Raw genomic sequence first — 1,134,300 nt, forward strand, 5'->3', positions numbered from 1 at the left:
AAACCAAAACCAGGAGTCAAAGGAAAAGTATAATAGAAACTCATATAGTATACTAGAACAACTGCATTTTTTACCCACTCCTGGATTAGACTTACAAATACTGAGGTAAAAAACTCACTAAATACTCAATGTGTGCACATGGCCTAAATCACCGGACATATGGAAACCGGGAATAAGGGTTAATTAGGCCACGTGCAGACATTGAGTATTTGGTGTGTTTTTTACCTCAGTAAGCTAAACCAGGAGTGGAACAATCAGAGGAAAAGTATAATAGAAACATGTCACCATTTATTTATTTATCACCCACTCCTGGTTTTGGCTTACAAATACTGATGTAAAACACTGACTAAATACTGAATGTGTGAATGTGGCCTAAAACCAAATAACTGACAAGGTGGAACAGGGTTCCCAACTTGACTTTTTATTTTTTCTGGACAGCTTAACTAGAAATCATGGACAGACAATAATTTTTACGGACACGTTGGTAAAAACAATAAATCATTATGATTATAAGTCACACATATCTACAGCCCATTATTTTGATATAAAGACATCAGCTGCAGTCACTGTAAACTGTAAAGTAATGATAATTGCAGTGAAAATAATCTGTGTAACTTTCTTCAGCTTCAAAAAAATCATGGACACCTTACATTTTTATGGACAGGGCAAAAAAGTGCTCTATTTTTACGGACTGTCGTCTAATTTCTGGATGGTTGGCAACGTTGAGGTGGAGTGAAATTTAACCTGTCATGTTTATATGAATGCATGTGAGGAATTATATGCATTAAAGTGTATTGGGACTTCATGAAAAAGTGTTATATATTTGTGTGTATTTCTAAAACAAAACTTCATTGCATATAATTTATAGCAAAATTATAATAAAGAAGCTATAGTGACAATTCATTCCAGTCTCAGTGTAGAGTCTTTATTGATCATCTAGGTGAACCCAGGATATCCTGTGTTCACCTAGATGATCAATAAAGACTCCACACTGAGACTGGGATGAATTGCCACTATAGCTTCTTTATTACACTTTATAAAGTATTTATCTCCAATTAATAGATTTGTGAGGCGTTCTTGCAAATAAACCATTTTCTACCTAGATTATAGGTAAAAAAAAACTGGCACATTGTCATTCAGAACTATATGAGACAACTAGGAGTATAAAGTAAGTGACACTTGCTTTAACCTTATTGGCACTAGATTGTCAGGTCGGATCACTTATGTATATTCTGATAGCTTGTCTTGTTAGGTTATCAAATATGAATGCCTGTAAAGCAAAGTTCTCTTAAGGCCACGTTCACACATTCAGTATTTGGTCAGTATTTTACATCAGTATTTGTAAGCCAAAATCAGGAGTGGAACAATCAGAGGAAAAGTATATAATAGAAACTCGTCACCAGGAGTGGGTGATAAATGTGTTTCTATTATACCTTTTCTCTGATTGTTCCTCACCTGGCTTTGGCTCCCACTCCTGAGAAAAAATACTGACTGAACACTGACCAAATACTGACACGAGGAATAAAGCCATCTTATCACTTATACCGCAGTAAAAACAGTGTAAAAATCAAAACTATTCTTGTGCTGCTATTTATTTGCTCATTATGCCTCCCAAAAATTGGAATAAGGCTCAGTTTATATTTATTCTGTGCTCTCCACTGAGCACTTGCATTGGGGTTTCTGTGTAAATCGCCAAAAAACGCAATTCAGATGAAGCCCCTGAAAGAACCACTCACTATAATGAGGCAGATGGAGTCACTTTGGACACCGTCTGGTCTCTGTTCCGGCAGTGTCCCATCATTTTAGGTGTCTTTTTAGCACACAAACGTTGTCAAATGTGGTCCACCATAGATAAGTGCACGCCCAAAAAGATATATATCACCAGAATAGAAGCCAAATGAAGTCCAAAGTGACTCCATCTGTCTCATTATATTGTTTGGTTCCATCAGGTGTTATGTCTGAATTGCATTTTTGTGGCATTTACAAGGTGAGTGCTCATGGTAGAATACAAGAATGTGATCCCGACCTTATACTATGAAAGCAATCAAAAAAATGTTATGTACACCAAAATGTTACCAATAAAAACCTTAACTTATCCCACACAAAACAAGACCCCAGCCAGGTCTGTCATCTGTCATTGGAAGTATAAGGGGTGCTCACTGATAGAACCAAAACTTTGGAAAAGCAACATGGCTCACACTATCTCAGATAAAATCCAGTGAAATCTGCACTCCTAAAGCCAAATTCCCCATCCTTCTGAACTCCACGGTGTGTCTAAACAACAGTAAGCGACCACATATTTGACATTACTGTAACGAGGAGAGCTCAATTAACAATTTATGGTGTGTGTGTCTGTAGAAGTACAAGCTGGGCACAATGTATGGGCACTAAACTGGCACATTTGCAATTCTCCAGAAAAAAGCATGGCATGGATTTTACAACGTGAAAACACCTGTGCGGCCAAAATAGTCACTGCAGCCATAGATTAATTCATTAAGTGCATTTTCTAAAATGGAGCCTTAGGACTCCTGTATGATAACCCTAACCGAGTAGCTTCGCTGAAAGTAAATTAACTGCACTTCGTCAGGGGCGACGTACTGCTGAGGATTATTGTACAGAGATAAGGCATTGAGCCACAGACTCACAGTGGAATGACCAGATCCTTCGCTATCGGTTTCTTTCCAGACTCTCTGACGAAGTTAAATTCATGTTGGTTCTGTCCCTTTCTCCTGACTCTCTTCATACTGCCATGTCCTTGGCTATGCATCTTGATAGGCGTTTGCGTGAACGCAGACAGGAATACAATGCTGACTCTGCACCTTCTCCTAAGACTTGTGCACCTATAACTTACACTGAGAAACCCATGCAGAGTGGGGTGACTCATTCCCATCAATTTCAAGGGCTCAAGCAACACAAGCCATGTTTTGGTAACCACTTTGGAGAGTCTGGATGTCTTCCTGCCCAAGACAACCGCCACCAGAAAAACATCAGCGTCTGGTGGGCCTAAGGATGCCCACCTAGGCACACAGGTATTTCCTTATGATTCTGAACAATTATTGTTTCATGTTTGTTTATCTTCCTAGAAAAAATTGTGCAGATTCAGGCCTTTATTGTTTGCGGTTCTGCAGCAAATTTGACAAAGGATCTTGGTTTACCTTTTCTAAAATGATGTGTTCCTATGAAAATCACTGCTATTGATGATACACCTCTTACCCAGGACATGGTGAGGTACGTCACTAAGGGGATGTCCCTGCTTGTTGGTACATTACATTTTGAATCTGTGTCATTTTTTGTCCTTGAGAACTTGTGCACGACTGTGGTCTTGGGCATGCCTTGGTTACGTAAACATAACCAGGTCATTGAGACCAGACATTTTGTATTCAGACATTTTGCTGATGTATTTTTTTGTGTGTGAATCTGAAAAAATACGACCACAAAGAGATTATGATTGTGCCATAGACCTGTTACTAACTCCCGTCTCCCCAAAGGTAAAATATATAATCCTTCTGGTCCAGACCATCAGGCCATGAAAGATTATATCACGGATTGTCTGTAAAAAGGGTTCATCAGGCCATCTACAGTTGGCTCTGGTTTCTTTTTTGTTGATAAAAAAGATGGTGGTCTCATGGTCTCAGACCTTGTATTGACTATCACAAATTTAACTCAATTACTATAAAGAATCAGTATCCTCACTCATCCCTGATCTCTACAACCAGCTGCTGAGAGCCCGTAGGTTCACCAAGCTTGATCTCATGAGTGAGTATATCCTGATCCATATCAGAGAAGGACATGAGTTGAAGACTGCATTTAACACACCATAGGGTCACTATGAATATCTTGTGATACCTTTTGGGCTATGCGGTTGTGACGCCTCTACTCAGAAAGCCCGTGTTTTACCCTGGGTGTTGGGGGACTCGGTGTCGGGCCCTGCGTTGAAGAGATGGGATGCAGCCATTGCCCGGGCCCGACCCGTGCTCAGGGCCGTCACATTAGAAAGAGATGGTGTGGGCTATTCCGGGTTGAGTGGCTGATTAACGACTACGCCACCTGTGGTGTCTGGTGAAGGGCCACCAGCGCCGCTACAGTCCGCTGAGGCCCGGTGTCGTGGCGGCTAAAGTTCTCACTGCTCCCCACAGGCGGAGCAAGGCCTCAGGGCAGGTAAGACAGGATGAAGGGGGGTAGTATTAGCGCGGGGAGTACGGGCACCGCGTTGCGTGGTATGGCGCGTATTGAACAGTCCGGAGGCCTGAGGTGAACTTCCAAGGCTTTACTCACTCAGAGATGTTAGCAGGAAGGTGACTCCCTGCTCCTCGCGGAGTCCTGCGGCCACCAGGGACGGGGGTCCGACGGGGGTCCGACTACCTCCGAGGAAGTCCAGTGTTCGGTAGCGACCCTACACCAGAGTGTTCCTGCACTACAGACTTCCCCCTTTCCAGTCTGTGCGTGTGTAGATAGGCCGGGTCTCCCTCTGAGCTCCACTCAGGTGTAGGGCTCGGGTGGCAATTCCTCTCCATCCGACGCCCGGCGGGATCCTCAGGGCCTAACCGGGCTTTCCCGTCCTGGACGTAGAGTACGAGGTCGGGTGTCGGGGGCCGGTACCCCTCTTGCAGCCAGAATCCCTCTGAATAGATCAGGTAGGCGAGGACAGGTGGCGTGCTCCGCTCCGTCTGCATCCTCCCCGGGACCCATTTGCTAGGGAGCCACACTCTAAAGCTCCCGGGCCTTCTTGATCCTAGTCCTCGGCTGGGTTGAGACATTCCTTGTCTGCAACCTACCTCTCGTCCCATGGCCAGGGTACGAGGGCTGTGTCCCTTGCCGATGCAGGCCCACACAGGATCTGCGCTCCCGGAGGGAAGTCACATTACACACAGTATTTTGACAGCACAGTGACAGCCGACAGACTAGCAAAGGACCAGCGAAGAACCGACTAACAAGGACAGAAGGACCAAGATCAAATATGGCATTCTATTAAATATGAAATTAGAAGTGTAACTAACTAACTGTTCCTCCACCCACACCCACTAACTGGTTCCTACCACTTTGTGTTCCCCAGTCTCCCTGTAACCAGGGGAGCAGCACCTAGTGCATATTAGCTCCCTCTGGTGGAAATGTGGTGTTGGATGCCAAAGGCTAGATCACTACCATCACACCGGCCTTACCTCAGAGGAGGAACACCACACTCCATTGAAGAAGTGCAGCATTCCTGTGGCGATCGAACCCTCAGGGGCGCCACACAATGCGCCGGTTGTTTTTCAAAATTTTGTTAATTACATATTCAAAAATATCAGTGTTCAATATGTGGTTGTATTTTTCATGGCATCTTGATATATTCACCTGATATTAATTCACATATCAGACATTTACGTACTGTACTCAAAAGAATCAGAGAAAATTTTTTATTTGCTAAACTTGAAAAATGTGTTTGTTTTTGTTGAAGAAATAAATTTTGTGGGGTATGCTTTATCTGCTGAAAGCTTCCGCATGGACCCCTCATAGATCCAAACCCTTTAAGGATTGGGTGTAACGCAAGTCTCTGAAAGCCTTGTTGCATTTTCTTGGGTTTGCAAACTATTATCATAAATGTATTAAAATTTTTTCCAAGATTACCGAACCACTCACTGACTTGAAAAAGAAGGGGGCAGATTTGGGTAATTGGAAGCCTGTGGAAATCCGTGCCTTCTCCAAGTTGAAGAAATGTTTTTTTTTGTCTGATCCTATATTGGTTCAGTTCAATCTTGAGCGTCCTTTTATTGTGGAGGTCAATACCCCAATTCTCTCACTCAACATCATCTCACTCAACAAGTGGCTTCTTTTCATGAAAATTTTAATCTGCTGAGAGGAATTATGACATTGATAATTGTGAATTGTTGGCAATTAAGTGGACCTTCGAGGAATGGCGCCACTTCCTCAAAGGTGTCAAACATAAAGTCACTGTTACCACAGACCACAAAAATCTGATGGGCTTTGTTCTTTTCTAGATTTGATTTTGTTGTGGCGTTCAGACCTGGTACTAAGTACATAAAAGCTAATGCACTCTCCCAGAGTTTCTGTCCTTCTCAGTCTGAGGATTCTGAACTAGTTATGAGCGAGCACTAAAATACTCGGGTGCATGATGCTTTGGTCGAGCACATTGGAATACTCGGGAGCTCGACCTGAGCAACGAGCCCAATGTAAGTCTATGGGAAACTCGAGCATTTTTCAGGCAGCTCCCCCCGGCGGTCTGCAGAGGGCCTAAAAATTTCCCAAATCGATGGGAACAGTGCTCAAATGACATGGAGACAGCATGGGGAAGACCCCTGGAAACATTTCTGACTCTCAAGTCACTTCTGTCAACAACGTTGTCAAAGGTATTACGCCACTTTTACGGACTCACAATAAAACATACCAAAACTAAACCATAATGGATTTTCCTGGGAAATATGTTAAGGAACATCCTTTCCAGGGTAATGACTTGTATATAAAGCAAAATAAATAACCAAAAACAAAAATGCTCCTCCACACCTTGGGCTATGTTAACACGTAGCATTTTTGATGCGTTTTTTCACTTTTGCATTGCTTTCATCCGTGACAATTGAATTCACCAGGAAATGTCATTTTAATATTTTACAACCTTATCTGGCCTTGCGGTGTGTGAGATTAGAGATGAGCGGTGTTCGACTCGAACTGTTCGCCAATCTCAAATTCGAGCTGTTTTGGGTGGTGTTCGAGCCGTTCGGCGAACACGAACGATTTGAAAAAATTCGGCTGTTCGAGGTTATGTTCGATAACTGTTCATGCACCAAAATCATAACTGGATTTTTTCTCAGTAATGCTGAAAATTAATGTTAATACGCAGTTTGAGTGTACAGCGGGGCGGGGGGAGGGGCAGGGGATGGATCTCTGCAGAAATAATGAAGATCTCCATTTTTTTTTCTCTTCCCCGCTTTTACAGTGGGGCGGTGCAGTCTGTCAGCCTATCAGCAGCGCACACACGGAGCGAACTGCTTTTTTTCACACAAGCAAGGGCATGTGTCATTGGCAGTGTATGTCACATGTCCTTGCCCTATAAGACCCAGCCATTTTCCCCGTCGCCACTATTTTCTCACTGATGCAGCTACGTGTTAGACGGCACCGCTGTTGCTGTGTGCGCTATACTTTGTTAATTTCAAGCCAATTTTCGCACAAATCTACAGATAGCTTGGGAGTAGGGAAGAGTTGTGATTGCAGTCCTTTTAAGGACTAGGTTACATCATTTCCTACGACTTTTATCAGGCAGGTCTGTGCTCTTAAATAGATAGGTTGGGAGTAAAGACTAATTGTAATTGCAGTCCTTTTCAGGGCTAGGTTACATCAGTTCCTATCACTTTTTGCCAGGCAGGTCTGTGCCAGTGCTGTGCAAGTTTTTTTCACAGCGTTTGGCTAAATCTAGCAAAGCAAATCCTTTTTGGCCTATTGCAGAGTGTGTTACTTAGTGGAGTAGCCTATCTGTGTTGCAAGTACACCACCTGTGTATAGAATACAATTTTTTTTACTGCACCTAGTGAAGTAAAACCTTTTGGGCATAGCATCATTCTATTGGTCCATCTATACTAACCTCTACCAGGTTGCAAATTCAATATAATTTTTTTCTGCATCGAGCTCTGAAAAAATATTTAGGCTTCTAGCAGTGTGTGGGACTTGTTCTATTAGTCCATCTATACTAACCTCCATCAGGGTGCAATTTCAATATAATTTTTTTCTGCATCTAGCTCTGAAAAAATATTTAGGCTTCTAGCAGTGTGTGGGACTTGTTCTATTAGTCCAGCTATACTGACGTCCATCAGGTTGCAAATTCAATATAATTTTTTTCTGCATCTAGCTCTGAAAAAATATTTCAGCTTGTAGCAGTGTGTGGGACTTGTTCTATTAGTCCATCTATACTAACCTCCACCAGGTTGCAAATTCAATGTAATTTTTTTCTGCATCGAGCTCTGAAAAAATATTTCGGCTTCTAGCAGTGTGTGGGACTTGTTCTATTAGTCTATCTATACTAACCTCCATCAGGTTGCAAATTCAATATAATTTTTTTCTGCATCGAGCTCTGAAAAAATATTTAGGCTTCAAGCAGTGTGTGGGACTTGTTCTATTAGTCCATCTATACTAACCTCCATCAGGTTGCAAATTCAATATAATTTTTTTCTGCATCTAGCTCTGAAAAAATATTTCGGCTTCTAGCAGTGTGTGGGACTTGTTCTATTAGTCCATCTATACTGACCTCCATCATGTTGCAAATTCAATAAAAAAAATTTCTGCATCTACCTCTGAAAAAATATTTCAGCTTATAGCAGTGTGTGGGACTTGTTCTATTAGTTCATCTATACTAACCTCCACCAGGTTGCAAATTCAATATAATTTTTTTCTGCATCGAGCTCTGAAAAAATATTTAGGCTTCTAGCAGTGTGTGGGACTTGTTCTATTAGTCCATCTATACTAACCTCCACCAGGTTGCAAATTCAATATAATTTTTTTCTGCATCGAGCTCTGAAAAAATATTTCGGCTTCTAGCAGTGTGTGGGACTTGTTCTATTAGTCCATCTATACTGACCTCCATCAGGTTGCAAATTCAATATAATTTTTTTCTGCATCTAGCTTTGAAAAAATATTTTGGCTTCTAGCAGTGTGTGGGACTTGTTCTATTAGTCCATCTATACTGACCTCCATCAGGTTGCAAATTCAATATAATTTTTTTCTGCATCTAGCTCTGAAAAAATATTTCAGCTTGTAGCAGTGTGTGGGACTTGTTCTACTAGTCCATCTATACTAACCTCCACCAGGTTGCAAATTCAATATAATTTTTTTCTGCATCGAGCTCTGAAAAAATATTTCGGCTTCTAGCAGTGTGTGGGACTTGTTCTATTAGTCCATCTATACTGACCTCCATCAGGTTGCAAATTCAATATAATTTTTTTCTGCATCTAGCTCTGAAAAAATATTTCGGCTTCTAGCAGTGTGTGGGACTAGTTCTATTATTCCATCTATACTGACCTCCATCAGGTTGCAAATTCAATATAATTTTTTTCTGCATCTAGCTCTGAAAAAATATTTTGGCTTCTAGCAGTGTGTGGGACTTGTTCTATTAGTCCATCTATACTGACCTCCATCAGGTTGCAAATTCAATATAATTTTTTTCTGCATCTAGCTCTGAAAAAATATTTCAGCTTGTAGCAGTGTGTGGGACTTGTTCTACTAGTCCATCTATACTAACCTCCACCAGGTTGCAAATTCAATATAATTTTTTTCTGCATCGAGCTCTGAAAAAATATTTAGGCTTCTAGCAGTGTGTGGGACTTGTTCTATTAGTCCATCTATACTAACCTCCAACAGGTTGCAAATTCAATATAATTTTTTTCTGCATCTAGCTCTGAAAAAATATTTAGGCTTATAGCAGTGTGTGGGACTTGTTCTAATAGTCCATCTATACTGACCTCCATCAGGTTGCAAATTCAATATAGATTTTTTCTGCATCTAGCTCTGAAAAAATATTTCAGCTTGTAGCAGTGTGTGGGACTTGTTCTATTAGTCCATCTATACTAACCTCCACCAGGTTGCAAATTCAATATAATTTTTTTCTGCATCGAGCTCTTAAAAAATATTTAGGCTTCTAGCAGTGTGTGGGACTTGTTCTATTAGTCCATCTATACTAACCTCCACCAGGTTGCAAATTCAATATAATTTTTTTCTGCATCTAGCTCTGAAAAAATATTTAGGCTTCAAGCAGTGTGTGGGACTTGTTCTATTAGCCCATCTATACTGACCTCCATCAGGTTGCAAATTCAATATAATTTTTTTCTGCATCTAGCTCTGAAAAAATATTTGGGCTTCTAGCAGTGTGTGGGACTTGTTCTATTAGTCCATCTATACTGACCTCCATCAGGTTGCAAATTCAATATAATTTTTTTCTGCATCGAGCTCTGAAAAAATATTTCAGCTTGTAGCAGTGTGTGGGACTTGTTCTATTAGTCCATCTATACTGACCTCCATCAGGTTGCAAATTCAATATAATTGTTTTCTGCATCTAGCTCTGAAAAAATATTTCGGCTTCTAGCAGTGTGTGGGACTTGTTCTATTAGTCCTTCTATACTGACCTCCATCAGGTTGCAAATTCAATATAATTTTTTTCTGCATCTTGCTCTGAAAAAAGATTTCGGCTTCTAGCAGTGTGTGGGACTTGTTCTATTAGTCCATCTATACTGACCTCCATCAGGTTGCAAACTCAATATAATTTTTTTCCGCATCTATCTTTAAAAAAATATTTCAGCTTGTAGCAGTGTGTGGGACTTGTTCTATTAGTCCATCTATACTGACCTCCATCAGGTTGCAAATTCAATATAATTTTTTTCTGCATCTAGCTCTGAAAAAAATATTTCAGCTTGTAGCAGTGTGTGGGACTTGTTCTATTAGTCCATCTATACTAACCTCCACCAGGTTGCAAATTCAATATAATTGTTTTCTGCATCGAGCTCGAAAAAATATTTAGGCTTCTAGCAGTGTGTGGGACTTGTTCTATTAGTCCATCTATACTGACCTCCATCAGGTTGCAAATTCAATATAATTTTTTTCTGCATCTAGCTCTGCAAAAATATTTCGGCTTCTAGCAGTGTGTGGGACTTGTTCTATTAGTCCATCTATACTGACATCCATCAGGTTCCAAATTCAATATAATTTTTTTCTGCATCTAGCTCTGAAAAAATATTTCGGCTTCTAGCAGTGTGTGGGACTTGTTCTATTAGTCCATCTATACTGACCTCCATCAGGTTGCAAATTCAATATAATTTTTTTCTGCATCTAGCTTTGAAAAAATATTTAGGTTGCTAGCAGTGTGTGGGACTTGTTCTATTAGTCCATCTATACTGACGTCCATCATGTTGCAAATTCAATATAATTTTTTTCTGCATCGAGCTCTGAAAAAATATTTCAGTTTGTAGCAGTGTGTGGGACTTGTTCTATTAGTCCATCTATACTGACCTCCATCAGGTTGCAAATTGAATATAATTTTTTTCTGCATCTAGCTCTGAAAAAAGATTTCGGCTTCTAGCAGTGTGTGGGACTTGTTCTATTAGTCCATCTATATTAACCTCCATCAGGTTGCAAATTCAATATAATTTTTTTCTGCATCTAGCTCTGAAAAAATATTTCGGCTTCTAGCAGTGTGTGGGACTTGTTCTATTAGTCCATCTATACTGACCTCCATCAGGTTGCAAATTCAATATAATTTTTTTCTGCATCTAGCTCTGAAAAAAGATTTCGGCTTCTAGCAGTGTGTGGGACTTTTTCTATTAGTCCATCTATACTGACCTCCATCAGGTTGCAAATTCAATATAATTTTTTTCTGCATCTAACCCAGCCAATACTTTTGGGCTAATACCACAGTTTTGCCACTCAGCTCTGCTCGGTTCCCATCCATTGTTTTTTGTGCAAACAACTCCAGAGTTGTGAATTAGTTAACCACCAAAATGAGTGGAAAAAGGCCTGCTGCTGGTGGAAAGGGGAATAGGCGTGTTGGGAAGGGAAAAAAAAGGCTGTGTCCGTGGGGTAGGTGTTAAAGCAACAGTAACATCTGCAGAAGAAAGACCATCTTCCAGCCAAACTAAGATGTCTACTTCTTTTAGCTGACAATGTGATAAGATCCCTTTCTTACGGCCACGCCAATCGCTACAAATTCCAGATGAGGCACAAAAACAGCAGGTGCTTCAACGGATATCAAGTGCTCCTTTAAGTGGGCTCTCCTCCACCTCAACTTCAACATCACAAATACTCCAGTCCTCAGAGGTGTCACCCCAATCGAACTTGCTTCCTCACAGCTCCCAAGTCTCCAGCTGCCCGTCTGAGTATGGGGTAGAACAGATGGTTGAGTCTGCAGAGCTGTTTACTCATACTATAGCCTGGGAATCAGAGGTCAGCTCCAGAGCTTCTGTGAATCCAGACGAGGAAATGATCTGCACTGATGCCCAGAATCTTTATGAGTCAGATCCAGGACCAGACGCAGAAGGTTCTGACCATAATGTAGACCCTCGTTCCCAAACTGTAACTCCTGTTGGTGGAGACAATGAGGAAGACGATGATGAGACTCAAATACCTGATTGGAGCGACAACTTTAGTTCTTTGTCATGGCAGGAACAGGGTGGCTGTGAGGACGACGGGTGTGATAACACACAGGGTGATGATGATCAGTTTGGAGTTCCCACACAACCCACTGTCAACCCACAGTCAGCCAAGAGATGAGTTCAGCAGAGGAGGTGGAGGAGGATGCTAGTGACGACGAGGTCAGGTTGCGCCTTCCTGGACAGAGACGTAGTACTGGAAGCACGTCAACAACTGCATCCTGAAACACAACTCTGCCTCTGACCACAAGTCGTGGTGGCTCTTCAGGTCGCATGGTTGCTAAGCCTTGCATAGCCTGGGCATTTTTCAGATCGATAAAGATGACCCAACTCGTGTTATCTGTAACATTTGTCAGCAAAAGCAAAGTAGAGGCCAAAAAATACATAGTTTGAGTACTTCATGCATGAACCGGCACATGGACATGAAGCATAAGTTGCAGTGGGAAGCTCACTGTGCTACAATGCGGCCAAGCCGGCCGGGCCAACCACCGTCTGCCACATCTTGTGCATCCGTGGCCTCTTCATCCTCTGTGACTGGGGGGACAGCAGTCACACCTGTTTTAGGACGCAGGCCTGCCACCTCTTTACCCGCAACAGCCAGCGTGATTGACAGGTCATCATTTTCATTGGAGGTGGAAACACCAGCTGGTGTTCAGCGCTGTCCGACATTGATAGCACCACCTTTGGATCAAGGCAACCTAACATGTCCGCCTGCATATTCCTCACAGTCCTGCAGTTTGCCGGGGACACCCTTCTCAACCCCGTCTAAGCACAACAGCCAGCCCTCGGTCCCTCAGATGTGGACAAGAAAAAGACCATTTCCTCCTAGCCATGAGAAAGCTAAGAGGCTGAATTTCACCATCTGCAAGCTCTTGGCTACAGAAATGCATCCTTTCCACCTGGTGGACACAGAGGATTTTCGAGACCTTATGTCCGTCGCAGTGCCCCAGTACCAGATGCCCAGTCGGCACTACTTCTCAAAGAAAGGTGTGCCTGCGCTCCACCAGCATGTCGCACACAACATCACCGCTTTTTGAGAAACTCTGTGTGTGACAGGGTGCATTTCACCACAGTCACTTGGACGAGTAGGCATGGACAGGGGCGTTGCATGTCGCTGACTGGGCACTGGGTAACTATGGTGACAGCAGGTCAAGGGGCTGATGTCAAAGTCTTGCCGTCCCCATGAGTTGTGCGTCAATCCTCTTTATCTCAAAGTTCCTCCACTGCTTCTGCCTCCTCAACCTCCTCTCGGTCCTCCACCTGCACCCAAAGCCTGTCTGGCCATGCCACAAGCTTTCTAACTGCGCAGAAGGGATCCTGCACACCTCCTTACTATGCTGGCAGCAGGGCTCAACGTCATCAGGCGGTTTTTACTTTGAAATGTCTGGGAATTGTGAGTCACACAGCTGAGGAGTTGTGGTCAGCTCTGGAGAACCAGTTTCATGAATGGTTGTCTCCACTGGACCTGAAACCAGGGAAGGCCGTGTGCGACAATGCTGCAAACCTGGGTGCGGCGCTTCGCCGGGGCAATGTCACACACGTGCCTTATATGGCTCACATGTTGAACCTGGTTGTCCAGCAATTTTTAGCCCACTATCCCGGACTAGGTGGCCTTCTGCAGAGGGCACGGTCGCTGTGTGCTCACTTCCGCCGTTCGCATCCCGCAGCTCAGCGACTTACATCTCTACAGAAGTCATTGGGCCTGCCACTTCACCGGCTAAGATGCAATGTGCCTACCCGGTGGAATTCAACTCTGCACATGTTGCAGCGACTGTGGCAGCACCGACAAGCCCTGGTGCAATACATTCTGACATATAGCCTTTTGAAATGGCGACGAAGATGTTTAGTGCTGACGATGCCATTATCAGCATGACTATTCCGGTGATTTACATGCTGGAGCACATGTTAAACAGAATTCGGAGTCAGGTGGTGGCACAAGAGGAGGTGGAGGAAGTAGAGGAGGAGGAGTTGTATGCGGAAGGGCTAATATCTGCAAGGTCCAGATGGTCGGCAGCACCAAGGCGCCAGGCATGTGAGGGTGGTGGAGATGGTTTTACCAGGGCGCATGGTAGCAGCCAAACTAGTAAGGAAGGTGCAGGAGCCCAGGAAGAAGTGGAGGATAAACTGATGGAAGACTCATCAGATGAGGGAGACCTTGATCACATTTCTGTTGTGCGAGGTTGGGGGGAGAGGACAGAGGAAGGAAGCATGATTGTTACCTCACCACCAACACAACAGGGACTTGGTGCTCCTGGATGCGCAAGACACATGAGTGCCTTCTTGCTGCACTACCTGCAACATGACCCTCAAATTGTGAGAATTAGAAATAATCCTGACTACTGGGTTGCCACACTGTTAGATCCCCGGTACAAAAGTAAATTTGCAGAAATGATTCCTGCCATAGAAAGGGATGCACGCATGCAGGAGTATCAGCAGAGACTGTTGCAGAATCTTACATGTGCTTTTCCACAAAACACCAGTGGTGCACGTAGTGAATCTCAGAGTTCCAACTTGCCAACTGTGGGACCGTCGAGTGTTCAGCACTCAAACCGTAACAGAAACACAGTATCTGCAGGTAACATCAATTTTGCGAAATCATTTCACCACTTTTTTAGCCCATCCTTTGCAAGGCCACAGGAGACAAGAAGTCTGACACATAGTCAACGCCTAGAGACGATGGTACAGGAGTATCTCCAAGTAAACATTGAAGCCATGACTGTGTCACTGGACCCTTGCTCTTTTTGGGCTTCCAATCTGGATAAATGGCTGGCGCTCGCCACTTACGCCTTGGAGATCTTGTCATGCCCTGCAGCCAGCGTTCTGTCTGAACGTGTGTTCAGCACTGCTGGTGGTGTGCTGACAGATAAGCGCACGCGGCTCTCCACTGATAATGTAGACAGACTCACGTTCATAAAGATGAACAAATCATGGATTTGAAACGACTTTTCTACCCCTGTGTCATCCCGGGGAGAGTAAAAGCTTGATGATTTGTTAAAATCACCTCACCAACCGTTTTAAGCTTTAAAATTACTAATCATGTTTATCTGTATCTTGGCTGGAAAATAATTTGGGCCTTGTAGGAGTGTGCAGTACTGATTCTATTAGGCCATCTATACTAAACTCCACCAGATTTAAAATTACTAATCATGTTTATCTGTATCTTGGCTGGAAAATAATTTGGGCTTTGTAGCAGTTTGCAGTACTGATTCTATTAGGCCATCTATACTAAGCTCCACCAGATTTAAAATTACTAATCATGTTTATCTGTATCTTGGCTGGAAAATAATTTGGGCTTTGTAGCAGTTTGCAGTACTGATTCTATTAGGCCATCTATACTAAGCTCCACCAGCTTTCAAATTAATAATAATTTTTAGCTGCATCTAGCCCGGAAAATAATTTTGGGTCTCCTAGATGCGCAAGACACATGAGTGCCTTCTTGCTGCACTACCAGCAACATGACCCTCAGATTGTCAGAATTCGAAGTAATCCTGACTACTGGGTTGCCACACTCTTAGATCCCCCACACTCTTCGATCAACCTTTTCATTTTAATAAAGAACAAAAAAATGGTAATTTTTGAAATTATAAGCATTAGCAGGTTATTAGAAACTGAAATCAAACAGTTTTCAACTCAAAACTTTATTCTAGGTGATGTTACATTTGCACATAGGACCCCTTGTTCGAAAGGAGCTTCTGAACTGTCTCGTCCATTGAGTTTGTCAGGTTTTGGGTGGTTTCTGCTTCAATTGTTTTGCATGAGGACAGAATACCCTCCCAGAGCTGTTGCTTAGATGTGAACTGCCTCCCGCCATCATAGACACTCCTTTTGATGATGCTCCAGAGGTTCTGAAAGGGGTTGAGGTCCGGGGAGCATGGGGGTCACACCATAAGTTTGTCCCCTTTTATGCCCATATCAGCCAGAGATGCAGATGTGTTATGTGCAGCATGAGAATGTGCATTATCATGCATGAAAATGATCTTGCTGTGGAATACACGGTTCTTCTTCTTGAACCATGGCAGGAAGTGCTGTTTGAGAATCTACACATACATTATGGAGTTCATCTTTATCCCTTCAGGGATCCTAAAGGGGCTGACAATCTCTCTCCCCATGATTCCAGCCCAAAACATTACTCCACCTCTTCCTTGTTGGTGCTGTAGCCATGTTTGCGTGGGGTGTCCATCAACCAGCCATCCTCCACTCCATCCATCTGGACCATCGAGCGTTGCACGGCACTCATCGGTGAACAAAACAGTTTTGAAGCCAGTCTTCATGTATTGTTTGGCCCACTGGAGCCGTTTCTGCTTGTGTGCAGTGAATAGAGGAGGTCGACAGGATGGCTTACGCACAACTGCAAACCTCTGAAGGACTCTGCATCTTGTTGTTCGGGGGAAGTTGGAGGCACCAGCAGCTTCAAAAACTTGTCTGCTGCTATGGCAAGGCTTTTTTGCCGCTGCTCTTTTAACCTGATGTGATTGCCTGGAGGAAAGAGTCCTCAATTTTCCCTTATCAGCACGCACACGTGTGTACTGTGAATCAGCTACATACTTCTTGATTGTGCGATGATCAGGATGAAGTGTCTTGGCAATGTTGATTGTAGTCATGCCTTGACCTAAACACTCCACAATTTGTTGCTTCTCAGCAGCCAACACATCCTTTTTCTTTCCCATTTTGGCAGAAAATGTAGGCTGCTTAATAATGTGGGACAGCCTTCTTAAGTAGTCTTGCCTTTCATTGGACACACCTGCCAAACTAATTAGCACAGGTGTCTGCAATTGCTTACAGTGATATAAAGAGCCCTGACACACATCACCATCAATGAGTTTAACTGACAAACAAACAAATTCTTCCCTTATCACTCCTAAACACTTTTTGCATAATAATTTGGAACACAGTGTACATGTGCTTTTTCGCAAAACACCAGTGGTTCACGTAGTGAATCTTACAGTTCTAACTTGCCAACCGTGGTCTGTATGGAGTTGTTCAATAAAGGGCCCAAAATTAAGATAGCATAGACGGGAGAGGTCTCTATGAATACGAATTCCTAAGTATTTGATACCCTGTGAGGGCCCGGCAAAGGGAAAGTTGGACTGGATGGAATCCTGTATGGATTTGGGGAGGGAGACATCGAGGGCCTCAAACTTCGCTGCATTGATTTTAAAATTTGACCATGTAACAAAGTGATCTATTTCAGCCATAACAGCATGGATGGATATATGTGATTAAGTGATATATACTAGGACATCATCAGCAAATGCAGAGCACTTGTACTCGGTGCCTCCCACCTCAATCCACCTAATATTGGGGTTATGGCGAATTGATAAGAGCAGGTGCTCCGTCACTAGGATGTATAAGAGAGGGCACAGAGGACATCCCTGCCTTGTCCCATTGGTGATTATGAAAGGTGATGAAAATGTTCCATTTATCTTCAGCCTAGGTGACGTATTGCGATACAGGGCCGTGATTTTGCCTATAAAAGGGTCCCCTAGACCACTACCCCAAACTTTTTAAGGGAATAATATATGGCGTGCCAGGAGACTCCATGGAGTGCTTTCTCAGCATCCAACGAGAGTATCTAATTACAATTTTTTAACGGCATCTAGCCCAGGAAATACTTTGTGCCTAATAGGAGTGTCTGCTAGTCAGCGGATTATCCCAGCTGTTAAGCAAGCTACACCACCTGTAGTTTGGACACTTAATTTTTTCAAAGGAAATGGTTCGGGCCCCCGGGACACTCAGTGAAGAGCATCGGGGAGACACCCCAAGGCATAGGGGCTGGGACTGGCGGTAGGACGCCTTGCGGTGGACCGCCGAGCTCGATCCTTAGAAAGGCTTTTAACTGCAGCAGCTTTAGTGGACGCTACTGGAGCTGGAATTACGCGGCTGCTGGCATGAGACTTGCCCTCCAATAGATCCTTGTAAAAGGATTTAAAGTGTATTCATTCAAATTAGAGAGACAATTTAAATTAAAAAGCTTAGATCTGCCTCCACCACAGGGGGGCTCGCTCGACCCACCAGCGGACAGGCACCAGTATTAGGAGAGGGGGGCTGGCCGTCAGGGTCCACCGCAGCTCTAGCACAAACCCGGCGACACGGAGGTCGCACGGGCAGGAACGGACTGGCCGTGTCGGCTTCGCACTTTTTTGGTTTTCGAAGGGCATGACATGCCTATATCTGTGTCTCCCCCTCCTTTTACTCCTCCACCTCTTTTCTTTTCGCATGACTATATGTACTTGTCACTTTTCCATGTGTTAGTTGTGTCTTCTGAGCAGTTTGTCAGCGTTTGGACTCCTTTGAAGGTGTTTTCTATGTATTTCTATGTGTTTTTGTTTGTCTGCCATTGGTTTTAACGGTGTTCGAAGATGTTCGACGAACAGTTCGGCGAACATACGGGTGTTCGACGAACCGAACCGAACTCGAACACTACGGGGGTGGCTCAACACTATGTGAGATATCATCAGAGACATTGTGTTTCATTTATGAAGGAGGGATTCTGAGAGTCACAAAGCCTATTTTTATAGGGCCATCAGGCGGCCTTTACTATTCTTAAAGGGCCAGCAGTCAGCCCTCACTATTCTTAGAGAGCCATCAGCCGGCTATGTTTTATTGTTCCCATTACTAAAGAGTGGGTCACCTATACTGTTATTGAGTATGCACTGAGTGCCAGGGCTGCCCAAAATTTGGACGCACCCCAATACCACTTTGAAAATTTGGATGCACCCCAATACCCCTCTGAAGAGACTTAGAGGAGGGCCTACTGAAAACAATATTCACATTATTAGGAAGTAGGTCTCCCATTGTGTTTGCCTATGCAGTGAATGCAAGGGTTGCCAAAAATTTTGAGGCACTCCAATGCCCATTGGAAGAGATGTGGAGGTAAGAGGGCCTCCTGAAAACAATGTTCCCATTATTAGGAAGTAGGTCTCCCATTGTGTTTGCATATGCAGTGAATGCAAGGTTGCCCAAAATTTGGAGGCACTCAATGCCCCTTGGAAGAGACATAGAGGGCCTCATAAAAAAATATTCCCATTATTAGGAAGTGGGTCTCCCATAGTGTTGGACTATGCGATGAATGCAAGGGCTGCCAAAAAGTGGGAGGCACTCCAATGCCCCTTGGAAGAGACCTGGAGGAGGGCCTCATAAAAAATGTTTCCATTAGAAAGGAGCGGGCCTCCTATACTTGTAATGCCCATGCACTAAGTGTATGGGCTGACAAACATTTACCCCTGGGAGGGGTATACATGAACATACTGTATAAAATTTTTATTTTACGGGCATCATAAATGACGCGCCCCCAGGGCCGTTGGGTACTCGGCGGCCGGGCCTCTTATGGATGCCGGTGGGGGATATCACAGTGGCTGGCTCAGTCCGTGACCCAGGGCGGTCAATAAAAGAAAAGGGGGATTATTTATAGGGGAATTGGAAAGTTTGTGACGCCACCTGTGGAATGCAGCTAAAGGGAGCCGCCGCTGCCAAGCAGTCCTCTGGAACTGGTGTTACGGCAGCAGGGATGGTGTGGCTCTCCACAGGTAGAGCTAGCTCCAGGGCAGTGTAGGTAGTGTAGGTTGCGCTGGGCGTTGTAGTGCCAGGAGGCAAGAGGGCGCAGATGAAAGAATGGACGGAGGCAATACGGTGCAGTCATCCGAGTTTTTACTCACAGTTCTTATGACAGTTCCACTGGTGCACTGTACGGGTGCCAGCCTCCCACGTCTCGCTGCGTTCACCAGGCAGGGGTTCAGCACTTCCTCAGGCAGATTAGGAGTACCTGACAGAACCCCACTTTCTTGCGTTCCTAGCTAGACTGCCTTCACGCTGTGTCTTTCTCCCTCCTGCCCTGCGCTTCCCACGCTCAATCCCGCTCGGGTGCTCTGAAGTCCCTCCTGTCTTGTTGGAGTTCCCAGACCTGCTTGACCCTCACGGGGATTAGAATGAGGCTTCGGCAATTGACTATATAAGCCAGAAGCCTCCGGTTTTCCCAGCTGAGACGTAGAGTAACACGGATGGACCAGGGGCCGGTCCCCTTCTTGTGGCCTACGATCCCTCTGTCTTCTGACAGATTCGGGGCATACGGATGCCGTCCTGCACTCGCCGTACCCCCTAGGATCCCTTCTTTAGATCGGAGCCTACTCCTCTGCTCCCCTCCTGGGCCTCTAGGACTGGGCCCTGCTTGTGGAGCAGAGCTCCTAAAGAGACTCTGCTCCCTGACTGACTTCTCCCACTTCTCCCAACCTTCTGTTTTGCCACCCTAAGATGGCTTCCCATTATATACCTACTACTATGGTGCTCCCCTAAACTGCTTCCTCCACCCACACCCACTTCTGGTTCCCCTTACTTCTGGGTTCCCCCACTCCAGCCAGGGACAGGGCTCAGCAGCTGCGCACATGCATGTTGCCCCTCCAGCCGGCCTGGAGCAGTGTAGTGTTGGATGCAGGTGTTGGGGTTCCGGGCAGCAATCCCTCCTTACCTGAGAGAAGGAGATACCACACCTCTGGGTGAGGTGCAGTACCTCTGTGGCGACTGAACCCTCAGGGGCACCACACTCCCCCCTGGTAAAACACAGCGCGTCCGGGGGCTGGAACAGAGTAAAACTGGGTTATTACAGACATGCAAATTTTTAAGAATGCATTCGCATATAAGATAATAAAACTTTCTTCCCTTTATGGGAGGCACATCACTTTAATGTTACAGGTTATATTTATCAAACATCATAAAACACTTTTCATAACGTTCTGGTAACAGGGTGTCCTTTTTACTAGAAAACGAGTGCAAATGTAGCAGCATGAGGGACTCGTCCGCAAACCCTCAACGTAGGCCCTGGGCGTGGCTGCAGGGCATAGGTGATCCTGGGGCTGGACCACGTCTTCCACCACGCCAAACGGGTTTTTCTTCTGAGGTCATGGCTGCAAATATAAAACCAATAGGAAGCACTTTAAGAAGTGCAGAACTATTTACACAATCAGTTTCTGTCTGTTCACAGTCCCCAGCCTGGAGTCTGTATACCCTGACGGGTAATTATTAGTGTTGAGCGAGCACTAAAATGCTCGGGTGCTCAAAGCTTGGCCCGAGCTCTCCGTGATATTCGGGTGCTCGACCCGAGCAACGAGCCCATTGTTAGTCTATGGGAGACCCGAGCATTTTTGCGGCGGCACCCCTGGCAGTCTGTAGAAAGCCTAAAAAGTGCCCAAAATGATAGTGACAGTGCTCAAATGACATGGGGACAGCATGGGGATCGCCCCAGGAAGCATTTCTGACCCCCAGGTCACTGTTGTCAACAACGTGTTCAGAGGTATTAAGCCACTTTTACAGGCTCATAATAAAACGTTCAAAGACGAAAGTGAAACTTTTTTCCTGTGAAATATGTTAAGGAATTTATTTTCCAGGGTAAAGACTTGTGTCTAAGGTAAAATAAATAACCAAAAACAAAAATACTCCTCCACACCTTGGGCTATGTTCAAAAGTATCATTTTTTATGCGTTTTTGCACTTTTGTATTGCTTTCAACTGTGACAAATGCATTTACCGGGAAATGTCATTTTAACATTTTACAACCTTATCTGGCCATGTGCTGTGTGACACATGCATAGAGTGCTGAAAAGACATGGGGACAGCATGGGGAAGACCCCTGGAAGCATCTCTGACTCCCAGGTCACTGTCTAAAAGTGTGCCCATCATAAGTGATCCTTGCCGCATCAGAAGATGCAGACTTGCAACTATCCCCGTGCAAGTCCTTGTCCCAGGGCAGTGTTCAATTATACCTCCCCCATTCCTTGCAATGCAAGCGCAAATATGCAGCCAACCACCCACCCACCCCCAGGCTGCAATACCATACTGCTAGCTTGCACTTGAAATGGGGCCTTTTAGTTTTGAGGAGGCTGAAGCTGGCCACTACCTCATGGCTGCTTCGGCACCGAGGTATCCATACTCAGTTCCCAGCCGCCCGGCGGCCGGGTGTCCACACACGGTCCCCAGCCGCCGAGGGGTGGCCGGGTGTTCATAAACGGTCCCCAGCCGCCCCGATTTCTCCGCGGAACATCCCCACAGACTTTTCGTAGACTGGCCTGCTTTAGGGCAGCATTGGACGAGCCCACCAGAGAACCAGACTCCTCCGGTGGGCCCTGGCTTCTCCATCAGGGGAGTGGAAAGTGCCAAGGTGAGGAGCATGATGATGATGATAGAAGTTAGCATCTGCTTTGTTTTGTTGGAATGCAAGCGTAAGTGTGCAACCTGCCACCCACCCACCCCCAGGCTGCAAAACCATACTGCTAGTTTGCTTGCACTTGAAATTGGGCCTTTAAGGCATGTGGAGGCAGATGCCGGCCACCATGTCATGGCTGCTTCGGCTGCCCTTTTATCCATGCTCAGTCCCCAGTCGCCCCGCGGCCGGGTGTCCACACACGGTCCCCAGCCGCCTGGGGGCGGCCGGGTGTCCATAAATGGTCCCCAGCCGCCCTGATTTCTCCGCGGAACATCCCCACACACTTTTCGTAGACTGGCCTGCTTTAGGGCAGCATTGGACGAGCCCACCAGAGAACCCGACTCCTCCCTTGGGCCCTGGCTTCTCCATCAGGAGAGTTGAGCGTGCCAAGGTGAGGAGCATGATGATGATAGAAGTTAGCATCTGCTTTGTTTTGTTGGAATGCAAGCGTAAGTGTGCAACCTGCCTCCCACCCACCCCCAGGCTGCAATACCGTACTGCTAGCTTGCTTGCACTTGAAATTGGGCTTTTTAGGTGTAGCATACTTGGCGGCGTACTTGCATAGTGCACCATCTCCCACTATGCAAGATCGAAATCTTAATCTTCAGTCCAGTCTGCCAGCCTGGCTTCTGTTCTTGCTGTCTGCTTGTCCCTGTCCTGACTGCTTAGGGCGGTGGCCCGGTTACTTCCTGTTTCTTGTAGCTGCTGTGGGCACACCCCTAATGCTTCTCCAGCCTATTGCTGTCTGTCACTGGATATTTAAACCAGCTCCACCCTGAAGCTGGTGCCTGAGCAACTCTTACCTTCAGAGGGCTCCTTGCCTCTGATGTGCCAGGTCCCGTTCTGTTCTTGCCTGTCTGCCAACCTGGGGGCTGTATTCCCAGGCCTGTCTGAACTATCTCTTAGCCTGTTTGTCCGCCTCTCTGGGGGCCGTATGCCCAGACACGCTCCTGTATCTTGTTGCAGTGTCAGTTCCTGTCTGAACACTCTCCTAGCCTGTTTTTCCGCCTCTCTGGGGGCTGTATACCCAGACTCACTCCTGTATCATGTTTCAGTGTCACTCTCCTAGCCTGTTTGTCTCTGTGTCCGTACCTTCCCTTTTCCTGCAGTCTCTGAACCTGCACCTAACTCCTACTGGATGTCTCTGTACTTCTGTTGTGAGTTTAGAGTCCACTTGCTACTTCATTGCAAGTACCTTGTGTGTATCTGGTTCTGCTTTTCCCTTCCAGTCTGTTCAGTGTGAACAGAGCCCTGTCCTCTCTGCCTTGCTCACCGCTCCGGCAGTTTCCTGCCTGCTCTGCCTTGCTCACCGCTCCGGCAGTTCCAGCCTGCTCTGCCTTGCTCACCGCTCCGGCGGTTCCTGCCCGCTATGCCTTGCTCGTCGCTCCGACGGTTCCTGCCCGCTCTGCCTTGCTCGCCGCTCCTGCGGTTCCTGCCCGCTCTGCCTTGCTCACCGCTCCGGCGGTTCCTGTCCGCTCTGCCTTGCTCACCGCTCCGGCGGTTCCTGCCTGCTCTGCCTTGCTCACCGCTCCGGTGGTTCCTTCCTGCTCTGCCTTGCCCACCGCTCCGGCGGTTCCTTCCTGCTCTGCCTTGCTCACCGGTCCGGCGGTTCCTACCTGCTCTGCCTTGCTCACCGCTCCGGCGGTTCCTGCCTGCTCTGCCTTGCTCACCTCTCCGGCGGTTCCTGCCTGCTCTGCCTTGCTCACCGCTCCAGCAGTTCCTGCCTGCTCTGCTTACTCACCACTCCGGCGGTTCCTGCCTGCTCTGCTTGCTCACCGCTCCGGCGGTACGTCTCTGCTCTGCTTGTCTACCTCATCTGCGGTTCTGTTCCTGAATCCCAGTCTGTACTGGACCCTATCCAGCCTGTGCTCCAACCTGCTAGTACCTCCGCATCTGCACGCCGGCCGTACTTGTCAGTACCCTCCTGTCTGCATACCAGCCGTCCCTGCCAGTATCCTCCTGTCTGCACTCCAGCCATGCCTGCCAGTGCCCACCTGTCTGCATGCCAGCCGTGCCTGCCAATACCCACCTGTCTGTGTGCCAGCCTAACCTGCCTGTTCCTGTATTCCCCGGTGTGGGTCAACAGCCGTGTCCGGGGTTTGACCTGGAGTAGCACCTGGTCCCTCTGCTCGCTTCCTCCCTGGTGCACGGTGTCGTTAGCTGTCGTGCGACCTTGGGTTGATACTTAGTTACGCCCCTCCAGGCACTCTCCGGTTCATGGCACAGTGGAATCACTAAATCACGCACACGCCAGTTAGCCCGGGCGTGTGCATAACATTAGGCATGTGGAGGCAGATGCCGACCACCATGTCATGGCTACGTCGGTGGCCTTTTTATCCATACTCAGTCCCCAGCCGCCTGGCGGCCAGGTGTCCACTTTCGGTCCCCAGCCGCCCCGCGGCCGGGTGTCCACACACGGTCCCCAGCCGCCCTGATTTCTCCGCGGAACATCCTCACACACTTTTCTTAGACTGGCCTGCTTTAGGGCAGCATTGGACGAGCCCACCAGAGAACCCGACTCCTCCGGTGGGCCCTGGCTTCTCCATCAGGGGAGTTGAGAGTGCCAAGGTGAGGAGCATGATGATGATAGAAGTTAGCATCTGCTTTGTTTTGTTGGAATGCAAGCGTAAGAGTGCAACCTGCCACCCACCCACCCCCAGGCTGCAATACCATACTGCTAGCTTGCTTGCACTTGAAATTGGGCCTTTTAGGCATGTGGAGGCAGACGCCGGCCACCATGTCATGGCTGCGTCGGCGGCCCTTTTATCCATACTCAGTCCCCAGCCGCCCGGCGGCCGGGTGTCCACGCACGGTCCCAAGCCACCAGGGGGCGGCCGGGTGTCCACACTCGGTCCCCAGCCGCCCCGCGGCCGGGTGTCCACACACGGTCCCCAGCCGCCTGGGGTCGGACGGGTGTCCATAAACGGTCCCCAGCCGCCCCGATTTCCCTGCGGAACATCCCCACACACTTTTCTTAGACTGGCCTGCTTTAGGGCAGCATTGGACGAGCCCACCAGAGAACCCGACTCCTCCGGTGGGCCCTGGCTTCTCCATCAGGGGAGTTGAGAGTGCCAAGGTGAGGAGCATGATGATGAAAGAAGTTAGCATCTGCTTTGTTTTGTTGGAATGCAAGTGTAAGAGTGCAACCTGCCACCCACCCACCCCCAGGCTGCAATACCATACTGCTAGCTTGCTTGCACTTGAAATTGGGCCTTTTAGGCATGTGGAGGCAGACGCCGGCCACCATGTCATGGCTGCGTCGGCGGCCCTTTTATCCATACTCAGTGGCCCAGAGAACGCGACTCATACCTTTTATCCATACTCAGTGGCCCAGAGAACGCGACTCCTCTGGTGGGCCCTGGCTTCTCCATCAGGGGAGTTGAGAGTGCCAAGGTGAGGAGCATGATGAGGATGATAGAATTTAGCATCTGCTTTGCTTTCAAGGAATGCAAGCGCATGTATGTAGTAGCGGCTAGGCCTGAGGAGGTCAGCGTTTTGGCGCATATCCTACCTCCTCCGAGGATTGCTGGATGTTTTCCTGCTACTATCCAAGTTCTATGACTCCCATTAAAACAAAGCTTCAGGTGATAAATGATGGATGAGGTAGTGGCAAAGGAGAAAGAGCAGGAGGAACAGGGACCATTCACATCAATATCAGGCCAGTCAACCACATATGTCTTGTAGGATATGTTTCTGTAACAAAAGGAGCGGTTCAGCTACACAGTTATAGTGCATACAGTGAGTGCAATGCCTACCAAAAATTTTGAGGCGCTACAATGCCTCTTGGAAATGACATGGAGGTCAGAGGGCCTTAACTAAACCTTTTTTTCCATTTATAGCAACTGGGTCTCCTGTGCACTGTTGGCCTAAGCAGTGAATGTGGAAGGCTTTCCAAAAATTATGAGGAACTGCAATGCCCCTTGAAACAGACGTGGATTACAGCGTACTAAAAACCTTCTGCCCATTATTGGGGAGTGTGTCTCCCTTAGTTTTCACCTTTGCATTGAAAAGCAAAAGCTGACTAAAATTAGGAGGAAATGCAATGCCTGTTTGAAGAGTCATGGAGATTAGAGGTAAGGTAATTAAAAACAACATTTCAATGCCCCTTGGAAGAGCTGTGGAGTTCAGAGTGGCTTAAGAAGAATCTTTTAATGCCCCTTTGAAGAGACGTGGAGGTCACAGTAGCTTAGCAAGATGGTTTTAATGCCCCTTGGAAGAGTGGTGGAGGTCGCAGTGGAATAAAAAGACAATATCAAAGACCTGTGGAAGAGACATGGATGTCACAGTAGCTTAACAAGATGGTTTTAATGCCCCTTGGAAGAGACGTGGAGGTCGCAGTAGCTTAACAAGACGGTTTTAATGCCCCTTACAAGAGCCATACAGTGCAGCATCTTAAAAACATTATTCCCATTATTGGGGAGTGGGTCTCCCATAGTATTTGCTTATGCCTTCCAAGCAAAAGCTTCCAAAAATTAGGACGGAACAACTTGCAATGCCCCTTACAAGAGCTATGCAGTACAGCATATTACAAACATAAGTCCCATTATTGGGGAGTGGGTCTCCCATAGTCTTTGCTTATGCCTTCCAAGCAAAAGCTTCCAAAAATTAGGACGGAGCAACTTGCAATGCCCCTTACAAGAGCCATGCAGTACAGCATATTACAAACATAAGTCCCATTATTGGGGAATGGGTCTCCCATAATATTTACTTATGCCTCCCAAGCAAAAGCTTCCAAAAATTAGGACGGAGCAACTTGCAATGTCCCTTACAAGAGCCATGCAGTACAGCATATTACAAACATAAGTCCCATTATTAGGGAGTGGGTCTCCCATAGTATATGCTTATGCCTTCCAAGCAAAAGCTTCCAAAAATTAGGACGGAGTAACTTGCAATGCCTCTTACAAGAGCCATGCAGTACAGCATATTACAAACATTAGTCCCATTATTGGGGAGTGGGTCTCCCATAGTATTTGCTTATGCCTTCCAAGCAAAAGCTTCCAAAAATTATGAGGAAATGCAATGCCCGTTCGAAGAGTCGTGGAGGTCCCAGTAGCTTAACAAGGTGCTTTTAATGCCCCTCAGAAGAGACGTGGAGGTCAGAGTGGTATAACAAGACGGTTTTAATGCCCCTTACAAGAGACGTGGAGGTCAGAGTGGTATAACAAGACGCTTTTAATGCCCGTCAGAAGAGACGTGGAGGTCAGAGTGGTATAACAAGACGCTTTTAATGCCACTCAGAAGAGACGTGGAGGTCAGAATGGTATAACAAGACGCTTTTAATGCCCCTCAGAAGAGACGTGGAGGTCAGAGTGGTATAACAAGACGCTTTAAATGCCTCTTACAAGAGACGTGGAGGTCAGAGTGGTATAACAAGACGCTTTTAATGCCCCTTACAAGAGACGTGGAGGTCAGAGTGGTATAACAAGACGCCTTTAATGCCCCTCAGAAGAGACGTGGAGGTCAGAGTGGTATAACAAGACTCTTTTAATGCCCCTCAGAAGAGACATGGAGGTCAGAGTGGTATAACAAGATGCTTTCAATGCCCCTTAGAAGAGACGTGGAGGTGAGAGTGGTATAACAAGATGATTTTAATGCCCCTCAGAAGAGACGTGGAGGTCAGAGTGGTATAACAAGACGTTTTTAATGCCCCTTACAAGAGACGTGGAGGTCAGAGTGGTATAACAAGACGCTTTTAATGCCCCTCAGAAGAGACGTGGAGGTCAGAATGGTATAACAAGACGCTTTTAATGCCCCTCAGAAGAGACGTGGAGGTTAGAATGGTATAACAAGATGCTTTTAATGCCCCTCAGAAGAGACGTGGAGGTCAGAGTGATATAACAAGACGGTTTTAATGCCCCTTACAAGAGACGTGGAGGTCAGAGTGGTATAACAAGACTCTTTTAATGCCCCTTACAAGAGACGTGGAGGTCAGAGTGGTATAACAAGACGTTTTAATGCCCCTCAGAAGAGACGTGGAGGTCAGAGTGGTATAACAAGACGCTTTTAATGCCCCTCACAAGAGATGTGTAGGTCAGAGTGGTATAACAAGATGCTTTTAATGCCCCTTACAAGAGACGTGGAGGTCAGAGTGGTATAACAAGACGCTTTTAATGCCCCTCAGAAGAGACGTGGAGGTCAGAGTGGTATAACAAGATGCATTTAATGCCCCTCAGAAGATACGTGGAGGTCAGAGTGGTATAACAAGATGCTTTTAATGCCCCTCAGAAGAGACGTGGAGGTCAGAGTGGTATAGCAAGACGCTTTTAATGCCCCTTACAAGAGACGTGGAGGTCAGAGTGGCATAACAAGATGCATTTAATGCCCCTCAGAAGAGACGTGGAGGTCAGAGTGGTATAACAAGACGCTTTTAATGCCCCTTACAAGAGACGTGGAGGTCAGAGTGGTGTAACAAGACGCTTTTCATGCCCTTCAGAAGAGACGTGGAGGTCAGAGTGGTATAACAAGATGCTTTTAATGCCCCTCAGAAGAGACGTGGAGGTCAGAGTGGTATAACAAGATGCTTTTAATGCCCCTCAGAAGAGACATGGAAGTCAGAGTGGTATAACAAGACGCTTTTAATGCCCCTCAGAAGAGATGTGGAGGTCAGTGGTATAAAAAGACGCTTTTAATGCCCCTCAGAAGAGACGTGGAGGTCAGAGTGGTATAACAAGACGCTTTTAATGCCCCTCAGAAGAGACGTGGAGGTCAGAGTGGTATAACAAGATGCTTTTAAGGCCCCTTACAAGAGACGTGGAGGTCAGAGTGGTATAACAAGACGGTTTTCATGCCCCTCAGAAGAGACGTGGAGGTCAGAGTGGTATAACAAGACGCTTTTAATGCCCCTTACAAGAGACGTGGAGGTCAGAGTGGTATAACAAGACGGTTTTAATGCCCCTTACAAGAGACGTGGAGGTCAGAGTGGTATAACAAGACGCTTTTAATGCCACTCAGAAGAGACGTGGAGGTCAGAGTGGTATAACAAGACGCTTTTAATGCCCCTTACAAGAGACGTGGAGGTCAGAGTGGTATAACAAGACGGTTTTAATGCCCCTTACAAGAGACGTGGAGGTCAGAGAGGTATAACAAGACGCTTTTAATGCCCCTCAGAAGAGACGTGGAAGTCAGAGTGGTATAACAAGACGCTTTTAATGCCCCTCAGAAGAGATGTGGAGGTCAGTGGTATAACAAGACGCTTTTAATGTCCCTCAGAAGAGAAGTGGAGGTCAGAGTGGTATAACAAGATGCTTTTAATGCCCCTCAGAAGAGACGTGGAGGTCAGAGTGGTATAACAAGACGCTTTTAATGCCCCTCAGAAGAGACGTGGAGGTCAGAGTGGTATAACAAGACGCTTTTAATGCCCCTCAGAAGAGACGTGGAGGTCAGAGTGGTATAACAAGACACTTTTAATGCCCCTTACAAGAGACGTGGAGGTCAGAGTGGTATAACAAGACGCTTTTAATGCCCCTTGGAAGAGCCATACAGTACAGCATCTTAAAAATATTATTCCCATTATTGGGGAGTGGGTCTCCCACAGTCTTTGCTTATGCCTTCCAAGCAAAAGCTGACAAAAATAAGGATGGAGGAACTTTCAATAATGGCAAAAAAGACCACGGTCACCCTGGTGGTATAGTGGTGGTGGAGGCTGAGGATAAGGAGAAGAACATAAAACAGCTGAAATGAGGAAGCGTATACCCATGTGTGGGTGTGAAGTTGTGCATGTGAATACACCTCCCGAAATAACACAGTGGATTTGACTTTATGTTACTCTGCTGTCATTTGGTGGTTATGAGAAGTCTGGCCCAATCCAGCCCTTGTTCATTTTGATAAGGGTCAGCTTGTCAGCATTGTCAGTTGACAGGCGAGTGCGCTTATCAGTTATAATTCCCCCAGCGGCACTAAAAACACGCTCCGATAACACGCAAGCGGCAGGGCAGACCAGGACCTCCAAGGCATACAGAGAGAGTTCATTCCAAGTGTCCAGCTTGGATACTCAATAATTAAAAGGCACAGAGGAATCACGGAGGATGCTGGTACGGTCGGCAAGGTACTCCCTCACCATCTTTTGAAACTTTCCACTCCTTGTGAGAGTACCCCGCGCCTCAGGGTCTGTCCGAAGGGAGGGTCTGAGAAAACTGTCCCAGAACGTTGACAGTGTTCCCCTGCCTCAGCTGGATTTGAGTTGCGTCTCTCTCGCATGTACGCCTTGGTTGGGCAACAACGAACTGTGACCTCTGCCGCTAGCGTGTTCAGATGGGAATTTTTTTAACAGTTCTGCAGCAAGGGCCTTCTGGTACTGCCCCATTTTTGTAGACCTCTCCACCTCAGGAATAAGAGAGTGATAGTTCTCCTTGTAGCGGGGGTCTACAAGTGTCACCAACCAGTAATGACTGTCACCCAACATTTTGACAACGCGAGGGTCACGGTTAAGGCAACGTAACATAAAGTCAGCCATGCGTGCCAGACTGGTAACGAGCAATATTTCCGTGTCCTCACCAAGATGACGACTGACTATGCCCTCCTCCTCGTCCTCCTCCCCCCTGTCCTCAGGCCTCACACGCTGAACCGACGGTATGACAGTTGTAGAGGTACTACTGTCTACAGCGCATGATACCAGCTCCTGTTCTTCTTCCTCCTCCTCATCCTCTCCCTCATTGTCCCCCAATGCACATTGGAATGAGATGAGGCTCGGCTGTGTGTAATCGCACACTATGGCTTCTTGATCCATCTCATCATACTCTGGCTGCAATGCCTCCTCTTTAATTCTCTGCAGAGAGCGTTGCAAAAGACAGACAAGTGGGATGCTGACACTAATGATGGCGTCATCGCCACTCATCATCTTGGTGGCCTCCTCAAAGTTTATCAGGATGGTACATATGTCAGACATCCAGGTCCACTCCTGAGGTCTTATGTGTGGAGTCTGACCTGAATATCGATGGCCTTGTTGCAGCTGGTACTCCACAACTGCTTTCTTCTGCTCACAAATCCTTAGCAACATGTGGAGGGTAGAGTTCCAACTTGTGGGGACATCACACAGCAGTCGGTGTGCCGGAAGCTGTAAACGCTGCTGCAACACAGCAAGGGCGGCGGAAGCTGTAGCCGACTTGCGAAAATGAGCTGACAGGCGGCGTACTTTCACAAGCAGATCTGGCAACTCGGGGTACGATTTAAGAAACCGCTGAACCACAAGGTTAAGCACATGAGCCAGGCATGGTACGTGTGTGATCTCGCCTCGCCTCAGAGCCGCCACCAGGTTACGGCCATTGTCACATACGACCATGCCTGGATGTAGGTTCAGCGGTCTCAGCCACAGATCTGCCTGCTCTTTTACAGCTGTCCACAACTCACAAGCAGTGTGAGGTTTATCACCTAAGCTTATGAGTTTCAGCACAGCCTGTTGCCGCTTGGCGGAGGCAGTACTGCAGTGCTTCCAGCTTGTAACTGATGTGGTGATATCTGAGATGGAGGCTGAGCATGAGGAGGAGCAGGAGGATGATGCACAGGAGCTGTACACTGTGGGGGCAACTCTGACTGAAATAGGTTCCGCAATCCTCGGTGTGGGGAGGATGTGTTCTGTCCCAAGGTTCGACTGGGTCCTGGCTTCCACTATGTTTACCCAGTGTGCCGTCAGGGAGATGTACCGTCCCTGGCCACAAGCACTTGTCCACGTGTCTGTTGTCAGGTGGACTCTCCCAGTAACTGCGCTGTTGAGGGCATGGCAGATGTTTTGGGACATGTGCTTGTGTAGTGCGGGGATGGCACACCGGGCAAAATAGTATCGGCTGGGGACCGAGTACCGAGGGACGGCCGCTGCCATAAGGTTGCGGAAGGATTCCGTCTCCACCAGCCTAAAAGGCAGCATTTCCAACGCAAGCAGTCGTGAAATGTGCGAATTTAGGACTGTGGCCTTTGGGGCGTTAGCTGCGAATTTCCGCTTTCATTCAAAGGTCTGGGATATGGACAATTGAACGCTGCGGTGGGACGTGAACGTGGACGTTGATGCTGTGTCTTGAGAAACTGCCATAACAAGTGAAGACTGAGAGGAGGGGGCATCTTTACATGCAGTATAGACAGGGGATTGCCTTGCACACACAACAGGGGGTTCTATTGCACGCACAACAGCGGAAGAAGCAGTGGTGACACCCGCTGACACTGGTTGTGGACCCTGGGGTTCGCCCCACAAAGTCGGGTGCTTTGCTGCTATGTGCCTGATCATGCTGGTGGTGGTCAAGCTGGTAGTTTTGTCACCCCTGCTGATGCTGGCTAGGCAGGTGGTACAAATGGCCTTTTTGGGGTTATCAGCAGAGTCTTTAAAAAAATTCCGGACTCTGGAAGACCTACCGCTTGTACTGGCAATGTCCCTCGTGTTGGTGTTACAGGGAACGGTTGCCCGCCTTCTGTCTGTGTCCACCACACTGCTTCTTCCTGCCTGTTGGGGTACTCTACCTCCCTCCCCCTGTGTGCTGCTGGCCTCACTTTGCATGTCCTCCTGCTACGTTGGGTCAGTTACTAGATCATCCACCACCTCCTTCTCTTCCACTTGCGCACCACGATCCTCCTCCTCACTTCCTGGCAATTGTGTCTCGTCATCGTCCACCTCTTGTGACAAATTGCCAGCGTCGACTTCCTGTGGCCGTGGCTGTTCAAATATTTGGGCATCGCTACATGGAATCTCCTCTTCCACCACTTCAAGCGGAGCAGGCGAGGGGCACAAATATGGAAATGGACCAGTGAACAGCTCTTCAGAGTGTCCAAGTGTGGGATCGGTTGCTGTCTGACGACACTCGGCATGATGGGAGGAAGGAGCATCAGGGTGAGGAGGAGTATGCGGTCGAGACTCACGGCTACTAACATTTGACCATGTGGAAGACAGACCAGGGTGGTGGTGCTCAGGTAACTGGAAGTATTATCTGCTATCCAATTAATAACCTGTTCACACTGATCAGTTTGCAATACTGGTGTTGCTCTGTGCTTCCTTTGCATGCACCATCACCAGAACGTCCACTTCCACGACCCTTTCCACGCGCCTTGCCCATTGGAAGTAAAATAGCTTACACTCGCACTATCAATGGAAAAAGGGTGATAAAAAGTAGATTAGAACCGTGGAAGAGGAAAACCACAGTTCTATTTCTCTGGCCTACCCCCGACTCTTTTAAACAATCAGAACAATCAGGGATAAACTATTAGGCTATGAGCCTACGATGCAGAAATGCTCAGGATTTTATCCTGAGCGTTTCTGCATCTCCCTGGCAGAAAAAAACGCATGCGGATTGTACATGCGTTTTCCTGCCAGGGACATTCGGAAATGGGGCATTATTCACTGACATTTCCGCATGCGGATTGACAAGTGCTTTCCAAGCGATTAGCATCACTTGGAAAGTGCTTGTGACAACTAGGTCACACTATATAAATCCATGCAAACTGCATGGATTTATATAGTGTGACCCGAGAGAGTGGTTAAAAATAAAAAAACAAATATATACTTACCCTCCGATGGCCCGCGCTGGCTTGCTTCGCTCGGTGCCGGCAGCGGTGGATAGAAAGACCTGCCGACGTCAGCGTCGAGTGACCCGTCACATGACTCTGACGTCAGCGCAGGTCCTTCAATCCACTGCAAAGTGCCGGGAAGCAAGGAGGAGCGCAGTGCGGGCCGCCGGAAGGTAAATATACATTTATTTTTTATTTTATTCTTTTTTTACAGATTTTTTATTGGTACCTGGGTGTGGATGAGACTCTCCTCTCCTCTACACCCGGGTACCATCCGCACATTAGAACGTGCCAATTACGCAAGAACAGATGCAGTGTTGCGGAATTGGCGCGTTCTAAAGCAAGTCAATGGCGGCGAAAACGCAGCATTTCCGCAAAATAATTGGTAGTGCTGTGTTTTTTTCCGCAATGATAATCCGCAGCGGAAATTTCCGCAGCATGTGCACAGCACATGCGGATTATCATTGGGGAACATGGCTGCCCTTCTACCATGCGTTTTTAATGCGTTTCCGCAGCGTTTCCGCAGCTGCAAAAACGCTGCAGAGACGCATTAAAAACGCATCGTGGGCACACAGCCTTACTGTTTTTCTTTACGGAAAAAATACCAAAACCTGAATAATAGAGATTTTTTACCGTGGAATGACAAAACCACAATTATTGTTTACTGGGGTATACCATAAAATTTTAAATATATACAGTACAGACCAAAAGTTTGGACACACCTTCTCATTTAAAGATTTTTCTGTATTTTCCTGACTGTGAAAATTGTACATTCACACTGAAGGCATCAAAACTATGAATTAACACATGTGGAATTTTATACTTAACAAAAAAGTGTGAAACAACTAAAAATATATCTTATATTCTAGGTTCTTCAAAGTAGCCACCTCTTGCTTTGATGACTGCTTTGCACACTCTTGGCATTCTCTTGATGAGCTTCAAGAGGTAGTCACCGGAAATGGTCTTCCAACTATCTTGAAGGAGTTCCCAGAGATGCTTATCACTTGTTGGCCCTTTTGCCTTCACTCTGTGGTCCAGCTCACCCCAAACCATCTCGATTAGGTTCAGGTCTGGTGACTGTGGAGGCCAGGTCATCTGGCGTAGCACCCCATCACTCTCCTTCTTGGTCAAATAGCCCTTACACAGCCTGGAGGTATATTTGGGGTCATTGTCCTGTTGAAAAATAAACGATGGTCCAACTAAACGCAAACTGGATGGAATAGCAAGCCGGTGCAAGATGCTGTGGTAGCCATGTTGCTTCAGTATGCCATCAATTTTGAATAAATCCCCAACAGTGTCACCAGTAAAGCACCCCCACACCATCACACCTCCTCCTCCATACTTCACGGTGGGAACCAGGCATGTAGAGTCCATCCGTTCACCTTTTCTGTGTCGCACAAAGACACAGTGGTTGGAACCAAAGATCTCAAATTTGGACTCATCAGACCAAAGCACAGATTTCCACTGGTCTAATGTCCATTCCTTGTGTTCTTTAGCCCAAACAAGTCTCTTCTGCTTGTTGCCTGTCCTTAGCAGTGGTTCCTAGCAGCTATTTTACCATGAAGGCCTGCTGCACAAAGTCTCCTCTTAACAGTTGTTGTAGAGATGTGTCTGCTGCTAGAACTCTGTGTGGCATTGACCTGGTCTCTAATCTGAGCTGCTGTTAACCTGCGATTTCTGAGGCGGGAGACTCGGATAAACTTATCCTCAGAAGCAGAGGTGACTCTTGGTCTTCCTTTCCTGGGGCGGTCCTCATGTGAGCCAGTTTCTTTGTAGCGCTTGATGGTTTTTGCAACTGCACTTGGGGACACTTTCAAAGTTTACCCAATTTTTCGGACTGACTGACCTTCATTTCTTAAAGTAATGATGGCCATTCGTTTTTCTTTCCTTAGCTGCTATTTTTCTTGCCATGATACAAATTCTAACAGTCTATTCAGTAGGACTATCAGCTGTGTATCCACCAGACTTCTGCACAACACAACTGATGGTCCCAACCCCATTTATAAGGCAAGAAATCCCACTTTCTAAACCTGACAGGGGACACCTGTGAAGTGAATAAAGGCAAAAGGGACAACAAGTGCTAAGCATCTCTGGGATCTACTTCAAGATTGTTGGAAAACCATTTCCGATGACTACCTCTTGAAGCTCATCAAGAGAATGCCAAGAGTGTGCAAAGCAGTCATCAAAGCAAAAGGTGGCTACTTTGAAGAACCTAGAATATAAGACATATTTTCAGTTGTTTCACACTTTTTTTGTTAAGTATATAATTCCACATGTGTTAATTCATAGTTTTGATGCCTTCAGTGTGAATGTACTATTTTCATAGTCATGAAAATACAGAAAAATCTTTAAATGAGAAGGTGTATCCAAACTTTTGGTCTGTACTGTAGCTATAATGGCGGTTTACAACACTTAGTTGACCTGATAGGTTCCCTTTAAGTGACTTTGACAGTCTATACAAAAACATGTCATTTACATATACAGTTAGGTCCATATATATTTGGACAGAGACAACATTTTTCTAATCTTGGTTCTAGACATTATCACAATGAATTTTAAACAAAACAATTCAGATGCAGTTGAAGTTCAGACTTTCAGCTTTCATTTGAGGGTATCCACATTAAAATTGGATGAAGGGTTTAGGAGTTTCAGCTCCTTAACATGTGCCACCCTGTTTTTAAAGGGACCAAAAGTAATTGGACAATTGACTCCAAGGCTATTTCATGGACAGGTGTGGGCAATCTCTTCATTATGTCATTCTCAATTAAGCAGATAAAAGGCCTGGAGTTGATTTGAGGTGTGGTGCTTGCATTTGGAAGGTTTTGCTGTGAAGAAAACATGCGGTCAAAGGAGCTCTCCATGCAGGTGAAACAAGCCATCCTTAAGCTGCAAAAACAGAAAAAACAAATCCGAGAAATTGCTACAATATTAGGAGTGGCAAAATCTACAGTTTGGTACATCCTGAGAAAGAAAGAAAGCACTGGTGAACTCATCAATGCAAAAAGACCTGGGCGCCCACGGAAGACAACAGTGGTGGATGATCGCAGAATAATCTCCATGGTGAAGAGAAACCCCTTCACAACAGCCAACCAAGTGAACAACACTCTCCAGGAGGTAGGCGTATCAATATCCAAATCTACCATAAAGAGAAGACTGAATGAAAGTAAATACAGAGGGTTCACTGCACGCCACTCATAAGCATCAAGAATAAAAAGGCTAGACTGGACTTTGCTAAAAAACATCTAAAAAAGCCAGCACAGTTCTGGAAGAACATTCTTTGGACAGATGAAACCAAGATCAATCTCTACCAGAATGATGGAAAGAGAAAAGTATGGCGAAGGCGTGGTACAGCTCATGATCCAAAGCATACCACATCATCTGTAAAACACGGCGGAGGCAGTGTGATGGCTTGGGCATGCATGGCTGCCAGTGGCACTGGGTCACTAGTGTTTATTGATGATGTGACACAGGACAGAAGCAGCCAAATTAATTCTGATGTATTCAGAGCCATACTGTGTGCTCAGATCCAGCCAAATGCAGCCAAACTGATTGGTCATCGTTTCATACTACAGATGGACAATGACCCAAAACATAAAGCCAAAGCAACCCAGGAGTTTATTAAACCAAAGAAGTGGAATATTCTTGAATGGCCAAGTCAGTCACTTGATCTCAACCCAATTGAGCATGCATTTCACTTGTTAAAGACTAAACTTAAGACAGAAAGGCCCACAAACAAACAGCAACTGAAAACCACTGCAGTGAAGGCCTGGCAGAGCATCAAAAAGGAGGAAACACAGCGCCTGGTGATGTCCATGAGTTCAAGACTTCAGGCAGTCATTGCCAACAAAGGGTTTTCAACCAAGAGCTAGAAATGAACATTTTATTTACAATTATTTAATTTGTACAATTACTTTTGGTCCCTTTAAAAACAGGGTGGCACATGTTAAGGAGCTGAAACTCCTAAACCCTTCATCCAATTTTAATGTGGATACCCTCAAACTGCATCTAAATTGTTTTGTTTAAAATTCACTGTGGTAATGTCTAGAAACAAAATTAGAAAAATGTTGTCTCTGTCCAAATATATATGGACCTAACTGTATGTTCTTTCTTAGGCTAAGTTCCCAATATGAGTTTTTTTTCCACATGGAGTATTTTCGTGGGCAAAAAATGTAGCGTATTATAGTTCCTACAAAGTGTAATAGTAAATATACATTTTAGTTGTGGATTAAGTAAAGAGCATCCAACATGATGGGTGTGTAGGAGCCTTACGTTGAAGTGGGTGATAATGATGTACACCTACACAACGTTAAGTAGTGTCCAAAGTGCACTTAGAGGAACATGGAGATATGCCAATACTTAGTAAGTGGATAACATTGTTCTTCAACTGTATGATTACTACTTGTCCAAAAAGCTTTAGAAAAAAAAGTTAATTACTGATCTTAATTATAGACTTTTACAGTAACTAGTCCACCAACACAATGTCATTTCCAGGCAGATTTTTCCTTTTTATGTACATCTCAACATTGCATTTTTGTAACTTTAATGCTGTAATGTTCATATTGTGAATGTTTGCATTAAAATACTTGCACTTTAGAGTTTTAGCAAATTCAGTGATGATGAGTATAATTCATTGAAGCTTATGATTTTAGTAGAGAGCAGCTGACGTCTCAGCTGTAATGTTCTCCCTGAAGCAGATTTGCATTGTAAATAAATCTCAGCTATATCTATCATGCACGGAAAATATGAGTCTGACAATCTGAACCCTGAGCTGGACCATACACAGTCAGTAATAAATACAACACTGATATATGGCATAAACCCAAAATACATTGCCATTAATGCCTCATAGTATAGACCGTATAATACAAGGGAACCTGCTGTCACGTCTGGTAACTTTTGGAAATCACCATTATTGATAAATATTAATGCCTCTAAGCATTACAATAAGGCTTTTTAAAGTTCCAGTCTCACGTATTTTATAAAGGTGTTTTATTCTGCAGCTTGTTGTATGTAAATGAAGACTAGTCCGGCAGGGTGCCACTTCCCCAGACTAGTCCAGGCTTGGATCTTGTTATCACATCCAGGGTAGAATGATTGACATCTTCCATATATTCTACTTCATGGCACAACTGTGCGTACGACTTTCCGGCAGTCATATCATGCAGTGCATTGTATAAGGGATCCCACTTCAGAGATTTTCTTTTTTTTTTAAATATGAAAACATTAGATTAGAACTTCAAAAGCTTTATTATAATGTTTTACTGTATATACAGTACAGACCAAAAGTTTGGACACACCTTCTCATTTAAAGATTTTTCTGTATTTTCATGAATATCAAAATTGTACATTCACACTGAAGGCATCAAAACTATGAATTAACACATGTGGAATTATATACTTAACAAAAAAGTGTGAAACAACTGAAAATATGTCTTATATTCTAGGTTCTTCAAAGTAGCCACCTTTTGCTTTGATGACTGCTTTGCACACTCTTGGCATTCTCTTGATGAGCTTCAAGTGGTAGTCACCGGAAATGGTCTTCCAACAATCTTGAAGGAGTTCCCAGAGATGCTTAGCACTTGTTGGCCCTTTTGCCTTCACTCTGCGGTCCAGCTCACCCCAAACCATCTCGATTGGGTTCAGGTCTTGTGACTGTGGAGGCCAGGTCATCTGGCGTAGCACCCCATCACTCTCCTTCTTGGTCAAGTAGCCCTTACACAGCCTGGAGGTGTGTTTGGGGTAATTGTCCTGTTGAAGAATAAATGATGGTCCAACTAAACGCAAACCGGATGGAATAGCATGCCTCTGCAAGATGCTGTGGTAGCCATGCTGGTTCAGTATGCCATCAATTTTGAATAAATCCCCAACAGTGTCACCAGCAAAGCACCCCCACACCATCACATCTCCTCCTCTATGCTTCACGGTGGGAACCAGGCATGTAGAGTCCATCCGTTCACCTTTTCTGCGTCGCACAAAGACACAGTGGTTGGAACCAAAGATCTCAAATCTGGACTCATCAGACCAAAGCACAGATTTCCACTGGTCTAATGTTCATTCCTTGTGTTCTTTAGCCCAAACAAGTCTCTTCTGCTTGTTGCCTGTCCTTAGCAGTGGTTTCCTAGCAGCTATTTTACCATGTAGGCCTTCTGCACAAAGTCTCCTCTTAACAGTTGTCGAAGAGATGTGTCTGCTGCTAGAACTCTGTGTGGCATTGACCTGGTCTCTAATCTGAGCTGTTGTTAACCTGCGATTTCTGAGACTGGTGACTCGGATAAATTTATCCTCTGAAGCAGAGGTGACTCTTGGTCTTCTTTTCCTGGGACGGTCCTCATGTGAGCCAGTTTCTTTGTAGCGCTTGATGGTTTTTGCAACTGCACTTGGTGACACTTTCAAAGTTTTCCCAATTTTTCGGACTGACTGATCTTCATTTCTTAAAGTAATGATGACCACTCGTTTTTCTTTCCTTAGCTGCTTTTTTTCTTGCCATAATACAAATTCTAACAGTCTATTCAGTAGGACTATCAGCTGTGTATCCACCAGACTTCTGCACAACACAACTGATGGTCCCAACCCCATTTATAAGGCAAGAAATCCCACTTTCTAAACCTGACAGGGGACACCTGTGATGTGAAAACCATTTCCGGTGACTACCTCTTGAAGCTCATCAAGAGAATGCCAAGAGTATGCAAAGCAGTCATCAAAGCAAAAGGTGGCTACTTTGAAGAACCTAGAATATAAGACATATTTTCAGTTGTCTCACACTTTTTTGTTAAGTATATAATTCCACATGTGTTAATTCATAGTTTTGATGCCTTCAGTGTGAATGTACAATTTTCATAGTTATGAAAATACAGAAAAATCTTTAAATGAGAAGGTGTATCCAAACTTTTGGTCTGTACTGTAGCTATAATGGCGGTTTACAACACTTAGTTGATCTGATAGGTTCCCTTTAAGTGACTTTGACAGTCTTTACAAAAACATGTCATTTACATATACAGTTAGGTCCATATATATTTGGACAGAGACAACATTTTTCTAATCTTGGTTCTAGACATTATCACAATGAATTTTAAACAAAACAAGTCAGATGCTATTGAAGTTCAGACTTTCAGCTTTCATTTGAGGGTATCCACATTAAAATTGGATGAAGGGTTTAGGAGTTTCAGCTCCTTAACATGTGCCACCCTGTTTTTAAAGGGACCAAAAGTAATTGGACAATTGACTCCAAGGCTATTTCATGGACATGTGTGGGCAATCTCTTCATTATGTCATTCTCAATTAAGCAGATAAAAGGCCTGGAGTTGATTTGAGGTGTGGTGCTTGCATTTGGAAGGTTTTGCTGTGAAGAAAACATGCGGTCAAAGGAGCTCTCCATGCAGGTGAAACAAGCCATCCTTAAGCTGCAAAAACAGAAAAAACAAATCCGAGAAATTGCTACAATATTAGGAGTGGCATAACCTACAGTTTGGTACATCCTGAAAAAGAAAGAAAGCACTGGTGAACTCATCAATGCAAAAAGACCTGGGCGCCCACGGAAGACAACAGTGGTGGATGATCGCAGAATAATCTCCATGGTGAAGAGAAACCCCTTCACAACAGCCAACCAAGTGAACAACACTCTCCAGGAGGTAGGCGTATCAATATCCAAATCTACCATAAAGAGAAGACTGCATGAAAGTAAATACAGAGGGCTCACTGCACGGTGCAAGCCACTCATAAGCATCAAGAATAAAAAGGCTAGACTGGACTTTGCTAAAAAGCATCTAAAAAAGCCAGCACAGTTCTGGAAGAACATTCTTTGGACAGATGAAACCAAGATCAACCTCTACCAGAATGATGGAAAGAGAAAAGTGTGGCGAAGGCATGGTACAGCTCATGATCCAAAGCATACCACATCATCTGTAAAACACGGCGGAGGCAGTGTGATGGCTTGGGCATGCATGGCTGCCAGTGGTACTGGGTCACTAGTGTTTATTGATAATGTGACACACGACAGAAGCAGCTGAATGAATTCTGATGTATTCAGAGTAGTGTTGAGCGAACATGCTCGACACTGCTCGGTACTCGCCCGAGCATCACGCTACTCGGGATGTTCGGCGAGCACCGAGCATTTCCGGGTTACTCGGGCGGGAGCTCAGGTCTCCGCCCTGCATGTTTGGCGCTCTTTACAGAGCCAATGAACATGCAGGGATTGCCAGCCAGTCACTGTAATGCCGCAGCCATGTTGTTTGTGGGAATTACAGTGATTGGCTGGCCGCACAGCGTCACCTCAAGTATTTAAAACCGGGCGCCGCCATCTTGGACACAGTCGCTCCGGATCAGACAGTGTAGGGACAGCACTGCTGATTTAGGGAGAGATATATCCTGCAAAATAGTTAGTGTAGGGTCTGTAAAGGCTGCCAGATCAAACAAACAGTCCTTCTCAGGACTAATATCCATCCCAGGTATATCAGGCAGGCAGGCGGGCTGTATAGGAGACGCAGTGGTTATACCAGCAAACGCTGCATTACAGTCCTGTGTGCTGCTCCTGTTGCTGAAATTGCTGGACTTAGCTCCAGGTCCCGGGGGCCAGGAAAAATCCTTTTTTTTTATCTAAACCCTCTTTTTTTTTTCCTCCTTCACAATGTACAAATACGCATCTTATTAACCTTTTGGTGCCCCCCCACACCCCCCCCCAAAAAAAGTGTGCCTCTGATTTTTCAGACACAAATATATCTGTTGAAAATAGTCTGGTGTAGGCCAGAGAAATAGAAGTGTGGTTTCGCAGTTCTATGGGCCATTTGTATCTAAAAAAAAACAGTTTGAGTGTGTCGCTCACTGTTCAGCCGCAAATATATATATATTTTAAAAAGCCTGGTATACACCAGTAAATTATTACTGTGGTTTTGATGTTCCACGATAAAACATCTCTATTATCCTGTTTTTGGCATTTTTTGCTGTATAAAAATAATAAGTGTCTCCCTGATTTTTCAGACACAAATATATCTGTTGAAAATAGTCTGGTGTAGGCCAGAGAGACAGAAGTGTGCTTTTGCTGTTCCACGGTAAAAAATCTCTATTATCCTGCTTTTTGCATTTTTTGCTGTAAAAAAAAAATAAAATAGTGTCTCCCTGATTTTTCAGACACAAATATATCTGTTGAAAATAGTCTGGTGTAGGCCCGAGAAATACAAGTGTGGTTTTGCAGTTCTACGGTACAAACCTCTGTATTATCCACTTTTGGGCCATTTGTATCTAAAAAATACAGTTCGAGTGTGTGGCTCACTGTTCAGCCGCAAATATATATATATTTTAAAAAGCCTGGTATACACCAGTAAATTATTACTGTGGTTTTGATGTTCCACGGTAAAACATCTCTATTATCCTGTTTTTGGCATTTTTTGCTGTATAAAAATAATAATAGTGTCTCCCTGATTTTTCAGACACAAATATATCTGTTGAAAATAGTCTGGTGTAGGCCAGAGAGACAGAAGTGTGCTTTTGCTGTTCCACGGTAAAAAATCTCTATTATCCTGCTTTTTGCATTTTTTGCTGTAAAAAAAAAATAAAATAGTGTCTCCCTGATTTTTCAGACACAAATATATCTGTTGAAAATAATCTGGTGTAGGCCCGAGAAATACAAGTGTGGTTTTGCAGTTCTACGGTACAAACCTCTGTATTATCCAGTTTTGGGCCATTTGTATCTAAAAAATACAGTTCGAGTGTGTCGCTCACTGTTCAGCCGCAAATATATATATATTTTAAAAAGCCTGGTATACACCAGTAAATTATTACTGTGGTTTTGATGTTCCACGGTAAAACATCTCTATTATCCTGTTTTTGGCATTTTTTGCTGTATAAAAATAATAATAGTGTCTCCCTGATTTTTCAGACACAAATATATCTGTTGAAAATAGTCTGGTCTAGGCCAGAGAGACAGAAGTGTGCTTTTGCTGTTCCACGGTAAAAAATCTCTATTATCCTGCTTTTTGCATTTTTTGCTGTAAAAAAAAAAAAAATAGTGTCTCCCTGATTTTTCAGACACAAATATATCTGTTGAAAATAGTCTGGTGTAGGCCCGAGAAATACAAGTGTGGTTTTGCAGTTCCACGGTACAAACCTCTGTATTATCCACTTTTGGGCCATTTGTATCTAAAAAAAACAGTTTGAGTGTGTCGCTCACTGTTCAGCCGCAAATATATATATATTTTAAAAAGCCTGGTATACACCAGTAAATTATTACTGTGGTTTTGATGTTCCACGGTAAAACATCTCTATTATCCTGTTTTTGGCATTTTTTGCTGTATAAAAATAATAATAGTGTCTCCCTGATTTTTCAGACACAAATATATCTGTTGAAACTAGTCTGGTCTAGGCCAGAGAGACAGAAGTGTGCTTTTGCTGTTCCACGGTAAAAAATCTCTATTATCCTGCTTTTTGCATTTTTTGCTGTAAAAAAAAAAAATAGTGTCTCCCTGATTTTTCAGACACAAATATATCTGTTGAAAATAGTCTGGTGTAGGCCCGAGAAATACAAGTGTGGTTTTGCAGTTCCACGGTACAAACCTCTGTATTATCCACTTTTGGGCCGTTTGTATCTAAAAAAAACAGTTTGAGTGTGTCGCTCACTGTTCAGCCGCAAATATATATATATTTTAAAAAGCCTGGTATACACCAGTAAATTATAACTGTGGTTTTGCTGTTCCACGGTAAAAAATCTCTATTATTCAGGTTTTGGTAGTTTTTTCCGTAAAGAAAAACAGTAGTGTCTCCTGACTGTTGTGACACAAAAATATATCTGTTGAAAATAGTCTTGTGTAGGCCTGACATCCCAGTGTGGTTTTGCCGTTCCACAGGTCAAATCGCTGTACTATCCAGTTTTGGGCCTTTGGTATCTAAAAAAAAAGCAGTTTGAGTGTGTCGCTCACTGTTCAGCCGCAAATATCTCTATTTAAAAAAGTGTGGTATACCCCAGTAAACAATAACTGTGGTTTTCCTCTTCCACGGTTCTAATCTACTCTTTATTACCCTTTTTCCATTGATAGTGCAAGTGTAAGCTATTTTACTTCATTTACAATGGGCAAGGCGCGTGGCAAGGGACGTGGAAGTGGACGTTCTGGTGATGGTTCGTGCAGAGGACGGGGCCGTGGCCAAGGTGAAAATGTGCCACAACCAAAAGCCACATCTTCTCGCTCCCACTTCTTGACCGAATTACTAGGGAAGCACAGAACAACACCAGTATTGAGAACTGATCAGTGTGAACAGGTTATTAATTGGATAGCAGACAATACTTCCAGTTACCTGGGCACCACCACCTCCGGTCTGTCTTCCACACGGTCAACTCTTAGTAGCCGTGAGTCTCGACCGCATACTCCTCCTCACCTTGATGCTCCTTCCTCCCACCATGCCGAGTGTCGTCAGACAGCAAGTGATCCCACACTTGGACACTCTGAAGAGCTGTTCACTGGTCTATTTCCATATTTGGGCCCCTCGCCTGATACGCTTGAAGTGGTGGAAGAGGAGATTCCATGTTGCGATGCCCAAATATTTGAACAGCCATGGCCACAGGAAGTGGACGTTGGCAATCTGTCACAAGAGGTGGACGATGACGAGACACAATTGCCAGGAAGTGAGGAGGAGGATCGTGGTGCGCAAGTGGAAGAGGAGGAGGTGGTGGATGATCTAGTAACTGACCCAACGTGGAAGGAGGACATGCAGAGTGAGGCCAGCAGCACACAGGGGGAGGGAGGCAGAGTACCCCAACAGGCTGGAAGAAGCAGTGTGGTGGCCGCAGACAGAATGCAGGCAACCGTTCCCCGTAACACCAACACGAGGGACGTTGCCAGTACAAGCGGTAGGTCTTCCAGAGTCTGGAATTTTTTTAAAGACTCTGCTGATAACCCCAAAAAGGCCATATGTTCCACCTGCCATGCCAGCATCAGCAGGGGTGACAAAACTACCAGCCTGACCACCACCAGCATGATCAGGCACATGGCAGCAAAGCACCCGACATTGTGGGGCGAAACCCCAGGGTCCACGACCAGTGTCAGCGGGTGTCACCACTGCTTCTTCCACTGTTGTGCGTGCAATAGAACCCCCTGTTGTGTGTGCAAGGCAATCCCCTGTCCATATTGCATGTAAAGATGCCCCCTCCTCTCAGCCTTCACTTATTATGGCAGTTTCTCAAGAAACAGCATCAACGTCCACGTCCACGTCCCACCGCAGCGTTCAATTGTCCATATCCCAGACCTTTGAACGAAAGCGGAAATTCGCAGCTAACGCCCCACAGGCCACAGTCCTAAATTTGCACATTTCACGACTGCTTGCATTGGAAATGCTGCCTTTTAGGCTGGTGGAGACGGAATCCTTCCGCAATCTTATGGCGGTGGCCGTCCCTCGGTACTCGGTCCCCAGCCGACACTATTTTGCCCGGTGTGCCATCCCCGCACTAAACAAGCACGTGTCCCAAAGCATCTGCCGTGCCCCCATCAACGCAGTTACTGGGAGAGTCCACCTGACAACGGACACGTGGACAAGTGCTTGTGGCCAGGGACGGTACATCTCTCTGATGGCACACTGGGTAAACATAGTGGAAGCCGGGATCCAGTCAGACCTTGGGACGGAACACATCCTCCCCACACCGAGGATTGCGGGCCCTATGTCAGTCAGAGTTGCCCCCACAGTGTACAGCTCCAGCGCATCCTCCTCCTCCTCCTCATGTTCAGCCTCCATCTCAGATATCACCACATCAGTTACAAGCTGGAAGCATTGCAGTACTGCTTCCGCCAAGCGGCAACAGGCTGTGCTGAAACTCATAAGCTTAGGTGATAAACCTCACACTGCTTGTGAGTTGTGGACAGCTGTGAAAGAGCAGGCAGATCTGTGGCTGACACCGCTGAACCTACATCCCGGCATGGTCGTGTGTGACAATGGCCATAACCTGGTGGCGGCTCTGAGGCGAGGTGAGATCACACACGTACCATGCCTGGCTCATGTGCTTAACCTCGTGGTTCAGCGGTTTCTTAAATCGTACCCCGAGTTGCCAGATCTGCTCGTGAAAGTACGCCGCCTGTCAGCTCATTTTCGCAAGTCGGCTACAGCTTCCGCCGCCCTTGCTGTGTTGCAGCAGCGTTTGCAGCTTCCGGCACACCGACTGGTGTGTGATGTCCCCACACGTTGGAACTCTACCCTCCACATGTTGCAAAGGATTTGTGAGCAGAAGAGAGCAGTTGTGGAGTACCAGCTGCAACAAGGCCGTCGATATTCATGTCAGACTCCACACATAAGACCTCAGGAGTGGACCTGGATGTCTGACATATGTACCATCCTGACAAACTTTGAGGAGGCCACCAAGATGGTGAGTGGCGATGACGCCATAATTAGTGTCAGCATCCCACTTGTCTGTCTTTTGCAACGCTCTCTGCAGAGAATTAAAGAGGAGGCATTGCAGCCAGAGTATGATGAGATGGATCAAGAAGCCGTAGCGGGCGATTACACACAGCCAAGCCTCATCTCATCCCAACGTGCATTGGGGGACAATGAGGGAGAGGAGGAGGAGGAGAAGGAGGTGGAGGAAAAACAGGAGCTGCTATCATGCGTTGTAGACGGTAGTACCTGTACAAGTGTCATACCGTCGGTTCAGCGTGGGTGGCCTGAGGACAGGGGAGGAGGAAGAGGAGGAGGAGGAGAGCATGGTCAGTCGTCATCTTGGTGAGGACACGGAAATCTTGCCCGTTACCAGTCTGGCACGCATGGCTGACTTTATGTTACGCTGCCTTAACCATGATCCTCGCGTTGTCAAAATGTTGGATGACAGTCATTACTGGTTGGTGACACTAGTAGACCCCCGCTACAAGGAGAACTTTCACTCTCTTATTCCTGAAGTGGAGAGGTCTACAAAAATGGGGCAATACCAGAAGGCCCTTGCTGCAGAACTCTTAAAAAAATTCCCATCTGAACACGCTAGCGGCAGAGGTCACAGTTCGTTGCCCAACCAAGGCGTACAGGCGAGAGAGATGCAACTCCAATCCAGCAGAGGCAGGGGAACACTGTCAACGTTCTGGGACAGTTTTCTGACACCCGCCCAGCTTACAGGCCCTGAGGCGCGGGGTACTCTCACAAGGAGTGGAAAGTTTCAAAAGATGGTGAGGGAGTACCTTGCCGATCGTACCAGCGTCCTCCGTGATTCCTCTGTGCCTTTTAATTATTGGGTATCCAAGCTGGACACTTGGAATGAACTCGCTCTGTACGCCTTGGAGGTCCTGGCCTGCCCTGCCGCTAGCGTGTTATCGGAGCGTGTTTTTAGTGCCGCTGGGGGAATTATAACTGATAAGCGCACTCGCCTGTCAACTGACAATGCTGACAAGCTGACCCTTATCAAAATGAACAAGGGCTGGATTGGGCCAGACTTCTCATCACCACCAAATGACAGCAGAGTAACATAAAGTCAAATCCACTGTGTTATTTCGGGAGGTGTATTCACATGCACCGCTTCACACCCACACATGGGTATACGCTTCCTCGTTTTGGCTGTTTAATCTTCTTCTCCTTATCCTCAGCCTCCACCACCATTATACCACCAGGGTGCCAGCATTGCAAGTTCCTCCGTCCTAATTTTTGGCAGCTTTTGCATAGCAAATACTATGGGAGACCCACTCCCCAATAATGGGACTTATGTTTGTAATATGCTGTACTGCATGGCTCTTGTAAGGGGCATTGCAAGTTGCTCCGTCCTAATTTTTGGCAGCTTTTGCTGGGAAAGCATAAGCAAATACTATGGGAGACCCACTCCCCAATAATGGGACTTATGTTTGAAATATGCTGTACTGCATGTGACGCGCCCCCTGGGCCGTGTGTACACGTGTGTGGGATACCCGGTGAAGGGTCTCTGGGGTCTGTAGTCTCCGTGGCGGTGACCCGGTCCCGTGGCTCAGGCTGGTCAAACCAGTGGCAATCTTTTTTAGGTTTTGAGGTTAATTGTCCCACTGCGCCACCCGTGGATTGCGGTCAGGGAGTACCACCGCTGCGAGGCAGACCGCTGAGGCTGGTGTTGTGTGCGCAGCATAAAAAGGGATAACTCCCCTCGGGAGGAGTATAGCCTCAGGGCAGTGAGTGTGGATGATGGGGGTGATGGTGCACGAGCGCAGCAGGAATGACTCAGAATCTTTGCAGTGCAGTTCAGGGTCTTTACTGATGATTATAAGGTAGACCCTCCCGGGAGTACTGGCTAACATAAGAGGCCTGGTCAGTCTGTGAGCAAGCAGGAGTTCCCCTGGCCAGGTGGAGTTGTAGGCCTCCCCGTCTGTCTGCACTCTTCCTGGCTACCTTGCTGTAAGCGGGTAGAAGTAGCCCACGTCCCTGAGTGTACCGTGTAGTGCTCACCCGTATGGCTGGTGACTTGGGGCCTTCTGTTAGCCTCCGCTCCACGACGGCGGTGCTGGTCCCTTGCTTGTGACTGAGCCTCCGGGCTTCTATGGCCAGAGGACCTGAAATCCCCTGCCGGCTGGTTTCTGCTGCTGGATATATAAGTCCTCACAGCTTCGGACTCCTGTGTCCGGTTCCTATTGTATTCTGCCAGGGCGAGCTCTGCTCAGCTTCCAGCCCCTGGTCTTTAGCTCCTAGCTCCTACAGAGCTCCTTGCTGTTAGTTTCCCTTGCTCTCACTCTGACTCTGACTGTTCTCTGTTCTCTGACTCACTCAACCCCACCCCAGATCCAGTTTATAAGGGCAGAATTCTCCCCTCCCAGGACTGGGGCAGGAGGATGTTGCATGTTTAAGGGATCCTGACCAGGAAACCTCCCACTTGCTCTCCGACGTAATCTCTATTACTGTGGTGACCAGACCCCTGGGGTGCCACACATGGCTCTTGTAAGGGGCATTGCAGTTCCTCATAATTTTTGGAAAGCCTTCCATTCACTGCTTAGGCCAACAGTGCACAGGAGACCCAGTTGCTATAAATGGAAAAAAAGGTTTAGTTAATGCCCTCTGACCTCCATGTCATTTCCAAGGGGCATTGGAGTGCCTCGAAATTTTTGGTAGGCATTGCACTCACTGTATGCCCTATAACTGTGTAGCCGAACCGCTCCTTTTGTTACAGATACATATCCTACAAGACATATCTGGTTGACTGGCCTGATATTGATGTGAATGGTCCCTGTTCCTCCTGCTCTTTCTCCTTTGCCACTACCTCATCCATCATTTATCACCTGAAGCTTTGTTTTAACGGGAGTCATAGAACTTGGATAGTAGCAGGAAAACATCCAGCAATCCTCGGAGGAGGTAGGATATGCGCCAAAACGCTGACCTCCTCAGGCCTAGCCGCTACTACATACATGCGCTTGCATTACAACAAAACAAAGCAGATGCTAACTTCTATCATCCTCATCATGCTCCTCACCTGGGCACTCTCAACTCCCCTGATGGAGAAGCCAGGGCCCACCGGAGGAGTCTGATAGTCCGGTGGGCTCGGCTAATGTTTCCCTAAAGCAGGCCAGGCTAAGAAAAGTGTGGGAAAGGTTACCAGAACAAATAGGGGTGGCTGGGGAACCAGTATGGACACCCGGCCACCCCCTGGAGGCTGGGGAGCAAGCGGGGACACCCGGCCACCAGGCGGCTGGGGACTGAGTATGGATACCAGGCCCCCGACACAGCCATGATTTCGCCTCCACATGCCTAAAAGGCCCAATTTAAAGTGCAAGCAAGCAAGCAGTATGGTATTGCAGCCTGGGGGTGGGTGGGTGGCAGGCTGCATACTTGCACTTGCATTGCAAGGAATGGGAGAGGTACAATTGAACACTGCCCTGGGACAAGGACTTGAATGGGGATAGTTGCAAGTCTGCAACGACAGGTGCAAGGTGGGAGGCATCTTCGCATGTACCATGAACAGGGGTTTGGCATGCAGACACTACAGCGGAATAGGCTCTCCTTCCCACTAAATGCACTGGGGAGGGCACAGGTAATGTTTTGGTATACGCGCTTAATCTTATGTATAAGGCACACCAGGACAAATAGGGGCGGCTGGGGACTGAGTATGGATACCTCGCTGCCGAAGCAGCCATGAGGTAGTGGCCAGCTTCGGCCTCCTCTAAACTAAAAGGCCCCATTTCAAGTGCAAGCTAGCAGTATGAATTGCAGTCTGGGGGTGGGTGGGTGGCAGGCTGCACACTTACACTTGCATTTAAAGAAAACATAACAGATGCTAACTTCTGTCATCATCATCATGCTCCTCACCTTGGCACTCTCAACTCCACCGATGGAGAAGTCAGGGCCCACCGGAGGAGTCTGATTCTCTGGTGGGCTCGTCCAATGCTGCCTAAAGCAGGCCGGGCTAAGAAAAGTGTGTGGGGGATGTTCCAAGGAGAAATGGGGACGGCTGGGGACCGTTTATGGACAACCGACTGCCCCCAGGCGGCTGGGGACCATGTGGACACTCGGCTGCGGGGCGGCTGGGGACTGAGTATGGACACCCGGCCGCCGGGCGGCTGGGGACTGAGTATGGATTCCAGGCCGCCAACACAGCCATGACGTGGTGGCCAGATTCAGCCTCCACATGCCTAAAAGGCCCAATTTCAAGTTCAAGCAAGCAAGCAGTATGGTATTGCAGCCTGGGGGTGGGTGGGTGGAAGGCTGCATACTTGCGCTTGTATTGCAAGGAATGGGGGAGGTACAATTGAACACTGCCCTTGGACTAGAACTTGCATGGGGATAGTTGCAAGTCTGCATCTTCTGATGCGGCAAGGATCACTTATGATGGGCACACTTTTAGGCAGTGACCTGTGAGTCAGAGATGCTTCCAGGGGTCTTCCCCATGCTGTTCCCATGTCTTTTCAGCACTTTATGCATGTGTCACAAAGCACATGGCCAGATAAGGTTGTAAAATGTTAAAATGACATTTCCCGGTGAATGCATTTGTCATAGTTGAAAGCAATATAAAAGTGCAAAAACGCATAAAAAATGCTACTTGTGAACATAGCCCAAGGTGTGGAGGAGTATTTTTGTTTTTGGTCATTTATTTTAACTTATACACAAGTCTTTTCCCTGGAAAGGATGTTCCTTAACATATTTCACAGGAAAAAAGTTTCACTTTCGTTCTATTGTGAGCCTGTAAAAGTGGCTTAATACCTCTGACCACGTTGTTGACAGCAGTGACCTGGGGGTCAGAAATGCTTCCTGGGGCAATCCCCATGCTGTCCCATGTCATTTGAGCACTGTCACTATCGATTTGAGCACTTGTTAGGCTTTTAAAAGACTGCCGGGGGTGCCACCGCAAAAATGCTCGAGTCTCCCATAGACTAACATTGGGCTCGTTGCTCGGGTCGAGCACCCGAGTATCACGGTGAGCTCGGCCTGAGCTTCGAGCACCCGAGCATTTTAGTGCTCGCTCAACACTAATTCAGAGCCATACTGTGTGCTCAGATCCAGCCAAATGCAGCCAAACTGATTGGTCGTCGTTTCATACTACAGATGGACAATGACCCAAAACATAAAGCCAAAGCAACCCAGGAGTTTATTAAAGCAAAGAAGTGGAATATTCTTGAATGGCCAAGTCAGTCACCTGATCTCAACCCAATTGAGCATGCATTTCACTTGTTAAAGACTAAACTTCAGACAGAAAGGCCCACAAACAAACAGCAACTGAAAACCACCGCAGTGAAGGCCTGGCAGAGCATCAAAAAGGAGGAAACACATCGTCTGATGATGTCCATGAGTACAAGACTTCAGGCAGTCATTGCCAACAAAGGGTTTTCAACCAAGTACTAGAAATGAACATTTTATTTACAATTATTTTATCTGTCCAATTACTTTTGGTCCCTTTAAAAACAGGGTGGCACATGTTAAGGAGCTGAAACTCCTAAACCCTTCATCCAATTTTAATGTGGATACCCTCAAATGAAAGCTGAAAGTCTGAACTTCAACAGCATCTGAATTGTTTTGTTTAAAATTCATTGTGGTAATGTCTAGAACCAAAATTAGAAAAATGTTGTCTCTGTCCAAATATATATGGACCTAACTGTAACTACTGCAAGGCCTCCTTCACACTGGAGTTTTTTAGCATTACTAACCCTGCACCCAATCAGCTCTGGCGTCACTGCCCTCGCCTTCGGATGAACCCCAAGAATGCAACTGCCAACTCCGCCTGAACAGCGCCGGCATCGGAGGTGAATATAAGTAATTTTATTTTAACGGGGCCAAAGATGAGAAATGAGTAGGGGTTGTCAAAGTAGTGGAAACCCACTTTAATATTTTTATCCATAGTGTATTTCTGTATATATGAGGCCTGAGCAATTAGAGCAGTAAATTGAGGCTACATGTCTATACCTAACGGGCCATACTCACCATGACAGGTTGCTTGCACTAGAGCCCATATTCATATCCGGAATTTTCCTTTGCACTAAATTTTGCTTATAACAGTTGTAGCGTCGGCGTCCCTGCCTCCTGCTAGGCAGGGACGCTGTTCCCCTCACTTCTCCACTCCGTGCCCGGCGTCCTCCTCCCGCTCTGCTGGCAGCGCGCGCTGCTTCCCGGCCACTGTGCTTAGGGCGCGCACGCGCGCTCCCCTCTCTTAAAGGGGCCGCGCGCGCCGTCCTAAGGAGTCCCCGGCCAATGGCCGGAGGACCTCACCATATATAAGGCACCTCCTCCAAAATGGAGGTGCCCGAGCAATGTTGTTGCAAAGCCTTCACTCTGCTTCAGCCCTCAGGTCCTGTTACCTGTTACCTGCCAGTCACCTGCCAGATTCCTGCTTGGTACCTGCCTGATATCCGTTTACCTGCTTGCAAGCCTGCGGTCCGACGGTCTGCCTTCCGACACCTGTCAGTCTGTCTATGGACCAGCCTGCCCGCTCACCTGGGAGCGCTCATCTGCTACCTGCCTGCTAGCCTACCTGGAGGCTCCGCCGTCACTTGCCGTGACCACCTGCCCGTCCAGAGACTCTTGCCCGCTCACCTGGGAGCGCTCACCTGCTACCTGCATGCTAGCCTACCTGGAGGCTCTGCCGTCACTTGCCGTGACCACCTGCCTGTCCAAAGACTCTCGCCCGCTCACCTGGGATCGCTCACCAGCCACCTGCCTGCTGTCCTTCTACCCAGAGACTCCCCTGTCACTTGCCGTGAGTACCCGTCCTTCTACTCAGAGACTGTCCCTGCCACTTGCCGTGACTACCTGCCCTTCTACCCAGAGACTGTCCCTGTCACTTGCCGTGACTACCTGCCCGTCTTCCCTGGGAGCCACCCGCTTCCTTACAAGGACCGCCCCCTTGTATAGTTGCTCAGAGGTTCCGCCTCCCAGACCCGTTACAGTTTGCTCGGGCCATGGAACCCGGTGGCCCCCAGATCTCCGATCTGCACCAGGAAGTCTTACATCAGAAATCTCAGCAGGAGATTTCTACGGTCCGTTAACTATCTACGGTTCGTTAACTCTCGTCTAGGCGCATTGTGTGACTTGTCTATGTCTACCTCTGGTCCAGCCGTGCCCATTCCTGCGGTACCGCAATCCAGTCCCTTCATGCTACCCGACTATGGACCTCGGCTTCTGGCACCTCCACGCTTTGCCGGCGAACCTACTTTAGCTCGGGGTTTCATAAACCAGTGCACCCTGCACTTTGAGCTATTGGCATACCAGTTAATCTCCGACTGGGCCAAGGTGGCCTTCATCATGTCCCATCTCACTGGGGAGGCACTGGCATGGCTAAATCCCCTGTGGGAGAGAGGGGATCCCCTGGTGTCCGACCTGCTTTCTTTCCTCGCTGCTTTCCGGAAAGTCTTCGATGAACCTGGACGGAAAACCTCTTCTGCCTCCTCTCTGCTACGTCTCCGCCAAGGGAGTCTCACCGTGGGCCAATATGCCATACGGTTCCGCACCCTCGCTTCTGAGCTTGCCTGGGAAAATGAGGCTCTGGTGTCCATCTTCTGGGAGGGTCTTTCCGGTCGGATTAAGGACGAGTTAGCTGGTCGGGACATTCCTACCACTCTGGATGATCTGGTGTCACTAGCTACCCGGATTGGCATCCGGTTCCAAGAACGTGCCAAAGAGACTACCTGGGAGAAAGACTTTTCTTGCTCTGCTCCTACTTCCCTGACACCTGCCTCTCAATCAGTCACTCCGCGGGCGCTCTCGCCTGAACCTATGCAGATCGACCAGACCAAGATGGTCAGATCTCGCCAAGAATCTCGCCGAGCCGAGGGAAGCTGTTTCTATTGTGGCAGTATGGAGCACTTCATCCGTTCCTGCCCGGAGAAGCCGGGAAACGCCAGTGTCTAGGACCGCTCGGAGAGGTCGTCCTAGACAAAAGTAAGCCCTCTCCGTCTCTGACTTTACCAGTCTCTATTGCTTGGGAAGAAAACCGACACTTTGAACTCGCCCACCTGGATTCTGGAGCTGCTGGAAACCTCATCTCCCAGTCTCTGGTAGAGAGATACCATATTCCCACCAAGTCCCTGGCTGAACCATTATCAGTCACCTCCGTGGATGGAAGACTTCTCTCGGAGACCATCCTGCTCGTCACTGAACCCATAACCCTGCAGGTGGGAATGCTGCACTCTGAGGAAATCTCATTCCATGTGTTGTCCGGACTTTCTCACTCCCTGTTGCTAGGTCTACCTTGGCTCCAGACACACGAACCCGTATTGAACTGGCGATCCGGTGAAGTACTCCGATGGGGTCCAGACTGCCATAGGACCTGTCTGGTTCCGGTCCGCCCAGCTCGCCCTCCGCCAACTCCACCTAATTTACCAGGTCTCCCGGCTCCTTACTGGCCCTATGCGGATGTCTTCGGTAAGAAGGAAGCAGAGACGTTGCCACCCCATAGGCCTTATGACTGCCCGATCGACCTGGTACCTGGCACCACTCCTCCCCGTGGGCGTATCTACCTGTTGTCTGCAGCCGAGACCCGGGCCATGTCTGAGTACATTGAAGAGAATCTGGCTAGGGGATTTATCCGGAAATCTACCTCCCCGGCTGGAGCCGGATTCTTCTTTGTCAAAAAGAAAGAAGGCTCGCTACGCCCCTGTATTGACTATAGAGGACTCAATCAGATCACGGTTAAAAATAAATACCCCCTTCCGCTCATCTCTGAGTTATTTGATCGTCTTAAAGGCGCCAGGATCTTCTCCAAGCTGGATCTACGTGGAGCGTATAACCTGGTCCGTATCCGTCAGGGAGACGAGTGGAAAACAGCATTTAATACCCGGGACGGACACTTTGAATACCTGGTAATGCCCTTCGGTCTCTGTAACGCTCCTGCCGTCTTTCAAGAGTTGGTCAATGACATCTTCCGGGACCTTCTCTACTCCTGCGTAGTGGTGTACCTGGACGACATCTTGGTCTTCTCTCCGGATCTCCCCACACACCGGAGGGATGTTCGTCAGGTTCTGCTCAAGCTCAGGCAGAACCACCTCTACGCTAAATATGAGAAGTGCCTCTTTGAGCAGACCTCACTTCCGTTTTTGGGCTACATAATTTCTCAGACCGGCCTACGAATGGATCCTGAGAAACTGTCTGCCATCGAGAAGTGGCCTCGACCAGAGGGGTTGAAGGCTATTTAGCGATTCCTGGGCTTCGCCAACTACTACCGCCTCTTCATACCGCACTTCTCTTCCCGGACTGCCCCTATCTCTGCGCTCACCCGTAAGGGCACTAATCCCAGAGAATGGCCGCCCGAAGCAGAGGAAGCTTTTCTTTCCTTAAAACAGGCTTTCTCTTCCGCCCCGGTGCTGCATCGCCCGGACGGCAACAAGCAATTCTTCCTGGAAGTTGACGCCTCCTCTTCTGGAGCCGGAGCGGTACTTACCCAAAGATCGTCTTCCGGGAGAATGGTAACTTGCGACTTCTTCTCCAAACTCTTCTCCTCTTCCGAGCGCAACTATTCTATAGGAGACCGAGAGTTATTGGCCATTAAGCTGGCATTGGAGGAGTGGCGTTACCTGCTCGAGGGGGCTCTTCACCCGGTAATAATTTACACGGACCACAAGAACTTGGCTTACCTCCAGAGTGCCCAGAGACTTAACCCGCGCCAAGCCCGGTGGTCCTTGTTTTTTGCTCGCTTTGATTTTGTTCTTCATTTTCGCCCGGCTGACAAAAACATCAAAGCTGATGCCTTGTCCCGATCCTTCCTGGTGTCTGATCTTGAGGAGGAACCTATACACATCATCGATCCCGCCAGAGTAATGCAGGTGGCCCCCGTGAGTCTAAATCGTCTCCCTCCCGGTAAGACGTTCGTAACGGTACCTGATCGGGAGAAGATCCTACACTGGGGTCACTCGTCTAAGCTTGCTGGCCACGCCGGTCAGAAAAAGACCCTCCAGCTTATCACCCGGCACTACTGGTGGCCTACCCTGCACAAGGACGTAACAGACTTTGTTTCTGCCTGTGTGTCCTGCGCCCGCAACAAGGTTCCGAGACACCTGCCAGCCAGTCGCCTCCTTCCTCTTCCAGTACCTGCTGCCCCCTGGCAGCATATAGCTATGGACTTCATAACAGATCTCCCTGTCTCTGCCGGTTGTACGGTCATTTGGGTGGTCGCTGACCGCTTTTCCAAAATGGCTCATTTCATTCCCCTGCCAGGCCTCCCGTCTGCACCCGAGCTGGCTAAAGACTTTATCCGCCACATCTTCCGTCTCCATGGCCTGCCCCTCCACATCGTGTCGGATCGTGGGGTCCAGTTCACCTCACGCTTCTGGAGAGCCACATGCAAGCTGCTAGACGTCACCCTGGACTTCTCCTCCGCATACCACCCACAGTCCAATGGTCAAGTGGAGCGGATCAATCAGATCCTGACCAGTTACCTCCGGCACTTCGTTAATGCCCACCATTCAGACTGGGTGGATCTCCTGCCATGGGCCGAATTCTCTTACAATAATCACGAGAGCGAATCATCCTCCAAGTCCCCGTTTTTTGTAGTCTTCGGTCAGCATCCTCGGATCCCATTTCCCATCTCCACCTCGGTGGACAATCCGGCTGCGGAATCTCTCTTTAGCAAATTTTCCTCCATTTGGGAGAGTACCCGATCCGCACTCCTTCTGTTGTCCGAGCGGATGAAAAAACACGCTGACAAGAAACGCCTGGATCCTCCACAATTCCGTCCTGGAGATAAAGTCTGGCTCTCGTCCAAGTATGTCCGGCTCAAGATTCCTTCCTACAAGTTAGGGCCTCGGTTCATCGGCCCACTGGAAGTTATCAAACAAATCAACCCAGTGGCCTATAAATTGAAACTCCCGGCCAACTTGCGGATCCCTAATTCCTTCCATGTATCTCTCCTCAAACCCGTGGTACTTAACTCTTTTTCCAAGTCTACAGGTACGCCTCCTGCTCCGGTTTCCGCTGAAAACGAGTTTCAGGTAGAGAACATTCTGGCCACCAAAAGGGTAAGAGGAAAAACCTTTTTTCTGGTAGATTGGAAGGGGTTTGGTCCTGAGGAGAGAACGTGGGAGCCCCGGGAGAACATCCATGCCCCTCTCATCCTTGATAAATTTCTGTCTGGTCTAAAAAAGGGGGGGCCTAAAGGGGGGGTACTGTAGCGTCGGCGTCCCTGCCTCCTGCTAGGCAGGGACGCTGTTCCCCTCACCTCTCCACTCCGTGCCCGGCGTCCTTCTTCCGCTCTGCTGGCAGCGCGCGCTGCTTCCTGGCCACTGTGCTTAGGGCGCGCGCGCGCTCCCCTCTCTTAAAGGGACCGCGCGCGACGTCCTAAGGAGTCCCCGGCCAATGGCCGGAGGACCTCACCATATATAAGGCACCTCCTCCAAAATGGAGGTGCCCGAGCAATGTTGTTGCAAAGCCTTCACTCTGCTTCAGCCCTCAGGTCCCGTTACCTGTTACCTGCCAGTCACCTGCCAGATTCCTGCTTGGTACCTGCCTGATATCCGTTTACCTGCTTGCAAGCCTGCGGTCCAACGGTCTGCCTTCCGACACCTGTCAGTCTGTCTATGGACCAGCCTGCCCGCTCACCTGGGAGCGCTCATCTGCTACCTGCCTGCTAGCCTACCTGGAGGCTCTGCCGTCACTTGCCGTGACCACCTGCCCGTCCAGAGACTCTTGCCCGCTCACCTGGGAGCGCTCACCTGCTACCTGCCTGCTAGCCTACCTGGAGGCTCTGCCGTCACTTGCCGTGACTACCTGCCTGTCAAAAGACTCTCGCCCGCTCACCTGGGAGCGCTCACCAGCCACCTGCCTGCTGTCCTTCTACCCAGAGACTCCCCTGTCACTTGCCGTGAGTACCCGTCCTTCTACTCAGAGACTGTCCCTGCCACTTGCCGTGACTACCTGCCCTTCTACCCAGAGACTGTCCCTGTCACTTGCCGTGACTACCTGCCCGTCTTCCCTGGGAGCCACCCGCTTCCTTACAAGGACCGCCCCCTTGTATAGTTGCTCAGAGGTTCCGCCTCCCAGACCCGTTACAATGGTGAATAAAGACAAGAAACAAGAACAATGCACACATAATGTAATATTTAAAAGAAAAGCAATACATATAACCATCTCTTTATTACAGACAGTAGAGTTTATTTTACATGTTCTATTATAAGATTAGTGTGAAAAAATCTAATGCAGCAAACTACTTGAACTAAAGAAATGACCCATTGAAAGAATTGAAGTGTTATGGATGGGACTGGTCATTATCATTACTGCTGGGCTGAATATCCTACACCTGGTATTTGTAATTGCGCATACCTATCATACTACACCAGCTGGCTACTTATTATTCATTTAGCATGGATTGATGATATGATATCCTGACAACCATGCAAATTATGCAATAAAGCAATCTCTTCTATTCCCTGTGCACATGAAAATATCTCAAAGTTTGGCCAGACTTAGAACAGTCGGATTAAGCCGGTCAGATGATGGGATATATATACTCCACTATTGAGTATGTTCAATAGTAGGCAATAAAAAAATAAAAGAACACTTTTTAAACAATTTTTACATCTTGCTTTAGGGGTATTCATTTCCAAGCCATATCTCGCAGGCATTTCCATTCCATCCTTCCCAGCATTCACAGTTTCCACAGTTACATATCCCGTTGCCTAAAAACAAATTGAATAGGAGTTTAATTGTCACAATCAAAATGTACTACTTCAAATGCCTTATTAAAGAGTAGCAGGTCATAATCAAAACCCTATAACTGGTCCCTTAAATATTCCTTTTTTGTGTGGAGCACTTTGCATTTGATTTGGCAGCAACTGGAAATATAGACTTTCAGACAACTAATAGCATCTTTTCAGCAGTGCTCTTAGCAAAGTGCTATACACTATAATCATGCTGTCTTTTATTTCTCTCAGGCTTTATAGTGTGTTAGATGGATACTTAACTGTACTCATCTGCACTGGCTGCACCTGAAGACCAAAAGTAACCCTTCCTGTTCCTTTGCACTATGTATCATTTATAGCCCATATTTTACACATGTATATAATGTACTCATACATAGACTTATTCTAACTGTGTGAAATCTAAGCTGTTTACATTGCCATGCATTAGGTGCTGGAGATGTTGGAATAAAATACATTTACAACATCAAAAGATTTTCTTTACCATTTCAATGACACATGAAATCATGACACTTAATAAAATATAAGTATTGTCATTCTTTATGAATGTAAATCTGGACTATAAAAAAGGATCAGTACAAGGAGTGGTGCTCCGATATGTATACACTGCTCAAAAAAATAAAGGGAACACTTAAACAGCACAATGTAACTCCAAGTCAATAACACTTCTGTGAAATCTACCTGTCCAGCCATGAAGCAACACTGATTGTGAATCAATTTCTCCTGCTGTTGTGCAAATGGAACAGACAACTGGTAGAAATGATAGGCAATTAGCAAGATACCCCCTATAAAGGAGTGGTTCTGCAGGTGGTGACCACAGACCATTTCTCTGTTCTCATCCTTTTTGGCTATTGTTTTGGTCACTTTTTCATTTTGCCATTGCTCTCATCCCTAGAGGTACAGTTGCATGAGGCGGTGTCTACAGAACAACCCACAGAAGTTGCTCAGGTAGTGCAGTTCATCCAGAATGGCACATCAGTGCGAGCTGTGGCAAGAAGGGTAGCTGTGTCTGTCAGCACAGTGTCCAGAGGCTGGAGCAGATACCAGGAGATGTGGAGGGAGCCATAGGAGGGCAACAACCCAGCAGCAGGACTGTTACCTCCTCCTTTGTGCAAGAAGGAACAGGAGAAGCACTGCCAGAGCCCTGCAAAATGACCTCCAGCTGGCCACAAATGTGAATATGTCTGCACAAACGTTTAGAAACCGACTCCATGAGGGTGGTATGAGGGCCCGACATCCACAGATGGGGGTTGTGCTCATAGCCCAACACCATGCAGGACGCTTGGCATTTGCCACAGAACACCAGGATTGGCAAAGTCGCCACTGGCTCCCTGTGCTCTTCACAGATGAAAGCAGGTTCACACTGAGCACATGTGACAGACGTGACAGAGTCTGGAGATGCAGTGGAAAGTGATCTGCTGCCTGCAACATCCTTCAGCATGACCGGTTTGGCAGTGGGTCAGTAATGGTATGGGGTGGTATTTCTTTGGAGGGCCGCACAGCCCTCCATGTGTTTGCCAGAGGTAGCCTGACTGCCATTAGGTACCGAGATGAGATCCTCAGACCCCTTGTGAGACTATATGCTGGTGCGGTTGGCCCTGGGTTCCTCCTAATGCAGGACAATGCCAGACCTCATGTGGCTGGAGTGTTTCAGCAGTTAGTGCAAGATGAAGGCATTGAAGCTATGGATTGGCCCGCCCGTTCCCCAGACCTGAATCCGATTGAGCACATATGGGACATCATGTCTCGCTCCATCCACCAACGTCATGTTGCACCAAAGACTGTCCAGGAGTTGGCAGATGCTTTAGTCCAGGTCTGGGAGGAGATCCCGCAGGAGACCATCTGCAACCTCATCAGGAGCATGCCCAGGCATTGTAGGGAGGTCATACAGGCACGTGGAGGCCACACACAATACTGAACCTCATTTTGACTTGTTTTAAGGACATTACATAAAAGTTAGATCAGCCTGTAGTGTGTTTTTCCACTTTAATTTTGGAGCTGACTCCAAATCCAGGCCTCCATTGGTTACTAAATTTGATTTTCATTGATGATTTTTGTGTGATTTTGTTGTCAGCACATTCAACTTTGTACAGAACAAAGTATTCAATGAGAATATTTAATTCATTCAGATCTAGGATGTGTTATTTGAGTGTTCCCTTTATTTTTTTGAGCAGTGTATATATACAGTACAGACCAAAAGTTTGGACACACCTCATTTAAAGATTTTTCTGTATTTTCATGACTATGAAAATTGTACATTCACACTGAAGGCATCAAAACTATGAATTAACACATGTGGAATTATATACTTAACAAAAAAGTGTGAAACATCTGAAAATATGTCTTATATTCTAGGTTCTTCAAAGTAGCCACCTTTTGCTTTGATGACTGCTTTGCACACTCTTGGCATTCTCTTGATGAGCTTCAAGAGGTAGTCACCGGAATTGGTTTTCACTTCACAGGTGTGCCCTGTCAGGTTTAATAAGTGGGATTTCTTGTCTTATAAATGGGATTGGGACCATCAGTTGTGTTGTGCAGAAGTCTGGTGGATACACAGCTGATAGTCCTACTGAATAGACTGTTAGAATTTGTATTATGGCAAGAAAAAAGCAGCTAAGTAAAGAAAAACGAGTGGCCATCATTACTTTAAGAAATGAAGGTCAGTCAGTCCGAAAAATTGGGAAAACTTTGAAAGTGTCCCCAAGTGCAGTTGCAAAAACCATCAAGCGCTACAAAGAAACTGGCTCACATGAGGACCGCCCCAGGAAAGGAAGACCAAGAGTCACCTCTGCTTCTGAGGATAAGTTTATCTGAGTCACCAGACTCAGAAATCGCAGGTTAAGAGCAGCTCAGATTAGAGACCAGGTCAATGCCACACAGAGTTCTAGCAGCAGACGCATCTTTTCAACAACTGTTAAGAGGAGACTTTGTGCAGCAGGCCTTCATGGTAAAATAGCTGCTAGGAAACCACTGCTAAGGACAGGCAACAAGCAGAAGAGACTTGTTTGGGCTAAAGAGCACAAGGAATGGACATTAGACCAGTGGAAATCTGTGCTTTGGTCTCATGAGTCCAAATTTGAGATCTTTGGTTCCAACCACCGTGTCTTTGTGCGATGCAGAAAAGGTGAACGGATGGACTCTACATGCCTGGTTCCCACCGTGAAGCATGAAGGAGGAGATGTGATGGTGTGGAGGTGCTTTGCTGGTAACACTGTTGGGAATTTATTCAAAATTGAAGGCATACTGAACCAGCATGGCAACCACAGCATCTTGCAGCAGCATGCTATTCCATCCGGTTTGCGTTTAGTTGGACCATCGTTTATTTTTCAACAGGACAATGACCCCAAACACACCTCCAGGCTGTGTAAGGGCTATTTGACTAAGAAGGAGAGTGATGGGGTGCTACGCCAGATGACCTGGCCTCCACAGTCACCAGACCTGAACCCAATCGAGATGGTTTGGGGTGAGCTGGACCGCAGAGTGAAGGCAAAAGGGCCAACAAGTGCTAAGCATCTCTGGGAACTCCTTCAAGATTGTTGGAAGACCATTTCCGGTAACTACCTCTTGAAGCTCATCAAGAGAATGCCAAGAGTGTGCAAAGCAGTCATCAAAGCAAAAGGTGGCTACTTTGAAGAACCTAGAATATAAGACATATTTTCAGTTGTTTCACACTTTTTTGTTAAGTATATAATTCCACATGTGTTAATTCATAGTTTTGATGCCTTCAGTGTGAATGTACAATTTTCAGAGTCATGAAAATACAGAAAAATCTCTAAATGAGAAGGTGTGTCCAAACTTTTGGTCTGTACTGTATATATATATATATATTTATATATATGTATATACATAATTTGGGTATACAGCAAGGTACATATCTATATATTTCGCTGTGCATAGAGCAGTATGTGTGTACAGATACAAGGGAGAGCTCTGGAGGGAGGAGTGTGCAGGGAGATGGGAGAGCAGTGTCTGTAGCCATATGCACAGCAGCGAGTGAGCTCTGCTAAATAGAGCCACGCCCACCCACACAGCATGAAAGTTACCTGACTGAGATGTCACATCATATTCCAGAACTTGATTTGACATCACAGGAAGCCAGAGAATTCTCAGCCAGAGATCATATGACCAGGAGAGGAACTCAGGTTATAGAAGGATTTCGAAAAGCAAGATATTTACAAAAGAGCTCAACTATGGCAGTTGGTTCACAAGAAAGGAAATAAAAGTAGTGGCTAACTCCTTTAGCACAATGCCAAGGAGGAAAGATAACAGCAAGGATCATCTTGGAGAAGCAGTTGTTGCTTATTAATAAATCTAGGTGGTTATAAGACCATTTTCAAACAATTTTCAAGCAAAAACATTTTTGAGTAGGGATGAGCGAACCCGAACAGTAAAATTCAGGGTTCGTACAGGACACCTAGTGCCTGGTGCTGAACTCCGAACACAAACTTCTCCAGGAAAGTCCATGTTACTGTTAAGAGTTCGGATGCGTAATAAAGGCTACACCGGGGAATCACTGGATGTCAAGGGAACACCGAGGATTACTCTGGAACAGCTGGAATTATTTTTAATAATAAATGGGTAAACTTGCAAATGTGTGGGGAGTCTATATTCAAATAAACTTTTTTTTCCTGCGTGTGTATTTTTTTTCTTTTAACTGAGTGGGTTAGTAATTGGGGTGTCTGATAGAAGCCTCTCCATTAATAAACCCTGGGCTTGATACCAGCTGATATTACACAGCTGACATCAACCCCCAAAAATATTAGCATGATTGCCACTGCACCAGGGCAATCAGGAAGAGCTAAGGCTAAGCACCAAACTGGCGCATCTAATGGACGTGCCATTTCTGGGGCTGCTGAGGGCTGGTCTTATTAGGCTGGGAAGGGGACAATATCTATGGCTCTTCCCAGCCTATTAATATCAGCCCCCGGCTGTCTGCTTTGCCTTAACTGGTTATTGAAAATAGGGGGGGCCCTCACATAATTTTTTAAGGGTCCCCCCATTTTTAATAACCAGCAGACAGCTGGGGGATTATATTAATAAGCTGGGAAGATCCATGGATATTGGCCTCTTCCCAGCATAATAAGACCAGCTCACAGCTGTCGGCTTTCCCTAGCTGGTTATTAAAAATAGGGGGGACCCCACATCATTTTTTCATTTATTTATCTATCTATTTATTTATTTATTAAGAAGTACAGTAAAGTACATATGCAAGGCATTGCTCCACTCCTCCACTTGGACCTCTACCTCCTGGTTCAAGACTATTATTATTATTTTTTATTTTTTCATTCTATGTTATTTTAATTCACTTTACTATCCACATTTGTTTTCAGGGCAATTGGCCTCTCTTACCCCCATTTTGCTTCCTTTTTCAGCCCCCCTAGCCCTTACTACGACCATTTTACAGCCATTTTACAGCACCAAAATTCAGGTCCCCATTGACTTATATGGGGTTCGGGTCTGGGGTCAAGTTCGGATCAAGTTTTGGTACCCAAACTAAACTTTGGACTAAAGTTCGGCCTAACCCATCGAATCCGAACTTCTACGTGTCCGCTCATACCTAATTTTGAGTCTATCATTCCATAGTGGGAAATATTATTTTCAAGCATAAAACATTCAAGACAGTTGACAATTCTCCTAGGTGCGAACATCCAGAAAATTCACCTCACGCTCAGACCATGCAATGCTCAGAGAAATTGCAAGAAACCGAAGAGCTACAGATAAGACTCTAAAAGCCTCAGTTCGACTAAAGTTTGCAAAGTTGCGTCTGAACAAACAAGCATTCTGGTACAAAGCCCTTTGGACAGGCAAGACCAGCGTAAAGATGTTTGGCCATAATGCCCTGTACCATGTTTGGTGAAATCCAAAACCAGCATATCAGCACAAACACCTCATACCAACTGTCAGGGATGGTGGTGGAGGGGTGATGATTTGGCCTTAATTTCTGCTACAGTACCTGAGCACTGGGCAATCATTGAGTCAACTTCCATTTGAAAGAAATGCATATCAAATGGAAATAATGAGGCATATCTAAAGAAGAATATAATGCTGTCTGCAGGGAATGCAGGGCAAGCATTAGAAGAGCTAAAGCCAGTAATGAAGTCAGGCTTGCAAAGGAGACCAAAAGCAATAAAAAAGGATTTGGGGGGTATGTCAAATGCAAAACAAAAGTCAAAAATGCTATAGGATTTTTACAGGATGAAAAGGGTGATGTGGTCAAAAATGATGTTGAGAAGGCCGAAATTTTAAATTCTCATTTTGCATCTGTGTTATTTAAGAAAGCAAATGTAACTTCAATTGATCTTCACTGTGCTATCGAAGGAATGAAAGAATCCACACTATCTATAAACAGAGAGACTGTGAGAGAGCACTTAGCTAATTTAATTAAATTTAAATATCCTTGTCAAGATGAATTACATCCTAGGGTACCAAAACAGATAGCAGTGGAAATTGCAGAGCCACTCTCCAGAATCTTTGAAAAATCCTGGAGAAGAGGAGAAGTCCCAGAAGAATGGAGAAGGGCAAATGTTGTCCCTATCTTCAAAAAAGGAAAGAAGATGGAGTCAGGAAATTACAGGCCAGTGAGCCTTACTTCTATACCAGGAAAGATCTTTGAACAAATTATTAAACAGCATGTATGTAAGTACTTTGATAAGAATACAATTATTAACCAGATCTAATATGGGTTTGTAGCAAACAAGTCATGCCAGACTAATCTAATTTCCTTCTATGATGGAATCACTGATTGGGTGGTGGATCAGGGAAATGCGGTAGATATAGTATATCTCGACGTCAGCAAAGCATTTGATAAAGTATCTCATACTATCTTTATTGAAAAAATGACCAAGTATGGGATTGACAAGACTATGGCTATATGTATTCATAACTGGCTCAGTGATCGTACTCAAAGAGTGGTAATAAATGGTTGCACATCCAATTGGAAGAGTATGTCAAGTGGGGTACCACAAGGCTCTGTCCTGGCCCCAGTGTTGTTTAACATTTTTATAAATAATATAAATAAGGGAACTGAAGATAAATTAATTAAATCTGCAGACGATGCAAAGCTAGGAGGGATAGCTGACACAGAGAAATTAATCAGAAGGATCCAGATAAGCTTGAACAATTGGCAGCGACTAATAGAATGGTATTTAACAGGGAGAAATGCAGGATTCTGCATCTGGACAAGAAAAATGAAAATTACTTCTACAGAATGGGAGGAATAGAATTAAGCAACAGCATGTGTGAAAAAGACTTGGGTATACTAATAGATCACAGACTGCACATGAGTCAACAGAGTGATGCAGCAGCAAAAATTGCATAAACAGTTCTGGGACGTATTAAGAGAAGCATAGAGTCTAGATCACGTGAAGTAATTATCATTCTCTACTCCTCCTTGCTCAGACCTTATCTGTAATACTGTGTCCAGTTCTGGGCATCACATTTTAAAAAATACATCATAAAAACTGGAGCAAGTTCAGAGAAGAGTTACCATGATGGTGAGTGGACTGCAAAGTATGTCCTATATACAAAAAACTGCAACGAATCCCTGATATAAAGTGCATTGTGAAAGTATTTGGCCCCCTTGAACTTTTCTACCTTTTGCCACATTTCTGGCTTCAAACATAAAGATATAAAATTCAAATTTTTTGGGGAAGAATCAACAACAAGTGAGACACAATCGTGAAGTGGAATGAAATTTATTGGATATTTTAAACTTTTTTAATAAATTAAAAACTGAAAAGTGGGGCGTGCAATATTATTCGGCCCCCTTGAGTTAATACTTTGTAGCGCCACCTTTTGCTGCTATTACAGCTGCAAGTCGCTTGGGGCATGTCTCTATCAGTTTTGCACATCGAGAGGCTGAAATTCTTGCCCATTCTTCCTTGCAAAACAGCTTGAGCTCATTGAGGTTGGATGGAGGGCGTTTGTGAACAGCAGTTTTCAGCTCTTTCCACAGATTTTCGATTGGATTCAGGTCTGGACTTTGACTTAGCCATTCTAACACTTGAATACTCTTATTTTTGAACCATTCCATTGTAGATTTTGCTTTATGTTTGGGATCATTGTCTTGTTGGAAGATAAATCTCTGTCCCAGTCTCAGGTCTTTTGCAGACTCCAACAGGTTTTCTTCCAGAATGGTCCTGTATTTGGCTCCGTCCATCTTCCCATCAATTTTAACCATCTTCCCTGTCCCTGCTGAAGAAAAGCAGGCCCAAACCATGATGCTGCCACCACCATGTTTGACAGTGGGATGGTGTTTTGAGGGTGATGAGCTGTGTTGCTTTTACGCCAAACATATCGTTTTGAATTGTGGCCAAAAAGTTAGATTTTGGTTTCATCTGACCAGAGCACCTTATTCCACATGTATGGTGTGTCTCCCAGGTGGCTTGTAGCAAACTTCAAACAAGACTTTTTATGGATATCTTTGAGAAATGACTTTCTTCTTGCCACTCTTCCATAAAGGACAGACTCTCCCAAATAAGCTGTAGATCTCTGCAGTTCATTCAGAGTGATCATGGGCCTTTTGGCTGCATCTCTGATCAGTCTTCTCCTTGTTCGAGATGAAAGTTTAGAGGGACGGCCGGGTCTTGGTAGATTTGCAGTGATCTGATACTCCTTCCATTTCAATATGATCGCTTGCACAGTGCTCCTTGAGATGTTTAAAATTTGGGAAATCTTTTTGTATCCAAATCCGGCTTTAAACTTCACCACAACAGTATCTCGGACCTGCCTGGTGCGTTCCTTGGTCTTCATGATGCTCTCTGCACTTGAAACAGAACCCTGAGACTATCACAGAGCAGGTGCATTAATACGGAGACTTGATTACACACAGGTGGATTCTATTTATCATTACCAGTCATTTAGGGCAACATTGGATCATTCAGAGAACCTCACTGAACTTCTGGAGTGAGTTTGCTGCACTGAAAGTAAAGGGGTCGAATAATATTATACACCCCACTTTTCAGTTTTTAATTTGTTAAAAAAGTTTAAAATATCCAATAAATTTCGTTCTACGTCACGATTGTGTCTCACTTGTTGTTAATTTTTCCCCCAAAAATTAGAATTTTATATCTTTATGTTTGAAGCCAGAAATGTGGCAAAAGGTAGAAAAGTTCAAGGGGGCCAAATACTTTCACAATGCACTTTATATAAGGTGTCCTAGAGGGCATTATTACCTATAAATACATCCAACGAAGAAAAAATGCCAGGACCAAAATGCATCCACATTGTTTAAAAAGATGTCAATTTTATTGAATAAAAGACAAAAACAAATATTATTATAAGAATCCAACAACAGGTGTAATGATGCACAGAAAGATGATTGAGCAACAGAGATAGCCCAATACTATATATACAGTACTCTAATTAATTCTGCAGGTATAAAGCGACATAGTGCTCAATAAATCTTTGATCATATAAATAATACATCAAATATATATATATATATATATATATATATATACAGTACAGACCAAAAGTTTGGACACACCTTCTGATTTAAAGATTTTTCTGTATTTTCATGACTTTGAAAATTGTACATTCACACTGAAGGCATCAAAACTATGAATTAACACATGTGGAATTATATACTTCAAAAAAGTGTGAAACAACTGAAAATATGTCTTATATTCTAGGTTCTTCAAAGTAGCCACCATTTGTTTTGATGATTGCTTTGCACACTCTTGGCATTCTCTTGATGAGCTTCAAGAGGTAGTCACCGGAAATGGTTTTCACTTCACCAGGTCAATGCCACACAGTTCTAGCAGCAGACACATCTTTTCAACAACTGTTAAGAGGAGACTTTGTGCAGCAGGCCTTCATGGTAAAATAGCTGCTAGGAAACCACTGCTAAGGACAGGCAACAAGCAGAAGAGACTTGTTTGGGCTAAAGAACACAAGGAATGGACATTAGACCAGTGGAAATCTGTGCTTTTGTCTGATGAGTCCAAATTGAGGGAACCTGGGTTCCAACCACCGTGTCTTTGTGCGACGCAAAAAAAGGTGAACGGATGGGCTCTACATGCCTGGTTCTCACCGTGAAGAATGGAGGAAAAGGTGTGATGGTGTGGGGGTGCTTTGCTGGTGACACTGTTGGGGATTTATTCAAAATTGAAGGTATACTGAACCAGCATGGCTACCACAGCATCTTGCAGCAGCATGATATTCCATCCGGTTTGCGTTTAGTTGGACCATCATTTATTTTTCAACAGGACAATAACTCCAAACACACCTCCAGACTGTGTAAGGGCTATTTGACCAAGAAAGAGAGTGATGGGGTGCTACGCCAGATGACCTGGCCTCCACAGTCACCAGACCTGAACCCAATCGAGATGGTTTGGGGAGAGCTGTACCGCAGAGTGAAGGCAAAAGGGCCAACAAGTGCTAAGCATCTCTGGGAACTCCTTCAAGATTGTTGGAAGACCATTTCCGGTGACTACCTCTTGAAGCTCATCAAGAGAATGCCAAGAGTGTGCAAAGCAGTCATCAAAGCAAAAGGTGGCTACTTTGAAGAACCTAGAATATAAGACATATTTTCAGTTGTTTCACACTTTTTTGTTAAGTAAATAATTCCACTTGTGTTAATTCATAGTTTTGATGCCTTCAGTGTGAATGTACAATTTTCAAAGTCATGAAAATACAGAAAAATCTTTAAATGAGGTGTGTCCAAACTTTTGGTCTGTACTGTATATATATACACACTGCTCAAAAAAATAAAGGGAACACTTAAACAAAAGAATATAACTCCAAGTGAAGCAAACTTCTGTGAAATCAAGCTGTCCACTTAGGAAGCAACACTGATTGTCAATCAATTTCACATGCTGTTGTGCAAATGGAATAGACAATAGATGGAAATTATTGGCAATTATCAAGACATGCTCAATAAAGGAGTGGTTCTGCAGGTGGATACCACAGACCACATCTCAGTACCAATGCTTTCTGGCTGAGGTTTTGGTCACTTTTGAATGTTGGTTGTGCTTTCACACTCGTGGTAGCATGTTACAGACTCTACAACTTACAGAAGTTGCTCAGGTAGTGCAGCTCATCCAGGATGGCACATCAATGCGAGCTGTGTCAAGAATGTTTGCTGTGTCTGTCAGCATAGTGTCCAGAGGCTGGACTAGAAGCAATGGAATGAAATTGAAAGTGAAAAGATTAGATATTAAAAAAAACTTTTTGACAGTGAGGGTGATCAATGAGTGGAACAGGCTGCCATGAGAGGTGGTGAGTTCTCCTTCAATGGAAGATGGTTTGGTGAATCCTGCATCGAGCAGGGGGTTGACCCCTGAGGTCCCTTCCAACTCTAACATTCTATGATTCTTTGATTCCTCTGTATACCAACATTTTTGAGTCAAATAACATGCCATCTATCCAAAAGCTAAAACTTGGCCAATACTGCATCATGTATAGAACAGTGTTTCAAACCACATCGGAACAGCTGAAAAAGAAAATAATCAAGGTGTTGCAATGGCCAAGTCAAAGGCCAAACCCATGGCAATCCCTGCATGTGTCACAGCTGTCTAACAGCCATGACACTTGCAGCCACGGCGACAGTAAAAGAAATGCCGAGCATGCCAAAATACTCGCTTAGCACCAGAGCGTGCTTGCCCGAAAGGGTTAACGATTCATACTCGATCATCACTAATTGGGAGCATTTACTTTGTCACCTGTATGACATTCATCTATCACAAGCAGGTATAAACAGGGGAAAAAGAACATGCCCCCACAATAGCATAGAGTGAGTCACATAATTTATTCATAACAAGTGAGTCTTATCATTTATTTTATTTATTTACTTGAGATATGTAACTTATTTTATTTATTTATATTTACTCCACACATGGTCACATGAAACAAGGCATCTACAGGGAAAGAAAAGACTAGAGCTGCAGAGGAATAAATAAAGACGCAGAAAGGATAAAAAAGGATACTGGAAAGTGGTGTTTTTTGTATTAATATGGTTAAAATAATAGTGCGCACTACTTCAAAGAGTTTTTTTTTTTGCTTTTGTTTTTCGCACAGTGGGCTGAAACCTTAAGCTGTGTCATCCCTTTGTAAAAGTCTACTGTCTATCTACAGTATATATTATAAGCCTCTTTCCATTGAAGAAAAAAAGCTCTGCACCACATACATTGATACTAGTCATATAAAATTGATATCATTAAAATGATAAAAATGTATGTGTTTCTAAAGCTATTTTTGAAAAATATTAACAGATAAGTACGATAGGTCTAATGTTTTTGGAATATTGACATCTCCCATCTTTCTTTTCTCATTTTCTAGCATGAAGCATATGGTGACATATGTCTATAATAGCAGAGAGTGTTCTAATACACCTTTCTTAGTCTTGTCATGTCTCTGAATGTCTACACTGAACAATACTAAAATTATATACTGTCAAACTCAATGTTATGTTTTCCGGTAAATCAAGAAAAGACAGTTTATCATCTGACATAAAATAAAGAATCTGAAATATCAAAAATCCTAAATAATGGAAAAGAGGAAGTTTACAGATTTAGCTATCAATCACACTGGGAGCAGATACATAGAAAATATGGAAATACTTATCCTATCATTGTGACAGCGCACACAGAATACTCAGCCAGCCATATTTGCAGTAGCCTCATCATATCACTAAAAGTGTAAGCAATTTTTTTTGCTCTATTGCATATGAAGTAAAAAGTAAAGAAACTCTGTATATAGTGACTGATGATTAAATATCTACTACTATTTTGTGCATACAGCTACTATGTGTCTCAGGCTACGGCCCTACTATCAGTGTTTGGTCACTATTCTTACTAAGGAGTAGGAGCCAAAACCAGAAGTGGGTGATAAATGCAGAATTTGTGCACTTGTTTCTATTATACCTTTTCTCTGATTGTTCCTCACCAGGTTCTGGCTTACAAATACTGAGGAAAAATACTGACCAAATACCGATAGTGGGGCTGTAGCCTTAAAGAGAATCTGTCAGTAGGATCAACCCTCCTAATCCGTCCATATGGGCACGCAGGTCCTAGAAAGCTGAATAAAATGATACCTTGATATCTGCAATCTGATGTCTTACTCCAAGGAAATACATTTTTTCTTATATGTAAATGAGATGTTAAAATATATGGGCCGGACACTGATCTGCATGAGAATCTGCATCCAGAGCTTATTTTAAGCTAAAGGGGGCATTGCCAGAGTGAACCAAGAAATGACTGAAACTTTGCTTTCATAATGACACACAGCTCTGCAGTGAGATCAGAACTAACATCATACAGCGGAAGTGAAATTTACCTCAATACAAACACATTTGCAGCAGCCCTAGTCATCTCATAGTGCTGTAACACGGGTACTTTAGATGCAGTGACACAGAAACACAGAGCAGCCAATACAGGGTTAATAAACAGGGGAGGTTTATGATAACAGGGTCAATCTCCACACAGGGAGTAACACGGAAAAATATGGGGGAAAAACAAGGGAAAAGCAGGTAAAAGTCTATCACTGACAGTTCACAGTTTAACTGGATGTAGCAGAGTCGAACCGGTTATAATCAACAGTTTTTTCACTTAGCTGACTCTTGCTCCTCACAAGGCAGTTGCCAGCTGATGCCGGTGTTGATTTTTCAGGCTTCCCCACCCAAACAATGCTCCGTCTTCTGGCGGCAGTGGGTGGTCTCCGGTTTTACCCGCTGAGCCCCTAGTCCATAACACGCCACCTCATGTGCCCGGCTCCACCGACCCTGAGTCTCTTCTCTAGTCGGCTTGACTCCTCCAGTCCACTGCACTAGGCTCTTGCTCCCAGTCCTGGAGCCAGGAGCCTGGACCCTCTCACGCTGCTCTGCTGAGCAGGACCCAGCTCCACTTTCCCATGCAAAAGTCCTCGTCTGGATCCCTTGCTCTGATAGCACTTACACCCCGGTCTTCCCCCTTACAGTGCTGCCATCTCTGCTGCAGTGCTGTGCCTGATTATAACTAACACAATACAGCAAAGTTGAACCTTGTCTCATTACAAATGCAACAAGTACATTTGCATTTGTCTTCTCACAGTGCTGTCAGATCTACTTAATGCCCTTCCCCCACACTGGCTGCCTGTGAGATGCAAGTTGAATCACTGAGAGAAGGCACCTGCAGCAGCAAATGTTTTTGTAATGAGTTAACTTCACTTCTGCTGCACTGTGTTAGCTCTGCTGTTATGTGTTAGCTTTGATTTCACAGCAGAGCTGTGTGTGATTATGAGAAAAAAATGTCAGTCATTACATATCTCACATTGGTAACTCCCCCTTTCATATAAAATAAGCTCTGGAGGCAGATTCTCACATAGATCTGTGGCTGGCCCATAGTTCTTAGAAACTCATTTACACATAAGAAAAATGTTGCTATCTCTGGAATAAAATATCATATTACAGATATCAAGGTATTATTTTATTCAGCTTTCTATGGTCTACATGTCAATATGGGTGGCTTAGAAGGATTGAGCCTACTGATAGATCCTCTTTAATGGTTATAAACCACAAACAAGCCCAGTATATAGTCGGATTCCCCTCAATATCTGCTGATTAAAAGCAATGAATTGATAATTTGTTGGCTGAAGCAGTGTACTGTCTTGACATGTTCATAATCGATATATAAACACCCTGTCATTTACCCCATTCACCCTTGAGTCTTAATAGTATATCACAGTGAGCAGGTGGTTTCCACACCAGGATGGTTGCATTAATGGCACATACTCAGAGGCTGTGTAAGTGACTTCCACAGCATATGTCAGATGTAAAATACAGCTGACACCCTGCTGCATCTAGTTGTATGCTGGTAGATTAGCTGAAGGCCAGTTGTAATATACAGCTGACACCTTGCTCAAACATAATCAAAGAGTTTCTATAACAAGAAGGGGTCTAGCAATGGCCCTCAGGTCTTACCAAGTATGACAGCCTGGTGGCCTACTAGGTCCTTCCAGAGGCAGGGGCTAATAGGCTACCTATCAGTTTTACATTGATAGACATAATATTATGCAATTTTTTGCAGTACTGATTGTAATTTTTGACAAAGCTAATTTCATAGTTTGTTGTGTCTGGTGGCATCGGTATTGCCACCAAATGTCTACATGAGGCAGAAAAAAATACTGCACAACTTTGGATGCCAGATAGGTACAAACATTTTTTTATCAGTTACATCCAGCTCAGGTGTAAAACTTGCCAGGCACAATTGTTAAATGTAAACCAGCCTTAAGAGTGGAAAATCTCTACATCTATGGCCAGCTTTATTGTAGTTAGGCAGTTTATGGAATCATATAATATACTATTATAATCTTAGATTATATCAGTAATATTATTATACATGAGTATCTATTGCTGGGATTATGGCAAAAGCAGCAAATATTTATTTACATTGAAAGTCTTGGCCTTATATTGTTTAAAACTGTTGTAAACTGATAAGAAGCAATGAAGAATATTCTATAAGTATTGTTTGGAAATGTTCCATCCAATGGGATATATGCTGATTACTGAATAATCACTATGGGTTATAATCACCCAATTGACTGCATTATCAGATTGTTATTGCCACCTTAATCTTCATACTGCGAGTTAGAAAACAAGACATAATTTTGGAGTCTTTGATAGCAACAGGTTCACTTTTGTGATGGATCTACCTAGAAGTGCTGCACACTCATATTTTATTCCATCAAAGTCGTAAAAACAAAGAAGGGAAGGGTTCGGGTCTGGAGAAAAAAAGGACCATAAGCAGAATATTTTGTATGTCCTGGTAGAGTTACAAAGCTCCACAATGTGAGGATGAGTCTTTCTTGACAAGAACAGTGATTGCATTTAGCATTCTGTTTACCTGTGCAAATAAGGCCGTCGTGTTTGTCGCAGTCCCTGTCATCACATTCACAGAATTCCCCTGAAACATACAAGTCCTGTGGTGAACAGATGCACTTTCCACAGTGGCAGGAACCTGGAAATATAAATGATCATTATTTGTAGCAACAGATATACAGGACAAAATAAGACGATACGTGTTAAGTGTAGAGTTTTCCTTTTATTGAGGGTCGCTTCAATATAATATAGAAAATTATATATTATTATTTTATTGCAAGCTTTATTGAAAATTATATACTTCTTTTAAAATAAAACATGATAGATTTTACATTGAAGCTGCTTGCCCACGATCCGTAATAGCAAAGTTTTGGACGCAGCTCACCTGCGCCGTGTCCAAACCGCTGCGTTGTACAGTAAGAGCACAGTGGATGGATTTATAGAAATCCCATGCCCACTGTGCTTCTATTTGATGCCGCGTAAACTCACCGGCGGTGCGGCTTTACGAGCCGCAGCATGACAATTTCTGTTGTGGAGACACTTGTCTCCGCAACAGAAATTTCGCCAATAAAATGTATTGGATGCAGTAACTCCACATGTGTTCAATGAACACGTGGATTTACCTACATGATCGGATGCAGCACTTTGGACGCAGCGAAAATACGCTGCATCCAAAGAGTTGCTATAGCCTGATCGTGGGCACATAGCCTAAGAAATTGAGATATAGCTTGTTTTCTTTCTGTTTCCTAATCTTACTTCTGGTGCAGCAGTGCATAGATTTATTTTTAATGCCTACTCTGGGGTTGCCATGGTAACCTTATTAAACCTACTCTACTCTGCATAGACATCTAGTCATGTGACCTTCAAATGTGTTTGTATGGCCAGGGTCACACGAGCGTGTAAATCGGACAAGTGCTATCTGATTTTTTTATCATATACCACTCAGACCAATGTTATTCAATGGTCAATGGAATCTGTATGTGAAAAAAATTGCAGAATGTTGCAATTTCACTGTGAAATTGGAAGACACTCACCCATTCAACTCTATGGGTACGTGGAAAACATCAGACTGCACTCGGATGACATCTGACTCAGACAATGGAGAAGATGGAGAAACTTTGTCCGCCATATGCTCCTCACAGTGTGCTCCGATTCTCTCATCTGAAAGAATCAGATCGCGCTATGCTGACACTTCGATCAAACTTGAATCAGAATTTGATCATAGAGTCATTAGCATAATCGGCCTGATGAGACAATCTACAGTCATGTGACCCTAGCCTATGAGTGAAGGACACATGACAAAATCTCCATGCAGAGTAAGAGGCCAATACACATCAAAGAGCAATCAGCTGAATTCATGTGCAGCCATTTGTAATCACTCCTGATATGCCCATAAACATGCAATATAGAAATCTCATTTTTAATTCTTCCCACAGTTTGAAGGATTTGAAAGTACAGAAAATACATTTTATAATTTGTACATAGATAAATTGAAAAGCTATAGAAAAATTGTGATTTTATATCAAATTGAGCCTGGAATCACACATTCAGTTTTTGTGTCAGGTTGTGACACAGGTTGTACAGTTGTTTGAGCTAAAGCCAAAAGTGGATTCAGAAGTAACGGGAAACAGAGTATACAAGAAAAAAATATACACTGTATGTGTCCTTCCTTATCTGTCCACTTGGCTCAATATATCCATAGATATAAGGCGCAAGATTACATTTGTTGAAAAACTTGATTTCATGATACTCTGGCAAGAGATGTCTATGCTGCGTGTGGCCAGCCAGCAGACATGATGTGTATTGCAGCCTGTTAAGGGTTTTACTAGCATTGCACAATATTGATTGCATTTGCATAATGAGAAATTGGACTTAACAACATTTATTTAAAGTTAAGTGTATGTTCTTTCAGGTGGATTCACTTCTACCTTTAAAGTGGATCAAAATACTGCATCAAAAACGACATGTGAATTTCCAACGCTTATGTATCAGTATAATAAAGTGTACTTTTAAGTGTACTTTAGAAACTTAAAAACAAATCTGGTATTATTTACTGCAAAATATTCAATATCTAGTATGATATACATTGCAAACAAACAAGGCGGAGAATTGGGTTCAGGAACAAGAAAACTGTGTTAAAGGGAATCTGTCAGTAGGTTTTTGCTAGCTTATTTTAGAGCAGCCTGATGTAGGCAAAGAGACTCTAAATCTAAGGATGTATCACTTAGATTACTGGGTGCAGCTGTTCTCACACAATCAGAGTTTTTAGATTTAGAAATTCAGCAGAGTCAAGAAAGTTAACCCCGCCCACACCAGGCTCTCTGTGTAAATTATCTATAGACTGTGAGCTGCTTATCAGAGGAGGGAGTCGGACTTGAAAGCGCACACCAGCTAGTCACAGCAATGATAATCACCAGGTAATAAAACCTTCAGTCTAAATAAACAACAGTACACAGCTTGACATGTGACACATTGTTGAATTCAGTGTTTTAATCCCTACCTCATGCTATCCTCAGATTACATAGCAAAAACCTGCTGACAGATTCCCTTTAAAAGGGCTTGTCCAGGTTTGGCACAAAGAGTGTGTGCTGTCAGGATTCTCTGATGCTGGTAGGGAGGCTAGAGTAAACAATATGCATACATCTGACCCCCTTCTGAGTAGATGTGCGTGGTTTGTTCAATTCACATGTATTGAGAGAGGCCACGCACGTCTACTTGGAATGTGGCCAGGAGTATGCATATCTGTGCCGGCACTAGAGAATCCTGACTTTGTGCACCCTGGCGCTGTGATGATTCACAAGTCTGCACTAATAGAGTGACTGCAGATTTTCATGCTTAATGTGGACAATTTCTTAATGGGATCAAAATCAGGCCATTCTTTCCTAGACAGGTAAAACAAAGACTATAATAGTAGGACACTTTGCCCAGATGACTACTTTAGTTTTATGCATTTATTTTACTTACTTATATAGCGCTATTAATTCCACAGTGCATTACAGACATTATGGGCACTGTCCTCATTGGGGCTCACAATCTATATTCCCTATCACATATGTCTTTGGAATGTGGGAAGAAACCGGGAAACCTGGAGGAAACCCATGCAAACACGGGGAGAACATGCAAACTCATTGCAGATGTTGTCCTTGGTGGGATTTTAACCCAGGACCTCAGCTTTGCAAGGCTGCAATGGATGGAAAAATACACTATAAAGTAGTTTTTAATTACTTTCTAATAGGAGGAAAAATCCTTTCCATCTCCAATCTACTATGTATATTTTATGATATTTTATTTTTTTTAACAAACACATCCCGACCCCGAATTAGCTTTTTTAGGAAATTATCTATGATGACATTGTCTGGTGGATAATTTAGTTTTAACAAAACACCCTTTATAGTATGCTGCTGTAGAAACCCTTTCTCTCTAGATTTAATTCATGTTGCTTACATACCTAAGATAAAAAATACCTAACAGGTTTCTTCACTTGTACAGTTACAATGACTCTACGTAATCTCTGAAATAACTACAGGTATGTATAGTTAGCTCAGTTCACCCATAATTTCACCGCAGCAGCTTGATTGGTTTAAGTGGTCCTAATTGGTCACACGCTCATCCGGACAGAAGAAAAAGTACAAAGGGTCAAATTTATTATAGTCTAGATATATCCCATATTAGGAGTAGAGCTACATCTGTCCTTAAATCCACTGCGTAGGGGACATTCATACGTTGCAATTTTTGTAAAAATCACTCGTACTTATATTTTGTCTGGGCTCACAAATGGTGCTTTAGTTTCACCTATGCATGAGCACACGTCATTAATGTGAGTGAAGTATTTGTACTTCGTCTCGATTAACCCCTTCTGTTTTTACCTTCCTGACCAGGCCAAATTTTACAATTCTGACCAGTATCACTTTATGAGGTAATAACTCTGGAACACTTCAATGGATCCCACTGATTCTGAGATTTTTTTTTGTGTTACATACTGCACTTCATGATAGTGGTAAAATTTATTTGATATGACTTGCGTTTATTTGTGAAAAAAATGGAAATTTGACAATTTTGAAAATGTCACAATTTTCAAACTTTGAATTTTTATGCCCTTAAATCAGAGAGATATGTCACACAAAATAGTTAATAAACAACATTTCCCATATGACTACTTTACATTAGCACAATTTTGGGGCCAAATTTTTTTTTTTTGTTAGGAAGTTATAACGGTTAAAAGTTGACCAGTGATTTCTCACTTTTCCAACCAAATTTACAAAATCATTTTTTTAGGGACCACATCACATTTGAAGTGACTTTGAGGGGCCTTTAAGTCAGAAAATACCCAAAAGTGACACCATTCTAAAACTGCACCCCTCAAGGTGCCCAAAACCACATTAAAGAAGTTTATTAACCCTTTAGGTGCTTCACAGGAAGTTTTGGAATGTGGAAGAAAACAATGAACATTTACATTTTTTCACAAAAATTTTACTTTAGACCCAAATATTTTTATTTTTACAAGGGTAACAGAAAAAAATGTAAACTTTGTTGCGCAATTTCTCCTCAGAACGCAGATACCCAATGTGTGGGGGAAAACCACTGTTTGGGCGCACAGCAGGGCTCAGAAGGGAAGGAGCGCCATTTGACTTTTTGAATGTAAAATTTGCTGGAATAATTAGCAGGCGCCATTCCACATTTGGAGAGCCCCTGATGTGTCTAAACAGTGGAAACCCCCAACAAGTGACACTATTTTGGAAATTAGACCCCTCAGGGAACTTATCTAAATGTGTGGTGAGCACCTTGAACTTACAGGTGCTTCACAGAAATTTATAACATTGAGCCGTGAGAATAACATTTTCACATTTTTCCCACAAAAATGTTTTTCAGCCCCACATTTTGCAATTTCATAAGAGTAACAGGAGAAATTGCACCATAAAATTTGTGGTGCAATTTCTCCTGTATAAGCCGACACCCACAAGTGACCCCATTTTGGAAACTAGACCCTCAGGGAACTTATCTAGATGTGTGGTGAGCACCTTCAACCCCAAGTACTTCACAGAAGTTTATGACGCAGAACCGTGAAAATAAAAAAATCTCATTTTTTCCACAAAAATGTTTTTAGCCTCAAATTTTTTATTTTCAAAGGAGTAACAAGAAAAATGAACCCCAAAATTTGTTGTGCAATTTTTCCTGTGTACACCGATACCTCACATTTGATCGAAAACTACTTTTGATGCACAGTGCAAAGCTCAAAAGGACAGAAGCACTATATTGGAGTTCAGATTTTGCAGGACTGGTTTGAGGGTGCCATGTCACATTGGCAGAGCCCCTGAGGTGCCAGAACAATAGACCCCCCCATTAGAGACCCCATTTTACAAACTACACCTCTCAATGAGTTCATCTAGGGGTGCAGTGATCATATTGACACCACAGGTGGGTCACAGAATTTTATACCATTGGACAATGAAGAAAAAAATAATTACATTTTTACAACCGAAAGTTTGTTTTAACCCCAAATTTTACATTTTTTACACTGGGAAATGGGTAAAAATGGCACCAAGCTTTGTCCCACAATTTCTGTTGAATGTAGAAATACCCCATATGTGGCTGTACAGTACTGTTTAGCCACTCGGCGAGACTCGGGAGGGACGGAGTGCTATTTGCCTCCTGGAGCACAGATTTTTCTATAATAGTATGTGGACTCCATGTTCAGAGATCCTAAGTTGTAGAATGGCAGAATCCCCCCTTAAGTGACCACATTTTGGAAATGATACCCCTTTGGGAACTTATCTACAAGTGTAGTGACGATTATTAACTCCATAGGTGTTTTCAAAAAACAAGCAGCAGCGGATATTGCTGAGTGAAAATTTCAAACTGCCGATGTAGTGACCAGAAAAAAACCTACAAGAAGCAAATTGAGCATAAACCCTGCTGTACATAAATAAAAAGCAAAAGTGTATTTTAATAAAACAGGGTTCTTAGTAACACTGTTTTTGATCAGAAATAGTATGAAAGCTATCCCACCATAACAAGTTGAACCCGTTCAGCATAGTCCTACTCTTTCTAATATTAAAAACCTGACGAGTAATGACCAGTACGTTGTAGTGACCAGTACGTTGTGCCCAGCTCATGCTTCTGGAGACAAACATGTGGACTGTCATCGCTACAGAAATGCCAAACATGTGGACACTAATCTTCCGCCTGGGGTTCCGTCTGAATCATGTATTTCAGAGATTTACACTGAAAACCCCGAAGTAATCGCTCAGCGTAGAGCGCAGGATAAATGTGAGCCGAGCCTTAATGCAATCTTTGGGAGGCAGAATGAACAAATCAACAGCAGGTGAAGAATTGGTTTTATTTATTTTTTACGTCGTTCCTCTTGCGGTATAAGTGATTAGACAACGTCATTATTCGGGTCGGTGCGATTACAGCGCTACCAGATTTATATCAGGTTTTTATGTTTGATTGCTGTCACACACTAAAAAACTAGTTTTTGCATTGCCATATTTTGAGAGCTATAATTTTTCCATATTTCAACCGACAGAGTCATGTGGGGGCTTAGTTTTTGCGGGACAAGTGATGTTTACATTGGTACCATTTTCGGGCACGTGACATTTTTTGATCGCTTTCTATTCTGATTTTTGGGAGGCAGAATGAACAAAAACCAGCAATTCAGGAATTGCATTTTTTTGGGGAGGGGGGGTTTTATGCTGCTCTGCATATGGTAAAATTGATAAGGCAACTTTATTCTTCTGGTCAGTATGATTACAGTGATACTACAGTTATATAGATTTTTATATTTTGGCGCTTTTAGACAATAAAGACTATTTTATAGAAAAAAATTATTATTTTTGTATCACTTTATTCTGAGAGCTATAACTTTTTTATTTTTCAGCTGATGGAGCTGTATGGCGGCTTGTTTCTTGCGTGCGCGACAAGATGGCATTTTCAGCAATATCACTTTTATTTACATTTGTCTTTTTGATCGCGTTTTATTTCACTTTTTGTTCGGCAGTATCATGTTTTTTGCCTTGTTTTTTATAAATTTTTTTACCGTGTTCACTGAAGGGGTTAACTAATGGGACAGTTTTATAGGTCAGGTCGTTATGGATGTGGCGATACCAAATATGTGTACTTTTCATAACAATATTTATTTATGGGTACAAAATCTATATATTTTTTTATTATTTTGTGATTTTTTTAATAAAATATTTTTAGAATTTTTTTTTCACTTTTTTTTTCTTTTTCACTTTGTTCCACTATGGGACTTTCACTTTTTGCAGGATGATTGCTTGTATAGCATAGGGATGCGGCACTGACAGGCAAACTTGTTAGATCATGCACTGCGCCTGATCTATCAACTTTGCTAGCTCTGGTGACCCGGATGTTGTCATGAAATCGCGAGGACTCTGATCCAAGGGCAGAGGGGCTTTCTTCCCTCTGCCAGCCCCTCTGCCTGCACGCTAGATGCTGCATTTAGCGGGTTAAAGTGTCGGGAATAGTGAGTGCACCGCTGATTGCACTGAGTCCACTGACACAGCTGACACCCGGCAGCGATTGACCGTGCACAGCCCCCTGTGCACGGGCAATCACCATGACGTATATATACTGCATCGATCGGGATGTCCTTCCCAACAATGACGTATATATACTACAAATGTCGGGAAGGGTTTAAAGTCTATAATGCAGAGCAGTGGCTATAGTGGATCCTGTAGTCCTGCTCCTGTTATTGAAACCACAGTTTGCACATTACTGTTCTGCACATAGGCAAATGCTGAAAATCTCAAGTCTTCATGACATTTGCTCATATAGATGCAACTTTATAACTATGGCACAAAACCTTTGCTACAAGGTCCACAAATAAGATTCCTTGCACGTCGTGTTTTTAGTATAAAGCTAAATATTATTTCCTTCAGGATCAATATATACCAACAGTGTCAGGCATACCTTTAGAAAGTATAGGCCAGTGTTGGTCACACACTTATCAACAAGACCATGTTCCTGTATGGTCAGACACAGCCATTACACAGTACACAGCAGGGGAACATTTATAAGATTATCTCAGCACAGGAACATTTTATTTAAACACATCCAATTGTAGAAATTATTATTATTCCAAGATATATTGATTAAAATGTACTTTTTGTTCGTGGGAAAACCCCTTTAATGTAGCAGTGGTCATACATGCACACTACCACTGCATTTACCCAGGGGACTTGAGACCCCTGTTCTAATGATTTGTGGTAGTCCCAGCAGTCAGTCACATATCCTGTTCATCCATGATAAATTTTGCAATCTATTAAATAGTTCAATAGGGCTTACAGCTTGTTGGTGAGTTTAACCACAATTCACCAGTTACATTTTTTTCTAACAGTGTGAAAAGGTAGGAAATAGAAAAATAGCCAATACTAAGGTGTTATATCCACTGCTCCGGTGTTCCAAATTGGTCTTTGTTTATTTTGATGCAGCAGTTATGTGCCGTACATCTACTTGTCCACTGTAGCCAACCATTGACCTTAATGGTGATACCTTATGTATCACATAAGACCGCAGAGGCCATTGATTGGCTGCAGTGGGGCAGTGATAATATAGATGTACAGTACAGACCAAAAGTTTGGACACACCTTCTCATTTAAAGATTTTTCTTTATTTTCATGACTTTGAAAATTGTACATTCACACTGAAGGCATCAAAATTATGAATTAACACATGTGGAATTATATACTTATCAAAAAAGTGTGAAACAACTGAAAATATGTCTTATATTCTAGGTTCTTCAAAGTAGCCACCTTTTGCTTTGCACACTCTTGGCATTCTCTTGATGAGCTTCAAGAGGTGGTTACCGGAAATGGTCTTCCAACAATCTTGAAGGAGTTCTCAGAGATGCTTAGCACTTGTTGGCCCTTTTGCCTTCACTCTGCGGTCCAGCTCACCCCAAACCATCTCGATTGGGTTCAGGTCTGGTGACTGTGGAGGCCAGGTCATCTGGCGTAGCACCCCATCACTCTCCTTCTTGGTCAAATAGCCCTTACACAGCGTGGAGGTGTGTTTGGGGTTATTGTCCTGTTGAAAAATAAATGATGGTCCAACTAAACGCAAACCGGATAGAATAGCAAGATACTGTGGTAGCCATGCTGGTTCAGTATGCCTTCAATTTTGAATAAATCCCCAACAGTGTCACCAGCAAAGCAGCCCCACACCATCACACCTCCTCCTTCATGCTTTACGGTGGGAACCAGGCATGTAGAGTCCATCCATTCACATTTTCTGCATCGCACAAAGACACGGTGGTTGGAACGAAAGATCTCAAATTTGGACTCATCAGACAAAAGCACAGATTTTCACTGGTCTAATGTCCATTCCTTGTGTTCTTTAGCCCAAACAAGTCTCTTCTGCTTGTTGCAGTCCTTAGCAGTGGTTTCTTAGCAGCTATTTTACCATGAAGGCCTGCTGCACAAAGCCTCCTCTTAACAGTTGTTGAAAAGATGTGTCTGCTGCTAGAGCTGTGTGGCATTGACCTGGTGAAGTGAAAACCATTTCCGGTGACTACCTCTTGAAGCTCATCAAGAGAATGCCAAGAGTGTGCAAAGCAGTCATCAAAGCAAAAGGTGGCTACTTTGAAGAACAGTTGTTGTAGAGATGTGTCTGCTGCTAGAACTCTGTGTGGCATTGACCTGGTCTCTAATCTGAGCTGCTGTTAACCTGCGATTTCTGAGGCTGGTGACTCAGATAAACTTATCCTCAGAAGCAGAGGTGACTCTTGGTCTTCCTTTCCTGGGGCGGTCCTCATGGGAGCCAGTTTCTTTGTAGCGCTTGATGGTTTTTGCAACTGCACTTGGGGACACTTTCAAAGTTTGCCCAATTTTTCGCACTGACTGACCTTCATTTCTTAAAGTAATGATGGCCACTCATTTTTCTTTACTTAGCTGCTTTTTTCTTGCCATAATACAAATTCTAACAGTCTATTCAGTAGGACTATCAGCTGTGTATCCACCTGACTTCTGCACAACAAAACTGATGGTCCCAACCCCATTTATAAGGCAAGAAATCCCACTTATTAAACCTGACAGGGCACACCTGTGAAGTGAAAACCATTTCCGGTGACTACCTCTTGAAGCTCATCAAGAGAATGCCAAGAGTGTGCAAAGCAGTCATCAAAGCAAAAGGTGGCTACTTTGAAGAACCTAGAATATAAGACATATTTTCAGTTGTTTCACACTTTTTTGCTAAGTATATAATTCCACACGTGTTAATTCATAGTTTTGATGCCTTGAGTGTGAATGTACAATTTTCAAAGTCATGAAAATACAGAAAAATCTTTAAATGAGAAGGTGTGTCCAAACTTTTTGTCTGTACTGTATGTGACAATCTTTTTGAACAAAGAAACACACACACTGGAGCTACACACTCTAATCCCCTGTTTTCTTCCTCCACATTAACACATTGTGTTTTTAAGGCCTAAATCCCTTAAGACAGTATGAGTAAGAGTTCAGAGGAAGTGCTGCAGAGGCTTTTGCTCTTGCAAGAAAAAAACCATAGCATGGAGCAGTCTTCAGTGTATGTTATTATCACCTGTGATCTCCACAACTATAGATGTTATCATCACACAAACAACTGACGGATTGTTCTGAGAGGGAGACCTCTGTGGTTTCTGTAATAAAAGGCAGCACCCTGGTCAGAGTAACTGACCTAAAAACAAATGCACTCCACTCAGGTATCCTCTTGGTTGACAGACAGATGTCTACTAAGACTTGGCCTCATCTTTACAGCTGCTGACAGATATTCAAACAATTATCTAGCTGTAGCACTTGGAGAAAAAAGATAAGTGATTAATTTCTCTGTAAAGTGCCACCCCTCCCTGCTACCATTTTAGCCACCGGCCCTCCTGTGTCTTGAAAGAAATATGTAAGGCTATGTGTCTACGATGCAGAAATGTTCCGGATTTTTTCCTGAGCGCTTCTGCATCTCCCTGGCAGAAAAAACGCGTACGGGTTGTACATGCGGATTGTACATGCGTTTTTCCAGACAGGGACAAGCAGATGTGAAGCATTCTTCACATGCATTTTCGCATGTGGGTTGACAAGCACTTTCCAAGCGATTTTAGCATCACTTGGAAAGTGCTTGACAACTTGGTCACACTATATAAATCCATTCATGACCGTAAAGAATGGTAAAAAATAAAAAAATAAATATATACTTACTTTCTGATGGCCCCCGGAGTCTTTATTCGATCCATCCTGGCTTGCCGGCAGCTCGCAGTACACTACACTGAAGGACCTGCCGTCACATGACTAAATGACTTCAGCGCAGGTCCTTCAGTCCACCGCGATCTGCCGGCAAGCGAAGACAAGCACACCGGGGGCCATCAGAAGGTAAATCTAATATTTATTTTGTATTTTATTATTTTTTTACAGGTTCTATGGTACCCGGGTCCGGAGGAGAGTCTCCTCTCCTCCAGACCCGGGTACCATCCGCACATTGAAATGCTTGGATTCCGCATGTACAGATGCAGTGATGCGGATCCCATGTGTTCCAATGAAAGTCAATGGCGGCGAAAACGCAGCACTTCCGCAAAATAATTGGTAGTGCTGCGTTTTTTTCCCGCAATGATAACTCACAGTGGAAATTTCCGCAGCATGTGCACAGCAACATGGAACATGGTAGGACTTCTACCAAGCGTTTTTTAGGCGTTTCTGCAGCGGAATTGCCGCTGCAGAAACGATTAAAAAGTGCATCGTGGGCACACAGCCTTAGCGAGTTTCTAAAAAAAGTTTCATAGGTATACGACCCCTTTAAGTAAATCAGAATATATTAAACAAAATTATAATATGTGCTGGAAAAATACAACAGAAAAGGAAATTAATTTAAAAGGGGTCAAATTTAGTCTAGAACAGGGGTCTCAAACACGCGGCCCGCGGGCCGCATGCGGCCCCTGAGGCTGCTTTATGTGGCCCGCAGGCACAGACCCCTTGACGATCCCGACCTGGTCCAGGAGGAGCCGCCGACAGCAGCGCTGCATTGCCACACAGAGACTGTTTCCCAGCACTGCATTTCCAATGCCAGCCGCTGGCCAATCAGAGGCCAGCAGCTGATATCTGCGTGTCGGCGCAGCGAGTATGACGTCATTGCCATATGCAGATGTCAGCTGCTGGCCTCTGATTGGCCGGCGGCTGACATTGAAAATGCTGTGCTGGGAGACAGTCTCTGTGCGGCAATGCAGCGCTGCTGTCGGCGGCTCCTCCTGGACCAGGTCGGGATCGTCAAGGGGTCGGACTCTGTGGTGCCTGCGGGCCACATCTGCAGGAAGGCCGCCGAGGGAACGGAGGACAGGTGAGAATCATCTTTTTTTTTTTTTTATGTGTGTGAAGAACAGCACAGGGGGCACATAGCCACAAGAGGGGACCTGGATGGGGCACATAGCCACAGCATGGGGACCTGGATGGGGCACATAGCCACAAGAGGGGACCTGGATGGGGCACATAGCCACAAGATGGGGACCTGGATGGGGCACATAGCCACAAGATGGGGACCTGGATGGGGCACATAGCCACAAGATGGGGATCTGGATGGGGCACATAGCCACAAGATGGGGATCTGGATGGGGCACATAGCCACAAGATGGGGACCTGGATGGGGCACATAGCCACAAGATGGGGACCTGGATGGGGCACATAGCCACAAGATGGGGACCTGGATGGGGCACATAGCCACAGGATGGGGACCTGGATGGGGCACATAGCCACAAGATGGGGACCTGGATGGGGCACATAGCCACAAGATGGGGACCTGGATGGGGCACATAGCCACAAGATGGGGACCTGGATGGGGCACATAGCCACAAGATGGGGACCTGGATGAGGCACATTAGTACAAGATGGGGACTTGGATGGGGAACATTACTACAAGATGTTTGCCATTATTACTATATGATGCTAATTGTAAGACAATATTACTGTATGTGGCCAATTGGGGGAAACAAAATTGTAAAAATCAAAAAAAATAAAAATAAAGCCTGAAAAAATATTGGGCACTAAAAATGCTGTTTTATATGTAAACTAAAGTAAACACAAAAAAGTGCACGTTTATTATCGCCACATCCATAACGACCCAAGCTATAAAAAAATAAACACGGAAAAAATGTTCAAAAGGTGTATACAAAAAAAAATGGTATCACTAAAAATGTCACATTGAACAAAGAATGCGGCCCCCCAAATTCAAATTTTTTCCATGTGCGGCCCATATACCCAGCCGAGTTTGAGACCCCTGGTCTAGAACTAAGCGGTCATCAAAGAGCTATTGAGTCTGCAATTCTGTTCTATTTTTGCTTCCCTTATTTTTTTGTAAATTATAAATCACTACCACTTTAGATTTGTAGTGTATTATAACTTTGTGTCATTATGTGGGTTATTTCTTTGGAAGCCTCTGCTGCTTTGTAAATGCTCATTGCTTTGTTTCAGATTAAATTATCCTCTTACAAGTGCCTATCCCTCCAGCCACTGTCAAATATACCAAATATAATTTTACCCCTTAGCATCACTCTTTGTTAGTTTGAACTCACAGTTCCCGCAGCTTAGTCACAGAGCAGTGTTTTTCTTCAGCTGAATAAATAGGATGGTGGATGTACAATTTAAAGTTGTATGACAAGCAGGGCTGGGACGAGGGTTAGTCATGGTAGGCCTGAGGGGGGCTGCATTTTTTGGGGAAAAATGTGACATTGCTGAATGCCTGCTGCCTCTCGGCCACAGGCATTCAGTACAGTGACAGCTGAGGTGCGGGCACATATATGATACAATTGCTATGAGCACCGCCCGGGATAGGAGCAGATGAGCTGTTATCAGGTCCCTGCTCCACCGGGAACTCCAGCGCAATGCAGGCCACTTCCGGCCTGCACCCTATTAGAAATGGCACACCTTGGGGACATCAGATGGGGTGATGCAGTGACGTCATTATGCCATACCGCACCCACTGATGTACAACAAAGAAGAGGAGAAGGTGGACGTGGTGTACAGGGAACCTGGATTAGGTGAGTATAAGCCTTTTTTATTTTTCTGATATTATTTTGTCAATGAATGGGAGATATTACATGAGCTTCTGGCTGTGGGAACATTAGAAGGTCTGGCTGTGGGAACAAAAGAGGGTCTGCCTGTGGGGCACATAACAAGGGCTGGCTGTGGGGGACATAAGAGAGGCTGGCTGTAAGGGACATATGAGGGGCTAACTGTGGGGAACATAAGAGGGTCTGGCTGTGGGGGATGTAAGAAGGGCTGGCTGTGAGAACATAAGAGGGGCTGGCTGTGGGAATATATGAGGGCTGGCTGTGTTGACATAAGACGGGCTGGCTGTGGGAACATAAGAGGGGCTAGTTGTGTGGACATACGAGGGGCTGGCTCTGTGGACATATGAGGGGCTGGATGGAAGGACATAATATGGGCTGGATGTGGGGGACATATGAGGGGCTGGCTGTGGGGGACATATGAGGGGTTGGCTGCGTTGGACATATGAGGGCCTGTCTGTGGGGGCTATCACAAGAGGGGCTATGGGGGACATAATATTATTTGGGAAACTGTTGGAAACATTATACTGGGAGCTGGAGGGGACATTATACCTTGCCTATGGGGACTCCATACTATATAGGATATGGGGGGGCATCATACTGTATATTAAGAGCTGTGGTGGACATCATAGTTTATATTGGGGGGCTGTTGTGGATATCACACTGTATGGATGGCTGTGGTGACCATCATACCGTGTAGTGGGACAGCGGGAGGAGGGTGTAGCATCGGCGTCTCTGCCCCGTACTAGGCAGAGACGCCGTCCCTCTCACCTCCCCGCTCCTGGCACGGCGTCCTCCAGCGCTTCTCTCCCCGCTGCTTCCCGCACGCGCTCCTTCCCCAGCAGTGTGCTTAGGGCGCGCGCGCGCGCGCTCCCCCTCTCTTAAAGGGACCGCGCGCGCCGTCCTAAGGAGTCCCCGGCCAATTACCGGAGGACCTCCCATATATAAGGCACCTCCTCCAAAATGGAGGTGCCCGAGCAATGTTGTTGCAAAGCCTTCACTCTGCTTCAGCCCTCAGGTCCCGTTACCAGTTAACTGCCAGTCACCTGCCAGATTCCTGCTTGTTACCTGCCAGTCACCTGCCAGATTCCTGCCTGTTACCTGCCAGTCACCTGCCAGATTCCTGCTTGGTACCTGCCTGATATCCGTTTACCTGCTTGCAAGCCTGCGGTCCGACGGTCTGCCTTCCGACACCTGTCAGTCTGTCTATGGACCAGCCTGCCCGCTCACCTGGGAGCGCTCATCTGCTACCTGCCTGCTAGCCTACCTGGAGGCTCTGCCGTCACTTGCCGTGACCACCTGCCCGTCCAGAGACTCTTGCCCGCTCACCTGGGAGCGCTCACCTGCTACCTGCATGCTAGCCTACCTGGAGGCTCTGCCGTCACTTGCCGTGACCACCTGCCTGTCCAAAGACTCTCGCCCGCTCACCTGGGAGCGCTCACCAGCCACCTGCCTGCTGTCCTTCTACCCAGAGACTCCCCTGTCACTTGCCGTGAGTACCCGTCCTTCTACTCAGAGACTGTCCCTGCCACTTGCCGTTACTACTTGCCCTTCTACCCATAGACTGTCCCTGTCACTTGCCGTGACTACCTGCCCGTCTTCCCTGGAAGCCACCCGCTTTCTTACAAGGACCGCCCCCTTGTATAGTTGCTCAGAGGTTCCGCCTCCCAGACCCGTTACAGTTTGCTCGGGCCATGGAACCGGGTGGCCACCAGATCTCCGATCTGCACCAGGAAGTCTTACGTCAGAAAACTCAGCAGGAGGTGGTACTGTCCTATCTACGGTCTGTTAACTCTCGTCTAGGCGCATTGTGTGACTGGTCTATGTCTACCTCTGGTCCAGCCGTGCCCATTCCTGCGGTACCGCAATCCAGTCCCTTCATGGTACCCGACTATGGACCTCGGCTTCTGGCACCTCCACGCTTTGCCGGCGAACCTACTTTAGCTCGGGGTTTCATAAACCAGTGCACCCTGCACTTTGAGCTATTGGCATACCAGTTCATCTCCGACCGGGCCAAGGTGGCCTTCATCATGTCCCATCTCACTGGGGAGGCACTGGCATGGCTAAATCCCCTGTGGGAGAGAGGGGATCCCTTGGTGTCCGACCTGCCGTCTTTCCTCGCTGCTTTCCGGAAAGTCTTCGATGAACCTGGACGGAAAACCTCTTCTGCCTCCTCTCTGCTACGTCTCCGCCAAGGGAGTCTCACCGTGGGCCAATATGCCATACGGTTCCGCACCCTCGCTTCTGAGCTTGCCTGGGAAAATGAGGCTCTGGTGTCCGTCTTCTGGGAGGGTCTTTCCGGTCGGATTAAGGACGAGTTAGCTGGTCGGGACATTCCTACCACTCTGGATGACCTGGTGTCACTAGCTACCCGGATTGGCATCCGGTTCCAAGAATGTGCCAAAGAGACTACCTGGGAGAAAGACTTTTCTTGCTCTGCTCCTACTTCCCTGACACCTGCCTCTCAATCAGTCAATCCGCGGGCGCTCTCGCCTGAACCTATGCAGATCGACCAGACCAAGATGGTCAGATCTCGCCAAGAATCTCGCCGAGCCGAGGGAAGCTGTTTCTATTGTGGCAGTATGGAGCACTTCATCCGTTCCTGCCCGGAGAAGCCGGGAAACGCCAGTGTCTAGGACCGCTCGGAGAGGTCGTCCTAGACAAAAGTAAGCCCTCTCCGTCTCTGACTTTACCGGTCTCTATTGCTTGGGAAGAAAACCAACACTTTGAACTCGCCCACCTGGATTCTGGAGCTGCTGGAAACCTCATCTCCCAGTCTCTGGTAGAGAGATACCATATTCCCACCAAGTCCCTGGCTGAACCATTATCAGTCGCCTCCGTGGATGCAAGACTTCTCTCGGAGACCATCCTGCTCGTCACTGAACCCATAACCCAGCAGGTGGGAACGCTGCACTCTGAGGAAATCTCATTCCATGTGTTGTCCGGACTTTCTCACTCCCTGTTGCTAGGTCTACCTTGGCTCCAGACACATGAACCCATATTGAACTGGCGATCCGGTGAAGTACTCCGATGGGGTCCAGACTGCCATAGGACCTGCCTGGTTCCGGTCCGCCCAGCTCGCCCTCCGCCAACTCCAGCTAATTTACCAGGTCTCCCGGCTCCTTACTGGCCCTATGCGGATGTCTTCGGTAAGAAGGAAGCAGAGACGTTGCCACCCCATAGACCTTATGACTGCCCGATCGACCTGGTACCTGGCACCACTCCTCCCCGTGGGCGTATCTACCCGTTGTCTGCAGCCGAGACCCGGGCCATGTCTGAGTACATTGAAGAGAATCTGGCTAGGGGATTTATCCGGAAATCTACCTCCCCGGCTGGAGCCGGATTCTTCTTTGTCAAAAAGAAAGACGGCTCGCTACACCCCTGTATTGACTATAGAGGACTCAATCAGATCACGGTTAAAAATAAATACCCCCTTCCGCTCATCTCTGAGTTATTTGATCGTCTTAAAGGCGCCAGGATCTTCTCCAAGCTGGATCTACGTGGAGCGTATAACCTGGTCCGTATCCGTCAGGGAGACGAGTGGAAAACATTATTTAATACCCGGGACGGACACTATGAGTACCGTGTGATGCCCTTCGGTCTCTGCAATGCTCCCGCCGTCTTCCAAGAACTGGTCAACGACATCTTCCGTGACCTTCTTTACTCCTGCGTGGTGGTATACCTGGACGACATCTTGGTCTTCTCTCCGGATCTTCCCACACACCAGAGGGATGTTCGTCAGGTCCTGCTTAGGCTCAGGCAGAACCACCTCTATGCTAAATACGAGAAGTGCCTTTTTGAGCAGACCTCTCTTCCTTTCCTGGGCTATGTTATCTCCCAGATAAGCTTGCGAATGGATCCCGAGAAGCTCTCTGCTGTCCTAAAGTGGCCCCGTCCGGAGGGCTTGAAGGCGATACAGCGATTCCTGGGCTTCGCTAATTACTATCGTCTCTTCATTCCTCACTTCTCGTCACGGACTGCGCCCATATCTGCGCTCACCCGTAAGGGAGCAAATCCCAAGGTATGGCTATCCGAAGCTGAGGAGGCCTTCCTTTCCCTGAAACAAGCCTTCTCCTCTGCCCCTGTGCTGCACCGTCCGGACTGCAACAAACAGTTCTACCTGGAGGTTGATGCCTCCTCCTCTGGAGCCGGAGCGGTGCTCACCCAGAAGTCTTCCTCCGGGAGAATGGTAACCTGCGGCTTTTTCTCTAAAATCTTCTCCTCCTCTGAGCACAATTACTCCATAGGAGACCGAGAACTGCTTGCCGTTAAATTGGCGCTGGAGTGGCGTTACCTGCTTGAAGGGGCTCTATACCCGGTGATCATCTATACGGATCACAAGAACCTGGCATATCTCCAAAATGCCCAGAGACTTAATCCACGTCAGGCCCGGTGGTCTTTGTTCTTTGCCCGCTTCGATTTCATCCTTCATTTCCGCCCGGCGGACAAAAATGTCAAAGCTGATGCCTTGTCCCGATCCTTCCTGTCCTCCGACCAAGAGGAGGAGCCTATGCACATTATCGACCCCTCCAAGGTGATGAATGTGTCCCCCTTGGATTTTACTCGTCTTCCACCCGACAAGACGTTCATGGCGCCTCCAGACCGTGAGAGGGTTCTTCGCTGGGGTCATTCTTCTAAACTAGCTGGCCATGCCGGCCAAAAAAAGACCTTCCTACTCATTTCCCGGCATTACTGGTGGTCTACCCTGCGTAAGGATGTGGTAGACTTCGTCTCTGCCTGTTCATCTTGTGGCCGCAACAAAATTCCCAGACACTTACCAGCTGGTCATCTCCTGCCGCTTCCCATACCTGTTGCCCCGTGGCAACACATCGCTATGGACTTCATTACCGATCTTCCTGTCTCAGCCGGGAGTACTGTCATTTGGGTGGTCGCCGACCGCTTCTCTAAAATGGCCCACTTCATTCCCCTGCCTGGTCTTCCGTCTGCACCTGAGCTGGCTAAGGACTTTATTCGCCATATCTTCCGTCTCCATGGCCTACCCCTCCACATCGTGTCGGATCGAGGGGTTCAGTTTACCTCACGCTTCTGGAGAGCCACATGTAAACTGCTGGACATCACCCTGGACTTCTCCTCCGCTTACCACCCTCAGTCCAATGGTCAAGTGGAGCGGATCAATCAGATCCTTACCAGCTATCTCCGGCACTTTGTTAATGCCCACCATTCTGATTGGGTGGACCTCCTTCCTTGGGCCAAGTTCTCTTATAATAACCACGAGAGCGAATCCTCTTCCAAGTCCCCGTTCTCTATTGTCTATGGCCAGCACCCCCGGATTCTGCTTCCTGTCTCCGTTTCTGTGGACAACCCTGCTGCGGAGTCTCTTGTCAGCGAATTTTCTACTATTTGGGAGAGTACCAGGTCCGCTCTTCTTCTGTCCTCTGAGCGGATGAAGAGATATGCTGATAAGAGACGTCTGGATCCGCCTCAATTCGGTCCGGGAGACAAGGTTTGGCTCTCGTCCAAACATGTGCGGCTCAAAGTACCCTCCTTCAAGTTGGGCCCTCGATTCATCGGTCCCTTCGAAGTCCTCAGGCAAATTAACCCTGTGGCCTACAAATTAAAACTCCCGGCCACCCTACGGATTCCCAACTCCTTCCACGTATCTCTCCTCAAACCCGTTGTCTCTTTTTCCAATAATCCAGGTGCCCCTCCTGCTCCGGTTTCCGCTGATGACGTCTTTGAGGTAGAGAGTATTCTGGCCTCCAAGAGGGTAAGAGGAAAGACCTTTTTTCTGGTAGATTGGAAGGGGTTTGGTCCTGAGGAGAGAACTTGGGAACCCAGGGAGAACATCAACGCCCCGCTTCTCCTTGAAAAATTTCTTTCTGGCCAAAAAAAGAGGGGCCTAAAGGGGGGGGGGTACTGTAGCATCGGTGTCTCTGCCCCGTACTAGGCAGAGACGCCGTCCCTCTCACCTCCCCGCTCCTGGCGCGGCGTCCTCCAGCGCTTCTCTCCCCGCTGCTTCCCGCACGCGCTCCTTCCCCGGCAGTGTGCTTAGGGCGCGCGCGCGCTCCCTCTCTCTTAAAGGGACCGCGCGCGCCGTCCTAAGGAGTCCCCGGCCAATTACCAGAGGACCTCCCATATATAAGGCACCTCCTCCAAAATGGAGGTGCCCGAGCAATGTTGTTGCAAAGCCTTCACTCTGCTTCAGCCCTCAGGTCCCGTTACCAGTTACCTGCCAGTCACCTGCCAGATTCCTGCTTGTTACCTGCCAGTCACCTGCCAGATTCCTGCCTGTTACCTGCCAGTCACCTGCCAGATTCCTGCTTGGTACCTGCCTGATATCCGTTTACCTGCTTGCAAGCCTGCGGTCCGACGGTCTGCCTTCCAACACCTGTCAGTCTGTCTATGGACCAGCCTGCCCGCTCACCTGGGAGCGCTCATCTGCTACCTGCCTGCTAGCCTACCTGGAGCCTCCGCCGTCACTTGCCGTGACCACCTGCCCATCCAGAGACTCTTGCCCGCTCACCTGGGAGCGCTCACCTGCTACCTGCCTGCTAGCCTACCTGGAGGCTCTGCCGTCACTTGCCGTGACCACCTGCCTGTCCAAAGACTCTCACCTGCTCACCTGTGAGCGCTCACCAGCCACCTGCCTGCTGTCCTTCTACCCAGAAACTCCCCTGTCACTTGCCGTGAGTACCCGTCCTTCTACTCAGAGACTGTCCCTGCCACTTGCCGTGACTACCTGCCCTTCTACCCAGAGACTGTCCCTGTCACTTGCCGTGACTACCTGCCCGTCTTCCCTGGGAGCCACCCGCTTCCTTACAAGGATCGCCCCCTTGTATAGTTGCTCAGAGGTACCACCTCCCAGACCCGTTACAGAGGGAATGCAGTTTGGAGAGGAAACGTGCTGGGCAGTATGAGTGTGAAAAGGAGGCACAGAATGGATATGGAGATCGGGCAGCATGAAATGGAGGCACAGTATGGAGAGAGGTTAGCATAGTGGGGTTACAGTGTGTTACAGAGAGTTTAAGGGAAAACAGTGGAGAGTGGACAGCCATGGTATAGACTGGGTGTCATGGCTCGGTTTCGGGATTTGATCCGGTGACCTGTTGCTTTGTGGTCGGTACATTTGTCCTTATTCTCTCTTCTTGGTTTGCTCCTTTCCAGGTGTTTTTCATTTTCCCATTTTGGTTTGCCCTATCACGTTCTGGGTGGGGATTTAAATATTATTCCTTCTCTGCACTTCCTTGCTGGCTATATTTTCTGGTGCATGTATACTTCTAGCTCTTTATCTTAGAGGTTTACCTTGCTGACTAAACTCCAGTTGTATTCTTGCTGCAAGTTGTTTTGCTTTCCTTCCCAGCACCTTTTCTTTTTACCACTGTTAGGTTCTTGGGAGACCTTTCTTGTTCCTTTCTTTGTTGTTTCCTCATTTTTGGTACTCCTTAACTTTTACCCCTGCACACAATTTGAATGTATATTAGTTTCTCACCTTGGGTTCTCATATCTCTCCTCACACTTTCTTTTCCTCCACTCTGGTTCCTCAGGAGGTACAAGAAACCCCTCGACGGCTTTTGAGGCAGTCAGGTCCAAGGAGGTGTTTTTTAGTTGTGTGTCTATGGCCTTTCTAGACTGTTCAGGGGCCTGTTGGGTGTAGGTGCAGCCTTTCCCTGCTGTGAGTGTGAACTCATTCATAACACTGTGATTCACAAGGGAAGACAGTGTAGTGGTTATAGATCATTAAAATGGACAGTGTAGAGGCCATATACAATAGGAGGCTTATTTACTCCATAATATGGCTAGATATATTTATGCACAGGGCATTCTAACAACACTCTTATTTTTAAGTACACTATGTTGGGATGTGCTGCAGAAGACCGGAGAAGAGGGAATCTGGAGAGACGGGCTGTGGATGTGAAAAGTAATCATGGCATCTGGACAAGATGGAGACGAAAAGAAAGAAAAGACTCAGAAAAGATGTCACCTATAAGGTACCTACAGTGGGGAAAATAATTATTTGATACACTGCCGATTTTGCAAGTTTGCACACCTACAAAGAATGGAGAAGTCTGTAGTTTTTATCGTAGGTACACTTCAACTGTAGAGACAGAGTCTAAAAATAAAAACCAGAAAATCATATTGTACGATTTTTAAATAATTAAATGGCATATTATTGCATGAAGCAAGTATTTGATCACCTTCCAAGCAGCAAGAATTCTGGTTCTCACAGACTTGTTAGTTTTTCTTTAAGAAGCCATCCTACTCTGCACTCATTACCTGTATTAATTGCACCTGTTTTAATGCATTACCTGTATAAAAGACACCTGTCTACATACTCAATAAATCACACTCCAACCTCTCCACCATGGCCAAGACCAAAGAGCTGTCTACGGATACCATGGACAAAATTGTAGACCTGCACAAGGCTGGGATGGGCTACAGCACAATAGTTAAACAGCTTGGTGAGAAGGCAACAACTGTTGGCACAATTATTAGAAAATGGAAGAAACCCAAGATGATTCTCAATCTTCCTCGGTCTGGAGCTCCATGCAAGATCTCGCCTCGTGGGGTATGATTCTGAGAAAGGTCAGGACTCAGCCCACAACTACACAGGAAGACCTGGTCAATGACCTGAAGAGAGATGGGACCACAGTCTCAAACATTAGCGTTAGTAACACACTACACCGTCATGGATTAAAATCCTGCAGGGCACGTAAGGTCCCCCTGCTCACGCCAGGATAGTTCCAGGATAGAGATATAGATGTACACTAATGAGCAAAAGGGCAACAATGTTTTGAACTTATGACTTTCAGGCTCTATATCTCACCATCCACTACAGCTTTGAAAGTGAGACTACCATCATTTTAAAGACCATCATCATACGTAAATTTGACTTGCAGCTATTTAGCATATGACTAGTTATGCAGATTCTTGTCATGTCAAAGCATTGTTACTGTTTTGATCCTGATGGTGGAAAAATCTTTTTGTTCCTGTATATTACAAATTACGACCTATTCTCACATTCACTAATAGCTCAGTGTGTTATTAGGTTGATTGCCAAGGGAAAGGTCACTGGTTTGAATCAAAGAGCAGCCATGAAGAAGATTTCTCAAGAAAAAACAAACAGCATCATCCAGCTCATTGATAGCGGTCTCTTGATCAAGAAAATTGTCAAACTGCATCATGGGATTGACAGTTGGAGGAATACGAAATGAAGTCCATCCATCTATTCAAAAGCCAAGAGGTGGACGTCCAGGCAAAATATCGGAGTCAACAAGTCTGCTCATCACAAGGTTTATCAGTTCTGGTGCAATAAACACTGCATTGGAGGCTTCATAATAGTTAGATCACAGAAATCCATGCAAGCACCGTGCAATGAACATTACACTAGTCTGGAATGGTGGCCCGAAAATGGGTGAAGAAGTTTCAGCTTCAATATCATTATAAGAAGCGTTGACTGGAGTTTGCAACAAAGGATGAAAAGTGGACAGTAGTAGATTGGAAACAGGTGATTTGGAGTGATGAGAAAAATGTCAATAGACTAGGCTCTGATGGGTGCAAATGTGTTTGGAAGAAACAAGGGAAAAAGGGGCTAAAGGATCTAGAAATTGAAGGAACTGTCAAGTTCTTTGGAGGAAGTCTGATGATATGAGGTGGTTTCACAGCCAAAGGTGTTTGATACTTGAGCAAGATTGATGGTGGTCTCAATGATAAGCTATATGTGAGTATCCTACAAGATGAGTGTAACGGGTCTGGGAGGCGGAACCTCTGAGCTACTATACAAGGGGGCGGTCCTTGTAAGGGAGCGGGTGGCGACCAGGGAAGACGGGCAGGCAGTCACAGCAGGTGACCGGGACAGTCTCTGAGTGAACGGGCTGGAGGTCACGGCAAGTGACCGGGGCAGTCTCTGGATGAACGGGCAGGAGGTCACGGCAAGTGACCGGGGCAGTCTCTGGGTAAAGGGTAGGTACGACCTGTGATGGCAGAGCCTCCAGGTAGGCTAGTAGGCAGATGGTAGATGTGAGCTCCCAGGTGAGCAAGTGAGAGTCTCTGGAATGGCAGGTGGTCACAGCACGTGACGGCGGAGCCTCCAGGTAGGCTAGCAGGCAGGTAACAGGTGTGCGCTCCCAGGTGAACGGGCAGGAGTCTCTGGAATGGCAGGTGGTCACAACACGTGACGGCGGAGCCTCCAGGTAGGCTAGCAGGCAGGTAGCAGATGTGCGCTCCCAGGTGAGCAGGCAAGCTGGTCCATAGACAGACTGACAGGAGTTGGAGGGCAGACCGTTGGACCTCAGGCTAGCAGGCAGGTAGCAGAGGAGCGCTCCCAGGTGAGCGGGCAAGCTGGTCCTTAGACAGACTGACAGGAATCGGTAGGCAGACCGTCGGACCTCAGGCTAGCAGGCAGGTAAGCAGAATATCAGGCAGGAATCAGACAGCAAACTGGCAGGAATCTGGCAGGTAACTGGCAACGGGACCTGAGGGCTGAAGCAGAGTAGTGAACAGTGCAACAACATTGCTCGGGCACCTCCATTTTGGAGGAGGTGCCTTATATATGGTGAAGTCCTCCGGCCATTGGCCGGGGACTCCTTAGGACGGCGCGCACGGCCCCTTTAAGAGGGAGGGAGCGCGCGCGCGCCCTAAGCACAGTGGCCGGGAAGGAGCGCGCGCTGCCAGCAGAGCGGGAGGAGGACGCCGGGCTCGGAGCAGAGGGGTGAGGGGAACAGCGTCCCTGCCTAGCAGAGGGCAGGGACACCGGCGCTACAGTACCCCCCCTTTAGGCCCCCCCTTTTTTAGGCCAGAGAGAAATTTAGCTAGGATGAGAGGGGCATGGATGTTCTCCCGGGGCTCCCACGTTCTCTCTTCAGGACCAAACCCCTTCCAATCTACTAGAAAAAAGGTCTTCCCTCTTACCCTTTTGGTGGCCAAATTCGTTTTCAGCGGAAACCGGAGCAGGAGGCGTACCTGTAGACTTGGAAAAAGAGTTAAGTACCACAGGTTTGAGGAGAGATACATGGAAGGAGTTAGGGATCCGCAAGTTGGCCGGGAGTTTCAATTTATAGGCCACCGGGTTGATCTGACTGATGACCTCCAGAGCACCGATGAACCGAGGCCCTAACTTATAGGAAGGAATCTTGAGCCGGACATACTTGGATGAGAGCCAGACCTTATCCCCTGGACGGAATTGAGGAGGATCCAGACGTTTTTTGTCAGCATGTCTTTTCATACGCTCGGATGACAGAAGGAGTGCGGATCGGGTACTCTCCCATATGGAGGAAAATTTGTTAACAAGAGATTCCGCAGCCGGATTGTCCACCGAGGTGGAGACGGGAAATGGGATCCGAGGATGCTGACCGAAGACAACAAAAAACGGGGATTTGGAGGAAGATTCGCTCTCGTGATTGTTGTAAGAAAATTCGGCCCATGGCAGGAGATCCACCCAGTCTGAATGGTGGGCATTAACGAAGTGCCGGAGGTAACTGGTCAGGTTCTGATTGATCCGCTCCACTTGACCATTAGACTGTGGGTGGTAAGCGGAGGAGAAGTCCAGGGTGACATCTAGCAGTTTACAAGTGGCTCTCCAGAAGCGTGAGGTGAACTGTACCCCACGATCCAACAAGATGTGGAGGGGCAGGCCATGAAGACGGAAGATGTGGCGGATAAAGTCTTTAGCCAGCTCGGGTGCAGACGGGAGGCCTGGCAGGGGAACGAAATGAGCCATCTTAGAAAAGCGGTCAGCGACCACCCAAATGACCGTACAACCGGCAGAGACGGGGAGATCAGTTATAAAGTCCATTGCTATATGCTGCCAGGGGGCAGCAGATACTGGGAGCGTAAGGAGGCGACCGGCTGGCAGATGTCTCGGAACCTTGTTGCGGGCGCAGGACACACAGGCAGAAACAAAGTCTATTACGTCCTTGTGCAGGGTAGGCCACCAGTAGTGCCGGGTAATAAGCTGGAGGGTCTTTTTCTGACCGGCGTGGCCAGCTAGTTTAGACGAGTGACCCCAGTGTAGGATCTTCTCCCGATCAGGTACTGATACGAACGTCTTACCGGGAGGGAGACGATTTAGACTCACGGGAGCCACCTGCATTACTCTGGCGGGATCGATGATGTGTTTCGGTTCCTCCTCGAGATCAGACACCAGAAAGGATCGGGACAAGGCGTCCGCCTTGATGTTTTTGTCAGCCGGGCGGAAATGAAGAATAAAATCAAAGCAAGCAAAAAAAAAGAACCACCGAGCTTGGCACGGGTTAAGTCTCTAGGCATGCTGGAGGTAAGCCAAGTTCTTGTGGTCAGTGTAAATTATTACCGGGTGAAGAGCCCCTTCGAGCAGGTAACGCCACTCCTCCAATGCCAGCTTGATGGCCAATAACTCTCGATCTCCTATGGAATAGTTGCGCTCAGAAGAGGAGAAGAGTTTGGAGAAGAAGCCACAAGTTACCATTCTCCCGGAAGATGATTTTTGGGTAAGTACCGCTCCGGCTCCAGAGGAGGAGGCGTCAACCTCCAGGAAGAACTGCTTGTTGCCATCTGGGCGATGCTGCACCGGGGCGGAAGAGAAGGCCTGTTTTAAGGAAAGAAAGGCCTCCTCTGCTTCGGGTGGCCACTCTCTGGGATTAGTGCCCTTACGGGTGAGCGCGGAAATTGGGGCAGTCCGGGAAGAGAAGTGCGGTATGAAGAGGCGGTAGTAGTTGGCGAAGCCCAGGAACCGCTGAATGGCCTTCAACCCCTCCGGTCGGGGCCATTTCTCGATGGCAGACAGTTTCTCTGGATCCATTCGAAGGCCGGTCTGAGAAATACTGTAGCCCAAAAACGGAAGCGAAGTCTGCTCAAAGACGCACTTCTCATATTTAGCGAAGAGGTGATTCTGCCTGAGCCTGAGCAGGACCTGACGAACGTCTCTCCGGTGAGTCTGGAGATCCGGAGAGAAGACCAAGATGTCGTCCAGGTACACCACTACGCAGGAGTAGAGAAGATCCCGGAAGATGTCATTGACCAACTCTTGAAAGACGGCAGGAGCGTTACAGAGACCAAAGGGCATTACCAGATATTCATAGTGGCCGTCCCGGATGTTGAATGCAGTCTTCCATTCATCCCCTTGACGGATACGGACCAGGTTGTACGCCCCACGGAGGTCCAGTTTGGTGAAGATTCTAGCCCCCCTCAGACGATCAAATAATTCTGGAATGAGCGGAAGGGGGTACTTATTCTTCACCGTGATCTGGTTAAGGCCTCTATAGTCTATACAGGGACGGAGAGAGCCGTCCTTCTTTTTTACGAAAAAGAAGCCTGCTCCCGCCGGGGAGGTAGATTTCCGGATGAATCCCCTGGCCAAATTTTCCTCAATATATTCGGACATCGACCGGGTCTCAGCAGCGGACAATGGGTAAATACGCCCACGGGGAGGCGTAGTACCGGGTAACAGGTCGATAGGACAGTCGTATGGTCTATGAGGGGGTAATGTCTTTGCCTCCTTTTTATTAAAGACATCAGCAAATGACCAATAGGGAATCGGAAGTCCAGGTAGATTAGTTGGGGTAGGAGAAGGACGGGCGGGATGAACAGGAACCAAACAAGTCTTATAACAGTCCTGTCCCCAGCGAAGGACTTCTCCGGTCTGCCAGTCAAGCACGGGTGCATGTCTCTGGAGTCAAGGTAGACCTAGTAAGAGGGCGTGAGAGAGTCCAGGCAGAACCTGAAAAGAGATGCTCTCAGAATGCAGCATTCCCACCTGCAGAGTTACGGATTCGGTGATGAGTTGGATGGGACGTGGTAAGAGGCCCCCATCCACAGCAGCGACAGATAATGGTATAGCCAGAGGTTTGGTGGGAATGCGGTATTTTTCTACCAGGGCCTGTGAAATAAGATTCCCGGCCGCTCCAGAGTCAAGTTGGGCTAGTTCGAAATAACGATTCTCCCCGCAGATAATTGAGACTGACAGCAGCAGAGATGGAGAGGATTTATTCTTGTCTAGGTCGACCTCTCTGAGCGAACCTAGACACAGGCGTTTCCCGACCTCTCCGGGTACGGATCCGGTGCTCCTTACTGCCACAGTAGAAGCAGCTCCCCTCGGCACGGCGTAAGTCCTGACGGGTTTTGACCATCTTGGTCTGGTCGACCTGCATAGGCTCAGGAGAGTGTACCTGGGGAGAAACGGAGGGAGTGACGGATTTCTGAAAAGTAGGAGCTAGACGTGGAAACCTCCTCTCACGGGTGACTTCTTTGGCACGCTCCTGGAACCGTAGGTCAATCCGGGTGGCAAGAGTTATTAGGTCATCGAGAGTGGTAGGAATGTCTTGACCGGCAAGTTCATCTTTGATACGGCCGGACAGACCCTCCCAGAAGACAGATACCAGAGCGTCGTTATCCCAGGCCAGCTCCGAGGCAAGGTTACGGAACCGTATGGCATATTGGCCCACGGTGAGACTTCCCTGACGGAGGCGTAGCAGAGATGATGCGGATGAGGTCTTCCGTCCAGGTTCGTCGAAGACTTTCCGGAAAGCCGTGAGAAAGGCAGGCAAGTCGGACACCAGGGGGTCTCCTCTCTCCCATAGAGGATTTAGCCAGACCAGGGCCTCCCCGGTGAGATGGGACATGATGGGCAATTTTGGCCCGGTCGGAGTTAAACTGGTGGGACAGGAGTTCAAAGTGCAGGGTGCACTGATTTATAAAGCCCGAGCCTGAGCGGAGTCGCCTCCGAAGCGAGGAGGTGCAGAAAGCCGGGGTCCGGGGTAGGATACCATAGTATTGGTGGGCAGCGGAGCTGCCGGATTGTGAGTCATGGCTCTGGCGGTGGTTGCTGGTGGAGCAGTCAGAGTGTCCAGGCGAGTATTGACATTCCGCAGGTGACCCAGGATGGACTCCTGTTGGGACCTCTGACGGGACAGTTCATGATACAGGTCCGAGAGTGAGGGAGCTTGGGTGCCACCGGGTTCCATGGCCCGAGCAAACTGTAACGGGTCTGGGAGGCGGAACCTCTGAGCTACTATACAAGGGGGCAGTCCTTGTAAGGGAGCGGGTGGCGACCAGGGAAGACGGGCAGGCAGTCACAGCAGGTGACCGGGACAGTCTCTGAGTGAACGGGCTGAAGGTCACGGCAAGTGACCGGGGCAGTCTCTGGATGAACGGGCAGGAGGTCACGGCAAGTGACCGGGGCAGTCTCTGGATGAACGGGCAGGAGATCACGGCAAGTGACCGGGGCAGTCTCTGGATGAACGGGCAGGAGGTCACGGCAAGTGACCGGGGCAGTCTCTGGGTAAAGGGTAGGTACGACCTGTGATGGCAGAGCCTCCAGGTAGGCTAGCAGGCAGATGGTAGATGTGAGCTCCCAGGTGAGCAAGCGAGAGTCTCTGGAATGGCAGGTGGTCACAGCACGTGACGGCGGAGCCTCCAGGTAGGCTAGCAGGCAGGTAACAGGTGTGCGCTCCCAGGTGAGCGGGCAGGAGTCTCTGGAATGGCAGGTGGTCACAGCACGTGACGGCGGACCCTCCAGGTAGGCTAGCAGGCAGGTAGCAGGTGTGCGCTCCCAGGTGAGCGGGCAGGAGTCTCTGGAATGGCAGGTGGTCACAGCACGTGACGGCGGAGCCTCCAGGTAGGCTAGCAGGCAGGTAGCAGATGTGCGCTCCCAGGTGAGCGGGCAAGCTGGTCCATAGACAGACTGACAGGAGTTGGAGGGCAGACCATCGGACCTCAGGCTAGCAGGCAGGTAGCAGAGGAGCGCTCCCAGGTGAGCGGGCAAGCTGGTCCTTAGACAGACTGACAGCAATCGGTAGGCAGACCGTCGGACCTCAGGCTAGCAGGCAGGTAAGCAAAATATCAGGCAGGAATCAGACAGAAAACTGGCAGGAATCTGGCAGGTAACTGGCAACGGGACCTGAGGGCTGAAGCAGAGTAGTGAACAGTGCAACAACATTGCTCGGGCACCTCCATTTTGGAGGAGGTGCCTTATATATGGTGAAGTCCTCCGGCCATTGGCCGGGGACTCCTTAGGACGGCGCGCGCGGCCCCTTTAAGAGGGAGGGAGCGCGCTCGCGCCCTAAGCACAGTGGCCGGGAAGGAGCGCGCGCTGCCAGCAGAGCGGGAGGAGGACGCCGGGCTCGGAGCAGAGGGGTGAGGGGAACAGCGTCCCTGCCTAGCAGAGGGCAGGGACGCCGGCGCTACAATGAGTTACGAAGTGGCAAGCGTTAGATGAGTTAAAATCACTTGATGATGTAGTCATCAAGCCTGCAGATAAGGGGGAGAATGTGGTTTTATGGCAGGTGGAGAAATATGAAAGAGAGGCCTTTAATCAGTTACATAACAAAAACACAAATATGTCATTACCCAGAATGGTCTACACATATTTAATAGTGTTGAGCGAGCATGCTCGACACTGCTCGGTACTCGCCCGAGCATCTCACTACTCGGGATGCTCGGCGAGCACCGAGCATTTTCGGGTTACTCGGGCGGGATTGCCAGCCAGTCACTGTAATGCCGCAGCCATGTTGGTTGTGGGCATTACAGTGATTGGCTGGCCGCACAGCGTCACCTTGAGTATTTAAAACCGGGCGCCGCCATCTTGGACACAGTCGCTCCAAATCAGACAGTGTAGGGAGAGGGCTGCTGAGCTAGGGAGAGATTTATACTGCAAAATAGGTAGTGTAGAGTCTCTAAAGCCTGCAAAATCAAACGAACAGTCCTTCTGAGGACTAATATCCATCCCAGATATCAGGCAGGCAGACAGGCTGTATAGGAGACGCAGTGGTTATACCAACAAACACTGCATTACAGTCCTGTGAGCTGCTTCTCAAATTGCAAGACTTAGCCCCAGGTCTCAGGGGCCAGGAAAAATCCTTTTTTTTTCCTCAGTCAGACTGTACAAATACCCGTCTTATTAACCTTTTGGTATTTTTTCTCCCCCAAAAAAACAATTGAGTGTGTCTTTGAGTGTTCAGACACAAATATATCTGTTTAAAAGAGTCTGGTTTCGGCCAGATAACTAGAACTGTGGTTTTGCAGTTCCACGGTTCAAATCTCTGTATTATCCACTTTTTTGCCTTTTTTACATTAAAAAAACTGTTTGAGTGTCTCGCTGACTGTTCAGACACAAATATATGTGTTTAAAAGATTCTGGTGTAGGCCAGAGAAATAGAACTGTGGTTTTCCTCTTCCACGGTTCTAATCTCCTTTTTATTACCCTTTTGCCATTGATAGTTCGAGTGTAAGCTATTTTACTTCATTTCCAATGGGCAAGGCGTGTGGCAAGGGACGTGGAACTAGCCGTTCTGGTGATGGTGCGTGTTGATGACGGGGCCATTGCCAAGGTGAAAATGTGCCACAACCAACAGCCACATATTCTCGCTCCCAGTTCATGACTGAATTACTAGGGAAGCACACAACAACACCACTATTGCGAACTGATCAGTGTGAACAGGTTATTAATTGGATAGCAGGTAATACTTCCAGTCACCTGGGCACCACCACCTCCGTTCTGTCTTCCACACGGTCAAGTCTTAGTAGCCGTGAGTCTCGACTGCATACTCCTCCTCATCCTGATGCTCCTTCCTCCCACCATGCCGAGTGTCGTCAGATAGCAACTGATCCCACAGTTGGACACTCTGAAGAGCTGTTCACTGGTCCATTTCCATATTTGTGGCCCTCGCCTGCTCCGCTTGAAGTGGTGGAAGAGGAGATCCCATGTAGCGATGGCCAAATATTTGAACAGCCACGGCCACAGGAAGTCGACGCTGGCAATTTGTTACTAGAGGTAGACGATGACAAGACACAATTGCCACGAAGTGAGGAGGAGGACCGTGGTGCGGAAGTGGAAGAGGAGGAGGTGGTGGATGATCTAGTAACTGACCCAACGTGGCAGGAGGACGTGCAGAGCGAGGCCATCAGCACACAGGGGGAGGGAGGCAGAGTACCCCAACAGGCAGGAAGAATCAGTGTGGTGGCTGCAGACAGAAGGCGGCAACCGTTCCCCGTAACACCAACACGAGAAACGTTGCCAGTACAACCGGTAGGTCTTCCAGAGTCTGGAATTTTTTTAAAGATTCTGCTGATAACCCCAAAAAGGCCATTTGTACTACCTGCCAGTCCAGCATCAGCAGGGGTGACAAAACTACCAGCCTGACCACCACCAGCATGATCAGGCACATGTCAGCAAAGCACCCGACTTTGTGGGGCAAACCCCAGGGTCCACGACCAGTGTCAGCGGGTGTCACCACTGCTTCTTCCGCTGTTGTGCGTGTAAGAGAACCCCCTTTTGTACGTGCAAGGCAATCCCCTGTCCATACTGCATGCAAAGATGCCCCCTCCTCTCAGTATTCACTTGTTATGGCAGTTTCTCAAGAAACAGCATCAACATCCACATCCACGTCCCACCGCAGCATTCAATTGTCCATATCCCAGTCCTAAATTCGCACATTTCACGACTGCTTGCGTTGGAAATGCTGCCTTTTAGGCTGGTGGAGACGGAATCCTTCCGCAACCTTAAGGCGGTGGCTGTCCCTCGGTACTCGGTCCCCAGCCGACACTATTTTGCCCGGTGTGCCATCCCCGCACTACACAAGCACGTGTCCCAAAACATCTGCCGTGCCCTCAACAACGCAGTTACTGGGAGAGTCCACCTGACAATGGACACGTGGACAAGTGCTTGTGGCCAGGGACAGTACATCTCCCTGACGGCACACTGGGTAAGCATAATGAAAGCCAGGACCCAGTCGGACCTTGGGACGGAACACATCCTCCCCACACCGAGGATTTCGGGCCCTAGGTCAGTCAGAGTTGCCCCCACAGTGTACAGCTCCTGCGCATCATCCTCCTCCTCCTCCTCATGTTCAGCCTCCATCTCAGATATCACCACATCAGTTATAAGCTGGAAGCACTGCAGTACTGCCTCAGCCAAGCGGAAACAGGCTGTGCTGAAACTCATAAGCTTAGGTGATAAACCTCACACTGCTTGTGAGTTGTGGACAGCTGTGAAAGAGCTGGCAGATCTGTGGCTGAGACCGCTGAACCTACATCCAGGCATGGTCGTGTGTGACAATGGCCGTAACCTGGTGGCGGCTCTGAGGCGAGGCGAGATCACACACGTACCATGCCTGGCTCATGTGCTTAACCTTGTGGTTCAGCGGTTTCTTAAATCGTACCCCGAGTTGCCAGATCAGATCGTCAAAGTACGCCGCCTGTCAGCTCATATTCGGAAGTTGGCTACAGCTTCCGCCGCCCTTGCTATGTTGCAGCAGCGTTTGCAGCTTCTGGCACACCGACTGGTGTGTGATGTCCCCACACGTTGGAACTCTACCCTCCACATGTTGCAAAGGATTTGTGAGCAGAAGAGAGCAGTTGTGGAGTACCAGCTGCAACAAGGCCATCGATATTCAGGTCAGACTCCACACATAAGACCTCAGGAGTGGACTTGGATGTCTGACATATGTACCATCCTTACAAACTTTGAGGAGGCCACCAAGATGGTGAGAGGCGATAACGCCATCTTTAGCGTCAGCATCCCACTTGTCTGTGTTTTGCAACGTTCTCTGCAGAGAATTAAAGAGGAGGCATTGCAGCCAGAGTATGATGAGATGGATCAAGAAGCCGTAGCAGGCGATTACACACAGCCCAGCCTCATCTCATCCCAACGTGCATTGGGGGACAATGAGGGAGAGGAGGAGGAGGAAGAACAGGAGCTGGTATCATGCGCTGTAGACTGTAGTACCTCTACAACTGTCATACTGTTGGTTCAGCGTGGGTGGCCTGAGGACAGGGGGGAGGAGAAGGAGGAGGAGGAGAGCATGGTCAGTTGTCATCTTGGTGAGGACACGGAAGTCTTGCCCGTTACCAGTCTGGCACGCATGGCTGACTTTATGTTACGATGCCTTAACCGTGACCCTCGCGTTGTCAAAATGTTGGGTGACAGTCATTACTGGTTGATGACACTTTTAGACCCCCGCTACAAGGAGAACTTTCACTCTCTTATTCCTGAGGTGGAGAGGTCTACAAAAATGGGGCAGTACCAGAAGGCCCTTGCTGCAGAACTGTTAAAAAAATTCCCATCTGAACACGCTAGCGGCAGAGGTCATGGTTCGTTGCCCAACCAAGGCGTACAGGCGAGAGAGATGCAACTCCAATCCAGCAGAGGCAGGGGAGCACTGTCAACATTCTGGGACAGTTTTCTGAGACCCACCCAGCTTACAGGCCCTGAGGCGCGGGGTACTCTCACAAGGAGTGGAAAGTTTCAAAAGATGGTGACGGAGTACCTTGCCGACCGTACCAGCGTCCTCTGTGATTCCTCTGTGCCTTTTAATTATTGGGTATCCAAGCTGGACACTTGGAATGAACTCACTCTGTACACCTTGGAGGTCCTGGCCTGCCCTGCCGCTAGCATGTTATCGGAGCGTGTTTTTAGTGCCGCTGGGGGAATTATGACTGATAAGCGCACTCGCCTGTCAACTGACAATGCTGACAAGCTGATCCTTATCAAAATGAATAAGGGCTGGATTGGGCCAGACTTCTCATCACCACCAAATGACAGCAGAGTAACATAAAGTCAAATCCACTGTGTTATTTCGGGAGGTGTATTCCCATGCACCGCTTCACACCCACACATGGGTTTACGCTTCCTCATTTCGGCTGTTTTTTGCTCTTCTCCTTATCCTCAGCCTCCACCACCACTATACCACCATGGTGACCGTGGTCCATGTTGCCAGCATTGCAAGTTCCTCCGTTCTAATTTTTGGCAGCTTTTGCTTGGAAGGCATAGGCAAAGACTATGGGAGACCCACTCCCCAATAATGGGAATAATGTTTTTAATATGCTGTACTGCATGGCTCTTGTAAGGTGCATTGCAAGTTCCTCCATCCTAATTTTTGGCAGCTTTTGCTTGGAAGGCATACGCAAAGACTATGGGAGACCCACTCCCCAATAATGGGAATAATGTTTTTAATATGCTGTACTGCATGGCTCTCGTAAGGGTCATTGATATTGTCTTTTTATTCCACTGGGACCTCCACGTTTCTTCCAAGGGGCATTAAAACCGTCTTGTTAAGCTACTGTGACCTCCTCGTCTCTTCCAAGGTGCATTAAAACCGTCTTGTTAAACCACTCTGAACTCCACGTCTCTTCCAAGGGGCATTAATATTGTCTTTTTATTCCACTGCGACCTCCACTACTCTTCCAAGGGGCATTGATATTGTCTTTTTATTCCACTGCAACCTCCACCACTCTTCCAAGGGGCATTGATATTGTCTTTTTTTTCCACTGGAACCTCCACGTCTCTTCCAAGGGGCATTAAAACCGTCTTGTTAAACCACTCTGAACTCCACAGCTCTTCCAAGGGGCATTGAAATGTTGTTTTTAATGACCTCTAACCTCCACGACTCTTCCAACGGGCATTGCCTTTCCTTCTAATTTTAGTCAGCTTTTGCTTTTCAATGCATAGGCGAACTCTAAGGGAGACCCACTCCCCAATAATGGGTAGAAGGTTTTTAGTACGCTGTAATCCACGTCTGTTTCAAGGGGCATTGCAGTTCCTCATAATTTTTGGAAAACCTTCCATTCACTGCTTAGGCCAACAGTGTACAGGAGACCCAGTTGCTATAAATGGAAAAAACGGTTTAGTTAAGGCACTCTGACCTCCATGTCATTTCCAAACGGCATTGGAGTGCCTTGAAATTTTTGGTAGGCATTGCACTCACTGTATGCTCTATAACTGTGTAGCCGAACCGCTCCTTTTGGTACAGAAACATATCCTACAAGACATGTGTGGTTGACTGGCCTGAAATTGATATAAAAGGTCCCTGTTCCTCCCGCTCTTTCTCCTTTGCCACCACCTCATCCGTCATTCATCACCTGAAGCTTTGTTTTAATGGGAGTCATTGAACTGAGATAGTAGCAGGAAAACATCCAGCAATCCTCGGAGGAGGTAGGATATGCACCAAAACGCTGACCACCTCAGGCCTAGCCGCTACTACATACATGCGCTTGCATTTCAACGAACAGAAAGCTAAGGAGATGGATGGCCTCATGATCATGAATAATTTACTCGTTATGTAGGAGGCCGACCACTGCTGCTGTCTACCTTCTGAACTTTGTGTTGAAGCCTGATTGATCCAGGACCCGCAATCCTCTATGTCTGGAGGAGGTGTTGCATCCCAGTGTCCAACTGTGTCCCGGCTTCCACAATATTAACCCAGTGTGAAGGCGTCAGTGAGATGGACCATCCCTGGCCACATTCACTTGTCCACGTGTTTGTGGTTAGGCTGTCCTTCCCACTAAATGCACTGGAGAGGGCACAGGTAATGTTTTGGTATGCGCGCTTGTGTATAAGGCGCACCGGGACAAATAGGGGCGACTGGGGACCGATTATGGACACTCGGCCACCCCCAGGCGGCTGGGGACCATGTGTGGACACCCGGCCGCCGGGCGGCTGGGGACTAAGTATGGATACCAGGCCGCCGACGCAGCCATGACGTGGTGGCCAGATTCCGCCTCCACATGCCTAAAAGGCCCAGATTCAAGTGCAAGCAAGCAAGCAGTATGGTATTGCAGCCTGGGGGTGGGCGGCTGGCAGGTTGCATACTTGCGCTTGCATTGCAAGGAATGGGGGAGGTACAATTGAACACTGCCCTGGGACAAGGACTTGCACGGGGATAGTTGCAAGTCTGCATCTTCTGATGTGGCAAGGATCACTTCTGATGGGCACACTTTTAGGCAGTGACCTGGGTGTCAGAGATGCTTCCAGCCGTCTTCCCCATGCTATTCCCATGTCTTTTCAGCACTGTATGCATGTGTCACACAGCGCATGGCCAGATAAGGTTGTAAAATGTTAAAATGACATTTCCCGGTGAATGCATTTGTCACGGTTGAAAGCAATATAAAAGTGCAAAAACGCATAAAAAATGCTACTTGTGAACATAGCCCTAGGTGTGGAGGAGTATTTTTGCTTTTGGTTATTTATTTTACCTTATACACAAGTCTTTACCCTGGAAAGGATGTTCCTTAACATATTTCACAGGAAAACAGTTTCAGTTTTGTTTTTGAATGTTTTATTGTGAGCCTCAAAAAGTGGCTTAATACCTCTGACCACGTTGTTGACAGCAGTGACCTGGGGGTCAGAAATGCTTCCTGGCACGATCCCCATGCGGTCCCCATGTCATTTGAGCACTGTCACTATCGTTTTGGGTACTTTTTAGGCTTTCTACAGACTGCCGGGGGTGCCGCCGCAAAAATGCTTGGGTCTCCCATAGACTAACATTGGGCTCGTTGCTTGGGTCGAGCACCCGAGTATCACGGTGAGCTCGGCCCGAGCTTCGAGCACCCTAGCATTTTGCTGAATCAACACTAATATTTAAGGATAAATTAATGGATATACTTGAGAAAGCTCATGAGAAGGGGATCATCAGTAATAAGAATTTTAATGAATTAACTGTTAAATATCCAGTTGTTCCCACTCTTCTCCCCAAGATCCACAAGAATTCAATTGATCCACCAGGGCATCCAATTGTTTCTGGAAAAGGAGGCTTGTGTGATCCAATTTGTAAGTTCATTGAACACTACTTGCAACTAGTGTTGAGCCACCCCCGTAGTGTTCGAGTTCGGTTCGGTTCGTCGAACACCCGTGTGTTCGCCGAACTGTTCGTCGAACTGTTCGTCGAACACCTTCGAACACCGTTAAAACCAATGGCAGGCAAACAAAAACACATAGAAACACATAGAAAACACCTTCAAAGGTGTCCAAAAGCTGACAAACTGCTCTGAAGACACAACTAACACATGGAAAAGTGACAAGTACATATAGTCATGCGAAAAGAAAAGAGGTGGAGGAGTAAAAGGAGGGGGAGACACAGATATAGGCATGTCATGCCCTTCTAAAATCCAAAAAGTGGGAAGCCGACACGTTCAGTTCGCTCCTGCCCGTGCCACCTCCGTGTCGCCGGGTTTGTGCCAGAGCCGCGGTGAACCCTGACGGCCAGCCCCCCTCTCCCAATACTGGTGCCTGTCCGCTGGTGGGTCGAGCGAGCCCCCCTGTGGTGGAGGCAGCTCTAAGCTTTTTAATTTAAATTGTCTCTCTAATTTGAATGAATACACTTTAAATCCATTTACAAGGATCTATTGGAGGGCAAGTCTCATGCCAGCAGCCGCGTAATTCCAGCTCCAGTAGCGTCCACTAAAGCTGCTGCAGTTAAAAAGCTTTTATAAGGATCGAGCTCGGCTGTCCACCGCAAGGCATCCTACTGCCAGTCCCAGCCCCTATGCCTTGGGGTGCCTCCTGATGCTCTTCACTGAGTATCCCGTGGTCCCGAAGCATTTCCTTTGAAAAAATTAAGTGTCAAAACTACAGGTGGTGTAGCTTGCTTAACAGCCGGGATAATCCGCTGACTAGCAGACACTGCTACTAGGCACAAAGTATTTCCTGGGCTAGATGCAGTTAAAAATTTGTAATTAGATACTCTCGTTGGATGCTGAGAAAGCATTCCATAGAGTCTCCTGGCACGCCATATATGATTCTCTTAAAAAGCTTGGGGTAGGGGTCGAGGGGACCCTTTTATAGCCAAAATCACGGCCCTGTATCGCAATACGTCACCTAGGCTGAAGATAAATGGAACTGTATTACCCTGAGGGCTCGGTTGCTACAGAGGTATTGCAACTCACCCAGAGGTGTGATATCTCACTCTCAGGTAAGGATGGAGTGTGGATCAGGACCCGACACCTGCATGCATTACACCACATTGCCGTGGGGCAGGGCAACCAATATGCCCCTGAGATGGGCACGACAGTCCCTGTCCCTGGCTGGAGTGGGGGGAGGGAACACTGAGGAAGGGGAACCCTGTAGTGCAGGAGCAAGGAGGAAGCAGTTCCTGGGTGCATTGAGAAGGGAGTATAAAAGGTGGGCACCATCTTAGTTCAGTGAAGAGAAGTCTGAGCAGAAGTGGCAGGGAGCAGTGGCAGGGAGCAGGGGCTCTGCATGAGCTCTGCTCCGGAGGCGGGCCTAGTAACAGAGGCCCAGGCCTGGAAGAGGGAGAAGGAAGGAAGAGGAGCGGAGAAGGCTCCAGGAACGAGGAATGAAGGGATCCCAGGGGTGCGGACGGGCGAGTCGCCACCGCACGCCCGAATCCACCTGCGTGCAGGGGTCAGGCCAAAGGGGGAGACCGGTCCCCGAAACTAGTGGAGGCAGGAAACGACCCTCAGCTAGAAACCGGAGGCTGTGACATTTTATGTGGCACAGCCCCTCGCTACACCCGCTAGGAAGGCACCACATAGGGTCAGGGAAACTGGTGCCAAGTTTACCAAGAGGAGGCCCGAGGCAGCCGGACAGAAGGGTTGGTAAGAAAGGCCAGACAAAGGACACACAAATGGGGTCCTGTGAAGCGCTCCAAAGTTATCTGGGAGTTGTCTGAGCCCCTCACCTGGTGAGCACAGTACGACGTGGGCAGCCGTTACCTGCAGACGTGGTCTGGATAATAAGAACTGTGAGTAAAGGCCCTGGACTGCATCACTGACTCCGTGTCATTACTGCTGCTGCCCTGCACCATCACCCCCATCCTCCGCATACACTGCCCTGAGGCTATACTCCTCCCGTGGGGAGTTATGCTACGCTCTGCTGCACCCACAACACCAGCCTCAGCGGTCTGCCCTGGAGCGGCGGTTCACTCTGACCGCAATCCACGGGTGGCGTAGTCGGACATTTAAACATCAAAACCACATAAATAGTTCCGCCACTGGTTTGACCGCCCTGAGCCACGGAACCGGGTTGCCGCCACGGAGACTACAACCACCAGCATCCACCAAAAAGGGTCCGGCTCCGGGTGTCCCAAGGCCCAGGGGGCGCGTCAGAACATTTTCATCACCTTTCACAATCACCAATGGGACAAGGCAGGGATGTTCTCTGTCCCCTCTCTTATACATCCTAGTGACTGAGCACCTGCTCTCATCAATTCGCCATAACCCCAATATTAGGTGGATTGAGGTGGGAGGCACCGAGTACAAGTGCTCTCTATTTGCTGATGATGTCCTAGTATATATCACTCAATCACATATATCCATCCATGCTGTTATGGCTGAAATAGATCACTTTGTTACATGGTCAAATTTTAAAATCAATGCAGCGAAGTCTGAGGCCCTCGATGTCTCCCTCCCCAAATCCATATAGGATTCCATCCAGTTCAACTTTCCCTTTGCCTGGCCCTCACAGGGTATCAAATACTTAGGAATTCCTATTCATAGAGACCTCTCCCATCTATGTTATCTTAATTTTGGGCCCTTTATTGAACAACTCCATACAGACCACGGTTGGCAAGTTAGAACTGTAAGATTCACTACGTGAACCACTGGTGTTTTGTGGAAAAGCACATGTACACTGTGTTCCAAATTATTATGCAAAAAGTGTTTAGGAGTGATAAGGGAAGAATTTGTTTGTTTGTCAGTTAAACTCATTGATGGTGATGTGTGTCAGGGCTCTTTATATCACTGTAAGCAATTGCAGACACCTGTGCTAATTGGCAGGTGTGTCCAATGAAAGGCAAGACTACTTAAGAAGGCTGTCTCACATTATTAAGCAGCCTACATTTTCTGCCAAAATGGGAAAGAAAAAGGATGTGTCGGCTGCTGAGAAGCAACAAATTGTGGAGTGTTTAGGTCAAGGCATGACTACAATCAACATTGTGCGATGATCAGGATGAAGTGTCTTGGCAATCAAGAAGTATGTAGCTGATTCACAGTACACACGTGTGCGTGCTGATAAGGGCAAATTGAGGACTCTTTCCTACAAGCAATTACGTCAGGTTAAAAGAGCAGCGGCAAAAAAGCCTTGTCATAGCAGCAGACAAGTTTTTGAAGCTGCTGGTGCCTCCAACGTCCCCCGAACAACAAGATGCAGGGTCCTTCAGAGGTTTGCAGCTGTGCATACGCCATCCTGTCGACCTCCTCTATCCACTTCACACAAGCAGAAACGGCTCCAGTGGGCCAAACATTTCATGAAGACTGATTTCAGAACTGTTTTGTTCACGGATGAGTGCCGTGCAGCGCTCGATGGTCCAGATGGATGGAGTGGAGGATGGCTGGTTGATGGACACCCCACGCAAGCACGGCTACAGCGCCAACAAGGAGGAGGTGGAGTAATGTTTTGGGCTGGAATCATGGGGAGAGAGATTGTCGGCCCCTTTAGGATCCCTGAAGGCGCTAAAGATGAACTCCATAATGTATGTGGATTTTCTCAAACAGCACTTCCTGCCATGGTTCAAGAAGAAGAACCGTGTATTTCACAGCAAGATCATTTTTTTGCATGATAATGCACCATCTCATGCTACACATAAAACATCTGCATCTCTGGCTGATATGGGCATAAAAGGGGACAAACTTATGGTGTGACCCCCATGCTCCCCTGACCTCTACCCCATTCAGAACCTCTGCAGCATCATCAAAAGGAGTGTCTATGATGGCGGGAGGCAGTTCACATCTAAGCAACAGCTCTGGGAGGGTATTCTGTCCTCATGCAAATCAATTGAAGCAGAAACCATCCAAAACCTGACAAATTCAATGAACGAGAGAGTTCAGAAGCTCCTTTCGAACAAGGGGTCCTATGTGAAAATGTAACATCACCTAGAATAAAGTTTTGAGTTGAAAACTGTTTGATTTCAGTTTCTAATAACCTGCTAATGCTTATAATTTCAAAAATGACCAATTTTTTGGTGTTTATTAAAATGAAAAGGTTGATCGAAAAGTTTGGCGGATCTAAGAGTGTGGCAACCCAGTAGTCATGATTACTTCGAATTCTGACAATATGAGGGTCATGTTGCAGGTAGTGCAGCAAGAAGGCACTTATGTGTCTTGCGCATCTCGGAGCCCCAAAATTATTTTCCGGGCTAGATGCAGCTAAAAATTATTATTAATTTTAAATCTGGTGGAGCTTAGTATAGATGGCCTAATAGGATCAGTGCTGCACACTGCTACAAAGCCCAAATTATTTTCCAGCCAAGATACAGATAAACATGATTAGTAATTTTAAATCTGGTGGAGCTTATTATAGATGGCCTAATAGAATCAGTGCTGCACACTGCTACAAAGCCCAAATTATTTTCCAGCCAAGATACAGATAAACATGATTAGTAATTTGAAAGCTTAAAACGGTTGGTAGGGTGATTTTAACCAATCATCCATCTTTTACTCTCCCCAGGATGACACAGGGGTAGAAAAGTCATTTCGGCTCCATGATTTGTTCATCTTTATGAACGTGAGTCTGTCTACATTATCAGTGGAGAGCCGCGTGCGCTTATCTGTCAGCACACCACCAGCAGCGCTGAACACACGTTCAGACAGAACGCTGGCTGCGGGGCATGACAAGATCTCCAAGGCGTAAGTGGCTAGCTCCGGCCATTTATCCAGATTGGAAGCCCAAAAAGAGCAAGGGTCCAGTGACACAGTCATGGCTTCAATGTTTACTTGGAGATACTCCTGTACCATCGTCTCTAGGCGTTGACTATATGTCAGACTTCTTGTCTCCTGTGGCCTTGCAAAGGATGGGCTAAAAAAGTGGTGAAATGATTGCGCAAAATTGATGTTACCAGCAGATACTGTGGTTCTGTTATGGTTTGAGTGCTGAACACTTGACGGTCCCACGGTTGGCAATTCCAACGAATTGTGAGATTCACTACGTGCAGCACTGGTGTTTTGTGGAAAAGCACATGTAAGATTCTGCAACAGTCTCTGCTGATACTCCTGCATGCGTGCATCCCTTTCTATGGCAGGAATAATTTCTGCAAATTTACTTTTGCACCGGGGATCTAACAGTGTGGCAACCCAGTAGTCAGGATTATTTCTAATTCTCCCAATTCGAGGGTCATGTTGCAGGTAGTGCAGCAAGAAGGCACTCATGTGTGTTGCGCATCCAGGAGCACCAAGTCCCTGTTGTGTTGGTGGCGAGGTAACAATCATGCTTCCTTCCTCTGTCCTCTCCCCCCAACCTCGCACAACAGAAATGTGATCAAGGTCTCCCTCATCTGATGAGTCTTCCATCAGTTCGTCCTCCACTTCTTCCTGGGCTCCTGCACCTTCCTCACTAGTTTGGCTGCTACCATGCGCCCTGGTAAAACCATCTCCCCCACCCTCACATGCCTGCCGCCTTGGTGCTGCCGACCGTCTGGACCTTGCAGATGTTAGCCCTTCCGCATACAACTCCTCCTCCTCTACTTCCTCCACCTCCTGTTGTGCCACCACCTGACTCCGAATTTTGTTTAACATGTGCTCCAGCATGTAAATCACCGGAATAGTCATGCTGACAATGGCATCGTCAGCACTAAACATCTTCGTCGCCATTTCAAAACTGTGCAGAAGGGTGCATAGGTCCCTGATCTGAGACCACTCCTCCAGCGTGATTTGCCCCACCTCTGGATCTCGTTGGCCCAGGCTATACGTCAGAACGTATTGCACCAGGGCTTGTCGGTGCTGCCACAGTCGCTGCAACATGTGCAGAGTTGAATTCCACCGGGTAGGCACATCGCATTTTAGCCGGTGAAGTGGCAGGCCCAACGACTTCTGTAGAGATGTAAGTCGCTGAGCTGCGGGATGCGAACGGCAGAAGTGAGCACACAGCAACCGTGCCCTCTGCAGAAGGCCATCTAGTCTGGGATAGTGGGCTAAAAATTGCTGGACAACCAGGTTCAACACGTGAGCCATACAAGGCACGTGTGTGACATTGCCCCGGCGAAGGGCCGCACCCAGGTTTGCAGCATTGTCGCACACGGCCTTCCCTGGTTTCAGGTCCAGTGGAGACAACCATTCATGAAATTGGTTCTCCAGAGCTGACCACAACTCCTCAGCTGTGTGACTCACATTTCCCAGACATTTCAAAGTAAAAACCGCCTGATGACGTTGAGCCCTACTGCCAGCATAGTAAGGAGGTGTGCAGGATCCCTTCTGCGCAGTTAGAAAGCTTGTGGCATGACCAGACAGGCTTTGAGTGCAGGTGGAAGACCGAGAGGAGGTTGAGGAGGCAGAAACAGTGGAGGAACTTTGACATAAAGAGGATTGACGCACAACTCGTGGGGACGGCAAGACTTGGACAGCAGCCCCTTGTCCTGCTGTCATCATAGTTACCCAGTGCCCAGTCAGCGACATGTAACGCCCCTGTCCATGTCTACTCGTCCAAGTGTCTGTGGTGAAATGCACCCTGTCACACACAGAGTTTCTCAAAGAAGCGGTGATGTTGTGTGCGACTTGCTGGAGGAGCGCAGGCACACCTATCTTTGAGAAGTAGTGCCGACTGGGCATCTGGTACTGGGGCACTGCGACGGACATAAGGTCTCGAAAATCCTCTGTGTCCACCAGGCGGAAAGGCAGCATTTCTGTAGCCAAGAGCTTGCAGATGGTGAAATTCAACCTCTTAGCTTTCTCATGGCTAGGAGGAAATGGTCTTTTACTTGTCCACATCTGAGGGACTGAGGGCTGGCTATTGTGCTTAGACAGGGTTGATAAGGGTGTCCCCGGCAAACTGCCGGTCTGTGAGGAAGATGCAGGTGGACATGTTAGGTTGCCTTGATCCAAAGGTGGTGCTATCGATGTCGGACAGCGCTCAACACCAGCTGGTGTTACCACCTCCAAAGAAAATGATGACCTGCCAATCACGCTGGCTGTTGCGGGTAAAGAGGTGGCAGGTCTGCGCCCCAAAACAGGTGTGACTGCTGTCCCCCCAGTCACAGAGGATGAAGAGGCCGCGGATGCACAAGATATGGCAGACGGTGGTTGGCCCGGCCGGCTAGGCCGCATTGTAGCACACTGAGCTTCCCACTGCAACTTATGCTTCATGTCCATGTGCCGGTTCATGCATGAAGTACTCAAACTATGTATTTTTTGGCCTCTACTTAGCTTTTGCTGACAAATGTTACAGATAACACGAGTTGGGTCATCTTTATCGATCTGAAAAAATGCCCAGGCTATGCAAGGCTTAGCACCCATGCGACCTGAAGAGCCACCACGACTTGTGGTGAGAGGCAGAGTTGTGTTTGAGGATGCAGTTGTTGACGTGCTTCCAGTACTACGTCTCTGTCCAGGAAGGCGCAACCTGACCTCGTCGTCACTAGCATCTTCCTCCACCTCCTCTGCTGACCTCATCTCTTGGCTGACTGTGGGTTGACAGTAAGTGGGATCTCCAACCTCATCATCATCACCCTGTGCGTTATCACACCCGTCGTCCTCAGAGCCAACCTGTTCCTGCCCTGACAAAAAACTAAAGTTGTCGCTCCAATCAGGTATTTGAGTCTCATCATCATCTTCCTCATTGTCTCCACCAACAGGAGTTACAGTTTGGGAATGAGGGTCTACATTATGGTCAGAACCTTCTGCGTCTGGTCCTGGATCCGACTCATAAAGATTCTGGGCATCAGTGCAGATCATTTCCTCGTCTGGATTCACAGAAGCGCTGGAGTCGACCTCTGATTCCCAGGCTATAGTATGAGTAAACAGCTCTGTAGACTCAACCATCTGTTCTACCTCATACTCAGACGGGCAGCTGGAGATTTGGGAGCTGTGAGGAAGCAAGTGCGATTGGGGTGACACCTTTGAGGACTGGAGTATTTGTGATGTTGAAGTTGATGTGGAGGAGAGCCCACTTAAAGGAGCACTTGATATCCGTTGAAGCACCTGCTGTTTTTGTGCCTCATCTGGAATTTGTAGCGATTGGCGTGGCCGTAAGAAAGGGATCTTATCACATTGTCCGCTAAAAGAAGTAGACATTTTAGTTTGGCTGGAAGATGGTCTTTCTTCTGCAGATGTTACTATTGCTTTAACACCTACCCCACGGAAACAACCTTTTTTCCCCTTCCCAACACGCCTATTCCCCTTTCCACCAGCAGCAGGCCTTTTTCCACTCATTTTGGTGGTTAACTAATTTACATCTCTGGAGTTGTTTGCACAAAAAAACAATGGATGGGAACCGAGCAGAGCTGAGTGGCCAAACTGTGGTATTAGGCCAAAACTATTGGCTGGGTTAGATGCAGAAAAAAATTATATTCAATTTGCAACCTGATGGAGGTCAGTATAGATGGACTAATAGAACAAGTCCCACACACAGCTAGAAGCCCAAATATTTTTTCAGAGCTAGATGCAGACAAAAAATTATTTTGAATTTGCAACCTGATGGAGGTCAGTATAGGTGGACTAATAGAACAAGTCCCACACACTGCTAGAAGGCCAAATATTTTTTCAGAGATAGATGCAGAAAATAATTATATTCAGTTTGCAACCTGATGGAGGTCTGTATAGATGGATTAATAGAACAAGTCCCACACACAGCTAGAAGCCCAATATTTTTTCAGAGGTAGATGCAGAAAAAATTATATTCAGTTTGCAACCTGATGGAGGTCAGTATAGATGGACTAATACAGCAAGTCCCACACACAGCTAGAAGCCCAATATTTTTTCAGAGCTAGATGCAGAAAAAAATTATATTCAATTTGCAACCTGATGGAGGTCAGTATAGATGGAGTAATAGAACAAGTCCCACACACAGCTAGAAGCCCAAATATTTTTTCAGAGGTAGATGCAGATAAAAATTTCTTTTTAATTTGCAACCTGATGGAGGTCAGTATAGATGGACTAATAGAGAAAGTCCCACACACTGCTAGAAGGCCAAATATTTTTTCAGAGCTAGATGCAGAAAAAAATTATATTCAGTTTGCAACCTGATGGAGGTCTGTATAGATGGATTAATAGAACAAGTCCCACACACAGCTAGAAGCCCAATATTTTTTCAGAGGTAGATGCAGAAAAAAATATATTCAGTTTGCAACCTGATGGAGGTCAGTATAGATGGACTAATACAACAAGTCCCACACACAGCTAGAAGCCCAATATTTTTTCAGAGCTAGATGCAGAAAAAAATTATATTCAATTTGCAACCTGATGGAGGTCAGTATAGATGGAGTAATAGAACAAGTCCCACACACAGCTAGAAGCCCAAATATTTTTTCAGAGGTAGATGAAGATAAAAATTATTTTTAATTTGCAACCTGATGGAGGTCAGTATAGATGGACTAATAGAGAAAGTCCCACACACTGCTAGAAGGCCAAATATTTTTTCAGAGCTAGATGCAGAAAAAAATTATATTCAGTTTGCAACCTGATGAAGGTCTGTATAGATGGATTAATAGAACAAGTCCCACACACAGCTAGAAGCCCAATATTTTTTCAGAGGTAGATGCAGAAAAAAATATATTCAGTTTGCAACCTGATGGAGGTCAGTATAGATGGACTAATACAACAAGTCCCACACACAGCTAGAAGCCCAATATTTTTTCAGAGCTAGATGTAGAAAAAAATTATATTCAATTTGCAACCTGATGGAGGTCAGTATAGATGGAGTAATAGAACAAGTCCCACACACAGCTAGAAGCCCAAATATTTTTTCAGAGCTAGATGCAGATAAAAATTATTTGTAATTTGCAACCTGACGGAGGTCAGTATAGATGGACTAATAGAGAAAGTCCCACACACTGCTGGAAGGCCAAATATTTTTTCAGAGCTGGATGCAGAAAAAAATTATATTCAGTTTGCAACCTGATGGAGGTCTGTGTAGATGGATTAATAGAACAAGTCCCACACACAGCTAGAAGCCCAATATTTTTTCAGAGGTAGATGCAGAAAAAAATATATTCAGTTTGCAACCTGATGGAGGTCAGTATAGATGGACTAATACAACAAGTCCCACACACAGCTAGAAGCCCAATATTTTTTCAGAGCTAGATGCAGAAAAAAATTATATTCAATTTGCAACCTGATGGAGGTCAGTATAGATGGAGTAATAGAACAAGTCCCACACACAGCTAGAAGCCCAAATATTTTTTCAGAGGTAGATGCAGATAAAAATTATTTTTAATTTGCAACCTGATGGAGGTCAGTATAGATGGACTAATAGAGAAAGTCCCACACACTGCTAGAAGGCCAAATATTTTTTCAGAGCTAGATGCAGAAAAAAATTATATTCAGTTTGCAACCTGATGGAGGTCTGTTTAGATGGATTAATAGAACAAGTCCCACACACAGCTAGAAGCCCAATATTTTTTCAGAGGTAGATGCAGAAAAAAATATATTCAGTTTGCAACCTGATGGAGGTCAGTATAGATGGACTAATACAACAAGTCCCACACACTGCTAGAAGCCCAATATTTTTTCAGAGCTAGATGCAGAAAAAAATTATATTCAATTTGCAACCTGATGGAGGTCAGTATAGATGGACTAATAGAGAAGTCCCACACACTGCTAGAAGGCCAAATATTTTTTCAGAGCTAGATGCAGAAAAAAATTATATTCAGTTTGCAACCTGATGGAGGTCAGTATAGATGGACTAATAGAGAAAGTCCCACACACTGCTAGAAGGCCAAATATTTTTTCAGAGCTAGATGCAGAAAAAAATTATATTCAGTTTGCAGCCTGATGGAGGTCAGTATAGATGGACTAATAGAGAAAGTCCCACACACTGCTAGAAGGCCAAATATTTTTTCAGAGCTAGATGCAGAAAAAAATTATATTCAGTTTGCAACCTGATGGAGGTCTGTATAGATGGATTAATAGAACAAGTCCCACACACAGCTAGAAGCCCAATATTTTTTCAGAGGTAGATGCAGAAAAAAATATATTCAGTTTGCAACCTGATGGAGGTCAGTATAGATGGACTAATACAACAAGTCCCACACACAGCTAGAAGCCCAATATTTTTTCAGAGCTAGATGTAGAAAAAAATTATATTCAATTTGCAACCTGATGGAGGTCAGTATAGATGGAGTAATAGAACAAGTCCCACACACAGCTAGAAGCCCAAATATTTTTTCAGAGCTAGATGCAGATAAAAATTATTTGTAATTTGCAACCTGACGGAGGTCTGTATAGATGGACTAATAGAGAAAGTCCCACACACTGCTGGAAGGCCAAATATTTTTTCAGAGCTAGATGCAGAAAAAAATTATATTCAGTTTGCAACCTGATGGAGGTCTGTGTAGATGGATTAATAGAACAAGTCCCACACACAGCTAGAAGCCCAATATTTTTTCAGAGGTAGATGCAGAAAAAAATATATTCAGTTTGCAACCTGATGGAGGTCAGTATAGATGGACTAATACAACAAGTCCCACACACAGCTAGAAGCCCAATATTTTTTCAGAGCTAGATGCAGAAAAAAATTATATTCAATTTGCAACCTGATGGAGGTCAGTATAGATGGAGTAATAGAACAAGTCCCACACACAGCTAGAAGCCCAAATATTTTTTCAGAGGTAGATGCAGATAAAAATTATTTTTAATTTGCAACCTGATGGAGGTCAGTATAGATGGACTAATAGAGAAAGTCCCACACACTGCTAGAAGGCCAAATATTTTTTCAGAGCTAGATGCAGAAAAAAATTATATTCAGTTTGCAACCTGATGGAGGTCTGTATAGATGGATTAATAGAACAAGTCCCACACACAGCTAGAAGCCCAATATTTTTTCAGAGGTAGATGCAGAAAAAAATATATTCAGTTTGCAACCTGATGGAGGTCAGTATAGATGGACTAATACAACAAGTCCCACACACTGCTAGAAGCCCAATATTTTTTCAGAGCTAGATGCAGAAAAAAATTATATTCAATTTGCAACCTGATGGAGGTCAGTATAGATGGACTAATAGAGAAGTCCCACACACTGCTAGAAGGCCAAATATTTTTTCAGAGCTAGATGCAGAAAAAAATTATATTCAGTTTGCAACCTGATGGAGGTCAGTATAGATGGACTAATAGAGAAAGTCCCACACACTGCTAGAAGGCCAAATATTTTTTCAGAGCTAGATGCAGAAAAAAATTATATTCAGTTTGCAGCCTGATGGAGGTCAGTATAGATGGACTAATAGAGAAAGTCCCACACACTGCTAGAAGGCCAAATATTTTTTCAGAGCTAGATGCAGAAAAAAATTATATTCAGTTTGCAACCTGATGGAGGTCTGTATAGATGGATTAATAGAACAAGTCCCACACACAGCTAGAAGCCCAATATTTTTTCAGAGGTAGATGCAGAAAAAAATATATTCAGTTTGCAACCTGATGGAGGTCAGTATAGATGGACTAATACAACAAGTCCCACACACAGCTAGAAGCCCAATATTTTTTCAGAGCTAGATGTAGAAAAAAATTATATTCAATTTGCAACCTGATGGAGGTCAGTATAGATGGACTAATACAACAAGTCCCACACACAGCTAGAAGCCCAATATTTTTTCAGAGCTAGATGTAGAAAAAAATTATATTCAATTTGCAACCTGATGGAGGTCAGTATAGATGGAGTAATAGAACAAGTCCCACACACAGCTAGAAGCCCAAATATTTTTTCAGAGCTAGATGCAGATAAAAATTATTTGTAATTTGCAACCTGATGGAGGTCAGTATAGATGGACTAATACAACAAGTCCCACACACAGCTAGAAGCCCAATATTTTTTCAGAGCTAGATGCAGAAAAAAATTATATTCAATTTGCAACCTGATGGAGGTCAGTATAGATGGAGTAATAGAACAAGTCCCACACACAGCTAGAAGCCCAAATATTTTTTCAGAGTTAGATGCAGAAAAAAATATATTCAGTTTTCAACCTGATGGAGGTCAGTATAGATGGACTAATAGAGAAAGTCCCACACACTGCTAGAAGGCCAAATATTTTTTCAGAGTTAGATGCAGAAAAAAATTATATTCAATTTGCAACCTGATGGAGGTCAGTATAGATGGACTATTAGAATGATGGTATGCCCAAAAGATTTTACTTCACTAGGTGCAGTAAAAAAAATGGTATTCTATACACAGGTGGTATATCTTGCAACACAGATAGGCTACTCCACTGACTAACACACTCTGCAATAGGCCAAAAAGGATTAGCTTTGCTAGATTCAGCCAAATGCTGTGAAAAAAACTTGCACAGCACTGGCACAGACCTGCCTGGCAAAAACTGATAGGAACTGATGTAACCTAGTCCTGAAAAGGACTCCAATTACAATTAGTCTTTACTCCCACAACCTATCTATTTAAGAGCACAGACCTGCCTGATAAAAGTCGTAGGAAATGCTGTAACCTAGTCCTTAAAAGGACTGCAATCACAACTATTCCCTACTCCCAAGCTATCTGTAGATTTGTGCGAAAATTGGCTTGAAATTAACAAGGTATAGCGCACACAGCAACAGCGGTGCCGTCTAACACGCAGCTGCAGCAGTGAGAAAATGGTGGCGACAGGGAAAATGGCTTGGTCTTATAGGGCAAGGACATGTGACATACACTGCCAATGACACATGCCCTTGCTTGTGTGAAAAAAAGCACTTCGCTCCGTGTGTGCGCTGCTGATAGGCTGACAGACTGCACCTCCCCACTGTAAATGCGGGAAAGAGAAAAAAAAATGGAGATCTTCATTATTCCTGCAGAGATCCATCCCCTGCCCCTCCCCCCACCCCGCTGTACACTCAAACTGCGTATTAACATTAATTTTCATCATTACTGAGAAAAAATCCAGTTATGATTTTGGTGCACGAACAGTTATCGAACATAACCTCGAACAGCCCAATTTTTCTCAAATAGTTCGTGTTCGCCGAACGGCTTGAACACCGCCCAAAACAGCTCGAATTTGAGATTGGCGAACAGTTCGAGTAGAACAACGCTCATCTCTACTTGCAACCACAGTTTAAGACTCTGCCCTCCTATGTCAGAGACTCAATGAATGTCCTGAAACAACTGGATGAACTACATTTGGAACCTGATATGCTTCTTGTTATGTCGGATGTTGAATCGCTTTACACCAGCATCCGCCATGAGGATAGTTTAAAAGCAGCCCTTTTTTTCCTTGAGTCCTGTCATTTAGATGTTGACACGAGGGGTATTGTGTTGGAGTTGTTGCGATTCATTTTGACACATAATTTTTTTACATTCAAGAACCGATTCTTTTTACAGAGATGAGATATAGCAATGGGAACAGCAGGTGCACCTTCTTATGCTAAACTCTTTCTGGGTTATTGGGAGAGTGACAAACTCCTTGATGATGCACACACCGCTCCCCAGATCCTTGGATGGTTTAGTCAAATTGACAACGTCCCTTTCATTTGGCAGGGCTCTGCCAGTGATCTTCAGCTTTTTTATGTCTACAATGAATTGCAACGACCCCAACATTAGGCTCACCTATACTTTTCACCATCTAGAGATCTCATTTTTGCATGTTAAGTTGAAAGTAAAAATTAATGCTTCAATACATACTGATGTGTACCATAAGGAGACCTTGGTAAATGCACTGTTACACGCCTGCCTCCTCTGCACATATGGGTTAAACTATTAGGGCAGTCCCAGTGGGCCAATTACTCCGCATAAGGAGAATATGCAAGTCGGAGGAACTATTTGAGAACCAGACTGTGGAGAAGTTTTTAGCCAGTGGATATATTAAGAGAAGCATTAAAAAAGGCTATCTACTGGCTAGGAATGCGACTAGAAGGGATTTACTTTACTTCTCCAAATCACCACCAATGACTGCTAGAAAATGCAAAAATCTTAGGGATATTCTAGTAAGAAGTAATTATGTGGCGAAGCCGCTGATTGTTTCAAAGTGAGTAGACATAAATGGGGCTGCTACTCGTGCGGCGACTGTTTGACATGCAGGAATCTAGTACATGCCACGTCATTCACCTCTGCTGACAGCTCTAGGGAATTCAAAATTACAGACTACATTTCCTGCAATACCACATTGTATACTTATCTATGTGGGTCTCACATCTCGCGATCGACAAGTACGTACTTGCAAGTATGTGAGGGACATTATGGCCGACCATGGCTCATCACCACTAGTGATGAGCGAACATGCTCGCCACAGCTCGGTGCTCGCCCGAGCATCACGGTGCTCGACAAGCTCGGCGCTCGGCTAGTATTTCCGGGTTGCTTGGAAGGGAACTCGGGTCCCCGTCTTGCATGTTTAGCGCTCTTTAGAGAGCCAATGAACATGCAGGGATTGCTTGCCACATACTGTAATGCCATAGCCATGTTGGTTGTGGGCATTATAGTGATTGGCTGGCCGCACAGCGTCATCAAGTCTATATAAGACCTGGCGCTGCTATGCTCGTCACAGTCTACCCCAGAATCAGGCAGAGTAGGGAGAGTTGCTGCTGAATCAGGGAGAGATTTTCTGGTTTAGAGTTAGTATAGGTATTCCACAACATATACTGTGCAGTGGGGAAAAAAGTATTTAGTCAGCCACCAATTGTGCAAGTTCTCCCACTTAAAAAGATGAGAGAGGCCTGTAATTAACATCATAGGTAGACCTCAACTATGATAGACAAAATGAGTAAACAAATCCTGAAAATCACATTGTCTGATTTGGAAAGAAATTTTTCATAGGTGAAGGTGATAGCGGGAATTAGGCAGGCAGGCGGTGTATGTGGCAGACTGCAGTGCATGATACAGCACAAGAGGATCTATTGAATGTTCTGTCTGCTGCTGCTGTTCTGACATATATTTGTAGACATAGCCCCATACATCAGGGGCCTGGGCCAATTTTTTTTATCTTAATCCTGACTATTTGCTTAAAAAGCAATCCAGAGTACACATTTTTTATGCTCCATTTGATTGTTAGCACTGCAGAATACAGCCAGATCTTTTCCATATTACAACAATAAAAATCCAGAAATTTGAACTGAACGTGGAAAATATTGGCTTACATTTTCATTTTGTTGCAGTGTGTCGGTCAAGCTATTCACACTAAGTCTCTGAGAAGAATAGTATTACTAAACTACAGGCCTGCTATTTAAAACTGTGGTTCTCTGTCAGATGTATCTCACATATAACTGTGTTCCAAAATCAGCCATTTCTGCTTTCCATTTCGTTGCAGTGTGTCAGTCAAGCTATTCACACTAAGTCTTTGTGAAGAATAGTATTAGTAAATTACAGGCCTGCTATTTAAAACCGTGGTTCTCTGTCAGATGTTTCACATATAACTGTGTTCCAAAATCAGCCATTTCTAGTAAATGTGGAAATTATTGTCCTTCATTTAAAATAGGCAACGTGCGTGGCAAGGGCATGATCAGGCACATGGCAGCAAAGCACTAAGTGGGCCAAACCCCAGGGTCCAGAAACAGTGTCTGCGGGTGACACCACTGCTTCTTCCGCTGTTGTGCGTGCAAGCCAATCCCCTGTCCATGGCGCATGCAAAGATGCCTCCAGCCCTGCATGTGTCGTTGCACACTCTCAACTAGCACCATCAGCAAGCACTTCCACGTCCTTGTCTCAGCGCAGCATTCAGTTGTCCATACCCCAGTCCTTGGAACGCAAGTGCAAATACACAGCCAACGCCCCACAGGCCACACTACTAAATTCACACATTTTGTGAATGCTTGCGCTCGAAATGTTGCCATTTAGGCTCTTGGAGATGGAAGCTTTCTGCAACCTGATGGCGGGGGCCATCCCTCTGTACTCGGTCCCCAGCTGCCACTATTTCTCCCGATGTGCCATCCCCGCATTACACGAGCACGTGTCCCACAACATTAGCCATGCTCTCAACAATGCAGTTACTGGGAAAGTCCACCTAACCACGGACATGTGGACAAGTGCTTGTGGGCAGGGATGGTACATCTCGCTGACGGCACACTGGGTTAATATAGTGGAAGCTGGGACCCAGTCGGACCTTGGGACAGAACACATCCTCCCGACACCGAGGATTGCGGGCCCTGGGTCAATCAGGGTTGCCTTCACATTCTACAGCTCCTGCACCTCCTCCTCCTCTTCAGCCTCCATCTCCGAAATGACCACATCAGTCGCAAGCTGGAAGCACTGCAGCACTGCCTCAGCCAAGCGACAACAGGCAGTGCTGAAGCTAATATGCTTAGATGACAAACCACACACCGCTGAAGAGTTGAGGACAGCTCTGAAAGAGCAGGAAGATCTGTGGCTGACACCGTTGACCCTACAGCCAGGCATGGTTGTGTGTGACAATGGCCAGAACCTGGTGGCAGCTCTGAAGTGAGGCGAGCTCACACACGTACCATGCCTTGCCAATGTGCTTAACCTCGTGTGTGCCCATTTTAGAAAGCTAGCTACAGCTTCCGTCACCCTTGCCCTGCTTCACAGTGTGCGATGTCCCCACGCAGTGGAACTCTACATTGCAGATGTTGGGAAGGATTTGTGAGCAGAAGAGGGCAATTGTTGACTACCAGCATCAACATGGCCATCAGTATTCAGGTCAGACTCCACACATAAGACCTCAGGAGTGGACATGGATGTCAGACATATGTACCATACTCCAAAACTTTGAGGAGTCCACCAAGATGGTGAGCGGCGATGACATCATAATTAGCATCACCATTCCACTTCTCTGTCTTCTGAAACGCTCTCTGCTTACAATTAAAGAGGATGAATTGCAGGCGGAGCACGATGAGATGGAGCAAGGAACTATACAGGGTGATTCCACACAGCCCAGCCTCATCTCATCCCAACGTGGATTGGGTGACAATGAGGAAGAGGAGTAGGAGGAAGAACAGGAGCTAGTTTACTGCGCTATAAAGGGTACTACCTGCACAACTGTCATACCGTCTGTTCAGCATGGATGGCCTGAGGACAGGGAGGAGGAGGAAGAGGAGAAGGAAGAGGATGAGGAGGAGAGCATGGTCAGTCGTCCTCTTGGTGAGGACACGGAAGTCTTGCCTCTTTGCAGTCTGACACACATGGCTGAGTTTATGTAACGCTGCCTTTCCTGTGACCCTCGCATTGTCCAAACTTTGGCTGACAGTCATTACTGGTTGTTGACACCTCTAGACCCACACTACAAGGAGAATTTTGACAGGGGAACACTGTCAAAGTTCTGGGACAGTTTTCTCAGAACTTCCTATCACACAGGCCCTAAGGCGCGGGGTACTCTCACAAGGAGGGAAATGTTTCAGAAGATGCTGAGGGAGTACCTTGCCAACCGCACCAACGTCCTACGTGATTCCTCTGTGCCTTATAATTATTGGGTAGCCCAAACAGGACACGTGGCATGAACTGTCTCTCTACGCCTTTAAAGTTCTGGCCTACCCTGCCGCTAGCATTTTGTCAGAGCAGGTTTTTAGTGCCGCTGGTGGAATTATAACTGATAGGCGCATCTGCCTGTCTACTGAAAATGCTGACAGGCTGACTCTTATAAAAATTAACAAGGGCTGGATTGGGCCAGACTTCTCAACACCACCGACTGATAGTAGTGTAGCATAAACTCAAATACAATGGTTTTTTTTGGGAGGACTAACTCTATTCCCATGCACCTCTGTCTTCACACCCAGACATGGGTATACGCTTCGCGATTTTGTCTATTTGCTCTTGTCCCCCTCATTCTCCTCATCCTCATCTTCCACCACATTATCACCACAATATCTACCATATCACCATATTTACGTCTCTTGCAAGGGGCATTGGAGTTCGTCCAAATTTTTGGCAGCTGTTGCATTCACTGTGTAACATCCCTGGCGGTGTGCTGGCATGGCTTACCACCTCCCACCATGCAAGACCGCCATCTTACCTATCAGTCCAGGCTGCACACTTTGCTCCAGTACCTGATGTGTGCATGTCTGATTGCTTAGGGCGGCAGCGCGGTTACTGCCTGATTCTTATAGTTACTGTGTCCGCACTCCTAATGTGTCCACAGCCTATTGTTGTGAGTCACTGGATACTTAAACCCCCTCCACCCAGTAGGAGGTGCCTGAGCAACTCTTTCTTTCAGTGTGTTCTGTGCAACTGAGTTGCCAGGTCTTGTCCTGTATTTTGTCTGTTTCCGCCACCATGGGGGCTGTATACCCAGGCCCGTTGCCTGTATCTGTGACTTCTAGTCTGTTTCCGCCACCCTGGGGTCTGAGTTCCCAGGCTCTTTCCTGTATCTTGTTCCTGGTTCAGTTCCTGTCTGAACAGTGTCCTAGCCCGTTACTTGTTTGTCTCTATGTTCGTATCTTCCCTTTTCCTGCTGTGTCTGAACCTGCACCTAACTCCAATTCGTTGTCTATGTACTTCTGTTTGTAAGTTTAGTGTCCACTCGCTACTTCATTGTAAGTACCTTGTGTATCTGCTCTGCTTGTCTACCGCACCTGCGGTTTTGCTCTACTCTGCTTGTCTACCGCACCTGCTGGTTCTGCTCTGCTCTGCTTGTCTAACGCACCTGCGGGTTTTGCTCTGCTCTGCTTGTCTACCGCACCTGCGGGTTTTGCTCTGCTCTGCTTGTCTACTGCACTTGCGGGTTTTGCACTGCTGTGCTTGTCTGCCGCACCTGCGGGTTTTGCTCTGCTCTGCTTGTCTGGTTTCTGCCAAATCTCTGTTCCTGTATCCCAGTCTGTACTGGTCCCTATCCTACCTGCGTTCCTACCTTCCAGTACCCACCTGTCTGCATACCAGCCATGCCTGCCAGTATCCACCAGTCTGCATACCAACCGTGCCTGCCAGTACCCACCTGTCTGCATACCAGCCATGCCTGCCAGCACCCACCTGTCAGTATGCCAGCCTAACCTGCCTGTTCCTGCATTCCCCGGTGTGGGTCAACAGCTGTGACCGGGGTCTGACCTGGAGTAGCACCTGGTCCCTCTGCTCGGTTCCTCCCTGGTTCACGAAGTCGATTGAGCCGCCGTGCGACCTTGGTCGGACCGAGTTGATACTTAGTCACGCCCCTCCAAGAACTCCTCTGTTCATGGTCCAGTGGGATCACTAACCACGCTCACACCAGTGAGTCTGGGCATGGGCGTAACACACTGCATAGGCAAACAGCATGAGAGACCCACTTCCTAATAATGGGAACATTGTTTTCAGGAGCTCTCCGACCCCTACGTCTCTTGCAAGGGGCATTGGAGTTCCTCCAAGTTTTTGGCAGCCGTTGGACTCACTGCACACCCTATAACTAATGGGAACATGTTGTTACAGTAGCCCAGCTTTACGTGACTTTAAATTGTTATTGGGGTATTTCCTAAATTTTGGCAGCCGTTGGACTCTCTGCATACCCTATAACTGTATATCAGACCCGCTCCTTTTTAATGGGAACATGTCATTACTGTTGCCCAGCTCTATGTGTCTTTAAATTGGTATTGGGGTTTTTGCTAAATTTTGGCAACCACTGGACTCACTGCATGTAGCATCGGTGTCTCTGCCTCCTGCCCGGCAGAGACGCCGATCCCCTTACCGCCGAGGACCAGGTCCGGCATTCTCCGCTCCTCTGTCTGTGCGTGCCCGGGGTGCGCGCTCTGTGCGCAGATCCTCGGGTACTGTGCTTAGGGCGCGCACTATCCCTGTTTCTTAAAGGGGCTGTGCGCGCCGTCCTAATACGTCCCTGGCCAATGGCCAGAGGACAGCTGATATTTAAGGCACCTCCTCCAAAATGGAGGTGACTGTGCAATGGTGTTGTTTGCTTTCATTAAACTGCCTCTCCAGTTCTCAGGTCCCTGTGCTGCCCGCCAGCCTGTCTATCAGCCGTGCCCGCCAGCCTGTCTATCAGCCGTGTCCGCCAGCCTGTCTACCAGCCGTGCCCGCCAGTCTGACTACCAGCCGTGCCCGCCTGCCGGACTACCAGCTGTTACCTCCTGTCTGTCTTCCTGCGCTGCCAGTCCATTACCGTGCCTGTTAGCTTCGGCTGTCAGCTCCGTGGGAATCGCCTGCTCTCGCACGAGGTCGGTCCCAGAGTGGCACCTGGTCCACCCTCCTTGGTTCAAGGAGTCGACTAAGCTGCCATGTACCCAGGGTCAGTCCAGGTGGGCACTTAGTTACGCCCCTCTGGCCCCTCCTTGTACCAAGGCACAGTGGTTCCACCCTCCGGACCCATAACAGTTTGCGCAGGCCATGGAATCCAGTAGCTCTCAGGCTCCCTCACTCTCTGACCTGTACCAAGAAGTCTCCTGCCAGAGATTCCAACAGGATATGATCCTGTCCTATCTGCGGACTGTTAACTTTTGCTAGGACACGCTGTCCACCCCGGCTGTGTCCACCTGTAACCAAGCGGCATCCGCTTCGGCGCCACTTCATCCCAGTGGCGCTGTGACACCCAGCTTAGGACCCCGACTATCTGCTCCACCACACTTTGGCGGTGAACCCTCTCTATGTCGGGGCTTCATCAACCAGTGCATGTTGCACTTTGAGCTCCTTGCTCATCAGTTCACTTCAGACCGGGCTAAAGTGGCGTTTATCATTTCGCATCTCACCGGAGAGGCATTGGCGTGCCTCAACCCCCTCTGGGAGAGAGGGGATTTTCTAGTGTCTGACCTCCAGGCTTTCCTTGCGGCCTTCCGGAGTGTTTTCGATGAACCCGGACGCACATCCTCGACTGCCTCCTCTCTTCTTCGTCTACGCCGAGGGAGCCTCACTGTAGGCCAGTACGCTGTGCATTTCCGTACCCTCGCAACTGAACTGGCCTGGAACAACAAAGCCCTGGTGTCTACCTTTTGGGAGGGCCTTTCTGGACAGATCAAGGATGAACTTGATGGTCATGACATACCCACCTCTCTGGACGACGTGGTTTCTTTGGCCACTTGGATCGACGTCTGGATCCAGGAGCGTTCTAAGGAAGTGATCCGTGAGAGAAAATCTCTGCGCCTTGCACCAACCTTTCTAGGGCCAGTCTCTCTACAGGCCTCCACCTCGGCTTCCACCCCTGAAGCTATGCAGGTAGACCAGGTTAATATGGGCAAGTCTCACTAGGAAACCCGCCGTGCTGAGGAAAGATGCTTTTAATGTGGAAGTCCAGAACATCTTATCTGCTCTTGTCCAGAGAGACTGGGAAACTCCAGTGCCTAGGATCGCATGGAGAGGTCATCCTGGGCAAAAATTCTTCCTCTCCATCTCTGACTTTGTCTGTATCGATCACCTGAGGTGAGACAAACTTTTTCGAGACTGCCTATCTGGATTCCGGTGCTGCTGGGAATCTCATCCAACCGGCCATTGTGGAGCAGTATCAGATGCCTTTTTCAATTTCTTGCAGATCCATTAGCGGTCTCCTCGGTGGATGGGAAGCTTCTTTCAGAATCCATCTTGTTCGTCACCAAGCCTGTAGTTCTTCAGGAGTAGGAATTCTACACTCGGAGAAAATCTCCTTCTACGTGCTGTCAGGCCTCTCTCACCCTTTACTGCTTGATCTACCCTGGCTTCAAACACATGAGCCGGTTCTGAATTGGAGTTCGGGAGAGGTGCTCCGTTGGGGTCAGGAGTGTCACAAGACCTGCTTGGTTTCTGTCCGTCCTGCTTGACCTCCGTTTACTCCTGCTAATTTTCTCGGCTTGCTGGCACCCTACTGGTCTTATGCTGACGTCTTTGAAAAGAAGGAGGCTTAGAAACTACCACCACATAGGCCGTATGACTGTCCTATTGACCTCATCCCTGGTGCTTCTCCCCGAGGTCGAATGAACCCCCGAGACCAGAGCCATGTCCGAGTACATTGAAGAGAACCTTGCTAGGGGATTTATGCACAAATCCACCTCTCTGGCTAGAGCATGATTCTTCTTTGTCAAGAAGAAGGATGGCTCTCTTAGCCCGTGTATCGACTATAGGGGCCTGAATCAAATTACTATCAAAAATAAGTATCCTCTGCCTCTCATCTCTGAGTTTTTTGACCCCCTCAAGGGCGCCAAGGTCTTTATTAAGCTTGATCTCTGCGGTGCATACAATCTTTTTCGGATTCGCCAGAGTGACGAGTAGAAGGCGACATTCAACACCCGGGATGGCCACTACGAGTACTGCGTGATGCCCTTCAGACTCTGCAATGCATCGGCAGTCTTCCAAGAACTGGTGAATGATATCTTCCGATATCTTCTGTACTCGTGTGTGGTAGTGTATCTGGATGACATCCCTGTGTTCTCTTCTGATCTGCCCTCACATCGAAGAGACGTTCGACAGGTGCTACTGAGGCTCAGGAAGAATCGTCTGTATGCCAAATTCGAGAAATGCGTCTTTGAACAGACTTCTCTTCCCTTCCTGAGGCACATAATCTCGGAGAGCGGGCTCAAGATGAATCCCGAAAAGGTGTCTGCCGTTCTGAAGTGGCCCCGATCGGAGGGGTTGAAGGCTATTCAGCGGTTTCTCGGGTTCGCTAATTATTACCGCCTGTTCATTCCTCATTTCTCCTCCCGGACAGCTCCCATGTCTGCTCTGACCCGCAAAGGGGTTAACCCCAAGGAATGGAGTCCATAGGCGGAAAACGCCTTTGTATCCTTGAAACAAGCCTTCTCCTCTGCAACGGTGCTTCATCGTTCTGACTGTAACAAGCAGTTCTTCCTGGAGGTTGACACTTCTTCCTCTGGGGCCAGAGCAGTTCTCACCCAGAAGTCCTCATCCTGCCTCATTATGGATCCCCAATTCCTTCCATGTGTCTCTCCTCAAGCCTGTTGTCCTCAATCCTTTCTCTGACGATTCGGGTACCGCTCCAGCTCCAGTCAGTGCTGAGGACGCTTTTGAGGTAGAGAATATTTTGGCTACCAAGAGGGTAAGAGGAAAAACCTTTTATCTTGTGGATTGGAAGGGGTTTGGTCCTGAGGAGAGGTCATGGGAGCCCAGGGAGAACATCAATGCTCCTCCTCTTCTGGAAAAATTTCTTGCGGGCTTGAAGAAGAGGGGGCGTAAAGGGGGGGTATTGTAGTACCGGCGTCTCTGCCTCCTGCCCGGCACAGACGCAGATCCCGATTAGGGCGCGCGCTCCCTTCTTCTTAAAGGGGCCGTGCGCGCCATCCTAATATGTCCTTGGCCAATGGCCAGAGGACAGTTGATATTTAAGGCACCTCCTCCAAAATGGAGGTGCCTGTGGAATGGTGTTGTTTGCTTTCATTAAACTGCCTCTCCAGTTCTCAGGTCCCCGTGCTGCCCGGCAGCCTGTATATCAGCCATGCCCGCTAGCCTGTCTATCAGCTGTGCCTGCCAGCCTGTCTATCAGCAGTGCCTGCCAGCCTGCCTATCAGCCATGCCCGCCAGCCTGTCTACCAGCCGTACCCACCAGTCTGACTACCAGCCGTGCCCTCCTGCTGGACTACCAGCTGTTACCGCCTGTCTGTCTTCCTACGCTGCCAGTCCACCACCATGCCTGTCAGCTTCAGCTGTCAGCTCCAAGGGAGTCGCCTGCTCTCACATGAGGTCAGTTCCAGAGTGGCACCTGGTCCACCCTCCCGGTTCTTCCTTGGTTCACGGAGTCGACTAAGCCACCGTGTAGCCAGGGTCGGTCCGGGTGGGTACTTAGTTATGCCCCTCTGGTCCCCCCTTGTACCATGGCACAGTGGTTCCAACATCCGGACCCGTAACACTTCATACCCTATAACTGTATAGCAGATCTGCTCCTTTCTAATTGGAACGTGTCGTTACTGAGGCCCAGCTCTATGTGTCTTTAAATTGGTATTGGGGTTTTTCCTAAATTTTGGCAGCCGTTGGACTCACTGCATATACCCTATAACTGTATAGCAGACCCGCTCCTTTCTAATGGGAACATGTCGTTACTGTGGCCCAGGTCTATGTGTCTTTAAATTGTTATTGAGGTTTTTCCCAAATTTTGGCGACCCTTGCAGTCACTGCATGGGAATTACAACTATAGGAGACCCACTCCTTTATAATGGGAACATTTTTTTACTGAGGCCCTCCTCTATGTCTCTTCAAAGGGGTATTGGGGTGGGTCCACATTTTTGGCAGCCCTTGCAGTCTCTGCATATCCAATAACAGTATAGGAGACCCACTCTTTAATAATGGCAACAACAAAGCATAGTTGACTGCTGGCCCTTTAAGAATAGTAAGGGCTGCCTAATGGCCCTATAAAAATAGTGTTTGTGACTTTCAGAGTCCCTCCTTCATAAATGAAACAGCACGTGTCTGATGATGTGTCACACACCACATGGCCAGATAAAGTAGTAAAATGTTAAAATGACATTTACCAGTGAATGTATTTTTCACCGTTGAAAGCAATGCAAAAGTGAAAAAACGCATCAGAAACACCACATGTGAACATAGCCCAAGGTGTGGAGGAGTAGTTTTGTTTTTGGTTATTTATTTTGCCTTATATACAAGTCATTACCCTAGAAAGAATGTTCCTTAACATTTTTCTCAGGAAAATCCATTTTGGTTTTGGTTTTGTATGTTTTATTGTGAGTCCGTAAAAGTGGCGTAATACCTCTGGCAACATTGTTGACAGCAGTGATCTGGGAGTCAGAGATGTTTCCTGGGGTCTTCCCCATGCTATTCCCACGTCATTTGAGCACCGTTCCCATCGATTTGGGCAATTTTTAGGCCCTCTGCAGACCGCCGGGGGGGGCGCCGGAAAAATGCTCAAGTTGCCCATAGACTTATATTGGGCTCGTTGCTTGGACCGAGCACTTGAGCATTCCAATTTGCTTGACCCGAGCAACGAGTACCCGAGCATTTTAATGCTCGCTCATCACTAGTGATCACCTTAAAAACTATTGCAAAGCACTTTAAGGCATGTCATAACTGCAACCCTAATGATTTAAAAAATCGACAGGGTAAGGTGTGGTATAAGAGGATTAAACATGGAACACCTGCTGGCATAGGTGGAATCAGGTTCGGACTGGGGTGTTTGGGGTCCACAGGAGGAATTGATCCTAGGGGCCCACCCTACATCTATATGCAATATATACCTGTTATCCCTTACCCCTTTTATAGTGGAGCGTTGACTGTAAATCACAGGAGGCTTCTACAAATCTATTGTGCACCGCTATAACTGGGATGTACAATTAAGGATGTTTACATTAGAGGGGTTCTTTGATGAAAACAAATTATCACCGAATCACAGGTTAGGTAGGAGATATCTTATTAATCAATGTAATCTGACCATTGAAAACTGCGCCAATCAGAAGAATTTGGAACTATTATACCTGACAGGGCACTTTTATCCCCATTTTAAAATGCAGCGGCAGATGGGACGTCTGACCGCAGCCTCATTCATTCTCTTTGGGGCTTCCAGAAAAAAACAGGAACAGCCACTGTGGGAATGAATGGATCAGTGGTCAAGTCACACATGAGCTCCAGTCTAATGGGGAGAAAAGCTCCTCATTCTGCAGATAGGTGCAGGTCCCAGCATTCAGACCCCCACTAATCAATAACTTATCCTTAGGTCACGTTCACACGTTCCGTATTTTACATCACTTATTTGTAAGCAAAAACCAGGAGTGGAACAATCAGAGGATAGTATAATAGAAACACGTCACCACTAGTGTTGAGCGAGCACTAAAATGCTCGGGTACTCGTTGCTTGGGTCGAGCAAATTGGAATACTCGGGTGCTCGACCCGAGCAACGAGCCCAATGTAAGTCTATGGGAAACTTGAGCATTTTTCAGGCGGCTCCCCCCAGCGGTCTGTAGAGGGCCTAAAAATTGCCCAAATCGATGGGAACAGTGCTCAAATGACATGGGAACAGCATGGGGAAGACCCCTGGAAGCATCTCTGACCCCAGATCACTGCTGCCAGCAACGTGGTCAGAATATTAAGCCACTTTACGGACTCACAATAAAACATACAAAAACTAAACCAAAATGGATTTTCCTGGGAAATATGTTAAGGAACATCCTTTCCAGGGTAATGACTTGTATATAAGGTAAAATAAATAACCAAAAACAAAAACACTCCTCCACAACTTGAGCTATATTCACACGTAGAGTTTTTGATGCATTTTTGAACTTTTGAATTGCTTTCAACCAAGACAAATGCATTCACCAGGAAATGTCATTTTAACATTTTACAACCTTATCTGGCCATGTGGTGTGTGACACATCATCAGACACATGCATACAGTGCTGAAAAGACATGGGAACAGCATGGGGAAGACCTCTGGAAGCATCTCTGACTCCCAGGTCACTGCCTAAAAGTGTGCCCATCATAAGTGATCCTTGGCGCATGCGAAGATGCCTCCCGCCATGCACCTGTCGTTGCAGACTTGCAACAATCACCGTCCACGTCCTTGTCCCACTGCAGCGTTCAGTTGTCCCTACCCCATTCCTTGAAATGCAAGCGCAAGTATGCAGGCAGCCACCCACCCACAGGCTGCAATACTATACTGCCAAATTTTTGACAGCTGCTTGCACTTGAAATGTGGCCTTTAAGGCTCGTGGAGGCGGAAGCTTTCCACAACCTCATGCCGGCAGCGGCCGGGTGCCCATACTCGGTCCCCAGCTGCCACTATATTTCCCGGTATCGCCTCCGCCTTCCACAAGCATGGGTCCCACAACATTACCCGTGCCCTCCCCAGTGCACTTACTGGGAAGGACCGCCTAACCACAAACACGTGGACAGGTGAATGTGGCCAGGGACGGTACGGAGCAAGTCCACAACTTTTTTTGCTAAGAGTTGTATTTAGCTCGGTGAAAGGACTGGCATAGAGGGAAACCGTATGTACCCTGCGTGTCATTTCTCCCAGGAAGTCCTGTAATTGAGCTTGTTGCCGAAGCAATGGCAGCCCGTCCAACATCAACTCGCACTTGTCGTGGTGCTTTGACACACACGCATCTTTCTTTGCACATTTAATTTCTTGAATACAGAGTTGGACAATGGCCTGATCTGTAATGCGTTTTGAGAAATAACATGCATAAGCATGGCCGATCCACATTAAAAAGCAGCCATAGAGTGTCCGGGAACCTTCCCCTAGACTTTTCTTAGCCAGGGCTGCTTTTCGGCAGGCTTGGACGGGCCCACCAGAGAACCGGAAACTCCTCCGGCGGGCCCTGGCTTCTCCTTCAGGAGAGTTCAAAGTGTCGAGGTAAGGCCATGATGATGATAGAGGCCACCATCTGCTTAGTTTTCTGTTACTTGGAATGCAAGTGCAATTATGCAGCCAGCCACCCACCCACAGGCCGCAAAACTAAACTGCCAGATTTCTGGGCAGCTCTTTGCACTTGAAATATGGGCTTTTAAGCTCATGAAGGCGGAAGCTTTTCACAACCTCATGCAAGCGGCGGCCGGGTGTCCATACTCGGTCCCCAGCCGCCACTATATTTCCCGGTATCGCCTCCGCCTTCCACAAGCACGGGTCCCACAACATTACCCGTGCCCTCCCCAGTGTACTTACTGGGAAGGACCGCCTAACCACAAACACGTGGACAGGTGAATGTGGCCAGAGACGGTACGGAGCCAGTCCACAACTTTTTTTGCTGACAGTTGTATTTAGCTCAGTGAAAGGACTGGCATAGAGGGAAACCATATGTACCCTGCATGTCATTTCTCCCAGGAAGTCCTCTAAAGCTGCTTGCACTTGAAATGTGGCCTGAATATTACTGCTGGTACTTTTCTGTGGGAATTTGCTTGCCTCCTACCAGCCTGGAATATTTCCATTAAACTATGGTATGACGCCATGGTATTAGCACTCCCCTCAGTACCAGTAGCGAAGCCATCCCCAATTTCCTTCTCAGGAATTTTATTTGGTAGACTGAGTGACTGCCCAAATACATTTTCACACAATAGGAGCTGAAGATAGAGTGGCAGTAGGTGCAAGTTTCTCCAGCCTGTTAGATACTAGAGGATGAACGGCAGCACATTGGATCAGTGGTTAGCACTGAAGCCTTGCAGCACTGGAATCCTGGGTTCAAATCCCAGCAAGGACAACATCTGCAAGGACTTTGTATGTTCTCCCCGTGTTTGCGTGTGTTTTCTCCTCAGTAAAAAAGCAGCCATAGAGTGTCCGGGAACCTTCCCACACACTTTTCTTTGCCAGGACTGCTTCTCGGCAGGGTTGGACGGTCCTACCAGAGAATCCTCTGGTGTGCCTTGGCTTCTACCTCAGGAGAGTTCATGAAAGCGCTAACTTTGCAGCTGCTATGGGACTCTTGAGTGGGTGAGAAAGGTTAGCCCTCAGAATCAAATTCTCTAGTGGGCACAATGTTTTTCAAACTGAAACAGCTTCTCAGTGGGAGTTGTATTTCACCACAGCCATATTCTTTAGCTCGATGAAAGGTCTGGCACAGAGGGAAACCGTATCTACCCTGGCTGTCATTTCTCCGTCACCAGGTTCCACCCATTGTCACACACGACCATGCCTGGCTGTATGTTCAGCGGTGTGAGCCACAGATCAGGCTGCTGTGTTACAGCTTTCAACAACTCTGCAGCGCTGGGCGGTTTGTCAATTATGCATTAAGCATGTTATCTTCAGCACAGTCTGTTGCTGCTTGGCCAAGGCAGTGCTGCAGTGCTGTCAGCTTGTGACTGATGTGATCATTTCGGAGATGGAGGAGGAGGTGCATGAGCTGAAAAATGTGATTACATTGAGGTTAAATTGGTGACGCTGTTTTTTATGCTAAAAAAATACTATTGTTTTGTTTTTTTTACGTCATTTTTTAAGACAAATGCATTCACCGGAAAATGTCATTTTAACATTTTACAACCTTATCTGGCAATGTGGTGTGTGACACATCATCAGACACATCCTTTTTTATATATGATGGAGGGACTCTGAAAGTCAAAGCCTATTTTTAAAGGGACATCAGACGGCCCTTACTATTCTTAAAAGGCCAGCAGTCGGCCCTAGCTATTGTTAGAGAGCCATCTGTCGGCTATGCTTTGTTGTTCCCATTATTAACAAGTGGGTCTCCTAAACTGTTATTGCATATCCAGTGACTGCAAGGGCTGCGAAAAATTTGGACGCAACCCAATACCCCTTTGAAGAGACATAGAGGAGGGTCTCAGTAAAAAAAATGTTCCCATTATAAAGGAGCGGGTCTCCTATAGTGGTAATGCCCATGCTGTGACTGCAAGGGCTGCCAAAATTTGGGAAAACCCCACTAAGAATTTAAAGACACATAGAGCAAGGCCACAGTAACAAGGTACGACATGTTCCCATTAGAAAGGAGAGGGTCTGCTATACAGTTATAGGCTATGCAGTGAGTCCAACAGCTGACCAATTTTAGGAAAAACCCCACTAACAATTTAAAGACACACAGAGCAGGGCCACAGTAACAAGTACGACATGTTCCCATTAGAAAGGAGAGAGTCTGCTATACAGTTATAGGGTATGCAGTGAGTCCAATGGCTGACCAATTTTAGGAAAAACCCCACTAAGAATTTAAAGACACATGGAGCAGGGCCACAGTAACAAGGTACGACATGTTCCCATAAGAAAGGAGAGGGTCTGCTATACAGTTATAGGGTATGCAGTGAGTCCAACGGCTGACCAATTTTAGGAAAAGCCCCACTAAGAATTTAAAGACACACGGAGCAGGGCCACAGTAACAAGGTACGACATGTTCCCATTAGAAAGGAGAGGGTCTGCTATACAGTTATAGGGTATGCAGTGAGTCCAACGGCGGACCAATTTTAGGAAAAACCCCACTAAGAATTTAAAGACACATAGAGCAGGGCCATAGTAACAAGGTACGACATGCTCCCATTAGAAAGGAGAGGGTCTGCTATACAGTTATAGGGTATGCAGTGACTCCAACGGCTGACCAATTTTAGGAAAAACCCCACTAAGAATTTAAAGACACACAGAGCAGGGCCACAGTAACAAGTACGACATGTTCTGATTAGAAAGGAGAGGGTCTGCTATACAGTTATAGGGTATGCAGTGAGTCCAACGGCTGACCAATTTTAGGAAAAACCCCACTAAGAATTTAAAGACAGAAAGAGCAGGGCCACAGTAACAAGTACGACATGTTCCCATTAGAAAGGAGAGAGTCTGCTATACAATTATAGGGTATGCAGTGAGTCCAATGGCTGACCAATTTTAGGAAAAACCCCACTGAGAATTTAAAGACACACGGAGCAGGGCCACAGTAACAAGGTACGAAATGTTCCCATTAGAAAGGAGAGGGTCTGCTATACAGTTATAGGGTATGCAGTGAGTCCAATGGCTGACCAATTTTAGGAAAAATCCCACTAAGAATTTAAAGACACATGGAGCAGGGCCACAGTAAAAAAGTATGACATGTTCCCATTAGAAAGGAGAGGGTCTGCTATACTGTTATAGGGTATGCAGTGAGTCCAATGGCTGACCAATTTTAGGAAAAGCCCCACTAAGAATTTAAAGCAGGGCCACAGTAACGACAAATTCCCATTAGAAAGGAGAGTGCCTCCCATAGTGTTGGCCTATGCAGTGAATGCAAGGGCTGCCAAAAATTTGGAGGCACTTCAATGCCCATTGGAAGAGACGTGGAGGAGGGCCTCATAAAAAAATGTTCCCATTAGAAAGGAGCGGTCCTCCTATAATTGTAATGCCCATGCACTTAGTGTATGGGCTGACAAACATTTACCCCTGGGTGGTATACATGAACATACTGTATAAAAAAATTTTTTACGCCATCATAAACACCCTTTAAAAAAATTATGTGGGTGTTATGTGGCATCACGGACCATGGTCACCCTGATATGGTGGTGGAGGATGAGGAGAAGGAGGAGGTCAAGAGCAAGTAGACAAAATCAGGAAGCCTATACCCATGTGTGGGTGTGAAAAGGTGCATGGGAATACACCTCCCAAGAAAAGACAGTGGATTTGAGTTTATGTTACGCTGCTATCATTCGGTGGTGTTGAGAAGTCTGGCCCAATGCAGCCCTTGTTCATTTTTATAAGAGTCAGCCTGTCAACATTTTCAGTTGACAGGCGGGTGAGCTTATCAGTTATAATTCCACCAGCGGCACTAAAAACCCGCTCTGATAAAACGCTGGCGACCAAGACCTCCAAGGCGTACAGAGTGAGTTCATTCCACGTATCCAGCTTGGATACCCAAAAATTATAAGGCACAGAGGAATCACGGAGGACGTTGGTACAGTTGGCAAGGTACTCCCTCAGCATCTTCCCAAACTTTGCACTCCTTGTGAGAGAATCCCGCGCCTCAGGGCCTGTGCGATGGGAGGGTCTGAGAAAACTCTCCCAGAACTTTGACAGTGTTCCCCTGCCTCTGCTAGATTGAAGTTGTGTCTCTCTCGTCTGTACTCCTTGGATGTCCAACGAAGTGTTCCCTCTGCCGCCAGCGTTTTCAGATGGGAATTTTTTTAATAGTTCCGCAACAAGGGCCTTCTGGTACTGCCCCATTTTTGTAGACCTGTCCGCCACTGGAATAAGAGATATAAAGTTCTTCTTGTAGCATAAGTCTAGAAGTGTCACCAACCAGTAATGACTGTCACCCAAAATTCTGAGAATGCGAGGGTCATGGAAAAGGCAGCGTAACATAAATTCAGCCATGCATGCCAGACTACTAACAGGTAAGACTTCCGTGTCCTCACCAAGAGGATGACTGACCATGCTCTCCTCCTCCTCCTCTCTGTCCTCTGGCGATCCACGCTGAACAGACAGTATGACAGCTGTGCAGGTAGTACCGTCTATAGTGCATGAAACTATCTCCTGTTCTTCCTCCTCCTCCTCCTCTTCCTCATTGTTACCCAATCCATGTTGGGATGAGATGAGGCTTGGCTGTGTGTAATCACCCTGTATGGTTCCTTGCTCCATCTTATCGTGCTCCGCCTTCAATGCTTCCTCTTTGATTGTGAGCAGAGAGCGTTTCAGAAGACAGAGAAGCAGTATGGTGACGCTAATTATGGCGTCATCGCCGCTCACCATCTTGTTGGAGTCCTCAAAGTTTTGGAGGATGGTACATATGTATGACATCCATGTCCACTCCTGAGGTCTTATGTGTGGAATCTGAACTGACTACCGACGGCCTTGTTGATGCTGGTACTCAACAACTGCCCTCTTCTGCTCACAAATCCTTATCCAACATCTGCAGTGTAGAGTTCGAACGCGTGGGGACATCACACACCAGTCTGTGAGCCGGAAGCTGCAAACTTTGCTGAAACACTGCAAGGGCGGCGGAAGCTGTAGCTGACTTTCTAAAATGGGCACACAGGAGGCGTACTTTAACAAGCAGAGCTGGCAGCTCCGGGTAGGATTTGAGAAACCGCTGAACCACGAGGTTAAGGACATGGGCCAGGCATGGTACGTGTGTGAGCTCGCCTCACCTCAGAGCCGCCACCAGGTTCCGGCCATAGTCACATACAACCATGTCTGTCTGTAGGTTCATCAGTGTGAGCCATAGATCTGCCTGCTCTTTCAGAGCTATCCACAACTCTTCAGCATTGTGCGGTTTTTCACCTAAGCATATTAGCTTCAGCACAGCCTGTTGCCGCTTGGCCGAGGCAGTGCTGCAGTGCTTCCAGCTTGTGACTGATGTGGTCATTTCGGAGATGGAGGTTGAAGAGGAGGAGGAGGCCGAGGAGGATGAGGTGCAGGAGCTATAGACCGTGGGGGCAACCCTCCTCCTGACTTTCTGGCAATTGTGTCTCATCATCGTCCACCTCTTGTGACACTTTCCCACCGTCGCCTTCGGGTGACCATGGCTGCTCAAAATATTCGGCATTGCTACACGCAATCTCCTCTTGCCCCGCTTCAAGTGGACCGGGCGAGAGGCCTGAATTTATAAATGGAAAAGTGAACAGCTCTTCAGAGTGTCCAAGTGTGGGATCAGTTGTCTCTGGGTACTCGGCATGGTGGGAGGAAGGAGGATCAGGGTGAGGAATATGCGGTCCAGACTCACGGCTACTGAGACTTGACCGTGTGGAAGACAGGGTGGTGGTGGTGGCTAAGTGTCTGGAAGCATTATCCGCTATCCATCCAACAACCTTTTGACACTGCTCTGGGTTCAATAGTGGTGTCCTGCGGTCCCCTAGTAATTGGGACAGGAAGGTCAGGCGAGAATATGTGGGTGTTTGTTGTGGCACAATTTCCGGTTGCCCACGGCCTTGTCCTCGGCCTCTGCATGCACCATTACCATCGCGTCCAGTTCCCTGTCCCTTGCCACGTGCCTTGCCCATTTTAAATGGAGGACAGTATCTTCCATGCTCACTACAAATGACTGAGTTTGGAGCGAACTTATATGTGATCCGTGTGATATAGCAAGCAGAGTTTTAAATACCTGGCCTGTAGGTAAGTAGCTTGAACAGCAAACTGGTGTGAATTGCTTCACTGACACACTAAAGGAAATATTTAATGGAGGCCAGAAATGGCAGTATTTTCTGACAACGTATATGTGATCCGTTTGACGGAGAAAACAGTGTTTTAAATACCTGGCCTGTAGGTAAGTAGCTTGAACAGCAAACTGCGGTGAATTGCTTCAATGACACACTAAAGGAAATTTTTAATGGAGGCCAGAAATGGCAGTATTTTCTGACAACGTATATGTGATCCGTTTGACGGAGAAAACACAGTTTTAAATAGCTGAATTTCTAGCGCTCTAATATGGAAAGGACCTGGCTGTATTCTGCAGTGCCAGCAAGCAAATGGCGCAGAAAAAATTGTGTTCTCTGGATTGCTTTTTAAGCAAATAATCAGGATTAAGATCCAAAGAAAAGTATTCCTGACCCCTGAGACCTGGGCCTTTGTATAGAAATATCTAACAGCAGCAGAAGGCAGAATTGGAATGGAGCCTTTTGTGCTATATGCACTGCAGTCTGCTATATACACTGCCTGCCTATACACCCTGCCTGCCTGATATCTCTGCAGATAGATATTAAGATGGATATGTGTAATGTACGTTTTTTCTCCCTAAACTACCTAATACACAATGGAATCTCTCCCTGACACAGCAGCTGCTCTCCCTACACTGTCTGATCCGGAATGACTGTGACGAGCGAAGCCGGCACCAGGTCTGATATAGACCTGTTGACGCTGCGCGGCCAGCCAATCACTGTATTGCCCACAACCAACATGGCTACGGCATTACAGTGAATGGCAGGCAATCGCTGCATGTTCATTGGCTCTCTAAAGAGCGTCAAACATGCAGGGAGGGGACCCGAGTTCCCCCCGAGCAACCCGGAAATACTCGAGCAGTGAGATGCTCGGGCGAGTAGGGAGCATGCTCGCTCATCACTAGTCCCCACTTATGCATTTATCACCCACTCCTGGTTTTGGCTTCCAAATACTGATGTAAAGTACTGACCAAATACTGAATGTGTGAACGTGGCCTTAGGATAGGTGATTACTTGTTTTCACTGGAGAACCTCTCTAAGTGCATATTTGCTACTGTGTAATTAACACAGGACAGGGAGGGTTAAATGTCAAAGCAATTAATCTCTATTGCAAATAAAGAATCTTCCTCTTATTGATATCAGAGAGAACAAATGGCCACCATACACAAAACAATCCACTATACCAACACCAATATCACCACATACAAGGGACACATACCATCACACCATGACCAGATCACAAATTACTACCACATAGTAACCGAATAATACCACAAACAAGGGACAAATACTGCCACACTGTGACCAGACCACATATTAGTATCACATAGTGACCAAATAATACAACATACAAGGATCAAATACCGCCACACCATGATCAGACTACATATTACCACCACATAATGACCAAATAATACCACATTCAAGGAACAAATACTGCCACACCATGACCAGACCAAATATTACCACCACATAGTGACCAAATAATACCACATACAAGGAATAAATACTGCCACACCATGACCAGACCACATATTACCACCTCATAGTGACCGAATAATACCACATACAAGGAACAAATACCACCATACCATGACCAGACTACATGTTACCATTACATAGTCAACGAATAATACTACAATAAGGATCATGACTAACAAACACAATACTAATAACACAAATATTACCACTGGTGATATTATACACAGGAGCTCTGTATATAGTGTCAGTGCACAGGTAATTCAGGGATCACCAATGACATTATACACAGGAGCTCTGTATACAGTGTACAGTGTACAGGTAATACAGGGATCACCAGTGACATTATACACAGGAGCTCTGTATACATTGTATAGTGTGCATTTACATGTAATACAACGACTCACCAGTGACATCTCAAGTCCTTCATCTTTGCTTTTCTTTTTCATCCTGCACAGACTGCCATCACTTCTTCCATCCAGAAAATAACACACAGTTATCAATAGCTGATCACTTCTAGAGCACATTCCACACTTATTCCTTGATTTCTACACTACACCAGATGAAGAAAACAAGTGACATAGTGCCGCCCTGCACAGTAACAGGACCCCCCTTTTGTTACTCCCCCATGGAGAACAGTATCCTCAAAAGTAAATTATATTACAGCAGTAATGTTCCCTACAGTAATTATGTCCCCACTTGCCACCATAAATTAATAATACCTCATCCTGTCCCCCATACTGTAATTGTCACCCATCTTGGCCCCCTTTATTTAATAATGTACCCCATCCAAGGCTCCCATGTATCCGCCCCCCCTCCATCCTGAACCTGTATGTATCCCCCGTCACCCATCCTGAGCCTGTACATATCACCCCCCCATCATGGGCCCCCCTGTATCATCCTCTCCCCCCCCATCATGGGCCCCTATGTGTGATCCACTCTCTTGCCCCCCTCCATCATGGGCCCCTATGTATGATCCGCTCTTCCCCCCTCCATCATGGGTCCCTATGAGTCACCCCCCTCCATCATGGGCCCCTTTGTGTCAAATCCCCCCCTCCATCATGGGCCCCTATGTGTCATTCCCTCCTCCATCATAAGCCCCTACATGTCATTCTCCCCCTCCATGATGGGCCCCTATGTGTCATATCCCCTCCTCCATCATGGGCCCCTATGTGTCATTCTCCCCATCATGGGCCCCGTGTGTCATTCCCCCCTCCATCATGGGCCCCTTTGTGTCATATCCCGCTCTCCATCATGGGCCATTGTGTGTCAAATCCCCCCTCCATCATGGGCCCCTATGAGTCAAATCCCCCCCCTCCATCATGGGCCCCTATGTGTCATATCCCCCCTCCATCATAGGCCCTTGTGTATCATATTCTCCCCCCTCCATCATGGGCACCTGTGTGCCATCCCCCTCCATCATAGGCCCCTGTGTGCCATATCCCCCCTCCATCATGGGCCCCTGTGTGCCATATCCCCCCACCTCCATCATGGGCCCCTATGAGTCACCCCTCCATCATGGGCCCCTATGTGTCATATCCCCCCTCCATCATGGGCCTCTATGTGTCATATCCCCCTTCATCATGGGCCCCTATAAGTCAATCCCTCCTCCATCATAAGCCCCTACATGTCACCCCCCCTCCATGATGGGCCCCTATGTGTCATCCTCCCCATCATGGGCCCCTGTGTTTCATTCTCCCCCTCCATCATGGGCCCATGTGTGTCATATCCCCCTCTTCATCATGGGCCATTGTTTGTAAAATCCCCCCCTCCATCATGGGCCCCTATGTGTCATATCCCCCACTCAATAATGAGCCCCTAATTGTCATATCCCCCCCTCCATCATGGGCCCCTATGTGTCATATCCCCCCTCTATCATAGGCCCTTGTGTGTCATATCCTCCGCCCTCCATCATGGGCCCTTGTGTGCCATCCCCCCTCCATCATGGGCCCCTGTGTGCAATATCCCCCCCACCTCCATCATGGGCCCCTGTGTGTCATATCCCCCCCTCCATCATGTGCCCCTGTGTGTCATATCCCCCCTCCATCATGTGCACCTGTGTGTCATTCCCCCCTCCATCATGGGCCCCTGTGTGTCATATCCCCCCTCCATCATGGACCCCTGTGTGTCATATCCCCCCTCACCCTCCATCATGGGTCCCTGTATGTCATATCGCCCCCTCCATCATGGGCCCCCCTGTGTCATATCCCACCTCCTCCATCATGGGCCTCTATGTGCCATTTGCCTCTCCATTCATATAGGAAAAAAAAATTCTTACCTTCCTGCCCTCCCCTGGCAGCGTCCTCTGCAGCTTCATAACAGTGTGGACGTGTGGTCTGCAACAGGGCTGCCGATCCATCGGAGGCTGCACTCTGTCAGTAGCCCGCCGGCCGGAGGGCATCTCCACATGGCTGCTATGTGCTGCGCACTGATGTCAGCGCCCGGCGCATAGCAGTAACGTTTAATGCCCGCCAGCCTATCAGAGGCCAAACGCTGATGCGCGCAGTTTTAACCGGCAGCCTTTGAACGTCACTGTTATGCACCGTCTGTGCGCAGCGCATAGCAGAGAGCAGATGTTCCCGGCGGCAGCAGCCATCAAGAGAAAGGTATGCTTTCTGACCACGGCCCATCAGAGGCCGGTGCGCAGTGGCCTCTGATGGGCCCGTGGTCAGAAAGATCACGAACCGGTTACCGGCGGGCGGGCCTCACTGTATCTGGCACGGGGGCCCATCAAGGACCCTGGGCCCACCGGGGAATCTCCCGGTGTCCCGATGGGCCAGTCCGATGCTGGGTGGAACGTAGATTGATTATGATTTTGGGTACTATGGTACCAGCTGGCCTTAATGAACAATTAAAGGGGTTGTCCGTGCATTCAGTATAATCTGTGTGTGCGGCTAGGCTGCAGAGTTCTGACAGTTTATAATTTACTCCCTGTCAGCATTCTCCTCTGTTGCCTAGATACAAACATGCCATGTGACCAGCCTCTCTTGATTCTGGAAGAGCTGGTGAAAACCCAGCTAGAGTTTTCCCGTCTGGCAGAGTCTAGTCGGTGATGTCACAGCAGACACCGCCCCCAGCCTCTGCAAGACCCTCCCCCTCCTCCAGCTACAGACACCACCCCCAGTCTCTTCCAGACCCTCCCCCTCCTCCTGCTCCAACCACAGACACCTCCCCCAGTCTCCAGCAGGCTTCTTCCATTCACTCCCACTATTTATGTGAACTGCTGATTGGGTTACAGCTTCCCAAACAGCTGTAAGGAGGGGCTTTCCAGAATAGTCATGGCAGCACTGTGACTATACAGAGACCAGCTGACCGAACAGCAAACACTTTTTCACACCACTGTATTTGGTAGCACTAGATATGGACACAGTATGGGGAACAATTCTGCACTGTTCACTTTAGTGATTACATTTTTATCTTTGCCAGAAAAGTATTACTATATACTCACTATATATTTGCCCTTCGCGATGCCCACTTTCAAGATGGAGCTCGGTTTGTGCCCATACCTGTGACGTACTACGCACCGGAGCATTGCCTACAGCACCTTGTGTTGACGCGAGCGGGTGAATGACGTCACAGGGGATTTCTCCTTGACCTGCCACATCATTTGTATTGCCGAAAGTGATGTAACCCCTGGTGTACATATTAACACGCACGCGCTGCTAATTGTGCCGAAGAGATGTGCACCTGCAATGATGATTATAAAAAGTAAGTCCTGACACACTACATTACAGTCCCCCGAGGAAGCCCATGTGAAACACGTATCATGGCTGCAGGCACAGTGACCCACTTGGAGAGATATGGGTAAGAGATGAATTAATCTTGTTGTTTAGGTTTAGCATAATCTTGTCTGCCAAATATGGATTGGATACTTAATGATCCTTTTTGGCTAGATTAAATTTTCTGCATGAACTCTATTCTATGACACTTTAATATAGAATAGACTTTATTCTATTCACTAATACTATATGCAATTTGATCTACTCTTCCTTTCCTATCATTTATGTTATGTGTGGACTACATGCCATAGATACCTGAGTATGCTTGTATTGACTTTTTAATATGTATACTTTTATGCCATTTATTGTTATAAATACAATAAACTTTTGAAATATATATTGGTGGACTTTTGACTCCATGTTTATGTAACACCTCTTTAGGGCTACCACGGTACACTGGGTGTTATGGGGGGTCTCACCTCTCTAGGGCACAGTGCCTCCACCCGAATCTTAATTGGAGCTCTCTCTCTGGGACTGCAGAAGGACAGTTATCTTCTGCCAGGGGCTGATTCGGGAAGCCCCTGCCACAGCTCAGTACACACACAGGGAACAGGAGTAAAACCGTTTAACAGGTTTATTGCTATGCAGCAGAATTGAGGTGGGTTTAAAGGAATAACATACAATACAAGTAACGGTGCTCTATAAAAGTCATATACACATCACAATCTACTTCTACTCTGACCCTGCAAATATAACGTAGCAGGTTTTCCTTTTTTGCATTAACTCAGTCCAAACGTTGGGGCCCAGTTGCCGCGGATGTTGGCGCACAAATTAGAACCGTTGGTGCACTTACATGAAGATTAATGTCAATAGTCTGGGTTGTAGTGTACTCACTGTAAATAGCACTGGTAGAACCACAAGTCTCAGAAGGGCACTCACTGTGTGTCTCAAACGGTCAGATGGTTCTCTGGACACCAGCTGGGGGCGGCAGGATTCAGGCCTTTATTCGGTGGGAGTGCCGGCAGAACTCTCCGAGTCCTTGATGTAACTTGCTTCAGAGGGTGACAGGACCGCGCTCTCTCCAGCAGCGCAGGTATCTCAGAGGGTGCCGCCACACTCTGCAGCGTAGAGGTATGCAGATCCACACCACTCCGTCTCTCACAGCAAGCTGCCATGCTCCTTCTCCTCTGAACTTTCACTTCATGCCCAGCTCCCTTCCCCAAGTCCCTCCTCATCCAATCCACTCTCTCTCCTTCTATCCTTCCAGGCTGTGTCATCTGACTGAAACAAGGGTCCCTGGGAATTGTAGTCCACTGAAGCTCAGGGGAAAAACGTTTAATGTCTGTAGGTCCCTGTTTAACAGCAGCTGCAAAGCTCTTCTTAGTGTCTGTAAGTTCCAGTATACCGATAGCTGCCCTGACAGTTCCATGTGCAGGTGTTACATTCTCCCCCTGGTGAGTCATTGAAAGTGTCCCATCACGACACGAGGACTCACAACCTCAAACATGAATGGGGGTTAAGGCATCCTGACTAACACCAAATTTACATGCACACAAACCACCACCTGGACACATGGGAGATACTGGGAAATAAGGCCAAACAGAATTTGAATTAGGGTGTATCAGCCTTGGGACCTCAGTGGTATGTCCCATTCTATCATAGGTCAGCATCATGGGTGGCCTAGTGTGTTTGGGACGAGTGTGTACCGAGGGGGCCCCCTCCTCAGCCCCCGACTCTTGTCTCTCAAAAACGGGTTCCTCCAGATGGATCTCTTCATTCAATAAATGTCCCTCTTCTGAACTCTCCCCCAATTGTGGGCAGAGCGCACTCGCCTCCTGACAAATGTCCTTTTTTCGTGTTTCCACTTCAGGAGTCTGGTTTACAGGGTCCCCTTGGGGGTGATATGGTGTGGTTCTGGATTTCTTGATCCGAAAAATGGCGCATAGCTCCTTGACTAGTCTACTTTCGAAATCTCTTCCTTGATACGTATGGATGCGGGCTGGCAGCCGGTAATGTACGAAGAACTTCTCCCATAGTGTTTCTGCCACAGTAATTGCCCTTTCATCTTTAGTGGGGTAGGCTTGGGCATATCGGGTGAAATGGTCAGTGACCACTAACATATTACTGACATTGATTTCATCAGGCTCGATGGAGAGGAAATCAATGCACACTAGCTCAAGTGGGCCATCACTGGTAATGTTCACAAGGGGGGCTGTACGCAAAGGCAAGGTTTTTCTCAACACACACCGGGAGCATGATTTGCAGTATTCTTCAATATCTGCTTCCATCCGAGGCCAGTAAAATCGGTCGGCCACAAGACCCGTGGTCTTCTCGAAGCCAAGATATCCATGATCATCATGCAGGGACTTCATGACCATCCTCCGAAATCGGGTGGGTAACACCAGCTGTCTACGGACTCCTCCCTTCTGGCGCTTTGCCTCCCGGTATAGTAGTCCATTTCTTACTACTAGCGACTCTAGCTGCCGAGTCAGCAGCACAGACTCCTCTGTTCTTAATGTATTCTTTTTGGGCCTCCAGCCCCTCTTAACCCACCATCGGACTACCCCCACTGACCGATCCTCCTGCTGCGCCTTTCTGACTTGATTACGAGTCAGTTGAGGGAGAGAGTCTGGGGTTACATTTGTCACTCGGCAGTACAACGGGAGCGCTTCACTGGATGCTCCTAAGAATTTAGCACAGCACTGCATAGGGAGGGCATTAGTTTGATGTCTATGGCACAGAGTCTTCACCTCAGTGGCAGGGACCTCTATCCATCCTCCTTCTTCTTCCTCATTTAAGGGTTCCCTTTGCAGGTGAGAGAGTGTGTCTGCATCAATGTTACTGATGCCTGAAATCGCACAAAGAGAGTGCGGCAAGCCATCGGTACCCCGTGGCACCCAGTTTTGCTGTGGTTCTCACGTAGGTTAATGGATTGTTGTCGGTATGAACCACGAAGTGTACCCCATAGAGGTAGTCATGCAGCGTGTCCACTATAGCCCATTTCAGACCCAGAAACTCCAGTTTGTGAGCTGGGTAGTTGCGTTCACTGGGAGTCAATCCTCAACTAATGTAGTAAAAGGGACGCAGACAGCCATCATGGTCCTGGTAGAGAATCCCTCCTAGTCCATCAAGAAAAGCATCTACATGTAACACATATGGTTTACTGGGGTCTGCATAGGCCAACAATGGAGTTTGGGTCAAACATGACTTCAGTGTCTCGAATGCCTCATCGCATACAGGTGTCCATCTTTTCCCAAAAAGTTAATTAACTCGGAAGTAGACCCTCTTTCCTGACCTTGAGGAGTGGGCTATCCTCCCGGAAGGGGGATACCCCTGGGTAAGGGCAGTTAACGGCTTCGCAATCCGAGAGTACTGGGGTACAAATCTTCGGTAATATCCACAAAATCCTAAAAAAGACCTAAGCTCCCTCAGTTTGGTGGGTTTAGGCCAGTTTACAACAGCCTCCACTTTGGCGGGGTCGGTGGAAATTCCTTCTCTGGTGACTATTTGCCCCACATATTTCACAGTCGTCTGGCAAATCCGGCACTTGTCAAGGGACAACTTCAACCCAGCCTCCTTCAACCGATCCAGCACCTTGAACAACCGCTGGTTGTGTTCTTCCAGAGTCTTCCCCAAAACAATAAGATCATCTAGATAAACCAGGACCTCACATACAGTACAGACCAAAAGTTTGGACACATCTTCTCATTTAAAGATTTTTCTGTATTTTCATGACTATGAAAATCGTACATTCACACTGAAGGCATCAAAACTATGAATTAACACATGTGGAATTATATACTTAACAAAAATGTGTGAAACAACTGAAAATATGTCTTATATTTTAGGTTCTTCAAAGTAGCCAACTTTTGCTTTGATGACTGCTTTGCACACTCTTGGCATCCTCTTGATGAGCTTCAAGAGGTAGTAACTGGAAATGGTCTTCCAACAATCTTGAAGGAGTTCCCAGAGATGCTTAGCATTTGTTGGCCCTTTTGCCTTCACTCTGCGGTCCAACTCACCCCAAACCGTCTCGATTGGGTTCAAGTCTGGTGACTGTGGAGGCCATGTCATCTGGCGTAGCACCCCATCACGCTCCTTCTTGGTCAAATAGCCCTTACACAGCCTGGAGGTGTGTTTGGGGTCATTGTCCTGTTTAAAAATAAATGATGGTCCAACTACACGCAAACCGGATGGAATAGCATGCTGCTGCAAGATGCTGTGGTAGCCATGCTGGTTCAGTATGGCTTCAATTTTGAATAAATCCCCAACAGTGTTACCAGCAAAGCACCCCACACCATCACATCTCCTCCTCCATGCTTCACGGTGGGAACCAGGCATGTAAAGTCCATCCGTTCACCTTTTCTGCGTCGCACAAAGACACGGTGGTTGGAACCAAAGATCTCAAATTTGGACTCATCAGACCAAAGCACAGATTTCCACTGGTCTAATGTCCATTCCTTGTGCTTTTTAGCCCAAACAAGTCTCTTCTGCTTGTTGCCTGTCCTTAGCAGTGGTTTCCTAGCAGCTACTTTACCATGAAGGCCTGCTGCACAAAGTCTCCTCTTAACAGTTGTTGAAGAGATGTGTCTGCTGCTAGAACTCTGTGTGGCATTGACCTGGTCTCTAATCTGAGCTGCTGTTAACCTGCAATTTCTGAGGCTGGTGACTCATATAAATTTATCCTCAGAAGCAGAGGTGACTCTTGGTCTTCCTTTCCTGGGGCGGTCCTCATGTGAGCCAGTTTCTTTGTAGCGCTTGATGGTTTTTGCAACTGCACTTGAGGACACTTTCAAAGTTTTCCCAATTTTTCGGACTGACTGGTCTTCATTTCTTAAAGTAATGATGGCCACTCGTTTTTCTTTACTTAGCTGCTTTTTTTCTTGCCATAATACAAATTCTAACAGTCTATTCAGTAGGACTATCAGCCGTGTATCCACCAGACTTCTGCACAACACAACTGATGGTCCCAACCCCATTTATAAGGCAAGAAATCCCACTTTCTAAACCTGACAGGGGACACCTGTGAAGTTAAAACCATTTCCGGTGACTACCTCTTGAAGCTCATCAAGAGAATGCCAAGAGTGTGCAAAGCAGTCATCAAAGCAAAAGGTGGCTACTTTGAAGAACCTAGAATATAAGACATATTTTCAGTTGTTTCACACTTTTTTGTTAAGTATATAATTCCACATGTTTTAATTTATAGTTTTGATGCCTTCAGTGTGAATGTACAATTTTCATAGTCATGAAAATACAGAAAAATCTTTAAATGAGAAGGTGTGTCCAAACTTTTGGTCTGTACTGTAAGTGCATGTCTCCCACTACTTTGTCCATACATCACTGAAAAGTGGCAGGAGCACCTGTCAGTCCTTGAGGCAGTCTCTGAAACTCGAAGAACCCAATGGGGCAGATAAAAGCGGTCTTCTCTTGATCTTCTTTTGACATGGATATCTGATAGTAGCCACTCCGGAGATCTAACACAGAAAACCGTTGGCTCCCTTGCAGGCAATCCAAAGCTTCATTGATTCGGGGCACAGTGTACTGGTCAGGGACCGTACGTTTGTTCAAGGTACGATAATCCACACACATCCGAATAGCTCCATTTTTTTCGAGCTATCACGATGGGGGAAGCATAGGGGCTACTAGACTCTATGATGACTCCTGTGTCTAACATACTGCGTAGATGCTGCCTGACATCTTCGATATCCACCGGGGTCAATCTCCGGGATCTCTCTCGGAAAGGCTTTTGATCCATCAACCGAATGCGATGCTCTACTCCTTGGGCGAGGCCCATGTCCCATTCGCCTAAAGAGAAAGCTGCCCCTCGCATCATCATGCTGTCAATGACCAGCCTCCTCTCTTCTCCTTTCAGCTTACTTCCGTCAAAACAAGGGTCAAAGCTTTCAGGCTGTAGTTCCCTCTTCTCCTCCTCCGTTCTCAAATAGGCTTCCAGACAGACTGGGTGGATGGATAGGGTCTGCGAGTAATTTTCTCCCCCAACTTCCCGACACCACTGAGCTAACGTATGGAGGATGTTGGCATTTGTTCCCACTCTGACAGTTGTTGGTCTCTCATCTGCCCGTGCCTCTGGGCAGATTAGCGCTATGATGGGTATCTCTTTATCCACTCCAACAACAGTCTTTGGGAATCGTAGTGTCACGGACACGTACCCTCTGTAGGGGTAGCTGTGCTCACTCAGTCCCCACACCACGAGTCCAGACAACGGTTTCAGAGGCACGTTGGATAAATATCTCTTATACCATCCTTCGAAGATGATGGACACTTGAGACCTGCTATCCAGCAATACTGTACAAGGTTGACCATTGATATATGCGGGGACATGTGGGGCTGGTCCCACTAAACCTTCAGGCAGTGTTTTCGATGAGGCACTATTGTATGGGGCGGTAGAGTAGGTCTTAGTTGCTGATGGGGGCTCAGTATGGGGTTCTACTGGCCCCCTTTCCCGTTTCCTGACTGCCTCTGAGTTTGATGGGGAAAGATCGGAAGAGTTCTTTGAGCTACGCCTCTTTGGACACTGATGAGCTATATGGCCTGGACTCCCACAGACAAATCACCATTCTGGTTTCCTACTCTCTACTCTACAGAGGTCATCATTCTCGCTTCCTGAAGCCAGGGTTTGCTTCTCGGCTACCTCCGTAGCACTTTGTAGTCGCTGTATTGTCTTTGCCTGGGCACTTAACAATTGTGTAATCTGCTTCCCCTGTTTCTCGATGACTTTCAACAGTTCCATCTCTCGGCAGTCGGCTGCTAGCTTCAGGGCAACAGTAGTCACCCGAGGGAATGTCTTCTCTCTTGCGGCCAAAATAACCTCCTCCTTGCGAACTTCCTTAAGCAACTCATGAAAAGAACCAGGAATCTTCTCTCTATCACAAGACCTCATCCGCTGGGAAATTGGATCATGCGTGAGAGCTCCTCTGTGTACTTGTTCCAGACGACACTGATCAACTTCTTTAGGGCTGACTCCACCTTTAGATACTATTCTATGAACCAGCTTATCTAGTCAGTATAGATAGTAGGACATCTTCTCATCTGGCAGTTGGTAGGTGGTACGGAGTGTATAGAGTAGATCAGTAGCATCTTCAGGGGATCCAAAAGCATCTTCTAAAGCACTCATATAATCTTGATAAGTTGCTAGTGGCTTGCTCTGCCAAGCAGCCTGCACCACTTCCATAGCAGTACCCTTCAAACTTTCTACTATTCTCTGCTTCTTTACGGCATCAGTGCAGTGGCACTCTTCTAAGCACAGTAAAGTGACATCCCTCCAAGTATCATATCCTTCTTCTCCAGCAGGGGTGGGGAGGGCACCCGAGAAAGTTCTTAGACGATGGTAGTTCCAATCTGGCTGCATCTTTGCAAACTGACTGACTAACTTTTCCATAGCTGTCATAAACACATCAGCAGGGGCCGCTGTCTCTTCAGGACGGGCTCTAAGTGTAGTAGAGGGCGGACATATACTAGTCTTTCTAGGCTGAGTGGTTGATTCCTGTTGCCGGGTCCCAACTTCGGACTCAGTAGGCCAAGTGATCTTCCATTGTCGACCATACTCTGGGGACATGGCTATCATGGATGGGAAGTATTCTTTCCACAAGATCTGCCCGGTTGAGATCAGGGCTGTGGGTAACTGTCCCCCTTTTCCTTCCTGCGGTTGACCACTTTAGGGTGGGCAAATTCAGTGAGTCGGTTAACTATTTTCAGTATCTCTTCATCAGACGCATCACAGAGCTCACCACTCACTACAAAGCTTTGTTTAGCTGTAGCATCCATCTCTTCACACCACAAATACATTTCTTGCTCTGTTAAAGTCTCCATAGTAAATACTCCTGTGTTAGTTCTGGATCTCAGCAGTGCCTCCACTGTAACACCCCTTTAGGGCTACCACGGTACACTGGGTGTTATAGGGGGTCTCACCTCTCTAGAGCGCAGTGCCTCCACCCGAATCTTGATTGGAGCTCTCTCTCTGGGACTGCAGAAGGACGGTTATCTTCTGCCAGGGGCTGATTCGGGAAGCCCCTGCCACAGCTCAGTACACACACAGGGAACAGGAGTAAAACCGTTTAACAGGTTTATTGCTATGCAGCAGAATTGAGGTGGGTTTAAAGGAATAACATACAATACAAGTAACGGTGCTCTATAAAAGTCATATACACATCACAATCTACTTCTACTCTGACCATGCAAATATAACGTAGCAGGTTTTCCTTTTTTGTATTAACTCAGTCCAAACGTTGGGGCCCAGTTGCCGCGGATGTTGGCGCACAAATTAGAACCGTTGGTGAACTTAGATGAATATTAATGTCAATAGTCTGGGTTGTAGTGTACTCACTGTAAATAGCGCTGGTAGAACCACAAGTCTCAGAAGGGCACTCACTGTGTGTCTCAAACGGTCGGATGGTTCTCTGGACACCAGCTGGGGGCGGCAGGATTCAGGCCTTTATACGGTGGGAGTGCCGGCAGAACTCTTCGAGTCCTTGATGTAACTTGCTTCAGAGGGTGACAGGACCGCGCTCTCTCCAGCAGCGCGGGTATCTCAGAGGGGGCCGCCACACTCTGCAGCATAGAGGAATGCAGATCCACACCACTCCGTCTCTCACAGCAAGCTGCCACGCTACTTCTCCTCTGAACTTTCACTTTCACTTCCTGCCCAGCTCCCTCACCCAAGTCCCTCGTCATCCTATCCACTCTCTCTCCTTCTATCCTTCCAGGCTGTGTCATCTGACTGAAACAAGGGTCCCTGGGAATTATAGTCCACTGCAGCTCAGGGGAAAAACGGTTAATGTCTGTAGGTCCCTGTTTAACAGCAGCTGCAAAGCTCTTCTTAGTGTCTGTAAGTTCCAGTATACCGGTAGCTGCCCTGACAGTTCCATGTGCAGGTGTTACATTTATATAGGAATTTCCATTTTGGGAGTGTCCATGTTGGTTATTTAAGTAAGCCTTTTTTTGCCATATGGCATTTCTAAATTGTCTGAATATAATATGTTTTTGGTTCGGATGATATTGTTTCAACTTTGGAAATGTGTAGAAGAGACCTTCGGTTGAGACATGCTTGAATCTGATTCAGAGCATGCCCAGAAGGATTCAAGCAATGTTGAAAGCCAAAGGTGGATTTACAAAATACTAACAAAATAATAACATTAAAAATTAGATTTTAAGGAGAAAATCAGTAATAATGCAGTGACGTGACAAGAATCTGCATAATTAATCATATGCAAAATAGTTGCAAGTCAAATTTATGTATGAGATAACCAAGATGATTTTCTATAAAATGATGGTAGTCTCACATTCGAAGTAGTAGTGGATGGTGAGATATGGCGCCTTAAAGTCAAAAGTTCAAAACAATGTTACCCTTTTAGATAAAAGGGTGACCACCGCGCTGGTCCACCAGGGAATAATGAGGAGAATGGTAGTATAAAAGGGTGTTTATTTGAATAAATTAAAATATATTAAATAAATAAAATTAAAAGCCAAGATTATGAAGTAGATTATTGGTATAAAATACAATTGTAGGTACACTTCGTTGATGCCTAAGGACTGTGGACGAAGAGATAGCAAAACGAATCCAGAGTCTACGAGTACCTGCAAAAAGTGTATGTAGCCTGTTAATAGTTGGTAATGGGCGACAAGACAGATTAATATATTTGAAATATTTCAAGGTGGACCGTCCGTACCTGGACCATAAACAAGAACCAGTAATCAGTGTTTAATCAAGAACACAGTTACTCAAGCTAACCAGGGAACAGCTATCTAAGGAATATACAGTAGCTGCAATACCAGCCTAACCTTCAGTGTGTATTATATGAATGGTATCTATATAATTATTTATTCCAATATTACCACATCTGTTGCCTGCAACGTACTCTCTTGTATATAGTTCTTAATCTTTAATCTCAGTCCCTACAGGACATTACTCTCCAAATTCTAATATTACATCTGGACATCCAGGACCTCTGGACCACAGATAAGAAATCCTAAACCAACTAAACAGGTAATTACACATAATAGCTCAAGCCTTATCAATATTCAGCTGATATTATCTGCTAATTTACCCCCCATACCCTCTTTTTTGATTTTAGTTGGTCATTATTACTGCCTTTTCTGGAGGACGCCCAATACCCTTTGGTATTGGACGGTCCACCTTCAAATATTTCAAATATATTAATCTGCATGGTCACCCCATTACCAACTATTAACAGGCTACATACACTTTTTGCAGGTACTCGTAGGCTCTGGATTCGTTTTGCTATCTCTTCCTCCACGGTCCTTAGGCATCAACAAAGTGTACCTACAGTTGTATTTTATACCAATAATCTACCTCATAATCTTGGCTTTTAATTTTATTTAATTAATATATTTTAATTTATTCAAATAAACACCTTTTTATACTACCATTCTCCTCATTATTCCCTGGCTTCAGTGTATATTGTTACCCTTTTGCTCGTCAATGTATATGGGCCTGACTTGACATTACAATTGTGTACTAAGTTTGGTGATGTATTCATGTACTGATGGTTGTTCTGGTAATGTATACATGTACTGATGATGGTACTGATGTTGTATTTATTTACTGATGGTGGTTCTCGTGATGTATTCATGTACTGATTGAGGTTCTGGTGATGCATTAATGTACTGATGGTGGTTATGTTAATGTATTCATGAACTAATGGTGGTTCTAGTGTCATATCCATGTACTGATGGTGGTTCTAGTGACTTATTTATTTATTGATAATGGTTCAGTTACTGTATTTATGTATCATTAATGACCTACATGAATACAGCACCAGAACAACCATCACTACATGAATACATCACTCGAACCACCATCAGAACCGGAATATGACACAAAAACCACTATCAGTACATGAATACATCACTAGAAGTACCATCAGTACAAGAATATGGCACCAGAACCACCTTCAAAACAGGAATACAGCACCAGAACCACCTTCAATTTTGTTGCAAACTATATTTTTTACATGACGGTCCCAAAAACAATTTATACGTATTTGTATCCCTTTATCTATAATGGGGTCTGTATAGGTTCCATTAGGGTATCCGCCAAATGATTGACACCTTAATTGAAACCAAATGGCCCCCATTGTAATTAAGTTATATTAGTTTCCATGATCATCCTTGGGTCTGACATTTAAAATATAGGACATCCGGGATGAATATCGCTATTTTCCCATGTCTAACTTTGAAAACGTACCATTGAGCCTCACCCCTAAAGTATATCAAATTTTTTTTTACTTTTGCTGGTATTTTTAAGGGGAAAAGGCAACAATTCTAGTGGAAGTGGTCTTCAGAACTTGTTACCTGACCGATCGAAGGGGATGGAGGGATGCGTTAGGGTTTCTTTTACTTTAGTCTCCGGCCCGTTCCTTTACTTGGAGGCTGAGGGTTCTTCGGTGTTTGGGGGCGCCATTGGCTTCATCTGCCTAGGGCACCAAGATACCTCGATACTTTGGCATGAGTATACAGTGTGTTACTTCAGGTGACATCTGTGCTAGTATGACCCTTACTAGTGATCATGTGCACAATAGCTAATCTGAACAAAAACCTTTTTAAAATTTCTATAATTTTAGATTAACTTTATTAAGTTAATTTTAGATTAATTTAAATTTAAGATTAGGTTAAAAACCTTGTGTTGTCTCATCCTAGAGGACTCCCTTCCTAAAAATAGAAATATTTAAAAATTGATGGAAAGAAATATGACAGGATCAGATCTTACCAAAGTCTCTAACTATGGAGGCACAAATGTTTGCATAGGATAGAGTATAGGAGCTATGGGCTTAAAATACAGGGTGGGCCATTTATATGGATACACGTAAATAAAATGGGAATGGCTGGTGATATCAACTTCCTGTTTGTTGCACATTAGCATATGGGAGGGGGGAACTTTTCCAGATGGGTGGTGACCATGGCGGCCATTTTGAAGTCGGCTATTTTGGATCCAACTTTATTTTTTTCAATGGGAAGAGGGTCACACATCAAACTTATTGAGAATTTCATAACAAAAACAATGGTGTGCTTGTTTTTAACATACCTATTCTTTCATGAATTATTTACAAGTTAATAACCACTTATAAAATGTGTTCAAAGTGCTGCCCATTGTGTTTGATTGTCAATGCAACCCTCTTCTCCCACTCTTGACACACTGATAGCAACACCGCAGAAGAAATGCTAGCACAAGCTTCCAGTATCCGTTGTTTCAGATGCTGCACATCTCGTATCTTCACAGCATAGACAATTGCCTTCAGATGACCCCAAAGATAAAAGTCTAAGGGGATCAGATCGGGAGACCTTGGTGGCCATGAAATTGCTACATGATGATGTGCTGCCCGCTTTACGCACTGAAGATGGCACGTTCCCTGAGTTATTCCAACAAGATGGTGCACCACCACATTATGGGTGTCAGGTTCGAGCATTCCTACATGAACAGTTTCCTGGAAAGTGGATTGGTTGTCCTGGGCCAGTTGAATGGCCACCAAGGTCTCCCGATCTGACCCCCTTAGACTTTTATCTTTGAAGTCATCTGAAGGCAATTGTCTATGCTGTGAAGATACGAGATGTGAAGCATCTGAAACAACGGATACTAGAAGCTTGTGCTAGCATTTCTTCTGCTCAAGAGTGGGAGAAGAGGTTTGCATTGACAATCCAACACAATGGGCAGCACTTTGAACACATTTTATAAGTGGTCATAAACTTGTAAATAACTCATGAAAGAATAAAGTTAAGTTAAAAAAAAGCACACTACTGTTTTTGTTATGAAATTCTCAATAAGTTTGATGTGTCACATGACCCTCTTCCCATTGAAAAAAATAAAGTTGGATCCAAAATGGCCAACTTCAAAATGGCTGCCATGGTCACCACTAGTGTTGAGCGAGAATACTCGACACTGCTTGGTACTCGCCCGAGCATCTCACTACTCGGGATGTTCGGCGAGCACCGAGCATTTCCGGTTTACTTGGGCGGAAGCTCGGGTCTCCGCCCTGCATGTTTGGCGCTCTTTACAGAGCCAATGAACATGCAGGGATTTCCAACCAGTCACTGTAATGCCGCAGCCATGTTGTTTGTGGGCATTACAGTGATTGGCTGGCCGCACAGCGTCACCTCGAGTATTTAAAACCGGGCTCCGCCTTCTTGGACACAGTCGCTCCGGATCAGCCAGTGTAGGGTCAGTGCTGCTGAGCTAGGGAGAGATTTATTTGACGAAATAGTTAGTGTAGGGTCTCTAAAGCCTGCCAAATCAAACAAACAGTCCTTCTCAGGACTAATATCCATCGCAGATATCAGGCAGGCAGGCAGGCTGTATAGGAGACGCAGTCGTTATACCAACAAACACTGCATTACAGTCCTGTGTGCTCCTGCTGGTCAAATTGCTAGACTTAATCCCTGGTCTGAGGGGCCAGGAAAAATCCTTATTTTTCCATCTAAATCCTGTATTTTTTTTTCACTCAGTCAGACTGTACAAATACGAGTCTTATTAACCATTTGGTATCCCCCCCCCAAAAAAAAAATGAGTGTGTCTGTGACTGTTCAGACACAAATATATCTGTTTAAAAGAGTCTGGTGTAGGCCAGATAACTAGAACTGTGGTTTTGCAGTTCCACGGTTCAAATCTCTGTATTATCCTGCTTTTGCCATTTTTTATATAAAAAAAAAACGGAATAGTGTCTCCCTGATTGTTCAGACACAAATATATCTGTTTAAAAGAGTCTGGCATAGGCCAGATAACTAGAACTGTGGTTCTGCAGTTCCACAGTTCAAATCTCTGTATTAACCTGCTTTTGGCATTTTTTCCGTAAAAAAAACAGTAATAGTGTCTCCATGACTGTTAAGACACAAATATATCTGTTTAAAACAGTCTGGTGTAGGCCAGAGAAATAGAACTGTGGTTTTGCAGTTCCACGGTTCAAATCTCTGTATTATCCTGCTTTTGGAATTTTTCCGTTGAAAAAACAGTAATAGTGTCTCCCTGACTGTTCAGACACAAATATATCTGTTTAAAAGAGTCTGGTATAGGCCAGAAGAATAGAACTGTGGTTTTGCAGTTCCACGGGTCAAATATCTGTATTATCCTGCTTTTGGCATTTTTTGCCGTAAAAAAAAAACAGTAATAGTGTCTCCCTGACTGTTCAGACACAAATATATCTGTTTAAAAGAGTCTGGTGTAGGCCAGAAGAATAGAACTGTGGTTTTGCAGTTCCACGGGTCAAATATCTGTATTATCCTGCTTTTGGCATTTTTTGCCGTAAAAAAAAAACTGTAATAGTGTCTCCCTGACTGGTCAGTCACCAATATATCTGTTTAAAAGAGGCCAGTGTAGGCCAGAAAAATAGAACTGTGGTTTTGCAGTTCCACAGGTCAAATCTCTGTAATATCCAAATTTGGGTCTTTTTACATAAAAAAAACAGTTTGAGTGTGTCGCTGACTGTTCAGCCGCAAATATATCTGTTTAAAAAAGCCTGGTATACGCCAGAAAAATAGAACTGTGGTTTTGCAGTTCCACGGGTCAAATCTCTGTATTATCCTGTTTTTGGCATTTTTTTGCAGTAAAAAAACCTTTAATAGTGTCTCCCTGACTGTTAAGACACAAATATATCTGTTTAAAACAGTCTGGTGTAGGCCAGAGAAAGAGAACTGTGGTTTTGCAGTTCCACAGGGCAAATCTCTGTATTATCCAAATTTGGGTCTATTTACATAAAAAAAACAGTTTGAGTGTGTCGCTGACTGTTCAGCCGCAAATATATCTGTTTAAAAAAGCCTGGTATACGCCAGAAAAATAGAACTGTGGTTTTGCAGTTCCACGGGTCAAATCTCTGTATTATCCTGTTTTTGGCATTTTTTTGCAGTAAAAAAACCTTTAATAGTGTCTCCCTGACTGTTAAGACACAAATATATCTGTTTAAAACAGTCTGGTGTAGGCCAGAGAAAGAGAACTGTGGTTTTGCAGTTCCACAGTTCAAATCTCTGTATTATCCTGCTTTTGGCATTTTTTCCGTAAAAAAAAACAGTAATAGTGTCTCCCTGACTGTTCAGACACAAATATATCTGTTTAAAAGAATCTAGCATAGGCCAGATAACTAGAACTGTGGTTTTGCAGTTCCACGGTTCAAATCTCTGTATTATCCTGCTTTTGGCATTTTTTCCGCAAAAAAAAACAGTAATAGTGTCTCCCCGACTGTTCAGACACAAATATATCTGTTTAAAAGAGTCTGGTGTAGGCCAGATAAGTAGAACTGTGGTTTTGCAGTTCCACAGTTCAAATCTCTGTATTATCCTGCTTTTGGCATTTTTTCCGTAAAAAAAAGCAGTAATATAGTCTCTCTGACTGTTCAGACACAAATATATCTGTTTAAAAGAGTCTGGTGTAAGCAAGATAACTAGAAGTGTGGTTTTGCAGTTCCACGGTTCAAATATCTGTTTTATCCTGCTTTTGGCATTTTCTCCATAAAAAACACAGTAGTAGTGTCTCCCTGACTGTTAAGACACAAATATATCTGTTTAAAACAGTCTGGAGTAGGCCAGAGAAATAGAACTGTGGTTTTGCAGTTCCACGGTTCAAATCTCTGTATTATCCTGCTTTTGGCATTTTTTCCGTAAAAAAAAAAACAGTAATAGTGTCTCGCTGACTGTTCAGACACAAATATATCTGTTTAAAAGAATCTAGCATAGGCCAGATAACTAGAACTGTGGTTTTGCAGTTCCACGGTTCAAATCTCTGTATTATCCTGCTTTTGGCATTTTTTCCGTAAAAAAAAACAGTAATAGTGTCTCCCCGACTGTTCAGACACAAATATATCTGTTTAAAAGAGTCTGGTGTAGGCCAGATAAGTAGAACTGTGGTTTTGCAGTTCCACAGTTCAAATCTCTGTATTATCCTGCTTTTGGCATTTTTTCCATAAAATAAAGCAGTAATAGTGTCTCTCTGACTGTTCAGACACAAATATATCTGTTTAAAAGAGTCTGGTGTAAGCAAGATAACTAGAAGTGTGGTTTTGCAGTTCCACGGTTCAAATATCTGTTTTATCCTGCTTTTGGCATTTTCTCCATAAAAAACACAGTAGTAGTGTCTCCCTGACTGTTAAGACACAAATATATCTGTTTAAAACAGTCTGGAGTAGGCCAGAGAAATAGAACTGTGGTTTTGCAGTTCCACGGTTCAAATCTCTGTATTATCCTGCTTTTGGCATTTTTTCCGCAAAAAAAAACAGTAATAGTGTCTCCCTGACTGTTCAGACACAAATATATCTGTTTAAAAGAGTCTGGTGTAGGCAAGATAACTAGAACTGTGGTTTTGCAGTTCCACAGTTCAAATCTCTGTATTATCCTGCGTTTGGCAATTTTTCCGTAAAAAAAAGCAGTAATAGTGTCTCCCTGACTGTTCAGACACAAATATATCTGTTTAAAAGAGTCTGGTGTAGGCAAGATAACTAGAAGCGTGGTTTTGCAGTTCCACGGTTCAAATCTCTGTTTTATCCTGCTTTTGGCATTTTCTCCATAAAAAACACAGTAGTAGTGTCTCCCTGACTGTTCAGACACAAATATATCTGTTTAAAAGAGTCTGGTGTAGGCCAGAGAAATAGAACTGTGGTTTTGCAGTTCCACGGTTCAAATCTCTGTATTATCCTGCTTTTGGCATTTTTTCCGTAAAAAAAAAAACAATAATAGTGTCTCCCTGACTGTTCAGACACAAATATATCTGTTTAAAAGAGTCTGGTGTAGGCAAGAGAAATAGAACTGTGGTTTTGCAGTTGCAAGGTTCAAATCTCTGTATTATCCTGCTTTTGGCATTTTTTCCATAAAAAAAAACAGTAATAGTGTCTCCCTGACTGTTCAGACACAAATATATCTGTTTAAAAGAGTCTGGTGTAGGCAAGATAACTAGAACTGTGGTTTTGCAGTTTCACGGATCAAATCTCTGCTTTATCCTGCTTTTGGCATTTTCTCTGTAAAAAAACAGTAGTAGTGTCTCCCTGACTGTTAAGACACAAATATATCTGTTTAAAACAGTCTGGTGTAGGCCAGATAAATAGAACTGTGACTTTGCAGTTCCACAGTTCAAATCTCTGTATTATCCGGCTTTTGGCATTTTTTCCGTAAAAAAAAACAGTAATAGTGTCTCCCTGACTGTTCAGACACAAATATATCTGTTTAAAAGAGTCTGGTGTAGGCAAGATAACTAGAACTGTGGTTTTGCAGTTCCACGGTTAAAATCTCTGTATTATCCTGCTTTTGGCATTTTTTCCGTAAAAAAAAAACAGTAATAGTATCTCCCTGACTGTTCAGACACAAATATATCTGTTTAAAAGAGTCTGGTGTAGGCCAGAGAAATAGAACTGTGGTTTTGCAGTTCCAAGGTTCAAATCTCTGTATTATCCTGCTTTTGGCATTTTTTCTGTAAAAAAAAAACAGTAATAGTGTCTCCCTGACTGTTCAGACACAAATATATCTGTTTAAAACAGTCGGGTGTAGGCAAGATAACTAGAACTGTGGTTTTGCAGTTTCACGAATCAAATCTCTGCTTTATAATGCTTTTGGCATTTTCTCCATAAAAAAAACAATAGTAGTGTCTCCCTGACTGTTAAGACACAAATATATCTGTTTAAAACAGTCTGCTGTAGACCAGATAACTAGAACTGTGGTTTTGCAGTTCCACGGTACAAATCTCTGTATTATCCTGCTTTTGGCATTTTTCTGTAAAAAAAAACAGTAATAGTGTCTTCCTGACTGTTCAGACACAAATATATCTGTTTAAAAGAGTCTAGTGTAGGCCAGATAAATAGAACTGTGGTTTTGCAGTTCCACAGTTCAAATCTCTGTATTATCCGGCTTTTGGCATTTTTTCCGTAAAAAAAAACTGTAATAGTGTCTCCCTGACTGTTCAGACACAAATATATCTATTTAAGAGAGTCTGGTGTAAGCAAGATAACTAGAACTGTGGTTTTGCACTTCCACGGTTCAAATCTCTGTTCTATCTTGCTTTTGGCATTTTCTTTGTAAAAAATAAACAGTAGTAGTGTCTCCCTGACTGTTCAGACACAAATATATCTGTTTAAAAGAGTCTGGTGTAGGCCAGATAACTAGAACTGTGGTTTTGCAGTTCCACAGTTCAAATCTCTGTATTATCCTGCTTTTGGCATTTTTTCCGTATAAAAAAACAGTAATAGTGTCTCCCTGACTGTTCAGACACAAATATATCTGTTTAAAAGAGTCTGGTGTAGGCAAGATAACTAGAACAGTGGTTTTGCAGTTCCACGGTTAAAATCTCTGTTTTACCCTGATTTTTGCATTTTCTTCATAAAAAAAAACAGTAGTATTGTCTCCCTGACTGTTAAGACACAAATATATCTGTTTAAAAGAGACTGGTGTAGGCCAGAGAAATAGAACTGTGGTTTTGCAGTTCCACGGTTTAAATCTCTGTATTATCCTGCTTTTGGCATTTTTTCCATAAAAAAAAAACTGTAATAGTGTCTCCCTGACTGTTAAGACACAAATATATCTGTTTAAAAGAGTCTGATGTAGGCAAGATAAGTAGAACTGTGGTTTTGCAGTTCCACGGTTCAAATGTCTGTATTATCCTGCTTTTGGCATTTTTCCGTAAAAAAAACAGTAATAGTGTCTCCCTGACTGTTCAGACACAAATATATCTGTTTAAAAGAGTCTGGTGTAGGCCAGATAAATAGAACTGTGGTTTTGCTGTTCCAGAGTTCAAATCTCTGTATTATCCTGCTTTTTGCATTTTTTCTGTAAAAAAAACAGTAATAGTGTCTCCCTGACTGTTCAGACACAAATATATCTGTTTAAAAGAGTCTGGTGTAAGCAAGATAACTAGAACTGTGGTTTTGCAGTTCCACGGTTCAAATCTCTGTTTTATTCTGCTTTTGGCATTTTCTCCATAAAAAAAACAGTAGTATTGTCTCCCTGACTGTTAAGACACAAATATATCTGTTTAAAAGAGACTGGTGTAGGCCAGAGAAATAGAACTGTGGTTTTGCAGTTCCACGGTTCAAATCTCTTTATTATCCTGCTTTTGGCATTTTTTCCATAAAAAAAAACTGTAATAGTGTCTGCCTGACTGTTAAGACACAAATATATCTGTTTAAAAGAGTCTGGTGTAGGCAAGATAACTAGAACTGTGATTTTGCAGTTTCACGGTTCAAATCTCTGTATTATCCTGCTTTTGGCATTTTTTCCATGAAAAAAACAGTAATAGTGTCTCCCTGACTGTTCAGACACAAATATATCTGTTTAAAAGAGTCTGGTATAGGCCAGATAACTAGAACTGTGGTTTTGCAGTTCCACGGTTCAAATCTGTATTTTATCCTGCTTTTGTCATTTTCTCCATAAAAAAAAACAGTAGTAGTGTCTCCCTGACTGTTAAGACACAAATATATGTGTTTAAAAGAGTCTGGTGTAAGCAAGATAACTAGAACTGTGGTTTTGCAGTTTCACGGTTCAAATCTCTGTTTTATCCTGCTTTTGGCCTTTTCTCCGTAAAAAAAAACAGTAGTAGTGTCTCCCTGACTGTTCAGACACAAATATATCAGTTTAAAAGAGTCTGGTGTAGGCCAGATAAATAGAACTGTGGTTTTGCAGTTCCACAGTTCAAATCCCTGTATTATCCTGCTTTTGGCATTTTTTCCGTAAAAAAAAACAGTAATAGTGTCTCCCTGACTGTTCAGACACAAATATATCTGTTTAAAAGAGTCTGGTGTAGGCAAGATAACTAGAACTGTGGTTTTGCAGTTCCACGGTTCAAATCTCTGTTTTATCCTGCTTTTGGCATTTTCTCCATAAAGAAAAACAGTAGTATTGTCTCCCTGACTGTTAAGACACAAATATATCTGTTTAAAAGAGACTGGTGTAGGCCAGAGAAATAGAACTGTGGTTTTGCAGTTCCACGGTTCAAATCTCTGTATTATCCTGCTTTTGCCACTTTTCTGTAAAAAAAAACAGTAATAGTGTCTCCCTGACTGTTCAGACACAAATATATCTGTTTAAAAGAGTCTGGTGTAGGCCAGATAATTAGAACTGTGATTTTGCAGTTCCACGGTTCAAATCTCTTTATTATCCTGCTTTTGGCATTTTTTCCATAAAAAAAAACAGTAATAGTGTCTCCCTGACTGTTAAGACACAAATATATCTGTTTAAAAGAGTCTGGTGTAGGCCAGATAACTAGAACTGTGGTTTTGCAGTTCCACGGTTCAAATCTCTGTGTTATCCTGCTTTTGGCATTTTTTTCATAAAAAAAACAGTAATAGTGTCTCCCTGACTGTTCAGACACAAATATATCTGTTTAAAAGAGTCTGGTGTAGGCCAGATAAATAGAACTGTGGTTTTGCAGTTCCACAGTTCAAATTTCTGTATTATCCTGCTTTTCGCATTTTTTTCCATAAAAAAAAACAGTAGTAGTGTCTCCCTGACGGTTCAGACACAGATATATGTGTTTAAAAGAGTCTGGTGTAAGCAAGATAACTAGAACTGTGGTTTTGCAGTTCCACGGTTCAAATCTCTGTTTTATCCTGCTTTTGGCCTTTTCTCCGTAAAAAAAAACAGTAGTAGTGTCTCCCTGACTGTTAAGACACAAATATATCTGTTTAAAAGAGACTGGTGTAGGCCAGATAACTAGAACTGTGGTTTTGCAGTTCCACGGTTCAAATCTCTGTATTATCCTGCGTTTGGCATTTTTTTCATGAAAAAAACAGTAATAGTGTCTCCCTGACTGTTCAGACACAAATATATCTGTTTAAAAGAGTCTGGTATAGGCCAGATAACTAGAACTGTGGTTTTGCAGTTCCACGGTTCAAATCTCTATTTTATCCTGCTTTTGGCATTTTCTCCATAAAAAAAAACAGTAGTAGTGTCTCCCTGACTGTTAAGACACAAATATATCTGTTTAAAAGAGTCTGGTGTAGGCCAGAGAAATAGAACTGTGGTTTTGCAGTTCCACGGTTCAAATCTCTGTATTATCCTGCTTTTGCCATTTTTCTGTAAAAAAAAACAGTAATAGTGTCTCCCTGACTGTTCAGACACAAGTATATCTGTTTAAAAGAGTCTGGTGTAGGCCAGATAACTAGAACTGTGGTTTTGCAGTTCCACGGTTCAAATCTCTTTATTATCCTGCTTTTGGCATTTTTTCCATAAAAAAAAACAGTAATAGTGTCTCCGTGACTTTTAAGAGACAAATATATCTGTTTAAAAGAGTCTGGTGTAGGCCAGATAACTAGAACTGTGGTTTTGCAGTTCCACAGTTCAAATCTCTGTATTATCCTGCTTTTGGCATTTTTTTCATAAAAAAAACAGTAATAGTGTCTCCCTGACTGTTCAGACACAAATATATCTGTTTAAAAGAGTCTGGTGTAGGCCAGATAAATAGAACTGTGGTTTTGCAGTTCCACAGTTCAAATCTCTGTATTATCCTGCTTTTCGCATTTTTTTCCGTAAAAAAAAACAGTAGTAGTGTCTCCCTGACGGTTCACACACAAATATATCTGTTTAAAAGAGTCTGGTGTAAGCAAGATAACTAGAACTGTGGTTTTGCAGTTCCACGGTTCAAATGTCTGTTTTATCCTGCTTTTGGCCTTTTCTCCGTAAAAAAAAACAGTAGTAGTGTCTCCCTGACTGTTAAGACACAAATATATCTGTTTAAAAGAGTCTGGTGTAGGCCAGAGAAATAGAACTGTGGTTTTGCAGTTCCACGGTTCAAATCTCTGTATTGTCCTGCTTTTGCCATTTTTCTGTAAAAAAAAACAGTAATAGTGTCTCCCTGACTGTTCAGACACAAATATATCTGTTTAAAAGAGTCTGGTGTAGGCCAGATAACTAGAACTGTGGTTTTGCAGTTCCACGGTTCAAATCTCTTTATTATCCTGCTTTTGGCATTTTTTCCATAAAAAAAAACAGTAATAGTGTCTCCCTGACTGTTAAGACACAAATATATCTGTTTAAAAGAGTCTGGTGTAGGCCAGATAACTAGAACTGTGGTTTTGCAGTTCCACGGTTCAAATCTCTGTATTATCCTGCTTTTCGCATTTTTTTCCGTAAAAAAAACAGTAGTAGTGTCTCCCTGACGGTTCAGACACAAATATATGTGTTTAAAAGAGTCTGGTGTAAGCAAGATAACTAGAACTGTGGTTTTGCAGTTCCACGGTTCAAATCTCTGTATTATCCTGCTTTTGGCATTTTTTTCCGTAAAAAAAAAAACAGTAATAGTGTCTCCCTGACTGTTCAGACACAAATATATCTGTTTAAAAGAGTCTGGTGTAGGCCAGAGAAAAAGAACTGTGGTTTTGCAGTTCCATGGTTCAAATCTCTGTATTATCCAGCTTTTGGCATTTTTTCCGTAAAAAAAAACAGTAATAGTGTCTCCCTGACTGTTCAGACACAAATATATCTGTTTAAAAGAGTCTGGTGAAGGCAAGATAACTAGAACTGTGGTTTTGCAGTTCCACGGTTCAAATATCTGTTTTATCCTGCTTTTCGCATTTTCTCCGTAAAAAAACAGTAGTAGTGTCTCCCTGCCTGTTAAGACACAAATATATCTGTTTAAAACAGTCTGGTGTAAGCCAGAGAAATAGAACTGTGGTTTTGCAGTTCCACTGTTCAAATCTCTGTATTATCCTGCTTTTGGCATTTTTCCGTAAAAAAAAACAGTAATGTGTCTCCCTGACTGTTCAGACACAAATATATCTGTTTAAAAGAGTCTGGTGTAGGCCAGATAAATAGAACTGTGGTTTTGCTGTTCCACAGTTCAAATCTCTGTATTATCCTGCTTTTTGCATTTTTTCCGTAAAAAAAAACAGTAATAGTGTCTCCCTGACTGTTCAGACACAAATATATCTGTTTAAAAGAGTCTGGTGTAAGCAAGATAACTAGAACTGTGGTTTTGTAGTTCCACGGTTCAAATCTCTTTATTATCCTGCTTTTGGCATTTTCTCCGTAAAAAAAAAACAGTAGTAGTGTCTCCCTGACTGTTCAGACACAAATATATCTGTTTAAAAGAGTCTGGTGTAGGCCAGAGAAATAGAACTGTGGTTTTGCAGTTCCATGGTTCAAATCTCTGTATTATACTGCTTTTGGCATTTTTCCGTAAAAAAAAACAGTAATAGTGTCTCCCTGACGGTTCAGACACAAATATATCTGTTTAAAAGAGTCTGGTGTAGGCAAGATAACTGGAACTGTGGTTTTGCAGTTCCACGGTTCAAAACTCTGTTTAATCCTGCTTTTGGCATTTTCTCCATAAAAAAAACAGTAGTACTGTCTCCCTGATTGTTAAGACACACATATATCTGTTTAAAACAGTCTTGTGTAGGCCAGAGAAATAGAACTGTGGTTTTGCAGTTCCATGGTTCAAATCTCTGTATTATCCTGCTTTTGTCATTTTTCTGTAAAAAAAAAACAGTAATAGTGTCTTCCTGACTGTTCAGACACAAATATATCTGTTTACAAGAGTCTGGTGTAGGCCAGATAAATAGAACTGTGGTTTTGCAGTTCCACAGTTCAAATCTCTTTAATATCCTGCTTTTCGCATTTTTTCCGTAAAAAAAAGCTGTAATAGTGTGTCTCTGACGGTTCAGACAAAAATATGTCTGTTTAAAAGAGACTGGTGTAGGCCAGAGAAATAGAACTGTGGTTTTGCAGTTCCATGGTTCAAATCTCTGTATTATCCTGCTTTTTGCATTTTTTCCGTAAAAAAAAACAGTAATAGTGTCTCCCTGACTGTTCATACACAAATATATCTGTTTAAAAGAGTCTGGTGTCGGACAGATAACTAGAAATGTGGTTTTGCAGTTCCACGGTTCAAATCTCTTTATTATCCTGCTTTTGGCATTTTTTCTGTAAAAAACAACAGTAATAGTGTCTCCCTGACTGTTAAGACACAAATATATCTGTTTAAAAGAGTCTGGTGTAGGCCAGATAACTAACACTGTGGTTTTGCAGTTCCACGGTTCAAATCTCTGTATTATCCTGCTTTTGGCATTTTTTCCAAAAAAAAAACAGTAATAGTGTCTCCCTGACTGTTCAGACACAAAGATATCTGTTTAAAAGAGTCTGGTGTAGGCCAGATAACTAGAACTGTGGTTTTGCAGTTCCACGGTTCAAATCTCTGTATTATCCTGCTTTTGGCATTTTTTCCGTAAAAAATAAAAACAGTAATAGTGTCTCCCTGACTGTTCAGACACAAATATATCTGTTTAAAAGAGTCTGTTGTAGGCAAGAGAAATAGAACTGTGGTTTTGCAGTTCCATGGTTCAAATCTCTGTATTATCCTGCTTTTGGCATTTTTCTCCATAAAAAAAACAGTAATAGTGTCTCCCTGACTGTTCAGACACAAACATATCTGTTTTAAAGAGTCTGGTGTAGGCAAGATAACTAGAACTGTGGTTTTGCAGTTCCACGGTTCAAATCTCTGTTTTATCCTGCTTTTGGCATTTTCTCCATAAAAAAAAAACAGTAGGAGTGTCTCCCTGACTGTTAAGACACAAATATATCTGTTTAAAACAGTCTCGTGTAGGCCAGAGAAATAGAACTGTGGTTTTGCAGTTCCACGGTTCAAATCTCTGTATTATCCTGCTTTTGCCATTTTTCTGTAAAAAAAAACAGTAATAGTGTCTCCCTGACTGTTCAGACACAAATTTATCTGTTTAAAAGAGTCTGGTGTAGGCCAGATAAATAGAACTGTGGTTTTGCAGTTCCACAGTTCAAATCTCTGTATTATCCTGCTTTTCGCATTTTTTCCGTAAAAAAAAACAGTAATAGTGTCTCCATGACGGTTCAGACACAAATATATCTGTTTAAAAGAGTCTGGTGTAAGCAAGATAACTAGAACTGTGGTTTTGCAGTTCCACGGTTCAAATCTCTGTTTTATCCTGCTTTTGGCCTTTTCTCCGTAAAAAAAAACAGTAGTAGTGTCTCCCTGACTGTTAAGACACAAATATATCTGTTTAAAAGAGAGTGGTGTAGGCCAGATAACTAGAACTGTGGTTTTGCAGTTCCACGGTTCAAATCTCTGTATTATCCTGCTTTTGGCATTTTTTCCATGAAAAAAACAGTAATAGTGTCTCCCTGACTGTTCAGACACAAATATATCTGTTTAAAAGAGTCTGGTGTAGGCCAGATAACTAGAACTGTGGTTTTGCAGTTCCATGGTTCAAATCTCTGTATTATCCTGCTTTTGGCATTTTTTTCCATAAAAAAAAAAACAGTAATAGTGTCTCCCTGACTGTTCAGACACAAATATATCTGTTTAAAAGAGTCTGGTGTAGGCCAGATAAATAGATCTGTGGTTTTGCAGTTCCACAGTTCAAATCTCTGTATTATCCGGCTTTTGGCATTTTTTCCATAAAAAGAAACTGTAATAGTGTCTCCCTGACTGTTCAGACACAAATATATCTATTTAAGAGAGTCTGGTGTAAGCAAGATAACTAGAACTGTGGTTTTGTAGTTCCACGGTTCAAATCTCTGTTCTATCCTGCTTTTGGCATTTTCTTTGTAAAAAAAAAACAGTAGTAGTGTCTCCCTGACTGTTCAGACACAAATATATCTGTTTAAAAGAGTCTGGTGTAGGCCAGATAACTAGAAATGTGGTTTTGCAGTTCCACAGTTCAAATCTCTGTATTATCCTGCTTTTGGCATTTTTTCTGTATAAAAAAACAGTAATAGTGTCTCTCTGACTGTTCAGACACAAATATATCTGTTTAAAAGAGTCTGGTGTAGGCAAGATAACTATAACAGTGGTTTTGCAGTTCCACGGTTAAAATCTCTGTTTTACCCTGCTTTTCGCATTTTCTCCATAAAAAAAAACAGTTGTAGTGTCTCCCTGACTGTTCAGACACAATTATATCTGTTTAAAACAGTCTGGTGTAGGCCAGAGAAATAGAACTGTGGTTTTGCAGTTCCACGGTTCAAATCTCTGTATTATCCTGCTTTTGGCATTTTTCCGTAAAAAAAAAACAGTAATAGTGTCTCCCTGACTGTTCAGACACAAATATATCTGTTTAAAAGAGTCTGGTGTAGGCCAGATAAATAGAACTGTGGTTTTGCAGTTCCACCGTTCAAATCTCTGTATTATCCTGCTTTTGGCATTTTTTCCGTAAAAAAAAAACAGTAATAGTGTCTCCCTGACTGTTCAGACACAAATATATCTTTTTAAAAGAGTCTGGTGTAAGCAAGATAACTAGAACTGTGGTTTTGCAGTTCCACGGTTCAAATCTCTGTTTTATCCTGCTTTTGGCATTTTCTCCATAAAAAAAACAGTAATAGTGTCTCCCTGACTGTTCAGACACAAATATATCTGTTTAAAAGAGTCTGGTGTAGGTCAGATAACTAGAACTGTGGTTTTGCAGTTCCACGGTTCAAATGTCTTTATTATCCTGCTTTTGGCATTTTTTCCGTAAAAAAAACAGTAATAGTGTCTCCCTGACTGTTAAGACACAAATATATCTGTTTAAAAGAGACTGGTGTAGGCCAGAGAAATAGAACTGTGGTTTTGCAGTTCAACGGTTTAAATCTCTGTATTATCCTGCTTTTGGCATTTTTTCCGTAAAAAAAACAGTAATAGTGTCTCCCTGACTGTTCAGACACAAATATATCTGTTTAAAAGAGTCTGGTGTAGGTCAGATAACTAGAACTGTGGTTTTGCAGTTCCATGGTTCAAATGTCTTTATTATCCTGCTTTTGGCATTTTTTCCATAAAAAAAAAACTGTAATGGTGTCTCCCTGACTGTTAAGACACAAATATATCTGTTTAAAAGAGTCTGATGTAGGCAAGATAACTAGAACTATGGTTTTGCAGTTCCACGGTTCAAATCTCTGTATTATCTTGCTTTTGGCATTTTTCCGTAAAAAAAACATTAATAGTGTCTCCCTGACTGTTCAGACACAAATATATCTGTTTAAAAGAGTCTGGTGTAGGCCAGATAAATAGAACTGTGGTTTTGCTGTTCCAGAGTTCAAATCTCTGTATTATCCTGCTTTTTGCATTTTTTCCGTAAAAAAAACAGTAATAGTGTCTCCCTGACTGTTCAGACACAAATATATCTGTTTAAAAGAGTCTGGTGTAAGCAAGATAACTAGAACTGTGGTTTTGCAGTTCCACGGTTCAAATCTCTGTTTTATTCTGCTTTTGGCATTTTCTCCATAAAAAAAAACAGTAGTATTGTCTCCCTGACTGTTAAGACACAAATATATCTGTTTAAAAGAGACTGGTGTAGGCCAGAGAAATAGAACTGTGGTTTTGCAGTTCCACGGTTCAAATCTCTTTATTATCCTGCTTTTGGCATTTTTTCCATAAAAAAAACTGTAATAGTGTCTGCCTGACTGTTAAGACACAAATATATCTGTTTAAAAGAGTCTGGTGTAGGCAAGATAACTAGAACTGTGGTTTTGCAGTTCCACGGTTCAAATTTCTATTTTATCCTGCTTTTGGCATTTTCTCCATATAAAAAACAGTAGTAGTGTCTCCCTGACTGTTAAGACACAAATATATCTGTTTAAAAGAGTCTGGTGTAGGCCAGAGAAATAGAACTGTGGTTTTGCAGTTCCACGGTTCAAATCTCTGTATTATCCTGCTTTTGCCACTTTTCTGTAAAAAAAAACAGTAATAGTGTCTCCCTGACTGTTCAGACACAAATATATCTGTTTAAAAGAGTCTGGTGTAGGCCAGATAACTAGAACTGTGGTTTTGCAGTTCCACCGTTCAAATCTCTTTATTATCCTGCTTTTGGCATTTTTTCCATAAAAAAAAACAGTAATAGTGTCTCCTTGACTGTTAAGACTCAAATATATCTGTTTAAAAGAGTCTGGTGTAGGCCAGATAACTAGAACTGTGGTTTTGCAGTTCCACGGTTCAAATCTCTGTATTATCCTGCTTTTGGCATTTTTTTCATAAAAAAACAGTAATAGTGTCTCCCTGACTGTTCAGACACAAATATATCTGTTTAAAAGAGTCTGGTGTAGGCCAAATAAATAGAACTGTGGTTTTGCAGTTCCACAGTTCAAATCTCTGTATTATCCTGCTTTTCGCATTTTTTTCCATAAAAAAAACAGTAGTAGTGTCTCCCTGACTGTTCAGACACAAATATATGTGTTTAAAAGAGTCTGGTGTAAGCAAGATAACTAGAACTGTGGTTTTGCAGTTCCACGGTTCAAATCTCTGTTTTATCCTGCTTTTGGCCTTTTCTCCGTAAAAAAAAACAGTAGTAGTGTCTCCCTGACTGTTAAGACACAAATATATTTGTTTAAAAGAGACTGGTGTAGGCCAGATAACTAGAACTGTGGTTTTGCAGTTCCACGGTTCAAATCTCTGTATTATCCTGCTTTTGGCATTTTTTCCATGAAAAAAACAGTAATAGTGTCTCCCTGACTGTTCAGACACAAATATATCTGTTTAAAAGAGTCTGGTGTAGGCAAGATAACTATAACAGTGGTTTTGCAGTTCCACGGTTAAAATCTCTGTTTTACCCTGCTTTTCGCATTTTCTCCATAAAAAAAAACAGTAGTAGTGTCTCCCTTACTGTTCAGACACAATTATATCTGTTTAAAACAGTCTGGTGTAGGCCAGAGAAATAGAACTGTGGTTTTGCAGTTCCACGGTTCAAATCTCTGTATTATCCTGCTTTTGGCATTTTTCCGTAAAAAAAAAACAGTAATAGTGTCTCCCTGACTGTTCAGACACAAATATATCTGTTTAAAAGAGTCTGGTGTAGGCCAGATAAATAGAACTGTGGTTTTGCAGTTCCACCGTTCAAATCTCTGTATTATCCTGCTTTTGGCATTTTTTCCGTAAAAAAAAAACAGTAATAGTGTCTCCCTGACTGTTCAGACACAAATATATCTTTTTAAAAGAGTCTGGTGTAAGCAAGATAACTAGAACTGTGGTTTTGCAGTTCCACGGTTCAAATCTCTGTTTTATCCTGCTTTTGGCATTTTCTCCATAAAAAAAACAGTAATAGTGTCTCCCTGACTGTTCAGACACAAATATATCTGTTTAAAAGAGTCTGGTGTAGGTCAGATAACTAGAACTGTGGTTTTGCAGTTCCACGGTTCAAATGTCTTTATTATCCTGCTTTTGGCATTTTTTCCGTAAAAAAAACAGTAATAGTGTCTCCCTGACTGTTAAGACACAAATATATCTGTTTAAAAGAGACTGGTGTAGGCCAGAGAAATAGAACTGTGGTTTTGCAGTTCAACGGTTTAAATCTCTGTATTATCCTGCTTTTGGCATTTTTTCCGTAAAAAAAACAGTAATAGTGTCTCCCTGACTGTTCAGACACAAATATATCTGTTTAAAAGAGTCTGGTGTAGGTCAGATAACTAGAACTGTGGTTTTGCAGTTCCATGGTTCAAATGTCTTTATTATCCTGCTTTTGGCATTTTTTCCATAAAAAAAAAACTGTAATGGTGTCTCCCTGACTGTTAAGACACAAATATATCTGTTTAAAAGAGTCTGGTGTAGGCCAGATAACTAGAACTGTGGTTTTGCAGTTCCATGGTTCAAATCTCTGTATTATCCTGCTTTTGGCATTTTTTCCATAAAAAAAAACAGTAATAGTGTCTCCCTGACTGTTCAGACACAAATATATCTGTTTAAAAGAGTCTGGTGTAGGCCAGATAACTAGAACTGTGGTTTTGCAGTTCCACGGTTCAAATCTCTGTACTATCCTGCTTTTGGCATTTTTTCCGTGAAAAATAAAAACAGTAATAGTGTCTCCCTGACTGTTCAGACACAAATATATCTGTTTAAAAGAGTCTGTTGTAGGCCAGAGAAATAGAACTGTGGTTTTGCAGTTCCATGGTTCAAATCTCTGTATTATCCAGCTTTTGGCATTTTTTCCGTAAAAAAAAACAGTAATAGTGTCTCCCTGACTGTTCAGACACAAATATATCTGTTTAAAAGAGTCTGGTGTAGGCAAGATAACTAGCACTGTGGTTTTGCAGTTCCACGGTTCAAATCTCTGTTTTATCCTGCTTTTCGCATTTTCTCCGTAAAAAAAACAGTTGTAGTGTCTCCCTGACTGTTAAGACACAAATATATCTGTTTAAAACAGTCTGGTGTAGGCCAGAGAAATAGAACTGTGGTTTTGCAGTTCCACTGTTCAAATCTCTGTATTATCCTGCTTTTGGCATTTTTCCGTAATAAAAAACAGTAATAGTGTCTCCCTGACTGTTCAGACACAAATATATCTGTTTAAAAGAGTCTGGTGTAGACTAGATAAATAGAACTGTGGTTTTGCTGTTCCACAGCTCAAATCTCTGTATTATCCTGCTTTTGGCATTTTTTCCATAAAAAAGAACAGTAATAGTGTCTCCCTGACTGTTAAGACACAAATATATCTGTTTAAAAGAGTCTGGTGTAGGCCAGAGAACTAGAACTGTGGTTTTGCAGTTCCACGGTTCAAATCTCTGTATTATCCTGCTTTTGGCATTTTTTCCCTAAAAAAAACAGTAATAGTGTCTCCCTGACTGTTCAGACACAAATATATCTGTTTAAAAGAGTCTGGTGTAGGCAAGATAACTAGAACTGTGGTTTTGCAGTTCCACGGTCCAAATCTCTGTTTTATCCTGGTTTTCGCATTTTCTCCGTAAAAAAAACTGTAGTAGTGTCTCCCTGACTGTTAAGGCACAAATATATCTGTTTAAAACAGTCTGGTGTAGGCCAGAGAAATAGAACTGTGGTTTTGCAGTTCCACTGTTCAAATCTCTGTATTATCCTGCTTTTGGCATTTTTCCGTAAAAAAAACAGTAATAATGTCTCCCTGACTGTTCAGACACAAATATATCTGTTTAAAAGAGTCTGGTATAGGCCAGATAAATAGAACTGTGGTTTTGCTGTTCCACAGTTCAAAACTCTGTATTATCCTGCTTTTTGCATTTTTTCTGTGAAAAAAAACAGTAATAGTGTCTCCCTGACTGTTCAGACACACATATATCTGTTTAAAAGAGTCTGGTGTAAGCAAGATAACTAGAACTGTGGTTTTGCAGTTCCACGGTTTAAATCTCTTTATTATCCTGCTTTTGGCATTTTCGCCGTAAAAAAAAAACAGTAGTAGTGTCTCCCTGACTGTTCAGGCACAAATATATCTGTTTAAAAGAGTCTGGTGTAGGCCAGAGAAATAGAACTGTGGTTTTGCAGTTCCATGGTTCAAATCTCTGTATTATCCTGCTTTTGGCATTTTTCCGTAAAAAAAAACAGTAATAGTGTCTCCCTGACTGTTAAGACACAAATATATCTGTTTAAAAGAGTCTGGTGTAGGCCAGATAACTAGAACTGTGGTTTTGCAGTTCCACGGTTCAAATCTCTGTATTATCCTGCTTTTGGCATTTTTTCCATAAAAAAAATAGTAATAGTGTCTCCCTGACTGTTCAGACACAAATATATCTGTTTAAAAGAGTCTGGTTTAGGCCAGATAACTAGAACTGTGGTTTTGCAGTTCCACGGTTCAAATCTCTTTATTATCCTGATTTTGGCCTTTTTTTCCGTAAAAAAAAAAGCAGTAATAGTGTCTTCCTGACTGTTAAGACACAAATATATCTGTTTAAAAGCGTCTGGTGTAGGCCAGATAACTAGCACTGTGGTTTTGCATTTCCACGGTTCAAATCTCTGTATTATCCTGCTTTTGGCATTTTTTCTGTAAAAAAAAAACAGTAATAGTGTCTCCCTGACTGTTCAGGCACAAATATATCTGTTTAAAAGAGTCTGGTGTAGGCCAGATAACTAGAACTATGGTTTTGCAGTTCCACGGTTCAAATCTCTGTATTATCCTGCTTTTGGCATTTTTTCCGTAAAAAAAAAAACAGTAATAGTGTCTCCCTGACTGTTCAGACACAAATATATCTGTTTAAAAGAGTCTGGTGTAGGCCAGAGAAATAGAACTGTGGTTTTCCTTTTCCACGTTTCTAATCTCCTTTTTATTACCCTTTTTCCATTGATAGTGCGAGTGTAAGCTATTTTACTTCATTTGCAATGGGCAAGGCGCGAGGTAAGGGACGTGGAACTGGACGTTCTGGTGATGGTGCGTGTAGAGGACGGGGCCGTGGCCAAGGTGAAAATGTGCCACAACCAACAGCAACATCTTCTCTCTCCCACTTCTTGACCGAATTCCTAGGGAAGCACACTACAACACCAGTATTGCGAACTGATCAGTGTGAACAGGTTATTAATTGGATAGCAAATAATACTTCCAGTCACCTGGGCACCACCACCTCCGGTCTGTCTTCCACATGGTCAAGTTTTAGTAGCCGTGAGTCTCGACCACATACTCCTCCTCACCCTGATGCTCGTTACTCCCACCATGCCGAGTGTCGTCAGGCAGCAACTAACCCTACACTTGGACCCTCTGAAGAGCTGTTCACTGGTCCATTTCCATATTTGTGCCCATCGCCTGCTCCGCTTGAAGTGGTGGAAGAGGAGATCCCATGTAGCTATGCCCAAATATTTGAACAGCCACGGCTAGAGGAAGTCGACGCTGTCAATTTTCACAAGAGGTGGACGATGACGAGACACAATTGCCACGAAGTGAGGAGGAGGATCGTGGTGCGCAAGTTTAAGAGGAGGAGGTGGTGGATGATCTAGTAACTGACCCAACGTGGCAGGAGGACACGCAGAGCGAGGACAGCAGCACACAGGGGGAGGGAAGGCAGAGTACCCCAACAGGCAGGAAGAAGCAGTGTGGTGGCTGCACACAGAAGGCGGGCAACCGTTCCCCATAATACCAACACGAGGGATGTTGCCAGTACAACCGGTAGGTCTTCCAGAGTCTGGAATTTTTTTAAAGACTCTGCTGATAACCCCAAAAAGGCCATTTGTACCACCTGCCATGCCAGCATCAGCAGGGGTGACAAAACTACTAGCCTGACCACCACCAGCATGATCAGACACATGTCAGCAAAGCACCCGACTTTGTGGGGCGAACCCCAGGGTCCCCGACCAGTGTCAGCGGGTGTCACCACTGCTTCTTCCGCTGTTGTGTGTGTAATAGAACCCCCTGTTGTGCGTGCAAGGCAATCCCCTGTCCATACTGCATGCAAAGATGCCCCCTCCTCTCAGTCTTCACTTGTTATGGCAGTTTCTCAAGAAACAGCATCAACGTCCACGGCCCACCGCAGCGTTCAATTGTCCATATCCCAGAGCTTTGAACGAAAGCGCAAATTCGCAGCCAACCCCCACAGGCCACAGTCCTAAATTCGCACATTTCACGACTGCTTGCGTTTGAAATGCTGCCTTTTAGGCTGGTGGAGACGGAATCCTTCTGCAACCTTATGGCGGTGGTCGTCCCTCGGTACTCGGTCCCCAGCCGACACTATTTTGCCCGGTGTGCCATCCCCGCACTACACAAGCACGTGTCCCAAAACATCTGCCTTGCCCTCAACAAGGAAGTTACTGGGAGAGTCCACCTGACAACGGACACGTGGACAAGTGCTTGTGGCCAGGGACGGTACATCTCCCTGAGGGCACACTGGGTAAACATAGTGGAAGCCAGGACCCTGTCGGACCTTGGGATGGAACACATCCTCCCCACACCAAGGATTGCGGGCCCTATGACAGTCAGAGTTGCCCCCACAGTGTACAGCTCCTGCGCATCATCCTCCTCCTCCTCATGTTCAGACTCCATCTTCGATATTACCACATCAGTTACAAGCTGGAAGCACTGCAGTACTGCCTCAGCCAAGCAGCAACAGGCTGTGCTGAAACTCATAAGCTTAGGTGATAAGCCTCACACTGCTTGTGAGTTGTGGACAGCTGTGAAAGAGCGGGCAGATCTGTGGATGAGACCGCTGAACCTACATCCAGGCATGGTCGTGTGTGACAATGGCCGTAACATGGTGGCGGCTGTGAGGCGAGGCGAGATCACACACGTACCATGCCTGGCTCATGTGCTTAACCTCGTGGTTCAGCGGTTTCTTAAATCGTACCCCGAGTTGCCAGATCTGCTCGTCAAAGTACACCGCCTGTGAGCTCATTTTCGGAAGTCGGCTACACATTCCGCCGCCCCTGCTGTGTTGCAGCAGCGTTTGCAGCTTCTGGCACACCGACAGGTGTGTGATGTCCCCACACGTTGGAACTCTACCCTCCACATGTTGCAAAGGATTTGTGAGCAGAAGAGAGCTGTTGTGGAGTACCAGCTGCAACAAGGCCGTCGATATTCAGGTCAGAGTCCACACATAAGACCTCAGGAGTGGACCTGGATGTCTGACATATGTACCATCTTGACAAACTTTGAGGAGTCCTCCAAGATGGTGAGTGTCGATGATGCCATCATTAGCATCAGCATCCCACTTGTCTGTCTTTTGCAACGCTCTCTGCAGAGAATTAAAGAGGAGGCATTGCAGCCAGAGTATGATGAGATGGATCAAGAAGCCGTAATGGGCGATTACACACAGCCCAGCCTCATCTCATCTCAACGTGCATTGGGGGACAATGAGGGAGAGGAGGAGGAGGAAGAACAGGAGCTGGTATCATGCGCTGTAGACGGTAGTACCTGTACAACTGTCATACCGTCGGTTCAGCGGGGGTGGCCTGAGGACAGGGAGGAGGAGGAGGAGAGCATGGTCAGTCGTCATCTTGGTGAGGACACGGAAGTCTTGCCCGTTACCAGTCTAGCACACAAGGCTGACTTTATGTTAGGCTGTCTTAACCGTGACCCTCGCGTTGTCAAAATGTTGGGTGACAGTCATTACTAGTTGGTGACACTTTTAGACCCACGCTACAAGGAGAACTTTCACTCTCTTATTCCTGAGGTGGAGAGGTCTACAAAAATGGGGCAGTACCAGAAGGCCCTTGCTGCGGAACTGTTAAAATAATTCCCATCTGAACACACTAGCGGCTGAGGTCACAGTTCGTTAACCAACCAAGGCATACAGGCGAGAGAGACGCAACTCCAATCCAGCAGAGGCAAGGGAATACTGTCAACATTCTGGGACAGTTTTCTCAGACCCTCCCTTCGGACAGACCCTGAGGCGCGGGGTACTCTCACAAGGAGTGGAAAGTTTCAAAAGATGGTAAGGGAGTACCTAGCCTACCGTCCCAGTGTCCTCCATGATTCCTCTGTGCCTTTTAATTATTGGGTATCCAAGCTGGCCACTTGGAATGAACTCGCTCTGTACGCCTTGGGGGTCCTGGCCTGCCCTGCCGCTAGCGTGTTATAGGAGCGTGTTTTTAGTGCCGCTGGGGGAATTATAACTGATAAGCGCACTCGCCTGTCAACTGACAATGCTGACAAGCTGACCCTTATCAAAATGAACAAGGGCTGGATTGGGCCAGACTTCTCATCACCACCAAATGACAGCAGAGTAACATAAAGTCAAATCCACTGTGTTATTTCGGGAGGTGTATTTCCATGCACTGCTTCACATCCACACATGAGTATATGCTTCCTCATTTCGGCTGTTTTATGTTCTTATCCTCAGCCTCCACCACCACTATACCACCAGGGTGACTGTGGTCCGTGTTGCCAGCATTGCAAGTTCCTCCATCCTAATTTTTGGCAGCTTTTGCATGGAAGGCATAGACAAAGACTATGGGAGACTCACTACCCAATAATGGGAATAATGTTTTTAATATGCTGTACTGCATGGCTCTTGAAATGGGATTAAAACCATCTTGTTAAGCTACTGTGACCTCCACGTCTCTTCCAAGGGGCATTAAAACAGTCTTGTTAAACCACTCTGACCTCCACATCTCTTCCAAGGGGCATTAAAACTGTCTTGTTAAGCTACTGTGACCTCCACCACTCTTCCAAGGGGCATTTAAACCGTCTTGTTAAACACTCTGACCTCCACGTCTCTTCCAAGGGGCATTAAAACCGTCTTGTTAAGCTACTGTTACCTCCACGTCTCTTCCAAGGGGCATTAAAACTGTCTTGTTAAGCTACTGTGACCTCCACCACTCTTTTAAGGGGCATTAAAATCGTCTTGTTAAGCTACTGTGACCTCCACCACTCTTCCAAGGGGCATTAAAACCGTCTTGTTAAGCTACTGTGACCTCCTCGTCTTTCCAAGGGGCATTAAAACCGTCTTGTTAAACTACTCTGACCTCCACGTCTCTACCAAGGGGCATTAAAACTGTCTTGTTAAACTACTGTGACCTCCATCACTCTTCCAAGGGGCATTAAAACTGTCTTGTTAAGCTACTGTGACCTCCACCACTCTTCCAAGGGGCATTAAAAGTGTCTTGTTAAGCTACTGTGACCTCCACCACTCTCCCAAGGGGCATTAAAACCGTCTTGTTAAGCTACTGTGACCTCCACGTCTCTTCCAAGGTGCATTAAAACAGTCTTGTTAAACCACTCTGACCTCCACATCTCTTCCAAGGGGCATTAAAACTGTCTTGTTAAGCTACTGTGACCTCCACCACTCTTCCAAGGGGCATTTAAACCGTCTTGTTAAACCACTCTGACCTCCACGTCTCTTCCAAGGAGCATTAAAACCGTCTTGTTAAGCTACTGTTACCTCCACGTCTCTTCCAAGGGGCATTAAAACTGTCTTGTTAAGCTACTGTGACCTCCACCACTCTTTTAAGGGGCATTAAAATCGTCTTGTTAAGCTACTGTGACCTCCACCACTCTTCCAAGGGGCATTAAAACCGTCTTGTTAAGCTACTGTAACCTCCTCGTCTTTCCAAGGGGCATTAAAACCGTCTTGTTAAACTACTCTGACCTCCAAGTCTCTACCAAGGGGCATTAAAACTGTCTTGTTAAACTACTGTGACCTCCATCACTCTTCCAAGGGGCATTAAAACTGTCTTGTTAAGCTACTGTGACCTCCACCACTCTTCCAAGGGGCATTAAAAGTGTTTTGTTAAGCTACTGTGACCTCCACCACTCTCCCAAGGGGCATTAAAACCGTCTTGTTAAGCTACTGTGACCTTCACCACTCTTCCAAGGGGCATTAAAACAGTTTTGTTAAGTTACTGTGACCTCCACCACTCTTCCAAGGGGCATTAAAACCATTTTGTTAAGCTACTGTAACCTCCACCACTTTTCCAAGGGGCATTGATACCGTCTTGCTAAGCTACTGTGACCTCCAGCACTCTTCCAACGGGCATTAAAACCGTCTTGTTAAGCTACTGTTACCTCCACCACTCTTTCAAGGGGCATTAAAACCGTCTTGTTAAGCTACTGTGACCTCCACCACTCTTCCAAGGGGCATTAAAACCATCTTGTTAAGCTACTGTGACCGCCACCACTTTTCCAAGGGGCATTAAAACAATCTTGTTGAGCTACTGTGACCTCCACGTCTCTTCCAAGGGGCATTAAAACCATCTTGTTAAGCTACTGTGACTTCCACCACTCTTCCAAGGGGCATTAAAACGTTCTTGTTAAGCTACTGTGACCTCCACCACTCTTCCAAGGGGCATTAAAACAGTCTTGTCAAGCTACTCTGACCGCCAGCATTCTTTCAAGGGGCATTAAAACCGTCTTGTTAATCCTCTCGGACCTCCAGGTATCTTCCAAGGGGCATTAAAACTATCTTGTTAAGCTACTGTGACCTCCACCACTCTTCCAAGGGGTATTAAAACTGTCTTGTTAAGCTACTGTGACCTCCACGTCTCTTCCAAGGGGCATTAAAACCGTCCTGTTAAACCACTCTGACCTCCACGTCTCTTCCAAGGGGCATTAAAATCGTCTTGTTACGCTACTGTGACCTCCACGTCTCTTCCAAGGGGCATTAAAACTGTCTTGTTAAGCTACTGTGACCTCCACCATTCTTCCAAGGGGCATTAAAACCGTCTTGTTAAGATACTGTGACCTCAACCACTCTACCAAGGGGCATTAAAACCGTCTTGTTAAGCTACTGTGACTTCCACCACTTTTCCAAGGGTCAATAAAACCATCTTGTTAAGATACTGTGACCTCCACCACTCTTCAAGGGGCATTAAAACCGTCTAATTAAGCTACTGTAACCTCCACGTCTTTTCCAAGGGGCATTAAAACCGTCTTGTTAAACCACTCTGACCTCCACGTCTCTTCCAAGGGGCATTAAAATCGTCTTGTTAAGCTACTGTGACCTCCACGTCTCTTCCAAGGGGCATTAAAACTGTCTTGTTAAGCTACTGTGACCTCCACCATTCTTCCAATGGGCATTAAAACCTTCTTGTTAAGCTACTGTGACCTCCACCACTCTACCAAGGGGAATTAAAACCGTCTTGTTAAGCTGCTGTGACCTCCACCACTTTTCCAAGGGTCAATAAAACCATCTTGCTAAGCTACTGTGACCTCCACCACTCTTCCAAGGGTCATTGAAACCATCTTGTTAAGCTACTGTGACCTCCACCACTCTTCCAAGAGGCATTAAAACCGTCTTGTTAAACCACTCTGACCTCCACGTCTCTTCCAAGGGGCATTAAAATCGTCTTGTTAAGCTACTGTGACCTCCACGTCTCTTCCAAGGGGCATTAAAACTGTCTTGTTAAGCTACAGTGACCTCCACCATTCTTCCAAGGGGCATTAAAACCGTCTTGTTAAGCTACTGTGACCTCCACCACTCTACCAAGGGGCATTAAAACCGTCTTGTTAAGCTACTGTGACCTCCACCACTTTTCCAAGGGTCAATAAAACCGTCTTGTTAAGCTACTGTGACCTCCACCACTCTTCCAAGGGGCATTAAAACCATCTTGTTAAGCTACAGTGACCTCCACCACTCTTCCAAGGGGCATTAAAACCGTCTTGTTAAGCAACTGTGACATCCACGTCTCTTCCAAGGGGCATTAAAACTGTCTTGTTAAACCACTCTGACCTCCACGTCTCTTCCAAGGGGCATTAAAACTGTCTTGTTAAGCTACTGTGACTTCCACCACTCTTCCATGGGGCATTAAAACTGACTTGTTAAGCTACTGTGACCTCCACCACTCTTCCAAGGGGCATTAAAACCATCTTGTTAAGCTACAATGACCTCCACGTCTATTCCAAGGGGCATTAAAACTGTCTTGTTAAGCTACTGTGACCTCCACCACTCTTCCAAGGGGCATTAAAACCGTCTTGTTAAGATACTGTGACCTCCACGTCTTTTCCAAGGGTCATTGAAACTGTCTTGTGAAGCTACTGTGACCTCCACCACTCTTCCAAGGGGCATTGAAACCATCTTGTTAAGCTACTGTGACCTCCACCACTCTTCCAAGGGCATTAAAACCGTTTTGTTGAGGTACTTTGACCTCCACGTCTCTTCCAAGGGGAATTAAAACAGTCTTGTTAAACCACTCTGACCTCCACGTCTTTTCCAAGGGGCATTAGAACTGTCTTGTTAAGCTACTGTGACCTTCACCACTCTTCCAATGGGCATTAAAACCGTCTTTTTAAGCTACTGTGACCTCCACCACTCTTCCAAGGGGCATTAAAACTGTCTTGTTAAGCTACTGTGACCTCCACCACTCTTCCAAGGGGCATTAAAACCGTCTTGTTAAGCTACTGTGACCTCCACCACTCTTCCAAGGGACATTAAAACTGTCTTGTTAAGCTACTGTGACCTCCACCACTCTTCCAAGGGGCATTAAAACCGTCTTGTTAAGTTACTGTGACCTCCAGCACTCTTCCAAGGGGCATTAAAACCGTCTTGTTAAGCTACTGTGACCTCCACCACTCTTCCAAGGGACATTAAAACTGTCTTGTTAAGCTACTGTGACCTCCACCACTCTTCCAAGGGGCATTAAAACCGTCTTGTTAAGTTACTGTGACCTCCACCACTCTTCCAAGGGGCACTAAAACTGTCTTGTTAAGCTACTGTGACCTCCACCTCTCTTCCAAGGGGCAGTAAAACCATCTTGTTAAGCTACTGTGACCACCACCACTCTTCCAAGGGGCATTAAAACCGTCTTGTTAAGCTACTGTGACCTCCACCACTTTTCCAAGGGGCATTAAAACCGTTTTGTTAAGCTACTGTGACCTCCACCACTCTTCCAAGGGGCATTCAAACCGTCTTGTTAAGCTACTGTGACCTCCACCACTCTTCCAAGGGGCATTAAAACCATCTTGTTGAGCAACTGTGCCCTCCACGTCTCTTCCAAGGGACATTAAAACCGTCTTGTTAAGCTACTGTGACCTCCACCACTCTTCCAAGGGGCATTAAAACTGTCTTGTTAAGCTACTGTGACCTCCACCACTCTTCCAAGTGGCATTAAAAGAGTCTTGTCAAGCTACTGTGACCTCCACCACTCTTCCAAGGGGCATTAAAACCATCTTGTTAAGCTACTGTGACCTCCATGTCTTTTCCAAGGGGCATTGAAACCATCTTGCTAAGCTACTGTGACCTCCACCACTCTTCCAAGGGGCATTGAAACCGTCTTGTTAAGCTACTGTGACCTCCACCACTCTTCCAAGGGGCATTAAAACTATCTTGTTAAGTTACTGTGATCTCCACCACTCTTCCAAGGGGCATTAAAACGGTCTTGTTAAGCTACTGTGACCTCCATGTCTTTTCCAAGGGGCATTGAAACCGTCTTGTTAAGCTACTGTGACCTCCACCACTCTTCCAAGGGGCATTGAAACCGTCTTGTTAAGCTACTGTGACCTCCACCACTCTTCCAAGGGGCTTTAAAACCGTCTTGTTAAGCTACTGTGACCTCCACCACTCTTCCAAGGGGCATTAAAACTGTCTTGTTAAGCTACGGTGAACTCCACCACTCTTCCAAGGGGCATTAAAACCATCTTGTTAAGCTACTGTTACCTCCACGTCTCTTCCATGGTGCATTAAAACCGTCTTGTTAAACCACTCTGAACTCCACAGCTCTTCCAAGGGGCATTGAAATATTGTTTTTAATTAACTCTAACCTCCACGACTCTTCCAACGGGCATTGCCTTTCCTTCTAATTTTAGTCAGCTTTTGCTTTTCAATGCATAGGCGAACACTAAGGGAGACCCACTCCCCAATAATGGGTAGAAGGTTTTCAGTACGCTGTAATCCATGTCTGTTTCAAGGGGCATTGCAGTTCCTCATAATTTTTGGAAAGCCTTCCATTCACTGCTTAGGCCAACAGTGTACAGGAGACCCAGTTGCTATAAATGGAAAAAAACAGTTTAGTTAAGGCACTCTGACCTCCATGTCACTTCCAAGGGGCATTGGAGTGCCTTGAAATTTTTGGTAGGCATTGCACTCACTGTATGCCCTATAACTGTGTAGTCGAACTGCTCCTTTTGTCACAGAAACATATCCTACAAGACATGTGTGTTTGACTGGCCTGATATTGATGTGAATGGTCCCTGTTCCTCCTGCTCTTTCTCCTTTGCCACCACCTCATCCATCATTCATCACCTGAAGCTTTGTTTTAACGGGAGTCATAGAACTGGGATAGTAGCAGGAAAACATCCAGCAATCCTCGGAGGGGGTAGGATATGCGCCAAAACGCTGACCACCTCAGGCCTAGCTGCTACTACATACATGCGCTTGCATTCCAAGGAACAGAAAGCTAAGGAGATGGATGGCCTCATGATCACGAATAATTTGCTCGTTGTGTAGGAGGCCGACCACTGCTGCTGTCTACCCTCTGAACTTTGTGTTGAAGCCTGATTGACCCAGGACCCACAATCCTCTATGTCTGGAGGACGTGTTGCTTCCAGTGTCCAACTGTGTCCCGGCTTCCACAATATAAACCGAGAGTGAAGGCATCAGTCAGATCGACCATCCCTGGCCTCATTCACTTGTCCACGTGTTTGTGGTTAGACTGTCCTTCAAATAGGGGAGGCTGGGGACCGTGTGTGGGCACCCGGCCGTGGGGCGGCTGGGGACGGAGGGGGCGGCTGGGGACCAAGCGTGGACACCCGGCCGCCGGGCGGCTGGGGACTGAGTATGGATACCAGGCCGCCGACGCAGCCATGACGTGGTGGCCATATTCCGCCTCCACATGCCTAAAAGGCCCAATTTCAAGTGCAAGGAAGCAAGCAATCTGGTATTGCAGCCTGGGCGTGGGTGGATGAAAGGCTGCATACTTAGGCTTGCATTGCAAGAAATGGGGGAGGTACAATTGAACACTGCCCTGGGACAAGGACTTGCACGGGGATAGTTGCAAGTCAGTATCTTCTGATGCGGCAAAGATCACTTCTGATGGGCACACTTTTAGGCAGTGACCTGGGTGTCAGAGATGCTTCCAGGGGTCTTCTCCATGCTGTTCCCAAGTCTTTTCCGCACTGTATGCATGTGTCACACAGCACATGGCCAGATAAGGTTGTAAAATGTTAAAATGATATTTCCCGGTGAATGCATTTGTCACGGTTGAAAGCAATACAAAAGTGCAAAAACGCATAAAAAATGCTACTTGTGAACATAGCCCAAGGTGTGGAGGGGTATTTTTGTTTTTGGTTATTTATTTTACCTTATACACAAGTCTTTACCCTGGAAAGGATGTTCCTTAACATATTTCACAGGAAAACAGTTTCAGTTTTGTTTTTGAATGTTTTATTGGGAGCCCGTAAAAGTGGCTTAATACCTCTGACCACGTTGTTGACAGCAGTGACCTGGGGGTCAGAAATGCTTCCTGGGGCGATCCTCATGCAGTCCCCATGTCATTTGAGCACTGTCACTATCGTTTTGGGCACTTTTTAGGCTTTCTACAGACTGCCGTGGGTGCCGCCGAAAAAAGGTTGGGGTTTCCCATAGACTAACATTGGGCTCGTTGCTTGGGTCGAGCACCCGAGTATCACGGTGAGCTCGGCCCGAGCTTCGAGCACCCGAGCATTTTAGTGCTCGCTCAACACTAGTCACCACCCATCTGGAAAAGTTTCCCCCTCTCCCATATACTAATGTGCCACAAACAGGAAGTTGATATCACCAACCATTCCCATTTTATGTAGGTGAATCCATATAAATGGCCCACCCTTTAGAATTGATTTTTGTACAAAACTATTTTACGAATTATATATATTTTACTTTAGATGGGATGGAATAATAAAAACAATGTTGCACGGATGTGCATATTCTTCACAGGTTATATGTCCACTTCAAGGTAGTTCACACTTGTTTTTATGCTAGGGGACAAAAATTACAATAAATCCTTAGTTTTATTACCTTTTTCACAATTTAAAGGGGTTTTCTAAAAATTTATTTTTTTTTGTTCATGCATTCTACTGGGTGAAAACAGCAGAGCTTTAAGGATCCTCCACTGCTCCAGTGCCGCCTCTTCACTGATGCTTCTGTAGACAAACTATAGAGATGCCGTCATGTCAACAGCAATGCAGCCAATCCCTGGGCTCTGCCATTTTAGATGGCAAGAGCCGTTGAGCCAGTGAGTCGACTTTTAATTAAAACTAGTATATAAAATGCCAATCTTGATAAATTCCCTCCTTTGTTTTGTGCATATGTCAGAAACTGTTCCTGTCATGTTTAAAGTGTCCATATATTACCATTAACCAAACATATGCTGAAAGAATGTTTATTTGGCATTCATTTTGACAGTATAAATTTGTGTAATGTAATTTTCTTAGTTTACTGTATGTAAATACATGGAAAGTGGGATATTTTTGGTTACTATTGAAGTCAATACCAGGTGAATGCAACTGTCAGCGGCAACATACATGAGAGAAGGACCAGTGGAAAGACAAAATGGTGCTAGTGCTGGTTTTAGTGCTGATTCATCTCACTGTACCACCTTGATAACTGTACAATCTATTGGTTGTTGATACATTTAAACTGAATCTGTCACCAAGTTTTTGCTATGTAATTTAAAAACAGAATGATGTAGAGACTGAGACCCTTATTCTAGCAATGTATTACTTACTAGACTGCTTGATGTAATTTTGTATCTGTTTTATCTGCTGTATAACTAGCAATTCTGAATGCTGAGCTCTGTATAACCCCGCCCACACCACTGATTTTCTGCTTTCTGTGTACATTGTGCATCTGTTGCTGTTAATCAGTGGTAGGGGCTGGGTTACACAGAGCAGGAGACTACATGGAATGAGACAACTAGTCCTCTAGTCATAATCTCCTGCTGTTAAAACTCTGATTTTATTGAATCTACAGCAAGCAGGCTAATAAGTGACATATCACAGGAATCAAAATCTCTGTCATTACCTCAGATTACATAGCAAAAATCTACTGACAGATTCCCTCTACCTATCATAGAACACAAAACCATGAAACTTATTTATGCTTTTTCCTTATTTAATTATTGAAGCCCTGAAACTGATTCATCCTTTCCTTATTTAAAGGGGTTGTCCGGTCTAAAATTAAAAGTCTGCAGCCACTCTGTTTGACTGCAGACTTGGGAATCCTCCGAACACACGCAATGTGTGCTGTGAGGATTCGACGATGTCTTCCCCAGGAATGCCAGGCAAGTATGCGATATGGATACTCTCGGGCAGAATATGTCTAGTGGGCGCTGCATCGCTCAGTACACTTGCATTGAATAAGGTCATGCCCACTAGACAGCAGCACCCACTAAACGGGGTGCGGCTTCACTTCATACACTTTTATTGAGAGAGTTCAAGCACACTAGAAGGCCATGCCCAGTAGACAGGTTCTACCCGGGAGTATGCCCAGTTCCCGAGCCAGACACCGGCGAACCCTCGCAGCGCACAGTGCATGTGCCGGAAGGATTCCTAAATCTGTAGTCATATAGAGTGACTGTAGACTTGTTTTTTTAGACTGCAAAACCCCTTTATTAGTGAGAAGAGTGCATACTGTACAGGAATTATCCATGGAGAAGAAAACTGGGACACTCTTATCTGGACTCCTTCCTTAATGTACTCCATAGCACATGCCTCTGAGATATGTATGCCTTTGCTTACAGTTGCATTTATCTGGTACCATTTATTAGGCAAAATAATTAAAATCGTCCCTCTAAGTGTCTAACTGGATATGAACCTAGGCTTAGCCAAAGAGCACACAATTTGAGTATGATTGTTGAGGCAGACATAGCAGAACTCAGCTTGTCATTTGATACAAATCACTTGTGGATTACCAAATAACAGCAGGTAAACTCCAGTTAGCTTAATGCCCATCTGCGCGTTGCGGGGCCTAAAATGTTTAACTTCACATTCAAAATAAGTGTCCATGTTCTTGTAATGACGGATGTTGACAAACATGTAATAGCTGTAGATTATAATTGTTTCACTTCCAAAGCAATTCCCAGAATCCTCTTATCTGTCTGGGTTGATGATACCTTATCTGGAACCTTTTGCTGAGAACTAATTACTGACTCATTAGCTAATGAGTTATACTCTGTGAAGGCAGCTATCAAACATAAAAAACTTACAAACTTGGCATGTGACCTTAATTTTGTGGTTTGCTTAAACGAATTTAAACACCAGACATTATCTGATGAAAATGCATACAAGCTTTTCATTATAGCTCCGTAACCCCTTAAAGGGCATGTTTCATCAGAAAATGTAAAGAAATCCAGCAATAAATCGCACCCCATGCATGTGAATGTGGTTTCTGCAACCTATTTCACATGTAATGGAAAATTTTTGCACAGGTCATTGAAACAGCAGCCAAAAAATAAAAAAAATCAGTAATTGAACTATGTAGCATTCTAATTTCTGTAGATTTCAGATGTAGAAGCCAAGGTTTAACCTCATTGATTGCCAATGAGGTTCATGCTTTAAAGCACCTCAAACTACCCATCCTCAGGAAACATTTAATGGGGTCCCTATTGTTGGAACCCTAGACATAGCAGGATAGCAAAACTATACACACAAAAAAGGTAGAGAGTAGAGAAAAGGCGATAAAATTCATCACAAATATACTCCAGTCTCCCTCTGGAGTAATTGTATGTATGCTTGAAAATTTAGTGCAAAAAAAGTTCCAAAACAGATTAAAGACAAAAATAAAGAACATTTTTTATTTTATGTCAAATTTATGAACCATGTGTGGCATTTTAAAGGGTTTGTCCACTACTTGGACAATCTCTTCTCAATCACTATATTTCCCCCCTGTGACAAAGTCACTGGCAAAGTGGTGGAGAGGAGGTATGTTTCACTGAGGCTATTGGCTTCTGTGATCTGAAATCCAGATGATTTGCTCCTGCACACTAAGTGGTGCAAGGGGTTAAGCAGCCATTGTAAAAGGGCTGGGTTTTCGTGAATGACCATAGAGCGGGTGGAAGGTCGTTCACCATATCTCAACCTCAGGGTGTGGTCTGGAGTTTAAATAGACTGCCTGCTGAGGCATTCACTGTTCGGTAGGGTTGGAGAAAGGAGCTCTAGCACTTTGTGTCCTGACTAGAGATGAGCGGTGTTCGACTAGAACTGTTCGCCAATCTCAAATTCGAGCTGTTTTGGGCGGTGTTCGAGTTGTTCGACGAACCCGAACGATTTGCAAAAAATTCGGCTGTTCGAGGTTATGTTCGATAACTGTTCGTGCACCAAAAGCGTGTCCTGCATGTCTGGCGCTATTTAGAGCACCAATCATGCAGGGATTGTCTGCCACTCACTGTAATGCCACAGCCATGGTGGTTGTGGCATTACAGTGATTGCCCAAATCGATGGGAACAGTGCTCACAGTGAAACATGAAAAGCCGGCAATTCATCAGCGGCATACACCGGTACCCGACAATTTAGAACAGAAAGAATAGAGCTTCACACATAGATTAGATAGATAGAAACATGTCAGTCACATATATATGAAGTACAGTGACAGTGTTTCTTACTGTACTTGTCATTTAGTGTAAAGGATTTATCAAAAAAAATAATAGTGTTTTCATGCACCGTCTCTTTAAAAAAGCCGGCCGGCAATTCAGCAGCGGTACCCGACAATTTATAACAGACAGAATAGAGCTTCACACATAGATTAGATAGATAGAAACATGTCAGTCACATATATATGAAGTACAGTGACAGTGTTGATTACTGTACTTGTCATTTAGTGTAAAGGATTTATTAAAAAAAATAATAGTGTTTTCATGCACCGTCTCTTTAAAAAAGCCGGCCGGCAATTCAGCATCTGTACCCAACAATTTAGAATAGAAGAAATAGAGAATCACACATAGATTAGGTAGATAGAAACATGTCAGTCACATATATATGAAGTACAGTGACAGTGTTGCTTACTGTACTTGTCATTTAGTGTAAAGGATTTATTAAAAAAAAATAATAGTGTTTTCATGCACCGTCTCTTTAAAAAAGCCGGCCGGCAATTCAGCATCTGTACCCGACAATTTAGAATAGAAGGAATAGAGAATCACACATAGATTAGATAGATAGAAACAGGTCAGTCACATATATATGAAGTACAGTGACAGTGTTGCTTACTGTACTTGTCATTTAGTGTAAAGGATTTATTAAAAAAAAATAATAGTGTTTTCATGCACCGTCTCTTTAAAAAAGCCGGCCGGCAATTCAGCATCTGTACCCGACAATTTAGAATAGAAGGAATAGAGAATCACACATAGATTAGATAGATAGAAACATGTCAGTCACATATATATGAAGTACAGTGACAGTGTTGATTACTGTACTTGTCATTTAGTGTTAAAATAAAGGATTTATTTAAAAAAAAATTGGCGTGGGGTTCCCCTTAATTTTAGTCTCTAGCGGAGGTTAAGCAGACTGCTGGGGCAGATGTTTGAAGCCTGGGAAGGGGGTAATACCCACGGAGCTTCCCAGGCTACTAATATCAGCCCCCAGCGGAATACCTAGCCTTTACTAGCTATTAAAATGGGGGACCCCCCAAAAAAATGACGTGGGGTCCCCCCTATTTTAATAGCTAGCAAAGGCTAGGCAGACAGCTGGGGGCTGATATTAATAGCCCAGGAAGGGTGCCATGAATATTGGCCCCCTCCCAGGCTAGAAACACCAGCCGTCAGCCGCCCCAGAAATGGCGCATCCTTAGAATGCGCCAATTCTGGCACTTAGCCTCGCTCTTCCCACTGCCCTGTAGCGGTGGCAGTGGGGTAATAGGGCTGGGGTTGATGTCAGCTTATAATGCCAGCTGACATCAAGCCCAGGTTAGTAATGGAGAGGCGTCTATAAGACACCCCCATTACTAACCCCATAGTCAAAGTTAAAAGAAAACACAAACACCCAGAATAAAGTCCTTTAATTGAAATAAAGACACAATCCTTTATTGTTCTAAATTAAACCATACTTACCGTCACGCCCATTCCAGCTGAAGCCAACGATCTCCTGCAATAAAAGAAAAATAATAAAGCAACCTCATCCTTACCTTTCCATGGTTCCCACGACAGCTTCAGCTCTGCTACATCGAGATAACAGGCTGGACCGCAGCAGAACGCCGCCATCCAGCCTGTCATCCCGCAGACACTGAGAAGCGCAGGCTTGCTTGCGCTCTGCAGTGTCTGGCTGTGACGGCATCCAGATGAGCCGAGGTCATGTCCAATGAACTCGGCGCACCTCATGCACGTCACTGACAGAGTGGGAGAATTCTCCTGCACTCAGCACTTCAGCGTGAGAATTCTCCCACGCTGTCAGTGACGTACATGAGGTCAGCTGAATTCATTGGACATGAATGAGCTCACCTCATGCACGTCACTGACAGCGTGGGAGAATTCTCACGCTGTAGCGCTGAGTGCAGGAGAATTTTCCCACGCTGTCAGTGACGTGCATGAGGTGAGCTGAGATCATTGGACATGAATGAGCTCACCTCATGCACGTCACTGACAGCGTGGGAAAATTCTCCTGCACTCAGCGCTTCAGCGTGAGAATTTTCCCACGCTGTCAGTGACGTGCATGAGGTGAGCTCATTCATGTCCAATGAACTCAGCTGACCTCATGTACGTCACTGACAGCGTGGGAGAATTCTCACGCTGAAGTGCTGAGTGCAGGAGAATTCTCCCACGCTGTCAGTGACGTGCATGAGGTGAGCCGAGTTCATTGGACATGAACTTGTCTCATCTTTATGCCGTCACAGCCAGACACTGCAGAGCGCAAGCAAGCCTGCGCTTCTCAGTGTCTGCGGGATGACAGGCTGGATGGCAGCTTTCTGCTGCGGTCCAGCCTGTCATCTCGATGTAGCAGAGCTGAAGCTGTCCTGGGAACCATGGAAAGGTAAGGATGATGTTGGTTTATTATTTTACTTTTATTGCAGAAGACATTGGCTTCAGCTGGAATGGGCGTGATGGTGCGGTGGCTCACTGGGTAATAAAGGGGTTAAGGCCAGCTTGGCATTATCAGCTGGCCCTAAGCCCGAAATTCATGGGGTCACGCCAATATTAGACATGACCACCATGAATTTCTAGTAAAGTATTTAAAAAAAACACAACACCCAGAATAAAGTCCTTTAATTGAAATAAACACACAATTCTTTATTGTTCTAAATTAAACCATACTTACCATCACGCCCATTCCAGCTGAAGCCAACGATCTCCTGCAATAAAAGAAAAATAATAAAGCAACATCATCCTTACCTTTCCATGGCTCCCACGACAGCTTCAGCTCTGCTACATCAAGATGACAGGCTGGACCGCAGCAGAACGCTGCCATCCAGCCTGTCATCCCGCAGACACTGAGAAGCGCAGGCTTGCTTGCGCTACTCAGTGTCTGGCTGTGACGGCATCCAGATGAGCCGAGGTCATGTCCAATGAACTCGGCGCACCTCATGCACGTCACTGACAGCGTGGGAAAATTCTCACGCTGAAGCGCTGAGTGCAGGAGAATTTTCCCACGCTGTCAGTGACGTACATGAGGTGAGCCGAGTTCATTGTCGGCTCATCTGGATGCCGTCACAGTCAGACACTGAGGAGCGCAAGCATGCCTGCGCTTCTCAGTGTCCGCGGGATGACAGGCTGGATGGCAGCGTTCTGCTGCGGTCCAGCCTGTCATCTCGATGTAGCAGAGCTGGAGCTGTCCTGGGAACCATGGAAAGGTAAGGATGAGGTTGCTTTATTATTTTTCTTTTATTGCAGGAGATCGTTGGCTTCAGCTGGAATGGGCGTGATGGTAAGTATGGTTTAATTTAGAACAATAAAGAATTGTGTGTTTATTTCAATTAAAGGACTTTATTCTGGGTGTTTGTGTTTTTTTAAATACTTTACTAGAAATTCATGGTGGTCATGTCTAATATTGGCGTGACCCCATCAATTTCGGGCTTAGGGCCAGCTGATAATGCCAAGCTGGCCTTAACCCCTTTATTACCCAGTGAGCCACCGCACCAGGGCCCTGGATGAGTTGGGTACAGCGCCAGAAGATGGCGCTTCTATGAACGCGCCATTTTCTGGGGCGGCTGCGGACTGCAATTTGCAGCGGGTGGGGCCCAGAAAGCTTGGGCCTCCCTGCGCTGCGGATTCCAGCTCCCAGCTGCCTAGTTGTACCTGGCTGGGCACAAAAATAGGGCGAAGCCCCACGCATTTTTTTTTTAAATTATTTCATGAAATTCATGGAATAATTAAGAAAAAAAGGGCTTCCCTATATTGTTGTGTCCAACCAGGTACAAATAGGCAGCTGGTGGTTGGGGGCAGCCCGTCCCTGCCTGCTGTACCTGGCTGGACACAAATATAGTGCGAAGCCCCACGTCAATTTTTTTTTAATTATTTCATGAAATAATTTTTTTAAAAAAGGGCTTCCCTATATTGTTGTGTCTGGCCAGGTACAAATAGGCAGCTGGTGGTTGGGGGCAGCCCGTTCCTGCCTGCTGTACCTGACTGGACACAAATATAGGGCGAAGCCCCACGTCAATTTTTTTTAAATTATTTCAGGAAATTCATGAAATAATGAAAAAAAAAATTGATGTGGGGCTTCGCCCTATATTTGTGTCCAGTCAGGTACAGCAGGCAGGAACGGGCTGCTCCCAACCACCAGCTGCCTATTTGTACCTAGCCGGACACAACAATATAGGGAAGCCCTTTTTTTCTTAATTATTCCATGAATTTCATGAATCTAAAAAAAAAATGCGTGGAGCTACGCCCTATTTTTGTGTCCAGCCAGGTACAACTAGGCAGCTGGGGGCTGGAATCTGCAGCGCAGGGAGGCCCAAGCTTTCTGGGCCCCACCCGCTGCAAATTGCAGTCCGCAGCCGCCACGGAAAATGGCGCGTTCATAGAAGCGCCATCTTCTGGCGCTGTACCCAACTCATCCAGGGCCCTGGTGCGGTGGCTCACTGGGTAATAAAGGGGTTAAGGCCAGCTTGGCATTATCAGCTGGCCCTAAGCCCGAAATTCATGGGGTCACGCCAATATTAGACATGACCACCATGAATTTCTAGTAAAGTATTTAAAAAAAACACAACACCCAGAATAAAGTCCTTTAATTGAAATAAACACACAATTCTTTATTGTTCTAAATTAAACCATACTTACCATCACGCCCATTCCAGCTGAAGCCAACGATCTCCTGCAATAAAAGAAAAATAATAAAGCAACATCATCCTTACCTTTCCATGGCTCCCACGACAGCTTCAGCTCTGCTACATCAAGATGACAGGCTGGACCGCAGCAGAACGCTGCCATCCAGCCTGTCATCCCGCAGACACTGAGAAGCGCAGGCTTGCTTGCGCTACTCAGTGTCTGGCTGTGACGGCATCCAGATGAGCCGAGGTCATGTCCAATGAACTCGGCGCACCTCATGCACGTCACTGACAGCGTGGGAAAATTCTCACGCTGAAGCGCTGAGTGCAGGAGAATTTTCCCACGCTGTCAGTGACGTACATGAGGTGAGCCGAGTTCATTGTCGGCTCATCTGGATGCCGTCACAGTCAGACACTGAGGAGCGCAAGCATGCCTGCGCTTCTCAGTGTCCGCGGGATGACAGGCTGGATGGCAGCGTTCTGCTGCGGTCCAGCCTGTCATCTCGATGTAGCAGAGCTGGAGCTGTCCTGGGAACCATGGAAAGGTAAGGATGAGGTTGCTTTATTATTTTTCTTTTATTGCAGGAGATCGTTGGCTTCAGCTGGAATGGGCGTGATGGTAAGTATGGTTTAATTTAGAACAATAAAGAATTGTGTCTTTATTTCAATTAAAGGACTTTATTCTGGGTGTTTGTGTTTTTTTTTTAACTTTGACTATGGGGTTAGTAATGGGGGTGTCTTATAGACGCCTCTCCATTACTAACCTGGGCTTGATGTCAGCTGGCATTATAAGCTGACATCAAAACCAACCCTATTACCCCCTGCCACCGCACCAGGGCAGCGTGGAAGAGCGAGGCTAAGTGCCAGAATTGGCGCATCCTATGGATGCGCCATTTCTGTGGCGGCTGACGGCTGGTGTTTCTAGCCTGGGAGGGGGCCAATATTCATGGCTCCCTTCCTGGGCTATTAATATCAGCCCCCAGCTGTCTGCCTAGCCTTTGCTAGCTATTAAATTAGGGGGGACCCCACGTCATTTTTTTTGGGGGGGTCCTCCATTTTAATAGCTAGTAAAGGCTAGGTATTCAGCTGGGGGCTGATATTAGTAGCCTGGGAAGCTCCGTGGGTATTACCCCCTTCCCAGGCTTCAAACATCTGCCCCAGCCGTCTGCTTAACCTCCGCTAGAGACTAAAATTACGGGGAATCCCACGCCAATTTTTTTTAATAATAAATCCTTTATTTTAATACTAAATGACAAGTACAGTAACCAACACTATCACTGTACTTATTATATATGTGACTGACATGTTTCTATCTATCTAATCTATGTGTGAAGCTCTATTCTGTCTGTTATAAATTGTCGGGTACAGATGCTGAATTGCCGGCCGGCTTTTTTAAAGAGACGGTGCATGAAAACACTATTATTTTTTTTAATAAATCCTTTGCAGTAAATGACAAGTACAGTAAGCAACACTGTCACTGTACTTCATATATATGTGACTGACATGTTTCTATCTATCTAATCTATGTGTGAAGCTCTATTCTGTCTGTTATAAATTGTCGGGTACCGCTGCTGAATTGCCGGCCGGCTTTTTTAAAGAGACGGTGCACGAAAACACTATTATATTTTTTAATAAATCCTTTACACTAAATGACAAGTACAGTAAGCAACACTGTCACTGTACTTCATATATATGTGACTGACATGTTTCTATCTATCTAATCTATGTGTGATGCTCTATTCCTTCATGTCTAAATTGTCGGGTACCGGTGTATGCCGCTGCTGAATTGCCGGCCGGCTTTTTTAAAGAAAGCGTCTTCTGAGCAGTTTGTCAGCTTTTGGACACCTTTGAAGGTGTTTTCTATGTGTTCCTATGTGTTTTTGTTTGCCTGCCATTGGTTTTAACGGTGTTCGACGGTGTTCTAAGGTGTTCGACGAACAGTTCGACGAACAGTTCCTCGAACATCCCGGTGTTCGACGAACCGAACCGAACCCGAACACTACGGGGGTGGCTCAACACTAGTCCTGACAAGAAAAAGCTGAACCAAGTGTGTCTAGATAACCCTGAGCGGGAGGATTCCCACAGGCCTATGGACTGTACTACCTTAATTTCTTTTGCTTACACGTTATACCAAGAAAGTCTTGTTTGTTTTGATGGACTTGATAGTGGTTTATGCTGTGTTTTTAATAAACTACTCCGAAATTTAAAGAAACAGCATTCCTGTGTCTTCCTCCGTGTGCAGCTGAGTGAGCCGGTCTACCAAAAGTGGTGGAGAATGAGGAAAAGATCCCCAGGAGGCATGTGTAGTGGCTGAGGACAAACCACCTGTCCTGGGTAACAGCGGCCACAAGCCAGGAAATGACGACAGACAGCATGGAGGACCTGATCAAGCACCTTGTGCTAGCCCAGCAGGAGACTAGCAAGCTGCTATTGCAATGGACCCATCAACAGCAGCAGCAGCAACAAGATAGGCTCTGGCAGCTGCAGCAGCAGATGGAGTTGCTCACAGAGGCGGCTTGTGGGAGGCCAGCAGCCTCTCCCCCAACTCCAGGTGATGACTCGTATGTCCGGAAAGCAGTAATATGAGCCATGCAAAAAAATGACCCTGGGCAATGATGTTGAAGCTGTTTTGGGCTGTGTTTGAAAGGGTGGCAGAGTGGGAGAAGCTACCCTCGGAGCAGTGGCCGGAGGTGCTAGCCCCCTATTTAACTGGTGAGCCCCGGAAGGCTTATTACGACCTGGCTGTTAGAACCCTCCTGTTTGTTTGTTTCCATCTTGTGTTTTGCGGTCATGTGACCATCTGCCTTTATATTCCAGCTCCGCCCTCCTGGCTGTGCTGGACTTCAGTGTTGTTTTGACTGTTTCTCTAGCCAGGTGCTTCGGTGCCTTTCTCTGTCAGTTCGCTAAGTCCTTCTGGGACCTCTAGTACCTTTTTGTCAGTTTGTCTTTTTGTGTTCTGCAACAACTTCTCTGTTTAGGAGGTGTCCCATTTTTGTTCCAGTCCTTAGTTCTTTTAGGGACCCCTCCCCTTATGCTATAGGTCTTCATTCAGATTAGTCGAGGACTAAGGCGGGTCTGTTCGTTAGGAACAGGCAGCCAGCTACATCATAGGGATTCAGCTTAGTCTTACTGTAGGGACAGCTTTCCCCTTTCTTTCCTTAGTACATGTTGCAGATCATAACAGTAAGTCCAGCCCAAAAAACTAAAAGGAAAGAAATTCGGGGATCAGTATGGTTTCCGTCCAGGATTTGGCTCAGGATTTGTCTCTGGAGGTGGCCGAGCTCCAGCAACACGTGAGTAGCTGTTCTTGAGTGCATTTTGTGGAACCCAAGGTAGGACTGCCTGATGTTTTTTTATGGTAAACAGCAAGATTTTTTTTCCTTTAAAAATGCTTGTTTGCTATATTATCATTTGAGACCAAGGTCCTCTGGGAATGAATCACAGCGCATTGGTTTTATTATGTCACTTTTGCGCAATGAACCACAGGGGTGGGCCTTTTCTCTCCAGCCTAATGATTCATGCCTAAGGTCGTTAGAAGAATTTTTTTCTGCTATGTTTTCTGTTATATGACGATCCTGATCGAATCTCATCTGCTGAGGCAAGACTCAGGCGTTTGAATCAGGGGTCCGGTGATGTTGAAAATTATTGCACAGGCTTCAGAAGATGGGCTTCAGAAGTCAAATGGAATGATCCTGCTCTGAAATGTTTATTTCTTGCTGGTCTGAGTGAAAGGGTTAAGTATTTGCTAATTGCATTCCCCGCACCTGAGACTCTGCAGGATGCCATGTAATTAGCTGTTCATGTGGACAGGAGGCTGAGGTCCAGGCTGAATGAGGTAAAGACTCCTGTAATGTCATGTCCTAGTCCCCAGAAAATCTGCTCAGACGGCGGAGAACCGATGGAGGTTGGGGCGATGTCACTCCGCTCTCAGGAAAGAGACCGGATGTTCACTGAGGGATTGTGTCTTTATTGTGGTAAAGCTGACCATTTGATTAAGTATTGTGAGCTTTGTTTAAGTAAAGAAAAAAAAAAGAGGTCAGGTATGCCCATATTGCTTGTTTACGCTCTGCAGGAGTATTTCTTTCTGGGAGTACTACTTTGCAGGAAGATTTGATTGAATTTCAGGTATTTGTGGATTGTGGTTCAACACTTAATGTGATTGATAAAGGGTTTTTGGAAAAACTTAAATTGAAATCCAAACCTTTGTCATCACCTATTTCTGTGATTGCAATTGATAACACTCCCTTGAAATGTATTACTCACAAGGTTGCAGCATTTCCCCTCACTATCAATGGAGTTCACCAAGAAATTTTGGACTTGGTTGTATTGGATAATTTACCCTCTCCGGTCGTTCTAGGTTTGCCTTGGTTAAAACTGCACAATCCTTTACTGGACTGGTCTACTAATGTGATTAAGTCTTGGAGTCCGAAGTGCTATGATGAATGTTGTAATGGTCGCATTGCGGTTGTGAAAAAAGGGGAATTACTGGTACCTATTCAAGATTTTTGGAGGGTTTTTTCGGAGGAGGAGTCGCAAATTTTACCTCCTCATAGGGATTATGATTGCGCCATTGAGTTTGTTCCGGGAGCTACTCTTTCCAAGAGTCGCTTGTTTAATCTGACTATCCCTGAAAGAAAGGCCTTGGAGGAATACATACAGACTAGCCTGGCTGCTGGTCACATTAGACCTTCTAAGTCGCCTGTGGCAGTTGGATTTTTCTTTATTAAAAAAAAGGACGGGGGTTTACGTCCATGTCTGGATTTTCGTGAAATTAATAAGATTACCATATGCAATTCCTACCCATTGCCGTTAATTCCTGACTTGTTTAACCAGTTAGTGGGGGCCAAGTGGTTCTCTAAAATTGATCTCCGGGGGGCATACAATTTGTTACGAGTGAAGGAGGGTGATGAATGGAAAACTGCTTTTAACACTCCGGTAGGTCATTTTGAGAATCTGGTGATGCCTTTTGGTCTTACCAATACATTTTTTCAGAACCTTATTAATGACATCCTGAGACCTTTGATTGGTAAGAATGTGGTTGTGTATTTGGATGACATTTTGATTTATTCACCAGATCTAGAGTCCCATTGCCAAGAGTGTATGTGAAGTTTTGCAGTTATTGAGTGATAATTCACTGCTTGCTAAGCTGGAGAAATGTGAGTTCGCTGTGCATAAAATTAGTTTTTTGGACTACATTGTCTCCAGCGAGGGCTTTGAGATGGACCCTGTGAAGGTTCAGGCTGTGCAGGAACGGCCTAGGCGTATTGGTTTGAAATCTATACAGAGATTTTTGGGTTTTGCCAATTATTACAGGAAATTCATTAAGAATTTTTCTGTAATTGTTAAGCCTCTAACCGATCTCACCAAGAAAGGTGCGAATACGGTCCAGTGGACTACTGAGGCCATTGAAGCATTTAAGTATCTCAAAGAGAGGTTCAGTTCTGCCCCTATCCTTATGCAGCCTGATGAGACCAAGCCTTTTTTGGTCGAGGTCGATGCTTCATCGGTGGGGGTCGGAGCAGTTTTGTCTCAGGAGAACAGGGATGGAGTACATCCTTGTGCCTTCTTTTCGAAAAAAATTTCGGAAACCGAACTGAATTATGATGTTGGAAATCAGGAGTTGCTGGCTATTAAACTTGTGTTTGAACATTGGCGTCATTTTTTGGAAGGCGCTAGATTTCATATTCAGGTTTTCACATATCATAAGAATTTGATCTATCTGGATGCTGCCAAGCGCTTGAATGCCCGTCAAGCTAAGTGGGCACTTTTTTTTTCTCGGTTTCATTTTTCTGTTACCTATATTCCTGGTACTAAGAATGTTAAAGCCGATGCTTTATCTCGCAGCTTCTCTCCTACGGTCAGTGCCGAGGAGGAGGAGAGCATTTTACAGAAAGGAGTTGTGGTGGCGGCATTGGACTCTGTTTTGGAGAATGGGATTCTGAAAACTCAAGATGATGCCCCATCTAACACTCCCCATGGGAGGTTGTTCGTGCCTAGAACCTTTAGGAGAGATTTGTTTGTGGAGTGTCATGAGTCTCGGTTGGCAGGTCATCCAGGAATTTCTGAGACTAAGAGACTTATCAGTCGCAGTTTTTGGTGACCTGGATGGCAGAAAGAAGTCATCAAGTAGGTGCGTCAATGTACTGTGTGTGCTAGGTCAAAGGCTTCACATACTCCTGCTGCGGGGTTGCTTTGCCCTCTGGAGGTTCCTAGTGCACCTTGGACGCATCTCACAATGGATTTTATTACTGATCTTCCTGTGTCCGAGGGTTTTACTGTCATCTGGGTGGTCGTGGACCGTTTTAGTAAGATGTGTCATTTGGTTCCATTCATTAAGTTACCCTGTGCCAAGACACTCGCTAAGGTGTTTGTTAAGGAGATTGTCAAGCTCCATGGCGTTCCCATGGATATTGTTTCTGATAGAGGACCTCAGTTTGTGGCTCGCTTTTGGCATGCTTTTTGTGACAGGTTGGGAGTCCATTTGTCATTTTCGTCTGGGTATCATCCTGAGTCTAATGGACAGACTGAAAGAAAGAACCAGGATGTAGAACAGTTTTTGCGTTGTTTTGTGGCAGACAATCAAGAGGTGTGGTCTGAGTTTCTGACTCTCGCGGAATTTGCTCTTAACAATCATATATCCTCCTCTGCTGGGTGTTCTCCTTTTTTTTGTTGTACTGGGAGACATCCGTCTTTTTGGTTCGTTCTCCAAATTGGGGTCGGCGGTGTCAGAGGAGGAGAATTTTTCCGGTGATTTGGAGAGAGTTTGGACTAATGTACATTACAACCTTCAAGAGGCTAACAAGAAGTCCAAGAAGTATTTTGACAGGAAAGGTAAGGAGGTTTTGTTTACTGTGGGTGACATGGTTTGGTTGTCCTCAAAGAACCTGCGGTTGAGGATTCCCTCTAAAAACTGGGTCCTAAGTTTGTGGGTCCATTTAAAGTGCTTCAGGTTGTTAACCCGTCTGCTGTTAGGTTGGATGTCTCTACTTCCTGGAAGATTAATCCTGTGTTTCATGTTTCCTTATTGAAAAAGGCTGATGTATCAGATAGGGATGTCACTGTCACAGTTCCTCCTGTGGTGGAAGACGGCGAATATGAAATTTCTCGTATCTTGAATTCTAGATGGCATAGAGGGAGATTACAGTATCTTGTCTCCTGGAAGGGTTTCGGTCCCGAAGATAACTCCTGGGTAAGGACGGATGATGTTTCTGCTCCTAGGCTTGTTAAAGCTTTCCACAAAAGGTTTCCAGATAGGCCTGGGCCTGGAGGATCCGGAGGATCCTCATAAAAGAGGGGGTACTGTTAGAACCCTCCTGTTTGTTTTTTCCCATCTTGTGTTTTGCGGTCATGTGACCATCTGCCTTTATATTCCAGCTCCGCCCTCCTGGCTGTGCTGGACTTCAGTGTTGTTTTGACTGTTTCTCTAGCCAGGTGCTTCGGTGCATTTCTCTGTCAGTTCGCTAAGTCCTTCTGGGACCTCTAGTACCTTTTTGTCAGTTTGTCTTTTTGTGTTCTGCAACAACTTCTCTGTTTAGGAGGTGTCCCATTTTTGTTCCAGTCCTTAGTTCTTTTAGGGACCCCTCCCCTTATGCTATAGGTCTTCGTTCAGATTAGCCGAGGACTAAGGCGGGTCTGTTCGCTAGGAACAGGCAGCCCGCTACATCATAGGGATTCAGCTTAGTTTTACTGTAGGGACAGCTTTCCCCTTTCTTTCCTTAGTACATGTTGCAGATCATAACACTGGCCTTGCAAGATGCCCAGGAATATGTTAAACTAAAAGCTGAAATACTAGCAGGCTCAAAGGTCACTATTATTGCTTAATAGCCTTGACACATGCAGCCGCGGCGACACAAACATAGATGCCGATCACATCGAAAATACTCGGCGAGCACCCGAGCGTGCTCGCCGAAAGGGTTAACAATACACACTGATGAACACTAGTCACTACAGTATGTCTGTCCGAGCTCAAAGGGTCCACCACTGGGCATATTGCGGTGATAAACCCCCTCGCTTCCAAATGTTCGATCTGCTGCATCTGGTCCAGAAGTTGTTGCACACGGAGTACTCCCCCCCAGCATAAATGGTACAGCGGATCATAATGGACAGATTTTTCCACTCCCTTTCTAGGCAAGTACAAACCTGGTTTGCCCAGGGAGACGCCCGTGATGCGTTCGGTCTCGTCGAAAGGTACTGGTGGTTGAGAGGTCTCTAAAGAAGCCGAGTGGTGATACATCCCCTTACTGGGGTACCCAGAGGGAGCCCAAGTCCAAAAAGAGGGGTATTAGAGCCCCCACTGGGGGGAGTCCAAGGTCCAAACGGGTCGCTGAGGGGTTGCCAAATGCCGCTGGGAAAGACTTTCTCTGCTGGAGATGTCACGGTCCTGGACACATAGCCGCCTGTTGTCCTATGTCCTCTGAACAAATGGACTGCACCATATGGAGGTGATGTTCATACTATGCCTATCCTGCCTGCAATGTGGACTATCAGCCCAGTGAGGGGCTGCAGTCATGTCCCGTGACAATACATGGAGTATTGGTGTCAGGACTTTCGAACTCAGGGAGTCAGGTGACCCTGTTAAGGGCCACACTCCCCCACCAGTTGATCCCAGGGAAACACGTGGGTATCTGCTGTATTCACGTGGATGCCAAGGACTACCCCGTTGCCAGAGGAACGATCAAAACGAACCGAGTCCCACGAGGTCGGGGTAGTCAAGGTCTTGCTACACCCAGTAATAATCGAGCGGGAGTTAAGCCTGTTCTGGGACTTCTAGGGAAAGGCAGGGGTGCACACTAACTCAGACAGGAGCCGCTTCACCCATGAAGAATCCCCATTGCATTCGGAAGTGGAGGAGTTCCCCTTGGGTGTCCTTGCTGGCAATGAGGATGAGACAGTGACCCATGAGGATGAGATTCCTGAATTGGGGGCTTCTGGGGGGGGGGTGTTTCGGGACTGTTCAATTGGAGGACCTTACATTAAAAGGGGCATGGGACAATGTGACTGTGATAAATGGGGTTGCCCAGCCGGGGGCTGACTCCAGGTTTCCTTATTTTTCAGTTAATGAGGATTTGTTATATCAGGTGACTAAACAGAGAGGGGAAGTATTAGAGCAGTTGTTCATGACAGGACCCTATAGGCATAGGGTACTAGACCTAGCCCATTGTCGTGACTAGATGGGGCATCTGGGTGTATAAAAAACCCAAGAGCGGGTCCTTCAAAGGTTTTACTGGCCTGGGTGTCACCGTGTGGTTGTTAATTATTGTTGGTCCTGTCCTACGTGTCAGTTAACTCCTCCCGTGTTCTACTTCCATAGTCCCCTGGTCCCGTTACCCATTATAGATGTCCCGTTTCACTGATTTGCCATAGACCTTGTAGGGCCCTTAGATAAGTCCACCAGGGGTCACCAATATATCCTGGTAGTGCTAGACTATGCAAAACGGTACCCAGAGGCGGTACCATTGGGTAACTCCTCTGCCAGGAGTATAGCCCGAGAGCGGATACATATTTTCTCCCGGACGGGCCTGCCAATGGAGATGCTGAAAGACCAAGGAACTCCTTTCATGTCTAAAGTGACGAGGGAGTTGTGTAAGGCTCTCCAGACTACACAACTCAGGTCGTCAGTGTACCATCTGCAGACGGACAGCCTGGTGGAGAGGTTCAATAAGACTCTAAAGTCTATGCTTAAAAAGGTTGTGGAGAAGGATGGCCGAAACTGGGATTGACTACTCTACTACCTGCTATTCTCAATTAGGGAAGTTCCTCAGGCCTCTACGGGGTTCTCACCGTTCTAGCTGTTATATGGTCGCCACCCTCAGCAACTTCTGGGCATTGCAAAGGAGACCTAGAAAGCTGATGTAACACCCCACCGGAGCGTCATCGAGCATGTGGCCCAGATGCAGGACCAGATCGCAAGGGTGATGCTGATTGTGAGTGACAGCCTCCTTCAAGAACAAGAGGCCCAGGTAAGGGTCTACAATCGGTCAGTGAGACTGAAACAGTTTAGTCCTGGAGACTGGGTGTTGGCAGTGATCCCCACAGTGGAAAGTAAGTTCCTGGCCAAGTGGCAAGGGCCATATGAGGTGATCGAAAAGTTGAGTGATGTCAACTACAAGGTAGACCAACCAGGAAGAAGAGAGCCATATCAGGTGTATCACATTAACCTGCTAAAACCCTGGCGAGACAGGGAACTGGTGGAAGCTATGTGCCTGGGGGCCCATCCTGAAGCAGGAGTCGAGGGTGTCACAGCGGCAGAGACACTGTCACCGGCCCAGAAGCAACAGTGCCGAGAGCTGCGTCAGTGGAACTGAGATCTGTTTTCAGAGTTTCCAGGTTGTACTCAGGTGGTGAAGCATGAAATCCTGATGGAACCGCATGTGAGGGTGAACCAAAAGCCATATAAGATTCCCAAAGCCCGCCACGAGGTGATGTCCAAGGAGGTGAGGAGAATGTTGAGCATGGAGCCAAAGAGTGGCTGGTCCAGCCCCATTGTCCTTGTGCCGAAGCCGGATGGAGAATGGCAATTCTATAATGACTACAGGAAGCTGAATGAGGTGTCAAAGTTCGACATGTCCCAGGTCGATGCGCTCATTGACAGGCTAGGGTCAGCCAGATATATCACCATCCTGGACCTCACGAAAGGGTACTGGCAAATTCTCCTGTCCCCAAGTGCCAAGGATAAGATGGCCTTCTCTACACCAGATGGGTGCTTTCAGTACACCAGGATGCCGCTCAGTCTACAGGGGGCCAAGCACTGGATCCTAGCCTCTTACAAAAAGTATGCCGCAGCTTACCTGGATGACATTGTGATATTCAGCCTGGATTGGGGAAATCATTTACAGAAGGTCCAAGCGGTACTGGATGCACTGAGGAAGGTAGGGTTTACTATAAACCCAAAGAACTGCTACAAGGGGAAAGAAGAGGCAAAATACTTGGGCTACATCATCGGAAGGGGCGAAATAAAGCCGCAAGTAAATAAGGTGGAGGCTATCCAAAATTGGCCGCAACCGAACTCCAAGAAGCAAGTTCGGGTGTTTCTGGGAATTGTGGGATACTATTGGCTACTTATCCCAAATTTTGCGATGATAGACGCCGCCCTGACAGATCTTTTTAAGGGCACAAAGACGTCGATGGTCAAATGGTCCTCTGAAGTGGAGATGGCGTTCCAGGAGTGGAAGCTTGCCCTATGTAAACAGCTGGTCTTGGTCCTACCTGACTTCACTAAGGAGTTTGTAGTTCAGACGGACGCCTCAAAGATCGGTTTGCGAGCTGGGTTGTCCCAGGAAATAGATGGGGATGAACATCCAGTCCTATTCCTGAGTAGGAAGCTTGTGAAGATGCTAAAACCCCTGGCTTTGAACAGAGGGGGGGGGGGATATGTGACAAAGTCACTGGCAAAGTGCTGGAGGGGAGGTATGTTTCACTGAGGCTATTCGCTTTAGTGTTCTGAAACCCAGATGATTTGCTCCTGCACACTAAGTGGTGCAAGGGGTTAAGCAGCCATTGTAAAAGGGCTTGGTTTTTTTGAACGACCATAGAGCGGGTGGGAGGTCGTTCGCCATATCTCCACCCCAGGGTGTGGTCTGGGGTTTAAATAGACAGCATGCTGAGGCATTCAGTGTTTGGTAGGGCTGAAGAGAGGAGCTCCAGTGCTTTGTATCCTGACAAGGAAAAGCTGAACCAAGTGTGTCTAGATAACCCTGAGCGGGGAGATTCCCGCACGCCTATGGACTGTACTACCTTATTTTCTTTTGTTTACTCTTTATGCCAAGAAAGGCCTGTTTATTTTGATAGACTTAATAGTGGTTTATGCCGTGTTTTTATTAAACCACTCAGAAATGTAAGTGGTTTCTGTGTCTACCTCCATGTGCAGCTGAGTGAGATGATCTACCACACCCTTTATAAAATAATAACACCTATACTCACCTCCGGTAAGAAGGGAGTCACCACATTTACTGCTAATATGGGTAAGCAGCGCACTTGACATTAATTTATTTTGTTCCTGTTTATTGTTTGCCACATATAACTCTCTCAGGGAGTTAGCACTTGTGGTTTATTGATGCATAATAGTCTCTGTTATAGTACTGACATCCTGAATTATCAAGGGTATATACCGCACCTAACATTAGATACTCTACTCTTGATTTAAAATGAACCTATCACCATGTCTCCCCAATAAAAGGTACATCCACTATCTTTAAGGCCTCTACAGTATTCTAGGAAAATGTATATAAGTCCCATGCGCCCTTTGCATAGCCCAAAAAATACCTTTTATATTCTCCCCATACATCGCGGTCTTGTCCATGGGCATTGCAGGTGTTGCTTCCGTGCCTCCTCTCGCCTCACAATCGCCATCCTCCTACATCATTCACACAGTGTCCCCCAGAATGGAGAAGAAGATGGAGAAAATTTGTTCTCCATCATCTCCTCACCTGTGCTACTATTCTCTCATCCGAAAGAATCAGATCACACTAAGCGGACACTCGGCTCAAACTCTGATCAGAGTTTGACCAGAGTGTCATTAACATAATCGATCCAATCCTCCCCCATGAGAGAATCTACGCTCATGTGAGCGAGCTCTAAAGGTGGAAAAAGTTCTGAAATTATATTTCCTGGTATGATTTTTTACATGACAAAGACCTGGCATTTTAACAGGGGTATGTAGACTTTTTGTATCCACTGGAAACAGATCTAGTTCACCTTCACCATGTGTTATATAGACAGCTCTCTGATCTATTTAGCAAGCACATAGTATAATTCATTGCACATTGAAGGATAATATGATGTTTATGAGAGATGACCCCAGTGTCAACAGAGTCTACTTTCTGAAGATAAGACAATGCAGACTTACTGTGACGCCATCCAGTTTTCTGTTTATACTAAGACTGAAGGACATAATTTGTTCACAACCGTGATAAGTCAGTGACATATACTGTAGAAGAACACATCTCATGTCAAGTTTTCAGTACATTGTCTACAATCATTTCAATTCATTGTGCTCCATTGCCACTGTTCACAAAGAATTCTTGTTGTAATGATAACATCTAAATGAAATATATTGAATCCTTTGGTCACTTTGTACAACTTGTGAATCAGACCAAGCTCCCTTTGTTTAGTGTCTGTACTTACATCTGCTATTGCCAGGTAAAGACACCAAATGTTGATGGAGTAAGGGTTCAGAAATAAAGTGATCATTCAGATTATACTTTGCAAAGAAACATTTGATTGACAGTCCAATTACTGATGGATTTGTGCTACACTGTAAGCACGTACCTTTCCCAGAGCACAGAATGCCATCTGATGATTCACACTGGCTCTTGCTCTCTTCCTCTGTCATATTGCATTTTCTTGCATTTTGGCACAGTTTTCCAAACCAACCAGCCTCACAAATACATCGACCACAGGAACAAGTTCCATGTTCTATAAAAATGTGAATAACACACAGTTTAGAATTAGAATTTGCTGCTTACTTTACAATAACATTGAGTATTTTAAAGGATATTCATCGATAAACACAATCCATTTATTCATATATTACATATATACTTTTTAAAGATACAACCCCTGGCAAAAATTATGGAATCACCGGGCTCGGAGGATGTTCATTCAGTTGTTTAATGTTGTTGAAATAAAGCAGATCACATACAAGGCACAAAACTAAAGTCATTTCAAATGGCAACTTTAGGGCTTTAGGAAACACTAAAAGAAATCAAGATTAAAAATGTGGTACTCAGTAAGGGTAATTTTTTTCAGACCAAGCAGAGGGAAAAAATTATGGAATCACTCAATTCTGAGGAAAAAATTATGGAACCACCCTGTAAATTTTCATTTCCAAAACTAACACCTGCATCAAATTAGATCTGCTCGTTAGTCTGCATCTAATGACTTTAGTTTTGTGCCATGTCTGTGATCTGCTTTTTTTCAACAACTTTAAACAACTGAATGAACATCCTCCGAGCCCGAGCCCGGTGATTCCATAATTTTTGCCAAGGGTTGTATTTATATGTTTAGAACGTTAAATGATATACAGTAAGGTGGTAGCCTTAGTTCTGAGACCAGCACTAAATACTGTACTTAGAAGCAGTTCTTACTTCAAGATTCAGAAGAACTCAGCTCCTTCATGAACATAGACACAGGGTATTGTATGGGTTCATAGATTTACTATACAGCTCGGTGCAGGCCGGGATTGCTAATCTGCCCTGCCGGGCACTTTCCCGGTGGGCCGTGGTGTGGCAGTGCTTGCTGGGCCGCCAGCCAGTTTTTACGGCTGCTGGCCCCTTTAAATTTTCCGGGTGCCTGCCCTGGTGGCTCGGCATCTCCGGGGGCACGCAGCATTCGTCATTTGAACCCTGTGGCGCACGCGTGGCTGGAGCCGGGAACGTGCTGACACTGCTATGTGTCAGCGCGTTCTGTGAACAGAGAGCGTGCGCTCTGCTCTCCCACCCGCGGCCCCAGCAACACAGCAGCCGCAGACCTAGCAGCGCAGCAGCCGAGGCCCTGCCGGAGCAGCAGGGAACAAGATAGGTGAGTATTTTTTTTTTTATCTCACAGTACTGTGTGGGGACATTACTATGGGGGTGTGGCCTTTGCTATGCTGTGTGGGGCCATTAGTAGTAATGGGGTGTGGGGCCATTACTATGGGGTGTGGGGCCATTAACATGCGGTGTGGGGCCATCATACTATATAGGCCATCATATGTTGGACCATCATACTAAATGCAGGACTGTATGCTGGGCCATCATACTATGTGCAGGACTGTATGCAGGGCCATCATACTATGCGCAGGACTGTATGCGGGGCCATCATATTATGAGCAGAACTGTATGCGGGGCCATCATATTATGTGCAGGACTGTATGTGGAGCCATCATACTATGTGCAGGACTATATGTGGGGCCATTATACTATGTGCAGGACTATATGTGAGGCCATTATACTATGTGCAGGACTATATGTGGGGCCATCATACTATGTGCAGGACTATATGTGAGGCCATCATATTATGTGCAGGACTATATGTGGGATATGTGGGGGCCATCATACTATGTGTAAGACTATATGTGGGGCCATCATACTATGTGCAGGACTATATGCAGGGCCATCATACTATGTGCAGGACTATATGTGAGGCCATCATACTATGTGCAGGACTATATGTGGGGCCATCATACTATGTGCAGGACTATATGTGAGGCCATCATACTATGTGCAGGACTATATGTGAGCCATCATACTACACTGCTCAAAAAATAAAAGGAACACTTAAACAACAGAATATAACTCCAAGTAAATCAAACTTCTGTGAAATCAAATTATCCACTTAGGAAGCAACACTGATTGCCAATCAGTTTCACATGCTGTTGTGCAAATGGAATAGACAATAGATGTAAATTATTGGCAATTATCAAGACACCCTCAATAAAGGAGTGGTTCTGCAGGTGGGGACCACAGACCACATCTCAGTACCAATGCTTTCTGGCTGATGTTTTGGTCACTTTTGAATGTTGGTTGTTCTTTCACACTTGTGGTAGCATGAGACAGACTCTACAACCCACAGAAGTTGCTCAGGTAGTGCAGCTCATCCAGGATGGCACATCAATGCGAGCTATGGCAAGAAGGTTTGCTGTGTCTGTCAGCGTAGTGTCCAGAAGCTGGAGACAGGTCAATACACCAGGAGACGTGGAGGGGGCCGTAGGAGGGCAACAACCCAGCAGCAGGACCGCTACCTCCGCCTTTGTGCAAGGAGGAACAGGAGGAGCACCTCTTTCACTCGTCTAGCCTGCCCTTGTATTATCTCCTTCTCTGCCTCTCAGATCTCGCTCCTGAGGACTGCAGTGAAGCGGCGCAGGCACGCATGTGCGAGATCTGAGAGGCAGAGAAGGAGGTAATACAAGGGCAGGCCAGACGAGTGAAAGAGGCGTGTTTTTCTGAGCACAGCACCGCTCTTTCTCTTTTTTCCATACCCCGGGCATCCTGGACGCCTGCAGCTTGCTTCACTTACACTTTCCCGGTGAGGCGCCCCCTCACCTCGTCACTGCAGTCCTCACGAGCGAGATCAGAGAGGCAGAGAAGGAGGTACCGGTAATAGGATACAAGGGCAGGCCAGAGGGATGTGCTACCGCTCTGATAGTCTTGGAGACAGGGAGAGCTGAGCAGGCAGGGAGAGCAGACCAATCCAAACAGGATTTGTATACAACAACCAGCCAATCGCCGGTAAGGTTCATCACTTTAAAATTACCGTATTGAAATCAAATCTTTTTTTTTAATTATTAGTACCATATGTGCGTTAGAAGAGGGGTAGTCTTATATGGCGAGTATATCCCAAACTCTATATTTTAACTGGAAAAGTTGGGGGTCATCTTATACACCCAGTCGTTTTATACTCTGGAAAATACGGTATTCAATGAGAATATTTCATTCATTCAGATCTAGGATGTGTTATTTGAGTGTTCCCTTTATTTTTTTGAGCAGTGTATGTGCAGGACTGTATGTGGGACCATCATACTATGTGCAGGGCTATTAGGACTTTTGCTGTGGGGCCCCATGATTTCTATATACGCCCCCAGACGCCGCTTAATCTGCTCCTGACCAACCGTCATCTGCAGTGTGTTGTCGTTCCTGCCCCAATCTGCAGCAGTCTGGGTCACTGGATGAGTTCGTGTTCTATCCCAGCCCAGAGACACATTTAGTAAATTTAAAGGGGTTGTCCACTCTTAACATTGATGACTCATCCTTAGGACAGGGAATCAATGTCTGATCTGTGTGGCTGTGACACCTGGCACCCCGCAGATCAGCTGTTCTCACAGCTCTGTTATGGCACAGCACAGCTTCGCCTACTGTATAGTGGCCACAGCCGGGTACTGCACATTCATCACTTATTCAAATCAATAAGGTGCGGATGTGCAGTACCCGGTTGTGGCCGCTATACAGTAGACAGAGCTGTGCGGTTCTGTAACTGAGCGGTTCCTGCCGGCACAGAACAGCTGATCTGCAGGGGTGGCAGGTGTCGTACCAACACCTATCAGACATTGATGACCTTTCCTAAGGATAGGTCATTAGTGTTAAAGTAGTGCACAGCCCCTTTAAATATTCATTTTTCCCTCCTCTGGTCCAGAACTGGCTGGTGGCTGACTTTTGGGGCTGATGATGGTTACACTTTCTCCTTACTTAAAATGGCCAGTTCTCCAGCCAGTTTCACATCAGAAGCTTATTTGTCCAAGAACATATGATTTCTATAAGTGCTGGACAATCAGTCCCTATATAAATCATATCTTCTTGGCAAAATAAGCTCCTGGTGCAAAACTGTCTGGAGAACTGGCCGTTTTAGTAGGGGGACATCCCCTTTAATTTTCTCTTTATGTGGTGATAACATTAAGGGCTCATTCACACGATCGATGATAATCTGATCGATTATGGTAATGACATTGATCACAATCTGGTCAGAGTTTGATCAGTGTCAGTTTACTGTGATCTGATTCTCTTGCACAATAGCATCGTATCACAGGTGCGGAGAAGTCGGAGAGCTGAATTTCTCCATCTCCTCCATTGTCTGTGTCCGTTTACATCAGACTGTACTTGAATGACGTCTGAGCGCAGTCCGATGTTTCAGACTTGTACAGGTCATCCGAATTCCAGAGCCACTCGCAGCTTGCAGCAAATACAGTTGTGCTCAGAAGTTTACATACCCCGGCAGAATTTTTCTTTTCTTGGCCTTGTTTCAGAGAATATGAATGATAGCAAAAAAAACTTTTTCTCCACTCATGGTTATTGGTTGGGCGAAGCCATTTATTGTCAAACTACTGTGTTTTCTCTTTTTAAATCTTAATGACAACCGAAAACATCCAAATGACCCTGATCAAAAGTTCACATACCCCAGTTCTTAATACCATGTATTGCCCCCTCTAACATCAATGACAGCTTGAAGTCTTTTGTGGTAGTTGTGGATGAGGTTCTTTAATTTCTCAGATGGTAAAGCTGCCCATTCTTTTCGGCAAAAAGCCTCCATTTCCTGTAAATTCATGGGCAGTCTAGCATGAACTGCGTGCTTGAGATCTCCCCAGAGTGGCTCAATGATATTGAGATCAGGAGATTGAGATGGCCACTCCTGAACCTTCACTTTGTTCTGCTGTAGCCAATGACAGGTCGACTTGGCCTTGTGTTTTGGATCGTTGTCATGTTGGAACGTCCAAGTACATCCCATGCTCAGCTTCCGGGCTGATGAGTGCAAATTTGCCTCCAGTATTTGCTGATAACAAGCTGCATTCATCTTTCCTTCAACTTTTACCAAGTTTCCTGTGCCTTTGAAGCTCACACATCCCCAAAACATCAGTGATCCACCTCCGTGCTTTACTGTAGGAATGGTGTTCCTTTCATCATAGGCCTTGTTGGCCTCTCTCCAAATGTAACGTTCATGGTTGTGGCCAAAAAGTTCAATTTTGGTCTCATTACTCTAAATTACCTTGTTCCAGAAGTTTTGAGGCTTGTCTCTGTGCTGTTTGGCGTTTTGTGGCATTTGCGCAGTAATGGCTTTCTTCTGGTGACTCGACCATGCAGCCCATTTTTCTTCAAGTGCCTCTTAATTGTGCATCTTAAAACAGCCACACCGCTAGTTTTCAGAGAGTCCTGAATTTCAGCTGATGTTGTGTTGATTTGTGGGCTTTTCTTTGCATCTCGAACAATTTTCCTGGCAGTTTTGGCTGAAATTTTTGTTGGTCTACCTGACCGTGGTTTGGTTTTTACAGAGCCCCTGATTTTCCATTTGTTAATCACAATTTGAACACTGCTGACTGGCATTATCAATTCCTTGGATATTTTTTTGTATCCCTTTCCTGTGTTATACAGTTCAACTACCTTTTCCCGTAGATCCGTTGACAATTCTTTTGCTTTCCCCATGACTTACAATCCAGAAACGTCAGTGGCTGGATGAAAGATGCAAGAGTCTGTCTGAATCCCATAAACTCACTCAGCTTTTATGTACACAAACTGATTACAAGCAAACAGGTCACAGGTGAGGATGTTACCTTTAGTAGCCATTCAAACCCATTTGTGTCAAATTCTGTGCATGTTATCAGGCCAAAATCACTAGAGTATGTGAACTTTTGATCAGCGTCATTTGGATGTTTTTGGTTGTCATTAAGATTTAAAAAGAGAAAACACAGTAGTTTAGCAATAAATGGCTTCACCCAAGCAATAACCATGAGTGGAGAAAACGTTTTTTTGTTATCATTCATATTCTCTGAAACAAGGCCAAGAAAGGAAAAATTCTGCTGGGGTCTGTAAACTTTTGAGCACAACTGTATCAGAATAATTTGGTCTATAGAGAACAACGCAGATCTGCACTGCCCATAGTATTACATTGGACCGAGAGCTATCTGAAAAAACATTGGCTAGCACTCAGCCGTGTCATAGGGCAGTGTGAGCGAAGCCTCACTGTGCCAAACACATTCTCATCTGCTTCCCGTAAGAGAATTGGATCAGAAGTGATGAGAATGTGTTTGACAGATCACCTACTTATGGTCACGTGACAACTGCCTGAACTGGTAAAACCAAATCCCAACATTACACTCTGTTAGTAGTCAGCAAGCTCCATTGCTGACAAAAAATGTGCACTGGGTGAAAAACCCCTATAGCTAGGAGGTAGGGTGGGCTGAGTGTATAAATTATAATTATTAGCATATGCACTGATCTTAGGTCCTCCTGCAGCTAGGGGCATACATAGAAGAAGTCCTAATTCTGGTTCCTTCTTTCAAAACTAAAAATTCTGAGCGGGGTCACGGGGCATAGGCACAGTCACAGAGTGGCGTGTCTCTCAACTTTTAACGACAAAGTAATTTTTCACCTATTGAACTCCCTTAGTGTTCTCACCCACAAACTGTACAGAAAAGGTTGCATAGAAAAGATACACTCCTATTTAAAAACAGCAATTTGCATGTGGGCTGCTTTGGTTTGTGTGCCAGGGCTGATTTGCAGTCCCAGTCGGGCCCTGGCCCGGTGTATGCACTTATGGAGGAGTTGAGTAGGGGTGTAACTATAATAGGTACAGGGGTTTCAATCGCACCCTAGAAGCTAGAGAGGACCTAACGGTCCCTTTGCCCCATAAGAAAAGACTATTACTATTAAAGACCAGTGATAACTGGTGATCCTGTTGGGGATTTTGTATTTGAGCCTTCTGTATCCTGAAGTTCTCTATGGCATTTTAGTGATCTGTATGATGTGTTAGCTTTCACAACATATATTCGAACATTGAAAGTGTAGGTATACTTTAAACACCATTTTACAGTAAGTGAATAACATTGTTATAAGGGTTGTCTGGCACTTTGTATTGATGGTCTATCTTTAAGATGGGTCATCAATACCAGTTGGTGTGTGACACCCAGCACCCCCGTCGATCAGCTGCTCTCGGTGCCAGCAGCGGCCAGAAGAGATCAGTTGCACAGCGGAACTACACAGCTCCGTCACCTGTATTGTGGCCGAAGCCAGGTACTGCACATTCACCCTTATTCAAATGAAAAGTCATAGATGTGCATTTCCCAACCGTAGGCACAGTATAGTTGATGGAGCTGTGTAGTTCCACTCCACAACCTGGCACATGTGGCCACCGCCGGCATGAAGAACAGCTGATCGGCTTTTGCGCTTGGTGTCGCAGCCCCACCAATCTGATATTAATGACCTATCCTAAGGATAGGCCCAGGGACGGTTTTAGACAAAGTGGGGCCCTGGGCAAAAGTTAAAGTGGGGCCCAAAATGCTAACATATTGCACCATCACACAGAAACATTTTGGTTGTATTTATATGCGCTGAGTTCAGGCCATTAAAAGAGCGAGATCGACAATATTGAAGTCGTTCGACGCTTGTTTTCCGGGTTCTTAACACTGCCTGAGGAAGAATGATGGGCACAAAACAATCACTAGTTGATCAATCTGTCCCCAAACATATCACGTTATCAGCAGCATATTTGCAGTTTTCACCGGGCGATATGCTGCTGAGAACAATGATTTTTGTTCAGGCATAAACAATCCAATCACTTGAGGAATAAACAGCGTTTTGCTCGTTTAGTATAATGCACCTCATAGTCCTCCACATAGTATAATGCGCCCCATAGTAATCCATATAATATAATGCACACCCAATAGTCCTCCATATTGAAAAATGCACAACCCATAGTCTTCTATACAGTATAATGTACCCCATAGTCCTCCATATAGTATAATGCACTCGCCATAGTCCTCTATATAGTATAATGCACTCCCCATAGTTCTCCATATAGTATAATGCACACCCCATAGTCCTCCATACAGTATAATGTGCCCTAAAGTCCTCCATATAGTATTATGCACTTTCCATAGTCCTCCATATAGTATAATGTGCCCTAAAGTCCTCCATATAGTATTATGCACTTTCCATAGTCCTCCATATAATATAATGCACACCCCATAGTCCTCCATATAGTATAATGCACCCTAAAGTCCTCCATATAGTATTATGCACTTTCCATAGTCCTCCATATAGTATAATGCGCCCTAAAGTCCTCCATATAGTTTAATGCACTTTCCATAGTCCTCCATATAGTACAATGTGCCCTATACTCCTCCATATAGTATAATACACTCCCCATAATCCTCCATATAGTACAATGCACTCTCCATAGTCCTCCATATATTATAATGCGCCCTATAGTCCTCCATATAGTATAATACATTCCCCATAGTCCTCCATATAGTATAATACACGACCCATAGTCCTCCATATAGTACAATGCACTCCCCACAGTATATTGCACCCATAGTCCTCCATACAGTATAATGCACTCTCCTTAGTCCTCCATACAGTATAATGCAGCCCCCATATACTACATACAGTAGAATGCACAGCCTATAGTCCTAGATAGAGTATAATGCTGCTCCCACTGAGTACAATGCAGACCCACAGAGTATAATGCCGCCTCCATAGAGAATAATGCAGCCCCCATAGAGTATAATGCAGCCCCCATATAATATAATGCAGCCTCCATAGAGTATAATGCAGCCTTCATAGAGTACAATGCAGCCTCCATAGAGTATAATATAGCCTCCGTAGAGTATAACGCAGCCCCATAAAATATAATGCAGCCCCCATAGAGTATAATGCAGCCCCCATAGAGTATAATGCAGCCCCCATAGAGTATAATGCAGCCCCCATAGAGTATAATGCAGCCCCCATAGAGTATAACTCAGCTCCCATAGAGTATAATGCAGCCCTCATATAATATATTGTAGTCCAATAGAGTATAATGCAGCCCCCATAGAGTATAATGGAGCCCCATAGAGTATAATGCAGCCCCATATAATATAACGCAGTCCCATAGAGTATAATGCAGCCCCATAAGTTATGGGGCTGCTTTATACTCTATGGGACTGCGTTATATTATATGGGGCTGCATTATACTCTATGGGGCTCCATTATACTCTATGGGGGCTGCATTATACTCTATTGGACTACAATATATTATATGGGGGCTGCATTATACTCTATGGGAGCTGCATTATACTCTATGGAGGCTGCATTATACTGTCTGGGGCTGAGTTATACTCTATGGGGGCTGCATTATACTCTATGGGGGCTGCATTATACTCTATGGGGGCTGCATTATATACTATGGGGGCTGCATTATACCCTATGGGGGCTGCCTTATACTCTATGGGGGCTGCTTTATACGTTATGGGCCATAACGTATAAAGCAGCCCCCATAGAGTATAAGGCAGCCCCCATAGAGTATAATGGAGCCCCCATAGAGTATAATGCAGCCCCATATAATATAACGCAGTCCCATAGAGTATAATGCAGCCCCATAACGTATAAAGCAGCCCCCATAGAGTATAAGGCAGCCCCCATAGAGTATAATGGAGCCCCCATAGAGTATAATGCAGCCCCATATAATATAATGTAGCTCCATATAGTATAATGTAGCCCCCATAGAGTATAATGCAGCCCCCATGTAATATAATGCAACCCCCATATAGTATAATGCAGCTCCCATAGAGTATAATGCAGAGTCCATAGAGTATAATACAGCCTCCATAGAGTATAATGTAGCCCCCATATAACGTAATGCAGCCCCATAGAGTATAATGCATCCTCCATAGAGTATAATTCAGCTCCCATAGAGTATAATGCAGCCTCCATAGAGTATAATACAGCCTCCATAGAGTATAATGCAGCCCCCATATAATATAATGCAGCCCCATAGAGTATAATGCAGCCCACATAGAGTATAATGCAGCCTCCATAGAGTATAATACAGCCTCCATAGAGTATAATACAGATCCCATAGTGTATAATGCAGTCTCCATAGAGTATAATACAGCCTCCATAGAGTATAACACAGCTTCCATAGAGTATAATGCAGCCCCCATATAATATAATGTAGCCGCATAGAATATAATGCAGCCCCCAGAGAGTATAATGCAGGCCCCAGAGAGTATAATGCAGCCCCCATAGAGTATAATGTTGCCCCACATAATATAATGTAGCCCCATCTAGTATAATGCAGCCCCATATAATATAATGTAGCACTCATATAGTATAATGTGCCCTATACTCCTCCATATAGTATAATACACTCCCTATAGTCCTCCATATAGTACAATGCACTCTCCATAGTCCTCCATATAGTATAATAAACGTTCCACTCCTCACAGTATATTGCACCCCATAGTTCGCCACACAGTATAATGCACTCCCCATAGTCCTCCATACAGTATAATGCAGCCCCCATATAGTACATACAGTAGAATACACAGCCTATAGTACTTGATAGAGTACAATGCCACCCCACAGAGTATAGTGCTGCCTCCATAGAGTATAATGCAGCCCCCATAGAGTATAATGCAGACCCCATAGAGTATAATGCAGAGCCCATATAATATAATGCAGCCTCCATAGAGTAAAATGCAGCCTCCACAGAGTATAATGCAACCTCCTCCTTAGAGTATAATGCAGCCTTCATAGAGTATAATGCAGCCCCCATAGGGTATAATGCAGCCCCCATAGTATATAATGCAGCCCCATAGAGTATAATGCAGACCCCATAGAGTATAATGCAGACCCCATATAATATAATGCAGCCTCCATAGAGTATAATGCAGCCTCCTCCCTAGAGTATAATGCAGCCTCCATAGAGTATAATGCAGCCTCCTCCCTAGAGTATAATGCAGCTCCCATAGAGTATAATGCAGCCCCCATAGAGTATAATGCAGCCCCCATAGAGTATAATGCAGTCCCATAGAGTATAATGCAGTCCCATAGAGTATAATGCAGCCCCCATAAAATATAACTAGCTATTGAGCCCGTTCTACGCCTGGGTGGTGAGCATTTTTATTGGTATATGGTCTCCCATCCTGGTATTTCTTCTGCCCTCATCCTGGTATTTGTGCTGCCCCCATCCAGGTATTTGTGCTCCCCAATCCTGTTCCCCCATCCTGTTATGTGCTACCCTCATCCCTATCCTGGTATGCATGGCACGCCTCATCCCTATCCTGGTATACATGGCACTCCTTATCCCTATCCTGGTATGCATGGCACCCCTCACCCCCAATCCTGGTACGCATGGCACCCCTCACCCTCAATCCTAGTATGCATGGCACCCCTCACCCCCAATCCTGGTACACATGGCACCCCTCACCCTCAATCCTAGTATGCATGGCACCCCTCACCCCCAATCCTGGTATGCATGGCACCTCTCACCACTAATCCTGGTATGCATGGCACCCCTCATCCCAATCCTGGTAAGCATGGCACCCCTCATCCCAATCCTGGTATGCATGGCACCCCTCACCTCCAATCCTGGTATGCATGGCACCCCTCACCCCCTATCCTGGTATGCATGGCACCCTTCACCTCCAATCCTGGTATGCATGGCACCCCTCACCCCCAATCCTCTATGCATGGCACCCCTCACCCCTAATTCTGTATGTATAGCACCCCTCATCCCTATCCTGGAATGCATGGCACCCCTCACCCCCAATCCTTGTATGCATGGCACCCCTCACCCCCAATCCTGGTATGCATGGCACCCCTCATCCCCAATCTTGGCATGCATGGCACCCCTCATCCCAATCCCTCATCCTGGTATGCATGGTATGCATGGCTTTCTCATCCCCAATCCTGGTATGTGTGGCAACCCTCATTCCCCAATCCTGGTATGTTAAGCACCCCCCATCCCCCAATCCTGGTATGCATGGCACCCCCCATCCCCCAATCCTGGTATGTAGGGTACCCAATCCCTCATCCTGATATGCATGGCTTTCTCATCCCCAATTCTGGTATGTATGGCACTCCTCATCCCCCAATCCTGATATGCATGGTACCCCTCATCTCACAATCCTGGTATGCATGGTATCCCTCATCCCCCAGTCCTGGTATGCATGGTACCTTTCATCCCCAATCCTGGCATGCATGGTACCCCTCATCCCCCAATCCTGATATGCATGGTACCCCTCATCTCCCAATCCTGGTATGCATGGTATCCCTCATCCCCCAATCCTGTTATGCATGGTACCCCTCATCCCCCAATCCTGGTATGCAAGGTACCCCTCATCCCCCAATCCTGGTATGCATGGTCCCTTCATCCCCCAATCCTGGTATGCATGGCACCCCTTATCCGCCAATCCTGGTATGCATGGCACCCCTCATCCCCCAATCCTGGTATGCATGGCACCCCTCACCCCTCAATCCTGGTATGCATGGCACCCCTCACCCACCAATCCTGGTATGCATGGCACCCCTCAATCCTGGTATGTATGGTACCCCTCATCCCCAATTCTGGTATGTGTGGCCCCTCATCCCCCAATCCTGGTATGTGTGGCCCCCTCACATCCCAATCCTGGTATGCATGGTCCCCACACCCCCAATTCTGGTATGTATGGTACCCCCTCACCCCCCCAATCCTGGTATGCATGGTACCCCTCAATCCTGGTATGTATGGCACCCCTCATCCCCCAATCCTGGTATGCATGGCACCCGTCAATCCTGGTATGTATGGTACCCCTCATCCCCCAATCCTGGTATGTGTGGCCCCCTCATCCCCCAATCCTAGTATGTGTGGCCCCCTCACATCCTAATCCTTGTATGCATGGTCCCCTCACCCCCAATCCTGGTATGTATGGTACCCTCTCACCCCCTCAATCCTGGTATGCATGGTACCCCTCAATCCTGGCATGTATGGCACCCTTCATCCCCCAATCCTGGTATGCAGGGTCCCCTCAGCCCCAATCCTAGTATGTATGATACCCCCTCACCCCCAAATACTGGAATGTATGATACCCCTCACCCCCCAATCCTGACATGCATGGTACCCCTCAATCCTGGTATGTCTGGCACCCCTCATCCCTCAATCCTGGTATGTGTGGCACTCTTCATCCCCCGATCCTGGTATGGATGGGACCCCTCATCCCCCAATCCTGGTATGTGTGGCCCCCTCACATCCCAATACTGGTATGCATGGTCCCCTCACCCCCAATCCTGGTATGTTTGGTACCCCCTTACCCCCCAATCCTGGTATGCATGGTACCCCTCAATCCTGGTATGTATGGCACCCCTCATCCCCCAATCCTGGTATGCATGGCACCCCTCACCCCTAATTCTGTATGTATAGCACCCCTCATCCCTATCCTGGAATGCATGGCACCCCTCACCCCCAATCCTTGTATGCATGGCACCCCTCACCCCCAATCCTGGTATGCATGGCACCCCTCATCCCCAATCTTGGCATGCATGGCACCCCTCATCCCAATCCCTCATCCTGGTATGCATGGTATGCATGGCTTTCTCATCCCCAATCCTGGTATGTGTGGCAACCCTCATTCCCCAATCCTGGTATGTTAAGCACCCCCCATCCCCCAATCCTGGTATGCATGGCATCCCCCATCCCCCAATCCTGGTATGTAGGGTACCCAATCCCTCATCCTGATATGCATGGCTTTCTCATCCCCAATTCTGGTATGTATGGCACTCCTCATCCCCCAATCCTGATATGCATGGTACCCCTCATCTCACAATCCTGGTATGCATGGTATCCCTCATCCCCCAGTCCTGGTATGCATGGTACCTTTCATCCCCAATCCTGGCATGCATGGTACCCCTCATCCCCCAATCCTGATATGCATGGTACCCCTCATCTCCCAATCCTGGTATGCATGGTATCCCTCATCCCCCAATCCTGGTATGCATGGTACCCCTCATCCCCCAATCCTGGTATGCAAGGTACCCCTCATCCCCCAATCCTGGTATGCATGGTCCCTTCATCCCCCAATCCTGGTATGCATGGCACCCCTTATCCGCCAATCCTGGTATGCATGGCACCCCTCATCCCCCAATCCTGGTATGCATGGCACCCCTCACCCCTCAATCCTGGTATGCATGGCACCCCTCACCCACCAATCCTGGTATGCATGGCACCCCTCAATCCTGGTATGTATGGTACCCCTCATCCCCAATTCTGGTATGTGTGGCCCCTCATCCCCCAATCCTGGTATGTGTGGCCCCCTCACATCCCAATCCTGGTATGCATGGTCCCCACACCCCCAATTCTGGTATGTATGGTACCCCCCCCAATCCTGGTATGCATGGTACCCCTCAATCCTGGTATGTATGGCACCCCTCATCCCCCAATCCTGGTATGCATGGCACCCATCAATCCTGGTATGTATGGTACCCCTCATCCCCCAATCCTGGTATGTGTGGCCCCCTCATCCCCCAATCCTAGTATGTGTGGCCCCCTCACATCCCAATCCTTGTATGCATGGTCCCCTCACCCCCAATCCTGGTATGTATGGTACCCTCTCACCCCCTCAATCCTGGTATGCATGGTACCCCTCAATCCTGGCATGTATGGCACCCCTCATCCCCCAATCCTGGTATGCAGGGTCCCCTCAGCCCGAATCCTAGTATGTATGATACCCCCTCACCCCCAAATACTGGAATGTATGATACCCCTCACCCCCCAATCCTGACATGCATGGTACCCCTCAATCCTGGTATGTCTGGCACCCCTCATCCCTCAATCCTGGTATGTGTGGCACTCTTCATCCCCCGATCCTGGTATGGATGGGACCCCTCATCCCCCAATCCTGGTATGTGTGGCCCCCTCACATCCCAATACTGGTATGCATGGTCCCCTCACCCCCAATCCTGGTATGTTTGGTACCCCCTTACCCCCCAATCCTGGTATGCATGGTACCCCTCAATCCTGGTATGTATGGCACCCCTCATCCCCCAATCCTGGTATGCATGGCACCCCTCAATCCTGGTATGTATGGTACCCCTCATCCCCCAATCCCAGTATGTGTGGCCCCCTCATCCCCAATCCTGGTATGTGTGGCCCCCTCACATCCCAATCCTGGTATGCATGGTCCCCTCACCCCCAATCCTGGTATGTATGGTACCCTCTCACCCACCCAATCCTGGTATGCATGGTACCCCTCAATCCTGGTACGTATGGCACCCCTCATCCCACAATCCTGGTATGCAGGGCCCCTCAGCACCAATCCTAGTATCTATGATATCCCCTCACCCCCAAATACTGGTATGTATGATACCCCTCACCCCCCAATCCTGGCATGCATGGTACCCCTCAATCCTGGTATGTCTGGCACCCCTCATCCCTCAATCCTGGTATGTGTTGCACTCTTCATCCCCCGATCCTGGTATGGATGGGACCCCTCATCCCCCAATCCTGGTATGTATGGTACCCATTCCCACATCCTGGTATGCATAGCTTTCTCATCCCCAATCCTGGTATGTATGGCACTCCTCATCCCCCAATCCTGGTATGCATGGAACCCATCATCCCCCAATCCTGGTATGCATGGTACCCCTCATCCCCAATCCTGGTATGCATGGCACCCCTCAATCCTGGTATGTATGGTACCACTCATCCCCCAATCATGGTATGCATGGCCCCCTCACCTCCAAATCCTGCTATGCATAGTCCCCTCACCCCCCAATCCTGGTATGTATGGTACCCCCTCACCCCCCAATCCTGGTATGTATGGTACCCCTCACTTCCCCAATCCTGGTATGCATGGTACCCCTCAATCCTGGTATGTATGGTACCCCTCATCCCCCAATCCTGGCATGTGTGGCCCCCTCATCCCCCAATCCTGGTATTTGTGGCCCCCTCACATCCCAATCCTCTATGCATGGTCCCCTCACCCCCAATCCTGGTATGTATGGTACCCTCTCACCCCCCCAATCCTGGTATGCATGGTACCCCTCAATCCTGGTATGTATGGCACCCCTCATCCCCCAATCCTGGTTTGTGTGGTCCCCTCACCTCCCAATCCTGGTATGAAGGGTCCCCTCAGCCCCAATCCTAGTATGTATGATACCCCCTCACCCCCCAATACTGGTATGTATGATACCCCTCACCCTCCAATCCTGGCATGCATGGTACCTCACAATCCTGGTATGTATGGCACCCCTCATCCCTCAATCCTGGTATGTGTGGCACTCTTCATCCCCCGATCCTGGTATGGATGGGACCCCCCATCTCCCAATCCTGATATGTATGGTACCCAATACCTCATCCTGGTATGCATGGCTTTCTCATCCCCAATCCAGGTATGTATGGCACTCCTCATCCCCCAATCCTGGTATGCATGGAACCCATCATCCCCCAATCCTGGTATGCAAGATACCCCTCATCCCCCAATCCTGGTATGCATGGAACCCCTCAATCCTGGTATGTATGGTACCCCTCATCCCCCAATCATGGTATGTGTGGCCCCCTCATCTAACAATCCTGGTATGTGTGGCCCCCTCACCTCCAAATCCTGCTATGAATAGTCCCCTCACCCCCCAATCCTGGTATGTATGGTACCCCCTCACCCCCCAATCCTGGTATGTATGGTACCCCTCACCCCCCAATACTGGTATGCATGGTATCCCTCAATCCTGGTATGTATGGCCCCCTCATCCCCCAATCCTGGTATGTGTGGCTCCCTCATCCCCCAATCCTGGTATGTGTGGCCCCCTCATCCCCCAATCCTGGTATGCATGGTACCCCTCATCCCTTTCACGCTGCACACATGCAAAAAAAATAAACACTTATACTCACCTTTCTTCCCTGTGCTCCAGCGCTGCGGTGTCCTGTTCTGCCGGAGGCCGCGGGAGGAGTGTGGTGCCGGAGTACGCGCATGCCCATACCGCGCTGTCTGGCGCCATTTTGCTGAAGACACACTGCAAATGTGTCTTCAGTAAAGTGGCGCCGGACAGCGCTATGCGCATGTGCCGACTCCGACGGATTCACTCCTGCCCCAGTCTCCGGCGAGAAGAGAAGCGCCGCTGCAACGCTGCTCCCGGTCAGGTAAGTATGGCGCCGGAGATCGCGATATGCGTTCAGTGTCTACGCACACCGCGATCTCCGGCGCCATACACTCCTATTACCTGTAAGGGCTCCATGCGTTCTTCTGTCTGGAGCTAGACTGCGCGTCACGCATGCACAGTCTATAATGGCTTCAGACAGAGGGATGCTTGCAGTGTTATATTGTAGATGCAGTCCCACAGAGTATAATGCAATTCCATAGAGTATAATGCAATTCTATAGAGTATAATGCAGCCCCCATAGTGTATAATGCAGCCCCCATAGAGTATAATGCAGCCCCCATAGAGTATAATGCAGCCTCCATAGAGTATAATGCAGACCACATAGAGTATAATGCAGCCCCATATAATATAATATAGCCCCATATAGTATAATGCAGACCCTTAGAGTATAATGCAGACCCCATGTAATACAATACAGCCACCATAGAGTATAATGCAGCTCCCATACAGTATAATGCAGAGTCCATAGAGTATAATGCAGCCTCCATAGAGTATAATGCAGCCTCCATATAATATAATGCAGCCCCATAAAGTATAAAGCAGCCCCCATAGAGTTTAATGCAGCCCCCATAGAGTTTAATGCAGCCCCCATAGAGTATAATGCATCCTCCATAGAGTATAATGCAGCTTCCATAGAGTATAATGCAGCCTCCATAGAGTACAATACAGCCTCCATAGAATATAATGCAGCCCCCATATAATATAATGCAGACCCATAGAGTATAATGCAGCCCCCAGAGAGTATAATGCAGCCTCCAAAGAGTATAATGCAGCATTCATAGAGTATAATGCAGCCCCCATAGAGTATAATGTTGCCCCACATAATATAATGTAGTCCCATCTAGTATAATGTAGCCCCCAAATAGTATAATGTGTCCTTTACTCCTCCATATAGTATAATACCCTCCCATAGTCCTCCATATAGTACAATGCACTCTTCATAGTATATTGTATAATGCTGCCCCCACTGAGTACAAGCAGCCCCCAGAGTATAATGCAGCCCCCACAGAGTTTAATGCAGCCCCCATAGCTTATAATGCATCCTCCATAGAGTATAATGCAGCTTCCATAGAGTATAATGCAGCCTCCATAGAGTACAATACAGCCTCCATAGAATATAATGCAGCCCCCATATAATATAATGCAGACCCATAGAGTATAATGCAGCCCCCCAAAGTATAATGCAGCCCCCAGAGAGTATAATGCAGCCTCCAAAGAGTATAATGCAGCATTCATAGAGTATAATGCAGCCCCCATAGAGTAAAATGTTGCCCCACATAATATAATGTAGCCCCATCTAGTATAATGTAGCCCCCATATAGTATAATGTGTCCTTTACTCCTCCATATAGTATAATACACTCCCATAGTCCTCCATATAGTACAATGCACTCTTCATAGTATATTGTATAATGCTGCCCCCACTGAGTACAAGCAGCCGCCAGAGTTTAATGCAGCCCCCATAGCGTATAATGCATCCTCCATAGAGTATAATGCAGCTCCCATATAGTATAATGCAGCTCCCATGGAGTATAATGCAGCCTCCACAGAGTATAATGCAGCCCCCATATAATATAATACAGCGCCATAGAGTATAATGCAGCCCCCATAGAGTACAATGCAGCCCACATAGAGTATAATGCAGCTTCCATAGAGTATAATGCAGCTTCCATAGAGTATAATACAGCCTCCATAGAGTATAATACAACTCCCATAGTGTATAATGCAGCCCCTAGAGAGTATAGTGAAGCCTTCATAGATTATAATGCAGCCCCCATAGAGTATACACTCTGTGCCGAATTATTAGGCAAATGAGTATTTTGATCACATGATACTTTTTATACATGTTGTCCTACTCCAAGCTGCATAGGCTTGAGAGCCAACTACCAATTAAGTAAATCTGGTGATGTGCATCTCTGTAATGAGGAGGGGTGTTGACTAATGACATCAACACCCTATATAAGGTGTGCTTAATTATTAGGCAACTTCCTTTCCTTTGGCAAAATGGGTCAGAAGAGAGATTTGATGGGCTCTGAAAAGTCCAAAATTGTGAGATGTCTTGCAGAGGGATGCAGCAGTCTTGAAATTTCAAAACTTTTGAAGCGTGATCACCCAACAATCAAGCGTTTCATGGCAAATAGCCAACAGGGTCGCAAGAAGCATGTTGGCCAAAAAAGGCGCAAAATAACTGCCCATGAATTGAGGAAAATCAAGTGTGAAGCTGCCAAGATGCCATTCACCACCAGTTTTGCCATATTTCAGAGCTGCAACATTACTGGAGTATCAAAAAGCACAAGGTGTGCGATACTCATGGCCAAGGTAAGGAAGGCTGAAAAACGACCACCTTTGAACAAGAAACATAAGATAAAACGTCAAGAATGGGCCAAGAAATATCTTAAGACTGATTTTTCAAAGGTTTTATGGACTGATGAAATGAGAGTGACTCTTGATGGGCCAGATGGATGGGCCAGAGGCTGGATCAGTAAAGGGCAGAGAGCTCCACTACGACTCAGACGCCAGCAAGGTGGAGGTGGGGTTCTGGTATGGGCTGGTATCATCAAAGATTAACTTGTGGGACCTTTTCGGGTTGAGGATGGAGTGAAGCTCAACTTCCAGACCTACTGCCAGTTTCTGGAAGACAACTTCTTCAAGCAGTGGTACAGGAAGAAGTCGGTATCGTTCAAGAAAAACATGATTTTCATGCAGGACAATGCTCCATCACATGCATCAAACTACTCCACAGCGTGGCTGGCCAGTAAAGGTCTAAAAGAAGAAAAAAATAATGACATGGCCCCCTTGTTCACCTGATCTGAACCCCATAGAGAACCTGTGGTCCATCATAAAATGTGAGATCTACAGGGAGGGAAAACAGTACACCTCTCGGAACAGTGTCTGGGAGGCTGTGGTGGCTGCTGCATGCAATGTTGTTCGAAAACAGGTCAAGCAACTGACAGAATCTATGGATGGAAGGCTGTTGAGTGTCATCATAAAGAAAGGTGGCTATATTGATCACTAATTTTCTTGGTTTTTGTTTTTGCATGTCAGAAATGTTTATTTCTAAATTTTGTGCACTGATAATGGTTTACCTGGTGAAAATAAACAAGTGAGATGGGATTATATTTGTTTTTTATTAAGTTGCCTAATAATTCAGCACAGTAATAGTTAACTGCACAAACAGATATCCTCCTAAGATAGCCAAATCGAAAAAAAAAACACTCCAACTTCCAAAAATATTAAGCTTGGATATTTATGAGTCTTTTGGGTTGATTGAGAACATAGTTGTTGATCAATAATAAAAATAATCCTCTAAAATACAACTTGCCTAATAATTGTGAACACAGTGTAATGTTGCCCCACATAATATAATGTAGCCCCATCTAGTATAATGCAGCCCCATATAAGATAATGTAGCCCCCATATAGTATAATGTGCCCTATACTCCTCCATATAGTATAATACACTCCCCATAGTCCTCCAGATAGTAAAATGCACTCTCCATAGTCTTCCATATAGTATAATACAGGTCCCACTTCTCACAGTATATTGTACCCCATAGTTCTCCACACAGTATAAAGCACTCCCCATAGTCCTCCATACAGTATAATGCAGCCCCCATATAGTACATACAGTAGAATACATAGCCTATAGTCCTTGATAGAGTATAATGCTACCCCCACTGAATACAATGCCGCCCCCACTGAGTACAATGCCGCCCCACAGAGTATAGTGCCGCCTCCATAGAGTATAATGCAGCCCCCATATAATATAATGCAGCCTCTATAGAGTATAATGCAGCTTCCATAGAGTATAATGCAGCCTCCGTATTGTATAATGCTGCACCATATAATATACTGCAGCTCCCATAGAGTATAATGCAGCCCCATAGAGTATAATGCAACCTCCATAGAGTATAATGCAGCCCCCATATAATATAATCCATCCCCATAGAGTATAAAGCAGCCCCCAGAGTATAATTCAGCTCCTATAGAGTATTATGCAGCCCCCATATAATATAATGCAGTCCCATGAAGTATAATGCAGCCCCCATAGAGCATAATGCAGCCCCCATAGAGTATAATGCAGCCCCCATAAATTATAATGCAGCCTCTATAGAGTATAATGCAGCCTTCATAGAGTATAATGCAACCCCTATAGAGTATAATGCAGCCCCCATATAATATAATGCAGTCCCATGAAGTATAATGCAGCCCCCATAGAGCATAATGCAGCCCCATAGAGCATAATGCAGCCCCCATAGAGTATAATGCAGCCCCCATAGATTATAATGCAGCCTTCATAGAGTATAATGCAGCCTTCATAGAGTATAATGCAACCCCTATAGAGTACAATGCAGCCCCATATAATATAATATAGCCCCATATAGTATAATGTAGCCCCATAGAGTATAATGCAGACCCCATGTAATATAATGCAGCTCCCATACAGTATAATGCAGAGTCCATAGAGTATATTGCAGCCTCCATATAATATAATGCAGCCCCATAGAGTATAAAGCAGCCCCCATTGTATAATGCAGCCCCCATATAATATAATGCAGCCCCAAAGAGTATAATGCAGCTTCCATACAGTACAATACAGATTCCATAGAGTATAATGCAGCCCCCTTATAGTATAATGCAGCGCCATATAGTATATTGCAGCCCCATATAATACAATGTAGCCCCAATATAGTGATGTCGATACAGTTGAATATGAGATGCGGGGAAGGGTGTGCAGCGCTGGCGCCGACCCTCTCTAACTCACAGGCCCCACAGCGGCCTCGTGGTGTGCTGCATCTGCCTAGGGCCCCTGGGAGATTGGGGGCCCTAGGCAGATGCCTAGTCTGCCTGCCCTTAACGCCGGTCCTGGATAGGCCATCAATATAAAGTACCGGACAAATCCTTTAATACACTGCATTACATGTTCTCATTTATATTATCAGTGTTGGATTCAGATTGGTGGAGTCCCCCATCTCAGTAGAAGGACTCCTATACTTCAAAAGAGCTACATGTAAGTATGGATACTTCTCCATCTATTATCATTTGATTTGAGATGCCAAACAGTTATCAAAGGATCGGCATTTTTCTAAAAGAAGTGAATTTCAAGTAGTGAGCAGAGTGTGCACTATCTATGAATAGACTGCCAGGGGTGTAAGTAGAAATTGTTTGACAGAGCATATTGGAAGAACCAATCAGTGCAGGAAAGAGTAGTGGTTAATGTTCTCTTGATACACAGGATGGGAAAGGTATAGGGAGTACATGTCCCTTGCACCCCTTTCATAATCTGCCCTGTATACTTTAGTACAACGTTGAATTCATAACTATGCAAGGCTTGAATTTTCTGCTGTCCCAATATCTCTCAGGATGTAGCATGGTGCAGTCATGGGTGAGGTACCTGTCTTCCGCACTCCGCCATGATACATAAAAACTGAGGTCCTACTGACTAGCTGTGTGTACTCTAGTTACCTGGGCAATACGCTTCTGCAGACCACATGCGTTGTACTTGGCAGGCCAGGACCAGATGTTACGGAGATAAGTTAACTTTTTACTGAACAGTAACTTGTTATGAACTATGTACATCAGATAATAGGTACAATACTTCACATATGTTTTACTTGCATTAAGCAGGCAAGGGCACTTCTCGGTTACATTTAATAGCATTTCTCTTTCCTTGCACTTCACAATTTCTCTTTCCTTGCACTGCACAATCCTGCATCTCACGAAAATCTAGCAAACTCTTATCGGAAGCTCCGTCTTCCCCATAAGGGCCACACGGGTCGAGGTGTAATGATACGGCCACTCACAGCTACTCTCAGTTCCCAACTAACTAATAAGAATGCCACTGCTCAACGTACATTGGTATGACTCCTCAATAGTATCTTGAAATTCACTGCTTTCCGTAGGAGAATTCATGTGCCAATATGGTGACCATAGCTTATTTCCAATGTAGACAATTGTTCACTAGTGTCCTTCTGATAAAGTTTCCTCTGCTTTCAATCCCCTTTAAGTGGGCCTTCTGCTCCCCCCTGGGCAAAGTTGTTGCTGTTTAAATGGCCTTCCTGGCCTAGGTTCCAATCTGTGAAATGTGTCTTCACGTTTTCTTGGTCTTTAGGACATATTATCTGATGCCCTCCCTCTTCGCACACAACACAATTTAATATGCATGTCTGCAAGCTATTAGGCCTTAGTTCATTCATTACTGAATGCTAGGCCCTATCTGTTACCAGGAAGCTGTCTCATGTATTCCCATGCAGCCCCTCCCATTCTGGGCTAGTCCTAACTATTAACTCTGTCTATACCCAAACTAAGTGCATTTAAATTACTAAACTGGCAAAATCACATTTAAAGCTATGCAATGCACTATATACCAACATCATATCTTCGGGGGGGGGGGGGGGGGCGAACCTCCACTTCCTTACATGGACTTGCATTCTCTGTTTTCTTTACACTGTACTGTAATATACTGCATTACATAGGCTCAGCTCGGTTCTTAGGAAAGTATCTGAAAACAAACTTGTAAACTGTGTACAGTCATAATAAATAACAGAATTACAGCTCTCGGTCATCAAGGCACATACCCTGTACTTTCGGGCAAGAATCACTTTTAACTCAACTGTAGTCCTTGGGACATCAATATAATTTATGAAGGCACAAAGTAAGGCATTACCGTTGTGTGGAAGTACAGAAGAGGTAATTAGAGGTACATCACAATGTGTGGCAATTAGAGAACCACAATTATTGTGTGAAGGCCAAAAGGGGACACTTCTACTGTTTAGATACTCCGGAAAAAATCACTGCTGATGCGTGGGGTACAAAAGGTGGCACTATTACCTTGTGAAACACAAAAGAAGACACTTTTACTGTTTGGTTCACAATTACAGTCTGTGGCACAATATGGGCACTATCTGTTTGACACTGTTACTTTGGGGCAGTATTAATAACCCACTATAGCTTGCCAGGTAGTTATAACATACGGTGATTATTTTTGAAGTAAAGTATTTGGGGGCAATGTAAGCAACATAGTAGTTATAGAATTTGGGGAAATAATTGCAGTAACATAAAAATGTGGGTTAGCAACAGGTTGGGAAGTTTGGGTAGGTAGGGAAATGGCAGGAAGTGTGCTGGAAAAGCAAAGAGCTGCAAAATCTGCATATACAAGTCATGACTGAAAGAAGATTTCATAGTGGTCTGGGCCAGACAGAAAAGTGAAACAATAAAATTAGAGATGACATCAGCTGTGAGTCACTGGATGGAGATTCATGCTGCCCAAATCACAGGTTATGCTCCTCTCTAAAACGATACTGCATTTCAGGGTAAACATACATTGAATAGCTGTCTGGGGACTATATGTCTCTGCTGACAAGTTTGAGGCTGGTATCTAGCTGGCGTCTCCCTGCCCTGCTCCAGGTGACTAACAGGTCTCTCCCTATGTGTGTCCATAGGAAGGTACTTTTCAGTCATGAGGAGCCTGGCGAAGTCAGCTGGATATCAGCCTCGAACTTGTCAGCCAAAGCAAATAGTGCCCAACTGGCTTTTTAAAGTATGTTTGATAATGAAATCTGCAGCATTCAGAGTAAAGAACCTGACTGTAACTGTGGTTTGAGCAGAATGAATCTAATGGTTTACTTTAATTCTACTGTAATTACTGACGCTCCCTCTCCCATCATTCCCCCTCTGCCTCTGATGCAGCGAGCGTGATGATGTCACGCTGTGCCGGCAGAGGAGCTGCTGAAACATGCTGCAGAACATGGAGCAGCGGGGGAAAGAGGAGAGGTAAGTATTGTATTTATTTGTTTTTTATACGTGGAGGACATAACAATGTATAGGGGGCTGCATTATACTCTATGGAGTGACTGCATTATACTCAGGTGGCTGCATTTTACTATATTGGGGGACTGCATTATATTTTGAGGGGTGTCTACATTAGAGAGCATGGGAGGCAGTATTATACAGTATGGGGGGCTGCATTATACTGTATGGGGGGCGTTATTATACTCTGAAGGGTGGCTGCATTATACTCTATGGGGGGCTGCATTATACTCTATGGGGGGGCTGCATTATACTCTATTGGGTTGCTGAATTATACTATTTCGGGGGCTGCATTATACTGTATGGGGGGCTACATTATACTCTGAGGGGTGGCTGCATTATACTATATGGGGGGCTTCATTATACTGTATGGGGGTTGCATTATACTCTGAGGGGTGGCTGCATTATACTCCATGGGGTGGCTGCATTATACTATATGGGGGGCGGCATTATACTGTATGGGGGGGCTGCATTATACTCTGATGGGTGGCTGCATTATACTCTATGGGGTGGCTGAATTATACTATATGGGGGGCTGCATTATACTGTATAGGGGGCTGCATTATACGCTGAGGGATGGCTGCATTATATTGTCAATCACGCTCATTTAGCAGCCCGAAATGTTTCTGTGTGATGGTGCAATATGTTAGCATTTAGGGCCCCACTTTAAACTTTTGCCCAGGGCCCCACTTTGCCTTAAACCGGCCCTGTATACAGTGCACATAGTACCTGTGTTACATACTCCATGTATGGCTGTCATATAGGTCTTTACATATAGGTTTTTATTCAGTAATGGTATCGCAATATTATGTAGTCACTATGTAGTGGTAATACACTGGTCATGGTGTAGAGGTAATATTGGTGTCTTGAAAAATGGTATAATGGCAATGCTGGTGTTTGTACTGTATAAAGTTTTGTTTTAAGCCATAGTGTGAAGATAACATTTCATTACTGTACACCGGTATTATTTGGTTCTGATATAGTGGGTTTTTGAATAACTTTATATTTGTACTGACAGTGTATAGTGGGATTATCTTTGAATATCATATAGCTCCATTGCTTTTGATGTACAGTATATGCCTGCATTACACAATGTGCATTATTTGTGTGATATTTACATAATTGGACAGAGTAAGAGATTTTGTCATAGGTGGGAAGAATGGGGCCACAAGCTAACTTATGAAAAAGGCACAAAACCCAAGAAACACAAATGCTTTCAGTGGTCACCATGAACTAGTCCTATTAATGATAGCAGTGTAAATTTGTGTAATCATGCTTCTAAACACTGCAGTGTAACATAGCTGTTGTGTATCAGTAGATGTGTATTATTGTGGATATTACATTGTACTGTTCTTTTGAAATGTTCTATATTCTTAAAAATTTACTATTAAAATTTCAGTATATAGAAATATTCATTTTCTTATGACCTTCACATATAACTGTTATGTACATGATTACAACACATTCGGACATAATTCTATGACAGCCTTCTATGTGTGAAATTGACATGCCAATGCAAGGTAATGTGTTTATTTTCACAAGCAGAGTACAAGAATTCTTACCTCCGCAGACATTGCCTTCTAGGTCTTCACACTGCCGATCGTCACATTCACAAAGTTTTCCATACACCCTGCTGTCTCCAGGCGGGAAACAAGTGCACTGACCACATTCACATTTCCCTGCGGTACAAAATATCCACATTAGTCATATCCTTTAAGCCACACAGAATAGTTACATTCTCTGATGAAAAGAAGTATCCAATCCGCACCTTACTACCATCATCTTAGGAAGTATGCCGAAGGTTAAAGCCATATAAAATACAAAAGTGAGCAAGATGTGTCACAAGGCATTGTGTACTATGTGACATAATGTAAGTCATATATGTATATGACCTATGTTATGCACGTATGGATAGATATAGATAGATATCCGAAATATGCAACCTTCACAAAAGGACCTAGTGAACAGAACCATCCTATAATCTGGTCAGAACAATATACAGGGTGGTCCAAAAGTAGGTGGACAGAAAATGTAATAAGGTTATGAAGGGGGAGATTTATCAAACATGGTGTAAAGTGAAACTGGCTCTGTTGCCGTTAGCAACCAATCAGATTCCACTTTTCATTCCTCACAGACTCTTTGGAAAATGAAAGGTGGAATCTGATTGGTTGCTAACGGCAACTGAGCCAGTTTCACAGATCTAGTTTTCACAGATAGATCTCCCCCAAATCTGTTTTCTTTTCAGATAATTCAGATAACACATAATGGCAAATAATTTAAATACAGATCAAAGAAAATGGATTTTAACAGAGTATTGGAAATCTCAAAATGCTAAAACCGTTAGAGCAAATTGGGTTGAAACATTTGGTACTCAAGCCCCAAAGAGACAAACCATTTACCGCATTTGTGACAAATTCAATGCCACTGGCTCAATCCTTAATGCTCCAAAAACTGGTCGACCCAAAACAGTCTGTACAGAAGATAATAAACAACTTGTTGCTGAAACATTTGTTCAGAGTCCAAAAAAGTCCACCAGAAAAGCCTCTTTGGAATTGGGAATTTCACGAGCTTCTATCATGCGAATCCTGAAATCTATTGGGTGGAAAGCTTATCGTCCACGTCTAATTCATGGTTTATTGGAGGATGATCCAGACAGGCGGCTGCAATTTAGTGAGATTGTGCTTAACGAAATTGAAGAAAATTCTGTAATTTTAGATAACATTATGTGGAGTGATGAAGCTTCTTTCAAATTATCCGGCGATATTAACAGACATAATTGTATTTACTGGTATAATGAGAACATGCATTTAACGTTAGAGCAACAACTAAATGAGCCTGGTGTCAATGTTTGGGGTGGTATTTCAAGTTTTGGTGTTTTAGGACCAATATTTTTTGTTGGAACAGTCACAGGAGATAAGTATCTCGAAATTCTAATAAATCAAGTTGTTCCCCAGTTACAGCAACAGCCTAATTCAAATGACCTTTATTTCCAACAAGATGGGGCCCCTCCACATTATTCAAAAGTAGTCCACGAGTATCTAGATGAAACAACTTAACCCCAATAGATTTTTTCTTTTGGGGAGTGCTCAAGGACAAAGTTTATAGTCGAAAACCAAAAAGTGTCAGTGATTTGAAAAATTACATAAGAGATGCATTTCAAGAAATTAATACCCAAAGAGACTTGTGCAAAAAAGTTTGTTGAAGCGTAAGAGGCAGACTTCAAAGCTGTGCAAATTGTAATGGAAAACAGTTGGAGCACCTGCGTTGATAAAATTTAAGGGCTTTTGTATTATTGTTCAGAATAAAATTGAATTGTCAATGTTATACGTGTGTTAGTAAATATAATTTTATATATAAATCAAAATAAATGTTATTATTTTCTGGCCACCTACTTTTGAACCACCCTGTATATAATGCGACATAGTTGCATTTACTGCTAAAACTACCATAAGTGGTGTGTGTGTAAGCTGAAGCATTACTAAAGGATTATGGGTCCTGGTGCAACAAGTCAGTGTGAGGCATCTATACACTGTGACAGAATCACTGGTGTTATATGTGAGGAGAAGTATGTTTCGCCACAGCTGCTAGCCTTAGCGAACTGAACCTACAACTTTCCTCCAGCATGTTATGTGTTGGGGGGTTAAATCACCTAAAGGGAGTGGTTTTGTGTGAATGACATGGAGATGGGAGGGAAGTCATTCACCCTACATCCACCTCAGGGTGTGGCTGAGCAAGGTTAAATGCTCAGTCACTATTTTTTTTTCCCGGGTTGTGTGTCTGGAGAGGCAAGTCTCCAGACTGTAAAGCTTCAGCTCAGGAGGAGCTGAAGGGTGTGCTATAACCTGTGCGGGCGAACCCCACACACACATATGGACTGTGCTATCGTTTATCTTTTGTTTTGCCGTTTTGCCAGAAAGGCTATGTTTATTTTGCTGAATCGGCTTTATGCTGTTACAATAAACCCGCAGAGGAAACCGTTTCCTGAGTCTACTTCTGAAAGCAGCCGAGTGAGTCATCTTACCACAACACACACACACAGCAATGGTCATGCTAAGTGAGTCAAATGAGCAATTGACATCAATGTGAATGCTACATGATATCTACCATCAATTTCTACTAAAGTATAAATGCCATGGAAAGATATGGCACATTGCAAAAGTTATAGTCAACTTCAACTTAAAAGGTCCATAGCCATCTTGACTGCCTATATAATCAGATATGACCATCATACAACCTCTGATGCCAATTGCTATGACATCAGGGCTATGCAATTGGTTAATCAACTTTCAAAGTCATTAGATTATGAGGTTCTTCATATTTAAAGGAAACCTGCCAGGTTGTACATGCAGCCCAACCTTTGGTCAGCATGGTAAAGAGAAGGAGAAGATGAGCAGAAATATATATAGGTTTGTGGGAAATGATTCAGTATAACTTCTATTTTATTCATGGAAATCCCTTGGGAGAAAGACTTCTTATTATCTATGACAGGGAGAGAAAGAATATTTTCAATATTTCCCTGACAATTGTACAACCTGTGCAGCCTCATAGAGGCCCAAGAGGTAAGAGGACCCACTTCCACCTCCAAAGCAGGTGGAGTTCTGCATTATGATGAGTTAGTAGACTGAAAAGGGCCCATATATTGTTCTTAAACAGGGGCCATCTTGTGTCTGTGTACGCTCCTGCTTCCATCAATGGTTGTTCATTTGGTCACTGAAGGGAAAATGTATGCCCAGGTGAGGTTTCCCTTACCAGTAACTGCTGATGACATTGGAGTAGGACCATCCTGAATGGGGTCACCATGCCGTGGTGGGATGGCTTTTATACTATTTTGGATCAAAAACAGTGTTACTAAGAACCCTGTGTTATTTAAATGCACTTTTGCTTTTTATTTTTTTACAGCAGGGTTTATGTTTATTTTGCTTCTTGTAGGTTTTTTCTGATTCATGGCCAGTATAAATGTGTGTTTATGTGCTGCATGTATACCAACTTAAACCAAGCTCAGTTTTTGTGTTTTTTTCCTTTGTATCTTTGCATTCTGTGGCCTCCCTTGCTTGAGCTGGAAATCAATTTCATTTAATAGCTTCCCTGGGCTGGTGTCTACTGTTCGGGACCTGGTCCGTTGTCTGCTTTTATTCACACACTGAGATCAACATAGACACATGGCAAGGTTTTAAATATTAGACAGAGTAGGACCATTCTGAATGGGGTCACCGTGCCATGGTGGGATGGCTTTTATACTATTTTTGATGCAGAAATGCTCCGGATTTTTCCTGAGCTTTTCTGCATCTCCCTGGCAGAAAAAACGCATGCGGATTGTACATGCGTTTTTCCTGCCAGGGACATGCGGATGTGAAGCGTTCTTCACATGCATTTCCGCATGCGGGTTGACAAACGCTTTCCAAGCGATTTTAGCATCACTTGGAAAGTGCTTGTCAACTTGGTCACACTATATAAATCCATGCAAACGGCATGGATTTATATACTGTGACCGAAAGAATGTCTAAAAATAAAAAATAAATCTATACTTACCTTCCGATGGCCCCCGGAGTCTTTATTCGATCCGTCCTGGCTTGCTAGCAGATCGCGGTACACTGAAGGACTTGCCAACGTCAGCGACGCGTGACCCGTCAAATGACTATTACGTCAGCGCAGGTCCTCCAGTCCATCGCGATCTGCCGGCAAGGGAGGACGAGCGCATCGCGGGCCATCAGAAGGTAAATATAACATTTATTTATTTTATTTTTTTTACAGTTTCTATGGTACCCGGGTCCGGAGAAGAGTCTCCTCTCCTCTAGACCTGGGTACCATCCACACATTGAACGCATGTATTCCGCATGTGCTTATCTAGTGAAGCAGAATTCAGGCGTTCTAATGCAAGCCAATGGCGTCGAAAACGCAGCGCTTCCGCAAAATAATTGGTAGTGCTGCGTTTTTTTCTGCAAAGATAATCCGCAGCGGAAATTTCCACAGCATGTGCACACCACATGCGGATTATCATTGGGGACCATGGCAGGCCTTCTACCATGCGTTTTTTAAGCGTTTCTGCAGCGGAATTGCCGCTGCGGAAACGCTTAATAAACGCATTGTGGGCACACAGCCTTACTAAGAGCCCAATGTTGTTTAAATGTTCTTTTGCTTTTTTATTATTTTTTTTTTTTACATCAGGGTTTATGTTTATTTTGCTTCTTATAGGTTTTTTCTGATTTATGGCCAGTGTAAACGTGCATTTATGTGCTGCATGTATACCAACTTAAACCAAGCTCAGTTTTTGTTTTGCTTCTTGTAGGTTTTTTCTGACATTGGTGTTAGAAAAGTTAAACCTATTTTTTTTTGCGAGCAAATTTCTTTAAAATTCCTTCAATCCATAATCAGTGGGATTTGATCTGTGCCAAATTATCAAATATTCTGGTCATAGAAAAGTATATAAAGAAAGCTGGGTTTTAGGTAAAGGACAAGAGGTATGGTTCCTTGCCCTTCTCTTTATTGCTTGCATAAAGAATTTTGATCAGCTTACTTATCACTAATCAGTTTGCTATCAACTTAACATATCTTTTTTAAAGATTTGCTTGGTCAATCTTTTTTTTATATTTCAGTCTGCCTCACATTTCATAATTTATAAATTCTAAATCTGTGGTAGTTACGATACTTGTTCCAGCTTGTGTGTATCATTTGTGTTTTTCATGTTGCTATAAATTATCTCAATATCATATGTCACCAAAATTTATTTTTAATATCATATAACTTTTAAGATGCTAAAACCACAGTATGTCCTGAGCTATGAGTCTAGTTCCATAGAAGATGCACCATTAGTGTTGTTATATCGTATCTTTTCTGAAAACATGTTACATTTATGTTGCTAGGGAAAGAGTCTGATCTTCCATTTTCATTGTGTTTGTGCTTTGATCACAACAAGCAGTAGTTCCTGCTTAGTACAATAATATGCTCTACAGCCCATAATTTTGCATATTATGAAAGGATATGCTATAGTCAATAAAATTATTATAGAATTCTTTGGAGAGATTTTGGAGTGTGTTTGCGAGAATTTATTCTCATTCAGTCAAAAGAGCATTTGTGGGGTCAGGCACTGATTTTGGATGAAAAGATCTGGATCCCAATTGGCTCCACTTCATCTGTAAGGTTTTCGATGGGGTTTAGGTACGTCTCAGTGGAGGCCAGACTGCCAGAAAGTGAAAACTAATTCATTACTATAAAGAACTTGTTTCCAGTGCTCTAGAGTCCAAATGACGCTTGAAATTGCACAGCTGCTCGGACATGAAAACCTCTACGCACTTGACTATGAGTTTGCTCTATTCTTCAGAAGTGTCTATTAGCCAAATGGCACAATATTATTTTATGCTGCTTGGGCTGATAATAGTGTGACAACAAATTTGCTTTATTAAAAGCAAACCACACCTCAACAACATAATTGCTAATAACTGGCTTGAGATTTCAGAACGTCTGACAGTCATTTCCACACTAGATCATTTTATATGACTTTTATGATAATTTCTTCTGTCGTTAACCAAAATGAAAGAGTCAGAATGTAACCAAAATCAGTATATATGATTTTGGTTGCATTTCTTATTAAATGGGACCTTTCATCAACTTTGTCATGTTGAGCTGAACACACAATGCAATAGTGTCTGCAGAGAAGAACAAAACATTTTTTCTTTTTTTAAATTTTGCATCTCCATTGAAGAGATATTAGCATTTAAAATACTGTCACCTAATGAATTAACTTTTGTTAAGTCCAAATACATGTTATTAGATAGTATTCACTGAAGGCATGTACTCCCCCCCCCCCCGTATGATACTGACCAATTATAAGCAAGCAGCAACACAGCGGAAAAATAACATGCTCCCACAATAGTGAAGTAGTAAAGCAGAGGTGACAGTGTTATGACGGGAGGAGAGTTGATAGAAGGGTTTGTAATGTAACAAAGCTAAACTCTTCTGTTCTGCTCCTTCCCCCACAGGTAACAATTATCTGAAAGGTCTGAGTCATCTGTGTTCTAATCTCCCAGCACTGTCTAATCATACAGGAAGTTAGACCATGAGATTAGAGCTGTATGATTACATCCACCACTTAAGCTATAATGGGGCATGTTCTTTCTCTAGTATGGTGCTATCTGCTTATGACTGGGCAGCTCATACAGGTAGAATAATCACACGCCTCCAGTGAAAACTATCTGATAACACTAACTTGGATCTACAAAAAGTTAACTCATTAGGTACCAAATAGTTTGATTGCTGAATTTCTCAACTGAGAGACAAAAAGCAGTTTTATTCTGCACTGCAGCCACTATTTCATCATGTGTCTAGTTCAATATAAAAAATTTGACGAAAGGTTCTCTTTAAGTTTATATCTGTTTGTGTCAATAAAGATTGCCTACAGAAATCTATGATATTAGGAAACTGGTTCAGTATATCATTTTACTGCTATATATTAAAAGAAGCAGATGGTGTAAATTCTCATCACATATACAGTATGAGTTCCTAAAAAATACATAGAACACGACAAATTATCATGCACTCAACACATCTCTGCATATATAAATAGATGATGAATAATCCTACTGGGAACTTAGCATTCAGTATTTATTGTGCTGGCATCAAATTATACCAAGGTTTCTTAAAGGGAATGTGTAATGAGAAAATAACTTATTGTTTAAAATGTTTTTGTTTTTTTATTACTATATTAAAAATACAAATTGTACCATTTTCACACTTGATACAAGCAACAGTAGACTGGTTAAGAAGCTATTTTTTGAGCATACTCTAACTTGGGAAAAGGCCACTATAAATGGAGGGGGAGGAGGTGACCCGGAACGTTCCGTGTTATCCATTGTATATAGAGATGTTAGCTGTCATTGTAATCCTGCCTGTGAAGAAAATGAAACTACCGAAAAGGCTTCTGTAAGTAACAGGAAGTGTGAATAAAGTATTAAACCTAGAGGCCAATGTGAAAATTGCAAGATTTCATAGTAAATATTTAAAAAACATTTACCATAAAAAACTGACTTAAACAATAGATACATTTCTGATTGTACATTTCCTGTATGTTGTGCCTTGATACGGACTTAAAAAAAAATATATCTATATATAAATATATATAGATACATGTAAATACTAGAATTCTAGAATTGCTACTGAGCCCAAAAACCCTTGAATACTATTTTCTGACCTCTGATTTTCTGTAAAACCCCTGTATCAGCGCTAAAGGGATTAGTTTGTTAGCTCTATCTGATCTCAACAGATGTATTCCCACTGCTTCACCTCACGAGCTGCTATGAAACTAAATGACATTTACAGTTGAGGCTGCTTTATGATGTTGATTTTGTAAGCAAACGTACAGTATAGTAAGTCATCTTCAGACTACTGGACATAAAAATTATGTATCTACTACTCTAGTTATACTGTGGGTAAGAGTTTCAGATGCCATATCAACAACAATGGAAGATAGTCAAAAGATATAGTAATGGAGAACCTGTCACATTTAATTTATTAAGGTCTAGTTAAGGTCTGGCTGACACAATATGGTAACCGGGGCAAGTGGTAATATGTATAAAATAATACCAATTGTGTTGGCGCTCTTGGGGGGACAATATGACAGCACATTTGTTAAAGCTACTGTAGTGTGGAATCCTCCACGCATAAGAAAGGTCAGGACAATGACACTGCCTACGTCTTCAATAGTGTGCGCACCTACCTCACAGTAATAGAACGTGGATCAAGGCAAAGCTAATATTATTATAAGTTATGCATACATGGTTTGTCAGTTTTAGAGATATGGACGCATTGAATACAGAGTAATGACAATATATATTTAATGTACAGTTAATGCAAGATTCCACTCAATCACTACCACTAAAATGCTGAAAACGATAACATATGACATTTTTGGGGTAGAACTTGCAACCATTTTCGGAATTTTGCTAAACATTGCACTTGATAAGAAGGGTGGGCATTGTTGTGGTGGTCTGCTATCTTAAGTTCCCCTTTATCATGTCCATATGTCCTTTAAAAACATTTGAATCATACATTATAGTACATTTTAAGCCCTACTTCTAGAAACACCCAATTTTCCAAAAACATTCCCTTTTACACAAGTATTAACCCCTTTAACCCCGAGGGTGGTTTGCACGTTAATGATCAAGCCAATTTTTACAATTCTGACCACTGTCACTTTATGAGGTAATAACTCTGGAACGCTTCAACGGATCCCACTGATTTTGAAACTGTTTTTTCATGACATATAGTACTTCATGATAGTGATAAAATTTCTTCCATATGACTTGCGTTTATTTGTGAAAAAATCGGAAATTTGGCAATTTTCAAACTTTGAATTTTCATGCCCTTAAATCAGAGAGATATGCCACACAAAATAGTTAATAAATAACATTTCCCACATGTCTACTTTACATCAGCACAATTTTGGAACCAAAATTTTTTTGGGTTAGGAAGTTATAAGGATTAAAAGTTGACCAACAATTTCTCATTTTTCCAACAAAATTTACAAAACCATTTTTTTAGGGACCACATCACATCTGAAGTGACTTTGAGGGGCCTTTATGACAGAAAATACCCAAAAGTGACACCATTCTAAAAACTGCAGCCCTTAATGTGATCAAAACCACATTCACGAAGTTTATTAACCCTTCAGGTGCTTCACAGGAATGTTTGGAAAGTGGAAGAAAAAAATGAACATTTAACTTTTTTCACAAAAATGCTACTTTAGACCCCAATTTTTTATTTTTGCAATGGTAACAGGAAAAAATGGACCAAAATTTGTTGTGCAATTTCTCCTGAGCACACCAATACCCCATATGTGGGGGTAAACCACTGTTTGGGCACACGGCAGGGTCTGGAAGGGAAGGAGCGCCATTTGACTTTTTGAATGTAAAATTTGCTTGAGTAATTAGCGGATACCATGTTGCGTTTGGATAGCCCCTGATGTGGCTAAACAGTGGAAACCCCCCACAAGTGACACCATTTTGAAAACTAGACCCTTTAGGGAACTTATCTATATGTGTGGTGAGCAACTTGAACCCCCAGGTGCTTCACAGAAGTTTATAACATTGAGCCGTAAAAATAAAATTTTCACATTTTTCCCACAAAAATGTTTTTCAGCCCCCAATTTTGCATTTTCATAAGGGTAACAGGAGAAATTACATCATAGCATTTGTTGTGCAATTTTTCCTGAGTACGATAATACCCCATATGTGGGGGCAAACCACTGTTTGGGCGCACGGCAGGGTTTGGAAAGGAAGGAGCGCCAATTGACTTTTTGAATGTAAAATTTGCTCAAATAATTAGCGGATACCATGTTGTGTTTGGAGAGCCCCTGATGTGACTAAACAGTGGAAACCCCCCACAAGTGACACCATTTTGGGAACTAGACCCCTCAGGGAACATATCTAGATGTATAAACATAGAACATATGCTATGGGTGTATTTCAATCTCATGGTCTCATACGGGAGACAAGGGGGTTGCTATACCTCCCTAAATTTATCAACCTATAAATAATCAGAGTAGTCAACCCCAAAGATAAATAGTATTCTCTTGGTAAGGTTAAAAAGGTATACATTTTATTGTAACTATATTAAAAATAGAACAAACAGTAAAATGATCAATTGGTATAAGGTGAAGATATGTGAAAATCACAGAAGGGCACAGTCCATAAGGTATGCCACATAAATCCTAAAGATAACAGTATGACAAAACCAGTGTTTTGATATTTCCTATAAATAAGTTTATCCTAAACAACTAGAGATATAAAGGTACCCCATTAGACATGTGTACACTAAGGGAACACATGGTGCATATAAAGGTGATTGTACCAGGCCAATAAATCTCTCATAGAAGTTGTTTTAAGAAGGATAAGGCTTACCCATAGCAACCAGGTATGTGTCCGACTGCAATTGTCACCCCTACGCGCATTTCACCGTGGTGCGCTTCCTCGGGGGGCAACTTATCTAGATGTGTGGTGAGCACCCTGAACCCCCAGATGCTTCACAGAAGTTTATAACATGGAGCCGTGAAAATAAAAACAATTAAACTTTTTCCACAAAAATGATGTTTTAGCCCCAAACTTTTTATTTTTGAAATGGTAAGAGGAGAAAATGGACCCAAAAAACATTTGTGCAATTTGTTCTGAGTATGTCGATACCCCATATGTGGGGAAAATACACTGTTTGGGGGCATGGCAGGGTCCAGAAGGGAAGGAGCACTGTGTGACTTTTTGAATGCAAAACTGGCTGGAATTGAGAGCGGATGTCATGTCGCGTTTGGAGAGCCTAAATAGTGGAAATCTCCCAATAGTGACCCCATTTTGGAAACTAGACCCCTCAAGGATTTCATCAAGGGGTATAATGAACATTTTGAACAAACAGATACGACACAGAAATTGATAACATTAGGTCATCATATTAAATAAGTTGTCATTAGTCTTGAGAGCAAGTGCTCGCTAAGAGTTTGCATCAGATACTCAGGTATGCACCATGTATCGTGGGTGCTTGAGTGATATGATTGAGTCCCCGCCCCGCATGTTTCACGGTTCTTAGACACCCAAAAAAAAACCATTGTGCATGGCAGACAATCCCCTCCAGTTTTTTGTGACCGTGAAGCATATGGGGCGGAGACTCAAACATGTCACTCGAGCACCCGCGATACTCGGTGCATACCCATGCACCCTATGTAAACTCAAGTAGCGAGCACTTGCGCTCAACACTAGCCGCCATATCTTAATTTTTTTCTTTACTTTTGAAAAAATCCCAACCCCCAACACAACCCTAACCCTAGCACAACTCTAACACAACTCTAACCCAACCCTAACCCTAGCACAACCCTAGCACAACCCTAACCCTAGCACAACCCTAACCCTAGCACAACCCTAATACAACCCTAACCCTAGCACAACCCTAACTCTAGCACAACCCTAACTTTAGTATAACCCTAACCCTAGCACAACCCTAACCCTAGAGTTTATTTTTTACGCCTTTCCTCGTGCCATATGAGTGATTAGACGACATTATTCTTCGGGTCGGTGCAATTACAGCGATACCAGATTTATAGAGGGTTTTTATTATTGACAGCTGTCACACACTAAAAGACGCTTTTTTTTTGCAAAGACTAGTTTTTGCATCGCCATATTTTGAGAGCTATAATTTTTCCATATTTTGACCGACAGAGTCAGGTGAAAGCTTGTTTTTTTTGCAGGACGAGTTGGTGTTTTTAATGGTAGCTTTTTCAGGCATGTGACATTTTTTGATCGCTTTCTATTCCGTTTTTTGGGAGGCAGAATAAACAAAAAACAACAATTCAGGAATAGTTTTTTTTTTTTTATGCCGTTCTGCATGTGGTAAAATTGATAAGGCAGCTTTATTCTTCAGGTCAGTAAGTTTACAGCGGTGCCACATTTATATAGTTTTTTTATGTTTTGGGGCTTTTACACAATAAAAACAATTTTATAGAAAAAAGAATATTTTTTGCTTCGCTTTATTCTGAGAGCTATAACTTTTTTCTTTTTCAGCTGATGGAGCTGTATGGTGGCTTGTTTTTTGTGGGACAAGATGATGCTTTCAGTGGTACCATTTTTATTTACATTCGTCTTTTTGATTGCGTTTTATTCCATTTTTTGTTTGGCGGTATGATGATAAAGCATAGTTTTTTGCTTTGTTTTTTTTTTTACCATGTTCACTAAAGGGGTTAACTAGTGGGACAGTTTTATAGGTCAGGTAATTCTGGACGTGGCGATACTAAATATGTGTACTTTTATTGTTTTTTTTTTATAATAATACTTTTGTTCGAAGCAATATATTTTTATTTTTTGGGGATTATTTTTTTCATTTTTTTTTTAATATTTTTTCTAATTTTTTTTTTTCACTTTCTGATTCTTTATTAACTTTCACTTTTTTCAGGCTGACTGTCTGTATAGCATAGGGATGCAGCACCATCCCTGTGCTATACAGGCTGTCAGCGCTGCAGAGGGAAAATATACTGTGATCGTGCACTGCTCATGATCAAAGTATCTTCCTGGTGTCAGGAAGTCTTCCTGGTGTCAGGTGTCATGACAACCACGGGACCCGGCCACAGACACTGCGGGATGCCAGAGAGGAGGTGAGTACCGGCGCTTACCTCCTCTTGCCACCGGAATGCTGCGATCGACTTCGATCCAGCATTTTGGTAGTTAATGTGCTGGGAGCGGTGCGGGACCACTCCCAGCACATAACACCGGGATTCAGCCTGTGTGGGCGGAATCGCTGATGCGTACTAATACGTATCTGGTCCATAAGGCCCAGGGCGCAGATACATATTAGTAAGTATCATGTCGGAAAGGGGTTAATACTTAACCTTTGTAACCTAATTTATATTATAGTCCTGAAAAAATAAATATCATTGGTAAATATGACAAGAAGAGGACCCCAACACCTACATATATTGTTTCTAGCCTGAATAAATGCTCCCATTCACTCAAAGCAAAAAGAGGTCTTGAAAATGGTGAGGAATTGAATCACATTGGCTTTGATTGATCAATTGCATTTTTAAAGAGATTTTGACTCAGTAGGACAAATTTCTACCAGTCAAGAAAGCAAGACAAGACAGAAGAATAACTTAAAGGGGTATTCCCTTCTCCAAGATTCTATCCTAATATGTAGTAGATGTAATAATAATAATATTAGCAAACACCTCCAATTAGAACTGTAGTATAGTTTTTCTGATTCGCTATGTCTCTTTCATTGGAGGCATTGGAGGACCTTAGGTATCCATGGTTAAGGCCGTTTTTATAGTGACAGTTTGCTACTTGCTAGTGGTCGTAACCATGGATACCTAAGGTCCTGCAATGACTGCACATGAGGAAAGAGACTTAGTGAATCAGAAAAACTATACTATATTTCTAATTGGAGTTATTTGCTAATATTATTATTATTACAACTGCTACATATCGGAATAGGATGTTGGAGATGTGAATACCCCTTTAAAGGGAATCGTCAGTCGTCTATATGGTATTATATGGGTCATAGGAAGCTAAATAAAATGATACCATTGATATCTGCAATCTGATGTCTTATTCCAGAGTATTCCACACTAGTAATGCCCACATTTATTAAAAATAAGCTCTGGAGGCAGATTTTCAGGGAGCTCTATGAGTGGACCATAGATCTTAACAGCTCATTTATTTATAAGAAAAACATTGATATCTCTGGATTAAAACATCAGATCGCAGATATCAATTTAACATTTTACTCAGCTTCCTATTAGCTACATGTAGACAGCTGAGGAGGTTTGATCCTACTGACAGATTCCCTTTAAGTTATTTTTTTGTCTTGTCTTGCTTTATTCACTGGTAGACTTTATGCCAAAATGCATCAAAATAGGGCACGAAGTTTTGTGAATTTAGTGCAATTTAAATATTTCTTTTTGTGCCTTTTTAGAGTAAAATATTCCATAATTCATTCTTTAAGCATCACAATTTGCATATTAGTCTTAAACTGCATGTGAAGACCACACTAACATTATAACACACATCTAAAAAATTGTGAGGGCTTAAAAAACTAGCCTATAAATGATACAAAAGCCAAAATAAATTTGGCCCCAAAATAAAAATGTCTAAGATCCAAATTTTTACTCCAAACAAAAAAGACTCAAAAATATGAATAAATTGGTGTAAAAGCACATTGGAATATATGACGATTAACCTTTGTTTAAATAAACCCATATTTACTACATAAATAACACATCACTTCTGTGCCATTGCCTAGAGTTAGATAATAATTTGGAATTTCGCAAGTCCAGTTTTCAATTAGGTTATGAATGGCTAATGTTCCATGTATGAAGTGTGATAGGATATGATAGGAATTAATAGAATGTGAAACTGTTGTCCTATCTGGTTGGGAAGTGTCGCCTAATATTTTATAGAATGTTTGATGACATTACACCATTTAACCAAATGTAGCGTGCACAAAATAATTTATTTATTTTAATTAAAAACATTTTTAACATGACCTTAAATTAAGTAAATTTAGTTGCATCTTGTTTGAAGTGTATTTCAGTCATTAAATGGAAAAACAGCATGATGATAACACTTAACCCATTGTGCACCATGATATTGGATACACTGCAGTTATTGACTTCTGACCAGTGTCTATTATTTCATATTCATAAGTAATCATCATAATCAAAAAAAATAGTCCAAGTTTATTTTTATCATGAGGTCCACATATCCCTAATGTCCCAGAGTGACGTCAGAACATGTTCTCACAGTTCCAGTGCCAGTGGCATTACAAGGATCCCTCTGGACGCGCTCATGCTCTGCTATCCCAGTGTGTCAAGGACATAACCTTGCTTTGAAGTTAAACCAGAAGTGTCCTTACAGTGCCAGTGGCATTGGAGTAAGGGACAGCTTGTAGTGCTAAAAACACTTCATAGCAAATGATTTGGAATGTATTGCCATGATGAAACTTTACAATTTTTGATTAGATGACATTTATTTTTCATTAAGATTTAAGCACAAATATATGACACAAAAAATAAAATCAACTAATAAATAATAGCAAATCAATTATTCTAAAATAAGATTACCAATGCCATCATATAAATGCTAATGCCCTGCAATAGTAACATAGTAACGTAGTTTACCCTTTACAGCCTGTGCCGTATTAGTACGTACAGTCTGTAATCCCCCGGTTCAGTGAGGGCTCTGGCGCTGAGCCCGCATTAAACCGGGCACATGTCAGCTGATTATTACAGCTGAAATGTGCCCGTAACAGCCGCGGGTGGAATCGCGATCCACCCACGGCTGTTAACATGTTAAATGCCGATGTCAATCTCTGACAGGGGCATTTAACAGCGCCGCGCCAGAAGCGCGTCACTTACCCCGCCCATCGGTGACCCCGTCACGTGATCGCGGGGTCACCGATGGGTGGGCATGACAACCCAGGGTCTGCAGCAGACGCCTGTGGTTGTCATGAGCTGGTCGCTATGAGCTAGTGTTCGGCGCTCATAGCGCAGGACCATTTCTGCTACATACAGGTGATCTGCTGATCATCTGTATGTAGCAGAGGCGATCGGACAGTTGCTGCTTCTCCTATGGAGACTATAGAAGCAAGCAACAAATGAAAAATAGTTTTTAAAAATATGAAAAAAATTAAAAAAATATAAAAGTTTAAATCACCCCCCTTTCGCCCCATTCAAAATAAAATAATTAAAAAAAAACCTACATACACATACTTGGTATCGCCACGTTCAGAATCGCCCGATCTATCAATATGAAAAAAGAATTAATCCAATCGGTAAACGGCGTAACGAGAAAAAATTCTAAATGTCATAATTACGTTTTTTGGTCGCCGCAAAATTGCAATAAAATGCAATAACGGGCGATCAAAACATCGATCTACCCCAAAATGTTATCAATAAAAACTTCAGCTCGGTGCGCAAAAAATAAGCCCTCACCCAGCCCCAGATCCCGAAAAATGGAGACGCTACAGGTCTTAGAAATGGAACTATTTTTTTTTTTAACCAAACTTTGGAATTTTTTTTCACCACTTAAATAAAAAAGAACCTATACATGTTTGGTGTCTCGTAATGACCTGGAGAATAATAATGGCAGGTCAGTTTTAGCATTCAGCGAATGTGGTGAAAAAAAAAAAAACTACTGTGGTATTGCACTTTTTTTGCAATTTCACCGCACTTGGAATTTTCTTCCCATTTTCCCGTACACGATATGGTAAAACTAGTAATGGTGTTGAAAAGTACAACTCGTCCCGCAAAAAATAAGCCCTCACATGGCCATATTGACCAAAAAATAAAAACACTATGGCTCTGGGAACAAGGGGAGCAAAAAACGAAATTGCAAAAACGCAAAATTCCAGGGTTGCGAAGGGGTTAAGGTTGAAGGAAGACTAAGTCCATCTAGTTCAACCCATAGCTTAACATGTTGATCCAGAGGAAGGCAAAAAAAAACATGCGGCAACACTAAGCTCCACATTGGGGAAAAAAATTCTTTCCTTACTCCATACGACAATCAGACTAGTTCCCTGGATCACCGACCTATCAAGGAATCTAGCATATATAACCTGTAATATTATACTTTTCAAGAAAGGCATCCATGCCCTTCTTAAATTTTAGTAATGATTCACTCATTACAACATCATGCGGCAGAGAGTTCCATAGTCTCACTGCTCTTACAGTAAAGAATCCACGTCTGTGATTATGATTAAACCTTCTTTCCTCTAGACGTAGAAGATGCCCCCTTGTCCCCGTCTCAGGCCTCAGAGTAAAAAGATCAGTAGAAAGGTCTTTGTACTGTCCCCTCATATATTTGTGCATGGTAATAAGATCACCCCTAAGCTTTCGTTTTTCCAAAGTAAATAACCCCAAGTGTAATAACCTGTCTTGGTATTGCAGACCCCCCAGTCCTCTAATAACCTAGGTCGCTCTTCTCTGCACCCGCTCTAGTTCAGCTATATCTTTCTTATACACCGGAGACCAAAACTGTACACAGTATCCTAAGTGTGGTCGCACTAGTGACTTGTATAGAGGTAAAATTATGTTCTCCTCATGAACATCTATGCCTCTTTTAATGCATCCCATTATTTTATTTGCCTTTGCAGCAGCTGCCTGACACTGGCCACTAAACGTGAGCTTGTCTTCCATCAATACACCCAGGTCTTTTTCAGTGACCGTTTTGCCCAGTGTTTTACAATTAAGCATATAATTATACATTTTATTTCCTCTGCCCAAGTGCATTACCTTACATTTATCCCCATTAAAGCTCATTTGCCATTTATCAGCCCAAGCTTCTAGTTTACATAGATCCTCCTGTAATCTAAAATTGTCCTCCTCTGTATTGATTACCCTGCAGTTTAGTGTCATCTGCAAATACTGAAATATTACTCCGTATGCCCCCTACAAGGTCATTAATAAATATGTTAAAAAGACGGGGGCCCAATACGGACCCCTGTGGTACCCCACTGTTAACTGTGACCCAGTCTGAGTGTGTTCCATTAATAACCACCCTTTGTTTCCTATCACTGAGCCAGTTCTTAACCCACAAACATATATTTTCCCCTATCCCCATTGTTCTCATTTTATGTATCAACCTTTGGTGTGGAACCGTATCAAAAGCTTTTGAAAAGTCCATATACACAACATCCACTGCATTTCCTTGGTCCAGTCTGGAACTTGTCTCCTAATAAAAGCTGATCAGTTTAGTTTGACAGGAACGGTCCCTCGTAAATCCATGTTGATATTGGGTCATGAGGTTATTCTTCTTCAGATACTCTAGTATGGCATCTCTTAGGAAACCCTCCAGGATTTTAAGCTTACTGGCCTATAATTTTCAAGTTTGGTTTTTGTCCTCTTTTTGAATATTGGCACCACATTTGCTATACGTCAGTCCTGTGGTACAGACCCTGTTATTATGGAATCTTTAAAGATTAAAAATAATGGTCTATCTATGACGTTACTTAATTCCTGCAGTACTCGCGGGTGTATCCCATCCGGGCCCGGGGATTTGTCAACTTTAGTGATTTTTAGACGCCACCGTACTTCCTGCTGGGTTAAGCAAGTGACATTTAATGGAGAATTTTTGTCATCACTAATCATGTTTTCTGTAATGCGATTTTCTTGTGCAAATACGGTTGAAAAAAAATCATTTAGCATATTGGCTTTTTCATCATCCTTATCCACCATTTCACCCAGACTATTCTTAAGGGGGCCAACACTATCATTTTTTAGTTTTTTACTATTTATGTAGTTAAAGAATATTTTGGGATTATGTTTACTTTCTCTGGCAATGATACTCTCTGCCTCAATCTTTGCTGCCTTGATTTGGTTTTTACAGACTTTATTTAATTTTCTGTATTTATTTAATGCCTCATCACTACCTACTTGCTTTAGTTCTCCAAATGCTTTCTTTTTATCACTTATTGCACCCCTTACAGCTCTATTTAGCCATAGTGGTTTTCTCCTATTTCTAGCATGTTTATTCCCATAGGGTATATATTGTGCACAGGTCCTATTCAGGATGTTAATAAATGTCTCCCATTTGCTTTGTGTAGTTTTATGTCTCAATATATCGTCCCAGTTTATTGCACTAAGATCATCTCTCAACCGTTGGAAATTTGCCTTCCTGAAGTTTAGTGTCCTTGTAACCCCTCTACTACACATCTTATTAAAAGATACATGAAAACTTATTATTTTGTGATTACTATTACCCAAGTGACCCCCAACTCGTATATTTGATATGCTGTCTGGCCTGTTTATTAATATTAGGTCTAGCAGTGCCCCCCTTCTTGTTGGGTCCTGAACCAGTTGTGAAAGGTAATTGTCTCTCATCGTTGTTAAAAACCTATTACCTTTGCTTGAACTACAGGTTTCTGTTCCCCAATGTATTTAAGGGTAGTTGAAGTCCCCCATAATAATGACTTCTACTTGAGTCGCTGCTTCATCTATTTGCTTTATGAGGATATTCTCCGCTGCTTCCATTAATTTCGGAGACTTAACAAACCCCTATCAGTAATTACTTATTTTTTCCCCCTCCCCTTATCTCCACCCACAGGGACTCTACATTTTCATTAGATTCACATATATTCACATATATTCTCACGCAAGATGGGTTTTAAGAATGACTTTACATATAAACATACACCCCCCCCCCCTCGCTTGTTTGTACGGTCATTTCTGAACAGACTATAGCCTTGTAAATCAACTGCCCAGTCATGGCTCTCGTCCAACCATGTCTTAGATATCCTCACCATGTCATAATTATTTTCCAACAAAATTAATTCTAATACCTCCATTTTGTTGGTGAGGCTTCTGTCACTAGTGTACATGCATTTTATGCATCTCTCTGTACCTCTATTCCTTCTTAGTATATTGACTGTTCTAACCCCACCCCCAATTTCTTTATTTGTGCCCAGGTCACTATCTGCACTATCTTCCCCACCTATAAAATGAATACCCTCCCCCCCAATCCCTAGTTTAAACACTCCTCCAACCTTCTAGCCATTTTCTCCCCCAGCACAGCTGCACCCTCCCCATTGAGGTGCAGCCCGTCCCTAGCATAGAATCTGTAGCCAACTGAGAAGTCGGCCCAGTTCTCCAGGAACCCAAACCCCTCCTTCCTACACCAGTTCCTGAGCCACTTATTTATCTCCCTAATGTCCCGTTGCCTCTCTAGCGTGGCATGTGGTACAGGTAGTATTTCAGAGAATACCACCTTGGAGGTCCTTGCTTTAAGCTTACAGCCTAAGTCTCTGAAATCATCTTTAAGGACCTTCCACCTACCTCTAACTTTGTCATTTGTGCCAATGTGCACCAGCCCCTCCCAGTAATCTGTCAACCCGATCAGCGATGTGGCGGACTCGAGCATCAGGTAGGCAACACACTGTTCGATGATCCCCGTCTTTGTGACAGATTGCCTTATCTGTTCCCCTAATAATTGAGTCCCCCACTACCAGCACCTGCCTGGCCAGCCCTGCTCTCCTATTTCCCCCTAGTACTTTAATTTCTGAAATGAACACCAGTATTAGTTAAAGAAGACCTTTCATCAATTTTTTCATGTTGAACTGGACACAGAATGTGTCTTTAACATTTTAGTGGAAAAAATATAATTTTTTAATTTTACTCATTCCTGTGAAGCACTTGAAGAATTAACTTGCTACCTGACAGCAGTTTTGAATACTTTGAGGGGCGCTGTTTGTAAAATGATATTAAATTAGGTATATTTTGGCAAATTTGGTATATTATGCAATAAAACTCAAGTTTCATTACATTTGAAAAATGTGCAAGTTTGGTTTATGTAATAACTGACTTAATGTATTTTATAATTATGTGCATTTTTTCTATATGATTTATACATGTATTGCACGTCCAAGTAACCATATTGCATGTAATTGACTGGTCAATGGTCATCATTTACTTTTGTTAATATTTTGATCATATGAATTGTGTGAGTATTGAAATATGTAAAAGGGGGAGGTTATCCTGTTAGTTTCAAATCTTTTATTAACCCCTTACCGACATTTGCCATCCATGAACGGCGCAAGTCGGTAGCAGGCATATGGAGCGGGCTTACTGGGTAGGCTCGCGACATACATGGCAGCTAATGGCTGTGTGTTACAGCCACTACCTGTCTCTAACAACCGTGGATGGCGCGAAGCACTGGCAATGATTATTAACCTGTTAAATGCCACTGTCAAACACTGACAACAGCATTAAGAGAGCGCCGACATGGGGGCGCATAATTCCATGTGCCCATGGCTCTCCTATGACGTGATCACGGGTCGCCGATAGGTTGCTGTGACAGCAGGGGATATGTTGAAGACCTGTCAGTATTCTGGGTTTTCTAGGTAACCTTGTGAATGATTTTGCCCTTTGTTAAAATGGAGTTTGCTGTTGTTGTGCCCTACTTCCTGTTCGTTTGTTTAAAACCCGGCTCAGGTGCTGGCTTCCTTGCTGGAGTATTCTGCCTCCGCTTCCCTTCAACCCAGCTGCCTTGTCCTTCTATTAGCTCCCAGATCTTTTGTGTATTTACCGGGAGGGTGCATTACCAGCTTAATCTTCAGGTGTTTCTCAGCAGCAGTGAGCTCCTACCTGTGGCTCTGGACATTCTCTGCATATGTAAGCTACACTCACTGTGTTATCATTAACCTGTTGACTTTGGAATTTAACCCTTGATTTACTCTCCCTGGTAAGAACTGTGTTTCTGAACTGTGTATTACTGTTTAACCTGTTCCTGGACTTCCGTGTCTACTGCATACCTGGATCTGACTCTTACTACACCAGCAGTGTTTGAATCGAGCCACGTCACCAGTGTGTCAGACTCACCTTTTTGATCACATTTGTGTAAGACTTTGTCGTAAGAACTTTGCCGACTTGCTATGCAGGTTTCAAGGACTTTATATCGCTGGACTTGTTTCATTGCATGTCACTACGGGTTATCTGTATATTGTTTTGGGGTGTTATTGCTGTTGCACAAATACACTATTTGCCTTAAAGAAACACGTCTCTGATTGTTCATTGCCCCACGCTACCAGAATCCTTGAGTTCCTACAATAGTATAACAAGACCTCAAAGGTTGTCATTATGTAGCTCCATTGAAATCCTTCCTGTGGCCGAGCTTCAAAGGAGACCAAGATTTTTATTATATGCAGGAATACTGTGGTATTGCTGTATATAGCAGAAGCGATCAGACGATTGCATGTTCAAGTCCCCTAAGGGGACTAACAAATACAGTGAAAATGAATAAAAAAAAACTATATATATATATATATATATATATATATATATATATATATATATATACAGTTATATGAAAAAGTTTGGGCAGCCCTATTAATCTTAAGCTTAATATTTTATAAAAATTTGTGTTTTTGCAACAGCTATTTCAGTTTGATATATGTAATAACTGTTGGACACAGTAATGTTTCTGCCTTGAAATGAGGTTTATTGTACTAACAGAAAATGTGCAATCTGCATTCAAACAAAATTTGACAGGTGCATAAGTATGGGCACCCTTATCATTTTCTTGTTGTAAATACTCCTACCTACTTTTTACTGACTTACTAAAGCACTTTTTTTGGTTTTGTAACCTCATTGAGCTTTGAACTTCATAGCCAGGTGTATGCAATCATGAGAAAAGCTACTTAAAGTGGCCACTTGCAAGTTGTTCTCCTGTTTGAATCTCCTCTGAAGAGTGGCATCATGGGCTCCTCAAAACAACTGTCAAATGATCTGAAAACAAAGATTATTCAACATAGTTGTTCAGGGGAAGGATACAAAAAGCTGTCTCAGAGATTTAACCTGTCAGTTTCCACTGTGAGGAACATAGTAAGGAAATGGAAGAACACAGGGACAGTTCTTGTTAAGGCCAGAAGTGGCAGGCCAAGAAAAACATCAGAAAGGCAGACAAGAAGAATGGTGAGATCAGTCAAGGACAATCCTCAGACCACCTCCAGAGAGCTGCAGCATCAACTTGCTGCAGATGGTGTCACTGTGCATCGGTCAACTATACAACGCACTTTGCACAAGGAGAAGCTGTATGGGAGAGTGATGCGAAAGAAGCCGTTTCTGCAAGCACGCCACAAACAGAGTCGGCTGAGGTATGCAAAAGCACATTTGGAGAAGCCAATTTCTTTTTGGAAGAAGGTCCTGTGGACTGATGAAACCAAGATTGAGTTGTTTGGTCATACAAAAAGGCGTTATGCATGGCGGCAAAAAAACACAGCATTCCAAGAAAAACACTTGCTACCCACAGTAAAATTTGGTGGAGGTTCCATCATGCTTTGGGGCTGTGTGGCCAATGCCGGCACCGGGAATCTTGTTAAAGTTGAGGGACGCATGGATTCCACTCAGTATCAGCAGATTCTTGACAATAATGTTCAAGAATCAGTGACAAAGTTGAAGTTACGCAGGGGATGGATCTTTCAGCAAGACAATGATCCAAAACACCGCTCCAAATCTACTCAGGCATTCATGCAGAGGAACAATTACAATGTTCTGGAATGGCCATCCCAGTCCCCAGACCTGAATATCATTGAACATCTGTGGGATCATTTGAAGAGGGCTGTCCATGCTCGGCGACCATCAAACTTAACTGAACTGGAATTGTTTTGTAAAGAGGAATGGTCAAAAATACGTTCATCCAGGATCCAGGAAATCATTAAAAGCTACAGGAAGCGACTAGAGGCTGTTATTTTTGCAAAAGGAGGATCTACTAAATATTAATGTCACTTTTCTGGTGAGGTGCCCATACTTATACACCTATCAAATTTTGTTTGAATGCAGATTGCACATTTTCTGTTAGTACAATAAACCTCATTTCAAGGCAGAAACATTACTGTGTCCAACAGTTATTACATATATCAAACTGAAATAGTTGTTGCAACAACACCAATTTTTATAAAACATTAAGCTTAAGATTAATAGGGGTGCCCAAACTTTTTCATATAACTGTATATATATATATATATATATATATATATATATATATATATATATATATATGAAAAATAAAATAAATAAAAAACATAAAAGCTAAAATCACCTCCCTTTTCCCCCATTAAAAATAAAGATAATAAAAAAATGCAAAAAATACACATATGTGGTATCGCCATGATCAGAAACGTTCGATCTATCAAAATATAAAAATAATCAACTCAATTGGTAAACAACGTAAGCTGATAAAATTCAAGAATGCCAAAATTACTCTTTTTTGGTCACTGCAATACCACAAAAAATACTGTAACAAGCTATTAAAATGTCATATCTATCCCAAAATGTTATAAACAAAAATGTCTTCTCGACCTGCAAAAGAAAAGCCATCACACGGCTCCATCAACTGAAAAATTAAAGCATTACAGTTCATGGAAAATTGAGACACAACTCCCCAATTTTTCCCACACAATGTACACCCTAAAACTAATTCCCAAAAAAACATATCAGGATTGTGTATTTTTCATAGTTTTACTACTCTTCGGTTTTTTTTTTCAGTACATGGTGTCATTCGAAAGTACAACTCATCCTGAAGAAAACAAGTCGTTATATGTCTATGTGAAAAATAAAAAAGTTATGGCTCTGGGGAGAAGGGGAGGAAAAACTGAAAACGCAAAAATGGAAGGGGTTAATCATGCTATTTATCAATAGTAACAAAGAATTAGATTTACTTGATTTATATCCACTGTAGAGTAGATTGTTTGCTCTATTCTTTTAGTATATACTGTATATTGATCTTTCTTTAGGGGTGCAGGAAACGAGAACAGAACCAGCTTTAACTGATCATGTAATTGGGTCATGTGACTAGAAGGTCATCACAGGTATATAAATTGCTATCTCGGCAGTGGTGTGAGACCTAGGATCACCATCTCACATAGGTAATTATGTGATAACTTTCCGGTCACATGACCTAATCAGAAGTACATGCATTGATATCTCTTTGGTGGTATGGGCCCGGTGATCAAGATCTGACATAGCTACTCATGTGATGACCTTCCAGTCAAATGACCTAATCACAAGTTTATATACTGTATAATATATAAGTACAGTAAAATTAACAATAACAGACTGGCAAAGAGGAGGAAAGGACTCCACCCTCATGATCTTACAATCTATAGGTTATTTGGGAGGGAGACAGTAGGAGAGTTGGAGCAGCTCCAGTGGTAATGAATTGGCAGCGGTTAATACAGGCTGTTAGCTTTCCTGAAGAGATGAGTTTTCAGGTTGCATCTGAAGGTTTCAGTTCTGGAAGACAATCAGACGTGCTAATGCACTGAATTCCAGAGAATGGAGGATGTCCAGGAAAAATCTTGGAGACGGTTGGGTGAGTTATGTACGAGTGCGGAGGAAGGAAGGGAATCTTATGGGGACCGGAAATTACGTTAAGGGAGGTATCCGGACATTACTTTGGAGATGTATGATGGAGATTATGGATGGCCTTGTAAGTAATTTTTAGTCATTTAAACTGGATTTGCTTGTGAATTTGAATCCAGGGAAGGGGTTGTCAGAGGGAGAGAAGTAGTGAGGGAAGAGAGAGAGCAATCAGGCAATGGAGATAAGGACAGATTAGAGGGGTGTGAGAGTATTAGAAAGAGGGATATTGCAGTAGTCGAGTTCATGGGAGCATTTATGAACAATTTTGTTTATTCCGGATTGAGGAAAGGCTGGATTCTAGAAATATTATTGAGTTTGGGAGACAGGAGTTAGTAGGGGCTTGGATGTGTGGTTTGAAGGACAGCAGAGTCAAGAGTTACTCCGAGACAGCAAATTTGTGATAAAGGGGAAAGCATGATGTCATTTATTGTGATATACAGATATATCTAGTAAGGGGGTTGAGTGAGGCTTTTAGGATGTTATTTTCAATAGATGGTGCTAGAGTTCCCGACTAGTGATGAGCGAGCATGTATTGTTAACCCTTTCAGCGAGCATGCTCGGGTGCTCTCCAAGTGTTTGCGGTGTGCTCGGCATCTATGTTGGTGTCGCCGCAGCTGCATGTGTCAAGGCTGTTAGACAGCTGTTGACATATGTAGGGATTGCCTAACAAACAGGCAATCCCTGCATGTGTCACAGCTGTCTAACAGCGTGAAACATGCAGCCGCGGCGACTCTAGCATAGATGCCGGGCACACCCCAAATACTCTGCGAGCACGCTCAGGTGCTCGCCAAAAGGGATAACAGTACATGCTCGCTCCTCACTATTCTCGACCCCTTCCTCTATTTCATAATTTAAATAATAGGCCTTAAAAGTAAAGAAGGAAGTTCATAAAAACTTCATTTTAATCTAGTTAATAAAAAATAAAGGCAACATAAACACAGAACTACAGCACTAAATATCCTTACATGGTTTGTGGAGGCAGGGATTTATCTCTGCCTCACCACATATTGTCAATCAATAGACCATAATAATATACAAGGAATAATCACATCTTCAGAGTCATTATCATTATTCTTAATTGTGGCTGACATCGTTAGTGAACCCTCCTGACGTGTGTTAAATTATTACTTCCATTATAAAGCAGAATAATGGACATCATTGTCTTAAACTAGCATAGACAATAGACCCCCAAATTTCTAGTCCAGACAGAATTTATCCTTCTCATTCACAGATTCCCTATAGGTCAGAATTTTAAGCAATAGAGAAATTGTTTTAATGAGATTTTTTTAACCCTTTAAGGATGCACCCAATTTTCTTCTTTGCATTTTTCTTTTTTTCCTATTCTTCTCTGGCCTTTTTTATTTTTCTGTCAACTGCTGTACTTGTATGAGGGCCCGCTTTTTGCAGGACCATTCTTGTTATCATATAACTTATTGAAAGATGGGAAACAAATTCCAAGTGAGAGGAAATGCTGTTTGGATTTCATTTTTACAGCGTTAATTGTGCAGCAAAAAATTTACTTGAAACATGATTCTACAGATCTGTACAATCACAGTGATATCAAATGGATAGTTTTTTTCTACACTTCTCGACATTGAAATTGCAATATCAAGCAGTAAAAGTCATAGATTTGTGAAAAATCACAGGATTGATAGACTTGTTATGAATATGCAAATGAGGAAAAAATGAAACAACATTTTCAAAACATCTTGATTTATTCAGAATGGAGTATGAGCACCACATGCAGAAACACATACAGTTAGACACCGTGGCATACTATCAATGCGGTTATATTTTGGTTGAATGGGAAATGTCCTACCATGCTGAATGTACCTGAGCTTGCAAATCAACAGGATTCAATGCTAAAAGTTCCCTTTGCAATTGGCGACCGCTGATATCTCAAATGTACGTGATGGGAGAGAAGTCAGGAAACGCTGCATACTATAGTAGCAGGTTTAGGCCATGCAGTCTGCTGCCTGCCAATGTCGTGTTGAAAAAAGGGTCCTGAGACTCTTCGGACAAATGGTTGTAACACTGGTTCCATAACAAAATCAGTGTAACGCTGAGCTGTTGGTGAACACATGCCATCATCCTCGGCACATTTGCTGAACTCAGATCATTTGCTAAGCTCAGCACATGAGCCACTGAGCTCAGTGAGTGGCTAAAGTGGTGACGAGTGCTGTTCACAGGGCATCATCACAGCAGCCCAAACACGAGGACCAGTGTAGCGCCGGGTAGCCAGCATAGGACTCAGGGAGGGTGAGTAAGTGCTGAGTTTGTTATTTTAGGTATTTTATAAAGTTTGGAACCCATTTTCCTGAAAGTACACAGCCCCTTTAAATTCCAAAGGAACATTGCATGGCCTATTAGCATCCTTATGCCAGCTTGGTACTCTCCATAGGATGCAATATTACCCCTTAGATCTCCTATTAGAAGTCTATCCCACAGCCAGATCAGACTTCCTGCTTTACACTGATGAGAGTCATACAACTCATGTCTGCAAATGGAGTGTCTGGTTTGGTTTCTTATACTAAGTTATTTGGCAAGGCACATTAAAGGGTCAATATTCAGTTTTATGATTGCTACATCCCATAAGTGACACTAGAGTTGAAGTCTTCTTTCTCTCTGAAGACACTAGAGTTCAAGTATTTTCCTCTCTGAAGAGGCTATTTGTATATTTAATTTACCAGAGAACAATTGTATGGCCTATAAGTCTCCTTACACTGGCTTGATGCTCTCCACAAGGAGAAATGTTACCTCTTAGAACATATGTGGGTTTTTTTTACTTGCCAATATATATATATTTTTTTCATATTGTGAAACAATTGTTAAAACAAAATTAGTACTAATAATTTTCAAGCTGGTCATTGGGGCTTTTTTAGACTCTTATTTCTTATTCTCTTAGGGAGCGTTTACAGAAGGTTTCTTATCAATACAGGCAGGATTACAATAACAGGTAACTCCTCTATACACAGCTGATAACACCAGATCCACCAATCACAATAGGTGATGTCACACCTGACGCTGCTCCCCTTCCCTTCACAATGACCTTTGCACATGCTCATTAGATTCTTCAATGCAAAATGTAGGCTTGGGGTCTGACTATCTTGGCTCTGTACATGGGCTGTTTCCTATAACAAAAGGATGTACAAGTCTAAAAAAAAGCCCCAATGGCCAGTGTGAAAATTGCAAGATTTCTAATTTTTTATTTTTAATACAGATTCTTATATGTGAAAAAAAATGCCTTTTATTAAATAGATTTAACACAAAATCCTGATTTAATCAATAGATGATTTTCTGATTATTGCTTCCCATTAAAAAGAAAAAAAATCCCTCACTTGGTTACCGTCTCACCTTCTGCCATTGTGAGTATTACGCTTCCACTAATACAAAAGATACGAGACCATGCAACTCAGGAGCAATGATGTGGTAGTACAGTGTACATGAAAAGATTGCTGCGAAAAATGACTGGCTGTGCCCATAATTACAGTGACATTGTGTAGTGTATCTCTTGGTAGGAGAACAAATGAAGTGTTTCAGCTTCCGCTGAAGAGCTACAGATAAAGAAGCTGCAAGGACCACTCTCATTTCTGCTAGTTCATCCTGTCAACTGTCAATAATACATTTCAGAGGGTTGATTTATGAAAACTAGAGCCAGCATATGTTCCCAGCCAAACCACCAAATCCTGATGTGGCTACTTCAGTCAATCAAGGAAAGATCCATATTCTTTTTGCCATAAAAATACAGAAATATTAGTGGAAATTATTACATATATATAATAAAGATAATTTCTCTCCTAAACCACCCACTGTGCTTTCCTGACCACCTGATGGATTTTCTCTAAAGCTGCACATCAATTGATCCCCACCTAGCAACAGTAAATGTAAGAGAAATGTATTTTTCTAAGCAGTTTGTAGTGCCCTGATTGTTCTGTGTGCCTGCAGTGCATTAGCAGTGAGTCCATCCTTTCCATTATTGACATCAATAAAAAAGAATGTATTGAGCTGTTTGGGTGAGGGTTAAATGTTCTCTACCTCAACTACTCTCCAGAAGCAGAGAATATGTTGACCGAATACGATATTAGGGCCATAGGTTACTGCCAATTTCATAAATACTTTTTTTTTTCTTCAAGAATACCTGTATGTTCTACTTTTTTCTTAACATTGTACTGTAAGACACAAAAACATTTGTAATTTGGTTCATCAGACGATTTTAGCACTTGACCGGGTACGGCCAATACGGTTTCCTTCTTGGCCAACTGCCCCTTCCCCCGAAACTAGGCACTCACCTCTTCTTCTTCCCTGAATAAAAACTCTGACACCTAGATTCTTTGGATAATTTGGCCTCAGCAGCCATTTTATTAACAAACAACATTAACAAGTTAACAATATTATAACATAAATATGAGGGGAGGGTTCTTGGAGCTCATAGATCTGGCATGAATAAGCTAAAGAGCTACAACTGCCATGTTACCCTCAGCCGTACGCCACCAGCTCAAGGGCACCATACTTCCACAGTACGTGAAAGATTAACCACCTACAAAGCTCCAAGGGTAAAACCCCGTCCAGAGCCCAAAACCAAAATGATAGATCACTTCACTCAATTTTAAACTGCCTGGAATTTACCAAATTCCATCCACTGTCAATACTATACCAACTCCAAGAACCCCACCCCCCGCCACACACGAACAGCCTGAAACCTCAGGCTCGCGAGTGCCCCAACACAACTAAAGCCCTTTCGATCCCTTCCTGTATCACAAGGGCCCACAAGTCAATCCCAATTGCATTCAAATGCACGCCATCCTCTAACCAAAAGTTACCGACCCCCATTTCTAACTCAAAGTGCCTAATGGCCACGCCACCTTTTCTAGATACAAAATTCGATATTGCCCTGTTCAATTTTACTCTTGCCCTGTTGATTCCTTTCAATGATCTAGCCGCTCTCCACTTTCTCCTAGGCACAATGTCCGACCACACAGTCAATACACCGGGAAAAGAGGTCCACAACCTCAAAACATATGTCCCGTATCAATTCTCTAACGGGCCTTGCCCCCAAATCATTCCCTCCCATATGTATGACTAAGATATCAGGCGCTCTATCCAAACATGCCGCCTTGTGAAATTTAGGCAACACCTGACTCCAGACCATCCCCCCTAAAGCCCAACCAATGTACCACAACTTGTTTCCTACAAAAACCCAATAGCCTACCGTCCGTCCTTACTAGCAAAGGAACACCATCTGCCACGAATAATCACAAGCATAAACAACAAGTGAACAACCTCCGAAATGAAAATTAATGCTGCACATACGATAAATAACGATCCGAGCTACACCTCCCAATCCTTTTAATCACCTCAGAACCCAGACCCCATTTATCAGCTTCTGACGCGGCACCAATCCTGAAAAATGCGAACCATATGCCTCAAGGGTGAGGCTCAATTCCTATATTCCCTTCCTAAATACTGCTAAAAATTGGAAACATGATAAAAATACCCCATCTGCATGACATGAAAGCAGGCCACTTCTCCTTGACCACAACTGTCAATACTCTTTTAGACACTTTTTTGGGCACATTAACACCCCGTCAACCTTTCCAAATCTGCACAACTGATCTGACTTTGACCGCCAGATCCAAAAATCAATGCCCCCAGGCCAGCAACTCACATCCTCTGCTTGCAAACATCCAGCTCTAAATTTACTGGGAGACACAAACTCGCCAATACTCATAGCCCCAAAAAACGCTAACGAATATGCTAGTCTAAACAGTGTCCTCTCAAAACTAGACCCGCATATCTTTTCCAAAACTGTTCCCAACTGTTCCAAACTAGTAAACGACACCGGTCGTCTTGAATCCAGTATACTGCCCCCCTCTTAAAGCCCTTTAATTCCAGCTTAACAAGAAAGGATTTTGTCACGTCGTACGATCCCTGCAGTTTAAAACCGAACGCCAATCCTGCAATAAATTTAGTGACTCTCGAAATGGACCACCCTATTTCTTCTGCTTTCCCCAACAAAAACTAAACTGCCATTGTTCGATCCTCATCACTCTCAACTTCACCCCATCGTGACATAAAACTTTGCCATACTCGCCAGGATGCCTCGTATGAAGACCAAGTTCTCTTTGCAACCGACTCCTGAATCAACCGTCCGGCTCCACCATAATCAGCTGCCACAAATGAGAAGGGTGTTCCCCTCCCACCTCCTGTTCCTCTTGCGCCAGGGACCGGAAACAATCCAACTGAAAGTGAGACAACGCATCCGCTATAGAATTTTGCATGCCTGGAACATGTACTGCTACAATTCAAGCATTCAATTCTAGACATCAGAGTACCACTTCCCTCAGCAATTTAATGACCGGCAGGGACGAGGCCGACAAACTGGTAGTCACCGAAACAACGCTCATATTATCACAGTGAAATCGTACTCTTCGATTCGCAAAGGCCTCTCCCCAAATTGAAACAGCAACCACAATCGTAAATAACTCCAACAGCGCAATGTTCTTCACCACACCCATCTCCTTCCACGATTCCGGCCACTCCCCAACGCTCCACCTGCCCCTACAATAGACTCCTTACCCAGCACTGCCTGCCACGTCGGTGTAAATTTTGCAATCAAAACTGTTCAAAAACTCGTGCTGAATCAACGAGCTTCAGTTGTAATTTTCCAAAAACCGCCTCCAGACTAGCAAATCCTCCCTATGGTCTCTATTCAAGTGAATGAAATGATGTACCGCTCGTACACCAGCCGTCGCATCTGACAACCAACGGCAAAAAATCCTGGCCATCGGCATGATCCTACATGCAAAAATTTAGCCTGCCTAGCAGCGACTGCAACTCCTTCAACATCACTTTATGCAACCGCCCTACACTTTCCACCTCTTGCCTGAGCAGCGTCAGCTTATCCTCTGGTAAACAAAATTCCATCTTTTCAGAATTAATCAATATACCTAAAAAACTTAAAACAGTACCAGGTCCTTCTGTTTTTTCCTTTGCCAGTGGAACACCAAAAAGCTCCGACATCTACACTATGGTTCCTAACAGGTTCCTACACACAACCGACTCCGGCGGACTTATAAACAAAAAGTCATTCAAATAATGGATGACCAATGGTACGGCTGCAACATCCGTAACCACCCATTCCAAAATGTACTGAAAGTTTCAAACAATGAACACGAAATTGCGCAACCCATGCGTAAAACATCTATCAAGGTAGTATTCTCCTCTCCAAAAATAACCCAATAATGGAATGCTCTCAGGGTGCACTGGCAGCAACATTAACGCGGATTCAGTATCCGTCGTAGCTAACAATGCCCCGGCTCCGTATTTTCGCACCCAATGTACCGCTATATCAAATGACGTATACTCAACTGAGCATAACTCCTGTGCTATTCCATGATTGATGGAAAAAATCCCTTTGGATATGACAAATGCTGGATTAACCGAAACATATTCGGCTCTTTTTTGGGTAAAACCCACAACGGAGAAATAATCACGTCACTACCTGGCAACCTCTGAAAAGGGGGCCAGCCATCCGATCTAACTCCACCTCTTTCCACAATTTCTCGCTGACCACCCCTGGATGAATTGACGCTGACCTCAAATTTTTAACTGAAAGCATAACATTATGACTAGTGTTGAGCCACCCCCGTAGTGTTCGAGTTCGGTTCGGTTCGTCGAACACCCGTGTGTTCGCCGAACTGTTCGTCGAACTGTTCGTCGAACACCTTCGAACACCGTTAAAACCAATGGCAGGCAAACAAAAACACATAGAAACACATAGAAAACACCTTCAAAGGTGTCCAAAAGCTGACAAACTGCTCAGAAGACACAACTAACACATGGAAAAGTGACAAGTACATATAGTCATGCGAAAATAAAAGAGGTGGAGGAGTAAAAGGAGGGGGAGACACAGATATAGGCATGTCATGCCCTTCTAAAATCCAAAAAGTGAGAAGCCGAGACGGCCAGTCCGCTCCTGCCCGTGCCACCTCCGTGTCGCCGGGTTTGTGCCAGAGCCGCGGTGAACCCTGACGGCCAGCCCCCCTCTCCCAATACTGGTGCCTGTCCGCTGGTGGGTCGAGAGAGCCCCCCTGTGGTGGAGGCAGCTCTAAGCTTTTTAATTTAAATTGTCCCTCTAATTTGAATGAATACACTTTAAATCCATTTACAAGGATCTATTGGAGGGCAAGTCTCATGCCAGCAGCCGCGTAATTCCAGCTCCAGTAGCGTCCACTAAAGCTGCTGCAGTTAAAAAGCTTTTATAAGGATCGAGCTCGGCTGTCCACCGCAAGGCATCCTAGTGCCAGTCCCAGCCCCTATGCCTTGGGGTGCCTCCTGATGCTCTTCACTAAGTATCCCGTGGTCCCGAAGCATTTCCTTTGAAAAAATTAAGTGTCCAAACTACAGGTGGTGTAGCTTGCTTAACAGCCGGGATAATCCGCTGACTAGCAGACACTGCTACTAGGCACAAAGTATTTCCTGGGCTAGATGCAGTTAAAAATTTGTAAGTAGATACTCTCGTTGGATGCTGAGAAAGCATTCCATAGAGTCTCCTGGCACGCCATATATGATTCTCTTAAAAAGCTTGGGGTAGGGGTCTAGGGGACCCTTTTATAGCCAAAATCACGGCCCTGTATCACAATACGTCACCTAGGCTGAAGATAAATGGAACTGTAGCACCGAGGGCTCGGTTGCTACAGACGTATTGCACCTCACCCAGAGGTGTGATATCTCACTCTCAGATAAGGATGGAGTGTGGATCAGGACCCGACACCTGCATGCATTACACCACATTGCCGTGGGGCAGGGCGACCAATATGCCCCTGAGATGGGCACGACAGTCCCTGTCCCTGGCTGGAGTGGGGGGAGGGAACACTGAGGAAGGGGAACCCTGCAGTGCAGGAGCAGGGAGGAAGCAGTTCCTGGGTGCATTGAGAAGGGAGTATAAAAGGTGGGCACCATCTTAGTTCAGTGCAGAGAAGTCTGAGCAGAAGTGGCAGGGAGCAGGGGCTCTGCATGAGCTCTGCTCCGGAGGCGGGCCTAGTAACAGAGGCCCAGGCCTGCAAGAGGGAGAAGGAAGGAAGAGGAGCGGAGAAGGCTCCAGGAACGAGGAATGAAGGGATCCCAGGGGTGCGGACGGGCGAGTCGCCACCGCACGCCCGAATCCACCTGCGTGGAGGGGTCAGGCCAAAGGGGGAGACCGGTCCCCGAACTAGTGGAGGCAGGAAACGACCCTCAGCTAGAAACCGGAGGCTCTGACATTTTATGTGGCGCAGCCCCTTGCTCCACCCGCTAGGAAGGCACCACATAGGGTCAGGGAAACTGGCGCCAAGTTTACCAAGAGGAGGCCCGAGGCAGCCGGACAGAAGTGTTGGTAAGAAAGGCCAGACAAAGGACACACAAAGGGGGTCCTGTGAAGCGCTCCAAAGTTATGTGGGAGTTGTCTGAGCCCCTCACCTGGTGAGCACAGTACGACGTGGGCAGCCGTTACCTGCAGACGTGGTCTGGATAATAAGAACTGTGAGTAAAGGCCCTGAACTGCATCACTGACTCCGTGTCGTTACTGCTGCTGCCCTGCACCATCACCCCCATCCTCCGCATACACTGCCCTGAGGCTATACTCCTCCCGTGGGGAGTTATGCTACGCTCTGCTGCACCCACAACACCAGCCTTAGCGGTCTGCCCTGTAGCGGCGGTTCACTCTGACCGCAATCCACGGGTGGCGTAGTCGGACATTTAAACATCAAAACCACATAAATAGTTCCGCCACTGGTTTGACCGCCCTGAGCCACGGAACCGGATCGCCGCCACGAAGACTACAACCACCAGCATCCACCAAAAAGGGTCCGGCTCCGGGTGTCCCAAGGCCCAGGGGGTGCGTCAGAACATTTTCATCACCTTTCACAATCACCAATGGGACAAGGCAGGGATGTCCTCTGTCCCCTCTCTTATACATCCTAGTGACGGAGCACCTGCTCTCATCAATTCGCCATAACCCCAATATTAGGTGGATTGAGGTGGGAGGCACCGAGTACAAGTGCTCTCTATTTGCTGATGATGTCCTAGTATATATCACTCAATCACATATATCCATCCCTGCTGTTATGGCTGAAATAGATCACTTTGTTACATGGTAAAATTTTAAAATCAATGCAGCGAAGTCTGAGGCCCTCGATGTCTCCCTCCCCAAATCCATATAGGATTCCATCCAGTCCAACTTTCCCTTTGCCTGGCCCTCACAGGGTATCAAATACTTAGGAATTCCTATTCATAGAGACCTCTCCCATCTATGTTATCTTAATTTTGGGCCCTTTATTGAACAATTCCATACAGACCACGGTTGGCAAGTTAGAACTGTAAGATTCACTACGTGAACCACTGGTGTTTTGTGGAAAAGCACATGTACACTGTGTTCCAAATTATTATGCAAAAAGTGTTTAGGAGTGATAAGGCAAGAATTTGTTTGTTTGTCAGTTAAACTCATTGATGGTGATGTGTGTCAGGGCTCTTTATATCACTGTAAGCAATTGCAGACACCTGTGCTAATTAGTTTGGCAGGTGTGTCCAATGAAAGGCAAGACTACTTAAGAAGGCTCTCTCACATTATTAAGCAGCCTACATTTTCTGCCAAAATGGGAAAGAAAAAGGATGTGTCGGCTGCTGAGAAGCAACAAATTGTGGAGTGTTTAGGTCAAGGCATGACTACAATCAACATTGTGCGATGATCAGGATGAAGTGTCTTGGCAATCAAGAAGTATGTAGCTGATTCACAGTACACACGTGTGCGTGCTGATAAGGGCAAATTGAGGACTCTTTCCTACAGGCAATTACGTCAGGTTGAAAGAGCAGCGGCAAAAAAGCCTTGTCATAGCAGCAGACAAGTTTTTGAAGCTGCTTGTGCCTCCAACGTCCCCCGAACAACAAGATGCAGGGTCCTTCAGAGGTTTGCAGCTGTGCATACGCCATCCTGTCGACCTCCTCTATCCACTTCACACAAGCAGAAACGGCTCCAGTGGGCCAAACATTACATGAAGACTGATTTCAAAACTGTTTTGTTCACGGATGAGTGCCGTGCAGCGCTCGATGGTCCAGATGAATGGAGTGGAGGATGGCTGGTTGATGGACACCCCACGCAAACACGGCTACAGCGCCAACAAGGAGGAGGTGGAGTAATGTTTTGGGCTGGAATCATGGGGAGAGAGATTGTCGGCCCCTTTAGGATCCCTGAAGGCGCTAAAGATGAACTCCATAATGTATGTGGATTTTCTCAAACAGCACTTCCTGCCATGGTTCAAGAAGAAGAACCGTGTATTTCACAGCAAGATCATTTTTCTGCATGATAATGCACCATCTCATGCTGCACATAAAACATCTGCATCTCTGGCTGATATGGGCATAAAAGGGGACAAACTTATGGTGTGACCCCCATGCTCCCCTGACCTCTACCCCATTCAGAACCTTTGGAGCATCATTAAAAGGAGTGTCTATGATGGCGGGAGGCAGTTCACATCTAAGCAACAGCTCTGGGAGGGTATTCTGTCCTCATGCAAAACAATTGAAGCAGAAACCATCCAAAACCTGACAAATTCAATGGACGAGAGAGTTCAGAAGCTCCTTTCGAACAAGGGGTCCTATGTGAAAATGTAACATCACCTAGAATAAAGTTTTGAGTTGAAAACTGTTTGATTTCAGTTTCTAACAACCTGCTAATGCTTATAATTTCAAAAATGACCATTTTTTTGGTCTTTATTAAAATGAAAAGGTTGATCGAAAAGTTTGGGGGATCTAAGAGTGTGGCAACCCAGTAGTCATGATTACTTCGAATTCTGACAATATGAGGGTCATGCTGCAGGTAGTGCAGCAAGAAGGCACTTATGTGTCTTGCGCATCTCGGAGCCCCAAAATTATTTTCCGGGCTAGATGCAGCTAAAAATTATTTTTAATTTTAAATCTGGTGAAGCTTATTATAGATGGCCTAAAAGGATCAGTGCTGCACACTGCTACAAAGCCCAAATTATTTTCCAGTCAAGATACAGATAAACATGATTAGTAATTTGAAAGCTTAAAACGGTTGGTAGGGTGATTTTAACCAATCATCAAGCTTTTACTCTCCCCAGGATGACACAGGGGTAGAAAAGTCGTTTCGGATCCATGATTTGTTCATCTTTATGAACGTGAGTCTGTCTACATTATCAGTGGAGAGCCGCGTGCGCTTATCTGTCAGCACACCACCAGCAGCGCTGAACACACGTTCAGACAGAACACTGGCTGCGGGGCATGACAAGATCTCCAAGGCGTAAGTGGCTAGCTCCGGCCATTTATCCAGATTGGAAGCCCAAAAAGAGCAAGGGTCCAGTGACACAGTCGTGGCTTCAATGTTTACTTGGAGATACTCCTGTACCATCGTCTCTAGGCGTTGACTATGTGTCAGACTTCTTGTCTCCTGTGGCCTTGCAAAGGATGGGCTAAAAAAGTGGTGAAATGATTCCGCAAAATTGATGTTACCAGCAGATACTGTGGTTCTGTTACGGTTTGAGTGCTGAACACTTGACGGTCCCACGGTTGGCAAGTTGGAACTGTGAGATTCACTACGTGCACCACTGGTATTTTGTGGAAAAGCACATGTAAGATTCTGCAACAGTCTCTGCTGATACTCCTGCATGCGTGCATCCCTTTCTATGGCAGGAATAATTTCTGCAAATTTACTTTTGTACCGGGGATCTAACAGTGTGGCAACCCAGTAGTCAGGATTATTTCTAATTCTCACAATTCGAGGGTCATGTTTCAGGTAGTGCAGCAAGAAGGCACTCATGTGTGTTGCGCATCCAGGAGCACCAAGTCCCTGTTGTGTTGGTGGCGAGGTAACAATCATGCTTCCTTCCTCTGTCCTCTCCCCCCAACCTCGCACAACAGAAATGTGATCAAGGTCTCCCTCATCTGATGAGTCTTCCATCAGTTCGTCCTCCACTTCTTCCTGGGCTCCTGCACCTTCCTCACTAGTTTGGCTGCTACCATGCGCCCTGGTTAAACCATCTCCCCCACCCTCACATGCCTGCCGCCTTGGTGCTGCCGACCGTCTGGACCTTGCAGATGTTAGCCCTTCCGCATACAACTCCTCCTCCTCTACTTCCTCCACCTCCTCTTGTGCCACCACCTGACTCCGAATTCTGTTTAACATGTGCTCCAGCATGTAAATCACCGGAATAGTCATGCTGATAATGGCATCGTCAGCACTAAACATCTTCGTCGCCATTTCAAAACTGTGCAGAAGGGTGCATAGGTCCCTGATCTGAGACCACTCCTCCAGCGTGATTTGCCCCACCTCTGAATCTCGTTGGCCCAGGCTATACGTCAGAACGTATTGCACCAGGGCTTGTCGGTGCTGCCACAGTCGCTGCAACATGTGCAGAGTTGAATTCCACCGGGTAGGCACATCGCATTTTAGCCGGTGAAGTGGCAGGCCCAACGACTTCTGTAGAGATGTAAGTCGCTGAGCTGCGGGATGCGAACGGCGGAAGTGAGCACACAGCGACCGTGCCCTCTGCAGAAGGCCATCTAGTCTGGGATAGTGGGCTAAAAATTGCTGGACAACCAGGTTCAACACGTGAGCCACACAAGGCACGTGTGTGACATTGCCCCGGCGAAGGGCCGCACCCAGGTTTGCAGCATTGTCGCACACGGCCTTCCCTGGTTTCAGGTCCAGTGGAGACAACCATTCATGAAATTGGTTCTCCAGAGCTGACCACAACTCCTCAGCTGTGTGACTCACATTTCCCAGACATTTCAATGTAAAAACCGCCTGATGACGTTGAGCCCTACTGCCAGCATAGTAAGGAGGTGTGCAGGATCCCTTCTGCGCAGTTAGAAAACTTGTGGCATGACCAGACAGGCTTTGGGTGCAGGTGGAAGACCGAGAGGAGGTTGAGGAGGCAGAAGCAGTGGAGGAAAAATGACATAAAGAGGATTGACGCACAACTCGTGGGGACGGCAAGACTTGGACAGCAGCCCCTTGTCCTGCTGTCACCATAGTTACCCAGTGCCCAGTCAGCGACATGTAACGCCCCTGTCCATGCCTACTCGTCCAAGTGTCTGTGGTGAAATGCACCCTGTCACACACAGAGTTTCTCAAAGAAGCGGTGATGTTGTGTGCGACATGCTGGTGGAGCGCAGGCACACCTTTCTTTGAGAAGTAGTGCCGACTGGGCATCTGGTACTGGGGCACTGCGACGGACATAAGGTCTCGAAAATCCTCTGTGTCCACCAGGCGGAAAGGCAGCATTTCTGTAGCCAAGAGCTTGCAGATGGTGAAATTCAACCTCTTAGCTTTCTCATGGCTAGGAGGAAATGGTCTTTTACTTGTCCACATCTGAGGGACCGAGGGCTGGCTATTGTGCTTAGACGGGGTTGATAAGGGTGTCCCCGGCAAACTGCCGGTCTGTGAGGAAGATGCAGGCGGACATGTTAGGTTGCCTTGATCCAAAGGTGGTGCTATCGATGTCGGACAGCGCTCAAGACCAGCTGGTGTTACCACCTCCAAAGAAAATGATGACCTGTCAATCACGCTGGCTGTTGCGGGTAAAGAGGTGGCAGGTCTGCGCCCCAAAACAGGTGTGACTGCTGTCCCCCCAGTCACAGAGGATGAAGAGGCCGCGGATGCACAAGATATGGCAGACGGTGGTTGGCCCGGCCGGCTAGACCGCATTGTAGCACACTGAGCTTCCCACTGCAACTTATGCTTCATGTCCATGTGCCGGTTCATGCATGAAGTACTCAAACTATGTATTTTTTGGCCTCTACTTAGCTTTTGCTGACAAATGTTACAGATAACACGAGTTGGGTCATCTTTATCGATCTGAAAAAATGCCCAGGCTATGCAAGGCTTAGCACCCATGCGACCTGAAGAGCCACCACGACTTGTGGTGAGAGGCAGAGTTGTGTTTGAGGATGCAGTTGTTGACGTGCTTCCAGTACTACGTCTCTGTCCAGGAAGGCGCAACCTGACCTCGTCGTCACTAGCATCTTCCTCCACCTCCTCTGCTGACCTCATCTCTTGGCTGACTGTGGGTTGACAGTAAGTGGGATCTCCGACCTCATCATCATCACCCTGTGCGTTATCACACCCGTCGTCCTCAGAGCCAACCTGTTCCTGCCCTGACAAAAAACTAAAGTTGTCGCTCCAATCAGGTATTTGAGTCTTATCATCGTCTTCCTCATTGTCTCCACCAACAGGAGTTACAGTTTGGGAATGAGGGTCTACATTATGGTCAGAACCTTCTGCGTCTGGTCCTGGATCCGACTCATAAAGATTCTGGGCATCAGTGCAGATCATTTCCTCGTCTGGATTCACAGAAGCGCTGGAGTCGACCTCTGATTCCCAGGCTATAGTATGAGTAAACAGCTCTGCAGACTCAACCATCTGTTCTACCTCATACTCAGACGGGCAGCTGGAGATTTGGGAGCTGTGAGGAAGCAAGTGCGATTTGGGTGACACCTTTGAGGACTGGAGTATTTGTGATGTTGAAGTTGATGTGGAGGAGAGCCCACTTAAAGGAGCACTTGATATCCGTTGAAGCACCTGCTGTTTTTGTGCCTCATCTGGAATTTGTAGCGATTGGCGTGGCCGTGAGAAAGGGATCTTATCACATTGTCCGCTAAAAGAAGTAGACATTTTAGTTTGGCTGGAAGATGGTCTTTCTTCTGCACCTACCCCACGGACACAACCTTTTTTCCCCTTCCCAACACGCCTATTCCCCTTTCCACAAGCAGCAGGCCTTTTTCCACTCATTTCGGTGGTTAACTAATTCACAACTCTGGAGTTGTTTGCACAAAAAAACAATGGATGGTAACCGAGCAGAGCTGAGTGGCCAAACTGTGGTATTAGGCCAAAACTATTGGCTGGGTTAGATGCAGAAAAAAATTATTTTTAATTTGCAACCTGATGGAGGTCAGTATAGATGGACTAATAGACCAAGTCCCACACACCGCTAGAAGCCCAAATATTTTTTCAGAGCTAGATGCAGAATTTTTTTTTATTCAATTTGCAACCTGATGGAGGTCAGTATAGATGGACTAATAGACCAAGTCCCACACACTGCTAGAAGCCCAAATATTTTTTCAGAGCTAGATGCAGAAAAAAATTATTTTTAATTTGCAACCTGATGGAGGTCAGTATAGATGGACTAATAGACCAAGTCCCACACACTGCTAGAAGCCCAAATATTTTTTCAGAGCTAGATGCAGAAAAAAATTATTTTTAATTTGCAACCTGATGGAGGTCAGTATAGATGGACTAATAGACCAAGTCCCACACACTGCTAGAAGCCCAAATATTTTTTCAGAGCTAGATGCAGAAAAAAAATATTTTTAATTTGCAACCTGATGGAGGTCAGTATAGATGGACTAATAGACCAAGTCCCACACACCGCTAGAAGCCCAAATATTTTTTCAGAGCTAGATGCAGAAAAAAATTATATTCAATTTGCAACCTGCTGGACGTCAGTATAGAAGGACTAATAGAACAAGTCCCACACACTGCTAGAAGCCCAAATATTTTTTCAGAGCTAAATGAAGAAAAAAATTATTTTTAGTTTGCAACCTGATGGAGGTCAGTATAGATGGACTAATAGACCAAGTCCCACACACTGCTAGAAGCCCAAATATTTTTTCAGAGCTAGATGCAGAAAAAAATTATTTTTAATTTGCAACCTGATGGAGGTCAGTATAGATGGACTAATAGACCAAGTCCCACACACCGCTAGAAGCCCAAATATTTTTTCAGAGCTAGATGCAGAAAATTTTTTTATTCAATTTGCAACCTGATGGAGGTCAGTATAGATGGACTAATAGACCAAGTCCCACACACTGCTAGAAGCCCAAATATTTTTTCAGAGCTAGATGCAGAAAAAAAATATTTTTAATTTGCAACCTGATGGAGGTCAGTATAGATGGACTAATAGACCAAGTCCCACACACCGCTAGAAGCCCAAATATTTTTTCAGAGCTAGATGCAGAAAATTTTTTTATTCAATTTGCAACCTGATGGAGGTCAGTATAGATGGACTAATAGACCAAGTCCCACACACTGCTAGAAGCCCAAATATTTTTTCAGAGCTAGATGCAGAAAAAAATTATTTTTAATTTGCAACCTGATGGAGGTCAGTATAGATGGACTAATAGACCAAGTCCCACACACTGCTAGAAGCCCAAATATTTTTTCAGAGCTAGATGCAGAAAAAAATTATTTTTAATTTGCAACCTGATGGAGGTCAGTATAGATGGACTAATAGAACAAGTCCCACACGCTGCTAGAAGCCCAAATATTTTTTCAGAGATAAATGAAGAAAAAAATTATTTTTAATTTGCAACCTGATGGAGGTCAGTATAGATGGACTAATAGACCAAGTCCCACACACTGCTAGAAGCCCAAATATTTTTTCAGAGCTAGATGCAGAAAAAAATTATTTTTAATTTGCAACCTGATGGAGGTCAGTATAGATGGACTAATAGACCAAGTCCCACACACCGCTAGAAGCCCAAATATTTTTTCAGAGCTAGATGCAGAAAAAAATTATATTCAGTTTGCAACCTCATGGAGGTCAGTATAGATGGACTAATAGAATGATGCTATGCCCAAAAGATTTTACTTCACTAGGTGCAGTAAAAAAATTGGTATTCTATACACAGGTGGTATATCTTGCAACACAGATAGGCTACTCCACTGACTAACACACTCTGCAATAGGCCAAAAAGGATTAGCTTTGCTAGATTCAGCCAAATGCTGTGAAAAAAACTTGCACAGCACTGGCACAGACCTGCCTGGCAAAAACTGATAGGAACTGATGTAACCTAGTCCTGACATACACTGCCAATCACACATGCCCTTGCTTGTGTGAAAAAAAGCACTTCGCTCCGTGTGTGCGCTGCTGATAGGCTGACAGATTGCACCTCCCCACTGCAAATGCGGGAAAGAGAAAAAAAAATGGAGATCTTCATTGTTCCTGCAGAGATCCATCCCCTGCCCCTCCCCCCGCCCCGCTGTACACTCAAACTGCGTATTAACATTAATTTTCATCATTACTGAGAAAAAATCCAGTTATGATTTTGGTGCACGAACAGTTATCGAACATAACCTCGAACAGCCGAATTTTTATCAAATTGTTCGTGTTCGCCGACCGGCTCGAACACCGCCCAAAACAGCTCGAATTTGAGATTGGCGAACAGTTCGAGTAGAACAACGCTCATCTCTAATTATGACTCGGTGGCGGAATCCTGAAACCTTCCGCAAAACCTTCAAAACACACTTTGACACCCCGTGTGAGCTACCGTTACAGTGGGAGTACACGTGTCTGAATTTACAGCTATTCCCGTATTTACACTGGCTGTCATTAAACTACCAGCATGTTCCTGTTTTCTCTTTTGCCCCCTGTGCCCCCTGACTCCTCGCTCCTTGTCTGAGGACTGACCCCCTGCTACCCCCGCTCCCATGAAAGGACTCTCCATATCTGGATGGCCCCATAACTTTTAGCCAATGACCAATATCCTTCTGGTTCCATCTCATCACCGGTCACTCCGCCTTCCTCTGTCTAAATTGTTCATCGTATGTACGTAAGTACGATGCCCTTCCCCTATGGAACCTAAGTACCAAAACAACCCCGAGCAATTCTCCAGAGACTTTTTCCCAATGACACTAGCCAGTATCGCAAACTCTTGCAGCCAATTCACGAATGTCTGGGTAATCAACCTCCACCTCCGTTTTTGTTCCTCTTCTTTTTTACTATCATCCTTCTTTCCTTTGTCCAAGTTAAACTTTTCCAAAGGGAGAAGAGAGAAAATTTCCACATATTCATCACGCAAAATTTTTTTTTTTTACTTCTTTCTTCAAGTGTGCCCCCAATGGCCCCTCAAAGCAGACATACACCTCGCCCTTTGCTCTATCATCGAGCTTCACAGCATCCGCTTTATCTTTTTCAGTCTGTACGGACACCGACACGCCCGTCGACAACCCCCCGATCCCCGCCACCGGCCTCTCGAATTCGGTCGCAACCTGCGGCAACACCGCCTGCCCATGTAGCCACGCTCCTACGGGCGATGTCCCTGACCCGCTCGGTGCCCCATTATCCAATCTGAGCAACATTTTGCGACATGCTACTCAGGATATCTCTGAGCCCCAGTACCTCTGCTCCGCTGGGCCCACCTATATTCCCCAATGCCATGCCCCAGCTGACTACCTCCATCCCCTTGTGACCCCAGCCGCCCTGATGGCAACAAACGAGACATAGATCCACACTCACCAGGCTGCGCAGGTGCTGTGTCCCCGCCAGCCGGAAAATCCTGAATTCCGAAGATCCCGTCTGTCTTCCTACTCATTGCCGGATGCCGATCCTTCTGACTCCAACCGCAGCGCAGGGCCCGCTCCCCTGGCCTCCTCTTCACCAGGGGGGACCCGAGGACTTGATGCAGTTCCCGTCACTCCGCGAGCAGAAAACCGCCTTGGCCTTGTGTTCCTGCTGGACCTCCTAGCAGATCTTGATCCCCCTCTGCTTCCAGAACCTGATGGCCTGTCTCGGTCCACACTGTTTCTTGTTGGACTGCCAGACAGCTCTCCGGTGCTGCCCACCACAGTGCTTCGCCGCTGCCTAGGAGAGCCAGGCAGCAGGTCTCCAGACTGCTGTTGCTGCTGCCTGCCGGCTGATCCCCGCTGTGTCGCCTGCCCGCCGCTCCGTCCAGCAGGCACCCCGACAGGAGCATAGCCGCGGGTACCTGACGTGCCACTTGATCTGCCCGATGTCCTGGCCGTTGCTCTCTTGTCCGCCTGATCCCCCTGCCTTGAAAACGCTCGGCATGGTGTGCAATCAGCTGGAGAGCACGTATTATGTGCGTCCCCAGCATCCAGTCCCAGCATCTATTGCGCCGCATGTCGCACTTCCTGTGCGGCCCTGACTTCCGGTGCGGCCTGCGATCCTCTCTGTACTGCGTCCGCAGGCCGGCTCGACGGATTTCTTGCGGTGCGAGCGCGGCTTTCGCGGGACTGCACCATCTCGCTCACCTGCTGCAGGGTCCCGTGAGGGGCTCCGAAGCCAGCGCCTGCAGTGCGTTGATAATTCCGGGGACAATCTCTCTGGGGGCCGTGCCCTACTTGTTCTCCTTCTCGTCTCCGGTGTCGAGTCCTGCGGGCAGGTAGTTCCCAGAAATGAGGATAGCTGAGGCTCCAGCCACCCTCCACTTCCTGACCGAGCCGCATCGCACAACTGACCGACCAGAGCTTCAATGGCATCCATTAGGTCAGTGTCTCTGTGTCTGTCCTGCTTGTCTTCCCCCTCAGGAATGATGCTTTTCCCGCACTTTTCCTTATATACTCCACCCCCGCCTCATCCTGAATTCCCTCCCTCCAATCTCCATGTCCAATCCTGTACATCGCATCCTTCAAAACTTGAACCCTCCCCGCCAATCCCTCCTTCTAGCTCTGCTCTTCTCCTGCCCCCTCCTATCTGCTTGAAATTTCTTTACAAAATTACCTTCATCTTCTAATGCTGAAGACAATGATGAATTCTCGGCGCTGTGTGTTTGAATATTTTGGCTTTGTGAAACATAATAATGAAATTATTCATTCTTAAAACTTAAATTTATTGAGTTTTTCGCATTATGTAAACAAGTGGTATAGAACGGCCAATAGAGAAACACATTTTAAAATCTTTTTCAGTAGTCCTTTGCCCTTATACAAGAAAAAAAAAATACAAAATGTGAAAAATAGATATAAATGTATTTTTTTATTTTTATTTACCACTGATGTCAGCAATAAAAAAGGTATATGAGAAAGAAGAACAGTCAATAAAGAAACATATTTTAAAATCTTTTTTAGTGGTCCTTTGCAGTCATAATAGAGAAAAATAAATAAAAAATTTGAAAAGTAGATATGTATTTAGTTTTTTCCTTTTATTTACAAATGATGTCAGCTGTAAAAAAAAAAAAGGATATAAAAATTATGAAAAAATATATAGTGAAAAAGAGAGGCAAAAATTATTTTAATATCCAAACAAGAAATTTTTTTTATAACCCTTAAATGTATTATAAAATCAGAAAATGTACCTGGTGAGGAATGGGGGAAAATGGCCTGTCATGAATTAGTTAAAGAGGGCATGTTTAGAGGTGAAAAGTAGCCAGATTTCATTATTATTTCATTACCGCTGCTCCCCTGAGTATGCCCTTATTCCTTTTTTTTAATCCACCATACAGTTTCAGAGATATGGGCCTTTTTATTTAGTGCTAATTTTTATGATCTTTACAATTTAATGTTGATTTGGAGTCATGTTTTCTGGCTGCTCTCTCTTACCCTGTGAGCAAAACACCCTTAGTAAAGATCATAAAAACAGGACTAAATATAAAGGTTCATATCTCTGGGACCTTTAGGGTATGCTCACAGAACATCTTTTTCAGGGGGGAAAACCCGCCAAATTCTTCAGGATAAGATATGGGCGGATTTTCCTGAATTGTCTTTTGTAGCAATTTTTTGGGGTTGGTTCTTGGGTGCTTTTTCAATATTTGTGACTGCTGGTGTTACTTTTAGAATTTTTCTAGCTTTTTTGTGGCATTTTCTGGTTGTTTTTGTTAATTTGAATCAACAATATGAAACCGCTATCAGATTTTTAAGCAAAAATGCTGAAAATGAAGCCCAGACGTTTTTAGAGCATTCCCATTAACTGGTATTGTAAAATAGAAACTGTCTTCAGAATGGAAAATGCCTAAAGAATGATCAGCTCACTTCTTTTGTTTTCTTGGCATCTTTTGAAACTTGAACCAGTTAAAAGAGGCTCAAAAGATGCTTTTTCAGGAGTCTTTTCGGAGCAAAATCAGCTAAAAAAAATGTTGTTTACACATAACCTCTGATGGGAAAAAAACGCATACTCTGGGGAACTGGAATAAAATAAGAGTGAACAATGGCCACATTTGGTACTTCCATAATTTTTTACCATGGGTTAGGCAACAGTTTGTAAAGTACAAAGTAGTATGTGTATGTCATGTTCTTTATATATCAATATTTCATATAACCTCGAATAGACTACAGCAAGAATCAGAGGCTTCTCCAGAATGTCACAGAGATATTTTTTACAGCCATGTAACCAAAGAAGGAAAATATTTTTATCCTTTGACAAACTGTAGCTGTTTTTTGCGGCATTCATCCCAGAGGATTTAAACATGACATTGCTTTTTCATACTACAGATAAAGAGCAGATCATACTGTCAACTCAACTGCATCTTTCTTCACCAAAAGGGAATTCTATTACTGCATGAATGAATCAATAACTATCCTCATTTCAAGAATTATTTTCAGCATCAGACTTCTATTCAGACAAGAGAAATCTGGATTTTAGGTGAGGTAGTGTATAGAATATGTCAGTAGTTATAACCAAACTTGAGTTTACAAAGATAATGTTTTGCCATTATATGTCTGTTTCTTGTTTAGTTATATGCAGTGAACTAAGATGTGCTTCACATGCATATGAATGTTCAATTTTCTCATTATTTTTAAAGGGTTCTCTTATGTTCTATGATGGGGAATATTTGGATAATGTTTGCTAAAACAAGCAACTTTGATTGGTGGATAAAGCTTTGTTGGTGTTTTACTATAAACATCTCGTTGCCAAGAGACTGGACAATGCTGTTCTCTAGGGAGTGGTGGCAGAACATGTGCAGTGCTTACAAGCGCTTTTCTAGTGAGCTTGTAAGCACTGCTTTGAGGCTAGCCAGGGTCGCTGGAGCACGACTGAAAGGGCTCACACTCATATGCGAGAAAAACAGATGAGTGCAATCCGATAAAAAATCGGATTGCACTCGGACCAATGTTAATCAATGAGTGACATCTCATCTGTGATTTTTTTTCTCAGCTGAAATCGGACTGAGAAAAAATATGCAGCATGCTGCGTAGTGCCGCGTATCTTGGACGAGACTTGCCAATGCAAGCCAATGGGTGCGTGAAAAAAATCGCACAGCACTCGGACCATGCGAGTGCCATCCGATTTTCACTCACCCATCTCCTTGAAAACTGACAATTCATCAGCTGCATAATGTAAAATTACAGTGGTACCCGACATTATAGAGAGAATAGCTATACATACATAGAATAGTTAGAAAGATGTCAGTGACATATATAATTAGTACAGTGAATGTGTTGCTTACTATACATGTAATTTATTGTTAAATTAAAGAATTTAAGAAAAAAATGGCGTGGGGTCCCCGGTAATTTTATTCACTAGCAGAGGGTAAGCGGACAGCTGTGTGCAGCAGTTTCTAGCCTGGGAAGGGGGTAATACCCATGGAGCTTCCCAGGCTATTAATATCAGCCCCCAGCTGTATACTTAGCCTTTACTGCCTATTAAAATGAGTGACCCTAAAAGAAAATGACGTGGGGCCCCCCCTATTTTAACAGCCAGAAAAGGCTAGGCTGACAGCTGGGGGCTGATATTAATAACCTAGGAAGGGGCCATGAATATTGGCCCCCTCCCAGACTACAAACATCAGCTCTCAGCCATCCCAGAAATGGCGCATCCATAGGATGTGTCAATTCTGCCACTTAGCCTCGCTCTGCCCATTGCCCTGTGGTGGTGGCAAGTGGGGTTATAGGGTTGGGGTTGATGTCAGCTTATAATGCCAGCTGACATCAAGTCCAGGTTAGTAATGGAAAGGCGTTTATAAAACGCCCCCATTACTAACCCCATAGTGGAAGTGTGATAAAAAGACACCCACATTGTGAATAAAATATTTTATTTGAAATAACCACACAAACTTCTTTAATATTCTAAATTAAACCTAACTTACCATCATGCCCATTCCACGGAATCCATTGTCACTTGCAATTTCAATAAAATAATAAACCAACCTTATCCTCACCTCTTCGACGTGAAGATCATAATTCATTTGTCCCTCGATGGGTCCAGCTCTGCTACATCTAGATGGCAGTCTGCATATTCCTTCATAAATACCATGCCTAACAAGCCCTTTATCCCAGATGACACATTAACAGATGTTTAAAAAAAAAAAAGGATATTTAAAGTCAGTTTTAAATATGCAAATAATTTTTTGACTAGTCGATGGGTTTGTTTCCCCAGACTAGTCGTCTCACTCACCATGTTATCACGCTCATGTGGGCATGATAACATGATTTTCCAGAACCAGTGTCAATGTCGGCTGTCTGAAAACCATGTACATGTGCGCAACTTTATTTCTTACACGTAAATTGTAAACCGGTTGTATGCCTCCTGGCTTCAAAGGCGAACTGCGCATGTCCAGAACCAAAGAAGGCTGATGTCCACAGAGGAGCTGAAGATCAGTTACCGGAAGACATATCTATAAGAACAGTTGTTTTTACAGCCCCACTCTACCACCACTGATTCCCACAACCCACCAACAATCACAGTTTTGTTAGTAAAATTAAGAGATTAAATAGATTAAACTGAGGGCATTTCTTTCAAAGGACCTTTTTTGCCTCCGGACATGCACAGTGCGCCTCTGAAGCTGAGAAGTTTACACCCGGTTTTAGAGGCACACTGACATGTAAAAAAAAAGCCATGCGCATGCACAATATTTGCAGAGAGCGGGCGATAACACCCACAGGGGTGTGATAACATGTTGAGTGGGACAACTAGTCTGGGAAAACAAACACTTCACCAATTACTCAAAAGGTGATTTGCATATTTAAAATGGACATTAAAAATATATTTTTTTACACATCTTTTAATGTGTGATCCAGGATAAAGGGTTTGCTAGGCAGGGTATTTATAAATGAATATACAAATGCTGGTGGTTTGGGGGGCATGGGGGACCTGTCACGTTCCCTCTAAGGCCCATGGTGAGATGATGCTGATGACGTGAACTATCACTCAAGCAGAAGCAACCACCTCCCCTTGCCTGAACAAACTTAAAGTCAAGAAAGTGGGAAACAGTACGTTACTGCTTCAGAAGATGAGACATCAAACCCTTTAATTTCTCGGCTCAAAATTCTGTGCTAATTTCAGATTATATTTATAAGCAGGTGGAATTTTTACTACAAAGAGCTCCACATCCTCCACTTTCCTGCATATAGCTATAGAATTTGGCTGCCCGAAGTCACCACAAGAGAACATTGGGAGATTTTTTACTTATCGCCTTAAAACTGAGTTCAATGGGATGAGCATAAATCTGTATGCCCTAGTGATGGCTGCAAGTAATAACAATTATGGTATTGTAATGCTGGGTGATGGTGAAATGATCCACTGCTAGCCAGAAAGAGCAGTATGTTGGTCACACTTGGTGCTAGCTGTCGCATTGCCGCACGCCCTTGAGGGACGGGTATGCTCTTCACCCGCCTCCCGCTCCTGGCAAGGGGGAACTATAATAGAGCCCTTCCCAACTGCAAAACTAAGGTGAACAATGATAAACCAAGCACAGGCACCAAAGCATGAACCAGCTCAGAAGCACAGAAACACTGACCTTAACTACCCAGCAGAACTGAAAATAATCAGCAATCAAAAGGAGGAAATGGCAGGTTTAAATCTGCCTCCCACCAGTCATCTGACCAAGCTGGGGCAACGCCAAATCTCCACCCCCAGACCACAGACACAAGAGGAGGGGAGAGAAGACTGGAGGGAACCTCCCACTGTCTGACTGCCCTAGCAGGTACAGTGTCCCACTGGCAGGAGCTAACACCAGGGGACCCGGCATCGTGGGGACACTGCGCGATACTACATCAAATGTATTTTTATTGGGATGTGTGATATCACACGTTTGCAACAAACTCAGCATTTGACTTCACTACCACAGTAGTTCAAAAATTACAATTAATATATCACATGGGTTTTTGCACTGCAGCCTCACTTTGCATCGTAATAAATTGCAAGCCTATCTCTCTTACATTAAAGAGAGATTTGTAATGTGCATGTGCTTTCTGGATGATCTCTTAGATGACCTTTGCCTGATATTTACTGGGATTATAAACTGCCTATATCAAAAAATAATCTCTAATATGATTAGCTTTTTCCTCTAATTACCTGTACATATAAGAAGTGATGTATGTTCGGCACTGTTATGCAGGGTCTACAGTGCAATGACTCATAATCCTTGGAACCACACAGATGTTTGCATATTAATTTAGTGGGAAATGTCAACTGTTTTGCACATGTTTAATCATGTTTTCTGCACTCGCATAGATTTGATTAACCCTATAAAGGTCTTAGAATGATAACAGTATTCACGGATTCAATAATGGTGAACTATAAGAACAGTGAATATAAGATATTGCATTTCTAAGGGCGGGTGTACACTGTGTCTGTGCATTTAGCCTACATTATACGTTAGTAGCTTTTCCTAACATATATTGTAAAGTTGCCATAGGCGACCATTCACCAGATGGAGGCTGGAAGTGTCTTCTTTCAGCCTTCATCTGGCCAGTATGTGACTGTGTGGCGCCCCTGCGGGTCCTGTTGCCACAGAGGTACTGCATCTCAACCAGAGGTGTGGTACCCCACTTTCAGGTAAGGAGGGAGTACTGCCCGGGACCCACCCACTCACATCCAACACCACACCACTCCAGTAGGGAGGGGCAAGATTGCTCCTGAGGGAGAGCACAGACCCGGTCCCTGTCTGGAGGATGGAACTAAGTGGAGGAGGTGGGTGGAGGAAGTGGTTTAGGGGAGCACTGAAGGAAGGACTGAAGGTAGAGGGAACCACATAGAGTGACATGGGTCACATGACAGAGAGCACAGACCTGGACCCTTTTTGTAAGGTGGAACTAGGTAGAGGAGGTGGGTGGAGGAAATAGTTTAGGGGAGCACTGAAGGAAGAGTATAAAAGGAAGGGTAGAAACATCTAGAGGTGGTCCTTGAAGCGAGAGAACAGTGGGTTAGGACCGTGGAGGAGTGGGGCCCAGTCAGGGAGGCCCAGTAGGAGAGTGAAGAGAGAACACCGGAGCAGTGAGAAAGGCTCCAGAGAGAGAGGATCTTAGGGGCACGGGAAGTGCGGAGTCCATCCGTGTGCACGAGTTCATGCCGACCGTGAAGAGATCAGGTCGCAGTAGGGGACCGGCCCCAGACTAGTGGAGGACTACAAGACTCAGCTAGCAAACCGGAGGTTGCTGTATCTTCATGTGCCATAGCCAAAAACCACACACATTCACTGAAAAAGTGGCCATATAGGACAAAGTGGACAGAAAGGATGTCGCCCAGCAAGGCCCGCGGCCACTGGCTCGGGACACTGTGTGTGAGGCGCAGAGCAGGAGGGCGACAGCCAGCGCAGAGAGACGACCTGGGAAGGTACACAAGAAGGGGGTCCCGTTCAAGTGCACCCAAGTTATCTGAGAGTTGGCAGGATCACTTCCCTGGAGGACCCAGGACTCGGTTGGCTGTCATAATCTGGGCGTTGTAACCTGGAACACCATAAGAACTGTGAGTAAAAACTTGATGACTGCACCCCGCTGTGTCCTTTACTTAATTGCCGCGTCACCTGCCTTGCATGACACCAACATCCTAAATCTCTCATTTAACTGCCCTGAGGCCTAACTCTACCCGTGGAGAGCTGAACCATCTTTGCTACGTCACCAACAGCCTCAGTGGATCTGAACAGCAGTGGCAGCCATCTATAGCCGCATACCACGCGTGGCGTCACGAATCATTAGCCCCCAATTGACTTTTCTTTATTGACCGCCCTGGGCCACGGACCGGGTCACAGCCACCGTGACTACCCCAGGAAGGATCGGCCAGGCTACCGAGTACCTCATGGCCCCAGGGGGCGCGTCAACTGCATATTGTTTGTGAGGGCTCTTTCACACGCCTGTATTTCCGGTACGTATGGTGACAGTTTCCATACGTACCAGAGACACTGACACACACAGACTTCAAATCTATGGGTCTGCACACATGTCAGTGTGTTCCCATGAACCGTGTGTTCACACTTTGCACTGAAGAGAGGCAGTACCCTGAAACACAGTGTCTGCAAATTGAGTTTCTGGTTCTGGCTTATATCCTAAGTCATGCGATAAGGCTCGTTAAAGGGTCACTATTGACTTTTAGGATTGCTACTTCCTGTAGGTGGCACTAGAGTTCTGGTCCTCTTCCTCTCTGAAGAGACAATTTGCATATTTCCCAGAGGAGCATTGGGGCTTTAAAAGTTTCCTCACCGTGACATGCTTAACATGTCACTCTCCACAAGGAGAAATGTTACCCCTTAGACACGGTCTGACGCCTCTCACCCAGCCAAACCAGAACTCACACTTTTTACTGACAAGGGGAAGTACCCCGAAACACAGTGACTGCAAATTGAGTTTTTGGTTCTGGCTTATATCCAAAGTCATGAGATAAGGTTCGTTAAAGGGTCATTATTGATTTTAAAGATTGCTACTTACTGTAGGTGGCACTAGAGTTCTGGTCCTTTTCCTCTGTGAAGAGACAATTTGCATATTTCTCAGAGGAGCATTGCGGCTTTAAAAGTCTCCTCACTGTGACATGCTTAACATGTCACTCTCCACAAGGAGAAATGTTACCCCTTAGATCTGTGTGCTCCACACGCTCACATGTCCATTTTTTTTGCAGATGCACGGTCCTCAAAAGTGTCTCACACTGAACACACACGAATGACATCCGTGTGTCATCAGTGTGACACGTACTGGCGCCTGGGAATCAGCTCTACAGTTAGCACTGTTCCCAAGCGCCGGGTGCTTAACACTGTCCTCATCATGGTTCCTGCCGCGCTGTGATCAGCATCAGCAGGGACAATGATGAGAGTAGTAATAGTCTTCTCCCGCAGTGTCCCTGTATAAAAATAAGATTAAAATAATAAAATCCATATATTCACCTGTCCTAAGTGTCCCCCGCTGTAATCCTCTGACCATTGACGCCAAGCGGCTACAGAGCTGCGCTGAGCTCAGCTCCAGATCAGCTCGCTGGAGCGGCTCATTCTCTCTGGCTCCTCAGCGTCAGCGGTCAGAGGGACCATTATAAAGGAACGTATATTGCATGGTAGCCATCTGTACAGTCTGCTGCGCATTCCTATTCAGCTAAACAAATGATATGCAGTCGCATACCGCCCAGCTGATCTAGTGAATAGTAGCCTATGGTGATGGTACAGTATAGGTCAGTAAAAATTCCGGATATGTACTGTAGGACAGGTGCACAGACGCAGTCCATAAACACAATTTATCTGTAGATGTAATGTGGGTTAATCTGCAAGTAAATAGCGTTAATATCTTGCCTGCCTACCATACTGGAGTAGTGCGTGTGCGCCCACTGTAACCGCTCCCTACACGGCCCCTATGACAGAAAGGAGGATATCAGGTCATTTTTATCCTGGAGCCACTGCTCCAGTAAGTCAGTCGGGCAGGATTTTAACACCATTTACCTTTAGATTAATCCAATATCTGCAGGTAAATAGCGCTTCTGGGCATGATGGATTTCCTTTAAAGAACTGGCCATTTTTCAACAGAGTGCTGAATCTACTTTTCTTCCATTATTGGTTCATGTGTTGTAGCACAGGCGATCAGATGATAGCAGCTTCTAGTCTCTATTGAAACATGTAGAAAGTAAAAAAAAAATGCTTTAAAAATATTAAAAAAAAATTAAAAATATAAAATCACCCCCTTTCACCCCATTCAATAAAACAAACAAAAAAATCAAATATACACATATTTGGTATCGCCACGTTCAGAATCGCCCAATCTATCAATATATAAAAAGAATTAATCCAATTGGCAAACGGCGTAATGAGAAAAAAAATCAAAACGCCAGCATTACTTTTTTTGGTCGCCACAACATTGCAATAAAATGCAATAATGGGCGATCAAAACATCGTATCTACCCCAAAATAGTACCAATAAAAATGTCAGCTCAGAGCGCAAAAAATAATCCATCACCCAGCCCCAGATCCCGAAAAAAATAGAGACGCTATGGGTCTCAGAAAACGGCGACTTCTTTTTTCACCACTTAAACAAAAAAGAACCTATACATGTTTGGTATCTACGAACTAGTAATGACCTGGATAATCATAATGGCAGATCAGTTTTAGCATTTAGTGAACATGGTAAGAAAAAAAAATAACTGTGGAATTGCACTTTTTTTTTGCAATTTCATCGCACTTGGAATTTTTTTCTCATTTTCCAGTACACAATCTGGGAAAACCAATGGTGTCATTCAAAAGTACAACTTGTCCCAAAAAAAATACGTCCTCACATGGCCATACAGGCCAGGTATTTAAAACTGTGTTTTCTCCGTCACACGGCTCATATATATACGTTGTCAGAAAATACTGCCATTTTTGGCCTCCATTAAAAATATCTTTCAGTGTGTCAGTGAAGCAATTCACAGCAGTTTGCTGGTCAAACTACTTACCTACAGGCCACGTATTTAAAACTCTGTTTTCTCCGTACACGGATCACATATAAATTCGCTCCAAACTCAGTCATTTGTAGTGAGCGTGAAAGATACTGTTCTCCATTTAAAATGGGCAAGGCACGTGGCAAGGGATGGGAAACTAGACGTGATAGTAATGGTGCATGCAGAGGCCGAGGACAAGGCCATGGGCAAGCCGAAATTGTGCCACAACAAACACCCACAGCTTCTTGCCTGACCTTCCTGTCCCAATTTCTAGGGGACCGCAGCACACCACTATTGAACCCAGAGCAGTGTCAAAAGGTTGTTGGTTGGATAGCGGATAATGCTTCCAGTCACTTAGCCACCACCACCCTGTCTTCCACACGGTCAAGTCTCAGTAGCCGTGAGTCTGGACCGCATATTCCTCACCCTGATCCTCCTTCTTCCCTCCATGCCGAGTACCCAGAGACAACTGATCCCACACTTGGACACTCTGAAGAGCTGTTCACTTTTCCATTTATAGATTCGGGCCTCTCGCCCGGTTCACTTGAAGCTGGGCAAGAGGAGATTGCGTGTAGCGATGCCCAAATATTTGAGCAGCCACGGTCACACGAAGGCGACGGTGGGAAAGTGTCACAAGAGGTGGACGATGATGAGACACAATTGCCAGAAAGTCAGGAGGAGGACCAGGGTGCGGAAGTGGATGACGAGGTGGTGGATGATATAGTAACTGACCCATCCTGGCAGGAGGACATGAAGAGCGAGGACAGCAGCACACAGGGGGAGGGAGGCAGAGCACTCCAACAGGCAGGAAGAAGCAGTGTGGTGGCCGCAGACAGAAGGCAGGCAACCGTTCCCCGTAAAACCAACACAAAGGAAGTTGCCAGTACAACTGTTAGGTCTTCCCGAGTCTGGTTGTTTTTTAATGACTCTGCCGATAATCCCAAAAAGGCCATTTGCAACACCTACCAGGCCAGCATTAGCAGGGGTGGCAAAACGACAAGCCTGACCACCACCAGCATGATCAGGCACATGGCAGCAAAGCACCCGACTTTGTGGGCCGAACCCCAGGGTCCAGGAACAGTGTCTGCGGGTGGCACCACTGCTTCTTCCGCTGTTGTGCATGTAAGCCAATCCCCTGTCCATGGTGCATGCGAAGTTGCCCTGCATACCATGAACCTGTCGTTGCACACTCTCAAGTAGCAGCATCAGGAATCACGTCCATGTCCTTGTCCCAGCGCAGCGTTCAGTTGTCAATACCCCAGTCCTTGGAACGCAAGTGCAAATATGCAGCCAACGCCCCACAGGCCACACTACTACATTCTCACATTTCACGACTGCTTGCGCTCGAAATGTTGCCTTTTAGGCTCGTGGAAGCAGAAGCATTCCGCAACTTGATGGCGACGGCCAACCCTCGGCACTCGGTCCCCAGCCGCCATTATTTCTCCCAGTGTGCCGTCCCTGCATTACACAAGCACGTGTCCCAAAACATTAGCCGTGCTCTCAACAACGCAGTTACCGGTAAAGTCCACCTAACCATGGACACGTGAACAAGTGCTTGTGGGCAGGGACGGTACATCTCGCTGATGGCACACTCGGTTAACATAGTGGAAACCGGGACCCAGTCGGACCTTGGGACGAAACACGTTCTCCCGATGCCAAGGATTGCGGGCCCTAGGTCAATCAGGGTTGCCCTCATGGTCTACAGCTCCTGCACCTCATTCTCCTCTGCCTCCTCCTCCTCTTCAGGATCCATCTCCGAAATGACCACATCAGTCACAAGCTGGAAGCACTGCAGCACTGCCTCGGCCAAGCGGCAACAGGCTGTGCTGAAGCTAATATGCTTAGGTGAAAAACCGAACAATGCTGAAGAGTTGTGGACAGCTCTGAAAGAGCAGGCAGATCTGTGGCTCACACTGCTGAACCTACAGCCAGGCATGGTCGTGTGTGACAATGGCCGGAACCTGGTGGCGGCTCTGAGGCGAGGCGAGCTCACACATGTACCATGCCTTGCCCATGTGCTTAACCTCGTGGTTCAGCGGTTTCTCTAATCATACCCGGAGCTGCCAGATCTGCTTGTTAAAGTACGCCGCCTGTGTGCCCATTTTAGAAAGTCAGCTACAGCTTCCGCCACCCTTGCAGTGTTTCAGCAGCGTTTGCAGCTTCCGGCTCACAGACTGGTGTGTGATGTCCCCACATGTTGGAATTCTACATTGCAGATGTTGGGAAGGATTTGTGAGCAGAAGAGGGCAGTTGTTGAGTACCAGCATCAACAAGGCCATCGGTATTCAGTTCAGACTCCACACATAAGACCTCAGGAGTGGACATGGATGTCAGACATATGTACCATCCTCCAAAACTTTGAGGACTCCACCAAGATGGTGAGCGGCGATGACGCCATAATTAGCGTCACCATCTCGCTTCTCTGTCTTCTGAAACGCTCTCTGCTCACAATCAAAGAGGATGCATTGCAGGTGGAGCACGATGAGATGGAGCAAGGAACCATACAGGGTGATTACACACAGCCAAGCCTCCTCTCATCCCAACGTGGATTGGGTGACAATGAGGAAGAGGAGGAGGAGGAGGAAGGACAGGAGCTAGTTTCATGCACTATAGACGGTACTACCGGCACAGCTGTCATACCGTCTGTTCAGCGTGGATGGCCGGAGGACAGAGAGGAGGAGGAGGAGGAGAGCATGGTCAGTCATCCTCTTGGTGAGGACACGGAAGTCTTGCCTGTTAGTAGTCTGGCACGCATGGCCGAGTTTATGTTATGCTGCCTTTCCCATGACCCTCGCGTTCTCAAAATTTTGGGTGACAGTCATTACTGGTTGGTGACACTTCTAGACCCACGCTACAAGGAGAGCTTTATATCTCTTATTCCTGAGGCGGACAGGTCTACAAAAATGGGGCTGTACCAGAAGGCCCTTGTTGCGGAACTATTAAAAAAATTCCCATCTGAAAACGCTGGCGACAGAGGGCACACTTTGTTGGACAACCAAGGAGTACAGGCGAGAGAGACACAACTTCAATCCAGCAGAGGCAGGGGAACACTGTCAAAGTTCTGGGAGAGTTTTCTCAGCCCCTCCCATCGCACAGGCCCTGAGGCACGGGGTACTCTCACAAGGAGTACAAAGTTTGGGAAGATGCTGAGGGAGTACCTTGCCGACCGTACCAACGTCCTCTGTGATTCCTCTGTGCCTTATAATTATTGGGTATCCAAGCTGGATACGTGGAATGAACTGGCTCTCTATGCCTTGGAGGTCCTGGCCTGCCCTGCCGCCAGCATTTGATCAGAGCGGGTTTTTAGTGCCGCTGGTGGAATTATAACTGATAAGCGCATCCGCCTGTCAACTGAAAATGCTGACAGGCTGACTCTTATAAAAATGAACAAGGGCTGGACTGGGCCAGACTTCTCAACACCACCGAATGATAGCAGCGTAACATAAACTCCAATCCAGTGTCTTTTCTTGGGAGGTATATTCCATGCACCTTTACACACCCACACATGGGTATACGCTTCCTGATTTTGGCTATTTGCTCTTGTCCTCCTCGTTCTCCTCATTCTCCACCACCATATCACCAGGGTGACCGTAGTCCGTGATGCAACACCCACCTAATTTTTTTAAAGGGTGTTTATGATGCCCGTAAAAAAAAAAATTTTATACAGTATGTTCATGTATACCCCCCAGCGGAAATGTTTGTCAGCCCATACACTTAGTGGATGGGCATTACAAGTATAGGAGGCCCGCTCCTTTCTAATGGGAACATTTTTTTATGAGGCCCTCCTCCACGTCTCTTCCAAAGGGCATTGAAGTGCCTCCAAATTTTTGACAGCCCTTGCATTCACTGCATAGGCCAACACTATGGGAGACTCTCTCCTTTCTAATGGGAATTTGTCGTTACTGTGGCCCTGCTCTGTGTGTCTTTAAATTCTTAGTGGTGTTTTTACTAAAATTGTCAGCCGTTGGACTCACTGCATACCCTATAACTGTATAGCAGACACTCTCCTCGTGGGGTTTCCTTGATCATGAGGAAGGTGAGAAATCAGCCTAAAACTACACGGGGGGAACTTGTTAATGATCTACAGGCAGCTAGGACCACAGTCACCAAAAAAAACATTGGTAACACATTACGCCTTAAAGTTTTAAAATACTGTAGTGCCTGCAAGGTCCCCCTGCTCAAGAAGGCACATGTGCAGTCCCATCTGAAGTTTGCCAATGAACACCTGGATGATTCTGTGAGTTATTGGGAGAAGGTGCTGTGGTCAAATGAGACAAAAATTAAGCTCTTTGGCATTAACTCAACTCGCCGTGTTTGGAGGAAGAAGAAGGATGAGTGCAACCCTAAGAACATCATCCCAACCGTGTAGCATGGTGGGGGAAACATTATTCTTTGGGGGTGCTTTTCTGCAAAGGGGACACGAAGACTGCACCGTACTGAAGGGAAGATGGATGGGGTCATGTATCGCGAGATTTTGGCCAACAACCTCCTTCCCTCAGTAAGAGCATTGAAGATGGGTCATGGTTGGGTCTTCCAGCAAGACAATGACCCAAAACATACAGTCAAGGCAACAAAGGAGTGGCTCAAAATGAAGCACAGTAAGTCATGGAATAGCCTATCCAGTCTCCAGACCTTAATCCCATAGAAAACTTATGGAGGGAGTTGAAGCTCCGATATGCCAAGCGTCAGCCTGAAAATCGTAATGATTTAGAGATGATCTGCAAAGAGGAGTGAACCAAAATTCCTCCCGACATGTGCGCAAACCTCATCATCAACTACTAAAAACGTCTGACTGCTGTGCTTGCCAACAAGGGGTTTTGCCACCAAGTGTTAAATGTTGTTTTCCAGAGGGATCAAATACTTATTTCTCATTGCAAAATGCAAAAAAAAATTATCTAATTTATACGATGTGATTTTCTTGATTTTTTTGGGGGATATTCTATCTCTCAATGTTAAAATTAACTTACCCTTAAAGGGGTATTCCCATCTCCAAGACCCTATCCCAATATGTAGTGGGTGTAATAATAATAAATTTAGCAAATACTTCCAATTAGAAATGTAGTGTAGTATTTCTGATTCACTATGCCACTTACCTCATGTGCAGGTATTGCAGGATCTTAGGTATCCACGGTTTAGCCCACTAGCAGCTAGCTAACTGTCACTTTTTCAGTTGACGTAACTATGGATACCTAAGGTCCTGCAATGGCTGCACATGAGGAAAGAGACATAGCGAATCAAAAATACTATACTACATTTATAATTGCAGGTATTTGCTAATATTATTATTATTATTATACCTACTACATATTGGGATAGGATCTTGGAGATGGGAATGCCCCTTTAAAATTATAGACTGTACGTGTCTTTGTCAATCGGCAAACTTACAACAACAGCAAGGGATCAAATACTTATTTCCCCCACTGTATTAAAACATTCCTCTTGCTGGTAAAAGCAAGGGACCTGCCATTTCCAGAGGATGATTCTTTCAAATCTTTTTATAATTCACATTAACTTTTATCACTTGCAGTTCTGCCACTGCCTATAGCAAAACAGTCTACAGACACAAATGCAATAGGAAATAGCACCACCAGCTGTGAGATAATTTAGAGTGAAGCTTTGATTTGGAGCTAATTTCAAAATCTATTACAGAATTTCCTAAAAGTACACAGAAATAATAGAATTTTCCTTTTCCAAGTTGTTAAAAATTATACATATATTATATATCTGTTTCTGGAGTGTGGGGTAATAACACTGCGACTTATATCTACAATATAAGTCGCAGGCAGAAGTTACTACCCACATTTGCTGCAGTAGTGGGCACACACAGTGGATATAAAAAGTCTACGCACCCCTGCTACAATGCCAGGTTTTGGAACTTTTTCCATCTTTAATGTCAAACAAATTGAAATTATTTTGAGGGGGAAAATAAAAATAGCAAAACTAACATCATTTGGTTGCATACATGTGAAAACCCTCTTATAATTAGGAATGTGGTTGTGTTCAGAAGTAGCCAATTACATTTAAACTCATGTTAAATAATAGTCAGTACACAGCTGCAATCATACATAGTAATTCTGATGAACCCTATATAATGTTTAGCTGTTCTAGTAGTTTCTTCTTGCCATTTTTTTAGTTGCATTTTATAGCAAGAGCAATGGTCTGTAAATAGCTTACAATACAGCAAAGGGATCTCATTGTTGAAATTTATCAGTCAAGAGAAGATCATGAGTGCCATCAGATGCCATCACAACCCAAATAAATTTCCAAGGCATTTGATACATCTTGTAACACTAACTAAAAAAACAGCCACCATATAATTCCATCAGCAGAGAAATAAAAAACTATAGCCCTCAACATATAGTGATGCAAAAACAATTATTTTTTCTTTAAAATAGTTTTTACTGTATAAAGTGCCAAACCATACAAAAAATTATACAAATGTGGTATCGCTATAATCGTACTGACCCGAAGAATAAAGCTGTCTTATGATGACTTTTACCACACGGTGAACGGCATAAATGAAAACCCCCAAAAAATAATTCCTGAATTGTTGGTTTTTGTTCATTCTGCCTCCCAAAAATCAAAATAGAAAGTGATCAAAAAATATTATGTGCCCGAAAATGGTACCAATAAAAATGTCAACTCGTCCCACAAAAAACAAGCCCTCACATGACTATGTTGGCAGAAATATAGAAAAATTCTAGACCTCAAAATATGACGATGCAAAAACTTTCTTTTTCTAAGAAATAAGTTTTTAAAAAAATAAATAGAATAAGTTCTTGACCTACTGTTGATTTGTTCATTCTGCCTCCTAAAGATCGCAGTAAGGCTCGGTTCACATTTATCCTGCGTTCTACGCTGAATGCTTACACCGGGGTTTCCGTGTAAATCTCTGATATACTTGATTCAGACTGAACCTCAGGCAGAAGATTCCCTATAATGAGGCACATGGAGACATTGTGGACACCGTCTGGCCTATAATCTGGCGGTGTCCGTCTTTTTAAGCGTGCATAAAAGTGCGGTCGGTCTCAGTTTTGTGCACCTCTGAAAAGAAGTAACCACTGATCAGAGGCCAGATGGAGTACAGAGTAACTCTGTAAAATGTTCGCAATAAAAGCTTCAACTCAATCCACAAAGGATGCAAGTGCCCACTCAGGTCCATCATGTGTCACTGGAAATATAGGGGGCTTCCACGTTACTAGTAGCACAAAGGCTCTGGAAAAGGGCTATGGCTCCTTGCCCCCTAAAGGAAGCCCAACGAATTCAGAGCTGCCAAATCAAAATGCCCTCTCCCTTCTGAGCACCACAGTGTATCTAAACCGCATTTAGCATCCATATTTGGCATTTTTGTAGCAACGAGAGCCTGCTTAATTTTCGGGGTCCATGTCTCCAAAAGCATGAGCTGGGCACAATGAATGGGCACTACAATGTACGGGCATTAAAATGGCATATTTGCAATTTTCATTCATCAACATCCACTGCTGCTTGTTTTTGTAAAACATCCATGGAGTCTATATTGTCTATATTGTTACTAAACCTGTAAATAAATTCCCAGAGGGGTGTAATTTACAAAATATGGTCACTTGAGGGGGAATTCTGCACTTCTGGCGCTTGGGGGTTCTGAATAGGAAGTTCGCAAAATATTTTACAATAATTTGTTCTCCAAGAGTCAAATAATACCTGTTACCTCGTGTGAATATGTAATGTCTGGGGCTGAAACTAAATTCTTGTGGCAAAAATGTAATTATTTTTTCTTCACTGCCCAATGGTATAAAATTCTGTGACACACACGTGGTGTCAATATTATTACTGCTCCTTAGATTAATTCATTGAGAGGTGTAGTTTGTAAAATGGGGTCACTTATGGGGGGATTCTACTGTTCTAACACCTCAGGGGCTCTTCCAGTGGGTCATGGCATCCGCAAACCATTCCAGCAAAATCGGAAATATGGTGCTCCTTCCCTTCTGAGCTTTACGCTGTGCCTTAGAAGTAGTTTTTGACCACATATGGGGTATTGGCGTACTCAGGAGAAATTGCATAACAAATTGCAATGTTCATTTTCTTCAGGGAAAACAAGTAATCACCTCTACACAGGATAAGCGATACATTACTGATTAGTGAGGGTCTGACTGCTGGGACCCGCACTGATTGGTAGAATGTGGAGCTTTTATCCCCATTAGACTGGAGCTCATGTGCAACTTGGCCACTGATCCATTCATTCCCTCAGTGGCTGTTCTTGTTTTTTTTCTGGAAGCCCCAAAGAGAATGAATGGAGCTGCGGTCAGACATCCCACCTGCCGCTGCATTTTAAAATGGGGATAAGTGTCCTGTCAGGGATAAAACTTCCCCATTCTTCCGATCGGTGTGGTTTCCAATGTTCAGACCCAAACAATCAGTAAGTTATCACCTATCCTGTGGAGCCCTTGGATCGATGATAACTTGTTTTAACCAAAGAACCCCTTTACTGCAAACTACCGTAATTGTACATCCCAGTTATAGCATGTGCACAGTAGATGTGCCGGAGCCGCGGGTGATTTACAGCAGACGCTCCACTGTAATGGGGATATTGGCTATCAGGTATTTGCATATAACTGTAGGGTGGGCCCTGAGGATCAATTCCTCCTGTGGGCCCCAGACACCCCAGTCCGACACTGCCTGTCTACACCCACTGCTCAGAATTCTACTACAAATTGAGGGGGCATAATGGTGCACTATCAGTTGGCCACTTGAAGGGTGCAGCAAAGCCCCACATTTGCATATGAAATATTTTTTATGCCAATTTAAACACTAAATGCTATTCTATTGGTATGGTTTTACAGGGACTGTACAGTTCACACAAACCTAGGTGGCTTAGTTAGCAATTTGGTGATGGGAGGTTCATTTACTGTACAATAGGTAACCATAATCCAGGGATTAGGACCGGTGTGACGTTCCCTCATGAAGGCTTCTTCATGTCGTTGCCTATGTGCTCACCAGACCAATTTCTGGCATTGTGTCCAAGACAAAATTAAGCAGGACTCATTGCTGAAGAGGATAGATCTCCACTCTAGCCTCAATTGCTGTATTGCTCTGCACCATAATAGCCTTTAATGGTGGTGGTGTAAGGACAATGGAACACCTGTAGCTGGACATCTGACTTGTAGCCCAATGTCTTAGAAATGCCCTCAGATAGTTTGTGTAGACACTGTTTACTTATACTTATAGTACAGAACGCATCAATCGTGAAACAAGTGTTATGGCCAATTCTCCAATGTGTCCAAGAAGCCGTTTTTCAGCACAAGAATGTCAGGCCTCCTGCTGCTCTCATTACTATGAACAGCCCGCTTGGCCCAAAGGTGCTACCATGGCCTGCAGTGTCTCCGGCCCTGTCTCTCATTGAGCACATCTGAGACATAATTGGTCAGCAATCGCAAAAGTAGATGCCAGCAGTGGATCTTGATGATTTGCATATCCAAGTGCATTCAGCTTGTTAGAATATTCCTCAGACAGCCATTAATAACCTTATTGATAGCACGTCAAGGTGTGTAAGAGTATATTTCTGCACATGGTGCTCATACTCAATTTTAAATAAATCGAGATGTCTTAAAATGTTGTTTACATTCTTTCCTTATTTGCATATCATTATCATGTCAATTGATCTTGCGATTTCCATAATTCCATGATTTTTCCATTTTTGGTGTTGCAATTTCAATGGTGAGGACTGTAGCTTTGCACTTTTAGAGCTGTGCTGGGTTTAGTTAGTCTGGAAAGCAGTAACACAGCTATTGTAAGGTGTGTAAACTGTAGAAAATCAGAGAAGACAGAAACTGTAAAAAATACTTCTGTCTTCTCAGCGGATACAGTTATTTAACTTCCCAATCACTGAGACAGCTGGCTTAAACCTGTACTATAAATATATTGTATTGTTATGTTGGCTTGAATACCAGAACCACCAGCTACAATTAAGTCCATAAACAGTCAAAAATGGTTTTAAAAAAAATTGTAGCATAATGCACTAAGATAGAGCACACAGAGTTTTATGAAAATTTCTGCAACATTTTATGGGAAAAAAGGCACAAATCAATTGATAACTTTCTTCCATTGTGTATTGAGGATTACAAATTCTCTTAATGCTATCAACTAAAATCTGTATGGGTCAAAAAAAATCCAATCTAAATCAACATGTGCACTAAGACAAGGATAAACCTGCTATGTCCTTAAAATGTCTTTTCACAATGCATTATACCATACTTACTGCATATACTGCATAATTTCATTTAAGAAATTTTAAGTTTTAAGAAGAGATGAACAAATAGGTCTAGGTGCATACTACATTCACCTGTTAGGTTCAGATGGATGGCTAAAATTAATTCTAATAAAATCATGCCCATGCATATAAAACTGTTACAGGACACTCTTTTGCCATATGTTTGGTCATTAAAGAGGACATTTCACCAAATTTTTAACTTTGAACTGGACGCACCATGTAATACTGACTGCAGAGTGGAATAAAACATGTTTGTTTTTTTAAATTTCTCCTCTCTGTTGTGGAAATATTAATAATCAAAGTATTTGTAATTTAATGAGTTAACTTTTAAGTCCAATGTTGGTGTTATCAGATAGCAATGCATACAAGAAAAAGGAGGACACGCCCCCAATGAAAACTATTTGACAACACCCACTTTGACTTTAAAAAGTTAACTCTTTAGGTGCCAAACACTTTGAATGCTAATATCTCCACAAAGGAGACACAAAAAAGAAAAGCAAAACAAATTTTATTCCGCTCTGCAGCCACTATTAAATTTTGTGTCCAGTTTAACATGATAAATTCAGTGCAAGATTAAACACCATTGACATATTTGTACATGTGATGGGCCGAGGTTAACACTGACAGCTATGCAAGACAGTGTATGGGTCCCTTGTTACTCAGCATCTCATCTTATAGCACTCCTTATGTCTCTCTGTGACAACGGTGGGTAAGGACTCACTATGCCACTGGCCGAGCTTTCCATGGAGGGGTATAACTAAGTGGCTACCTGGTCTATACTAAAGCCTCTGATGGTGAGGATAGGCTTGGGCTGTTAGGTTAGCCACCAGGTGCCACTCCAGGGCAGTCCACAGTCCTGCAGCAGCTGACAGAAGTGTCAGAGGCACAGATGCAAAGCACAGAGGGAATAAAGAGAGAGATGGTCAGGAAGTCCGAGGTCAGGGCGGGCAGCACAGGTTCAGAATACGAAGCCGAAATCAGGAACAGGGAGGTCAGACAAAACGAGTACACAAACCGGATCAGTAACAGGAGAGTCAAAACAGGAATGCACCAAGACAGGTAACTAGAAATGGTCTGGAACTAGGAACTTACATTCAGGCAAGGAGTGGAGGGAGGAGCTGCCTAATATATTCCCTGCTGGCAGGGGATAGGACAAGGAATGAAAACTCTGCAGGACACAGCGGCGTAAATTCCTGCAAATTCTGTCGCTCCTCCCTATATCCAGGTGGAGACAGCAGGAAGATGCCACCGTGCTTGGAGGGCTGCAAGAGGCAACTTAGCAAGACAGCCTGACAGTGGATGGAGCAGAGCGGTTAAAGCAGGGAGCAGGACGATGCTGAGAAGGAATGCAAGTTATCGGAGTGATACTCTCTAGCAGTTGACAAATAATTGTTAGCCATAAAATTCATGAGCCATATATCTGCAGTCTAATAGACTGCTATTTGTAAGGTGCAAGAGCCCCTTTACTATTGAGCCCCTGAGCAGCCTTACCAGTTGCATCAATGATGTGTCAACCCCAGGTGATGGGAGATTCTCCTATCCTACACCAACCTTGCATCACATAATAGAAGATTACCAGTTTGGAGATTTATTTCTGTAAATACACTAGATAATTTTTACAAATTCTAATTTAAAAGGCCGTGCGCTGTATGTTTTATCAAGATGTGAATGCTAACATTTTCCTGTTGTTTCAGTCAGTAAAACTTCTTATTAAACCTTTCACAGTCGAATATTTTCTTTGCAAGTCAATTCTAGTAATCTTAATTAACGCTGAATACAAAACGAGATCCCTGTTTACAGAATACACAGCAGAGTCATTGGGAACAAACTACCTACCACAGAGGAGCTAAGCAGTCTTGGTACAGATGAGCAGCGCGGCTCTATAATAGGTAGAATACCGGTAAGCTAATCTGCTTTTGCTTTCATGTCTTAGCAATAAATAGATTCATTTCATGCATAACTGGAGGCGATACTTAGGAGATGTGATGCATAGCAACCACACTGAGACTCTTTCAGATAAGTCCTTAGTGGGCTCCATGGGAACAGCTGATGTCATTGTGATGTCTTTACACTTACCTATTGATTTCAACCTCAGGAAGAGTGCAAATCTGGAGACGGTGGCTATTTAGCTTTTCATGTAATTTTATAATTGTCAGTGTAAATCTAAATAATACGAGTACAAAATGTTATGTCCTAAGTCGTGTGCTATATACAAAGGTTTACAAGATAACATTTTACATTATCCTCTGACACCTTGCAGTAAAGCATGATGAATCACCTGGAAAATAACAGCAGCTACATTTAACAATCGCCAATGCCCAACTAATCCTGAAAAACAACTGCTCACACGGTTCCTCTGAACCTCAACCCGATGTCGTCTGCTAATCCTTCTATCTGGTCTAGGAGGTTTCATTAAGATTCTACACCACCTCCTTTAGACAGAACACAGGATTAGTAACTTTCATATAATCCTGGTTATCCACGTAAACTCCACAAGGATCGACCTCCTGAAATACACAATCATCTTTAAATATAAATGTCCAATTGTCAAGCTCGCTTGGTGTTAACTTCAGGAAACTGAGTTACTGAATAAATATGACATGTATTGTCTACTGTGTGCAGTTTTTTTATTTGTAGTGAAGGGCACTATGGCTTATCAATGTAAATAGTTCTCTTATAACGGCTATATATTTATTTATATATACAGTATATTAAATATATATATATATATATATATACACATAAATATATATAAATAGATATAGATTTTTGGAATATAATTAGAAGTAAAATGTGTTTGCTGCAGGGATAAAATATTAAACCAATGATTAATGAATGAAGGGATTGTGGGGATATGGCTCTTTCATTGCTTTTGGATTGGTAAAGAAAATAATTCAATATAATCTATAAATTGCTAATATGTTTTATTGCAGGCCATATGCCAGTTTTGCTAAAGTCATGTATTTGTTACTTTCAGCTATGGAAACCAAAGATTATATTACAAACATCCTTGAGATATCATGGAAGACTCTGTTTTCTAGAGAGTTTTCTGATAAAATGTTCTGGCAGGTGATAGCAGGTCAGATGTCTCACTGACTTAATTCATTCTCAGTGTGCATGTTTTTTCTTCATCTCTTACCTTTTATTTATCCCTTTTTAATTGTAACTCTTATGGATCATACTCATCTGCTTTTAAAACGGATCAGTGCAATCCGATAAAAAAATCGGATAGCATCCTGACTAATGTTAGTCAATGACACTATGTTCATCTGTGTTCTGTCACTTTCTATGCAGCACACATTAACTAGGCTATTAACCTCTCTTAAGTGTGCATATTTTTTTTTATGTTTTTAATTGTATTTTAATATATATTAATACACATATTTTGGACGCTATTAAGGAGAGTATATCAGTATATTCCTGAGTAGATTTTCTTTTGTTGGGTGAAGAGAAAGGGGCATCAGACTGCGCTGCTCGCCTGTCACAATTATGTACAAGAGGAATCCAATTCCATGTAATGATAAAATAGACTTTATTTCTACGCATTTCGTGGTGATCACACCACTTCCTCAGGACAGATGGACTGTCCTGAGGAAGTGGTGTGATCACCACGAAACGCGTAGAAATAAAGTGTATTTTATCATTACATCGACTTGGATTCCTCTGGTACATGATTCTGACAGGCGAGCAGCGCAGTCTGATGCCCCATTCTATTCACCCAACAAAGGATCATTGCTTCGGGGTTTGCAGCAGCCGCCAATGCTAAGTACAGTGGTTGTGTCTTACACAACCCTAATAGGTGAGTGAATTTGATTTATCTTTTACATATATTCCTTTTATCTCGGATAAGACCCTATGTGCGCTCTATATTCCTTCTAGTTACCTGGGTAGCTTTTCTGGCATTTGTCATACTCTTGCAGCCTACCTTTCAAATCAACGCACTGTCATGCACAGACACTGGTCTACTAGCTGTGTCTGGCATGGTATTCCTCTTCACACTTAGGCTGAGTGCCCGCGATGCGTTTTTCAAGCGTTTATGCTGCGGAATTTCCGCAGCATAAACGCTTCAAAAACGCATGGTAATCCGCCCCCCATGGTCCCCAATGACAAGCCGCACTGTCAATGCCCATGCTGCGGATTTTTCCGCAGCGTTTATGCTGCGCTCAAAAATCCGCAGCATGTCCATTCATTTTGCGGAAGCGCGACGTAATCGCCGCCATTGACTTGCATTGAGACGCATATAATCCGTGTCAGTACATTTGTACTCACGGATTATATGCGTTTCAATGTGCGGATGGTACCCAAGTCTGGAGGAGAGGAGACTCTTGTCCAGACCTGGGTACTATTGTACCTGTAAAAAAAAGAATAAAATAAAAAATAAAGATAATATTCACCTTCCGACGGCCCCCGGTCTCCTTCCCTGTGCTTGCGGGCAGGACTGAAGGACCTGCGGTGACATCACAGTCATGTGACCGCAGGCCCTTCAGTGCAGCCGGGAACGAGCGCAGCAACACACGCCGGGCCATCGGAAGGTAAGTATAGGTTTATTTTTTTATTTTTAAACATTCTTACGGTCACACTATATAAATCCATGCTGTTTGCATGGATTTATATAGTGTGACCTAGTTGTCAAGCACTTTCCAAGTGATGCTAAAATCGCCTGGAAAGCGCTTGTCAATCCCCATGCAGAAACGCATGTGAATAACGATTCAAATCCACATGTATTTGGCAGGAAAAACGCATGCACAATCTGCATGCGTTTTTTCTGACAGGGAGACGCAGAAATGCTGCAGAAATTTTCTGCTTAATTTCTCCATCGTGGGCACATAGCCTTAGACACTAGTCTCCTTGATGTTTCTTGGCCTGGCACCCCTCTTCCCACTAAGAAGATTTGGCGACTCCTTGCCATTCTTGGATGATTGATCCCTAGCTTGTTTGTTTGATGCATTCTTCAGTTAGGAATAAGCCGCCACGTTTCCCCCTGTGGTAGAAATCATTGCCCACCTAATGGCAGTAATGTCCCATGCAGGTGGGCTGGTCACCTTTCTCCTTCTGACACAAACTACACAGACCACAGCTTAGGCTAAAGCTTTTTAGATGCCACATTGCGGCCCTCACTAAGGCCACGGCCCCACTGTCAGTATTTGGTCAGAATTCGGTCAATATTTTTCTCAGGAGTGGGAGCCGAAACCAGGAGTGGGTGATAAATGCAGAATTGGTGACTTGTTTCTATTATACCTTTTCTCTGATTGTTCCTCACCCGGTTTTGGCTCCCACTCCTGAGAAAAAATGCTGACCAAATACTGATAGTGGGGCCGTGGCCTAAGTCTTGGGGTAGCACACTTTATTAGTAAGTGCTACTCATCCCCATTTGCCAACTAGTTATATTGCAAGTGTGTCTCTATTGTTGCACAACTTCTCCGTTTCTGCTTGTCTGTACCATTTGCACATGTCTGACCTATACTGATGAGAAAGATTTGATGAATGCTACCGGGGATGTGACATAGCTTAGAGTATAAACATCACTTTGCCCTCATATAAACAGCCACTTTGAGAACATTAACTTAAAGGACAAAATGCAAAACAGCTGTCTTTACCTGCAGTACCTGAGACTACTGACACTGCTATACTGTGAAAATCCAAGTTTATTGAGTTGGGGGCGCATCAAATATACATTCACTAGCTTCACTACTCCATCTCTTATGTAGCATTTCACACAAATTTGTTGCATATTTGTCACAGGTCCATTGCATCACACACATAATATATTGGCTTTAACATACATTGGTATGCTGTACTGAACATACAATCATGGTCAAAAGTGTTAGCACCTGTGAAATTGTTCCAGAAAATGAAGTATTTCTCTCAGAAAATTATTGTAATTGTAATTACACATGTTTGTTATGTTTATTTCCTTTGTACGTATTTGAACAACACAAAATAATACAGAGAAAAAGGCAAATTGGACATAATTTCTCATAAGCCCCCAAAAAAGGGCCGGTCAAAATTGCTGGCACCTTTCCAAAATTGTGAGTAAACAACTTTTTTCAATCATGTGCTGCACCTTCAAACTCACCTGTGGCAAGTAACAAGTGCGGGCAATTTGAAAATCACACTTGAAACCAGATAAAAAAAGGGAGAAATTGACTCAATCTTTGCATTGTGTGTCTGTGTGTGCCACACTAAGCAATGAGAACAAAAAGAGGAGAGAACTGTCTGAGACTTGAAAAATATTAACAATCTCCAGGTTACAAGTCCATCTCCAGAGATCTTGATATTCCTTTGTTTACGATGGGCAACATAATCAAGAAGTTTACAACCCATGGCACGGAAGCTATTCTGCCTGGATGTGGACGGCAGAGAAAAATTGATGAAAAGTTGCAAAGCAGGATAATTTGGATGGTGGATAAGCAGCCCCAAACAAGTTCCAAAGAAATTCAAGCTGTCCTGCAGGCTCAAGGTACATCAGTGTCAGCGCGAACTATTTGTTGACATTTGAATGAAATGAAGCGCTATGGCAGGAGACCCAGGAGGACCCCACTGCTGACACAGAGCCATAAATCTAGACTGCAGTTTGCCAAAATGTACATGAGTAAGCCAAAATCCTTCTGGGAAGGTGTCTTGTAGGCAGATAAGACCAAGATAGAGCTTTTGGTAAAACCCATCATTCTACTGTTTATCGAAAACAGAATGAGACCTACAAAGAAAAGGACACAGTACCTACAGTCCAATATGGAGGTTCAAAGATGTTTTGGGGTTGTGTTGCTGCCTCTGGCATTGGGTGCCTCGATTATGTGCAAGGCATCATGAAGTCTGAAGATTATCAAAGGATTTTGGGACCATGTAGTGCCAAGTGTCAGAAAGCTGGGTTGTGTCCCGTGTCTTCCAGCAGGACAATGACCCTAAACATACTTCAAGAAGCACCCAGAAATGGATGGAAACAAATCACTGGAGAAATCTGAAGTGACCAGCAATGAGTCTGGATCTAAATCACATTGAACACATGTGGAGAGATCTTAAAATTTCTGTTGGGAGAAGGCACCCTTCAAATATGAGAGACCTGGATCTGTTTGCAAAAGAAAAGTTGTCCAAAATTCCAGTTGAGAGGTGTAAGAACCTTGTTGATGGTTATAGGAAGAAATTGACTGCAGTTATTTATTCCAAAGGGTGAGCAACCAAATACTAAGTTGAGGGTGCCAACAATTTTGACCATCCCATTTTTAGGGTTTTGTGTAAAATTCTATATTTTTGTGTTGTTCAAATACACACAAAGGAGATAAGCATATGTATAACAAAACATGTGTAATTGCAATAATTTTCTAGAACAATTTCAAGGGTGCCAACACTTTCGGCCATGACTGTACCTAAATATAAGACATAATATTACTTTGCAATTGTAAATTGCACCTGATACAATACAAATATCAGAACATAATATAACAAATTATGTGTCATCTAAAACAAAATGGTATTTGCATAGTAATAATTTTATTTGGCAACTAAGTGGTATCTCCACTATTATCGGGACAACAGTAACCCATAGCAGTATGCAAAGGATCTGATCCTGGACCAGTTAATTTTTTGCAGTTTAAAATCCTAATTTTTGTGAGAGGATGGCCACAACAATTTTAAAACTCACTGTAACCTGGCAACAAGTGTCCTGTAATCTTGCATGGTCAAAGCAGGGAAAATAAAGCATTATCTGGTATTCAAAGTAATCAATGAGTTATCTGTGTACTGGACAACATAACAGGTCCTGCAGAGTGCAAAAAAATTATCTTTGAGTGCACTCTCTGCTTTAGCTAACTGATGAAAGTCCCAAACTAGAAACACCCTCTATTCGACCTAATAGGGTATTTAACCCCTTTACAGCCTTGGACGTATGAGTACAAGGTCGTATCCAAGGTCATATCCCTGCACTCCATGCGGGCTCCAGCGCTAAGTCCACATGTTTTCAGGCACATGACAGCTGATCTGTACAGCTGTCATGTGCCCCTAACAGCTGCGAGTGGAATCGCGATCCACCCGTGGCTGTTAACATGTTAGATGTCGCTGTCAATTTAACATGGCCACGTTGAAAGCGGGTCACTAATCCCGCCCATCGGCACCCATGTCACATGACCGTGGGTCACAGATGGGTTGGCATGGCAACCCAGGGTCTGCAGGAGACCCCTGCGGTTGTCATTGCCAGTATACTATGAGCGCCGCCCAGCGGTCAGCGCTCACAGCAAGTGAGCATTTTAGCTACACACAGCAGAGCTGAAGCCCTGCCATGTGTAGCACAGGCGATTGGAAGTTGTAGATTCTAGTCTCCCATGGAGACTATTGAAGCCTGTGTAAAGTAAAAGAATTTTTTTTAAAAATAATAAAAAAATATAAAAGTTCAAATCACCCCCCTTTCGCCCCATTCAAAATAAAACAATAAAAAAATCAAATATACACATATTTGGTATTGCTACGTTCAGAATCGCCCGATCTATCAATATAAAAAAAGAATTAATCCAATCGGTAAACGGCATAATGAGAAAAAAATCAAAACGGCAGAATTACGTTTTTTGGTTGCCGCAACATTGCAATAAAAAGCAATAACAGGCGATCAAAAGATCATATTTACCGAAAAATGGTATAATAAAAGTCAGCTCGACATGCAAAAAATAAGCCCTCACCCAGCCATTGGATCCCGAAAAATGGAGACGCTTTGGGTCTCATAAAATGGTGCCATATTTTTTTTTTCAAATTTTTTTTTTTTTTTCACCACTTAAATAAAAGGAACCTATACACGTTTGGTATCTACGAGCTCATAATGACCTGGGGAATCATAATGGCAGGTCAGTTTAAGCATTTAGCGGAAAAAAAACTACAATTGTGGAATTGCACTTTTTTTGCCATTTTACCGCACTTTGATTTTTTTCCTGTTTTCTAGTACATGATATGGTAAAATCAATAGTGTTGTTCAAAAGTACAACTCATCCTGCAAAAATACAAGCCTTCACATGGCCATATTGACTGAAAAATAAAATAGTTATGACTCTGGGAAGAAAAAGAGCAAAAAACGAAAATGCAAAAAAAACAAGGGTGTAAAGGGGTTAAAAATTGGTATTCTAAGCTGAAAAAAACAAAAAAACATTTTAAATACCCTAGCTGCTTGGTTTATTAACAAATGCACACTAATCCAATCTGCCATAACATGAAAACCACTGAGAGGCAAAATTAATAATATATTATTGAGCAAGAAAATTTCTTGAAGGTAATGTTTTGGACGTAGATAAAATTGGCAAGTATAAGATTCCAAGTAACTTTGGCAATGGCCAAATTGTGATGGCAGGTCATGTGGTGTGATCCTCATAGGCAGTGGCTAGTAGTTAGGACTGCCATGAGAGCAGTTACAACCATTACAAGTATCTAACCTTCTAATTAAACATGGGGTTCATATAATCCCTTTCTACAGCCACTCAGTAATAATTTTCCTAGTGTGCCCCCATCTAATGCCCAATTCTTTCTGTCATCATGGATGTAAATTAGTAAGGACGCCATTAGGAATGATAACTCTACCCTAGGTTTGACTCAATTCACGTTTAGTTCTAAAAATCCAGAAAGGAGTCAGCACTCCAAATTTAAAGTGAAAAAAAAATTGACTTTTATTATCTAATGTGCAGTGACATTTCACTCTGTGTTACTCTGAACTTTTTTAAGCTATATTGTTAGAAATATATACTTTGACAAAGCATACACACTATCATAAAGAGTTGTGATATTGGCAGTTTCCAGTAAATTGTAAATCAAGCATGGAACATGAAGCACAATGAACATGATCAACTTAATGATGCCCAGAGTCAAGTTAACATCCTGTGTTTTGCAGGAGAATGTAATTATAGTGACATCTTAGACAAAATCACACCAAGAAATGAAATTTGACCAAACTCATCCTTAAAATTAAATTTCTCAATATACTGGATAAAGCAATTCGAGTCCTCAAATTCGCACAACAAGACATGATTTGAGAATATCTTATAGAGAGATATACCTGTGGCAATTTCTGAGACTTACACAATAAATACATCACCTGTTCAATGCAAAGGAAATCCTGAAAAATGGCCTGTTGGGGGAACTTGAGGACCAGAGTTGAGAAACGCTAAAATAGAGCAGCAAATCACATGTGATTTCCAATTACTGCAAAAAATCTATGACAATCACAATTGGCATACTTTCTATTCTTAGGTCTGGTTCACACTTCACAGTTTGATTTGTTTCAAGAATGGAAATTTACAAATATTCAAATGTATGAAAGAGAGGCAGAAAAATATACTTCAAATCTGTCAAGTGTGAACATACCCATGGGGCATAGTAACAGCTTTTTCTGCTGCTTTGTTGAAATAAATATTACAAAAATCATGAAACCCTCTCATGTATCTCAAATGCAGTTCTTGATTCAGTCTTTTAAGACAAAAGTGAATGCAAAAAAGGAAATAAACATTATACATGCAGGTCTATATATGGTATGTGATTGTAATCACCTGAACAATATAAGTATACATTATTTAAACTACGCAATTAATGCAGTAAAGAAAAATACAGAAACATTGAAATGCCATTTTTCTCCATCTCTCATTAAAAAAATCAATAAAATAATTTGTCTTCCAAAAATAAAAAAAAAGTTATTATTGGAGATAAAAAAAGTGTTTTTTTTATTGTAAAAAAAATATATTACTTAGTATAACAATAAACATATCAACTAATTGAGTAAAATGAACGCATACGGTAATTTTTCCATGTTGAAAATGCTACAAAATTTGAGACAAAAAAAATGCAATGGAGGAAATGCTGTATTTGTCAAAATAGTAACTTTAAAAAAGTATAACTCATCACAAAAAAAACAAGCCCATGGTCAGGGATGACGATGGACAAATAGGGTTAGTGCCCTCAAAATTTGGCAACACAAAAAATTACCAAATCAGTCCTGGTCCTGAATAGGTCAAACTCAAATAAAGTCAGAATAATATCCATTCACTGCAGCTTGTCTGTTTAATTATACCTTTGGGAGAGTAACAATATAAAAATAAAAAAGTTTATACATATAAAAGTGTGATAAATAGATTTACATGTGATGGTTTATGACTAATGTTAAAGGGTTATTCCCAACATTTCCAGTAATTACATATCCACAGAATAGGTGATAAATTTCTGTTCGGGTTGGGTTGGGTGGGTCTGACTACCTTTCAGAATGTAGAAGTGGCATTCATTGCATATGGGAAATGCAGAGTGCTTTTGTCATATAGACAAAGAATGGAGTGTGATCCATTCTTATTGGGCATTTTCAAGCAAGTTTTCAGGATTAGCGGGGGTCCCAGTTGTCGAACCCCTACTGTTCAGAAAGTTTTCACCTATCTGGGGGATAGGTGATAATTTACAATGTTCGATTAACACTATAAGATTTCATTAAAAAAAAGTTGAATGTTTAACATTTTGTATTATTTACTACTACCTGATCAACCAAATTGCACCGCCTCAATTCTCTTCTTTCCCTATCTGTGCTCCGGCTGTCTGCCCTGCTGCTCAGCAAGCAAGCATTATTGTAATTTAATATTATATTTCTGTATGTTGGATATTTGCCTAAGGGAAATCACTACTATAACATATTGCTCATCACTCATACAGTGTAGGTTATTGTAAGCAACGGTCCATTGATGTACTGTGTAGGCCAGGGGTCTCAAACTCGGCTGGGTATATGGGCCGCACACAGAAATTTTTTTTATTTGGGGGACCGCATTCTTTGCAGGACAAAGTAACATTTTTAGTGATACCATTTGTTATGATCTGCTACAGGGACTAAGGAAAGACAGGAGAACTGTCCCTACAATAGAACTAAACTAGATCCCTACGATGTAACGGGGAACCTGATCCTGCGATCAGACCCGCTAAAGTCCTCGGCTAGTCTGAACGAAGACCTATAGATGTGAGGGAGGGATCCCTACAAGAACTAGGGACTGGGATAAGTTGGACACCTCCTAGCAGAAATAGTAGCAGTCAAAGACAAACACACAACAAAAAGCATAGAGGTCAGAAGACCTAGCAAAACTAACAGAGAACGGCAACAGAGCACCAAGCTAGCTCAAGAGTAGTAAATACAATGAAGTCAAGCAAGACCAGGAGGGCGGAGCCGGATTAAATAGGCAAAAATGGTCATGTGACCAGCAAACTAAAAAAAACCTAACAGGAGAGTTCTAACAGTACCCCTCTTCTAAGAGGATCCTCCAGATCCCCTAGGCCCAGGCTTGCCAGGAAACCTCCTGTGAAACGCTCTGATAAGTCTGGAAGCAGAAACATCATCCGCCCTCACCCATGAGTTATCCTCAGGTCCGAAACCCTTCCAAGCGACGAGATACTGCAAACTCCCTCTATACCGTCTAGAATTTAGGATGCGGGAAATTTCATATTCCCCATCCTCCACCACCGGAGGAACAGTGGCAGAGGCGTCACCATCAGACACATCAGCTTTTTTCAACAGAGAAACATGAAACACCGGGTTAATCTTCCAGGACGTAGGAACCTTCAACCTAACAGCAGATTGGTTAACTATCTGAAGCACCTTAAAGGGCCCTCCATTGTCAGCACAGACCCTCTCCAGACTCGGAGCAGACATAGCAGAGGATTTGCTCTCATTAACCCTTGCACGCAGTCTCCTGTCCACCCGTATAGCTAATTGCATAGCCTCCTGCAAGTTTCCAGGTGTGGGATAAGCAATCAGTAGATCCTTAACCCTTTCACCTAGCCCTGCAAGAAACAAGCTTTTCAAAGCTGAATCGTTCCACCCCACCTGGGCAGACCACCGACGGAAGTGAGAACAATATTTTTCCACATTACCTGATCCCTGCCTCAAACTTCTCAATTCAGACTCAGCAGATGAGACACGATCAGGATCATCATACAACAAACCCAAAGCAGAAAAAAAACTATCCACTAATCTAAAGCATGGATCACTAGGTTGGAGAGAGAAGGCCCATCCCTGAGGATCTTTGCGCAAAAGTGACATTATGAACCCTATGCTCTGTGATTCATCACCAGAGGATCCGGGTCTCAAGCGAAAATACAATAAACAAGCATTTTTAAAAGAAAAAAAATCTTGTTGTTCGCCAAAAAATAAATCAGGCAGACGTACCTTTGGTTCCACAAAATGTGCTCCAGAACAGCTACTCACGTGTTGTTGGAGCTTGGCCACCTCCAGAGAGAGTCCCTGCAAGTGTTGAGCCAAATCTTGAACCGAGGCCATGATGGAAAACTGGAGGTCTTTCCTTAGAGAAAATTTTTTTTTTCTTTTAGGGCTGGACTTACTGTTATGATCTGCTACAGGGACTAAGGAAAGACAGGAGAACTGTCCCTACAATAGAACTAAACTAGATCCCTACGATGTAACGGGGAACCTGATCCTGCGATCAGACCCGCTAAAGTCCTCGGCTAGTCTGAACGAAGACCTATAGATGTGAGGGAGGGATCCCTACAAGAACTAGGGACTGGGATAAGTTGGACACCTCCTAGCAGAAATAGTAGCAGTCAAAGACAAACACACAACAAAAAGCATAGAGGTCAGAAGACCTAGCAAAACTAACAGAGAACGGCAACAGAGCACCAAGCTAGCTCAAGAGTAGTAAATACAATGAAGTCCAGCAAGACCAGGAGGGCGGAGCCGGATTAAATAGGCAAAAATGGTCATGTGACCAGCAAACTAAAAAAAACCTAACAGGAGAGTTCTAACCCCATTTTTTTTCTATACACCTTTTGAACATTTTTGCTGTTTTATTTTTTATACACTGTGTGCAGAATTAATAGGCAAGTTGTATTTTAGAGGAGTCTATTTATTATTGATCAACAACTATGTTCTCAATCAACCCAAAAGACTCATAAATATCCAAGCTTAATATTTTTGGAAGTTGGAGTGGGCTTTTTTTCAATTTGGCTATCTTAGGAGGATATCTGTTTGTGCAGGTAACTATTACTGTGCAGAATTATTAGGCAACTTAATAAAAAACAAATATAATCCCATCTCACTTGTTTATTTTCACCAGGTAAACCAATATCGGTGCCCAAAAATTAGAAATAAACATTTCTGACATGCAAAAACAAAAACTAAAAAAATTAGTGATCAATATAGCCACCTTTCTTTATGATGACACTCAACAGCCTTCCATCCATAGATTCTGTCAGTTGCTTGATCTGTTTTCGATCAACATTGAGTGCAGCAGCCACCACAGCCTCCCAGACACTGTTCTGAGAGGTGTACTGTTTTCCCTCCCTGTAGATCTCACATTTTATGATGGACCACAGGTTCTCTATGGGGTTCAGATCAGGTGAACAAGGGGGCCATGTCATTATTTTTTCTTCTTTTAGACCTTTACTGGCCAGCCATGCTGTGGAGTAGTTGGATGCATGTGATGGAGCATTGTCCTGCATGAAAATCATGTTTTTCTTGAACGATACCGACTTCTTCCTGTACCACTGCTTGAAGAAGTTGTCTTCCAGAAACTGGCAGTAGGTCTGGGAGTTGAGCTTCACTCCATCCTCAACCCCAAAAAGGTCCCACAAGTTCATCTTTGATGATATCAGCACATACTAGTACCCCACCTCCACCTTGCTGGCTTCTGAGTCGGAGTGGAGCTCTCTGCCCTTTACTGATCCAGCATCTGGCTCATCCATCTGGCCCATCAAGAGTCACTCTCATTTCATCAGTCCATAAAACCTTTGAAAAATCAGTCTTAAGATATTTCTTGTCCCATTCTTGACGTTTTATCTTATGTTTCTTGTTCAAAGGTGGTCGTTTTTCAGCCTTCCTTACCTCGGCCATGTCCCTGAGTATCGCACACCTTGTGCTTTTTGACACTCCAGTAACGTTGCAGCTCTGAAATATGGGAAAACTGGTGCCGAATGGCATCTTGGCAGCTTCACGCTTGATTTTCCTCAATTCATGGGCAGTTATTTTGCGCCATTTTTGGCCAACACGCTTCTTGCGACCCTGTTGGCTATTTGACATGAAACGCTTGATTGTTCGGTGATCACGCTTCAAAAGTTTGGAAATTTCAAGACTGATGCAGCCCTCTGCAAGACATCTCACAATTTTGGACTTTTCAGAGCCCGTCGAATCTCTCTTCTGGCCCATTTTGCCAAAGGAAAGGAAGTTGCCTAATAATTAAGCACACCTTATATAGGGTGTTGATGTCATTAGTCAACACCCCTCCTCATTACAGAGATGCACATCACCAGATTTACTTAATTGGTAGTTGGCTCTCAAGCCTATGCAGCTTGGAGTAGGACAATATGAATAAAAAGTATCAAAGTGATCAAAATACGCATTTGCCTAATAATTCTGAACACGGTGTAGCTTGGGTCGTTATGGATGTGGCAATAATAAAACATGCACTTTTTTTGTTTACTTTAGTTTAGATATAAAGCAGCATTTTTAGTGGGAAAATATTTTTCATGCTTTATTTTGAAGTTTTTCTGCCAAAATCGTGTAGTAATGTGCCCCACCCTGGTCTGCATCTTGTACTGTCCCCCATCTTTGTCCCCATCTTGTCGTAATGTCACATACCGGTCCCCATCTTTTTGGACTGTCCCCAGCCTGGTCCCCATCTTTTAGGACTGTCCCCAGCATGGTCCCCATCTTTTAGGACTGTCCCCAGCCTGGTCCCCATCTTGGAGGACTGTCCCCAGCCTGGTCCCCATCTTGGAGGACTGTCTCCAGCCTGGTCCCCATCTTGGAGGACAGTCCCCAGCCTGGTCCCCATCTTGGAGGACTGTCCCTTGTGCCGTTCTACACATACAAGAGAAAAAAAAAAAAGATTCTTCTCACCTGTCCTCCATTCCCTCGGCGTCCTTTCTGCACCTGTGGCCCGCAGGCACCATAGACCCCGATGACGGCCCGGTCCAGGAGCTGCCAGCAGCTGCGCTTCAGTTCAGTGTATTGCCGTGCAGAGACCGGCTCTCTGCACAGCAATACCAGTGGCAGCCGCCGGCCTATCAGAGGCCAGCAGCTGACATCTGCGCGTGTCAGTGACGACATATGCCGCTGCGCTGGGACGCAGATGTCAGCTGCTGGCCTCTGATAGGCCGGTGGCTGCCACTGGTATTGCTGCGCAGAGAGCCGGTCTCTGCGCGGCAATACACTGAACTGAAGCGCAGCTGCCGGCAGCTCCTGGATCGGGCCGCGATCGGGGTCTATTGTGCCTGCGGGCCGCGTGTTTGAGACCCCTGGTGTAGGCAGACAATATACTTCTTGTTATACAGAAGTCATTGTATGCTACTGATAGAGCCAATGTGAACTGTCCTGAGAAAACACTGTGTTTGTCCTGGATCCCAGAGAGATTCAATAAAGCCATCAGGGCAAACAGAAGTAAACACAAGGACATGAAAAGAAAATATTTCTTAGTCACACTTTTATGTGTTATTTGCATCAATGATGCAGAAGGAATTCCCATAAGCATCAAAGTTTAGCAAAAGAAGAGGTCACAAGAAATGCAGTCGAACCTTACAGCTGTGAATGAAGTAAGCTCAGCACTTGGATTCAGATCAAGTTATGAGATCAAACCTCTAAACAATAGTCCTGCATCATTACTTATATGTAACTTGCAGTATATGCATCAAATTTTGCCAATGAAGAAATCACCAAAGGCATATAATTGGATGGTTAAGGCAAAGCTGATCTCTTAGAAGTTGAAAATGCAGGCAAATACAGGCATCTGAGCAACTTTGACAAGTGCAAAATTACATTGGTTTATGATGAACAAACATATTATGAATTAAAGAGTCATTTCCATAATCTTTACATAAATGAATAGTATAAACAAATGTATGAAAATTTGTAATATATCTACTTCCTGAACTCATTCTCTCAGAAAACCTGCTAATATACCAATATAAAGCAGTCTAAAAAATTCACTGAGGGATCAGATTACAGCAGCCAATTGAAAAGAAGGGAGGGAAAGAGCAAGACAGGAATTGAGTGAGAGAAAAGCAAACTGACACAAACGGCTAGTGATACATGTTTCCAGTAAGTGTTTTATTAAATTCCATGGTTGAATTCACAGCTAGACTTCAGGATAATGTCTTCCATCCTGCTGCTACTGCTTATGAACATGTAATAATACATAGAGACAGGCGAGCAGAAATCCCTCAAAAGTTTCCCTCATCTATAGTGGATACTACACATACATATACGTGACACAAACACTGCATTACACACACATCAGTATATACAGGTGCATCTCACTAAATTAGAATATCATCAAAAAGTTAATTTATTTCAGTTCTTCAATACAAAAAGTGAAACTCATATATTATATAGAGTCATTACAAACAGAGTGATCTATTTCAAGTGTTTATTTCTGTTAATGTTGATGATTATGGCTTACAACCAATGAAAACAAAAAAGTCATTATCTCAGTAAATTAGAATTGATGCAAAAATGAATCAAAAACTACACCAAAAACTACTACATCTAATATTTTGTATGACCTTCATGATTTTTAATCATAATAGCTATTTAAATCATTGACTTAGTAGGCCATGAAAGACATGCGCGGTCCCTGGCAGTCATTGCTGCCCCACGTGTTGTACAATGACAATTCTAAGGAGTGGCCCAAATACAAAGCAAGGATGGCGTTCTTCAAAAAAATAATGGCAGATAGGTATCCACCATAGCACGTTCTCAGCATCGATCATTTTGCAAAAGCCAGAAGAATCCATATGATATGGCAGCAACTGTGGTGAACTTGGACATGCGGGACATGAGCACAAATGAATGATTGAGCTTTCCTGGATGCATACAGTTGTAACCAAAAGTTTACATTAGTGATGAGCGAGCACTAAAATGCTGGGGTACTCGTTGCTCGGGTCGAGCACATTGGAATACTCGAGTGCTCGACCCGAGCAACGAGCCCAATGTAAGTCTATGGGAAACTCGAGCATTTTTCAGGCGGCTCCCCCTGGCGGTCTGCAGAGGGCCTAAAAATTGCCCAAATCGATGGGAACAGTGCTCAAATGACATGGGAAGAGCATGGGGAAGACTCCAGGAAGCATCTCAGACTCCCAGATCACTGCTGTCAACAACGTTGTCAGAGTATTATGACACTTTTATGGACTCACAATAAAACATATAAAAACAAAACCAAAATGGATTTTCCTGGGAAATATGTTAAGGAACATCCTTTCCAGGGTAATGACTTGTATATAAGGCAAAATAAATAACAAAAAAGAAAAATACTCCTCCACACCTTGGGCTATGTTTACACATAGCGTTTTTTATGCGTTTTCGCACTTTTGCATTGCTTTCAACCAAGACAAATGCATTCACCAGGAAATGTCATTTTAACATTTTACAACCTTGTCTGGCCATGTGGTGTGTGACACATCATCAGACACATGCATACAGTGCTGAAAAGACATGGGAACAGCGTGGGGAAGACCTCTGGAAGCAGTTCTGACTCCCAGGTCACTGCCTAAAAGTGTGCCCATCATAAGTGATCCTTGGCGCAAGCGAAGATGCCTCCCGCCATGCAACTGTCATTGCAGACTTGCAACAATCACCGTCCACATCCTTGTTCCAGTGCAGCGTTCAATTGTCCCTACCCCAGTCCTTGGAATGCAAGCGCAAGTATGCAGCCAGCCATCCACCAACCCACAGGCTGCAATTAGTGATGAGCGAGCACTAAAATGCTCGGGTGCTCGAAGCTCGGGTCGAGCACATTGGAATACTCAGGTGCTCGACCCCAGCAACGAGCCTAATGTAAGTCTATGGGAAACTCGAGCATTTTTCTGGCGGTCCCCCCCGGTGGTCTGCAGAAGGTCAAAAATTGGCCAAATTGATGGGAACAGTGCTCAATTAAACGTCAGGCAGGCAGAATATATAGGTAGACAGGCAGGCAGGGTATATAGGAGGGTGCATGAAAAACATAGCAGGGCACTTGGAACACACTAGTACCCTCCGATTTTCATGCACCTGTTTCTTTAAAAATGCCAGCCGGCAATTCATCAGCGGCATACACCGGTACCCAACAATTTAGAACAGAAAGAATAGAGCATCACACATAGATTAGAAAGATATAAACATGTCAGTCACATATATAATAAGTACATTGACAGTGTTGGTTACTGTACTTGTTATTTCGTGTTAAAATAAAGGATTTATTAAAAAAAAATAATAGTGTTTTTGTCTCTTTAAAAAAGCCGGCCGGCAATTCATCAGCGGCATACAACGGTACCCGACAATTTAGAAAAGAAAGAATAGAGCATCACACATAGATTAGATACATAGAAATATGTCAGTCACATATATGATAAGTACAGTGACAGTGTTGGTTACTATACTTGTCATTTAGTGTTAAAATAAAGGATTTATTTAAAAAAATATTGGCGTGGGGTTCCCCGTAATTTTAGTCTCTAGCGGAGGTTAAGCAGACGGCTGGGGCAGATGTTTGAAGCCTGGGAAGGGGTTAATACCCACGGAGCTTCCCAGGCTACTAATATCAGCCCCCAGCTGAATACCTAGCCTTTACTAGCTATTAAAATGGGGGACCCAAAAAAAATGACGTGGGCCCCCCCCTATTTTAATAGCTAGCAAAGGCTAGGCAGACAGCTGGGGGCTGATATTAATAGCCCAGGAAGGGTGCCATGAATATTGGCCCGCTCCCAGGCTAGAAACACCAACCGTCAGCCACCCCAGAATTGGTGCATCCATAGGAAGCGCCAATTCTGGCACTTAGCCTCGCTCTTCCCACTGCCCTGTAGCGGTGGCAGTGGGGTAATAGGGTTGGGGTTGATGTCAGCTTATAATGCCAGCTGACATCAAGCCCAGGTTAGTAATGGAGAGGCGTCTATAAGACACCCCCATTACTAACCCCATAGTAAAAGTTAAAAAAAAACACAAACACCCAGAATAAAATCTTTTAATTGAAATTAACACACAATTCTTTAATGTTCTAAATTAAACTCTACTTACCGTCACGCCCATTCTAGCTGAAGCCAACGATCTCCTGCAATAAAAGTAAAATAATAAACCAACCTCATCCTTACCTTTCCATGGTTCCCAGGATGGCTTCAGCTCTGCTACATGACAGGCTGGATTGCAGCAGAACGCTTGCCATGCCGCAGACACTGAGAAGCTCCTCAGTGAAGCTCCTCATTGTCTGGCTGTGACGGTATCCAGATGAGCCGAGTTCATGTCCAATGAACTCAGCTCACCTCATGCACGTCACTGACAGCGTGGGAGAATTCTCCTGCTCAAGCTGTGCGGGCAAATGATGTCACCGCTTGAACAGGAAAATTCTCCCACGCTGGGACGGCATTGAAATGGCAGGCTGGATGGTAGCAGAACGCTGCCATCCAGCATGCCATCCTTCAGAAACACTGAGGAGCGCAGGCATGGCATCGTCTCCACCTTCCACAAGCACGTGTCCCACAACATTACCCGTGCCCTCCCCAGTGCACTTACTGGGAAGGACCACCTAATCACAAACACATGGACAGGTAAATGTGGCCAGGGACGGTACTGAGCCAGTCCACAGCTTTTTTTTGCTGAGTTGTATTTCACCACAGCCATATTCTTTAGCTTGGTGAAAGGACTTGGAAAACCATATCTACCCAGCTGTCATTTTTCCCAGGAAGTCCCCTAAAGCTGCATTCACTTGAAATGTGGCCTTTTAGGCTCGTGAGGCAGAAGCTTTTCATAACCTCATGCCTCATGCCTCGTGTCCATACTCGGTCCCCAGACGTCACAGCTTTTTTTGCTGAGAGTTGTATTTCACCACAGCCATATTCTTTAGCTCGGTGAAATGACTGGCATAGAGGGAAACCGTATCTACTCTGGGTGTCATTTCTCCCAGGAAGTCCTCTAAAGCAACTTTTGCAAAAGCAATGGCAGCCAGTCCAACATCAACTCGCAGTTCTCGGTGGTGCTTTGACACAAACATCTTTCTTTGCGCATTTAATTTCATGACTACAGAGTTGGGCAATGGCCTGATCTTCAATCCGGTTTGAGAAATAACATGCATAAGCATGTCCGATCCACATTAAAAAAACAGCCATAGAGTCCGGGAACCTTCTCCCACACTTTTCTTAGCCAGGGCTGCTACTCGGCAGGGTTGGAAAGACCCACCAGAAAACCGGAGACTCCTCCGGTGGGCCCTGGCTTCTCCTTCAGGAGAGTTCATAGTGCCGAGGTGAGGCCATGAATATTATGATAGAGGCCACCATCTGCTTAGTTTTCTGTTACTTGGAATGCAAGCGCAAATATGCATCCAGTCACCCACCCACAGACTGCAATACTAAACTGCCATATTTCTGGACAGCTGCTTGCACTTGAAATGTGGCCTTTTAGGCTCGTGGAGGCGGAAGCTTTTCACAACCTCATTCCTCATGCCTCGTGTCCATATTCGGTCCCCAGCCATCACTATTTCTCCCGGTGTTGTCTCCGCCTTCTACAAGCGCGGGTCCTTGAACATTACTGCTGGTACTTTTCTTTGGGAATTTGCTTGCCTCCTACCAGCCTGGAATATTTCCAGTAAACTATGGTACGATGCCATGGTATTAGCACTGCCCCCAGTAACAGTAGCGAAGTCATCCCCAATTTCCTTCTCAGGAATTTTATTTGGTAGACTGAGTGGCTGCCCAAATACATTAGTTTCTCACAAAGGAGCTGAAGATAGAGTGGCTGTTAGATATTGAACGGCAGCACATTGGATCAGTGGTTAGCACTGAAGACTTGCAGCGCTGGGATCCTGGGTTCAAATCCTAGCAAGGACAACATCTGCAAGAACTTTGTATGTTCTCCCCATGTTTGTGTGGGTTTCCACCTCAGTAAAAAAGCAGCCATAGAGTGTCCGGGAATCTTCCCACACACTTTTCTTAGCCAAGACTGCTTCTCAGCAGGGTTGGACGGTCCCAACAGAGAATACTCTGGTGTGCCCTGGCTTCTACATCAGGAGAGTTCATGATAGCGCTAAGTTTGCAGCTGCTATGGGGCTCTTTAGCGGGGGAGAAAGGTGAGCCCTCAGAATCAAATACTCTGGTGGGCACAATGTTTTTCAATCTGAAACAGCTTCTCAGTGGGAGTTGTATTTCACCATAGGCACATTCTTTAGCTCGGTGAAAGGACTGGCATAGAGGGAAACCGTATCTATTCCAGCTGTCATTTCTCCGTCACCAGGTTCTGCCCATTGTCACACATGACCATGCCTGGCTGTATGTTCAGAGGTTAGAGCCACAGATCAAGCTGCTGTGTTACAGCTTTCAACAACTCTGCAGCACTGGGAGGTTTGTCACCTAAGCTTTAAGCATGTTATCTTCAGCACAGCCTGTTGCCGCTTGGCCAAGGCAGTGCTGCAGTGCTTTCAGCTTGTGACTGATGTGGTCATTTTGGAGATGGAGGAGGAGGTGCAGGAGCTGAACAATGTGATTACATTGAGGTTACATTGGCGACTCTGTTTTTATACTAAAGAAAGATCCTACTGTTTTGTTTTCTTTACTTTATTTTTAAGGCAAATGCATTCACCGGGAAATGTCATTTCAACATTTTACAACCTTATCTGGCAATGTGGTGTGTGACACATCATCAGACACATCCTGTTTCATTGATGATGGAGAGACTCTGAAAGACACATAGAGCAGGGCCACAGTAACGAGTACGACATGTTCCCATTAGAAAGGAGAGAGTCTGCTATACAGTTATAGGGTATGCAGTGAGTCCAACGCCTGACCAATTAAGGAAAACCCCCACTAAGAATTTAAAGACACATAGAGCAGGGCCACAGTAACAAGTACGACATGTTCCCATTACAAAGGAGAGGGTCTGCTATACAGTTACAGGGTATGCAGTGAGTCCAATGGCTGACCAAATTTAGGAAAAACCCCACTAAGAATTTAAAGACACATAGAGCAGGGCCACAGTAACAAGTACGACATGTTCCCATTAGAAAGGAAAGGGTCTGCTATACAGTTATAGGGTATGCAGTGAGTCCAACAGCTGACCAAATTTACGAAAAACCCCACTAAGAAATTAAAGACACATAGAGCAGGGCCACAGTAACAAGTACGACATGTTCCCATTAGAAAGGAAAGGGTCTGCTATACAGTTATAGGGTATGCAGTGAGTCCAACGGCTGACCAAATTTAGGAAAAACCCCACTAAGAATTTAAAGAGACATAGAGCAGGGCTACAGTAACGACAAATTCCCTTTAGAAAGGAGAAAGTCTCCCATAGTGTTGGCCTATGCAGTGAATGCAAGGGCTGCCAAATATTTGGAGGCACTTCAATGCCCCTTGGAAGAGACATGGAGGTCAGAGGGCCTCCTTAAAACAATGTTCCCATTATTAGGAAGTGGGTCTCCCATAGTGTTGGCCTATGCAGTGAATGCAAAGGTTGCCAAAAATTTGGAGGCACTCCAATGCCCCTTGGAAGAGACGTGGAGGAGGGCCTCATAAAAAAATGTTCCCATTAGAAAGGAGCAGGCCTCCTATACTGGTAATGCCCATGCACTAAGTATATGGGCTGACAAACATTTACCCCTAGGGGGTAAACATGAACATACTATATAAAAAATTTTTTTTACGGGCATCATAAACACCCTTTAAAAAAATGATGTGGGTATTGCATCACGGACCACGGTCACCCTGGTGATATGGTGGTGCAGGATGAGGAGAAGGAGGAGGACAAGAGCAAATAGGCAAAACCTTTTCACACCATGTCTGGGTGTGAAAAGGTGCATGGGAATACACCTCCCAAGAAAAGACACTGGATTTGAGTTTATGTTATGCTGCTATCATTCCGTGGTGTTGAGAAGTCTGGCCCAATGCAGCCCTTGTTCATTTTTATAAGAGTCAGCCTGTCAGCATTTTCAGTTGACAAGCGGATGCGCTTATCAGTTATAATTCCACCAGCGGCACAAAAAACCCACTCTGATACAACGCTGACGGCAGGTCAGGCCACGAACTCCAAGGCATAAAGAGCCAGTTCATTCCACGTATCCAGCTTGGATACCCAATAATTATAAGGCACAGAGGAATCATGGAGGATGTTGGTACGGTCGGCAAGGTACTCCCTCAGCATCTTCCCAAACTTTGCACTCCTTGTGAGAGTACCCCGTGCCTCAGGGCCTGTGCGATGGGAGGGGCTGAGAAAACTCTCCCAGAACTTTGACAGTGTTCCCCTGCCTCTGCTGGATTGAAGTCGTGTCTCTCTCGCCTGTACTCCTTTGTTGTCCAATGAAGTATGCCCTCTGCCGCCAGAGTTCTCAGATGGGAATTTTTTTAATAGTTCCGCAACAAGGGCTTTCTGGTACAGCCCTATTTTTGTAGACCTGTCCGCCTCAGAAATAAGAGATATAAAGTTCTCCTTATAGCGTGGGTCCAGAAGTATCACCAACCAGTAATGACTGTCACCAAAATTTTGAGAACACGAGGGTCATGGGAAAGGCAGCGTAACATAAACTCAGCCATGCGTGCCAGACTACTAACAGGCAAGACTTCCGTGTCCTGACTAAGAGGATGACTGATCATGCTCTCCTCCTCCTCCTCCACTCTGTCCTCTGGCCATCCACGCTGAACAGGCGGTATGACAGCTGTGCAGGTAGTACCGTCTATAGCACATGAAACTAGCTCCTGTCCTTCCTCCTCCTCTTCCTCATTGTCACCCTATCCACGTTGGGATGAGATGAGGCTGGGCTGTGTGTAATCACCCTGTATGGTTCCTTGCTCCATCTCATCGTGCTCCGCCTGCGATGCATCCTCTTTGATTGTGAGCAGAGAGCATTTCAGAAGACAGAGAAGTGGGATGGTGATGCTAATTATGGCATCATCGCCGCTCACCATCTTGGTGGAGTCCTCAAAGTTTTGGAGGATGGTACATATGTCTGACATACATGTCCACTCCTGAGGTCTTATGTGTGGAGTCTGAACTGAATACCGACGGCCTTGTTGATGCTTGTACTCAAAAACTGCCATCTTCTGCTCACAAATCCTTCCCAACATCTACAGTGTAGAGTTCCAATGCTTGGGGACATCACACACCAGTCTGTGAGCCGGAGGCTGCAAATGCTGCTGAAATAGGGCAAGGGCGACGGAAGCTGTAGCTCACTTTCTAAAATGGGCACACACAGGCTTTCTTTAACAAGCAGATCCAGCAGCTCCGGGTAGGATTTGAGAAACCGCTGAACCACGAGGATAAACACATGGGATAGGCATGGTATGTGTGTGAGCTCGCCTTGCCTCAGAGCCGCCACCAGGTTCCGGCCATTGTCACACACGACCATACCTGGCTGTAGGTTCAGCGGTGTGAGCCACAGATCTGCCTGCTCTTTCAGAGCTGTTCACAACTCTTCAGCATTGTGCAGGTTGTCACCTAAGCATATTAGCTTCAGCACAGCCTGTTGTCACTTGGCCAAGGCAGTGCTGCAGTGCTTCCAGCTTGTGACTGATGTGGTCATTTCGGAGATGGAGGCTGAAGAGGAGGGGGAGGCTGAAGAGGATGAGATGCAGGAGCTGTAGACCGTGGGGGCAACCGTGATTGACCTAGGGCCCACAATACTTGGCGTCGGGAGGACGTGTTCCGTCCCAGGGTCCGACTGGGTTCCGGCTTCCACTATGTTAACCCAGTGTGCCGTCAGCGAGATGTACCGTCCCTGCCCACAAGCACTTGTCCATGTGTCCGTGGTTAGGTGGACTTTCCCGGTAACTGCATTGTTGAGGGCACGGTAATGTTTTGGGACACGTGCTTGTATAATGGGGGGACGGCACACTGGGAGAAATAGTGGCAGCTGGGGACAGAGTACCGAGGGACGGCCACCACCATCAGTTTGCAGTATGCTTCCGTCTCCACAAGCCTGAAAGGCAACATTTTGAGCGCAAGCAGTCGTGAAATGTGAGAATTTAGTAGTGTGGCCTGTGGGGCGTTGGCTGCATATTTGCGCTTGCGTTTCAAGGACTGGGGTATGGACTACTGAATGCTGTGCTGGGACAAGGACATGGATGTGCTTCCTGATGCTGCTACTTGAGAGTGCGCAATGACATGCGCAGGGCAGAAGGCATCTTCACATGCACCATGGACAGGGGATTGGCTTGCAAAACAGCGGAAGAAACAATGGTGCCATCTGCAGACACTGTTCCCGGACCCTGGGGTTCGGCCCACAAAGTCGGGTGCCTTGCTGGCATGTGCTTGATCATGCTGGTGGTGGTCAGGCTGGTCGTTTTGCCACCCCTGCTGATGCTGGCCTGGCAGGTGGTGCAAATGGCCTTTTTGGGGTTATCGGCAGTGTCTTTAAAAAACAACCAGACTCGAGAAGACCTAACAGTTGTACTGGCAACTTCCTTCGTGTTGGTGTTACGGGGAATGGTTGCCTGCCTTCTGTCTGTGGCCACCACACTGCTTCTTCCTGCCTGTTGGGGTGCTCTGCCTCTCTCCTCCTGTGTGCTGCTGTCCTCACTCTGCATGTCCTCCTGCCAGTTACTATATCATCCACCACCTCATCTTCCACTTCCACACCCTGGTCCTCCTCCTGACGTTCTAGTAATTGTGTCTCATCATCGTCCATCTCTTGTGACACTTTCCCACCGTCGCCTTCGTGTGACTGTGGCTGCTCAAATATTTGGGCATCGCTACACGCGATCTCCTCTTGCATATAGGCCCGAATCTATAAATGGAAAAATGAACAGCTCTTCAGAGTGTCCCAGTGTGGGATCAGTTGTCTCCGGGCACTCGGCATGGTGGGAGGAAGGAGGATCAGGGTGAGGAATATGCGGTCCAGACTCACGGCTACTGAGACTTGACCGTGTGAAAGACAGGGTGGTGGTGGTGGTGGTGGCTAAGTGACTGGAAGCTTTGTAAGCTTTCCAAACAACAACCTTTTGACACTGCTCTGGGTTCAATAGTGGTGTTCTGCGGTCCCCTAGGAATTGGGACAGGAAGGTCGGGCGAGAAGATGTGCGTGTTTGTTGTGGCACAATTTCAGCTTGCCCATGGCCTTGTCCTCGGCCTCAGCATGCACCATCACCATCACGTTCAGTTCCCCATCCCTTGCCACGTGCCTTGCCCATTTTAAATGGAGGACAATATCTTCCACGCTCACTACAAATGACTAAGTTTGGAGCGAACTTATATGTGATCTGTGTGACAGGGTAAACAGAGTTTTAAATACCTGGCCTGTAGGTAACAAGTTTGAACAGCAAACTGGTGTGAATTGCTTCATTGACACACTGAAGGAAATTTTTAATGGAGGCCAGAAATGGCAGTATTTTCTGACAACCTATATGTGATTCGTGTGACGGAGAAAACAGAGTTTTACATACCTGGCCTGTAGGTAACTAGTTTGAACAGCAACCTGGTGTGAGTTGCTTCACTGACACACTGAAGGAAATTTTTAATGGAGGCCAGAAATGGCAGTATTTTCTGACAACGTATATGTGATCCGTGTGACGGAGAAAACAGAGTTTTAAATACCTGGCCTGTAGGTAACTAGTTTGAACAGCAAACTGGCGTTGAACTGCTGCACTAATACACTGAAGGAAATTTTTAATAGAGGCCAGAAATGGCAGTATTTTCTGACAACGTATATGTGATCCGTGTGACGGAGAAAACAGAGTTTTAAATACCTGGCCTGTAGGTAACTGGTTTGAACAGCAAACTGGTGTGAATTGCTTCACTGACACACTAAAGGAAATTTTTAATGGAGGCCAGAAATGGCAGTATTTTCTGACAACGTATATGTGATCCGTGTGACGGAGAAAACAGAGTTTTAAATACCTGGCCTGTAGGTAACTAGTTTGAACAGCAAACTGGTGTGAATTGCTTCACTGACACACTGAAGGAAATTTTTAATGGAGGCCAGAAATGGCAGTATTTTCTGACAACGTATATGTGATCCGTGTGACGGAGAAAACAGAGTTTTAAATACCTGGCCTGTAGGTAACTAGTTTGAACAGCAAACCAATGTCAAAAATGTTGCTGACACAGTGAAAAAAAATTGGAATGGATGCCAAAAATGGCAGTATTTTCTGAAAACGTATATGTGATTCGTGTGACGGAGAAAACACCATTTTAAATAGCTGGATTTCTAGCGCTGTAACATGGAAAGGACCTGGCTGTATTCTGCAGTGCCAACAAGCAAATGGCGCATAAAAATGGTGTTCTCTGAATTGCTTTTTAAACAAATAATGAGGATTAAGATCCAAAAAAAAGTATTCCTGGCTCATGATACCTGGGCCTTTGTATAGAAATATCTAACAGTAGCAGAAGGCAGAATTGGAATGCAGCCTCTTGTGCTATATGCACTGCAGTCTGCTATATACACTGCCCGCCTATATACCCTGCCTGCCTGATATCTCTGCAGATGGATTAGTTAGTCCTCAGAAGGACTGCTTGTTAAGATGGATATGTGTAATGAACGTTTTTTTTCCCTACACTACCTAATACACAAGCAAATCTCTCCCTGACGCAGCAGCACCTCTTCCTACTCTGCCTGATTCCGGAGTGACTGTGACGAGCACAGCGGCGCCAGGTCTGATATAGACCTGATGACGCTGTGCAGCCATCCAATCACTGTAATGCCACAACCACCATGGCTGCGGCATTAAAATGAGTGGCAGGCAATCCCTGCATGTTGATTGGCACTCTAAAGAGCAGGGAGGAGAACCGAGCTCCTGCTGAGCAACCCCGGAAATATTCGGCGAGCGCCGAGCATCTCGAGCAGTAAGATGCTCGGGCGAGCACCGAGCAGTAGCGAGCATGCTCGCTCATCACTAGTTTACATACATACATGAAATGTATGTAAACTTTTGACTTTGCAGTAAGTAATAAAAATGCCTTAAAACATTCTCTCTCTCATTATTCTGGCCTTTGGCAAATATTAATATTATTAATTTAAAAAATTATAGTAATCCTAATTGACCTAAAATGGGAGAGGTTTATTCTGATTTCATGTCAGATATTCAGAAAAACATGCATATGTGTCTTTTTATTTAGTGTATGTAAACTTCTGGTTTCAACTGTATATTGATAACTGATGATGCAATGGGGAAAAAGGAAAAAATAAGAGTACAGAAAGAAGTAGATGATTATGGTGGTGATGACATTGACCAGTTAATACTTAATGATTTGGTCTGGCTACTAAAAAGATGATCACAAGGAGAAGGAGGAGGATAGATGAGCCTTGCTCATGTTGCTGGCCTGTTTGCTTTTCCCCACACAAGCAGATGATGCCGTTTCATGTGCTGATGGATAGCTGCAGATCCTAGACAATTTGTGTCAGTATGTCAATAGCTTCTTTTGTGGCTGCTGAACCTGCACACTGCAATAGATTGGTCCTCCGGTATCATAAAAAAATAATTTCCACATCTAAGATTTCTGCAAATAACCACGAACACCAGCACCAACACCAGAGCATTCAGGTGCTTTTCTACTCAATTAATAGCAGTTGTGGCATCACCTGCTCCCGAGCTGACTGCAATAAAAACAGGTCTGTCTCTAGAACATATTTTGGACTAATTTCAGCTCCATTTTTTATCATTAATGCCATGAATCTTCTCTAATAACATCACCTCATTATCCCAGGTACTGTCCACCACACAATCATTATAGTCATCATTCTGATTCCCACCTCTAGATTTTCCTTGAATCTTGAATCCCCCTACCACCGCGGCTGCCATTGTCAGTGTCGTTATCACCATGGTTGCCATTGTCACTACTACCAACACAAATACAGCTAGGCATTTGAGTCATGTCCTCCACTTTCTCCTCCCCCATCTCATCCAAGTCCAAATGCTGATTGTTCTCATCCAGTACATCAAATAGAAGAAGCTTTTGTGAAATATTTTCCTTAGCACCTAAAGTGATGTAGTTTAGGAGACTAGATATCAGAAAAGAGATGTCATTGACAGAATTGAAAATCTGTTGTCAGTCTAAAAGATTAACTGTTCAAACAGCATAAGAAGATGAATTTACAGGACACTGACTCAAACTGACAGTGTCACTGTCAGAGGTAACAACATCCTGCTGTGACTGAGATGGATAGTCCATAATGGCTTGCCAGAGGCAAAGAAGAACAACTGTGCTTGTAGTACTACTGATCAGATGATTAGTGCCAGTGGTGAGGGTGCTGCTGCTACTTGCGGCTCCCACATTCTTATTGCCAAATGCTGATATGTTTTTTGCTTCTTTTATATTATCTCATCCATTACTATTGCCATTTTTTTATTTTACAGTTACAATTTATGCGATCCCCTTGATGGACAGGTCTCTTTCTATGTTCACACACAGGGAGAAACCTGTCTGAGGTGGGGAGAGTGGCCCCAGACTAGTCAGTCAAGACACATAGTCTACGGCCAGCTTTTCAAAGTATGTTTACTCTAAATTTCAGAGTACATCATTCCTGGCTGCAATCGCACAGCCAGTGTCTGGTTTATAATGTCTTTGGTTTGGTCAGCATTAATCTGATTACAGGTTCACTTTAAATAACTACAATTTTTTATTTCTCGTTGGATTTTTTTAACACAATTTCCGGCTTCTCAAATGAAGTGATCAAGAAATATTAGGTAAACTGTAAAAAAACAACAATGGCAACAGGCAGCAGTATTGGTGTTGCATGTAATATTTCAACAGTGCAAACAATCAGTAGTAGTATTTGTGACGTATACTTTGTTAGGCAGTCACAGAGTTATATGTCTCTATTTTTTTAATTCTCTTTTGTTATTTTCATATACAATTCTCCACTTTCCAAAATAGAGCAACAAATAAATGCTTGGTCAGCGTGACATATATAACTGCAGGAAAAGGCAGCAGTATTTGTGTTGTGTAAAAATATGTCAAATTAGACTGATATAAATATAACAGGTTAGGCAAAAAATCAGTACTGTTTGTGACACACACTTTGTGAGACACTCATAGAGATAAATATTTTTTTCTTTCAGCAATATTGGTGGCTTGCTTCTGCAAAAAAAGTGATTGAATTGCAGGGGCAACAACAGTACAATGACACTGATCAGCAGCTCAGTTATGTTACCCTTCTTGGCCCTGCCTTACAGACTTGATCTGCTCTCCTATCTCTCTCCCTATCAATTAAATCTGTATTATTCTCTTTTCTTCACACACCAATCTTCTTCACCGCTGTGCTGTTAGACACACACTATCTGTACCATTTCTTTAGAGTTTTCTATCTTTATGGCTAAGCTTTTAATGTGCTGTCCTTTCACTATCCAGATTAATCACAAAATGGCTACTGCAACACCAGACCACATGTTTCTGGTGCTAGAGTAAGCAGCAGGCATGGCCTAAAATGTCATACAATGGCCTATCAAGCACATCTGGGATATCATTGGTCGGCAAATGCGTTGGGAGGTGCCAGTAGCGGATCTTGATGATTTGCATGTCCAAGTCTGTTCAGCATGGCAAAAATTTGTCAGACAATCATTAATAACCTCATTGATAGCATGCCAAAGTGTGTAAGTGTGTGTATTCTTGCCTATGGCACTCATAATTGATGATTAAAAAATAAGATGTTTTGAAAATTCATTTCCATATTTTCATAATTTGCATTATTATTAACTTCACACCAAGTTCCAAAACTGTAAGTTATCGTTATCAGATAGGACACTCAAATAGGTAAACATCACACCAAGTTCCAAAACTATCAAGTTAAAGAGACGAATGAGTATTTAACCAATAAATCTTTATTAAAATAAATTTAAGTAAATGAACATATAAGATCATAAAATGTGTATCTTTCCATATAAAGTGCATCCATGAAGGCAAGGGTAATTAGACATGAAAAGATTGTAATGAACAAGGAAGCCTCATACAAATTGTGTCTCTGTGCTTAAATTACTAAATCATCATAATATACCTACAGGAGGTATGGCCCCATGACTACGGCTATATGAAAATATTCAAATCACAATAACATGATTCACAGTCCTAACAGGTTTCAACCCTTTATTTAGAAATAAAGTGCTATGTGCAAAACCATGTGCCTTTTAAGTCTAATAGATGCCTGTTAGCTGTCAGTACACAGCTCCAAGTTCATAATATGCAATTCATGTCCTGAGTCTGATCAAAGATTTCAGTCACTCTGGACACATAAGTACCTGTGACTAGATGATTAGTGTCTGTATACTGTAGGCCTCGCTGCCCCAATGTGCGTTTCGCCCATATCTCCATCAGGGGGTGCATTTCGCTATATTTTCATATAACCGTAGTCACGGGGCCATACCTCCTGTAGGTATATTATGATGATTAAGTAATTTAAGCACCCAGAGACACAATTTGTATGAGGCTTCCTTGTTCATTACAATCTTTTGCATGTCTAATTAACCCTCGCCTTCATGGATGCACTTTATATGGAAAGACATACTGTACATTTTTTGATGTTATACTTTAATTTACTTTAATAAAGATTTATTGGTTAAATACTCATTGTTCTCTTTAACTTAATAGTTTTGGAACTTGGTGTGATGTTTACTTATTTGAGTGTCCTATTTGATAACGGTAACTCCATATGAGAACATAAGTGTAATTATTAACTTGTCTATTGGTCCTTTAATTTCCATAACAATGTCATTATTATATCAATAGTAATGAGAAAATAATTGGTTCATCTTACAGTGATTTAGCATTACATTCCAGACATTCAAAAATATTATCGTCATCTATGTAATACATAAATGGGCCAAGTGTGCCAGTGGCTCCCTGCCCAGTTCATATATGGATGGTTCTTAGCAGAAAATTCCCCTCCAAGACATCCTATTAAATCCCTACATTATTTAGATATTCCCTTAATATAAGATAAATATACTAAATCCCTACATTTTTTTGACAACTCCTTTAAAAAGAGTGCAGCACAATGAAATAGACTAGAGTGTTAATTTATATTTATTGAATAGAGAATTAGCACAATATTCCCTTCACAAGTACAGATACCATGGCATTTGTCCTAATTGCATGGGCCATATTTGGAACTCTTATATATTAAAGCAAATTATTCATTGTTATTTTGATACATTATAGTACTTACAATGGCTGTCACTGTTGTAACCTCAAGGGTCATTACCCAGGGGAAACTGCACTGTGGGTCATATATGTATGTTCTAACAGTCTTTCAATAATGTGTATATACCAAACTATATAGAAAGTGTATTAATAAATATCACAATGTCAATGTGGGAGAATATCATTGTTGACTTGTTAAAGTGTATCTCCAGCTTTGTAACATTTTTTAGTTCTCAGGAATTGTTTTGCAATGTAAATTAAACTCATTATTGATGGATTCAAGTTAGAATATGGTCACACAGAGCATTATTCCTCCATTATCCACACACTAAAATGTGAAACAACTTAAAGGGAACCTGTTATGTAAAATAATGCTATTTATCTGCATATATGGGGTTTATCTGCATTTTGACACCATGTGGCGTTCACACTGAGAACCCCACTGCCAGAAGGAAATGAACTTTATTCCCCCAGGAATGTTCGGCTTCCAGTCATAGAGGTGGGCATCAGCAAGTTTTCAGTCACTGCTCTGTATATAGAGAGCAACGGCTGTAACTGCACCCCCAGCACTGACTGACACCAGGCTCCAGCATTAGGGCTAGCTGTCAGTCAGTGTCGGGGGAAAGCCTCGGCACTCTATACACACAGCGGTGACTGAAACAGTGCTGGCGTCACCTATATGACTAGAAGCCGAACATGCCAGGGGGGGAATAAAGTTAATTTCCTTCATTGCAACGGGGTTCAGAGATTGGCCTCACTTATACAGCCAAGTAGTCTTTCTTTAAAATGCTGAGACGTTTCAGAGAAAACAGAGATGACCATAGGGAAAGACAAAACTAGTCCAGTGCGAACAGTGGCCGGCTTATCTCTGCTCTACTCCAGGTCTCTCCCTATGTACAATCAACTGGACCAAGGCAAAGACAAGACGGCCGTGGGCCACACTAGGCTTGTCATATCTCTCCCTATGCTGCATTGCTGACCTTTTAAACTATGTTTTCTCTGCAATATTTCAGAGAAAGACATACCTAGCAACTATTGCGCAGCAAGTATCTGATTCACACTGCCCATGGTTCTGGCTGCATGAATCTAGTGACAGATTTCCTTTAAGGTCATGTACTGTATACTGCTATATACTGAGTGGGTTAAATAATCATGAAAAATAGATCTTTATTCCGGTTGCTTCATGAGAACACTTTAGAGACTGACAAATGTCATGTCAGCTGTTAGCATTAGAGTAGCCAATACATTTTGCTCTGAATATATACAGAAATATATCTTTGTACAAGAGGATATAATCAGCTCACCACGTTTGCATGCCAGTATTGCTCCGGGTGCACAGCAGTTTGTGATCACCATTTGCGTAGAACAAAAAGAGATATAGCACATCCTGTTCAGTAAAAAGATATATAGTTTCTTTTTAATTTCGAAATGTGCAGCAACATAAAAAAGCTGAACAATCTTCTGCGTCTGCTCGCAGCAATGCATTTTGAATAGAAATTCTTTATCAAGACTACTGACCAAGTCAACGTTCTCTCTTTATATTTTCCCCCTCTAAGAACTGGGAACTACAGTATATTTTTGTATTATGTCAGGAATAGTGATGAGCGAGCACTAAAATGCTCGGGTGCTCGATGCTCAGGTCGAGAAAATTGGAATACTCGGGTGCTCGACCCGAGCAACGAGCCCAATGTAAGTCTATGGGAAACTCGAGCATTTTTCAGATGGCTCCCTCTGGCAGTCTGCAGAGGGCCTAAAAATTGCCCAAATCGATGGGAACAGTGCTCAAATGACATGGGAACAGCATAGGGAAGACCCCTGGAAGCATCTCTGACTCCCACGTCACTGCTGTCAACAACGTTGTCAGAGTATTAAGCCACTTTTACGGACTCACAATAAAACATACAAAAACAAAAACAAAATGGATTTTCCTTGGAAATATGTTAAGGAACATCCTTTCCAGGGTAATTACTTGTATATAAGGCAAAATAAATAACCAAAAACAAAAATACTCCTCCACACCTGGGGCTATGTTCACACATAGCGTTTTTGATGCGTTTTTGCACTTTTGCATTGCTTTCAACCATGACAAATGCATTCACCGGGAAATGTCATTTTAACATTTTACAACCTTATCTGGCCATGTAGTGTGTGAGATGATCAGACACATCCTGTTTTATTTATGAAGGAGGGACACTGAAAGTCACAAAGCCTATTTTTATAGGGCCATCAGGTGGCCTTTACTATTCTTAAAGGGCCAGCAGTCGGCCATCACTATTCTTAGAGAGCCATCAGCCGGCTATGTCTTTTTGTTCCCATTACTAAAAAGTGGGTCTCCTATACTGTTATTGCGTATGCAGTGAGTGGCAGGTCTGCCCAAATTTGGACGCACCCCAATACCCCTTTGAAAATTTGGATGCACCCCAATACCCCTTTGAAGAGACTTAGATGAGGGCCTCCTGAAAACAATGTTCCCATTATTAGGAAGTGGGTCTTCCATACTGTTTGCCTATGCAGTGAATACAAGGGCTGCAAAAAATTTGGACCGACTCCAATGCCCCTTGGAAAAGACGTAGAGGAGGACCTCCAGAAAAAAAATGTTCCCATTATTAGGAAGTGGGTCTCCCATTGTGTTTGCTTATGCAGTGAATGCAAGGGTTGCCAAAAATTTGGAGGCACTCCAATGCCCCTTGGAAGAGACGTAGAGTGCCTCCTGAAAATGATGTTCCCATTATTAGAAAGTGGGTCTCCCATAGTGTTGGCCTATGCAGTGAATGCAAGGGCTGCCAAAAATTGTGAGGCACTCCAATGTCCCTTGGAAGAGACGTAGAGGGCCTCATGAAAAAATGTTCCCATTATTAGGAAGTGGGTCTCCCATAGTGTTGGCCTGTGCGGTGAATGCAAGGGCTGAAAAAAAATTGGGAGGTACTCCAATGCCCCTTGGAAGAGACGTAGAGGGCCTCCTGAAAAGATGTTCCCATTATTAGGAAGTGGGTCTCCCACAATGTTTGCCTATGCAGTGAATGCAAGGGCTGCCAAAAATTTGGAGCCATTCCAATGCCCCTTGGAAGAGACGTAGAGGGCCTCATGAAAAAATGTTCCCATTATTAGGAAGTGGGTCTCACATACTGTTGGCCTATGCAGTGAAGGCAAGGGCTGAAAAAAAATTGGGAGGCACTCCAATGCCCCTTGGAAGAGACGTAGAGGGCTTCATGAAAAAAAGTTCCCAATTATTAGGAAGTGGGTCTTCCATAGTGTTGGCCTATGCAGTGAATGCAAGGTGTGGCTAAAATTGGGAGGCACTCCAATGCATCTTGGAAAAAACGTGGAAGAGGGCCTCATAAAAAAATGTTCCCATTAGAAAATAGCACGTCTCCAATACTTGTAATGCCCATGCACTAAGCGTATGGACTGACAAACATTTACCCCTGGGGGGTACACATGAACATACTGTTTGAAACATTTTTTTTACGGGGATCATAAACACCCTTTAAAAAAATTATGTTGGTGTTGCATCATGGACAATGGTCATCCTGGTGATATGATGGTGGAGGATGAGGATGAGGAGAAGGAGGTGGACAAGAGCAAATAGCCAAAATCAGGAAGCGTATACCCATGTATGGGTGTGAAAAGGTGCATGGGAATACACCTCCCAAAAAAAGACACTGGATTTGAGTTTATGTTATGCTGCTATCATTCGGTGGTGTTGAGAATTCTGGCCCAATCCAGCCCTTGTTCATTTTTATAAGAGTCAGCCAGTCAGCATTTTCAGTTATCATTCCACGAGCAGCACTAAAAACCCGCTCTGGTAAAACGCTAGCGGCAGGACAGGCCAGGACCTCCAATGCGCAAAGAGCCAGTTCATTCCACGTATCCAGCTTGGATACCCAATAATTATAAGGCACAGAGGAATCACAGAGGACGTTGGTACGGTCGTCAAGGTACACCCTCAGCATCTTCCCAAACTTTGCACTCTTTGTGAGACTACCCCGTGCCTCAGGGCCTGGGCAATGGGAGGGGCTGAGAAAACTCTCCCAGAACTTTGACAGTGTTCCCCTGCCTCTGCTGGATTGGAGTTGTGTCTCTCTCGTCTGTACTCCTTGGTTGTCCAATGAACTGTGACCTCTGCCGCCAGAGTTTTCAGATGGGAATTTTTTTAATACTTTCGCAACAAGGGCCTTCTGGTACAGCCCCATTTTTTGTAGACCTGTCCGCCTCAGGAATAAAAGATATAAAGTTCTTGTAGCGTGGGTCTAGAAGTGTCATCAACCAGTAATGACTGTCACTCAAAATTTTGAGAACGTGAGGGTCACGGGAAAAGCAGCGTAACATAAATTCAGCTATGCGTGCCAGACTGCTAACAGGCAAGACTTCCATGTCCTCACCATGAGGACAACTGACCATGCTCTCCTCCTGCTCCACCTCCTCTTCCTCCCAGGCCATCCACGCTGAACAGACGGTATGACAGTTGTGCAGGTAGTACCATCTATAGCTCAGGAAACTAGCTCCTGTTCTTCCTCCTCCTCCTCCTCTTCCTCATTGTCACCCAATCCACGTTGGGATGAGATGAGGCTGGGCTGTGTGTAATCACCCTGTATGGTTCCTTACTCCATCTCATCGTGCTCCGCCTGCAATGCATCCTCTTTGATTGTGAGCAGAGAGCATTTCAGAAGACAGAGAAGTGGGACGGTGACGCTAATTATGGCATCATCACCTCTCACCATCTTGGTGGAGTCCTCAAAGTTTGGGAGGATGGTACATATGTCTGACATCCATGTCCACTCCTGAGGTCTTATGTGTTGAGTCTGAACTGAATACCGATGGCCTTGTTGATGCTGGTAGTCAACAATTGCCCACTTCTGCTCACAAATCCTTCCCAACATCTGCAGTGTAGAGTTCCAACGCATGGGGACATCGCACACCAGTCTGTGAGCCAGAAGCTGCAAACGCTGCTGAAGCACGGCAAGCGCATTCTAAAATAGGGACACAGGCGGAGTACTTTGACAAGCAGATCCGGCAGCTCTGGGTAGGTCTTGAGAAACCGATGAACCACGAGGTTAAGCACATGGGCCAGGCATGGTACATGTGTGAGCTCGCCTCACCTCAGAGCTGCCACCAGGTACCGGCCATTGTCACACATGACCATGCCTGGCTGTAGATCCAGCGGTGTCAGCCACAGATCTGCCTGCTCTTTCAGAGCTGTCCACAACTCTTCAGTAGTGTTGAGCGAGCACTAAAATGCTCGGGTGCTCGAAGCTCGGGCCGAGCTCGCCGTGATACTCGGGTGCTCGACCCGAGCAACGAGCCCAATGTTAGTCTATGGGAGACTCGAGCATTTTTGCGGCGGCTCCCCCGGCAGTCTTTTAAAAGCCTAACAAGTGCCCAAAACGATAGTGACAGTGCTCAAATGACATGGGGACAGCATGGGGATCGCCCCAGGAAGCATTTCTGACCCCCAGGTCACTGCTGTCAGCAACGTGGTCAGAGGTATTAAGCCACTTTTACAGGCTCACAATAAAACGTTCAAAAACTAAAGTGAAAGTGCTTTCCTGTGAAATATGTTAAGGATAGTGTTGAGCGATACCTTCCGATATCAGGAAATATCGTATCGGATTGGATCGGACCGATACCCAAAAAGTATCGTATATCGCCGATTCCGATACGGGAAACCAATGCAAGTCAATGGGACACAAATATCGGAATGAAAATAAACCCTTTCTTTCCTTGTAGGTTAATTCTACATGAAGTAAAACAACTAAGAATAATGTAGAATGTATTACGCGAAAAGCCGGCAATTCATCAGCGGCATACACTGGTACCCGACAAGTTACAACAGAAAGAATAGAGCTTCACACATAGATTAGATAGATAGAAACATGTCAGTCACATATATATGAAGTACAGTGACAGTGTTGCTTACTGTACTTGTCATTTAGTGTAAAGGATTTATTTAAAAAAATAATTGTGTTTTCATGCACTGTCTCTTTAAAAAAGCCGGCCGGCAATTCAGCTGCGGTACCCGACAATTTATAACAGACAGAATAGAGCTTCACACATAGATTAGATAGATAGAAGCATGTCAGTCACATATATATGAAGTACAGTGACAGTGTTGCTTACTGTACTTGTCATTTAGTGTAAAGGATTTATTTAAAAATATAATAGTGTTTTCATGCACCGTCTCTTTAAAAAAGCCGGCCGGCAATTCAGCATCTGTACCCAACAATTTAGAATAGAAGGAATAGAGAATCATACATAGATTAGATAGATAGAAACATGTCAGTCACATATATATGAAGTACAGTGACAGTGTTGCTTACTGTACTTGTCATTTAGTGTAAAGGATTTATTTAAAAAAATAATTGTGTTTTCATGCACTGTCTCTTTAGAAAAGCCGGCCGGCAATTCAGCTGCGGTACCCGACAATTTATAACAGACAGAATAGAGCTTCACACATAGATTAGATAGATAGAAGCATGTCAGTCACATATATATGAAGTACAGTGACAGTGTTGCTTACTGTACTTGTCATTTAGTGTAAAGGATTTATTTAAAAATATAATAGTGTTTTCATGCACCGTCTCTTTAAAAAAGCCGGCCGGCAATTCAGCAGCGGTACCCGACAATTTAGAATAGAAGGAATAGAGAATCAAACATAGATTAGATAGATAGAAACATGTCAGTCACATATATATGAAGTACAGTGACAGTGTTGATTACTGTACTTGTCATTTAGTGTTAAAATAAAGGATTTATTTAAAAAAAAATTGGCGTGGGGTTCCCCTTAATTTTAGTCTCTAGCGGAGGTTAAGCAGACAGCTGGGGCAGATGTTTGAAGCCTGGGAAGGGGGTAATACCCACGGAGCTTCCCAGGCTACTAATATCAGCCCCCAGCTGAATACCTAGCCTTTACTAGCTATTAAAATGGGGGACCCCCTCAAAAAAATGACGTGGGGTCCCCCCTAATTTAATAGCTAGCAAAGGCTAGGCAGACAGCTGGGGCTGATATTAATAGCCCAGGAAGGGTGCCATGAATATTGGCCCCCTCCCAGGCTAGAAACACCAGCCGTCAGCCGCCCCAGAAATGGCGCATCCATAGGATGCACCAATTCTGGCACTTAGCCTCGCTTTTCCCACTGCCGTGTAGCGGTGGCAGTGGGGTAATAGGGCTGGGGTTGATGTCAGCTTATAATGCCAGCTGACATCAAGCCCAGGTTAGTAATGGAGAGGCGTCTATAAGACACCCCCATTACTAACCCCATAGTCAAAGTTAAAAAAAAAAACACAAACACCCAGAATAAAGTCCTTTAATTGAAATAAACACACAATTCTTTATTGTTCTAAATTAAACTCTACTTACCATCACGCCCATTCCAGCTGAAGCCAATGATCTCCTGCAATAAAAGAAAAATAATAAAGCAACCTCATCCTTACCTTTCCATGGTTCCCAGGACAGCTTCAGCTCTGCTACATCGAGATGACAGGCTGGACCGCAGCAGAACGCTGCCATCCAGCCTGTCATCCCGCAGACACTGAGAAGCGCAGGCTTGCTTGCGCTCCTCAGTGTCTCTCTGTGACGGCATAAAGATGAGCCAATGTCATGTCTAATGAACTCGGCTCACCTCATGCACGTCACTGACAGCGTGGGAGAATTCTCCTGCACTCAGCGCTTCAGCGTGAGAATTTTCCCACGCTGTCAGTGACGTGAATGAGGTGAGCTGAGTTCATTGGACATGACCTCGGCTCATCTTTATGCCGTCACAGAGAGACACTGATGAGCGCAAGCATGCCTGCGCTTGTCAGTGTCTGCGGGATGTCAGGCTGGATGGCAACGTTCTGCTGCGGTCCAGCCTGTCATCTCGATGTAGCAGAGCTGGAGCTGTCCTGGCAACCATCGAAAGGTAAGGATGATGTTGCTTTATTATTTTTCTTTTATTGCAGGAGATCGTTGGCTTCAGCTGGAATGGGCATGATGGTAAGTATAGTTTAATTTAGAACAATAAAGAATTGTGTGTTTATTTCAATTAAAGGACTTTTTTCTGGGTGTTGTGTTTTTTTTAAATACTTTACTAGAAATTCATGGTGGTCATGTCTAATATTGGCGTGACCCCATGAATTTCGGGCTTAGGGCCAGCTGATAATGCCAAGCTGGCCTTAACCCCTTTATTACCCAGTGAGCCACCGCACCAGGGCCCTGGATGAGTTGGGTACAGCGCCAGAAGATGGCGCTTCTATGAACGCACCATTTTCCGGGGTGGCTGCGGACTGCAATTTGCAGCGGGTGGGGCCTCCTTGCGCTGCGGATTCCAGCCCCCAGCTGCCTAGTTGTACCTGGCTGGACACAAAAATAGGGCGAAGCCCAGACGTATTTTTTTTTTAAATTATTTTATGAAATTCATGAAATAATTAAGAAAAAAAGGGCTTCCCTATATTGTTGTGTCCAACCAAGTACAAATAGGCAGCTGGTGGTTGGGGGCAGCCCGTTCCTGCCTGCTGTACCTGGCTGGACACAAATATAGTGCGAAGCCCCACGTCAATTTTTTTTTAATTATTTCATGAAATAATTTTTTAAAAAAAGGGCTTCCCTATATTGTTGTGTCCGGCCAGGTACAAATAGGCAGCTGGTGGTTGGGGGCAGCCCGTTCCTGCCTGCTGTACATGGCTGGACACAAATATAGGGCGAAGCCCCACATCAATTTTTTTTTAATTATTTCATGAATTTCCTGAAATAATTAATAAAAAATTGACGTGGGGCTTCGCACTATATTTGTGTCCAGCCAGGTACAGCAGGCAGGAACGGGCTGCGCCCAACCACCAGCTGCCTATTTGTACCTGGCCGGACACAACAATATAGGGAAGCCCTTTTTTTCTTTATTATTTCATGAATTTCATGAAATAATTGAAAAAAAAAATACGTGGGGCTTCTCCCTATTTGTGTGTCCAGCCAGGTACAACTAGGCAGCTGGGGGGTGGAATCTGCAGCGCCGGGAGGCCCAAGCTTTCTGCCCCCCCCCCCGGTGCAAATTGCAGTCCGCAGCCACCCCGGAAAATGGCGCGTTCATAGAAGCTGGATGCTGTACCAGGCTGGCATACAAAAATATGGCAAAGCCCACGTCAAAATTTTTGGGAAAAATTAATTAAAAAATAAATAATAATTTAGGGCCTGCATCTTTATTAACTCCTCAAATGTCATTTAGTGTTAAAATAAAGGATTTATTTAAAAAAAAATTGGCGTGGGATCCCCCATAATTTTAGGCTCTAGCGGAGGTTAAGCAGACGGCTGGGGCAGATGTTTGAAGCCTGGGAAGTGGGTAATACCCACAGAGCTTCCCAGACTACTAATATCAGCCCCCAGCTGAATACCTAGCCTTTACTAGCTATTAAAATGGGGGACCCCCCCAAAAAATGACGTCGGGTACCCCCTATTTAATAGCTAGCAAAGGCTAGGCAGACAGCTGGGGGCTGATATTAATAGCCCAGGAAGGGTGCCATGAATATTGGCCCCCTCCCAGGCTAGAAACACCAGCCGTCAGCCGCCCCAGAAATGGCGCATTCATAGGATGCGCCAACTCTGGCACTTAGCCTCGCTCTTCCACGCTGCCCTGGTGCGGTGGCAGGGGGTAATAGGGTTGGGGTTCATGTCAGCGCCAGCTGCCATGAAGCCCAGGTTAGTAATGATGGGCGTCTATAAGACACCCCCATTACTAACCTACAAAGTGTTAAAAAGAAAAAACACACTACACCCAGAAAAAAATAATTTATTTGAAATAAAACACACAATTTTATTTAATTCTTAGTTTACTAAAAAAAATAGTTACCTGTCCACGTTCCTGCGCTGATCTCCCATGCACAGCTGTCACATCTGGAGATGGTGACAGCTGTGCATGGCTGCTGTAAGCTCACACTGCCAGGAACACGTCCGCTCCCAGCAGCGGGAGCCACTGACTGAGGTCACCGGAGTGCATTCAGGCAGCGCAGCTCCGGAGACCTCCTTTACGGCACTGCTGTACCGTGGGAATTTCTCACGATACAGCAGGGCCGTAAAGGAGCTAACCGGAGCAGCGCTGCCTGAACTCCGGCGAACCCGCTTATGCAGTGACGGGGCTGCTTTACGGCCCCGTCATTCTAGCGGCGGCAGCGGTTCAGAGCGGTCACATTCTATGTGGCTGCTCTAAACTGGAGATCTTCATGGGACACTCGTGGACTACTACGGAGGGGTGAGGATAAGGTTGTGGTTTATTATTTTATATTTTATTACAGGAGATCGATGGCTTCGGGGAATTAGGTGTCTAGGTGAGTATAGGTGTAGTTTTTTATTTTTTACTTTATTTTAGGTGGCGATCGGCGGGGACAGGTAATGTATGAACTAATTTATTGTAGGCAACCACTGGCCACCAATGACATGTATTTAAAATTTATTGGGGACACAGTAGGGCAATTTAAATAGCAGGATCAGGCTGATGGGAACTACTGCTCCCATCGAGCTGATCCTGCTGGCACGAGTGGACGGGGTACAGACATAGGCCGATGGGAGTAGTAGTGTCATATCGGCCTATGTCTGCCTGCACGCACACACCCGCAGACATCGAACAGACACCGCACACACTCGCAGACATCGCACACACACCGCACACACTCGCACACACTCGCAGACATCGCACACACCCGCACACACTCGCAGACATCGCACAGACACCGCACACACCCGCAGACATCGCACACACCCGCAGACATCGCACAGACACCGCACACACCCGCAGACATCGCACAGACACCGCACACACCCGCAGACATCACACAGACACCACACACACCCGCAGACATCGCACACACTCGCAGACATCGCACAGACACACCCCGCACACACTCGCAGACACACGCACAGACACCCACACACACCAATCATGACGGGCTGATCGTCTGGGAGGTGACGCTGTGCGGCCAGCCAATCACTGTAATGCCCACAAACAACATGGCTGCGGCATTACAGTGACTGGCTGGCATTCCCTGCATGTTCATTGGCTCTGTAAAGAGCGACAAACATGCAGGGCGAAGACCCGAGCTCCCGCCCGAGTAACCCGGAAATGCTCGGTGCTCGCCGAACATCCCGAGTAGCGTGATGCTCGGGCGAGTACCGAGCAGTGTCGAGCATGTTCGCTCAACACTACTCTTCAGCATTGTGCTTTTTGTCACCTAAGCATATTAGCTTCAGCACAGCCTGTTGCCGCTTGGCCGAGGCAGTGCTGCAGTGCTTCCAGCTTGAGACTGATGTGGTCATTTCGGAGATGGAGGCTGAAGAGGAGGAGGAGGCTGAGGAGTATGAGATGCAGGAGCTGTAGACAGTGAGGACAATCCTGATTGACCTAGGGCCCGCAATCCTCGCCCTCCGGAGGATGTGTTCCATCCCAAATCCGACTGGATCTCTGCTTCCACTATGTTAACCCAGTGTGCCGTCAGCAAGATGTACCGTCCCTGCCCACAAGCACTTGTCCATGTGTCCGTGGTTAGGTGGACTTTCCTAGTAACTGCATTGATGAGGGCATGTGGTTTTGTAATGCGGGGATGGCACACTGGGAGGTGCGGCGGCTGGGGACCGAGTACCGAGGGACGCCGCCGCCATCAGGTTGCAGAAAGCTTCCGTCTCTATGAGCCTATAAAGCAACATTTGAGCGAAAGCAGTCGCGAAATGTGGGAATTTAGTAGTATGGCCTATGGGGCGTTAGGTGCGTATTTGCGCTTGCGTTCCAAGGACTGGGGTATGGACAACTGAACGCTGCACTGGGACAAGGACATGCTTACTGATGGTGCTAGTTGAGAGTGTGCAGCGACAGGTGCAGGGCAGGAGGCATCTTCGCATGCACTATGGACAGGGGATTGGCTTGCACGTACATCAGCGGAAGAAGCAGTGGTGACACCTGTAGACACTGTTCCTGGACCCTGGGGTTCGGCCCACAAAGTCGGGTGCTTTGCTGCCATGTGCCTGATCATGCTGGTGGTGGTCAGGCTGGTAGTTTTGTTACCCCTGCTGATGCTGGCCTGGCAGGTGGTGCAAATGGCCTTTTTGGGGTTATCGGCAGAGTCTTTAAAAAACAACCAGACTCAGAAAGACCTAACAGTTGTACTGGCAACTTCCTTCGTGTTGGTGTTAAGGGGAATGGTTGCCCGCCTTCTGCTGTCTGCGGCCACCCCACTGCTTCTTCCTGTCTGTTGGGGTGCTCTGCCTCTCTCCCCCTGTATGCTGCTGTCCTCACTCTGCATGTCCTCCTGCCATATTAGGTCACTTACTATATCATCCACCACCTCGTCTTCCACTTCCGCACCCTGGTCCTAATCCTGACTTTCTGGCAATTTTAATGGAGGCCAGAAATGGCAGAATTTTCAGCACAATTATATGTGATCCGTGTGATGGACAAACCACAGTTTTAAATAGCTGGCCTGTTGGTAACTATTTTTAACAGTGCCGACCTTGTGTCAATAAGTTCTCTGACATACTACGACAAAATTTCAATGGAGGCCAGAAATGGCAATATTTTCAGCACAATTATATGTGTTCCGTGTGACAGACAAACCACAGTTTTAAATAGCTGGCCTGCACGAAACTATTTTTAACAGTTCCGACCTCGTGTCAATAAGTTCATTGACACACTGAAACAATATTTCAATGGAGGCCAGAAATGGCAATATTTTCAGCGCAATTATATGTTATATGTGATCCGTGTGACGGACAAACCACAGTTTTAAATAGCTGGCCTGTAGGCAACTATTTTTAACAGCAAACTGGTGTCAATAACTTTGCTCACACACTGAAACAAAATTTTAATGGAGGCCAGAAATGGCAATATTTTCAGCGCAATTATATGTGATCCGTGTGACGGAAACACCACAGTTTTAAATAGCTGGCCTGTAGGTAACTATTTTTAACAGCGCCGACCTTGTGTCAATAAGTTCACTGACATACTGCAACAAAATTTCAATGGAGGCCAGAAATAGCAATATTTTCAGCACAATTATATGTGATCCGTGTGACGGACAAACCACAGTTTTAAATAGCTGGCCTGTAGGTAACTATTTTTAACAGCGCCGACCTCGTGTCAATAAGTTCACTGACACACTGCAACAAAATTTCAATGGAGGCCAGAAATGGCAATATTTTCAGCGCAATTATATGTGATCCATGTGACGGACAAACCACAGTTTAAATAGCTGGATTTTTAGCGCTGTAATATGGAAAGGACCTGGCTGTATTCTGCAGTGCCAACAAGCAAATGGTGCAGAAAAACTGTGTTCTCTGGATTGCTTTTTTTCTGGCCCCAGGCCCCTGATACATGGGGCTATTTCTACAAATTTCTGTAAAAGTACCAGCAGACAGAACTGGAATGGACCCTCTTGCTATGTGCACTGCAGTCTGCTATATACCCTGCCTGCCTGCCTAGCACTGATATCTCTGCAGATGGATTAGTCCTCAGAAGGACTGTTAGTTGAGATGGATATGTAGAGAATCTTGTAGAATACTTACACTAACTAATAAACAACCAAATCTCTCCCTAGCTCAGCAGCACCTCTCCCTACACTGCCTGATTGCGGAGTAGACTGTGACGAGCACGGCGGTGCCAGGTCTGATATAGACCTGATGACGCAGTGCGGCCAGCCAATCACTGTAATGCCACAACCAACATGGCTGCGGCATTACAGTGTGTGGCAGACAATCCCTGCATGTTGATTGGTGCTCTAAAGAGCGCCAAACATGCAGAGAGGGGACCCGAGCTCCTGCCGAACAACCCCGGAAATATTCGGCGAGCGCCGAGCATCTCGAACAGTGAGATGCTTGGGCGAACACCGAGCAGTAGCGAGCATGCTCGCTCATCACTAGTCAGGAGCAAGGCATTTAGAGAATCAACAAATGATGGAGCTTTAGACAAAGCAACTTAACTTTTGCAGGGAAGCAAAATATCCTTAAACCATGGACAGCAAAGTCGAGGTCCCAATAACAAACTGGATTAATTTACTTCATATTTTGATAGATTGGACTTTTACAAATGCAGCATTACCAGATATGTGTATTTTTATTTATTTTTTTATTATTAATGGAGCAAAAGGGGAGTGATTTGAACTTTTGTGTTTTTTTATATTACTTTCAGATTTTTAAAAACTGTTTTTTAACCTTTTTACTGTATTTAATATTCCCTTTAGGGGACTTGAAGCTGCGATCATCTGATCGCTTGTGCTATACATATCATCACTGCTATGTATAGCAAAAATCACGATCTCCTATGAACGCCAGCTCCAGGCTGACTTTCACCGGAGAATTATCATGACAAGCATGGAAGTCTTCAGCAGATCTCTCATTGTTATGGCAACCCATCAGCGCCCCGAGGCCACTTCATAGAAGCGCACTGTTGGCGCATGTTAAATGCTGCTGTCAGAGACTAACAGAGGCATTTAACAGGTTAACAGTAGTTATAAGTGAGCATGCTCATTACTCGAGATTTACGAGCATGCTCAGGTGTTTTCCAAGTATCTTCAGCATGCTCGGTTGTTAAGTTTTAGTCACGCCGTGCGCATGATTTGCGACTGTTTGACAGCTTTAATATATGTGAGGAATGCCTGTTTCTTAGGCATTCCTCACATATATTAAAGTTGTCAAACAGTCGCAAATCATGCGCACGGTGTGACTGAAACATAACACCCGAGCACGCTGAAGACACTCGGTGAGCACCCGAGCATGCTCGCCAAAAGGGTTAACAGAACATACTAGCTCATCACTAGTTAACAGCATTGGGCGGAGTTCCATCTTCTGGCTGGTATAGGCACATGATGGCTGATTACTGGGATTTACATCTGTTATACAGAAAAATGTACATGCATTATAAGCAACCTGTCAGGTGATTCATGCTGTCAAACTGAATGAATCGCAGTCTTGCTGCACAATTGTAGTCAGGTATTTAATTCTCTAAAACATTTCAGCATTTCAGAAATAATATACTTTGAAGATCCAGCTGACGAAAAAATCCGGAGCAAGACTAGTCTGGTTCCACCCCGGCCAGCTCTTCACAGCATTGCTGTAGGTGATTGATGGGTCTTTCCCTATGTGCTCAGTCACTGGGAGCGGTGCTGGGAAGTGCCGGCTGGGGGCCGAGCTGGACTTTTCTCGTCTCCAGCTATATCCACTGCTGGATTCATGCTGCGATTCATGTGCAGTATGAATTGCCCGACAGGTTGTCTTTAAGTTCATATGAAATTGGCCTAATGGTGTATGTAAAGATGGATTCTAGTATTTTACACATTTTATATGATTTGCATTATGTTATCTATATGCTACATTGCAAATAGTATCTAATACTATTATATAGTATAAAATACTAGACATTATATCCTAAGAAAAACAATGGTTGTCAGCAATTTATCCTAGATACCATATAGTTTTATTTTCAGGTGTATCATTTAATAATTAATGTATACTGTTACAACATGCATACCTGATTTTTGTCTCTGATGGTTTATATATAAGAGGAGAGATTATAACTGACAAGGAGTTCTTCCCATGATAGAATAATCTATCCTCAAAGCTTGATTTAAAATACAGCTGAACAGATGAAAATAGTATGTGAGTTACAGAGTCGTTACAACACATTGCAATTTATTGAACCTTCAATCAGAAATTGTGAATATAAGATGACTCATATCCTTTAATTCTGTATTTATTCTAATTTAGTATTTGGCAGTCTAATAGCTTGATGAAATGCAATTAATACACAGAAATCACATTTCAACACAATTCAGGAAGGGTGGGTAATTTCCCTTGCAAGCGTAGTGGTCTTGGAAATAAAAAAGTCACAGCTGACAGTCCCCTTATTAATATTAGTACAAAATACTCAATTTCATAGAAATTTGGGTGATAATATTTTTGTGATTTGTGGGCAGACCTGTAGGTTTTATGAAAATCCAAAATCTATGTTTAAAATCTTTTTACTCACATTCATTTGCACAGTTGGGGAGTGAGCCAGTTTCTCAAAAATAGACAGCTATCTTTGTAAAGCTTTGCCTTCACACTCTGCCAGGCATGAGCTTTTCACACAATAATCATGAAGAAAAAGTGGCATATACAGCACTATGAAAAAACTGTGATTAGGTCTCAATATTTCCTAATCAAGTTGATCTCCTTTTTTGACTTGATTAAAGACATTTTCCACCATGAGAACAGTTTGCATATGGTTAAGATATGTCATGATGATCACTGCCTAAAACCCAATTGAACCTCCAAATTTTTGGAACAATTTTTTCCAGTTTAGCTAAGCTCCTGATCACAAAGCGCCTTCACTTAAATGAAACTGTGTTGCAATTGTCTGGATAGCAGGTGGACTGGACACTGATTTGTATGAAATAGGTGGAGGAGACCTCATGAGTTTTCACTTGCAGGATTAGTAAATTGTCAAAAGGTAAGACGAGCACGGGCTATACTGTTATGAGAAATGCTATTGTTCTAATGTAACATTCCAAAATTGCAATGTTATTGGAAAATTAATTTACCAAATATTTTTTCATTTATGGGAACTGAAATTTATACCACTTATTTGCTAAACAACATTGAAACTTTGAGACTAAATTTCCTCTATATGCAAAGATTCAAATTTTATTTGGTGCAACTTTTTCTGCACATGTTCATACTTTGAAGAATGAATAGATCTATGGCATCAGCTAGAACATTGTGTTAGCCTTCTGATGATGTCACATTAGAGACTACTTTTCACCCTTCAAATAGACAGACTCACTGATTAAAAGTTTGCAGACAACTGTGATCCTTATTACAGGACACAACTTAGCTTCACATGTTCCTATGGTCAAATATTTTCTATCAGTGTCATCTTGTTTGTCCAGGCCATTTTCAATGGTTTTCTTGTTTTACATTTTTCTGTTGAACCACAAATTAAAATCAATGTCTCACTTTCCGTTAGTTGATATTCAGTAAATTTAAACTGAAAATTACTTTTGTCAGTTTCAAGTTATATCAGTCACCACTGTGGGTTTTTCTTACTTTAACAGAAGGGTACCAACGATTTTGTCCACATCTGGATATGAATATGATGTATTTAATTATACATGTATTATCGCTAATGCTAATATACATGTACTATGCTTATACTGTTACACTACCGCTCTTATTATTGGGTGTGGTCAAACATCCGTTACATCTCTAAGAATTTAAGATCAGAGTAAGCTAAAAAGAGAAATAAGCTGCATTGTAAATATTGTGTCATTGTCAGCAGGCATTTCTAATGCTACAGAAGTTTACTGCTATTATAATTAATTATAAATAAAGGGTTTATTTAGTTAAAATAAGTTATTACCTATCCCTGTATAGTTGATAACTTGTTTATTGGTGGGGGTCTGACTGCTGGGACCCGTACTGATTTCCAGAATGATATAATTTTATGCCTGTTAGAGTGGGGCATCGGTGTCAGACCTGTCGCACAATTTTGGCATGGGGATAAAAGTTCCCTAATCTGTCAATTGGTGCGGGTCCTAGAATTGAGGCACCCACCGATTAACAAGTTAACGATAACTTCTTTCAGCTGGACAACCCCGTTAACCTTGTTTTCTAAAATACCTAATGATATTTAATGAAGAACGCATCGCTCTTTTACATTGTAATAAAGAAAATCACTATTGAAATATCATAACATCACGCTGATCAAGCTAAATATCATTATGCTGACTTAGTGAGGTTTGTAAAATATGTTGTTGACTTACTGTCTTAATAATGAAATGTTCATTTCCAATACTGATAGCACAAATATAATCATTTTATTTCTATAGTGCCAACATATTCTGCAGCACTTTACAATTCAGAGGGTACTTGTGCAAACATTATCATTTAGTCTTCAGATTTATCTGATCACCACTGGTTTGGCTATGTAGTAGTATTCTTGTGTAATGAAATGGTCCTCTCATAGTTTCCTAGTTATTCTTAAGATAACAATAAATTACCATCTTTATGTTAACCAAAGGGAATTAGATATAAAAAAAGAAAATCAATGGCACTATGGTAGAGGGTTATTATTACTCATTAAAAGTAGCAGGCATTGATGCTTAGTTAAGAGCTTGGGGACTCCCAATATTTAGAAACAGTCTGTTCAGCTGAAAACATACCAAGAAACATTAAGAATTACATTGGTCAGTGCTTCTCTTCCATATATGTGCAGTAATTTATGTGATTTTAATGAAGATAAAGTGTTGTGAAACAGTTTCAAATGTATGATCAAAGTGTGTAACAAAAAACCCTGAAATCTCTATTTTTAACATTGTCATTGTTGATTATTACATTTTTGAAATGATACAAATATTATTCTGCATTTATAAATTAGAGACAAATTTATTTACACTTGCACTACAAGCCTACATATAGCTTGAGTGCTACTGGTTTCAGGGAGCTACATTTAATTTCTGGTATCCTGAGTTCACAGATGTACAGGTCTATAGTGAAGATGCTACCATCTCTCCGTGCCCTTGGTAAACGTGCACTTTTCCAAAATGACAATGATCCAGAGGCCAAGTATGCCTCCTGATATGAACCTAATTAAACAACTATGGGGAATTCTGAAGAGACAAGTTGAACATCACTTTCCACCCAGCATCCAGGCTCTAAAAGAGGTCATGCTTGAAGAATGGAAAAAGATACGGTTGAAACCAGAAGTTTACATACACTATATGAAAAGACACATATGCATGTTTTTCTTAATATCTGACATGAAATCAGAATAAACCTTTCCCGTTTTAGGTCAATTAGGATTACCATAATTTTTAACATTTGCCAAATGCCAGAATAATGAGAGAGAGAATGTTTTAAGGCATTTTTATTAGTTACTGCAAAGTCAAAAGTTTACATACTTTCATTAGTATTTGGTACCATTGCCCTTAAACTGAATGACTTGGGTCAAACGTTTGGGATATCCTTCCACAAGCTTCTCACAATAGTTGGTCAGAATTTGGGCCATTCCTCCTGACAAAACTGATGTAACTGATCCAGGTTTTTAGATCGCCTTGCTCGCACCTGCCTTTTCAGCTTTGCCCATATATTTTCAATAGGATTGAGATCAGGGCTTTGTGATGGCCACTACAAAACATTGACTTTGTTATCCTTAAACCACTTTGTTACCATTTTGGCAGTATTCTTCGGGTCATTGTCCATTTAGAAGACCCATTTCCGCCCATGCTAGCTTTAACTTCCTGGCTTATGTCTTGAGATGTTGCTTCAGTTGCCACTGAGTTTTTTATGTTTCTTTTGGAGCAATGGCTTCTTCCTGGCAGAGTGGCCTTTCAGCCCATGTTGATACACTACTTGTTTCACTGTGGTTATTGACACAATCTTTCCAGCTTTCGCCATCATCTTCACAAGGTCTCTTGCTTTTGTCCTTGGGTTGATATGCACATGTCGGACCAAAGCACTTTCATCTCTGGGACACAGAATCCGTCTCCATCCTGAGTGGTATGATGGCTGGACATTCCCATCTTGTTTGTACTTGCGTATAATTGTTTGTACAGATGAACAAGGCACCTTCAGATATCTTGAAATTGTACCCAAGGATGAGCCAGACTTGTGCAAGTCCACAATTCTCTTCCTGATATCTTGGTTGAATTCTTTAGACTTTCCCATGATGCTACAAAAAGAAGAAGTGTGTTTCAGGTGTGCATTAAAATACATCCATAGATATGTCTCTAATTAACTGAGATGTTGTCAAGAAACCAGAAGCTTCCAGACACATGACATCATCATATGGGCAGTCCAGAATTGTTTAAAGGCATAGTAATCTTAGTGTATATAAACTTTTGACTTTGCAATAAGTAATAAAAATGTCTTAAAATATTCTCTCTCTCTCATTATTCTGGCATTTGGCAAATATTAAAATTAAGGTAATCCTAATTGACCGAAAACAGGAAAGGTTTATCCTGATTTCATGACATTGAGAAAAACATACATATGTGTTTTTTTATATAGTGTATGTAAACTTCTGGTTTCAACTGTAGATGTTGCTATCAGTTGCATACTTGTTTATTCCATGCTTAGAACACTTTGTTCTGTCTTTAAAAATTATAGTGGTCATACAAACTACTAAATGAAAAAATAATACAGCCACTTCAAAAATTATTACATCAACTAATTTGAGTAAAACTGAAGATTTTGTAATTGCTTTACTATTAACCTTCCTTTCATGTTATGGGTGAAAAAAAATATCTATGAAACTCAGTCTTGTCAACATTTTTGGACACTGTTTTTGTGTTTGGTGAGATATTGATTAAAATATTACTTTTCAAAGCGTGTGTACCCTTCTCATCAAGAGAATGCCAGGAGTGTGCAAAGCACTCCTCAAAGCAAAAGGTGGCTACTTTGAAGAACCTACAATATAAGACATATTTTCAGTTGTTTCACACGTTTTTGTTAAGTATACAATTCCACATGTGTTAATTCATAGTTTTGATGCCTTCAGTGTGAATGTACAATTTTCAAAGTCATGAAAATACAGAAAAATCTTTAAATGAGAAGGTGTGTCCAAACTTTTGGTCTGTACTGTATATACAGTATATATATATATATATATACTGTATATGTATATATATATATATATATATATATATATGTATAGACAGTTATATGAAAAAGTTTGGGCACCCCTATTAATCTTAAGCTTAATGTTTTATAAAAATTGGTCTTTTTGCAACAACTGTTTCAGTTTGATATATGTAATAACTGTTGGACACAGTAATGTTTCTGCCTTGAAATGAGGTTTATTGTACTAATAAAAAATGTGCAATCTGCATTCAAACAAAATTTGACAGGTGCATAAGTATGGGCACCTCACCAGAAAAGTGACATTAATATTTAGTAGATCCTCCTTTTGCAAAAATAACAGCCTATAGTCGCTTCCTGTAGCTTTTAATGAGTTCCTGGTTCCTGGATGAAGGTATTTTTGACCATTCCTCTTTACAAAACAATTCCAGTTCAGTTAAGTTTGATGGTCGCCGAGCATGGACAGCCCTCTTCAAATGATCCCACAGATGTTCAATGATATTCAGGTCTGGGGACTGGGATGGCCATTCCAGAACATTGTAATTGTTCCTCTGCATGAATGCCTGAGTAGATTTGGAGTGGTGTTTTGGATCATTGTCTTGCTGAAAGATCCATCCCCTGCGTAACTTCAACTTTATCACTGATTCTTGAACATTATTGTCAAGAATCTGCTGATACTGAGTGGAATCCATGCGTCCCTCAACTTTAACAAGATTCCCGGTGCCGGCATTGGCCACACAGCCCCAAAGCATGATGGAACCTCCACCAAATTTTACTGTGGGTAGCAAGTGTTTTTCTTGGAATGCTGTGTTTTTTTGCTGCCATGCATAACGCCTTTTTGCATCACCAAACAACTCAATCTTGGTTTCATCAGTCCACAGGACCTTCTTCCAAAAAGAAATTGGCTTCTCCAAATGTGCTTTTGCATACCTCAGCCGACTCTGTTTGTGGCGTGCTTTCAGAAACGGCTTCTTTCGCATCACTCTCCCATACAGTTTCTCCTTTGCAAAGTGCGTTGTATAGTTGACCAATGCACAGTGACACCATCTGCAGCAAGTTGATGCTGCAGCTCTCTGGAGGTGGTCTGAGGATTGTCCTTGACTGATCTCACCATTCTTCTTCTCTGCCTTTCTTATGTTTTTCTTGGCCTGCCACTTCTGGCCTTAACAAGAACTGTCCCTGTGTTCTTCCATTTCCTTACTATGTTCCTCACAGTGGAAACTGACAGGTTAAATCTCTGAGACAGCTTTTGTATCCTTCCCCTGAACAACTATGTTGAATAATCTTTGTTTTCAGATCATTTGACAGTTGTTTTGAGGAGCCCATGATGCCACTCTACAGAGGAGATTCAAACAGGAGAACAACTTGCAAGTGGCCACTTTAACCCCTTAAGCCCCGCGGGTGGTTTGCACGTTAATGACCGGGCCAATTTTTACAATTCTGACCACTGTCACTTTATGAGGTAATTACTCTCGAACGCTTCAACGGATCCCCCTGATTCTGAGATTGTTTTTTCGTGACATATTGTACTTCATGATTGTGGAAAAATTTCTTCGATATCACTTGCGTTTATTTGTGAAAAAAACGGAAATTTGGCGAAAATTTTGAAAATTTTGCAATTTTCAAAATTTGAATTTTTAAGCCCTGAAATCAGAGCGATATGTCACACAAAAGAGTTAATAAATAACATTTCCCACATGTCTACTTTACATCAGCACAATTTTGGAACCAAAATTTTTTTTTGTTAGGGAGCTATAAGGGTTAAAAGTTGACCAGCGATTTCTCATTTTTCCAACAAAATTTACAAAACCATTTTTTTAGGGACCACATCACATTTGAAGTCACTTTGAGAGGTCTTTATGACAGAAAATACCCAAAAGTGACACCATTCTAAAAACTGCACCCTTCAAGGTGCTCAAAACCACATTCAAGAACTTTATTAACCCTTCAGGTGCTTCACAGGAATTTTTTGAATGTGGAAGAAAAAAATGAACATTTAACTTTTTTCACAAAAATGTTAATTTAGACCCAATTTTTTTTATTTTCACAGGGGTAACAAGAAAAAATGGACCCCAAAATTTGTTGTGCAATTTCCCCTGGGCACGCAGATACCCAATATTTGGGGAAAAAATACTGTTTGGGCGCACGGCAGGGCTCGGAAGGGAAGGAGCGCTATTTGACTTTTTGATTGTAAAATTTGCTTGAATAATTAGCGGACGCCATGTTGTGTTTGGAGAGCCCATGTGTGCCCAAACTTTGGAGCTCCCCCACAAGTGACCCCATTTTGGAAACTAGACCCCCCAAGGCACCTTTCTAGATGCATAGTGAGCACTTGGAACCCCCAGGTGCTTCACAAATTGATTCGTAACAATGAAAAAGTGAAAAAAAAAAACACTTTTTCATTTTTATGAATCAATTTGTGAAGCACCTGAGTGTTCCAAGTGCTCACAATGCATCTAGATAGGTGCCTTGGGGGGTCTAGTTTCCAAAATGGGGTCACTTGTGGGGGAGCTCCAATGTTTGGGCACACAGCGGCCCTCCAAACGCAACATGGTGTTGCTAACAATTTGAGCCGATTTTCCGTTAAATTTGTTAGAGGACACCATGTTGCATTTAGAGAGTCCCTGTGTGCCCAAACATTGGAGCTCCCCCACAAGTGACCCCATTTTGGAAACTAGACCCCCCAAGGCACCTATCTAGATGCATAGTGAGCACTTGGAACCCCCAGGTGCTTCACAAATTGATTCGTAACAATGAAAAAGTGAAAAAAAAAACACTTTTTCATTTGTATGAATCAATTTGTGAAGCACCTGAGGGTTCCAAGTGCTCACTATGCATCTAGATAGGTGCCTTGGGTGGTCTAGTTTCCAAAATGGGGTCACTTGTGGGGGAGCTCCAATATTTGGGCACACAGCGGCTCTCTAAATGCAACATGGTGTCCGCTAACAAATTTAACGCAAAATTGGCTCAAATTGTTAGCGACACCATGTTGCGTTTGGAGAGCTGCTGTGTGCCCAAACTTTGGAGCTCCCCCACAAGTGACCCCATTTTGGAAACTAGACCCCCCAAGGCACCTATCTAGATGCATAGTGAGCACTTGGAACCCCCAGGTGCTTCACAAATTGATTCGTAACAATGAAAAAGTGAAAAAAAAAACACTTTTTCATTTTTATGAATCAATTTGTGAAGCACCTAGGGGTTCCAAGTGCTCACTATGCATCTAGATAGGTGCCTTGGGGGGTCTAGTTTCCAAAATGGGGTCACTTGTGGGAGAGCTCCAATGTTTGGGCACACAGGGACTCTCTAAATGCAACATGGTATCCGCTAACAAATTGAATGGAAAATCGGCTCAAATTGTTAGCGGACACCACATTGCGTTTGGAGAGCTTCTCTGTGCCCAAACTTTGGAGCTCCCCCACAAGTGACCCCATTTTGGAAACTAGACCCCCCAAGGCACCTTTCTAGATGCATAGTGAGCACTTGGAACCCCCAGGTGCTTCACAAATTGATTCGTAATAATGAAAAAGTGAAAAAAAAAACACTTTTTCATTTTTACGAATCAATTTGTGAAGCACCTAGGGGTTCCAAGTGCTCACTATGCATCTAGATAGGTGCCTTGGGGGGTCTAGTTTCCAAAATGGGGTCACTTGTGGGGGAGCTCCAATGTTTGGGCACACAGGGACTCTCTAAATGCAACATGGTATCCGCTAACAAATTGAATGGAAAATCGGCTCAAATTGTTAGCGGACGCCACATTGCGTTTGGAGAGCCCCTCTGTGCCCAAACTTTGGAGCTCCCCCACAAGTGACCCCATTTTGGAAACTAGACCCCCCAAGGCACCTTTCTAGATGCATAGTGAGCACTTGGAACCCCCAGGTGCTTCACAAATTGATTCGTAATAATGAAACGTGAAAAAAAAAACACTTTTTCATTTTTACGAATTAATTTGTGAAGCACCTAGGGGTTCCAAGTGCTCACTATGCATCTAGATAGGTGCCTTGGGGGGTCTAGTTTCCAAAATGGGGTCACTTGTGGAGGAGCTCCAATGTTTGGGCACACAGGGACTCTCCAAATGCAACATGATATCCGCTAACAATTTGAGCCGACAATTTGTTAGCGGATATCATGTTGCATTTGGAGAGTCCCTGTGTGCTCAAACATTGGAGCTCCCCCACAAGTGACCCCATTTTGGAAACTAGACCCCCCAAGGCACCTATCTAGATTCATAGTGAGCACTTGGAACCCCAGGTGCTTCACAAATTGATTCATAAAAATGAAAAAGTGTTTTTTTTTTCACTTTTTCATTTTTACGAATCAATTTGTGAAGCACCTGGGGGTTCCAAGTGCTCACTATGCATCTAGAAAGGTGCCTTGGGGGATCTAGTTTCCAAAATGGGGTCACTTGTGGGGGAGCTCCAAAGTTTGGGCACAGAGGGGCTCTCCAAACGCAATGTGGTGTCCGCTAACAATTTGAGCCGATTTTCCATTCAATTTGTTAGCGGATACCATGTTGCATTTAGAGAGTCCCTGTGTGCCCAAACATTGGAGCTCCCCCACAAGTGACCCCATTTTGGAAACTAGACCCCCCATGGCACCTATCTAGATTCATAGTGAGCACTTGGAACCCCAGGTGCTTCACAAATTGATTCATAAAAATGAAAAAGTGTTTTATTTTCACTTTTTCATTTTTACGAATCAATTTGTGAAGCACCTGGGGGTTCTAAGTGCTCACTATGCATCTAGATAGGTGCCTTGGGGGGTCTAGTTTCCAAAATGGGGTCACTTGTGGGGGAGCTCCAATGTTTGGACACACAGGGGCTCTCCAAACGCAACATGGCGTCCGCTAACAATTTGAGCCGATTTTCCATTCAATTTGTTAGCGGACACCATGTCGCGTTTGGAGAGCCCGTGATGTGCCTAAACAGTGGAGCTCCCCCACAAGTGTCCCCATTTTGGAAACTATACCCCTCAAAGATTTTATTAAGGTGTATAGTGAACATTTTGAACCCAGAGGTACGGCACATTATTTGTTTACATTAGGTCATCATATTGAATAAGTTTTCATTATTCTTGAGCGCAAGTGCTCGCTACTTGAGTTTGCATCGGGTACTCAGGTATGCACCATGTACAGCGTGTGCTCGAGTGACATGCTCGAGTCCCTGCTCCGCATGTTTCACGGTTATTAGACACCCAAAAAAAAACATGCGGGGATCGCTCGTGCATGGCAGGCAATCCCCGTAAAGTTTTTTGGCCGCGAAGCATATGGGGCAGAGACTCGAGCATGTCACTCAAATACCCACGATACTAAATGCATACCAGAGCACCCGATGCAAACTCAAGTAGCGAGCACTTGCTCTCAACACTAGTCGCCATATCGTCATCTTTTTTTCTTACTTTTGAAAAAAATCCCAACCCCAGCCCTAACCCTAGCACAACCCTAGCCCCAGCACAACCCTAGCCCCAGCACAACCCTAGCCCCAGCACAACCCTAGCCCCAGCACAACCCTAGCCCCAAACCCAGCCCTAACCCTAGCCCAATCCTAACTCAAGAGTTTATTTTTGACGCCGTTCCTTGTGCGGTATAAGTGATTAGACGACTTTATTCTTCGGGTCGGTGTGATTACAGCAATGCCAGAATCATATGGGGTTTTTATGACTGACAGCTGTCACACACTAAAGACGCATTTTTTGTAAAATCTAGTTTTTGCATCGCCATATTTTGAGAGCTATAATTTTTCCAAATTTTGGCAGACAGTCATGTGACGGCTCGTTTTTTGCGGGATGACTTGACGTTGTTATTGGTGCCATTTTCAGGCACGTGACATTTTTTGATCGCTTTCTATTCCGATTTTTGGGAGGCAGAATAAACAAAAACCAACAATTCAGGAATTGTTTTTTTTTTTTTTTTTTTATTCTGTTCCGCGTGTGGTAAAATTGATGAGGCAGCTTTACTCTTCGGGTCAGTACGTTTACAGCGGTACCACATTTGTATAATTTTTCTATGTTTTGGCGCTTATACACAATAAAAGCTATTTTATAGAAAAAAATATTTTTTAGTATCGCTTTATTCTGAGAGCTATAACTTTTTTATTTTTCGGCTGATTGAGCTATATGGCGGCTTGTTTTTTGCGGGACGAGATGACGTTTTCAGCGGTATCATTTTTATTTATATGTGTCTTTTTGATCGCGTGTTATTCCACTTTTTGTTTGGCGGTATGGTGATAAAGCATTGTTTTTTGCTTGGTTTTTTTTTTTTTTTTTTTACCGTGTTCACTGAAGGGGTTAACTAGTGGGACAGTTTTATAGGTCAGGTTGTTCCGGACGCGGCGATACCAAATATGTGTACTTTTATTGTTTTTTTTTAATTTTTTTTATAATAATATTTATTGATGGGTACATTATATTTTTATTTTTGGTGTATTATTTTTTTTATTTTTTTATAATATTTTTGCACATTTTTTTTTTTTTTTTTTTTCCACTTTCACACAGTTTATACACTTTATTACTTTGTCCCACTCAGGGACTTTCACTTTTTTTTTTCTGATCGCCTGCATGGCACAGGAATGGAGCACCATCCCTATGCCATGAAGGCTGTCAGAAGTGCACAGTGTGAAGATTGCTTGGAGATGCACTGCGCATGTCCAAGCAATCTTCCTGCTCTCTGGTGACCCGGATGTTGTCATGACGACATCGGGTCGTCATGGCAACACCCGGGAAGCCTTTGCAGACTGCGCTGGAAGCCGGAAGAGGAGGTGAGTATCGGCGATCACCTCCCCTTGCCCCCGCAATGCCGCGATCGACTTCGATCGACTTCGATCGCAGCATCGCGGGGGTTAATGTGCTGGGAGCGGTGCGTGACCGCTCCCTGCACATAGTACCGGGTGTCAGCTGTGACAATCAGCTGACACCCGGCGGCGATCGCGCCCGCACAGCCTGTGTGCGCGCGCGATCGCCATGACGTACTAATACGGGTCTGGCTCTTAAGTCCCAGGGCACAGACGCGTATTAGTACGTCAGATGTTATTAAGGGGTTAAGTAGCTCATGATTGCATACACCTGGCTATGAAGTTCAAAGCTCAATGAGGTTACAAAACCAAAAAAAGTGCTTTAGTAAGTCAGTAAAAAGTAGGTAGGAGTATTTAAAACAAGAAAATGATAAGGGTGCCCATACTTATGCACCTGTCAAATTTTGTTTGAATGCAGATTGCACATTTTCTGTTAGTACAATAAACCTCATTTCAAGGCAGAAACATTACTGTGTCCAACAGTTATTACATATATCAAACTGAAACAGCTGTTGCAAAAACATCAATTGTAATAAAACATTAAGCTTAAGATTAATAGGGGTGCCAAACTTTTTCATATAACTGTATATATATTGCTGGGGTTCAAACTCTAGTCATTAGGTATTAGGCCTAAGGTAGCATTCACATAGGCAATGCAGTTTTGGTCCAAATACATGCAGTTTTTATTGCTTTCCATAGGTTGCACAGCACCAAAACAAAATCATAAGCATGAATCCCTTGCCTTGTTCAGGCGCTAATGAAACAGAACAGACCCTGGCTACTCATAAACGTCTGAACTAGCCTCAGCTCGGTCAAACAAAACAGTTATTGTCTATAGCAAGTGCCTAACAGAGCACTGGAGGATCCTCCGTTGGGTCCTCCCCTTACTTCTGTATGTTTGGAGAAGAGACACTTTGGCTGAAGTCTGAAGCATTATTTAAGGAAGTACTGGCATCTACATTGAGTTCTGCAGTACTCCCTTAATATAACTCCCTGTGCCACCTTATAGGGGTTGTCTGGTCCAAATCAATAAGTCTGCAGTCACTCTGTGTGACTGCAGATTTATGAATCTCCCTGGCATGCGCACTGTGCGCTGCAGGGATTCGCCGGTTTCTGAGCCGGGACCGGCAGATATATATGCGTTATATGTACTCCCGTCCGGAACCCGACTAGTGGGCGTGGTTTCGCTCCATAAACTTGTATTGGAGGTCTAGTGTGGGGGCCATTATACTGAGTGGAGGACTGTATGATGCGGGATCTTGTGAGTCATGACTAGTGTTGAGCGATTCCTTCCGATATCAGGAAATATCGGATCGGATTGAATCGGGCCGATACCCAAAAAGTATCGGATATCGCCGATTCCGATACCGGAAACCAATGCAAGTCAATGGGACACAAATATCGGAATGAAAATAAACCCTTTCTTTCCTTGTAGGTTAATTCTACATGAAGGAAAACAACTAACAATAATGTAGAATGTATTGGGGGAGGTGGTTGCCCAAATCGATGGGAACAGTGCTCAAAGTGAAACATGAAAAGTCGGCAATTCAGCAGCGGCATACATCGGTACCCGACAATTTAGAAAAGAAAGAATAGAGCTTCACACATAGATTAGATACATAGAAACATGTCAGTCACATATATAATAAGTACAGTGGCAGTGTTGGTTACTGTACGTGTCATTTAGTGTTAAAATAAAGGATTTATTAAAAAAAAAATTGGCGTGGGGTTCCCCGTAATTTTAGGCTCTAGCAGAGGTTAAGCAGACGGCTGGGGCAGATGTTTGAAGCCTGGGAAGAGGGTAATACCCACGGAGCTTCCCAGGCTACTAATATCAGCCCCCAGCTGAATACCTAGCCTTTACTAGCTATTAAAATGGGGGACCCCCCCAAAAACATGACGTGGGGTCCCCCCTATTTTAATAGCTAGCAAGGGCTAGGCAGACAGCTGGGGACTGATATTAATAGCCCAGGAAGGGTGCCATGAATATTGGCCCCCTCCCAGGCTAGAAACACCAGCCGTCAGCCGCCCCAGAAATGGCGCATCCATAGGATGCGCCAATTCTGGCACTTAGCCTCGCTCTTCCCACTGCCCTGTAGCAGTGGCAGTGGGGTAATAGGGCTGGGGTTAATGTCAGCTTATAATGCCAGCTGACATCAAGCCCAGGTTAGTAATGGAGAGGCGTCTATAAGACACCCCCATTACTAACCCCATAGTGAAAGTTAAAAAAACACAAACACCCAGAATAAAGTCCTTTAATTGAAATAAAGACACAATTCTTTATTGTTCTAAATTAAACCATACTTATCATCACGCCCATTCCAGCTGAAGCCAACGATCTCCTGCAATAAAAGAAAAATAATAAAGCAACATCATCCTTATCTTTCGATGGTTCCCAGGACGGCTTCAGCTCTGCTACATCGAGATGACAGGCTGGATCGCAGCAGAAAGCTGCCATCCAGCCTGTCATCCCGCAGACACTGAGAAGCGCAGGCATGCTTGCGCTCCTCAGTTTCTGGCTGTGACGGCATCCAGATGAGCCGACAATGAACTCAGCTCACCTCATGCACGTCACTGACATCGTGGGAGAATTCTCCTGCGCATGCGGTGAGCGTGAGAGACTCGGCTCATCTGGATGCCGTCACAGCCTGACACTGAGGAGCGCAAGCATGCCTGAGCTTCTCAGTGTCTGCGGGATGACAGGCTGGATGGCAGCTTTCTGCTGCGATCCAGCCTGTCATCTCGATGTAGCAGAGCTGGAGCTGTCCTGGGAACCATCGAAAGGTAAGGATGATGTTGGTTTATTATTTTTCTTTTATTGCAGGAGATCGTTGGCTTCAGCTGGAAAGGGCGTGATGGTAAGTATGGTTTAATTTAGAACAATAAAGAATTGTGTGTTTATTTCAATTAAAGGACTTTATTCTGGGTGTTGTGTGGCTCATCCATAGGAGGCGCCAATTCTGGCACTTAGCCTCGCTCTTCCACGCTGCCCTGGTGCGGTGGCAGGGGGTAATAGTGGTGGGGTTCATGTCAGCGCCAGCTGCCATGAAGCCCAGGTTAATAATGATGGGCGTCTATAAGACACCCCCATTACTAACCTACAAAGTGTTAAAAAGAAAAAACACACACTACACCCAGAAAAAAATAATTTATTTGAAATAAAACACACCATTTTATTTAATTCTTAGTTTACTAAAAAAAAAATAGTTCCTGCGCTGATCTCCCATGCACAGCTGTCACATCTGGAGATGGTGACAGCTGTGCATGGCTGCTGTAAGCTCACACTGCCAGGAACACGTCCGCTCCCGGCAGCGGGAGCCACTGACTGAGGTCACCGGAGTGCATTCAGTCAGTGCAGCTCCGGAGACCTCCTTTACGGCACTGCTGTACCGTGGGAATTTCTCACGGTACAGCAGAGCCGTAAAGGAGCTAACCGGAGCAGCGCTGCCTGAACTCCGGCGAACCCGCTTATGCAATGACGGGGCTGCTTTACGGCCCCGTCATTCTAGCGGCGGCAGCGGTTTAGAGCGGTCACATTCTATGTGGCTGCTCTAAACTGGAGTTCTTCGTGGGACACTCGTGGACTACTACGGAGGGGTAAGGATAAGGTTGTGGTTTATTATTTTATATTTTATTGCAGGAGATCGATGGCTTCGGGGAATTAGGTGTCTAGGTGAGTATAGGTGTATTTTTTTATTTTTTACTTTATTTTAGGTGGCGATTGGCGGGGACAGGTAATATATAAACTAATTTATTTTAGGTAACCACTGGCCACCAATGACAAGTATTTAAAATTTATTGGGGACCAAAAACAAAAAAAATATATATATGGGGGCCTAAAAGAATAAAACACGTATAGGGGTAAAAATAACATATGGGGCAGTTTAAATAGCAGGATCAGGCTGATGGGAACTACTGCTCCCATCGAGCTGATCCTGCTGGCACGAGTGGACGGGGGACAGACATAGGCCGATGGGAGTAGTAGTGTCACATCGGCTTATGTCTGCCTGCACGCACACACTAATCATGGTCTTGGAGGTGAGGCTGACCTGTGCGGCCGTGGGAAAGTTCATGTGAGTTCATGCAATGCAGTCAAGCATGAACTCACATGAACCCTCTGAGGGCACCGCGGCTACTTCAAATGAACAGCTGATCGGCAACACCTGATACCTCAGCTGTTCATTTGAAATAACCGGCGGGAGAGTTCAGCACAGAACGGGAAAGCCGGCGGTGAAGTCTTTTCACTGCCGGCTTCCCCGCCCGGATCCTTCGCTACCCGCTCCTTGGTGCTGCGCTCCCCGCCCGGTCCTAACTTACGATCGGGATGGGAGGTGGCGAGGGGAGCGGAGGATCGGGGTGGGAGGCTGCGGGGAAGCAGTATGGGGCTGTGTGATTGTTTAAAAGCCGGCGGCTTTTTACCGCCCGCCGGCTTTTAAACAATCGGGAGAATTCTTTCAAGCTGGGATGGCATTCTGATGACAGGCTGGATCGCAGCTAAGCACTGCCATCCAGCTTGTCATCCTTCAGAGACACTGCAGAGCGCAGGCATTATGGGAACTTCCGATTCCGGTATTCGATATTGTGAAAGTATCGGAACTCTGATACCGCGAATATCGGCCGATACCCGATATTACAGTATCAGAATGCTCAACTCTAGTCATGACACATCAAAACCATGACCCTTCCAGGGGCCTCAGTGCTGGCACTGCCGATGATATGGCCATATCGGCAGAAATTTCTTGTACAGATGAGGTCCGAGTCGGCGTTAAACTCTCTCCTGCTGCAGTAGTTGGATATCCTGTGGTGGTTCACCGAACACCAAGCCCCATGCGCAATGAACACAACCTATATGCCAGTAGCCCCATTTTGGAAGCCAAGTAAGAAGGCCAGCAGGTATGCTGCCTGGTCGACACTGGGTCGGAGTGCACCATTATGCCTCTGGGCACTTAAGAATCATGGATGAGGATGACAGAGTGTGACTGGTAATGAATTGGGGGAAAGAGCACAGGTGTTAATTAATTTATATATTTATTGGGTGAGAAAAGTGGCTATTTATAGTAAGTGGGGGCACAGTGGTGGATTAAAATTTCTATTTGGAATGGTGGGTTGCATAATAACTAATTATATATTAATGGTGGGTGCACTTCTGTATTCAGCTGTATAGTGTAGTACACAACTGTAAGTTGGGGAACGTGCTCTGGATAACTGTGCGTTATTTTATGCAGAGACGAGTCCTGGCTGGAAGAAGTGATGGCAGTCCGCTCTGGATTAAGGAGAAATGCGAAGATGAAGGAATTCAACTAGAGACATCACCGGTGAGTCAAGGTGTTATCTGTACACTGGCACTATACACTGTATACACTGTATACTATGTACAGAGCTACTGTGTATAATGTAACTGGTGATCACTGTATTACCTATACACTGTGTACAGAGCTCCTGTGTATAATGTCACTGGTGATGACTGTATTACCTGTACACTATACACAGAGCTCCTATGTACAGTCATATGAAAAAGTTTGGGCACCCCTATTAATCTTAAGCTTAATGTTTTATAAAAATTGGTGTTTTTGCAACAGCTATTTCAGTTTGATATATGTAATAACTGTTGGACACAGTAATGTTTCTGCCTTGAAATGAGGTTTATTGTACTAACAGAAAATGTGCAATCTGCATTCAAACAAAATTTGACAGGTGCATAAGTATGGGCACCCTTATCATTTTCTTGTTTTAAATACTCCTACCTACTTTTTACTGACTTACTAAAGCACTTTTTTGGTTTTGTAACCTCATTGAGGTTCTTGCAAGTTGTTCTCTTCTTTGAATCTCCTCTGAAGAGTGGCATCATGGGCTCCTCAAAACAACTGTCAAATGATCTGAAAACAAAGATTATTCAACATAGTTGTTCAGGGGAAGGATACAAAAAGCTGTCTCATAGATTTAACCTGTCAGTTTCCACTGTGAGGAGCATAGTAAGGAAATGGAAGAACACAGGGACAGTTCTTGTTAAGGCCAGAAGTGGCAGGCCAAGAAAAACATCAGAGAGGCATAGAAGAAGAATGGTGAGATCAGTCAAGGACAATCCTCAGACCACCTCCAGAGAGCTGCAGCATCAATTTGCTGCAGATGGTGTCACTGTGCATCGGTCAACTATACAACGCACTTTGCACAAGGAGAAGCTGTATGGGAGAGTGATGCGAAAGAAGCCGTTTCTGCAAGCACGCCACAAACAGAGTCGGCTGAGGTATGCAAAAGCACATTTGGAGAAGCCAATTTCTTTTTGGAAGAAGGTCCTGTGGACTGATGAAACCAAGATTGAGTTGTTTGGTCATACAAAAAGGCGTTATGCATGGCGGCAAGAAAACACAGCATTCCAAGAAAAACACTTGCTACCCACAGTAAAATTTGGTGGAGGTTCCATCATGCTTTGGGGCTGTGTGGCCAATGCCGGCACCGGGAATCTTGTTAAAGTTGAGGGACGCATGGATTCCACTCAGTATCAGCAGATTCTTGACAATAATGTTCAAGAATCAGTGATAAAGTTGAAGTTATGCAGGGGATGGATCTTTCAGCAAGACAATGATCCAAAACACCGTTCCAAATCTACTCAGGCTTTCATGCAGAGGAACAATTACAATGTTTTGGAATGGCCATCCCAGTCCCCAGACCTGAATATCATTGAACATCTGTAGGATCATTTGAAGAGGGCTGTCTATGCTCGGCGACCATCAAACTTAACTGAACTGGAATTGTTTTGTAAAGAGGAATGGTCAAAAATACCTTCATCCAGGATCCAGGAACTCATTAAAAGCTACAGGAAGCGACTAGAGGCTGTTATTTTTGAAAAAGGAGGATCTACTAAATATTAATGTCACTTTTCTGGTGAGGTGCCCATGCTTATGCACCTGTCAAATTTTGTTTGAATGCAGATTGCACATTTTCTGTTAGTACAATAAACCTCATTTCAAGGCAGAAACATTACTGTGTCCAACAGTTATTACATATATCAAACTGAAATAGCTGTTGCAAAAACACCAATTTTTATAAAACATTAAGCTTAAGATTAATAGGGGTGCCCAAACTTTTTCATATAACTGTATAATATCACTGGTGATCACTGTATTACATGTAGACTGACACTATATACAGAGTTCTTGTGCATAATGTCACTGGTGCTCACTGTATTACCTGTACACTCTGTACACTTGCACTATATACTGTATACTATGTACAGAGCGCCTGTGTATAATGGCACTTATGGAAATATTAGTAATGTGTTTTTTTATCAATGATCAGTATTGTAGTATTCGGTTACTATGTGGTGGTAATATGTGGTCTGGTCATGGTGTGATGGTATTTGTCCTTTGTATGTGATATCACTGGTCATGTATGTGACACATTCCCTTAAAGAAAAATAAATAAAAATATACCTAAAAAAAGTATTGGGTATTTTAAGAAATGTTTAATAGGTTACAGTAGGGTAGGGCCCGGCCAGACAAGTCTACCTTGTCGTGGTGGCAGCATAAAAATGTTTTGGCCTAACAAAATCTGATGGCGTTGTATGTGATCTGGTGTTCAATGGGAACTGTTAATGTGTGATTGGTGAGGACGTGGCGCAGAAGTAGAGTTTTTCCAAGAGTGGGCAGTGGGACTGTGGAAGGTTCGAGGGGTGGAGGCGAAGCTGAGGTGGAGACGAAGCTGGGGTGGAGTCTGAAAGGGGCCAGAAAATTTTGCCAGTATGGGGCCCTGAAATTCCTGGTGGCAGCCCTGATTAGATGTAACACTAGGTATGAACGTGCTGAGAGACCTAGACCATCACCTCTATGCCAAAGAAAGGCCTAAATATTAGCAACGGGCCACCACACACCGGCCGACCCAGAAAGTTCTGCAACAAATGGAGAGGAGCTGTAGTCTGCAAAAGAGCACCATGTACGGTCAGTCCATTGGATGGGTAAAGGTGCTGATGAAGACCCTTGTGAAGATCCCGCCATGACAGGAAGAGATATTGATGCTGCCGGTGGGGGCTGTGTGCCTATACGCTGTATCAATGTCCTAGATAGCGAGTCAATCGTTCTCGGAAATACTCTGCTAGCCGAAGTTTATGTTCCTGATGGAGAAGTCCTCGGATGGGAAAGCTTCACGCTACAGACAGATAAAAGATCGACCTGGACCTATGCCACAGATGTCCAGCGGAGAGAGATTTCAATGGAAGAGTGGAATGATCGAGTGATCATGGCCCAGATGGGGGTGGACAGCCGGATCCTGACTCCGGGACAACAAAAGCTTCCGGAAGATACTCTGTGGCAATTCCAGGAGGTGTTCTGAAGGAATGACAAGGATTTTGGGTGTGCTTTCGCCATTGAGCATGAAATCCCTACCGGTGATGCTGCGCCAATTCGGGAATGATATCGGCAAATCCCACCAAAGATGTACCAGGAGGTGAAAGACATGGTGGCCAGCATATTGGAGAATCGGGTGATCCAGGAGAGTCAAAGTCCTTGGGCTGCTCCAGTGGTCTTGATGTGGAAAAAAGACGGGTCCCTCCGATTATGTGTAGACTACCGGAAACTAAGTGCCCAGACCATTCAGGATGCCTACCCACTTCCGCACATCAAACAGTCGTACCGGATACACAGCGCCACCGGTTACTCACCGCATATGCTCATGTTCGGGAGGGCAAGCCGGGGAATCGAGGACCTCAATATGCCTGATCCAATGGGACCACCGCCAAGAAATACAACTGAATGGGCGCAAGAGCACCACCGCCAGCTGAGAGAAGTGCACAAGGCGAATGGTGCACCCCAACCCGAAACCCATACAGAAAGATGAGCATGCTCTGGGCAATTCAGTAAAGATTGGGCCAAGAGGCCATCTGGTAAGCTAAATGGAAGGTGGGTCCGGCCCCATATATTGTGAAGAGGAGGATGGACCCTGCCATTCCGGTTTACGAGGTGGAGCCAGTAGGGACTGGGGGACCGTAACATGTTAAGACGCTGCACTTTTGAAGAGCCCCTGGCCACGGAGGAGGTGCCTATCCCTAATTTGAGTGCAGTAGAACCTCCATAGGTGAGCCCAGACACCAATGGGGTCTATGGCTGGGGCAGGCTTGCCATCTGGGGAGGGAGTTGCGCAGCCGGCAATAAATGTGCCTGACGTTCCTTGTCCTACAACTCTGCGCAGGATGGCCAGGCCCAACGCTAGCATACCTCCACAGCATTAGGACATTGTCAAGGATACCAATCTCTAGTGGAGTGATATGTGAGGTGATGGGGAATATGCCACTGACCGTCACCTACCACTAGCCCTTTGCATGTAATTTGTAACAACTGTTCTGTTTTATTAGTAATGTACAAGGACCTTGAGAATATTTTTGCCTGCAGTACTCATCACCGACCACAGGAGGCCACTGTATCTCCTGTAACTGCTCAATGATTCTGGCTTAAACTGGTTTGTGCAGGATTTTTATTCAGAGACAGTTACCCAGTTCTGTGAGGAGACATAGAAACAGCTATTCTGTTGGCAGAGACTTGTGTTATGTTAAATGGACTCTGTTATGCTAGTTTGAACTGCAATTTGGACAGAACCAGACAAGGCTCCAGCCAAGGGGCAGTGCCAGCAGCAATTATAAACTCAGCATCCCTTGGTCAAACAGCTGTCGTCCACGCAAGCTCATCTCTGCATCGACACAGCAATCAGACAAAGGTCGGTAAGTCCTCACCTCAGGCCCACTGTGAGGATTACGGTGGGAGTGTGCACGCACACACAATTTGCAGCTCGGACTTAGACAGGCAGATACAGGCACTCAAATGCATCAGTGCACATCAGACTCCGTTTGCTGAGCTACTAGGGACTTACAGAGACTACAACAGGGGAATCTACCGAAGTATAAAGAGGTGTTTTGAAGAGCGGCCCATTGCACTCACATGGTCCTTAAAGTGAGCAATTCAATAACTGAGTTCTACCTAGTGGGTTTAGAGTCATTTTGTTAAGTTTGTAAGCTGCTGTGCTGCATCACCAATAGGCCACCCCTGCCATTCATTTGATTATTCCAGTTTTCAAGTTAAATGCTCAGTAGCCACACTAGGCGGGTGAACAACTAGGTAAATTATAGAAATGTAGTCAACATTTTGGTGCCTACTGAGTGATGCAGCACAGTAGTCCCGGTCAGTTCTGACTGTGTGTGTGTGAATTAACCTGTTACATTTTGTTGTTTGGTGGTGGCGCACTCAGTCTAAGTTTAACAGTAAAATTTCATTTGACAAGTTTAGTGTTTTAATGCTTTCCTTGTCCACGGCTTTGCTGTATCCTGGGGAGCCCACCCTGGTCTACGGCTTACAGAGGCAGCACAGAGACCAAATGTAACCATGAAGGAGCAGCAGAGTTCCCAAGAGACTGGAGTATTTGTCCATATGACCATAATAAGCAGTACACTCCATAGAGGAGGCCATTATAGAAGAGTGGGCAGAAAAAAAGCCTTTACTTACACACAAAAATTGTAAGGCTTGTATTGAGTTTGCCAAAAAGACATGTGGGAGACTCCCCAAATGTATGGAGGAAGGTGCTGTGGTCAGATGAGACCAAAATTTAAATTTTTGGCCACCAGGTAAACGCTATGTCTGGCACCAAACCAACAAAGCTCATCACCCCAAGAACACCATTCCCACAGTGAAACATAGAGGTAGTAGCATCATACTGTGGGGATATTTTTCTGCAGCAGGGACAGGAAAAATGGTCTGACTCGAGGGGAAGATGGATGGTGCGAAATACAAGTTACAAGGATATTCTTGAGCAAAACCTGTTTCAGTCTGTCAGTGATTTGAGACTAGAATGGAGGTTCACATTTCAACAAGACAATGACCCAAAACTTATTGCTAAAGCAACACTTGAGTGGTCTAAGTGGAAGTGTGTAAATGTTTTGGAGTGGCCTAGTCAAAGCCCAGACCTTAATCCATTTGAGAATCTGTGGTCAGACTTGAAGATTGATTTTCACTATAGGAAGCCATCTAATTTGAAGGAGCTGGAGCAGTTTTGCCTTGAGGAATGGGCAAAAATCCCAGTGGCAAGATGTGGAAAACTCATAGAGACTTATCCAAAGTGACTTTTCAGCCGTGATTGCTGCAAAAGGAGGCTCTACAAAGTGCTGACTTTAGGGGGTGACTAGTTACGCACACTGAAATTTTCAGTTATTTTGTCCTATGTGTTGTTTGCTTCACAATAAAAAGAAAACCAAATGTTCACAGTTGTAGATATGTTCTTTACATGAACTTAGGCAAACCCTCAAAAAAAAGTGACATTCCAGGTTGTGAGGTAGCAAAACACAAAAAATGCCAAGAGGGGTGAATACTTTCGCAAGCCACTGTAGGACTAATAAATTAAGGACATTTTGCTATTTTTTATTGTTTATTCCAAGAGTCGTAAATTTTTTATTTTTCCACAAACATAGCTGTATGAGGGCTTGATTTTTGTGTGACGAAATGTTGTTTGGAATGGTAGTATTAATTTTATGATTTAATATACTGAAAATCAGGTTGTCTACAGTACAACCCACAGAAGTTGCTCAGGTAGTGCAGTTCATCCAGGATGGCACATCAGTGCGAGCTGTGGCAAGAAGAGTAGCTGTGTCTGTCAGCACAGTGTCCAGAGCATGGAGCAGATACCAAGAGATGTGGAGGGAGCCATAGGAGGGCAACAACCCAGCAGCAGGACCGTTACCTCCTCCTTTGTGCAAGGAGGAACAGGAGGAGCACTGCCAGAGCCCTGCAAAATGACCTCCAGCAGGCCACAAATGTGCATGTGTCTGCACAAACGGTTAGAAACCGACTCCATGAGGGTGGTATGAGGGCCCGACGTCCACAGATGGGGGTTGTGCTCACAGCCCAACACCGTGCAGGACCCTTGGCATTTGCCACAGAACACCAGGAATGGCAAAGTTGCCACTGGCGCCCTGTGCTCTTCACAGATGAAAGCAGGTTCACACTGAGCACATGTGACAGACATGACAGAGTCTGAAGACGCCGTAGAGAGCGATCTGCTGCCTGAAACATCCTTCAGCATGACCAGTTTGGCAGTGGGTCAGTAATGGTGTGGGGTGGCATTTCTTTGGAGGGCCGCACAGCCTTCCATGTGCTCGCCAGAGGCAGCATGACTGCCATTAGGTACCTAGATGAGATTCTCAGACCCCTTGTGAGACCATATGCTGGTGCGGTTGGCCCTGGGTTCCTCCTAATGCAGGACAATTCCAGACCTCATGTGGCTGGAGTGTGTCAGCAGTTCCTGCAAGATGAAGGCATTGAAGCCATGGACAGACCCGCCTGTTCCCCAGACCTGAATCCAATTGAGCACATCTGGGACATCAAGTCTCGCTCCATCCACTAACGTCACGTTGCACCACAGACTGTCCAGGAGTTGGCAGATGCTTTAGTCCAGGTCTGGGAGGAGATCCCACAGGAGACCATCTGCAACCTCATCAGGAGCATGCCCAGGCATTGTAGGGAGGTCATACAGGCACGTGGAGGCCACACACAATACTGAGCCTCATTTTGATTTGTTTTAAGGACATTACATCAAAGTTGGATCAGCCTGTAGTGTGTTTTTCCACTTTAATTTTGGGGGTGACTCCAAATACAGGCCTCCATTGGTTAATAAATTTGATTTCCATTCATGATTTTTGTGTGATTTTGTTGTCAGCACATTCAACTTTGTACAGAACAAAGTATTCAATGAAAATATTTTTTTGAACAGTGTATATATGTATATGTATGTATATATATATATATATATATATATATATATATATATAGCCTACTGTGGGGCTTGTTCTACGATACAAACCATTATTTGATATGTCTCCAAATGTTGAAATTTTAAGCATTGAAACATTACCTTTCTCGAACCTGTATGATTCAACAAACTATTTTGAAATTCTAACACAATGTCATGGGCACTTCAAATTGAATTATGTAGCGTTACACTTTAATCCTTTACTCACCTGACTTTTCTATAGCAAGTAAAAAAAATTTTTATATAAAGTGTACTACAGTTAAATAGGTTTTACTGTATTGTACATTTAGCATTGTGTTGCATTATATAAAGGAGAGCTGAAAATGCAGACTGAATAAAGATTTTACCAAGTTACTAAACTAGACTACCTTATTTTTCGGACTATAAGACGAACCGGACCATAAGACGCACCTAGGTTTTAGAAACGGAAAATAGAAAAAAAATTGAAGCAAAATGCACAGTTATGGGGGGTGGTCTGCTGATGACACTGTTATAGGGATAATGTCCCACAATTCTTTACTAATAACCCCATCCTGGTATATACATGTCCCCATCCTGGTATATATGCCCCCATCCTGATATATATGTCCCCATCCAGGTTTATATGATCCCCTTCCTGGTATATATGTCCCCCAATCCAGGTATACATGGCCCCCATCCTAATTCTGGTATGCCTGGCACCCTCATTCCCATCCTGGTATACAGGTGCTTCTCAAAAAATTAGAATAATATCAAAAAGTTAATTTATGCCACGCTGCATTGTTGCAGTAATTGATGCAGAAGGAGCCCCGACTAAGAATTGAGTGCATTTACTGAACATACATTTCAGGCCAACATTTCGGATTTTAAAATCATTTTTCAAGCTGATGTTATAAAGTATTCTAATATACTGAGATAATGACTTTTGTGTTTTCATTGGCTGTAAGCCATAATCATCAACATTAACAGAAATATACACACTTGAAATAAATCACTCTGTTTGTAATGACTCTATATAATATATGAGTTTCACTTTTTGTATTGAAGCACTGAAATAAAATAACTTTTTGAAGATATTCTTATTTAGTAAGATGCACCTGTATATGACCTCCATCAAATCCCTATCCTGGGATGCATGGTCCCTTCACCCCCATCCTCGTACGCATAGCCCCCTCATCCTCATCCTGGTATGCATGCACCCTCATCCCCATCCTGGTATGCATAGCCCCCTCATCCCCATCCTGGTATGCATGGCCCCCTCATCCCCATCCTTGTACGCATGGCCCCCTCATCCCCATCCTGGTATGCATGGCTCCCATCATGCTGCATACATAAAAATATAAACGATTCTACTCACCTTCCCTCTGCTCCAACGCTGTTCTGCTGCCAGCTGCTGATCTCAGCGTGTAAGCAGCGCATGACGTCACTGCCATCCGCTCCCACACGCCGAGATCAGCTGCCCCATGGGCCTGGGGAGCAGTGAATATTCACTCTCTTTAATAGCTGGCACACTGTTAGCCACAGCTGCGGGCTTCCTGCAGCGGCTGGGCGATCACGTGTGCCGACTATTAAAGAAGATGAATAATCACTGCTCCCCACACCCATTAGAATGGAGAGCAATGAATATTCATTCTCTTTAATAATGGGCACATATGATCGCCGAGCAGCTGCTCATTTTTAGTTTTAGTTGTAGTCCTGTAAAACTAATCTGATAAGTTTCTATGAGGAGGTAGGTTCCAGACTGGACAAGGGTAAGACAACTAGATGTTGTCTATCTTGACTTTTCCAAGGTGCTTAATCCAGTACCCCATAAAAGGCTGGCGCATAAAATGAAAACACTGGGACTAGGGGAAAATATGTACAATGGGGATAATGACTGGCTAAGGGATAGGCATCAAAGAGTGGTTATAAATGGATCACACTCCCATTGGGTCACAGATAACAAAATGGTACTACAGGGGTCAGGAGTGGGTCCTCTTATTTTTAATATATTTATTTATGACCTAGTACAGGACATACAGAGTAGAATATCAATTTATGCAGGTGATGCTAAGCTCAGCAAGGTAATCAACACAGAAGATGATAATTTATTATTACAGAGTGCTTTATGTAAGCTGGTGGCTTGGATGGAGACATGGCAATTGAAGTTTAATGGATTTAAATACAAGGTCATGCACTTGTACAATTATGTACTAAATGGTAAATCACTGGGTAAAGCTGTAACTGAGAAAGACTTGCATATATGGGTAAACAGCAAACAACTATAATGGTAGCTGCTAAAGCAAATAACATCATGGGATGTATTAAAAAAGGCATAGATGCTCATGACAAGAACATAGTTTAGCCTCTATACAAGTCACTAAACATGCCACACTTAAAATACTGTGTACAACTTTGGACTAGAGCGTACACAGAAGAATGATCAATATTATTAAATTAATAGATGCACTGCAGTATCGAGACAACTTGAGGTTTTTCAGTTTGTGATACGATCGCCACTAAGTCGTAATTTTTCCAGTGCACAAATTTATGAATGGACAGTACAGAGATTTTTCAAATGATTTTTTTACATTATAAAAAATCATAGAATAAGTTTCACATGATCATAATAGAGATTTCCTGTAGTGTCCATATTTTGGAAAAAACAACTGTATTTGCATAAAAAAAGTATACCAATGTACCTGCCCAACTGAGTGTAAATGATACTTTGTGAGGTGAATAGATATACTTGATTTGCACACAAGAAACCGTTACATTGCATGCACTAAATGGCCACAAGACTATGCACCATTACATGTAATGAATTAAAGCGAACCTGACAGCTGATACATACTGTCTGATCCACGGACAGCATGTATCAGACATTGGCTGCATGATCTCAGCTAGGTATGTTTGAGTCTGAAGCACTGTGGAACGACACGCTTGGGAGACTAGTCGGACAGGTGGGTCCCCAGCGGCTTATATCCTCCCCCTGCCTTGGAGAGTCAGGTCTCTCCCTATATGCGCTTATAGGGAGAGAACTATTACTCCAGGGCAACAGATGAAGAGAAATCTTGGTCCCCAGCGGCTTTTAAAGTATGTTCTTCTCTGAAATGTTGAGTCATACCTGGCTGAGATCATACAGTCAGTGTCTGATACATGCTGCCCGTGGATCATGCACCATGTATCAGCAGTTAGGTCATCTTTAATTCAGTACATGTAAGAATGCATTCACACTGCTATTGTGTACAGAGGTTTGTATCAAAGTTCTTGCAATACATCACTTTTCGTGCCTGCGTGTGCTATAACAGCCAAAATCAAATGAATTTTTAATAACAGAATAGAAATTCTCAGTTACAGATAAGTAAAGCAAATGGTTCAATGTGATAAGGAGAAACTAAAAAGAGACTGAAAAAAATGACAGTGACGGTCTGTGAACTCTAATCCTTAGAAGGATTTAGATTACTGAGAACAGTTGTGGAAAAGTAATAACCCAATTAGTTATATGTAATAAAGTCTCAGGTGATTTGTTTTTCCAGTAATCGTAGGAGCACTATATTAAGGATTTAGAGTTTAGGTAAATCAATACTCAGGGGTTAAAGTAAGTTTACTCAATTTATATGTCCTATTTTGCAAAATTCATCTTTGTTAATCCCTATGAACATTATGTAACATGATAATATTATTTTCTTCTGTTGAATACTTATTCCAAATCTATATAATATTGTATCTGTCAGTATCCATATAAGATTATCATCTAACATTTTCTGGAGTATTTAGTGGTTTATTGTATCTTATAGAAATTTTGAAAGTTTGCACCTTGCTCTGACCTCAATATCGTTAACAACTTCCCTGGTTGGTAAAGAGTTTGCCGTTCTGAAACAGCCAATCATCATAGGTTTCTGGATGGATTTTAGCTAGCACAGTAAGGCTACTTCAGTTACGAGGGCAGACAGTTCATGCAAGAGACAAATCATTTTTAATCAGAAAAGAGCTGAGAATCCAGAAGGACACTGCTTATAAAATCTCCTCTAAGACAGAAAGTTAAGAAATATATGGTAGTAAATTTATGATTCAATGGAGTTTACTTGATTTGTACAAATAAAACTTAATCACTTCACAATAAAATGTTATTAAAATGTCTAATATACTTTATGCTTCAATTTCCCTCCATTTTCAAGAGATCTGCTTTCTTTATAGGGGTTATCCCACGAACAAAGTACATTTTAATTAATAGATCTTGAAATAAACTCTAGTTATATTACAAGCTATCAGCCCGAAGTTACATCATTCCAGTCCATACTTTTGAATTAACTCAAATCACTTCAAGGAGTTTTCCCACAAACAAAGTGTAGCATCGGCGTCTCTGCCTCCTGATAGGCAGAGACGCCGTTCCCCTCACAGCCGCGGTCCCAGTCCAGCGTCTTCCTGCTCCCCTGCTGCTGCTGTGGCACGCACTGAGCGCAGCTTCCCGGGCCCTGTGCTTTGGGCATGCTCGCTCCCTCTTAAAGGGGCCGCGTGCCGTCCTAAAGAGTCCCCGGCCAATGACCGGAGGACGTCCCCTTTATAAGGCACCTCCTCCAAAATGGAGGTGCCTATGCCTGTTGTTTGTGTGCTAACACTTTCCTCAGCCCTCAGGTCCTGCTGCCTGTCAGTCCTGCCCGCCAGTCTGTCTGTCAGTCCAGCCCGCCAGCCTGTCTAACAGTTCTGCCCGCCAGTCTGTCTAACAGCCGTGCCCGCCAGCCTGCTTACCTGGAACACCTGCCAGTTACCTGCTGAGTCCGCCAGCCTGCTTATCTGGAGCACCTGCCAGTTATCTGCCGTGCCCGCTAGCCAGCCAACCCGGAGGACTTGCCAAGTAACCTGCCATGCCTGCCAGTTTGCCTACCCGGAGCACCAGTCTGGCTATACGCAGTACCCGCCTGCTTGCCTACCCGGAGCACCTGTCTGGCTATCACCCGTACCTGCTCTCACACACGGTCGGTCCCAGAGTGGCACCTGGTTCACCTGCCCGGTCCCTCCCTGGTTCACGGAGTCGACTAAGCCGCCGTGTGACCTGGGTCAGTCCGAGTAGGCAATTAGTCACGCCCCTCTGGTCCCTCCTTGCACCGAAGCACAGAGGTTCCACCACCTGGACCCGTAACAGTTTGCTCAGGCCATGGAACCCGGTGGCCCCCAGGCTCCTTCTCTCTCAGACCTGTATCAAGAGGTCTCTCGCCAGAGATCCCAACAGGATACTATCCTGTCCTATCTGCGGACAGTCAACTCCCGCCTGGACGCACTGTCCACCCCGACTGCTTCCGTCTCTAACCGAGCGGTACCCGCTTCGGCGGCACCTCAACCCAGTGGCCCTGTCCTATGTCGGGGCTTCATAAATTAGTGCACGCTGCAGTTCGACCTCCTGGCACACCAGTTCACCTCCGACCGGGCCAAGATGGCGTTCATCATGTCTCACCTCACCGGGAAGGCATTGGCATGGCTAAACCCTCTGTGGGAAAGAGGTGACCCCTTGGTGTCTGACCTTCTGGCTTTCCTAGCTGCCTTCCGGAAGGTCTTCGATGAGTCCAGACGAAAATCTTCTACTGCCTCCTCACTTCTCCATCTCCGCCAAGGGAGTCTCACTGTGGGCCAGTATGCCATACGTTTCCGAACCCTCGCATCTGAACTTGCCTGGAGCAATGAGGTCCTGGTGTCCACCTTTTGGGAGGGTCTTTCTGGACAGATCAAGGATGAGCTAGCCGGTCGTGACATCCCTTCCACCCTGGACGACCTGGTGTCATTAGCTACCCGGATCGACTTCCGTTTTCTGGAATGTGCTAAGGAGACTACCCGGGAGAGAAGATTTCCGCCTCTCGCTCCTGCATTCCAAAGGGCAGCCTCGCAACCAGCAATTCCCCGGGCATTTTCGCCTAAGCCGATGCAAATTGACCAAACCAAGATGGTCAAGTTTCGCCTGGAGACGCACCGAGCAGAGGGGAGTTGCTTCTACTGTGGCAGTATAGAGCATCTGATCAGTTCCTACCCGGTGAGGCCGGGAAACTTCAGTGTCTAGGACCGGTCGGAGAGGTCATCCTAGGCAAGAGTAAAAACTCACCATCTTTGACTCTGTCTGTTTCCATTTCCAGTGATGAGACCCGCTTCTTCGAGATAACGCATCTGGATTCCAGAGCCGCTGGGAATCTCATTCAACAGGCCATCGTGGAGCGTTACCAGATTCCTACCGAACGTCTGGCAGAACCATTGGCGGTTGTCTCTGTGGATGGAAAGCTTCTCCCGGAGACCATCTTGCTTGTCACTGAGCCTCTAACCCTTCATGTGGGAATGATGCACTCGGAGAAGATCTCCTTTCATATGCTGTCCGGTCTCTCTCACTCCCTCTTGCTTGGTCTACCCTGGTTACAAAGACATGAGCCTGTCCTGAATTGTAGATCTGGTGAAGTGCTCCGTTGGGGTCAGGAATGCCATGAGTCCTGTCTGGTTCCGGTTCGTCCTGTTTGGCTCCCGTCTACTCTGGCTAATCTACCTGGTCTGCCGGCACCCTACTGGTCCTGTGCGGACGTCTTTGACAAAAAGGAAGCAGAGACACTACCACCTCATAGGCCATATGATTGCCCCATCCACCTGGAACCTGGTGCTTCTCCTCCCCGCTGGCAAATCTACCCCTTGTCGCTGGCTGAGACCCGGGCCATGTCTGAGTACATAGAGGAGAATCTTGCTAGGGGATTTATCCAGAAATTCACCTCTCCGGCTGGAGCAGGATTCTTCTTCGTCAAGAAGAAAGATGGCTCTCTATGTCCCTGTATCGATTACAGGGGCCTAAACCAGATTGCCATCAAAAATAAGTGTCCCCTGCCTCTCATCTCGGAGCTGTTTGACCGCCTTAAGGGTGCGAAGAACTTCACCAAACTCGATCTTCATGGGGCGTGCAATTTGGTCCGGATCTGCCAGGGAGACGAGTGGAAGACGGCATTCAACACCCGGGACGGTCACTACGAATACCGCATGATGCCCTTTGGTCTCTCTAATGCTCCTGCCGTCTTCCAGGAGATGGTTAACGACATTTTCCGTGATCTCCTGTATTCTTGCATGGTGGTGTACCTGGACGATATCTTGGTTTTCTCTCAGGATCGGCCCTCACACTGGAGGGATGTTCGTCAGGTTCTGCTGAGGCGGAAGAATCGCCTATATGCTAAATATGAGAAATGCCTCTTTGAGTAGACCTCTCTGCCATTCCTGGGCTATATTATCTCCGAGACTGGTCTGCGGATGGATCCCGAGAAGGTGTCGGCAGTCTTAAAGTGGCCCCGACCGGAGGGGTTGAAGGTGATTCAGCGATTCCTGGGCTTCGCAAACTATTACCGCCTCTTCATTCCTCATTTCTCCTCCCGGACTGCTTCCATCTCCGCGCTTACCCATAAAGGAGAAAATCCCAGGGAATGGACTTTTGAAGCGGAGAAGGCCTTCATCTCCCTTAAACAAGCCTTCTCCTCCGCTCCTGTGCTACACTGTCCAGATTGCAACAAGCAGTTCTTCCTGGAGGTTGATGCATCCTCCTCCAGAGCCGGAGCAGTGCTCACCCAGAAATCCTCGTCCAGGAGAATGGTAACCTGCGGCTTCTTCTCCAAGCTCTTCTCCTCATCCGAGCGCACTACTCCATAGGAGATCGTGAGCTTCTGGCCATCAAATTAGCGCTGGAGGAGTGGCGCTACTTGCTGGAGGGGGCTCTGCACCTGGTGGTCATCTACACTGAACACAAAACCTCGCTTATTTGCAGAACATCCAGAGACTAAATCCGCGTCAGGCCAGGTGGTTTCTATTCTTCGCCCGATTGTGCTTCACTCTGCATTACCACCCGGCGGACAACAAGATTAAAGCTGACGCTCTATCCCGCTCATTCCTGTCTTCCGACCAAGAGGAGGAGCCTCTACATATCATTGGCCACTCCAAAGTAATGACTGTTGCTCCATTTGACTTGTCTCATCTTCCACCCGGTAAGACCTTTGTAGCAGTTCCGGATTGAAAGAAGGTTCTACTCTGAGGTCATTCATCCAAACTAGCCGGTCATGCTGGCCAGAGGAAGACCTTTCTGCTTGTCGCCTGACATTACTAGTGGCCTTCCCTGTGCAAGGATGTTGCGGACTTTGTCGCGGCTTGTTCCTCTTGTGCCTGTAATAAGGTTCCCAGGCACCTTCCATCCGGCCATCTTCTTCCTCTTCCCGTGCCTTTCGCTCCATGGCAACACATTGCAATGGACTTCATCACAGATCTCCCTGTTTATGCCGGTTGTACTGTCATTTGGGTGGTCGCTGACCGCTCTTCTAAGATGGCCCACTTCATCCCTCTGCCTGGTCTTCCATCTGCATCTGTGCTGGCTAAGGACTTCGTCCATCACATCTTCCGCTTTCACGGCCTACCCCTCCACATTGTCTTGGATCGTGGAGTTCAATTCACTTCGCGCTTCTGGAGAGCCATGTGCAAGCTGCTGGATGTCTCTTTGGATTTCTCCTCTGCTCATCATCCTCAGTGGTCAAGTGGAACGTATTAACCAAATCCTCACCAGCTTTCTTCGGCACTTTGTTAACGCTCACCATAGAGATTGGGTTGAGCGCCTGTCCTGGGCCGAGTTTTCCTATAACAACCATGAGAGCGAGTTTTCCAATAAATCCCCGATTTTTGTGGTCTACGGTCGACACCCTCGGATTCCGTTTCCCATCTCATCTTCTGTGGATAATCCTGCCGCGGAGTCTCTCATCAGCGAATTTTCGGCTATTTGGGAAGACACTAGAGCTGTGCTTCTTCAGTCTTCCGAGTGGATGAAGAAACATGCTGATAAGAGAAGTCTGAATCCGCCTCAATTCTGTCCGGGAGACAAGGTCTGGCTTTCATCCAAATATGTCCTTCTCAAGATACCTTCTTGTAAGTTGGGTCCGTGGTTCATCGGTCTGTTCGAGGTTCTGAACCAAATTAATCCTGTGGCTTACAAGCTGAAACGCCCGGTCACCTTACGGATCCCCAACTCCTTTCATGTATCCCTCCTCAAACCAGTTGTCCTTAATTCTTTCTCTGACGATCCAGGTACCACCCCAGCTCCAGTCTCCGCGGAGGACGTCTTTGAGGTCGAAAACATTTTGGCCACCAAGAGGGTAAGAAGAAAGACCTTCTTTCTTGTGGATTGCAAAGGCTTTGGCCCGGAGGAGAGGTCTTGGGAACCCAGGGAGAACATTCATGCCCCTCATCTTCTTAAAAAATTTCTTGCGGGCCTAAAGAAGAGGGGGCGTAAATGGGGGGGTACTATAGCATCGGAGTCTCTGCCTCCTGCCCGGCAGAGACGTCGTTCCCCTCACCGCCATGGTCCCCGTCCGGCGTCTTCCTGCTCCCCTGTTGCTGCTGTGGCATGCACTGCACGCAGCTTCCCGGGCACTGTGCTTAGCATGCGCTCCCTCCCTCTTAAAGGGGCCGCTTGCCATCCTAAAGAGTCCCCGGCGAGTGGCCGGAGGACGTCCCCTTTATAAGGCACCTCCTCCAAAATGGAGTTGCCTGTGCAAGGTTGTTGTTTGTGTGCTAACACTTTCCTCAGCCCTCAGGTCCCGCTGCCTGTCAGTCCTGCTCACCAGTCTGTCTGTCAGTCCAGCCCGCCAGCCTGTCTAACAGTTCTGCCCGCCAGTCTGTCTAACAGCCGTGCCCGCCAGCCTGCTTACCTGGAGCACCTGCCAGTTACCTGCCGTGCCCGCCAACCTGCCTACCTGGAGCACCTGCCAGTTACCTGCCGTGCTCGCCAGCCTGCCTACCTGGAACACCTGCCAGTTACCTGCCGTGCCCGCCAGCCTGCCAACCCGGAGCACCTGCCAAGTAACCTGCCATGCCGCCAGCTTGCCTACCCAGAGCACCTGTCTGGCTATCCGCCGTACACGCCTGCTTGCCTACCCCGAGCACCTGTCTGGCTATCAGCCGTACCTGTCTGCTTATCTACCCGGACCACCCACCAGCCTTCCTGCCGTGCTTACCCGCTGTACCTTAGTCACACTCCTCAGATCCCTTCTTGCACCGAAGCACAGAGGTTCCACCACCTGGACCCGTAACACAAAGTTAATTTTAATCAACATTTTAATCAATAGATCTTTGAATAATAATAAGTCCCACAATTGGATGTGCTTAAAAAATGTTCCTGTGCTAAGATAATCTTATAAATGTGTCTCTGCTGTGTACCGTGTAATGGTTGTGTCTGACTGTGCAGGAACATGGTCTGAACGTACCACACAGTTCCTGAGCGGGGGAGGACGCAAAAGAGTATACAGACAGGACAGCGCAGGATCATAAATGATTCTTTCTTTGAGGAAAAACATTGCTTAGGCAGTAAAATGTTTTGCCTCACAGAAAGAATCATTTGCGATCCCATGTTGTAATGTCTGTATACTCTTTTCTGTCCTCCCCTGCCCAGGAGCTGTGGTAAGATCAGATTATGTTCTTGCATGGTCAGACACAGCCATTAAACAGGGTGCAGCAGGGACACATTTATGAGATTATCTCAGCACAGGGACATTTTTTAATCACATTCAATGTGGAACCTATTATTATTTAAAGATCTGTTTATTAAAATGTTGATTAAAATTAACTTTGTTTGTGGGTAAACCCCTTTAAGTCATTTGTGTTAATACAAAAGTCTGAACTGGAATGACATAACTTCAGGCTGATAGTTTGTAGTATAACTAGAGTCCTATAAACCCTAATGTTGGTCTTGGGCTATGAGTACCCTCCATTTTGACCCCATACCTTGAGATGACAAACTGAATTCAGACCTCACGCTTAGAATCCAAAGTGAATTCAGATCACAGACTCAGAGACCTCTAAATTTATTGAGACCCCAAACTGAGAACCCTGTAAACTATCTATTTAATGGTGGTACAGCTAAAAGCAGTTTAGTCGTCTCACTACAAGACAAGTCTTAGACAGTAATTTTTGGTGAAAGAATAGTCAGCGCTAATGAATATTGTGCATGCACTCCTGCTTCAGAAAGACTTTAAACAATAGAATACTACCACCCATCCCAAAAAAGGGTCACTATGTTTGTTGACAGAAACAATGGAGTTAAGAATTATACCGCATTCCTAACCATAAAACTGTATGTAAGCCTATGAAAACAAAACATGTATATTTTGCTGCCTTATGGCTTTTTTGTCTATACCTACAAAAATAAAATCTCCATAAGGAAAAATGTTAGATGTTATTCTACATCATGTATATTCCAGCAGCCAGAAATGCGAAAAAGCATTAAAAGGTCCAAAATATCTGCTAAGCCGGAGCCATAAGTGAACCCCTGTTTCCCAACTCAAACAGATGCTTCGCACATGTGGTTCTTTCTAGCCAGTGTGCAAGGGTTAGAGGAACATACCGCAGTTTGCAAGGTGGTGCTGTACAAAAAGGGGCTGAGGACCTAGGAACAGCTAATACAGATGTCTTTTCCATGTAAGACAGATCAATTATAGTTTATTTAGAAGGGACCGGAAACAGGGGAAAGGCGGAGGAGTCTGCTTATATGTAAAGTCATGTCTAAAGCCCAGACTAAGGGAAGATATAGGAGAGGGAGAAGAGGGAGTCGAGTCTATGTGGGTAGAGATAGAGGGGGCAAAAAATAATTATAAAATATTACTGGGGGTCTGCTATAAGCCACCAAATATAACAGAGGAGAATGAGAATCTGCTATTAGGACAAATAGACAAAGTAGCAAAACATAATGAAGTGATTGTAATGGGGGATTTCAACTACCCGGATATTGACTGGGAAACAGAAACCTGTAGATCTCAGAAAGGAAAAAGGTTCTTGACAAATATTAAGGATAATTATCTCTCCCAACTAGTGCAGGAACCAACGAGAGGGAAGGCCGTGTTGGACTTAATATTGACTAATAGGCCTGATAGAATAACTGAGGTACAGATAGGGGGGCACCTAGGTAATAGCGATCATAATATTATCGATTTCAAAATGCCCTTCAGTAGGGTTATCAATAAGGGAACAACAAAATCATTAAACTTTAGGAGGGCGAAGTTTGATCAGCTGATAGAAAACCTCCAACTTATTGACTGGGACAAAGTTCTTAATCAAAGGAATACGAATAGTAAATGGGAAACCTTCAAAAGAATTCTGAATACTCAGTGCGAGAGATATATACCGTATGGGAATAAAAGGGCCAGAAATAAGAGGAAACCAATATGGTTGAACAAGAACGTAAAAGGGGCGTGAAATAGCAAAAAAGAGGCATTCAAGAGGTTAAAACAGGAAAACAGTAAGGAGGCACTAAAGTGTTACAAGGAAAAATCGAGAACCTGCAAAAAACAAATAAAAATAGCGAAGGAGGAAACAGAGAGACGTATTGCTAGGGAAAGTAGATCAAATCCCAAACTGTTCTTTACGTATATAAATAGTAAAAGGATTAAATCGGATAATATTGGACCGATAAAAAGTGATGAAGGCAAAATCATAGAGAAAGATGAGGATAAAGCTAATCTATTAAATAATTTTTTTTCGACAACTTTCACAAAGGAAATAGAACTAACAGGCGAAATGAGAAGTGACAAGCTTAATCCTCCACTAAGTATGACAAATCTAACCCAAGTTGGGGTACAGAAACGCCTCAGTAACATTTGTTTATTTTAATCACCAGGACCTGATGGCATACACTCACAGGTACTAAGGGAACTAAGTAATGTGATAGACAGACCGTTATATCTTATATTTAAGGACTCTGTTGAGACTGGGTCTGTACCACTTGATTGGCGACAGGCGAATGTAGTGCCAATATTCAAAAAGGGAGCAAAAAGTGACGCCGGAAACTATCGGCCGGTGAGTCTGACGTCCGTTGTGGGCAAAATTTTTGAAAGCTTCATTAAAGAGGCGATTACGCAGCATCTTGATGCTAATAATCTTTTAACCCCGAACCAACATGGATTCATGAGGAATCGCTCCTGCCAAACAAACCTGATTGACTTCTACGAGGAGGTTAGCTCTCGAGTAGATCAGGGGGAACCAGTGGATGTCGTGTATCTCGACTTCTCAAAAGCGTTCGATAGCGTGCCACATAATAGGTTGGTATACAAAATGAGAATGATGGGGCTGGGGTAAAATGTTTGCAAGTGGGTAGCTAACTGGCTAAGGGATAGAAGGCAGAGGGTGGTTATAAATGGAATATACTCAGATTGGGTAAGCGTCACTAATGGGGTACCACAGGGGTCTGTACTAGGCCCAATGTTATTTAATATCTTTATTAATGACATAGTCAACGGGATAAATAGTAAAATATCAATATTTGCAGATGACACAAAGTTATGTAAAACAATTAATACAAAAGAGGACAGTGCAGACCTACAGAGGGATTTGGATAAGCTGGGTAGGTGGAGCATTAAATGGCAAATGAGGTTTAATGAGGAGAAATGTAAGGTCATACATATGGGAAGGAAAAATGGAAGTCACCAGTACTCACTGAATGGGAAATCATTGGGGAATTCAGAGATGGAGGACTTGGGCATCTTGATTGATAGCAAACTAAATTGGAGTGCCCAAAGTCAGGCCGCTGCTGTAAGGGCAAACAGAGTAATGGGATGTATCAGAAGAGGTATAGCTGCAAAGGATGAGAACATTGTTCTTCCACTGTACAGAGCACTGGTCAGACCACACTTGGAATACTGTGCTCAGTTATGGGCCCCAATATATAGAAAGGATATAAATGAGCTTGAAAAGGTACAAAGGAGGGCAACAAAATTAATAAAGGGAATGGAGGGACTGCAATACCCAGAGAGGTTGGCAAAACTAGGACTATTCAGCCTGGAAAAGAGAAGGTTGAGGGGGGACATAATAAATGTGTTCAAATATGTTAGGGGACAGTATAGAGATCTTGCCCGGGATTTGTTCAAAAGGAGGGATATTACGGTAATAAGAGGGCATTCACTAAGACTGGAAGAGAAAAGGTTTCAGCACCAGCATAGGAAGGGGTTCTTTACGGTAAGAGCAGTGAGAACATGGAATTCACTGAGTGAGGAGACGGTAATGTCGGATTCACTACACCAGTTCAAGCGGGGACTGGATGCATTTCTAGATACCAGGCAGATTTCAGCGTATACTTAAAAATAAAATAAAATAGTAGGTTGATACAGGGATTTATTCTAACTGCTGGTTTCAGAGTCAGGAGGGAATTTTTCCTCAGGTGAAGATTGGCTAAATCATTTGGGGTTTTTGCCCTCCTCTGGATCAACTTTAGCAATTACAGAACTAACAGGTCGAACTTGATGGACGCAAGTCTTTATTCGGCTTTACAAACTATGTTACTATGTTACTATGTAAGGGACCAACAGAGTGAGCTGATGATCAGGATAAGAGAGTGTCCAATCGGGAGAGGGGGACAACGTCAATTTAGCACTACAGGACACAGTAACAGTTGCATATAATGGTGGACGAGAGAATCTTCAGATCCCTGCTACACCTTTCTATCTGGGTATCTCCAACCTACTGTCTCTTTTCCCATTATCCAATAGACTGTAAGCCTGCAAGGGCAAGGCCCTCTCTCACTTCTGTACCAGTCTGCCATCGTTAGTTTGCTTAATTTTGCATACAGTATGACCCCTTTTCAATCGTACCACACCTTGGAATTAATTGTGCCCTAAAAATAAATAATAATAATACTGGTGTGGCAGCATAAAACTGTGGGTGGTGCATCATACTGTATGGGGTTGATATTGGAGGTATCATACTGTGTAGGGGGGCTGTGATGTATAAGGACAGTGGGGGCATGATACTGTGTGGAGGGACTGTGGAGGATCATACTGTGTGTGAGGGACAGTGGCGATATAATACTGTATGTGGGGCTCTGAGGGCATTAAACTGTGTGGAAGGGTATCATAATGTGTGTGGGGCATTATACTGTGTGTGGAGCACAATGGGGCATCATACTGTGGGTGAACATATGGCAATATACTGTATGGTCTGTGGGTATATAACACTGTGTGGGGAGCATGACACTGTGTATGGGGTAAACTAGGAGCATTATACTATGTAGGGGTCTATAGGGGCATCATACTGTGTGGGGAGAACTGTGGGAAACATCATACTGTGTGAGGGGGTATCATGCTGTGAGGGAAATCATACTGTGCTTGGCAAAATGTACTTTGGGAACATTAAACTGTGTGGGGGAATGTCCTGTCGGTAAATCATACTTTTTGTGAAGTACTGTGGGGGCATCATTTGATTTTTGGTGGAATCTAGAATGGGGGCATTATACTATAAGGGGCACTTTGGGGGTTTCCAACTCTGTGAGGAGAACTGAGGGAGCCATGAAAGGGTATCATATAGAGTGAGAAAACCAATGGGCTTAACTACGAGAAATATTTCTGTGTGAGCAGAAATAAAGTCCTGGGTGAGGGTAGGGAAGTAGCTTACCATAAAATAAAAATAGTTATGGCGTGAGCGGTATGTTTCTCTCTTTCTTAGCTTTAAAGTTGGGAGGTATGTTATTACACTAAGCATGCCTTGACAGCTGAAGACTTTCAAGACTTTGCTGAGAGTTGTAGTTTTCCCCAAAACTTGCATTTACCCAACAACTCATCTTCTAAGGGGTATTCAAATATAGTGACAACAGTATGGCTGAGATGTGGCCAAAAGAATGCTAACATGCAGTTTTACCTCAATCAACATGGTTTAAAATTAATTGTTAGTAATGGTGGAATTTTGAAGGTACGTACAAAACAGTATGACCATTATCAATCAGTTTGAAAACTGCACCATTTTATTGTAAAACGACATACGGCCACCATTTTAGACTGCTGTGGTCACTAGTCACTATGTGTGATCTGACCTTCCACAGGATTTGCCATACACGTCACCTCTGGGATTCTTACCTATCCACCACCACCCAATCACCAATTTCTGTCCACAACATTCCTAATATACATCAGTGAAGACATGACCACTATCAAATGCAGCAAACTTTGTCATAAAGGATATTAAAAATGTGGTGGCCAAAGAATTGCCAAACAAGGGTAAGGTGATATGTGCTTCAAAGTTGACCCCAAAATCAATTGAACTGGTGGGCCTTTATATTCCCATTCCAATACTGGCTATAAAATCTGTTTAACGATGAAATATCATAGCTATGAAAAAGACATTACAAGTAGGTGTTGGGGTTGGGGCTTATATGCCCCAGTATGGAAACGCAGTCCTCTTGGAAAAAAATTCTGGAAACTTTCAAAGTGCGGAAGCCAACTACTTAATTTCAGACATAAATCTTTAACTAAATGCCTTGACTATTAAGAATTACAGTAGTTGTATTGCCCTGTATTATTTAAAAGGAATCCGTCAGCAGGATTTTACTCCCACACTATTTATATAGCGGGTAAAATAAGTATTGAACACGTCACCAATTTTCTAAGTAAATATATTTCTAAAGGTGCTATGGACATGAAATTCTCACCAAATGTCGGTAACAAACCATCCAATCCACACAAGCAAGGAAATCAAACCATAGATGTCCATAAATTAAGTTATTTGTAATAATGAGAAATGACACAGGGAAAAGTATTGAACATATGAAGAAAGACAGGTGCAAAAAGCCATGGAAACTTATGACACCAGCGGAAATCTATCAGTAATTAGAAAGCAATGCTGACACTTAGTAAAGAAAAATAAAGCTGGTTCAACTGATGGCTTACAAAAAAGGTGTCTCATTACCAAGGTGCCACACAAGAAACACCTCACGATGGGTAAAACCAGTGAGCTGTCTCAAAACCTATGCAACTTTATTGTTGCAAAACATACTGATGGCATTGGTTACAGAAGAATTTCTAAACTTCTAAAGGTTCCAGTGAGCACTGTTGGGGCCATAATCCGGAAGTGTAAAGAACATAATTTCACGATAAACTGGCCACAAACAGGTGCTCCTCGCAAGATTACAGACAGAGGAGTGAAAAGAATTATCAGAAGAGTTGACCAAAAGCCTGTGGAGAGCTATAGAAAGACCTGGAATAAGCAGGTACAATTGTTAAAAAAAAAACAATAAGTAATGCACTCAACCTCCATGGCCTGTATGCACGCTCACCATGCAAGACTCCACTGCTGAACAAAAAGCATGTTCAAGAGCATTTAAAGCTCGCTCAACATTTAGACAAGCATGTGAAATACTGGGAGAATACAGTCTGGCCAGATAAGACCAAAATTGAACTCTTTGGATGCCAAAATACATGTTTGGAGACCAAAAGGCACTGCATATCACCCCAAAAACACAATACCAACAGTGAAGTTTGGCGGTGGGAACATCATGGTGGGAGGCTGTTCTTAAGCATACAGCACTGGCAAACTTCATATAATGGAAGGAACGATGAGTGGACAAATGTACCAAGACATTCTTAAGAAAAATCGGCTGTCACCTACCAGGATGATGAATATGAAACGAGGGTGGACATTTCAGCAAGACAATGATCCCAAACACACAGCCAAAGAAACTGTCAATTGGTATGAGAGAAAGAAAATAAAGCAGCTAGAAGGGCCCAGCCAATCACCTGACCTGAATCCAATAGAAAATGTATGGAAGGAACATTAATTCCGAGTTCATAGAAAGAGCTCATGGAACTTTCAGGATTTAAACAGTGTTTGTGTGGAGAATTGGCCAAAAGCACACCTGAGCAATGCATGCAACTAGTTTCTCCATACAGTAGGCGTCTTTAAGCTGTCATCACCAAAAAAGGCTTTTGTACAAAGCATTAAATAAATTTCAGTAAGCATGTTCATTAGTTTTTGACTGTGTGATTTTTCATTGTTACTAGTGTTGAGCGAGCATTCTCGACACTGCTCGGTACTCGCCCGAGCATCACGCTACTCGGGATGTTCGGCGAGCACCGAGCATTTCCGGGTTACTCGGGCGGGAGCTCGGGTCTCCGCCCTGCATGTTTGGTGCTCTTTACAGAGCCAATGAACATGCAGGGATTGCCAGCCAGTCACTGTAATGCCGCAGCCATGTTGTTTGTGGGCATTACAATGATTGACTGGCCGCACAGCGTCACCTCGAGTATTTAAAACCGGGCGCCGCCATCTTGGACACAGACGCTCCGGATCAGAGAGTGTAGGGACAGGGCTGCTGAGCTAGGGAGAGATTTTTCCTGCGAAATAGTTAGTGTAGGGTCTGTAAAGGCTGCCAGAACAAACAAACAGTCCTTCTCAGGACTAATATTCATCCCAGATATCAGGCAGGCAGGCAGGCTGTATAGGAGAAGCAGTGGTTATACCAGCAAACGCTGCATTACAGTCCTGCGAGCTCCTGTTTCTGAAATTGCTGGACTTAGCTGCAGGTCTCGGAGGCCAGTAAAAATCCTTTTTTTTCATCTAAATCCTCTTTTTTTTCCCTCCTACACACTGCATAAATACCCGTCTTATTAACCTATTGGTGTCGTGGTGTCGTGGTGTCGCCCCCCCCCCAAAAAAAAAAAAGTGTGTCTCTGATTTTTCAGACACAAATATATCTGTTGAAAAGAGTCTGGTATAAGCCAGAGAAACAGAAGTGTGGTTTTCCAGTTCCATGGGTAAAATCTCTGTAGTATCCAGTTTTGGGCCTTTGGTATCTAAAAAAAAACAGTTTGAGTGTGTCGCTCACTGTTCAGCCGCAAATCTATATTTTTAAAAAAGTCTGGTATACACACCAGTAGATTAAAACTGTGGTTTTGCTGTTCCACGGTAAAAAATCTCTATTATCCTGCTTTTCGCATTTTTTGCAGTAAAAAAAAACAGTAGTGTCTCCTGAGTGTTCTGACACAAAAATATATCTGTTGAAAATAGTCTGGTGTACGCCTGACAAATCCCAGTGTGGTTTTGCAGTTCTACGGGTAAAATCTCTGTAGTATCCAGTTTTGGGCCTTTGGTATCTAAAAATAAACCAGTTTGAGTGTGTTGCTCACTGTTCAGCCGCAAATCTATATATTTTAAAAAGTGTGGTATACACCAGTAAATTAAAACTGTGGTTTTGCCATTCCACGGTAAAAAATCTCTATTATCCTGTTTTTCGCATTTTTTGCAGTAAAAAAAAACAGTAGTGTCTCCTGAGTGTTCTGACACAAAAATATATCTGTTGAAAATAGTCTGGTGTACGCCTGACAAATCCCAGTGTGGTTTTGCAGTTCTACGGGTAAAATCTCTGTAGTATCCAGTTTTGGGCCTTTAGTATCTAAAAATATAACAGTTTGAGTGTGTCGCTCACTGTTCAGCCGCAAATCTATACTTTTAAAAAAGTCTGGTATACACACCAGTAAATTAAAACTGTGGTTTTGCTGTTCCACGGTAAAAAATCTCTATTATCCTGCTTTTCGCATTTTTTGCAGTAAAAAAAACAGTAGTGTCTCCTGAGTGTTCTGACACAAAAATATATCTGTTGAAAATAGTCTGGTGTTCGCCTGACAAATCCCAGTGTGGTTTTGCAGTTCTACGGGTAAAATCTCTGTAGTATCCAGTTTTGGGCCTTTAGTATCTAAAAAAAAATCAGTTTGAGTGTGTTGCTCACTGTTCAGCCGCAAATCTATATATTTTAAAAGTGTGGTATACACCAGTAAATTAAAACTGTGGTTTTGCTGTTCCACGGTAAAAAATCTCTATTATCCTGCTTTTCGCATTTTTTTGCAGTAAAAAAATACAGTAGTGTCTCCTGAGTGTTCTGACACAAAAATATATCTGTTGAAAATAGTCTGGTGTACGCCTGACAAATCACAGTGTGGTTTTGCAGTTCTACAGGTAAAATCTCTGTAGTATCCAGTTTTGGGCCTTTGGTATCTAAAAAAAAAACAGTTTGAGTGTGTTCTCACTGATCAGCCGCAAATCTATATATTTTAAAAAGTGTGGTATACACCAGTAAATTAAAACTGTGGTTTTGCTGTTCCACGGTAAAAAATCTCTATTATCCTGCTTTTCACATTTTTTGCAGTAAAAAAAAACAATAGTGTCTCCTGAGTGTTCTGACACAAAAATATATCTGTTGAAAATAGTCTGGTGTACGCCTGACAAATCCCAGTGTGGTTTTGCAGTTCTACGGGTAAAATCTCTGTAGTATCCAGTTTTGGGCTTTTGGTATCTAAAAATAAAACAGTTTGAGTGTGTCGCTCACTGTTCAGCCGCAAATCTATATTTTTTAAAAAAAGTCTTGTATACACACCAGTAAATTAAAACTGTGGTTTTGCTGTTCCACGGTAAAAAATCTCTATTATCCTGCTTTTCACATCTTTTGCAGTAAAAAAATACAGTAGTGTCTCCTGAGTGTTCTGACACAAAAATATATCTGTTGAAAATAGTCTGGTGTACGCCTGACAAATCCCAGTGTGGTTTTGCAGTTCTACGGGTAAAATCTCTGTAGTATCCAGTTTTGGGCCTTTGGTATCTAAAAAAAAACCAGTTTGAGTGTGTCGCTCACTGTTCAGCCGCAAATCTATATGTTTTAAAAAGTGTGGTATACACCAGTAAACAATAACTGTGGTTTTGCCATTCCACGGTAAAAAATCTCTATTACTCAGGTTTTGGTATTTTTTCCGTAAGGAAAAACAGTAATAGTTTCTCCCTGATTGTTCTGATTGTTTAAAAGAGTCGGGTGTAGGCCAGAGAAATAGAACTGTGGTTTTCCTCTTCCATGGTTCTAATCTACTCTTTATTACCCTCTTTCCATTGATAGTGCGAGTGTAAGCTATTTTACTTTCTTTACAATGGGCAAGGCGCGTGGCAAGGGACGTGGAACTGGACGTTCTGGTGATGGTGCGTGCAGAGGACGGGGCCGTGGCCAAGGTGAAAATGTACCACAACCAACTGCCACATCTTCTCGCTCCCACTTCTTGACCGAATTACTAGGGAGCCACAGAACAACACCAGTATTGCGAACTGATCAGTGTGAACTGATTATTAATTGGATAGCCGGATAGCAGATAATACTTCCAGTTACCTGGGCACCACCACCTCCGGTCTGTCTTCCACACGGTCAACTCTTAGTAGCCATGAGTCTCGACCGCATGCTCCTCCTCACCCTGATGCTCCTTCCTCCCACCATGCCGAGTGTCGTCAGACAGCAATTGATCCCACACTTGGACACTCTGAAGAGCTGTTCACTGGTCCATTTCCATATTTGTGCCCCTCGCCTGCTACGCTTGAAGTGGTGGAAGAGGAGATCCCATGTAGTGATGCCCAAATATTTGAACAGCCACGGCCAGAGGAAGTCGACGCTGGCAATTTGTCACAAGAGGTGGACGATGACGAGACACAATTGCCAGGAAGTGAGGAGGAGCATCGTGGTGCACAAGTGGAAGAGGAGGAGGTGGTGGATGATCTAGTAACTGACCCAACGTGGCAGGAGGACATGCAGAGTGAGGCCAGCAGCACACAGGGGGAGGGAGGCAGAGTACCCCAACAGGCAGGAAGAAGCAGTGTGGTGGCTGCAGACAGAAGGCGGGCAACCGTTCCCCGTAACACCAACACGAGGGACGTTGCCAGTACAAGCGGTAGGTCTTCCAGAGTCTGGAATTTTTTTAAAGACTCTGCTGATAACCCCAAAAAAGCCATTTGTACCACCTGCCATGCCAGCATCAGCAGGGGTGACAAAACTACCAGCCTGTCCACCACCAGCATGATCAGGCACATGGCAGCAAAACACCCGACATTGTGGGGCGAAACCAAGGGTCCACGACCAGTGTCAGCGGGTGTCACCACTGCTTCTTCCGCTGTTGTGCGTGCAATAGAACCCCCTGTTGTGTGTGCAAGGCAATCCCCTGTCCATACTGCATGTAAAGATGCCCCCTCCTCTCAGTCTTCACTTGTTATGGCAGTTTCTCAAGAAACAGCATCAACGTCCACGTCACACCGCAGCGTTCAATTGTCCATATCCCAGACCTTTGAACGAAAGCGGAAATTCGCAGCTAACGCCCCACAGGCCACAATCCTAAATTCACACATTTCACGACTGCTTGCGTTTGAAATGCTGCCTTTTAGGCTGGTGGAGACGGAATCCTTCCGCAACCTTATGGCGGTGGCCGTCCCTCGGTACTCGGTCCCCAGCCGACACTATTTTGCCCGGTGTGCGATCCCCGCACTACACAAGCACGTGTCCCAAAACATCTGCCGTGCCTTCAACAATGCAGTTACTGGGAGAGTCCACCTGACAACGGACACGTGGACAAGTGCTTGTAGCCAGAGACGGTACATCTCCCTGACGGCACACTGGGTAAACATAGTGGAAGCCGGGACCCAGTCGGACCTTGGGACGGAACACATCCTCCCCACACCGAGGATTGCGGGCCCTATGTCAGTCAGAGTTGCCCCCACAGTGTACAGCTCCTGCGCATCATCCTCCTCCTCCTCATGTTCAGCCTCCATCTCGGATATCACCACATCAGTTACATGCTGGAAGCACTGCAGTACTGCCTCCGCCAAGCGGCAACAGGCTGTGCTGAAACTCATAAGCTTAGGTGATAAACCTCACACTGCTTGTGAGTTGTGGACAGCTGTGAAAGAGCAGGCAGATCTGTGGCTGAGACCGCTGAACCTACATCCAGGCATGGTCGTGTGTGACAATGGCCGTAACCTGGTGGCGGCTCTGAGGCGAGGCGAGATCACACACGTACCTCGTGGTTCAGCGGTTTCTTAAATCGTACCCCGAGTTGCCAGATCTGCTCGTGAAAGTACGCCGCCTGTCAGCTCATTTGCGCAAGTCGGCTACAGCTTTCACCGCCCTTGCTGTGTTACAGCAGCGTTTGCAGCTTCCGTCACACTGAATGGTGTGTGATGTCCCCACACGTTGGAACTCTACCCTCCACATGTTGCAAAGGATTTGTGAGCAGAAGAGAGCAGTTGTGGAGTACCAGCTGCAACAAGGCCGTCGATATTCAAGTCAGACTCCACACATAAGACCTCATGGACCTGGATGTCTGACATATGTACCATCCTGACAAACTTTGAGGAGGCCACCAAGATGGTGAATGACGCCATCATTAGTGTCAGCATCCCACTTGTCTGTCTTTTGCAACGCTATCTGCAGAGAATTAAAGAGGAGGCATTGCAGCCAGAGTATGATGAGATGGGTCAAGAAGCCGTAGTGGGTGATTACACACAGCCCAGCCTCATCTGATCCCAACGTGCATTGGGGGACAATGAGGGAGAGGAGGAGGAGGAGGAGGAAGAACAGGAGCTGTTATCATGCGCTGTAGACGGTAGTACCTGTACAAGTGTCATACCGTCGGTTCAGCGTGGGTGGCCTGAGGACAGGGGGGGAGGAGGAGGAGAGCATGGTCAGTCGTCATCTTGGTGAGGACACAGAAATCTTGCCTGTTACCAGTCTGGCACGCATGGCTGACTTTATGTTACGCTGCCTTAACCATGACCCTCGCGTTGTCAAAATGTTGGGTGACAGTCATTACTGGTTGGTGACACTTGTAGACCCCCGCTACAAGGAGAACTTTCAGTCTCTTATTCCTGAGGTGGAGAGGTCTACAAAAATGGGCCAGTACCAGAAGTCCCTTGCTGCAGATCTGTTAAAAAAATTCCCATCTGAACACGTTAGCGGCAGAGGTCACAGTTCGTTGACCAACCAAAGCGTACAAGTGAGAGAGTGGCAACTCCAATCCAGCAGAGGCAGGGGAACACTGTCAATGTTCTGGGACAGTTTTCTCAGACCCTCCCTTCGGACAGACCCTGAGGCGCTGGGTACTCTCACAAGGAGTGGAAAGTTTCAAAAGATGGTGAGGGAGTACCTTGCCGACCGTACCAGCGTCCTCCGTGATTCTTCTGTGCCTTTTAATTATTGGGCATCCAAGCTGGACACTTGGAATGAACTCGCTCTGTACGCCTTGGAGGTCCTGGCCTGCCCTGCCGCTAGCGTGTTATCGGAGCGTGTTTTTAGTGCCGCTGGGGGAATTATAACTGATAAGCACACTCGCCTGTCAACTGACAATGCTGACAAGCTGACCCTTATCAAAATGAACAAGGGCTGGATTGGGCCAGACTTCTCATCACCACCAAATGACAGCAGAGTAACATAAAATCAAATACACTGTGTTATTTCGTGAGGTGTATTCACATGCACCGCTTCACACCCACACATGGGTATACACTTCCTCATTTCAGCTGTTTTATGTTCTTCTCCTTATCCTCAGCCTCCACCACCACTATACCACCAGGGTGACCGTGGTCCGTGTTACCATTATTGAAAGTTCCTCCGTCCTTATTTTTGTCAGCTTTTGCTTGGAAGGCATAAGCAAAGACTGTGGGAGACCCACTCCCCAATAATGGGAATAATGTTTTTAAGATGCTGCACTGTATGGCTCTTGTAAGGGGCATTAAAAGCGTCTTGTTATACCACTCTGACCTCCACGTCTCTTGTAAGGGGCATTAAAAGCGTCTTGTTATACCACTCTGACCTCCACGTCTCTTCTGAGGGGCATTAAAACCGTCTTGTTGTACCACTCTGACCTCCACGTCTCTTCTGAGGGGCATTAAAACCGTCTTGTTATACCACTCTGACATCCACGTCTCTTCTGAGGGTCATTAAAAGCGTCTTGTTATAGCACTCTGACCTCCACGTCTCTTCTGAGGGGCATTAAAACCGTCTTGTTATACCACTCTGACCTCCATGTCTCTTGTAAGGGGCATTAAAAGCGTCTTGTTATACCACTCTGACCTCCACGTCTCTTGTAAGGGGCATTAAAAGCGTCTTGTTATACCACTCTGACCTCCACGTCTCTTCTGAGGGGCATTAAAAGCATCTTGTTATACCACTCTGACCTCCACGTCTCTTCTGAGGGGCATTAAAAGCGTCTTATTATGCCACTCTGACCTCCACGTCTCTTGTAAGGGGCATTAAAAGCGTCTTGTTATAATACTCTGACCTCCACGTCTCTTGTAAGGGGCATTAAAAGCGTCTTGTTATACCACTGGGACCTCCACGAGTCTTCGAACGGGCATTGCATTTCCTCCTAATTTTTGGAAGCTTTTGCTTGGAAGGCATAAGCAAATACTATGGGAGACCCACTCCCCAATAATGGGAATAATGTTTGTAATATGCTGTACTGCATGGCTCTTGTAAGGGGCATTACAAGTTGCTCCGTCCCAATTTTTGGAAGCTTTTGCTTGGAAGGCATAAGCAAATACTATGGGAGACCCACTCCCCAATAATGGGAATAATATTTTTAAGATGCTGTACTGTATGGCTCTTGTAAGGGGCATTAAAAGCGTCTTGTTAAGCTACTGTGACCTCCACGTCTGTTCCAAGGGGCATTCAAACAGTCTTGTTAAGCTACTGGGACCTCCACGTCTTTTCCGAGGGGCATTAAAACCATCTTGTTAAGCTACTGGGACCTTCACGTCTCTTCCAAGGTGCATTAAAAGCATCTTCTTAAGCCACTCTGAACTCCACAGCTCTTCCAAGGGGCATTGAAATGTTGTTTTTAATTACCTCTAACCTCCACGACTCTTCCAACGGGCATTGCATTTCCTCCTAATCTTAGTCAGCTTTTGCTTTTCAATGCAAAGGCGAAAACTAAGGGAGACCCACTCCCCAATAATGGGTAGAAGGTTTTTAGTACGCAGTAATCCACGTCTGTTTCAAGGGGCATTGCAGTTCCTCATAATTTTTGGAAAACCTTCCATTCACTGCTTAGGCTAACAGTGTACAGGGGACCCAGTTGCTATAAATGGAAAAAAAGGCTTCGTTAAGGCCCTCTGACTTCCATGTCATTTCCAAGGGGCATTGGAGTGCCTCGAATTTTTTGGTAGGCATTGCACTCACTGTATGCCCTATAACTGTGTAGCCGAACCGCTCCTTTTGGTACAGAAACATATCCTACAAGACATATGTGATTGACTGGCCTGATATTGATGTGAATCGTCCCTGTTCCTCCTGCTCTTTCTCCTTTGCCACTACCTCATCCATCATTTATCACCTGAAACTTTGTTTTAACGAGAGTCATAGAACTGGAATAGTAGCAGGAAAACATCCAGCAATCCTCGGAGGAGGTAGGCTATGCGCCAAAACGCTGACCACCTCAGGCCTAGCCGCTACTACATACATGCGCTTGCATTCCAAGAAAACAAAGCAGATGCTAACTTGTATCATCATAATCATGGTCCTCACCTTGGCACTCTCAACTCCACTGATGGAGAAGCCAGGGCCCACCGGAGGAGTCTGGTTCTCTGGTGGGCTCGTCCAATGCTGCCCTAAAGCAGGCCAGGCTAAGAAAAGTGTGTGGGGGGATGTACCAAGGAGAAGTAGGGGCGGCTGGGGACCGTTTATGGATACCCGGCTGCCCCCAGGCGGCTGGGAATCGCGTGTGGACACCCGGCCGCGGGGCAGCTGGGGACCAAGTATGGATTCCAGGCCGCCAACACAGCCATGACGTGGTGGCCAGATTCCGCCTCCACATGCCTAAAAGGCCCAATTTCAAGTGCAAGCAAGCAAGCAGTATGGTATTGCAGCCTGGGGGTGGGTGGGTGACAGTGCTCAAAAGACATGGGGACAGCATGAGCATCGCCCCAGGAAGCATTTCGTGACCCCCAGGTCACTGCTGTCAACAACGTGGTCAGAGGTATTAAGCCACTTTTACGGGCTCACAATAAAACGTTCAAAAACGAAACTGAAACGGTTTTCCAATGAAATATGTTGAGGAACTTCCTTCCCAGGGTAAAGACTTGTGTATAAGGTAAAATAAATAACCAAAAACAAAAATACTCCTCCACACCTTGGGCTATGCTCTCAAGTAGCATTTTTTATGCGTTTTTGCACTTTTGTATTGCTTTCAACCATGACAAATGCATTCACCGGGAAATGTCATTTTAACATTTTACAACCTTATCTGGCCATGTGCTGTGTGACACATGCATACAGTGCTGAAAAGACATGGGAACAGCATGGGGAAGACCCCTGGAAGCATCTCTGACACCCAGGTCACTGCCTAAAAGTGTGCCCATCAGAAGTGATCCTTGCCGCATCAGAAGATGCAGACTTGCAACTATCCCAGTGCAAGTCCTTGTCCCAGGGCAGTGTTCAATTGTACCTCCCCCATTCCTTGCAATGCAACCGCAAGTATGCAGCCTGCCACCCACCCACACTCAGGCTGCAATACCATACTGCTATCTTGCTTGCACTAGAAATTGGGCCTTTTAGGCATGTGGAGGCGGAATCTGGGCACCACGTCATGGCTGCGTCGGCGGCCTGGTATCCATACTCAGTCCCCAGCCGCCCGGCGGCCGGGTGTCCACACATGGTCCCCAGCCACCAGGGGTCGGCCGGGTGTCCATACTCGGTCCCCAGCCGCCCCGCGGCCGGGTGTCCACACATGGTCCCCAGCCACCAGGGGGCGGCCGGGTGTCCATACTCGGTCCCCAGCCGCCCCGCGGCCGGGTGCTCACACACGGTCCTCAGCCGCCAGGGGGCAGCTGGGTGTCCATAAACGGTCCCCAGCCGCCTCTATTTCTCCTGTCAACTTCCCCCACACACACTTTTCTTAGCCCGGCATGCTTTGGGGCAACATTGGACGAGCCCACCAGAAAACCAGACTCCTCCGGTGGGCCCTAGCTTCTCCATCAGGGGAGTTGAGAGTGCCAAGGTGAGGAGCATGATGATGATAGAAGTTAGCATCTGCTTTGTTTTCTTGGAATGCAAGCGTAAGTGTGCAGCCTGCCACCCACCCACCCCCAGGCTGCAATACCATACTGCTAGCTTGCTTGCACTTGAAATTGGGCCTTTTAGGCATGTGGAGGCGGAATCTGGCCACCACGTCATGGTTGCGTCGGCGGCCTGGTATCCATACTCAGTCCCCAGTCGTCCGACGGCCGGGTGCCCACGCTCGGTCCCCAGCCACCAGGGGGCGGCCGGATGTCCATACTCGGTCCCCAGCCGCCCCTATTTGAAGGACAGCCAAACCACAAACATGTGGACAAGTGAATGTGGCCAGGGATGGTCCATCTCACGCCTTCACACTGGGTTAATATTGTGGAAGCCGGGACACAGTTGGACACTGGGATGCAACACGTTCTCCAGACATAGAGGATTGCGGGTCCTGGGTCAATCAGGCTTCAACACAAAGTTCAAAAGGTAGACAGCAGCAGTGGTCGGCCTCCTACACAACGAGTAAATTATTCATGATCATGAGGCCATCCATCTCCTTAGCTTTCTGATCCTTGGAATGCAAGCGCATGTATGCAGTAGCGGCTAGGCCTGAGGTGGTCAGCGTTTTGGTGCATATCCTACCTCCTCCGAGGATTGCTGGATGTTTTCCTGCTACTATCCCAGTTCTATGACTCCCGCTAAAACAAAGCTTCAGGTGATGAATGATGGATGAGGTGGTGGCATAGGAGAAAGAGCAGGAGGAACAGGGACCATGCACATCAGTATCAGGCCAGTCAACCACATATGTCTTGTAGGATATGTTTCTGTACCAAAAGGAGCGGTTCGGCTACACAGTTATAGAGCATACAGTGAGTGCAATGCCTACCAAAAATTTCTAGGCACTCCAATGCCCCTTGGAAGTGACATGGAGGTCAGGGGGCCTTAACTAAACCGTTTTTTCCATTTATAGCAACTGGGTCTCCTGTGCACTGTTGGCCTAAGCAGTGAATGGAAGGCTTTCCAAAAATTATGAGGAACTGCAATGGCCCTTGAAACAGACATGGTTTACAGCATACTAAAAACCTTCTACCCATTATTGGGGAGTGGGTCTCCCTTAATGTTCGCCTATGCATTGAAAAGCAAAAGCTGACTAAAATTAGGAGGAAATGCAATGCCCGTTGGAAGAGTCATAGAGGTTAGAGCTTATTAAAAGTAACATTTCAATGCCCCTTGGAAGAGCTGTGGAGTTCAGAATGGTTTAACAAGACGGTTTTAATGCCCCTTGGAAGAGACGTGGAGGTTGCAGTAGCTTATCAAGACGGTTTTAATGCCCCTTGGAAGAGACGTGGAGGTCGCAGTAGCTTAACAAGACGGTTTTAATGCCTCTTGGAAGAGACGTGGAGGTAGCAGTAGCGTAACAAGATGGTTTTAATGCCCCTTGGAAATGTGGTGGAGGTCGCAGTAGCTTAACAAGACGATTTTAATGCCCCTGGGAAAAGTGGTGTAGGTCGCAGTGGCTTAACAAGATGGTTTTAATGCCCCTTGGAATAGACGTGGAGGTCACAGTGGAATAAAAATACAATATCAATGCCCCTTGAAAATGTGGTGGAGGTCGCAGTAGCTTAACAAGACTGTTTTAATGCCCCTGGGAAAAGTGGTGGAGGTCACAGTACCTTAACAAGACGGTTTTAATGCCCCTTGGAAGAGACTTGGAGGTCGCAGTAGCTTAACAAGATGGTTTTAATGCCCCTTGGAAAAGTGGTGGAGGTCGCAGTAGCTTAATAAGATGGTTTTAATGCCCCTTGGAAGAGACGTGGAGGTCGCAGTAGCTTAACAAGGCGGTTTTAATTCCCCTTGGAAAAGTGGTGGAGGTCGCAGAATCTTAACAAGACGGTTTTAATGCCCCTTGGAAGAGACATGAAGGTCACAGTGGAATAAAAAGACAATATCAATGCCCCTTGAAAATGTGGTGGAGGTCGCAGTAGCTTAACCCCTTTACCCCCGAGGGTGGTTTGCATGTTAATGACCAGGCCAATTTTTACAATTCTGACCACTGTCACTTTATGAGGTAATTACTCTGGAACGCTTCAACAGATCCCCCTGATTCTGAGACTTTTTTTTCGTGACATATTGTACTTCATGATTGTGGTAAAATGTCTTCGATATCACTTGCGTTTATTTGTGAAAAAAATGGAAATTTGGCAAAAATTTTGAAAATGTTGCAATTTTCAAAATTTGAATTTTTATGCCCTTAAATCAGAGAGATATGTCACACAAAATACTTAATAAATAACATTTCCCACATGTCTACTTTACATCAGCACAATTTTGGAACCAAAATTTTTTTTTGTTAGGGAGCTATAAGGGTTAAAAGTTGACCAGCGATTTCTCATTTTTCCAACAAAATTTACAAAACCATTTTTTTAGGGACCACATCACATTTGAAGTCACTTTGAGAGGTCTTTATGACAGAAAATACCCAAAAGTGACACCATTCTAAAAACTACACCCCTCAAGGTGCTCAAAACCACATTCAAGAACTTTATTAACCCTTCAGGTGCTTCACAAGAATTTTTGGAATGCGGAAGAAAAAAATGAACATTTAACTTTTTTCACAAAAATGTTACTTTAGACCCAATTTTATTTATTTTCACAGGGGTAACAAGAAAAAATGGACCCCAAAATTTGTTGTGCAATTTCCCCTGGGCACACATATACCCCATATGTGGGGAAAAACCACTGTTTGGGCGCACGGCAGGGCTTGGAAGGGAAGGAGCGCCATTTGACTTTTTGATTGTAAAATTTGCTCGAATAATTAGCAGACGCCATGTTGCGTTTGGAGAGCTCCTGTGTGTCTAAACATTGGAGCTCCCCCACAAGTGACCCCATTTTGGAAACTAGACCACCCAAGGCACCTATCTAGATGCATAGTGAGCACTTGGAACCCCCAGGTGCTTCACAAATTGATTTGTAAAAATGAAAAAGTGGAAAAAAAACACTTTTTCATTTTTACAAATCAATTTGTGAAGCACCTGGGGGTTCCAAGTGCTCATTATGCATCTAGATAGGTGCCTTGGGTGGTCTAGTTTCCAAAATGCGGTCACTTGTGGGGGAGCTCCAATGTTTAGGCACACAGGAGCACTCCAAACGCGACATGGTGTCCGCTAACAAATTGGAACCATGTCGCATTTGGAGAGCCCCTGTGTGCCTAAACATTGGAGCTCCCACACAAGTGACCCCATTTTGGAAACTAGACCACACAAGGCACCTATATAGATGCATAGTGAGCACTTGGAACCCCCAGGTGCTTCACAAATTGATTTGTAAAAATGAAAAAGTGGAAAAAAAAACACTATTTAATTTTTCCGAATCAATTTGTGAAGCACCTGGGGGTTCCAAGTGCTCACTATGCATCTAGATAGGTGCCTTGGAGGGTCTAGTTTTCTAAATGGGGTCATTTGTGGGGGAGCATCAATGTTTAGTCACACAGGGGCTCTCCAAACGCGACATGGTTAAAATTTGTTAGCTGACACCATGTCTCGTTTGGAGAGCTCCTGTGTGCCTAAACATTGGAGCTCCCCCACAAGTGACCCTATTTTGGAAACTAGACCACCCAAGGCACCTATCTAGATGCATAGTGAGCACTTGGATCCCCAAGGTGCTTCACAAATAGATTCATAAAAATAAAAAAGTGTTTTTTTTCCAATTTTTCATTTTTACGAATCAATTTGTGAAGCACCTGGGGGTTCCAAGTGCTCACTATGCATCTAGATAGGTGCCTTGGGTGGTCTAGTTTCCAAAATGGGGTCACTTGTGGGGGAGCTCCAATGTTTAGGCACACAGGGGCTCTCCAAACGCAACATGGCGTCCGCTAACAATTTGAGCCGATTTTCCATTCAATTTGTTAGCGGACACCATGTCGCGTTTGGAGAGCCCCTGATGTGCCTAAACAGTGGAGCTCCCCCACAAGTGACCCCATTTTGGAAACTATACCCCTCAAGGATTTTATTAAGGGGTATAGTGAACATTTTGAACCCAGAGGTACGACACAGAATTTGATAACATTAGGTCATCATATTGAATAAGTTGTCATTAGTCTTGAGCACAAGTGCTCGCTACTTGAGTTTGCATCGGGTACTCAGGTATGCACCATGTACTGCGTGTGCTCGAGTGACATGCTCGAGTCCATGCCCGCATGTTTCATGGTTATTAGACACCCAAAAAAAAACATGCGGGGATCGCTCGTGCATGGCAGGCAATCAGCGCAAAGTTTTTTTGGACGCGAAGCATATGGGGCGGAGACTCGAGCATGTCACTCAAATACCCACGATACTCAATGCATACCAGAGCACCCGATGCAAACTCAAATAGCGAGCACTTGCGCTCAACACTAGTCGCCATATCGTCATCTTTTTTTCTTACTTTTGAAAAAAATCCCAACCCCATCACAACCCTAACCCCAAACCTAACCCCAACCCCAGCCCTAACCCTAGCCCAACCCTAACCCTAGCATAAACCTAACCCGAGAGTTTATTTTTTACGCCGTTCCTCATGCGGTATAAATGATTAGATGACCTTATTCTTCGGGTCGGTGTGACTACAGCGATACCAGAATCATATGGAGTTTTTATGATTGACAGCTGTCACACACTAAAAGACACATTTTTTGTAAAATCTAGTTTTTGCATCGCCATATTTTGAGAGCTATAATTTTTCCATATTTTGGCTGACAGAGTCATGTGACGGCTTGTTTTTTGCGGGATGAGTTGACGTTGTTATTGGTGCCATTTTCAGTCATGTGACATTTTTTGATCGCTTTCTATTCCGATTTTTGGGATGCAGAATAAACAAAAACCAACAATTCAGGAATTGTTTTTTTTCATTTTATTTTATTCTGTTCCGCGTGTGGTAAAATTTATAAGGTAGGTTTATTCTTCGGGTCAGTACGTTTACAGCGGTACCACATTTATATAGTTTTTCTATGTTTTGCACTTTTACATAATAAAAGCAATTTTATAGAAAAAAATATTTTTTAGCATCACTTTATTCTGAAAGCTATAACTTTTTTATTTTTCAGCTGATGGAGATGTATTGTGGCTTGTTTTTTGCAGGACAAGATGACGTTTTCAGCGGTACCATTTTTATTTATATTCGTCTTTTTGATGGCGTGTTATTCCATTTTTTGTTTGGTAGTATGGTGATAAAGCATTGTTTTTTGCTTCGTTTTTTTTTTTTTTTTTTACCGTGTTCACTGAAGGGGTTATCTAGTGGGACAGTTTTATAGGTCAGGTTGTTCCGGACGCAGAGATACCAAATATGTGTACTTTTATTGTTTTTTTTTTTTTTATTTTTATTTTTGGTGGACTATTTTTTTAATTTTTTTATTTATATTTTTACAATTTTTTTTTTTTTTTTTCACTTTATGACACTTTTTTACTTTGTCCCACTATGGGACTTTCACTTTTTTTTCTCTGATCGCCTGCATGGCACAGGAATGCGCTGGACAGGGAGAAGATAGTTTGGAGATGCACTGCGCATGTCCAAAAAATCTTCCTGCTGTCTGGTGACCCGGATGTTGTCATGTCATTCTATGATTCTATGATTCTATGACGACATCGGGTCATCATGGAAACATCCTGGAAGCCGCGGCAGACAGCGCTGGAGGCCGGAAGAAGAGGTGAGTATCGGCGATCACCTCCCCTTGCCACCGTAATGCTGCGATCGACAGCGATAGACTTCGATCGCAGCATTGCGGGGGTTAATGTGCCGGGAGCGGTATGGGACCGCTCCCTGCACATAGCACCGGGTGTCAGCTGTGACAATCAGCTGACACCCGGCGGCGATCGCCTGTGTGCGGGCGAAATCGCCAGGGCGTATAAATACGTATCTAGTCCATAAGTCTCAGGGCACAGATACGTACTAATATGCCCTATGTCGTAAAGGGGTTAACAAGACGGTTTTAATGTACCTTGTAGAGACGTGGAGGTCGCAGTAGCTTAACAAGACGGTTTTTATGCCCCTTGGAAGAGACGTGGAGGTTGCAGTAGCTTAGCAAGACGGTTTTAATGCCCCTTGGAAGAGCGGTGGAGGTCGCAGTAGCTTAACAAGATGGCTTGGAAGAGACGTGGAGGTCGCAGTAACTTAACAAGACGGTTTTAATGCCCCTTGGAAGAGCGATGGAGGTCGCAGTAGCTTAACAAGATGGTTTTAATGCCCCTTGGAAAAATGGTGGAGGTCGCAGTAGCTTAACAAAATGGTTTAAATGCCCCTTGGAAGAGCCATGCAGTACAGCATCTTAAAAACATTATTCCCATTATTGGGGAGTGGGTCTCCCATAGTCTTTGCCTATGCCTTCCAAGCAAAAGCTGCCAAAAATTAGGAGGGAGGAACTTGCAATGCTGGCAACACGGACCAAGGTCACCCTCGTGGTATAGTGGTGGTGGAGGCTGAGGATAAGGAGAAGAGCAAAATACAGCCGAAATGAGGAAGCGTATACCCACATGTGGGTGTGAAGCGGTGCATGGGAATACACCTCCCGAAATAACACAGTGGATTTGACTTTATGTTACTCTGTTGTCATTTGGTGGTGATGAGAAGAGTGACCCAATCCAGCCCTTGTTTATTTTGATAAGGGTCAGCTTGTCAGCATTGTCAGTTGACAGGCGAGTGCGCTTATCAGTTATAATTCCCCCAGCGGCACTAAAAACATGCTCCGATAACATGCTAGCGGCAGGGCAGGCCAGGACCTCCAAGGTGTACAGAGCGAGTTCATTCCAAGTGTCCAGCTTGGATACCCAATAATTAAAAGGCACAGAGGAATCACGGAGGACGCTGGTATGGTCGACAAGGTACTCCCTCACCATCTTTTGAAACTTTCCTCTCCTTGTGAGAGTACCCCGCGCCTCAGGGCCTGTAAGCTGGGCAGGTCTGAGAAAACTGTCCTAGAATGTTGACAGTGTTCCCCTGCCTCTGCTGGATTGGAGTTGCGTCTCTTTCACCTGTACGCCTTGGTTGGTCAACGAACTGTGACCTCTGCCACTAGCATGTTCAGATGGGAATTTTTTTTAACAGTTCTGCAGCAAGAGCCTTCTGGTACTGCCCCATTTTTGTAGACCTCTCCACCTCAGGAATAAGAGAGTGAAAGTTCTCCTTGTAGCGGGGGTCTAAAAGTGTGACCAACCAGTAATGACTGTCAACCAACATTTTTACAACGCGAGGGTCACGGTTAAGGCAGCGTAACATAAAGTCAGCCATGCGTGCCAGACTGGTAACGGGCAAGACTTCCGTGTCCTCACCAAGATGACGACTGACCATGCTCTCCTCTTCCTCCTCCTCCCCCCTGTCCTCAGGCCACCCATGCTGAACCGACGGTATGACAGTTGTACAGGTACTACCGTCTACAGTGCATGATACCAGCTCCTGTTCTTCCTCCTCCTCCTCCGCTCCCTCATTGTTCCCCAATGCACGTTGGGATGAGATGAGGCTGGACTGTGTGTAATCGACCGCTACGGCTTCTTGATCTATCTCATCATACTCTGGCTGCAATGCCTTCTCTTTAATTCTCTGCAGAGAGCATTGCAAAAGACTGACAAGTGGAATGCCGACGCTAATCACCATCTGGGTGGACTCCTCAAAGTTTGTCAAGATGGTACAGATGTCAGACATCCAGGTCCACTCCTGAGGTCTTATGTGTGGAGTCTGACCTGAATATCGACGGCCTTGTTGCAGCTGGTACTCCACAACTGCTCTCTTCTGCTCACAAATCCTTTGCAACATGTGAAGGGTAGAGTCGGTGTGACGGAAGCTGCAAACGCTGCTGAAACACAGCAAGGGCGGCGGAAGCGGTAGCCGACTTGCGAAAATGAGCTGACAGGCGGCGTATTTTGACCAGCAGATCTGGCAACTCGGGGTACGATTTAAGAAACCGCTGAACCACGAGGTTAAGCACATGAGCCAGGCATGGTACGTGTGTGATCTCGCCTCGCCTCAGAGCCGCCACCAGGTTACGGCCATTGTCACACACGACCATGCCTGGATGTAGGTTCAGCGGTCTCAGCCACATATCTACCTGCTCTTTGAAAGCTGTCCACAACTCACAAGCAGTGTGAGGTTTCTCACCTAAGCTTAGGAGTTTCAGCACAGCCTGTTGTCGCTTGGCGGAGGCAGTGCTGCAGTACTTCCAGCATGTAACTGATGTGGTGATATCTGAGATGGAGGCTGAACATGAGGAGGAGGAGGAGCATGATGCGCAGGAGCTGTACACTGTGGGGGCAACTCTGACTGACATAGGGCCAGCAATCCTAGGTGTGGGGTGGATGTATTCCGTCCCAAGATCCGACTGGGTCACGGCTTCCACTATGTTTACCCAGTGTGCCGTCAGGGAGATGTACCGTCCCTGGCCACAAGCACTTGTCTACATGTCCGTTGTCAGGTGGACTCTCCCAGTAACTGCGTTGTTGAGGGCACGGCAGATGTTTTGGGACACGTGCTTGTGTAGTGCGGGAATGGCACAACGGGCAAAATAGTGTCGGCTGGGGACCGAGTACCGAGGGACGGCCACCGCCATAAGGTTGCGGAAGGATTCTGTCTCCACCAGCCTTAAAGGCCGCATTTCCAACGCAAGCAGTCGTGAAATGTGCGAATTTAGGACTGTGGCCTGTGAGGCGTTGGCTGCGAATTTCCGCTTTCGTTCAAAGGTCTGGGATATGGACAATTGAACGCTGGGGTGGGACGTGGACGTGGACGTTGATGCTGTTTCTTGAGAAATTGCCATAACAAGTGAAGACTGAGAGGAGGGGGCATCTTTGCATGCAGTATGGACAGGGGATTGCCTTGCACACACAACAGGGGGTTCTATTGCACACACAACAGTGGAAGAAGCAGTGGTGACACCCACTGACACTGGTCGTGGACCCTGGGGTTCGCCCCACAAAGTCGGGTGCTTTGCTGCCATGTGCCTGATCATGCTGGTGGTGGTCAGGCAGGTAGTTTTGTCACCCCTGCTGATGCTGGCATGGCAGGTGGTACAAATGGCCTATTTGGGGTTATCAGCAGAGTCTTTAAAAAAATTCCAGACTCTGGAAGACCTACCGGTTGTACTGGCAATGTCCCTCGTGTTGGTGTTACGTGGAACTGTTGCCCGCCTTCTGTGTGCCGCCACCACACTGCTTCTTCCTTCCTGCTGGGGTACTCTGCCTCCTTCCCTCTGTGTGCTGCTGGCCTCGCTCTGCGTGTCCTCATGCCACATTGGGTCAGTTACTAGATCATCACCACCTCCTCCTCTTCCACTTGTGCACCACAATCCTCCTCCTCACTTCGTGGCAATTGTGTCTCGTCATCGTCCACCTCTTGTGACAAATTGCCAGCGTCGACTTCCTCTGGCCGTGGCTGTTCAAATATTTGGGAATCGCTACATGGGATCTCCTCTTCCACCACTTCAAGCGGAGCAGACGAGGGGCACAAATCTGGAAATGGACCAGTGAACAGCTCTTCAGAGTGTCCAAGTGTGGGATCAGTTGCTGTCTGACGACACTCGGCATGGTGGGAGGAAGGTGCATCAGGGTGAGGAGGAGTATGCGGTCGAGACTCACGGCTACTAAAACTTGACCGTGTGGAAGACAGACCGGAGGTGGTGGTGCCCAGGTAACTTGAAACATTATCTGCTATCCAATTAATAACCTGTTCACACTGATCAGTTCGCATTACTGGTGTTGTAGTGTGGTTCCCTAGTAATTCGGTCAAGAAGTGGGAGCGAGAAGATGTGGCTGTTGGTTATGGCACATTTTCACCTTGGTCATGGCCCCTTCCTCTTTGACGCACCATCACCAGAACGTCCAGTTCCACGTCCCTTGCCACGCGCCTTGCCCATTGTAAATTAAGTAAAATAGCTTACACTCGCACTATCAGTGGAAAAAGGATAATAAAAAGGAGATTAGAACCATGGAAGAGGAAAACCACAGTTCTATTTCTATGGCCTACACCAGAATCTTTCAAACAGATATATTTGTGTCTGAACAATCAGGGAGACACTATTACTGTTTTTCTTTACGGAAAAAATACCAAAAGCTGGATAATACAGAGATTTGACCCGTGGAACTGCAAAACCACAGTTATATTTTTCTGGCCTACACCAGAATCTTTCAAACAGATATATTTGTGTCTGAACAATCAGGGAGACACTATTATTGTTTTTCTGTACGGCAAAAAATGGCAAAAACAGGATAATACAGAGATTTGACCCGTGGAACTGCAAAACCACAGTTATATTTTTCTGGCCTACACCAGAATCTTTCAAACAGATATATTTGTGTCTGAACAATCAGGGAGACACTATTACTGATTTTCTTTACGGAAAAAATACCAAAAGCTGGATAATACAGAGATTTGACCCGTGGAACTGCAAAACCACAGTTATATTTTTCTGGCCTGCACCAGAATCTTTCAAACAGATATATTTGTGTCTGAACAATCAAGGAGACACTATTACTGTTTTTCTTTATGGAAAAAATACCAAAAGCTGGATAATACAGAGATTTGACCCGTGGAACTGCAAAACCACAGTTATAGTTATGTGGCGTACACCAGACTCTTTTAAACAGATATATTTGTGTCTGACCAGTCAGGGAGACACTATTACAGTTTTTTTTTTACGGCAAAAAATGCCAAATCAGGATAATACAGAGATTTGACCTGTGGAACTGCAAAACCACAGTTATATTTTTCTAGCCTACACCAGACTCTTTTAAACAGGTGTCTGAACGGTCACAGACACACTCAATTATTTTTTTTTGGGGGGGGGAGACCAAAAGGTTAATAAGACGCGTATTTGGACAGTCTGACTGAGGGGAAAAAAATACAGGATTCAGATGAAAAAAAAAAAAATTCCTGGCCCCTGAGACCAGGGTGATAAGTCTAGCAATTTGACCAACAGGAGCACACAGGACTGTAATGCAGCGTTTGCTGATATAACCACTGCGTCTCCTATACAGCATGCCTGCCTGCCTGATATCTGAGATGGATATTAGTCCTGAGAAGGACTGTTTGTTTGATTTGGCAGGCTTTAGAGACGCTACACTAACTATTTTGGAGTATAAATCTCTCCCTAGCTCAGCAGCACTGACCCTACACTTTCTGATCCGGAGCGACGGCGTCCAAGATGGCGGCGCCTGGTTTTAAATACTCGAGGTGACGCTGTGCGGCCAGCCAATCACTGCAATGCCCACAAACAACATGGCTGCGGAATTACAGTGACTGGCTGGCAATCCCTGCATATTCATTGGCTCTGTAAAGAGCGCCAAACGTGCAGGGCGGAGACCTGAGCTCCCGCCCGAGTAACCCGGAAATGGTCGGTGCTCGCCGAACATCCCGAGTAGTGAGATGCTCGGGCGAGTACCGAGTAGTGTCGAGCATGCTCGCTCAACACTAGTTGTTACTAGTGATGAGCCAACGTGCTCGCCACTACTTGGAACTCACCCGAGTATCACGGTGCTCGACAAGCTTGGCGAGTATTTCCAGGTTGCTAGGGTAGGAACTCGAGTCCCCGCCCTGCATGTTTGGCGCTCTTTAGAGAGCCAATGAACATGCAGGGATTGCTTGCCAGGCATTGTAATACCATAGCCATGTTGGTTGTGGGCATTACAGTGATTGGCTAGCCGCACAGCGTCATCAGGTCTATATTAGACCTGGTGCAGCCATGCTTGTCACAGTCTACCCCAGAATCAGGCAGAGTAGGGAGAGCTGCTGCTGAGTCAGGGAGAGATTTGCTTGTTTATAGTTAGTATAGGTATTCCACAACATATATATATATATATCCATCTGAACTAACAGTCCTTCTGAGGACTAATCCAGCTGCATATATTCAGTGGTGAAAGCTGGAGTTAGGCAGGCAGGCAGTGTATGTGGCAGACTGCAGTGCATATAGCAAGAGGGTCTATTGAACATTCTGTCTGCTGCTGATGTTCTTACAGACATTTGTAGACATAGCCCCAGATATCAGGGGCCAGGGCAATTTTTTTTTTATCTTAATCCTGGTTATTTGCTTAAAAACAAAGGCAAGCAGGGTATGTGACAGACTGCAGTGCATGATACAGCACAAGAGGATCCATTGCATGTTCAACTTCTAACTGATCCTGCTGTGACAAATATTTGTAGACATGGCCCCAGGTATCAGGGGCCAGGGCTATTTTTTTTTTATCTTAATCCTGTTTTTTCTTAAAATGCAATCCAGAGTATACCATTTTTCTGCTCCATTTGCTTCTTAGCAGAATACCTACAGATCTTTTCCATATTACAATGATAAAAATCCAGAAATTTGAACTGAAAGTGGAAAATATTGGCCTCCATTTCCATTTTGTTGCAGTGTATCGGTGAAGCTATTCACACGAGGTCTCTGTGAAGAATAGTATTAGTAAATGGCCTGCTATTTAAAACCGTGGTTCTCTGACAGACTTATCACATATAACTGCGTTCCAAAATCAGCCATTTCTGGCTTCCATTTTCATTTTGTTGCAGTGTGTCGGTTAAGCTATTCACACTAGGTCTCTGTGAAGACTAGTATTTGTAAACTACCGGCCTGCTATTTAAAACCGTGGTTCTCTGTCAGACGTAGCACATATAACTGCGTTCCAAAATCAGCTATTTCTAGTGAACTTGGAAAATATTGTCCTCCATTTAAAATGGACAAGATGCGTGGCAAGGGACGGGGAAGTGGACGTGATGGTGATGGTGCATGCAGAGGCCGAGGGCAAGCTGAAATTGTGCCACAACAAACACCCACATCTTGTTGCTCGACCTTCCTGTCCCAATTACTAGGGCACCACGAAACACAACTATTGAACACAGAGCAGTGTCAAAAGGTTGTTAGTTGGATAGCAGATAATGCTTCCAGTCACTTTGCCACCACCACCACTACCCTGTCTTCCACACAGTCAAGACTCAGTAGCCGTGAGTGTGGATTGCATATTCCTCACCCTGAACCTCCTTCCTCCCACCATGCCAAGAGCCCAGAGACAACGGATCCCACACTTGGACACTCAGAAGAGCTGTTCACTTTTCCATTTGTAGATTCGGGCCTCTCGTCCGGCCAGCTTTAAGCGAGTCAAGAGGAGAATGCTCGAAGCGATGCCCAAATATTTGAGCAGCCACGGTCACATGAAGGCAACGGTGGAAAAGTGCAATTACTGTCGCAAGAGGTGGATGATGATGATGAGACACAATTTCCAGAAAGTCAGGAGGAGGACCAGGGTGCAGAAGTGGAAGACGAGTTGGTGGATGATATAGTAACTGACCCAACTTGGCAGGGGGACATGCAGAGCGAGGGCAGCAGCACACATGGGGAGGTAGATGTAGCATGACAACAGGCAGGAAGAAGCAGTGTGGTGGCCGCAAACACAAGACTGGAAAGCGTTTCCCGTAACGCCAGCACAAAGTAAGTTGCCAGTACAACTGTTAGGTCTTCCCGAGTCTGGTTGTTTTTTAAAGACTCTGCAGATAACTAGTGATGGGCGAGCACTAAAATGCTCGGGTGCTTGATGCTCGGGTCGAGCAAATTGGAATACTCGGGTGCTCGACCCGAGCAACGAGTCCAATGTAAGTTTATGGGAAACTCGAGCATTTTTCAGGCGGCTCCCTCCGGCGGTCTGCAGAAGGCCTAAAAATTGCCCAAATCGATGGGAACAGTGGTCAAATGACATGGGGACAGCATGGGGAAGACCGCTCAGGAATAAGAGATATAAAGTTCTCCTTGTAGCGTGGGTTTAGAAGTGTCACCAACCAGTAATGACTGTCACCCAAAACGCGAGGGCCATGGGAAAGGCTGCGTCACATAAACTCAGCCATGTGTGCCAGACTACTAACAGGCAATACTTCCGTGTCCTCACCAAGAGGATGACTGACCATGCTTTCCTCCTCCTCCTCCTCTCTGTCCTCTGGCCATCAACAGACGGTATCACAGTTGTGCAGGTAGTACCGTCTATAGCGCATGAAACTAGCTCCTGTTCTTCCTCCTCCTCCTCTTCCTCATTGTCACCCAATCCACGTTTGGATGAGATGAGGCTGGGCTGTGTGCAATCACCCTGTATGGTTCTTTGCTCCATCTCATCGTGCGCCACCTGCAATGCATCCTCTTTGATTGTGAGCAGAGAGCGTTTCAGAAGACAGAGAAGTGGGATGGTGACGCTAATTATGATGTCATCGCCGCTTACCATCTTGGTGGAGTCCTCAAAGTTTTGGAGGATGGTATATATGTCTGACATCCATTTCCACTACTGAGGTCTTATGTGTGGAGTCTGAACTGAATACCAATGGCCTTGTTGATGCTGGTACTCAACAACTGCCCTCTTCTGCTCACAAATCCTTCCCAACATCTGTAGTGTAGAGTTCCAACGCGTGGGAACATCACATACCAGTCTGTGAGCCAGAAGCTGCAAACGTTGCTGAAACACGGCAAGGGCGGCAGAAGCTGTAGGTGACTTTCTAAATTGGGCACACAGGCGGCGTACTTTAACAAGCAGATCCGGCAGCTCCGGGTAGGATTTGAGAAACCGCTGAACCATGAGGTTAAGCACATGGGCCAGGTATGGTACGTGTGTGAGCTTGCCTCGCCTCAGAGCCACCACCAGGTTCCAGCCATTGTCACACACGACCATGCCTGGCTGATCTTTCGGAGCTGTCCACAACTCTTCAGCGTTGTGCAGTTTGTCACCTAAGCATATTAGCTACAGCACAGCCTGTTGCTGCTTGGCCAAGGCAGTGCTGCAGTGCTTCCAGCTTGTGACTGATGTGGTCATTTAGGAAATGGAGGCTGAAGAGGAGGGGGAGGCTGAAGAGGATGAGATGCAGGAGCTGTAGACCGTGGGGGCAACCGTGATTGACCTAAGGCCTGGAATCCTTGGCGTCGGTAGGACGTGTTCCGTCCCAAGGTCCGACTGATCCCGGCTTCCACTATGCTAACCCAGTGTGCCGTCAGCGAGATGTACCGTCCCTGCCCACAAGCACTTGTCCACATGTCCGTGGTTAGGTGGACTTTCCCGGTAACTGTGTTGTTGAGTGCATGGCTAACGTTTTGGGACACCTGCTTGTGTAATGCGGGGACGGCACACCGGGAGAAATAGTGGCGGCTGAGGACCGAGTACCGAGGAATGGCTGTCGCCATCAGGTTGCGGAATGCTTCCGTCTCCACGAGTCTAAAAGGCAACATTTCTATCGCAAGCAGTCGCGAAATGTGTGACTTTAGTAGTGTGGCCTGTGGGGCACTGGCTACGTATTTGTGCTTGCATTCCAAGGACTGGGGTGTGGACAACTGAACGCTGCATTGGGACAAGGACGTGGAAGTGCTTCCTGATGCTGCTTCTTGAGAGTGTGCAATGACAGGTGCAAGACAGGAGGCATCTTCGCATGCAGCATGGACAGGCGATTGGCTTGCATGCACAACAGTGGAAGAAGCAGTGGTGCCACCCGCAGACACTGTTCCTTGACATTGGGGTTCAGCCCACAAAGTTGGCTGCTTTGCTGCCATGTGCCTGATCATACTGGTGGTGGTCAGGCTGGTAGTTTTTCCACCCCTGCTGATGCTGGCCTGGCAGGTGGTGCAAATGGCCTTTTTGGGGTTTTCGGCAGAGACTTTAAAAAACAAGCTGACTCGGGAAGACCTAATAGTTGTACTGGCAACTTCCTTCGTTTTGGTGTTAAGGGGAACGGTTGCCTGCCTTCTTTCTGCGGCCACCACACTGCTTCTTCCTGCCTGTTGGGGTGTTCTGCCTCCCTCCCCCTGTGTGCTGCTGTCCTTGCTCTGCATGTCCTCCTGCCAGGTTGGGTCAGTTACTATATCATCCACCACCTCGTCTTCCACTTCCGCACTCTGGTCCTCCTCCTGACTTTCTGGCAAATGTTTCCACCTCTTGTGACACTTTCCCACCATCGCCTTCGTGTGACCATGGCTGCTCAAATATTTGGGCATCGCTACATGCGATCTCCTCTTGCCCCGCTTCAAGTGGACCGGGCAAGAGGCCCAAATCTATAAATGGAAAATTGAACAGCTCTTCGGAGTGTCCAAGTGGGGGATCAGTAATCTCTGGGCACTCAGCATGGTGGGAGGAAGGAGGTTTAGGGTGAGGAAGATGCAGTCCAGGCTCACAGCTACAGAGACTTGACCAGGTGGAAGACAAGGTGGTGGTGGTGGCTAAGTGAATGGAACCATTATCTGCTATCCAACAAATAACCTTTTCACACTGCTCTGTGTTCAATAGTGGTGTTCTGCGGTCCCTATTAATTGAGACAGGAAGGTTGAGCGAGAAGATGTGGGTGTTTGTTGTGGCAAAATTTCAGCTTGCCCACGGCCTCGGCCTCTGCATGCACCATCATCAACATCACATCCAGTTCCCCTTGCCACGTGCCTTGCCCATTTTAAATAGAGGACAATATCTTCCACGCTCACTACAAATGACTGAATTTGAAGTGAACCTATATGTGATCCGTGTGACGGACAAACCACAGTTTTAAATACCTGACCTGTAGGTAACTATTATGAACAGCAAACTGGTGTCAATTGCTTCACTGACGCACAAATTTTAATAGAGGTCAGAAATGGCAGTATTTTCTGAAAACGTATATGTGACCCGTGTGACGGAGAAAACACGTTTTGAAATACCTGGCCTGTAGGTAACTATTTTGAACAGCAAACTGGTGTCAATTGCTTCACTGACGCACTGAAACAAATTTTTAATGGAGGTCAGAAATGGCAGTATTTTCTGAAAACGTATATGTGATCCGTGTAACGGAGAAAACACGGTTTGAAATACCTGGCCTGTAGGTAACTATTTTGAACAGCAAACTGGTGTCAATTGCTTCACTGACGCACTGAAACAAATTTTTAAAGGAGGTCAGAAATGGCAGTATTTTCTGAAAACGTATATGTGATCCGTTTGACGGAGAAAACATGGTTTTAAATACCTGGCCTGTAGGTAACTATATTGAGCAGCAAACTGGTGTCAATTGCTTCACTGACGCACTGAAACAAATTTTTAATGGAGGTCAGAAATGGCAGTATTTTCTGAAAACGTATATGTGATCCGCGTGACGGAGTAAACACAGTTTTTAATACCTGGCCTGTAGGTAAATCTTTTGAACAGCAAACTGGTGTCAATTGCTTCACTGACGCACTGAAACAAATTTTTAATGGAGGTGAGAAATGGCAGTATTGTCAGTGCAATTATATGTGATCCATGTGACGGACAAACCACAGTTTTAAATAGCTGGATTTTTAGCGCTGTAACATGGAAAGGACCTGGCTGTATTCTGCAGTGCCAACAAGCAAATGGTGCAGAAAAGCTATGTTCTCTGGATTGCTTTTTAAGCAAATAGTGAGGATTAAGATCCCAAAAAAATTATTCCTGGCCCCCGAGACCTGGGCCTATTTCTAGAAATATCTATCAGCAGCAGCAGACAGAACTGGAATGGAGCTTCTTGTGCTATATGCACTGCAGTCTGCTATATACTCTGCCTGCCTGCTTACATACACTGCCTGCCTGATATCTCTGCAGATGGATTAGTCCTCAGAAGGACTGTTTGTTGAGATGGATATGTGTCTCTAATATAGTTTGGTACACCTACACTAGCTAGAAACGAACAAATCTCTCCCTAGCTCAGCAGCACCTCTCCCTACACTGTCTGATTCCGGAGTGACTGAGACGAGCATGGAGGCACCAGGTCTGATATAGACCTGATGACGCTGTGCGGCCAGCCAATCACTGTAATGCCACAACCACCATGGCTGCGGCATTACAGTGAGTGGCAGGCAATCCCTGCATGTTCATTGGTGCTCTAAAGAGCACCAAACATGCAGGGAGGAGACCTAAGCTCCTGCCGAGCAACCCCGGAAATACTCGGCGAGTGCCGAGCATCTTGAGCAGTGAGATGCTCGGGTGAGCACCGAGCAGTAGTGAGCATGCTCGCTCATCACTACAGATAACCACAAAAAGGACATTTGCACCACCTGCCAGGCCAGAATCAGCAGGGATAGCAAAATTAGCAGCCTGACCACCACCAGCATGGTCAGGCACATGGCAACAAAGCACCTGACTAAGTGGATCGAACCCCAGGGTCCAGAAACACTGTCTGAGGGTGACACCACTGATTCTTCCTCTGTTGTGCTTGCACGCCAATCCCCTGTCCATGGCGCATGCGAAGATGCCTCCCGCCCTGCACGTCCACGTCCTTGTCCAAGTGCAGCATTCAGTTGTCCCTACACCAGTCCATGGAATGCAAGTGCAAATACACAGCCAACGCCCCACAGGCCACACTACTAAATTCACACATTTCGAGAATACTTGCACTCTAAATGTTGCCTTTTAGGCTCGTGGAGACAGAAGCTTTCTGCAACCTGATGGCGGCCATCCCTTGGTACTCGGTCCCCATCCGCCACTATTTCTTCCGGTGTGCCATCCCTGCATTACATGAGCACGTGTCCAACAACATTAGCCGTGTCCTGGGAAAGTCCACCTAACCACAAACACGTGGACAAGTGCTTGTGGGCAGGGACGGTACATCTCACTGACAGGACACTGGGTTAACAGAGTGAAAGCCGGGACACAGTCGGACCTTGGGACGGAACACATCCTCCCGATGCCGGGGATTGTGGGCCCTGGGTCAATTAGTGTTGCCCCCACATTCTACAGCTCCTGCAGCTCTTCCTCCTTTTCAGCCTCCATCTCCAAAATGACCACATCAGTCACAAGCTGGAAGCACTGCAGCACTGCCTTGGCCAAGCAGCAACAGGCTGTGCTGAAGCTAATATGCTTAGGTGACAAACTGCACAACGCTGAAGAGTTGTGGACAGCTCCGAAAGATCAGGCAGATCTGTAGCTGACACCACTGACCCTACAGCCAGGCATGGTCATGTGTGACAATGGCCCGGAACCTAGTGGCAGCTCTGAGGTGAGGCAAGCTCACACATGTACCATGCCTTGCCCATGTGCTTAACCTCGTGGTTCAGCGGTTTCTCAAAACCTACCCGGATCTGCCGGGTCTGCTTGTCAAAGTACGCCACGTGTGTGCCCATTTTAGAAAGTCAGCTACAGCAGCATTTGCATCTTCCAGCTCACCAACTGGTGTGCGATGTCCCCACACATTGGAACTTTACACTGCAGATGTTGGGAAGTATTTATGAGCAGAAGAGGGCAGTTATTGACTACCAGCATCAACAAGGCCGTCGGTATTTAAGTCAGACTCCACACATAAAACCTCAGTAGTGGACATAGATGTCAGACATCTGTACCATCCTGCAAAACTTTGAGGACTCCACCAAGATGGTGAGCGGCGATGATGCCATATATAGCATCACCATCCCGCTTCTCTGTCTTCTGAAATGCTCTCTGCTCACAATTAAAGAGGATGCATTGCAAGCGGAGCACGATGAGATGGAGCAAGGAACCACACAAGGTGATTACACACAGCCCAGCCTCATCTCCTCCCAATGTGGATTGGGTGACAATGAGAAAGAGGAAGAGGAGGAAGAACAGGAGCTAGTTTCCTGCGCTATAGATGGTACTACCTGCACAACTGTCATACCATCTGTTCAGCGTGGATGGCCTGAGGACAGGGAGGAGGAGGAAGAGGAGGAGGAGAGCATGGTCAGTCATCCTCTTGGTGAGGACACGGAAGTATTGCCTGTTAGCAGTCTGGCACACATGGCTAAGTTGATGTTGCGCTGCTTTTCCCATGACTCTCACGTTGTCCAAATTTTGGGTGACAGTCATTACTGGTTGGTCCGCTCAAGGGACGGCCTCAGTGTGGTGACCAGGTGTAGAACGCTCTGGGAGGTATGTTGTAAATGTATTTGATGTATGATGTTAGATGTCTACAGTCATGGCCAAAAGTTTTGAGAATGACACCAAAATTATATTTTCACATGATCTGCTGGCCTCTGGTTTTTATTAGTGTTTGTCTGATGTTTATATCACATACAGAAATATAATTGCAATCATATTATGAGTACCAATAGGTTATATTGACAGTTAGAATGAGTTAATGCAGCAAGTCAATATTTGCAGTGTTGCCCCTTCTTCTTCCAGACCTCTGTAATTCTCCCTGGCATGCTCTCAATCAACTTTTGGACCAAATACTGACTGATAGCAGTCCATTCTTGCATAACCAATGCTTGCATTTTGCCGGAATTTGTTGGTTTTTGTTTGTCCACCCGTCTCTTGATGATTGACCCCAAGTTCTCAATGGGATTAAGATCTGGGGAGTTTCCAGGCCATGGACCCAAAATCTCTATGTTTTGTTCCATGAGCCATTTTGTTATCACCTTTACTTTATGGCAAGGTGCTCCATCATGCAGGAAAAGGCATTTTTGGGCGCCAAACTGCTCTTGAACGGTTGGGAGAAGTTGCTCTTGGAGGACATTCTGGTACCATTCTTTATTCATGGCTGTGTTTTTAGGCAAGACTGTGAGTGAGCCGATTCCCTTGGCTGAGAAGCAACCCCACACATGAATGGTTTCAGGATGCTTTATAGTTGGCATGAGACAAGACTGGTGGTAGCACTCACCTCTTCTTCCCCGAATAAGCTGTTTTCCAGATGTCCCAAACAATCGAAAAGGGGATTCATCAGAGAAAATGACTTTGCCCCAGTCCTCAGCAGTCCACTCCCTGTACCATTTGCAGAATATCAGTCGGTACCTGATGTTTTTTCTGGAGAGAAGTGGCTTCTTTGCTGCCCTCCTTGAAACCAGCCCTTGCTCAAAGAGTCTCTGCCTCACAGTGCGTGCAGAAGCACTCACACCAGCCTGCTGCCATTCCTGAGCAAGCTCGGCACTGCTGGTAGTCCGATCCCGCAGCTGAAACAGATACGGTCCTGGCGCTTGCTGGTCTTTCTTGGGCGCCCTGGAGCCTTTTTGACAACAATGGAAGCTCTCTCCTTGAAGTTCTTGATGATGCGATAGATTGTTGACTGAGGTGCAATCTTTGTAGCTGAGATACTCTTCCCTGTTAGGCCATTTTTGTGCAGTGCAATAATGGCTGCACGTGTTTCTTTAGAGATAACCATGGTTAGCTGAAGAGAAACAATGATACCAAGAACCAGCCTCCTTTTAAAGTGTCCAGTGATGTCATTCTTACTTAATCATGACTGATTGATCGCCAGCCCTGTCCTCATCAACACCCACACCTGTGTTAATGGATCAATCACTAAAACGATGTTAGCTGTTCCTTTTAAGGCAGGACTGCAATGATGTTGAAATGTGTTTTGGGGGTTAAAGTTCATTTTCTGGGCAAATATTGACTTTGCAAGTACAGTAATTGCTGTTAAGCTGATCACTCTTTGACATTCAGGAGTATATGCAAATTGCCATTACAAAAAATGAAGCAGTAAACTTTGGAAAAATTACTATTTGTCTCATTCTCAATACTTTTGGCCATGACTGTATATATGAGACACACTTTGATTCAGTATTTTTTGTATCAATCCCCTATATATATATAGAGCGCAATTAAAATGAAATTCCATGTGCCACCACTCCTGGTGGCTGTAAAGAGTGTTTTTATAGAGTGTATTCTATGTTTTGTACCATGTTCTATCTAATAAAGTATATTTTTTAATATTTAGTATTATTACCATTCATGTCGTCTATTTTTGGCTTAGGCTCCTTCCCCTGCATATCATATGTATGACGACTGGTGTAGTATCAGTCCTCTCTTTTGAGCAGCAACACATATACTTATAAATATAATATCATTTACCAATGTACTACATTTGGTTGCTGTGGTGTTCTTTCAGTCATATTGTGCTTATAATTATTGGGTATTCAAGCTGGACACGTGGCATGAACTGGATCTCTACGCCTTGGAGGTCCTGGCCTGCCCTGCCGCTAGCGTTTTATCAGAGCGGGTTTTTAGTGCCGCTGGTGGAATTATAACTGATAGGTGCATCCGCCTGTCAGCTGAAAATGCTGACCGGCTGACTCTTATAAAAATGAACAAGGGCTGGATTGGGCCAGATTTTTCAACACCACCGAACGATAGCAGGGTAACATAAACTCAAATACAATGTCTTTTTTTGGGAAGTCTAACTCTATTCCCATGCACCTCTGTCTTCACACCAAGACATGGGTATTCGATTCCTGATTTTGTCTATTTGCTCTTGTCCTCCTACTTCTCATCATCCTCCACCACCATATCACCACCATATCTACCATATCACCATATCTACGTCTCTTTCAAGAGGCATTGGAGTTCCTCAAAATTTTTGGCAGCGGTTGTGTTCACTGCATAGGCAAACAGTATGGGAGACCTACTTCCTAATAATGGGAACATTGTTTTCAGGAGGACCGCCGACCTTTATGTCTCTTGCAAGGGGCATTGGAGTTCCTCCAAATTTTTGGCAGCTGTTGCATTCACTGCATAGGCAAACAGTATGGGAGACCCACTTCCTAATAATTGGAACATTGTTTTCAGGAGGCCGTCCAACCTCTACGTCTCTTGCAAGGGGCATTGGAGTTCCTCCAAATTTTTGGCAGCCATTGCATTCACTGCATAGACAAACAGTATGGGAAATCCCACTTCCTAATAATGGGAACATTGATTTCAGGAGGCTTTCCGACCTCTAAGTCTCTTGCAAGGGGCATTGGAGTTCCTCCAAATTTTTGGCAGCTGTTGCATTCACTGCATAGGCAAACAGTATGGGAGACCCATTTCTTAATAATGGGAACATTGTTTTCAGGAGGCTCTGAGAGGAGGTGACGTTGAAACGTTGACGGCAATGCAAAAGTGGAAAAAAGCATCAAAAACGCTACGTGTGAACATAGCCCAAGGTGTGGAAGATCATTTTTGATTTTGTATATTCACTTTGCCTTTCATACAAGTCATTACCCTGGAAAGGATGTTCCTTAACATTTTTCCCAGGAAAATCCATTTTGATTTCGTTTTTGTATGTTTTATTGTCAGTCCGTAAAAGTGGCGTAATACCTCTGACAACATTGTTGACAGCAGTGACCTGGGAGTCAGAGATGCTTCCAGGGGTGTTTCCCATGCTGTTCCCTGTCATTTGAGCACTGTTCCCATCGATTTGGCCAATTTTTAGGCCCTTTGCAGACAGTCGGGGGGGGGGGGGTGCCGGAAAAATGCTCAAGTTTTCCATAGACTTACATTGGGCTCGTTACTTGGACCGAGCACTTGAGTATTCCAATTTGCTGGACCCGAGCAACGAGTACCCGAGCATTTTAGTGCTTACTCATCACTAGTTGTTACCAACATTTGGGGAGAATTTCATGTTAATAGCACCTTTATAAATAAATTTACTTAGAAAATTGGTGACATGTTCAATACTTATTTCACCCGCTGAATGTGCATGTAGCTCTTTCAAAGACAAATCCAGCAATATTTTTACATGTCCAATCTGTTCATCTCTTACTAAGAAATCAGTGTTTTAATTAATATGTAAATAAGACGATAGATAGGAAGCCTCTTTGATTCCACCTCTATTCTCCACCACCCAGTGCCTCATCTTCCTGCTTGACTGACTTCAAGCAATAGAGTAGTCAGACAAGCAGGTGGAGGCGGCACTTGGCGGGAAATAGAGCGGAAGTGACAGAAGGTTCAGATCTACAAATAGCTCTTCAACTCTTTTGCATATCAATTCAAACTCTGATTACTCAATAATGGAGGAATGGACTTAGCCATTTGAAGGTATTAATGGACTAATCTTTGAAAGAGCTACATGCACATATATATTTGTTTGGGGTGTAAAATCCTGCTCACAGATTCCCTTTAAGTAGCAGAGGTAGCAGTTTTCTCACTAGTTGCCAAACTTTGCTAGGTCCCAACATTCCCTACATGTATTGCATTTGCCAACTATTTACTCAACAGTTTGGTGTGTATTTTATGTATCACAGATTTTTACAAGATTTCCTTTCCTTTTCAAAGCATTCATAAAGATTAAAAACACATTAGGAAATTGAAAGCAACAGGAAAACTCTTTTATGTTACTGACTAGCAGCTGAGACCATTCATATCATTTGTTTTGTGGATAGCAAGTGATTGTTACATAATTAATATAAATTACCTTGGCTTGATTATACAGGGACAAGAAGCTGTGAGTGGCTACAATTTACATTGAGCAAAATGGAATAATAAATGTAAATCGGAACAACGATTGAGTCTATCAACAATATATTGAAATTGGAAATACCTATATCAATATGTTTAATAGCAAAATTTATTGGCATTTTATAATGAGTTTGTATACTGCATATTAAAGGATTAATGTGTAGAAATAAATGACTACCAGATATAATAAATGTGGTTATCCTGCTGCAAAGCAAACCGTTGTTTGTTTACCAGCATGTTTGATAGATAGAGAGGCAAATTTGACTTACTTAAATTAAAATTTAAAGTGGTGTCCCCTACTTTAAATGACAACTTTAATGGGCTCAGGTTGGTGTAACAAATAAAAAGCAAACCTATACTCATCTCATGGACTAGTGCCGTTCCTCTACATTTGATACTGTGTCCCTCACTGGTCTCCTGGCATCAACATCTGGTGGAGGGGGGTCATCACATGTCTCACATGACTGCTGCAACTAGTCAGCTGCCTCTGATTGGCTGCAGCATTCACATTCCGTCTGACAGGAAGAAATATCTCAAGAAGAATTGGACATGTGTACATACTGTTGTGTTTATAGTGAAAATTTGCACGTTACAGAATACAGTAATACAGATATTGTGGTAATATGTTCAGAGGCCACTCAAGGCGGCAGAAAATCCATGTGGAAAGACAGAATTTCAGCCCCTTCACTCAAATTACTAATGTTCAAAGAGTAAAGTAATTGATCACAGCCGGAGTATAAAATTCCTTGGTATTCTGCAATTCATCAGGCAAAGGAATTTCAGAGGATCTTAAGGATATGTTTCCACATAGTGGAAATCCACTGAATGTACATTTAACACAAAGAACCAAAATTTTTTTTTGCACCTGCCAGGAGGCCAATTGTGATCTACGTTTGGTAGTTCTACTGGCCGGGTGGGTTGCCCCAGCGGTGGTGGTGCTTATGCAGCTGCTAGTGACCCCCAAATGTTTAACTGTGGTATGTGTTTTTTTTTATTTTACATTACTCTGTCCATTGCCATTCACACTTTTTATTTTACCATATATTTTGTACAATGCTATGATCAACTTTTAACAATCTTTTTAGCTCACATTTTTCAGCCATACTCAAAAGGATGCAACAATAAATGCTAAGTAGGTACACACACAGAAAACAAAATGTGGCAGCAGGCCGTGGTATAGGTATAGAGTGTACAGTTGTCAAATTGACCTAGTAAAACAGGTGTGCAAAAACAGTCATGCACAGTTACTTGTCTACTATTTAACAAAATTCAATCCTCCTCTGAAAAATGATGTAATTAGAAATGCTAGATATGTACATATCCAAAATTCAACACCTGCAACAGTGCAATGTATTTTTGTGATGTGTAGATTTGTAAAATTTGACTAGTACAATATGTACAAAAAAAAAACTTTTTTTGCTTGTTGTGTACACAGTTGCATTTAAATAATGTCTGGAATTTAGGGAATTTTCTTTTGTGCTTAAAAAAAACAATGATCCCCCTCTTCATAAAATGGATTGCACAAGAAATGTAGAAACTTAGTAGAGTCGCTTGTGGCAAGTAAGCACATCACCCCTGATATATGATTTCAGATTTTCTTCTGGAAAAAATATTGTGCTGCTTGGCTGCTGCTTCCAGTGCTTTAATAATGAAGAGAAAAATTCAAATGCTACAGGACAGATGTCATCTACATCATATAAGTGATCAATCACATTGGCGTAGCTACTGGCACCTATCCTGTCTCTCTCAGACTACTTCATTCATCTTCTTCAGCGCTGCAGTTGTATACCACATTACAGACTTAAGTATTTATCCAACATTTTAAGGCTTCCTCTTAATATCTCTATTGCTGAGCTGTGAGCTCTGACATACTCTCCCTATCCTAAATCACTTTAAATTTGATGCTGCATTTCTTACCTGGGCTTTAAGACAAGCTATGCCAGTCTTTCCTGATTGAATGCGCTTCACCATATGATGTGATAGCTGCAGATTTTCAGCAATTTGTACAAATCAAAACGCAAATTGTTTTAATTTGCTGGGAACTCATTCATCTATAATAGACCATAGAAAGAATAGTATGGACTGAATTCTTACTTTAAATGACGGCAGGTCCCCTTGACTACACATCACCTGTAAGTAGCTGCATATGTGAGATAATCATCTCTGGTTACCATTTAAATGGTTTTATGCAACTTAATACCTTAGAATAGTATTCAAACTTAGGAGCCAACAGCTGAAAACACACATGTTTAAATATGTTTAAAGGGAATCTGACAGTAGAAGTAACTCTCCTAAGTCGTCAGTAAGGGCACACAGGTCATAGGAAGCTGAATAAAATTATATGTAATGGCTACTCTTCTGATCTCACTGCAGAGCTGTGTGTGATTGTAACAGACACATCTGCAGGTTCCTCTCAGTGCTTCAGCTTTCATCTCACAAGCAGACATGGTTGCAATAGTGTTGCAATACAGCAGAGCTGTGAGAGCTGCAAAAAATGTGTTTGCAAGGAGACAAAGTTCAGTTCTACTGTTCTGTGTTAGTTACATGTCTCACACTGGTAACGCCTCCTTTTATTTTAAATAATCTCTGGAGGCCGATTCTCATGCAGATCAGTGTCCGGCCCATAGCCCTGAACAGCTCATTTACATATAAAAAAACATGGATATTTCTGGAAAAAGACATCAGATCACAGATCTAAAGGTATCATTTTATTCAGCTTCCTATGACCTACAGTACATGCCCATATAAATGGCTCAGGAGGGTTGATACTATGGACAGATTCCCTTTAAAAGCTATAGAGAGTCTTTATAGGAAATGAGTCATTAGATATATTTTCAATTTAGAAACATTTTAATTCTGTGAATCATACATGATAATTAGTTTAAAAATGCAACAAACCATGAGATATTCTGCATTTGCCATAATTTGTACAGCTGTTATTTACTAATGGATACTACCCCACAAAATAATACATATTGACTCATGAAGTAACACTAGGGAGTACACCCTCTTCACTGCATAATCTGTAACAAATTATCTTTCCATGTTGACAACAGGGGAAGAAAGAGGTACAATGAACACTGTGCTTCCTGTAGCTGCTGGCCACACACAGTTGTGTTCAGTGTTAATCTCTTATAGACAATTGGAAAGCATAATTAATAAATTTCAGCTATCAACTTGTAGAGAACATAGTGCAGCAAACACCATGAGCTGGTTTAAAGCAAGATTTTCTGCTGCTTAGTAGTAGCCAAACTCTCTTCCACATCCCATGCAATGAAATTCCAAAATTGTGGTGGTATATGCCATGGTATAAATCCCCTTCCTAGTTGTAGTAATTAGAGGACATAGTGGATAGAAAATAAAAGCATTCTACCACAGACAATAAAGAGGTATAAATTCAGCATTGGCTCGGAAATGCTCATTTTTTACAGGTTACTTAACATACATTAATTTAGATAATGGTACAATAAACTAGATTAACATCAGCAATAGACTTTTAAATAGAAACATAACACAGATGATAAAGGGTAAACTCATCTGTTAAAAAAACGAACATATTATTCGCTATGATAAGTCTCTAACACAGGATTAAATCAGGCACCATGGTAAGACACATGCAGAAATAGCTTCAGCAGGCTAAATCAGAACTCCAGTACACTTAAAGCAATTCAGACAAGTGCAAAGAGTATAAAATTATTCTTAAAAGTCTAAAATGTAATCCATTTTAATCTTAACAAAAGCTGACAGCATGGGGGAAAGACTGTCTCAAGTAAGCTTGTGCTCCAAAATGATAAGGTCATGATATTTTTAGAAATGAGGTTCACTAATAGGGAATGGGATATTATGCAAGAAAAACTTAGTAGAACCTCTAATTGGGCTGGACCAGTAAACAAAGCGTTTACTAAAATGTTTGCACCAAAACAAACAATATAATTTTTGTTGTGCTGTTTCTGATAGTATTTATTGACTGTGCATTACCTTTACCTATTTATTAGTTTGTAGACCCCTGATTTAGTGTTGAACTTTAGTATATCATGTACAGAATACACAGGGATATTTATCTGGAAACCAGACCTGTTGTATCATTTCAAACAATATTTTGTGTTTCCTATTCCTTCCAATGTAGAATATCTACTTTATTTATCTTTTGGCCTTTGAACCTAATATATTCCAGTATGTTATCTAAACTTGCTATGTAGATTGATCTAAAACATAAAAAGCCTCAATTCTCACGCACATTACAATGTTACAGATCTGTGTTGTTTGGATCCATGATACAAAACCAATATGGGAGCACACTGTACCTCCTTGTGTCTCTGATTTCATACAGAGTCACAAAAACAACTGTGGGATGTTCCATTGGAGTATCTTATTATGAGGCTTAAGACAATAGCATAACACACCAAGCAGAAAGGGCAGGACCTGACGTTTCAGGTTAATTTAAAATATACATGTATACAACAAATGTATTTTAGAATTACCGCAATTTACCAGCTTTGCAAGCTCAGTCGCCTGTCATTAAATGCCTTCGTCACCTACCATTAAAGGGGTTAATTATTACTTGGACAACCTCTTATTAAATGCTCGAGTCACCAGAATAAAATAAGAAATGCTAATACTCACCTTATGCAGCAGCGCCATTTCAGCGAGGTTAGTGCCGCTACAGGAGGTGATTGACTGAAGCCTTTACTATTTCGGCAGAGTGGACATCCATGAGTATCAATGAGCTGCAGCTGATTAGCTACTACTGATTGGCTGCACCAGTCACATGACACATCAGTGTCACCCCCACCAACAAGGAACGTCAGCACAGACATCGCTGGAATGGTACTTTTGCAAGAGGTGAGTATACATTGTTTTGATTTTCTATGGGGCACTGTATAGATTAAGAAGCGATTATCCAGTTGAAGAAAACATCTTTAAACTCAAGACTTGTGGATGGTTCTTGTTCTTCTGGATCTAAGACATACAGTATGACCAATTTAATCCATTTTAAAATAAGTCTATTTCCAAATGTTAAAATGACGCACAAATCCCTGAAGAAATTAAGAGATCTACAAAGGTGTTAAGATGCAATATTCCCTAATTTATGGCATTCTCTAACACAAACCTTATGTTGTTTTAAGACCCAGTAGAATTCTGCAGCATTTGTGACCATGGTGGCATGGCTAATGAGATTGTCAACTTGAGCAATTGGCTGTCACTGCCAGGAGAAGAAGCAAGGAAATTGGCAGCGTTATGGAAGACCAGCAGAGAATCAGTAGATGACACTAGATTTTTCAATTTGTAGACTATACTGGGCCTAGGAGTAAAAGAAGGTTCTGGACAACCATTTTAACAATAAGAGGCAGGACTATTGGTATTGCAAAAAAATTCTATGATATATTTTGTAGCTTTGCCTCCATGTTTGGCTCCTTTCTATGACATGCTGTTTAAAACACGGTAATCGTTATCAAAAATATAGTAAGGCAATCGTTAGAAAAAATATCATTATACGCATATGCTATTACACATATTTGACATAATGTCTGGTACAATTATTATATAAAAGAAATTTTTATCCTGTAAACTTACCTCTTCCAGAACATTGCAAAGGGGAGTTTCCCTGGCATCTTTTTCTGCTCTCATCTACTGACAGGTGGCAGGACCGTGGATGTTCACACTTCCTTCCAGTCCATCCTTCTTTACAATCACATAGTCCACAATTACACTGCCCATGACCTGCACCAAAAGTCACCATTAGCATCAAATTTAGTGTAAGCAAACTTAGTAATGTGCAAAATGCCACATTAATACACTGCTCAAAAAAATAAAGGGAACACTCAAATAATACATCCTAGATCTGAATGAATGAAATATTTTCATTGAATACTTTGTTCTGTACAAAGTTGAATGTGCTGACAACAAAATCACACAGAAATCATCAATGGAAATCAAATTTATTAACCAATGGAGGCCTGGATTTGGAGTCACCCCCAAAATTAAATTGGAAAAACACACTACAGGCTGATTCAACTTTGATGTAATGTCCTTAAAACAAGTCAAAATGAGGCTCAGTATTGTGTGTGGCCTCCACGTGCCTGTATGACCTCCCTACAACGCCTGGGCATGCTCCTGATGAGGTTGCAGATGGTCTCCTGTGGGATCTCCTCCCAGACCTGGACCAAAGCATCTGCCAACTCCTGGACAGTCTGAGGTCCAACATGACGTTGGTGGATGGAGAGAGACATGATGTCCCAGATGTGCTCAATCGGATACAGGTCTGGGGAACGGGCGGGCCAGTCCATAGCTTCAATGCCTTCATCTTGCAGGAACTGCTGACTCACTCCAGCCACATGAGGTCTGGCATTGTCCTGCATTAGGAGGAACTCAGGGCCAACCGCACCAGCATATGGTCTCACAAGGGGTTTGAGGATCTCATCTCGGTACCTAATGGCAGTCAGGCTACCTCTGGCGAGCACATGTAGGACTGTGCGGCCCTCCAAAGAAATGCCACCCCACACCATTACTGACCCACTGCCAAACCGGTCATGCTGAAGGATGTTTCAGGCAGCAGATCACTCTCCATGGCGTCTCCAGACTCTGTAACGTCTGTCACATGTGCTCAGTGTGAACCTGCTTTCATCTGTGAAGAGCACAGGGCGCCAGTGGCGACTTTGCCAATCCTGGTGTTCTGTGGAAAATGCCAAGCGTCCAGCACGGTGTTGGGCTGTGAGCACAACCCCCATCTGTGGACGTCGGGCCCTCATACCACCCTCATGGAGTTGGTTTCTAACCATTTGTGCAGACACATGCACATTTGTGGCCTGCTGGAGGTCATTTTGCAGGGCTCTGGCAGTGCTCCTCCTGTTCCTCCTTGCGCAAAGGCAGAGGTAGCGGTCCTGCTGCTGGGTTGTTGCCCTCCTACGCCCCCCTCCACGTCTCCTGGTGTACTGGCCTGTCTCCTGGTAGCGCCTCCAGCCTCTGGAAATTACGCTGACAGATACAGCAAACCTTCTTGCCACAGCTCGCATTGATGTGCCATCCAGGATGAGCTGCACTACCTGAGCAACTTCTGTGGGTTGTAGAGTCCGTCTCAAGCTACCACGAGTGTGAAAGCACAACCAACATTCAAAAGTGACCAAAACATCAGCCAGAAAGCATTGGTACTGAGATGTGGTCTGTGGTATCCTCCTGCAGAACCACTCCTTTATTGAGGGTGTCTTGATAATTGCCAATAATTTCCATCTATTGTCTATTCCATTTGCACAACAGCATGTGAAATTGATTGTCAATCAGTGTTGCTTCCTAAGTGGACAGTTTGATTTCACAGAAGTTTGATCCACTTGGAGTTATATTCCATTGTTTAAGTGTTCCCTTTATTTTTTTGAGCAGTGTATATAATATTACATTGATTTATGAAAATGTATAAAACTACAAAAAAGAGATTTACATGAGAAGTAAAGATGTGTATACCATAACCCAAACTTCATTTAGGGTTTCAATATATATCAAAACAAATTGAATATATTACCACTATATGCTGGCAAAACCATTCACATCATGCTGTTCCATTAAAATAATTAGCTGGTTATCTAAAATATAAGAATTTACTGATAAAGTATTGTGAAAATATGTTTTTTTCAAAGTTTTCTCACAACAGTCATTTTGGAATATGTAAAATTAAGAGAATTCTAATAAACAAGGGTTTATCTGTTACTCAACCCAGTGATATGGTAACTCTTAAAGGCCCAGGCCATCAAATCATTTGGTCCAATTGATATTAATAATATAGCATGCTATTTGAATTTAGTGGAGTAGCATTTAAAGAGAACAGGTTTGTCCTTCCTTTCCTTTCTCCTTGACTCAGTTAATGTGAGATATGAGATTATAGTTTTTTATAATATACATTATTTTGTGATACTCTGTCACAAAATGTCAAAGCTACATGTGTCAATATCTATGTGTGGTCATTCAGTGGTTGTGATATAAATTGCAGCCAATCAATGATGTTGATAGAATGTTACTATATTGTATTTGTTTCACAAGAAATTGAGGTCCTTAACCAAATTCAAGAAAAGGTAAGGGTGGAGACTAGTGATGAGCGAGCACTAAAATGCTCGGATGCTCGTTGTTCTGGTCGAGCATATTGGAATACTCGGGTGCTCGACCCGAGCAACGAGCCCAATGTAAGTCTATGGGAAACTCGAGCATTTTTCAGGCGGCTCCCCCGGTGGTCTGCAGAGGGCCTAAAAATTGCCCAAATCGATGGGAATCATTGCTCAAATGACGGGAATAGTATGGGGAAGACCCCTGGAAGCATTTCTGACTCCCAGGTCACTTCTGTCAACAACGTTGTCAGAGGTATTATGCCACTTTTACGGACTCACAAAAAAACATACCAAAACGAAACCAAAATAGAATTTCCTGGGAAATATGTTAAGGAACATCCTTCCCAGGGTAATGACTTGTATAAAAAGCTAAATAAATAACCAAAAACAAAAATGCTCCTCCACGCCTTGGGCTATGTTCACACATAACTTTTTTGATGCGATTTTTCACTTTTGCATTGCTTTCAACCGTGACAAATGCATTCGCTGGGAAAGGTAATTTTAACATTTTACAACCTTATCTGGCCATGTGGTGTGTGAGATATCATCAGACACATTGTGTTTCATTTATGAAGGAGGAACTCTGAAAGTCACAAAGCCTATTTTTATAGGGCCATCAGGCGGCCTTTACTATTCTTAAAGGGCCAGTAGTCGGCCCTCACTATTCTTAGAGAGCCATCAGCCGGCTATGTTTTATTGTTCCCATTACTAAAGAGTGGGTCTCCTATACTGTTATTGCATATGCAGTGAGTGCCAGGGCTGCCCAAAATTTGGATGCACCCCAATACCACTTTGAAAATTTGGATGCACCCCAATACCCCTTTGAAGAGACTTAGAGGAGGGTCTCCTGAAAACAATATTCCCATTATTAGGAAGTGGGTCTCCCATTTTGTTTGCCTATGCAGTGAATGCAAGAGTTGCCAAAAATTTGGAGGCACTCCAATGCCCCTTGGAAGAGACGTGGAGGTCAGAGGACCTCCTGAAAACAATGTTCCCATTATTAGGAAGTGGGTCTCCCATTGTTTTTGCCTATGCAGTGAATGCAAGGGTTGCCAAAAATTTGGAGGCACTCAAATGTCCTTTGGATGAGACGTGGAGGTCAGAGGGCCTCCTGGAAACAATGTTCCCATTATTAGAAAGTGGGTCTCCCATTGTGTTTGCCTATGCAGTGAATGCAAGTGTTGGCAAAAATTTGGAGGCACTCCAAAGCCCCTTGGAAGAGATATAGAGGGCCTCAAAAAAAAATATTCCCATTATTAGGAAGTGGGTCTCCGATAGTGTTGGCCTATGCAGTGAATGCAAGGGCTGCCAAAAATTGGAGGCACTCCAAAGCCCCTTGGAAGAGACGTGGAGGAGGGCCTCAGAAAAAAATGTTCCCATTAGAATGGAGCGGGCCTCCTATACTTGTAATGCCCATGCACTAAGTGTATGGGCTGACAAACATTTACTCCTGTGGGGGGTATACATGAGCATACTGTATAAAAAAAAATTTTTACGGGCATCATAAGCACCCTTTAAAAAAATTATGTGGGTGTTGCATCACGGACCACAGTCACCCTGGTGATATGGTGGTGGAGGATGAGGAGAAGGAGGAGGACAAGAGCAAATAGCTGAAATCAGGAAGCGTATACCCATGTCTGGGTATGAAAAGGTGCATGGGAATACACCTCCCAAGAAAAGACACTGGATTTGAGTTTATGCTACGCTGCTATCATTTGGTGGTGTTGAGAAGTCTGGCCCAATCCAACCCTTGTTCATTTTTATAAGAGTCAGCCTGTCAGCATTTTCAGTTGACAGGCGGGTGCGCTTATCAGTTATAATTCCACCAGCGGCACTAAAAACCCGCTCTGATAAAACGCTGGCGGCAGGGCAGGCCAGGACCTTCAACGCATAGAGAGCCAGTTCATTGCACGTATCCAGCTTGGATACCCAGTAATTATAAGGCACAGAGGAATCACGGAGGACATTGGTATGGTCGGCAAGGTACTCTCTCAGCATCTTCCCAATCTTTGCACAACTGGTGATAGTACCCCGCGCCTCAGGGCCTGTGCGATGGAATGGGCTGAGAAAACTCTCTCAGAACTTTGACAGTGTTCCCATGCCTCTGCTGGATTGAAGTTGTGTCTCTCTCGCCTGTACTCCTTGGTTGTCCAACGAAGTGTGCCCTCTGCCGCCAGCGTTTTCAGATGGGAATTTTTTAAATAGTTCCGCAACAAGGGCCTTCTGGTACAGCCCCATTTTTGTAGACCTGTCCGCCTCAGGAATAAAAGATATAAAGTTCTCCTTGTAGCGTGGGTCTAGAAGTGTCACCAACCAGTAATGACTGTCACCCAAAATTTTGAGAACGCGAGGGTCATAGGAAAGGCGGCATAACATAAACTCAGCCATGCGTGCCAGACTACTAACAGGCAAGACTTCTGTGTCCTCACCAAGAAGATGACTGACCATGCTCTCCTCCTCCTCTCTGTCCTCTGGCCATCCACGCTGAACAGACGGTATGACAGCTGTGCAGGTAGTACCGTCTATAGCGCATGAAACTAGCTCCTGTCCTTCCTCCTCCTCCTCCTCTTCCTCATTGTCACCGAATTCATGTTGGGATGAGATGAGGGTGGGCTGTGTGTAATCACTCTGTATGGTTCCTTGCGCCGTCTCTTCGTGCTCCGCCTGCAATGCATCCTCTTTGATTGTGAGCAGAGAGCGTTTCAGAAGACAGAGAAGCGGGATGGTGACGCTAATTATAGCGTCATCGCCGCTCACCATCTTGGTGGAGTCCTCAAAGTTTTGGAGGATGGTACATATGTCTGACACAAATGTCCACTCCTGAGGTTTTATATCTGGAGTCTGAACTGAATACCGACGGCCTTGTTGATGCTGGTACTCAACAACTACCCTCTTCTGCCCACAAATCCTTACCAACATCTGCAGTGTAGAGTTCCAACGCGTGGGGACATCACACACCAGTCTGTGAGCCGGAAGCTGCAAACACTGCTGAAACACGGCAAGGGCGGCGGAAGTTGTAGGTGACTTTCTAAAATGGACACATAGGTGGCGTACTTTAACAAGCACATCCGGCAGCTCCGGGTAGGATTTGAGAAACCGCTGAACCATGAGGTTAAGCACATGGGCCAGGTATGGTACGTGTGTGAGCTTGCCTCGCCTCAGAGCCACCACCAGGTTCCAGCCATTGTCACACATGACCATGCCTGGCTGCAGGTTCAGCGTAGTGAGCCACAGATCTGCCTGCTCTTTCAGAGCTGTCCACAACTTTTCAGGATTGTGCGGTTTGTCACCTAAGCATATTAGCTTCAGCACAGCCTGTTGCCGCTTGGCAGAGGCAGTGCTGCAGAGCTTCCAGCTTGTGACTAATGTGGTCATTTCGGACATAGAGGCTGCAGAGGAGGAGGGGGCTGAGGAGGATGAGGTGCAGGAGCTGTAGACTGTGGGGGTAACCCTGATTGACCTACGGCCCACAATCCTTGGTGTCAGGAGGACGTGTTCCGTCCCAAGGTCCGACTGGGTCCCGGCTTCCACTATGTTAACCCAGTGTGCCGTCAGCGAGATGTATCATCCCTGCCCACAAGTACTTGTCCACGTGTCCATGGTTAGGTGGAATTTCCCGGTAACTGTGTTGTTGAGGGCACGGCTAATGTTTTGAGACACATGCTTGTGTAATGCGGGGACGGCACACCGGGAGAAATAGTGGCGGCTCGGGACCGAGTACTGAGGGACAGCCGCCGCCATCAGGTTGCAGAACGCTTCCGTCTCCACTAGCCTAAAAGGCAAAATTTCGAGAGCAAGCAGTTGTGAAATGTGAGAATTTAGTAGTGTGGCCTGTGGGGCATTGGCTGTGTATTTGCGCTTGCGTTCCAAGGACTGGGGTATGGACAACTGAACGCTGCGCTGGGACAAGGACGTGGACGTGCTTACTGATGCTGTTACTTGAGAGTGTGCAATGACAGGTGCAGGGCAGGAGGCATTTTCACATGCACCAGGGACAGGCGATTGGCTTGCATGCACGACTGCGGAAGAAGCAATGGTGCCACCCGCAGACACTGTTCCTGAACCCTGGGCTTCGGCCCACAAAGTCGGATGCTTTGCTGCCATGTGCCTGATCATGCTGGTGGTGGTCAGGCTGGTCGTTTTGCCACCCCTGCTGATGCTGGCCTGGCAGGTGGTGCAAATGGTCATTTTGGGGTTATCGGCAGAGTCTTTAAAAAACAACCAGACTCGGGAAGACCTAAGAGTTGTACTGGCAACTTCCTTCGTGTTGGTGCTACGGAGAACAGTTGCCTTTCTGCTGTCGGTGGCCACCACATTGCTTCTTCCTGCCTGTTGGGGTGCTCTGCCTCGCCCTGTGTGCTGCTCTCCTCGCTCTGCATGTCCTCCTGCCAGGTTGGGTCAGTTACTATATCATCCACCACCTCGTCTTCCACTTCCGCACCCGGGTCCTCCTCCTGACTTTCTGGCAATTGTGTCTCATCATCGTCTACCTCTTGTGACACTTTCCCACCGTCGCCTTCGTGTGACCGTGGCTGCTCAAATATTTGGGCATCGCTACATGCGATCTCCTCTTGCCCCACTTCAAGTGGACCGGGCGAGAGGCCCGCATCTATAAATAGAAAAGTGAACAGCTCTTCAGAGTGTCCAAGTGTGGGATCAGTTGTCTCTGAGGACTCGGCATGGTGGGAGGAAGGAGGATCAGGGTGAGGAATATGCGGTCCAGACTTACGGCTACTGAGACTTGCCCAGTTTAAATATAGGACAGTATCTTCCACGCTCACTACAAATGACTGAGTTTGGAGCAAACTTATATGTGATCCGTGTGACGGAGAAAACAGAGTTTTAAATACCTGGCCTGTAGGTAACTATTTTGCCGCAGCCAACCACCATGGCTGCGGCATTACAATGAGTGGCAGGCAATCCCTGCATGTTAATTGGTGCGCTAAAGAGCGCCATACATGCAGGGTGGGGACCCGAGCATTCGCCTGAGCATCTCACAAGTACTCGGCAAGTTCCGAGCATCTCGAGTACTGAGATGCTCGGGCGAGTACCGAGTACTTGCGAGTATGCTCGCTCATCACTTGTGGAGACATTCATACTCTTTCAAATTTTGTATGTTATATTAAATGTTGTAAATTTGTAAATATCATCAATGTAAGATAACTATAATGACACATCAATCAATATTTATATAGTAAGATAGTGATAGTGTCCAAAGATATACACTAATCTTGTTTTCTTTGGAAGCTAATACTGCTTAGCAGAATCTATGCTTTTTACTAGGGCCAATAAAGATAAAGTCATGGCCCAAAGTCTTGGCATCCTTGAAATTGTTCCACAATATGAAGTATTTCTCCCACAATATTATTGCAATTACACATATTTTGTTATACACATGTTTATATCCTTTGTGTGTCTTGCAACAACAAAAAAAAAACAGAGGAAAAAAGGCAAATTGGACATCATTTCACACAAAACCCTAAAAATGGTCCGGACAAAATTTTTGGCAACCTCAACTTAATATTTGGTTGTACACCCTTTGGAATAAATAACTGCAATCAATCACTTCCTATAACCACTCTTCTTTTGCAAACTGCTGCAGGTCTCTCCTATTTGAAGCGTGCCTTCGCCTAGCAGTAATTTTTAGATCTCTCCACAGGTGTTCAATGAAATTTAGATCCTGACTCATAGCTGCCACTTCAGAACTCTCCAGCACTTTGTTTCCATCCATTTTTTGGTGATCCTTGAAGTATGTTTGGGGTCATCGTCCTGCAGGAAGACCCATGACCTAGGACGCAAACCCAGCTTTCTGACACTGGGCACTACATTGTGACCCAAAATCTGTTAGTAATCTTCAGATTTCATGATGCCTTACATAAAGTCAAGGCATCCAGTGTCAGAGGCAGCAAAACAACTCCAAAACATCTTTACCCTCCACCATATTTCACTGTAGGTACTGTGTTCTTTTCTTTGTAGGCTTCATTCCGTTTTAGTTAAACAGTAGAATGATGTGCTTCACCCTGAACCTGCAGGACAGCTTGAATTTCTTTGGAACTTGATTGGGGCTGCTTGATCTGATATATCCTGCGTTGCAACCTGTCATCAATTTTTTTCAAGAAGATTAGCTACAGTGCAATGGGTTGTAAACTTCTTGATTATGTTGAACACTGTGGACAAAGGAACATCAAGATCTCTGGAGATGGACTTGTAACCTTGAGATATTATTCAACAATTTTGGTTCTCAATTCCTCAGACAGTTCTCTTCTCCTCTTTCTTTTCTCCATACTTAGTATGGCAATGTCACGGGTGTGTCAGATGTGACAGACTGTTGGCTGTAGAAGATCTCTTTGTTTGGCATTACAGACACCTTCTTAGCTGTTTGACTCTAGGACCCAGCTGCTACCTCCTTCCTGTTCTAATGACACCCTGGCTTGGGTGTTGAAATAGTTTCACTTCGCAGCAGGAAGGTGCCAGTGATATTCACATGTTTCCTTGTGAAAGCTTAAAGCTTGTGCTGTTCCTCTCTGGTGCTAAGAGGATGTGTGTGCTTTCTCTCTGAAAACGGCTCAAGCTAAGTTACTTACTCCCGTGTCTGTCTACCTTGTTGTCTTTAGTGGTTAGTGGGGACTGACTAGTGTTCCCTAGGGCAGGGCCTAGCCCTAGGGAAATACAGGGTTTTAGGTTCCTGTGCGGCGATTGGTGAGGAACCAATATAGGGACATTAGTGGAGACAGGGTGATAGCAGATTAGCCTAGATGGTGTCCACTCCCCCTAGTATCCCCTCATCCCTTCGTGTTGCACTAAGGATGCAACACCCTTTATTAAGGTGTGCAGAAGTATTAGGCAACTTGTTTTCCTCAGGCAATATTGGCCAAAAACAGAGGGATGCAACACTCTTGAAAGATATTTGAGCTTGATCACAGGACCATTGAAAGATTGGTTGCAAATACTCAACAGGGTCACAAAAAATGTGTTATTTCTGAAGAGGCAATTTGCATATTTTATTTCCTAGAGGAGCATGCATGGCGTATAAGTCTCCTCACTCTGACATGCCAGGCCTATCTTGCCACTCTCCACAAGGAGAAACATTACCCCTTAGATCCCAGTCTTAAGCCCCTCACCTAGCCAAATCAGATCTCATACTTTGCACTCACGAGGCGCAATACCCTGAAACACCGTGTCTACAAACTGAGATTCTGGTTTGACTTTTATCCTAAGTCAAATGGCAAGGCTCATTACAGGGTCGATATTGACTTTTAGGATTGCTACTTCCAATAGGTAGCACTAGAGTTCAAGTCCTCTTCCTCTCTGAAAAGGTAATTTACAGAGAAAAAAAGATGCACATTAACTGCCAAAGATTTGAGAAGAACCAAATGTGAAGCGACCATGAACCCATTATTCTCCAGTGCTGTCATATTCCAGAACTGCAACCTCCCAGGAGGGTCCAGAAGTACAAGGTGTTCAGTGCTCAGAGACATGGCCAAGGTAAGGAAGGTTGAAATCCAACCACCACTGAACAAGACATATAAGTTAAAACGAAAAGACTGGGCCAAGAAATATCTAAAGACAGATTTTTTTTCAAAGATTTTATGGACTGATGAGATGAAAGTGACTCTTAATGGACAAGATGGATGAGTCCATGGTTGGATCAGTAATGGTCACAAACCTCCACTTTGACTCATACGCCAGCAAGGTTGAGGTGAGGTACTGGTAAGGGCTGGTATTGTTAAAGATTAGTTAGACCTTTTCAGGTTGAAGATGAACTCAAAATAAACTCACAAACTCTCTGCCAGTTTTTAGAAGACACTTTCTTTAAGCAATGGTACCCAAATCTGCATCTTTCAAGAAAACCATTATTTTTATGTAGGACAATACTCCATCGAATTCATCAAAGTACTCTACTGCTTGCCTAGCCATTAAAGACCTTAAAGATGAAAAAATAATAATAATGGTTATTATTATCACTTTAACAGATGAAAATGAATATTTTTTATTGGTAATGTATGTATTTTATGTAGTTTCATAATAGTTTTGCACACCAATAGATGACCAACAATTCTGCACACATACAATAGATATTCTTCTAAGAAAGACAAAACCTCATTTTTCCTTTTCTAAAGGGAACCAGTCATGTCAAAAAATGCTATTAACCTGCAGATAGGGGGTTAATCTGCAGGTGAATGGCACTGCATTGATGCACTGCTGACCCAGCTGTCAGTGCCAGGACGAGGTTACAACCTCTGCTTAGTACATAGGGATGACTGAAATTACGGCAGCTGCGCCTTTATCATTCAAAGCCAGAGGCTGCAGGGAGAAATAAAGTTAATTTCCTCCTGGCAGCCGGGCTTTCAGTACAGCGGCTTCACAGGTTTTGAACCCAATATCAGGTAAATAGCATTTGGAAACATAATAGGTTCCCTTTAAATATTCAGTTTTCTGGTTTATTAACCTTTTGTATACTACAAATAAATCTGCCAAACGTTTTTTTTATGCTACACAAGCTATTAACTGAAAATTTAAAGTTGTAGTTCTAACTATACTACTCTAGACATGCAAATATGTGGGTATGTGAGCTGGGATTCTCACAAAGGTCAGTATGAACATGCCAACAGAAATATAAAAGATACAATCGATATCACTAGAATTTTGAAGAGACAATAGATATTCCTGACTTTAAAACCAAAGAAAAAGATCCATAAGCAGGAAGAGGGCACAACCCCTTGCAGAAATTTCCCCCGACAAAAGGGGCTACATTGCTGGCAAACAAGTGGATGCCAATTGTCCTAAAAGTCATGGACTTAAAAAAAACAGGCCTTTCTGACTTAGATGGCAAAATCAGGAACCACAAAGTAGGTCCAATTTGATCTCTAGAATCCCATTCTCTGCTATGAACAACTGCACCCAAGCTACTAAAGAGACACCGAGCTAAGTAGAGTGCCACAGAATTCTAATTATCGCTACATTCTGAAACATCTCCACTTGACAATATAGCTTATACTGCAAAAATAAAAAAAGGAAGATTAACTTTTCCAGCCACTTCCAATTTCAGTGTTATATTTAGAAACACAATATATGGCAGTATATTTTCAATATAGAAATTGGGATGAACTATGAAATGATGTATGCATGACACAAATCTTTGACATCCAACGCTAAGATTGAGGGATTGTGCACAGGTCTACACCGGCAGAATGAAAAAATAAATTAATCATGTGCAAAAAGCATTTCCTCAATATTAATGATATATTACCGGAACTGAAATTATTAAAATATTAAATGAATTACTTAACATGGTATTTCCTATTCACAAGATTAAATTATATCTGGAGGGATTCTGAACACCTATTAATAGGTATAATAAATGAAATTCCTTTAATAATGGGCTCCTGTAATTGCTTTAGATGGCTCTACTTATGTGATGTAACAGCATAGATCTTGGTGTGGAAGACCAATGACATCAACAGTATAACACAGAGAGCTGCCACTCTGTCATCACCGTCTTCCTTTTCCAATAATTTTTTATTAAACCTTTAAAAGGGTATGATAAGGGGGTAGGGAAGAAATAACAGGAAACAGAGAAGGATGTGGAGAGCGGACAAGAGAAGGAAAGGGTGGGGGGAAATTTAGAGAACTCGATTGCGTAATTACAAAGGGTAATATAGCATATAATCATCATACGTATCGTAACTTATGGTTATACATATAATATGACATAACATAATAAAAACATAATATAATCTAGTCATACTTAATAAAATGTGGTTTTCTGCACCATGGAAGAATGAAGGAATCGGTATAAAAATAATAATATACAACAGCGGTAAAGCTTTTATGGTAGATAAAACTAAGGATTGGGAAACATGGAAATCTAACGATCCCATTTCTTAGAGTATTTTTATCAGACAGATATTACTAATGGCAAATCGGAGTTCAAGTGAGTTATGTAAGGAAATCTTTTCCAAAATGTCAGATATGCCAGGCACATCGGATTTTTTAAAAAAATAAGCTATTGGATTTTTAACCACCAGCAAGGTATGAATTATATCATACCTAACTGATGGGTCTAAGTCTTCGAGGCCAACGGAAAGTAGAGCCATCTGGGGAGTAATCAAGAGTGTTCTATTAAGGAGTCTGTTTATGGTGATTGAGATTTGTTTCCGTAGATTTTTTATTTTTGGACAGCTCCAGAAAATGTGGAGTAAGTTGCCAGGGAAGCCACAATTCCTCCAGCATAATGGGGACTTTTCAGGGTTTATGTGAGATAATCTGGAGGGGGTATAATACCATCTAACCAGTAGCTTATAAAATGACTCATGGAACTTCATAGAAACATTAGAAGAATAGGAGTAGTTGATGGCATTTTCCCACTGTTCCAGATGCAATGAGATTTTTAGATCCGCTTCCCATCGTGACATATAGACATTTTTAATAAAAGTATTGTCTTTGTTGAAGCAGTTGTATCGATTTTTTGGCGCTCCAAAAAAATCATATGGTCAACATTACAAAGGAGAGAACAGAGTATTTCAGATTTTGGAGATTTGTTAAGAAGGAATTTTTGGACGTGTTCTTTTAAAATTGTAAAGAACATGAAATTAGAGGATAGCAGGCCGAATTTGAATTTGAGATCTTTGAAGGTAGAAAACATGTTTCCGTTGTGGATATCTTTGATTTTTTTAACCCCGGATTGGGTCCATGAGGCGGGGATTGAAAAATTGTAAATACTTGCAATGAGAGATAAGGAAAAATATTTAATTTGTTCAAATGTATCTGTTCCTCTGCTGGGTTTTGCCAGTGTCTTCCAGGCTTTAATAGAGGCTTGGAAGATGTGATGTGAAGGCTCACATAAAGTAGACTTAAAGAGATGTTTGAGTAGCAAATACTGGAGGGAACTGTCATTGCTTTGGGTATATTCTAAATGTAACCAGGCGGGTGAGGGTTCTTGTCTGAGCCAGTATACACTTTGCTTAACCAAGTTAGCTAAATAGTAAACAGTTATATTGGGGAGGCCCAAATCTCCATTATATTTGTTCTTATAGAGTATGTCTGAAGCAACTCTGGCCTTCTTGTAGTTCCAGACAAAAGAATTTATTAAATTTTGAATTTTTATAAGGAAGGAGAAGGAAATAATAAGTGGGAGGGTTCTGAATATATAGAGAATTTTGTGGAGTATGAATGTTTTAATTACCAAAATCTTTCCCACCCAAGAGAGATCAGAATGATTAAAACTAGAAAGGTCATTTGTTATGTTTTTAATGATGTTTTCTAAGTTAACGGAGATTGTGGACTTAATATTTTTTGTAAAGATTATACCCAGGTAAGTAATTTCTTTCTCCTCCCAACTGAATGTTGTTAAATTTTTTATTTTGTTAATTATATGGTCACTTAAATTAAAATGGAGAATTTTGGATTTGTTGCAATTAATTTTAAAGTAAGAGACCTTTGAAAAAGAGTCAAGAATTGTTAGAAGTTTCCAATCCTTTACCATGTGTGTAGAGGGGAAAAACTATTCTCGGATAAAAAAATACAAGACATTTCTCTCAGAGTAGTGCACTAGTACATTCATTCCCCTAAGTACCACTATAGAACTAATGCTAGTTTGAAAGTGAATTGTCAAAGATTGCTCCTTACCTGAGCAGAAGTCATCAGAATATCGGTCATAGACTGTCCTACAGTTCCTTTCATCACATTCACAGGTCTCACCATGAATGTCTCCCCAGTCACCAGTTGGGTCAACATCATGACATGTACATTCACCGCAAATGCACGTTCCTTAGAGAAAGGAAACAAGGGAAAAGTTTTAGTAATCATAAGTGGTATAGGGAATATTTAAACTATTCATGAACTCTTTGGTCGCTTTTATTCTTTGCTAGTAAATATAAAACCTCTTGTGCTAAACAGGATTTTATGTTTCGCCGTCTGTTTTTTTCTCAGATAACACAGATAGCCATGAAGCAGCGTAACTAAGAATTAAGATCAATGGAGGAGATAGGCGAAAGATTTATTACATAGTATATAATTTATAAATTCATTATGATACTTAGAGCTGTTCTTTATCAATTATATTATCAATCTCTTTAACTAGATATTTCATTAAAAAAAAAATTAGCCCCAACTGGACAAACTCTTTTTAAAGTTTGAAGGAGAAATGTGATATTAATATAGGGTTGAATTGAAGGGCACCTTCTTCCCTATTATGTGCACATTCACTGGTTGGGTTTATGCACAGAGTTGTTCAGTTGGGAAAACCAGTGTTCTGCTTTACTGTGATATTCATGACCTATCCTTATGACCAGAAGACACCCGGCATTCATATGATTGTCAGAAACAATAGAAGCATTGGTATTGTTGATGCTTCTACTCACTACTTAGTGCACCTTAAGGACTATGTAACTGGTAAAAGAAAAGACAGAAGCGATGATAAACCACTTCTATTTTCTCCTCAGCATAGTCAGAAACAGGTTAAAAAGTTGATACCTCATTAAATACGTAATGAGTGACTAGCCAGCAAAAACATACAGGACAAAATGCATTACTCTTTTAGACCTGTGCTGCTTCCAACAGGTGGCACTATAGAGTTAAAGTCCTCTTCCTCTCTGAAGAGACAATTTGCATATTAAATTTCCCAGAGGAGCATTGCATGGTGAATAAGCCTCCTTACCTTGGCATGCCAGAGCCGGTATGATACTCTCCACAAGGAGAAACGTTACCCCTTAGACCTCTTTTAGACCAGTAAATGTGTCCATATGCCTTAAAGAGAATGTATCACTAAAATCAATCCACCAAACCACATATATCTTTTATCTGTTGCTGCATTCCTAAGCAATTAGCATTTCAAGTGCACTGGACCTGACAAAACACTGAAGGAGCCACTGTCTCCAGAGCTTGTTTCCCCACACTGCACCAGCTTCTTTAGCTTGATTGATAGCACTGTATGAGGTTAGGCACCAGGCAAGGAATAAGATAGTAGCATAAAGATCTGCTACTCACTGTGAATGTAATCCGTGACAAAGGAGGTCGGAGAATCAGAAATGCGTAAGATGAACATTCGGTACTATTTTTTTCCAGAGAGAAGCCCGTAGTTTTGTGATGTCATACTTTCACAGGACGGCAGATTTTTTCAAACGAGTGTTTGTGCAAACTTGTCCGGCTGGAACGCTGCCTACACTGTTTGTAGATTACCTACTATTAACGAAGGATTCCCTTCACAATGGATTCTGGCATATTTGGACCAAGAAACATCATCATACACATTTGGTGCCAGATTGGTACATCTGACTCAACATCAACTTAGAAGAACAGGAAGGCTTCTAATGATTACTAGCCTGCTTTTAGCACATATTGTTTTCTTATACTACTGTTAGCGAGATATCAATCAAGCTAAAGAGGCTGGTGCTGTATGAGGAAAAAACCTGGGGAGTCAGTGGCGCCTTAAGTGCTCGGTCATGCCCAAAGAACTTAACATCTCATTTGCATATAAATGAAAATACTAATTACTCAGTAATACAGTAACAGATAGAAGATATTTACAGCAATTCCTCTAAATTCCACCACACACAAGCATACTTGCCAGATTTTTCAATGAGTAGAGGGTAAAAAGTATCTGGCATACACCTTCTTGGAACAGAATATCTGATGGAAGAAAATGATCAGATATGTTAAAATTCCACATGATTGATCCTTCTTTCCACAACATCCGTCTTCACGTGGTAAGTATAAACGTCTCCATTAGTGTTGAGCCACCCCCGTAGTGTTCGAGTTCGGTTCGGTTCGTCGAACACCCGTGTGTTCGCCGAACTGTTCGTCGAACTGTTCGTCGAACACCTTCGAACACCATTAAAACCAATGGCAGGCAAACAAAAACACATAGAAACACATAGAAAACACCTTCAAAGGTGTCCAAAAGCTGACAAACTGCTCAGAAGACACAACTAACACATGGAAAAGTGACAAGTACATATAGTCATGCGAAAAGAAAAGAGGTGGAGGAGTAAAAGGAGGGGGAGACACAGATATAGGCATGTCATGCCCTTCTAAAATCCAAAAAGTGAGAAGCCGAGACGGCCAGTCCGCTCCTGCCCGTGCCACCTCCGTGTCGCCGGGTTTGTGCCAGAGCCGCGGTGAACCCTGACGGCCAGCCCCCCTCTCCCAATACTGGTGCCTGTCCGCTGGTGGGTCGAGAGAGCCCCCCTGTGGTGGAGGCAGCTCTAAGCTTTTTAATTTAAATTGTCCCTCTAATTTGAATGAATACACTTTAAATCCATTTACAAGGATCTATTGGAGGGCAAGTCTCATGCCAGCAGCCGCGTAATTCCAGCTCCAGTAGCGTCCACTAAAGCTGCTGCAGTTAAAAAGCTTTTATAAGGATCGAGCTCGGCTGTCCACCGCAAGGCATCCTAGTGCCGGTCCCAGCCCCTATGCCTTGGGGTGCCTCCTGATGCTCTTCACTAAGTATCCCGTGGTCCCGAAGCATTTCCTTTGAAAAAATTAAGTGTCCAAACTACAGGTGGTGTAGCTTGCTTAATAGCCGGGATAATCCGCTGACTAGCAGACACTGCTACTAGGCACAAAGTATTTCCTGGGCTAGATGCAGTTAAAAATTTGTAAGTAGATACTCTCGTTGGATGCTGAGAAAGCATTCCATAGAGTCTCCTGGCACGCCATATATGATTCTCTTAAAAAGCTTGGGGTAGGGGTCTAGGGGACCCTTTTATAGCCAAAATCACGGCCCTGTATCACAATACGTCACCTAGGCTGAAGATAAATGGAACTGTAGCACCGAGGGCTCGGTTGCTACAGACGTATTGCACCTCACCCAGAGGTGTGATATCTCACTCTCAGATAAGGATGGAGTGTGGATCAGGACCCGACACCTGCATGCATTACACCACATTGCCGTGGGGCAGGGCGACCAATATGCCCCTGAGATGGGCACGACAGTCCCTGTCCCTGGCTGGAGTGGGGGGAGGGAACACTGAGGAAGGGGAACCCTGCAGTGCAGGAGCAGGGAGGAAGCAGTTCCTGGGTGCATTGAGAAGGGAGTATAAAAGGTGGGCACCATCTTAGTTCAGTGCAGAGAAGTCTGAGCAGAAGTGGCAGGGAGCAGGGGCTCTGCATGAGCTCTGCTCCGGAGGCGGGCCTAGTAACAGAGGCCCAGGCCTGCAAGAGGGAGAAGGAAGGAAGAGGAGCGGAGAAGGCTCCAGGAACGAGGAATGAAGGGATCCCAGGGGTGCGGACGGGCGAGTCGCCACCGCACGCCCGAATCCACCTGCGTGGAGGGGTCAGGCCAAAGGGGGAGACCGGTCCCCGAACTAGTGGAGGCAGGAAACGACCCTCAGCTAGAAACCGGAGGCTCTGACATTTTATGTGGCGCAGCCCCTTGCTCCACCCGCTAGGAAGGCACCACATAGGGTCAGGGAAACTGGCGCCAAGTTTACCAAGAGGAGGCCCGAGGCAGCCGGACAGAAGTGTTGGTAAGAAAGGCCAGACAAAGGACACACAAAGGGGGTCCTGTGAAGCGCTCCAAAGTTATCTGGGAGTTGTCTGAGCCCCTCACCTGGTGAGCACAGTACGACGTGGGCAGCCGTTACCTGCAGACGTGGTCTGGATAATAAGAACTGTGAGTAAAGGCCCTGAACTGCATCACTGACTCCGTGTCGTTACTGCTGCTGCCCTGCACCATCACCCCCATCCTCCGCATACACTGCCCTGAGGCTATACTCCTCCCGTGGGGAGTTATGCTACGCTCTGCTGCACCCACAACACCAGCCTTAGCGGTCTGCCCTGTAGCGGCGGTTCACTCTGACCGCAATCCACGGGTGGCGTAGTCGGACATTTAAACATCAAAACCACATAAATAGTTCCGCCACTGGTTTGACCGCCCTGAGCCACGGAACCGGATCGCCGCCATGAAGACTACAACCACCAGCATCCACCAAAAAGGGTCCGGCTCCGGGTGTCCCAAGGCCCAGGGGGTGCGTCAGAACATTTTCATCACCTTTCACAATCACCAATGGGACAAGGCAGGGATGTCCTCTGTCCCCTCTCTTATACATCCTAGTGACGGAGCACCTGCTCTCATCAATTCGCCATAACCCCAATATTAGGTGGATTGAGGTGGGAGGCACCGAGTACAAGTGCTCTCTATTTGCTGATGATGTCCTAGTATATATCACTCAATCACATATATCCATCCCTGCTGTTATGGCTGAAATAGGTCACTTTGTTACATGGTAAAATTTTAAAATCAATGCAGCGAAGTCTGAGGCCCTCGATGTCTCCCTCCCTAAATCCATATAGGATTCCATCCAGTCCAACTTTCCCTTTGCCTGGCCCTCACAGGGTATCAAATACTTAGGAATTCCTATTCATAGAGACCTCTCCCATCTATGTTATCTTAATTTTGGGCCCTTTATTGAACAATTCCATACAGACCACGGTTGGCAAGTTAGAACTGTAAGATTCACTACGTGAACCACTGGTGTTTTGTGGAAAAGCACATGTACACCGCGTTCCAAATTATTATGCAAAAAGTGTTTAGGAGTGATAAGGGAAGAATTTGTTTGTTTGTCAGTTAAACTCATTGATGGTGATGTGTGTCAGGGCTCTTTATATCACTGTAAGCAATTGCAGACACCTGTGCTAATTAGTTTGGCAGGTGTGTCCAATGAAAGGCAAGACTACTTAAGAAGGCTCTCTCACATTATTAAGCAGCCTACATTTTCTGCCAAAATGGGAAAGAAAAAGGATGTGTCGGCTGCTGAGAAGCAACAAATTGTGGAGTGTTTAGGTCAAGGCATGACTACAATCAACATTGTGCGATGATCAGGATGAAGTGTCTTGGCAATCAAGAAGTATGTAGCTGATTCACAGTACACACGTGTGCGTGCTGATAAGGGCAAATTGAGGACTCTTTCCTACAGGCAATTACGTCAGGTTGAAAGAGCAGCGGCAAAAAAGCCTTGTCATAGCAGCAGACAAGTTTTTGAAGCTGCTTTTGCCTCCAACGTCCCCCGAACAACAAGATGCAGGGTCCTTCAGAGGTTTGCAGCTGTGCATACGCCATCCTGTCGACCTCCTCTATCCACTTCACACAAGCAGAAACGGCTCCAGTGGGCCAAACATTACATGAAGACTGATTTCAAAACTGTTTTGTTCACGGATGAGTGCCGTGCAGCGCTCGATGGTCCAGATGAATGGAGTGGAGGATGGCTGGTTGATGGACACCCCACGCAAACACGGCTACAGCGCCAACAAGGAGGAGGTGGAGTAATGTTTTGGGCTGGAATCATGGGGAGAGAGATTGTCGGCCCCTTTAGGATCCCTGAAGGCGCTAAAGATGAACTCCATAATGTATGTGGATTTTCTCAAACAGCACTTCCTGCCATGGTTCAAGAAGAAGAACCGTGTATTTCACAGCAAGATCATTTTTCTGCATGATAATGCACCATCTCATGCTGCACATAAAACATCTGCATCTCTGGCTGATATGGGCATAAAAGGGGACAAACTTATGGTGTGACCCCCATGCTCCCCTGACCTCTACCCCATTCAGAACCTTTGGAGCATCATTAAAAGGAGTGTCTATGATGGCGGGAGGCAGTTCACATCTAAGCAACAGCTCTGGGAGGGTATTCTGTCCTCATGCAAAACAATTGAAGCAGAAACCATCCAAAACCTGACAAATTCAATGGACGAGAGAGTTCAGAAGCTCCTTTCGAACAAGGGGTCCTATGTGAAAATGTAACATCACCTAGAATAAAGTTTTGAGTTGAAAACTGTTTGATTTCAGTTTCTAACAACCTGCTAATGCTTATAATTTCAAAAATGACCATTTTTTTGGTCTTTATTAAAATGAAAAGGTTGATCGAAAAGTTTGGGGGATCTAAGAGTGTGGCAACCCAGTAGTCATGATTACTTCGAATTCTGACAATATGAGGGTCATGCTGCAGGTAGTGCAGCAAGAAGGCACTTATGTGTCTTGCGCATCTCGGAGCCCCAAAATTATTTTCCGGGCTAGATGCAGCTAAAAATTATTTTTAATTTTAAATCTGGTGAAGCTTATTATAGATGGCCTAATAGGATCAGTGCTGCACACTGCTACAAAGCCCAAATTATTTTCCAGTCAATATACAGATAAACATGATTAGTAATTTGAAAGCTTAAAACGGTTGGTAGGGTGATTTTAACCAATCATCAAGCTTTTACTCTCCCCAGGATGACACAGGGGTAGAAAAGTCGTTTCGGATCCATGATTTGTTCATCTTTATGAACGTGAGTCTGTCTACATTATCAGTGGAGAGCCGCGTGCGCTTATCTGTCAGCACACCACCAGCAGCGCTGAACACACGTTCAGACAGAAAGCTGGCTGCGGGGCATGACAAGATCTCCAAGGCGTAAGTGGCTAGCTCCGGCCATTTATCCAGATTGGAAGCCCAAAAAGAGCAAGGGTCCAGTGACACAGTCGTGGCTTCAATGTTTACTTGGAGATACTCCTGTACCATCGTCTCTAGGCGTTGACTATGTGTCAGACTTCTTGTCTCCTGTGGCCTTGCAAAGGATGGGCTAAAAAAGTGGTGAAATGATTCCGCAAAATTGATGTTACCAGCAGATACTGTGGTTCTGTTACGGTTTGAGTGCTGAACACTTGACGGTCCCACGGTTGGCAAGTTGGAACTGTGAGATTCACTACGTGCACCACTGGTATTTTGTGGAAAAGCACATGTAAGATTCTGCAACAGTCTCTGCTGATACTCCTGCATGCGTGCATCCCTTTCTATGGCAGGAATAATTTCTGCAAATTTACTTTTGTACCGGGGATCTAACAGTGTGGCAACCCAGTAGTCAGGATTATTTCTAATTCTCACAATTCGAGGGTCATGTTGCAGGTAGTGCAGCAAGAAGGCACTCATGTGTGTTGCGCATCCAGGAGCACCAAGTCCCTGTTGTGTTGGTGGCGAGGTAACAATCATGCTTCCTTCCTCTGTCCTCTCCCCCCAACCTCGCACAACAGAAATGTGATCAAGGTCTCCCTCATCTGATGAGTCTTCCATCAGTTCGTCCTCCACTTCTTCCTGGGCTCCTGCACCTTCCTCACTAGTTTGGCTGCTACCATGCGCCCTGGTAAAACCATCTCCCCCACCCTCACATGCCTGCCGCCTTGGTGCTGCCGACCGTCTGGACCTTGCAGATGTTAGCCCTTCCGCATACAACTCCTCCTCCTCTACTTCCTCCACCTCCTCTTGTGCCACCACCTGACTCTGAATTCTGTTTAACATGTGCTCCAGCATGTAAATCACCGGAATAGTCATGCTGATAATGGCATCGTCAGCACTAAACATCTTCGTCGCCATTTCAAAACTGTGCAGAAGGGTGCATAGGTCCCTGATCTGAGACCACTCCTCCAGCGTGATTTGCCCCACCTCTGAATCTCGTTGGCCCAGGCTATACGTCAGAACGTATTGCACCAGGGCTTGTCGGTGCTGCCACAGTCGCTGCAACATGTGCAGAGTTGAATTCCACCGGGTAGGCACATCGCATTTTAGCCGGTGAAGTGGCAGGCCCAACGACTTCTGTAGAGATGTAAGTCGCTGAGCTGCGGGATGCGAACGGCGGAAGTGAGCACACAGCGACCGTGCCCTCTGCAGAAGGCCATCTAGTCTGGGATAGTGGGCTAAAAATTGCTGGACAACCAGGTTCAACACGTGAGCCATACAAGGCACGTGTGTGACATTGCCCCGGCGAAGGGCCGCACCCAGGTTTGCAGCATTGTCGCACACGGCCTTCCCTGGTTTCAGGTCCAGTGGAGACAACCATTCATGAAATTGGTTCTCCAGAGCTGACCACAACTCCTCAGCTGTGTGACTCACATTTCCCAGACATTTCAATGTAAAAACCGCCTGATGACGTTGAGCCCTACTGCCAGCATAGTAAGGAGGTGTGCAGGATCCCTTCTGCGCAGTTAGAAAGCTTGTGGCATGACCAGACAGGCTTTGGGTGCAGGTGGAAGACCGAGAGGAGGTTGAGGAGGCAGAAGCAGTGGAGGAACTTTGACATAAAGAGGATTGACGCACAACTCGTGGGGACGGCAAGACTTGGACAGCAGCCCCTTGTCCTGCTGTCACCATAGTTACCCAGTGCCCAGTCAGCGACATGTAACGCCCCTGTCCATGCCTACTCGTCCAAGTGTCTGTGGTGAAATGCACCCTGTCACACACAGAGTTTCTCAAAGAAGCGGTGATGTTGTGTGCGACATGCTGGTGGAGCGCAGGCACACCTTTCTTTGAGAAGTAGTGCCGACTGGGCATCTGGTACTGGGGCACTGCGACGGACATAAGGTCTCGAAAATCCTCTGTGTCCACCAGGCGGAAAGGCAGCATTTCTGTAGCCAAGAGCTTGCAGATGGTGAAATTCAACCTCTTAGCTTTCTCATGGCTAGGAGGAAATGGTCTTTTACTTGTCCACATCTGAGGGACCGAGGGCTGGCTATTGTGCTTAGACGGGGTTGATAAGGGTGTCCCCGGCAAACTGCCGGTCTGTGAGGAAGATGCAGGCGGACATGTTAGGTTGCCTTGATCCAAAGGTGGTGCTATCGATGTCGGACAGCGCTCAACACCAGCTGGTGTTACCACCTCCAAAGAAAATGATGACCTGCCAATCACGCTGGCTGTTGCGGGTAAAGAGGTGGCAGGTCTGCGCCCCAAAACAGGTGTGACTGCTGTCCCCCCAGTCACAGAGGATGAAGAGGCCGCAGATGCACAAGATATGGCAGACGGTGATTGGCCCGGCCGGCTAGGCCGCATTGTAGCACACTGAGCTTCCCACTGCAACTTATGCTTCATGTCCATGTGCCGGTTCATGCATGAAGTACTCAAACTATGTATTTTTTGGCCTCTACTTAGCTTTTGCTGACAAATGTTACAGATAACACGAGTTGGGTCATCTTTATCGATCTGAAAAAATGCCCAGGCTATGCAAGGCTTAGCACCCATGCGACCTGAAGAGCCAAGACGACTTGTGGTGAGAGGCAGAGTTGTGTTTGAGGATGCAGTTGTTGACGTGCTTCCAGTACTACGTCTCTGTCCAGGAAGGCGCAACCTGACCTCGTCGTCACTAGCATCTTCCTCCACCTCCTCTGCTGACCTCATCTCTTGGCTGACTGTGGGTTGACAGTAAGTGGGATCTCCGACCTCATCATCATCACCCTGTGCGTTATCTCACCCGTCGTCCTCAGAGCCAACCTGTTCCTGCCCTGACAAAAAACTAAAGTTGTCGCTCCAATCAGGTATTTGAGTCTTATCATCGTCTTCCTCATTGTCTCCACCAACAGGAGTTACAGTTTGGGAATGAGGGTCTACATTATGGTCAGAACCTTCTGCGTCTGGTCCTGGATCCGACTCATAAAGATTCTGGGCATCAGTGCAGATCATTTCTTCGTCTGGATTCACACAAGCGCTGGAGTCGACCTCTGATTCCCAGGCTATAGTATGAGTAAACAGCTCTGCAGACTCAACCATCTGTTCTACCTCATACTCAGACGGGCAGCTGGAGATTTGGGAGCTGTGAGGAAGCAAGTGCGATTTGGGTGACACCTTTGAGGGCTGGAGTATTTGTGATGTTGAAGTTGATGTGGAGGAGAGCCCACTTAAAGGAGCACTTGATATCCGTTGAAGCACCTGCTGTTTTTGTGCCTCATCTGGAATTTGTAGCGATTGGCGTGGCCGTAAGAAAGGGATCTTATCACATTGTCCGCTAAAAGAAGTAGACATTTTAGTTTGGCTGGAAGATGGTCTTTCTTCTGCAGATGTTACTGTTGCTTTAACACCTACCCCAGTGACACAACCTTTTTTCCCCTTCCCAACACGCCTATTCCCCTTTCCACCAGCAGCAGGCCTTTTTCCACTCATTTTGGTGGTTAACTAATTCACAACTCTGGAGTTGTTTGCACAAAAAAACAATGGATGGTAACCGAGCAGAGCTGAGTGGCCAAACTGTGGTATTAGGCCAAAACTATTGGCTGGGTTAGATGCAGAAAAAAATTATTTTGAATTTGCAACCTGATGGAGGTCAGTATAGATGGACTAATACAAATAGTCCCACACACTGCTAGAAGCCCAAATATTTTTTCAGAGGTACTGTAGATGCAGATAAAAATTATTTTTAATTTGCAACCTGATGGAGGTCAGTATAGATGGACTAATAGACCAAGTCCCACACACTGCTAGAAGCCCAAATATTTTTTCAGAGCTAGATGCAGAAAAAAATTATTTTTAATTTGCAACCTGATGGAGGTCAGTATAGATGGACTAATAGACCAAGTCCCACACACCGCTAGAAGCCCAACTATTTTTTCAGAGCTAGATGCAGAAAAAAATTATATTCAATTTGCAACCTGATGGAGGTCAGTATAGATGGACTAATAGACCAAGTCCCACACACTGCTAGAAGCCCAAATATTTTTTCAGAGCTAGATGCAGAAAAAAATTATTTTTAATTTGCAACCTGATGGAGGTCAGTATAGATGGACTAATAGACCAAGTCCCACACACTGCTAGAAGCCCAAATATTTTTTCAGAGCTAGATGCAGAAAAAAATTATTTTTAATTTGCAACCTGATGGAGGTCAGTATAGATGGACTAATAGACCAAGTCCCACACACTGCTAGAAGCCCAAATATTTTTTCAGAGCTAGATGCAGAAAAAAATTATTTTTAATTTGCAACCTGATGGAGGTCAGTATAGATGGACTAATAGACCAAGTCCCACACACCGCTAGAAGCCCAAATATTTTTTCAGAGCTAGATGCAGAAAAAAATTATTTTTAATTTGCAACCTGATGGAGGTCAGTATAGATGGACTAATAGACCAAGTCCCACACACCGCTAGAAGCCCAACTATTTTTTCAGAGCTAGATGCAGAAAAAAATTATATTCAATTTGCAACCTGCTGGAGGTCAGTATAGAAGGACTAATAGAACAAGTCCCACACACTGCTAGAAGCCCAAATATTTTTTCAGAGCTAAATGAAGAAAAAAATTATTTTTAATTTGCAACCTGATGGAGGTCAGTATAGATGGACTAATAGACCAAGTCCCACACACTGCTAGAAGCCCAAATATTTTTTCAGAGCTAGATGCAGAAAAAAATTATATTCAGTTTGCAACCTGATGGAGGTCATTATAGATGGACTAATAGAATGATGCTATGCCCAAAAGATTTTACTTCACTAGGTGCAGTAAAAAAATTGGTATTCTATACACAGGTGTTATATCTTGCAACACAGATAGGCTACTCCACTGACTAACACACTCTGCAATAGGCCAAAAAGGATTAGCTTTGCTAGATTCAGCCAAATGCTGTGAAAAAAACTTGCACAGCACTGGCACAGACCTGCCTGGCAAAAACTGATAGGAACTCATGTAACCTAGTCCTGAAAAGGACTCCAATTACATTTAGTCTTTACTCCCACAACCTATCTATTTAAGAGCACAGACCTCCCTGATAAAAGTCGTAGGAAATGCTGTAACCTAGTCCTTAAAAGGAATGCAATCACAACTATTCCCTACTCCCAAGCTATCTGTATATTTGTGCGAAAATTGGCTTGAAATTAACAAGGTATAGCGCACACAGCAACAGCGGTGCCGTCTAACACGCAGCTGCAGCAGTGAGAAAATGGTGGCGACGGGGAAAATGGCTTGGTCTTATAGGGCAAGGACATGTGACATACACTGCCAATGACACATGCCCTTGCTTGTGTGAAAAAAAGCACTTCGCTCCGTGTGTGCGCTGCTGATAGGCTGACAGATTGCACCTCCCCACTGCAAATGCGGGAAAGAGAAAAAAAAATGGAGATCTTCATTGTTCCTGCAGAGATCCATCCCCTGCCCCTCCCCCCACCCCGCTGTACACTCAAACTGCGTATTAACATTAATTTTCATCATTACTGAGAAAAAATCCAGTTATGATTTTGGTGCACGAACAGTTATCGAACATAACCTCGAACAGCCGAATTTTTCTCAAATTGTTCGTGTTCGCCGTCCGGCTCGAACACCGCCCAAAACAGCTCGAATTTGAGATTGGCGAACAGTTCGAGTAGAACAACGCTCATCTCTAGTCTCCATACACTTTAGATGGTCAGCTGCTCCCAACAAAATCTAATCTAATATATATGGGCAGCTTAACTTCATGGAAGAGCTACTAGTGATGAGTGTCGCTGCGCTCGAGTCCCTGCCCCGCATGTTTGGCACCTGTTAAACAGCCAATGAACATGCGGAGATTGCCCGCCATATACAGTAATCCCGTTGTCATATTGGTTACTTGCATTATTGTGAAAGGCCAGTCGCACCGCATCATGGGGTCTTATATAAGATCCGGTGACATGATGCTCGGCACACTGTGTTCAGAAAGCAGTTTAGGGAGAGTTGTTATAGGAGGGAGAGTGTATTTTAGAGCAGGGACATAGGGTTTAATATTGCTTCTGCAGCACTTGTATGCCGCTGCTCAGGGGCGTACATAGAAATCATGGAGCCCCATAGCAGAAGATCTAAAATGTACATATATTTGTCGGGGGTACAGAAGAGAGTCTCTCACAACTTTCCAGCCTTTACATAGTAATTTTCCTCTTGCTGAAGTCACTGTCGCTGATCCCTCTTTCATTGCCCCCATAATGTATGATGCCAACAAAAGTTACCCCCAAACATAGTATGATACCTCCATGGAGAATTCCTCCACATTAGCCTCCACATGCACAGTATAATAACCTTACTGTACCCCCACTTCAACTCCCAAGGTTGGTGACCCCAACACAGTATGATCCTCCAACTGTGACTCCCACACAGCTCTCCATGCAGTATAATGGACCTACATACAGTATAATGGTCCCACACTGTATAATGGCCTGCACTAGCCCTCCAAACAGTATAATGGCCCCCACACAGCCTTCCACACAGTATAATCGCTTACATACAATATAATGGCCCCACATAGCCTTCTATATAGTAAAATTTACTCTCCATGGTCCTCCACAGAGTATAATGCACTCCCCATGCTCCTTCACAGAGTATAATGCACTGCCTATGGTTCTTCACAGAGTATAATGCACACCCTATCATCCTCCACAGAGTATAATGCACTACCCATCATCTTCAACAGAGTATAATGCACTCCCCATGGTTCTCCACATAATATAATGCACTCTTCATGGTCTTCCACACAGTATAATGCACTCTCCATGGTCCTCCACACAGTATAATGCACTCCCCATGGTTCTCCACACAGTATAATGCACTCCCCATGGTTCTCCTTAGAAAAAACTTTTTGACTTTTTGACAATGAGGGTGATTAATGAGTGGAACAGGCTTCCATGAGAGGTGGTGAGTTCTCCTTCAATGGAAGTCTTCAAACAGAGGCTAGACAGACATCCTCCACACAGTATAATACACTCTCCATTGTCCTCCACACAGTATAATGCATCCCCCATAGGGTAAAATGCATCTCCCCATAGGGTGAAATGCATCCCCCATAGGGTGAAATGCAGCCCCATATAGTATAATGCACCCCCCCAGTTCTTCAGAATTATGGCCACCATGTACTCACTGATTTAAAAAAAAAATACAATAATCACCTCTCCTCGTTCCCCGCTGCTTCGCTCTCTGCAGCTCGTCTCTTCACCTCCGCAGCTCCACTGTCTGTCTGACACAGCATGGAGCGTGATGAAGTGACGACATCGTGCCTGCTGCATCAGACGCAGCGGGGGAATGATGGGAGAGGGAATGTCCTTCATCATTGCTTTCAACTGTATCGGCATCTGCCGATACAGTTGAATGAGGGACTGGGTAAAGCAGGCTAGTCGGAGGGGGGGCCCGATGCGGGCGCTGACACCGGGCCACCCTGGCTCATGGGCCCCATAGAAGTCGTGGGCCCTGCCGCCATTGGTGGTATGCCACTTCTTCAGCATCAAAAGAAAAGTCCTTTTCAGGGCTAAATATTGCCCTTTCTGTAGTTGTACTGCTGTTACCTACATTCATTGGATGGATGGTTTTGGATTAGAGGCATCTACGCAGGGTTTAATATTGCTATTGCCGTACTTGTATACCGCTGCTACACCGTTAAAACAACAGTCCTTTTCAGTGCTAAATATTTTCCTTTCTGTAGTAAACCGCTGTTATCTTCATTCAGTAGAGGGATAGTTTTGTATTAGAGGCATCTAGGCACGGTTTAATATTGCTGTTGAAGTACTTGTATACCGCTGCTGAACCATTAAAACAACAGTCCTTTTCAGGGCTAAATATTTGCTCCTCCCTATTAATACCAGAAAGCTTGCAGACATATATACCTAATTTAAAATGCAACCTGTGTGGTACCAAGATCAGCAGGGGCCTGACCACTACCAGCCTGACCACCACCAGCATGCTCAGACACATGTCACCAAAGCACCCGACTAGGTGGGCCAAACGCCTGCATCCACAATGAGTGTCTGCGGGTGACACCACTGCCTCTTCCCCTGTGCTATGTGCCTCCTGCCCTGCATCTGTCATTGCACACTCGCAAACACAGTCAACAACCATGGCCAATTCCTTGTCCCAGTGCAGCGTTCGGCTGTCCCTACCCCAGGCCATAGAACGCAAAAAAAAATACCCAGCCACCCACCTACAGACCCAAACACTAAACGGGCACATTTCCAGACTGCTTGCCCTGGAAATGTTGCCATTTAGGTTTGTGAACACTGAGGCTTTCCACAACCTCATGACTGTAGCCATCCCTCGGTACTCGGTCCCCAACCGCCACCATTTTTCCCGGTGTGCCATCCCCACCTTTCACCAGCATGTGTCCTATAACATCACCCGTGCCTGTTACTTGGAAGGTCCACTTAACGACCAACACATGGACAAGAGATTGTGGCCAGGGGCGCTACATTTCCCTGATGGCACACTGGGTGAACCTTGTGGAGGCTAGGACCGGGTCAGACATTGGGACAGCACACGTGCTACCGATGCCTAGGATTGTGGGACTTAGTTTCATCTGGGTTTTCTCCACTTCCTGCACCAGTTCCCGCACCCCTCCTCCTCCTCATCTCAGAATTGTCATCTCGGAGCATGTCGTCCATATCAGTCGCAAGCTGGAAGAGCTGCGGAACTGGCTCGATGAAGCGGCAACAGGTTCTGCTGAAACAACTTTGTTTAGGTGACAAACAGCATACCACCGAAGAGTTGTTGAAAGGTATCACAGACCAGACAGACCTGTGTCTCTCGCCACTGAACCTACAACCAGGCATGGTTGTGTATGATAATGTCCTTAACATGGTGGTGGCTCCGAAGCTAGCAAGCTCACACACTTACCATGCCTGGCCCACATGCTCAACTTAGTGGTTCAGCAGTTTCTGAAAAGCTACCCAGATTTGCCTGAGCTGCTTGTGAAGGTACGCCCATTTCTACAAGTCAGCTACAGCTGCCGCTTGTCTGGCAGTGCTGCAGCAGCACTTGCGAGTGCCAGCTCACTGACTGGTATGCGACGTGACCACAGGCTGAAACTACACATTACATATGCTGGCAAGGCTTTGTGAGCAGCAGAGGGCAGTAGTTGAATACCAGCTACAACATGCCCATTGGTATTCCGATCAGCCTCCTCACTTATCAACCGACGAGTGGGCATGGATGGCTGACATCTGTGAGGTTTTACAAAAGTTTGAGGAATCAACCAAGATGGCGAGCGGTGATGACACCATAATCAGCGTAACCATCCTGCCTCTGTGTCTACTCAAACGTTCGTTGCTCACAATTAAAGAATAAGCTTTGCATGTGGACCAGGTGGAGGTGGAGGAAGAAAGTGCACTGGGTGATACTACCCAGCCCAGCCTCATCTCATCTTCTCAGCGTGGATTGGGTGATAATGAGGAGGAGGAACAGGAGATAGTAGCCTGTGCTACAGAGGGTACTACCAACACCAGCTCATCCCATCTGTTCAGCGTGGAGGAGCTGAAGAGAGGAGAAGGAGGAGGAGATGGAGAGTTGTCATCCTGATGGAGACAGGGAAGTCTTGCCTTTTGGGAGTCTGGCACACATGGCTGACTTTATGTCCCGCTGCTTTTCCCATGACTCTTGCGTTATACGCATTTGGGCCAATACTGATTACTGGTTGTTCACCTTTCTTGACCCACGCTACAAGGAGAACTTTCCATCTCTCCTTCCTGCGGCGGAGAGTGCTAGTAAAATGGTGCAATACCAGAAGGCTCTAGTTGAACAATAAGTAAAAAATATTCCCCTCTGGCAATGCTGGTGGCAGAGGTCATAGCTCCTTGGGCAACCAAGGAGGAGAGACGAGGGAGACAAACACCATGTCCAACAGAGTCAGGGGAACACTATTAAAGGTCTGGGGCAGTTTCATTAGACACTGCCAGCGCTCAGGCCCTGATGGGAAGTTTTTGAAGATGGTGAAGGGGTACCTAGCCGAGTGTACCAGCGTCCTAAGTGATTGCTCTGTGCTGTATAACTATTGGGTATCCAAGCTGGACACATGGCATGTCTCTCTACACCACGGAGGTGATAGCCTGCCTTGCCTCTAGCATTTTTTTTATCAGAGCAGATTTTTTTGTGAAGCCGGGGGCATAATAACTGATAGGCACATCCGTCTCTCAACTGAAAATGCTGACAGGCTGACTCATCAAAATGAACAAGGCCTTGATTGGCCCAGACTTCTCAACACTACTGGATGACAACAGTGGAACATAAAGCCAATTCAGGCAGCTCTCACTCGAAAACTTTATAGGGTCATCAGGCGGCCCGCATTCAAAATTTTTATAGGGTCATCAAGTGGCCCTCACTCAAAAGCTTTATAGGGTCATCAAGCGGCCTTCACTCAAAATTTTTATACAGTCATCAGGTGACCCTCACTCAAAATTGCTGTTATTGTGAACAGTTAAGCAAGTGAAGATGAAATTATCTCTAAAAGGCCTAAAGTTAAACATGAAACATTTCCTTGTATAGGCAAAAAATATATATACAGTATTTTCATCTTTTACATTTTAAAAATTACAGAAAGGAAAATGGGCTGATGCAAAATTTTTGCCACCCTGCATAGTTAGTACCAAGTAGTACCCCCTTTTTTGAAAATATCACAGCTTGTAAATGCTTTTTTGTAGCCAGACAAGAGTCTTTCAACTCTTGTTTCAGGGATGTTCATCCATTCTTCCTCGGAAAATTCTTCCAGTACTGTGAGATTCCTGGGTCGTCTTGCATGCACTGCTATTTTGAGGTCTAGCCACAGATTTTCAATTGTGTTCAGATCAGGGGACTGTGAGGGCTATCATGAAGCCTGCGCCTTTTGAGGTGGTCTATTGTGGATTTTGACGTGAGTTTAGGATCATTATCCATTTGTAGATGCCATCCTCTTTTCAACATCAGCATTTTTACAGATGGCGTTATGTTTGCATCAAGAATTTGTTGAAATTTCATTGAATCCATTCTTACCTTTACCCATGAAATGTTCTCCCTGCCATTGGCTGCAACATAACCCCAAAGCATGATTGATCCACCCTTATGCTTAATGGTTGGCGAGATGTTCTTTTCCCAAAATTCTGTGCCCTTTTTTCTCCACACATACCTTTAATCATTGTTGCCATTGTTCTATTTTAACCTCATCAATGCACAGGACTTGTTTCCAAAATGCATCAGGCTTGTTTAGATGTCCTTTTGCATACTTCTGATGCTGAATTTTATGGTGAGGATGCAGGAGAGGTTTTCTTGTGATGACTCTTCCATGAAGGCCATATTTGTGCAGGTATCTCTGAACAGTAGAACAAAGTACCACAACTCCAGAGTCTGCTAAATCTTTCTGAAGTCAAGCGGGTGTTCTGATTTGCCTCTTTAGCAATCCTATGAGCAGCTCTCACTGAAATTTTGCTTGGTCTTTCCGACCTTATCTTCTTGACCTCCACTGTTCCTGTTAACTGCCATTTCTTAATTACATTTTGAACTGAGGAAACGACAAATTGAAAAAGCTTCGCTACCTTCTGTTAGCCTTCTCCTGCTTTGTGGGCCTCCACCATTTTCATTTTCAGAGTGCTAGGCAGCTGCTTAGAAGAACCCATGGCTGCTGTTTTTTGGCACAAGGTTATAGGAAGCAGGGTTTTTTTTTAAAGCTGGGAAATTTCCATTATCTGGCATTTCTTAACGATGATAGTGAACAAGTCATAACCCTAACAGGCTAACTAAGGTCAGAAACCATGGTCAAAGTTATCTGAGCACACAAATCTCCAAGGGTGCCCAAACTTTTGCATCAGCCCATTTTCCTTTCTGTAATTTTTAAAATGTAAAAAATGAAAATATATTTAAAATACAAAGGAATTGTGTCATCTTTAACTTTAGGCCTTTTTGAGATCATTTAATCTTCAACTTGCCTATCTGTTCACAATAACACGGGTGTCCAAACTTTTACATACCACTGAATATATGTATATCCTCCAGGGGTAAATGTTTTTCAGCCCTTGTACTTAGTGCGTAGGCTTTATCAGTCTAATAATCTCACTCCTTAAAATGGGGATGAGGAGGCATTTTTTTGTATGTTTAATTTTGCCTTATATACAAGTCATTATACAGGAAAGAATGTTTCCTAACTGTTTTCCTGCAAAATCCATTTTATCTTTGGTTTTGTATGTTTTATTATCAATCCGTAAAACTTCTGCAATACTCTCCCAACATTGTTCCCAACAACGACCTGGGAGTTAGAGATGCATCCAGGCGTCTTCCCCATGCTGTTACCATTACAATTGAGCGCTGTTTCCATCCATGTCAGTGATTTTCCTGCCCACTCCAGCCCTTCTGTTAAGAGTTTTCTGGAAAAAATGCTCATTTTTCCCATTGACTTCCATTGTACATTATGCATTATCCAATCATCACTAAGAGCTACACATCATCAAATTGTTAATACTTAGTACTTGGACCTTCTCTATAAAGGGGAATATCTTGTACTTTTTACTACTGTGGCAAGATGACTCGCACGGCTCTCCAGGAGGCAGACTCAGGACACAAGTTCTCAGGTTACCTTTCCGCTGGTTTATTGTCTGGCATAAACTCATGCAGGGTTTCGCAGAAAAAATAAACAAGACCCCTCTGGGTTAAACGAAAAAACAAAACAAAATATAGCTCAGTCCATAGTTGAGCGGGTTCCGCCCGCTCTCGGCAGCATAAACTGCACAGGTAACAAGCTCTGCAGCTTCCACAATACTGTCTGGAGACTTCCCTCTCCAGACCACACTTCACAGGAAAAAAAACAGGACTGAGCTTTTACACATTGTTCAGCCACACCCTGAGGGGAGGTAGGGGGAATGGCGTCCCGCCCTCTTTGGCATTCCCATAAAACCGCACACCCTTTAACAGAGTAAATCTACCAGCATATAACATGCTGGCAGAAAAATAAAGTAGGTCTTAGTTCACACAGGAGAGCATCCTGAGTGACACACACCTCCCCTCACATATAAAACCAGTGACAATGTCACATATTCCCCCCCTCTGCCCAAAGCCAGGGGTTTGGGCACCTTCTGACACCAGGCAGGGAATCCTAGAGAGGGCATCTGCATTCCCATGTAACTTCCCGGGCCTATACTCCACGTGAAAGTTAAAATCTTGAAGCCCTAGGAACCATCTAGTTACCCTGGCATTTTTACCCCTCTTCTCCCTCAACCATCTCAACGGGGCATGGTCTGATACTAATTTAAACTTCCGGCCTAGTAGGTAATATTTCAGTGTATCCACGGCCCATTTTATGGCTAAACACTCTTTCTCTACTATGGCGTAGTTCTTCTCGCAGGAGGACAGCTTTCGGCTTAGATAGAGAATGGGATGTTCTTCCCCATTTATCTCTTGGGAGAGTACAGCCCCTAGACCAACCTCTGAAGCGTCCATCTGGACCACAAATTCTTTCTTGAAGTCTGGCGCAACCAAGACCGGCTGCTTGCACAGTGTTAGCTTCAACTGTTGAAACGCGGTCTCCGTTTCTTCCATCCATTTCACCATGATTGATTTGGTGCCTTTTAGAAGATCCGTTAGTGGCGCGGCAATCATAGCGAAATTCGGGATAAACCGCCGGTAGTATCCCATAATTCCCAGGAATACTCTCACCTGCTTCTTCGAGAGTGGTTGCGGCCAGGTTTGAATTGCCTCCACTTTCTTGATTTGCGGCTTTATTTCGCCTCTCCCGACAACATAGCCCAGGTACTTGGCCTCCTCCTTTCCGATGGCACACTTTCTCGGATTTATGGTAAATCCTGCCTTCCTTAGCGCATCCAGAACGGCCTGTAGTTTAGGTAGGTGACTAGCCCAGTCTGGGCTAAAGACCACAATGTCGTCGAGGTAGGCTGCGGCATACTTCTTATGTGGGGCTAGGATCTGATCCATAGCCCTCTGGAAAGTGGCTGGGGCCCCCTGTAGTCCGAATGGCATCCGCGTGCATTGAAAACACCCATCAGGCGTTGAGAAAGCCGTCTTCTCCTTAGCCATCTGGCACATGGGGATCTGCCAGTAGCCCTTCGTCAGGTCGAGAGTGGTGATGTACCTCGCCGGTCCAAGCCTCTCGATGAGTTTGTCGACGCGGGGCATCGGGTACGCGTCACACTTGGATACATCATTCAGCCGGCGGTAGTCATTACAAAACCTCCACTCTCCATAGGGTTTCGACACGAGGACGATTGGGCTCAACCACCCACTCTTTGACTCCTCTATTACTCCGAGGTCTAACATCCTCTTCACCTCGGCCGAGATCACCTCCCGGCGTGCTTCTGGAATCCGATACGGCTTCAGATTCACTCGTACGTGCGGCTCTGTCAGCACATTATGCTCTACCACTTGAGTATGCCCCGGCAACTCTGAGAACAGCTCCCGATTCCGCTGTAGTAATTCTCGACACTGTTGCTTCTGGGCCGGTGATAGAGTCTCTGCAATAGTGACCTCCTCCACCTTGCATTCTGGAGCGGCTCCCAGGCAAGGAGTTTCCACAGGTTCACGGTTCCGCCACCGCTTGAGCAAATTTACATGATATATTTGATGCGGCTTTCTTCGGCCAGGCTGGTGGACTTTATAATTAACCTCGCTGACTTTCTCCACCACCTCGTATGGACCTTGCCATTTGGCGAGGAACTTGCTCTCGACGGTAGGGATCAGCACCAAAACACGGTCCCCGGGCTGGAACTGTCTTAGTCTCGCCGACCGGTTATAGACCCTCGCCTGGGCTTCCTGCGCCTGGAGGAGATGTTCCTTCACGATGGGCATCACCTTTGACATTCTCTCCTGTAACTGGGCGACATGTTCGATGATACTCCGGTGTGGCGTGACTTCAGTCTCCCAAGTTTCCTTGGCGATGTCTAGGAGACCTCTTGGATGCCGCCCATATAGGAGCTCAAATGAAGAGAAGCCAGTGGAGGCTTGAGGAACTTCTCTGACCGAGAAAAGCAGAAATGGGAGCAAGTAGTCCCAGTCTCGCCCATCCTTTTCAACGACCTTCTTGAGCATCGCCTTTACGGTCTTGTTGAAGCGTTCTACTAGGCCGTCCATCTGTGGATGATAAACCGAGGTCCGAAGCTGAGTTATCTGAAGGACTCTGCAAAGCTCCTTCATCACCTTGCTCATGAAGGGGGTTCCTTGGTCTGTCAGAATCTCTTTTGGTAGACCTGTCCGAGCAAAAATATGGACCAGCTCTCGGGCTATACTTTTACTGGACATGTTCCTTAGGGGAACCGCTTCCGGATACCAAGTCGCATAGTCCATGACAACCAGGATATATTGGTGGCCCCGAGCTGATTTAACTAAGGGGCCCACGAGGTCCATGGCAATCCTCTCAAAGGGAACCTCTATCACAGGTAGTGGGACTAAGGGGCTACGGTAGTGGGAGGAGGGAGCGGTTATTTGGCAGGTGGGGCAGGACCTACAATACTTTTGAACTTCTCGATAACACCCTGGCCAATAAAACCTTCTCAATATCCTCTCCTGAGTTTTCTCGACCCCTAGGTGTCCCCCCAGAACATTTGAATGGGCCATATCTAGAACCCGCCATCTGTATGGCCCCGGCACTAACAGCTGTTCCACTATCTCACCGCCCATCAGTTTGGCCACCCAATATAGCAACTCCCCCTGCACTGCAAAGTGGGGGAATCTGGTGTCGGCCCCCGGCTCTTGGGCAACCCCATTACATACAGTAACCTGGTCGAACGCCCCTTTTAAGGTCAGGTCTCGAACTTGAGCAGTCCCAAAGTTTTCTCTGGACATATCTAACGCAGGGAGGTCGGCCTCCTCAGTCACCGTCTCTCCCTCATCACCGACAAGGACGTACAGTGGGAACTCCTCCATCTGAGACTTCGTCGGGGGTTCTTCTTCAAGGACCTGGCTTTTCCCCATGCTACTTAGTCCAGTTCCCTTCCCCCACAAGTCCCAGAATAAGGAAAAATCACGGCCCAATATGACGGGATGTATCAGGTCCTTTACTACCCCGACTTCATGGGACTGGGCACCACAGTGTGTCCCCACTGTTACTGTGGCCACGGGATAGTCCTTGGCGTCACCATGGATGCACCGAACGCCCAGGGTTTTGGAAGGGATCAACTGGTGGGGAAGGGATGCTCTGATCAAGGTCACCAGGCTCCCGGAGTCCAACTGTTAGAACCTTGCTCTTAGGTTTTTTTTCCTTTGCTGGTCACATGACCTTGTTGGCCTATTTAAGCCTGCTCCGCCCTTCTGGCTTTGCTGGACTTCATTGTATAACTACTTTCTAGCTAGCCTGTGCTCTGTATCTTACTCTGTTAGTTTGCTTGGTCTACGGACCTCTATGTTCTATATGTTTTGTTTGTTCGTCTGTCTGCTACTATTTCTGTTAGGAGGTGTCCCATATTCCTCCCAGTCCTTAGTACTTGTAGGGATTCCTTCCCCACATCTATAGGTCTCCGTACAGACTAGCTTAGGACTTTAGCAGGTCTGATCGCAGGATCAGGTTCCCTGTTACATCGTAGGGATTCAGCTGAGTTCTATCGTAGGGACAGATCTCCTCTCTTTCCTTAGCTCTGGTAGCAGAACATAACAGTAAGTCCAGCCTGCAAATTCGCTAAGGAAAAGATTTTTCTGTTCCATCATGGTGTCGGTTCAGGATTTGGCTCATCGCCTGCAGGGACTCTCTCTGGAGGTGGCCGAGCTCCGTCAGTACGTGAGTAACTGTCCTGGAGCACATTTCTTGGAGCCTAAGGTATGTTTGCCGGATTTATTTTTTGGTGAACATCGAGAATTTTTTTCATTTAAAAATGCTTGCTTATTGTATTTTCGTTTGAGACCCAAGTCCTCTGGGGATGAATCCCAGCGCATAGGGTTCATAATGTCACTTTTGCGCAAAGAGCCTCAGGAGTGGGCCTTTTCTTTGCAACCTAGTGATACATGCTTCAGATCAGTGGATAGTTTTTTTTCTGCTTTGGGACTATTATATGATGATCCTGACCGTGTTGCATCAGCTGAGACTGAGTTGAGACGTTTGAAACAGGGATCAGGTAATGTGGAAAAATATTGTACTCATTTCCGTCGTTGGTCTACTCAAATAGGGTGGAACGATTCTGCTCTGAAAAGTCTATTTCTTGCTGGGCTCAGTGAAAGGGTTAAAGACCTGCTAATTGCTTATCCTACACCTGAAGATTTGCAACAGGCTATGCAATTAGCCATACGGGTGGATAGGAGACTGCGTGCTAGGGTTAATGAGAGCAAATCCTCTGCTATGTCAGTTTCTGGTTATGAGAATGTGTGTACTAACAGTGGTGAACCGATGGAGATTGGATCAGTGGCACCTCGCTCTCAAGAAAAAGACCGTCGATTTTCTGAAGGCTTGTGTTTCTATTGCGGAAAATCTGGTCATTTGATTAAAGGCTGTGAGCTTCGTATGAAGAAAGAAAAAAAAAATGGTCAGTCATGCCCGTATTGCCTGTTTAAATTCCAAGGGTGTATTTTTAGCTGCTTCCACGATTGCTCAGGAAAAATTAATGGAATTTCGGGTGTTTGTCGATTGTGGGTCTACTCTGAATGTAATTGATGGGGGATTCTTGGAAAGACTCAATTTAAAACCCGAACCTTTATCATCCCCCATTGCTGTGGTTTCTGTGGATGGTTCCCCTTTGAAGAATATTACTCTCAAGGTCTGTGAATTTCCTCTCACTATTAATGGTGTTCACCATGAGAAATTGGATTTGGTAGTTTTGAATAACTTGCCTTCTCCAGTAATATTGGGATTGCCCTGGTTAAAATTTCACAATCCTGTACTGGATTGGTCTACCAATGAAATTAAATCCTGGAGCCATAAATGTTATGACAAGTGTTGTAACGGGCGTATTGCAGCTTTGGATAGGGGAGAATTGCCTGTTCCTATTCAGGATTTTTGGAGAGTTTTTTCTGAGAAGGAATCGCAGGTTTTGCCTTCCCATAGAGACTATGATTGTTCTATTGAATTTGTCCCTGGAGCGACTCTTCCTAAAAGTCGTTTATTTAACCTTACTATTCCTGAGAGGAAAGCTTTGGAGGAATACATACAGACAAGTTTGGCCGCCGGTCACATTAGGCCTTCTAAGTCTCCTGTGGCGGTTGGATTTTTTTTTGTAAAAAAAAGGACGGCGGTTTACGTCCTTGTCTGGATTTTCGTGAGATTAACAAAATTACTGTACGCAATCCTTACCCACTGCCATTGATTCCTGATCTGTTTAACCAGTTAATGGGGGCCAAGTGGTTCTCTAAAATTGACCTTAAGGGGGCATACAATCTGTTGCGCATGAAGGAGGGTGATGAATGGAAGACTGCTTTTAACACTCCTGTGGGTCATTTTGAGAATCTGGTTATGCCTTTTGGTCTTACTAATGCTCCTGTATTTTTTCAGAATCTTATTAATGACATCCTGAGACCTTTGATTGGCAAAAATGTGGTTGTGTATTTGGATGACATTTTGATTTATTCGCCGGATCTGGAGTCTCATTGGCGGAGCGTACGTGAGGTATTACAGTTGTTAATGGACAATTCGCTTTTTGCTAAGCTGGAGAAATGTGAGTTCGCTGTACAGAGAATTAGTTTTTTGGGTTACATTATCTCCAGCGAAGGTTTTGAGATGGACCCGGTTAAAGTTCAAGCTGTACAGGAATGGCCTAGGCCTATTGGTTTGAAATCGATACAGAGGTTTTTAGGTTTCGCCAATTATTACAGAAAATTCATAAAAAATGTTTCTAGTATTGTCAAACCTCTGACCGATCTCACCAGGAAAGGTGCTGATGCGGTTCAGTGGTCTTCTGAGGCCATTGAAGCTTTTGTGTATCTCAAGGAGAGGTTCACCTCTGCTCCCATCCTTATGCAGCCTGATGTGACTAAGCCGTTTTTGGTTGAGGTTGATGCTTCCTCTGTGGGGGTTGGCGCAGTATTGTCTCAGGATAACGGGGATGGATTACATCCCTGTGCCTTTTTTTCAAAAAATTTTTCGGAGACTGAACTGAATTACGATATTGGTAATCGGGAATTATTGGCTATTAAACTCGCATTTGAACACTGGCGTCACTTCTTGGAAGGTGCGGAATTTCCCGTTCAGGTTCTTACGGATCATAAAAATCTGATATATCTTGATGCTGCCAAGCGCCTGAATGCCCGTCAGGCTAGGGGGGCACTGTTTTTCTCGCGGTTTAATTTCTCCGTTACTTACATCCCTGGTACTAAGAATGTTAAGGCGGATGCCTTGTCTCGCAGTTTTTCTCCCATAGTCGGTGCTGAGAAAGAGGAGAACATTTTACAAGAAGGTGTTGTGATAGCTGCTTTGGACTCCGTTTTGGAAGATGAGATTCTTAAAGCACAGGAGAATGCCCCATCTAACACTCCCCATGGGAGGTTGTTTGTGCCTGGGACCTTTAGGAGAGATTTATTTGTTGAGTGTCATGAATCTCGGTTGGCAGGTCATCCCGGAATCTCTGAGACCAAGAGACTGGTGGGTCGCAGTTTTTGGTGGCCTGGATGGCAGAGGGAAGTCATTAAGTGGGTGCGTCAATGTACTATATGTGCTAGATCTAAGTCCTCTCATACTCCTGCTGCGGGGTTGCTTTGTCCTTTGGAGGTTCCCAGTGCTCCTTGGACACATTTGGCTATGGACTTTATAACTGACCTTCCCCCCTCTGAGGGTTTTACTGTCATCTGGGTGGTCGTGGACCGTTTTAGCAAGATGTGTCACTTGGTTCCCTTTGTCAAACTGCCCTGCGCTAAAACTCTCGCTAAGGCCTTTGTCAAGGAAATTGTCAGACTTCATGGCGTTCCTACTGACATTGTTTCTGATAGGGGTCCTCAGTTCGTGGCTCGTTTTTGGCGTGCCTTTTGTGACAGGTTGGGAGTTCATTTGTCGTTCTCGTCCGGTTATCATCCTGAATCTAATGGCCAGACAGAAAGGAAAAACCAGGATGTTGAGCAGTTCTTGCGTTGTTTTGTGGCAGACAATCAAGAGGGGTGGTCTGAGTTTCTGCCACTTGCTGAATTTGCTCTGAACAATCATACATCTTCTTCTGCTGGTTGTTCGCCTTTTTTTTGTTGTTCTGGGAGACATCCGTCGTTTGGGTCGTTCTCCAAGTTGGGATCTGCCGTGCCTGAGGAGGAGAATTTTTCCGGTGATTTGGAGAGAGTTTGGACGGATGTGCGTGGTAATCTTCAGGAGGCCAACAGAAAATCTAAGGACTACTTTGATAGGAAACGACAGGAGGTTTTGTTCGCTGTTGGTGACATGGTTTGGTTGTCCTCTAGGAATCTGCGGTTGAGGATTCCTTCTAAGAAATTGGGTCCCAAGTTTGTAGGGCCCTTTAAGGTGCTTCAGGTTGTCAACCAATCTGCTGCTAGGTTGGAGGTTCCTACCTCCTGGAGAATTAATCCGGTATTTCATGTCTCTCTGTTGAAAAAAGCTGTTGTATCGGATTGTGACGCCTCTGCCTCTGTTCCTCCGGTGGTGGAGGACGGGGAATATGAAATTTCTCGCATCCTTAACTCTAGACTGTATAGAGGTAGTTTGCAGTATCTTGTGGCCTGGAAAGGTTTCGGACCCGAGGATAACTCTTGGGTGAGGTCGGATGATGTTTCCACGTCCAGACTTATCAGAGCATTTCACAGGAGATTTCCTGATAAGCCTGGTCCTAGGGGATCCGGAGGATCCTCTTAGAAGGGGGGGTACTGTTAGAACCTTGCTCTTAGGTTTTTTTTCCTTTGCTGGTCACATGACCTTGTTGGCCTATTTAAGCCTGCTCCGCCCTTCTGGCTTTGCTGGACTTCATTGTATAACTACTTTCTAGCTAGCCTGTGCTCTGTATCTTACTCTGTTAGTTTGCTTGGTCTACGGACCTCTATGTTCTATATGTTTTGTTTGTTCGTCTGTCTGCTACTATTTCTGTTAGGAGGTGTCCCATATTCCTCCCAGTCCTTAGTACTTGTAGGGATTCCTTCCCCACATCTATAGGTCTCCGTACAGACTAGCTTAGGACTTTAGCAGGTCTGATCGCAGGATCAGGTTCCCTGTTACATCGTAGGGATTCAGCTGAGTTCTATCGTAGGGACAGATCTCCTCTCTTTCCTTAGCTCTGGTAGCAGAACATAACACCAACTGCCCAAGCACTTTTACTCCATTAATGGACACTGCACACGCCTGAGGCCCCTCACTGGGTCGACAGTCCACGCTACAGGCTGGATAGGCATAATAGGAGACTCGTCTGCCTAGGCTGCAGTCCATGGGCTCAGGGATAGTTGACACCTGGCGGCTACATGTCCAGGGTTGTGACACCGCCAGCAAACTATATCTTTACCAACTGTTCTAACGGCACCTTCAGTGGGAGTGGGTCGCCCCCCAGTGGTGGCTCTAGACCCCTTCCATGGTGAACCCGCCCCCCTTTGGGTATCCCAGTAGGGAGAAGTGACTGCATCCGGTTTCCCAAGAGATCTCTCGACTACCTGGTACCTCTCTACCAGGCCGATGAAGTCATCTGCGTTCTGGGGATCACCCTGGGCAACCCAGGTCTGTACTGGCTTGGGAAGGGAATGCATGAATCTGTCAATCACCACCCGCTCAACCATCTGGGCCGGAGTGGAGGACTCCGGTTGTAGCCACTTCTGAACCAGATGCAGGAGGTCAAACATCTGCGAGTGAGGGGGTTTGTCGCTAGCATACGCCCAGTGATGAACTCGTTGGGCTCTCACCACCATATTTACTCCCAGACGTGCTAAGATCTCTGTCTTTAGTTTGGGATACTCCTTAGCATCTTGCAGCGCCAAATAAAAATACGACTTCTGGGGTTCACCCGATAAATATGGCGCCAGAACCTCTGCCCACTGTGCTGGTGGAAGTCTCTCCCGATCAGCCACCCTCTCAAAAACAGTCAGAAATGTTTCTACATCATCCCCAGGGGTCATCTTCTGCATGGCCCGCCTTACCGCCTTCCTGACGTGAGAATCATCAGTCCGCCCTGGGGGTGGGGCGGCCGCCCTGCTCTGGATGGCGTCTGCCAAAAGCTGTATCTGCTGTTGCGCCTCCTGCTGGTGCTGATGCTGCGACTTTTGCTGCAACTGGATTTGCTGAAGCAACAGTTTGGTCGTTTCCAGGTGCTGCTGCTGTATGCTCTGCTGGGCCTGTAGGTGTTGCTGCTGCATGCTCTGCTGGACCTGGACCAGGTGCTTAATGAGCTCCTCCATGCTGCTGGACTTCTCTGGCTGGCTGGCAGCCTTCACCCAGGACATCTTTGTGGCAGGTACACGTGTTCCTGGAATCCTGCACTCACTCTCACACCAACTGTGGCAAGACGACTCGCTCAGCTCTCCAGGAGGCAGACTCAGGACACACGTTCTCAGGTTACCTTTCTGCTGGTTTATTGTCTGGCATAAACTCGTGCAGGGTTTCGCAGAAAAAATAAATAAGACCCCTCTGGGTTAAACGGAAAAACAAAACAAAGTATAGCTCAGTCCATAGTTGAGCGGGTTCCGCCCGCTCTCGGCAGCATAAACTGCACAGGTAACAAGCTCTGCAGCTTCCACAATACTGTCTGGAGACTTCCCTCTCCAGACCACACTTCACAGGAAAAAAACCAGGACTGAGCTTTTACACATTGCTCAGCCACACCCTGAGGGGAGGTAAGGGGAATGGCGTCCCGCCCTCTTTGCCATTCCCATAAAACCACACACCCTTTAACAGAGTAAATCTACCAGCATATAACATGCTGGCAGAAAAATAAAGTAGGTCTTAGTTCACACAGGAGAGCATCCTGAGTGACACATACCTCCCCTCACATATAAAACCAGTGACACTGTCACACTACATATTTCAATCATCAATAACCAAGAGCTTTCAAGTCCAATTTTAATTTGCTAATGTACAATTGCACTTCAATTCATCATATCTATTGCTTGCATTCAATCAACAGCAATTTCTCTAAAGTCCACCAAACACATCATGCTTTCCATATTTTTTGATGAAGAGAGGGTAAATAACTTCTGCCAGCCACTTCCTGCATATTATCTCTCAAGGATGAGACATGTCGAAATTCAACATATCTGATCCTTCTTTCCCTGACATCTGTCTTCTGGGGGGTAAGTCTAAACATCTACTTACACTTTACATGTATCAACTCCATTCCTATACATTTTAAATGGTCAGCTGCTTCCACCAAAATCTAATCTAATATGTGTAGGCACCTTAACTTCATTAGTACTTGTAATTTTACTATAAAGGGGAATATGTTATACATTTTACTATATCTCACTCATCTATCACCAAGAGTCATCTAGTCCAATTTTAATTTGCTAAATTGAATGTACAATTGTACTTCAATTCACCATTACCATTGCTCGCCTCAATGTAAAAACTCCTTAGAATTGGTAAGCAGCAAAGACTAATAGCTTGTAATCTTAACATTTACATTCTAATATATTCATCTACCATTACAGATAAATGATGAGGAATATGTTGGCATTTTATAGGCAGCATAAAATAAATAAACTAATACAACAATACACTCTACATAGAGACCTAAAACTATCCAATGATCACTTGTGCGACTAGTTTGCACTTTTGTGGTTCATAGTTTCTGCATTTTTAAATTGCCTAGACTAAATTAAACTCCTTAACCCATTACTTGCCAAATTAGCAATTTTCATTTTTTGTTTTTTTGGACCTAATTGGACCTAATTAGAAAAGCTTATTTGCTAGAAGCAAAAAATTAGGCGTCCCAAAAAAAGGACATTGGTAGATAATGGGTTAATTAACAACAAATGCTGTGCAGTACTGAGCAAAATCTTTAGGCAAGTGTTAAAAAATGCTACAAAGCAAGAACACTTTCATAGAGATACTAATAGTTTATTTTTATCAATTGATAACATGCAAAGTGAATGAACAAAAGAGAAATCTAAATCAAGCCAATGTTTGGTGTGACCACACTTGGCCTTCAAAACAGCATCAAAGCATCAATTCTCCTAGGTACACTTGCACACAGTTTTTGAAAGAACTCCACAGGGAGGTTGTTTCAAACATGATGAAGAATTTAAAAAGATTTTCTGTGAATGCAGGCTTGCACAAATCCTTCTGTCTCTTCATTTAATCCCACACAGACTGAATCATGCTAAGATCAGGGCTCTGTAGGGCCATATCATCACTTTCATGACTCTTTGTTCTTCTTTATGAGGAAGATAGTTCTTAAAAGGGAATCTGTCAGCGGGTTTTTGCTACCTCATCTGAGAGCAGCCTGATGTAGGCAAAGAGAAGCTGAATCCAATGATGTATCACTTAGAGTACTGGGTGCAGCAATTCTCACACAATCAGAGTTTTTAGATTTAGCAATGAAGCAGAGCTGAGAAAGCTCGTTCTTCCCACACTATACTCTGTATATACAATGTCTATAATGAGCGAGGTGCTTGTCACAGGAGGGGGCATTGGTGGAACAGGAGGCACTGGATGATGTGCCCTAGCCAATGCCGGCTCCAGGTTTTTGTGGGCCCCGGGCGAAAGCTTTAGCACATACCACGATTCATGATGCACAGATACGGCGGAGAAATATAGGTATACAACACAGGGCCCAGCCTGCCACCTCATCCTTCACATATGCAAACATGCATGCACACACACAGTACGCAGACACACACACACAGTACGCAGACACCAGGGGTGGATTAAGAGTAGCCAGGGCCCCGGGCAGTTTAGAAGGTGTGGGCCCCCCCACAGGTACCCGATGTATCACGTGACATGTCACATGATCCCCTTTGATAGATCATGTGATAGGTCATGTAACTAACACAGATGCTTTGGTGACATCTGTAGACGGAAAATTATGGACATTTGTTTCCATTATGTACACAGCCCTATACATAACATAGCGCTATATATAGTAGAGAAGCGGTGGGAGATTAATTTCCTTGAGGGGCCACATGAGAGACCATGACTGCTGTGGAAGGTGAATCAATAGGCTGAAATTAATTCTGCTCAATATTAATAATATTAGCAAAATAATAAAAAAATATATTAATTGTATGACTCAGGCTATGTGCCCACGATGCAGAAATGCTCAGGATTTTTCCTGAGCGTTTCAGCATCTCCCTGGCAGAAAAAACGCATGCGGATTGTACATCCGGATTGTACATGCGGATTGTACATGCGGATTGTACATGCGGATTGTACATGCGTTTTTCCTGCCAGGGACAAGCGGATGTGAAGCATTCTTCACATGCATTTCCGCTTGCGGGTTGACAAGCGCTTTCCAAGCGATTTTAGCATCACTTGGAAAGTGCTTATTAACTTGGTCACACTATATAAATCCATGCAAATGGCATGGATTTATATACTGTGACGAAAAGAATGTTTAAAAATAAAAAATAAATCTATACTTACCTTCTGATGGCCCCTGGAGTCTTGCTTCTCTCCATTCTCCCTTGTCGGGAGATCGCGGTACACTGAAGGACCTGCCAACGGCAGCATTGCGTGACCCGTCACATGACTATGATGTCAGCGCAGGTCCTTCAGTCCATCGCGATCTGCCGGCATGAGAGGAAGAGGGCACCGGGGGCCGCCAGAAGGTAAATATAACATTTATTTTTTATTTTATTCTTTTTTTCACAGTTTCTATGGTACCCGGGTCCAGAAGAGAGTCTCCTCTCCTCCACACCTGGGTACCATCCGCACATCGAAACGTGTGGATTCCGCATCTACATATGCAGTGATGCGTAATTCATGCGTTCCAATGCAAGTCAATGGCGGCACAAAATAATTGGTAGTGCTGCGTTTTTTTCACATGCGGATTATCATTGGGGAACATGGCAGAACTTCTATCAAGTGTTTTTTAAGTGTTTCTGCAGAGTTTTTGCCGCTGTGGAAACGCTTAAACGCATCATGGGCACAAAGCCTTAATATTGAGCAGAATTAAGTATGCTGACATCCCCCTATATACAGTTTGAGCCCCTACATAACTCCCTAGATACAGTATGAGTCCGCACATAGCTCTCTAGATACAGTATGAGCCCTCACATAGCTCCCTAGATACAGTATGAGCCCCCACATAGCTCCCTAGATACAGTAGGAGCCCCCACATAGCTTCCTAGATACAGTATGAGCCCGTACATAGCTCTCTAGATATAGTATGAGCCCGAACATAGCTCCCTAGATACAGTATGAGCCCGTACATAGCTCCCTAGATACAGTATGAGCCCACACATAGCTCCCTAGATACAGTATGAGCCCCCACATAGCTCACTAGATACAGTATGAGATCCCGCATAGCCCCTATATACAATATGAGCCCACACATAGCCTCCTATATATAGTATGGGCCCCACATAGCTCCCTATATACAGTATGAGCCCGTACATAGCTCCCTTTATACAGTATGAGTCCACATAGCTCCCTATATACAGTATGAGCACCCACATAGCTCCCTAAATGCAATATGAGCCCATACATAGCTCCCTTCTCTGATCTATTGTCGGTTCCAGAGCCAGCTCAGAGAATGGTCCAATGCAAAATGCAGCTACCTGGGAGACACCTCTGACCACCGCATGAGGTGGCCCGAAGGCACCCCCCTGACGGCTGACGGCTGTACCCAGGTCACATGCCCCCCCTGATTCCCCTAGGTATGGCCCTGTATAGTTTATATGACAATACATGACTGGTATCTATAGTATAATCAGGGATGTGTCCTTCTGCCAGAAGCCTCTATAGATTGTGCAAGCGCAATACCTGCGCAGTCTGGCCACAGACAGAAAGACACATCCACATCCCAGACAGGGATGAGGAGTGTGGCGCCAGAGATCGCGGTATGCATAAGCACTGAGCGCATACCGCAATCTCCGGCACCATAAACACATACGTGTTCGGTCCTGTCATCTCTGGAGAGGCCAGGGGAGGAGTGTGGCGCAGGCGCCGATTTCCGGCGCTATTTTAGTGAAGACAAATATGAACAGTGTCTTCGACAAAATGGACAGCGTGGTATGCGCATGCGCGTACTTTGGTGCCATTTTGTTGAATACACTCTGCACATTTGTATTCATTCAAATGAAACCAGATATTGCGCTATGCGGACATGTGGAGCATGGACTAGAGTGAGGGGGGAGCATATACCAGGATGGGGGGAAGCATGGACCAGGATGGGGGAGCATATACCAGGATGGGGGAGCATATACCAGGATGGGGAGAAGCATGGACCAGGATGGGGGAGCATATACCATAATGGGGGGAAGCATGGACCAGGATGAAGGAGCATACACCAGGATGGGGAAGCATACACCAGGATGGGGGAGCATACACCAGGATGGGGGAGCATATACCAGGATGGGGGACTAGGATGGGGAAGCATACACCAGGATGGGGGAGCATACACCAGGATGGGGGAGCATATACCAGGATGGGGGACCAGGATGGGGGGAGCATACACCAGGATGGGAGACCAGGATGGGGAAGCATACACCAGGATGGCAGATCAGGATGGGGGAGCATATACCAGGATGGGGGAGAATATACCAAGATGGGGGACCAGGATGGGGAATCATATACCAGGATGGGGGACCAGGATGGGGGAGCATATACCAGGATGGGGGAGCATATACCAGGATACGGGGCCAGGATGGGAGAGCATATACCAATAAAAAAGCTCACCACCCGGGCGTAGAACAGGTTCAATAGCTAGTATGATATAATGTGGTACAGACATTAGATGTTATACGCTATACACATTGTTATATCCCATATGATGTCTGTACCACAGTATACCATACAGTAATCGATATACTGGATGACATTTTTTGTACATGGGTATACACTGTACTGATCACACTTGGACCTGCCTACAGGACCTCACATATTATATATGGAGCAGTATAGTATGTGATGTCCTGTAGGTTCAGGGTTGATCAGTCAGTGCAGGATCCGCTCTGCTGATGTCTGTGGTCGCTCTGCAGGGGCTCAGTGTGATTTATTGCAGGACTCTGAATTTTACTGCAGATTTGGTGACTCTGGAGCCGATGACCCAGAGTGACCTGATCTGCAGCAAAGGTCAGACTCCGGCCATAAGTCATACAGGGCCCCAGTAGAGCGGCCGCCGACCTGACACTAATGGATCCGTGTGAACTCATCAGGAGGGGAGCAGCGTCCTGCAGCCCCCTCCTCACTCCAGACATCCTGCCCAGGGCCCGACCTCGACCTCGTATTTACCGCCATCCACTGATGCACGAGCTCCTCTCCGGCAGGATGAAGTTAAGAAGCTCCAGGCGCTGCTGTGTGACATCAGTCCTGGAGACACAGCCACAGCGTGCAGGGGCCGTGTCTGTCTCCCTGATGGGGCCTGCGTCTAATGGTAATGTGCGGTCCCCCTGCCCCTGCCTCTCCAGAAAACATTATAATGAGGGCGATCTGGCCGTGGGCCCTGCCGGAGCCTCGGGCCCCGGGCGGTAGCCCAGATCATCCTCATTATAATCCGCCTATGGCAGACACGCACACACACACAGTACACAGACGCGCGCACACACACAATACGCAGACACGCACACACACACAATACGCAGACACGCACACATACACACAATACGCAGACACGCACACACAATATGCAGACACGCACACACACGCACACAATACGCAGACACGCACACAATACGCAGACACGCACACACAGTACACAGACATGCGCATGCACACACATACACACATGAACATGGTACACAGATATACACACACAATATGCAGACAAGCGCAGATACATACACATACATATTTGAACACATTCTTAAAAACACATATAAAACAGACATAAATATATATACACAGTCATACACACAGACATACACAGATATTCACATCATACATGCACACACACATAAGAAATATTTTTTAAATGGAGAATTAGGGAAGCTCGCTCACCTGCCCCCTGACCTGTGTCCCGTCCAGCTCCTCAGTCATGTGGCAGTGCAGGGCCTCAGGCATGTCACATGGCCCTGGACCATCAGGGGAGCCCACTCACCGTAAGGGCCCGGGCCGCTTCCCCGGCATCTGTGCAGGGCCGCCGGTGCTGTTCAAGCCCTGCTCTGCTACATGCAGCAGCAGCAGTGTGCGGTCAGTGTGCTGCTGCTCCACCAATCAGGCCCAGTGCTGTCACTTTCCAGACATGGCCGAGCGCTTTGCGCTGTGCGGCTGTGTCTGGTAGTAATGACGCGGCAGGTGCGACACACAAGCACAATTAAAGGCGCCGTGTCACCCCTGCGTGTCATTACTACCAGACACAGCCACACAGTGCACAGCGCGTGGCCATGTCTGGAAAGTGACAGCACTGGGCCTGATTGGTGGAGCAGCACATTGACCGCACACTGCTGCTGCTGCATGAAGCAGAGCAGGGCTTGAACAGCACTGGCGGCCCTGCACAGATGCCGGGGAAGTGGCCCGGCCCCGATAACGAGTGGGCCCCCCTGATGGTCCAGGGCCCCGGCACTTGCCTGGGTACGCCGGGTGCTGACGCCGGGTGCTGACGCCGGCCCTGGCCCTAGCAATGATAAGTTACTGGTGCTAAAACAATCATTGCAAGCAAACAAAACCACATATTGATTATGATAAAGAGAGGCATGAATGAAATCTGTGTTTTAACCCCTACAGCATGCTGCCTTCAGATTACATAGCAAAAAATTGCTGAAAGATTCCCTTTAATGCCATTGGCAGTATGCTTGGAGTCATTGTGCTGCTGCAGAATACATTTGGAATCAATCAGATGCCTCCTTGATGATATTGCATGATAAGTATTTGCATGTCTTTCTCAGCATTGAGAATACCATTATTCTTGACCAAATTCCCAATTCCATTCCCTGAAATGCAGCCCCAAACTTGCAAGAAACAACCACCATGCTTTATTGTTTCCTGCAAACACTCATTCTTGTACCTCTCTTCAGCTCATCAGCAACAAACTCCTTTTTATTTAGTCTAATATTCTACTTTTTGACTTTTCAGTCCAGAGCACCTGCTGACATTTTTCTGTATGTTTATGTGAATAGATAAGTCACGTAGCCATGTTTTCATATCAATGATTTTTGGCTGCAATTCTTCCGTGAAGATCACTTCTAGTCAGAATTCTAAAAAACAATAGATGAGTGTAGCTGGGTGCCACAGGCTGCTGCCAGTTCTGAGCTGATGGCACTGCTGGACATCGTCTGATTTCGATGGGAAATATGCATGGTATGTCTTTCTTTTGCTACACTAAGATACCATTGCTGACAGCTGGGTCTACAGACAGCAATGCTATCCATTTCTTGGTGTCCTCAATGCAATATCATTAGAGAGGTGTCTGTGTATGGCTCACCAGGTGAGGTGCATTCACACAGCCTCAGGTCAGGGTGGACACACAAACCCACTGCATTGGTACAACAGACTAGAAGACACGTAGAACAGCAATGACTTGGACATCAGGTTATGTTCAATGGCAGACAAAGTTAGCAGGAGACACCAAAAGCCATTGAACCAGAAGGGCAGTTGCAGAGAAAAATGGCTGGTATGAATCATCAGACAGTTATAAGTAGCAAGTCCACAACAAGTAGCAAGCAAAGTAATGTGAAATGACACTTATAAAAATTTGTGATGCCTACAGCAAACAATGGGTTAACCAGAGCAGAAGTAGAATACACAGCAGATTGTAACATAGTGAAAACAATCTCTAATTACAGTTCATTATGCTATGAGGAAATGACTGGGTAACCAGCAGCAGCAGATAGTGAATCATTGCACCTCATGAAGATCTGAAACAAAGTCCATGGAAATTTCAGCCAAGGGCTCTTTTGGTATAGGAAGGGACTGGAGAGGACCAAGAGGCACTTGACATGAGAGTTTGAACTGCACACAGTGAGGGCAAGATGCTATGAATTCATTGTCATTGTTTTCATTTGGGCCACCAGTAAATTGAGAAAGAAGTTCAGCAGTTTGTATATCTCCTGGATGACTGGAGGAAAGAGAAGAATAGACCAAAATAAGTCTTTCCATTTGAATGCTTTTGAGACAAGAGATCATCCTTTTGATGGATAATTGGAAGGAGCAGAGATGGTGGCAAGGATACTTCTAGGTTTCAATTACATTTCAGAGCAATTCCAGATTCTTGTGATTAATGTAGATTGTCACTGGGAACTTAGCTTCTTCAAGGAGATGTCGCCTTTATATAAGAGCTTATAGTGCATGCCCTCATCATCTCCTGCCTCAACTACTGCAATATCCTCCTCTGTGTCCTCCCTGCTAACATCTTTGCACCTCTCCAGTCCATCCTTAACTCCGCTGGTTGATTAATTCACCTCTCTCCTCGCTACTACTCCGCTTCTCCCCGCTACAAATCTCTTCATTGGCTCTCAATTCCCTAACATATCCAGTTCACTATTAAAATTGACATACAAAGCCATCCATAATCTGTTTGCTCTGTATATCTCTGAACTAACTTCAGGAGCGGTAGAAAAATTAGACTAAAATCCTTGGAAACTTTGAATAGCAAAATCCGTCAGCTCCTGTCTCAGACTCTGATGCCTGCAAAGCAGCAGTGGAATGACTGATGATTGGAGGAACCCCCTGTTCTATAGTCCGAAAAATATGGTAATTGATTTCTTGGTTCCAGGAAAGAAATCAATTACCGTATTTTTCGGACTATAAGACGCACTTTTTTCCTCCAAAATTTTGGAGGCAAATGAGGGGTGCGTCTTATGGTGTAAATGTTGCTGGGGGGGTATATATATGTATATATATATATATATATATATATATATACTGTGCTGGGGGGAGCGGTTGCGGTGGAGGAGCGGGGCACAGGAGGCAGCAGCAGCCTGCTGCAGCCTACACTGTCCCCGCTGCTAAAGAAAATGAATATTCACTGCTCCCCACGCCCATAAGCGTGGGGAACAGTGACTATTCATGCTCCTTAATAGTGGCACACAGTGTATCAGCAGCGTGGCTCCTGCTGCTGCCAGGCGATCACGTGTGCCCGCTATTAAAGGGCATGAATATTCACCCCCTCTCCACGGCCATGGGCGTGGGGAGGGGATGAATATTCATGCCCTTTAACAGCAGGCACACGCGATCGCCCGGCAGCAGCAGGAGCCACGCTGTGGCTATGCTGTGTGCTGGCTATTAAGGAGCATGAAGTTGTAGCGCCCCTGAGGGTTCGACCGCCACAGGGATGCAGCACTTCTCTAATAGAGTGTAGTGTTCCTCCTCTGATGTAAGAACAGTGTGATAGTCGTGACCCAACCTTTGCATCCAACACCACATTTCTCCACCAGAGGGGGCTAGTATGCACTAGGTGCTGCCCTCCTGGTTACAGGGAGACTCGGGATCCAAGAGTTAGGGGAACCAGTTAGTGGGTGAGGGTGGAGGACTTACAAGTTACTTACACTTTAAATTTCATATTTAATAAAAAGGCCATCTTGGGTCTGGGGTCTTTTGACTGCTCTTTGATCGCTCTTTGACGGTCTTTATGCTGTCAATTGCGGAGGGTACTGTGATCTCCCACCCTAACGCGGATCCTGTGTGGGCCCGCATCAGATGGAGACACAGCCCTCGTACCCCGGCCTTGGGACGAGGGGCAGGTTGTAGACAAGGAATGTCTCGACCTGGTCAAGGACCAGGACCAAGAAGGCCCGGAGCTTAAGAGTGTGGCTCCACAGCAAATGGATCCCAGGCAAGATGCAGACGGAGCGGTGTACGCCACCTGTCCTCGCCATGCTGATATATTCAGAGGTAGTCCGGCTGCAAGAGGGGTACCGGCCCCCGACACCCGACCTTGCTACTCCATGTCCTGGTCGGGAAAGCCCGGTAGGCCCGGAGTTGCCACCTGTGCCCTTGTTCTTATAGGAGCTCAGAGGGAGACCCGGCCTATTCACACACACGGACAGGAAAGGATTCGGTCTGTAGTTCAGGAACACTCTGGTGTAGGGTCCCGACTGAATGCTGAACTTACTCGGAGGTTGTCGGACCCCCTTCCCTGGTGACCGCAGGACTCCGCGGGGAGCAGGGAGTCGCCTTCCTTCTGCCATCTCTAAAGTGAGTAAAGCCTTGGAAGTTCACCCCTATGGCCTCCGGACTGTTTATTCTGCGCTACACCGCACGACGCAGCGCCTGTCTTCCTCTACTACTACCCCCCTCCATCCTGTCCCTCTGCCCTGAGGCCCTGCTCCGCCTGTGGGGAGTAGTAATAACTTTGGCCGCCATAACACCATGCCTCAGCGGACTGCAGCGGCGCTGGTGGCCTTCACCAGGTACCACAGGTGGCGTAGTCGTAAATCAGCCACTCAACCCTGATAAGCCCACACCATCTCTTCTAATGTGACGGCCCTGAGCACGGGTCGGGTCCGGGCCACGGCTGCACCCCATCTCTCCATCACAGGACCCGACTCCGAGTCCCCCATCTCCCAGGGTAAACAAAAAGGGCTTTTCGAGAAGAGGCGTCACAAAGTCACTGCTCTCCGCGCACACAGTCCCGGCGTGGGGAGCTGTGACTTCGGGCAGCTGATCTCTCCTTGTGAGCTGCGCATGGCAGTGACGTCATGCGCGGCTGACATGTAGAGATCAGTGCGGGCAGACAGGATGCAGCGCTGGAGGAGAGAGAAGAAAGGTGAGTAGGAGTGTTTATTTTTTCATGTGCAGCCTGATGGAGATTAGGGGGACCATGCATACTAGGATAAGGATGAGGGGGCCATACATACCAGGGTAAGGATGAGGGGGCCATACATATCAGGGTAAGAATGAGGGGATCATACATACCAGGGTAAGGATGAGGGGTGCCATGCATGCCAGGGTAAGGATGAGGACCCATGCATACTAGGATAAGGATGAAGGGTGCCATGCATACCAGGATAGGGATGAGGGGTGTCATGCATACCAGGATAGGGATGAGTGGTGCCATGCATATCAGGATAAGGATGCGGGGTGCCATGCATATCAGAATGGAGATGGGAGCCACGTACAATAGGAAGGGGGGGCATATCTACCAGGATGGGGGATATTATCAGAATTGGGGGAAATTACCCCTATTCCAGTGTCAGCAGCAGACCCGCTCCGCCTTAACAGTGCATTGTGACCACATTTTTTGCTTAATTTTTTTTTCTATTTTCCTCCTCTAAAACCTAGGTGTGTCTTATGGTCCGGTGCGTCTTATAGTCCGAAAAATACCGTATCTATTATCTCTATCTATTTATCTATATTTTATCTATTTATTGATCTATTATCTCTATAATCTATATACTGTATTATCTACTTATTGAATTATCTATTTATCTATTTATTTATTGATTTATCTATTATATATTTATTGATTTATCTATTTATCTATAATTTATCTCTTGATCTATCTATCTATCTACTAGAAAAATACAGGTGCAGCACAAGCAATATTATTAATAGGATAGTTGGGTGCAAAAAGACGCCTTACAGGCAAAACCAAACCTCAATATATCCATATAAAACAAAGGCAGCACTCCATAATCCATTATATGGTGATTTATTGGCCCATCATGTTAGGGCAGCGTTTCGGTCCAACAGTGGAGACCTTTTTCAAGCATTTATCTATCTATCTGCATAATATAGGGTGCAATATTATTTATATGGAACCAACCAGTAAAAGAAGAAAGAAGTACGAACCGTTCGGTGTGGTACCGGTGACAGGGGAGAGATTGTGGGGTCTTTTTTTCTAACCCCCGTTTGGTGCGGGCTCCGGCTGAGCCCGCACCATTCCTGGCACATGACAGCTGATCTACACAGCTGACATGTGCCCGCAATAGCCGCGGGTGGAATCGCGATCCACCCGCGGCTGTTAACCAGTTAAATGCCGCTGTCAATTTCTGACAGCGGCATTTAACTCGCGCTTCCGGGAAGCACGTCATTGGCCCCGCCCATTGCCGAACCCGTCACATGATCGCGGGTAAATGATGGGTTGACATGACAACCCGAGGTCTGCAGGAGACCCCTGTGGTTTTCACTGCCAGATTGCTATGAGCAATCATAGCAAGTGAGCAAATCTGCTACACACAGGCGATCTGATCATTGCCTGTGTGCAGTACAGGTGATCAGGCAAGTGCTGCTTTTAGTCTCCCATGGAGACTATTAAAGCATGCAAAAAGTGTAAAAAAAAGTTTTTAAAATATATATAAAAAAAATGTAAAAGTTTAAATCCCCCCTTTCGCCCGATTCAAAATAAAGCAATAAAAAAAAAAACACACATATTTGATCAAAACATCGGATCTATCCCAAAATGGTATCAATAAAAACGTCAGCTCGGCGTGCAAAAAATAAGCCATCACCTAGCCCCAGATCCCAAAAAGTGGAGGCGCTATTGAAAATGGCGCCTTTTTTTTTTTTTAGCAAACGTTGGAATTTTTTTTTCACCACTTAAATAAAAAAGAACCTATATATGTTTGGTATCTACGAACTCGTAATGACCTGGAAAATCATAATAGGAGTTCAGTTTTAGCATTCAGTGAACGTGGTAAAAAAAACAACAAAAAACTAAAACTAATTTTTGCAATTTAACCACGCTTTGAATTTTTCCCCGTTTTCCAGTACACGATATGGTAAAACCAGTGATTTCGTTCAAAAGTACAACTTATCCCGCAAAAAATAAACCCCACACGGCCATATTGACCAAAAAATAAGAAAGTTATGGCTCTGGGAAAAAGAGGAGCAAAAAAACCCCGCAAAAACGGAAAATGCTTAGGTCATGAAAGGGTTAATAGTTGTAGAGCAGTATGAAGATACAATTAGGGCCATATAGGGGGCATTAAAGAGGTTGTCCAGGCTTGACACAAAAGTCTGCAGGTTCTCTGTGACTGTGAACTGTTGAATTGAGACAGTGTGAGATGTGTACGCTGTCAGGATTCCCTAGAATTCCCAGAGCAAATGGGCATTCACATGGCAATTTGCATACTTACAGTCATGTGCCATCTAGATGTGTTCGACTTCTCTCAATAGAAGTGCATTGAGAGAAGCCAGGTACATTTAGTCAGCATGAGACCACAAGTGCGCAAATTGCATAGTGTGTGTGTATATATATATATATATATATACACACAATCGAACATAAATATGTCATTTACATGTTTGTAATTCTGCAAGTTGACACTGACATGCTGAATCCTAAAGGTGTGTAATATGCGCTCTGTTAGGATTTCCCTCTGTTTGCTGATTCGAGTGGTTGTCACGTAATCACTCACATGCAATTTACAGACTTGTGGACTTGTGACAACTGACGTCTCCTGCTCTTCTCTTTGTTCTAATTTTCAATTAAGAGAGAGCATATTATATACCTTTAGCACTCAGCATGTCAATGTCAACTTGCAGAATTACAAACACAGGGGACACTTGTCACTCTAGGGAAGCAAATCAGAGAGAAGCCGCTGGAAACCGGATTCTTGAGCTAGTCATCACAGTCACCGGACGGATATGAAAGAGGTTGTCCACTACTTTTTCTATTGATTTGAATAGGAGCAGTTGTAATGGGGAGCAGGGTGGTAGACCAGTAATGGGCAAGTAGCACGTCTGCTTTATCACCCCGGCCCGCTCCAGTAATAGGGGAACTTTAGGGTCCCTGCATGTGTGTGCGTTGTGGTGCTTCAGTGGCGGAGACCTCCATGCTCACTTCTGACCCGCTGTCCTGGGTGTCAATTCTTTTGAACTTCAGAATGAGGAAACCACACCAGCTTGAAAATGTAAAAACCTCTTTACTCACAGTAACCGTCAAATATAGAGAAAAGCATGTGACACAGCTTCCTTTCTCTTCATTCGCATACAACGGCACCTTCCCAGTGATGATGGACACAGACACAGATCTTGAAATGAAGAACAACGCAGAATGCTTCAGCCCATAGGGAAACTCCATCTTTCCTGGAACCTAAACGTAAGGGAGCTCCTGCTACCACCTTACTGTTCCCGCTACCTGACTTTCTTGGATCCACCTTGCAGAACCCGGCACGTGTGTGGGATGCCCAAATTGGCCTCTTCAGGTAAGTCTGCTCTGGATGTCCCCATTGCTCCTATTCTCCAGTATTTGCACCCCACACACCCTTCTCTTGTTCTTGTCTAGTTCATCTCTCTTACCACAACTTACACAGTTTTAGGCGCTCCCTAAAAACACACCAGTTTAGGGTGGCCTATCACGTTCCCTAATCAAATACCTTTTTATATTTTTATAGCCCGTTCATTATTTCTCCAAACATAAGTCTCCACCAAACTCCACCGCACCCAAAAGCACTACAGATACTAGCTGGTGACGAGCTCATGCAGACTTTATCTATCCCTCATCCCCTCAAGATGGCTGGACCATCATTGTAAATAAGCCCCTTTACTTTGTGTCACTCCCACCTCATTGTAGATTGTAAGCTCTTACGAGCAGGGTCATCATTATTTTTGCTTTAATTATTGTATTATCTTTAGCTATGTTACTTATGACTGTTGTACATGAACCTCTGAATTGTAAAGCGCTGCAGGAACATGTTGGCGCTATATAAATAAAGATTATTATTATATTATTATTATCTCTCACTACTATCTTCTCTGAGACTCTCTGACTAACTGAACTATGATGGAATCTACCCAAAACTCTCAGCGATCCCTCAGTCAAAACTACCAACTACCCAAGGGCCGGCCTATCTGGTTAACCCTGTGCCGGACTGACAGGATTATCACAGGTCAAATATCTTCAACTTCACAACAGCACTGTCATCTAGTGGCCATGTTATACATAACATATTTTATGATAAAACACAGTTGAACAGTTACAGAGGCGCATGGGTATCCTCGACCACCCCTTCACACAGTGCTACTATTCTAGGCCACAATCACCAAGAACAGCTGATCGGCCCTTGTTGTCGGGTGTCCGACACAAACTGATCAGACATTGATGATCTATCCTATTGGCTCTTTGCTTAGAAATTACATCGGCAAAGTCCTGGTAGGGAGCAGGCAAATTGGAGGCAATGAAATCAGAGCACAACTTAAGAAAAGATGATTGAGGTAGAGCTTTGAGGCATTTATGAAAACAAGATGATTCCCACTAGGCGATTTGGTCTGATGATCAATCACTGACCGGGGCATCTAGTCATAGTCACAGAAATCCCAAAAGCACTGGTAGATAAGAAAGTGGCAAAAAATATTTTAAATATGTATATATATAAATATATATATATATAAATACTCAGAGTGTATTGCTCGAATCTGGAGAGTCACCTTCTCCGTTCAGAATTGAATAGGAAAGGTAGGAATTACCATTCACAGAGATTGGCTTCGGAAACATCCACAATTTTCAGCCTTTTGGCCAGAAAGAATTCCATAAAATTCTCTACAGCTCCGGAATCAATGACACTTTTACCATGAACATAGGTGAACCGAAGGAAACAGACATAGGCATACCTCCCAACTTTGAAGAACAGAAAAAAGAACAAATCATGTGGCGTACACATAGCAAATTTTGACCATGCCCCTACTCACACCTCAAGCCAGACCCATTTACCATGTCTTTCTACCCTGGCAGGAAGAAATGTCAGAGGGGCGGTAGCAGAGAGGGATATTCAGCAGACGCCTGAGACTGCAGGGCATAGACCCAAATCCAGGACTGTCCGCTGTATCCAGGATGTTTGGGACTACAGATTAATGGGTCGATTCACGGGAATCTGATCTAGCGTCCAGGTCACTGGTCTCTGGCGGCTGGACGGAAGGCCTGTAAATCTCTTACCTTCTGGTGTCCCTGGCGCAGCTTTTGATTCGCTTGAGCTGGCATAACGTCATCTGTGCGTCATGGTCATCTCTAGTTGGAACCTATGGATTTATTCTTTCTTCATTCATTCATAGTTGTTGCAGCCAGAACTTCCTCATTTTTATGTAAAACATTTTAAAGAAAAAGAAATGAGGCACTCACCATTTTCCAAAAAATCAGTCCATTTATTGCGTTATTTGGAACATGCAGGCAGCATGCAGGGGGTGCAGGAAAAAAAAGGGTAGACAACCATTTTGCGTTAAACACAACACTTCTACAGGTCCCTGAATGTCCTGAATAACGCAATAAAGGACTGATTTTTAGGAAAATGGGGAGTGCTGCATTTTTTTTTCTTTGAAACGTTTTATATATTACTCGTTCGCTGAGAACCACCACACTTCTAGTGATTAGACTGTGAAAGTTCACAGCAGAGTGAATAATTCACTTATTTCATAGTTGGTGCCGAAGACTGCCTTCAATTGATTTATGTTTATGTAAGCTTCACTATATGACATCTGGCTTTTTGGTGTCTGGAGGCTGTATACATGTATATTGCATAAATACTGTGTTTTTTGTTTTTTTGCATGTTTTCTGCAGGTGTCCACACTGAACTACACAATAACAATGCTCTCTGATTGTTACATTTCTGCTGCATTTTTTATGCTTTTTCCCTCTTTTTTTATGCGTTTTTGGTGCAGCATTTTTTATGTTTTTTTATAGTACAGAACAGTTTGATTCTGCACTTACAAAAGTAACTGCAGTTATTTAAATGCATTTTTTTAGGCACCACATAGAAGCCTCTTGAGAAGTAGAGCACCAAAACTGCACAGTTCAGCAGTGTGTTTAAATGCACAGTATTCATGAAATCACTTCCAATTTGCTTGGACAGTTAAAAACAGCAGAATTTCTGTCCAAGAAAAGCCGCAAAAGAGATGCAGCACTAACACTACATGTGAACACAGCCTATATATCCAAGCAAAGTTGATGTGATTTCATGAAACACTTATGCTTTTGGTGTTGTACTGTACGGTTTTGGTGCTTTTTTTTCTCTATAGGATTCTATGTAGAGTTTGAAAAAATGTATGCAAAAAAAATGTTGTAGCTTTTCTGTACTATTAAAAAGGTGTTAAAATGCTGCTTCATATCTGCACAAACAATGCATCAAACAAGGAGGAAAACACATAAAATAAATGCAGCAAAAACACAATATTCAGAGGAGATTGTTATTGTGTCATGTTGTGGGGACACCTGCAGAAAACGTGCAGAAAAAAAGCAATACAAAAAACTTTAAGCTACATGTAAATATAGCCTCAGCATTACATTTTCATTACATTTTTTATGGGTTTAATAGAGAAAATAAATCAATCATGCCATTTTATTACGCCATTTACTGATCACCGAATACAATCAGATAGCTGTGTTGCACTGGTTGTCAGGAATATAGGGCCACCAAATATGTCTCTTATTTGCTGATTTGTGAGGTTTGTTATTTTTTCAAAAAGCGCATTAAAAATTACATTATTGTAATTGTTTTTCATTATTTTTTAGTAATTTTATAGGAAGAAAAAAATCTTTCTTTTACTTTCCCTGTAGAATAGAGGGACATAGAAATACACTGTTATGTACAGATGTATCTCTATGTACCAGTATGATCTGCTTATGGGCTTGGTGACTGCAATGCAGCTTCAAATATACAAAATCTTTCCATATATGTTAGTGCAGGCTGTGGCTCAGCTTTAGCTACTGTCTGCAATGATAAAGAGATTGTGGGTTCAATTCCGGGGGAGACCAGATCACAAAAGAGAATTGTTTATATAAAAAATATAATTGTGTGCCGATAGATGACAGCCTCGATCCCAAGGAGAAGGAGCTATGGAGTGATGAAAACATCACACAGAGAAGAGAGAGAGTAAGTGGAAGTTAGGACAAAGCCCTGACCTGTCGGGAGAGCGCTGAATTCTGGATGATTGGTAGCTATGGACATAGGCAAGAGCAGTTTGAGTTTAGTGGAAGATACAGTTACCCCCATGGCGATCTATCCTTTTTCACATAAGATCTGAAGTTCTGGTTTGGCCTTCAGTTTGGAACAATTTATGCAAGAATGATCCCATTCACCACAATTAGTGTTGAGCCACCCCCGTAGTGTTCGAGTTCGGTTCGGTTCGTCGAACACCCGTGTGTTCGCCGAACTGTTCGTCGAACTGTTCGTCGAACACCTTCGAACACCGTTAAAACCAATGGCAGGCAAACAAAAACACATAGAAACACATAGAAAACACCTTCAAAGGTGTCCAAAAGCTGACAAACTGCTCAGAAGACACAACTAACACATGGAAAAGTGACAAGTACATATAGTCATGCGAAAAGAAAAGAGGTGGAGGAGTAAAAGGAGGGGGAGACACAGATATAGGCATGTCATGCCCTTCTAAAATCCAAAAAGTGAGAAGCCGAGACGGCCAGTCCGCTCCTGCCCGTGCCACCTCCGTGTCGCCGGGTTTGTGCCAGAGCCGCGGTGAACCCTGACGGCCAGCCCCCCTCTCCCAATACTGGTGCCTGTCCGCTGGTGGGTCGAGAGAGCCCCCCTGTGGTGGAGGCAGCTCTAAGCTTTTTAATTTAAATTGTCCCTCTAATTTGAATGAATACACTTTAAATCCATTTACAAGGATCTATTGGAGGGCAAGTCTCATGCCAGCAGCCGCGTAATTCCAGCTCCAGTAGCGTCCACTAAAGCTGCTGCAGTTAAAAAGCTTTTATAAGGATCTAGCTCGGCTGTCCACCGCAAGGCATCCTAGTGCCAGTCCCAGCCCCTATGCCTTGGGGTGCCTCCTGATGCTCTTCACTAAGTATCCCGTGGTCCCGAAGCATTTCCTTTGAAAAAATTAAGTGTCCAAACTACAGGTGGTGTAGCTTGCTTAACAGCCGGGATAATCCGCTGACTAGCAGACACTGCTACTAGGCACAAAGTATTTCCTGGGCTAGATGCAGTTAAAAATTTGTAAGTAGATACTCTCGTTGGATGCTGAGAAAGCATTCCATAGAGTCTCCTGGCACGCCATATATGATTCTCTTAAAAAGCTTGGGGTAGGGGTCTAGGGGACCCTTTTATAGCCAAAATCACGGCCCTGTATCACAATACGTCACCTAGGCTGAAGATAAATGGAACTGTAGCACCGAGGGCTCGCTTGCTACAGACGTATTGCACCTCACCCAGAGGTGTGATATCTCACTCTCAGATAAGGATGGAGTGTGGATCAGGACCCGACACCTGCATGCATTACACCACATTGCCGTGGGGCAGGGCGACCAATATGCCCCTGAGATGGGCACGACAGTCCCTGTCCCTGGCTGGAGTGGGGGGAGGGAACACTGAGGAAGGGGAACCCTGCAGTGCAGGAGCAGGGAGGAAGCAGTTCCTGGGTGCATTGAGAAGGGAGTATAAAAGGTGGGCACCATCTTAGTTCAGTGCAGAGAAGTCTGAGCAGAAGTGGCAGGGAGCAGGGGCTCTGCATGAGCTCTGCTCCGGAGGCGGGCCTAGTAACAGAGGCCCAGGCCTGCAAGAGGGAGAAGGAAGGAAGCGGAGCGGAGAAGGCTCCAGGAACGAGGAATGAAGGGATCCCAGGGGTGCGGACGGGCGAGTCGCCACCGCACGCCCGAATCCACCTGCGTGGAGGGGTCAGGCCAAAGGGGGAGACCGGTCCCCGAACTAGTGGAGGCAGGAAACGACCCTCAGCTAGAAACCGGAGGCTCTGACATTTTATGTGGCGCAGCCCCTTGCTCCACCCGTTAGGAAGGCACCACATAGGGTCAGGGAAACTGGCGCCAAGTTTACCAAGAGGAGGCCCGAGGCAGCCGGACAGAAGTGTTGGTAAGAAAGGCCAGACAAAGGACACACAAAGGGGGTCCTGTGAAGCGCTCCAAAGTTATCTGGGAGTTGTCTGAGCCCCTCACCTGGTGAGCACAGTACGACGTGGGCAGCCGTTACCTGCAGACGTGGTCTGGATAATAAGAACTGTAAGTAAAGGCCCTGAACTGCATCACTGACTCCGTGTCGTTACTGCTGCCGCCCTGCACCATCACCCCCATCCTCCGCATACACTGCCCTGAGGCTATACTCCTCCCGTGGGGAGTTATGCTACGCTCTGCTGCACCCACAACACCAGCCTTAGCGGTCTGCCCTGTAGCGGCGGTTCACTCTGACCGCAATCCACGGATGGCGTAGTCGGACATTTAAACATCAAAACCACATAAATAGTTCCGCCACTGGTTTGACCGCCCTGAGCCACGGAACCGGATCGCCGCCACGAAGACTACAACCACCAGCATCCACCAAAAAGGGTCCGGCTCCGGGTGTCCCAAGGCCCAGGGGGTGCGTCAGAACATTTTCATCACCTTTCACAATCACCAATGGGACAAGGCAGGGATGTCCTCTGTCCCCTCTCTTATACATCCTAGTGACGGAGCACCTGCTCTCATCAATTCGCCATAACCCCAATATTAGGTGGATTGAGGTGGGAGGCACCGAGTACAAGTGCTCTCTATTTGCTGATGATGTCCTAGTATATATCACTCAATCACATATATCCATCCCTGCTGTTATGGCTGAAATAGATCACTTTGTTACATGGTAAAATTTTAAAATCAATGCAGCGAAGTCTGAGGCCCTCGATGTCTCCCTCCCTAAATCCATATAGGATTCCATCCAGTCCAACTTTCCCTTTGCCTGGCCCTCACAGGGTATCAAATACTTAGGAATTCCTATTCATAGAGACCTCTCCCATCTATGTTATCTTAATTTTGGGCCCTTTATTGAACAATTCCATACAGACCACGGTTGGCAAGTTAGAACTGTAAGATTCACTACGTGAACCACTGGTGTTTTGTGGAAAAGCACATGTACACCGCGTTCCAAATTATTATGCAAAAAGTGTTTAGGAGTGATAAGGGAAGAATTTGTTTGTTTGTCAGTTAAACTCATTGATGGTGATGTGTGTCAAGGCTCTTTATATCACTGTAAGCAATTGCAGACACCTGTGCTAATTAGTTTGGCAGGTGTGTCCAATGAAAGGCAAGACTACTTAAGAAGGCTCTCTCACATTATTAAGCAGCCTACATTTTCTGCCAAAATGGGAAAGAAAAAGGATGTGTCGGCTGCTGAGAAGCAACAAATTGTGGAGTGTTTAGGTCAAGGCATGACTACAATCAACATTGTGCGATGATCAGGATGAAGTGTCTTGGCAATCAAGAAGTATGTAGCTGATTCACATTACACACGTGTGCGTGCTGATAAGGGCAAATTTAGGACTCTTTCCTACAGGCAATTACGTCAGGTTGAAAGAGCAGCGGCAAAAAAGCCTTGTCATAGCAGCAGACAAGTTTTTGAAGCTGCTTGTGCCTCCAACGTCCCCCGAACAACAAGATGCAGGGTCCTTCAGAGGTTTGCAGCTGTGCATACGCCATCCTGTCGACCTCCTCTATCCACTTCACACAAGCAGAAACGGCTCCAGTGGGCCAAACATTACATGAAGACTGATTTCAAAACTGTTTTGTTCACGGATGAGTGCCGTGCAGCGCTCGATGGTCCAGATGAATGGAGTGGAGGATGGCTGGTTGATGGACACCCCACGCAAACACGGCTACAGCGCCAACAAGGAGGAGGTGGAGTAATGTTTTGGGCTGGAATCATGGGGAGAGAGATTGTCGGCCCCTTTAGGATCCCTGAAGGCGCTAAAGATGAACTCCATAATGTATGTGGATTTTCTCAAACAGCACTTCCTGCCATGGTTCAAGAAGAAGAACCGTGTATTTCACAGCAAGATCATTTTTCTGCATGATAATGCACCATCTCATGCTGCACATAAAACATCTGCATCTCTGGCTGATATGGGCATAAAAGGGGACAAACTTATGGTGTGACCCCCATGCTCCCCTGACCTCTACCCCATTCAGAACCTTTGGAGCATCATTAAAAGGAGTGTCTATGATGGCGGGAGGCAGTTCACATCTAAGCAACAGCTCTGGGAGGGTATTCTGTCCTCATGGAAAACAATTGAAGCAGAAACCATCCAAAACCTGACAAATTCAATGGACGAGAGAGTTCAGAAGCTCCTTTCGAACAAGGGGTCCTATGTGAAAATGTAACATCACCTAGAATAAAGTTTTGAGTTGAAAACTGTTTGATTTCAGTTTCTAACAACCTGCTAATGCTTATAATTTCAAAAATGACCATTTTTTTGGTCTTTATTAAAATGAAAAGGTTGATCGAAAAGTTTGGGGGATCTAAGAGTGTGGCAACCCAGTAGTCATGATTACTTCGAATTCTGACAATATGAGGGTCATGCTGCAGGTAGTGCAGCAAGAAGGCACTTATGTGTCTTGCGCATCTCGGAGCCCCAAAATTATTTTCCGGGCTAGATGCAGCTAAAAATTATTTTTAATTTTAAATCTGGTGAAGCTTATTATAGATGGCCTAATAGGATCAGTGCTGCACACTGCTACAAAGCCCAAATTATTTTCCAGTCAAGATACAGATAAACATGATTAGTAATTTGAAAGCTTAAAACGGTTGGTAGGGTGATTTTAACCAATCATCAAGCTTTTACTCTCCCCAGGATGACACAGGGGTAGAAAAGTCGTTTCGGATCCATGATTTGTTCATCTTTATGAACGTGAGTCTGTCTACATTATCAGTGGAGAGCCGCGTGCGCTTATCTGTCAGCACACCACCAGCAGCGCTGAACACACGTTCAGACAGAACGCTGGCTGCGGGGCATGACAAGATCTCCAAGGTGTAAGTGGCTAGCTCCGGCCATTTATCCAGATTGGAAGCCCAAAAAGAGCAAGGGTCCAGTGACACAGTCGTGGCTTCAATGTTTACTTGGAGATACTCCTGTACCATCGTCTCTAGGCGTTGACTATGTGTCAGACTTCTTGTCTCCTGTGGCCTTGCAAAGGATGGGCTAAAAAAGTGGTGAAATGATTCCGCAAAATTGATGTTACCAGCAGATACTGTGGTTCTGTTACGGTTTGAGTGCTGAACACTTGACGGTCCCACGGTTGGCAAGTTGGAACTGTGAGATTCACTACGTGCACCACTGGTATTTTGTGGAAAAGCACATGTAAGATTCTGCAACAGTCTCTGCTGATACTCCTGCATGCGTGCATCCCTTTCTATGGCAGGAATAATTTCTGCAAATTTACTTTTGTACCGGGGATCTAACAGTGTGGCAACCCAGTAGTCAGGATTATTTCTAATTCTCACAATTCGAGGGTCATGTTGCAGGTAGTGCAGCAAGAAGGCACTCATGTGTGTTGCGCATCCAGGAGCACCAAGTCCCTGTTGTGTTGGTGGCGAGGTAACAATCATGCTTCCTTCCTCTGTCCTCTCCCCCCAACCTCGCACAACAGAAATGTGATCAAGGTCTCCCTCATCTGATGAGTCTTCCATCAGTTCGTCCTCCACTTCTTCCTGGGCTCCTGCACCTTCCTCACTAGTTTGGCTGCTACCATGCGCCCTGGTAAAATCATCTCCCCCACCCTCACATGCCTGCCGCCCTGGTGCTGCCGACCGTCTGGACCTTGCAGATGTTAGCCCTTCCGCATACAACTCCTCCTCCTCTACTTCCTCCACCTCCTCTTGTGCCACCACCTGACTCCGAATTCTGTTTAACATGTGCTCCAGCATGTAAATCACCGGAATAGTCATGCTGATAATGGCATCGTCAGCACTAAACATCTTCGTCGCCATTTCAAAACTGTGCAGAAGGGTGCATAGGTCCCTGATCTGAGACCACTCCTCCAGCGTGATTTGCCCCACCTCTGAATCTCGTTGGCCCAGGCTATACGTCAGAACGTATTGCACCAGGGCTTGTCGGTGCTGCCACAGTCGCTGCAACATGTGCAGAGTTGAATTCCACCGGGTAGGCACATCGCATTTTAGCCGGTGAAGTGGCAGGCCCAACGACTTCTGTAGAGATGTAAGTCGCTGAGCTGCGGGATGCGAACGGCGGAAGTGAGCACACAGCGACCGTGCCCTCTGCAGAAGGCCATCTAGTCTGGGATAGTGGGCTAAAAATTGCTGGACAACCAGGTTCAACACGTGAGCCATACAAGGCACGTGTGTGACATTGCCCCGGCGAAGGGCCGCACCCAGGTTTGCAGCATTGTCGTACACGGCCTTCCCTGGTTTCAGGTCCAGTGGAGACAACCATTCATGAAATTGGTTCTCCAGAGCTGACCACAACTCCTCAGCTGTGTGACTCACATTTCCCAGACATTTCAATGTAAAAACCGCCTGATGACGTTGAGCCCTACTGCCAGCATAGTAAGGAGGTGTGCAGGATCCCTTCTGCGCAGTTAGAAAGCTTGTGGCATGACCAGACAGGCTTTGGGTGCAGGTGGAAGACCGAGAGGAGGTTGAGGAGGCAGAAGCAGTGGAGGAACTTTGACATAAAGAGGATTGACGCACAACTCGTGGGGACGGCAAGACTTGGACAGCAGCCCCTTGTCCTGCTGTCACCATAGTTACCCAGTGCCCAGTCAGCGACATGTAACGCCCCTGTCCATGCCTACTCGTCCAAGTGTCTGTGGTGAAATGCACCCTGTCACACACAGAGTTTCTCAAAGAAGCGGTGATGTTGTGTGCGACATGCTGCTGGAGCGCAGGCACACCTTTCTTTGAGAAGTAGTGCCGACTGGGCATCTGGTACTGGGGCACTGCGACGGACATAAGGTCTCGAAAATCCTCTGTGTCCACCAGGCGGAAAGGCAGCATTTCTGTAGCCAAGAGCTTGCAGATGGTGAAATTCAACCTCTTAGCTTTCTCATGGCTAGGAGGAAATGGTCTTTTACTTGTCCACATCTGAGGGACCGAGGGCTGGCTATTGTGCTTAGACGGGGTTGATAAGGGTGTCCCCGGCAAACTGCCGGTCTGTGAGGAAGATGCAGGCGGACATGTTAGGTTGCCTTGATCCAAAGGTGGTGCTATCGATGTCGGACAGCGCTCAAGACCAGCTGGTGTTACCACCTCCAAAGAAAATGATGACCTGCCAATCACGCTGGCTGTTGCGGGTAAAGAGGTGGCAGGTCTGCGCCCCAAAACAGGTGTGACTGCTGTCCCCCCAGTCACAGAGGATGAAGAGGCCGCGGATGCACAAGATATGGCAGACGGTGGTTGGCCCGGCCGGCTAGACCGCATTGTAGCACACTGAGCTTCCCACTGCAACTTATGCTTCATGTCCATGTGCCGGTTCATGCATGAAGTACTCAAACTATGTATTTTTTGGCCTCTACTTAGCTTTTGCTGACAAATGTTACAGATAACACGAGTTGGGTCATCTTTATCGATCTGAAAAAATGCCCAGGCTATGCAAGGCTTAGCACCCATGCGACCTGAAGAGCCACCACGACTTGTTGTGAGAGGCAGAGTTGTGTTTGAGGATGCAGTTGTTGACGTGCTTCCAGTACTACGTCTCTGTCCAGGAAGGCGCAACCTGACCTCGTCGTCACTAGCATCTTCCTCCACCTCCTCTGCTGACCTCATCTCTTGGCTGACTGTGGGTTGACAGTAAGTGGGATCTCCGACCTCATCATCATCACCCTGTGCGTTATCACACCCGTCGTCCTCAGAGCCAACCTGTTCCTGCCCTGACCAAAAACTAAAGTTGTCGCTCCAATCAGGTATTTGAGTCTTATCATCGTCTTCCTCATTGTCTCCACCAACAGGAGTTACAGTTTGGGAATGAGGGTCTACATTATGGTCAGAACCTTCTGCGTCTGGTCCTGGATCCGACTCATAAAGATTCTGGGCATCAGTGCAGATCATTTCCTCGTCTGGATTCACAGAAGCGCTGGAGTCGACCTCTGATTCCCAGGCTATAGTATGAGTAAACAGCTCTGCAGACTCAACCATCTGTTCTACCTCATACTCAGACGGGCAGCTGGAGATTTGGGAGCTGTGAGGAAGCAAGTGCGATTTGGGTGACACCTTTGAGGACTGGAGTATTTGTGATGTTGAAGTTGATGTGGAGGAGAGCCCACTTAAAGGAGCACTTGATATCCGTTGAAGCACCTGCTGTTTTTGTGCCTCATCTGGAATTTGTAGCGATTGGCGTGGCCGTAAGAAAGGGATCTTATCACATTGTCCACTAAAAGAAGTAGACATTTTAGTTTGGCTGGAAGATGGTCTTTCTTCTGCACCTACCCCACGGACACAACCTTTTTTCCCCTTCCCAACACGCCTATTCCCCTTTCCACCAGCAGCAGGCCTTTTTCCACTCATTTTGGTGGTTAACTAATTCACAACTCTGGAGTTGTTTGCACAAAAAAACAATGGATGGTAACCGAGCAGAGCTGAGTGGCCAAACTGTGGTATTAGGCCAAAACTATTGGCTGGGTTAGATGCAGAAAAAAATTATTTTTAATTTGCAACCTGATGGAGGTCAGTATAGATGGACTAATAGACCAAGTCCCACACACCGCTAGAAGCCCAAATATTTTTTCAGAGCTAGATGCAGAAAATTTTTTTATTCAATTTGCAACCTGATGGAGGTCAGTATAGATGGACTAATAGACCAAGTCCCACACACTGCTAGAAGCCCAAATATTTTTTCAGAGCTAGATGCAGAAAAAAATTATTTTTAATTTGCAACCTCATGGAGGTCAGTATGGATGGACTAATAGACCAAGTCCCACACACCGCTAGAAGCCCAAATATTTTTTCAGAGCTAGATGCAGAAAAAAATTATTTTTAATTTGCAACCTGATGGAGGTCAGTATAGATGGACTAATAGACCAAGTCCCACACACCGCAAGAAGCCCAAATATTTTTTCAGAGCTAGATGCAGAAAAAAATTATATTCAATTTGCAACCTGCTGGAGGTCAGTATAGAAGGACTAATAGAACAAGTCCCACACACTGCTAGAAGCCCAAATATTTTTTCAGAGCTAAATGAAGAAAAAAATTATTTTTAATTTGCAACCTGATGGAGGTCAGTATAGATAGACTAATAGACCAAGTCCCACACACTGCTAGAAGCCCAAATATTTTTTCAGAGCTAGATGCAGAAAAAAATTATTTTTAATTTGCAACCTGATGGAGGTCAGTATAGATGGACTAATAGACCAAGTCCCACACACTGCTAGAAGCCCAAATATTTTTTCAGAGCTAGATGCAGAAAAAAATTATTTTTAATTTGCAACCTGATGGAGGTCAGTATAGATGGACTAATAGACCAAGTCCCACACACCGCTAGAAGCCCAAATATTTTTTCAGAGCTAGATGCAGAAAAAAATTATATTCAATTTGCAACCTGCTGGACGTCAGTATAGAAGGACTAATAGAACAAGTCCCACACACTGCTAGAAGCCCAAATATTTTTTCAGAGCTAAATGAAGAAAAAAATTATTTTTAATTTGCAACCTGATGGAGGTCAGTATAGATGGACTAATAGACCAAGTCCCACACACTGCTAGAAGCCCAAATATTTTTTCAGAGCTAGATGCAGAAAAAAATTATTTTTAATTTGCAACCTGATGGAGGTCAGTATAGATGGACTAATAGACCAAGTCCCACACACCGCTAGAAGCCCAAATATTTTTTCAGAGCTAGATGCAGAAATTTTTTTTATTCAATTTGCAACCTGATGGAGGTCAGTATAGATGGACTAATAGACCAAGTCCCACACACTGCTAGAAGCCCAAATATTTTTTCAGAGCTAGATGCAGAAAAAAATTATTTTTAATTTGCAACCTGATGGAGGTCAGTATAGATGGACTAATAGACCAAGTCCCACACACTGCTAGAAGCCCAAATATTTTTTCAGAGCTAGATGCAGAAAAAAATTATTTTTAATTTGCAACCTGATGGAGGTCAGTATAGATGGACTAATAGACCAAGTCCCACACACTGCTAGAAGCCCAAATATTTTTTCAGAGCTAGATGCAGAAAAAAATTATTTTTAATTTGCAACCTGATGGAGGTCAGTATAGATGGACTAATAGAACAAGTCCCACACGCTGCTAGAAGCCCAAATATTTTTTCAGAGATAAATGAAGAAAAAAATTATTTTTAATTTGCAACCTGATGGAGGTCAGTATAGATGGACTAATAGACCAAGTCCCACACACTGCTAGAAGCCCAAATATTTTTTCAGAGCTAGATGCAGAAAAAAATTATTTTTAATTTGCAACCTGATGGAGGTCAGTATAGATGGACTAATAGACCAAGTCCCACACACCGCTAGAAGCCCAAATATTTTTTCAGACCTAGATGCAGAAAAAAATTATATTCAATTTGCAACCTGCTGGAGGTCAGTATAGAAGGACTAATAGAACAAGTCCCACACACTGCTAGAAGCCCAAATATTTTTTCAGAGCTAAATGAAGAAAAAAATTATTTTTAATTTGCAACCTGATGGAGGTCAGTATAGATGGACTAATAGACCAAGTCCCACACACTGCTAGAAGCCCAAATATTTTTTCAGAGCTAGATGCAGAAAAAAATTATATTCAGTTTGCAACCTGATGGAGGTCAGTATAGATGGACTAATAGAATGATGCTATGCCCAAAAGATTTTACTTCACTAGGTGCAGTAAAAAAATTGGTATTCTATACACAGGTGGTATATCTTGCAACACAGATAGGCTACTCCACTGACTAACACACTCTGCAATAGGCCAAAAAGGATTAGCTTTGCTAGATTCAGCCAAATGCTGTGAAAAAAACTTGCACAGCACTGGCACAGACCTGCCTGGCAAAAACTGATAGGAACTGATGTAACCTAGTCCTGAAAAGGACTCCAATTACAATTAGTCTTTACTCCCACAATCTATCTATTTATGAGCACAGACCTGCCTGATAAAAGTCGTAGGAAATGCTGTAACCTAGTCCTTAAAAGGACTGCAATCACAACTATTCCCTACTCCCAAGCTATCTGTATATTTGTGCGAAAATTGGCTTGAAATTAACAAGGTATAGCGCACACAGCAACAGCGGTGCCGTCTAACACGCAGCTGCAGCAGTGAGAAAATGGTGGCGACGGGGAAAATGGCTTGGTCTTATAGGGCAAGGACATGTGACATACACTGCCAATCACACATGCCCTTGCTTGTGTGAAAAAAAGCACTTCGCTCCGTGTGTGCGCTGCTGATAGGCTGACAGATTGCACCTCCCCACTGCAAATGCGGGAAAGAGAAAAAAAAATGGAGATCTTCATTGTTCCTGCAGAGATCCATCCCCTGCCCCTCCCCCCGCCCCGCTGTACACTCAAACTGCGTATTAACATTAATTTTCATCATTACTGAGAAAAAATCCAGTTATGATTTTGGTGCACGAACAGTTATCGAACATAACCTCGAACAGCCGAATTTTTCTCAAATTGTTCGTGTTCGCCGACCGGCTCGAACACCGCCCAAAACAGCTCGAATTTGAGATTGACGAACAGTTCGAGTAGAACAACGCTCATCTCTAACCACAATATAAACAGAGTCCTTCAATAAAGCGAAGGGATCTCTTGGCCAATGATAATCTTTTTTGACCTATTTGCATGTTTTCTATGTTAGACACTTTGGGTGGAAATTTTGAAGGCGCTTTGGAACGCCAGACCTAGGAATCTAGAGCTTTTTACCTTGACCACTCTTTCAAATGTAAGTCCACTTAGGTGGCAAGAGAAATCCAATCATCAAGTGCAAATCTCTTCTCTAGCTTGTCTTTGATCCGACTGGATAATCCGGCATAGAATACAGCCAGACAGCATCATTGTTCCAGGCAAATTCAGCAGATGGTACAAAACTGGATAGCATGATATCCCACAGTTTGTTCTTTTATTGAGCCGCAGTATAAAATCAGCGGAAGGGTGGACACGATATGGTTCATCAAAGACTCTATGGAAGCCAAAAATGATGGTAGAGAATATATTATAGGGTGATCCAGCTACCATAATGGCACAGCCCACACTAAACCACTCCTGGTAACAAAGGAAAAATGTATGCTACTTTTGATTGGTCAGAAAAAAGGGCTATGAACAAAGTTCAATATGTACAGTGCATTGATTAACAAAGCCCTGACAGATCTAAGGGTCTCCATTAAAACAGGCAGGAGTAGGTAAATATGAAGATGTTCACCAAGCAGAATGTCCGGGGTATGAATTAAGCAGGTGTTGATGACCACGTGGTGAAACCGTAGGATTCTGGGGCAATGCATCCATATGAGCAGAGAGGTCTTGCACAGTCTGGATAAGCTCCCATTAAGAAAAAGCAATTTGCAAAACCAGTCCAGAAAAATCCTCTGTGTTCAATGGCAATGGTGTTGTTGCTGATGCAACTTTAAATCCATGGTCTGAGTATACTGTTAGGCTCACCTGGTGAAGTGGATTCTCAAATTCGCAGGTCAGCGTGGATGCACAGACCCATTGTGTTGGTACAATGGGCTGGAAGGCAAGTGGAACAGTGAGGGTTAGAACAACAGGCTGTGCTGGATGGCAAAGGAAACAAGTAAAGTGGGAAATGCCAGAAGTCACTGAACCAGAAGGATAGATGCAGAAGAACATGGCTGGTCTAAAGTAACACACTGATTTAGATTCATGATGATAGCAAATTGATGATAGCAAATTCACAGCAGATAGCAACATAATATGAATTCATTATAATAACAGTTTTTATGCTTATAGCAAACGAATGGGTTAACCAAAACAAATTCAAGGTAGGGAATCCACAGTAGATTGTAACTCGGTGATAAAAGTCTCTAATACCAGTTTGTGATGCTAGCAGCATATCATGGGTTGAGTAGAGTAGATGCCCATTACTGAATCCACAGTAAAATGTTTCTTAGTAAGAACAGTTTATAATAACAGTTTAAGACACTAGCAGCTAATGATGGGTTAACCAGCAGCAGATACAAGTAATGCGAACAAACTCTAATAACTAGATAGGAGTGGATTGCTTCATGAAACCCCAGTCCAGGTCAGTGCTCTCTGGATCTCTAGATGTGGACAGGATCTGCTCTAATTTTCTTTTCTCCTCTGGGATTCCAGGCTCGATTCATGATTTATTGGGTTGGTGAGTCATCATCTGTGCACCAAACGCTGCACAGATGGCGTCATGTCAGGATGTCTAGTCAGACTCCGCGTCAGGGAACACGGAAGCTCAGGAAATTCGTGCTTCTCCTTTGTAAGACCAGAGATCACTGACAGAAGGGATCTGTTCAGATTGTATTGTTATATTAGTTTCTATATTTTCTGCTGCCTATAAAATGCCAACAGATTCTGCTCTCTTTATAGATGAGTGATAAATTAATATATTAGGATGTAAATGATAATGTTAAGATTACAAGCTATTGGTCTTTGTTGCTTACTAAGTCTAATGAGTTTTTACATTGAGGCAAACAATAGAAATGATGAATTAAAGTACCATTATACAATCAACTTAGTAAATTAAAATTGGACTAGTCAAATCTTATTGATTGGTGATTGAAAGATATAGTAAACCATTTAAAGGGACACAGCTCTGCAATCTCCTTACATCCTGGTTATTTCCGGGTGGGTGCTCATCCTTGGGTTATAGTTCTGATCCAGTGGCTTACTCCTGCTACAAGAAATTGATCAGTGTTTACTTTGAGTCTACAGTCCTATCACTATATTTGCATATAGAGATTACAGCATATTTGAACAAGCACATAGTTCAGGAAAGTGAGAGCCATGATGAAGAGAAGAGCTCTAGAAACTCCTGATGCTGGGTGCTGGGTGATTGAGATTATGCAGGAATGATAAGAGCCCTGTTAGGAACAGGAAGGGAGGTGAGCAGCTAACTGCTGTATAGAATTGTAAGGGCTGGAGACATCTGACTGGGAGGTTAGGAGTTAACTCCTCTACTGGAATATAATGACTGCATATACCTGGCCATGATCTGGTGTCTGAGTTCTTTGGAAACAAGCTGTACACTATATAGTATAAAAGTTCTCACAGCAGGAGTATGAAAGCAGATAGGAAAAGCAAATGAACTGCAAACTTGAATTTTTTCACACTAACTAACAAAAGCAATTTAATAATAAGAGAGTATCCCTTTATCAATTCTATATTTTAAAACATTCTCATTTTGCATTTTTTCCATATCAGCCTATATCTTTTCACAGTACTTTATATTTTCACCATAGATCGCTAAGACTGCTTCATACCAGGCAGATGCTGGCTGTGTTACATCTACCTGTAACTGAAGCAATCAGATTGTTGCAGTTTGACTTTTTAATCTGTGACAGCAACATTTACAAAAAAATGCCATTTGCGGTGAGCTTTGCTGTGTGCACAGGTGTAAGGGGGAAGACCGGGGTGTAAGTACTTTCAGAGCAAGGGATCCAAAACTGCCGGGGCCGTGCCTCTGGTTGCAGGGGGAAGACAGACTGCGAGCACAGGAGTCAGGTGACTGGGAAGCTGGGGGCATGTCCAGAGTGAGTGCTGGGAGGTCAGGTGACCGAGAGACTGGTGACGTGGGTAGAGAGAGGAAGAGACGAGTACATTTGCGCGGGAAAGCGGAGCTGGGTCCTGCTCAGCAGAGCAGTGTGAGAGGGTCCAGGCTCCTGGCTCCAGGACTGGGAGCAAGAGCTGAGTGCAGTGGACTGGAGGAGTCAAGCCGACTAGAGAAGAGACGCAGGGTCGGTGGAGCCGGGTACGTGAGGTGCCGTGTTATGGACTAGGGGCTCAGCGGGTAAAACCGGAGACATCGGAAGAACAAGTGCTAGGGCGGCCAAGAGATGACTGGATCCAACTTCAACAGACTGACAGAGAAGTTTCTCAATTACGTCAATGGGTGGCTTTGCGGCAATTCCCCAGTCGAAAAGAGAGGAGTACCCTGTCCCAGGGAGCACTGAAGATGCTGGGACAATGGGAGAGACTGTGTTTGCGAGACGGGCTGCTGTACCGACGGGTGCAGCTACTGCGAGAGTTCGGGACCACCTGGCAAGTGGTGATCCCAGAGAAGTTGGTCGGAGTAGTGGCTAAGGAGGCTCATGAACGTGGGGCTCACTTCAGACCAGAGAAGACGTTTCAGTGGTTGCAGAGGCTGGTGTATCATCCCCGACTGCGAGCAACAATAGAAGACACTTGTCAAAGATATCGGAGCTGTGAGCTGGTTAAGCCCCCGGAGCAGCGGGTCCCCATACAAACTATTGTGACTTCTGCCCCCTTGGAGGTGCTGATGATCGACTATTTGACTGTTGGACCGGCGCATCTCGGGTATGAACATTGCCTGGTAATGACAGACCACTTCACAAAGTTTGCGGTAGTGACCCCGACCAGAAACCAGACCGCCGAGTCCGCTGCGCAGGCCATCTGTCGAGACTTCATTCGGGTGTACGGCTGCCCAAAGAGGATCATTCCGATCAAGGCGTCTGCTTCCAAGGCCGGGTGATGGAAGAGCTGCACCGGTTGTACAAGATTGAGAAGTCATGGACTACTCCTTACCACCCTCAAGGAAATGGGGCCTGTGAACACTTTAATCGGACACTGATCCAAATGCTCCGCACGTTGGAGGAAGATCGGAAGGTACGGTAGCCTGAGTTTGTGGCCGAGCTGGTGTGGGTCTACAACAACCGAGTGAATAGTACGACGGGGTTCACTACTTATACCTTGCTGTTCGGGCGAAAGGGGCGAGAGATTACCGAGTTAGAGCTGGACCTCGAGGAGGACTACCCACGGATGGGGGTGTCTTCCTGGGTCCGGGAACATCGGCATCGACTGCAGAGCCTCCGACGGTTGATACAACAAAAGTTTCAGGAGCTCAAACATCATGAGACATTGCCTCTTCGAGGGACAGCTCTGAGGCCCGGGGAGCGGGTGTTGGTTTGGGACAGGTAGCCCTGGGGCAAATTAAGTAGGCAGTGGGAACAGACCCCGCACCGAGTGAAGCGCAGGATTGGTGCTGAAGGACCTGTGTATGAAGTTCAACCCGAGGGGGCTGAAGGAGCCCCTACCAGAGTGGTTCATCGTAGTATGCTGCGACCCTGTCTGTCTAAAGATGACGAGGATGGAGAAGAATCACCTGCTTCTAGAGAAGGTCCTGTCACAGTTGCCCCAAGCCACGATGTGGACGAAGAAGAATTGTTGGTTCTACCTCCGAGCCCCAGCACTCGATTACCTGCAGTCCCCAGTGCAGGCGGCAAGGGAACAACTTCGGTCGAAGCCACCGGGCAAGCGGAGATTGGAAATCTGAGTGACCCTGCACTCCCCCATCGGTAAGACTGAGTTACGCCGGTCAGAACGGACAACAGCAGGAGTGCCTCCTCACCGTTACGAACAAGATCAATTCATATAGTACCGTATCGTCCAGGAAGTCCAAGAATGTGAACGTTTGATGAAGGAACTCTCGCCCGTGGAATGGCGAGTTAAAGGAGAGCGGGAGTGTAAGGGGGAAGACCAGGGTGTAAGTACTTTCAGAGCAAAGGATCCGGAACTGCCGGGGCCGTGCCTCTGGTTGCAGGGGGAAGACAGACTGCGAGCACAGGAGTCTGGTGACTGGGAAGCTGGGGGCATGTCCAGAGTGAGAGCTGGGAGGTCAGGTGACCGAGAGACTGGTGACGTGGGTAGAGAGAGGAAGAGACGAGGACATTTGCGCGGGAAAGCGGAGCTGGGTCCTGCTCAGTAGAGCAGTGTGAGAGGGTCCAGGCTCCTGGCTCCAGGACTGGGAGCAAGAGCTGAGTGCAGTGGACTGGAGGAGTCAAGCCGACTAGAGAAGAGACGCAGGGTCGGTGGAGCCGGGCACGTGAGGTGCCGTGTTATGGACTAGGGGCTCAGCGAGTAAAACCGGAGACCGCCCGCTACCGCCAGAAGACGGAGCATTGTTTGGGCGGGGAAGCCTGAAGAAATCAACACCGGCCCCAGCTGGCAACTGCCTTGTGGAGGAAAAGAGTCAGCTAAGCGTAAAAACTGTCGTTTACAACTGGTTCGACTCTGCTATATCTAGTTAAACTGTGAACTGTCAGTTAAAGACTTTTACCTGCTACTTTCCTTGTTTTTCCCCATATTGTCCCCTGTTACTCCCTGCATGGAGTGCATCTAAAGTACCAGTGTTACACAGGGTCTCATCGGTCTCTTGTGAAGCAATCTCGGAGAACCGATTTCAATTGCTGCCAGCGGCCAACTGAAGCCCCTTTAACTGGCATCTTGGTCCTCCTGTAAAGCTCAGCCAGAAGCTAAGCTTCAAAGTAGAACCTCAATTTGACTATAAACAGTAATACTGCGACATAGTATAAGCAATCGAGCGACTGAAGGTTAAAGACTCCTGAAAAGACTCAAAAATAAAGTAAAATTGGAAAGAAAATATGTAAAAGTTTAAATCACTCTACTTTTCCCCCTTCAAAAATGTAGAAATTAAAAATGGCCCCCATAGTCCCCCACATAAAGTATGATGGCCCCAACACAGCCCTCCAAGCAATATGATAGCCCCCACATAGCCCTCTTTACAATATGATGGCCCTCCATACAGTACAGTAGCAATCCATACAATATAGTGACCCCCACAACCCTCCACACATTATTATGGCTCCTATACAGCCCACAACACTGAATATTGGCCTGCACATATTATAATGTCCCCCACGAGCCCTCCACACAGTATACTCGACCTCACACAACCCTCCACATTGTATAATGACCCCCCACTAGACCTACAAAGAATATAATGGCCCCCAACATAGCCTTCAAAACAGTGTGATGGCCCCCACGCAGCCCTACAAACAGTATAATAGCCCACGCAGCCAACCAAATAGTATAATTAGCCCCAACAAAGCACTCTAAACATTATAATTAGCCACCCCACAGGCCTCAAAATAATATAATGGACGCCACAAAGTCCTCCAGATAGTATGATGGCCCCCAAGTAGCCCTCCAAATGGTATGATCCCTGTTCCATCTTTGCTTTCAACTGTATCTGCATCAATTATGCAGATACAGTTGAAAGTATGATGACGGGTGGGGGGGCCCAGCATCGGCATTGGCACCAAGCCCCAACTCAAGGGCCCCCCATAGCAGCCACGTGGTCTGCCTTTATTAGCGGTATGTCACTTTCTTTAAAGGGATTTTCCAGGTTTGATAAGAAAGTCTGAAGTCACTATGTGGAGTGCCCAGAAGTATAAGGTGTTCAGTGTTCATAGACATGGCCAAGTAAGGAAGACTGAAACCTGACTGACCACCAACGAACAAGGTACAGAAGTTGAAACGTCAAGACTGGGCCAAGAAATATCTGAATTCTGATTTTTTTCAAGCTGTTTTTCAGCAATGTCATCAAAAAAATTAGAAAAGTTATAGCTCTTAGAAAAAGGGGAGGAAAAAACGAAAGCGCAAAAATGAAAAATTCTTGTGTCGTTAAGAGGTTAAGAGGGTTTACGTCTGCTAAAACTCTGTTGTACAACATATTTCATTTTTAGTTGTACATAAATCTTCACTCGCTGTCCTCAGATGGTGATAAAGCACTTGAAAGACCCTGTTATGGAGATTATTAATAATTTCAGAGGATAACAGCTGTGGGAAGGAGGCTAAAGTATGATCCATGATTGATATTAGCTATCTACTGTAGACTTTTATTATGGTTGATTAGACACAGTAGTCGAGTTTGTTTGTGAATATGGCTGATATTACTGAAGTTCACCGTAACTCTTTTCTCACATTAAAAGGAAGCTCCTTGTTTTCATTGAGCTTTAAAGAGGTATTCCTACTATTCAGATTATTTTTTATTTAATTGTATACCAAAACATTTAATATATGTAATTTATATTAATTACTTAAAGGGAATTTGTCACAAAGTTTTTGCTTTGCTATCTGAGAGCAGCATGATGTAGAGAAAGAAACCCTGATTCCAGTGATGTATCACTTAAGTTGGTGCAGTTTTGATAAATCTGTTTTATCTACAGCAGATCTATCATTTCTCTGACTTCAGAGCTCTGTACAACAACCACCCATACTACTGATTAACAGCTTTCTGTGTACACTGGCAGAAAGCTGGCAATCAGTGGTGGGGCGAGGTTATACAGAGCTCTTGAATAGGGAGGACTACCTGGCAGCAGATTACTACTCTAGTGATAATGAACTACTGATAAAACTGTGATTTTATCAAAACTACAGCAAGCGGCCTAGTAAGTAACATAGTTGGAATCAGGGTCTCTGTCTCTACATTGTGCTGCTGTCAGATTAGGTGGCAAAAAACTAGTGACAGAGTCATGGTCGTATCCAGGATCAAAACTAAGGGGGGGGGGGGGGCAAGCCATGGTCGTTCAGGTTGTAAAATTTTAAAACGAAAAAGGTGCAATGCTGGAAACAGATAAGACACCGGAGGGTGAGTATAAGATGGAACAGGAGAATTACATTTAGAGCACCAATCCAGGTAATCACATATAGAAGGCTCCCCGTAGTGTAATTACATATAGCCTAGAATAATGACGCTGACACTCGGGGTACAGGATAATGACACCGACATTGGGGGTACAAGATGACACCGACACTGGGGGTACAGGATAATGACACCAACACTAGGGATACGGATTAATGGCGCTGACACTCGGGGTACAGGATAATAGCGCTGACACTCGGGGTACGGATTAATGGCGCTGACACTCGGGGTACAGGATAATGACACCGACACTGGGGGTACAAGATGACACCGACACTGGGGGTACAGGATAATGGTGCCGTCATTGGGGGTACAGGATAAAGACGCCGACACTCGGGGTGCAGGATAATGGCGCCGACACTGGGGGTACAGGATAATGGCACTGACACTCGGGGTACGGGATAATGGCGCTGACACTCGGGGTGCGGGATAATGACGCTGACACTCGGGATGTGGGATAATGGCGCTGACACTCGGGATACTGGATTTTATTTATATTTTATTTATTTATATATAATAGTGCTATTGCTATAAAAATTAACGTCCCCCCAGCTGGCCCAGCATTAACCACCTGTCCTTTCTCCAGGTCCGGTTCCTACTCCCAAGGCCCAGGCCCCAGGCCCTTCCAAATTTCAATAATTACACAGTGAGTGAGTGTATTGTGTAATTTACACTGGCTGGCTGCCACAGTCACTGGCAGCCTGCCCACAGTAACAGGACAAGCTCTCCGCTCCGGCGGGTTTCTCAGAGACAGGAAACGGGAGGCAGGCAGCGCGCTACGTCAGCATGCCTCAGGAGTCAGGACCCTGATCAGGAGACATGCGGCATTGCGGCGTGCGGTGTCACTCAGCGTGCGTTAAAGGTAGTTCCGGCCGGATCCCATGCAATGACACTGCGCAGTTCCGGCTGCCGGGTGCAGAGCAGAGCAGTCACTTGCGGCCGGCCGCAGAGGGAACTTTCGCTGGCCGCGACCGCCGGTGATCTAAGTGTGTGTGCGGCGTGCAGGGGTGGATTAAGAGTAGCAATGGCCCCGGGCAGTTTAGAAGGCACGGGCCCCCCCCCCCACACACACACACACCTGATGTATCACATGTCACATGATCCCCTGTGATAGATCATGTGATAGTTCACGTGAAATTAATTTGGCACAATATTAATTATAATAATTTTTTTTAGGCTGTGTGCCCACTATGCGTTTTTTAAGCATTTCCGCAGCAGCAATTCCGCTGCAGAAATGCTTAAAAAATGCTTGGTAGAAGGTCTGCCATGTTCCCCAATGATAATCCGCATGTGCTGTGCACATGCTGCGGAAATTTCCGCTGCGGATTATCATTGCGGAAAAATCCGCAGCATTACCAATTATTTTGCGGAAGCGCAGCGTTTTCGCCGCCATTGACTTGCATTGGAACGCATGGAATCCGCATCACTGCATCTGTACATGCGGATTCCATGCATTTCAATGTGCGGATGGTACCCGGGTTTGGAGAAGAGGAGACTCTCCTCCAGACCCGGGTACCATAGAACCTGTAAAAAAAGAATAAAATAAAAAATAAATATTATACTTACCTTCTCATGGCCCCCGGTGTCTTTATCCGATGCGTCCTGGCTTGCCGGCAGCTCGCAATGGTCTGAAAAGGACCTGCCGTGACGTAATTTAGTCATGTGATGGGTCACACGACCGCTGACGTCGGCAGGCCATCAGAAGGTAAGTATATATTTATTTTTTATTTTATACCATTCTTTTACGGTCACACTATATAAATCCATGCTGGTTGCATGGATTTATATAGTGTGACCAAGTTGTCAAGCACTTTCCAGGTGATGCTAAAATCACTTGGAAAGTGCTTGACAACCCGCATGCAGAAATGCATGTGAAGAACGCTTCACTTCCGCTTGTCCCTGGCAGGAAAAACGCATGTAAAATCTGCATGCCTTTTTTCTGCCAGGGAGATGCAGAAACACTCAGGAAAAATCCGAAGCATTTCCACATCGTGGGCACGTAGCCTTACATTAATTGTATGACTCAATATTGAGCACACGTAGCCATCTATACACAGCAGGAGGGCGCACGTAGCCATCTATACACAGCAGGAGGCCGCACGGTGCCATCTATACACAGCGGGAGGCCGCACGGCGCCATCTATACACAGTAGGAGGCCGCTCGGCGCCATCTGTACACAGCGGGAGGCCGCACGTAGCCATCTATACACAGCGGGAGGCCGCATGGCGCCATCTATACACAGCAGGAGGGCGCACGTAGCCATCTATACACAGCAGGAGGCCGCACGGTGCCATCTATACACAGCGGGAGGCCGCACGGATCAATCTATACACAGCGGGAGGCCGGACGTAGCCATCTATACACAGTGGGAGGCCGCACGGTGCCATCAATACACAGCAGGAGGCCACACGTAGCTATCTATAGACAGCAGGAGGCCACACGTAGCCATCAATACATAGCAGGAGGCCGCACGTAGCCATCTATACACAGCGAGAGGCTGCATGGCGCCATCTATACACAGCGGGAGGCCGCACGTAGCCATCTATACACAACGGGAGGCCGCACGGTGCCATCAATACACAGCAGGAGGCCGCACATAGCCATCTATAGACAGCAGGAGGCCGCACGTAGCCATCTATACACATCAGGAGGCCACACGTAGCCATCTATACACATATATAGACATATACAGACATATACATTGACGCATAAACACATTTGAAACACAAAAATACATATAAACAGACATCACACAATGATATCTGCCTGCACACACACACACTCACTCAATGACACACACTCTCACACACTCACACACACACACACTCACCATCCCCCGGCTCGGCTCCAGTCCTCCTGCTCCTCTCCGGTGCAGCAGTGCAGGCCGGGCACGCACTGCGTGACGTCACAGCTAGGAGACAAGGCCGCGCAAAGGGCCGTGTCTCCTAGCTGTGACGTGGCCGGGCCAGCACACAGGGAAGTTAACAGCTGCAGTGCTGGCCCGGCCGAAAAAGAAGTAGCGGCCGTGCGCCGCTGCTGGGGGGGCGGTCCGGGGGCCCCCCCACCACTGTCTGCCGGTATGTGCCACAGCGCCGCACATATAATGAGGGCAATCTGGCCATAGACACCCCGGAGCCCCGGGCGGTAGCCCAGATTGCCCTCATTATAATCCGCCTATGGCGGCGTGCGTCGCTGCTTCTAGGGGGGGGCAGCTGCCCCACAGTGGGTACGCCCATGGACAGAGTCCCTTTAAATTGTAGCTTTAAAGAGAAAACTTTAAAAGAAAGCCTTTAAATCAGTTATCCCAGAACCTATTGTTTAAAAGAAAAACTCCTTTCAGCCTAATAACCTTTTTAAAGTGACACAACCAATCTTTTAGATCCTCACTGGCCACGTTCTTACATCTACTGCATTTCCCAGAAACACCTGCTTTTTCTCCGGGTTCCATGTTCTTCCCAATGCACAGAAAACTCCTCCAACTGCTTGGGGATCTACTAGTGGCCACATAGTAGACCTAACAAGGTGACAACGTGCTGCTGTGTATCATTTGCAATATTCTGTTAATACATGTAATTCTTGGCTGTTTTTACCACCTTGAGTAAAGGTTTCAGATATATTTCCCCTATGTGTTATCTCCTAGCTCCAAAACCTACCTTTTCCAGTAGCAACCAATTACAGCACAGTTTTCATCTGACCAGCGTTTTTCAAAAAATGAAAGCTGAGCTCTCATTGGTTGCTGTGGGCGATCAAGACAGTTTCTCTTTCAGATTTTTGTAGCTGAAGGCCTAGTTGAATTTACATTGTATTTATAACAAATTACATTATATGGACAAATATGGACATAAATATTCATTGTGAGAAAAACTATTGGTGGTTTAGTGGCTGGTAAGTCTGAGCTTACTTTGTTTTATTTATCAATCTATCTGTACCTCCTTTGACAGGAATGGCACATAGTGCCTAAGTCCAGTCTGAGAAGTGCGGATGGTGCAATTATGCATGCGCCATATTATGTAATGTTAGAAGAAGGTACTTACTATAGAAGAATAGTCGTTATCTAATGAGCATGTGCAACCTGTCAGGAAAGGACTACAGGACATATCCATACGCTACGAGATAAGCAAAAGCCTCTGTACATTAATTTTACCATATAACCTGAACGCAGCAGCCAGGATCATATTCCTCGCCAACTGCTACTCAGATGCCTCTTCCCTGTGCCAGTCATTGCATTGGTTGCCCATCCAATATAGAGTTCGTTTTAAACTTATCACGCTTACCCACAAAGCGCTCCATGCTTCAGTACCCCCCTACATCTCCTCCCTTGTCTCAGTCTACCACCCTACACGTGCCCTCCGTTCTGCAAATGACTTGAAACTAAAATCCTCCATAATCCGAACTTCCCACTCCCGTCTCCAAGATTTCTCGCGTGCTGCGCCAATTCTCTGGAATGCACTACCCAGGACAGTTCGATTAATTCCCAATACCCACAGTTTCAAGCGAACCCTAAAAACACATTTCTTTAGACTGGCGTATCACCTAAACACACTCTGTCCATCCCAGCTTTCCCCCATATTAAAATCTTCTTCAACTTCGGGTTCAAACCAACCATGCACATAAAAGCCTCTGTCAGGACTGCACACATACTGGCTGGCGACCAGTCCATGTATTATTATTTATCCTATTCAGTATATCAAGGCTGCATTATACAATATATGTACTTTTTACCTTTTGTGTCTCCCCCACTTCCTCATAGACTGTAAGCTCGCGAGCAGGGCCCTCACTCCGTTCGATATGAGATATGCTTATTCTGTATTGTCTGTATAAGTCCCCCCTAAAATTTGTAAAGTGCTGCGGAATATGTTGGCGCTATAAAAATAAACTATTATTATTATTATTATTATTATTATATAATGTACTGAAAAACGAGAACAGAATTCCAGGTATCGTGAAAAAAAGCAAATCTGTCATTGTTTTGGGGGTTTTGTTTTTTCTGCATTCACAGTGAGTAAAAATAATCTGGCAACATGATTCCCCAAGTAAGTACGATTAGGCAGTATTAGGAGTATAAACATTTTTAGATATTTTAATGGTTGGAAAAAATGTTTATTGATACCATTTTAATGCCTTATTTCGGGGAAGTGCAGTGACTAAAAATTTATAATTATGGAATTTCGATTTTTTTATTTATTTATTTTTTTTACCATTTTGGACGAATATATGTATATTAATTTGTGTAATTATAAATGCAGAAATACCAAATATGTTAATTTTTCATTTTTTACATTTTGCAATTTATGTGTGGGGGGAAAGGTGGGGATTTAAACTTTTCTATTTGTTTTTTTTTAATTATTTTAATTTTTAAATATATTTAAAAAATTTAGTTTTGATGTGTGATCTCATCATTGCCTCTTCACCACTCTGCAATACTGCAGAGCTGCAGTGTATGGTAAAATTACTGATCTCCTATGAAATAAGTGTCAGAGTTATAACCTACAGCTGCCATGTTAGAGGCCTTTTAGTTGCTGCTGTCACACTTGACATTTTAAAAGTTAAACTAATGTGATCGGGTCCTCGTACTGTACAGAATGATAGTGGTAACGCACAGCATCCATACATGTATGGCGACCTTCACTATAGGATTAAAGAATGTTTTTAGAGAATTAATATAAAACCTATCATGGCCATTTATTTAAAAGTTTGTGAACTCAAGTTTGTGAGTCCTAAAACTAGATAGAGTACCAAATCAAACAAATGAATCACACTTATTAGACTTTGTCATTTTTTAAATGAGAACAAATATACAATATCCTACCTATGAGAAGCAAAAGTATGTGAATTTTTAGGATTGGCAAATAACTTAAAGATGAAATTAAAGTCTTATGCTTTCAATTAATGGTGGGATGAAAATGAGTGGGCAACCTATACTGTATTATTTAATGAATAAAGATCTTTCAAAGTCTGATCTTCCCAACACATGTTTGTGGAAGTGTATCAAAGAATGAAGATTACTTAGGACCTCAAAAAAAAGTTGGTGATGTTCATGAAGCTGGAAAAGTTTACTCAACTATTTTAAAGAGTTTAGACTCGACCAAATCCACCAACAAATAGGTCAAATAGAAATGGAAGAAATTCAAGACCATTATTACCCTCCCTAAGAGTGATCAACCAACTAAGTTCACTCCAAGAGCTAGTCGTATAATAGTCCATGAGGTCACAAAGGAACTAATGGTAAGTTCTAAGTAACTATAGGCATCTCTCATTAGTTAATGTTAATGTTCATGAGTTTACTTACCATCAGTAGGAAAATGAACAACAATGTTTTGCATGGAACTATTGAAAGGGGAAAGCCATTGCTCTCCAAAACGTACTTTGCTGCCTGTAGGCAGTTTGCTAAGGAATACCTGGACAAGCCAGAAAGCTATTGGAACAATGATTAATGAACTGATGAGAGCAAAATAGAGCTCTTTTGTTTGACTGAGAAGCATTAGTTGGGAGAAAAAGAAATGGACTATAGCATAAAAACCTCATACCATCTGTGAAAAATGGTGCTGATAGTATCATAGTTTGGACCCGCTTTGCTTCATCTGGGAAAGGACGTCTTGACATCATCATTGGAAATGTTTAGATGCAGTTATTGCTGCACAAGGGGGATCACAGCAGATACTGAAACAATGGTTCACATACTTTTGCCTCTCACAGACATGTGATATGGGATAATTTTCCTCATTTAAAAAATAACAAAGTCTAATATTTTTTGCCTCATTTGTCCTCATTTAAAAAAATAACAAAGTCTTATAGTTTTGCATCATTTGTTTGAATAGGTTCTCTATCTACTTTTAGGACTTGTATGAAAATCTAATGTAATTTTAGGCCCAATTTATGCGGAAAGATGAAAAATTTTGAAGGGCTCACAAACTTTCAAGCACCACTGTACCTTGTATAGCTAATTCACTGACTATTCCAATTGGAGCAATATCTAAAAAGCAACTTTTATTAATCAACTAAAGGTCACAAATAAACCTAAACTTATCATAGAAAGGTGAATTAAAATATCTTATATTCCCCAGCAATTGATTAGAAGATGATGTTATTAAATATGTATTACCCTAACTAAAGTGCTGTACGTGCAGAGTAATATCTTAGGCCATTGAGATAGCTGAAAAAGCTGTTACCAAATATGGTTTATCTTAAATCTGTTGACACTCCTTTAATGAGGGAGATGACTGTCTAAACAGCAAAAGACTTTCTTATACTGATGTTAGTGCCATAGATATTAGATCCATAATAGATCTACCTCTATTCAGATTGAATTTTGTCAACAAACATCAGGCTTATCTAATCTTACTTATGATGTAGCTCTCTCGATTTGCTCATGTAATCGTCAATATTCGAGCAATTTCTTCCTAGTCTCAAAAATTGACTTTTTGGTATCTTTTTCCAAAGTGGCCTTGGGTGAGGACTTTCCCATGACAGGAGACTATTTGTAATCATAGACTTTCTATATAAAGTAGTCTCCAATTTACCACGGTTAGTCTTCATGATGGTGATATCTAGGAAACTTAACCTTACTTCTTGGATTTCGCTCGTCAAAAACAGACCAATCTGATTATCATTTAGGCTATTGATGAATTCAGCAAATCTAATTTCTGAGTCAGTCCATAGGATGAACACGTCATCAATATATCTCGCCCATAATAATATGGAGGGGGTATATTGTTCCATGACTTCAGAGAACACAATATGATCCTCCCACCAACCAAGATACAGATTGGCAAAACTTGGCACACACGGACTGCCCATAGCAGTTCCGAGTTTCTGGTGGTAGTATTGACCCCCAAAAGTAAAAAAATTTTTAGTCAAGACAAATTGTAGGAGTTGGATGTGTGGCGCCCCTGCGGGTTCAGTCGCCACAGAGGTACTGCATCTCACCTAGAGGTGTGGTACCCCACTCTCAGGTAAGGAGGGAGTACTACCCACACACCTACATCCAACACTACAACATTCCAGACCAGCAGGAGGGGCAAGATGCACTAATCCACTGCTGAGCCCTGTCCCTGGTTGGAAGGGGGGGAACCATGTAGTGAGTGTGGGTGGAGGAAGTATTTCAGGGGAGCACCGTCAGTAGGAGTATAAGAAGAAAGGGAACCATCTAGAAGGAGTTCAGTGAGGTCAGAGCCAGTCCTGTTTAGGAGAGGAGTGGAGGAGGTCCAGGCTCCTGGCTCCAGTGCTTGGAGCAGGAGTTGAGAGGAGTGGAGCCTAGTAAGAGAGGCCCAGGAAAGAGAGTGAAAGAGGACGGGAGAGGAGGGAAGGCTCCAGAGACAGAGGAGATCCTAGGGGCACGGTGAGTGCAGGAAGCCACCTGTGCGCCCGAATCTACATGGATGTGGAGGGATCAGGCCGCAGAGGGGACAAGCCCCTAAACTAGTGGAGAACAATCAGGCTCAGCTAGATAACCGGAGGCTGCTGTGCTTGCAAGGTGCAGCGGCCAACCACCACAATTACATCGCCGAAAAGGTGGCCACAGAGGTTCCAGGGGACTGCATGTCGCCCAACAAGATCCGAGGCTACTGGCTTGGGACACTGATTGTGAGCCACAGGGCAGGAGGGTGAGAGCCAGCGCAGGGAAGACAACCTAGAAAGGAACATAGAAAGGGGTCCCGTTTAAGCGGCGGCCCCATATAGCCGCATACCACAGGTGGCGTCACGAACATTATCTCTAAAAACTTTATTCCCCTTTTATTTTTCCCCTTTAATTGACCATCCTGGGTCACGGACCAGGTCACTGCCACCGTGACATCCCCCAGCATCGACCAGCCCGGCTACCAAATACCCCACGGCCCAGGGGGCACGTCAGATGACAAATTCTTTGTGCTCTCTGAACTATGTTCTTCTCATCCCAAGGAAAAATTGTATTGCTTCACATCCTTGTGTGTGTGGAATTGAGCTATGCAGAGCCTCTACATCTAGGCTAGCCAGTAGGGTATTCGATGGTATTTCAATTCCTTCTAATTTCTTAAGAATCATCCTGATGTGTTATCAAACCTTCATCATGAGCAACATTGTATTATATCCTGTAGTTTAAAACTGTCAGTCCTTGATGATTCATGGCCGAAATCAAACTAATGAAGAAACGCAAAGGGCAGAATCTCCAGCAATTATAAACCAGTTACCAGCATACCTGGGTTAGGGGAATGCTGTACTGTGTGCTGTGGCTAGGGACCGTCTAGCTAAACAAAGCGTGAAAGTGACCAGGATTTTATTAGTTAGCAACATCATAAGCAAGATTAGAGAAGCCTGATGTTGGTAGAAAAAGTTCAATCTCTCAGGGGTAGATCTATTATGAGTCTAATATCAATGAAACTAACATCAGTATAAGAAAGTGTTTTGAGAAAGTCATCTCCCTCATTAAAGGAGTGTCAACAGATTTACGATAAACCATATTTGGTAACAGCTTTCTCAGCTATCTCAATGGGCAAAGATATTACTCTGCACATGCAGCACTTTAGTTAGGGTAATACACATTTAATACCATTACCTTCTAATCAATTACTGAGGAATATAAGATATTTTAATTCACCTTTCTATGATAAGTTTACAATTATTTGGGACTTTTAATAGATTCATATAAGTTATTTTTTAGATACTACTCTAATTGCAATAGTCAGTGAATTAGTTATAATATTGGAGAGATCCATGGCCTTATTTTTAGTGAACTACCTTGTATAGCTAGTTTGAATGACTGTAAATCTATATGGATTAAAATGTGTATGACTGCATTGATGTAAAAAGCATTCACCAGAAGATTGTTCTTTCAATGGTTGGTCAACCACCAACCTACCTATATCTAATTTGTATCTCCACTTTCAGTGTTAATCACACAGAGCAGTGTTTTGTTGCAAAGATTCATGGCTATTAGCCTAGAGTAAGGATGAAGATTTGTGTTTGCTGTATTCAGAAAATTGCACCTAACCCTAAGTTTATAAAAACATAGAGTCTATATAGTACCGTTGAGAGTATATATCCCAAAATGTCAAAAACACAATAAATGCCAATGTGCCAAATAGAAACTATCAATATTAAACTGACTTATTGCTTAAAAAATAATAAACATTTTAATTTTAAATGTACACAATAATAATACATGTGAAAATAAGGAACTCTGTAATATATATTATCAGAGAAATCTGCTGTTTTTGTGCCAGGACTGATCATTTCCAAAATTCTAAATTTTCAGGTAAAATCTATATTCAGTGAAAACAATTTTTTACATTACTGAGATAGGAGATGGCAGTTACTGCTGATAAGATTCTACATGGATGGGAAGGGGGAGAAGGGGGAGAAGGGAGCAGCGCTACCTCTAACTCCTCCTTCCCCTTCCCACCTATACAAAATCTCAGTAATGTAAAAATCTGTCTTCAATGAATAAAGATTTTTCCTGTGAATTGAGAATTATGAAACTAAATGATCAGTTCTTGCAGAGAAAGAAGCAGATTTCGCTGGAAACATATATTACAAAGTTGCTTGTTTTCAAATGATTTATGAAATAAAATTAAAACAACGGTTACTCTTTAAATTAGGTTTTTGGGTTACATATATTTTTAGTTTTAATTTGGCAATGGTATTTTTTTTAAATGTTCATTAAAAAAAGAAAACTAATAAACTTGCAATTTTCACACTGCCCACTGGGGCTTCTTTAGACTCTAACTTCCTTTCAGGAAGAGTATTCAGTAGGTTCAGAATGTGTTAATTGTGGCTAATGTGAATGTGGATTTTCCAAAACAACAGGAAGTTGAAGTCTAATTAAAAAAAACAATGACAAGTGTAAAAATTGTAAATTTCTATTTTTTATGTTTAAAACAAATTGTGATATGAAAAGAAAAAAAAATCACAAAATCAGGATTTATCCCAAAACATTTTCTGATGATTGCTTCCCTTTACTGGCCAATCATTTTATATTTAGCTTCCAGTATTTCAGAAAATCTCAGATATTAAATATAGTTCTACTAAATCTGATAAGAAGCCAAGCTTTTTCATAATTAAGATGGGAGAGAGCTTTTAACTGTTCTTTGGATAATTAGATGCTCATTCTATAGCAGTTATTGTCAGTGAAGATGTATTTAAAAGAGGGTTCTTAGGGCTTTCATTTTCACTATACAGTAATGTGGGTTTGGACAGCTGCCAAAGAAAAAGATATTTACAACTTAACTGTTTGTTTTGCGGAAACAGGGCTGTCATCTCTACAACTAGGGGGATTAGGGTTGCTTGCGCACTTCTACTGGCCCATTTCATGAGGCTAATGAAAGCGCAACAACACAGCACTCTAAAAAAATACTATATATATATACATATATATACATACACTATGCATGTACATATATTTATACAGGTATAAAGTCAGTTCTTGATGTGTGGAAAGAAAAAATAAAGTGTAGGCAAGAATAAAGTTCAGTGCAACAAGGACCAAATTGTAATGGCTAGATAACTTGGTCATAGCATTTCCAAAATATTAGGTCTTGTGCAGTGTTCCTGGTCTGCCATTGTTAATACCTGCTAAATGTGACCTGAGAAAGAATATCTGGTGAAATGGTTACAGGGGTTACTCTAACAGAGTTTTAGCCGAGTGTCATTAGCATAATCTGCCTGGTTCTCTCACAAGAGAGAATTGAGCGAGCCCTAATGGCTGTGACTGATCATGCAGGAAAATAGCTTTGACATAACATGAGATCTCTTGACCATACGCATGATCTTGCACTTTCACACTGATGGGGAAAGCGTAGACGGTTGTGGTATCTCACTCTGCATGCTGGGAACCCACAATCCAGAAATGCAGACACAACTTTTGCCCGAGTGTCTGGTTCTTTAGGGTGGCATCAGGGACACTTTTCAGCTCTTTTTGTTGAGGGAGGGCACCAACGTCCCTTCACGGTTGACCAAGTGAGTGTCAAATTATTATGTAGATTGCGCAATCCAACGGAAAACCAGACGGAGGCAATGCTCTGTATGGGAGGATTCAAAGAATCTCTAATCTCGTTTATTTCTACTTAGCATTTTATATTGTTTTGAGTATATCAATAGCCAATCACCTACAGACATACTACAGGCTTTAACCAATGTTAGTACAATTATTACGGAAATACACATATGGTCATATTATTGTTAGTTCGGTGCATGGTGGAAATTTACAAGGTTATACACATCCCGGCTCAGACCAGTTAGATAACAGGAGCAGAGTGTCTCACAGAATGTTCTTGTGAGAAAAGGTTAGTGTGGGAAAGTTGCATGAGAAAAGAAGGAAAGAATGCATGTTATGCAAGGAGTATAATAACATGATTTTAAAGCAAGCAGACAAAATGGAGTTGCTCTAGCATGAATATTAATATGTCCTTTACATTTTGATAATAAGTGTTATTTAGGAAAATCATCAGTCTGTGGCTGCCCATAGTTTTCTTATCACCTTCCCAACATCGCCAATTTCCATTTTTTTGTTTTTTCCTCCCCTTCTTCCAAGAGCAATGACTTTTTTATTTGTCTGCCCACATAGATGAGTGAGGTCTTGTTTTTTGTGAGACGAGTTGTACTTTTGAATTGCAGAATTTATTTTACCATATAGTGTAATAGGAAACGGGAAAAAAATCCAAATGCTGTGAAATTGCAAAAAAAATGCAATTCTGGCATTGCTTTTTTGGGAATTGCTTTCACGGTGTACAGTATATTGTGGGATAAAAATGACCTGTTATCATGACTGTCCAGGTCAGTATGACTATGTTAACACCAAATTTGTTCCGTTTTTTAAAATAATTTTAGTGGTGAAAAAAATTTGTAAATTTGTATGAAAAAAAATTGAGGTGATTTTTTTGCCATTTTCTGACACTTTTAACGTTTTCATTCTTTGGTTGTGGGAGCTGTGTGAGGGCTTATTTTTTGTGGGGTGTGAGAATGTTTGCATTGAAACCATTTTGGGATAGATGACATTTTGATTGCTTCTTACTACATTGTTTTGCCGCACTGCAATGCCCAAAAAGAATGCAATTTTGGCGTTTTTCATTTTTTTCTGTTTATGGTGTTTACCAATTCATTTATTTTATATTTTGATATATTAGACTTTTATGTATGTGGTGATATCACATACAGTATATTTATTTTTTTTAATATCTTTTTTTTAATGGGTAGAAAAAAGATGTGATTTGGATTTATGTGTTTTTAATTTTTTTCATATCTTTTAAAGCTTTTTACTGTATTTTTAAGTCCCCCTAGAGGACTTGAACCTGCGATCATCTGATCAATATTGCAGGATTTCTGCATATCACAAAAATCACAGTCTCCTTTAAAGCCCAACCACAGGCTGAGTTTCAACAGAGTTCTGCGATGACAGGCATGGAGGTCTTTAACAGGCCCACGGCTGTCATGCTAAACCCTTCCATGTTGGATATACTTTATTGCGCTGCTTCCCTTCTTCAATTTTTTTGGATTGCCTTTAAGGGGTATATTTGGTCTGCAACAATATTAACAGTAGGTGGTATGTGTTAAAGTAACATCCAGCTGAATACCATGATCCAAACATTGCCCAGAGGATCACTGCCTCTGCTGGCTAGCCTTCTTAGTATATTACATTCTGATGCAATCTATTCCCCAAACAAGCACAAACACAAACTGTCCACACAATATATACAGTACATTAAAATTAAAAGTTATTTATCTAAATAAGCTATGTTCTTCCATTGGTCTATAATCCAGTTTCTGAAATGGAGTTAAGGAAGAGGAAATATGGGCAATTGCCCAGGGCTGACATCTTCAAAGGAGCACCCTGCTTTCACAGACCCAGGAGCTGCACTAATAATGGCAGTCCTGGGTACAGTGTCAGAGGCTAGATAAACCTTTGGTGACATCAAAAAGCCTTCACTCTTCATAAGTCTCAAAAAATTAAAGAGGCGGAAACAGACTGTTATGCCCTCTATAAGACTTTGTATGTAGCAACATAAACAGTGTGTATAGCAGCAGACTCTGCTGTTTATCAACATGGACTCTGTATATTGAAGCATAGACTGTGAATATTGAAGTATAGACTGTATACAGCACAGACTGCGTATATAGCAGAATATAGAAGAAGGTCACAGTCCAGGACGTCTTAAAATTTTGACAAAGAAATAGACTAGTTCAAAATGAGTAGCATGTTGAGTGTTTGAAACACCATGTGAATTGTGTGATGTGTGCTCACCATTATTGGCACCCCTTCATTTTATTCATAGACTGCACAATATCTTCAGAAATAAATGGAAATGTACCAAAGTTACAGTACAGACCAAACGTTTGGACACACCTTCTCATTTAAAGATTTTTCTGTATTTTCATGACTATGAAAATTGTACATTCACACTGAAGGCATCAAAACTATGAATTAACACATGTGGAATTATATACTTAACAAAAAAGTGTGAAACAACTGAAAGTATGTCTTATATTCTGTGTTCTTCAAAGTAGCCACCTTTTGCTTTGATGACTGCTTTGCACACGCTTGGCATTCTCTTGATGAGCTTCAAGAGGTAGTCACCGGAAATGGTCTTCCAACAATCTTGAAGGAGTTCCCAGAGATGCTTAGCACTTGTTGGCCCTTTCGCCTTCACTCTGTGGTCCAGCTCACCCCAAACCATCTCGATTGGGTTCAGGTCTGGTGACTGTGGAGGCCAGGTCATCTGGCGTAGCACCCCATCACTCTCCTTCTTGGTCAAATAGCCCTTACACAGCCTGGAGGTGTGTTTGGGGTCATTGTCCTGTTGAAAAATAAATGATGGTCCAACTAAACGCAAACCGGATGGAATAGCATGCCGCTGTAAGATGCTGTGGTAGCCATGCTGGTACAATATCCCTTCAATTTTGAATAAATCCCCAACAGTGTCACCAGCAAAGCACCCAAACACCATCACACCTCCTCCTGCATGATTCACACTGGGAACCAGGCATGTAGAGTCCATCCGTTCACCTTTTCTGCGTCGCACAAAGACACGGTGGTTTGAACCAAAGATCTCAAATTTGGACTCATCAGACCAAAGCACAGATTTCCACTGGTCTAATGTCCATTCCTTGTGTTCTTTAGTCCAAACAAGTCTCTTCTGCTTGTTGCCTGTCCTTAGCAGTGGTTTCCTAGCAGCTATTTTACCATGAAGGCCTGCTGCACAAAGTCTCCTCTTAACAGTTGTTGAAGAGATGTGTCTGCTGCTAGAACTCTGTGTGGCATTGAGGCTTTTTCTGAGGCTGGTGACTCGGATAAACTTATCCTCAGAAGCAGAGGTGACTCTTGGTCTTCCTTTACTGGGGCTCTCCTCATGTGAGACAGTTTCTTTGTAGCACTTGATGTTTTTGCATCTGCACTTGGGGACACTTTCAAAGTTTTCCCAATTTTTCACACTGACTGACCTTCATTTCTTAAAGTAATGATGGGCACTCGTTTTTCTTTACTTAGCTACTTTTTCTTGCCATAATACAAATTCTAACTGTCTATTCAATAGGACTATCAGCTGTGTATCCACCAGACTTCTGCACAACACAACTGATGGTCCCAACCCCATTTATAAGGCAAGAAATTCCACTTATTAAACCTGACAGGGCACACCTGTGAAGTGAAAACCATTTCCGGTGACTGCCTCTTTAAACTCATCAAGAGAATGTCAAGAGTGTGCAAAGCAGTCATCAAAGCAAAAGGTGGCTACTTTGAAGAACCTAGAATATAAGACAATAGGACATATTTTCAGTTGTTTCACACTTTTTTGTTAAGTATATAATTCCACATGTGTTAATTCATAGTTTTGATGCCTTCAGTGTGAATGTACAATTTTCATAGTCATGAAAATACAGAAAAATCTTTAAATGAGAAGATGTGTCCAAACTTTTGGTCTGTACTGTATATCCTCAGGATTTTTTAATTAGTGGTCCAAAGTAATACCACAATAAAACATTGTTTTTCAACTTCCATGTAGCAGATTCAAAGTAAAAACAGAATAAACAGCATGTGCAGCAATAAAGACACCCCTAATTAATACTTGGCTGCAGACTCTTTGGTATTGCTAACAGCGTCCAAACGTAGCCATCTATAAGTTTCTTGCACTTCTCAACTGGAATTTTCTCCCACTCTCCCTTTGCAGCTTGACCAAGCTCTTGAATGTTTGCAAGGTTCTTTTTCCCACTGGCAGATTTCAGCTCACCCCAAAGATTTTCAATGGGATTGAGGTCAAAACTCATTGCTGGCCATTTTAAAACAGTCCATTTTTTCTTTTTCAACCATTCCTGAGTACTTTTGGATGTGTGTTTTGGGTCATTGTTTTGCTGGAGGACCTATGATCTTCGACTCAAACCAAGTTTTCTTACACTGGGTAGGACATTTTGCTCTAAAATCTCTTGATAATTCTCTGATTTCATGATTCCTGTGATACAGTCAAGACCTCCAGTATCAGACGCAGAAAAGGAACCCCACAAAATTGTGAATCCTCCACCATGCTTAACCGTTGGTAAGGTGTTCTTTTCCCTAATAGGCTTCAGTTTGTAAACAAACTGTTGCTTTGCATTGCCAAAAAGCTCTATTTTTGCTTCATCTGTGCACAGAACATTTTCCTAGAAGGATTGTGGTTTGTCATTGTACTCTTTGGCAAAGATCTGTCATTCCTTTTTATGTCTTTTCTTCAGCAATGGTTTCTTCCTTGGCCTTTGTCCATAAAGCTCTGCTTGATTTAGTGTGCGGCTTATAGTACGTGTTGAAACCATGACCCCAGACTGTTCCAGGTTGGCAATGTCTTTGGATGTTTGACATGGTGATTTTTCCACCATTCGCACCAACCTTCAAAGACATCTCTTATCAATTTTCCTCTTTCTACTACGCCCAAGGAGGTTCTTGACGGTTCCATGCTTGGCAAGCTTCTTAACAACATTGGCCACTGTTGAAACTGGGATAACAAGGTCTTTGGAGATGGCCTTATACCCTTTTGAAGTCTTGTGTTTGCTAATAATAGCAGTGCTGATTAGAGATGAGCGTTGTTCTACTCGAACTGTTCGCCAATCTCAAATTCGAGCTGTTTTGGGCGGTGTTCGAGCCGTTCGGCGAACACGAACAATTTGAGAAAAATTCGGCTGTTCGAGGTTATGTTCGATAACTGTTCGTGCACCAAAATCATAACTGGATTTTTTCTCAGTAATGATGAAAATTAATGTTAATACGCAGTTTGAGTGTACAGCGGGGTGGGGGGAGGGGCAGGGGATGGATCTCTGCAGGAACAATGAAGATCTCCATTTTTTTTTCTCTTTCCCGCATTTGCAGTGGGGAGGTGCAATCTGTCAGCCTATCAGCAGCGCACACACGGAGCGAAGTGCTTTTTTTCACACAAGCAAGGGCATGTGTCATTGGCAGTGTATGTCACATGTCCTTGCCCTATAAGACCAAGCCATTTTCCCCGTCGCCACCATTTTCTCACTGCTGCAGCTGCGTGTTAGACGGCACCGCTGTTGCTGTGTGCGCTATACCTTGTTAATTTCAAGCCAATTTTCGCACAAATATACAGATAGCTTGGGAGTAGGGAATAGCTGTGATTGCAGTCCTTTTAAGGACTAGGTTACAGCATTTCCTACGACTTTTATCAGAGAGGTCTGTGCTCTTAAATAGATAGGTTGTGGGAGTAAAGACTAATTGTAATTGGAGTCCTTTTCAGGACTAGGTTACATGAGTTCCTATCAGTTTTTGCCAGGCAGGTCTGTGCCAGTGCTGTGCAAGTTTTTTTCACAGCATTTGGCTGAATCTAGCAAAGCTAATCCTTTTTGGCCTATTGCAGAGTGTGTTAGTCAGTGGAGTAGCCTATCTGTGTTGCAAGATATAACACCTGTGTATAGAATACCAATTTTTTTACTGCACCTAGTGAAGTAAAATCTTTTGGGCATAGCATCATTCTATTAGTCCATCTATACTGACCTCCATCAGGTTGCAAACTGAATATAATTTTTTTCTGCATCTAGCTCTGAAAAAATATTTGGGCTTCTAGCGGTGTGTGGGACTTGGTCTATTAGTCCATCTATACTGACCTCCATCAGGTTGCAAATTAAAAATAATTTTTTTCTGCATCTAGCTCTGAAAAAATATTTGGGCTTCTAGCAGTGTGTGGGACTTGGTCTATTAGTCCATCTATACTGACCTCCATCAGGTTGCAAATTAAAAATAATTTTTTTCTGCATCTAGCTCTGAAAAAATATTTGGGCTTCTAGCGGTGTGTGGGACTTGGTCTATTAGTCCATCTATACTGACCTCCATCAGGTTGCAAATTAAAAATAATTTTTTTCTGCATCTAGCTCTGAAAAAATATTTGGGCTTCTAGCAGTGTGTGGGACTTGGTCTATTAGTCCATCTATACTGACCTCCATCAGGTTGCAAATTAAAAATAATTTTTTTCTGCATCTAGCTCTGAAAAAATATTTGGGCTTCTAGCAGTGTGTGGGACTTGGTCTATTAGTCCATCTATACTGACCTCCATCAGGTTGCAAATTAAAAATAATTTTTTTCTGCATCTAGCTCTGAAAAAATATTTGGGCTTCTAGCAGTGTGTGGGACTTGGTCTATTAGTCCATCTATACTGACCTCCATCAGGTTGCAAATCAAAAATAATTTTTTTCTTCATTTAGCTCTGAAAAAATATTTGGGCTTCAAGCAGTGTGTGGGACTTGTTCTATTAGTCCTTCTATACTGACCTCCAGCAGGTTGCAAATTGAATATAATTTTTTTCTGCATCTAGCTCTGAAAAAATATTTGGGCTTCTAGCGGTGTGTGGGACTTGGTCTATTAGTCCATCTATACTGACCTCCATCAGGTTGCAAATTAAAAATAATTTTTTTCTGCATCTAGCTCTGAAAAAATATTTGGGCTTCTAGCAGTGTGTGGGACTTGGTCTATTAGTCCATCTATACTGACCTCCATCAGGTTGCAAATTAAAAATAATTTTTTTCTGCATCTAGCTCTGAAAAAATATTTGGGCTTCTAGCGGTGTGTGGGACTTGGTCTATTAGTCCATCTATACTGACCTCCATCAGGTTGCAAATTAAAAATAATTTTTTTCTGCATCTAGCTCTGAAAAAATATTTGGGCTTCTAGCAGTGTGTGGGACTTGGTCTATTAGTCCATCTATACTGACCTCCATCAGGTTGCAAATTAAAAATATTTTTTTTCTGCATCTAGCTCTGAAAAAATATTTGGGCTTCTAGCGGTGTGTGGGACTTGGTCTATTAGTCCATCTATACTGACCTCCATCAGGTTGCAAATTAAAAATAATTTTTTTCTGCATCTAGCTCTGAAAAAATATTTGGGCTTCTAGCAGTGTGTGGGACTTGGTCTATTAGTCCATCTATACTGACCTCCATCAGGTTGCAAATTAAAAATAATTTTTTTCTGCATCTAGCTCTGAAAAAATATTTGGGCTTCTAGCGGTGTGTGGGACTTGGTCTATTAGTCCATCTATACTGACCTCCATCAGGTTGCAAATTAAAAACAATTTTTTTCTGCATCTAGCTCTGAAAAAATATTTGGGCTTCTAGCAGTGTGTGGGACTTGGTCTATTAGTCCATCTATACTGACCTCCATCAGGTTGCAAATTAAAAATAATTTTTTTCTGCATCTAGCTCTGAAAAAATATTTGGGCTTCTAGCAGTGTGTGGGACTTGTTCTATTAGTCCTTCTATACTGACCTCCAGCAGGTTGCAAATTGAATATAATTTTTTTCTGCATCTAACCCAGCCAATAGTTTTGGCCTAATACCACAGTTTGGCCACTAAGCTCTGCTCGGTTACCATCCATTGTTTTTTTGTGCAAACAACTCCAGAGTTGTGAATTAGTTAACCACCAAAATGAGTGGAAAAAGGCCTGCTGCTGGTGGAAAGGGGAATAGGCGTGTTGGGAAGGGGAAAAAAGGTTGTGTCCGTGGGGTAGGTGTTAAAGCAACAGTAACATCTGCAGAAGAAAGACCATCTTCCAGCCAAACTAAAATGTCTACTTCTTTTAGCGGACAATGTGATAAGATCCCTTTCTTACGGCCACGCCAATCGCTACAAATTCCAGATGAGGCACAAAAACAGCAGGTGCTTCAACGGATATCAAGTGCTCCTTTAAGTGGGCTCTCCTCCACATCAACTTCAACATCACAAATACTCCAGTCCTCAAAGGTGTCACCCAAATCGCACTTGCTTCCTCACAGCTCCCAAATCTCCAGCTGCCCGTCTGAGTATGAGGTAGAACAGATGGTTGAGTCTGCAGAGCTGTTTACTCATACTATAGCCTGGGAATCAGAGGTCGACTCCAGCGCTTCTGTGAATCCAGACGAGGAAATGATCTGCACTGATGCCCAGAATCTTTATGAGTCGGATCCAGGACCAGACGCAGAAGGTTCTGACCATAATGTAGACCCTCATTCCCAAACTGTAACTCCTGTTGGTGGAGACAATGAGGAAGACGATGATAAGACTCAAATACCTGATTGGAGCGACAACTTTAGTTTTTTGTCAGGGCAGGAACAGGTTGGCTCTGAGGACGACGGGTGTGATAACGCACAGGGTGATGATGATGAGGTCGGAGATCCCACTTACTGTCAACCCACAGTCAGCCAAGAGATGAGGTCAGCAGAGGAGGTGGAGGAAGATGCTAGTGATGACGAGGTCAGGTTGCGCCTTCCTGGACAGAGACGTAGTACTGGAAGCACGTCAACAACTGCATCCTCAAACACAACTCTGCCTCTCACCACAAGTCGTGGTGGCTCTTCAGGTCGCATGGGTGCTACGCCTTGCATAGCCTGGGCATTTTTTCAGATCGATAAAGATGACCCAACTCGTGTTATCTGTAACATTTGTCAGCAAAAGCTAAGTAGAGGCCAAAAAATACATAGTTTGAGTACTTCATGCATGAACCGGCACATGGACATGAAGCATAAGTTGCAGTGGGAAGCTCAGTGTGCTACAATGCGGCCTAGCCGGCCGGGCCAATCACCGTCTGCCATATCTTGTGCATCCGCGGCCTCTTCATCCTCTGTGACTGGGGGGACAGCAGTCACACCTGTTTTGGGGCGCAGACCTGCCACCTCTTTACCCGCAACAGCCAGCGTGATTGGCAGGTCATCATTTTCTTTGGAGGTGGTAACACCAGCTGGTGTTGAGCGCTGTCCGACATCGATAGCACCACCTTTGGATCAAGGCAACCTAACATGTCCGCCTGCATCTTCCTCACAGACCGGCAGTTTGCCGGGGACACCCTTATCAACCCCGTCTAAGCACAATAGCCAGCCCTCGGTCCCTCAGATGTGGACAAGTAAAAGACCATTTCCTCCTAGCCATGAGAAAGCTAAGAGGTTGAATTTCACCATCTGCAAGCTCTTGGCTACAGAAATGCTGCCTTTCCGCCTGGTGGACACAGAGGATTTTCGAGACCTTATGTCCGTCGCAGTGCCCCAGTACCAGATGCCCAGTCGGCACTACTTCTCAAAGAAAGGTGTGCACACAACATCACCGCTTCTTTGAGAAACTCTGTGTGTGACAGGGTGCATTTCACCACAGACACTTGGACGAGTAGGCATGGACAGGGGCGTTACATGTCGCTGACTGGGCACTGGGTAACTATGGTGACAGCAGGACAAGGGGCTGCTGTCCAAGTCTTGCCGTCCCCACGAGTTGTGCGTCAATCCTCTTTATATCAAAGTTCCTCCACTGCTTCTGCCTCCTCAACCTCCTCTCGGTCTTCCACCTGCACCCAAAGCCTGTCTGGTCACACCACAAGCTTTCTAACTGCGCAGAAGGGATCCTGCACACCTCCTTACTATGCTGGCAGTAGGGCTCAACGTCATCAGGCGGTTTTTACATTGAAATGTCTGGGAAATGTGAGTCACACAGCTGAGGAGTTGTGGTCAGCTCTGGAGAACCAATTTCATGAATGGTTGTCTCCACTGGACCTGAAACCAGGGAAGGCCGTGTGCGACAATGCTGCAAACCTGGGTGCGGCCTTTCGCCGGGGCAATGTCACACACGTGCCTTGTATGGCTCACGTGTTGAACCTGGTTGTCCAGCAATTTTTAGCCCACTATCCCAGACTAGATGGCCTTCTGCAGAGGGCACGGTCGCTGTGTGCTCACTTCCGCCGTTCGCATCCCGCAGCTCAGCGACTTACATCTCTACAGAAGTCGTTGGGCCTGCCACTTCACCGGCTAAAATGCGATGTGCCTACCCGGTGGAATTCAACTCTGCACATGTTGCAGCGACTGTGGCAGCACCGACAAGCCCTGGTGCAATACGTTCTGACGTATAGCCTGGGCCAACGAGATTCAGAGGTGGGGCAAATCATGCTGGAGGAGTGGTCTCAGATCAGGGACCTATGCACCCTTCTGCACAGTTTTGAAATGGCGACGAAGATGTTTAGTGCTGACAATGCCATTATCAGCATGACTATTCCGGTGATTTACATGCTGGAGCACATGTTAAACAGAATTCGGAGTCAGGTGGTGGCACAAGAGGAGGTGGAGGAAGTAGAGGAGGAGGAGTTGTATGCGGAAGGGCTAACATCTGCAAGGTCCAGACGGTCGGCAGCACCAAGGCGGCAGGCATGTGAGGGTGGGGGAGATGGTTTTACCAGGGCGCATGGTAGCAGCCAAACTAGTGAGGAAGGTGCAGGAGCCCAGGAAGAAGTGGAGGACGAACTGATGGAAGACTCATCAGATGAGGGAGACCTTGATCACATTTCTGTTGTGCGAGATTGGGGGGAGAGGACAGAGGAAGGAAGCATGATTGTTACCTCGCCACCAACACAACAGGGACTTGGTGCTCCTGGATGCGCAACACACATGAGTGCCTTCTTGCTGCACTACCTGCAACATGACCCTCGAATTGTGAGAATTAGAAATAATCCTGACTACTGGGTTGCCACACTGTTAGATCCCCGGTACAAAAGTAAATTTGCAGAAATTATTCCTGCCATAGAAAGGGATGCACGCATGCAGGAGTATCAGCAGAGACTGTTGCAGAATCTTACATGTGCTTTTCCACAAAATACCAGTGGTGCACGTAGTGAATCTCACAGTTCCAACTTGCCAACCGTGGGACCGTCAAGTGTTCAGCACTCAAACCGTAACAGAACCACAGTATCTGCTGGTAACATCAATTTTGCGGAATCATTTCACCACTTTTTTAGCCCATCCTTTGCAAGGCCACAGGAGACAAGAAGTCTGACACATAGTCAACACCTAGAGACAATGGTACAGGAATATCTCCAAGTAAACATTGAAGCCACGACTGTGTCACTGGACCCTTGCTCTTTTTGGGCTTCCAATCTGGATAAATGGCCGGAGCTAGCCACTTACGCCTTGGAGATCTTGTCATGCCCCGCAGCCAGCGTTCTGTCTGAACGTGTGTTCAGCGCTGCTGGTGGTGTGCTGACAGATAAGCGCACGCGGCTCTCCACTGATAATGTAGACAGACTCACGTTCATAAAGATGAACAAATCATGGATCCGAAACGACTTTTCTACCCCTGTGTCATCCTGGGGAGAGTAAAAGCTTGATGATTGGTTAAAATCACCCTACCAACCGTTTTAAGCTTTCAAATTACTAATCATGTTTATCTGTATCTTGACTGGAAAATAATTTGGGCTTTGTAGCAGTGTGCAGCACTGATCCTATTAGGCCATCTATACTAAAGCTTCACCAGATTTAAAATTAAAAATAATTTTTAGCTGCATCTAGCCCGGAAAATAATTTTGGGGCTCCGAGATGCGCAAGGCACATAAGTGCCTTCCTGCTGCACTACCTGCAGCATGACCCTCATATTGTCAGAATTCGAAGTAATCATGACTACTGGGTTGCCACACTCTTAGATCCCCCAAACTTTTCGATCAACCTTTTCATTTTAATAAAGACCAAAAAAATGGTCATTTTTGAAATTATAAGCATTAGCAGGTTGTTAGAAACTGAAATCAAACAGTTTTCAACTCAAAACTTTATTCTAGGTGATGTTACATTTTCACATAGGACCCATTGTTCGAAAGGAGCTTCTGAACTCTCTCGTCCATTGAATTTGTCAGGTTTTGGATGGTTTCTGCTTCAATTGTTTTGCATGAGGACAGAATACCCTCCCAGAGCTGTTGCTTAGATGTGAACTGCCTCCCGCCATCATAGACACTTCTTTTAATGATGCTCCAAAGGTTCTGAATGGGGTAGAGGTCAGGGGAGCATGGGGGTCACACCATAAGTTTGTCCCCTTTTATGCCCATATCAGCCAGAGATGCAGATGTTTTATGTGCAGCATGAGATGGTGCATTATCATGCAGAAAAATGATCTTGCTGTGAAATACACGGTTCTTCTTCTTGAACCATGGCAGGAAGTGCTGTTTGAGAAAATCCACATACATTATGGAGTTCATCTTTAGCGCCTTCAGGGATCCTAAAGGGGCCGACAATCTCTCTCCCCATGATTCCAGCCCAAAACATTACTCCACCTCCTCCTTGTTGGCGCTGTAGCCGTGTTTGCGTGGGGTGTCCATCAACCAGCCATCCTCCACTCCATCCATCTGGACCATCGAGCGCTGCACGGCACTCATCCGTGAACAAAACAGTTTTGAAATCAGTCTTCATGTAATGTTTGGCCCACTGGAGCCGTTTCTGCTTGTGTGAAGTGGATAGAGGAGGTCGACAGGATGGCGCATGCACAGCTGCAAACCTCTGAAGGACCCTGCATCTTGTTGTTCGGGGGACGTTGGAGGCACAAGCAGCTTCAAAAACTTGTCTGCTGCTATGACAAGGCTTTTTTGCCGCTGCTCTTTCAACCTGACGTAATTGCCTGTAGGAAAGAGTCCTCAATTTGCCCTTATCAGCACGCACACGTGTGTACTGTGAATCAGCTACATACTTCTTGATTGCCAAGACACTTCATCCTGATCATCGCACAATGTTGATTGTAGTCATGCCTTGACCTAAACACTCCACAATTTGTTGCTTCTCAGCAGCCGACACATCCTTTTTCTTTCCCATTTTGGCAGAAAATGTAGGCTGCTTAATAATGTGAGAGAGCCTTCTTAAGTAGTCTTGCCTTTCATTGGACACACCTGCCAAACTAATTAGCACAGGTGTCTGCAATTGCTTACAGTGATATAAAGAGCCCTGACACACATCACCATCAATGAGTTTAACTGACAAACAAACAAATTCTTCCCTTATCACTCCTAAACACTTTTTGTATAATAATTTGGAACGCAGTGTACATGTGCTTTTCCACAAAACACCAGTGGTTCACGTAGTGAATCTTACAGTTCTAACTTGCCAACCGTGGTCTGTATGGAGTTGTTCAATAAAGGGCCCAAAATTAAGATAACATAGATGGGAGAGGTCTCTATGAATAGGAATTCCTAAGTATTTGATACCCTGTGAGGGCCAGGCAAAGAGAAAGTTGGACTGGATGGAATCCTATATGGATTTGGGGAGGGAGACATCGAGGGCCTCAGACTTCGCTGCATTGATTTTAAAATTTTACCATGTAACAAAGTGATCTATTTCAGCCATAACAGCATGGATGGATATATGTGATTGAGTGATATATACTAGGACATCATCAGCAAATAGAGAGCACTTGTACTCGGTGCCTCCCACCTCAATCCACCTAATATTGGGGTTATGGCGAATTGATGAGAGCAGGTGCTCCGTCACTAGGATGTATAAGAGAGGGGACAGAGGACATCACTGCCTTGTCCCATTGGTGATTGTGAAAGGTGATGAAAATGTTCTGACGCACCCCCTGGGCCTTGGGACACCCGGAGCCGGACCCTTTTTGGTGGATGCTGGTGGTTGTAGTCTTCGTGGCGGCGACCCAGTTCCGTGGCTCAGGGCGGTCAAACCAGTGGCGGAACTATTTATGTGGTTTTCATGTTTAAATGTCCGACTACGCCACCCGTGGATTGCGGTCAGAGTGAACCGCCGCTACAGGGCAGACCGCTAAGGCTGGTGTTGTGGGTGCAGCAGAGCGTAGCATAACTCCCCACGGGAGGAGTATAGCCTCAGGGCAGTGTATGCGGAGGATGGGGGTGATGGTGCAGGGCAGCAGCAGTAACGACACGGAGTCAGTGATGCAGTTCAGGGCCTTTACTCACAGTTCTTATTATCCAGACCACGTCTGCAGGTAACGGCTGCCCACGTCGTACTGTGCTCACCAGGTGAGGGGCTCAGACAACTCCCAGATAACTTTGGAGCACTTCACAGGACCCCCTTTGTGTGTCCTTTGTCTGGCCTTTCTTACCAACACTTCTGTCCGGCTGCCTCGGGCCTCCTCTTGGTAAACTTGGCGCCAGTTTCCCTGACCCTATGTGGTGCCTTCCTAGCGGGTGTAGCGAGGGGCTGCGCCACATAAAATGTCAGAGCCTCCGGTTTCTAGCTGAGGGTCGTTTCCTGCCTCCACTAGTTCGGGGACCGGTCTCCCCCTTTGGCCTGACCCCTCCACGCAGGTGGATTCGGGCGTGCGGTGGCGACTCGCCCGTCCGCACCCCTGGGATCCCTTCATTCCTCGTTCCTGGAGCCTTCTCCGCTCCTCTTCCTTCCTTCTCCCTCTTCCAGGCCTGGGCCTCTGTTACTAGGCCCGCCTCCGGAGCAGAGCTCATGCAGAGCCCCTGCTCCCTGCCACTTCTGCTCAGACTTCTCTGCACTGAACTAAGATGGTGCCCACCTTTTATACTCCCTTCTCAATGCACCCAGGAACTGCTTCCTCCCTGCTCCTGCACTACAGGGTTCCCCTTCCTCAGTGTTCCCTCCCCCCACTCCAGCCAGGGACAGGGACTGTCGTGCCCATCTCAGGGGCATATTGGTCGCCCTGCCCCACGGCAATGTGGTGTAATGCATGCAGGTGTCGGGTCCTGATCCACACTCCATCCTTACCTGAGAGTGAGATATCACACCTCTGGGTGAGGTGCAATACGTCTGTAGCAACCGAGCCCTCAGGGTGCTACAGTTCCATTTATCTTCAGCCTAGGTGACGTATTGCGATACAGGGCCGTGATTTTGGCTATAAAAGGGTCCCCTAGACCCCTACCCCAAGCTTTTTAAGAGAATCATATATGGCGTGCCAGGAGACTCTATGGAATGCTTTCTCAGCATCCAACGAGAGTATCTAATTACAAATTTTTAACTGCATCTAGCCCAGGAAATACTTTGTGCCTAGTAGCAGTGTCTGCTAGTGAGCGGATTATCCCGGCTGTTAAGCAAGCTGCACCACCTGTAGTTTAGACACTTAATTTTTTCAAAGGAAATGCTTCGGGACCATGGGATACTTAGTGAAGAGCATCAGGAGGCACCCCAAGGCATAGGGGCTGGGACTGGCAGTAGGATGCCTTGCGGTGGACAGCCGAGCTCGATCCTTATAAAAGCTTTTTAACTGCAGCAGCTTTAGTGGACGCTACTGGAGCTGGAATTACCGCGGCTGCTGGCATGAGACTTGCCCTCCAATAGATCCTTGTAAATGGATTTAAAGTGTATTCATTCAAATTAGAGAGACAATTTAAATTAAAAAGCTTAGAGCTGCCTCCACCACAGGGGGGCTCGCTCGACCCACCAGCGGACAGGCACCAGTATTGGGAGAGGGGGGCTGGCCGTCAGGGTTCACCGCGGCTCTGGCACAAACCCGGCGACACGGAGGTGGCACGGGCGTGGCACGGGCAGGAGCGGACTGGCCGTGTCGGCTTCTCACTTTTTGGATTTTAGAAGGGCATGACATGCCTATATCTGTGTCTCCCCCTCCTTTTACTCCTCCACCTCTTTTATTTTCGCATGACTATATGTACTTGTCACTTTTCCATGTGTTAGTTATGTCTTCTGAGCAGTTTGTCAGCTTTTGGACACCTTTGAAGGTGTTTTCTATGTGTTTCTATGTGTTTTTGTTTGCCTGCCATTGGCTTTAACGGTGTTCGAAGGTGTTCGACGAACAGTTCGACGAACAGTTCGGCGAACACACGGGTGTTCGACGAACCGAACCGAACTCGAACACTACGGGGGTGGCTCAACACTAGTGCTGATGTCCTCAGACAGCTCTACTGTCTTCACCATTGTGACAAAGGAACATGGCCTACCATGCGGCTTTTTAAAACACTGAAGTCATCATTCATTGGCTAATTCATGTCACATGGGCACAACAATTAATCACAGGTGAATATCTTTTGTGATTTACCACAGGCAAGTCAAAATGTGTTTCCATACTAAATTAATGTAAAGGGTGCCAATACCAGTGACACAGCAAGCTTTAGGTTTTTCTATTTTTCCTTCCATTGTTTTTTGTTTTAAATTATTGTTTATCATCTGCTCTTTTGTAATTAACACGAGTGCTCTATGCAAAAAACTGTTTCACTTGATTCATTTTTTAAGGAGATATTCCACATTATATACTTAAACTTCATGGGTGCCAATAACAATGAGCAGGACTGTATGTGTTTTATTGGAATTCTATAATAAAGAACATAAAGTTTTAAGATGTGCTGGACTGTGACCGTCTTATCTATATTTTTCTAAATTTGTATAGCCATTTGCCAACTATAAGCTGCGGACTGTGCATATGAAATGAAAAGCAGGCATACCTGTAAAAGTTTGGTGGACATATTTATTGGATTTTGCTATATAGCAGCAAAGAATGCGTATATATCACCATACACTGTGGACAGTAAGGACTGTATGTAGCATACACTGTGTTTACAGCACACACTGTGTAGATAGCATAAATTGTGTATATGGCATAGACATAGACTGTAATTAGCATAAACTGTGTATATACAGCGCTTTTAAAAAGTATTCATACCCCTTGAACTTTTCCACATTTTTTTACATTACAACCACAAACTTAAATGTATCTTATTTGGATCTTATGTGATATACCAACAAAAAGTAGCAAATATTTGTGAAGTGTAAAGGAAATGATACATGGTTTTATAAATATCTCAATTTACTAATTGTGTGACTTCTGGAGGCAATTTGTCACTCAGGATTTTATCTAAGGGTATCAAACTATGGGGGTTGAATAAATCAAGACATTTTTGTGGATCTCCTGAAAAAGTCTGGGAACTTTGAATCGTATTGAGAATAAACCGCACTGTAACCTCCACATCGCATATTGGTAATTATTTGTGGATATACCACCAACAGTGCAGGTTACCCACATCTCTGATTATCTTAATACCACATTAGATCTGCCAACCTGTGGAGATGCAGCAGCTGGAAAACCTCTAACATGAAACTCTACTAGGGTTGTGATTGACACAACCACACGCGGTGATCAGTACCGCTTTATTTTATACATTGTTACTCGAATAAAACCCTATTGAGCTGGAATGGTCCCCACAGCCTTTTTCAAAAGTACAATTTCAATAAAAAAAATTTGTAATAAAGATATGAATAAAAATGACAAAAAATGTTTAAAAAAATACATGCAACACAAAAACATGATTTAAACAATAGATCATGTTCTGATGCTAACTTCCCTTTAACCAGTTACTGTCAAAATTTAGCTTGTTATAGCATGTCATTTTAAATTATTAAGCTAAGGCAAAGGTTTTTACAAAATTACTTAAAGGAGTTCTCTACTTTTTTGTTGTTAGTGCAGCATTCCTCACAAACTCACCAGCACTGTCCATACAATGGCTGCTGGTGGAGGAACCTGTGACCAGTCTATCAGTCTCTTCCAGTCATAAAACACCTCACATGGGAAAACTGCTTTTCTACTGAAGGAGGCTGATGGATAGGTCTGGCCACATGCTCCTCCATCATCAGCAAATTTATGGACAGACGTACTGGTTACCTTGTTTGGGTGATTTCACAATCCATTCAGTCACCCGTTCGGTGGCCCTGTTGAGACTTACGTCTGAACCCACCGCAAAATGGGATTCAGAGGTATGCGCCAATGGGGACGTAGACTTTAATGGTGCACTCTGTCATGCATAATTTTCGAGCATGTATGCCTACTGGAGGCGGATAGTCAGACATAGCAGACTGCATATGAGTGTCCGTCTCCACTAGGCGTATACACCCAAAAATGTATGCACGGCAGAGCTCACGTTCACTCTGCCGGTATCATTATAGTCTATGGTCCCGTCAGCACACACGTCCGAATCACGTTTTGCAGGGGGTGGGGGTTCGGACGTAAGCCCCGACGGGGCCAATGAACAGGTGCCTGAACGCAACCAGAAAGCACACAGAGGAAAGCTGCGCTAACAAGGGAAAGTGGCCGACCTCTTTAACTCTTTAAGTGATTAATATGAAATGTTGTGAATTAAATGATTCCAATAATTTAAACTGTAAAACCTTTAACCTTAAGTAAGAATAGAAATACTTCCAGACATAATAAATGGTAAATAAGCCATGTGTTTATAAACATTCTGAATCGTAGAATTAACAGAATGATACATTAGCAGCACTTATAGCCTTCTCATGTACAAGAGCTGTTCAAATTGTTCCGGGGCTTATTTATAGACTAGGAAAAAAAACAGATGTGATTATTGTGTAAGACTAATTGAAAGACATACAGATGTGAAGTTCATTAATAATGACACACCTCTGTTGCTGCAGATTTTGCCATCTGGAGATGTGCATCTCTTCTTAATCTCCCATGGGCTGATGTCACACTGGAATTCACATTTATCTCCATGCCAACCAGCCTCACAGTAACAGTTTCCACAGTAACACTTCCCGTGGCCTGCACCCAAAACAAATTTTATACAGTGAGAAATAAAGGAGTATATTTTTAATGGCAGATGCTGTCACAACACATATGATATTATCAATAGAGACTGCAGATTTAGGCAGCTTATGTTCATTGGAGACTTTGTGTTGGGTTTCTATAGGGAAAGAACAACCTATTTCACAAAACAATATGACAGAGACTAAGAAAGTAGCATCCAGTATCTGGTACCTGCATACCAGAAGCCGTGAATGGGGTAAATTAGTAGAAGAAGACCTTGGAGAACAGAGCTGCAGCCCAGTTTGAATCCAATCGTATCCGCTCTCCAACGCATGCTTCATTTTTATCCTTTAGTCGATTTTCTCTTTGGAAATTGTATTTCAACTTAATGTGGCATGATCTCTCAGCCAGCAGTGTAGCTGAAGTTATATAAAGTCTGTGATCCTGACTTCTAATCCTGAATCTTTTAAATGAGTTGCCTGAAGCTGACAGGCTGCCAACAGTGGCTAAGCAAGAGGCATCATTGTTCAAAATAACTGTACAACCGGAGAGACCGGCGTTTGATAGCCTGCACCTCTTGCTCACTAGTTAGACTCCTTCTCTTGGACTGAAGTGTTCTAGAAATGACAACATTGATCATACTTGTGTTTATGAGATCTAACGTTGTGTTCAGTCAATTCTATCCAGTCCTATAGAAGTTGTAGTAGGAAAAAAAACTTAATTAAGAAATGGATAGTCATAGGAAGTGACAAATACTTTCAACGCCAAAAACTGTCTTTAGGTGTTAGCGGCTTTAAAGGACACATTAAAGACACATTTTTTTTTACATTAAAAGCAAAATGATTTACTGGAATAATTCATAACTTTATAATCTGATTTGTATCTACACTTTTCTAGCTGGAGGTCCTTTTGACTGCAAAATCTAAGCTCTACTATACCTAGAGCTTTTGTAGTAAGATTTTTTCCAATAATCCAACCCTTATAAAGCAAATTTCGATTTTCATGCAATTTTTCATTAGTCTTTGGAATAAAAAAAGGAGCTTCTACAGTTTAAAATCATTTTGGAATCCCAGTATGTAGCCATTGAAAAAGAAATCAGAATAGGACTTACTTAACTACAGTGTTTTTGAGAGATTTTTTATTCTAGTGAATGCATTCCTATAAACAATGCTATCACAGAGTATTTTGTAACTAGTGCTAAGAAAAAGTGAACTCCATGGCTGAATTCTGCATCAGAATCAGTAATGAAATCTTCATGTAACACATTTGGATTTTAGTAGAATTTTGGAGGCCAAGTTCAAAACTATAATTTGAATACAGTCATGGCCAAAAGTGTGGACACTCTTGAAATTGTCCCAGAAAATGAAGTATTTCTAACAGAAAATTATTGCAATTACACATGTTTTGTTATACAGATGTTTTTTTTGTCTGTGTATCTAAACAAAACAAAACAAACAAAAAAAGACAGATTGGACATAATTTCACACAAAAACCCAAAAATGGGCAGGTCAAAATTGTTGGCACCCAGCAATTTTAAGATCTCTACACAAGTGTTCAATAGGATTTAGATCCTGACTCATTGCTGGCCACTTCAGAACTCTCCAGCGCTTTGTTTCTATCCATGTCTGGGTGCTTCTTAAGTATGCTTGGGGTCATTGTCCTGCTGAAAGGCATGGCCTTGGACGGAAACCCAGCTTCCTGACACTGGGCTCTACATAGCAATCCAAAATCCTTTGGTAATCTTCAGATTTCATGATGCCTTGCACACAGTCAAGCCACCCAGTGCCAGAGGCAGTGAAGCAACCCCAAAACATCTTTGAACCTCCACCATATTTGACTACAGGTACTGGGCTCTTTTCTTTGTAGGCCTCATTTCATTTTTGGTAAACAGTAGAATGATGTGCTTTACCAAAAAACTCTATCTTGGTCTCATCTGTCTACACAACGCTTTCCCAGAAGGATTTTGGCTTACTCACATACATTTTGGCAAACTGCAGTCTAGCTTTTTTATGTCTCTGTGTCAACAGTGGGGTCCTCCTGGGTCTCCTGCCATAGTGTTTCATTTCATTCAAATGTTGACGGATAGTTTGCGCTGACAGTAATGTTTCCTGAGCCCGCAGGACAGCTTGAATTTCTTTGGAACTTGATTGGGTCTGCTTATCCACCATTTGGACTATCCTGCATTGCAACCTATCATTAATTTTTCTCTGCTGTCCACGTCCAGGGAGATTAGCTACAGTGCCATAAGTTGTAAACTTCTTGATTATGTTGCGAACTGTGGACAAAGGAACATCAAGATCTCTGGAGATGGACTTGTAACCTTAAGATTGTTGATATTTTACAACAATTTTGGTTCTCAAGTCCTCAGACAGTTCTCTTCTCCTCTTTCTGTTTTCTAGGCTTAGTATGCCACACGTAAACAAAAAATGCAAACTGAGTAAACTTCTCCCCTTTTTATCTGGTTTTAGATGTGATTTTTATATTGCCCACATCTGTTACTTGCCACAAGTGAGTTTGAACAAGCATCACATGCTTGAAACAAAGTTATTTACCCACAATTTTGGAAAGGTGCCAACAATTTTGTCCAGCCCATTTTTGAGATATTGTTTGAAATTATGTGCAATTTGACTTTTTCTTTCTCATTTTTTTGCGTTGTTAAAATACACACAAAGGAAATTAATATCTGTATAACAAAGAATGCATAATTGCCATAATTATCTGAGAGAAATACTTCATTTTCTGGAACAATTTCAAGGGTGCCAACACTTTCGGCCATGATTGTATATAATATTGCTTAATGTTTTGAGGCTTACTGGAATTACTGCAGTTAGGGACAACTTATGGTGGGATGGCTTTTATGCTTTTTTGATAAAAAAAAATGTCAACTAAGTTCCCTATGTTTTCTACATATGTACTTACTGCAGGGTATCTATTCATTGTTTTTATTCTAGGTTATATTTGTCTGTTAATAGCAACAGTGTGAATGTGCACCTACACATTACCCTTAAACCAACAGGATTGGTGGCCCAAGTTTTCGGGATTTTGGAGGACAAATTCCAAGGTGTAATTTTTAAGTGGTGTGTAAAGCTACCCCTACATATATGCAATGTTATGAAAATAATCCTATTAACCCCGATCCAAATCAACATTTAACACATATACAAAAATGTAAGTGTTACCTTATCATGGCTCTAATTATTCTAAAGAATAAAAAGATATAACATTGACAGTTACAACAACCAAGGAAGAGCTTCTATTAAAGTAGGTTCTAAATAAAAAGCATATATATCATATATTGCTATTTGTGATTCATTAGCTTTTCGTTTTATTATATAAATGCAACTTACTTGACTTGTTTTGTTAATTGGAAGAGGGATTCAGATACAATAGAATTCATATACCACAATACATAATATTTGTTTTTCATTTGCAACTGTTTGATCAGCAATATCGGTTTACCTCTGTTGAGTCCATAAATGTTTGTTTTCTTTGTTATAAGTACTATGGATTATTCACAAAAAATTAATTACATTCTTTTCAACATAAACAATGAGAAGAAGGCGCCAGGTATTTCTCATGGGTTCAATAGCTCAACATTCATTTCAACAAAGTACACTGGGCAGATTTATCAATGTATTTATGCAAAATTTCTGTTTTAATTGCATAGAAATAAATGTGGCATTTGAACCAAATGCTATTTTATGAAGTCCTTGTGCCACTTTTTCCACACATACAGTATGAATAAACGTGTTTAAGAAAATGAGCAAAGCTTTGAAGTTGTGCAAAGTACAACTAATTTCTGAACTACTTTTTGTCTCATTCTAGCAAATCTGTATGGAAAAAGGTATTCTGGTGCTATCATTAATAGGTCTTCCTCTTTGTCTTATTTCACTTTTCAAAAGTGTTTGAAGTCTGATTTACCAAAACAAATGAAGTCTAGTGATATGATTTCTATATCTATCATTTAAAGGGGCTAGTCAGCAGAAAAAAACAGTATTTACCTGCAACTATAGTGCTAATCTGCAGGCAAATAGCATTTTAAATATATGTGTCTTTCTAATTAGAAGCGCTGCTGCAGGGAAAATATGAAGTTATATTCTCCCTACAGCTGCACTCGTCCAGTCATCAGGGTGACGCAGAGGAGTGATCATTCATCCCACTCCTGATTTAACATCCTGCTCAGTACACATGCTATAAAGCAGTATATCAGCCAAGAAGTTGTGGGAGTGATTACAGTGTGCTCACTGTGTACTGAGTGTTGGCTGTTCACAACCCCTGCACTGCTCCGAAAACTAAAAACAAGCAGCTGCAAAGAGAATATAGCTACATTTTCTCCCAGCAAATTAGAATGATTGTTAATGGTCTGGTTACATCTACTGCATAATAGATCAATTGTCGTCAAGAATACCAAAATTCCACCCCCGATAATAATACATTATAACTGTTTCGAAACATTTTTCAAATTCACAATGAGTATTTATGAAATCAGATTTGATACACATATTCTATCAATTAGTGACCCAATTGTGAATTACTATTATATATAGAGATATATACCAGTCATCAAATTATAACTACATACCTCCACAAATCTCTGCAGTTTCATCATCAATGCATTCCCTGTCATCACATTCACAAAATTTTCCATATATTAATTCATTATTATCTGAGTTCTCACATTTACATCTTCCACACTGACAGGTGCCTGAAAATAAAGCAAAGACAAACCATGAATTATCCGTTTTTAGAACCTTTTACAAATAAGTAGGTCATGTGTTAAAGGGGTTTTCTACTACCTCGGTATTGATGACTTATCCTAAGCATAGAACATTGATATCAGTAGGAGTTTGACACCTGACACCTCTACTAATCAAATGTCACCAATTCTGGCAGCAGCTGGTATAATCATCCAGCTGCTGCTGGCCACTAAACAGTGTGATAGAGCTATAGTGTTCTGCTCCATAAGCTGTTTATATCCAGCAGCTGCCAGATCCGGTAACAGCTAATGAGTTAAAGGGGTTTTCCCACCAATGAAATTTAATTTTAATCAATAGATCTTGGAATAATAATAACTTCCACAATTGGATGTGTTTAAATAAAATGTTCCTGTGCTAAGATAATCTTATAAATGTGCCCCTGCTGTGTACTGTGTAATAGCTGTGTCTGAGAGAGGAAGCAAAAGAGTATACAGATAGGACAGCTGGGGATCAAAGCTCATTCTTTTTGTGAGGTAAAATATTTCCCTGCCTGTTTTTAAACAATGTTTTACCTCAAAGAAAGAATCAGCTGCAATTCCCTCTGAAATGTCTGTATACTCTTTTGCTCCCTCCCCTGCCCAGGAGCTGTGGTATGATCAGACCGTGTTCTGTACGCGGTCAGACACAGCCATTACACAGTACACAGCAGGGGCACATTTTTAAGATTATCTCAGCACAGTAACATTTTATTTAAACACATCCAGTTGTAGAAGTTATTATTCTAAGATCTATTCATTAAAATTGACTGTTGTTCGTGGGACAACTCATTTAATCAAGCGTTGGACCCTCAACAATATGATATTGACCTATTCAAAGGATTTCTGGTACTTGTGGTGCAGTCAAGGTAGGGAGCTTGAGGGTCAATACTAGAGATGAGCAGATCAATCCACAGAGGATTGACTTCAAGTGAAATTTGCTGAAATTCTCAGGTGCCTGCGAACTCGAACACTCTGCGATTCAATATGCAGGGTGCTATTTCACACACTGATAAAGACTCAGAGAGAGGGGCAATGACATCAGGACATCACCTACAAACAAGGAGTGCAAGATTAAACCCCTCAGTGCAAAATTTTTCTACTAAACCAAAATTCTGAAACCCGGTCTTATGTGTCACAGAAAGTATGCTTCTTGCATAGTGAAATTGTCAAGACAATATTTATTTTATTACATTATAAAGAGAAATCTCTATTATCTAGACATTTAAATACAACTGTCTAGCTCACAAATGGTGCACTTCCTTGTTGTAATAGTCCAATATCAGACCTGTACACTCCACTCAAATACAGCTGTTGGTTACCACTGGTTCCCATCCGTTTTCGCCTAGCCAGATAGATTTAGGTCACTTGGACATTAAAAAGGCTGTGTTTGCAGTAAAGTTCTCAAAGTGGGTTTAATAGACTTGTAGGAGAACTCAAAGAGTAATACATGTACATGCATTTTACAGTTAATTAGAGGTTTTTCAGTATTGCATTTGCAGCAAATTTATATGAGGTGAATCAAATTTTGATGAAAATTTGTAGCAGCTGGTAAATTAAATTTTCAAATGATCCACCAGACTTTAGTTAAAACCTTAACATTGTTCATCTAATTAGTTGTTGCTGTGAGCCTTGGGCAGGCCCATAATCTACTTAAATCTCCTGAAGCCTACCAGGGTTTCCAGTAATAAGTTATACTTACCTTTATTAATAAGCATGTTACGCTGCTCTGTTTCAGCTTGTTTCCTGTTACTTATCTCAGCATCCTCATAACCATGTCCCTGCGTTCTAATTTTGACCCTGATTTTGACCTCCTCTATGCGACCTGTCTTGGTCACTGCACTGGTCGGCAGTCACTCCATGGATGTAACCTAGGGTTCCCCTGAGACCTGATAAATACACAGCCTGTGCAAAGTCTGTCTATGGAAGCACTATTGAGTGCAGCCATGCTTCCACTTACAAACTACTTTTACAAAAGGGATTTCCAGGATTTAGATATTAATTACTTTTTTTTAGGCACACCCATGGATCAGCTTTTTGCAGCTCCCATGGTGGCTGGATGTACACATTTTAATAGGAGCTAAGGGACAGGAAGCAGAGACAGATATTGTACAATATACAGAACTGTCCTATTATTGCTCTACTCACTGTATACATCTGGCCACTGTGGAAGATGCAAAAAGTTGATATAAGGGGTACCAGTTGATCTGATATTGATGACTAAGGACTAGTAATGAGCAAGCGTGCTCGCTACTGCTCGGTACTCGCCCGAGCATCTCACTGCTCGAGATGCTCGGCGAGTATTTCCGGGATGCTCAGGTGGGAGCTCGGATCTCCGCCCTGCATGTTTGGCGCTCTTTAGAAAGCCAATGAACATGCAGGGATTATCTGCCAATCACTGTAATGCCGTAGCCATCTTGGTTGTGGCATTACAGTGATTGTGTGGCCGCATAGAGTCATCGGGTCTATATAAGACCTGGTGACGCTATGCTTGTCACAGTTGTAATGCAGCGACGTGCTTGCATTACGGTAATGGTCTAGGATGTGTTTTACCTGACCATATACCTTTCCCCTCAGGTGACTGGTCACATGACTGTGACATCACACAGGTCCTGTCAGTTTGTGTGTGTGTGCACAGGATATATAAACCCTGGTAATTTGAGACAGGTGTGTTCGGTGTGAGGCCTGTGCTCCGTGTGTGTGGGACACCATTTGTGAGAGGCCTAGTGAGGCCGAGAGTGAAGCCTGGCAGCCTGGAAGGCCGAGCCTGGATCCGGTGCGTGGATGTCAGTGGCCTTTGAGGGAGAGCCGGCTTGGTGCAGAACCCTGAGAGGCGCAGGCTGGATGTCAAGTGTGGAAGACATACCAGTAGCCTACGAGGGGACGACGGCTAGAGACCCCCACCTGGGAAAGCCATAAAGCCACAGTGGTGGCGGAATAAACGGACTGCAGCAGCTAAAACCCGGCAAAGGTAATACACTTTGTTACATGGACTGTGTTATGGACATTGATAATTTATTACCTTGCCGTAGGCTGTAACCTGGAGCAAGTGGGCCTGTGTGCCACTTGTCTCATGAATATTGTAGATATGTGTGTCGGCGTGCCACGGAGTTGGACCCGGTGAACTGTGGCTTATGATGTAATAAACTGCAACATTGTGAGAAAAGCGTAAAGACATTGCTTATGTGCCTTAATTGACCCGGTGCAGCGAGTAACCCCCATTATGATGACTAGCGCTGCCTTACACAGTCTAACCTTAAGACAGGCAGAGTAGGGAGAGGTGCTGCTGTGTGAGGGACAGAATTTGAGGTGTAATAGTTAGGCATAGGTATTCCACACCAGGATACATATCCATTTGAACTAACAGTCCTTCTGAGAACTAATCCAGCTGCATATAATAATCCTGATAGTAAGAGTTAGGCAGGCAGGCAGGGTTTGTGGCAGTGTATACAGCACAAGAGGGCCCATTGCATGTTCTGTCTGCTCCTGCTGTTACAGATATCCATAGACATAGCCCCAGATATCAGGGGCCAGAGCTATTTTTTTCTTTTATCTTAATCCTGATTATATTCTAAAAAAGTAATAGAGTCCAACATTTTACTGCTCCATTTGCTTTTTAGCATAGTAGAATACAGCTTATCTTTTCCATCATCAGATGTGATCTCATATAACAGCGATAAAAATCCAGAAATTTGTAGCGACCATGCAAAATATTGTCCTCAATTTACAGTTTGGCAGCAGCATGTCAGTGAAGCTATTCACATGTGGTCGCTCGCAATAATCGGAAACTACAAGCCCGCTATTTAAAACCATAGGCGTCTGTCAGTCAGACGTATCACATATAACTGCAGTACAAATCCAGCCATTTGTAGCGACCGTGCAAAATATTGTCCTCCGTTTACAGTTTGGCAGCAGCGTGTCAGTGAAGCTATTTACATGTGGTCGCTGGAAATAATAGGAAACTACAAGCCCGCTATTTAAAACCGTGGGCGACAGTCAGACGTATCACATATAACTGCGGTACAAATCCAGCCTTTTGTAGCGACCATGCAAAATATTATCCTCCATTTAAAATGGGCAAGGCGCATGCCAAGGGATGGGGAAGTGGACGTGATGGTGATGATTCATGCAGAGGCTGAGGCCATGGGCAAGCTGAAATTGTGCCACAACATACACCCACATCTTGTCGCCCAACTTTCCTGTCCCAATTACTAGGGGACTACAGCACACCACTATTGAACCCAGAGCAGTGTCAAAAGGTTGTTGGTTGGATAGCAGATAATGCTTCCAGTCACTTTGCCACCACCACCACCACAACCCTGTCTTCCACCCGGTCAAGTCTCAGTAGCCGTGAGTCTGGACTGCATATTCCTCACCGTGATCCTCCTTCCTTCCACCATGCCAAGTGCCCAGAGACAACTGATCCCACACTTGGACACTCTGAAGAGCTGTGCACTTTTCCATTTATAGATTTGGGCCTCTCGCCTGGCCAGCTTCAAGCGGGGCAAGAGAAGAACGTGTGTAGTGATGCCCAAATATTTGAACAGCCAAGGTCATATGAAGGCAACAGTGGGAAAGTGTAATTACTGTTGCAAGAGCTGGATGATGATGAGACACAATTGCTAGAAAGTCAGGATGGGGACCAGGGTGCAGAAGTGGAAGACAAGGTGGTGGACAATGAAGTCACTGACCCAACTTGGCAAGGTGACATGAAGAGTGATAACAGCAGCACACAGGGGGAGGGAGGAGTAGCACTACAACAGGCAGGAACAAGCAGTGTGGTGGCCTCAGACACAAAGCGGGCCACCGTTCCCCGGAACACCAACAAGACGGAAGTTGTCAGTACAACTGTTAGGTCTTCCCGAGTCTGGTTGATAACCCCAAAAAGGCCATTTGCACCATCTGCCAGGCCAGCATCAGCAGAGGTAGCAAAACTAGCAACCTGACCACCACCAGCATGCTCAGGTACATGACAGCAAAGCACCCGAGTAGGTGGGCCGTACGCCAGAGTCCAGAAACAGTGTCTGCGGGTGACACCACTGTTTGTTCCGCTGTTGTGGTTGCACGCCAATCACCTGTCCATGGTGTATGAGAAAATGCATCCCACCCTGCACCTGTCATTGCATACTCGCAACTAGCACCATCAGCATCCATGTCCACGTCCTTGTCTCAGTGCAGCGTTCAGTTATCCCTACCCCAGTCCTTGGAATGCAAGCGCAAATACGCAGCCAACGCCCCACAGGCCAGACTACTAAACTCACACATTTCGCGAATGCTTGCTCTCGAAATGTTGCCTTTTAAGCTCGTGGAGATGGAAGCTTTTTGCAACCTGATGGCAGCGGCCGCCCCTTGGTACTCGGTCCCCAGCCGCCACCATTTCTCCATGTGTGCCGTCCCCGCATTACACGAGCACGTGTCCCAGAACATTAGCTGTGCCCTCAATAATGCAGTTACTGGGAAGGTCCACCTAACCACAGACACGTGGACAAGTGCTTGTGGGCAGGGACGGTACATCTCACTGACAGCACACTGGGTTAATGTAGTGGAAGCTGGGACCCAGTCGGACCTTGGGACGGAACACGTCTTCCTGACACAGAGGAATGCGGGCCCTGGGTCAATCAGGGTTGCACCCACATTCTACAGCTCTTGCACCTCTTCCTCCTCTTCAGCCTCCATCACCGAAATGCCCACATCAGTCAGAAGCTGGAAGCACTGCAGCACTGCCTCGGGCAAGCGGCAACAGGCTGTGCTGAAGCTAATATGCTTAGGTGACAAACAGCACACCGCTGAAGAGTTGTGGACAGCTCTGAAAGAGCAGGAAGATCTGTGGCTGTCACTGCTGAGCCTACAACCAGGCATGGTCATGTGTGACAATGGCCAGAACCTGGTGGCGACTCTGAAGCGAGGCAAGCTCGCACATGCACCATGCCTGGCCCATGTGCTCAACCTCGTGGTTCAGCGGTTTCTCAAAACCTACCTGGATCTGCCAGATTTGCTTGTCAAAGTGCGCTGCATGTGTGCCCATTTTAGAAAGTCAGCTACAGCTTACGCCGTCCTTGCCGTGATTCAGCAGCATTTGCAGCTTCCAGCTCACTTGACTGGTGTGTGATGTCCCCACACATTAGAACTCAATTTTGCATATGTTGGGAAGGATTTGTGAGCAGCACAGGGCAGTTGTTGAGTACCAGCTTTAAAATGTCTGACGGTATTCAGGTCAGTCTCCGCACATAAGAGCTCAGGAGTGGGCAGGGATGTCAGACATCTGTGCGGTCCTCCAAAACTTTGAGGACTCCACCCAGATGGTGAGCGGCAATGACGCCATAATTAGCATCACCATCCCGCTTCTCTGTCTTCTGAAACAATCGCTGCTCACACTTAAAGAGGAGGCATTGCAGGCTGAACATTATGAGATGGAGCAAGGAACCATACAGGGTGATTCCACACAGCCTAGCCTCATCTCATCCCAACGTGGATTGGGTGACAATGAAGAGGAGTAGGAGGAGGAGGTGGAAGAACAGGTGCTAGTTTCCTGCGCTATAGACAGTACTACCCACACAACTGTCATACTGTCTGTTCAGCATGGATGGCCTGAGGAGAGGGAGGAGGAGGAGGATGAGGAGGAGAGCATGGTCAGTCGTCTTCTTGGTGAGGACACGGAAGTCTTGCCTGTTAGCAGCCTGGCAGACATGGCTGACTTTATGTTACGCTGCGTTTCCCGTGACCCTCGCGTTGTCCAAATTTTGGGTGAGAGTCAGTACTTGTTGGTGACACTTCTAGACCCACGCTACAAGGAGAACTTTATATATCTCATTCTCGTGGCAGATAGGTCTCCTAAAATGGTGCTGTACCAGAAGGCCCTTTTTGCAGAATTATTAAAAAAAATCCCATTTGATAAACGCTGGCGGCAGAGGTCACAGTTTGTTGGACAACCAAGGACTACAGGCGAGAGAGACACAAATACAATCCAGCAGAGGCACACTGTCAAAGGGCTGGGAGAGTTTTCTCAGACCCTCCCATATCACAGGCCCTGATGCGTGGGGTACTCTCACAAGGAGGGATCATTTTATGAAGATGCTGAAGGAGTACCTTGCCAGCCGTACCAACGTCCTCCGTGATTCCTCTGTGCCTTATAATTATTGGGTATCCAAGCTGGACACGTGGCATGAACTGGCTCTCTATGCCTTGGAGGTCCTGGCCTGCCCTACTGCTAGCGTTTTGTCAGAGCGGGTTTTTAGTGCCGCCGGGGGAATTATAACTGATAGGCGCATCCGCCTGTCAACTTAAAATGCTGACAGGCTGACTCTTATAAAAATGAAGAAGGGCTGGATTGGGCCAGATTTCTCAACATCACCAAATGATAGTAGTGGAACATGAACTCAAATCCAGTGTCTTTTTTTTCGGGATGTCTATTCCCATGCACCTCTTCACACCCAGACATGGGTATACGCTTCCTGATTTTGTCTATTTTCTGTTGTCCTCCTCCTTCTCCTCATTCTCCACCACCATATCACCATGCTACGTCCACATAATAGTGGAAAGCAGGGAAATTTTGTAGAGGCCTACTTCTAACATTCTGCATGATATTTTCATATATACCCCCCAGGGGTAAATGTTTTTCAGTCCATGCACTTAGTGCATGGGCATTACCAGTATGGGAGAGCCACTCCTTAACATTGGTAACAATTTTTTGAATGAGGATCTCCTCTACATCTCTTCAAAGGGGAATTGAAGTGCGTCCAATTTTTTGGCAGCCCTTGAATTCACTCCATGGGTATTACCACTATAGGAGACCTACTCCTTTATAATGGGACCATTTTTTTTTACTGAGGCCCTCTTCTATGTCTCTTAAAAGGGGTATTGAATAGAGATAAGTGGTGTTCGACTCGAACTGTTCGCCAATCTCAAATTCGAGCTGGTTTGGGCGGTGTTCGAGCCGTTCGGCGAACACGAATGATATGAAAAAAATTCGGCTGTTCGAGGTTATGTTCGATAACTGTTCGTGCCCCAAAATCATAACTGGATTTTTTCTCAATAATGCTGAAAATTAATGTTAATACGCAGTTTGAGGGTACAGCGGGGCGGGGGGAGGGGCAGGGGATGGATCTCTGCAGGAATAATGAAGATCTCCATTTTTGTTTCTCTTTCCCGCATTTACAGTGGGGAGGTGCAATCTGTCAGCCTATCAGCAGCGCACACACGGAGCGAAGTGCTTTTTTTCACACAAGCAAGGGCATGTGTCATTGGCAGTGTATGTCACATGTACTTGCCCTATAAGACCCATCCATTTTCCCCGTCGCCACCATGTTCTCACTGCTGCAGCTGCGTGTTAGACGGCACCGCTGTTGCTGTGTGCGCTATATCTTGTTAATTTTAAGCCAATTTTCGCACAAATCTACAGATAGCTTGGGAGTAGGGAAGAGTTGTGACTGCAGTCCTTTTAAGGACTAGGTTACAGCATTTCCTACGACTTTTATCAGGCAGGTCTGTGCTCTTAAATAGATAGGCTGGGAGTAAAGACTAATTGTAATGGCAGTCCTTTTCAGGACTAAGTTACATCAGTTCCTATCAGTTTTTGCCAGGCAGGTCTGTGCCAGTGCTGTGCAAGTTTTTTTCACAGCATTTGGCTAAATCTAGCAACGATAATCCTTTTTGGCCTATTGCAGAGTGTGTTAGTCAGTGGAGTAGCCTATCTGTGTTGCAAGCTACACCACGTGTGTATAGAATACCAATTTTTTTACTGCACCTAGTGAAGTAAAACCTTTTGGGCATAGCATCATTCTATTAGTCCATCTGTACTAACCTCTACCAGGTTGCAAATTGAATATAAATTTTTTCTGCATCTACCTCTAAAAAAATATTTGGGCTTCTAGCGGTGTGTGGGACTTGGTCTATTAGTCCATCTATACTGACCTCCATCAGGTTGCAAATTCAATATAATTTTTTTCTGCATCTACCTCTAAAAAAATATTTGGGCTTCTAGCAGAGTGTGTCGAACTTGGTCTATTAGTCCATCTATACTGACCTCCATCAGGTTGCAAATTCAATATAATTTTTATCTGCATCTACCTCTGAAAAATTATTTGGGCTTCTAGCGGTGTGTGGGACTTGGTCTATTAGTCCATCTATACTGACCTCCATCAGGTTGCAAATTAAAAATAATTTTTATCTGCATCTACCTCTGAAAAAATATTTGGGCTTCTAGCGGTGTGTGGGACTTGGTCTATTAGTCCATCTATACTGACCTCCATCAGGTTGCAAATTAAAAATAATTTTTATCTGCATCTACCTCTGAAAAAATATTTGGGCTTCTAGCAGTGTGTGGGACTTGGTCTATTAGTCCATCTATACTGACCTCCATCAGGTTGCAAATTCAATATAATTTTTTTCTGCATCTACCTCTGAAAAAATATTTGGGCTTCTAGCGGTGTGTGGGATTTGGTCTATTAGTCCATCTATACTGACCTCCATCAGGTTGCAAATTAAAAATAATTTTTTTTCTCATCTACCTCTGAAAAAATATTTGGGCTTCTAGCGGTGTATGGGACTTGGTCTATTAGTCCATCTATACTGACCTCCATCAGGTTGCAAATTCAATATAATTTTTATCTGCATCTACCTCTGAAAAAATATTTGGGCTTCTAGCGGTGTGTGGGACTTGGTCTATTAGTCCATCTATACTGACCTCCATCAGGTTGCAAATTCAATATAATTTTTTTCTGCATCTACCTCTGAAAAAATATTTGGGCTTCTAGCAGAGTGTGTTAGACTTGGTCTATTAGTCCATCTATACTGACCTCCATCAGGTTGCAAATTCAATATAATTTTTATCTGCATCTACCTCTGAAAAAATATTTGGGCTTCTAGCGGTGTGTGGGACTTGGTCTATTAGTCCATCTATACTGACCTCCATCAGGTTGCAAATTAAAAATAATTTTTATCTGCATCTACCTCTAAAAAAATATTTGGGCTTCTAGTGGTGTGTGGGACTTGGTCTATTAGTCCATCTATACTGACCTCCATCAGGTTGCAAATTAAAAATAATTTTTATCTGCATCTACCTGTGAAAAAATATTTGGGCTTCTAGCGGTGTGTGGGACTTGGTCTATTAGTCCATCTATACTGACCTCCATCAGGTTGCAAATTAAAAATAATTTTTATCTGCATCTACCTTTGAAAAAATATTTGGGCTTCTAGCGGTGTGTGGGACTTGGTCTATTAGTCCATCTATACTGACCTCCATCAGGTTGCAAATTAAAAGTAATTTTTATCTGCATCTACCTCTGAAAAAATATTTGGGCTTCTAGCAGTGTGTGGGACTTGGTTTATTAATCCATCTATACTGACCTCCATCAGGTTGCAAATTCAATATAATTTTTATCTGCATCTACCTCTGAAAAAATATTTGGGCTTCTAGCAGAGTGTGTCGGACTTGGTCTATTAGTTCATCTATACTGACCTCCATCAGGTTGCAAATTCAATATAATTTTTATCTGCATCTACCTGTGAAAAAATATTTGGGCTTCTAGCGGTGTGGGACTTGGTCTATTAGTCCATCTATACTGACCTCCATCAGGTTGCAAATTAAAAATAATTTTTATCTGCATCTACCTCTGAAAAAATATTTGGGCTTCTAGCGGTGTGTGGGACTTGGTCTATTAGTCCATCTATACTGACCTCCATCAGGTTGCAAATTCAATATAATTTTTATCTGCATCTAGCTCTGAAAAAATATTTCGGCTTGTAGCAGTGTGTGGTACTCATTGTATTAGGCCATCTATACCAAACTCCACCAGCTTTGAAATTAATAATAATTTTTAGCTGCATCTAGCCCTGAAAATAATTTTTATTCCCAATAGTGGTAGCAATAGAAATATGGGGCGCGCGCCTGGCTAACAAAAATATACGCTTCATAACAAAAAACACCAGCCTAGCGCATTGCATTAATAAGATGGCATCATCGTCTCTCCCAGTGCTAGGCCTACTACGCCGGCTACCATTCCTGTGCCTAAAACACAACCCTATGCTGAGGGGTGTAAAGCTGCTGCTAACGCTTTATAACAATTCAATTGGCAGATTTTCACAGAGCTCTTCCCCAACGCCCACCCATCGGGCAGCAGTTGCTCACCCTCCCTATGGGATCTAGTGGCGAATAGTTGATGCCATTAATCAGAGCGTCAGTTGTCCCGTCGACGTGGCAAGCATACGGTAAGGCATGGGAAGAGTGGACATGACTAGTAGCAGGCACACGGGTTGACCAATATGAACAAGCCAGATCACAAGTCACCATAGAATTTCTCCACCAGCTAATGATGAGGGGCATATCAGGGGCGTCAGCGCAGCGGTGTCTGACCGGAGTAGCATTTCACTTCCAACTACTGAATTGGGGAGATGTGACAAAGATTCATCATCAGACAACCCATAAAAGGGTGGAAAAGGGGTCAGCCAAGTCAGGAGTGTAGACGTTCCGTCCCGTGTCACTAAAACTGATTTCTCACATCATATCCCTAACACCATTAACATGACACTCACAATTTGAAGCAACACTATTGTCTACTGCATTTGTGCTCGGATCGCCTTCTTCGGGGCGCTATGCCTAAGCGAATTAGTCCCTCAATCCAAAATTGACGTAGTCATAGCCAATAATGCAATACGTCTACGCATACGCCAATCGAAAACGGTTCCTGCGGGCAGGGGCACTTGGGTACTTCTACAACCCACAAATGGTACACTGAGTCGGGTAACAATAGTAAAAACATATATAACCATCAGATCACAAAGTAATTTCTTCCTATCACACATTGATGGAACGCCATTATCAAGATACCAGTTCCAAGCTATATTTAATAAATGCATAACATCGGCAGGGAACCACCCCAAATATTACGGGACACACTCATTCCGCATAGGCGCAGCCACGGAAGCAGCAAGAGCAGGACTGTCAGAAACGGAAGTTCAGAGGATAGGGAGATGGCGATCCACGTGTTTGGCGAGATACATAAGACCGGACTTGTTATCCTAACGTGGTTTGTTTCTTTTACAGGTGATGCTAAGCCAACAGTGTGGGTGATAGGCCACTTGTATATATATTGGGCCGAAAAAAGGGCGAAAGTCCACCCAGGCGGGAGGAAATTAGAGTTTCATAACACATATTTCAACTGGAGAGGTATTAGAGGCCTGCTATGGCCACAGGTACTAATGGAGGTAATCAAGGTAGGGAGAGAGGCAAGAGGTCTGGTCATCTTAGTTATACAGGCCGGGGGAAACAACCTAGGTCATCACAAGTGCGCATAACTAATGGCAATAATGAAACTAGACACTGAGTGCTTCAGAGAATTTTTCACAAAACTAGCTATAGTATGGTCAGAGATTGTGCCGATAGCGGTATGGCAAGGTGTGCGAGACATCACGGCCATCGAACCGACAAGGCGGGTAATAAATATTCGGATGGCAAAATTTAGAAGAGACAGAGGCGGTGTAGTGATACGACACCGACAACTGGAAGGAGATAAAGCAGGCCTCATACGGCCCGACGGTGTTCACTTAATGGATATTGGACTGGACATATTCCTGTCAGGACTCCAGGATGGAGTGGAACAAGCGTTAAGAGTGATGGGTGGGGGTCAGAGTCCTGCATACAAGTACGCAGGATCCTCCGTGGCCTGGAAATAGAAAGGACATGTTGGAGAGTTACACTTGTTGGCCAACTTGCCGGAGTGGAGACCCAGGGCATGCTGCAACAAGCTGAATTATTTTAGAAATAAAATGCCTTTCTAATGGAATGAGTATAAAGAGTTAATAAAGCTGTGACCGATCCTCACCCATCCAGTTGTAAGAGTTACATTATTGTATTGTCAAGGAAAGGGGGGCGGTAGGGGGGCTGAGCATCTGGGTTTGGTTGGGGGTCCCCACAGTCTGCCTAGGCTAGATGCATTTAAAAATTCTTATGAGATACACAGGCGGTGCAGCTTGCTTCGCAGCTGGGCTACTACGCCCAAAGTATTGCCTAGGCTAGATGCAGTCAAAAATTCTACGCTGACTAGCAGACACTGAAGCTTTGGAGCAGACCTCTGAGTAAACAGCTTTTCACACTCAACCATCTGTGTTACCCCAAGCCATAGTGTATGTAGTTTCTTACAGTTAAAATGGGGGGGGGGCGACCCAACCCACCTGTCACGTAAGACACAGCAAGGGGACTCCAAAAAGAGTCTCCATTTTTTCCCAAAATTGTGGCACAGACACCACTTAACCCTAGAACGCATACCTGGGGCCTCGCAGGCCCGCCCTGTTAATAGTTTTCTATTTTCTGCAAGATTACTTTAGTTAGAATTTTGAAACTCTATGTATTCTTCATGTATATAGTTGTTTGTCATTTGAGTTTGAGTTATTCCATGTTATTTGCACACGGGCCTAAAAGGTCCCAGGTATGTGAAAGTGTAGATTTTTATGGTCATGCGTTCTAGGGTTAAGTGGCATCAATTGCCCCACAGTTGCTTAAAACGGTTGGTGAGGTGTTTTTACGAAATCCTCAAGCTTTTAGTCTCCCCAGGATGACACAGGGGTACAAAAGTCCTTGCGAATCCATGATTTGTTCATCTTTATGAACGTGAGTCTGTCTACATTCTCAGTGGACAGCCGCGTGCGCTTATCTGTCAGCACACCACCAGCAGCGCTGAACACACGTTCAGAGAGAACGCTGGCTGCAGGGCATGACAAGATCTCCAAGGCGTGAGTGGCGAGCTCCGGACATTTTTCCAGATTGGAATCCCAAAATGAGCAAGGGTCCAGTGACACAGTCATGGCTTCAATGTTCACTTGGAGATACTCCTGTACCATCCTCTCTAGGCGTTGACTATGTGTCAGACTTCTTGTCTCCTGTGGCCTTGCAAAGGATGGTCTAAAAAAGTGGTGAAACGATTCCACAAAATTGCTGTTACCAGCAGATACTGTGTTACTGTTACGGTTTGAGTGATGAAGACTCAACAGTCCCACGGTTGGCAAGTTAGAACTGTGAGATTCACTACGTGCACCACTGGTGTTTTGTGGAAAAGCACATGTAAGATTCTGCAACAGCGTCTGCAGATACTCCTGCATGCGTAAATCCCTTTTTGTGGCAGGAATTATTTCGGCAAATTTACTTTTGTACCGGGGATCTAAGAGTGTGGCAACCCAGTAGTCGGGATTACTTTGAATTCTGACAATCCAAGGGTCATGTTGCAGGTAGTGCAGCAAGAAGGCACTCATGTGTCTTGCGCATCCAGTAGGACCAAGTCCTTGTTGTGTTGGTAGCGAGGTAAGAATCATGCTTCCTTCCTCTGCCCTCTCCCCCCAACCTCGCACAACAGAAATGTGATCAAGGTCTCCCTCATCTGATGAGTCTTCCATGCCCATCGCCAGTTCGTCCTCCACTTCTTCCTCGGCTCCTGCACCTTCCTCAACAGTTTGGCTGCTACCATGCGCCCTGGTTAATCCCTCTCCCCCACCCTCCCATGCCTGCCGCCTTGGTGCTGCCGACCGTCTGGACCTTGGAGATGTTATCCCTTCCGCATACGACTCCTGCTCTACTTCCTCCACCTCCTCTTGTCCCACCACCTGACTCTGAATTCTGTTTAATGTGTGCTCCAGCATGCAAATCACCGGAATAGTCATGCTGATAATGGCATCGTCGTCAGCACTAAATATCTTCGTCATCATTTCAAAACTGTGCAGAAGGATGTGTGGCGCCCCTGAGGGTTCAGTCGCCACAGAGTTACTTCGTCTCACCCAGAGGTGTGGTATCTCACCCTCAGGTAAGGAAGGCGTATGGCTCGGGACCCTAACACCTGCATCCAACACATACCCGCAGTGGGGGTAGGGAGAGATTACTCCTAAGGGAGGGCACAGTCCCAGGTCCCTAGCTGGCGGGAGGGTCCTATGTAGTGGGTGCTTAGGGGAGCAGCTGAGGGGAGCACATGACAGGGAGAGTATAAATAGGAAGCCATCTTAGAAAGAGCAAGCCAGTCAGAGGTGGAAAAGTGACAGGAGCAGAGGCTCTGCATGAGCTCTGCTCCGGAGGCGGGCCTAGCCTGGGAGGCCCAGGACTGAAGGAGAGAAGAGAGGAGTGGGAGCAGGAAGGCTCCAGGAACCGAAGTGACCCTAGGGGTACGGGCCATGCAGAAGGCCACCCGTACTCCCGCTGCTACCAGGAGGTAGAGGGGTCAGGCCAGATAAGGGGAACCGGTCCCTCAACTAGCGGAGAAAAAGCAAGGCTCAACTAGAAACCGGAGGCTGCAGCATTTCATGTACTGCAGGCCAAAGTCCACACCAGTCTCACTAAGAAGGTAGCCACATAGGACCCAGGGGACGGAACACACGTCGCCCGCCAAGGCCTGAGGATACCGGATAGAAGTGTCACTGGGTGTGAGGTTCAGGGAGAAGGCCAGAGAAAGGACACACAGAAGGGGGTCCTGCTAAGTACTCCAGAGCTATCTGGGGGTGGACTGAGCCCCTCACTGAGTACACACAGCACGACGGGGGAGATTGCTCTGGTACCTGTAATCTGGACTGCAACAACTGTGAGTAAAGATCTTGGGACTGCATCACACGGACTCTGTGTTCATAACTGACTCCCTGCACTACAACCACCATCATCCACCCACACTGCCCTGAAGCTACACTCTTCCTGTGGGGAGTAATAATATCATTGCTGCAAAACCACCAGCTTCAGAGGACTGTTCCGCAGCGGCGGCCCCTTTGGCCACACTCCAGAGGTGGCGTAGTCGGACATTATAAAACCCATATATACAAATTACCCTTGGATTGACTGCCCTGGGTCACAGACCGGGTCACTGCCACAGTGTCTACAACCCCCAGCGTCTACCGGCCCGGCTCCGGGTACCCCACGGCCCAGGGGGCGCGTCAACTTCATAGGTCCCTGATCTGAGACCACTCCTGCTGCGTGATTTGCCCCACCTCTGGATCTCGTTGGCCCAGGCTATACGTCAGAAAGTATTGCACCAGGGCTTGTCGGTGCTGCCACAGTCGCTGCAACATGTGCAGAGTTGAATTCCACCGTGTCGGCACATCGCATTTCAGCTGGTGAACTGGCAGGCCCAATGACTTCTGTAGAGATGTAAGTCGTTGAGCTGCGGGATGCGAACGGCGGAAGTGAGCACACAGCGACCGTGCCGTCTGCAGAAGGCCATCTAGTCCGGGATAGTGGGCTAAAAATTGATGGACAACCAGGTTCAACACGTGAGCCATACAAGGCACTTGTGTGACATTGCCCCGGCGAAGGGCCGCATCCAGGTTTGCAGCATTGTCGCACACGGCCATCCCTGGTTGCAGGTCCAGTGAAGACAACCATTCATGAAACTGGGTCTCCAGAGCTGACCACAACTCCTCAGCTGTGTGACTCACATTTCCCAGACATTTCAAAGTAAAAAAAGCCTGATGACATTGAGCCCTGCTGCCAGCATAGTAAGGAGGTGTGCAGGATCCCTACTGCGCAGTTAGAAAGCTTGTGGCATGACCAGACAGGCTTTGGGTGCAGGTGGAGGACCGAGAGGAGGTTGAGGAGGCAGAAGCAGTGGAGGAACTTTGAGATAAAGAGGATTGACGCACAACTCGTGGGGACGGCAAGACTTGGACAGCAGCCCCTTGTCCTGCTGTCACCATAGTTACCCAGTGCCCAGTCAGTGACATGTAACGCCCCTGTCCATGCCTACTCGTCCAAGTGTCTGTGGTGAAATGCACCCTGTCACACACAGAGTTTCTCAAAGAAGCGGTGATGTTGTGTGCGACATGCTGGTGGAACGCAGGCACACCTTTCTTTGAGAAGTAGTGCCGACTGGGCATCTGGTACTGGGGCACTGCGACGGACAAAAGGTCTCGAAAATCCTCTGGGTCCACAAGGCGGAAAGGAAGCATTTCTGTAGCCAAGAGCTTGCAGATGGTGAAATTCAACCTCTTAGCTTTCTCATGGCTAGGAGGAAATGGTCTTTTACTTGTCCACATCTGAGGGACCGAGGGCTGGCTGTTGTGCTTAGACGTGGTTGAGAAGGGTGGCCCCGGCAAACTGCCGGTCTGTGAGGAAGATGCAGGCGGACATGTTAGGTTGCCTTGATCTCGATGCTCTCGATGCTCTCGATGTCGGAGAGCGCTCAACACCAGCAGGTGTTTCCACTTCCCAATGAACTGACGACCTGCCAATCACACTGGCTGTTACGGGTAAAGAGGTGGCAGGTCTGCGTCCAAAAACATGTGTGACTGCTGTCCCCCCAGTCACAGAGGATGAAGAGGTTTCGGATGCACAAGATGGGTCAGACAGTGGTTGGCCCGGCCGGCTAGGCCGGATTGTAGCACAGTTAGCTTCCCACTGCAACTTATGCTTCATATCCATGTGACGGTACATGCATGAAGTACTCAAACTATGGATTTTTTGGCCTCTACTTAGCTTTTGGTGACAAATATTACAGATAATACGAGTTGGGTCATCCTTATTGATCTGAAAAAATGCCCAGGCTATGCAAGGCTTAGAGCCCATGCGACCTGAAGAGCCACCACGACTTGTGGTCAGAGGCAGAGTTGTGGTTGAGGATGCAGTTGTTGACGTGTTTCCAGTACTCCGTCTCTGTCCAGGAAGGCGCAACCTAACCTTATCGTCAATAGCAACTGTGACGCCCCGCTGCACTTGGTATCACAGATCCTAGAAGAGTGCATTGATGGAACCCTCCACAAGAGGCTCCCATAAACATTCACACATCTCCACCTTCCACCTCAGACCAGCAGAGGGAGCCTGTTAGGGATATAAATAGGGAAGGTGGAGCTAGGCAGTTCAGTTCCTCTGAAGAGTTCATGCAGTAGAGAAGCCTAAGAGAGGTCAGTCTGCAGTGGAGCTCAGTCTAGTCTAGAGAACTCAGTTAATAGTTCAGCAGTGGAGCACGAGGCTCCTGCTAGCTAGATTCAGGGAGCCCAGTCAGAGCTTAAGGTGTGCCGGCGCCATATGATCGGTGAAGCGCGGCAAGCTGCCGTTAGTGTGTATAGCCTAGTGAGGGCGCGAGTAAGCCGAAGGCGAGTGGCGAGTTAGTACAAAAGGGGCAGAGGAGCTTAACCAGCTCACCCCGAAGCATTTACCGGACACTGGATCCGAGCTTACCGGGATCTCTATGACCCAGTAAGGCATAACCGGAATCCCTGGAGAACTACAAGTCGCAGGATCGCTAAGGTGCTGATATGTAACAGAGCCAGGAGACGCTTAGGGCCCGCTTACTGGGAGCGTGAACTCCAAGAGAAGGCCCTACCACAAGGTCAGCCAGCGCAGGATAGAGACAAAGTTAGGCCTAGCTCCAGGCAGGTCAGAAACTTACTACGCAGAGGCAAGAAACAGGAGGCCCTACACCCCCTCATTGGGGAGGATACTGATATGCACCCTTCACCCTACAGTGCTCCGGGATGTGCCTGAATTTCCACCAGTAAAAGGTACTGAAGTGACTACCGTGTCCGTTCCCGTTCTTGCTCTGACCCAGCTGGGTCTTGCCTGTCCTGCATTCCCCCTGCATACGGTGCCCTGAGACCTAGCTCCACCTTTGGGGAGCTATACCATCGAGCTGCCTTATCACGGGACTCAGTGGACTGCTGCAGCGCGGGTGCTTCTCACCAGATACCACAGGTAGCGTCACGAACTCTTATAAAATTAACAATTATCCACCCTTTTAAAGAGTGGCCCCAGGGTACGGGCCAGGGAGCCGACCACCGCGACATCCCCAAGGCCAGGCAAAGGCCCGGGTACCGAGTCATCCCCATCCCCTGGGCTAGTCACATCCTCCTCCACCTCCTCTGCTGACCTCATCGACTGGCAGACTGTGGGTTGACAGTAAGTGGGATCTCCAACCTCGTCATCATCACCCTGTGTGTTCTCACACCCGTCGTCCTCAGAGCCAACTTCTTCCTGCCTTGACCGAAAAGTCAAGTTGTCGCTCCAATCAGGTATTTGAGTCTCATCATCATCTTCCACATTGTCTCCACCAACAGGAGTTACAGTTTGGGAACGAGGGTCTACATTATGCTCAGAACCTTCTTCATCTGGTCCTGGATCCGACTTATAAAGATTCTGGGCATCAGTGCAGATCATTTCCTCGTCTGGATTAAAAGAAGCTCTGGAGCAGACCTCCGTTTCCCAGGCTATAGTATGAGTAAACAGCTGTGCAGACTCAACCATCTGTGTTACCCCATACTCAGACGGGCAGCTGGAGACTTGGGAGCTGTGAGGAAGCAAGTGCGATTGGGGCGACACCTCTGAGGACTGGAGCATTTGTGATGTTGAAGTTGAGGTGGAGGAGAGCCCACTTGAAGGAGCACTTGATATCCGTTGAAGCACCTCCTGTTTTTGTGCCTCATCTGGAATTTGTAGCGATTGGCGTGGCCGTAAGAAAGGGATCTTATCACATTGTCCACGAAAAGAAGTCGACATCTTAGTTTGGCTGGAAGATGGTCTTTCTTCTGCAGATGTTACTCCCCCCCACCGCGGGGGGGCTCGACCCACTAGCGGACAGGCACCAGTATTGGGAGAGGGGGTCTGGCCGTCAGGGTCCACCGCGCTCTGGCACAAACCCGGCGACACGGAGGTGGCACGGGCCGGAACGGACTGGCAGTGTCGGCTTCGCACTTCTTTGCTTTTAGAAGGGCATGGCATGCCTATATCTGTGTCTCCCCCTCCTTTTACTCCTCCACCTCTTTTCTTTTCGCATGACTATATGTATTTGTCTCTTTTCCATGTGTTAGTTGGGCCTTCTGAGCAGTTTGTCAGGTTTTGGACACCTTTGAAGGTGTTTTCTATGTGTTTCTATGTGTTTTTGTTTGCCTGCCATTGGTTTTAACGGTGTTCGAAGGTGTTCAACGAACCGTTCGATGAACAGTTCGGCGAACACACGGGTGTTCGACGAACCGAACCGAACTCGAACACTACGGGGGTGGCTCAACACTAGTATTGAGATGCGTCCAAATTTTTGGCAACCCTTGCAGTCACTTCATAAGCAAGAACAGTATAGGAGACCCGCTCCTTTATAATGGGAACATTTTGTTACGGAGGTCCTCCTGTATGTGTCTTTAAATTGGTAGTGGGGTTTTTCCTAAATTTAGGCAGCCGTTTCAGTCACTGCATACGCAATAACTGTATAGCAGAATCGCTCCTTTATGTGTCTTTAAATTGGTAATGGGGTTATTCCTAAATTTAGGTAGCCATTGCAGTCACTGCATACGTTATAACAGTATAGGAGACCAGCTCCTTAATAATGGGAACAACAAAGCATAGCCAGCTGATGGCCCTCTAACAATAGTGAGGGCCGACTGCTGGCCCTTTAAGAATAGTAAGGTCCGCTTGATGGCCCTATAAAAATAGGCATTGTGACTTTCAGAGTTCCTCCTTCATAAATGAAACAGGGTGTGTCTGATCATGTCTCACACACCACATGGCCAGATAAGGTAGTAAAATGTTAAAATGACATTTACTGATAAATGTATTTTTCACCGTTGAAAGCAATGCAAAAGTGCAAAAACGCATCAAAAACGCTACGTGTGAATATAGCCCAAGGTGTGGAGGAACATTTTTGCTTTTGGTTATTTATTTTGCCTTATATACAAGTCATTACCCTGGCAAGGATGTTCCTTAACATTTTCCCAGGAAAATCCATTTTAGTTTCGTTTTTGTATGTTTCATTGTCAGCCCATAAAAGTGGCATAATACTCTGACAATATTGTTCACAGCAGTGACCTGGGAGTCACAGATGCTTCCAGGGGACTTCCCCATGCAACTGTTTGATACATGTGAGGAATGTGTAAGAAATAGACATTCCTCACATGTATTAAAGCTGTCAAACAGTTGCAAATCATGCACATGGGAGTGATTCAAACATAACACCGAGCAGCTGTAAATACTCGGTGCTCGCCCAAGCATACTCGGCGAAAGGGTTAACAAAACATACTCGCTCATCACTACTAAGGACATGTTATCAACATCAAAATTGAAAATTGCTTGAAATAAAGTAATCTAAAGAAAACTTTCACAGTAAGTTGCAAATATATGTGTGTTTCTGTACATACTTTCCATGTAAGTATTATTCTATTTGAAAAACAGAATCTACAAGAGTTTTATTCTCTTTGAAATAAGTATGTACTATACAAATGAATATAAAACTTTGTCAATTACAATAATTCATGCCACACACAAATATACAGAAATATATATTGTAAATTTTAAAATAATGTATATTGCAAATTACTATTTGTTCAGATATTCTTCTAAAACCAGTGCATATCAGCTCTGATTATTTGAATAATGCATTTAGAAAAAAAAGTTCTTGCTGCATCTTTTGAATGAAAAAAATAAAATTATGCACAGCTGGAGTTTATGTCAGTTCCAGAATGCTCAGCACGGTTACTTTCCTTATTAAATTACAGCATCTGAATTTCCTGTGCACTGAAATAACCTGTGTAGTAGCTTGGCATTTTTTGAAAAGTACATTGTGCACTAGCTTTGAAAAATCTTTTAATGATAATAACACATATAAAAGTTTGCAGTGACCTAGAAGTTACATTTCAGAGAACTTTGTGTTTTATGTATAAATGGCATGCAAACCTGCGTTTGAACAAATGACTCCTTGAGAATTTTTGCACATCTCGTTGCTTTGCTTTCGTGTCAGGTCACAAGTAGCTGGGTATTGACAGGCTTCTCCAGACCAGCCAGAATCGCACTGGCACTTTCCACAGTCACAAGTTCCATGTCCTAAACAAATAAAAATATTTTTAAAGCAAACACAAATTTCAGTTTTTATGCTTTTTTACCTCTGTATATAGAAAGTGCTTTATAGTCAATAGTACAGTCAATGTTACACTTTTCATAAATATTTAAAGGGCTTTTCCGTTTAGAATTTTTTTAAAGTCAATTTGCTTGCTCTTGTTTACTATGAAAAAGGAGCTGTACTTACCAAACCAAGCTCTAGTTCCAGCTCTCCAAGCGCCTCTTTACAAGCAGCAGCAATGGCACCGCGACTAAACCGCACATGACAGCTGCACTTAATTTCTGGGTTCAGCAACTCAAGCTGTCTTTTTTTGCAGAACAGTTATAGGTATAATATTACCAAAGCTTGGGAGCAGTGGAGAGACACAGCTAGAGCAGGAAAAGGTGAGTGAAGTCAACCAAACCTGCCGATTTCGGTGAGATTGACTGACAATCTAATGTGTATGGGGGCTTCATGACGGATTATGTCTGGGGACATAAGGCTGGGCTGGTTGGAATTCAATTAACCGATCCAGAAGTTTAACAGTACCTCTCTCATAGAGTACGCAGAAATGTTCAGCCAAGAACGAGAGTGCCTGTATATGGGGGAGTCATGAGAGTTAGTTGTCGGCATAAAGATCTGTTTGTCATTTTAAACAAGAACAAACTAATAGATTTAAAAAAATATATAAATGGAAAACCCCTTTAAATAAGCAGCTGTGAATCCAAATTGTTCTTTTTATTTTTTTACTTTCTGCCACTTATAAGGCTCCATTTCACACCAATTTGAGATACAGTAACAACTAACAATGATGATGGGTCAATTTTAGCATCAAGTGTGTCATAAAAAAACTTTTACGGACCACTATAAGATTATAATAAAACAATTTAAAATGGATCTGATGTGAAGGTTTTGCTATCTAATTTGAGAGCAACATAATGTAGGGGCAGAGACCCTGATTCCAGTGATGTGTCACTTACTGGGCTTCTTGCTTTAGTTTTGAAAAAATTACTGTTTTATCAGGTGGAGATTATCAATAGAGGACTAATAAACCTGCTACCATGTAGTTATCCATACTCATGAGCTGTGTATAACCCCACTCCCACCACTGATTGGCAGCTTTCTGCTTATGCACATTTACACAGAAAGCTGCCAATCAGTGGTTTGGGAGGGGTTATACATAACTCATTATTATGGTAGAACAGCAGCAGATAAAACTATTATTTTATCAAAATGATAGAATCCAGCTCAGTAAGTTACACATCTATAGAATTATGGTCTTTGCCCCTACATCAGGCTGCTCTCAGATGGGGTAGCAAAAACCTGCTGACAGATTCCCTTTAATAAGCTTGAAGGATGCAGCCCATTAATACAGACAAAGCAAAAAGAATAAAATACTGGTGCATAAAGTTTAAAAGACAATGACAGAGGGTAGGGGATATAAATAGGTGTAGAACAGAGACATTGTCAAACCTACAAGTATTAGTGATGTAGACTTGATAGTGGTGTTATGGGCACACGAGGGAGTTGTATCTTAAAGGAGTTTTCCAGTACTATAATATAGATGACTCATCCCTAGCAAGGGTCATCAATATCAGAATGGTAGGGGTCTGACACTTGGTACCCCCTCTGGTGCCACCTCTGCAGAGCTGGCCATGAGTTAATATAAATAGTGTGATGGAGCAGAATAACCACAGCTTTGTCACATTTTTAGTGGCCACTGCTGAGCACTGCAGATCAGCTCCTGTTCAAATAATAGGACTTGATCTGCAGGACCCAGCAGTAGCCACTAAGCAGTGTAATGTAGCTGCGGTGTTCCGCTCTGTCGCACTGTTTATATTAAGTCACCACTGGCTCTGCAGCTGATCAGTGGGGGTGCCAAAAATAATGATCTTTAAAATAGGGCCAAAAATAACTTACCAGCACAAATAACTATCAGATTAGTGAATAAAGAAATAAAGATAAAGGATATGTCCTTTATATACACATGATAAAGATGGGTGAAAATAATTAATCTGTTTCCTAGGTGTAGAGAGCAGTTGGAGTCCGGAAGTGTATAGCGCACTTGCGCAAACAAGTCACATAAGTGAAATTGATTTAGAAAGACCAATGCGCATGCGAAAACATGCTGTATAAAGTTGGATGTAAAAACCATTGCGCGAGCGGAATCAAAGTATATCAATAAAGTTGCTTAAAGGCAAAGACCATTGCGCATGCATGATCAATATATATAGATAAAGTTATTTAAGAACAAAAAGAGATTCTAAAACCATGACTCCGACATAAAGTACAAAACATTAAGAATCAATGGAACAACGTCTATCAGATCCTTCGTAAAAATTGAGGTATTCTGCTCAGTGAATCTAGGTTAAGACCCTTTATCTCTACATGTCCCGAGATGGTGGCAATTAGGACAAAAAACCTCAAGGATTGCCTCACATCTAGCCACTTCAGACTACCAACTCAAAAATTGGTAGGGGCTTCAAACTGGTGGGCTTCTATCCATGTGGGGGATGTGTACTCTGTCCATTTATGATTGTAGGTGAAAGTGTTACCTTTCCCATTTTTCCTAGGCAGATCCAGTCACAAACATATTTCAATTTCTGCTCACATAATATTGTCTATGTCATTCAACAACATAGAATTCAACAACATATTTTAAACATTGGCATAGCTAGAAAGGATCAAAAACAAGGTAAAACCCTTACATAATTATCAGCACATTATTTTAATTTTCATACTGGACAACTTTGTGTACAGGTTATGTGGTACAAACTACAATTGGGTAGTCAGGGGCGGACATATCATTGGTGCAATCTGTGCAGCCGCATAGAGGCCCATGAGGTAAGGGGACCAAATACCACCTTCAAATCAGCAAGCGGCCTCTCTCACAGACACAAAGAGGGGGCCCTCTTCTGTCTGTGCCCGCCACTGGGGGGGGTAATGCTACACAAGAACCATCTATAATTTGTATAGTTTGGCCCACATGGCTTGAATGAAGAACTTCTTTTTACAGGCTTCTATGCAAAATAAATGATAAACTATAAAAACAATATATTTTCACATGTGCTAGGACATTTTTAATTTTTGATTCATAACTCACTTAAATTTCTTCTTTTTTTTGCTTTACAAAGCACTGTTTTACCAATTTGATCACATCACGTAAAATGGATTTAATCATCAACAGATACTAAAATATTATCTTTTATAGTCATTATTAATGATTTCTTGGATAAGTATCTGATGATGATGACTTCTCTTATATTCTCCTCCTATATGTAATTAAGAGATCAAATAACCCTGGTTATAAGAATAAAAAAAGGTTTATTTAATTCTTGCTAATCTTTCACACACATTTTTTTCTTCTCTACCTGCTGGCACAAATATATCCATCAGCTTAGATGTGTGTTCCATAATCCTGTATAGAAGTACTGTATATGTATTGTTTGTTGATTAAGCACATATGACCTGTATTAACAACATGACACATTTGAGATGTGCCTATTTATGCAAATGATGCTTCCCGCCTTCTCTGCCATACTCACCTGGATGTATCTGTGGTTGATTGGCTTATGCTGCATATACCTTAACATTAAATATGCTCTCTTATATTTGATGCATCCACTTATACATATTTGAGCATTACTGTACTTACCTATGCCTCACATTTTCTAATACTAATCATGCTTCTCTTTGTCAATATATTTTTATCTATCTCAACATCGGTCATGTTCTTATTTTTGTTTGATAAATGTATATTATTTACCTTTGTAGTCACATTAACATATTAGAGATTCTGTGACCGATCTAAATAATGCTTTTTGCTTGTTTTCTCCTCTTGTCTTATATATTTGAACATTTATCATATACTGTATTTCTCTTTTTTGATATATTTACTTGTACATTTTGATAATTATTCTTAATACATTATGATAATATCTCTGCTCTTAGTGTTTGTCTATTATCACATGCATATTAATTACCTTTCTCTTACGCATGCCCTGTATATTTCTCATCTGATCTGTATGTTTCATGCGTGGAGTTCTCTAGCAGACGTGCCACTTCTATTAAACCACTTTTCTGCAAGGGTGTTTTCTGCGCGTGAGCTGTTTTTGCTCTTAAATAGCTTTGTCGATATACAGTACTTTGACCATGCATGCGCACTGGTTTTTAAATCTAACTTTAATTATGTGGTGTTTTGTTCATGTGCATTGGCCTTCCTATCTCAGCTGTATTTACAGTACATGACTTGCTTGCGTATGCGCGCTACAAGCTTGTAGACGACAACACAACCGTTGCTGTGTCTGCCTGCTCTCTACAGCTGGTAAATGACTTAATTCTTTTCTCTGATTACTTTATCATTATCATGTGAATATAAAGGACTCTTTTGGCAAATGATCTAACTTTACCCCTGAGGAAGCCACAGACTTAGTAGCGATACGCTTGGGGTTCTTTTCTCCTCATCTTATTATCGCCTTACTTTACAGGTTCATTCATTCTTTATACCTATTAGGTTATTCCTTATCTTTATTCACTAGTTTTATGGTTATCTGTGCTGCTAACTTATTTTTGGCCCTATTTTGTGTTTTTTTTTATACACATCACTTTATTTAGTGTCATTATTATCTTTGTATGCATTTTTTCATTTTTATTTCTTGGTCTTAATATTGTGATATTTATATATATATATATATATATATATATATATATATATATATATATATATATATATATATATTGTTCATATGTTTTTGGTTCAGTTTATTATGTTAGGTATCCTGTAAGTTGATATTATTTGTAGGTAGATGAGGAATGGCGATTTCCTTATTATTTCCAAATTATTTATATAGCCCATATTGTTTTACATTTGTCTTTTATCCTTTTATGTTGCTAAACAAATGGATATTTAATAGATGATCCCTATGGATTTGCATACTTCTTTTTTCTACCTTTTTTTCTCTGATACTTTTTCAAGCACGTTCTAGATTGATCTCAATTCATTTGGTAGTGCCCTCTTTTTTAGCCATCAATTTACAGGCTCTGATTCATATTGTAAACATTTACCGTAATTAATTCAGTAATAAAAAAAAATTGATATTAGTAAATGTGTAGAGCTTACATACCAAAGATGTCTGAGAGCCCAACCCCTTCTGATTACGCACTGTTAACAGCCGTTCTTGCCATTGATTGTGATAAGCTGTAGACTGTTGTGTTTTGTACAAAAATATTATATCTGCGAATCCATCATCCAGCTATATAGGTTCATGTACACTGATGTTGCCATTGCATTTACAGGCTTCAATTAAGCACAATAATGTCCTCTAAAAGTAACCTCAGAATAAAATGAAACAAAACACAGTACAACTGATCGTTGTTTCCGCTAGTTTGAATGTATATTATTGCAAAAATATGCAGGAACATTGATGTGATATTTTTAAAGAACTTCAGCAAACTAGAGCAACATGTGATCTACTACAATATCAAATTTAAATAGTAGTGTTTTAATAAATAGGATTGTTGATTTTAGATGGATTAGAAAAAAGGAACATAAACAATCCAGAACTAAAAAGCACACCAACAAATGCAAAAGGATAAATAATTAATTCATTTGTATAAATTTTATCATATAAAAAAATTCTTCTCAACTTTCCAACCATTAAATGCATTACTGGAAAAACTGAGCATCTAGAAAAAAAATTGAACATGACAAACAATAGCAAAAATATAATATTTTGCATGTAGTAAATAACTGCATATAAAGATTTGCAAATTAGCCGACTTTAGTGTTTAAAAACCACTAGCAGCTAAACTAGTCAATAACTTTGCAACAAATTTAATAACATTTTTCCAGTAATGAATTTAATGTTTGGAGATTTCAGTGGATTTTTTATATAATAAAATTTATAATAATTCATTAATTATCCTCTCGCATTTGTCGGTGTGCTTATTCTGGATTGTTTGTGTTCCTTTTTTCTACTAAATAGTATGCAAGAAAAGCATCCAAATAATTCACCATTTTAGATCATTTGGAGCATTTAAATTTCCTTAGGTGTGGCCCTCTAGATATTTTCTTCTGTCTTCCTTGTTTAGACTGATTATTAGTGTTGAGCGAGTATGTTCTGTCCGAGTATGCTTGGGCCGAGCTCCGAGTATTTATAGCTGCTCGGTGATATGGTTGAATCGCTCCCGTGTGCATGATTTGCGACTGTTTAACAGCTGTATTACATGTGAGGAATGTGTAAGAAATAGACATTCCTCACATGTAATAAAGCTGTCAAGCAGTCGCAAATAATGCACACGGGAGCGATTCAACCATATCACCGAGCAGCTGTAAATACTCGGAACTCGGCCTGAGCATACTCGGCGAAAGGGTTAATGGAACATACTCGCTCAACACTATTGATTATGTCTAACAGGCAATCTAAATAGTTTGGCAATCATCCGTAAAAGGCTCTTTCATGGGGTTGCAATGATTTTTTTAGCTGGCTTAAAAATCATTGTTCTCAGCAGCACATCGTCCTTTGTAAACCGGACATGTGCTGCCAAGAATAATGATACTTTGAGCAAACAGAATGATTGTATGGGAGTAAAGTTGACCAGTATTAACAGGCCATTAAACAATTGCCAATTAGCATGCATGTAGCCAGGGCATTACTGGGTATTACTGCCCTTGCTGCTGTATGGCACCCAGTGAACAGAAGAAAAGAGCGGGGGCTAGGTCTGGGGCCCCCTTCCTCTTGTGCTTCTGCTCACTGGGCCTCATGGTATCGTGTGCCTGAGTGCTGGTGCCACTGGTGCTGCTGTCAGCGTACGTCTCCTCTGCACAGGGAGCCTTGGAGCTGTATGGTCGTGCAGCTCCAAGGGAGTCCCTCCTCCTATTCAGTGATGCACTGGAAATGTCATGTACGAGATTCGCATACTCGCCAGCATCGAGTGCAAGGAAGCTACCATTCCAGAAGTGGAGCTGCAGGGATCGTATAAGAGGGTAAGTATGAAAACAATTTTTTTTACAGAATTAAATGGTCTTTGGGGACAGCACATGATGAACTGGGAGTGGGGGGAGGGGAGAGCTAGTGATGAACTGGGAGAGAGGGGGTGGGGAAAGCTAATGATGAACTGGGAGTGGGGGGATGGGGAGAACTAATGATGAACTGGGAGTGGGGGGTGGGGAGAGCTAATGATGAACTGGGAGTGGGGGAGGGTAGAGCTAATGACGAACTGGGAGTGGGGGATGGGGAGAGCTAATGATTGACTGGAAGTGGGTAGTGGGGAGAGCTAATGATGAACTGGGAGTAGGGGGCTGGGGAGAGCTAATGATGAACTGGGAGTGGAGAGAGCACATGATGAACTGGGAGTGGGGAGAGCACATTATGAACTGGGAGTGGGGGGTGGGGAGAGCACATGATTAACTGGGAGTGGGGGGGTGGGCAAAGAACATGATTAACTGGGAGTGGTGAGGAGAGCACATGATGAATTGGGAGTGGGGGGAGGGGAGAGCAAGAAATGAACAAGGGGTGGGAAAAGCTAATGATAAACTGGGAGTTGGGGGTTGGGGAGAGCTAATGATGAACTGGGAGAGGGGGTGGAGAGAGCTAATGATGAACTGGGAGTGGTGGGAGAGCTAATGATGAACTGGGAGTGCGGGGAGGGGAGAGCTAATGATTGACTGGGAGCGAGGGGTGGCAAGAGCTAATGATGAACTGGGAGTGGGAGATGGAGAGAGCTAATGATGAACTGGGAGTAGGGGGCTAGGGAGAGCTAATGATGAACTGGGAGTGTAGGGCTGGGGAGAGCTAATGATGAACTGGGAGTGGGGGTTGGGGTGAGCTAATGATGAACTGGGAGTGGAGGGGAGGGCAAAGCACATGATTAACTGGGAGTGAGGAGGAGAGCACATGATGAATTGGGAGTGGGGGGTGGGGAGAGCAAGAAATGAACTGGGGGTGGGAAAAGCTAATGATAAATTGGGAGTGGGGGTGGGGAGAGAGAACAATGAACTGGGAGTGGGGGGCTGGGAAGAGCTAATGATGAACTGGGAGTGGGGGGTGGGGAGAGCTAATGAGGACCTGAGAGTGGGGGTGGGGAAAGCTAATGATGAACTGGGAATGGGGAGAGCACATGATGAACTGGGAGTGGGGAGAGCACATGATGAACTGGGAGTGTGGGAGTGGGGAGAGCTAGTGATGAACTGGGAGTAGAGGGTTGGGGAGAGATAATGATTGACTTAGAGTGAGGGGTGGCAAGAGCTAAAGATGAACTGGGAGTGGGGGGTGGGGAGAGCTAATGATGAACTGGGAGTAGGGGACTAGGGAGAGCTAATGATGAACTGGGAGCGCAGGGTTGGGGAGAGCTAATGATGAACTGGGAGTGGGGGGGGGAGCTAATGATGAACTGGGAGTGGGGGGTGGGGTGAGCTAATGGTGAACTGGGAGTGGGGGGAGGGCAGAGCACATGATTAACTGGAATTGAGGAGAAAAGCACGTGGTGAACTGGGAGTGGGGGGTGGGTAGAGCAAGAAATGAACTGAGGGTGGGAAAAGCTAAGGATGAACTGGGGGTGGGGAGAGCTAATGATGAACTGGGAGTGGGGTGGGGAGAGCTAATGATGAACTGGGAATGGGGGCTGGGGAGAGCTAATGATGAACTGTGAGTGGGGGGTGGAGAGAGCTAATGATGAACTGGGAGTGGGGGGTGTGGAGAGCTAATGTTGAACTGGGATTTCGGCGCTGGGGAGAGATAATGATGAACTGGGAGGGGGGTGGAGAGAGCTAATGATGAACTGGGAGTGGGGGTGGGGAGAGCTAATGAACTGGAAGTGGGAGGGGTGGGGAGAGCTAATGATAAACTGGAAGTGGCGGATGAGGAGAGCTAATGATGAACTGGTAGTGGGGGGTTGGGGAGAGCTAATGATGAACTGGCAGTGGGAGGTGGAGAGAGCTAATGATGAACTGGGAGTGGGGGGTCGGGAAAGCTAATGATGAACTGGGAGTTTGGCACTGGGGAAAGCTAATGATGAACTGGTAGTGAGGGGTGGGGAGAGCTAATGATGACCTGGGTGTGGAGGGTGGGGAGAGCTAATGATGAACTGGGAGTAGGGGGTGGGGAGAGCTAATGATGAACTGGGAGTGAGGGGTGGGGAGAGCTAATGATGAACTGGGAGTGGGGGGTGGGCAGAGCTCATGATTAACTGGGAGTCGGGACGAGAGCACATGATGAATTGGGAGTGGGGAGTGGAGAGAGCAAGAAATGAACAAGGAGTGGGAAAGGCTAATGATGAACTGGGAGTGGGGGGATGGGGAGAGCTAAGGATGAACTGGAAGTGGGGGGTGGAGAGAGCTAATGATGAACTCTGAGTGATGGGGTGGGGAGAGCTAATGATGAACTGTGAGTAGGGGGTTGGGGAGAGCTAATGATGAACTGGGAGTGCGGGGCTTGAAAGAGCTAATGATGAACTGGGAATGAGGGAGTGGGGAGAGCCAATGATGAACTGGGAGTGGGGGGTGGGGAGAGCTAATGATGAACTGGGAGTGGGGGGCTGGGGAGAGCTAATGATGAACTGGGAGTGGAGAGAGCTAATGATGAAATGGGAGTGCGGGGCTGGGGAGAGCTAATGATGAACTTGGAGTGTGGGGTGAGGAGAGCTAATGATGGACTGGGAGTGGGAGGTGGGGTGAGCTAATGATGAACTGGGAGTGGGGGGTTGGGCAGAGTTCATGATTAACTGGGAGTTGGGAGGAGAGCACATGATGAATTGGGAGTGGGGAGTGAGGAGAGCAAGAAATGAACAAGGAATGGGAAAAGCTAATGATGAAATGGGAGTGGGGGGATGGGAAGAGCTAATGATGAACTAAGTGGGGGGTGGAGAGAGCTAATGATGAACTGGGAGTGGGGAGAGCACATGATGAACTGGGAGTGTGGGAGTGGGGAGAGCTAGTGATGAACTGGGAGTAGAGGGTTGGGGAGAGATAATGATTGACTGAGAGTGAGGGGTGGCAAGAGCTAAAGATGAACTGGGAGTGGGGGGTGGGGAGAGCTAATGATGAACTGGGAGTAGGGGACTAGGGAGAGCTAATGATGAACTGGGAGCGCAGGGTTGGGGAGAGCTAATGATGAACTGGGAGTGGGGGGTGGGGAGAGCTAATGATGAACTGGGAGTGGGGGGTGGGATGAGCTAATGGTGAACTGGGAGTGGGGGGAGGGCAGAGCACATGATTAACTGGAATTGAGGAGAAGAGCACGTGGTGAACTGGGAGTGGGGGGTGGGGAGAGCAAGAAATGAACTGGGGGTGGGAAAAGCTAATGATAAATTGGGAGTGGGGGTGGGGAGAGAGAACAATGAACTGGGAGTGGGGGGCTGGGAAGAGCTAATGATGAACTGGGAGTGGGGGGTGGGGAGAGCTAATGAGGACCTGGGAGTGGGGGGTGGGGAAAGCTAATGATGAACTGGGAATGGGGAGAGCACATGATGAACTGGGAGTGGGGAGAGCACATGATGAACTGGGAGTGTGGGAGTGGGGAGAGCTAGTGATGAACTGGGAGTAGAGGGTTGGGGAGAGATAATGATTGACTTAGAGTGAGGGGTGGCAAGAGCTAAAGATGAACTGGGAGTGGGGGGTGGGGAGAGCTAATGATGAACTGGGAGTAGGGGACTAGGGAGAGCTAATGATGAACTGGGAGCGCAGGGTTGGGGAGAGCTAATGATGAACTGGGAGTGGGGGGGGGAGAGCTAATTATGAACTGGGAGTGGGGGGTGGGGTGAGCTAATGGTGAACTGGGAGTGGGGGGAGGGCAGAGCACATGATTAACTGGAATTGAGGAGAAAAGCATGTGGTGAACTGGGAGTGGGGGGTGGGTAGAGCAAGAAATGAACTGAGGGTGGGAAAAGCTAAGGATGAACTGGGAGTGGGGGTGGGGAGAGCTAATGATGAACTGGGAGTGGGGTGGGGAGAGCTAATGATGAACTGGGAATGGGGGCTGGGGAGAGCTAATGATGAACTGTGAGTGGGGGGTGGAGAGAGCTAATGATGAACTGGGAGTGGGGGGTGTGGAGAGCTAATGTTGAACTGGGATTTCGGCGCTGGGGAGAGATAATGATGAACTGGGAGGGGGGTGGAGAGAGCTAATGATGAACTGGGAGTGGGGGTGGGGAGAGCTAATGAACTGGAAGTGGGAGGGGTGGGGAGAGCTAATGATAAACTGGAAGTGGCGGATGAGGAGAGCTAATGATGAACTGGTAGTGGGGGGTTGGGGAGAGCTAATGATGAACTGGCAGTGGGAGGTGGAGAGAGCTAATGATGAACTGGGAGTGGGGGGTCGGGAAAGCTAATGATGAACTGGGAGTTTGGCACTGGGGAAAGCTAATGATGAACTGGTAGTGAGGGGTGGGGAGAGCTAATGATGACCTGGGTGTGGAGGGTGGGGAGAGCTAATGATGAACTGGGAGTAGGGGGTGGGGAGAGCTAATGATGAACTGGGAGTGAGGGGTGGGGAGAGCTAATGATGAACTGGGAGTGGGGGGTGGGCAGAGCTCATGATTAACTGGGAGTCGGGACGAGAGCACATGATGAATTGGGAGTGGGGAGTGGAGAGAGCAAGAAATGAACAAGGAGTGGGAAAGGCTAATGATGAACTGGGAGTGGGGGGATGGGGAGAGCTAAGGATGAACTGGAAGTGGGGGGTGGAGAGAGCTAATGATGAACTCTGAGTGATGGGGTGGGGAGAGCTAATGATGAACTGTGAGTAGGGGGTTGGGGAGAGCTAATGATGAACTGGGAGTGCGGGGCTTGAAAGAGCTAATGATGAACTGGGAATGAGGGAGTGGGGAGAGCCAATGATGAACTGGGAGTGGGGGGTGGGGAGAGCTAATGATGAACTGGGAGTGGGGGGCTGGGGAGAGCTAATGATGAACTGGGAGTGGAGAGAGCTAATGATGAAATGGGAGTGCGGGGCTGGGGAGAGCTAATGATGAACTTGGAGTGTGGGGTGAGGAGAGCTAATGATGGACTGGGAGTGGGAGGTGGGGTGAGCTAATGATGAACTGGGAGTGGGGGGTTGGGCAGAGTTCATGATTAACTGGGAGTTGGGAGGAGAGCACATGATGAATTGGGAGTGGGGAGTGAGGAGAGCAAGAAATGAACAAGGAGTGGGAAAAGCTAATGATGAACTGGGAGTGGGGAGAGCACATGATGAACTGGGAGTGTGGGAGTGGGGAGAGCTAGTGATGAACTGGGAGTAGAGGGTTGGGGAGAGATAATGATTGACTGAGAGTGAGGGGTGGCAAGAGCTAAAGATGAACTGGGAGTGGGGGGTGGGGAGAGCTAATGATGAACTGGGAGTAGGGGACTAGGGAGAGCTAATGATGAACTGGGAGCGCAGGGTTGGGGAGAGCTAATGATGAACTGGGAGTGGGGGGTGGGGAGAGCTAATGATGAACTGGGAGTGGGGGGTGGGATGAGCTAATGGTGAACTGGGAGTGGGGGGAGGGCAGAGCACATGATTAACTGGAATTGAGGAGAAGAGCACGTGGTGAACTGGGAGTGGGGGGTGGGTAGAGCAAGAAATGAACTGAGGGTGGGAAAAGCTAATGATGAACTGGGAGTGGGGGTGGGGAGAGCTAATGATGAACTGGGAGTGGGGGTGGGGAGAGCTAATGATGAACTGGGAATGGGGGCTGGGGAGAGCTAATGATGAACTGTGAGTGGGGGGTGGAGAGAGCTAATGTTGAACTGGGAGTGGGGGGTGTGGAGAGCTAATGTTGAACTGGGATTTCGGCGCTGGGGAGAGATAATGATGAACTGGGAGGGGGGTGGAGAGAGCTAATGATGAACTGGGAGTGGGGGTGGGGAGAGCTAATGAACTGGAAGTGGGAGGGGTGGGGAGAGCTAATGATGAACTGGAAGTGGCGGATGAGGAGAGCTAATGATGAACTGGTAGTGGGGGGTTGGGGAGAGCTAATGATGAACTGGCAGTGGGAGGTGGAGAGAGCTAATGATGAACTGGGAGTGGGGGGTCGGGAAAGCTAATGATGAACTGGGAGTTTGGCACTGGGGAAAGCTAATGATGAACTGGGAGTGAGGGTTGGGGAGAGCTAATGATGACCTGGGAGTGGAGGGTGGGGAGAGCTAATGATGAACTGGGAGTAGGGGGTGGGGAGAGCTAATGATGAACTGGGAGTGAGGGGTGGGGAGAGCTAATGATGAACTGGGAGTGGGGGGTGGGCAGAGCTCATGATTAACTGGGAGTCGGGACGAGAGCACATGATGAATTGGGAGTGGGGAGTGGAGAGAGCAAGAAATGAACAAGGAGTGGGAAAGGCTAATGATGAACTGGGAGTGGGGGGATGGGGAGAGCTAAGGATGAACTGGAAGTGGGGGGTGGAGAGAGCTAATGATGAACTCTGAGTGATGGGGTGGGGAGTAGAGATGAGCGTTGTTCTACTCGAACTGTTCGCCAATCTCAAATTCGAGCTGTTTTGGGCGGTGTTCGAGTCGGTCGGCGAACACGAACAATTTGAGAAAAATTCGGCTGTTCGAGGTTATGTTCGATAACTGTTCGTGCACCAAAATCATAACTGGATTTTTTCTCAGTAATGATGAAAATTAATGTTAATACGCAGTTTGAGTGTACAGCGGGGCGGGGGGAGGGGCAGGGGATGGATCTCTGCAGGAACAATGAAGATCTCCATTTTTTTTTCTCTTTCCCGCATTTGCAGTGGGGAGGTGCAATCTGTCAGCCTATCAGCAGCGCACACACGGAGCGAAGTGCTTTTTTTCACACAAGCAAGGGCATGTGTGATTGGCAGTGTATGTCACATGTCCTTGCCCTATAAGACCAAGCCATTTTCCCCGTCGCCACCATTTTCTCACTGCTGCAGCTGCGTGTTAGACGGCACCGCTGTTGCTGTGTGCGCTATACCTTGTTAATTTCAAGCCAATTTTCGCACAAATATACAGATAGCTTGGGAGTAGGGAATAGTTGTGATTGCATTCCTTTTAAGGACTAGGTTACAGCATTTCCTACGACTTTTATCAAGCAGGTCTGTGCTCTTAAATAGATAGATTGTGGGAGTAAAGACTAATTGTAATTGGAGTCCTTTTCAGGACTAGGTTACATCAGTTCCTATCAGTTTTTGCCAGGCAGGTCTGTGCCAGTGCTGTGCAAGTTTTTTTCACAGCATTTGGCTGAATCTAGCAAAGCTAATCCTTTTTGGCCTATTGCAGAGTGTGTTAGTCAGTGGAGTAGCCTATCTGTGTTGCAAGATATACCACCTGTGTATAGAATACCAATTTTTTTACTGCACCTAGTGAAGTAAAATCTTTTGGGCATAGCATCATTCTATTAGTCCATCTATACTGACCTCCATCAGGTTGCAAATTAAAAATAATTTTTTTCTGCATCTAGCTCTGAAAAAATATTTGGGCTTCTAGCAGTGTGTGGGACTTGGTCTATTAGTCCATCTATACTGACCTCCATCAGGTTGCAAATTAAAAATAATTTTTTTCTTCATTTATCTCTGAAAAAATATTTGGGCTTCTAGCAGCGTGTGGGACTTGTTCTATTAGTCCATCTATACTGACCTCCATCAGGTTGCAAATTAAAAATCATTTTTTTCTGCATCTAGCTCTGAAAAAATATTTGGGCTTCTAGCAGTGTGTGGGACTTGGTCTATTAGTCCATCTATACTGACCTCCATCAGGTTGCAAATTAAAAATAATTTTTTTCTGCATCTAGCTCTGAAAAAATATTTGGGCTTCTAGCAGTGTGTGGGACTTGGTCTATTAGTCCATCTATACTGACCTCCATCAGGTTGCAAATTGAATAAAAAAAATTTCTGCATCTAGCTCTGAAAAAATATTTGGGCTTCTAGCGGTGTGTGGGACTTGGTCTATTAGTCCATCTATACTGACCTCCATCAGGTTGCAAATTAAAAATAATTTTTTTCTGCATCTAGCTCTGAAAAAATATTTGGGCTTCTAGCAGTGTGTGGGACTTGGTCTACTAGTCCATCTATACTGACCTCCATCAGGTTGCAAATTAAAAATATTTTTTTTCTTCATTTAGCTCTGAAAAAATATTTGGGCTTCTAGCAGTGTGTGGGACTTGTTCTATTAGTCCTTCTATACTGACCTCCAGCAGGTTGCAAATTGAATATAATTTTTTTCTGCATCTAGCTCTGAAAAAATATTTGGGCTTCTAGCGGTGTGTGGGACTTGGTCTATTAGTCCATCTATACTGACCTCCATCAGGTTGCAAATTAAAAATAATTTTTTTCTGCATCTAGCTCTGAAAAAATATTTGGGCTTCTAGCAGTGTGTGGGACTTGGTCTATTAGTCCATCTATACTGACCTCCATCAGGTTGCAAATTAAAAATAATTTTTTTCTTCATTTATCTCTGAAAAAATATTTGGGCTTCTAGCAGCGTGTGGGACTTGTTCTATTAGTCCATCTATACTGACCTCCATCAGGTTGCAAATTAAAAATAATTTTTTTCTGCATCTAGCTCTGAAAAAATATTTGGGCTTCTAGCAGTGTGTGGGACTTGGTCTATTAGTCCATCTATACTGACCTCCATCAGGTTGCAAATTAAAAATAATTTTTTTCTGCATCTAGCTCTGAAAAAATATTTGGGCTTCTAGCAGTGTGTGGGACTTGGTCTATTAGTCCATCTATACTGACCTCCATCAGGTTGCAAATTGAATAAAAAAAATTTCTGCATCTAGCTCTGAAAAAATATTTGGGCTTCTAGCGGTGTGTGGGACTTGGTCTATTAGTCCATCTATACTGACCTCCATCAGGTTGCAAATTAAAAATAATTTTTTTCTGCATCTAACCCAGCCAATAGTTTTGGCCTAATACCACAGTTTGGCCACTCAGCTCTGCTCGGTTACCATCCATTGTTTTTTTGTGCAAACAACTCCAGAGTTGTGAATTAGTTAACCACCAAAATGAGTGGAAAAAGGCCTGCTGCTGGTGGAAAGGGGAATAGGCGTGTTGGGAAGGGGAAAAAAGGTTGTGTCCGTGGGGTAGGTGCAGAAGAAAGACCATCTTCCAGCCAAACTAAAATGTCTACTTCTTTTAGCGGACAATGTGATAAGATCCCTTTCTTACGGCCACGCCAATCGCTACAAATTCCAGATGAGGCACAAAAACAGCAGGTGCTTCAACGGATATCAAGTGCTCCTTTAAGTGGGCTCTCCTCCACATCAACTTCAACATCACAAATACTCCAGTCCTCAAAGGTGTCACCCAAATCGCACTTGCTTCCTCACAGCTCCCAAATCTCCAGCTGCCCGTCTGAGTATGAGGTAGAACAGATGGTTGAGTCTGCAGAGCTGTTTACTCATACTATAGCCTGGGAATCAGAGGTCGGCTCCAGCGCTTCTGTGAATCCAGACGAGGAAATGATCTGCACTGATGCCCAGAATCTTTATGAGTCGGATCCAGGACAAAGACGCAGAAGGTTCTGACCATAATGTAGACCCTCATTCCAAAACTGTAACTCCTGTTGGTGGAGACAATGAGGAAGACGATGATAAGACTCAAATACCTGATTGGAGCGACAACTTTAGTTTTTTGTCAGGGCAGGAACAGGTTGGCTCTGAGGACGACGGGTGTGATAACGCACAGGGTGATGATGATGAGGTCGGAGATCCCACTTACTGTCAACCCACAGTCAGCCAAGAGATGAGGTCAGCAGAGGAGGTGGAGGAAGATGCTAGTGACGACGAGGTCAGGTTGCGCCTTCCTGGACAGAGACGTAGTACTGGAAGCACGTCAACAACTGCATCCTCAAACACAACTCTGCCTCTCACCACAAGTCGTGGTGGCTCTTCAGGTCGCATGGGTGCTAAGCCTTGCATAGCCTGGGCATTTTTTCAGATCGATAAAGATGACCCAACTCGTGTTATCTGTAACATTTGTCAGCAAAAGCTAAGTAGAGGCCAAAAAATACATAGTTTGAGTACTTCATGCATGAACCGGCACATGGACATGAAGCATAAGTTGCAGTGGGAAGCTCAGTGTGCTACAATGCGGCCTAGCCGGCCGGGCCAACCACCGTCTGCCATATCTTGTGCATCCGCGGCCTCTTCATCCTCTGTGACTGGGGGGACAGCAGTCACACCTGTTTTGGGGCGCAGACCTGCCACCTCTTTACCCGCAACAGCCAGCGTGATTGGCAGGTCATCATTTTCTTTGGAGGTGGTAACACCAGCTGGTCTTGAGCGCTGTCCGACATCGATAGCACCACCTTTGGATCAAGGCAACCTAACATGTCCGCCTGCATCTTCCTCACAGACCGGCAGTTTGCCGGGGACACCCTTATCAACCCCGTCTAAGCACAATAGCCAGCCCTCGGTCCCTCAGATGTGGACAAGTAAAAGACCATTTCCTCCTAGCCATGAGAAAGCTAAGAGGTTGAATTTCACCATCTGCAAGCTCTTGGCTACAGAAATGCTGCCTTTCCGCCTGGTGGACACAGAGGATTTTCGAGACCTTATGTCCGTCGCAGTGCCCCAGTACCAGATGCCTAGTCGGCACTACTTCTCAAAGAAAGGTGTGCCTGCGCTCCACCAGCATGTCGCACACAACATCACCGCTTCTTTGAGAAACTCTGTGTGTGACAGGGTGCATTTCACCACAGACACTTGGACGAGTAGGCATGGACAGGGGCGTTACATGTCGCTGACTGGGCACTGGGTAACTATGGTGACAGCAGGACAAGGGGCTGCTGTCCAAGTCTTGCCGTCCCCACGAGTTGTGCGTCAATCCTCTTTATGTCAAAGTTCCTCCACTGCTTCTGCCTCCTCAACCTCCTCTCGGTCTTCCACCTGCACCCAAAGCCTGTCTGGTCATGCCACAAGCTTTCTAACTGCGCAGAAGGGATCCTGCACACCTCCTTACTATGCTGGCAGTAGGGCTCAACGTCATCAGGCGGTTTTTACATTGAAATGTCTGGGAAATGTGAGTCACACAGCTGAGGAGTTGTGGTCAGCTCTGGAGAACCAATTTCATGAATGGTTGTCTCCACTGGACCTGAAACCAGGGAAGGCCGTGTGCGACAATGCTGCAAACCTGGGTGCGGCCCTTCGCCGGGGCAATGTCACACACGTGCCTTGTATGGCTCACGTGTTGAACCTGGTTGTCCAGCAATTTTTAGCCCACTATCCCAGACTAGATGGCCTTCTGCAGAGGGCACGGTCGCTGTGTGCTCACTTCCGCCGTTCGCATCCCGCAGCTCAGCGACTTACATCTCTACAGAAGTCGTTGGGCCTGCCACTTCACCGGCTAAAATGCGATGTGCCTACCCGGTGGAATTCAACTCTGCACATGTTGCAGCGACTGTGGCAGCACCGACAAGCCCTTGTGCAATACGTTCTGACGTATAGCCTGGGCCAACGAGATTCAGAGGTGGGGCAAATCACGCTGGAGGAGTGGTCTCAGATCAGGGACCTATGCACCCTTCTGCACAGTTTTGAAATGGCGTCGAAGATGTTTAGTGCTGACGATGCCATTATCAGCATGACTATTCCGGTGATTTACATGCTGGAGCACATGTTAAACAGAATTCGGAGTCAGGTGGTGGCACAAGAGGAGGTGGAGGAAGTAGAGGAGGAGGAGTTGTATGCGGAAGGGCTAACATCTGCAAGGTCCAGACGGTCGGCAGCACCAAGGCGGCAGGCATGTGAGGGTGGGGGAGATGATTTGACCAGGGCGCATGGTAGCAGCCAAACTAGTGAGGAAGGTGCAGGAGCCCAGGAAGAAGTGGAGGACGAACTGATGGAAGACTCATCAGATGAGGGAGACCTTGATCACATTTCTGTTGTGCGAGGTTGGGGGGAGAGGACAGAGGAAGGAAGCATGATTGTTACCTCGCCACCAACACAACAGGGACTTGGTGCTCCTGGATGCGCAACACACATGAGTGCCTTCTTGCTGCACTACCTGCAACATGACCCTCGAATTGTGAGAATTAGAAATAATCCTGACTACTGGGTTGCCACACTGTTAGATCCCCGGTACAAAAGTAAATTTGCAGAAATTATTCCTGCCATAGAAAGGGATGCACGCATGCAGGAGTATCAGCAGAGACTGTTGCAGAATCTTACATGTGCTTTTCCACAAAATACCAGTGGTGCACGTAGTGAATCTCACAGTTCCAACTTGCCAACCGTGGGACCGTCAAGTGTTCAGCACTCAAACCGTAACAGAACCACAGTATCTGCTGGTAACATCAATTTTGCGGAATCATTTCACCACTTTTTTAGCCCATCCTTTGCAAGGCCACAGGAGACAAGAAGTCTGACACATAGTCAACGCCTAGAGACGATGGTACAGGAGTATCTCCAAGTAAACATTGAAGCCACGACTGTGTCACTGGACCCTTGCTCTTTTTGGGCTTCCAATCTGGATAAATGGCCGGAGCTAGCCACTTACGCCTTGGAGATCTTGTCATGCCCCGCAGCCAGCGTTCTGTCTGAACGTGTGTTCAGCGCTGCTGGTGGTGTGCTGACAGATAAGCGCACGCGGCTCTCCACTGATAATGTAGACAGACTCACGTTCATAAAGATGAACAAATCATGGATCCGAAACGACTTTTCTACCCCTGTGTCATCCTGGGGAGAGTAAAAGCTTGATGATTGGTTAAAATCACCCTACCAACCGTTTTAAGCTTTCAAATTACTAATCATGTTTATCTGTATCTTGACTGGAAAATAATTTGGGCTTTGTAGCAGTGTGCAGCACTGATCCTATTAGGCCATCTATAATAAGCTTCACCAGATTTAAAATTAAAAATAATTTTTAGCTGCATCTAGCCCGGAAAATAATTTTGGGGCTCCGAGATGCGCAAGACACATAAGTGCCTTCTTGCTGCACTACCTGCAGCATGACCCTCATATTGTCAGAATTCGAAGTAATCATGACTACTGGGTTGCCACACTCTTAGATCCCCCAAACTTTTCGATCAACCTTTTCATTTTAATAAAGACCAAAAAAATGGTCATTTTTGAAATTATAAGCATTAGCAGGTTGTTAGAAACTGAAATCAAACAGTTTTCAACTCAAAACTTTATTCTAGGTGATGTTACATTTTCACATAGGACCCCTTGTTCGAAAGGAGCTTCTGAACTCTCTCGTCCATTGAATTTGTCAGGTTTTGGATGGTTTCTGCTTCAATTGTTTTGCATGAGGACAGAATACCCTCCCAGAGCTGTTGCTTAGATGTGAACTGCCTCCTGCCATCATAGACACTCCTTTTAATGATGCTCCAAAGGTTCTGAATGGGGTAGAGGTCAGGGGAGCATGGGGGTCACACCATAAGTTTGTCCCCTTTTATGCCCATATCAGCCAGAGATGCAGATGTTTTATGTGCAGCATGAGATGGTGCATTATCATGCAGAAAAATGATCTTGCTGTGAAATACACGGTTCTTCTTCTTGAACCATGGCAGGAAGTGCTGTTTGAGAAAATCCACATACATTATGGAGTTCATCTTTAGCGCCTTCAGGGATCCTAAAGGGGCCGACAATCTCTCTCCCCATGATTCCAGCCCAAAACATTACTCCACCTCCTCCTTGTTGGCGCTGTAGCCGTGTTTGCGTGGGGTGTCCATCAACCAGCCATCCTCCACTCCATTCATCTGGACCATCGAGCGCTGCATGGCACTCATCCGTGAACAAAACAGTTTTGAAATCAGTCTTCATGTAATGTTTGGCCCACTGGAGCCGTTTCTGCTTGTGTGAAGTGGATAGAGGAGGTCGACAGGATGGCGTATGCACAGCTGCAAACCTCTGAAGGACCCTGCATCTTGTTGTTCGGGGGACGTTGGAGGCACAAGCAGCTTCAAAAACTTGTCTGCTGCTATGACAAGGCTTTTTTGCCGCTGCTCTTTCAACCTGACGTAATTGCCTGTAGGAAAGAGTCCTCAATTTGCCCTTATCAGCACGCACACGTGTGTACTGTGAATCAGCTACATACTTCTTGATTGCCAAGACACTTCATCCTGATCATCGCACAATGTTGATTGTAGTCATGCCTTGACCTAAACACTCCACAATTTGTTGCTTCTCAGCAGCCGACACATCCTTTTTCTTTCCCATTTTGGCAGAAAATGTAGGCTGCTTAATAATGTGAGAGAGCCTTCTTAAGTAGTCTTGCCTTTCATTGGACACACCTGCCAAACTAATTAGCACAGGTGTCTGCAATTGCTTACAGTGATATAAAGAGCCCTGACACACATCACCATCAATGAGTTTAACTGACAAACAAACAAATTCTTCCCTTATCACTCCTAAACACTTTTTGCATAATAATTTGGAACGCGGTGTACATGTGCTTTTCCACAAAACACCAGTGGTTCACGTAGTGAATCTTACAGTTCTAACTTGCCAACCGTGGTCTGTATGGAATTGTTCAATAAAGGGCCCAAAATTAAGATAACATAGATGGGAGAGGTCTCTATGAATAGGAATTCCTAAGTATTTGATACCCTGTGAGGGCCAGGCAAAGGGAAAGTTGGACTGGATGGAATCCTATATGGATTTAGGGAGGGAGACATCGAGGGCCTCAGACTTCGCTGCATTGATTTTAAAATTTTACCATGTAACAAAGTGATCTATTTCAGCCATAACAGCAGGGATGGATATATGTGATTGAGTGATATATACTAGGACATCATCAGCAAATAGAGAGCACTTGTACTCGGTGCCTCCCACCTCAATCCACCTAATATTGGGGTTATGGCGAATTGATGAGAGCAGGTGCTCCGTCACTAGGATGTATAAGAGAGGGGACAGATGACATCCCTGCCTTGTCCCATTGGTGATTGTGAAAGGTGATGAAAATGTTCTGACGCACCCCCTGGGCCTTGGGACACCCGGAGCCGGACACTTTTTGGTGGATGCTGGTGGTTGTAGTCTTCGTGGCGGCGATCCGGTTCCGTGGCTCAGGGCGGTCAAACCAGTGGCGGAACTATTTATGTGGTTTTGATGTTTAAATGTCCGACTACGCCACCCGTGGATTGCGGTCAGAGTGAACCGCCGCTACAGGGCAGACCGCTAAGGCTGGTGTTGTGGGTGCAGCAGAGCGTAGCATAACTCCCCACGGGAGGAGTATAGCCTCAGGGCAGTGTATGCGGAGGATGGGGGTGATGGTGCAGGGCAGCAGCATTAACGACACGGAGTCAGTGATGCAGTTCAGGGCCTTTACTCACAGTTCTTATTATCCAGACCACGTCTGCAGGTAACGGCTGCCCACGTCGTACTGTGCTCACCAGGTGAGGGGCTCAGACAACTCCCAGATAACTTTGGAGCGCTTCACAGGACCCCCTTTGTGTGTCCTTTGTCTGGCCTTTCTTACCAACACTTCTGTCCGGCTGCCTCGGGCCTCCTCTTGGTAAACTTGGCGCCAGTTTCCCTGACCCTATGTGGTGCCTTCCTAGCGGGTGGAGCAAGGGGCTGCGCCACATAAAATGTCAGAGCCTCCGGTTTCTAGCTGAGGGTCGTTTCCTGCCTCCACTAGTTCGGGGACCGGTCTCCCCCTTTGGCCTGACCCCTCCACGCAGGTGGATTCGGGCGTGCGGTGGCGACTCGCCCGTCCGCACCCCTGGGATCCCTTCATTCCTCGTTCCTGGAGCCTTCTCCGCTCCTCTTCCTTCCTTCTCCCTCTTGCAGGCCTGGGCCTCTGTTACTAGGCCCGCCTCCGGAGCAGAGCTCATGCAGAGCCCCTGCTCCCTGCCACTTCTGCTCAGACTTCTCTGCACTGAACTAAGATGGTGCCCACCTTTTATACTCCCTTCTCAATGCACCCGGGAACTGCTTCCTCCCTGCTCCTGCACTGCAGGGTTCCCCTTCCTCAGTGTTCCCTCCCCCCACTCCAGCCAGGGACAGGGACTGTCGTGCCCATCTCAGGGGCATATTGGTCGCCCTGCCCCACGGCAATGTGGTGTAATGCATGCAGGTGTCGGGTCCTGATCCACACTCCATCCTTATCTGAGAGTGAGATATCACACCTCTGGGTGAGGTGCAATACGTCTGTAGCAACTGAGCCCTCGGTGCTACAGTTCCATTTATCTTCAGCCTAGGTGACGTATTGTGATACAGGGCCGTGATTTTGGCTATAAAAGGGTCCCCTAGACCCCTACCCCAAGCTTTTTAAGAGAATCATATATGGCGTGCCAGGAGACTCTATGGAATGCTTTCTCAGCATCCAACGAGAGTATCTACTTACAAATTTTTAACTGCATCTAGCCCAGGAAATACTTTGTGCCTAGTAGCAGTGTCTGCTAGTCAGCGGATTATCCCGGCTGTTAAGCAAGCTACACCACCTGTAGTTTGGACACTTAATTTTTTCAAAGGAAATGCTTCGGGACCACGGGATACTCAGTGAAGAGCATCAGGAGGCACCCCAAGGCATAGGGGCTGGGACTGGCACTAGGATGCCTTGCGGTGGACAGCCGAGCTCGATCCTTATAAAAGCTTTTTAACTGCAGCAGCTTTAGTGGACGCTACTGGAGCTGGAATTACGCGGCTGCTGGCATGAGACTTGCCCTCCAATAGATCCTTGTAAATGGATTTAAAGTGTATTCATTCAAATTAGAGGGACAATTTAAATTAAAAAGCTTAGAGCTGCCTCCACCACAGGGGGGCTCTCTCGACCCACCAGCGGACAGGCACCAGTATTGGGAGAGGGGGGCTGGCCGTCAGGGTTCACCGTGGCTCTGGCACAAACCCGGCGACACGGAGGTGGCACGGGCAGGAGCGGACTGGCCGTCTCGGCTTCTCACTTTTTGGATTTTAGAAGGGCATGACATGCCTATATCTGTGTCTCCCCCTCCTTTTACTCCTCCACCTCTTTTCTTTTCGCATGACTATATGTACTTGTCACTTTTCCATGTGTTAGTTGTGTCTTCTGAGCAGTTTGTCAGCTTTTGGACACCTTTGAAGGTGTTTTCTATGTGTTTCTATGTGTTTTTGTTTGCCTGCCATTGGTTTTAACGGTGTTCGAAGGTGTTCGACGAACAGTTCGACGAACAGTTCGGCGAACACACGGGTGTTCGACGAACCGAACCGAACTCGAACACTACGGGGGTGGCTCAACACTAGTGGGGAGAGCTAATGATGAACTGTGAGTAGGGGGTTGGGGAGAGCTAATGATGAACTGGGAGTGCGGGGCTTGGGAGAGCTAATGATGAACTGGGAATGAGGGAGTGGGGAGAGCCAATGATGAACTGGGAGTGGGGGGTGGGGAGAGCTAATGATGAACTGGGAGTGGGGGGCTGGGGAGAGCTAATGATGAACTGGGAGTGGAGAGAGCTAATGATGAAATGGGAGTGCGGGGCTGGGGAGAGCTAATGATGAACTTGGAGTGTGGGGTGAGGAGAGCTAATGATGGACTGGGAGTGGGAGGTGGGGTGAGCTAATGATGAACTGGGAGTGGGGGGTTGGGCAGAGTTCATGATTAACTGGGAGTTGGGAGGAGAGCACATGATGAATTGGGAGTGGGGAGTGAGGAGAGCAAGAAATGAACAAGGAGTGGGAAAAGCTAATGATGAAATGGGAGTGGGGGGATGGGAAGAGCTAATGATGAACTAAGTGCGGGGTGGAGAGAGCTAATGATGAACTCTGAGTGGGGGGGTGGGGAGAGCTAATGTTGAACTGTGAGTAGGAGGTTGGGGAGAGCTAACGATGAACTGGGAGTGCGGGGCTTGGGAGAGCACATCATGATCTGGGAGTGGAGAGAGCTAATGATGAACTGGGAGAAGGGAGCGCACATGATGAACTGGGAGTAGGGGTTGGCAAGAGCACATGATTAACTGGGAGTGGGGGGTGGGGAGAGCACATGATTAACTGGGAGTGGTGAGGAGAACACATGGTGAATTGGGAGTGGAGGGTGCGGAGAGCAAATAATCAACTGGGGGTGGAGAAAGTAAATGATGAATTGTGAGTGGGGGTTCGCGAGAGATAGTGATGAACTGGGAGTGGGGGCTGGGAAGAACTAATGATGAACTGGGAGTGGGGGGCAGGGGAGAGCTAATGATGAACTCATAGTGGGGGGTGGGGAGAGCTAATGATGAAGTGTGAGTGGGGGTGGGGAAAGTTAATGATGAACTGGGAGTGAGGGGTGGCAAGAGCTAATGATGAACTGGGAGTGTGGGGTGGGGAGAGCTAATGATGGACTGGGAGTGGGAGGTGGGGTGAGCTAATAATGAACTGGGAGTGGGGGCGTGGGCAGAGCTCATGATTAACTGGGAGTCGGGAGGAGAGCACATGATGAACTGGGAGTGGGGAGTGGGGACAGCAAGAAATGTACAAGGAGTGGGAAAAGCTAATGATGAACTGGGAGTGGGAGGATGTGGAGAGCTAAGGATGAACTGGAAGTGGGGGGTGGAGAGAGGTAATGATGAACTCCGAGTGGGGGGGTGGGGAGAGCTAATGATGAACTGTGAGTAGTGGGTTGGGGAGAGCTAATGATGAACTGGGAATGCAGGGCTGGGGAGAGCTAATGATGAACTGGGAGTGGGGAGAGATAATGATGAACATGGAGTGGGGGGCTGGGGAGAGCTAATGATGAACTGGGAGTGGAGAGAGCTAATGATGAATTCGGAGAAGGGAGCGCCCATGATGAACTGGGAGTGGGGGTTGGCAAGAGCACATGATTAACTGGGAGTGGGGGGTGGGGAGAGCAAATGATGGACTGGGAGTGGGGAGGAGAACACATGATGTATTGGGAGTAGGGGGTGCGGAGAGCAAATAATGAACTGGGGGTGGGGAAAGTAAATGATGAACTGGGAGTGGGGGTTGGGGAGAGATAATGATGGACTGGGAGTGGGGGCTGAGAAGAATTAATGATGAACAGGGAGTTGGGGGCAGGGGAGAGCTAATGATGAACTCATAGAGGGGGGTGGGGAGAGCTAATGATGAGCTGGGAGTGAGGGGTGGCAAGAGCTAATGATGAACTGGGAGTAGGGGGCTGAGAATAGCCATTGATGAACTTGGAGTGGGGGGTGGGGAGAGCTAATGATGAACTGGGAGTGGGGAGAGCACATGATGAACTGGGTTTGGGGGTGGGGAGAGCAAATAATGAACTGGGGATGAGGAGAGCAAATTATGAATTGGGAGAGGGGGGTGGGGAGAGCTAATGATGAACTGGGAGTGGGGAGAGCACATGATTAACCGGGAGTGGGGGGTGGGCAGAGCACATGATGAACTGGGAGTGGGGGGAAAGCACATGATGAATTGGGAATGGGGTGTGGGGAGAACAAATAATGAACTGGGGGTGGGGAAAGCAAATGATGATTTGGGAGTGGTGATGGGGAGAGCTAATGATGAACTGGGAGTGGGGGGCTAGGAAGAGCTAATGATGAACTGGGAGTGGGGGGCTGGGGAGAGCTAATGATGAACTGGGAATGGGGGGGTGGAAAGAGCTAATGATGAACTGGGAGTTTGGGGTGGGGAGAGCTAATGATGAACTGGGAGTTCGGCGCCTGGGAAAGCTAATGATGAACTGGGAGTAGGGGTGGGGAGAGCTAATGATGACCTGGGAGTGGGGGGTGGGGAGAGCTAATGATGAACTGGAAGTGGGGGGGTGGGGAGAGCTAATGATGAACTGGGAGTGCGGGGCTGGTGAGAGCTAATGATGAATTGGGAGTGGGGGGTGGGGAGAGCTAATGATGGACTGGGAGTGGGAGGTCGGGTGAGCTAATGATGAACTGGGAGTCGGGAGGAGAGCACATGATGAACTGGGAGTGGGGAGTGGGGAGAGCAAGAAATGTACAAGGAGTAGGAAAAGCTAATGATGAACTGGGAGTGGGGAGATGGGGAGAGCTAATGATGAACTGGAAGTGGGGGGTGGAGAAAGCTAATGATGAACTCCGAGTGGGGGGGTTGGGAGAGCTAGTGATGAACTGTGAGTAGTGGGTTGGGGAGAGCTAATGATGAACTGGGAGTGCGGGGCTGGGGAGAGCTAATGATGAACTGGGAGTGGGGGCTGGGAAGAACTAATGATGAACTGGGAGTGGGGGGCAGGGGAGAGCTAATGATGAACTCATAGTGGGGGGTGGGGAGAGCTAATGAAGTGCGAGTGGGGGTGGGGAGAGCTAATGATGAACTGGGAGTGAGGGGTGGCAAGAGCTAATGATGAACTGGGAGTAGGGGGCTGAGAAGAGCTAATGATGAACTTGGAGTGGGGGGTGGGGAGAGCTAATGATGAACTGGGAGTGGGGAGAGCACATGATGAACTGGGAGTGGGGAGAGCACATGATGAACTGGGAGTGGGGTTGGGGAGAGCACATGATGAATTGGGTGTGGGCGTGGGGAGAACAAATAATGAACTGGGAGTGGGGAGAACACATGATTAACCGGGAGTGGGGGTGGGGAGAGCTAATGCTTAACTGGGAGTGGGGCGAGCACATGAACTGGGAGTGGGGAGAGCACATGATGAATTGGCAGTGGGGGGTGAGGAGAGCACATGAATAACTGGGAGTGGGGGGGTGGGCAGAGCAGATGATTAACTGGGAGTGGGGAGGAGAGCACACGATGAATTGGGAGTGGGGGTGGAGAGAGCAAATAATGAACTGGGGTGGAGAAAGCAAATGATGAATTGGGAGTGGGGGGTGGGGAGAGATAATGATGAACTGGGAGTGGGGGCTGGGAATAGTTAATGATGAACTGGGAGTGGGGGATGAGGGGAGCTAATGATGAACTGGGAGTGGGGAGTGGGGAGAGAGGAGAGCTAATGATGAACTTGCAGTGGAGGGTTGGGGAGAGCTAATGATGAACTGGGAGTGAGAGGTGGCAAGAGCTAAGGATGAACTGGGAGTGGGGAGTGGGGAGAGCTAATTATGAAGTGCGAGTGGGGGTGGAAAGAACTAATGATGAACTGGGAGTGGGGGATTGGGGAGAGCTAATCATGAACTGGGAGTGAGGGGTGGCAAGAGCTAACGATGAACTGGGAGTAGGGGGCTGAGATGAGCTAATGATGAACTTGGAGTGGGGGGTGGGGAGAGCTAATGATGAACTGGGAGTGGGGAGAGCACATGATGAACTGGGAGTGGGGAGAGCACATGATGAACTGTGAGTAGGGGCTGGGTAGAGCACATGATGAATTGGGTGTGGGGTGGGGAGAGCAAATAATGAACTGGGGATGAGGAGAAAACATTATGAATTGGGAGTGGGGGGTGGGGAGAGATAATGATGAACTGGGAGTGGAGAGAGCACATGATTAACTGGGAGTGGGGGGTGGGCAGAGCACATGATGAACTGGGAGTGGGGGGAGAGCACATGATGAATCGGGAGTGGGATGTGGGGAGGACAAATAATGAATTGGGGGTGGGAAAAGCAAATGATGAACTGGGAGTGGTGATGGGGAGAGCTAATAATGAACTGGGAGTGGGGGTCTGGGAAGAGCTAATGATGAACTGGGAGTGGGGGGCTGGGGAGAGCTAATGATGAACTGGGAATGGGGGGTGTAAAGAGCTAATGATGAACTGGGAGTTTGGGGTGGGAAGAGCTAATGATGAACGGGGAGTGGGGGTGAGGAGATCTAATGATGAACTGGGAGTGAGGGTGGGGAGAGCTAATGATGAACTTGGAGTGGGGCGAGCACATGATGAACTGGGAGTGGGGAGAGCACATGAATAACTGGGGGTGGGGGGGTGAGCAGAGCACATGATTAACTGGGAGTGGGGAGGAGAGCACATGATGAATTGGGAGTGGGGGTGGAGAGAGCAAATAATGAACTGGGGGTGGAGAAAGCAAATGATGAATTGGGAGTGGGGGTGTGGAGAGATAATGATGAACTGGGAGTGGGGGCTGGGAATAGCTAATGATGAACTGGGAGTGGGGGATGAGGGGAGCTAATGATGAACTGGGAGTGGGGAGTGGGGAGAGCTAATGATGAACAGGGAGTGGGGGAGCACATGATGAACTGGGAGTGGGGAGAACACATGATGAATTGTGAGTAGGGGCTGGGTAGAGCACATGATGAATTGGGTGTGGGGGGTGGGGAGAGCAAATAATGAACTGGGGATGAGGAGAAAAAATTATGAATTGGGAGTGGGGGGTGGGGAGAGCTAATGATGAACTGGGAGTGGAGAGAGCACATGATTAACCGGGAGAGGGGGTGGGCAGAGCACATGATGAACTGGGAGTGGGGGGAGAGCACATGATGAATTGGGAGTGTGATGTGGGGAGAACAAATAATAAACTGGGGGTGGGGAAAGCAAATGATGAACTGGGAGTGGGGGGGCTGGGAAGAGCTAATGATGAACTGGGAGTGGGGGGCTGGGGAGAGCTAATGAGGAACTGGGAATGGGGGTTGGAAAGAGCTAATGATGAACTGGGAGTTTGGGGTGGGGAGAGCTAATGATGAACGGGGAGTGGGGGTGAGGAGATCTAATGATGAACTGGGAGTGAGGGGTGGCAAGAGCTAATGATGAACTGGGAGTGGAGGGTGGGGAGAGCTAATGAACTGGGAGTGTGGGCTGGGAATAGCTAATGATGAACTGGGAGTGGGCGATGAGGGGAGCTAATGATGAACTGGGAGTGGGGAGTGGGGAGAGGGCAGAGCTAATGATGAACTGGGAGTGGAGGGTTGGGGAGAGCTAATGATAAACTGGGAGTGAGAGGTGGCAAGAGCTAATGATGAACTGGGAGTGGGGAGTGGGGAGAGCTAATTATGAAGTGTGAGTGGGGGTGGGGAGAACTAATGATGAACTGGAAGTGGGGGATTGAGGAGAGCTAATGATGAACTGGTAGTTAGGGGTGGCAAGAGCTGATGATGAACTGGGAGTGGGGGGTGGGGAGAGCTAATGAACTGGGAGTGGGGGCTGGGAATAGCTAATGATGAACTGGGAGTGGGGGATGAGGGGAGCTAATGATGAACTGGGAGTGGGGAGTGGGGAGAGGGGAGAGCTAATGATGAACTGGGAGTGGGGCAGTGGGGAGAGCTAATAATGAACTGGGAGTGGGGGGGGAGCTAATGATGAACTGGGAGTGAGAGGTGGCAGGAGCTAATGATGAACTGGTAGTGGAGGGTTGGGGAGAGGTAATTATGAACTGGGAGTAGGGGGCTGGGGAGTGCTAATAATGAACGGGGAGTGGGTGGTGGTGACAACTAATGAACTGGGAGTGAGGGGGTGGGGAGTGCTAATGATGAGCTGGGAATGGGGAGAGCACATGATGAATTGGGAGTGGGGAGAGCACATGATGAACTGGTATTGTAGGCTGGGGAGAGCACATGATGTATTGGAAGTGGAGGTGGGGAGAGAAAATAATGAACTGGGGTCGTTGAGAGCAAATGATGAATTGGGAGTGGGGAGTGGGGAGAGCTAATGATGAACTTGGAGTGGGGAAAACACATGATGAACTGGGAGTGGGGGGCTGGGAAGAGCTAATGATGAACTGGAAGTGGGGGGCTGGGGAGAGCTAATGATGAACTCGGAGTGGATGGGTGGGGACAGCTAATGATGAACTGTGAGTAGTGTGTTGGGGACAGCTAATGATGAACTGGGAGTGCGGGGCTGGGGAGAGCTAATGATGAACTGGGAGTGGGGAGAGCAAATGATGAACTGGGAGTGGGGGGCTGGGGAGAGCTAATGATGAACTGAGAGTGGAGAGAGCTATTGATGAACTGGGAGTGCGGGGCTGGGGAGAGCTAATGATGAACTGGGAGTGGGGAGAGCTAATGATGAACTGGGAGTGGGGGGTGGGGAGATCTAATGATGCACTGGGAGTGGGGGGTGGCAAGAGCTAATGATGAACTAGGAGTGGAGGGTGGGGAGAGCACATGATAAACTGGGAGTGGGGAGAGCACATGATGAACTGGGAGTGGGGGCTGGGGAGAGCACATGATGTATTGGGAGTGGGGGTGCGGAGAGCAAATAATGAACTGGGGATGTTGAGAGCAAATGATGAATTGGGAGTGGGGGCTGGAGAGAGCTAATGATGAACTTGGAGTGGGAGAACACATGAACTCAGAGTGAGGGGCTGGGAAGAGCTAATGATGAACTGGAAGTGGGGGACTGGGGAGAGCTAATGATGATCTGAGAGTGGGGGTGGGGTGAGCTAATGATGAACTGGGAGTGAGGAGTGGCAAAAGCTAATGATGAATTGGGAGTGGGGGGTGGCAAGAGCTAATGATGAACTGGAAGAGGGGGGTGGGGAGAGCTAATGATGAACTGGGAGTGGGGAGCTGGTGAGAGCTAATGATAAACTGGGAGTGGGGGGTGGCAAGAGCTAATGTTGAACTGGGAGTGGGGGGTGGGGAGAACTAATGATGAACTGGGAGTAGGGGACTGGGGAGAGATAATGATGAAATGAGAGTTGGGAGAACACAAGATGAACTGGGAGTGGGGGCTGGGGAGAGCACATGATGTATTGGGAGAGGGGGTGCGGAGAGCATATAATGAACTGGGGATGTTGAGAGCAAATGATGAATTGGGAGTGGGGGCTGGGGAGAGCTAATGATAAACTTGGAGTGGGAGAGCACATGATGAACTCGGAGTGAGGAGCTGGGAAGAGCTAATGATGAACTGGAAGTGGGGGGCTGGGGAGAGCTAATGATAAACTGAGAGTGGGGGGTGGGGTGAGCTAATGATGAACTGGGAGTGAGGAGTGGCAAAAGCTAATGATGAATTGGGAGTGGGGGGTGGCAAGAGCTAATGATGAACTGGAAGTGGGGGGTGGGGAGAGCTAATGATGAACTGGGAGTGGAGAGCTGGGGAGAGCTAATGATGAACTGGGAGTGGGGGGTGGCAAGAGCTAATGATGAATTGGGAGTGGGGGGTGGGGGGAGCTAATGATGAACTGGGAGTAGGGGACTGGGGAGAGCTAATGATCAAATGAGAGTGGGGAGAGCACAAGATGAACTGGGAGTGGAGAGAGCACAAGATGAACTGGGAGTGGGGAGAGCACATGATGAACTGGGAGTGGGGGGGTGGGGAGAGCACATGATGAATTGGGAGTGGGGAATGGGGAGAGAAAACAATCAATTGAGGGTGGGGGAGTGCAAATAATGATGACTTGAGAGTGGGGGATAGGGGACAGCAAATAATGAAGACTTGAGGGTGGAGGTGGACAGCAAATGATAATGAATTGAGGGTGGGGGACAACAAATGATGAATTGGGGGTGTAACGGGTGTGTCAGATGTGACAGACAGTCGCTGTGCAGCTGGCTGCGGAAGATCTCTTCGTTTTGCATTGCAGACACCTTCTTAAATCTGGCTTACTTTAGGACCCAGCGGCTACCTCCCTCCTGCTCTGATTGACACCCTGACCTGGGTGTTTAAATACTTTCAGTTTGCTACAGGTAGGCGCCGGTGATATTCACCTGTTCCCTTGTGAAGGCTTGGAACTGTTGCAGTCGGCTGACTTTCTCTCTGGTGCTTTGGAGGACGTTTGGTGTAATCTCTCTGAAGTCTGCTCAAGCTAAGTTTCTTCCCCCTGTGTTTGTCTCCCTTTTTGTCTTAGTTTGTAGTGGGGACTGACCAGTGCTCATTCACCCCCTTCTCCATTCAGGGCCTAGCTCTAGAGATATACAGGGCTTAGGTTGCCTGTTCGGCGATTGGTGAGGTACCAATATAGGGACGGTAGGGGAGACAGGGTGATATTAGATCAGCCTAGGGGTCTCCACTCTCTCTTTCCCTAGTGTCTGGGCTCCCTTCTCCTCAACCCTTCGTGTTGCACTTTGTCTTACCTACACTGTGCGTGACAGGTGGTGGGGAGAGTAAATGATGATGAAGTGGGGGTGGGAGAGAGAGAGGACATGACAAAATGAATTGGGGCGGAGGGGGACATGTAAATATAATGAATCGGGAAAGTAGGGAGCGTTGAGGATGACAGAGTGTGACTGGTAATGAATTGGGGAAAGAGTACAGGTTCTAATTAATTTATATATTTATTAGGTGTAGAAAGTGGCTATTTACAGTTAGTGGGGGTCACAGTGGTGGATTACAATTAATATTTCGAATGGTGGGTTGCATAATAACTAATTATATATTAATGGTGGGTGCATGTCTGTATTCAGCTGCGTAGTGTAGAAGATGGGGAATGTGCTCTAAATAACTGTGTGTTATTTTATGCAGAGACAAGTCCTAGCCTGAAGAAGTGATTGCGGTCTGCGCCTGATGAAGGAGAAAAGCGAAGATGAAGGACTTCAACTAGAGATGTCACTGGTGAGTCAGTGTGTTATCTGTACATTGACGCTATACACTATATACTATGTACAGAAACTCTGTGTAAAATGTCACTGCTGATCACTATATTACCTGTACACTATATACAGAGCTCCTGTGTATAATGTCACTGGTGATTACTGTATTACCTGTACACTAACACTATATACAGAGCTCCTGTGTATAATGTCACTGGTGATCCCTGTATTACCTGTACACTGACACTATACACTGTATACTATGTACAGAGCTCCCGAGTATAATGACACTTATGGTAATATTAGCATTGTGTTTTTTTATTAATGATCAGTATTGTAGTATTTGGTCACTATGTGGTGGCAATATGTGGTCTGGTCACGATGTGGAGGTATTTGTTCCTTGTATGTGGTATTATTCAGTCACTGTAGTGATAATAAGTCGTCTAGTCATTATTCCTTGTATGTGGTATTATTCGGTCACTATGTGGTTGTAATATGTGGTGTAGTCATGGTGTGGCGGTATTTGTTCCTTGTATGTGATATTATTCAGTCACTATGTGGTGATAATATGTGGTCTGGTCATGATGTAGTGGTATGTGTTCCTTTTATGTGGTATTATTTGGTCACTATGTGGTGATAATATATGGTCTGGCCATGGTGTGATGGTATTTGTCCCTTGTATGCGATATTATTGTTCATTTTAAAATATGTACTGTATGTGACACATTCCTTAAAGAAAAATAAATAAAAATGTACCTAAAAAGAGTATTGGATATTTTAAGAAATGTTAAATAGGTTAGAGTAGAGTAGGGCCCGGCCAGAAGAGTCTACCTTGTTGTGGTGGTGGCTTAAAAAATCTTTTGGTCAAAACAAAATCTGCTGGCTATGTATGTGATCTGGTGTTCAATGGGAACTGTTAATGTTTGATTGGTGAGGATGTGGTGCAGAAGTAAAGTTTTCTAAAAGTGGGCAGTGGGACTGTGAAAAGTTCGAGGGGTGGAGGCAGAGCTGGGGTGGAGCCTGGGCAGAGTCTCAAGGAGGCCCGAAAATTTTGCCAGTATGGGGCCCTGAAATTCCTAGTGACAGCCCTGCATGTAACTGATCGGCGGTCGATTAATGGACATGGCCAGAATATCCTCTGCTTCAAATAGGCCTATTGTAATTTCATTATCATGACACAGCATAGTCGGATACTCTGGTGTGCTAGTCTAATCCATTCATAGTATCCTTTTGAGCTGATGGCTAAATGAAAAAATGAAATATGTAATAAATGGTAACAATGTTAAAAGGTACTATGGGTTTACAGTACAAAGCTGTGACCTTTAAACTATCCAGCTGTTCTCATATACATCAATGGTAAAGTTGTGCTTTCTATAGTTGATATTGTGGTTTTTTGTACATAATAAGGTCAGTTATCATGTTCATAAAATAATTATATTTTGTGGAAGAAATCTCATTACATAAATCTCGGATAGCTATGTTATATACTTAAGCTACATTGTAATGTAAAGTATTTGCCTGAGGTCACAGTGAAGAACATAAAAAGGGCAAGCATATTGGATATAACAGTAAAACACTTCCTTTATAATATGGAAGGAAGCTTAAATAAAACATCCTTTGTAAAAGCTGTTCTTTACAAAGTAATATCTATAGACGAAATAGACTCTACAATGATTAGCCCAAGGCCAGGGCCATGTAGTACATAATGCTTGGTTTCTTTTTATAAGAGGAAATAAACATCAATCTGCGCATTACTTTATGTTTTTTGGTTTATTTTACAGCAGAACTTGGACTAAACTGGAAAAGGCCCAGTGATAGTTATCAGTCCAAACCTGCTAGTGTCACTTGGGACCTACTCTGTTTTCCAAGACTTAGTAAATAATTTTTTGGGGACTGTACACTGCTCAAAAAAATAAAGGGAACACTTAAACAACACAATATAACTTAAAGTAAATCAAACTTCTGTGAAATCAAACTGTCCACTTAAGGCCCCGTCACACTTAGCGACGCTACAGCGATCCCGACAACGATATGACCTGTCAGGGATCGTTGCTGCGTCGCTATGTAGTCGCTGGTGAGCTGTCAAACAGGCAGGCTCACCAGCGATCAGGGGAGCAGCGACATCGTGGAAAGAATCTTTCCACGATGTCCTGCTCCTGGTTGCCAGCCTGCTGAAGCAGGAGCAGGCTGGTAACCATGATAAACATCGGGTTACTAGGGGCACACGCGCACCTAGTAACCCGCTGTTTATCATGGTTACCACTCTGCTACGGTGAGCGGGAGGTTACTGCTCACCGTAGCAGAGTGGTAACCATGATAAACAGCGGGTTACTAAGTGCACGTGCGCCCCTAGTAATCTGCTGTTTATCATGGTTACCAGCCTGATCGCTGGTCCTGTTGGTCACACACAGCGATGTGTGCTGACCAGCGGGAGGGCAAAGACCAAAAAATGGTCCAGGACATTCTGCAGCGATCAGCGACATCACAGCAGGGGCCTGATCGCTGCAAAGTGTCACACATAGCGACATCGCTGGTGAGGTCGCTGTTGTGTCCCAAAAACCGTGACTCAGCAGCGATCTCGCTAGCGATCTCGCTATGTGAGACGGGGGCTTTAGGAAGCAACACTGATTGACAATCACTTTCACATGTTGTTGTGCAAGTGGAATAGACAATAGATGGAAATCATTGGCAATTATCAAGACACACTCAATAAAGGAGTGGTTCTGCAGGTGGAGACCACAGACCACATCTCAGTACCAATGCTTTCTGATGTTTTGGTCACTTTTGAATGTTGGTTGTGCTTTCACACTCGTGGTAGCATAAGACGGACTCTACAACCCACAGAAGTTGCTCAGGTAGTGCAGCTCATCCAGGATGGCACATCAATGCGAGCTGTGGCAAGGATGTCACACCCCCCCTCCCTTATAATGCCCCCTGCAGGATGTCACACACCCCTCCTCCCTTATAATGCCCCATGCAGGATGTCACACACCCCCCTCCCTTATAATGGCCCATGCAGGATGTCACCCCCCCTCTCTTATAATGCCCCATGCAGGATGTCACACACACCCCCCTCCCTTATAATGCCCCATGCAGGATGTCACACACACCCCCTCCCTTATAATGCCCCATGCAGGATGTCACCCCCCCCTTATAATGCCCCATGCAGGATGTCACCCTCCCCGCCTTATAATGCCCCATACAGGATGTCACACACCCCCCTCCCTTATACTGCCCCATGCAGGATGTCACACAACTACCCCATATAATGCCCCATGCAGGATGTCACACACCCCCACCTCACCCCTCTCCCTTATACTGCCACAGGCCTCCATACTATAAAAAAAAAATCAAATACTCACCTCACGTCTCACCTGCTGCCGCTGCTCCGGACTCCAGCATCGCCGGCCTCATCCCGCTCTGCGCTGTGACTGCTCAGGAGAGAGCGCGGTGTAAAGACGTCACCGCACCCTCTGACCTGAGACGTTACAGTGCAGCAGCCGTGGAGGATGCAGGAGCTGCTGCTGAGGCACGGGGAGGGGTAAGTATTGTGCCGGGTGCCGGGGCCCTGAGCAAGCGGGGGGGAGCGGGCGCTGACACCGCTCTCCTCCGCTCACGGGTCCCATAGCGTGCGGGGTGCCCGACGGTGAGGGCCCCCCCCCGCCTGCTCAGGGCCCCGGCATTTGCCCGGGTGCGCCGGGTGCTGATGCCGGCCCTGGTGTGCGGCGTGCGTCCCTGCTTCTGGGGGGGGCAGCTGCCCCCCCCTGCCCCATGGTGGGTACGCCCATGGGGGACACTGCAAAGAGATGCATACCATGCGATGTCTCTTGACATTGTGTTCTTCTGGTGGACAGATGCTTCAGGATCCATTCTGACAGTGCAGTGCACACTGATGAGTGCATACCTCCCTAGTGTATGCACTTAGCAGAGTCCATAAGCGCAGTGCGGACCTAACTTTAGTTCGGGCCGCTGCTGGAGCAGTTTCAGCTGATCGTGAGAGTGTCAGACCACTACAAATCTTATATTGAGATGAGTCATCAATTGTTAGGTACTGCACAACCCTTTTAACAATCTATGTGGCACTTGTCTCCGGAAGCACAATAGTACTATGTATTGGCCACTAAAATGGCATATTTTTAATTTTCACTCTACAACATTAATTACACACTAGTTTCTGGAGAACACCAGTGGAATCAAAATAGTCACTGCACCCCAAGATGATTTTCTTAAGTGTAATTTACAAAATGTGGTCAAACGCGACATGGTGTCTGCTATCTATTCCAGCCAATTTTGCGCTACAAAAGTCAAATGGTGCTCCTTCCCTTCCGAGCCCTGCTGTCCGCCCAAACTGTAGTTTTCCACCACATATGGGGTATTGGTGCAGTCAGGAGAAATTGCATAACAAATTGTATGGTCCATTTTTTATTGTTACCCTTGTGAAAATGAAATATTTTGGTCAAAAGTAACATTTTTGTGAGAAAAATGAAAATTTACATTTTTTCCTTCCACATTGCTTTAGTTCCTGTGAAGAAACTAAACTTTTTGCATGTGGTTTTCAGGACTTTGAGGGCGGTAATTTTTCAAATGGTGTCACTTTTGGGTATTTTCTGTCACATTAGCCTCTTAAAGTCACTTCAAATGTGATGTGGTTCCTAAAAAGATAGATTTTGTAAATTTTGTTGGAAAAATTAAAAACTGCTGATAAACTAGAAACCTTTCTAACTTCCTAAGAAAAAGAAATTATGTTTTAAAAATTATGCTAATGTAAACAGACAAGTGATAAATGTTATTTATTAAGTATTAATTAATTAAAAGTTTGAAAAATGAAAAATTTTCACATTTTTTGTCAATTTTTTATATTTTTATGAATAAAACACAAATCATTTCGTCCAAAATTTAAGACTAACGTGAAGTACAATGTGCCACGAAAAAACTCAGAATCACTGAGTGTTCCAGAGTTTTTACCACATACAGTAGTGACATTGGTCAGAATTGAAAAATTTGACTAGGTTAGGAAGGTGAAAACAGGCTTCAGGGTGAAGAGGTTAAGTAAAAAGAGACTAAAATATAAAACTTTACTCACATTTATATAATTAATAAAATTTAAAAAAATCGTGCCTAATTTAATGACAAAAGATGATACTTTACGAAAGAGAGAATGAAGTTGGCCAAAATAGGTGCTCCACTGTCTCATTATTCTAACAGCTGTATAAGACTATCTGCTTCTGAGCTGCCAGCTACCGCTATATGGGGGGCCTGTGAGTGTGCCACATGTAGTCACAGAAGAGAACCCTGCTTCGGTCTTACTTCAGGCTGGATAAAATTAGGTAATGTAAGATGGTTTGCTGTGTTTTATTGAGCAGCAGGGGAAGGAGAAGGAGGCTAGAAGGTAAAAGTAGGCTAGAAGTAAATCCTATTACAACCTTTTCCTCAGATGAAGTGGATGTGACTGTCTGTTTACAGTATGTAGCGAGTGACTCAAATTAACCCTTTACACTGTATCCTCCCCTAGAAGATGAATCCTTTACAAACAGAATTTTTCTCCTCTTGTAGATTAACCCCTTAGAAGCCTCTGTTATTCTCTATTAGGTGGGCTGCTTAAATCCTAGATTCATCTGATTACATGGCTACTAAATAACAAGATTCTGTATTAAGTAAAGTTCAGACTCCTGGTTGGAGATGAGAAAAAATGTTTTCTGATTTGTGTTTTGCTGATTCTCTCTCCATTGTGGATGCATTGGTGAATTAATCCACTAAGTTTGTAATTTTCTTTTGGAGACTTCATAGGTGAGCCAATTATTCCATTGTATTTTATGGATTTGCAAGTCAACAAAACAGCAAAACAGGTCAAATTCTGCAACTTACGAGTACAAGGCTCCTTTTTGTCATTTAGATGCTGAATAGAATCAACTCCTTACCTTTTGAGAAGAGAATATCATCACATTTTAAGCTCACTCTGCTAAAGTAAAAATAAGATGTGTCCCTATAATACAGAGGTAAATTATCTAATTTACAAAAGATAAAGATTTACACAATAAATATGGACTTAACCATCTGAATACTTGGGTTGCAGTCTTTGAAGTGGTCACCAGTTGGCAAAGGGACATAGCAAGAATTAAGGAAATGGAAAGTAATTAGACAAAGCTGTGGGTCAGAACTAGAAGATCATTCAGGTGCAAAAATCTATCAGTGCTATCAGTGTGTCAAGAGTGGGAGAAGAGGGTTGCATTGACAATCCAACACAATGGGCAGCACTTTGAACACATTTTATAAGTGGTCATAAACTTGTAAAAAACTCATGAAGGAATAAAGTTATGTTAAAACCAAGCACACCATTGTTTTTCTTATGAAATTCTCAATAAGTTTGATGTGTTGCATGACCCTCTTCCCATTGAAAAAAATAAAGTTGGATCCAAAATGGCCGACTTCAAAATGGCCACCATGGTCACCACCCATCTGGAAAAGTTTTCCCCCTTCCATATACTAATGTGCAACAAGCAGGAAATTGATATCGCCAACCATTACCATTTAATTTAGGTGTATCCATACAAATGGCCCACCCTGTACATTTTAATGGAAAAAAATGTAAATTTTCATTTGTTTCCCATTTTGTGTTAGTTCATGTGAAGCACCTGAAGGGTTAACAAATTAAATAGTATTTTGAATATTATAAGGAGTGAACTTTTTAAAATGCTATGATTTGTGTGTGGTTTATAATATATCGGCTCTTAAAAATTACTTGAGAACTGAATTGACCCCTAAAAAATAGGTTTCTGAAAGTTTCTTGAAAATATATTCTTTTTACTTCTGATGATTTTGTAAAGACATATAAAATGCGGAGATATATCTAAGTGGCATGTATGGACTCTGCATATTTTAATTTTTATTCTAAAGAGGTGTGGTATTTTCTACTTTTCTGCTTGGGTCATACTTCTAGCCACTAATATAATTTTTTACAAAAAAAATCATTTTGACGCAAAGCTACATGAAGGTGCCTGCGTGTGTAAAATGGCATTTTTACAATGTACCAGGTGAGTACTTTCAGATACTATATAGTATTGAGGTTACATTTCAATTTCTTATTTTGTAATGTAGAATATATTTGTATATGTTAAAAAGACGAACATTGTCTTAGCCACCAGAGGCACAAAATGTTGAAAAACCTCTGGCAGCGAAAGGGCATAGCTGTTGTCCGAAAGATAGCCAGCAACTGTCACTCGACTCTTCCATACACAGGAGTGCTACTGTGTTCTCTATTAGATAGCCACTGTCAAACTGTTCTGGTGGTGGCTTATCTCGTAGAGAAGAAAATGATTGGCAGATCGAAATCGAACATGCCGGATCCTTGTCTCCCCCTAAATGATCTATCAGAGTCATGGGCCCCATACACATTAGATTGTCAGCGGAAACCAATTGATATCCAAGGGTTTGGTTGACATTAGTCTAAATTGTATGGCAGCTTTAGGTGTTTTGCTTACCCCTCCAGTTAGTGGACCCTCATCACAGTTTAAACCTGCTCCCTGCAAATAGAAATTCAGAATTCATTGGTATATTACCACTGCATTCTCCAGTCTCTTCATTACAGAGTAATTCCCATCTTCATAGATGGAAGTCCAGTAATGCAGCTTGTTGCAGAAGCAATGGCAGCCCGTCCAACATCAACTCGCCCTTGTCGGTGGTGCTTTGACACACACACACATCTTTCTTTGCGCAATTAATTTCTTGAATACAGAGTTGGACAATGGCCTGATCTGTAATGCGGTTTCAGAAATAACATGCATAAGCATGGCCGATCCACATTAAAAAGCAGCCATAGAGTGTCCGGGAACCTTCCCCCACACTTTACTTAGCCAGGGCTGCTTTTCGGCAGGGTTGGACAGGCCCACCAGAGAATCAGAGACTCCTCTGGCGGGCCCTGGCTTCTCCTTCAGGAGAGTTCATAGTGCCGAGGTGAGGCCATGATGATGACAGAGGCCACCATCTGCTTAGTTTTCTGTTACTTGGAATGCAAGTATGCAGCCAGCCACCCACCCACCCACAGGCTACAACACTAAACTGCCAAATTTCTGGGCAGCTCTTTGCACTTGAAATATGGCCTTTTAAGCTCGTGGAGGCAGAAGCTTTTCACAACCTCATGCCGGCGGCAGCCAGGTGTCCATACTCGGTCCCCAGCCACCACTATATTTCACGGTATCGCCTCCGCCTTCCACAAGCATGGGTCCTACAACATTACCCGTGCCCTCCCCAGTGCACTTACTGGGAAGGACCGCCTAACCACAAACACGTGGGCAGAGCTGCTTTTCAGCAGGGTTGGAAGGGCCCAAAAGAGAATCCTCTGGTGTGCCTTGGCTTCTACCTCAGGAAAGTTCATGATAGCGCTAACTTTGCAGCTGCTATGGGGCTCTTGAGCAGGGGAGAAAGGTTAACCCTCAGAATCAAATCCTCTGGTGGGCACAATGTTTTTCAATCTGAAACAGCTTCTCAGTGGGAGCTGTATTTCACCACAGCCATATTATTTAGCTCGGTGAAAGGACTGGCATAGAGGGAAACCGTATATACCCCGGCTGTCATTTCTCCGTCACCAGGTTCCGCCCATTGTCACACACGACCATGCCTGGCTGTATGTTCAGCGGTGAGAGACACAGATCAGACTGCTATGTTACAGCTTTCAACAACTCTGCAGCGCTGGGCGGTTTGTCAATTAAGCATTAAGCATGTTATCTTCAGCACAGCCTGTTGCCGCTTGGCCAAGGCAGTGGTTCAGTGCTGTCAGCTTGTGACTGATGTGGTCATTTCGGAGATGGAGGAGGAGGTGCATGAGCTGAACAATGTGATTACATTGTTGTTAAATTGGTGACGCTGTTTTTTATACTAAAGAAAGATCCTATTGTTTTGTATTTTTTTATTTTTTTTGTAAGACAAATGCATTCACCGGGAAATGTCATTTTAACATTTTACAACCTTAGCTGGCAATGTGGTGTGTGAACATCATCAGACACTTCCTGTTTTATTTATGATGGAGAGACTCTGAAAGTCATAAAGCCTATTTTTATAGTGACATCAGACGGCCCTTACTATTCTAAAAAGGCCAGCAGTCGGCCCTAGCTATTGTTAGAGAGCCATCAGCCGGCTATGCTTTGTTGTTACCATTATTAACAAGTGGGTCTCCTATACTGTTATTGCGTATCCAGTGACTGCAAGGGCTGCCAAAAATTTGGACGCAACCCAATACCCCTTTGAAGAGACATAGAGGAGGGTCTCAGTAAAAAAAATGTTCCCATTATAAAGGACCTGTAAGTGGTAATGCTCATGCTGTGACTGCAAGGGCTGCCAAAATTTGGGAAAACCCCCACTAAGAATTTAAAGACACACAGAGCAGGGCCACAGTAACAAGGTACGACATGTTCCCATTAGAAAGGAGAGAGTCTGCTATACAGTTATAGGGTATGCAGTGAGTCCAACGGCTGACAATTTTAGGAAAAACCCCACTAAGAATTTAAAGACACACAGAGCAGGGCCACAGTAACAAGGTACGACATGTTCCCATTAGAAAAGAGAGAGTCTGCTATACAGTTATAGGGTATGCAGTGAGTCCAACGGCTGCCAATTTTAGGAAAAACCCCACTAAGAATTTAAAGACACATGGAGCAGGGCCACAGTAACAAGGTACGACATGTTCCCATTAGAAAGGAGAGAGTCTGCTATACAGTTATAGGGTATGCAGTGAGTCCAACGGCTGATAATTTTAGGAAAAACCCCACTAAGAATTTAAAGACACATAGCGCAGGGCCACAGTAATGACAAATTCCCATTAGAAAGGAGAGAGTCTCCCATAGTGTTGGCCTATGCAGTGAATGCAAGGGCTGCCAAAAATTTGGAGGCACTTCAATGCCCCTTGGAAGAGACGTGGAGGAGGGCCTCATAAAAAAATGTTCCCATTAGAAAGGAGTGGGCCTCCTATACTTGTAATGCTCATGCACTAAGTGTATGGGCTGACAAACATTTACCCCTGGGGGGGTATGCATGAACATACTGTATCAAAAAAAATTTTTACGGGCATCATAAACACCATTTAAAAAATTAGGTGGGTGTTGCATCACAGACCACGGTCACCCTGGTGATATGGTGATGGAGGATGAGGAGAAGGAGGAGGACAAGAGCAAATAGCCAAAATCAGGAAGCCTATACCTATGTGTGGGTGTGAAAAGGTGCATGGGAATACACCTCTCAAGAAAAGACACTGGATTGGAGTTTATGTTACGCTGCTATCATTCAGTGGTGTTGAGAAGTCTGGCCCAATCCAGCCCTTGTTCATTTTTATAAAAATCAGCCAGTCAGCATTTTCAGTTGACAGGCGGATGCGCTTATCAGTTATAATTCCACCAGCGGCACTAAAAACCCGCTCTGATAAAACGCTGGCGGCAGGGCAGACCAGGACCTCCAAGGCATAGAGAGCCAGTTCATTCCATGTATCCAGCTTGGATACCCAATAATTATAAGGCACAGTGGAATCAGGTAGGTTGGTACGGTCGGCAAGGTACTCCCTCAGCAACTTCCCAAACTTTGCACTCCTTGTGAGAGTACCCCACACCTCAGGGCCTGTCCGATGGGAGGGTCTGAGAAAACTCTCCCAGAACTTTGACAGTGTTCCCCTGCCTCTACTGGATTTAAGTTGTGTCTCTCTCGCCTGTACTCCTTGGTTGTCCAACGAAGTATGCCCTCTGCCGCCAGCATTTTCAGATGGGAATTCAACACGGGCCTTCTGGTACAGCCCCATTTTTGTAGACCTGTCCGCCTCATGAATAAGAAATATAAAGTTCTTCTTGTAGCATGGGTCTAGAAGTGTCACCAACCAGTAATGACTGTCACCCAAAATTTTGAGAACGCGAGGGTCATGGGAAAGGCAGCGTAACATAAACTCAGCCATGCGTGCCAGACTACTAACAGGCAAGACTTACGTGTACTCACTAAGAGGATGACTGACCATGCTCTCCTTCTCCTCTCTGTCCTCTGGCCATCCACGCTGAACAGACGGTATGACAGCTGTGCAGGTAGTACCGTCTATAGTGCATGAAACTAGCTCCTGTCCTTCCTTCTCCTCCTCCTCTTCCTCATAGTCACCCAATCCACGTTGGGATGAGATGAGGCTTGGCTGTGTGTAATCACCCTGTATGGTTCCTTGCTCCATCTCATCATGCTCCGCCGGCAATGCATCCTCTTTGATTGTGAGCAGAGAGCGTTTCAGAAGACAGAGAAGTGGGATGGTGACGCTAATTATGGCGTCATCGCCGCTCACCATCTTGGTGGAGTCCTCAAAGTTTTGGAGGATGGTACATATGTCTGATATCCATGTCCACTCCTGACGTCTTAGGTGTGGAGTCTGAACTGAATACTGATGGTCTTGTTGATGCTGGTACTCAACAACTGCCCTCTTCTGCTCACAAATCCTTCCCAACATCTGCAGTGTAGAGTTCCAATGCGTGGGGACATCACACACCAGTCTGTGAGCCGAAAGCTGCAAACGCTGCTGAAACACTGCAAGGACGACGGAAGCTGTAGCTGACTTTCTAAAATGGGCACACAGGCGGCGTACATTAACAAGCAGATCCGGCAGCTCCTGGTAGGATTTGAGAAATCCCTAAACCACGAGGTTAAGCACATGGGCCAGGCATGGTACGTGTGTGAGCTCGCCTCGCCTCAGAGCCGCCACCAGGTTCTGGTCATTGTCACACACGACCATGCCTGGCTGTAGGTTCAGCGGTGTGAGCCACAGATCTGCCTGCTCTTTGAGAGCTGTCCACAACTCTTCAGCATTGTTCGGTTTTTCACCTAAGCATATTTGCTTCAGCACAGCCTGTTGCCGCTTGGCCGAGGCAGTGCTGCAGTGCTTACAGCTTGTGACTGATGTGGTCATTTCGGAGATGGAGGCTGAAGAGGAGGAGGAGGAGGCTGAGGAGGATGAGGTGCAGGAGCTGTAGACCATGGGGGCAACCCTGTTTGACCTAGGGCCCGCAATCCTTGGCGTCGGGAGGACGTGTTCCATCCCAAGGTCCGACTGGGTCCCGGCTTCCACTACGTTAACCCAGTGTGCCGTCAGTGAGATGTACCGTCCCTGCCCACAAGCACTTGTCCACGTGTCCTTGGTTAGGTGGACTTTACCGGTAACTGCATTGTTGAGAGCACGGCTAATGTTTTGGGACACGTGCTTGTGTAATGCGGGAACGGCACACCGGGAGAAATAGTGGCGGCTGGGGACCGAGTACCGAGGGATGGCCGCCACCATCAGGTATGCGGAATGCTTCCGTCTCCACGAGCCTAAAAGGCAACATTTCGAGCACAAGCAGTTGTGAAATGTGAGAATTTAGTAGTGCGGCCTGTGGGGCGTTGGCAGCATATTTGCACTTGCGTTCCAAGGACTGGGGTATGGATAACTGAATGCTGCGCTGGGACAAGGACATGGATGTGTTTCCTGATGCTGCTACTTGAGAGTGTGCAACGACAGGTGCAGGGCAGGAGGCATCTTCGGATGCACCATGGACAGGGGATTGTCTTGCATCCACAACAGCGGAAGAAGCAATGGTGCCATCCGCAGACACTGTTCCTGGACCCTGGGGTTTGGCCCACAAAGTCGGGTGCTTTGCTGCCATGTGCCTGATCATGCTGGTGGTGGTCAGGCTGGTTGTTTTTCCACCCCTGATGATGATGGCCTGGCAGGTGGTTTAAATGGCCTTTTTGGGGTTATCGGCAGAGTCTTTAAAAAACAACCAGACTCGGGAAGACCTAACAGTTGTACTGGCAACTTCCTTCGTGTTGGTGTTACGGAGAACGGTTGTCTGCCTTCTGTCTGTGGCCACCACACTGCTTCTTCCTGCCTGTTGGGGTGCTCTGCCTCCCTCCCCCTATATGCTGCTGTCCTCCCTCTGCATGTCCTCCTGCCAGGTTGGGTTAGTTACTATATCGTCCGCCACCTCGTCTTCCACTTCCGCACCCTGGTCCTCCTCCTGACTTTCTGGCAATTGTGTCTCATCATTGTCCACCTCTTGTGACACTTTCCCACCGTCGCCTTCGTGTGACCATGGCTGCTCAAATATTTGGGCATCGCTACACGCGATCTCCTCTTGCCCCGCTTCAAATTGACCGGCCAAGAGGCCCAAATCTGCAGTATAAATGGAAAAGTGAACAGCTCTTCAGAGTGTCCAAGTGTGGGATCAGTTGTCTCTGGGTACTCAGCATGGTGGGAGGAAGGAGGATCAGGGTGAGGAATATGCGGCCCAGACTCACGGCTACTGAAACTTAACCATGTGGAAGACAGGCTGGTGGTGGTGGTGGCTAAGTGACTGGAAGAATTATCCGCTATCCAACCAACAACCTTTTGACACTGCTCTGGGTTCAATAGTGGTGTGCTGCGGTCCCCTAGAAATTGGGACGGGAAGGTCAGGTGAGAAGATGTGGGTGTTTGTTGTGGCACAATTTCGGCTTGCCCACGGCCTTGTCCTCGGCCTCTGCATGCACCATAACCATCACATCCAGTTCCCCATCCCTTGCCACGTGCCTTGCCCATTTTAAATGGAAGACAGTATCTTCCACACTCACTACAAATGACTGAGTTTGGACCGAACTTATATGTGAGCCGTTTGATGGAGAAAACACAGTTTTAAATACCTGGCCTGTAGGTAAGTAGTTTGAACAGCAAACTGCTGTGAATTGCTTCACTGACACACTGAAAACATTTTTTAATGGAGGCCAGAAATGGCAGTATTTTCTGAAAACGTATATGTGATCCATGTGACGCAGAAAACATAGTTTTAAATACCTGGCCTGTAGGTAACTATTTTGAACAGCAATCTTGTGTCAATTGCTTCACTGACACACTGAAAAATGTTTTTAATGGAGGCCAGAAATGTCAGTATTTTGTGAAAACGTATATGTAATCCGTGTGACGGAGAAAACACAGTTTTAAATACCTGGCCTGTAGGTAACTGTTTTGAACAGCAAACCAGTGTCAAAAACTTTGCTGACACTGAAAGAAATTTTTAATGGAGGCCAGAAATGGCAGTATTTTCTGACAACGTATATGTGAGCAGTGTGACGCAGAAAACATAGTTTTAAATACCTGGCCTGTTGGTAACTATTTTGAACAGCAATCTAGTGTCAATTGCTTCACTGACACACTGAAAAATGTTTTTAATGGAGGCCAGAAATTGCAGTATTTTGTGAAAAGGTATATGTAATCCGTGTGACGGAGAAAACACAGTTTTAAATACCTGGCCTGTAGGTAACTGTTTTGAACAGCAAACCAGTGTCAAAAACTTTGCTGACCCACTGAAAGAAATTTTTAATGGAGGCCAGAAATGGCAGTATTTTCTGACAACGTATATGTGATCCGTGTGACGGAGAAAACACAGTTTTAAATACCTGGCCTGTAGGTAAGTAGTTTGAACAGCAAACTGCTGTGAATTGCTTCACTGACACACTGAAAACATTTTTTAATGGAGGCCAGAAATGGCAGTATTTTCTGACAACGTATATGTGATCCATGTGACGCAGAAAACACAGTTTTAAATACCTGACCTGTAGGTAACTGTTTTGAACAGCAATCCAGTGTCAAAAACTTTGCTGGCTCACTGAAAGAAATTTTTAATGGAGGCCAGAAATGGCAGTATTTTCTGACAACGTATATGTGAGCCGTGTGACAGAGAAAACACAGTTTTAAATACCCGGCCTGTAGGTAACTATTTTAAACAGCAATCTGGTGTCAATTGCTTCACTGACACACTGAAACAAATTTTTAATGGAGGTCAGAAATGTCAGTATTTTGTGAAAACGTATATGTAATCCATGTGACGGAGAAAACACGGTTTTAAATACCTGGCCTGTAGGTAACTGTTTTGAACAGCAAACCAGAGTCAAAAACTTGGCTGCCACACTGAAAGAAATTTTTAATGGAGGCCAGAAATGGCAGTATTTTCTGACAACGTATATGTGAGCCGTGTGACGGAGAAAACACAGTTTTAAATACCCGGCCTGTAGGTAACTATTTTAAACAGCAATCTGGTGTCAATTGCTTCACTGACACACTGAAAATTTTTTTTTAATGGAGGCCAGAAATGGCAGTATTTTGTGAAAACTGTGGCAAGACGACTCGCTCGGCTCTCCCGGAGGCAGACTCAGGACACAGGTTCTCAGGTTACCTTTCTGCTGGTTTATTATATGGCATAAATTCATGCAGGGTTCCGCCCTCTTTGCCATTCCCATAAAACCGCACACCCTTTAACAGAGTAAATCTACCAGCATATAATACTCTGGCAGAAAAATAAAGTAGGTCTTAGTTCACACAGGAGAGCATCCTGAGTGACACATACCTCCCCTCACATATAAAACCAGTGACACTGTCACATATCCCCCCCCCCCCTCTGCCCAAAGCCAGGGGTTTGGGCACCTTCTGACACCAGGCAGGGAATTCTAGAGAGGGCATCTGCATTTCCATGTAACTTCCCGGGCCTATGCTCCACGTGAAAGTTAAAATCTTGAAGCTCTAGGAACCATCTAGTTACCCTGGCATTTTTACCCCTCTTCTCCCTCAACCATCTCAACGGGGCATGGTCTGATACTAATTTAAACTTCCGGCCTAGTAGGTAATATTTCAGTGTATCCACGGCCCATTTTATGGCTAAACACTCTTTCTCTACTATGGCGTAGTTCTTCTCGCAGGAGGACAGCTTTCGGCTTAGATAGAGAATGGAATGTTCTTCCCCATTTATCTCTTGGGAGAGTATGGCTCCTAGACCAACCTCTGAAGCGTCTGTCTGGACCACAAATTCTTTCTTGAAGTCTGGCGCGACCAGTACCGGCTGCTTGCACAGTGTTATCTTCAACTGTTGAAACGCGGTCTCCGTTTCTTCCGTCTATTTCACCATGGTTGATTTGGTGCCTTTTAGAAGATCCATTAGTGGGGCGGCAACAGGGCCGGCCTTTGGGGCGTGCCAGCTGTGCAACTGCACAGGGCGCCTCAAACTTGAGAGTGAAGGGGGGCGCTGCGCTGGCTCCCTCCCCGTCGGTATTTTTCTTATGGAAGAGCAGAGAGGGAGCGCCCAGCGTTTCTTCTGTGCTCAGGCGCCGGCGCCCCCTCTCTGCTCTGAAATGTCCGGCCGGGACCCGGGCGCGCTGCACTCTCTCCTCCTCACACACAGGGGCGGAACTACCGCCCGTGCAGCCGGTTCATTGAACGGGGGCCCCGAGGGAGAGGGGGCCCCTTCAGCCTCCAGCAGGGCCGCCATCAGGGCATGACTGCCCTGACTCCAGTATGGGGCCCGGCCGGTAGGGGCCCCCTTGGGGGCCCCCCTCTTGTGTGTCTCTCTCCTCATGGGGCCCCCGGCCCCATGCTAAGCGCCGGGGCCGGAACATCTCTGTCATGATTTCTCTGACTTCCGGTCATGTGACGGCACCGTCACATGACCGGAAGTCAGGAGAACCTGGTGTCATCGATTTGGACGAGGATTCTGCAGGGATCGCATGGGGGTAAGTATAACAAGTTTTTTTTTTTTTTTAAATACAATTTACTAGGAGTGGGGGGAATGGGAGGTGCACATGTGGGGGAGGGGAATGAGAGAGGTGCACATGTGGGGGAGGGGGATGAGAGAGGTGCACATGTGGGGGAGGGGGATGAGAGGTGTGCACATGTGGGGGAGGGGGATGAGAGAGGTGCACATGTGGGGGAGGGGGATGAGAGAGGTGCACATGTGGGGGAGGGGGATGAGAGATGTGCACATGGGGGGGATGAGAGAGGTGCACATGTGGGGGAGGGGGATGAGAGAGGTGCACATGTGGGGGAGGGGGATGAGAGAGGTGCACATGTGGGGGAGTGGGATGAGAGAGGTGCACATGTGGGGGAGGGGGATGAGAGAGGTGCACATGTGGGGGAGGGGGATGAGAGATGTGCACATGGGGGGGATGAGAGAGGTGCACATGTGGGGGAGGGGGATGAGAGAGGTGCACATGTGGGGGAGGGGGATGAGAGAGGTGCACATGTGGGGGAGTGGGATGAGAGAGGTGCACATGTGGGGGAGGGGGATGAGAGAGGGGCACATGTGGGGGAGGGGGATGAGAGATGTGCACATGGGGGGGTGAGAGCTGCACATGGGGGAATTGGGAGAAAATGAGCTGCACATGGGGGAATTGGGAGTAGGGGGATAATGAGCTGCACATAATGAATGTGGGGTGGGGGACAGTAAATGATGATGGGGTGGGGAGAGCAGGACATGATATAATGAATTGGGGCAGGGGGTGCATGTAAATAATGAATGCGGGGAGCAGGAAGTATAGAGTAGGGGGCGTTGCGGATGCAGGAGTGTAACTGGTAACAAATTGGCGGAAAGAGTAGAGGTTCTAATTAAATTATATATTAAGTGCCTATTTACAGTTAATGGGGGCACCGTGGTGGATTACAATTTATATTTGGAATGGTAGGTTGTATAATAACTAACCATATATTGATGGTGGATACACGTCTGTATTCAGCTGCGTAATGTAGAAGTTGGGGAATGTGCTCTAGATAACTGTGTTATTTTATGCAGAGACGAGTCCTGGCTGGAAGACGTAATGGCGGTCTGTGCTGGATGAAGGAGAAAAGCGTAGCTGAAGGACTTCACCTAGAGACGTCACCAGTGAGTCAGTGTATTACATGTACACTTACACTATATACTATGTACCGGGCTCCTGTGTATAATGTCACTGGTGATCACTGTATTACCTGTACACTGACACTATATACAGAGCTCCTGTGTATAATGTCACTGATGATCACTGTATTACCTGTACACTGACACTATATACAGAGCTCCTGTGTATAATGTCACTGGTGATCACTAGATTACCTGGACACTTACATTATACATACCATGTATAGAGCTCCCGTGCATAATGACACTTATGGTAATATTAGTAATGTGGTGGTAATATTAGTAATGTGGTGGTAATATGTGGTCTGGTCATGGTGTGGCAGTTTTTCCCCCTTCTGTGTGGTATTATTCGGTCACTATGTTGTGGTAATATGTGGTCTGGTCATGGTGTGGCAGTATTCCCTGTATGTGGTATTATTGGTCATTTTTAAAAAAAAATGTATATGACACATTCCCTTAAAGAAAACTAAATAAAAATATATCTAAAAAGAGTATTGGATATTTTAAGAAAATTTTAATAGGTTAGAGTAGGGCCCTGCCAGAAGAGTCTACCTTATCGTGGTGGCGGCTTTAAAACTTTTCAACTTTTGTTGCTTGTTATTACTTGATCATTTGATTAATAAAAAATGCACTTGTTGTTTTCACCTACATGAGTTTAATTTTTTTTCTTTGGGGGGGGGCGCCAAGAGGGATTTCGCACAGGGCGCCATATACCCTAAGGCCGGCCCTGGGCGGCAATCATAGTGAAATTCGGGATAAACGGCCGGTAGTATCCCACCATTCGCCGCTCTCACCTGCTTCTTCGAGAGCGGTTGTGGCCAGGTTTGAATTGCCTCCACTTTCTTGATTTGTGACTTTATTTCGCCTCTCTCAACAACATAGCCCAGGTACTTGGCCTCCTCTTTTCCGATGGCACACTTTCTCGGATTTATGGTAAATCCTGCCTTCCTTAGTGCCTCCAGAATGGCCTGTTGTTTAGGCAGGTGACTAGCCCAGTCTGGGCTAAAGACCACAATGTCGTCGAGGTAGGCTGCGGCATACTTCTTATGTGGGGCTAGGATCCGATCCATAGCCCTCGGGAACGTGGCTGGGGCACCCTGTAGTCCGAACGGCATCCGTGTGTATTGAAAACACCCATCAGGTGTTGAGAAAGCTGTCCTCTCCTTAGCCATCTGGGACATGGGGATCTGTCAGTAGCCCTTCGTCAGGTCATGAGTGGTGATGTACTTCGCCGGTCCAAGCCTCTCGATGAGTTCGTCGACGCGGGGCATCGGGTACGCGTCACACTTGGATACCTCATTCAGCCGGCGGTAGTCATTACAAAACCTCCACTCTTCATTGGGTTTCGGCACGAGGACGATTGGGCTCGACCACCCACTCTTTGACTCCTCTATTACTCCGAGGTCTAACATCCTCTTCACCTCAGCCGAGATCACCTCCCGGCGCGCTTCCGGAATCCGATACGGCTTCAGATTCACTCGTACATGCGGCTCTGTCAGCACGTCATGGTCTGTGACGCCTCGCTCCCGCTCACTGGCCCTACCCTGAGAGATGGGGGTACTCGGAACCGGGTCAGATGTTGGGGGTTGCAGTCGTGGCCTAGGCCCGGCCCGTGCCCAGGGTCGTCACAGTAAAAATAAGGGGGCCAGGAGGGACAGTGGTAATCGAGTGGATTAAATGACTACGCCACCTGTGGTGCCTGGTGATTCGCCACCAGCACTGCGGCAGTCCTCTGAGGCGGGATGTCGTGGCAGCAGAAGATGGTACTACTCCCCACAGACGGAGCAGGGCCTCAGGGCAGAGAAGACAGATCAGGGGAGTCATAGTGGGTGGTGTGGTGTGGTGTCGCGCTGAAATAAGGGACCGGAGGCAATGGATGCAGTCTTCCAAGCTTTACTCACGTTGTTAGGCATCAGCTGCAAGGCTTTTCCTTGCTCCTCACGGCGCGCTGTGGCCACCAGGAAGGGGTTCAGCACACTCCGGGTGGTTCGGGTGCATCAATCAGGACCCCCTGCACCAGAGTGTTCCTAGACTTTCCCACTAGGTCCTCTCCTGTCCGTATGTGGTGCGTGTTACAAGGCTGGGTCTCCCTCTGCCTATACACAGAACAAGGGTACGGGTGGCGACTCCGCTCCGTCCGTTACCCGGTGGGATCCTCAAAGCCTCCAGGCTTTTCTGACTAGGACGTGAAGTAGCAAAGTCAGATATCGGGGGCTGGTACCCCTTTTGCAGCAGGAGTCCCTCTGACTAGGCCAAAATTAGGGTAGCAGGTGGCGTACGCCGCTCCGTCCGCATCCCCTGGGATCCTTATGCCTGTGGAGCTTGTCTCCTCTGCTCCCCTCCGGGCCTTCTTAGGTAGGGACCTTGACCGGGAAGAGACAACCATTAACTCTAGCCCGCTCCTTGCTTCAAGGCCAGAGGACGAGGACCGTGTATCTTCTATCAGCTGCAGGTTCACACAGAAAGCCACTTTCAGTGATGAAGATCACAATCAAAGACCATAAGCCCAAGATGGCCGTTTATTAAATATTAATTTTGTGGTGTAACCTCTAAGTGCGTCCTCCACCCTCACCCACTACATGGTTCCCCCTATCTTTGGTTCCCCCCCATCTCCTCTTATTCCGGCTGGGGCAGCACCCTGGTGCATATAAGCCCCCCTCAGGCGGGAGAGGTGTAGTGTTGGATGCATGGCTGAGTCCCGAGAGGTGCTCCACCCTTACCTCGGAGAGGAGATACCACACCTCGGTCTGAGGTGCAGTACCCCTGTGGCGACTGAACCCTCAGGGGCGCCACACTCTACTACTTGAGTATGCCCCGGCAACTCTGAGAACAGCTCCCAAATCCGGTGTAGTAATTCTCGACACTGTTGCTTCTGGGCCGTTGATAGAGTCTCTGCAATAGTGACCTCCTCCACCTTGCCTTCTGGTGCGGCTCCCAGGCAAGGAGTTTCCACAGGTTCACGGTCCCACCACGGCTTCAGCAAATTTACATGATATATTTGATGCGGCTTTCTTCGGCCAGGCTGGTGGACTTTATAATTAACCTCGCTGTCTTTCTCCACCACCTCGTATGGACTTTGCCATTTGGCGAGGAACTTGCTCTCGACGGTAGGGATCAGCACCAAAACACGGTCCCAGGGCTGGAACTGTCTTTGTCTCGCCGACCGGTTATAGACCCTCGCCTGGGCTTCCTGCGCCTGGAGGAGATGTTCCTTCACGATGGGCATCACCTTTGACATTCTCTCCTGTAACTGGGCGACATGTTCGATGACATGTGGCGTGACTTCAGCCTCCCAAGTTTCCTTGGCGATGTCTAGGAGACCTCTTGGATGCCGCCCATATAGGAGCTCAAATGGAGAGAAGCCAGTGGAGGCTTGAGGAACTTCTCTGACCGAGAAAAGCAGAAATGGGAGCAGGTAGTCCCAGTGTCGCCCATCTTTTTCAACGACCTTCTTGAGCATCGCCTTTAAGGTCTTGTTGAAGCGTTCCACTAGGCCATCCGTCTGTGGGTGATAAACCGAGGTCCGAAGCTGAGTTATCTGAAGGACTCTGCAAAGCTCCTTCATCACCTTGCTCATGAAGGGGGTTCCTTGGTCTGTCAGAATCTCTTTTGGCAGACCTGTCCGAGCAAAAATATGGACCAGCTCTCGGGCTACACTTTTACTGGACGAGTTCCTTAGGGGAACCGCTTCAGGGTACCGGGTTGCATAGTCCATGACGACCAGGATATATTGGTGGCCCCGAGCTGATTTAACTAAGGGGCCCACGAGGTCCATGGCAATCCTCTCAAAGGGAACCTCGATCACAGGTAGTGGGACTAAGGGGCTACGGAAGTGGGAGGAGGGAGCGGTTATTTGGCAGGTGGGGCAGGACCTACAATAGTTTTGAACTTCTCGATAACACCCTGGCCAATAAAACCTTCTCAGTATCCTCTCCTGAGTTTTCTCGACCCCTAGGTGTCCCCCCAGAACATGTGAATGGGCCATAACTAGCACCCGCCGTCTGTATGACCCCGGCACTAACAGCTGTTCCACTATCTCACCACCTCTCAGTTTGGCCACCGGATATAGCAACTCCCCCTGCACTGCAAAGTGGGGGAATCTGGTGTCGGCCCCCGGCTCTTGGGCAACCCCATTACATACAGTAACCTGGTCGAACGCCCCTTTTAAGGTCAGGTCTCGAACTTGAGCAGTCCCAAAGTTCTCTCTGGGCATATCTAACGCAGGGAGGTCAGCCTCCTCGGTCACCGTCTCACCCTTGTCACCGACAAGGATGCACAGTGGGAACTCCTCCATCTGAGACTTCATCGGGAGTTCTTCTTCAAGGACCTGGCTTTTCCCCATGCTACTTAGTCCAGTTCCCTTCCCCCACAAGTCCCAGAATAAGGAAAAATCACGGCCCAATATGACGGGGTGTATCAGGTCCTTTACTACACCCGACTTCATGGGACTGGGCACCACAGTCTGTCCCCACTGTCACTGTGGCCACGGGATAGTCCTTGGCATCATCATGGATGCACCGAACGCCCAGGGTTTTGGAAGGGATCAACTGGTGGGGAAGGGTTGCTCTGATCAAGGTCACCAGACTCCTGGAGTCCAACAGCCCAAGCATTTTTACTCCATTAATGGACACTGCACACGCCTGCGGCCCTTCGCCAGGTCGACAGTCCACCCTACATGCTGGATAGGCATAATAGGAGACCCGTCTGCCTAGGCTGCAGTCCATGGCCTCAGGGCATATTTGACACCTGGCGGCTACATGTCCAGAGTTGTGACACCACCAACAAACAATATCTTTACCAACCGTTCTAACGGCACCTTCAGTGGGGGTGGGACATCCCCCAGTGGTGGCTCTAGATCTCTTCGGTGTTGAACCCGTCCCCTTTTGTGTATCCCAGTAGGGAGAAGTGAATGCATCCGGTTTCCCAAGAGATCTCTCAACTACCTGGTACCTCTCTACCAGGCCAATGAAGTTATCTGCGTTCTGGGGATCACCCTGGGCAACCCAGGTCTGTACTGGTTTGGGAAGGGAATGCATGAATCTGTCAATCACCACCCGCTCAACCATCTGGGCCAGAGTGGAGGACTCCAGTTGTAGCCACTTCTGAACAAGATGTAGGAGGTCAAACATCAGCGAGCGAGGGGGTTTGTCGCTAGCATACGCCCAGTGATGAACTCGTTGGGCTCTCACCGCCATATTTACTCCAGACATGCTAAGATCTCTGTCTTTAGTTTGGGATACTCCTTAGCATCTTGCAGCGCCAAGTCAAAATACGCCTTCTTGAACTCTCTCTTCAAAGTTCTTTTCAACTTTCCCTCACAGTACTTGTCCGCTATCGGTCTCGCGCCGGTATTTAGCCTTAGATGGAGTTTACCACCTGCTTTGGGCTGCATTCACAAACAACCCGACTCCGGGGAGACCGGGTCCCGCCGTGCCGGGGGCCGCTACCGGCGTACCACCGTCCGCGGGCACCTCTTAGCGGTTTCACGCCCTCTTGCTGGTGCTGCTGCTGCGACTTTTGCTGCAACTGGATTTGCTGAATCAACAGATTGGTTGTCTCCTGGTGCTGCTGCTGCATGCTCTTCTGGGCCTGCTGCATACTCTGCTGGCTCTGTAGGTGTTGCTGCTGCATGCTCTGTTGGCTCTGGACCAGGTGCTTAATGAGCTCCTCCATGCTGCTGGACTTCTCTGGCTGGCTGGCAGCCTTCAGCCAGGACCTCCACTAGTCTTTGTGGCAGGTACATGTGTTCCTGGAATCCTGCATGCACTCTCACACCAACTGTGGCAAGACGACTCGCTCGGCTCTCCTGGAGGCAGACTCAGGACACACGTTCTCAGGTTACCTTTCTGCTGGTTTATTATCTGGCATAAACGCATGCAGGGTTCCGCAGGAAAAATAAACAAGACCCCTCTGGGTTAAACGGAAAAACAAAACAAAGTATAGCTCAGTCCATAGGTGAGCGGGTTCTGCCCGCTCTCAGTAGCATAAACTGCACAGGTAACAAGCTCTGCAGCTTCCACAATACTGTCTGGAGACTTCCCTCTCCAGACCACACTCCAGAGAGAAAAAAAAAGGACTGAGCTTTTACACATTGCTCAGCCACACCCTGAGGGGAGGTAGGGGGAATGGCGTCCCGCCCTCTTTGCCATTCCCATAAAACCGCACACCCTTTAACAGAGTAAATCTACCAGCATATAACACGCTGGCAGAAAAATAAAGTAGGTCTTAGTTCACACAGGAGAGCATCCTGAGTGACACATACCTCCCCTCACATATAAAACCAGTGACTCTGTCACAAAACGTATATGTAATCCTTTTGACGGAGAGAACACAGTTTTAAATACCTGGCCTGTAGGTAACTGTTTTGAACAGCAAACCAGTGTTAAAAACTTTGCTGACACAATGAAAGGCTGTGTGCCCACGATGCGTTTTTTAAGCGTTTCCACAGCGGCAAAAAAGCTGCAGAAAAGCTTAAAAAACGCATGGTAGAAGGCCTGCCATGTTCCCCAATGATAATCCACATGTGCTGTGCACATGCTGCGGAAATTTCCGCTGCGGATTATCATTGCGGAAAAAAATACAGCACTACCAATTATTTTGTGGAAGCGCTGCGTTTTTGCCTCCATTGACTTGCATTAGAACGCATGTATTCCGCTTCACTAGATAAGCACATGCGGAATACATGCGTTCAATGTGCGGATGGTACCCAGGTGTGGAGGAGAGGAGACTCTCCTCCGGACCCGGGTACCATAGAAAACTGTAAAAAAAAGAATAAAATAAAAAAATGTTTTATACTTACCTTCTGATGGCCCGCGGTGCGCTCGCCCTTCGTTGCCGGCAGATCGCGATGGACTGGAGGACCTGCACTGACGTCATAGTCATATGACAGGTCAGGCGACTCTGACGTCGGCAGGTCCTTCAGTGTACCGCGATCTGCTGGCAGCCAGGACCGAGCGAAGCAAGACTGCGGGGGCCATCGGAAGGTAAGTATAGATTTATTTTTTATTTTTAAACATTCTTTCGTTTGCATGGATTTATATAGTGTGACCAAGTTGACAAGCATTTTCCAAGTGATGCTAAAATCGCTTGGAAAGTGCTTGTCAACCCGCATGCGGAAATGCATGTGAAGAACGCTTCACATCCGCATGTCCCTGGCAGGAAAAACGCATGTACAAACCGCATGCGTTTTTTTCTGCCAGGGAGATGCAGAAACGCTCAGGAAAAAATCCAGAGCATTTCTGCATCATGGGCACATAGCCAAAGAAATTTTTAATGGAGACCAGAAATGCCAGTATTTTCTGACAACGTATATGTAATCCGTGTGACGGAGAAAACACAGTTTTAAATACCTGGCCTGTAGGTAACTATTTTGAACAGCAAACCAGTGTCAAAAACTTTGCTGCCACACTGAAAGAAATTTTTAATGGAGGCCAGAAACAGCAGTATTTTCTGACAATGTATATGTGAGCCGTGTGACGGAGAAAACACAGTTTTAAATACCTGGCCTGTAGGTAACTATTTTGAACAGCAATCTGGTGTCAATTGCTTCACTGACACACTGAAAAATTTTTTTTAATGGAGACCAGAAATGGCAGTATTTTCTGACAACGTGTATGTGAGCTGTGTGACAGAGAAAACACAGTTTTAAATAGCTGGATTTTTAGCGCTGTAATATGGAAAGGACCTGGCTGTATTCTGCAGTGCCGACAAGCAAATGGCGCAGAAAAACCGTGTTCTCTGGATTCCTTTTTAAGCAAATTATGAGGATTAAGATGCAAAAAAAATTATTCCTGGCTCCTGAGACCTTGGCCTATTTCTAGAAATATAACAGCAGCAGAAGGCAAAACTGGAATGGAGCCTCTTGTCCTATGTGCACTGCAGTCTGTTATATACACTGCCTGCCTATATACACTGCCTGCCTGATATCTCTGCAAATGGATTAGTCCTCAGAAGGACTGTTTGTTAAGATGGATATGTGTAATGTACGGTTTTTCTCCTTACACTAGCTAATACACGATTAAATCTCTCCCTGACGCAGCAGCAGCTCTTCCTAAACTGTCTGATCCGGAGTGACTGTGACGAGCATGGCGGCGCCAGGTCTTATATAGACCTGATGACGCTGTGCGGCCAGCCAATCACTGTAATGCCCACAACCAACATGGCTATGGCATTACAGTGCATGGCAGGCAATCCCTGCATGTTCATTGGCTCTCTAAAGAGCGCCAAACATGCAGGGAGGGGACCCGAGTTCCCGCCCGAGCAACCCGGAAATACTTGCCGAGCGCCGAGCATCTCGAGCACCATGATGCTCGGGCGAGTACCGAGTAGTGGCGAGCGCGTTCGCTCATCACTAATTACAGTATATTACTCCGCTATCACTCATCTATGATGTTGGTGTACGTGTACCTTAACATGTCAGCAGTTCTCTGTATATCTGAAAAATTTGACATAGCTATAAATTTACCTAAAGAAGGCTTTTTTCCCAAAAACTTATGTTACATTGCAAGTACAGCCACCAAGAGACCTATAATCATTCTGAATATTTTACCAAAGTGTGAGAGAGTCTAATATTGAGATAACAATCGTTATCACTGTTAACTCATAAAAAAATTGTATGTTTAGTGTAAGTCATCAGCGCCTATAACATGCTATATCAGCAAGAAATATACCGTAATTTGCGGAGTATAAGACACACTGGACCATAAGATGCACCCCAAATTTTTGGGTGGAAAATATGATTTTTTTTAAAATAAAATGATGGTGCGTCTTATAGTGTCGTTATACAGTATTTAACGGTAGCTTACTAGTTGTGGAGGCAGCGGTGGAGCAGGGTCACAGGAGGCAGGGTCACTGCTTCAGGAAGCCAGTGGTGGTAGCAGGAGTGAGGCGATGCTGCGGGCCCAGGGCTGGGAGGAGGAGGCATCCAGGCGGTGCCAGGCTGCGGGTCCTGGGCTCTCATAAGATGCTGGCACCAGTGAGCGGAGTCCCCTTTCCCATTGATTTCCTTGCTGTGGACTTCGGAAAAATGTCCGGCAGAGGCGGCGCATGCAAAGAATGAGATCTCAGGAGATGGCCTCCTGAGGCAGAGACCCTGCCTCCTGTGACGCCGCTCCAGCACAACCGCCCCTCTGTAAGCTACCTTTGTGTTATAAGATGTACCCCCATTTTCCTCACAAATTTGAGTGTGGGAAAGTGCATCTTATAATCCAAAAAATACGATAAGTAGTATTATGCTGGAGTGTAAGAGAAAATCTTTTGCATTCTCATGCAAGAGGATTGCTATTTAAAGAAAACCTATAACTTGTCATGAGATGTAATATTTTCATGCACTGTTTTCAAAATTTTCATGCCACTGTTATCCTAAATTTGGATTTTTCTTTTGTTCTTGTGCCTGTCCATTCTTAAGATATGGCAACAAATTACATATTCATGGTAAGTGACAAGTCCTCTTTAAATAGAGTGAAAATATAGTTTAAATAGAGTGAAAATACTTGATTACTAATGGTAAAAAAACAGTCATTTTCTCCAATCCTCGAAAACTGCTGTTTCCAAATCTAAAATGTTTGCATAGATTCAAGGTTGTAATGGCTGTGAAAGATGCCTCAAGTGAGTATTAACTTGAAGAATGCAGATAGCTTTGCATGCTTCCATTTTATGCTTAATAACTGTAATTACAATATAATATAACAATATAATATTGAATTACTATCTGATGCTAACTACTAAATAAATCTACTTGAAACGACTACATGCTGTGTAGTGTCGTAGTCTTTAATAATGTAATAGTAACTGTAATAAACTCAGACCATTTTGTATTAAATTTGTTCAAAAAGGCCTAAACAGTGGGAATAAATGTTACTGTTGATATTTGAGGTTTCAAATCTGCAAAAAAACACGTATTTCCAGTCTCAGAGGCTCGGTATGTCAATTTAGACACAAACTTTGACCAAATCTTAAAATGACTTATAAATGCTATAATGGCTGCCATTACAGGTCAACACCTGCGGGACCTAGTTAGCTCAGATGGAAAAACAGACTTTTTACATAAAATACTTGCATTTACTAAACTACTTTTATTTTTTCTATGCTAGAGGCTCATGTGCGTAAAGGGTCCTTGACACACAGCATATACAGCATAAGGCCACGTTCACACGCTCAGTATTTGGTCAGTATCTTACCTCAGTATTTGTAACCCAAAACCAGGAGGGCGTGAAGAATACAGAAGTGGTGACGTGTTTCTATTATACTTTTCCTCTGACTGTTCCTCTCCTGGTTTGACTTACAAATACTAATGTAAAATACTGACTAAATACTGAAGGTGTGAACGAGGCCTAACACAGAGTATATAAGGGGATGGAAAGCAGGAGTTTAAAATAAAAACTGATTTGATTTTAGTCTGTTGCTTGTAATGCAGTGGAAAGCAGGCACAATTTTCCACAAATACGACTCATGCTGTTAAAACAGAACACAGGCGGACCAAAAGAAGACAATGACAAATTAACTTAATCCATCAACACAGCTGAGATAGGAATATCCATATTAATGAAATACTGTTTTTGCAAAAATTAGAAAATCTAATTTTCTGATAATTTGCAAGCAGAATTCTTCCCTAGCTAAATAGTCAAAAATATATATAGCACCACCTCATTGTAATCCAAATACAATGAATATTTAGCTATTTAAAAATCAGAGGTTTAACAAAATTATTGAAGGCCCCCATATACAGTACAGACCAAAAGTTTGGACACACCTTCTCATTTAAAGATTTTTCTGTATTTTCATGACTATGAAAATTGTACATTCACACTGAAGGCATCAAAACTATGAATTAACACATGTGGAATTATATACTTAACAAAAAAGTGTGAAACAACTGAAAATATGTCTTATATTCTAGGTTCTTCAAAGTAGCCACCTTTTGCTTTGATGACTGCTTTGCACACTCTTGGCATTCTCTTGATGAGCTTCAAGAGGTAGTCACCGGAAATGGTCTTCCAACAATCTTGAAGGAGTTCCCAGAGATGCTTAGCACTTGTTGGCCCTTTTGCCTTCACTCTGCGGTCCAGCTCACCCCAAACCATCTCGATTGGGTTCAGGTCTGGTGACTGTGGAGGCCAGGTCATCTGGCGTAGCACCCCATCACTCTCCCTCTTGGTCAGATAGCCCTTACACAGCCTGGAGGTGTGTTTGGGGTCATTGTCCTGTTGAAAAATAAATTATCGTCCAACTAAACGCAAACTGGATGGAATAGCATGCCGCTGCAAGATGCTGTGGTAGCCATGCTGGTTCAGTATGCCTTCAATTTTGAATAAATCCCCAACAGTGTCACCAGCAAAGCACCCCCACACCATCACACCTCCTCCTCCATGCTTCACGGTGGGAACCAGGCATGTAGAGTCCATCCGTTCACCTTTTCTGCGTCGCACAAAGACACGGTGGTTGGAACCAAAGATCTCAAATTTGGACTCATCAGACCAAAGCACAGATTTCCACTGGTCTAATGTCCATTCCTTGTGCTCTTTAGCCCAAACAAGTCTCTTCTGCTTGTTGCCTGTCCTTAGCAGTGGTTTCCTAGCAGCTATTTTACCATGAAGGCCTGCTGCACAAAGTCTCCTCTTAACAGTTGTTGAAGAGATGTGTCAGCTGCTAGAACTCTGTGTGGCATTGACCTGGTCTCTAATCTGAGCTGCTGTTAACCTGCAATTTCTGAGGCTGGTGACTCGGATAAACTTATCCTCAGAAGCAGAGGTGACTCTTGGTCTTCCTTTCCTGGGGCGGTCCTCACGTGAGCCAGTTTCTTTGTAGCGCTTGATGGTTTTTGCAACTGCACTTGGGGACACTTTCAAAGTTTGCCTAATTTTTCGGACCTTCATTTCTTAAAGTAATGATGGCCACTTGTTTTTCTTTACTTAGCTGCTTTTTTCTTGCCATAATACAAATTCTAACAGTCTATTCAGTAGGACTATCAGCTGTGTATCCACCTGACTTCTGCACAACACAACTGATGGTTCCAACCCCATTTATAAGGCAAGAAATCCCACATATTAAACCTGACAGGGCACACCTGTGAAGTGAAAACCATTTCCGGTGACTACCACTTGAAGCTTATCAAGAGAATGCCAAGAGTGTGCAAAGCAGTCATCAAAGCAAAAGGTGGCTACTTTGAAAAACCAAGAATATGAGACATATTTTCAGTTGTTTCACACTTTTTTGTTAAGTATATAATTCCACATGTGTTAATTCATAGTTTTGATGCCTTCAGTGTGAATGTACAATTTTCATAGTCATGAAAATACAGAAAAATCTTTAAATGAGAAGGTGTGTCCAAACTTTTGGTCTGTACTGTATATTAGACTGATATGTATGTAGATTGGATTCTCTCCTGACAGATGATGTAGGAGGAGATAAGGATCCGGCTAGTCTGATTTCGGACTGTCAATCACTTTGTTCTTGGTGAGATAACTTGCTGGAAGAGGAGTCGGGCAGCAGCTGTCTCATACCAAACACAGAAGCTCTCGGTAGAAGGAGAGCTCCTTCTGTAAGAAGGAGTCAGGGGAGATACAATGCCTTTAAAAAGTATTCATACCCGTGAACTTTTCCACATTTTTTCACGTTACACCCAAAAACAAATGTATTTTATTTGGATTTTATGTGATATACCAACACAAAGTATCAAGTATTTGTGAAGCACTAAGGAAATTATACATGGTTTTCTAAATATTTAAAAAATATAAATCTGAAAATTGTGAAGTACATATGTATTCAGCCACTCTAAGTCAAAACTTTGTAGGACCACTATTCGCTGCAATTACTGCTGCAAGCCATCTTTCCAACACCTCTAACCAGCTGCTAAAGAAAAGCATCCCCCACCATGTTTAACAGTGGGGAAGGTGTTTCCAGGGTGATGTGCAGTGTTAGTTTTCCACTACATATAGTATTTTACATTTAGCTCAAAACGTTCTACTTTTGTCTCATTTGTACAGAGTACTTTCTTCCTCATGCTTTTTGCAAACTGCAAATGGGACATCTTATAGCTAGCTTTAAAAAATAACTTTCTTTTTGCCACTCTTCCATAAAGGCCAAATTTGTGGACTACATGTCTAATAGTTGTCCTGTGGACAGTTTCTCCCACCTGAGCTGTAGATCTACTCAGCCCCTCCAGAGTGACCATGGGACTCTTGGCTGCTTCTTTAATTAGTGCTCGCTTTGCTTTTGTTTACAGTTTAGGTAGATGGCTATGGTTTGGTAGGTTTGTAGTTGTCAATTGATAATGACTGATCAATTTTGGCAGAGAAAGCACATTTTTCTGATAAGATATATTGCAAAGTTGCTTATTTTCAAGTGTACTATTGATTTATTAAATAAAAAGTAAAACTTTAACTGTAAATGTTTTGTGAAGCTATACTCATCTATTATTGTTACAAATGCTCAAAAATAAAAATCATAACAATATTGATACATTAAAAAGGGGTATGATAAACATAATGACTATACTGAATTTAGGCTGTAATGTAAGATATGGTATAGATGATGCATAAACATACAAGTAGTCAATTACCATTACCCAATAGACTGCTTGCACATATTACCCACTTTACTGTTGTAGTGACAGAAGACCAATCATGAGTGCAAATAAGTACCTATTTGCTATAGATTTTATGATATGAGTAGAGATGAGCGTTGTTCTACTCGAACTGTTCGCCAATCTCAAATTCGAGCTGTTTTGGGCGGTGTTCGAGCCGTTCGGCGAACACGAACGATTTGAGAAAAATTCGGCTGTTCGAGGTTATGTTCGATAACTGTTCGTGCACCAAAATCATAACTGGATTTTTTCTCAGTAATGATGAAAATTAATGTTAATACGCAGTTTGAGTGTACAGCGGGGTGGGGGGAGGGGCAGGGGATGGATCTCTGCAGGAATAATGAAGATCTCCATTTTTTTTTCTCTTTCCCGCATTTACAGTGGGGAGGTGCAGTCTGTCAGCCTATCAGCAGCGCACACACGGAGCGAACTGCTGTTTTTCACACAAGCAAGGGCATGTGTCATTGGCAGTGTATGTCACATGTCCTTGCCCTATAAGACCAAGCCATTTTCCCCGTCGCCACCATTTTCTCACTGCTGCAGCTGCGTGTTAGACGGCACCGCTGTTGCTGTGTGCGCTATACCTTGTTAATTTCAAGCCAATTTTCGCACAAATCTACAGATAGCTTGGGAGTAGGGAATAGTTGTGATTGCAGTCCTTTTAAGGACTAGGTTACAGCATTTCCTATGACTTTTATCAGGCAGGTCTGTGCTCTTAAATAGATAGATTGTGGGAGTAAAGACTAATTGTAATTGCAATCCTTTTCAGGACTAGGTTACATCAGTTCCTATCAGTTTTTGCCAGGCAGGTCTGTGCCAGTGCTGTGCAAGTTTTTTTCACAGCATTTGGCTGAATCTAGCAAAGCTAATCCTTTTTGGCCTATTGCAGAGTGTGTTAGTCAGTGGAGTAGCCTATCTGTGTTGCAAGATATACCACCTGTGTATAGAATACCAATTTTTTTACTGCACATAGTGAAGTAAAATCTTTTGGGCATAGCATCATTCTATTAGTCCATCTATACTGACCTCCATCAGGTTGCAAATTGAATATAATTTTTTTCTGCATCTAGCTCTGAAAAAATATTTGGGCTTCTAGCAGTGTGTGGGACTTGTTCTATTAGTCCATCTATACTGACCTCCATCAGGTTGCAAACTGAATATAATTTTTTTCTGCATCTAGCTCTGACAAAATATTTGGCCTTCTAGCAGTGTGTGGGACTTTCTCTATTAGTCCATCTATACTGACCTCCATCAGGTTGCAAATTAAAAATAATTTTTATCTGCATCTAGATCTGAAAAAATATTTGGCCTTCTAGCAGTGTGTGGGACTTTCTCTATTAGTCCATCTATACTGACCTCCATCAGGTTGCAAATTAAAAATAATTTTTATCTGCATCTACCTCTGAAAAAATATTTGGGCTTCTAGCTGTGTGTGGGACTTGTTCTATTAGTCCATCTATACTGACCTCCATCAGGTTGCAAACTGAATATAATTTTTTTCTGCATCTAGCTCTGAAAAAATATTTGGCCTTCTAGCAGTGTGTGGGACTTTCTCTATTAGTCCATCTATACTGACCTCCATCAGGTTGCAAACTGAATATATTTTTTTTCTGCATCTACCTCTGAAAAAATATTGGGCTTCTAGCTGTGTGTGGCACTTGTTCTATTAATCCATCTATACAGACCTCCATCAGGTTGCAAACTGAATATATTTTTTTTCTGCATCTACCTCTGAAAAAATATTGGGCTTCTAGCTGTGTGTGGGACTTGTTCTATTAATCCATCTATACAGACCTCCATCAGGTTGCAAACTGAATATAATTTTTTTCTGCATCAAGCTCTGAAAAAATAGTTGGCCTTCTAGCAGTGTGTGGGACTTTCTCTATTAGTCCATCTATACTGACCTCCATCAGGTTGCAAATTAAAAATAATTTTTATCTGCATCTACCCCTGAAAAAATATTTGGGCTTCTAGCTGTGTGTGGGACTTGTTCTATTAGTCCATCTATACTGACCTCCATCAGGTTGCAAACTGAATATAATTTTTTTCTGCATCTAGCTCTGAAAAAATATTTGGCCTTCTAGCAGTGTGTGGGACTTTCTCTATTAGTCCATCTATACTGACCTCCATCAGGTTGCAAATTAAAAATAATTTTTATCTGCATCTAGCTCTGAAAAAATATTTGGCCTTCTAGCAGTGTGTGGGACTTTCTCTATTAGTCCATCTATACTGACCTCCATCAGGTTGCAAATTAAAAATAATTTTTATCTGCATCTAGCTCTGAAAAAATATTTGGCCTTCTAGCAGTGTGTGGGACTTTCTCTATTAGTCCATCTATACTGACCTCCATCAGGTTGCAAATTAAAAATAATTTTTATCTGCATCTACCTCTGAAAAAATATTTGGGCTTCTAGCTGTGTGTGGGACTTGTTCTATTAGTCCATCTATACTGACCTCCATCAGGTTGCAAACTGAATATAATTTTTTTCTGCATCTAGCTCTGAAAAAATATTTGGCCTTCTAGCAGTGTGTGGGACTTTCTCTATTAGTCCATCTATACTGACCTCCATCAGGTTGCACATTAAAAATATTTTTTTTTCTGCATCTACCTCTGAAAAAATATTGGGCTTCTAGCTGTGTGTGGGACTTGTTCTATTAATCCATCTATACAGACCTCCATCAGGTTGCAAACTGAATAAAAAAAAATTCTGCATCTACCTCTGAAAAAATTTTTGGGCTTCTAGCTGTGTGTGGGACTTGTTCTATTAGTCCATCTATACTGACCTCCATCAGGTTGCAAACTGAATATAATTTTTTTCTGCATCTAGCTCTGAAAAAATATTTGGCCTTCTAGCAGTGTGTGGGACTTGTTCTATTAGTCCACCTATACTGACCTCCATCAGGTTGCAAATTCAAAATAATTTTTTGTCTGCATCTAGCTCTGAAAAAATATTTGGCCTTCTAGCAGTGTGTGGGACTTTCTCTATTAGTCCATCTATACTGACCTCCATCAGGTTGCAAACTGAATATATTTTTTTTCTGCATCTACCTCTGAAAAAATATTTGGGCTTCTAGCTGTGTGTGGGACTTGTTCTATTAGTCCATCTATACTGACCTCCATCAGGTTGCAAATCGAATATAATTTTTTTCTCCATCTAACCCAGCCAATAGTTTTGGCCTAATACCACAGTTTGGCCACTCAGCTCTGCTCGGTTCCCATCCATTGTTTTTTTGTGCAAACAACTCCAGAGTTGTGAATTAGTTAACCACCAAAATGAGTGGAAAAAGGCCTGCTGCTGGTGGAAAGGGGAATAGGCGTGTTGGGAAGGGGAAAAAAGGTTGTGTCCGTGGGGTAGGTGTTAAAGCAACAGTAACATCTGCAGAAGAAAGACCATCTTCCAGCCAAACTAAAATGTCTACTTCTTTTAGCAGACAATGTGATAAGATCCCTTTCTTACGGCCACGCCAATCGCTACAAATTCCAGATGAGGCACAAAAACAGCAGGTGCTTCAACGGATATCAAGTGCTCCTTTAAGTGGGCTCTCCTCCAAATCAACTTCAACATCACAAATACTCCAGTCCTCAAAGGTGTCACCCCAATCGCACTTGCTTCCTCACAGCTCCCAAATCTCCAGCTGCCCGTCTGAGTATGAGGTAGAACAGATGGTTGAGTCTGCAGAGCTGTTTACTCATACTATAGCCTGGGAATCAGAGGTCGACTCCAGCGCTTCTGTGAATCCAGACGAGGAAATGATCTGCACTGATGCCCAGAATATTTATGAGTCGGATCCAGGACCAGACGCAGAAGGTTCTGACCATAATGTAGACCCTCATTCCCAAACTGTAACTCCTGTTGGTGGAGACAATGAGGAAGACGATGATGAGACTCAAATACCTGATTGGAGCGACAACTATAGTTTTTTGTCAGGGCAGGAACAGGTTGGCTCTGAGGAGGACGGGTGTGATAACGCACAGGGTGATGATGATGAGGTTGGAGATCCCACTTACTGTCAACCCACAGTCAGCCAAGAGATGAGGTCAGCAGAGGAGGTGGAGGAAGATGCTAGTGACGACAAGGTCAGGTTGCGCCTTCCTGGACAGAGACGTAGTACTGGAAGCACGTCAACAACTGCATCCTCAAACACAACTCTGCCTCTCACCACAAGTCGTGGTGGCTCTTCAGGTCGCATGGGTGCTAAGCCTTGCATAGCCTGGGCATTTTTTCAGATCGATAAAGATGACCCAACTCGTGTTATCTGTAACATTTGTCAGCAAAAGCTAAGTAGAGGCCAAAAAATACATAGTTTGAGTACTTCATGCATGAACAGGCACATGGACATGAAGCATAAGTTGCAGTGGGAAGCTCAGTGTGCTACAATGCGGCCTAGCCGGCCGGGCCAACCACCGTCTGCCATATCTTGTGCATCCGTGGCCTCTTCATCCTCTGTGACTGGGGGGACAGTAGTCACACCTGTTTTGGGGCGCAGACCTGCCACCTCTTTACCCGCAACAGCCAGCGTGATTGGCAGGTCATCATTTTCTTTGGAGGTGGTAACACCAGCTGGTGTTGAGCGCTGTCCGACATCGATAGCACCACCTTTGGATCAAGGCAACCTAACATGTCCGCCTGCATCTTCCTCACAGACCGGCAGTTTGCCGGGGACACCCTTATCAACCCCGTCTAAGCACAATAGCCAGCCCTCGGTCCCTCAGATGTGGAAAAGTAAAAGACCATTTCCTCCTAGCCATGAGAAAGCTAAGAGGTTGAATTTCACCATCTGCAAGCTCTTGGCTACAGAAATGCTGCCTTTCCGCCTGGTGGACACAGAGGATTTTCGAGACCTTATGTCCGTCGCAGTGCCCCAGTACCAGATGCCCAGTCGGCACTACTTCTCAAAGAAAGGTGTGCCTGCGCTCCACCAGCATGTCGCACACAACATCACCGCTTCTTTGAGAAACTCTGTGTGTGACAGGGTGCATTTCACCACAGACACTTGGACGAGTAGGCATGGACAGGGGCGTTACATGTCGCTGACTGGGCACTGGGTAACTATGGTGACAGCAGGACAAGGGGCTGCTGTCCAAGTCTTGCCGTCCCCACGAGGTGTGCGTCAATCCTCTTTATGTCAAAGTTCCTCCACTGCTTCTGCCTCCTCAACCTCCTCTCGGTCTTCCACCTGCACCCAAAGCCTGTCTGGTCATGCCACAAGCTTTCTAACTGCGCAGAAGGGATCCTGCACACCTCCTTACTATGCTGGCAGTAGGGCTCAACGTCATCAGGCGGTTTTTACTTTGAAATGTCTGGGAAATGTGAGTCACACAGCTGAGGAGTTGTGGTCAGCTCTGGAGAACCAATTTCATGAATGGTTGTCTCCACTGGACCTGAAACCAGGGAAGGCCGTGTGCGACAATGCTGCAAACCTGGGTGCGGCCCTTCGCCGGGGCAATGTCACACACGTGCCTTGTATGGCTCACGTGTTGAACCTGGTTGTCCAGCAATTTTTAGCCCACTATCCCAGACTAGATGGCCTTCTGCAGAGGGCACGGTCGCTGTGTGCTCACTTCCGCCGTTCGCATCCCGCAGCTCAGCGACTTACATCTCTACAGAAGTCGTTGGGCCTGCCACTTCACCGGCTAAAATGCGATGTGCCTACCCGGTGGAATTCAACTCTGCACATGTTGCAGCGACTGTGGCCGCACCGACAAGCCCTGGTGCAATACGTTCTGACGTATAGCCTGGGCCAACGAGATCCAGAGGTGGGGCAAATCACGCTGGAGGAGTGGTCTCAGATCAGGGACCTATGCACCCTTCTGCACAGTTTTGAAATGGCGACGAAGATGTTTAGTGCTGACGATGCCATTATCAGCATGACTATTCCGGTGATTTACATGCTGGAGCACATGTTAAACAGAATTCGGAGTCAGGTGGTGGCACAAGAGGAGGTGGAGGAAGTAGAGGAGGAGGAGTTGTATGCGGAAGGGCTAACATCTGCAAGGTCCACACGGTCGGCAGCACCAAGGCGGCAGGCATGTGAGGGTGGGGGAGATGGTTTTACCAGGGCGCATGGTAGCAGCCAAACTAGTGAGGAAGGTGCAGGAGACCAGGAAGAAGTGGAGGACGAACTGATGGAAGACTCATCAGATGAGGGAGACCTTGATCACATTTCTGTTGTGCGAGGTTGGGGGGAGAGGACAGAGGAAGGAAGCATGATTGTTACCTCGCCACCAACACAACAGGGACTTGGTGCTCCTGGATGCGCAACACACATGAGTGCCTTCTTGCTGCACTACCTGCAACATGACCCTCGAATTGTGAGAATTAGAAATAATCCTGACTATTGGGTTGCCACACTGTTAGATCCCCGGTACAAAAGTAAATTTGCCGAAATTATTCCTGCCATAGAAAGGGATGCACGCATGCAGGAGTATCAGCAGAGACTGTTGCAGAATCTTACATGTGCTTTTCCACAAAACACCAGTGGTGCACGTAGTGAATCTCACAGTTCCAACTTGCCAACCGTGGGACCGTCAAGTGTTCAGCACTCAAACCGTAACAGAACCACAGTATCTGCTGGTAACATCAATTTTGCGGAATCATTTCACCACTTTTTTAGCCCATCCTTTGCAAGGCCACAGGAGACAAGAAGTCTGACACATAGTCAACGCCTAGAGACGATGGTACAGGAGTATCTCCAAGTAAACATTGAAGCCATGACTGTGTCACTGGACCCTTGCTCTTTTTGGGCTTCCAATCTGGATAAATGGCCGGAGCTAGCCACTTACGCCTTGGAGATCTTGTCATGCCCCGCAGCCAGCGTTCTGTCTGAACGTGTGTTCAGCGCTGCTGGTGGTGTGCTGACAGATAAGCGCACGCGGCTCTCCACTGATAATGTAGACAGACTCACGTTCATAAAGATGAACAAATCATGGATCCGAAATGACTTTTCTACCCCTGTGTCATCCTGGGGAGAGTAAAAGCTTGGTGATTGGTTAAAATCACCCTACCAACCGTTTTAAGCTTTCAAATTACTAATCATGTTTATCTGTATCTTGGCTGGAAAATAATTTGGGCTTTGTAGCAGTGTGCAGCACTGATTCTATTAGGCCATCTATAATAAGCTCCACCAGATTTAAAATTACTAATCATGTTTATCTGTATCTTGGCTGGAAAATAATTTGGGCTTTGTAGCAGTGTGCAGCACTGATCCTATTAGGCCATCTATACTAAGCTCCACCAGATTTAAAATTAATAATAATTTTTAGCTGCATCTAGCCCGGAAAATAATTTTGGGGCTCCGAGATGCGCAAGACACATAAGTGCCTTCTTGCTGCACTACCTGCAACTTGACCCTCATATTGTCAGAATTCGAAGTAATCATGACTACTGGGTTGCCACACTCTTAGATCCCCCAAACTTTTCGATCAACCTTTTCATTTTAATAAAGACCAAAAAAATGGTCATTTTTGAAATTATAAGCATTAGCAGGTTATTAGAAACTGAAATCAAACCGTTTTCAACTCAAAACTTTATTCTAGGTGATGTTACATTTTCACATAGGACCCCTTGTTCGAAAGGAGCTTCTGAACTCTCTCGTCCTTTGAATTTGTCAGGTTTTGGATGGTTTCTGCTTCAATTGTTTTGCATGAGGACAGAATACCCTCCCAGAGGTGTTGCTTAGATGTGAACTGCCTCCCGCCATCATAGACACTCCTTTTGATGATGCTCCAGAGGCTCTGAATGGGGTAGAGGTCAGGGGAGCCTGGGGGTCACACCATAAGTTTGTCCACTTTTATGCCCATATCAGCCAGAGATGCAGATGTTTTATGTGCAGCATGAGATGGTGCATTATCATGCAAAAAAATGATCTTGCTGTGAAATACACGGTTCTTCTTCTTGAACCATGGCAGGAAGTGCTGTTTGAGAAAATCCACATACATTATGGAGTTCATCTTTAGCGCCTTCAGGGATCCTAAAGGGGCCGACAATCTCTCTCCCCATGATTCCAGCCCAAAACATTACTCCACCTCCTCCTTGTTGGCGCTGTAGCCGTGTTTGCGTGGGGTGTCCATCAACCAGCCATCCTCCACTCCATCCATCTGGACCATCGAGCGCTGCACGGCACTCATCCGTGAACAAAACAGTTTTGAAATCAGTCTTCATGTAATGTTTAGCCCACTGGAACCGTTTCTGCTTGTGTGAAGTGGATAGAGGAGGTCGACAGGATGGCGTATGCACAGCTGCAAACCTCTGAAGGTCCCTGCATCTTGTTGTTCGGGGGACGTTGGAGGCACCAGCAGCTTCAAAAACTTGTCTGCTGCTATGACAAGGCTTTTTTGCCGCTGCTCTTTTAACCTGACGTAATTGCCTGTAGGAAAGAGTCCTCAATTTGCCCTTATCAGCACGCACACGTGTGTACTGTGAATCAGCTACATACTTCTTGATTGCCAAGACACTTCATCCTGATCATCGCACAATGTTGATTGTAGTCATGCCTTGACCTAAACACTCCACAATTTGTTGCTTCTCAGCAGCCGACACATCCTTTTTCTTTCCCATTTTGGCAGAAAATGTAGGCTGCTTAATAATGTGAGACAGCCTTCTTAAGTAGTCTTGCCTTTCATTGGACACACCTGCCAAACTAATTAGCACAGGTGTCTGCAATTGCTTACAGTGATATAAAGAGCCCTGACACACATCACCATCAATGAGTTTAACTGACAAACAAACAAATTCTTCCCTTATCACTCCTAAACACTTTTTGCATAATAATTTGGAACACAGTGTACATGTACTTTTCCACAAAACACCAGTGGTTCACGTCGTGAATCTTACAGTTCTAACTTGCCAACCGTGGTCTGTATGGAGTTGTTCAATAAAGGGCCCAAAATTAAGATAACATAGATGGGAGAGGTCTCTATGAATAGGAATTCCTAAGTATTTGATACCCTGTGAGGGCCAGGCAAAGAGAAAGTTGGACTGGATGGAATCCTATATGGATTTGGGGAGGGAGACATCGAGGGCCTCAGACTTCGCTGCATTGATTTTAAAATTTGACCATGTAACAAAGTGATCTATTTCAGCCATAACAGCATGGATGGATATATGTGATTGAGTGATATATACTAGGACATCATCAGCAAATAGAGAGCACTTGTACTCGGTGCCTCCCACCTCAATCCACCTAATATTGGGGTTATGGCGAATTGATGAAAGCAGGTGCTCCGTCACGAGGATGTATAAGAGAGGGGACAGAGGACATCCCTGCCTTGTCCCATTGGTGATTGTGAAAGGTGATGAAAATGTTCTGATGCACCCCCTGGGCCTTGGGACACCATTTTTGGTGGATGCTGGTGGTTGTAGTCTTCGTGGCGGGGACCCGGTTCCGTGGCTCAGGGTGGTCAAACCAGTGGCGGAACTATTTATGTGGTTTTGATCTTTAAATGTCCGACTACGCCACCCGTGGATTGCGGTCAGAGTGAACCGCCGCTGCAGGGCAGACCGCTGAGGCTGGTGTTGTGGGTGCAGCAGAGCATAGCATAACTCCCCACGGGAGGAGTATAGCCTCAGGGCAGTGTATGCGGAGGATGGGGGTGATGGTGCAGGGCAGCAGCAGTAATGACACGGAGTCAGTGATGCAGTCCAGGGCCTTTACTCACAGTTCTTATTATCCAGACCACGTCTGCAGGTAACGGCTGCCCACGTCGTACTGTGCTCACCAGGTGAGGGGCTCAGACAACTCCCAGATAACTTTGGAGCGCTTCACAGGACCCCCTTTGTGTGTCCTTTGTCTGGCCTTTCTTACCAACCCTTCTGTCCGGCTGCCTCGGGCCTCCTCTTGGTAAACTTGGCGCCAGTTTCCCTGACCCTATGTGGTGCCTTCCTAGCGGGTGTAGCGAGGGGCTGCGCCACATAAAATGTCAGAGCCTCCGGTTTCTAGCTGAGGGTCGTTTCCTGCCTCCACTAGTTTCGGGGACCGGTCTCCCCCTCTGGCCTGACCCCTCCACGCAGGTGGATTCGGGCGTGCGGTGGCGACTCGCCCGTCCGCACCCCTGGGATCCCTTCATTCCTCGTTCCTGGAGCCTTCTCCGCTCCTCTTCCTTCCTTCTCCCTCTTCCAGGCCTGGGCCTCTGTTACTAGGCCCGCCTCCGGAGCAGAGCTCATGCAGAGCCCCTGCTCCCTGCCACTTCTGCTCAGACTTCTCTGCACTGAACTAAGATGGTGCCCACTTTTTATACTCCCTTCTCAATGCACCCAGGAACTGCTTCCTCCCTGCTCCTACACTACAGGGTTCCGCTTCCTCAGTGTTCCCTCCCCCCACTCCAGCCAGGGACAGGGACTGTCATGCCCATCTCAGAGGCATATTGGTCGCCCTGCCCCACGGCAATGTGGTGTAATGCATGCAGGTGTTGGGTCCTGATCCACACTCCATCCTTACCTGAGAGTGAGATATCACACCTCTGGGTGAGGTGCAATATCTCTGTAGCAACCGAGCCCTCAGGGTGCTACAGTTCCATTTATCTTCAGCCTAGGTGACGTATTGTGATACAGGGCCGTGATTTTGGCTATAAAAGGGTCCCCTAGACCCCTACCCCAAGCTTTTTAAGAGAATCATATATGGCGTGCCAGGAGACTCTATGGAATGCTTTCTCAGCATCCAACGAGAGCATCTAATTACAAATTTTTAACTGCATCTAGCCCAGGAAATACTTTGTGCCTAGTAGCAGTGTCTGCTAGTCAGCGGATTATCCCGGCTGTTAAGCAAGCTACACCACCTGTAGTTTGGACACTTAATTTTTTCAAAGGAAATGCTTCGGGACCACGGGATACTCAGTGAAGAGCATCAGGAGGCACCCCAAGGCATAGGGGCTGGGACTGGCAGTAGGATGCCTTGCGGTGGACAGCCGAGCTCGATCCTTATAAAAGCTTTTTAACTGCAGCAGCTTTAGTGGACGCTACTGGAGCTGGAATTACGCGGCTGCTGGCATGAGACTTGCCCTCCAATAGATCCTTGTAAATGGATTTAAAGTGTATTCATTCAAATTAGAGAGACAATTTAAATTAAAAAGCTTAGAGCTGCCTCCACCACAGGGGGGCTCGCTCGACCCACCAGCGGACAGGCACCAGTATTGGGAGAGGGGGGCTGGCCGTCAGGGTTCACCGCGGCTCTGGCACAAACCCGGCGACACGGAGGTGGCACGGGCAGGAGCGGACTGAACGTGTCGGCTTCTCACTTTTTGGATTTTAGAAGGGCATGACATGCCTATATCTGTGTCTCCCCCTCCTTTTACTCCTCCACCTCTTTTCTTTTCGCATGACTATATGTACTTGTCACTTTTCCATGTGTTATTTGTGTCTTCTGAGCAGTTTGTCAGCTTTTGGACACCTTTGAAGGTGTTTTCTATGTGTTTCTATGTGTTTTTGTTTGCCTGCCATTGGTTTTAACGGTGTTCGAAGGTGTTCGACGAACAGTTCGACGAACAGTTCGGCGAACACACGGGTGTTCGACGAACCGAACCGAACTCGAACACTACGGGGGTGGCTCAACACTAGATATGAGGGTCAAAAGTAAAATATTTTTGTCATTTGACTTTTGTGGATGTGGTGATATTTTTAAATGAGAAAATGAAGGATGATTTAAAAATTTTTTCACTTCTTTCTTAGTTCCCATGGGTGCTTGAACCTGTGATCATTTGACCATTTGTTCTAAACAGTAGTATTGCTGTGTAGAGGGAAATTTGTGTTCTCTTATGAATCCCAGTCACAAGCTGGGCTTCATAGGAGAGCCAAGATGACAGCAATGAGGGCCTTCAGTAGGCCCCTAGAGCCATGACTGCCCACGATCTCAACATCTAAACAGCAGCATCTAAATGATTAAATATCAGCAATGGAAGCTAGCTCCCATTGCTGCCATTACCAGCACATTACAGCTGTATAACACAGCTGGCATCTGCCATGTATGGAGCAGACTCAGCTCCTCAGCTCACTCCATACATGTGAACCTGGGCACCGATACAAATATACAGATGCATTGATATAAGTTAAGGGGTTAAAAGTCATATCTGGGACTTTCTAAAAAAAATAAATAAATAAAAGGTGACTAAGCACTAACAGGCAAGGAGTTCAACGCAGTTCTTCACCGGCAAGAGCTGTCTGTGACCGCTCTGTGCCGTCGAAGAATGGCACCAAGCACAACAGGCAGATTGTTAGCAACTAGCTGCCTGTTGGTGCTTAGGCACTTTTATTTATTTATTTTTTTTTACAAAGTACAGGATATTCACTTTACTGGACCTCTCAAAAGAAATACAAAAAGGCACTGAAATGTACACTACCGTTCAAAAGTTTGGGGTCACCCAGGCAATTTTGTGTTTTCCATGAAAACTCATACTTTTATTTATCAAATGAGTTGCAAAATGATTAGAAAATATAGTCCAGACATTAACAAGGTTAGAAATAATGATTTTTATTAGAAAGAATAATTTTCTCCTTCAAACTTTGCTTTCGTCAAAGAATGCTCCCTTTACAGCAATTACAGCATTGCAGACCTTTGGCATTCTAGCTGTTAATTTGCTGAGGTAATCTTGAGAAATTTCCCCCCCATGCTTCCTGAAGGCCCTCCCACAAGTTGGATTGGCTTGATGGGCACTTTTTGCGTACCATACGGTCAAGCTGCTCCCACAACAGCTCAATGGGGTTGAGATCTGGTGACTGCGCTGGCCACTCCATTAAAGATAGAATACCAGCTGCCTGCTTCTTCCCTAAATAGTTCATGCATAATTTGGAGATGTGCTTTGGGTCATTGTCCTGTTGTAGGATGAAATTGGCTCCAATCAAGCGCTGTCCACAGGGTATGGCGTTGCAAAATGGAATGATGGATTTTATTCAAAATCCCATTTACCTTGTACAAATCTTCCACTTTACCAGCATCAAAGCAACCCCAGACCATCACATTACCTCCACCATGCTTGACAGATGGCGTCAGGCACTCTTCCAGCATCTTTTCAGTTGTTCTGCGTCTCACAAATGTTCTTCTGTGTGATCCAAACACCTCAAACTTTGATTCGTTTGTCCATAAAACTTTTTTCCAATCTTCCTCTGTCCAATGTCTATGTTCTTTTGCCCATATTAATCTTTTCCTTTTATTAGCCAGTCTCAGATATGGCTTTTTCTTTGCTACTTTGCCCTGAAGGCCACCATCCCAGAGTCGCCTCTTCACTGTAGACGTTGACACTGGCGTTTTGCGTTTACTATTTAATGAAGCTGCCAGTTGTGGAGCTGTGAGGTGTCGTTTTCTGAAACTAAAGACTCTAATGTCTTGTTGCTCAGGTGTGAAGCGGGACCTCCCACTTCTCTTTCTACTCTGGTTAGAGCCTATTTGTGCTCTCCTCTGAAGGGAGTAGTACACACCGTTGTAGGAAATCTTCAGTTTCTTGGCAACTTCTCGCATGGAATAGCCTTCATTTCTAAGAACAAGAATAGACTGTCGAGTTTCACATGAAAGTTCTTTTTTTCTGGCCATTTTGAGAGTTTCATAGAACAAACAAATGTAATGCTCCAGATTCTCAACTAGCTCAAAGGAAGGTCAATTTTATAGCTTCTCAAAACAGCCAAACCGTTTTCAGCTGGGCTAACATACTTGTGCAAGGGTTTTCTATCCTTCTTACGCAGTTAGCAAACACAATGTACCATTAAAACACTGGAGTGGTGATTGTTGGAAATGGGCCTCTATACACCTATGTTGTATTGCAATAAAAACAAGACGTTTGAAGCTAGAATAGTCATTTACCACATTAACAATGTATAGAGTGTATTTCTGATTCATTTAATGTTAGCTTCATTGAAAAAAAATTGCTTTTCTTTAAAAAATAATGACATTTCTAAATGACCCCAAACTTTTGAACAGTAGTGTACATTAAAAATGTGAGAACCATTTTTTGAAATCTAATATGCAAAGGTGCAACTACTTTAGATTACCTCCATGCACAAAGACTATGTTAGAAAAAACACAACTTTCCATCAATATACGGCTCTGGCAAAATTAAGAGACCACACAGTTTTCTAAAAATCACCATCTCTACATGTCTGACAGCCATTCCATTCCAGTGTCAATTGAATTCCAACCAAAGTACACCTCATTCTACTTAATGTGCTTCTGATTAGGTGATCACCTGAACCAAATCTTATATAATGAGGGAAAGTATAAAAAACACTGCTGCGGTCTTCACAATCCTCTTGCAATAGGACAAGCTGGATGGCAAAACAAGTGCTAGGAATAGCCCAAAAGTAATTTGAATGAAAACATAACTTTTAACCATGCCAAAGGAGTTGAAAAGAAAAGTCTTGAGTGAGGAAAAGAAGGGCTCAATTCTGGCTTTACTAACAGAGGGATACAGTGAGCGTCATGTTGCCTCCATCCTTAAAACTTCGAAGACGGCAGTCTATTACAACAAGGTCAAGCAGCAGATATTGGGGACAACAAAGCTACAGACCGGCAGAGGGAGAAAGCGACTCTCCACTGACCGGGATGACCGTCATCTTATTCGAATGTCACTCAGCAACCGCAGGATGACATCAAGTGACCTAAAAAAGGAATGGCAAATGGCAGCAAGGTGAAGTGCACGGCAAGAACAGTTCATAACAGGCTCCTAGAGGCAGGCCTCAAGTCATGTAAAGCTAGAAAAAAGCCTTTCATCAATGAGAAGCAAAAGAGAGCCAGGCTGAATTTTGCCAAAGACCATAAGGATTGGACAATAGAGGACTGGAGTAAGGTAATCTTCTCTGATGAGTCTAATTTTCAGCTTTGCACAACACCTGGTCGTCTAATGGTTAGAAGGAGACCTGGAGAGGCATACAAACAACAGTGTCTTGCACCCACTGTGAAATTTGGTGGAGGATCGGTGATGATCTGGGGATGCTTCAGCAAGGCTGGAATTGGGCAGGTTTATCTTTGCGAAGGACGTATGAATCAAGAAGCATACAAGGTTATCCTTGAAAAACACTTGCTTCCTTCTGCTCAGGCAATGTTCCCCAACTCTGAGGACTGTTTTTTCCAGCAGGACAATGCCCCATTCCACACAGCTAGGTCAATATCTACAGGTAACTATGACATAGTGGGAATAACCGAGACATGGTTAGATGAAAGCTATGACTGGGCAGTTAACTTACAGGGTTACAGTCTGTTTAGAAGGGATCGAATAAGTCGGAAAGGGGGTGGAGTCTGTCTATATGTAAAGACGTGTCTAAAGCCTACAATACGGGAGGATGTATGGGAGGGAAATGAGGAGGTCGAGTCCTTATGGGTGGAGATACATGGGGCAAAAAACAATAATAAAATTATCATAGGAGTCTGTTATAAACCACCAAATATAGCAGAAGCCACGGAAAGTCTATTAATGAGACAAATAGACGAAGTAGCAAAAAATAACGAGGTGATTATTATGGGGGACTTCAACTACCCCGATATAGACTGGGAAACCGAAAGCTGTAGATCTCAGAAAGGAAACAGGTTTCTGTCAATTATCAAAGACAATTATTTGTCACAACTTGTGCAGGAACCAACTAGAGGGACGGCCCTTTTAGACTTAATATTAACTAACAGACCAGACAGAATAACTGAGGTGCAGGTCGGGGGGCACCTGGGAAATAGTGACCACAACATTATACAATTCCACATGTGCTTCAGTAGGGTGCCCAGCAAGGGAGTCACAAAAACACTGAACTTCAGGAGGGCAAAGTTTGATCAGCTAAGAGATGCCCTTCACCTTATAGACTGGGATAGTATCTTCAGTAATAGGAGCACGGATAGAAAATGGGAAATTTTCAAAACAGTCCTACATAGTCACTGTAGAAGGTACATACCTTATGGGAATAAAAGGGCTAGGAATAGGAGGAAGCCAATGTGGCTAAATAAGGAAGTCAAGAGGGCAATGAAAAACAAAAAAAGGGCTTTCGGTAAACTTAAACAAGAAGGCAGCAAGGAAGCGCTAATATCTTATAGGGAAAAAAACAAAATCTGTAAGAAACAAATAAGAATAGCAAAAGAGGAGACAGAGAGACTAATTGCCAAGGAAAGTAAAACGAATCCCAAACTGTTCTTTAACTATATAAACAGTAAAAGGATTAAAACTGATGTAGTTGGCCCATTGAAAAATAACCTGGGTAAAATCATAGAGGGCGATGAGGGTAAAGCAAACCTACTCAATAGCTTCTTCTCCACTGTTGTCACAAAAGAAAACAATTTATCGGAGGAAATGCAGAGTGATAAAGTAAACCCTCCACTAAATATCACCCACCTAACCCAGGAGGAAGTTCAGAAACGCCTAAATAATATCAAAATAGACAAGTCACCAGGCCCAGATGGCATACACCCCCGGGTACTAAAAGAATTAAGTAATGTGATAGACAGGCCGCTGTATCTTATATTCAAGCACTCTTTATGGACAGGGACTGTCCCACTAGACTGGCGCCAAGCAAATGTGGTACCAATATTCAAAAAGGGGTCTAAAAGTGACCCTGGGAACTATAGACCAGTCAGCTTAACGTCTGTTGTGGGTAAATTGTTTGAAGGATTTCTTAGAGATGCTATTGTAGAATATCTTAATGATAATAACTGTCTAACTCCATATCAACATGGATTCATGAGGGATCGCTCCTGCCAAACAAACCTGATGGCCTTCTACGAGGAGGTGAGCTCACAGCTGGACCGGGGAGAGTCAGTGGATGTTGTATACCTTGACTTCTCCAAAGCGTTTGATACCATGCCACACAAAAGGTTGGTATATAAAATGAGAATGCTTGGTCTGGGGGATAATGTGTGCAAGTGGGTAAATAGCTGGCTGAGTGATAGAAAGCAGAGGGTGGTTATCAATGGCGTAAGCTCAGGGTGTGTCAGGGTTACTAGCGGGGTGCCTCAAGGGTCTGTCTTGGGCCCTATATTATTTAATATATTTATTAATGATCTAGTGGAAGGGTTGCATAGTAAAATAGCAATATTTGCAGATGATACTAAACTTTGTAAAGTAGTTAATACAGATGAGGATAGGGCACAGCTACAGGAGGATTTAGATAAATTGGGGAGTTGGGCCAAAAAATGGCAAATGGGGTTCAATGCCGATAAATGTAAGGTCATGCACATGGGAAAGAAAAACAGCAGTAACCCATACATATTAAATGGGAAACCGTTGGGGAAATCTGACATGGAGAAGGACCTGGGCGTCTTTGTTAATAGCAAATTAAATTGGAGTGCCCAGTGTCAGGCAGCAGCTGCGAAGGCAAATAGAGTCATGGCATGCATCAGAAGGGGAATAGGGGCATATGATGAGAACATTGTTCTTCCTCTGTATAAAGCGCTGGTAAGGCCGCACCTAGAATATTGTGCACAGTTCTGGGCTCCGGTGCTCAGGAAAGACATATTGGAGCTAGAGAGGGTACAAAGGAGGGCGACTAAGGTAATAAATGGAATGGAGGGACTAGAATACCCAGAGAGGTTGTCAAAATTAGGCCTATTTACGTTGGAAAAGAGAAGGCTTAGGGGAGACCTCATAAACATGTATAAATACATCAGGGGGCAGTACAGAGATCTCTCCCATGACCTGTTTATACCAAGGATGGTGACAAAGACGAGGAGGCACACTATGCGTCTGGAGGAAAGGAGGTTCCTGCACCAGCATAGAAGGGGATTCTTTATGGTCAGAGCCGTGAGACTCTGGAACTCTCTGGGAGAGGAAGTGGTGATGTCCAACTCACTTAATGAGTTCAAGAGAGGCCTGGACGCCTTTCTTGAGAACAATAAAATTACATCTTATGCTTAGTTAATTAATCCAGGGATTTATTCAGACTGCCAGATTGGTGTCGGGAAGTGAATTTTTCCTCAATGATGTAAATTGGCCTATACCGCATGTTTTTTTTGTTTTTTTTGCCTTCCCCTGGATCAACGCTGCGGAATAGCTGCAGTGCACAAGAAATAGGCTGAACTGGATGGATGCTTGTCTTTTTTCGGCCTTATAAACTATGTAACTATGTAATCAATGTGTGGATGAAGGAGCACCACATCAAGACCCTGTCATGGTCAGCCCAATCTCCAGACCTGAACCCAATTGAAAACCTCTGGAATGTAATCAAGAGGAAGATGGATAGTCACAAGCCATCAAACAAAGAACTGCTTAAATTTTTGTGCCAGTAGTGGCATAAGGTCACCCAAAAGCAGTGTGAACGACTGGTGGAAAGCATGCCAAGACGCATGAAAGCTGTGATTAAAAATCAAGGTTATTCCACCAAATATTGATTTCTGAACTCTTCCCGAGTTAAAACATGAGTGTTGTTGTTTCTAAATGAATAAGAACTTGTTTTCTTTGCATTATTTGAGGTCTGAAAGCACTGTTTCTCTTTTATTATTTTGACGATTTCTCATTTGCTGCAAATAAATACAAAATTTATAGCTTTGAATTTCAGAGACATGTTGTCAGTAGTTTATAGAATAAAACAGCAATGTACATTTTACTCAAAAATATACCTATAAAGAGAAAAATCAGAGAAAATTATTATTTTGCAGTGGTCTTTTAATTTTTGCCAGAGCTGTATATATATGTAGTGTGAAAAAGTGTTTGCCCCCTTCCTGATTTCTTATTCTTTTGCATGTTTATCACACTTAAATGTTTTAGATCACAAAACAAATTTACACATTTGACAAAGATAACACAAGTAAACACAAAATGCAGTTTTTAAATGAAGGTCTTTATTATTAAGGGAAAAAGAAATCCAAACCTGCAGGGCCCTGTGAGAAAAAGTGACATCATGCTGTGATCCAAAGAAATTCAGGAACAAATAAGAAGCAAAGTAGCTGAGATCTAACAGTCTGGAAAAGGTTATAAAGCCATTTGTAAAGCTTTGGGGCAGTGAGAGCCATTATCCACAAATGGCAAAAACATGGCTGACCAAAATTACCCCCAAAGCGCATTGATGACAAATCCAAGAGGTCACAAAAGACTCCACAAAAACAGCCAAAAGAACTGCAGGCCTCACTTGCCTTAGTTAAGGTCAGTATTTATAACTTCACCATAAGCAAGAGACTGGGCAAAAATTGCATGCCTGGCCGAATTCCAAGATAAAAACCACTGCTGAGCAAAAAGAACGTAAAGGCTCATCTCAATTTTGCCAGAAAACATCTTGATGATCGTTAAAACTTTTGGGAGAATACTCTGTGGATTGACGAGACAAAACTTGAACATTTTTGAAGGTGTATGTCCCATTACATCTGGTGTATAAGTAACACAGCATTTCAAGAAAGGAAAATCATACCAATAGTAAAATATGGTGCTGGTATTGTGATGGTATGGGGCTGTTTTTCTGCTTAAGGACCTGGAAGACTTGCTGTGTTAAATGTAACTATGAATTCTGCTGTCCACCAAAAAATCCTGAAGAAGAATGTCTGACCATCTGTTTGTGACCTCAAGCTGAAGCGCACTTGGGTTATGCAGCAGGACAATGATCCAAAACACACCAGCAAGTCCACCTCTGAATGGCTTAAGAAAAACAAAATAAAGACTTTGGAGTGACCTAGTCAAAGTCCTGACTTTAATCTGATTGAGTCTTACGATACTGGCGTAGCACTGCTGGAATCCAGTGGCCGAAGGAGCACAAGCAGGAACAGCAAGCAGTAGAAGAAGTTTTTGGAGTTAGGAAAGGAGTTGTAGGAAACAATCCGTAGATAGAGAGAACAGTGTGGGTAAGACAGTACAGGAGCTGGAGACTGGAACTAGACTAGAGATGAGCGTTGTTCTACTCGAACTGTTCGCCAATCTCAAATTCGAGCTGTTTTGGGCGGTGTTCGAGCCGGTCGGCGAACACGAACAATTTGAGAAAAATTCGGCTGTTCGAGGTTATGTTCGATAACTGTTCGTGCACCAAAATCATAACTGGATTTTTTCTCAGTAATGATGAAAATTAATGTTAATACGCAGTTTGAGTGTACAGCGGGGCGGGGGGAGGGGCAGGGGATGGATCTCTGCAGGAACAATGAAGATCTCCATTTTTTTTTCTCTTTCCCGCATTTGCAGTGGGGAGGTGCAATCTGTCAGCCTATCAGCAGCGCACACACGGAGCGAAGTGCTTTTTTTCACACAAGCAAGGGCATGTGTGATTGGCAGTGTATGTCACATGTCCTTGCCCTATAAGACCAAGCCATTTTCCCCGTCGCCACCATTTTCTCACTGCTGCAGCTGCGTGTTAGACGGCACCGCTGTTGCTGTGTGTGCTATACCTTGTTAATTTCAAGCCAATTTTCGCACAAATATACAGATAGCTTGGGAGTAGGGAATAGTTGTGATTGCAGTCCTTTTAAGGACTAGGTTACAGCATTTCCTATGACTTTTATCAGGGAGGTCTGTGCACTTAAATAGATAGGTTGTGGGAGTAAAGACTAATTGTAATTGGAGTCCTTTTCAGGACTAGGTTACATGAGTTCCTATCAGTTTTTGCCAGGCAGGTCTGTGCCAGTGCTGTGCAAGTTTTTTTCACAGCATTTGGCTGAATCTAGCAAAGCTAATCCTTTTTGGCCTATTGCAGAGTGTGTTAGTCAGTGGAGTAGCCTATCTGTGTTGCAAGATATAACACCTGTGTATAGAATACCAATTTTTTTACTGCACCTAGTGAAGTAAAATCTTTTGGGCATAGCATCATTCTATTAGTCCATCTATACTGACCTCCATCAGGTTGCAAACTGAATATAATTTTTTTCTGCATCTAGCTCTGAAAAAATATTTGGGCTTCTAGCGGTGTGTGGGACTTGGTCTATTAGTCCATCTATACTGACCTCCATCAGGTTGCAAATTAAAAATAATTTTTTTCTGCATCTAGCTCTGAAAAAATATTTGGGCTTCTAGCGGTGTGTGGGACTTGGTCTATTAGTCCATCTATACTGACCTCCATCAGGTTGCAAATTAAAAATAATTTTTTTCTGCATCTAGCTCTGAAAAAATATTTGGGCTTCTAGCAGTGTGTGGGACTTGGTCTATTAGTCCATCTATACTGACCTCCATCAGGTTGCAAATTAAAAATAATTTTTTTCTGCATCTAGCTCTGAAAAAATATTTGGGCTTCTAGCAGTGTGTGGGACTTGGTCTATTAGTCCATCTATACTGACCTCCATCAGGTTGCAAATTAAAAATAATTTTTTTCTGCATCTAGCTCTGAAAAAATATTTGGGCTTCTAGCAGTGTGTGGGACTTGGTCTATTAGTCCATCTATACTGACCTCCATCAGGTTGCAAATTGAATAAAAAAATTTTCTGCATCTAGCTCTGAAAAAATATTTGGGCTTCTAGCGGTGTGTGGGACTTGGTCTATTAGTCCATCTATACTGACCTCCATCAGGTTGCAAATTAAAAATATTTTTTTTCTGCATCTAACCCAGCCAATAGTTTTGGCCTAATACCACAGTTTGGCCACTCAGCTCTGCTCGGTTACCATCCATTGTTTTTTTGTGCAAACAACTCCAGAGTTGTGAATTAGTTAACCACCAAAATGAGTGGAAAAAGGCCTGCTGCTGGTGGAAAGGGGAATAGGCGTGTTGGGAAGGGGAAAAAAGGTTGTGTCCGTGGGGTAGGTGCAGAAGAAAGACCATCTTCCAGCCAAACTAAAATGTCTACTTCTTTTAGCGGACAATGTGATAAGATCCCTTTCTTAAGGCCACGCCAATCGCTACAAATTCCAGATGAGGCACAAAAACAGCAGGTGCTTCAACGGATATCAAGTGCTCCTTTAAGTGGGCTCTCCTCCACATCAACTTCAACATCACAAATACTCCAGCCCTCAAAGGTGTCACCCAAATCGCACTTGCTTCTTCACAGCTCCCAAATCTCCAGCTGCCCGTCTGAGTGTGAGGTAGAACAGATGGTTGAGTCTGCAGAGCTGTTTACTCATACTATAGCCTGGGAATCAGAGGTCGACTCCAGCGCTTCTGTGAATCCAGACGAGGAAATGATCTGCACTGATGCCCAGAATCTTTATGAGTCGGATCCAGGACCAGACGCAGAAGGTTCTGACCATAATGTAGACCCTCATTCCCAAACTGTAACTCCTGTTGGTGGAGACAATGAGGAAGACGATGATAAGACTCAAATACCTGATTGGAGCGACAACTTTAGTTTTTTGTCAGGGCAGGAACAGGTTGGCTCTGAGGACGACGGGTGTGATAACGCACAGGGTGATGATGATGAGGTCGGAGATCCCACTTACTGTCAACCCACAGTCAGCCAAGAGATGAGGTCAGCAGAGGAGGTGGAGGAAGATGCTAGTGACGACGAGGTCAGGTTGCGCCTTCCTGGACAGAGACGTAGTACTGGAAGCACGTCAACAACTGCATCCTCAAACACAACTCTGCCTCTCACCACAAGTCGTGGTGGTTCTTCAGGTCGCATGGGTGCTAAGCCTTGCATAGCCTGGGCATTTTTTCAGATCGATAAAGATGACCCAACTCGTGTTATCTGTAACATTTGTCAGCAAAAGCTAAGTAGAGGCCAAAAAATACATAGTTTGAGTACTTCATGCATGAACCGGCACATGGACATGAAGCATAAGTTGCAGTGGGAAGCTCAGTGTGCTACAATGCGGCCTAGCCGGCCGGGCCAATCACCGTCTGCCATATCTTGTGCATCCGCGGCCTCTTCATCCTCTGTGACTGGGGGGACAGCAGTCACACCTGTTTTGGGGCGCAGACCTGCCACCTCTTTACCCGCAACAGCCAGCGTGATTGGCAGGTCATCATTTTCTTTGGAGGTGGTAACACCAGCTGGTGTTGAGCGCTGTCCGACATCGATAGCACCACCTTTGGATCAAGGCAACCTAACATGTCCGCCTGCATCTTCCTCACAGACCGGCAGTTTGCCGGGGACACCCTTATCAACCCCGTCTAAGCACAATAGCCAGCCCTCGGTCCCTCAGATGTGGACAAGTAAAAGACCATTTCCTCCTAGCCATGAGAAAGCTAAGAGGTTGAATTTCACCATCTGCAAGCTCTTGGCTACAGAAATGCTGCCTTTCCGCCTGGTGGACACAGAGGATTTTCGAGACCTTATGTCCGTCGCAGTGCCCCAGTACCAGATGCCCAGTCGGCACTACTTCTCAAAGAAAGGTGTGCCTGCGCTCCACCAGCATGTCGCACACAACATCACCGCTTCTTTGAGAAACTCTGTGTGTGACAGGGTGCATTTCACCACAGACACTTGAACGAGTAGGCATGGACAGGGGCGTTACATGTCGCTGACTGGGCACTGGGTAACTATGGTGACAGCAGGACAAGGGGCTGCTGTCCAAGTCTTGCCGTCCCCACGAGTTGTGCGTCAATCCTCTTTATGTCAAAGTTCCTCCACTGCTTCTGCCTCCTCAACCTCCTCTCGGTCTTCCACCTGCACCCAAAGCCTGTCTGGTCATGCCACAAGCTTTCTAACTGCGCAGAAGGGATCCTGCACACCTCCTTACTATGCTGGCAGTAGGGCTCAACGTCATCAGGCGGTTTTTACATTGAAATGTCTGGGAAATGTGAGTCACACAGCTGAGGAGTTGTGGTCAGCTCTGGAGAACCAATTTCATGAATGGTTGTCTCCATTGGACCTGAAACCAGGGAAGGCCGTGTGCGACAATGCTGCAAACCTGGGTGCGGCCCTTCGCCGGGGCAATGTCACACACGTGCCTTGTATGGCTCACGTGTTGAACCTGGTTGTCCAGCAATTTTTAGCCCACTATCCCAGACTAGATGGCCTTCTGCAGAGGGCACGGTCGCTGTGTGCTCACTTCCGCCGTTCGCATCCCGCAGCTCAGCGACTTACATCTCTACAGAAGTCGTTGGGCCTGCCACTTCACCGGCTAAAATGCGATGTGCCTACCCGGTGGAATTCAACTCTGCACATGTTGCAGCGACTGTGGCAGCACCGACAAGCCCTGGTGCAATACGTTCTGACGTATAGCCTGGGCCAACGAGATTCAGAGGTGGGGCAAATCACGCTGGAGGAGTGGTCTCAGATCAGGGACCTATGCACCCTTCTGCACAGTTTTGAAATGGCGACGAAGATGTTTAGTGCTGACGATGCCATTATCAGCATGACTATTCCGGTGATTTACATGCTGGAGCACATGTTAAACAGAATTTGGAGTCAGGTGGTGGCACAAGAGGAGGTGGAGGAAGTAGAGGAGGAGGAGTTGTATGCGGAAGGGCTAACATCTGCAAGGTCCAGACGGTCGGCAGCACCAAGGCGGCAGGCATGTGAGGGTGGGGGAGATGGTTTTACCAGGGCGCATGGTAGCAGCCAAACTAGTGAGGAAGGTGCAGGAGCCCAGGAAGAAGTGGAGGACGAACTGATGGAAGACTCATCAGATGAGGGAGACCTTGATCACATTTCTGTTGTGCGAGGTTGGGGGGGGGGGACAGAGGAAGGAAGCATGATTGTTACCTCGCCACCAACACAACAGGGACTTGGTGCTCCTGGATGCGCAACACACATGAGTGCCTTCTTGCTGCACTACCTGCAACATGACCCTCGAATTGTGAGAATTAGAAATAATCCTGACTACTGGGTTGCCACACTGTTAGATCCCCGGTACAAAAGTAAATTTGCAGAAATTATTCCTGACATAGAAAGGGATGCACGCATGCAGGAGTATCAGCAGAGACTGTTGCAGAATCTTACATGTGCTTTTCCACAAAATACCAGTGGTGCACGTAGTGAATCTCACAGTTCCAACTTGCCAACCGTGGGACCGTCAAGTGTTCAGCACTCAAACCGTAACAGAACCACAGTATCTGCTGGTAACATCAATTTTGCGGAATCATTTCACCACTTTTTTAGCCCATCCTTTGCAAGGCCACAGGAGACAAGAAGTCTGACACATAGTCAACGCCTAGAGACGATGGTACAGGAGTATCTCCAAGTAAACATTGAAGCCACGACTGTGTCACTGGACCCTTGCTCTTTTTGGGCTTCCAATCTGGATAAATGGCCGGAGCTAGCCACTTACGCCTTGGAGATCTTGTCATGCCCCGCAGCCAGCGTTCTGTCTGAACGTGTGTTCAGCGCTGCTGGTGGTGTGCTGACAGATAAGCGCACGCGGCTCTCCACTGATAATGTAGACAGACTCACGTTCATAAAGATGAACAAATCATGGATCCGAAACGACTTTTCTACCCCTGTGTCATCCTGGGGAGAGTAAAAGCTTGATGATTGGTTAAAATCACCCTACCAACCGTTTTAAGCTTTCAAATTACTAATCATGTTTATCTGTATCTTGACTGGAAAATAATTTGGGCTTTGTAGCAGTGTGCAGCACTGATCCTATTAGGCCATCTATACTAAAGCTTCACCAGATTTAAAATTAAAAATAATTTTTAGCTGCATCTAGCCCGGAAAATAATTTTGGGGCTCCGAGATGCGCAAGGCACATAAGTGCCTTCTTGCTGCACTACCTGCAGCATGACCCTCATATTGTCAGAATTCGAAGTAATCATGACTACTGGGTTGCCACACTCTTAGATCCCCCAAACTTTTCGATCAACCTTTTCATTTTAATAAAGACCAAAAAAATGGTCATTTTTGAAATTATAAGCATTAGCAGGTTGTTAGAAACTGAAATCAAACAGTTTTCAACTCAAAACTTTATTCTAGGTGATGTTACATTTTCACATAGGACCCCTTGTTCGAAAGGAGCTTCTGAACTCTCTCGTCCATTGAATTTGTCAGGTTTTGGATGGTTTCTGCTTCAATTGTTTTGCATGAGGACAGAATACCCTCCCAGAGCTGTTGCTTAGATGTGAACTGCCTCCCGCCATCATAGACACTCCTTTTAATGATGCTCCAAAGGTTCTGAATGGGGTAGAGGTCAGGGGAGCATGGGGGTCACACCATAAGTTTGTCCCCTTTTATGCCCATATCAGCCAGAGATGCAGATGTTTTATGTGCAGCATGAGATGGTGCATTATCATGCAGAAAAATGATCTTGCTGTGAAATACACGGTTCTTCTTCTTGAACCATGGCAGGAAGTGCTGTTTGAGAAAATCCACATACATTACGGAGTTCATCTTTAGCGCCTTCAGGGATCCTAAAGGGGCCGACAATCTCTCTCCCCATGATTCCAGCCCAAAACATTACTCCACCTCCTCCTTGTTGGCGCTGTAGCCGTGTTTGCGTGGGGTGTCCATCAACCAGCCATCCTCCACTCCATCCATCTGGACCATCGAGCGCTGCACGGCACTCATCCGTGAACAAAACAGTTTTGAAATCAGTCTTCATGTAATGTTTGGCCCACTGGAGCCGTTTCTGCTTGTGTGAAGTGGATAGAGGAGGTCGACAGGATGGCGCATGCACAGCTGCAAACCTCTGAAGGACCCTGCATCTTGTTGTTCGGGGGACGTTGGAGGCACAAGCAGCTTCAAAAACTTGTCTGCTGCTATGACAAGGCTTTTTTGCTGCTGCTCTTTCAACCTGACGTAATTGCCTGTAGGAAAGAGTCCTCAATTTGCCCTTATCAGCACGCACACGTGTGTACTGTGAATCAGCTACATACTTCTTGATTGCCAGGACACTTCATCCTGATCATCGCACAATGTTGATTGTAGTCATGCCTTGAACTAAACACTCCACAATTTGTTGCTTCTCAGCAGCCGACACATCCTTTTTCTTTCCCATTTTGGCAGAAAATGTAGGCTGCTTAATAATGTGAGAGAGCCTTCTTAAGTAGTCTTGCCTTTCATTGGACACACCTGCCAAACTAATTAGCACAGGTGTCTGCAATTGCTTACAGTGATATAAAGAGCCCTGACACACATCACCATCAATGAGTTTAACTGACAAACAAACAAATTCTTCCCTTATCACTCCTAAACACTTTTTGTATAATAATTTGGAACGCAGTGTACATGTGCTTTTCCACAAAACACCAGTGGTTCACGTAGTGAATCTTACAGTTCTAACTTGCCAACCGTGGTCTGTATGGAGTTGTTCAATAAAGGGCCCAAAATTAAGATAACATAGATGGGAGAGGTCTCTATGAATAGGAATTCCTAAGTATTTGATACCCTGTGAGGGCCAGGCAAAGGGAAAGTTGGACTGGATGGAATCCTATATGGATTTGGGGAGGGAGACATCGAGGGCCTCAGACTTCGCTGCATTGATTTTAAAATTTTACCATGTAACAAAGTGATCTATTTCAGCCATAACAGCATGGATGGATATATGTGATTGAGTGATATATACTAGGACATCATCAGCAAATAGAGAGCACTTGTACTCGGTGCCTCCCACCTCAATCCACCTAATATTGGGGTTATGGCGAATTGATGAGAGCAGGTGCTCCGTCACTAGGATGTATAAGAGAGGGGACAGAGGACATCACTGCCTTGTCCCATTGGTGATTGTGAAAGGTGATGAAAATGTTCTGACGCACCCCCTGGGCCTTGGGACAACCGAAGCCGGACCCTTTTTGGTGGATGCTGGTGGTTGTAGTCTTCGTGGCGGCGACCCAGTTCCGTGGCTCAGGGCGGTCAAACCAGTGGCGGAACTATTTATGTGGTTTTCATGTTTAAATGTCCGACTACGCCACCCGTGGATTGCGGTCAGAGTGAACCGCCGCTACAGGGCAGACCACTGAGGCTGGTGTTGTGGGTGCAGCAGAGCGTAGCATAACTCCCCACGGGAGGAGTATAGCCTCAGGGCAGTGTATGCGGAGGATGGGGGTGATGGTGCAGGGCAGCAGCAGTAACGAAACGGAGTCAGTGATGCAGTTCAGGGCCTTTACTCACAGTTCTTATTATCCAGACCACGTCTGCAGGTAACGGCTGCCCACGTCGTACTGTGCTCACCAGGTGAGGGGCTCAGACAACTCCCAGATAACTTTGGAGCACTTCACAGGACCCCCTTTGTGTGTCCTTTGTCTGGCCTTTCTTACCAACACTTCTGTCCGGCTGCCTCGGGCCTCCTCTTGGTAAACTTGGCGCCAGTTTCCCTGACCCTATGTGGTGCCTTCCTAGCGGGTGTAGCGAGGGGCTGCGCCACATAAAATGTCAGAGCCTCCGGTTTCTAGCTGAGGGTCGTTTCCTGCCTCCACTAGTTCGGGGACCGGTCTCCCCCTTTGGCCTGACCCCTCCACGCAGGTGGATTCGGGCGTGCGGTGGCGACTCACTCGTCCGCACCCCTGGGATCCCTTCATTCCTCGTTCCTGGAGCCTTCTCCGCTCCTCTTCCTTCCTTCTCCCTCTTCCAGGCCTGGGCCTCTGTTACTAGGCCCGCCTCCGGAGCAGAGCTCATGCAGAGCCCCTGCTCCCTGCCACTTCTGCTCAGACATCTCTGCACTGAACTAAGATGGTGCCCACCTTTTATACTCCCTTCTCAATGCACCCAGGAACTGCTTCCTCCCTGCTCCTGCACTACAGGGTTCCCCTTCCTCAGTGTTCCCTCCCCCCACTCCAGCCAGGGACAGGGACTGTCGTGCCCATCTCAGGGGCATATTGGTCGCCCTGCCCCACGGCAATGTGGTGTAATGCATGCAGGTGTCGGGTCCTGATCCACACTCCATCCTTACCTGAGAGTGAGATATCACACCTCTGGGTGAGGTGCAATACGTCTTTAGCAACCGAGCCCTCAGGGTGCTACAGTTCCATTTATCTTCAGCCTAGGTGACGTATTGCGATACAGGGCCGTGATTTTGGCTATAAAAGGGTCCCCTAGACCCCTACCCCAAGCTTTTTAAGAGAATCATATATGGCGTGCCAGGAGACTCTATGGAATGCTTTCTCAGCATCCAACGAGAGTATCTAATTACAAATTTTTAACTGCATCTAGCCCAGGAAATACTTTGTGCCTAGTAGCAGTGTCTGCTAGTAAGCGGATTATCCCGGCTGTTAAGCAAGCTGCACCACCTGTAGTTTAGACACTTAATTTTTTCAAAGGAAATGCTTCGGGACCATGGGATACTTAGTGAAGAGCATCAGGAGGCACCCCAAGGCATAGGGGCTGGGACTGGCAGTAGGATGCCTTGCGGTGGACAGCCGAGCTCGATCCTTATAAAAGCTTTTTAACTGCAGCAGCTTTAGTGGACGCTACTGGAGCTGGAATTACCGCGGCTGCTGGCATGAGACTTGCCCTCCAATAGATCCTTGTAAATGGATTTAAAGTGTATTCATTCAAATTAGAGAGACAATTTAAATTAAAAAGCTTAGAGCTGCCTCCACCACAGGGGGGCTCGCTCGACCCACCAGCGGACAGGCACCAGTATTGGGAGAGGGGGGCTGGCCGTCAGGGTTCACCGCGGCTCTGGCACAAACCCGGCGACACGGAGGTGGCACGGGCAGGAGCGGACTGGCCGTGTCGGCTTCTCACTTTTTGGATTTTAGAAGGGCATGACATGCCTATATCTGTGTCTCCCCCTCCTTTTACTCCTCCACCTCTTTTATTTTCGCATGACTATATGTACTTGTCACTTTTCCATGTGTTAGTTATGTCTTCTGAGCAGTTTGTCAGCTTTTGGACACCTTTGAAGGTGTTTTCTATGTGTTTCTATGTGTTTTTGTTTGTCTGCCATTGGTTTTAACGGTGTTCGAAGGTGTTCGACGAACAGTTCGACGAACAGTTCGGCGAACACACGGGTGTTCGACGAACCGAACCGAACTCGAACACTACGGGGGTGGCTCAACACTAAACTAGACTAAACAGCTAGACACAATACTCAAGCAATGAGTGAGAGATCTATGTGGCTTTAAGTAGGCCCAAACAGGAAACAAGATGGATTCCACAGTTTTTCACACCACTGTATATGATTATCTATCACATTGTAAACTTTATTATTGTATTTACAGGTATTCCCCTGCAGTTCAGACTTCTTTGTGCTTCAGTTGCCACCTAACATTTAAGCGTTCACTCTTTCTTACTCTATGTTATGCTGTTAATCCCATGACCCCTCACAAGAATTACATGAGCTGTTAAAATCAGCAGTATTCTTGCTTGCTGGGACCCTTCCCTCTGTTCTACAGTATATTAAAATGGCTTGGAATGTATGGAAAATTCCCCTTGAAACAAGATAGACTAATAAATTGGAAAGTAACAGACCTGTATTCTCTGAATCATGGCACAACAGTCAGGGATCTCACCATTGCACCAGAAGTACCATCAAACTAATAGTCAGCTCTCAGCCCAACCTAATATGTCACTATGCACTCTGAAAGATTACTTTCTACCACAGACTGCAGTGTCTATATACTACTTGTAGGGTTATGCTAGTCACTTAGTATGAAAAACGTTTTTCGTCTTGATCTTGTGTGGATCCTAATCATTATGTAAATGACTCCATACTTTACATAGATAATAACCGCTACCATTGTCATGTAGAAATTGTCGCATTTGCTCAACTGAATCACCAAAAGATCTGCATGACAGCAATGCACAAATTAATGCATTTACAAATTATTTTCACATTTTTGATGTTTAATAATAATAACATTTTTTTTAATACATATTTTTCTGGCAGAGTTGCTGCCCTTACAAAATATAGACCACCAAAGATGTTTGACTAAAACCTTTTAACAAAGCCTAGATCCCCAAGTTTATTTCCAATAATCTCTTAACAACCCTATAAAGCTACAGGAGTATTTTCTATATTGAATGATCACATGTAATAGTCTATTATATGGAGTTTCATTAATTTCAGAGAGGAAAATGTTCTGTCCTTACAGTATTTTAATAATCACCGTCCTTAATGTTTTCCTACAATGCTCCTGATTATAACCACCAGAAAATAGTTGCACGACTCCCATACTTATATTGGGGGCAAAGTTTAAAGTTTTTGTAATATAATATATTGCTAGCATTGATAATACACAATTAAAAACACATAAAATCGTCAGAAAACTCTAAATTACTTTTGATTAGACATGTGCTGTGTTGGCATGAAATATAACATGACTGATGAGAAACAACTGTAAAATTCAGTTTCATCTACAAATAGGAAAGCTACATTCTAATTCTCTACTTAAGGAAAATCCCTAAATAAAGTGAAACAGATTGTGTTAGTTTGCTCTGGTGCACGGTACATTTTTTTCACAACCTTAAAAAACAATGAGTAAGTGTGGGTGGCATAATTAAATTAATCAGCCCCTTCATGCTGTTATTCTCACAAACATACATTTAAATGGCACCGTAACACAACTACATAATGAATTTCAGCATAACAGTCATGTAAATTAGGTTTCTCTTTAAAGACATAGGATCATTAAAACTTGATGTTCTGGGAATGCATATATCTCTACTTGACAGCATGCAAACACCTACTCGAATATCTCTTCTACAACTAGAAAAAAAACATTTTGCATAATTATAATGTGGTTCTGCAAAGCTGACAACAATATATAGAAAGGCTTACAACATAGAGAATATCTTTGGCCCTATACTGTAAAGTACAAATATAAAGAGGGCACAAAAGAGTCCTCGTTTTATGTTGAAAAATGTTTAACTTTTTTAAATATATACATTTGAAACTATTCAATTCCCATTACAAATTAAGTTGATAAGCAAAACTTACAAACTTTCTACTTTCTAATCAATCAAACAAAATTTATTACATTCAAAATGACAAATATAACAAGTGGTTTCTCCAAATTCAAGACAAAATGACTACTGCAGTGTCAGAATTATTCAACAACCTGAATAGAAAGCCTCATAAGAGCACACATTTTCCAATCATATTTTGTCTCAAACACACCTGATATAACTAATCAGAAGATTAACCTATCATGAGAAAACACCAAATACCTTGTTATGGTAAATATTTATACTTTGCTTTATTATTTAGACAATTCATATATCTTTGATAATTTTGTATTTTAATATTAGCTTTATAAGTGTTATTCTTAAATAACAGGGTGTTGTCTCTGATACAGAGATGTATTAAAGCATTCCTTTGTTCTGAAAGTGGAGTAAAACTAGATATAACCAGCCTCCTAAGGAATGCAGCAGATGACATGATTTACGACCTTGTTTTTCTCAACTTATCTCCCTTTTTAGGTAACGTAATGTAAGCCACTTCTACTTTCCTTCTCTTTGTGGTTTGCAATAAAAACTTGTGGCCAGGCATCTGAGACTCAGATGAGTCTGGGATACAGGATTGCTTGTGTGTTCTCTTGTCTCCGACCGATCGACTCCCTGATTTGATCAAAACTGGCAAATGTGTGAAGCCTCTTGAGCATCTCCTAAAACTTTGTATATAGGTTTCCACATCATTACATGGTGCCGAAAAACCCGGGATTGTCAGAACTGGACCTCCTTTTGACCCGACTGCAAGGATATCTCTCTCGGAACACAGGATGATGATCCGCGGTGAGTAGCCCATTGTGTTACTAAAAATTCAGTGTTACCTAGAGGGCTCCAAGATGGGTAATTGGTGGTCCGAACAAGACAATCTCTGTTGAACCTTTGCCGGTATTTAAGCTTTGTTTGTATATTTTTTGGTTTGTCATATGTTTCAATGTGTCTTTAAATGTATAACTGTGATTGAATGACGGTTGAATGAACATTGAATGAAGTGACAAGCCATCCTTGCCCAAAGATTCTGGTCAGGAGCCTTCACAGTTCTTCCTATATATTTCAGGAGTCGGAGGATTGTTATATGTTGTCTTCATTGTTTATGTGATTGTAAAGTCTGGTGTGATATTGTTGTAAACTATAAGGATCCTTGAATGTGGAACTGAATGATTTTTGAGTGACCAATAAGGGACTATGGTCTCAGATTGATAAGGGATTCCGTTTGGTGTGTTCCTTCACATGTGGTGAAGTGAAAAATTGGCCCCTAACAGGATCAGGGAAGTGTGACTGTTCATAACAGAGGAATCTTCACGGTAAGGTAGTACTCTGATGGTATTAATTGTCCCCTGTAAATTGATAAGGGAACTCTTGAAAGAGGTGCTGAATGCAGCCTTAGCCCGAATACAGCAGGAGGCTTATATACCAGCGCTTGTAGAGTGTGGATTGAGTGACTGATGTATTGTAAAATTGTGATGGTGAGTCAGAATCGTTGTCCTCAGTGCTCAGTTTTATGTGAACTATTTCTGATGAATCATCATCCTTGGTGTCCATGCTGTGTGAACGCAAGAGAGAAAATTGTGTATTAGAAGTTGTAGTCTATCCAGCCAGTATATCCAGAGAAGGGAGCCTTAACACAGATTTTTTTTGGTCAAGCAGTGCTCCCTGCAGGATGTTGAAGGTAACTGCTTGTTCAGCGTACATAAAACCTGCCGTTATGCTCTGATCTAAGTAACCCCTCCTCTTTTGTCCTAGATGTAGTCTGTCTAAATTAGAGGAGGTGGACAAAGGTTTTGTAGAAAACTAATTTATTCGCCCATGACATGTTATGTTGACTAGTGGAAGTAATTGCAATAACTATTGGTAGTTTAGTTTTTGGATTGTTATTTCTTTGGTTATGTATCAAAGTTGCATGGGTACATAGGGCTGGTTACCTGATGTTGATATTTCCTAAAATTCTACTTTTGTGAGGACAGAGGTTCTGGGAGTGGAATTCTTTCTCTTGCAAGCTAAGGAAGCTGGGAGAAGAGTAGAGTCTTCTGAGGTTGAGACTCTACGGGCCCATTCAGTTCTTCGGTTAACTGTGGGCATTGAAGTTGCAGTCATGAGGACTGGTAACTGAAAGGAAATAAGCAATCTGAGAGGTACCACCTTTTTCCATGCATGAGATATAGTGAGAAGACTACGAAGGAATGGGAGAAGTGTATTTGCAATTGGGAAGGATTACTGGAAGATAGATAAGAGCAGACTTGAGCTGGCTAGGATTTGGTTAGAAGTATTCAAAGAGTCTCTCAATGAGAGAGCATGAATCAGAGAAAATAGATATAGAACTGTGTATGTAATCTATGATAGTATGAAAATAAAGAGATCCCTGTAGTCTCTGTACTTGATGTAAAACTTGCATCCTTTGTGACACACCTGCCTTATGCAGGAATTGCAGATATTGTGTACAGAATCCCCGTGGGGTTAATTACTGTGTCCTGTGGGTCCCCATGTCCATGAATGTTTAAGGTGCCTCTGCCTCCATGAGGACCATGAGTCATGTACACTTTCTACCTCGTAGGATGGAAAATAACCTGCTGGTGCATGAACCACCATAGGTATAGCCAATAGAATAATGGCCTTGGTCCTCCAGTGAGATCATCGCACTTTGTACCCAGCTCCTGGCCCCCCTAAAATTTATAATGGTTCTCCATGGTTTTGAGGAGGCATATCGGGCCACATGGGATAATCTAGTCTCAGTAATTCTACAGTGACTCTTTACTATTGCTGCAGTGATTCATGAATGGTTTTAGATATATAGTCCATAACGTAGTACGCACTAGTCGCCAGGTGTGGCGCAATAGGATGATCTGAATGATTAAGCCATGGGTGCTGAAGTAGAAAGTATGTCAAAGAAAGAGAAGAGGGAGGTGGAAAGGGGAAAGCAATCATCAAGACATAGAGACTGCAGAAAAGTACATGTTAGTGTTCTGGGAAATAAAAGAAAAAAGAGGATTTTTTTAAAAAAAAAATTTTATGGCCAAATGTCCTGCACAATCAACAGCTACTATCCTGTACCCCTCAAAGTAAACTGGCAATCCAGATGTCTCCCTGTGCCCCGTTGTCACACCTCAGAAACCCACACTCACTGTCCCCATTTCTCTGGGGAGGGACAGTCTGTTACATTCATGATAGATACTGGAGCAGTCAGTACAGTATTAATGCAAGAACACAGATCAGAAGACATACTGTCCCCCAAATATGTAACTTGTAAAGGGGTAGAGGGATGAGCTACTAAATTACAAATGTCTCAGCCCCTCCGACTGAATTTGCATGATTCAATTTTAATCATGCATATGGCCCCAAGAAGATCACCCGATAGATGAAGGTCCACAGTGTAGTCGCTTGTCCCTGACACTTCCTACAGCCCTATACAATACACGCTCTGAGCCCCATTCCCTACATGCTTGGTTCGAGAACATACCCAGTGGGCATGTTACAAACTTGACTTGGGAGAACTACCCATTCCCTGGTGACAGTAAACCTTAAACCAGGTGTCCATCCCCCTGTATAAAGTAGTACCCTATAAGTGCTGTGGAGAATGCGGTGATGTATGATAATGCCTGAGAGCTCCAGACAGGAGGTCCTATTTAGAGTTGAGCCACCCCCATTGTGTTCGGGTTCGGTTCGTCGAACACCGGTGTGTTCGCAGAACTGTTCGTCGAACTGTTCGTCGAACACCATCGAACACCGTTACAACCAATGGCAGGCAAACAAAAACACATAGAAACACATAGAAAACAACTTCAAAGGTGTCCAAAAGCTGACAAACTGCTCAGAAGACACAATTAACACATGGAAAAGTGACAAGTACATATAGTCATGAGAAAAGAAAAGAGGTGGAGGAGTAAAAGGAGGGGGAGACACAGATATAGGCATGTCATGCCCTTCTAGAATCAAGAAAGGCTGGAGTAAAAATCTAAAATCAGCCTACCAACACCCAGACGTCGTGACAAGAAAATTAAAAAAAGAAATATCTTTAGGTAGAATGGCGGTTCCATTCAGAACACTTTCCTTGCAAGACGTAGTGGTATCCTCGTTGTGAGTTGTGCCAAAAACGGAACCCAATACAGTCGGACTAATCCACCATTTGTCATATCCAAGGGGCAGGTCAGTAAATGACAACATCGACGCAGAACCAAGTACAGTAGTATATACTGTACATCCTTTGACAAGACAATCACGCGGATCAAGAAGTTGGGAAGGGTCACCCTAATGGCCAAAACAGACATTGATGTGGCATTCCGGTTACTTACTACCTGTGCCTCCGAATAGTGTCCACCTATTGGGCTGCTTCTGGGAAGGAGCATACTATATAGATCGCTGTTTGCCCATGGGGTGTTCCAGATCCTGCTCACTATTTGAGGCGGTTAGTTGCTTCCTCGAATGGGTTGTAATGGACGTTTCTAAGGGGGCACATATTATCCATTACCTCGACAACTTCTTATGCCTGGGCCCAAAAGATTCGCCACAGTGTGAATACACGCGGTAGTCCACCTGTGAGAAGGAGAGAGCTGGAGGGAGAGCGGACACCACAGAGCCGAGGGGTTAGATGGAGAACGGAAGAAGGAAAGAGGGCGAGGGAAGTAAGGGAGTACAGTGGAAGGCCGACCTGAGCTCCCCCACGTTCCTGCTGGGCGGGGAACAGCCCTGGAAAGAAAAGCCACTTGCGCATCCCTTTGAGGTTACAGGCGCGAGCGGGCAGAGGGACTACGCTGGAGTGCGAAGCCGACACGGCCACTCCGTTCCTGCCCATGCGACCTCCGTGTCGCCGGGTTTGTGCCAGAGCCACGGTGGACCCTGACGGCCAGCCACCCTCTCCCAATACTGGTGCCTGTCCGCTGGTGGGTCGAGCCCCCCGCGGTGGAGGGGGGAGTAACATCTGCAGAAGAAAGACCATCTTCCAGCCAAACTAAGATGTCTACTTCTTTTCATGGACAATGTAATACGATCCCTTTCTTACGGACACGCCCATCGCTACAAATTCCAGATGAGGCACAAAAACAGCAGGTGCTTCAACGGATATCAAGTGCTCCTTCAAGTGGGCTCTCCTCCACCTCAACTTCAACATCACAAATACTCCAGTCCTCAGAGGTGTCACCCCAATCGCACTTGCTTCCTCACAGCTCCCAAGTCTCCAGCTGCCCGTCTGAGTATGGGGTAACACAGATGGTTGAGTCTGCACAGTTGTTTACTCATACTATAGCCTGGGAAACGGAGGTCTGCTCCAGAGCTTCTGTTAATCCAGACGAGGAAATGATCTGCACTGATGCCCAGAATCTTTATGAGTCGGATCCAGGACCAGATGAAGAAGGTTCTGAGCATAATGTAGACCCTCGTTCCCAAACTGTAACTCCTGTTGGTGGAGATAATGATGAAGACGATGATGAGACTCAAATACCTGATTGGAGCGACAACTTGACTTTTTGGTCAGGGCAGGAAGAGGTTGGTTCTGAGTACGACGGGTGTGAGAACACACAGGGTGATGATGATGAGGTTGGAGATTCCACTTACTGTCAACGCACAGTCAGCCAGTCGATGAGGTCAGCAGAGGAGGTGGAGGAGGATGCTATTGATGACGAGGTTAGGTTGCGCCTTCCTGGACAGAGAAGGAGTACTGAAAGCACGTCAACAACTGCATCCTCAACCACAACTCTGCCTCTGACCACAAGTCGTGGTGGCTCTTCAGGTCGCATGGGCTCTAAGCCTTGCATAGCCTGGGCATTTTTTCAGATCGATAAGGATGACCCAACTTGTGTTATCTGTAATATTTGTCACCAAAAGCTAAGTAGAGGCCAAAAAATCCATAGTTTGAGTACTTCATGCATAAACCGTCACTTGGATATGAAGCATAAGTTGCAGTGGGAAGCTCAATGTGCTACAATGCGGCCTAGCGGGCCGGGCCAACCACCGTCTGCCCCATCTTGTGCATCCGTGGCCTCTTCATCCTCTGTGACTGGGGGGACAGCAGTCACACATGTTTTTGGATGCAGACCTGCCACCTCTTTACCTGCAACAGCCAGTGTGATTGGCAGGTCATCATTTCATTTGGAAGTGGAACCACCAGCTGGTGTTGAGCGCTCTCCGACATCGAGAGCACCACCTTTGGATCAAGACAACCTAACATTTCCACCTGCATCTTCCTCACAGACCAGTGGACACCCTACTCAACCCCGTCTAAGCACAACAGCCAGCCCTCGGTCCCTCAGATGTGGACAAGTAAAAGACCATTTCCTCCTAGCCATGACAAAGCTAAGAGGTTGAATTTCACCATCTGCAAGCTGTTTGCTACAGAAATGCTGCCTTTCCGCCTGGTGGACACAGAGGATTTTTGAGACCTTATGTCCGTCGCAGTGCCACAGTACCAGATGCCCAGTCGGCACTACTTCTCAAAGAAAGGTGTGCCTGCGCTGCACCAGCATGTCGCACACAACATCACCGCTTCTTTGAGAAACTCTGTGTGTGACAGGGTGCATTTCACCACAGACACTTGGACGAGTAGGCATGGACAGGGGCGTTACATGTCGCTGACTGGGCACTGGGTAACTATGGTGACAGCAGGACAAGGGGCTGCTGTCCAAGTCTTGCCGTCACCACGAGTTGTGCGTCAATCCTCTTTATCTAGAAGTTCCTCCACTGCTTCTGCCTCCTGAACCTCCTCTCGGTCCTGTCTGGTAATGCCACCCGCTTTCTAACTGCGCAGAAGGAATCCTGCACACCTCCTTACTATGCTGGCAGCAGGACTCAACGGCATCAGGCGGTGTTTACTTTGAAATGTCTGGGAAATGTGAGTCGCACAGCTGAGGAGTTGTGGTCAGCTCTGGAGACCCAGTTTCATGAATGGTTGTCTCCACTGGACCTGCAACCAGGGAAGGCCATGTGCGACAATGCTGCAAACCTGGGTGCGGTCCTTCGCTGGGGCATTGTCACACACGTGCCTTGTATGGCTCACATGTTGAACCTGGTTGTCCAGCAATTTTTAGCCCACTATCCCAGACTAGATGGCTTTCTGCAGAGGGCACGGTCGCTGTGTGCTCACTTCCGCCATTCGCATCCCGCAGCTCAACGACTTACATATCTACAGAAGTCGTTGGGCCTGCCAGTTCACCGGCTGAAATGCGATGTGCCGACACGGTGGAATTCAACTCTGCACATGTTGCAGCGACTGTGGCAGCACCGACAAGCCCTGGTGCAATACGTTCTGACGTATAGCCTGGGCCAACGAGATCCAGAGGTGGGGCAAATCACGCTGCAGGAGTGGTCTCAGATCAGGGACCTATGCACCCTTCTGCACAGTTTTGAAATGGCGACGAAGATGTTTAGTGCTGACGATGCCATTATAAGCATGACTATTCTGGTGATTTACATGCTGGAGCACACGTTAAACAGAATTCGGAGTCAGGTGGTGGCACAAGAGGAGGTGGAGGAAGTAGAGGAGGAGTCATATGCGGAAGGGATAACATCTCCAAGGTCCAGACGGTCGGCAGCACCAAGGCGGCAGGCATGGGAGGGTGGGGGAGAGGGATTAACCAGGGTGCATGGTAGCAGCCAAACTGTTGAGGAAGGTGCAGGAGCGAGGAAGAAGTGGAGGACGAACTGGCAATAGGCATGGAAGACTCATCAGATGAGGGAGACCTTGATCACATTTCTGTTGTGCGAGGTTGGAGGGAGAGGGCAGAGGAAGGAAGCATGATTCTTACCTCGCTACCAAGACAACAAGGACTTGGTCCTCCTGGATGCGCAAGACACATGAGTGCCTTCTTGCTGCACTACCTGCAACATGACCCTCGGATTGTCAGAATTCGAAGTAATCCTGACTACTGGGTTGCCACACTCTTAGATCCCCGGTACAAAAGTAAATTTGCTGAAATAATTCCTGCCATAGAAAGGGATTCACGCATGCAGGAGTATCAGCAGAGGCTGTTGCAGAATCTTACATGTGCTTTTCCACAAAACACCAGTGGTGCACGTAGTGAATCTCACAGTTCTAACTTGCCAACCGTGGGACTGTCGAGTCTTCATCACTCAAACCGTAACAGTAACACAGTATCTGCTGGTAACAGCAATTTTGTGGAATCGCTTCACCACTTTTTTAGACCATCCTTTGCAAGGCCACAGGAGACAAGAAGTCTGACACATAGTCAACGCCTAGAGAGGATGGTACAGGAGTATCTCCAAGTGAACATCGAAGCCATGACTGTGTCACTGGACCCTTGCTCATTTTGGGCTTCTAATCTGGAAAAATGTCCTTGGCTCGCCACTCACGCCTTGGAGATCTTGTCATGCCCTGCAGCCAGCGTTCTCTCTGAACGTGTGTTCAGCGCGGCTGGTGGTGGGCTGACAGATAAGCGCACGCGACTGTCCACTGAGAATGTAGACAGACTCACATTCATAAAGATGAACAAATCATGGATCCACAAGGACTTTTCTACCCCTGTGTCATCCTGGGGAAACTAAAAGCTTGAGGATGTGGTAAAATCACCTCACCAACCATTTTAAGCAACTCTGGGGCAATTGATGGCACTTACGTGGTGTCTGTGCCACAATTTTTGGAAAAAATGGAGACTCTTTTTGGAGTCCCCTTGCTGTGTTTTACGTGACGTTGGCATCGTCAATTCCAGGTGGGTTTGGTCGCTACCCCCCCCCCCCTTTTAACCGTAAGAAACTACATACACTATGGCTTTGGGTAACACGGATGGTTGAGTCAGAAGAGCTGTTTACTCAGAGGTCTGCTCCAAAGCTTCAGTGTCTGCTAGTCAGCGTAGTAGCCCAGCTCTGAAGCAAGCTACACTGCCTGTGTATCTAATAAGAATTTTTAACCGCATCTAGCCTAGGCAGACTGTGGGGACCCTCAACCAAACCCAGACGCTCAGCCCCCCCACCGCCCCCCTTTCCTTGACAATACAATAATGTAACTCTTACAACTGGATGGGTGAGGATCGGTGACAGCTTTATTAACTCTTTATACTCATTCCATTAGAAAGGGATTTTATTTCTAAAATAATTCAGCTTGTTGCAGCATGCCCTGTGTCTCCACACCGGCAAGTTGGCAAACAAGTGTAACTCTCCAACATGTCCTTTCTATTTCCAAGCCACGGAGGATCCTGCGTACTCGTATGTAGGACTCTGACACCCATCCATCACTCTTAACGCTTGTTCCACTCCGTCCTGGAGTCCTGACAGTAACATATGTCCAGTCCAATATCCATTAAGTGAACACCGTCGGGCTGTATGAGGCCGGCTTTATCTCCTTACAGTTGTTGGTGTCTTATCATTACACCACCTCTGTCTCTTCTAAATTTTGCCATCCGAATATTTATTACCTGCCTTGTCCGTTCGATGGCCGTGATGTCTCGCGCACCTTGCCATACCGCTATCGGCACAATCTCTGACCATACTATAGTTAGTTTTGTGAAAAATTCTCTGAAGCGCTCAGTGTCTAGTTTCATTATTGCCATTAGTTATGCCCTCTTGTGATGACCTAGGTCGTTTCCCCCAGCCTATATAACTAAGATGACCGGACCTCTTGCCTCTCTCCCTACCTTGATTACCTCCATTAGTACCTGTGGCCATTGCAGGCCTCTAATACCTCTCCAGTTGAAATATGTGTTATGAACCTCTAATTTCATCCCGCCTGGGCGGACTTTCGCCCTTTTTTCTGCCCAATATATATACGAGTGGCCTATCACCCACACCGTTGGCTTAGCGTCACCTGTAAAAAAAAAAAAAAACACGTTAGGATAACAAGTCCGGTCTTATGTATCTCGCCAAACACGTGGATCGCCATCTCCCTATCCTCTGAACTTCCGTTTCTGACAGTCCTGCTCTTGCTGCTTCCGTGGCCGAGCCTATGCGGAATGAGTGGGTCCCGTAATCTTTGGGGTGGTTCCCTGCCGATATTAGGCATTTATTAAATATAGCTTGTAACTGGTATCTTGATAATGGCGTTCCATCAATGTGTGATAGGAAGAAATTACTTTGTGATCAGATGGTTATATATGTTTTTACTATTGTTACCCGACTAAGTGTACCGTTTGTGGGTTGTAGAAGTACCCAAGTGCCCCTGCCCGCTGGAACTGTTTTCGATTTGCGTATGCGTAGACGTATTGCATTATTGGCTATGACTACGTCCTGGTGTAATAAGCCTCCACTGGTGGTAATTTTGGATTGAGGGACTAATTCGCTTATGCATAGCGCCCCGAAGAAGGTGATCACAAATGCAGTAGACAGTAGTGTTGCTTCAAATTGTGAGTGTCATGTTAATGGTGTTAGGGATATGATGTGAGAAATCAGTTTTAGTGACACGGGACGGGACGTCTACACTCCTGACTTGGCTGACCCCTTTTCCACCCTTTTATGGATTGTCTGATGATGAATCTCTTTGTCACATCTCCCCAATTCAGTAGTTGGAAGTGAAATGCTACTCCAGTCAGACACCGCTGCGCTGACGCCCCTGATATGCCCCGCATCATTAGCTGGTGGAGAAATTCTATGGTGACTTGTGATCTGGCTTGTTCACATTGGTCAACCCGTCTGCCTGCTACTAGTCGTGTCCACTCTTCCCATGCCTTACCATATGCTTGCCTTGTCGACGGGGCAACTGACGCTCTGATTAATGGCATCAACTATTTGCCACTAGATCCCATAGGGAGGGTGGACAACTGTTGCCCGATGGGTGGGCGTTGGGGAGGAGCTCTGTGAAAATCTGCCAATTGAATTGTGATAAAGCGTTAGCAGCAGCGTTAGACCCCTCAGCATCGTGGCTAGCATGGACCCATACATTGTGTTTTAGGCACAGGAATGCTAGCCGGCGTAGTAGGCCTAGCACTGGGAGAGACGATGATGCCATCTTATTAATGCAGTGCGATAGGCTGGTGTTTTTTGTTATGAAGCGTATATTTTTGTTAGCAAGGCGCGCGCCCCATATTTCTATTGCTACCACTATTGGGAAGAGTTCCAGGAGTGTCTGTTTCTTTGTCAGCACTTGTTCTGCCCAATACGGAGGCCATAAGCTTGGGCACCATTGGTTATTTAGTGTCTCTGCATATCCGTACAGATGGGCTACTCCAATGAGTAACAGACATTGCTACAGGCCCAAAAGGTTTTACTTGGCTAGATGCAGTGAAAAATTGTTATTAAATACAAAGGTGGTGTAGCTTGGTACAGATGGGCTACTACAATGCGCAACAGACACTGCTACAGGCCCAAAAGTATTTACTGGGCTAGATGCAGTAAAAAATAGTTATTAAATACAAAGGTGGTGTAGCTTGGTACAGATGGGCTACTACAATGAGTAACAGACACTGCTACAGGCCCAAAAGTATTTACTGGGCTAGATGCAGTAAAAATAGTTATTAAATACAAAGGTGGTGTAGCTTGGTACAGATGGGCTACTACAATGCATAACAGACACTGCTACAGGCCCAAAAGGATTTACTGGGCTAGATGCAGTAAAAAATTGTTATTAAATACAAAGGTGGTGTAGATTGGTACAGATGGGCTACTACAATGAGTAACAGACACTGCTACAGGCCCAAAAGTATTTACTGGGCTAGGTGCAGTAAAAAATTGGTATTAGATACACAGGTGGTGTAGCTTGCAACACAGATAGGCTACTCCACTGACTAACACACACTGCTAGAGGCCCAAAAGGATTGGCTTAGCTATATTTAGCCAAATGCTGTGAAAAACACTTGCACAGCACTGGCACAGACCTGCCTGGCAAAAAGTGCTAGGAACTGCTGTAACCTATCCCTCAAAAGGGCTGCAATTCCAACTAGTCCCTACTCCCTAAACCTATCTGTCTATTTAAGAGCAAATTCGCTTGCAATTTACACAGTTACAAGGTATAGTGCCCACAGCAGCAGCAGTGCTGTCTAACACTCAGCTGCAGCAGTGAGAAAATGGTGACGACGGGGAAAATGGCTGGGTCTTATAGGGCAAGGACATGTGACATACACAGCCAATGACACATGCCCTTGCTTGTGTGAGAAAAAAGCACTTCGCTGCATGTGTGCACTGCTGATAGGCTGACAGACTGCACCTCCCCACTGTACATGCGGGAAAGAAAAAAATCGGCATTATTTCTGCAGAGATACATCCCCTGCCCCTCCCCCCACCCACTCTACACTGAAACTGTCTATTTACATTGATTAACAGTATTACTGTGAAAAAATCCAGTTACGATTTTGGTGCACGAACAGTTATCGAACATAACCTCGAACAGCCGGATTTTTTGCAAATCGTTCGGGTTCGTCGAACGGCTCGAACACCGCCCAAAACAGCTCGAATTTGAGATTGGCGAACAGTTCGAGTTTAACACCGCTCATCTCTAGTCCTATTGTCCATATAACGTCCCCGTTTAATTTTCCCCAATATAACTATCAAACGCTGTAATGTTCTAAATCCAGCTACACGATTACCAGTGGATTTAGAAAAGGGAGGAGAATATCAGGATGGGGAAGAGGGAGGGACGTTGAGTCAAGATCTGCCCCTGTTTTTCAAACTATCAGATGAGGAATCTCAGTGTGACATTACACATGAACATGACTATCAGGCATTGATGGAGGCAGAAACATAGGGCTTGTTAGATATCACTCATGTGCCCTCACTAACATCCTATGCTGAGTATTTTGTAGATGGTTCCAGAGCTCAGGATAGTGATCAAGGACGGTTCATCACCGGGTATGCAGTAGTCCACAATGGTAAGGCAGTAATACATGAACCACTCTCCTTCAGCGGCTCTACCCCAGAGGCTGAGCTGAAGGCGCTCGCTGCAGCGTGCAATCTTGGAAAAGGTAAAGAGATTCATGTATTTTCGGACTCAAGATATTTTTAAAGGGTCGCACATGAATTTGGAGCCATTTGGCGGAGCCGTAATTTTCTGACCTCTACTGGCAAACCTATGAGGTGGTAGAGCAGCTACTCACAGCACTCACCTTTCTCTGAAGGGCAGCTATTGGCGCACACATGGGAACAAACTCCCCTTGCAGTAGGGATTGCCTTGGCTGACCAGGCGGCTAAGGAAGCAGCACGACTACCTCTGACTGGCATACTGGCCATAGCAGACACGGCCCCACTAGGAGACTCAGTGACCGAGAATGCGGGAAGCTACCTTTTCACAGAGGAGACTGTCACCGCACCGGCCCCAGTGGCCGTTGATCGTGAACTATTGCAGGTCTTCCAGACCCAGGCCCCCCACACGAACAGAACGCATGGCCAAAGCGGGTGCTTTACGGTCAGAGTCAAGGGTATGGCAGGTAAACACCAGGATTTGCCTCCCACGCTGCCTGTTCCCCATGATGGCTTCCCTAGCACATTTGCCAGATGCACAACTCAAAGGGTGTTATGTGTGCAGTGGTGCTACAAAACTGGTGCGCCCCAGGGTTCCTGAATGCCGCTACAAAGTATATCTAGTTTGTGCAAAACATAACCCCGGTAGACCTATTTGAGTCCCACAAAATGCACCCCAAAACCAGATCACCTGTTTCAGAGACTGCAGGTGGACTACATACAGCTACCTAAGGTGGGCTCCGGGTGTGAGGGACGCAACCCGGAGTGGAGGAAGGCAGTGAGTCCCGAAAACTTAATATCCATGAGCCCGACAGTGTGGGCCAAGCTTGGCGGACAGGCGGTTCACTGCTTGATCGACACGGGATCTCAAGTGACCACCGTAGGAGAAACTTATTTCCGTCAGCGGTACCCAGAGATGGCACGAAATGAAGGTGGTCCCTTGATAAAGCTCATAGCCGCTAACCAACTGCCCATTCCGGTCACAGGAGTAGTGTAGTTACGCATCCGGGTGTGCGGACAAGATGTGGGAAGAAAAGGAGTCGTCCTGACAGGCGGAGATGCCGGCCCAGGACCACCAGTGACCCTCGGTATGAACGTGCTGAAGGAAATCGGGCAGATCCTGATTAGGGAACCACGAGAGCTCATGCTAGGGCGGTGGAACTCTAGAGCCCCCCAAAGGAAGGCCCTCCAGCAGCTTATCAGGGTTGCCCAGGCGCAAGAGACCTAGAGTGGAGGAAAAGTTCTGGGAAAGGTGATAATACCCGCCACCAACACCCTCACCTTACCAAGAGGACAGGCAGTCCTCACTTTGTCCGTCCGAGCCTGCACCCCACTAGAAGGGGTAGAGATTCAGATCGAGTCAACCACCATGGACAAGGTGCCTCCGGGTCTATAGGTAGCGCGGACCTTGGCTACCGTCCATAAGGAAAACGTGGTGGTACGATGCGTGAACCTGAATCCGAGAGAGCTCATTCTTCCTGCCAGGACCGAAATAGCCCAGATCCTGGGGATGCCAGAACAGCTGGAACCGCCAGATGCAATACAATTGTCAGCCATAAAGGGGGATCCCTTGACCCTGGTGATCACCGTACGATCGGGGTCTCCTCGACCTCAGACTAAGGACGGTCGAAGGATCCTAGAACAGATGCATGCTGATTTGACAGGGCTCACGACGGAACAGGTGTACCAGGTCGAAGAGATGCTGGGACGGTACCAGGACGTCTTTGCCCGACATGAGGACGACTTTGGATTTTTCCCGGGGCCATCACCCATGAGATCCCTATGGGAAATGCTGCTCCGGTACGGGAACGGTATAGACAGATACCCCCGCAAATGTACCAGGAGGTGAAGGAAATGCTGGCCCATATGATACAGAACGGGGTGATTCGGGAAAGCCAGAGCCCGTGGGCGGCTCCAATCATCCTGGTCAGGAAGAAGGATGGAACCCTACGATTCTGTGTGGACTACAGGCGGCTAAATGCTTGCACCGTAAGAGACTCGTACCCTTTACCCAGGATCGAGGAGTCTCTATCTGCCCTAGGCAAGGCGAAATACTTCTCCTCCCTGGATCTGGCCAGCGGATATTGGCAAGTGCCAGTGGCTGAACACGACCGTGCCAAGACAGCATTCGTGTTGCCCATGGAACTCTTCGAGTTTAATCGGATGCCTTTTGGCCTAACCAACGCTCCCAGGACCTTTCAACGCTTGATGGAGAGATGTTTAGGCGATCTGAACTTTGAGGCCACACTGATCTACCTCGATGACATCATCGTCTATGCGTCTACCTTCCAGGAACATCTACGATGACTGGAGCAAATCTTGAGTCACCTTCGAAATCACGGCGTGAAGGTGAAGCCACAAAAATGTCATATATTTCGCAAGCAGGTTGAGTACCTCGGGCACACGGTGTCCGGTGAAGGAGTCAGGCCCACTCAGGAGAAAATGGCCGCCATGCAAGAGTGGCCCACCCCGAAGACTGTAAAGGACGTGCGGGCCTTCCTAGGACTCGCAGGGTATTACCGCAGATTCGTGAAAAATTTCACGCGCATCGCTAATCCACTACTGGAGCTCCTTCAAGGGATACCTGCGGGCTCGAAAAATCAAACAGTGAAATGGAGAAGAGAACAGGAGGAGGCCTTCAGGGCCTTGAAGATGGCCCTGATGGAAGCTCCCATACTGGCCTACATGGACTTTTCGCAGCCCTTCGTTCTTCCCACCGATAGAAGTCTCCTTGGTCTAGGAGCTGTGCTGTTGCAGGAGCAGGAGGGGAGTGAGCGGGTGATAGCATATGCGAGTCGCTCCCTCCAAGACTCGGAGAAGAACCCAGACAATTACAGCTCCTTTAAACTGGAATTGTTGGCCCTAGTGTGGGCAATGACAGAAAAGTTTGCGGAGTACTTGTCGGGGTCTGAAGTGTTGGTGAAGACAGACAACAACCCGTTGGCTCATCTGGAGAACACAAAGTTGGGAGCCCTGTAACAACGATGGGTGTCTCGCATGGCTCGGTACCGGTATAAGATCACCTACCGGCCTAGGGCTGAAAACACGCAAGCTGATGCCCTCTCCAGGGTGACCCATGAGCACCCCGACCGTGACCGAGACGAAGAACTGGAGGCCGAAGATGTGTCTAGCTTCCGGAGCATTGGCAGCCCGTTGTCCGCTACGCAGGGACAGATCGGGGAAGTGAAAGAAGGACATGTGTTGGGGCGGCCCAGGGACGAATGGGTACGGATACAGTAAATGGATGGAGAGATTGTGCGGTTGCGACAGTCGGTGGCTTTGAAACAAGTCCCTAACCACGAAGAAAGGGGGACCCTGACGCCAGAGGGGCTGAAGATGCTGCAGCAGTGGGAGAGACTGAGCCTGCAGGATGGCTTGTTGTACAGACGGGTCCAGTTGGTACGGGAGTTCGGCCCCACTTGGCAAGTAGTGGTTCCAGAGAGTGTGATCGGGACACTGGCCAAGGAAGCACACGAGCGGGGAGCACACTTTGGACCCGAAAAGACCTTCCAGTGGCTGCAGAGACTGGTGTACCACCCCCAGCTAAGAGTTACAGTGGAGAACGTCTGCCAGAAGTGCCGGAGTTGTGAGTTGGTGAAAACTTCAGAGCAGCGGGCCCTTGTCCAGACCATTGTGACGGCTGCGCTCTTAGAGGTGTTGATGATCGACTACCTGAGCATCGGGCCGGCGCATCTCGGGTATGTACATTGCCTGGTCATGACCGACCACTTCACGAAATTCGCGGTGGTAACTTAAACTAGGGATCAGACAGCTGAATCTGCTGCCCAGGCTATCTGTCGGGACTTCATCAGGGTCTATTGCTGTCCGAAGAGAATTCACTCCGATCAGGGAGCTTGTTTCCAAGGACGGGTGATGGAGGAGCTGCACCGGCTATACAAGATCAAGAAGTCTAGAACCACCCTTTACCATCTGCAAGGGAATGGGTCCTGTGAACGCTTCAACAGAACTTTGATCCAGATGCTTCGAACCTTGGAAGAAGATCGGAAGGTACGCTGGCCGGAGTTTGTGGCCGAGCTGGTGTGGGTCTATAATAACCGGGTACATAGTGCCACAGGGTTCACCCCCTACACCCTACTGTTCGGACAAAAGGGTAGGGAGATCACCGAGCTCGAACTAGTTACCGTGGAGGACTGGCCCCGGACGGACCCATCTACCCGCGATGACCAGTGACCCGTGGAGGTGTTCCTAGTATATGGTATTATACTGTCCCTATGTGGTGGTAACATGAGGTCTGGTCATCATGGTGTGGCGGTATTTGTCTCTTGCATGTGGTGTTATTGGTCTTGGTATAGTGGATTGTGTTGTGTGTGGCAGTCATTTGTTCTCTCTGATATCAATAAGGGGAAGATTCTTGATTTCCAATAGAGATTAATTACTTGGATGTTTAACCCATCCCTGTCCTGTGGCTATTACACAGTAGCAAATATTTACATACAGGGGTTTTATGGTGAAGACAAGTAATCACCTACCCTAAGGCCATATTCACACGTTCAGTATTTGGTCAGTATTTTACCTAAGTATTTGTAATCTAAAACCAGGAGTGGGTGATAAATGCAGAAGTGGTGACTTGTTTCGATTATACTTTTCCTCTGATTGTTCCACTCCTGGTTTTGGCTTACAAATACTGATGTAAACTACTGAATGTGTGAAAGTGGCCAAAGGATAAATGATAACTTATTGATTGGTGGGGGACAACTGTTGGGACCCACACCGATCTGCAGAATGTGCAACATTTATCCCCTTTAGTATGGAGTGGGTTGTAGGGAATATTCATGTGCTTTAATAGCGGGCACACAGACCGCAGAGCGCAGCAGGAGCCACGCTGCGGTACAGTGTGCAGGCTATTAAGGAAAATGAATATTCCCTGCTCCCCACGCCCATGGGTGTGAGGAGCAGGGAATATTCATTTTCTTTAGTAGCAGGCACAGCGCAGGCTGCAGCAGTCGGCTGCTGCCTCCTGTGCCCCGCTGATCCTCTGCTCCTTCTCCCCCAGACCTCCTACCACGCAGAGCCACAGTATATACAGGGAGATAGTATTCGGACTATAAGACGCACCCCCCCACTTTCCTCCCAAATTTTGGAGGAAAAAAGTGTGTCTTATAGTCCAAAAAATACGGTACATGGCAGAATTATGCTAAGGAAGCCATACAGATAATATAGCAGTACAATGTAGTATTTAATAAAAATCACATTTAAAAAAAAATGAACAAGGTAAAAGGTAGAGATTTTGCCTATAACAATGTGCAATATGTGAGGTACAAATTTAATGTTCTATTTTGTAATAAAAATGAAAGGCTGAAATCTAGTTGATTGCAATAAAAAACATCTCCATTTTTGTTTGCACTATTTATCCCATATTGCACGCGTCAATGTTTAAATAAATGTGCAGTAGAATGTATACATTGCTTAGTCAAAGTATACATGACAGTATGAAATAATCAATAGTGCTATTCAATAAGCAAATAACAGTGTCAGGAATACCCAAATGAGATACACAGGGTACAAATTACACTGCCATATAATGCCCTCAATCAGAAGTGCTTATATATTAGCATCAAATTTAGAGTCTCTATAATTCTACAGGGTGACCACAAAAACAGATCACTGTTACCTTGTGTGGTTTTTACTGGATAATGTTGTCAATAGTGTTGAGCGAATTTTTTTGGCATTTCAAATTCGTGTTGGGGTTCTGGCTTGTTCACGCCCAAAAATTGGCTCCGCCCACGAACATCGCTGTCACGCACATAATCAGGGATGTTTGTGGACGGAGACGATTTTTTTGGTGCGAACAAGCCGGAATCCCGAACACGAATTTGAAATCCCGAACAAATTCGCTCAACACCTTGAGTCCACCGCGAGCTGCCGGCAAGCCGAGACAAGGACACCGGGGGCCATCAGAAGGTAAGTATAATATTTATTTTTTATTTTATTCTTTTTTTTACAGGTACTATGGTACCCGGGTCTGGAGGAGAGTCTCCTCTTCTCCAGACCTGGGTACCATCCGCATATTGAAACACATGGAATCCACATGTACAGATTCAGTGATGCGGATGACATGCGGTCCAATGCAAGTCAATGGCGGCGAAAACGCCGCGATTCCGCAAAATAATTGGTAGTGCTGCAGATTTTTCCGCAATGATAATGAGAGAACATTTCAGACCTTCTACCAAGCGTTTTTTAATCGTTTCTGCAGCGGAATTGCCACTGCAGAAACTCTTAAAAAACACATAGTGGGAACACAGCCTTAGAGTTTGAGCCGAGTGTCAGTTTACTGTGCTCCGATTTGCTCGCATGAGAGAATCGAGGCACAGATGTAGAGAAGATGCAGAGCTTAATTTCTCCATCTTCTCCATTGTGTCTGTGCTTGTACATTGGACTGCACTCTGATGATATCCGAGTGCAGTCCAATGTTTCACACGCACCCATAGACTTGTATGGGTGCACGTGATTCAATATCAGATGCACTTGCAGCAAGCTGCAATTGTTTTCCCATGTTGAATCGGCATGAAAAAAAAATCGCAGATTTTCTCTGTCCCATAGTATAACATTGGGCCTAGTGAAACATTGGATAGCACTCTGCTGTATTATTCACAAGTGTGAGCGACCGTTAAGACTCATGTATAATCAGGTCACACAGATCTAACTGACGGAAATTACTTTGCAGGGGAAGAACAGCAGAGCTGTGCTCCATTACAAACACTGCTCTGAATTTATCCCAGGTATTGGGAAATAATGCTCCCTTACCTGGAAATGATGCAGACCGGTATATGTGACAAGCACTGATTGCAATCTACAACTTTCATTTCACAGCATGACAGCGGAGAATATATTTTTTGCTCCGAAAGATGGACCAGGGCTTATTTTCAGAGGATGTGTTAATTTTTTTCTATGAACAACAATCCACATTTATTCTTGAACAAAAAAAATCAACATTTATTCAACTATAGACATGTCATCACATTCTGGAACATCAACATAACTCTCCAAACCCTGAATTTTATCATGAATTTGTTGAGATCCTATTTCCTTTCTCTATGTACAGCAATTTACTCTTTACATACGCTGACAAATAACGATGGAGTTAGAACGATTGTAGTGCAGCATCCCGGAGCGCAGGGCGCTGCGGATTATCATTGCGGAAAAATCCCCAGCACTACCAATTATTGTGCGTAATCGTGGCGTTTTTCGCCGCCATTGACTTTCATTGAATCGCTTAATATCCTCATGACTACATCTGCACATGCGGATATCATGTGTGGCGCCCCTGAGGGTTCAGTGGCCACAGAGGTACTGCACCTCACCCAGAGGTGTGGCATCTCCTTCTCTCAGGTAAGGATGGAGTACTGCCCCGGGACCCCAACACCTGCACTCAACACTACACTACTCCAGGCCGGCTGGAAGGGCATTATGCACTTCTTCTGCTGCCCTGTCCCTGGCTGGAGTGGGGGGGGACCAAAGAGAGCGGGAACCAGTAGTGGGTGTGGGTGGAGGACGTAGAACAGGGGAGCACTTAGAAAATAGATATATATAGGGAGCCAACTTAGTTAGTTTAGTTAGTTGGTTCAGTGAGTGATGCAGTGAGAGAAACGAGGAGGGGAGCAGAGTCTCTTCAGGAGCTCTGCTCCATAGTGGGGCCTAGTAAGAGAGGCCCAGGAGTGAGAGGGGAGTCAGGGAGAAAGGCTCTGTTACAGAAGGGATCCAGGGGGTACGGTGAGTGCAGGACAGCACCCGTACACCCGAATCTGCCAAGCGTCAGAGGGATCAGGCCGCAGGAAGGGAACCGGCCCCTGGCCCAGCCGTGTTACTCCAGGTCTCGGCTGGAAAACCGGAGGCTTCTACATTTCCATGGTGCAGTTGCTACAACCTCACCCTAGCTGCCGTGAAGGGCACCAAGTAGGTCCGGGAACTCCAGGTTGCCTAGAGGGATCTCAGAGTACCCGATCGGGACTGTGTGTGGGGGAGCGCAGGGCAGGAGGGAGAAGACCCAGCGCGGGAAGTCGGTCAAGGAAGGAACATAAAGACAGGGGGTCCCGTTAAGTGCTTCTAATATACCTGAAGGAGTGCTGAACCCCTGCCTGGCAAACGCAGTGCGACGCGGGAGTCTGACACCTGGACAGTGTACCTAAGGAACCTTAAAGAATTGTGAGTAAACTCGGATGACTGCACTCCGCTGTCTCTTGTCAGTTATTTCCACCCCGCTACTGCTCCTGTGTGGCACCCTGTTACCCCCAGGTACCACAGAACCCAAAAGGGTGCATGGATGGACTTCTCCACAAGAGGCCCTCACTACAAACAAACACCTCCACCCTTCCACCTCAGACCACCAGAGGGAGCCCTGATAGGGATATATATATGGAGGGTGGAGTTAGGCAGTGGAGTTCAGACTGAGAGTCAGAGAGTGTGCTGCCACTGAGAGCAGTGAAGACGCAGCACGTCTGCTGCTGTATTTAGGGCCCCGAGTGTGGCCGGAGGCAAGGAGGAGAGGAGAGAGGAGTTGAGGGGGCAGAGGAGCATCATAGGCTCACCCCAAGACACAAACCATACACCGGGTCCGTGCCTACAGGGTCCTTTATAGGGATCACCGGCATACCAGGAGGACTACAAGTTCCTGGTCGACCTGAAGCTAAACCCTTGACAGGACTAGAAACCACGAAGGCCCCGGCGTCCAGGGATAGTGGTTGCCAGAAAAAGGTCCTACTACCAAGCGACAGGTGAAGGAACAGCACGACACAGAAGCTAGACCCAGTTGCAGGCTGGCCAGGTGCTTAGAGAGAGGGAGATACGGACCAGGAGGCCTTATACCCGCTCACTGGGGAGAAGTCCTGAAGTGCACCCTTCCTACCGAGTACCCTGGACCGTACCTGACATCCGCACCAGTAAAGGTACTGAAGTGAATCCCCTGTCTCTGCCAGCTACTCCTGCAGCGCCATTTCTCCTGCACTGCAAGCCCCAGCATTACCACCATTTGCACCTACACTGCCCTGGGGGCCCACTCCGCCTGTGGGGAGCAGAAACATCCCAGCTGCCATCCCATCACCCCCTGGAGGTCTGCAGCAGCGCCGGTAACCATTACCGGAAACCACAGGTGGCGTCATGAGACAAACCGTACACTAAAACCCCTTTTTAAAGAGAGACCCAGAGTACGGGCCCGGGAGCCGACTGCCGTGACCTCTTAAACAAGGTAAAAGGCCCGGGTACCGAATCCCCTATATTCCCCCTGGGTGACACACCTGCACTATAACGCCTAGCATCACCAACTGCACCTACACCGCCTCGGGGGCCCGCTCCACCTGTGGGGAGCAGAAACATTCAGCTGCCATCCCATCACCCCCGGAGGTCTGCAGCAGCGCCGGTACTCATTACCGGGAACCACAGGTGGCGTCACGAGCCAAAAACTGTTAACAAAACCCCTTTTTAAAGAGTGATCCCAGGGTACGGGACCAGGAGCTGACTGCCGTGACATCCCACAGAAGGTCAAGGCCCGGGTACCGAGTCTCCCCCATATCCCCCTGGGCGAGTCACATGCATTTCAATGTGCGAATGGTACCCGGGTTTGGACAAGACCTGGGTACCATAGTACCTGTTAAAAAAAATTATTAAAATAAAAAATATACATTATACTTACCTTCTGATGGCCCCCGGTCTCCATAGCGATGCGTCCTGGCTTCCCGGCAGCTCGCGATGGTCTAAAAGGACCTGCCATGACGTCATTTAGTTATGTGATGGGTTATGCGACCACTGACGTCGGTTGTCATGAGACCCTTCACATAACTAAATGACGTCATGGCAGGTCCTTTTACACAACCGTGAGACACCAGGAAGACCGGACGCATCAGATAAGGAGACCGGGGACCTTCGGAAGGTGAGTATATGTTTTTTGGGTTTTTTTTATCATTTTTATTCTTTTTTTTAACTAACTTGGTCACACGATATAAAATCCATGCCAGTTGCATGGATTTATATAGTGTGACTAAGATGTCAAGCACTTTCCAAGTGATGCTAAAATCGCTTGGAAAGCGCTTGACAACCCGCATGCGAAATCGCATGATCAAAACGCTTCACTTAAGCTTGTCCTTGGCAGGAAAAACGCATGTAAAATCCGCATGTGTTTTTTCTGCCAGGGAGATGCAGAAACGCTCAGGAAAAATCCGGAGCATTTCTGCATTGTGGGCACTTAGCCTTAATCTAATGAAGGTGCAACAGACAATTATCAACAGACATGTTAGTAGTGTTGAGCGAGCATGCTCGACACTGCTCGGTACTCGCCCGAGCATCACGCTACTCGGGTTGTTCGGCGAGCACCGAGCATACCCGGGTTACTCGGGCGGGAGCTCGGGTCTCCGCCCTGCATGTTTGGCGCTCTTTACAGAGCCAATGAACATGCAGGGATTGCCAGCCAGTCACTGTAATGCCGCAGCCATGTTGTTTGTGGGCATTACAGTGATTGGCTGGCCGCACAGCGTCATCTCGAGTATTTAAAACCGGGATCCGCCATCTTGGACACAGTCGCTCCGGATCAGATAGTGTAGGAACAGCGCTGCTGATTTAGGGAGAGATATATCCTGCAAAATAGTTAGTGTAGGGTCTGTAAAGGCTGCCAGATCAAACAAACAGTCCTTCTCAGGACTAATATCCATCCCAGATATCAGGCAGGCAGACTGTATAGGAGACGCAGTGGTTATACCAGCAAACGCTGCATTACAGTCCTGTGTGCTCCTGTTGCTGAAATTGCTGGACTTAGCTCCAGGTCTTGGGGGCCAGGAAAAATCCTTTTTTTTTCATCTAAATCCTCTTTTTTTTTCCTCCTTCACATTGTACAAATACCCGTCTTATTAACCTTTTGGTGCCACCCCCCCCCAAAAAAAAGTGTACCTGTGATTTTTCAGACACAAATATTTCTGTTGAAAATAATCTGGTGTAGGCTAGCGAAATGGAAGTGTCGTTTTGCAGTTCCACAGTTCAAACCTCTGTATTATCCAGTTTTGGGCCATTTGTATCTAAAAAAAGCAGTTTGAGTGTGTCGCTCACTGTTCAGCCTCAAATATATATATTTAAAAAAGTCTGGTATACACCAGTAAATTAAAACTATGGTTTTGCTGTTCCACGGTACAAAATCTCTACAATCCTGCTTTTGGCATTTTTTGCTGTAAAAAAAAAACTAATAGTGTCTCCCTTATTTTTCAGACACAAATATATCTGTTGAAAATAGTCTGGTGTAAGAAATAGAAGTGTGGTTTTGCAGTTCCACGAGTCAAATCTCTGTATTATCCTGCTTTCGCCATATTTGCCGTAAAGAAAAACAGTAGTAGCGTCTCCTGATTGTTCAGACACAAATATATCTGTTGAAAAGAGTCTGGTAAACACCAGTAAACTATAATTGTGGTTTTGCTGTTCCACGGTAAAAATTCTCTATTATCCTGCTTTTGGCATTTTTTGCCGTAAAAAAAAAATAATAGTGTCTCCTGATTGTTCAGACACAAACATAACTGTTGAAAATAGTCTGGTGTAGGCTCGAGAAATACAAGTGTGGTTTTGCAGTTCAACGGGTCAAATCTCTGTATTATCCTGCTTTTTTGCATTTTTTGCTGTAAAGAAAAACAGTAGTGTCTCCTGATTGTTCAGACTCAAATATATCTGTTGAAAATAGTCTGGTGTAGGCCCGAGAAATACAAGTGTGGTTTTGCAGTTCCACGGGTCAAATCTCTGTATTATCCTGCTTTTTTGCATTTTTTGCCGTAAAGAAAAAGAGTAGTGTCTCCTGATTGTTCAGACTCAAATATATCTGTTGAAAATAGTCTGGTGTAGGCTCGACAAATACAAGTGTGGTTTTGCAGTTCCACGGGTCAAATCTCTGTATTATCCTGCTTTTGGCATTTTTTGCCGTAAAGAAAAACAGTAGTAGTGACTCCTGATTGTTCAGACACAAATATATCTGTTGAAAATAGTCTGGTATACACCAGAAAATTATAACTGTGGTTTTGCTGTTCCACGGTAAAAAATCTCTATTATCCTGCTTTTGGCATTTTTTCCCGTAAAAAAAAATAATAGTGTCTCCTGATTGTTCAGACTCAAATATATCTGTTGAAAATAGTCTGGTGTAGGCCCGAGAAATACAAGTGTGGTTTTGCAGTTCCACCGGTCAAATCTCTGTATTATCCTGCTTTTGGCATTTTTTGCCGTAAAGAAAAACAGTAGTAGTGTCTCCTGATTGTTCAGACACAAATATATCTGTTGAAAATAGTCTGGTATACACCAGTAAATTATAACTGTGGTTTTTCTGTTCCATGGTAAAAATTCTCTACTATCCTGGTTTTGGCATTTTTTGCCGTAAAAAAAAAATAATAGTGTCTCCTGATTGTTCAGACACAAATATATCTGTTGAAAATAGTCTGGTGTAGGCCCAAGAAATACAAATGTGGTTTTGCAGTTCCACGGGTCAAATCTCTGTATTATCCTGCTTTTTTGCATTTTTTGCTGTAAAGAAAACCAGTAGTGTCTCCTGATTGTTCAGACACAAATATATCTGTTGAAAATAGTCTGGTGTAGGCCCGAGAAATACAAGTGTGGTTTTGCAGTTCCACTGGTCAAATCTCTGTATTATCCTGCTTTTTGCATTTTTTGCCGTAAAGAAAAACAGTAGTGTCTCCTGATTGTTCAGACTCAAATATATCTGTTGAAAATAGTCTGGTGTAGGCCCGAGAAATACAAGTGTGGTTTTGCAGTTCCACAGGTCAAATCTGTGTATTATCCTGCTTTTGGCATTTTTTGCCGTAAAGAAAAACAGTAGTACTGTCTCCTGATTGTTCAGACGCAAATATATCTGTTGAAAATAGTCTGGTGTAGGCTCGAGAAATACAAGTGTGGTTTTGCAGTTCCACGGGTCAAATCTCTGTATTATCCTGCTTTTGGCATTTTTTGCCGTAAAGAAAAACAGTAGTAGTGTCTCCTGATTGTTCAGACACAAATATATCTGTTGAAAATAGTCTGGTATACACCAGTAAATTATAACTGTGGTTTTGCTGTTCCACGGTAAAAAATCTCTATTATCTGGCTTTTGGCATTTTTTCCCGTAAAAAAAAATAATAGTGTCTCCTGATTGTTCAGACTCAAATATATCTGTTGAAAATAGTCTGGTGTAGGCCCAAGAAATACAAGTGTGGTTTTGCAGTTCCGCGGGTCAAATCTCTGTATTATCCTGCTTTTTTGCATTTTTTGCTCTAAAGAAAAACAGTAGTGTCTCCTGATTGTTCAGGCACAAATATATCTGTTGAAAATAGTCTAGTTTAGGCCCGAGAAATACAAGTTTGGTTTTGCAGTTCCACGGGTCATATCTCTGTATTATCCTGCTTTTTTGCATTTTTTGCCGTAAAGAAAAACAGTAGTGTCTCCTGATTGTTCAGACTCAAATATATCTGTTGAAAGTAGTCTGGTGTAGGCCCGAGAAATACAATTGTGGTATTGCAGTTCCACGGGTCAAATCTCTGTATTATTCTGCTTTTGGCATTTTTTGCCGTAAAGAAAAACAGTAGTAGTGTCTCCTGATTGTTCAGACACAAATATATCTGTTGAAAATAGTCTGGTATACACCAGTAAATTATAACTGTGGTTTGGCTATTCCACGGTAAAAAATCTCTATTATCCTGCTTTTGGCATTTTTTCCCGTAAAAAAAAATAATAGTGTCTCCTGATTGTTCAGACTCAAATATATCTGTTGAAAATAGTCTGGTGTAGGCCCGAGAAATACAAGTGTGGTTTTGCAGTTCCGCGGGTCAAATCTCTGTATTATCCTGCTTTTTTGCATTTTTTGCTCTAAAGAAAAACAGTAGTGTCTCCTGATTGTTCAGACACAAGTATATCTGTTGAAAATAGTCTAGTTTAGGCCCGAGAAATACAAGTTTGGTTTTGCAGTTCCACGGGTCAAATCTCTGTATTATCCTGCTTTTTTGCATTTTTTGCCGTAAAGAAAAACAGTAGTGTATCCTGATTGTTCAGACTCAAATATATCTGTTGAAAATAGTCTGGTGTAGGCCCGAGAAATACAATTGTGGTATTGCAGTTCCACGGGTCAAATCTCTGTATTATTCTGCTTTTGGCATTTTTTGCCGTAAAGAAAAACAGTAGTAGTGTCTCCTGATTGTTCAGACACAAATATATCTGTTGAAAATAGTCTGGTATACACCAGTAAATTATAACTGTGGTTTTCCCGTTCCACGGTAAAAAATCTCTATTATCCTGCTTTTCGCATTTTTTGTCGTAAAAAAAAAAAATAATAGTGTCTCCTGATTGTTCAGACACAAATATATCTGGTGAAAATAGTCTGGTGTAGGCCAGAGAAATACAAGTGTGGTTTCGCAGTTCCATGGGTCAAATCTCTGTATTATCCTGCTTTTGTCATTTTTTGCCGTAAAGAAAAACAGTAGTAGTGCCTCCTGATTGTTCAGACACAAATATATCTGTTGAAAATAGTCTGGTATACACCAGTAAATTATAATTGTGGTTTTGCTGTTCCACGGTAAAAATTCTCTATTATCCTTCTTTTGGCATTTTTTGCCGTAAAAAAAAAAAATAGTGTCTCCTGATTGTTCAGACACAAATATATCTGTTGAAAATAGTCTGGTGTAGGCCCGAGAAATACAAATGTGGTTTTGCAGTTCCACGGGTCAAATCTCTGTATTATCCTGCTTTTTTGCATTTTTAGCTGTAAAGAAAAACAGTAGTGTCTCCTGATTGTTCAGACTCAAATATATCTGTTGAAAATAGTCTGGTGTAGGCCCGAGAAATACAAGTGTGGTTTTGCAGTTCCACGGGTCAAATCTCTGTATTATCCTGCTTTTGGCATTTTTTGCCGTAAAGAAAAACAGTAGTAGTGTCTCCTGATTGTTCAGACACAAATATATCTGTTGAAAATAGTCTGGTATACACCAGTAAATTATAACTGTGGTTTTGCTGTTCCATGGTAAAAATTCTCTACTATCCTGGTTTTGGCATTTTTTGCCGTAAAAAAAAAATAATAGTGTCTCCTGATTGTTCAGACACAAATATATCTGTTGAAAATAGTCTGGTGTAGGCCCGAGAAATACAAGTGTGGTTTTGCAGTTCAGCGGGTCAAATCTCTGTATTATCCTGCTTTTTTGCATTTTTTTCTGTAAAGAAAAATAGTAGTGTCTAATGATTGTTCAGACACAAATATATCTGTTGAAAATAGTCTAGTTTAGGCCCGAGAAATACAAGTTTGGTTTTGCAGTTCCATGGGTCAAATCTCTGTATTATCCTGCTTTTTTGCATTTTTTGCCGTAAAGAAAAACAGTAGTGTCTCCTGATTGTTCAGACTCAAATATATCTGTTGAAAATAGTCTGGTGTAGGCCCGAGAAATACAATTGTGGTATTGCAGTTCCACGGGTCAAATCTCTGTATTATTCTGCTTTTGGCATTTTTTACCGTAAAGAAAAACAGTAGTAGTGTCTCCTGATTGTTCAGACACAAATATATCTGTTGAAAATAGTCTGGTATACACCAGTAAATTATAACTGTGGTTTTCCCGTTCCACGGTAAAAAATCTCTATTATCCTGCTTTTCGCATTTTTTGTTGTAAAAAAAAAAATAATAGTGTCTGCTGATTGTTCAGACACAAATATATCTGTTGAAAATAGTCTGGTGTAGGCCCGAGAAATATAAATGTGGTTTTGCAGTTCCACGGGTCAAATCTCTGTATTATCCTGCTTTTTTGCATTTTTTGCTGTAAAGAAAACCAGTAGTGTCTCCTGATTGTTCAGACACAAATATATCTGTTGAAAATAGTCTGGTGTAGGCCCGAGAAATACAAGTGTGGTTTTGCAGTTCCACTGGTCAAATCTCTGTATTATCCTGCTTTTTGCATTTTTTGCCGTAAAGAAAAACAGTAGTGTCTCCTGATTGTTCAGACTCAAATATATCTGTTGAAAATAGTCTGGTGTAGGCCCGAGAAATACAAGTGTGGTTTTGCAGTTCCACAGGTCAAATCTGTGTATTATCCTGCTTTTGGCATTTTTTGCAGTAAAGAAAAACAGTAGTAGTGTCTCCTGATTGTTCAGACACAAACATATCTGTTGAAAATAGTCTGGTATACACCAGTAAATTATAACTGTGGTTTTGCTGTTCCACGGTAAAAAATCTCTATTATCCTACTTTTGGCATTTTTTGCTGTAAAAATTAAATAATAGTGTCTCCTGATTGTTCAGACACAAATATATCTGTTGAAAATAGTCCGGTGTAGGCCCGAGAAATACAAGTGTGGTTTTGCAGTTCCATGGGTCAAATGTCCTGTATTATCCTTCTTTTGCCATTTTTTGCCGTAAAGAAAAACAGTAGTAGTGTCTCCTGATTGTTCAGACACAAATATATCTGTTGAAAATAGTCTGGTATACACCAGTAAATTATAACTGTGGTTTTGCTGTTCCATGGTAAAAATTCTCTACTATCCTGGTTTTGGCATTTTTTGCCGTAAAAAAAAAATAATAGTGTCTCCTGATTGTTCAGACACAAATATATCTGTTGAAAATAGTCGGGTGTAGGCCCGAGAAATACAAGTGTGGTTTTGCAGTTCAGCGGGTCAAATCTCTGTATTATCCTGCTTTTTTGCATTTTTTTCTCTAAAGAAAAATAGTAGTGTCTAATGATTGTTCAGACACAAATATATCTGTTGAAAATAGTCTAGTTTAGGCCCGAGAAATACAAGTTTGGTTTTGCAGTTCCACGGGTCAAATCTCTGTATTATCCTGCTTTTTTGCATTTTTTGCCGTAAAGAAAAACAGTAGTGTCTCCTGATTGTTCAGACTCAAATATATCTGTTGAAAATAGTCTGGTGTAGGCCCGAGAAATACAATTGTGGTATTGCAGTTCCACGGGTCAAATCTCTGTATTATTCTGCTTTTGGCATTTTTTACCATAAAGAAAAACAGTAGTAGTGTCTCCTGATTGTTCAGACACAAATATATCTGTTGAAAATAGTCTGGTATACACCAGTAAATTATAACTGTGGTTTTCCCGTTCCACGGTAAAAAATCTCTATTATCCTGCTTTTCGCATTTTTTGTTGTAAAAAAAAAAATAATAGTGTCTGCTGATTGTTCAGACACAAATATATCTGTTGAAAATAGTCTGGTGTAGGCCCGAGAAATATAAATGTGGTTTTGCAGTTCCACGGGTCAAATCTCTGTATTATCCTGCTTTTTTGCATTTTTTGCTGTAAAGAAAACCAGTAGTGTCTCCTGATTGTTCAGACACAAATATATCTGTTGAAAATAGTCTGGTGTAGGCCCGAGAAATACAAGTGTGGTTTTGCAGTTCCACTGGTCAAATCTCTGTATTATCCTGCTTTTTGCATTTTTTGCCGTAAAGAAAAACAGTAGTGTCTCCTGATTGTTCAGACTCAAATATATCTGTTGAAAATAGTCTGGTGTAGGCCCGAGAAATACAAGTGTGGTTTTGCAGTTCCACAGGTCAAATCTGTGTATTATCCTGCTTTTGGCATTTTTTGCAGTAAAGAAAAACAGTAGTAGTGTCTCCTGATTGTTCAGACACAAATATATCTGTTGAAAATAGTCTGGTATACACCAGTAAATTATAACTGTGGTTTTGCTGTTCCACGGTAAAAAATCTCTATTATCCTACTTTTGGCATTTTTTGCTGTAAAAATTAAATAATAGTGTCTCCTGATTGTTCAGACACAAATATATCTGTTGAAAATAGTCTGGTGTAGGCCCGAGAAATACAAGTGTGGTTTTGCAGTTCCATGGGTCAAATGTCCTGTATTATCCTTCTTTTGCCATTTTTTGCCGTAAAGAAAAACAGTAGTAGTGTCTCCTGATTGTTCAGACACAAATATATCTGTTGAAAATAGTCTGGTGTACACCAGTAAATTATAACTGTGGTTTTGCTGTTCCACGGTAAAAAATCTCTTTTATTCTGCTTTTGGCATTTTTTGCCGTAAAAAAAAATAAGTGTCTCCTGATTGTTCAGACACAAATATATCTGTTGAAAATAGTCCGGTGTAGGCCCGAGAAATACAAGTGTGGTTTTGCAGTTCTATGGGTCAAATGTCTGTATTATCCTTCTTTTGCCATTTTTTGCCGTAAGGAAAAACAGTAGTAGTGTCTACTGATTGTTCAGACACAAATATATCTGTTGAAAATAGTCTGGTGTACACCAGTAAATTATAACTGTGGTTTTGCTGTTCCACGGTAAAAAATCTCTATTATCCTGCTTTTGGCATTTTTTGCTGTAAAAAAAAACTAATAGTGTCTCCCTGATTTCTCAGAGACAAACATATCTGTTGAAAGTAGTCTGGTGTAGGCCTGAGAAATACAAGTGTGGTTATGCAGTTCCACGGGTCAAATCTCTGTTTTATCCTGCTTTTTTACATTTTTTGCCGTAAAGAAAAACAGTATGTCTCCTGATTGTACAGACACAAATATATCTGTTGAAAATAGCCTGGTGTAGGCCCGAGAAATACAAGTGTGGTTTTGCAATTCCATGGGTCAAATCTCTGTATTATCCTTCTTTTGTCATTTTTTGCCATAAAAAAAAACAGTAGTAGTGTCTCCTGATTGTTCAGACACAAATATATCTGTTAAAAATAGTCTGGTTTACACAAGTAAATTATAACTGTGGTTTTGCTGTTCCACGGTAAAAATCTCTATTATCCTGCTTTTGGCATTTTTTGCCGTTAAAAAAAAATAATAGTGTCTCCTGATTGTTCAGACACAAATATATCTGTTGAAAATATTCTGGTGTAGGCCTGAGAAATGCAAGTGTGGTTTTGCAGTTCCACAGGTCAAATCTCTGTATTATCCTTCTTTTGTCATTTTTTGCCGTAAAGAAAAACAGTAGTAGTGTCTCCTGATTGTTCAGACACAAATATATCTGTTGAAAATAGTCTGGTATACACCAGTAAATTACAACTGTGGTTTTGCTGTTCCACGGTAAAAATTCTCTATTATCCTGCTTTTGGCATTTTTTGCCGTAAAAAAAAATAATAGTGTCTCCTGATTGTTCAGACACAAATATATCTGTTGAAAATAGTCTGGTGTACACCCGAGAAATACAAGCGTGGTTTTGCAGTTCCACGGGTCAAATCTCTGTATTATCCTGCTTTTTTCATTTTTTGCAGTAAAGAAAAACACTAGTGTCTCCTGATTGTTCAGACACAAATATATCTGTTGAAAATAGTCTGGTGTAGGCCCGAGAAATACAAATGTGGTTTTGCAGTTCCACGGGTCAAATCTCTGTATTATCCTGCTTTTTTGCATTTTTTGCCGTAAAGAAAAACAGTAGTATCTCCTGATTGTTCAGACTCAAATATATCTGTTGAAAATAGTCTGGTGTAGGCCCGAGAAATACAAGTGTGGTTTTGCAGTTCCACCGGTCAAATCTCTGTATTATCCTGCTTTTGGCATTTTTTGCCGTAAAGAAAAACAGTAGTAGTGTCTCCTGATTGTTCAGACACAAATATATCTGTTGAAAATAGTCTGGTATACACCAGTAAATTATAACTGTGGTTTGGCTATTCCACAGTAAAAAATCTCTATTATCCTGCTTTTGGCATTTTTTCCCGTAAAAAAAAATAATAGTGTCTCCTGATTGTTCAGACTCAAATATATCTGTTGAAAATAGTCTGGTGTAGGCCCGAGAAATACAAGTGTGGTTTTGCAGTTCCGCGGGTCAAATCTCTGTATTATCCTGCTTTTTTGCATTTTTTGCTCTAAAGAAAAACAGTAGTGTCTCCTCATTGTTCAGACACAAATATATCTGTTGAAAATAGTCTAGTTTAGGCCCGAAAAATACAAGTTTGGTTTTGCAGTTCCATGGGTCAAATCTCTGTATTATCCTGCTTTTTTGCATTTTTTGCCGTAAAGAAAAACAGTAGTGTCTCCTGATTGTTCAGACTCAAATATATCTGTTGAAAATTGTCTGGTGTAGGCCCGAGAAATACAATTGTGGTATTGCAGTTCCACGGGTCAAATCTCTGTATTATTCTGCTTTTGGCATTTTTTGCCGTAAAGAAAAACAGTAGTAGTGTCTCCTGATTGTTCAGACACAAATATATCTGTTGAAAATAGTCTGGTATACACCAGTAAATTATAACTGTGGTTTTCCCGTTCCACGGTAAAAAATCTCTATTATCCTGTTTTTCGCATTTTTTGTCGTAAAAAAAAAAATAATAGTGTCTCCTGATTGTTCAGACACAAATATATCTGTTGAAAATAGTCTGGTGTAGGCCCGAGAAATACAAGTGTGGTTTCGCAGTTCCATGGGTCAAATCTCTGTATTATCCTGCTTTTGTCATTTTTTGCCGTAAAAAAAAAACAGTAGTAGTGCCTCCTGATTGTTCAGACACAAATATATCTGTTGAAAATAGTCTGGTATACACCAGTAAATTATAATTGTGGTTTTGCTGTTCCACGGTAAAAATTCTCTATTATCCTTCTTTTGGCATTTTTTGCCGTAAAAAAAAAAAAATAGTGTCTCCTGATTGTTCAGACACAAATATATCTGTTGAAAAGAGTCTGGTGTAGGCCCGAGAAATACAAATGTGGTTTTGCAGTTCCACGGGTCAAATCTCTGTATTATCCTGCTTTTTTGCATTTTTTGCCGTACAGAAAAACAGTAGTGTCTCCTGATTGTTCAGACTCAAATATATCTGTTGAAAATAGTCTGGTGTAGGCCCGAGAAATACAATTGTGGTATTGCAGTTCCACGGGTCAAATCTCTGTATTATTCTGCTTTTGGCATTTTTTGCCGTAAAGAAAAACAGTAGTAGTGTCTCCTGATTGTTCAGACACAAATATATCTGTTGAAAATAGTCTGGTGTAGGCCCGAGAAATACAAGTGTGGTTTTGCAGTTCCACTGGTCAAATCTCTGTATTATCCTGCTTTTTTGCATTTTTTGCCGTAAAGAAAAACAGTAGTGTCTCCTGATTGTTCAGACTCAAATATATCTGTTGAAAATAGTCTGGTGTAGCCCCGAGAAATACAAGTGTGGTTTTGCAGTTCCACAGGTCAAATCTGTGTATTATCCTGCTTTTGGCATTTTTTGCAGTAAAGAAAAACAGTAGTAGTGTCTCCTGATTGTTCAGACACAAACATATCTGTTGAAAATAGTCTGGTATACACCAGTAAATTATAACTGTGGTTTTGCTGTTCCACGGTAAAAAATCTCTATTATCCTACTTTTGGCATTTTTTGCTGTAAAAAATAAATAATAGTGTCTCCTGATTGTTCAGACACAAATATATCTGTTGAAAATAGTCCGGTGTAGGCCCGAGAAATACAAGTGTGGTTTTGCAGTTCTATGGGTCAAATGTCTGTATTATCCTTCTTTTGCCATTTTTTGCCGTAAGGAAAAACAGTAGTAGTGTCTACTGATTGTTCAGACACAAATATATCTGTTGAAAATAGTCTGGTGTACACCAGTAAATTATAACTGTGGTTTTGCTGTTCCACAGTAAAAAATCTCTATTATTCTGCTTTTCGCATTTTTTGCTGTAAAAAAAAATAAGTGTCTCCTGATTGTTCAGACACAAATATATCTGTTGAAAATAGTCTGGTATACACCAGTAAATTATAAATGTGGTTTTGCTGTTCCACGGTAAAAAATCTCTATTATCCTGCTTTTGGCATTTTTTGCTGTAAAAAAAAAACTAATAGTGTCTCCCTGATTTCTCAGAGACAAACATATCTGTTGAAAATAGTCTGGTGTAGGCCTGAGAAATACAAGTGTGGTTATGCAGTTCCACGGGTCAAATCTCTGTTTTATCCTGCTTTTTTACATTTTTTGCCGTAAAGAAAAACAGTATGTCTCCTGATTGTACAGACACAAATATATCTGTTGAAAATAGCCTGGTGTAGGCCCGAGAAATACAAGTGTGGTTTTGCAATTCCATGGGTCAAATCTCTGTATTATCCTTCTTTTGTCATTTTTTGCCGTAAAGAAAAACAGTAGTAGTGTCTCCTGATTGTTCAGACACAAATATATCTGTTAAAAATAGTCTGGTTTACACAAGTAAATTATAACTGTGGTTTTGCTGTTCCACGGTAAAAATCTCTATTATCCTGCTTTTGGCATTTTTTGCCGTTAAAAAAAAATAATAGTGTCTCCTGATTGTTCAGACACAAATATATCTGTTGAAAATATTCTGGTGTAGGCCTGAGAAATGCAAGTGTGGTTTTGCAGTTCCACAGGTCAAATCTCTGTATTATCCTTCTTTTGTCATTTTTTGCCGTAAAGAAAAACAGTAGTAGTGTCTCCTGATTGTTCAGACACAAATATATCTGTTGAAAATAGTCTGGTATACACCAGTAAATTACAACTGTGGTTTTGCTGTTCCACGGTAAAAATTCTCTATTATCCTGCTTTTGGCATTTTTTGCCGTAAAAAAAAAATAATAGTGTCTCCTGATTGTTCAGACACAAATATATCTGTTGAAAATAGTCTGGTGTACACCCGAGAAATACAAGCGTGGTTTTGCAGTTCCACGGGTCAAATCTCTGTATTATCCTGCTTTTTTCATTTTTTGCAGTAAAGAAAAACACTAGTGTCTCCTGATTGTTCAGACACAAATATATCTGTTGAAAATAGTCTGGTGTAGGCCCGAGAAATACAAATGTGGTTTTGCAGTTCCACGGGTCAAATCTCTGTATTATCCTGCTTTTTTGCATTTTTTGCCGTAAAGAAAAACAGTAGTGTCTCCTGATTGTTCAGACTCAAATATATCTGTTGAAAATAGTCTGGTGTAGGCCCGAGAAATACAATTGTGGTATTGCAGTTCCACGGGTCAAATCTCTGTATTATTCTGCTTTTGGCATTTTTTGCCGTAAAGAAAAACAGTAGTAGTGTCTCCTGATTGTTCAGACACAAATATATCTGTTGAAAATAGTCTGGTGTAGGCCCGAGAAATACAAGTGTGGTTTTGCAGTTCCACTGGTCAAATCTCTGTATTATCCTGCTTTTTTTGCATTTTTTGCCGTAAAGAAAAACAGTAGTGTCTCCTGATTGTTCAGACTCAAATATATCTGTTGAAAATAGTCTGGTGTAGGCCCGAGAAATACAAGTGTGGTTTTGCAGTTCCACAGGTCAAATCTGTGTATTATCCTGCTTTTGGCATTTTTTGCAGTAAAGAACAACAGTAGTAGTGTCTCCTGATTGTTCAGACACAAACATATCTGTTGAAAATAGTCTGGCATACACCAGTAAATTATAACTGTGGTTTTGCTGTTCCACGGTAAAAAATCTCTATTATCCTACTTTTGGCATTTTTTGCTGTAAAAAATAAATAATAGTGTCTCCTGATTGTTCAGACTCAAATATATCTGTTGAAAATAGTCCGGTGTAGGCCCGAGAAATACAAGTGTGGTTTTGCAGTTCCATGGGTCAAATGTCTGTATTATCCTTCTTTTGCCATTTTTTGCCGTAAAGAAAAACAGTAGTAGTGTCTCCTGATTGTTCAGACACAAATATATCTGTTGAAAATAGTCTGGTGTACACCAGTAAATTATAACTGTGGTTTTGCTGTTCCACGGTAAAAAATCTCTTTTATTCTGCTTTTGGCATTTTTTGCTGTAAAAAAAAATAAGTGTCTCCTGATTGTTCAGACACAAATATATCTGTTGAAAATAGTCCGGTGTAGGCCCGAGAAATACAAGTGTGGTTTTGCAGTTCCATGGGTCAAATGTCTGTATTATCCTTCTTTTGCCATTTTTTGCCGTAAAGAAAAACAGTAGTAGTGTCTCCTGATTGTTCAGACACAAATATATCTGTTGAAAATAGTCCGGTGTAGGCCCGAGAAATACAAGTGTGGTTTTGCAGTTCCATGGGTCAAATGTCTGTATTATCCTTCTTTTGGCATTTTTTGCCGTAAAGAAAAACAGTAGTAGTGTCTCCTGATTGTTCAGACACAAATATATCTGTTGAAAATAGTCTGGTGTACACCAGTAAATTATAACTGTGGTTTTGCTGTTCCACGGTAAAAAATCTCTTTTATTCTGCTTTTGGCATTTTTTGCTGTAAAAAAAAATAAGTGTCTCCTGATTGTTCAGACACAAATATATCTGTTGAAAATAGTCCGGTGTAGGCCCGAGAAATACAAGTGTGGTTTTGCAGTTCCATGGGTCAAATGTCTGTATTATCCTTCTTTTGGCATTTTTTGCCGTAAAGAAAAACAGTAGTAGTGTCTCCTGATTGTTCAGACACAAATATATCTGTTGAAAATAGTCTGGTGTACACCAGTAAATTATAACTGTGGTTTTGCTGTTCCACGGTAAAAAATCTCTTTTATTCTGCTTTTGGCATTTTTTGCCATAAAAAAAAATAAGTGTCTCCTGATTGTTCAGACACAAATATATCTGTTGAAAATAGTCCGGTGTAGGCCCGAGAAATACAAGTGTGGTTTTGCAGTTCTATGGGTCAAATGTCTGTATTATCCTTCTTTTGCCATTTTTTGCCGTAAGGAAAAACAGTAGTAGTGTCTACTGATTGTTCAGACACAAATATATCTGTTGAAAATAGTCTGGTGTACACCAGTAAATTATAACTGTGGTTTTGCTGTTCCACGGTAAAAAATCTCTATTATTCTGCTTTTCGCATTTTTTGCTGTAAAAAAAAAATAAGTGTCTCCTGATTGTTCAGACACAAATATATCTGTTGAAAATTGTCTGGTATACACCAGTAAATTATAAATGTGGTTTTGCTGTTCCACGGTAAAAAATCTCTATTATCCTGCTTTTGGCATTTTTTGCTGTAAAAAAAAACTAACAGTGTCTCCCTGATTTCTCAGAGACAAACATATCTGTTGAAAATAGTGTGGTGTAGGCCTGAGAAATACAAGTGTGGTTATGCAATTCCACGGGTCAAATCTCTGTTTTATCCTGCTTTTTTACATTTTTTGCCGTAAAGAAAAACAGTATGTCTCCTGATTGTACAGACACAAATATATCTGTTGAAAATAGCCTGGTATAGGCCCAAGAAATACAAGTGTGGTTTTGCAATTCCATGGGTCAAATCTCTGTATTATCCTTCTTTTGTCATTTTTTGCCGTAAAGAAAAACAGTAGTAGTGTCTCCTGATTGTTCAGACACAAATATATCTGTTAAAAATAGTCTGGTTTACACAAGTAAATTATAACTGTGGTTTTGCTGTTCCACGGTAAAAATCTCTATTATCCTGCTTTTGGCATTTTTTGCCGTTAAAAAAAAATAATAGTGTCTCCTGATTGTTCAGACACAAATATATCTGTTGAAAATATTCTGGTGTAGGCCTGAGAAATGCAAGTGTGGTTTTGCAGTTCCACAGGTCAAATCTCTGTATTATCCTTCTTTTGTCATTTTTTGCCGTAAAGAAAAACAGTAGTAGTGTCTCCTGATTGTTCAGACACAAATATATCTGTTGAAAATAGTCTGGTATACACCAGTAAATTACAACTGTGGTTTTGCTGTTCCACGGTAAAAATTCTCTATTATCCTGCTTTTGACATTTTTTGCCGTAAAAAAAAAATAATAGTGTCTCCTGATTGTTCGGACACAAATATATCTGTTGAAAATAGTCTGGTGTACACCCGAGAAATACAAGCGCGGTTTTTCAGTTCCACCGGTCAAATCTCTGTATTATCCTGCTTTTTTCATTTTTTGCAGTAAAGAAAAACAGTAGTGTCTCCTGATTGTTCAGACTCAAATATATCTGTTGAAAATAGTCTGGTGTAGGCCCGAGAAATACAATTGTGGTATTGCAGTTCCACGGGTCAAATCTCTGTATTATTCTGCTTTTGGCATTTTTTGCCGTAAAGAAAAACAGTAGTAGTGTCTCCTGATTGTTCAGACACAAATATATCTGTTGAAAATAGTCTGGTGTAGGCCCGAGAAATACAAGTGTGGTTTTGCAGTTCCACTGGTCAAATCTCTGTATTATCCTGCTTTTTTTGCATTTTTTGCCGTAAAGAAAAACAGTAGTGTCTCCTGATTGTTCAGACTCAAATATATCTGTTGAAAATAGTCTGGTGTAGGCCCGAGAAATACAAGTGTGGTTTTGCAGTTCCACAGGTCAAATCTGTGTATTATCCTGCTTTTGGCATTTTTTGCAGTAAAGAACAACAGTAGTAGTGTCTCCTGATTGTTCAGACACAAACATATCTGTTGAAAATAGTCTGGTATACACCAGTAAATTATAACTGTGGTTTTGCTGTTCCACGGTAAAAAATCTCTATTATCCTACTTTTGGCATTTTTTGCTGTAAAAAATAAATAATAGTGTCTCCTGATTGTTCAGACTCAATTATATCTGTTGAAAATAGTCTGGTGTAGGCCCGAGAAATACAAGTGTGGTTTTGCAGTTCCATGGGTCAAATGTCTGTATTATCCTTCTTTTGCCATTTTTTGCCGTAAAGAAAAACAGTAGTAGTGTCTCCTGATTGTTCAGACACAAATATATCTGTTGAAAATAGTCTGGTGTACACCAGTAAATTATAACTGTGGTTTTGCTGTTCCACGGTAAAAAATCTCTTTTATTCTGCTTTTGGCATTTTTTGCCGTAAAAAAAAATAAGTGTCTCCTGATTGTTCAGACACAAATATATCTGTTGAAAATAGTCCGGTGTAGGCCCGAGAAATACAAGTGTGGTTTTGCAGTTCCATGGGTCAAATGTCTGTATTATCCTTCTTTTGCCATTTTTTGCCGTAAAGAAAAACAGTAGTAGTGTCTCCTGATTGTTCAGACACAAATATATCTGTTGAAAATAGTCTGGTGTACACCAGTAAATTATAACTGTGGTTTTGCTGTTCCACGGTAAAAAATCTCTTTTATTCTGCTTTTGGCATTTTTTGCCATAAAAAAAAATAAGTGTCTCCTGATTGTTCAGACACAAATATATCTGTTGAAAATAGTCCGGTGTAGGCCCGAGAAATACAAGTGTGGTTTTGCAGTTCTATGGGTCAAATGTCTGTATTATCCTTCTTTTGCCATTTTTTGCCATAAGGAAAAACAGTAGTAGTGTCTACTGATTGTTCAGACACAAATATATCTGTTGAAAATAGTCTGGTGTACACCAGTAAATTATAACTGTGGTTTTGCTGTTCCACGGTAAAAAATCTCTATTATTCTGCTTTTCGCATTTTTTGCTGTAAAAAAAAAATAAGTGTCTCCTGATTGTTCAGACACAAATATATCTGTTGAAAATAGTCTGGTATACACCAGTAAATTATAAATGTGGTTTTGCTGTTCCACGGTAAAAAATCTCTATTATCCTGCTTTTGGCATTTTTTGCTGTAAAAAAAAACTAATAGTGTCTCCCTGATTTCTCAGAGACAAACATATCTGTTGAAAATAGTCTGGTGTAGGCCTGAGAAATAGAAGTGTGGTTATGCAGTTCCATGGGTCAAATCTCTGTTTTATCCTGCTTTTTTACATTTTTTGCCGTAAAGAAAAACAGTATGTCTCCTGATTGTACAGACACAAATATATCTGTTGAAAATAGCCTGGTGTAGGCCCAAGAAATACAAGTGTGGTTTTGCAATTCCATGGGTCAAATGTCTGTATTATCCTTCTTTTGCCATTTTTTGCCATAAAGAAAAACAGTAGTAGTGTCTACTGTTTGTTCAGACACAAATATATCTGTTGAAAATAGTCTGGTGTACACCAGTAAATTATAACTGTGGTTTTGCTGTTCCACTGTAAAAAATCTCTTTTATTCTGCTTTTGGCATTTTTTGCCGTAAAAAAAAATAAGTGTCTCCTGATTGTTCAGACACAAATATATCTGTTGAAAATAGTCCGGTGTAGGCCCGAGAAATACAAGTGTGGTTTTGCAGTTCCATGGGTCAAATGTCTGTATTATCCTTCTTTTGCCATTTTTTGCCGTAAAGAAAAACAGTAGTAGTGTCTCCTGATTGTTCAGACACAAATATATCTGTTGAAAATAGTCTGGTGTACACCAGTAAATTATAACTGTGGTTTTGCTGTTCCACGGTAAAAAATCTCTTTTATTCTGCTTTTGGCATTTTTTGCCATAAAAAAAAATAAGTGTCTCCTGATTGTTCAGACACAAATATATCTGTTGAAAATAGTCCGGTGTAGGCCCGAGAAATACAAGTGTGGTTTTGCAGTTCTATGGGTCAAATGTCTGTATTATCCTTCTTTTGCCATTTTTTGCCGTAAGGAAAAACAGTAGTAGTGTCTACTGATTGTTCAGACACAAATATATCTGTTGAAAATAGTCTGGTGTACACCAGTAAATTATAACTGTGGTTTTGCTGTTCCACGGTAAAAAATCTCTATTATTCTGCTTTTCGCATTTTTTGCTGTAAAAAAAAAATAAGTGTCTCCTGATTGTTCAGACACAAATATATCTGTTGAAAATAGTCTGGTATACACCAGTAAATTATAAATGTGGTTTTGCTGTTCCACGGTAAAAAATCTCTATTATCCTGCTTTTGGCATTTTTTGCTGTAAAAAAAAACTAATAGTGTCTCCCTGATTTCTCAGAGACAAACATATCTGTTGAAAATAGTCTGGTGTAGGCCTGAGAAATACAAGTGTGGTTATGCAGTTCCACGGGTCAAATCTCTGTTTTATCCTGCTTTTTTACATTTTTTGCCGTAAAGAAAAACAGTATGTCTCCTGATTGTACAGACACAAATATATCTGTTGAAAATAGCCTGGTGTAGGCCCAAGAAATACAAGTGTGGTTTTGCAATTCCATGGGTCAAATGTCTGTATTATCCTTCTTTTGCCATTTTTTGCCATAAAGAAAAACAGTAGTAGTGTCTCCTGTTTGTTCAGACACAAATATATCTGTTGAAAATAGTCTGGTGTACACCAGTAAATTATAACTGTGGTTTTGCTGTTCCACGGTAAAAAATCTCTATTATTCTGCTTTTCGCATTTTTTGCTGTAAAAAAAAAATAAGTGTCTCCTGATTGTTCAGACACAAATATATCTGTTGAAAATCGTCTGGTGTACACCCGAGAAATACAAGCGTGGTTTTGCAGTTCCACGGGTCAAATCTCTGTATTATCCTTCTTTTGTCATTTTTTGCCGTAAAGAAAAACAGTAGTAGTGTCTCCTGATTGTTCAGACACAAATATATCTGTTGAAAATAGTCTGGTATACACCAGTAAATTACAACTGTGGTTTTGCTGTTCCACGGTAAAAATTCTCTATTATCCTGCTTTTGGCATTTTTTGCTGTAAAAAAAAAATAATAGTGTCTCCTGATTGTTCAGACACAAATATATCTGTTGAAAATAGTCTGGTGTACACCCGAGAAATACAAGCGTGGTTTTGCAGTACCACGGGTCAAATCTCTGTATTATCCTGCTTTTTTCATTTTTTGCAGTAAAGAAAAACACTAGTGTCTCCTGATTGTTCAGACACAAATATATCTGTTGAAAATAGTCTGGTGTAGGCCCGAGAAATACAAATGTGGTTTTGCAGTACCACGGGTCAAATCTCTGTATTATCCTGCTTTTTTGCATTTTTTGCCGTAAAGAAAAACAGTAGTGTCTCCTGATTGTTCAGACTCAAATATATCTGTTGAAAATAGTCTGGTGTAGGCCCGAGAAATACAATTGTGGTATTGCAGTTCCACGGGTCAAATCTCTGTATTATTCTGCTTTTGGCATTTTTTGCCGTAAAGAAAAAGAGTAGTAGTGTCTCCTGATTGTTCAGACACAAATATATCTGTTGAAAATAGTCTGGTGTAGGCCCGAGAAATACAAGTGTGGTTTTGCAGTTCCACTGGTCAAATCTCTGTATTATCCTGCTTTTTTTGCATTTTTTGCCGTAAAGAAAAACAGTAGTGTCTCCTGATTGTTCAGACTCAAATATATCTGTTGAAAATAGTCTGGTGTAGGCCCGAGAAATACAAGTGTGGTTTTGCAGTTCCACAGGTCAAATCTGTGTATTATCCTGCTTTTGGCATTTTTTGCAGTAAAGAACAACAGTAGTAGTGTCTCCTGATTGTTCAGACACAAACATATCTGTTGAAAATAGTCTGGTATACACCAGTAAATTATAACTGTGGTTTTGCTGTTCCACGGTAAAAAATCTCTATTATCCTACTTTTGGCATTTTTTGCTGTAAAAAATAAATAATAGTGTCTCCTGATTGTTCAGACTCAAATATATCTGTTGAAAATAGTCCGGTGTAGGCCCGAGAAATACAAGTGTGGTTTTGCAGTTCCATGGGTCAAATGTCTGTATTATCCTTCTTTTGCCATTTTTTGCCGTAAAGAAAAACAGTAGTAGTGTCTCCTGATTGTTCAGACACAAATATATCTGTTGAAAATAGTCTGGTGTACACCAGTAAATTATAACTGTGGTTTTGCTGTTCCACGGTAAAAAATCTCTATTATTCTGCTTTTCGCATTTTTTGCTGTAAAAAAAAAATAAGTGTCTCCTGATTGTTCAGACACAAATATATCTGTTGAAAATCGTCTGGTGTACACCCGAGAAATACAAATGTGGTTTTGCAGTTCCACGGGTTAAATCTCTGTTTTATCCTGCTTTTTTACATTTTTTGCCGTAAAGAAAAACAGTATGTCTCCTGATTGTACAGACACAAATATATCTGTTGAAAATAGCCTGGTGTAGGCCCAAGAAATACAAGTGTGGTTTTGCAATTCCATGGGTCAAATCTCTGTATTATCCTTCTTTTGTCATTTTTTGCCGTAAAGAAAAACAGTAGTAGTGTCTCCTGATTGTTCAGACACAAATATATCTGTTAAAAATAGTCTGGTTTACACAAGTAAATTATAACTGTGGTTTTGCTGTTCCACGGTAAAAATCTCTATTATCCTGCTTTTGGCATTTTTTGCCGTTAAAAAAAATAATAGTGTCTCCTGATTGTTCAGACACAAATATATCTGTTGAAAATATTCTGGTGTAGGCCTGAGAAATGCAAGTGTGGTTTTGCAGTTCCACAGGTCAAATCTCTGTATTATCCTGCTTTTGTCATTTTTTGCCGTAAAGAAAAACAGTAGTAGTGTCTCCTGATTGTTCAGACACAAATATATCTGTTGAAAATAGTCTGGTATACACCAGTAAATTACAACTGTGGTTTTGCTGTTCCACGGTAAAAATTCTCTATTATCCTGCTTTTGGCATTTTTTGTCGTAAAAAAAAAATAATAGTGTCTCCTGATTGTTCGGACACAAATATATCTGTTGAAAATAGTCTGGTGTACACCCGAGAAATACAAGCGCGGTTTTTCAGTTCCACCGGTCAAATCTCTGTATTATCCTGCTTTTTTCATTTTTTGCAGTAAAGAAAAACACTAGTGTCTCCTGATTGTTCAGACACAAATATATCTGTTGAAAATAGTCTGGTGTAGGCCCGAGAAATACAAATGTGGTTTTGCAGTTCCACGGGTCAAATCTCTGTATTATCCTGCTTTTTTGCATTTTTTGCCGTAAAGAAAAACAGTAGTGTCTCCTGATTGTTCAGACTCAAATATATCTGTTGAAAATAGTCTGGTGTAGGCCCGAGAAATACAATTGTGGTATTGCAGTTCCACGGGTCAAATCTCTGTATTATTCTGCTTTTGGCATTTTTTGCCGTAAAGAAAAACAGTAGTAGTGTCTCCTGATTGTTCAGACACAAATATATCTGTTGAAAATAGTCTGGTGTACACCCGAGAAATACAAGCGTGGTTTTGCAGTTCCACGGGTCAAATCTCTGTATTATCCTGCTTTTTTCATTTTTTGCAGTAAAGAAAAACACTAGTGTCTCCTGATTGTTCAGACACAAATATATCTGTTGAAAATAGTCTGCTGTAGGCCCGAGAAATACAAGTGTGGTTTTGCAGTTCCACAGGTCAAATCTGTGTATTATCCTGCTTTGGCAATTTTTTGCAGTAAAGAAAAACAGTAGTAGTGTCTCCTGATTGTTCAGACACAAACATATCTGTTGAAAATAGTCTGGTATACACCAGTAAATTATAACTGTGGTTTTGCTGTTCCACGGTAAAAAATCTCTATTATCCTACTTTTGGCATTTTTTGCTGTAAAAAATAAATAATAGTGTCTCCTGATTGTTCAGACACAAATATATCTGTTGAAAATAGTCCGGTGTAGGCCCGAGAAATACAAGTGTGGTTTTGCAGTTCCATGGGTCAAATGTCTGTATTATCCTTCTTTTGCCATTTTTTGCCGTAAAGAAAAACAGTAGTAGTGTCTCCTGATTGTTCAGACACAAATATATCTGTTGAAAATAGTCTGGTGTGCACCAGTAAATTATAACTGTGGTTTTGCTGTTCCACGGTAAAAAATCTCTTTTATTCTGCTTTTGGCATTTTTTGCCGTAAAAAAAAATAAGTGTCTCCTGATTGTTCAGACACAAATATATCTGTTGAAAATAGTCCGGTGTAGGCCCGAGAAATACAAGTGTGGTTTTGCAGTTTCATGGGTCAAATGTTTGTATTATCCTTCTTTTGCCATTTTTTGCCGTAAAGAAAAACAGTAGTAGTGTCTCCTGATTGTTCAGACACAAATATATCTGTTGAAAATAGTCTGGTATACACAAGTAAATTATAACTGTGCTTTTGCTGTTCCACGGTAAAAATCTCTATTATCCTGCTTTTGGCATTTTTTGCCGTTAAAAAAAAATAATAGTGTCTCCTGATTGTTCAGACACAAATATATCTGTTGAAAATAGTCTGGTGTACACCCGAGAAATACAAGTGTGGTTTTGCAGTTCCACGGGTCAAATCTCTGTATTATCCTGCTTTTTTATTTTTTGCAGTAAATAAAAACAGTAGTGTCTCCTGATTGTTCAGACACAAAAATATCTGTTGAAAATAGTCTGGTGTAGGCCCGAGAAATACAAGTGTGGTTTTGCAGTTCCATGGGTCAAATATCTGTATTATCCTGCTTTTTTGCATTTTTTGCCGTAAAGAAAAACAGTAGTGTCTCCTGATTGTTCAGACTCAAATATATCTGTTGAAAATAGTCTGGTGTAGGCCCGAGAAATAGAAGTGTGGTATTGCAGTTCCACAGGTCAAATCTGTGTATTATCCTGCTTTTGGCATTTTTTGCCATAAAGAAAAACAGTAGTAGTGTCTCCTGATTGTTCAGACACAAATATATCTGTTAAGAATAGTCTGGTAAACACAAGTAAATTATAACTGTGGTTTTGCTGACCCACGGTAAAAATCTCTATTATCCTGCTTTTGGCATTTTTTGCCGTTAAAAAAAAATAATAGTGTCTCCTGATTGTTCAGACACAAATATATCTGTTGAAAATATTCTGGTGTAGGCCTGAAAAATGCAAGTGTGGTTTTGCAGTTCTACAGGTCAAATCTCTGTATTATCCTTCTTTTGTCATTTTTTGCCGTAAAGAAAAACAGTAGTAGTGTCTCCTGATTGTTCAGACACAAATATATCTGTTGAAAATAGTCTGGTGTAGGCCCGAGAAATACAAGTGTGGTTTTGCAGTTCCATAGGTCAAATATCTGTATTATCCTGCTTTTTTGCATTTTTTGCCGTAAAGAAAAACAGTAGTGTCTCCTGATTGTTCAGACTCAAAAATATCTGTTGAAAATAGTCTGGTATACACCAGTAAATTATAATTGTGGTTTTGCTGTTCCACGGTAAAAATTCTCTTTTATCCTGCTTTTGGCATTTTTTTGCCGAAAAAAAAAAATAGTGTCTCCTGATTGTTCAGACACAAATATATCTGTTGAAAATAGTCTGGTGTAGGCCCGAGAAATACAAGTGTGGTTTTGCAGTTCCACGGGTCAAATCTCTGTATTATCCTGCTTTTTTGCATTTTTTGCCATAAAGAAAAACAGTAGTGTCTCCTGATTGTTCAGACACAAATATATCTGTTGAAAATAGTCTGGTGTAGGCCCGAGAATTACAAGTGTAGTTTTGCAGTTCCACGGGTCAAATCTCTGTATTATCCTGCTTTTTTGCATTTTTTGCCGTAAAGAAAAACAGTAGTGTCTCCTGATTGTTCAGACTCAAATATATCTGTTGAAAATAGTCTGGTGTAGGCCCGAGAAATACAATTGTGGTTTTGCAGTTCCACAGGTCAAATCTGTGTATTATCCTGCTTATGGCATTTTTTGCCGTAAAGAAAAACAGTAGTAGTGTATCCTGATTGTTCAGACACAAATATATCTGTTGAAAATAGTCTGGTATACACCAGTAAATTATAACTGTGGTTTTGCTGTTCCACGGTAAAAAATCTCTATTATCTTACTTTTGGCATTTTTTGCCATAAAAAAAAAAATAATAGTGTCTCCTGATTGTTCAGACACAAATATATCTGTTGAAAATAGTCCGGTGTAGGCTCGAGAAATACAAGTGTGGTTTTGCAGTTTCATGGGTCAAATGTCTGTATTATCCTTCTTTTGCCATTTTTTGCCGTAAAGAAAAACAGTAGTAGTGTCTCCTGATTGTTCAGACACAAATATATCTGTTGAAAATAGTCTGGTATACACAAGTAAATTATAACTGTGCTTTTGCTGTTCCACAGTAAAAATCTCTATTATCCTGCTTTTGGCATTTTTTGCCGTTGAAAAAAAATAATAGTGTCTCCTGATTGTTCAGACACAAATATATCTGTTGAAAATAGTCTGGTGTACACCCGAGAAATACAAGTGTGGTTTTGCAGTTCCACGGGTCAAATCTCTGTATTATTCTGCTTTTTTATTTTTTGCAGTAAAGAAAAACAGTAGTGTCTCCTGATTGTTCAGACACAAAAATATCTGTTGAAAATAGTCTGGTGTATGCCCGAGAAATATAAGTGTGGTTTTGCAGTTCCATGGGTCAAATATCTGTATTATCCTGCTTTTTTGCATTTTTTGCCGTAAAGAAAAACAGTAGTGTCTCCTGATTGTTCAGACTCAAATATATCTGTTGAAAATAGTCTGGTGTAGGCCCGAGAAATACAAGTGTGGTATTGCAGTTCCACAGGTCAAATCTGTGTATTATCCTGCTTTTGGCATTTTTTGCCGTAAAGAAAAACAGTAGTAGTGTCTCCTGATTGTTCAGACACAAATATATCTGTTGAAAATAGTCTGGTATACACCAGTAAATTATAAATGTGGTTTTCCCGTTCCACGGTAAAAAGTCTCTATTATCCTGCTTTTGGCATTTTTTGCCGTAAAAAAAAAATAATAGTGTCTCCTGATTGTTCAGACACAAATATATCTGTTGAAAATAGTCTGGTGTACACCCGAGAAATACAAGTGTGGTTTTGCAGTTCCACGGGTCAAATCTCTGTATTATCCTGCTTTTTTGCATTTTTTGCCGTAAAGAAAAACAGTAGTGTCTCCTGATTGTTCAGACACAAATATATCTGTTGAAAATAGTCCGGTGTAGGCCCGAGAAATACAAGTGTGGTTTTCCAGTTCCATGGGTCAAATGTCTGTATTATCCTTCTTTTGCCATTTTTTGCCATAAAGAAAAACAGTAGTAGTGTCTCCTGATTGTTCAGACACAAATATATCTGTTGAAAATAGTCTGGTATACACCAGTAAATTATAAATGTGGTTTTGCTGTTCCACGGTAAAAAATCTCTATTATCCTGCTTTTGGCATTTTTTGCCGTAAAAAAAAAACTAATAGTGTCTCCCTGATTTTTTAGAAACAAATATATCTGTTGAAAATAGTCTGGTGTAGGCCTGAGAAATACAAGTGTGGTTTTGCAGTTCCACGGGTCAAATGTTTCTACTATCCTTCTTTTGCCATTTTTTGCCGTAAAGAAAAACAGTAGTAGTGTCTCCTGATTGTTCAGACACAAATATATCTGTTGAAAATAGTCTGGTATACACAAGTAAATTATAGCTGTGGTTTTGCTGTTCCACGGTAAAAATCTCTATTATCCTGCTTTTGGCATTTTTTGCCATTAAAAAAAAATAATAGTGTCTCCTGATTGTTCAGACACAAATATATCTGTTGAAAATAGTCTGGTGTACACCCGAGAAATACAAGTGTGGTTTTGCAGTTCCACGGGTCAAATCTCTGTATTATCCTGCTTTTTTATTTTTTGCAGTAAAGAAAAACAGTAGTGTCTCCTGATTGTTCAGACACAAAAATATCTGTTGAAAATAGTCTGGTGTAGGCCCGAGAAATACAAGTGTGGTTTTGCAGTTCCATGGGTCAAATATCTGTATTATCCTGCTTTTTTGCATTTTTTGCCGTAAAGAAAAACAGTAGTGTCTCCTGATTGTTCAGACTCAAATATATCTGTTGAAAATAGTCTGGTGTAGGCCCGAGAAATACAAGTGTGGTATTGCAGTTCCACAGGTCAAATCTGTGTATTATCCTGCTTTTGGCATTTTTTGCCGTAAAGAAAAACAGTAGTAGTGTCTCCTGATTGTTCAGACACAAATATATCTGTTAAAAATAGTCTGGTATACACAAGTAAATTATAACTGTGGTTTTGCTATTCCACGGTAAAAATCTCTATTATCTTGCTTTTGGCATTTTTTGCCGTTAAAAAAAAATAATAGTGTCTCCTGATTGTTCAGACACAAATATATCTGTTGAAAATATTCTGGTGTAGGCCTGAGAAATGCAAGTGTGGTTTTGCAGTTCCACAGGTCAAATCTCTGTATTATCCTGCTTTTTTGCACTTTTTGCCGTAAAGAAAAACAGTAGTAGTGTCTCCTGATTGTTCAGACTCAAAAATATCTGTTGAAAATAGTCTGGTATACACCAGTAAATTATAATTGTGGTTTTGCTGTTGCTGTTCCACGGTAAAAATTCTCTATTATCCTGCTTTTGGCATTTTTGCCGTAAAAAAAAAAAATAGTGTTTCCTGACTGTTCAGACACAAATATATCTGTTGAAAATAGTCTGGTGTAGGCCCGAGAAATACAAGTGTGGTTTTGCAGTTCCACGGGTCAAATCTCTGTATTATCCTGCTTTTTTGCATTTTTTGCCGTAAAGAAAAACAGTAGTGTCTCCTGATTGTTCAGACACAAATATATCTGTTGAAAATAGTCTGGTGTAGGCCCGAGAAATACAAGTGTAGTTTTGCAGTTCCACTGGTCAAATCTCTGTATTATCCTGCTTTTTTGCATTTTTTGCCGTAAAGAAAAACAGTAGTGTCTCCTAATTGTTCAGACTCAAATATATCTGTTGAAAATAGTCTGGTGTAGGCCCGAGAAATACAAGTGTGGTTTTGCAGTTCCACAGGTCAAATCTGTGTATTATCCTGCTTTTGGCATTTTTTGCCGTAAAGAAAAACAGTAGTAGTGTCTCCTGATTGTTCAGACACAAATATAAGGGTTGAAAATAGTCTGGTATACATCAGTAAATTATAACTGTGGTTTTGCTGTTCCACGGTAAAAAATCTCTATTATCTGACTTTTGGCATTTTTTGCCGTAAAAAAAAAAATAATAGTGTCTCCTGATTGTTCAGACAAAAATATATCTGTTGAAAATAGTCCGGTGTAGACCCGAGAAATACAAGTGTGGTTTTGCAGTTTCATGGGTCAAATGTCTGTATTATCCTTCTTTTGCCATTTTTTGCCGTAAAGAAAAACAGTAGTAGTGTCTCCTGATTGTTCAGACACAAATATATCTGTTGAAAATAGTCTGGTATACACAAGTAAATTATAACGGTGGTTTTGCTGTTCCACGGTAAAAATCTCTATTATCCTGCTTTTGGCATTTTCTGCCATTAAAAAAAAATAATAGTGTCTCCTGATTGTTCAGACACAAATATATCTGTTGAAAATAGTCTGGTGTACACCCGAGAAATACAAGTGTGGTTTTGCAGTTCCACGGGTCAAATCTCTGTATTATCCTGCTTTTTTATTTTTTGCAGTAAAGAAAAACAGTAGTGTCTCCTGATTGTTCAGACACAAAAATATCTGTTGAAAATAGTCTGGTGTAGGCCCGAGAAATATAAGTGTGGTTTTGCAGTTCCATGGGTCAAATATCTGTATTATCCTGCTTTTTTGCATTTTTTGCCGTAAAGAAAAACAGTAGTGTCTCCTGATTGTTCAGACACAAATATATCTGTTGAAAATAGTCTGGTGTAGGCCCGAGAAATACAAGTGTGGTATTGCAGTTCCACAGGTCAAATCTGTGTATTATCCTGCTTTTGGCATTTTTTGCCATAAAGAAAAACAGTAGTAGTGTCTCCTGATTGTTCAGACACAAATATATCTGTTGAAAATAGTCTGGTATACACCAGTAAATTATAAATGTGGTTTTCCCGTTCCACGGTAAAAAATCTCTATTATCCAGCTTTTGGCATTTTTTGCCGTAAAAAAAAAAATAATAGTGTCTCCTGATTGTTCAGACACAAATATATCTGTTGAAAATAGTCTGGTGTAGGCCCGAGAAATACAAGTGTGGTTTTGCAGTTCCACGGGTCAAATCTCTGCATCATCATGCTTTTGTCATCTTTTGCCGTAAAGAAAAACAGTAGTAGTGTCTCCTGATTGTTCAGACACAAATATATCTGTTGAAAATAGTCTGGTATACACCAGTAACTTATAATTGTGGTTTTGCTGTTCCACGGTAAAAATTCTCTATTATCCTGCTTTTGGCATTTTTTGCTGTAAAAAAAAAAAAATAGTGTCTCCTGATTGTTCAGACACAAATATATCTGTTGAAAATAGTCTGGTGTAGGCCCGAGAAATACAAGTGTGGTTTTGCAGTTCCAGGGGTCAAATCTCTGTATTATCCTGCTTTTTTGCATTTTTTGCCGTAAAGAAAAACAGTAGTGTCTCCTGATTGTTCAGACTCAAATATATCTGTTGAAAATAGTCTGGTGTAGGCTCGAGAAATACAATTGTGGTTTTGCAGTTCCACAGGTCAAATCTGTGTATTATCCTGCTTTTGGCATTTTTTGCCGTAAAGAAAAACAGTAGTAGTGTCTCCTGATTGTTCAGACACAAATATATCTGTTGAAAATAGTCTGGTATACACCAGTAAATTATAACTGTGGTTTTGCTGTTCCACGGTAAAAAATCTCTATTATCCTACTTTTGGCATTTTTTGCCGTAAAAAAAAAATAATAGTGTCTCCTGATTGTTCAGACACAAATATATCTGTTGAAAATAGTCCGGCGTAGGCCCGAGAAATACAAGTCTGGTTTTCCAGTTCCATGGGTCAAATGTCTGTATTATCCTTCTTTTGCCATTTTTTGCCGTAAAGAAAAACAGTAGTAGTGTCTCCTGATTGTTCAGACACAAATATATCTGTTGAAAATAGTCTGGTGTACACCAGTAAATTATAACTGTGGTTTTGCTGTTCCACGGTAAAAAATCTCTATTATTCTGCTTTTGGCATTTTTTGCCATAAAAAAAAATGTGTCTCCTGATTGTTCAGACACAAATATATCTGTTGAAAATAGTCTGGTATACACCAGTAAATTATAAATGTAGTTTTGCTGTTCCACGGTAAAAAATCTCTATTATCCTGCTTTTGGCATTTTTTGCCGTAAAAAAAAACTAATAGTGTCTCCCTGATTTTTCAGAGACAAATATATCTGTTGAAAATAGTCTGATGTAGGCCTGAGAAATACAAGTGTGGTTTTGCAGTTCCACGGGTCAAATCTCTGTTTTATCCTGCTTTTTTGCATTTTTTGCCGTAAAGAAAAAAAGTATGTCTCCTGATTGTTCAGACACAAATATATCTGTTGAAAATAGTCCGGTGTAGGCCCGAGAAATACAAGTGTGGTTTTGCAGTTTCATGGGTCAAATGTCTGTATTATCCTTCTTTTGCCATTTTTTGCCGTAAAGAAAAACAGTAGTAGTGTCTCCTGATTGTTCAGACACAAATATATCTGTTGAAAATAGTCTGGTATACACAAGTAAATTATAACTGTGGTTTTGCTGTTCCACGGTAAAAATCTCTATTATCCTGCTTTTGGCATTTTCTGCCATTAAAAAAAAATAATAGTGTCTCCTGATTGTTCAGACACAAATATATCTGTTGAAAATAGTCTGGTGTACACCCGAGAAATACAAGTGTGGTTTTGCAGTTCCACGGGTCAAATCTCTGTATTATCCTGCTTTTTAATTTTTTGCAGTAAATAAAAACAGTAGTGTCTCCTGATTGTTCAGACACAAAAATATCTGTTGAAAATAGTCTGGTGTAGGCCCGAGAAATATAAGTGTGGTTTTGCAGTTCCATGGGTCAAATATCTGTATTATCCTGCTTTTTTGCATTTTTTGCCGCAAAGAAAAACAGTAGTGTCTCCTGATTGTTCAGACACAAATATATCTGTTGAAAATAGTCTGGTGTAGGCCCGAGAAATACAAGTGTGGTATTGCAGTTCCACAGGTCAAATCTGTGTATTATCCTGCTTTTGGCATTTTTTGCCATAAAGAAAAACAGTAGTAGTGTCTCCTGATTGTTCAGACACAAATATATCTGTTGAAAATAGTCTGGTATACACCAGTAAATTATAAATGTGGTTTTCCCGTTCCACGGTAAAAAATCTCTATTATCCAGCTTTTGGCATTTTTTGCCGTAAAAAAAAAAATAATAGTGTCTCCTGATTGTTCAGACACAAATATATCTGTTGAAAATAGTCTGGTGTAGGCCCGAGAAATACAAGTGTGGTTTTGCAGTTCCACGGGTCAAATCTCTGCATCATCATGCTTTTGTCATCTTTTGCCGTAAAGAAAAACAGTAGTAGTGTCTCCTGATTGTTCAGACACAAATATATCTGTTGAAAATAGTCTGGTATACACCAGTAACTTATAATTGTGGTTTTGCTGTTCCACGGTAAAAATTCTCTATTATCCTGCTTTTGGCATTTTTTGCTGTAAAAAAAAAAAAATAGTGTCTCCTGATTGTTCAGACACAAATATATCTGTTGAAAATAGTCTGGTGTAGGCCCGAGAAATACAAGTGTGGTTTTGCAGTTCCAGGGGTCAAATCTCTGTATTATCCTGCTTTTTTGCATTTTTTGCCGTAAAGAAAAACAGTAGTGTCTCCTGATTGTTCAGACTCAAATATATCTGTTGAAAATAGTCTGGTGTAGGCTCGAGAAATACAATTGTGGTTTTGCAGTTCCACAGGTCAAATCTGTGTATTATCCTGCTTTTGGCATTTTTTGCCGTAAAGAAAAACAGTAGTAGTGTCTCCTGATTGTTCAGACACAAATATATCTGTTGAAAATAGTCTGGTATACACCAGTAAATTATAACTGTGGTTTTGCTGTTCCACGGTAAAAAATCTCTATTATCTTACTTTTGGCATTTTTTGCCGTAAAAAAAAAATAATAGTGTCTCCTGATTGTTCAGACACAAATATATCTGTTGAAAATAGTCCGGCGTAGGCCCGAGAAATACAAGTCTGGTTTTCCAGTTCCATGGGTCAAATGTCTGTATTATCCTTCTTTTGCCATTTTTTGCCGTAAAGAAAAACAGTAGTAGTGTCTCCTGATTGTTCAGACACAAATATATCTGTTGAAAATAGTCTGGTGTACACCAGTAAATTATAACTGTGGTTTTGCTGTTCCACGGTAAAAAATCTCTATTATTCTGCTTTTGGCATTTTTTGCCATAAAAAAAAATGTGTCTCCTGATTGTTCAGACACAAATATATCTGTTGAAAATAGTCTGGTATACACCAGTAAATTATAAATGTAGTTTTGCTGTTCCACGGTAAAAAATCTCTATTATCCTGCTTTTGGCATTTTTTGCCGTAAAAAAAAACTAATAGTGTCTCCCTGATTTTTCAGAGACAAATATATCTGTTGAAAATAGTCTGATGTAGGCCTGAGAAATACAAGTGTGGTTTTGCAGTTCCACGGGTCAAATCTCTGTTTTATCCTGCTTTTTTGCATTTTTTGCCGTAAAGAAAAAAAGTATGTCTCCTGATTGTTCAGACACAAATATATCTGTTGAAAATAGTCCGGTGTAGGCCCGAGAAATACAAGTGTGGTTTTGCAGTTTCATGGGTCAAATGTCTGTATTATCCTTCTTTTGCCATTTTTTGCCGTAAAGAAAAACAGTAGTAGTGTCTCCTGATTGTTCAGACACAAATATATCTGTTGAAAATAGTCTGGTATACACAAGTAAATTATAACTGTGGTTTTGCTGTTCCACGGTAAAAATCTCTATTATCCTGCTTTTGGCATTTTCTGCCATTAAAAAAAAATAATAGTGTCTCCTGATTGTTCAGACACAAATATATCTGTTGAAAATAGTCTGGTGTACACCCGAGAAATACAAGTGTGGTTTTGCAGTTCCACGGGTCAAATCTCTGTATTATCCTGCTTTTTTATTTTTTGCAGTAAAGAAAAACAGTAGTGTCTCCTGATTGTTCAGACACAAAAATATCTGTTGAAAATAGTCTGGTGTAGGCCCGAGAAATATAAGTGTGGTTTTGCAGTTCCATGGGTCAAATATCTGTATTATCCTGCTTTTTTGCATTTTTTGCCGTAAAGAAAAACAGTAGTGTCTCCTGATTGTTCAGACACAAATATATCTGTTGAAAATAGTCTGGTGTAGGCCCGAGAAATACAAGTGTGGTATTGCAGTTCCACAGGTCAAATCTGTGTATTATCCTGCTTTTGGCATTTTTTGCCATAAAGAAAAACAGTAGTAGTGTCTCCTGATTGTTCAGACACAAATATATCTGTTGAAAATAGTCTGGTATACACCAGTAAATTATAAATGTGGTTTTCCCGTTCCACGGTAAAAAATCTCTATTATCCAGCTTTTGGCATTTTTTGCCGTAAAAAAAAAAATAATAGTGTCTCCTGATTGTTCAGACACAAATATATCTGTTGAAAATAGTCTGGTGTAGGCCCGAGAAATACAAGTGTGGTTTTGCAGTTCCACGGGTCAAATCTCTGCATCATCATGCTTTTGTCATCTTTTGCCGTAAAGAAAAACAGTAGTAGTGTCTCCTGATTGTTCAGACACAAATATATCTGTTGAAAATAGTCTGGTATACACCAGTAACTTATAATTGTGGTTTTGCTGTTCCACGGTAAAAATTCTCTATTATCCTGCTTTTGGCATTTTTTGCTGTAAAAAAAAAAAAATAGTGTCTCCTGATTGTTCAGACACAAATATATCTGTTGAAAATAGTCTGGTGTAGGCCCGAGAAATACAAGTGTGGTTTTGCAGTTCCAGGGGTCAAATCTCTGTATTATCCTGCTTTTTTGCATTTTTTGCCGTAAAGAAAAACAGTAGTGTCTCCTGATTGTTCAGACTCAAATATATCTGTTGAAAATAGTCTGGTGTAGGCTCGAGAAATACAATTGTGGTTTTGCAGTTCCACAGGTCAAATCTGTGTATTATCCTGCTTTTGGCATTTTTTGCCGTAAAGAAAAACAGTAGTAGTGTCTCCTGATTGTTCAGACACAAATATATCTGTTGAAAATAGTCTGGTATACACCAGTAAATTATAACTGTGGTTTTGCTGTTCCACGGTAAAAAATCTCTATTATCCTACTTTTGGCATTTTTTGCCGTAAAAAAAAAATAATAGTGTCTCCTGATTGTTCAGACACAAATATATCTGTTGAAAATAGTCCGGCGTAGGCCCGAGAAATACAAGTCTGGTTTTCCAGTTCCATGGGTCAAATGTCTGTATTATCCTTCTTTTGCCATTTTTTACCGTAAAGAAAAACAGTAGTAGTGTCTCCTGATTGTTCAGACACAAATATATCTGTTGAAAATAGTCTGGTGTACACCAGTAAATTATAACTGTGGTTTTGCTGTTCCACGGTAAAAAATCTCTATTATTCTGCTTTTGGCATTTTTTGCCATAAAAAAAAATAAGTGTCTCCTGATTGTTCAGACACAAATATATCTGTTGAAAATAGTCTGGTATACACCAGTAAATTATAAATGTAGTTTTGCTGTTCCACGGTAAAAAATCTCTATTATCCTGCTTTTGGCATTTTTTGCCGTAAAAAAAAACTAATAGTGTCTCCCTGATTTTTCAGAGACAAATATATCTGTTGAAAATAGTCTGATGTAGGCCTGAGAAATACAAGTGTGGTTTTGCAGTTCCACGGGTCAAATCTCTGTTTTATCCTGCTTTTTTGCATTTTTTGCCGTAAAGAAAAAAAGTATGTCTCCTGATTGTTCAGACACAAATATATCTGTTGAAAATAGTCCGGTGTAGGCCCGAGAAATACAAGTGTGGTTTTGCAGTTTCATGGGTCAAATGTCTGTATTATCCTTCTTTTGCCATTTTTTGCCGTAAAGAAAAACAGTAGTAGTGTCTCCTGATTGTTCAGACACAAATATATCTGTTGAAAATAGTCTGGTATACACAAGTAAATTATAACTGTGGTTTTGCTGTTCCACGGTAAAAATCTCTATTATCCTGCTTTTGGCATTTTTTGCCGTTAAAAAAAAATAGTAGTGTCTCCTGATTGTTCAGACTCAAATATATCTGTTGAAAATAGTCTGGTGTACACCCGAGAAATACAAGTGTGGTTTTGCAGTTCCACGGGTCAAATCTCTGTATTATCCTGCTTTTTTATTTTTTGCAGTAAAGAAAAACAGTAGTGTCTCCTGATTGTTCAGACACAAATATATCTGTTGAAAATATTCTGGTGTAGGCATGAGAAATGCAAGTGTGGTTTTGCAGTTCCACAGGTCAAATCTCTGTATTATCCTTCTTTTGTCATTTTTTGCCGTAAAGAAAAACAGTAGTAGTGTCTCCTGATTGTTCAGACACAAATATATCTGTTGAAAATAGTCTGGTATACACAAGTAAATTATAACTGTGGTTTTGCTGTTCCACGGTAAAAATCTCTATTATCCTGCTTTTGGCATTTTTTGCCGTTAAAAACAAATAATAGTGTCTCCTGATTGTTCAGACACAAATATATCTGTTGAAAATATTCTGGCGTAGGCCTGAGAAATGCAAGTGTGGTTTTGCAGTTCCATGGGTCAAATCTCTGTATTATCCTTCTTTTGTCATTTTTTGCCATAAAGAAAAACAGTAGTAGTGTCTCCTGATTGTTCAGACACAAATATATCTGTTAAAAATAGTCTGGTATACACAAGTAAATTATAACTGTGGTTTTACTGTTCCACGGTAAAAATCTCTATTATCCTGCTTTTGGCATTTTTTGCCGTAAAAAAAAAATAATAGTGTCTCCTGATTGTTCAGACACAAATATATCTGTTGAAAATATTCTGGTGTAGGCCTGAGAAATGCAAGTGTGGTTTTGCAGTTCCACAGGTCAAATCTCTGTATTATCCTTCTTTTGTCACTTTTTGCCATAAAGAAAAACAGTAGTAGTGTCTCCTGATTGTTCAGACACAATTATATCTGTTGAAAATAGTCTGGTATACACCAGTAAATTATAACTGTGGTTTTGCTGTTCCACGGTAAAAATTCTCTATTATCCTGTTTTTGGCATTTTTTGCCGAAAAAAAAAAATAATAGTGTCTCCTGATTGTTCAGACACAAATATATCTTTTGAAAATAGTCTGGTATACACCAGTAAATTATAACTGTGGTTTTGCTGTTCCACAGTAAAAATTCTCAATTATCCTGCTTTTGGCATTTTTTCCCGTAAAAAAAAAATAATAGTGTCTCCTGATTGTTCAGACACAAACATATCTGTTGAAAATAGTCTGATGTAGGCCCGAGAAATACAAGTGTGGTTTTGCAGTTCCACAGGTCAAATCTCTGTATTATCCTGCTTTTTTAATTTTTTGCTGTAAAGAAAAACAGTAGTGTCTCCTGATTGTTCAGACAAAAATATATCTGTTGACAATAGTCTGGTGTAGGCCCGAGAAATACAAGTGTGGTTTTGCAGTTCCACGGGTCAAATCTCTGTATTATCCTGCTTTTTTGCATTTTTTGCGTAAAGAAAAACAGTAGTGTCGCCTGATTGTTCAGACTCAATTATATCTGTTGAAAATAGTCTGGTGTAGGCCCGAGAAAAACAAGTGTGGTATTGCAGTTCCACGGGTCAAATCTGTGTATTATCCTGGTTTTGGCATTTTTTGCCGTAAAGAAAAATAGTAGTAGTGTCTCCTGATTGTTCAGACACAAATATATCTGTTGAAAATAGTCTGGTATACACCAGTAAATTATAATTGTGGTTTTGCTGTTCCACGGTAAAAATTCTCTATTATCCTGCTTTGGGCATTTTTTGCCGTAAAAAAAAAATAATAGTGTCTCCTGATTGTTCAGACACAAATATACCTGTTGAAAATAGTCTGGTGTAGGCCCAAGAAATACAAGTGTGGTTTTTCAGTTCCATGGGTCAAATCTCTGTATTATCCTTCTTTTGTCATTTTTTGCCATAAAGAAAAAGAGTAGTAGTGTCTCCTGATTGTTCAGACACAAATATATCTGTTAAAAATAGTCTGGTATACACAAGTAAATTATAACTGTGGTTTTACTGTTCCACGGTAAAAATCTCTATTATTCTGCTTTTGGCATTTTTTGCCGTTAAAAAAAAATAATAGTGTCTCCTGATTGTTCAGACACAAATATATCTGTTGAAAATATTCTGGTGTAGGCCTGAGAAATGCAAGTGTGGTTTTGCAGTTCCACAGGTCAAATCTCTGTATTATCCTTCTTTTGTCACTTTTTGCCGTAAAGAAAAACAGTAGTAGTGTCTCCTGATTGTTCAGACACAATTATATCTGTTGAAAATAGTCTGGTATACACCAGTAAATTATAACTGTGGTTTTGCTGTTCCACGGTAAAAATTCTCTATTATCCTGTTTTTGGCATTTTTTGCCGTAAAAAAAAAATAATAGTGTCTACTGATTGTTCAGACACAAATATATCTGTTGAAAATAGTCTGGTGTACACCCGAGAAATACAAGTGTGGTTGGGCAGTTCCACGGGTAAAATCTATGTATTATCCTGCTTTTGGCGTTTATTGCCGTAAAGAAAAACAGTAGTAGTGTCTCCTGATTGTTCAGACACAAATATATCTGTTGAAAATAGTCTGGTATACACCAGTAAATTATAACTGTGGTTTTGCCGTTCCATGGTAAAAAATCTCCATTATCCTGCTTTTGGCATTTTTTGCCGTAAAAAAAAATAATAGTGTCTCCTGATTGTTCAGAACCAAATATAGCTGTTGAAAATAGTCTGGTGTAGGCCCAAGAAATACAACTGTGGTTTTGCAGTTCCACGGGTCAAATTTCTGTATTATCCTGCTTTTTTGCATTTTTTGCTGTAAAGAAAAACAGTAGTGTCTCCTGATTGTTCAGACTCAAATATATCTGTTGAAAATAGTCTGGTGTAGGCCCGAGAAATACAAGTGTGTTATTGCAGTTCCACGGGTCAAATCTATGTATTATCCTGCTTTTGGCATTTTTTGCCGTGAAGAAAAACAGTAGTAGTGTCTCCTGATTGTTCAGACACAAATATATCTGTTGAAAATAGTCTGCTATACACCAGTAAATTATAACTGTGGTTTTGCCGTTCCACGGTAAAAAATCTCCATTATCCTGCATTTGGCATTTTTTGCCGTAAAAAAAAAATAATAGTGTCTCCTGATTGCTCAGACACAAATATATCTGTTGAAAATAGTCTGGTGTAGGCCCGAGAAATACAAGTGTGGTTTTGCAGTTCCACGGGTCAAATCTCTGTATTATCCTGCTTTTGGCATTTTTTGCCATAAAGACAAACAGTAGTAGTGTCTCCTGATTGTTCAGACACAAATATATCTGTTGAAAATAGTCTGGTATACACCAGTAAATTATAACTGTGGTTTTGCTGTTCCACGGTAAGAAATCTCTATTTTCCTGCTTATGGCATTTTTTGCCGTAAAAAAAAAATAATAGTGTCTCCTGATTGTTAAGACACAAAATATCTGTTGAAAATAGTCTGGTGTAGGCCCGAGAAATGCAAGTGTGGTTTTGCAGTTCCACAGGTCAAATCTCTGTACTATACTTCTTTCGGCATTTTTTGCCATAAAGAAAAACAGTAGTAGTGTCTCCTGATTGTTCAGACACAAATATATCTGTTGAAAATTGTCTGGTATACACCAGTAAATTGTAACTGTGGTTTTGCTGTTCAACAGTAAAAATTCTCTATTATCCTGCTTTTGGCATTTTTTCCATAAAAAAAAAATAATAGTGTCTCCTGATTGTTCAGACACAAACATATCTGTTGAAAATAGTCTGGTGTAGGCCCAAGAAATACAAGTGTGGTTTTGCAGTTCCACGGGTCAAATCTCTGTATTATCCTGCTTTTTTGCATTTTTTGCTGTAAAGAAAAACAGTAGTGTCTCCTGATTGTTCAGACACAATTATATCTGTTGAAAATAGTCTGGTGTAGGCCCGAGAAATACAAGTTTGGTAGTGCAGTTCCACGGGTCAAATCTCTATATGATCCTGCTTTTTTGCATTTTTTGCCGTAAAGAAAAACAGTAGTGTCTCCTGATTGTTCAGACTCAAATATATCTGTTGAAAATAGTCTGGTGTAGGCCCGAGAAATACAAGTGTGGTATTGCAGTTCCACGGGTCAAATCTATGTATTATCCTGCTTTTGGCATTTTTTGCCGTAAAGAAAAACAGTAGTAGTGTCTCCTGATTGTTCAGACACAAATATATCTGTTGAAAATAGTCTGGTATACACCAGTAAATTATAACTGTGGTTTTGCCGTTCCACGGTAAAAAATCTCCATTATCCTGCTTTTGGCATTTTTTGCCGTAAAAAAAAATAATAGTGTCTCCTGATTGTTCAGACACAAATATTTCTGTTGAAAATAGTCTGGTGCAGGCCCGAGAAATACAAGTGTGGTTTTGCAGTTCCATGGGTCAAATCTCTGTATTATCCTGCTTTTTTGCATTTTTTGCCGTAAAGAAAAACAGTAGTGTCTCCTGATTGTTCAGACTCAAATATATCTGTTGAAAATAGTCTGGTGTAGGCCCGAGAAAAACAAGTGTGGTATTGCAGTTCCACGGGTCAAATCTGTGTATTATCCTGGTTTTGGCATTTTTTGCCGTAAAGAAAAACAGTAGTAGTGTCTCCTGATTGTTCAGACACAAATATATCTGTTGAAAATAGTCTGGTATACACCAGTAAATTATAACTGTGGTTTTGCCGTTCCACGGTAAAAAATCTCTATTATCCTGCATTTGGCATTTTTCGCCGTAAAAAAAAAATAATAGTGTCTCCTGATTGTTCAGACACAAATATATCTGTTGAAAATAGTCTGGTGTAGGCCCGAGAAATACAAGAGTGGTTTTGCAGTTCCACCGGTCAAATCTCTGTATTATCCTGCTTTTGGCATTTTTTGCCATAAAGAAAAACAGTAGTAGTGTCTCCTGATTGTTCAGACACAAATATATCTGTTGAAAATTGTCTGGTATACACCAGTAAATTATAACTGTGGTTTTGCTGTTCCACGGTAAGAAATCTCTATTATCCTGCTTATGGCATTTTTTGCCGTAAAAAAAAAATAATAGTGTCTCCTGATTGTTCAGACACAAAATATCTGTTGAAAATAGTCTGGTGTAGGCCCGAGAAATACAAGTGTGGTTTTGCAGTTCCACAGGTCAAATCTCTGTATTATTCTGCTTTTTTCCATTTTTTGCCGTAAAGAAAAAGAGTAGTAGTGTCTCCTGATTGTTCAGACACAAAAATATCTGTTGAAAATAGTCTGGTGTAGGCCCGAGAAATACAAGTGTGGTTTTGCAGTTCCGAGGGTCAAATATCTGTATTATCCTGCTTTTTTGCATTTTTTGCTGTGAAGAAAAACAGTAGTAGTGTCTCCGGATTGTTCAGACACAAATATATCTGTTAAAAATAGTCTGGTGTAGGCCCGAGAAATACAAGTTGGTTTTCCAGTCCCACGGGTCAAATCTCTGTATTATCCTGCTATTTTGCATTTTTTGCCGTAAAGAAAAACAGTAGTGTCTCCTGATTGTTCAGACTCAAATATATCTGTTGAAAATAGTCTGGTATATACCAGTAAATTATAACTGTGGTTTTGCCGCTCCACGGTAAAAAATCTCTATTATCCTGCTTTTGGCATTTTTTGCCGTAAAAAAAAAACTAATAGTGTCTCCTGATTGTTCAGACACAAATATATCTGTTGAAAATAGTCTGTTGTAGGCCAGAGAAATACAAGTGTGGTTTTGCAGTTCCACGGGTCAAATCTCTGTATTATCCTGCTTTTGGCATTTTTTGCCGTAAAGAAAAACAGTAGTAGTGTCTCCTGATTGTTCAGACACAAATATATCTGTTGAAAATAGTCTGGTATACACCAGTAAATTATAACTGTTGTTTTTCTGTTCCACGGTAAGAAATCTCTATTATCCTGATTATGGCATTTTTTGCCGTAAAAAAATAATAATAGTGTCTCCTGATTGTTCAGACACAAAATATCTGTTGAAAATAGTCTGGTGTAGGCCCGAGAAATGCAAGTGTGGTTTTGCAGTTCCACAGGTCAAATCTCTGTATTATCCTTCTTTTGGCATTTTTTGCCGAAAAGAAAAGCAGTAGTGGTGTCTCCTGATTGTTCAGACACAAAATATCTGTTGAAAATAGTCTGGTGTAGGCCCGAGAAATACAAGTGTGGTTTTGCAGTTCCACAGGTCAAATCTCTGTATTATTCTGCTTTTTTCCATTTTTTGCCGTAAAGAAAAAGAGTAGTAGTGTCTCCTGATTGTTCAGACACAAAAATATCTGTTGAAAATAGTCTGGTGTAGGCCCGAGAAATACAAGTGTGGTTTTGCAGTTCCGAGGGTCAAATATCTGTATTATCCTGCTTTTTTGCATTTTTTGCTGTGAAGAAAAACAGTAGTAGTGTCTCCGGATTGTTCAGACACAAATATATCTGTTAAAAATAGTCTGGTGTAGGCCCGAGAAATACAAGTTGGTTTTCCAGTCCCACGGGTCAAATCTCTGTATTATCCTGCTATTTTGCATTTTTTGCCGTAAAGAAAAACAGTAGTGTCTCCTGATTGTTCAGACTCAAATATATCTGTTGAAAATAGTCTGGTATATACCAGTAAATTATAACTGTGGTTTTGCCGCTCCACGGTAAAAAATCTCTATTATCCTGCTTTTGGCATTTTTTGCCGTAAAAAAAAAACTAATAGTGTCTCCTGATTGTTCAGACACAAATATATCTGTTGAAAATAGTCTGTTGTAGGCCAGAGAAATACAAGTGTGGTTTTGCAGTTCCACGGGTCAAATCTCTGTATTATCCTGCTTTTGGCATTTTTTGCCGTAAAGAAAAACAGTAGTAGTGTCTCCTGATTGTTCAGACACAAATATATCTGTTGAAAATAGTCTGGTATACACCAGTAAATTATAACTGTTGTTTTTCTGTTCCACGGTAAGAAATCTCTATTATCCTGATTATGGCATTTTTTGCCGTAAAAAAATAATAATAGTGTCTCCTGATTGTTCAGACACAAAATATCTGTTGAAAATAGTCTGGTGTAGGCCCGAGAAATGCAAGTGTGGTTTTGCAGTTCCACAGGTCAAATCTCTGTATTATCCTTCTTTTGGCATTTTTTGCCGAAAAGAAAAGCAGTAGTGGTGTCTCCTGATTGTTCAGACACAAAATATCTGTTGAAAATAGTCTGGTGTAGGCCCGAGAAATACAAGTGTGGTTTTGCAGTTCCACAGGTCAAATCTCTGTATTATTCTGCTTTTTTCCATTTTTTGCCGTAAAGAAAAAGAGTAGTAGTGTCTCCTGATTGTTCAGACACAAAAATATCTGTTGAAAATAGTCTGGTGTAGGCCCGAGAAATACAAGTGTGGTTTTGCAGTTCCGAGGGTCAAATATCTGTATTATCCTGCTTTTTTGCATTTTTTGCTGTGAAGAAAAACAGTAGTAGTGTCTCCGGATTGTTCAGACACAAATATATCTGTTAAAAATAGTCTGGTGTAGGCCCGAGAAATACAAGTTGGTTTTCCAGTCCCACGGGTCAAATCTCTGTATTATCCTGCTATTTTGCATTTTTTGCCGTAAAGAAAAACAGTAGTGTCTCCTGATTGTTCAGACTCAAATATATCTGTTGAAAATAGTCTGGTATATACCAGTAAATTATAACTGTGGTTTTGCCGCTCCACGGTAAAAAATCTCTATTATCCTGCTTTTGGCATTTTTTGCCGTAAAAAAAAAACTAATAGTGTCTCCTGATTGTTCAGACACAAATATATCTGTTGAAAATAGTCTGTTGTAGGCCAGAGAAATACAAGTGTGGTTTTGCAGTTCCACGGGTCAAATCTCTGTATTATCCTGCTTTTGGCATTTTTTGCCGTAAAGAAAAACAGTAGTAGTGTCTCCTGATTGTTCAGACACAAATATATCTGTTGAAAATAGTCTGGTATACACCAGTAAATTATAACTGTTGTTTTTCTGTTCCACGGTAAGAAATCTCTATTATCCTGATTATGGCATTTTTTGCCGTAAAAAAATAATAATAGTGTCTCCTGATTGTTCAGACACAAAATATCTGTTGAAAATAGTCTGGTGTAGGCCCGAGAAATGCAAGTGTGGTTTTGCAGTTCCACAGGTCAAATCTCTGTATTATCCTTCTTTTGGCATTTTTTGCCGAAAAGAAAAGCAGTAGTGGTGTCTCCTGATTGTTCAGACACAAATATATCTGTTGAAAATAGTCTGGTATACACCAGTAAATTATAACTGTGGTTTTGCTGTTCCACAGTAAAAATTCTCTATTATCCTGCTTTTGGCATTTTTTGCCATAAAAAAAAAATAATAGTGTCTCCTGATTGTTCAGACACAAACATATCTGTTGAAAATAGTCTGGTGTAGGCCCAAGAAATACAAGTGTGGTTTTGCAGTTCCACAGGTCAAATCTCTGTATTATCCTGCTTTTTTGCATTTTTTGCCATAAAGAAAAACAGTAGTGTCTCCTGATTGTTCAGACTCAAATATAACTGTTGAAAATAGTCTGGTGTAGGCCCGAGAAAAACAAGTGTGGTATTGCAGTTCCACCGGTCAAATCTGTGTATTATCCTGGTTTTGGCATTTTTTGCCGTAAAGAAAAACAGTAGTAGTGTCTCCTGATTGTTCAAACACAAACATATCTGTTGAAACTAGTCTGGTATACACCCGTAAATTATAACTGTGGTTTTGCTGTTCCACGGTAAAAATTCTCTATTATCCTGCTTTTGGCATTTTTTGCCGTAAAAAAAAAATAATAGTGTCTCCTGATTGTTCAGTCACAAATATACCTGTTGAAAATAGTCTGGTGTAGGCCCAAGAAATACAAGTGTGGTTTTGCAGTTCCACGGGTCAAATCTCTGTATTATCCTGCTTTTTTGCATTTTTTGCTGTAAAGAAAAACAGTAGTGTCTCCTGATTGTTCAGACACAAATATATCTGTTGAAAATAGTCTGGTGTAGGCCCGAGAAATACAAGTGTGGTATTGCAGTTCCACGGGTGAAATCTATGTATTATCCTGCTTTTGGCATTTTTTGCCGTAAAGAAAAACAGTAGTAGTGTCTCCTGATTGTTCAGACACAAATATATCTGTTGAAAATAGTCTGGTATACACCAGTAAATTATAACTGTGGTTTTGCCGTTCCACGGTAAAAAATCTCTATTATCCTGCATTTGGCATTTTTCGCCGTAAAAAAAAATAATAGTGTCTCCTGATTGTTCAGACACAAATATATCTGATGAAAATAGTCTGGTGTAGGCCTGAGAAATACAAGTGTGGTTTTGCAGTTCCACCGGTCAAATCTCTGTATTATCCTGCTTTTGGCATTTTTTGCCATAAAGAAAAACAGTAGTAGTGTCTCCTGATTGTTCAGACAGAAATATATCTGTTTAAAATAGTCTGGTATACACCAGTAAATTATAACTGTGGTTTTGCTGTTCCACGGTAAGAAATCTCTATTATCCTGCTTATGGCATTTTTTGCCGTAAAAAAATAATAATAGTGTCTCCTGATTGTTCAGACACAAAATATCTGTTGAAAATAGTCTGGTGTAGGCCCGAGAAATGCAAGTGTGGTTTTGCAGTTCCACAGGTCAAATCTCTGTATTATCCTGATTTTGGCATTTTTTGCCGAAAAGAAAAACAGTAGTAGTGTCTCCTGATTGTTCAGACACAAATATATCTGTTGAAAATAGTCTGGTATACACCAGTAAATTATAACTGTGGTTTTGCTGTTCCACAGTAAAAATTCTCTATTATCCTGCTTTTGGCATTTTTTGCCGTAAAAAAAAAATAATAGTGTCTCCTGATTGTTCAGACACAAACATATCTGTTGAAAATAGTCTGGTGTAGGCCCGAGAAATGCAAGTGTGGTTTTGCAGTTCCACGGGTCAAATCTCTGTATTATCCTGATTTTATGCATTTTTTGCTGTAAAGAAAAACAGTAGTGTCTCCTGATTGTTCGGACACAAATATATCTGTTGAAAATAGTCTGGTATACACCAGTAAATTATAACTGTGGTTTTGCCGTTCCACAGTAAAAAATCTCTATTATCCTGCTTTTGGCATTTTTTGTCGTAAAACAAAATAATAGTGTCTCCTGATTGTTCAGACATAAATATATCTGTTGAAAATAGTCTGATGTAGGCCCGAGAAATACAAGTGTGGTTTTGCAGTTCCACTGGTCAAATCTCTGTATTATTCTGCTTTTGACATTTTTTGCCGTAAAGAAAAACAGTAGTAGTGTCTCCTGATTGTTCAGACACAAATATATCTGTTGAAAATAGTCTGGTATACACCAGAAAATTATAACTGTGGTTTTGCTGTTCCACGGTAAGAAATCTCTATTATCCTGCTTATGGCATTTTTTGCCGTAAAAAAAAAATAATAGTGTCTCCTGATTGTTCAGACACAAACATATCTGTTGAAAATAGTCTGGTGTAGGCCCGAGAAATACAAGTGTGGTTTTGCAGTTCCACGGGTCAAATCTCTGCATTATCCTGATTTTATGCATTTTTTGCTGTAAAGAAAAACAGTAGTGTCTCCTGATTGTTCAGACACAAATATATCTGTTGAAAATAGTCTGGTATACACCAGGAAATTATAACTGTGCTTTTGCCGTTCCACGGTAAAAAATCTCTATTATCCTGCTTTTGGCATTTTTTGTCGTAAAAAAAAATAATAGTGTCTCCTGATTGTTCAGACACAAATATATCTGTTGAAAATAGTCTGGTGTAGGCCCGAGAAATACAAGTGTGGTTTTGCAGTTCCACGTGTCAAATCTCTGTATTATCCTGCTTTTTTGCATTTTTTGCCGTAAAGAAAAACAGTAGTGACGCCTGATTGTTCAGACTCAAATATATCTGTTGAAAATAGTCTTGTGTAGGCCCGAGAAATACAAGTGTGGTTTTGCAGTTCCACGGGTCAAATCTCTGTATTATCCTGCTTTTGGCATTTTTTGACATAAAGAAAAACAGTAGCAGTGTCTCCTGATTGTTCAGACACAAATATATCTGTTGAAAATAGTCTGGCATACACCACTAAATTATAACTGTGGTTTTGCTGTTCCACGGTAAAAAATCTCTATTATCCTTCATATGGCATTTTTTGCCGTAAAAAAAAAATAATAGTGTCTTCTGATTGTTCAGACAAAAATATATCTGTTGAAAATAGTCTGGCGCAGGCCCGAGAATTGTAAGTGTGGTTTTGCAGTTCCACAGGTCAAATCTCTGTATTATCCGTCTTTTGGCATTTTTTGCCATAAAGAAAAACAGTAGTAGTGTCTCCTGATTGTTCAGACACAAATATATCTGTTGAAAATAGTCTGGTATACACCAGTAAATTATAACTGTGGTTTCGCTGTTCCACGGTAAAAAATCTCTATTATCCTGCTTTTGGCATTTTTTGCCGTAAAAAAAAAAAAAAAAGTGTCTCCTGATTGTTCAGACACAAATATATCTGTTGAAAATAGTCTGGTATACACCAGTAAACTATAACTGTGGTTTTGCTGTTCCACAGTAAAAATTCTCTATTATCCTGCTTTTGGCATTTTTTGCCGTAAAAAAAAAATAATAGTGTCTCCTGATTGTTCAGACACAAACATATCTGTTGAAAATAGTCTGGTGTAGGCCCGAGAAATGCAAGTGTGGTTTTGCAGTTCCACGGGTCAAATCTCTGTATTATCCTGATTTTATGCATTTTTTGCTGTAAAGAAAAACAGTAGTGTCTCCTGATTGTTCGGACACAAATATATCTGTTGAAAATAGTCTGGTATACACCAGTAAATTATAACTGTGGTTTTGCCGTTCCACAGTAAAAAATCTCTATTATCCTGCTTTTGGCATTTTTTGTCGTAAAACAAAATAATAGTGTCTCCTGATTGTTCAGACATAAATATATCTGTTGAAAATAGTCTGGTGTAGGCCCGAGAAATACAAGTGTGGTTTTGCAGTTCCACTGGTCAAATCTCTGTATTATCCTGCTTTTGGCATTTTTTGCCGTAAAGAAAAACAGTAGTGTCTCCTGATTGTTCAGACACAATTATATCTGTTGAAAATAGTCTGGTGTAGGCCCGAGAAATACAAGTTTGGTAGTGCAGTTCCACGGGTCAAATCTCTATATGATCCTGCTTTTTTGCATTTTTTGCCGTAAAGAAAAACAGTAGTGTCTCCTGATTGTTCAGACTCAAATATATCTGTTGAAAATAGTCTGGTGTAGGCCCGAGAAATACAAGTGTGGTATTGCAGTTCCACGGGTCAAATCTATGTATTATCCTGCTTTTGGCATTTTTTGCCGTAAAGAAAAACAGTAGTAGTGTCTCCTGATTGTTCAGACACAAATATATCTGTTGAAAATAGTCTGGTATACACCAGTAAATTATAACTGTGGTTTTGCTGTTCCACGGTAAAAAATCTCCATTATCCTGCTTTTGGCATTTTTTGCCGTAAAAAAAAATAATAGTGTCTCCTGATTGTTCAGACACAAATATTTCTGTTGAAAATAGTCTGGTGCAGGCCCGAGAAATACAAGTGTGGTTTTGCAGTTCCATGGGTCAAATCTCTGTATTATCCTGCTTTTTTGCATTTTTTGCCGTAAAGAAAAACAGTAGTGTCTCCTGATTGTTCAGACTCAAATATATCTGTTGAAAATAGTCTGGTGTAGGCCCGAGAAAAACAAGTGTGGTATTGCAGTTCCACGGGTCAAATCTGTGTATTATCCTGGTTTTGGCATTTTTTGCCGTAAAGAAAAACAGTAGTAGTGTCTCCTGATTGTTCAGACACAAATATATCTGTTGAAAATAGTCTGGTATACACCAGTAAATTATAACTGTGGTTTTGCCGTTCCACGGTAAAAAATCTCTATTATCCTGCATTTGGCATTTTTCGCCGTAAAAAAAAAATAATAGTGTCTCCTGATTGTTCAGACACAAATATATCTGTTGAAAATAGTCTGGTGTTGGCCCGAGAAATACAAGAGTGGTTTTGCAGTTCCACCGGTCAAATCTCTGTATTATCCTGCTTTTGGCATTTTTTGCCATAAAGAAAAACAGTAGTAGTGTCTCCTGATTGTTCAGACACAAATATATCTGTTGAAAATTGTCTGGTATACACCAGTAAATTATAACTGTGGTTTTGCTCTTCCACGGTAAGAAATCTCTATTATCCTGCTTATGGCATTTTTTGCCGTAAAAAAAAAATAAAAGTGTCTCCTGATTGTTCAGACACAAAATATCTGTTGAAAATAGTCTGGTGTAGGCCCGAGAAATACAAGTGTGGTTTTGCAGTTCCACAGGTCAAATCTCTGTATTATCCTGCTTTTTTCCATTTTTTGCCGTAAAGAAAAAGAGTAGTAGTGTCTCTTGATTGTTCAGACACAAAAATATCTGTTGAAAATAGTCTGGTGTAGGCCCTAGAAATACAAGTGTGGTTTTGCAGTTCCGAGGGTCAAATATCTGTATTATCCTGCTTTTTTGCATTTTTTGCTGTGAAGAAAAACAGTAGTAGTGTCTCCTGATTGTTCAGACACAAATATATCTGTTAAAAATAGTCTGGTGTAGGCCCGAGAAATACAAGTTGGTTTTCCAGTCCCACGGGTCAAATCTCTGTATTATCCTGCTTTTTTGCATTTTTTGCCGTAAAGAAAAACAGTAGTGTCTCCTGATTGTTCAGACTCAAATATATCTGTTGAAAATAGTCTGGTATATACCAGTAAATTATAACTGTGGTTTTGCCGCTCCACGGTAAAAAATCTCTATTATCCTGCTTTTGGCATTTTTTGCCGTAAAAAAAAACTAATAGTGTCTCCTGATTGTTCAGACACAAATATATCTGTTGAAAATAGTCTGTTGTAGGCCAGAGAAATACAAGTGTGGTTTTGCAGTTCCACGGGTCAAATCTCTGTATTATCCTGCTTTTGGCATTTTTTGCCGTAAAGAAAAACAGTAGTAGTGTCTCCTGATTGTTCAGACACAAATATATCTGTTGAAAATAGTCTGGTATACACCAGTAAATTATAACTGTTGTTTTTCTGTTCCACGGTAAGAAATCTCTATTATCCTGATTATGGCATTTTTTGCCGTAAAAAAATAATAATAGTGTCTCCTGATTGTTCAGACACAAAATATCTGTTGAAAATAGTCTGGTGTAGGCCCGAGAAATGCAAGTGTGGTTTTGCAGTTCCACAGGTCAAATCTCTGTATTATCCTTCTTTTGGCATTTTTTGCCGAAAAGAAAAACAGTAGTGGTGTCTCCTGATTGTTCAGACACAAATATATCTGTTGAAAATAGTCTGGTATACACCAGTGAATTATAACTGTGGTTTTGCTGTTCCACAGTAAAAATTCTCTATTATCCTGCTTTTGGCATTTTTTGCCATAAAAAAAAAATAATAGTGTCTCCTGATTGTTCAGACACAAACATATCTGTTGAAAATAGTCTGGTGTAGGCCCAAGAAATACAAGTGTGGTTTTGCAGTTCCACAGGTCAAATCTCTGTATTATCCTGCTTTTTTGCATTTTTTGCCATAAAGAAAAACAGTGGTGTCTCCTGATTGTTCAGACTCAAATATAACTGTTGAAAATAGTCTGGTGTAGGCCCGAGAAAAACAAGTGTGGTATTGCAGTTCCACCGGTCAAATCTGTGTATTATCCTGGTTTTGGCATTTTTTGCCGTAAAGAAAAACAGTAGTAGTGTCTCCTGATTGTTCAAACACAAATATATCTGTTGAAAATAGTCTGGTATACACCCGTAAATTATAACTGTGGTTTTGCTGTTCCACGGTAAAAATTCTCTATTATCCTGCTTTTGGCATTTTTTGCCGTAAAAAAAAAATAATAGTGTCTCCTGATTGTTCAGTCACAAATATACCTGTTGAAAATAGTCTGGTGTAGGCCCAAGAAATACAAGTGTGGTTTTGCAGTTCCACGGGTCAAATCTCTGTATTATCCTGCTTTTTTGCATTTTTTGCTGTAAAGAAAAACAGTAGTGTCTCCTGATTGTTCAGACACAAATATATCTGTTGAAAATAGTCTGGTGTAGGCCCGAGAAATACAAGTGTGGTATTGCAGTTCCACGGGTGAAATCTATGTATTATCCTGCTTTTGGCATTTTTTGCCGTAAAGAAAAACAGTAGTAGTGTCTCCTGATTGTTCAGACACAAATATATCTGTTGAAAATAGTCTGGTATACACCAGTAAATTATAACTGTGGTTTTGCCGTTCCACGGTAAAAAATCTCTATTATCCTGCATTTGGCATTTTTCGCCGTAAAAAAAAATAATAGTGTCTCCTGATTGTTCAGACACAAATATATCTGATGAAAATAGTCTGGTGTAGGCCTGAGAAATACAAGTGTGGTTTTGCAGTTCCACCGGTCAAATCTCTGTATTATCCTGCTTTTGGCATTTTTTGCCATAAAGAAAAACAGTAGTAGTGTCTCCTGATTGTTCAGACACAAATATATCTGTTTAAAATAGTCTGGTATACACCAGTAAATTATAACTGTGGTTTTGCTGTTCCACGGTAAGAAATCTCTATTATCCTGCTTATGGCATTTTTTGCCGTAAAAAAATAATAATAGTGTCTCCTGATTGTTCAGACACAAAATATCTGTTGAAAATAGTCTGGTGTAGGCCCGAGAAATGCAAGTGTGGTTTTGCAGTTCCACAGGTCAAATCTCTGTATTATCCTGATTTTGGCATTTTTTGCCGAAAAGAAAAACAGTAGTAGTGTCTCCTGATTGTTCAGACACAAATATATCTGTTGAAAATAGTCTGGTATACACCAGTAAATTATAACTGTGGTTTTGCTGTTCCACAGTAAAAATTCTCTATTATCCTGCTTTTGGCATTTTTTGCCGTAAAAAAAAAAATAATAGTGTCTCCTAATTGTTCAGACACAAACATATCTGTTGAAAATAGTCTGGTGTAGGCCCGAGAAATGCAAGTGTGGTTTTGCAGTTCCACGGGTCAAATCTCTGTATTATCCTGATTTTATGCATTTTTTGCTGTAAAGAAAAACAGTAGTGTCTCCTGATTGTTCGGACACAAATATATCTGTTGAAAATAGTCTGGTATACACCAGTAAATTATAACTGTGGTTTTGCCGTTCCACAGTAAAAAATCTCTATTATCCTGCTTTTGGCATTTTTTGTCGTAAAACAAAATAATAGTGTCTCCTGATTGTTCAGACATAAATATATCTGTTGAAAATAGTCTGGTGTAGGCCCGAGAAATACAAGTGTGGTTTTGCAGTTCCACTGGTCAAATCTCTGTATTATTCTGCTTTTGACATTTTTTGCCGTAAAGAAAAACAGTAGTAGTGTCTCCTGATTGTTCAGACACAAATATATCTGTTGAAAATAGTCTGGTATACACCAGTAAATTATAACTGTGGTTTTGCTGTTCCACGGTAAGAAATCTCTATTATCCTGCTTATGGCATTTTTTGCCGTAAAAAAAAAATAATAGTGTCTCCTGATTGTTCAGACACAAACATATCTGTTGAAAATAGTCTGGTGTAGGCCTGAGAAATACAAGTGTGGTTTTGCAGTTCCACGGGTCAAATCTCTGTATTATCCTGCTTTTTTGCATTTTTTGCCGTAAAGAAAAACTGTAGTGACGCCTGATTGTTCAGACTCAAATATATCTGTTGAAAATAGTCTTGTGTAGGCCCGAGAAATACAAGTGTGGTTTTGCAGTTCCACGGATCAAATCTCTGTATTATCCTGCTTTTGGCATTTTTTGACATAAAGAAAAACAGTAGCAGTGTCTCCTGATTGTTCAGACACAAATATATCTGTTGAAAATAGTCTGGCATACACCACTAAATTATAACTGTGGTTTTGCTGTTCCACGGTAAAAAATCTCTATTATCCTTCATATGGCATTTTTTGCCGTAAAAAAAAAATAATAGTGTCTCCTGATTGTTCAGACAAAAATATATCTGTTGAAAATAGTCTGGCGCAGGCCTGAGAATTGCAAGTGTGGTTTTGCAGTTCCACAGGTCAAATCTCTGTATTATCCGTCTTTTGGAATTTTTTGCCGTAAAGAAAAACAGTAGTAGTGTCTCCTGATTGTTCAGACACAAATATATCTGTTGAAAATAGTCTGGTATACACCCGTAAATTATAACTGTGGTTTCGCTGTTCCACGGTAAAAAATCTCTATTATCCTGCTTTTGGCATTTTTTGCCGTAAAAAAAAAAAAAAAAGTGTCTCCTGATTGTTCAGACACAAATATATCTGTTGAAAATAGTCTGGTATACACCAGTAAATTATAACTGTGGTTTTGCTGTTCCACAGTAAAAAATCTCTATTATCCTGCTTTTGGCATTTTTTGCCGTAAAAAAAAAATAAGTGTTTCCTGATTGTTCAGACACAAATATATCTGTTGAAAATAGTCTGGTGTAGGCCCGATAAATACAAGTGTGGTTTTGCATTTACACGGTTCAAATCTCTGTATTATCCTTCTTTTGTCATTTTTTGCCGTAAAGAAAAACAGTAGTAGTGTCTCCTGATTGTTCAGACACAAATATATCTGTTAAAAATAGTCTGGTATACACCAGTAAATTATAACTGTGGTTTTGCTGTTCCACGGTGAAAATCTCTATTATCCTGCTTTTGGTATTTTTTGCCGTAAAAAAAAAATAATAGTGTCTCCTGACTGTTCAGACACAAATATATCTGTTGAAACTATTCTGGTATACACCAGTAAATTATAACTGTGGTTTTGCTGTTCCACGGTAAAAAATCTCTATTACCCTGCTTTTGGCATTTTTTGCCGTAAAAAAAAAACTAATAATGTCTCCCTGATTTTTCAGACACAAATATATCTGTTGAAAATAGTCTGGTGTAGGCCCGAGAAATACAAGTGTGGCTTTGCTGTTCCACGGGTCAAATATCTGTATTATCCTGCTTTTTTGCATTTTTTGCCGTAAAGAAAAACAGTAGTGTCTCCTGATTGTTCAGACACAAATATATCTGCTGAAAATAGTCTGGTGTAGGCCCTAGAAATACAAGTGTGATTTTGCAGTTCCACGGGTCAAATCTCTGTACTATCCTGCTTTTGGCATTTTTTGCCGTAAAGAAAAATAGTAGTAATGTCTCCTGATTGTTCAGACACAAATATATCTGTTGAAAATTGTGATGAACCTGTAGCCGCCATCTTGGTAATGATAAATCATATCCAGGGATGGCCACACTTCAGCAGCCCCCACCCTTGGGACCTTCTGTTAAAACGTCAACTAGATAGTTTCCCCCCATCCAGGCTCCTGTAAGATAAGAAGCCTACTTAACACTTGAATGCTAGGAGCTTCAAAGACTTCGAGAGGAAACACAGCCAGCAGGGGGGGGTGCTTCGTCTATCTGTACCTGACCATTTGTCCCATAGGACTAGTTTCTTTGTCTGTCACAAGCATGGAGGCATAAGATATAGAAACATGAAAAGCACACGCATGTTGCATGGGATGGGCCAATAAAAAAATATCACGGCGTCCCGGAGCCAATGCGCACACAAGCCCCCGCGGTAGACGTTTGTACGTGCTCTGGAAGACAAGATATAGCGCTGAGCCATTCCTGAGGACCGTATGGTATCATAATTGATATCAAAAGGTCGGTTACGGCGGCCCGAATCCATGGGAACCCCTGGGGGTATCCTGAGACCATCCCAGAAGAAGTTATTGGGTTCCTTAGAATTTGGGCTTCTGATCGAAGTTAGACCTGAGGGTGGAGACTGAGCCAGCTGACCTCACCAGCAGTGGGCGGGACGGGGCAGGTAAGATAGCAGGACAGACAAGAGACAAGTCAGTCTTGACCCAAGAGTGGTGTGCTGAACATCTGAGCACCAGCTGAGGCCACCAAGGGGAGGAGCAGTTTGACCATGCGGTGGTAGGCCTCAGCCTGTAACAAAGAACCGTGCCTGCGACCGCAGAATCCTCTCCCTGCGTCACAAGAAAATCAAGAAACCGGTAACTGATATGCTGTGGTGATTCTGTGTGTTGTATTCCATTGTTGTATAGTTTAGCCTGACCTTATACCTGTGTATATTTAGTTGTATATCGTGTATCTAGTGTATTATTATAATCAATTACCTCAAGTAATTGTGGGCCTGCCTTTTATTCTGCATAACGAACGCACGTCCGTGTGAGCTCGGCTCAAGCCAAAAACGCTACCCAGGGTTGGTTCCTGACCCGATATAGGCCCATTCACGGACTGGGCGTATATCTAAAATAGGGACTGGTGGCAGCATACCAACTGGGGATTGGGGAAGGCTAGTAGTGACGGTCGGAGGTTCAGATATATATATTCCTGGCGCGGCCAAGGAAGATATATATACCGCCCTCACTACAGAGGGCCCCGATACCCAGTAGGTTACAGGACAGTCTCTCTGGCGACCGCTTATCCTAGGTGCAGTTCCTTGACTGACCTGAGGCTAAGAGGGCGCTAGCGAGTTGTGCTGTGTAGTGACGTTGAAGGGATAACACACTACCGTGTTCCCTGCGCTGGTTGCAGCTACCTGGCACTACTTTCTCTAGGTGCAGTACCTTGACTGACCTGAGAGGTAAGGGGGCGCCAGAGAGCTGCACCCACCGGCCGGCTTTCATCACATTGGTGGCAGAGCGGTGGGATTGCAGAATAATAGTGTTGTGGGACCCCTACTCCCAGGCACTAAAGACTGCCAGTGGTAACTTCCACTGCTGGAGTCTTAAGGTCAGCCCAACGTTAGACGGTCAGGCTAAAAGTATAACAAGGTGTGTGCAAACTCAGGGTTGCAGCGGTGTCGGTTACCAAGATGGCAGACGGCACCAGGAGCAAGACCCTGCAAGAGGCTAATGCTACGGTCCGTGTGGCAGGAGGGGAGGACATTGTTACTCATGGCGAGGAGGAGTCCAGCCCGGGCACCTCAGGGAGCCAGTCCCCAGTATACGGTCCCGCAGTGGGCTGCCCACCACCTACCCAGCCCAGCCTGTCCAGATCACAAGCCCTTTTACAAGCGGCTATGGCAAGTCTCCAGTCTCATGGCGATGCCGTCTACAAAACCCTCCTGGCAGCATCAGAGAAGGCAGCGGAGGAGGAGCGTGCAGAGCGGGCTGCGGAGCGGGCTGCGGAGCGGGCTGCGGAGCGTGAAGCTGCAGAGCGCCGGGAGGCTGCGGAGCGTGAAGCTGCAGAGCGCCGGGAGGTTGCGGAGCGTGCAGAGCGAGCTGCGGAGCGCCAGCACCAACTGGACCTGGCCCAGCGGGGGCTTCCGCTAGAGCAACCAACCCATCAGGAGACCAAGTCGTCCGAAGTCCGAGCTGAGGACTTCCCTCTACTGGAGAAGGATGGGGACCTGGACTCCTTTCTGGTGGCATTTGAACGGACCTGTCTTCAGCACCATCTGGCCCGGGATCAGTGGGCCAGATACCTGACCCCCCGTTTGAGGGGTAAGTCCCTGGATGCCTTGGGGGACTTACCTGCCGGGGAGGTACAGAACTACGACTGCATCAAGCGGGCCCTGATCCGGCAGTACAACCTCACTCCCGAGTCGTACCGCCAGAAGTTCCGGAGCCTGCTGCGTGGCCCCAAGGACACCTGGACCGATCATATGCGGGCGCTGTTGAGAGCCGCAGAGCACTGGACCTCGGGTCTAGCGCTTACTACCCGCCAGGAGGTCCAGGAACTGTTCGTCACGGAGCAGTTCTTGTGGAACTGCCCAGAGGACCTCCGACAGTTCCTCCGTGACCGAAAACCAACAGGGGCTTCTGCTACAGCCGCCCTGGCAGACGAGTATGCCAATAACAGGGCGCCTGAGCTGAAGAAGTCTGCCAGCAGCACCTGGAGAGGGGGTAAGCCCAGTCATGCCCCTGTTTCCCCGGCCCCTAGAACACAAGGGGTGTATCCCCCTGTTGCCCTCTCCAGGCAAGGACCAGACGTAAGACGTTGTCATCTATGCAACAAACCAGGACACTTTAGGGCTGAGTGTCCCCAGCGCCAAAAGACCCCATCCCAGTCCCAGAGAGCGCCCAATGTTTTGTGTGTGGGAGGGGGTGGTGGTAGGTCCCTGGACAACATCCAACCCGTCACCATAGGCCGTTCTGCGGTCATGGGACTGCGGGACACGGGCGCTGAACGAACACTGGTACGGCCTGAGGTGGTGTCCCCCCAGGACTTGGTACCAGGAAAGACTCTTTCCGTCTCCGGGGTTGGAGGCGTGGAGCCGGCACTTCCCGTTGCCATGGTGTATTTGGACTGGGGTGCCGGAAGGGGGATGCGGGAGGTGGGAGTAACGCCAAATATTCCCGCAAATGTTTTATTAGGGACCGACTTGGGGCGTCTAGTATCGCAGTATGTACCCTCTGAACCCCCAAGTTCGGCCCCCCAAGAGTGTATTGATTTGTCTGCTGCTAATGCCAACCATGTTGTATGTAGTGTGTGTCCTGCTGAGGAGGAGGGAGTGAAACCTGAGGGTAACACCTGCACAGACACAACACAAACAGGGTTAGTGAAAGCAGGTGGGGAGTGTGGGGATGCCCGCAGAGGTGCTCAGCCGGCGTGCCGTGACCTCTTGTCCTCCGGTGAGGGAGGGGGCGGGCAGGATTCTGTAGAGGGAAGCTCAGGGATGGAGAGGGGGGCAGCTACCGGCAGTGTAGGGCTCCCAGGGGTATCCAGGCTGCTGAGTATAGGCCCACTGCAGGGGGAGGAACAGGCCATGGGAGGTGGGGGTGTCCCAAGAGAGGAGCCGCCAGGTAAGACCCCAGGGCAGGAGTTCCCCACATCCGAGATGTCCAAAGGCCTAGGAAGCCTGCCTGATCGGGCGGCTTGGTCAGAAACAGAGGGGAAGCAGGCACTACCCACGGTCACAGCGGTCATAGCCGCTGTCACCAGGAGTGGGAGCGCCGGAGCCCAAGGAGCCTTGCAGAGGTCCGACGGCTTCCCCACTTCTGACCAAGTGTCTGCCGGGTCAGACAGCGGCCAGGTGACATGCCCGGAGGGGCTGACAGAGGATGTGGCAGTTTCGTCGATTCTGGCCACATCAAGTCAGGAATTTCAGGCTGCGTTGGAAGCAGACGACAGCCTGAAAGCTCTCAAGGAACAGGCGGCACAGCCTCCCATGGAGTCAGACTGCGAGCGTGTGGTCTGGGACCAGGGACGGCTGTACCGGGTAACGGTCCAGCAGGGTTCACCGGAGGCGTGGCCCAGGGACCGACAGTTAGTGGTACCCTATCCGTTCAGGGCGGAATTGTTGCGGATCGCACACGAGATTCCGATGGCCGGACACCTAGGGATCGCTAAAACCAAGGCCAGGATAGCTCAGCATTTCTACTGGCCTGGGATGGGAGCCGCGGTGGGTGCCTACTGCCGTTCGTGTGACACCTGTCAGAGGGTGGGGAAGGCGGGGCCGCTCCCCAAAGCCCCACTGGTAACTCTGCCAATCATCGAAGAGCCTTTCTCGAGGGTCGCTGTGGATCTTATTGGACCTCTGTCCACTCCCAGCCACTCCGGGAAATGCTTCATACTCACGGTAGTGGACTATGCCACCCGGTACCCGGAAGCGGTAGCTTTGTCGTCCATTCGGGCCGACAAGGTGGCTACCGCCTTACTGGAGATCTTCTCCAGAGTGGGTTTCCCCCAAGAAATGCTCACCGACCGAGGGACCCAGTTCATGTCGCGGCTGATGGAGTCCCTCTGTAAGCAAATGCAGGTGCAACATCTGGTGGCCAGCCCGTATCACCCACAGACTAATGGCCTGTGTGAGCGGTTCAATGGCACCTTAAAGCAGATGCTTAAGATGTTGGTCGACTCCCACGGGAGAGACTGGGAGCGTTACCTCCCACACCTCCTATTTGCTTACCGGGAGGTTCCGCAGGCCTCAACGGGGTTCTCCCCCTTTGAGCTCCTGTACGGGCGACGGGTACGGGGCCCCCTGGCTCTGGTGAAGGAAGCATGGGAAGGGGATTTGGCCACCCCCGAGGTGTCGGTCATCGAGTATGTCGTGCGCCACCGGGACAGGATGATGGCCTTGGCAAAGCTGGTGCAGGACAATATGGCCCAGGCCCAGGCCGACCAGAAGCGGTGGTACGACCAGAATGCTTGTGAGAGGACCTACCAGGTGGGTCAAAAGGTGTGGGTACTGGTCCCCGTACCACAGAACAAGCTTCAGGCAGCCTGGGAAGGTCCCTACTTCGTGCACCAGAAACTCAATGCCGTCACCTATCTGGTCACCCTGGATCACGCCCGTGGAAGGAGGAAGGCCTTCCACGTGAACATGATGAAGGCTCATCATGAGCGGGAAGCGACTGCCCACCCAGTGTGCAACCTTCCCGAGGAAGGAGAGGTAGAAACCCTCCTGGATCTGCTCACCCAAGCCAAGGCGGGTGGGTCCATCGAGGATGTGGGGGTTGGCCACCAGCTCACGGAGGACCAACGGTCCCAGCTGGGGACCACCCTGCACCCCTTCCGGGGGCTGTTCAGCAGCCTGCCCGGAAGGACTGAGATGGCTGTCCACGACGTGGACACTGGCGATCACCCGCCGATCCGGCGTTCAGCATATCGGGTCTCTTTCGAGGTGCAGGGAAACATGCGCCAAGAGATAGACGAGATGCTGAAGCTGGGGGTGATCCAGGCATCCAGCAGCGCGTGGGCCTCGCCTGTAGTCCTCGTACCAAAGAAGGACCGAACTACACGGTTCTGCGTGGACTACCGGGGGCTCAACGCTGTAACGGCCACCGATGCGTTCCCCATACCACGCATCGATGACCTGCTCGATCGGATGGCCGGGGCTAAGTACCTGACCATCATGGATCTGAGCCGGGGGTACTGGCAGATTCCTCTGACCCCCGCGGCAAGGGAACGCTCTGCCTTTATCACCCCTTTTGGACTGTACGAGTCCACAGTGATGCCATTCGGCATGAAGAATGCCCCTGCCACTTTTCAGCGGATGGTCAATACGCTGCTTGAGGGACTTGAAGGGTACGCGGCTGCGTACTTGGACGATATTGCAGTCTTCAGTCCCACTTGGGAGGATCACCTAGAGCACCTGCGGCAGGTGCTCGGTCGGATCCACCGGGCAGGCTTGACCATCAAGCCGGAAAAGTGCCAGCTGGGCATGAGTGAGGTCCTCTACCTGGGTCACCGGGTAGGCGGGGGGGTTCTGAAGCCAGAACCGGGGAAAGTGGATGCCATCGCATCCTGGCCCACTCCTAGGACCAAAAAGCAGGTGATGTCCTTCTTGGGGACCGCCGGGTACTATAGGAGGTTCGTCCCACACTATAGCACCCTGGCCAAGCCCCTGACGGACCTCACCAAGAAGAAGCTGCCCGTCGCAGTCGACTGGACAGTCGCCTGCGAGACAGCTTTCGGGGCACTCAAGGCCGCCCTAAGTAGCTCCCCTGTACTGCAAGCTGCCGACTTCGACCGGCCGTTTGTGGTACAGACCGACGCCAGTGACTTTGGCCTCGGTGCTGTGCTAAGTCAGGTCAACACGACAGGCCAGGAACATCCTGTCTTGTACCTGAGCAGGAAGCTACTGCCCCGGGAGGTGGCTTACTCCACGGTGGAAAAAGAATGCCTGGCAATTGTATGGGCCCTGCAGCGTCTGCAGCCCTACTTGTACGGGAGCCATTTCACCGTGGAGACGGACCACAACCCCCTCAGCTGGTTACACACGGTCTCTGGGTCGAATGGCAGGTTGCTACGCTGGAGCCTCGCTCTCCAGCAGTACCACTTCTCCATTCGCCACAGAAGAGGCCGTGACCACGGTAACGCTGACGGGTTATCCCGGCAAGGGGAGGGTGCAGAAGGACGCACGGGGGAACACAGGAATGTGCTACCCCCTCGCGCCCTCGTATAGGGGGAGGTGTGATGAACCTGTAGCCGCCATCTTGGTAATGATAAATCATATCCAGGGATGGCCACACTTCAGCAGCCCCCACCCTTGGGACCTTCTGTTAAAACGTCAACTAGATAGTTTCCCCCCATCCAGGCTCCTGTAAGATAAGAAGCCTACTTAACACTTGAATGCTAGGAGCTTCAAAGACTTCGAGAGGAAACACAGCCAGCAGGGGGGGGTGCTTCGTCTATCTGTACCTGACCATTTGTCCCATAGGACTAGTTTCTTTGTCTGTCACAAGCATGGAGGCATAAGATATAGAAACATGAAAAGCACACGCATGTTGCATGGGATGGGCCAATAAAAAAATATCACGGCGTCCCGGAGCCAATGCGCACACAAGCCCCCGCGGTAGACGTTTGTACGTGCTCTGGAAGACAAGATATAGCGCTGAGCCATTCCTGAGGACCGTATGGTATCATAATTGATATCAAAAGGTCGGTTACGGCGGCCCGAATCCATGGGAACCCCTGGGGGTATCCTGAGACCATCCCAGAAGAAGTTATTGGGTTCCTTAGAATTTGGGCTTCTGATCGAAGTTAGACCTGAGGGTGGAGACTGAGCCAGCTGACCTCACCAGCAGTGGGCGGGACGGGGCAGGTAAGATAGCAGGACAGACAAGAGACAAGTCAGTCTTGACCCAAGAGTGGTGTGCTGAACATCTGAGCACCAGCTGAGGCCACCAAGGGGAGGAGCAGTTTGACCATGCGGTGGTAGGCCTCAGCCTGTAACAAAGAACCGTGCCTGCGACCGCAGAATCCTCTCCCTGCGTCACAAGAAAATCAAGAAACCGGTAACTGATATGCTGTGGTGATTCTGTGTGTTGTATTCCATTGTTGTATAGTTTAGCCTGACCTTATACCTGTGTATATTTAGTTGTATATCGTGTATCTAGTGTATTATTATAATCAATTACCTCAAGTAATTGTGGGCCTGCCTTTTATTCTGCATAACGAACGCACGTCCGTGTGAGCTCGGCTCAAGCCAAAAACGCTACCCAGGGTTGGTTCCTGACCCGATATAGGCCCATTCACGGACTGGGCGTATATCTAAAATAGGGACTGGTGGCAGCATACCAACTGGGGATTGGGGAAGGCTAGTAGTGACGGTCGGAGGTTCAGATATATATATTCCTGGCGCGGCCAAGGAAGATATATATACCGCCCTCACTACAGAGGGCCCCGATACCCAGTAGGTTACAGGACAGTCTCTCTGGCGACCGCTTATCCTAGGTGCAGTTCCTTGACTGACCTAAGGCTAAGAGGGCGCTAGCGAGTTGTGCTGTGTAGTGACGTTGAAGGGATAACACACTACCGTGTTCCCTGCGCTGGTTGCAGCTACCTGGCACTACTTTCTCTAGGTGCAGTACCTTGACTGACCTGAGAGGTAAGGGGGCGCCAGAGAGCTGCACCCACCGGCCGGCTTTCATCACAAAAATAGTCTGGTATACACCAGTAAAATATAACTGTGGTTTTGCTGTTCCACGGTAAAAAATCTCTATTATCCTGCTTTTGGCATTTTTTGCCATAAAAAAAAAATAATAGTGTCTCCTGATTGTTTAGACACAAATATATCTGTTGAAAATAGTCTGGTGTAGGCCTGAGAAATACAAGTGTGGTTTTGCAGTTCCATGGGTTAAATCTCTGTATTATCCACTTTGGGGCCATTTTTACGTAAAAAAAACAGTTTGAGTGTGTCGCTCACTGTTCAGCCACAAATAAATCTATTTAAAATTTTCTGGTATACCCCAGTAAGCAATAACTGTAGTTTTGCCATTCCACGGTAAAAAATCTCTATTACTCAGCTTTTGGTATTTTTTCCGTAAAGAAAAAAAGTAATAGCTTCTCCCTGATTGTTCAGATTGTTTAAAAGAGTCGGTGTAGGCCAGAGAAATAGAACTGTGGTTTTCCTCTTCCACGGTTCTAATCTACTTTTAATTACCCTTTTTCCATTGATAGTGCGAGTGTAAGCTATTATACTTCATTTACAATGGGAAAGGCGCGTGGCAAGGGACGTGGAACTGGACGTTCTGGTGATGGTGCATGCAGAGGACGGGGCCGTGGCCAAGGTGAAAATGTGCCACAACCAACAGCCACATCTTCTCGCTCCCGCTTCTTGACCGAATTACTAGGGAAGCACAGAACAACACCAGTATTGCGAACTGATCAGTGTGAACAGGTTATTAGTTGGATAGCAGATAATACTTCCAGTTACCTGGGCACCACCACCTCCGGTCTGTCTTCCACACGGTCAACTCTTAGTAGCTGTGAGTCTCGACCGCATACTCCTCCTCACCCTGATGCTCCTTCCTCCCACCATGCCGAGTGTCGTCAGACAGCAACTGATCCCACACTTGGACACTCTGAAGAGCTGTCCACTGGTCCATTTCCATATTTGTGCCCCTCGCCTGGTCCGCTTGAAGTGGTGGAAGAGGAGATCCCATGTAGCGATGCCCTCATATTTGAACAGCCACGGCCACAGGAAGTCGACGCTGGCAATTTGTCACAAGAGGTGGACGATGACGAGACACAATTGCCAGGAAGTGAGGAGGAGGATCGTGGTGCGCAAGTGGAAGAGGAGGAGGTGGTGGATGATCTAGTAACTGACCCAACGTGGCAGGAGGACATGCAGAGCGAGGCCAGCAGCACACAGGGTGAGGGAGGCAGAGTACCCCAACAGGCAGGAAGAAGCAGTGTGGTGGCCGCACACAGAAGGCGGGCAACAGTTCCCCATAACACCAACACGAGGGACGTTGCAAGTACAACTTGTAGGTTTTCCAGAGTCTGGAAATTTTTAAAGACTCTGCTGATAACCCCAAAAAGGCCATTTGTACCACCTCCCATGTCAGCATCAGCAGGGGTGACAAAACTACCAGCCTGACCACCACCAGCATGATCAGGCACATGGCAGCAAAGCACCCGACTTTGTGGGGCGAACCCCAGGGTCCACGACCAGTGTCAGCGGGTGTCACCACTGCTTCTTCCGCTATTGTGGGTGCAATAGAACCCCCTGTTGTGTGTGCAAGGCAATCCCCTGTCCATACTGCATGCAAAGATGCCCCCTCCTCTCAGTCTTCACTTGTTATGGCAGTTTCTCAAGAAACAGCATCAACGTCCACGTCCATGTCCCACCGCAGCGTTCAATTGTCCATATCCCAGACCTTTGCACGAAAACGGAAATTCGCAGCTAACGCCCCACAGGCCACAGTCCTAAATTCACACATTTCACGACTGCTTGCGTTGGAAATGCTGCCTTTTAGACTGGTGGAGAAGGAATACTTCCGCAACCTTATGGCGGTGGCCATCCCTCGGTACTCGGTCCCCAGCCGACACTATTTTGCCCGGTGTGCCATCCCCGCACTACACAAGCACGTGTCCCAAAACATCTGCCGTGCCCTCAACAATGCAGTTACTGGGAGAGTCCACCTGACAACGGACACATGGACAAGTGCTTGTGGCCATGGACGGTACATCTCCCTGACGGCACACTGGGTAAACATAGTGGAAGCCGGGACCCAGTCGGACCTTGGGACGGAACACATCCTCCCCACACCAAGGATTGCGGACCCTATGTCAGTCAGAGTTGCCCCCACAGTGTACAGCTCCAGCGCATCATCCTCCTCCTCCTCCTCATCTCCATCTCAGATATCAACACATCAGTTACAAGCTGGAAGGACTGCAGTACTGCCTCAGCCAAGCGGCAACAGGCTGTGCTGAAACTCATAAGCTTAGGTGAGAAAACTCACACTGCTTGTGAGTTGTGGACAGCTGTGAAAGACCAGGCAGATCTGTGGCTGAGACTGCTGAACCTACATCCAGGCATGGTCGTGTGTGACAATGGCCGTAACCTGGTGGCGGCTCTGAGGCAAGTCGAGATCACACAAGTACCATGCCTGGCTCATGTGCTTAACCTCGTGGTTCAGCGGTTTCTTAAATCGTACCCCGAGTTGCCAGATCTGCTCGTCAAAGTACGCCGCCTGTCAGCTCATTTTCGCAAGTTGGCTACAGCTTCCACCGCCCTTGCTGTGTTGCAGCAGCGTTTGCAGCTTCAGTCACACCGACTGGTGTGTGATGTCCCCACACGTTGGAACGCTACCCTCCACATGTTGCAAAGGATTTGTGAACAGAAGAGAGCAGTTGTGGAGTACCAGCTGCAATAAGGCCGTCGATATTCAGGTCAGACTCCACACATAAGACCTCAGGAGTGGACCTTGATGTCTGACATATGTACCATCTTGACAAACTTTGAGGAGTCCACCAAGATGGTGAGTGGCGATGATGCCATCATTAGCGTCAGCATTCCACTTGTCTGTCTTTTGCAACGCTCTCTGCAGAGAATTAAAGAGGAGGCATTGCAGCCAGAGTATGATGAGATGGCTGAAGATGCCGTTGCGGTCGATTACACACAGCCCAGCCTCATCTCATCCCAACGTGCATTGGGGGACTATGAGGGAGAGGAGGAGGAGGAGGAAGAACAGGAGCTTGTATCATGCGCTGTAGATGGTAGTACCTGTACAACTGTCATACCGTCGGTTCAGCGTGGATGGCCTGAGGACAGTGGGGAGGAGGAGAGCATGGTCAGTCATCATCTTGGTGAGGACACGGAAGTCTTGCCCATTACCATTCTGGCACGCATGGCTGACTTTATGTTACGCTGCCTTAACGGTGACCCTTGCGCTGTCAAAATGTTGGGTGACAGTCATTACTGGTTGGTGACACTTTTAGACCCCCGCTACAAGGAGAACTTTCACTCTCTTATTCCTGAGGTGGAGAGGTCTACAAAAATGGGGCAGTACCAGAAGGCCCTTGCTGCAGTACTGTTAAAAAAATTCCCATCTGAACATGCTAGCGGCAGAGGTCACAGTTCGTTGACCAACCAAGGCGTACAAGCGAGAGAGGGGCAACTCCAATCCAACAGAGGCAGGGGAACACTGTCAACGTTCTGGGACAGTTTTCTCAGACCCTCCCTTCGGACAGACCCTGAGGCGCGGGGTACTCTCACAAGAAGTGGAAAGTTTCAAAAGATGGTGACGGAGTACCTTGTCGACCATAGCAGCGTCCTCCATGCCTTTTAATTATTGGGTATCCAAGCTGGACACTTGGAATGAACTCGCTCTGTACGCCTTGGAGGTCCTGGCCTGCCCTGCCGCTAGCGTGTTATCGGAGCGTGTTTTTAGTGCCGCTGGTTGAATTATAACTGATAAGCGCACTCGCCTGTCAACTGACAATGCTGACAAGCTGACCCTTATCAAAATGAACTAGGGCTGGATTGGGCCTGACTTCTCATCACCATCAAATGACAGCAGATTAACATAAAGTCAAATCCACTGTGTTATTTCGGGAGGTGTATTCACATGCACCGCTTCACACCCACACATGGGTATACGCTTCCTCATTTCGGCTGTTTTATGTTCTTCTCCTTATCCTCAGCCTCCACCTCCACTATACCACCAGGGTGACCGTGGTCCGTGTTGCCATTATTGAAAGTTCCTCCGTCCTTATTTTTATCAGCTTTTGCTTGGAAGGCATAAGCAAAGACTGTGGGAGACCCACTCCCCAATAATGGGAATAATATTTTTAAGATGCTGTACTGTATGGCTCTTGGAAGGGGCATTAAAAGCGTCATTTTAAGCTACTGCGACTTCCACCACTTTTCCGAGGGGCATTCAAACCGTCTTATTAATCTACTGCGACCTCCACCACTTTTCCAAGAGGCATTAAAAGCATCTTGTTAAACCACTCTGAACTCCACAGCTCTTCCAAGGGGCATTGAAATGTTGTTTCAACTCTTCGAACGGGCATTGCATTTCCTCCTAATTTTTGGCAGCTTCTGCTTGGAAGGCATAAGCAAAGACTATGGGAGACACACTCCCCAATAATGGCAATAATGTTTGTAATATGCTGTACTGCATGGCTCTTGTAAGGGGCATTGCAAGTTCCTCCGTCCTAATTTTAGGCAGCTTTTGCTTGGAAGGCATAAGCAAATACTATGGGAAACCCACTCCCCAATAATGGGAATAATGTTTGTAATATGCTGTACTGCATGGCTCTTGTAAGGGGCATTAAAACAGTCTTGTTAAGCTACTGCGACCTCAACCACTTTTCCGAGGGGCTTTAAAACTGTCTTGTTAAGCTACTGTGACCTCCACGTCTCTTCCAAGGGGCATTCAAACTGTCTTGTTAACCTACTGGGACCTCCACGTCTTTTCCGAGGGGCATTAAAACCGTCTTGTTAAGCTACTGTGACCTCCACGTCTCTTCAAAGGGGCATTAAAAGTGTCTTCTTAAGCCACACTGAACTCCACAGCTCTTCCAAGGGACATTGAAATGTTGTTTTTAATTACCTCTAACCTCCACGACTCTTCCAACGGGCATTGCATTTCCTCCTAATTTTAGTCAGCTTTTGCTTTTCAATGCAAAGGCGAAAACTAAGGGAGACCCACGCCCCAATAATGGGTAGAAGGTTTTTAGTATGCTGTAATCCACGTCTGTTTCAAGGGGCATTGCAGTTCCTCATAATTTTTGGAAAGCCTTCCATTCACTGCTTAGGCCAACAGTGTACAGGAGACCCAGTTGCTATAAATGGAAAAAAAGGTTTAGTTAAGGCCCTCTGATCTCCATGTCATTTCCAAGGGGCATTGGAGTGCCTCAAAATTTTTGGTAGGCATTGCACTCACTGTATGCCCTATAACTGTGTAGCCGAACCGCTCCTTTTGTTACAGAAACATATCCTACAAGACATATGTGGCTGACTGGCATGACATTGATGTGAATGGTCCCTGTTCCTCCTGCTCTTTCTCCTTTGCCACTACCTCATCCATCATTTATCACCTGAAGCTTTGTTTTAACGGCCAGGGGGCGGCTGGGGACCGTGTGTGGACACCCGGCCGAAGGGCGGCTGGGGACCGAGTATGAACACTGGGCCGCCCCCTGGCGGCTGGGTACCAAGCGTGGACACCCGGCTGCCGGGCGGCTGGGGACTGAGTATGGATACCTCGCTGCCGAAGCAGCCATGAGGTAGTGGCCAGCTTCGGCCTCCTCCAAACTAAAAGGCCCCATTTCAAGTGCAAGCAAGCTAGCAGTATGGTATTGCAGCCTGGGGGTGGGTGGGTGGCAGGTTGCACACTTACGCTTGCATTCCAAGAAAACAAAGCAGATGCTAACTTGTATCATCATCATCATACTCCTCACCTTGGCACTCTCAACTCCCCTGATGGAGAAGCCAGGGCCCACCGGAAGAGTCTGGTTCTCTGGTGGGCTCGTCCAATGCTGCCCTAAAGCAGGCCGGGCTAAGAAAAGTGTGTGGGGGGAAGTTGACAGGAGAAATAGGGGCGGCTGGGGACCGTTTATGGACACCCGGACCGTGTGTGGACACCCGGCCGTCGGGCGGCTGGGGACTGAGTATGGATTCCAGGCCGCCAATGCAGCCATGACGTGGTGGCCAGATTCCGCCTCCACATGCCTAAAAGGCCCAATTTCAAGTGCAGGCAAGCAAGCAGTATGGTATTGCAGCCTGGGGGTGGGTGGGTGGCAGGTTGCACACTTACGCTTGCATTTCAAGAAAACAAAGCAGATGCTAACTTATATCATCATCATCATGGTCCTCACCTTGGCACTCTCAACTCCCCCTGATTGAGAAGCCAGGGTCCACCGGAGGAGTCTGGTTCTCTGGTGGGCTCGTCCAATGCTGCCCTAAAGCAGGCCGGGCTAAGAAAAGTGTGTGGGGGGAAGTTGACAGGAGAAATAGGGGTGGCTGGGGACCATTTATGGACACCCGGATGCCCCCAGGCGGCTGGGGACCGTGTGTGGACACCCGACCGCGAGGCAGCTGGGGACCGAGTATGGACACCCGGCCGCCCCCTGGCGACTGGGGACCGAGTGTGGACACCCGGCCGCCGGGCGGCTGGGGACTGAGTATGGATTCCAGGCCGCCAACGCAGCCATGATGTGGTGGCCAGATTCCGCCTCCACATGCCTAAAAGGCCCAATTTCAAGTGCAAGCAAGCAGTATGGTATTGCAGCCTGGGGGTGGGTGGGTGGCAGGCTGCACACTTATGCTTGCATTCCAAGTAAACAAAGCAGATGCTAACTTGTATCATCATCATCATGGTCCTCACCTTGGCACTCTCAACTCCCCTGATGGAGAAGCCAGGGCCCACCGGAGGAGCCTGGTTCTCTGGTGGGCTCGTCCAATGCTGCCCTAAAGCAGGCCGGGCTAAGAAAAGTGTGTGGGGCAAAGTTGACAGGAGAAATAGGGGCGGCTGGGGACCGTTTATAGACACCCGGCTGAGGGGCGGCTGGGGACCGAGTGTGGACACCCGGCTTCCGGGCGGCTGGGGACTGAGTATGGATTCCAGGCCGCCAACGCAGCAATGACTTGGTGGACAGATTCCGCCTCCACATGCCTAAAAGGCCCAATTTCAAGTGCAAGCAAGCAGTATGGTATTGCAGCCTGGGGGTGGGTGGGTGGTTGGCTGCATATTTGCGCTTGCATTGCAAGGAATGGGGGAGGTACAATTGAACACTGCCCTGGGACAAGAACTTGCACGGGGATAAATGCAAGTCTGCATCTTCTGATGCGGCAAGGATGACTTCTGATGGGCACACTTTTAAGCAGTGACCTGGGTGTCAGAGATGCTTCCAGGGGTCTTCCTCATGCTGTTCACATGTCTTTTCAGCACTGTATGCATGTGTCACACAGCACATGGCCAGATAAGGTTGTAAAATGTTAAAATGACATTTCCCGGTGAATGCATTTGTCACGGTTGAAAGCAATACAAAAGTGCAAAAACGCATAAAAAATGCTACTTGTGAACATAGCCCCAGGTGTGGAGGAGTATTTTTATTTTTGGTTATTTATTTTACCTTATACACAAGTCTTTACCCTGGAAAGGAACTTCCTTAACATATTTCACAGGAAAGCAGTTTCAGTTTCGTTTTTGAACGTTTTATTGTGAGCCCTTAAAAGTGGCTTAATACCTCTGACCACGTTGTTGACAGCAGTGACCTGGGGGTCAGAAATGCTTCCTGGGGCGATCCCCATGCTGTCCCCATGTCATTTGAGCACTATCACTATTGTATTGGCACTTGTTAGGCTTTTAAAAGACTGCCGGGGGTGCCGCCGCAAAAATGCTCGGGTCTCCCATAGACTAACATTGGGCTCATTGCTCGGGTCGAGCACCCGAGTATCACGGCAAGCTCGGCCCGAGCTTCGAGCACCCAAGCATTTTAGTGCTCGCTCAACACTGCATATTAGGAATAACTTATACAGGGTTTTCTTAGTAAAACAACTCTGGGGAATTACACGATCACTAATAGATCATTCTGTCCCTATACATATCATGTTATCAGCAGCACATCTCCTGTTTACACCGTTCGATGTGCTAAGGAGAACAATGGCCCTGATTCATTAAGACTAGCATTGTGCAAGTAAGTTTTAATGAAAGGGGCCGCTGGAGTAAGTTGCACCTAATTTATTAAAAGGCGCACACCACTTAATAAATTAGAAATCTTACAAGTGCCGTGTGCCTCTGGTGCCTTAAATCATTCTCTCTCTCATTATTCTGGCATTTGGCAAATATTACAAATTATGGTAATCCTAATTGACCTAAAACGGGAAAGGTTTATTCTGATTTCATGTCAGATATTGAGAAAAACATACATATGTGTCTTTTTATATAATGTATGTAAACTTATGGTTTCAACTGCATATACCAGCCTGTCTCCTCTTAAGCTCTAGACTCCTGCAGTTAAGAGTCCTTTGGTGTCATCATGGTCACATGACCGTGAAGTCACCAAAGGTCCTTAAGAAGTCTTAACCTAAGAATAGAAACGCTAGGGGAAAAGTCCTCTTTAAAAAAAAATTAGGTTGATCGTATCCTTTTCTAGCACTAAAAAGCTACTGTTTGCAATAGAATTTTTAAATGACAAAAGCCTGACATTCAAATAGGGGTGTGTAGACTTTTTATATCTACCGTATCATAGTATAATGCCTTGAAAAAGAGAAATATTATAGTTAACTAGTGATGGGCGAACACCTGACTGTTCAGCCGAACACCGAACAGTTTATTAAAAGTTCAGGTTCGGGTACCAGAACAGTACCCGAACCCGAACACGGACTCCACTCATATGAATGGGGGACCCGAACATCCCTGATTTCCCACGCTGTCATCAGCGTGACAGCGTGAGAAACAGGATCTCTGATCGGTGGTAACATTGTTACCGCTGGTAAGAACTCTCCGGGATCACGATGTCAGCGTGATCCAGCAGCTGTGACAGTGACCAGCGGTAAAAAGCTTACCTCGGGTCACAGATGCCGGCTGATGAGACTACTACTCCCATCAGCCAGCGCCTGCTGTCACTGTTAACAGCGAGAGCAGGCGCCGCTGGATGGGAGCAGTAGTCTCTAAACAGCCAGCGCCTGTGCTGAAAGTAAAAAAAAATTAATAAATAAATATTCAAAGAAAAATAACAAACACATTATACTCACCTACACCTAATCCCTGAAGCCATTGTCACCTGTAAAAAAATTAACATAAAAAACACCATATACTCACCTTAATGCCTAATCCCTGATGCCCATGTCACTTGTAATAAAGAAATAATAATAAATCATCATAATCCTCACCTATCTGCCGTAATCCACATGATCTCACTACCAGCACCTCATCGCGATACACTGTGGGAGCGATTATGCTCCTGTCAGTGTATCGCTGGCTGCTGAATAGAGCGGTAACATCTAACGATGTGGCTGTTCTATTAATGAGTAATGAGATCTGCATGGGACACTCGGGATTACGGCAGATAGGTGAGGATTATTATGGCTTATTATTTTTTCTTTATTACAGGTGACATGGACATTGGGGATTAGCCGTTAAGGTGAATATATGTTTTTTTTATTTTTTTTGCAGGGGACAAGGGCATCGGGGACTAGGTGTAGATGAGTATAATGTGTTTGTTATTTTTATTTGAATATTTATTTATTCATTTTAACTTCTTTTTTTTACTTTCAGCACATTGAAGAGGCAATTTGCATATTAAATTTCCCAGAGGAGCATTGCACGGCGAATAAGCCTCCTTACCTTGACATGCCAGAGCTGGTATGTCACTCCCCACAAGGAGAAACGTTACCCCTTATACTGCCATAATAGCGAATATTTTAGAAATAAAATAATTAACAGGCATTTGGGAGATTTAGGAAAATTCATCAATTGTGTTTTGGTAACAGTGACAATCCTTAAATAAAGTTTATAATTCTTCCTGTTCATAAATCATCATTTTACATACAACATATACTGCAGACCTATTTATTTGAAGCTTTATAAAATCCTAAAACTTTTAAAACATTTTTGATAGCTAACTAGCTTCTGAGCAAGATAATTTCAGCCTAAATATAGACTCACTCAGCTTTCCTTCCACTTGCAATTTTCAGCAAATGTTGTACTGACTTCACAGGCAGTTTTGAAAAATTCAATTAAGCAACATATTCAAAATAATTATGTAAGAACTTCCTCCTTTTTTTTCAATAAAGTTAATGTGCGTACAAAGTGCCATGTATTAACTTTGGTTGGGTTTGAAAATGTAACTTCAGAAATGCTTTACCGCTAACAGTGCTATTTTTTACTTTAATGCTAAAAACATATTTAAAATACAATCATAAAATTCAAGCCATCAAGGTCTTCTTTAGAAGAGATATTTGAATTAATTTTCAGAGAAGTATAGAACTTGTCAACTAGCAGGAATAGTAAAGCCTTTTATCATTAGGTGGTAAGTAATAAATAGTTGATTGTCTAGTCTAACCCTTTGTATGCTGCCTGTCCATGGGTGCAGATAAATAGGGTAATTATCATAGTTGATTGTAAAAGCTAGAACCAGAGGAATAGCAGATGAGTGCCCAAGCATTTTTACATTGTGGGCAATAAATAAGTATAAAACATATTTTGCCTGTAACTTACAGCTATTTGATTATAATAGGCCTAATAACAATATATATTTGACTATGCTTGGGATTCTGGCTCCACTCCATCCACATTATTGCTATATTAGTTCAGAGGTGACGGATCTCAAGTAACCACAACATTAAATGTTTTAGAAACTATAGTAAATGATAGCATATTGCTAGTCTATGTCATAATATACTGATTTGTAGGTCCAACTATTGGGACGGCCACCGATCCTGGTTAAATGATGTTTCTCCACAGATTTTCAGTAAAAATAAGATAAGATAAGATAAGATAAGATATACTTTATTTATCCCGGAGGAAATTGCGGTATCACACTCATGACACTCATCACCACGTACTGGGCAGGGCACTACAAGACACCCCCAATTACATAAATCCTGATTGCACATGGTTCTAAATTATGCGTCTCCACTAGTCATAACAGTATGGCATATGTTAATGATACTTTACAAAGTTTGGAGAAAATCCCATTTAAATTGCAACTAATCTTATTGGCCATTTCTTTTTTTCATTTTTAGAAATTTCTAGAATGAGCACTAGTTATTATTTGTTCAATAGTTTCAGAAAATCCACTGTCATATGAATCTTTTTTGTAAACCAAAAACAGGAGTGTAGCCTAAACAGAGCCTAGGTTTAGCTTACAAATATAGACATTATTATTATTATTATTATTATTATTATTATTATTATTAACCCCTTCAGGACTGACCAATTTGGAGTCCTCAGGACAAAGGAATTCGTTTTTATTGTCGCAGTCAAAGAGCCGTAACATTTTTATTGTTCATTCAATGTAACTGTATGGAAGCTTCTTTTTTTTGCAGGATTAGTTTGACACCATTTTGGGGTACATATAACTTATTAACCAGCAGTTATTAACTATTTACGGTTAAATGAAAAAAAAAAAAATTCTACAATTGTTTTTTTATTTTTTTTATTTCATTTTACGGCATTTACTGTGCTAATGAAATAAAGTGTTATCTTCATTTATTTGCAGCAGAAAAACTCTTTTTACAACAAAACTTTTTATGGGAACGGCTTTCATATTCTCAGAGCTACAACTTCTTCATTTTTTTATAAACAAGCTATATGAGGGCTTGTTTTTTCATGTATTCAGCTGTAAGTTTTATAGTGGTTTGCATGTGACTTTTTTGATCACTTATTTTATTTTTTTGCAATGCGGATAAACATAAAAAGCAATTCTGGCAAAATGTTTTTTTTTAGGGTTCACCATCCCCCCAAAATAATGAACCAGCATTATATTATGCATTATTATGCATGTGATGATGCAAAAATATGTGTTTTATTTAGGTTATTTTTTTCCAAAATAAAGTTTTTTATTGTTTAAATTGGGATAAGGGGGTTTGTTTGCAAAAAATTTTCACAGCTTTTGGATGAGATTTGGTATATGTTATCCACAACGCTGGTACAGTAATATGCAGAAAATTTTATGCATACAATTCCACAGGGAGAAATCCACTACATATGCAACTTGTGGGAATGCAGCCAATGGTACCCTTATACTATATACATATACCCTGTTTTCTTATCAGTGGGGGAAAGCATTCTGAGCCCCTGCCCACCTTCTTACCATTACCTCTGCATTAGAGTGGACTAATGTAGAAAAAAAGAAATAGCAAGCTAATGTAATCAACTCCCCAAGGAGGATACTCAGCTTTATGACATTTACCTCTACCTACCATGTCTTTGCCATTAGTAATTTAAACAGCTAAACATTTAATTAACAATTATCACTGCAACAAAAGGAGGTAGTTTCCCAAAGTATTCTCTCAGGTTTGTTTTAATTAGCTTTAAGCATATATTAAACAGCACCTACATTAATATATTTCTATAGTAGGGTAAAATCTTTGTATTAATTACATTTCAAGCTTTTCTCACGAGACTTATTACTGTACTGCAATTTACATTGCTATTGGTATATATTTTAGTATTGCATGAATATGGCATTTATGCATCAAAGTTCCTCCTTTGACTAGCATTGACTATGCAGTCTAAAAAAGTAAAATGTAATATTTTTATAATATATCTACTTATTTTCTGTTTACTTTTTTCATGGCTTCTTCTCAATTCTTCACTGCTAATTGGAAAACGTCAATAGACAAGCTTAAGCTGGCTATACACATTAGATAGCTTTCGGTTGAATAGCTGTCTCTCCCCACTCCCCCATACACATGAATGCTTCACTCCTCCTAATGTGCCTGTGATTTCTATAAGAGAGCAACTCCTAGACTCCTCAGGTATTGACTTATCTTTCGCAGCAGTAAAAAAGTTCAGCTATTGAAAGAACATTGTCTCCTGAAATCATCCGCTGGGGGAGTCAAGAGTCCCCCATACACATTAGATAATTGTCTTGTTATAACAATATCGGCACATTCATCTATATCTGATGAGTATCAGTGCCTCAGCTCTGTTAGAACCCTCCTGTTAGATTTTGCTATCTTGTGTTTTGCGGTCATGTGACCATCTGCCTATATATTCCAGCTCCGCCCTTCTGGCTTTGCTAGACTTCAGTGTTGTTTTGACTGTCTCTCTAGCCAGGTGCTTCGGTGCCTATCTCTGTCAGTTCTTGGTCCTCTGGGACCTTTAGTACTTTTTGTCAGTTTGTCCTTTTTGCTCTGCAACAACTTCTGTTTACAAGGTGTCCCATTTTTGTCCCAGTCCTTAGTTCATTTAGGGACCCCTCCCTTGATTCTATAGGTCTCCGTTCAGACTAGCCGTGGATGAAGGCGGGTCTGTTCACAAGGAACAGGCAGCCCGCTACATCGTAGGGATTCAGCTTAGTCTTACTGTAGGGACAGCTTTCCCCTATCTTTCCTTAGTTTATGTTGCAGATCATAACAGTAAGTCCAGCCCAAAAAAAATAACTAAAAGGAAAGAAATTCGGGGATCAGTATGGTTTCTGTCCAGGAGTTGGCTTATCGCCTGCAGGGATTGTCTCTGGAGGTGGCCGAGCTTCAGCAACACGTGAGTAGCTGTCCTGGAGCGCATTTTGTCGAACCCAAGGTAGGACTGCCTGTTGTTTTTTATTGTAAACAGCAAGATTTTTTTTCCTTTAAAAATGCTTGTTTGTTATATTTTCATTTGAGACCAAGATCCTCTGGGAATGAATCACAGCACATTGGTTTTATTATGTCACTGTTGCGCAATGAACCACAGGAGTGGGCCTTTTCTCTCCAACCTAATGATCCGTGTTTAATTCTGTTGAAGAATTTTTTTCTGCTAAGGGGCTATTATATGACGATCCTGATCGAATCTCATCTGCTGAGTCAGAATTTAGACGTTTGAATCAGGGGTCAGATGATGTTGAAATTTATTGCACACACTTCAGAAGATGGGCCTCAGAAGTTAAATATAATGATTCGGCGCTGAAATGTTTATTTCTTGCTGGTTTGAGTGAAAGGGTTAAGGATTTGCTAATTGCATTCCCTGCACCTGAGACTCTGCAGGAAGCTATGCAGTTAGCTGTTCGGGTGGACAGGAGACTGAGGTCCAGGGTCAATGATGTAAAGACTCCTGTAACTTCAGGTCCTAGTTCCCAGAAAATCTGCTCTGACAGCGGAGAACCAATGGAGGTTGGGGCGATGTCACTCTGCTCTCAGGAAAGAGATCGGAGATTCGCAGAAGGTTTGTGTCTTTATTGTGGTAAAGATGATCATTTGAATAAGTATTGTGAGCGTCGTTTAAGCAAAGAAAAAAAAAAAGTCAGTTACGCCCGTATAGCTTGTTTATGCTCTGCAGGAGTGTTTCTTTCTGGGTGTACTACTCTGCAGGGAGATTTGATTGAATTTCAGGTATTTATGGATTGTGGTTCAACACTTAATGTGATTGATAAAGGGTTTTTGGAAAACTAAACCTTTGTCATCACCTATTTCTGTGATTGCAATTGATAACACTCCTTTGAAATGTATTACTCACAAGACTGCTGCATTTCCTCTCACTATCAATGGTGTTCACCAAGAAATTTTGGACTTGGTTGTTTTGGATAATTTGCCCTCTTCAGTTTTTCTAGGATTGCCTAGGTTAAAACTGCACAATCCTTTGTTGGACTGGTCTACTAACGTGATTAAGTCTTGGAGTCCGAAGTGCTATGATAAATGTTGTAATGGTTGCATTGCAGCTGTGGAAAAAGGGGAATTACCAGTACCTATTCAAGATTTTTGGAGGTTTTTTTCGGAGGAGGAGTCGCAAGTTTTACCTCCTCATAGGGATTATGATTGCGCCATTGAGTTTGTTCCGGGTGCTACTCTTCCCAAAAGTCGCTTGTTTAATCTGACTATCCCTGAAAGAAAGGCCTTGGAGGTGTACATACAGACTAGCCTGGCTGCTGGTCACATTAGACATTCTAAGTCGCATGTGGCAGTCGGATTCTTCTTTGTTAAAAAAAAGGACGGCGGTTTACGTCCATGTCTGGATTTTCTTGAAATTAATAAGATTACCGTACGCAATTCCTACCCATTGCCGTTAATTCCTGACTTGTTTAACCAGTTAGTGGGAGCCAAGTGGTTATCAAAAATTGATCTCCGGGGGGCATACAATTTGTTACATGTGAAGGAGGGTGATGAATGGAAAACTGCTTTTAACACTCCGGTAGGTTATTTTGAGAATCTGGTGATGCCTTTCGGTCTTACCAATGCACCTGTATTTTTTCAGGACCTTATTAATGACATCCTGAGACCTTTGATTGGTAAGAATGTGGTTGTGTATTTGGATGACATTTTGATTTATTCACCAGATCTAGAGTCCTATTGGCAGAGTGTACGTGAAGTTTTGCAGTTATTGAGTGATAATTCACTCTTTGCTAAGCTGGAGAAATGTGAGTTCGCTGTGCAGAAAATTCGTTTTTTGGGCTACATTGTCTCCAGAGAGGGCTTTGAGATGGACCCTGTGAAGGTTCAGGCTGTGCAGGAATGGCCTAGGCCTATTGGTTTGAAATCTATACAGAGGTTTTTGGGTTTTGCCAATTATTACAGGAAATTCATTAAGAAATTTTCTGTAATTGTTAAACCTCTAACCGATCTCACCAGGAAAGGTGCGAATACGGGCCAGTGGACTACTGAAGCCATTGAAGCGTTTGAGTATCTCAAAGAGAGGTTCAGTTCTGCCCCTATCCTTATACAGCCTGATGAGACCAAACCTTTTTGGTCGAGGTCGATGCTTCATCAGTGAGGGTCGGAGCAGTTTTGTCTCAAGAGAACAAGGGTGGAGTACATAAATTTCGGGAAACCGAACTGAATTATGATGTTGGAAATCGGGAGTTGCTGGCTATTAAACTTGCGTTTGAACACTGGTGTCATTTTTTGGAAGGCGCTAGATTTTCTATTCAGGTTTTCACTGATCATAAGAATTTGATCTATCTGGATGCTGCCAAACGCTTGAATGCCCGTCAAGCTAGGTGGGCACTTTTTTTTTCTCGGTTTCATTTTTCTGTTACCTATATCCCTGGTACTAAGAATGTTAAAGCCAATGCTTTATCTCGCAGCTTCTCTCCTACGGTCGGTGCCGAGGAGGAGGAGAGCATTTTGCAGAAAGGAGTTGTGGTGGCGGCATTGGACTCCGATTTGGAGTATGGGATTCTTAATGCTCAAGATGATGCTCCATCTAACACTCCCCATGGGAGGTTGTTGGTGCCTAGAGACTTTAGGAGAGATTTGTTTGTGGAGTGGCATGAGTCTCGGTTGGCAGGTCATCCAGGAGTTTCGGAGACTAAGAGACTTATCAGTCACAGTTTTTGGTGGCCTGGATGGCAGAAGGAAGTCATCAAGTGGGTGCGTCAGTGTACTGTGTGTGCTAGGTCAAAGGCTTCACATACTCCTGCTGTGGGGTTGCTTTGCCCTCTGGAGGTTCTTAGTGCGCCTTGGACGCATCTCACTATGGATTTTATTACTGATCTTCCTGTGTCTGAGGGTTTTACTTTCATCTGGGTGGTCGTGGACCGTTTTAGTAGGATGTGTCATTTGGTTCCATTCATTAAGTTGCCCTGCGCCAAGACAGTCGCTAAGGCGTTTGTTAAGGAGATTGTCAAGCTCCATGGCGTTCCCACGGATATTGTTTCTGATAGAGGACCTCAGTTTGTGGCTCGCTTTTGGCGTGCTTTTTGCGACAGGTTGGGAGTTCATTTGTCATTTTCGTCTGGTTATCATCCTGAGTCTAATGGACAGACTGAAAGAAAGAACCAGGATGTTGAACAGTTTTTGCATTGTTTTGTGGCAGACAATCAAGAGGTGTGGTCTGAGTTTCTGCCTCTCGCAGAATTTGCTCTTAACAATCATACATCCTCCTCTGCTGGGTGTTCTCCTTTTTTTTGTTGTACTGGGAGACATCCGTCTTTTGGTTCGTTCTCCAAATTGGGGTCGGCGGTGCCGGAGGAGGAGAATTTTTCCTGTGATTTGGACAGAGTTTGGACTAATGTACGTTGTAACCTGCAAGGGGCTAACAAGAAGTCCAAGAAGTATTTTGACAGGAAACGTAAAGAGGTTTTGTTTACTGTAGGTGACATGGTTTGGTTGTCCTCGAAGAACCTGCGGTTGAGGATTCCCTCTAAAAAACTGGGTCCTAAGTTTGTGGGTCCATATAAAGAGCTTCAGGTTGTTAACCCATCTGCTGTCAGGTTGGATGTCCCTACTTCCTGGAAGATTAATCCTGTGTTTCATGTTTCCTTGTTGAAAAAGGCTGACGTTTCTAATAGGGACGCCACTGTCACAGTTCCTCCTGTGGTGGAAGACGGCGAATATGAAATTTCTCGTATTTTGAATTCAAGATGGCATAGAGGGAAATTACAGTATCTTGTCTCCTGGAAGGGTTTCGGTCCCGAAGACAACTCCTGGGTAAGGACGAATGATGTCTCTGCTCCTAGGCTTGTTAAAGCTTTCCATAGGAGGTTTCCTGATAGGCCTGGGCCTGGAGGATTCGGAGGATCCTCATAGAAGAAGGGGTGCTGTTAGAACCCTCCTGTTAGTTTTTGCTATCTTGTGTTTTGCGGTCACATGACCAGCTGCCTATATATTCCAGCTCTGCCCTTCTGGCTTTGCTGGACTTCAGTGTTGTTTAGACTGTCTCTCTAGCCAGGTGCTTCGGTGCCTATCTCTGTCAGTTCTTGGTCCTCTGGGACCTTTAGTACTTTTTGTCAGTTTGTCCTTTTTGCCCTGCAACAACTTCTGTTTAGGAGGTGACCCATTTTTGTCCCAGTCCTTAGTTCATTTGGGGACCCCTCCCTTGATTCTATAGGTCTCCGTTCAGATTAGCCGAGGTTGAAGACGGGTCTGTTCACAAGGAACAGGCAGCCCGCTACATCGTAGGGATTCAGCTTAGTCTGTAGGGACAGCTTTCCCCTATCTTTCCTTAGTTTATGTTGCAGATCATAACAAACTCATGGGTCTCCCTATGATTTTATTAGTTTTCTAATCTTGACTAATATCAGAGCTAGCCTTAGAATCTACATAACAATTACCAGTGCTTTTTTATCTTAATATATTATTAGTAAAAAAAATAAAGTAGATTCTCAATATACAGTTTTTATTTCAGTTTTTCTTTTTTAATAAATTTGCAAAAATTTCTACATTTCTGTTATTTTTCAGTCAAGATGGGGAGCAGAGTGTACTTTAATGAGAAAAAAAATGAACTTTTTAGAATTGACCAAATGGCTGCAATGAAACAAAGAGTGAAACATTTAAAGGGGTCTGAATACTTTCCGTACCCACTGTAAGTCATTAAAAATCAGTGAGGAAAGGTCTTTTATTAATGGGGGAAAAACTATACAAATTTTATGCTAATCTATCAGTAAAAAGTGGCCGCCATTTCCCGAAATACCTAATAGCAGAACGGAAGTGAAGTATCTCTTCTGAGTAGCATGGTTTCACTGCTCAGAGCAGATACCATCTTCAGTGTTGTGGAATGAGTATGCATGCTGCTCTTGGGGACAGGGCTGGCGTCAGCACCCAGTGCACCCCGGCAAGTACTTACCTCTCCTCGTGCCTCTGTAGCAGTTCCGGTCTCTTCCGCGGCTGCTGTATTGTGACGTCTCAGGTCAGAGGGTGCGGTGACGTCTTTACACCGCGCCCTCCCCTGAGCCATCACAGCGCAGAGCGAGAAGACACCGGCGCGGGTGAGGAGTCCGGAGCAGCGGCAGCAGGTGAGAAGTGAGATGAGTATTTGATTTTTTGTTTTTTAATATATGGAGGCGTGGAGCATTATAAGAGGGGGGAGATGACATCCTGCATGGGGCATTATAAGAGGGGGTGACATCCTGCATGGGGCATTAAATGGAGGGGGTGACATCCTGCATGGGGCATTATATGGGGGGGGGAGGTGACATCCTGCATGGGGCATTATATGAGGGGTGACATCCTGCATGGGGCATTATAAGAGGGTGTGACATCCTGCATGGGGCATTATATAGGGGGGGAGGTGACATCCTGCATGGGGCATTATATGAGGGGCAACATCCTGCATGGGGCATTAAATGAGGGAAGACATCCTGCATGGGGCATTATAAGAGGGGGTGAAATCCTGCATGGGGTATTATAAGAGGGGGTGACATCCTGCATGGGGCATTATAAGAGTTGGTGACATCCTGCATGGGGCATTATATGGGGGGGAGAGGTGACATCCTGCATGGGGCATTATATGAGGGGCGACTCCTGCATGGGGCATTAAATGAGGGAAGACATCCTGCACGGGGCATTATAAGAGGGGGGTGACGTCCTGCATGGGGAATTATAAAGGGGTGTGACATCCTGCATGAGGCATTATGTGGGGGGAACAGCCTGCATGGGGCATTATAGGGGGGGTGACATCCTTCATGGGGCATTATAAGAGGGGGTGACATCCTGCATGGGTCATTATGTGGGGGGAACAGCCTGCATGGGGCATTATAAGGGGGGTGACATCCTGCATGGGGCATTATAAGGGGGGTGACATCCTGCATGGGGCATTATAAGGGGGTGACATGCTGCATGGGGCATTATAAGGGAGGGGAGAGGTGACATCCTGCATGGGGCATTATGTGGGGGAACAGCCTGCATGGGGCATTATGTGGGGGGAACAGCCTGCATGGGGCATTATGTGGGGGAACAGACTACATGGGGCATTATGTGGGGGGGACAGCCTGCATGGGGCATTATTTTGGGGCCAGTATTCTGTATGGAGCATTATAAGGGGGCCAGTATCCTGTGCAGAGCGTAATATGGGGGCCAGTGTCCTGCATGGAGAATTATTTGGGGGCCAGTATTCTGTATGGAGCATTATAAGGGGGCCAGTATCCTGTACAGAGCATAATATGGGGGCCAGTATCCTGCATGGAGCATTATTTTGGGGCCAGTATTCTGTATGGAGCATTATAAAGGGGCCAGTATCCTGTACAGAGCGTAATATGAGGGCCAGTATCCTGCATGGGGCATTATTTTGGGGCCAGTATTCTGTATGGAGCATTATAAGGGGGCCAGTATCCTGTACTGAGCGTAATATGGGGGACAGTATCCTGCATGGAGAATTATTTGGGGGTCAGTATTCTGTATGGAGAATTATAAGGGGGCCAGTGTTCTGTACAGAGCGTAATATGGGGGTCAGTATCCTGCATGGAGCATTATTTGGGGGCCAGTATTCTGTATGGAGCATTATAAGGGGGCCAGTATCCTGTACAGAGCGTAATATGGGGGCCAGTATCCTGTATGGAGCATTTTATGGGGGCCATTATTCTGTATGGAGCGATTCACCGGTTTCTGAGCTGTTGTGGAATTTACATTAGATATCGGTCATGTAATGTAAGAAGTGAAACCTTTGGCCTTGCACTATATATATATTTCTCTGCTGTATCTGTGCATCATGAAGTGTGGTATGTGTTAAAGGGGCCTACAGAGACTCTCGCCCGGGGCCCACAAAAACCTGGAGCCGGCCCTGCTTGGGGACATGCTGTTACTTTATCAGAAGACACTGGGTTTGATCCTGCAAGTACTTTGAAATGTAAAGGGTGGGTCTGGCAATGAAGTATACCCCAATTGACAATATGCAGGTTAGCTCATACGTGAAGGTTCCCTACAATGGGAGGACAGAATACATATGCACTGTAGAGTGTTAACAGAAACAGATAATGTAGTCACATAGAGGCACAGACTTAAGACTTAAAAGTTACTTTAAACTTTCTACACACAAATGACAAATCTCTTTTATCAGTATTGCTCTGCAGGTATGTCCAATTCTGGGAGCATACCACTTTCTCTCTCTGCTCCAATTGTCCATACAATATGCTTTCCAAGATACTTCTCTGGTGATAATACGCTTTCACCAGAATTCACTTCACACTAGCCTCCTTTGGTCAACAGTGGCAAACTTCTCACTCGTAGCCTCCCAGGTTTTCTGTCAAGGCTCTCTCTGGGTTGATCTGTACTCAATGACGGCTCTACTTCATTACTATTGTCCATTGGCTCTCACTCTATCTTGCTCAGCTATTAGGGCTAACATAACTCTCTCGTTTCCCAGATTCTCTTACTGGGGTAGTATTTCCTTCTCTCTTTTCAGGTTAGCCAATGTTTTTCAGCCTGCAACAGTACACATTGGGTTTACTTTCTAACTGGCCTCGGGTAGGTGAGTGTCACCTATCCTCCCACTTTACTCACACAGTGGAATATTTAAAGAAGCTTCCTTGCTCCAGCCTTATCATCAACAAAGCTGCTACTAACTCTGTGTGTTATGAGATCAAACTCTGATATACACCTAGATCCTTACCCCTAGCTTCTCCAAGACCGATCAAAACCATAATTTCTACTGGGCATCCTCCAATTCACCAGCACATACAGTGGGGAAAATAAGTATTTGATACACTAATGATTTTGCAAGTTTTCCCACCTACAAAGAATGGAAAGGTCTGTAATTTTTATTGTAGGTACACTTTAACTGTGAGAGATAAAATCTAAAAACCAAAACAGAAAATCACATTGTATGATTTTTAAATAATTAAATTGTATTTTATTGCATGAAATAAGTATTTCATTAAGTACCAACCAGCAAGAATTCTAGCTCTCACAGACCTGTTAGTTTTTCTTTAAGAAGTCCTCGTACACTGGATGCTGTATTAATCGCATCTGTTTGAACTCGTTACTTGTATAAAAGACACCTGTCCACACACTAAACCAATCATACTCCAACCTCTCCACTATGGCCAAGACCAAAGAACTATCTAAGGACATCAGGGACAAAATTGTAGACCTGCACAAGGCTGGGATGGGATACAGGAAAATAGGCAAGCAGCTTGGTGAGAATTCAATAACTGTTGGCACAATTATTAGAAAATGGAAGAAACACAAGATGACTGTCAATCTTCCTCGGTCTAGGGCTCCATGCAAGTTCTCGTCTCGTGGGGTAAGAATGATTCTGAGAAAGGTCTGGAATCAGCCCAGAACTAAATGGGAGGACTTGGTCAATGACCTGAAGAGAGCTGTGCCGTTATGGATTAAAATCCTGCAGGGCACGCAAGGTCCCCCTGCTCATGCCAGCACATGTCCAAGTCTGTTTGAAGTTCACCAATGACCATCTGGATGATCTAGAGGAGGCATGGGAGAAGGTCATGTGGTCAGATAAGACCAAAATAGATCTTCTTAGTATCAACTCCATTTGTTTGGAGGAAGAAGAATGATGAGTATATCAGAAACTTCAGGAAACGTCTGACCTCTGTAATTGCAAACAAAGGTTTTTGTACCAAATATTAAGTTTTGTTTTTCTATTGTATCCAATACTTAGTTCATGTAAATGCAATTTAATTATGTAAAAATCATACAATGTGATTTTCTGGATTTTTTTTTAAGATTCTGTCTCTCACAGTTGAAGTGTACCTACAATAAAAATTACAGACCTCTCCATTATTTGTAGGTGGGAAAACTTGCAAAATCGGCAGAGTATCAAATACTTATTTCCACATTGTATGCACTCCCATAACTGTATGTTCCCTCATCCTAGCAACTACTGATGACATGTACAGCCATGCTTGCAACAAGAACTCAAATGTGTTTTAAACATAACATTATGCCCAAGAAGTTGGCAAGACAATAACAATTGCTATAGAACTTAGTATAATGCTGTGAAAAAAAATAAATAAAAGGGAGAGCCAGGGTTGTATTTACCACTATGAACTAAAAGTCCAGTGTTTAGGTTGCCATTTTGCTAGGGGTGATTCCAACTGCTAGTAACAACCATATTTGTTTTAGAAAATCCTCTCCCCTATCTCAAGCCAGACATTAAAACAGACATCAGTTTGGTAGGGTAAGGGAGTGGGACAGAGTTCCATACCATACGCTGCAATGCCGACAGGGAGTTTGCAATGAGGAGTAAACGCTGCCACTGAGTGATGGAGCACAGGAAGCTCTTGCCTGTAGGAGACAGTTACAGCAGCTTGGCGGTACTGCTGTTTACAGGTTGAAATTTTGCTGATTAGTCATTGTCTATGAGGCTAAAGTGCCAGAGCACAGTTAAATATACCGTAGATATGACAGGAAACAGGACACAGGTCTCTGGAAATTCTGCCTCCCAGCTCCATGTTCTGTATGCACTATGAAAAGTTACAACAGCCAGAACTTGTTATCACTGTTGTATCTTCAGCAGAAGGTCTGTTGGGAGAGATATCAGTGGTAGAGTGAGTGCCAGCCCTTTGCACTACTCACCACAGCTCCATCTCCACTTATGCTTTATAGGGAATTAGTTATTGGTGCATGAATGGAATAGTACATATTTATACACAATGCGTGTATGTAAAGGAGATTATATGCAGAGTAAGGCCACTTGTTACGCTACATTTACATCTGTGTTAAATCATTCTGTTTGAAACAGAGAAAAAAAGTTAATGCCCAAAATTTATCTATTGTACAATAGAAGCAGAGGGGCCCTTGATTTATTTTGGGCTCCATCTGGGTTCCATTATGTGTCAGTTTTTAGAACATAAGAAGTGTATCATGCTGAACTTTTGTTCCCATTCTAAAAACAGACACATAACAGAACCCAGGCATAGCCCATAATAATCAACAGGACCTTTCTGCTTCTGTTTGCATCAGTTACACAACAGATCAGTTTAGAACATTGACATGAATTCCATGTGTTCTTTGGAGCAGAAGAAACAAACAGAATGTCAAAATGGAGGGGTGATCCCAGCTTAACCGGATATTCATCACCAAATATCAATCAGTTGAACCTGATAGACATTGTTTTTTTTCAACCTTATTAACTACTTAGCTATGTAACATGTTATGTATAGCTGATATATCGTTATGTTTACAAGCCTACAATAACAATTATTTTGGTAACAGCCCAATATATGATCAAAAATAAAATAATAATTTATTGTTTATTGTTAATTTTCTTCTTCACTAACTTTGCCAAATTATCACTTTCATCATTCAAAAATTAGTGAATAAATATGCTCATGTAAATGAGTCTTTAATAAGGGTCTATTCAGGCTTCGTGCCAAGGGTAGCCCGAGTCATAAATACAACTCTAGGGACAGTAATTAGCTTATAAAAGGGTTAATGAAAATACAGTATTGCAACCCTCTTGCATAACACAATGTGTTTTGTTGTTATGAATCAGTAATCATATAGTAAGGCTGGTACACTAGAGGACAATTCACACTAATGTAGAAAAACATTCTGTAAGAAGTCCAGTTACTATGCAACCTAATAAAAAATGTTTTGAATATATCTTTACTTAAAGTAAACCTGTCATTAGATTCTGCGAAGTACCAACTACATGAATCAAAGCTTAGCTGTACAAATGCAGCCAGGTATATTTTTCTCTGAAACGCTTTGACCGGTAACTAGAGGAAAAGACCTGACAAGTCGAATGTGGTCCTAGGGTGGCTTCTCTCCACCCAGATCCAGTTAATTCACAGGTCTTTCTCAGGTTTGTACATATAGAAAGAGCTGTCAATCAACTGAAGCAGGCAAGGGAAAGCCAGCTGGAGACAACATCAGACAAGTCAAGGCTATTTAAAGTATGTGTACTCTGAAACACTAGAGCGGTTTAGAGTAACACATACCTGGCTGCAGTTGCGCTCCAAGCTTTGATTCTTGCTGCTATTGGTTCAGGCTGTATGAATCTGATGTCAGCTTCCATTTAAAGTATAATACCATTTAGCAATTGTTGCTGGTTGACCTAGTCTCAATTCACTGTGTTAGTAAATATAAGGATTTAAAAAATAATATCAAAATGAACCATTCATAAACCTTAACAGAAAAAATTAGACAGGACATTAATTAAAATAGGACATACAGAAAAAGTGGCTGTGGCTTTTGCAGATGATCTACTTCTATTATCAAATCCTAAGAAAGCTTTCCCCAAACTTAATGTGTCTAATTTTAAAATAAACCTGTAACAATCTGAAGCCCTTAAAGGGGTTGTCCTGGCTAAATTGATAAGTCTGCTTTATGCATACTAGCGGGAAGAACCCGTCTAGTGCACACGGCCTTACTCCATACACCTGTATTGAGTGAGACCACATCCGGTCTAGTGATAAAAAGGCACTGCTCCCATAAAAACTCCTAGCTCAGCCAAAATCATAAGGAGATATAGGACTCCCAGACATATTTACTTAAAATGATCATCAATACATCTGGACCAACTCTTTTTCCCCACTTGATACATGTTAAATGAAAAGGCTTTAAATCCTACTGGTAGCCTCTCAGCTCTCACACCCATATGTACTACCTCATACTTTTTAGGCCACAGTTGCAAAGACCCTTATAATTTATGGTCTCATGTGCCAAATAACAATATCTCCCAGTTTTTATTCAGCAAGATTCCAATGGTAGACTCCTGGCCGGCAGATGAGGTATGACACCCTAGCAATTTTCTTCAACAAAGATACACTATTTACATATTTACACAGTTCAAAAGTTCCCAACAACTAGAGAATGGTCCTGGTTTGATATATTTTTAAGACTTCCATTCCCCATCCCCCGAGGGATCTGAAAGCTATATATTTAATCTCTCCAATGAAATGTTATAAACAAACCTTCTTTATCTCTTTGGAAAAAGAATTAAGCATTCATTTTTCTGAAGCTGAAGTTAAAACTATTCTTCCTTACTCACACAGTTTTTCTAAATGCACACTTTTATAGGAAAACTCCTACAAAATACTTCCCAGTGGAATAGAATTCCAGAGTTTTATACCACTTTTTATACCACTTCAGACACGCAGAATCAAATTATTGCTGGAGAACGTCTGCCCACGTTCACTCGTATATTTTGGTTCTGTCCAAAAATAAAGCTATTTTGGGCTGAGATAAACTTGACCCTGACCCGAGTCTAATCATACAAATCCTAAAACCTGCAGAAGTTTTGCTATATTGCCCTACCAAAAAGTATAAACTAGGAGCACCAAAACACTTAATTCCCCTACACTGGAATTAACGAGTGCCCCCTACCTACTCAGAAAGGATAACTAAAATAAATTTGATTTATTGTCTTGAAGAACTCTCCAGTTGGGAATCCCACACACACCCAAGTTTTCTTACAGCATGGTCTCCTTACCAGGGATGTCAAACTCAAAAACACAGAGGGCCAAAATTAAATACTTGTATAAAGTTGCAGGCCAACCAGTAAACAGTATAATGGGCCCCACATAGTCCTCCATACAGAATAATGGGCCCCACCCAGTACTCCATACAGAATAATGGGCCCATATAGTCCTCTATATAGAATAATGGCCCCACATAATCCTCCATACAGTATTATGGGCACAACATAGTCCTCCATACAGAATAATGGGCACCATATAGTCCTCCATACAGAATAATAGACCCACATAGGGGTGGTGGTTCTGGTGTCGCAGGCCAAATAAAACCATCCTGCAGGTCAGATTTGGCCCACGTGCCAGAGTTTGACATGTGTGCCTTAGACAAAGAAAGCTCCAAATCAGGAAACACCCCCTCCACTTTACACTTAACCTAAGATCTTTTCCATCCCACCTTTCTGGTTTTTCTCCCCCAACACCTTCCATCAGATGGTCTACTGCCTCTCTTTTTAGTATTCCACATTTTAATGCTTTGACAATAGCTTTAGCCTACTTCATCCAACCACAATGGTATTGATATGTCCTCTATTACATTTATTTGCTTTTTGTAATTTAAGTGTCAGTTTTCTTCCTATAACAGGTTTCTTTGATCTTGCAGAATATTCCATTTATTGTTATAACTGAATATAGTTTTTTGGTTTGTATGTAATTTGCTGTATAATAAAATAAAGAATTATTTAAAAAAATGATCCATCCATAATGTTAAATTATTGCTTATTTTCCCCTTTTAATGCATTTGGCTTAGAAGCTATTAAAAATCTACTTTTCCTATTTAACTATGCCAAGCCCTTGGCTAGCATGTCTAGTATTTATTCCTTTCCTAACGGAATTCCTTTTACATCGGAGCTGATCTAATTGTGGTTTTTGGCTTTTGAAAATGACACGTTAGTGTGAAAGTACTTAGAAGTTTCTGTCTACATGCTTAAGGTTCCCTTCCCCCCTTATTTTGGGGAAGCGATGAATTCTTTCCACACAGTATATAGATCCACCCTCTGTGATTGCTGAAATAGCTGCCACCTTAAAGACTAAAAAATATTTGCATTTCACATCACTTAAGGTGAACATTTTTTACATTTGTTTTCAACATCAGTATAGTACATTTTTAATGATAAGTTAAAGCCAAAACACTAGAATAAAAATATACCTGTTTTATGAATTTTAGATGTGGATCTGCTTCTTTTTCAACATCTGTAAAGTGCAGAGATCACTTTGGCATATTCCTGATACAGTAACACTTCCAATCAAATGCTGTGTAAGAATTGTAATTTCTTAATCATAATGGGGCCAACTAATGGCTCAATCTGACTTGTTAAATTTTTTAGTGCCCTATACTTGAGTTGTCCATCATAATTACAAGATGGCCAACACAATCATTTTTTTTTCCACTAAAAGAAACAAACTAGAATTTGTTAACAATTTTCAACACATAGGTTTTGTATCTTTGACTGACTAACTGATTAAGTGCAAGTGAATTGCTCAAGATCGTTTGCCTAATGAAGATTTTGGTTAACTTACCTCCACAAACTTGTCCATCATAGCTATGACACACCCAGTCATGGCACTCACATAATGGCCCGTAGTATTTACCAGGTTCTTTTACTTCACACACGCAAACCCCGCAGTCGCATTTGCCTCTGCCACTGCATATTAATCCATCTGAAGTCCTGCAACGATTTTCTGAAGCAGCTGGTGAAAGTCTACAGCTTGATGAAGATCTGCAATATAAAATCAAGAGTGACTAATACAATAGAGGGATACATTTAGTAACATTTATTAAATAGTGCTTTTCCCCCACATACCAACAAAGAGTATATAGAAAATGTACAGCACTGGGTTTCAAATTAACTACTGGTGTCCGCCTTGTTGGAATTGATCCATAAACCTAAATATAACTACAAATTGGAGATACAGAAAGCAGTTCAGGTGAAACAAAAAGTATATAAATGTAGTACATTGGGTATGCACAGAGCCTACATGACAGATCACTATGGATTTATGACTTCCTAGTGACTCGGTAGGTACTGTACATAATGACTTAAGGGGAGAATACACTGGTACAGAGTCTTATTTCCAATACATACAGATTCAGACAGAAAGATACCCTTTATATACTACCAAATAAAGTAGAGCCCCTATTGATGCCCTCTTAGGATGCCTTACAAAATAGAACAGAAATACAAAAAATGTAAACCTTTTCATAAGTACATATTTTAGGTTCACCTAAAGTAACACTATTCATTTAACTTAAAATGTAATATTATTGAGGAAATGACTAGTAAATTTCCTGCGCAGCTCTCCTTTTCACTTATTGCCACCTAGCTGCCGATTCTCGGGCTCTTCTTCTTTCCCTTAACATGTCAATAATGCTTCTTCGACTACTTAATGCAAGAAAACAGCAGGTAAATTTACTATTCATTGCCTTGATAATGTTACATTTTTATGTCAGACTGAAGGGTCGCTTTAATTCTCTGCTGAATAGAGGTCTTCTATAGGAAAAGGATTCACATTACACTCAATCATAAGGTCACCATTTGCTCTCCCTTCATTATAAAATAATAAATGAAAGGCTAAAGAACCAAATCAATAAACAGGGTTGAAGTACATAAAATCCATATGGACCCATGTTATTGCATGCAGGACTTTAAGTCAGAACGGACCATCATATAAATATACTAGGAGGTCCCTGCTGAGCAGAGAAAAAAAAGATGGCCACTAGAGTTCATACAAATTCATAAAAATATATCTTTATTGAAAATATAAATACAACATCAAAACAATTCGTATCTATGCACAAACGGACCACATCATGGGGACACAATGCTGGAGACCAAAAATATTGGATTAAAAAGTTACACCATAAAAACCATGTGACACAGCGGCCACAATTGGTGAGCCTATGTATAATAGATGATTAAGGGGAGGTAATGAAAAAAAAAATATTCTATCTCCAATATATAAATGTTGCATGTAAATTTGTCAATAAAATATAGAGTATTTCATCCTCCCAATCTGTTTAAATCTAATTATGACATCCAGAATACTCATAGATTATGGTTATTAAAGACCATACCCCATATTCAAATAAATGGCATTGCTCAAACATATACCTGGATAGTCACTTGGCCACCAAACGAACCGCTGTTGGCGTCACCCCGACGCACGTTTCGTTAAGAAAGTTTTTTTTATTATAAAATAATAGTAGCACACAAACATATAAATAACTGATCTGAATAGGAACAGACTGGAGTTCAATTATACTCTGGAGAAAATAGACTAGAATTGTTTGATCTTAACGTCATTGTGTCCATTTGAATCCAACTAAAAAAGTAGCTGGTATGCTATATGCATAGGATAATACATACTAATCATGACCAGGTAGTATATATCTTATCAAATATTATAGACCTAAGTAATTACTGTATTCAATACTACCCCATTACAGACATCATAAGGCTCCATCGCCATAAATTCACAAAACAAACCAGAGAGAAACGAAAAAGGAGCCCATAGTATTGCAAAAATATCAAAATTTATTCATTAATAGAATGATGGGTTCCTGGTGGCTTCATGTTTGATTCTTCGCAAATCTTTGGTAGTTAAAATAATTTCTTTCTTGAGTATTTTTTTTTCTCAGGTCTGGTGACATTTCTCTTCCATGTGGTGCTATTGCTGACAGCATAAAATGGGTAAGTGTTTTCTTTGTTAAAAAAATACTCCAGGGTTTTGTTTTATTTTACTAGTGATAGCACTAATTTCTGTTCTCTTCCCATAGTAATATTCCCAAGCTGCCATGTTCTGTTTTTTCCCGGGGCGGCTCCAGTCCTCTTCTGCAGGTTGAGACCTGGCGGATTGCTTCAGTGTTTGCTGGGCGAGCCGGAATTCACTATTCAATGTAAGTCTATGAGAGCAGTGTATGAGACCAGTGATCAAAGTAAAAATTATACATGTCCAACAGTGGGACTAAGTGAAAAAGTGAAAAAAGTTATATGAAATATGTAAAAAAGTTTAAAAAAAAACACAAAGCGCACACAAATCATGAAAATCCGTTTCGCCACTCAAAATGCAGCATTTATGATAAAACAAAAATAAACAAAAAAAAGTACACATAATTGGTATCACCGCATCCGGAACGGCCCACTCTATAAAAGTGGCACATTATTTATACCACATGGTGAACGCCGTAAAAATAAATAAATAAAAATCACGCCAAAAATTACTCTTTTTCATCTTACTTACTCACAAAAAAGTGAATAAAAAGCAATCAAAAAGTCGTATGTAAAAAAAAATATACAATTAAAAACGTCAAACCGTCCCACAAAAAGCATAATATGGCTCATTCGGCAAAAAAAAAAAAAAGTTACACCTCTCAGAATATGACGATGCAAAACCAGATTAATTTTTGTAAAATATTGTTTTTAGTCTATAAAAATAGCAAAGCATAAAAAAAATATATAAATCTGGTATTGCTGTAATCGTACCAACCCGATGAACAAATCAGTCTTATCATTTTTAAAGCACGGTGAACAACACAAAAAATAAAAACAATAACTGAATTGTTGATTTTTGTTCATTCTGTGTCTGAAAAATTTGAATAAAAAGCGATCAAAAATGACTATAAGCCCCAAACTGGTACCAAAAAAATCTGCAACTCGTCCCGCAAAAAATAAGCCCTCATACAGCTCTATTCGCCAAAAAATAAAAAAGTTACAGCTCTCAGAATATGGTAATGAAAAAAATACTTTTTATGAAAAAGCATTTCTACTGTATGACAGCAGCAAAACCTAAAAAAAACAACTATATATATCTGGTATCACTGTAATCACACTGACCCGAAGAATAAATCTGCCTTATCACTTATACCGCACGGTAAACAGCACAAAAATAAAAATAAGAACTATTCTGCTACTGCTGTCTATTTCTTTATTCTGCCTCCCAAAAATCAGAACAATGCTTGGCTCACATTTATCCTGCGCTCTCCGCTGAGCACTAACGTCTGGGTTTCGGCGTAAATTCCCCAAAACTGTGATTCAGACAAAGCCCCGGAGGGAAGCACTTACTTATGGGGCAGATGGAGTCACTTTGGACTGGTGTATGTCCCATCATTTTAGATGTCTTTTTAGCGCACAAGTGTGAATGACCACAGATGTGTGCACACCTAAAAAGATGGATTCCATCAGAGCAGACACCAAACAAAGTACGAAGTGTCTTCATCTGCCTCATTATGGTGGGTGGTTCAATCGGGGGTTTCGTCTGAATCTCATTTTTGTGGTACTTACACGGAAACCCCAATGTAAGTGCCCAGCGTGGAACACAAGAATGTGATCCCAGCCTTATTCTGGAAGCGATCGAAAATTATTATGTAGCCCAAAATGTTACCAATAATAACCTAATTTACAGTTGTGCTCAAAAGTTTACATACCCCGGCAGAATTTTTGCTTTCTTGGCCTTGTTTCAGAGAATATAAATGATAACAATAAACTTTTTCTCCACTCATGGTTATTGGTTGGGTGAAGCCATTTATTGTCAAACTACTGTGTTTTCTCTTTTTAAATCTTAATGACAACCAAAAACATCCAAATGACCCTGATCAAAAGTTCACATACCCCAGTTCTTAATACCATGTATTGCCCCCTTTAACATCAATGATAGCTTGAAGTCTTTTGTGATAGTTGTGGATGAGGTTCTTTATTATGTCAGATGGTAAAGCTGCCCATTGTTCTTGGTAAAAAGCCTCCAGTTCATGTAAATTCCTGGGCTGTCTAGCATGAACTGCGCGCTTGAGATCTCCCCAGAGTGGCTAAATGATATTGAGGTCAGGAGACTAAAATGGCCACTCCAGAACCTTCACTTTGTTCTGCCGTAGCCAATGACAGGTCGACTTGGCCTTGTGTTTTGGATCGTTGTCAGGTTGGAATGTCCAAGTACGTCCCATGCGCATCTTCCAGGTTGATCAGTGCGAATTTGCCTTCAGTATTTGCTGATAACGTGCTGCATTCATCTTTCCTTCAATTTTTACCAAGTTTCCTGTGCCTTTGTAGCTCACACATCCCCAAAGCATCAGCGATCCACTTCCGTGCTTTACAGTAGGAATGGTGTTCCTTTCATCATTGGCCTTGTTGACCTATCTCCAAATGTAACGTTTATGGTTGTGGTCAAAAATTTCAATTTTGGTTTCATCACTCCAAATTACCTGGTTCCAGAAGTTCTGAGGCTTGTCTCTGTGCTGTTTGGCGTATTGTAGGTGAGATACTTTGTGGCATTTGCACAGTAATGGCTTTCGTCTGGTGACTCGACCATGCAGCCCATTTTTCTTCAAATGCCTACTTATTGTGCATCTCGAAACAGCCACACCATTAGTTTTCAGTGAGTCTTGAATTTCAGCTGATGTTATTTGTGGGTTTTTCTTTGCATCCCAAACAATTTTCCTGGCAGTTGTGACCGAAATTTTTGTTGGCCTACCTGACTGTGGATTGGTTTTTACAGAGCCCCTGATTTTCCATTTGTTAATCACAGTTTGAACGTTGCTGACTGGCACTATCAATTCCTTAGATATCTTTTTGTATCACTTTCCTGTGTTATACAGTTCAACTGCCTTTTCCCGTAGATCTGCTGACAATTCTTTTGCTTTCCCCATGACTCACAATCCAGAAACGTCAGTGGCTGGATGAAAGATGCAAGAGTCTGTCTGGATCCCAGAAACTCACTCAGCTTTTATGCACACACACTGATTACAAGCAAACAGGTCACAGGTGAGGATGTTACCTGTAGCCATTCAAACCCATTTGTGTCAAATTCTGTGCATGTTATAAGGCCAAAATCACCATGGTATGTGAACTTTTGATCAGGGTCATTTGGATGTTTTTGGTTGTCATTAAGATTTAAAAAGAGAAAACACTGTAGTTTGACAATAAATGGTTTCACCCAACCAATAACCATGGGTGGAGAAAAAGTTTTTTTGTCATCATTCATATGCTCTGAAACAAGGCCAAGAAAGCAAAAATTCTGCCAGGGTATGTAAACTTTTGAGCACAATTGTATCCCACACAAAACCAGCCTCCAGTCAGGTCCATTATATGTCTCTGGAACTATAGGGGGTCCCACGTTACTGATAGAACAAAGACTCTTTAAAAGCGACATGGCTCCTGCCACCTCAAATAAAATCCAGTGAAATCTGCGCTCTCAAATCCAAATGCCCCCGCCTTCTAAGCCTCACTGTACCTAAACCGCAGTAAGCGGCCACATGCTTGGCATTATTGTAGTGGGGAGAGAGCACTTAACAATTTACAGGGTGTGTGTCACCAGGAGAAATGTAAGGGAGCGCTACAATGTATGGGGGCATTACACTTTATGGTGGCACAATTTATGGTGTCAATCATCTGTAGGTTAAAAATGTTCAGTACACTCCTAGATAAATTCATTTAGGGGACTAGTTTCCAAAATGTGGTAATTTGTGGGAAGTTTGGCTGTTTTTGCAGGTCAGGGGCTCTCTAAATGAGACATGGCATTCACAATTTATTCCAGACAAAAAGTGCTCTTTCCTTTCCTACCCCTGCCATGTGCCCAAACAGAAGTTTTTGACCACATATGGGGTATAATAGCATTGAGGAGAAATTGCATAACAAATTATGGAGTCCATTTTCTCCTATTATCTGTTGTAAAAATTACAAATTTGGGGATAAACTACATTTTTGTGAAAAAAATGAAAATTTTCAATATGACAACCTAATGTTATCAAATTCTGTGCAGTACCTGTGGGGTCAAAATGCTCACTATACCCTTTGATAAAATCCTTGAGGGGTGTAGTTTCCAAAGCGGGTCACTTGTTGGGGGTTTCTACTGTTTAGGCACATCAGAGGCTCTCCAAATATGACATGACGCCCACAGACCATTCCATCAAAATCTGCATTCTAAAACGTCACTCCTTCCCTTCCAAGCCCTGCCGTGCACCCAAACAATAGTTTTCCCCTACATATGGGGTATCGGCATATGCAGGAACAATTGCACAACAAATTTTGGGGTCCATATTCTCCTGTTACTCTTGTGAACATAAAACTTTGGGGGCTAAAAGTACATTTTTGAGGAAAAAAAATGATTTTTTATTTTCACGGCTCTACATTATAAACGTCTGTGAAGCACCTGGGGGTTCAAGTTGCTCACCACATATCTAGATACATTCCTTGGGGGGTTTAGTTTCCAAAATGGGGTCAATTATGGGGGGATTCCACTGTTTAGGCACATGAGGCTTTCTAAACGCAACATGGTGTCCGCTCTCGATTCCAGCGATTTCTGCATTCAAAAAGTCAAACGGTGCTCCTTCCCTTACGAGCCCTGCTGTGTGCCCAAACAGTAGTTTTACCCCACATATGGAGTATCGGTGTACTCAGCAGAAATTTCACAACAAGTTTTGGGGTCCACTTTCTCCTGTTACCCTTGTGAAAATAAAAAAATTTGGGTCTAAAAGTACATTTTTGTGGAAAAAATTTGATTTTTTATTTTCACGGCTGTATGTTATAAACCTCTGTGAAGCACTTGGCGGTTCAAGGTGCTAACCATACATCTAGATACATTCCTTGAGGAGACTAGTTTCCAAAATAGGGTCACTTGTGGAGGGTTTCCATTCTTTAGGCACATCAGGGGCTCTCCAAACCCGACATGGCGTCCGCTCGGTATTCCAGCCAATTTTGCTTTCAAAAAGTCAAACAGTGCTCCTCCCTTCCAAGCTCTGCCATGCGCCCAAACAGTGGTTTTCCCCCACATATGGGGTATCGGCAAGCTCAGGATAAATTGCACAACAAATTGTGTGGTCCATTTTCATGCGTGACTCTTGTGAAAATAAAAAAATTTGGGTCTGAAGTAAAAATTTTGTGAAAAAAAGTTAAATGTTCATTTTTTCCTTACACGTTGTTTCAGTTCCTGTGAAGCACGTGAAGGGTTAATAAACTGCTTCAATGTAGTTTTGAGCACCTTGAGAGGTGCAGTTTTTAGAATGGTGTCACTTTTGGGTATTTTCTGTCCTATAGACCCCTCAAAGTCACTTCCAATGTGATGTGGTCCCTAAAAAAATGTTTTGTAATTTGTGTTGGAAAAATGAGAAATTGCTGGTCAACTTTTAACCCTTCTAACTTCCTAAGAAAAAAAAGTTTTGCTTCAAAAATTGTGCTGATGTAAAGTAGACATGTGGGAAATGTTATTTATTAACTATTTTGTGTGACATAACTCTCTCTTATTTAAGGGTATAAAAATTAAAAGTTTGAAAATTGCTAAATTTTACCACTATCATAAAGTACAATTTGTCACAAAAAACAGTCTCAGAATCAGTGGGATCCTTTGAAGCATTCCAGAGTTATTATCCCATAAAGTGACACTGGTCAGAATTGTAAAATGTGGCTTCGTCATTAAGGACATAAGTGACTAAGTCACTAAGGGGTTAATCTTCACTTTTCTTCTTCATCCAGGGCAGTCCACTATGACTTGCTTCAGCCACAACTTGTTTCTGCTGATAGAAATACACAGACATCTATAGCTGTTCGCATTTAGAGAACCCTCCTCACTTGTACCCTCACTTGTACACTCCACCATTTCTGAAAAAAGATGGCGGCCGTTAGCGGCTCATCTGCGGGACTGAGCTGAGCGGCGATGCAGCTGGGAGATGACCGGCGCGAGGGGATCATCTCCCGGCCGACAACAGCAGAAGGAACCCGACCGCTGGAACCATCTGCGGGACGGAGATGCAGCCGGGAGATGAGCGGCGCGAGGCGCTCATCTCCCGGCCGGTAGCAGCGGAAGGACCTCCGGCGCCGCTGACCTCCATGTGCAAGGGAGGACCGGTGAGCGGCGCTGCGGGTCGGGATACATCTGCTGCGAGCGCCCGCTATGTCCCGGGTTCTCGCAGCGGAAGTAGCTGCACAGGCAGCGCAGCTCCCCGGTCCTCACCAAGACGATTCGATGATTGGTCGCGGTCTTCGGACCCGACCAATCACTGATCTTAGCGCAAAACTTAAGCACCGCTGTGCTGATTGGTCGCGGGCGCTGACCGCGACCAATCACCGATTTGGGCGCCAAATTTAAATATCGACCGCGATCAATCAGCACAGCGGTGTTTAAATCTGGAGCCAAGATCGGTGATTGGTCGCGGCCGATATTTAAATTTGGCGCCCAAATCGGTGATTGGTCGCGGGCAGCGTCCGCGACCAATCAATGCAATAGTGTTTAACTTTGGCGCCAAGATCAGTGATTGGTCGCGGGCCAAGACAGCGACCAATCACCGATTTGTGCGGCAGATTTAAATAGCGGCCGCGACCAATTGGATGTCAGCGCCGCTCCCCGGTCCTCCCTTCACACCCTAGCCGCATGGATGTAAGCGGCGCTGCCTGTGCGGGTACTTCCGCTCCGAGAACCCGGGACATGAGCGGGCGCTCGGAGCAGAAGTATCCTGACCGGCAGCGCCGCTCCCCGGTCCTCCCTTCACACCCTAGCCGCTGATGTCCCCACAGTATCCGCATGGTGTTACAAAGGTCCGGACATTTGTGTTAAAAATCGCTGATTGGTCGCTGGCGCTGCCCGCGACCAATCACCGATTTTGGCGCCAATTTTAAATATCGGCCGCGACCAATCAGCACAGCGGTGTTTAAATGTGGAGCCAAGATCGGTGATTGGTCGCGGCCGATATTTAAATTTGGCGCCCAAATCGGTGATTGGTCGCGGTCAGCGTCCGCGACCAATCAGCACAATAGTGTTTAACTTTGGCGCCAAGATCAGTGATTGGTCGCGGGCCAAGACAGCGACCAATCACCGATTTGTGCGGCAGATTTAAATAGCGGCCGCGACCAATTGGATGTCAGCGCCGCTCCCCGGTCCTCCCTTCACACCCCAGCCGCATGGATGTCAGCGGCGCTGCCTGTGCGGATAATTCCGCTGCGAGAACCAGGGACATGAGCGGGCGCTCGCAGCAGAAGTATCCGGACCCGCAGCGCCGCTCCCCGGTCCTCCCTTCACACCCTAGCCGCTGATGTCCCCACAGTATCCGCATGGTGTTACAAAGATCCGGACATTTGTGTTAAAAATCGCTGATTGGTCGCTGGCGCTGCCCGCGACCAATCACCGATTTGGGCGCCACATTCAAATATCGTCCGCGACCAATCACCGATCTTGGTTCCACATTTAAACACCGCTGTGCGGATTGGTCGCGGACGCTATTTAAATGTGGCGCCAAAATCGGTGATTGGTCGCGCCAAGCATCGGCGACCAATCAGCACAGCGGTGTTTAAATGTGGAGCCAGGATCGGTGATTGGTCGCGGCCGATATTTAAATTTGGCACCCAAATCGGTGATTGGTCGCGGGCAGCGCCAGCGAACAATCAGCGATTTTTAACACAAATGTCCGGACCTTTGTAACACCATGCAGATACTGTGGGGACATCAGCAGCTAGGGTGTCAAGGGAGGACCGGGGAGCGGCGCTGCGGGTCGGGATACTTCTGCTCCGAGCGCCTGCTCATGTCCCGGGTTCTCGCAGCGGAAGTACCCGCACAGGCAGCGGCGCTCCCCGGTCCTCACTAATACGATTCCGCTCCCCGCTCCTCACCAATACGATTCGCTGATTGGTCGCGTGCGGAGAGCGAGACCAATCAGTGATCTTGGCGCTAAAGTTAAACACCGCTCTGCTGATTGGTCGCGGCCGTTGCCCGCGACCAATCACCGATTTGGGAGCCACATTTAAATAGCGGCCGCGACCAATCACCGATCTTGCCGCCACATTTAAACACTGCTGTGCTAATTGGTCGCGGACGCCAGCCGCGACCAATCAGCGAGCTTGGCGCCAAATTTAACCAACGCTCTGCTCATTGGTCGCGGACGCCAGATGCGTCCAATCAGCGAGATTGGCGCCAAATTTAAACAACGCTCTGCTGATTGGTCGCGGACTCCAGCTGCGTCCAATCAGCGAGATTGGCGCCAAATTTAAGCAACGCTCTGCTGATTGATCGCGGTCACTGGCCGAGATCAATCAGCAGTATTGGCGCAAAATTTAAACACCGCTCTGCTGATTGGTCGCGGTTGTCGTCCGTGACCAATCAGCAGTATTGGTGCCAAATTTAAACCCCGCCCTGCTGATTGGTCGCAGCCGCCAGCCACGAACAATCAGCGAGATTGGCGTCAAATTTAAGCAACGCTCTGCTGATTGGTTGAGGCCGCCGGCCGCGACCAATCAGCGAGATTGGCGTCAAATTTAAACAACGCTCTGCTGATTGGTTGAGGCCGCCGGCCGCGACCAATCAGCGAGATTGGCGCCAAATTTAAGCAACGCTCTGCTGATTGGTCGAGGCCGCCGGATGCGACCAATCGGCGATTTTGGCGCCAAATTTAAACACCGCTCTGCTGATTGATCGCGGTCGCTGGCCGAGATCAATCAGCAGTATTGGCGCAAAATTTCAACACCGCTCTGCTGATTGGTCGCGGTTGTCGGCTGTGACCAATCAGCAGTATTGGCGCCAAATATAAACCTCACTCTGCTGATTGGTCGCAACCACCGGCCGTGACCAATCTGCGTTTTTTGTGCCAAATTTAAACAACGCTCTGCTGATTGGTCGAGGTTGCCGGCCTCGACAAATCAGCAGTATTGGGGCCAAATTTAAACCCCGCTCTGCTAATTGTTCGCACCCGGCGTGCGCGCCAATCAGCAATTTTGGCGCCAAATGTAAACCCCGCTCTGCTGATTGGTTGCGGTCGCCGGCCACGATCAATCAGCAGTTTTGGCACAAAATTAAAACCCCGTTCTGCTGATTGGTAGCGGTCGACGTCCGCGACCAATCAGCAATATTGGCGCCAAATTTAAACACCGCTCTGCTGATTCGTCGCAACCACCGGCCGTGACCAATCAGCCATATTGGCGCCAAATTTAAGCACCGCTTCGCTGATTGGTCGCAGTGGCCGGCCGCGACCAAGCAGAGAAATTGGCACCAAATTTAAACCCCGCGAATAATCAGCATTGTTAGTGCCAAATTTAAACACCGCTCTGCTGATTGGTCGCTGCCGTGACCAATCACCATTATTGGCACCAAATTTAAATACTGCTCTGCTGATTGGTCACGTTCGCTGGCCGCGACCAATCAGCATTATTTGCGCCAAATTTAAACCCCGCTCTGCTGATTAGTCACGACCGCCGGCCGTGACCAATCTGCGATTTAGGCGCCAAATTTTAACACCGCTTTGCTGATTGGTCACGGTTGCCGGCCTCGACCAATCAGCGATTTAGGCGCAAAATTTAAACACAGCTCTGCTGATTGCGCCCGGTCGGCCGCATACCTATTCTAGAATACCCGATGCATTAGAATCGGGCCACCATCTAGTATAGTAATAAAGTTCTTCATGCTCAAATACAATAGTAATGCCCAACTACCCAGTGGCATACAGTAATAGTGTCCTCATTTTTGATACAGTTGGAATGTTGAAAACTGTGGCCCCATAAATTAATAATGTACGAGGCAACAAAAGGGGCATTGTTAATATATGGAGCCGTAATGGTGCATTGCTAATTTCCCCCATTATGGTCCCATGCAATAATAAAGTACTGCCATGTAGTATAATGTGCCCCATTCTGGCCCCCAATATAGCAACAATATCCCCTATTTAGCTCCATACAGTATAATGTCTCCTTCTGTGGCCCCCAAAAAGTATGTCTCCTTGTAAGACCCGGATACATTATAATGTCTCCCCCTGTATCCCCTATACAGTATGATGCCCCCATTATGGCCCCAATACTGTATAGTGTCCCCTTCTTTTGTCTCCATACAGTACAATGTCCCCATCTTTGCCCCCATACATCATAATGTCCCCGTGTTTGGCCCCCATACAGTATAATGTTCCAGTGTTTGGCCCCCATAAATTGTCCTCGTTTTTGTTCTTCATACAGTATAATGTTGCCCTCTTGGGTACCCATTTATTATAAGGTGCACCTCTGTGAACCCCATTTACTATAATGTCTCCCTCTGTTGCCCCCATTTAGCATAATGTCAAAAACTATAATGCCCTTTATATTGACATTTAAAAAAATAAACACGATTCTACTCACCTATCTCCACTTCCATGACAAGTGGCTCCTTCCTGCTCCATCGCACATCGCTTGCTGCACAATACAGAGGCATCATCGTACAATTTGCGATGCCATCGGCCACTGCCGGCAGTCTCTGTCAGGCTGGTGGTGTATGTAGGTATGACATTGTTAGGAGCCAGTGGTTCTCTACTCCGCAATACCATGACATCGATGAGTTCCCTTAGTTTTGGACCCGTTCGGTGGTCGCACCATCTGCGACTATTGCGACCCGGCTCAGGGTGCTGTAGACCGGGTGCCCGCCGGGTGGTTCCCCAGTCCCCCGATGAGCCGGTCCAACCCTGTAGTTATATATGCATACATAAATAATAGCAGTCTTTCTGGCAGGTGTTTAATTAGAAATTACAGTATGCAATGTAGCATTGCATTTTATATGTACATACTGTATATCAAAGGGAATCACCACCATCCACTAAAAAGAGTTATATAGGATCATAACAGATTAATAAACATGTCACCCTCTAAAATGTTGCTTTCAGGATAAATTAACAAAATAAATAAAGTATTTTGTGCACAATCTGTAAGTAGTCATAAAGGTGGTCCCGGTGTCAGGAGGAGTAGTCGTACAGCACTATATGATTCTGACATGATATATAATATGATTCAAAAAATAAAAAAACTGGCTTTATAATATAAATGTCCCACACTTTATAATGGCCACACGGCAGTTGCTCACACCAATTGATTACAGTCCATATAAGAAAACGGCACAACAAGTAATTTTCTTCATACTTTATCAAAAATGTTTCGTCCAGTGTATATACAAATAATTTCATAGCAATATATTCAACACTGTGAACAATATATTCAGGCAGCGGTACGGGCTTCAGCAAGCCTCCGAGCTGCAGACTGATCCTGGTGTGGGTTGTTCATGCATATGTGGCACCCCAGGGGTCTGGTTGCCACAGTAATAGGAATATTACGTCTGAGAGCAAGTGGGAGGTTTCTCTGGTCAGGAGCCCTAAGCATGCAACACCTCCCGCCCAGAACCTGGGAGGGGAGGAATCTGCCCTTATAAACTGGGTCTGGGGCGGGATTAGGTGAGCTAGAGCCTGGAGACAGTTCCAGACACAGGGAAAGTGTCAGCAAGGAGCTCTGTAGGAGTAGTAGCAGAAGACCAGGGGCTGGAAGCTGAGCAGAGCTCGCCCTGGCAGAAGAAACCAAGTACCGGACACTGGAGTCCGAGGCTGTGGGGACTGATATTCACCCAGCAGCAGAAACCAGCCGGCAGGGGATTCCAGGTCCTCTGGCCATAGAAGCCCGGAGGCTCAGTCACAAGGAAGGGACCAGCACCGCCATCCAGGAGCGGAGGCTAACAGGAGGCCCCAAGTCACCAGCCATACGGGTGAGCACCACACGGTATACTCAGGGACGTGGGCTACTCCTACCCGCTTACAACAAGGTAGCCAGAAAGAGTGCAGATAGACGGGGAGGCCTACAACTCCACCTGGCCAGGGGAACTCCTGTTTGCTCGCAGACTGACCAGGCCCCTTATGTTAGCCAGTACTCCTGGGAGGGTCTGCCTTAATATCACCAGTAAAGACCCTGAACTGCACTGCAAAGACTCTGAGTCGTTCCTGCTTCATCGCCGCACCAGCACTACTAGTGCTGGGACTCCAGTGCACTATCACACTCGCCATCAACTACACTGCCCTGGGGCTCCACTCTTCCCGTGGGGAGTCACACTACCTCAGCTGCACACACCATCAGCCCCAGAGGTCTACCTTGCAGCGGCGGTCCGCGCTGACCGCAATCCACGGGTGACGTAGTCGGACAATTAACTTAAAACCTTACAAATAGACTGCCACTGGTTTGACCACCCTGAGACACAGGACCGGGTCGCCGCCACGGAGACTACAAACCCCAGCGTCCCCCAGAGACCTGGTTCCGGGTAACCCACTACATGTGTACGCGGGGCTCAGGGGGCGCGTCACATACAGTACAGACCAAAAGTTTGGACACACCTTTTCATTTAAAGATTTTTATGTATTTTCATGACTTTGAAAATTGTACATTCACACTGAAGGCATCAAAACTATGAATAACACATGTGGAATTATATACTTAACAAAAAAGTGTGAAACAACTGAAAATATGTCTTATATTCTAGGTTCTTCAAAGTAGCCACCTTTTGCTTTGATGACTGCTTTCCACACTCTTGGCATTCTCTTGATGAGCTTCAAGAGGTAGTCACCGGAAATGGTTTTCACTTCATAGGTGTGCCCTGTCAGGTATAATAAGTGGGATTTCTTGCCTTATAAATGGGGTTGGGACCATCAGTTGTGTTGTGCAGAAGTCAAGTGGATACACAGCTGATAGTCCTACAGAATAGACTGTTAGAATTTGTATTATGGCAAGAAAAAAGCAGCTAAGTAAAGAAAAACGAGTGGCCATCATTACTTTAAGAAATGAAGGTCAGTCAGTCAGAAAAATTGGGCAAACTTTGAAAGTGTCCCCAAGTGCAGTTGCAAATACCATCAAGCGCTACAAAGAAACTGGCTCACATGTCCCCAGGAAAGGAAGACCAAGAGTCACCTCCTCTTCTGAGGATAAGTTTATCCGAGTTACCAGCCTCAGAAATCGCAGGTTAACAGCAGCTTAGAGTAGAGACCAGGTCAATGCCACACAGAGTTCTAGCAGCAGACACATCTCTACAACAACTGTTAAGAGGAGACTTTGTGCAGCAGGCCTTCATGGTAAAATAGCTGCTAGGAAACCACTGCTAAGGACAGGCAACAAGCAGAAGAGACTTGTTTGGGCTAAAGAACACAAGGAATGGACATTAGCCCAGAGGAAATCTGTGCTTTGGTCTGATGAGTCCAAATTTGAGATCTTTGGTTCCAACCACCGTGTCTTTGTGCGACCCAGAAAAGGTGAACTGATGGACTCTACATGCCTGGTTCCCACCGTGAAGCATGGAGGAGGAGGTGTGATGGTGTGAGGGTCCTTTGCTGGTGACATTGTTGGGGATTTATTCAAAATTGAAGGCATACTGAACCAGCATGGCTACCACAGCATCTTGCAGCGGCATGCTATTCCATCCGGTTTGCGTTTAGTTGGACCATCATTTATTTTTCAACAGGACAATGACCCCATACACACCTCCAGGCTGTGTAAGGGCTATTTGACCAAGAAGGAAAGTGATGGGGTGCTACACCAGATCGAGATGGTTTGGTGTGAGCTGGACCGCAGAGTGAAGGCAAAAGGGCCAACAAGTGCTAAGCATCTCTGGGAACTCCTTCAAGATTATTGGAAGACCATTTCTGGTGACTACCTCTTGAAGCTCATCAAGAGAATGCCAAGAGTGTGCAAAGCAGTCATCAAAGCAAAAGGTGGCTACTTTGAAGAACCTAGAATATAAGACATATTTTCAGTTGTTTAACACTTTTTTGTTAAGTATATAATTCCACATGTGTTAATTCATAGTTTTGATGCCTCCAGTGTGAATGTACAATTTTCATAGTCATGAAAATACAGAAAAATCTTTAAATGAGAAGGTGTGTCCAAACTTTTGGTCTGTACTGTACATTAGCGCTTCCATGAATTGAACAGGAGGGCAGAGACATGGACCAACAATAAGGGAAACACGAGTGCAAGAACAACCCACACCGAGGATCAGTCTGCAGCTCGGAAGCTTGCTGAAGCCCGTACTGTTATGATCTGCTACAAGCACTAAGGAAAGACAGGAGATCTATCCCTACAATAGAACTAAGCTAGATCCCTACGATGTAACGGGGAACCTGATCCTGCGATCAGACCCGCTAAAGTCCTCAGCTAGTCTGAACGAAGACCTATAGATGTGAGGGAGGGATCCCTACAAGAACTAGGGACTGGGAGAAAGATGGACACCTCCTAGCAGAAATTGTAGCAGTAAAAAGACAAACACACAACATAGAACATAAAGGTCAAAAGACCTAGCTAAACTGACTGAGAAAGGTTACAAAGCACCTGGCTAGCTTAAGAGTAGAAATTACAATGAAGTCCAGCATGACCAGAAGGGCGGAGCAGGATTAAATAGGCAAAAAGATCATGTGACCAGCAAAATAGAAAAAACCTAACAGGAGAGTTCTAACACGTACCGCAGCCTGGATGTTTTGTTCACAGTGGTGAATATATTGCCACCAGAAGAGTATGGCAGTGACTCTCTCATAGACAACACAGGAGCACTTGACAGGGAGAGCATTTTTGGGGGACCATTATCTAATGTGCATGATGCCCCTTGAATGCAGCGGTTGCTATTGAGTGCAACATCTAAGGGATGAAACTGCAATTGTACAACATGTGTGTTTGCAAACTCTATAGAGATAATTCTTAGTTGGAAAACGCCATCATGGCAGTATGGGCTAGATTAAAAAGATGCTAAAGCGAATGACTCCAGTCAGAGAGAATATCAACTGGTTGAGACTGGATCTAATTACTATTTAATTAAAGCAAACCTGTCACCAGGTTTGACTGATATGAGATAAGCCCACCACCTTTCAGGCCTGATATACAGCATTCTATAATGCTGTATATATGCCCCCAATATAATCTTTCAGTGTAAATGCAGAATAAGCATTTTATACATTTATCAATGGTGCTACCAGTAAAAATACTTTCTGCCATAGCAATAATTGCCATTGATCTTCTCCTTTGTTATCTCTGACTAGTTATCATAATGAAGGATCAAAAAGGGGAAAATCGTGATGGTAAATACGAATGGACTGTTTATGGAGGTGTACTTAGGCTCTGTACCTAAAGCCGAATTAACTATAAAAACGGTCCTGGGAAGGAAACAAAAATGAAGCTCAAAAACCCTGGTGGACTTTAAGTCTAGAGGGAATACGTGGTAAAAATGCAGGATACAAGTCAAATATTGGGAACAAATGTGTTATTCCTTATTCTTCATGTACACACACGGCAGCAAACTCTGAAAAGTCACTTCAAAGTGCAGTTACACTTTAAAGAAGCTTCTCCATTGGACTCATTTCTTATGAAACCTTATTCAATAATATTGTACTCTAACCTTTTCAGCACATAAATATCTTTTTTCATTTTATTCCTCACTTTTTAAAGGAGAACATAAGGCCGGCTGGGACTAAAGATACGAGTTTAAACATAATAATGATATAAAACCATACTGTATGTGCACTCCTAGCCAAAAGTTTTGATACTGACACATTTTGGTTTTCACAAAGTTTTTCATTTTTTATAGTGGCAATTTGCATGAAAGAGGTTGTCCACTACCTTTTCATTGATGATCTATCCTTAGGATAGGTCGTCAATGTCCGATCGGTCGGGGTCTGGCAACTCAACTGACCCCACCTCCATTCAGCTGTCCTAAGTGCTGGTGGCGGCCGCAGTCCGGAACTGCTCACTTGCAAAGCTGTTCCGTCTTCTGATAGTGGCCGCAGTAGGGTACTACACATCCGCTTCCTATTAGTTTCAAAAGGAGGCGGATGTGTAGTACCCTGCCGCGGCCACTATCAGAAGACAGAGCAGCTCCGCAATTGAGCAGTTCCTGCCGGTGGCCGCCACCGACACTGAGAACAGCTGATCAGTGGGGGTGTCAGACCCCAACCGATCAGACATTGATGACCTATCCTAAGGATAGGTCATCAATAAAAAAGTAGTGAACAACATCTTTAACTCTACATTGTTATGAAAATTAATCAAAAGAATTTTGAAAAATTTTCTTTCATTGCCATAAAAATTAACTTTAAAAAGCACTCCCACTCACTTTTTTATTGCGTGTTATGTACTGTCAGTGTATTAGTATATTCACCTACCGCCGCTTTGGTGTCCAGCGCCATTCTTCTCTGCTTCTGAGTAACGTCATGCAATTCTGTTTAGCTGGCTAGTTCTGAGCTGGAAGTCTATTTTACAATAAAGCCTATGGAACCTCGTTCTGATGCTCCATAGCCTTTCATTGTAAAAGATACAATGGCCAGTCTGCAGAGTGGTGACGGTCCAGAGAAGCAGAGAAGAGCGTCGCTAGACACTGAGACATCCCCTGATGAAGCTGAACAGCAGCGATATGTGTGGGGTTCTCTACGCACCCTGATTATTGCCACAACTATTCGCCATGGCTATGTGTTTCTCCCTTGACACACTTTTCTGAATCAAGAGCATTTTTTCTCGACATGTAATCCGCCCTCCTGCCTCTATGGAATCAGGTATACTTTCAAGGATCTTTGCATCCTGATACACATCATATGGTTCCTTTCTTATTGTGTTTCCATGATCTTTCATTGCTTTATTTGATTAAACTATAGGGTAATGGACTTAGTAGATTGTGGTTCAATCTCCTTGCCCTATTGTACATTTTGTATTCTTTTGGGGACGCCCTACTATGCTTACTATTCGTATTTCATGATTTGAGGGTTTATCAGCCTTATGGGAGCAGATCCTCAGCGTGTGTTACACATGTACCTTGATTATACTATATACTGTACTGACACTATTTCATAACATAGTTAATTCAATTGTTACTCCATTTACTCTACTGGCACTGGCAGCCAACACCATCCACTGTACTGTTACTTTTTGTATGGTTGTGCTAGTTCTCATACATTCAGGTGTGCGGTCATATTGTACTTTTTGTGGTTTTAAATGGTTTTACACTTCTTTGTTCCGTCCATCAGTGTTAATAAAGCATATTTTTATTGATTATTTAAGTGTGCACATCCTATATATACTGGTCTTTTCTCCCTTTTCTCGTTATTGCCTTCCCATACATGATGTAACACCCTTTATGCTCATTATATTCATGATCCATGTCGATAGATAGTGCACCCTACTCTTACCCATATAATCATCGCTAGACACTGGAGAAAGCAGCGGTAGGTGAGTATACTAATACACTCACACTACATAACATGCATGTACACACACATTTAATGAATAAAAAAGTTAGTGAAAGTGCGTCTATAATTATAAAAACCCTATTCAAAGAGAGTGATTCAACTACTGTGAAGAAGACTTCACGACGCCCACGAAAGTTCAGCTATTGCCAGGATGCCTCCTAAAAAGAATTCAGTTATGGGATTGGTTTAACACCAGAGGAATGGCAGCAGGCAGGTGTCATGGCATCTGCAGGCACAATGAGGTAAAATCTTTTGAAGAATGGCCTGGTGTCTAGAAGAGCAGCAAAGAAGCCAATTCTCTTTAAGATGAACATCAAAGACAGACTGACATTCTGCAGGAAGTAGAGTGATTGAATTGCAGACTGGGTTTAAGATGCTTTCATAGATTAATCCCCATTCAAACTGTTTGGGACATCTGGAAGATTGATTGTCAAGAGTAGAAAAGGTTAGCATTACCATGAGTCCTGTGTCATGTCAACAGTAAAGCATCTTGAGACTATTTATATACTATTCATGTGCGGGGGTTGCTTTTCATCCAAGGGCACTTCCACGAATACTTCCACAAATAATATCTAAACATCCTCCAAGAGCAACTTCTCCCAACAATCCAGGAGCAATCTGGTGATGAACAATGTTTTTTTCAAGTATGATGGTGCACAATGTTACAAAGCAGAAGTGATACCTAAATGGCTTGGTGAACAAAACATTGAAATTTAGGGTCCATGGCCAGGAAACCCTTCAAGTCTAAATCCAATTGAGGGTCTATAGTCAATCCTCAAAAAGTGGGTGAAAAAGCCAAAACACAGAAATTGTGATAAACTGACTAGGCAAGAATGGGTTGCAATCAGTCAGCACTGATATCCAGCATGCCAGTATGAATTGCTCAAGTCAGAAAAATAAGGGTCAACACTGTAAATATTGAGTCTTTGCATAAACTTGATGTAATGGTAAATTAAACATCAAATCAGCAAACTTTGTGAAAAACAAAATTTGTGTTACTCTCAAAGCTTTTGGCTATGACTGTATAAACCAGTGTCTCCCAAACCCCAACCTCCCTGCCCCCCAATACATAATGTTTTCAGGATTTCCTTAGTATTACACAGGTGAGAGAAGCTGTGGTAGTTTCTAATGCCTTAATAATACTTCCATTACCTGTGCAATACTAAGGATATCCTGAAAATATGATGGATGGGGACTGTGAGGACTGGAGTTTGAGAAACACAGGTATAAACTGTTACGGATCCGGGTGGTGGAACCTTTGTGCTGCGGTGCAAGGAGGGGCCAGAGGGGCGTGACTAAGTATCAACTCGGTCCGACCAAGGTCGCACGGTGGCTCAGTCAACTCCGTGAACCAGGGAGGGACTGAGCAGAGGGACCAGGTGCCACTCTGGGACCGACCTTGTCTGAGAGCAGGTGACTCCCACGGGTCAGAAGGCAGGAACTGACCGGTACAGCGGATGAGCTTCAGCTGGCAGACTGACAGGTGGTCCGGGTAGACAAGCAGGCTGATTAGGCAGATAGTCAGGCGAATGTTCCGGGTAGGCAAGCTGGCGGCACAACAGGTAGCTGGCGGGTGTGTGGCACCCCAGGGGGTCCGGTTGCCACAGTGGCATTGCCTCCCTCAAAAGAGGTAATGCCATGCCTGGAAGCAAGCAGGGATCCCCTAGTCAGGGATACTAAACATGCAACACTTTCCTGGCTCCAGACCAGCAAGGGGAGTTCCTCCCCTTGGCAACTGGGATCTGGGGGCGGGGCTAGTTAGTCTTAGTGTGTGAGGAGCTGAAGAGAGGACATCGGAGAGAGAGGAGCTGGGTACTGGAGCTGCGCGGCAGCTCACCCCAGCAGTACCGCACAGAAGAACCGGACACCGGAGTCCGAGGCTGTGGGGCACTGAAGGCCCAGCCGCAGAAACTGGAGGGCAAGAGACTGCAGGTCTCCTGGCCCATCAGACGCCCGGAGGCTCAGCAGCACCACAAGGAGCGACACGCCAGCAAGGCCCGAGCTGCCTGCCATACGGGTGAGCACAGAAACGTTGCACTCAGGGACGAGGGCCACCGCACAGCTACAAGTAGCAGGGCCAAAGAGTTTAGCAGAAAGGGAAGGCCTCCAACTTCACCTGGTGAGGAGGATTCTTTACTTGCTTCCAGGCTGCCCAGACTTCCACTTCTAGCCAGTACCCTAGTCCCGGCTTGTTTAAGCACCACCAATAAAGACCCTGGGACTGCACTTCCTTGTCTCTGTGTTTCTTGCTGCTCCATCAACCCCTGCACTACAATGCCCAGCACAACCTGCAACATCTTCTACACTGCACTGCCCTGGAGCTAGCTCTTCCTGTGGAGAGCCACACCATCCCTGCTGCAGTAACATCAGCTTCAGAGGACTGCTCCGAAGCGGCGGCTCCCTTTAGCCGCATTCCACAGGTGGCGTCACGAACTCTATAAACATTATAAATCCCCTATCAATAACCCTTTTTATTGACCGCCCTGGGTCACGGACCGAGTCACCGCCACTGTGACATCCCCCAGCATCTACCGGCCCGGCACCGGGTACCCCACGGCCCAGGGGGCGCGTCAACTTGGTGTCACGAACAGGATTCACGAAGCCTGGTATAACAGGGTCCTGTGTGCCATAGTCTTTATTGAACGGTGTGATCATGTGGTTTGCCGCCTGCCGAGGGGAACAAAGAAGCCCTGATCCGGAACTGCCGGGTAAGAGATCCTTCTGCCTGCAGAGCAGCATACTGGTACGTCAGCAGACGCCCAGGACCTGGCTGAGGTTCACTAGGGGGGGAGGAAGATGCCCGACATGGAGGAGGGTTCAGCCGCAGGCGCGCCCGCTGCCACTGTAATGCCGTTATCAATGCCATATATACCGGGGGCGGCGTGGTTGCCCCAGTACTCAGGGGAGTCACACACCCTGAATGACTTTGAGGAAAGACTGACAAGTTTGTTTAAAGTGTACCCCCTGTCTGAAGAGCAGAAAGTCAGCATCCTCATAGGCCAGCTAATCGGTGCAGCCGAAAGAGAAGTGAATTCCTGGCCAGGCAGAGACAAAGGCACTGTAAAGGAAATACTGGCCCGATTGAAGGATACCTTGGACACCCGCACCACAGCGGAAATTAAAATGAAGTTTTACGGGTGCAAACAAAGAGTACAGGACAGTGTACGGGACTATGCTCTTAACCTGCAGCAGGCACTGCGGGCCATCAAACAGGTAGACCCTGACAGTGTGCATGATGAGAACAGATTGCTGACTGAGAAGTTTATCGAGGGGCTCCTGTCCAGCGCTCACAGGAAACAGCTGCGCATTATGGCTCTGCAAAACCCTGATCTGGACTTTGCACAATTTAAAGACAGAGCCATCCGGGTGCTGCGGGAATCAACACCAGGAGGCGCTGCATCCCACTGGCGCCCAGCTATCACCTACCACCAGGACATCCTTTTCCCCAGAACCTGTGGGGGCTGACGTGCAGAGTCTGGACAATGACCCGTCTGCCGACCTGCGCCTTCAGGTCCAGGAGCTTACCAAAAGTATGGCCGTGTTAACCAAAACCATGCAGGCCATGCAAGTGTCTCCAAAGGAAAAGATTGAGCTGTCTTCCAGTCTAGATGACATCCCGTGGCGACGACAGAGAAGAATTTCACCGATCAGAGGGAGGAACAGCGATCGCTACGACCAGGATGGACAACCCATCTGCCGTCGCTGTCAAAAGACGGGACACTATGCAAGGTTCTGCAATTTAAACGGGCAACACCTGGGGCAGAGGGCCAACCCCCAGGAGTAAGACAACCAGGCCCACAAAGCTGGCGAGACAAGTACGTGGGAGGAGGATCGGTCCTACCTGTCGTGCTTGATGGCATCCCAATGAATGCGTTGCTGGACACTGGGTCCCAGGTGACCACGATGCCATATGTCCTTTATAAACAATACTGGACTGACTCAGACATTACCCACAGTCCAGATGAACATCTTAACATCTATGCCAGCAATGGTCAGCCCTTGCCTCAGGTGGGGTATAAAGAGGTGACCATAAAAGTTGGCAAAGTTGAATTGCCATCACAAAGAATGATTATTGTTGATATTGATCACCGAGAAAGTCACCCCATGATAACCTTAGGCACTAATGTGATAGAAAATTGTCTTGGAGAAATCATTGTTTTGTTACAACAGGTCGCCGAGACTGCCAGTTCCAGTCAGCAGTGAGTTCTGCAGAAAGAAATCAAAGCCCTGATGAAAAGACAACAGATAGGACTGTCTGGAGGGAAAATTGGCAGTGTCAGGATGAGTGATCCGTTCCCCATTGCAATGCCCACTAGGAGTGAAATGTTGATATTGTGTCGAGCAGAAATTGGTCTCAGGGGTCAAGATTATCAGGCCCTGGTAGAACCCGTGTATTCTGACAATAGGCCCACCATCTTGACAGCCAGGGGGGTAGTCGATGTCTGCAAGGGGAGAGTGCCGATCCGCATCCTGAATTGTGGGGAGAAAGAGGTCCATTTACCCCGGCATGTTACCCTTGCTAAGTTATTCACTGTCAGTAACAACTCAATAAAGACAGTGGAACCCTTGCCTCCATCCAAACCGGCGGAGGATAATTGCTCCAAGGGGCAGATGGAGGATTGGTGTCAGAAGCTACAAGTGGGCACTGACTCCACCCTTTTGCACCAAAAGCATGGAGTATACCGGGTGGTCCAAGAGTATGAGCGGGTCTTCAGTAAACACCCATTAGACTTTGGGCAGGTAAAAGGGGTCCAACATCATATCCCCACGGGAGATCATCCGCCCATTAAAGAGAGGTTCCGGCCTGTACCCCCAGCTCACTATCAATGTGCCAAAGGAATGTTACAGGAGATGAAGGAGGCTGGGGTGATCAGAGATAGCTGTAGCCCCTGGGCAGCTCCATTAGTTCTTGTGAGAAAGAAGGATGGTACAATGAGGATGTGTGTTGACTGCAGGCAGATTAACCGCATTACACATAAGGATGCCTACCCATTACCCCGAATTGAGGAGTCACTAGCTGCATTAAGATCTGCTAATTATTTCTCCACTTTGGATCTCACGAGTAGGTATTGGCAGGTTCCCGTGGCAGAGGCGGACAAAGAAAAGATTGCGTTTACAGCACCAATAGGCCTCAGCGAGTTCAACTGCATGCCATTCGGGCTCTGTAACGCCCCAGGAACCTGCCTAGGACATAAGAACTTCGAAACGGTCCTGCTATACCTGGACGACGTAATTGTCTACTCGAAGACATATGAAGACCACCTGGAGCACCTGGCCGAGGTGTTCGAAGCCCTATCCTGTTTTGGCCTGACGGTAAAGCCGTCCAAATGCCACCTGTTGAAGCCCAAGGTGCAGTACCTAGGTCAAGTGGTAAGCGCCGAAGGTGTAGCGCCAGACCCTGAAAAAGTAACCGTAATCAAGGACTGGCCAAGACCCTCCACTATCAAGGAAGTGCGGCAGTTCCTCGGGCTGGTAGGCTACTACAGAAGATTTATCAAGGGCTTCACCAAGATAGCAGCACCCATGCAGGATCTCCTGGTAGGCCAGTCCAAGAAGGCCAAGAACCCGAAACCTCCGTTCAAATGGGGTAAACCAGAAGACGAATCCTTCACCCGACTGAAGATGGCTCTGACCGGAGACGAAGTCCTGGCCTACCCCGACTATGGCCAACCCTTTATACTCCATACAGATGCCAGCAACGTGGGACTGAGAGCAGTGTTGTTCCAGGTACAGCAAGGCAGAGAGCGAGTGATTGCATACGCCAGCAGGAAGCTCCGGCCCAGGGAAAGGAACCCCGACAACTACAGTTTCTTCAAGTTGGAGTTTCTCGCCATAGTCTGGGCTGTAACAGAGCGCTTCAAGCACTATCTCGCCTCCTCCAAATTTACAGTCTTCACAGATAACAACCCACTGACGCACCTGGAAACTGGTGCCCTAGAGCAACGATGGATGGCCCGACTGTCTAACTATGAGTTCACCATCAAGTATCAGGTGGGGCATAAAAATGCAAATGCTGATGCGCTCTCCAGGATGCCCAACTTGCCAGATGGGGGAGAAGACCCGGAAGAGCTGGAGGAGATAGAGATCCCCGCTTTCCATCGTCATGGGGTAACCCAGTGTTCCCACTGTGTGAGGGACAAGGGCTCCGCCAACAGAGAGGTCACGTTCAGCCCATTGCCCCACCATGGATGGGCAGAAACGCAGGATAGCGTCCCAGCTGTCCGCCTAGTCAAGGAGTTGCTGACGCAAGCTGACTCGTACCCTGATCCAGATACTCCACAGGTGACCCAACAGTTATGGAAGGAGAAGGGCAAACTGTTCATCTACGAAGGAAAGCTGTGTCGAAGAAGCATCAACTCTCGGACACATGAACTGGTCTGGCAAGTGGTAGTCCCGAGGCGGGATGCACCAACGGTCTTAGAAGCGTACCACGATGGAGCAGGATACTTCGGATGGAAGAAGTTGGAAGTCCTGCTACGTGAGCGATTCTACTGGGTTGGCATGAGGAAAGCAATCGAGAGATGGTGTCGAGAATGTGGTACATGCAACCTGAAACGGAAAGACCGTGACAGCCAGAGGGCTCCCCCGCAGCCCATCATCACCAAACAACCACTAAAACTGGTAGCCTTGGACCACGTAAAGCTAGCCCCAAGGAGGTCAGGCTATGTCTACGCTCTAACCATAGTAGACCACTACTCCCGGTTCCTGGTAGTAGTACCAGTAAAACACCAGACGGCTCAGACGGCAGCCAAAGCGTTCCAACAGCACTTTTGTCGCCCGCACGGTTACCCTGAATGGGCGCTTACCGACCAAGGTCCAGCCTTTGAAGCAGAGGTGTTCCAGGAATTCTGTAACTTGTACGGCTGCAAGAAAATCAGGACGACGTCGTATCATCCCCAGACCAACGGGTTGTGTGAAAAGATCAACCAGGTGGTGATAGATAGAGATGAGCAGTGTTCGACTAGAACTGTTCGCCAATCTCAAATTCGAGCTGTTTTGGGCGGTGTTCGAGTTGTTCGACGAACCCGAACGATTTGCAAAAAATTCGGCTGTTCGAGGTTAAGTTCGATAACTGTTCGTGCACCAAAAGCATGTCCAGCATGTCTGGCGCTATTTAGAGCACCAATCATGCAGGGATTGTCTGCCACTCACTGTAATGCCACAGCCATGGTGGTTGTGGCATTACAGTGATTGCCCAAATCGATGGGAACAGTGCTCACAGTGAAACATGAAAAGCCGGCAATTCATCAACGGCATATACCGGTACCCGACAATTTAGAACAGAAAGAATAGAGTATCACACATAGATTAGATAGATAGAAACATGTCAGTCACATATATAATAAGTACAGTGATAGTGTTGCTTACTGTACTTGTCATTTAGTGTAAAGGATTTATTAAAAAAAATAATATTGTTTTCATGCACCGTCGCTTTAAAAAAGCCGGCCGGCAATTCAGCAGCGGTACCCGACAATTTAGAATAGAAGGAATAGAGAATCACACATAGATTAGATAGATAGAAACATGTCAGTCACATATATATGAAGTACAGTGATAGTGTTGTTTACTGTACTTGTCATTTAGTGCTAAAATAAAGGATTTATTTAAAAAAAAATTGGCGTGGGGTTCCCCGTAATTTTAGTCTCTAGCGGAGTTTAAGCAGACGGCTGGGGCAGATGTTTGAAGCCTGGGAAGGGGTAATACCCATGGAGCTTCCCAGGCTACTAATATCAGCCCCCAGCTGAATACCTAGCCTTTACTAGCTATTAAAATGGGGGACCCCCCCCAAAAAAATGATGTGGGGTCCTCCCTATTTTAATAGATAGCAAAGGCTAGGCAGACAGCTGGGGGCTGATATTAATAGCCCAGGAAGGGTGCCATGAATATTGGCCCCCTCCCAGGCTAGAAACACCAGCCGTCAGCCACCCCAGAAATGGCGCATCCATAGGATGTGCCAATTCTGGCACATAGCCTCGCTCTTCCCACTGCCCTGTAGCGGTGGCAGTGGGGTAATAGGGCTGGGGTTGATGTCAGCTTATAATGCCAGCTGACATCAAGCCCAGGTTAGTAATGGAGAGGTGTCTATAAGACACCCCCATTACTAACCCCATAGTCAAAGTTAAAAAAAAACACAAACACCCAGAATAAAGTCCTTTAATTGAAATAAACACACAATTCTTTATTGTTCTAAATTAAACCATACTTACCATCACGCCCATTCCAGCTGAAGCCAATGTCTTCTGCAATAAAAATAAAATAATAAAGCAACATCATCCTTACCTTTCCATGGTTCCCACGATGGCTTCAGCTCTGCTACATTCACATAACAGGCTGGATCGCAGCAGAACGCTGCCATCCAGCTTGCCATGCCGCACACACTGAGAAGCGCAGGTATGCTTGCGCTCCTCAGTGTCTCGCTGTGACGGCATAAAGATGAGCCGAGGTCATGTCCAATGAACTCGGCTCACCTCATGCACGTCACTGACAGCGTGGGAAAATTCTCCTGCACTCAGCGCTTCAGCGTGAGAATTCTCCTGCTCTGTCAGTGACATTCATGAGGTGAGCTGAGTTCATTGGACATGAACTCACCTCATGCACGTCACTGACAGCGTGGGAAAATTCTCACGCTGAAGAGCTGAGTGCAGGAGAATTTTCCCACGCTGTCAGTGACGTACATGAGGTGAGCTGAGTTCATTGGACATGAGCTCACCTCATGCACGTCACTGACAGCGTGGGAAAATTCTCAAGCTGAAGCGCTGAGTGCAGGAGAATTTTCCCACGCTGTCAGTGACGTGCATGAAGTGAGCTGAGTTGATTGGACATGACCTCGGCTCATCTGGATGCCGTCACAGCCTGACACTGAGGAGCGCAAGCATGCCTGCGCTTCTCAGTGTCTGCGGGATGACAGGCTGGATGGCTGCTTTCTGCTGCGATCCAGCCTGTCATCTCGATGTAGCAGAGCTGGAGCTGTCCTGGGAACCATCGAAAGGTAAGGATGATGTTGCTTTATTATTTTTCTTTTATTGCAGGAGATCGTTGGCTTCAGCTGGAATGGGCGTAATGGTAAGTATGGTTTAATTTAGAACAATAAAGAATTGTGTGTTTATTTCAATTAAAGGACTTTATTCTGGGTGTTGTTTTTTTTTTAAATACTTTACTAGAAATTCATTGTGGTCATGTATAATATTGGCGTGACCCCATGAATTTCGGGCTTAGGGCCAGCTGATAATGCCAAGCTGGCCCTAACCCCTTTATTACCCAGTGAGCCACAGCACCAGGGCCCTGGATGAGTTGGGTACAGCGCCAGAAGATGGCGCTTCTATGAACGCGCCACTTTCCGGGGTGGCTGCGAACTGCAATTTGCAGCGAGGGGGGGCCAGAAAGCTTGGGCCTCCCTGCGCTGCGGATTCCAGCCCCCAGCTGCCTAGTTGTACCTGGCTGGACACAAAAATAGGGCGAAGCCCCACATATTTTTTCTTTAATTATTTCATGAAATTCATGAAATAATTATGAAAAAAAGGGCTTCCCTATATTGTTGTGTCCAACCAGGTACAAATAGGCAGCTGGTGGTTGGGGCAAGCCCGTTCCTGCCTGCTGTACCGGGCTTGACACAAATATAGTGCGAAGCCCCACGTCAATTTTTTTAAAATTATTTCATGAAATTCATGAAATAATTAAAAAAAAATTGACGTGGGGCTTCGCACTATATTTGTGTCCAGTCAGGTACAGCAGGCAGGAACGGGCTGCCCCCAACCACCAGCTGCCTATTTGTACCTGGCCGGACACAACAATATAGGGAAGCCCTTTTTTTTTTTATTATTTCATGAAATAATTTTTAAAAAATTGAAGTGGGGCTTCGCACTATATTTGTGTTCAGCCAGGTACAGCAGGCAGGAACAGGCTGCCCCCAACCACTAGCTGCCTATTTGTACCTGGCCGGACACAACAATATAGGGAAGCCCTTTTTTTCTTAATTGTTTCATGAATTTCATGAAATAATTTAAAAAAAAAAATACGTGGGGCTTCGCCCTATTTTTGTGTCCAGCCAGGTACAACTAGGCAGCTGGGGGCTGGAATCTGCAGCGCAGGGAGGCCCAAGCCTTCTGGGCCCCACCCGCAGCAAATTGCAGTCCGCAGCCACCCCAGAAAATGGCGTGTTCATAGAAGCGCCATCTTCTGGCGCTGTACCCAACTCATCCAGGGCCCTGGAGCGGTGGCTCACTGGGTAATAAAGGGGTTAGGGCCAGCTTGGCATTATTAGCTGGCCCTAAGCCCGAAATTCATGGGGTCACGCCAATATTAGACATGACCGCCATGAATTTCTAGTAAAGTATTTAAAAAAAACACAAACACCCAGAATAAAGTCCTTTAATTGAAATAAACACACAATTCTTTATTGTTCTAAATTAAACCATACTTACCATCACGCCCATTCCAGCTGAAGCCAACGATCTCCTGCAATAAAAGAAAAATAATAAAGCAACATCATCCTTACCTTTCAATGGTTCCCAGGACAGCTCCAGCTCTGCTACATCGAGATGACAGGCTGGACCGCAGCAGAAAGCTGCTATCCAGCCTGTCATCCAGCAGACACTGAAAAGCGCAGGCTTGCTTGCGCTCCTCAGTGTCAGGCTGTGACGGCATCCATTGTGTGTTTATTTCAATTAAAGGACTTTATTCTGGGTGTTTGTGTTTTTTTTAAACTTTGACTATGGGGTTAGTAATGGGGGTGTCTTATAGACGCCTCTCCATTACTAACCTGGGCTTGATGTCAGCTGGCATTATAAGCTGACATCAACCCCAACCCTATTACCCCACTGCCACCGCTACAGGGCAGTGGGAAGAGCGAGGCTAAGTGCCAGAATTGGCGCATTCTATGGATGCGCCATTTCTGGGGCGGCTGACAGCTGGTGTTTCTAGCCTGGGAGGGGACCAATATTCATGGCACCCTTCCTGGGCTATTAATATCAGCCCCCAGCTGTCTGCCTAGCCTTTGCTAGCTATTAAAATAGGGGGGACTCCACGTCATTTTTTTGGGGGGGTCCCCCATTTTAATAGCTAGTAAAGGCTAGGTATTCAGCTGGGGGCTGATTTTAGTAGCCTGGGAAGCTCCATGGGTATTACCCCCTTCCCAGGCTTCAAACATCTGCCCCAGCCGTATGCTTAACCTCCGCTAGAGACTAAAATTACAGGGAACCCCACACCAATTTTTTTTGTAATAAATCCTTTATTTTAACACTAAATGACAAGTACAGTAACCAACACTGTCACTGTACTTCTTATATATGTGACTGACATGTTTCTATCTATCTAATCTATGTGTGAAGCTCTATTCTTTCTGTTCTAAACTGTCGGGTACCGCTGCTGAATTGCCGGCCGGCTTTTTTAAAGAGACGGTGCATGAAAACACTAATATTTTTTTTAATAAATCCTTTAACACTAAATGACAAGTACAGTAACCAACACAGTCACTGTACTTCTTATATATGTGCCTGACATGTTTCTATCTATCTAATCTATGTGTGATGCTCTATTCCTTCTTGTCTAAATTGTCGGGTACCGGTGTATGCCACTGCTGAATTGCCGGCCGGCTTTTTTAAAGAGAGCGTCTTCTGAGCAGTTTGTCAGCTTTTGGACACCTTTGAAGGGGTTTTCTATGTGTTTCTATGTGTTTTTGTTTGCCTGCCATTGGTTTTAACGGTGTTCGACGGTGTTCTCAGGTGTTCGATGAACAGTTCGACGAACAGTTCCTCGAACATCCCGGTGTTCGACGAACCGAACCGAACCCGAACACTACGAGGGTGGCTCAACACTAGTGATAGACCTGTTGAAGATGTTGCCCCTTGAAGAGCGCAGCCTGTGGCCAGAGAAGTTACCAGATTTGGTGGACCTATATAACCACATCCCGCTGAACTCCACCAACTGTACACCCGCTTACCTGATGAGAGCAAGACCTGGTAAGCTACCAATTGACTTGGACATGGGAGTCTTAACACCAGAGACGACATCACCAGATGATGATTGGGATACCGAGCGGCAGCAACAATACCGCAAAGTGCAAGAGTGTGTTGAAAGAAGTTTATCCCAGGCAAGACAGAAGCAAGAGAAGACTTACAATCAGCACGCACCTGCCAATCTCTTAACACCTGGAGAACAGGTACTTAAAAGAAAAAGACGAGTCCATAAATTAGATGACCAGTGGGAGGTAGAGCCATACACCGTCCTACCCTTGAATTACGACAACACCAAAGTGTGCCTCATCAGCAAAAATGGAGGGGAAACTTCAGCGGCAGTCCCAAGAGACCACTTGAAGATATGTCGTGAACAGTTAAAACACACTGAAGAATATCAAGACAACCCTCAACCCACAGAAGGAGTGGAGGAAGTGGTCCAAACAGTACTCGGAGAATTTCACCGGTCTTGGATGCAGGTGAACAATGCAATTGTAGTACCGGTCGATACCTTTCTACAAGCAGCCTCACCGGAAGCTGCAGAAGTCCCAGAACAGCTGGAAGACCAGTCGGCCCCAGAGACAGAAGTTTCATCATCAGCAGACCAGGAGTATCTACCCTGTGCTAGCAGTGAACCTGTCGTACCCATGGTGAGCCAGTAGATTGACCAGGAGTAAAAAAGGTCAGCTCCCTGCCCGTTGGAGAAACTAAAATGTAAAGAATTAAAGTATAGGAGAACTAAAATGTATGCTGTATATAGTTACCCGTAAGGGTAAAGCAGAAAAGTTGGGTTTTCAAAGTGAATTGTAAAAGTTGGTCATGTGTGCATTTAGTAAGGGTATAAAGACTTGTAGGTTATGGACGGTGAATAACCAAAGAATTCTCCATTATAAATAGTTGCACTTATTAGAGTGCCCCCTTATTGGTTTTGTGGTTGCAACAAATGACCTCAGAGCAAAAACCCGTTTGGCTTGGCCGAAGACGTGGTCCAACACCTGGATCATCTATGCCCTGCAGCCACGCACAGGGCCTACGTTGAGGGATTTCGGACAGGTCCCTCATGTTGCTCAAATTTGTACCTTACTAAAGAAGAATGGACACCCGATTACAGAATGTGCTGTAACCTGTTGCAGAATGTTATATTTATAATCTTGTAATGCGAACTGTAATTGTTATTTGTTAATTTTGAAAAGTATCCTCAGTCCGGGAGTACTGAAGTTAACTAGGGGGGAATGTGGCACCCCAGGGGGTCCGGTTGCCACAGTGGCATTGCCTCCCTCAAAAGAGGTAATGCCATGCCTGGAAGCAAGCAGGGATCCCCTAGTCAGGGATATTAAACATGCAACACTTTCCTGGCTCCAGACCAGCAAGGGGTTAGTTAGTCTTGGCAACTGGGATCTAGGTGCGGGGTTAGTTAGTCTTAGTATGTGAGCAGTTGAAAAGAGGATGCCAGAGAGAGAGGAGCTGGGGACTGGAGCTGCGCGGCAGCTCACCCCAGCAGTACCACACAAAAGAACCGGACACCGGAGTCCGAGGCTGTGGGGCACTGAAGGCCCAGCCGCAGAAAGCGGAGGGCAGGAGACTGCAGGTCTCCTGGCTCATCAGATGCCCGGAGGCTCAGCAGCACCGCAGGGTCCAGCACCGCCACGAGGGAGCGACACGCCAGCAAGGCCCAAGCTGCCTGCCATACAGGTGAGCACAGAAACGTTGCACTCAGGGACGAGAGCCACCGCACAGCTACAAGTAGCAGGGCCAAAGAGTTTAGCAGAAAGCGAAGGCCTCCAACTTCACCTGTCGAGGAGGATTCTTTACTTGCTTCCAGGCTGCCCGAACTTCCACTTCTAGCCAGTACCCTAGTCCCGGCTTGTTTAAGCACCACCAGTAAACACCCTGGGACTGCACTTCCTTGTCTCTGTGTTTCTTGCTGTGCCATCAACCCCTGCACTACAACGCCCAGCACAACCTGCAACATCTTCTACACTGCACTGCCCTGGAGCTAGCTCTTCCTGTGGAGAGCCACACCATCCCTGCTGCAGTAACATCAGCTTCAGAGGACTGCTCCGGAGCGGCGGCTCCCTTTAGCCGCATTCCACAGGTGGCGTCACGAACTCTATAAACATTATAAATCCCCTATCAATAACCCTTTTTATTGACCGCCCTGGGTCACGGACCGGGTCACCGCCACTGTGACATCCCCCAGCATCTACCGGCCCGGCACCGGGTACCCCGCTTACCCCAGGTAAGCGGGTTGGCAGGCACGGCAGGTAACAGGCAGGTGCTTCCAGGTAAGCGGGCTGGCAGGCAAGGCAGGTAACAGGCAGGTGCTTCCAGGTAAGCAGGCGGGCAGGCACGGCAGGTAACAGGCAGGAGCTTCCAGGTAAGCGGGCTGGCAAGCACGGCAGGTAACAGGCGGGTGCTTCCAGGTAAGCGGGCAGGCAGGCATGGCAGGTAACAGGCAGGTGCTTCCAGGTAAGCGGGTTGGCAGGCACGGCAGGTAACAGGCAGGTGCTTCCAGGTAAGCGGGCTGGCAGGCACGGCAGGTAACAGGCAGGTGCTTCCAGGTAAGCAGGCGGGCAGAGCTCATAGACAGTCTGGCAGACTGGACTGTAGACAGACTGACGGGCAGAAGAGAAGTCAGGCTAGTGGACTGAGCAGAAGATCAGACTGGTGAACAGGACTTACTTGCAGAGGACCTGGGGGCTGAAGCAAAGTAAGAATCACAAAGCAACAACCATGCACGGGCACCTCCATATTGGAGGAGGTGCCTCTTATAGGGAAAGCCCTCTGGTGATTGGCCGGGGACTTTTTAGGACGGCGCGCATGGCCCCTTTAAGAGGGAGGGAGTGCACGCGCCCTAAGCACAGAGCCAGGGAAGCTGCGTGCACCAGCAGCAGCTGCAGGGAGGCCGGAAGACGCTGGAGCAGGACCGCGGCGGTAAGGGGGACGGTGTCTCTGCCTGGCAGGGGGCAGAGACGCCGATGCTACATAAACTATGAGGATAGTTTAGTAAGACTGGTTTTTCATATTCCAGTCTTAAACAGCAAGGCGCTGGAGTGAAATGTGACAAACTTCTTAAGAGATGGATCTTTGTCTCTCTGTGCTCCACAAATTGAAATCTATACCAATTATGAGTTGGTGTAGCTTTCAAGCCTTTTCAAGTTGCTCTTTCCTCAGTTCGAAATGTAATTAAGAAATGGCAGGTAACAAGAACAGTGGAGGTCAAGAAAAGGTCTGGAAAAATCGCAAAATTTCAGTGAGAGCTACTCGTAGGATTGCTAGAGAGGCAAATCAGAACTGACTGCGAAAGACCTTCAGAAAGATTTAGCAGACTCTGGAGTTGTGGTGCAGTGTTCTACTGTTTAGAAACACCTGAACAAATATGGCCTTCATGGAAGAGTCATCAGAAGAAAACCTCTCCTGCATCCTCACCATAATATTAGGCATCAGAAGTATGTCAGAATTATGCAAAGGAACATCTAAACAAGCTTGATGCATTTTGGAAACAAGTTGATGAGGTTAAAATAAAAGTCTTAGGCCACAATGATCAAAAGGTATGTGTGGAGAAAAAAGGGCACAGAATTTCAGGAAAATAATATCTCGCCAACAATTAAGCATGGGGGTGGATCAATCATGTTTTGGGGTTGTGTTGCAGCCAATAGCACGTGGAACATTTCACGGGTAGAGGGAAGAATGGATTCAATTAAATTTCAACAAATTCTTGATGCAAACATAACATCATCTATAAAAAAAAACTGAAGTTGAAAAGAGGATGGCTTCTACAAATGGATAATGAGCTTAAACACATGTCAAAATCCACAATAGACTACCTCAAAAAGGCACAAGCTGAAGGTTTTACAATGGTCCTCACAGTCCCCTGATCTGAACATCATTGAAAATCTGTGGCTAGACCTCAAAATAGCAGTGCATGCAAGACGACCCGGGAATCTCACAGAATTGGAAGAATTTTCCAAGGAAGAATGGATGAAAATCCCTGAAACAAGAAATGAAAGACTTTTGTCTGGCTACAAAAAGCTTTTACAAGCTGTGATACTTTCAAAAGGGGGTGTTACTAGCTACTAACCATGCAGAGCGCCCAAACTTTTGCATTGGCCCATTTTCCTTTCTGTAATTTTTAAAATGTAAAAGATGAAAATGTTTTTTTTTGCCTAAAATACAAAGAAAATGTGTCATCTTTAACTTTAGGCCTTTTATAGATCATTTCATCTTCAACTTGCTTAACTGTTCACAATAACAGTAATTTTGACCAGGGGTGCCCAAACTTTTACATGACACCGTATTTACCCCCGTAAGATCACTGCCAGCTCCATAATGACAAAGAGAACTACTAGCTGTCACCAATCATTTATAGACACCCGTTACAGGTAGTGTATTGGCTTCAGGGGTGCAGTTTACAGAGCAAGAGGAATAGAGCTATTAAATTTTATATATTTAATCCAGAAAGCTAGGCAGTGTTTATAAAAAAATATATACAAAGGTGATACAAAACAAAATGGGAACAGAACAATACAGTATACACAATTGCATAAAATGAAAAGGAATAACAAAAGAGATTTACAAAAACCTGATGTCACGGAAAGGGCTCAGAGCTTAGTGGAGGGAAGCGCTCCAATCAGGAAAATGGGACACCCTCACAGCGAATCGTGTCTTCCCGAATGAAAAACGACCCAAATTCTGCTTTTTATTAGCTCACGTTATGCTCACATACCTCCCCTTGATGTGTTTATGTGGGAGCTGTTTTTGGGATGTGCTTAGCCTTTCAGACATTTATGAGATCCCGAACTTACAGGATATGTTCGCCCTGGAGGTCCCAGGCGTTAGATATTGTAGTCATATTTCTTATCGATATTTTACCTTTATGGAGATGTCAAACATGACCTGAATATCAGGGCTGTGGAGTCGGTAAGTCAAACCTCCGACTTCGACTCCACAATTTCCATGCCGCCGACACCCGACTCCACGACTCCAACTTCGACTCCCTCATACATGGCTCATGTTTAAGTGATAAATTTACTGTAGCACAGATTAATCTCAGCTAAAAGTCTAGACCCTTAGATCAGGAATAGAACAGGTATTTATAGGACATTTCATAACTTTCCCAAATTCTTATGAAAAAATATTCCCCACAAACTGCATTGAACTACTGTACCCAATTTATTATATATTTTAAGAGTCGGTCCATTTTATACCGACTCCAACTCCGACTCCACCAAAATGGGCTCCGACTCCGACTCCACGACTCCGACTCCACAGCCCTGCTGAATATCACCATCAATTGGAACATTATTAAGTTGGAGGAGTTAGAATAGCTTAACAGTGATGTTAATGAATGCGTTCTGTTCGTCCCTTCCCTTCGTCGATGAAAGTCTATCTCCCATAAATATCAGATCGATGCAAAACACCAATATTCATATGTTGAGCAGAAAAATCGTTTGAACAGAGGATGCTCCTTCCTTGGAACAAAGCCCTGAACTGCTCCGCCTCTGCCTAAACAGATCTCACTTACTGTCTTTTTCGCCAGCAGATATCCTGTTTTAATCACCTGTTTACTGTAGGAGATCTCTGCTTCAAAGGAGGCAGTTAAAATTAGTTTTCTGTCTTCCCCATTTGTTCAATGTGAGGTGGGCATGTCCCCTCCCTGGAAATGTCTTATGGATTTTAATTTTCCTCTATGAAGCATTTACCAAGCAAATGCCTGCCACCCGCAGAACTGACAAGCAGACCCATCTGCAATCCATGCAAACACAATGTTCCCCTGCCTGTGCTAGAATTAGGTTTACAACAAGTAGCTGAGGCAGCACCACCTTTAGTATATTTGACATGATGGACAAGATATTTAACTGCCATTGCGACAACCTGATACACTTCAGCAAACAGACGCAAACAGGCACTTCAGCAAACTGGGCCTGTGCCAAAAACTAGCCCATTTTGCAATCGGCTTTTTACCGTGTCCAGCCTCCAGTCTCAGAAAGGATATACAGTGCGGCTTGTGGGTGGATTTGTCACACCAAAGCCAAAGCGACCCAGGTTATCTGCCACAAGCATTGAAAACCTATTAATTTTCAAAATAAATAAGGCATGGATCAGTGCAGACTTTCATGCACCGATGGTTGATGCCAATGCTTAAATTGGCTTCAACCAGATGGACCACACTCAGCCGGGCATCAACTCCCTATCCATCAAGCCATCTATACTGCACTGAAATACTACTGTTGCCAGGGCTGCCTGCTGTTAGTCTCTCTAAATTAAGCATGCATGGTGTATAAGTCTCCTCACTCTGACATGCCAGGCCTGGCTTGTCACTCTACACAAGAAGAAACGTTACTCCTTAAATCCCGGTCTTTAAATTGCCACACATCTTCTAGCCTGCCTTGTCCTAACTCTCTACCATATTGCTCCTACTGCACCCACTGCACAGCCACACATTTCCTGGCTGCTCACTGTGTTTCATAGTTCTAGACAGTGCTACAGGTGCTGGGAAATGTACTCTCTTGAGGGTACACAAACATGAATTATTTCCAAAAATAGGGTTACCTTTTTAAAAGATTGAAAAAGTTTGGTGACAACAAGTCAGCTTCTTAAAGAAGCACTCCCATCAAAGTTTATATGCTCGTAATAAATTGCAGTCATCATATTATATAGCACTGTGTACTGTGACAAAGTCGGACGGTCGGAGGGGAGATATGTTTCACTGAGGCTATTAGCCTCAGTGATGTGAAACATGGAAGTTGCTCCTGCATATTAGGTGCAGAGAGGGTTAATGAGCCAGGTTTACAAGGGCATGTTTTATAGATGGATGGCTAAGTGCAGGGCGGGAGGCCATTCACCATATCTCCACTCCAGAGAGTGGTTTGGGTTTAAAATAGCCAGCCTTTACACTCAGGTGTGTTAAGTGTCTGGAGAAACCTGCTCCAGAGAGGAACTCGCATGTGTAGTGCTGAACCGTGTGTGCCTAACCCTGAGTGGCAGGACGCCAGCCGATATATGGACTGTGCTGCTTATTTGTATTTTGCCTTGCCATTATGTCAAATAGGCCATGTTTTCTTTACGGACTCCAGGTTGATCTATGATGTTTAATAAATCAACCCAAAATTTAAAGAGACAGTGTTCCTTGTCTACCTCCGCAAACAGCTGAGCAAGCCGCTTTACCACAGTACTTACAATTGCTATTTTGCCTTTCTACCCAGTTAATTCTTCTGTTTTCTCTGCTCTATGTAGAAACAGTAAGTACCTTGTCCCTGCATTTATCAGCCCCCTCTTCAACTTCTGATCCAGCTGCTTCGCTCCTCCCCCTGCCATAGACTTTTGCAGTGACTCGTGACTTGTGCAGACAAAATTGACCTTCTATTTCTACATAGATCTTAGAAGGATTCAACTAGTCGGTTTTTAATCACATATCATCACAGACCTAATGGAAAACAAAAGAATTATCTAGGTAGAAAAGCAAAATGGGCAATTGTAAGTACACAGTGCTATTTAATAAGATGATTGCAATATATTAAGAGGATACACATCTTGATGTGAGTGCTTCTTTGACTTTGAAAACAATACTCCTATTTTGTTTCCAAAAAAAGGGAATCATTTTTGGACGATTTAATACAAGGTCTTTTCCAATTGTCTCATCATTTTGTGGTTAGCAAACCAGTTGCGAACCCCAAAATGGGATAATTTTGTCACTCCTAGTTGAGAAACAATAACTTCTTCACACTCAAAACAGTATACCTGTTGTGTCTGTATAATTAAAGAGATAATTTTTTTAAGGCTTTGGAAAAAAACGCTAAGCTCTTGATACTCCCGAAACAAGGATAATTTTTTGCAAACAAATACCATGGTTTCTTTTGTGTGCACCGCCTGTGTGTAAACAGTAGCAAAGCATGCATCTGCCCCCTAAAAGGGATATATTTTTTACCTTTTATTCAATATAAGTAGCCTACAAAGTCTGAAACTGCTGTGTTGTTAAATAGGCTGCTGGTTATCATCGTTTACTGTCCATTTTCCCCTTGGTCACTTGAACATTAAAAAGGCTATCTTGACTAGACTCCAAGAGGAATTCAGAGTGTCATATACACATTTTCAGGCAATTAGAGGCTTTTTATTTATGTGAATCAAATTTCTTTGGAAAATTTAGCAAAGCCAGCGAATTCGAATTTCAAACGATCCGCTTTTATCTCTACTTCATACTCCTCCACCCATGGCAATAAACATATGGAATTAAACGTTTCAAGCGTATATGTTTAAAGGGAGTCAAAAGATATATCAGCTATGTACATTTGCTTTAGACATAATTAACTCTTTAAGGATGCAGCCTGGCAAGGGCCTTTAGGACAAGGCCATTTTTTTTCTGAAAACCATAACATTTTTATATAAGGCTATGTAAATAAGGACTTGATTTGTCTATGACGAGCTGTAATTTTCAATGCCTCCATTTTGGAGTAAATATAACATATTATTTAACTTATATTTAATCTTTCTTGGCGATTGGATAAAACAACAAAAAAAAAATTTGGCCTTTTTTGCTTGAACAAATGCTCCCCACAATTTACCATGCACCAACTTTTTTTACTGCTTTTACACAAAAGCACATGTTTTATAAACACTATTTAAAAACCATAACTTTTTTCCACATATCAGTTTTTTTGTATGTGTGCATTTCTTGAAGAAAAATCACTGACCCATTGCTATGAATAGGTCTTTTCACATATCTTCGTTTGTGGAATGATTGTCCACAAATGGTAAGTATGATATTTTTAATGGTTAAAAAAAGTTTATGTTTTTTTCAATATTTTGGCCCCCGCTCATTAAGCAGTTTTCTGGCGTAAAACTGCTTGAAATATTGTAACTACCGGTAGTACTTGTGCAAAAATTTTAAACTTTTAGCATTTTTATGCTAATCTCAGCCAGCCCCCTTTACTTTTTGACAAAGTGCTTGGAGCTCAGTTATGAGGGTACGTGGTCGACTGAGACTGACATATTCATCACAATTTACACCAATTGGCATAAATTACGCCAGAAATATACTCCAGTTCACCTCTTAATGAACATAACACATCTTACTTCAGCGCACACTTTATCAAGACTGGTATTCAAAATGCTGGTCTTGGTGAATTGAGGCCTTTTCCTACCTATTGTAAAAAAAATTGTTGCACTAAGGGACTTAATTCCTTGAAAACACTCGGATGCAGGAGTATGGAGCAGACTCAGAAGCTCAGCCCACACCATATCAGGTAGATGCCAGCTGTGTTACACAGCCAGCATTTGCCTCTAACATCAGTGATGGGGGCTGAGCTTCGATCGCTACAGTTAACTATTTAAATGTTTCTGTCAATCTGATTGTCTTTGGGACTACCAGACATAGCCAAGTACAACGCTTCTCCATCTCCGGTAGTTCCACAGAGAATGAATGAGCAGAGGCGTAAATCATCAGCCACCCAGTTATCAGTAAGCTATCCCCTATTCTACCAATAGAAACTAAAAATAAAAACTTGGTAAACTCTTTAAGGCTGTGTGCCCACGTAGCGTTTTTCAAGCGTTTATGCTGCGGAATTTCCGCAGCGGAAACGCTTGTGAAACGCTAGGTAATACGCACCCCATGGTCCCCAAGGGTATTCCGCATGTTCTATGCACATGCTGCGGATTTTTCCGTAGCGTCTATGCTGCGTACAAAAATCCGCAGCATGTCATTTAATTTTGCGGAAGCGCAGCGGAACTCCCGCCATTGACTTGCATTGAGACGCATAGAAACCGCAACTGTACATTTGTACAAGCGGCTTCTATGCGTCTCTATGTGCGGATGGTACCCAGTTCTGGAGGAGAGGAGACTCTCATCCAGACCTGGGTACCATTGTACCTGTGAAAAAAAGAATAAAATAACAAATAAAGTTTATACTCACCTTTCCGAAGGCTTCTCTCTGAATGCCGACATCGCTGAAGGACCTGCGGTGATGTCACAGTCATGTGACCGCAGGCCCTTCACCGCTCTGTCTCGCGATATGCCGGCAGCTGGGAACCAGCCAGGAACGAGCGCTGCTGCACACACCGGGGCATCGGGGGTGAGTATAGCTTTATTTGTTTTAATTTTTACGGTTCACACTGTATAAATCCATGCTGTTTGCATGGATTTATACAGTGTGACCTAGTTGTCAAGCACTTTCCAAGTGATGCTATCGCCTGGAAAGCGCTTGTCAATCTGCATGCGGAAACGCATGTGAATCCGCATGTGGATCCGCATGTATTCTGCAGGAAAAAAGCATGCACAATCTGCATGCGTTTTTTCTGCCAGGGAGATGCAGAAATGCTGCAGAAATTTTCTGCTTCATTTCTGCATCGTGGGCACATAGCCTTACTCCTTAAACAATAAAACAGTATCTATTGTATGCAAGCAAACAATAAAACATTTTAAATATCTTTCAATATAGAAAATATAGCTCTATCCTTGCCGATGTATGACATTTTACAGTACTTTTAGAACTGCAATAATAAAATGTGTAACGTTGCTATGCATTCTTGGATATGTTAGTTTACTTTTATAAAATGCCATTAATATAAGAAAAGTCAGTGACATAATAATACAAGCTGAAGGCAAAATTCATGTGGTTAAGTCTCATAAGCAGCTGTAAAATGTCTCAGTTGCTTGACACATACATGTACACATTAAGCACCTCAATTTAAATGTTTACTATTCACCTGTAACATTGTGCACCTTGCCTAAATATGCACCATCATACCTATGTTGGAACATACAATGTAGCATACAATGAAAAAGCAGGTAGGATAAAATAATTTTTTTATGTTTTCTTGAGAAAAGACTTTAGTGACATAATCTACCTAGTTTGACCTTGCTTTTCTTTTTCTGTTATTCTATTTTTTTTCATGTAAAATTATTACTACGCATTCATCTTTTGAGATACATCAAAACTTAACGGTAAATTCATTTAATGGTAATTTTTACTACTTTATCCACCAAAAGTTATTTCCAATCATGTCATTTTTCCTCCAGTTCTTTTATTTTCATGAAGGTGACTAATTGCGAGCACACAAAAAGCTGTAAACCGCAGGCCTTCATGTTGCAGAGCGATGCTATACTAATATACACAAACAAACTCAAGTTCAAAGCAAACTCTCTTCTGGGTTTCTGAGTCTACATCCCGACTGTAAACCACATGTATACATGTTTAAAATGCAAGCCATAAACTTCAAGGAAAATAAGAAACACTTACCTTAGACTCAGCGAGGGAATTTGTGGCACGGCGGCTATAACGGTGAAGACGAAAGAAGCCCACACAAAGTTTAGGAGAGCTCCAGCATGCATACTTGATCCAGTAAGAAAAGCTATCTGCAGACTGTACAGACCTTGAATTCCTCCTTTCCTACAGCACAGCTCACACTATAGCTACAGTACTCCAAGCTGGCCAAAACCGGCTCACAAGCTATCCTCCTGTACAATTCCTTTGATTAGCTGCCTGCAAGGATTTGGGCAGCTCTCTAGGAGGGACTGTAGTGCCAAATCCTAAAGTTTGCAGTCTAGTCAGTCAAGTAATTAGAAACAGTTGTAAATCCAGATGTTTTATTTTGACAAAGTACCGTGTTCAGACTTTTTTCCCCTTGAACAGACAGATTCATTCTTGAAATACCTGCAGAGGGAATATCAGAGTGTATCCCACATGTTATATTATAGCACTGCAATGTTAACCAGCAGCATTAACTGAGAAATGACTCTCCGCACCAGAGGAAGAAAACATTAAAACGATTTTCAAAGAAGAGAAGACACAAGAAACTCCTTAATAGTAAAGAAGGAGCCATGTGTTCTCAGAAGAAGCAATCATCTGCTGACCAGTGCTGGCGGGAACTTAACCCTATCAGTTGGAGTGAAGCGTAATATTATTGCTAGTGGCTAACTGCTTTTACATTCATTATAACTGCTACTGAAAAATGGAATTGCATGTTCTTGTAGCAACGACCTCATATTCTGGGGTTTCATTTTTTTTTTTTACTCGTTATGCCGTTTACTGATTGGCTTAATTAATTTAATATTTTGATAGAAAGGACTTGTATGGAAGTGGAGATACCAAATATGTATTTGCTCACGCTCTTTTTTTTTAACCCTTTCATCCCTGGGTGATTTTCCATTTTTTTTCTTTTCGTTTTTTCCTCCCCTTCTTCCAAAAGTCATAACTTTTTTATTTTTCTGTTAATATAGCCGTATGAGGACTTGTTTTTTGTAGGACAAGTTGTACTTTTGAATTACATCATTCATTTTATCATGTGATGTACAGAAAAGAGGGGGGAAAAATCCAAGTGCAGTGAAATTTAAAAAAAAAAAGTGCAATTCCACAATTGTTTTTTGGTCTTTTTTTATTTACCATGTTCACGATGTTGTACAACTGACCTGGTAATATGATTCTTCAGGTCAGTCCGAGTTTGTAGATATCAAACATGTATATATATTTTTTTATTTAAATGTTAAAAAAATACTGAAATTTGTAAGAAAAAATTAGCTTTTGTCACCATTTTCTGAGACCCATAACATTTTCATTTTTTGGGATATGGGACTGTGTGAGGGCTTATTTTTGCACCCTAAGCTGACATTTTGACTGATATCATTTTGGGGCAGATACTATGTTTGGATTGCCTTTTATTGTATTTTATTGCAATGCTGCGGTGGCCAAAAAATTTAAGTCTGGCATTTTGATTTTTTTTTTCGTTGAGCCGTTTACCGATCAGATTAATTTATGTGTATAAAGCGTATCTTTATTTTTTTTCTTGTTTTCTTTTTAATAAAGCAAACGTGGGTGATTTGAACTCTTTTGTTTTTTTATTTTTTTCATATTTTTAAAAACTTTTTTTTCACTTTTTACTGTATTTAATAGTCTTTTAAGGGGACTTGAAGCTGCAACTGTCTCATCATTTGTGTTATATATAGCAGGGCATCAGCACTACTAAGTATAGCAAAAATCACGATCTCCTATGAACACAAGCCACGGGCTGACATTCACAGGAGCATCGTAATGACAGGCACAAGTCATCAGCAGAACCCCGGCTGTTATGACAATCCATTGGCACTCCGCGATCATGTCATGGGCGCGCTGATAGGAGCATGGAACGACACGCTCTCTGCCGGCGTGTGTTAAATGACACTGTCAGAGATTGACAGCGGGATTTATAAGGTTAACAGATGGGGGCGGACATCTGCTCCGCCCGCGGCTGATAAAGGCACATGATGGCTGATTGAATTAACCATCATATGCGGGGAAAGATGTGGGCTCAGCGCACGAGCCTGCATCAAAGTCAGGGACACGACTTTTAACATGAACATCAAAAGTTGTGAAGGGGTTAATGGGGTTATAGTATTGCAGCTTATAGTGACAGTGTCATATGAAAGCCACTAGATATGTAATGTCAGGCATGGGGGTCTTCAGCAGATCTGTCATGGCAACCCACTGGTATTCCGTGACCATGTCTCGGGAGTGTCAATGGGTGTATAAATCAGTGTGCACCTTCCCCCCAACCCCTCTGAAACCTGGTTAAAAGAACACAGATAACACAACACTTGGATATCACTGCTAGATAGTGAGATAGTGACGCCAACGCTGATTGGGTGCAGGGCTCACAGTACATCACAATGTCATGTGAGCCCCGGTAACGTGAGTGACAACACCATTGGAACTGCGCCGGCACCGGAGGTGAGTATAAGTGTTTTTATTTTAGTGGTTCCAAAAATGAGGAATGAGAGGAAGTTGTCCAAGTAGTGGACAACCCCTTTAAGGTGTGACATTTGATAAACATGGAGTGGTGGAGTGAGTACACAAAAAATTTGGCTAAATTTATACAGGGAAAATATATATTTTTGTACCGTGTTAGCCAGTAGATAGAAAAATATTAAGATTTGAGAGTCCTCAGTGGTTGATACCTGTTAATGGCTAACTGAAAAGATGGTAACAAGTTGCAAACTTTTGATGCTACTCAGGCCTCTTCATCAGGCATAGTATAACACAAAATCTGAAGAGTCACATATTTATGCACAATAAGACACAGAAATAATGCAATAGATGAGACAGGTAACGTTAAGCAGAGCTATTACTGTGGGAGAAACATAAACAGTTCTGGCTATAAATATTGGATTGGTTCTGAGGACGACATTCCTTAGTTGAAGTAGAATGACATAAATCCATGCAACACATTCACTCCTGCTCTGAAGGTGTCAAAGGTGTCAGCATCAGTTTATATTCCCAAACTTTTCAGTCTCTCTGAAATTTGAAATGACCTTTTAATACCAATAATTTCATGTCTGTGATGTTGTGATCAGGGAAACAAAAATGCCTGGCCACAGGTAGATCTATTTTTTCTTCTTTTATTGTGTGGCCATGATGATTCACCCTTGTCCTAAGTTTTTGCCCTGTCTCCCCTACATACAGACCCCCTGATAGACATTTGGTGCATATAATTAAGTACACTACATTAGATGTGATGCAACTGAAAGTACCTGGGATCTTGTAGTCCTGATGTGAGTTTGCTTGTCTGTGGTCATTATAAATGGACAGGTTTTACATTTTTTCTGGTTGCAGGGAAAGGTACCTGTAGCTGGTGGAGATATCAGGGAGCTTCTGACAATGATGCTTCTTAAATTTGGGGGCTGCCTGAAACACAGAAGTGGGGGGGTCTGGAAATATGGATTGTAATTGGGCATCTTTTTGTAGTAATGGCTGTAGTTTCCGTGTAGCTCTCCATAGCACCTCCAGATTTAGGTTGTAGGTGACTACTAGAGGCACCTGGTTGCTTTCTTGTTACGTTTTGTAATGTAGGAAATGATTCCTTGGTATTCTGGTGGCTCTTGAAATCTGGTTCTCAATTTCACTTGGATGGTAGCCCTGATTCAAGAAGGTCGTTCTGAGGCCACCAAGGTGTTTGTCTCTATCCATAGGGTTGGAACATATCTGATTGCATCTGATGGCTTGGCTGTAGACAATAGAATTTTTTATGTGTTTTGGATGGAAACTGTCCCATTTAAGGTATGTTGGACGGTCAATTAGCTTCCGGTACAGGAATGTCTCTATTTCATTGTTCTCTAGCTTGATGATGGTGTCAAAAAAGTTAATTTCAGTACAGGAGTAGTTGAGTGATAATCGGTTGATGGTTCATGAAACGTCTTCAGCTGTTGCTCAGACCCCGTCCAGATGATTAAAATATCATCAATGAAATGATAGTAAGGCGGAAACCTGATGGGACATGAGGACAAAAAGTCACTTTCAAGCTTGGCCATGAAAAGATTTGCGTACTGTGGAGCCATTTTACTTCCCATCGCTGTACCAGTCTCCTGTAGATATATGTTGTTATCAAATTCAAATTGTGGGTGAGGATGAATTTTGTAAGTTTCACCACAGAATTGGCATCAATTCCTGTATTTTCCATGAAGATTTTGCAGGCATTTAATCCATCCTGGTGTGGGATATTAGAGTACAACGATTCCACATCCATGGTGGCCAGGATGGTTCCTTCTGGTAGAGGACCTATTGCTGCTAGTTTATTCAGTAGGTCCGTCGTGTCCTGAATGCAGCTGGGTATAATCTTTACCAGAGGTTTAAGAACACACTCGACCCATCCAGAAACTTGCTCAGTAAGGGTGCCCACACGCCAGGTTTTGCAAGTGGCCAGCATGCTTCCTTGTGATTATCTGCCTAGGCTAATATAAGGTCCACCAAGACACACACCTGTGTCTTGGTACTAAAACTCTTTGTTTTTCTGTGTCCTCTCTCCCTATGGCCGGGCTCCAGTGCTTTTATTACCTGCTCCATACCTGCTTTCTGGTGTCCTGTCTGCCTGTGGCCTCCAGTGCTTCTAGTCCTTGTTTCTAGTGTGTCTTTTCTGCTTGCTGCGTCAACGCCTGGGACCCATGTGCCCACCTGGGTCTGGGCTTAGAGGATCCACATATCTTCCCACACGTAATCTTCAGTCCTCCCAAGACCTCCTTCTCTCCACACTCGTATGTTCCTCACTAGGCATGAGCAAATGTTTCAATGTTTGGTTCGGAAAAGTTCGCCGAACAAATTGATATTCGCCAAATTTATTCGCCGAATGTTCATCGAACATTTCCGAATCCATTGGAGTCAATGGGGGGACCCAAAAAATGCATATACAACACATAAAAATGGGACCAAAAGCTGCAGAAACACATCAAATTAGGTGTAGACACCAGGGAAGTGGCATAAATTGACCCAGAGTACAAGTACTATAATTATTATTACTGTGACAGCGACATTTATTCAGTTGCGCTTTACATATCAAAAGGGGTCACCGACTGGTACAACAGGAGAGAGGACCCTGCCTGCAAGGGCGCACTGTCATGGACATGGTTTGTGGAACCACTGTGCTCTGGACCCAGGAGAGCCTGGAGGGGCAGTGGTGTACCGCCAAATGCGGCACACCACGCGACTGCTATGGGGCCCGTGAGTTGGGGGGGCCCATAGCAGTCCAGGGGCGGACATGCAGCTGCGCCAGGGGGCCTGCCGGTGCAGCGTCTCCCTGCTCGTGGCGGGCAAGGAGCGATCCCTGCAGCTCCACTGCTGACAGGACAGAATGGCAGCAGAGCTGCAGAGATCCGTCCTCTGCTTCCTGCCCGCCGCTTCCTCCCTCACACAGGCACGCGCTGCTTGATGACGTCATCATGCAGCGCGGGCCTGTGTGAGGGAGGAAATTGCAGACAACAAGGACGCTGCGGCCTGCGGGGGAACGGGCAGAGAGGTAAGTGTTTTTTTTTTATTTTTTCTGAAACGCTGGGGAGAGCAATAATGGGGCTGATGGGGCTGGAGAGAGTAATAATGGGGCTGATGGGGCTGGGGAGAGCAATGGTGGGGCTGGAGAGAGCAATCGTGGGGCTGATGTGGCTGGGGAGAGCAATGGTGGGGCTGGGGAGAGCGCTGATGGGTCTGGGGAGAGCAATGGTGGGCCTGGGAAGAGCAGTGAAGCTGCAGCTTGCGGGGGAACAGGCAGAGAGGTAAGTGTTTTTTTTATTTTTACTGAAACTGGGGAGAGCAATAATGGGGCTGATTGGGCTGGAGAGAGCAATAGTGGGGCTGATGGGGCTGGGGAGAGCAATAGTGGGACTTATGGGGCTAGGGAGAGCAATGGTAGGGCTGATGGGGTTGGGGAGAGCAATGGTGGGGCTGATGGGGCTGGGGAGAGCAATGGTGGGGCTGATGGGGCTGGGGAGAGCGCTGATGGGTCTGGGGAGAGCAATGGTGGGGCTGGGAAGAGCAGTGATGGGGCTGATGGGTCGGGGAGAGCAATGATGGGGATTAGTAGACCAATAATGGGGATGGGGAGAGCAATGACGGGTTGTTGGGAGAGAGCAATGATGGAGGTGCTGGGAGAGTAATGACGGGGGTTGCTGGGAGAGAACAATGATGGGGGTGCTCGGAGAGAGCAATGACGGGGGTGCAGGGAGAGAGCAATGGTGGGGGTGCTGGGAGAGAGCATTGACGGGGGTGCTGGGAGAGAGCAATGATGGGGGTGCTGGGAGAGAGCAATGATAGTGGTGCTGGGACAGAGCAATGATGGGGGTGCTCGGAGAGTGCAATGACGGGGGTGCTGGGAGACAACAATGACGGGGTGCAGGGAGAGAGCAATGACGGGGGTGCAGGGAGAGAGCAATGACGGGGGTGCTAGGAGAGAGGAATGACAGGGGTGCTGGGAGAGAGCAATTACGAGGGTGCTGGGAGAGCAATGACAGGGGTGCTGGGACAGAGCAATGTTGGGGGTGCTGGTAGAGTGCAATGAAGGGAGGTGCAGGGACATAGCAATGACGGGGAGTGTTGGGAGAGAGCAATGATGGAGGTGCTGGGACAGAGCAATGATGGGGGTGCTTGTATATTTTCCATGTGCACATAGCCTTACAGTTAATTAGGGAGAGTCACAGAGACTGAATAATTTATATTATTGGCAGGTGGAGATTATAGTTAATGGGGGGCACAGTGCTGCTTATCACTTTATATTTTGATTACTAAGTGGCAAATAGTATATTAATGGGGGGTTACAGATCTGTATTCAGGGGCGCAGTGCGGGGCAGACACATGTATACAGTGGTGGCCAAAAGTATTGGCACCCCTGCAATTCTGTCAGATAATACTCAGTTTCTTCCTGAAAATGATTGCAATCACAAATTCTTTGGTATTATTATCTTCATTTAATTTGCTTGCAAGGAAAAAACACAAAAGAGAATGAAGCAAAAATCAAATCATTGATAATTTCACACAAAACTCCAAAAATGGGCCAGACAGAAGTATTGGCACCCTCAGCCTAATACTTGATTGCACAACCTTTAGCCAAAATAACTGCGAACAACCGCTTCCGGTAACCATCAATGAGTTTCTTACAATGCTCTGCTGGAATTGTCGACCATTCTTCTCTGGCAAACTGCTCCAGGTCCCTGATATTTGAAGGGTGCCTTCTCTAAACTGCCATTTTGAGATCTCTCCACAGGTGTTCTATGGGATTCAGGTCTGGACTCATTGCTGGCCACCTTAGAAGTCTCCAGTGCTTTCTCTCAAACCATTTTATATTTCATTGAAGACAAATTAAATGAAGATAATAATACCAAAGACTTTGTGATTGCAATCATTTTCAGGAAGAAACTGAGTATTATCTGACAGAATTGCAGGGGTGCCAATACTTTTGACCACCACTGTATATACAATATATGTGACCTTGTTATTATCTAGGCTGGAGATCATCATGACAAGACGAATCGTGACTGGGAGATGTCGACATGAAGGTCTGACCAGATGGAGAAGAAGCAGCAGAAACCGACTCTGATCAGACGAGACGTCAGCGGTAAGTGCCTGGATGTAAATATTATTTTGTATCTGCACTGTGTGACTTGGAGTGATAATGTTACATGTAAAATCCCTTAGGCTGCATTCTCACATTTGTGTGAAATGTCAGATTTTTTTATCGGATGTTCCACGGACTTGTAGAGTTTTATAGATCCATTCACACATCCATGAAAATCACGGATCTGAGAATGAGATCTGTGAGGGTCAGAGAATGTCCTGTTCTGATCCGATTTTGAGGATTAGAATAGGACATGCTCAATGCGTCTGTAAAACAGGGCAGCACACTGACACTGCACACAGATGCAGGAATGTAGCCGTATTATGTATAGCACAGTCCCTTAGTACATAGTGTACTCACTTATTATGTATAGTGTAACATACCTGGCGGCGTCCTTGCATAGTGGTCCATCTCCCACTGTGCAAGAGCGCGCACTTGATTTCCAGTTCAGACTGCCACTCTGGCTTCTTTCCATACTGTCTGCTTTGCTCTGCTCTGGCTGCTTAGGGCGACGCCCGCTGAACTTTCTGTTTCTTGTAGCTGCTGCAGACACACCCCTAATGCGTCCTCAGCCTATTGCTGTCTGTGACCTGGTATTTAAACCAGCTCCTCAATGGAATCCATGCCTGAGCATCTTGTTCTGTCAGTTGGCTTCTTGTCACTGATGTGCCAGGTCCTGTCTATGTTTCCTGCCTTACGGTATCAGTTCCCGTGTCTGAACTGTGTCCTGTCTGTGCACTCTAGCCAGCTGTCTGTCTGCTTTCCTGGAGGCTGTATTTCCAGGCCTGTCTGAACACGCTCCTAGCCTGTTCATCCCACCCTCTGGGGGCCGCATACCCAGACTCGCTCCTGTATTTGTTGCAGTACAGTTCCTGTCTGAACTGTCTCCTAGCTTCTTACCTGTTTTGTCTTTATGTCCGTTTGCTCCCTTTTTCTGCAGTGTCTGAACCAGCACTTGGCTTTACCTAGGCTCGTTCCTGCATTTTGTTGCAGTAACTGTTCTTGTCTGAACTGTCTCCTAGCTTCTTACCTGTTTTGTCTTTATGTCTGTTTGCTCCCTTTTTCTGCAGTGTCTGAACCAGCACTTGGCTTTACCTAGGCTCATTCTTGCATTTTGTTGCAGTAACTGTTCTTGTCTGAACTGTCTCCTAGCTTCTTACCTGTTTTGTCTTTATGTCCGTTTGCTCCCTTTTTCTGTAGAGTCTGAACCTGCACCTAACTTCTACTCGTTGTCATTGTACTTCCGTTTGTGAGTTGGAGTCCTTTCGCTACTTCTTTGCAAGTACCTTGTGTGTATCTGGTTCTGCCTTTCTTTTCCAGTCTGTTCCGTGTGAACAGAGCCCTGTCCCCTTTGCTTTGTCATTGTTTACCGCTTTGGCGATTTATCTCTGTCATGTCTTACTTACCGCTTCGGCGGTTCCTGCCCGCTCAGCCTTGTCCACCGCACTTGCAGTTTTGCTCTGTTCAGCCCTGTCCACTGAGTCTGCGGTTTTGCTCTGCTCAGCCCTGTCCACCGCATCTGCGGTTTTGCTCTGCTCGGCCTTGTCCACCGCGTCTGTGGTTTTGCTCTGCTCGGCCTTGTCCACCGCGTCTGTGGTTTTGCTCTGCTCGGCCTTGTCTACCGCGTCTGCAGTTTCGCTCTGCTCAGCCTTGTCTACCGCGTCTGCGGTTTCGCTCTGCTCAGCCTTGTCTACCGCGTCTGCGGTTTCGCTCTGCTCAGCCTTGTCTACCGCGTCTGCGGTTTCGCTCTGCTCAGCCTTGTCTACCGCATCTGCGGTTTCGCTCTGCTCAGCCTTGTCTACCGCGTCTGCGGTTTCGCTCTGCCCAGCCTTGTCTACCGCGTCTGCGGTTTCGCTCTGCTCAGCCTTGTCTACCGCGTCTGCGGTTTCGCTCTGCTCAGCCTTGTCTATCGCATCTGCGGTTTCGCTCTGCTCAGCCTTGTCTACCGCATCTGCGGTTTCGCTCTGCTCAGCCTTGTCTACCGCGTCTGCGGTTTTGCTCTGCTCAGCCCTGTCCACCGCGTCTGCGGTTTTGCTCTGCTCGGCCTTGTCCACCGCGTCTGCGGTTTCGCTCTGCTTGGCCTTGTCTACCGCGTCTGCGGTTTCGCTCTGCTCGGCCTTGTCTACCGCGTCTACGGTTTCGCTCTGCTCCGCCTTGTCTACCGCGTCTGCGGTTTCGCTCTGCTCGGCCTTGTCTACCGCACCTGCGGTTTCGCTTTGCTCTGCTTGATACAGCATCTGCGGCTCTGAACCCGTCTCCCAGTCTGTACTGGACCCTACCCAGCCTGCGCTCTAGCCTGCCTGTTCCTGTATTCCCCGGTGTGGGTCAACAGCCGTGTCCGGGGTCTGACCTGGAGTGGCACCTGGTCCCTCTGCTCGGTTCCTCCCTGGTGCACTGGCGTCGTATGCCATCGTGCGACCTTGGTCGGATCGGGCAGATACTTAGTTACGCCCCTCCAGTCACTCTCCTGTTCATGGCACAGTGGAATCACTAATCACGCACATGCCAGTCAGTCCGGGCGCGTGCATTACATATAGCATACGCCCTTAGTATATAGTGTACTCGCTTATTATGTATAGCGCCATCCTTAGTTATATAGTTTCATCTTTTATTATGTATAACACCCTCCCTTATTACTTACCATCCTCTCTAGCTCTAGGGCTCACAATTGGGGGATCATACTGTGTTGGGTTCAGCAAACTTTGCCCTGGGAGTTGAGGTGAGGTACAGTAGGGTCATTATACTGCGCATGTGGAGGAATTCACCATGGGGGTATCATACTGTGTTTGGGGGACAATTTTGTTGGTATCACACTTTATGGGACAATGAAAGAGGGGCCTAGGACGTCAGCAGGAGGAAAATTACTATGTAAAGGCTGGAAGGTTGTGTGATCTGCTCTTCTGTGATCCTGACAATTATTTACATTTTTTTTTTTTGTGGGGGGGGCCCAATTTGAACTTCTGCTATGGGGCCCCATGAATCCTATGTACGCCCCTGTGGAGGGGCGTGACTAAGTGAGCACTGGACTGTTCACTAGAACCTCTGATGGTGAGGTTAGACTTGGCTCCCGATGAACGCCAGGTGCCACTCTAGGACAGACCAACGGACGCGCAGCAGATGGACCCAGTATGACAGACTAGATGGTGCAGCAGGCAGAATCTGTATCAGAGTGCAGCAGGCAGAGTCTGTATCAGAGTGCAGCAGGTAGAGTCTGTATCAGGAGTGCAGCAGGCAGAGTCTGTATCAGGAGTGCAGCAGGCAGAGACTGTATCAGAGTGCAGCAGGCAGAGTCTGTATCAGGAGTGCAGCAGGCAGAGTCTGTATCAGGAGTGCAGCAAGGACTGGTATGCAACCTTACACAACTTAGACTCCAGAACAGGAAGGTGCCACTACAGCCAACCCAATAGATCGAGACCCAATCAGGATTCCCCACATTTAAAAAAACTAGTGGCAGACGCCAGCAAAGTGGCATCAATTTCAATTTCACTACTGTAGAAATAGTGTAAATAAGACCCACATCTCTTCCAATACAGCCAACCCAGGAGATGGAGACCTAACCCGGAGTGTTCACATTGCCCTAAATGAGGGCCTAACACCACCGAAGTGGCATCAATGTCATCAGACTACAAGTAGTTTAAAACCTGGGAGTCTGAACTGAAACGTAAATTGATGTGCATGCAAAATGTAAATGCATGTTCACATAAGGCCATTAGACAGAATAAACAAAGACAAAAGCACAATACACAGATAGCCAAAAGTAAATGGATAAATCGCAAAGTGCATAAAGTAATAATAAATAATAAAGGTATTTAGTTAACATAAATTTTGATCAAAATAATGTAAAAGACATCCCGCAACGTCACGGCAACCCTTATGGGACAGTCCTAACTCTAATATTAAAACCTTACCATTTGTCAAGTGACATACATATGAATAAGGGCTGATAGACTTTCTTTGTAGTCTAATGTGCATTAGTGCATATAAGGGTGTGGCCGCCCTTTTTCTGAGCTGGAAGGTTCATTCTGCCTCTCAGGTCAATGCTTCTACTAAGGGTTCAGTCTCTCAGCCCTTATCCATATGTATGTCACTTGACAAATGGTAAGGTTTTAATATTAGAGTTAGGACTGTCCCATAAGGGTTGCAGTGACGTGGCGGGATGGCTTTTACATTATTTTGCTCAAAATTTATGTTAACTAAATACCCTTTATTATTTATTATTACTTTATGCACTTTGCGATTTATCCATTTACTTTTGGGTATCTGTGTATTGTGCTTTTGCCTTTGCTTTTTACAAGTAGTTTAACGCAGACCCACACCTGTCCCACTACAGCTAACCCAGGAGATACAGACTCAATGGGAAGTGTTTACATTTAAAAAATAGGGCCTAAGACCACCATTTCCATGGCCAACAGATTGGAGATGGTAGAGTTCAACCTCTTAGTTTTGTCATGTGTAGGATGATACAATCTTTTACGTGACCACAACAGCGGGATTGAGGGCTGGCTGCAGTGCTGAGAGAGGGCAGAGCACGGTATTACGTACAAACCTATAGACCGTGAGTGAGGTGCAGGCGGAGATGTTACGGTGGATTGAGAAACATGAGGTATGCTCAGAGAAACAAACACAGCAGGTATGTCCGCTTCACTTACAGCTGACGGGCGGTCACTCAGCCTAACTGCAGCGGGTATACAGCTGGTTCTGTCGGACACCTGCGTGACACAACTTGGCATGGTAACAGAGGAGGAGGAAGAAGCAGCAGAAGTGTTTGATGGGCGGCTGATGGTTGTTTATTGAAAATCAATTTAGAGTTTATCATGTTTGTGTACCCATTTGGGGAGAATAATATCTGCACCAAATGCTCAATTTCACTACAGTATAACTATAGAAATGCATGGAGACTAGTGATGAGCGAGCACTAAAATGCTCGAGTACTCGTTGCTCGGGTCGAGCAAATTGGAATACTCGGGTGCTCGACCCAAGCAACGAGACCAATGTAAGTCTATGGGAAACTCAAGCATTTTTCAGGTGGCTTCCCCCGGCGGTCTGCAGAAGGCCTAAAAATTGCCCAAATCGATGGGAACAGTGCTCGAATGACATGGGGACAGCATGGGGAAGACCCCTGGAAGCATTTCTGACTCCCAGGTCACTTCTGTCAACAACGTTGTCAGAGGTATTACGCCACTTTTACGGACTCACAATAAAACATACCAAAACGAAACCAAAATGGATTTTCCTGGGAAATATGTTAAGGAACATCCTTTCCATGACATGTACAATGTATATAAAGCAAAATAAATAACCAAAAACAAAAATACTCCTCCACACCTTGGGCTATGTTCACACGTAGCGTTTTTGATGCGTTTTTGCACTTTTGCATTGCTTTCAACCAAGACAAATGCATTCACCAGGAAATTTCATTTTAACATTTTACAACCTTATCTGGCCATGTGGTGTGTAGCACATCATCAGACACATGCATACAGTGCTGAATAGTCATGGGAACAGCATGGGGAAGACCTATGGAAGAATCTCTGACTCCCAGGTCACTGCCTAAAAGTGTGCCCATCATAAGTGATCCTTGGCGCATGCGAAGATGCCTCCCGCCATGAACCTATCGTTGCAGACTTGCAACAATCACCGTCCATGTCCTTATCCCACTGCAGCGTTCAGTTGTCCCTACCCCATTCCTTGGAATGCAAGCTCAAGTATGCAGGCAGCCAGCCACCCACCCACAGGCTGCAATACTATACTGCCAAATTTTTGACAGCTGCTTGCACTTGAAATGTGGCCTTTTAGGCTCGTGGAGGTGGAAGCTTTGCACAACCTCATGCCGGCGGCGGCCAGGTGTCCATACTGGGTCCCCAGCCGCCACTATATTTCCCGGTATCGCCTCTGCCTTCCATAAGCATGGCCGATCCACATTAAAAAAGCAGCCATAGAGTGCCCGGGAACCTTCCCCCATACTTTTCTTAGCCAGGGCAGCTTTTCGGCAGGGTTGGACGAGCCCACCAGAGAACCGGAGACTCCTCCGGCGGGCCCTGGCTTCTCCTTCAGGAGAGTTCATAGTGCCGAGGTGAGGCCATGATGATGATAGAAGCCACCATCTGGTTAGTTTTCTGTTACTTGGAATGCAAGTGCAAGTATGCAGCCAGCCACCCACCCACCCACAGGCCAGAACACTAAACTGACAGATTTCTTGGCAGTTTTTTGCACTTTAAATATAGCCTTTTAAGCTCGTGGAGGCGGAAGCTTTTCACAAACTCATGCCGGCGGCGGCCGGATGTCCATACTCGGTCCCCAGCCGCCATTATATTTCCCAGTATCGCCTCCGCCTTCCACAAGCACGGGTCCCACAACATAACCCGTGCCCTCCCCAATGCACTTACTGAGCAGGACCGCCTAATCACAAACACGTGGACAGGTGAATGTGGCCAGGGACGGTACAGAGCTAGTCCACAACTTTTTTTGCTGACAGTTGTATTTAGCTCGGTGAAAGGACTGGCATAGACGGAAACTTTATCTACCCTGCATGTCATTTCTCACAGGAAGTCCTGTAATGCAGCTTGTTGCAGAAGCAATGGCAGCCCGTCCAACATCAACTCGCCCTTGTTGGTGGTGCTTTGACACACACATCTTTCTTTGCGCATTTAATTTCTTGAATACAGAGTTGGACAATGGCCTGATCTGTAATGCGGTTTGAGAAGTAATAAGCATGACCGATCCACATTAAAAAAGCAGCCATAGAGTGCCCGGGAACCTTCCCCCATACTTTTCTTAGCCAGGGCTGCTTTTTGGCAGGGTTGGACGAGCCCACCAGAGAACCGGAGACTCCTCCGGCGGGCCCTGGCTTCTCCTTCAGGAGAGTTCATAGTGCCGAGATGAGGCCATGATGATGATAGAAGCCACCATCTGCTTAGTTTTCTGTTACTTGGAATGCAAGTGGAAGGTATGCAGTCAGCCACCCACCCACCCACAGGCCGCAACACTAAACTGCCAGATTTCTGGGCAGCTTTTTGCACATGAAATATAGCCTTTTAAGCTCGTGGAGGCGGAAGCTTTTCACAACCACATGCCTCATGCCTCGTGCCCATACTCGGTCCCCAGCTGTCACTATTTCTCCCGGTGTTGTCTTCGCGTTCTACAAGCGCAGGTCCCTGAACATTACTGCTGGTACTTTTCTGTGGGAATTTGCTTGCCTCCTACCAGCCTGGAATATTTCCAGCAAACTATGGTACGACGCCATGGTATTAGCACTGCCCCCAGTACCAGTAGCGAAGCCATCCCCAATTTCTTTCTCAGGAATTTTATTTGGTAGACTGAGTGTCTGGCCAAATACATTTTCTCACAAAGGAGCTGAAGATAGAGTGGCAGTAGGTGCAAGTTTCTCCAGCCTGTTAGATATTAGAGGGTGAAGGCAGCACATTGGATCAGTGGTTAGCACTGAAGACTTGCAGCGCTGGGATCCTGGGTTCAAATCCCAGCAAAGACATCTGCAAGGACTTTGTATGTTCCCCCCGTGTTTGCGTGTGTTTCCTCCTCAGTAAAAAAGCAGCCATAGAGTGTCCGGGAACCTTTCCACACACTTTTCTTAGCCAGGACTGCTTCTTGGCAGGGTTGGATGGTCCCACCAGAGAATCCTCTGGTGTGCCTTAACTTCTACCTCAGGAGAGTTCATGATAGCGCTAACTTTGCAGCTGGTATGGGGCTATTGAGCGGGGGAGAAAGGTTAGCCCTCAGAATCAAATCCTCTGGTGGGCACGATGTTTTTCAATCTGAAACAGCTTCTCAGTGGGAGTTCACCACAGCCATATTCTTTAGCTAGGTGAATAGACAGGAAGCCGTATCTACCCCGGCTGTCATTTCTCCGTCACCAGGTTCCGCCCATTGTCACACACGACCATGCCTGGCTGTATGTTCAGCGGTGAGAGCCACAGATCAGGCTGCAGTATTACAGCTTTCAACAACTCAGCAGCGCTGGACGGTTTGTCAATTAAGCATGTTATCTTCAGCACAGCCTGTTGCCCATTGGCCAAGGCAGTGCTTCAGTGCTGTCAGCTTGTGACTGATGTGGTCATTTCGGAGATGGAGCAGGAGGTGCATGAGCTGAACAATGTGATTACATTGTTGTTAAATTGGTGACGCTGTTTTTTATACTAAAGAAAGATCCTATTGTTTTGGGTTTTTTTACGTTTTTTTTTTAAGACAAATGCATTCACCGGGAAATGTAATTTTAACATTTTACAACCTTATCTGGCATTGTGGTGTGTGACACATCATCAGACACATCCTGTTTTATTTATGATGGAGGGACTCTGAAAGTCAAAAAGCCTATTTTTATAGGGACATCAGACGGCCCTTACTATTGTTAAAAGGCCAGCAGTCTCGCCTAGGTATTGTTAGAGAGCCATCAGCCGGCTATGCTTTGTTGTTCCCATTATTAACAAGTGGGTCTCCTATACTGTTATTGCGTATCCAGTGACTGCAAGGGCTGCAAAAATTGGGACGCAACCCAATACCCCTTTGAAGAGACATAGAGGAGGGTCTCAGTAAAAAAAATGTTCCCATTATAAAGGAGCGGGTCTCCTATAGTGGTAATGCTCATGCTGTGACTGCAAGGGCTGCCAAAATTTGGGAAAAACCCCACTAAGAATTTAAAGACACATAGAGCAGGGCCAGAGTAACAAGGTACGACATGTTCCCATTAGAAAGGAGAGAGTCTGCTATACAGTTGTAGGGTGTGCAGTGAATCCAACGGCTGACAATTTTAGGAAAAACCCCACTAAGAATTTAAAGACACATAGAGCAGGGCCACAGTAACAAGGTACGACATGTTCCCATTAGAAAGGAGAGAGTCTGCTATACAGTTATAGAGTATGCAGTGAGTCCAACGGCTCACCAATTTTAGGAAAAACCCCACTAAGAATTTAAAGACACACAGAGCAGGGCCACAGTAACGACAAATTCCCATTAGAAAGGAGAGAGTCTCCCATAGTGTTGGCCTATGCAGTGAATGCAAGGGCTGCCAAAAATTTGGAGGCACTTCAATGCCCCTTGGAAGAGACGTGTGTAGCGTCGGCGTCCCTGCCTCCTGCTAGGCAGGGACGCTGTTCCCCTCACCTCTCTGCTCTGTGCCCGGCGGCTTCCTCCCGGTCTGCCTGCAGCGCCCGCTCTCCCCCGGTCACTGTGCTTGGGGCGCGCGCGCGCTCCCCCTCTCTTAAAAGGGCCGCGCGCGTTGCCCTAAGGAGTCCCCGGCCAATGGCCGGAGGATCCCTCCATATATAAGGCACCTCCTCTAAAATGGAGGTGCCCGAGCAATGTTGTTGCACTGTTCACTACTCTGCTTCAGCCTTCAGGTCCCGTTGCCAGTTACCTGCCAGTTACCTGCCAGTTACCTGCCAGTCTACTGCCAGTTTGCTGCCTGATTCCTGCCTGTCATCCGCTTTCCTGCTTGCTAGCCTGAGGTCCGACGGTCTGCCTTCCGACACCTGTCAGTCTGTCTATGGACCAGCTTGCCCGCTCACCTGGGAGCGCTCACCTGCTACCTGCCTGATAGCCTACCTGGAGGCTCCGCCGTCACGTGCTGTGACCACCTGCCAGTCCAGAGACTCTTGCCCGCTCACCTGGGAGCGCTCATCTGCTAACTGCCTGTTAGCCTACCTAGAGGCTCCGCCGTCACGTGCTGTGACCACCTGCCAGTCCAGAGACTCTTGCCCGCTCACCTGGGAGCGCTCATCTGCTACCTGCCTGTTAGCCTACCTAGAGGCTCCGCCGTCACGTGCTGTGACCACCTGCCAGTCCAGAGACTCTTGCCCGCTCACCTGGGAGCGCTCATCTGCTACCTGCCTGTTAGCCTACCTGGAGGCTCTGCCGTCACATGCTGTGACCACCTGCTTATCCTGAGACTCTCGCCTGCTCACCTGGGAGCACTCATCTGCCATCTGCCTGCTAGCCTACCTGGAGGCTCAGCCGTCACAGGTCGTACCTGCCCGTTTACCCAGAGACTGCCCCGGTCACTTGCCGTGACCTCCTGCCCATTTACCCAGAGACTGCCCCGGTCACTAGCAGTGACCTCCTGCCCGTTTAACCAGAGACTGCCGCGGTCACTTGCTGTGACCTCCTGCCCGTTTACCCAGAGACTGTCCCGGTCACTTGCCGTGACCTCCTGCCCGTTTGCCCAGAGACTGTCCCGGTCACCTGCTGTGACCGCCTGCCTGTCTTCCCTGGTCGCCACCCACTTCCTTACAAGGACTGCCCCCTTGTATAAGTTGCTCAGAGGTTCCGCCTCCCAGACCCGTTACAGTTTGCTCGGGCCATGGAACCCGGTGGCACCCAAGCTCCCTCGCTCTCGGACCTTTGTCATGAACTGTCCCGACAGAGGTCCCAACAGGAGTCCATCCTGGGTCACCTGCGGAATGTCAATACTCGCCTGGACACTTTGACTGCCCTACCAGCAACCACCGCTAGTGTCATGACTCACAGCCCGGCTGCTCCGCTTTGAACACCAGTCCCACCAGTTTAATTCCGACCGGGCCAAAGTAGCCTTCATCATGTCCCATCTCACGGGAGAGGCACTGGCTTGGCTAAATCCTCTATGGGAGAGAGGAGACCCTCTGGTGTCCGACCTGCCAGCCTTTCTCACGGCTTTCCGGAAGGTCTTCGACAAACCCGGACGGAAGACCTCATCCGCCTCATCTCTGCTACGCCTCCGTCAAGGGAGTCTCACCGTGGGCCAATATGCCATACGGTTCCGTACCCTTGCTTCGGAGCTGGCCTGGGATAACGACGCCCTGGTGTCCGTCTTCTGGGAGGGTCTGTCCGGCCGTATTAAAGATGAACTCGCCGGTCGGGACATTCCTACCACTCTCGACGACTTGATTACACTTGCCACCCGGATTGACATCCGGTTCCAGGAGCGCGCTAGGGAGGTCACCCGTGAGAGGAGGATTCCACGTCTAGTCCCTACCTTCCAGAGACCCGTCACTCCCCCTGTTACTCCCCAGGCACACTCACCTGAGCCTATGCAGGTCGACCAGACCAAGAAGGTCAAGACCCGTCAAGACTTACGTCGTGCCGAGGGGAGCTGTTTCTACTGTGGCAGTAAGGAGCACCGGATCTGTTCCTGCCCTGAGAGGTCGGGAAACGCCTGTGTCTAGGATCGCTCAGAGAGGTCGCCCTAGACAAAAGTAAACCCTCTCCATCCCTGATGCTGTCTGTTTCTATCCTCTGCAGAGAGAACCGCTATTTTGAACATGCTCAACTTGACTCTGGAGCTGCTGGAAATCTCATCTCTCAATCCCTGGTAGAAAAATACCACATTCCCACCAAACCTCTGTCCGTACCTATATCTGTCGCCGCCGTGGATGGGGGCCTCTTACCACATCCCATCCAACTCATCACCGAATCTCTGACTCTACAGGTGGGAATGCTGCATTCCGAGAGCATCTCCTTTCATGTTCTGCCTGGACTCTCTCACGCACTATTGCTTGGCCTGCCTTGGCTCCAGAGACATGCACCCGTGCTTGACTGGCAGACCGGAGAGGTCCTTCACTGGGGACAGGACTGCCATAAGACTTGTCTAGTTCCCGTTCATCCTGCCCGTCCTTCTCCTACCCCAGCCAATCTGCCCGGTCTTCCGGTTCCCTATTGGTCTTATGCGGATGTCTTCGATAAAAAAGAGGCAGAGACTTTACCTCCTCATAGACCATACGACTGCCCAATCGACCTGATGCCCGGCTCTACTCCTCCCCATGGGCGAATCTACCCTTTGTCCGCTGCTGAAACCCGGTCCATGTCTGAATATATTGAGGAGAACCTGGCCCGGGGATTTATCCAGAAATCTACCTCCCCGGCGGGAGCAGGCTTCTTCTTTGTCAAAAAGAAGGACGGCTCACTCCGTCCATGTATAGACTATAGAGGCCTAAACCAGATTACTGTGAAGAATAAATACCCCCTTCCGCTTATTCCTGAATTATTTGACCGTCTGAGGGGGGCTAGAATCTTCACCAAACTGGATCTCCGTGGGGCATATAACCTGGTCCGTATCCGTCAGGGGGATGAGTGGAAGACGGCATTCAATACCCGGGACAGCCACTATGAGTACCTTGTGATGCCCTTCGGTCTCTGTAACGCTCCTGCCATCTTTCAAGAGTTGGTCAATGACATCTTCCGTGATCTTCTCTACTCCTGCGTGGTGGTGTACCTGGACGATATCTTGGTCTTCTCTCCGGATCTTCCTACTCACCGGAGGGACGTTCGTCAGGTCCTGCTCAGGCTCAGGCAGAACCACCTCTACGCTAAATATGAGAAGTGCATCTTTGAGCAGACCTCTCTTCCATTTCTGGGCTACATAATCTCTCAGACTGGTCTACAAATGGATCCTGAGAAACTGTCTGCCATCCAGAAGTGGCCCTGACCAGAGGGGTTGAAGGCTATTCAGCGGTTCCTGGGCTTCGCCAACTATTACCGCCTGTTCATACCGCACTTCTCTTCCCGGACCGCCCCTATCTCTGCTCTCACCCGTAAAGGTACGAACCCCAGAGAATGGCCGCCCGAAGCAGAGGAGGCATTTCTTTCCTTAAAACAGGCCTTCCTCTCCGCCTCGGTGCTGCATCGTCCGGACGGCAACAAACAATTCTTCCTAGAAGTTGACGCATCCTCCTCCGGAGCTGGGGCGGTACTTACCCAAAAATCTTCTTCCGGAAGAAAGGTAACCTGCGGCTTTTTCTTCAAACTTTTCTCCTCTTCTGAGCGCAATTATTCTATGGGAGACCGAGAATTGTTGGCCATTAAGATGGCACTGGAGGAGTGGCGTTACCTGCTCGAGGGGGCTCTCCACCCGGTAATAATTTACACTGACCACAAGAACTTGGCATATCTCCAGAGCGCCCAGAGACTTAACCCGCGCCAAGCCCGGTGGTCTTTGTTTTTTGCCCGCTTTGATTTCATTCTTCATTTTCGTCCGGCTGACAAAAACATCAAAGCTGACGCCCTGTCCCAATCCTTTCTGGTGTCTGATCTTGAGGAGGAGCCTAAACACATCATCGATCCCGCCAGAGTAATGCAGGTAACCCCCGTGGGCCTAAATCGTCTCCCTCCTGGTAAGACGTTCGTAACGGAGTCCGATCGGGAGAAGATTCTACACTGGGGTCACTCGTCTAAGCTAGCTGGGCACGCCGGTCAGAAAAAGACCCTCCAGCTTATTACCCGGCACTACTGGTGGCCTACCCTGCACAAGGATGTAATTGACTTTGTTTCTGCCTGTGTGTCCTGCGCCCGCAACAAAGTTCCGAGACACCTGCCTGCCGGCCGCCTTCTTCCTCTGCCTGTGCCTGCTGCCCCGTGGCAACATATAGCTATGGACTTCATAACAGATCTCCCCATCTCTGCCGGTTGTACGGTCATTTGGGTGGTCGCTGACCGCTTTTCCAAAATGGCTCATTTTATTCCCCTGGCAGGCCTCCCGTCTGCTCCCGAGCTAGCTAAGGACTTTATCCGCCACATCTTCCGTCTCCATGGTCTGCCTCTCCACATCGTGTCGGATCGTGGGGTTCAGTTCACCTCACGCTTCTGGAGAGCCACATGTAAACTGCTCGACGTCACCCTGGACTTCTCCTCCGCTTACCACCCACAGTAGAATGGTCAAGTGGAGCGGATCAATCAGAATTTGACCAGTTACCTCCGGCACTTCTTTAATGCCCACCATTCAGACTGGGTGGATCTCCTACCATGGGCCGAGTTCTCTTACACCAAACACGAGAGCGAATCTTCTTCTAAATCCCCGTTTTTTGTAGTCTTCGGTCAGCATCCTCGGATCCCTTTTCCTGTCTCCACCTCTGTGGACAACCCGGCCGCGGAATCTCTCGTTAGCAAATTTTCCTCCATTTGGGAGAGCACCCGATCCGCACTCCTTCAGTCATCTGAGCGGATGAAGAGACACGCCGACAAAAAACGCCTGGATTCCCCACAATTTCGTCCCGGAGATAAAGTCTGGCTTTCATCCAAATATGTCCGGCTCAAAATTCCTTCCTATAAGTTAGGGCCTCGGTTCATTGGCCCACTGGAGGTTATCAAACAGATCAACCCGGTGGCCTATAAATTGAAACTCCCGGCCAACTTACAGATCCCTAACTCCTTCCATGTATCTCTTCTCAAACCCGTGGTACTTAACTCCTTTTCCAAGTCTACAGGTACGCCTCCTGCTCCGGTTTCTGCTGAAGACGAGTTTGAGGTAGAGAACATTCTGGCCACCAAAAGGTGGAAAGACCTTTTTTCTAGTGGATTGGAAGGGGTTTGGTCCTGAGGAGAGAACATGGGAGCCCCGGGAGAACATCCATGCCCCTCTCATCCTTGCTAAATTTCTGTCTGGCCTAAAAAAGGGGGGGCCTAAAGGGGGGGGGTACTGTAGCGTCGGCGTCCCTGCCTCCTGCTAGGCAGGGACGCTGTTCCCCTCACCTCTCTGCTCCGTGCCCGGCGGCTTCCTCCCGCTCTGCCTGCAGCGCCCGCTCTCCCCCGGTCACTGTGCTTAGGGCGCGCGCGCGCGCGCTCCCCCTCTCTTAAAAGGGCCGCGCGCGTCGCACTAAGGAGTCCCTGGCCAATGGCCGGAGGATCCCTCCATATATAAGGCACCTCCTCCAAAATGGAGGTGCCCGAGCAATGTTGTTGCACTGTTCACTACTCTGCTTCAGCCCTCAGGTCCCGTTGCCAGTTACCTGCCAGTTACCTGCCAGTCTCCTGCCAGTTTGCTGCCTGATTCCTGCCTGTCATCCGCTTTCCTGCTTGCTAGCCTGAGGTCCGACGTTCTGCCTTCCGACACCTGTCAGTCTGTCTATGGACCAGCTTGCCCGCTCACCTGGGAGCGCTCACCTGCTACCTGCCTGATAGCCTACCTGGAGGCTCCGCCGTCACGTGCTGTGACCACCTGCCAGTCCAGAGACTCTTGCCCGCTCACCTGGGAGCGCTCATCTGCTACCTGCCTGTTAGCCTACCTAGAGGCTCCGCCGTCACGTGCTGTGACCACCTGCCAGTCCAGAGACTCTTGCCCGCTCACCTGGGAGCGCTCATCTGCTACCTGCCTGTTAGCCTACCTAGAGGCTCCGCCGTCACGTGCTGTGACCACCTGCCAGTCCAGAGACTCTTGCCCGCTCACCTGGGAGAACTCATCTGCTACCTGCCTGTTAGCCTACCTGGAGGCTCCGCCGTCACATGCTGTGACCACCTGCTTATCCTGAGACTCTCGCCTGCTCACCTGGGAGCACTCATCTGCCATCTGCCTGCTAGCCTACCTGGAGGCTCAGCCGTCACAGGTCGTACCTGCCCGTTTACCCAGAGACTGCCCCGGTCACTTGCTGTGACGTCCTGCCCGTTTACCCAGAGACTGCCCCGGTCACTTGCCGTGACCTCCTGCCCGTTTACCCAGAGACTGTCCCGGTCACTTGCTGTGACCTCCTGCCCGTTTACCCAGAGACTGTCCCGGTCACTTGCCGTGACCTCCTGCCCGTTTGCCCAGAGACTGTCCCGGTCACCTGCTGTGACCGCCTGCCTGTCTTCCCTGGTCGCCACCCGCTTCCTTACAAGGACTGCCCCCTTGTATAAGTTGCTCAGAGGTTCCGCCTCCCAGACCCGTTACAACGTGGAGGACGGCCTCATAAAAAAATGTTCCCATTAGAAAGGAGCGGACCTCCTATACTTGTAATGCCCATGCACTAAGTGTATGGGCTGACAAACATTTACCCCTGGGGGGTATACATGAACATACTGTATAAAAAAATTTTTTTACGGACATCATAAACACCCTTTAAAAAAATTAGGTGGGTGTTGCATCATGGACCACGGTCACCCAGGTGATATGGTGGTGGAGGATGAGGAGAAGGAGGAGGACAAGAGCAAATAGCCAAAATCAGGAAGCATATATACCCATGTGTGGGTGTGAAAAAGTGCATGGGAATACACCTCTCAAGAAAAGACACTGGATTGGAGTTTATATTACGCTGCTATCATTCGATGGTGTTGAGAAGTCTGGCCCAATCCAGCCCTTGTTCATTTTTATAAGAGTCAGCCTATCAGCATTTTCAGTTGCCAGTCGGATGCGCTTATCAGTTATAATTCCACCAGCGGCACTAAAAACCCGCTCTGATAAAACGCTGGTGGCAGGGCAGGCCAGGACCTCCAAGGCATAGAGAGCCAGTTCATTCCACGTATCCAGCTTGGATACCCAATAATTATAAGGCACAGCGGAATCACGGAGGACGTTGGTACGGTCAGCAAGGTACTCCCTCAGCATCTTCCCAAACTTTGAACTTCTTGTGAGAGTACCCCGCGCCTTAGGGCCTGTCCGATGGGAGGGTCTGAGAAAACTCTCCCAGAACTTTGTCAGTGTTCCCCTACCTCTGCTGGATTGAAGTTGTGTCTCTCTCGCCTGTACTCCTTGGTTGTCCAACAAAGTGTGCCCTCTGCCACCAGCGTTTTCAGATGGGAATTTTTTTAATAGTTCCGCAACAAGGGCCTTCTGGTACAGCCCCATTTTTGTAGACCTGTCCGCCTCAGGAATAAGAGATATAAAGTTCTCCTTGTAGCATGGGTCTAGAAGTGTCACCAACCAGTAATGACTGTCACCCAAAATTTTGAGAACGTGAGGGTCATGGGAAAGGCAGCGTAACATAAACTCGGCCATGCGTGCCAGACTACTAACAGGCAAGACTTCCGTGTCCTCACCAAGAGGATGACTGACCATGCTCTCCTCCTCCTCCTCCTCTCTGTCCTCTGGCCATCCACGCTGAATAGACGGTATGACAGCTGTGCAGGTAGTTCCGTCTATAGTGCATGAAACTAGCTCCTGTCCTTCCTCCTCCTCCTCCTCTTTCTCATTGTCACCCAATCCACGTTGGGATGAGATGAGGCTTGGCTGTGTGTAATCACCTTGTATGGTTCCTTGCTCCATCTCATCGTGCTTCTCCTGCAATGCATCCTCTTTGATTGTGAGCAGAGAGCATTTCAGAAGACAGAGAAGCGGGATGGTGATGCTAATTATTGCATCATCGCTGCTCACCATCTTGGTGGAGTCCTCAAAGTTTTGGAGGATGGTACATATGTATGACATCCATGTCCACTCCTGAGGTCTTATGTGTGGAGTATGAACTGGATACCGACAGCCTTGTTGATGCTGGTACTCAACAACTGCCCTCTTCTGCTTACAAATCCTTCCCAACATCTGCAGTGTAGAGTTCCAACGCGTGGGGACATCACACACCAGTCTGTGAACCGGAAGCTGCAAATGCTGCTGAAACACTGCAAGGGCGCCAGAAGCGGTAGCTGACTTTCTCAAATGGGCACACAGGCAGCGTACTTTAACAAGCAGATCCGGCAGCTCCGGGTAGGATTTGAGAAACCGCTGAACCATGAGGTTAAGCACATGGTACGTGTGTGAGCTCGCCTCGCCTCAGAGCCGCCACCAGGTTCTGGCCATTGTCACACACGACCATGCCTGGCTGTAGGTTCAGCGGTGTGAGCCACAGATCTGCCTGCTCTTTCAGAGCTGTCCACAACTCTTCAGCATTGTGCGGTTTTTCACCTAGGCATATTAGCTTCAGCACAGCCTGTTGCCACTTGGCTGAGGCAGTGCTGCAGTGCTTCCAGCTTGTGACTGATGTGATCATTTCGGAGATGGAGGCTGAAGAGGAGGAGGAGGCTGAGGAGGATGAGGTGCAGGAGCTGTAGACCGTGGGGGCAACCCTGATTGACCTAGGGCCCGCAATCCTTGGCGTCGGGAGGATGTGTTCCGTCCCAAGGTCTGACTGGGTCCCGGCTTCCACTATGTTAACCCAGTGTGCCGTCAGCAAGATGTACCGTCCCTGCCCACAACCACTAATCCACATGTCCGTGGTTAGGTGGACTTTACCAGTAACTGCGTTGTTGAGAGCACGGCTAATGTTTTGGGACACGTGCTATTGTAATGCGGGGACGGCACATCGGGAGAAATAGAGGCAGCTGGGGACCGAGTACCGAGGGATGGCCGCCGTCATCAGGTTGCGGAATGCTTCCGTCTCCACGAGCCTAAAAGGCAACATTTAGAGCGCAAGCAGTGGTGAAATGTGAGAATTTAGTAGTGTGGCCTGTGGGGCGTTGGCTGCATATTTGCGCTTGCGTTCCAAGGACTGGGATATGGACAACTGAACGCTGCGCTGGGACAAGGACATGGACGTGCTTCCTGATGCTGCTACTTGAGAGTGTGCAACGACAGGTGCAGGGCAGGAGGCATCTTCGCATGCACCATGGGCAGGGGATTTGCTAGCATGCACAACAGCGGAAGAAGCAATGGTGCTACCCGCAGACACTGTTCCTGGACCCTGGGGTTCAGCCCACAAAGTCGGGTGCTTTGCTGCCATGTGCCTGATCATGCTGGTGGTGGTCAGGCTGGTCGTTTTGCCACCCCTACTGATGCTGGCCTGGCAGGTGTTGCAAATGGCCTTTTTGGGGTTATCGGCAGAGTCTTTAAAAAACAACCAGACTCGGGAAGACCTTACAATTGTACTGGCAACTTCCTTTGTTGAGGGAGGGCAATGGCCCTTTACGGTTGACCAAGTGAGTGTCAAATTATTATGTGTAACACACCTGGCGGCGTCCTTGCATGGTGGTCCATCTCCCACTGTGCAAGAGCGCGCACTTGATCTCCAGTCCAGAATGTCTCTCTGGCTTCCCTCCATGCTGTCTGTTTGTGTCTGTTTCTGCTGCTTAAGGGCGGCGCCCGATCACTTCCTGCTTTTTTGTACCTGCTGTGGGTCACACCCCTTGTGCGTCCTCAGCCTATTGCTGTCTGTCACCTGGTATATAGCTCAGCTGCTCCCATCTATCCCTGCCTGAGCATAGTGTTTCATTCAGTGTGTGCTTGCACTCTGAAGGTGCCAGGTCCCGTTCTTTGTCTCCTGCTTTGCGGTATCAGTTCCCGTGTCTGAACTGAGTCCTGTCTATGTCTCCTGCCTTGCGGTATCAGTTCCCGTGTCTGAGCTGAGTCCTGTCTATGTCTCCTGCCTTGCGGTATCAGTTCCCGTGTCTGAACTGAGTCCTGTCTATGTCTCCTGCCTTGCGGTTTCAGTTCCCGTGTCTGAACTGAGTCCTGTCTATGTCTCCTGCCTTGCGGTATCAGTTCCCGTGTCTGAACTGAGTCCTGTCTGTGTTCTCTTGTCTGCCTATCCTGGAGGCTGTATTTCCAGGCCTGTCTGAACACGCTCCTAGCCTGTTCCTTCCGCCTTCTAGGGGCCGATTACCTAGATCCGTTCCTGTATCTTGTCTGTCCTGTCTGAACACGCTCCTAGCCTGTTCCTCCCGCCTTCTAGGGGCCGATTATCTAGACCCGCTCCGGTATCTTGTCTGAACACGCTCCTAGCCTGTTCCTCCCGCCTTCTAGGGGCCGATTACCTAGACCCGCTCCTGTATCTTGTCTGTCCTGTCTGAACACGCTCCTTGCCTGTTCATCCTGCCTCTCTGGGGGCCGTATTCCCAGACCCGCTCCTGTATTCCGCTGCAGTGTCGGTCTCCTCCGTACACTCAGTTCCAGTCTGAACTCTCTCCTATCCTTTACCTGTTTTGTCTCTATGTCCGTTCCCTTCCTTTTTCTGCAGAGTCTGAACTCGTACCTAACTCCTGCTTGTTGTCTCTGTACTCCCGTCTGTGAGTTTGTGGTCCACTCGCTACTTCACTGCAAGTACCCTGTGGGTATCTGGCTCTGCCTTTCCCTTCCTGTCTGTTCCGTGTGAACAGAGCCCTGTCCCCCCTGCTCAGCCTTGCCTGCTCTGACTCCTTTGCTCACCGCTCTGGCGGTTCTAGCCTGCTCTGACTCCTTTGCTCACCGCTCCGGCGGTTCTAGCCTGCTCTGACTCCTTTGCTTACCGCTCCGGCGGTTCTAGCCTGCTCTGACTCCTTTGCTCGCTGCTCCGGCAGCCTTGCTCCGCTCTGACCCTTTTGCTCACTGCTCCGGCAGTCTCGCTCCGCTCTTATCCTTTTGCTCACTACTCCGGCAGTCTTGCTCCACTCTTGCTCACCGCTCCAGGCGGTCTCGTCCTGCTTTACTCTTGCTCACTGCTCCGGCAGTCTCGCTCAGCTCTGACCCTTTGCTCACCGCTCCTGGCGGCCTTGTCCTGCTCTACTCTTGCTCACCGCTCCAGGCGGCCTTGTCCTGCCCTGTTCTCGCTCACCTCTCTGGGCGGCCTCACTCTGCTGTGTTTGTCCGCCACCTCTGTGGTTCTGTTCCTGAGTCCCAGTGTGTACTGGGTCCTATCCCGCCAGTGTCCCTACCTGCTAGTGCCTCCCTGTCTGCACTCTAGCTGTGCTTGCCTGTACCCCTCTGCCTGTATTGTTCCTGAGTCCCAGTGTGTACTGGGTCCTATCCCGCCTGTGTTCCTACCTGCTAGTGCCTCCCTGTCTGCACTCTAGCTGTGCTTGCCTGTACCCCCCTGCCTGCATACCCACCTGCCTGCATACCAGTCGTGCCTGCCTATACCCACCAGTCTGTGTGCCAGCCTACCAGTCTGTTCCTGTATTCCCCTGTGTGGGTCAACAGCCGTGTCCGGGGTCTGTCCTGGAGTAGCACCTGGTCCCTCTGCTCGGTTCCTCCTTGGTGCACTGGCATCGTATGCCGTCGTGCGACCCTGGTCGGATCGGGTGAATACCTAGTTACGCCCCTCCAGGCATTCACTCTCCGGTACGGTCCAGTGGAATCACTACAATCACACGCACACGCCGCTCAGCCCGTGCGTGTGCATTACAGCATTCTCAGGCCATGGTTCCCATTGAGCCCCACGGCCTTCGCTCTCTGAGAAGTTTTCCAGCGAATACATGCATTAAAATAAATAAATAATTTTTTTTTTCCTTAGCTGAGTTCCAGGCGAATTACGCACCGTCCAGATGGATCTATCAGCTCTCGTTCCTGCGGATCCGCCACGTTACTATGGGGATCCAAGACAGTGTCGTGCATTTGTGGAGCAATGCATGCTACACTTTAAGGCCTACCCTCTCTATTTTCCTTCCGATTGGGCTAAAGTGGCCTTTATGATTGACTACCTAGCGGGTGATGCCTTGAAATGGGTCACCCCCCTATGGGAAGCATGGGATCCTGTCGTCCTTGACCTGCAGGCCTTCCTGGTGGCCTTTCGTATGGTCTTCGAGGACCCTAACCCTGAAGCCCCTGCTGAAGCTTCACTTCCCAATATCCCAGAGCAGCCCCGACGGGTAATGTGTGTGGGTAGCGCAATAGTCCTCCAGCCCAATGAGACTACTGCCCACCCAGAATCCTCACAGGGTGACTACGCTTTCCGGAATACTTCTCCCAACCTCAAGAGGCAGTCCAGACGTGCTAGACGTAGAGGCAAGCCGTCACGCCAGGGTCTGTCCTCCCTGAGACCTCCTGACCCCAACCTTGAAGTCCCTACTGAAGCTTCATCTCCCTGTATCCCGGAGAAGCCCCAACGGGTAATGTGCGTGGGTAGTGCACCAGTTCTCCTGCCCGAAGAGACTTCTGCCCATCCAGACTCCACACAGGAGAACTTCCTGCACCCGGCATCAGATGCTTCACCCACTTTAACCGGTGTGCATGTCCAAGGATGCTCCAAAGCTGTGGTTACCTCAGAGTCTGTGCACCTCTACTACCTGGTGGAGGACCCCCTGTTGCCTCCTGAATCCTCCGGGATACCACTCGATGACAAATGGAGAGAGACTTCTCTACACCCGGTACTCGATACTTTGTCCGCTTCGTCCTGTGAGCCTGACAATGGGTACCCCAAAGTGGTAGTTACCCCCGAGTCTCTACACCCCTCCGACCAGGCGGAGGACCTCCAGTTGTCTCCAGAACCCTTCGGGGTGCTACCTGGTAGCGAAAGGACAGAGACTCTCCTATACTCTGTACCTGTTACCTCGCTTGCTTCGTCCAGTGAGTCCGGCCTAGTGTACTCTGAAGCAGAGGTTACCCGTGAGTCTCTACACCCCTTTGACCAGGCGGAGGACCGCCAGTTGTCTCCAGAACCCTTCGGGGTGCCACCTGGTGGTGAATGGACAGAGACTTTCCTATACTCGGTACCCGATACCTCGCCTGCTTCGTCCAGTGAGTCCGACCTAGTGTACTCTGAAGCAGATGTTTTCTCTGAGCCTCTGCACTCTTCTGACCCGGCGGAGGACCTCCAGTTGTTTCCTGAATCCTCCGGGGTACCACCAGATAACAAAGAGACAGTGACTTTTCCTCATTATGTACCTGATAACCCGTCTATTTCTTCCTGTGAGCTTGACAAGATGTACCTCGAAGCAGAGATTACCCCCAAGTCTCTGTCCCCCTCCAACCCGGTGAAGGACTTCCAGTTGTCTCCTGTACCCTCTGGGGTGCCACCTGAAAATATGTGGAGAGAGACTTCCTTGTGTGCTGTTCCTGGTACTCCACCCGTTTCGTCTGTTGCTGAGGATGGCTGGATAGGAGGTAGCATCCTAGCTAACCAGATGAGATCAGTTTTTCCTGTGGACAGTGGAAGTGATCTCCTTGAAGTGAACGACTGGTCCTCGAATTCCCTGCGGAAGATTCTGGCAGGCCTGAAGAAGAGGGGGCGTAAGGGGGGGGGGGTACTGTAACATACCTGGCGGCGTCCTTGCATGGTGGTCCATCTCCCACTGTGCAAGAGCGCGCACTTGATCTCCAGTCCAGAATGTCTCTCTGGCTTCCCTCCATGCTGTCTGTTTGTGTCTGTTTCTGCTGCTTAAGGGCGGCGCCCGATCACTTCCTGCTTTTTTGTACCTGCTGTGGGTCACACCCCTTGTGCGTCCTCAGCCTATTGCTGTCTGTCACCTGGTATATAGCTCAGCTGCTCCCATCTATCCCTGCCTGAGCATAGTGTTTCATTCAGTGTGTGCTTGCACTCTGAAGGTGCCAGGTCCCGTTCTTTGTCTCCTGCTTTGCGGTATCAGTTCCCGTGTCTGAACTGAGTCCTGTCTATGTCTCCTGCCTTGCGGTATCAGTTCCCGTGTCTGAGCTGAGTCCTGTCTATGTCTCCTGCCTTGCGGTATCAGTTCCTGTGTCTGAACTGAGTCCTGTCTATGTCTCCTGCCTTGCGGTTTCAGTTCCCGTGTCTGAACTGAGTCCTGTCTATGTCTCCTGCCTTGCGGTATCAGTTCCCGTGTCTGAACTGAGTCCTGTCTGTGTTCTCTTGTCTGCCTATCCTGGAGGCTGTATTTCCAGGCCTGTCTGAACACGCTCCTAGCCTGTTCCTTCCGCCTTCTAGGGGCCGATTACCTAGATCCGTTCCTGTATCTTGTCTGTCCTGTCTGAACACGCTCCTAGCCTGTTCCTCCCGCCTTCTAGGGGCCGATTATCTAGACCCGCTCCGGTATCTTGTCTGAACACGCTCCTAGCCTGTTCCTCCCGCCTTCTAGGGGCCGATTACCTAGACCCGCTCCTGTATCTTGTCTGTCCTGTCTGAACACGCTCCTTGCCTGTTCATCCTGCCTCTCTGGGGGCCGTATTCCCAGACCCGCTCCTGTATTCCGCTGCAGTGTCGGTCTCCTCCGTACACTCAGTTCCAGTCTGAACTCTCTCCTATCCTTTACCTGTTTTGCCTCTATGTCCATTCCCTTCCTTTTTCTGCAGAGTCTGAACTCGTACCTAACTCCTGCTTGTTGTCTCTGTACTCCCGTCTGTGAGTTTGTGGTCCACTCGCTACTTCACTGCAAGTACCCTGTGGGTATCTGGCTCTGCCTTTCCCTTCCTGTCTGTTCCGTGTGAACAGAGCCCTGTCCCCCCTGCTCAGCCTTGCCTGCTCTGACTCCTTTGCTCACCGCTCTGGCGGTTCTAGCCTGCTCTGACTCCTTTGCTCACCGCTCCGGCGGTTCTAGCCTGCTCTGACTCCTTTGCTTACCGCTCCGGCGGTTCTAGCCTGCTCTGACTCCTTTGCTCGCTGCTCCGGCAGCCTTGCTCCGCTCTGACCCTTTTGCTCACTGCTCCGGCAGTCTCGCTCCGCTCTTATCCTTTTGCTCACTGCTCCGGCAGTCTTGCTCCACTCTTGCTCACCGCTCCAGGCGGTCTCGTCCTGCTTTACTCTTGCTCACTGCTCCGGCAGTCTCGCTCAGCTCTGACCCTTTGCTCACCGCTTCTGGCGGCCTTGTCCTGCTCTACTCTTGCTCACCGCTCCAGGCGGCCTTGTCCTGCCCTGTTCTCGCTCACCTCTCTGGGCGGCCTCATTCTGCTGTGTTTGTCCGCCACATCTGTGGTTCTGTTCCTGAGTCCCAGTGTGTACTGGGTCCTATCCCGCCAGTGTCCCTACCTGCTAGTGCCTCCCTGTCTGCACTCTAGCTGTGCTTGCCTGTACCCCTCTGCCTGTATTGTTCCTGAGTCCCAGTGTGTACTGGGTCCTATCCCGCCTGTGTTCCTACCTGCTAGTGCCTCCCTGTCTGCACTCTAGCTGTGCTTGCCTGTACCCCCCTGCCTGCATACCCGCCTGCCTGCATACCAGTCGTGCCTGCCTATACCCACCAGTCTGTGTGCCAGCCTACCAGTCTGTTCCTGTATTCCCCTGTGTGGGTCAACAGCCGTGTCCGGGGTCTGTCCTGGAGTAGCACCTGGTCCCTCTGCTCGGTTCCTCCTTGGTGCACTGGCGTCGTATGCCGTCGTGCGACCCTGGTCGGATCGGGTGAATACCTAGTTACGCCCCTCCAGGCATTCACTCTCCGGTACGGTCCAGTGGAATCACTACAATCACACGCACACGCCGCTCAGCCCGGGCGTGTGCATTACATTATGTTGATTGCGCAATCCAACAGGGAACCAGACGGAGACAGTGCTTGCTCTGTATGGGAGGATTCAAAAGAATCTCTGATCCCGTTTATTTTGCTTAGCATTTTATATTGTTTTGAGTTTATTAATGTCCAATCATCTACAGCCGTACTACAGGCTTGAACCAATGTTAGTACAATTATTACGGAAATACACATATGGTCATATTATCATCGTTAGTTCGAAGCACGATGGAAATTTACATGGTCAATCCTGGCCTAGACTAGTTAGATAACAGGAGCAGGATGTCTGACAAAATGTTCTTGTGAGAAAAGGTTAGTGTGGGAACGTTGCATGGGAAGAGAAAGAAAGAAGTATGTTATGCAAGGAGTGATAATAACATGATTTTAAAGCAAGCAGACAAAATGGAGTTGCTCTATTATGAGTATCAATATGTCCTTTACACTTGGATAGCATGAATATTAATATGTCCTTTACACCTTCGTGTTGGTGTTACGGGGAACGGTTGCCTGCCTTCTGTCTGCGGCCACCACACTGCTTCTTCCTGCCTGTTGGGGTGCTCTACCTCCCTCCCCCTGTGTGCTGCTGTCCTCACTCTGCATGTCCTCCTGCCAGGTTGGGTCAGTTACTATATCATCCACCACCTCATCTTCCACTTCCGCACCCTGGTCCTCCTCCTGACTTTCTGGCAATTGTGTCTCATCATCGTCCACCTCTTGTGACACTTTCCCACCGTCGCCTTCGTGTGACCGTGGCTGCTCAAATATTTGGGCATCGCTACACGCGATCTCCTCTTGCCCAGCTTCGAGTGGACCCAGCGAGAGGCCCGAATCTATAAATGGAAAAGTGAACAGCTCTTCAGAGTGTCCAAGTGTGGGATCAGTTGTCTCTGGGTACTCGGCATGGTGGGAGGAAGGAGGATTAGGGAGAGGAATATGCGGTCTAGACTCACGGCTACTGAGACTTGACCATGAGAAAGACAGGGTGGTGGTGGTGGTGGCTAAGTGACTGGAAGCATTATCCGCTATCCAACCAACAACCTTTTGACACTGCTCTGGGTTCAATAGCGGTGTGCTGCGGTCCCCTAGAAATTGGGACAGGAAGGTCAGGCGAGAAGATGTGGGTGTTTGTTGTGGCACAATTTCGGCTTGCCCACGGCCTTGTCCTTGGCCTCTGCATGCACCATTACCATCACGTCCAGTTCCCCGTTCCTTGCCACGTGCCTTGCCCATTTTAAATGGAGGACAGTATCTTCCACGCTGACTACAAATGACAAAGTTTGGAGCGAATTTATATGTGATCCGTGTGACGGAGAAAACAGAGTTTTAAATACCTGGCCTGTAGGTAAGTAGTTTGACCAGCAACCTGCTGTGAATTGCTTCACTGACACGCTGAAAATTTTTTTTAATGGAGGCCAGAAATGGCAGTATTTTCTGAAAACGTATAAATAATCCGTGTGACGGAGAAAACACAGTTTTAAATACCTGGCCTGTAGGTAATTGTTTTGAACAGCAAACCAGTGTCAAAAACTTTGCTGACGCTCTGAAGAAATTTTTTAATGGAGGCCAGAAATGGCAGTATTTTCTGACAACGTATATGTGAGCCGTGTGACGGAGAAAACACAGTTTTAACTACCTGGCCTGTAAGTAACTATTTTGAACAGCAATCTGGTGTCAATTGCTTCACTGACACACTGAAAAATTTTTTTAATGGAGGCCAGAAATGGCAGTATTTTCTGAAAACGTATATGTGATCCGTGTGACGGAGAAAACACAGTTTTAAATACTGTAGATGGATTTTTAGCACTGTAATAAGGAAAGGACCTGGCTGTATACTGCAGTGCCAACAAGCAAATGGTGCAGAAAAACCGTGTTCTCTGGATTGCTTTTTAAACAAATAATGAAGATTAAGATGCAAAAAAAATTATTCCTGGCCCCTGAGACCTGGGCCTATTTCCAGAAATGTCTAACAGCAGCAGCTGACAGAACTGGAATGGAGCCTCTTGTGCTATATGCACTGCAGTCTGCTATATACACCGCCTGCCTATACACCCTGCCTGCCTGATATCTCTGCAGATGGATTAGTCCTCAGAAGGACTGTTTGTTAAGATGGATATGTGTAATGTACGGTTTTTCTCCCTACACTACCTAATACACGATCAAATCTCTGCCTGACACAGCAGCAGCTCTCCCTACACTGTCTGATCCGGAGTGACTGTGACAAGCATGGTAGCGCCAGGTCTGATATAGACCTGATGATGCTGTGCGGCCAGCCAATCACTGTAATGCCCACAACCAACATGGCTACAGCATTTCAGTGCATGGCAGGCAATCCCTGCATGTTCATTGGCTCTCTAAAGAGCACCAAACATGCATGGAGGGGACCCGAGTTCCCGCCCGAGCAACCCGGAAATACTCGCCGAGCTTGTCGAGCACCATGATGCTCGGGCGAGTACCGAGTAGTGGCGAGCACGTTCGCTCATCACTAATGGAGACCAAAACCTCTTCCACTACGGTCAACCCAATGGATGGAGACCCATTAAGGATTCCCCACATTTCCAAAAATTTGCGGCAGACGCCAGGGAAGTGTAATCAATTTCACTACAGTAGAAATAGCGTAAATAAGACCCACACCTCTTCCAGTACAGACAACCCAAGAGATGGAGACTTAACCACGAGTGTTCACATTGCCCTAAATGAAGGCCTAACAAACACCACCGAAGTGGCATCAATTTCACTAGAGTATAAGTATTGCAAAGGAGGCCTAAATCAGTTCCATTACAGCCAACCCAATAGATGGAGACTAGTGATGAGCGAGTATGTTTTGTTAACCCTTTCGCCAAGTATACTCGGCCAAGCACCGATTATTTATAGCGTGCTCAGGCTTTAAGTTTTCATCGCTCTGTGAACATGATTTGCGACTGTTTGACAGATTTAATACATGTGAGGAATGCCTGTTTTTCCAGCATTCCTCACATGTATTAAATCTGTCAAACAGTCGCAAATCATGTTCAAGGAGCGAAGAAAACTTAAAGCCCGAGCACGCTATAAACACTCGCTGCTCGGCCGAGTATACTCGGCGAAAGGGTTAACAAAAAATACTCGCTCACCACTAATGGAGACCCAATCAGGATTCCCCACATTTAAAAAAATTAGTGGCAGACGCCAGCAAAATGGCATCAATTTCACTACTGTACAAATAGTGTAAATAAGACCCACACCTCTTCCAGTACAGCCAACCCAGGAGATGGACACCTAACCAGGAGTGTTCACATTGCCCTAAATGAGGGCCTAATACCACCGAAGTGACATCAATGTCATCAGACTACAAGTAGTTTAACGCAGACCCAAACCTGTCCCACTACAGCCAACCCAATGGATGGAGACACAATCAGAATTCTCCACATTTCCCAAAATTAGGGCCTAAAATCTGCAGCAGCAAGAGCAGGCACAGAAGCCATATCCCAGACTGCAATTTCAAGAGATCAATCCAGCACACTCAAAACGACAACATTGCCTACTCTATACAGTCTGCAATTGGGGTGCAAAAGTCCTTGGAGATCCATGACTTGTTCATCTTAATAAAAGTTAGGCGGTCTACACTTTCAGGGGACAGCCAGGTGCGCTTATCTGTCAAGACACTACCAGCAGTGCTGAAGACACGTTCAGAGAGAACACTGGCTGCCGGGCATGATAAAACCTCCAAGGCAAGCTCAGGCCATTCATTCATTTTTGAAGACCAAAATGTAAAAGGGTCCAAGCCCTCCCTGATGGTATTGATATTGAACGCTAGATACTCCTGCACCATCCTCTCCAGTCATTCACCACGTGTCAAACTTGTACTCTGTTGTGCTTGTGCACGAGCTGGTGCAAAAAATGTGTGAAAGGACTCACAGAAATTGCTTCTGCCACTTACTCTGCTGCTGCTAATGTTTTGGCGCTGACGAACTGACGTGCCAGAGGTTGAAAGACTACAGCTGCGATGCACACTGTGTGCCTCACTGTTATCTTGGGGAAAACCTCTATTAAGGTTGCTTAAAAGCTTGTTTCGATACTCCAACATAAGCGGGTCCCTTTCTAGGGCGTGAAGCATCTGGCAAAATTGATTCTTATAACGTGGATCTAACAGAGTGGCAACCCAGTAGTCAGCATTATTTCGAATCCAACTATATGGGGATCATGTTGCAGATAGTGCATCAAGTAGGCACTCATATGTCGGGCTCTTCCAGGAGGTTCAAAGCCAGGCTGTATTGTGGGTTGCATAACACTGATGCTGGTTTCCTCCATCCCCTCCTGCCAACCACGTTCAAACGAGAGGGGATGATTATCCTCTTCATCCTCTGACAGCTACTCGCCCATCACCTCTTCCTCTTCCATTAGTTCCTCGGCTCTTGCACCTTCACTAACAGTTTGCCTGGTATCAACAAACCCCCTCGATTGCTGTAATCCACCATCACTTGGCATCCGTCTATGTGACGACAGTCTGGAAATTTGAGACATTGGTATCCCTTCCGCATCCTCCTCTTCTTCTGGGGCCACTACCTCCTGCCGCAGGTTATTCAAAGTTTGCTCCAGCATGTATATGACCGGAATAGTGAAGCTGATGATGGCATCGTCAGTGCTAACCAGTTTAGTAGCCATATCAAAACCATGCAGAAGGGTGCAGAGGTCCTTAATCTGTTCCCACTCCGCAAACGTGATATGCCCCAAGTCCGTACTACGTTGCTCCAAGCTATACGTCATGACATAATGCATCAGAGCTCGTTGCTGCTGGCTCAGTCGCTGCAACATGTGCAGAGTGGAATTCCGCGTTGGCACATCGCACATCAACCTGCACGGACAAAGACCTCTGTATCGATGCAAGTCGATGACATGAGGGGTGCGAACAGCGGAAGTGAGCACACAGATTCCGTACTTTGTGAAGCAGCTCATCCAGGCCAGGATAGTGGTGGAGAAGTCGCTGTACCACCAGGTTGAGGACGTGAGCCATGCAAGGCACGTGTGCGAGCTTGCCTCAGCCTAGGGCCGCTAACAGGTCCGCACCGTTATCGCACACGGCCTTCCCTGGCTCTAGGTTCAGCGGAGACAGCCATTGCTCAAACTGAGCCTGGAGAGCTGCCCACAACTCTTCACCTGTATGACTGCGATCTCCAAGGCATATTTATTTGAAGACTGCCTGATTACGGTGAGCACTGACTGCACAGTACGGAGGTGGCGTGTATTCGCTCCGCACCCTTGGAACGTGTGTCTCGTTAAGGCAGAGGTCGAGTGCGCAGGTGGAGGCCCTAGAGGAGGTGGAGGACGTAGAAGCAGCGGAGGAAGTGGGAAATATAGAGGTTTCTTCTGCAAGCCTTGGGCATTCCAAGATTTGTGGAGCAGCCCCTTCCCCACCTGCCCCCACAGCCACCAGAGTCACCCAGTGCCCAGTCAGCAAGATGTAACGCCCTTGGCCATGCTTACTCATCCAAATGTCTGTGGTGAAATGCACCCTGGCACACATAAATTTAGACAAGGAACGGGTGATGTTGTCTCCGACATGCTGGTGTAGCGCAGACACAGTTTTCTTAGAGAAGTAATGGTGACTGGGAAACTGATACTGGGGGACTGCGACGGCCATCAGTTTTCGGAAACCGTCTGTATCTACCAGGCAGAAAGGCAGCATTTCCATGGCCAACAGATTGGAGATGGTGGAGTTCAACCTCTTAGCTTTGTCATGCATAGGATGAAATAATCTTTTACGTGACCACAACTGCGGGACCGAGGGCTGGCTAAGGTGCTGAGTATGGTGAACTGGAAAAACTGGTGGAGTGTGAGTGAGGTGCAGATGTTACGGTGGATTGAGAAACATGCGGTGTGCTCGGTGAGAACAAACACAGCAGGCGTGTCCGCTTCCGTTACAGCTGTCACTCTGCCTGACTGGAGCGTTTAAACAACCGGAGTTTCTGCAATGGGAGACCTGCGAGACAATACTTGGCACGGTAACAGAGGAGGAGGAAGGAGCAGCGGATGCGTTTGAAGGGGCAGCAGATGGTTGATGAGGTGTGCTGATCCGCATTTCAGCGCGGTAAGATTCGCAGCGTAAAGAATGTTGTTTGAGCATGTGAACGTTCAGGCATGTAGTAGTCAAATTATTGCAATTTTTTCCTCTACTGAGTTTTTGCAGATAACGTGAGTAGGCTCATCCTTTGCAGTGGCAAAAAAAGCCCATGCTAGGCAACCCTTGCTGCCCCTGCGAGCTGCGGACCCGTGACCGCTGTTGGCCATGAGCCACGGTTGTGGTTAAGGATGCAGTGTTCCTCGTGCTTGTATCACTCCATGTCTGTGCCGTAGGGAGAAATGTAACCTCCTCCTCTTCCTCCTCCATCTCCTCAGATGAGCTACTCGGCTCCGAGACTCTGGGTTCACACCAAGTAGGATCTTCAACCTCGTCATCATCCAATGTGCTATCCCATTCCTAGCCCTCAGAGTGACCCCTCTCCTCTTGTTGCCCTGACAGCACAGTACAGTCCGCATGAGCCTCAGGTATCTGAGTCTCATCGGGATCACCTCCCTCCCCTGCGGTTAATGTCTGGTGACGAGGATCAGGAACTTACTCGGCCCCTACTTCGTCCTGCCCCGAATCCAAGATAAAAAGATTTTGGGCATTGATGCAGATGCTTTCCTCCCCTTGACTCTGTGACTGGAGTACACTTCTGATGCCCATGGTGTAGAATGGGTGAAGAGTAGTGTTGAGTGAGCACTAAAATGCTCGGGTGCTCGAAGCTCGGGCCGAGCTCACCGTGATACTCGGGTGCTCGACCCAAGCAACGAGCCCAATGTTAGTCTATGGGAGACCCGAGCATTTTTGCGGCGGCACCCCCGGCAGACTGTAGAAAGCCTAAAAAGTGCCCAAAACGATAGTGACAGTGCTCAAATGACATGGGGACAGCATGGGGATCGCCCCAGGAAGCATTTCTGACCCCCAGGTCACTGCTGTCAACAACGTGGTCAGAGGTATTAAGCCACTTTTACAGGCTCACAATAAAACGTTCAAAAACAAAACTGAAACTGTTTCCTGGAACATCCTTTCCAGGGTAAAGACATGTGTATAAGGTAAAATAAATAAGCAAAAACAAAAATACTCCTCCACACCTTGGGCTATGTTCACAAGTAGCATTTTTTATGCATTTTTGCACTTTTGTATTGCTTTCAACCGTGACAAATGCATTCACAGGGAAATGTCATTTTAACATTTTACAACCTTATCTGGCCATGTGCTGTGTGACACATGCATATAGTGCTGAAAAGACATGGGAACAGCATGGGGAAGACCCCTGGAAGCATCTCTGACACCCTGGTCACTGCCTAAAAGTGTGCCCATCAGAAGTGATCCTTGCCGCATCACAAGATGCAGACTTGCAACTATCCCCGTGCAAGTCCTTGTCCCAGGGCAGTGTTCAATTGTACCTCCCCCATTCCTTGCAATGCAAGCGCAAATATGCAGCCAACTACCCACCCACCCGCAGGCTGCAATACTATACTGCTAGCTTGCACTTGAAATGGGGCCTTTTAGTTTGGAGGAGGCCGAAGCTGGCCACTACTTCATGGCTGCATCGGCGGCGAGGTCTCCATACTCAGTCCCCAGCTGCCACTATTTGTCCCGGGAACCTTCCCAACACTTTTCTTAGCCTGGCCTGCTTTAGGGCAGCATTGGAAGAGCCCACTATACAACCAGAGACTCCTCCGGTGGGCCCTGGCTTCTCCATCGGGGGAGTTGAGAGTGCCAAGGTGAGGAGCATGATGATGATGATAGAAGTTAGCATCTGCTTTTCTTGGAATGCAAGCGTAAGTGTGCAGTCTGCCACCCACCCACCCCCAGGCTGCAATACCATACTGCTACCTTGCACTTGAAATGGGGCCTTTTAGTTTGGAGGAGGCCGAAGCTGGCCACTACCTCATGGCAGCTTCGGCAGCGAGGTCTCCATACTCAGTCCCCAGCTGCCACTATTTGTCCCGGTAACCTTCCCCACACTTTTCTTAGCCTGGCCTGCTTTAGGGCAGCATTGGGTGAACGCACCAGACAACCAGACTCCTCCGGTGGGCCCTGGCTTCTCCATCAGGGGAGTTGAGAGTGCCAAGGTGAGGAGCATGATGATGATGATAGAAGTTAGCATCTGCTTTGTTTACTTGGAATGCAAGCGTAAGAGTGCAGCCTGCCACCCACCCACCCCCAGGCTGCAATACCATACTGCTAGCTTGCTTGCACTTGAAATGAGGCCTTTTAGGCTTGTGGAGGCAGACGCCAGCCACCATCTCATGGCTGCGTCAGCGGCCTGGTATCCATACTCAGTCCCCAGCCGCCCGGCGGCTGGGTGTCCACACTAGGTCCCCAGTAGCCAGGGGGTGGCCGGGTGTCTATACTCAGTCCCCAGCCACCCCTATTTGTCCCGGTGCGCCTTATACATAAGCGCGCATACCAAAGCATTACCTGTGCCCTCCCCAGTGCATTTAGTGGGAAGGACAGCCTATTCCGCTGTAGTGTGTGCACGCCAACCCCCTGTGCATGGCACATGCGAAGATGCCTCCCGCCCTGCACCTGTCGTTGCAGACTTGCAACTATCCCCCTTCAAGTCCTTGTCCCAGGGCAGTGTTCAATTGTACCTCCCCCATTCCTTGCAATGCAAGCGCAAGTATGCAGCCTGCCACCCACCCACCCCCAGGCTGCAATACCATACGGCTTTATGCTTGCACTTGAAATTGGGCCTTTTAGGCATGTGGAGGCGGAATCTGGCCACCACGTCATGGCTGCGTCGGCGGCCGGCTGTCCACGCTTGGTCCCCAGCCACCAGGGGGCGGCCGGGTGTCCATACTCGGTCCCCAGCCGCCCCGCGGCCGGGTGCCCACACACGGTCCCCAGCCGCCCCTATTTGTCCCGGTGCGCCTTATACACAAGCGCGCATACCAAAATTACCTGTGCGCTACCCAGTGCATTTAGTGGGAAGGACAGCCTAACCACAAACACGTGGACAAGTGAATGTGGCCAGGGATGGTCCATCTCACTGACGCCTTCACACAGGGAAGCCGGGACACAGTTGGCCACTGGGATGCAACACGGCCTCCAGACATAGAGGATTGCGGGTCCTGGGTCAATCAGGCTTCAACACAAAGTTCAGAAGGTACACAGCAGCAGTGGTTGGCCTCCTACACAACGAGTAAATTATTTATGATCATGAGGCCATCCATCTCCTTAGCTTTCGGTTCCTTGGAATGCAAGCGCATGTATGTAGTAGCGGCTAGGCCTGAGGTGGTCAGCGTTTTGGCGCATATCCTACCTCCTCCGAGGATATCTGGATGTTTTCCTGCTATAATCCCAGTTCTATGACTCCCGTTAAAACAAAGCTTTAGGTGATGAATGATGGATGAGGTGGTGGCAAAGGAGAAAGAGCAGGAGGAACAGGGACCATCCACATCAATATCAGGCCAGTCAACCACACATGTCTTGTAGGATATGTTTCTGTACCAAAAGGAGCGGTTCGGCTACACAGTTATAGGGCATACAGTGAGTGCAATGCCTACTAAAAATTTCGAGGCACTCCAATGCCCCTTGGAAGTGACATGGAGGTCAGAGGGCCTTAACTAAACCGTTTTTTCCATTTATAGCAACTGGGTCTCCTGTACACTGTTGGCCTAAGCAGTGAATGGAAGGCTTTCCAAAAATTATAAGGAACTGCAATGCCCCTTGAAACAGACGTGGATTACAGCGTACTAAAACCTTCTACCCATTATTGGGGAGTGGGCCTCCCTTAATGTTCGCCTATGCATTGAAAAGCAAAAGCTGACTAAAATTAGGAGGAAATGCAATGACCGTTAGAAGAGTCGCGGAGGTTAGAGGTAATTTAAAACAACATTTCAATGCCCCTTGGAAGAGCTGTGGAGTTCAGAGTGGTTTAACAAGACGGCTTTAATGCCCTTTGAAAGAGACGTGGAGGTCACAGTAGCTTAACAAGACAGTTTTAATGCCCCTTGGAAGAGACGTGGAGTTCAGAGTGGTTTAACAAGACGGTTTTAATGCCCCTTGGAAGAGACGTGGAGGTCCCAGTAGAATAAAAAGACAATATCAATGCCCCTTGGAAGAGTGGTGGAGGTCCCAGTGGAATAAAAAGACAATATCAATGCCCCTTGGAAGAGTGGTGGAGGTCCCAGTGGAATAAAAAGACAATATCAATGCCCATTGGAAGAGTAGTGGAGGTTACAGTGGAATAAAAAGACAATATCAATGCCCCTTGGAAGAGTGGTGGAGGTTACAGTGGAATAAAAAGACAATATCAATGCCCCTTGGAAGAGTGGTGGAGGTCGCAGTGGAATAAAAAGACAATATCAATGACCCTTGGAAGAGACGTGGAGGTCACAGTAGCTTAACAAGACGATTTTAATGCCCCTTACAAGAGCCATGCATTACAGCATATTAAAAACATTATTCCCATTATTGGGGAGTGGGTCTCCCATAGTCTTTGCCTATGCCTTCGAAGCAAAAGCTGCCAAAAATTAGGACGGAGGAACTTGCAATGCCCCTTACAAGAGCCATGCATTACAGCATATTAAAAACATTATTCCCATTATTGGGGAGTGGGTCTCCCATAGTCTTTGCCTATGCCTTCGAAGCAAAAGCTGCCAAAAATTAGGACGGAGGAACTTGCAATGCCCCTTACAAGAGCCATGCAGTACAGCATATTAAAAACATTATTCCCATAATTGGGGAGAGGGTCTCCCATAGTTTATGCCTATGCCTTCAAAGAAAAAGCTGCCAAAAACTAGGACGGAGGAACTTGCAATGCTGGCAACACGGACCAAGGTCACCCTGGTGGTATAGTGGTGGTGGAGACTGAGGATAAGGAGAAGAGCAAAAAAACAGCCGAAATGAGGAAGCGTATACCCATGTGTGGGTGTGAAGCGGTGCATCGGAATACACCTCCCGAAATAACACAGTGGATTTGACTATGTTACTCTGCTGTCATTTGGTGGTGATGAGAAGTCTGGCCCAATACAGCCATTGTTCATTTTGATAAGGGTCAGCTTGTCAGCATTGTCAGTTGACAGGCGAGTGCGCTTATCAGTTATAATTCCCCCAGGGGCACTAAAAACATGCTACGATAACAAGCTAGCGGCAGGGCAGGCCAGGACCTTCAAGGTGTATGGAGCGAGTTCATTCCAAGTGTCCAGCTTGGATACCCAATAATTAAAAGGCACAGAGGAATCACGGAGGACGCTGGTACGGTCGGCAAGGTACTCCCTCACCATCTTTTGAAACTTTCCACTCCTTGTGAGAGTACCCCGCGCCTCAGGGCATGTAAGCTGGGCGGGTCTCAGAAAACTGTTCCAGAACATTGACAGTGTTCCCCTGCCTCTGCTGGATTGGAGTTGCGTCTCTCTCGTCTGTACGCCTTGGTTGGGCAACGAACTGTGACCTCTGCTGCTAGCATGTTCAGATGGGAATTTTTTTAACAGTTCTGCAGCAAGGGCCTTCTGGTACTGCCCCATTTTTGTAGACCTCTCCACCTCAGGAATAAGAGAGTGAAAGTTCTCCTTGTAGTGGGGGTCTAAAAGTGTCACCAACCAGTAATGACTGTCACCCAACAGTTTTGTCACCCCTGCTGATGCTGGCCTGGCAAGTGGTACAAATGGCCTTTTTGGGGTTATCAGCAGAGTCTTTAAAAAAATTCCAGAATCTGGAAGACCTACCGGTTGTACTGGCAACGTCCCTCGTGTTGGTGTTACGGGCAACGGTTGCCCGCCTTCTGTCTGCGGCCACCACACAGCTTCTTCCTGCCTGTTGGGGTACTCTGCCTCCCTCCCCCTGTGTGCTGCTGGCCTCGCTCTGCGTGTCCTCCTGCCACGTTGGGTCAGTTACTAGATCATCCACCACCTACTCCTCTTCCACTTCCGCACCACGGTCCTCCTCCTCACTTCATGTCAATTGTGTCTTGTCATCGTCCACCTCTTGTGACAAATTTGCCAGCGTCGCCTTCCTGTGGCCGTGGCTGTTCAAATATTTGGCCATCGCTACATGGGATCTCTTCTTCCACCACTTCAAGCAGAGCAGGCGAGGGGCCCAAATATGGAAATGGACCAGTGAACAGCTCTTCAGAGTGTCCAACTGTGGTATCAGTTGCTGTCTAACGACACTCGGCATGGCGGGAGGGAGGAGCATCAGGGTGAGGAGGAGTATGCAGCCGAGACTCACGGCTACTAACACTTGACTGTGTGGAAGACAGACCGGAGGTGGTGGTGCCCTGGTGACTGGAAGTATTATCTGCTATACAATTAATAACCTCAAAAGAAGGAGGAAAATAACTCAGCAATATATTGCAAAAATATTTTATTTGAGTACAATACACAAAAAATAATAAGATAGAGGTTCAGACAATTAGGTAGTATCAGATGATAAGGTGCTTCCAGGTTGGGAAAATATAATAATACATTTATAATAAATCCGTCAAACTGCAAAAATTGCACGTTGCCCACAAAATAACTTAATTGTAAATAATATTACAAGAAAAAGTGTCAATAGACTGGGGCGAGAATCACAGGATTAAAATGAGTTTCCTCAACCATGGGAATAATAATCTCACTAGGTGCTATATGAAGAGAAATCATAGATCAAGAGATGAGGATGTAAGTATTCTTGGTATATAACCATATGCCCATCTCCATAACCACAAACATATAACAGACAGCGAGATAATTACCTGACAAGGATGCACAGCGGGGGGGAGGTAAAGAGATAGTAAGGGTGATAGCCTAACATACGTTTCGCGGCGTCCCAGGCCGCTTTCTCAAGGGCAGAAGGTATTAATAGTGACCCAGGATGTGTGTATATATATATATATATATCTCCCCAAAGAGCTTGAGAGTATGAACAGCTGGTCGGTGAGGCACGGACCCGGAAGTGGCCAGCTAAGCCGGGGGTGTGCTGCACGGACCACATGACATGGGGCCAGTGACCCCCAGACACGGCGCATGCGCGCGGTGTAGGGAGCACGCCGCGCGCGCCCCAGCTGTCGAACCGCAAATCGTGCATGGGCAGGAACCGAATTCCATGCAGGCGCAGGGCGACCCACAGACGGCCAGGTGCACGCGCGCCGCGATCCCATCGCGGGCACGCGCTCAACCATGTCAGAGCCAAACAGGCAAATTACAATCCAACTGAGCTCATTATGGAGAACTGAAATCAGCTACGGAGGTACCAGTGAGAAGAAAAGGAACATCGTCATAGGTAGGGAGGGAGGGAGCAAAAGAGAAGGGACTGCTGCATATAAAGAAAAAACAAATGTCAAATAAATATAATTGTAAATATAAATATGGAAAATACAATATATATAAAATATGCAGCATGTCATAGATTCTAATAATCAAATCTCCCATCCAGACAGAGGGTCCAATGTATGTATCCACTTCTCACTGGTCTCCAAACATAAGCAGGGTCACAGAAACTTCATAGGTATGGACTGGTGAGAGAGGAAAGAAAAGAAAAAACAATAAAAACATAGAAAATATTAAAACCAAATAAAAAGACAATTCCTCTTAACATCACCCACCCCACATGTGTTAGTACCAACATGTGGGGATGGAGATGTACAAGATAAGCTCCGGCTACAAGAATGGGGAAAAACTTAGAGATTCATTAAGGCCATTAGGTGTTACGGTGTTCAGACGCATGATCCATTGTGACTCTTTCTGGGCAAGTATCCTCCTAACATTGCCCCCCCGAATCCCCATATGTATTACATCAATACTACGCACCATGAAGGAGCGAGGGTTACAGTCATGTTTGGCTCTAAAATGTCGTGGTGTCGTCTTAAGTAGGGTTGGATCATTTACGGAGCTGGCAGCCGTAATGTCCCTAACATGCTCGCGTATGCGTACCCGTAGCTCCCTCGATGTCAAACCGACATAGATCAATGGGCAGCTGCAGGTCGCATAATAGATGACATTAGATGTACCACAAGTAATGTGATGTCTAATGTCAAATATCTTTGTGCCATCCGCCAAGCAAAATTTGGTACAACGTAGGACATTAGGACATGCCACACAGTGTCCGGATTTAAAATTCCCCACCATCAGACCACTTGAGCCAAATAAACGTGGTATTGGTGCTACATAATGGCTATTAACTAGAATGTCTCCAAGATTGCGGCATCTCCTGGGTGTCATGGATGGAACCTCCCTGAGGTGTCCCCTCAGCGCAGGCTCCGTCATCAAGATGTTCCAATGTTTTTGAAGAATTACTCTCATGTTATGCCATTCGTGGTTGTAGGTAGAGATCATAGAATCATAGAATGGTAGAGTTGGAGGGGACCTCCTGGGTCATCTGGTCCAACCCCCTGCTCAAAGCAGGATTCACTAAATCATCTCAGACAGATATCTGTCCAGCCTCTGTTTGAAGACGTCCATTGAAGGGGAACTCACCACCTCTCGTGGCAGCCTGTTCCACTCATTGATCACCCTAACTGTCAAAATGTTTTTCCTAATAACTAATCTGTGTCTCCTCCCATTCAGTTTCATCCCATTGCTTCTAGTCTTTCCTTGTGCAAATGAGAATAAAGATGATCCTTCTACAATGTGACAGCCCTTGAGATATTTGTAGACAGCTATTAAGTCTCCTCTGAGTCTTCTTTTTTGCAAGCTAAACATTCCCAAATCCTGTAACCGTTCCTCATAAGACATGGTTTGCATACCGGTCACCATTCTGGTCGCTCTTCTCTGAACTTGCTCCAGTTTGTCGATGTCTTTTTTAAAATGTGGTGCCCAAAACTGGACGCAGTATTCCAGATGAGGTCTGACCAAAGAGGAGTAAAGTCCGATAATGACTTCACGTGATCTAGACTGTATACTTCTGTTAATACATCCCAGAATTGTATTTACCTCTTTTGCTGCTGCATCACACTGTTGACTCATGTTCAGTCTATGATCTATTAGTATACCTAAGTCTTTTTCACATGTACTGTTGCTTAGCTCTTTTCCTCCCATTTTGTATATGCTTTTTTCATTTTTATTGCCCAGATGTAGTACTTTGCATTTTTCCCTGTTAAAAACCATTCTGTTAGTTACTACCCACTGCTCCAGTTTATTTAGGTCTTTTTGAATCCTCTCTCTCTTCTCTAGTATTAGCTATCCCTCCTAGCTTTGTGTCATCAGCAAATTTAATCAGTTTACCCTCAATTCCTTCATCTAAATCATTAATAAAGATGTTGAACAATACAGGTCCCAGGACAGAGCCCTGTGGTACCCCACTTGAGACATTCATCCAACTGGATGTGAAGCCATTTACGACCACTCTTTGAGTCCGATCACTAAGCCAGTTATGAATCCACCTAACAGTTGCCTTGTCCATTCCATACTTGGTAATTTTTTCAATAAGGATGGTGTGAGATACTTTGTCAAATGCTTTGCTGAAGTCAAGGTATACTATATCTACAGCATTTCCCTGATCCACCCAGTCAGTGATTCTGTCATAGAAGGAAATTAAGTTAGTCTGACATGACTTGTTAGTTACAAACTCATGCTGACTCTGGTTAATCACTTCATTCTTATCCAGGTACTTACATACATGTTGTTTAATAATTTGTTCAAAGATCTTTCCTGGTATAGAAGTCAGACTCACCGGCCTATAGTTCCCTGGGTCCACCTTCTTCCCCTTTTTGAAGATAGGAACAACATTTTCTCTTCTCCAGTCTTCTGGGACTTCTCCTGTTCTCCAAGAATTTTCAAATATTATGGAGAGTGGTTCAAAAATTTCTTCTACGATCTCCTTCAGTTCTCTGGGGTATAATTCATCTGGACCTGGAGACTTGAACTCATTTATGTTAGCTAAATATTCCCTCACAAAATCTCTCTGTTTACAGATAACTTGGATTCTTCTATTCCTTTAATAGGACAGTGAAGATCAGTTGATGTTACATTTTCTTTCTGAGAGAACAGATGCAAAATAGGAATTAAAAAGTTCAGCCTTCTCAACATCCTTTCTTACCATTTCACCATTTTCATCCTGTAAAAATCCTATAGCATCTTTGCCTTTTCTTGTACTTTTGACATACCCCCAAAATCCTTTGATATTTCTTTTGACATCTCTTGCAAGCCTTAATTCATTGTCAGCTTTAGCTAACCTGATACGTGCCCTACAGGTTCTGCAGACTGCATTATAATCTTCTTTAGATATGCCTCCCTCTTTCCATTTGATAAACATTTCTTTCTTTCTTTTTAGCATGTATTTAAGTTCTGTGTTCATCCATCCTGGTTTCCTTAAATGCTTCCCATTCTTCCTACTTTTCGGATTGTTAACGTTTGTGCTTTGAGAATCTCATTTTTAAAAATTTCCCATCCTTCCTGGACATTTTTGTCCTTAAGGACATCCAGCCATTGGATCCCTCCTATTCTCTTTCTGAGTCGCTTAAAATCTGCCTTTCTGAAATCTAACCTTGAAGTTTGAAGTCTTCACATGTCTTCCTCCTCTAGTTATCCAAAATTCTATAATAGCATGATCGCTGCCTCCTAGAGTTCCAGCCACTTTTACCTCCTCAACCATTTCCTCCCTGTTTATAAGGATTAGATCCAAAGTAGCAGATCCCCTTGTTTTCTCCTCTACCTTATGGAAGATAAAGTTGTCAGCAAGAGATGATAAGAATTTGCTTGACCTGTTAGCTTTACTTGAGAGAGATTCCCGACAAATGTCTGGATAGTTGAAATCTCCCATGACCACTACGTCATATTTTTTGGAGAACTCGGTCATTTGATACATAAAGAGTTCATCCATATTTTCAGTTTGCCCAGGTGGCCTGTAGTAAATGCCTACAATGGTGTCCTTTCCGTTGTTCTCTCCTTGTATTCTTACCCAAACAGATTCCACAGAACTCCCAGTCTCTGAAGCTTCAATCTCTGTGCAGATATTCACTTTTCTAACATACAATGCGACACCTCCTCCTCGTTTATCAAGTCTGTTTCTTGCAAATAAGTTGTATCCTTTTAGCCTTGCATTCCAATCATGTGTATCGACCCACCAAGATTCAGTGATTCCAATGACATCATATTCCTTTTCCTGCGTTAGTAGTTCCAATTCTCCTTGTTTGTTGCCCATGCTTTGTGCATTTGTATAAAAACATTTTAGTTTGTGATTGGTTTCTCTTCCTTCCATATTTTTATTATTTAAATTTTTTGTCTTTGTTCTTCCTTTCCACTTCCAACAGCAGAGATCTCAATAGTATTTGTCAGCTCTATAGCTTTTTCTGGCCTTTTGCGTCCCTTCCCACATTGCTCTAGTTTAAAGCTCTCCTGATGAGTGTAGCAAGGCGACTTCCAAATACATGTTTTCCAATCTTCGTAAGGTCGTATCATCCTCCCCCAACACTGGTACTTTAGGGTGGAAGAGGGAGATACAGGAGGTCTTCCTTGCCCTATCATATCCTCTTCTGATGCATCTCTGGCTATATCCACGTTGTGTGAAACGTTGTTTCAAGTCTTGTGCATGACGTTCAAAGCTTTGTTCTGTGGAGCAGATCCGCCTCACTTTCAGGAACTGTCCGACCGGGACAGCCCCAATGGTTGCAGCACTATGAGCAGACCCAACGTGAATCAGAAAGTTGACTGAGGTGGGCTTCCTGAAGACATCCGTCTGGACATCCCCATTGGTGTCCACACTCAAGGAGATGTCCAAGAAGTCCACTCTTTTGGTGTCAAAAACATAGGTCAATCTTATATTATACCGATTCACGTTGAGAGAGTCCATGAACTCCCCGAGATGCTGGACCGAGCCCCGCCACAAAAACAAAATGTCGTCAATGTATCTCAGCCAGCACAGCACATGGCTGGCGGCCGGCACATGCTCCCCATCAAAAAATCTCTCTTTCCCACTGCCCCAGGAAGAGATTAGCGTAGGAGGGAGCGCAGGCCGCCCCCATGGCAGTGCCACGCTTTTGAAGATAAAAATGGTCCTTGAAGACAAAGAAGTTGTGGGTAAGGGCAAACTCCAGCAGCTCCAGGATGAGTTCACACATGGGGCTGTCCAGGTCGGAGGCCCCCAAGAAGAGGCGGACCGCATCCAACCCATCGGTGTGATCAATACTGGTATATAAGCTCTCAACGTCGGAAGTAACTAAGAGAGTTCCTTCATCCACAGTGACGCCGTCGACCCTCGTCAGGACGTCTGCCATGTCCTTTACATAAGAGGGTAAAGTTGCTACTAAAGGTTTCAAATAATGATCAATAAATTTACATATAGGCTCACAGAGCCCCCCAATACCCGACACGATCGGACGTTCCGGAGGGTCGACGGGGTCCTTGTGGATTTTAGGTAAAAGGTAAAAGGTCGGGATCCTAGGAAAGTCAACCGTCAGTCCCTCAAATACTTTTTTGGATATGTTGTGTTAAATCATCAAATTTGCATTTTGTAGAAAATTAAATCTTCAGTGACGAGTTTAGTGAAAATGTCCACTGCTGGGCAGAGAGACAGGGGGGGGAACCTTGTAGATTTGGGCATAATTGATTGAGGGAACCCACCTCGTGGAGGATTGCTATGTTCATCCGCCAATTCCTCCAAACATCTCAAGGCCTCCTCCTCGGCAACCACAGCATCTGAGACTACTGAACCCTTGTAGTGCAATTTCTTCAATATTAATTTGCGGGAAAAGAGATGTAAGTTCTTTATCGCTGAAAAAGAATTAAAAGCGTTAGTAGGAGAGAAGGACAGTCCCCTCCCCAGGATCTCGACCTGTGCCTTAGATAATATGTGAGAGGACAAATTGATTACCTGGAGCCCGCCCTGAGAGGAGACCGCAGGGCCAGCATGACTTGGTCCTTTCGATTTATTAGACTGTCTGGTCTGCATCTTGTTTGGGACATTAGATGTTGACAAATGAGAACCCATTGGGGCAGTGGGATGAGTATCCTCTTGGGATTTGTTAGACTGTATCGACCTCGATCTCGATCTTGAATTTGATGTATTACGATACTTAGATCGGGAACGGTCTGGTTGACCCCTCCATCTATACACACATCGGTTCTGCTTATCCCAGATATCCCTTTGGAATTTCTTATCTTTATTTACTTGGATATCATGGGCCCACTTTTGTAATTCAACATCAATGTCCTCATTCATCTTTTTTAGTGATCTTTTTTAGATCGGCCCGCAGATGGCCAGGCGCACGCACCTGCGTGGGATTCGGTTCCCGCGCATGCGCGGTTGGCGGTTTGACGGCTGGATCGTTCCCGATCTAAGTATCGTAATACATCAAATTCAAGATAGAGATCGAGGTCGATACAGTCTAACAAATCCCAAGAGGATACTCATCCCACTGCCCCAATGGGTTCTCAGTTGTCAACATCTAATGTCCCAAACAAGATGCAGACCAGACAGTGTAATAAAACGAAAGGACCAAGTCATGCAGGCCCTGTGGTCTCCTCTCAGGGCGGGCTCCAGGTAATCAATTTGTCCTCTCACATATTATCTAAGGCACAGGTCGAGATCCTGGGGAGGGGGCTGTCTTTCTCTCCTACTAATGCTTTTAATTCTTTTTCAGCGATAAAGGACTTACATCTCTTTTCCCGCAAATTAATATTGAAGAAATTGCTCTACAAGGGTTCAGTAGTCTCAGATGCTGTGGTTGCAGAGGAGGAGGCCTTGAGATGCTTGGAGGAATTGGCAGATGAACATAGCAATCCTCCACGAGGTGGGTTCCCTCAATCAAGTTATGCCCAAATCTACAATGTCCCCCCCCCTGTCTCTCTGCCCAGCAGTGGATATGTTCACTAAACTCGTCACTGAAGATTTTTTAAAATTTTCTACAAAACGCAAATTTGATAATTTAACACAACAACATCGTCAGGCGTTACAACAACTTCAAAAACTCAGTGACGTAATCATCAAGGGGGCAGACAAGGGGGGCAACATTGTAATTTGGCCTATCCAAAAATACGAACGGGAGGCATTTAGACAATTGAGGGACCCACACACATATATTAAATTAACATCCTGGCTTCTGACCTACTTCTCGGCAAAACTACAGGATATTTTGACACAGGCCCTTGAAAGTGCAATTATATCCAAAAAAGTATTTGAGGGACTGACGGTTGCCTTCCCTAGGATCCCGACCTTTTACCTTTTACCTAAAATCCACAAGGACCCTGTTGACCCTCCGGGACGTCCGATCATGTCCAGTATTGGGGGGCTCTGTGAGCCCATATGTAAATTTATTGATCATTATTTGAAACCTTTAGTAGCAACTTTACCCTCTTATGTAAAGGACACTGCGGACGTCCTGACGAGGGTCGACGGCGTCACTGTGGATGAAGGAACTCTCTTAGCTACTGCTAACATTGAGAGCTTATATACCAGTATTGATCACACCGATGGGTTGGATGCGGTCCGCCTCTTCTTGGGGGCCTCCGACCTGGACAGCCCCATGTGTGAACTTATCCTGGAGCTGCTGGAGTTTGCCCTGACCCACAACTTCTTTGTCTTCAAGGACCATTTTTATCTTCAAAAGCGTGGCACTGCCATGGGGGCGGCCTGCGCTCCCTCCTACGCTAATCTGGGGCAGTGGGAAAGAGATATTTTTGATGGGGAGCACGTGCCAGCCGCCAGCCATGTGCTGTGCTGGCTGAGATACATTGACGACATTTTGTTTTTGTGGCGGGGCTCGGTCCAGCAGCTCGGGGAGTTCATGGACTCTCTCAACGTGAATCGGTATAATATAAGATTGACCTATGTGTTTGACACCAAAAGAGTGGACTTCTTGGACATCTCCTTGAGTGTGGACACCAATGGGGATGTCCACACGGATGTCTTCAGGAAGCCCACCTCAGTCAACTCTCTGATTCACGCTGGGTCTGCTCATAGTGCTGCAACCATTGGGGCTGTCCCGGTCGGACAGTTCCTGAGAGTGAGGCGGATCTGCTCCACAGAACAAAGCTTTGAACGTCATGCACTAGACTTGAAACAACGTTTCACACAACGTGGATATAGCCAGAGATGCATCAGAAGAGGATATGATAGGGCAAGGAAGACCTCCAGTATCTCCCTCCTCCACCCTAAAGTACCAGTGTTGGGGGAGGATGATACCATTCGGTTCATCTCTACCTACAACCACGAATGGCATAACATGAGAGTAATTCTTCAAAAACATTGGGACATCTTGATGACGGAGCCTGCGCTGAGGGGACACCTCAGGGAGGTTCCATCCATGACACCCAGGAGATGCCGCAATCTTGGAGACATTCTAGTTAATAGCCATTATGTAGCACCGATACCACATTTATTTGGCTTAAGTGGTCCGACGGTGGGGAATTTTAAATGCGAACACTGTGTGGCATGTCCTAATGTCCTATGTTGTACCAATTTTTGCTCGGTGGATGGCACAAAGATATTTGACATTAGACATCACATTACTTGTGGTAGATCTAAGGTCATCTATTATGCGACCTGCAGCTGCCCATTGATCTATGTCGGTTTGACATCAAGAGAGCTACGGGTACGCATACGCGAGCATGTTAGGGACATTACGGCTGCCAGCTCTGTAAATGATCCAACCCTACTTAAGACGATACCACAACATTTTAGAGCCAAACATGGCTGTAACCCTCGCTCCTTCATGGTGCGTGGAATTGATGTAATACATATGGGGATTCGGGGGGGCAATGTTAGGAGGATACTTGCCCAGAAAGAGTCGCAATGGATCATGCATCTGAACACAGTAACACCTAATGGCCTTAATGAGTCTCTTAAGTTTTTCCCCATTCTTGTAGCTGGAGCTTATCTTGTACATCTCCATCCCCACATGTTGGTACTAACACATGTGGGGTGGGTGAAATTTTAATATTTTCTATGTTTTTATTGTTTTTTCTTTTCTTTTCTCTCTCACCAGTCCATACCTATGAAATTTCTGTGACCCTGCTTATGTTTGGAGACCAGTGAGAAGTGGATATATACATTGGACCCTCTGTCTGGATGGGAGATTTGATTATTAGGATCTATGACATGCTGCATATTTTATATATATTGTATTTTTCATATTTATATTTACAATTATATTTATTTGACATTTGTTCTTTCTTTATATGCAGCAGTCCCTTTTTTTTTGCTCCCTCCATCCCTACCTATGCCCATGTTCCTTTTCTTCTTACTGGTACCTCTTTACCTGATTTCAGTTCTCCATAAAGAGCTCAGTTGGGCTGTAATTTGCCTGTTTGGCTCTGACATGGTTGAGCGCGTGCCCGCGGTGGGATCGCGACGCGAGTGTGCCTGGCCGTCTGCGGGCCGCCCTGCGCCTGCGTAGGATTCAGTTCCCGTGCATGCGCGGTTGGAGGTTTGATGGCTGGGGCGCATGCGTGGCGTTCTCCCTTCCCCGTGTGCATGCGCCGTGTCTGGCGTCACTGGCCCCATGTCATGTGGTCCGTGCGGCACACCCCCGGCTTAGCTGGCGACTTCCGGGTGCGTGCCTCACCGACCAGCTGTTCATACTCTCAAGCTCTTTGAGGAGATATATATATATATATACACATATCCCGGGTCACTATTAATACCTTCTGCCCTTGAGAAAGCGGCCTGGGACGCCGAAAAACGTACGTTGGGCTATCACCCTTACTATCTTTTTACCTCCCCCCCACTGTGCATCCTTGTCAGGTAATTACCTCACTGTCTGTTATAATGTTTGTGGTTATGGAGATGGGCATATGGTTATATACCAAGAATATTTACATCCTCATCTCATAATCTAAGATTTCTCTTCATATAGCACCTAGTGAGATTATTATTCCCATGGTTGAGGAAACTCATTTTAATCCTGTGATTCTCGCCCCAGTCTATTGACACTTTTTCTTGTAATATTATTTACAATTAAGTTATTTTGTGGGCGACGTGCAATTTTTGCAGTTTCACGGATTTATTATAAATGTATTATTATATTTTCCCTACCTGGAAGCACCTTATCATCTGATACTACCTAATTGTCTGAACCTCTATCTTATTATTTTTTGCGTATTGTACTCAAATAAAATATTTTTGCAATATATTGCTAAGTTATTTTCCTCCTTCTTTTGATGTTATTTTCAGCATGCAGGTGGATAATCATCTGTAATTTTTACAGATGGTTGTGCACTTCTTTTCTCTGTCTATTATAAATGGCATTTTTGGTGTATACAATTAACAACCTGTTCACACTGATCAGTTCGCAATAGTGGTGTTGTTGTGTGCTTCCCTAGTAATTCGGTCAAGAACCGGGAGCGAGAAGATGTGGCTGTTGGTTGTGGCACATTTTCACCTTGGCCACAGCCCCGTCCTCTGCACGCACCATCACCAGAACGTCCAGTTCCACGTCCCTTGCCATGCGCCTTGCCCATTGTAAATGAAGTAAAATAGCTTACACTCGCACTATCAATGACAAAAGGGTAATAAAAAGGAGATTAGAACTGTGGAAGAGGAAAACCACAGTTCTAGTTCTCTGGCCTACACCAGAATCTTTTAAACAGATATATTTGTGTCTGAACAGTCAGCGAGACACTCAAACTGTTTTTTTTTATGTAAAAAGGCAAAAAGGTGGATTACACCCAGATTTGAATCGTGGAAGAGGAAAACCACAGTTCTAGTTCTCTGCCCTACACCAGAATCTTTTAAACAGATATATTTGTGTCTGAACAGTCAGCGAGACACTGAAACTGTTTTTTTTTATGCAAAAAGGTGGATTACACCCAGATTTGAACCGTGGAAGAGGAAAACCACAGTTCTATTTCTCTGGCCTACACCAGAATCTTTTAAACAGATATACTTGTGTCTGAACAGTCAGCGAGACACTCAAACTGTTTTTTTTTATGGAAAAAAAGACAAAAAGGTGGATAATATAGAGATTTGAACCGTGGAACTGCAAAACCACAGTTCTAGTAATCTGGCCGAAACCAGACTCTTGTAAACAGATATATTTGTGTCTGAACACTCACAGACACACTCAATTTTTTTTTTTGGGGGGGGGGGATACCAAAAGGTTAATAAGACGGGTATTTGTACAGACTGACTGTGAAAAAAAAAAAAAAAGAGGATTTAGATAAAAAAAAAGAATCTTTCCTGGCCCCTGAGACCTGGGGCTAAGTCTAGCAATTTGAGCAGCAGCAGCAGACAGGACTGTACTGCAGTGTTTGTTGGTATACCCACTTAGTCTCCTATACAGCCTGCCTGCCTGCCTGATATCTGGGATGGATATTAGTCCTCAGAAGGACTGTTTGTTTGATTTTGCAGGCTTTAGAGACCCTACACTACCTATTTAGCAGTATAAATCTCTCCCTGGCTCAGCAGCACTCTCCCTACACTGTCTGATCTGGAGTGACTGTGTCCAAGATGGTGGCGCCCGGTTTTAAATACTCGAGGTGACGCTGTGCGGCCAGCCAATCACTGTAAGGCCCACAACCAACATGGCTGCGGCATTACAGTGACTGGCTTGCAATCCCTGCATGTTCATTGGCTCTGTAAAGAGCGCCAAACATGCAGGGCGGAGACCCGAGCTCCCGCCCGAGTAACCCGAAAATGCTCGGTGCTCGCCGAACATCCCGAGTAGTGAGATGCTCGGGCAAGTACCGAGCAGTGTCGAGCATGCTCGCTCAACACTAGTGAAGAGTTCTACAGACTCGCCCATCTGTGGTACGCTACAGTCAGTTGGGAAGCATGGGTAATTGGGGTGCCACCTCTGTGGACTGTACTGCGTGTGATGTTGAGGTGGAGGAAGAAGAGGAGAGGGCACTGGAAGCAGAGCTTTCCATCCACTGGAGCACCTGCGCTTTCTGGGCCTTATCAACAAGGCGTATCGCTGTGCGGCTGCCAAAGGAAGGGAGTGCAGTAGTCCGTCCACTAACATAAGTTGTCAGTTGTCTGTGGATAGGACCTGTTTGTGTTGGTTCAGTAGTACTTTTACTAACATTACCACGTACCCCATGTACACCTTGAACACCAAGCCGATTCCCCCTTCCACCACGTCCTCTCTTTTTCCCACTCATGTTAGTCAGATACAGTGGTAGGAGCATGCAATTAACTAAAGAAAAATATGTTTTTTCCCTGTGCAATAGCTCAGCACACACCTGAATTTCAGCGACACTAAATGACAAGTTAATATATGGCCTGCCGTATAACGTTACTAACAGACAAAAGAAATTTGTTAGTGTACATGAGGCTGATAAAACCTACAAGATATTCTCCAAACAATTTCAAACTGAGATGTTCCCTGCTGTATTACTTTAGGAACAGAAGAAAAAAATGTTTTGAATGTGGATGAGGCCAGTATGACATAGAATATACACTCCAAAATATTTCAAACTCAGATCTAGCCAGCTGTATCATTTTACTCAGAGCAAAAAATATTTTTGGGTTACTCTTCATAAGTTCTGTGTCCAGCTGACTTTGACCACCACTGACGTAGTTGCTGGCTTAAAGCACTGTATGACTTTTGGCACAGGAAAAATATTTTTTGGACTGGGCCTAGTAAGAGAAGTTTTTTTTTTACACTGTGAAACCAGGGCAAGATCAACGCGACTAAAATAGGATCTGCCTGTTAGTAGACTGGATCAACTTTGCCACAGTAAAAAAAACTTTTGGTGGACTCTGCCTGCCAACCAAAAATATATATAGGTTTGATTGCGAGTACAAGCTGAATTTGACCGCCACTGACGTAGTAGCTGGCTTATAGCACTGTATGACTTTTGGCACAGGAAAAAATATCTTTTGGACTGGGCGTAGCAAGAGAAAAAAATGTATTTTTTTACTCTGAAACCATCTGAAGTTCAACTCCACTAAAATAGTATCTGACACTAAAAAAAACTTTAGTGCACACAGCTTTCAATATCACAATAGGAACAGAAAAAAAACAGATTTTGTGCTCTGCAATAAGAAGCTCTGCAGACTGTGCAGAGCACAATTTCAACCCCACTAAATGAAAAGGTGCACTGCGCTTGCTTGATCACATTAGAAAGTGCAAAAAAAGATTCAAGGTATACTGAGACATGGAGCTCTATACCAGTGGTGCACAGCACTATTGGATGGCATGGGCCCTCTGTTTCTGTCAGAATATCAGTACTTACACAAGAACACCAAAAATGTGCTGCACCAGCAGTTGCAGAGATACACAGGCCAGGAATTATCTACACTATCTGACTACCACACAAGTGCCCATCTATCTAGCTAATATCTCTTAGTACACAGGAGAACACTGAGCTGCGTCTGTCTCCAGCTGTGACATGGATATATTGGCGCTGAGGGAACATGGCCACTTTTTATATTGAGAGGACATGTGATTTCTGCAGCCAATTGCAGAAGCCCTTATGTCTGGACAGTGTAGATGCTTCCTGCACTATGATTGGCTGGCCGCGCTTTCCTCAGTTAAAGTTACCGCCCACAGGAAAAAAAAAAACAGTGCGCCGCTGATCTGACCTGTTCTAAGCTCTCCACAGCACCCACACTCACCTGGCACATGTCACCTCTCATCATACATTTGCACTATGCTAACAAAACTGTTCAAAACGCCGTGGTTGCCCTGTATTCGTGGTCCCGCGCAAATTCGTTTTTAAGAAAATTTGCTCGCCTTTGCGATCACGAATCCGGATGTGCCATATTCATGCCGAATTTGAAACTTTCGAACATTTGCCGAACAAATTCGCTCAACACTATTCCTCACCCAATCGCCTTCAAGACTTCTCCTGAGTATGTCCCATTATCCACCACATTCAGAACTTTCAGATGGAACTTGAAAAGTCATCTCTTCAAGAAAGCTTATGCCTGGCAATGACCCCAAAGTGTGTAAAAAAAAAATTTAACAATATGCACAATTTATGAGGCAGACAGCTCATTTTAAATTTCTGGATTCTGCAGATTTGTGATTTGTATGGAAAAAAAATGGCTTCCCTGCCTGCAATACACAAGCTTATGTTTCATGATTCTTCTTTACTAGTAAATTTAGGACACGGGCTATTAAACTGTCCTCCTGGTTTGCAATTGCAGTTTGTGAAAATAAAAAAAAAATGCTATTGTTAAGGTGCTGTACTGTTACTGCAGTATATAACATCAAACATCATTAATTCACAGTTACACTAACTTTGCAGCTAAAGTACTTCCCTATCTCACTTGAATCTTATTTACAGACTGACTACCAGTCCCATTTTCAACCACATTAACACTAGTGAAGTAGTACAACACAATCAAATTTGAGCCTTTTTGTCCCTATGTTATTGTGCTGAATTAAGGAGACAAAGAAGTAAATAAGAGATATATTTAATTTGAGTATGGGCTTTTACAGATGGTGAGCAGTCTTCTGCTTCAAAAATTGAACAAGTACTCCAGTGTCTAAAAGATATAGTAGAAACTAGGAGCAAAAAAGAGCAAACAGGGTCTTATCTGAGAATAACAATTATGCTAATAAAGGATATGCTAGCCTGATAAGGTTGTGTGACACACAACCCTGAATACGCATGAAAACAGCTGCTACAGATCCTCGGGTCTTCCAACTAGGAAAGAGAGAAAAAAAAAAGGAGCCAAATGTGGTTCATCCTCACAGCTGAAGATCCAAACTTCTTCCTCAGGACACAAACCGTATATCATATATGGTTTGTGTCCTGAGGAAGAAGTCTGGAATGACTTTGAAACGTGTTGACTAAAAACCTGACATAAAAAATCCATTATTATACTTCGATTTGGATCTTCAATGCCTACCAGCAGTGCAGATAAACCACATTTGGCTCCTTTTTTTTCTAGTGTCTAAAAGTTGTCATGTACACATACCCTTATACTACACATGTTAAACTCTGGCCCACGGGCCAAATCTGTCCCTCAGGGTGAGTATATTTGGCCCGTGATGCCATGGGGCCATTTTTCTGTATGGCGGAGTATGTGGGGACATTAAACTGTATGGAGCACTAGGTGGGGCCATTATACTGTATGGAGGACTATATAGGGACATTATATTGTATTGTTATATTTGATGATACGGAAAAACTTCCTCAATTGTAGACATTTTTTTAATAAATATCAGGGTTGGCCCGCAACTGTGTCATAGCTTTTAATTTTGGCCCTCTGTGTATTTGAGTTTGACATCTCTGCCTTAGACTTATCATGAATTCACTAGGAATCTCATCTATCTCTATAGTGTGTAGAGCGTGGTTCACATGCCAAACATAATTTTTAAAGTTTAAACATTCAAAACAAAAAAATTCTTGATGTTTTTCATAAATTCCTATCTAATCACAGTCTCGCCTGTTATTACATACTTCACATCTCTGAAAACTTTGTGGCAAAAGAGACGACCTTCATACTAGTTTGTAAGCATCTTTGTAAGATTGGCCTTACTTTACAATATCCAAACAAATTATCTCAAATTAGACAAATCATGTCCCTCTGCTGGGAACATCAATTTCGAGAATGGGCCCCATCATGCAAATCACTGATCTCCATTTATATGTGGGAGCTCTGAAAATTATAGTGTGTAATACAGCGGCTTGCTGCATTGCTAAAATGTTCTGGGGGTGTGTTCTGGCTGACCACGTACCTCCCCTTCAGGTGACTGATCACATGACTGTGACATCATCACAGGTCCTGTGCGCACAGAGGGATATATATATCCGGGTGGTTTTGAAACAGAGGGGGGCAAGAAACCTGATTCCTGTGTCTGGAACATCATTAGCCCTGGAAGGCACGTGGCCTGGAGACCACGTCTGGTGAGCCTTAAACCACAGCTTTTGGCAGAACCGAGCTGATAGAAGCAGCTAAGACCTGGCAAAGGTAAAAACGGTGCTTTACATGGACATTGATGTTGTTACCTTGCTGAAGTCTGTATCTGAAGCCAAGCGGGCATAGTTGCCACTGAAAAGGCTCTAGGATATTACATGTGTAACATTCCTGCGAGCCACTGAGATGGACTATGTTATAAGTAGTTTATGATGTGTAATAAACTGCTGGACTTCAGATTACAGGAAAATGTTGCATGTGTGCTTTAATTGACCCGGTGAAGTGAGTGCCCCTGAACATGATCAATAGCGCTACCTTACAAATGCTAGAAAGTTCCTAAATCTAGGCAGGAGCTCAGATAAATCTGATAGTGATACCCACATCCCTTCTGATTAGTAAGTTTAAAATTCTATACAAAATAATGACTAATTAATTACCTTGGATTCCTATTTCTGGACCTTTTTACTTCCTCTGAAAATGGTTTCTTTCATGACAGGTACTATTGTTTCCTCTCCATTACACAATGAGAAGCATAACATTATAGTTACTTTAAATGTAGATAAAGCATTTAATTGGATATTTAAATCACACATTTACGAAAAATCCTTTTCAAATATGTTGCAGAACATAAAAAGGATCCTGGCTATCTCCTGATAATTATACCGTACATCAAATCCTGTAATACTTCACATCTGGGTATTCAAGAATGGAATTCTGCTTTTTTAAATAAAATAGGTAAAAAGCATGTTCATGTAAGTTGTTCTAACTTCTACATAAAGATCACATTAAAATACATCCCAACATAAACATAACCTTCCACTCCAACTTTGACAGAGGTGTTCTATAAATTTTCCAAATTATCACCACTCAAAAGGGAAGTAGACAAACTTAGTCATTGAAAGCTAATTTTTCATCCTCATCATATAAACAGATGCGTAAATGGCAGATATTTAACCAGCTTTTAAAATGTATTCAAAGTGTTTTAACCACTTTGCGCACCCTGACGTGACTGTAGGATGACAGAATCTGAGTTAGCTTCATACCAGGCAGAGACCAGCCAATGTTACACAGCCAGCATCTGCCTATAACAGCAGTGAACAGAGCTAAATCCAATCGCTGCTGCTTACCGCTTAAATGACGCTGTCATTCACTGCCATCAGCCCTTTTCTCTACTTGTAATTCGATCGTGGTAAGCCAATAGTTTACACACGCCGCTAGGTTCAGATAGGGCGACACGGGTTTCATGAATTCTTTGGAATCCTGGGGGAACCGTTACTCAGGGCGATCATAGGCTGCAGCTTCTCTCAGGCACACGATAGATTCAATCGCTGACCAGACACATATGACAAGAGTCTTTTTCAACATTTTAACAGTGGAATTTAATATGAAGCATGGCCAGTGCAATTCAGACATATTACAGCAACAATCTTCATTACAGTACAGTCTGAGTTTCTTGAGCAACCGGCTCCAGTATCAATACAGTAGTTTCTTCACAAGGCACAGTATTACAGTCTCTTCAGTAGCATAATTCAGCATAGATTAGATCTCTCAGCAGCACACTTCTATCCATACACAACCACAGGCTTTTCCTTCACAGGGACACAATAGCACACAGAATTCTTTATCCTGCATGGAGATGGAGGGGGGGAGGGTTTGATGAGGGAGATGAACCCTGTGAAACAATTCCTTTCAGTCCTTATCTTCCTGTTCGATAATACTCTGCACTGTTAGTTCAGGGAGTTTATCTGACCTGTGTTTAGTTTCTCTCCTGATCTGAATCCTGTTCAGTTGCCTTCTGGCAGATCCAGATAACACATCACCTTTCTCTTCGGTTTCAGCCAGACTACAACAACAAGTTGCCCACAATCCCCCTGGGGCTTTGCTAAAACACTCCCTGTCTCCTGTGACTGTGTTAACCCTTATAGTTGCTGGATGCTTCTGAAGCATAACACGTCATGTCTCCTGTGCTTGTGTTATTTGTAACAGTTGCTGGACGCTTTGGAAGCAACAGAACTACTTCTGCATGTCACAAATAGTTTATCATTGCTGCCATGTTGGTCCTCTTATGAAGCCTAGCACGTGGCTGTGTTTCATAGATAAACGTCAATTTAGCTATGCACTGCAATCCAACAGTATAGTAGACGACAGTTTTACAGTCTAAAGTATAAGCAATCAAATGTTTGTAGACTGACGTAAGATACAATGATGTAGCATCTCCATAATTATAAAGCCAAAATTAGATGTGAACCTTGCCTGAGAAAATTACTTATTAGCCATATCAGAACCAGCATTACAAGAGACTTCTCTTTTTTACTTTTCATTTAGTGCAGTCATATGAGCATTTGTTTTTTTGCAGGAGTTATAGTAGCAGAAATATTAGGAAAAAAATGTTCCATTTTTACTTTCTTTAACTTTTATGTACTTTGTGACGGTTGGAGATGAAAAAAAAAGAATACAATTTGTTTTTTTTTTGTTTATTTTTTTTAAACCATTGTTTGTAAGGAAAAAATAACATTCCATTGACATAATGGTATGTTATTTATTTCAGGCAAAAATGCAGAGGATTGAATGATAGTGGTGTTAATACATGTGCAAATCTGCTGACAATTCGCTGCGCACTTGCAGATATTGAAGATATACATTGGGAAATGCAAGTTATATTTTCAACTGACACATGAACATACCCTAAGATGGATTTTTTTAAATTATGTATGCTGACATTCATTTTAGAAAAGAAAAACAGGAGAACAGGTAAGATCTGCTGGCAATATTTTTTAATTCCATGGGATTCAATCTGATACAAAAAAAAATCACTTTCAGTGAACCCAATAAAGTCCAAAGCTCATTGTATCATATCCCACGACTTAGAAATCATACAGTATTGTATTGTATTGTTGCTATTGCATTGCTATTCAATAAGGTTTGCCTTTCAGAAGTTTGCCCTCCTTCTCTCCCTGTCTGTCTACCTAGCTCTGATGTCAGTATGACTTCCTCATTGTGAGTTTGGTGGCCTTCTTAAGAACCTCATGTCTTGCAGCTCTGGATGAGAAAAGTATTTTTTTTACCTTCTTGAGCTGTTGCATCTACTGCTATGGTAATTGTGCATAACTACAAGAATTCAGTTTGAAAATAAACCTTATTCTGGAATCTTCATACGTGCCTTTGCAGCTGAGTCAAGCTATCTGATGATATGTCTTTGTGTGAGTACTGGTACATAGAGACAGTAGAGACAGCCTAGAACCGGTGTCTTAAGAGCGCCCTAAATTCGTAGTCTAGTTATGGAGTCAGAATACATTGTAATGCTATCCTAGCAATAAACATCTTAGCTTAGTTGCTAATATTAGCAAGGTGTGCAAATAGTGGTCCATCTCAATTAGAGAAACAACATTAGAATCATGCATGTGAAAATACATGGAAAACACACAGAATACGACTAAGGGCAATCCATACTATACTGATTTTAATTGACATATTAAAAGACATCTCTCAGTGGTTACAATTTTTATTTCTCTTCACAAATCATAAGTACATTGCATTATTGATTTTACAGGAGACTATCCACACTCACAACATTCAATATTTTCTAGCTACTATCTCATTCTAATCACACATCAAATGATGTAGCTTAAGTGTAAGTATGACGCGCCCCCTGGGCCGTGGGGTACTCAGTAGCTGGGCTGGTTGGTGCTTATTTTGTCTGGCATGGCCCGCCAGTTTAGATGAGTGACCCCAGAGGAGGACCCGCTTCCTATCTGGTGCCAGATTGCACGTCTTACCGGTGAGAGGATGGGACAGATCCAACGGAGCGACTGAAAATATTTTGATGGGCTTAATGATGTGTTGAGGTTCCTCCTCCTGATTGGACGACAGAAATGATCTGGAAAGTGTGTCTGCCTTAACGTTTTTATCCACCAGCAGGAAGTGGAGAGTGAAATTGAAGCAGGCGAAGAACAGGGACCATCTGGCCTGTCGAGGATTAAGCATTGGGCGGACTGCAAGTAGGCAAGATTCTTATGGTTCGTGTAGATAACCACTGGATGCAAAGCTCCCACTAGTAAGTATCGCCACTCCTCTAGCGCCAGTTTGATCGCCAACAGTTCCCGATCTCCAATAGAATAATTGTGCAAAGAAACAGCAGGTCACCATGTGACCGGATGAGGATTTCTGGGTTAGGACGGCTCCGGCCCCTGAGGAAGAAGCATCCACCTCCAGGAAGAACTGCTTATTACTGTCAGGACGATGCAATACTGAAGCAGAGGAGAAGGCTTGTTTTAAGGACAAGCACTTTCGGCCTCAGGAATACCTTTGGATTGACCCCCTTGCTGGTAAGGGCTGAGATGGGATCAGTTCGGGATGAGAAATGGGGAATGAACATGGGGTAATGGGGTAATAATTTGCAATACCGAGAAACCACTGAATAGCCTTCAGACAGTCTGGCCGGGGCCACTGTAGAACGGCAGAGACCTTTTCGGGATCCATTTTCAGACCTGTCTCCGAGATTATGTGCCCCAGAAATGGAAGAGAAGTCTGCTCAAACATTCAATTTTCAAATTTGGCATATACACTAAGCCTTCCTAAGCCTCTGCAGAACCTGGCGAACATCTCTTCAGTTTGAGGGCAGGTCAGGAGAGAACACCAGGATATCGTCCAGATATGCTACTATGCACGGGTAGAGAAGGTCCTGGAAGATGTCGTTCACCAGCTCTTGAAAGACTGCTGGTGTGTTGCAGAGTCCAAGTGGCATTACACGATACTAGTAGTGACCATCCATTCATCTCCCTGGCAAATTTGGATCAGGTTGTACACCCCTCGAAGGTCGAGTTTTGTGATGACTCTTGAGCCTTTAAGGCAATCATTCAGCTTGGAGATGAGAGGCAGATGGTACTTATTCTTTATAGTTATTTGATTTAGTCCCCTATAGTCAATACAGGGCCGAAGAGAACCGTCTTTCTTCTTAACGGAGAATAATCCGGCACCAGCCGAAGAGGTGGATTTCTGGATAAATCCCCTAGCAAGATACTCCTCTATATATTCAGACATTGCACGGGTCTCGGCCTGCGACTGGGGATAGATTCGGCCTCGATGAGGAGAAGCACCAGAAATGAGGTCCATAGGACAGCCATACAACCTATGAGGTGGTAGTGTCTCTGCTTCTTTCTTGTCAAAGACGTCAGCGTACGTCCAATAAGGTGCCGGCAAGCCAAGTAGATTAGATAGAGAAGCCGGAGGTTGAGCAGAACGAATGGAAACCAGGCATATTTTGTTACGCTCCTGACCCCAACGGAGTACTTCTCCGAAGCTCCGGTTCAAGACAGATTTGTGTCTCCACAACCATGGCAGGCCTAGTAGCAAAGGGTAAGAGAGACCATACAGCACATAGAAGGAAATCTTCTCTGAGTGTAGCATTCCTACCTGGAGTACCATGGGCTCGGTAGCAAACAAGATGGTCTCAGAAAGGGGCCTACCATCCACTGAAGAAACCACCAACGGATCCAGGAGACGCTGAATAGGGATCTTATACCGCTCAACAATGGCCTGTTGGATGAGATTACCTGCTGTGCCGGAGTCCAGATAGGCAGACTCGATAAAATGGGTGTTGCCGCAGGATATGGACACTGACAGTGTCAGTGATGGAGAGGAGTGATTTTCGCACAGGGTGACCTCTCCAAGCGACCCTAGGCTCTGGAGTTTCCCAGTCTTTCTGGACAGAAGCAGATTATATGCTCAGAATTGCCACAATTAAAGCACCTTCCCTTGGCACGACGGACCTCCTGACATTTTTTGACCATTGTCACCTGGTCAACTCGCATAGATTCTGGAGAGGATGGCGAAGCAGAGGCATGCTGTAAGACCGGCCTTTGAAAGGTAGGTGCCAAGCATGAGGGTCTTCTCTCATGGACTACCTCCTTGGAATGCTCCTGGAACCTAATGTCAATCCATGTGGCCAGAGATGCTAGGTCATCCAGTGAGGTGGGTATGTCACAACCGGCCAGCTTGTCTTTGATTCACCCAGAAAGTCCCTCCCAAAACATAGCCACCAGAGCCTTGTAATTCCAGGTGAGCTCCGACGAGAAAGTGCGGAAACATACAGCATTTTGGCCCATTGTTAGGTTCCGTTGACAAAGTTGGAGGAGAGAAGAGGCCGTTAAGTACGTACGGCCGGGCTCATCGAAAATCCTCCAGAAGGCTTCTAGGAAAGACTGTGGGTTAGACACCAGAGGGTCCCCTCTCTCTAATAGGGGATTGAGCCACGCCAGAGCGGTGAGATGTGACATAATGAAGGCTACTTTGGCCCGGTCTGAAGCAAACTGATGGGCCAAGAGCTCGAAGTGTAGCATGCACTGATTTCTGAACCCCGAACAGAGCAGGATGCCCACCATAGGGGGGAGGAGCAGACACTCGGGGTCCAAAGCCGGGTGCAGCACTGCCTGAGGGTTGAGATGCCGCCAAAGTCGTTGCCGATTGGGTAGTCGCGGGTGTGGCCGGAGTTGACAGCGCATCCAGGTGGGTGTGCACAGTCCGCAGAAAGGAGAGGATTGTGTCCTGTTGGGTTTTCTGGCAGGAGACCTCCTGGTATAGGTCTGAGATGGAAGGAGCCTAGGAGCCAGCAGATTCCATGGCCTGTGAAAACTACAACGGGACAGGTGGTGGAACCACTGTGCCGTGGTGCAAGCAGAGCCTGGAGAGGCTTAGCTAGGGACCTCACTAAATCTGACCTCAGATGTATAGCAGCTTGACAACTCCGTGATCCGAGGAGGGACGGGGAAGGTTGACTAGGAGCTACTCCAGGACTGACCTCAGGTGGATGGCATCTGATCCCCAGGGACAGGGGGCAGGTGCAGGCTGGCACGGCTGGTAGATAGGCAGGTGGGCTCGGCTGGTAGACCTGCAGGTGGGCACGGCTGGTAGACAGGCAACAGCATGGACTGAGGATGAAGTATGTTGCTATTTAGAAGTAGAATCAGTCATGCAATGTTTAATAAAAACGATTATTGTGCACATTCCTGCATTTTACTTACTTTTCTACGTAGACAGAACTACATCTTAATGGCACAAATTGCTATATTAATTAAAGCAGTTATTGAAAAAATCTTTATCATTTATTCACAGAAAATATGACAAATGTAATTGTTGGAGGTCTGGCTCCTGAGACTTCCACCAATCCCAAGAGCGAGATACCCTGTGTGAATGAAGCATTAGTGAGCAAGTGTGACCGCCACTCCTATAGCCGACTAGTGAAGCAGTAGCCCATATGCTTATTTCCACTCCATTCACACAGAGGGCTTGGGTCTCCCATTCTCATAATCAACCTGAGACACTCAAGAATCATACATTTATCACTTTGGACAGATTTACAGTCCGAGTTTTGACCAATCTCTTGAACCAAACATAACTGTCACGGAATGACAAGGGGATGTTCGGCGGAAGGCACAATGCACAGATGCAACAGGGAGATTTAGGGGGAAGGAGGGCCCCGCTAGCGGTAGGGATTGAGGGAAGGGACACCTCCTGACAACCAACCTGTGTCTGTCCCTAAGCTCCCCTATCATCCCTAGATGGGTCCTTCCCCCTGTGCGCGATCACGTGCCTAAGCCCTCACTGGCCCTGGACTAAACCTGGCTAGTGAGCAGGCCAGAAAGACATTAGTCTCACCACTACCATAGGACAACACGAGGAAGGTAAGACCAACAATGGGAAGATAGCAACACAAAATACACTTAGCTTTCCAACAGGAAACTTCACCGCTGCAGCTGCAACGAACACCACAGCTTCTCCAGAGACTGGCTCCTTCAAAGAGGTCAGCATAGAATGAACTATAACCAGCAGTCAGCTGATGGATCATGTGGCTATTTAAAGGGAGGTGGGAGTGGCACCAACCAACATCAGCTGACCATCCTAAAAAAGCGGCCAGCAAAAGACTAAGATTAACCCTTGCTGGACCAAAAGGAAAAAAATACATTTAAATTACAGAATACTCAGAGCTGCCATGAATCCCCAAATTATTCGTGACAATAACAGCCTCATTCATATATACAGTACATACAAACATATATACACATACAGTTAGGTCCATATATATTTGGACAGAGACAACATTTTTCTAATTTTGGTTCTAGACATTACCACAACGAATTTTAAACAAAACAATTCAGATGCAGTTGAAGTTTAGACTTTCAGCTTTCATTTGAGGGTATCCACATTAAAATTGGATGAAGGGTTTAGGAGTTTCAGCTCCTTAACATGTGCCACCCTGTTTTTAAAGGGACCAAAAGTAATTGGACAGATTAAATAATTGTAAATAAAATGTTCATTTCTAGTACTTGGTTGAAAACCCTTTGTTGGCAATGACTGCCTGAAGTCTTGACCTCATGGACATCACCAGACGATGTGTTTCCTCCTTTTTGATGCTCTGCCAGGCCTTCACTGCGGTGGTTTTCAGTTGCTGTTTGTTTGTTTGCCTTTCTGTCTGAAGTTTAGTCTTTAACAAGTGAAATGCATGCTCAACTGGGTTGAGATCAGATGACTGACTTGGCCATTCAAGAATATTCCACTTCTTTGCTTTAATAAACTCCTGGGTTGCTTTGGCTTTATGTTTTGGGTCATTGTCCATCTGTAGTATGAAACGACGACCAATCAATTTGGCTGCATTTGGCTGGATCTGATCACACAGTATGGCTCTGAATACATCAGAATTCATTCGGATGCTTCTGTCCTGTGTCACATCATCAATAAACACTAGTGACCCAGTGCCACTGGCAGCCATGCATGCCCAAGCCATCACACTGCCTCCACCATGTTTTACAGATGATGTGGTATGCTTTGGATCATGAGCTGTACCACGCCTTCGCCATACTTTTCTCTTTCCATCATTCTGGTAGAGGTTGATCTTGGTTTCATCTGTCCAAAGAATGTTCTTCCAGAACTGTGCTGGCTTTTTTAGATGTTTTTTAGCAAAGTCCAGTCAAGCCTTTTTATTCTTGATGCTTATGAGTGGCTTGCACCGTGCAGTGAACCCTCTGTATTTACTTTCATGCAGTCTTCTCTTTATGGTATATTTGGATATTGATACGCCTACCTCCTAGAGAGTGTTGTTCACTTGGTTGGCTGTGGTGAAGGGGTTTCTCTTCACCATGGAGATTATTCTGCGATCATCCACCACCGTTGTCTTCTGTGGGCGCCCAGGTCTTTTTGCATTGATGAGTTGACCAGTGCTTTCTTTCTTTCACAGGATGTACCAAACTGTAGATTTTGCCACTCCTAATATTGTAGCAATTTCTCGGATGGGTTTTTTCTGTTTTTGCAGCTTAAGGATGGCTTGTTTCACCTGCATGGAGAGCTCCTTTGACCGCATGTTTACTTCACAGCAAAACCTTCCAAATGCAAGCACCACACCTCAAATCAACTCCAGGCCTTTTATCTGCTTAATTGAGAATGACATAAGGAAGGGATTGCCCACACCAGTCCATGAAATAGCCTTGGAGTCAATTGTCCAATTACTTTTGGTCCCTTTAAAAACAGGGTGGCACATGTTAAGGAGCTGAAACTCCTAAACCCTTCATCCAATTTTAATGTGGATACCCTCAAATGAAAGCTGAAAGTCTGAACTTCAACTACATCTGAATTGTTTTGTTTAAAATTCATTGGGGTAATGTCTAGAACCAAAATTAGAAAAATGTTGTCTCTGTCAAAATATATATGGACCTAACTGTATATGGTATACATATATATGTCTGTATGTGTACAAAACAGTACAATCCAGCTCATCAATAGCGGTCTATCAGACAAGAAAATTGCTACACTGCATCATGTGTGTGCCATGACAGTTGGAAGAATACGAAATTAAGTACATCCATCCATTCAAAAGCCAAGAGGTGGATGTCCAGGCAAAATATCAGTCAACAAGTCGGCTCATCACAAGGTCTATCAGTTCTGGCGCGACAAACATGGCAGTGGAGGTGGCTCGTATGCTTCGTAAAAGTGAGATCAGAGACGTCCATGCAAGCACCATGCATTACACAAGTCTGGATTGGTGGCCTGAAAAATTGTAAAGAAGCCTCAACTTTAATATTGTCATAAGAAGCATTGGCTCGAGTTTGTAAATATGCACAAAAAGTGGACAGTAGAAGATTGGAAATGGGTGATTTGGAGCAATGAGATGAAAGTCAATAGACTAGGCTCTGATAGGTGCAAATTGGTCTGGAAGAAACAAGGGAAAAGGGGCCTAATGGATCGAGAAATTGAAGAAACTGTCAAGTTAAGTGGAGGAAGCCTGATAGTATGGGGTTGTTTCACAGCCAAAGGTTTTGGATACTTGGCCAGGATCGATTGACCAGTATCGATGGTGGTCTCAATGCTGAGCTATATGTAAGAATCCTACAAGACAAGTTACTTCGTACACTGCTGGATACAAAAGGAGAAGATTTAGGTCCAACCCAGGGGGCAGGAGGGGAGAGACCCAAAGGGGTTAAATCTCATGTAAAGCATGCCCTATAAAAAATTTTCGGGGGAGGTCATGATGACATATTGTGTGGGGAGAAGTCAAGGAACAGTAGAGATCACAAGCCTCCCATGTGGCAGCCCCTCCCCCACAAGCCAGGCCTTTAATCTGACTGGTAACTGACTTTTATCTTCTGCATATTTTGTACAACTGGGGCTAGTTTCTGGCCCAATATAATCCCATTAATGAACCGGTCTTATATCTAAGGAGGAACTGGTGGCAGTCCTAATGGGCTGATAAGGTTCTGCTTCACTGGTACTAGTGACAGGGGCCTCTTAAGCTGTCAGGGTTGTGAGCGAGTGTGGTGCCATGTCAGTGACTGCATGGGCCACATCCTCTCACTCCCCGTGCCTCGCTGAGTCCATGTGGACAGGGGTGTCTGTGTAAAACTGTGCCAAACTGACCTTACGTGTCCCCAGGGTGTGCAAAACGTCTCTTTGGCACAAGTGGGGATACCGTACTGTGTGATGCTTCTGACGTAATAGTGATGTCTGGAGGGGTGGCGAGGTACGGGTTCGTCACATGTGGTGGCACTGGTGTGACTCTGTGTGATTTCTCTGGTGCCATCCTTCACAATACCCAAGTGGGTCGACCAGTGTGCACTAACTTTGGGAACAGGTAGAAGAGACCTGGGATCAGATTTTGGTCGAGACATGCTTGAATCTGATCGAGAGCTTGCCCAGAAGGATTCAGGTAGTGTTAAAAGCCAAAGGTAAATTTACAAAATGCTAACAAATATTAAAAATAAAAGTGACATGACAAGAATCTGCATAACTAATTATAAGCAAAATAATTGCAAGTCAAATTTAGGTATGAGATAGCTAATATGCTATAGCTATAAAATTATGGTAGTCTCACGTTCGAAGCAGTAGTGGATGGTGAGATATGGAGCCTGAAAGTAAAAAGTTAAAAATATTGTTACACCAAATATACACCAGTGCTACCACTTATATATGGATGTGTAAAGCCGCACCCCTTGCCCATGTACGTAAAAAACTGTGTTCACTATAAAAAATATATACTGGCATGTGCTAAAAAGCTCCCATAATGAACATGAATAGGCTAAGGAGCATTACCTGTCAGTGATAATTGTCTCTGTCTGACTGTCTTTTGAGGTTCTTTATGATGAACAATGGTCCACGATGTGCTGGATAGTATTGCTGTGGATCTTGTACTTCTGATTTGTGTTGTGTATCACATTCCGGCCAGTCACGCTCGCTCAGACATCCATTTGAAAAAGAAAACTGACGCCTGTGACGCCACTAGCTACGGGCTCTCTTTGAGACAGAAAGGAGTGTGAATGTTGCTATCCGACGCATTTCTGAGGCCAGTAAAATAGCTTCTACAGTGATTAAGAGCATATGTACAACAATATCTAGCAATCATTGGCAGACTAATGTTTTTTTCCTGCAAAAACAGTATAATGTGCAAACCGATGGAAAATCATAATCCAGTATACACATTTGAAACCTCAGAAGGCATATTTATGATTAACCCCTTTACCCCCAAGGGTGGTTTGCACATTAATGACCAGGCCAATTTTTACAATTCTGACCACTGTCACTTTATGAGGTAATTAATTACTCTAGAACGCTTCAATGGATCCCACTGATTCTGAGATTGTTTTTTTGCGACATATTGTACTGTTTATTTGTGAAAAAACAGAAATTTGACGAAAATTTTGAAAATTTCGCAATTTTCAAACTTTGAATTTCCATTTCCTTAAATCAGAGAGATATGTCACACAAAATAGTTAATAAATAACATTTCCCACATGTCTACTTTACATCAGCACAATTTTGGAACCAACATTTTTTTTTGTTAGGGAGCTATAAGGGTTAAAAATTGACCAGCGATTTCTCATTTTTACAACAAAACTTACAAAACCATTTTTTTAGGGACCACATCACATTTGAAGTGACTTTGAAGGGCCTTTATGACAGAAAATACCCAAAAGTGACACCATTCTAAAAACTGCTCCCCTCAAGGTGCTCAAAACCACATTCAAGAAGTTTATTAACCCTTCAGGTGCTTCACAGGAATTTTTGGAATGTGGAAGAAAACAATGAACATTTAACTTTTTTCACAAAAATGTTACTTTAGACCCCAAATTTTTGTGTCTAACAGCCGCGACACATGCAGTCGCGGCGGCTCGAACATAGGTGTCGAGCACACCGAAAATACTCAGGCAGCACCCAAGTTTGCTCGGTGAAAGGGTTAACCAAGCATGCTCACTCAACACTATTCTCAACTCATTCCACTATGTAATGAATAAAAATTTGCAACTGGAATATTTCATTCCATGATATCTAGGATGCGGTATTTAAGTGTTCCCTCTATTTTTTGGAGCAGTGTGTATATATATATACAGTACAGACCAAAAGTTTGGACACACCTTCTCATTTAAAGATTTTTCTGTATTTTCATGACTATGAAAATTGTACATTCACACTGAAGGCATCAAAACTATGAATTAACACATGTGGAATTATATACTTAACAAAAAAGTGTGAAACAACTGAAAATATGTCTTATATTCTAGGTTCTTCAAAGTAGCCACCTTTTGCTTTGATGACTGCTTTGCACACTCTTGGCATTCTCTTGATGAGCTTCAAGTGGTAGTCACCGGAAATGGTCTTCCAACAATCTTGAAGGAGTTCCCAGAGATGCTTAGCACTTGTTGGCCCTTTTGCCTTCACTCTGCGGTCCAGCTCACCCCAAACCATCTCAATTGGGTTCAGGTCTGGTGACTGTGGAGGCCAGGTCATCTGGCGTAGCACCCCATCGCTCTCCTTCTTGGTCAAATAGCCCTTACACTGCCTGGAGGTGTGTTTGGGGTCATTGTCCTGTTGAAAAATAAATGATGGTCCAACTAAACGCAAACTCGATGGAATAGAAGGCCGCTGCAAGATGCTGTGGTAGCCATGCTGGTTCAGTATGCCTTCAATTTTGAATAAATCCCCAACAGTGTCACCAGCAAAGCACCCCCACACCATCACACCTCCTCCACCCATGCTTCACGGTGGGAACCATGCATGTAAAGTCCATCCATTCACCTTTTCTGCGTCGCACAAAGGCAAAGTGGTTGGAACCAAAGATCTCAAATTTGGACTCATCAGACCAAAGCACAGATTTCCACTGGTCTAATGTCCATTCCTTGTGTTCTTTAGCCCAAACAAGTCTCTTCTGCTTGTTGCCTGTCTTAGCAGTGGTTTCCTAGCAGCTATTTTACCATGAAGGCCTGCTGCACAAAGTCTCCTCTTAACAGTTGTTGAAGAGATGTGTCTGCTGCTAGAACTCTGTGTGGCATTGACCTGGTCTCTAATCTGAGCTCCTGTTAACCTGTGATTTCTGAGGCTGGTGACTCAGATAAACTTATCCTCAGAAGCAGAGGTGACTCTTGGTCTTCCTTTCCTGGGGCGGTCCTCATGTGAGCCAGTTTCTTTGTAGCGCTTGATGGTTTTTGCAACTGCACTTGGGGATACTTTCAAAGTTTGCCCAATTTTTCGGACTGACTGACTTTCATTTCTTAAAGTAATGATGGCCACTCGTTTTTCTTTACTTAGCTGCTTTTTTCTTGCCATAATACAAATTCTAACAGTCTATTCAGTAGGACTATCAGCTGTGTATCCACCTGACTTCTGCACAACACAACTGATGGTCCCAACCCCATTTATAAGGCAAGAAATCCCACTTATTAAACTTGACGGGGCACACCTGTGAAGTGAAAACCATTTCCGGTGACTACCTCTTGAAGCTCATCAAGAGAATGCCAAGAGTGTGCAAAGCAGTCATCAAAGCAAAAGGTGGCTACTTTGAAGAACCTAGAATATAAGACATATTTTCAGTTGTTTCACACTTTTTTGTTAAGTATATAATTCCACATGTGTTAATTCATAGTTTTGATGCCTGCAGTGTGAATGTTCAATTTTCATAGTCAGGAAAGTACAGAAAAATCTTTAAATGGGAAGGTGTGTCCAAACTTTTGGTCTGTACTGTATATACAATGGTTAAGGAAAGTATTCAGACCCCTTTAAATTTTTCATTCTTTGTTTCATTGCAGCCATTTCCTAAATTCTGAAAAGTTCATTTTTTTTCTCATTAACCCCTTTCTGACGTGTGACCTAATAGTACGTCATGGTGACCTGGGCAGATTGGACCAATGACGTACTATTAGGTCATATGGCGATCGCGCCCGCACACAAGCGGTGCAGGGCGATCGCCGCCAGGTGTCAGCTGATGTCCGGTCACAGCTGACACCCGGTGCTATGTGCAGGGAGCGGTCCTGCACCGCTCCCGGCACATTAAACCCCTCAATGCTGCGATTGAAGTTGATCGTAGCATTGCGAGCACTGCGGGGGCAAGGGGAGGTGATCGCAATACTCACCTCCTCTCCCGGCCTCCAGCGCTGTCTGCCGCGGCTTCCCGAATATTGCCATGACGACCCGATGTCGTCATGACAACATCCGGGTCACCAGACAGCAGGAAGATATTTTGGTCATGAGCAGTGCATGACCAAAGTATCTTCTGTCTCTGCAGCGCTGACAGCCTGTATAGCACAGGAATGGTGCTCCATCCCTATGCTATACAGGCGATCAGAATAAAAAAAAGTGAAAGTCCCATAGTGGGACACAGAATAAAAGTCCAAAAACTGTTAATAAATGAAGAAAAATGTTTTTAAAAATCTAAAAAGAATAAAAAAATAATCCACGAAAAATAAATATATAATGTACCCATCAATAAATATTATTATAAAAGAAAAAAACAAAACAATAAAAGTACACGTATTTCATATCGCCATGTCCGGAACGACCTGACCTATTAAACTGTCCCACTAGTTAACCCCCTTAGTGAACACGGTAAAAAAAATAATAAAAAACTAAGCAAAAAACAATGCTTTATCATCATACCGCCAAACAAAAAATGGAATAACACACGATCAAAAAGACGAATAAAAATAAAAATGGTACCGCTGAAACGACATCTTGTCCCGCAAAAAACAAGCCACCATACAGCTCCATGGGCCGAAAAATAAAAAAGTTATAGCGCTCAGAATAAAGCGATGCAAAAAAATAATCTTTTCTATAAAATAGCTTTTATTGTGTAAAAGCGCCAAAACAAAGAAAAACGATATGAATGTGGTACCGCTGTAAACGTACTGACCCGAAGAATAAAGCTACCTTATCAATTTTACCACAAGCGGAACAGCATAAAAAAAAACATAAAAACAATTCCGGAATTGCTGATTTTGTTTATTCTGCCTCCCAAAAATCGGAATAGAAAGCGATCAAAAAATGTCAAGTGCCTGAAAATGGTACCAATAGAATGTCAATTCATCCCGCAAAAAACAAGCTGTCCCATGACGCTGTCGGCCAATATATGGAAAAATTATACCTCTCAAAATATGGTGATGCAAAAACTAGATTTTACAAAAAAAATTGTCTTTTAGTGTGTGACAGCTGTCAATCATAAAAACCCGATATGATTCTGGTATCGCTGTAATCGCACCGACCCAAAGAATAAAGTCGTCTAATCACTTATACCGCACGAGGAACGGCATAAAAAATAAACTCTAGGGTGGGTTAGGGTTAGGGTTGTGTTAGGGTTGGGGTGAGGGTTAGGGTTGGTGTTCGGGTTAGGATTGGGCTAGGGTTAGGGTTGGGCTAGGGTTAGGGTTGGGCCAGGGTTAGGGTTGGGCTACGGTTGGGATTGGGGTTGGGGTTAGGGTTGGGCTAGGGTTAGGGTTGGGCTAGGGTTAGGGTTGGGTTAGGGTTGGGCTAGGGTTAGGGTTGGGCTACAGTTAGGGTTGGGGTTAGGGTTAGTGTAAGGACACGGGGTCAGTGGGTGCTCTCGTCCGCTGGCCCAGCTGCCTTTAGAAAGACAACGTGGACCAGGGCTCATCCGCAGCTGAACGCCCGAACTCCTCAATAGTGTTGAGCCACCCCCGTAGTGTTCGAGTTCGGTTTGGTTCGTCGAACACCCGTGTGCTCGCCGAACTGTTCGTCGAACTGTTCGTCGAACATCTTCGAACACCGTTAAAGCCAATGGCAGGCAAACAAAAACACATAGAAACACATAGAAAACACCTTCAAAGGTGTCCAAAACCTGACAAACTGCTCAGAAGACACAACTAACACATGGAAAAGTGACAAGTACATATAGCCATGCGAAAAGAAAAGAGATGGAGGAGTAAAAGGAGGGGGAGACACAGATATAGGCATGCCATGCCCTTCTAAAAGCAAAGAAGTGCGAAGCCGACACGGCCAGTCCGTTCCTGCCCGTGCCACCTCCATGTCGCCGGGTTTGTGTCAGAGCCACGGTGGACCCTGACAGCCAGCCCCCCCTCTCCCAATACTGGTGCCTGTCCGCTGGTGGGTCGAGCCCCCCCGCGGTGGGGGGGGGGTAACATCTGCAGAAGAAAGACCATCTTCCAGCCAAACTAAGATGTCGACTTCTTTTCGTGGACAATGTGATAAGATCCCTTTCTTACGGCCACGCCAATCGCTACAAATTCCAGATGAGGCACAAAAACAGCAGGTGCTTCAACGAATATCAAGTGGGCTCTCCTCCACCTCAACTTCAACATCACAAATACTCCAGTCCTCAGAGGTGTCACCCCAATCGCACTTGCTTCCTCACAGCTCCCAAGTCTCCAGCTGCCCGTCTGAGTATGGGGTAACACAGATGGTTGAGTCTGCACAGCTGTTTACTCATACTATAGCCTGGAAAACGGAGGTCTGCTCTAGAGCTTCTGTTAATCCAGACGAGGAAATGATCTGCACTGATGCCCAGAATCTTTATAAGTCGGATCCAGGACCAGATGAAGAAGGTTCTGAGCATAATGTAGACCCTCGTTCCCAAACTGTAACTCCTGTTGGTGGAGACAATGAGGAAGATGATGATGAGACTTAAATACCTGATTGGAGCGACAACTTGACTTTTCGGTCAAGGCAGGAAGAGGTTGGCTCTGAGGATGACGGGTGTGAGAACACACAGGGTGATGATGATGAGGTTGGAGATCCCACTTACTGTCAACCCACAGTCAGCCAGTCGATGAGGTCAGCAGAGGAGGTGGAGGAGGATGTGACTAGCCCAGGGGATGGGGATGACTCGGTACCCGGGCCTTTGCCTGGCCTTGGGGATGTCGCGGTGGTCGGCTCCCTGGCCCGTACCCTGGGGTCACTCTTTAAAAGGGTGGATAATTGTTAATTTTATAAGAGTTCGTGACGCCACCTGTGGTATCTGGTGAGAAGCACCAGCGCTGCAGCAGTCCACTGAGGCCTGTGATAAGGCAGCTCGATGGTATAGCTCCCCACAGGTGGAGCTAGGTCTCAGGGCAGCGTATGCAGGGGGAATGCAGGACAGGCAAGACCCAGCTGGGTCAGAGCAAGAACGGGAACAGACACGGTAGTCACTTCAGTACCTTTTACTGGTGGAAATTCAGGTACATCCCAGAGCACTGTAGGGTGAAGGGTGCATATCAGGATCCTCCCCAATGAGCGGGTGTAGGGCCTCCTGTTGTCTCTGTCCTGCGCTGGCTGACCTTGTGGTAGGGCCTTCTCTTGGAGTTCACGCTCCCAGTATGCGGGGCCTAAGCGTCTCCTGGCTCTGTTATGTATCAGCACCTTAGCGATCCTGCGACTTGTAGTTCTCCAGGGATTCCGGTTATGCCTTACTGGGTCATAGAGATCCCGGTAAGCTCGGATCCGGTGTCCGGTAAATGCTTCGGGGTGAGCTGGTTAAGCTCCTCTGCCCCTTATGTACTAACTCGCCACTGGCCTTCGGCCTACTCGGGCCCTCACTAGGCTATACACACTAACGGCAGCTTGCCGCGCTTCACCGATCTTATGGCGCCGGCAGACCTTAAGCTCTATCTGGGCTCCCTGAATCTAGCTAGCAGGAGCCTCGTGCTCCACTGCTGAACTATTAACTGAGTTCTCTAGACTAGACTGAGCTCCACTGCAGACTGACCTCTCTTAGGCTTCTCTACTGCAGGAACTCTTCAGAGGAACTGAACTGCCTAGCTCCACCTTCCCTATTTATATCCCTAACAGGCTCCCTCTGCTGGTCTGAGGTGGAAGGTGGAGATGTGTGAATGTTTATGGGGGCCTCTTGTGGAGGGTTCCATCAATGCACTCTTCTAGGATCTGTGATACCAAGCGCAGCGGGGCGTCACAGATGCTATTGACGATGAGGTTAGGTTGCGCCTTCCTGGACAGAGACGGAGTACTGGAAGCACGTCAACAACTGCATCCTCAACCACAACTCTGCCTCTGACCACAAGTCGTGGTGGCTCTTCAGGTCGCATGGGCTCTAAGCCTTGCATAGCCTGGGCATTTTTTCAGATCGATAAGGATAACCCAACTCGTGTTATCTGTAATATTTGTCACCAAAAGCTAAGTAGAGGCCAAAAAATCCATAGTTTGAGTACTTCATGCATGTACCGTCACATGGATATGAAGCATAAGTTGCAGTGGGAAGCTCACTGTGCTACAATGCGGCCTAGCGGGCCGGGCCAACCACTGTCTGCCCCATCTTGTGCATCCACAGCCTCTTCATCCACTGTGACTGGGGGGACAGCAGTCACACATGTTTTTGGACGCAGACCGGCCACCTCTTTACCCGCAACAGCCAGTGTGATTGGCAGGTCGTCAGTTCATTGGGAAGTGGAAACACGTGCTGGTGTTGAGCACTCTCCAACATCGAGAGCACCACCTTTGGATCAAGGCAACCTAACATGTCCGCCTGCATCTTCCTCACAGACCGGCAGTTTGCCGGGGACACCCTTCTCAACCCCGTCTAAGCACAACAGCCAGCCCTCGGTCCCTCAGATGTGGACAAATAAAAGACCATTTCTTCCTAGCCATGAGAAAGCTAAGAGGTTGAATTTCACCATCTGCAAGATCTTGGCTACAGAAATGCTTCCTTTCCGCCTGGTGGACACAGAGGATTTTCGAGACCTTATGTCCGTCGCAGTGCCCCAGTACCAGATGCCCAGTCGGCACTACTTCTCAAAGAAAGGTGTGCCTGCGCTCCACCAGCATGTCGCACACAACATCACCACTTCTTTGAGAAACTCTGTGTGTGACAGGGTGCATTTCACCACAGACACTTGGACGAGTAGGCATGGACAGGGGCATTACATGTCTCTGACTGGGCACTGGGTAACTATGGTAACAGCAGGACAAGGGGCTGCTGTCCAAGTCTTGCCGTTCCCACGAGTTGTGCGTCAATCCTCTTTATCTCAAAGTTCCTCCACTGCTTCTGCCTCCTCAACCTCCTCTCGGTCCTCCACCTGCACCCAAAGCCTGTCTGGTCATGCCACAAGCTTTCTAACTGCGCAGAAGGGATCCTGCACACCTCCTTACTATGCTGGCAGCAGGGCTCAACGTCATCAGGCGGTTTTTACTTTGAAATGTCTGGGAAATGTGAGTCACACAGCTGAGGAGTTGTGGTCAGCTCTGGAGACCCAGTTTCATGAATAGTTGTCTCCACTGGACCTGCAACCAGGGAAGGCCGTGTGCGACAATGCTGCAAACCTCGGTGCGGCCCTTCGCCGGGGCAATGTCACACACGTGCCTTGTATGGCTCACGTGTTGAACCTGGTTGTCCATCAATTTTTAGCCCACTATCCCGGACTAGATGGCCTTCTGCAGACGGCACGGTCGCTGTGTGCTCACTTTCGCCGTTCGCATCCCGCAGCTCAACGACTTACATCTCTACAGAAGTCGTTGGGCCTGCCAGTTCAACGGCTGAAATGCGATGTGCCGACACGATGGAATTCAACTCTGCACATGTTGCAGCGACTGTGGCAGCACCGACAAGCCCTGGTGCAATACGTTCTGACGTATAGCCTGGGCCAACGAGATCCAGAGGTGGGGCAAATCACGCTGCAGGAGTGGTCTCCGATCAGGGACCTATGAAGTTGACGCGCCCCCTGGGCCGTGGGGTACCCGGAGCCGGGCCGGTAGACGCTGGGGGTTGTAGTCACTGTGGCGGTGACCCGGTCTGTGACCCAGGGCGGTCAATCCAAGGGTAATTTGTATATATGGGTTTTATAATGTCCGACTACGCCACCTCTAGAGTGCGGCCAAAGGGGCCGCCGCTGCAGAACAGTCCTCTGAAGCTGGTGGTTTTGCAGCAATGGTATTATTACTCCCCACAGGAAGAGTGTAGCTTCAGGGCAGTGTGGGTGGACGATGGTGGTTGTAGTGCAGGGAGTCAGTAATGAACACAGAGTCCGTGTGATGCAGTCCCAAGATCTTTACTCACAGTTGTTGCAGTCCTGATTACAGGTACCAGAGCAATCTCCCCCGTCGTGCTGTGTGTACTCAGTGAGGGGCTCAGTGCACCCCCAGATAGCTCTGGAGTACTTAGCAGGACCCCCTTCTGTGTGTCCTTTCTCTGGCCTTCTCCCTGCACCTCACACCCAGTGACACTTCTATCCGGTATCCTCGGGCCTTGGCGGGCGACGTGTGTTTCTTCCCCTGGGTCCTATGTTGCTACCTTCTTAGTGAGACTGGTGTGGACTTTGGCCTGCAGTACATGAAATGCTGCAGCCTCCGGTTTCTAGTTGAGCCTGTAGTGCCGGCGTCCCTGCCCTCTGCTAGGCAGGGACGCTGTTCCCCTCACCGCTCTGCTCCGTGCCCGGCGTCCCTCTCCCGCTCTGCTGGCAGCGCGCGCTCCTTCCCGGCCACTGTGCTTAGGGCGCGCGCGCGCGCCCTCCCTCCCTCTTAAAGGGGCCGCGCGCGCCGTCCTAAGGAGTCCCCGGCCAATGGCCGGAGGACTTTACCATATATAAGGCACCTCCTCCAAAATGGAGGTGCCCGAGCAATGTTGTTGCACTGTTCACTACTCTGCTTCAGCCCTCAGGTCCCGTTGCCAGTTACCTGCCAGTTACCTGCCAGATTCCTGCCTGATTATCTGCTACCTGCCTGCTAGCCTGAGGTCCGACGGTCTGCCTTGCTACTCCTGTCAGTCTGTCTAAGGACCAGCCTGCCCGCTCACCTGGGAGCGCACACCAGCCACCTGCCTGCTTGCCTGAGGTCCGACGGTCTGCCTTCCTACTCCCGTCAGTCTGTCTATGGACCAGCTTGCCCGCTCACCTGGGAGCGCTCACCTGCTACCTGCCTGCTAGTCTACCTGGAGGCTCCGCCGTCACATGCTGTGACCACCTGCCTGTCCAGTGACTCCTGCTCGCTCACCTGGGAGCGCTCATCTGCCTGTCTGCTAGCCTACCTGGAGGCTCTGCCGTCACGTGCTGTGACCACCCGTCTGTCCAGAGACTTCTGCCCGCTCTCCTGGGAGCGCTCATCTGCCGCCTGTCTGTTGGTCTTCCTGGAGGCTCCGCCATCACATGCTGTGACCACCCGTTTAACCAGAGACTCTCGCCTGCTCACCTGGGAGCTCAAGTCTACCATCAGACGCCACAGGTCGTACCAACCCTTTACCCAGAGACTGCCCCGGTCACTTGCCGTGACCACCTGCCCGTTCACCCAGAGACTGCCCCAGTCACTTGCCGTGATCTCCTGCCCGTTCTTCCAGAGACTGTCCCGGTCACTTGCCGTGACCATCTGCCCGTTCACCCAGAGACTGCCCCAGTCACTTGTCGTGATCTCCTGCCCGTTCTTCCAGAGACTGTCCCGGTCACCTGCTGTGACTGCCTGCCTGGTCGCCACCCGCTCCCTTACAAGGACTGCCCCCTTGTATAGTAGCTCAGAGGTTCCGCCTCCCAGACCCGTTACAGTTTGCTCGGGCCATGGAACCCGGTGGCACCCAAGCTCCCTCGCTCTCGGACCTCTGTCATGAACTGTCCCGTCAGAGGTCCCAACAGGAGTCCATCCTGGGTCACCTGCGGAATGTCAATTCTTGCCTGGACACTCTGACTGCTCCACCAGCAACCACCGCCAGTGCCATGACTCGCAACCCGGCAGCTCCGCTGCCCACCAATACCATGGTATCCTACCCCGGACCCCGGCTTTCTGCACCTCCTCGCTTCGGAGGCGACCCCGCCCAGGCTCGGGGCTTCATTAATCAGTGCACCCTGCACTTTGAACTATTGTCCCACCAGTTTAACTCCGACCGGGCCAAAATTGCCTTCATCATGTCCCATCTCACCGGGGAGGCCCTGGCCTGGCTAAATCCTCTATGGGAGAGAGGAGACCCCCTGGTGTCCGACCTGCCTGCCTTCCTCACGGCTTTCCGGAAAGTCTTCGATGAACCCGGACGGAAGACCTCATCCGCATCGTCTCTGCTACGCCTCCGTCAGGGAAGTCTCACCGTGGGCCAATATGCCATACGGTTCCGTACCCTTGCCTCGGAGCTGGCCTGGGATAACGACGCTCTGGTATCCGTCTTCTGGGAGGGTCTGTCCGGCCGTATTAAAGATGAACTTGCCGGTCGGGACGTTCCTACCACTCTCGATGACCTAATAACTCTTGCCACCAGGATTGACCTACGGTTCCAGGAGCGTGCCAAAGAGGTCACCCGTGAGAGGAGGTTTCCACGTCTAGCTCCTACTTTTCAGAAACCCGTCACTCCCTCCGTCTCTCCCCAGGTACACTCTCCTGAGCCTATGCAGGTCGACCAGACCAAGATGGTCAAAACCCGTCAGGACTTACGCCGTGCCGAGGGGAGCTGCTTCTACTGTGGCAGTAAGGAGCACCGGATCCGTGCCTGCCCAGAGAGGTCGGGAAACGCCTGTGTCTAGGTTCGCTCAGAGAGGTCGACCTAGACAAGAATAAATCCTCTCCATCTCTGCTGCTGTCAGTTTCAATCGTCTGCGGGGAGAACCGTTATTTCGAACTAGCCCAACTGGACTCTGGAGCAGCCGGGAATCTTATTTCACAGTCCCTGGTAGAGAAGTACCGCATCCCCACCAAACCTCTGGCTGTACCCTTGTCTGTTGCTGCCGTGGATGGGGGTCTCTTACCACGCCCCATCCAACTCATCACCGAATCCATTACTCTGCAAGTGGGAATGCTGCATTCTGAGAGTATCTCCTTTCATGTTCTGCCTGGACTCTCTCACGCCCTCCTGCTAGGTCTACCTTGGCTCCAGAGACATGAACCCGTGCTTGACTGGCAGACCGGAGAAGTCCTTCGCTGGGGACAGGACTGCCATAAGACCTGTCTGGTTCCCGTCCATCCCGTCCGTCCTTCTCCTACCCCAGCTAATCTACCTGGACTTCCGATTCCTTATTGGTCTTATGCTGATGTCTTTAATAAAAAGGAAGCAGAGACACTACCCCCTCATAGACCATACGACTGCCCTATCGACTTGTTACCCAGTGCTACTCCTCCCCGTGGGCGTATTTATCCATTATCCGCTGCTGAGACCCGGTCGATGTCCGAATATATTGAGGAGAATCTGGCCAGGGGATTCATCCGGAAGTCTACCTCCCCGGCGGGAGCAGGCTTCTTCTTCGTAAAAAAGAAGGACGGCTCTCTCCGTCCCTGTATAGACTATAGAGGCCTTAACCAGATCACGGTGAAAAATAAGTACCCCCTTCCGCTCATTCCGGAGTTATTTGATCGTCTGAGAGGGGCTAGAATCTTCACCAAACTGGACCTCCGTGGGGCTTACAACCTGGTTCGTATCCGTCAGGGGGATGAATGGAAGATGGCATTCAACACCCGGGACGGCCACTATGAATATCTGGTAATGCCCTTTGGCCTCTGTAACGCTCCTGCCGTCTTTCAAGAGTTGGTCAATGACATCTTCCGGGACCTTCTCTACTCCTGCGTAGTGGTGTACCTGGACGACATCTTGGTCTTCTCTCCGGATCTCCAGACTCACCAGAGGGATGTTCGTCAGGTCCTGCTCAGGCTCAGGCAGAACCATCTCTACGCTAAATATGAGAAGTGCCTCTTTGAGCAGACCTCGCTTCCAATTCTGGGCTACATTATCTCTCAGACCGGCCTACAAATGGATCCTGAGAAACTGTCTGCCATCGAGAAATGGCCCCGACCAGAGGGGTTGAAGGCTATTCAACGGTTCCTGGGCTTCGCCAACTATTACCGCCTCTTCATCCCGCACTTCTCTTCCCGGACTGCCCCAATTTCCGCGCTCACCCGTAAGGGTACTAATCCCAAAGAGTGGCCGCCCGAAGCAGAGGAGGCCTTTCTTTCCCTAAAACAGGCCTTCTCTTCCGCCCCGGTGCTGCATCGCCCGGACGGCAACAAGCAGTTCTTCCTGGAAGTTGACGCCTCCTCCTCTGGAGCCGGAGCGGTACTTACTCAGAAATCATCTTCCGGGAGAATGGTAACTTGTGGCTTCTTCTCCAAACTCTTCTCCTCTTCTGAGCGCAACTATTCCATAGGAGACCGAGAGTTATTGGCCATCAAGCTGGCGTTGGAGGAGTGGCGTTACCTACTCGAGGGGGCTCTTCATCCGGTAATAATTTACACTGACCACAAGAACTTGGCTTACCTCCAGCATGCCCAGAGACTTAACCCGCGCCAAGCCCGGTGGTCCTTGTTTTTTGCTCGCTTTGATTTTGTTCTCCATTTTCGCCCGGCTGACAAAAACGTCAAAGCAGACGCCTTGTCCCGATCCTTTCTGGTGTCCGATCTCGAGGAAGAACCTAAACATATCATCGATCCCGCCAGAATAATGCAGGTGGCTCCCGTGAGTCTAAATCGTCTCCCTCCCGGTAAGACGTTTGTTTCAGTACCTGATCGGGAGAAGATCCTACACTGGGGCCATTCGTCTAAACTAGCTGGCCACGCCGGTCAGAAAAAGACCCTCCAGCTTATTGCCCGGCACTATTGGTGGCCTACCCTGCACAAGGACATAATAGACTTTGTTTCTGCCTGTGTGTCCTGCGCCCGCAACAAAGTCCCGAGACATCTGCCAGCCGGACGCCTCCTTCCGCTTCCTGTACCTGCTGCCCCCTGGCAGCATATAGCAATGGACTTTATAACAGATCTTCCCGTCTCTGCCGGTTGTACGGTCATTTGGGTGGTCGCTGACCGCTTTTCCAAGATGGCTCACTTTATTCCCCTGCCAGGCCTTCCGTCTGCACCTGAGCTGGCTAAATACTTTATCCGCCACATCTTCCGTCTTCATGGCCTGCCCCTCCACATCGTGTCGGATCGTGGGGTACAGTTTACCTCACGTTTCTGGAGAGCCACTTGTAAACTACTAGACGTCACCCTGGACTTCTCTTCCGCTTACCACCCACAGTCCAATGGTCAAGTGGAGCGGATCAATCAGAACCTGACCAGTTACCTCCGGCACTTCGTTAATGCCCACCATTCTGACTGGGTGGATCTCCTACCATGGGCCGAGTTCTCTTATAATAATCACGAGAGCGAATCCTCCTGCAAATCCCCGTTTTTTGTAGTCTTTGGTCAGCATCCTCGGATTCCTTTTCCTGTCTCCACCTCTGTGGACAACCCGGCTGCGGAATCTCTCGTTAGCAAATTTTCCTCCATATGGGAGAGTACCCGGTCCGCACTCCTTCTGTCATCCGAGCGTATGAAAAGACACGCTGACAAAAAACGCCTGGATCCTCCACAATTTCATCCAGGAGATAAAGTCTGGCTCTCATCTAAATATATTCGACTCAAGATACCTTCTTACAAGTTAGGGCCTCGGTTCATCGGTCCTCTGGAGGTCATCAGTCAGATCAACCCGGTGGCCTATAAATTGAAACTCCCGGCCAACTTACGGATCCCTAACTCCTTCCATGTATCTCTCCTCAAACCCGTGGTGCTTAACTCTTTTTCCAAGTCTACAGGTACGCCTCCTGCTCCGGTTTCTGCTGAGGACGAGTTTGAGGTAGAGAACATTCTTGCCACCAAAAGGGTAAGAGGAAAGACCTTTTTTCTGGTAGATTGGAAGGGGTTTGGTCCTGAGGAGAGAACGTGGGAGCCCCGGGAGAACATCCATGCCCCTCTCATCCTAGCTAAATTTCTATCTGGCCTAAAAAAGGGGGGGCCTAAAGGGGGGGGTACTGTAGTGCCGGCGTCCCTGCCCTCTGCTAGGCAGGGACGCTGTTCCCCTCACCGCTCTGCTCCGTGCCCGGCGTCCCTCTCCCGCTCTGCTGGCAGCGCGCGCTCCTTCCCGGCCACTGTGCTTAGGGCGCGCGCGCGCGCCCTCCCTCCCTCTTAAAGGGGCCGCGCGCGCCGTCCTAAGGAGTCCCCGGCCAATGGCCGGAGGACTTTACCATATATTAAGGCACCTCCTCCAAAATGGAGGTGCCCGAGCAATGTTGTTGCACTGTTCACTACTCTGCTTCAGCCCTCAGGTCCCGTTGCCAGTTACCTGCCAGTTACCTGCCAGATTCCTGCCTGATTATCTGCTACCTGCCTGCTAGTCTGAGGTCCGACGGTCTGCCTTGCTACTCCTGTCAGTCTGTCTAAGGACCAGCCTGCCCGCTCACCTGGGAGCGCACACCAGCCACCTGCCTGCTTGCCTGAGGTCCGACGGTCTGCCTTCCTACTCCCGTCAGTCTGTCTATGGACCAGCTTGCCCGCTCACCTGGGAGCGCTCACCTGCTACCTGCCTGCTAGTCTACCTGGAGGCTCCGCCGTCACATGCTGTGACCACCTGCCTGTCCAGTGACTCCTGCTCGCTCACCTGGGAGCGCTCATCTGCCTGTCTGCTAGCCTACCTGGAGGCTCTGCCGTCACGTGCTGTGACCACCCGCCTGTCCAGAGACTTCTGCCCGCTCTCCTGGGAGCGCTCATCTGCCGCCTGTCTGTTGGTCTTCCTGGAGGCTCCGCCGTCACATGCTGTGACCACCCGTTTAACCAGAGACTCTCGCCTGCTCACCTGGGAGCTCAAGTCTACCATCAGCCGCCACAGGTCGTACCAACCCTTTACCCAGAGACTGCCCCGGTCACTTGCCGTGACCACCTGCCCGTTCACCCAGAGACTGCCCCAGTCACTTGCCGTGATCTCCTGCCCGTTCTTCCAGAGACTGTCCCGGTCACTTGCCGTGACCATCTGCCCGTTCACCCAGAGACTGCCCCAGTCACTTGTCGTGATCTCCTGCCCGTTCTTCCAGAGACTGTCCCGGTCACCTGCTGTGACTGCCTGCCTGGTCGCCACCCGCTCCCTTACAAGGACTGCCCCCTTGTATAGTAGCTCAGAGGTTCCGCCTCCCAGACCCGTTACAGAGCCTTGCTGTTTCTCCGCTAGTTGAGGGACCGGTTCCCCTTATCTGGCCTGACCCCTCTACCTCCTGGTAGCAGCGGGAGTATGGGTGGCCTTCAGCACAGCCCGTACCCCTAGGGTCCCTTCGGTTCCTGGAGCCTTCCTGCTCCCAATCCTCTCTTCTCTCCTTCAGTCCTGGGCCTCCCAGGCTAGGCCCGCCTCCGGAGCAGAGCTCATGCAGAGCCTCTGCTCCTGTCACTTTTCCTCCTCTGACTGGCTTGCTCTTTCTAAGATGGCTTCCTATTTATACTCTCCCTGTCATGTGCTCCCCTAAGCACCCACTACATAGGACCATCCCGCCAGTTAGGGACCTGGGACTGTGCTCTCCCTTAGGAGTAATCTCGCCCTACCCCCACTGCGGGTATGTGTTGGATGCAGGTGTTAGGGTCCCGAGCCACACGCCTTCATTACCTGAGGGTGAGATACCACACCTCTGGGTGAGATGCAGTAACTCTGTGGCGACTGAACCCTCAGGGGCGCCACACACCCTTCTGCACAGTTTTGAAATGGTGACGAAGATGTTTAGTGCTGACGACGATGCCATTATCAGCATGACTATTCCAGTGATTTACATGCTGGAGCACACATTAAACAGAATTCAGAGTCAGGTGGTGGGACAAGAGGAGGGGGAGGAAGTAGAGGAGGAGTCGTATGCGGAAGGGATAACATCTCCAAGGTCCAGACGGTCGGCAGCACCAAGGCGGCAGGCATGGGAGGGTGGGGGAGAGGGATTAACCAGGGCGCATGGTAGCAGCCAAACTGTTGAGGAAGGTGCAGGAGCCGAGGAAGAATTGGAGGACGAACTGGCGATGGGCATGGAAGACTCATCAGATGAGGGAGACCTTGATCACATTTCTGTTGTGCGAGGTTGGGGGGAGAGGGCAGAGGAAGGAAGCATGATTCTTACCTCGCTACCAACACAACAAGGACTGGGTCCTCCTGGATGTGCAAGACACATGAGTGCCTTCTTGCTGCACTACCTGCAACATGACCCACAGATTGTCAGAATTCGAAGTAATCCTGACTACTGGGTTGTCACACTCTTAGATCCCCGGTACAAAAGTAAATTTGCCGAAATAATTCCTGCCATAAAAAGGGATTTACGCATGCAGGAGTATCTGCAGACGCTGTTGCAGAATCTTACATGTGCTTTTCCACAAAACACCAGTGGTGCACGTAGTGAATCTGACAGTTCTAACTTGCCAACCGTGGGACTGTCGAGTCTTCATCACTCAAACCGAAACAGTAACACAGTATCTGCTGGTAACAGCAATTTTGTGGAATCGTTTCACCACTTTTTTAGACCATCCTTTGCAAGGCCACAGGAGACAAGAAGTCTGACACATAGTCAATGCCTAGAGAGGATGGTACAGGAGTATCTCCAAGTAAACATTGAAGCCACGACTGTGTCACTGGACCCTTGCTCATTTTGGAATTCCAATCTGGAAAAATGGCCGGAGCTCGCCACTCACGCCTTGGAGACCTTGTCATGCCCCGCAGCCATCGTTCTCTCTGAACGTGTGTTCAGCGCTGCTGGTGGTGTGCTGACAGATAAGCGCACGCGGCTCTCCACTGATAATGTAGACAGACTCACGTTCATATGAACAAATCATGGATTCGCAAGAACTTTTCTACCCCTGTGTCATCCTGGGGAGACTAAAAGCTTGAGGACTTCGTAAAATCACCTCACCAACCGTTTTAAGCAACTGTCCGGCAATTGATGCCACGTAACCCTAGAACGCATGACCATAAAAATCTACACTTTCACATACCTGGGACCTTTTAGGCCCGTGTGCAAATAACATGGAATAACTCAAAGTCAAATGACAAACAACTATATACATGAAGAATACCTAGAGTTTCAAAATTCTAGCTAAAGTAATCTTGTAGAAAATAGAAAACAATTAACAGGGCGGGCCTGCGAGGCCCCAGGTATGCGTTCTAGGGTTAAGTGATGTCTGTGCCACAATTTTGGGAAAAAATGGAGACTCTTTTTGGAGTCCCCTTGCTGTGTCTTACGTGACGTTGGCATCGTCAATTCCAGGTGGGTTGGGTCGCTCCCCCCCCCGTTTTAACTGTAAGAAACTACATACACTATGGCTTGGGGTAACACAGATGGTTGAGTGTGAAGAGCTGTTTACTCAGAGGTCTGCTCCAAAGCTTCAGTGTCTGCTAGTCAGTGTAGAATTTTTAACTGCATCTAGCCTAGGCAATACTTTGGGCGTAGTAGCCCAGCTGCGAAGCAAGCTGCACCGCCTGTGTATCTAATAAGAATTTTTAAATGCATCTAGCCTAGGCAGACTGTGGGGACCCCCAACCAAACCCAGACGCTCAGCCCCCCTACCGCCCCCCTTTCCTTCACAATACAATAATGTAACTCTTACAACTGGATGGGTGAGGATTGGTCACAGCTTTATTAACTCTTTATATTCATTCCATTAGAAAGGCATTTTATTTCTAAAATAATTCAGCTTGTTGCAGCATGCCCTGGGTCTCCACTCCGGCAAGTTGGCCAACAAGTGTAACTCTCCAACATGTACTTTCTAGTTCCAAGCCACGGAGGATCCTGCGTACTCATATGCAGGACTCTAACCCCCACCTATCACTCTTAACGCTTGTTCCACTCCGTCCTGGAGTCCTGACAGGAATATGTCCAGTCCAATATCCATTAAGTGAACACCGTCGGGCCGTATGAGGCCTGCTTTATCTCCTTCCAGTTGTCGGTGTCGTATCACTACACCGCCTCTGTCTCTTCTAAATTTTGCCATCCGAATATTTATTACCCGCCTTGTCCGTTCGATGGCCGTGATGTCTCGCGCACCTTGCCATACCGCTATCGGCACAATCTCTGACCATACTATAGCTAATTTTGTGAAAAATTCTCTGAAGCGCTCAGTGTCTAGTTTCATTATTGCCATTAGTTATGCGCTCTTGTGATGACCTAGGTTGTTTCCCCTGGCCTGTATAACTAAGATGATCAGACCTCTTGCCTCTCTCCCTACCTTGATTACCTCCATTAGTACCTGTGGCCATAGCAGGCCTCTAATACCTCTCCAGTTGAAATATGTGTTATGAAACTCTAATTTCCTCCCGCCTGGGCGGACTTTCGCCATTTTTTCTGCCAAATATATATACGAGTGGCCTATCACCCACACTGTTGGCTTAGCGTCACCTGTAAAAGAAACAAACCACGTTAGGATAACAAGTCCGGTCTTATGTATCTTGCCAAACACGTGGATCGCCATCTCCCTATCCTCTGAACTTCCGTTTCTGACAGTCCTGCTCTTGCTGCTTCCGTGGCCGTGCCTATGCGGAATGAGTGTGTCCCGTAATCTTTGGGGTGGTTACCTGCCGATGTTATGCATTTATTAAATATAGCTTGGAACTGGTATCTTGATAATGGCGTTCCATCAATGTGTGATAGGAAGAAATTACTCTGTGATCTGACGGTTATATATGTTTTTACTATTGTTACCCGACTCAGTGTACCGTTTGTGGGTTGTAGAAGTACCCAAGTGCCCCTGCCCGCTGGAACCGTTTTCGATTGGCATATGCATTACGTATTGCATTATTGGCTATGACTACGTCCTGGTGTAATAAGCCTCCACTGGTGGTAATTTTGGATTGAGGGACTAATTCGCTTATGCATAGCGCCCCGAAGAAGGTGATCACAAATGCAGTAGACAGTAGTGTTGCTTCAAATTGTGAGTGTCATGTTAATGGTGTTAGGGATATGATGTGAGAAATCAGTTTTAGTGACACGGGACGGGACGTCTACACTCCTGACTTGGCTGACCCCTTTTCCACCCTTTTATGGATTGTCTGATGATGAATCTTTGTCACATCTCCCCAATTCAGTAGTTGGAAGTGAAATGCTACTCCGGTCAGACACCGCTGCGCTGACGCCCCTGATATGCCCCTCATCATTAGCTGGTGGAGAAATTCTATGGTGACTTGTGATCTGGCTTGTTCACATTAGTCAACCCGTCTGCCTGCTACTAGTCGTGTCCACTCTTCCCATGCCTTACTGTATGCTTGCCACGTCGACGGGGCAACTGACGCTCTGATTAATGGCATCAACTATTCGCCACTAGATCCCATAGGGAGGGTGGGCAACTGCTGCCCGATGGGTGGGCGTTGGGGAAGAGCTCTGTGAAAATCTACCAATTGAATTGTTATAAAGCATTAGCAGCAGCTTTACACCCCTCAGCATAGTGGCTAGCGCGGACCCATACATTGTGTTTTAGGCACAGGATTGCTAGCCGGCGTAGTAGGCCTAGCACTGGGAGAGACGATGATGCCATCTTATTAATGCAATGCGCTAAGCTGGTGTTTTTTGTTACGAAGCGTATATTTTTGTTAGCCAGGCGCGTGCCCCATATTTCTATTGCTACCCCTATTGGGAAGAAAAATTATTTTCAGGGCTAGATGCAGCTAAAAATTACTATTAATTTCAAAGCTGGTGGAGCTTTGTATGGATGGCCTAATACAATGAGTACCACACACTGCTAGAAGCCGAAATATTTTTTCAGAGATAGAAGCAGAAAAAATGATATTGAATTTGCAACCTGATGGAGGTCAGTATAGATGGACTAATAGACCAAGTCCCACACACTGCTAGAAGCCCAAATATTTTTTCAGAGCTAGATGTAGATAAAAAATATTTTTAATTTGCAACCTGGTGGAGGTTAGTATAGATGGACTAATAGACCAAGTCCCACACACTGCTAGAAGCCCAAATATTTTTTCAGAGCTAGATGCAGATAAAAATTATTTTTAATTTGCAACCTGGTGGAGGTTAGTATAGATGGACTAATAGACCAAGTCCCACACACTGCTAGAAGCCCAAATGTTTTTTCAGAGCTAGATGCAGAAAAAAATTATATTGAATTTGCAACCTGATGGAGGTCAGTATAGATGGACTAATAGACCAAGTCCCACACACTGCTAGAAGCCCAAATATTTTTTCAGAGCTAGATGCAGAAAAAAATTATATTGAATTTGCAACCTGATGGAGGTCAGTATAGATGAACTAATAGATCAAGTCCCACACACTGCTAGAAGCCCAAATATTTTTTCAGAGCTAGATGCAGATAAAAATTATTTTTAATTTGCAACCTGGTGGAGGTTAGTATAGATGGACTAATAGACCAAGTCCCACACACTGCTAGAAGCCCAAATATTTTTTCAGAGCTAGATGCAGATAAAAATTATTTTTAATTTGCAACCTGGTGGAGGTTAGTATAGATGGACTAATAGACCAAGTCCCACACACTGCTAGAAGCCCAAATATTTTTTCAGAGCTAGATGCAGAAAAAAATTATATTGAATTTGCAACCTGATGGAGGTCAGTATAGATGGACTAATAGAACAAGTCCCACACACTGCTAGAAGCCCAAATATTTTTTCAGAGCTAGATGCAGATAAAAATTATTTTTAATTTGCAACCTGGTGGAGGTTAGTATAGATGGACTAATAGACCAAGTCCCACACACTGCTAGAAGCCCAAATATTTTTTCAGAGCTAGATGCAGAAAAAAATTATATTGAATTTGCAACCTGATGGAGGTTAGTATAGATGGACTAATAGACCAAGTCCCACACACTGCTAGAAGCCCAAATATTTTTTCAGAGCTAGATGCAGAAAAAAATTATATTGAATTTGCAACCTGATGGAGGTCAGTATAGATGGACTAATAGAACAAGTCCCACACACTGCTAGAAGCCCAAATATTTTTTCAGAGCTAGATGCAGAAAAAAATTATATTCAATTTGCAACCTGGTGGAGGTTAGTATAGATGGACTAATAGAATGATGCTATGCCCAAAAGGTTTTACTTCACTAGGTGCAGTAAAAAAATTGGTATTCTATACACAGTTGGTGTAGCTTGCAACACAGATAGGCTACTCCACTGACTAACACACTCTGCAATAGGCCAAAAAGGATTTGCTTTGCTAGATTTAACCAAATGCTGTAAAAAAAACTTGTACAGCACTGGCACAGACCTGCCTGGCAAAAACTGTTAGGAACTGATGTAACTTAGTCCTGAAAAGGACTGCAATTACAATTAGTCTTTACTCCCAACCTATCTATTTAAGAGCACAGACCTGCCTGACAATAGTCGTAGGAAATGCTGTAACCTAGTCCTTAAAAGGACTGCAATCACAACTCTTCCCTACAACCAAGCTATCTGTAGATTTGTGTGAAAATTGGCTTGAAATTAACAAGGTATAGCGCACACAGCAACAGCGGTGCCGTCTAACACGCAGCTGCAGCAGTGAGAAAATGGTGGCGACAGGGAAAATGGCTTGGTCTTATAGGGCAAGGACATGTGACATACACTGCCAATGACACATGCCCTTGTTTGTGTGAAAAAAAGCACTTCGCTCCGTGTGTGCGCTGCTGATAGGCTGACAGATTGCACCCCCCCACTGTAAATGCATGAAAGAGAAAAAAAAATGGAGATCTTCATTATTCCTGCAGAGATCCATCCCCTGCCCCTCCCCCCACCCCGCTGTACACTCAAACTGCGTATTAACATTAATTTTCAGCATTACTGAGAAAAAATCCAGTTATGATTTTGGGGGACGAACAGTTATTAAACATAACCTCGAACAGCCGAATTTTTTTCAAATCGTTCGTGTTCGCCGAACGGCTCGAACACCGCCCAAAACAGCTCGAATTTGAGATTGGCGAACAGTTCGAGTCGAACACCGCTCATCTCTACTCCTCAACCGTGGGCGGAACACTACTCAGACAACACAGGGTGAGGGAATCACAATATTAAGGCTTTATTGGATCCCCAACAACTAACAGCATATAACACATAACCAGCACAGCACAAATTGTAACAGGCAACAGAGTCTCACTCTTCCGCTGGCTCACCAGGGTTTTAGATTCTTCGTATCTGAGATCTTCCAGGACTATTTACTCCAAACCAGTGGTCCTCTTCTTTTGGCAAGCACCCGCCCAGAAAGAAATAATGCCAGAGTTTGGAACTGAGACAGCACGGCAAAGTCTGTAACCAGGTGACCGAAATGTCCCAACCTGGGTTGCGCCCTAGGCGGTCGTTGTTCTCCCATTCGCATCCGAAGATCCTAAATTAGCTGCCTGTCTTCAAGCTAGTGCACCTGCAGTTGGGACCGACATCCCTAGGCTGAGGGCAGTAGACAAAAATCTCCTAGTCAACTGAACAGTCCTCCTGATATACCCTAAGCCCTCATTGCAGGATACCGGGAACTTCACGATTGGTGGAATAAGACTTTTTTTCATTGGCTGGATCTCAAGTCCCATATAACCATTTTTGTTCATATTGCAGTCCAGGCAAGGGAGAGCCACATACTGATTGACATAGTCCTACAATGGAATGCTAGTAGGAGACATTCGGTTTGCAAGTTATGACATTAGAACAATGGTGGCTGAGGCAATTTACATAGAGTCAACAATCCACATGGTAATACAATGGCATTCTAATAGGATTAAATTCCTCTGACCTTACAGAAGAGAGATAATTGCATTACCTAGGTTAACATCACCAACATCAACAAGACTCTAGAAACAATGGGTATACAAAATAGTGTCCAGCTAGATTGTAAGAACTTAACCCATGAGTGGCATATTACGAGTTCGCCACAAAATACCAAATTGTCCGGATAAATAAGAAATCATCCTATGTTGTATATAAAAGGGGTCCATTTCGTCACATTCCTCCCCCTTCTTATTTAGCCAGACACGATAGGCTTCCGATCATCCTTCTCCACCTGTCGGGACAGTCCATCCACATTTCCATGGTTCTTGCCCTGTTTATGTGAGATGGAGAAATTGTAGGATTGTAACGCCAGACTCCACCTAAGCAATCGCCCGTTGTCCCCAGCAGTGCAGTTTAGCCAACTCAATGGATTGTGGTCAGTGAGGACTGTAAATTCATTGCCATAGAGGTAGGGCTGCAATTTTTTTTAAGGCCCAGACTATGGCCAAGCATTCCTTTTCTATGGTGGCGTAGGCCCTCTCTCGGTCCAACAGTTTCCGGGAGAGATAAGCTATTGGATGTTCCTTGCCGTAAGCCCCCACTTGGCTAAGTACCGCTCCTAGTCCTGTGTCTGATGCATCGGTTTGGACAATGAACCTACGTCGGAAGTCAGGCGCAGTCAGAACTGGGCTCTGGGCTAGCCGGTCTTTCAACTGGAGGAAAGCAGCTTCACATTCTGGGGTCCAGATAAGGTTGCGGGCATATTTTTTGGTTGTGAGGTAGGTGAGCGGTTTTGCTATGGTGCTGTAATTGGGGATAAATTTTCTATAATAGTTTGCGGTGCCCAAAAACGCGCGGACCTGCTTTTGGTTGACTGGGCGAGGCCACTGGGTAATTGCTTCTACTTTTGCTGGTTCTGGACGAATGCACCCACTTCCCACCCGATGTCCCAGGTATAACACCTCGGCCATCCCCATTTGGCATTTGTCAGGTCGGATGGTGAGCTGGGCTTTGGCTACCCTTTGCAGCACCTGGGACACGTGCTGAAGATGCTCTTCCCAGGTGTTGCTGAAGATAGCGATGTCATCCAAATAGGCCTGGGCATACCCCTGACATCCCTCTAGTAAATGGTCCACCATCCTTTGGAAGGTAGCAGGGGCATTCTTCATCCCAAAAGGCATGCTGGTGAACTCATATAGGCCAAAAGGGGTTATGAAAGCTGATTTCTCTTGAGCCTCTCTTGTGAGTGGGATCTGCCAGTATCCCTTGCTCAGATCAAGGGTGGATATAAACCGAGATCCCCCCAACCGATCTAGTAGTTCATCCACCCGGGGCATGGGGTAGGCATCTGTAACTGTGATCTCATTGAGCCATCTATAGTCCACACAGAAACGAGTACTCTTGTCCTTTTTTGGCACCAGCACAACACTGGCAGCCCATGGGCTTTGGGAGGGGACTATGACTCCCACGTTTAACATGTCATCCACCTCAGTCTTCATCATTGCCAACACCAGTGGTGTCACTTGGTAGGTGGGTGGGAGTAGTGGAGTGGATACCCCTGTGTTGACATGATGCCGGACCAGAGGTGTTCGACCAGGCAAGCTCGTGAACAGGGATTCATATGGGCTGAGTACGTCTGATAACTGTTGCTTCTGTGATGGACACAGCTGTTCCCCCAGTGATACATCTTTTACCCCCATGTCCCTTTTGAAGTCCACTAATAGGTCTGGCATCTGGTCTATATCAGGGTCATCTAAATCAGGACAACAAACTGCTAAGTTGGTGACCTCTCTTTCCTCTCTTTCCTTTTAGCCTGTTAACATGGTAGGTACGCTCACGAACTCCTGCTCGGTCCAAGGCCACAGTGTAGTCAGTATTGCTTGTTTTTTTGCACCGGTACGAGTACTAGGACCTTCTGTCCACAGGCAAATTCTCGGAGTCGGGCAGTGCGGTCATAATATCGTTTTTGCCTTTCCTGAGCCACTTCTAAGTTCCTGCGGGCTAATGCCATGAGGGGTCCATTTTGTCACAGTTAGGGTTGGGGTTAGGGTTGGGCTAGGGTTGGGGTTAGGGTTGGGCTAGGGTTAGGAATAGGGTTGGTGTTATGTTTGGGCTAGGATTAGGGTTGGGATTTTTTTCAAAAGTAAAAAAAAATAGATGACGATATGGCGACTAGTGTTTAGCGCAAGTGCTCGCTAGTTGAGTTTGCATCAGGTGCTCGGGTACGCACTGAGTATCGCGGGTGCTCGAGTGACATGCTTCAGTCTCCACCCCAAATGCTTCGTGGCCAAAAAAACCTTGCGGGGATTGCCTGTCTTGCACGAGCGATCCCCGCATGTTTGGTTTTTTTTGGGTGTCTAATAACCGTGAAACATGAGAGCGGGGACTCGAGCATGTCACTCGAACACCCATGATACATGGTGCATACCTGAGTACCCGATACAAACTCAAGTAGCGAGCACTTGCGCTCAAGACTAATGACAACTTATTCAATATGATGACCTAATATTATCAAATTATGTGTCGTACCTTGAGATTCAAAATGTTCCTTGATAAAATCCTTGAGGGGTGTAGTTTTCAAAATAGGGTCACTTGTGGGGGGTTTCCATTATTTAGGAACATCAACGGCTCTCCAAACGTGACATGGCGTCCGCTCTCAATTCCAGCCAATTTTGCGTTCAAAAAGTCACACAGTGCTCCTTCCCTTCTGAACTCTGCCGTGCGCCCAAACACTGTATTTTCCCCACATGGGGTATTGGCGTACTCAGGAGAAATTGCACAACAGTTTTTAGGGTCCATTTTCTCCTCTTACCCTTGTGAAAATAAAAAAATTGGGGCTAAAACATCATTTTTGTGGAAAAAGTTTGATTACTCAAGAGAAATTGCACAACAAACTGCCCTTCATGAAAATGCAAAATTGGGGGCTGAAAAACATTTTTGTGGGAAAATGTGAAAATTTTATTTTTACAGCTCAATGTTCTAAACTTCTGTAAAGCACTTGGGGGTTCAAGGTGCTCACCACACATCTAGATAAGTTCCCTGAGGGGTCTAGTTTCCAAAATGGTGTCACTTGTGGGGGGTTTCCACTGTTTAGGCACATCAGGGGCTCTCCAAACGCAACATGGCGTCCGCTAATTATTCACAACAAATTTTAGGGTCCATTTTTTCCTGTTACCCTTGCGAAAATAAAAAAAATTGGGTCTAAAGTAACATTTTTGTGAAAAAAGTTAAATGTTACATTTTTTCTTCCAAAAATTCCTGTGAAGCACCTGAAGGGTTAATAAAGTTCTTGAATGTGATTTTGAGCACCTTGAGGGGTGCAGTTTTTAGAATGGTGTCAGTTTTGGGTATTTTCTGTCATAAAGATCCCTCAAAGTGATTTCAAATGTGATGTGGTCCCTAAAAAAATGGTTTTGTAAATTTTGTTGGAAAAATGAGAAATCACTGCTCAACTTTTAACCCTTAGGCTGCGTGCCCACGTTGCGGATTACAAGCGTTTTTGATGCGGATTTTCCGCAGCATAAACGCTTGTAAAACGCTTGTCAATCCGCATCCCATGGTCCCCAATGAGAATCCGCAAGTTCTATGCCCATGCTGCGGATTTTTCCGCAGCGTTTATGGTGCGTTCAAAAATCCGCAGCATGTTCATTAATTTTGCGTTTCCGCATGCGGAATTGCCTTATTCAATGCATGAAAAAACGCAAGGCAATTCCGCATGTCGAAAACGAGTGAAAAACGCGCGATAAACGCGTGCGGAATTCCGCATGCGTTTTTCCGGGAGAGGACATGCGGAAATGAAGCAGAAATTTACTGCTTCATTTCGGCAACGTGGGCACATAGCCTTATGGCTCCCTAATAAAAAAAAATTTTGGTTCCAAAATTGTGCTGATGTAAAGTAGACATGTGGGAAATGTTATTTATTTACTATTTTGTGTGACATATCTCTCTGATTTAAGGGCATAAAAATTAAAATTTTGAAAATTTCAATATTTTTTAATTTTTTGCCAAATTTCCATTTTTTTCACAAATAAACGCAAGTGATATCGAAGAAATTTTACCACAATCATGAAGTACAATATGTCACAAGAAAACAATCTCAGAATCAGGAGGATCCATTGAAGCGTTCTAGAGTAATTACCTCATAAAGTGACAGTGGTCAGAATTGTAAAAATTGGCCCGGTCATTAACGTGCAAACCACCCTCGGGGGTAAAGGGGTTAAAGTACACTCTGCACCCCATCTTGACTGAAAAAAAAGCAGAAATGTAGAAATTTTTCCAAATTTATTAAAAGAAAAACTGAAACATCACATGGTCATAAGTATTCAGACCCTTTGCTCAGTATTGAATAGAAGCACCCTTTTGAGCTAGCACAGCCATGAATCTTCTTGGGAATAATGGAACAAGTTTTTCACCTGGATTTGGGGATCCTCTGCCATTCTTCCTTGCAGATCCTCTCCAGTTCCGTCAGGTTGGATGGTGAACCAACGGACAGCCATTTTCAGTTCTCTTCAGAGATGCTCAATTGGGTTTAGGTCAGGGCTCTGGCTGGGCCAGTCAAGAATGGTCACAGAGTTGTTCTGAAGCCACTCCTTTGTTATTTTAGCTGTGTGCTTAGGGTCATTGTCTTGTTGGAAGGTGAACCTTTGGCCAAGTCTGAGGTCCAGAGCACTCTGGAAGAGGTTTTCATCCAGGATATCTCTGTACTTGGCCGCATTCATGTTTCCTTCAATTGCAACCAGTCGTCCTGTCCCTGCAGCTGAAAAACACCCCCATAGCATGATGCTGCCACCACCATGTTTCACTTTTGGGATTGTATTGGGCAGGTGATGAGCAGTGCCTAGTTTTCTCCATACATACCGCTTAGAATTATCTCCAATAAGTTCTAACTTCGTCTCATCAGACCAGAGAATCTTATTTCTCATAGTCTGGGAGTCCTTCACGTGTTTTTTAGCAAACTCTATGCGGGCTTTCATATGTCTTGCACTGAGGAGAGGCTTCTGTCGGGCCACTCTGCCATAAAGGTCCGACTTGAGGGGGGCTGCAGTGATAGTTGACTTTGTGGAACTTTGTCCCATCTCCCTAATGCATCTCTGGAGCTCAGCCACAGTGACCTTGTGGTTCCTCTTTACCTCTCTCACAAAGGCTCATCTCCTACGATTGCTCAGTTTGGCTGGATGGCCAGGTCTAGGAAGACTTCTGGTGGTCCCAAACTTCTTCTATTTAAGGATTATGGAGACCACTGTGCTCTTAGGAACCTTGAGTAATATAGAAATTCTTCTGTAACCTTGGCCAGATCTGTGTCTTGCCACAATTCTGTCTCTGAGCTCCTTGGGCAGTTCCTTTGAGCTCATGATTCTCATTTGGTCTGACATGCACTGTGAGCTGTGAGGTCTTATATAGACAGGTGTGTGCCTTTCCAAATCAAGTCCTATCAGTTTAATTAAACACAGCTGGACTCCAATGAAGGAGTAGAACCATCTCAAGGAGGATCACAAGAAAATGTAAATCATGTGACTTAAATATGATTGTCTAAGCAAAGGGTCTGAATACTTATGACCATTTGATATTTCAGTTTTTCTTTTTTAATAAATTTGCAAAAATTTCTACATTTCTGGGTTTTTTCAGTCAAGATGGGGTGCAGAGTGTACTTTAATGAGAAAAAAAAATTAACTTTTTAGAATTAACCGTGCTTTCTGTACCCACTGTATATATATATATATATATATATATATATATATATATATATATATATATATATATATATACAGTACAGACCAAAAGTTTGGACAAAACTTCTCATTTAAAGATTTTTCTGTATTTTTATGACTATGAAAATTGTACATTCACACTGAAGGCATCAAAACTATGAATTAACACATGTGGAATTATATACTTAACAAAAAAGTGTGAAACAACTGAAAATATGTCTTATATTCTAGGTTCTTCAAAGTAGCCACCTTTTGCTTTGATGACTGCTTTGCACACTCTTGGCATTCTCTTGATGAGCTTCAAGAGGTAGTCACCGGAAATGGTTTTCACTTCACAGGTGTGCCCCGTCAAGTTTAATAAGTGGGATTTCTTGCCTTATAAATGGGGTTGGGACCATCAGTTGTGTTGTGCAGAAGTCTGGTGTATAAACAGCTGATAGTCCTACTGAATAGACTGTTAGAATTTGTATTATGGCAAGAAAAAAGCAGCTAAGTAAAGAAAATCGAGTGGCCATCATTACTTTAAGAAATGAAGGTCAGTCAGTGTGAAAAATTGGGAAAACTTTGAAAGTTTATCCGAGTCACCAGCCTCAGAAATCGCAGGTTACTAGCAGCTCAGATTAGAGACCAGGTCAATGCCATGCAGAGTTCTAGAAGCAGACACATCTCTTCAACAACTGTTAAGAGGAGACTTTGTGTAGCAGGCCTTCATGGTAAAATAGCTGCTAGGAAACCACTGCTAAGGACAGGCAACAAGCAGAAGAGACTTGTTTGGGCTAAAGAACACAAGGAATGGACATTAGACCAGTGGAAATCTGTGCTTTGGTCTGATGAGTCCAAATTTGCGATCTTTGGTTCCAACCACCATGTCTTTGTGCGACGCAGAAAAGGTGAACGGATGGACTCTACATGCCTGGTTCCCACCGTAAAGCATGGAGGAGGTGTGATGGTGTGGGGGTGCTTTGCTGGTGACACTGTTGGGGATTTATTCAAAATTGAAGGCATACTGAACCAGCATGGCTACCACAGCATCTTGCAGCGGCATGATATTCCATCCGGTGTGCGTTTAGTTGGACCATCATTTATTTTTCAACAGGGCAATGACCCCAAACACACCTCCAGGCTGTGTAAGGGCTATCTGACCAAGAAGGAGAGTGATGGGGTGCTACGCCAGATGACCAGGCCTCCACAGTCACCAGACCTGAACCCAATCAAGATGGTTTGGGGTGAGCTGGACCGCAGAATGAAGGCAAAAGGGCCAGCAAGTGCTAAGCATCTCTGGGAACTCCTTCAAGATTGTTGGAAGACCTTTTCCGGTGACTACCTCTTGAAGCTCATCAAGAGAATGCCAAGAGTGTGCAAAGCAGTCATCAAAGCAAAAGGTGGCTACTTTGAAGAACCTAGAATATAAGACATATTTTCAGTTGTTTCACACTTTTTTGTTAAGTATATAATTCCACATGTGTTCATTCATAGTTTTGATGCCTTCAGTGTGAATGTACAATTTTCATAGTCAAGAAAATACAGAAAAATCTTTAAATGAGAAGGTGTGTCCAAACTTTTGGTCTATACTGTACCCGGATCTGTCAGATCTGCTTGTCAAAGTACTCTGCCTGTGTGCTCATTTTAGAAAGTAAGCTACAGCTTCTGCCGCCCTTGCCGTGCTTCAGCAACGTTTGCAGCTTCCGGCTCACCGACTGATCTGCAATGTCCCCAAGTGTTGGAACTCTGCATTGCAGATGTTGCAGAAGAGGGCAGTTGTTGACTACCAGCATCAACAAGGCCATCGGTATTCAGGTCAGACTCCACACATAAAGCCTCAGGAGTGGACATGGATGTCAGACATATGTACCATCTGTTACACGCACGCCGCCTAAATTCAGATAGGGGCGAGACCGGTTACATGAATTCTTTGGAATCTTGGGGGAACTGTTACTCAGGGCGACCATAGGCACACGATGGACTCGCTTGCACAGACATCTGACAAGAATCCTTCTGAACGATTTAACAGTAACCTTTAATGAAGCATGGCCAGTGCAACTTAAATGTCCTTTGAGCAACAGGCTCCAGTGACCACAATACAGTTTCCTTAGCAGCACAATAGCACACAGTCTTTTTAGTTGTACAGTACAGCACACAGTCCATCCATTAGCACAGAGCTCCTACCAGCAGTCCCCGATCCACAGTGGGGGGGGGGTTTGAATTGCAGGATAAGCCTAGTTCTCAGATGTGGTGTTTGATCCCTGCGTCTGCTCTGCAGCAAATAACTCCTTGCTCTACTACTTTCTTCTGTAGGTACCACAAACAACCGGGCGGAACTTGCAGTGGTACAGTGTTCCAGGACCCTAGTCATCCTGTTGAAGAGGTCTGCATCTTCCCGTTTGCTCCCCAACTCAGCACTGACTCTACTCAATCTCTCTGAGGGAGGCCTGGCCACTCCCCCTAGTTGCACCCTGTTAACCCCTCTGGTTGCTGGATGCTTCTGCAGTATGTGTGGTATGTACCTGTCACACTCCTCCCTCCTTTTTGAATGTCGTCACCGACATCTGCCTTCTACCTGGTTACCATAACCAGCCCCTTGGAGTTTTAGTGGTTCTCCCCTAACTATCCTCAGATAGTTTTCCCCTAGTACCGCCCCTTTAATGAAAGGTAAGATGGTACTTGGACACTGCGGACCCCTTTTTAGCACTTTCCATAAAAAATACATTTTCTTTATCTAGTTATCTTCCGGTCGTCCTACTGCAAGGAAAAAGCATTTACCACACTTTACACCAGCAGTTGTTTCTTCAGCCGGAGCTTTTTACCCGCCTTCAACCGGCTCTCCCTAACTACCGCTAACATTTTTCACATTCAAATGCAACATACTTAAATACTGTAACAGTCTTTGGTATTCATTTAGTCATCAATAAAACACATATTTAATACATTTAGTGTTCCTGAGAAGGTTTGTGCCATTTAAGAACAAAGTCCTTTTTTTCTCTTAAGGCACTAGGTCCTCGGTCCTTCTGGGTAAGAACCCTGGAAGAGGAAAAGGGGACCGTCCTTTAAACAGGGGCAGAAACAATGTCCATTTCTTGTAAACTGCTAAGGCACAGTCCATTAAGTGCAATTGGGAAAACAGTTCCTCGACAGGATACGGCACAGTCCATAAGTTGAGGGTGAGGGCTCCCTAACTCGCTTGAGGTGCCCGCATATCCAGCAGAAAAGGGCACAACAGGTGCAAATAAAACTACTTTAGTAGTTCTCTCCACACGGGGCCCTATCCAGCCCACAAGGAAAAGTTCAGCAACACAGTTCTGTTACTAAAACTGAAACAACGCCTTTTCCAGTCTTAACAGCAGCAGTTTAGAAACCTGGGACCTGACCACTCCTTGGGATGGGGAACTCTATCAGAACATTCCGTGCAACCAGCACAACTTTAGTGGTGTCCAGTTGAGGTCCAGTAGCTTCAGTCCATTTTCTCTTTGCTTTGGACCTCCATCTGTCCCGAGGGCATGCAATAGGCTACACAGACGTGGCTGTTTGTGGCCTGGATGCTGGGGAGGTACACCGAGACCGCTGATGGTCCCGTGCTCCAAGATGTAGTTGGGGCAGCAGCTTCTCTGGTCATGGCTTGTGGGGCCGGTTCTCTCTCTTGAGGGGGTCGGACCCCAAATTGGTGACCAATGGGTGTAGGGAATAGCCTCTGTTCTTGTCCTGCTGCCCTGGGATCCTCCACATCTGACCAATCTTCGGGGTGGTACTCATCCATCTCTAGTATCTGAGACACTGAGATAGCATACCAGCCCCGAGGTCCCCACATCTTCAGAAATTGTACCTGATCTCCTGGCCAGAGATTACGGGTTTGTCCCACTGACAAGTCCCTTTCTACGGAGTGATGGCTGACAAAAATGTCAAAGCGGTTCCCAGGCTCCTGGATGAACCCGAATCCCCTCTTCAGGTCAAAATTCACACGGTGCCATACTTCAGTTGTTCCCCCAGGGATGCTCCTCCAATGCCTCCCCACCACTCCTTAGCAAACGCCTCCACTCGTTTCTTCTCCCGATGAATTTCATTTTTCCACGCGGCCAGGCATTCTTGAGAAACCAGCTCTCTCTCTTCTGGGGACACTGGGATGACCGGAAGATTCTTCGGGAGCTCTTCAGCCTGGCCAGGCTGAGTATCCCCTGCAGCAAGTGGAGCAGGGGTTTGAGCAGATGTGGTAGGAGGGGTTGGAGGCCTAGACTGGCTGACGTCTGTGGTATTATTAGGGTCCATAATAGCTGGTCCAGCCTTGACCGCTGGAGGGGGTGGAACATGACTTGTAGATTCACCCCCGGTTATAAGGCCCATCCTGGACTTTCCACCCCAGGGACAGTTCCACCTCTTCAATCTCCCGCCACAGGGACAGGCGTTCCTGGGAACGAACAATCCAGTCCATATCATGGATTTCTCACATCCAGCCCCGGGCCCCCCCCATATTTGGGGTACTTGAAATACGTGCTGGGTGGGGGAAATGGTCCCCCTGATGGTGGCAGGATGACTCTCCACAAATCGCTCCTGCTGGTAGACTGGTGGGGGTGGGCAGTTCCGGAACCCTTACTGGTAACTTCCGGGTTCGACTGGGCGCCGCCATCTTTGTTCCGATCCCAAAAGGTAAGCTGGTCCCCACCGGAAGTCCCGCCCCTCTCACAAGAGTGAAGGCAAGGACAGACGTCGCAACCGCGGTGGTGGATTCCAGTACAGCAGACAGGATCACGGTTGGAGTACCTGTAGACGCTGACTTCTTTTCTGGTGAGTCCGTCGCTGGGAAGGGTGATGCTGCGACCTGTGGTGTGGTGCTGGCCAGCGATCCGAACAAATGCTTCCGGCCCGGGGGCGATAGTGAGTTGGGCACAGGGTCTGGCACCATACCTTGGGGTCCCGCCTCCGGTGCTGTGGAGACTGCTGGATCCTGGTGGGGCTGGGCGGCTGGAGACATCCCTGCACATTACTTCCGCAGGTGAGAGAGCGCAGGGCTGCGTCTTCCGCTGTCTCTCCTCCTGTTACCGGTTTCCCAGACAATGCACACGCTGCTTTATCTGCCATGTCACTGGATGCTGAGTCACACAGTCATCCTTCCTCGCCACTCCTGACAGGAATGGCGTTCTTCTGGACCGAATAGCTCTGACTTGCTTGTACTCCTCCCCCTCTGGGACAGTACCTCATTGGCCATTGGTCCAGTACCTTAGTAGGTGGGGTGTCTTTCTTCTGAGGGCAGCCTTCTCCAGTTTGTTGCACTGCAGGGGGCTTGGCCGTGTTTGGCACTCTTTTCTCATACACTCCTACAAGATAGGACATCCTTCTTCTTCCCCACTGTGCTGTCGGCGCCATTTTAACTGTACAACATGTGCAACATGTGCCAATTCTAGCATTTTGCAGTTGCCTGTTTTTCTGTACTTCATCTCATTATTTCTCACAGCCAACGCTGGTTGTCTTCCCTTTTCACTGCTGTAACAGGGTTGGATTGAGGTGCTGTGCTGCTGTGTTTTTCCAGACACTTTTCCTCTTCTCCCTCTACACGCTAATTCCCGCTCTGGATTCCCCATATGAGCCACCAATGTTACACGCACACCGCCTAAGTTCAGATGGCGAGACCGGTTACATGAATTCTTTGGAATCCTGGGGGAACCGTTATTCAGGGCGACCATAGGCTGCAGTTTCTCCCAGGCACACGATGGACTCAATTGCTTGCACAGACATCTGACAAGAATCCTTCCGAACAATTTAACAGTAATGTTTAATGAAGCACAGCCAGTGCAACTTAAATGTCCTTTGAGCAACAGTGACCACAATACAGTCTATGTTCATATCTTTCCTTTTCCTGCAGTGTCTGAACCTGCACTTAACTCCAATTCGTTCCCTCTGTACTTCTGTTTGTGAGTTTAGTGTTCACTCGCTACTTCATTGTAAGAACCTTGTGTATCTGCTCTGCTTATCTACCACACCTGCGGGTTTGGCTCGGCTTTGCTACTCTACCGCACCTGCGGGTTTTGCTCTGCTCTGCTTGTCTACCGCACCTGCGGGTTTTGCTCTGCTCTGCTTGCCTACCACACTTGCGGGTTTTGCTCTGCTCTGCTTGTCTACCACACCTGTGGGTTTTGCTCTGCTCTGCTTGTCTACCGCATCTGCGGGTTTTGCTCTGCTCTGCTTGTCTACCGCACCTGCGGGTTTTGCTCTGCTCTGCTTGTCTACCGCACCTGGGTGTTTTGCTCTGCTTTGCTCGTTTACCGCACCTGCGGGTTTTGCTCTGCTCTGCTTGTCTGCCGAACCTGCGGCTCTCTTCCTGTATCCCAGTTTGTACTGGTCCCTATCCTGCCTGCGTTCCTACCTGCCAGTACCCACCTGTCTGCATACCAGCCGTGCCTGCCAGTACCCACCTGTCTGCATACCAGCCGTGCCTGCCAGTACCCACCTGTCTGCGTACCAGCTGTGCCTGCCAGTACCCACCTGTCAGTATGCCAGCCTAACTTGCCTGTTCCTGCATTCCCCGGTGTGGGTCAACAGCTGTGACCGGGGGTTGACCTGGAGTAGCACCTGGTCCCTCTGCTCGGTTCCTCCCTGGTTCACGGAGTCGACTGAGCCGCCATGCGACCTTGGTCGGACCGAGTTGATACTTAGTCACGCCCCTCCAGACACTCCTCGGTTCATGGTCCAGTGGGATCACTAACCATGCTCACGCCAGTCAGTCCAGGTGTGTGCACAAGAGTTTGCTCAGGCCATGGTCCTCATTGAGCCCCACGGCCCTTCGCTCTCAGAGACATTTGAATTTTTGTCTGGCGAATACATGCACCAAGGAAAAAAATTTTCTCAAGCTGAGGTCCAGGCGATTTACTCACCAGTCCAAATGGAGCTATCAGCACTCGTTACTGCGGATCCACCACGGTACTACGGGGATCCAAAACAAAGCCGTGCGTTTGTGGAGCAATGTATGCTGCATTTCAAATTCTATGCTCACTATTTTCCCACTGATCGGGTTAAAGTAGCATTTATGATGTCCTACTTAGCGGGTGATGCCTTGAATTGGATCACCCCCCTATGGGAAGCATGGGATCCTATCGTCTCTGACCTGCAGGCCTTCCTGGTGGCCTTTCTAATGGTCTTCGATGACCCTAACCCTGAAGCTTCTGCTAAGCTTCCCTTCCCAATATCCTGGAGCAGTCCCGATGGGTGATGCGTGTAGGTAGCCCACCAGCTCTCCAGCCTGAAGAGACTGCTGCCCACACAGAATCCACACAGGATGACAATGCTCCTTAGAATTCTTCTCTTCCCAACCTCAAGAGGCAGTCCAGACGTGCTAGGTGTAGAGGTAAACCGTCACGCCAGGTTCTGTCCTCCCAAAGACCTCCTGTTCCCCAGCCTGTAGAGGCAGCTACCCGCACAGAATCCATGAAGGATGACCATGTTCGTCGGGCAAAGCAGAGGCCGGAATTCAGTCACAAAATCGGATTGCGGTCCCGCTGCGGTTGTTTGGGACACCCTGACAGTCTTTGTCCAGCTAAGGTTGGAGAATCCCAAGACATTAGGCCTGTAGGAGAGGCTGCCCTTGGCGTTAGTGTTTCCTCTCCACAGATGACCATGACAGTCTCTGTGGCAAGTGAAGGCCTCGGATTAACCGGAAGTTTCGGGTGTATAGCCTTGAAGAGTCGGTGTCTGATTCCCGTCCGACAACTCCAGAATCCGGTTTGGGCATTGTCAGCGGAAGGATGAGCCCTACTTAGAAACAGTCAAAATATGTCTGTACAAATTAAGCTCCAGATTGGAGCATTACACATGAAGAAGTTCACATTCCAGGTGCTGTCTGGTTTACCCACAGGTTGTCCAGAGCCGAGAGATCTAGTGCCCGCTCAGGTCTGGAGATCCTGCATGGTGTTTCCTGGGGGACTGCTGAGGTACAAGGGGTGTCCAGTCCCCATATCTTCAGGACAGTAAGCAGTATCTTCTTCTTCTTCTTCACCAGATCTGCTAGTCGCTGACTCGCTCTGTGCTGAAGTCTCCGAAGGAAGGGAAGCGGAGGCATTGTCCCCACAGAGTCTCGATGATTGTACCAAGGATCAGGCTTCAGGTACCATCCCGCCTCACAGACGTGTCATCTCAGAAACCAGACTGAAGTTGGTCCCAAAGCAAGGATCCTCTATCTCTAATAAATCTGGCAATAAGTCCATCAAGGCGTTGGCTACCTCCAAGTCTCTGCACCCCTCCAATCAGGCGGAGGACTTCCAGTTGTCTCTTGAATCTTCTGGGGTGCTACCTGATAACAAATGGAGAGAGACTTTTCTGCACCCTGTACCTGGTACTTCGCTCACTTCATCCAGTAAGCTTGGCAAAGTGTACGTCAAGGCAGTGGTTATCCCTGAGTCTCTGCACCCCTCCAACCCGGTGGAGGATCTCCAGTTGTCCCGTGAATCCTTTGGGGTGCTACCCAATATTAGCAAATGGAGAGAAACTTTCCTGTGTCCTGTTCCTGGTACTTCACTCACTTCATCTGTTGCTGAGGATGGATCGATGGGAGGAAGCATCCTAGTCACCAAGATGGTGAGACTAGTTTCGTTCCCTCTAGTGGACAGAAGAGGTAATCTTCTTGAAGTGAAGGATCGACCTCCAAATTCTCTGCAGAAAATCATTGCAGGCTTGAAGAAGAGGGGGCATAAAGGGGGGGTACTGTAACATCCCTGGCGGCATGCTGGCATGGCTTACCACCTCCCACCATGCAAGACTGCCATCTTACCTATCAGTCCTGGCTGCACACTTTGCTCCAGTATCTGCTGTGTGCATGTCTCTTATCTGATTGCTTAGGGCGGCGGCGCGGTAACTGTCTGATTCTTATAGTTACTGTGTGCAAACTCCTAATGCGTCCCCAGCCTATTGTTGTGAGTCACTGAATACTTAAACCCCCTCCACCCAGTAGGAGGTGCCTGAGCAACACTTTCTTTCAGTGTGTTCTGTGCAACTGAGTTGCCAGGTCCTGTCCTGTATCTTGTCTGTTTCCGCCACCCTGGGGGCTGAGTACCCTGGGAGCTGAGTACCCAGGCCCGTTACCTGTATCTGTGATTTCTAGTCTGTTTCCGCCACAATTTCATGTCAATAGCACCTTTAGAAATATATTTACTCAATACACTGACGAGCAAAAGGGAACATACAACTATGCGCTAAAAACTCCCATAATGAACATGAATAGGCTAATGATCCTTACCTGTCAGTGATACTTGTCTCTGTCTGACCAGTTTTTGACATTCTCTATGATGAACAATGGTCCGTGATGTGCTGGATAGTATTGCGGTGGATCTTGTACTTCAGATTTGTGCTATGTATCACAAACATTGTTCGCAGCGTTCTGGCCGGTCACGCTCGCTCAGACATCCGTTTAAAAAAGAAAACTGCCACCCTGTGCACCTGTGACTTCTCTACCTATGGGCTCTCTTCGAGGCAAAAACGAGTGTGAATACTCCTATCCAACACGTATCGTCCTGCTTCGTCAGGGATTACACACCATGGCTATGGCAGTTCCTTTATAGATGAGTACTACAGAGCATTACTTCTGATGTTAATTGCTAGTTTCCTAAAAAGCAAATAACTCTATTTCGCTATTAAGTCAGACTGGTCTCAATGTATTTAATGTGAATATCCACTTGCTTTAGACATCTGGTGTATATAATTTCCTCCCCTCCAATGTTTTTTTACCTTTTCTATTCCCCAAAAAGAACTTCCCTTTAGTTGGCCATTATGTGCTATTTTATAATGGTAAGATAATGGATGTCCTGCAAACTGTCTTTTGATGTTATAGACATGTTCCTTGATTCTCACTTGAGATTCCCGTTTTGTTCAGCCTATACATAGTTTCTGGCACGTGCCCTTTATAAAACATATAACACCCTTAGTATAGCACGTTATGTGGGTTTTAACCCCTTTCCGGCCCAAGGCGTACTAATACGTATCTGTGCCCTGGGCCTTATGGGCCAGATACGTATTAGTACGCCTTGGCGATTTCGCCGCCGGGTGCCAGCTGATTGTCACAACTGACACCCGATGCTATCTGCTGGGAGCGGTCCCTGCACAATAACCCCCGAAATGCTGTGATCGAAATCGATCGCAGCTTTCCGGTGGCAAGAGGAGATAAGCGCAATACTTACCTTCTCTGCCGCCGTCCCGCGGCGTTTGAGACCAGTCCCAGATGTTGTCATGGTGACCCGATGTCATCATGACAACATCTGGATCACCAGGAGGCAGGAAGTTACTTTGGTCATGCGCAGTACACGACCTAAGTTACTTCTCCCTGTGCAGCGTGGACAGGCTGCATAGCACAGGGATGGTGCTGCATTCCTGTGCTATGCAGCCTATCAGGCTGCAAAAAGTGAAAGACCCATAGTGGGACAATGTGAAAAAGTAATAAAAATGTCAGAAAGTGAAAAAAAAAATTGTAAAAATATAAAAAAAAAATGAAAAAAATATATAAAAAATGATATATATTGTACTCATAAATAAATAATCTTATGGAAAACAAAATAAACCAATAAAAGTACACATGTTTGGTAATGCCGTGTCCGGAACGACCTGACCTATAAAACTGTCCCACTAGTTAACCCCTTTAGTGAACATGGTAAAAAAAAAAAAAAAAAACTTAAAACGATGGTTTATCATCATACTGCCAAACAAAAAATGGAATAAAACGCGATCAAAAAGATGAATGTAAATAAAAATTATACCGCTAAAACGTCATCTTGTCCCGCAAAAAAAAAGCTGCCATACAGCTCCAACGGCCGAAAAATAAAAAAGTTATGGCTCTCAGAATAAAGCGATGCAAAAACAATTCTTTTTTTCTATTAAATAATTTTTATTGTGTAAAAGCGCTAAAACATAAAAAAATAAATGTGGTACCGCTGTAAACGTACTGACCCGAAGAATAAAGCCTTATCAATTTTACCACACGCAGAACAGCATAAAAAAAAAACAATTCCTGAACTGTTGGTTTTTGTTTATTCTGCCTCCCAAAAATCGGAATAGAAAGCGATCAAAAAATGTTACGTGCCCGAAAATGGTACCAATAAAAACGTCAACTTGTCCCGCAAAAAACAAGCCATCACATGACTCTGTCGACCGAAATATGGAAAAATTATAGCTCTCAAAATATGGCGATGCAAAAACTAGTCTTTGCAAAAGAAAAAAGGATTTTTTAGTGCGTGACAGATGTCAATCATAAAAACCAGATATGAATCTAGTATCATTGTAATTGCACAAACCCGAAGAATAAAGTCGTTTAATCACTTATACCGCACGAGGAACGGCGTAAAAAATAAACTCTAGGGTTAAGGATAGGGTTGTGCTAGGGTTAGGGTTGTGCTAGGGTTAGGGTTAGGGTTGTGCATGCTCGTTGAAAGGGTTTACCAAGCATGCTTGCTCAACACTAGTTGAGAACAATAAAACATAAAAATGATCAATGTAAATCAAAATTAATATTCCATGGAGGTCTGAATATGGAATGATCTCCAAATCAAAGTGGAAAATCAAATTACAGGCTGATCGAAATGCCTCAAGACAAGGAAATGATGCTAAGTAGTTTGTGTGGGCTCCATGTGCCTGTATGACCTCCCTACAATGCCTGGGCATGCTCCTGATGAGGTGGCTGAGCCCTGAAGAAATCCCCGCTTCCTGTGGTAATTATAATGTTTCCCCCTTCCCCTGCATGTCACAGTGCCCTGTGATGTGCAGTTGCCACGGCTAAATCTGGGCACTGTGACGTGCAGGGCAGGGGGGAAACATTGTAATTAACTCAGTAGGCGGGGATTATTACAGGGCCCCTGGCCTGCAAGCATTAGAAACTTGATTGAATAAAAAGACATTTCACAGCAACAAGACCTCTAATATGAGGCATATAGGTATGAATAGATTTACATTTCTATCACTGGTATGCCCATATTAGAGGCCAGAAAATTGCCAGGGGGTGACAGATTCCCTTTAACCCTAGAACACATAACCATAAAAATCTACACTTTCACATACCTGGGGCTTTTTAGGCCGTGTGCAAATAATAAATAAATGATCAACTGGAAATGACAAACAACTATATACCTGAGGAATACCTAGAGTTTCAAAATTCTAACTAAAGAAATCTTGCAGAAAATAGAAAACAATTAACAGGGCGGGCCTGCGAGGCCCCAGGTATGCGTTCTACGGTTAAAGTATCAGTCAATTCATGGACAGTCTGTGGTGCAATGTGGCGTTGGTTAATGCAATGAGACATGATGTCCCAGATGTTCTCGATTGGATTCAGTTCTGGGGAAAGGGCAGGCCAGTCCAAAGCATCAATGCCTTCATTGTGCAGGAACTGCTGACACACTTCAGCCACATAAGGCCTAGCATTGTCATGCATCAGAAGGAACCCAGGGCCTACTGCAACTGTATATGGTCTCACAATGGGTCTGAGGATCTCATCCCGTTACCTAATGGCAGTCAGGGTACCTCTGGCTAGCACATGGAGGGCTGTGCGGCCCTCCAAAGAAATGCCTTCCCACGCCATTACTGACCCACTGCTAAACCGATCATGCTGAAGGATGTTGCAGGCAGCAGAACGTTCTCCATGGCATCTCCAGACTCTATCATCCGAGAAGAGCACAGGGCGCCTGTGTCGAATTTGCCAATCTTGGTGTTCTCTGGCAAAAGCCAATTGCCCTGCACCGTGTTGGGCTGTAAGCACAACACCCACTTGTGGACATTGGGCCCTCATAACACCCTCATGGAGTCTGTTTCTGACAGTTTGAGCAGACACATGGATGTTAGTGGCCTTCTGGAGGTCATTTTGCAGGGCTCTGGCACTGCTCCTACTTGCACAAAGGAGGAGGTAGCGGTCCTGCTGCTGGGTTGTTGCCCTCCTATGGCCCCCTCCACATCTCCTGGTGTACTGGCCTGTCTCCTGGTATCTGCTCCATGCTCTGGACACTGTGCTGACAGACACAGCTACCCTTCTTGCCACAGCTCGCCTTGATGCGCCATCCTGGATGAGCTGCACTGCCTGAGCAACTTCTTTTCGTTGTACTGTAGACACCGCCTCATGCTACTGTACCTCTAGGGGTGAGAGCAATGACAAAATGCAAAAGTGACCAAAAAAACTGCCAAAAAGGATGAAAACAGAGAAATGGTCTGTGGTCACCAGCTGCACAACCACTCCTTTATAGAGTTTGTCTTGCTAATTGCCTATCATTTCTACAGGTTGTTTGTTCCACTTGCACAACAGCAGAAGAAATTAACTCACAGTGTTGCTTCATAACTGGACAGGTTGATTTCACAGAAGTGTGACTGACTTGGCGTTACATTGTGTTGTTTAACCCCTTTAACCCCGAAGGCTGTTTGTGCGCTAATGACCAGGCCAATTTTTACAATTCTGACCCGTATTTACTTTATGAGGTAATAGCTCTGGAACGCTTCAACGGATCCCACTGATTCTGAGAATGTTTATTTTGTGACAAATAGCACTTCATGATAGTTTTAAAATTTATTTGATATAGCTGGAGTTTATTTGTGAAAAAATCTGAAATTTGGTGAAAATTTAGAAAATTTCGCAATTTTCAAACTTTGAATTTTCAGGCCCTTAAATCAAAGAGATATGTCACACAAAATAGTTAATAAATAACATTTCCCACGTGTCTACTTTACATCAACACAACTTTGGAACCAAAAATTTTTTTGTTAGGATGTTACAAGGGTTAAAAGTTGACCAGCGATTTCTAATTTTTCCAACAAAATTTGCAAAACCATTTTTTTAGGGATCACATCTAGTGTTGAGCGAGCACTAAAATGCTCGGGTGTTCGAAGCTCGGGCCGAGTTCACCGTGATACTCGGGTGCTCAACCTGAGCAACGAGCCCAATGTTAGTCTATGGGAGACCCGAGCATTTTTGCGGCGGCACCCCCGGCAGTCTGTAGAAAGCCTAAAAAGTGCCCAAAGCGATAGTGACAGTGCTCAAATGACATCGGGACAGCATGGGGATCGCCCCAGGAAGCATTTCTGACTCCCAGGTCACTGCTGTCAACAATGTGTTCAGAGGTATTAAGCCACTTTTACAGGCTCATAATAAAACGTTCAAAACCGAAAGTGAAACTGTTTTCCTGTGAAATATGTTAAGGAATTTCTTTTCCAGGGTAAAAACTTGTGTATAAGGTAAAATAAATAACCAAAAACAAAAATACTCCTCCACACCTTCAGCTATGTTCACAAGTAGCATTTTGTATGCGTTTTTGCACTTTTGTATTGCTTTCAACTGTGACAAATGCATTCACCGGGAAAAGTCATTTTAACATTTTACAACCTTATCTGGCCATGTGCTGTGTGACACATGCATACATTGCTGAAAAGACATGGGGACAGCATGGGGAAGACCCCTGGAAGCATCTCTGACTCCCAAGTCACTGCCTAAAAGTGTGCCCATCAGAAGTGATCCTTGCCGCATCAGAAGATGTAGACTTGCAACTATCCTCGTGCAAGTCCTTGTCCCAGGGCAGTGTTCAATTGTACCTCCCCCATTCCTTTCAATGCAAGCGCAAATATGCAGCCAACCACCCACCCACCCGCAGGCTGCAATACCATACTGCTAGCTTGCACTTGAAATGGGGCCTTTTAGTTTGGAGGAGGCCAAAGCTGGCCACTACCTCATGGCTGCTTCGGCAGCGAGGTATCCATACTCAGTCCCCAGCCGCCCGGCGGCCGGGTGTCCACTCACGGTCCCCAGCCGCCTGGGGGCAGCTGGGTGTCCATAAACGGTCTCCAGCCGCCCCTATTTCTCCTGTCAACTTCCCCCCACACACTTTTCTTAGCCCGGCCTGCTTTAGGGCAGCATTGGACGAGCCCACCAGAGAACCAGACTCCTCCAGAGGGCCCTGGCTTCTCCATCAGGGAAGTTGAGAGTGCCAAGGTGAGGAGCATGATGATGATGATAGAAGTTAGCATCTGCTTTGTTTTCTTGGAAAGAAAGTGTAAGTGTGCAGCCTGCCACCCACCCACCCCCAGACTGCAATGCCATAATGCTAGCTTGCACTTGAAATGGGGCCTTTTAGTTTGGAGGAGGCCGAAGCTGGCCACTACCTCATGGCTGCTTCGGCAGCGAGGTATCCATACTCAGTCCCCAGCCGCCCCTATTTGTCCCGGTGTGCCTTATACATAAGATTAAGTGCGCACACCAAAAGATTAATTTAAAAGATTTAAAAAGATTTAAAAATATGGGAGGAAGAGAAACCAATCACAAACTAAAATGTTTTTATACAAATGCACAAAGCATGGGCAACAAACAAGGAGAATTGGAACTACTAATGCAGGAAAAGGAATATGATGTCATTGGAATCACTGAAACTTGGTGGGACGATACACATGATTGGAATAAAAGGCTAAAAGGATACAACTTATTTGCAAGAAACAGACTTGATAAACGAGGAGGAGGTGTTGCATTGTATGTTAGAAAAGTGTATATCTGCACAGAGATTGAAGCTTCAGAGACTGGGAGTTCTGTGGAAACTGTTTGGGTAAGAATACAAGGAGAGAACAACGGAAAGGACACCATTGTAGGCATTTACTACAGGCCACCTGGGCAAGCTGAAGATATGGATGAACTCTTTATGTATCAAATGACCAAGTTCTCCAAAAAATATGACGTAGTGGTCATGGGAGATTTCAACTATCCAGACATTTGTTGGGAATCTCTCTCAAGTAAAACTAACAGGTCAAGCAAATTCTTATCCTCTCTTGCTGACAACTTTATCTTCCAAAAGGTAGGGGAGAAAACAAGGGGATCTGCTACTTTGGATCTAATCCTTATAAACAGGGAGGAAATGGTTGAGGAGGTAAAGGTGGCTGGGACCCTAGGAGGCAGCGATCATGCTATTATAGAATTTTGGATAACTAGAGGAGGAAGACATGTGAAGACTCAAACTTCAAGGTTAGATTTTAGAAAGGCAGATTTTAAGAGACTCAGAAAGAGAATAGGAGGGATCCAATGGCTGGATGTCCTTAAGGACAAAAATGTCCAGGAAGGATGGGAAATTTTTAAAAATGAGATTCTCAAAGCACAATCGTTAACAATCCCGAAAAGTAGGAAGAATGGGAAGCATTTAAGGAAACCAGGATGGATGAACACAGAACTTAAACACATGTTAAAAAGAAAGAAAGAAATGTTTATTAAATGGAAAGAGGGAGGCATATCTAAAGAGGATTATAATGCAGTCTGCAGATCCTGCAGGGCACGTATCAGGTTAGCTAAAGCTGACAATGAATTAAGGCTTGCAAGAGATGTCAAAAGCAATAAAAAAGGATTTTGGGGGTATGTCAAAAGTAAAAGAAAAGTCAAAGATGCTATAGGATTTTTACAGGATGAAAATGGAGAAATGGTAAGAGAGGATGTTGAGAAGGCCGAACTTTTTAATTCCTATTTTGCATCTGTTTTCTCTCAGAAAGAAAATGTAACATCAACTGATCTTCACTGTCCTTTTAAAGGAATAGAGGAATCCAAGTTATCTGTAAACAGAAAGATTGTGAGGGAATATTTAGCTAACATAAATGAGTTCAAGTCTCCAGGTCCAGATGAATTACACCCCAGAGTACTGAAGGAGATCGTAGAAGAAATTTTAGAACCACTCTCCATAATCTTTGAAAATTCTTGGAGAACAGGAGAAGTCCCAGAAGACTGGAGAAGAGCAAATGTTGTTCCTATCTTCAAAAAGGGGAAGAAGGTGGACCCAGGGAACTATAGGCCGGTGAGTCTGACTTCTATACCAGGAAAGATCTTTGAACAAATTATTAAACAACATGTATGTAAGTACATGGATAAGAATGAAGTGATTAACCAGAGTCAGCATGGGTTTGTAACTAACAAGTCATGTCAGACTAACTTAATTTCCTTCTATGACAGAATCACTGACTGGGTGGATCAGGGAAATGCTGTAGATATAGTATATCTTGACTTCAGCAAAGCATTTGACAAAGTATCTCACACCATCCTTATTGAAAAAATGACCAAGTATGCAATGGACCAGGCAACTGTTAGGTGGATTCATAACTGGCTTAGTGATCGGACTCAAAGGGTGGTTGTAAATGGCTTCACATCCAGCTGGATGAATGTCTCAAGTGGGGTACCACAGGGCTCCGTCCTGGGACCTGTATTGTTCAACATCTTTATCAATGATTTAGATGAAGGAATTGAGGGTAAACTGATTAAATTTGCTGATGACACAAAGCTAGGAGGGATAGCTAATACTAGAGAAGAGAGAGAGAGGATTCAAAAAGACCTAAATAAACTGGAGCAGTGGGCAGCAACCAACAGAATGGTTTTTAACAGGGAAAAATGCAAAGTACTACATCTGGGCAATAAAAATGAAAAAAGCATATACAGAATGGGAGGAATAGAGCTAAGCAACAGTACATGTGAAAAAGACTTAGGTATACTAATAGATCATAGACTGAACATGAGTCAACAGTGTGATGCAGCAGCAAAAAAGGCAAATACAATTCTGGGATGTATTAACAGAAGCATACAGTCTAGATCACGTGAAGTCATTATCGGTCTTTACTCCTCTTTGGTCAGACCTCATCTGGAATACTGTGTACAGTTTTGGGCACCACATTTTAAAAAAGACATAGACAAACTGGAGCAAGTTCAGAGAAGAGCGACCAGAATGGTGACTGGTCTGCAAACCATGTCCTATGAGAAACGGTTGCAGGATTTGGGAATGTTTAGCTTGCAAAAAAGAAGACTGAGAGGAGACTTAATAGCTGTCTACAAATATGTCAAGGGCTGTCACATTATAGAAGGATCATCTTTATTCTCATTTGCACAAGGAAAGACTAGAAGCAATGGGATGAAACTAAATGGGAGGAGACACAGATTAGATATTAGAAAAAACTTTTTGACAGTTAGGGTGATTAATGAGTGGAACAGGCTGCCACGAGAGGTGGTGAGTTCCCCTTCAATGGACGTCTTCAAACAGAGGCTGGACAGACATCTGTCTGAGATGATCTAGTGAATCCTGCTTTGAGCAGGGGGTTGGACCAGATGACCCAGGAGGTCCCTTCCAACTCTACCATTCTATGATTCTATGATTCTATGATTGTATGATTACCTGTGCCCTCCCCAGTGCATTTAGTGGGAAGGACAGCCTATTCCACTGTAGTGTGTGCATGCCAACCCCCTGTTCATGGTACATGCGAAGATGCCTACCACCCTGCACCTGTCGTTGCAGACTTGCAACTATCCCCGTTCAAGTCCTTGTCCCAGGGCCGTGTTCAATTGTACCTCTCCCATTCCTTGCAATACAAGCGCAAGTATGCAGCCTGCCACCCATCCACCCACCCCCAGGCTGCAATACCATACTGCTTGCTTTCACTTGAAATTGGGCCTTTTAGGCATGTGGAGGCGGAATCTGGCCACCAGGTCATGACTGCATTGGCAGCCTGGTATCCATACTCAGTCCCCAGCCGCCCGGCGGCCGGGTGTCCACACTCGGCCCTCAGCTGTCCACACACGGTCCCCAGCCTCCTCGGGGCAGCCGGGTGTCAATAAACAGTCCCCAGCCGCCCCTATTTCTCCTGTCAACTTCCCCCCACACACTTTTCTTAGCCCGGCCTGCTTTAGAGCAGCATTGGACGAGCCCACCAGAGAACCAGACTCCTCCGGTGGGCTTCTCCATCAGGGGAGTTGAGAGTGCCAAGCTGAGGAGCATGATGATGATGATACAAGTTAGCATCTGCTTTGTTTTCAAGGAATGCAAGCACATGTATGTAGTAGCGGCTAGGCCTGAGGTGGTCAGCGTTTTGGCGCATATCCTACCTCCTCCGAGGATTGTTGGATGTTTTCCTGCTACTATCCAAGTTCTATGACTCCCGTTAAAACAAAGCTTCAGGTGATAAATGATGGATGAGGTAGTGGCAAAGGAGAAAGAGCAGGAGGAACAGGGACCATTCACATCAATATAAGGCCAGTCAACCACATATGTCTTGTAGGATATGTTTCTGTAACAAAAGGAGCGGTTCGGCTACACAGTTATAGGGCATACAGTGAGTGCAATGCCTACCAAAAATTTTGAGGCACTCCAATGCCCCTTGGAAATGACATGGAGGTCAGAGGGCCTTAACTAAACCTTGTTTTCCATTTATAGGAACTGGGTCTCCTGTGCACTGTTGGCCTAAGCAGTGAATGGAAGGCTTTCCAAAAATTATGAGGAACTGCAATGCCCCTTGAAACAGACGTGGATAACAGCGTACTAAAAACCTTCTACCCATTATTGGGGAGGGGGTCTCCCTTAGTTTTTGCCTTTGCATTGAAAAGCAAAAGCTGACTAAAATTAGGAGGAAATGCAATGCCCGGTGGAAGAGTCGTGGAGGTTAGAGGTAATTGAAAACAACATTACAATGCCCCTTGGAAGAGCTGTGGAGTTCAGAGAGGCTTAAGAAGACGCTTTTAATGCCCCTTTGAAGAGACGTGGAGGTCACAGTAGCTTAACAAGACGGTTTTAATGCCCCTCGGAAAAGTGGTGGAGGTCGCAATAGCTTAACAAGACGGTTTTAATTCCCCTTACAAGAGCCATACAGTACAGCATCTTAAAAACATTATTCCCATTATTGGGGAGTGTGTCTCCCATAGTTTTTGCTTATGCCTTCCAAGCAAAAGCTGCCAAAAATTAGGACTGAGCAGCTTGCAATGCCCCTTACAAGAGCCATACAGTACAGCATCTTAAAAACATTATTCCCATTATTGGGGAGTGTGTCTCCCATAGTCTTTGCTCATGCCTTCCAAGCAAAAGCTTCCAAAAATTAGGATGGAGCAACTTGCAATGCCTCTTACAAGAGCCATGCAGTACAGCATATTACAAACAATAGTTCCATTATTGGGGAGTGGGTCTCCCATATTATTTGCTTATGCCTTCCAAGCAAAAGCTTCCAAAAATTAGGACGGAGGAACATGCAATGCCTCTTACAAGAGCCATGCAGTACAGCATATTACAAACATTATTCCCATAATTGGGGAGTGGGTCTCCCATAGTATTTGCTTATGCCTTCCAAGCAAAAGCTGCCAAAAATTATGAGGAAATGCAATGCCCGTTCGAAGAGTCGTGGAGGTCCCAGTAGCTTAACAAGATGCTTTTAATGCTCCTCAGAAGAGACGTGGAGGTCCCAGAAGCTTAACAAGACACTTTTAATGCCCCTCAGAAGAGACGTGGAGGTCAGAGTGGTACAACAAGACGGTTTTAATGCCCCTTGGAAGAGACGTGGAGGTCAGAGTGGTATAACAAGACGCTTTTAACGCCCCTCAGAAGAGACGTGGAGGTCAGAGTGGTACAACAAGACGGTTTTAATGCCCCTTGGAAGAGACGTGGAGGTCAGAGTGGTATAACAAGACGCTTTTAATGCCCCTCAGAAGAGACGTGGAGGTCAGAGTGGTATAACAAGACGGTTTTAATGCCCCTTGGAATAGACGTGGAGGTCAGAGTGGTATAACAAGACGCTTTTAATGCCCCTCAGAAGAGACGTGGAGGTCCCAGTAGCTTAACAAGATGCTTTTAATGCCCCTCAGAAGAGACGTGGAGGTCAGAGTGGTATAACAAGATGGCTTTAATGCCCCTCAGAAGAGACGTGGAGGTCCCAGTAGCTTAACAAGATGGTTTTAATGCCCCTCAGAAGAGACGTGGAGGTCCCAGTAGCTTAACAAGACGGTTTTAATGCCCCTCAGAAGAGACGTGGAGGTCCCAGTAGCTTAACAAGACGCTTTTAATGCCCCTTGGAAGAGACGTGGAGGTCAGAATGGTATAACAAGACGGTTTTAATGCCCCCTGGAAGAGACGTGGAGGTCAGAGTGGTATAACAAGACGCTTTTAATGCCCCTCAGAAGAGACGTGCAGGTCCCAGCAGCTTAACAAGATGCTTTTAATGCCCCTTGGAAGAGACGTGGAGGTCAGAGTGGTATAACAAGACGCTTTTAATGCCCCTCAGAAGAGACGTGGAGGTCAGAGTGGTATAACAAGACGGTTTTAATGCCCCTTGGAATAGACGTGGAGGTCAGAGTGGTATAACAAGACGCTTTTAATGCCCCTCAGAAGAGACGTGGATGTCCCAGTAGCTTAACAAGACGCTTTTAATGCCCCTCAGAAGAGACGTGGAGGTCAGAGTGGTATAACAAGATGGCTTTAATGCCCCTCAGAAGAGACGTGGAGGTCCCAGTAGCTTAACAAGACGGTTTTAATGCCCCTCAGAAGAGACGTGAAGGTCCCAGTAGCTTAACAAGACGGTTTTAATGCCCCTCAGAAGAGACGTGGAGGTCCCAGTAGCTTAACAAGACGCTTTTAATGCCCCTTGGAAGAGACGTGGAGGTCAGAGTGGTATAACAAGACGGTTTTAATGCCCCTTGGAAGAGACGTGGAGGTCAGAGTGGTATAACAAGACGCTTTTAATGCCCCTCAGAAGAGACGTGGAGGTCCCAGCAGCTTAACAAGATGCTTTTAATGCCCCTCAGAAGAGACGTTGAGGTCAGAGTGGTATAACAAGATGGTTTTAATGCCCCTTGGAAGAGACGTGGAGGTCAGAGTGGTATAACAAGACGGTTTTAATGCCCCTCAGAAGAGACGTGGAGGTCCCAGTAGCTTAACAAGATGCTTTTAATGCCCCTCAGAAGAGACGTGGAGGTCCCAGTAGCTTAACAAGACACTTTTAATGCCCCTCGGAAAAGTGGTGGAGGTCCCAGTAGCTTAACAAGACGCTTTTAATGCCCCTCAGAAGAGACATGGAGGTCCCAGTAGCTTAACAAGACGGTTTTAATGCCCCTTACAAGAGCCATACAGTACAGCATCTTAAAAATATTATTCCCATTATTGGGGAGTGTGTCTCACACAGTCTTTGCTTATGCCTTCCAAGAAAAAGCTGACAAAAATCAGGATGGAGGAACTTTCAATAATGGCTACACGGACCACGGTAAACCTGGTGGTATAGTGGTGGTGGAGGCTGAGGATAAGGAAAAGAGCATAAAACAGCCGAAATGAGGAAGCGTATACCCATGTGTGGGTGTGAAGCGGTGCATGTGAATTCACCTCCCGAAATAACACAGTGGATTTGACTTTATGTTACTCTGCTGTCATTTGGTGGTGATGAGAAGTCTGGCCCAATCTAGCCCTTGTTCATTTTGATAAGGGTCAGCTTGTCAGCATTGTCAGTTGACAGGCGAGTGCGCTTATCAGTTATAATTCCCCCAGCGGCACTAAAAACAAGCTCCGATAACACGCTAGCGGCAGGGCAGGCCAGGACCTCCAAGGCGTACAGAGCGAGTTCATTCCAAGTGTCCAGCTTGGATACCCAATAATTAAAAGGCACAGAGGAATCACGGAGGATGGTGGTACAGTCGGCAACGTACTCCCTCACCATCTTTTGAAACTTTCCACTCCTTGTGAGAGTACCCCGCACCTCAGGGTCTGTCCGAAGGGAGGGTCTCAGAAAACTGTCCCAGAACGTTGACAGTGTTCCCCTGCCTCTGCTGGATAGGAGTTGCGTATCTCTCGCATGTACGCCTTAGTTGGGCAACGAGCTGTGACCTCTGCCGCTAGCGTGTTCATATGGGAATTTTTTTAACTGTTCTGCAGCAAGGGCCTTCTGGTACTGCCCCATTTTTGTAGACCTCTCCTCCTCAGGAACAAGAGAGTGAAAGTTCTCCTTGTAGCGGGGGTCTACAAGTGTCACCAACCAGTAATGACTGTCACCCAACATTTTGACAACGCGAGGGTCACGGTTAAGGCAGCGTAACATAAAGTCAGCCATGCGTGCCAGACTGGTAACGGGCAAGATTTCCGTGTCCTCACCAAGATGACGACTGACCATGCTCTACTCCTCCTCCTCCTCCTCCTTCCCTCTGTCCTCAGGCCACCCACGCTGAACCGACAGTATGACAGTTGTACAGGTACTACCGTCAACAGCGCATGATACCAGCTTCTGTTCTTCCTCCTCCTCCTCCTACTCCTCTCTCTCATTGTCCCCCAATGCACGTTGGGATGAGATGAGGCTGGGCTGTGAGTAATCGCCCGCTACGGCTCCTTGATCCATCTCATCATACTCTGGCTGCAATGCCTCCTCTTTAATTCTCTGCAGAGAGCGTTGCAAAAGACAGACAAAAGGGATGCTGACACTAATGATGGCGTCATCGCCACTCACCATCTTGGTGGCCTCCTCAAAGTTTGTCAGGATGGTACATATGTCAGACATCCAGGTCCACTCCTGAGGTCTTATGTGTGGAGTCTGACCTGAATATCGACGGCCTTGTTGCAGCTGGTACTCCATAACTGCTCTCTTCTGCTCACAAATCCTTTGTAACATGTGGAGGGTAGATTTCCAACGTGTGGGGACATCACACACCAGTCGGTGTGACGGAAGCTGCAAACGCTGCTACAACACAGCAAGGGTGGCGGAAGCTGTAGCCGACTTGCGAAAATGAGCAGACAGGCGGCGTACTTTGACGAGAAGATCTGGCAACTCGGGGTACGATTTAAGAAACCGCTGAACCACGAGGTTAAGCACATGAGCCAGGCATGGTACGTGTGTGATCACGCCTCGCCTCAGAGCCGCCACCAGGTTACGACCATTGTCACACACGACCATGCCTGGATGAAGGTTCAGCGGTCTCAGCCACAGATCTGCCTGCTCTTTCACAGCTGTCCACAACTCACAAGCAGTGTGAGGTTTATCACCTAAGCTTATGAGTTTCAGCACAGCCTGTTGCCGCTTGGTGGAGGCAGTACTGCAGTGCTTCCAGCTTGTAAATGATGTGGTGATATGTGAGATGGAGGCTGAACATGAGGAGGAGGATGATGCGCAGGAGCTGTACACTGTGGGGGCAACTCTGACTGACATAGGGCCCGCAATCCTCGGTGTGGGGAGGATGTGTTCCGTCCCAAGGTTCGACTGGGTCCCGGCTTCCACTATGTTTACCCAGTGTGCCGTCAAGGAGATGTACAGTCCCTGGCCACAAGCACTTGTCCACGCGTCCATTGTCAGGTGGACTCTCCCAGTAACTGCGTTGTTGAGGGCACGGCAGATGTTTTGGGACACGTGCTTGTGTAGGGCGGGGATGGCACACCGGGCAAAATAGTGACGGCTGGGGACCGAGTACCGAGGGACGGCCACCGCCATAAGGTTGCGGAAGGATTCCGTCTCCACCAGCCTAAAAGGCAGCATTTCCAACGCAAGCAGTCGTGAAATGTGCGAATTTAGGACTGTGGCCTGTGGGGCGTTAGCTGCGAATTTCCGCTTTCGTTCAAAGGTCTGGGATATGGACAATTGAACGCTGCGGTGGGACATGGACGTGGACGTTGATGCTGTTTCTTGAGAAACTGCCATAACAAGTGAAGACTGAGAGGAGGGGGCATCTTTTCATGTAGTATGGACAGGGGATTGCCTTGCACACACAACAGGGGGTTCTATTGCACGCACAACAGCGGAAGAAGCAGTGGTGACACCCGCTGACACTGGTCGTGGACCCTGGGGTTCGCCCCACAAAGTCGGGTGCTTTGCTGCCATGTGCCTGATCATGCTGGTGGTGGTCAGGCTGGTAGTTTTGCCACCCCTGCTGATGCTAGCATGGCAGGTGGCACAAATGGCCTTTTTGGGGTTATCAGCAGAGTCTTTAAAAAAATTCCAGACTCTGGAAGACCTACCGCGTGTTCTGGCAACGTCCCTCGTGTTGGTGTTACGGGGAACGGTTGCCCGCCTTCTGTCTGCGGTCACCACACTGCTTCTTCCTGCCTGTTGGGGTACTCCGCCTCCCTCCCGCTGTGTGCTGCTGGCCTCACTCTGCATGTCCTCCTGCCACGTTGGGTCAGTTACTAGATCATCCACCACCTACTCCTCTTCCACTTGCGCACCACGATCCTCCTCCTCACTTCCTGGCAATTGTGTCTCGTCATCGTCTACCTCTTGTGACAAATTGCCAGCATCGACTTCCTGTGGCCGTGGCTGTTCAAATATTTGGGCATCGCTACATGGGATCTCCTCTTCCACCACTTCAAGCGGAGCGGCGAGGGGCACAAATATGGAAATGGACCAGTGAACAGCTCTTCAGAGTGTCCAACTGTGGGATCAGTTGCTGTCTGACGACACTTGGCATGGTGGGAGGAAGGAGCATCAGGGTGAGGAAGAGTATGCGGTCGAGACTCACGGCTACAAAGAGTTGACCGTGTGGAAGACAGACCGGAGGTGGTGGTGCTCAGGTAACTGGAAGTATTATCTGCTATCCAATTAATAACCTGTTCACACTGATCAGTTCGCAATACTGGTGTTGTTCTGTGCTTCCCAAGTAATTCGGTCAAGAAGTGGGAGCGAGAAGATGTGGCTGTTTGTTGTGGCACATTTTCACCTTGGCCACGGCCCCGTCCTCTGCATGCACCATCACCAGAACGTCCACTTCCACGTCCCTTGCCACACGCCTTGCCCATTGTAAAGGAAGTAAAATAGCTTACACTCGCACTATCAATGGAAAAAGTGTAATAAAAAGTAGATTAGAACCGTGGAAGAGAATAACCACAGTTCTATTTCTCTGGCCTACACCCGACTCTTTTAAACAATCTGAACAATCAGGGAGAAACTATTACTGTTTTTCTTTACGGAAAAAATACCAAAACCTGAATAATAGAGATTTTTTACCGTGGAATGGCAAAACCACAGTTATTGTTTACTGGGGTATACCAGAAAATTTTAAATATATATATTTGCGGCTGAACAGTGAGCGACACACTCAAACTGTTTTTTTTTAGATACCAAAGGCCCAAAACAGGATAATACAGAGATTTGACCCGTGGAACTGCAAAACCACACTTGGATTTGTCGGGCCTACAACAGACTCTTTTCAACAGATATATTTTTGTGTCTGAACAGTCAGGAGACACTATTGCTTTTTTTTAAGACAAAAAATGCGAAAAACAGGATAATAGAGATTTTTTACCGTGGAACAGCAAAACCACAGTTATAATTTACTGGTGTATACCAAACTTTTTTAAATATATATATTTGCGGCTGAACAGTGAGCGACACACTCAAACTGTTTTTTTTTAGACACAAAAGACCCAAAACTGGATAATACAGAGATTTAACCTGTAGAACTGCAAAACCACACTTGGATTTGTGGGGCCTACAACAGACTATTTTCAACAGATATATTTTTGTGTCTGGACAGTCAGGAGACACTACTGGTCTGTTTTAAGGCAAAAAATGCGAAAAACAGGATAATAGAGATTTTTAACCGTGGAACAGCAAAACCACAGTTATAATTTACTGGTGTATACCAGACTTTTTTAAATATATATATTTGCGGCTGAACAGTGAGTGACACACTCAAACTGATTTTTTTTAGATGCAAAAGGCCCAAAACTGGATAATACAGAGATTTGACCCGTGGAACTGCAAAACCACACTTCTGTTTCTGTGACCTATACCAGACTCTTTTCAACAGATATATTTGTGTCTGAAAAATCAGAGACACACTTTTTTTTGGGGGGGGGGGACACTAATAGGTTAATAAGACGGGTATTTGTACAGTGTGAAGGAGGAAAAAAAAAAAAGGATTTAGATGAAAAAAAGGGATTTTTACTGGCCCCTGAGACCTGGAGCTAAGTCCAGCAATTTCAGAAACAGGAGCACACAGGACTGTAATGCAGCGTTTGCTGGTATAACCACTGCATCTCCTATACAGCCTGCCTGCCTGCCTGATATCTGGGATGGATATTAGTCCTGAGAAGGACTGTTTGTTTGATCTGGCAGCCTTTACAGACCCTACACTAACTATTTCGCAGGATAAATCTCTCCCTAGCTCAGCAGCACTGTCCCTACACTGTCTAATCCGGAGCGACTGTGTCCAAGATGGCGGCGCCCGGTTTTAAATACTTGAGGTGACGCTGTGCGGCCAGCCAATCACTGTAATGCCCACAAACAACATGGCTGCGGCATTACAGTGACTTGCTGGCAATCCCTGCATGTTCATTGGCTCTGTAAAGAGCACCAAACATGCAGGGCGGAGACCCGAGCTCCCGCCCGAGTAACCTGGAAATGCTTGGTGCTCGCCGAACATCCCGAGTAGCGTGATGCTCGGGCAAGTAACGAGCAGTGTTGAGCATGCTCGCTCAACACTAATCACATCCCATTTGAAGTGACATTGATGGGCTTTTATGACAGAAAATACCCAAAAGTGACACCATTCTAAAAATTGCACCCCTCAAGGTGCTCAAAACCACATTAAAAAAGTTTATTAACCCTTCAGGTGCTTCACAGGAATTTTTGGAATGTGGAAGAAAACAATGAACATTTAACTTTTTTCACAAAAATGTTACTTTAGACCCAAATTTTTTTATTTTCGCAAGGGTAACAGGAAAAAATGGACCTCAGAATTTGTTGTGCAATTTCTCATAAGCATGCCAATACTCCATATGTGGGGGAAAACCACTGTTTGGGCGCAAGGCAGGGCTCAGAAGTGAAGGAGGGCCATTTGACTTTTTCCATATAAAATTTGCTTGTATAATTAGCAGACGCCATGTCGCGTTTGGGGATATGATAGGCCTAAACAGTGGAAACCCACCACAAGTGACACCATTTTGGAAACTATACCCCTCAGGGAACTTATCTAGATGTGTGGTGAGCACTTGAACCCCAAGTGTTTCACAAAAGTTAGAGCCGAGAAAATAAAAAAATTAATTTTTTCCAGAAAAATGATCTTTTGGCCCCAATTTTTATTTCCACAAGGGTAACAGGGGAAATTGGACCCCAAATGTTGTTGTGCAATTTCTCCTGAGTAAGATGTTACCCCATATGTGGGAGTAAACTGTTTTGGCACACCTCAGAGCTCGGAAGGGATGGAGTGACGTTTTGGAATGCAGACTTTGATGGAATGGTCTGCGAGAATCATGTCGTGTTTGCAGAGCCCCTGATGTGCCTAAACAGTGGAAATGCCCAACAAGTGCCCCCTTTTTGGAAACAAGACTCCCCAATGAATTAATCTAGATGTGTGTTAAGTACCTTGAACACCTACGTGCTTCACAGAAAATTATAACGTTGACTTGTGAAAATAAAAATAAAAAATCACTGTTTTTCCACAAAAATTATCTTTTAGCCCTAATTTTTTATTTTCACAAGGGTAACATGAGAAATTAGACCCCAAAATGTGTTGTGCAATTTGTCCTGAGCATGCAGATACCCCATATGTGGTCGAAAACTATTTTTGAGGCACAGTGCAAAGCACACAAGGGAAGAAGCGCCATATTGGAGTTCATATTTTGCTGGGCTGGTTTGATGATGCCATGTCACATTGGCAGAGCCCCTAAGGTGCCAGAACAGCAGAACCCCTCCATAAGAGACCCCATTTTACAAACTATACCGCTCAATGAATTCATCTAGGGGTGCAGTGAGCATATTGACACCACATGTGCCTCACTGAATTTTACACCATTGACCGGTGAAGAAAGAATAATTACATTTTTAGCACCAAAGTTTTGTTTTAGCCCCAGATTTTATATTTTCACACTGGGAAATGGGTAAAAATGTCACCAAAATTTGTCACACAATTTTTGCTGAATGTAGAAATACCCCATATGTGGCTGTACAGTACTGCTTAGCCACACGGTGAGACTCGGGAGGGACGGAGCGCTATCTGCCTCCTGGAGTGCAGATTTTCCTAGAATAGTAGGGTGTCCTTTTTTTCAGAGGTTCACAGAGATTTACACAGAAATCCCAATGTAAGTACTCAGCGCAGAAAGAAGGATAAATGTGAGCCGAGCCATACTGCGATCTTTGGGAGGCAGAATGAACAAATCAGCAGCAGGGGAAGAATTGGTTTTATTTATTTTTTACGCCGTTCCTCAAGCAGTATAAGTGATTAGACGACTTTATTCTTCGGGTCGGTATGATTACAGCGATACCAGATTTATATAGAGTTTTTATGTTTGCCAGCTGTCATACACTAAAAAACTTTTTTTTTCCAAAGACATCGCCATATTTTGAGAGCTATAATTTTGTCCATATTTCGACCAACGGAGTCATAAGAGGGCTTGTTTTTTGCGGTACAAGTTGACGTTTTTATTGGTACCATTGATAGGCAGCTTTATTCTTTTGGTCAGTACGTTTACAGCGATACCACATTTATATCTTATTTTATGTTTTGGCGCTTTTGCACAACAAAAACTATTTATAGAAAAAAAAATTTGCATCGCTTTATTCTGAGAGCTATAACCGTTTTTTATTTTTCGGCTGATGGAGCTGTATGGCGGCTTGTTTTATGCGGGACATGATGACATTTTCAGCGGTACCATTTTAATTTACATTTGTCTTTTTGATCGCGTTTTATTCCACTTTTTGTTCGGTGGTATCATGATAAAGCACCTTTTTTTGCTTCGTTTTTTTTTTTTACGGTGTTCACTAAAGGGGTTAACTAGTGGGACAGTTTTATAGGTCGTTCCAGATGCAGCGATATCAAATATGTGTACTTATATTGTTTTGTTGTTGTTTTTTTCAAAATAATATTTATTTATGGGTACTATATATAATATGTATATATAATTTTAATATTTTTACAACTTTTTTTTTTTTTTTTTCACTTTTTTACTTAGTCCCACTTTCTGCAGTTATAAGGTATAGAAGTGCAGGATCACTGCTATACCTTATGTGTCTCTTGTATTCGGCGGCTCTGTATCCTGGTCATCAGTCTTCTATCAGGTAGTTTGTTGTGTAGGACATATACTATTTTAGTGCCCTGCCCCCATCACAGATATTCATCCCAATAACACTTGTAATGTAACTTGGGACAGGAGCTGAAATTATGATACCACAATGGGAGGAGATATATGTCGTCTGCCGTCTGTAAATGGCGCCCCCATAATTCTTGGTTCTACTTGTGGAGTTTTGAGGGTAGTAATGATCACTCCCATCATTGTCACTGTGTAAAAATAAAAGTCAAGACAAAAAACCTCACATGACACTTTTATTTTCTTTATTTTTATAATTTATTGGAATAGCGATAAGCAACATTGTAATAAAAATATTACTGGCCCTTTAAGAAATTAAACTATGATCGCAATGACTCTCAGGTCAGGCCCCAGAGAGACCACAGAACTGGCTGTGGTCATTGAGGACCGGCTGAGAGCCACTGGACCCAAAGATCCAGAGGAAGGCGAAGAAATCCCCCGGAGAGTTCTGCCTCAGGAGGGGAAAAAATTCCTTCTTGATCCCAGTGATGGCGATCGGATATTTCCCTGGATCTCGTCTGTCCTGCTGCATATTGCTGTGTATCTGCATGTATCATAAGCTCAGGAGAAGGAAAAGACAAATACACTCTGCTCAAGAGGAGCTTACAATCTAATATACACCCTGCTTCGGAGAGCATTCAAAATAATGCACACCCTGCTTCAAGGAGCTTGCAGTCTAATATAGAGTATACAGACTGCTCCTAAGGGCATACAGAATAAAGAACACCCTGTCCTATGAGCTTACAACCTAATGTACAATATACACCCTGCTTCCTGAGGGCATATAGAATAATGTAAATCCTGTCCTAGGTGCTTACAATCTAATATACAATACAGACTGCTCCTGAGGGCATGCAGAATAATGCACACCCTGCTTCTAGGAGCTTACAGTCTAATATACAGTATACAGACTGTTCCTGAGGGCATACAGAATGAAGAACACCCTGTCCTAGCAGCTTACAATCTAATGTACAATATACACCCTGCTCCTGAGGGCAAACAGAATAATGTACACCCTGTCCTAGGTGCTTACAATCTAATATACAATATACAGACTGCTCCTGAAGGCATACAGAATAATGCACACCCTGCTTCTAGGAGCTTACAGTCTAATATAGAGTATACATGCTGCTCCTGAGGGCATACAGAATAAAGAAAACCCTGTCCTAGCAGCTTACAATCTAATGTACAATATACACCCTGATCCTGAGGGCATACAGAATAATGTACACCCTGTCCTAGGAGCTTATAATCTAATATACAATATACAGACTGCTCCTGAGGGCATTCAGAATAATGCACAAACTGCTTCTAGGAGCTTACAGTCTAATATACAGTATACAGACAACTCCTAAGCGCATACAGAATAAAAAACACCCTGTCCTAGGAGCTTACAGTCGAATGTACAATACACAGACTGCTCCTGAGGGCATACAGAATAATGTACACCCTGCTTCTAGGAGCTTACAATCTAATATACAATATAAAGACAGCTCCTGAGGGCATACAGAATAATGTACACCCTGTCGAAGGAGCTTGCAATCTAATATACAGTATGCATGCTGCTCCTGAGGGCATACAGAATAATGTACACCCTGCTTCTCGGAGCATACAATCTAATATACAATATACAGACTATTCCTGAGGGCATACAGAATAATTCTCTCCCTGTCCTAGGAGCTTACAATCTAATATATAACATACAGGCTGCTCCTGAAGGTATACAGAATAATGTACACTCTGTCCTAGGAGCTTACAATCTAATATACAATATACAGGCTGCTTCTAAGGGCGTACAGAATAATCTATGCCCTGTCCTAGGAGCTTACAATCTAATATACAGTATACATGATGCTCCTGAGGGCATACAGAATAATGTACACCCTGTCCTAGCAGCTTACAATCTAATATACACTATACAGACTGTTCCTGAGGGCATGCAGAAAAATGCACACCCTGTCCTAGAAACTTATAATCTAATATATAATATACAGGCTGCTCCTGAAGGCATACAGGATAAAGGTACACCCTGTTTTAGGAGCTTGCAATCTAATGTACAATATATACCCTGCTCCTGAGGGCATACAGAATAATGTACACCCTGCTTCTAGGAGCTTACAATCTAATATACAGTATACAGACTGCTCCTGATGGCATACAGAATAATATACACCCTGCGTCTAGGAGTTTACAATCTAATATGCAGACTGATGCTGAGGGCATACAGAATAATGTAAACCCTGCTTCTAGGAGCTTACAGTCTAATATACAGTATACAGACTGCTCCTAAGGGCATACAGAATAATGTACACCCTGTTCTATGAGCTTACAATCTAATATACAATATACACCCTGCTCCTGAGGGCATACAGAATAATGTACACCCTGTCCTAGGAGCTTACAATCTAATATACAATATACACCCTGCTCCTGAGGGCATGCAGAATAATGTGCACTCTACTTCTAGGAGCTTACAATCTAATATACAATATACAGACTGCTCCTGAGGGCATTCAGAATAATGTGCACCCTGCTTCTAGGAGCTTACAATCTAATATACAGTATACAGACTGCTCCTGAGGGCATACAGAATAATATACACCCTCCGTCTAGGAGCTTACAATCTAATATACAGACTGATCCTGAGGGCATACAGAATAATGTGCACCCTGTCCTAGGAGCTTACAATCTAATAGACAATATACACCCTGCTCCTGAGGGCATACAGAATAATGTACACCCTGTCCTAGGAGCTTACAATCTAATAAACAATATACACCCTGCTCCTGAGGGCATGCAGAATAATGTGCACTCTGCTTCTAGGAGCTTACAATCTAACATACAATATACAGACTGCTCCTGAGGGCATTCAGAATAATGTGCACCCTGCTTCTAGGAGCTTACAATCTAATAAACAGTATAGAGACTGCTCCTGAGGGCATACAGAATAATATACACCCTGCGTCTAGGAGCTTACAATCTAATATACAGACTGATCCTGAGGGCATACAGAATAATGTGCACCCTGTCCTTGGAGCTTACAATCTAATAAACAATATACACCCTGCTCCTGAGGGCATACAGAATAATGTACACCCTGCTTCTAGGAGCTTACAATCTAATATACAATATACAGACTGTTCCTGAGGGCATACAGAATAATGCACACACTGTCCTAGGAGCTTACAATCTAATATATAATATACAGGCTGCTCCTGAATGCATACAGAATAATGCACACCCTGTCCTAGGAGTTTACAATCTAATATATAATATACAGGCTGCTCCTGAGGGCATACAGAATAATGTACACCCTGTCCTAGGAGCTTACAATCTAATATACAGTATACAGACTGTTCCTGAGGGCATACAGAATAATGTACACCCTGCTTCTAGGAGCTACAATCTAATATACAATATACAGACTGTTCCTTAGGGCATGCAGAATAATGCACACCCTGCCATAGGAACTTACAATCTAATATATAATATACAGGCTGCTCCTGAAGGCATGCAGAATAATGTACCCCCTGTCGTAGGAGCTTACAATCTAATATACAATATACAGGCTGCTCCTGAGGGCATGCAAAATAATGTACACCCTGTTCTAGGAGCTTACAATCTAATATATAATATACAGGCTGCTCCTGAGGGCAAGCAGAATAATATACACCCTGCTTCTAGGAGCTTACAATCTAATATACAATATACAGACTTCTCCTGAGGGCATATAGAATAATGTACCCCCTGTCGTAGGAGCTTACAATCTAATATACAATATACAGGCTGCTCCTGAGGGCATGCAAAATAATGTACACCCTTTCCTAGGAGCTTACAATCTAATACATAATATATAGGCTGCTCCTGAGGGCAAACCGAATAATATACACCCTGCTTCTAGGAGCTTACAATCTAATATACAATATACAGACTGCTCCTGAGGGCATACAGAATAATGTACCCCCTGTCGTAGGAGCTTACAATCTAATATACAATAAACAGGCTGCTCCTAAGGGCATGCAAAATAATGTACACCCTGTCCTAGGAGCTTACAATCTAATATGTAATATACAGGCTGCTCCTGAGGGCATGCAGAATAATGTACACCCTGTCCTAGGAGCTTACAGCCTAATATACAATATACAGACTGCTCCTGAGGGCATACAGAATAATGTACACCCTGCTTCTAGGAGCTTACAATCTAACATACAATATAAAGACTGCTACTGAGGGCATGTAGAATAATCTACACCCTGCTTCTAGGAGCTTACAATCTAATATACAGTATACAGACCTCTCCTGAGGGCATGCAGAATAATGTACACCCTGCTTCTAGGAGCTTACAATCTAATATATAATATACAGACTGCTCCTGAGGGCATGCAGAATAATGCACACCCTGTCCTAGGAGCTTACAATCTAATATACAATATACAGACCTCTCCTGAGGGCATGCAGAATAATGTACACCCTGCTTCTAGGAGCTTACAATCTAATATATAATATACAGACTGCTCCTGAGGGCATGCAGCATAATCTACACCTTGCTTCTAGGAGTTTACAATCTAATATACAGTATACAGACTGCTCGTGAGGGCATGCAGAATAATCTACACCCTGCTTCTAGGAGCTTACAATCTAATATATAATATACAGACTGCTCCTGAGGGCAGGCAGAATAATGTACACCCTGTCCTAGGAGCTTACAATCTAATATGCAATATACAGGCTGCTCCTGAGAGCATGCAGAATAATGTACACCCTGTCCTAGGAGCTTACAATCTAATATACAATATACAGACTGCTCCTGAGGGCATGCAGAATAATGTACTCCCTGTCCTAGGAGCTTATAATCTAATATACAATATACAGACTGCTCCTGAGGGCATACAGAACAATGTACACCCTGTCCTAGGAGCTTACAATCTAATATACAATATACTGACTGCTCCTGAGGGCATGCAGAATAATCTACACCTTGCTTCTTGGAGCTTACAATCTAACATACAATATACAGACTGCTCCTGAGGGCATGCAGAATAATGTACACCCTGTCCTAGGAGCTTACAATCTAATATATAATATACAGGCTGCTCCTGAGGGCATACAAAATAATCTACACCCTGTCCTAGGAGCTTACAATGCAATATACACTATATAGACTGCTCCTGAGGGCATACAGAATAATGTACACCCTGTCCTAGGAGCTTACAATCTAATATACAATATACATGCTGGGTCTGAGAGCATACAGAATAATTTACACCCTGCTTCTAGGAGCTTACAATCTAATTTACAATATGCAGACTGCTCCTGAGGGCATACAGACTAATGCACACCCTGTCGAAGGACCTTACAATCTAATATACAGTATACATGCTGCTCCTGAGGGCATACAGAATAATGTACACCCTGCTTCTAGGAGCTTACAATCTATTATACAATATACAGACTGCTCCTGAGGGCATACAGAATAATGCACAACCTGTTCTTGGAGCTTACAATCTAATATATATTATACAGGCTGCTCCTGAAGGCATACAGAATAATGCACACCCTGTCCTAGGAGCTTACAATCTAATATACACTATACAGGCTGCTCCTGAGGGCATACAGAATAATGTACACCCTGTTTATAGGAGCTTACAATCTAATATATAATATACAGGCTGCTCCTGAGGGCATGCAGAATACTGTACACCCTGTCCTAGGAACTTACAATGCAATATGCACTATATAGACTGCTCCTGAGGGCATACAGAATAATGTACACCCTGTCCTAGGAGCTTACAATCTAATATACAATATACATGCTGGGTCTGAGAGCATACAGAATAATTTACACCCTGCTTCTAGGAGCTTACAATCTAATTTACAATATGCAGACTGCTCCTGAGGGCATACAGACTAATGCACACCCTGTCGAAGGACCTTACAATCTAATATACAGTATACATGCTGCTCCTGAGGGCATACAGAATAATGTACACCCTGCTTCTAGGAGCTTACAATCTATTATACAATATACAGACTGCTCATGAGGGCATACAGAATAATGCACAACCTGTTCTTGGAGCTTACAATCTAATATATATTATACAGGCTGCTCCTGAAGGCATACAGAATAATGCACACCCTGTCCTAGGAGCTTACAATCTAATATACACTATACAGGCTGCTCCTGAGGGCATACAGAATAATGTACACCCTGTTTATAGGAGCTTACAATCTAATATATAATATACAGGCTGCTCCTGAGGGCATGCAGAATACTGTACACCCTGTCCTAGGAACTTACAATGCAATATGCACTATATAGACTGCTCCTGAGGGCATACAGAATAATGTACACCCTGTCCTAGGAGCTTACAATCTAATATGCAATATACAGGCTGCACCTGAGAGCATGCAGAATAATGTACACCCTGTCCTAGGAGCTTACAATTTAATATACATTATACAAGCTGCTCCTGAGGGCACGCAGAATAATGTACACCCTGTCCTAGGAGCTTGCAATCTAATATACAATATACATGCTGGTCCTAAGGGCATGCTGAATAATCTATGCCCAGTCCTAGGAGCTTCCAATCTAATATACAGAATACATGCTGCTCCTGACGGCATATAGAATAATGTACACCCTGTCCTAGCAGCTTACAATCTAATATGCACAATACAGACTGCTCCTGAGGGCATACAGAATAATGCATACCCTACTTCAAGGAGCTTACAATCTAATATACAATATACAGACTGTTCCTGAGGGCATGGAGAACAATGCACACCCTGTCCTAGGGACTTACAATCTAATATATAATATACAGGCTTCTCCTGAGAGCATGCAGAATAATGTACACCCTGTCCTAGGAGCTTACAATTTAATATACATTATACAAGCTGCTCCTGAGGGCACGCAGAATAATGTACACCCTGTCCTAGGAGCTTACAATCTAATATAAAATATACATGCTGGTCCTGAGAGCATACAGAATAATGTACACCCTGTCCTAGGAGCTTACAATCTAATATACAATATACAGACTGTTCCTAAGGGCATGCTGAATAATCTATGCCCTGTCCTAGGAGCTTCCAATCTAATATACAGAATACATGCTGCTCCTGACGGCATATAGAATAATGTACACCCTGTCCTAGCAGCTTACAATCTAATATGCACAATACAGACTGCTCCTGAGGGCATACAGAATAATGCATACCCTACTTCAAGGAGCTTACAATCTAATATACCATATACAGACTGTTCCTGAGGGCATGGAGAACAATGCACACCCTGTCCTAGGGACTTACAATCTAATATATAATATACAGGTTTCTCCTGAGAGCATGCAGAATAATGTACACCGTGTCCTAGGAGCTCACAATTTAATATACAATATACAAGCTGCTCCTGAGGGCATGCAGAATAATGTACACCCTGTCCTAGGAGCTTACAATCTAATAAGAAATATACATACTGGTCCGGAGAGAATACAGAATAATTTACACCCTGCTTCTTGGAGCTTACAATCTAATTTACAAAATACAGACTGCTCCTGAGGGCATACAGACTAATGCACACCCTGTCGAAGGACCTTGCAATCTAATATACAGTATACATGCTGCTCCTGAGGGCATACAGAATAATGTACACCCTGGTTCTAGGAGCTTACAATCTAATATACAATATACAGACAGTTCCTGAGGGCATACAGAATATTGCACACCCTGTCCTAGGATCTTACAATCTAATATATATTATACAGGCTACTCCTGAAGGCATACAGAATAATGCACACCCTGTCCTAGGAGCTTACAATCTAATATACAATATACAGACTGTTCCTGAGGGCATGCAGAATAATCTATGCCCGGTCCAGGAGCTTACAATCTAATATACAGTATACATGCTGCTCCTGAGGCATACAGAATAATGTACACCCTGACCTAGCAGCTTACAATCTAATATACACTATACAGACTGTTCCTGAGGGCATGCAGGATAATGCACACCCTGTCCTAGGAACTTACAATCTAATATATAATATACAGGCTGCTCCTGAAGGCATACAGTATAATATACACCCTGTCCTAGGAGCTTACAATCTAATATATAATATACAGGCTGCTCCTGAGGGCATACAGAATAAAGTACACCCAGTCCTAGGAGCTTACAATCTAAAGTGCAATATACACCCTTCTCCTGAGGGCATACAGAATAATGTACACCCTGCTTCTAGGAGCTTACAATATAATATACAGTATACAGACTGCTCCTGAGGGCATACAGAATAATGCACACCCTGCTTCTAGGAGCTTACAATCTAATATACAGTATACGGACTGCTCCTGAGGGCATACAGAATAATATACACCCTGCTTCTAGGAGCTTACAATCTAATATATACAGTTATATGAAAAAGTTTGGGCACCCCTATTAATCTTAAGATTAATGTTTTATAAAAATTGGTGTTTTTGCAACAGCTATTTCAGTTTGATATATGTAATAACTGTTGGACACAGTAATGTTTCTGCCTTGAAATTAGGTTTATTGTACTAACAGAAAATGTGCAATCTGCATTCAAACAAAACTTGACAGGTGCATAAGTATGGGCACCCTTATCATTTTCTTGTTTTAAATACTCCTACCTACTTTTTACTGACTTACTAAAGCACTTTTTTTGGTTTTGTAACCTCATTGAGCTTTGAACTTCATAGCCAGGTGTATGCAATCATGAGAAAAGCTACTTAAAGTGGCCACTAGCAAGTTGTTCTCCTGTTTGAATCTCCTCTGAAGAGTGGCATCATGGGCTCCTCAAAACAACTGTCAAATGATCTGAAAACAAAGATTATTCAACATAGTTGTTCAGAGGAAGGATACAAAAAGCTGTCTCAGAGATTTAACCTGTCAGTTTCCACTGTGAGGTACATAGTAAGGAAATGGAAGAACACAGGGACAGTTCTTGTTAAGGCCAGAAGTGGCAGGTGAAGAAAAACATCAGAAAGGCAGAGAAGAAGAATGGTGAGATCAGTCAAGGACAATCCTCAGACCACCTCCAGAGAGCTGCAGCATCAACTTGCTGCAGACGGTGTCACTGTGCATCAGTCAACTATACAACGCACTTTGCACAAGGAGAAGCTGTATGGGAGAGTGATGCGAAAGAAGCCGTTTCTGCAAGCACGCCACAAACAGAGTCGGCTGAGGTATGCAAAAGCATATTTGGAGAAGCCAATTTCTTTTTGGAAGAAGGTCCTGTGGACTGATGAAACCAAGATTGAGTTGTTTGGTCATACAAAAAGGCGTTATGCATGGCGGCAAAAAACACAGCATTCCAAGAAAAACACTTGCTACCCACAGTAAAATTTAGTGGAGGTTCCATCATGCTTTGGGGCTGTGTGGCCAATGCCGGCACCGGGAATCTTGTTAAAGTTGAGGGACGCATGGATTTCACTCAGTATCAGCAGGTTCTTGACAATAATGTTCAAGAATCAGTGACAAAGTTGAAGTTACGCAGGGGATGGATCTTTCAGCAAGACAATGATCCAAAACACCGCTCCAAATCTACTCAGGCATTCATGCAGAGGAACAATTACAATGTTCTGGAATGGCCATCCCAGTCCCCAGACCTGAATATCATTGAACATCTGTGGGATCATTTGAAGAGGGCTGTCCATGCTCGGCGACCATCAAACTTAACTGAACTGGAATTGTTTTGTAAAGAGGAGTGGTCAAAAATACATTCATCCAGGATCCAGTAAATCATTAAAAGCTACAAGAAGCGACTAGAGGCTGTTATTTTTGCAAAAGGAGGATCTACTAAATATTAATGTCACTTTTCTGGTGAGGTGCCCATACTTATGCACCTGTCAAATTTTGTTTGAATGCAGATTGCACATTTTCTGTTAGTACAATAAACCTCATTTCAAGGCAGAAACATTACTGTGTTCAACAGTTATTACATATATCAAACTGAAATAGCTGTTGCAAAAACACCAATTTTTATAAAACATTAATCTTAAGATTAATAGGGGTGCCCAAACTTTTTCATATAACTGTAATATACAGACTGCTCCTGAGGGCATAAAGAATAATGCACACCCTGCTTCTAGGAGCTTACAGTCTAATATACAGTATACAGACTGCTCCTAAGGGCACACAGAATAATGTGCACCCCGTCCAAGTGTAGCGCCCCGAGGGCTCGGCCGCTACAGGAGTATTGCACCTCTGCCAGAGGTGTGATATTCCACTCCCGGGTAAGGATGGAGTATGGACCAGGGCTCAGGTAGCTGTATACAGCACACACACCCAATTTCCGAGGGACAGTTCAACGGTGCTCCCATTAGACACCAATGCAGGCACGACAGAATCTGTCCCTGGCTGGAGTGGGGAGGGGGGAGGAAAACCCAGTGATGTAGGAGCAGAAGGGGACGGTTCCTGAGCGTAGATAGGAGCCCATTGGTTGCTGGTCACCTGGGCTCATGCTTTAGAAGGAAGTATAAAAGGTGGGCACCATCTTAGATCAGGGTTGAGTTCAGTCAGAGAAGACAAGGAGCAGAGGCTCTGTAGGAGCTCTGCTCAGAGGCAGGCCTAGAGAAAAGGCCGGGGCCTGAGAAGAGAAGGAACAGGAAAGAAGAGAGAGAGAGAGAAACAGAAGGGCTCAGGAACAAGAAGGTGGAAGGGACCCTAAGAACCCATGAGAATACAGGGTGGAGGGTCAGGCAGATTAAGGGTACCGGATCCCAAGTTGGTGGAGGAGAAACTACCCTCAGCCAAAGACCGGACGTCGTGATCATTTATTGGTGCGACACCTCATCAAACCTGCTAGGAAGGCACCATATAGGACAGAGGGGAACGGGGCCCATGTTTACCCGCGCAGATCCGTGGCAGCTGGACAAAAGTGGGTCACTGGTGAGGCAGGCCAGAGAAAGGACAAAAGGGGGTCCTGAGCCATACTTCTGAACTGCCTGGAAGTTGACCGAGCCCCACACCTGGTGGACGCAGCACGGCTCGGGCGGTCACTACTGGTGCCGAAGTGACCCGGAGCACATGAACTGTGAGTAAAAGACATTGGATTGCAGTACGTTGTCTCTGTACTTTCTCGCTCCTCCAGCACTACCGGTACTGGGACTCCCTGCACCATCACCCCCACCATCCACTGCACTGCCCTGGGGTTACACTCTTCCCGTGGGGAGTTATCCAATCTCAGCTGCACACACCATCAGCCTCAGGGGATTACCTTGCAGCGGCGGTTCATAATAACCGCAATCCACGGGTGGCGTAGTCGGACATTATCAACAGCACATAGCAGACTACCATTGGTCTGACCACCCTGAGCCACGGAACCGGGTGGCCACTACTACCCCCATCGTTCCCCTATTGCCCGGATCTGAGTGCTCCACGGCCCACGGGGCGAGTCACAAGGAGCTTACAATCTAATATACAATATACACCCTGATCCTGAGGGCACACAGAATAATGTACACCCTGTCCTAGGAGCTTACAATCTAATATACAATATATACCCTGCTCCTGAGGGCATGCAGAATAATGTACACCCTGTCCTAGGAGATTACAATCTAATATACAATATATACCCTGCTCCTGAGGGCATACAGAATAATGTACATCCTGCTTCTAGGAGCTTACAATCTAACATACAATATTCAGACTGCTCCTGAGGGCATACAGAATAATGTGCACCCTGCTTCTAGGAGCTTACAATCTAATATACAGTATACAGACTGCTCCTGAGGGCATACAGAATAATGCACACCCTGTTCTAGGAGCTTACAGTCTAATATACAATATACAGACTGCTCCTGAGGGCATGCAGAATAATCTACACCCTGCTTCTAGGAGCTTACAATCTAATATATAATATACACCCTGCTCCTGAGGGCATGCAGAATAATATACACCCTGCTTCTAGGAGCTTACAATCTAATATACAATATACAGACTGCTGCTGAGGGCATTCAGAATAATGCACACCCTGCTTCTAGGAGCTTACAGTCTAATATACAGTATACAGACTGCTCCTAAGGGCATAAAGAATAATTTGCACCCTGTCCTAGGAGCTTACAATCTAATATACAATATACACCCTGCTCCTGATGGCATACAGAATAATGTACACCCTGCTTCTAGGAGCTTTCAATCTAATATACAATATACACCCTGCTCCTGAGGGCATGCAGAATAATGTGCACTCTGCTTTTAGGAGCTTACAATTTAATATACAATATACAGACTGCTCCTGAGGGCATTCAGAATAATGTGCACCCTGCGTCTAGGAGCTTCCAATCTAATATACAGTATACAGCTGCTCCTGAGGGCATGCAGAATAATCTACACCCTGGTTCTAGTAGTTTACAATCTAACATACAATATACAGACTGCTCCTGAGGGCATGCAGAATAATCTACACCCTCCTTCTAGGAGCTTACAATCTAATATACAGTATACAGACTGCTCCTGAGGGCATACAGAATAATGTACACCCTGTCCTAGGAGCTTACAATCTAATATACAATATACAGACTGCTCCTGAGGGCATGCAGAATAATGTGCCGCTGTTTCCCGCCATTGTCCGCCATTTTCGGGTCGCCGCACGGGAAGAAGAGGGGCGTAACCACTGGAAGCGCGCGAAGTCCAAGCCCCGCCTCACGCACTGATGTAGCGCCAGGTCCTGGAAGGAGCTCCGGCGAGCGCTGACGTCAGACGCGTGCGACGCCAGGTCCTACAAGGAGACCATCACCTGCGGAACTGCGGCCTATGGAGGAAAAGTGAAAGAAGGTAGGCCACGGTTCACTAGGGGGGAAGAAGACGCCCAATATGGAGGAAACTTCAGCCGCAGGCGCGGCCGCTACCGCAGTAATGCCATTCTCCATGCCATATATACCAGGGGCGGCGTGGGTGCCCCAGTACTCAGGAGAGTCACACACCCTGAGTGACTTTAAAGAAAAACTGAGCAGCTTGTTTAAAGTGTACCCCCTGTCCGAGGAGCAGAAAGTGAGCATCCTCATAGGCCAGTTAATTGGAGCAGCCCAGAGAGAAGTGAAGTCCTGGTCAGCCAGAGACAAAGGGACTGTGAAAGAGATACTGGCCCGCCTAAAGGACACCTTTGACACCTGCACTACAGCTGAGATAAAAATGTTTTACGGGTGCAAACAACGGGCGCAGGACAGTGTACGGGACTATGCTTTAAACCTGCAGGAAGCGCTGAGGGCCACCAAACAGGTAGACCCCGACAGTGTGCGAGATGAGAACAGACTGTTAACTGAGCAGTTTATTGAGGGGCTCCTGTCCAGCGCTCACCGGACCCAGCTGCGCATACTGGCTCTGCAAAACCCTGATCTGAACTTTGCACAATTTAAAGACAGAGCCATCCGGGTGCTGCGAGAACCAACACCAGGTGGCGCTGCATCCCACTGGCGCCCAGCTATCACCTACCACCAGGAGGTGGCCCCCTTTTCCCCAAAGCCTGTAGGAGCTGATGCACAGACTCTGGACAATGCCCCGTCTACAGACCTGCACCTTCAGGTCCAAGAGTTGACTAAAAGTGTAGCTTCACTAACCAAAACTGTGCAGTCCTTCCAAGTGTCTCCCAAGGGAAAGGTCCAGCTGGCTTCCAGTCCGGAGGACGCCCCGTGGCGGCGACAGAGAAGGATTCCCCCAACCAGAGGGAGGAACAGCGACCGCTACGACCAGGACAGACAACCCATCTGCCGCTGCTGTCACAAGGCAGGACACTATGCAAGGTACTGTAATTTAACAAGCAAAACCTGGGGCAGAGGGCCAACCCCCAGGAGTAAGACCACCAGGCCCACAAAGCTGGCGAGATAAGTACGTGGGAGGACGGCCGGTCCTACCTGTCGTGCTTGATGGCATCCGAATGAGCGCGTTGCTGGACACTGGATCCCAGGTGACCACTATGCCATACATTCTTTACAAACGATACTGGACTGATTCAGACATTACCCGCCGTCCAGATGAACATTTAAGCATTTATGCCAGCAATGGTCAGCCTGTACCTCAAGTGGGGTATAAATAAGTGACCATAAAGGTTGGCAAAGTGGAATTGCCGTCGCAAGGAATGATAATTGTTGACATTGATCGCCGAGAAAGTCATCCCATGATAACCTTAGACACTAATGTCATTGAAAATTGTCTTTCAGAAATTATTGTCTTGTTACAGCAGGTTGCGGAGACCGCCAATTCCAGTCAGCAACGGGTTCTGCAGAGAGAAATCAGAGCCCTGATGAGAAGACAACAGGTAGAACTGTCTGGTGGTGAAATTGGCAGTGTCAGGATGAGTGACCCGTTCCCCATTGCCATGCCCCCAAGAAGTGAAATGTTGATATGGTGCCGGGCAGCAATCGGTCTCAGGGGTAGAGATTACCAGGCCCTGGTAGAGCCCAAATACTCTGACAGTAGGCCCACCATCTTGACAGCCAGGGGGGTGGTTGATGTCCGCCATGGGAGAGTGCCAGTCCGCATCCTAAATATTGGGGAGAAAGAAGTCCATTTGCCCCGTTATGCTACCCTTGCCAAATTATTCACCGTCAGCAACAATTCTATAAAAACAGTGGAACCCTTACCTCCATCCAAACCGGCGGAGGATAATGGCTCCAAGGGACAGATGGAGGACTGGTGTCAGAAGCTACATGTGGGCACCAAAAACATGGAGTATACCGGGTGGTCCAGGAGTATGAAAGGGTCTTCAGCAAACACCCACTCGACTTCGGGCAGGTGAAAGGGGTTCAACACCATATCCCCACGGGAGACCATCCACCCATTAAAGAAAGGTACCGGCCTGTACCACCAGCACACTACCAAAATGCCAAAGGGATGTTACGAGAGATGAAGGAGGCTGGGGTGATAAGAGATAGTTGTAGCCCCTGGGCAGCTCCATTAGTTCTCGTAAGGAAAAAAGATGGCACAATGAGAATGTGTGTAGACTACAGGCAAATTAACCGCATTACACATAAAGATGCATACCCATTACCCAGGATTGAGGAGTCACTAGCTGCATTAAGATCTGCTAATTATTTCTCTACTTTGGATCTCACTAGTGGGTATTGGCAGGTTCCTGTAGCAGAGGCGGATAAAGAAAAGACCGCATTCACAACGCCGATGGGCCTCAGCGAGTTTAACTGCATGCCATTCGGACTCTGCAACGCCCCAGGAACCTTCCAGCGGTTGATGGAGTGCTGTCTGGGACATAAGAACTTCGAGACAGTCCTGCTGTACCTGGATGACGTCATAGTATACTCCAAGTCCTATGAAGATCACCTAAAGCACCTGGCGGAGGAATTTGAAGCCCTAGCTGGTTTTGGCCTGAAGGTGAAGCCATCAAAATGCCACCTGTTGAAGCCCAAGGTACAGTACTTAGGTCATGTGATAAGCGCTGAAGGTGTAGCACCAGACCCTGACAAGGTCACAGTAATCAAGGACTGGCCAAGACCCTCCACTATTAAGGAAGTGCGGAAGTTCCTCGGGTTGGTGGGCTACTACTGAAGATTTATCCAGGGCTTCACCAAGATGGCGGCACCCATGCAGGACCTCCTAGTAGGCCAGTCCAGGAAGGCCAAAAACCCGAAGCCTCCATTCAAATGGGATAAGCCAGAAGACGAATCCTTCAGTAGGCTGAAGATGGCTCTCACAGGAGACGAGATCCTGGCCTACCCTGACTATGGCCAAGCCTTCATACTCCATACAGACGCAAGCAACGTGGGGCTAGGAGCGGTGCTGTCCCAGATACAGCAAGGCAGAGAAAGAGTGATTGCCTATGCCAGCGGGAAGCTCTGGCCCACAGAAAGGAACCCCGAAAACTACAGTTCTTTCAAGTTGGAGATCCTCGCCTTAGTTTGGGCTGTGACAGAACGTTTCAAGCACTATCTCGCCTCCTCCAAGTTTACAGTCTTCACGGATAATAACCCGCTGACGCACTTGGACACTGCAAAACTTGGTGCCCTGGAACAAAGATGGATGGCCCGACTGTCTAATTATGAGTTCACCATCAAGTAGCGGGCTGGGCGCAAGAATGCAAATGCTGATGCGCTGTCCAGGATGCCTAACTTGCCAGATGGGGGAGAAGACCCGGAGGAACTGGAGGAGATAGAGATCCCCGCTTTCCACCGTCATGGGGTAACTCAGTGCTCCCATTGTGTGAAGAACAGGTGCTCTGGCAACAGAGAGGCCACGTTCAATCCATTGCCCCACCATGGATGGGCAGAAACACAAGATAGTGACCCGGCTGTCCGCCTAGTCAAGGAGTTGCTGACACGAGCTGACTCGTACCCTGATCCAGATGCTCCAGAGGAGACCAAACAGTTGTGGAAGGAGAAGGGCAAACTATTCATCTATGAAGGGAAGCTGTGTTGGAGAGCCATCAACTCCCGGACACATGAACTGGTCTGGCAGGTGGTAGTCCCGAGGCGGGATGCGTCGATGGTCTTGGAAGCGTACCACGATGGAGCAGGACATTTTGGCTGGAAGAAGTTGGAAGTCCTGCTACGTGAACGGTTCTACTGGGCTGGCATGAGGAAAGCAATCGAGAGGTGGTGTCAAGAATGCGGACCATGCAACCTGAGGCGAAAAGACCGTGACAGCCAGAGGGCTCCCCTGCAGCCCATCACCACCAAACAGCCACTTGAACTGGTAGCCCTGGACCACGTGAAGCTATCCCCAAGCAGGTCAGGATATGTCTACGCTCTCACCATCGTAGACCACTACTCCCGGTTCCTGGTAGTATTGCCAGTAAAGGACCAGACGGCTCAGACGGCAGCCAAAGCCTTCCAGCAGCACTTCTGCCACCCGCACGGTTACCCTGAATGCGTGCTTACTGACCATGGTCCAGCCTTTGAGGCAGAGGTGTTCCAGGAGTTCTGCAACCTGTATGGCTGCAAGAAAATCAGGACAACGCCTTATCACCCCCAGACCAACGGGTTCTGTGAGAAGATGAACCAGGTGGTGATAGACCTGTTGAAGACGTTGCCCCTGGAAGAACGCAGTCTGTGGCCAGAAAAGTTGCCAGATCTGGTGGACCTCTATAACCATATCCTAGTGCATTCCACCAACTGCACACCTGCTTACCTGATGAGAGCAAGGCCTGGTAAGCTACCCATCGACCTGGACATGGGAGTCCTAACACCAGAGACCGCCTCACCGAATGCAGATTGGGATACTGAGCGGCAACTACAATACCGTAATGGGCAAGAGAGTGTTGAAAAGAGTCTGTCCCAAGCAAGACAAAGACAAGAGAAGACATACAATCAACACACACCTGCTGTTCCCCTGTCACCTGGAGAGCAAGTCCTTAAGAGAAAGAGATGCCTCCACAAACTAGATGACCAGTGGGAGGAAGAGCCATACACCATCCTACCCTCGTGTCATGATAACACCAAGGTGTGCCTCATTAGTAAGGATGGAGGAGAAGCATCAGCAACAGTTTCAAGAGACCACTTGAAGAAATGTCCCGAGCAACTGCAACACCCTAAGGAAGACCAAGATAGCCCTCAACCCACGGAGGAAGTGGAAGAAATTGTCAAAACAGTACTCGGAGAATTTCCCCGGTCGTGGACACAAGTGAACAATGCAATTGTTGTGCCAGTCCTTACCTTTCTCCAACCAGCCCCTCAGGAAGCTGCAGAAGTCCCAGAAGAGTTGGAAGAATAGTTGGCCCTGGAGGCAGAAGTTTCCCCATCAGCAGACCAGGAGAATCTACCCTCTGCTAGTAGCGAACCTGTCGTACCCACGGTAAGACAAAGAATCCGTAGGAAGTTGCCCAACCTACCAGTGTCACCTCAAAATACTAGTAATGCAGTTCACACTGAACCCACCACACCAGGGGTAGATACAAGGGACCAGGGTAGAGCAGTGACAGATAGTGTATTACTTAGATCTACCAGAGCTACAAAAGGTCAGCCCCCTGCCCGTTGGAGGATCTAGAAATGCAGAAATTTAAACTATAAACGTATTTAAATGGATACTGTATACAGTTACCCGTAAAGGTATACAAGAGACTTAAAAATTTGAAAAGTTTGATATATGTGTGTTTTTCCAGTGACCCGAAAGGGATCCAAAGACTTTTAGGTTATGGATAGTGAATAACCAAGAACTTTCACTTGTAAATAGTTGCACTTGTAAAAGTGCCCCTTTTGTGACAGACCACTGAACAAAAACTCGTGGAGGTGGCTGAAGATGTGGTCCAACATCCGGATCATCAATGCCCTGCAGCCACCCCAGGGCCTCCGTTGAGGGTTTTGGAAGGGTCCCTCAAATTGTACCTTGCTCAGTGGAATGGACACCTGGTTGTAGATTATACTGTAACCTGTCAAGGACTGTAAAGTTTGTAAATATGCTAATGTGCCTGTTATTGCTATTGTTATTGTTACCTGTTATTTTGCAAAATATTCTCAGTCCTGGAGTACTGAAATTAACTAGGGGGGAATGTGGCACCCCAGAGGGTCTGGTTGCCACACTGGTATTGCTTCCCTCAAAAGGAGTAATGCCATGTCTGGAAGCAAGCAGGGGTCCTTTTAGTCAGGTACACTATACATGCAAAAATTTCCTGGCTCCAGACCAGCAAGGGGAGGCCCCTCCCCTTGGCAACTGGATCTGGAGGCGGGGTTAGTCAGTCTAGTGTGAGGAGTCAAGTGGAGGACATCATGGAGTGAGGAGCTAGGGACTGGAGATGGAGATAGCTCGTCCTAGCCAGAATACACAGAGAACCGGACACAGGAGTCCAAAGCTGTGGGAGATTCCAGACCCAGCAGCAGATACCGTAGGGCAGGAGATTGCAGGTCTCCTGGCCCTCATCAGACGCCCGGAGGCTCAGCAGCACCGAGGGACCAGTACCGCCAAGGAGGAGGGAGGCATCCACAAGTCCCGAGCTGCCAGCCATACGGGCGAGCACAGCACGTTACACTGAGGGACGTGGGCTACAACACAGCTACAAGCAGAATAGCCAAAGAGTATAGTAAGAACGGCAGGCCTACAACTCCACCTGTCCAAGAGGACTCTTTGCTTGCTCCCAGACTGACCGGGCTCTTATCACAAGCCAGTACTCCAGTCCAGGCCTATTTAAAGTGTCATCAGTAAAGACCCTGGGACTGCACTGCACGGATTCTGTGGTTATTTCTGCACCGCGACACCCTGCACAACCACCATCATCCACACACACTGCCCTGAAGCTACACTCTTCCTGTGGGGAGTTATACCACCCTTGCAGCCAAACCACCAGCTTCAGAGGACTGTTCCGCAGCGGCGGCCTCATTAGCCGCACTCCACAGGTGGCGTAGTCGGACATTATAAAAACCCATATAAATAACCCCTTGGATTGACCGCCCTGGGTCACGGACCGGGTCACCGCCACAGTGACTACAACCCCCAGCATCTACCGGCCCGGGTCCGGGTATCCCACGGCCCAGGGGGCGCGTCACATACAGAATAATGTACACCCTGCTGCTAGGAGCTTACAATCTAATATACAATATACAAACTGCTTCTGAGGGCATGCAGAATAATCTACACCCTGCTTCTAGGAGCTTACAATCTAATATATAATATACAGACTGCTCCTGAGGGCATGCAGAATAATGTACACCCTGCTTCTAGGAGCTTACAATCTAATATACAATATACAGACTGCTCCTGAGGGCATGCAGAAAAATCTCCACCCTGTTTCTATGAGCTTACAATCTAACATACAATATACAGACTGCTACTGAGAGCATGTAGAATAATGTGCACCCTGCTTCTAGGAGCTTACAATCTAGTATACAGTATACAGACTGCCCCTGAGGGCATGCAGAATAATGCACACCCTGTCCTAGGAGCTTACAATCTAATATACAATATACAGACTTCTCCTGAGGGCATACAGAATAATGTGCACCCTGTCCTAGGAGCTTACAATCTAATATATAGACTGCTCCTGAGGACATGCAGAATCATGTGCACCCTGCTTCTAGGAGCTTACAATCTAATATGCAATATATAGACTGCTCCTAAGGGCATGCAGAATAATGTACATCCTGTCCTAGGAGCTTACAATCTAATATACAATATACAGGCTGCTCCTGAGGGCATGCAGAATAATCTACGCCCTGTCCTAGGAGCTTACAGTCTAATATACACTATACATTGCTGAGAGCATACAGAATATTGCACACCCTGCTTCTAGGAGCTTACAATCTAAAATATAATATACAGGCTGCTCCTGAGGGCAAACAGAATAATCTACACCCTGTCCTAGGAGCTTACAATGCAATATGCACTATACAGACTGCTCCTGAGGGCATACAGAATAATGTACACCCTGCTTCTAGGAGCTTACAATCTAATATACAGTATAAAGACTGCTCCTGAGGGCCTCCAGATTAATGTACATCCTGTCCTAGGAGCTTACAATCTAATATACAGTATACAGACTGCTCCTGAGGGCGTACAGAATAATGTACACCCTGCTTCTAGGAGCTTAAATCTAATATACAGTATACAGACTGCTGCTGAGGGCATACAGAATAATATACACCCTGTCCTAGGAGATTACAATCTAATATACAGTATACAGACTGCTCCTGAGGGCGTACAGAATAATGTACACCCTGCTTCTAGGAGCTTACAATCTAATAAATATACAGTATACAGGCTGCTCCTGAGGGCCTACAGAATAATGTACACCCTGTCCTAGGAGCTTACAATCTAATATACAATATACAGACTGCTCCTGAGGGCATGCAGAATAATGTACACCCTGTCCTAGGAGCTTACAATCTAATATACAGTATACAGACTGCTCCTGAGGGCATACAGAGCAATGTACACCCTGTCCTAGGAGCTTACAATCTAACATACAGTATACATGCTGCTCCTGAGGGCATGCAGAATAATGTGCACTCTGCTTCTGGGAGCTTACAATCTAATATACAATATACACATTGCTGAGAGTTTACAGACAAACATACAACCTGCTCCTAGGAGCTTACAATCTATACAATATCCGGATGTAGTTTACCGTGGGGTGGCTGCGGTGGAGCGGGGTCACAGGAGGTAGTGTCGCTGCTTCAGGAGGCCAGTGTCGGCGGGCCCTGGGCTCTCATAAGATGTCGCGCTGGTGAGCAGAGTCCCTTTTCACATTGATTGCCCTGCAGTGGGCTTTGGGAAAATGGCCACTGGAGGAGGCGCATGCGTCTCCCGAGATCTCAATCTGTGCATGCGCTGCCTCCAGCGGCCATTTTCCCAAAGCCCACTGCAAGGCAATCAATAGGAAAGGGGACTCTGCTCACCGGCGCCGACATCTTATGAGAGCCCAGGGCCCGCAGCATCGCCCCACTCCTGCTGCTGCCGTCCCCCTGAAACAGCGGCCCTGCCTCCTGTGACCCTGCTCTACCACCGCCACGCTCCCCGGTAGCCTACCGTTAAGCGGACTATAAGAGGCACCACCATTTTACTTAAAAAAAATTGTTTTCCACCCAAAAATTGGGGGTGTGTCTTATAGTCTGGTGCGTCTTATAGTCCGGAAAATATGGTAATGCCAATTCAAGTCTATGGGTCTGTGAAAAAATTGGATTGCACTTTGATGACAACTGACAGAAGGGAGAAGGTGAGAAACCTTTTTTTCTCCTCTCCACGTCGGAGAAAAACTGATGCCACTCTGATCAAAGTCTGATCAGAGTCTGTAACTCTATTACACCAGTTGCCGTTGCTTCAATTCTGCTCATGATATCCTGTGGTTCCAGTTCTGGTCCTCTGGTCAAGCTACTACGTTCTCCGTTGTTTCTGCTCGGCCATCCTGCTGCGCCACCATCATCTGTCCGTGCTTCATTACAGCAGCTCATCTGAACTAGATGAGACTTAACACCTATCATTACAAAAAAGAGGATTAAATGATATGTCCTATTTAAGGAATCATCCTGATACACAAGTGAGAAAACGTCACTCAGATGTTTGCTGAGATTTTTTAGGGGTAAATGGTGCAGTTCTAAACTTCACCACAAACACCCCACAGCTACACAATGTGTGAATAAGGCCTTAGTGTTAAGTGAACAGCTACCTACCCGGACTTGTCTTCCTCAAGTTGCCCAAAAATGGAGCCATATGGAGTGGTGTCAGCTGGCCCTCCCCTTTCTATATGCTTTTATTAGAGCACATGGCTGTCATAGAGGGCAAAGCCAGGCGATTGCTGAGGGTCTTTAAGACCTCTGACAGATGATCAGTTGATCAACCAGCAAGTCCTCATTTAGGGAAGGGTTTGTCCAGATTAGTAACCCCTGTTAGGCCGGGCTCATACTGCTTTACTAAAGCACCCAAATGTGCATATTTTCCTTAGAATCTGGTCAATAACATTTTCTTTAAATCATAGAATCATTATAACAATCACAGCACGGGACACATGATCCAGCGCCATTTGCTGAGATTTTCAGGTTAATGATGCAGTTCTGAATCCCACTACACTAACCCCCCATCTATACAATGTATGAGTGAGGTCATACGTGAAGAGTTCCCTACCTGGACTTGTCACCTTCAAGCTGTCAGCCTCTCATGAAACAAGATGGCTCAGGAGTTACACTTTGTACATTCTATACCAATTGTGATGTCATATGATGTCTATGATGTTTAAGTGCTTTGTGATGTCATCAGAACTGCCTGTTTAACCCCTTCCAACCCAATAACATACTTTGATTTTGTGAATGGGTTATTTGGATGCAATGGCGCAGACAATGAAGGGACAAAAGTAATAATCCAAAAATATTTATTTTTCTACCACCGAAAGGTATATATATATATACAGTACAGACCAAAAGTTTGGACACACCTTCTCATTTAAAGATTTTTCTGTATTTTCTTGACTATGAAAATTGTACATTCACACTGAAGGCATCAAAACTATGAATTAACACATGTGGAATTATATACTTAACAAAAAAGTGTGAAACAACTGAAAATATGTCTTATATTCTAGGTTCTTCAAAGTAGCCACCTTTTGCTTTGATGACTGTTTTGCACACTCTTGACATTCTCTTGATGAGCTTCAAGAGGTAGTCACCGGAAATGGTCTTCACTTCACAGGTGTGCCCTGTCAGGTTTAATAAGTGGGATTTCTTGCCTTATAAATGGGGTTGGGACCATCAGTTGTGTTGTGCAGAAGTCAGGTGGATACGCAGCTGTTAGTCCTACTGAATAGACTGTTAGAATTTGTATTATGGCAAGAAAAAAGCAGCTAAGTAAAGAAAAACGAGTGGCCATCATTACTTTAAGAAATGAAGGTCAGTCAGTCTGAAAAATTGGGAAAACTTTGAAAGTGTCCCCAAGTACAGTTGCAAAAACCATCAAGCGCTACAAAGAAACTGGCTCACATGAGGACCGCCCCAGGAAAGGAAGACCAAGAGTCACCTCTGCTTCTGAGGATAAGTTTATCTGAGTCACCAGCCTCAGAAATCGCAGGTTAACAGCAGCTCAGATTAGAGACCAGGTCAATGCCACACAGAGTTCTAGCAGAAGACACATCTCTTCAACAACTGTTAAGAGGAGACTTTGTGCAGCAGGCCTTCATGGTAAAATAGCAGCTAGAAAACCACTCCTAAGGACAGGCAACAAGCAGAAGAGACTTCTTTGGGATAAAGAACACAAGGAATGGACATTAGACCAGTGGAAATCTGTGCTTTGGTCTGATGAGTACAAATTTGAGATCTTTGGTTCCAAGCACCGTGTCTTTCTGCGACGCAGAAAAGGTGAACGGATGGACTCTACATGCCTGCTTCCCACCATGAAGCATGGAGGAGGAGGTGTGATGGTGTGGGGGTGCTTTGCTGGTGACACTGTTGGGGATTTATTCATAATTGAAGGCATGCTGAACCAGCAGGGCTACCGCAGCATCTTGCAGCGGCACGCTATTCCATCCGGTTTGCGTTAAGTTGGACCATCAATTATTTTTCAACAGGACAATGACCCCAAACACGCCTCCAGGCTGTGTAAGGGCTATTTGACCAAGACGGAGAGTGATGGGGTGCTACGCCAGATGACCTGGCATCCACAGTCACCAGACCTGAACCCAATCGAGATGGTTTGGGGTGAGCTGGACCGCAGAGTGAAGGCAAAAGGGCCAACAAGTGCTAAGCATCTCTGGGAACTCTTTCAAGATTGTTGGAAGACCATTTCCGGTGACTACCTCTTGAAGCTCATCAAGAGAATGCCAAGAGTGTGCAAAGCAGTCATCAAAGCAAAAGGTGGCTACTTTGAAGAACCTAGAATATAAGACATATTTTCAGTTGTTTCACACTTTTTTGTTAAGTATATAATTCCACATGTGGTAATTCATAGTTTTGATGCCTTCAGTGTGAATGTACAATTTTCATAGTCATGAAAATACAGAAAAATCTTTAAATGAGAAGGTGTGTCCAAACTTTTGGTCTGTACTATATATATATACATACACTCTGCAAAATAAAACCTAAGTAGATCCATTGGTTTTTATTAGGAAGTACATAAAGATTATATTAAAATTAGTATATTTTATTGAAAATCCAAGTAAAGCCAATTAAAATAATAAGATGGAGCTTTCACCAATCAGTGGCTCACTGACAGGGTCAAATAATAAATACAAGAGTGGAGATACACAAACAGGGGGATGTTATATATACTATATATGCTAATAAATATTATAGATTATACACAGTCCAATGATCTCATATAAATCAATGAAGTGCAAAGCAAGTGCCAAAAATAAAATACTATGGGGTAACAAAGGTAGCAACTTATCATGCATATAAAGACCTTATATATACACAGTAAAAGATAGCTCATATAGACCCCAAGTTAATATATATCCTCAGTGGAAAAATGTTCCCCTTAAAATCATAATTAATGGCCTACGTAGGTGGCCCTGACAGGTGCAGATTTAGATGTATACATTTATGTAAGTACTCCATCTCCATATGGAGATATATATACATATATATATATATACATATATATACATACATATACATACATACATACATATGGTCGGACTGGCCACCGGGGGGCCGGAGGATCCTCCGGTGGGTCCACGTGCTGGCACTGTCAGTTGTCTACAGACTACAGCTACAGGCACGACGGTGATAAAATGCCAGCTGATCGAAACAGTGTTCCGTTCAGTACACATGAGGTGCAGAAGAGGAAAATTCACCGATGGCAGCACCGCTCTCCCTGGTTGTTCCAGGTGCGGTATCGCAGAGTTCAGGATCCAGCAGGATTGATCAGTGTGAGAAGTGAGCTGCAGTCTGCAGGAGAAGAGATTCAGTGACCCATGCTTTGGTCTCCCAGGATGTCTAATGCTGGGAGGAGCAGTCAGCAGTACTCAGAGGCACATGTTAGTGCTACTGATTACAATTCACTACACCTGTCTGCATTAGACATCCCGGCAGACCAGAGCATGGGTCACTGAATCTCTTCTACTGCAGTGCAGATAGCATGTCACTTCTCATACTGACAGAACGCTGATCAATAATGCTGGATCCTTGTCACTGCAATACCGCACCTGGAACAACCAGGGAGAGCGGTGCTGCTGTTGGTAAGTCTAACAGTGATTGGCAGCAGCGCAGCCAATCAGTGTTCATTTTGTTTGTGGCCTCTTCCCCGCGCTGACCACACAGCTCAGGTGCTGAGCCATGCTGTGCTGAGTAACAACACCAAACAGTGAGAGTCATAGGGGGGCTTTACTCATTAGTGATAGAGAGTGAAAGGGCTCAGTCACTAAGGGAGGATTTGCCTCATTTTTTGTTTCACTCCTGACTGAGCCTCCCCTGTATCACCCCTGACTGAGCCCCCACTGTACCACCCTTGACTGAGCCCCTACTGTATCACCCCTGACTGAGCCCCCACTGTTTCACTGATATAATGTCCTCCATCCTGGTATAATGTCACCTATCCTGATATAATGTCCTCCATCCTGATATAATGTCCTCCATCCTGAAATAATGTCCGCCAGCCTGGTATAATGTCTGCCAGCCTGGTATAATGTCCGCCATCCTGATATAATGTCCGCCAGCCTGGTATAATGTCACCCATCCTAGTATAATGTCACCCATTCTGATATAATGTCCCCCATCCTGGTATAATGACCTCCATCCTGGTATAATGTCCTCCATCCTGATATAGTGTCACCCATCCTGATATAATGTCCACCATCCTGATATAATGTCACCCATCCTGGTATAAGGTCACCCAACCTGCTATAATGTCACCCATCCTGATTAGTGATGAGCGAGCACTAAAACTCGGGTACTCGTTGCTTGGGTCGAGCAAATTGGAATGTTCAAGTGCTCAGTCCGAGCAAGGTGCCCAATGTAAGTCTATGGGAAACTCAAGCATTTTTTCGGCGGCCCCCTGGCAGTCTGCAGAGGGCCTAAAAATTGCCCAAATCGATGGGAACAGTGCTCAAATGACATGGGTACAGCATGGGGAAGACCCCTGGAAGTATCTCTTACTCCCAGGTCACTGCTGTCAACATGTTGTCAAAGTATTACGCCACTTTTAAGGACTCACAATAAAACATACAAAAACGAAACCAAAATGGATTTTCTGGGAAAAATCTTAAAGAAGTTGTCTGGTACTTTATTTAAATTGCCCAATGTATTCAGCATGTGGGCATAAGTATATTTGTAATTACCTTGTGTTGCTAATAATGCCTGTGAGCAGCGCTATCGGTGGCCGCTCACAGGCATCACGTGACCCTGCGCTGATGTCACGACAAGTGAGGCGTGACTCAGCGCTGGGGTCCCCGCGGTAGCTGCTGGGGTTATTCCCCGCGTCACACCCTGCATTCACCGCCCGCTTTCCCAATGAATGGGGAGAGGGTAAGCGTGCAGTGGATGCCGGATGTGAAGCAGGGGAATAACCCCACCCACAATGCAGCAGCCACCGGAGGAACGCGGAAGAGGGACCCTCGGCTGAAGCCTGGACTTGCGTGACGTCAGCGGATATCAGCGCCGGCTGCAGCCGGGGGTCACGTAATGCCTGTGAACAGCCAGTGATAGCGTCGCTCACAGGCATTATCTGCAACACAAGGTATTTACAGAGATACAGAGATACTTATGCCCACATGCTGAGTACATTGGGCAACTTAAAAAAAAGTACCGGACAACCCCTTTAAGGAACATCTTTTTCAGGGTAATGACTTTTATATAAGGCAAAATAAATAACCAAAAAAAATAATGCTCCTCCACACCTTGGACTATGTTCATACGTAGCATTCTTGATACAGTTTTGCACTTTTGCATTGCTTTCAACGGTGAAAAATGCATTCAGTGGGAAATGTAATTTTAACATTTTACTACCTTATTTGGCCATGTGGTGTGTGAGACATGATCAGACACATCCTGTTTTATTTATGAAGGAGGGACTCTGAAAGTCAAAAATACTATTTTTATAGGGCCATCAGGCGGCCCTTAATATTCTTAAAGGGCCAGCAGTCGGCTATGCTTTGTTGTTCCCATTATTAAAGAGTGGGTCTCCTATACTGTTATTGCATATGCAGGAACTGCAAGGGCTGCCAAAAATTTGGACGCGCCCCAATACCCCTTTGAAGAGACATAGAGGAGGGCCTCAGTAAAAAAATGTTTCCATTGTAAAGGAGTGGGTCTCCTATAGTGGTAATGCCCATGCAGTGACTGCAAGGGCTGCCGAAATTTAGGAAAAAACCCAATAACAATTTAAAAACACATAGAGGTGGGCCTCAGTAATGAATATGACATGTTCCCATTAGAAAGGAGCAGGCGTGCTATACAGTTATAGGGTATGCAGTGAGTACAGCAGCTGCCAAAATGTAGGAAAAACCCAAATAACAATTTAAAGAGACATAAAGGTGAGCCTCAGTAATGACATGTTCCCATTAGAAAGGAGCGGGTCTGCTATACAGTTAAAGGGTATGCAGTGAGTCCAACGGCTGCCAAAATTTAGGAAAAATTTGGAGGTACTCCAATGCCCCTTGCACGAGACGTAGATATGGTGATATGGTAGATATGGTGGTGTTATGGTGGTGGAGGATGAGGATGAGGAGAAGGAGGAGGACAAGAGCAAATAGACAAAATCAGGAAGTGTATACCCTTGTCTGGGTATGAAGACAGAGGTGCATGGGAATAGAGTTAGACCTCCCAAAAAAAAGACACTTTATTTGAGTTTACATTACTCTGCTTTCATTTGGTGGTGTTGAGAAGTCTAGCCCAATCCAGCCCTTGTTCATTTTTATAAGAGTCAGCCTGTCAGCACTTTCAGATGACAGGCGAATGCGCCTATCGGTTATAATTCCTAAGTCCTCAAAATTTTGGAAGATGGTACAGATGTCAGACATCCATGTCCATTCCTAAAGTCTTATGTGTTGAGTATGACCTGAATACTGATGGCCTTGTTGATGCTGGTAGTCAACAACTTCCCTCTTCTGCTCACAAATCCATCCCAACATCTGCAATGTAAAGTTCCAATAAGTGGGGACATCGCACACCAGTCAGTGAGCTGGAAGCTGCAAACACTGCTGAAGCACGGCAAGGGCAGCAGAAGCTGTAGCTGACTTTCTAAAATGGGCACAAATGTGGCGTACCTTTGACAAGCAGATGCGGCAGATCTGCGAAACCGCTAAACCACGAGGTTAAGCACATGGGCCAGGCATGGTACGTGTGTGAGCTCGCCTCGCCTCAGATCCGCCACCAGGTTCCAGCCATTGTCACACATGATCATGCCTGGCTGTAGGGTCAGCGGTGTCAGCCACAGATCTGTCTGCTCTTTAAAAGCTGTCCAGAACTCTTTAGCATTGTGCGGTTTGTCACCTAAGCATATTAGCTTCAGCACAGCCTGTTGCCGCTTGGCCAAGGCAGTGCTGCAGTGCTTCCAGTTTCTGACTGATGTGGTCATTTTGGAGATGGAGGCTGAAGAGGAGGAGCAGGTACAGGAGCTGTAGAATGTGGGGGCAACCCTGATTGATCCAGGGCCCACAAACCTCGGCCTCGGGAGGACGTGTTCCGTCCCAAGTCCGACTAGGTCCCGGCCTCCACTATATTAACCCAGTGTGCCATCAGCGAGATGTACCATCCCTGCTGACAAGCACTTGTCCAAGTACCCGTGGTTAGGTGGACTTTCCCAGTAACTGCATTATTGAGGGCACGGCTAATGTTGTGGGACACGTGCTCGTGTAATGCGGGGACGGCACAACGGGAGAAATAGTGGCGACTGGGGACCGAGTACTGAAGGACGGCTGCCGCCATCAGGTTGTGGAAAGTTTCCATCTCCACGAGCCGAAAAGGCAACATTTTGAGTGCAAGCATTCATGAAATGTGTGAATTTAGTAGTGTGGCCTGTGGGGAGTTGGCTGCGTATTTGCATTTGCTTTCCAAGGACTGGGGTGGGGACAACTGAATGCTGCGCTGGGAAAAGAACATGGACGTGCTTGCTGATGGTGCTAGGTGAGAGTGTGCAATGACTCGTGCAGGGCGGGAGGCATCTTCGCATGTGCCATGGACAGGGGATTGGCGTGCACGCACAACAGTGGAAGAAGCAGTGGTGTCACCCGCAGACACTGTTACTGGACCCTGGGGTTCGGCCCACTTAGTCTGGTGCTTTGCTGCCATGTTCCTGATTATGCTGGTAGTGGTCAGGCTGCTAGTTTTGCTACCCCTGCTGATGCTGGCCTGGCAGGTGGTGCAAATGGACTTTTTGGGGATATCTGCAGTCTTTAAAAAACAACCAGATTCGGGAAGATCTAACAGCTGTACTGGCAACTTCAGTCGTGTTGGCGTTACGGGGAACGCTTTCCCACATTGTGTCTGCGGCCACCCCACTGCTTCTTCCTGCCTGTTGTGGTGCTACGTCTCCCTCCCCCTGTGTGCTGCTGTCCTCGCTCTGCATGACCCCTGCCAGGTTGGGTCAGTTACTATATCATCCACCACCTCGTCTTCCACTTCCACACCCTGGTCCTCCTCCTGACTTTCTGGCAATTGTGTCTCATCATCATCACCCACCCCTTGCGACCGTAATTGCACTGTCCCACCATTGCCTTCGTGTGACTGAGGCTGCTCAAATATTTGGGCATCGCTACACACGTTTTCCTCTTGACTCGCTTGAAGCTGGCCGGGCGAGAGGCCCGAATCTAATAGAAAAGTGAACAGCTCTTCTGAGTGTCTAAGTGTGGGATCAGTTGTCTCCGGGCACTCGGCATGGTGGGAGGAAGGAGGATCAGGGTGAGGAATATGCGGTCCAGACTCACGACTACTGAGCCTGGACCGTGTGGAAGACAGGGTGGTGGTGGTGGCAAAGTGACTGGAAGCATTATCCGCAATCCAACCAACAACCTTTTGACACTGCTCTGTGTTCAATATTGGTGCTCTGCGGTCCCCTAGTAATTGGGACAGGAAGGTCAAGCGACAAGATGTGGGTGTTTGTTGTGGCAAAATCTCAGCTTGCCCACGGCCACGGACCCAGCTTCTGTATGCATCTTCAAGTCCACTTCGCTGTCCCTTGCCACGCACCTTGCCCATTTTAAATGGAGGACAATATTTTCCACGTTCACTAGAAATGGCTGATTTTGGAACACAGTTATATGTGATACGTCTGACAGAGAATCACGGTTATAAAAAGCGTGCCTGTAGTTTACTAATACTATTCTTCACAGTGACCTTATGTGAATAGCTTAACTGACACACTGCAACAAAATGGAAATGAATGCCAGAAATGGCTGATTTTGGAATGCAGTTAAATGTGATATGTCTGACAGAGAACCATGGTTTTAAATTGCAGGCCTGTAGTTTACTAATACTATTCTTCACAGAGACCTCATGTGAATAGCTTGACTGACACACTGCAACAAAATGGAAATGGAAGCCAGAAATGGCTGATTTTGGAACGCAATTATATGTGATACGTCTGACAGAGAACCAAGGTTTTATATAGCAGACCTGTAGTTTACCAATACTATTCTTCACAGAGACCTTGTGTGAATAGCTTTACTGACACACTGCAAGAAAATGGAAATGGAAGCCAGAAATGGCTGATTTTGGAACGCAGTTATATGTGATACATCTGACAGAGAACCACGGTTTTAAATAGCAGGCCTGTAGTTTACTAATACAACCCCTGGCAAAAATTATTGAATCACCGGGCTCGGAGGATGTTCATTCAGTTGTTTAATGTTGTTGAAAAAAAGCAGATCACAGACATGGCACAAAACTAAAGTCATTTCAAATGGCAACTTTAGGGCTTTAAGAAACACTAAAAGAAATCAAGATTAAAAATGTGGTACTGGGTAAGGGTAATTTTTTTCAGACCAAGCAGAGGGAAAAAATGATGGAATCACTCAATTCTGAGGAAAAAATTATGGAATCATGAAAAACAAACACACAAAAGAACACTCCAATACATCACTAGTATTTTGTTGCACCACCTCTGGCTTTAATAACAGCTTGCAGTCTCTGAGGCATGGACTTAATGAGTGACAAACAGTACTCTTCATCAATCTGGCTCCAACTTTCTCTGATTGCTGTTGCCAGATCAGCTTAGCAGGTTGGAGCCTTGTCATGGACCATTTTCTGCAACTTCCACCAAAGATTTTCAATTGGATTGAGATCTGGACTATTTGCAGGCCATGACATTGACCTTATATGTCTTCTTTCAAGGAATGTTTTCACAGTTTTTGCTCTATGGCAGAATGCATTATCATCTTGAAAAATGATGTTCTCATCCCCAAACATCCTTTCAATTGATAGGATAAGAAAACTGTCCAAAATAATAATGTAAACTCGGGCATTTATTGAAGATGTAATGACTGCCATCTCCCCAGTGCCTTTACCTGACATGCAGCCCCATATCGTCAATGACTGTGGAAATTTGCATGTTCTCTTCATGCAGTCAACTTTATAAATCTCATTGGAACGGCACCAAACAAAAGTTCCAGCATAATCACCTTGCCCAATACAGATTCGCGATTCATCACTGAATATGACTTTCATCCGGTCATCCACAGTCCACGATTGCTTTTCCTTAGCCCATAGTAACCTTGTTTTTTTCTGCTTAGGTGTTAATGATGGCTTATCTTTAGCTTTTCTGTATGTAAATCCTATTTCCTTTAGGCGGTTTCTTACAGTTCGGTCACAGACATTGACTCCAGTTTCCTCCCATTCGTTGCTCATTTGTTTTGTTGTGCATTTCTTGTTTTGGAGACATATTGCTTTAAGTTTCCGGTCTTGACGCTTTAATGTCTTCCTTGGTCTACCAGTATGTTTGCCTTTAACAACCTTCCCGTGTTGTTTGTATTTGGTCCAGATTTTAGACACAGCTGACTGTGAACAACCAACATCTTTTGCAACATTGTGTGATGATTTACCTTCTTTTAAGAGTTTGACAATCCTCTCCTTTGCTTCAATTGACCTCTCTCGTGTTGGAGCCATGATACATGTCAATCCACTTGGTGCAACAGCTCTCCAAGGTGTGATCACTCCTTTTTAGATGCAGACTAACGAGCAGATCTAATTTGATGCAGGTGTTAGTTTTGGAAATGAAAATTTACAGGGTGATTCCATAATTTTTTCCTCAGAATTGAGTGATTCCATAATGTTTTCCCTCTGCTTGGTCTGAAAAAAATTACCCTTACCGAGTACCACATTTTTAATCTTGATTTCTTTTAGTATTTCTTAAAGCCCTAAAGTTGCTATTTGAAATGACTTTAGTTTTGTGCCATGTCTGTGATCAGCTTTTTTTCAACAACATTAAACAACTGAATGAACATCCTCCGAGCCCGGTGATTCCATCATTTTTGCCAGGGGTCGTACTATTCTTCACAGAAACCTTGTGTGAATAGCTTGACCGACACACTGCAACAAAATGGAAATGGAGGCAAATATTTTCCATGTTCAGTTCAAATTTCTGGATTTTTGTCGCAGTAATATGGAAAAGATCTGACTGTATTCTACAATGCTAGCAAGCAAATGGAGCAGAAAAATGGTATACTCTGGATTGCTTTTTAAGGAAATAATCAGTATTAAGCTAAAAAAAAATAGCCCTGCCCCCTTATATATGGGGCTATGCCTACAAATATTTGTCATAGCAGGATCAGTCAGAAGTTGAACGTGCAATGGACCCTCTTGTGCTGTATCATGCACTGCAGTCTGTCACATACCCTGCCTGCCTATCTCCTGCAATTACCTTCACCACTGAAAATATGCAGCTGGATTAGTCCTCAGAAGGACTGTTAGTTCAGATGGATACAGTGAATTGTGAAAGTATTTGGCCCCCTTGAACTTTTCTACCTTTTGCCACATTTCTGGCTTCAAATATAAAGATATAAAATTCTATTTTTTGGGGAAGAATCAACAACAAGTGGGACACAATCATGAAGTGGAATGAAATTTATTGGATATTTAAACTTTTTTAACAAATTCAAAACTGAAAAGTGGGGCGTGCAATATTATTCGGCCCCTTTATTTTCAGTGCAGCGAACTCATTCCAGAAGTTCAGTGAGGATCTCTGAATGATCCAATGTTGTCCTAAATGATTGGTAATGATTAGTGTTGAGCAAGCACTAAAATGCTCGGGTGCTCGAAGCTCGGGCCGAGCTCGCCGTGATACTCGGGTGCTCGACCCGAGCAACGAGCCCAATGTTAGTCTATGGGAGACTCGAGCATTTTTGCGGTGGCACCCCCGGCAGTCTTTTAAAAGCCTAACAAGTGCCCAAAACGATAGTGACAGTGCTCAAATGACATGGGGACAGCATGGGGATCGCACCAGGAAGCATTTCTGACCCCCAGGTCACTGCTGTCAACAACGTGGTCAGAGGTATTAAGCCAGGGGCATATGATGAGAACATTGTTCTTCCTCTGTATAAAGCGCTGGTAAGGCCGCACTTAGAATATTGTGCACAGTTCTGGGCTCCGGTGCTCAGGAAAGACATATTGGAGCTAGAGAGGGTACAAAGGAGGGCGACTAAGGTAATAAAGGGAATGGAGGGACTAGAATACCCAGAGAGGTTGTCAAAATTAGGCCTATTTACGTTGGAAAAGAGAAGGCTTAGGGGAGACCTCATAAACATGTATAAATACATCAGGGGGCAGTACAGAGATCTCTCCCATGACCTGTTTATACCAAGGATGGTGACAAAGACGAGGGGGCACACTATGCGTCTGGAGGAAAGGAGGTTCCTGCACCAGCATAGAAGGGGATTCTTTATGGTCAGAGCCGTGAGACTCTGGAACTCTCTGGGAGAGGAAGTGGTGATGTCCAACTCACTTAAAGAGTTCAAGAAAGGCCTGGACGCCTTTCTTGAGAACAATAAAATTACATCTTCTGCTTAGTTAATTAATCCAGGGATTTAATCTGACTGCCAGATTGGTGTCGGGAAGTGAATTTTTCCTCAATGATGTAAATTGGCCTATACCGCATGGTTTTTTTGTTGCCTTCCCCTGGATCAACGCTGCGGAATAGCTGCAGTGCACAAGAAATAGGCTGAACTGGATGGACGCTTGTCTTTTTTCGGCCTTATAAACTATGTAAGCCACTTTTACGGGCTCACAATAAAACGTTCAAAAACGAAAGTCAAACTTTTTTCCTGTGAAATATGTTAAGGAATAGTGTTGAGCCACCCCCGTAGTGTTCGAGTTCGGTTCGGTTCGTCGAACACCCGTGTGTTCGCCGAACAGTTCGTCGAACTGTTCGTCGAACACCTTCGAACACCGTTAAAACCAATGGCAGGCAAACAAAAACACATAGAAACACATAGAAAACACCTTCAAAGGTGTCCAAAAGCTGACAAACTGCTCAGAAGACACAACTAACACATGGAAAAGTGACAAGTACATATAGTCATGCGAAAAGAAAAGAGGTGGAGGAGTAAAAGGAGGGGGAGACACAGATATAGGCATGTCATGCCCTTCTAAAATCCAAAAAGTGAGAAGCCGAGACGGCCAGTCCGCTCCTGCCCGTGCCACCTCCGTGTCGCCGGGTTTGTGCTAGAGCCGCGGTGAACCCTGATGGCCAGCCCCCCTCTCCCAATACTGGTGCCTGTCCGCTGGTGGGTCGAGAGAGCCCCCCTGTGGTGGAGGCAGCTCTAAGCTTTTTAATTTAAATTGTCCCTCTAATTTGAATGAATACACTTTAAATCCATTTACAAGGATCTATTGGAGGGCAAGTCTCATGCCAGCAGCCGCGTAATTCCAGCTCCAGTAGCGTCCACTAAAGCTGCTGCAGTTAAAAAGCTTTTATAAGGATCGAGCTCGGCTGTCCACCGCAAGGCATCCTAGTGCCAGTCCCAGCCCCTATGCCTTGGGGTGCCTCCTGATGCTCTTCACTAAGTATCCCGTGGTCCCGAAGCATTTCCTTTGAAAAAATTAAGTGTCCAAACTACAGGTGGTGTAGCTTGCTTAACAGCCGGGATAATCCGCTGACTAGCAGACACTGCTACTAGGCACAAAGTATTTCCTGGGCTAGATGCAGTTAAAAATTTGTAAGTAGATACTCTCGTTGGATGCTGAGAAAGCATTCCATAGAGTCTCCTGGCACGCCATATATGATTCTCTTAAAAAGCTTGGGGTAGGGGTCTAGGGGACCCTTTTATAGCCAAAATCACGGCCCTGTATCACAATACGTCACCTAGGCTGAAGATAAATGGAACTGTAGCACCGAGGGCTCGGTTGCTACAGACGTATTGCACCTCACCCAGAGGTGTGATATCTCACTCTCAAATAAGGATGGAGTGTGGATCTGGACCCGACACCTGCATGCATTACACCACATTGCCGTGGGGCAGGGCGACCAATATGCCCCTGAGATGGGCACGACAGTCCCTGTCCCTGGCTGGAGTGGGGGGAGGGAACACTGAGGAAGGGGAACCCTGCAGTGCAGGAGCAGGGAGGAAGCAGTTCCTGGGTGCATTGAGAAGGGAGTATAAAAGGTGGGCACCATCTTAGTTCAGTGCAGAGAAGTCTGAGCAGAAGTGGCAGGGAGCAGGGGCTCTGCATGAGCTCTGCTCCGGAGGCGGGCCTAGTAACAGAGGCCCAGGCCTGCAAGAGGGAGAAGGAAGGAAGAGGAGCGGAGAAGGCTCCAGGAACGAGGAATGAAGGGATCCCAGGGGTGCGGACGGGCGAGTCGCCACCGCACGCCCGAATCCACCTGCGTGGAGGGGTCAGGCCAAAGGGGGAGACCAGTCCCCGAACTAGTGGAGGCAGGAAACGACCCTCAGCTAGAAACCGGAGGCTCTGACATTTTATGTGGCGCAGCCCCTTGCTCCACCCGCTAGGAAGGCACCACATAGGGTCAGGGAAACTGGCGCCAAGTTTACCAAGAGGAGGCCCGAGGCAGCCGGACAGAAGTGTTGGTAAGAAAGGCCAGACAAAGGACACACAAAGGGGGTCCTGTGAAGCGCTCCAAAGTTATCTGGGAGTTGTCTGAGCCCCTCACCTGGTGAGCACAGTACGACGTGGGCAGCCGTTACCTGCAGACGTGGTCTGGATAATAAGAACTGTGAGTAAAGGCCCTGAACTGCATCACTGACTCCGTGTCGTTACTGCTGCTGCCCTGCACCATCACCCCCATCCTCCGCATACACTGCCCTGAGGCTATACTCCTCCCGTGGGGAGTTATGCTACGCTCTGCTGCACCCACAACACCAGCCTTAGCGGTCTGCCCTGTAGCGGCGGTTCACTCTGACCGCAATCCACGGGTGGCGTAGTCGGACATTTAAACATCAAAACCACATAAATAGTTCCGCCACTGGTTTGACCGCCCTGAGCCACGGAACCGGATCGCCGCCACGAAGACTACAACCACCAGCATCCACCAAAAAGGGTCCGGCTCCGGGTGTCCCAAGGCCCAGGGGGTGCGTCAGAACATTTTCATCACCTTTCACAATCACCAATGGGACAAGGCAGGGATGTCCTCTGTCCCCTCTCTTATACATCCTAGTGACGGAGCACCTGCTCTCATCAATTCGCCATAACCCCAATATTAGGTGGATTGAGGTGGGAGGCACCGAGTACAAGTGCTCTCTATTTGCTGATGATGTCCTAGTATATATCACTCAATCACATATATCCATCCCTGCTGTTATGGCTGAAATAGATCACTTTGTTACATGGTAAAATTTTAAAATCAATGCAGCGAAGTCTGAGGCCCTCGATGTCTCCCTCCCTAAATCCATATAGGATTCCATCCAGTCCAACTTTCCCTTTGCCTGGCCCTCACAGGGTATCAAATACTTAGGAATTCCTATTCATAGAGACCTCTCCCATCTATGTTATCTTAATTTTGGGCCCTTTATTGAACAATTCCATACAGACCACGGTTGGCAAGTTAGAACTGTAAGATTCACTACGTGAACCACTGGTGTTTTGTGGAAAAGCACATGTAAGATTCTGCAACAGTCTCTGCTGATACTCCTGCATGCGTGCATCCCTTTCTATGGCAGGAATAATTTCTGCAAATTTACTTTTGTACCGGGGATCTAACAGTGTGGCAACCCAGTAGTCAGGATTATTTCTAATTCTCACAATTCGAGGGTCATGTTGCAGGTAGTGCAGCAAGAAGGCACTCATGTGTGTTGCGCATCCAGGAGCACCAAGTCCCTGTTGTGTTGGTGGCGAGGTAACAATCATGCTTCCTTCCTCTGTCCTCTCCCCCCAACCTCACACAACAGAAATGTGATCAAGGTCTCCCTCATCTGATGAGTCTTCCATCAGTTCGTCCTCCACTTCTTCCTGGGCTCCTGCACCTTCCTCACTAGTTTGGCTGCTACCATGCGCCCTGGTAAAATCATCTCCCCCACCCTCACATGCCTGCCGCCCTGGTGCTGCCGACCGTCTGGACCTTGCAGATGTTAGCCCTTCCGCATACAACTCCTCCTCCTCTACTTCCTCCACCTCCTCTTGTGCCACCACCTGACTCCGAATTCTGTTTAACATGTGCTCCAGCATGTAAATCACCGGAATAGTCATGCTGATAATGGCATCGTCAGCACTAAACATCTTCGTCGCCATTTCAAAACTGTGCAGAAGGGTGCATAGGTCCCTGATCTGAGACCACTCCTCCAGCGTGATTTGCCCCACCTCTGAATCTCGTTGGCCCAGGCTATACGTCAGAACGTATTGCACCAGGGCTTGTCGGTGCTGCCACAGTCGCTGCAACATGTGCAGAGTTGAATTCCACCGGGTAGGCACATCGCATTTTAGCCGGTGAAGTGGCAGGCAAAACGACTTCTGTAGAGATGTAAGTCGCTGAGCTGCGGGATGCGAACGGCGGAAGTGAGCACACAGCGACCGTGCCCTCTGCAGAAGGCCATCTAGTCTGGGATAGTGGGCTAAAAATTGCTGGACAACCAGGTTCAACACGTGAGCCATACAAGGCACGTGTGTGACATTGCCCCGGCGAAGGGCCGCACCCAGGTTTGCAGCATTGTCGCACACGGCCTTCCCTGGTTTCAGGTCCAGTGGAGACAACCATTCATGAAATTGGTTCTCCAGAGCTGACCACAACTCCTCAGCTGTGTGACTCACATTTCCCAGACATTTCAATGTAAAAACCGCCTGATGACGTTGAGCCCTACTGCCAGCATAGTAAGGAGGTGTGCAGGATCCCTTCTGCGCAGTTAGAAAGCTTGTGGCATGACCAGACAGGCTTTGGGTGCAGGTGGAAGACCGAGAGGAGGTTGAGGAGGCAGAAGCAGTGGAGGAAAAATGACATAAAGAGGATTGACGCACAACTCGTGGGGACGGCAAGACTTGGACAGCAGCCCCTTGTCCTGCTGTCACCATAGTTACCCAGTGCCCAGTCAGCGACATGTAACGCCCCTGTCCATGCCTACTCGTCCAAGTGTCTGTGGTGAAATGCACCCTGTCACACACAGAGTTTCTCAAAGAAGCGGTGATGTTGTGTGCGACATGCTGGTGGAGCGCAGGCACACCTTTCTTTGAGAAGTAGTGCCGACTGGGCATCTGGTACTGGGGCACTGCGACGGACATAAGGTCTCGAAAATCCTCTGTGTCCACCAGGCGGAAAGGCAGCATTTCTGTAGCCAAGAGCTTGCAGATGGTGAAATTCAACCTCTTAGCTTTCTCATGGCTAGGAGGAAATGGTCTTTTACTTGTCCACATCTGAGGGACCGAGGGCTGGCTATTGTGCTTAGACGGGGTTGATAAGGGTGTCCCCGGCAAACTGCCGGTCTGTGAGGAAGATGCAGGCGGACATGTTAGGTTGCCTTGATCCAAAGGTGGTGCTATCGATGTCGGACAGCGCTCAAGACCAGCTGGTGTTACCACCTCCAAAGAAAATGATGACCTGCCAATCACGCTGGCTGTTGCGGGTAAAGAGGTGGCAGGTCTGCGCCCCAAAACAGGTGTGACTGCTGTCCCCCCAGTCACAGAGGATGAAGAGGCCGCGGATGCACAAGATATGGCAGACGGTGGTTGGCCCGGCTGGCTAGACCGCATTGTAGCACACTGAGCTTCCCACTGCAACTTATGCTTCATGTCCATGTGCCGGTTCATGCATGAAGTACTCAAACTATGTATTTTTTGGCCTCTACTTAGCTTTTTCTGACAAATGTTACAGATAACACGAGTTGGGTCATCTTTATCGATCTGAAAAAATGCCCAGGCTATGCAAGGCTTAGCACCCATGCGACCTGAAGAGCCACCACGACTTGTGGTGAGAGGCAGAGTTGTGTTTGAGGATGCAGTTGTTGACGTGCTTCCAGTACTACGTCTCTGTCCAGGAAGGCGCAACCTGACCTCGTCGTCACTAGCATCTTCCTCCACCTCCTCTGCTGACCTCATCTCTTGGCTGACTGTGGGTTGACAGTAAGTGGGATCTCCGACCTCATCATCATCACCCTGTGCGTTATTACACCCGTCGTCCTCAGAGCCAACCTGTTCCTGCCCTGACAAAAAACTAAAGTTGTCGCTCCAATCAGGTATTTGAGTCTTATCATCGTCTTCCTCATTGTCTCCACCAACAGGAGTTACAGTTTGGGAATGAGGGTCTACATTATGGTCAGAACCTTCTGCGTCTGGTCCTGGATCCGACTCATAAAGATTCTGGGCATCAGTGCAGATCATTTCCTCGTCTGGATTCACAGAAGCGCTGGAGTCGACCTCTGATTCCCAGGCTATAGTATGAGTAAACAGCTCTGCAGACTCAACCATCTGTTCTACCTCATACTCAGACGGGCAGCTGGAGATTTGGGAGCTGTGAGGAAGCAAGTGCGATTTGGGTGACACCTTTGAGGACTGGAGTATTTGTGATGTTGAAGTTGATGTGGAGGAGAGCCCACTTAAAGGAGCACTTGATATCCGTTGAAGCACCTGCTGTTTTTGTGCCTCATCTGGAATTTGTAGCGATTGGCGTGGCCGTAAGAAAGGGATCTTATCACATTGTCCGCTAAAAGAAGTAGACATTTTAGTTTGGCTGGAAGATGGTCTTTCTTCTGCACCTACCCCACGGACACAACCTTTTTTCCCCTTCCCAACACGCCTATTCCCCTTTCCACCAGCAGCAGGCCTTTTTCCACTCATTTTGGTGGTTAACTAATTCACAACTCTGGAGTTGTTTGCACAAAAAAACAATGGATGGTAACCGAGCAGAGCTGAGTGGCCAAACTGTGGTATTAGGCCAAAACTATTGGCTGGGTTAGATGCAGAAAAAAATTATTTTTAATTTGCAACCTGATGGAGGTCAGTATAGATGGACTAATAGACCAAGTCCCACACACCGCTAGAAGCCCAAATATTTTTTCAGAGCTAGATGCAGAAAATTTTTTTATTCAATTTGCAACCTGATGGAGGTCAGTATAGATGGACTAATAGACCAAGTCCCACACACTGCTAGAAGCCCAAATATTTTTTCAGAGCTAGATGCAGAAAAAAATTATTTTTAATTTGCAACCTGATGGAGGTCAGTATAGATGGACTAATAGACCAAGTCCCACACACTGCTAGAAGCCCAAATATTTTTTCAGAGCTAGATGCAGAAAAAAATTATTTTTAATTTGCAACCTGATGGAGGTCAGTATAGATGGACTAATAGACCAAGTCCCACACACTGCTAGAAGCCCAAATATTTTTTCAGAGCTAGATGCAGAAAAAAATTATTTTTAATTTGCAACCTGATGGAGGTCAGTATAGATGGACTAATAGACCAAGTCCCACACACTGCTAGAAGCCCAAATATTTTTTCAGAGCTAGATGCAGAAAAAAATTATTTTTAATTTGCAACCTGATGGAGGTCAGTATAGATGGACTAATAGACCAAGTCCCACACACCGCTAGAAGCCCAAATATTTTTTCAGAGCTAGATGCAGAAAAATTTTTTATTCAATTTGCAACCTGATGGAGGTCAGTATAGATGGACTAATAGACCAAGTCCCACACACTGCTAGAAGCCCAAATATTTTTTCAGAGCTAGATGCAGAAAAAAATTATTTTTAATTTGCAACCTGATGGAGGTCAGTATAGATGGACTAATAGACCAAGTCCCACACACCGCTAGAAGCCCAAATATTTTTTCAGAGCTAGATGCAGAAAATTTTTTTATTCAATTTGCAACCTGATGGAGGTTAGTATAGATGGACTAATAGACCAAGTCCCACACACTGCTAGAAGCCCAAATATTTTTTCAGAGCTAGATGCAGAAAAAAATTATTTTTAATTTGCAACCTGATGGAGGTCAGTATAGATGGACTAATAGAACAAGTCCCACACGCTGCTAGAAGCCCAAATATTTTTTCAGAGATAAATGAAGAAAAAAATTATTTTTAATTTGCAACCTGATGGAGGTCAGTATAGATGGACTAATAGACCAAGTCCCACACACTGCTAGAAGCCCAAATATTTTTTCAGAGCTAGATGCAGAAAAAAATTATTTTTAATTTGCAACCTGATGGAGGTCAGTATAGATGGACTAATAGACCAAGTCCCACACACTGCTAGAAGCCCAAATATTTTTTCAGAGCTAGATGCAGAAAAAAATTATTTTTAATTTGCAACCTGATGGAGGTCAGTATAGATGGACTAATAGACCAAGTCCCACACACCGCTAGAAGCCCAAATATTTTTTCAGAGCTAGATGCAGAAAATTTTTTTATTCAATTTGCAACCTGATGGAGGTCAGTATAGATGGACTAATAGACCAAGTCCCACACACTGCTAGAAGCCCAAATATTTTTTCAGAGCTAGATGCAGAAAAAAATTATTTTTAATTTGCAACCTGATGGAGGTCAGTATAGATGGACTAATAGAACAAGTCCCACACGCTGCTAGAAGCCCAAATATTTTTTCAGAGATAAATGAAGAAAAAAATTATTTTTAATTTGCAACCTGATGGAGGTCAGTATAGATGGACTAATAGACCAAGTCCCACACACTGCTAGAAGCCCAAATATTTTTTCAGAGCTAGATGCAGAAAAAAAATATTTTTAATTTGCAACCTGATGGAGGTCAGTATAGATGGACTAATAGACCAAGTCCCACACACTGCTAGAAGCCCAAATATTTTTTCAGAGCTAGATGCAGAAAAAAATTATTTTTAATTTGCAACCTGATGGAGGTCAGTATAGATGGACTAATAGACCAAGTCCCACACACCGCTAGAAGCCCAAATATTTTTTCAGAGCTAGATGCAGAAAAAAATTATTTTTAATTTGCAACCTGATGGAGGTCAGTATAGATGGACTAATAGAACAAGTCCCACACGCTGCTAGAAGCCCAAATATTTTTTCAGAGATAAATGAAGAAAAAAATTATTTTTAATTTGCAACCTGATGGAGGTCAGTATAGATGGACTAATAGACCAAGTCCCACACACTGCTAGAAGCCCAAATATTTTTTCAGAGCTAGATGCAGAAAAAAATTATTTTTAATTTGCAACCTGATGGAGGTCAGTATAGATGGACTAATAGACCAAGTCCCACACACCGCTAGAAGCCCAAATATTTTTTCAGAGCTAGATGCAGAAAAAAATTATATTCAGTTTGCAACCTGATGGAGGTCAGTATAGATGGACTAATAGAATGATGCTATGCCCAAAAGATTTTACTTCACTAGGTGCAGTAAAAAAATTGGTATTCTATACACAGGTGGTATATCTTGCAACACAGATAGGCTACTCCACTGACTAACACACTCTGCAATAGGCCAAAAAGGATTAGCTTTGCTAGATTCAGCCAAATGCTGTGAAAAAAACTTGCACAGCACTGGCACAGACCTGCCTGGCAAAAACTGATAGGAACTGATGTAACCTAGTCCTGAAAAGGACTCCAATTACAATTAGTCTTTACTCCCACAATCTATCTATTTAAGAGCACAGACCTGCCTGATAAAAGTCGTAGGAAATGCTGTAACCTAGTCCTTAAAAGGACTGCAATCACAACTATTCCCTACTCCCAAGCTATCTGTATATTTGTGCGAAAATTGGCTTGAAATTAACAAGGTATAGCGCACACAGCAACAGCGGTGCCGTCTAACACGCAGCTGCAGCAGTGAGAAAATGGTGGCGACGGGGAAAATGGCTTGGTCTTATAGGGCAAGGACATGTGACATACACTGCCAATCACACATGCCCTTGCTTGTGTGAAAAAAAGCACTTCGCTCCGTGTGTGCGCTGCTGATAGGCTGACAGATTGCACCTCCCCACTGCAAATGCGGGAAAGAGAAAAAAAAATGGAGATCTTCATTGTTCCTGCAGAGATCCATCCCCTGCCCCTCCCCCCGCCCCGCTGTACACTCAAACTGCGTATTAACATTAATTTTCATCATTACTGAGAAAAAATCCAGTTATGATTTTGGTGCACGAACAGTTATCGAACATAACCTCGAACAGCCGAATTTTTCTCAAATTGTTCGTGTTCGCCGACCGGCTCGAACACCGCCCAAAACAGCTCGAATTTGAGATTGGCGAACAGTTCGAGTAGAACAATGCTCATCTCTATTAAGGAACATCCTTTCCAGGGAAAAGACTTGTGTATAAGTTAAAATAAATGACCAAAAACAAAAATACTCCTCCACACCTTCGGCTATGTTCACAAGTAGCATTTTCTATGCGTTTTTGCACTTTTGTATTGCTTTCAACTATGACAAATGCATTCACCGGGAAATGTCATTTTAACATTTTACAACCTTATCTGGCCATGTGCTGTGTGACACATGCATAAAGTGCTGAAAAGACATGGGAACAGCATGGGGAAGACTCCTGGAAGCATCTCTGACTCCCAGGTCACTGTCTAAAAGTGTGCCCATCATAAGTGATCCTTGTCGCATCAGAAGATGCAGACTTGCAACTATCCCCATGCAAGTTCTAGTCCCAGGGCAGTGTTCAATTGTACCTCCCCCATTCCTTGCAGTGCAAGCGCAAGTATGCAGCCTGCCACCCACCCACCCCCAGGCTGCAATACCATACTGCTTGCTTGCTTGAACTTGAAATTGGGCCTTTTAGGCATGTGGAGGCGGAATCTGGCCACCACATCATGGCTGTGTTGGCGGCCTGGAATCCATACTCAGTCCCCAGCTGCCCGGCGGCCGGGTGTCCATACTCGGTCACCAGCCGCCCCGCAGCCGGGTGTCCACACACGGTACCCAGCCGCCTGGGGGCAGTCGGGTGTCCATAAACGGTCCCCAGCCGCCCCTATTTCTCCTTGGAACATCCCCCCACACACTTTTCTTAGCCCGGCCTGCTTTAGGCAGCATTGGACGAGCCCACCAGAGAACCAGACTCCTCCAGTGGTGCCTGACTTCTCCATCAGTGGAGTTGAGAGTGCCAAGGTGAGGAGCATGATGATGATGACAGAAGTTAGCATCTGCTATGTTTTCTTTTAATGCAAGTGTAAGTGTGCAGCCTGCCACCCACCCACCCCCAGACTGCAATTCCATACTGCTTGCTTGCACTTGAAATGGGGCCTTTTAGTTTGGAGGAGGCCGAAGCTGGCCACTACCTCATGGCTGCTTCGGCAGCAAGGTATCCATACTCAGTCCCCAGCCGCCCCTATTTGTCCTGGTGTGACTTATACATAAGATTAAGCGCATATACCAAAACATTACCTGTACCCTCCCCAGTGCATTTAGTGGGAAGGAGAGCCTATTCCGCTGTAGTGTGTGCATGCCAAACCCCTGTTCATGGTACATGCAAAGATGCCTCCCACCTTGCACCTGTCATTGCAGACTTGCAACTATCCCCATTCAAGTCCTTGTCCCAGGGCAGTGTTCAATTGTACCTCTCCCATTCCTTGCAATGCAAGCGCAAGTATGCAGCCTGCCACCAACATACCCCCAGGCTGCAATACCATACTGCTTGCTTGCTTGCACTTTAAATTGGGCCTTTTAGGCATGTGGAGGCGGAATCTGGCCACCACGCCATGGCTGTGTCGGCGGCCTGGTATCCATACTCAGTCCCCAGCCGCCTGGTGGCCGGGTGTCCCCGCTTGCTCCCCAGCCTCCAGGGGGTGGCCGGGTGTCCATACTCGGTCCCCAGCCACCCCTATTTGTCCCGGTAACCTTTCCCACACTTTTCTTAGCCTGGCCTGCTTTAGGGCAGCATTGGCCGAGCCCACCGGACTATCAGACTCCTCCGGTGGGCCCTGGCTTCTCCATCAGGGGAGTTGAGAATGCCAAGGTGAGGAGCATGATGAGGATGATAGAAGTTAGCATCTGCTTTGTTTTGTTGTAATGCAAGCGCATATATGTAGTAGCGGCTAGGCCGGAGGTGGACAGCGTTTTGGCGCATATCTTACCTCCTCCGAGGATTGCTGGATGTTTTCCTGCTACTATCCAAGTTCTATGACTCCCGTTAAAACAAAGCTTCAGGAGATAAATGATGGATGAGGTAGTGGATAAGGAGAAAGAGCAGGAGGAACAGGGACCATTCACATCAATATCAGGCCAGTCAACCAGATATGTCTTGTAGGATATGTTTCTGTAACAAAAGGAGCGGTTCGGCTACACAGTTATAGGGCATACAGTGAGTGCAACGCCTATCAAAAATTTCGTGGCACTCCAATGCCCCTTGGAAATGACATGGAGGTCAGAGGGCGTTAACTAAACCTTTTTTCCATTTATAGCAACTGGGTCTACTGTGCACTGTTGGCCTAAGCAGTGAATGGAAGGCTTTCCAAAAATTATGAGGAACTGCAATGCCCCTTACAAGAGCCATGTGGTCTGGTCACCACAGTAATAGAGATATTACGTCGGAGAGCAAGTGGGAGGTTTCCTGGTCAGGATCCCTTAAACATGCAACATCCTCCTGCCCCAGTCCTGGGAGGGGAGAATTCTGCCCTTATAAACTGGATCTGGTGCGGGGTTGAGTGAGTCAGAGAACAGAGAACAGTCAGAGTCAGAGTGAGAGCAAGGGAAAGTAACAGCAAGGAGCTCTGTAGGAGCTAAGAGCTAAAGACCAGGGGCTGGAAGCTGAGCAGAGCTCGCCCTGGCAGAAGACAATAGGAACCGGACACAGGAATCCGAGTCTGTGAGGACTTATATATCCAGCAGCAGAAACCAGCCGGCAGGAGATTTCAGGTCCTCTGGCCATAGAAGCCCGGAGGCTCAGTCACAAGCAAGGGACCAGCACCGCCGTCGTGGAGCGGAGGCTAACAGAAGGCCCCAAGTCACCAGCCATACGGGTGAGCACTACACGGTACACTCAGGGACGTGGGCTACTTCTACCCGCTTACAGCAAGGTAGCCAGGAAGAGTGCAGACAGACGGGGAGGCCTACAACTCCACCTGGCCAGGGGAACTCCTGCTTGCTCACAGACTGACCAGGCCTCTTATGCTAGCCAGTACTCCCGGGAGGGTCTACCTTATAATCATCAGTAAAGACCCAGAACTGCACTGCAAAGACTCTGAGTCGTTCCTGCTGCGCTCGTGCACCATCACCCCCATCATCCACACTCACTGCCCTGAGGCTATACTCCTCCCGTGGGGAGTTATCCCATTCTCTGCTGCGCACACAACACCAGCCTCAGCGGTCTGCCTCGCAGCGGTGGTACTCCCTGACCACAATCCACGGGTGGCGCAGTCGGACAATTAACCTCAAAGCCTAAGAAAGATTGCCACTGGTTTGACCAGCCTGAGCCACGGGACCGGGTCACCGCCACGGAGACTACAGACCCCAGAGACCCGGCACCGGGTATCCCACACACGTGTACACAAGGCCCAGGGGGCGCGTCACATGTAGTACAGTATATTACAAACATAAGTCCCATTATTGGGGAGTGGGTGTCCCATAGCATTTGCTTATGCCTTGCAAGCAAAATCTGCCAAAAATTAGGACGGAGCAACTTGCAATGCCCCTTACAAGAGCCATGCAGTACAGCATATTACAAACATAAGTCCCATTATTGGGGAGTGGGTGTCCCATAGTATTTGCTTATGCCTTGCAAGCAAAAGCTGCCAAAAATTAGGACGGAGCAACTTGCAATGCCCCTTACAAGAGCCATGCAGTACAGCATATTACAAACATAAGTCCCATTATTGGGGAGTGGGTGTCCCATAGTATTTGCTTATGCTTTCCAAGCAAAAGCTGCCAAAAATTAGGATGGAGCAACTTGCAATGCCCCTTACAAGAGCCATGCAGTACAGCATATTACAAACATAAGTCCCATTATTGGGGAGTGGGTGTCCCATGGTATTTGCTTATGCCTTCCAAGCAAAAGCTGCCAAAAATTAGGACGGAGCAACTTGCAATGCCCCTTACGAGAGCCATGCAGTACAGCATATTACAAACATAAGTCCCATTATTGGGGAGTGGGTGTCCCATAGAATTTGCTTATGCCTTGCAAGCAAAAGCTGCCAAAAATTAGGACGGAGCAACTTGCAATGCCCCTTACAAGAGCCATGCAGTACAGCATATTACAAACATAAGTCCCATTATTGGGGAGTGGGTGTCCCATAGTATTTGCTTATGCCTTGCAAGCAAAAGCTGCCAAAAATTAGGACGGAGCAACTTGCAATGCCCCTTACAAGAGCCATGCAGTACAGCATATTACAAACATAAGTCACATTATTAGGGAGTGGGTGTCCCATAGTATTTGCTTATGCTTTCCAAGGAAAAGCTGCCAAAAATTAGGAAGGAGCAATTTGCAATGCCCCTTACAAGAGCCCTTACAAGAGCCATGCAGTACAGCATATTACAAACATAAGTCCCATTATTGGGGAGTGGGTGTCCCATAGTATTTGCTTATGCCTTGCAAGCAAAAGCTGCCAAAAATAAGGACGGAGGAACTTGCAATGCTGGCACCCTGGTGGTATAGTGGTGGTGGAGGCTGAGGATAAGGAGAAGAAGATAAAACAGCCGAAATGAGGAAGCGTATACCCATGTGTGGGTGTGAAGCGGTGCATGTGAATACACCTCCCGAAATAACACAGTGGATTTGACTTTATGTTACTCTGCTGTCATTTGGTGGTGATGAGAAGTCTGGCCCAATCCAGCCCTTGTTCATTTTGATAAGGGTCAGCTTGTCAGCATTGTCAGTTGACAGGCGGCACTAAAAACACGCTCCGATAACACGCTAGTGGCAGGGCAGGCCAGGACCTCCAAGGCGTACAGAGCGAGTTCATTCCAAGTGTCCAGCTTGGATACCCAATAATTAAAAGGCACAGAGGAATCACGGAGGACGCTGGTACGGTCGGCAAGGTACTCCCTCACCATCTTTTGAAACTTTCCACTCCTTGTGAGAGTATCCCGCGCCTCAGGGCCTGTAAGCTGGGCGGGTGTCAGAAAACTGTCCCAGAACGTTGACAGTGTTCCCCTGCCTCTGCTGGATTGGAGTTGCATCTCTCTTGCCTGTACGCCTTGGTTGGGCAACGAACTGTGACCTCTGCCGCTAGCGTGTTCAGATGGGAATTTTTTTAAGAGTTCTGCAGCAAGGGCCTTCTGGTACTGCCCCATTTTTGTAGACCTCTCCACCTCAGGAATAAGAGAGTGAAAGTTCTCCTTGTAGCCGGGGTCTACAAGTGTCACCAACCAGTAATGACTGTCACCCAACATTTTGACAACGCGAGGGTCACGGTTAAGGCAGCGTAACATAAAGTCAGCCATGCGTGCCAGACTGGTAACGGGCAAGATTTCTGTGTCCTCACCAAGATGACGACTGACCATGCTCTCCTCCTCCTCCTCCTCTTCCTCCTCCCCCCTGTCCTCAGGCCACCCACGCTGAACCGACGGTATTACACTTGTACAGGTACTACCGTCTACAACGCATGATAGAAGCTCCTTTTCTTCCTCATCCTCCTCCTCCTCTCCCTCATTGTCCCCCAATGCACGTTGGGATGAGATGAGGCTGGGCTGTGTGTAATCGCCCGCTACGGCTTCTTGATCCATCTCATCATACTCTGGCTGCAATGCCTCCTCTTTAATTCTCTGCAGAGAGCGTTGCAAAAGACAGACAAGTGGGATGCTGACACTAATGATGGCGTCATCGCCACTCACCATCTTGGTGGCCTCCTCAAAGTTTGTCAGGATGGTACATATGTCAGACATCCAGGTCCACTCCTGAGGTCTTATGTGTGGAGTCTGACCTGAATATCGACGGCCTTGTTGCAGCTGGTACTCCACAACTGCTCTCTTCTGCTCACAAATCCTTTGCAACATGTGGAGGGTAGAGTTCCAACATGTGGGGACATCACACACCAGTCGGTGTGCCGGAAGTTGCAAACGCTGCTGCAACACAGCAAGGGCGGTGGAAGCTGTAGCCGACTTGCGAAAATGAGCTGACAGGCGGCGTACTTTCACGAGCAGATCTGGCAACTCGGGGTACGATTTAAGAAACCGCTGAACCACGAGGTGAAGAACATGAGCCAGGCATGGTATGTGTGTGATCTCACCTCGCCTCAGAGCCGCCACCAGGTTACGGCCATTGTCACACACGACCATGCCGGGATGTAGGTTCAGCGGTCTCAGCCACAGATCTGCCTGCTCTTTCACAGCTGTCCACAACTCACAAGCAGTGTGAGGTTTATCACCTAAGCTTATGAGTTTCAGCACAGCCTGTTGCCGCTTGGCGGAGGCAGTACTGCAATGCTTCCAGCTTGTAACTGATGTGGTGATATCTGAGATGGAGGCTGAACATGAGGAGGAGCAGGAGGAGGAGGATGCGCAGGAGCTGTACACTGTGGGGGCAACTCTGACTGACATAGGGCCCGCAATCCTCGGTGTGGGGAGGATGTGTTCCGTCCCAAGGTCCGACTGGGTCCCGGCTTCCACTATGTTTACCCAGTGTGCCGTCAGAGAGATGTACCGTCCCTGGCCACAAGCACTTGTCCACGTGTCCGTTGTCAGGTGGACTCTCCCAGTAACTGCGTTGTTGAGGGCACAGCAGATGCTTTGGGACACGTACTTGTGTAGTGCGGGGATGGCACACCGGGCAAAATAGTGTCGGCTGGGGACCGAGTACCGAGGGACGGCCATCGCCATAAGATTGCGGAAGGATTCCGTCTACACCAGCCTAAAAGGCAGCATTTCCAACGCAAGCAGTCGTGAAATGTGCGAATTTAGGACTGTGGCCTGTGGGGCGTTAGCTGCGAATTTCCGCTTTCGCTCAAAGGTCTGGGATATGGACAATTGAACGCTGCGGTGGGACGTGGACGTGGACGTTGATGCTGTTTCTTGAGAAACTGCCATAACAAGTGAAGACTGAGAGGAGGGGGCATCTTTACATGCAGTTTGGACAGGGGATTGCCTTGCACACACAACAGGGGGTTCTATTGCACGCACAACAGTGGAAGAAGCAGTGGTGACACCCGCTGACACTGGTCGTGGACCCTGGGTTTCGCCCCACAAAGTCGGGTGCTTTGCTGCCATGTGCCTGATCATGCTGGTGGTGGTCAGGCTGGTAGTTTTGTCACCCCTGCTGATGCTGGCATGGCAGGTGGAACATATGGCCTTTTTGGGGTTATCAGCAGAGTTTTTAAAAAAATTCCAGACTCTGGAAGACCTACCGCTTGTACTGGCAACGTCCCTCGTGTTGGTGTTACGGGGAATGGTTGCCTGCCTTCTGTCTGCGGCCACCACACTGCTTCTTCCTGCCTGTTGGGGTACTCTGCCTCCCTCCCCCTGTGTGCTGCTGGCCTCACTCTGCATGTCCTCCTTCCACGTTGGGTCAGTTACTAGATCATCTACCACCTCCTCCTCTTCCACTTGCGCACCACGATCCTCCTCCTCACTTCCTGGCAATTGTGTCTCGTCATCGTCCACCTCTTGTGACAGATTGCCAACGTCGACTTCCTGTGGCCGTGGCTGTTCAAATATTTGGGCATCGCAACATGGGATCTCCTCTGCCACCACTTCAAGCGTATCAGGCGAGGGGCCCAAATATGGAAATGGACCAGTGAATAGCTCTTCAGAGTGTCCAAGTGTGGGATCACTTGCTGTCTGACGACATTCGGCATGGTGGGAGGAAGGAGCATCAGGGTGAGGAGGAGTATGCGGTCGAGACTCACGGCTACTAAGAGTTGACAGTGTGGAAGACAGACCGGAGGTGGTGGTGCCCAGGTAACTGGAAGTATTATCTGCTGTCCAATTAATAACCTGTTCACACTGATCAGTTCTCAATACTGGTGTTGTTCTGTGCTTCCCTAGTAATTCGGTCAAGAAGTGGGAGCGAGAAGATGTGGCTGTTGGTTGTGGCACATTTTCACCTTCGCCACGACCCCGTCCTCTGCACGAAACATCACCAGAACGTCCACTTCCACGTCCCTTGCCACGCGCCTTGCCCATTGTAAATGAAGTAAAAAAGCTTACACTTGCACTATCAATGGAAAAAGGGTAATAAAGAGTAGATTAGAACCGTGGAAGAGGAAAACCACAGTTATTGTTTACTGGGGTATACCACACTTTTTTAAATAGAGATATTTGCGGCTGAACAGTGAGCGACACATTCAAACTGCTTTTTTTTTAGATACCAAAGGCCCAAAACTGGATAGTACAGCGATTTGACCCGTGGAACTGCGAAACCACACTGGGATGTCGGGCCTACACAAGACTATTTTCAACAGATATATTTTTGTGTCACAACAGTCAGGAGACACTACTGTTTTTCTTTACGGAAAAAAACTACCAAAAGCTGAATAATAGAGATTTTTTACCGTGGGATGGCAAAACCACAGCTATTGTTTACTGGGGTATACCACACTTTTTTAAATAGAGATATTTGCGGCTGAACAGTGAGCGACACACTCAAACTGCTTTTTTTTTAGATACCAAAGGCCCAAAACTGGATAGTACAGCGATTTGACCCGTGGAACTGCGAAACCACACTGGGATGTCGGGCCTGCACAAGACAATTTTCAACAGATATATTTTTGTGTCACAACAGTCAGGAGACACTACTGTTTTTCTTTAAGGAAAAAACTACCAAAAGCTGAATAATAGAGATTTTTTACTGCGGGATGGCAAAACCACAGTTATTGTTTACTGGGGTATACCACACTTTTTTAAATAGAGATATTTGCGGCTGAACAGTGAGCGACACACTCAAACTGCTTTTTTTTTTAGATACCAAAGGCCCAAAACTGGATAGTACAGCGATTTGACCCGTGGAACTGCGAAACCACACTGGGATGTCGGGCCTACACAAGACTATTTTCAACAGATATATTTTTGTGTCACAACAGTCAGGAGACACTACTGTTTTTCTTTACGGAAAAAACTACCAAAAGCTGAATAATAGAGATTTTTTACCATGGGATGGCAAAACCACAGTTATTGTTTACTGGGGTATACCTCACTTTTTTAAATAGAGATATTTGCGGCTGAACAGTGAGCGACACACTCAAACTGCTTTTTTTTTAGATACCAAAGGCCCAAAGCTGGATAGTACAGCGATTTGACCCGTGGAACTGCGAAACCACACTGGGATGTCGGGCCTACACAAGACTATTTTCAACAGATATATTTTTGTGTCACAACAGTCAGGAGACACTACTGTTTTTCTTTACGGAAAAAACTACCAAAAGCTGAATAATAGAGATTTTTTACTGTGGGATGGCAAAACCACAGTTATTGTTTACTGGGGTATACCACACTTTTTTAAATAGAGATATTTGCGGCTGAACAGTGAGCAACACACTCAAACTGCTTTTTTTTTAGATACCAAAGGACCAAAGCTGGATAATACAGCGATTTGACCCGTGGAACTGTGAAACCACACTGGGATGTCGGGCCTACACAAGACTATTTTCAACAGATATATTTTTGTGTCACAACAGTCAGGAGACACTACTGTTTTCTTTACGGAAAAAACAACCAAAAGCTGAATAATTGAGATTTTTTACCGTGGGATGGCAAAACCACAGTTATTGTTTACTGGGGTATACCACACTTTTTTAAATAGAGATATTTGCGGCTGAACAGTGAGCGACACACTCAAACTGCTTTTTTTTTAGATACCAAAGGCCCAAAACTGGATAGTACAGCGATTTGACCCGTGGAACTGTGAAACCACACTGGGATGTCGGGCCTACACAAGACTATTTTCAACAGATAAATTTTTGTGTCACAACAGTCAGGAGACACTACTGTTTTTCTTTACGGAAAAACTACCAAAAGCTGAATAATAGAGATTTTTTACCATGGGATGGCAAAACCACAGTTATTGTTTACTGGGGTATACCACACTTTTTTAAATAGAGATATTTGCGGCTGAACAGTGAGCAACACACTCAAACTGCTTTTTTTTTAGATACCAAAGGCCCAAAACTGGATAGTACAGTCATGGCCAAAAGTATTGAGAATGACACCAAAATTATATTTTCACATGATCTGCTGGCCTCTGGTTTTTATTAGTGTTTGTCTGATGTTTATATCACATACAGAAATATAATTGCAATCATATTATGAGTACCAATAGGTTATATTGACAGTTAGAATGAGTTAATGCAGCAAGTCAATATTTGCAGTGTTGCCCCTTCTTCCTCAAGACCTCTGTAATTCTCCCTGGCATGCTCTCAATCAACTTTTGGACCAAATCCTGACTGATAGCAGTCCATTCTTGCATAATCAATGCTTGCATTTTACCAGAATTTGTTGGTTTGTGTTTGTCCACCCGTCTCTTGATGATTGACCACAAGTTCTCAATGGGATTAAGATCTGGGGAGTTTCCAGGCCATAGATCCAAAATCTCTATGTATTGTTCCATGAGCCATTTAGTTATCACCTTTGCTTTATGGCAAGGTGCTCCATCATGCTGGAAAAGGCATTGTTGGGCGCAAACTGCTCTTGGACGGTTGGGAGAAGTTGCTCTTGGAGGACTTTCTGGTACCATTCTTTATTCATGGCTGTGTTTTTAGGCAAGACTGTGAGTGAGCCGATTCCCTTGGCTGAGAAGCAACCCCACACATGAATGGTTTCAGGATGCTTTACAGTTGGCATGAGACAAGACTGGTGGTAGCGCTCACCTCTTCTTCTCCGAATAAGCTGTTTTCCAGATGTCCCAAACAATCGAAAAGGGGATTCATCAGAGAAAATGACTTTGCCCCAGTCCTCAGCAATCCACTCCCTGTACCTTTTGCAGAATATCAGTCGGTCCCTGATGTTTTTTCTGGAGAGAAGTGGCTTCTTTGGTGCCCTCCTTGAAACCAGCCCTTGCTCAAAGAGTCTCCACCTCACAGTGCGTGCAGAAGCACTCACACCAGCCTGCAGCCATTCCAGAGCAAGCTCGGCACTGCTGGTAGTCCCATCCCACAGCTGAAACAGTTTTAAGATACGGTCCTGGTGCTTGCTGGTCTTTCTTGGGTGCCCTGGAGCCTTTTTGACAACAATGGAAGCTCTCTCCTTGAAGTTCTTGATGATGCGATAGATTGTTGACTGAGGTGCAATCTTTGTAGCTGCGATACTCTTCCCTGTTAGGCCATTTTTGTGCAGTGCAATGATGGCTGCACGTGTTTCTTTAGAGATAACCATGGTTAACTGAAGAGAAACAATGATACCAAGAACCAGCCTCCTTTTAAAGTGTCCAGTGATGTCATTCTTACTTAATCATGACTGATTAATCACCAGCCCTGTCCTCATCAACACCCACACCTGTATTAATGGATCAATCACTAAAACGATGTTAGCTGCTCCTTTTAAGGCAGGACTGCAATGATGTTGAAATGTGTTTTGGGAGTTAAAGTTCATTTTCTGTGCAAATATTGACTTTGCAAGTACAGTAATTGCTGTTAAGCTGATCACTCTTTGACATTCAGGAGTATATGCAAATTGCCATTACAAAAAATGAAGCAGTAAACTTTGGAAAAATTATTATTTGTCTCATTCTCAATACTTTTGGCCATGACTGTACAGCGATTTGACCCGTGGAACTGCGAAACCACACTGGGATGTCGGGCCTACACAAGACTATTTTCAACAGATATATTTTTGTGTCAAAACAGTCAGGAGACACTACTGTTTTTCTTTATGGAAAAAACTACCAAAAGCTGAATAATAGAGATTTTTTACCGTGGGATGGCAAAACCACAGTTATTGTTTTCTGGGGTATACCACACTTTTTTAAATAGAGATATTTGCGGCTGAACAGTGAGCGACACACTGAAACTGCTGTTTTTTTAGATACCAAAGGCCCAAAACTGGATAGTACAGCGATTTGACCCGTGGAACTGCGAAACCACACTGGGATGTCGGGCCTACACAAGACTATTTTCAACAGATATATATTTGTGTCACAACAGTCAGGAGACACTACTGTTTTTCATTACGGAAAAAACTACCAAAAGCTGAATAATAGAGATTTTTTACCGTGGGATGGCAAAACCACAGTTATTGTTTACTGGGGTATACCACACTTTTTTAAATAGAGATATTTGCAGCTGAACAGTGAGCGACACACTCAAACTGCTTTTTTTTTAGATACCAAAGGCCCAAAACTGGATAGTACAGCGATTTGACCCGTGGAACTGCGAAACCACACTGGGATGTCGGGCCTACACAAGACTATTTTCAACAGATATATTTTTGTGTCACAACAGTCAGGAGACACTACTGTTTTTCTTTACGGAAAAAACTACCAAAAGCTGAATAATAGAGATTTTTTACTGTGGGATGGCAAAACCACAGTTATTGTTTACTGGGGTATACCACACTTTTTTAAATAGAGATATTTGCGGCTGAACAGTGAGCGACATACTCAAACTGCTTTTTTTTTTAGATACCAAAGGCCTAAAACTGGATAGTACAGCGATTTGACCCGTGGAACTGCGAAACCACACTGGGATGTCGGGCCTACACAAGACTATTTTCAACAGATATATTTTTGTGTCACAACAGTCAGGAGACACTACTGTTTTTCTTTACGGAAAAAACTACCAAAAGCTGAATAATAGAGATTTTTTACCATGGGATGGCAAAACCACAGTTATTGTTTATTGGGGTATACCACACTTTTTTAAATAGAGATATTTGCGGCTGAACAGTGAGCGACACACTCAAACTGCTTTTTTTTTAGATACCAAAGGCCCAAAGCTGGATAGTACAGCGATTTGACCCATGGAACTGCGAAACCACACTGGGATGTCGGGCCTACACAAGACTATTTTCAACAGATATATTTTTGTGTCACAACAGTCAGGAGACACTACTGTTTTTCTTTACGGAAAAAACTACCAAAAGCTGAATAATAGAGATTTTTTACCATGGGATGGCAAAACCACAGTTATTGTTTATTGGGGTATACCACACTTTTTTAAATAGAGATATTTGCGGCTGAACAGTGAGCGACACACTCAAACTGCTTTTTTTTTAGATACCAAAGGCCCAAAGCTGGATAGTACAGCGATTTGACCCATGGAACTGCGAAACCACACTGGGATGTCGGGCCTACACAAGACTATTTTCAACAGATATATTTTTGTGTCACAACAGTCAGGAGACACTACTGTTTTTCTTTACGGAAAAAACTACCAAAAGCTGAATAATAGAGATTTTTTACCATGGGATGGCAAAACCACAGTTATTGTTTATTGGGGTATACCACACTTTTTTAAATAGAGATATTTGCGGCTGAACACTGAGCGACACACTCAAACTGCTTTTTTTTTAGATACCAAAGGCCCAAAGCTGGATAGTACAGCGATTTGACCCGTGGAACTGCGAAACCACACTGGGATGTCGGGCCTACCCAAGACTATTTTCAACAGATATATTTTTGTGTCACAACAGTCAGGAGACACTACTGTTTTCTTTACGGAAAAAACTACCAAAAGCTGAATAATAGAGATTTTTTACCGTGGGATGGCAAAACCACAGTTATTGTTTACTGGGGTATACCACACTTTTTTAAATAGAGATATTTGCGGCGGAACAGTGAGCGACACACTCAAACTGCTTTTTTTTTTTATACTAAAGGCCCAAAACTGGATAGTACAGCGATTTGACCCGTGGAACTGCGAAACCACACTGGGATGTCGGGCCTACACAAGACTATTTTCAACAGATATATTTTTGTGTCACAACAGTCAGGAGACACTACTGTTTTTCTTTACGGAAAAAACTACCAAAAGCTGAATAACAGAGATTTTTTACCGTGGGATAGCAAAACCACAGTTAATGTTTACTGGGGTATACCACACTTTTTTAAATAGAGATATTTGCGGCTGAACAGTGAGCGACATACTCAAACTGCTTTTTTTTTTAGATACCAAAGGCCTAAAACTGGATAGTACAGCGATTTGACCCGTGGAACTGCGAAACCACACTGGGATGTCGGGCCTACACAAGACTATTTTCAACAGATATGTTTTTGTGTCACAACAGTCAGGAGACACTACTGTTTTTCTTTACGGAAAAAACTACCAAAAGCTGAATAATAGAGATTTTTTACCATGGGATGGCAAAACCACAGTTATTGTTTATTGGGGTATACCACACTTTTTTAAATAGAGATATTTGCGGCTGAACAGTGAGCGACACACTCAAACTGCTTTTTTTTTAGATACCAAAGGCCCAAAGCTGGATAGTACAGCGATTTGACCCATGGAACTGCGAAACCACACTGGGATGTCGGGCCTACACAAGACTATTTTCAACAGATATATTTTTGTGTCACAACAGTCAGGAGACACTACTGTTTTTCTTTAAGGAAAAAACTACCAAAAGCTGAATAATAGAGATTTTTTACCATGGGATGGCAAAACCACAGTTATTGTTTATTGAGGTATACCACACTTTTTTAAATAGAGATATTTGCGGCTGAACAGTGAGCGACACACTCAAACTGCTTTTTTTTTAGATACCAAAGGCCCAAAGCTGGATAGTACAGCGATTTGACCCGTGGAACTGCGAAACCACACTGGGATGTCGGGCCTACCCAAGACTATTTTCAACAGATATATTTTTGTGTCACAACAGTCAGGAGACTCTACTGTTTTCTTTACGGAAAAAACTACCAAAAGCTGAATAATAGAGATTTTTTACCGTGGGATGGCAAAACCACAGTTATTGTTTACTGGGGTACACCACACTTTTTTAAATAGAGATATTTGCGGCGGAACAGTGAGCGACACACTCAAACTGCTTTTTTTTAGATACCAAAGGCCCAAAACTGGATAGTACAGCGATTTGACCCGTGGAACTGCGAAACCACACTGAGATATGGGGCCAACACAAGACTATTTTCAACAGATATATTTTTGTGTCACAACAGTCAGGAGACACTACTGTTTTTCTTTACGGAAAAAACTACCAAAAGCTGAATAATAGAGATTTTTTACCGTGGGATGGCAAAACCACAGTTATTGTTTACTGGGGTATACCACACTTTTTTAAATAGAGATATTTGCGGCTGAACAGTGAGCGACACACTCAAACTGCTTTTTTTTTTATACCAAAGGCCCAAAACTGGATAGTACAGCGATTTGACCCGTGGAACTGCGAAACCACACTGGGATGTTGGGCCTACACAAGACTATTTTCAACAGATATATTTTTGTGTCACAACAGTCAGGAGACACTACTGTTTTTCTTTACGGAAAAAACTACCAAAAGCTGAATAATAGAGATTTTTTACCGTGGGATAGCAAAACCACAGTTATTGTTTACTGGGGTATACTACACTTTTTTAAATAGAGAAATTTGCAGCTGAACAGTGAGCGACACACTCAAACTGCTTTTTTTTAAGATACCAAAGGCCCAAAACTTGATAGTACAGCGATTTGACCCGTGGAACTGCGAAACCACACTGGGATGTCGGGTCTACACAAGACTATTTTCAACAGATATATTTTCGTGTCACAACAGTCAGGAGACACTACTGTTTTTCTTTACAGAAAAAACTACCAAAAGCTGAATAATAGAGATTTTTTACCGTGGGATGGCAAAACCACAGTTATTGTTTACTGGGGTATACCACACTTTTTTAAATAGAGATATTTGCGGCGGAACAGTGAGCAACACACTCAAACTGCTTTTTTTTTAGATACCAAAGGCCCAAAACTGGATAGTACAGCGATTTGACCCGTGGAACTGCGAAACCACACTGGGATGTCGGGCCTACACAAGACTATTTTCAACAGATATATTTTTGTGTCACAACAGTCAGGAGACACTACTGTTTTTCTTTACGGAAAAAAACTACCAAAAGCTGAATAATAGAGATTTTTTACCGTGGGATGGCAAAACCACAGTTATTGTTTACTGGGGTATACCTCACTTTTTTAAATAGAGATATTTGCGGCTGCCCAGTGAGCGACACACTCAAACTGCTTTTTTTTAGATACCAAAGGCCCAAAACTGGAAAGTACAGCGATTTGACCCGTGGAACTGCGAAACCACACTGAGATGTGGGGCCTACACAAGACTATTTTCAACAGATATATTTTTGTGTCACAACAGTCAGGAGACACTACTGTTTTTCTTTACGGAAAAAACTACCAAAAGCTGAATAATAGAGATTTTTTACCTTAGGATGGCAAAACCACAGTTATTGTTTACTGGGGTATACCACACTTTTTTAAATAGAGATATTTGCGGCTGAACAGTGAGCGACACACTCAAACTGCTTTTTTTTAGATAGCAAAGGCCCAAAACTGGATAGTACAGCGATTTGACCCGTGGAACTGCGAAACCACACTGGGATGTCGGGCGTACACAAGACTATTTTCAACAGATATATTTTTGTGTCACAACAGTCAGGAGACACTACTGTTTTTCTTTACAGAAAAAACAACCAAAAGCTGAATAATAGAGATTTTTTACCGTGGGATGGCAAAACCACAGTTATTGTTTACTGGGGTATACCACACTTTTTTAAATAGAGATATTTGCAGCTGAACAGTGAGCGACACACTCAAACTGCTTTTTTTTAAGATACCAAAGGCCCAAAACTTGATAGTACAGCGATTTGACCCGTGGAACTGCGAAACCACACTGGGATGTCGGGCCTACACAAGACTATTTTCAACAGATATATTTTCGTGTCACAACAGTCAGGAGACACTACTGTTTTTCTTTACAGAAAAAACTACCAAAAGCTGAATAATAGAGATTTTTTACCGTGGGATGGCAAAACCACAGTTATTGTTTACTGGGGTATACCACACTTTTTTAAATAGAGATATTTGCGGCTGAACAGTGAGCGACACACTCAAACTGCTTTTTTTTTAGATACCAAAGGCCCAAAACTGGATAGTACAGCGATTTGACCCGTGGAACTGCGAAACCACACTGGGATGTCGGGCCTACACAAGGCTATTTTCAACAGATATATTTTTGGGTCACAACAGTCAGGAGACACTACTGTTTTTCTTTACGGAAAAAACTACCAAAAGCTGAATAATAGAGATTTTTTATCGTGGGATGGCAAAACCACAGTTATTGCTTACTGGGGTATACCACACTTTTTTAAATAGAGATATTTGCGGCTGAACAGTGAGCAACACACTCAATTTGCTTTTTTTTTAGATACCAAAGGCCCAAAACTGGATAGTACAGCGATTTGACCCGTGGAACTGCGAAACCACACTGGGATGTCGAGCCTACACAAGACTATTTTCAACAGATATATTTTTGTGTCACAACAGTCAGGAGACACTACTGTTTTTCTTTACGGAAAAAAACTACCAAAAGCTGAATAATAGAGATTTTTTACTGTGGGATGGCAAAACCACAGTTATTGTTTACTGGGGTATACCACACTTTTTTAAATAGAGATATTTGCGGCTGAACAGTGAGCGACATACTCAAACTGCTTTTTTTTTTAGATACCAAAGGCCTAAAACTGGATAGTACAGCGATTTGACCCATGGAACTGCGAAACCACACTGGGATGTCGGGCCTACACAAGACTATTTTCAACAGATATATTTTTGTGTCACAACAGTCAGGAGACACTACTGTTTTTCTTTACGGAAAAAACTACCAAAAGCTGAATAATAGAGATTTTTTACCATGGGATGGCAAAACCACAGTTATTGTTTATTGGGGTATACCACACTTTTTTAAATAGAGATATTTGCGGCTGAACAGTGAGCGACACACTCAAACTGCTTTTTTTTTAGATACCAAAGGCCCAAAGCTGGATAGTACAGCGATTTGACCCATGGAACTGCGAAACCACACTGGGATGTCGGGCCCACACAAGACTATTTTCAACAGATATATTTTTGTGTCACAACAGTCAGGAGACACTACTGTTTTTCTTTACGGAAAAAACTACCAAAAGCTGAATAATAGAGATTTTTTACCATGGGATGGCAAAACCACAGTTATTGTTTATTGGGGTATACCACACTTTTTTAAATAGAGATATTTGCGGCTGAACAGTGAGCGACACACTCAAACTGCTTTTTTTTTAGATACCAAAGGCCCAAAGCTGGATAGTACAGCGATTTGACCCGTGGAACTGTGAAACCACACTGGGATGTCGGGCCTACCCAAGACTATTTTCAACAGATATATTTTTGTGTCACAACAGTCAGGAGACACTACTGTTTTCTTTACGGAAAAAACTACCAAAAGCTGAATAATAGAGATTTTTTACCGTGGGATGGCAAAACCACAGTTATTGTTTACTGGGGTACACCACACTTTTTTAAATAGAGATATTTGCGGCGGAACAGTGAGCGACACACTCAAACTGCTTTTTTTTAGATACCAAAGGCCCAAAACTGGATAGTACAGCGATTTGACCCGTGGAACTGCGAAACCACACTGAGATATGGGGCCAACACAAGACTATTTTCAACAGATATATTTTTGTGTCACAACAGTCAGGAGACACTACTGTTTTTCTTTACGGAAAAAACTACCAAAAGCTGAATAATAGAGATTTTTTACCGTGGGATGGCAAAACCACAGTTATTGTTTACTGGGGTATACCACACTTTTTTAAATAGAGATATTTGCGGCTGAACAGTGAGCGACACACTCAAACTGCTTTTTTTTTTATACCAAAGGCCCAAAACTGGATAGTACAGCGATTTGACCCGTGGAACTGCGAAACCACACTGGGATGTTGGGCCTACACAAGACTATTTTCAACAGATATATTTTTGTGTCACAACAGTCAGGAGACACTACTGTTTTTCTTTACGGAAAAAACTACCAAAAGCTGAATAATAGAGATTTTTTACCGTGGGATAGCAAAACCACAGTTATTGTTTACTCGGGTATACCACACTTTTTTAAATAGAGATATTTGCAGGTGAACAGTGAGCGACACACTCAAACTGCTTTTTTTTTAGATACCAAAGGCCCAAAACTGGATAGTACAGCGATTTGACCCGTGGAACTGCGAAACCACACTGGGATGTCGGGCCTACACAAGACTATTTTCAACAGATATATTTTTGTGTCACAACAGTCAGGAGACACTACTGTTTTTCTTTACGGAAAAAACTACCAAAAGCTGAATAATAGAGATTTTTTACCGTGGGATGGCAAAACCACAGTTAATGTTTACTGGGGTATACCACACTTTTTTAAATAGAGATATTTGCGGCTGAACAGTGAGCGACACACTCAAACTGCTTTTTTTTTAGATAGCAAAGGCCCAAAACTGGATAGTACAGCGATTTGACCCGTGGAACTGCGAAACCACACTGGGATTTCGGGCCTACACAAGACTATTTTCAACAGATATATTTTTGTGTCACAACAGTCAGGAGACACTACTGTTTTTCTTTACGGAAAAAACTACCAAAAGTTGAATAATAGAGATTTTTTACCTTAGGATGGCAAAACCACAGTTATTGTTTACTGGGGTATACCACACTTTTTTAAATAGAGAAATTTGCAGCTGAACAGTGAGCGACACACTCAAACTGCTTTTTTTTAAGATACCAAAGGCCCAAAACTTGATAGTACAGCGATTTGACCCGTGGAACTGCGAAACCACACTGGGATGTCGGGCCTACACAAGACTATTTTCAACAGATATATTTTCGTGTCACAACAGTCAGGAGACACTACTGTTTTTCTTTACAGAAAAAACTACCAAAGCTGAATGATAGAGATTTTTTACCGTGGGATGGCAAAACCACAGTTATTGTTTACTGGGGTATACCACACTTTTTTAAATAGAGATATTTGCGGCTGAACAGTGAGCAACACACTCAAACTGCTTTTTTTTTAGATACCAAAGGCCCAAAACTGGATAGTACAGCGATTTGACCCGTGGAACTGCGAAACCACACTGGGATGTCGGGCCTACACAAGACTATTTTCAACAGATATATTTTTGTGTCACAACAGTCAGGAGACACTACTGTTTTTCTTTACGGAAAAAAACTACCAAAAGCTGAATAATAGAGATTTTTTACCGTGGGATGGCAAAACCACAGTTATTGTTTACTGGGGTATACCTCACTTTTTTAAATAGAGATATTTGCGGCTGCCCAGTGAGCGACACACTCAAACTGCTTTTTTTTAGATACCAAAGGCCCAAAACTGGAAAGTACAGCGATTTGACCCGTGGAACTGCGAAACCACACTGGGATGTCGGGCCTACACAAGACTATTTTCAACAGATATATTTTTGTGTCACATCAGTCAGGAGACACTACTGTTTTTTTTTACAGAAAAAACTACCAAAAGCTGAATAATAGAGATTTTTTACCGTGGGATGGCAAAACCACAGTTATTGTTTACTGGGGTATACCATACTTTTTTAAATAGAGATATTTGCGGCTGAACAGTGAGCGACACACTCAAACTGCTTTTTTTTTAGATACCAAAGGCCCAAAACTGGATAGTACAGCGATTTGACCCGTGGAACTGCGAAACCACACTGGGATGTCGGGCCTACACAAGACTATTTTCAACAGATATATTTTTGTGTCACAACAGTCAGGAGACACTGCTGTTTTTCTTTACGGAAAAAAATACCAAAAGCTGAATAATAGAGATTTTTTACCGTGGGATAGCAAAACCACAGTTATTGTTTACTGGGGTATGCCACACCTTTTTAAATAGAGATATTTGCAGCTGAACAGTGAGCGACACACTCAAACTGCTTTTTTTTTAGATACCAAAGGCCCAAAACTGGATAGTACAGTGATTTGACCCGTGGAACTGCGAAACCACACTGGGATGTCGGGCCTACACAAGACTATTTTCAACAGATATATTTTTGTGTCAAAACAGTCAGGAGACACTACTGTTTTTCTTTATGGAAAAAACTACCAAAAGCTGAATAATAGAGATTTTTTACCTTAGGATGGCAAAACCACAGTTATTGTTTACTGGGGTATACCACACTTTTTTAAATAGAGATATTTGCGGCTGAACAGTGAGCGACACACTCAAACTGCTTTTTTTTTAGATAGCAAAGGCCCAAAACTGGATAGTACAGCGATTTGACCCGTGGAACTGCGAAACCACACTGGGATGTCGGGCCTACACAAGACTATTTTCAACAGAAATATTTTTGTGTCACAACAGTCAGGAGACACTACTGTTTTTCTTTACAGAAAAAACAACCAAAAGCTGAATAATAGAGATTTTTTACCGTGGGATGGCAAAACCACAGTTATTGTTTACTGGGGTATACCACACTTTTTTAAATAGAGATATTTGCGGCTGAACAGTGAGCGACACACTCAAACTGCTTTTTTTTTAGATACCAAAGGCCCAAAACTGGATAGTACAGCGATTTGACCCGTGGAACTGCGAAACCACACTGGGATGTCGGGCCTACATAAGACTATTTTCAACAGATATATTTTTGGGTCACAACAGTCAGGAGACACTACTGTTTTTCTTTACGGAAAAAACTACCAAAAGCTGAATAATAGAGATTTTTTACCGCGGGATGGCAAAACCACAGTTATTGTTTACTGGGGTATACCACAAATTTTTAAATAGAGATATTTGCGGCTGAACAGTGAGCAACACACTCAAACTGCTTTTTTTTTAGATACCAAAGGCCCAAAACTGGATAGTACAGCGATTTGACCCGTGGAACTGCGAAACCACACTGGGATGTCGGGCCTACACAAGACTATTTTCAACAGATATATTTTTGTGTCACAACAGTCAGGAGACACTACTGTTTTTCTTTACGGAAAAAAACTACCAAAAGCTGAATAATAGAGATTTTTTACCGTGGGATGGCAAAACCACAGTTATTGTTTACTGGGGTATACCACACTTTTTTAAATAGAGATATTTGCGGCTGCACAGTGAGCGACACACTCAAACTGCTTTTTTTTAGATACCAAACGCCCAAAACTGGATAGTACAGCGATTTGACCCGTGGAACTGCGAAACCACACTGGGATTTCGGGCCTACACAAGACTATTTTCAACAGATATATTTTTGTGTCACAACAGTCAGGAGACACTACTGTTTTTCTTTACGGAAAAAACTACCAAAAGCTGAATAATAGAGATTTTTTACCTTAGGACGGCAAAACCACAGTTATTGTTTACTGGGGTATACCACACTTTTTTAAATAGAGATATTTGCAGCTGAACAGTGAGCGACACACTCAAACTGCTTTTTTTTAAGATACCAAAGGCCCAAAACTTGATAGTACAGCGATTTGACCCGTGGAACTGCGAAACCACACTGGGATGTCGGGCCTACACAAGACTATTTTCAACAGATATATTTTCGTGTCACAACAGTCAGGAGACACTACTGTTTTTCTTTACAGAAAAAACTACCAAAAGCTGAATAATAGAGATTTTTTACCGTGGGATGGCAAAACCACAGTTATTGTTTACTGGGGTATACCACACTTTTTTAAATAGAGATATTTGCGGCTGAACAGTGAGCGACACACTCAAACTGCTTTTTTTTTAGATACCAAAGGCCCAAAACTGGATAGTACAGCGATTTGACCCGTGGAACTGCGAAACCACACTGGGATGTCGGGCCTACACAAGACTATTTTCAACAGATATATTTTTGGGTCACAACAGTCAGGAGACACTACTGTTTTTCTTTACGGAAAAAAACTACCAAAAGCTGAATAATAGAGATTTTTTACTGTGGGATGGCAAAACCACAGTTATTGTTTACTGGGGTATACCACACTTTTTTAAATAGAGATATTTGCGGCTGAACAGTGAGCGACATACTCAAACTGCTTTTTTTTTTAGATACCAAAGGCCTAAAACTGGATAGTACAGCGATTTGACCCGTGGAACTGCGAAACCACACTGGGATGTCGGGCCTACACAAGACTATTTTCAACAGATATATTTTTGTGTCACAACAGTCAGGAGACACTACTGTTTTTCTTTACGGAAAAAACTACCAAAAGCTGAATAATAGAGATTTTTTACCATGGGATGGCAAAACCACAGTTATTGTTTATTGGGGTATACCACACTTTTTTAAATAGAGATATTTGCGGCTGAACAGTGAGCGACACACTCAAACTGCTTTTTTTTTAGATACCAAAGGCCCAAAGCTGGATAGTACAGCGATTTGACCCATGGAACTGCGAAACCACACTGGGATGTCGGGCCTACACAAGACTATTTTCAACAGATATATTTTTGTGTCACAACAGTCAGGAGACACTACTGTTTTTCTTTACGGAAAAAACTACCAAAAGCTGAATAATAGAGATTTTTTACCATGGGATGGCAAAACCACAGTTATTGTTTATTGGGGTATACCACACTTTTTTAAATAGAGATATTTGCGGCTGAACAGTGAGCGACACACTCAAACTGCTTTTTTTTTAGATACCAAAGGCCCAAAGCTGGATAGTACAGCGATTTGACCCGTGGAACTGCGAAACCACACTGGGATGTCGGGCCTACCCAAGACTATTTTCAACAGATATATTTTTGTGTCACAACAGTCAGGAGACACTACTGTTTTCTTTATGGAAAAAACTACCAAAAGCTGAATAATAGAGATTTTTTACCGTGGGATGGCAAAACCACAGTTATTGTTTACTGGGGTACACCACACTTTTTTAAATAGAGATATTTGCGGCGGAACAGTGAGCGATACACTCAAACTGCTTTTTTTTAGATACCAAAGGCCCAAAACTGGATAGTACAGCAATTTGACCCGTGGAACTGCGAAACCACACTGAGATATGGGGCCAACACAAGACTATTTTCAACAGATATATTTTTGTGTCACAACAGTCAGGAGACACTACTGTTTTTCTTTACGGAAAAAACTACCAAAAGCTGAATAATAGAGATTTTTTACCGTGGGATGGCAAAACCACAGTTATTGTTTACTGGGGTATACCACACTTTTTTAAATAGAGATATTTGCGGCTGAACAGTGAGCGACACACTCAAACTGCTTTTTTTTTTATACCAAAGGCCCAAAACTGGATAGTACAGCGATTTGACCCGTGGAACTGCGAAACCACACTGGGATGTTGGGCCTACACAAGACTATTTTCAACAGATATATTTTTGTGTCACAACAGTCAGGAGACACTACTGTTTTTCTTTACGGAAAAAACTACCAAAAGCTGAATAATAGAGATTTTTTACCGTGGGATAGCAAAACCACAGTTATTGTTTACTCGGGTATACCACACTTTTTTAAATAGAGATATTTGCAGGTGAACAGTAAGCGACACACTCAAACTGCTTTTTTTTTAGATACCAAAGGCCCAAAACTGGATAGTACAGCGATTTGACCCGTGGAACTGCGAAACCACACTGGGATGTCGGGCCTACACAAGACTATTTTCAACAGATATATTTTTGTGTCACAACAGTCAGGAGACACTACTGTTTTTCTTTACGGAAAAAACTACCAAAAGCTGAATAATAGAGATTTTTTACCTTAGGATGGCAAAACCACAGTTATTGTTTACTGGGGTATACCACACTTTTTTAAATAGAGAAATTTGCAGCTGAACAGTGAGCGACACACTCAAACTGCTTTTTTTTAAGATACCAAAGGCCCAAAACTTGATAGTACAGCGATTTGACCCGTGGAACTGCGAAACCACACTGGGATGTCGGGCCTACATAAGACTATTTTCAACAGATATATTTTCGTGTCACAACAGTCAGGAGACACTACTGTTTTTCTTTACAGAAAAAACTACCAAAAGCTGAATAATAGAGATTTTTTACCGTGGGATGGCAAAACCACAGTTATTGTTTACTGGGGTATACCACACTTTTTTAAATAGAGATATTTGCGGCTGAACAGTGAGCAACACACTCAAACTGCTTTTTTTTTAGATACCAAAGGCCCAAAACTGGATAGTACAGCGATTTGACCCGTGGAACTGCGAAACCACACTGGGATGTCGGGCCTACACAAGACTATTTTCAACAGATATATTTTTGTGTCACAACAGTCAGGAGACACTACTGTTTTTCTTTACGGAAAAAACTACCAAAAGCTGAATAATAGAGATTTTTTACCGTGGGATGGCAAAACCACAGTTATTGTTTACTGGGGTATACCTTACTTTTTTAAATAGAGATATTTGCGGCTGCCCAGTGAGCGACACACTCAAACTGCTTTTTTTTAGATACCAAAGGCCCAAAGCTGGAAAGTACAGCGATTTGACCCGTGGAACTGCGAAACCACACTGGGATGTCGGGCCTACACAAGACTATTTTCAACAGATATATTTTTGTGTCACATCAGTCAGGAGACACTACTGTTTTTTTTTACAGAAAAAACTACCAAAAGCTGAATAATAGAGATTTTTTACCGTGGGATGGCAAAACCACAGTTATTGTTTACTGGGGTATACCATACTTTTTTAAATAGAGATATTTGCGGCTGAACAGTGAGCGACACACTCAAACTGCTTTTTTTTTAGATACCAAAGGCCCAAAACTGGATAGTACAGCGATTTGACCCGTGGAACTGCGAAACCACACTGGGATGTCGGGCCTACACAAGACTATTTTCAACAGATATATTTTTGTGTCACAACAGTCAGGAGACACTGCTGTTTTTCTTTACGGAAAAAAATACCAAAAGCTGAATAATAGAGATTTTTTACCGTGGGATAGCAAAACCACAGTTATTGTTTACTGGGGTATGCCACACCTTTTTAAATAGAGATATTTGCAGCTGAACAGTGAGCGACACACTCAAACTGCTTTTTTTTTAGATACCAAAGGCCCAAAACTGGATAGTACAGCGATTTGACCCGTGGAACTGCGAAACCACACTGGGATGTCGGGCCTACACAAGACTATTTTCAACAGATATATTTTTGTGTCAAAACAGTCAGGAGACACTACTGTTTTTCTTTATGGAAAAAACTACCAAAAGCTGAATAATAGAGATTTTTTACCGTGGGATGGCAAAACCACAGTTATTGTTTACTGGGGTATACCACACTTTTTTAAATAGAGATATTTGCGGCTGAACAGTGAGCGACACACTCAAACTGCTTTTTTTTTAGATACCAAAGGCCCAAAACTGGATAGTACAGCGATTTGACCCGTGGAACTGCGAAACCACACTGGGATGTCGGGCCTACACAAGACTATTTTCAACAGATATATTTTTGTGTCACAACAGTCAGGAGACACTACTGTTTTTCTTTACGGAAAAAACTACCAAAAGCTGAATAATAGAGATTTTTTACCGTGGGATAGCAAAACCACAGTTATTGTTTACTCGGGTATACCACACTTTTTTAAATAGAGATATTTGCAGGTGAACAGTAAGCGACACACTCAAACTGCTTTTTTTTTAGATACCAAAGGCCCAAAACTGGATAGTACAGCGATTTGACCCGTGGAACTGCGAAACCACACTGGGATGTCGGGCCTACACAAGACTATTTTCAACAGATATATTTTTGTGTCACAACAGTCAGGAGACACTACTGTTTTTCTTTACGGAAAAAACTACCAAAAGCTGAATAATAGAGATTTTTTACCTTAGGATGGCAAAACCACAGTTATTGTTTACTGGGGTATACCACACTTTTTTAAATAGAGAAATTTGCAGCTGAACAGTGAGCGACACACTCAAACTGCTTTTTTTTAAGATACCAAAGGCCCAAAACTTGATAGTACAGCGATTTGACCCGTGGAACTGCGAAACCACACTGGGATGTCGGGCCTACATAAGACTATTTTCAACAGATATATTTTCGTGTCACAACAGTCAGGAGACACTACTGTTTTTCTTTACAGAAAAAACTACCAAAAGCTGAATAATAGAGATTTTTTACCGTGGGATGGCAAAACCACAGTTATTGTTTACTGGGGTATACCACACTTTTTTAAATAGAGATATTTGCGGCTGAACAGTGAGCAACACACTCAAACTGCTTTTTTTTTAGATACCAAAGGCCCAAAACTGGATAGTACAGCGATTTGACCCGTGGAACTGCGAAACCACACTGGGATGTCGGGCCTACACAAGACTATTTTCAACAGATATATTTTTGTGTCACAACAGTCAGGAGACACTACTGTTTTTCTTTACGGAAAAAAACTACCAAAAGCTGAATAATAGAGATTTTTTACCGTGGGATGGCAAAACCACAGTTATTGTTTACTGGGGTATACCTCACTTTTTTAAATAGAGATATTTGCGGCTGCCCAGTGAGCGACACACTCAAACTGCTTTTTTTTAGATACCAAAGGCCCAAAGCTGGAAAGTACAGCGATTTGACCCGTGGAACTGCGAAACCACACTGGGATGTCGGGCCTACACAAGACTATTTTCAACAGATATATTTTTGTGTCACATCAGTCAGGAGACACTACTGTTTTTTTTTACAGAAAAAACTACCAAAAGCTGAATAATAGAGATTTTTTACCGTGGGATGGCAAAACCACAGTTATTGTTTACTGGGGTATACCATACTTTTTTAAATAGAGATATTTGCGGCTGAACAGTGAGCGACACACTCAAACTGCTTTTTTTTTAGATACCAAAGGCCCAAAACTGGATAGTACAGCGATTTGACCCGTGGAACTGCGAAACCACACTGGGATGTCGGGCCTACACAAGACTATTTTCAACAGATATATTTTTGTGTCACAACAGTCAGGAGACACTGCTGTTTTTCTTTACGGAAAAAAATACCAAAAGCTGAATAATAGAGATTTTTTACCGTGGGATAGCAAAACCACAGTTATTGTTTACTGGGGTATGCCACACCTTTTTAAATAGAGATATTTGCAGCTGAACAGTGAGCGACACACTCAAACTGCTTTTTTTTTAGATACCAAAGGCCCAAAACTGGATAGTACAGCGATTTGACCCGTGGAACTGCGAAACCACACTGGGATGTCGGGCCTACACAAGACTATTTTCAACAGATATATTTTTGTGTCAAAACAGTCAGGAGACACTACTGTTTTTCTTTATGGAAAAAACTACCAAAAGCTGAATAATAGAGATTTTTTACCGTGGGATGGCAAAACCACAGTTATTGTTTACTGGGGTATACCACACTTTTTTAAATAGAGATATTTGCGGCTGAACAGTGAGCGACACACTCAAACTGCTTTTTTTTTAGATACCAAAGGCCCAAAACTGGATAGTACAGCGATTTGACCCGTGGAACTGCGAAACCACACTGGGATGTCGGGCCTACACAAGACTATTTTCAACAGATATATTTTTGTGTCACAACAGTCAGGAGACACTACTGTTTTTCTTTATGGAAAAAACTACCAAAAGCTGAATAATAGAGATTTTTTACTGTGGGATGGCAAAACCACAGTTATTGTTTACTGGGGTATACCACACTTTTTTAAATAGAGATATTTGCGGCTGAACAGTGAGCGACATACTCAAACTGCTTTTTTTTTTAGATACCAAAGGCCTAAAACTGGGTAGTACAGCGATTTGACCCATGGAGCTGCGAAACCACACTGGGATGTAGGGCCTACATAAGACTATTTTCAACAGATATATTTTTGTGTCACAACAGTCAGGAGACACTACTGTTTTTCTTTACGGAAAAAACTACCAAAAGCTGAATAATAGAGATTTTTTACCATGGGATGGCAAAACCACAGTTATTGTTTATTGGGGTATACCACACTTTTTTAAATAGAGATATTTGCGGCTGAACAGTGAGCGACACACTCAAACTGCTTTTTTTTTAGATACCAAAGGCCCAAAGCTGGATAGTACAGCGATTTGACCCGTGGAACTGCGAAACCACACTGGGATGTCGGGCCTACTCAAGACTATTTTCAACAGATATATTTTTGTGTCACAACAGTCAGGAGACACTACTGTTTTCTTTACGGAAAAAACTACCAAAAGCTGAATAATAGAGATTTTTTACCGTGGGATGGCAAAACCACAGTTATTGTTTACTGGGGTATACCACACTTTTTTAAATAGAGATATTTGCGGCTGAACAGTGAGCGACACACTCAAACTGCTTTTTTTTTAGATACCAAAGGCCCAAAACTGGATAGTACAGCGATTTGACCCGTGGAACTGCGAAACCACACTGAGATGTGGGGCCTACACAAGGCTATTTTCAACAGATATATTTTTGTGTCACAACAGTCAGGAGACACTACTGTTTTTCTTTACGGAAAAAAACTACCAAAAGCTGAATAATAGAGATTTTTTACCGTGGGATGGCAAAACCACAGTTATTGTTTACTGGGGTATACCACACTTTTTTAAATAGAGATATTTGCGGCTGAACAGTGAGCGACACACTCAAACTGCTTTTTTTTTTTATACCAAAGGCCCAAAACTGGATAGTACAGCGATTTGACCCGTGGAACTGCGAAACCACACTGGGATGTCGGGCCTACACAAGACTATTTTCAACAGATATATTTTTGTGTCACAACAGTCAGGAGACACTACTGTTTTTCTTTACGGAAAAAACTACCAAAAGCTGAATAATAGAGATTTTTTACCGTGGGATAGCAAAACCACAGTTATTGTTTACTCGGGTATACCACACTTTTTTAAATAGAGATATTTGCAGCTGAACAGTGAGCGACACACTCAAACTGCTTTTTTTTTAGATACCAAAGGCCCAAAACTGGATAGTACAGCGATTTGACCCGTGGAACTGCGAAACCACACTGGGATGTCGGGCCTACACAAGACTATTTTCAACAGATATATTTTTGTGTCACAACAGTCAGGAGACACTGCTGTTTTTCTTTACGGAAAAAAATACCAAAAGCTGAATAATGGAGATTTTTTACCGTGGGATAGCAAAACCACAGTTATTGTTTACTGGGGTATGCCACACCTTTTTAAATAGAGATATTTGCAGCTGAACAGTGAGCGACACACTCAAACTGCTTTTTTTTTAGATACCAAAGGCCCAAAATTGGATAGTACAGCGATTTGACCCGTGGAACTGCGAAACCACACTGGGATGTCGGGCCTACACAAGACAATTTTCAACAGATATATTTTTGTGTCAAAACAGTCAGGAGACACTACTGTTTTTCTTTATGGAAAAAACTACCAAAAGCTGAATAATAGAGATTTTTTACCGTGGGATGGCAAAACCACAGTTATTGTTTACTGGGGTATACCACACTTTTTTAAATAGAGATATTTGCGGCTGAACAGTGAGCGACACACTCAAACTGCTTTTTTTTTAGATACCAGAGGCCCAAAACTGGATAGTACAGCGATTTGACCCGTGGAACAGCGAAACCACACTGGGATGTAGGGCCTACATAAGACTATTTTCAACAGATATATTTTTGTGTCACAACAGTCAGGAGACACTACTGTTTTTCTTTACGGAAAAAACTACCAAAAGCTGAATAATAGAGATTTTTTACCATGGGATGGCAAAACCACAGTTATTGTTTATTGGGGTATACCACACTTTTTTAAATAGAGATATTTGCGGCTGAACAGTGAGCGACACACTCAAACTGCTTTTTTTTTAGATACCAAAGGCCCAAAGCTGGATAGTACAGCGATTTGACCCGTGGAACTGCGAAACCACACTGGGATGTCGGGCCTACTCAAGACTATTTTCAACAGATATATTTATGTGTCACAACAGTCAGGAGACACTACTGTTTTCTTTACGGAAAAAACTACCAAAAGCTGAATAATAGAGATTTTTTACCGTGGGATGGCAAAACCACAGTTATTGTTTACTGGGGTATACCACACTTTTTTAAATAGAGATATTTGCGGCTGAACAGTGAGCGACACACTCAAACTGCTTTTTTTTTAGATACCAAAGGCCCAAAACTGGATAGTACAGCGATTTGACCCGTGGAACTGCGAAACCACACTGAGATGTGGGGCCTACACAAGGCTATTTTCAACAGATATATTTTTGTGTCACAACAGTCAGGAGACACTACTGTTTTTCTTTACGGAAAAAAACTACCAAAAGCTGAATAATAGAGATTTTTTACCGTGGGATGGCAAAACCACAGTTATTGTTTACTGGGGTATACCACACTTTTTTAAATAGAGATATTTGCGGCTGAACAGTGAGCGACACACTCAAACTGCTTTTTTTTTTTATACCAAAGGCCCAAAACTGGATAGTACAGCGATTTGACCCGTGGAACTGCGAAACCACACTGGGATGTCGGGCCTACACAAGACTATTTTCAACAGATATATTTTTGTGTCACAACAGTCAGGAGACACTACTGTTTTTCTTTACGGAAAAAACTACCAAAAGCTGAATAATAGAGATTTTTTACCGTGGGATAGCAAAACCACAGTTATTGTTTACTCGGGTATACCACACTTTTTTAAATAGAGATATTTGCAGCTGAACAGTGAGCGACACACTCAAACTGCTTTTTTTTTAGATACCAAAGGCCCAAAACTGGATAGTACAGCGATTTGACCCGTGGAACTGCGAAACCACACTGGGATGTCGGGCCTACACAAGACTATTTTCAACAGATATATTTTTGTGTCACAACAGTCAGGAGACACTGCTGTTTTTCTTTACGGAAAAAAATACCAAAAGCTGAATAATGGAGATTTTTTACCGTGGGATAGCAAAACCACAGTTATTGTTTACTGGGGTATGCCACACCTTTTTAAATAGAGATATTTGCAGCTGAACAGTGAGCGACACACTCAAACTGCTTTTTTTTTAGATACCAAAGGCCCAAAATTGGATAGTACAGCGATTTGACCCGTGGAACTGCGAAACCACACTGGGATGTCGGGCCTACACAAGACAATTTTCAACAGATATATTTTTGTGTCACAACAGTCAGGAGACACTACTGTTTTTCTTTATGGAAAAAACTACCAAAAGCTGAATAATAGAGATTTTTTACCGTGGGATGGCAAAACCACAGTTATTGTTTACTGGGGTATACCACACTTTTTTAAATAGAGATATTTGCGGCTGAACAGTGAGCGACACACTCAAACTGCTTTTTTTTTAGATACCAGAGGCCCAAAACTGGATAGTACAGCGATTTGACCCGTGGAACAGCGAAACCACACTGGGATGTCGGGCCTACACAAGACTATTTTCAACAGATATATTTTTGTGTCAAAACAGTCAGGAGACACTACCATTTTTCTTTATGGAAAAAACTACCAAAAGCTGAATAATAGAGATTTTTTACCGTGGGATGGCAAAACCACAGTTATTGTTTACTGGGGTATACCACACTTTTTTAAATAGAGATATTTGCGGCTGAACAGTGAGCGACACACTCAAACTGCTTTTTTTTTAGATACCAAAGGCCCAAAACTGGATAGTACAGCGATTTGACCCGTGGAACTGCGAAACCACACTGGGATGTCGGGCCTACACAAGACTATTTTCAACAGATATATTTTTGTGTCACAACAGTCAGGAGACACTACTGTTTTTCTTTACGGAAAAAACTACCAAAAGCTGAATAATAGAGATTTTTTACTGTGGGATGGCAAAACCACAGTTATTGTTTTCTGGGGTATACCACACTTTTTTAAATAGAGATATTTGCGGCTGAACAGTGAGCGATATACTCAAACTGCTTTTTTTTTTAGATACCAAAGGCCTAAAACTGGATAGTACAGCGATTTGACCCATGGAACTGCGAAACCACACTGGGATGTCGGGCCTACACAAGACTATTTTCAACAGATATATTTTTGTGTCACAACAGTCAGGAGACACTACTGTTTTTCTTTACGGAAAAAAATACCAAAAGCTGAATAATAGAGATTTTTTACCGTGGGATGGCAAAACCACAGTTATTGTTTACTGGGGTATACCACACTTTTTTAAATAGAGATATTTGCGGCTGAACAGTGAGCGACACACTCAAACTGCTTTTTTTTTAGATACCAAAGGCCCAAAACTGGATAGTACAGCGATTTGACCCGTGGAACTTCGAAACCACACTGGGATGTCGGGCCTACACAAGACTATTTTCAACAGATATATTTTTGTGTCACAACAGTCAGGAGACACTGCTGTTTTTCTTTACGGAAAAAAATACCAAAAGCTGAATAATGGAGATTTTTTACCGTGGGATAGCAAAACCACAGTTATTGTTTACTGGGGTATGCCACACCTTTTTAAATAGAGATATTTGCAGCTGAACAGTGAGCGACACACTCAAACTGCTTTTTTTTTAGATACCAAAGGCCCAAAATTGGATAGTACAGCGATTTGACCCGTGGAACTGCGAAACCACACTGGGATGTCGGGCCTACACAAGACAATTTTCAACAGATATATTTTTGTGTCAAAACAGTCAGGAGACACTACTGTTTTTCTTTATGGAAAAAACTACCAAAAGCTGAATAATAGAGATTTTTTACCGTGGGATGGCAAAACCACAGTTATTGTTTACTGGGGTATACCACACTTTTTTAAATAGAGATATTTGCGGCTGAACAGTGAGCGACACACTCAAACTGCTTTTTTTTTAGATACCAGAGGCCCAAAACTGGATAGTACAGCGATTTGACCCGTGGAACAGCGAAACCACACTGGGATGTAGGGCCTACATAAGACTATTTTCAACAGATATATTTTTGTGTCACAACAGTCAGGAGACACTACTGTTTTTCTTTACGGAAAAAACTACCAAAAGCTGAATAATAGAGATTTTTTACCATGGGATGGCAAAACCACAGTTATTGTTTATTGGGGTATACCACACTTTTTTAAATAGAGATATTTGCGGCTGAACAGTGAGCGACACACTCAAACTGCTTTTTTTTTAGATACCAAAGGCCCAAAGCTGGATAGTACAGCGATTTGACCCGTGGAACTGCGAAACCACACTGGGATGTCGGGCCTACTCAAGACTATTTTCAACAGATATATTTTTGTGTCACAACAGTCAGGAGACACTACTGTTTTCTTTACGGAAAAAACTACCAAAAGCTGAATAATAGAGATTTTTTACCGTGGGATGGCAAAACCACAGTTATTGTTTACTGGGGTATACCACACTTTTTTAAATAGAGATATTTGCGGCTGAACAGTGAGCGACACACTCAAACTGCTTTTTTTTTAGATACCAAAGGCCCAAAACTGGATAGTACAGCGATTTGACCCGTGGAACTGCGAAACCACACTGAGATGTGGGGCCTACACAAGGCTATTTTCAACAGATATATTTTTGTGTCACAACAGTCAGGAGACACTACTGTTTTTCTTTACGGAAAAAAACTACCAAAAGCTGAATAATAGAGATTTTTTACCGTGGGATGGCAAAACCACAGTTATTGTTTACTGGGGTATACCACACTTTTTTAAATAGAGATATTTGCGGCTGAACAGTGAGCGACACACTCAAACTGCTTTTTTTTTTTATACCAAAGGCCCAAAACTGGATAGTACAGCGATTTGACCCGTGGAACTGCGAAACCACACTGGGATGTCGGGCCTACACAAGACTATTTTCAACAGATATATTTTTGTGTCACAACAGTCAGGAGACACTACTGTTTTTCTTTACGGAAAAAACTACCAAAAGCTGAATAATAGAGATTTTTTACCGTGGGATAGCAAAACCACAGTTATTGTTTACTCGGGTATACCACACTTTTTTAAATAGAGATATTTGCAGCTGAACAGTGAGCGACACACTCAAACTGCTTTTTTTTTAGATACCAAAGGCCCAAAACTGGATAGTACAGCGATTTGACCCGTGGAACTGCGAAACCACACTGGGATGTCGGGCCTACACAAGACTATTTTCAACAGATATATTTTTGTGTCACAACAGTCAGGAGACACTGCTGTTTTTCTTTACGGAAAAAAATACCAAAAGCTGAATAATGGAGATTTTTTACCGTGGGATAGCAAAACCACAGTTATTGTTTACTGGGGTATGCCACACCTTTTTAAATAGAGATATTTGCAGCTGAACAGTGAGCGACACACTCAAACTGCTTTTTTTTTAGATACCAAAGGCCCAAAATTGGATAGTACAGCGATTTGACCCGTGGAACTGCGAAACCACACTGGGATGTCGGGCCTACACAAGACAATTTTCAACAGATATATTTTTGTGTCAAAACAGTCAGGAGACACTACTGTTTTTCTTTATGGAAAAAACTACCAAAAGCTGAATAATAGAGATTTTTTACCGTGGGATGGCAAAACCACAGTTATTGTTTACTGGGGTATACCACACTTTTTTAAATAGAGATATTTGCGGCTGAACAGTGAGCGACACACTCAAACTGCTTTTTTTTTAGATACCAGAGGCCCAAAACTGGATAGTACAGCGATTTGACCCGTGGAACAGCGAAACCACACTGGGATGTCGGGCCTACACAAGACTATTTTCAACAGATATATTTTTGTGTCAAAACAGTCAGGAGACACTACCGTTTTTCTTTATGGAAAAAACTACCAAAAGCTGAATAATAGAGATTTTTTACCGTGGGATGGCAAAACCACAGTTATTGTTTACTGGGGTATACCACACTTTTTTAAATAGAGATATTTGCGGCTGAACAGTGAGCGACACACTCAAACTGCTTTTTTTTTAGATACCAAAGGCCCAAAACTGGATAGTACAGCGATTTGACCCGTGGAACTGCGAAACCACACTGGGATGTCGGGCCTACACAAGACTATTTTCAACAGATATATTTTTGTGTCACAACAGTCAGGAGACACTACTGTTTTTCTTTACGGAAAAAACTACCAAAAGCTGAATAATAGAGATTTTTTACTGTGGGATGGCAAAACCACAGTTATTGTTTTCTGGGGTATACCACACTTTTTTAAATAGAGATATTTGCGGCTGAACAGTGAGCGATATACTCAAACTGCTTTTTTTTTTAGATACCAAAGGCCTAAAACTGGATAGTACAGCGATTTGACCCATGGAACTGCGAAACCACACTGGGATGTCGGGCCTACACAAGACTATTTTCAACAGATATATTTTTGTGTCACAACAGTCAGGAGACACTACTGTTTTTCTTTACGGAAAAAAATACCAAAAGCTGAATAATAGAGATTTTTTACCGTGGGATGGCAAAACCACAGTTATTGTTTACTGGGGTATACCACACTTTTTTAAATAGAGATATTTGCGGCTGAACAGTGAGCGACACACTCAAACTGCTTTTTTTTTAGATACCAAAGGCCCAAAACTGGATAGTACAGCGATTTGACCCGTGGAACTGCGAAACCACACTGGGATGTCGGGCCTACACAAGACTATTTTCAACAGATATATTTTTGTGTCACAACAGTCAGGAGACACTACTGTTTTTCTTTACGGAAAAAACTACCAAAAGCTGAATAATAGAGATTTTTTACTGTGGGATGGCAAAACCACAGTTATTGTTTACTGGGGTATACCACACTTTTTTAAATAGAGATATTTGCGGCTGAACAGTGAGCGACGTACTCAAACTGCTATTTTTTTTAGATACCAAAGGCCTGAAACTGGATAGTACAGCGATTTGACCCATGGAACTGCGAAACCACACTGGGATGTCGGGCCTACACAAGACTATTTTCAACAGATATATTTTTGTGTCACAACAGTCAGGAGACACTACTGTTTTTCTTTACGGAAAAAACTACCAAAAGCTGAATAATAGAGATTTTTTACCATGGGATGGCAAAACCACAGTTATTGTTTATTGGAGTATACCACACTTTTTTAAATAAAGATATTTGCGGCTGAACAGTGAGCGACACACTCAAACTGCTTTTTTTTTAGATACCAAAGGCCCAAAGCTGGATAGTACAGCGATTTGACCCGTGGAACTGCGAAACCACACTGGGATGTCGGGCCTACCCAAGACTATTTTCAACAGATATATTTTTGTGTCACAACAGTCAGGAGACACTACTGTTTTCTTTACGGAAAAAACTACCAAAAGCTGAATAATAGATATTTTTTACCGTGGGATGGCAAAACCACAGTTATTGTTTACTGGGGTATACCACACTTTTTTAAATAGAGATATTTGCGGCTGAACAGTGAGCGACACACTCAAACTGCTTTTTTTTTAGATACCAAAGGCCCAAAACTGGATAGTACAGCGATTTGACCCGTGGAACTGCGAAACCACACTGAGATGTGGGGCCTACACAAGACTATTTTCAACAGATATATTTTTGTGTCACAACAGTCAGGATACACTACTGTTTTTCTTTACGGAAAAAAACTACCAAAAGCTGAATAATAGAGATTTTTTACCGTGGGATGGCAAAACCACAGTTATTGTTTACTGGGCTATACCACACTTTTTTAAATAGAGATATTTGCGGCTGAACAGTGAGCGACACACTCAAACTGCTTTTTTTTTTTATACCAAAGGCCCAAAACTGGATAGTACAGCGATTTGACCCGTGGAACTGCGAAACCACACTGGGATGTCGGGCCTACACAAGACTATTTTCAACAGATATATTTTTGTGTCACAACAGTCAGGAGACACTACTGTTTTTCTTTACGGAAAAAACTACCAAAAGCTGAATAATAGAGATTTTTTACCGTGGGATAGCAAAACCACAGTTATTGTTTACTCGGGTATACCACACTTTTTTAAATAGAGATATTTGCAGCTGAACAGTGAGCGACACACTCAAACTGCTTTTTTTTTAGATACCAAAGGCCCAAAACTGGATAGTACAGCGATTTGACCCGTGGAACTGCGAAACCACACTGGGATGTCGGGCCTACACAAGACTATTTTCAACAGATATATTTTTGTGTCACAACAGTCAGGAGACACTGCTGTTTTTCTTTACGGAAAAAAATACCAAAAGCTGAATAATAGAGATTTTTTACCGTGGGATAGCAAAACCACAGTTATTGTTTACTGGGGTATGCCACACCTTTTTAAATAGAGATATTTGCAGCTGAACAGTGAGCGACACACTCAAACTGCTTTTTTTTTAGATACCAAAGGCCCAAAATTGGATAGTACAGCGATTTGACCCGTGGAACTGCGAAACCACACTGGGATGTCGGGCCTACACAAGACTATTTTCAACAGATATATTTTTGTGTTACAACAGTCAGGAGACACTGCTGTTTTTCTTTACGGAAAAAAATACCAAAAGCTGAATAATAGAGATTTTTTACCGTGGGATAGCAAAACCACAGTTATTGTTTACTGGGGTATGCCACACCTTTTTAAATAGAGATATTTGCAGCTGAACAGTGAGCGACACACTCAAACTGCTTTTTTTTAAGATACCAAAGGCCCAAAACTGGATAGTACAGCGATTTGACCCGTGGAACTGCGAAACCACACTGGGATGTCGGGCCTACACAAGACTATTTTCAACAGATATATTTTTGTGTCAAAACAGTCAGGAGACACTACTGTTTTTCTTTATGGAAAAAACTACCAAAAGCTGAATAATAGAGATTTTTTACCGTGGGATGGCAAAACCACAGTTATTGTTTACTGGGGTATACCACACTTTTTTAAATAGAGATATTTGCGGCTGAACAGTGAGCGACACATTCAAACTGCTTTTTTTTTAGATACCAAAGGCCCAAAACTGGATAGTACAGCGATTTGACCCGTGGAACTGCGAAACCACACTGGGATGTCGGGCCTACACAAGACTATTTTCAACAGATATATTTTTGTGTCACAACAGTCAGGAGACACTACTGTTTTTCTTTACGGAAAAAACTACCAAAAGCTGAATAATAGAGATTTTTTACTGTGGGATGGCAAAACCACAGTTATTGTTTACTGGGGTATACCACACTTTTTTAAATAGAGATATTTGCGGCTGAACAGTGAGCGACATACTCAAACTGCTATTTTTTTTAGATACCAAAGGCCTAAAACTGGATAGTACAGCGATTTGACCCATGGAACTGCGAAACCACACTGGGATGTCGGGCCTACACAAGACTATTTTCAACAGATATATTTTTGTGTCACAACAGTCAGGAGACACTACTGTTTTTCTTTACGGAAAAAACTACCAAAAGCTGAATAATAGAGATTTTTTACCATGGGATGGCAAAACCACAGTTATTGTTTATTGGGGTATACCACACTTTTTTAAATAAAGATATTTGCGGCTGAACAGTGAGCGACACACTCAAACTGCTTTTTTTTTAGATACCAAAGGCCCAAAGCTGGATAGTACAGCGATTTGACCCGTGGAACTGCGAAACCACACTGGGATGTCGGGCCTACCCAAGACTATTTTCAACAGATATATTTTTGTGTCACAACAGTCAGGAGACACTACTGTTTTCTTTACGGAAAAAACTACCAAAAGCTGAATAATAGAGATTTTTTACCGTGGGATGGCAAAACCACAGTTATTGTTTACTGGGGTATACCACACTTTTTTAAATAGAGATATTTGCGGCTGAACAGTGAGCGACACACTCAAACTGCTTTTTTTTTAGATACCAAAGGCCCAAAACTGGATAGTACAGCGATTTGACCCGTGGAACTGCGAAACCACACTGAGATGTGGGGCCTACACAAGACTATTTTCAACAGATATATTTTTGTGTCACAACAGTCAGGATACACTACTGTTTTTCATTACGGAAAAAAACTACCAAAAGCTGAATAATAGAGATTTTTTACCGTGGGATGGCAAAACCACAGTTATTGTTTACTGGGCTATACCACACTTTTTTAAATAGAGATATTTGCGGCTGAACAGTGAGCGACACACTCAAACTGCTTTTTTTTTTTATACCAAAGGCCCAAAACTGGATAGTACAGCGATTTGACCCGTGGAACTGCGAAACCACACTGGGATGTCGGGCCTACACAAGACTATTTTCAACAGATATATTTTTGTGTCATAACAGTCAGGAGACACTACTGTTTTTCTTTACGGAAAAAAATACCAAAAGCTGAATAATAGAGATTTTTTACCGTGGGATAGCAAAACCACAGTTATTGTTTACTCGGGTATACCACACTTTTTTAAATAGAGATATTTGCAGCTGAACAGTGAGCGACACACTCAAACTGCTTTTTTTTTAGATACCAAAGGCCCAAAACTTGATAGTACAGCGATTTGACCCGTGGAACTGCGAAACCACACTGGGATGTCGGGCCTACACAAGACTATTTTCAACAGATATATTTTTGTGTCACAACAGTCAGGAGACACTGCTGTTTTTCTTTACGGAAAAAAATACCAAAAGCTGAATAATAGAGATTTTTTACCGTGGGATAGCAAAACCACAGTTATTGTTTACTGGGGTATGCCACACCTTTTTAAATAGAGATATTTGCAGCTGAACAGTGAGCGACACACTCAAACTCCTTTTTTTTAAGATATCAAAGGCCCAAAATTGGATAGTACAGCGATTTGACCCGTGGAACTGCGAAACCACACTGGGATGTCGGGCCTACACAAGACTATTTTCAACAGATATATTTTTGTGTCAAAACAGTCAGGAGACACTACTGTTTTTCTTTATGGAAAAAACTACCAAAAGCTGAATAATAGAGATTTTTTACCGTGGGATGGCAAAACCACAGTTATTGTTTACTGGGGTATACCACACTTTTTTAAATAGAGATATTTGCGGCTGAACAGTGAGCGACACACTCAAACTGCTTTTTTTTTAGATACCAAAGGCCCAAAACTGGATAGTACAGCGATTTGACCCGTGGAACAGCAAAACCACACTGGGATGTCGGGCCTACACAAGACAATTTTCAACAGATATATTTTTGTGTCAAAACAGTCAGGAGACACTACTGTTTTTCTTTATGGAAAAAACTACCAAAAGCTGAATAATAGAGATTTTTTACCGTGGGATGGCAAAACCACAGTTATTGTTTACTGGGGTATACCACACTTTTTCAAATAGAAATATTTGCGGCTGAACAGTGAGCGACACACTCAAACTGCTTTTTTTTTAGATACCAAAGGCCCAAAACTGGATAGTACAGCGATTTGACCCGTGGAACTGCGAAACCACACTGGGATGTCGGGCCTACACAAGACTATTTTCAACAGATATATTTTTGTGTCACAACAGTCAGGAGACACTACTGTTTTTCTTTACGGAAAAAACTACCAAAAGCTGAATAATAGAGATTTTTTACTGTGGGATGGCAAAACCACAGTTATTGTTTACTTGGATATACCACACTTTTTTAAATAGAGATATTTGCGGCTGAACAGTGAGCGATATACTCAAACTGCTTTTTTTTTTAGATACCAAAGGCCTAAAACTGGATAGTACAGCGATTTGACCCATGGAACTGCGAAACCACACTGGGATGTCGGTCCTACACAAGACTATTTTCAACAGATATATTTTTGTGTCACAACAGTCAGGAGACACTACTGTTTTTCTTTACGGAAAAAACTACCAAAAGCTGAATAATAGAGATTTTTTACCATGAGATGGCAAAACCACAGTTATTGTTTATTGGGGTATACCACACTTTTTTAAATAGAGATATTTGCGGCTGAACAGTGAGCGACACACTCAAACTGCTTTTTTTTTAGATACCAAAGGCCCAAAACTGGATAGTACAGCGATTTGACTCGTGGAACTGCGAAACCACACTGGGATGTCGGGCCTACACAAGACTATTTTCAACAGATATATTTTTGTGTCACAACAGTCAGGAGACACTACTGTTTTTCTTTACGGAAAAAACTACCAAAAGCTGAATAATAGAGATTTTTTACCGTGGGATAGCAAAACCACAGTTATTGTTTACTCGGGTATACCACACTTTTTTAAATAGAGATATTTGCAGCTGAACAGTGAGCGACCCACTCAAACTGCTTTTTTTTTTAGATACCAAAGGCCCAAAACTGGATAGTACAGCGATTTGACCCGTGGAACTGCGAAACCACACTGGGATGTCGGGCCTACACAAGACTATTTTCAACAGATATATTTTTGTGTTACAACAGTCAGGAGACACTGCTGTTTTTTTTTACGGAAAAAAATACCAAAAGCTGAATAATAGAGATTTTTTACCGTGGGATAGCAAAACCACAGCTATTGTTTACTGGGGTATGCCACACCTTTTTAAATAGAGATATTTGCAGCTGAACAGTGAGCGACACACTCAAACTGCTTTTTTTTAAGATACCAAAGGCCCAAAACTGGATAGTACAGCGATTTGACCCGTGGAACTGCGAAACCACACTGGGATGTCGGGCCTACACAAGACTATTTTCAACAGATATATTTTTGTGTCAAAACAGTCAGGAGACACTACTGTTTTCCTTTATGGAAAAAACTACCAAAAGCTGAATAATAGAGATTTTTTACCGTGGGATGGCAAAACCACAGTTATTGTTTACTGGGGTATACCACACTTTTTTAAATAGAGATATTTGCGGCTGAACAGTGAGCGACACATTCAAACTGCTTTTTTTTTAGATACCAAAGGCCCAAAACTGGATAGTACAGCGATTTGACCCGTGGAACTGCGAAACCACACTGGGATGTCGGGCCTACCCAAGACTATTTTCAACAGATATATTTTTGTGTCACAACAGTCAGGAGACACTACTGTTTTTCTTTACGGAAAAAACTACCAAAAGCTGAATAATAGAGATTTTTTACTGTGGGATGGCAAAACCACAGTTATTGTTTACTGGGGTATACCACACTTTTTTAAATAGAGATATTTGCGGCTGAACAGTGAGCGACATACTCAAACTGCTATTTTTTTTAGATCCCAAAGGCCTAAAACTGGATAGTACAGCGATTTGACCCATGGAACTGCGAAACGACACTGGGATGTCGGGCCTACACAACACTATTTTCAACAGATATATTTTTGTGTCACAACAGTCAGGAGACACTACTGTTTTTCTTTACGGAAAAAACTACCAAAAGCTGAATAATAGAGATTTTTTACCATGGGATGGCAAAACCACAGTTATTGTTTATTGGGGTATACCACACTTTTTTAAATAGAGATATTTGCGGCTGAACAGTGAGCGACACACTCAAACTGCTTTTTTTTTAGATACCAAAGGCCCAAAGCTGGATAGTACAGCGATTTGACCCGTGGAACTGCGAAACCACACTGGGATGTCGGGCCTACCCAAGACTATTTTCAACAGATATATTTTTGTGTCAGAACAGTCAGGAGACACTACTGTTTTCTTTACGGAAAAAACTAAAAAAAGCTGAATAATAGAGATTTTTTACCGTGGGATGGCAAAACCACAGTTATTGTTTACTGGGGTATACCACACTTTTTTAAATAGAGATATTTGCGGCTGAACAGTGAGCGACACACTCAAACTGCTTTTTTTTTAGATACCAAAGGCCCAAAACTGGATAGTACAGCGATTTGACCCGTGGAACTGCGAAACCACACTGAGATGTGGGGCCTACACAAGACTATTTTCAACAGATATATTTTTGTGTCACAACAGTCAGGATACACTACTGTTTTTCTTTACGGAAAAAACTACCAAAAGCTGAATAATAGAGATTTTTTACTGTGGGATGGCAAAACCACAGTTATTGTTTACTGGGGTATACCACACTTTTTTAAATAGAGATATTTGCGGCTGAACAGTGAGCGACATACTCAAACTGCTTTTTTTTTTAGATACCAAAGGCCTAAAACTGGATAGTACAGCGATTTGACCCATGGAACTGCGAAACCACACTGGGATGTCGGGCCTACACAAGACTATTTTCAACAGATATATTTTTGTGTCACAACAGTCAGGAGACACTACTGTTTTCTTTACGGAAAAAACTACCAAAAGCTGAATAATAGAGATTTTTTACCGTGGGATGGCAAAACCACAGTTATTGTTTACTGGGGTATACCACACTTTTTTAAATAGAGATATTTGCGGCTGAACAGTGAGCAACACACTCAAACTGCTTTTTTTTTAGATACCAAAGGCCCAAAACTGGATAGTACAGCGATTTGACCCGTGGAACTGCGAAACCACACTGAGATGTGGGGCCTACACAAGACTATTTTCAACAGATATATTTTTGTGTCACAACAGTCAGGATACACTACTGTTTTTCTTTACGGAAAAAAACTACCAAAAGCTGAATAATAGAGATTTTTTACCGTGGGATGGCAAAACCACAGTTATTGTTTACTGGGCTATACCACACTTTTTTAAATAGAGATATTTGCGGCTGAACAGTGAGCGACACACTCAAACTGCTTTTTTTTTTTATACCAAAGGCCCAAAACTGGATAGTACAGCGATTTGACCCGTGGAACTGCGAAACCACACTGGGATGTCGGGCCTACACAAGACTATTTTCAACAGATATATTTTTGTGTCACAACAGTCAGGAGACACTACTGTTTTTCTTTACGGAAAAAACTACCAAAAGCTGAATAATAGAGATTTTTTACCGTGGGATAGCAAAACCACAGTTATTGTTTACTCGGGTATACCACACTTTTTTAAATAGAGATATTTGCAACTGAACAGTGAGCGACACACTCAAACTGCTTTTTTTTTAGATACCAAAGGCCCAAAACTGGATAGTACAGCGATTTGACCCGTGGAACTGCGAAACCACACTGGGATGTCGGGCCTACACAAGACTATTTTCAACAGATATATTTTTGTGTCACAACAGTCAGGAGACACTACTGTTTTTCTTTACGGAAAAAAATACCAATAGCTGAATAATAGAGATTTTTTACTGTGGGATGGCAAAACCACAGTTATTGTTTACTGGGGTATACCACACTTTTTTAAATAGAGGTATTTGCGGCTGAACAGTGAGCGACATACTCAAACTGCTTTTTTTTTTAGATACCAAAGGCCTAAAACTGGATAGTACAGCGATTTGACCCATGGAACTGCGAAACCACACTGGGATGTCGGGCCTACACAAGACTATTTTCAACAGATATATTTTTGTGTCACAACAGTCAGGAGACACTACTGTTTTTCTTTACGGAAAAAACTACCAAAAGCTGAATAATAGAGATTTTTTACCATGGGATGGCAAAACCACAGTTATTGTTTATTGGGGTATACCACACTTTTTTAAATAGAGATATTTGCGGCTGAACAGTGAGCGACACACTCAAACTGCTTTTTTTTTTTAGATACCAAAGGCCCAAAGCTGGATAGTACAGCGATTTGACCCGTGGAACTGCGAAACCACACTGGGATGTCGGGCCTACCCAAGACTATTTTCAACAGATATATTTTTGTGTCACAACAGTCAGGAGACACTACTGTTTTCTTTACGGAAAAAACTACCAAAAGCTGAATAATAGAGATTTTTTACCGTGGGATGGCAAAACCACAGTTATTGTTTACTGGGGTATACCACACTTTTTTAAATAGAGATATTTGCGGCTGAACAGTGAGCGACACACTCAAACTGCTTTTTTTTTAGATACCAAAGGCCCAAAACTGGATAGTACAGCGATTTGACCCGTGGAACTGCGAAACCACACTGAGATGTGGGGCCTACACAAGACTATTTTCAACAGATATATTTTTGTGTCACAACAGTCAGGAGACACTACTGTTTTTCTTTATGGAAAAAAACTACCAAAAGCTGAATAATAGAGATTTTTTACCGTGGGATGGCAAAACCACAGTTATTGTTTACTGGGGTATACCACACTTTTTTAAATAGAGATATTTGCGGCTCAACAGTGAGCGACACACTCAAACTGCTTTTTTTTTTTATACCAAAGGCCCAAAACTGGATAGTACAGCGATTTGACCCGTGGAACTGCGAAAACACACTGGGATGTCGGGCCTACACAAGACTATTTTCAACAGATATATTTTTGTGTCACAACAGTCAGGAGACACTACTGTTTTTCTTTACGGAAAAAAACTACCAAAAGCTGAATAATAGAGATTTTTTACCGTGGGATAGCAAAACCACAGTTATTGTTTACTCGGGTATACCACACTTTTTTAAATAGAGATATTTGCAGCTGAACAGTGAGCGACACACTCAAACTGCTTTTTTTTTAGATACCAAAGGCCCAAAACTGGATAGTACAGCGATTTGACCCGCGGAACTGCGAAACCACACTGGGATGTCGGGCCTACACAAGACTATTTTCAACAGATATATTTTTGTGTCACAACAGTCAGGAGACACTACTGTTTTTCTTTACGGAAAAAACTACCAAAAGCTGAATAATAGAGATTTTTTACCGTGGGATAGCAAAACCACAGTTATTGTTTACTCGGGTATACCACACTTTTTTAAATAGAGATATTTGCAGCTGAACAGTGAGCGACCCACTCAAACTGCTTTTTTTTTAGATACCAAAGGCCCAAAACTGGATAGTACAGCGATTTGACCCGTGGAACTGCGAAACCACACTGGGATGTCGGGCCTACACAAGACTATTTTCAACAGATATATTTTTGTGTTACAACAGTCAGGAGACACTGCTGTTTTTCTTTACGGAAAAAAATACCAAAAGCTGAATAATAGAGATTTTTTACCGTGGGATAGCAAAACCACAGCTATTGTTTACTGGGGTATGCCACACCTTTTTAAATAGAGATATTTGCAGCTGAACAGTGAGCGACACACTCAAACTGCTTTTTTTTAAGATACCAAAGGCCCAAAACTGGATAGTACAGCGATTTGACCCGTGGAACTGCGAAACCACACGGGGATGTCGGGCCTACACAAGACTATTTTCAACAGATATATTTTTGTGTCAAAACAGTCAGGAGACACTACTGTTTTTCTTTATGGAAAAAACTACCAAAAGCTGAATAATAGAGATTTTTTACCGTGGGATGGCAAAACCACAGTTATTGTTTACTGGGGTATACCACACTTTTTTAAACAGAGATATTTGCGGCTGAACAGTGAGCGACACATTCAAACTGCTTTTTTTTTAGATACCAAAGGCCCAAAACTGGATAGTACAGCGATTTGACCCGTGGAACTGCGAAACCACACTGGGATGTCGGGCCTACACAAGACTATTTTCAACAGATATATTTTTGTGTCACAACAGTCAGGAGACACTACTGTTTTTCTTTACGGAAAAAACTACCAAAAGCTGAATAATAGAGATTTTTTACTGTGGGATGGCAAAACCACAGTTATTGTTTACTGGGGTATACCACACTTTTTTAAATAGAGATATTTGCGGCTGAACAGTGAGCGACATACTCAAACTGCTATTTTTTTTAGATCCCAAAGGCCTAAAACTGGATAGTACAGCGATTTGACCCATGGAACTGCGAAACGACACTGGGATGTCGGGCCTACACAACACTATTTTCAACAGATATATTTTTGTGTCACAACAGTCAGGAGACACTACTGTTTTTCTTTACGGAAAAAACTACCAAAAGCTGAATAATAGAGATTTTTTACCATGGGATGGCAAAACCACAGTTATTGTTTATTGAGGTATACCACACTTTTTTAAATAGAGATATTTGCGGCTGAACAGTGAGCGACACACTCAAACTGCTTTTTTTTTAGATACCAAAGGCCCAAAGCTGGATAGTACAGCGATTTGACCCGTGGAACTGCGAAACCACACTGGGATGTCGGGCCTACCCAAGACTATTTTCAACAGATATATTTTTGTGTCACAACAGTCAGGAGACACTACTGTTTTCTTTACGGAAAAAACTAAAAAAAGCTGAATAATAGAGATTTTTTACCGTGGGATGGCAAAACCACAGTTATTGTTTACTGGGGTATACCACACTTTTTTAAATAGAGATATTTGCGGCTGAACAGTGAGCGACACACTCAAACTGCTTTTTTTTTAGATACCAAAGGCCCAAAACTGGATAGTACAGCGATTTGACCCGTGGAACTGCGAAACCACACTGAGATGTGGGGCCTACACAAGACTATTTTCAACAGATATATTTTTGTGTCACAACAGTCAGGATACACTACTGTTTTTCTTTACGGAAAAAACTACCAAAAGCTGAATAATAGAGATTTTTTACTGTGGGATGGCAAAACCACAGTTATTGTTTACTGGGGTATACCACACTTTTTTAAATAGAGATATTTGCGGCTGAACAGTGAGCGACATACTCAAACTGCTTTTTTTTTTAGATACCAAAGGCCTAAAACTGGATAGTACAGCGATTTGACCCATGGAACTGCGAAACCACACTGGGATGTCGGGCCTACACAAGACTATTTTCAACAGATATATTTTTGTGTCACAACAGTCAGGAGACACTACTGTTTTCTTTACGGAAAAAACTACCAAAAGCTGAATAATAGAGATTTTTTACCGTGGGATGGCAAAACCACAGTTATTGTTTACTGGGGTATACCACACTTTTTTAAATAGAGATATTTGCGGCTGAACAGTGAGCGACACACTCAAACTGCTTTTTTTTTAGATACCAAAGGCCAAAACTGGATAGTACAGCGATTTGACCCGTGGAACTGCGAAACCACACTGAGATGTGGGGCCTACACAAGACTATTTTCAACAGATATATTTTTGTGTCACAACAGTCAGGATACACTACTGTTTTTCTTTACGGAAAAAAACTACCAAAAGCTGAATAATAGAGATTTTTTACCGTGGGATGGCAAAACCACAGTTATTGTTTACTGGGCTATACCACACTTTTTTAAATAGAGATATTTGCGGCTGAACAGTGAGCGACACACTCAAACTGCTTTTTTTTTTTATACCAAAGGCCCAAAACTGGATAGTACAGCGATTTGACCCGTGGAACTGCGAAACCACACTGGGATGTCGGGCCTACACAAGACTATTTTCAACAGATATATTTTTGTGTCACAACAGTCAGGAGACACTACTGTTTTTCTTTACGGAAAAAACTACCAAAAGCTGAATAATAGAGATTTTTTACCGTGGGATAGCAAAACCACAGTTATTGTTTACTCGGGTATACCACACTTTTTTAAATAGAGATATTTGCAGCTGAACAGTGAGCGACACACTCAAACTGCTTTTTTTTTAGATACCAAAGGCCCAAAACTGGATAGTACAGCGATTTGACCCGTGGAACTGCGAAACCACACTGGGATGTCGGGCCTACACAAGACTATTTTCAACAGATATATTTTTGTGTCACAACAGTCAGGAGACACTACTGTTTTTCTTTACGGAAAAAAATACCAAAAGCTGAATAATAGAGATTTTTTACTGTGGGATGGCAAAACCACAGTTATTGTTTACTGGGGTATACCACACTTTTTTAAATAGAGGTATTTGCGGCTGAACAGTGAGCGACATACTCAAACTGCTTTTTTTTTTAGATACCAAAGGCCTAAAACTGGATAGTACAGCGATTTGACCCATGGAACTGCGAAACCACACTGGGATGTCGGGCCTACACAAGACTATTTTCAACAGATATATTTTTGTGTCACAATAGTCAGGAGACACTACTGTTTTTCTTTACGGAAAAAACTACCAAAAGCTGAATAATAGAGATTTTTTACCATGGGATGGCAAAACCACAGTTATTGTTTATTGGGGTATACCACACTTTTTTAAATAGAGATATTTGCGGCTGAACAGTGAGCGACACGCTCAAACTGCTTTTTTTTTTTAGATACCAAAGGCCCAAAGCTGGATAGTACAGCGATTTGACCCGTGGAACTGCGAAACCACACTGGGATGTCGGGCCTACCCAAGACTATTTTCAACAGATATATTTTTGTGTCACAACAGTCAGGAGACACTACTGTTTTCTTTACGGAAAAAACTACCAAAAGCTGAATAATAGAGATTTTTTACCGTGGGATGGCAAAACCACAGTTATTGTTTACTGGGGTATACCACACTTTTTTAAATAGAGATATTTGCGGCTGAACAGTGAGCGACACACTCAAACTGCTTTTTTTTTAGATACCAAAGGCCCAAAACTGGATAGTACAGCGATTTGACCCGTGGAACTGCGAAACCACACTGAGATGTGGGGCCTACACAAGACTATTTTCAACAGATATATTTTTGTGTCACAACAGTCAGGAGACACTACTGTTTTTCTTTATGGAAAAAAACTACCAAAAGCTGAATAATAGAGATTTTTTACTGTGGGATGGCAAAACCACAGTTATTGTTTACTGGGGTATACCACACTTTTTTAAATAGAGATATTTGCGGCTCAACAGTGAGCGACACACTCAAACTGCTTTTTTTTTTTATACCAAAGGCCCAAAACTTTATAGTACAGCGATTTGACCCGTGGAACTGCGAAAACACACTGGGATGTCGGGCCTACACAAGACTATTTTCAACAGATATATTTTTGTGTCACAACAGTCAGGAGACACTATTGTTTTTCTTTACGGAAAAAACTACCAAAAGCTGAATAATAGAGATTTTTTACCGTGGGATAGCAAAACCACAGTTATTGTTTACTCGGGTATACCACACTTTTTTAAATAGAGATATTTGCAGCTGAACAGTGAGCGACACACTCAAACTGCTTTTTTTTTAGATACCAAAGGCCCAAAACTGGATAGTACAGCGATTTGACCCGTGGAACTGCGAAACCACACTGGGATGTCGGGCCTACACAAGACTATTTTCAACAGATATATTTTTGTGTCACAACAGTCAGGAGACACTACTGTTTTTCTTTACGGAAAAAACTACCAAAAGCTGAATAATAGAGATTTTTTACCGTGGGATAGCAAAACCACAGTTATTGTTTACTCGGGTATACCACACTTTTTTAAATAGAGATATTTGCAGCTGAACAGTGAGCGACCCACTCAAACTGCTTTTTTTTTAGATACAAAAGGCCCAAAACTGGATAGTACAGCGATTTGACCCGTGGAACTGCGAAACCACACTGGGATGTCGGGCCTACACAAGACTATTTTCAACAGATATATTTTTGTGTTACAACAGTCAGGAGACACTGCTGTTTTTCTTTACGGAAAAAAATACCAAAAGCTGAATAATAGAGATTTTTTACCGTGGGATAGCAAAACCACAGCTATTGTTTACTGGGGTATGCCACACCTTTTTAAATAGAGATATTTGCAGCTGAACAGTGAGCGACACACTCAAACTGCTTTTTTTTAAGATACCAAAGGCCCAAAACTGGATAGTACAGCGATTTGACCCGTGGAACTGCGAAACCACACTGGGATGTCGGGCCTACACATGACTATTTTCAACAGATATATTTTTGTGTCACAACAGTCAGGAGACACTACTGTTTTTCTTTACGGAAAAAACTACCAAAAGCTGAATAATAGAGATTTTTTACTGTGGGATGGCAAAACCACAGTTATTGTTTACTGGGGTATACCACACTTTTTTAAATAGAGATATTTGCGGCTGAACAGTGAGCGACATACTCAAACTGCTATTTTTTTTAGATCCCAAAGGCCTAAAACTGGATAGTACAGCGATTTGACCCATGGAACTGCGAAACCACACTGGGATGTCGGGCCTACACAACACTATTTTCAACAGATATATTTTTGTGTCACAACAGTCAGGAGACACTACTGTTTTTCTTTACGGAAAAAACTATCAAAAGCTGAATAATAGAGATTTTTTACCATGGGATGGCAAAACCACAGTTATTGTTTATTGGGGTATACCACACTTTTTTAAATAGAGATATTTGCGGCTGAACAGTGAGCGACACAATCAAACTGCTTTTTTTTTAGATACCAAAGGCCCAAAGCTGGATAGTACAGCGATTTGACCCGTGGAACTGCGAAACCACACTGGGATGTCGGGCCTACACAAGACTATTTTCAACAGATATATTTTTGTGTCACAACAGTCAGGAGACACTACTGTTTTCTTTACGGAAAAAACTAAAAAAAGCTGAATAATAGAGATTTTTTACCGTGGGATGGCAAAACCACAGTTATTGTTTACTGGGCTATACCACACTTTTTTAAATAGAGATATTTGCGGCTGAACAGTGAGCGACATACTCAAACTGCTTTTTTTTTTATACCAAAGGCCTAAAACTGGATAGTACAGCGATTTGACCCATGGAACTGCGAAACCACACTGGGATGTCGGGCCTACACAAGACTATTTTCAACAGATATATTTTTGTGTCACAACAGTCAGGAGACACTACTGTTTTCTTTACGGAAAAAACTACCAAAAGCTGAATAATAGAGATTTTTTACCGTGGGATGGCAAAACCACAGTTATTGTTTACTGGGGTATACCACACTTTTTTAAATAGAGATATTTGCGGCTGAACAGTGAGCGACACACTCAAACTGCTTTTTTTTTAGATACCAAAGGCCCAAAACTGGATAGTACAGCGATTTGACCCGTGGAACTGCGAAACCACACTGAGATGTGGGGCCTACACAAGACTATTTTCAACAGATATATTTTTGTGTCACAACAGTCAGGATACACTACTGTTTTTCTTTACGGAAAAAAACTACCAAAAGCTGAATAATAGAGATTTTTTACCGTGGGATGGCAAAACCACAGTTATTGTTTACTGGGCTATACCACACTTTTTTAAATAGAGATATTTGCGGCTGAACAGTGAGCGACACACTCAAACTGCTTTTTTTTTTTATACCAAAGGCCCAAAACTGGATAGTACAGCGATTTGACCCGTGGAACTGCGAAACCACACTGGGATGTCGGGCCTACACAAGACTATTTTCAACAGATATATTTTTGTGTCACAACAGTCAGGAGACACTACTGTTTTTCTTTACGGAAAAAACTACCAAAAGCTGAATAATAGAGATTTTTTACCGTGGGATAGCAAAACCACAGTTATTGTTTACTCGGGTATACCACACTTTTTTAAATAGAGATATTTGCAGCTGAACAGTGAGCGACACACTCAAACTGCTTTTTTTTTAGATACCAAAGGCCCAAAACTGGATAGTACAGCGATTTGACCCGTGGAACTGCGAAACCACACTGGGATGTCGGGCCTACACAAGACTATTTTCAACAGATATATTTTTGTGTCACAACAGTCAGGAGACACTACTGTTTTTCTTTACGGAAAAAAATACCAAAAGCTGAATAATAGAGATTTTTTACTGTGGGATGGCAAAACCACAGTTATTGTTTACTGGGGTATACCACACTTTTTTAAATAGAGATATTTGCGGCTGAACAGTGAGCGACATACTCAAACTGCTTTTTTTTTTAGATACCAAAGGCCTAAAACTGGATAGTACAGCGATTTGACCCATGGAACTGCGAAACCACACTGGGATGTCGGGCCTACACAAGACTATTTTCAACAGATATATTTTTGTGTCACAACAGTCAGGAGACACTACTGTTTTTCTTTACGGAAAAAACTACCAAAAGCTGAATAATAGAGATTTTTTACCATGGGATGGCAAAACCACAGTTATTGTTTATTGGGGTATACCACACTTTTTTAAATAGAGATATTTGCGGCTGAACAGTGAGCGACACACTCAAACTGCTTTTTTTTTTTAGATACCAAAGGCCCAAAGCTGGATAGTACAGCGATTTGACCCGTGGAACTGCGAAACCACACTGGGATGTCGGGCCTACCCAAGACTATTTTCAACAGATATATTTTTGTGTCACAACAGTCAGGAGACACTACTGTTTTCTTTACGGAAAAAACTACCAAAAGCTGAATAATAGAGATTTTTTACCGTGGGATGGCAAAACCACAGTTATTGTTTACTGGGGTATACCACACTTTTTTAAATAGAGATATTTGCGGCTGAACAGTGAGCGACATACTCAAACTGCTATTTTTTTTAGATCCCAAAGGCCTAAAACTGGATAGTACAGCGATTTGACCCATGGAACTGCGAAACCACACTGGGATGTCGGGCCTACACAGCACTATTTTCAACAGATATATTTTTGTGTCACAACAGTCAGGAGACACTACTGTTTTTCTTTACGGAAAAAACTACCAAAAGCTGAATAATAGAGATTTTTTACCATGGGATGGCAAAACCACAGTTATTGTTTATTGGGGTATACCACACTTTTTTAAATAGAGATATTTGCGGCTGAACAGTGAGCGACACACTCAAACTGCTTTTTTTTTAGATACCAAAGGCCCAAAGCTGGATAGTACAGCGATTTGACCCGTGGAACTGCGAAACCACACTGGGATGTCGGGCCTACCCAAGACTATTTTCAACAGATATATTTTTGTGTCACAACAGTCAGGAGACACTACTGTTTTCTTTACGGAAAAAACTAAAAAAAGCTGAATAATAGAGATTTTTTACCGTGGGATGGCAAAACCACAGTTATTGTTTACTGGGGTATACCACACTTTTTTAAATAGAGATATTTGCGGCTGAACAGTGAGCGACACACTCAAACTGCTTTTTTTTTAGATACCAAAGGCCCAAAACTGGATAGTACAGCGATTTGACCCGTGGAACTGCGAAACCACACTGAGATGTGGGGCCTACACAAGACTATTTTCAACAGATATATTTTTGTGTCACAACAGTCAGGATACACTACTGTTTTTCTTTACGGAAAAAAACTACCAAAAGCTGAATAATAGAGATTTTTTACCGTGGGATGGCAAAACCACAGTTATTGTTTACTGGGCTATACCACACTTTTTTAAATAGAGATATTTGCGGCTGAACAGTGAGCGACACACTCAAACTGCTTTTTTTTTATACCAAAGGCCCAAAACTGGATAGTACAGCGATTTGACCCGTGGAACTGCGAAACCACACTGGGATGTCGGGCCTACACAAGACTATTTTCAACAGATATATTTTTGTGTCACAACAGTCAGGAGACACTACTGTTTTTCTTTACGGAAAAAACTACCAAAAGATGAATAATAGAGATTTTTTACCGTGGGATAGCAAAACCACAGTTATTGTTTATTCGGGTATACCACACTTTTTTAAATAGAGATATTTGCAGCTGAACAGTGAGCGACACACTCAAACTGCTTTTTTTTTAGATACCAAAGGCCCAAAACTGGATAGTACAGCGATTTGACCAGTGGAACTGCGAAACCACACTGGGATGTCGGGCCTACACAAGACTATTTTCAACAGATATATTTTTGTGTCACAACAGTCAGGAGACACTACTGTTTTCTTTACGGAAAAAACTACCAAAAGCTGAATAATAGAGATTTTTTACCGTGGGATGGCAAAACCACAGTTATTGTTTACTGGGGTATACCACACTTTTTTAAATAGAGATATTTGCGGCTGAACAGTGAGCGACACACTCAAACTGCTTTTTTTTTAGATACCAAAGGCCCAAAACTGGATAGTACAGCGATTTGACCCGTGGAACTGCGAAACCACACTGAGATGTGGGGCCTACACAAGACTATTTTCAACAGATATATTTTTGTGTCACAACAGTCAGGATACACTACTGTTTTTCTTTACGGAAAAAAACTACCAAAAGCTGAATAATAGAGATTTTTTACCGTGGGATGGCAAAACCACAGTTATTGTTTACTGGGCTATACCACACTTTTTTAAATAGAGATATTTGCGGCTGAACAGTGAGCGACACACTCAAACTGCTTTTTTTTTTATACCAAAGGCCCAAAACTGGATAGTACAGCGATTTGACCCGTGGAACTGCGAAACCACACTGGGATGTCGGGCCTACACAAGACTATTTTCAACAGATATATTTTTGTGTCACAACAGTCAGGAGACACTACTGTTTTTCTTTACGGAAAAAACTACCAAAAGCTGAATAATAGAGATTTTTTACCGTGGGATAGCAAAACCACAGTTATTGTTTACTCGGGTATACCACACTTTTTTAAATAGAGATATTTGCAGCTGAACAGTGAGCGACACACTCAAACTGCTTTTTTTTTAGATACCAAAGGCCCAAAACTGGATAGTACAGCGATTTGACCCGTGGAACTGCGAAACCACACTGGGATGTCGGGCCTACACAAGACTATTTTCAACAGATATATTTTTGTGTCACAACAGTCAGGAGACACTACTGTTTTTCTTTACGGAAAAAAATACCAAAAGCTGAATAATAGAGATTTTTTACTGTGGGATGGCAAAACCACAGTTATTGTTTACTGGGGTATACCACACTTTTTTAAATAGAGATATTTGCGGCTGAACAGTGAGCGACATACTCAAACTGCTTTTTTTTTTAGATACCAAAGGCCTAAAACTGGATAGTACAGCGATTTGACCCATGGAACTGCGAAACCACACTGGGATGTCGGGCCTACACAAGACTATTTTCAACAGATATATTTTTGTGTCACAACAGTCAGGAGACACTACTGTTTTTCTTTACGGAAAAAACTACCAAAAGCTGAATAATAGAGATTTTTTACCATGGGATGGCAAAACCACAGTTATTGTTTATTGGGGTATACCACACTTTTTTAAATAGAGATATTTGCGGCTGAACAGTGAGCGACACACTCAAACTGCTTTTTTTTTTTAGATACCAAAGGCCCAAAGCTGGATAGTACAGCGATTTGACCCGTGGAACTGCGAAACCACACTGGGATGTCGGGCCTACCCAAGACTATTTTCAACAGATATATTTTTGTGTCACAACAGTCAGGAGACACTACTGTTTTCTTTACGGAAAAAACTACCAAAAGCTGAATAATAGAGATTTTTTACCGTGGGATGGCAAAACCACAGTTATTGTTTACTGGGGTATACCACACTTTTTTAAATAGAGATATTTGCGGCTCAACAGTGAGCGACACACTCAAACTGCTTTTTTTTTTAGATACCAAAGGCCCAAAACTGGATAGTACAGCGATTTGACCCGTGGAACTGCGAAACCACACTGAGATGTGGGGCCTACACAAGACTATTTTCAACAGATATATTTTTGTGTCACAACAGTCAGGAGACACTACTGTTTTTCTTTATGGAAAAAAACTACCAAAAGCTGAATAATAGAGATTTTTTACCGTGGGATGGCAAAACCACAGTTATTGTTTACTGGGGTATACCACACTTTTTTAAATAGAGATATTTGCGGCTCAACAGTGAGCGACACACTCAAACTGCTTTTTTTTTTATACCAAAGGCCCAAAACTGGATAGTACAGCGATTTGACCCGTGGAACTGCGAAAACACACTGGGATGTCGGGCCTACACAAGACTATTTTCAACAGATATATTTTTGTGTCACAACAGTCAGGAGACACTACTGTTTTTCTTTACGGAAAAAACTACCAAAAGCTGAATAATAGAGATTTTTTACCGTGGGATAGCAGAACCACAGTTATTGTTTACTCGGGTATACCACACTTTTTTAAATAGAGATATTTGCAGCTGAGCAGTGAGCGACACACTCAAACTGCTTTTTTTTTAGATACCAAAGGCCCAAAACTGGATAGTACAGCGATTTGACCCGTGGAACTGCGAAACCACACTGGGATGTCGGGCCTACACAAGACTATTTTCAACAGATATATTTTTGTGTCACAACAGTCAGGAGACACTACTGTTTTTCTTTACGGAAAAAACTACCAAAAGCTGAATAATAGAGATTTTTTACCGTGGGATGGCAAAACCACAGTTAATGTTTACTGGGGTATACCACACTTTTTTAAATAGAGATATTTGCGGCTGAACAGTGAGTGACACACTCAAACTGCTTTTTTTTTAGATACCAAAGGCCCAAAACTGGATAGTACAGCGATTTGACCCGTGGAACTGCGAAAGCACACTGGGATGTCGGGCCTACACAAGACTATTTTCAACAGATATATTTTTGTGTCACAACAGTCAGGAGACACTACTGTTTTTCTTTACGGAAAAAACAAACAAAAGCTGAATAATAGAGATTTTTTACCGTGGGATGGCAAAACCACAGTTATTGTTTACTGGGGTATACCACACTTTTTTAAATAGAGATATTTGTGGCTGAACAGTGAGCGACACACTCAAACTGCTTTTTTTTTAGATACCAAAGGCCCAAAACTGGATAGTACAGCGATTTGACCCGTGGAACTGCGAAACCACACTGGGATTTCGGGCCTACACAAGACTATTTTCAACAGATATATTTTTGGGTCACAACAGTCAGGAGACACTACTGATTTTCTTTACGGAAAAAGTACCAAAAGCTGAATAATAGAGATTTTTTACCGTGGGATGGCAAAACCACAGTTATTGTTTACTGGGGTATACCACACTTTTTTAAATAGAGATATTTGCAGCTGAACAGTGAGCAACACACTGAAACTGCTTTTTTTTTAGATACCAAAGGCCCAAAACTGGATAGTACAGCGATTTGACCCGTGGAACTGCGAAACCACACTGGGATGTCGGGCCTACACAAGACTATTTTCAACAGATATATTTTTGTGTCACAACAGTCAGGAGACATTACTGTTTTTCTTTACGGAAAAAAACTAAGAAAAGCTGAATAATAGAGAATTTTTACCGTGGGATGGCAAAACCACAGTTATTGTTTACTGGGGTATACCACACTTTTTTAAATAGAGATATTTGCGGCTGAACAGTGAGCGACACACTCAAACTGCTTTTTTTTTTATACCAAAGGCCCAAAACTGGACAGTACAGCGATTTGACCCGTGGAACTGCGAAACCACACTGGGATGTCGGGCCTACACAAGACTATTTTCAACAGATATATTTTTGTGTCACAACAGTCAGTAGACACTACTGTTTTTCTTTACGGAAAAAACTACAAAAGCTGAATAATAGAGATTTTTTACCGTGGGATAGCAAAACCACAGTTATTGTTTACTCGGGTATACCACACTTTTTTAAATAGAGATATTTGCAGCTGAACAGTGAGCGACACACGCAAACTGCTTTTTTTTTAGATACCAAAGGCCCAAAACTGGATAGTACAGCGATTTGACCCGTGGAATTGCGAAACCACACTGGGATGTCGGGCCTACACAAGACTATTTTCAACAGATATATTTTTGTGTCACAACAGTCAGGAGACACTGCTCTTTTTCTTTACGGAAAAAAATACCAAAAGCTGAATAATAGAGATTTTTTACCGTGGGATAGCAAAACCACAGTTATTGTTTACTGGGGTATGCCACACCTTTTTAAATAGAGATATTTGCAGCTGAACAGTGAGCGACACACTCAAACTGCTTTTTTTTTAGATACCAAAGGCCCAAAACTGGATAGTACAGCGATTTGACCCGTGGAACTGCGAAACCACACTGGGATGTCGGGCCTACACAAGAGTATTTTCAACAGATATATTTTTGTGTCAAAACAGTCAGGAGACACTACTGTTTTTCTTTATGGAAAAAACTACCAAAAGCTGAATAATAGAGATTTTTTACCGTGGGATGGCAAAACCACAGTTATTGTTTACTGGGGTATACCACACTTTTTTAAATAGAGATATTTGCGGCTGAACAGTGAGCGACACACTCAAACTGCTTTTTTTTTAGATACCAAAGGCCCAAAACTGGATAGTACAGCGATTTGACCCGTGGAACTGCGAAACCACACTGGGATGTCGGGCCTACACAAGACTATTTTCAACAGATATATTTTTGTGTCAAAACAGTCAGGAGACACTACTGTTTTTCTTTATGGAAAAAACTACCAAAAGCTGAATAATAGAGATTTTTTACCGTGGGATAGCAAAACCACAGTTATTGTTTACTGGGGTATACCACACTTTTTTAAATAGAGATATTTGCGGCTGAACAGTGAGCGACATACTCAAACTGCTTTTTTTTTTAGATACCAAAGGCCTAAAACTGGATAGTACAGCGATTTGACCCATGGAACTGCGAAACCACACTGGGATGTCGGGCCTACACAAGACTATTTTCAACAGATATATTTTTGTGTCACAACAGTCAGGAGACACTACTGTTTTTCTTTACGGAAAAAACTACCAAAAGCTGAATAATAGAGATTTTTTACCGTGGGATGGCAAAACCACAGTTATTGTATATTGGGGTATACCACACTTTTTTAAATAGAGATATTTGCGGCTGAACAGTGAGCGACACACTCAAACTGCTTTTTTTTTAGATACCAAAGGCCCAAAGCTGGATAGTACAGCGATTTGACCCGTGGAACTGCGAAACCACACTGGGATGTTGGGCCTACAGAAGATTATTTTCAACAGATATATTTTTGTGTCACAACAGTCAGGAGACACTACTGTTTTCTTTACGGAAAAAACTACCAAAAGCTAAATAATAGAGATTTTTTACAGTGGGATGGCAAAACCACAGTTATTGTATATTGGGGTATACCACACTTTTTTAAATAGAGATATTTGCGGCTGAACAGTGAGCGACACACTCAAACTGCTTTTTTTTTTAGATACCAAAGGCCCAAAGCTGGATAGTACAGCGATTTGACCCGTGGAACTGCGAAACCACACTGGGATGTCGGGCCTACCCAAGACTATTTTCAACAGATATATTTTTGTGTCACAACAGTCAGGAGACACTACTGTTTTCTTTACGGAAAAAACTACCAAAAGCTGAATAATAGAGATTTTTTACAGTGGGATGGCAAAACCACAGTTATTGTTTACTGGGGTATACCACACTTTTTTAAATAGAGATATTTGCGGCTCAACAGTGAGCGACACACTCAAACTGCTTTTTTTTTAGATACCAAAGGCCCAAAACTGGATAGTACAGCGATTTGACCCGTGGAACTGCGAAACCACACTGAGATGTGGAGCCTACACAAGACTATTTTCAACAGATATATTTTTGTGTCACAACAGTCAGGAGACACTACTGTTTTTCTTTACGGAAAAAAACTACCAAAAGCTGAATAATAGAGATTTTTTACCGTGGGATGGCAAAACCACAGTTATTGTTTACTGGGGTATACCACACTTTTTTAAATAGAGATATTTGCGGCTGAACAGTGAGCGACACACTCAAACTGCTTTTTTTTTAGATACCAAAGGCCCAAAGCTGGATAGTACAGCGATTTGACCCGTGGAACTGCGAAACCACACTGGGATGTCGGGCCTACCCAAGACTATTTTCAACAGATATATTTTTGTGTCACAACAGTCAGGAGACACTACTGTTTTCTTTACGGAAAAAACTACCAAAAGCTGAATAATAGAGATTTTTTACAGTGGGATGGCAAAACCACAGTTATTGTTTACTGGGGTATACCACACTTTTTTAAATAGAGATATTTGCGGCTCAACAGTGAGCGACACACTCAAACTGCTTTTTTTTAAGATACCAAAGGCCCAAAACTGGATGGTACAGCGATTTGACCCGTGGAACTGCGAAACCACACTGAGATGTGGAGCCTACACAAGACTATTTTCAACAGATATATTTTTGTGTCACAACAGTCAGGAGACACTACTGTTTTTCTTTACGGAAAAAAGCTACCAAAAGCTGAATAATAGAGATTTTTTACCGTGGGATGGCAAAACCACAGTTATTGTTTACTGGGGTATACCACACTTTTTTAAATAGAGATATTTGCGGCTGAACAGTGAGCGACACACTCAAACTGCTTTTTTTTTTTATACCAAAGGCCCAAAACTGGATAGTACAGCGATTTGACCCGTGGAACTGCGAAACCACACTGGGATGTCGGGCCTACACAAGACTATTTTCAACAGATATATTTTTGTGTCACAACAGTCAGGAGACACTACTGTTTTTCTTTACGGAAAAAAATACCAAAAGCTGAATAATAGAGATTTTTTACCGTGGGATAGCAAAACCACAGTTATTGTTTACTCGGGTATACCACACTTTTTTAAATAGAGATATTTGCAGCTGAACAGTGAGCGACACACTCAAACTGCTTTTTTTTTAGATACCAAAGGCCCAAAACTGGATAGTACAGCGATTTGACCCGTGGAACTGCGAAACCACACTGGGATGTGGGGCCTACACAAGACTATTTTCAACAGATATATTTTTGTGTCACAACAGTCAGAAGACACTACTGTTTTTCTTTACGGAAAAAACTACCAAAAGCTGAATAATAGAGATTTTTTACCGTGGGATGGCAAAACCACAGTTATTGTATATTGGGGTATACCACACTTTTTTAAATAGAGATATTTGCGGCTGAACAGTGAGCGACACACTCAAACTGCTTTTTTTTTAGATACCAAAGGCCCAAAGCTGGATAGTACAGCGATTTGACCCGTGGAACTGCGAAACCACACTGGGATGTCGGGCCTACCCAAGACTATTTTCAACAGATATATTTTTGTGTCACAACAGTCAGGAGACACTACTGTTTTCTTTACGGAAAAAACTACCAAAAGCTGAATAATAGAGATTTTTTACAGTGGGATGGCAAAACCACAGTTATTGTTTACTGGGGTATACCACACTTTTTTAAATAGAGATATTTGCGGCTCAACAGTGAGCGACACACTCAAACTGCTTTTTTTTTAGATACCAAAGGCCCAAAACTGGATAGTACAGCGATTTGACCCGTGGAACTGCGAAACCACACTGAGATGTGGAGCCTACACAAGACTATTTTCAACAGATATATTTTTGTGTCACAACAGTCAGAAGACACTACTGTTTTTCTTTACGGAAAAAAATACCAAAAGCTGAATAATAGAGATTTTTTACCGTGGGATGGCAAAACCACAGTTAATGTTTACTGGGGTATACCACACTTTTTTAAATAGAGATATTTGCAGCTGAACAGTGAGCGACACACTCAAACTGCTTTTTTTTTAGATACCAAAGGCCCAAAACTGGATAGTACAGCGATTTGACCCGTGGAACTGCGAAACCACACTGGGATGTCGGGCCTACACAAGACTATTTTCAACAGATATATTTTTGTGTCACAACAGTCAGGAGACACTACTGTTTTTCTTTACAGAAAAAACTACCAAAAGCTGAATAATAGAGATTTTTTACTGTGGGATGGCAAAACCACAGTTATTGTTTACTGGGGTATACCACACTTTTTTAAATAGAGATATTTGCGGCTGACCAGTGAGCGACATACTCAAACTGCTTTTTTTTTTAGATACCAAAGGCCTAAATCTGGATAGTACAGCGATTTGACCCATGGAACTGCGAAACCACACTGGGATGTCGGGCCTACACAAGACTATTTTCAACAGATATATTTTTGTGTCACAACAGTCAGGAGACACTACTGTTTTTCTTTACGGAAAAAACTACCAAAAGCTGAATAATAGAGATTTTTTACCATGGGATGACAAAACCCCAGTTATTGTTTATTGGGGTATACCACACTTTTTTAAATAGAGATATTTGCGGCTGAACAGTGAGCGACACACTCAAACTGCTTTTTTTTTAGATACCAAAGGCCCAAAGCTGGATAGTACAGCGATTTGACCCGTGGAACTGCGAAACCACACTGGGATGTCGGGCCTACCCAAGACTATTTTCAACAGATATATTTTTGTGTCACAACCGTCAGGAGACACTACTGTTTTCTTTACGGAAAAAACTACCAAAAGCTGAATAATAGAGATTTTTTACCGTAGGATGGCAAAACCACAGTTATTGTTTACTGGGGTATACCACACTTTTTTAAATAGAGATATTTGCGGCTGAACAGTGAGCGACACACTCAAACTGCTTTTTTTTTAGATACCAAAGGCCCAAAACTGGATAGTACAGCGATTTGACCCGTGGAACTGCGAAACCACACTGAGATGTGGGGCCTACACAAGACTATTTTCAACAGATATATTTTTGTGTCACAACAGTCAGGAGACACTACTGTTTTTCTTTATGGATAAAAACTACCAAAAGCTGAATAATAGAGATTTTTTTACCGTGGGATGGCAAAACCACAGTTATTGTTTACTGGGGTATACCACACTTTTTTAAATAGAGATATTTGCGGCTGAACAGTGAGCGACACACTCAAACTGCTTTTTTTTTAGATACCAAAGGCCCAAAACTGGATAGTACAGCGATTTGACCCGTGGAACTGCGAAACCACACTGAGATGTGGAGCCTACACAAGACTATTTTCAACAGATATATTTTTGTGTCACAACAGTCAGGAGACACTACTGTTTTTCTTTACGGAAAAAAACTACCAAAAGCTGAATAATAGAGATTTTTTACCGTGGGATGGCAAAACCACAGTTATTGTTTACTGGGGTATACCACACTTTTTTAAATAGAGATATTTGCGGCTGAACAGTGAGCGACACACTCAAACTGCTTTTTTTTTTTTATACCAAAGGCCCAAAACTGGATAGTACAGCGATTTGACCCGTGGAACTGCGAAACCACACTGGGATGTCAGGCCTACACAAGACTATTTTCAACAGATATATTTTTGTGTCACAACAGTCAGGAGACACTACTGTTTTTCTTTACGGAAAAAACTACCAAAAGCTGAATAATAGAGATTTTTTACCGTGGGATGGCAAAACCACAGTTAATGTTTACTGGGGTATACCACACTTTTTTAAATAGAGATATTTGCAGCTGAACAGTGAGCGACACACTCAAACTGCTTTTTTTTTAGATACCAAAGGCCCAAAACTGGATAGTACAGCGATTTGACCCGTGGAACTGCGAAACCACACTGGGATGTCGGGCCTACACAAGACTATTTTCAACAGATATATTTTTGTGTCACAACAGTCAGGAGACACTACTGTTTTTCTTTACAGAAAAAACTACCAAAAGCTGAATAATAGAGATTTTTTACTGTGGGATGGCAAAACCACAGTTATTGTTTACTGGGGTATACCACACTTTTTTAAATAGAGATATTTGCGGCTGACCAGTGAGCGACACACTCAAACTGCTTTTTTTTTTAGATACCAAAGGCCTAAATCTGGATAGTACAGCGATTTGACCCATGGAACTGCGAAACCACACTGGGATGTCGGGCCTACACAAGACTATTTTCAACAGATATATTTTTGTGTCACAACAGTCAGGAGACACTACTGTTTTTCTTTACGGAAAAAACTACCAAAAGCTGAATAATAGAGATTTTTTACCATGGGATGACAAAACCACAGTTATTGTTTATTGGGGTATACCACACTTTTTTAAATAGAGATATTTGCGGCTGAACAGTGAGCGACACACTCAAACTGCTTTTTTTTTTAGATACCAAAGGCCCAAAGCTGGATAGTACAGCGATTTGACCCGTGGAACTGCGAAACCACACTGGGATGTCGGGCCTACCCAAGACTATTTTCAACAGATATATTTTTGTGTCACAACAGTCAGGAGACACTACTGTTTTCTTTACGGAAAAAACTACCAAAAGCTGAATAATAGAGATTTTTTACAGTGGGATGGCAAAACCACAGTTATTGTTTACTGGGGTATACCACACTTTTTTAAATAGAGATATTTGCAGCTGAACAGTGAGCGACACACTCAAACTGCTTTTTTTTTAGATACCAAAGGCCCAAAACTGGATAGTACAGCGATTTGACCCGTGGAACTGCGAAACCACACTGAGATGTGGGGCCTACACAAGACTATTTTCAACAGATATATTTTTGTGTCACAACAGTCAGGAGACACTACTGTTTTTCTTTACGGAAAAAAACTACCAAAACCTGAATAATAGAGATTTTTTACCGTGGGATGGCAAAACCACAGTTATTGTTTACTGGGGTATACCACACTTTTTTAAATAGAGATATTTGCGGCTGAACAGTGAGCGACACACTTAAACTGTTTTTTTTTTTTATACCAAAGGCCCAAAACTGGATAGTACAGCGATTTGACCCGTGGAACTGCGAAACCACACTGGGATGTCGGGCCTACACAAGACTATTTTCAACAGATATATTTTTGTGTCACAACAGTCAGGAGACACTACTGTTTTTCTTTACGGAAAAAACTACCAAAAGCTGAATAATAGAGATTTTTTACCGTGGGATAGCAAAACCACAGTTATTGTTTACTCGGGTATACCACACTTTTTTAAATAGAGATATTTGCAGCTGAACAGTGAGCGACACACTCAAACTGCTTTTTTTTTACATACCAAAGGCCCAAAACTGGATAGTACAGCGATTTGACCCGTGGAACTGCGAAACCACACTGGGATGTCGGGCCTACACAAGACTATTTTCAACAGATATATTTTTGTGTCACAACAGTCAGGAGACACTACTGTTTTTCTTTACGGAAAAAACTACCAAAAGCTGTATAATAGAGATTTTTTACCGTGGGATGGCAAAACCACAGTTAATGTTTACTGGGGTATACCACACTTTTTTAAATAGAGATATTTGCGGCTGAACAGTGAGTGACACACTCAAACTGCTTTTTTTTTAGATACCAAAGGCCCAAAACTGGATAGTACAGCGATTTGACCCGTGGAACTGCGAAACCACACTGGGATTTCGGGCCTACACAAGACTATTTTCAACAGATATATTTTTGTGTCACAACAGTCAGGAGACACTACTGTTTTTCTTTACGGAAAAAACTACCAAAAGCTGAATAATATAGATTTTTTACCTTAGGATGGCAAAACCACAGTTATTGTTTACTGGGGTATACCACACTTTTTTAAATAGAGATATTTGCGGCTGAACAGTGAGCGACACACTCAAACTGCTTTTTTTTAAGATACCAAAGGCCCAAAACTTGATAGTACAGCGATTTGGCCCGTGGAACTGCGAAACCACACTGGGATGTCGGGCCTACACAAGACTATTTTCAACAGATATATTTTCGTGTCACAACAGTCAGGAGACACTACTGTTTTTCTTTACAGAAAAAACTACCAAAAGCTGAATAATAGAGATTTTTTACCGTGGGATGGCAAAACCACAGTTATTGTTTACTGGGGTATACCACACTTTTTTAAATAGAGATATTTGCGGCTGAACAGTGAGCGACACACTCAAACTGCTTTTTTTTTAGATACCAAAGGCCCAAAACTGGATAGTACAGCGATTTGACCCATGGAACTGCGAAACCACACTGGGATGTCGGGCCTACACAAGACTATTTTCAACAGATATATTTTTGGGTCACAACAGTCAGGAGACACTACTGTTTTTCTTTACAGAAAAAACTACCAAAAGCTGAATAATAGAGATTTTTTACCGTGGCATGGCAAAAGCACAGTTATTGTTTACTGGGGTATACCTCACTTTTTTAAATAGAGATATTTGCGGCTGCACAGTGAGCGACACACTCAAACTGCTTTTTTTTAGATACCAAAGGCCCAAAACTGGATAGTACAGCGATTTGACCCGTGGAACTGCGAAACCACACTGGGATGTCGGGCCTACACAAGACTATTTTCAACAGATATATTTTTGTGTCACAACAGTCAGGAGACACTACTGTTTTTCTTTACGGAAAAAACTACCAAAAGCTGAATAATAAAGATTTTTTACCGTGGGATGGCAAAACCACAGTTATTGTTTACTGGGGTATACCATACTTTTTTAAACAGAGATATTTGAGGCTGAACAGTGAGCGACACACTCAAACTGCTTTTTTTTTAGATACCAAAGGCCCAAAACTGGATAGTACAGCGATTTGACCCGTGGAACTGCGAAACCACACTGGGATGTCGGGCCTACACAAGACTATTTTCAACAGATATATTTTTGTGTCTCAACAGTCAGGAGACACTGCTGTTTTTCTTTACGGAAAAAAATACCAAAAGCTGAATAATAGAGATTTTTTACCGTGGGATAGCAAAACCTCAGTTATTGTTTACTGGGGTATGCCACACCTTTTTAAGTAGAGATATTTGCAGCTGAACAGTGAGCGACACACTCAAACTGCTTTTTTTTTAGATACCAAAGGCCCAAAACTGGATAGTACAGCGATTTGACCCGTGGAACTGCAAAACCACACTGGGATGTCGGGCCTACACAAGACTATTTTCAACAGATATATTTTTGTGTCAAAACAGTCAGGAGACACTACTGTTTTTCTTTATGGAAAAAACTACCAAAAGCTGAATAATAGAGATTTTTTACCGTGGGATGGCAAAACCACAGTTATTGTTTACTGGGGTATACCACACTTTTTTAAATAGAGATATTTGCGGCTGAACAGTGTGCGACACACTCAAACTGCTTTTTTTTTAGATACCAAAGGCCCAAAACTGGATAGTACAGCGATTTGACCCGTGGAACTGCGAAACCACACTGAGATGTCGGGCCTACACAAGACTATTTTCAACAGATATATTTTTGTGTCACTACAGTCAGGAGACACTACTGTTTTTCTTTACGGAAAAAACTACCAAAAGCTGAATAATAGAGATTTTTTACCGTGGGATGGCAAAACCACAGTTATTGTTTACTGGGGTATACCACACTTTTTTAAAGAGATATTTGCCGCTGAACAGTGAGCGACACACTCAAACTGCTTTTTTTTTTTAGATACCAAAGGCCCAAAACTGGATAGTACAGCGATTTGACCCGTGGAACTGCGAAACCACACTGGGATGTCGGGCCTACACAAGACTATTTTCAACAGATATATTTTTGTGTCACAACAGTCAGGAGACACTATTGTTTTTTTTTACGGAAAAAACTACCAAAAGCTGAATAATAGAGATTTTTTACCGTGGGATGGCAAAACCACAGTTATTGTTTACTGGGGTATACCACACTTTTTTAAATAGAGATATTTGCGGCTGAACAGTGAGCGACACACTCAAACTGCTTTTTTTTTAGATACCAAAGGCCCAAAACTGGATAGTACAGCGATTTGACCCATGGAACTGCGAAACCACACTGGGATGTCGGGCCTACACAAGACTATTTTCAACAGATATATTTTTGGGTCACAACAGTCAGGAGACACTACTGTTTTTCTTTACGGAAAAAACTACCAAAAGCTGAATAATAGAGATTTTTTACCGTGGGATGGCAAAACCACAGTTATTGTTTACTGGGGTATACCACACTTTTTTAAATAGAGATATTTGCGGCTGAACAGTGAGCAACACACTGAAACTGCTTTTTTTTTAGATACCAAAGGCCCAAAACTGGATAGTACAGCGATTTGACCCGTGGAACTGCGAAACCACACTGGGATGTCGGGCCTACACAAGACTATTTTCAACAGATATATTTTTGTGTCACAACAGTCAGGAGACATTACTGTTTTTCTTTACGGAAAAAAACTACCAAAAGCTGAATAATAGAGATTTTTTACCGTGGGATGGCAAAACCACAGTTATTGTTTACTGGGGTATACCACACTTTTTTAAATAGAGATATTTGCGGCTGAACAGTGAGCGACACACTCAAACTGCTTTTTTTTTTTATACCAAAGGCCCAAAACTGGACAGTACAGCGATTTGACCCGTGGAACTGCGAAACCACACTGGGATGTCGGGCCTACACAAGACTATTTTCAACAGATATATTTTTGTGTCACAACAGTCAGGAGACACTACTGTTTTTCTTTACGGAAAAAACTACCAAAAGCTGAATAATAGAGATTTTTTACCGTGGGATAGCAAAACCACAGTTATTGTTTACTCGGGTATACCACACTTTTTTAAATAGAGATATCTGCAGCTGAACAGTGAGCGACACACTCAAACTGCTTTTTTTTTAGATACCAAAGGCCCAAAACTGGATAGTACAGCGATTTGACCCGTGGAATTGCGAAACCACACTGGGATGTCGGGCCTACACAAGACTATTTTCAACAGATATATTTTTGTGTCACAACAGTCAGGAGACACTGCTGTTTTTCTTTACGGAAAAAAATACCAAAAGCTGAATAATAGAGATTTTTTACCGTGGGATAGCAAAACCACAGTTATTGTTTACTGGGGTATGCCACACCTTTTTAAATAGAGATATTTGCAGCTGAACAGTGAGCGACACACTCAAACTGCATTTTTTTTAGATACCAAAGGCCCAAAACTGGATAGTACAGCGATTTGACCCGTGGAACTGCGAAACCACACTGGGATGTCGGGCCTACACAAGACTATTTTCAACAGATATATTTTTGTGTCAAAACAGTCAGGAGACACTACTGTTTTTCTTTATGGAAAAAACTACCAAAAGCTGAATAATAGAGATTTTTTACCGTGGGATGGCAAAACCACAGTTATTGTTTACTGGGGTATACCACACTTTTTTAAATAGAGATATTTGCGGCTGAACAGTGAGCGACACACTCAAACTGCTTTTTTTTTAGATACCAAAGGCCCAAAACTGGATAGTACAGCGATTTGACCCGTGGAACTGCGAAACCACACTGGGATGTCGGGCCTACACAAGACTATTTTCAACAGATATATTTTTGTGTCAAAACAGTCAGGAGACACTACTGTTTTTCTTTATGGAAAAAACTACCAAAAGCTGAATAATAGAGATTTTTTACCGTGGGATGGCAAAACCACAGTTATTGTTTACTGGGGTATACCACACTTTTTTAAATAGAGATATTTGCGGCTGAACAGTGAGCGACATACTCAAACTGCTTTTTTTTTTAGATACCAAAGGCCTAAAACTGGATAGTACAGCGATTTGACCCATGGAACTGCGAAACCACACTGGGATGTCGGGCCTACACAAGACTATTTTCAACAGATATATTTTTGTGTCACAACAGTCAGGAGACACTACTGTTTTTCTTTACGGAAAAAACTACCAAAAGCTGAATAATAGAGATTTTTTACCGTGGGATGGCAAAACCACAGTTATTGTATATTGGGGTATACCACACTTTTTTAAATAGAGATATTTGCGGCTGAACAGTGAGCGACACACTCAAACTGCTTTTTTTTTTAGATACCAAAGGCCCAAAGCTGGATAGTACAGCGATTTGACCCGTGGAACTGCGAAACCACACTGGGATGTCGGGCCTACCCAAGACTATTTTCAACAGATATATTTTTGTGTCACAACAGTCAGGAGACACTACTGTTTTCTTTACGGAAAAAACTACCAAAAGCTGAATAATAGAGATTTTTTACAGTGGGATGGCAAAACCACAGTTATTGTTTACTGGGGTATACCACACTTTTTTAAATAGAGATATTTGCAGCTGAACAGTGAGCGACACACTCAAACTGCTTTTTTTTTAGATACCAAAGGCCCAAAACTGGATAGTACAGCGATTTGACCCGTGGAACTGCGAAACCACACTGAGATGTGGGGCCTACACAAGACTATTTTCAACAGATATATTTTTGTGTCACAACAGTCAGGAGACACTACTGTTTTTCTTTACGGAAAAAAACTACCAAAACCTGAATAATAGAGATTTTTTACCGTGGGATGGCAAAACCACAGTTATTGTTTACTGGGGTATACCACACTTTTTTAAATAGAGATATTTGCGGCTGAACAGTGAGCGACACACTCAAACTGCTTTTTTTTTTTATACCAAAGGCCCAAAACTGGATAGTACAGCGATTTGACCCGTGGAACTGCGAAACCACACTGGGATGTCGGGCCTACACAAGACTATTTTCAACAGATATATTTTTGTGTCACAACAGTCAGGAGACACTACTGTTTTTCCTTACGGAAAAAACTACCAAAAGCTGAATAATAGAGATTTTTTACCGTGGGATAGCAAAACCACAGTTATTGTTTACTCGGGTATACCACACTTTTTTAAATAGAGATATTTGCAGCTGAACAGTGAGCGACACACTCAAACTGCTTTTTTTTTACATACCAAAGGCCCAAAACTGGATAGTACAGCGATTTGACCCGTGGAACTGCGAAACCACACTGGGATGTCGGGCCTACACAAGACTATTTTCAACAGATATATTTTTGTGTCACAACAGTCAGGAGACACTACTGTTTTTCTTTACGGAAAAAACTACCAAACGCTGTATAATAGAGATTTTTTACCGTGGGATGGCAAAACCACAGTTAATGTTTACTGGGGTATACCACACTTTTTTAAATAGAGATATTTGCGGCTGAACAGTGAGTGACACACTCAAACTGCTTTTTTTTTAGATACCAAAGGCCCAAAACTGGATAGTACAGCGATTTGACCCGTGGAACTGCGAAACCACACTGGGATGTCGGGCCTACACAAGACTATTTTCAACAGATATATTTTTGTGTCACAACAGTCAGGAGACACTACTGTTTTTCTTTACGGAAAAAACAAGCAAAAGCTGAATAATAGAGATTTTTTACCATGGGATGGCAAAACCACAGTTATTGTTTACTGGGGTATACCACACTTTTTTAAATAGAGATATTTGCGGCTGAACAGTGAGCGACACACTCAAACTGCTTTTTTTTTAGATACCAAAGGCCCAAAACTGGATAGTACAGCGATTTGACCCGTGGAACTGCGAAACCACACTGGGATTTCGGGCCTACACAAGACTATTTTCAACAGATATATTTTTGTGTCACAACAGTCAGGAGACACTATTGTTTTTCTTTACGGAAAAAACTACCAAAAGCTGAATAATATAGATTTTTTACCTTAGGATGGCAAAACCACAGTTATTGTTTACTGGGGTATACCACACTTTTTTAAATAGAGATATTTGCGGCTGAACAGTGAGCGACACACTCAAACTGCTTTTTTTTAAGATACCAAAGGCCCAAAACTTGATAGTACAGCGATTTGGCCCGTGGAACTGCGAAACCACACTGGGATGTCGGGCCTACACAAGACTATTTTCAACAGATATATTTTCGTGTCACAACAGTCAGGAGACACTACTGTTTTTCTTTACAGAAAAAACTACCAAAAGCTGAATAATAGAGATTTTTTACCGTGGGATGGCAAAACCACAGTTATTGTTTACTGGGGTATACCACACTTTTTTAAATAGAGATATTTGCGGCTGAACAGTGAGCGACACACTCAAACTGCTTTTTTTTTAGATACCAAAGGCCCAAAACTGGATAGTACAGCGATTTGACCCATGGAACTGCGAAACCACACTGGGATGTCGGGCCTACACAAGACTATTTTCAACAGATATATTTTTGGGTCACAACAGTCAGGAGACACTACTGTTTTTCTTTACAGAAAAAACTACCAAAAGCTGAATAATAGAGATTTTTTACCGTGGGATGGCAAAAGCACAGTTATTGTTTACTGGGGTATACCTCACTTTTTTAAATAGAGATATTTGCGGCTGCACAGTGAGCGACACACTCAAACTGCTTTTTTTTAGATACCAAAGGCCCAAAACTGGATAGTACAGCGATTTGACCCGTGGAACTGCGAAACCACACTGGGATGTCGGGCCTACACAAGACTATTTTCAACAGATATATTTTTGTGTCACAACAGTCAGGAGACACTACTGTTTTTCTTTACGGAAAAAACTACCAAAAGCTGAATAATAAAGATTTTTTACCGTGGGATGGCAAAACCACAGTTATTGTTTACTGGGGTATACCATACTTTTTTAAACAGAGATATTTGAGGCTGAACAGTGAGCGACACACTCAAACTGCTTTTTTTTTAGATACCAAAGGCCCAAAACTGGATAGTACAGCGATTTGACCCGTGGAACTGCGAAACCACACTGGGATGTCGGGCCTACACAAGACTATTTTCAACAGATATATTTTTGTGTCTCAACAGTCAGGAGACACTGCTGTTTTTCTTTACGGAAAAAAATACCAAAAGCTGAATAATAGAGATTTTTTACCGTGGGATAGCAAAACCTCAGTTATTGTTTACTGGGGTATGCCACACCTTTTTAAGTAGAGATATTTGCAGCTGAACAGTGAGCGACACACTCAAACTGCTTTTTTTTTAGATACCAAAGGCCCAAAACTGGATAGTACAGCGATTTGACCCGTGGAACTGCGAAACCACACTGGGATGTCGGGCCTACACAAGACTATTTTCAACAGATATATTTTTGTGTCAAAACAGTCAGGAGACACTACTGTTTTTCTTTATGGAAAAAACTACCAAAAGCTGAATAATAGAGATTTTTTACCGTGGGATGGCAAAACCACAGTTATTGTTTACTGGGGTATACCACACTTTTTTAAATAGAGATATTTGCGGCTGAACAGTGTGCGACACACTCAAACTGCTTTTTTTTTAGATACCAAAGGCCCAAAACTGGATAGTACAGCGATTTGACCCGTGGAACTGCGAAACCACACTGGGATGTCGGGCCTACACAAGACTATTTTCAACAGATATATTTTTGTGTCACTACAGTCAGGAGACACTACTGTTTTTCTTTACGGAAAAAACTACCAAAAGCTGAATAATAGAGATTTTTTACCGTGGGATGGCAAAACCACAGTTATTGTTTACTGGGGTATACCACACTTTTTTAAAGAGATATTTGCCGCTGAACAGTGAGCGACACACTCAAACTGCTTTTTTTTTTAGATACCAAAGGCCCAAAACTGGATAGTACAGCGATTTGACCCGTGGAACTGCGAAACCACACTGGGATGTCGGGCCTACACAAGACTATTTTCAACAGATATATTTTTGTGTCACAACAGTCAGGAGACACTATTGTTTTTTTTTACGGAAAAAACTACCAAAAGCTGAATAATAGAGATTTTTTACCGTGGGATGGCAAAACCACAGTTATTGTTTACTGGGGTATACCACACTTTTTTAAATAGAGATATTTGCGGCTGAACAGTGAGCGACACACTCAAACTGCTTTTTTTTTAGATACCAAAGGCCCAAAACTGGATAGTACAGCGATTTGACCCATGGAACTGCGAAACCACACTGGGATGTCGGGCCTACACAAGACTATTTTCAACAGATATATTTTTGGGTCACAACAGTCAGGAGACACTACTGTTTTTCTTTACGGAAAAAACTAACAAAAGCTGAATAATAGAGATTTTTTACCGTGGGATGGCAAAACCACAGTTATTGTTTACTGGGGTATACCACACTTTTTTAAATAGAGATATTTGCGGCTGAACAGTGAGCAACACACTGAAACTGCTTTTTTTTTAGATACCAAAGGCCCAAAACTGGATAGTACAGCGATTTGACCCGTGGAACTGCGAAACCACACTGGGATGTCGGGCCTACACAAGACTATTTTCAACAGATATATTTTTGTGTCACAACAGTCAGGAGACATTACTGTTTTTCTTTACGGAAAAAAACTACCAAAAGCTGAATAATAGAGATTTTTTACCGTGGGATGGCAAAACCACAGTTATTGTTTACTGGGGTATACCACACTTTTTTAAATAGAGATATTTGCGGCTGAACAGTGAGCGACACACTCAAACTGCTTTTTTTTTTTATACCAAAGGCCCAAAACTGGACAGTACAGCGATTTGACCCGTGGAACTGCGAAACCACACTGGGATGTCGGGCCTACACAAGACTATTTTCAACAGATATATTTTTGTGTCACAACAGTCAGGAGACACTACTGATTTTCTTTACGGAAAAAACTACCAAAAGCTGAATAATAGAGATTTTTTACCGTGGGATAGCAAAACCACAGTTATTGTTTACTCGGGTATACCACACTTTTTTAAATAGAGATATCTGCAGCTGAACAGTGAGCGACACACTCAAACTGCTTTTTTTTTAGATACCAAAGGCCCAAAACTGGATAGTACAGCGATTTGACCCGTGGAATTGCGAAACCACACTGGGATGTCGGGCCTACACAAGACTATTTTCAACAGATATATTTTTGTGTCACAACAGTCAGGAGACACTGCTGTTTTTCTTTACGGAAAAAAATACCAAAAGCTGAATAATAGAGATTTTTTACCATGGGATAGCAAAACCACAGTTATTGTTTACTGGGGTATGCCACACCTTTTTAAATAGAGATATTTGCAGCTGAACAGTGAGCGACACACTCAAACTGCATTTTTTTTAGATACCAAAGGCCCAAAACTGGATAGTACAGCGATTTGACCCGTGGAACTGCGAAACCACACTGGGATGTCGGGCCTACACAAGACTATTTTCAACAGATATATTTTTGTGTCAAAACAGTCAGGAGACACTACTGTTTTTCTTTATGGAAAAAACTACCAAAAGCTGAATAATAGAGATTTTTTACCGTGGGATGGCAAAACCACAGTTATTGTTTACTGGGGTATACCACACTTTTTTAAATAGAGATATTTGCGGCTGAACAGTGAGCGACACACTCAAACTGCTTTTTTTTTAGATACCAAAGGCCCAAAACTGGATAGTACAGCGATTTGACCCGTGGAACTGCGAAACCACACTGGGATGTCGGGCCTACACAAGACTATTTTCAACAGATATATTTTTGTGTCAAAACAGTCAGGAGACACTACTGTTTTTCTTTATGGAAAAAACTACCAAAAGCTGAATAATAGAGATTTTTTACCGTGGGATGGCAAAACCACAGTTATTGTTTACTGGGGTATACCACACTTTTTTAAATAGAGATATTTGCGGCTGAACAGTGAGCGACATACTCAAACTGCTTTTTTTTTTAGATACCAAAGGCCTAAAACTGGATAGTACAGCGATTTGACCCATGGAACTGCGAAACCACACTGGGATGTCGGGCCTACACAAGACTATTTTCAACAGATATATTTTTGTGTCACAACAGTCAGGAGACACTACTGTTTTTCTTTACGGAAAAAACTACCAAAAGCTGAATAATAGAGATTTTTTACCGTGGGATGGCAAAACCACAGTTATTGTATATTGGGGTATACCACACTTTTTTAAATAGAGATATTTGCGGCTGAACAGTGAGCGACACACTCAAACTGCTTTTTTTTTTAGATACCAAAGGCCCAAAGCTGGATAGTACAGCGATTTGACCCGTGGAACTGCGAAACCACACTGGGATGTCGGGCCTACCCAAGACTATTTTCAACAGATATATTTTTGTGTCACAACAGTCAGGAGACACTACTGTTTTCTTTACGGAAAAAACTACCAAAAGCTGAATAATAGAGATTTTTTACAGTGGGATGGCAAAACCACAGTTATTGTTTACTGGGGTATACCACACTTTTTTAAATAGAGATATTTGCAGCTGAACAGTGAGCGACACACTCAAACTGCTTTTTTTTTAGATACCAAAGGCCCAAAACTGGATAGTACAGCGATTTGACCCGTGGAACTGCGAAACCACACTGAGATGTGGGGCCTACACAAGACTATTTTCAACAGATATATTTTTGTGTCACAACAGTCAGGAGACACTACTGTTTTTCTTTACGGAAAAAAACTACCAAAACCTGAATAATAGAGATTTTTTACCGTGGGATGGCAAAACCACAGTTATTGTTTACTGGGGTATACCACACTTTTTTAAATAGAGATATTTGCGGCTGAACAGTGAGCGACACACTCAAACTGCTTTTTTTTTTTATACCAAAGGCCCAAAACTGGATAGTACAGCGATTTGACCCGTGGAACTGCGAAACCACACTGGGATGTCGGGCCTACACAAGACTATTTTCAACAGATATATTTTTGTGTCACAACAGTCAGGAGACACTACTGTTTTTCCTTACGGAAAAAACTACCAAAAGCTGAATAATAGAGATTTTTTACCGTGGGATAGCAAAACCACAGTTATTGTTTACTCGGGTATACCACACTTTTTTAAATAGAGATATTTGCAGCTGAACAGTGAGCGACACACTCAAACTGCTTTTTTTTTACATACCAAAGGCCCAAAACTGGATAGTACAGCGATTTGACCCGTGGAACTGCGAAACCACACTGGGATGTCGGGCCTACACAAGACTATTTTCAACAGATATATTTTTGTGTCACAACAGTCAGGAGACACTACTGTTTTTCTTTACGGAAAAAACTACCAAACGCTGTATAATAGAGATTTTTTACCGTGGGATGGCAAAACCACAGTTAATGTTTACTGGGGTATACCACACTTTTTTAAATAGAGATATTTGCGGCTGAACAGTGAGTGACACACTCAAACTGCTTTTTTTTTAGATACCAAAGGCCCAAAACTGGATAGTACAGCGATTTGACCCGTGGAACTGCGAAACCACACTGGGATGTCGGGCCTACACAAGACTAATTTCAACAGATATATTTTTGTGTCACAACAGTCAGGAGACACTACTGTTTTTCTTTACGGAAAAAACAAGCAAAAGCTGAATAATAGAGATTTTTTACCGTGGGATGGCAAAACCACAGTTATTGTTTACTGGGGTATACCACACTTTTTTAAATAGAGATATTTGCGGCTGAACAGTGAGCGACACACTCAAACTGCTTTTTTTTTAGATACCAAAGGCCCAAAACTGGATAGTACAGCGATTTGACCCGTGGAACTGCGAAACCACACTGGGATTTCGGGCCTACACAAGACTATTTTCAACAGATATATTTTTGTGTCACAACAGTCAGGAGACACTATTGTTTTTCTTTACGGAAAAAACTACCAAAAGCTGAATAATATAGATTTTTTACCTTAGGATGGCAAAACCACAGTTATTGTTTACTGGGGTATACCACACTTTTTTAAATAGAGATATTTGCGGCTGAACAGTGAGCGACACACTCAAACTGCTTTTTTTTAAGATACCAAAGGCCCAAAACTTGATAGTACAGCGATTTGGCCCGTGGAACTGCGAAACCACACTGGGATGTCGGGCCTACACAAGACTATTTTCAACAGATATATTTTCGTGTCACAACAGTCAGGAGACACTACTGTTTTTCTTTACAGAAAAAACTACCAAAAGCTGAATAATAGAGATTTTTTACCGTGGGATGGCAAAACCACAGTTATTGTTTACTGGGGTATACCACACTTTTTTAAATAGAGATATTTGCGGTTGAACAGTGAGCGACACACTCAAACTGCTTTTTTTTTAGATACCAAAGGCCCAAAACTGGATAGTACAGCGATTTGACCCATGGAACTGCGAAACCACACTGGGATGTCGGGCCTACACAAGACTATTTTCAACAGATATATTTTTGGGTCACAACAGTCAGGAGACACTACTGTTTTTCTTTACAGAAAAAACTACCAAAAGCTGAATAATAGAGATTTTTTACCGTGGGATGGCAAAAGCACAGTTATTGCTTACTGGGGTATACCTCACTTTTTTAAATAGAGATATTTGCGGCTGCACAGTGAGCGACACACTCAAACTGCTTTTTTTTAGATACCAAAGGCCCAAAACTGGATAGTACAGCGATTTGACCCGTGGAACTGCGAAACCACACTGGGATGTCGGGCCTACACAAGACTATTTTCAACAGATATATTTTTGTGTCACAACAGTCAGGAGACACTACTGTTTTTCTTTACGGAAAAAACTACCAAAAGCTGAATAATAAAGATTTTTTACCGTGGGATGGCAAAACCACAGTTATTGTTTACTGGGGTATACCATACTTTTTTAAACAGAGATATTTGAGGCTGAACAGTGAGCGACACACTCAAACTGCTTTTTTTTTAGATACCAAAGGCCCAAAACTGGATAGTACAGCGATTTGACCCGTGGAACTGCGAAACCACACTGGGATGTCGGGCCTACACAAGACTATTTTCAACAGATATATTTTTGTGTCTCAACAGTCAGGAGACACTGCTGTTTTTCTTTACGGAAAAAAATACCAAAAGCTGAATAATAGAGATTTTTTACCGTGGGATAGCAAAACCTCAGTTATTGTTTACTGGGGTATGCCACACCTTTTTAAGTAGAGATATTTGCAGCTGAACAGTGAGCGACACACTCAAACTGCTTTTTTTTTAGATACCAAAGGCCCAAAACTGGATAGTACAGCGATTTGACCCGTGGAACTGCGAAACCACACTGGGATGTCGGGCCTACACAAGACTATTTTCAACAGATATATTTTTGTGTCAAAACAGTCAGGAGACACTACTGTTTTTCTTTATGGAAAAAACTACCAAAAGCTGAATAATAGAGATTTTTTACCGTGGGATGGCAAAACCACAGTTATTGTTTACTGGGGTATACCACACTTTTTTAAATAGAGATATTTGCGGCTGAACAGTGTGCGACACACTCAAACTGCTTTTTTTTTAGATACCAAAGGCCCAAAACTGGATAGTACAGCGATTTGACCCGTGGAACTGCGAAACCACACTGGGATGTCGGGCCTACACAAGACTATTTTCAACAGATATATTTTTGTGTCACTACAGTCAGGAGACACTACTGTTTTTCTTTACGGAAAAAACTACCAAAAGCTGAATAATAGAGATTTTTTACCGTGGGATGGCAAAACCACAGTTATTGTTTACTGGGGTATACCACACTTTTTTAAAGAGATATTTGCCGCTGAACAGTGAGCGACACACTCAAACTGCTTTTTTTTTTAGATACCAAAGGCCCAAAACTGGATAGTACAGCGATTTGACCCGTGGAACTGCGAAACCACACTGGGATGTCGGGCCTACACAAGACTATTTTCAACAGATATATTTTTCTGTCACAACAGTCAGGAGACACTATTGTTTTTTTTTACGGAAAAAACTATCAAAAGCTGAATAATAGAGATTTTTTACCGTGGGATGGCAAAACCACAGTTATTGTTTACTGGGGTATACCACACTTTTTTAAATAGAGATATTTGCGGCTGAACAGTGAGCGACACACTGAAACTGCTTTTTTTTAAGATACCAAAGGCCCAAAACTGGATAGTACAGCGATTTTACCCGTGGAACTGCGAAACCACACTGGGATGTCGGGCCTACACAAGACTATTTTCAACAGATATATTTTTGTGTCACAACAGTCAGGAGACACTACTGTATTTCTTTACGGAAAAAAACTACCAAAAGCTGAATAATAGAGATTTTTTACCGTGGGATGGCAGAACCACAGTTATTGTTTACTGGGGTATACCACACTTTTTTAAATAGAGATATTTGCGGCTGAACAGTGAGCAACACACTCAAACTGCTTTTTTTTTAGATACCAAAGGCCCAAAACTGGATAGTACAGCGATTTGACCCATGGAACTGCGAAACCACACTGGGATGTCGGGCCTACACAAGACTATTTTCAACAGATATATTTTTGTGTCACAACAGTCAGGAGACACTACTGTTTTTCTTTACGGAAAAAAACTACCAAAAGCTGAATAATAGAGATTTTTAACCGTGGGATGGCAAAACCACAGTTATTGTTTACTGGGGTATACCACACTTTTTTAAATAGAGATATTTGCGGCTGCACAGTGAGCGACACACTCAAACTGCTTTTTTTTAGATACCAAAGGCCCAAAACTGGATAGTACAGCGATTTGACGCGTGGAACTGCGAAACCACACTGGGATGTCGGGCCTACACAAGACTATTTTCAACAGATATATTTTTGTGTCAAAACAGTCAGGAGACACTACTGTTTTTCTTTATGGAAAAAACTACCAAAAGCTGAATAATAGAGATTTTTTACCGTGGGATGGCAAAACCACAGTTATTGTTTACTGGGGTATACCACACTTTTTTAAATAGAGATATTTGCGGCTGAACAGTGAGCGACACACTCAAACTGCTTTTTTTTTAGATACCAAAGGCCCAAAACTGGATAGTACAGCGATTTGACCCGTGGAACTGCGAAACCACACTGGGATGTCGGCCTACACAAGACTATTTTCAACAGATATATTTTTGTGTCACAACAGTCAGGAGACACTACTGTTTTTCTTTACGGAAAAAAACTACCAAAAGCTGAATAATAGAGATTTTTTACCGTGGGATGGCAAAACCACAGTTATTGTTTACTGGGGTATACCTCACTTTTTTAAATAGAGATATTTGCGGCTGAACAGTGAGCGACACACTCAAACTGCTTTTTTTTTAGATACCAAAGGCCCAAAACTGGATAGTACAGCGATTTGACCCGTGGAACTGCGAAACCACACTGGGATGTGGGCCTACACAAGACTATTTTCAACAGATATATTTTTGTGTCACAACAGTCAGGAGACACTACTGTTTTTCTTTACGGAAAAAACTACCAAAAGCTGAATAATAGAGATTTTTTACTGTGGGATGGCAAAACCACAGTTATTGTTTACTGGGGTATACCACACTTTTTTAAATAGAGATATTTGCGGCTGAACAGTGAGCGACATACTCAAACTGCTTTTTTTTTTAGATACCAAAGGCCTAAAACTGGATAGTACAGCGATTTGACCCGTGGAACTGCGAAACCACACTGGGATGTCGGGCCTACACAAGACTATTTTCAACAGATATATTTTTGTGTCACAACAGTCAGGAGACACTACTGTTTTTCTTTACGGAAAAAAACTACCAAAAGCTGAATAATAGAGATTTTTTACCATGGGATGGCAAAACCACAGTTATTGTTTATTGGGGTATACCACACTTTTTTAAATAGAGATATTTGCGGCTGAACAGTGAGCGACACACTCAAACTGCTTTTTTTTTAGATACCAAAGGCCCAAAACTGGATAGTACAGCGATTTGACCCGTGGAACTGCGAAACCACACTGGGATGTCGGGCCTACACAAGACTATTTTCAACAGATATATTTTTGTGTCACAACAGTCAGGAGACACTACTGTTTTTCTTTACGGAAAAAACTACCAAAAGCTGAATAATAGAGATTCTTTACTGTGGGATGGCAAAACCATAGCTAATGTTTACTGGGGTATACCACACTTTTTTAAATAGAGATATTTGCGGCTGAACAGTGAGCGACACACTCAAACTGCTTATTTTTATATACCAAAGGCCCAAAACTGGATAGTACAGCGATTTGACCCGTGGAACTGCGAAACCACACTGGGATGTCGGGCCTACACAAGACTATTTTCAACAGATATATTTTTGGGTCACAACAGTCAGGAGACACTACTGTTTTTCTTTACGGAAAAAACTACCAAAAGCTGAATAATAGAGATTTTTTACCGTGGGATGGCAAAACCACAGTTATTGTTTACTGGGGTATACCACACTTTTTTAAATAGAGATATTTGCGGCTGCACAGTGAGCGACACACTCAAACTGCTTTTTTTTAGATACCAAAGGCCCAAAGCTGGATAGTACAGCGATTTGACCCGTGGAACTGCGAAACCACACTGGGATGTCGGGCCTACACAAGACTATTTTCAACAGATATATTTTTGTGTCACAACAGTCAGGAGACACTATTGTTTTTCTTTACGGAAAAAACTACCAAAAGCTGAATTATAGAGATTTTTTACCTTAGGATGGCAAAACCACAGTTATTGTTTACTGGGGTATACCACACTTTTTTAAATAGAGATATTTGCGGCTGAACAGTGAGCGACACACTCAAACTGCTTTTTTTTAAGATACCAAAGGCCCAAAACTTGATAGTACAGCGATTTGACCCGTGGAACTGCGAAACCACACTGGGATGTCGGGCCTACACAAGACTATTTTCAACAGATATATTTTCGTGTCACAACAGTCAGGAGACACTACTGTTTTTCTTTACAGAAAAAACTACCAAAAGCTGAATAATAGAGATTTTTTACCGTGGGATGGCAAAACCACAGTTATTGTTTACTGGGGTATACCACACTTTTTTAAATAGAGATATTTGCGGCTGAACAGTGAGCGACACACTCAAACTGCTTTTTTTTTAGATACCAAAGGCCCAAAACTGGATAGTACAGCGATTTGACCCGTGGAACTGCGAAACCACACTGGGATGTCGGGCCTACACAAGACTATTTTCAACAGATATATTTTTGTGTCACAACAGTCAGGAGACACTACTGTTTTTCTTTACGGAAAAAAACTACCAAAAGCTGAATAATAGAGATTTTTTACCGTGGGATAGCAAAACCACAGTTATTGTTTACTGGGGTATACCATACTTTTTTAAATAGAGATATTTGCGGCTGAACAGTGAGCGACACACTCAAACTGCTTTTTTTTTAGATACCAAAGGCCCAAAACTGGATAGTACAGCGATTTGACCCGTGGAACTGCGAAACCACACTGTGATGTCGGGCCTACACAAGACTATTTTCAACAGATATATTTTTGTGTCACAACAGTCAGGAGACACTGCTGTTTTTCTTTACGGAAAAAAATACCAAAAGCTGAATAATAGAGATTTTTTACCGTGGGATAGCAAAACCACAGTTATTGTTTACTGGGGTATGCCACACCTTTTTAAATAGAGATATTTGCAGCTGAACAGTGAGCGACACACTCAAACTGCTTTTTTTTTAGATACCAAAGGCCCAAAATTGGATAGTACAGCGATTTGACCCGTTGAACTGCGAAACCACACTGGGATGTCGGGCCTACACAAGACTATTTTCAACAGATATATTTTTGTGTCAAAACAGTCAGGAGACACTACTGCTTTTCTTTATGGAAAAAACTACCAAAAGTTGAATAATAGAGATTTTTTACCATGGGATGGCAAAACCACAGTTATTGTTTACTGGGGTATACCACACTTTTTTAAATAGAGATATTTGCGGCTGAACAGTGAGCGACACACTCAAACTGCTTTTTTTTTAGATACCAAAGGCCCAAAACTTGATAGTACAGCGATTTGACCCGTGGAACTGCGAAACCACACTGGGATGTCGGGCCTACACAAGACATTTTCAACAGATATATTTTTGTGTCACAACAGTCAGGAGACACTACTGTTTTTCTTTACGGAAAAAACTACCAAAAGCTGAATAATAGAGATTTTTTACCGTGGGATGGCAAAACCACTGGGGTATACCACACTTTTTTAAATAGAGATATTTGCGGCTGAACAGTGAGCAACACACTCAAACTGCTTTTTTTTTAGATACCAAAGGCCCAAAACTGGATAGTACAGCGATTTGACCCGTGGAACTGCGAAACCACACTGGGATGTCGGGCCTACACAAGACTATTTTCAACAGATATATTTTTGTGTCACAACAGTCAGGAGACACTACTGTTTTTCTTTACGGAAAAAACTACCAAAAGCTGAATAATAGAGATTTTTACTGTGGGATGGCAAAACCACAGTTATTGTTTACTGGGGTATACCACACTTTTTTAAAGAGATATTTGCGGCTGAACAGTGAGCGACACACTCAAACTGCTTTTTTTTTAGATACCAAAGGCCCAAAACTGGATAGTACAGCGATTTGACCCGGGGAACTGCGAAACCCCACTGGGATGTCGGGCCTACACAAGACTATTTTCAACAGATATATTTTTGTGTCACAACAGTCAGGAGACACTACTGTTTTTCTTTACGGAAAAAAACTACCAAAAGCTGAATAATAGAGATTTTTTACCGTGGGATGGCAAAACCACAGTTATTGTTTACTGGGGTATACCACACTTTTTTAAATAGAGATATTTGCGGTTGCACAGTGAGCGACACACTCAAACTGCTTTTTTTTTAGATACCAAAGGCCGAAAACTGGATAGTACAGCGATTTGACCCGTGGAACTGCGAAACCACACTGGGATGTCGGGCCTACACAAGACTATTTTCAACAGATATATTTTTGTGTCACAACAGTCAGGAGACACTACTGTTTTTCTTTACGGAAAAAAACTACCAAAAGCTGAATAATAGATATTTTTTACCGTGGGATGGCAAAACCACAGTTATTGTTTACTGCGGTATACCACACTTTTTTAAATAGAGATATTTGCGGCTGAACAGTGAGCAACACACTCAAACTGCTTTTTTTTTAGATACCAAAGGCCCAAAACTGGATAGTACAGCGATTTGACCCGTGGAACTGCGAAACCACACTGGGATGTCGGGCCTACACAAGACTATTTTCAACAGATATATTTTTGTGTCACAACAGTCAGGAGACAGTACTGTTTTTCTTTACGGAAAAAAACTACCAAAAGCTGAATAATAGAGATTTTTTACCGTGGGATGGCAAAACCACAGTTATTGTTTACTGGGGTATACCACACTTTTTTAAATAGAGATATTTGCGGCTGCACAGTGAGCGACACACTCAAACTGCTTTTTTTTTAGATACCAAAGGCCGAAAACTGGATAGTACAGCGATTTGACCCGTGGAACTGCGAAACCACACTGGGATGTCGGGCCTACACAAGACTATTTTCAACAGATATATTTTTGTGTCAAAACAGTCAGGAGACACTACTGTTTTTCTTTATGGAAAAAACTACCAAAAGCTGAATAATAGAGATTTTTTACCGTGGGATGGCAAAACCACAGTTATTGTTTACTAGGGTATACCACACTTTTTTAAATAGAGATATTTGCGGCTGAACAGTGAGTGACACACTCAAACTGCTTTTTTTTTAGATACCAAAGGCCCAAAACTGGATAGTACAGCGATTTGACCCGGGGAACTGCGAAACCACACTGGGATGTCGGGCCTACACAAGACTATTTTCAACAGATATATTTTTGTGTCACAACAGTCAGGAGACACTACTGTTTTTCTTTACGGAAAAAAACTACCAAAAGCTGAATAATAGAGATTTTTTACCGTGGGATGGCAAAACCACAGTTATTGTTTACTGGGGTATACCACACTTTTTTAAATAGAGATATTTGCGGCTGCACAGTGAGCGACACACTCAAACTGCTTTTTTTTTAGATACCAAAGGCCGAAAACTGGATAGTACAGCGATTTGACCCGTGGAACTGCGAAACCACACTGGGATGTCGGGCCTACAAAAGACTATTTTCAACAGATATATTTTTGTGTCAAAACAGTCAGGAGACACTACTGTTTTTCTTTATGGAAAAAACTACCAAAAGCTGAATAATAGAGATTTTTTACCGTGGGATGGCAAAACCCCAGTTATTGTTTACTGGGGTATACCACACTGTTTTAAATAGAGATATTTGCGGCTGAACAGTGAGCGACACACTGAAACTGCTTTTTTTTTAGATACCAAAGGCCCAAAACTGGATAGTACAGCGATTTGACCCGTGGAACTGCGAAACCACACTGGGATGTCGGGCCTACACAAGACTATTTTCAACAGATATATTTTTGTGTCACAACAGTCAGGAGACACTACTGTTTTTCTTTACGGAAAAAACTACCAAAAGCTGAATAATAGAGATTTTTACCGTGGGATGGCAAAACCACAGTTATTGTTTACTGGGGTATACCACACTTTTTTAAAGAGATATTTGCGGCTGAACAGTGAGCGACACACTCAAACTGCTTTTTTTTTAGATACCAAAGGCCCAAAACTGGATAGTACAGCGATTTGACCCGGGGAACTGCGAAACCACACTGGGATGTCGGGCCTACACAAGACTATTTTCAACAGATATATTTTAGTGTCACAACAGTCAGGAGACACTACTGTTTTTCTTTACGGAAAAAAACTACCAAAAGCTGAATAATAGAGATTTTTTACCGTGGGATGGCAAAACCACAGTTATTGTTTACTGGGGTATACCACACTTTTTTAAATAGAGATATTTGCGGCTGCACAGTGAGCGACACACTCAAACTGCTTTTTTTTTAGATACCAAAGGCCGAAAACTGGATAGTACAGCGATTTGACCCGTGGAACTGCGAAACCACACTGGGATGACGGGCCTACACAAGACTATTTTCAACAGATATATTTTTGTGTCAAAACAGTCAGGAGACACTACTGTTTTTCTTTATGGAAAAAACTACCAAAAGCTGAATAATAGAGATTTTTTACCGTGGGATGGCAAAACCACAGTTATTGTTTACTGGGGTATACCACAATTTTTAAATAGAGATATTTGCAGCTGAACAGTGAGCGACACACTCAAACTGCTTTTTTTTTAGATACCAAAGGCCCAAAACTGGATAGTACAGCGATTTGACCCGTGGAACTGCGAAACCACACTGGGATGTTGGGCCTACACAAGACTATTTTCAACAGATATATTTTTGTGTCAAAACAGTCAGGAGACACTACTGTTTTTCTTTATGGAAAAAACTACCAAAAGCTGAATAATAGAGATTTTTTACCGTGGGATGGCAAAACCACAGTTATTGTTTACTGGGGTATACCACACTTTTTTAAATAGAGATATTTGCGGCTGAACAGTGAGCGACACACTCAAACTGCTTTTTTTTTAGATACCAAAGGCCCAAAACTGGATAGTACAGCGATTTGACCCGTGGAACTGCGAAACCACACTGGGATGTCGGGCCTACACAAGGCTATTTTCAACAGATATATTTTTTGTGTCACAACAGTCAGGAGACACTTCTGTTTTACTTTACGGAAAAAACTACCAAAAGCTGAATAATAGAGATTTTTTACCGTGGGATGGCAAAACCACAGTTATTGTTTACTGGGGTATACCACACTTTTTTAAAGAGATATTTGCGGCTGAACATTGAGCGACACACTCAAACTGCTTTTTTTTTAGATACCAAAGGCCCAAAACTGGATAGTACAGCGATTTGACCCGTGGAACTGCGAAACCACACTGGGATGTCGGGCCTACACAAGACTATTTTCAACAGATATATTTTTGTGTCACAACAGTCAGGAGACACTACTGTTTTTCTTTACGGAAAAAACTACCAAAAGCTGAATAATAGAGATTTTTTACCGTGGGATGGCAAAACCACAGTTATTGTTTACTGGGGTATACCACACTTTTTTAAATAGAGATATTTGCGGCTGAACAGTGAGCAACACACTCAAACTGCTTTTTTTTTTAGATACCAAAGGCCCAAAACTGGATAGTACAGCGATTTGACCCGTGGAACTGCGAAACCACACTGGGATGTCGGGACTACACAAGACTATTTTCAACAGATATATTTTTGTGTCACAACAGTCAGGAGACACTACTGTTTTCTTTACGGAAAAAAACTACCAAAAGCTGAATAATAGAGATTTTTTACCGTGGGATGGCAAAACCACAGTTATTGTTTACTGGGGAATACCACACTTTTTTAAATAGAGATATTTGCGGCTGCACAGTGAGCGACACACTCAAACTGCTTTTTTTTAGATACCAAAGGCCCAAAACTGGATAGTACAGCGATTTGACCCGTGGAACTGCGAAACCACACTGGGATGTCGGGCCTACACAAGACTATTTTCAACAGATATATTTTTGTGTCACAACAGTCAGGAGACACTACTGTTTTTCTTTACGGAAAAAACTACCAAAAGCTGAATAATAGAGATTTTTTACTGTGGGATGGCAAAACCACAGTTATTGTTTACTGGGGTATACCACACTTTTTTAAAGAGATATTTGCGGCTGAACAGTGAGCAACACACTCAAACTACTTTTTTTTTAGATACCAAAGGCCCAAAACTGGATAGTACAGCGATTTGACCCGGGGAACTGCGAAACCACACTGGGATGTCGGGCCTACACAAGACTATTTTCAACAGATATATTTTTGTGTCACAACAGTCAGGAGACACTACTGTTTTTCTTTACGGAAAAAACTACCAAAAGCTGAATAATAGAGATTTTTTACTGTGGGATGGCAAAACCACAGTTATTGTTTACTGGGGTATACCACACTTTTTTAAATAGAGATATTTGCGGCTGAACAGTGAGTGACACACTCAAACTGCTTTTTTTTTTATACCAAAGGCCCAAAACTGGATAGTACAGCGATTTGACCCGTGGAACTGCGAAACCACACTGGGATGTCGGACCTACACAAGACTATTTTCAACAGATATATTTTTGGGTCACAACAGTCAGGAGACACTACTGTTTTTCTTTACGGAAAAAACTACCAAAAGCTGAATAATAGAGATTTTTTACCGTGGGATGGCAAAACCACAGTTATTGTTTACTGGGGTATACCACACTTTTTTAAATAGAGATATTTGCGGCTGCACAGTGAGCGACACACTCAAACTGCTTTTTTTTTAGATACCAAAGGCCCAAAACTGGATAGTACAGCGATTTGACCCGTGGAACTGCGAAACCACACTGGCATGTCGGGCCTACACAAGACTATTTTCAACAGATATATTTTTGTGTCACAACAGTCAGGAGACACTACTGTTTTTCTTTACGGAAAAAACTACCAAAAGCTGAATAATAGAGATTTTTTACCGTGGGATGGCAAAACCACAGTTATTGTTTACTGGGGTATACCACACTTTTTTAAATAGAGATATTTGCGGCTGAACAGTGAGCGACACACTCAAACTGCTTTTTTTTTGGATACCAAAGGCCCAAAACTGGATAGTACAGCGATTTGACCCGTGGAACTGCGAAACCACACTGGGATGTCGGGCCTACACAAGACTATTTTCAACAGATATATTTTTGTGTCACAACAGTCAGGAGACACTGCTGTTTTTCTTTACGGAAAAAAATACCAAAAGCTGAATAATAGAGATTTTTTACCGTGGGATAGCAAAACCACAGTTATTGTTTACTGGGGTATGCCACACCTTTTTAAATAGAGATATTTGCAGCTGAACAGTGAGCGACACACTCAAACTGCTTTTTTTTTAGATACCAAAGGCCCAAAACTGGATAGTACAGCGATTTGACCCGTGGAACTGCGAAACCACACTGGGATGTCGGGCCTACACAAGACTATTTTCAACAGATATATTTTTGTGTCAAAACAGTCAGGAGACACTACTGTTTTTCTTTATGGAAAAAACTACCAAAAGCTGAATAATAGAGATTTTTTACCGTGGGATGGCAAAACCACAGTTATTGTTTACTGGGGTATACCACACTTTTTTAAATAGAGATATTTGCGGCTGAACAGTGAGCGACACACTCAAACTGCTTTTTTTTTAGATACCAAAGGCCCAAAACTGGATAGTACAGCGATTTGACCCGTGGAACTGCGAAACCACACTGGGATGTCGGGCCTACACAAGGCTATTTTCAACAGATATATTTTTGTGTCACAACAGTCAGGAGACACTTCTGTTTTACTTTACGGAAAAAACTACCAAAAGCTGAATAATAGAGATTTTTTACCGTGGGATGGCAAAACCACAGTTATTGTTTACTGGGGTATACCACACTTTTTTAAAGAGATATTTGCGGCTGAACATTGAGCGACACACTCAAACTGCTTTTTTTTTGGATACCAAAGGCCCAAAACTGGATAGTACAGCGATTTGACCCGTGGAACTGCGAAACCACACTGGGATGTCGGGCCTACACAAGACTATTTTCAACAGATATATTTTTGTGTCACAACAGTCAGGAGACACTGCTGTTTTTCTTTACGGAAAAAAATACCAAAAGCTGAATAATAGAGATTTTTTACCGTGGGATAGCAAAACCACAGTTATTGTTTACTGGGGTATGCCACACCTTTTTAAATAGAGATATTTGCAGCTGAACAGTGAGCGACACACTCAAACTGCTTTTTTTTTAGATACCAAAGGCCCAAAACTGGATAGTACAGCGATTTGACCCGTGGAACTGCGAAACCACACTGGGATGTCGGGCCTACACAAGACTATTTTCAACAGATATATTTTTGTGTCAAAACAGTCAGGAGACACTACTGTTTTTCTTTATGGAAAAAACTACCAAAAGCTGAATAATAGAGATTTTTTACCGTGGGATGGCAAAACCACAGTTATTGTTTACTGGGGTATACCACACTTTTTTAAATAGAGATATTTGCGGCTGAACAGTGAGCGACACACTCAAACTGCTTTTTTTTTAGATACCAAAGGCCCAAAACTGGATAGTACAGCGATTTGACCCGTGGAACTGCGAAACCACACTGGGATGTCGGGCCTACACAAGGCTATTTTCAACAGATATATTTTTGTGTCACAACAGTCAGGAGACACTTCTGTTTTACTTTACGGAAAAAACTACCAAAAGCTGAATAATAGAGATTTTTTACCGTGGGATGGCAAAACCACAGTTATTGTTTACTGGGGTATACCACACTTTTTTAAAGAGATATTTGCGGCTGAACATTGAGCGACACACTCAAACTGCTTTTTTTTTAGATACCAAAGGCCCAAAACTGGATAGTACAGCGATTTGACCCGTGGAACTGCGAAACCACACTGGGATGTCGGGCCTACACAAGACTATTTTCAACAGATATATTTTTGTGTCACAACAGTCAGGAGACACTACTGTTTTTCTTTACGGAAAAAACTACCAAAAGCTGAATAATAGAGATTTTTTACCGTGGGATGGCAAAACCACAGTTATTGTTTACTGGGGTATACCACACTTTTTTAAATAGAGATATTTGCGGCTGAACAGTGAGCAACACACTCAAACTGCTTTTTTTTTAGATACCAAAGGCCCAAAACTGGATAGTACAGCGATTTGACCCGTGGAACTGCGAAACCACACTGGGATGTCGGGACTACACAAGACTATTTTCAACAGATATATTTTTGTGTCACAACAGTCAGGAGACACTACTGTTTTTCTTTACGGAAAAAACTACCAAAAGCTGAATAATAGAGATTTTTTACCGTGGGATGGCAAAACCACAGTTATTGTTTACTGGGGTATACCACACTTTTTTAAAGAGATATTTGCGGCTGAACAGTGAGCAACACACTCAAACTACTTTTTTTTTAGATACCAAAGGCCCAAAACTGGATAGTACAGCGATTTGACCCGGGGAACTGCGAAACCACACTGGGATGTCGGGCCTACACAAGACTATTTTCAACAGATATATTTTTGTGTCACAACAGTCAGGAGACACTACTGTTTTTCTTTACGGAAAAAACTACCAAAAGCTGAATAATAGAGATTTTTTACTGTGGGATGGCAAAACCACAGTTATTGTTTACTGGGGTATACCACACTTTTTTAAATAGAGATATTTGCGGCTGAACAGTGAGTGACACACTCAAACTGCTTTTTTTTTTATACCAAAGGCCCAAAACTGGATAGTACAGCGATTTGACCCGTGGAACTGCGAAACCACACTGGGATGTCGGACCTACACAAGACTATTTTCAACAGATATATTTTTGGGTCACAACAGTCAGGAGACACTACTGTTTTTCTTTACGGAAAAAACTACCAAAAGCTGAATAATAGAGATTTTTTACCGTGGGATGGCAAAACCACAGTTATTGTTTACTGGGGTATACCACACTTTTTTAAATAGAGATATTTGCGGCTGCACAGTGAGCGACACACTCAAACTGCTTTTTTTTTAGATACCAAAGGCCCAAAACTGGATAGTACAGCGATTTGACCCGTGGAACTGCGAAACCACACTGGCATGTCGGGCCTACACAAGACTATTTTCAACAGATATATTTTTGTGTCACAACAGTCAGGAGACACTACTGTTTTTCTTTACGGAAAAAACTACCAAAAGCTGAATAATAGAGATTTTTTACCGTGGGATGGCAAAACCACAGTTATTGTTTACTGGGGTATACCACACTTTTTTAAATAGAGATATTTGCGGCTGAACAGTGAGCGACACACTCAAACTGCTTTTTTTTTGGATACCAAAGGCCCAAAACTGGATAGTACAGCGATTTGACCCGTGGAACTGCGAAACCACACTGGGATGTCGGGCCTACACAAGACTATTTTCAACAGATATATTTTTGTGTCACAACAGTCAGGAGACACTGCTGTTTTTCTTTACGGAAAAAAATACCAAAAGCTGAATAATAGAGATTTTTTACCGTGGGATAGCAAAACCACAGTTATTGTTTACTGGGGTATGCCACACCTTTTTAAATAGAGATATTTGCAGCTGAACAGTGAGCGACACACTCAAACTGCTTTTTTTTTAGATACCAAAGGCCCAAAACTGGATAGTACAGCGATTTGACCCGTGGAACTGCGAAACCACACTGGGATGTCGGGCCTACACAAGACTATTTTCAACAGATATATTTTTGTGTCAAAACAGTCAGGAGACACTACTGTTTTTCTTTATGGAAAAAACTACCAAAAGCTGAATAATAGAGATTTTTTACCGTGGGATGGCAAAACCACAGTTATTGTTTACTGGGGTATACCACACTTTTTTAAATAGAGATATTTGCGGCTGAACAGTGAGCGACACACTCAAACTGCTTTTTTTTTAGATACCAAAGGCCCAAAACTGGATAGTACAGCGATTTGACCCGTGGAACTGCGAAACCACACTGGGATGTCGGGCCTACACAAGGCTATTTTCAACAGATATATTTTTGTGTCACAACAGTCAGGAGACACTTCTGTTTTACTTTACGGAAAAAACTACCAAAAGCTGAATAATAGAGATTTTTTACCGTGGGATGGCAAAACCACAGTTATTGTTTACTGGGGTATACCACACTTTTTTAAAGAGATATTTGCGGCTGAACATTGAGCGACACACTCAAACTGCTTTTTTTTTAGATACCAAAGGCCCAAAACTGGATAGTACAGCGATTTGACCCGTGGAACTGCGAAACCACACTGGGATGTCGGGCCTACACAAGACTATTTTCAACAGATATATTTTTGTGTCACAACAGTCAGGAGACACTACTGTTTTTCTTTACGGAAAAAACTACCAAAAGCTGAATAATAGAGATTTTTTACCGTGGGATGGCAAAACCACAGTTATTGTTTACTGGGGTATACCACACTTTTTTAAATAGAGATATTTGCGGCTGAACAGTGAGCAACACACTCAAACTGCTTTTTTTTTAGATACCAAAGGCCCAAAACTGGATAGTACAGCGATTTGACCCGTGGAACTGCGAAACCACACTGGGATGTCGGGACTACACAAGACTATTTTCAACAGATATATTTTTGTGTCACAACAGTCAGGAGACACTACTGTTTTCTTTACGGAAAAAAACTACCAAAAGCTGAATAATAGAGATTTTTTACCGTGGGATGGCAAAACCACAGTTATTGTTTACTGGGGAATACCACACTTTTTTAAATAGAGATATTTGCGGCTGCACAGTGAGCGACACACTCAAACTGCTTTTTTTTAGATACCAAAGGCCCAAAACTGGATAGTACAGCGATTTGACCCGTGGAACTGCGAAACCACACTGGGATGTCGGGCCTACACAAGACTATTTTCAACAGATATATTTTTGTGTCACAACAGTCAGGAGACACTACTGTTTTTCTTTACGGAAAAAACTACCAAAAGCTGAATAATAGAGATTTTTTACCGTGGGATGGCAAAACCACAGTTATTGTTTACTGGGGTATACCACACTTTTTTAAAGAGATATTTGCGGCTGAACAGTGAGCAACACACTCAAACTACTTTTTTTTTAGATACCAAAGGCCCAAAACTGGATAGTACAGCGATTTGACCCGGGGAACTGCGAAACCACACTGGGATGTCGGGCCTACACAAGACTATTTTCAACAGATATATTTTTGTGTCACAACAGTCAGGAGACACTACTGTTTTTCTTTACGGAAAAAAACTACCAAAAGCTGAATAATAGAGATTTTTTACCGTGGGATGGCAAAACCACAGTTATTGTTTACTGGGGTATTCCACACTTTTTTAAATAGAGATATTTGCGGCTGCACAGTGAGCGACACACTCAAACTGCTTTTTTTTTAGATACCAAAGGCCGAAAACTGGATAGTACAGCGATTTGACCCGTGGAACTGCGAAACCACACTGGGATGTCGGGCCTACACAAGACTATTTTCAACAGATATATTTTTGTGTCAAAACAGTCAGGAGACACTACTGTTTTTCTTTATGGAAAAAACTACCAAAAGCTGAAAAATAGAGATTTTTTACCGTGGGATGGCAAAACCACAGTTATTGTTTACTGGGGTATACCACAATTTTTAAATAGAGATATTTGCAGCTGAACAGTGAGCGACACACTCAAACTGCTTTTTTTTTAGATACCAAAGGCCCAAAACTGGATAGTACAGCGATTTGACCCGTGGAACTGCGAAACCACACTGGGATGTTGGGCCTACACAAGATTATTTTCAACAGATATATTTTTGTGTCACAACAGTCAGGAGACACTACTGTTTTTCTTTACGGAAAAAACTACCAAAAGCTGAATAATAGAGATTTTTTACCGTGGGATGGCAAAACCACAGTTATTGTTTACTGGGGTATACCACACTTTTTTAAAGAGATATTTGCGGCTGAACAGTGAGCGACACACTCAAACTGCTTTTTTTTTAGATACCAAAGGCCCAAAACTGGATAGTACAGCGATTTGACCCGGGGAACTGCGAAACCACACTGGGATGTCGGGCCTACACAAGACTATTTTCAACAGATATATTTTTGTGTCACAACAGTCAGGAGACACTACTGTTTTTCTTTACGGAAAAAAACTACCAAAAGCTGAATAATAGAGATTTTTTACCGTGGGATGGCAAAACCACAGTTATTGTTTACTGGGGTATACCACACTTTTTAAATAGAGATATTTGCGGCTGCACAGTGAGCGACACACTCAAACTGCTTTTTTTTTAGATACCAAAGGCCGAAAACTGGATAGTACAGCGATTTGACCCGTGGAACTGCGAAACCACACTGGGATGTCGGGCCTACACAAGATTATTTTCAACAGATATATTTTTGTGTCACAACAGTCAGGAGACACTACTGTTTTTCTTTACGGAAAAAACTAGCAAAGCTAAATAATAGAGATTTTTTACCGTGGGATGGCAAAACCACAGTTATTGTTTACTGGGGTATACCACACTTTTTTAAAGAGATATTTGCGGCTGAACAGTGAGCGACACACTCAAACTGCTTTTTTTTTAGATACCAAAGGCCCAAAACTGGATAGTACAGCGATTTGACCTGGGGAACTGCGAAACCACACTGGGATGTCGGGCCTACACAAGACTATTTTCAACAGATATATTTTTGTGTCACAACAGTCAGGAGACACTATTGTTTTTCTTTACGGAAAAAACTACCAAAAGCTGAATAATAGAGATTTTTTACCGTGGGATGGCAAAACCCCAGTTATTGTTTACTGGGGTATACCACACTGTTTTAAATAGAGATATTTGCGGCTGAACAGTGAGCGACACACTGAAACTGCTTTTTTTTAAGATACCAAAGGCCCAAAACTGGATAGTACAGCGATTTTACCCGTGGAACTGTGAAACCACACTGGGATGTCGGGCCTACACAAGACTATTTTCAACAGATATATTTTTGTGTCACAACAGTCAGGAGACACTACTGTATTTCTTTACGGAAAAAAACTACCAAAAGCTGAATAATAGAGATTTTTTACCGTGGGATGGCAAAACTACAGTTATTGTTTACTGGGGTATACCACACTTCTTTAAATAGAGATATTTGCAACTGAACAGTGAGCAACACACTCAAACTGCTTTTTTTTTTAGATACCAAAGGCCCAAAACTGGATAGTACAGCGATTTGACCCGTGGAACTGCGAAACCACACTGGGATGTCGGGCCTACACAAGACTATTTTCAACAGATATATTTTTGTGTCACAACAGTCAGGAGACACTACTGTTTTTCTTTACGGAAAAAAACTACCAAAAGCTGAATAATAGAGATTTTTTACCGTGGGATGGCAAAACCACAGTTATTGTTTACTGGGGTATACCACACTTTTTTAAATAGAGATATTTGCGGCTGCACAGTGAGCGACACACTCAAACTGCTTTTTTTTAGATACCAAAGGCCCAAAACTGGATAGTACAGCGATTTGACCCGTGGAACTGCGAAACCACACTGGGATGTCGGGCCTACACAAGACTATTTTCAACAGATATATTTTTGTGTCACAACAGTCAGGAGACACTACTGTTTTTCTTTACGGAAAAAGCTACCAAAAGCTGAATAATAGAGATTTTTTACCGTGGGATGGCAAAACCACAGTTATTGTTTACTGGGGTATACCACACTTTTTTAAATAGAGATATTTGCGGCTGAACAGTGAGCAACACACTCAAACTGCTTTTTTTTTAGATACCAAAGGCCCAAAACTGGATAGTACAGCGATTTGTCCCGTGGAACTGCGAAACCACACTGGGATGTCGGGCCTACACAAGACTATTTTCAACAGATATATTTTTGTGTCACAACAGTCAGGAGACACTACTGTTTTTCTTTACGGAAAAAACTACCAAAAGCTGAATAATAGAGATTTTTTACTGTGGGATGGCAAAACCACAGTTATTGTTTACTGGGGTATACCACACTTTTTTAAATAGAGATATTTGCGGCTGAACAGTGAGTGACACACTCAAACTGCTTTTTTTTTTATACCAAAGGCCCAAAACTGGATAGTACAGCGATTTGACCCGTGGAACTGCGAAACCACACTGGGATGTCGGACCTACACAAGACTATTTTCAACAGATATATTTTTGGGTCACAACAGTCAGGAGACACTACTGTTTTTCTTTACGGAAAAAACTACCAAAAGCTGAATAATAGAGATTTTTTACCGTGGGATGGCAAAACCACAGTTATTGTTTACTGGGGTATACCACACTTTTTTAAATAGAGATATTTGCGGCTGCACAGTGAGCGACACACTCAAACTGCTTTTTTTTTAGATACCAAAGGCCCAAAACTGGATAGTACAGCGATTTGACCCGTGGAACTGCGAAACCACACTGGCATGTCGGGCCTACACAAGACTATTTTCAACAGATATATTTTTGTGTCACAACAGTCAGGAGACACTACTGTTTTTCTTTACGGAAAAAACTACCAAAAGCTGAATAATAGAGATTTTTTACCGTGGGATGGCAAAACCACAGTTATTGTTTACTGGGGTATACCACACTTTTTTAAATAGAGATATTTGCGGCTGAACAGTGAGCGACACACTCAAACTGCTTTTTTTTTGGATACCAAAGGCCCAAAACTGGATAGTACAGCGATTTGACCCGTGGAACTGCGAAACCACACTGGGATGTCGGGCCTACACAAGACTATTTTCAACAGATATATTTTTGTGTCACAACAGTCAGGAGACACTGCTGTTTTTCTTTACGGAAAAAAATACCAAAAGCTGAATAATAGAGATTTTTTACCGTGGGATAGCAAAACCACAGTTATTGTTTACTGGGGTATGCCACACCTTTTTAAATAGAGATATTTGCAGCTGAACAGTGAGCGACACACTCAAACTGCTTTTTTTTTAGATACCAAAGGCCCAAAACTGGATAGTACAGCGATTTGACCCGTGGAACTGCGAAACCACACTGGGATGTCGGGCCTACACAAGACTATTTTCAACAGATATATTTTTGTGTCAAAACAGTCAGGAGACACTACTGTTTTTCTTTATGGAAAAAACTACCAAAAGCTGAATAATAGAGATTTTTTACCGTGGGATGGCAAAACCACAGTTATTGTTTACTGGGGTATACCACACTTTTTTAAATAGAGATATTTGCGGCTGAACAGTGAGCGACACACTCAAACTGCTTTTTTTTTAGATACCAAAGGCCCAAAACTGGATAGTACAGCGATTTGACCCGTGGAACTGCGAAACCACACTGGGATGTCGGGCCTACACAAGGCTATTTTCAACAGATATATTTTTGTGTCACAACAGTCAGGAGACACTTCTGTTTTACTTTACGGAAAAAACTACCAAAAGCTGAATAATAGAGATTTTTTACCGTGGGATGGCAAAACCACAGTTATTGTTTACTGGGGTATACCACACTTTTTTAAAGAGATATTTGCGGCTGAACATTGAGCGACACACTCAAACTGCTTTTTTTTTAGATACCAAAGGCCCAAAACTGGATAGTACAGCGATTTGACCCGTGGAACTGCGAAACCACACTGGGATGTCGGGCCTACACAAGACTATTTTCAACAGATATATTTTTGTGTCACAACAGTCAGGAGACACTACTGTTTTTCTTTACGGAAAAAACTACCAAAAGCTGAATAATAGAGATTTTTTACCGTGGGATGGCAAAACCACAGTTATTGTTTACTGGGGTATACCACACTTTTTTAAATAGAGATATTTGCGGCTGAACAGTGAGCAACACACTCAAACTGCTTTTTTTTTAGATACCAAAGGCCCAAAACTGGATAGTACAGCGATTTGACCCGTGGAACTGCGAAACCACACTGGGATGTCGGGACTACACAAGACTATTTTCAACAGATATATTTTTGTGTCACAACAGTCAGGAGACACTACTGTTTTCTTTACGGAAAAAAACTACCAAAAGCTGAATAATAGAGATTTTTTACCGTGGGATGGCAAAACCACAGTTATTGTTTACTGGGGAATACCACACTTTTTTAAATAGAGATATTTGCGGCTGCACAGTGAGCGACACACTCAAACTGCTTTTTTTTAGATACCAAAGGCCCAAAACTGGATAGTACAGCGATTTGACCCGTGGAACTGCGAAACCACACTGGGATGTCGGGCCTACACAAGACTATTTTCAACAGATATATTTTTGTGTCACAACAGTCAGGAGACACTACTGTTTTTCTTTACGGAAAAAACTACCAAAAGCTGAATAATAGAGATTTTTTACCGTGGGATGGCAAAACCACAGTTATTGTTTACTGGGGTATACCACACTTTTTTAAAGAGATATTTGCGGCTGAACAGTGAGCAACACACTCAAACTACTTTTTTTTTAGATACCAAAGGCCCAAAACTGGATAGTACAGCGATTTGACCCGGGGAACTGCGAAACCACACTGGGATGTCGGGCCTACACAAGACTATTTTCAACAGATATATTTTTGTGTCACAACAGTCAGGAGACACTACTGTTTTTCTTTACGGAAAAAAACTACCAAAAGCTGAATAATAGAGATTTTTTACCGTGGGATGGCAAAACCACAGTTATTGTTTACTGGGGTATTCCACACTTTTTTAAATAGAGATATTTGCGGCTGCACAGTGAGCGACACACTCAAACTGCTTTTTTGTTAGATACCAAAGGCCGAAAACTGGATAGTACAGCGATTTGACCCGTGGAACTGCGAAACCACACTGGGATGTCGGGCCTACACAAGACTATTTTCAACAGATATATTTTTGTGTCAAAACAGTCAGGAGACACTACTGTTTTTCTTTATGGAAAAAACTACCAAAAGCTGAAAAATAGAGATTTTTTACCGTGGGATGGCAAAACCACAGTTATTGTTTACTGGGGTATACCACAATTTTTAAATAGAGATATTTGCAGCTGAACAGTGAGCGACACACTCAAACTGCTTTTTTTTTAGATACCAAAGGCCCAAAACTGGATAGTACAGCGATTTGACCCGTGGAACTGCGAAACCACACTGGGATGTTGGGCCTACACAAGATTATTTTCAACAGATATATTTTTGTGTCACAACAGTCAGGAGACACTACAGTTTTTCTTTGCGGAAAAAACTAGCAAAAGCTGAATAATAGAGATTTTTTACCGTGGGATGGCAAAACCACAGTTATTGTTTACTGGGGTATACCACACTTTTTTAAAGAGATATTTGCGGCTGAACAGTGAGCGACACACTGAAACTGCTTTTTTTTTAGATACCAAAGGCCCAAAACTGGATAGTACAGCGATTTGACCCGTGGAACTGCGAAACCACACTGGGATGTCTGGCCTACACAAGACTATTTTCAACAGATATATTTTTGTGTCACAACAGTCAGGAGACACTACTGTTTTTCTTTACGGAAAAAAACTACCAAAAGCTGAATAATAGAGATTTTTTACCGTGGGATGGCAAAACCACAGTTATTGTTTACTGGGGTATACCACACTTTTTTAAATAGAGATATTTGCGGCTGCACAGTGAGCGACACACTCAAACTGCTTTTTTTTTAGATACCAAAGGCCGAAAACTGGATAGTACAGCGATTTGACCCGTGGAACTGCGAAACCACACTGGGATGTCGGGCCTACACAAGACTATTTTCAACAGATATATTTTTGTGTCACAACAGTCAGGAGACACTACTGTTTTTCTTTACGGAAAAAAACTACCAAAAGCTGAATAATAGAGATTTTTTACCGTGGGATGGCAAAACCACAGTTATTGTTTACTGGGGTATACCACACTTTTTAAATAGAGATATTTGCGGCTGCACAGTGAGCTACACACTCAAACTGCTTTTTTTTTAGATACCAAAGGCCGAAAACTGGATAGTACAGCGATTTGACCCGTGGAACTGCGAAACCACACTGGGATGTCGGGCCTACACAAGATTATTTTCAACAGATATATTTTTGTGTCACAACAGTCAGGAGACACTACTGTTTTTCTTTACGGAAAAAACTAGCAAAGCTGAATAATAGAGATTTTTTACCGTGGGATGGCAAAACCACAGTTATTGTTTACTGGGGTATACCACACTTTTTTAAAGAGGTATTTGCGGCTGAACAGTGAGCGACACACTCAAACTGCTTTTTTTTTAGATACCAAAGGCCCAAAACTGGATAGTACAGCGATTTGACCCGGGGAACTGCGAAACCACACTGGGATGTCGGGCCTACACAAGACTATTTTCAACAGATATATTTTTGTGTCACAACAGTCAGGAGACACTATTGTTTTTCTTTACGGAAAAAACTACCAAAAGCTGAATAATAGAGATTTTTTACCGTGGGATGGCAAAACCCCAGTTATTGTTTACTGGGGTATACCACACTGTTTTAAATAGAGATATTTGCGGCTGAACAGTGAGCGACACACTGAAACTGCTTTTTTTTAAGATACCAAAGGCCCAAAACTGGATAGTACAGCGATTTTACCCGTGGAACTGTGAAACCACACTGGGATGTCGGGCCTACACAAGACTATTTTCAACAGATATATTTTTGTGTCACAACAGTCAGGAGACACTACTGTATTTCTTTACGGAAAAAAACTACCAAAAGCTGAATAATAGAGATTTTTTACCGTGGGATGGCAAAACTACAGTTATTGTTTACTGGGGTATACCACACTTTTTTAAATAGAGATATTTGCGGCTGAACAGTGAGCAACACACTCAAACTACTTTTTTTTTAGATACCAAAGGCCCAAAACTGGATAGTACAGCGATTTGACCCGGGGAACTGCGAAACCACACGGGGATGTCGGGCCTACACAAGACTATTTTCAACAGATATATTTTTGTGTCACAACAGTCAGGAGATACTACTGTTTTTCTTTACGGAAAAAAACTACCAAAAGCTGAATAATAGAGATTTTTTACCGTGGGATGGCAAAACCACAGTTATTGTTTACTGGGGTATTCCACACTTTTTTAAATAGAGATATTTGCGGCTGCACAGTGAGCGACACACTCAAACTGCTTTTTTTTTAGATACCAAAGGCCGAAAACTGGATAGTACAGCGATTTGACCCGTGGAACTGCGAAACCACACTGGGATGTCGGGCCTACACAAGACTATTTTCAACAGATATATTTTTGTGTCAAAACAGTCAGGAGACACTACTGTTTTTCTTTATGGAAAAAACTACCAAAAGCTGAATAATAGAGATTTTTTACCGTGGGATGGCAAAACCACAGTTATTGTTTACTGGGGTATACCACAATTTTTAAATAGAGATATTTGCAGCTGAACAGTGAGCGACACACTCAAACTGCTTTTTTTTTAGATACCAAAGGCCCAAAACTGGATAGTACAGCGATTTGACCCGTGGAACTGCGAAACCACACTGGGATGTTGGGCCTACACAAGATTATTTTCAACAGATATATTTTTGTGTCACAACAGTCAGGAGACACTACAGTTTTTCTTTGCGGAAAAAACTAGCAAAAGCTGAATAATAGAGATTTTTTACCGTGGGATGGCAAAACCACAGTTATTGTTTACTGGGGTATACCACACTTTTTTAAAGAGATATTTGCGGCTGAACAGTGAGCGACACACTCAAACTGCTTTTTTTTTAGATACCAAAGGCCCAAAACTGGATAGTACAGCGATTTGACCCGGGGAACTGCGAAACCACACTGGGATGTCGGGCCTACACAAGACTATTTTCAACAGATATATTTTTGTGTCACAACAGTCAGGAGACACTATTGTTTTTCATTACGGAAAAAACTACCAAAAGCTGAATAATAGAGATTTTTTACCGTGGGATGGCAAAACCCCAGTTATTGTTTACTGGGGTATACCACACTGTTTTAAATAGAGATATTTGCGGCTGAACAGTGAGCGACACACTGAAACTGCTTTTTTTTTAGATACCAAAGGCCCAAAACTGGATAGTACAGCGATTTGACCCGTGGAACTGCGAAACCACACTGGGATGTCGGGCCTACACAAGACTATTTTCAACAGCTATATTTTTGTGTCACAACAGTCAGGAGACACTACTGTTTTTCTTTACGGAAAAAACTACCAAAAGCTGAATAATAGAGATTTTTTACCGTGGGATGGCAAAACCACAGTTATTGTTTACTGGGGTATACCACACTTTTTTAAATAGAGATATTTGCGGCTGAACAGTGAGCGACACACTCAAACTGCTTTTTTTTTAGATACCAAAGGCCCAAAACTGGATAGCACAGCGATTTGACCCGTGGAACTGCGAAACCACACTGGGATGTCGGGCCTACACAAGACTATTTTCAACAGATATATTTTTGTGTCACAACAGTCAGGAGACACTACTGTTTTTCTTTACGGAAAAAAACTACCAAAAGCTGAATAATAGAGATTTTTTACCGTGGGATGGCAAAACCACAGTTATTGTTTACTGGGGTATACCACACTTTTTTAAATAGAGATATTTGCGGCTGAACAGTGAGCGACACACTCAAACTGCTTTTTTTTTTAGATACCAAAGGCCCAAAACTGGATAGTACAGCGATTTGACCCGTGGAACTGCGAAACCACACTGGGATGTCGGGCCTACACAAGACTATTTTCAACAGATATATTTTTGTGTCACAACAGTCAGGAGACACTACTGTTTTTCTTTACGGAAAATATACCAAAAGCTGAATAATAGAGATTTTTTACCGTGGGATGGCAAAACCACAGTTATTGTTTACTTGGGTATACCACACTTTTTTAAATAGAGATATTTGCGGCTGAACAGTGAGCGACACACTCAAACTGTTTTTTTTTTAGATACAAATGGCCCAAAATGGATAATACAGAGGTTTGAACCGTGGAAGTGCAAAACAACACTTCTGTTTCTCTAGCCTACACCAGACTATTTTCAACAGTTATATTTGTGTTTGAAAAATCAGAGACACGCATTTTTTTTTGGGGGGGGGACGGACACACCAAAAGGTTAATAAGATGGGTATCTGTACAGTGTGAAGGAGGAAAAAAAAGGAGGATTTAGATGAAAAAAAAGGATTTTTCCTGGCCCCCGACACCTGGTGCTAAGTCCAGCAATTTCAGCAACAGGAGCACACAGGACTGTAATGCAGCGTTTGCTGGTATAACCACTGTGTCTCCTATACAGCCTGCCTGCCTGGTATCTGGGATGGATATTAGTCCTGAAAAGGACTGTTTATTTGTTCTGGCAGCCTTTACAGACCCTACACTAACTATTTCGCAGTTTCTATCTCTCCCTAAATCAGCAGCGCTGTCCCTACACTGTCTAATCCAGAGCGACTGTGTCCAAGATGGCGGCGCCCGGTTTTAAATACTCGAGGTGACGCTGTGCGGCCAGCTAATCACTGTAATGCCCACAACCAACATGGCTGAAGCGTTACAGTGACTGGCTGGCAATCCCTGCATGTTCATTGGCTCTGTAAAGAGCGCCAAACATGCAGTGCGGAGACCCGAGCTCCCGCCCAATTAACACGGAAATGCTCGGTGCTCGCCGAACATTTCGAGTAGCGTGATGCTCGGGCGAGTACCAAGCAGTGTCGAGCATGTTCGCTCAACACTAGTAATGATAAATAGAAACCACCTGTGTGTAATCAAGTCACCGTATAAATGCACCTGCTCTGTAATAGTCTCAGGGTTCTGTTTCAAGTGCAGAGAGCATCATGAAGACTAAGGCACACACCAGGCAGGTCCGAGATACTGTTGTGGAGAAGTTTAAAGCCAGATTTGGATACAAAAAGATTTCCCAAGTTTTAAACATTGCAAGGAGCACTGTGCAAGAGATCATATTGAAATGGAAGGAGTATCAGACCACTGGAAATCTACCAAGACCCGACCGTCCCTCTAAACTTTCATCTCGAACAAGGAGAAGACTGATCAGAGATGCAGCCAAAAGACCCATGATCACTCTGGATGAACTGCAGAGATCTACAGCTTAGGTGGGAGAGTCTGTCCATAGGACAACAATCAGTCGTACACTGCACAAATCTGGCCTTTATGGAAGAGTGGCAAGAAGAAAGCCATTTCTCAAAGATATCCATAAAAAGTCTTGTTCGAAGTTTGCCACAAGCCACCTGGGAGACACACCAAACATGTGGAATAGGGTGCTCTGGTCAGATGAAACCAAAATCGAACTTTTTGGCCATAATGCAAAACGATATTTTTGGCGTAAAAGCAACACAGCTCATCACTCTCAAAACACCATCCCCACTGTCAAACATGGAGGTGGCAGCATTATGGTTTGGGCCTGCTTTTCTTCAGCAGGTACAGGGAAGATGGTTAAAATTGATGGGAAGATGGATGGAGCCAAATACAGGACCATTCTTGAAGAAAACCTGTTGGAGTCTGCAAAAGACCTGAGACTGGGACGGAGATTTATCTTCCAACAAGACAATGATCCCAAACATAAAGCAAAATCTACAATGGAATGGTTAAAAAATAAACGTATCCAGGTGTTAGAATGGCCAAGTCAAAGTCCAGGCCTGAATCCAATCGAGAATCTGTGGAAAGAGCTGGAAATTGCTGTTCACAAATGCCCTCCATCCAACCTCAATGAGCTCGAGCTGTTTAGCAAGGAAGAATGGGCAAGAATTTCAGCCTCTTGATGTGCAAAACTGATAGAGACATGCCCCAAGCGACTTGCAGATGATATCGCAGCAAAAGGGGGCCGAATAATATTGCACTCCCCACTTTTCAGTTTTGAATTTGTTGAAAAAGTTTAAAATATCCAATAAATTTCGTTCCACTTCACGATTGTGTCCCACTTTTTGTTGATTCTTCCCCAAAAAATTAGAATTTTATATCTTTATGTTTGAAGCCAGAAATGTGGCAAAAGGTAGAAAAGCTCAAGGGGGGCAAATACTTTCACAATGCACTGTATATATATATATATATATATATATATATATATATATATATACATATATATACAATACAGACCAAAAGTCTGGACACACCTTCTCATTTGAAGATTTTTCTGCATTTTCATGACTATGAAAATTGTACATTCACACTGAAGGCATCAAAACCATGAATTAACACATGAATTAACACATGTTTACTTAACAAAAAAGTGTGAAACAACTGAAAATATGTATTATATTCTAGGACCTTCAAAGTAGCCACCTTTTGCTTTGATGACTGCCTTGCAGACTCTTGGCATTCTCTTGATGAGCTTCAAGGGGTAGTCACCGGAAATGGTCTTCCAACAATCTTGAAGGAGTTCCCAGAGATGCTTAGCACTTGTTGGCCCTTTTGCCTTCACTCTGCAGTCCAGCTCACTCCAAACCATCTCGATTGGGTTCAGGTCTGGTGACTGTGGAGGCCAGGTCATCTGGCGTAGCACCCCATCACTCTCGTTCTTGGTCAAATAGCCCTTACACAGCCTAGAGGTGTGTTTGGGGTCATTGTACTGCTGAAAAATAAATGATGGTCCAACTAAACGCAAACCGGATGGAATAGCATGCCGCTGCAAGATGCTGTGGTAGCCATGCTGGTTTAGTATGCCTTCAATTTTGAATAAATCCCCAACAGTGTCACCAGCAAAGCACCCCCACACCATCACACCTCCTCCTCCATGCTTCACCATGGGAACCAGGCATGTAGAGTTCATCCGTTCACCTTTTCTGCGTCGCACAAAGACACGGTGGTTGAAACCAAAGATTTCAAATTTGGACTCATCAGACCAAAGCACAGATTTCCACTGGTCTAATGTCCATTCCTTGTGTTCTTTAGCCCAAACAAGTCTCTTCTGCTTGTTGCCTGTCCTTAGCAGTGGTTTCCTAGCAGCTATTTTACCATGAAGGCCTGCTGCACAAAGTCTCCTCTTAACTAGTGTTGAGCCACCCCCGTAGTGTTCGAGTTCGGTTCGGTTCGTCGAACACCCGTATGTTCGCCGAACTGTTCGTCGAACACCTTCGAACACCGTTAAAACTAGTGTTGAGCGATACCTTCCGATATCAGGAAATATCGTATCGGATTGGATCGGACCGATACCCAAAAAGTATCGGATATCGCCGATTCCGATACCGGAAACCAATGCCAGTCAATGGGACACAAATATCGGAATGAAAATAAACCCTTTCTTTCCTTGTAGGTTAATTCTACATGAAGTAAAACAACTAAGAATAATGTAGAATGTATTACACGAAAAGCCGGCAATTCAGCAGCGGCATACACCGGTACCCGACAATTTACAACAGAAAGAATAGAGCTTCACACATAGATTAGATAGATAGAAACATGTCAGTCACATGTATATGAAGTACAGTGACAGTGTTGCTTACTGTACTTGTCATTTAGTGTAAAGGATTTATTAAAAAAAATAATAGTGTTTTCATGCACCGTCTCTTTAAAAAAGCCGGCCGGCAATTCAGCAGCGGTACCAGACAATTTACAACAGAAAGAATAGAGCATCACACATAGATTAGATAGATAGAAACATGTCAGTCACATATATATGAAGTACAGTGACAGTGTTGATTACTGTACTTGTCATTTAGTGTTAAAATAAAGGATTTATTTAAAAAAAAATTGGCGTGGGGTTTCCCGTAATTTTAGGCTCTAGCGGAGGTTAAGCAGACGGCTGGGGCAGATGTTTGAAGCCTGGGAAGGGGTTAATACCCACGGAGCTTCCCAGGCTTCTAATATCAGCCCCCAGCTGAATACCTAGCCTTTACTAGCTATTAAAATGGGAGACCCCCCAAAAAAATGACGTGGGGTCCCCCCTATTTTAGTAGCTAGCAAAGGCTAGGCAGACAGCTGGGGGCTGATATTAATAGCCCAGGAAGGGTGCCATGAATATTGGCCCCCTCCCAGGCTAGAAACACCAGCCGTCAGCCGCCCCAGAAATGGCGCATCCATAGGATGCGCCAATTCTGGCACTTAGCCTCGCTCTTCCACGCTGCCCTGGTGCGGTGGCAGGGGGTAATAGGGTTGGGGTTCATGTCAGCGCCAGCTGCCATGAAGCCCAGGTTAGTAATGATGGGCGTCTATAAGACACCCCCATTACTAACCTACAAAGTGTTAAAAATAAAAAACACACTACACCCAGAAAAAAATTTTTTATTTGAAATAAAACACACCATTTCATTTAATTCTTAGTTTACTAAAAAAAAATAGTTACCTGTCCACGTTCCTGCGCTGATCTCCCATGCACAGCTGTCACATCTGGAGATGGTGACAGCTGTGCATGGCTGCTGTAAGCTCACGCTGCCGGGAACACGTCCGCTCCCAGCAGCATGAGCCCCTGAGTGAGTGTCACGCTGTCTCTGTATACTGGAGGTAGGGGGCCTAAGCTGACCCTAAGCTGGGGCCCTGACTAATCCCTCAACCTGGAGGTACTGTTAAAGGTACAGAGGTCCAGGCCGCCAGCGTAACCCCTACCTCCTGAGGATCCCTGCACCTAAGTAATCTAGTCCTGAGAAGGACCCCGATCACAACAAAAGGGGACAAGTAATAATATGCCCACACACAGTACTAAGACGAACGAGACAGTACAAGGGAAAAACCAAAACCACCTTGCATACAAAAACTACACAACTACAACAGAGGGAACACCAACGGGAAAGGAGATAAATGATAAAGCGAGGAAGGGAAAAAACACTCCAAATACACTTATCTCTGAAACTCCAAATACCACGATCCGCTCTGTTAGTCTGCATGAAATGCTTTCACCGACACTTCCCTAACAGACCAGCAGGCATTTGAAGGAGTCTCACTACAGCAGCATTGATTGCAGCTGGGCGAGGCTGGACCTCGTCTAGCACAGAGAGAGAGAGAATTAACTCCCTCACTACCGAAAAACACAAAGCTCCAAAAAGTCAGCTGCGAGAAGTCAGGCTGTGTAATCGTGACGATCTTCGTGGCGACACACCCGTGACAGTGAGGTCACCAGAGTGCATTCAGTCAGCGCAGCTCCGTAGACCTCCTTTACGGCACGGCTGTACCGTGGGAATTTCTCACGGTACAGCAGGGCCGTAAAGCAGCTAACAAGAGCAGCGCTGCCTGAACTCCGGCAAACCCGCTTATGCAATGACGGGGCTGCTTTACGGCCCCATCATTCTAGCGGTGGCGACGGTTCAGAGCGGTCACATTCTATGTGGCAGCTCTAAACTGGAGATCTTCGTGGGACACTCGTGGACTACTACGGAGGGGTAAGGATAAGGTTGTGGTTTATTATTTTATATTTTATTACAGGAAATCGATGGCTTCGGGGAATTAGGTGTCTAGGTGAGTATAGGTGTAGTTTTTTATTTTTTACTTTATTTTAGGTGGCGATCGGCGGGGACAGGTAATGTATAAACTAATTTATTGTAGGTAACCACTGGCCACCAATGACATGTATTTAAAATTTATTGGGGACCATGGGGCAGTTTAAATAGCAGGATCAGGCTGATGGGAACTGCTGCTCCCATCGAGCTGATCCTGTTGGCACGAGTGGACGGGGGACAGACATAGGCCGATGGGAGTAGTAGTGTCACATCGGCCTATATCTGCCTGCACGCGCACACCAGCACACATCGCACAGACACCGCGCACACCCGCACACACCCGCAGACATCGCACAGACACCGCGCACACCCGCACACATCGCACAGACACCGCGCACACCCGCAGACATCGCACAGACACCGCGCACACATCGCACAGACACCGCGCACACACCAATCATGATGGGTCTGATCGTCTGGGAGGTGAGGCTGACCTGTGCGGCCGTGGGAAAGTTCATGTGAGTTCATGCAATGCAGTCAAGCATGAACTCACATGAACCCTCCGAGGGCACCGCGGCTACTTCAAATGAACAGCTGATCGGCATCACCTGATACCTCAGCTGTTCATTTGAAATAACCGGCGGGAAAGCCGGCGGTGAAGTCTTTTCACTGCCGGCTTCCCCGCCCGGGTCCTTCGCTCCCCGCTCCTTGGTGCTGTGCTCCCCGCCCGGTCCTAACTTACGATCGGGATGGGAGGTGGCGAGGGGAGCGGAGGATCGGGGTGGGAGGCTGCGGGGAAGCAGTATGGGGCTGTGTGATTGTTTAAAAGCCGGCGGCTTTTTACCACCCGCCGGCTTTTAAACAATCAGGAGAATTCTCTCACGCTGGGATGGCATTCTGATGACAGGCTGGATCGCAGCTGAGCGCTGCCATCCAGCTTGTCATCCTTCAGAGACACTGCAGAGCGCAGGCATTATGGGAACTTCCGATTCCGGTATTCGATATTCTAAAAGTATCGGAATTAAGTATCGGAATTCCGATACCGCAAATATCGGCCGACACCCGATATTTCAGTATCGGAATGCTCAACACTAGTTAAAACCAATGGCAGGCAAACAAAAACACATAGAAACACATAGAAAACACATAGAAAACACTTCAAAGGTGTCCAAAAGCTGACTAACTGCTCAGAAGACACAACTACCACATGGAAAAGTGACAAGTACATATAGTCATGCAAAAAGAAAAGAGGTGGAGGAGTAAAAGGAGGGGGAGACACAGATATAGGCATGTCATGCCCTTCTAAAACCAAAAAAGTGAGAAGCCGACACGGCCAGTCCGTTCCTGCCCGTGCGACCTCCGTGTCGCCGGGTTTGTGCCAGAGCTGCGGTGGACCCTGACGCCAGCCCCCCCTCTCCCAATACTGGTGCCTGTCCGCTGGTGGGTCGAGCGAGCCCCCCTGCAGTGGAGGCAGGTCTAAGCTTTTTAATTTAAATTGTCTCTCTAATTTGAATGAGTACACTTTAAATCCTTTTACAAGGATCTATTGGAGGGCAAGTCTGATGCCAGCAGCCACGGGAATTCCAGCTCCAGTAGCGTCCACTAAAGCTGCTGCAGTTAAAAAGCTTTTCTAAGGATCAAGCTTGGCGGTCCACCGCAAGGCGTCCTACCGCCAGTCCCAGCCCCTGTGCCTTGGGGTGCCTCCCCGATGCTCTTCACTGAGTGTCCCGGGGCCCAAAGCATTTCCTTTGAAAAAATTAAGTGTCCAAACTACAGGTGGTGTAGCTTGCTTAACAGCTGGGATAATCCGCTGACTAGCAGACACTGCTACTAGGCACAAAGTATTTCCTGGGCTAGATGCAGTTAAAAATTTGTAATTAGATACTCTAGTTGGATGCTGAGAAAGCATTCCATAGAGTCTCCTGGCACACCATATATTATTCTTTTAAAAAGCTTGGGGTAGGGGTCTAGGGGACCCTTTTATAGGCAAAATCACGGCCCTGTATCGCAATATGTCACCTAGGCTGAAGATAAGTGGAACATTTTCATCACCTTTCATAATCACCAATGGGACAAGGCAGGGATGTCATAGAATCATAGAATGGTAGAGTTGGAAGGGACCTCCTGGGTCATCTGGTCCAACCCCCTGCTCAAAGCAGGATTCACTAGATCATCTCAGACAGATGTCTGTCCAGCCTCTGTTTGAAGACGTCCATTGAAGGGGAACTCACCACCTCTCGTGGCAGCCTGTTCCACTCATTAATCACCCTAACTGTCAAAAAGTTTTTTCTAATATCTAATCTGTGTCTCCTCCCATTTAGTTTCATCCCATTGCTTCTAGTCTTTCCTTGTGCAAATGAGAATAAAGATGATCCTTCTACAATGTGACAGCCCTTGACATATTTGTAGACAGCTATTAAGTCTCCTCTCAGTCTTCTTTTTTGCAAGCTAAACATTCCCAAATCCTGCAACCGTTTCTCATAGGACATGGTTTGCAGACCAGTCACCATTCTGGTCGCTCTTCTCTGAACTTGCTCCAGTTTGTCTATGTCTTTTTTAAAATGTGGTGCCCAAAACTGTACACAGTATTCCAGATGAGGTCTGACCAAAGAGGAGTAAAGACCGATAATGACTTCACGTGATCTAGACTGTATGCTTCTGTTAATACATCCCAGAATTGTATTTGCCTTTTTTGCTGCTGCATCACACTGCTGACTCATGTTCAGTCTATGATCTATTAGTATACCTAAGTCTTTTTCACATGTACTGTTGCTTAGCTCTATTCCTCCCATTCTGTATATGCTTTTTCATTTTTATTGCCCAGATGTAGTACTTTGCATTTTTCCCTGTTAAAAAACATTCTGTTGGTTGCTGCCCACTGCTCCAGTTTATTTAGGTCTTTTTGAATCCTCTCTCTCTCTTCTCTAGTATTAGCTATCCCTCCTAGCTTTGTGTCATCAGCAAATTTAATCAGTTTACCCTCAATTCCTTCATCTAAATCATTGATAAAGATGTTGAACAATACAGGTCCCAGGACGGAGCCCTGTGGTACCCCACTTGAGACATTCATCCAGCTGGATGTGAAGCCATTTACAACCACCCTTTGAGTCCGATCACTAAGCCAGTTATGAATCCACCTAACAGTTGCCTGGTCCATTGCATACTTGGTCATTTTTTCAATAAGGATGGTGTGAGATACTTTGTCAAATGCTTTGCTGAAGTCAAGATATACTATATCTACAGCATTTCCCTGATCCACCCAGTCAGTGATTCTGTCATAGAAGGAAATTAAGTTAGTCTGACATGACTTGTTAGTTACAAACCCATGCTGACTCTGGTTAATCACTTCATTCTTATCCATGTACTTACATACATGTTGTTTAATAATTTGTTCAAAGATCGTTCCTGGTATAGAAGTCAGACTCACCGGCCTATAGTTCCCTGGGTCCACCTTCTTCCCCTTTTTGAAGATAGGAACAACATTTGCTCTTCTCCAGTCTTCTGGGACTTCTCCTGTTCTCCAAGAATTTTCAAAGATTATGGAGAGTGGTTCTAAAATTTCTTCTACGATCTCCTTCAGTACTCTGGGGTGTAATTCATCTGGACCTGGAGACTTGAACTCATTTATGTTAGCTAAATATTCCCTCACAATCTTTCTGTTTACAGATAACTTGGATTCCTCTATTCCTTTAAAAGGACAGTGAAGATCAGTTGATGTTACATTTTCTTTCTGAGAGAAAACAGATGCAAAATAGGAATTAAAAAGTTCGGCCTTCTCAACATCCTCTCTTACCATTTCTCCATTTTCATCCTGTAAAAATCCTATAGCATCTTTGACTTTTCTTTTACTTTTGACATACCCCCAAAATCCTTTTTTATTGCTTTTGACATCTCTTGCAAGCCTTAATTCATTGTCAGCTTTAGCTAACCTGATACGTGCCCTGCAGGATCTGCAGACTGCATTATAATCTTCTTTAGATATGCCTCCCTCTTTCCATTTAATAAACATTTCTTTCTTTCTTTTTAGCATGTGTTTAAGTTCTGTGTTCATCCATCCTGGTTTCCTTAAATGCTTCCCATTCTTCCTACTTTTCGGGATTGTTAACGATTGTGCTTTGAGAATCTCATTTTTAAAAATTTCCCATCCTTCCTGGACATTTTTGTCCTTAAGGACATCCAGCCATTGGATCCCTCCTATTCTCTTTCTGAGTCTCTTAAAATCTGCCTTTCTAAAATCTAACCTTGAAGTTTGAGTCTTCACATGTCTTCCTCCTCTAGTTATCCAAAATTCTATAATAGCATGATCGCTGCCTCCTAGGGTCCCAGCCACCTTTACCTCCTCAACCATTTCCTCCCTGTTTATAAGGATTAGATCCAAAGTAGCAGATCCCCTTGTTTTCTCCCCTACCTTTTGGAAGATAAAGTTGTCAGCAAGAGAGGATAAGAATTTGCTTGACCTGTTAGTTTTACTTGAGAGAGATTCCCAACAAATGTCTGGATAGTTGAAATCTCCCATGACCACTACGTCATATTTTTTGGAGAACTTGGTCATTTGATACATAAAGAGTTCATCCATATCTTCAGCTTGCCCAGGTGGCCTGTAGTAAATGCCTACAATGGTGTCCTTTCCGTTGTTCTCTCCTTGTATTCTTACCCAAACAGTTTCCACAGAACTCCCAGTCTCTGAAGCTTCAATCTCTGTGCAGATATACGCTTTTCTAACATACAATGCAACACCTCCTCCTTGTTTATCAAGTCTGTTTCTTGCAAATAAGTTGTATCCTTTTAGCCTTTTATTCCAATCATGTGTATCGTCCCACCAAGTTTCAGTGATTCCAATGACATCATATTCCTTTTCCTGCATTAGTAGTTCCAATTCTCCTTGTTTGTTGCCCATGCTTTGTGCATTTGTATAAAAACATTTTAGTTTGTGATTGGTTTCTCTTCCTCCCATATTTTTATTATTTAAATTGTTTTGTCTTTGTTCTTCCTTTCCACTTCCAGTAGCAGAGATCTCAATAGTATTTGTCAGCTGTATGGCTTTTTCTGGCCTTTTGCTTCCCTTCCCACATTGTTCTAGTTTAAAGCTTTTCTGATGAGTGTAGCAAGGCGACTTCCAAATACATGTTTTCCAGTCTTCGTAAGGTGCACCCCATCTCTAGCAAGTAGTCCATCATATAGGTAATTCATTCCGTGATCCAGAAATCCAAATCCTTGTTGACGGCACCATCGATGTAGCCAGTTGTTCACCTGTAGAATCTTATTCCACCTCATTGTTCCATGGCCATCCACTGGGAGGATGGATGAGAAGACCACCTGCGCTCCCAATTCTTTCACTTTCTTGCCTAAGTCTTCAAAGTCACTGCAGATGGTTTCCAGGTCCTTTCTTGCGGTGTCATTTGTCCCCACATGTATTAGCAGGAATGGGTAGTGATCTGTAGGTCTGAAGAGTCTTGATATCCTGTCAGACACATCTTTAATTTTTGCTCCTGGAAGACAGCACATTTCTCTTGAGGTTATGTCTGGTCTGCAGATAGCGGCCTCTGTTCCTCTTAACAGGGAATCCCCCATGACCACCACTCTCCGTTTTTTCTTCACAACATTCTTCTTTCTCCATCCAGGAGGATTCTGAGGGCTTACAAGGTTATTCATTGCTGGCAAAGTCTTATTTTGCTGTATTTCTTCATGGTTCTCCTGCGTGAGAGCCTGGTACTGGTTCCTGAGCAGTATGGGTGCTGACTGCCTCTCGATCCTCCTGCTTCTGTGGGTCACATGCTTCCATTCCTCTGTTTCGTCAGGTGCAGTTCGAATTTCTTCTCTTACTGAATCATGAAGAGATAATTCTGCTCTGTCTAAGAACTCTTCACCTTCCTTAATGATTTTCAAGGTAGTTAACCTCTCTTCTAGATTTCGCAACTTTTCCTCCAACAGGGACACAAGCTTGCATTTCTGGCATGTGAAGTTTGGCTTTTCCACTGGCAAGTCTGTGAACATGTAGCAGGATATGCAGCTCACCAAATGGCTCCTGGACTCTTCCATGTTCTTATTGTTAATGTTCTGAAAACAGTGAAAAAAGCTTAAAAAAAAAAGAAGCTTCAAAATGCGCGCGCCGGCCGGCGCACGGTTTACCGATGTCCTCTTTTCAGCTCCAACAGCCAAAATCCAGTGTTCTTTGAGCTCGCGGAGACTCTTCACTTACCCCAAAATGCAGTGGGAATATGCAAATTATCTCCTCAGGACTCCTCCCCTAGTTTGCCGATGTCCTCTTTTCAGCTCCAACAGCCAAAATCCAGTGTTCTTTGAGCTCGCAGAGACTCTTCACTTACCCCAAAATGCAGTGGGAATATGCAAATTATCTCCTCAGGACTCCTCCCCTGGTTTGCCGATGTCCTCTTTTCAGCTCCAACAGCCAAAATCCAGTGTTCTTTGAGCTCGCGGAGACTCTTCACTTACCCCAAAATGCAGTGGGAATATGCAAATTATCTCCTCAGGACTCCTCCCCTGGTTTGCCGATGTCCTCTTTTCAGCTCCAACAGCCAAAATCCAGTGTTCTTTGAGCTCGCGGATGTTATGTTCTGCTACCAGAGCTAAGGAAAGAGAGGAGATCTGTCCCTACGATAGAACTCAGCTGAATCCCTACGATGTAACAGGGAACCTGATCCTGCGATCAGACCTGCTAAAGTCCTAAGCTAGTCTGTACGAAGACCTATAGATGTGGGGGAGGAATCCCTACAAGTACTAAGGACTGGGAGGAATATGGGACACCTCCTAACAGAAATAGTAGCAGACAGACGAACAAACAAAATATAAAGAACATAGAGGTCAGTAAACCAAGCAAACTAACAGAGCAAGACACAGAGCACAGGCTAGCTAGAAAGTAGATATACAATGAAGTCCAGCAAAGCCAGAAGGGCGGAGCAGGATTAAATAGGCCAACAAGGTCATGTGACCAGCAAAGGAAAAAAAACCTAACAGCAAGGTTCTAACAGTACCCCCCCTTCTAAGAGGATCCTCCGGATCCCCTAGGACCAGGCTTATCAGGAAATCTCCTGTGAAACGCTCTGATAAGTCTGGACGCGGAAACATCATCTGACCTCACCCAAGAGTTATCCTCGGGTCCGAAACCTTTCCAGGCCACAAGATACTGCAAACTACCTCTATACCGTCTAGAGTCAAGGATGCGAGAAATTTCATATTCCCCGTCCTCCACCACCGGAGGAACAGAGGCAGAGGCGTCACCATCCGACACAACAGCTTTTTTTAACAGAGAGACATGAAAGACCGGATTAATTCTCCAGGAGGTAGGAACCTCCAACCTAACAGCAGATTGGTTGACAACCTGAAGCACCTTAAAGGGCCCTACAAACTTGGGACCCAATTTCTTAGAAGGAATCCTCAACCGCAGATTCCTAGAGGACAACCAAACCATGTCACCAACAGCGAACAAAACCTCCTGTCGTTTCCTATCAAAGTAGTCTTTAGATTTTCTGTTGGCCTCCTGAAGATTACCATGCACATCCGTCCAAACTCTCTCCAAATCACCGGAAAAATTCTCCTCCTCAGGCACGGCAGATCCCAACTTGGAGAACGACCCAAACGACGGATGTCTCCCAGAACAACAAAAAAAAGGCGAACAACCAGCAGAAGAAGATGTATGATTGTTCAGAGCAAATTCGGCAAGTGGCAGAAACTCAGACCACCCCTCTTGATTGTCTGCCACAAAACAACGCAAGAACTGCTCAACATCCTGGTTTTTCCTTTCTGTCTGGCCATTAGATTCAGGATGATATCCGGACGAAAACGACAAATGAATTCCCAACCTGTCACAAAAGGCACGCCAAAAACGAGCCACGAACTGAGGACCCCTATCAGAAACAATGTCAGTAGGAACGCCATGAAGTCTGACAATTTCCTTGACAAAGGCCTTAGCGAGAGTTTTAGCGCAGGGCAGTTTGACGAAGGGAACCAAGTGACACATCTTGCTAAAACGGTCCACGACCACCCAGATGACAGTAAAACCCTCAGAGGGGGGAAGGTCAGTTATAAAGTCCATAGCCAAATGTGTCCAAGGAGCACTGGGGACCTCCAAAGGACAAAGTAACCCCGCAGCAGGAGTATGTGAGGACTTAGATCTAGCACATATAGTACATTGGCGCACCCACTTAATGACTTCCTTCTGCCATCCAGGCCACCAAAAACTGCGACCCACCAGTCTCTTGGTCTCAGAGATTCCGGGATGACCTGCCAACCGAGATTCGTGACACTCAACAAACAAATCTCTCCTAAAGGTCCCAGGCACAAACAACCTCCCATGAGGAGTGTTAGATGGGGCATTCTCCTGAGCTTTAAGAATCTCATCTTCCAAAACGGAGTCTAAAGCAGCAATCACAACACCTTCTTGTAAAATGTTTTCCTCTTTCTCAGCACCGACTATGGGAGAAAAACTGCGAGACAAGGCATCCGCCTTAACATTCTTAGTACCAGGGATGTAAGTAACGGAGAAATTAAACCGCGAGAAAAACAGTGCCCACCTAGCCTGACGGGCATTCAGGCGCTTGGCAGCATCAAGATATATCAGATTTTTATGATCCGTAAGAACCTGAACGGGAAATTCCGCACCTTCCAAGAAGTGGCGCCAGTGTTCAAATGCGAGTTTAATAGCCAATAATTCCCGATTACCAATATCGTAATTCAATTCAGTCTCCGAAAATTTTTTTGAAAAAAAGGCACAGGGATGTAATCCATCCCCGTTATCCTGAGACAATACTGCGCCAACCCCCACAGAGGAAGCATCAACCTCAACCAAAAACGGCCTAGTAACATCAGGCTGCATAAGGATGGGAGCAGAGGTGAACCTCTCCTTGAGATACACAAAAGCTTCAATGGCCTCAGAAGACCACTGAACCGCATCAGCACCTTTCCTGGTGAGATCAGTCAGAGGTTTGACAATACTAGAAAAAATTTTTATGAATTTTCTATAGTAATTGGCGAAACCCAAAAACCTCTGTATCGATTTCAAACCAATAGGCCTAGGCCATTCCTGCACAGCCTGAACCTTAACCGGATCCATCTCAAAACCTTTGCTGGAGATAATGTAGCCCAAAAAACTAATTCTCTGTACAGCGAACTCACATTTCTCCAGCTTAGCAAAAAGCGAATTGTCCATTAATAACTGTAATACCTCACGCACGCTCCGCCAATGAGACTCCAGATCTGGCGAATAAATCAAAATGTCATCCAAATACACAACCACATTTTTACCGATCAAAGGTCTAAGGATGTCATTAATCAGATTCTGAAAAAATGCAGGAGCATTAGTAAGACCAAAAGGCATAACCAGATTCTCAAAATGACCCACAGGAGTGTTAAAAGCAGTCTTCCATTCATCACCCTCCTTCATGCGCAACAGATTGAATGCCCCCTTAAGGTCAATTTTAGAGAACCACTTGGCCCCCAATAACTGGTTAAACAGATCAGGAATCAATGGCAGTGGGTAAGGATTGCGTACCGTAATTTTGTTAATCTCACGAAAATCCAGACAAGGACGTAAACCGCCGTCCTTTTTTTTTACAAAAAAAAATCCAACCGCCACAGGAGACTTAGAGGGCCTAATGTGACCAGCGGCCAAACTTGTCTGTATGTATTCCTCCAAAGCCTTCCTCTCAGGAATAGTAAGGTTAAATAAACGACTTTTAGGAAGAGTCGCTCCAGGGACAAATTCAATAGAACAATCATAGTCTCTATGGGGAGGCAAAACCTGCGATTCCTTCTCAGAAAAAACTCTCCAAAAATCCTGAATAGGAACAGGCAATTCTCCCCTATCCAAAGCTGCAATACGCCCGTTACAACACTTGTCATAACATTTATGGCTCCAGGATTTAATTTCACTGGTAGACCAATCCAGTACAGGATTGTGACATTTTAACCAAGGCAATCCCAATATTACTGGAGAAGGCAAGTTATTCAACACTACCAAATCCAATTTCTCATGGTGAACACCATTAATAGTGAAAGGAAATTCACAGACCTTGAGAGTAATATTCTTCAAAGGGGAGCCATCCACAGAAACCACAGCAATGGGGGATGATAAAGGTTCAGGTTTTAAATTGAGTTTTTCCACGAATCCCCCATCAATTACATTCAGTGTAGACCCGCAATCAACAAACACCCGAAATTCCATTAATTTTTCCTGAGCAATCGTGGAAGCAGCTAAAAATATACCCTTGGAATTTAAACAGGCAATACGGGCGTGACTGACCATTTTTTTTTCTTTCTTCATACGAAGCTCACAGCCTTTAATCAAATGACCAGATTTTCCGCAATAGAAACACAAGCCTTTCGAAAAACGACGGTCTTTTTCTTGAGAGCGAGGTGCCACCGATCCAATCTCCATCGGTTCACCACTGTTAGTACACACATTATCATAACCAGAAACTGACATAGCAGAGGATTTGCTCTCATTAACCCTAGCACGCAGTCTTCTATCCACCCGTATAGCTAATTGCATAGCCTGTTGCAAATCCTCAGGTGTAGGATAAGCAATTAGCAGGTCTTTAACCCTTTCACTGAGCCCAGCAAGAAATAGACTTTTCAGAGCAGAATCGTTCCACCCTGTTTGAGTGGACCAACGACGAAAATGTGTACAATATTTTTCGACATTACCTGATCCTTGTTTTAAACGTCTCAACTCAGTCTCAGCTGATGCGACACGGTCAGGATCATCATATAATAGTCCTAAAGCAGAAAAAAAACTATCCACTGATCTGAAGCATGTATCACTAGGTTGCAAAGAAAAGGCCCACTCCTGAGGCTCTTTGCGCAAAAGTGACATTATGAACCCTACGCGCTGGGATTCATCCCCAGAGGACTTGGGTCTCAAACGAAAATACAATAAGCAAGCATTTTTAAATGAAAAAAATTCTCGATGTTCACCAAAAAATAAATCCGGCAAACATACCTTAGGCTCCAAGAAATGTGCTCCAGAACAGTTACTCACGTGCTGACGGAGCTCGGCCACTTCCAGAGAGAGTCCCTGCAGGCGATGAGCCAAATCCTGAACCGACACCATGATGGAACAGAAAAATCTTTCCTTAGAGAATTTGCTGGCTGGACTTACTGTTATGTTCTGCTACCAGAGCTAAGGAAAGAGAGGAGATCTGTCCCTACGATAGAACTCAGCTGAATCCCTACGATGTAACAGGGAACCTGATCCTGCGATCAGACCTGCTAAAGTCCTAAGCTAGTCTGTACGAAGACCTATAGATGTGGGGGAGGAATCCCTACAAGTACTAAGGACTGGGAGGAATATGGGACACCTCCTAACAGAAATAGTAGCAGACAGACGAACAAACAAAATATAAAGAACATAGAGGTCAGTAAACCAAGCAAACTAACAGAGCAAGACACAGAGCACAGGCTAGCTAGAAAGTAGATATACAATGAAGTCCAGCAAAGCCAGAAGGGCGGAGCAGGATTAAATAGGCCAACAAGGTCATGTGACCAGCAAAGGAAAAAAAACCTAACAGCAAGGTTCTAACAGCGGAGACTCTTCACTTACCCCAAAATGCAGTGGGAATATGCAAATTATCTCCTCAGGACTCCTCCCCTGGTTGTCCTCTGTCCCCTCTCTTATACATCCTAGTGATGGAGCACCTGCTCTCATCAATTCGCCATAACCCCAATATTAGGTGGATTGAGGTGGGAGGCACCGAGTACAAGTGCTCTGCATTTGCTGATGATGTCCTAGTATATATCACTCAATCACATATATCCATCCCTGCTGTTATGGCTGAAATAGATCACTTTGTTACATGGTCAAATTTTAAAATCAATGCAGCGAAGTCTGAGGCCCTCGATGTCTCCCTCCCCAAATCCATACAGGATTCCATCCAGTCCAACTTTCCCTTTGCCTGGCCCTCACAGGGTATCAAATACTTAGGAATTCGTATTCATAGAGACCTCTCCCGTCTATGTTATCTTAATTTTGGGCCCTTTATTGAACAACTCCATACAGACCACAGTTGCCATGTTAGAACTGTAAAATTCACGTGAACCACTGGTGTTTTGTGGAAAAGCACATGCAAAAAGTGTTTAGGAGTGATAAGGTAAGATTTTTTTTGTTTGTCAGTTAAACTCATTGATGGTGATGTGTGTCAGGGCTCTTTATATCACTGTAAGCAATTGCAGACACCTGTGCTAATTAGTAGTGTTGAGCCACCCCCGTAGTGTTCGAGTTCGGTTCGGTTCGTCGAACACCCGTGTGTTCGCCGAACAGTTCGTCGAACTGTTCGTCGAACACCTTCGAACACCGTTAAAACCAATGGCAGGCAAACAAAAACACACAGAAACACATAGAAAACACCTTCAAAGGTGTCCAAAAGCTGACAAACTGCTCAGAAGACACAACTAACACATGGAAAAGTGACAAGTACATATAGTCATGCGAAAAGAAAAGAGGTGGAGGAGTAAAAGGAGGGGGAGACACAGATATAGGCATGTCATGCCCTTCTAAAATCCAAAAAGTGAGAAGCCGAGACGGCCAGTTCGCTCCTGCCCGTGCCACCTCCGTGTCGCCGGGTTTGTGCCAGAGCCGCGGTGAACCCTGACGGCCAGCCCCCCTCTCCCAATACTGGTGCCTGTCCGCTGGTGGGTCGAGAGAGCCCCCCTGTGGTGGAGGCAGCTCTAAGCTTTTTAATTTAAATTGTCCCTCTAATTTGAATGAATACACTTTAAATCCATTTACAAGGATCTATTGGAGGGCAAGTCTCATGCCAGCAGCCGCGTAATTCCAGCTCCAGTAGCGTCCACTAAAGCTGCTGCAGTTAAAAAGCTTTTATAAGGATCGAGCTCGGCTGTCCACCGCAAGGCATCCTAGTGCCAGTCCCAGCCCCTATGCCTTGGGGTGCCTCCTGATGCTCTTCACTAAGTATCCCGTGGTCCCGAAGCATTTCCTTTGAAAAAATTAAGTGTCCAAACTACAGGTGGTGTAGCTTGCTTAACAGCCGGGATAATCCGCTGACTAGCAGACACTGCTACTAGGCACAAAGAATTTCCTGGGCTAGATGCAGTTAAAAATTTGTAAGTAGATACTCTCGTTGGATGCTGAGAAAGCATTCCATAGAGTCTCCTGGCACGCCATATATGATTCTCTTAAAAAGCTTGGGGTAGGGGTCTAGGGGACCCTTTTATAGCCAAAATCACGGCCCTGTATCACAATACGTCACCTAGGCTGAAGATAAATGGAACTGTAGCACCGAGGGCTCGGTTGCTACAGACGTATTGCACCTCACCCAGAGGTGTGATATCTCACTCTCAGATAAGGATGGAGTGTGGATCAGGACCCGACACCTGCATGCATTACACCACATTGCCGTGGGGCAGGGCGACCAATATGCCCCTGAGATGGGCACGACAGTCCCTGTCCCTGGCTGGAGTGGGGGGAGGGAACACTGAGGAAGGGGAACCCTGCAGTGCAGGAGCAGGGAGGAAGCAGTTCCTGGGTGCATTGAGAAGGGAGTATAAAAGGTGGGCACCATCTTAGTTCAGTGCAGAGAAGTCTGAGCAGAAGTGGCAGGGAGCAGGGGCTCTGCATGAGCTCTGCTCCGGAGGCGGGCCTAGTAACAGAGGCCCAGGCCTGCAAGAGGGAGAAGGAAGGAAGAGGAGCGGAGAAGGCTCCAGGAACAAGGAATGAAGGGATCCCAGGGGTGCGGACGGGCGAGTCGCCACCGCACGCCCGAATCTACCTGCGTGGAGGGGTCAGGCCAAAGGGGGAGACCAGTCCCCGAACTAGTGGAGGCAGGAAACGACCCTCAGCTAGAAACCGGAGGCTCTGACATTTTATGTGACGCAGCCCCTTGCTCCACCCGCTAGGAAGGCACCACATAGGGTCAGGGAAACTGGCGCCAAATTTACCAAGAGGAGGCCCGAGGCAGCCGGACAGAAGTGTTGGTAAGAAAGGCCAGACAAAGGACACACAAAGGGGGTCCTGTGAAGCGCTCCAAAGTTATCTGGGAGTTGTCTGAGCCCCTCACCTGGTGAGCACAGTACGACGTGGGCAGCCGTTACCTGCAGACGTGGTCTGGATAATAAGAACTGTGAGTAAAGGCCCTGAACTGCATCACTGACTCCGTGTCGTTACTGCTGCTGCCCTGCACCATCACCCCCATCCTCCGCATACACTGCCCTGAGGCTATACTCCTCCCGTGGGGAGTTATGCTACGCTCTGCTGCACCCACAACACCAGCCTTAGCAGTCTGCCCTGTAGCGGCGGTTCACTCTGACCGCAATCCACGGGTGGCGTAGTCGGACATTTAAACATCAAAACCACATAAATAGTTCCGCCACTGGTTTGACCGCCCTGAGCCACGGAACCGGATCGCCGCCACGAAGACTACAACCACCAGCATCCACCAAAAAGGGTCCGGCTCCGGGTGTCCCAAGGCCCAGGGGGTGCGTCAGAACATTTTCATCACCTTTCACAATCACCAATGGGACAAGGCAGGGATGTCCTCTGTCCCCTCTCTTATACATCCTAGTGACGGAGCACCTGCTCTCATCAATTCGCCATAACCCCAATATTAGGTGGATTGAGGTGGGAGGCACCGAGTACAAGTGCTCTCTATTTGCTGATGATGTCCTAGTATATATCACTCAATCACATATATCCATCCCTGCTGTTATGGCTGAAATAGATCACTTTGTTACATGGTAAAATTTTAAAATCAATGCAGCGAAGTCTGAGGCCCTCGATGTCTCCCTCCCTAAATCCATATAGGATTCCATCCAGTCCAACTTTCCCTTTGCCTGGCCCTCACAGGGTATCAAATACTTAGGAATTCCTATTCATAGAGACCTCTCCCATCTATGTTATCTTAATTTTGGGCCCTTTATTGAACAATTCCATACAGACCACGGTTGGCAAGTTAGAACTGTAAGATTCACTACGTGAACCACTGGTGTTTTGTGGAAAAGCACATGTAAGATTCTGCAACAGTCTCTGCTGATACTCCTGCATGCGTGCATCCCTTTCTATGGCAGGAATAATTTCTGCAAATTTACTTTTGTACCGGGGATCTAACAGTGTGGCAACCCAGTAGTCAGGATTATTTCTAATTCTCACAATTCGAGGGTCATGTTGCAGGTAGTGCAGCAAGAAGGCACTCATGTGTGTTGCGCATCCAGGAGCACCAAGTCCCTGTTGTGTTGGTGGCGAGGTAACAATCATGCTTCCTTCCTCTGTCCTGTCCCCCCAACCTCGCACAACAGAAATGTGATCAAGGTCTCCCTCATCTGATGAGTCTTCCATCAGTTCGTCCTCCACTTCTTCCTGGGCTCCTGCACCTTCCTCACTAGTTTGGCTGCTACCATGCGCCCTGGTAAAATCATCTCCCCCACCCTCACATGCCTGCCGCCCTGGTGCTGCCGACCGTCTGGACCTTGCAGATGTTAGCCCTTCCGCATACAACTCCTCCTCCTCTACTTCCTCCACCTCCTCTTGTGCCACCACCTGACTCCGAATTCTGTTTAACATGTGCTCCAGCATGTAAATCACCGGAATAGTCATGCTGATAATGGCATCGTCAGCACTAAACATCTTCGTCGCCATTTCAAAACTGTGCAGAAGGGTGCATAGGTCCCTGATCTGAGACCACTCCTCCAGCGTGATTTGCCCCACCTCTGAATCTCGTTGGCCCAGGCTATACGTCAGAACGTATTGCACCAGGGCTTGTCGGTGCTGCCACAGTCGCTGCAACATGTGCAGAGTTGAATTCCACCGGGTAGGCACATCGCATTTTAGCCGGTGAAGTGGCAGGCCCAACGACTTCTGTAGAGATGTAAGTCGCTGAGCTGCGGGATGCGAACGGCGGAAGTGAGCACACAGCGACCGTGCCCTCTGCAGAAGGCCATCTAGTCTGGGATAGTGGGCTAAAAATTGCTGGACAACCAGGTTCAACACGTGAGCCATACAAGGCACGTGTGTGACATTGCCCCGGCGAAGGGCCGCACCCAGGTTTGCAGCATTGTCGCACACGGCCTTCCCTGGTTTCAGGTCCAGTGGAGACAACCATTCATGAAATTGGTTCTCCAGAGCTGACCACAACTCCTCAGCTGTGTGACTCACATTTCCCAGACATTTCAATGTAAAAACCGCCTGATGACGTTGAGCCCTACTGCCAGCATAGTAAGGAGGTGTGCAGGATCCCTTCTGCGCAGTTAGAAAGCTTGTGGCATGACCAGACAGGCTTTGGGTGCAGGTGGAAGACCGAGAGGAGGTTGAGGAGGCAGAAGCAGTGGAGGAAAAATGACATAAAGAGGATTGACGCACAACTCGTGGGGACGGCAAGACTTGGACAGCAGCCCCTTGTCCTGCTGTCACCATAGTTACCCAGTGCCCAGTCAGCGACATGTAACGCCCCTGTCCATGCCTACTCGTCCAAGTGTCTGTGGTGAAATGCACCCTGTCACACACAGAGTTTCTCAAAGAAGCGGTGATGTTGTGTGCGACATGCTGGTGGAGCGCAGGCACACCTTTCTTTGAGAAGTAGTGCCGACTGGGCATCTGGTACTGGGGCACTGCGACGGACATAAGGTCTCGAAAATCCTCTGTGTCCACCAGGCGGAAAGGCAGCATTTCTGTAGCCAAGAGCTTGCAGATGGTGAAATTCAACCTCTTAGCTTTCTCATGGCTAGGAGGAAATGGTCTTTTACTTGTCCACATCTGAGGGACCGAGGGCTGGCTATTGTGCTTAGACGGGGTTGATAAGGGTGTCCCCGGCAAACTGCCGGTCTGTGAGGAAGATGCAGGCGGACATGTTAGGTTGCCTTGATCCAAAGGTGGTGCTATCGATGTCGGACAGCGCTCAAGACCAGCTGGTGTTACCACCTCCAAAGAAAATGATGACCTGCCAATCACGCTGGCTGTTGCGGGTAAAGAGGTGGCAGGTCTGCGCCCCAAAACAGGTGTGACTGCTGTCCCCCCAGTCACAGAGGATGAAGAGGCCGCGGATGCACAAGATATGGCAGACGGTGGTTGGCCCGGCCGGCTAGACCGCATTGTAGCACACTGAGCTTCCCACTGCAACTTATGCTTCATGTCCATGTGCCGGTTCATGCATGAAGTACTCAAACTATGTATTTTTTGGCCTCTACTTAGCTTTTGCTGACAAATGTTACAGATAACACGAGTTGGGTCATCTTTATCGATCTGAAAAAATGCCCAGGCTATGCAAGGCTTAGCACCCATGCGACCTGAAGAGCCACCACGACTTGTGGTGAGAGGCAGAGTTGTGTTTGAGGATGCAGTTGTTGACGTGCTTCCAGTACTACGTCTCTGTCCAGGAAGGCGCAACCTGACCTCGTCGTCACTAGCATCTTCCTCCACCTCCTCTGCTGACCTCATCTCTTGGCTGACTGTGGGTTGACAGTAAGTGGGATCTCCGACCTCATCATCATCACCCTGTGCGTTATCACACCCGTCGTCCTCAGAGCCAACCTGTTCCTGCCCTGACAAAAAACTAAAGTTGTCGCTCCAATCAGGTATTTGAGTCTTATCATCGTCTTCCTCATTGTCTCCACCAACAGGAGTTACAGTTTGGGAATGAGGGTCTACATTATGGTCAGAACCTTCTGCGTCTGGTCCTGGATCCGACTCATAAAGATTCTGGGCATCAGTGCAGATCATTTCCTCGTCTGGATTCACAGAAGCGCTGGAGTCGACCTCTGATTCCCAGGCTATAGTATGAGTAAACAGCTCTGCAGACTCAACCATCTGTTCTACCTCATACTCAGACGGGCAGCTGGAGATTTGGGAGCTGTGAGGAAGCAAGTGCGATTTGGGTGACACCTTTGAGGACTGGAGTATTTGTGATGTTGAAGTTGATGTGGAGGAGAGCCCACTTAAAGGAGCACTTGATATCCGTTGAAGCACCTGCTGTTTTTGTGCCTCATCTGGAATTTGTAGCGATTGGCGTGGCCGTAAGAAAGGGATCTTATCACATTGTCCGCTAAAAGAAGTAGACATTTTAGTTTGGCTGGAAGATGGTCTTTCTTCTGCACCTACCCCACGGACACAACCTTTTTTCCCCTTCCCAACACGCCTATTCCCCTTTCCACCAGCAGCAGGCCTTTTTCCACTCATTTTGGTGGTTAACTAATTCACAACTCTGGAGTTGTTTGCACAAAAAAACAATGGAGGGTAACCGAGCAGAGCTGAGTGGCCAAACTGTGGTATTAGGCCAAAACTATTGGCTGGGTTAGATGCAGAAAAAAATTATTTTTAATTTGCAACCTGATGGAGGTCAGTATAGATGGACTAATAGACCAAGTCCCACACACCGCTAGAAGCCCAAATATTTTTTCAGAGCTAGATGCAGAAAATTTTTTTATTCAATTTGCAACCTGATGGAGGTCAGTATAGATGGACTAATAGACCAAGTCCCACACACTGCTAGAAGCCCAAATATTTTTTCAGAGCTAGATGCAGAAAAAAATTATTTTTAATTTGCAACCTGATGGAGGTCAGTATAGATGGACTAATAGACCAAGTCCCACACACTGCTAGAAGCCCAAATATTTTTTCAGAGCTAGATGCAGAAAAAAATTATTTTTAATTTGCAACCTGATGGAGGTCAGTATAGATGGACTAATAGACCAAGTCCCACACACTGCTAGAAGCCCAAATATTTTTTCAGAGCTAGATGCAGAAAAAAATTATTTTTAATTTGCAACCTGATGGAGGTCAGTATAGATGGACTAATAGACCAAGTCCCACACACTGCTAGAAGCCCAAATATTTTTTCAGAGCTAGATGCAGAAAAAAATTATTTTTAATTTGCAACCTGATGGAGGTCAGTATAGATGGACTAATAGACCAAGTCCCACACACCGCTAGAAGCCCAAATATTTTTTCAGAGCTAGATGCAGAAATTTTTTTTATTCAATTTGCAACCTGATGGAGGTCAGTATAGATGGACTAATAGACCAAGTCCCACACACTGCTAGAAGCCCAAACATTTTTTCAGAGCTAGATGCAGAAAAAAATTATTTTTAATTTGCAACCTGATGGAGGTCAGTATAGATGGACTAATAGACCAAGTCCCACACACCGCTAGAAGCCCAAATATTTTTTCAGAGCTAGATGCAGAAAATTTTTTTATTCAATTTGCAACCTGATGGAGGTCAGTATAGATGGACTAATAGACCAAGTCCCACACACTGCTAGAAGCCCAAATATTTTTTCAGAGCTAGATGCAGAAAAAAATTATTTTTAATTTGCAACCTGATGGAGGTCAGTATAGATGGACTAATAGAACAAGTCCCACACGCTGCTAGAAGCCCAAATATTTTTTCAGAGATAAATGAAGAAAAAAATTATTTTTAATTTGCAACCTGATGGAGGTCAGTATAGATGGACTAATAGACCAAGTCCCACACACTGCTAGAAGCCCAAATATTTTTTCAGAGCTAGATGCAGAAAAAAATTATTTTTAATTTGCAACCTGATGGAGGTCAGTATAGATGGACTAATAGACCAAGTCCCACACACTGCTAGAAGCCCAAATATTTTTTCAGAGCTAGATGCAGAAAAAAATTATTTTTAATTTGCAACCTGATGGAGGTCAGTATAGATGGACTAATAGACCAAGTCCCACACACCGCTAGAAGCCCAAATATTTTTTCAGAGCTAGATGCAGAAAAAAATTATTTTTAATTTGCAACCTGATGGAGGTCAGTATAGATGGACTAATAGAACAAGTCCCACACACTGCTAGAAGCCCAAATATTTTTTCAGAGATAAATGAAGAAAAAAATTATTTTTAATTTGCAACCTGATGGAGGTCAGTATAGATGGACTAATAGACCAAGTCCCACACACTGCTAGAAGCCCAAATATTTTTTCAGAGCTAGATGCAGAAAAAAATTATTTTTAATTTGCAACCTGATGGAGGTCAGTATAGATGGACTAATAGACCAAGTCCCACACACCGCTAGAAGCCCAAATATTTTTTCAGAGCTAGATGCAGAAAAAAATTATATTCAGTTTGCAACCTGATGGAGGTCAGTATAGATGGACTAATAGAATGATGCTATGCCCAAAAGATTTTACTTCACTAGGTGCAGTAAAAAAATTGGTATTCTATACACAGGTGGTATATCTTGCAACACAGATAGGCTACTCCACTGACTAACACACTCTGCAATAGGCCAAAAAGGATTAGCTTTGCTAGATTCAGCCAAATGCTGTGAAAAAAACTTGCACAGCACTGGCACAGACCTGCCTGGCAAAAACTGATAGGAACTGATGTAACCTAGTCCTGAAAAGGACTCCAATTACAATTAGTCTTTACTCCCACAATCTATCTATTTAAGAGCACAGACCTGCCTGATAAAAGTCGTAGGAAATGCTGTAACCTAGTCCTTAAAAGGACTGCAATCACAACTATTCCCTACTCCCAAGCTATCTGTATATTTGTGCGAAAATTGGCTTGAAATTAACAAGGTATAGCGCACACAGCAACAGCGGTGCCGTCTAACACGCAGCTGCAGCAGTGAGAAAATGGTGGCGACGGGGAAAATGGCTTGGTCTTATAGGGCAAGGACATGTGACATACACTGCCAATCACACATGCCCTTGCTTGTGTGAAAAAAAGCACTTCGCTCCGTGTGTGCGCTGCTGATAGGCTGACAGATTGCACCTCCCCACTGCAAATGCGGGAAAGAGAAAAAAAAATGGAGATCTTCATTGTTCCTGCAGAGATCCATCCCCTGCCCCTCCCCCCGCCCCGCTGTACACTCAAACTGCGTATTAACATTAATTTTCATCATTACTGAGAAAAAATCCAGTTATGATTTTGGTGCACGAACAGTTATCGAACATAACCTCGAACAGCCGAATTTTTCTCAAATTGTTCATGTTCGCCGACCGGCTCGAACACCGCCCAAAACAGCTCGAATTTGAGATTGGCGAACAGTTCGAGTAGAACAACGCTCATCTCTACTAATTAGTTTGGCAGGTGTGTCCAATGAAAGGCAAGACTACTTAATGGGAAAGAAAAAGGATGCGTCGGCTGCTGAGAAGCAACAAATTGTGGAGTGTTTAGGTCAAGGCATGACTATAATCAACATTGCCAAGACACTTCATCCTGATCATCGCACAATCAAGAAGTATGTAGCTGATTCACAGTACACACGTGTGCGTGCTGATAAGGGAAAATTGAGGACTCTTTCCTACAGGCAATTATGTCAGGTTAAAAGAGCAGTGGCAAAAAAGCCTTGTCATAGCAGCAGACAAGTTTTGGAAGCTGCTGGTGCCTCCAACGTCCCCCGAACAACAAGATGCAGGGTCCTTCAGAGGTTTGTAGCTGTGCGTAAGCCATCCTGTCGACCTCCTTTATCCACTGTACACAAGGAGAAAATGCTCCAGTGGGCCAAACAATACATGAAGACTGACTTCAAAACTGTTTTGTTCACCGATGAGTGCCGTGCAACGCTCGATTGTCCAGATGGATGGAGTGGAGGATGGCTG

At 44.4% G+C, this 1,134,300-nt stretch overlaps 1 protein-coding gene across 1 annotated transcript; it reads right to left on the reverse strand.

Moving 5' to 3' along the window:
* Nucleotides 1-59,188: 59,188 nt before the first annotated feature.
* ITGBL1 (integrin subunit beta like 1) lies at nt 59,189-827,502 on the reverse strand. The gene is made up of 11 exons (XM_073670396.1): nt 827,225-827,502; nt 784,605-784,804; nt 577,441-577,587; nt 555,681-555,803; nt 550,973-551,113; nt 453,452-453,592; nt 439,308-439,454; nt 243,567-243,683; nt 217,111-217,257; nt 75,628-75,741; nt 59,189-59,788 (listed from the first exon to the last, which is right to left on the reverse strand). Exons 1-11 carry the CDS (start codon nt 827,314-827,316, stop codon nt 59,697-59,699), a joined length of 1,461 nt encoding a protein of 486 aa, XP_073526497.1. The 5' UTR covers nt 827,317-827,502; the 3' UTR covers nt 59,189-59,696.
* Between the last annotated feature and the right edge of the window lie 306,798 nt (nt 827,503-1,134,300).

The sequence above is a fragment of the Phyllobates terribilis genome, unplaced genomic scaffold (genome assembly GCF_046119375.1).
Source record: "Phyllobates terribilis strain yellow unplaced genomic scaffold, ASM4611937v1 Scaffold_2__4_contigs__length_985480577, whole genome shotgun sequence".
Taxonomy (NCBI): Eukaryota; Metazoa; Chordata; class Amphibia; order Anura; family Dendrobatidae; genus Phyllobates; species Phyllobates terribilis.

Coding starts and splice junctions, on each gene's coding strand:
- ITGBL1 (XM_073670396.1), bottom strand. CDS start 827,316: ATGCATGCTGGAGCTCTCCTAAACTTTGTGTGGGCTTCTTTCGTCTTC. Junction 784,805..827,224: donor ATTCCCTCGCTGAGTCTAAG/GTAAGTGTTTCT, acceptor TTTATATTGCAG/ATCTTCATCAAGCTGTAGAC. Junction 217,258..243,566: donor AGAAGGCAATGTCTGCGGAG/GTAAGAATTCTT, acceptor ACATTTTTATAG/AACATGGAACTTGTTCCTGT.